This window comes from Lepisosteus oculatus, chromosome 24 (assembly GCF_040954835.1).
Source record: "Lepisosteus oculatus isolate fLepOcu1 chromosome 24, fLepOcu1.hap2, whole genome shotgun sequence".
NCBI lineage: Eukaryota > Metazoa > Chordata > Actinopteri > Semionotiformes > Lepisosteidae > Lepisosteus > Lepisosteus oculatus.
In genome coordinates this window covers 6,693,657-7,799,057 of record NC_090719.1, presented here as the reverse complement: position 1 = coordinate 7,799,057, position 1,105,401 = coordinate 6,693,657, and the positions used below count along the sequence as shown (strand labels likewise).

General features: G+C 37.5%; 19 protein-coding genes, 2 long non-coding RNA genes and 1 other non-coding gene across 68 annotated transcripts; 12 read left to right on the top strand and 10 right to left on the bottom strand.

Moving 5' to 3' along the window:
- The first annotated feature begins 2,341 nt into the window (after positions 1-2,341).
- setx (senataxin) lies at positions 2,342-30,165 on the top strand. Its single transcript, XM_015366958.2, has 25 exons — positions 2,342-2,534; positions 4,194-4,373; positions 5,200-5,407; positions 8,140-8,246; positions 8,632-8,851; positions 9,126-9,245; positions 9,895-10,066; positions 10,545-10,620; positions 10,913-14,905; positions 15,405-15,504; positions 15,886-16,053; positions 16,356-16,573; positions 18,801-18,953; positions 19,132-19,288; positions 19,404-19,505; positions 20,130-20,242; positions 20,332-20,403; positions 20,550-20,699; positions 21,143-21,250; positions 22,026-22,213; positions 23,565-23,657; positions 24,574-24,741; positions 24,959-25,057; positions 25,363-25,450; positions 25,601-30,165. Exons 2-25 carry the CDS (start codon positions 4,194-4,196, stop codon positions 26,300-26,302), a joined length of 7,755 nt encoding a protein of 2,584 aa, XP_015222444.2. The 5' UTR covers positions 2,342-2,534; the 3' UTR covers positions 26,303-30,165.
- A 1,851-nt stretch (positions 30,166-32,016) lies between these two features.
- On the bottom strand, positions 32,017-101,878 carry LOC102697389 (netrin-G2). 6 transcript variants are annotated; one of them, XM_069183182.1, is made up of 13 exons: positions 101,188-101,872; positions 98,398-99,256; positions 85,712-86,355; positions 66,506-66,681; positions 65,174-65,200; positions 64,419-64,484; positions 56,158-56,241; positions 54,546-54,662; positions 45,086-45,139; positions 43,073-43,147; positions 39,280-39,447; positions 34,951-35,085; positions 32,017-32,904 (listed from the first exon to the last, which is right to left on the bottom strand). In XM_069183182.1, the coding sequence occupies exons 2-13, from the start codon at positions 98,626-98,628 to the stop codon at positions 32,681-32,683; spliced, it is 2,001 nt and encodes a 666-aa protein (XP_069039283.1). In that variant the 5' UTR covers positions 98,629-99,256; positions 101,188-101,872; the 3' UTR covers positions 32,017-32,680. The 6 variants fall into 6 exon arrangements, with proteins under 6 accessions (XP_069039283.1, XP_015222426.1, XP_015222428.1 ...); XM_015366940.2 differs by lacking the exon at positions 45,086-45,139; XM_015366941.2 differs by lacking the exons at positions 32,017-32,904; positions 34,951-35,085 and having other exon boundaries at positions 39,355-41,340; positions 101,188-101,878.
- A 5,640-nt stretch (positions 101,879-107,518) lies between these two features.
- med27 (mediator complex subunit 27) lies at positions 107,519-201,994 on the top strand. The gene is made up of 8 exons (XM_006640655.3): positions 107,519-107,741; positions 108,984-109,128; positions 154,048-154,178; positions 170,736-170,829; positions 189,461-189,568; positions 193,473-193,514; positions 195,594-195,671; positions 199,892-201,994. Exons 1-8 carry the CDS (start codon positions 107,539-107,541, stop codon positions 200,024-200,026), a joined length of 936 nt encoding a protein of 311 aa, XP_006640718.1. The 5' UTR covers positions 107,519-107,538; the 3' UTR covers positions 200,027-201,994.
- Positions 201,995-257,375: 55,381 nt separating this feature from the next.
- rapgef1b (Rap guanine nucleotide exchange factor (GEF) 1b) lies at positions 257,376-347,788 on the top strand. Of its 13 annotated transcripts, XM_069183565.1 has the most exons (28): positions 257,376-257,655; positions 286,769-286,875; positions 303,357-303,502; positions 304,344-304,522; positions 305,723-305,879; positions 306,509-306,597; positions 308,780-308,932; positions 312,246-312,366; positions 313,188-313,368; positions 316,718-317,233; positions 318,879-319,081; positions 322,798-322,962; positions 324,904-325,257; positions 331,101-331,361; positions 332,154-332,246; positions 334,195-334,283; positions 334,721-334,838; positions 336,392-336,467; positions 336,832-336,920; positions 338,277-338,365; positions 338,863-339,048; positions 339,562-339,646; positions 340,428-340,522; positions 341,103-341,181; positions 341,355-341,456; positions 342,356-342,453; positions 343,125-343,253; positions 343,875-347,788. In XM_069183565.1, exons 3-28 carry the CDS (start codon positions 303,389-303,391, stop codon positions 344,023-344,025), a joined length of 3,972 nt encoding a protein of 1,323 aa, XP_069039666.1. In that variant the 5' UTR covers positions 257,376-257,655; positions 286,769-286,875; positions 303,357-303,388; the 3' UTR covers positions 344,026-347,788. The 13 variants fall into 13 exon arrangements, with proteins under 13 accessions (XP_069039666.1, XP_069039667.1, XP_069039665.1 ...); XM_069183566.1 differs by lacking the exon at positions 286,769-286,875 and having other exon boundaries at positions 331,215-331,361; XM_069183564.1 differs by lacking the exon at positions 286,769-286,875 and having other exon boundaries at positions 334,721-334,823.
- Positions 304,694-311,798, bottom strand: LOC107079861 (uncharacterized). Its single transcript, XR_011183554.1, has 3 exons — positions 311,293-311,798; positions 306,499-309,015; positions 304,694-305,925 (listed from the first exon to the last, which is right to left on the bottom strand). It is a non-coding gene; the product is annotated as an uncharacterized lncRNA (long non-coding RNA).
- A 1,910-nt stretch (positions 347,789-349,698) lies between the features above and the next one.
- Positions 349,699-373,066, bottom strand: nup188 (nucleoporin 188). Its single transcript, XM_006640657.3, has 44 exons — positions 373,006-373,066; positions 372,071-372,125; positions 371,510-371,583; positions 371,237-371,321; positions 370,657-370,737; positions 370,487-370,531; positions 369,870-369,962; positions 369,374-369,493; positions 368,797-369,008; positions 368,519-368,633; positions 368,179-368,379; positions 367,367-367,456; positions 367,205-367,270; positions 366,923-367,042; positions 366,061-366,187; positions 365,748-365,903; positions 365,227-365,353; positions 365,057-365,144; positions 364,776-364,852; positions 364,113-364,227; positions 363,731-363,851; positions 363,433-363,499; positions 363,191-363,316; positions 362,629-362,762; positions 361,958-362,064; positions 361,646-361,852; positions 361,005-361,174; positions 360,773-360,842; positions 360,349-360,416; positions 359,516-359,711; positions 359,074-359,151; positions 358,525-358,610; positions 358,072-358,217; positions 357,731-357,915; positions 357,064-357,264; positions 356,202-356,291; positions 355,923-356,081; positions 355,555-355,692; positions 355,147-355,221; positions 354,587-354,796; positions 353,605-353,736; positions 353,335-353,408; positions 353,111-353,240; positions 349,699-352,258 (listed from the first exon to the last, which is right to left on the bottom strand). The coding sequence occupies exons 1-44, from the start codon at positions 373,029-373,031 to the stop codon at positions 352,079-352,081; spliced, it is 5,223 nt and encodes a 1,740-aa protein (XP_006640720.2). The 5' UTR covers positions 373,032-373,066; the 3' UTR covers positions 349,699-352,078.
- A 122-nt stretch (positions 373,067-373,188) lies between these two features.
- dolk (dolichol kinase) lies at positions 373,189-380,589 on the top strand. 2 transcript variants are annotated; one of them, XM_015366996.2, is made up of 2 exons: positions 373,189-373,296; positions 374,190-380,589. In XM_015366996.2, exon 2 carries the CDS (start codon positions 374,318-374,320, stop codon positions 375,887-375,889), a length of 1,572 nt encoding a protein of 523 aa, XP_015222482.1. In that variant the 5' UTR covers positions 373,189-373,296; positions 374,190-374,317; the 3' UTR covers positions 375,890-380,589. The 2 variants fall into 2 exon arrangements, with proteins under 2 accessions (XP_015222482.1, XP_015222483.1); XM_015366997.2 differs by lacking the exon at positions 373,189-373,296 and adding an exon at positions 373,331-373,690.
- Positions 380,590-381,582: 993 nt separating this feature from the next.
- On the bottom strand, positions 381,583-393,828 carry phyhd1 (phytanoyl-CoA dioxygenase domain containing 1). The gene is made up of 11 exons (XM_006640686.3): positions 393,535-393,828; positions 388,784-388,942; positions 387,890-387,965; positions 387,228-387,275; positions 386,102-386,157; positions 385,789-385,851; positions 385,126-385,147; positions 383,954-384,082; positions 382,988-383,104; positions 382,443-382,569; positions 381,583-382,081 (listed from the first exon to the last, which is right to left on the bottom strand). The coding sequence occupies exons 1-11, from the start codon at positions 393,565-393,567 to the stop codon at positions 382,021-382,023; spliced, it is 891 nt and encodes a 296-aa protein (XP_006640749.2). The 5' UTR covers positions 393,568-393,828; the 3' UTR covers positions 381,583-382,020.
- Positions 393,829-394,177: 349 nt separating this feature from the next.
- Positions 394,178-423,743, bottom strand: lrrc8aa (leucine rich repeat containing 8 VRAC subunit Aa). Of its 5 annotated transcripts, none has more exons than XM_015366937.2 (4): positions 423,674-423,743; positions 420,419-420,550; positions 406,338-408,480; positions 394,178-402,198 (listed from the first exon to the last, which is right to left on the bottom strand). In XM_015366937.2, the coding sequence occupies exons 3-4, from the start codon at positions 408,471-408,473 to the stop codon at positions 401,923-401,925; spliced, it is 2,412 nt and encodes an 803-aa protein (XP_015222423.1). In that variant the 5' UTR covers positions 408,474-408,480; positions 420,419-420,550; positions 423,674-423,743; the 3' UTR covers positions 394,178-401,922. The 5 variants fall into 5 exon arrangements, with proteins under 5 accessions (XP_015222423.1, XP_015222419.1, XP_015222420.1 ...); XM_015366933.2 differs by lacking the exon at positions 423,674-423,743 and adding an exon at positions 422,617-423,035; XM_015366934.2 differs by lacking the exon at positions 423,674-423,743 and adding an exon at positions 422,714-423,035.
- A 47-nt stretch (positions 423,744-423,790) lies between these two features.
- Positions 423,791-431,009, top strand: entr1 (endosome associated trafficking regulator 1). The gene is made up of 8 exons (XM_015366938.2): positions 423,791-424,176; positions 425,822-425,949; positions 426,442-426,873; positions 427,098-427,171; positions 427,651-427,762; positions 428,606-428,668; positions 429,663-429,802; positions 430,769-431,009. Exons 1-8 carry the CDS (start codon positions 424,131-424,133, stop codon positions 430,860-430,862), a joined length of 1,089 nt encoding a protein of 362 aa, XP_015222424.1. The 5' UTR covers positions 423,791-424,130; the 3' UTR covers positions 430,863-431,009.
- Positions 431,010-432,337: 1,328 nt separating this feature from the next.
- On the top strand, positions 432,338-453,546 carry snapc4 (small nuclear RNA activating complex, polypeptide 4). The gene is made up of 25 exons (XM_015366865.2): positions 432,338-432,849; positions 433,425-433,581; positions 433,946-433,986; positions 434,079-434,178; positions 434,766-434,803; positions 435,370-435,510; positions 436,431-436,556; positions 436,841-436,919; positions 437,573-437,654; positions 439,084-439,185; positions 440,060-440,132; positions 440,824-440,988; positions 441,785-441,935; positions 442,375-442,481; positions 442,737-442,831; positions 443,695-443,789; positions 444,247-444,332; positions 444,977-445,423; positions 445,770-445,859; positions 446,092-446,296; positions 447,685-447,755; positions 448,330-448,386; positions 448,680-448,710; positions 449,229-450,922; positions 452,214-453,546. The coding sequence occupies exons 2-25, from the start codon at positions 433,434-433,436 to the stop codon at positions 452,319-452,321; spliced, it is 4,332 nt and encodes a 1,443-aa protein (XP_015222351.2). The 5' UTR covers positions 432,338-432,849; positions 433,425-433,433; the 3' UTR covers positions 452,322-453,546.
- Positions 453,547-454,041: 495 nt separating this feature from the next.
- Positions 454,042-464,717, top strand: card9 (caspase recruitment domain family, member 9). Of its 3 annotated transcripts, XM_015367005.2 has the most exons (13): positions 454,042-454,093; positions 454,984-455,208; positions 455,704-455,841; positions 456,361-456,686; positions 457,472-457,651; positions 458,053-458,205; positions 458,537-458,662; positions 459,442-459,633; positions 460,117-460,152; positions 460,495-460,567; positions 461,290-461,396; positions 463,309-463,385; positions 464,235-464,432. In XM_015367005.2, the coding sequence occupies exons 2-13, from the start codon at positions 455,013-455,015 to the stop codon at positions 464,329-464,331; spliced, it is 1,701 nt and encodes a 566-aa protein (XP_015222491.2). In that variant the 5' UTR covers positions 454,042-454,093; positions 454,984-455,012; the 3' UTR covers positions 464,332-464,432. The 3 variants fall into 3 exon arrangements, with proteins under 3 accessions (XP_015222491.2, XP_069039417.1, XP_015222490.2); XM_069183316.1 differs by lacking the exon at positions 463,309-463,385 and having other exon boundaries at positions 460,495-460,543; positions 464,235-464,717; XM_015367004.2 differs by lacking the exon at positions 463,309-463,385 and having other exon boundaries at positions 464,235-464,717.
- On the bottom strand, positions 460,860-465,032 carry LOC138224967 (uncharacterized). The gene is made up of 3 exons (XR_011183482.1): positions 464,976-465,032; positions 464,044-464,192; positions 460,860-461,124 (listed from the first exon to the last, which is right to left on the bottom strand). It is a non-coding gene; the product is annotated as an uncharacterized lncRNA (long non-coding RNA).
- Positions 464,815-466,719, top strand: dnlz (DNL-type zinc finger). The gene is made up of 3 exons (XM_015367008.2): positions 464,815-465,203; positions 465,649-465,788; positions 466,190-466,719. Exons 1-3 carry the CDS (start codon positions 465,114-465,116, stop codon positions 466,341-466,343), a joined length of 384 nt encoding a protein of 127 aa, XP_015222494.2. The 5' UTR covers positions 464,815-465,113; the 3' UTR covers positions 466,344-466,719.
- An 83-nt stretch (positions 466,720-466,802) lies between these two features.
- LOC107079864 (uncharacterized) lies at positions 466,803-477,366 on the top strand. 3 transcript variants are annotated; one of them, XM_015367000.2, is made up of 15 exons: positions 466,803-467,146; positions 467,403-467,506; positions 467,798-467,945; positions 468,590-468,739; positions 468,877-469,041; positions 469,180-469,306; positions 469,693-469,864; positions 470,200-470,304; positions 470,531-470,633; positions 471,685-471,827; positions 472,086-472,214; positions 474,760-474,960; positions 475,409-475,579; positions 475,984-476,242; positions 476,530-477,366. In XM_015367000.2, the coding sequence occupies exons 1-15, from the start codon at positions 467,128-467,130 to the stop codon at positions 476,553-476,555; spliced, it is 2,022 nt and encodes a 673-aa protein (XP_015222486.2). In that variant the 5' UTR covers positions 466,803-467,127; the 3' UTR covers positions 476,556-477,366. The 3 variants fall into 3 exon arrangements, with proteins under 3 accessions (XP_015222486.2, XP_015222485.2, XP_015222484.2); XM_015366999.2 differs by having other exon boundaries at positions 468,838-469,041; positions 474,793-474,960; XM_015366998.2 differs by having other exon boundaries at positions 468,838-469,041.
- Positions 477,367-477,489: 123 nt separating this feature from the next.
- ccdc180 (coiled-coil domain containing 180) lies at positions 477,490-499,624 on the top strand. 2 transcript variants are annotated; one of them, XM_015366979.2, is made up of 38 exons: positions 477,490-477,555; positions 478,008-478,118; positions 478,784-478,962; positions 479,230-479,318; positions 479,556-479,665; positions 479,775-479,903; positions 479,977-480,087; positions 480,322-480,417; positions 480,615-480,778; positions 481,242-481,361; positions 482,529-482,608; positions 483,703-483,791; positions 484,258-484,377; positions 484,460-484,633; positions 485,195-485,310; positions 485,492-485,618; positions 485,734-485,779; positions 486,502-486,662; positions 486,786-486,979; positions 487,196-487,371; positions 487,811-487,991; positions 488,524-488,670; positions 488,762-488,906; positions 489,241-489,357; positions 491,005-491,103; positions 491,428-491,514; positions 491,606-491,793; positions 492,343-492,413; positions 492,782-492,908; positions 493,465-493,542; positions 494,251-494,317; positions 494,536-494,680; positions 495,322-495,482; positions 496,112-496,249; positions 496,455-496,566; positions 496,798-496,903; positions 497,402-497,543; positions 497,881-499,624. In XM_015366979.2, the coding sequence occupies exons 2-38, from the start codon at positions 478,059-478,061 to the stop codon at positions 498,010-498,012; spliced, it is 4,584 nt and encodes a 1,527-aa protein (XP_015222465.2). In that variant the 5' UTR covers positions 477,490-477,555; positions 478,008-478,058; the 3' UTR covers positions 498,013-499,624. The 2 variants fall into 2 exon arrangements, with proteins under 2 accessions (XP_015222465.2, XP_015222467.2); XM_015366981.2 differs by having other exon boundaries at positions 477,497-477,555; positions 478,066-478,118.
- Positions 498,278-695,748, bottom strand: vav2 (vav 2 guanine nucleotide exchange factor). 7 transcript variants are annotated; one of them, XM_015366982.2, is made up of 30 exons: positions 694,318-695,747; positions 642,828-642,944; positions 557,005-557,063; positions 548,365-548,433; positions 538,120-538,225; positions 537,584-537,598; positions 535,762-535,860; positions 533,840-533,908; positions 533,516-533,616; positions 523,749-523,848; positions 520,262-520,357; positions 519,353-519,421; positions 517,103-517,189; positions 516,031-516,116; positions 513,300-513,432; positions 512,979-512,993; positions 512,746-512,855; positions 511,876-511,977; positions 511,496-511,584; positions 511,166-511,179; positions 510,978-510,999; positions 510,217-510,344; positions 509,451-509,522; positions 508,858-508,919; positions 508,462-508,578; positions 508,140-508,227; positions 507,922-508,045; positions 502,290-502,373; positions 501,524-501,678; positions 498,278-500,878 (listed from the first exon to the last, which is right to left on the bottom strand). In XM_015366982.2, the coding sequence occupies exons 1-30, from the start codon at positions 694,519-694,521 to the stop codon at positions 500,831-500,833; spliced, it is 2,640 nt and encodes an 879-aa protein (XP_015222468.1). In that variant the 5' UTR covers positions 694,522-695,747; the 3' UTR covers positions 498,278-500,830. The 7 variants fall into 7 exon arrangements, with proteins under 7 accessions (XP_015222468.1, XP_015222472.1, XP_015222474.1 ...); XM_015366986.2 differs by lacking the exon at positions 509,451-509,522 and having other exon boundaries at positions 694,318-695,748; XM_015366988.2 differs by lacking the exon at positions 502,290-502,373.
- A 14,679-nt stretch (positions 695,749-710,427) lies between these two features.
- LOC102692850 (bromodomain-containing protein 3) lies at positions 710,428-740,126 on the bottom strand. 8 transcript variants are annotated; one of them, XM_015366927.2, is made up of 13 exons: positions 740,018-740,126; positions 730,485-730,815; positions 727,370-727,507; positions 726,808-726,952; positions 726,278-726,474; positions 724,297-724,668; positions 722,583-722,711; positions 721,649-721,858; positions 721,173-721,241; positions 719,979-720,223; positions 717,407-717,699; positions 716,840-716,965; positions 710,428-714,195 (listed from the first exon to the last, which is right to left on the bottom strand). In XM_015366927.2, the coding sequence occupies exons 2-13, from the start codon at positions 730,683-730,685 to the stop codon at positions 714,074-714,076; spliced, it is 2,247 nt and encodes a 748-aa protein (XP_015222413.1). In that variant the 5' UTR covers positions 730,686-730,815; positions 740,018-740,126; the 3' UTR covers positions 710,428-714,073. The 8 variants fall into 8 exon arrangements, with proteins under 8 accessions (XP_015222413.1, XP_015222414.1, XP_015222415.1 ...); XM_015366928.2 differs by having other exon boundaries at positions 710,428-714,192; XM_015366929.2 differs by having other exon boundaries at positions 721,664-721,858.
- Positions 740,127-744,970: 4,844 nt separating this feature from the next.
- On the top strand, positions 744,971-760,049 carry wdr5 (WD repeat domain 5). Of its 3 annotated transcripts, none has more exons than XM_015366960.2 (14): positions 744,971-745,161; positions 746,569-746,710; positions 748,342-748,450; positions 748,745-748,818; positions 749,160-749,249; positions 750,687-750,776; positions 751,029-751,112; positions 751,208-751,263; positions 751,853-751,899; positions 752,250-752,325; positions 752,710-752,743; positions 752,977-753,051; positions 754,217-754,304; positions 754,466-760,049. In XM_015366960.2, the coding sequence occupies exons 2-14, from the start codon at positions 746,630-746,632 to the stop codon at positions 754,564-754,566; spliced, it is 1,005 nt and encodes a 334-aa protein (XP_015222446.1). In that variant the 5' UTR covers positions 744,971-745,161; positions 746,569-746,629; the 3' UTR covers positions 754,567-760,049. The 3 variants fall into 3 exon arrangements, with proteins under 3 accessions (XP_015222446.1, XP_015222448.1, XP_006640726.1); XM_015366962.2 differs by having other exon boundaries at positions 744,971-745,165; XM_006640663.3 differs by having other exon boundaries at positions 744,971-745,169.
- Positions 760,050-761,508: 1,459 nt separating this feature from the next.
- Positions 761,509-902,999, bottom strand: rxraa (retinoid X receptor, alpha a). 2 transcript variants are annotated; one of them, XM_015366946.2, is made up of 11 exons: positions 902,737-902,999; positions 863,073-863,201; positions 814,950-815,224; positions 792,068-792,218; positions 791,488-791,667; positions 788,474-788,658; positions 775,654-775,783; positions 772,201-772,333; positions 770,158-770,249; positions 767,363-767,468; positions 761,509-766,848 (listed from the first exon to the last, which is right to left on the bottom strand). In XM_015366946.2, the coding sequence occupies exons 1-11, from the start codon at positions 902,762-902,764 to the stop codon at positions 766,701-766,703; spliced, it is 1,557 nt and encodes a 518-aa protein (XP_015222432.1). In that variant the 5' UTR covers positions 902,765-902,999; the 3' UTR covers positions 761,509-766,700. The 2 variants fall into 2 exon arrangements, with proteins under 2 accessions (XP_015222432.1, XP_006640727.2); XM_006640664.3 differs by having other exon boundaries at positions 788,474-788,643.
- A 115,551-nt stretch (positions 903,000-1,018,550) lies between these two features.
- On the bottom strand, positions 1,018,551-1,044,550 carry LOC102698783 (D-galactonate transporter-like). 4 transcript variants are annotated; one of them, XM_015367011.2, is made up of 15 exons: positions 1,044,445-1,044,528; positions 1,043,373-1,043,615; positions 1,043,147-1,043,265; positions 1,041,869-1,042,016; positions 1,040,976-1,041,138; positions 1,039,534-1,039,741; positions 1,038,873-1,039,066; positions 1,035,193-1,035,277; positions 1,034,487-1,034,684; positions 1,034,166-1,034,345; positions 1,029,290-1,029,345; positions 1,028,965-1,029,166; positions 1,026,822-1,026,893; positions 1,025,563-1,025,703; positions 1,018,551-1,022,389 (listed from the first exon to the last, which is right to left on the bottom strand). In XM_015367011.2, exons 1-10 carry the CDS (start codon positions 1,044,477-1,044,479, stop codon positions 1,034,215-1,034,217), a joined length of 1,524 nt encoding a protein of 507 aa, XP_015222497.2. In that variant the 5' UTR covers positions 1,044,480-1,044,528; the 3' UTR covers positions 1,018,551-1,022,389; positions 1,025,563-1,025,703; positions 1,026,822-1,026,893; positions 1,028,965-1,029,166; positions 1,029,290-1,029,345; positions 1,034,166-1,034,214. The 4 variants fall into 4 exon arrangements, with proteins under 4 accessions (XP_015222497.2, XP_015222498.2, XP_015222496.2 ...); XM_015367012.2 differs by lacking the exon at positions 1,026,822-1,026,893 and having other exon boundaries at positions 1,044,472-1,044,550; XM_015367010.2 differs by lacking the exon at positions 1,026,822-1,026,893.
- Positions 1,044,551-1,044,846: 296 nt separating this feature from the next.
- On the top strand, positions 1,044,847-1,044,974 carry LOC138225028 (U6atac minor spliceosomal RNA). The gene has a single exon (XR_011183572.1). It is a non-coding gene; the product is annotated as a U6atac minor spliceosomal RNA (small nuclear RNA).
- Positions 1,044,975-1,105,401: the final 60,427 nt, after the last annotated feature.

The following is a 1,105,401-nucleotide window of genomic DNA, read 5'->3' as shown; positions in this document are numbered from 1 at the left end:
ATTCTCTCTCTACTGTCTAAGGTAACTCTCTGGTCTATGAGTCTCGGATGCATTGGTGATTCTGGGCGATGAACAGAACCTGTGGCAGGATAGTAAGAGACCTAGCACCCTATATAATTACTAGGTGGTGCAGTCATACATGAGGCAGTAATAATTATTGTCTGTGGGGTCACCTTACCATGGCAATCGCCATGGGGGGGTGAAATCATGAGTTAACATATTTTAGATGTATAAAAAACGCATGTGGGTGTCCTTAAGCATTATTAAACCTTGGCTCGGTGGTATAATTATTCATATTTCTTTCCAACAGGCCTGCATGTAAGAAATAAAAGATGCTTTTGTCATTTAGTTGTCAGGACATAATTGTTAATATTGTTAAGACTTAAGATGTCATAAAATATATAAAAAAAAACAATAGGTGCAACCTGAACTGTTAAGATAGCCGTGAGTGGGCAGTGAGAGACAGGATCTGAAGATCTTCTATGGTGGTTAATCAAAATTGAAGAATAAACATATGACACACAGAAAGACATCATACAAGGACATGGGAGAGAGAACATTCAGAGAACAGAGATGAAGAGAGAGAAAAAAGGAATTAATAAAAGGAAGCAGAAGCACCAGGTGAGTGGACTTTGTTCAGGTCTTGAATTTGGTGACGCACGTTTAGAATAGATAGAGTCCCTGTCATTTCTGCATATCTGGAATTATAGGAAGGGAATTTTAGTTTTGGGTGGAATTCTGTTAATTTAGGACGCCTGTGTTTCTTTAGTTGGTCTGTCAAGGCATTATATAGGATTTTAGGTGACAGGGTTAGCATTCTGGGTTTCTGGGTCTCTAGAACTTGACCCCCTGAGACGTCTTATGTTCTAATCTAGTGTAACGCGACGGGTTCTGCGAGGATAGAAAGAGGAACTCGGGCTCTTGTTAAATGAGAACACGGCGCTTTATTAATCGGACGTCCGTCCGGCACAGCAACCACAACAGAGAGAGAAGGTGATAGAAACGCAGCCTACAACTGGGGTCCATTCGGGTACAGTTACACAGGGATGGGGTGGTTATTGGGTACACGTATAAAAGGGGTGCGAAACCAGGGAAACTATTTACATGAGTCCGGACGATCTCGCCAGGCGAGGGCGCTACAATAGTTCTGATTATGTAAACGTTTATGTTGTATGGTGTGTTGTTTAGTTATTGTTATTGTAAATAATTATTCATATGAAGCCTCTGCTCCATGAATTAGGATGCCCTAAGTGAAATTTGTGATGAAACTCCAGTACTTTCTGCTTTTTCTAAACCATGCTGCCAAACGGCAACTTCACGTGTTAAAGCTCGTGACTTTTTTAAAATAAGTTTTTATTTAAACACCAAAATTACAAAAAATGAGACAATATTGAGATAGATACAGAAATAAACACTTCACAGCCAGAGGAATTCGCAATTGTAAAAACTAAAAGTTATATTTTAAAATATTTCCGTTGTATGTCTTGCCTTTTGATTAAAGCTCGTGCACTCGGCCTTTCCGTGTTTACATTTGTGACTTCTCTCATTTTGTGGTACAATATCCTTGATTGAAATTAATTTTCGTAGCTTTGCACATTCTTTTTAACTTTTTTTCCGTAGCTAGGGAGGAGCGAAACCTCTCAAAGTTAAAATTAATAAAAAACGTATCCGTGTTCAACAATGGTGCAAGAGAGCTTCTTGGACTTGCCACAATGTCAACAGAACATTAAATAGTTGGAAAACTGGATATAAAACATAAGACAAGAAAAACATTTTGTATTTTGTAAATACACGTTAAATTTAATTGAATAACTTTTTTTTCTGCAATTCTGTCGTTATAACAGCAGTTATAGCATGCTAATTTGTGGTGATTTTGGATTTCTCATAAAATATAACTTTCTTCATGTTTTTATTTGAAACTGGACTAAAATATTCTCTAGTTGCTGTATACAAATCTGTTCTGAAATGTCTATTATAATTGCCCTCAGAAACATTGGTTCGACAGACGGGCGGACAAATTGAATTATTTAACTCCGGTTTTTAGAATTGTTTTTTTTTAAATGTTAAAAGAAAAATGTTTTACCAAGCAGTTTAAAGGGGAGGGGAGGAGGGAACCAGCTGCTGGCAGCTATTCCCCTGGAAATAATGAATTCCAGGGGAATGCATTCATAGAGAACCCTGCTTACAACCTAAACAGCCGCTCTTATAACTAAAAAAAGTGCTTTCGTACAGATAGGAGTAGCTGCACGAATACCTGGAATTATTAAAACCCAAATTCTCATCTAAGTTGAACATTTTAACTCGACATTGAAGTAAAACGCTCACACTACTGCTTCCTTCGGAAGAGAGTATTTGGGTTACGTCACTTCCTCTTACCGCAGCAGGCGTTTTTAGAGTTTCGGTCTGACCTGAAAATACTGAAAAAATAATAAAATTGCGATTATTTCTGGGATACCGCAGCGTTGTGTTTTGGTTGGATTATGCATTCAACGTTGTCAGGAGTCCTTTGGAAAATATATGTGACGTGAAAGAAGGTGGGTTTCATTGAGTTTCTAATTCAAAACAGACCGTGTATAAATATTTGTAGCCATGCAGTGCACCGGAAATTCGCAAAAAGCAATATCCTGAAAACTATCGAATTGTTTTGGGAAAATGAATACAACTTTGGCGAAGTTGAGGTATTTGACAGTGGCCGAGTTTGATGTAGGATAACATATTTGTAAGGAAAAATACTTAATATCAACAGATAATAAGGTACATACATCTTAACACCGGTTTACGGGGCCATTGTGATATATGATGTGTGAAATTTATAGTCATTTTGTGTGTTGACCTGGTTTTCCTTTACAGTTTGCATGAATTTACCGTGCTTAAAATAACCAGGGATGTAATATTGCTCAGCTTTTATGTATCGTTAATCATGGTAGAAGGTCGTATTACAGGCTACGGTTGTAAACATGTTGAATGTATATGCAAATATTCATCACAAAACATTCGTAAGGTAGAGTTCCGGACTGTTGAGCTTTATCGCTGGTCTAGACTCAAAACAATAAGAACTGTCTTAGCACAGTAACCTTACTAAAATAATAGAACTATCGATACAAACTTAAAATACCAGCTAAAACGATTAAATCCTAAAGAACACGGACGAATTGTACTTCGTCATCTAACATAAAAGTAATGCTGAATGTGATAGATTTTACTATTACTATTCTGCAATTTCCCTCACGGGATCAATAAAGTATCTATCTATCTATTATAGAAACTTGCGAATATTTAAATATGGAGATACCTTTTAACCCAGTTGTCCAAGCAGCATCTGTGACTTTTTCTAAACGTGCTGTACATGAACGCCGGTCGCACCGGTTCATTTAATTGAGTGATTGCTTTTTCAGTCTTTGGTAGGTTGCTAGGTCTTTGAGTCGATCAATTTCAAAATTTGCAAAAAAGTAAAGGTATCGTGCAGATGATGGTGTTGCGAGTTCCTGTGCAGTCAGAGACCTCCAAGTTTAATATACTTGTGTACTGTACAAGTAAAGCACATTGCAAAAACATAGATTAACACTGTATTGCCACCTCCCTGAAAATAGATGGTTCCTTGATTTATCTGGCTGAAGTGGAAGTAGGCGTCTTGATCAATCAAGTGATTAGTTCTAGTGAGAGCACTTTGGAAAATGAAGAGCTACATTAACATCGTATCGTTTTGCTATAGGTCTAGCTTCATTGCTGCTCTCTTTTAGTTTTGCACATTTATTCAACTACCAAAGTCTTCTTTTTTTGAGAAACAAAAGGCTTCCATCTGTTGAAACTGAGTTACTGCTCCACACATTTCTTTTTATTCTAAAAAATAATCTTCAGACACCAGAGCTTGTGAGTTCAATTCTATATGTTTAACAATTCTATATGTTACTTTTCATGTTTCATAATATGTGCGTCAAAAATCACCCATAGCAGCTAAATGACTACGGAAAACAGATTATGTTGTGTTTTATCAGACACCAAGTGCATGCTACTAGTTCTTATCCTCTCCTTGTGTGAACTTGAACCTATTGTGCATTTAGAAGACCTTCTCTCTTCTTAATGTCTTTTTTCCTCTTATGATAATATCTGTCAAATATTCTGGTACAACAATAGACTGGAGTTTATCTACAATGCTTCATGAGTTTGATTTCATTGCCTTCTATGTCTTTTAGATGAGCACCTGTCGCTGGTGTACCCCAGGTGGCTCTGAGGCCACTGAGCTGCTAAAGAAATACTCTTCCAGGTCACTTTCTCCTGAGGAAGAGAATGCTCTCAACGAGGACCTGTGCTACTGCTTGGAATGTGTGGTGGAGTATCACAGAGCCAGGGATGAACTGCCATCCTTTCACAAGGTAACCTAGAAAAAGAAATATTGACGGCTGCAATGAAAATATCATACAATTTTTTAACCTAACATTAAAATATAGTTAAAAAAAACAACAGTGATGGGTGTACCCCAAATGGCAGCATGTAATTGTCAGAGCGCCTTTGACAGTGGAGTTGAGGTCAATTGACCAGACCTTGCTTGGTAAATCAGACATTCAACACATCACCCAGTCACAAATTACAAACTCAGTAGTCCAAATCCAGAGTATCGCCAAAACTAAACTGGTGAGAGCCAGAAGAGCACCTTCATAGAAAAGGTTGGGAATGTGCATTCAGTATGAGGAAATGTTATTGATTGGTCACTTGAACAGTTCAATTAATCTCATCCCAAGTCACATCTAAATAATTATTTTTTTAATTTTATTTTGTAGAGTTGCTCACAAAAACATTAATCAATTGCATTAAGAGGCAATACAGGTAAAAAATAACCTTTCACAGACTTGAAAGTGAAAATATAGGTTAATGTACATCAGGGTATTACGCTAGTGGACATTGTGCTAACATTATATTTCCAGAAGTAAAATACATAACAATGATACTTTACTAAATGCTTTATATATCGGTAGCTATAAAAGTCTTGAGTTTTAATCTTCGATAAGTCTTTCATTAGTTTTTTAATCTTTCGGTACAAAGTTTCAGTTTATCTTATGTGGTATGAGCCAAGAGGATATTTGAATTCACTAAGCTACTTTTCTCTTTTAATTTGAAGGACAGTGACTGAAGATAATGTAGCACATTGAGTAAGCATAATACAAGATACTAAAAGCAGTTTTCTTCTCCTTGATGTTCTAGCTGTTGTGGAATTTGGAGACTTCACGTCTCCTTGATCGTTTTACCCAGTCATGTGATGCAGAGCTGGAGGAAGATGATCTGTTCATAGTAGAGGATGACCAAGAGATCTATGTGCCAAAATTCACGGGACCTGAATATGAGAATTTTCTCCGAGTCCCACTGCTTGAGATACTTAAGTATCCTTACCTGCTGGAACACCGTGAAATCAGTGAGTCATTGTTTACTCCTGTCATTTCCTGTCTTTTGTACGGGTTACTACGTATGCCCTTAACCAAAAGCTCACTTCTGACGTAGTGGGTTTACAAAGAACTTTGTATATCTCCTGGATTAATTAGCAGTTTTTATTTGCTTATATTTGCATGTGTTTCTGAATCAAAACCTAATTTCCTGAAGGGCTGCTGAAAGAGAAATGAAAGGGAAAGTATGAGCTTCATCACCCAGTTAGCTGGTATTTCCTGCGAATGTGACAGTCAGATCCTAATATTTGAGGATGAGAAAAACGCAAAGAAACATTAGTCCTCAGATGAGGCAAATGACTCAGGTTTTGAAAATGGTCTTTTTTTGATAAATGCAATTACTATAAGGATACAGATTGCTATTTTGAATTTGAATTACTAAGCCACATACCAGGTGCTTCTTACTAAGGTTGGATGTTCTTTGGAATGGGGGTACTTCTTGAGCTTTCTGAATGGGGGGGTAGTGGTCGCATGTTTTTTATGGTTTCTTTCTTCCTTTCTGCTGTTTGTGATTGGTGGGGGCAAGGCAGGGCACACGCATGGATTCACATGCATCTGGAGCGACAATTTAGAGACATTAAGTAACCTAGACAGCAGGTTTTGGACTGTGGGAGGGAACCAGAGGATGCAGGGAGAAGCCACTTGGGCATGATGAGAACAGGCAAACTCCACACAGTAGGTGCTCCAGGCCAGAATTGAACTGGGGACCCATGAGCTGTATAGCACTCTGCCAACCACCATGGGACTTTGCCAGGCAGGAAAAGTATTTATTTCACACGGTTTTAATTGCTAATGTGTAAATTAAAATCCCCAAAAAACTTTATAAAGCCCCTGAATTAATAAGCAGTTTTTCAATTAGCAGTGGTTGAATAAGTAATCAAAAGTTACACGATCAGGTATATTGCCATTTCTTTAAAAAAACTCAGTACTTATATGGTGAAAACATAATGGTAAATAATAAATTATTTCTCCCCATCAAAAATCATTTCCAAAATTAAATTGAAAAATTATTGTTTTGGGAATGTATAAGCTGTACTTGACTGTACAAATATGCTGCACGTTATGACATCTTAAATAACAGGTAGTGTAATATATTTAGGTACAAGAGTCAAATTGCTGAAAGAAGTATTGTTTTCACAGTCATTATCAGCAAAAAGTGGAAAAGATATAATGAGATGCATTACAAATGCAATATTTCATTGGAGTATTGGAGCCAATAACATTTGAGTTTAAATGCTTCTTGACATAATAATGCTTGAAATCTGATTATTTCAGACACAGTCCAGCATAGGAACTACTATGTATGGTTTATCGCCGCTATCTCTTCTTCCTGCAGATGAAATGGATTCTACATTCTAAGACTGAGGTTGACTAGCTATAGTGCAATATGCCACTTGTTTGCTTTTAGATATACTGACAATAAGCTAACTTTAAATGTTGAGTGATTTCATTGTGGTGTTCTCTGCACATCAAGGAAACACTGGATTTAATGTACAGCTCATTGTGATGGATGCTTTTTTTTGCAAGGGAATGTGTTAATAATGGTTTGCTTACAAAAAACTTTAAGATTGCTTAAATAATACCTCACTGTTGATGCACATTTACTTATGTATTTAGTGCTGTTTAAACAATTGTATTCCTTTGGTTGTGTTTGTAGAACAACACTGAAGACCAAAAATGTCACCTGTAGCAGTTATTTCTGATGGTATTAAAGAACATTTCTTGGTCTAATTGAACCAATCTATCAGACCAAAAGAGGTGATACTAGCCAATGCTTTCAGCCAATTCACTCCTGAAATTAAAAATATATTAAATGATTTAAAAGGAAATTAAATCTGAATACAGGAAATGAACTTAGTTGTCATAAAATGTTAAAAGACTGTCATGGTCTGATTTTACTGTATTGCAAAATGTGTTTGCAACCAAGTAAAATATTTTGTTTGTATTCATTTGTAGATTAGCACTTATGTCTCAGATTAACTTGTAAGGCTTTTACAATAGATTTGATTTTGCTGTTTTTGCCGGCATAGATGCTGTTACTTATATCACAGAATTTAGACACCGATTTGTCAATGGTAACTCCTAAAAGAGGATAAGAAGGGTCTGTCTGCCAGGTCTCTGTGGGTTATTGAGATTACAAAAGTTCTGTCATGATTGGTCAGTTTTAGTTCTCATTTGGTCAGTAGGGTGTTATGTGTTCCTGTCGCTAGCAATTGCATGTGTTTTTGTCCCCTGAGAAGAAGACATCAGTCTCCCAAAATAGTACAGAAATACTTTGACGGCAATAGAAACTTTTAGGCAGAAGAGCCTTCTTGGGTCTTAAGTGGCATAGGCATAACCTTTGTAGAACATGTTTAATCCTTTGGTGGAAAACCTTTACTCCAATCCAAGGTCTTTGAAAGGTATATCAGTATTGGGTAATGCTGCAGACTAGTGCTAGGAGCCTCCACACCTCTGTGCTGCCATGGATAGATCATAATTACAAAAAAAACTGAAGTTCATTTCATTTCTGAATCATATTCCTCACTATTTAAATTTAGTTTTAGATAAATAAAACATCAGAATATATTCAAGTAAGCAGCTGCATCAGCATGCGTAGGCTGCAAAGCAACAAGTGTGAAGGTTTATTCGGGTGGAAGCAGAAGGCTTCACAGCTGAAACGTTGTTTCTTGTTCATATTGTTCAGCATGATTTGTGTTCACAGGTGAAATGTGTGTGGAGACACTCTGCAAAATGGAAAAAGTGAACAGCTTTCAGGTCTTTGATAAATACCCTGGGATATACCTTCTCCTGGTTCATCCTAATGAAACCGTAAGTTGTTCTTTTAATTTTGCAAGTAAAGGGGTTTGAATGCAATATTGCAGTTAAACTTTAAGTATAGCATATTTTTCTTCATTGCAAAGTAATGTAAGCAGTATTACCATTGAAATTGGATTGACCCCCCTCATGTGTATTTGTTGATAATGTGCATTTCAGATAACCTGGTAAGAATCTGTTAGATATTGCAATTTAAAGAATGGTTTATACTAAGTTGACTATTAGAGTTAAGTATCTTCATTGTAAGCAAGTATTGCTTTGTATTTTAACATCACACAGGTTTTGTCGTTTTAATTGCTCAATGTTTAAAAAACTTTGAACAAAGCAAATAAAACAATTTAATTACTCTGTGGCCCTTTTCTGTCTTCTAATGTTTCAGGTGCGCAAATGGGCAATCTGCACTGCGAGGTCTCTGGGGAAGGTGGATCGCGATGACTTCTATGATCTCCAGGAGGTTTTCAGCTGCATGTGTCGTGCTATTGAACTTGACCTCATCTTGAACTCGGACTTATTCAGCTCTTACGTCCGAAAAGAAGGGAAAATGGTTCTGCTTCCACCTCACCTTTATGACTGTTCTAACTACAAAAATTACTGGCTGGGTAAAGCTCTTTTCTCCCATCCCCATTTTTCAGTTATTTTAAACAGATTTGAACACAAAAAAATCAATATTTTTATGCCAGTTTCATTCACTACCATATGTCTGTTCATTTGTGGATTGTCTTCATTTTCACATGTAAACTGGCATAACTGCTGTTACAGTTTATCAGGGCGTGTAAATGACTTAATTCAGAAAATCAAAATAGTTATTTTCCTATAAGACATTAGATGTATGTTCTTTGTTTTTGTTTAAGTGTGAACTAATTTTATCTTCAGGGATCTGCATGCTTTTAACCGTTCTGGATGCACAGGCTATGGACTCCTTGCTTCTGGGCCCTGACAAACAGAATGACCTCATGCAGTCAATTCTTAATGCCATGGAGAAAGAAGAGGAAGGTATAACTCATATAAGACAATGCAGTTTTTTGCACCAAAGGGTGCTGGGGAATTTGAAACAAGCTACCTAGCCATCTAGAAAACACTAGATTAGATCCTTGGATCAGTTACCTGCTAACAACCAAATAGAGAAGGCCAAATAGCCTTTTCCAGTTTTCAAACTTTGTGCTTCTGTTAAAAAATGTATTAAAGAATTTGATAGCAGTTGTGTGTGCAGTGGATGTTTTCTTCATGATCAATGTTATGTTTTAGGTTATATGCACTTAAGGAGCTTTTTGTTTTGGTGTGGTAAAAGAAAATGTTAAGGTTCCGTAAGTCTCAAAGTCTGTCTCCTTTAAGCCCAATAGAAAAGCGCCAAAATATCATGCAGGGTTCCATAAAAGGATAGAACAAGTTATGCACTATCCTATCTGTGTTTTATCTATCTATATATATATATCCATTTTAGATTTGGACTGCATGATTTATTTTTTGGAGTTGAGGTAGGTGATTTATAATATGGAAATCCACAAATTATAATTAACCTTGAACCAGACTCTCCAAAAATGTCTTGATTTAATGGACAGTGTGCTTTTACTTTCAATTCTTTGAATCGGGTCTTGGATCATGAAGCTTAAATAGTATCCTTTTGTAATTTCTTCATTTTTAGATGAAAAATTAGATCCATTTTGGCCAGCGCTGCAGTGTTTTATGGTGATCTTGGATCGTCTGGGGTCCAAGGTTTGGGGGAAGCTGATTGATCCAGCTCGGGCCTTCCAGAGAATTACTCGGAGCCGCAGTTACCAGAAAGAGTTAGAAAACCTACGGCAAACCACAAACGGGTATGTTTTATTCTACTTTATTCCTTTTTAAAGCTCACAGTATGCAGTTAGGTACATGTGGAGGAGTGTACGGCACAATGTCTGCCCATCACACAGATTAAAGTTAGTTTATAGGATTTGTGACCTCCAGTATACTGAAAGGGAGGGAGTTGGAATATTCAAATAAAATAGTTATTTACTCCTCATTTTGTTTATTTTGTATCCCACCCTTTAAAAATTGGATCTAATCTCCAGAAGCAGCTTTGAATTAAATAAAAATATTATAAAGTGTTCTCTGGTCTACCATAGTAATATAGTATTTCTTTTGTCTTGGAAGTTTAATAATTTTATGTGATAAAATAAGGAATATATGGTATGGATATGTAAAGTACAATTTGATTGTTCAGTATTGACTGATTGTTTTTGTATACTTTTTCAATTAAGAACAAAAAATCACTTTTCATTGCACTTTAATCTTTTTTTCTCTTTAAATACCCAGAACCAAAGTTGAATTAGAAGATGCAATGACGACATGTAGTCAGATCATCTATGACTGTAACAAGGAAAAAAGCAAGGTATATTGACTATAGTTATGGTATTATTAATAGTAATAACACTAAGGCTAACTAATCTTTCCAAGATCAAGAAAAAGTTTAATATCCTTAGAAAATTGATTTATTTTTTAAATTTGGCAGCAGGTGTAGTCATCAGGGTATTGACATAGTAGAAAAAAACATAAAATAATTTCCTAAGAGATAACGTTTCATTCCAATTGTAAAGTGGATACCATAATTTAAAAATTGTAAAAGCATGTCTTTTTGTTACTGTTTTTAGTAAGGAATAATCATGTGCCTTATTGTGTTGCAGGATTCTGGTACTAAGACAGCTGTTAATGCTGAAAATTGTGCACACTTGTACGAAGAAATGCATTCTTTGATGAATGTGCTTCAGTCTGATATGGGAAAGGAGATGCGTGTCCACAACAGCACTTTCTTGTGGCTAATTTCTTTTGTCCAGTCTGTGGTGGATCTCAAAGAACTCAGTATCGTCTGTATTGGAGAGATAGTTCATTTTCTGTGTGGAGAAATTAACAATTTCATCAATGGACAGATACAGAAGTGCGATAAAGTAACAGAATTTTTCATCCTTGTTCTCGTTTTCGTCATTGAGCTGCATCTCAACAAAAGCAGCATGAATATTTTGAATTACAGCAGCTCGATCTGGGTAGACGTGATTGCGAACTGTGCGGTGCTGTCCGTTTCAGCTTTTAGTGCCAGTTCAGATAGCTGTACTGCCAGAAAATCTTCCACTTCATCTTTGAGGACATTGTCCTGGCACCCCCAAGTGAGCAATGTGGTTCCTCAAGCATGTGTTCAAATAATACGTTCCCTCCTGAAAGAGGGGTGCAAACTGTCTGTAGAAAGACCAAGCAAATATTTTCTTGACTTGCTAAACAAACATTTGCGTGAGACTGCTTACAGAGAATGGAGACTCAGCAGCTCACAGTTAAAGAACCTACAGTTGTGTTTAAGGCAGCTTGTTGCAAACCTTAATGGAAAGGAAGAATCACCTGGCTCAGGCACAAACAGCGGAGATGATATGAAATATCCCATTGCTTCCATCAAGCAGGAGAGAGTGGAAGAATGGGATGGCTGTGAAAACCAAGATAATGGGATGACATCTACGTCCAATACATGTAAGCGAAACACAGGGCTTGGGGTCTTACATCAAAACTATCCCTTGAAACAGGAAGTCCCATGGGATGGTGAGGACTGTGGTCAGCTTGCCTCAGGTATACACCCCAATGTTGGCGATAGAAGCTTTAAAACTGACCTGCAAGACCAATACCAGCTACCCTTGAAAAAGGAAAGAACCTCTCCTGTACACACGTGTTCAGATTCAAATAAGTCAAAGATTTCATACTCATTTAAGAGTGAGATGCCTGATTCGGATGACCTGAAATCTGAGCAAACTAATGGCCCTTTATGTAAAATTTCTGAAGTTATCTCCTGTCCTTCATCCGCAAATGATCAGAAAGATGATGTATCTTTTGTTAGCAAAAAGAACGAGGGGGGACAAAAATTGTCCACTGAAGAATGTGCTTCTGGATCCAAAAGGCCTTCAGAACGTATTTCAAAATATGAGGCAAGTTCAGGTGGTCCACATATTTCTAACGTTAAATACGGTGAATCGGAGAGCAGCGATGATGATGATGATGATGATGTTCCTCTTACAGTCATAATGTCTAATTTGCACAAAACAACAAGTTTGTATAAGACATTAAAAAACAGCATGCAATTAACCGATCCCCAAACTGACAGAGATGTTAATTTGCAGTCTTCAACTGCGAGTTCAGAGAGTACTTCCTTCCCTTCTAATTCAAACAAGGAGTATTCAGTGTCACGTGACAGGATAGAAAGGAGAGTGAAGTGTAATGCCAGAAGTGGGCAGGCATTAGAGAATCAGGATGTAGTGATTTTGGAACCTGATACAGACAGTGGTGCAGTGATTGTAATTTCTGATTCAGAGTCTGCCAAAGATGATAATGAGACACCGCATGCCAACAGTAAAGAAACGTGTAGCAACTTCAAGGCTCAAGAAATGACCATAAAGTGTGAACATTCAAAATCTATAGATTTGATGAATGATGTTTCTAAAAGTGCAAACAATGGAGGTACCGACTGTGGTTTCAACGAATATGATTCTCAGCTGTTTGAATTTGAAACTGAAGAGAAGGTGTTTTCTGCCTGGGAGGACCCAGAAATCAGTACTGTTGTGGGAGATACAGAAAATAAAGATGCCTCAAATGAACTACCGTTTCTTCATAGCAGTGAAGACTTAAATGACCTGTGTAATGACTGGGGTTATGAAACAGATTTTATTCCAGATGATTACATTCATAAAGCATCGGAATACGCAGAGGAATTGATAAAAAAACAGCAGATATCCGAGGACTGCATTGAAAAAGATCCTGAAAAAGAGCCGACAACTTCATCATTTAATAATGACACGAAAGAACCTCCTTGTCGAATTGCTGGTGAAAATGACGACCAGTCCCCGATATCCTTGTTAAAGAAAACTCTCAGCAAAAAGCTTGCCGAAAAACGGGCTTCTTCAGGAGCTAGCATCTCTAATGTGACAAAGGATTTAGGTACATATTCTAAGAAAGGCACAAATGGCAGGTCCTTAAAGAAGCCCAAAGAAACATCTTCCTCAAGCAAAAATAACTTCAAAAAAGCAACAACCACGCTGCCTTTGAAGGTAACAGGTCTGCCCAAGGTTCATTCACCTTCTTCTTTAAAGCCAGCTATAATAACCCCCAAAAAAGTGCGACAGCAGCCAGAGCCCAATTCCACTGCAGAAAAACTGGGCTTGAAGAAGAGAGAGCGTAAAGCTTTTGATCTTTCACAGAGATCTTTAGACTGTGTAGCTCAGCTAAGAAACTATGGACAGCGTTTCCGTATTGAGAATGAAACGCGTAAGTATAGGACCACAAAATCTTCACTACCTAGCCGACAGAAACAGATTCCCAAAAACAAAAGAAAGATGCTTGCTTCTCAGGATCTTCAATATTTCCGTCTAAGTAGGGGTAAAGCAACAAACATTAACAGGGATGGTACATCTGACCTGATTTTGGGCAAGAGAGCTAAGATATGCTCTTCATCCATCACACAGAAAAAAAGTAGTGGGCTGATAGACAGCCTGAAGGCGAAAGAAAATAAGCAGTTGGCTAAGGAAGAAAAAGATGTAATCTCTCCAAAAGCTTCAGCTGCAAAGACTGGTTGTAGTGATGGTGATGCTGGTGGCAATAAGTTATTTTTTCTGTCATCACTGCCCATTCCTCAAGTAGCTGAAAGCGATCAACTAGAAAGAAACTGTGATTTAACATCCAAAGAAATCCCAGAAGTTTCAAGCACAACTTGCAGTGCAAATGAACTGGGTGTTTTTGCCCAATTAAATACTGACTTGCCACAGGAGGTAGCTGGTCAACCACGAAAGCATGAATTCAAGTGTGACAGGGTGGTTGATGATGATGATGATGATGACGACGACAACATGTACCTCACACAGATGGATCCTGTGGATATGGAATTGTGTCCAGAATTGGACAATGCGGATAATTTTGCTCTAACACAGAGGGACCCTGTGGACATGGAAATTGATGAAAGTGAAAGCCAGGTTTGTAAAGATGATTCAGGAAAGGTGGATAGCATTAGGGAAGGGCAAGTAGCTCATTCTTCTTGGGCCGACACATATGCTTCGGGGAGTGTTGAGAAATCAGTAACATCGGAACAGAAAGACGATCACGTCTTCTTGAAGCCAGGTATTCCATCCCCGTACCTGAAACAGGCAAAGCCTTCCACGACTAAAATATATGCACAGAGCTCCAGGAATGCTAACTTGGCTCAGGAGATGGAGAAAACCTCCAAGCCATTGCCAGCTGCTTTAAAGATCAGGGCTGTCCGCCCGCCAGCGCCTCTCAGGAGGTCTAGCATGCCGCCACCTGAAAGCAGATCACCTCTGCAGCCCAAGACCCCTGTTACCCCCAGTTCTAATCCACCGGAGAGCCGCATTGTCGCTTACAAACCACGAGTTCCTGTGTGTACACCACATGAAAGGACAGATTCTTCAACAACCAAGAAGCCTCCTCACTCTGCCTCCAGCTTCAGATTTAATCAGAATGATATGATTCAGCAGATGCTGAAATGGAACTATGAGATGTTTTGTAATTATGCCCAGTTTGGAACACCAGATGACCTCTGCTCTTTTCCATTAAGAGAAGTCCCCACCAACTTTACATCTTTTGAGGACTATTTTACTACCTTCTATCCTTTGCTGATGGTCAATGCCTTTGAAGAGGTATGTCTTTGGCCTTAAGGTTTGTTATTTAGCACTTAAGGAGCGATTGACTAATTAGTGAATAGTTGAATATTTTGTACTATAGCAGGAATAAGAAAACAAGTGGAAATTCAAAATATTTCCTTCGAAATGTTTCAAGGCCAGAGACTCCTGTTTAACATAATGTGTGTTTAATATGATAATATATAATATAGTTGTTGCAGGAAAAATATTAAAAGGCTTTTAAACGGCAAAGACTAAGATTGGGATTTGTTAGTAGTATCTGTAGTAGTGTCTTACTGCAATGTTCCAACATACAGTACCAACAATCATACTGCAGTGTGAACTTCACAGGAATTAAAAATGAGCGGTTTTGAAAAAATCTAAAATGAAGGTGAAAAGGTTCTGAAAACATTGAAATGTATTTAATTTTTAAATTTATCAGCCTTCTTTAATGAGGAAAATGCTTCAATAATACATTGCTTTTGTTTCCTCATTGTCTGTGTTGCATTTTTTACAGCTTGTAAACAATTGGAGACAATCGAAAAGCACAATTAGAAATTCATTGAGACCGGTTGCTGTTGAATATCCCAATGGAGTTTCCAATGCTACCTTCACAGGTAAAGTAATAAAAAAAACTGTGGAACAGGTACATGTGGTGCAGAACTGTGAAATATTTGTATTGTGTATTACCTTGTAGCCTGCTTTAAACACACTGGGATATTGTGTATTGTAGGATTTGGGAAGGTTAGGGATTGTGTATAATTTCTAAGATTATATTACAGCATGAAAATCAGTGGTTTATTCTTTTTAACCACAGCCAGAGTGAACAGTTTGAATTCAGTGAGGGATTTGTATTGATCTCCAGGGTGCTTTGGTGCCTTGGTGACGCAAAAATCGTGCTGTTGAAAAAACAGTTTAATCGTTAGGTGTTGCTGTAGTCCTGGGTAGTTTTCTTCATTTATGAATCTTAATATTAGCAATTTTTGTTTTTAATTTAGCCTCACTTACTAGGTCTGAGGTGGACCGACAGCTATATCCTAAAGAGGAACACTTGGTTTGTCTGTGGCTGCACCAGCATACTAACACGTATGCAAATGAGGATAGTGAAATGTTGGAACCCATCCCAAGCATTGGCTATGTCTTACGAGCAAACATTTCTCATGGAGGTAAGCAATGAACACTTCTTTATATACAAGCAAGATTCTTTTTTTAAATTCAGTACATTTTTCAATAGTTTATCCTAATCTGTTAACTTAAACATATAATGATTACATGCTACTCATTAATTTTAATAAAAGCTTCAACTTTGTTATTATTACTATTACAGATCGCAACAGTGATCATTAATTCCAGAGTCTGGTTTGGACTTTGTTTTGTGTAATTTGATGCAGTGTATTCAAGTGTTATATTTTCTGTACTAAGTGCTATTCAGTTCAGTTATCAGTTTTCTTTTTCCCTTAATTTTTAGGGGACACTCCAACCCTTACACTCACTATACAGACTCAAGTGAGTTTTTCACTTCAGAAGCTGCCTGTGATGTGTGAGGTGATAGGATCACTCATCAGCACTATTCGGGGGTTTAAAGGTTTGAGCATGCTGAGAAACAGCTTGATGGCCAGACCTCTACTCTCACCCAATGCTGCTTACTTTAGTTTTGGAGAACAGAAGAATGTCTGTCACATGCCTGTGAGTATTAATTAATTTCTATTAGCCTTTGTCTGTTAGCTTTTATATTCAGTTTTTCTGTTTTTTGGTAGTGAAATGTCGAAAGTTAAATATCAGACTTAACCTTAATGTGGAGACTGGTAATTTAACATACAGTGCCCTCCAAAAGTATTGGGACAAAAACCTAAAACTGACATTTCCCTATTGTATTCACAAGAAATTGAAATTCACGTAAGTCCAGAGTTCAGAGGGTCACCTTTTATTTTTAGGATACATTTTGCAAACAGAAAAATATACTACCCAAGCATACTAGATGACCATAAGTATTGGGACAGTTAATTTAAAGCAAATTAAAGAAGTGAAAAAGTCAGTATTTTGTTGCAAATCCCTTGCTTGCAATAACTGCGTCACGTTGTCATCGCCAAACGTTTTGGTTCTCCACTTGAGATGCTTTGCCAGGCTTTAACTGCAGCCTCTTTAACTTGTTGCTTGTTGGTCAGGCTTTCTGCCTTCAATCTCCTTTTGAACAAATGAAATGCATGCTCAGTTGGTTTCAGATCTAGTGATTGACTTGGCCAGTTTAAAGTGTTCCACTTTTTCTGTGCGATGAACTCCTGTGTTTCGGGTCATTGTCCTGCATAATGAACTGCAGCCCAATAAATCTGGTGCCATGTTGTCTTACATTTTCAGACAAGATCTATTTGTACATCTCTAAATTAATCCTACTGCCGCCATCTTCAGTTAAGTCATCAATAAAGATCATTGAGCCTGTTCTGGAGACAGCCATACATACCCAAGCCATGAGACTCCCTCCACTGTGCTTTACTGAAGAGGGGGTATGCTTATGGTCATTGGCTGTTCCTGTTTTTCTCCACACTTTAGGCTTTCCATCACTTTGTTGACCGATGTTTATTGTGGTCTCATCTATCCATAAAACCTTGTTCCACTATGTATTGTGGAACAATTAGGTATTTTTTTGCACATTCCAATCACACTCTTCTGTTCTTGCTTTTGAATTTTTCTTGGTGAAGTCTTCTGTGGATTGTGGTACTTGAGATTTGCACCCCTGCACTCTGGAGATTATTTTTGATATCACTAACAGTAATTGTTTGTTTTTTTTCTTTTCACTTAGAAATATTTTTCTGTCACTGCGTGTGTCTTTTTGGACACCCTGTTCTCTGCCTGTTCTTGACTCCTCTAGTTGTTCCCTTTTTCTTAAGAACATTCCAGATTGTTGATTTTGCAATGCCAAGAGTCTTAATATCTCTGATGGTCATTATCTTTCCTCTCATTTTCAAAATGGTCTCCTTTTCCGTCATAGTGACTTCTCTGGTTTGCATGTTGGTTTTTGCTGATTAATTCCATGCGAAAGACTTGAAAAGCAGTTTCAAAAGACCTCAACCATGCCTAGACCTTCACAGCTCTTTTATGTGTGCGAAATGTATGTGAAACACTTGTAAACCTGTTGGTCCCAATAATTCTGCTCATCTAAAATGTTGGGGTAAATGGAAGACATTTATGCATAAGAAAAATTACCCATAGATAAAGAGGATATTCTCTGCATTTGTTTCCAATTCATCTTGTGATTCGAAATCCAAATGCCCCGAGCATACGGCTATAATGGGGTAATTTAAGCTCTTGTCCCAGAATGTTTGGAGGGCACTGTAGAAATGTTTTTTTTTCTTTGTGTGGAATATAAAAACATGCATACAGGCTTTCTAAGCAGCAAGTCGCTGGTTTTTGGCTGACTAATCTACTGTAAGCATATTTCTGTGAGTAGTATTACTGTAATATTTTTGTTTTTGTAGTTAAGTGCTGTTCAGAGAGTTAGTTGATAATATGTCGAAGTAAATGTTTTATTATGATGTTTTCTTAATACTCATAGGCAGCTGTAACATATAGTTGTAAGCCTGTGCTTATCAGATGTTCAGCACCAATTGGACAAGAAGCATATCCCTCGATGGGAGCACCGCAAACCTGCACCCGCCCAGCTGCATGCAGGTTTGCGGTGTGCAGTGTGTTTGACAAGAGCCTAGCTGATATTCCCATCCTGCCCTAGGCGGCAGTCACCAACTGTGTGCCACCACTTGGGGAATCCTGGGCACCGTCGCCTGGGCCATTTGGCTGGCCTTCTGTCCTTTACTTCTGCGATTGTGATTTGAAGGTTTCTGTTTTTTTGAGAACTTGGAAACAAGATTGCCTTTCTGTAAAGGTTTTTTACTCTGACTTGTTTTTTTTCTGTTAAAAGGAATTCAATACCGATCAAGTAAAGGCCATTAACTGTGCACTTACCATGATAAAAGAGCAGCGAAGGACACCTAAAATCTGTCTTATACAAGGGCCACCTGGAACCGGGAAAACCAGAACCATTGTGGGACTTCTTCAGCGCATTTTTACTGAGGTACAAAAAATGATATAGAAGCTCAAAAACAAATTTCACTGACTCCTGTTTGCCCCACCTATTTCATTTCCAAATAAGTTAGTCTTGTGCTTTTTGATCATACAAGGAACAGCAACTGAGTATTGTATCTGTATGTGTTGCATTGAGTCAAAGAAATAGCATTTGTTTTTGTTTACAGGATCGGGAGAACCTGATGCCACAGGGGAACAGGATCTTTAAGGGCAGAAAGCCCAGGGTTCTCGTTTGTGCCCCATCAAATGCTGCTGTTGACCATCTTATGAGGAACATCATTGTGGATTTTAAGGGAAAGTGCAGAAATCGTCAAACCCCATTAGGTACAGTGTCATGTTTCTGTGACCGGATATTTGCAGTTTGTTTAGGTTGTGACTTATTAGACAAGAGTGACCACAAAACTGTATGTTCTTGTTTGTTTTTTGTTGTACAACTCAGGTAACTGCGGGGATATTAATTTAGTACGCCTTGGGATGGAGAAAGCCATTTCAGATAAACTGTTGGGATTTAGCCTTGATCATCAGATAAAGGTTAAAACAAGTAAGTCCACAAGAATACATTTTCAAACAGTGGAGAAGACATTATAAAGTAGCAAACAAACAAGACAACTCATCAAGGTTTTTATAATTGTATTAATGGGTGGATTTATTCCAGACCTCATGCTTTACATTCTGTCTTCAATAGCATGGTAAATAAGGCTGTTTTCAGGATTAATAAAATAATACAGTCCTTCACTTATAAGTCTAGCCTAATTTTGAGTTCTAGGTGTATAATTTATTCATTCAGTGTTCATGTGTGTTCTTGTCACTGGACTGCTGAGGAAAATACTATTGTTTTAGAATTGACATTTTAAATTATACATGTTATTATTGTGATAGCATAATATAAAAATATATAATATATTTATAATATATTATATAAAATTTATATATTATATAAAAATAATAATTCTGATCAGGGTAGTAGCAGTTTTTTGATGCAGAAAACTTGTTTATATTCATTTTATATTTGGTGCTGGAGGCCCTTCGGTTCTGTTAATCGAAAATTTGAGACTTGAGATTAGTCTTTTAATATACTCTTTTTGAATTCTATGAGTGTGTGTAGGTTGTTTGGCTAATCCTGAATGAATGAGACTGAAGCATGTTTCTTCATCTGATTGTACAGAAAAGGGCCAAGAACATGACACTGGAATCCATAGGCGTAAAGAACAGCTTGATCAGGAGCTGGAAAGGGTCTCGAACTTGTTGAGTTCTGTGAATAAGAAAGACATTTTGAAGGTAATGCTCATTTTGTTTGCACAACCATTAAGCATTCCTCTCTGATAAAAATGGTTTGTGAACTACATTTTCTATATCATTTTGTGCAGCTTCAGCGGCTGACAGATGAAAAATTCAAGCTGCTTGAGGAGAGAAAACAGCTAGGACGTATGCTGAGGGAGGTAACCAACCTTTAAAATACTTGTTGACAAGTGTTGTGCTAGCAGAAGCCCTAGCAGGGTGTTCTGATATAGGTTGTATTGGCAATCAGCAATACGTGAATAAGATCAGTTGACAGATGAGTGTTTTTTTCTTTTTGTTTTTACAGACCAAAGTCAAAAAACAAGAAATCCAAACTAAAATTGTGCTGGATGCGCACGTGATCTGTTGCACTCTGAATACCTCTGGGAGCATACTGTTAGAATCTGCCTTCCGGAGGCTAGGGCACGACCCCTTTTGCTGCGTCATAGTGGATGAAGTAAGTATGTAGTCAAGGTGACAACATGAGATTTTTGTGAGAAGCATAACTTTTTTCTCTTTGTGTCCTCATCAAGATGACATAGCTTCCTTAACCTCCTTATGATCAGGAATTAAAACCTCAATAACTTGATAATAAACTGAAACTTTTACTGTAGCAAAGTAGTTCATAAGAAGTATCAAATGTTTTCTCTGTTTTTATTATTTACTAAAAGTGAAGCTACAGGAATTGTTTGGACTTCTCTTTTTTAAGTAGAGTTTTAGTCTCATTAGGGAAAATAGATAAAATCACCAGTAGTTCACACTTCTTTTAACCTTTCATGGAAAAAAATCCATTTAATCTATAACATGGTTGTCCCACCATAGTCTTTCAGTGTTTTTGATCTCATTTTTGAATGAATTTGACTTTGAAATATTCCTTTTGTTGTTGCTGTGTGCCTGAAGGCAGGACAAGCCACAGAGACTGAGACTCTGATTCCTCTCATGCATCGCTGTCCTTGTTTGGTCCTGGTTGGAGATCCAGAACAACTGCCACCCACTGTGGTCTCCCAGGTAATAACTGGTCTTTAAAACAGTACATCAGCCAATCCATTTTAAACTGTCTCATAGAATGCATGCAACACCTTTCTTTCATCTTTAGGGCTTGTTAATTGGCTGCCTTAACCTGCTCTGTCTTTTTCATGTTAATTTCCATTTTTTGTGTAGTGTTGATTATTTTCTGAAAAATCCATAAATTGATGGAAAAACAGAATTTCTGTAAGAGATATATTTAGTATTAAGTAAAGTATTCCAAGCCATGTTTTCATGCATAGATAATAGGTCATACAGTACAGTACCTCATGATGCTCCTAATTTTATCTCTGAGGCCGAATTTAATGGGACCTCTTCTGCTACTTGGCAGGTCACCAGATTGTAACCCCTTGGCAGCCTCAGAATTATAAAGCACATTATAGAATTGAATTAAGAGCAATTGCTAGCTAGTAATCAGAATGAAATTTTGGGTAGCAGTCTTACACTAAGGTGAATAGAATCAAAGCAGTTACAGAAAGTTAATTCCCTATTTGTATCTTTTGAACCTTTTAGAAAATAAACAGTTAACAATAAATCAAAGGAAATATAAACAATAATAATGTTAATGGAGGACAAGAATAAACCACACATATAAGAAAACCTCACCTTGGAGTAGGTGATTATCTAAATCACCACTACTCTATGATCATGTTTGTTATTGACTTGGGTAAATATGAAAGCAGTTAATTGTGGCCTTAATAATCTGATAGTCCTTGAACAGCTGGGAAAACTCTCATCGTCACTTATTTTTATTTAGAAAGCAAAGGAGAAAGGGTATGACCAGTCACTGATGGCACGTTTATGGAAGTCTCTCCATCGGGAATTGAGGGCGAAACCGCACGTTCCCAATCCAATCATATTTTTGGCCACGCAGTACCGAATGCATCCCGATATCTGTGAGTTTCCCTCCAGATACATCTACGACAGGGCACTGAAAACCGATGGGTAAGAGGATGCTCTCATCCACAGAAATTCTAAATGTTTCATTTGGTAGAGTGCTGCCAGGGTATGGTGGCCATTAGTCTGTAATAATGTTAAGTAGTTACTAACTCTTGGAAATGCTGCATTTTTTGCTGTCAGCCCAGTAACACATCTACTGCTAACTGACAGATTGGCCTTTTCTACACTGACAACCACAGCACAATGTTTTAAAGGGGAACTGCAATGTTGTTATTTTTATATTTCAGGTTTAGAAAGAATCTGCATTGATTAGTGCATTTCAAACCACAAGTGAAAGTAAAATATACACAGTAACGTTTAAGACCTCCAATTGACATCACAAAATAGACAGATTTTTCAGGTATGGGCAGCGTAATGGTGCCGTCATAATGTGTAATTCAGAACAAGGTAACACAACTATCGGTGGCTTGAAGTGGCCCTATTATATTGTATTCAAAAGCCTGCTTGTTTACATCTCTTAATCCAATAGGAGTATTGCTCTTGAGCTCAAGACAGTTTTGTTAACAAATGCTACATGTTAAGTTTACATGCAGATAACATTGGAACATTTCTGAAGTGAAATCTGCTGCACAACTTATCCATACTTATTCACTTGTACGTCTCATTACAGTGACTAGTGAGTAGGAAGGGCCTCCTCACATCACAATTCTTGAGAACTCTTGCTCTCGACCCTCGTTAGACAAGTAGTTTGAGACATCATGGCTGCCTTTCAGTACTTTCACAAACTTTGCGATTTTGTTCTTAATTAGTAAAATTTGTAAAATTTTGCAGTACCATCAATTAATTTTGTTACTGAAATTTAATAACCGGTCTGAGAAACTAGGACTGCAGTTCTCCTTTAATACAGTTGCTAACTTCAATCCAGATTTCTGTAAAAGGAGATAACACCAAACCATGTCATATACTCAGTTATCAGTAAATCAATAATTCCTACTATTCAGTCACAAAAATGGTATGCGCAGTACTAACACCACGATACCAGCGGAATAGTGTCAGATTTGATTTAAATGCTACATTTTAATCCTCATATGTACTCTAGATATATTGGGACACTCCATCTCCAATTTAGTCTAGAAGTAAAATTAGATGGATTCAAAGAAAAATGGGCTGCCAGTTCAGTGCTCTATGAAATGCTGGACAATACTGTACCTTCTATAATGGCCAATTTTCTGTTGCAGTATGATCTTTAAATTGCAGTCTGCCAGTTTGTTTGCTAGTAACATTTGCAATTTCTTACTAAGATAAAATCATCAGGGAAAAAAAATAATCCTTCTGTTTGAGAATCATTCTCACTTAAGAGTTAGAAGAAATAACTTTGATTTACACTTCATTGCAGCGAAACTGCAGAAAAGAGGTGTGGAATAAGTTGGCCTTTCCAGCCATACATTCTCTTTGACGTGACGGATGGCTTCGAGACAAGAAACGAGGAGTACGTGAGATTTTGGGAGGGCATGAAGTAATTTGCTTGTTTACTTTGACTTGGATTAAATCAAAGTGTTGATTTATCTCCCAGCTTCAGATTACAAACCCGGTTATTTGTAATGGCTCTATGTTTGCCAGATGTGACTTTCTACTCAAGGAAAATCCTCTATTTAGTCGAAAGTTTGTAATTTGTGATTGACAGCTTCAGTTTGTTTTCAAACTGTTGCTTTCATTTTTTTCTGATAGTGCCTGAAAAATATTTGAATTACTTTTCATGATGTTTAAAAACCCACCAAAGGAGTTTCTGTGTGGCTTAAACAGTAAAGGTGCCAGCTACAGGCATAAATTGTGTCCTTAACATTACTAGTTCTCTCCTGGGCCATGTTACTGGTGAACTGGGACCAAGATTCACCAACTGCCAGTGCACTATAGACTGAACACTGGCTAGGATGGTTTGTGATTAATCAGGCAGAAAGTCTTGGCTTTGTGGCAACCAGCAGTTCCTGTGGTCTGCTGTAATGGGAGATACCCTGCTTCTCCAACAGAGGCTGACATTCCCATTGTATATTTAAAGCAGTTCAGGAAGAGAAAGTGCTATAGAAATGCAAGCAATTATTGTGTAAGAAAAATGTGTGTCTCATTCTTTTCTAAGTGGTACAGAACTTGCAGTTTCAAAATTAAATGTTCTGTGGTCTGAGTGCAACATACATGTCAGCATGTGCTCCAGAGTGTGATAAAAACAAGGTTTTGACCATCTATTTCACCTGTGTAAATGACGGCCGTGTTTGCTTTAATTGCAGGGTCTTGTATCTGAAATGTTTGAATATTATTTTATTTTTGCTGTTCCAGATACTTACAAAGGTCTGTTTTGCCTAATCATTAAAAGACAATTAATTGCAATTGTTTTTGTTTTGTAATTTCAGCTCTTTCAGTAACCTTCAAGAGGTGAAGCTTGTAATTCGTCTGATCAAGCTGATCTTTGAGAAGCAGGTCACCCGGGTAGGGGTTATCACTCCCTACAGTGCACAAAAGCAAAAAATCAAGGAGTACATCAACAAAGAGCAAAAACTGGACACAAACAAACATTTCCAGTAAGAATAAATAACTAATAATCTGAATAGCTGACAGGTTCATTATTTATAGATTTCTGGGACTTTAATCATCAGAATGGTATTACATTCTGAAGCAAAAGCAAATGTTATTAGTGGTCGTTGTAAAGTTATTAATGTTTTTTTACATTTTTATCAATCGGGTACAGAATAATTATATGTGGTCTGATGTTGTAAAATGTTTACCTATGTTTTCCAGGTCTGTAGAAGTGGACACTATAGATGGCTTTCAGGGTTGTGAAAAGGACTGTATTATAGTGTCTTGTGTCAGAGCCTGTAGCACACAGGGCTCTATTGGGTGAGTGACATCATACAGATGTTTCTTAAGAACTAAACCTGCTGTTTTTGCTGCTGAGGTCTGGAGGATGATTCAAATAGGAATCAGGTCAGTGAGACGAGCCATGACATATAGTTTCCCTCCTTAAGAATATTCCCCTGTCGTTTTCAATCATGAAGGAGCATTTCAGCATTTCTAGAACATCTAACTGTACATGGCTGTTCTTACAGATTATTATCTTATCTGATTATTATCTTACAGAATGCGTTTACTTATATCAGTGTGAATTAGCATATATTTTTTAACCATATTACTTTTCTTTGCAGATTTATGGGAAATCGTCAGCGGTTAAATGTAACAATTACACGAGCAAAATTCAGCCTCTTCATTTTGGGCCATCTAAGGACTCTCACGGTAGGTCTGAATGCTTCCTTCCAGTGGTGAATATTAAATTACTTTAAAACAAGTTGGTGAAGTTCCTCAACAATATCTAACAGCTGGGGTGTTCTTTGGAATTCGGGTATACTTGGAAATTCTTAAATGTCATTTGATCTCTGCTTGTAGGAACATAAAGACTGGGAAGCGCTTATACAGGATGCTGGTAAAAGAGGCACCATAATAAAGACGAGGGAGAAGGACTATAATGCGGATGCCAGGAAGATCTTTAAGCCTGAACCAGGGTTTTTAAGAAGTTTCTCCTTTCCACCAAAAGATTCTTCCTTGCTACCTAAGACAAGTACACCAACTGACAATCGCAGGATGAGCGCTGACAAATCATCAATGGTTAAGAACTCCGCCTTGCCAGCTGCACGGACGACAGCAACAGTAAGCAGATCTCAAACCTCAGATTCTTCAACAGCTGGGTTTCATGCTCCGGAAAAACCTGCAGCTCCTGCCCAACTTCCAGGAAAGCCTTCAACGTCAGGAAGACCGAGAGACCCTCGTCTGGCCAGTCGGAGTGCTCATATCCAGCAACCTCGGTCTACATTGGCTAAGAGCTCAGTCCCATCTCATCCACAAAGCAGAGTATACGGGACCTATGGGCAAAGTTCAGCTCCTTCTGACTGCAGAACGAGTGCTGCTGGCAGAAGCTCAACAAGCTGCTCGGCACAGAACTCTTCAGCGTCACGTCCCTCCTGGTGCAAGGACAGGGACGAGGACAAGGACTACAGAACGCCCTGCCCAAGTCGATATGACAGACCACCTCCGAAAAGATCGTCAGATCCAAGATGGTCCTCTTCACTGGAAAAGCACAGAAAGTCCTGACTCTTAATATTGTTCTAATTGTAATTAGGTCTGGACTACATGAGGGACAAAATGGCCCTGACTGCTGCAGTCATTCTTTCCAGCTGTGGACTGGAAGTGGGATGGAACTGCTCCATTTATTTTTTTTTTCATTAAAGGGTACATAGTACTGACATGTAAATGATGACTTTTTGAGATGTCCTTTAACAAGATCTTGAAGCATCCGTTTCGTTTTAAAATGGTCTTCCTCATCCCTTGTAGTTAATGGCTAGAACAAGTGTCTTGTTAAAAAAAATCAAGCCACTTCAACAGTTCAAAACTCAGTTTGTTTTCACTCTCCTCTGTCCTTTAAAACCTTTATAAATAAGCCAGTCTAATTTGGCTGCTATTGAATGTTTTTTGTTTTGTTTATTTTTTTTTTGGTGTACAGAATTTTATTTTAATGCTGGTAGATGTTGAATAGTCCTGCTGCTACTAATTTGAAATTTAAAACTGAAAAGTGCTCAAGTTCTCTCCAGTTTCAATGCCAACCGTTTTGTTTCTATCCATTTAGAACCTATCCACGTTTAATTCAAGCATTCAACCTAAAGGATTTAATGTTTATGATCTTCAATTAATAAATACACAATAAATAATAAATCATATAATAGCTTAGTCAAGGAACACACCTAATTGTAGCTGTCAGCACTATGAATTTAGTAACCACAATATTCCAATATCCAACTGAAGCACGAGGTAGTTAACTCTGGTTATGAAGGACCTCTTTTCATCATGGTTTGTGAGTCACTCCTAAATGATCAATTTGTAAAAAAGTAGACCACAATTACATTTTCACCACTGAAGAAGGTACGGTAAAGTAGTTTGGACACCAAGGGAAGTGACAACACTAACAATCTTTATTTTTTAATGACTGCCTTTGGGTATCCCTCTCTTAATTGAACCACATAGGATAAACTGACCAATACTCTGTTTGAAGTCTCACAGATTGATGATTTAAGGGAATAAGACTGATTATGCTGTCTGGACTGTAGCTCTTCGGGACCAGAGTTAGCTTCCTTGATCTAAAGCATTCAGTATGAATCCTATCATTTATTTCATATTCCAAGAGCAGTAAACTATCCTGCTCACCACAGGAGACCTCCCTATCAGTTGTCAGAATGTAAATCTTGGATTTCTTTTTATTTTCCACTACAGTGCATTGCCTCTTACCTTCGTGTACCCCAAAGTAATGCAGCAACTTTCATTTTTTTGCTGTCATATGCCTGTTTTCTATGTGTAGTCCTATCAGCCATTTTATCTGTGGCTTTCTACTACTCATAAAAAGTGACATAAGAGAACATATTTCATTTCAATACAGAAGAATTGCATTAGCGATACCATGGCATGTGGGTGCTTAAAATCTTACAGACTTACACTTAAAAAGTGTTGAATTTCTCACCATCTATTAATATTTAATACTTTATGGCTATGTAATCTGAAGTCAAATTGAGTATTTTTTCGGATGCTGCAGCTTTTTACTTGGAAGAAGGGAGAAAATTTCGGCAGTCACTGGTGAGCTTTAAACTTATTCTTGATAGGTGGATATATGTTTGACAAGTACGTGGACAATGAAAGCCCTGATTTCAGTAAGAGCTTTGGTTCCTAATGTAAATGTCTGGTTTGTACAGATAACACCAGACCCTGCAGGAGCTTAAGTGTTTATATTGATATGCGTTTGATTTAAAAAGCTTTAAGTAAGTCTTTTACAGTTTTAAAAATGCTAAAAATATAATTTTTCCACCTACAAAAACATATTCATTGTTTATCAGTTGTTAAAGAATGGGGTCTAATGATGCCCAACTACATTTGCAGAGCTGTCAAGAGATCTGTGATTTCAGTATCTTTGGGTTGTGCTTTTTTTGGTAGCTATGCTCCATTTAGCTAGTTATGTTTAATTCACTTTCAGCCACATGCATTTTTCAAACCACTTGAGCATCGTCACAACCCATCTGACCTGCTGCCATGACTGACAAGCCTGGTTCTAACATAATTGTTAATCCTCTGGCACAAAACCTGGCAGCTCCCGATTGTCCTTTCTGAGTCTGAACTTCAGATTCTCTTTTCTTTATATTATCATCACCCCACTGTTATCAAAGCCTTTATGTATCATGTCGTACTTGTCTCTATAAGATATAGAGGATGTGTTAGGGTTACATCCTGAAAATGGGAAGAATGTAATTCAGGACATAAATGTGGTTGCATTTGTTTTTAGATGCCTGAAGTCTCTGAATTGCGCTAAGACCTTTTATTATTTTATCTCATAAATGGAGACTATGCAAACTGGGTAGAAGCAATTGATGTCAGAGATTAAAATGTCTTTTGTTGGCTTTTGTGTTTTTTTTTTCTGAAAGGAAGAGCTCTTCTGGCTATTTTTTGTCACAAAAAATGTTTTCAAAAACAATTATCCGTTGATAACTGATTACCATCATACCCGTCGCCATTGATATGCTTTACTTCGGTTTATCCATTTTAAGTCTGCAGTAAAAATCCTAGCTGTTGCTTGATTTAGGTTAGCCATAAAAGGCAATTTTTACTTTTGTCTTAAATATATTTCCTACCTGACAAAGGCTATGAGAAAATCAGAAATAGTTGCTTATTTTTTAAACAGTAAATATTACTGATTTGAAAGTATGATCGATAGAGAACAACTTCTATATACAGCCAGAGCAGAAAGCGTGGGCTTTTTCGTTTTTGCTACCATAAAAGGCACTGGGTAGTAAAATACATGATCAAGGTGTGGTGACCTGAGCAATGAGTGTAATTGTGAACTTCCATTTATTAATACTGCTTTTGTGTTCTGGTGGAAAAAAAAAATCCCCTGCTTGATCTCGGTTTCCATACACCTTTCTTATGCAGTTGACATTCCTCACCAGGAGCTAACTGTTTGAAAAAAGGTGACGTATGAAGTATGATTAGGTGTAAGGTTTAATTCAGAAATTAGTAAATCAAGCAAGTGTCTTGAGAGTTATTTAATTGGTATCATATCAGGATTTTTGTACCACAAAAAATAGTTTAATCAAAGCTATGGAAGGAGTCAGTGAATGAAGCATTGTCTGTTTTATGGCTAATACTGATTTTAATGCCCCAGTTATGTGCTTTTGGCTTGCTTTCCTCTTGGCCTGTCCAGTGTAGATCTCACCCAAACAAGTCAAGTTTGATCATGTCAAAAAACAGCCCCAATTCCACATCTTTGTTTAACAGAATCTGTACATATCCATGATGCTTCCATGTAATCTTCAGTAATTCTAATATATTTCATTAAATGTCATGTGTATTTTCAACAACTGTTAAAATATATTTTTAGTTTTTATATTTTTCTACTAAGAAAGCAATTTAATACTGGATGCGTGGTGTCAAATACTTACCTCTGCTTGTCTCAATTACAATAAGGCTCTCAGTCAATAAAGTACTTAATTTGATTTACCTTACTGTAGTATACGGTATGTCTGCAATGCAAATGGAACTTATCTTTGTTATTTTTCTTAATGCAGAGCATCAAGACCTGTAGAACACTGGTGTCTGGCTTTTATTCCAGTTAAATACAGATTTCCTCATTTTAGTACCAATTAAATTAAAACATGTTTAATTGCTCCTAAAGTTTGTTCTGTCACAGATATTAAATTAACAACTAAAGCTTTGTTAACTTCATATACTGTTTATATTGTATATGTATATAGAGTATGTACATCAATGCAAGTTTAATTTAAAGGTTAATTAAAATCCAGCAAATTCTTGCTCTAATGAAGGTGTAGATTTGTTCTGTAAGCTCATTTGGAAGAAACAGCAGAAACAAGATACAACTGGGAGGCAGATGTTGCCACAAAGTAAAATGTTGTTTGTACTTACGGTGGGTGGGTCTGAGTTTTGACTTTATTCAGGCCTGGTTGCTGGAGCAGTTGGCCTGAACAAGATGAATATATAATGTTTACTGGTTATCTTTTGTCATGTGGCGATGCTTTAACTGTGCCTTTGACCAATCTGATTTCCTAGTTAAAAGCATTAAAACAGTTTGGCTTTATCAGTTCCTCCAGCAACGTTTACAGCCAGGTGATGCAGATCATTTATCCCAGCTCCTGTGGAACTCATTTTTCAGTCCTGCAATTTACTGATATGTGTGCATACAGTACAGTTGCATATTTACTTTCATCATTTCTTGAACGAGATTTCCAGCAGTATTCTTTTCAAGAGAAATGAGATGTATATAGTGTTCAGTCCTATGAGAAGTTCACTCATTTTGGATGATAGTGATAGAGGTGTACGGCACTGTTGTGCAGTCGTTAGTGTTGGTGCCTTGCAGCGCTAGGGACCTGTGTGCTACAGTTGTATGCAAAGGTTTGGGCACTCCTGGTCAAATTGCATGTTTCACAGAATCTTTAAGTGAAAAGGATTAACACTACCTCTGCAGGGTACAAACTTAAACATATTTCTGCACATTTTAATGCACAGTTACTATTTATTTTCTGAATTAATGAATTAAGTCAGACAGTACTTTGTAACATCTCCTTTTGCAGAAATCAGCTTCCAGACATTTCTTGTAGCCAGCTGAGAGTTCTCTCCCCTTGCTCTAGGATGTTTTCCCCACTTTTCCTTGCTGAACTCTTCTAGCTCATGAATATTCTTAGGCCACCTTGCATAGCATGTCTGAGATCTCCCCACAGATTTTCAATAATATTTTAGTCTGGGGACTGAGTGGCCATTCTAAAACCTTCATCTTTCAAATCCCGTAAGTACCTCATGGTTGAATTTGAGGTAAATACTGGGGTTTTGAAATGTCATGGTGTCCAAACGTTTGCATACAACTTGTATCTGCGTGGAGTTTTTAATATGTTCTTGTGTTGACATGGATTTCCTCTTGGTGCTTCACTTTCCTCTCACAGTCCAAAGACATACTGGTAGGTTAATTGGCTCCTGGGAAAATTGGCCCTGGCGTGAGTGTGTGTGCCCTGCAGTGGACTGGCATCCTGTCCAGGGTGTATCCTGCCTTGTCCCCATTGCTTGCTGGGATAGACTCCAGCTCCACCACCATCTTGTGTTGGATAAAGAGGTTAGAAGAAGGATGGATGAGAAAAGTACTATATTCATATGCTCTGTTCTCCTATATTATAGGGCAAGGGATATATTTGGCTACATTGTAGTCAAGTAGCTGATTTTTTCAAATGAACTATCTTGTAACAGACACCAAAAATGGAGAACACTACAATACTGAGGGTAGACCTTTAGTTTGTTTTAGACCACTGGGTGGTACTTTTCTTTGATAGGTTATCCCAAACCAGTTCATCAATTTGATAACGTGGTTCTTTGAGCTGTATTGTAACGCATACGGCCACCATTGCAGGTTGTTCGAGCCATGAGGCTGATGGGAGATTTCCCTTTGGCTCAAGTGGCTGGGTCCCTGTTGAATTATGCTGGAGGCCCGGGTTCGAGTCCCCGACGGTAGGGGGCCGACCTGAGGCGGCAGAGGCGAGGGCGCATACCCACGTGAACCCCGAAGCATTACAGTACGAAGTGTGGAAAGTGGAAAGGATAGATATGTTTTTAAAATATTTTAGTTACTGATGCAATATGTTTCTTATTAATATTTTTATCTGGGTTTTACAGTCAAGCTAGTAAAATAATTGACACTACAAGCATGAAAAGAATAAGCAAATAACAGTCACATTTACTGTTGAGATTTACAGTGTAATAAAATGCCCATCTTGGATTTTTATTTTTTTAATGATAACGTTTACTTGGAACAAAAATAACAATTTCTACAAAAAATATTCAAACAATGTATATATTCAAACAGTATATAATAGTAATATATTATATTTCTTTATTTGGATAAGTAATATTCTGTGTTTGCGTCCTGAATGCCGTGAAAAACACTGTTCACAATCGGGAAGGATACAAACACAGAGTTGGATTTTTCTTTTTTCTTCCCAACTTCAGACAACATGACCCCTTTAGACCACGGATGAAATGAACCAATATTGCGGAAAATAAAATGTGGAAACGATTTTTGTTTCGAAAAACCTGGCTATTTTTTTAATAGGCTGCAGCAGCGTTTACAATCCATCTCGGTCCGAAAACTATATGGATAAGTGCAGTATTTAGTGGGGTAGGGAGGGGAAACTTGCAACTACAAGAAGAAAAACACCTCTTTTTTCCCCCGTCTTTCTCTTTTCGTACGTTCTAAGTATTTATTTGGTATGAAAGTCAGTTCAGCACTGACGCTGGCGAGAAAAGTCTCAGATCAGACGTGGGTCTGCGAACCGGTCCTTGCGAGTGGCCCTCTCTTCTGCAGTGTGTTGGTGGACGCAGAGCACCGAGAGGGAGGCGAAGTCCAGTACCGGGAAAGCTCCCCACCCCGTGTTGCGCTCAGTAAGCAGTTAATATGGCCAGCTGGCTTAGCGTGGCGCAGAGCAGGAGGGTGGCGAGGCTGAGGTACGAGGCTGAGGCGGCGTCGCACTCCCCGTTTTCTTTGGCGCACTTGGGCTGCTCGCAGAGGACTCCTGTGAAGCCGGGAAAGCACAGGCACCGCTGGTTCTGGTGGCAGGTCCCCCCGTTCTGACACAGCAAGAACTCCTCGTCGCAGACGTTGGCTGCCGGAGAAGAAGCAAAAGCAGGAGGGAGGCGTCAGCTTCGTGAGAGGAAATGGTGGTGTTCACCTGCTCGTTTCTAGTTCTCCACAAATCAGCATTATTCCGGTTATTCCTCAACGTCAGGATGTTCAGGTCTCTGGGGGTTTATTCAGACGCCTGCTGGCTAGAGACATTTGGACACGGATATATCTGTACATCCTCTACAACCCCAATGTATGAACGGAAGATTGAGGTACTCTATCCCCACAGGATGGAAAATATCCAACATCCTTGTGGCTTGAAAATTAATCTGAGTACACGGACAGTTAATTTTACTTCAGCCAAATCCAGACCAGTTTACTATCCCTAAAGCCCCAGTGAGCTGAGTTGAGGAACACATAGTAACCTCACACTATTAAACAGAAGTGTCTAGTTTTGTTGTAAACCATATTCACTTCATGGTGCTGAAAATCTGCTTACACAGCAAAATCCATTTCTACCAGTTTAATATATTATACCTTAAAGAATTTTTAATGTTAATTGTATATTCAAAATGCACCTATGGGTTATTGTGGAGGGCTATCAGAGCATAGATTCATTCACCATAGTATAGCAATTTCATGTACACTAAACATGTCAACCCAGCATAGTCTTCATTTGAATTTGTGTGCTGTCCTACTGTTTTCCTTTCTAATTCAATAAAACAGTCTAAATACAATCAAGTTAAACATTTGCTGGCACATTCTCCCTTTGGTAAATAGTTTCAGACCCAAAGATACACGTTTACAAACATCATTGAAATGTGGTACTTCGATTTGAAGGAAGAAAAAACACAGTCCACAGTCACTGTTATGGTAGTGACCTCTAATTTAATGGAATTTGCAAAGGCTGTGGGGAAACAGGGTACTCCCATCATTCTTTAATAATTGGTCTCAGGTGGTTTTCATGAGCCATGTGACTGTACAACCAAAATCTCAAAAGGTAAGACAGTGGTCTGAATGTATTTTATTTTTAATCAATTTCAGTCTATTAACAAAATCATCTTTGCTCTGTTATTTTATTCTCCACTTGTTCAGTGTATTGTTAAGATAAATTAGGTTTGATGATAACAGTGCTTACCTTTAAAATGTCATTTCTAAGTTAGTCAAATTTTAACAGCAACGTTCTAACACCAAACTCTTATAACATGTGCACAAATTTCAGATCCCTTTCATTTTATTTAGGTGAATATTATGTTTTTTACTTTCATGTGCTTAGCTTATAACTAAAACTAATCAAACTCTCATTCAATGTGAATGAATCTTAAAGGGTACCACCTAAACCCAATTGTTTCCTAATTACTTTAGAAACTTCTGTTAACACTATTTTGACAAGCCTCTAACACACTCCTAATGAATGCAATGATAAGGGAACATTCTAAAGAAATGTCAAAGGAAGACCCCTTAATGGATTAAGACACTTCTCAGTTAACTCATAGTCTCTACGGTGTTACTGTTTCTAAAAGCACTGCTTTACATCAGAATGTTAAAGCAGATTTGAACAGTAAGAGAAAATTGAAAAGGCAATTGCAGACTCAAGTAATTACACAAGGAACCAACTGGTGACCAATGATGAGGGAGTTTGTGTAAATTGGAAACATGCATCTTGCAGATTACAGGTAAAGTGCTATACAACAGTCCAGTCACATTTATCTGTCACGACAACACAGCGTTTTTAACAACCTGATTGCATTGTCAGTGCAGACAGTACTTTTGGATTTTGCGCAAAACGTCTTTCCTATCTGATTCACCGGAGAAAACACGAGACTGAAAACCAAGAACAGACACTCTGCTGCTTTAGCTTCAAAGCTCGCTTCTGCCACACATTGATTCCTTTGAGTGAGGCTTTTAGACTCCCGCCCATTCTCAAGCAATATTACCATCAGCCAGTCAGTTCCACTGCCCAGAGAGAAAGTTTTACTCCATGTAGCTCCCAATGTGGGTACCGGCACCTGCAACGCCTTCAGCTCTCTGAAGCCCCATCGAGTGTTTCCCTACCCTGCTGCGACTTCTTCCTTGCTGTACTTACGGAAACAGCCCTGCTTCCAGTAGTATCCGGGCTGACAGTCTTCGCATTTCGGCCCAGTTGCACCATCTTTGCACATGCAGTAACCCGTCTCATTGCAGCGGTCGTGTTTGGAGCCCATCAGGTTACAGTTACATTCTACAGAGAGATTAACAGGGCACTGCTTTGGTGCAGAGCAGGGGCAGAAGGATGCCTGGCTAAGAAGCATGCAGTTCCTATTCCAAGGCTCCCCCTCAGCCCTCCACACCCTCCCTCTCTCCCTCTTGGGTGTTGTATCACAGGCCGAGCAGGGCTCATTTCTGCATGTTAGTCAATGAAGAGTAATGATCCTCATTCTTCTCTGTGACCAAACTGCCCACTCCATGGCAAGAAGTTTGCTTAGAGGCGAAAGTTTAATCTATTGGATACAGGGCTTGACATTTACTCTTATAAACATCGTCATGTTTTCTGACAGGAAAAGTCTAGAATTCAAGCCCGGTTTATTCTGTAACAGAAATGGAAAATGTACAAAGACAGCAGCAACATGGCACATCAACACCACAGGGCATGATCTCTTCTGTTCATTTCAGATGCATTTCCTTGAAAACTTAATCTAAAAAGTAACCTTGACAGACTTGTAATCAATCGGAAGTCTTTGAAAAATCCAAATTCATTTTTGACATGAAGATGAAGATAGGCCTATGAAATATGTGATGAGCTATTGCTATTGGGATGTGTTCCACAACAGGTGCATTCAAACATTTAGATCTGACTACCAAAAGCCATTTTTGTGCCAATTGGAATAGAACAAGGCACAAAAATAGATTTAATAATACTACAAATTTAATTTAATTAAATCAAAATCATAGGCAACTGAAATGACCAAACACAATTTTTAGTTTTAATTAGAATTTTGATTAAAAAAACTGAATTTATCTAAATTGTTCTTTAGGGGCTCATGATACTGGGATGAGTAAAACTGCAAATATTTTGATTTAAATGACTACAATTCTCTTTTCTTATAACTTTATGTGCTTCTTCAGGGGGAACAGAGAAGCTACGATTTAAAAGCTGTAGAGGGTCTTTATTCAAACTGCCATCTTAAAGCCTGTTAGTCTCATCTTGCACAGATCTACCTGGGGATAATATCAAAGGTAAGCTTTTTTTCTTTTCAGCCGCCTTGTTATAATTTCATTGTTAGACTTGCCTACTTGGTAGGCCAGACTATAAGGGTCCTCTGAGTGATTAAGGTTAAAACAGCTACATTATCCCACAGTTTTTCATTTCTACTCCCTTAGTGAAAAGTGGTGCTCAATTCTAAAGCACAGCTATGGTAATTTTAATATGTGTGGGCCAGTGGAAGGCCATTTCTGTTTGGGAACCTAAATGTAATGCCTGTTATGTATTGATATTTTCCCTTATCAGTTAGGGTTTCCTAATTTTGCTCTTGCTACATCTCCATTGAAGTGGTCTCATTGAAAAGGATAAATGTTTATTTATTTGAATTGAGGGCATCTAATTTAAAGATGAATGTTCTCTAGGCCTCTGCTTGTATTTACTTTACTGTTGACAACAACAGCTGTGGTGAATTTCAGATGGCTTTTTTAAAAATCTCCAATTAGATTTTATCCTACGGAATTTGGTGTTGCTTTTTTATGTCAACTAACCCAGTCTCAAATTTGGTATACTTATACCGTAGAGCCCAACTTGTGCTTGACAAGATAAAGTTTTTTTGTTTTTTATACTTTATACCCCTAATGAAAATTGAACTTTTTTTTCCCTCTTATTGGATATGACTTGTTTGAGAAATGAATTAGAAATTAAAGATTAATTTACTGCTGATGACCTTTGTGACTCTTGGAGAGGGCAATCATATTTTTTATATATTGCAGAAAATAGGATAAACACACTGAACCATTCCTTATCTAACAGGAAACTGTTAGGGGACTCATCTAGGTTTTTTGTTTCTCTACCAGTAGAGGTCAGCATAAGGCAACACACTCCTAGTGCTGTTAAATAGGCACAGTTTCATAGTTTTAACTATTACACAGTATCTATGAATTACATATTCTTCCTCTGCTGGGATTTAATTAAATGTTAAATGAAATTTTATTTCAATTAAACATTTTAATTAAATGGTCTAAGCAAGCTTTAGTAAGGTAGTCACTATATCTATTTTTAAACTGGAAATATTAGTTGTAAATAATAAAACAGTAAATAATAGTCTCTAACAATAAATCTTATTTCAATTAAACACCATATGTTTTTGGTTTAAACAATGCCATTTTTATTTAAGTTATTTTATCATGTAATTGTGTTGTTGATTTCATGCTCAGTTTGTGCTCTGCTATGTAAACTCTTGAAAAGCAGTCTTTGCTATATAAAGCCAAATGGAAATATGCAGTTTATTCTATGTTATTGATTAAATTATAAGAATTTTAGAATACAATTAGACTAAAGTTTTATGTTCTTTTTACATGCTGTATTTCTAATTAAGTGTTTGCAGACACTGAGCTTTATTCAACGAACTCGTTGAGTATTTTAGGCTGTTTCATTATCTGTGGGTTATTTTTGCATTTTCTTTCAATAATCAGTAATCATCAGTTTAAAAACACTTATACGGGGGATGATTTTCACATACAGTACACCAGCAGTTTCACTTTGAAAATAAAGGCATTTTAATAAATCAGCATTATAGATCGAAAGTACATGACTTTCTGAAAACGATAGCATTATACATCACCCTGAACTGCCACAACCCACCAGTTAATCTTCAATTAACTTAAGTTCCAAACCACTGCGCACTCACTTTTCAAAGTGTTTGCTTCTATTCAGCAATGGAGTATCCTGAAGGCTGCATTTTGTCTGACATCACTAAAGTGATGCTGGGAAAATGCTTTCTCCTGCAGATGTGATTGATGTCACACAAACAGCTGCCTTGAGGTGGAGAACACACTCCTGGACTGAATGGATGCTCACATGTTAAAACTAAGCTCTCAGGGAGATATGGGTCTCATCAGTATGAATTGCCTGCTGCTGATAGGATTATAACATAGAAGCCCTGTTTGGCGAGCAAATCGTAAAGGAAATACAAAGAAGGGGTTTCCCAAGAAGATTGCACAACCTTCCAAAGTTGTTTTATTAATGATATGGAATTTAGCCAACCTTCAAATTCAGAGGATATCTGGACTCACATATTTAAAAATGTGTGCAGAGGGTAGGAAACCATACGAACACTGGGCCGAATATCATACAAGGACAGAGCATTTTGCTTAAAGATGCAGGATGAAATGTGTGAAACTAATCTACGTTAGTCCAAATATATTGGGGCCTTATTTCCAGGATAGGCTCATGATTAAAGGAGTCAATCTGACTACAGAGAAGACACTAACCCATAGCACCATGGCCTCTAAAGACACTGGATCTTCACTGTTCACACACTTCTTCACTTCTTGGTTAATTGCAGTGATCACATACAGGGTAATAATACAAGACATAATTATTGTCTGTAGGTTAGTACAAGTCAATACAATAAATGGGACCCTGGTTTGCCTACAACTTTGTCAAGAATTCCCCCTGACCCATCTGGAGGATGGTGTTAATGCTATTTCTGTGTCAGTGTGGTGACAGTCCAGTCAGCACTAGTTCTTTAAAAGGCATTGCCTGTGTATTGTTGCCAAGTAATTTTGTTATTGTAACCTAGACATGTGTGACTTAAAGCTTATGCTGATGTTTAACTGTATGAAATTGTAATAAAAAACATCCTTTTTGTTGCATATTGAAAAAATTGAAACTGAAATGCGAATACTTAAATTACCTGGAATTACAAACCACAAAACATTTAGACTGGTCATTCATTTTTCACTGCCCTGTGATTAGTTGCAAGGGAATTAGACTTCTGTAAATGATTTTGTGCAGTGCACCCTAGAATAAAAAGGCTTCATCTAGCAATTTCCTCTACATTTAATTTGTTCAAAAGTTCTCGCTTGTCATCATATCATTATAACACTTTTTAATTCAGCATAAAATTATTGTAGTTGCAAAGCAAAGACAGAATTTTCTCTTTAAAACTGCCATGAAATTTAAAGTTGTTGTATTGCTCATTGTCATGTTGGCAGTATACAGCACATTTAGACAGTAGACTTGACAGGTCTGCTATAGGTTAGTACAAGAAAAAAGAAACTAACAGTACTGAGTTTGTCTGGTTAACGTTTCTTACTACAAATTCAGTGCTTTCAGGTACATTGTTGTATCAATAAATACCTTACAAACCCAAAGAGTTTCTGCTATCGGAGGTGAAGTAAAAGCAATGCACAGATACCTATGTTGTCGAGTGTGGAATTCCTGACTGACCTATACAAACGTTCTCATCGTCCAGCTCCGCAGAAGCATTCCGGAAGTATCCATGGCGGCAGGCTTGACAGTTCTGCCCCCTAGTGTTGTGTTTGCAGCTGACGCAAGTCAAGATGTTGAGAAAATCAATATAACTGCAGCGATTTGAGTGGCCATAGCACTCACAGTCTGACAGAGGAGAGAGCAAAGCAGTGTTAATGTCATATCCAGGGTTGTAAAAAGGGTGAGGGGTGGGGAGAGGGGAGCTGTGAGGATCAACCTGTGTCTCATTCGAATGATTTGGGCTGGAAGTCTGTCATGGAAGTGTGTGCTTCAAAACAAAAAACACATCTTGTTTACTCCACCACTGAGCGCATCAAGTCAAATTCGTGTAACTAATTATTAATGAAGTGTTTTTCCAAATGCTTCTTTCCTCCTTGTTGACAGTATTCAAAAATTCTCTGTGATGTTTTGTATGAGCAGCAGATTTGTCCACAACAGCTCCTGTACTAGTTATGTGAAGTTAGAATGTATATAACTTTATAAAAAATCATCAGCTCTCTTCTAAAACTTCGCCTGCAGAGAATTATACTCTACAGTGAATGCGTGATTTGTATAGGTGATTCTCTGTTTTGTCTCGTTCCGTTCTTTGTCTCTGATGTGTGTGAGATGATCTGAAGAAACATGTTTTTACAGAAGAGTCTTTTAAACTCTTCCATAAAAACATGCTTATCAAGTAAAAACAATAGCTATGACTTTGAGCAGCTAATTTGCGAAGCCAGCCAAATTTGCTGCATGCACAATGCATTAATGTACAGACTTGAGGTATATTACGGACCTCCAATGTGCAGTGCAAAGAATTATTGAAAAAAGGCTTTCTTCTGTGCATTGTGGAACATGAGTGTCTAAATGTGGAGTAAAGTTAAATACTCTTAATTATGATGCATTTTTAAACCTTTATTTGAACAGACTAGACCTTGGAATACATGTTTAAACACTATTATGGCTAAAGTGAATGATTATGGTTGCAGTTGTACTTGAATAGTGCAATTTCAAGGTGTGATCAGTAATGTTTGTTTGGAGCTTGTTAATTCTGATTTGGTTGCACAGGAAACAATGACTTCAATAACTACAGTATACTGAAAGGATCTTAAAATGTAGATCTTGGATTCAGCACAGCCCTTGATCTTCAATTATACCCACGTCATTCTCTAAAAGAAATAATAAGCACAATGAAGAATAACCAGCCTCAACAAAGTGAACCAAACATTATATTACCGGACAATAGTGGTGGAGTAACTCTCTAGGAATTGATAATTCTTTTAAAATACCTGTGACCATAGTTAATACGACCACATTATCTAAAGAGAAGGCCAATTAATACAAAACCAAAATTACTGTGTTGCTTATCACACAAAGCATAACTCACCTTTATTGTTAAGATTTATAAGACCTAATTAAGGTTTTATAAAGCTTTAGAAGAATTCTTCTTCATTGATACTGAAAGCCACTGAACATTCTTTTATAAATTCATTTATGAAACATGTTTATGCATAGTATCTGTTTAAGGATATATTTAGACCTGTTTAGTACAGGATTGCTATGTTTAAGCAGGAGTTACATAATCCTTTACCCTTTTTTTCCTTATGTTTAAACATTTATGGGATGTTTTAAAGACAACTGTATAAAAACTTCTTTAGAGAAATTTGCCCATCATATCTGTGGGAAATGAGGGCAAGGACTACTAATTAAATATAAATGTCCAATTACACTCCAGATTGTTGTGGGAACAGGGAGTTGTTTCACAAATTATTGCAGGGCCTAGAAAGGCTTTCAAACAGATTCTATAATCAAACAGCACATGGTACAAAGTTGCTTGTTTTATGGAGGATGAGGGATATTTTTATTTGGCAAAAAATATCTTCGAGCTCAAATCATTCTTAATATTTGAGATAATTTTGGTTAGGCTTTTAAAAGAAGCAATAACTTTAACAACGCACTGGAACAGGGGCAAAATCACAGGAGAAAATATCAAAAGAATTTTCACAGCAGCCGATTGGGTAGAGACAACAACAGGCTTACCTTAACGAGTCATATTTAAACCAAAACATGCAAACAAAGATGAGAGATGATAAAGAGAGGGACATCAAACAGCGATGAAAAATTTGGAAGAAAAAAAAAGTCAACAAGAACAACAACAAAAAATTAGAAGGTTAATTTTTCCACAGTTACAGTTTTAAAAGTAGTTTTTAGTACGTTATTCAAAATCTTATTAGTTTGCTATTTAAATTAAATAAAAAATCAAAGCTTGTTATGGAAATATTGTTTAAATTGACAAAATGCTCTCTTCTGTTTTAGTCTTCATCTATTTCAATATTTAGAGCTATTTAGTTTTACCTTTACAGGCTAATGGGGCAGTATTCTAATCATCTGGTTGTATTTAATAATGTTCAGTAGTGATTATAGTTTGTGACTGAAAGAGTTCTTTATTTTAAAGCTTAATAACATCATACTAGGTAGTTGAGGAAGAGGGGCAGTATTCTAATGTATGCACTTTATGTAACACTCATTCAGACAAAGTATTTCACAACAGCCAGTGATGTTTTTTTATCTTTCTCTGAATGTCAGAACCTCTATTTCTTACAGTGTGCCATTCTTTTAGATATTACAGACGTCTTTGATGTTTTGACTGGATTTTGTCTGAATAAAAAGGCAACTGGAACATAAACATTCATAGTAATGTGTACACAACTAATAGTTTTTCTGGACTTGCATGAGTTAAAAGAGTTGTAACAATTTGTTGTTTATTTATGAGGAAACATTGAAGTTTGGTTTAGCCTTGTTTGCTTTAACTAGATGTTTAGAATGCTACCTTCTATTAGGGCTTGAATGTCACCATAACATGGACAATGCATATGTCTCCAACCAGGAAAAATCATTTCAGAAGTAGCTTAAACACAGCTCCTAAAACATAAAGACATCAGAAACAAGGAGCTCCAAAATGCTTTACAGAAAATGGATGCACCCATTAGGCCATGAGCATTCAATGTATCAGCCTAGACAAAGTATGCATTAATTTTTTTAAAAGTACATAAAACCCTACATGCACATGCTATATACAGCATATGGAACAATCTGTTGATGGTAGACACATAAATAAAAAAATACCTTTGTTCATCTTCAGCACACCAAATATATTTTTACTAGAACGCTTTCAGTATATTCACTAAGAATGTATTCAATTAATAAATTTTTTTATATGAATTTGGAAATTTTGTGGTGCATTACAAATATACATACCCACAATCAAAAATAAAGTGGGTGTACAATTGGCTACAAAATGAATAGAAAATGTACCGAGAGGAAGGTTTCACGTGCATTGTGAGCAATGATGAGAGAAGCCCTTACAGAATACAATATTTATGATGAATTTGCAATACTGTCACTACTCAGTTCAAGACAAATCCTCTCAAAGCTAAAACAATTTCTCCATTCCCCCCTAAAATCAGTATAGGGTAGTTTATAAAGGGCGACAAATAGTGTGGCCCTCTAGAACTGTATATTGGGCTGCTGAATCTGTTTCTGGATTTGCTGCAGGAACTTGTCTTGGGAGAGCAGAGTTCCATTTTCCTTCCATTTTGTAGATGAATTTAACGAGGAACTCCTTTTGCCATAAAAAATAATCAGTTGAAAAATGATGCTTTCAAAACACTGTTGTAGCCTATGTTTTTTAAACAGGTGCATGGTGCCCAAATAGTTTCATTCAAGCCCTATCTATCACGTTCACAGCACATACCTCAGCATTTTCTCTTACCTTTAAAATTTCCATATGCTATGCCTGACAACTGGCTGGACTGAGGTCGTCCAGATTTTAAGAGCTTTGAGGTCCCTTAGAAAATAAAATGTGCATGTTTTTCCCATTCTCTGTAGCTTTAAAGGGGAATTTCTCCCTGTGTTTAAACCATTTGTAATAACGATGTCCCCTTAAAAACCTAGATTTAAAAAAATATATATTCTATGCAAAAATCCTCAAGCAGTCTTTTTGAGATTTATTAGAGCATCATTGTAAGGAAAGGCGACAGTACTGTAAAAACAGTGTCCAAAGCTCCATTTCAAAGGACATCTGAAGTTTTAACCTTCAAAATATCAGTCATTTCTCTAATGGTACTGATCGATAAGGATGCAGTTAATACAAAACAGAGTACAATGGGGTTCTTTTACAAATGTTCTGTTTCTGTTTGACAAAAACTGAGAGTAGTGTTAGTCAGAGTCTGCAAAGATACTCTTGTAAGTTTTATCTCACAAACAGAATGGTGAAGACTTCAAGATCTAGTTGTCCATTCACCTATCCTTTTTCAGAAAGTACTATTAAGGGTCATGACATACTATAGCTTATCTCAAAAGCACAGGGTGCAATAGTGGGACAACAGTCTGGACGGGACACTAGTCCACCGCAGGGCACAAACACAAGGGCAAAATTAGAGATGAGAGTCAGGTGGCAGCCACACTAACTGCTACACAACTAAGTCACCCTGAAAATGTCATTACAGTCCCTCTCCATTCCATTAGAGGTCTCAGCATGGAAAATGGCCCAGGTCACAAAGGTTAAATCTTTTAATATCTAATAGCACTAAAGCCTGCTGACACTTTAAACCTCATCGAATGTCATATTGCAATTTCCTTAGCTTAATAAACGAATGTAAACTCATACCAAGCTTTTGAAAAATGTGTTTATCCATGTGCTCAAAAATTGTAACAGTTTAGTACAACTTTGCTCTTCTATGATCAGCACAAGGGCAGGGTAGGCGTTCCACCTTCCAAGCAAATATACTGTAAGGCTGAATCCATGCTTGAGATTCTGGTAAAGCATTAGACTTGCTAAGCAACACTTACAAATGCCAGCCTTTAATTATTTTATGTTGGTGTTACCTAGATTTTGCATCTTGATGTGCCCTTTACTTGCAGGTTCAGTGGAAGGTCTAACAGAGGCTGGTGGTGGTATTTTTTCCACGTCAAAGCTGTTTTTTAAGAAAGATAATAGCCCAATGGTTTGAGAGAATGTCAAAGGGGAACCAGATACAGGCCTGACAGGGAAGCTGAAAGAGATATTATCAGGCCTCAAGAAACAAAACAGCATATCAGATTTTTGCTTTTGAACGTACAGCTTTTCACTTGATTGTCAAGAAACTTAAGTGTGCTTTTCTTTTCCCATATTATCCTGTTTTTAAGACAGTCGGGCTATTAACAGCACAGTTTTAGGACAGCTCCTTACCCCTGTACAGGGCTCATATGTGTATATTCTGAGCTGTTTTCACAGGTTCTAGTGCTACTGCACTGAAAATTTAATCAAGTGGACTAGGGTGCTTGACATAGGCATTCGCAGAGGATGCCAGACGTTAATTTCAGTCTCGTGCATAGACTATTATATACAAACATTTTTGCTTTTACTATGGGCTGTTCAGTCCATTCAGAATCTCTGGTGTAGTGGCACAGTCAATAAACAAACTGGAACCTTAAGAGCAATCCTAAGCTACCTCTAGACACACGCAAGTAAATGCAAACTACAAGAGCCTTCTTTAAGATTAAAGTTTTCAGATCATTGTGAAAGAGTCTCATATCATGCATATACTGTATATGAAGAACTGATAACTTGGTTGTATTTTTAACTCGTTAATCAATTGGAAAAAATAATAACTGTGTGGGGTTTTATTTGTATTCAGCTGTGAGGGCTGTTTATTGATTTCTGTTTTCCATTGATTAACTAGTCGTGTAATTCACAGTGACTAAGACACACACACATATCAGTATACTGCGGCTGTATAGATACCTGTCTTCTTGCTCTTTCCATGCTCTTTCTGCCCATACTTTGCTTTTGAGATGACTGTGTATTGCAGAGAGACAATGACAGTTTAGAAATAGAAAACCTTTTGTCATTTCTAAATTGCCAAAGGAATCACAGCTAAACCTATTCAGTGAAGGAAGTGGGGAAGAACTTACACAGCTTCAAGACTGTTCTATGGCTTTTAAAATGTCTTCTGTTAAAGCACAGCAAGGGATGCTTTTAAAAGCATTTTACAACCTTTTTTTTGACTTGCTTGTAGGTGTGTTCTGGTATAACAAGACACTATAACTGGACACCTTTAGTTGTTTGTTTTTCAAGTACTGCAGTAGGACTTTAGGTGGGACATTTGTTTGTTTAAAAAACAAGAAGAAAATTAGATGGTGAGAGAGAAAAATACAGACTTCCACAACATAGCAATTGAGGTAAATACCCTCATGCTCACAATTTGCATCTTTGTGTTCTGAATACATTGAAGATGGTATTTCTCAGAATATGAGGTTTATTCAGGGGTGTAATTTTATGAGATTGTGAGGGGGCCCGCAGGTGATGCTTGGGTCCTTTCTGTGACTCTATATGTTGCGCTTCAGTAGTTTTCTGGGGTTGAGTGTAAACAGTATTTTGAGGTGCCCCTCCCATAAAATCAATGTTTTAATATGCTATTTGGGGGCTCCTTATTGGACATCCCTCCATGCACACCCCCAGTTATATGACTCCCTTTTTTATGACATTTAAACATGCAGAACTGTGAAAAGCAGACTCTTTGTGTTCGATGAAAGTGACCACATTGACATTGTCCAGTCCAGGATGGGGGAGAAAGGCTATTTCTGAGCCCATGACAAAGCACACCATCAACCTCCCCTGAAGGGCAGTGTTTATTCCTGCTATCTTTGAAGGCTTCATGTATCTCAGAACAAAAAAAAAAGTTCAATAGATTCCTCTGTTTTACTGGCAAACTAACACCATGGTTCCTTCCGCCCATGAAATATTAATCAGTTGATCATTCAATAGCCATTTAAAAATAGATCAAAAGGTTTGAGCTCCAACTATATATAGTTTTACCTGTTACAGCTGTTAACATATTAAAACAGCTATGTCAATGAGAGAGAAAGACTGAGAGGGAGAGAGACAGGGAAAATACTTTTTTTTGTGTACTTTAAAAAAGCTTTCAGACATACTGTAGTTGACTGACACCAGTGATTTATTGTGTACTGTTAATCAAAGGATGAATTGCAAGACCTTATTCTTTCTCAGAATAAAATAAGAAGATATATGCATATGAAAGCATTTGTTTACTCAGACTCCCAGATACAGGCTACATGTTCATACAACGGTTCTAACAAAGAACACTTATTGTTACAAAGCAATAGTCACCCCTTTAGGACAAAAAAGAAGTGTAAATTATGTAAATGTAAATGTATTGATGTGTGCTATCCTTTTTCATATGTTTACAATTCCAAGGGTTTTTTGACAAAGGGCAACTTTGTAGCTGATGAGTGGCAAGTGGTAACAGAAGAGTCCTATGAGCCAGGCCACTTCCCCATGATTTGCCATTAGCATCTGTTATCATCCCCCAAACGCAGCAACCACCAAACTACATTATGATCAGGAATTATGATAGCTCAACACATCAGTTAAAGATATCACTTATATATACAATTTCTTGCATTAGGAATTTGTCTTTTCACCTACCCCAGCTTGCTCTCCATGAGACATACAGAAAGAGAGAGATAAGCTTGGGGTCAGAGTGCAGGGTCAGCCATTTATATGGCACACTTTGAGCAGCTGGGGTTAAGGGCCTTGCTCAGGGGCTCAATAGAGTAGGATTCCCCTGCCAGCCATGGGATTTGAACCAGCAACCTTTCAGCCACAGGCACAGATCCTTAGCCACAGAGCCACCACTCCGCCCTAATGTATGACATTGTCATATTGGACAAAGTCAAGTAACTTTGTTAAAAGCAGCAGTGCAATAGGAATAATTCTCCCATTACACAGCTGTTTGATTGAAAGCTGGAGACTATTATAAAGCCCAACTCCACATGCTGGACGATTAAGGTTATTGACCTTATTCTTAATCAGTGGATTTGTATACAGATTGTATAGCTATAGCATAAAAGCAATGTATGCAGTACACAGCAGTTAAATTCCATACAATCTGTAAAACAACACACAATATAGAAGACCCAAAATGGACAAAAACTGCTATGCAGTAGGAGAGCCCAGAAGGCTCTGGGCTCCAGTCCTTGCAGAGGCATTACTTTAGTACCCTTGAAAAGTCACTGTACTCTGATTGCTTCAGTGAAATGCTCAGCTGTATTAACTGTAATACAGTTTATGGATAAATGTGGGAGGCAAATAAACCAGTGAAAATAATACATTAATAATACAAAGAGAGGAATGCAGCCTTTCTGTTACTTACAGTACATGCACGCTGTAGCAGACAGACAACAGCAGCCCAATACTGGACACATCGGTCTGAACAAATTGCTGGTTATCTGGAATCTGTTCTTCACTAACTGTCCTAATCAAGGATTTACCTAATTGTACTCATCTCTCCGTTGGGAGTCTCACAGTTTAATTTGCACTCTTTGCCAGCAGAAAGCCCTGTGGTGACACAGCATTCTCTCAGAATAAATCACAGGCAGCACACCATTATCACAGCCTGAGCCCCACTGGGATTTCCAGTGGTGGATGGAGGGGGAGGGGTCCAATTCCCTTCTCCGCCTCACTCATATGTAAAACTGGATACTTTTCTACTCTAAATGCCATCTGGAGGATGATTCAGGACAGCCAAACTTCTGCCACAGTTCACACATTTTGCCTTTCATATCGTTCCATGATGCTCTAATCATGAACAGAGGTGCCTTTTCTTATTCAGGGTTAAGAGAAACAATCTGGCATGAGCTTTCAAAGGCTTTTATGGGCTTCTTTGAATGTGCATGAATATTACCGCTTTGAGTCTGGATGAGCTCATTCTTCGTGCACAATCATTCCAGTGAACAAATAAACATTGCAGAGAAAATGTCATAGCTGTAGTGATATCGGCAATCTTCCCTTTACCTCTTTCATGTTGTAACACCATTGTGTATGTGATGTTAGGAATCTGATATTGGCTCTTTAAAATTTTAAATACACACATTTTCTTTCTGTACCCCAGTGATTGTTTTATCTTGCTGTTAACCTCATATTAATGCAAAATCATAACAAACTGAGTGAATAATGGAGGGAATTTTGTTACCTGTTGTTAAGAAAGGCATGTTAATGTTACTGTACTGTATATGTGCTAAATGGTCAATCAAGATTTAATATGGAAAAGAAGTTCCGGTGTACAAATCTCATTCCAGCCTGAGAGGGAGGCAGACCATGCATGTTGTCCTTCAAAACATATCTGCCTTTTTTCACACTGCAGGATCCCACAGTGCCTTCAGTGCAAGTTTTTATCAATTGGAGGAATGACGTCGTTCAACTGAAAAAAGCTGTAAGCTCACAGTCGCACACCTAGGGCCCAGCCAGTGAACCATTAAAACTCACCAATATGAGGTACTTCCCAGCCAAAAGTGGGCAATCCAGGTCAAAAGTCACCTACTGTAATTCCACAGGCCAGACTTAAAATTTAATAATTACAGCAATTGTTTATTCCTAGCACTTGTTTATTGATCTTAGTGCCAAAGAATCTCAACATAATATATTAATATACTTCTGAAATGCAGCATCTACCTGGTTGACATAGCAGATAAGGTGCCAAAATAAAAAATTCCTTCACCAATTAATTTAAGGAGGAAATTTTAGGAGGCCAGAGTTTTTAGACCCAAAGAGGAATTTAGACAGTATGTCAAGGTTAACACTCCTCTTGTAATTAGCACCAAAGGAACTTTAATTACTAAGAAGTGTGGACTTCGGTTTCACATATCATCTAATGAATATTGTCTATCATATTAAGGTTTTCATATTCTGGTCCAGTGGGAAGAGTGACACCTATAGGTCCACTGACACCCCTTGCAGTCGCAGTCTTTTTTTCCTTTGAGGTCTCCATTCTTAGATGTAACACGAGGGAGTCTTGAATGTGCTTCAAGAGTCAACTTCATCAGTTACAGGATATAAAGCTGTTAGGTCTCAGCCTGTGTGCTGAAAGAGCACTTTCACTGGGTGAGCCACATGGGAGACAAAAATTAGAAATCAATCAATATTGACATTAATCATAGCCCATTCCTTCTTAGAGTACAAGAATGGACAAGTACATCAGTGAGCTTTGTATCTTGCCTTTAAAGAGCTGCAGTACTTTGCTACTATTGCCTCTGAGTACAGCTGTATAACTGGTGTTATGTTACCCTGTGATTTAACAATTAAAAGCTTGAAAATTTGATGTGGAGTATGATATAATATTAACAACATTAGAAAGGGAAGACAAGCTGAAAAGTATGTTGGGAGAGAGGATTGTTCACTCTCAATCATTCTTAAAATGTAAAAAAAGTCAAAAGTGTATTGATTTACTCATTAGTACATTCTTGAAATTTTGAAAGTGTGATAAGTACACAAGTACATAAAAAACATACAATATAAAATAGCAGATCAATTAGCTAATTACATGATTATTAATTAACACCCTATCCTTTTTACTGTGCTTTTACTTTCCTCCACACTGCAAGCAGCTCTGTATTCCCTTCAGTTGGCATGATTATTAATATTGTGATTCATTCTTTTATTCACAAATGCACTGTCATTAATGAATCACTTGTATTTTGTATAATGAATCACTTGGCTTGTATTTTGGGGCAAATATGTAAAGTGCATTCTTCAGGGGCTTGGAGTTACAGTATCTTCTTATTTTGTTGGTGTTAGATCTACAGAGCACCTGAACTACAAATTTCTAACTAGGTAACGGAGTGATTAATTGCTTGTAAGCTGTACCTCAAAAACAAAGTTATCCACTCTAAATACAGTATATGGAAACACTTGAAAAGTTCAGTCAATAGTCTTTTCCTGTATATTGTTACATCATGAGAGATTGAAATATGCCTGTGGAAAGTGATGATACTTGTGCCTGCTTTGTGCACTCTTCAAAACCTCATGACGAGACACACAGTAAGGAATGAGTGCTTGTGAGTTTGCATGTACACAGGTGCAAACTCTTAGAATTCTTAGAAGGCACACAAGGTCTCTGGTTTAAATCAGAAGGTGGCAATGCCATGGCCAAGTGACTGAGAGAAGAACTGCACTCTGGGAATGTTGCTGGCAGGAAGGGTGCCACATGAAGTCAATAAGAGATTCTGGATCCAATCACTCAGCAACGCTAGACTCCAGCAGCACTACTAATGGGCAAAACATACCCATAAGAGACCAAGACCAGAGACACAGCAGTTATAGTGGCCAGCACAGCCTGGAGCGTGAACGACCCCCAAACGTGATTACAGAATATTAGATAAATTCCCGTGACATCAAGAGACTAGTGCAGTTTACGCCTCATCCTCAACATGAACAGGGGTCCTTATATTGGTCGGAGGTGGTGTTTTCCAAGGAAGCAGAGTCCTTTGTCCCTTTTGGCAGTTGCATGACATATTTATACAAGAGAATGAAATATTAATGCATTAGGGAGCAACACTGCTTTGCTAGCAATAATGGTAAAAAGGAACATTCATGCCAATTCTAGAAGTGGGTTTGGATGCTAATCTTACTACACAGCTGTCACTTGACCCACTATTACAACAACACCAATATCAGAGTAATCCTTTCATCTTTCAATATTGTAATGAGGGTCTGTCTCTGTCTGGAATCCCCATCATACAATGTGGCCTGTTGGTCTATTATATCTAACTAAGTAAGGGAAAGGCTGGATGGACATTTACACCATCAGTTAGCTTTGCTATTCGGACAGATACAGTACATTACTACATGACGGTTGGACGTGTGTTAATTGTGGACACATTAGATGATGATCACTTACACAGGGGTACCTGATGTAAATATACCATGTGGTTCCTATCACACATGACTTCTTGTCTATCTTCATCTTGTGTACAAATGCACAAATGGTGTCCCATCCACAACTGACAGAATCCATTTATCTTATGCAGATTAAATTATATCTTGAATCTCATTTTACATTTCTAAACAGGTACAGTGTATTTAAAAATAAGAAAAAAGGACTGTAGCTTCATTGTAAATGCTTAAACCCCAATATTTAGTATTGTCCTACATCTTTAGTTTTACTATGTATAATGACAATGAAGAGCTCATTAGATACAATTAAGTCTAATTACTGTATCTCTACAAGGCATTTTCATTGCCTAAATCATATGTTTCAAATTTGTAAAGCTTCATTTCCAGTAATTGTGCCAGAATTGCTATTGTCACACTCTATTCTAAATGTGTTTTTTTTTCAATCCAGTGATTTAGTTATTTCTTCTTTGCTGATAATCCTTGAAACAAACTCTACAAATCTCCCCCACTGCCATATTTAGTCATTAATAATCCTGCAACTACAATAACATCAGTCGTCCTTCAAGGCAGTGGCTTTGTAGTATGCCATTAATCATTGTTTCCTTTTTTTTTTTTGCTTTAAGCATTGTGCAATCAAGTAGGCTTTGTTTCCCTATATGTTTTTGTGTTGACAGAGAACGCAATCAAGCTTATATAGAAGTCCAGGAAGCACATGGCCTAGGATATATATTCTGTGGAATAAAACAAAGGCTTCTAGAATGCGCTGCGAGTCTTGTACATTTGCAATAAAATATTTACACTCTCCTGGTCCCTGTAACACATTTCCCTTCAACTCTGAATCATGAGTAAAAGGAAGCTTAATAGGAGAAACTAATGTAATAGGATGAAGTGACTGATTAGAACAACTAGTGGGGCACACTTTTGTCTGGAACAAAAAGAAAAAGCACAGAGACATTGTCCGAGAAGAAACAATATAAACTGCACTCCCTTCTTCCAAGTCATATCAGGTCATTGGATTTAGAGAGGTGAGGAATTTACTTAGACTGTAATGCTGTGTATCATCCTGCAGAAACACAAGCTAAGCGCTCTGAAGGGCTGCTTTCATAAAAGGTGCACCACTCTCCAGTATGTTAAGAACTTTCTCTTTGTGGCAGTTTAATATTGTCGGACAAAAATGAGCCATGAAAGGTGGTGAGTTTGTATTCACCCCTATTGCAAGTCTCTCACTGATGTTAAATAGGGATTAGTAACACATTTCAAAAACCTTTAATCCTTGCATTAATTACTTTGTGCGGTTTATAACCACTCTGCATCTGGTGTCGTGTCATTTCCAAGCTGTCAGAAGAAACATGGAAAGGTGGATAAAATACTGGATTTCCCAAATCAGGCTTGTATAAACTACCATGGGGACAGAGGCAAAGAAAGGTACACAATTTCTCTGACAGCGACACAGCAGACATGTGCTGACTTGACAGTTTCTGAATTGGGAGAAACATTAACAAGCAAAAAAAAAAAAGAAAGCATTCTTTTTTGTTAGGCTGCTGGGTCATGTTTATTTGACTTTGGGACTGTTTTCCTTATGGACCTGGGGCTGCAACCTGGCATCAGTTCAGCACTAAGCCCACCCCACCTCCCCCCCCTCCTTCTCCCCTCTGGGATTTAAGCTGTATGCCTGTCCCAAATCTTTCCCATCTCATCGCTCACAGCCCTGTCCCTGACCTTCTCAGATCACACATCAGCCCACATCAGCTCGCAGATCCAACATCGCACCCGTCCCAGTGGGACCGGTGCTGAAGAGTGGTGATGACAGAGAGTGGGAGGACCAGAATGCTGAGAGACCCATTTACTGCCTCTCTCGATCTTTTCCCATCTCCCCTCTCCCCTCTCTCTCTCTCTGTTTCTCTCTCTCTCGCCTTTTCCCTCTTTTACTTTTAAAAAGGTTTCAGTAAAGATTAACAGTCTTGAGGGACTTTTTATTTGCTCTTTATAGTTTAGTTCACTCTGGCAATTACATCCGGTGTATTGAAGGGAGGCATTTGTTTTTGTAATGTTTCGTTTTGATTCATTGGCCACAAGGAGCTCTCTCACATACCAGGGAAGGGAATAGTATGAATTTTGTGAAAGCTGAGACTAGAAACATTTCCAAAAAGGAAAAGAATCCAAGTATCTAGCTTTTCCAGGCTGTCATATTTTGTGCCCTCCTGGTTTCTGAACAGAAGCTTCAGTAGTGTAGACACTGAACGGTAACGTAAGGAAAGCTCAGTGTATGGCACTGTTAAGTTGGCACGATGGCCTATATACCTTAATGACTGATTTAGCACAGCAGTAAATGTTTTTAATCTCCTTTACTGGTTCTGGCTTAGGAGAGAATGTGGCACACTATTACACCTATAAATCACTGTAAGTACCAAGGATCCCAGCTGCTGAAGATCTGCTGGGTCTAGATAAAATATGATTTCAGGTTGAGTTTTCTTGCCAACCTGGAACAGTGTTTGGAGAGGTGATGGTGTGCTTAGATCATAAGGGATCCCAGGTCAAAAACTGCCTGAAGACCAAATGCTGATCCTGTCCTTTAAGCCCTATTGCAGATTGTCAGAGAGAATGATGCAGCTTGTTCATAAGCCACAAGATAAATGAAAGCACTATATATTGATGAGAACAGTAGTTTAATTTCTTTTGTTTTTCTGCCACGTGCACTGAATTGTTAGACCTACAACTGCATTTTTGTGGAGTGCTAACAGGCCAAGCTCTGTTAGCCAAGCCTTGGTTATGTGCCAGCACACCTCACACACCCACATTCAGGATGTACGTTGGTGAGAAATCTGCCAAAAATGTTTGTGTGAACTGATGATGTTTGTTCTTGCGCACAGATGTTCCTGGGAACCAGTGTGCTAGTAAATGCTTCACTGGCATTTTGATCAGTCCCATCCACTAATACAGGCATTTAATCATCACTAATTAAAATGTAATCAACTATTCTGCATCTCTTAATGGAGGAGAGAGACGCACCATTATTCGCACTTACAAAGCAATAAAACTGAAAGAGACAATTATGAAAACTAAAACTCCTACTGGAATATCACTTTATTTTTTGTCCCATAGGGTCCAATAAAATATAAAGCAACTTGAATGTTTCAATATGTATATACATAAAATATTACACATCTCAGAGTAACTCACAGTCAGCAGTATAACTTTTCCTGTTTCCCATAAGTTCTTAAATTGCATCTCAGAGTCTGCTCTGAAATGCATTTGTTAGGACTGCTATGCTTAATTTCTAGGCAGCGAATGAATGCTTCAGATTCTAGAAAGATATAAAGGACAAAATTCACTTTCTTTTTTATTCTGTAAGTTATATTGTGGTACAAGGTGATATGGTACAAGTGAGCCTCCATTAATTAATTAAAGAAGTAATCTTTATGATAATAAAGTATTGTCAAAAAAGAAATAATAATTACTATATCTTTCTTACAACTATTACACTTGGATGCTGTCTATTGGAACACCTTACCTTGCTCTTCTTTTAACATTTGTACTGTTTCCTCTCGGAGGGAAGGGGGTGGTGGTAGTGGGCTCTCTGTCTGAACAGTGGAGGCTTGAGGGGCTTGGTCTGAAGCCGTTACAAGCTCTTGAAGGAATAATTTGAGAAAGTATTGACTTGATGACATTAAGAGCCACAACAGGAAAGGAGTGCATTTGCATACGAGCTGCTGTCTCAGTTTGTTTTCTAAAAACGGCAGCGCTGTCACGTGACGCGCAAACAATGCTGAGCTCGACAAAACCGCTCGCCGTTAACCGCTGCAGTGCCAAGGCCGGTCCACAGCTGAGCCTGCTAGCCAGCTGTGCATCCTCTCATAGGTGGGTTTTTTTTTTTTTCGGAAACCCTGTAATGGGTCTGCAGCATTGCAAAGATCAGAAAAGAAGAGCAGGCTTAGGATTTTAAACTAGTCAAGAGATGAAATATAGATGGTCACAGCCCAGATAATCTAATCATAGGAGTAGAAACATAAAACTAAATTCTGTGGCTTTAAAGGAAACACGATGTGAAATATTGATTACTGGAAGTTTAATGCCTCTTTTGAACTGGAAACCGGTTATACGAAAGGCACATAAAGCGCGGGTGTCTTTGTTAATTCATGAAATGTTTATTACATTCATCGTGCCCAAAGGAAGACAAAAAGCATGTCTCCCTGCCTCCCAAGCTTCCTGAGCTTTGGCACTGTAGGTGTTAAGTAATGGGGATTGCTGCAAATCACGGTGTGTACTCTAATGTTTCTGCCACGCGTTCTCTCCCACTCTCACGTGGGTTAAATTTTCTCACGCAGGACATCCTTACTCCACCAATGTTAATTTCATATTTATGCCAGCATCATGTTCTATAACACAAAAAATGTAAAGCACTAATATAATACATTACAGGGATTCTACTGTATAACCATGCAGTATAAAGGAAATGCTTTATTAAGTCTAACATCTACAGATAATTCTAACAGTTTATGAAGCAATCATCTTGAGCTTTCTGCAAAAGTGGAATTAAAATTATGTTCCTGGGATCCCTTTTCCAATAAGGTATCATAAATCCCGATTCAAAAAGTGAAGTTGTTTATTTCGCAAACTGAATTCCCTGCCAATTAGCATTTAGACAATCCATTTTTAATTTCATGGGGTGCTTTTTCACAATAAAAACTGAGTTCAGACATCAGCAGCAATACATTTTCTTTTTTTCCACCCAACCTCACCTTTTGTTATTACTAATGTTCTTATTAGCTTTGCAAATGGGCAGAGCTGTTCAGAGCCACGTACACTTCAAATAAGTCATATTCACTGCTACGCGGAATTGAAATCTGGGAGCAGATCTCGCTACATGAACCTTTCCATATTTGTGCAGCCATGGTTGTTTCAATAGTGATAGGCATTCTTGCTGTAAGAATATTTTTTCGTTTTACTGTGTGATGCACAATCCGTTTGAGAATTAATGTACATTTTCATAGAACTCCTTTTAAAGCATAAATATTTTGTAAATCCTGAATTAACAGGGAAAACAGTACTCATAAACTGTTAGAAACAATTCTACTCTACTAGCTCTAAACGGGAAGTGAGAAATGATACATTTAGATTCCCACCTGGTTCCTTAGTGGCAGATTCACTTAACAGGGAGCTGAGTTTGGGCTCAGAGGCCTCAGTCATTCTGATGGTGGTTGTGGTGTCTATTTAGCAAAGAAGGGTCTTTAGTTCCAAGGACATTTTCTGGGGTGACACCAACTGACTGATCATTGTAAGAGTCCCTAACCTTGCCTGTTGGAAAGTTCAGATGAATGGATTGAAGAATAACTTCAAAATATCAACTAGAGACAATATAGAAACATTAACCTGATCTGTCACTTCTTTCAACTGTTGCCTCAACATTTCCTGCTTATGGCTTCTATAAGAAAATTCTGAGTTTTAACTCATCCTATAATAATGAGAAATGCTCTCAGGAAGCTGGTCTGTGCAAAGGTAATGGTTTAATGACTGGGAACTCTGATTGTGACCTTACACCCAAATGTATGTGTGACACATGTCCGAGAAGCACAGTTGGCACAAAGGCTTCAGCCATGTTGCTGATAGAGTGGAAATTGTTGAGGTAGAATCAGAATATCTCATGGCTTCAAGCAGTCTGGCACGTTGATATTTTATTTAGATTCTTCTCTCAAGCAGAGCCTTATACTGCCTGTGGCAGTCCTCTGACAACAGTAAAATATGTTTCGCTCTTGGAAAACAAAGCACAGCCCCCTAGACTCATTACAATCTGCATTCTGTTGTTCTTTATCAATTGACACAGTAAAACCTCTCCATTTTTACTGTCATCTGTCCTTATTGTTTATCCTTGCAGAAGAAATACTATCAACTGTGTCAATAAAGAAGTCTTCCATTCTTGTAAATGCAGGCCTATACATTTTACATTTACAGTGCAATAAAGGTACTGTATAAACACACTGCTTAGTCGATCACAACAATCCTACAATCCTTTTTACAGATGACCCCCCTCCATTGAAAGAAGCCAGTTAACCCCTTACAGATGCCAAGTTCAAACCAAAAGGTCTTTTATGAATTAACTGCACTTGTTTTAGAAAACTTGTTAATATGCTGTAGACCTACATGAAAACTCCTGTTTATCAGGGAAAACAGTCATTTCACTCCACGAAATTCAGTCTGCAGGGAAGGGATCTATGTTTCATACAGCGAGAAGGTCCCACACAAGCCTGTTTGTTTTGTGATCAAATGTGGACATTCAAAATGACGATTTTGAATTGATCCCATCACGAAACCTTGAAGTTATTTGCCAACCTCTGCTGGGCGCTTTAGATTTTAAACTGCTTTCTGTCCTCAGGAGGAGAAAACAGTTCTTGCCGCTGTGCCTCGTAGTTTCATGACGCTTCCTAACAGGCAGAGCTGCTCCCAGCACTTTGGCGGGTAGGGAGTGGGATTCGCTGATGACAGACTGCGGGCTGCCGGTTGGAAGCGCGTGGATTTTTTTGGTGCATATTTCCAAAACCTCCCCCCTCAGCCATCTGCCACAGTGATCGCCAAGCTCAGAGCAGATCAGCTCTACAAATGCCAGCTCCGATAATCTGGATCAGATCAGGCTTTGAGCTATTCTTGTAGAACAGCGCTCGTAGGAAGAAATATATAGAAGGGGTCAGGGGATGAGGGGACTCTTTCCAAAGCTCTTCAGCGCTATGTTTTTTTTACCCAGGCGTTCCTGAAACACATAAAACTAAAATTGATGACAAACGTCTCGTGACGCCTGAATTAGAATTACAAGGGTTTGGACAAAATCGGTATTTTATTTCCCGTTTAGTGTGAAGAGCACAGAATTTGGTGATATCTGCACTTCCACTGAGCTGACTTCCATCAACAAGCGAAGCAGGTGTGAATTACAGAAACCACCCCTGCGCTCATCTAAAAAGATGACGCGGTGAATCAGAGAGGAGGAATTTATTTAATCGAAGTAGCAAAGTAGAACAAAATCCCTCATTAACATTTCCTAGTCACGCTGTTACATGAACAGGTGTGTAGTTAGTAAAAGAATCATAAGGTAAAATCATTTGGGAAATGCAGGATTGAGAAAAAATATATAACTAATTGGAAGTGTGTTGAAAAAGGATTCTTCGGAGTAACAGCAGGGAAAGTTGGTGGATCCTTGGGGAACGGCTGAGTTCAGCCTGGATGTGGCCTGAGCACAGATTGGCTTGACCTTAGAGAGCTGGTGAGTGGGAAGTGAGTGGAGCTGAAGTGTGGAGTGAGGCAGTGACAGCGGACAGCCTGTGACAGTTTGCTCTCCCGCCTCAGGGACAAGCCGCTTGCCTGGAGCTACAGTTTGCTCAGGGCAGAGGAGCATTCTGAGACCCTTCTGACAGAAACAGAGGGGACACGTGGGACTTCCTCAGGAGGAAGGAGCCTCAAGAGCAATTCCCAGAATGCTTTGGTGATTGTTTTTCAGTCTAACACTCATTCAAGCCCTTCCTGAAGGACTTTTTGTGCTTGTTTGATTTTTGTTTTCCCTGTATCTCACAGGCGACAGGGAAGATTTCATTTTTCCAGAACCAGGAAAAAATGTAGTTTACAATTTTGCATTACTGCGGTTGAATTTGCCATGAAAAGGGCATAGAAAAACCTGTTCATTTTTCATGTTCATGATTTTATTGCTTTACATTATTGATTGCGTTGCGACACAAATGGCTTATGAGGTTTCAAGTGCTGCACTGGAAAGTCTTAAGGAAAGCCTTGACTTTGTGGAGGACAGTGTTTTTTTATGCCGTTTGTTTTGCTTTTTCAGAATCCTGAGTGCAAGGCATCCCTGCAGATAAGAAATATAAAGAAACATATTATAAAACTATGTTATATATGGCAGAATCAATAAAGGAACTGAAAAATTCGAATGAACTATATGTGAACAGGCTGACACAGTGCCGTAGTGGTTAGCGTTGCTGCCTCACAGCTCTGGGCCACTGGGTTCAATTCCTGTGGTGCTGTCTGTGGCGAGTTTGCATGTTTTCCCCATGTTTGTGTTTCGTCCCACAGTCCAAAGACATACTGGGAAAACTGGCCTTGATGTGGGTGTGTGTGTCTGTCTGCACTGAAAAGGACTGGAGTGTTTGATGTATAAATACAAAATATTATTTTTTTTTCATTATAACACTTTTTAGAGTTCATCTCCATATATGTTTATGAGTATTTTTTTAGGATTAAAATCTATATAATATAGGTGGCATGGTGATGTAATGGTTAGATTTTAGTACCTCGCATCCCTTTGTCCTGGGATCAGTTCCAACCTTCAGTGTAGAGTTTGTGTGATTGTGTGGATCTTTCCTCTGGGTAACTGGTCTCCTCCCACCTACCAGAAACGTGCTAGGTGAATTAAACAGTGTCTCTATACATAGTCCCTGTGCTTGTGTGCATGCCCTGTGATGAACTACCATCCTGGCCAGTATGTACTCCTGCTTTGAGCCTTGTGTTTCCAGGATAGACTCTGTGTTCTCACAACGCCTAGTTAAAATAAGCCATGGATACTGGTTAGAAAATACTGTCACAATATGTTTCTTCATATTTCTTTTTCACAGGGGCAGGGAAGCTAGGCCTACCTTATTCATTGCACTTTGCTGTGATTACAAATAAGAGCATTTGATGATTTAACTTTATTTAATAGAAAATGAATAAAAGAGGATTAACTAATGAAGCAACCAAATACTATGAATGTGATGTTATGAACCAAGGTCATGCAGCTCATCAGAATTAAGCTGTCCTGCTTCTACTAACCCTCTACTGGTATTGACAAATAACAGTGAACAGGAGAATCACTGAGAATCAAGTGGATGATGTCACGGAGATACGGGGTGTTCGGCAGGGCTCTCAATACAGAGCGACGTGTTGCCGCGGTAACCACAGCTGAGCCCAGTTTAAGAGCTAATGAGTCTCAGCTGGAGGAACGCTCGGAGTACAAGCCGAACAGTTCCCAGGGAGGGCGATTAAGCCAAGACCTTTAGGCGAGAGAGGAAGTGATAGATCAGCTCTTCGGTATGCGGAGGTTCGGCTATGAGAGAGCTGGGCCGAAGCAGGATAGTGGTGGGTGTGAGGCGCCGAGTTACGTGCGGGCGCTGTAAGGAGAGAGTGTCTGCCATTTGAGTGCAAAAGAGAAGAGACTAGTGGCTACAGTAACTCCCCACAAGGGGAAGAATATGACCGACAGTCTCGGAGGAGACTGTAACCCCGATAAGGGGCATAGAGAGTGAGTGACACTTCTAGAGAACTGGGTATAACTGTGAAGCTTTAATCCCGGAAGGGACAGTGAGGAACGACAATATGTGGCGCCACCTGTCCTTGCTGCCCTGTTGAGGGTGGCTGAGAACATCACCACTCTCGGAGGAGACCAAGTGCAAAAGTGTGCCAATGGTGGCTGCCACAAAGCCCCGTGGTGTCACAGTGTATAATTACAAAAACCTAGTCACTTTGGCATTAGTAATGGAAAAAAGAAAAAACAGCACCAAAGCATAAAATAAATAAGCCGTATTTGCAGTACAAACATCGTTTGTTTTCATATTACCATTATAACACGGGATGATTCAACACTGTCTCAGTTCTAATTTAATTACAGTGTTAAGTTTAAATGAGAAGTTTGTGTCATTCTGTTTCAGTGCAGTTGTAAAATCCTGTCCTCCCTCAGAGTGTTACTGTGAACCCGGCGCCATACAGTCACCCAAACAGAGGAGCAATGTAAAGCTATTCTCGTTTCTTCTGTCCAAGGTTTAGCTCTCAGCTCCACAATGGCAGCTGCTGCAATGCCGATAGAAAATTCCATCTACAAACCAGACTCACTAATTATAAACACTGGCCAAATGGTTGCTCGTGGACTGAGGTACTGCCTGTCATTTTGGATTGGAGACAATCAGATCAACAGCAGTGTTATTTGGCTAAAAAAAAAAGAGATTAGCAATTGACCACTCTCTTCCTCTGACACTCCTACCCAGATTTTTCAATGCTTTCGCAAATGAGGGAATGAATTTAAACGCCTGTTCCCAGAGTCTAGGAGACCCACAATGTGTTCTTTAGCCAAGAACAGATCATCCAAAGAAACAGCTGCTCATGATGATGCCATCTGCAACACACTTAGTTAACACAGAGGTGACTGAGTAATAGCAGGAAAATATTCCCTTTGTCATTCTCAGGAACTAAGAAGCATTAAGAAGGATGAGGGAACCTTATTACCTGCTCTAAACTCTTCTCATTCACACTAAAAGGGTTCTGTGTTAACAGACTGCACACAGAGTCAGTATGTGACCATATATGTGACTATACATGTGACCATACGTGGGACCTTGTCTGTGTAAATGTGAAAAGATGGCATTTGGAATCAAAATATGGATTGCAAGATATCTGCCTCTGTTATTGAAGTTCTGTCCTGTAGCTCTGAGATTGATATTAATCGTGTATGTCATAAGAACAAAAAAGGAGCTTCTGACTGTCGCGAAATATTTCAAAGTTGATTAATAATCTGTTCTTTGAATACTACTACTACTGCTTTTAGTACGCCTAGTATTCTATGATTAAGTGTTTCGAAGTGCATGGGTGTATAAGATATTGATGTGATTTTTAGGTATTGCAAAATATTGATGTGGGTCTCACTCTCAAAGAAATTTGTAAAGCTTTTAGCAGATGTCTGTTGCATTGAAGGGCAGTATCTAGAATACCAAGCTAAGAAATTTGTAAAGCTTTAGCTTGGTATTCTAGGTACTGCCCTTCAATGCAACAAACATCTGCTAAAAGCTAATAAATGTATTGCATGGTTTTCATAGACTAGTTGTTAATACGTTATAAATAAGTAGTTATTTTTTGTAGGAGACTACACACTGGATTAAGTGTCAGCGCAGAGCTATTGTCTCTGCAAACAGCTTGATCCTCTTATTTCTGACAATACCGGTATATTAATCTGAACATACCAGCACGGGTGTTCACATTTTGCCTTCGTTCAAACAACATATATTGTCTTCATAAATGCACTATAGGTTGGTAATGGGACTACGAAGATTAAAAGATTAAATCCCAAAAAGTGGGGATAGAAAAAAGGCAGGCATGCTCCTTGTCATGGGTTTAAAAAGAAACTTCAGAAAGAAAAGAATAGGAGCACTTTAAGTGCCTTCTTGTCATCATGAAGTTTTAAACAGCAGGCAGTCCATCAAAGTGTGAATGGATTTCTGGAGCCTAGTTTCGCAGGGCAGCATGACTTCATTTGTAGTGACTCTCTTGATAAACTGGGGCTCTGTTGGCTAAGAATGAAAACTCCTAGCAAACACATGGCTTGCTAATACTTTGCTGTCACTCAGCTCCCTGCCGTTGTCCTGTACATACATTCTGAAAGCATTCTGAGGGTTCTGGACCAGTACTGTGGAAATAAAGTAAGAACTAACAGAGTCAACAAAACATAGGTGTGCATTTTTTTATTATTTCACCGCAAGTGTGGCTACACAATTAAAGGGTGATAATAAGGAATTGTTTAGCTTTTTCTTTTTTTCTGAAGTGCTTATTTCACTTGAATAATGTACCATAAATTGGTTTAATCTCAAGTGATAATAGCAATGAATGTCAATTTAATGAAAGAATTGATCAGACACAAACAGAGGCTAGATTATTTACCACATCCAGTAGCAGAAGCCATGAAATATTCTGTTTCTATTAACTGATTTAATTTAATTTCATTTATACTTGTTTCCTATCCTATAATGTCTGCATTGTTTTACCTTAGATTGCTATTAGCAATCAGATTAGTTTTTAGATTATGACAATTTAATTGCCCAAGCACAAACTGTTTCTACCTGAGTTTTTAAATTGAATTAAAGCAACTCAAATGGGGAAGCGTTTTACTGTTGCACCATATGCTTCAATAAGAAAGTGTCACACTACATTCCTTCCCTTGTATCTTTATGTGGAAGCAATCTTTAAATAGAAAATGTAGCTTCAAAATTTAATTAACATGAGTTACCTAACCAGGTAGAATGACATAAGAAGTAAACAAAGTACATATGTGTAAATAATTTAAAATTAAAAGACAAAACATAGGTTATTGAAGCCTCTCCCTAACTGTGTTTCATATAGGCCTTTGTTGCTGAGCATTTAATCTTTTCTTGTTAGTGTCTGTCCTGTCTTTTTCACCAGTTAATAAAGAAATGCTAATGTATTTAAAAAATGGTCTAGAGTTTTACTGTGCCTATCACAGCAATAAATACAAGAACTAATACTGTTAACTACAAAAACAAGTGTTCCCAAGGTGCTCAATTACTATACTGCTTACACAGAAGCACATTAATACACCCAAATCAGAAGGACACCCCCAGATACAGTAAGAACAGATATGCAGACATACAGTAAGCTTGTGTCATCCTGCTCATGTTTATGGTTTTTGATGGAAAAACCTTGCAATGGTACAACACAAGTAGCAAAACACGAAGGTAAGCAAACTAATTGCTGCTTACAGATTAATATTCTGTTTGGCATACTTATTCAGTCGGCTATTACGTCTGCTAGGACTAGTGGAAATACATTTTTTAGAGAAATATACTTTTATTTTGAGTGTGCAATTCAAAGCATGACCTTTGAAGAGTTAAAAAAACCTTTGAGTAGACTAATAAGCGAGACAGATGCACAGCAGATAAAGCTCTCTTTCTTTGTTGCTATTGTCAATTGTAGCAATTTTTGTTTCTAGCGAGTAATAATGTTGTTTAAGATTTATAGCTTATAGGAAGCCACCAAGCATGAACAGTTTATGAAAAACAAATGACTAAATAGCAGTAATCCTTTAATAACTTAACTTGACTTCATAATACAATTTTATTTATGAGCTCCTTCTGACAGAGTCTTCACACTGAATTTACTGTATATCCAACAGAGTTTCTAACCCGTTTGGGATAGTCCATTAGTAAACCATTTTACTCAAGAAAGTGCATTAAAAAGACGGTCTTTTAAACTACAGAAAATCAACATCTTCTACTAGAGACTGAAACCAAATACAGTACGTTTACTAGTAAAATAAATGACTGTAAAACGTCATGGGATTGTAGTGGTTATAAACTTCTTTTATCTTTAGTACCCCTGCTGTTCATGTTTTTATGGATAATTATTCTCTCCAGTTAATAATTTTTCCCCAGCTTACATGTAGTGTACAAATGCCCCAAAGTGCACTCTTAGTTTGCTTAAAAGTTTGTTATAAAGATGGCATTTCCTCTCTAGAACGATCAAATAGCTTGGGGACAGCAGAAGACGGAAGCTGATAACCATAAACCTCTAACTCTCCGGTCACGCAAACTACAGCACTAGATCTGCCTGACAGCTGACATGTTGGTTGGAGTCCCACCTGGCTGAATGGTTATAATTGGAGTTGTGGTGGCTGTCACCGTGGTAACCTGCACCGGCTCATCAACTACCAGTTCAAAGAGAAGACAAATATTGGAATGTGAGACAAGAAAATGGGAAAAAATATCAGTAAATCAAATATCAAGAAGAAGCTGAATCAGAGGGAATGTGAATCTAGCTATTTGTGATTTCATTACTGTTTTCAAATCCCCACAATCCTACTACTATGGTACCCCACAAGGCCTGTAACTATTAACCACAGGGAGTTTGCCACATAAATATATAGTCATACATCAGAAGACCATGAAAACCTGTTACCTACGCAATAAAAATAACATTTCAATGACTAGATTCATTTTAATGGCTCCAAAAGTGACAGAATTGATCCCAACAGAAAACCTATCAAACTCAGGTACTCGTTTAGATCTGTCGTCAGGCCTGTGTGACAGTCCTGTCGACGGCAACAACTCGCCACAAATCTATATTACAACACACTTCGTCTTCGAAAAAAATATTCAAGTCCCCTCCCCTTCTCTCTACGACATCATGACAACTTAAGAAAAAACTGTGGAAAAATTTTCACATGAGAGTTTAATGTTCAGAAATGTCACAGCAACAGAAAGACTTGCCATTAGTAAAAATAAGCAACAAAAACGGCAACAAAACGAAAACATGTGTGACACACAATCATGCATGATGGATTTCACGATAGATCTTCTTATGTTCTGTTCGACAGAGTTTTAGTGTATTACTTACTGCCCATGGCAGACCCAGAAGCTGCACCTGGAAGAACAAAAAAGTATAATTAAAAATAAATATTTAAATATACCTGTCTTTATTTATATCACTAAAATATATTAACACATTATTATTGGTGAGTGCAGGTTCAGTTGTACCAATTGAGCCTCCTTCTACTTTTTAATGTTCTGAAAATATTTATGTCCCCCGATATTGAAAAGACAGAGCAAACAGCTTGTTTTTATATATGAAGCTGACAGCTCTGTCAGAGACTGAAAAAGCTTTCTCTTCCCTGTACGCAGGTACCTGTCCCAGATTTTTTTATTTTATCACCATGGTATCCTTTTAAGGGACTTTCCCTTCTAACTTGTAGAAGAAGAAAAATCTTTTCAAGTTGCCGTCCTCTGTGTTCCTTTGGTGCTTTAAGCAAGAGAGTGAGTGCAAGCTGTTTCACTGGGATTCAGTTTCAGACCTTTGCTGAGACTTCAAGAAGTATTAACAGGAGACAATGTGTTGGAGTCTAATTTAACACTAACATTATGTGAATACAAACTCATTTTTTCTTAATTCAATTTTTATTGCACTATTATTATGATACTTTATTCTGTAACTTTTAATTTTGTGATTTTTATTTTTATTTTCACCCGGTGAGCTCTCAGAAAAGACATTTCATTGCCAGCAATTACTGCTGCATGCTGTATTATAGTGCATTTGATAAATAAACTTTGATTGATTGATTGATTGAGTTATCTGTGGTATTTAATTATAACATGGATAAGCAAAATGAACATATCTGCAGCTTTCTTGCCTGCTGTGCTATTTCTGACATTATACAATTAACAACAGTATGATGATGATCTATCATCATTATAATTCCATCCCATATGTCACAATCATTGTACAAAAAATATTTTCTGGATTGTGTTAGTGAGACAAAATCATTTATTACAATTATAGATCAGCTGAGCCATACAAATCATTACAAGCATGGAAGAATAAATGAAGTTGTAAACTGACGGAAGAAAATCATTTTGATGTGCCTAAGTGGGTCACAGAGGAGTCTGAAGCCAAAACTAATCTTAACCGGTAGCTTGGGTTATAATAGGAAAAAGCAGAGATCCAGGTATGCAGCAGTTCCATTAATTCCTCTTTTGGAGGGAAACTTTGCATGCACAAATAAGCTCAAAGCTTAGACATATCTATTAACGCCACATTTCAGTTAATTGCAAACCGTTCGAGCTCACCACAGGACAGTATGCTTCACTATGGCCGCGGACATGCTACTAATATTTTTCACCCAAGACTTGTGTGCCATGGCCCTGTAGGAACAAAAAGCACGGACATGCTTACAGGTGTTGGGCGATCCATGGGGTGTGGGCAGATAGGAGCCCGGCCTCCATGACTTGGCGCGGAAGTTCTTCTTGCATCGTCCGCAGTCCTGGCCAGTGGTGTTGTGCTCACACTCGCACTGCAGGGTGCCGTCCTCGGACGGCCCACACTGGCTGGCGTGGAGGTTGCACTTACACCTGCAGGGCGGGTAAAGGCAGAGGACCTGGTCAACAAAACGCTGCTGAAATGTCTGAACGCCCTGTGCTATGATAATCATCATCCTCATCATCATCATCGCTGGAAATGAAAACAATGCACAGAGAATTAGTGTCAAAATGGGAACATTAAATACAGGGTGTATCAGTCAATTATCACCCATTCAAATTTCTTCGTTTTCCAGTTTACAGAAGGTACCATATTTTAATTTTTTTTATCGTTTCCTAAGAAAGGATCAGGTCAAGGCAAGCCCAGTGTGACCAGTGGAGAGCTTATGTCGGCAAAGGCAGACATGTACTGTACTTTGCTCTTAATGAGAAACAACAGAAGTCCCTCAGTTTTGACATCGGTCACCTGCTCTTCAGTGTGTTGCATTATGTGATGTGCTAAACAAGTGTCTCAGCCAATTCTGCCTTGACAGCACTCAGCTTTGGACTGAATCAGAGAAATTCCGCTAAGTGCATGGGAGAATCTTAGGGTTTTCTCTAACTCCACCATGCAGCGATGTGAGCTTTTTTGTTGTTTTTGGGATGATATTGTGCTCTGATTATCAAACGGTAAAAGCATTTCCAAAATGTACTCTATTTAAAGACATTTAAAGTGTTGTCATGGCAACACTTTCACTTAGATGGAAAAAAAAAGCTGTAGTGATAGAATGATTGAATTTTAATAGTTTGGAGAGTAAAATAACCAATATACATAACAAACCCTTGGCAAGCCGAAAAACACCATTAATTAGAAACTAAACCCCACTAGAAACAAATCTGTTGACAGGAAGGAACACTTCCAGCTCATGTATTCAATTTGGCAAGACTGCAGCATTCTTCCAACTTGATTTTGGAGCTTCGATACCAAAATGAAAATACATATTGCAAAGTTGTCTGAGAAGGTGCTGTACTGTGGTTTATATCTTATGTCATGGAACGTCAGTTACAGTTACCTACATTTTTTGAATTCTGAAAGTGCAGTATCCATATATGCACACATGCACAGACCTATGGAGCTGGTTAATCCTTTGTCAGCAGAGACATCTGGAATTATCTAGGGATGTAAAGAGAGCACTTTGACTGCTCAGTTAAGTGTACCAGGAAGGAAATGGAACGAGACTCCATAACACAAAAGACCTGGAGCATGCTACCTGTATGTCCTTCATAGGAAAAACTAAAGAGCACCTACAGTAGGTTTTGCTTCATGCCGTTTGCCCTTGATGGTATACTTCGCCATTCACTGACAGTCCAACACTTGCTGTATCATCTTTAATTGTGACTGAGAAAATTCTGTAAGTTTGGAGACTAGGTATCTCTTTATTTTATAGTGCCATAGCACCACTGTAATTACTATGTAATAATATTCTACTGTAGCTGTAGTTTCTTAAACGATAATGTGGTTAGAAAATGGGTGGATAGCTACTGGACTTTGAAAGCCTTGTTTCATTTGAACTGGGTAAGAATTTACAAGCATACCTCACATTGCTTGAAAACGGTGTACCACAGTAAAAATACTCCTTTCGTTGAATTAATTGACTTTCAAGAAACAATGATATGCAAATGACAAAGCTATGCCTTCAAAGCGAAAGTGATATTGTTGTAAGCACAAAGTAACAAAAAAAAACATCCTCAGAATTATTTACCTAAATGGTTAGAAACAAATTAACAGGAGGATATGGCTGAAAGCGTCCATATGAAAATGATGATATCTCTAATGCATGGTTCCCATGACTTTTAAATCATAACCTTTACAGATGAGTGAATGAATTCCAATGCATTTTGTTCCGCTGGAGTGAACAGCTATCCATTTGCATTAAATATTCAAAGGGAGAACCTATGCTACTTCAGAAAAGCCGGCCTGTCTACATAGGGATTTAGTGCAGTTACTATAGTTTTTCATCTTAATATCTGTATTTGTACCATTAAAAGGCCTTGAAAAGACCTGAAAAAAAGTTCAGTTGATTGTTTCTTATAAATCCTGGAAATCAAAACGTACGTTTTCTTATTGTCTTTGCAGGATCCCACATAAGAACATTTCTAGAACATTGTTAGATTTTTAAAAACCTTTGTACATGTTTTGGATGCATGTAGTATAGTTCTTCCACCCAAAACACATCAAATAGCTTTTTAAAACACAGATTTTATATGTAAGTTACTGAAATAATATCTGATATGTCCAAGACACAGACATTATATAATTGGATATGAAATATATATGGGAATACAAATAGGCTGAGGATTGTGAAAACAATAAATCATTACATCATTTTTTAAAGTTAAAATTGTATGTTCATTGCACAGGAAGTTTTAATTGCACCTCTCCCCTGATGCTGAGCAAGCAAGTCAACACACCAAGTTGCGTGTTTTAATTTAATTAACTTGAGTTTCAGAAGCTTATATATATAGCTAAATATAGAGTATACAGCTAGATTTGTTCTGCTTTTGGAAAATCCTCAATTCTGGAGGCTCTTTGAAGCTCTCTCAACAGTGAAACACAGATATCCAGAAAAAATATAGCATGGCACAGTGCCACCTACACCACAGTTCTGTTTGCTGCATGAAAGAGCTCTCATTCCTCAGTGTCTATAAGCATTCGAGTTCCGCCAAATACCATGACTCTGTCTACAAGCAGAAATTTATCACACCTCACCACGTAAATCGGACACCTTTTATGCAGCATGTACTGTAAGGTTTGGTGGCTTTTATCAAGCAACAGAAGAGCAAAACCAAATGCATCTTACATAAAGTGCCTTACTTTGATGTAATACTGGATTAACCCCCAAATTCTCATCTTGTCCTGCTCGTATATGTTACATGCTTAGCCATCAAAAAACCCAGGGCACTTTGTCCATCTGTTTCAAACTCGTGAGCCTTTTAAAAGCTGTTTACGTCTGTATGCTGCTGGGGACAGTCTGCTTAGGAATGTTTGCTTCCTGCTACTATCCCCTGGCACAAATAATGTATGAATGCAATCCACATTAATGTTTAAGAAGTCTGCAAGTATTAGCAAGTCATCAATTGAAAAAAATGCTACATGTGTTAATGCAGCGCTTAATGCAGCCAGAATTCTGTGGGTCTTGATTTAATGAGGATCTTGAAATACAAAGAGAAAGCATTGCATTGATTCAAGCACCTTCAATATCTACCAATACAACATGTAGAGGTTTGTAAATTCCTATGTATTGTTATTGCCATGAACATTTCCAGTTATGAATGGATGAAATTTAAAGATGCACGCTTATAAACCAAGAAAAAAACTAAGGGAATAATCATTTAGTTTAAAGGGAAATTTAAACTCAGCTCTACCACACCTGGTGCCCTCCCATGGGGATGAATAAGGCTTGTCTAAGGATAGTCATTATATATTGCAAACCACTCACCACTACAGAAACAAATGTTGTGCAACATGTATTAATAGTCTAAGGTAAGGTAATGATTGTATGATGGAAAAACCTTTCTTTTCTGCTGTGGATTAAAGTTGAATGGCACACCTTTGGCAGTGTAGGTTAATTTCTAAAAGTAACTTTTCTCACTGTGGTAGTCTGTAAACGCATAGTAGATGTCATGAAATCTCAGGAACCACGGGAATGGGAATTTGCGATCACACATTTAAATGCTATTTTCAGCCTTGTCCCTGAAGCTCAAGGGCTCATGCAAAAAAAAAAACGACTATTGAGCCAAATGACAGTCCAGCCCTGTGTCTGTGGAGGGCACTGTCCTGCAGTTTCAGTAAAACAAAAAAAAGAGAGCTGTTTCTTGCTTTGAAGCCAAAACCATGCTGCTATGCTGGGAGCAGACCCTGACCAACATTGTGTGCAATCTGGAATGGAAGAGCAAAGCCCATAAGGTCTGCTTTTGGCCCACAGTTGGTGTGAAAACGGAGGGCAGGGGAACGCTCCTAATGTGTAATCCACTATTTAGACCGATAAAGGCCTTCGTGGAAGTAAAAGGAACATATTGCTATTCTGGAAGCAGTCCAATGACAGGCTGAAAAAACTGAATGTTTTAGTCTTGAAAAAAGAAGGCTATGTTGAGATCTGATTCAACTATCCAAAATCTCTCAAAGGCATCCCAATGGACATCTTCACAATCAACAGGCATGACAATACAGGCATGGCATAGTTCAGATCCGAGATCAGGACGCAGTTTGCTACACAAATGGTTGTGGGAGGCTGGATCATGCTACCCGACCATGTTGTTCAAGTTAACCTGGCTTCTTTCAAGACGTGGATGAATGAGATCCTCTGATTTCACTTTATCTGCTGAGCATCATGCCATAGAGTACAAGACCGCTTCTCTTTCTTCTGAACAGGACACCAGCCCAAAGCCACAAAGTGAAGAACGATTAAGTATAGTCAATTAAACATAGCCAAGAACTTAAGCTTTTCATTCATAACAGGATAAAATGGAAGCAGAGTACAAAGTATTAGCAAAGAAACCAGACTTACATTTCATTACAATCAGTTTATGGCTACTTTATGTTAACATATACTGCAGTGCATATTTACCTTTCAGATCCAGATCTTTTTAACAGGGAAATGGGACATAACTTGGAAAATAACAAAATGCAACTATTTCAACAAGGAAACAAAATTTTATTCCTCCTAGTTTTCCCATGCCCAGAGGAGTTGGGCAGCCAGTTGACCTTGGACCCCTAGAGGCTTTTTTCAACTTACAGAGGAGTTTTAACTCCAACACTAATCACCTTACTGCTCAGTTGAACTACAGCTTTACCATGATCTGATCAAGCCATTTTTGTTTGATAAAAATAAAGTTTTTACAAAAAATGGTAATCATGAAAATGAGGTAGTCAAATTGAATATAACTGCAGCCAAGCTAAATCTTCATAAACTGGCAGCACCAAAGTATAAATCTGAGTTATTTTTAATAAGTGTAATGTGTTTCAAAGTGACCACTCGTGCATACCGTAGCTATTGCTCTGTGGGATAAAGTTTTTTTAAAAGTATACTGTAACAGTGTAAAAAATGTTTGGTCTTCTCATCTTCTTTAAACGGTAATCAAAGAAACTAGTGCAAAAATGTGCTGATGTATCTGATGTATGAGGGTGGCTTTAATCGGCGCAAGTAAAGGCATTATTCTTACTTTTTTAAATTCAAATTTAATTTGCCTTTGGTCTGTACTTTGGTTGGCCTTTTAACAAACTTATATATCACAGTCGACACCAAATTGTAGTCTAAGAAATGCTTTTGTCTTTTTTTGCCCTCTTTTAGCTGTGGGTCCTAATGAGCTCATGTGGGTCCAACCACAACTGTTATCTAGCTGGTGACAGTATGTGGGGGATTACAAACAACCTTGAGACACATGGTGGAGGTTTACTTCTGTGAATAATTTACAGGGTATAGAAAAAAGCATCTTCATTACTTGGTACAAGAGAATTAGAGTTTTCTTTTTTACATGGGAGTTTCAAATGCAAGCAGCAGAACATGACAAGGACAGATTTCTTGTAGGAGCTGTTTTGTCACATTCAAACCCAAGCAGCAAATTCTGTCTCTACCCTTACAGCAAATATCAGTGACAAAAAAAAGAAGGTGCTTTTGACTTTTTGTAGAAATTTCAATAAACCCTTTCAGGATCTTAATGGCCACAATGAAGTGCATATTCATCATGTTCTTATCCTTATACTTCCAGGTCTTCCAAACACAATGAGCCAGAAGGGCTCAGGGCAAAGGCAGTTAGAATGTTAGACGTTCCTACCATCAATCTGTATAATGGAAGCTTAAATAATGAGAGTTGCATTTAAGAAACGTTTTTGAACACCCAAATCAGAGTGTAAGACCATCCTGTTAGAAAAGTAATTAGAATAACTGGAGTAAACTCCTAAAAAGGTACTAATGATTATTTTGCTCACACTTTTTATACTTGGGTATGATTCAGGTTGCCCATCTCTAGTGACTGATATACACATTAAATATCTTCTGTCTCTTTTTACATCATTTCAATATTGCTATAGAGAAATCAGACATTGATCAGAAGGTTTATATATGGCAATGCGTTATAGATAACTCTTGTTCACTGTCACATCTAGCTACCTGTTTGCCTTCCACTGTCAGTTTTATCCCTGTTTAAATAGAAAGTTCATGCTGTTGCAGCAGAAATTGGCAATTCTATTCATTTTTTATCAAGTGGGGCTCTCAAGACAACATTTTATACACTCCACACTCCAACAGTCATGGGAGACCAAGATGATAATTTAAGAAGCATGTTTTCAGCATGGTGCCACATTTTAGAAGAAAGGAATCCTTCCACAACACTGGAATGAGTAGCACCTTTGGAAAAGTGAACAGAACTTTCACACCCTCTGTTGCAACAACTACTGAAGTGCTAATACTGCAAATTCAGCTCACACCCCCTCCATATGCTACGTTTAGGAAGTGACAATATTTACACACAGCAGGATTCTTTGTTTTAGTGTACATGCTGACTAAGGTGAGCTTTCTCTGATGTTGCAGAGATGGAAATGAATTTTCCTAATTAGGTGCTTCCTAGCCTTTTCTGTTGGAGACCTTCTCTGGCCCTCTGTGACAGCTAGTATTCCCACAGTGCGCAGCAGAGAAATTAACTTTGCATCATTCTGCATTACTGTTTCACAGCATTTGCATACTATAGATAAAAACCTCTGTTATTTTCTAGTCCACGTTTAGTACTTTCAGATCACTGTAGAACCCCACCATTGGCGATCTAGCAATTCATTGTTTTTTCTGCTCTCTTTACTAGATCACTATACATAAAGATGATTATATAAAATGCTGTGTAGGAATGCTAGAAATTCATCATGCTCTGTAAAAAAGTTACTTTTTAAAATCTACATTAAAATGTTTGAATAGAGGCAGGCGATAACCTATTTCTTCTGATTACTGAGCTGTGGAATAGGTATACATTCACGTATTGAATCAGAGGCTGTCCAAAAACATGCACTGTTGAGAACAGGAAGATGAAAAATTGATGAGGAGACTGCTTGTTGATGAAAAATTCTGTTTTGCTCTTTGGGATGGTTGCTTTTGTTCTCTGCCCTGGGGTGCAGACTGAGGCTAAAAAGCTATTTGTGCCTGGGGTGTCTAGCATCTCAAGGGGCTGCCTTTCTTTTAAAGATTTCAAAGTTGCCTAAGTGCTGGGAACATGTGGAATAAATTGTGGAAACGTGGTATTACCTCTGAGGCGATGCATGTGTCCAGTCATTTTTGAAGATGACAGCATAATTACCGACAAATTAACAATATAGCCCTCAAATTGAAGATTTATGTGGCACAATACTTTAGCCATACTGCTATAGTTTGTTGAAAGATCTGGAGAAGACACTATGTTGTACAGATTGTTGCATGTCCTTGAAACAGCACAGCCCATAAGAAGATGCATTTCCTGTGGTAATCCTGCTTCAGTAACTCTTCTTAGGTTTCATGTTCTGTCCTTTCTTTCGGCAGCATATCCTTTACACATTAGGGTCAAATTATGAAGCTACTCAACACTTACAAATCATCCTTTCAATGTAAAAATAGACTTTTAAAACCAATACAGGAATGGCTGAATGGTCACTGTTTGATCATATCCTTCTTGTGTTTTTAGATTCCTTAATTATAACAAAATGCAACAGTTTAACAAACTTTGGAGAGAGGCCATGATCCTTCATAGTTTGTTGAGACCTCATTTTCTCTGATTTAACTTGTGTTGGTGTCTTATTGTTAATCTAATTCAATGCATCCATCTAAGGTGGTCTGATGAACCATACAGGAGAGAAATCTCATATTTATTCATAGTTGTTTGATAGAAAGCAGCTTACAGTAGACTTCGAAGAGTTATGGGTTAATGTCTTTATTTCCTCAAAACCATCAAGTGTACCATCAGTCAGACTATCTTGCCCTCCAGCTTCTTAGCAAACTGCATACTAATAAAAAGCCACCAGTGCATACTCAAATCGATCACTGAAAATGAACAGAAATGTTGTAGAAGAACAAATCCTGCCCAAAACATAATTAATAAGAAAAATCTATTTGGAAAACAAACAAAAAACACTCCACGTTAGCAGACCAGTTACTAATTGTTAATGTGTTTTTGTACTAATGTTAAACACATCTCAAATAAACAGTGCCTGTGAATGGGCTCACTTGACCTCTTGACTTTCTTTGACTTTAGGTCTGCATTAAGCATTTAAAATGAAACCTCCACAGTGACCTTAGCATGGTATGAGCTTGGTGATTTGAAGAGCGCTCAATGTTTGAGCTACTCATCAATACAAATTCACCAAAAGGTTTTGTATAATTCTTCCACCTCAAGAGATTGAGGCATTTTTACAGAGTTTCTCGATTTATTCTTCTTCAGAGGCCAAAGGTCAAATGCTTGCCTGGAGACATGACAAAAGCAATGTGAAAAGTAAAGACTTTACAGCTGCAAGCAGCTCTAAGTACCAATACCACAATAAAACAACAGCACTCTCTTTATTATGCATGATGAATACTGCCAGTTTAAAGATCCTGTAAGCATTTGTCATGAATGTTTATTCTATGCTTGTAGAATAATCATTCTTTCTAACAAGCGCTTGTAAAGGTGTATAAATAATTAAAGTAAGAACCGTGGTTGTCAATTCTAGTATTTTGAAATGGCAGACAAATATTGCATACTAAAAAATTCAATTAAAATATAGGAGTTATCGGCACTATTACATATCTATGTCTGTTTCTAATATGCATTATAATATGCATGGGTGTGTTTCAACAGTGACCAAGACAGAAGTGTAGTTTTGCTGGTTTCTGCATGTAAGCTTAGGGGTGCCATCAGACTGCTGACTTCCTCCTTCTCTTGAAATAATAGTGACTGGATGTTAGGGGATTCTCCAGTCTACTCCTGCGGTGATCCGGATACAAATCGGAGTTTTTGCTGCCACAGCACAAATTCCTGAGCACTATATGATCAGGACGAGCTGCTGAGGCAGACTCTTGTCTGGATGTTGTCTACTTATTATTTCACATGACCCACTATGGTTTCCATTCTCGAGTGTGTTTTTACCCAGTTCAAGTGCTACACTGCCCCACTACACAACCCCACTACACAACAACACAGAGGGTGTGTGATTGCTGAGTATGCCCTGGGCTTTTATGGCAAAATATTTATTACAAATGTAACCTGATTTTTCAAAACTAAGCTTTATTTGTAAGCTTACGTTCAATTTTCTTTCTTACTAATGCCCTGCCCTTAAAGCTTTACAAATTAATTAACATTAATAAAGAAGAAAGATTTGGATTTGGACACTCTCATCATTTGACTTTGACTTTAATTCATATGAGCTTCTGTTCGCAGTCCTTACATGTGTCTGTTTGTCTCTCTCGGCCACACTTTGTTGAACCTTACTGCAAATTTGTTAATGAAACGCTGTTGTCATTCACAAACATTATGTCCTGCCTAACAGACTCTATACAGGTGCCCCTGTTCATTGGTTTGACAAAGCAAACAGAACATTTTCATTTAAGAAAAGTAAAAAAAAATATTATTAACTATGAACACAGCTGTATATTGATGCTCTGCTCTCAAGGACGAACAGCAGTTCTGAACCTGAGATGTAGTTCCCATCATGCTAGAGATGCTTGTCTCGGCTTTATTATCTTTGCATCCTAGCAGAATATACTGTACATTAGGAAGCAAGAATCAATAGAATAGTTGTGGTAAGCATACTGCACTGGGTATCCAGATTCAGAGAACATCCTTATGAGGGACATTTAGAAAGGCCATGCAAAACAGAGGTGAGTAACTTATCATTAATGATCATTTATCTAACAGCAAGTAACAAAATGATTATAGATTCAGGGTAATTACATAATGCAATACAGTCTCTCTATACAAAAACACAAATTAAGATATATCTTTATCAATCTTTTTTGAATCCCTTAGCTCCACAGTCCATTTCAGTTCTTTAAATTGCAACATAGCATTAGTAAACACTGAGAAATTATGCTATTGCCACAATTCGTCTCATTAACATGGTGGATCTGTAGTTAGTATAGCATTTCCTATAGCAAGGCAATAGCTTTCTCTCGAAAAGTGCCTCTCCTACAGTGTGATGCTTTTAGAGGCAAACATAGCATGATCTCCTGAGAGCAAAACCGAATGCTTCATGTTCCGGATTTCAACAGAACAGGGACTGTTCGTTATGGTTTCCTCATTACGTACACCCTGCTGCCTGTACAGCAACAAAGGCAGGGCCTATAAAGGAACTAGGGCACGTTATTTGCTTCTGCAGAATTAATTGAAGACTCTGACTTGCTTCACAACATGGCAGAGCAAAAGCAACTTTAGTTAAAGCTGTCTGTAAAACGGCTTCTGAGTTACTGAATCCTACATGATGGCTTATCGCTGATTCTGTGACTTGAGCTTCCATTAAATACATCGGGAGACCATATTTTATCAGTCATGAGGGTAAAAAAAAAGCACTTCCGAGGCAGGATATCACTATTCCACAGGAGTCGGCATTTTAGCTTCCTTATTGTCCTTGACAAAGTAGGGGACACGTCTGTTATCAATTTAAAATATGTTGTCAGGGGCTAAACTGAGACAACAACAAAAGAATGAGACTAACACCTCTGTAGTCCTTCAAATAATACTGCCAGAAGGATTGACAGAACCTTGAATTTGAAAGGATAATATAGGGGAGATCCTCAACAACTAACAGTCACTGCGAGAGTCAAGAAAAAGATCCTTGCACACAGTCTATGAAAGACAATTCAACTATAATGTGTCACAGGCATATATATATCACAGGGCTTTTACATTATAATGAGGTTGTTAAAATAACATTAGTCCACTAGGCTCTTAATTTTAATCTCCACCATTAATGGACTGATATTTTAGGTTTGAAAGCTAAGTGGTCAGGGGCTCACAGTAAGTCTGAATCAGCAAATCAAATCTAGGGATCTCAGTGCTGAAACTTGGGTCAAATAGATCTATGCCCATCCATTAATCTACTGAGCTTGAAACAGGGGAATTGCAAAAGGACTCAGGATGTTATTATGAGCCTGTTACAGAGGCGTCACTCTCCAGGGCTCCAAAGAGCACTCAGATCTCTCGAATCGCTGTACAGATTCTGTGGCATTTCTCTGCAGTGGGATCTTAAAAATGGCAATTTAAATCTGCCAGTACCAGTCAACAATCTATGCATGAGGTGCTCTCTTGACTGAATGCAAAAAATGAAGCTGTATATCAATACACCATTTCTATGCAAAAGGACAAAATACAAGAATAACAAATTAAAGCATTGTTAAATGCAAATATTCCTATATCATGGCCCTGAGTTATGATGTACTCCCTTGATCACAGAAACAGTAGCTTGACAGTGTTTTAATGTTTGGGGGGGAGAGATTGGAGGGTGCCAGAGAATGCTCTGAAATTGAGTCATGAGAGTGATATCATATCTACTGCTTGGGATAGAAAAAGCTCAATGTGTTTCCTCTGGGCGTCTGTCATTTCTATTTTTATGTCACTCATACTTGTGCTCAATGAGGTAAATAAAAGCACAGCACATTATTTTAATGAGTAATTGGAGTGATTATTGTTAATATTGAATTTATTATATATATATATTATAATGCCCAATAGCCATTCCTTTATAAACTGTGGTGAAAATACATTGTTACCTACCAGTGGGGAGTACTACAAACAATCTTGTTACAGTGAAATAATAATATCTGAAATAAAAGGTCAGTTTTTCAGAAGTATGGTTTTTGTTTTCATTATTTATTTTTCCATTATGTATAATTTAAATTCGTTACTGTCAGTCTTTTAACGGAGGTATAAAAGATAATTTACAGGTATTCATACAGTACAGTTCTGATTCACTGTGTGAGTCCTGAAAAATGGCTTTGTCAGTCTATTTAACTCTGTCTGAAATAAGTGATTTTATTCCCTCAAAGCCAGTTTAAAAACAGTTTCAAAGCATTCCAGATTTATAGGCCCAGTAGGCAGTTCTAATCATATTATATTGTAAATTCTGCCTAGCAGGAGTAAATTCAAATTTAGCAAAAGTGAAGTTTGCCAGTTCACTTAAACGTGGAGTTAATTTAATAAACCTGTCCTGTCTGATATTATGTGCAATACAGGGATTGCCATTTTTTTTGGCTCATCTTTTTCTCCTTTAAAATGCTCATGACTCAAAGTAAGGATTCTTCCAAGCAGTTAAAATAAGCTACAGACAGCTTTTACTCTACATTAAACTGCTTAATTGCTTTGCCAAAGATCATATAGTCTGGTCTACAGGATTCAGGTTAGGTTATGAATGAATACTGTAGAGTTAGATCTATGTGTTTCTGTGGAGTCAGTTTCCTAAACTTTCTTCAAGTTAAAGAGGACAGATCACCTCTCCAGGGTTCTGGGGAATCCTTATTTAACTGCCAAGAACAGTGTGCGACATATTCAAACCGTTATCAGAATTTACATTTTGTGTTGGTGTAAAATACTCTTATACAATGCATGCATTCTCTGTTTAAAATATATGTTATGTCTTTGTCTTAAACACAACCTTTATGGTAAGGCAAGATGTTGATCAGGGCTGTGCTCTGGGAACTGCTTGTGTTTTAGCGCTGACAAATGAGAAACTGGATATTAGCAACAACAGCTCTGTATTGTGTGCGTCATCAGTACTATAAGATGTCTATATATGTATGACTTCTTATTCAAAGGCATTACCAATTGCTTTGTGAACTAAACGAGCATTTGCAGTACAATATGGTTGGGGCAGTGTAGCATAACATTGCTGACCATTGCCTTTGGGCTACAGTATTCAGTAAGTGTAAAAATAACCAGGTGAGGGCTTGGTTTTTATCCAAAAAACTGACCAGTTCCAATTGCCTGGAGCCTAGATTCAGGATTTCACCAAGATTTAACCAAAGATTTGATTTCACTTGGGTGCTCCGGAATTTTTTTCAACTACTTCTTCATAGCTTAGAGTGGCTAAAAAATAAATTTGTGCTGTGGGAATGCTCCACAAGCGACAACATTAAGAACCGTTCACTCTGAGACAGGGATGCTTTGTACATAACAATACAAAAGTGTGGCAGGCAAAGGAGAGAAATGTATGTTGCCCCAAGAGGGATATAAGGAACGTCCTGAGGCTTGCAAGCAATTGACATTTTCTCTGCATTGTTCAACCTGTGTGTTCTGTTTTTTTTCCTCGTTGTTTAAAAGCAAAAAAAAAACATTACTAGGTCATGGATGTGCTTGAAAAGTAAAGAACTTTGAGTAAAGCTTTAAGTAAAGAACTTGTGCTATAGATGTAAAATACTTTTTTTGCTTTGGATTTCTTTAAAATGTAGCAATGGCAACATTCACATAGATAATAATTAATAATTACTTACATTTATATAGCACTTTTCTGGACACTCCACCCAAAGCACTTTATAGGTAATGGGGACTCCCCTCCACCACCACCAGTGTGCAGCCCCACCTGGATGATGCGACGGCAGCCATAGTGCGCCAGAACGCTCACCACACATCAGCTATCAGTGGGGAGGAGAGCAGAGTAATGAAGCCAGTTCATAGATGGGGATTATTAGGAGGCCATGATTGGTAAGGGCCAATGGGGAATTACACCCCTACTCTTTTCAAGAAACGCCCTGTGATTTTTAATAACCACAGAGAGTCAGGACCTTGGTTTTACGTCTCATCCGAAGGACGGCGCCTGTTTACAATATAGTGTCCCTGTCACTATACTTGGGCATTAGGACCCACGTAGACTGCAGGGTGAGTGCCCCCTGCTGGCCCCACTAACACCTCTTTTTATGTGTTTAGTTGACCCCTCGTTCTGTGGAAAAAACTTCATTCTGATGGCTTAAACAAGACCTTTAAAACAGATTCAGCCTTGGAAAATTACAAACCCAAGGAATGGTGCTTCCAGACATTCTGTACCAATGTGCACCTCAGTCTCTGAGGTCTATGACAAGAACAGTCTTATCTCATGTGGACAACCCAAAAGGGTAGAGCTCATGTTTCCATAGAAAAACTGACCCCATACCACCAGGTTTATCCTATGCATTTGAAATTGCACATTTACAGGCAAGGGCATAACATTAATTTTGTGTTGTAAGAGCCCCGTACAGAAAAAGATCCTGAAAAAACAAATAATTCCAAATAGGGCAGTATGGTGGCACAGTAGCCAGCATTGTTACCTTGCAGCACTGGGGCCCTGAGTTTAATTCCTGACCTGGAGTGCTACTGTATCTGTGTGAAGTTTGTATGTTCTGCGTGCTCCAGTGTCCTCCCACAGTGCAATGACATACTGGTAAGTTATTTCGGCTTCTGGGGAAACTGGATGTGGTGTGAGAGTGTGTGTGTCTGTATTGGTGTCTGTGTGCACCCTGTGATAGCCCTGTGCCCATCGCTTCCTGGCTCTCCTGTGACTCAGAATAGCATAAAACAGTTAGAAAATGGATGAATGAATATTCCAAATAATAATTCCAAATATTCCAGAAATTTTAAATTTAACTAATAACTAACATATTTGACTGTTTTGAAAAGTATTTTTTTTCCTCTCTTGTACCAAAGTAACAGAAGAATGAAACTCTTAAGGTGATGCAAACCCTTAGGACACCCAGTGGCCTTGAACTCTCCCATGGTGGCAGGCATTGTGTGGCTCCTGGTGCTGGAAATCTACCTAAGAGACCATGTCCTGGCCTGGGATTTCTGCTCGTCACACTGATTCAGACAATAACAAATGTACTGTTACAATATTCAATATTTGTTATTGTCTAAAATCTATGTGATGGTGGTCTAATTTGAAATGACAGCTGGCTTCTCCAATGTTCTGAAGGCACTGTAATTATGGCTTACGGGTTATGATTTGAGTCTTTAGCAATACTTTTTGCAATTCATTTAATAACATTTTTAAGGGGAATTATGCTACTTCATTATTCCTAACTAATTTTAATGAAATTGTTGCACTATTTTTCCATTCTCAGTGCTCTGTGCCATCTGACTTCTGTCTTATTTTCTCCCCATAAATCTAACCAAGGTTACAACTTATTGACAGAGCTATATTTACCTGAAGATTTCCTCTTTTGCTGTCTTGTGAATGTGCTTAAAGGGCTATCAGGTTCTCTGCTTATTGATAAACAATGTTATCTGTGAGCAACCTGGGCCTACGGTTTCATGTACAGGAGCAGTTTAGATATAATTGTCATCAATTTCATAGACATTACAGGTTTTTACAAGGCTATAAATTGCTTTGCAGATTTTTCAAACTGACCATTAGACTTGTAAAATAATATTGAAGCGATAAGAATGGTTGAAATAAGTGCATAATAATAATTAAAAAAAGAAATTTACCAAGTCTCTTGATAATTTTGGCAATAATCCTGAAATGTCCAAATCTGCAACCAGTATAAAATAAACATTAATAAAATAACCCCTAAAATAGGTTTTATAGATAAGTAAATAACTGTTAGAGATTTCAATCAATGAGATATTATTGCATTTTACTCAACAAGAAACAGGTGCCCTTTGTTTTTATACTTGATTAACTTCAATTACAGCTGATTACCGTTGTTAACCACGGAGGAAATGAACTGTGGAGGAAGTATCGGCTACACTTGACAGTACAGAGATCTTATTAACACATCTACCTTCCCCATTTATTTCTTTAGACTCCAGAGCTCATTTGCTAAGTGCTTTTGGAAAAGATGGTTAAGAGACTGCTAGAAACCCTTTTTATGATTTAATCCTCTCTGGTGTAGTTTAGAAACATGGAATTTATAAACTTCTATCCTGACTTTAATGTAAGCCAAGTCTTTACCATTCTTCTACAGACCACTGTTGTAATAATAAGAATCCATACACAGGATATACAATATGCATTTAACTCGGTATTTGCGGATACTTTAAATTTGATAACTCAGTATGCTCATTTATCCTATCATAGAGGTTTCCTAGAGAGTGTTTTTCATGCTTTCTGCCACTCCAAAAACAATTGCTCTTGCTTTCATTTTGCTGGTAGTTCTGGAATTAAAGTGTAGCCTTGTTAAATAGAAATCTAAAAACATATGAGTGAAAAAGACCATGTGAGAGAGATCAACTGTTGTAAGGTCAGCAATTTGTCTGTCTTATGTTGAAGAATTCAGAAATATCCATTTGAACTTTTTGCTAAAATGTTTAAATGATCTGTTTTTGATGCACTTCAGAAACAGTGCTACAGTGTTTTTCCTGCCTTATAATTTAACTTTAATTTAACCCATAAACCATGCTTCTGCTATATAAACGTAGTTCAAACTTTAACTATATAAACAGCTTTTTCCAGAGGCGAGAAAGTGATAACAGTATCAGTGCTTGTTTTGTTACATTATGGATTTAAATGTGCACTACATTAAAAGAAATTAGAACACAAACTAATGATTACAACTCTATGCTCTCCTCAACACTTACTGATTTTACAAGAGCCTTTTAACTGAACTAGAAGTCCTTTTTTACAGTCATCTTAATGTTATGTTGTAAAGCAAAACATAATGAAAAACTTCAACGTCTTTTATTTTGATTTAAATCTCCATTTAGGAAACATCATCATCATCATTTATGTTCCTTTGGCTCACTTATGGTGAAATTGTAAGTTAATGCATTACATTTCAAGTAATAGACAACTAAACACATCATGCCACCTCACGCAGACCCTGGTTTGCAATATGGTTCATTTTGCCAATTTGAACTTGAATAAACGGATAACACTGTGCCCTCAATCCAGTGTAGTCAGTCAGCCTCCCTCTCTTCTCCTTTTTTCCAATATCCTGAAATAACTATTGATTGGGGGATTATATTACTGGTAGGAGAAGAACTAACCTCATTCATTTTATCACAGAGTTTATATTTGCCTCAGTGTTACTAAATTCAGAGGCAAAAAAAGCTCTGGATTTAGATGTCAGCAAAAAAAGGCTTGCTCTTTCATCTCTGTTCATCTTAGGCTCCACAGCTGAGATGGGATTTTTTTTTCCTGATATGTTTCATCTGTCTCCAGTTACATTTTTGATCAATACTTACAGGACAGTTATTGAAAACCGAAAGACGGGATCTGACTTCACGAAACGAGCCAGCTCAGCATCACCTTAAGACCTTACTGGAGCTCTGTCCCTCACAAGCAATTGCCCACACACGCTTTGTTCCATATAATCTTGCTTAGTGTATTGTTTTCAGTCCTCAGTTGACATTAAATACCATTCAGAGACCAATGTGTTTAATCAATTGGAATAATAATAATAAACATCCTTTCTGAAGCAAATATCATACAGTGTAGTTTCATTCGGTACCATTCTTCACTGTCAGCCAGCAGCCACCTTGGAGTTGAAGTCTTAGAATTTCTGGTTCAATTAAGTAATTATGGGGAATTGCTATACTTCATTTATCATACCTGCAGCTTTCTGGCAATCTGAAATGTATTAGAAATATTGAATAAATGCATGGTGAAATCTGATTGCTTTATGTAAGAACCCTACCTGCTCAACAGCATGTGTTTGTGGAATTAACGTAAACTGTAAACAATAGAATTAAAGGCCCTGGTGCAGAGTCTCTTTGCAATGTCTAGCACTTTGTTTGCAGAATATTTTTCTGTTCCATGGAGAGCCTGTGGCAGCTGAGGTGATACTGCAGAACTGGGAGGTACTGTCTTTTTACAGTAGTTGTGTAAAGCCTTACTTGAGTGAAGAAGCTTAAAGTCGTTAGTTATATTATAGATTTCTATCCTATCTTCAATACGCGTGAGAATTGGGTAGACAAAAATTACAAGAGACGGAAAAATCTGAGTACACCAAAATTGAAGATGATCATAATTTAGAGGCAGGTTAGCCAAAGTGTACTGGGTAGCATTTTCATATGCATGCAACAATTTCCTGTTTTCATTCGATTGTTTAAAAAAGAACATCATTTTCAGCATTGTCACTCACAGTAGTGGAATGTGGAATGGAGAATGGTGGCTAATATCTATGACAACGTTATGTACCAATATTTGATAGCTAACACGGCCTTCCAACCCATCCTACTATTTTCAGTCACCACTTTATCCTTACAGGGCCGTGGTGAGCCCAGGGCTACACTGGCAGATACAGGGCACAATGCAGGACTACACCCTGCACAGGATGCCAGTTCATTAAAGGGCCCAGATGCAGGGGGCAATTTATAGACACCAACTGATCTAGACTTCTAGTGTTATGCCATGCCCCTGGAGGAATCGGCATTCCACCTCACATTCCAGCACAGTTCCCAATTAGCCCTTTTCCCCAGCCTATTTAATGCTGCTTCACACTCTCCCCTGTGCTCAGTATTAGGGTCTTACTGTCTAGAGCTACTCCCAGTCTTACTGTTATTCACTACTTGGTTTTTGGCTTCCTGACCCTGGTTTGTTCTCCGTCTACGTCTCCTGGTTTCGGTTTCGGTCTTTTGCTCTCGTTCTGGTTTTGACTCTCGGCTCCCTTACGGATTACGGCTCCGCCTCTGGTTATTTGTACTTTTGCACCGGCTAGTTTACCTACGGCTTTCTGACCTCGCATTGTTCTTTCGACTACGTCTTTTGGAGTTTGCCCTAGTTTTCTGCATAGGGTCCTCACTGCTAGTTCCTAACATCTAGAAAATCCATGCAAACAGAGAAAATGTGTAATGCAGGTATACTAGCTCCGTTCTGCCAGGATTCAATCTTGGTCATTCATGGGCTTGGAGTGTTACTCCCTAGAGAGCGCCAAACTCCACTGCAGTAAGAGACTGGGTCCTTTGCCACAGCAGAACTCTACACTATCTAGGTTTGAAGTGGGTGATGTCACTTCTGTAACATGCACAGTGTATTGAGCCCTTTTTGACATACCAACTTCATGCAGACAGATCTAGACTTGAACCCAGGATCCTGAAGCTCTGAATTGACTGCACTACCCTAAGGTCCACCATGTCACTCCTTTCTAATCCAATCCATTGAGCCACTCATTGTAAATCGATCAAAATGCACTTTGTATAAAACCATTACAGCCATCCCGGGTAATAAGTTACTAGATTCAAAGCTTCTCACCTCGCCATGACTTCGACGTTGGAGATGGCGTAGAAGTACTTGTAGAGGTTCTCTCGCTGGACATAGGTGCCACCCAGGGCTGGGCGCAGGAGCCTGAGCCGAAGGTTGGTGATGGTGAAGAAGTCCCTCAGGCCCTTCATGCTCTCCAGACGGGTGTAGAGGTTGTTCATGTTCTGCAGTTTGTGCCCGGCGAAGATGGCAAACCGCGCTCGCACCTCGAAGCGCACGTTCTTATCATTCTTGGAGCCCACCCAGCGGGAGTACTCCTCCGTGCAAATGACTCGGGTCACATTGGTGGCCGACAAGTCGTGCACTTTCTTGGGGGGCATGCCGAAGGCCTCCATGCAGTCGTCGGCGTAGAACTGGTAGGGATGCCACGTCCGCCCATTGTCCATGGACTTGTCCATCACCATCATGGTGGGGCGGCCATACTCGAAGGTGATCAAGATATCGTCCGTCAGCTCCAAGCTCTTGCCCCAGGACAAGGTGATGTTGGCCAGTAAGGGGTCTGGAAAGCGTCTCCACGTGACAGTCTGCCAGTACGTGATCAAGCCATCTTGCTCGGTGTCGTTCATGAACGAGGGAGGGTGGGCCAGGTCAGGGTTGGAGGCATCACATTCGTCGCTGCACAGGTAAGGATTCTCCTGAACACACAAATCAAGGACTGGAGGTCAGCCACAGAAGGGAATGGGGAAGGTAATAAGTAAAAAGAAAGACAGTTAACTTTTTCTTCCCTGATGCAGTCTGAAACGTCTATTTTTCCTCTTTACTGGAAATTATGTGCTGCTATCAATAATCACAGTTATGGAAATGTAAGGTAGTTACAGTCTTTGCATATTAAATCAAACTGAGTCTATATACAGTATGCAGCCTTATATTTTTATCTGTTTCATTTGATCTTTGCACTTTCTTTAATCAATACATGAAAATAGTATTACTAATTGCTTAATCAGGTTCCTGGAAGGAACCACATTTTCTCAGGAAAAGAAAAGCTGCTCTAATTCTGCTTTAGACAGTGCAGCGTTTATGCAGAAGTCACAAAGCATGCTGTATCTCAAACAAAGTAGCAGCAAGGAAATCCTAGCATGTGAACTTTGTAAGTGTCCCTTGATTAACCTCTTCAGAACTGGAGGGCGCTGCTCTGCCTACAACCTCCAGTGGGTGTAGAGTGTGAACTGGCTTGCAGACAAACCAATTAGCAATTATGCAATACCACAATGCAAACTATAGAAAAAATATTGATCACATTTTGAAACTTGTTTTCAAAGTTGGATCTTGTAATTATTTATATTACACTGCTTACAGAACCTACAGAGCATAAGATATGTTATCTTTGTTTGAATAGATTAGAAAGGACTGAATACAATTACTTTATGAAGAACCAGAGTAATATCTTTGTACTTGAAACCAAGCAGTTAGCTTGTTCTTTGTCTTGTACAGTGCTATTCCCCTTCTGTTGACACAAATTTGTAATTGGATTAATGGTAACATCGTTAGCCGGTCAATGCATGACTACAATATCCTGGAGGAAATCGTCTTTACTGTTTTAATGGGAAATCCAAATATACAATTAATGCTATAATTAGATACAATGGTTAGCTTCACATTAAATGCAGTCACATTTATGCAAATTTAAGACTTCATTTCTATGACTTAGAGAAACATAAAGACCAGTGGTTTTGGTCACTTGTTCTTGGACTTGAATTTGTAACCCCCCAAAGAAGTATTACTGAGCAAAAAAATGACTATTAATCTGAACCTGGTTTTGTACAATTTTTACTGGTATTTGCATTCTTTTCATATTGAGTGGATGTCTTTTGGCAGTTCCTTGGCAGCTGCAAAATCCATTTAAATGCAGTAAACTGGATGAGCTAGCAGGTCTTGGTCCTGTGAATTAATGCACCAGAAATGTGATCATTCATTCATTCATTCAGCAGCATTTGAGCCTTGGTAAAAAGAAAATCAGACATGCACTGATACAGAACCTATTGGGCCTGATTTCCTCTCAGGGTAAATGGACTAATTCTTTTACTGTGGAGCAGGCAGGCTGCCAACAGCCTGCTCAGTGGGAAAATAACGGCCTGCCTTTTATTTCTAGCACCTTCCAGCAACCTTCAGGCGTCGGCCTTACAAAATAAAGCTAAAAAACACAGAGGAAATCATTAATTACTCTAAAACTGCAGGAGACATCCCCAGAATTCACATATCATATATTTGCTCATAATAATCAATCCTAACAACTTACCTCCTATATGTCTCTAGCCAGAATGTACAGTACAATGGTGTGTCCCATTCTAATCTGAATTTTTTTGATCCAGAACTGAACGCTGTCTATACAGGTGTGCTTCTTTGTTGGAGCATTAGCCTTAGATTTGTGATGGGACAGCAATGTGCATATGTGGGGGAGTACAGCACAGAGGCTGTTAGAAGGCAGTAAAAGTGCTTCATCAGCCTTGGTGTGCTGCCTACCTCTAGGGAATAACAGTAAGGCTGCATCTGGTAAATATGAAGAATGAGTTGAAGTAAGGGACAAACAGCAGGGGTCTATACTGCTGCCAGAGCCTAATTTTAACACTCTGAAGGCTGTGCTGAAATCCTTTTCTTTTATCTAATTAGTTAGCAGACAAAAACATTGGCATCGTGCAGCTGTTACAAATAATAATAATAATATCAATGACAATAGCTTCCTGCATAAATTAAAGAAGCATTGTCTCCTTCACTATTGGATCAGTAGCTAGATCTGGAGTCCGCTGGGATACACAGCTCAATTCATTAACTAATAGTCTTATAAGGAGTCTTAGCTGAATGGAAAGAGGGCCTTGCTCCAAATTTGCCATGTGTAATTTTATCTTGTGGGGCCTTTTGGGTATAGACATTTATATTCATGACATAAATCACTTACCACCAAATCCCATGCCCTGCCAAATCCCTTCTGAAAATGTGGAATTACAATGTATTAACGCACTGGACTAAATTGTATGGATATAGATGAAGAAACGTAATTTGAACTGAGTTCTACAATCTATCCATATACATAATGAATTTTAATTTGCAAATGGTAATGTTATTAATACCAATAATTAATACCAATAATTGTTCTCTGTCATAAATGGATTACCACTACTAAATATACATTTAGTAGTCTTAATTAATCAGATTTTTGTGAACACAACTGAGCATACATGTGGAACTGCAAAAGAGTTTGCATTTGGCTTCTAATTTTAATTACAATAGACCTTTGTGTTTCCCACAAGTACTTTATTAGCTGACAAATTCAGAGTTTCCACTCCTCTGAGAACAAAGATTTGGTTCTGGAGGAGAATCTCTGCCTTCTGATGAAAGCCGGGCTGTCTCACATTTTCAAATCGTCAAGTCTGAGGACATTCAGGAAAACTGGAAAAGACCAGGTAAGAAGATGCTGTGAAGCATCTTGTGCTAGCTATTTCACAAAATAAAAATGGTAATTAACTGTAGAAAAAACAAAAATTGGCCGTAGTTTGTACAAGAATCTCTTTTATACTGCTTGCTTATCTGCCAAACACTTCCCGCCTTTTCCATTTCTCTGTAGCGCTTACACGCAGAAAGCTGACACTACATCCATGGCTCTGACTCTCCTGCACTCTTGGCAGTTTCTGCCCCTGATAAGCAGCTACAATAATTTCAAAATGTCGCCAGCTGTCTCAGATCATTGAACAGGGCAACTCAGAAGTGCAATTAGGTGTGGAAAGGAGGTTGTGGCAGAAAAATGAAACAGGGAGTAAATAGAAGGTGCTGAAATTTGCTTCTTATCCAATGAGCGCTCTTCATAACCTTCTCTTTCAAGATAATTACGCAGAAGCAGGCTCTCTGGGGGCGCCCAGTGACAGTGCCCAGCGCTAACAAGTCCACTTTTAAACAGCCCCCTCATGCCACAAGGAGAGCAACTCCACAGCAGGAAAAATAAAAAAGCCTTCCTGTCCATTACTGGGCTCTTACATTTAAATGAAAGTTTATAAAACTCTGTAGGTGGAGAAATTTATTAGGGCTATTTCCCTGAGGCATTTTAATTACTTTTTTCCAGATCATTCTTGAACACTTAAAAGCTTTAAGCTATAAAACTGTTAGTTTCAACTTCCTTGTTACTCTGACTGTGTACTTTAACAGGTTCTCATTCTATTACCAAAGTCATTTAGACTTCATTTGAAAATCAGTAACCTTTTGTACTCACATGTCTCAGTGCTCTGATCAATGTCCAAGGTATTTTATTTACAAATGGTCATGACAATCAGCACAAAACCTTTTTTATTAATATAAGGAACAATTTAAACCAGTAGTTCCATCTTTCTCCTGAACAACCGCAATCCAACAGGATTTATAGCTAACAATTAAATCGTTAATCTCAAAAGACAGGGTACAAATTGATTGTGAGTAATTAAGTAGGTGATTGGCTATAATAAGTAATTCAGAGGCCATCTAAAGCAAAAATCTTAATTTAATTCCTCAAGGACAAGAGTCCCCTTAATTGAACAAATTACTTGCTTAATGATCATTAACTTAAAAAGTGTTTCCAATTTTCAGGAATGGGTGATTTATGGTGACCCCATAGATTTTCTGGATCAGTCTACATACCACTGATTAAAATGAAAACTACCATCTGTATATAATTCTGTATGTATTTAAATAAACACACATTCATCTCTGAATTCCTCAAGGTTGCACATGCTAACCAAAAGATTTATCATGAGGCAGTAACACCACAGGAATATGACACAGAAGAACAACTTCGGTTTTCAGAACCCCCAAAGAGCTTCTCATGCATAAACACAGGCAGATGGCAACAATTTCATGTAGGCAATGCCTGTTGAGGCCAAAATAGATTCATTCTCATGCACTGATGGACACACTTGCTCAGATGCTGTGTAGGCTCATACAACGTTCATGGCAAGAACCTGGGGAAAGATAACAAGGAGACCAAGCAGCAACTTCACGAACCACGTGAAGCAACCAGACCCTGTCACATACTTAAATGCCTAGTTAATAACACAGGAATATTAAATTCCCAGAACCAGTGACATATGTTTTCTTCCTGCGGCACTTTGGATTTGCTCTTATCGAGTTTTTTGGCCGGGTTCTCTATGACAGACTTCAAGTTTATGCAAAAGCATGCAGTATCTAAAATGTTGGTATAATCACCTGTCTCCTTTCTTCCCTGTATCACACTGCCTATTACCTTTAGAACCGATTTTCAAATTTGTGGTATTGTTCTTTCATACAAAAACAGCCTACTCTCAACATAATCTCTTATTTTGTGCTCTTTAGTTAACTGTTTGTCATTCAGTCCAAACTGAGCATCATGGAAAAGAAAACCTGCTCTCCTGATATACTATGATTGTGGAATGCTTTGCCTTTATGGACTTTAAACCCCTGAGCCACTGAATGTTTTAAAACTTACCTCAAAACTTGATTTTGTTACTTTTGCTTTAGATCATTTGGGATTCCTATTTTTTCCACCTTCTTGTTTTTCTCTCGCTTTTTTGCCAGTCAAGAGAGCTGCTCCATCAAATGATGGTGCAGCTAGTGTCCCTATGTACCTATGTTAACAAGCCCCATAATAATGTCTGCCTCAAGAAGAGTCCTTGAGAATTCCTCTGATTACAATGATGTCAGCTTTTATTTTAAAAAAAGGTATGATATTTCAAGTTTTGTACGTACAAAGGATGTCCAGGTTAAGAAAATTCTTCCAACCCATTGGCTCATCAAATGAAATATGTGCTTTGTATGTATTCCAAAGGCTATTTTTAGCACGTGCTGTTTTGCTTTCTAAAATGAGTAACATTACTGTGGAGCACAGCCTGCAAAATTGAGGCTGATTTCCCCTTTTCACACTGTGTTTGTGATCAGATCTTTTGGAGTTGGTCTGGTCACACCAGAAACCACGTAACAGAAAACCGTTTCTTGCCCCTAGATGATATCAGAGTGTGTTGGAGGATAAGTAGTGACACAGGGTGTTCTAGTTTCATCTTTCTGCTGAGCTAAGCTGAGATGCACCCCCTACCTCCTTCACACTCCCTCCTCTCCATCATTACCCGTCTTTCTGTACAAACTGAACAGCAGCCAAAACCATCAACGAGAAGAAAACCTCTGCACAAAAGATGCCATATCCTGTCGTCTGGGAAGGAGTCAAAATTCCTCTAAATCATTAATGAGCTAGAAAGAGCTCCTTGGGAAAATGGAGTTACTAAATTGGGAGCAAACAAAAAGCTGGTCCTCTCCTTATCTGCTCATTGGCTGAGCTAATTGCTGTTTTTTTTTTGGAGAATCCTCCACAAGGTCATCATGACAATGAAATGTGCCATACCCTGACTGCTACATAGCCATTTCCCTTTTATATAGAGCTTGTTCATGTAAGCGTCACAATGTGCTTTAGACAAGAGGTAATTTGAAGATAAGAAAGGCGGGGGCAAAAAGTCAAATAAAAATGAAAAATTAGAAAAATGAGCTCGCCCGTTATAAGTCAAAAACCTCTGATTATTATTTCTTTGTATGTAAAATCTTCATTGCAGTGCAGAAAGTGAACAAAATAATCTCTCTGATGTGGTTAGCAGAATCAATCACATGCACTAACAAATCAGTGACTATACAGAACTACAGGCTTTCAGAGTGTTTCTTCCATGAAATCATTACCAATTGTTGGACTTGAGTAAAATAATATATCCTGTATTAATGTAAGTGTGTTTTATTACTCAGCCATTGAGTCATTCTTCTGTTATTTCTCCTAAATTAAATAACAGTCATTTCCAGCAGGCCACAGGTTTCTCGGGATAACAAAATACAGTAATTGGCAATGTTGTCCAGTAGGAAGTGGTTCAGAACATTTTGTACCTCCACAGATCAGGAGATTCATTCTTTAATTCATTCTCAAAAAGGTTACAAACTGTAACTGTGACTGTATAAAAGAAAACATGCTTTTAATAATTTATAATCTAACAGGCATTCTTTATTTTAAATTGCTATAGGCATTTCAGCTCCCAAATGAAATTCTGTTCTGAAGCATGCCCTAGCACTGATCATAACACCTGGCATGATTTTGACCTAAATGAAATCAACATGGTGAGAGTGAACCAGTGATCATCTAATTGTTGCAGTCCTTTTAGCAAGACGGTTTTCATGACTTGGCTGAGTCTGACTTACTTTTCTCACTAAACTGCTCAAAAACATATTGCATAACATTGCAGACCCAATGGAACTGCAACTGAAATGATAAAGGTCTGAATCATATGATGAAAGCATAAACGCTGCCTGTATATGTAATGTCTGCTGACAGATCTAAAGAAAAGCTATGAGCTGTTAAATATTGCTTAGGGGTTGGGCAATTCATTTGTATTTTGGCATGCCCTGCCCAGCCTAGGCCTTTTCACTCTCCAGCAGCCCATTATCTCATGTATATGTTCAACATTTTTAAATGTCTGTTCACCTCCTCTTCTCTTTTTTAGAAGAAAGCTGTGTGCAGCACTGCAACCTATTGACATTATATCGATCAAGACAAACACACCAGTTTTGCCAAGAGAACAAGACACTCCTTCGTAAACATGATAACTGCACCACCTCTGACAGATCTCCAGCTCCCCCTTCAAAGCTCACCTACTCACCTACTACGAGTAGATCCAGTGACCTGTTGCTTTGCCTCACTGCCTTTAACTTATCTCCAGCAATCTGTTACACACTAACCATGTAGACACACTGTGGCAAAAAGATAATATTGCCTCTTTTTTTCATTGCACTAGTAACCTTTAGTCATCTGTTTCTTGAGAGGTTTCAGAAACACGCTCAGCTGCACATTTGACAGCTCCTTTATTAATTTATGTTGAGTTGTGACAATCTGTAAAAATGGACAGAACTTTCTTAATGCATTTCAGAAAAAGGAAATCAGAGCGGGAATACTGTGTTAAACAATCTGAATTCACAGTAAACTCCCAAGTCTTTGCAGTCTTTTGATCAGACCGCCCAGAAATTAAAATAATTGAAAGAGCCATAAACTTTGAAACTTTGAAAGGTTGCATTGTAGTTTTGTCTTGTCTGAAAAGGACAGTATCTAGGACCACTGGACAATTTTGATGGTTGTTTGAGTAGCACCTTATTGCTGGTTTAACTAAGGCAAAATGATAATTAAAGGGGTCAGAAAGTGTAACGATGAAAAAGTTTAAGATCTCCTGCTGAAACTATGTAGACCAGACAACAAGTGTCAAGCTAAACACTATCCTGTTAGTCTGTCTTTCTCTGTTGTTTTTAATTTGGTTGAAGCTATATTCTGTAATGATTGTGAGGGTGTTAATTCTCTCCTGGTTAAATTCAGATCTGGTCTTGTACAATACAATACTTACCTTCCTCAAGTTAGTGAGGCTATTTTTCATGTTTCTCCATCATGTGTTGTGTAGTGAGGCTGCTGGACTTATTATTTTTAGAATATTATCATTAAAAATTAGAATTATTATCCAAGGGTTGAGCCTAAATATACTGTACTATATCAACGCAAATTTACCAGCACCTAGAGTATTTTACTTTGTGGAAACATTGAGGTGGAATATAATCCTAAATTACCATCTAATTTTCATTTCTGCTTAATTGACGTAATGACTAAAATCCAATAATTTAAAAAAATGTTCCCAGGAGGTCTTCTAATACCCTGGGTTTCAGATCAAAGAACCACCTGATCATACATTTTACAACATACATTGTTTAAGTCACATATAAAACATGCACTAATCTTACAGTTCAGTACATACTGGGGCATTGCAGTCTATTAAATGAAGGGCAATTCAGGACAGGTTTACAAAACACTATTACAGCCAAACAACTATGACAAAATAACAAAAGTGCCCCCTATGAAAATCATGGTATGTGAACGTTTGTAAGAACCTGTGGGATATTTTTGTAAAATGCCTTAGAAAATCTTGTGCCACTTGTTTTCCTGGAGCTGACACAGAATCAGAAGAATCTGAGTAGCAGGACAAGGCTGTCCAAACACTTGCTCGATGTTTCCCAAAACTGTTTCCAAATTAACTATGTAGCCCCCATTTCCACTATTCTTATACAAAATTACTTGCTCTCAGTGCAGTGGGCTGTATCGATTCCAATCAAAAAGTGCTTACACAGAAGGACACACTACTACCCCCCTCCTCCATAGCCGAGCTGATGTCTTCAGTGCACTACATCTAAACTTTGTTAGGAAAACCAATATTGGCCCCATTAATATTTCATCAGCTAGAAAGACTTGTATAACTTAAGAAGCTGGGCTTATAAAAGCCAAGAGTCAATGTAAGATCACTATGTTTCTTTTAATGGGCTGTCAAAGAGCTTTTACAACTTTGCAATGACAAATCAGCATTTTTAGAACAAAGATTTAAATATTCTTAGTTTTTTTTCTCTGCATTGCCATGATCTCATTGTATCATTTCATTGCATATCCTTTTCAAGTTAAATTTAAGGACTGGAGAAAACAGAATTCATCAAGAGCTTTTGCAATGAAAATGTTTTTTTGTAGCATTTGTAGTGCTTTCCCTAAGTGCTGTATTTTGTTTTAATAACTATGAGCAGACTCATCTAAAAATACACATTAAACTCACTTTGCTCCCTCTTTGCTCATCAATAAGGTCTTAACTCAGATTTGAAAGAGATGGTTCCTCTCAGTTTCAGACTTCCCAAAGTAAAGGAAAAATCAGAAACATAGGTGAGAGGGAAATAAAAATTGAAAGTTAAAAAAGTTAATCAGCTACAATCACTTTGACAGTAAAATGCCTGAGGATATTTTTTGAACCTTATGATAAATAACGCTGCAGATTTTCTGAACTGGTATGAGGACATGCGTCCTGACAAGCACTTCTGAGCTTTTCTTATTTTGCAGCAATTTGGTTAGACAAGAAGGAGTAGATAAGATCTACTGGTTTAACATTACAAAAACTGACTTTTGGCTTTATTCTCTCACACAGAAGAACTTCTGCATCACTAGAGACTAGAATAAAAGAAACTCTCCGGCTTGAGGGGGAATTCCTAGCTCACAGTTACACCTTCATATGTGTAGCAAATTAAGAGTTAAGGTTCACCCAAGCAATGTTATTTTTTTTAGTTGCAACATGATTCAATGTGCACAGATCTCTTTGCAGATGGTTTGACACTTTGTTGCACATGCAATGCTGAACTCCCAGACATGTTTCATTTTTTTCTTTTCATTTTAATCTCTTTAATCAAGTCTAACAATTTGACCTGAAAGAATGAAAAGGCAACCTGGCGATCAGTGTACTCTTGCTCCGTTTTTACATCCTGCTGGAGAAATCCTTCATTGGATTATTTTACAATCAACCCTCTGGCTGATGTCCCAAAACAGGGTCTCCCATCCCTCTAATGCAGATTAACTACTGTACTGCCAACAAGCAGAGATTTTTTGGTTCATACTATCAAAGATGAAACTTTCCATATTTTAGAAGTACCACAAAGATGTTTTAGCATCATGCTGCAGTTAACTTCATTACAAAATGTCTTCAAGCTATGCCTATATGGCAGTGTGTGTGTAATGAATGAAAATCATTCGATTATTTTCAGTATTCAGGCATCCATACTGTAAGTTTGGGTTCTGTCTTTCATACTATGGCCCGATGAAATGCACAGATAATTGACTTATCCAACACTTCAGACTCTTTTAAAAGGAATTGTGGAACTGTGTCACTCAGTAATTCGTGTGAGATAGTAATTGGTTGTAATTGTAAGAATATACTCTGAATCTTCATTCAAATAATCTTAAATAGGGCTGTCCATACTTTGTCCTGGAGATCTGCGATGTTTTAAGTTCAGTTCAGGTCTTCAGATACCCATTTCTACAGCTCACTGGCTTAAATGGGCCATTTAACAACTTGTCTCAGTTATGAAGCTGTTTGCGTTTTAAAGAGATACATCACATCTGCAGGACTACAACCCTCCAGAATCAAGACTGGACAGTAATGACCTAAAACATCATGGAAATTAAAATCTTCTCATTTCTCCCTATGCTGTGTGCAAGTGGGAAAAAATAAGGGTACAAGTCTACTTTTACCTTATGATATCAAAACCCTAGTAAAACCTGAAGACCAAACATATTTCCTGCCAGTATCTACTGAACTTCTCAGGTTACTGATACACAATAATGCCTTAATGCAGCTTTTTTTTTTCAGAATCCTCGGTAAGCTTTTTAAAGTGAAATTGCTGTCTCTTGTGAGAATGTTCCTGATGGTCCTGTTTTCTTTTAAATAAATGAACTCAAGACTCAGTCATAGGTCTTGTTTTCCTAGCCCTTGTTTTCTTTAAGTTGTTTTTGGTCTCCTAAATTGTATTGTTTGATGTTCATGGAAAGTTTAATATAATACCCCCTTGGGCTGTAGGAAAGGCTTATTTAACCAGGTGCTGTATAGCAAAGAACTAGTTTACAGCACTTTTTAGTGCCACAACAGCATTTTTTTGTCTTGTATTCTCTGATGACATGTTTTTCACATTAAAAGCCCCTTCATGGGAAATTGAAAAGCTTTCAGTGCTGTTTAATTGAAATAATTTGAAATCAAGCTGAATTTCCCAGTCTCTGTTAAAGCAATGCCAACACAATCCTTATGTGAACAACAGCTGCAGTTTAGTCCCAAAAGACTCCTACTATACCCAGATCCTACTGTCTATGTGATGCATTTGTTTTGCTGAATTATCTTCACCTCAGGGTGAGCAGAAACTACCCAAGCTTTTTAGCAAAATCTGAATTATTGTAGGCTTCGTGTTAGAGCCCTGACTATGTACCAACTTTGATCCTATGTCTTGCATAAGGAAGGTTACTAATGAGAGGAGATTGTGAATGTCCTTCAAGCTCATTTGGCTGTCAATAGCTAATTGATATTTTAATACAATCACATATTTTCTTGAATGATCCAAGAAAGCCATTTTCTGCATCATAGCTGTGTACTTTGGTTCAGAATCCAGCAGCTTGTCATGAGAAGAATTATCCTGTGTTTTCACTCTTAACTGTTCATTTCTGTTTGGGATATCAAGTTCTCAGTTCATTGTTGAGTTTGTAGTCCTTCAGGCTGTTTTTGTCAATGTCCTTGACCATTCTGAATCCCTAATTGAGATGCCTTTAACATCTCCTGAATCTCATGAAACTTTCCTTACAGGAGACCTGTCTTTTTGTGTGTTTCATCTTGTTTAGTATTATGTCACAATAATGATGTACTGTAGGTGTTGCCTCTTCATCAGAAAGACCACACCAAAGGACCAAAGCACTAATATGAAGCCAACTGGAGACAGCAGAAGTGGTTCCGATGTTTTTTATCTAAGACATCTTGTTTTCTGAAGTACGTTGCTACAACATTTGCTTATGAAAGAGGGTAAGGAAAGTTCTTTTATTGTCTTTAGAAACATAATAATTACATTTCCGACTATATAAACATGGTATTTGCCGTGAAACATGGTTTCTTTTCCTTAACCTGAATATGCGCAGCTTCAATGGACTTTAAAGCATTGGCAAACGGGGTTGAAAACAGACTAAACGGCAGCATACCTGTCGAGAACAGCAGTACACGCAATGAAAAAAGTTGTTTCAAAAGCGTCACAACACTGTACAAAATCTTGAATTAAAGAATCGAATGAAGATATTGAGCCCTACAAATTGAGACAGTAGTTGGCCTTAGAGTGCAACTTACCAACGTGCAGAACCTCTCCGGCGGGTTTCCACAGGTTATGCCTTCCGGTTCCACCTTGATTTTCATGTGCTGCTTCATGGATGCTGGTTTGGGTTGGCAAGCGTAGAATTCCCATATCGGGCCGTCATCCGTGCTCACCAGGGACTTGCATATGTCGTACTGGCTCAGAGTCAAAGCAACGCACTGCAGCAGCAACACGAGCTGTCGGAGCATGGCCGTCACCGGGGCCATGTGAACGGTCCGTGGCCGAGAGTCCGGAGAAGGGCAGAGAGTGCCACCGTCGGCTTAACGAGCGCTGGCAAGATCGGCATGGAACCCGATGGCCATTCAGGTGGAAATATCAAAGGATCTCATAGCAAGTAGCGTCCTGAGTGGCTCCGTACAAACTCCACTAACGACGGCGGTTAGTTCTTGAAGGAAAGATGATGTGTCTGTGGTTCAAAACAATTACCAGATGGCTTTAGTGCAAACAGCAGATATGTACGATTTGAAGGTACTAGTTTCTTAGAATGAATAAATGAATATTTTACAATGTGTTTTGTATATTTGTGATTATCTGTGTTGCCTGAGAATCTATGGTGAGGGATGTTCCCTCATGTTATTTGTGCCTTGAGAAACCTAGTGTTGGACCGCAAGTTGTAGCGTGAAAAGATCGCAAGAAGTACCGTAAGGCGGAATTTCGCGAGATACTTGGCACACGAGCACTGAAATTCGACGGTGCCTTTATGAGACCTGGCAGAACTGCTGAAGTCTTCCTTGAGCGCTTCCTTGATCGAAGCTAGAGAATTGGCAGAAACGGATGACACTGATCCATGTGTTGAAACGCGTTTCTCTTGGTCGTTTTTCTGCTGCTTCCAGACTACAAAACAGAAAGCAAAAAGAAATCACCAAGAGCATCAGATACACTACACAGGGAACACTCCTTATCACCACAGCCCTTTTCATCCTAATTAGAGTTGTACTTTGCAGTTTTTTTTTATTTTCTAATGCTTTCCGTCGTGTCTGAACTTTACAAATGGTTTTCGATTAAACAACCTTATTTGCATATTTACACGCAAGTGTCAATCAAGAAATGCGATTACATTCATGCACTGCATCAGAGATTTAAAGTTCATTGCTTTACAAGAATTCGCAGTGTAAGGTGCATTCTCGTAGTGTTTGTAAGTAATAACCCACACTGGTTTAGAGCACATGTGTACAATACTATTGTATTTAGCGTTATGAGCGCTTGTGAAACAGTGGGCGCAAGTCACAGAGGCTTAAAACGGTTAACTTTTACAAGTCACTAGCAACGGAAAGAATGACGCTGCAATTGAGAAACTGAAATCAGACTAACAATCTAAGTATTTAATGCTTCAGATAAATCCAGGTTTTCTGTATTCTGTATTCTCTTTGTTGGCATCTCAATGACTCACGTTTTCACAGTTTGTACTTTGTAAAGCAAGAAATCTCACTAAAATTAGACATTACTGTGCAGAAATGAGTTGCGAGTGCTCATTTATATTAAATGAAATTTCGGCCAACATCCAAATCCGTTTATATGAACACTTGAATCTTCAAGTAAGCCAGCAGAACATACTGGCAAATAAAACTAACCAATACTATAAACATATTAAATATACAGTATATTAACATATTTGATGTTTAGTGATTTATACTGTGCCAGGCAAGTTATGATCAGTCGCTTGTTGAAATGTATTTAATGATCTGGATGTAAAGGAACTGTACTAATAAAAACCGAAGAGACAAATGCATACAGTAAATGCATTAATCATAGTCAAATTATGCACATTGATACAGTAAGGACTAGCGGTCACATAACATCTAAAGCGATGAATAATGAAAAAACGCAAAGATTCAGATCCACTAAATTAGGTTTCATTAAAAATGGTGATTGGAATTGTTCGGGAATGTGTTTGAGATTAAAGTTAACATTTAAAAGTGAAAGCTAAAATACTATAAAATAAAAATGTTTGACGACTTTCGGTAACATTTTCACATATATTATACTCAGTAATCAAATTACTGACATACAGCTATTTAGGAGTATGTATCTGTATTTTTTTTAAACTACTCTTCGGTTGCTTGCAGCACTGACAGAAGAACGCCTCGAGTAAATTATCAGAGGAAATTAAATTTTCTCCACACGTGGCCACTAAGTTGAACATTTCTTGCAAGACATCCTGAAGAATGAAACTCGAGCTTCCTGCACACGGAAAAGCTTTCCATCCTTCTTACTGCTCTGAAATCACCGCGTTAGCAGCATAAAAATAGAAACGGTAAATCTGATTTCATCGATTCTTGTGGGGATTCCGTAAAAAGAACCGAAGCACAAGGAAAGTAAAAACGCAGACGCCGGGCAAGCAAAGAGAGAGGGAACTGCAGGAGAAGCGGGGGTGATCAGCACAAGTACACGATTGATGCGACAGTCGATTGGACGGGTACTTTTCAAAAACCTCATTATACAGATCATACCGAGTCTAAAAGAAGTTTTAAATGACAGTGAGTATATTGAAACATGTTCATGTGTGGGACAAGAGCTTATCATCGGACGCCCACTGTTTATTTAGTATTTCATTTTTGAAAACTTAAAAGTATTTCAAAGAGTTGGGAAAGAGGGCTCCACTTGTTGGCCGTTTGATCGTGTCAAACCTGTAAGACGTGGGTCACCGCAGACAACACAGATCCCTAAAATGTATCTCAGCCTTTGGCATAGATTGCACATGGGATTACTCAACAGACACATTCAATCAGAGTGAATTTTTTTAGATAGTCGTTCTTAATGCTCACCTTCTGTGCGGCCAGTGACAGTAAGCGTTGTATTCCCTTGTTACGCGAACCCCCTTCAAAAAGTATTCTCAACTTGCTGCAGTCCTTTCAGCACAAAAGCACTGGGACGCGCCTCTGAATTCAGTCCTACTGTACTCCCTTCTGAAAGTCGCTTACACGGGATGCGCTTCCTGGCATTTGTTCGCTCTTCTGCTTGGTACTTTCTTTAATGACAGAGACGAAGGCACCACGGACCGCTGTGATGGTGCCCTAGATCCCGCAGTGATATCAGTAAGCAAGTTCCAAAGACGAAGAAATGTCATCAGTGAAAGTGATGACTTTTGAAGGGAGCTCTTGCCCAGCCCGACTCTCTTCTCCCTACTTTAGCAGGTCGGCTTTGCCCTGTGCGCTCAAGGGCAGATACAGGAGCAGGAGCTTCATGGAAAATGTCCCTCCCCGCTCTCGCGCGCTCTCTTCCTCTCTCCCTCCCTCTCGCACGAAGTTAATACTGATGCTAAATCCTTTTTGCCATCACTTTCAATCACTATCTGAGCTTTTATCTCAATGCCCGATAAGGGCTGCGCAACTTCCTCTCTCAGGCTTGAAACTGAACCATCCCACAAGCCGACCGGGCTCTGCTGCTTAAAGGAGCAGTTCCTATAGAGGAATATTTTAAAGACACAAGGAAGCAGTTCTCTCCCAGTGAGTGCAAACGAGCGACTAGACTGATGATGTAGTGGTTTAACACCATGGAGTTGCAGTTCTAATAAAGTCCCCACCTGCTGTGCGCGGTTTTTCCTGACAACCAATTATTTCATAGAGAAAATATGATACACATGCCGTCTGTCATGGTTACCTTTTATATTTCCATCTATTTCAATTTTCGTCTTTTGCGTACTTAAAAATAGCTCACGCCTAGTCAGTACAATTAATCGTTTACAAGAAAATGCGTTAGTAAAAGTGATGAATGTTTAATGTCTTTCATTTTTCATTTTTCATCAAAATATCATTTGGCGGTCGTACACTATGTTACGTACATCTCAATAAAAAATTATCATACAAATGACGTAAAAGACAGCCCGTGACTCTTTATGTAACCATGCCAGCTTCCAATGAATGACATCAAGACTTAAAAATTACTTTGCCAGTTGCCTGCCACAACATTATTGCAATCTCCTCCTCCTCTTTAAAATTAATTCACTTTAGTTGGTTTGTTTCCAGTCTGCAAAACTGGAGCAATTATTTGATAACTTACATCTGCATCTATGAGCCTTCCATTTTCACATATCTTATTCAGACTCCTTCCGAAAGGTCACTGAGGTACGTTAAAAGCCTCTCAGTCTTCGATCTTTCCCAGAGCGGTTCATTTTGACTATCATGGAGTAAAGCACCAAATAATTTTATTCCTTATATTGTGGTATGTTGCTCACTACCACAATATCTGTTCCCCCTGATTTAAATAACACTCATCGCAAGTTCTTAGTCACACAGTGCAATGGCCTTGTTTAAAAATCATCAATGAAGTTACAGAAAGATTAAAATGCCAACATTAACTTTGAGTTTGACTTTATATTTCCGTCTTTGCCTTCAATCATCCTGAAAGAAAGTGCGTATTTAAAAACGCTTGCTTGAGGTACTACACATCATTTGCAAAGAAAGATTAATGATGAAAACAGGGGCACGCCTCACAACCATGGGTACAAATGAGAAATATTGGATGCTGAAATATTATTCTCTCACCCTGAACTCACCACCACATTGTGTATTGTGCTTTGCCCAGTCAAATGCTTTCAGACAACACGGAAGGAAAAGAGAGGGTTTACTTTTGCAAAATTAACAAATGGTAGGACTGTCAAGCCCTACTGTACTTGTAACAGCTATTCTACAACATTGGAGCTGTCCGTGGAGCTGACCCACGTAACATATACTGTATATGATAAGCTTACCAATGGCGTTACGACTATCTCGGAGCCGTTATAAACCCAATCGCTTTTTTCTCTGTCATTTCATACGCGTTAAACTCTTCGTCCAATTTAGTGCCAATTACATTCGATCTCCAACTACACTTCGGCGTAGAGCAGGAGACAGTGTACGCAAAGCACTCTAACGTTTCAATATAGCTTTTATTGTAGCACTGCACAACCTGCCGTATTCAAAAGGGGAACAGTATATGAAGGCTAAATATTAACCTGAAATATTAAACATCTATGATTTAAGACAGAGAACACTGTCACCCCCACCCACTCCAAACACATGTGAATAAAATCTGAAGATGAATGTACAGTATTTGGCACAAACCAATTACTTGTGTCTCCAAATTACGTAATTCTACTTTTGTATGAAAGTGAATCTTATGAGGTTACTTAGATCTCTATACACACAAAGAAAACACAATTTAATTAATGACTTCTGCAATTAAGATAATCCTAAGGCTATTCGTATCATTATCGTGTTTGAGCGACCTACTGTATTGGTTAGAACGTTTCTCATGCACATAAAAGGTCAAGAGATACTGTGCATCTAATGCTCGCCTCCGTTCATCTCACGTTTTATGCTGCTTTGCAGTCACGTCGCCATTAACACAAATGTCGATGTGAATTATAAATCCCAGGTTTATAATTCAATGTATGATTAAAAAACAAGGCTATCAAATTGATGGACTTCATGTTCACTGTATGTTCTATACAGTAACGTACAAGGCACGAATCCGTTATTTATGAGGTATAAAGTATATATATATCTTAATGTAACACTATAACTTACACAATTATACAGTATTCTTAATATTTCTCAGCTGTGTTGAAATATGAAAATTGATGTTAAAATGATTAGCCTGAGAGGTTCGATTCGGATAACTATTATGCTATAATGAAATGTATCTTTGACGTCTCTTTGTTCAAACGACAAAAAAGATATTAATCCATTAACTACAGTTACCTCGCATAACCAGCTCTGTTTTCCTAGATTGTGGAATCCGACTCCGATGAAAGCCTATTTAACTGTTTCTGTTAATGTCAAGTTTGCTGGTTAAAACGATCTCAAACTAAGACTAGTGTACTCCAGCTCTGTGATTGTTAAACTGTTTCGGAGTTGTATGTTTTAAAAATAAGATCATAACAAGAAACAAGGTAAAGCAATACAGGGGATTTTTTTTTGCATTAACATTAACATCGACATAAGTTAAAATATTGTACACATTTAAAATTTTTCATTTGGTTAAAGCCCTTTACCAATTATAAAATACAGTATTTTTCTCTTTTTCAGTTATACTCTAATGGCTGTAGGTAAAAATAATGTGCTTAGTAAATAGAGACTGGTGTCAAGAATGATTATAGCGAGGCCTAAAAGCTAAAATAATTTAACTTGTGCTAAATCACAGCCAAAACAATTTCAAGTATCAGTGCTGAGATGTATACATTTACACGGTGACCTTTCAATATCAATTTAATAGAAGAGTTAGAAATCTTTTAATTTACTTCTGTTTCTATATAAATATATATTAAAAAGGAAAGCACACCAAAAACTGTACAGAATGCGCTTGTTAACACGTTCTGAATAAAATGCCCCCAGTAGCATGGAGTATAGCAGATGTAAAAAACAGGTGAAAGAAAGGATATCTTTAAAAATACAAAACAGTTGCAGAATTAAAATGGTTTATCTCTTGTAAGCTAAATTAAAGAATTGAAGCACGCATTTAGTGGATTAAAACGAGACGTTTTTGCATGACAAGGTATTTAATCGATTTTCTTAAGTCCGCCTATAGCCTGAGTGTAAGTGTAATAATCACCTAGAAAGAACAAAGAACTATTGTGTTCTATAATCAAAGAATTAAATGAAAAGGAAACATCTTATAGCTTAAATAAAACAAAAAGCTATCACATTCGTTGAAAACTAATGCCAGCAATATGGAATATAACTTACTGAAAGATTAGCAATAATTAGTGAAGACATAAGAAAATACAGAATTGTTCAATTTCAGACAATTGATGCCCACAAAAATGTACTTATAACAGAGCCAAGGATATGAGGATTTTGAACTTTGACTTTAAATCGGTTTATTTGAATTTCGTTATTAGAGAGGCATGAAGCCATTGTCAATACGTCAAAGTACAGCCAAGTAATTAAGTAAAATTAGTAATCAAGAATGTTAATTTCCAAATTGTAGCGATCATCTTTACTTGTTTTTCACTGTACGTAGGAAAAACGTAATTCAATATACATTCACAGTCATAACAGGATTATGCTGAACAGTTCGATTCAATTTGTTTTAATGATTTCTGTGTGCTAGAAGTTGCTAAACCTTTTTACTCTTAAGTTTATGAATCTGAAAAAGCCAATAAAACAACATAGCAAATTGTAAGCCTTTTATTTTTCAAGCAACCGTTTCTATTTAGATGCTTTTAATTTTTCAGTAAGTAGGACGTTAATTTTATGTGCTTTAATTTAATTTTCCCTGAATTATAACAGGTAGTATTTCTTAATATGCGCGCCTTATTACGAAGCAGCTGAATGTCAGATAATAATATTCCAATGAAAGGACAAAGCTGATCAATACGAAAAACGCTGAGTACGCTTTAAAAGGACCCTGAAGAACTCATGTAGAATAGCTGTCAACGGGCCAATCATAATGGAAGCCTGCTGCAGTTCTAAGGGTAGATGTTAACGAAAGGGGGCTGGTGAGAAGGTACTCCAGCACTTTTAAAGCTTGCCACGCACAACGACTTGGAAGAAACGCAGAACCTTACTGGGTCTGCTAGCATTGACAGTATCCTGGAAAGCGAATCGATAGGTTGTCCTTGCAAACTGTCTCCCCAGTCTATCCATCTCCGGGTTCTTCTTTTTAACCCTACTGTTTGTGATCAGCACTTGCGCTCTTGACCGGGCACAACAGTAGTTGAAATGCGGGATCATGGTTTAAATGGCATGACTAGCCCAGCTCTACCCCTCTTCACATATAACACGTTTAACATAAGAAACAAGGAAAAAAACGCACAGTTGCTAGTTGGAGGGGCTTTTATCTGTTCTGGAAAGAAACAATTTCTCACTTGCAAGCTGAAGTTGCGATAGCCTTGCTACATTACTTGGGTGAAAATATAAAAAACCGTTCCTGCATATTAGCAGACGCGGTAGGCCTATACTTTAGTGTCTGATCACTGCGGATAAATGCTTCGGTGTCAGTATCTTCTGACTTGGACTTGAAAGTCGAGACCCTATTCATTGCTGAGAAAACGGACAACTGAAACCACAATCCTTTTGATAAAGTAACAGTCTGTTACCTTACAACCCAATATTTAAAACATCTTTAGAGGTTCAGTCAAAGCATGCGCAGAAGCAAGTCCTTATTATTAATTAATCAAGGACATCTACAGAGAATTAAGACTTTAATTCAACATACTGCAAAAATCTATGTCTGGACTTCAAGTTTCTTTTGGCTACAGTTGCCTTGTCGTGAATGACTTCAATACGTCACTGCCTCAATGATATGGAATATTGAACAGGGAAATCGATAAAATTAAAGAGCAGCATCCTGATCATTGAAGCTTAAATGACTTAAATCCTCCTCCACTGCTTCTCATCCGGACACTGTATTTCATTTCGCTAGTAAAGACAGCGACCTTCACATTGAGGGAACAACGACTTTTTGTATAAAAATAGGAAACAGTGAAGTAATAGTCTCTGCTAAAAATTACCCGGACGTCATTATTGCTGGTTTCAGGGCAAGAAAAAATATATTTTACAGACACTACATCTTTCATTTTTCTCATACACGCAGCCAGGAAATGAGGTTAACAAATGTCTTAAACAACAGCCAACAAACAAGCTTTCCTTGAATGCTTACTCACATTTTTCAAATGTAACATAATAGTTTGCAGAACTGGCACAATATGATGTTTTTTTTAACGTTTGCAGTTGATTACACTCCACAGTTTCATAAAACTTCACGACCTATTATAATGTAGTATTTGTAACATTAAGTAAAAAGGGGACTTTTAAGGAACATCGAGGACACTATTCACCGTGCCTTTTAGAGCTAACAAAATTATGTGTGTTCTTTTTCAGACTTTAGAACTCTCCTTTCTTGAATTTTCTTTATTAGCAAAACCATTAAAACTGAATTTAGCTTGTTTGGATGGATTCAATTGTTGCTTGGATACGCGTTGTTATTATTAATAGTCTATTAATAAATTAATTTAGAACAATCAAGTTACTGTATATTGTGGCCGGCATCTCCCCAAAACAAGGCAGTCTATTGACGTGGAAAAGAGCAAAGGAAAAAAAAGTCTTGCTCACAAAACACTACAACTCCCATGAACACCAAGGAGTGACGCAAATTGTAAGCGTCTGTATGTAAACAGCACTCGCAAGTCGAAAATGGCGGATGTAATGAGTGTTGGAGTGAATTTGGAAGCTTTTTCTCAAGCAATAAGCGCAATTCAAGCTCTTCGGTCTAGTGTGACTCGTGTGTTTGATTCCCTGAAAGATGGCATGAAAAATAAAGAAACTCTGGAAGGCCGGGAAAAGGTTTTCATTACAGAATTCCAGGACAATTTGCAGTCGGTCAACCGTGATTTGAAGTGAGTAGTTCCTGTAGTGTGATGCTACTTTTCTAGGACTTGCACATTATTAGTTTGCTATTTCAGTAAATATGTCTGTTCATTACAGTATTTCCCCTCTACTTGGTAAAAAGTCCTAGGAATCGTGATTGAACTATATTTTCTTCCTCCCCTAAAGGAGATACATATTTTCTTCCACATTCTCTAATTGTTGCATTCAGCAAAATCCTTTCAATCAAGAATCAATAATCCTGCGGGGACCACATCTTAAACTCATTCCAACACCAATTATCGTCTCTGATTAATTATTAAATTATATGAATACTTTAAATCAGTTGTTTGTATTGGACTGCAATTAACAATGCTTGCAATTACCATATGTACATATTCAGTACAGCTTACGATATCACCGGCCACCTTATGTCATAAATGTATGACGTGACAACAGTTATGGTGGGTAAGAGGTTTTATTTTAAAAACTCCTCGTCTTTTATTTCAGGAAAGTATTATGTATCCTGTATATACTCAGTGCATCGCTATTTGAGGAAGACGAGACTTAGATTTTAGTTTTTAATGACCGTTGTTCGCTTTGCTTCCACTACTAGCAGAAAACGATAGTTTGGACCTTTTATTACCTTTTGTGCTTGTTCACAATGAAAAAGAGGAGATAAAACTGTCAACCCTTTATTTTAATTTTTGGAGGACAGTGAGGTTTTAAAACTTGAATCTATTAATGCTTTGTCTTTGAGAAAGGAAAAATACCCAGAATGAAAGAATTTCCTTTGTTTCCCTACAGTTATGTATCTGCAAATTTGAAACGATCAGTCACTAATACGATAGTACTGGATTGTCTTATTTCTCAGAAAGCTGTCTCACATCAGAGCTGTTATGCTTACACACACAGAAACTTCCAAAATCATACAAACAGTAAGAGTTACATTACATTACAAATAAACAGTACATTACATAACAGATATAATTTATCGCTCTTTTTATCACTGTCTTGTGCAATCCAGTGGGTAAATAAGCCAGAAAGGCAATAATATTTACTAAACTAAATGAAAATGGGACTAGCACTGTTAGAGCTTAAAGGTGAGATTTATTTTACTTGTGCCCATATACAGTTACATGTTAATATCAAGGCTAGATGTGACATAATACCCTGTAACTCATAATATTGGTGATATGGGTTAAGTGCCAGGCAGCTGATGACTTATCTACCCCATGTGATGAAAAAGGTGATCCATTCTTTTTGCTGTGCAGTGAGCTGGAACGCCTGAGTAACCTAGTTGGCAGACCTTCTGAAAGCCACCCCCTTCACAACAGTGGACTTCTAAGTCTTGATCCAGTGCAGGACAAAACCCCTCTCTACAGCCAGCTACTCCAGGCATATAAGTGGTCCAATAAGGTAAGAAATGATTATGAATGATTTGGTCCACATACACTTAATTTGGTTTCTTTTCTAAGTGCAATAAGTAACTTACAAGAAGAAGGCGTATTTCTGTTTCCTCTGAGTGGTGGTGTTTCGGTTGTTAAACATGGCTGTCTTACCTCTAGAGCTGGGGTTTGTTGTTGTCTGCACGCTGTTGTTCCCACTTACGATAACTTGCAATGAGTTGATGTTATGAGCCTTTTAATTTGCCTTTTTCTTACTGAAGTGTAGAAATCTGGCTTTGGACTGGGGTCATTGCTCCTGACTTGGCTGGAGGGAATTTTAAACAGACACCTGCTGTTGTATGTGACACCTCAGAAATAGCTGAAAGGTGGGATAAGAAGGAGTACACACTCATAAACCCCCATTCATGGTATTGTAACGCTTCAGGGTTAAGGTGGGCGCCCTCGACCGCTGCCATATCAGGTCGGCCCCCCACCGTCGGGGACTCGAACCCAGGCCTCCGGCGTCGCTCAACAGGGACCCAGCCTCTTGAGCCAAAGGGAAATCTCCCATCAGTGGCTGCGGTCCCTGCTATTCACAGGGAAGGGCGGTGACGTCACCGCGCTGGTAAGACAGTTCTCACAAGCAATGGAAGCCATATGCGTTACAGTATTAACATAGGAACATGTAGTTCAGGTGGGTAGCTGCGTCAGCATGCGTAGGCTGCATAGGAACAAGTAATTGGTTTATTCCATGCTGAAAAAAAAGAAGGAAGAGAATACAATGTTTCGGCCGTGGAGCCTTCTTCAGGTGTGGGAACATGGCTGGACTCGGACTATAAAAAACTCTGTAACACAGGGCACTGTGAAAAATACACCTATGTGCCTCCTTCAGTGTGCTCTGGAAGTGGCCATTTGCATTACAAATAATTTAATCTCTAACCTTCAATGGACTGTGCTGTGACTCCTTGCATCCCTACAGAAGTTAAATTTTAAGTTGATCTGCTGAAACTTGGAAATAATTTGTCAGCCAGGCTGCATGAGTGAGAAATTAGGATGACAGAACAACAGGATTATTTGTAGGTTTGGGGGTCTTTTTGTTTTTCTGTCTGATGGGAATGAACAAGACTAAACAGCAGAGTTGCCGTAGAAATGCCGTCACATTTATTTGAAAAGGAATGACTGAAAAGTGAAGAGAATATTGTAGAATACGGGTGCGACTGAATAATGTGTGGTAACAGTGGACTGGAAAGTAAAATATCTGATACACATCCAACATGCTTCAATATTCTTCTGATGTAGAGGCCAGCAAAACTCCTCAAGCACTCAGCTTTCCAAAGTACAAATATTGGCTGTGCCTATTGTGCTTTAAAATGTATTCCTGCTGGACTGAGCTGGTTCCAGGTGAAATGTTCACTGCTTCCTCTGTCCATTTTGATTAATGTTGATTCAAAGAGCTACTGAGGAGCCTTTCTTGGTTTTAATTTTTAATTATGGGACTTGTTTGCTCTCCCTCCTTGCTGTATTTTTGATGAGAGGAGACGTGGGCATTTCCTTGAGGACTCCCGTTAAAAACTCCCTGGCTGTCACTGTTTGTCTTGGTGACTGTTCCTACATTTACGAGCAACTTAGAAACCAAGGAAGGCCAGGAGTGGTGATGCAGCTATTGGAGGAGTGTGATCAGGGCCAGGTTTTTGGAGGACAGTCATGAAGGGCAAAGAATTGTCTTTCCCTGTGCATCCTGCTTGTTCTTTCCTTGTGCAACCGGTGAGCTTTGCCAGGGTCTTGCTGTGCAACGATACATCATCCTTCCACTAAATAGTGTGATGAAGACTAATGAGAAGAAGAAAATTGGCCGCCACACTTGCAAACCTTCCACTGTAATTTTTTTTTAATGATTCAGCGAAATGTGAAGTAGGAGTATCTTCCATTAGTCATTCTTTTCATTTTAATCAATTATTATCGTACATCAGTAATGATTAACGTGTAGTAAATCAGTGGGCAGACATTTTTGCCAAGTGCAACTTTTTGGACCTGTTAAGTTTTGTAAACATGTTCTGTTTTAGTTTTGAATAACACTTGCCAAACTAATTTATTTAAAATAGTTTCAATCCTTAAAACTATACAGTTTCTTTCTCCTCTTTTGCATCCTCCTAGAACAATATGGAAATGCACATGCTGATCATTTTGCTAATGTGACAATTGCCCAAACTGAAAGAAAAGCAAGTATTTTGTATTCAACCTCACACATCAGGGATAGAAGGCTAACTTGAAACATGGCAACACTTGTTCTTTAAATGAATTTTCCTTGGAATTTTACTTCAACAGTAAAATGAGAAAGGAATAATGAGAAAACATTTTTTTAATTGTTTAAAGTTGTCAAGACCATCACAGATACATTACTTTAAATCAATATCAGGAGGGTTAATAATTTTTAGAAAATCTGTGAACGGGATTGTGGCTGCTTCACGTATAACAGAAGGAAGCTATTGTAGAAATGTGTAAGCAATCACACCTTTGCTATTATAAAACTATGCAGTTCTCCTTGATAAAAGCATAAATTCACATCCTAGAATCTTATCGATTAGAAACTACTACACTACAAACTAGTGTGTAGATGACAACTACACACTACACACCAAAAGTACTGGAGGTAAAGTTAATGTTTGTGTTTCTTCAGTGTTTTAGACACATGGTTGAAACGTTGTTACGCTACTGTCTGAACTTACCCTTTGGATCAGAGCGCTGTCATTTCCTAGATACAGCCTTAACTGGGCTTCTAAATGTAGTAAACTAGAACATCAGCTTTGGTGAACAAATAAAAAGTTGAGATATGTTGTTTGTAAGAAATATGAATAACCCAGAACCGCCTGAAGGACATCACAATGTAGTGTGAACTTAAGGGACAGCACAAGTAGTATTTGCTGAAAGTATTTGACATTTTTTAAAGCATACCAAAGTGTCTCCCAGTGCTAAGCCCTTTTGGTGTGGGTACATTAGTGTGGGCAAATCCATTTGCCTGGGGCTTGTAAGGTAGCTGGTTTAATTCAGAGCACATAGTTTATATCTGAAGGCTTTGCTGTGCTGTGGTCCAATGGGCTTTCAGTTAACATGAAATCTTAATTCACAAGTCAACGGTGACCTATTTTTACTTGTGATGCTACTATATGCAAACAATGCAAACATCTTGGATGTGGTTAAAATGTGGATCTGATTTTTAAATTTCCCACAGTTGGTGTATTGAGAAAATAGTTTGAAATGCTGATGAGTAAAAAAAAAAATGCGTGATTTCAATTTAATGTAATCATGTCAATTTAAAATGTTTAGGGAATATTAAAAGTTAAGTTTCTAGTTCATTTCAGTACAAGCTCCTACCACTTAAGGTCTTTCCTGTCAATTTTTGTTAGTTATCTTTGATTTAAGTGCTAATTTATTTCAGTTAGATGCATGCGCTAGAGCTCATTATAAAATACTAGTATCCCATGTTACAGGAGTTTCAAGAAATGAGGAATCTTCTCCTCTGCTTTTAATGTCTCTACAACAAGATATAAAAACTGCAAAGCTGTTAAGATATTGAAGAAACAGTTCCCTTTAATTGATTTAAATAGAAATGTCTTTGAACAGTATTCTGCACAGACTGATATAGTTTTCTATGGGATTATTTGCAATTATTAGCATTTAGTGGCAGTTTAACAATGGAGCCATTGTGAACTTGCAAGTCATATTTCAAGGTAATTGATGTTGTCTAAGGTTATCTGTGAGATTTTGACAGCTGGTATAGAATTATTTTAAGGCCATTCATCTTTAAGAAATTATACACTGAATGAATGAAACATTCTGTTTTAATTTAATAAGGTACTGGGGATTGGCTCTGTTCAGCAGTTTACCAATTATTCCTTCTTGGTGTTTTTATACTAAAAAAGCACAGACTGTAGTCAATTGCTATAGTTGGTTCCAAGCATTTTAAAAAGAATTACTTCTGTGTTCTCTAATAATTTTTTCAGTGATTCTCAAGAGTCAGCTGCCATTGTTCAAGTGAACCAGACGCTAGTTTATTGACCAAATTCTCATTGAGAGCTTGGTGCTGTAACATTAGTGGAATTGAAAAATGCCTACTTCAGGGAAATTTCATCAGCTGAAACCTGTAGTTCACTTCACGTACTTTTTTCACACTGACATTTCAGCTTTATAACCCTCTTTACTGCAAGTAGGGAGGTTTGTTAATGTAGAAAGCCAGTCTTTGCCAAGTAGGTTTAGGTATGGGACGTGGAGTCAGGTTGGTAAAAAAGCCACTGCAGGGTTTCTTGTTTTGTACAAATGTTACTGTTACTGTTTTGATCCATCTGCTGCCAATCAATTATTTCTGTCTAGAACATTGAGCATAGTTCTGTACTGTACACCATGTTGAGACCATCAAATCTGAACTGTTTTCTCACAGCTGTTTTTAATATGAAAATTATTTTATGTTGATTTGCTATATTGGGCCATGTGAGCTATATACAAGACCAGTACTTTTCTTTATAATTCTTTATGCTGGGGGTGCTTTGTATCAGTAGCTGGTCAGAATGAACTGTAGATTAATTTGATTCAAGTTTTTAATCCCATTTGAAATTTTGCTGTGATTAATGTACTTCATTCGTCCATGTTTACCTTCTGTACACCCACATAGACAAACAAAATCCACTTAAACACCTCCTGTGTAAATCCTGTGGACTTCAACCCTGATGCGATATCATCACAGTAGTACCCAGGGATACCTGTCAAAAAGAATAGCAGACTCTTAATCTAATAGAAATAATTATAATATTTTTCTCTTACAGTCTAATGCATTTTGTTCCAGGCAGTATACCTGAGATCAGGTTACACTAATCAATGCTTTGGGAACTATTCGTCAGTGTAACATTAAAAATAAACATACACCAATAGCTACCATCCTGCTGAATCGGTGAATAAGTGAATGTCTGATAGCATTGACATTATGAGTTATATCAGCATTGACCAATTTCACATTACAATGATTTTTCTGTTTAATAGGCTTTTCTCCTATGTTGGTATTATTAGTCTTTTCCACTTACACCCCTGCAGGTGTGCTCAGATAACTCTGCATTGTGCATTACTTATGAACCATGATATCCTAGCAGGTCTCAAGATCTGTTGTATGACAGGCTTACATGAGAGATTGTTTGACCAAAAAATTAATTAACCTGTCAAGATTTAATTATTGCATCTGAAGGGGGAAATTATGCCTTTTCATGCTGATTCAGATTGCATTGCAGCACTTTGGGTAATGGATAGACACTAACTCACTATGGGCCAGGAGTGGATAAGTTCAAACCCTGCTTAAAGCGAACCACAATACAGTACATCATTCACAACTTGAATGTGAGGGTATTGTATCTTGCCTGCAGTGCAACAGATGACATTTGTCTTCCTTCTGCAGTTTGTCCCTCTTTCTTTGAGTTAATAGGAGCTGCCAACTTTCTTACACGCTATTTTTTCCTTATTCTCTAACTTTTGTATTTATGTGAGTATGAAAATTGCAGCAGCTGTGGGGATGTGATACAAATATCTGTAAATTTATTTTTTCTTTTAAAACCTTAATATTTGTGGAATGTTGAATTCTTGAACTGAACCTCCCAGTGCATCTAGGATTATTTCAAGTCGTGGAGAGTGATTTTTTAGTATTATAAGGTATTCATAAGTATTGTAATCTTATGTGTGTTTATTATATACTGCCAAACAGCTTTAAAATCTAAATTCACACTACAGCATTTATATGAACCTTTTCAGTTAATTAGTGCCTTTCATATCTGATTGTTATCACTGAAAAAAATGTGATGTGGTGTATGGAGAAAGAAAAAGTGTAATAAGTTTGATATTGGGGGGGAGATGTTGCGATTGCATCTAGAGGGACTGCAACATGATACTACATCAGATGACACTTATTAGGTAGTGATTAGGTGTTACTGGATCCATTCAGTAATTGTGGCTTTTAATAATGTTTAATGGTAGTAAAAACTTTATGTGGTATTCATATTCTCCCATAGTTTATCATAAAGGGCAGGGCATTGCTACACTTCTAGGATAAGTGGCTCTTCTTTTGCATTTGACATGATGTACCTGTAGGTGAGAACAGCTGAGACTGTACCTGGCTGCTGACTATTGCCTACAATATGTGTGTAAACATGACACAAATAAATTCTGTAGTGCACATTATCCTCAGCCCCAATTGGGGAAAAAAGTACAATCCTTTTTGCACTTTAAGTATTTACCCTCTTAATCCTAATATTCTACATCTAGGCAATACTTGAAGCTTTTCCATTGCATGGTGGATGCATGCACTGCTGTTCCAAATAGCAATTAATCAAGCAGAGAAACCAGCGAGAGAGTGCTCTGATTGTTTATAGTCTCTTCGAAATTAAACCTAGCAGACATCTTCAGCAGAGTTTGGGAAGATATGTTTACAGATTTGGCACAGGTTTAATTCTGTTGTTTGATTTAGCATTCTGCTTGAACACGGGTTTGTAATTGATTTTGCTGCCTGTTGTCTTTAGGTTTGTAGATTCTGTGTTAATGCGTTTAAATCGCTATTAGTTTAGATAAATAAGATCACTTTATTGGCCATATACAGTTTTGTTGTATTAGGAATTTGTCTTTTTTCACATACCCCAGCTTGCTCTCCATGAGAGACACAGACAGGGAGAGAAGCTTGTGGTCAGAGCACAGGGTCAGACATTTATACGGTGCCCCTGGAGCAGCTGGGGTTAAGGGCCTTGCTCAGGGCCCCAACGGAGTAGGATTCCCCTGCTGTCCGTGGGATACAAATCGGCAACCTTCCAGCCACAGGCACAGATTGTTAGCCACAGAGCTAGAGAGAGAAATCTCATCAATGGTTTTTCCTTGCAAGCTTCACATTAATATCACATAATACATTCTGTGATGCCATTGACAGAATCCTTCCTCCCTTCCACTGGGACATACTTACAGTATGAGTGATTACAGATTAAGAGTGCATTTCCTTGGTAAAAAAAAATATTGAAATTTCTCAGCATCTATACTGTTTTTGAAAATATCTCGTGAGTAAAAAATGTGCAGTTGAATTGATAAGGAAATATGCCATGTGTTTTCTTTTCAGGTTTTCATGTTTGATTAAGAGTTAGAACAGGTGCTTTTCAAGAAAACATTGAATACAACTGGTTATACTCATTTAGAAGAGTTTGTTATGATGGATGGTTATGGTGGTTGGGCAATTAATATACTTCCAAACACTTTTGAAGATATGTCATATGTCTTAGCAATGTTTATGAAGTACAGGCTTTAGAATTTGGATGGTTAGGTCTTTATCCTACAGTGTACAAAGACATCAAAATGTCAACTTGTCACATATTGAAGGCTCCTTTGTCTCATTCATGCTGGTACCTTTAAGCTAATTAGGAGTGATTTAGCAGGACTATGTTTGCTGCAGATACAGAAAAAAAGAAATCAATTCCTGTCAGAGCCTCCATAATAAACTACTGCATGGAAAAGAAAGAAAAACCTCTCAAGCTTGTTTAGGTGCTCAGTAACTTAGTATTGATTACGTATGAATATTAGGTTAAAGGCAATAAAATGCCATTAAATGTTAAACAGTCACTCTAAAAATGCTGTTAAAGTACTTTTTCCCCCTTTCCGGTCATCAGATCTGCCTGTCAGTAGTTTTTTTTCCTTGCTGTGTGAAAGAGGAGGCTTCTGTTTTTCAAAGTTGGTTGATTGAAAGCTATTTCTATATTTCAATTTAAGTTTATTTGGAATAGAGAAACTGTGGGGAAACTACTGCTGTTCTTTTTCTGTTCAAGAATATGCTACAGCGATTTCGAAAAAGGAACATGGTAACAAAGACCTTTTCTGCTTCATTTACAAACTTGGAAACTGAAAAGTGATCACTGTTCTTAATGTTCCTTGTTGCCATTACTAGTGCTTTCTGACACTTGAATAAGCAGTTCATATTAGGAGATCCAAGACTAACATTATTTATGACCCCCAAAATTCACCTTTAGGTTTATATACATTCACACACTGGAAAAGCACAAAAGTATTTTAATATAGCATGGGGTTGTGAAACCTAGCTTTTAAATTGTGTTTTTTTTACGTTATCAATTATAGTCAAGTGCTAAAAATAAGCTTCTGAGTGCTACATGGTAATTATGGAAGTTTCATTCACAACAAAATTTTAATTTAATTTAAAAAAAAGTCCCACTAGGCTTATGTTCGTTAGGTTTACATAAAACATAATATCTCTCCATACATCTCAAGAGTACAGCAGTGATGTCTTGTCGGATCCTCTGTAATAAAATAATTCATTTTAAATGTGTTAAATATGGCATTTTATATCATTTTAATATTGCTTCTAAACCCTCTATACTTCATATGTAAATTTATAGATCATGATTTCTATCCAAAAACTTTTGACATCTTATTAAGTACAGTAGCTGATGTGATATAATTTAGTGTTAGATTGTAGAAAATCACTTCACTGGGTCTCTGGAAGAAAAAAAAATCTTTAACTTCCAGATGGAGCACCATCTTGTTCTAAATTCCTGGGGAGAACCGTGAAAATAGTGTTTAGTATACTGCCTTGTTTTTTTTTAAATAATTATGCCTTGTGGCATATGGAAATATACTGTAAAGAATGGAAGAATGGCTAACTGCACCATCTGTTTTTGGTGTAACCGAGGTGAATGCAGGTGTAGTTTGAACAAAAGCTTGTCACGGTACTTTGAGAGTTGTCAGCATCATGTCCCTGGTGCTAAGAACTTGTGCAGTATCTCTAATGGTCAGGTATCTTTATATTTTAAAAAAGAATCAAGACATACACCGTGTCAGGGAAAAAAACAATCCCATTTTTTCCCCATGCTTCCCTCATCTGTCCCCAAGTGGCAACCCATCTCTTTTCCTGATCAGTGACAAGGACTCCAACAAGTCTCATGAGATTTATATGATTTATTATTATTATGTATCTGGCTGGTCTAGATGCATTGATGTCTGCTACCACTTCCTTTGGACAGTTATCTCCTCTGCCTCATGGATCTATGCAATGGAGAATTCAATATGTCTGAAGTCAAGGAAGAAAAAGCTCTTCAGCTGCCAGGGAAAGGAAGACAGAGTCTGCTGGCAATCAGCCATTATGCTCTAAGTGTTGTTAGCCAGCTAAATCTATCCCTGCTACAGAGGGAGAGTCATCATCCAATAAAAGAAACAACAGATCATAAGGAGTGTTTTCCCCATAATAGTTTGTAAATCTGAAGAGAGGTGCCTCAGAACATAGGTATATCTGAGCACTCCCACTTCATGAGAAATAGGTCACCTGTTCTCCGAAGAGACACAAAGTATACTTTGGGGCGTCAGCGATATCCAGTAGGAAGTGTCTCTATGTGTGCATGTATATGAGTAAAAATAATATTGGATCAACTGATGGTCAACGTTATTAGAGACCAGCTTCAAAACTGTATCCGAGTTTCAGCTAACACTGATTACCAAGGGTTTGTGTGAGGATTGTCTTTGTATTTAGCATTTTATGTAAGAGGTGAAAGCAAAGTCCTAAAAACAAAGACATAGGTAAACGAATGTAATCAATAAACTATGCATGATTGAATAGTGATTGCATGCATGATTGAAGTTCCTGGAGAGTACAACAATTTTGACATTTCTCCTGAAATTGTGAAAGCAAATACCGAGATTTCATTGTCTTCCATGAAATACAAAATAATATGACCAAACTTCAATCTGCATTAAGGGAACGTTCAGTTTAAAGTAGATCTTGTAATCTGTAATGAATCAGATTAGAAATGAAGTGCTGTCTCGTGTCTTTATGTAGAACATCTGAAATTATTCAATTAGTTAGTGTAAATTGTATTGTGACCAAAATCAACTATTGGTAGAATGTCACGATGGAATTGAGAAAAAAGGGATTTCAACATGAAATTGTAGCTCATTCTGGAGAATGATTTATGTCTCGGAGAAAAGAACATAAAATCTTTGGCAGATGGGTTAAACACTCGCCAAGCATCAACTAGCCCAAGGTCGGATGTAAATTTGCTCAGAGCAACATATGCTGTGCTCTGTGAGGTTCCTGTTGTGTACACGATCTATCAAGAGCTGAATTAAATACAGCAGTCATATCGGCACCAAGAATTAAACTATATTGAGAGAAATCTGTTAATGGTTTACTCAGTGGAGTAAAGAAATCTAGCTGTCAGAGCATGCATTGAACAAACCCATTCAATTCCTTGGTGTTTTTGAAAAATCCTGCTTTCTCCATCATTATACCAGGAACAGAAAACAGAAATTCATAATGAAATTAAATTAAATCCTCCTTTTTTTCTGAAGAAAAGGAAGCAGTAACAAAATGAAATGTTTGTCATTTTGCAAGCATCCTGTTGTTTAAGGCAAGACTCCTGCATTAATGTAATGTGTATTTTCTTTCTGTGCATAAAATGTGAACTACAGATGCGCTTATTGAGGAAATTAATCCAGGGAAATAAATTAAAATTACTTTTCAGTATCAAAATATAACTTCAAGGGTCAGCGAAAAATAAAATAAACCCAATCTAATCAACAATTGGATTGGTATATGAGTTAAGTCTGAAAAGAGACTGAATACATAAACAGTCATGTAATCTTAAAAATACTTCAAGACACTTGTGCAGTTAGACTACTCAAAGAATCCTTCTCATATTTTGCCATCCAACCTCAAAACACTGCCACTCATGCTGTGTTCTCTGATTTGTAATACAGTACAATTGTATGAGTACTCCTATAGTGAGTTCCCCTTCCTCCCCAATAAATAGTAAATAGTAAACAGTAATGTCAATACTCCCATAACAAAGAAAAAGAAGAGGAAGTTAGCACATCTCAACTGCAGAGAAATTTGAATTTATGAGAATCTTTTTGGAGTTGTCTTCTATGGCAGCCAAGACCACAACAATCATAACCACCACTACAGATCCAAGTTCAACTGCAATAGGATACAAAGAGAGAGGAAGCGTAAATTGGAATTTATCAAATGCCGCTCCTGTGAAACCAAACACCGTGGAACACCGTGGAACAGGAAGTCATCCATGCAAATTGTTTGGTATTAAAGGGTCCTCGTAGTCAATCTCCTAAACCCAGGTGAGAGTTTTTCACCCGAGTTTGAGACGCTGAGCACTGCAGGATAAATATGACATTTATGCAGTCCTTTTGATGGTGCTTGTGGAAATATTAACGACTTTTGAATTTGGCTGCCACTGGCTGAGAATAACCCATGAACAACCAGACAAATGACAACCAGCTCAGTGGGATTTCCAAGCTGCCTGTTAATTTTCCTGATGAAATATATAATGTAGATGCTTGATGATAATTGCTACTCCCCTTTATTAGATCCAGCTGGAGAACTACCCCAAATGAGCTGAGGTCTGTGAATTGTGCTCTGCAGGTAATGAGGAGCATCACCTTCCATTTCCTCGCACAGACCAACCAGTTGAAGCATACCAAGCCTATCTTGGGCATCTGGAAACAGAAGTCAGCATCTTTTTTTAGCCTGATGCAGTTTGGCTTTCAGCATGCCGACACAAGCTGTGCAGTGGCTATCAAAAGTATTCACCCCCCTTGGACCTTTTCACATTTTATTGTGTAACAGTATAGACTCATACTGTTACCACTCTATAATGTCAAACTGAAAACACAATTCTGCAGATTCTCCTAAATTAATTATTAAATATAAAACAGAAAATAAGTGGTTGCATATGTATTCACCCCCTTTTACTATGACCCACCTAAATAGGCTCTGGTGCAACCAAATGTCTTCAGAAGTCACATCATTTGTCCACCTGTGTGCAGTTAGGTTGTTTCACATAACTTTAGGATAAATACCTATCTCTTTGAGGTCTCACAGTTGATTAGTACAGCTCCATATCCCCCAAAGTCCATTATGAAGAAATGTAGACAGAAATGTAGAAACAGGATGTCTCTAAAAACTGAGTATCAAGGCAGGAAGTGCACTAGTAAGGAAGGCCACCCAGAGGCCTGTGACAGCCCTAAAGGAATTATTGTCTTCTGTGGTTGAGATGAGAGAAACTGGCATATGACAATTGCCCCAAATCTGGTGCTTCACAAATTTGGGCTTCATGAGAGAGTGATAAAAACTCACATTGAATTTCGACTATAATCCTGGGAACACCGTCCCTACAGTGAAGCGTGGTGGTGGCAGTATCATGCTATGGGAATATTTCGGTGCAACAGGGCCTGGAAGACTTGTGAAGATGGGAGGAAATTACAGAGAACTCCTGGAGGAAAACCTGCTGCAGTCTGCTGTCTGTAAGAGACATGGGACGTAGGAGAAGATTCATCTTCCAGTAAGACAGTGAAACAAACAAACATGTGGTTAAAAAAGAAAAAAGACAATGTAGTGGATTGGCCCAGTCAAAGCCCAGACTTCAATCCAATCAGGAATCGGTGGTAGGAGTTGAAAATTGCTGTTCACCAACTTTTCCTATCCATCCTGAGGGAGTTTGAGAATTGATACCAAGAAGAATGAGCAAAAGTTTCCAAATGTGCAAAGCTGGTAGAAACTTATCCAAAAAGACTCATGGCTTTAACTTCTACCCAACATGTATCTACCAAATATTGACTCAAAGGAATATACTTATACTTGAATACTTAGTTTTTTGCCATTTTATATTCATAATTAATTAAGGAGGATCTTTACAATTTTGTTTTCACTTTGACACGATATAGAGATTTCTTCCAATCAGTGGCAAGTTAAATTCCTTATGATTCCATGTTGAAACACAATAAAATGTAATACAAAGTCCAAGGTGTGTGAATACTTTTTATAGCCACTGTAAGCTTTTATAATAATTTTAAGTGTTGATGTGCCCTCTGTGGGAAGAGAGGACTGTCTTATAAGTAGCCCCACAGCCCTGTGCAGGAAGAGTATATGCTGTGTCTTCCAAGTTCTTTGTTGTACTGCTGAGAGCATATTGAAGTGCATAGCACAGACAGAACTTGTACCAAAGGGCAGGAGCAACATTGGCTGAAACTCTCAGGAGATATTACCAAGTGGGAATGGGGAAAATCCCTCAGTTGACTGCCTCACCCAATCCTAGCAACGGTATCGTGGCCAAACCTGCATGTCACTAGAGTATCCTAACAACAGTTGGCAAGTGGCACAACTTGGGGGATGTACTTTCTAACTTCAATGTGGTGTTAACTTTCCTTTCGCATTACACAAGTCCAACATTGGTTTTTAAATTTGAAAGTCTTTTTCAGGGCTTGTCTTTTAACATATTTCTCAGGCTAGTTTTTTTTCTTCTCATTTGACTCCAGTAGGAGATGTTAAAATCACAGTATGCCTGAAATTGATTTTTTTTAGCTTAATGGGTAGAGTAAAATCAGTATGTGTGGTCCTCTGGGGAAAAAAAATTATAACTGGCAGCTTAAGCAGCCTGAGGAAGTTGTTGTTAACTTCTGCTATAAAGCTGCTGCACCTGTATTGAGCACTGACTTTCAAAATCATTCTCCAGCTAGAGTGTTATAAAAAAATGAGATTGTACCCTGGCTATGCAGGTGCTCTGGTTACTCATTCTGGATGTCTAGACCCTTTCATGAGGACAAGAAAAGTTGCACGGGCAGTGAGAATGAGACAAGTAAAAACTTCAGAGTGGCTTATTATCCATCCAGCTTTTTTAACTGCTTCTTCCAATTCAGGGTCGCGGGGGGAGGTGGAGCCTTTCCAGGCAAGCCAAGGGGTACATACTGTCAGCAGGGTACACCCTGGATGGGACACCAGTCATTCACAGGGCAGACAGACACAAACACAGACATGTACAGTGCCTTGCGAAAGTATTCGGCCCCCTTGAACTTTTCAACCTTTTGCCACATTTCAGGCTTCAAACATAAAGATATAAATTTTTTATTTTATGTGAAGAATCACCAACAAGTGGGACACAATTGTGAAGTGGAACGAAATCTATTGGATTTTTGAAACTTTTTTAACTAATAAAAAAATGAAAAGTGGGGCGTGCAAAATTATTCGGCCCCTTTACTTTCAGTGCAGCAAACTCACTCCAGAAGTTCAGCGAGGATCTCTGAATGATCCAATGTTGTCCTAAATGACTGATGGTGATAAATAGAATCCACCTGTGTGTAATCAAGTCTCTGTATAAATGCACGTGCTCTGTGATAGTCTCAAGGTTCTGTTGAAAGCGCAGAGAGCATCATGAAGACCAAGGAACACACCAGGCAGGTCCGTAATACTGTTGTGGAGAAGTTTAAAGCCGGATTTGGATACAAAAAGATTTCCCAAGCTTCAAACATCCCAAGGAGCACTGTGCAAGCGATCATCTTGAAATGGAAGGAGTATCAGACCACTGCAAATCTACCAAGACCTGGCCGTCCCTCTAAACTTTCAGCTCAGACAAGGAGAAGACTGATCAGAGATGCAGCCAAGAGGCCCATGATCACTCTGGATGAACTGCAGAGAACTACAGCTGAGGTGGGAGAGTCTGTCCATAGGACAACAATCAGTCTTACACTGCACAAATCTGGCCTTAATGGAAGAGTGGCAAGAAGAAAGCCATTTCTCAAAGATATCCATAAAAAGTCTCGTCTAAAGTTTGCCACAAGCCACCTGGGAGACACCCCAAACATGTGGAAGAAGGTGCTCTGGTCAGATGAAACCAAAATCGAACTTTTTGCCCACAATGCAAAACGATATGTTTGGCGTAAAAGCAACACAGCTCATCACCCTCAACACACCATCCCCACTGTCAAACATGGTGGTGGCAGCATCATGGTTTGGGCCTGCTTTTCTTCAGCAGGGACAGGGAAGATGGTTAAAATTGAGGGGAAGATGGATGCAGCCAAATACAGGACCATTCTGGATGAAAACCTGTTGGAGTCTGCAAAAGACCTGAAACTGGGACGGAGATTTATCTTCCAACAAGACAATGATCCCAAACATACAGCAAAATCTACAAAGGAATGGTTCACAAATAAACGTATCCAGGTGTTTGAATGGCCAAGTCAAAGTCCAGACCTGAATCCAATCGAGAATCTGTGGAAAGAGCTGAAAACTGCTGTTCACAAACGCTCTCCATCCAACCTCACTGAGCTCGAGCTGTTTTGCAAGGAAGAATGGGCAAGAATTTCAGTCTCTCGATGTGCAAAACTGATAGAGACATACCCCAAGCAACTTGCAGCTGTAATCGCAGCAAAAGGTGGCTCTACAAAGTATTAACGCAAGGGGGCCGAATAATTTTGCATGCCCCACTTTTCATTTTTTTATTAGTTAAAAAAGTTTCAAAAATCCAATAGATTTCGTTCCACTTCACAATTGTGTCCCACTTGTTGGTGATTCTTCACATAAAATAAAAAATTTATATCTTTATGTTTGAAGCCTGAAATGTGGCAAAAGGTTGAAAAGTTCAAGGGGGCCGAATACTTTCGCAAGGCACTGTACATGTTCACACCAGGGTCAGGTTTCCCAAAAGCCAGTTAACCTACCAGTATGTTTCTGAACAATGGGAGGAGACTGGAGCACCCAAAGGAAACTCACAAGAACATGGTGAAAACCCCATGCAGAAGCGCTCCGCGTCTGAAAATTGAACCCAGGGCACCAGCGCACAGCAAAGCTAACCATTGCGCCATTGTACTGCCCAAGTGGCTTTTTTGAAAATGTCAGTTTGTTCAGAAAGTTTCTTCAGCTTTCTTCATTTGCACTTATAATGAGCTTTAATCTTACATAGAAAACAAACATTAATCATGCAAATAATAACATTAAGTCTATGAGATTAGGATAGCGTTGCACCCTTAGAACAATTCACAGCTGGATTCAGAATGAACAAATAACTCATCTTGTGCAAGATTGGACAAACCACAAAGCTTATTTCTACCAGGCTATAAAAAATGCAGATGTTCTCCCAGAAACAGGAGAACAGCGAACATGCACATTAAATATTAAGGAATGGAATCAGGTAGTGTTTTAACCTGCCTCTCAAGCACTGTACGAAACAGAAGTGATTTGCATGGAGGAAGTTAATAAAACATTTATAATCGGTGCCTTGATTGCAGCAGGAATTATTTCACTGCTGTACGAGACAATTTTCTTAAAGAATGGATGTCTTGGCTAAGAACAAATAAAAAAATCATTGTGGCATTTGCAAAATTCCTGCACAACTGCCTTGGATGACAAACAGGGTAATGATGTAGGCAGGCTTTTATTGATGTATTGTAAACATCCTAGCATTGCAAAATACTAGGAGGGTGCCAATGAAAGTATGTTTTTTTCTCAAATAAGTACTTTGCATTATTTGTGTGCATTGCAAAATTTTAACAGACTTAATAAGGGTTTATTTTAATTTTAAATCTATTGTGAAAAACTGCTTTTTTTATTCAGGTGAAACAGACTCAAGGCTGCATCAGGGCTTTAACACTATTTTTTTTTGTGTAGGAAGTAAATTTGGTGATTCACCATCGTCATAAAAATGTTTAAATGCATTTAAGTGTACAATTTTCTGATAGTGAAGTCTGATTTTTTTAGGTTTCATTATTTCATTTTAACAAATATATAGAGCAATTGGGTGATTCCAGATCATGTCTATCTGTGTGGGGGCATGTTCCTCCTACCTGCACTAGAGGTCTGAATTATCCCTTTCACTATAGGAGCTCTGATTAAGGGTAATTTCATACTTCTGTATGGGGGGAGGGGGGGTTGTTGTTATATTATTGGCTATGGGTTTGTAGAGAAACAGAATCAGATTAGCTCGATGGGCCTAATGGCCTCCTCTCATCGGGGCTTCCCTGATGTTCTGATTATCACCGTTTTATTTCTTGTTTTTGTTACCCAGATTTTTTTTAATATACAGAATTTCCAGTCCAAGAGCATAAGACAGGTTTGAAGTTGAGTACATTTTTTTGCTATAATGCTGGTTTGATTAATGTAGATAATCTACTGTGCAATTTCATCTAGCATAAGAAGATACAAGTTGCAAGTAAGAGAGCTGTTGGATCTAATATGGCCTTTCAAAAGGTTTAGGTGCCATTCTACAAATACAAAGAACAAGATTATCTTCAATAAAAGGCCACTGTCTTCATGCTTCTGGGTTTTCATCAAAGAGTTGAAGCATGAAAAACAGCTTTATCATTAGAAACAAATAAATTATATGTATTATAATTATATACAGTGCCTTGCGAAAGTATTCGGCCCCCTTGAACTTTTCAACCTTTTGCCACATTTCAGGCTTCAAACATAAAGATATAAATTTTTTATTTTATGTGAAGAATCACCAACAAGTGGGACACAATTGTGAAGTGGAACGAAATCTATTGGATTTTTGAAACTTTTTTAACTAATAAAAAAATGAAAAGTGGGGCGTGCAAAATTATTCGGCCCCCTTGCGTTAATACTTTGTAGAGCCACCTTTTGCTGCGATTACAGCTGCAAGTCGCTTGGGGTATGTCTCTATCAGTTTTGCACATCGAGAGACTGAAATTCTTGCCCATTCTTCCTTGCAAAACAGCTCAAGCTCAGTGAGGTTGGATGGAGAGCGTTTGTGAACAGCAGTTTTCAGCTCTTTCCACAGATTCTCGATTGGATTCAGGTCTGGACTTTGACTTGGCCATTCAAACACCTGGATACGTTTATTTGTGAACCATTCCTTTGTAGATTTTGCTGTATGTTTGGGATCATTGTCTTGTTGGAAGATAAATCTCCGTCCCAGTTTCAGGTCTTTTGCAGACTCCAACAGGTTTTCATCCAGAATGGTCCTGTATTTGGCTGCATCCATCTTCCCCTCAATTTTAACCATCTTCCCTGTCCCTGCTGAAGAAAAGCAGGCCCAAACCATGATGCTGCCACCACCATGTTTGACAGTGGGGATGGTGTGTTGAGGGTGATGAGCTGTGTTGCTTTTACGCCAAACATATCGTTTTGCATTGTGGCCAAAAAGTTCGATTTTGGTTTCATCTGACCAGAGCACCTTCTTCCAGATGTTTGGGGTGTCTCCCAGGTGGCTTGTGGCAAACTTTAGACGAGACTTTTTATGGATATCTTTGAGAAATGGATTTCTTCTTGCCACTCTTCCATAAAGGCCAGATTTGTGCAGTGTAAGACTGATTGTTGTCCTATGGACAGACTCTCCCAACTCAGCTGTAGTTCTCTGCAGTTCATCCAGAGTGATCATGGGCCTCTTGGCTGCATCTCTGATCAGTCTTCTCCTTGTCTGAGCTGAAAGTTTAGAGGGACGGCCAGGTCTTGGTAGATTTGCAGTGGTCTGATACTCCTTCCATTTCAAGATGATCGCTTGCACAGTGCTCCTTGGGATGTTTGAAGCTTGGGAAATCTTTTTGTATCCAAATCCGGCTTTAAACTTCTCCACAACAGTATTACGGACCTGCCTGGTGTGTTCCTTGGTCTTCATGATGCTCTCTGCGCTTTCAACAGAACCTTGAGACTATCACAGAGCACGTGCATTTATACAGAGACTTGATTACACACAGGTGGATTCTATTTATCACCATCAGTCATTAAGGACAACATTGGATCATTCAGAGATCCTCGCTGAACTTCTGGAGTGAGTTTGCTGCACTGAAAGTAAAGGGGCCGAATAATTTTGCACGCCCCACTTTTCATTTTTTTATTAGTTAAAAAAGTTTCAAAAATCCAATAGATTTCGTTCCACTTCACAATTGTGTCCCACTTGTTGGTGATTCTTCACATAAAATAAAAAATTTATATCTTTATATTTGAAGCCTGAAATGTGGCAAAAGGTTGAAAAGTTCAAGGGGGCCGAATACTTTCGCAAGGCACTGTAAAGCCTTCTAATTTCTTGCCATTTCAATTATTACCTTGCTGATGTAAATGTTGTTAGCTTTCCCCTCAGTGCTTTTCATTCTGGTTTGGAGAAACAGGCTGTGGGCTTAGCCTCAGTGGCCATCAATCCTAATTCCCTGATCTTTAGTCTTTACAAGGGTGTTTAAATAGACAATAAGTAGTCCAAGTTTTAGCCCAGCAGCTCATTGGGCACAGAGGCCTACAAAGTCATTTAATTTTTTAATTGTGAGCATATACAGTATGTTTGTTGATTATTTGAGCAGTGTGCTCAAGTCATCTGATTTTCATAAAAAAACATAATTGGCAAGATGCATTGATTTAAACATCAGTATAATAGCCATTTAAAAATATATCATTTTCATTATTGCAAGGACAGCAAAGGATCCAGCCATGGTTGCTATCTGTCTGGTACACGGTGGCCTGTCAGAGAGATGTTGCCCATCAAATGAGATCATTATGCATCAGCAATCAGTGTACTACTCCAGAAAAATGAGAAAACTAGTTCTATAAGGGACAACCATGACCTGGAAGGCAAGGGTTCACTCCACCATTACTTCTATCTAATCCTTCTGCATTTATTTTCAAACTGCAGTGGCTACACTACAAGATATTCCAGAAAGAAATAACCTTTGCTATTGTCCATGTTTTTTTGTTTATTTTGTTTAATGTTAATGTTTATGATGTTCCATTACATCCTTTATACCCATGTTGTGCATAACGTTTGGGTATCAGAATAATTGAAGATTGTTTCTTCATGTGGACTAAGGTCCAGTGTGAAATGAATAAGGGAGGAGGATCTAGTCAGAATAAAGTTGCTTTTGTACTGCTAATGAGGGTGAACTCTCTGGGTATCTTCTTAAAGGCATGCCGTGGTTATGTCACTCTCCATTTGGTTTGTGAAATAGACGTATATTAATAAGCAAAGCTCTTGGGGTTTTCCTCTCATGTTTGGTGATTATCTCATGCATTTTATAACAAACCTGGTCTTTAAAGGTACTTACATCAGTGAACCACTGATGTGGCAAAAGATATAACAGAGATCTGATCAAGAAAACTATAGCTAATATTCTTGATTGGCCATATTTGCTTTTGAAATATAAAAAGAGGGCTTTCCACCAGTCAGCTCCAAATTTGCTCCAGTACGGTGTGCTTTGATAATCAAAGGTTACAGAGACATTTTCAATAATTGTTTTCTAAGTTGTAAATGTAAAACAATGGTTGTGTAGTTTTGCGAGGCTCAGTCAATTAATAACTACTGCACATGGACCAAATCAAACACCACTGCCAGTTTCCCAGCAGTGTTCCTAATGCTCCCTTGATAGGCAGTGTTTAAACAAGCAATTTGGAATCATTAGCTTTATAGATACTTCACATCCACTGTCTCTCTTCCAGGCAGTCTGTAGTCCTTGTTGACAGTGGTAGAATAAAAGCAAAGGATCAATAGCAGTCTTCCTCTCATTGAGCGGTCCACAAGGCTACAGCCCAGCCACATTGCCAAATTCCTGTTCTCTAGCAGTCAGAGGTTTGTTTCGCTTGTTTCTCTTCACTTGTTTATTAACTTGTTTGTCTGCTAACTGGAGGATTGAAAGCTAAATATAACTCCACTAATGTCCTAGGATACTGAAATTTTGATGTTCTGCTTTAGTAAGCAGAAAAGCAAGGACTCTAATTACTGTATGTGGTATCTTTAACCATTCATTGTTATTTTCTCAGAAAACAAAATCTACCTATTTGTATTTTCAGTTTTGGTTACATGTGAAGAACTGTCTCCTAAAGAAAATCTACAACTTAAGGTTATTTCCATTTCCATTATGTCAAATGTCACTGTTAAAACATTACAGTGTTTTTGGATTGTTATTAATTTATTAGTGCATGTATCTTTTAAGCATCTGTTTGATGATGGTAGGAAACTTACTATTTACAGGATTATGAAGATCACAGCACAATGTAGTAGTCAAAAGTGGAACATTTGAGACATCAGGTCCATCTTTAATTCAGTCTGAGCTGTTCTTGTTTTTCAATGAGCATGTCCTTGAACACCCTTGTTTCACACTCTGCTAATTCTGCTGTTCATTTCCTTTTGTTTGCAAAACCATTTTTGGGAGAGGTGTAGCATCTTCTTGAACAAAATGTTTACTTGCAGAGCACCGTGCATCACTTTTTTACGTTTAAAGTGATGTTGGTTATCTAGGGTCCTCATAAGTATGATAATAATTCCATACACTTTTTTCTGGACACTCAATTCCAAGCACTTTACAGGTAATGGGAACTCTTCTCCACCACCACCAGTGTGCATGGAGTAGGGGTAACACCTTTACTCTTTTTGAGAAATGCCCTTGGATTTTTAATGACCACAGAGAGGACCGTGGTTTTATAGTGTCCCTGTCCCCACACAAACCAAAGGGTGAGCACCCCCTACTGGCCCTACTAACACGTCTTACGGCATTGACCTTATCCAGGTACTGTCCAGGCTCACACCTGCTGAGCTTCAGTGGGTAACCAGCTGTGTTGCAGGGCGATATAGCCGCTGGATAAATAGAACTGTAGAACTCACGATGGGAGAGCACATCGGTACTATTTTCATTGAGTGTTTCTTAGCACATCCCCGGGAGACTGGGAGAATTTAAGAAGAAACTCTTTTCCCGTTTGTTGTTTTAGCAGGCTGAGAGTGGCACAACATTGTTCTCGCATTAATTCTTTGTCTGATACAAACACGTGCACAGGTGCCGATATAGTGAACATACACACATACAGTTGCCAGACAAATGTAGAAACACTAGGGCAGTGTCTAAAATTTGTTGAATCGTTGTATTGTTGCAACAGTACATAGAATCGCATACAGTATGAGTTCTGTTTTGGGTTATACAGAAATGCTCTGTTAGTATATGCTAACTATGTAACAAGCAACAAATACGACATTTTGTGTTCCCATTTTTTTCTTTTTTTCCTCTCAGTTTTCCCACACTCTAAAGGGCGTAGCCCTTGGGTGTTGGAGAATTAGGGCAGGATTAGTAGCATCTTTTCTTTAGCCTCTGAACGAGCAGGACTGGAGTCATCCTATAAGATTATTGATACAGTCTGTGGAATTTCCAGCAATGCAGTGCAGGCACTTTTGCTGCACCTCAATGTTAATGTAAATACAATCAATGTGTGTATGTTGAATGCAGCAGACATTTAGAAGGTGAAGTCTGGGTACATGGGGCTATTGCTCTAAGAGAGTGCTGTGTATTCAATTCTGACTACTTACCACACACACTCAAGATCCTCCAGACCAGCCTCAGTTTTCAAACTATCGATGCAGCTCCTTTTGAAAACACCTCCTCCTGAAAACAAAGAGGTTTTGAAGTGATACTTTATCAATATCTTTGAAATGGAAACTGGGTACTTACCAGCAGGCATTTCCAAATTTCTCTCTTTGCCCGTGCTCTATTGGTGCTCTTTGCTGTTTGGTCGAGCAGTAATATTGTCAAAACTGTAGTGTTACACCAAGCTGTAATAAGTTATTATTGTTGTTGTTGATAAACATACTATGCATTTCTGGTAATAAAATGTTTACATTGTCCCTAGAACAAACCCAGAGCCATTATTATCTTTTAGTACAGTAAAAATGATTTGTATAATCCTCTGGTTATCCTGAACGCTTTAATCTAGTTTAATGCTGCCCTTTCTAATCCGTGACTCATTTTGGAAGGGTTGCCAGGATAGGTGCAAAGTGAATTGCAGCTACAGCACTGCCATGTTGCAGATAAAATGCTCAGAAGATAGTAAAAATTGAGATATTAGCATCTACAGAAAAAGCAACATGCATTGGGATGAGTGTTAACCCGGCTTTCTTTGCCTGGTATCAGATTAGCACTCTCCATCCTAAAACTATATAAATTAACTCTGAATTGTATTTCAATAAAGGTGGTAAGATTGTAGAAAAGTAAGACATACTCATAATTATGTATTAGGATGTTTGCCTTGCTCTTTGGCACTTGTACAGATTTACACCTACTCTTCCAGGTTGTAGCCTTTTGTGGTGACCAACTAATCAAGAGCTCTCGAAAAGAACAGGCCTTAAGAAAATGGTAATTTATCTGAGAACAGGCAGCTGTTCTCCATTACATATTATTTTTGCAATTTTACAATTGGTGGAGCGGTGGCACTATGGCTAAGGATCTGCGCCTGTGGCTGGAAGGTTGCAGGTTCATATCCTGCGGCCGGCAGAGGGATCCTACTCCGTTGGGCCCCTGAGCAAGGCCCTTAACCCCAGCTGCTCCAGGGGCACATTACAATGGCTGACCCTGCGCTCTGACCCCAAGCTTCTCTCTCCCCATCTGTGTGCCTGTGTGTCTCTTGGAGAGCAAGCTGGGGTTTGCGAAAAGACAAATTCCTAATGCAAGGTGGACTGCTGTCCTGTCCTCAACATTTCCTCCTTGATTCTAAGGTCCTGCCACCTTATTACCTGTGTTGTGTTCCTCCTGGTAATGCCAATGCTGGTGACTTTCTCAACTGAAGGAGACCATGTGGCTTCTTTGGTACCTAAGTGTATGCTGACAGAGACATCTCCAGAGCGCCCTCTTCCATGTTGTTAAGACTCTCAGCAAATACACTTTGGTGCCCTTCCTCTGTCTTTTTATGTTAACATTAATTTTAGTTTCTGCCAATTCCTGCTGGTACGCTCTCCTGTGTCACCTCATTGCTGGTTTTGTGGCCAAGTGAAATAATTTGGTGCTATATGAGATCCTTGTTTATAATATTTCCTTCACCCAAACTGTGTGCATTGAATAATTTACATAACTGTTGAGGTGGCAGAGGGTGCTTGTGCACATACTTTCCATTTTTTACCTTCTGACTTTGTTTAGCGTGAAGTGACTCATAGATGTTCTGTGTTGTAGATATACGTTTCTTTCATTTGGACTGAGATTGAGTAGTACAGTTGTGTGTTTACTGTTAGCCGAAGCCTGCTTCTATCATTTGTTTAGTGTATTATCTCCTTCGCAGTCCTTGTTTTTTTCCCTTGTTCAGAAAAGAAATCAAGGTAATAATAACTTTGTTTTATTTTATTTTATGCCTTAACAAGTGGCTTCTCAAAGTGCTAAGAAAAGTACACAATGAGAGGAGACGGCAGGATTACGCCACTACAGCAATGGTTTGAAATACAGTTGGAAAGCAGTGAGGCAGACGCAGAACCACTTGAAGATAAACACGGGCATTTTCACATGAACACAACTAGCTTAGTAGAGATGTATCCATTTTAAACAGAGTTGTGAGTTTTTTTGGCAACTTTAAAATGGGTGTCTCGAAATAAAAAGGATTGAAGTCTTTCTCCTCTAAAAAGCAGAAGCCTGTACATTGTGCCCTGTGTGGCTTTTCTGCTGATAGGGCCCTGCTTACCTTTGGGAGCTCTCAAACTGAATGAGGTGCAGGTGCAATGATGGGCTCTGGTTTGTGGGTCCTCTCCTGTTTTGCTGTGTCAGCTTCAGAGAGAGAATTAAAAGGGGAGAATTCTCTTGTCACTCTCTACAGGAAATGCAGAGCATTTCCCATTAATAATAGATCAGCCAGGGACTCTTGCAGAAGCTTGCATGATCCAATCTGAGAGGCAGGGGCTCCTGTGTGAGTTCGGCAGGCACTGTGGTGTACTCAAGCGTCGCCTCACATGGGGTTCTTGCATAATGCAGGCAGGTATCTGACAGCAAGTTTTTAAAAGCCCATCACTTCTTTCTCTAAATTGAAGTATATAGTTAAGATGCATGCTGATCTGATGGTGGTTCTTTGTAACCATTTACAAATTAGTGGAGGCTTTGAAAATTATTTTCTTGCATTACATTTTAATACTTGTGGACATATGCTAAAAAGCTGTCTAAATTTCTATTGTTGATCACTTATATTTTGAATTGTTTTATTGTTTTCCTTTAGCTCTGATCATTGGAATAGCATGTATAAAGATAAAAGAATATTTTGTAAGAAATGTTCCCATTATTCTGTTCTGTGCTATAGTATGACACATATGGTGAGTGAATGAAGTTAACTGTTGTACTTTACTATATTACATTGTTTGAAGTGACAGGTGTGATGCGAATGATCTTTTTTGCATAAATTGTTTGCGATTCAGTGGAGCAGTTGGCAGCTTTGCCTATTACTTTTTTCTCCTAACCAGTGCATGTCTTCTTTATCTTCTGGGTTTTGTTTAAAATACAGCTCTTGTACAGACTTTAGTGCTGTTGTAAGCACAGGGGTAAAAAGTGAATGGGATATGTTGATAAAGAGGGAGGTATGCTGATTGGATATGAGATTGCATGACCTGGAGGTGTAACAGCCCAGAGGCATGAAAAGCATGGCAAGACAGTAAAGATGGTGTCCATCTAATCACCATTTAAATGTTACTTAATGTATTGCTTATGGGGGAAAAACATACTGTGATGCATATAGTAACACATTCAGCCTATACTAAAAATTATCCTTCTGAGCAGCATTGGTGGTCTTATGAGGCAAGTTTGTGTGTGATGTAGCGGAGAATCAGTGATCTGGAAAGAAAGGCTACTAAAAAGCTTTTTAAGTGTCAAGACATCTAGAAGATGTTCAGAGTTTGGGTCAAGGACAGAACCACATAAGTCCAGTGAGAATCTGATTTCAAAACCGGTTCTAGGTGGATAAAGTAAAGTGCACTGGGTGTATTGTGATAATGTCAAATTCAGCAGTTTACATACGCTGTAACTTCACAATAAGAGACCGCATTTTAATAACAGGGACTCCAATAAACAAAAATAAAAAAAGAACCTGAAATTTGATCCGATTTGTCTGAATACCTGGGTAAACATTTTAATTAAAAGAAAGCACAACTGCCTGTAGCTACTGCCTGTCAGTCACCAGTGTTAAAAGCTCTGATGTGTTTGGTTTGAGAAATCTCAAGGTCCATTTCTTCCTGGGGCTCACTTTTGCAAAAAAAACAACAGATCACAAGCTGACTTGATCTGAGGAATGTGAGAACTTCACAAGCCTCTTTCAGACATTCTGTGTCGTGTTCGGGTTTTTCCGTTGTGAGTTAAGTAAACTTTGGGTTTCTCTATGTCTTTCAAGGTGACAGTATGGGGTTTTTATTAAGAAATAACCTGTGCCCACCATTGAGTGAGGACATTCATTGTGTTGCTTTTCAGCATCCTTGAGATATATTTCCAGCAGCAGGATACTGGGTGGAGCTGACTAACTGTTCAGAGACTAATGCAATGCAGTGCATCTGTTTTCCAGGATTTTGAGTGCTTGGAATCTTGAATAATTCTTAATTTACATTAATTTTGCGTGTCTCTGTGGCCAGGACAGAGGGGTTTCAGCCAGAGACTTTGCAGGATTTCTTTATAATTGAAACGACAGCTTTGCCCTGAAATGGTTGTGTTATGTTTATATACACACATACTCTTTAGATGTGCTCTGATAGTAGTTACAGTGGACCTGTTGAACTGCAGCTGTGCTCTGTAAATTTCATAATTAATACATATAGACTCTAATTTAGGGTGTCCTTATTGAGAGCCGTTATCTTTAATGGGCATTTCTTGTTAGAAAGAGTTGACCTCTTTAAGCATTCCGCTTAAAAAAAATTCTGGTTCAGGTCTTGATGTTGACAGACCTGCTGGATTGTCTGGGAAGGATTTTTTCCATATAGACATCTATGGATTTAGCAGACAGGCTTAAATATTGGAGCCATGCCTCATTAACTTAAATCAGTTAATTCACTTAAACATCCTAACTACATTTTGCAAAGATAAAATGGAAAAACTGAGAACAAGTATTGGTGACTATTATGCCTAGTTTATCAGTATTACATTTAATACTTTGAGTTTCCCATCCAGGACAAGGCTGGCCCTAGCTTCTTGGGGGACGTAGACAAGATCTTGGAAAGGGGCCCCTCCAGGGCAGTTGCGTGTATGTTGAGATAAGATAAGATCACTTTATTAGCCCTAAACAAATTCTTGTATTAGGAATTTATCTTTTCGCATACTCCGGCTTGCTTGACACACAGGCACACAGATGGGGAGAGAGAAGCTTAGGGTCAGCCATTTATACAGCGCCCCTGGAGCAGTTGGGGTTAAGGGCCTTGCTCAGGGGCCCAATGGAGTAGGATTCCTCTGCCGGCCACAGGATTTGAACCAGCAACTTTCCAGCCACAGGCGCAGATCCTTAGCCACAGTGCCAATGCTCCGCCCCTTCTTACTACTAAGAACAGTTAAATAAAAGAAAACCTATTAACCAACTTTGAAGAACCCGTAATAAGTAACAAACAAGAATAAGAAGCACAAATAGTAGCTGACCCACTGCATGACTGATGCTCATGATGGCCACTGAGATGGTTTTGTTCCATGGCTGACCTCAGGTATGTTTTAATGAACTTGAGTTTTGAAAAGCTCCTCTCTGCTCCTGCCGCTGTCGATGGGAATGTGACTGTAACCTGAAGGGCTACAGGTTGGGTTTACAAATCCCCCAATTAATGAAATACTAGAGAAACTGCAAGGCAAGCAGTGTGTCATAATGTTGATTACGTATAATCGCTGAACAGTCTTTTGTACTGCACATTTGCTTTCATGCTTTCGTTTGGCTGGGCAATGCTGATTTATTGCCAGGCGACCCACTCAGCATGTGTATAGTTGCGGGAAACGGTTAACTTCTAGTAAAACACCTACAGTAGTCCATCTCTAGCTTGAAAATGTGGCTTATCAACTGTTCGCTAGTTATGTGGATCTGACAGGCTCACAACCCAAGTAAATACAAATGAATAAATACAGTAACTGGATTTGACTCCGTTTTGAGAGTGCTTATCCTGCTCTTATTTTCTACACTTCAGAAACATTACATACTCAATTATGATCAGGCTATCGTTAGGATAATCCACAACACCAACAGAAAGAGACGCTATAGTGAATGTTTTGCTCACGTTTGGATGTGGCAATTAAAAAAAAAGGTTGTACATCGAGGGGCCCAATGGTGGCCCCAGGACCTCGGGGCCCTAGGCAGTGGCCTATGCCTTTCCCAGGAGTTAGCACTGAGGGAATTTCACTCCTTTCTTGTACTTTGTGCTTCCAGGAGAGATAGTTGCTGTCTGTGGCTCTTGTCAGGATAAACAGGTTTCTGATAATGGGAGAAATGAAATTGATGAATGACCTTGTTTCATGTCCAGGGAGACAATGGTATGTTTGTACAGACAGCATCAAGAGAAACCTTTCACTTACAACCCTCACAAATGTATGAACAATTACCAAGTTTTTTTCGTAACAGTTGCACTGATATTTTATTGTACAGACATGAGACCGTTAAATTCACGATGCGAGTTAAAATTTGTCATCAACAAATGAAAGTCACAGGCTAGTAGCATGTATGGCTAGAAGCAGTCTAAGCTGTAAAACTGTTAAACATGCTTTGCACAGGTTTGCTCATGCTGTCTTATGGGATTCTGTCCCATTTGTTTGAAGAGCCTGGACAATCCCGTGCCTGTTCAGTGGTCTCTGAACCCTAGATGACACATGTTGTCTTTGCTTATTCAATAAATGGAGCTACATCCATGCCATAATTTTCATATTCGCAAATGAGATCCCTGGAATTGATCAACATAGTGCCTTGTGTTTCATGTTTTCATCAATGATTACAATGATTACAGGTCGAGTTCTGCTGGAGCTAGATACTCCTGCTTAGACTATCGCACTTGGACCTTTTCTTCAGTTGGCCAGTTTTACACACAGTTGGTAACTTGTATCTCAGTACTCAAGACTCAATTATTTTGACTTGAGGTTTTACTTGGATCTTGGTTGTTGAGACTTGATAAAAATGGCTTGACGAAATTGACTGCAACACAACTCTGATGTGTTACAAAATGGATTCTGATACCCAAATTCCTCCAAACAGTATTTTGCAGCAGCTTTAACATTAAGTTAACAGAATTAGGATTGAATCTGATGTGTTGTAAAGGAGTATTTTTTATGCTGAAATTAAATAGTGTTCAGATAAAATAAACTAAGAGTAGGGTTCTGGGATGACCTAGGGTTAGGCAAACCATAAGGCTGTGAGTAAAACTAGCTCTACATTTGTATTTTACATGCCTAAATTAAGAGAGTTTGAGGTATGGAATGATATTTTCTTGAAAGTTTATAATGCCCATTTTAGGGTTCTGATTCTTGTTGGGTATAATGCTAAAACTGTCCCAACTTAAAAAATGAAAGGTAGGATCAAAATACTACTCTATGTAATGTGTGTAAGTAATCCTAGTTAAAATATTAACATTAATAAATATTTTTGTTGCCTCAATATTTGTGTGTGAGATTTCTGCTGGAGTAACTTCTTAATATTCAATAACATTCTGTTCCTTTGTTCCTCTGTTTGTGAGTGGAGTGTTGTCTTATACAGTCAACTAGGAGAGGGTATTGCCAGGGGCTGTGAATAAATTATTTCTTCCAAGGTCAAATAGTGTGCAAGCCTTTACAATTCCACCATCACCATTCTTGTGTTTTATTTTAAATTCCATGGGAATTAAATAGGGAAACACTCCTTGTTTGTTGCATACACATGTAAGAATTTGGAATGTAAAACTGAGGCTTAAGTTGAATTAAAATTTATTTGAAATAAAAGTTTAAAAAGTGTAATTGTTATGGTTTTGCTTACTGTAGGTGTCTTTTAGAAATGCAGTACACTTAACATTTCTGTGTTGGCATTTTCAGTTTTATTATTCCCCTTCTCCTATAAGATCAAACCTTATGTACCATCACAGTTATTTATATAATTAAATAGGTTATGAGGAGACCTCTAGTATCATTGATTAGAGCTAGATATATTACAGTGTTTAGATAAAATGGTTAATGTGGTACAATACCTCACACAATTAGTGTCTGATTGTTTCACATGGGTTTTGTCATTACTAAGGTCAAAGCTCCCCTTTACCAACCATTCTTTGTCTGCTGTTTTAACAGGTATACAGTACATATTGTTACAAATGGAGGGTTATGATTGTGAAGTAATAATAAGAAAATTGGGAACTGACTAAGTGGTTTAGTAGAATGTTCATAATCCCCAACTTGTAAGTGATTTCTCCAGAGTATGTCGAGTGGTTGGTATAGTTAGAGGCACATGAATTATTTTTTCTCTGGCACAGCTTTGGTGGAAAGAACAAAAATCCAGGCACACTTGGTTAAATAAATATTAATTAATGACAAGACACAAACTACACTACACACAATAAAACATACAGTACAACACACAAGTTACTCTATGTACAGTATTTACAGACAAGGTGTTTCAGATGCCTAACATCCTAATCACCCAGAAACCCCCCCAGATTTCTACTAAGTATGAAACTCTTAAATAATTCCTCTCTCTGACAAAGTTCAAACACTTAGCTCCGGTCAGGTTTTTATGGATGATCATGAGGTGATCATGGCACGAGCTTCAAGCTCCAACTCCTCCGGACTCATGTCACTCCTATCTCCTATACGCCTGTACGCCTATACTCCTATACACCAGGAGCCATATCACCCTGCAACTCACAACTGGCAACCCACCGAAGGTCAGCAGGTGTGAGCCTGGTCAGTACCTGGATGGGAGACCTCCTGGGAAAAACTAAGGTGTGAGTGGGGCCAGCAGGGGGCGCTCACCCTGCGACTCATGTGGGTCCTAATGCCCCAGTGTAGTGACGGGGACGCTATACTGTAAACAGGCGCCGTCCTTCGGATGAGACGTATAACCGAGGTCCTGACTCTCTGTGGTCATTAAAAATCCCAGGGTGTTTCTCGAAAAGAGTAGGGGTGTACCCCGGCATCCTGGACAAATTTCCCCATCGGCCTTTATCAATCATGGCCTCCTAACAATCCCCCTCTATAAATTGGTTTCATTCCTCTGCTCTCCTCCCCACTGATCGCTAATGTGTGATGAGCGTTCTGGCGCACTATGGCTGCTGTCGCATCATCCAGGTGGGGCTGCACATTGGTGGTGGTGGAGGGGATCCCCATTACCTGTAAAGCGCTTTGAGTGGAGTGTCCAGAAAAAGCGCTATATAAGTGTAAGCAATTATTATTATTATTATTATTATTATTATTATTATTATTATTATTATTATCTCTTCTCCTTCTTTCTTATTCTTGTTGTCTCTCTCTGCTCTAAATGTGATCTTATATTGTGTGTTTCTGTACTCCTCATTGACAATCATTAACCCACAACTTACCTAGGTACAAGTTAAGTATAAGTGGTTGCTGATCAAGGAACCACCACATCTCAACAAACAACCTCTCTACTTTGAAGTTAAAAGTGTTTACTCTGCCAAGTGTCATGAACTGTATCTAAAATCTAAGAGACACTTTTCAGTCACCTAAAGCTGTATGTACAATATGTTAATATTTCTCATGTTGAAAGGTGTTTTCAGCTCCTGCCCAGTTTCATAAGCGGTATGTAATCAGAGACATAGAAAATTAAACTAATTTACCAAGAGATCCCTTAAGCACTGTTTGTTTGGAGCTAGAGGCTATGCTACATTTTTTTCCTTTTTAGAAAAAATGATAGAAGTCATTGTTACTGAGATGCATAATACATCTGCTTGTCATTCGTAACATGAAATGTTAATTTTTCATTTGGTCTTTAGAAGAATGAAATTTTGACTTCCAGCTGTCATTGATGATCTGTCAGGTCTCATGAAAGTGCAGTGGAATGCTCTCCGTGCTGAGAGTTGGAAAATGGACTTTATTTTTGGTGCATCTGTGCAGAAGATTGTTTAGCCCCAGCTGCTATATAGATTAATACATCATCAGCAATCAGGCCTTAGATTGATTTGAATTTGAAGTATTTGTTGGATAATTTTGTGTTTTGTGTCATATTCTTAAAAATGGCTCTGAAAATATTTGACACTGTCCCCACACTGCTCATTTGTCTTTATCTACCGGTAAATGTGCACAGATGTTCAGTCAAGACCTGCAACACGTTTGACCTGTTGATATGTTGCAGTTGTGTTCAGCAACTAATGACTGTCAACTAATCAGCATCAAATAACCTGCGTTTTATATTTTGGCACTTCACTTCAACTTTTATATTACTCTTGAAATCGAAATATTTCAAGCTATTAAGTGGAGGGGAGTCCCCATTACCTGTAAAGCGCTTTGAGTGGAGTGTCCAGAAAAGCGCTATATAAGTGTAAGCAATTATTATTATTATTATTATTATTATTATTATTATTATTATTATTATTATTATTATTATTAAGACCCTGAACAAGATGAGGTGGTAGCTGTTTCTGTCAATGAGTGTTGGTTCAAACAATGGCCAATGATTGGGATCATTTGTTCCTCCCTCCATCAGCTTCTTGACAGAAACATCCACGTTTCCACAATCCTCCTTGTTTTAAAAACCCATAGTTTATTTTGTTCAGAAAGCTTCACATAACAGTGATTTTGTTAACAAATAGGAGAGAACAGTCTGTCTGGGTACTTTACACATGAAATACCTTTTTTTCCATTTACTGTCGATCACTCCCTCTCAAATTTCCGTCTCCTTCCCTCCCTCAAGCACTTTATCAATGGTGTTCCTTATCTAGACAGCATGACACCCTAACCATTTGATCATTGTCAATTATCCCCATGGCCTGGGCCAGCACTGCGCATTCATTTAACACCAGATAACAGTTTGATTAACGGTTGCCTCTTTGTGCCCTGAGAGCTAACAAAGACCTCCAGCTCAGTGAGCCATTTAAATACCTGCTTATCTCTACAAGCCGACAGTGAAGACATCAGCCAGCCCTCTCGACAGCTATTACCGGTAGCACTCCCAGCTTTCCTTAAGCACCAGCCTCTTGGGACTTTGCCAGATTAATATAGTGGACCCTCACTTAGCTTTTTCAGTGCACATTTCTTCTGCTTAGAAACGTGAGTCTTGACTTATTGTATTGCTCTCTCCTTCAATGTTAGACAAACAGCAGCAGGGAATAGCAGTGCCTAGAGATCTGGACTCTGGACTAGAGGGTCATGGATGCTAATCTCTGGTGGGATGATGCTGTGGTACTCTTGAACAAGGCACTTTGCTCAGATTGCTGCAATGTCTTGTATGAATGCATACATTTCTAGGTTATCACTATAAATTGGAGTTTGTCCTCTTGATTTATCTGGTTAAATAAAAGATTTAGAAAAATACATAATAACACATAATCTAAGCTTTTGCACCTATAGTATCTTAGGATAACTTTAACCCTATTGTTTGACTCCTAATATACAAACAGTAAAATCTGTATAATATACAATTTAGTCTTAAAACATCTGTCTTCCAGGTTCATACATATTCATAACATTGACAAAGACAGATGGTAAAACATTTGTTACAAGTCTAATATCTTTATTTGTTTAAGGTGGATGTTCCTAAGCAGAAACCTTTTTTGATTCACCAGTTTTGTTTTAATTATGGCAACAACAAATTTTCAAGCGATACCTTTGGCAGAATTATTTTATACTTCAAATGGTGAAGGCAGTCTTTTAAAGTGATTTGTCGTTGAGACCTTGTATTATGATTGATACATAGTTAAACATTATTTAGGAACAAGTAAATGTTTATTCCATGCTGAAAAGTGAAGAAAAGAAAAACAATGTTTTGGCTGTGGAATCTTCTTCAGTTGTGTCCAGAAGGCTCCACAGCTGAAACGTTGTTTCTTTTATTCTTTTTTTCAGCATGGAGTAAACCTTTACTTGTTCCTTTGCAGCCTACGCATGCTGACACAGCTACCTACTAAAAACATTTAAAAATTTAGATTTTATTTTAGTATTCATAAAGAAGCAGTTCATTAAGCAATTTTCTTGGAGTTTTTGTGTAGTTTCCTTCTCTTTGCTAAATGGTATTGCAAAAAACTCAGAAATCAGATTTACAACATAGTATGAGGAATGAGCTCTGATTTTGATCAACATCCATAATATGATTAGTGGGATGTTGTGTGCAATCTTGTATTTTGTTCCCACTGTAAAGGCGTTATAATGCCTTCAGATAGACACCCACTGCCTTTCAGACTGTTCTTGGAGACAGATTTGAGCAGGCAGTGAGACTGAGCTGCAACTATTTGATTCATCTATTGAGGCACAAGGACAGTGAGTGGCTTGGCTGAGTAGGTGCTAAAAGTGTATCACTGAGTTACTCAACCTGCTTGCTTATGCAAGGTCACATTGCCTTCAGCTCTCTTTTTGGAAGACGGCAGGTTATTGCCCATGCATTGCAAATGCCTAATGCATTTTTAGATTGATGGATTGTAATTAGCTGGACTCATTTACAATTTGTAGAATTGCAGTTTATTTGCCCATTTCCTTTTTAGATGAGTGACAAGATAACTTATTCTTGCTGTAGAGATTTGTGAACAAAATAGAAATGTACTGCACAACAACTCAAATCTAACACTGTTTGAAATGGCTTTAATTCCTTGACAAGGGCATACTAAACGTGGAAGCCACTAAAATTAAATAATACAGCTTTGAATAATCTGACTGCATAAGACAGTGGATAGTTAGTGGCCATGTACTCAGATTTTACAGTGCTCTCTTGTACTGTAATATAGACTTTAAAAATCATGGTTCTATTGGCTCATCATGTGTGATTTTGCTCTGAATTTCCTGAGCTATGTGCTTAATAGGTTAAACCTGCGTGTTCTCTGTGGTTTGCATTACTTCATTAAGTCATGGAGCTTAACTTTATAGTTTTTTTTTATCAGTAACATGATCAAAAGCTGTTGATGTATGAGGAAGAGTTAAAGGTTTTTGTTCTTTCCCCAGTGATGAAATTATACCAGCTGGTCACGGGCTTTAATCATCTGTTAAATGAAGCCGTCAGAATAGACAAATAGTTGGCTTCAGCAGCTCGCCCACATAAGATCTGTGAGCAGAGCTTTTGCAGCATGATCCCATCTCTTTGTTAATGATGGACTACGAGCTGGCAGATTGCTTTGCAAGGGGGGGGTTAATAGGTTGGTCAGTCTAAATGGGGGGGGGGGGGTATTTTGAAACGACAAAATCAAACCAAAACCTGCTACCTTTTTCTGCTGTCTGAAAAGACAAGCTATTTGATGTCAGAGCATCATAGGTTGGTATCCCTTCGTAGTTCTTAGGCAAAGCACTGTGATGTTAAAACATCATGTACCATGTTTGTTTTCCGTAGTAGACTAATTCCTCATTAAAAAAGGTTTTGACAGCAGGATGCTTTTGATAAGTTTTTGCATATTTAATGTCTTAGTGCCAAACACACAAGGGGGGGTAGTTGTTGTTTATTTTAGATGTGGTAATAAAGACTTTTTTTTTGTCGTATCTGCATTTGTCTTCCTCTCCATGTACCATAACAATAAAAGTTATCATTCCTTTGTCTAGAGGTTCTTTACCCACCTTATCAAACCATAATTACATATTTATGAAACATAGCCAAGCAGAATGAAAATGAGCTCTGTGATGGCTTGTTTATTGAATGTAATTAAAAAATATTTTTTTCTGCCACTGTTCCCACTATGGAAGCCAGGTGCTTTTAGTCCCTGTCATCTTTCTGCATTTTTCCCATTCCATTTAATGGGCCTTATTCCAGTGAAGAGTTAACACCGTTTCTTGAGACTGCTTCGTGCCCATTTTTTAATAAACAAAGGTGGAAAAAAATGAAAAAAACCCCACCTTCAACACTAATTTCAGCTGCGGTCAGAGCTAGTTTTGGATCTTATTAAAACACTGCCGCACTGTCACATTTTCACGCCCTCTTGTTCAATCACAACATGTAGAAACTTGTTTAAACCCAAATTAGTTTCCACTGTGGAGCAAGTCCGATCTCATTCGCTTTCTCATAACCCTGATTTATGAGAATCGGGCCCAGAAAATACCACGGAGCCTGAGCTCCTCGGCTGGTATTTAAAAATTAATTAACCCCCTGACTACACAGCCACATACAGTACATTCCTTATTGCCTTCCCTGCTCCCACCTTCATGTGTTGTCTTCTCAGCTTCCAGAAAGTCTTTGGCAGAGTGCTTTGAAATGTCAGTTACATGATAGACATGCTGTATTCTCTTAGTTTTGCTCCTCCTTTTTCCCTCCCGTGATGGATGTTCCTGGCTCTGACAAAAAAGGCGTAGTAAGTAAATTATGGAATAAACGCAGTTCCTGGTTAAATTGTACCTACGTATCAATCAATGCCACGGTTTTCTATTCCTGTTCAGGCGGGGTGGAGGTTAAGGACTGAGAGGAAGGAGGGTTAGTGTTATTGGGGATTGACCCAGTTGTTATACATTGCATTTAATATATTTGCTCATTTTTCTCTGTGATTAAAAAATATGTACCTGAAAAAGAGTAAAGATTGACAGCATGTTTATGCCACATATGCAAGTTCAGAGGGTTCTCCTAATGCAGGGTTCCTTGAGGGATTTGTTTAAAATGCTGCACTAAGTTTGAATTAGATCAAAACTGTGCCCCACCAACTAATAGCACAATCCAAACCCATTACTTGGTGGCAGGATTCCACTGGATAGATATAAGAAGCATCTGGTGTTCAAAGATTGGGCATGACTGAATTTGTTTGGATTTCAGTGTTGGCAGGTGGGTAAAGGTTTTGATTTAATCTGGACCTTAGTTACTGCTGATACCACATGCCCCCCACAGTTTGTCCAAATTGCCAGCAGAACTGTTTTACAGCCTGTCTGGAGATGAGACTGTGAACTATCCAAAGTATTTAAAATTATATATATATATTTTTTACTTCTATCAGTTGGATGAAATCAAAGAAAATGTGAAGGTCATTGTGAGAAAAATGTTCATTGAGCACAGTTTTTCTTCAAGCAAGTGGGTTCTGGAAATTGTATGAATATATTCCACATCTGTATTGATGATTAAATTCAAAATGCTGTACCTGGCAGGCAGCCCTAGAGTTTTCTTTTCCAGACTGATACAACACTGATAAAATAATTCTATGGGACTGGAGTGATTTATTGTAGTCAACATGTATGAAAATATCAAATGGATGCATGACACAGTTAAAAGTAAAATATAATTTAGAAGCATTGTATTAATTCCTCTCATTCAGCCTACGTTGCTAAATGATGATTCAATTTTGCACTCTACCTCTCAATAGCTAGTTGAGTCAATGTCTGTTTTTGGAACAAGAATCAAAGTTTGAATCATTTTCTTTTGCCAAAATTTTCCACAACTGTTAATCTTAATTTTGACACTAGAAACTATTACTTGTCAGCACATTATTTGGAGTGACTTGTCATTTGCAGATTAGCACATAGGCTGGGAGTAAAAAAAAGAAAATAAGATGGTTGTTTCTTCACTGCAGCCATCTTTAAAGCCATTTCATTTGTCTGAGCACAAATGCTGAAGGGATACCTTCTTTGACCATGTACTGGTGTCCAGGTCCTGGAAGAGTCACTCATGGTGTTCAGTTTATGTCTCATCACAAAAGGCATTGAGCCAAAGCTCTTCTTTACTGAAGGAGTCCTGTTCACACACGTCTGTTGTTCTCATTCAATGAGTAATGAGATGGGTGCCTGGGAGGCATACAGCTTGCTAAAATGAAAGAGAAGAATTAATATCTGTTTTGTCCCTCAGACTTCATTCAGTGGACCAGAAGGTTAACTGCTATTTTAGGCTGGAAGTTCTGCAGTGAGTTTACTTCACTCATTGTGATATACTTGTGCTAGGCCATGCAAACAATATTTAGACGTCACTCATTACAGGGTCTTTTTTTCTTTTTCTTCTTTTACAGTATGTTTTTCCATTGTCATCCTTATCCTCCAAATCCTTTCCATTGCTCTTACAGACAAAAACGGATAAACGAATTTCACTTACTTGGTCAATGTGTATGTATCTCATTTTAATATATAGACACTGGGTCTTTTTTATTTTGTGGTAGAACACCAAGTTTGCGTTTTTTATTAGTTTACCAAATATCCATCGGAACCTCAAAAAACATTTTAAGAAACATTTTTACAAAAATAAAATACAGCGATTTTGGATATTGCTTTTGGTGTGAATTTCAGGTTCTCACTATGTAACATTGGAATGACTATGTTGCGTAAGCATTGAATTGCCTCATTAGTGAGAGTGTTATGGGGGACAGGTGATGAGTTTAACCTGTTAGATGCCAAGCTTGGTAAATATAAAGAACAACTCTGAAGGGAAATAATATGTCTCACTTATAACAAAAAGAATGCCTTCGTGCTACTGATATGTTAGAGCCTGACGAAGTCGGCTCACTGCTACTTACCATCTGGGGTGTTCACAGCCAGTAACTTCTAACTTGACAGGACATTACAGCCACAAACACAGTCTGTTGATATTAGACCCAGATCTGGGAGGCCATGAGTCATGGTGTCCAGAAGCAGTTAACCATCACACCTGATGCAGAATAAGTCTAGTTTGTACAGAACTCCACCTGTAGTGACTGGCAAGTGGCAGCCTGACTGTAATGTAATGAGCAAGCCCTGGAACCTCACTTGCTTTCTGTCCTTCCTGTGAGCTTCTGCTAATGTGACAGCATTCCAGCAGGGTGCACCTTCCTCAGGTTCTCACAAATTTACCAATAATGGCCTCTTAATAATCCCCATCTATGAATTGGTTTCATCATTCTGTTCTCCTCCCCACTGAGAGCTGATGTGTGGGGAGCGTACTGGTGCACTTTTGCTGCCGTCATATCATCCAGGTGGGTGCTGGTGGACCAGAATCCCCATTACCTAAAAAGCAATAGATGATTTGCAGTTGTCTGCATTTTGTTATTCTCCTATATTTGCTCTGTAATTCTGTATACAACTGTACTGTCTGATACTTATACTTCTAATGACTTTGTCACTGTTACATGGCAAGCAGAGAACCTTATAGTAGACTTTATCCAGTAAAGTCACTGCTCGTATTTTGGTGAGTAGTTGTAACAAGACATGGTATGAGATTACAAGCATTTTATATTTTTAGTGGTTTATTATAGTGCATTACAAAAACCCAATTAAGCGATGTTAAACTGCATTTAATTTCTTCATGTGACATTTGACAGACCTGTCTATATTTCTTTGCATATACGTAGTATGGGTAAGTTTACTCTCATCTGTACTGCTTTTCTGCCTTTCCCGACCATTCCGTCTTTGGCATGTAGAATACTTTCAAATGTTTTCTTGCAAAGAAAGTTTAAGAGACAAAAGTAAGTTAGACAATTTGTCTCTGTTACGATCTGCCTGATCAGAATGGCAATCAAACAACAGAGATCACCTCCCATCATCCCCTTATTGGTCTCCAATGGAGCTCCATGTCTTTTCCATTCTGTTTGATCTTGACAGTAATTATGCTACCAGTGTCCTTTGTCAGCGTTTAAGCACCCGCTGCTCGTATGTTGCCGGATGCCCTTCTTTTTAATTTAGAGCTCTGCTGCAGATAACACATTCAGCTGTCAGCCCTTGGATCTTTTCTCATTTTCTCATCTTTTTCCCCATTGAAAGATTCTACCTGCACATTGCTGTTTATTCCCAACCCCCCCCCCCCCAAAAAAAAAAAACTCTGCTGTTGTGCTGTTTGAATACATGTATACTTTAAGCCTTCCCAAGGACGTCAGCTAACATTTTACTGATCAGTCTAACACTTCCCAGAGCGAGAGAAACCCGCACAGGAGAATGAACGAGTAGTCAGGCCATCATCTGGCACTAATTGAATAGAATTGGTAGCAGGAGACCAGAGCATGTGCCAGGGATTATAAAGCTGAATGAAGATAATGACAGTCTTTCTGGCTCTGTGGCTCAACATACTAAGGGAACCCCCGATGTTTTGGCTTTCTCTGTAATGTGAGTTTTCCCCTTCTTTATCACACAATAAAAAAAACTAAACAAAATGTTGGCAGGAGTTCTTGCAACTTGGACTTCTGAGACATCTGTCACCTGTAATATCTTACCTGCACAGTGGTCAATTTTGGAATTGCACAATGCAAGAATGTTTTGAATGGGGATTTGGCATGTCCTGCAGATTCAGAGCCATGCCCCAGCCCTGCTGGAGAGTAAACACTGAAACCTCTGCTGTTTGTCTCTGTAATGCCTGTCCTGCACAAAATGCAGCTCGAACTTTTGTCGTCTTCCATGTCGCTGCTGGGCGTTTGGTGGAAGACCAATTGTGAAGTTGTTCCATGCAAAGTATTAATTTCAGAACTGCAGCTGGTGGTGTTTCATATCGGCTCTCAGCATCCCTGGGTGTAAACTCCTGGTTTGAGATTCAGACTTTGCAAACTAGCCTCATTAGCTGTGAAGGAGCTGCGATTAATTAAAATAATTTAATGTTATCGCACCCGCTTTGGTCAGCCAGATTTAAACCGGGGGAGTGCTCTACCGTCTGCTGCTCGTTCTGTTAAGCATTACCAGTACAGTGGATGTGGGCTAATTAGGAGAAGAGGTGGAATATTTTAATAGCAATTAACAGGCTACGGATTTATTTAAGCTCTAATTGAAGGGTTCTGTGTTGAAGCGAGGAAACCGATACAGAGCCTGAATAGTGAATCAGACTGTGGGGAAACGGGTGCAGCATACTGACGATTTAGTAATTAGCTGGAATCAAGCTGGCCACCTGTTTACTGACTGGTTAGCCCCAGGAATATTGACTCTATGAATGCTGTATAACTATTCAGTGATTATTTTGCATTCAGCATGCTAAAGGAAATGTTGTATTTACATTTGTTTTGGGGGTAAAAGGACAGACATGTGGGCAGGAATTATTCCTTGGAAGTATTGTCATGTCCTAGATTTGCAAGTCTCAAGTGAGCATAGATTCCTAAGATTTGTGTACGTGCAGCTGACTTTTTATTTAATGTTGTTATGCTTGTCATTGGTTCTGTTTCCATTAACTGGTAAATACTCATCAGAGTCCATTTTAAAAGCTTCCACGATATATGTATCCCATCCTACATATATGCTTGTGTTGTGTGTGTTAAGCTGCTGTTGCACTGCAATTTCCCTCACGGGATCAATAAAGTATCTATCTATCTATTTCTTTTTTTAAAATAGCATTAGAAATACTTTTTATTGACATTCTTCAGTTTATTAATCATCTCAGCCAACCAGTACGGCTCTTACTCCAGCACAGTGGAAACATAGACGTCATGGGTGAGTCTTGTGAATCAGGTGCTGTCATTCTCTACTTGTGTTCGTCAGTAGTGCAGACAGTCTTGAAGGGAGGACTGATGCAGAACACCACGGATTGAAGTGCAGGCCCAGCTCCAGCCAGCCCCGACAGCACTCAAACAGTGGTGCACTGCTGCTTGGGGAAATCCTGGTCACAGTTAGCTAATAGGCTAGCCCAGGTCTCGATTATATGGCTATATCTGTACTCCATTGGGAGCTTGGAGGAAACTGTCTACTCTGTCTAAAAGGTGCACATGGAAGCCAAGTTATTTGCCAAGCAGAATCCATTATCTAGAATTGTAAAAATATAGGAAATTTGATTAATAAAAAATAAAATAAAGCCATAACAGGAAGTGCAATGCAGAAACTGCACTGGGCTATTGAAATAGTAATATTTAATGCGGTGTAGAGAAAGACTACAATGAAGGCAGCCTAGTGTGTGCTCTATTTCTAGTGAACAGCAGCAGTAAAAAATTTAGTTTTTGTTTTTATTTGTCGTTATCTACTTTTCCAGTCACTGGTGGGCTTGCACCCATATTTTTGTGTAACTCTTTGCTTCAACAAACTGTCATCTTCTGCATATGTTAGTGGGGTCAGCAGGGGACGCTCACCCTTCGGTCCATGTGGGTCCTAATGCCCCATCACTATACTGCAAACAGGCACCGTCCTGACTCTCTGTGGTCATTAAAAATCCCAAGGCGTTTCTCTAAAAGAGTAGGGGTTTTACCCCGGCGTCCTGGGCAAATTTCCCATTGGCCCTCACCAATCATGGCCTCCTAATAATCCCCATCTATGAATTGGCTTCATTACTCTGCTCTCCTCCCCACTAATAGCTGATGTGTGGTGAGCGTTCTGGCGCACTATGGCTTCCGTCGCATCATCCAGGTGGATGCTGCACATTGGTGGTGGTGGAGGGGAGTCCCCATTACCTCTAAAGCGCTTTGAGTGGACTGTCCAGAAAAGCACTATATAAGTGTAAGCAATTATTATGAATTATTATATGTATATTCTGAGACAAAAACATCTTCCCATGAGAAAGCCCAGACAGTTTTGTAGCATTTCAGCCACTTTGCTTTAACTGCATAATATCAGCAACATCAAAAGCAAAAAAAACAATCCACAAAAATATGGAAATTGGAAGCCACTGATGATTTTAAAACACTTTTGGAGCCTCTAGGCAAGACTTCACTGCTTCAGGCCAGGAGTCAGAGAACCGTTTGATTTCGGATGGTGGCGATTGAAATTCCACTGGCCTGCGTGGCTCTGATTCTGTTAAGTATGTTATTTGTCTCTGTCAGAACCCTGTACTGCAGTATAGATCTATACCTGTTACAATGACATTGCTTTCCCGCCTCCACTAAATTACAAGTTGATTAAATGATGACACAGGCATGTTAAAAAAAAATCCTGACACTTCCTTTTTTTCTTAGCTTGTCTCCTCCGTGTTTTATTACTTAGATCATCTCGGTAAGTGGGGGTTTAGGGTTATTTGTGAAGCAAAATGGTGGCACACTATGTCCATACTGCAAAACAAATGGTTTGTACCATACTTAATGATTTGGTACTATGGGTAAATCCACTCAATACAATGCACTCTAGAGCTGGGGTGCCCAACCTTTTTTTAATGCAAGATCTACGTTTTCATTTGCCAGCCCTGCGCGATCTACCAGGATGAATTTGAAGCTCTGATATAGGAAAAACAGACTGTGATCAGTAAAATAATGATACCCATCACTAATATGACAGCATATCAAAGCAAGTGACTCATGCTACAGTGAACAAGTAATGTTCCCCATTTTAGAAAAACAGAATATCCTATCTAAATGTGAGCATTGGCACTGAGAAACTTGCTTGAGAACACTTGTAATTTTTTTTTGAACGTTTTGACATTGCCGATCATGTCGGTGACATTTTTATTTTGTCCCCGCAGCTCGACATTCAGCTAATTCAGCAGTTCAGTCGAGTCTGTGAGGAATGCTAAATCCAGAAGCCACTGGTCATCCTCTAATTGGGCATATTCACCGTGTTTAGACGACTTGAGATTTCAGGCAACAGCTGTCTGAACCTCGCCAAAAATGTCCGTTTTTGAAATCTCCAAACAGCAAGTCAGCAGCCTCATCACTTTCATTATTACTTCTCGATCCCTGAATTACTTTTTGTGTTTAGCCAAGACGTGGCTCACACAGAATGATGCGATGATTGCCGCTTTTCCTCTTGTAATAGGCCTCGTTAAAAAAAAAACGACTGCTGCTAATTGAGTTTTAAATTTTTCAACTTTTCTTTTACGTAACTCACTTTTAGGGGAAAAGTCCACATCATACGTTTTGTGTGCAGTTTTGAAATGTTCTATATTTCCCTTTTGCGTGTAGACGCTAGCATTGCAGGTTTGAATCCGAAAGTACAAAATAATATTCACGCTCCCATTCCTTGTGGTAATGGTAGGTTTTCGGTCCTTTGCTTTATCATTTTCGCTCAAACACTACAGCTATCAAATAGGCAATCAAACTTAACAAACTGTTGGCGAATTTGTCACAGCCACTCTGTTTCGCTCCACTATGCACTGTAGCAAATGTGGGGTTTGTGCGGCAATAACCAAGAGAACATTCTTGGGTAGCACACAACACTATTTACGGAGCTCCTGTAGCCTTTTTTCAGTGTCAGCCAGCACTCAGGGAAGAGACTTTTACAACCCGTTCGACAAGGGTTAAACACACACAAGGGCAGTAAAATGTATGACATTACATGCACAGATTTGAATGCATTTTTAGGCTATCGAAAAAAGTAAATAGTCAAGTAGCCCATTTATGGATCGATCGACTGGCAAGCACTCCTCGACTGGTTGGCTACCCTGCTCTAGAGTGTACTATTGATACAGGGATGCCAATGCATCTCCTTGTATATTTATATCAAGCACCACACATTGTGCACAGCACATTTTGGCCCTTTTTGTAATTATGAATAGATGATCTCCCTAAAATGTTTATTCATGATGATGGTAATATTAATGTCAGCATATTAATTTTTAATTACTATGGATTGAAATGTTTTCCACGTTTGGCCTCCATGCCAAAAATACTATTAATGCGTATTAAAGTGAGAGTCATCTACTTATTTTTTTATAAGGTAAGCTCCAGCTTATAAGAATCTATATCATGTTAATAAATATTGTAAACGTTATGAAAGTTAAGGACTGCAGCCTCTTTCTCTCTGAGGTGCTGCTGAGTTTGTATTAATGATATTGCTTCCAATAATTTTATTCAATAGAGGTTCTAAACTTTTTACATAACATGAAGAAGGGAATGCTTTCAAGAGAAGATTTTCAGCAAGTCATGTTTTAGAATGTGTTTATGAATAGTGATTATTATCGTATTGATTTTGTTATGTCTTATTAGTATAGTACTTCTAAATTAAGCTGGTTTTTCCAAACATGTTTTCATAAGTTAGCAGAAAAGACCAAGAAGTTGCAAAACCATGAACAGCCATAATTTAAGTGTAAGGAAAAAACAATCTGAAACCATCACTAGATTTAGTAAAGTGGGTAGTTTGTTTTATGTCTCCAAGGGCTGCATGTAGCTCTCAGGCCACAGGTTGTCCTCCATTACACTAGCTCAATCATACTCTACTAATCTATTATTAATGCTAACTGTTAGCTGATATCGTTATACTCCCTGTTGTTATAACTTTTCTCTTGTGTATTTAACTTAAAAAAGATTTAGTTTCATTTATATTGTTGCAGCAGTTCGTAAGCTTTTCAGCCCTTACATTGTGTTTTATATTTTTAAATTTAATTTAGTTAAAAGCAGTAACACCCTACTCTCTAGAGACTGCCTCTTTCACCAGTGTTGAATGAGCAGGTATTTCTCCAAAGTTGTTGTGTTTTGTTCATTGCAGTATCTTCTGCCTGACCTGACCGGTCAGCATTTAAGAGCTGTAAGAAGCAGATGTAAATGAACTGGCAGGCCAAGGGAGATTTGTCTAACATGTTCTATTCTGTTTTCTTTTCTTATCTTTCCAGTTGCAATACCATGCTGGTCTGGCATCTAGTCTTCTCAACCAGCAGTCCTTGAAGCGCTCTGCCAATCAGATGGGTGCCTCTGCCAAACGACGTCCGAAAGTTCAGCCTACCACCCTTGTCCTTCCTCCACAGTGAGTTTATACCAATCCATAACTCCAAACAGATCCGTACAGCGGGGTGTTCCAAAAGTTTGTAGAGGTGTGTTATCCATCCAGTTTCTAATTGCCTCATCTAATTCAGGGTCAGAGGCGGGAGTCAGCCTATTTCAGCAAGCAATGGACGCAAGCTGGGTTACACCTTGTATAGGATGCCTGTCCAGAGCAGAACATGCACAGACCAAAGCACGCACACACTCGCACCTAGGGCCAGTTTTCCCAGTAGCCAATTAAACTACCAACATGTCTTTGGACTGTGGGGAGAACCCCTACGCTAACACAAGGAGATCAAACAAACCACTGGGCCACCATGTGAAAATACATTTTTTTGATTGTTTCTGAACCTGATCTGGAAGAAATAAATAACAAATCCTACAGAAATTCAACATTGCAGTCTGCCATTTTTCAGGAAAAGTACAATTTGAATAGCATGCTAGTCTGTTTGTTAAATACATATGCTGAGGGGTCACAAAACAGAATCTTTGATCTTGGAAATAAAAACAAACCTCCTGTGCATTGCCTCAGCTAGCCAGGGAGCCACTTTGAAAATTGCCCTGCCAAGGGTAAAATGGGCTTTTAATGTAAGATGAAAGTCAGTCAGGCTTGGAGAAGGTCTTGAGAATGGTCCACAGCTGTCAGTGTAGTCGACTAACAGAGAAACGCTGTGTTCATGTAGCCACTGAATTTGTTTCCTTTCAGTCTGTGTTTTGTGGTTTATACAGGGTCTGAACCCTCTTCCATCAAGATATGAGATCCAACATAATGGAAGAATGTGCTTTGGTTGTCTCAAGCACAGTGTTAGACATCTGCGAGAAGCAATCCTCTTTAATTGGAATACATGTCAAGTGCCAAGTCTGTGTGCTGTTAATGTTCTGCTGCAGTGTATGAAAGGAAGTACTCTTTTATATTAAACTTTGATTTTTAAAAAGATTCGAGGTGCAGCCATCTCAGGAAGAAACCCATGTCTCTTTGGGGTTTCGAATGAAGAAAATTTAAATGAGCTGCCACATTAATGCAGCATCAAACCCGTTTGCCAAAATGATTGACGTGTGCATTCTGTGGCGAGAACCGGAAAAACTTCTTTTTCTTTTACCTGTCATGTTCATTGATCTTGCCTTTTGGGAGGTTTTTTTTTTTGTTCATTTTGTGTAACACGGAGATCATGCTGGTGAAGTACATTGCGATACCACCTTTCTACTTATTGACAGAAGCAGAAGTTGTCTCACTATGGCATTGGCAGCTGTTGCTTTTTTTTAAATACTTCCGCTGTAGCTCTGTTATTGAACCTCCGGACAGCCAGGCTGCTCAGTCACTGATGGATGGCTGGGCTAGTGTGTGTTTGAGGAAATGGAATAAATGATGGGCCAAATAACCGAGCACATTATGTTATGATTCCGTAGTTGTGTATTGCTCAGCACCTCTCTGTCTAGCATCCGCTCGGATCTGCGGTGCCTTGAGCTCTTTCTCCCCCCTGCTGTTTCTGTAACGAGAGGACAGTCCTTCTGTTCTATAAACCCGGCTTTTGCCAGAGTCTGAGTCCAAGCCATGCACAAGTGATTTTGTAGTTAATTAAAAGAATGGGAGGAAGAATTAGCAGTTAATGACTGCTAACACTTTGACATCAGTTTTTGAAAAGGAGCAAAAAAAACATTTAACCTAACGAATGAAAAAGGGATATTAATGTTATAAGTGAAGTAATTCTATTTGTTGAAAATCTGTAATGCAGACCAAGCTGTTTCATTTGAAAATAAAATAAGGATGCTGAGAAAGTAGCCTCATTGCCTTTTTGACATCTCTCTCACTATGTCTCATTAGCACTGGTATAATTTTGTTATTTCATTTTGAGTGGGATGCGACATGTGACTCACTTTTGGTCAAGTCCATTGTCTGAATGTGTCAGAGCAAGTATGATTTGTACGCATCTTGTTTTTTTAGATTACACAGGATGAATCCTGACCAGCTTCATTCACAACTTATAGCTCATTTTTTTATCACCTCCCATGATTTAACGTCACTATTAAATAATTATTGCTGACGTAAGAACTGCCCTTAAACAAGCAGTACATTAAAAGCAGGTGGATGAAAAAGGCCTCTAAACATTAACAGGTACGGGAATAGCTCCACAGCTGTATTGGATTGAGAAAAACATCATTGAATTGAAAAGAAAAGTAAGAAGCGGAAGATTGTATTGCGGAAATCATCATTGAATTAGAAAGAAAAGCAAGAAGACAAGTTTACATAACTTTAGAGTACATACCTCTGTCTTCAGTAAAAAATCTTTTTAACAAGAAATAAAGGATAGAAAATCTCAGTATGTTCAAAGTGCTTGACATCCGCATTTGTTTGCCAACATGACTCATGAAAAACCTCAAATATAAGAAAATGCACCCTTGGGTAAGCTCTGCCCTTGTTTAAACACCTCAGCTGGTTAATTTAAAATTAATGTCACATAGCTTTCATTCAAGGTAATATGGTGATGTATTTATCTGTGGGGGATTCCTTAATCCCTGGCACATCTTCCAAACGTGTATCTGTTATATCCATACGTCTGTTACATTTTCTAAACCACTTTATCCAGTACAGGGAATTGGGAGAAGCCGGAGCCTATCCCAGCAAGCAATGGGCTCAAGACAGGATATACCCTGGACAGGACACAGACCATCATGGGGCCACAAAGCAGGGGCAATTTTTTATAGAAGTCAATTATCTCAGCATGTCTGAAACCCATACAAACACGGGGAGAACATACACACTCCACACAGAAAGCACTCCACGTAGATTGCAGGAGTTGAACTCGGGGGCCCCTGCGCTATGAGGAAGCAATGCTGTTCCTCCATGCTGCCTATGTGTAATATCTCTGGTAACACTTTATTTGAATGTTGCCACATAAGGATTTCATAATCCCGTCGTAAATGCTTCTTGTTATAACACATGCATAATGTTTTATAATTTAAGCTATAGATAATATTCTTTCTGTTCGCAAACTGTAGGTTGTGGAGGCCAGCCTGGTGTGAACTTTGCTGCATTTAGCAGTTTTACTATACAGTTATGCAGATTTTTTTCTCTCTTCATACAGAACACATTCAAAATGCCTTAACCACTCACAGGTGAAAAACATTTGAATGTCTCTAGCATAATAGGCTCCTTCGTTCTTATGTAGTTATTGGCATATAAGGAGAAAAGTCTGCTCTGAAGCAAACACTTTTGGAATCCCTCCTGGAAATGTTTATTAACAGCTATTCTAGATAGCACAGCTTCCTTGTGCTGTGTTTAATGTTAGTCTTGCACTGCTGGGCGATTTCTGTGATTGCCTGGTCTTGCACTTCCTGGTGACCATTCCAAATGCAAAGACGAAGAAGAGCTTAATGTGTTTCTGAAATTGCTGAAGAGCACTACAAGGTGAAGGCTAGCTGTCTCTTTCTCTGTGAAACATTGTTCTCCTGAAATCACAGTGCTAAATGGAGTAGCCAATGAATTATGCAAAACCTTTATGTGAGGTGGCTTTCATATTTTCCGATTTTTCACTAACTTTGTTTAACATTGTATGTGTTGGACAACTGTACTCTTACTGATGGTCAAATATTTGTCACAAATACTGTAATTTGTTGTCATAATAAAAATAATAGTGGCATTAAACCATTTGTAACCCTCCCTAATAGACTCAAATCATAATATTACTTATTTTATACAAATCAAAGCATGAAAATATTATGCGAGAACTATATAGCCTGTACACTAATGGGGGTGGTGGTGGAGTGACTTGGAAAAGTGCACGTTTTGGTCATGAGAAGAAAAGGCAAATTGCATTGATAAATCAAATGAGAGTCTCAATGGAAGTAAAAAAAAAAGTAAGAGCTCTCAATGGTTTTATACAAGTGGTTCTTACAAAAAAAAATCCTCTTCAGAATGGAAAGAGCGTGTTACTTCAAAAGCTGTGTATAGAGGGACACAGTTATTTTACAAATTTCAATTCAGTTCAAACTGCCACTTGACTTTTTAAATCCAGCAAGAAAACTACCTCATGTTGGTTTAGAAGAGGCACTTGATGGGAAACCTCAGTTGTGCCAGCATGATTAGATTACTTTATATGTATAAATGGGTTATATATATATAAGGGTTTACAGGGATGGTAGAAGGATCAAAGATAAGAGTCAAAGAAATGTGACAAGTAGCAAAGAAGGGGATTTCAATGATTACTGTAAATAACAGTGGTATTATTAAGGGGTGCAAGGCAGTAGGTGAGGAATTTTAAAGGATGTGATTATGAAAGCTTCAGATGAAAGTGTACAAAATGTATAGGGAATGAGGAGCAGACAGAGCCCTATTTGACTAATCCTACACGTGGCAGTTCAGTGGTCCCTCACTACTTGGCAAATTCTAGCTCTTAAAATGACCTATTCTCGCTCTCATAACATCTGGATCACAGCAGACAACCATTTACCAGCTGTGCTGCTTGCAAGCACCCTTGATGTGGATTTTACCTTCTTATTAGACCTTAAGTTTCTTTGTATATGCAGCTTTGTATCTGCTTTGAAGACTAACGTTTAAAGCCGTTTCAGTGCTAAAGGCTTTGCATATTTGTGTATTTGTTCCTGGCAGTTGAATAGAACACTTATTTTAATGAGGAGAGGAATATTCATGGTCCTGTGACCTTAGCTGCAGGTTTGTCAGGTATTCCTCTCAGAGCTGCGATGTCGTATCAGTAGGGACCGTCATTGCTGTGTATCCTACTACATCCCAGGCACCACAAAGGAAGTGCATGAACTTTGCACCATCTCTGCACTAAAACCATATTTTTAGACTCTTGCAGTATGATCTGCCCTGGTCAGCTCTTTGTGATTAATGTGTGTAGAAACATTATTGTGTTCCCATATTTTATTTGAGTCTGCATCTGCACCACTGTAGCACATTATCAACTGAATCTGTAAGTGTAAGTGTTCTATTATTCATAGTATTAATAATATTAATTGTATTAATTGAGGCTAGATATCGCTCTTCTTGGAAATGTAGGCTGCTCATTTCTTTGATAAATGAATGCATGGATAGGTGAATGATGCTTCAGAAGGTTGCTGTTTGCAATTTTATGCATGAGATTAGTCGATGATTGTGGTCTTCAGTTTATAGATCTCTTTGAAGGTAAATACTGTGAGTGAAGAGTGCTTAGCCTATGAAAACAAAAGGGCAAAAAAAAACTTTGCTTCTAACTTGACACTTAAAGAAGTCATTGAGGTAAACTTTTCAAATTTATCTCATTTAGGGGAAGGAGGTACATCGATTTAATCCATACCTTTCTGTGAAAGGGTTTCCTTACAGCTTGTCTTGTGCCTGGGTGGACAGCAAGGGAAGAGAAAGATTTGCAATCTGTTGTGATTGTTTAATCAGTTTATTGATTCCTTGTTTATCAGAAGAGGATGTCAATGATAGCCAGTGACTAGGACAACACAGACATTAATCTTTTGAATGGAAACATGTTGAATTTAACTGACTAAATAGCCATTTGACATGTTTCACCTAGGCCCAGACAACTGTCAGCAATCAAATGTTGGGACCTCTTCAACTGTATGAACACATAGTAAATGCTTCCACCTTGTTACCACTGATGTGTCTTGTCGCCAGGTTGAACATTTGCTCCCATTAACTTACTGGAAGCTGAGGCTTAAAGCAAAAAGTGAAAATCAATAGGTTCTCTCTCTCTCTGCCCTTTTAATCCCTGTTATCGGCCGGTGTGACGCTGACATGCGCCTAGTACGGAGCTCAGCAATGGCGCATTATACAAGTCATTAGCTGGGGTAGTTCCTGCTCAAATAGGAAGCAAATCAGATTAAGGTAGCATCTGATGGTTGAACACGCTTTCTAGAACCGGGATAATCAGGAGCAGAGACTATATTGATTTTTGCTTTCCTTGACAGCATGCCTTGGTTGGAGCTGGGATTGGAAAGCAGTTAGTGACTATGGCCTTGGATTAAGACTTCCCAAGGATTGCATGAAAATGGCGCCAAGTGGAGCTGTGTAAAATGTACACATAAGCCATGTCTTGCTTAACTATGCTTCTAAACTTTCCCTTTCCAACCACTTGCCTTGTCTATTTTTTACAGTTCTATGTAGCTCATTCTGTGATACAAAATTCAGGTGCAAATGGCCAAACAGGGAATACAGTGCAGTGTAGGTAGGCTGGAATGTGATTGAGATATTAATATCTTTGATCATAAAAGTGTTCAGGCAAACATCTACCATGTTAAAATAAAGTCTGAATCTCAAAAAAAAAAATATTGTTAGCTTAACCTAGATTTTCCTTGTCTTCATCTTGTTCTTGCTCAGTCCAAAGAAAAAACACATTTGTCATCTTATGCTTAACAGTTTAATGTTCATTTAATCATATCTAAAAAGTACGTTTACACAATAAGAAGAGCTGAATGTATAACAGACCCTCGAAAGCCATCTATAATGTGTTTTTACGTCAGGCACAAATGGGTGGAGATAACTTGAAGCAACTGTAGTTCAGGCACCTTAGAAAAGGATCTGTGATGTTCTATTTGGCAGTTTTGCTCTCTAGCCTGCAGTGATACTTCATGCTGTAGCCCCTATTGTTTAGACTTGTGACCCATCCCTTTTCGTCTCCGCACATCACATGCCAATTATTTTCTGCACACATAGCTGCTAATTACTTTTCCTCTGCTTGTGCTTGTGATCCCAGCACTTGGGACTTCTCTTCATTTCTAAATTGACCAATTTAAATATTTTGCCAGATCATTTCAAACACGTACAGCAGTTTTTCTTTCAATTAATAACCATTTAATAACTGCTGGGTATTCTGGACCTTATTATTTTTTATCCATTTCCCTAATACAGTTCAAAAGCCTGCTGCAAAGCGAAACACATCTGAAGCTTACCATGGGGAAGCGTTGGACATAAATAGACACAACAGCTTTTAATGGTGAATTATTGAATACATATCCACTGTAAGCTCTATAAGCAAAATACAGTAAAAGCAACAACGCAGTAAGCAGGAAAAAAATCTAAACCACCCCTTGGAACAGCTTTGTGTTTTTTAGGCTCAAGGATCAGAAAAGATGGAGAAACTTTTGCTTGTCTTTTGGGTTTTGTTATAGCACTCCATCACAGACAGGTTGTATCCGATTTTTAGTTTTTTGTTTCAGACATTTGGATTTCCGGCTGTTTATGAATAAGTTGTATCGCAAAATTCCATTTCTAGTTGTAAGAGCTAAGGCTGTGTCTTTCAGCATAAAGCGACTGTATGTCGTGGTTATGACCAGCAAACAGAAATAACCCAAAGAATTGTTCTTTAATTAGATTTAAATATTCAGGCGCTTCCCTGTTACTGATTTTCATTCCTCTTTATCATGCCTTAAATCAGAAAAACTGGTATACTGTACAGATTTGAAGAGTCCCATGTGAATTCAGAATAGATCATCCCCTTCCCTCAACCGTTAGTTTTACAGATAGTTCAGTGTTTTCTGGGTTTCTAGGGAATCCTCCATTTGGGGTTTGAGTTAAAAATATAGAATAAGTTGAAGTTTTCAGTGCAGAAACTCTTCACTCCCTAGACAGATGTGACTTGAAAACAGGGGTCCAAGCAAGATCTGTTTTGTTTTGTAACATCAAGGGATTCAGATTGGTAAGGATGTACAGGAAATAGACATACTTAAAACAGCAAACTCTCCTAACTGGATTGATCCATAGAGGCATTGTTATCTTTACATCTGAGGTAAAGCTAAAGTGCATGTGCCTGACTATTTTACCCATAGAGGTGACTCCAGCCTGCTGCAGTGCTCAAACAACGTGAGTTATGTTTTTTTAAACATTGCTTGGATTTCAAAATATTTCTGTAATTAGATCTGCAGTGCTGTTATTTTCCTGTTGCCAGCTATCCCATTAGAGAGGGCAAGTTGGCGTTTATGAGGCTTGGATAAATCTGATGATTTCACTTTAATTGTAGAACTGCACATGCATTATTTTCAAGGGCAGCTGTCATTTGTAATGATAGGATTTAAAGAAAAAATCATAGCAGCAAGACAAATTAATTTTCAAACCTTGTTGACTGTAACACCTTGGAATGAAGCACTAATGCAGGGGCATGCTGAGGAAGTATTCTGTCATTTCCAGATGTAATTCCTTATTCTAGAGACTTCATTAATCCTCAGCTCACCTGTTAGCAACATTTCTGAAATAATAAATGCACACTAGCTGTGGCTGCAGGCTCAGGCTGATAGTGATTTATATAATGAATATGAAAATACATTTTTATCTGTTTAGTACTTTAGCAGTGAAGGGATTTATTGAAATGCTGTGTTCTGAAGTGCAAGGAGTAGGTAGTAATTATCTGAAAACGAGCAAGAACAGGGTATGAACTTTTCAGGGAGTCCTGAACTATACAGAGCTGGTTTTGGCTTTATTTGCTTGTTGTGTTTGCTGGGGGCGTGTTTTTCATTAGCGCGAGACATTTAATAGGCAATATCTTGTTAATTGTGTCTTTGCTTTTACCATACGCGAAACTGTGAATGGCATAGGAATAAAAACATGAATGTTTTTATCAAGAAATGTCAGAATTAGTCTGTTGACCAATAGATCGTGTTGTCTGAGCTGTAATTAAAATTGTTTTGTTTGATTGGGTGACTGGCATGGTGAAGAGACGTTAAGCAATTGATTTTGTGATGACCGCCTACACCTGTTTCCTGTGTTCACCTGTTTCTTTTTGCTTTCCGAATTGTGTGGAGATAGCTGTCGACTCTTTGATTTAACACCCCGCCACGATGCCTGGAAAGAAAGGGTCAGCTTCCAGCCTAAGGTCACGTCCGGCAATTGCATAACCATACTTTAATTTTTCAGGATGTTTTTAAAACATCTTTTCCCTTCTAATCAGTGAGAGATTGGGGGATTATTTCTCTCATTTTACAGGCCAGATTACACCGACCTGGATAAATCTGTGGGCCCATTTCACCATCTGGCCCCTCGTGTCCTGCGTAATCAGCACACTTGATATGTGCTCACTGCCATTCCAGTGCCTGGGTTATTAATTTTATTTATTCAAGCACACCTTCTCAGGAAGGAGAACATAAGAAGCATCACAAAGTAGGGGTTAGAGCTCAGGATTCACTTACTGGATGGTTGCAGTGCCACGTCCTGTCACAGACATGACATGTGGTACCCTTGAGCATGGTACTTCACCCCAGTTGCTCCTGTCCACCCAGTTACACTAAGGGTTCCAGCACTGATAGAGCGTAATCCTGTGATGGTATTCCATCCAAGGAAAAGCTACATCCTCTCAGCATGCTTAATGATACAGAAACTGGAATAAGATCTGGCCTGATAGGTCTGTAGGCCACATACTGTATGTGAAAGTGTAGCTAAGAAAGCCCACTTGAGAACTTTGCCCTTGAGCAGTGCTTCTGCTTATTGTTTATAGGGATAAAATATATACATTTTATATCTATCGTGCCTTTCACACCTTTTCCTTCCCCCAAAGCACTTAACAAAGCTGTGTGACAGTACATGATGTTACAATACAGAAGGAGAAGAACCAGAAACTCCTGCTAACATTATACAATTCAGAAAAAAGTACTAAGTGTGGAGTATTAAGCCTTCCATTTTGTCTTTCCGTGTGTCAGTATTCCATGTAGACTAGCAAATCCTCCTAAACGATAGCTGTATTCACAATGTCCCTCTTGGGTCCATGATAGTGATGCAGAATCCAACTCAGATGGTGCCCAGCCCAGGCACCATCCTGACATGTGGGGAGAAGAATAGGATAGGCTTTAGGCTGAAGAGGTTAATTTAAGCTCAGGTGTGGTTGTTAAAAATAACTTACTATAGTAGGTAGCAAACTAAATAATCTTCCAAGATTATTTAGTTTGAAGTGATTGAACAGTAAATCTTTTGGTTGCCCATCAGGCAATCAATATACATTTTAAAGAGATACCATTCCAAAACAATCTCAGAAATCACACCATAGTGATTGTCTTCATGATCAAACATTTATTGACCTGGACTATTTTCACTGATCGGTTATTATCTTATTTAGGGAATTCAATTTGTGCACTAAAATAACTTAGGTATCACAGTGTTGAAAAGTTACAGTGCTAGATCAGATGTTTTAACTGTAACTACTCCTAGGTATAATTGTTGTACTACCGAAATTCTGTGTACACTCAGAATGAAAGTACACATGTATAGATCAGCATTGATTTCTCTCTTCTCTACATTAAGGAATGTGTGATCATTCTGTGGCATTTAGTTAAACAATACAGCAGAAATTTCTTTGACTTGGAGACAATATTAAACAAATGTCACATTCTGAATTTATTGCCACGGATTTCCATATTAAAAAGGACAGTATCTCATTTTCCTACTTATTTGCTTGCCCTCATGAAAATGATTTTTCTTTTTTACACGGCAAATGTATAATGGTGTTTTTAATATGTTGCTTTCATTCCATTCCATCGTGTTCTCCCTGGCTGATTGCAGGGGACACCTGTTTTCAGGGAATAAGACTTTCATTCTTTTCACCTAAATAATGTTTGCTTACATAATTAAAACAGCCCTGCAGTAAAACAGTGCATTTGATTTTTTTTTTAATTTTTGTCTCAAGACTTGACTGTAGACTTGAACAAACTGACTTGAAACTTGACTTCAGTCTGCGAGTTCCCTCTTGCTCACACTGCTACACTTTTTACACCTACTAGGAAACGCATGGTCAAACCAATAGCTGATAATCAAAGTTTTTGGAAAAAGTGAAAATTGTGATGTCACTATAGAATTTTAATCAAAGAACACCTTTCATAAAATGTAGCTTTTTCTGGATGCTCGATTGTTTTGTGCTCTAATATTATCCATTTGGATCCTTTGGACTGTAGAATGGTGTTGAGTGGTTATTTTTGGGCTATTTCAAAAGTCATATGGGACCCAGATTCACATTTCCCCATTGTGATGATAAAATTCAGCCACTAAAGTGAAGGAAATTGGCAGGCCTTCATATTGATTATGCTTAAAACAAACAAAATAAACAGCTGGAAGGCCCTTTGGCCCTTTAATACATTTCACTGGTCTTAGGTAGAATCAAATCATGTATCGAAATTGCTGCAGTAGGAAAAGCACAGGTACTGTGTTTTATGTGCTCAAACGCAAGCCCCCCGTCACTAGTGGTTTATTTTCAATGCTGACATTTAATTATTGTTAAATTCGAGATATTTGTTATACATAATACATAAATTTAGATTCCTGTAATTAAATCTGAGCAGGGAGGTATTTTCTAATTTAACTACTTTGAATAATGCATTAATTCATGATTGCGTAATGCATTGATTCTCTATAACTGGATAATTCAATCAGCCACTACACCATATTCTGCTGAGATAAAATATTTTGGATTGGAAGCAGGATATCAAAGGGCACTTAAGCTGTATTCTGTTTTTTTTTTTAATTCTATTTCTCACCGTCTCATCAACTAGGCTTGACAAGACAACACAAAGAACGGGATTTGATGAATTTGCATTCTTAATAAAATTGCTTGGTGCGGGAGTGTGTAATACATCTGTTGATGTTATTTTATTAGCAAGCTTCAGTATATAGGGTAACATATTATATACAAGCTTTACATTAAGTTTAGGTAGGAAGGAAATGATAGGTGTCATTGCATACAAGTATTAATAAAATTAAGCAAATAAAATTATGATAAGGCTTGCACTATAAAGTGTGAAGCACAATGCATACACTGTTCAAGAAGAAAAATAGAAACAAATGAATTTCAAATCCACGTGGATACAGAGCAGCACTTTTGAGTGTAAACACTTTTCGTGTTGTATATTTACAGTAAACAAAGTGCAAATAACAAACAATGGCACAGTACATTAGAGGAGAATGTCTGAAGAAAGCAGTCTCTGAACTGATACTGTATATTGATAAAGCTATGTGTTTTTATGTAACAATAACAAGAAAAACAAAATAAAATTGATCCCTCCACACAGGTACTTTTGAACTGTGAAATCCATATGCGAGTAGACAATATGTAATTGGTAGTGTAAACGTACCTAAAATCCCTTTTTTCTGGCATGTTCTGACACGTATCCAACTTCAGACATTTATCTGTGCCATTAGTGAAAACAGTAGGGAAGATGGGCAATTCACAAAGCCTTTAAGTCTAGCCCGTCAATCACTCCATTTCTTTTATAACTACAGTAACATCTGAGGACAATCATGTAGAACCTTAGACTTAAATTATTTATATTTGCAGAAGAAGCTTAGATTTATCTTTCTCCTTGAGCAGTATGCTCCCATTTTATATCCTGTGACATTTCTATTTTAAAGACCTTTTGTGTATCCCTCTATTATTTTTATAGCTTCAATTGTAAGACTCTACGAACACAGGTCAAAAGGCCAATACGTTTATAAGTAATATGCTTACCATACTGTAGAGTGAAGTAGTATATGTAAGAAATACCAGCCTTCAAATATTTGCTTCGGGAGATTGTTAGAGCACTACAGAAGTAAAACATGTTTTCAGCATCTCATGTTTTCTTGAAAATAACAGTGCTCTGTACAGACTTTGGCTTCTAATGGTTTAAGTGGTTTTGGGTATACAACAAGATAACTATTAATTTCTTGATTTAACTAATGATACCTGGGTACATCATTTTTTACATGAAAAATTATGAGTTTGGATGATTTTTCTTGAAAAGCCCGTGTTTAGCAGTGAAAAGTGCAGCTTTCTGCTCACCTAAGTAAAGCATGTGGTTTGTGAAATAGCAAAGGCTGGTAGATCACATGCATTCTTACTTCTGTGGACTTGAAAAGAGAGGTGAACTTTGAATTCGAAATGCCTTATAACAGTAACATTGGGATTGGATATTTTCCTGTTTTATAATCTACTGAAACCTTTTCAACTGATTACAGATCACCGTATATTTGTCTGCTTTTTGTACGCCTATGAAATAATTGAATTGTTAATTCTTCAGATGCAAAGAGAGATCCTAATTTTAAAAAGTGCATTAAAAGTGAGCTGATTTAAATTCATGGGCTGAAGGGATTTCAGTCCTCCTCGATAGTTCCTCCATCTAGCAGGAGCAATATTTTAGTTTTATTTTCTAGGCCCTGGTGAAAAGAGAAGAATTAGTTAGAAAGATTATATCGGGCTAATTATATGCAGTTCAGGGAAATCTGTGGGCTCTGTGGTGGTGCATTTTGTCTGCTTGTTTCCTAGATGAACCTTGTTCATTTCCAGTTCTAAGAAATAGCCCTGTAATAGGAGCAATTTAAATGATAAATTCTTTAGCTTGTGGCTAGATGGTGGAAAGAAGGATGTTTACCAATATAGGCATAAACCTAAATTGTCCTGCATAGACAATTGCATGTGTCAGGTGTAGTGTTGTTGATTATGATGATCTTGCTTTTCTTGCTAATCCTACCTACAGTACCTTGGTTGTAATTTCCTAAAATGTGGGAATTTAATTTGATCTGGGTTCTGCAAAAAGATTGACCCAGGATGATTAGGACAAGTGTTATGAAATAGAGAAAGTGAGTATCTGAAAAAACTGCAGGTAGAAATGCAGTGTTGTAGGTGGAGGTACAGGTAGCTTTCCCTGAAACAGGCCTTAACCCACTAAAGATTACCATATAAAATATATATTTCAGAATTTCTAGCTTCCTAAGTATTGTCTCTTCTGAAATAGTTTTCAGTGTCAAAATAGAACTGGCCTACAGCTTGAGCAGGAATCTTTTCTTCAGATTGATAAACCGTGACAAAATTTAAATATCAAGTGGGAAAGAGTCAATTATTATTCTGCACCCAAAAAGCCCACACTATGCGGTGAATTAATTGGCGCCAGAATTGCAAAGCAAGCCTCATCTTGAACCTTACTGACACCTTTATATGCCGCAAATACAATGTTATTGTTGTTCTTATTTCTTATTCTCATTTGGCCTTCCTGTAACAAATAAATTACCATGCTTGAGATAAATTGTGAGTAATTCCATGGTTTGGTTTGATGAAGGGCTATCCTGTAACAATGGAATACCTCCAAGCACCTTAGTTTTTTATTATATTTATGATTTGATGGAAAGGAAGGTTACAGAGATGAAGAGTCTTATTTTCTGGTTGTTCATTCATTCCAATCTAATTTTCACCTTTCTGTAGCAAATAATAAACAGATTGAATGCATTCATTTTCTTTGTATCTCCTGAAGACACATGTTTATAGTCAAGAATAGTTTCATGCTTTTAATCTAAAGTTAAGGCCCAAACTGAGATTATAACTTGTTATAAAATATCAAAGAATGTGCAATGTATACCTTTTCCACTTTTGAGACTATTTCATGTTTAGAGTAAAACATTAGGTTTGTTCATAGAGAACATACCTTGTATTAATAATAATTAAACCCCAATTTTAATGAAGATGAGGTGTGGTAGTATATTCTTTAGCCTTATGTAGGTGACAAGGAAGGACCAGCTTTTGAAACAAGCTAAGCTATGTAAAATGTGTAAGTGGCAGACTGAGTTAAAGAAGATATATTGTACTATAAATTTCCAAAGCTTTAGAAAAACCTTGAGGCCTAAAAAAATCTGAATGTTTAGACATGCACTCCGACTTGGTATAATTCAGCTTCAGTGAATCGTTTTTTTTTCCCGTTTTTGCTCTTTTGCATTATGCTCCACGCCCCTCACTGAAATGTATTGATTGCAGGCAATAAAGAGATATTCATTAAATCCTGATTAGCATATAGTTAACGGTGACCTCTGGCTGTAAGTAGTGGCAGCCTGACAGTTGCTTTCTGCTGACATGCACAAATATGAGGTCTGAGACTTGAGGACCTTGTGCCAGGAGTACTGATGAATGGCATTGAGGTCTTGAGACAGAGGGTCCTGTCAGGGTTTTGACGTGATGATGTTATGAATCAGTGGTGACTGAAGTACCTGAGTGGACCTTGTATTCTACGTCCCCTTGAATAAGATGTACAATACACCATTAGAAGAACCTCTTGCTGGCCTTGGCTTGACAATAAGGATATTTAGAATAATCTGCTGCTGGACTTTATTACATGATTTAAATATTAGAGAGAAATTAGTCACTGAAGTCCAAGGTTTTTACTTGCCAACCCTCTGACTTTTAGGGCATTTCTGGGGTACATACAGGGCTTCAGAGAAACAGGAACACATGCTGACACGTTTATTTTTAAATCCATACAAAAAGTGTATAGAAATCACTTATGCATTCCAATTTAATTTACGTATGTGGTCACATATAGTATGCCTTTATTTTAACACCAGTCAGTAAGTTATTGTGGAATAACATAGGTTAACTGTGCTGTAGCCTTGCCAACAGCAACACTCTTCCTACGCACAAACCTGCCAAGTTTCACTCAAGCTCCAGCAGAGGAGAAAAAAAACCCTAGTGTAGTAAGTTATTCATCAGGTCCTTGTCTGCATTGCTGGAAATTATTTAAAACTGTGGACATAGAGCGAGTTTGCAAAGTGCCAAAGTAGGTGCCACTTCCTTTTTTTTTTGTAGGAAAGATGGTTTCCTGTTCTCAGAAACAGGGTCTCTTCTTCGATGCACAAACTGGTTTATGGCAGACCTGATTTCCAGCCTGAGTGATGACGTGTTCTCGCTTCGTTGCAACACCACATAAAGATGATGGAAAAATAATTATGGCAGCCTGTGAATTACCACCGATACCCTATCAGTCATTCTAACCAGCTGGACACCATTCTGTTGCTGACAGGAAGTGTTATTTCAATATTTTTGCAACATGAAATGGACAAAATTGTTTCAGTTAAGTGGAGAAATATGAACAAAGGCAGTTTTTTTGTTTTATGAAAGCCAAAAGATTTACATTTTTTAGTTAATGTGGGCATGCATTTGACAAGAAATCATGATTCCGTTGAAGACATTAATGCTCAAGCTGAGTGATACAGTGAACACACTGATTTATGACTGGATAACACTCAACTGCAAAAATATTTTGTACTTTGCACTTCACCCAGCACTGAAATACAGCACCCACTGCAAGGGCAGCAGTGTGGAGTGCCACTTTAACTGGAAAATTGTGGGTTCATGTCTCAAGTGAGATACTGCTAGTCTACTCTTGAGCAAGGTACTTTATCGAAATTCCTCCAGTAAAAATACTGAGTGCAATGTAAGTTGCTTTGGTTAAAAGCATCATCCAAATAACTTTGTTTTGGTCATAATAGTGATGTATAGAATCACCCCTGCTGTTAAAAACAGCACCATGGAACCTTTAATGATCTGGCAGTGAGAACCTTGTTTGTTATCTGATGGTCATATTTCTAGGGTATTGGTTTGGCAATTCTGATCCAGAGGGAAGAGCACCACCTACTGGTTCACCAATGCCACTTAAAGAAGCAACCTGTTTTTTCTTAGAGGTTTCTCATACAGTACTGACCAGGCTGGGATCAGGTGGCATGGTGGTAACACTTTTCAGTACCACAGTGTGCTCTTTCAGGGAGGTAGGGGGTTACATAAGTAATAACTTGTAAAAATGATGTTCTCTTTCTTTCTTTTAGGTATGTTGACGATGTCATATCCCGGATTGGACGCATGTTTCCCGATATGACAATTGAGCTATCTAGACCCAATGGTACCTCAGCTGTACTTCTGGTAAGATGAATTCTCAAGCATTATGAGTTCATTTTCTAAGGTATTCAGTTCCAACCTCCTTATCGTTTTCAGTTCTAGGTTCCTCCTCGTTTTAAAACATATTTCTGTGGAGTGTTAATGTTGTATCATCTTCCTAATGACTCTGGGGCACCTTGGTTTTAAATGTGATAGGTGTGAATAAATGTATTTGCCTGGAGTTGAGTGGCTTTTTCTTGATGTCCCCAAAACCAATAACACCTATCTACAGTACTTTTATTCCTTTTGACCATTATTCTAATTTTTGGTTCATTAACACCAGCTCGTTTTAGTGATGTTAGTGGCGTAGAGCTGCTAGCGCTAAAAGCTTTGTAACTGTCCACAGAACACTTGATACACTCTCCTATAGGTGAGGATACCTGACCTTTCTCTTGCACTACTGGTAATTTTGTAAGATATATTTGTGAGACCTTTGGAAGCCCACGTTTTTTAAGATTGGAGTATAGAACAGACACTTTCTCAGCTATAAACCTATGCAAAGGATTATATGATAAGGTACAGTAAAAGATGTCATGTCCCACCTCAGAAACCAGTGAATTGAAATGGAAACAGCAGACATGCATTTTAGCTGCACCTATTAGCTTTATGAGCATGCTGCATGTCAACCCTGATAATCTGTAGCTGCTTAAGCGTAGCTGAAAATCTGTAGCCTTAGCTGTGATCACTAAGGAGGGTGTAGAGCTGACGGGGGTGTGTGGGCTCTGTCTTGTGAGTGGGAGTTTAAACTGGTGCTTTTGGCCAACTTAATGGATTTGTGGTCATTATCTCTGGGTTGCTAAGTTTTCTTTCTTTGATGAAGTCACAAGGTTAAAAGTGCAAGCAGCATCAAGGACATGGCACTATCAGTAAGCAGCAGTGCATTAGTGTTACCTCTGCATGACTAGACAACAGCATAAACTAACAGCCCCATTAAAGTAACACCCTTTGATGACAGTGGTTGCTTTTTGTAGAACCTGATGTTGGTATTATCAGGTATGTGAAATGAGCCAGCCTAAGAACGATAGGAACTGTTTACATTTATTTCAAAGATGTCGCTCTGCAGTGCTTATTAGCGTCTGACTACATAACCTGTTTTCTAGTTGGAGTAAACAGCCTTCCCTTTCAGCACATATAGGGTATAGCTCACATTCAATGATTGGATGCTCAACTTTTCATTTTTAAAAGCTAAATAATGTGTTCCCTGGTTCACTGAGTTCTGAAAATATTGAAAATCCCTGTTTCCAGTAATGTTATATATTCTTAAAATACCAGAAGCAAGGTAGTAGCGACAAACATTGCCTTTTGCCTGCACTTGTAGATGAAGGAAAATAAAATAGTGGACAGGTTATGTAGTTATCTATTTCATTTAGTAGCATTCACAGTAGGGTGTTGCAAGTTCCTTCCTTCATTCCTTGACTTTCTTGCGATGCTATCTGTGATTATTATAGTTCGAAAAGATGCCCATTTCATTCCCGGTGGCAGGATTCAATGTATCAGTGTATTATGACTTGAGAACTGGGCCACCTGTTCTTGCAGTTTTGACAGGAACTTTGACAGCACCTGCTTTTGAGACTTGAACAAGCGCTGATCCCACCATCTCCTGTGGCATTCTTAAATTAGTGAGCTGTTTGTTTTCGTTGTGAAACAGAAACGATTTGCGTGTGGATAGGGGGGTGCTCTAGTGCATGTTCTTCCTTCATCTTTTGAAAGCCATCTGTCATCTACAAGAGGGTTGTAATCAGAAACAAAAGGGTAAGGAACTGAGGAAGCATGTCTAAAAGGAAAATAAAGGTGCAATGTGTAGCTCTCATGAATGAGGAGTGCTGGTGCACTTTTAATTTCTCTGTGTCATTCCCTGGTGCTGCCAAGAGCAGAGGTTTGGTGAGTTTCATGCACTTCAGTGTTGTAGCCAATTAAAATACAGCATGAGAAATGTAAGCACCATACAGACTGTCACCCTTTTATTAATTTGAGGTTGAAGATGACAGAAACTTCTTCACAATCAAAATTCAAAATATAAAGAGTGAAGCTCAACCTTTTGGAAATACTAGATACAGTATGAGCTTTTTTGATCCTTTTACCGGTGCAATCCATATCTAATTTGATTCGAAGAGATCTTGTTTTACTGATGTTATGATGTTTATCATGAAAAACTTAAGAACTAAATAGAGGTTGCCACTTACAAAAATGAATCAACATGTAGTAATTATCTGTATACCACCAAATCTGCATTAAAAAGAAGACCATGTGCTTTCCTTACTGCCTCTGTAATCTGTCTCACAAAAGCAGCTGTAGCCTAGTCTGATCATTAATCGCTTTTTTCCTGAAAATGCCTTAGACATTTTGATTAAGCTTCTCATCATTTCTATACTTTGAAAAAGGGAGAAAAAATCGCAACTATAATCCCAAGCCTAGGATTAATCAAAAAAAAGAACAATAAATTCCTGAGAGGTGATCAAGTAGCGAGTGTAGGTTTGGAGCCATTTATTTATTTCTAACTTTGAGGTCTTATTCACTCGATGGGTAGGGAATTATTTTTGGCCATGAAGCCAGTGCATATAATTGTTTTTAATGTTTTTAGTTGGCAACAGTGAAATCAAGGAAATATAATGTAATATTTCCAAACAAAATGCAACTTTTACATTTTCGCTGGCCGGATTTAACCAATTCTATCCTTGAACTTGGCGGACTGATCCAACTCAGCATCTCACTGCCGCCTGAAGCTGCATTCCCTGGGATGTGCCCATACAATTCTCTCTCAGGTCTTCTGGCAATACTAAAATATTAAACCCCAAATGCAGTTCAGTTTTTATATAATGACTTTACAAATGTGGTTTGTATCATACGCACTTCTATAATGTTTTGCACGAGGCGATTTTACCATTTATTCCTTCCTTCCAAGTATTCATATAAAGTTTGCATCAAACATTTATTAAAAGCTACTAATGTGCTTATTTCAGTGCAGGTGCAGTAAAAAGTACAACCTTCAGATAATGCAACCGTACAAACAATTGTTGTTGTTTTTTTGGAATTTCTTTACATGCAGAAAATAGTTTGCTGCACACTTTGCGTGTCTTGGATTATTTTTCATTTCATTTCAACCACTCAGCTCTTTGAAATAAGCTTATGTGAAGGGAGTAAAAGCTTTGGAGTATTCCACTATAGCCCCAGCCTTTAGGTAATATTCTGCAAAATCCTGCATTGTTTTGTTATCACTTGTGTAATAACATGAAAACACAATTGTGCATTTTGGAAGGTATGTTTGAAATGGGCTTTACATGTTTACTTAATCATCATTACTAGGTATAAAATTAATTGTCTTGGTCTCTTTTCCGTCCTAAATGGCTGCTTGTAAACAGCAGCAGCAGCAGTTGTGGCAGGAATGATACAGCGTTAATTAGGGCATGAGATTGGGGTCAGGGGAAGAGACCAGCAAATTCCCTTCAGTGACAGACTGCAGTGAGGAGTGCATCTCTCTGATAATTAGCTACTGTTAATTAGCGCTCAGCCTGCTTGGCATGTTCCTGGGGCACCCCTGTATATCCCACACGCTGAATTTCATTGTGCATACAGTTAAACGGCAGGTTCAGGATAAATGAGAGGTTTTATTTAGCTATTTTGTGTGTGTATTTATAGACAGAGCAAAGCATTGCAAGACACGTGATGGCCGATTGCTTAGTAGAAACAAGCCTTTTCCTTCAGGGAAGCTTAAAAATGAAATGTGTGCAGTTGCTTAGCATGCATATTTTAGCAGAATCTGTCTTGCAGTTTTGCACAAGGATCCAAGTGAAACAAAAGATATGCATTTGTTTTTGAGCACCGTCTAAAATATTATTTTTAATATCTCAAACTTAAAGGGTTAAATTTGGATTTTTGTTTTCGCTCTACAAGGAATCTATTTTTTTTGCACCATGAAGAACCTATTTCTAGCACACCTTGGTCGTTAATAATACAAATCTTAATTTATTTTTTCTTTCTTTCAAATTTGAACAGCTGTTCACTGTTCTCATAATAGGTTCAAGGGAAGCAGTGCGAGGAGTATTTTACACTTTTTTTATTAATTGAATTTTAAAGTGACCTTGTGGTATTGATTTGAATTAAAAAATTCCACTTCAAGGTCGAAGCAGCAAATATCCTAAGGGCAGAGTATTTGACTGCGGTGTGCTATCTATGGAGTATTGACAGTGTTCTGTAATAACTTCAGAGGTTCTCCTGCCAAAGAACAGGGTGAAACTGACAGAGTTATCACAGGACTGAAATAGAAATTGTCTGCATTCATCGTATTTGGAGTAAATGTTATCCTACCACTGAGTCTAGCCTTTTAGAGAACAGAATGGGATCTGAATCTGGTGAACTGTGGTCAGGGAGCTACTTAGAATGGCACAAGGTTTTAGTGGCTGTATTTGGGATATAAGGTAGTCTGTCAATTCTAAATGCTTTAAAAGATATTTGAGGTGAAATGTGTGTTTTTTTTTTGCATTTATTGACAGGCTAATAAAATGATGGGTCGTTTAAAACTTTGTAATTAAAATATACAGTGTTTTCAGTTATTCGTTTCACTTCATAAAGGGAGCTTCAAAGCTAATGGCTAAAGGGTATGTGCTGCAATAGTTCAAAAATGAAAAAGATTTCATTTTTTGGCACCAACGGTTTCTCTCATTTTTTAACACCCTGTTACATTTTATAGCTGATATTTAAACATCTGTGAAGTCATCAGCCCTCACAATATTTTTGTGCTATGCACATAAAGCTTTAAATTCTCATGCCAAGTGCTGCCAATCATACTGAAGACTCTTCAGAAGACTCCCATCACTCCGGCGACTTTGTTTTAAAATTGACAGTAGTAGCACTTCCTGTTGTAGCATTTTCAAATTTGACGTTATCATTGAGGAGCGCTTTTCTCCAAGCAGACAGCTGAAAGAAAACTCCATCGAGCAGCTGTCTACACCTTTCTCACCTACTGTACCTGCCATCTCGTATGCTTCTGGGCAAATCGGCTCCTTTAATTGAAATGATGGGTAAGAAAGATTTAAGGTGCTGGTTGCTAAGAAACATTTCTGTTTCCTCAATGCAGATCCAAAGCGCCTACCTTCAGTTCTTTCAGTGCAGCCCACAGTTTCTGTAAAAAACATGCCATCTGTCTTGGAGCAATAGAGTCATCACATAAAGTATATTCAGTTTTTATTTTTTTTTTTTAATAATCCTATAAAAGTTTTCTTAGCTTCAAAACATTTCAGTTGTCAGGGGGTTGTGGATACATGATTACTTTTATGTTCTTGCTATTAATTGAATTTCCCATAACTGCTTGTTCGTTTATTTTGCCTATAGACAAGACTTCAGAAGAGCTGTTTTGGGGATTTTCTTGTGTCTTGTCCTACAATCTTACTGCCACGTGGCCATACTCACCCTTCTACATTGCTCATCTCGTACTGCTCAGTTTTGAAGTCAAAACAGTACAAGAAGAGATACAGATCTGTGACGTAAAAATGCTGATCTGTTGCCCTCGTGAAAGGGCTCCAATTGTATGAGCAGTGCTTATGATGGAAGTGAAGTCTTTGTTCAGGAATACACCTGACTTGTAAGGGATGCCCAGCTTGTTGTGACAATACCCATCAGGTAATGATGTTGATGTAATGAGGGGGACAGGCTGAGGCATGTGCACTATTACCACTTTTACAGCGTAGATGAAGATCAGCTTCCAGCAGGAGAAGCCAAAGTATTTGACTGGACCTCCAGAGAAAAAAGTGGAGCTCGCCCCACCATTTAGAAATACATTAGTCCACAGTGGGTGTTTGACTTCTGTAGAAGGTTTTGAGTAGTGTGAGGTAGTAAACTAGGCAACAAAGAAAGCAAGAAGGAAACCACTCTAGAGCAGACACAATATAACAGAAGAGGATTGGAACTCCTATATCCCATTCTAAAATACCCACCTTAAAAGAAGGCAATGCAATAAAAAAGGATGCCTTTGGACAAAACCACAAAATTACAAAACACAAAATCTTAAAATAATAAAGAAAGGCAAGACACATGGATTATGCAAAATATTGTAAATGAGTCAGAATTTTAAATACGTTGTTTTGGTGATCACTGTTTTACAGTGTTTCCAATGCTCGTTAGTTTGTTTTTCAACAATGACAGTGGCTCTTGTTTTTTTAAATCCATAATTAATTTTCGGTTCAGAACACATTTTCGTTTTCCATGAAAAAAACAGTGGAGCAGGTAATTTACAGAAATGTAGATGGTTGTTGCAGGGGTGATGGATATTTAAAAAAAAAACATTCTTTTGACTTGGTTTCAAGAACAGGTGATAATGTGAGCCACTGATTACAGCATCTCTTGTGATTCTGGCACTTAAGCAAGATTAGGCATCTTTACAAATTAAAATTCCTTATTACCTCAGCATAGCAAGTAAATCATTCTAGAATATCTGCTTTTCTCAACGGCTTCCTTATATATAGACATGAGTTTGGGTCAGTTTGTGTTTCCCCACATCATTGAGCCTATCTCTGGGTTACAATATGGTTTGTGTTTTTGTCATATATGATGTGTCTGTGAACGCTGGATTGAAATCTAACCTATGATATATAGAACATTGCTAAACCTACTAGAACCATAAATGTTTTGTTACAGTTGTCTGGAAGGAAATATCTTCTTTTAATTGCTCTGTGTTGAGCATTTTCTGTCACAAGGAATTTTATGACAGTTCTTTTTCTCTTTCGCTTGTTTTGAAGCTGTTGGAGGAGGAGAACAGCCAGATAAAGAAAATGGGATGTGATGTAGAAAGAGAAAAGCATGTGCATATGTTTGCTTCTTTGAAAACCTTGTAGATAGAGGACAGCTCTCAGAAGCCAAGCTAGGGGTCAGTTACCTGTCTTGATTTTTGGTATACCTCAGACTGTCTCAGTTTTAGGTGAGTTTTAGACTTTTGCCTTGATCTCGCAATGTTAGATTAAAGGCTTTGAAGTTCAAGTATGTTGTTCTTGATAAAACCCTTTCCTATACTCATTTTGATTAATTTCTGTATAAAAGTGGTCACTTCCATTTTCCTGAGAGTTAAATACTAACATTTCATCCTGCTGTCTTTGTCACATACAGTGGCTATCAAAAGTGTTCACCTCCCCTGGATGTTTTCCCATTTTACTGTGCTGCACTGTAGAATCACAATGTATTTATATGGGAATTTTGCCATTGATTGACACAAACACTCTACAGTGTCAAAGTAAAAGCAGGATTCTTCACATCCTCCTGAGTTATATTTTTATTAAATTAATTGATAAATATAAAACAGAAAATAAGTGATTGCATATTGATTGGTTCACCCCCTTTAGTATGCCACACCTTAATAGGCTCATGTGCAACCAAATGTCTTTACAAGTCACATAATGTGTTGAATGGAGTCCACCTGCATGCAATTAGAGAGTTTCACATGAGCTCAGGATAAATATACCTATCTCTGGGGGGCCCCACAGTTGATTCATATGGCTCCCAAAGAAAACTACATCATGAAGACAAAGGGACTTTTAAAGTAAATCTGGGATAGGGTTGTTGAAAAGCACCAGTCAGAGGAAGGAAACATTTACATATCCCCCAAAGCACAGTAAAGTCCATTATGCAGAAATGAAGAAACAGGGTGTCCTCAAAAACTGAGCATCCAAGCAAGAAGTGCACTAGTAACGAAGGCCACCAAGAGGCCTGTGACAGCCCTAAAGGAATTACAGTCAAATGTTTGAGATGGAAGAAGCTGGCACATGACATTTGCCCCAAATTGGGTGCTTCACAAATTTGTGCTTCATGGGAGAGTGACAAAAAACCTGCATCAATTCTTGACCACACTTTTCCTTAAGTAATGTGCAAGACTCTGAGACCGAGTGGAAGAAGGTTGGCCCCAAGAAGATTGGGGCGGAGCGGTGGCTCTGTAGCTAAGGATCTGCGCCTGTGACTGGAAAGTTGCTGGTTCAAATCCTGCGGCCGGCAGAGGAATCCTACTCTGTTGGGCCCCTGAGCAAGGCCCTTCACCCCAACTGCTCCAGGGGCGCCGTACAATGGCAGACCCTGCGCTCTGACCCCAAGCTTCTCTCCCTGTCTGTGTCTCCATGGAGAAAAAGCTGGGGTATGTGAAAAGACGAATTCCTAATGCAAGAAATTGTATAGGGCTAATAAAGAAACATTACATTACATTACATTAAGAAGATTCTATGGTCTGACGAGACCAAAATGAACCTTTTTGACCTCAACGGTAAGCATTATGTTTGTTGCAAGGGTAAGAGTGAACGTCACTGTGAGAACATCATGAGGATGCTTCGCTGCATCAGGACCTGGAAGACTTGTGAAGACAGAAGGAAACATGGACCTACGAAGTACATGGAAATCCTGGAGGAAAACTTGCTGCAGTCTGCAAGACACATGGGACTTAGGAGAAGCTTCATCTTTCATCAGTAGGACAATGACCCAAAACATACAACCAAAGCCATGCTGTAGTCATTTAAAAAGAAAAAAAGTCAATCCCAATCAAGAACCTGTGGCAGGAGTTGAAAATTGCTGTCCAACCTGAGAGAGTTTGAGCAATTTCGCAAACAAGAATGGGCAAACATTGCAGTGTTCAAATGTGCAAAGCTATTAGAAACTTATTCATGGGGACTTATGTCTGTTATTTCTAAATATTGTCTCCAAGGGGATGAATACTTGTATAATCATTTTCTATTGTATATTTCTAATTAATCTGTGTAATTTTGTTTTCACTTTGACATTATCTAGTGTTTTTTTGTCAGTAGAAAACATTTCCAATTACATACATTAATATTCCATATTGTAAAACAAGAAAGGAAAATTCCAAGATGGGTGAATACTATGAAGCCTAAATTTGTGATGCACCCAATTTTGATACCCACTGTAGGCCATATACCAACCTTTTCATATGTACTGGTAAATTTAACCATCTTGGATTAAGAATTAGATTTGGATTTACTTTGGCGCTACTATACCAGTATTAAATCTACTACTGATAGTGTTGTCCCACAAAAACACTATTCTAAAGAAAATCATCACACAAGGGAGGAGGACTTCACAAATCTGGACAAGGGATTAAGTGGCCAGTCAGTGCATTTGTCAGGAGATTCTAAGTAAGAGCAATTTGTTTTTAGGATGAATGCTTAGTTCAGGCAGTACAGCGTGTTGTGTGAGAGTTTGGTTTTTAACCACAGGGAGCGTAGGGGTCTGCTCACTGGCTTTCATCTGTCTCTTTTTGATTTCTGCAACAGGGAGTGATCCAGGTACAGATGGGTTGCATCTTATGTTAGTTTTTTGTTTATTTCTTTTGCACCCCCTGTTTTCACCTTCACAGAGCAGAAACATGTAGTCCCTCACGAAGAGAGAAGAAAAGAAGATGGTAATACAGTGCATACATCCGTCTGCACCAAAATGAAAAGGTTGAATTGTGAAAGGAACATGCTTTAGATCTGCACATGTCAGTGCCCTGCAGGAGAGATGCTGTCTTTCAGGAGGGCCTGTTCTGTAACTGGTGGGATCTCTCAGCTTTTGTCTGTAAAACCATATTTGAGTGTTATTTTCTCCAACACGGTAGTTGGTCCCAATACCGTGGGACCACTATGCAGGTGCTCATTTGTAGCGCAACTGGAATTGCTATTTACTGAGGTCGAAAATAGATTGCGTTTTAATAGCATGTGTTACGTGCTGTCGTAGTTACATCACAATTTTAAGTTTAATCTCAAGTTCAGTTCTGAGAAAGATTTCAAATATAATTTTGACTTTTCTACATAATAACTGCCTTAGGTAAAAAAGTAAAAGATGTACACTCCTGGGGTGGAAGTCATTTGCATGATTTTTTGTGGTGGTTTACATGCAACTTTTCCTTCTGAAGGAAACACCCCTTCCTCAAAGTAGTCATCTGTCAAATTGACCGGCCTGTACTTTGCCTAGTTCCATATACAATTTTCAAAACCCAATTCCTCTGTCTGTGTACGAGGACTGTCAAGTGTTAAGTGTTTTAGATGGTCATGCTAGGATTATCCTGTTAGAATTCACTTTCATTATGTTACATTTCAATACGTGTCAGTTAGATTTGCCCTACCAGAGGTTAATAGTGATTGATTTGTTGTTGTTAATCACAAACCCTTTTGATTGCCTTGCAAAAATATATTGATTTGAAATGGATCTGATTTTTTTTCTGCCCGCTATCATTGAGTGTTCTGCTGTTTTAGATCTCAAATGAAGTGTGTCAGCCTCTGTGTGCCGATGGCAAAGCTACCTTAAAAGTTTTGAGACTGTTCTGTCTCCTGTAGCTTTGTGTTCAGAAGAAGAGCTAAATATTTAAACCCCACCCTAACTTTAAAGGGTGTCCCTTCTAATTCTTCCTTATTTCCTTTCATTTCAATTAATTCAATTTTTGTGTTTGTTCTTAATAACTGAGGTTCAGTAGGTGTATGTGTGGGCTTCCTTGATAATGTGCCATGCTATTATCTCATAATGATAGTTTTCATAGGAGTTCATTACAATGTAATATTATCATGTTATTCATTTTCACTTATTTTCTTCAGTTAATTCCTTGATTTACAGGTAAATAGTACTAATTAATATTTTTTTTTTACCAGAACAGTTATTCACAATATATTTGAACTGCCCACGTCCTACACTATATACTGTATATTTGAACTCATTTGAACAGACTCATTATATAATGGGTATATTTTTAATTCTTTGATTAAGCTTTGGTTAAATAAAGTGAAACCAGTATTAGCACTATTACTAATACTAATAGAATGTACTGTATATGTAAATGTAGTTTCATTTCACAATCTCAGAAAATACCACACAAGTTTCTTTCTTAATTTTCAGGTACGGTGCATTGCTTTAAGATTTTAGAACAGGCCTCTGTCACAGACAGACCACTCCACGCCCCTTTAAACTTTTATTGATGTGTTGCCAAGCCTATAAACTATAGGATAGGTAACTTCCAGTACTCTGTGACTGACTGCCAAAGTTAAGCTCTTGCTCTATTAAAAAGCCTGTCTCCATTAATGGGTTTAAGCTTTGAGCACCTGTCTCAGTACAGAGTGGCACTCTGCTAGATGTACGTTATGCTTTGAGCCAGAATGACAGTTATGAATTTAATAAGCTAATGTTAAGGGGAGGTATGTAACTCATCAAATATAAATGGATGTTTCTGCATTTTCTTGACAATCTCAGATCTTTCTCTCCAGGTTCCTAACTCCTTTGATTTGTTGATGAGACATAAAATATTCTCCAGCCTCGTGTTTGGCCTTTTTTGTATTAGTTAAAAAAGGTATTTGTCTGTTTTGGTTGAAAAAAACTCCAGTTTAGAAATTTCTTTGATTTATGTTCTGAGTTTCTTCAAAATGGGGCTTTCAAAATACACATAGCCTATATATCCTTTTATTTTGTCAGTGCTGTGAATTCTCTGCTCTGCTTTTTACTCATTAAGTTTGCTTACTTTCACATCACGTTCAAACACAAAAGCGCTTATAAGTGTTTATTTTATTTAACCTAAATTGTTTTCTATTATTTTAAAGGAATCTGATTTTAGAGGCTTATGTCAGTGACAAAAGGAAAATTTTATTTGCAAATATATTCATAGAGATTAGTACATTCTATAAGTAAGCAGGTTAGATTTGATTGGTTTCTCTAAATTGTTCTTTTTGGAGGGGCGTTCCCAGTAAGACCAGTATGTAACAAAAGCAGAATCAAATGAGCATGATGGGCCAAAAGACCTCCTTTAACCTGTAGCTGTTGTGAATTTCTGATATTTTTAATTCTTCCTCAAGCAGTCGTGCATCATAAGGGGAAGCTGCCACATTGATTTTGCATGAAATGAAAGATGCACGCCCTTAGAAGACTTTGGTGCTGGCTGACAGAGTTCAACTTCAATCCAAAGAGAAGAGAGCAGATTCACACTGAAATATACTCCAAAACTATTGTGTGTTCTTTTACCTGACAAAAAACAACATTTAAGCAAAACAAATCTACTAAGATAAAAAAAACTACTAAGAATGTGTATATGCAGTACATATGGCTATCACTGTGTGATTACAATTAAAACACGTTTTACCAGAATAAGACCAGCATCACAATGCAAACTCAACATATCAATATATAAAGAAAAGGTTCTTTTTTTAAATTGGTGGTCATGTAAATATTTTTCTCCTGATATTTTTGGAATGCATTTGGATGTTTGACTGTTTTTTATTTTGTACTTCGAATTTACATTTCTTTTAGATACTGGACCATAAACCAAATGATATTTATGTATATAAATATATTTTATACAGTCAGCATAATTTTTCTATTGAGCATGGAAAACTGAGTCGTCTTCTCTGTCAATTTACTGTAAGAGATGTGCTCTGTAAGGAAGTTTTTTTTTAGTCTAGTTTTGGATATCAGGGCATACAAGGCTTTTTTATCTTATTTTTTTTTCTATCAAGGTCAATTACAGCATAAGTATTTTTACATATGCCTTTACTACATTCAGAATAGCTATATTTAAAGTAAAGAAAAGGGACATACAGCATGTGTGTTAGTAACCCATTTGATACCCAGGGTTGTTTTAGAGAAACCACATCCACCTAAAGTAGTTTGGCATATTATTTTCTGAAAAACAAGGCATTCTTTGTATTTGAAACTAAAAAGCGATGTTATTGTTTTCTGCTGGAACTTTGAAGTTCCCCTGACTGCATACATTTGGGTCATTCCTCGCCCAGCCAGAAGAGGGAGTTTTGATGTCAAATCTCAACTGTTGCCTCTTTGCCTAGAGGAAATCTTAATTACATTATAAAATGTCTAGCACTGAAGAATTCAGTCAGCCCAGGTGGATTATTTTAGCCCAATTTGAGTCTTTTGAGTACCACCTCCAGTTAAGCTTGTATGAAATGACCCATATGTAGAGTATGTGCATACTGTACGTGATGTCCATAGAAAAATCCCAAAGTAAAATTCCAAATCAGAAACGAATTGCTGTTTAGTAAATATGTGTTCTTTGAGTTTTTTAAAGCATAAACATAGTCGCAACATATTTGGATTAACGTTTTCAACATCCTTTTATATTAAGTGCTGGAATTTTCAGAGGTTAATGCAACAATTGGAATATCACCCCTTAACTGCTTATCAGAATTATTAATGCAACCATTAGGCAAAATTTTAAGAACCATTACTTTATTGAAACCGAGTGCAGGTCTACTTAAACACCATTGTTCACACTGCAATGTAAATTAAGGGAGATCATGCCAAAGGAGTTATGTCAGTTATGTATGTTTCACAGTCTTTTCAAATCCATGCTACAGTGGTGTCTTGATATATTCCAAACTTTTGATCTTTATTATTATAAGAATATTTTTGTCAAACAGTCGTGTTTGTCCACCAAATACTGAGAATTAGTATACTTACTGAGCTGCAGTACTCAGGCAATTGGATCTGCTGTTGTAACCTTGAGCAAGGTACTTCACTCAGCTTCAGTGAAATGCCCAGCTGTGTAAATGGGTACTAATGCAAAATGCTTTGCATAATAGTATCAGTGAACTACCTTAATAATAATAACTTCAGAGGTCTTTTATTTTTTCACTTGTCCTTTTTATACATCTTTCAATCTCAATGTTTGATATAATATGTGGTCACCTGAAATTGAAACAGATTGGTGATTATCATGAAGCTCACAGACCATCTTGTAAGACCTGAGAGGGTTTTTTTATTTCTGCACAATAATATTTTTTGGAAAATATTTGATTTGTCAAAGTTTATTTTAATGTAAAGTTTTTGAGAAATATATACTTTTACTTTGACACTAAAGGGTTTGTTTCAGCTTATGACTCATAAATTTCGAAGAATTATTCAGTAACCTGTGTCTCTGCCAACACTGATGTACCTGTTAGCCTTAAAACATACCACCTCTACTGTTTAGATGGAGTCTTCTTTTGAAATATTAGAATTTCCAGGGGCAGACAAGTTCTAGCAGTGAAGCAGTGATTTATCTCTTTATTTTAGTGTGTGTACTTTATGTATGCACATTGTGGGGAGGGGGGCTGTCTCATTAATTTAATCTTTTGCCTTGGATTTTCTGTCTTCATTTGTATGCAAATTGAGTTGTTAAGGATTATTTTCAAATACCCTGTAATGATATTATTTAACAACAATTTTCGCCAATCTTTTAGGCCCATATGGGAGAAAGTAACAGTATGTCTAAGATAGCTCCCCTTAAAAAAGATGTATCAGTATTGTACATATTTTGACTAAGACCAGTTTTCTTCTATATTTGCTAAGTTATTTGACAGACTCTTCTAAGCAACTAACATTTGCACCTTTTATATATAAATATAATTCAGGTAAAGTACCTAGCTTAAGGGTACAATTATATCATGTTTACTGTCCAATAATAATAATAATAATAATAATAATAATAATAATAATAATATGATTACCCTTAATTATATTTTTTGAAACAATTTGAGCCAATTATTTAGGCTCATATGGGAGGAAGTAACAGTATGTCTAAAATAACTCTCTTTGGAAGAACAGAACCATTATCTTAGCTGCATTTAATCCAGAACCCTAACCACTGCTCCACAATACTGAACATAACTTAACATCACATCACTTTGTTAGTCCTATACAATTTCTTGCATTAGGAATTCGTCTTTTTCGCATACCCCAGCTTTCTCTCCATGAGACACAGACACACAGACGGGGAGAGAGAAGCTTGGGGTCCGAGCGCAGGGTCAGCCATTGTACAGCACCCCTGGAGCAGTTGGGGTTAAGGGCCTTGCTCAGGGGCCCAACGGAGTAGGATTCCTCTGCCGGCTGCAGGATTTGAACCGGCAACCAGCCATAGGCGCAGATCCTTAGCCACAGAGCCACCACTCCGCCCTGAGTTATCTTAAAAATCTCAAAATACAGAAACCTGTGAGGAGAGCAAGCTCTGTCATTGGGTCTGACCTGGACCCCTTGGAGGTAGTGGCTGAGAGGAGAATGGTGTCCAACCTAGAGGCCATCATGGACAACGTCTCCCATCCCCTCTATGACATGCTTGTAGAAATGAAGAGCACGTTCAGCAATAGACTGATTCATCCACGGTGCGACAGGGAGCGCTACAGGAGGTCATTTTGCCTTCTGCCATAAGACTGTACAATAATAATAATAATTATTATTATTATTATAATCATTGCTTACGCTTATATAGCGCTTTTCTGGACACTCCACTCAAAACGCTTTACAGGTAATGGGGACTCCCCTCCACCACAATCCACCACCATGTGCAGCATCCACCTAGATGATGCGACGGCAGCCATAGTGCGCCAGAACGCTCACCACACATCAGCTATCAGTGGAGAGGAGAGCAGAGTAATGAAGCCAATTCATAGATGGGGATTATTAGGAGGCCATGATTGGTAAGGGCCAATGGGAAATTTGGCCAAGACGCCCGGGTTACACCCCTACTTTTTTCGAGAAACGCCCTGGAATTTTTAATGACCACAGAGAGTCAGGACCTCGGTTTTACGTCTCAATTTTTTACGTCTCAGTTTTACGACAATGCATCCACCTTGCATCTGGGCAGAGGCAACATTGACAGTGACCTGTTTCTGGACTGAACAGTAAACTGATACATCTGTTCTTTTTCTTTTCCCTTTTAAAACTGTTTTTGTGCAATATATGCCAGGGACCTGTGCAATACATTTATATTTATTTATAGTCATATTGTGCAATACGACTTTTTTGTGTACTTTTCTGTTCTGGTTTGTTCCTTGTGTGTTCTGGACTGTGAGTAACTCTTCTTAGTGCACTTCTCACTGTACTGATTGTATTGTATTATTATTATTGTATCATTCGTTACACTGTGTCTGTGTTGTCTGTGTAAAGCTGCTGTTGCACTGCAATTTCAATCACGGGATCAATAAAGTATCTGTTTGTTATGTATTGTAGTAACATAGATAACATTTAGACACAATTCTTTGGCTGAATTATAAGTTTCATTTTCATCTGTTATTATTTCAGTCTTTAATGCTTTTTTATTGTTGTCATTTTTGTTGTTCGTCTTTGTTTGTGTTGTCAGAAATTCAAATCAGGCTTCATATCTCAGGCTATGGATCCCACAGGTTTCACAGAAACATTGTTTGATCTTTGAAACAGAAGATTCTTACTAAAGTAGAGGGATGCCTGTTTTATTTCTTTTAGTCTGTTTGGATTTAACTCAGATTCACTTTGTAGCTTTCGTAGTCTCCCAAACAGCAAAACGGAACCTCAACAGAATACACTTATTTAATAAAAAAACTGAATTACATAAGCAGTGTCTCCAAAGCACTTCATGCATGAATAGATACAAGATGAAAAAGCTATCTTGCCCATCCTTGCCTTTTTAATGCACTTGCTCAAAAACACCTGAGACACCGAGAGCTACATCACACCAGTATTCCTGTATCTATAGTCCATCAGATCAGAACAAATTTTAAGATATTAAAATTGCCAAATTAGCAAGCATTACTTTTCAATATAAAAATAGCAACACTTCTAACAATAATAATTGATTGCATTTGTGTAACACTTTTCATCACCAAGAATCCTGAAGGGCTTCACATATGGGAGAGGACAAACTCCATCCTCCTCTGAAGTGCTGCACCCACCTGATGGCAGCCATTCTGAGCCTGCAGCCTCGTTGTGCTGAAAAACTAGTTCAACAGTTGAATTTAGGGGCATACAGTAAAGAAGCACAATGCTGAAAAAGGAGAAGCACTTAATAAAAGAAGATAAATTGTGGAACATGAGAAGTTTGAATGACGATAAAGACAGGGTTATGAAGCTCTTCTTAAAATGATAGGAGTCACACTTACATAAAAAACGTTTGATTTTTTTAAAGAATATAAAGCCCTAGTGTTTTCTGTGGATTATCACTCAAGCTTGATTGTTTTGATAAAGCAGCAAGCAATGTGCAATAATTCATATGCCTGTGATGCAACTGTTAAATATAATGATCAAAATGATGGTTGTAATATTAATATGTACGTGACTTCTGTTAGTTCATTTAGAAGCTGTTGCATCAGTTCTTTTGCTACACAAGTGAGACGGAGCTGCAGAATTGCTATTCAATCCTTGCAAATCCATCCCTGCAAATGGGGGATTTTGATGAAAACCTTTATCGTTTTTTATTGCTGATTGGGTTACATTGTATTATTTGTGTGTCCGTTTCATGTTCATTAATTGAAGATGTACGTTAAGTTTGCCATTTGTTTTTAATGCTGCCCCCATAGACCCTCACTCCCAGAGGAACATTTGTCTGGACAGGAATGATGTTTGCTCATTTTGATTCAAGACTCAGTGGGAAGCCTCTAAATTACGTTTTTCCCTGTGATTTTATTTCTGCCTCATACAGAGTTGGCCCCATTATACATGAATGGCAGCACGGCCTGCTTTAGAAAATACTTTGTGGTAGATGGAGTCCACGACACCTGTTAGTGTTAAATTGTTAAGAGAATTAAGTACAAAATAACATGAAGCTGTCAGCTTGCAGTTAACATTCCTTTATTGACAACACAGCTAATTCTGAGGAAGGTGCAAGAAGATAAATAGTTTTTTTGTCCCTAAAGAGCATTGATGTGGGGGAGTCATTTTTATTTTACGAATAAAGCAGGATCTTGATGTGATTTTGCTAATCTCATTCACATTACATCCTTGAAGACAGTTTCTGTGTATTGTACTCTTCCAGTACTGGTTTAGTCACTGGTGAAATTGCAATTGTTTGTTTTTTTTTCTTGTAATTTGAATTATTTTTTTATTCTAAATTTTATGATGTGAAGTCATCTAAAACTATAATTCAACTTTAATTGAGCAGTCTCTGAGTGAATGTCGTCCCTTTTTGTCCACATGCTATTAGGGGGTTAACATTTAGCTTCATGTTTGTGCGTCAAAAGTAGAACAGTAGCACAGTTTTCACTTTCCATCATTGCACTTGTTTTGTAAAATCTTGGTTTTGAAGCCTGTGTAAACATGTCAGTCTGTCATTGACTTTTTACTTGATGCATTTTCCTCAATTGGGGCTTCACACAATCATATTGAACTGATCCTAGGTGACTATAACTGAAAAATGAAAATGCAAAATAAATGGTAATGTATAGTAGCTAAATCATAACTGAATGTCTCTGAATTTCTTATCAAAAATAAGTGTTCATCCTAGGACGATAGATTATGTTTATATAGCCCCAAAAGGCACCAACTGTAAACTCTCACTCTCATCTTATTCTATGTAATCATCAGCTAAAGGAGATATTAAAAATTTAAACATCCACAAAATTTTTAAAGGAAACTGCTGGCATTGCTGAATCTCTTCTCCAGCGTTGCTAAGACCGGCTATTTGAGAAATAGTAAGAAGCATATATAAATATATACAACAGCAGTGCAGATTCCCAGCCAATCTGAGGGTTCAAGCTGCAAAATATCTATATATAGATGTTTACACAAAGGGATCCGTATAGCACTAGCACTGTTGAAATAACTGTTAGGCATCTGACATTTGTAACAGTGGCTTGTCACGTTTACACAGGTTAGTGTGGCATGAAAGGTGTCTGTGCCTAATTCTTTCTTTTTCCCTTGATTTGATGTCTCACAGGTGACTTTGGGGAAAGTGCTAAAAGCCATAGTCGTAATGCGGAGCCTGTTTATCGATCGGACGATTGTGAGGGCATTCAACGAGAATGTGTACTCTGAAGATGGCAAGGTAGAGTTTCACAGTGTGGGGACAGCACAGCAGTGCTGGAGAGGAAATATCTACTCAAAGCCAAATTTAGGGTATTTATAAAGTTACTTGGCCTTTTCAATCAGTCCCATCATGGTAACAGAAGAGCAATGAAATTAGGTATTTGTACAAGTTTAGCTATAACTTTGGCTCACAGGTACTTTAACTGTATATAGTGGACACTGGACAGCTTCCTGCTTCCTGCTGTATTGTGTTGTCTCTCAATCAAAACATTCAAGTATGTTTTCAAGGAACCTGAATCAATTGTCTGAATAGGCCATCTAACTTTATAAATGCTTTGTGTGCATGTATATACACATTTGCATCTTTGTGAAGATCAAAATAAGGGCAGGCATGTTTTTCATGACTTTTCTCATTCAATCAATTTCTTGTTAGAGTTATTTGAACAAAGATTAATGCATGGAAACACTAGAGAACCCTAATCACAATTAATTATATGTGGAATATCCAAACTTCCTACCTGTATAAGGTATCGGATGTCCAGTTTCAAAAGTGCTTTTTTTAATTGGGCTAATAGAACTACAACTACTGTATGCATGTTAGCGCTACAACTAAACATTTGCCATTAAAACTTAACTGAAGGTGTTAATTGATGATAATGTTGAATCTAGATTTCATGACCTTTTAATTTATTTTTGAAAAAAAAACAGAAATGTAGTAGAAAGCAGACTCCCTAAAGCAGGTGTTTATTTTTTACACAACTCTGTAGATTTCCATTTTTTCATTTACAGACATCTTGCTGTTCAGAAGAACTTCTGATTAAAATCAACAGAAACACAAAATACAAATAATATGTTTGAGCAGTGCAGAATTTTATGACAAATATATGAGCTTGTGCATGTGATTAGTGATGGTGGGAGAATTCAACTCACCACGCAAGACCTTGACAATATTCCTGTAATCTGGGCCACTCAGAAAACCAGTGGTTCTCTCTTGGCCCAAAACTGTTTTCACAATGCATACAGTAGGACAGAAAAAAACATAACAGTATTTTAATAAAAACAATATAGGTAGGTGCTAAAAGTAGGTAGGTGCTAAACATTTTGGGCAACTTAAATGTTTTATGTATTTTACAGAAACAGGGGGGTATTTAAATCAACCTTTCTTTCAGGCTGAGCTGGGCTGATTGCCTTGAATACACCAACAATTCAAAGGACCACTGTACATTAAGAATATCTTCCCCACACTATTTGTCAGCACTTTAAAAAAAATACTTTGTATTCTTGGAATCTCCCAAGATACTTAGTCAGAGGTCTGGGCGGGGAAAAAACAAATTGCCAGTCAGCCTCCACCAGGAGGCAGAGAGGCAGACAGAAAACAAAGAGGCGGCCGCAGAGAAAGACCGCTACAGAGTAGGTTCGAAAAATAGATACTGATAAAGAGAAGAGAGCCTGAGATAAATGGAGAGGTTAATATGTAGAGAGAGAAGGATTAAAAATGAAATTTGTGCCCCCTCACGTGATTATATCAGAGGAGGCAGATGACTACTGAGACTGAGAGGAGTCTTGTGCATGCAGCTGATTGCTGAATGGAGCGGTACCTCAGAGGTACTGAGCCCCCACATGGTAGTTTGGATTCCCCCCCACCCCACCCCCAATCCCCCCATATCTCATCTTCCATGAATTAACCACAACTACAGAGACAACTCAGGGGTCCAACTGCATTCTCCCTTGGCTGGGCTCTTGGGTCATGTTTATGCGATTTCTCCACTAATTACCATGTGCCAAGAGAGCAGACATGGCTTCTTTAGCCTGCTAGCGTAAGAGAGAGAGGGGAGAAAAAAAGCACTATCAAAGGAAGGCTTCAAAGACTATCAGAAGCGTCTCTTGGGTAATTTGCGAGCCCGCATTCTTCCAACTTCAAAGCCCGACTGCGTGTCGGAGAGGTGGGGGCAGCGGGGGATCGAATCTGATTTCTCTAATAAATGCTGACACCAGCCCTGTTTGATATTAGATTCAGGGAACATTTTGATTTGTTATCGCCTTTGAAATTGTTCGGACGACCTTCACAAAACTGCCTTATTACCACTCCCGTTATGCGAAAGCACTGAGGAGGAATGGGGAGAAAAGCTTCGACATTCTAAAATAAAAAAATGGCGGAAAAGGAAGAGAAGGACTCGCCAGTTTAATCTGAAGGAGAAGGACGTTCCCCGATACTGTGCTTTCAGCAGTTTTTTTTTTCTGTGGTGTTACAGATTTGTTACGTGATTGAAAGTGAAAAGTTAAAGAGCAATACAACAGAAGCAAGCAGGTGCATTATTTATTGTATAGGGACTTTGTTTTCTAGAAATATAAATTACCCCCCTCTCCCCTGTTCACTGTACTTCTGGTCTCCCCTAGATTGGATTGATTGATTAATTGACTGACATGATTATTAGTGCCAATTTGAGAGCTTTTTTCTTTACTTCAGCAGACCACCCTTACCTGGGACTACTTGAGTGCTGCTTTGTAAAATAATAAGCCTTAGTGTACTTTTTAATTTCCTAGTCCTGCTGCACAGACAACACCTGTTTTGTGCGTAGACATATCTTTGAACATATTTCTGTTACTTGACAGTAGCTTTTATTTGCAGGTTTTTAGATAATGGCTTTAAAGCATATTGATTGATCTTGTGACACCAAATCTGAGACGAGAAGAGTGTTGTAGATGTGAAAATCAACATGCACCAATACCTGTTTGAAACTATTACCCTGCGGCCCATGTGGGTCCTAATGCCCCAGTATAGTGAATTGGACATTATACTGTAAAAAGGCGCCGTCCTTCGGATGAGACGTAAAACCGAGGTCCCGACTCCCTGTGGTCATTAAAACACTAATAGCTGATGTGTGGTGAGGGTCCTGGCACACTATGGCTGCCATCGCATTATCCAGGTAGGGGCTACACATTGGTGGTGGGACAGGGGAGTCCCCATTACCTGTAAAGTGCTTTGAGTGGAGTGTCCAGAAAAGCATTATATAAGTGTAAGGAATTATTATTATTGTTATTATTATTATTACTCTCAGTTTAAAGTCAGAAGTCTACCCCCTTTTACATTTTAGGTCTTCAAACAGTGTCTTCACAGTCTAACTAAACCTTACACCATTTGTGCTTTATTAAACTGTACTTTATATGACTCTTAACAGTGGACCTATGTAGATATAAAATGGAGAAATCTGTTGGGATTTTAAAATGCTGGATATTTAAAAACTATTACAAAAAAACGTACTTAATAGAAAGTTGCTAAATGTTAAGTGATTTAAGTCACTTAAGTACTTGGTTTCATATGTGTTGGAACTTTAATCCCTTTCACGGCTTTTATATGAAATATTAATTGAAATAAACATGTTCTAGAAAGAGACAACTGTATAGTATGTCCTTGTACTGAAGACCTCCATTGCCTCAGGCTGCTTTCCCACACTCCTGCCAAATCCTCTCATAGTCCAGCTGTGCCTGGTTTCTCTCTGACAGGGGTCTTCTCTGGCAGTGATCCTCAGACTCCAGGGCAGAGTTTTTTTGTAACTTTACTGGCCGGCCACCCCCACATCTGGAAACCGGCCATCTTGCTACAGCAGAGTATTGAGGCTAGACTGGCTGCAGTGAACAACATGTTTAACAGACTGCACATGAAAGCAAACAAGCCATCAGATACATAGCAATTTAGTCCTGAATTAAAATGGAAGGTTAAAATGTCTTCATAATGTTAAGCACATTGATACAAGCACACCATTTTTCAATTGAGGGACAAAATGTAATTGTCTTTACTTTGTGTGGATCACACAAGTTAAATAGCCATCAATAATGACCATTTATTTGCCTTACTTGAACAGTGTATTTTGTGAAATGTGTAAGAATACTAAGTATTAACTACAGTATGCATTCTGTTTCAGCTGGACATTTGGTCAAAGTCCAATTACCAGGTATTTCAAAAGGTAAGAACTCCTATTTACATTATCAGCTCTTATATGCTGAAATCTAAACTACCTAAAGTTATTCTCAGGTAAATTCATCTTTAAGGTTTTCAGTTCAACCAGAGGAGGGCTTTACCCAGGAGGACAGGGAGTTATAAAGTCCAGATGTTCAAATGTGGGCATACTTTAGGAGAGGTGACCTAATTACTCAATGTGTGGCTCTTAAGAGGTTGTTTGAAGCCGGCTTTAATGTTCTGCTGTGTCATTCTTTGCACCTTACCAGGTACACATGAATATTATCAGCTGGAGCTTCATCGGTTCTCTATTTAATTCCTTTGCTTTTGCTGTTGGCACTGTGGACTTGCATCTAGAACAAGTCATTTGTCTGGCAAAATGTGCCTCCCCAGCAGACACATGGAAACATCTTATAACATACCATCATGCAGAGCCCTTTCTCATTTGAGACATTGCGAGCTCCACAGTGCCTGACAGGAAAGAAAATGCAGGCAGGGGAAGAGTCAGCAAGCCTGCAGCACCCAGTTCATTTCAAGAGTCACTGTTGGGTTCGAGAGCTAAGAATTGGAAAGTCCTACCCTACCAGTCAGGGTCTTCTACTTGGGGGATCTTGGTCCCACTAGTGATGGCTGGGCCATCATCTTTACTGGTGGAGTCACCTGGGAGTCCAGGATGTTTTGTTTGTGTTGTCTGTTCCCCTGTGGTTTTGGTGTGATCCCTGCAGTGGTCAGCTAAGATGTTAAATTGTTTTCAATTCCAAACTGAGAAAACGGAAACAAAAACTGCTTATTTTTATTACCATGTTACGCAAAGGAAGAATGTGAAATTACTTGATATTTTTGAATCGGCTGTTTGGCCTTCTGAAGACAGTTGCTCACATGAAAAGTGGTGTTGTCCTCCAACAGTCCTCCCCAAGCTGACAGAGATTTCCGAGACCCTTATCCTTTAGGAAATGTCTGTCCTTCTCTTTCCCCTCTGTATTGTCACATATGTAGCTCAGAGTTTGTCAGATCCCTTCCCATCTTTCTTCCCCTAGAAGTCGGCGGGGTTTTTCATTTGCTTCGTCTATTTTAAAGCATATCTCCTGCCTTTTGTTCCACAAACATTACGAGATTCCGACTGAGCTGTGCACCTTTTATCTTCTCCCCCGAATCTCATTAGAATGGAATTACTGCCGAAGTAGCATATGTGCCGCCAGAATTATATAGCAAGCCAGTTTGGGTTTGCCTTTAAAAGAAATTGCTTTTCAAGTGACTTTACACATCTGCGGCACTGGATCAAAGGATGTCTTATTTATTTATTTTACACACAAAAAAAAGATTTCCTGGTAAAAGGAGGTTGTGTGGAAGCCATTCTCCAGCAAAACACCAAAGTCAGCCACTCCAGTCTTCTGTATCACTCTGTTGCTCTGAACTGTCTCCCATCAGTTCAGCGCTCCGGTTCCACAGTTACTTTTGATGTATAAATTACTGATTTATATTCTGGGTATGTGACATGAATTCCTCATTGTAGCATTTTGTTCTTGCATTTTTTTAAGACTTGTCTTCTCCACTAATAATAATATTAAGAATAATTATTGCATGCATCCATGTAGTAGGTAGTCCTACTTGCATGATTACATTGCCTTATTTAACATGGATATGTTAATTCAAAGACAGAAATTAAGTATTTGAAAGTCTAGGTTGTTTAAGTTTGGAGATCCTAGTGCACTGCAAAATTAGAAATCAGTGTATGGCTTGTACAATAAATAGATCTAAAATCCAATAGACTTCAGAGCTGCCAGGCACTACCCAAGTGACTTCTGCACTTCAGTTGTGAATAAACTTCTATTTGTAAAGTAAATTGAGATGAAAAGCGCTATATAAAATGCAAGATATTATTATCATTAATTAAATGCTGTTTGTAAGTTGTGTGATATATATTTAGTCATTTCTTTATTACTTCATCACTTGTTGGAAAGGGAGTAGGGAAGTCTCATTTTAAAAAAGAATGGCAGAAATAAACTCGGAATAGTTTATCATTGTTTTAAAGATAGTGGGTGGTGACTCTGACGGGACGTGGGGTGTTTTCTGCGGTTTCTCAAAGGTGACGGATCACGCCACGACTGCCCTGCTGCACTACCAGCTCCCTCAGATGCCCGATGTGGTGGTGAGGTCCTTCATGGTGAGTCCACTGCAATACGCTCCAGCGTGCCTCAAGTGGGCACCGATATAGGCACGTTCATTTGAATTAGGTTTTTACGTCCAGAATTTTACGGGTCCTTTATGATCATTACCATTACCTGTTGTTCTTAAGTTTGGACCCTACTGTTGAACCACTCCTCCGGAGTGCAGTAAGTGAGAACACATAAGCTAAATAGGCATTTTGGAACAACAGTGGTCTCGCTTTAAGATGTGGAAATTAAAGAAAGATATTTGTCTTACTTGCTTATTAGTACCCCTCATTTTCTTATTAAATGTCTTATTGATTTAATTGCGGCTTCAAAACACCAGGTCTGCCTTTGTCTTGGGCTGGGGTGAAAAAAGTATACCACATTCTGGCAGGTGTAATACAGTACTCCACACCTTACGGTTTAAGTCCACACCTTAATCCGTAATGTAGAAGCAAGCATAATGTTTTTAGGATACTTCATTTCAATCCTTTGTCCAATCTTGTAGTCTTGTGCGTCTTCTTTTAATAAGTTGGAGTGATTCTGTGAAAAAACTAATATATTTAAACTATTTCCACAAAATATTACTGTTTTTATAACATCTTAAAGATCCCATGAAGTTTATGAGATTTAAAGCAGCATATAGATACATAAACCAAGACCTGATTCTAGCCCTAATTAGTCATGGGTAGACAATAAAAACACAACATGTCTAGATCTAGAAGACGAAACTGTTTGGTTCTATTTTAGTTTATTTAAAGTGTATTTCATAAGAAAGTCAACTGAAGCATTAAGAAATAACCCATGTCAATTTCACCCAAAGACCCACACAGCATGCCAAACCCATTAGAATAGTTTTATTTTAACTGTTAACCTTGCACCCAGTAAAAACGTTATGTGAACTAACAGTCTGTAAATTGATTTTAATATGGCATCTGCCACTAGCTTTCAAAAACAACTGGACAATGTTAGGCAACATAGCATGTAAAAGAAAATTTACTGTGAAAGAGACATTATGGCTTTAATATACACACTTTAATTGGTCTTTTTCTTTTGTTCACATTGTAACTATAGTGAAGTAAATAAGAGTACATTCATTAAATGTGCCTACCATAAGAACACACATTTTTTACATGCCTTCAGACAGAATCTGTCACGAGATGTTATCTTCTTAACTATAATCTTTGCATTAGAAACCAGCTGTTTAATCATTGCCCACATTGCCATAGTGTTCAGGTTCCAGATGTTTTTAGCAAATCATCTCGGCTTGCTAGTGCTCTGTGGTTTACTTTTGCTCATATCTCAGCGCATATTATTTCTGTGCAGGTTTATTTTTTTAGAACATCTATATTATGCTTTTAAGGCCCCAGTAGTGTTTTCTGTGAGTTCATCTTTTAATAGCCTCTTTTTTTCAGCACTGCTTTTGGTGCAGAAGGAATTGAGATTGATTAGTCTGTTTTTTTAAGATCAATGAAAAGCTGTTCTGATCATGCCCAAATGTGTAGGCGCAGTCTGGATTTGTAAAATAATGGATAAAAATGGTTTTGTTTCCAGATTTGATGCAAACTTCAATATGTTTTTCATAAATCCTATCTTTCTTGTGCACAAACAAAATAGTGTTTGCTCTTTAAATGCGTAATTAGCAAAGTTTACTTCTAGGCACAGAGCAGGATCACTCAGTATATTTAAAATATATTTTAATTTTCTCGGTAATGTTAGGGGTAGCAAATAGTACTACATGCAGTATAACCAAGCTACTGAAATATTACATTAGTACGTACTGGGGTCTAAAAAGCATAATATAGATGTTCTAAAAAAATAAACCTGCACAGAAATAATGTGCTCTGAGATATGAGCAAAAGTAAACCACAGAGCACTAGCAAGCCGAGATGATTTGCTAAAAACATCTGGAACCAACTGCTTTAAGATCACTTTATTGGCCATTAAATTGTCTCGTATTAGGAATTCGTCTTTTCGCATACCCCAACTTGCTCTCCATGAGACACACTGACGGGGAGAAGCTTGGGGTCAGAGCGCAGGGTCAGACATTTTATATGGCGCCCCTGGAACAGTTGGGGTTAAGGGCCTTGCTCAGGGGCCCGACGGAGTAGGATTCCTCTGCCGGCTGCGGGATACGAACCGGCAACCTTCCAGCCACAGGCACTGATCCTCACCCACAGAGCCACCGTACAGTAAATCTGTTGGCACTATTAATATTCTCTCAATGTATTACAGGGTTTAAATTATTTCTAAATGAAGTTTGCTCATTTTTGCATTTGTTTACCCGGGAAGACTGTACTATAAGTTGGTATAATGAAACAAAAGGTGAGTTTATCTACCAGCAGATTCAGTATTTGAATGCACAAGCCTTCATCTCAGATTGCATCTTTATGCTTAGGAGACCAATGAAATGTAAAATGAAATAAACTTGCATCCAAACGGATTGTAGGCTATTAAATCCATCCAGCAGAAAATGCATTTTGACAAGTGTGAGCAGTCCCAAGCTGTGTACTGCGGAAGCGTTAGATATCGTGTGAAGACACGAGGACAAGCAGCTTAAATATACAAGCCTACCCGATCGATTCCTCAAAGACCGCTGAGAACTTCTAACAGAGAGAAGCTGAGCTTTAACCAGAAGTGTCAATATAATAATCCCTCCATTGGTAAAATATATGCTTTCACTGACAGGCTGTTACCTGAGATGCAGTTTTTTCCTGCTGAAACCGGGAGATTTGTGGCCAGGGTTATATCGGCTCTTCTAGTTATGGGAAATGTACTACAGGGTGAGACCTCTCACAGATTGACTGCACAGGAAAAGAAAAACTGTTCATGTTCTGTTGCAAGCCAAGAAACCCTAACTTGCTTTGTCGTTTCTGCACACTACACATGACTCATATTTTAGAATGGTCTCTGGTTTCAGGCATTATCATAGTTTTCTGTTCTGAAAGCAACCTTTTAGGTAAGTCTCCGCAAACACACATGTTGTGTAAAAGGTGCAAGTAGTTAATTGAACCGATTCAATTTGATGGACTTCAGGGCATGTCAGAAAGTGCAGACTGCAGTAAGTCCGATACGGGTACTTATGAGGTACTGTATTTTCAGATTGGCTTGATATTTCTTTAGGTACAGTAGGTAAAAAAACGAACTTGTTAAAGCTTTTTTATGCCGTTTAGAGCTTAGAGGAAAATTTTAAAACAGTTGATGTCTTTCTCATTAACAATAGCCTCCATTCTTTTTGTATTCCACAAACCCTCAGGATACTTGTCCTTTTGCTACTATTGTCTCCGATTACTGCTGATTTTTGCTATTTTTGGCTTCTTAAAGATCCAGTTATTTTTGCAGGATGTAAAAGGAACCTGAGAAGTTCTGGATAATGGAATGCCTCAGGCTAGATTTGTCAGTGATTGTTCAATCCTGTTTATCTTTACGTTTTTGTTTTGTGATAATAACCTTGTGCTTTTCCTAAATTATAATGTCTCTGGGTCATACAATAGATCAGAGATTTAATTGCAGTCTTTCTGGTATTCAGGATTGGTTTTCATTTTGTTTTATTACTGAAAAGAAAAAAGAAAGGTTAGAGTGAAAGAAAAGGTGCACTCACTTCAAATCATAATGTCTTGAGCCAAAGTTGAAAACTTCAGCACCCACTATGGTTTCCATTATGTTACTGAAATGGCAGATGAAGGTTGTTTTTATTTGCACAGCTACTGCATAATAGAGGTCGCTCTCCCCAGCAGGTCGCTTCAGAGCAAACAGCAGAGTCTGGGATGTTGCCCTGCATAAAATTTTCCACACTGGCTTGGTCTTATGGCCCTGTACTTAGAAAATAGAAATGGTGATTGCATTACTAGTTTGGGAGTGTAGCTTGTAATAAAAGCTAATGTTCAAAGTGAATCTCCCAGAAAACAGGTTTGGAGTTTTGGTTTGCAGGGAGTTGAGATGGTAAATCATTTAAAATTTTATATTTCTTTAAAAGCAATATTGTATTGAGAGTCAGCTTTATTCATCAACTTAAAATGCAAATTCATTTTTTTTAGAATACAATTTTTGTTTTTTATTTTTATTTTGTTCTTTACACCTCAAGGGCTTTACGTCTAATCTAGTCAATGTTCAGTCTAGTCTAGCTAATGTTGTACTGTCATATATTATAATGCATTATAGTTTCTTATCTGTTAAGCCCTGCGTCTGTAAGTATTGGGTTTAATGGGTGATTTCTGCTTGCTCTTTTTCCCAGACCTGGTTGAGAAGTTACATCAAGTTGTTCCAGACTCCATGCCAGCGCTGTGGAAAGTTTCTTCAAGATGGGCTGCCACCAACCTGGAGGGATTTCCGCACACTGGAAGCCTTCCATGACACCTGCCGCCAGTGACAGAGGAATAGCAGAAAAGGGACTGGAGATCAATGGTGTTCTCCTAACTCCTCCTCCAGATTGGCTTGAAAGCGTCAGTAAACTTTAAGAGAGTTCTGAAGATCTAGATAAAATCTATATTAGGTTTTATAGACCAGCTGATTCCTACAGTATATGGGCATAATCCCATATCCTTTTGACAATTTTTATGTTTTTGCGAAATGCCCACATACCCAGAGTGGCCTCAGGAAGCACCACTTTTAACTCTGGATTGAGACTGGCAAGATGTACTGTAATCAGATCTTTTCTCTACCAACTGGTGACTTTGTTCTGTTTCTCATAACCTCCACATTTTCGGGAAACTGCTGAAAAAACGTGCAGTATTAACTCAAGGTTTCACAGACCATAAAAGAAGATGGGGCTACCTCAACGAAATACTTTTGGTCAAGCTCATAGAAACCAGCTGTGAACCTGTGTCTGAGGAGCAAGCATTGAAATACACACTATATTACAAGTGTGTGCTGCGCAGAAAATGAAAACATTATGCTCCGTGTCAAGTCATCACTTTATTCTTTTACACGCTTTCTAAGATTTGTGCCTGCATTCAGTATGTCACGTTTACCATTTCTGCAAATGCGGCTTTATAGTCACCTTTCACGGTGCAGTCAGTTCAATAATGGTTCAGGGGAGGGGAAGTGTGTTTAGTGTAGTTTGTTGTTCAGTTCCATTAGCATGGGAAAATGCTTTAATCTTTCATGATCAACCCAGAGAACCCATAAGAATGTAGTTTTTTTTGTAAAGTGAGTTAAAAGCATTGCCATAAATAAACCTGCTTAGAATTGGACTTCAGCTGCATGTGCGCTGAGGAGTATTTTTTTAAACTAGTCTGAGTTCTGAAATATGTCGAATTGTTAAAAAATATTGCCCAAATAAAAAAGTGATAAAAGGGCATCTGTACAGATAAAGATTATAGAATTCCCCATAATTGTGCCAACAGCAGCAGTTTCTGCAGATCATCTGTCACTGGACTCAGTTTAATTGATCTAAAAATGTTGCCAGTCTTAGAGAATGTTATATGTCTTGTTGATTGCTTCCATCTTTTTAGACGGTCAGTGGTTATTAAATTTCAACTGGACGTAAGTCATAATAGCAGTGATGTGCATGGCAGGACAAGGCAAGCTGAAGGGGGGTTTTCACTAAATATCTCATGAGATCTTTAAAAATGTTTTTCCATCTTTACATTAAAATGATCTCTCTCAGTACTTTTTTTTCCTCTTTGATCATTTCAGAAGTTAAAATAGAAGTGAAGCTCTGAGATCAGCCCACATTTGTTCAGTAAGAGTAGGTCTTCATGTTGTCTTTCTACAGTAGCCTGTTTTTTTCACAAAATAGACCAAATTTCCTTCAGTTGTCACAAAGAAAGGTTTGCCACTTGCAGAAAAGTATTTATGACCTGGCTTAAACGTATTGTAAACTAAAATATCATTGATTTGCCTTATTCCCAATCTCCTATATTTATCTTCTGTAATCATGTGCCACATACCCATGGCACCTGAAGAGCACGCTCTTATTTAGTATAGAGGTTTTGTCATTTGTTCTTCATCACAATCTGATACTTGTAGACTGAATTACAAAAGCTGCACCTAGTTATAAACTACTCCCAGTATTTTTATGAACGTAGCTTATTTCATGTCTGCATCGATTAAAGCTGTGAAAACACCAATTCTCTGCCTTTAACCGAAATAAAATGCAGTCAAGAAAAAAAATGCAGGGGTGACATCTTCAAGAATATAACAGTGCCCTAAATTGTGGGATATAAATTCTTATTCAATATGAGTACTAAATCTGGTGTAATTCTGTATTTTCATTTACAGTCTGCAGCGCTGCTGTTGCTTGAGACTACATGTTTGTACTTAAGGGCCTTTGTGTCGGAGATGCAGCTTTCATTTTGAAATGGCGTAATAAAAACAAGCAAGACACACTTTGCCATTTTGTTTATTTTGTTCACTTTCACTCACTGAAGGAAATTAGAAATGGGCACTTTGAGTTCTGTGGAAGGTCTGACTGAGATTCATTGTGTTGACAAAAACCTTAGGGAAGAGCTGTACAGCATATGAAGTCCATAAAACATGTCCACTGTTGTGTTGAAGCTGCAGGAATTCCTCCTACAAGTATCTCAAGAAGGCCCTTGTTTAACATATGGTGAATAGTTGAACATAGTGTTTCTGCACGTGGGTTGAATCAGGTTACTTTGTGAGTGTCACTTTGAAACGCATCCCACTTTCTTGAGTTTTAATTAAATGCAGATCACTGGCAAAATGTTTTAGATTCAACATGAAAGTCCGATTTCCCTGAGGATTGGAAGCATGAATACTGTTTACCGGGGTCAATAGAGAAAGACTGTGTCACACTGATGAGAAATCACTTCACCAGTTGCCTGGAAGCTATAAAGACAGGTTTGCAGGCAATATTGCATAGAAAGAAGATGGCTTAGTATGCCTGCTAATTGAAGTATGTCCTCAGATGCACTGTGTATATATATCCAGTGAACCCTATTTGTATTTCACACTCACCTCATGTTAAACTAAAGGTCACAGCTGGATAAGGGAACAAGGACAAACCTATTGCATGATTTGTATTAATACTTATACAGCCCTGCTCCTTTAACAGCACAGATAAGCATTAACAGCATTAACAATATTCTGTTGAGTGAATAGGATTCTCCTCCTTTTTGTTTCCTTGATTTTGGAGCAAAATCAAGGACCCCATTATGAACTTGAAACATCAAATGCCAGTGTATTTTGAATTAATCTTTTCTCGTGTCAGTCTAGACATTTCTTATATTACTGTAAATGAAGCATCTGTGTTAACAAAATTGTGTAAAGTGGTGTCAGTGTTACAGTACCTTTTATTTTCTTCTGAATTACTATTATAAAACATGGCATATTCTTTGTCTACAAGTACACTTCATCTTGAATGAGAAAGCATTTTTACAAATCTGATTACAGATTACAGCTTATTAGTGCTGAATATTAAGAGTAACATTTTGCTTGAAATTCACTTTTCAGGTGAAAAAAGGATTGAAGATCTATTAGTTTAAAAGGAACTTTTATTGCTGTTTTTAAATTTACTGTCAACAGCATATTTTATGAGGCTGACTTGATATTCCTTGCATGCTATTGCAAGTGTAAAAACTTGTGAATGGGTTGTTTCACATTAGCCTCAGGGGGCCTTTTGGTTATTTCACAGTGAGTTTTCTTTGCTCAGGATGACAAATTTGGATCCTTCAAAAGAACATGGATTTTGCCTGGAGACCTGCCCTGGTCAATGGAAAAAAAAACATTTCCTTTAATGTCTTTTTTAAATACCATTTATTTGCTGTTGCTGTTTAGGAACTGACAGTTTTTTTTTGGTATCCTCTTTGTTTCTCCTTTTCCGAAAGCTACAAACTTGTTTGCCAGAGCACTCTGGGCAAAAAAGAAAAACTTCATTCAGCTGGTGAATCTGTGTTATCTGAAATACAAAACCTGCTAGGCCAGCTTCTTTTTTCCCTCTCTTTCCCTTGTTCTGCACAGTTTCTATTACTCATTATGGCAAACAGATATCAAATCCCTCTTTCGTTAAAAAAATAAAAAGAACAAACCTTTTAATTAAAGTCTGGTATATATTTGACCATTCCCAGAACGCCATTTCTCCCTTTTTCCAAGCCCTGTGATCTTTTTATTATTTAATTTCTGGGGTGTCCAAAGGAAAATAAAAAAGGTTGCTTGCTTCTTCTGTCGATATTAGACAAATGTAACGGAGCAGGTTTTAATTTTCTAAACCCAGGCAAGCCTCTGACCTCATGTATTTTTCATCAGCTTGCTTGCCTCACTCTCCCTTGCCCTCAGAATACTATTGATTGCATGATTAAGCCATCAAACCGCAGTAAACAGACTTAAATTTTTTAAGCTAAAACTTTTTTTTTTCTGTACCATCATTTTCCCACTGCTTTTAACGTTTTTCTTTTCTTTTCTCTGTGTTGGTTAAGTGCGAGGGCCATTATGCTGAGAGGCTGCAATAAATATAATATTGCTTTATAATTTTTCCTAGAGTACATTGATGGGGGCTCAATAGCATTGTGCACAAGGAAAGCCAAGGAGTAAAACCTCTTGCCCTCTGAACTACACAAATAAGAGATCTTAAGGTGAGAAGGGCCTATATGTTAAGTGTAATAAATTACCTTCAAATAGGTCTAATTCCTGTACTGTAGATAATTTAAAAAGTCTTTTTTTATTTAAAATTTCCCATGCAACCATTCATTTTATGTCTGTGTAAAGGCATGTAGCACACCAAGGAGGTGCACTAAACATGTGCTAACAGTCTTGTGTGCCTTTGCAGCTAATGAGTACTGGGTTTTCATCTTGCTTTTATGCACATAAATACATTTTTTGTGAATTATCAAGCTCTGTCTTTTACAGGGCAGGCAACGAGAGAAATAAATTATTCACATTGTTTACTTTGCCCTTCTGTCTGTAAAGAAGTCCTTCCAAAGTGATTTTAAGACGGTCAAGCTATCAGCTTTGGCTCCATAGTACCCTGCACACAGGGACAGCTGCTTGATCTGCAGCTCAGGATTATGCCTATCTGTTTTTTGGAGATGTCTGTTTCTTCTGGACTTTTCACTACAGTCTCAGATCCACCTTTTAAAGTGAAACTAGATTTTCCTCAAGCGCTTGCACTGAATCCTGAAGCCAGCTAGCTCGCCTTTCATCTCAGTTTTGAAAACTGAGCGTTACAGTTTCCACCAGTGCGAATGATCTGCAATGCTCAGCTTGTTTTTGAAGTGAGTTTTGATCTTCATTGGAACTGAACTCTTTACTTAGATATCTGACTCAGTAGCTTCTGACTTTCCTCCTAAGTAAGCCATATTTGAATCTTACAGCGTTTTCCCTTAGATCACTTCCTAGAGTCATGTACGCCTTGTATTAAACCACGTATCTGTGCAGTAGATGGCATGCCCCACTATAAGGGGGAAGCCATTGGAAGACTCCCAGGGCCATTTTACTGCAAGCAAACAAAGCTCAGCCAATTGTGCTGTTGTGTTTATCTTTACTGTAGGAATTTTGATCAAGATATTCCATTTATATATCTTTTTTTTAATGTATTGAGAACAACACTGTCTGGAGCACATGGCAGACAAAACCACTTTAAAGATGGTGGGCAAGAGATGTTCTCTCGAATGGATGATAAACAAATGGAAAACTTGTTTCCCTCTTCAAAATAATGCATTATTAAACAATGAGATATATTCTTTACCCTGTGCTTTCCACTGTTTAGAAAATGAGTATTTTTAATAACATAAGATAGCAAGTCCCTTTACTTAAGGAGTACAGTACTCGTCCAGTGCCCCTAATATCTAGAAAGCTCGTGATTTTGTAGAAAGGCATCTCTCTACATTTTCTCTTCCTCTGTCTTCTGAGATGATGTATCTTTTCTGTTAATAAGGCTTCTTATTTATCCTATGTCCCATGAATACTGGTCTCATGACATCACTCCAGTTACTGTTAAATATTGATGTTCTAAGATGGCCATCTTAATTATGTAACACAGAACAAGTTTAGCCTGGGTTAACAATAAGCACCACAATTTGTTCTGCTAGCCCTTTGGCCACTTTGAATATTTTCAAGTGGGCCAATCGGATGCTCAGATATTTTTAGATACAGATAATGAAATGCTTAAACAATGCCTAATGTGTCATGCTTTTAGAATGGGGTATCATAGTTCTGATTATTGTACACTGTGTAAATCTCTGTTCTGTAGGTAATGTAGGTAATCATGTACGTGCCAAACCATACAAGTGCTCTTTTACAAATTTTCAATACAAAGAAATTTGTATTTTAATACCTGTTTTTGTTGTATAAAATCATTTTCACTATCAATACAATACAAGCCAATTTCACTACAAAGTCATTTTCTTGAGATCTCACTGGGTGATTTGTATCATCCTGGAAAAACATGTTCCAGGTTTTTCATTTGTTATAAAAATAGAAAAGTATTTTCTCTTGGCTGATGTTCAGCAGTTTATAATTTGTTTTCTGTATTTTGTAAACTATCTTCTTAACTACTTTCCTAACTTAAATGGCCTCACAATCATAAATATGCATTAGTGTTCATATTTTGGTGATTCATTAGTTCCAATTAGTAACACTGGGTGATTTTCTAAACCTCAAGAAAACAAGTGTGAAATATTATTAATTTAATTTCTATTGTATTAAATTTCACCTTAAAAATTTTGAGGAACATCCATCCCTTTGAAAATCAAGGGATGGATGTATATATATATAGATTGGTAACTCAGGGTCTTCTATTTGACACTCCTGCATTACATGATGGTAATTGCCCAGATAGAAATCAGCACTGAAATTTCAGGTGTATTTATAGTTCTACATTAATCTATATTTGGAAAACCCTTAAAATGTGTTGGTGCTTCCTTAATATGGCACTAACACTTTCATAGGGCGGTAAAGCTTGTCAATAGACTGCCTAAACTCATTTGTGAGTTCCAGTCCTGTCATTTAGTATTGATCATAGGTCTTTTTTACTGCAAATCCCTGCAAATACACAGTTTGAATGGAGTAAATGATTAGAAAATATAACTTAAAGTTAATTAGTGAAAATTAATTAATGGAAGATTCACTTGAAACTACTACTAATTATTATTCCTTACACTTATATAGCACTTTTCTGGACACTCCACTCACAGCGCTTTACAGGTAATGGGGTCTTCCCTCCACCACCACCAATGTGTAGTCCCCACCTGGATGATGCGACAGCAGCCATAGTGCACCAGTACTCTCAGCACCCATCAGCTATCAGTGGGGAGGAGAACAGGGTGATTCACAGATGGTAATTATTAGGAGGCCATGATTAGTAAAGGCCAATGGGAAATTTTGACCAGGACCAGGAGTTTCAACCCTGGTCTTTTTGAAAAACGCCCTAGAATTTTTAATAACCACAGAGAGTCAGGACCTCGGTTTTACATTTGTGTAAAAAGTCACTATACTGGGGCATTAGGACCCACATAGACCGCAGGGTGAACGCCCCCTACTGGCCCCACTAACACCTCTTCCAGCAGCAGCCTTTGCTTTCCCAGGAGGTCTCCCATCCAGGTACTGGCCAGGCTCACACCTGCTGAGCTTCAGTGGGCTACCAGCTGTTTGCAGTGTGATATGGCTGCTGGCAGACTTCATATCACATTTGTTTACTACAGTAAGTTGTAAGCTCTTGAATTACCTCTGATGTGAAACAGAATAATTGTCAGCGTTATGTGCATATATGATCAGATGTATAGCCTCAATAAAACAACAACCGTGCCCTTTCTAGTGAACTGATCGGTAGATTAGACACATTTGAAACACCTGACAGTTACTGTCATCCACAGCACTCGTGTAGTGAAAAAAGAGCCGTAATATTGATGTGGACAGGCTGACAGCATTTTCTTTCCCAGAAGAGCTTCCTCCAAGGAAATGTCTGGAGCGGGCAGGAATTGCCCCCTCTTAGAAATTGAATCGCAAAATGTGAGCTGGGCTAAGAAGGAACAAGAACGAGCTATCGTTGCAGAGTGTCGGAAAAGTGGCACTGCGTACTTTTTGCCCAGACGTTCTCTTATTTTTGGACTGGCCTCGGTTGTTTTAAGAGCATAAGCTGGGACGCAGTTTGGGTGCTTCATTTAATTCAGCGATTCAGTGTTTTGTCAATGAACTTATTTTGAGTTTTTTTTTTCCTATGAATCAGCTTGCGACCCACTGACAGGTCTCTTCTGTTTCAGCACTCTCACCAGCTGTTCCTCCTTTCTCTGTTCAGCAGGTTTGATCAAGTGTAAACAGCCAGTTCGGATGACAGCTTCTTCACCAGTCAGGTCTATGAGTGTTAAAGGCTCAACAGTGCGGCACATACAGTAGCAGCTGAGAGCAACATTTGCTTGTAACCTTGCTTTTTTTTTAAATAAAGCCTTCCCGGTTGTAGCTGCTGTATGATTATCTGATGAACTTAATCGAGACTAAACAGTAGTTTCCATAGCCTGCCCCAAGAAAAAAAGCTGTTTAAGTGCAAGGCTCTCTTGCACTCTGACTTTAAATGAATATTAATATTGAAAAAATATTAAAAAACAATATCGAAACATGGTATGTAAATTACCTTAAAGCCTTTTTCTAGTAGTGGTATCATTAAGAGTTGAAAAAATGTTTTTCCTTAAAAAACAGATCTTGGAGGTCCTGCTGGTCTCTCTCACATTGTTAAATGGTATGGTTACTTGTGAAGAATTCAAGGAAGGACCAGGACCAAACATTAGAAAAGCTTCAAAACAAAGGAGGCTGGTCAGCCCATCTTTCTTTAGTAGTTTAGAGTAAATTGATGTAAAATTGCATCCAGCCATTTCTTAAAACTATAAATTCTACAGTTTCCTATTTCCCAGCATGAATTAATCCCTTTCTAGTTCCCAACTGCGACCCCATGTCCTCGTATCAGTTCTGAGTGTGAAGTGGCCCTTTCAGTTGACCCTTGTTTTTAAATACTTGGATCAAATTCCTTCATGATCTCCTCTGTTCTAGACTCAGGAGAACCTGTCTGTATATGACAGTACACGAAGAACGGGAATCTGTTGTGTTGTGTTTTATCGCTTTCTGAGGCAGTAATATCCTTTTTAATGTGACCAAAACTCAACGCACTGTTTTACATGAGCTCCTACTAGCACTTTGCAAAGCTTGAATATAATTTAACACGAATTAAATTCCACAATCTCCGCTCGTGTTCTGCTTGCTTTTTATTGCCTTCACTGTGTTGTTGTGATGGGGACACAGACAAATCTGCATAAATACCTAGCACAGAACCTTTTGTTTATAAGTTCAAATTCGGGACTTTAGGAATTGAGTCCAGTGAGCCCATATAATTAAAGACCTGCATTACAAAATACGTAACATAAAATCAATAACGGAATGCGTCTACCCAACACGTTCAAAAACTAGTAACAAAATAAACACACATCAGTAACAAAATAAATAACAGTGAGATAACAGCGGGGCCTGATGGAGTTACAGTGTGCCACACAAAAACATCAAAGGTTAAAGTGCGGTGTTTATGTATCTCGGGGTATCCTCTAGGTAGGTGCTATTACAGAACCTGGTAGTCCTCATCTTGATTGACCTAAGCCATCTTCCAAAGGGGAGAGAAGGCAACACAAGTTGTGCAGTGCGGGAGGGGTCAGTGAGCCTCTTTAGAGCTCTGGGGTTCAATCCAGAGAGGTAGAGTGAGTTCGCATTGGGAAGACGGCATCCTACCTTTCTTGCCTGGACTGAAGTATTACCAAGCTACACAGTGATGGAGAGGGTCAAAACACTCTCAGTGGCAGAGCTGTAGAAAAGGGACAATGCGTCCTGTTAACCATCTCAGGAAGAACAGCCTCTGGTGAGCTTTTGTGACCATGATGGATATGTTGACGTCTGGTTTTAAAGGGAGGAACTCAAAATTCTCCACCAACTCTACAGCCAGACCATTGATGAAAAGTGGGGAGAGTGTTCCTTTGCCTCTCCTAAAGTCCTGCAGCTCCAAATTACCCATACCAGTATGTATGTTTACATTCCTACTAACTGTGTGGATCAGTTTGCACTCACCAATGCTAAAATTAATTTGCTAAGTGTCCTGTTTTGGCGCTGCTGTTCTGTTTTGCCATAACTAATAATTTAGAATCATTTTCAGATCGAAACGTGCAAGGGGCCTGAAACAGATATCTGTAGCACACCACTGTGTATATCCCAATTAGATATACCCTTTAAAATGACACACTGTTTCCTGTTTGTTAATCATTGTTAAATTTGATTAGATTGGAAACTAGGTGCCCCAACATCCTGTAAAACATCCATAAAGCTACTCAGGTTTAAATTTGCTTTTGACCTTCAGAAAGGCATTTGGCTTCTCCAAGTGTCTGAAACCTTTGTTTGTCCTAAAGAAGCACCCCAGCAGAAAATTTGGAATCTGGCTTTGGGGTCCTTTCCAGGTCAGTTGCTAATAAAGGAAAAATATTCTAAAACGAGTCTTCAGAAAGCAAAAAAAGAAGTGAGGCTGAACCATGTTCTGTGGTGGAGGCATTCCTGAATCTTGTAATACTGCTGCTATCTCACCCCTTGGCTCCCGATCAGAGAAACAAGGTGCTGGGAACAAGGAGAAAGCAGAGGACATGGGGACGTCAGTTCTGGCAGAGGTGTGGGGTTAGCTGTGTTGCTATGCCCATGCTAAAAAAGACAGTGCACTCAAAGTTACTCCTTACAGAACAGTTACAGAACTGTTCAAATGCTCCTCTCAGCTTTCCAAGTGCTCAGTGTTGTGTGAAGTCACTGATGATCGCTGAATGAGAAAGAAGTATTCTGATGCTGAAAAATCTGCCAGGTCTGTCCCTTCAAGACTTACTGTCTATCCCTTCAGATATCCCTTCTATCCCTTTAGAGTTTCATCTAAAGTTTTTCATCTCCTGTGCTTCCTAATCAGTTGTCATTGGGGTTTTTTTCCATGTGCCTGCCTTCTTCTTTATTGTGTCTTCACACGAACAAGTTCAAACTAACCTTGGACGAGTTCAAAAGTCACAAAAGGAAGCAAATTTAGATGCATTTCTTTCAGCTTAATAACCATCACATGAGCGGTGAAGGGCAAATTGCACAGACTGTAGGTTTAAAGATAATCAATAAAAAGGCATCCATCTAACAAGACAAAATAATGGTTTGATTTTTTCCAATGAACGACAACACATGGTCACAAACGCCATTCGGTATGGTCTCTAAATTTTTCATTTTAATGACGTAAAGATAGTAGCTTTCAAATGTACCTATGGTTGATTTTAAGTTAATTATATAAATGTGAATTAATTGCAATTATGACAGTTAAATGTCTTGACCTCTGGCAGCTGTGTACCCATGCCACACACATATATCTGTAATCTTTTATGTTTTATCATTATTTTAATTATCTACTGTGACAGTATAGGCCAACAACTTCATGGAACAAGTTATGTATTTTAAATTGCTCAAGCCATAATGTCTCTGTATCTGTTTTCCTGGAATATGTTATTATTCAATTGTGATCAAGATTTCCCCAGTGGCTATGCACATTGGGCAGAGTAATACTCAAGGTTTAGTGTAGGATAAGTTGGCCAGGGCTGTCTCTGGTCTCTGCAATAAAAACATTTTTTACATTATATACTGTTAGAAGAAAGTAGGCATGAATTAAATATATATGCTTTTAAATCACAAGATTATTTTAATCAGGTCTTAATATTGCCATTAAAGCAGTAACTTTAGTTCTTTTCCAAACCCCTATTTTGTTTTTGGCATGAACTGAAATGCTTGCTATGTTTCTATAGTGATTTGAAGTAAACATCTAGTTGTTAAATTGAAGTTGGAAGAGCCAGTTTCAAAAAGGCAGAACTATTACACGGTGCCGATAATACCTTTCCAAATAAAAAGCTGACCCTGCTATTAGTATTGGCTGGGTGATGGATAAAGAACTCCTACAGGACTGTGGTAATCATCTGTTAAAAATTAAATTGATTGCAGGTCAATAGGAAATGCTGCAGGTAGCTGGATTAGCACAGCTTACTGCTTCTCTACATGAGGAGAGTGTTACAGCTCTGACTTTAGAAATAACATCCAGATCTCCTGGGATTCAACAATCAAACCTTCAAATTAAGAAGACCTGAAGAGGGGTAAGACTTACCTTGGAAGATACACTTGCACAACAGAGAGTTTAAAGATGATAGTGTAGTGTACCCAAATGCAAGCACTGACCCATGTACAAAAGCTCCTCATTCAGATGAACAGGTGCTTTTCTATGGCACACAATGTATGGTTGGTTGAAGGAGCCTTTATCATTATCATTATCATTCTTCGTGAGATCCATCCTGAGGTTTCAATTCCACACATCACTACCTCAACTTAAGGCCTGCTAAAATAATAGGTTTGAATTGCAGCTGTAAATGTACCAAATCTTTGTGGGACACTTCCTTTTACAAACAGTCCGTGCTACTTGAGGAAGGTTAAAATGATATTCAGTGATGGTTAATAGTATGGTATTGACAGATGAGTGTACATTCTGAAGAAAGCTTTGGTACTGCATCATGGCAGCTAACAACAAACATATGCACACATAAGTGAGAGATATTCCTTTAATGAAACTCTAACTGTAACACTAGCAAACTCCAGAACTACCCCAGTTCTAAAGACTATCCAACTCCACTAGATTCCAATATTGACCCAAATTCCTCAAATGCTATTTATAATTCTCATCATAAGGCTATGAGTAAAACTAGTGTGAGTGTGTTAGTTTGAAAATTTGAAATGGCCCTGGTTTTGCTTTTGCCCACCAGTGCAAAATGTTTTGTATCCTTCCTTTGGTTTAAAAAAGCATGGCACAGACTGTTTGGAGAAGATTAAACATGAATTTGTTAAGATAAAAAAAGAGTCACTTTGCAGCAGGCGCAGAACCAGTTTTCAGCCCCTCCAAAAACATCTTTGGAGCCATAAAGCAGAGAACTTGAAAGCTGATGTTCTTGATTTAAGAGAGTGGTATGTAGAGAATTCACAGTGTAGGATCTGCTCCTGACAATGAACCTTGTGGGTGTACTCACGGTCCTAGTCTGTTTACTCCATCTGCTGCCCCGCCCCCAGATTCTCAACAAAAAAATACAAATACGTCTCCTGTTTTGGAAGATAGATTCCCCCCCCCCAAAAAAAATCTTTAGTCTCTGAGACAGCCATGCAACTTGAACCAGTTCAACACTTGACTAAGTAAGAGGAGTCAGGAGGGAGAGGGTTAAAGTGAAATGGAGCGGATGACCTTGCTCAAGTAAGTAATCTATAATTGACAGCGAACTGCCTTTCCACTTTCCTCAGCAGAGATCACTCCCAGTAGCAGCAGAAGCAGAGGTTGCCCATCTCCTCGGTGCTGGCATCAGCTCCGCCTGTCATGTCCCTTCCCTGCTGCTTTCATCACCACAGGCAGGCTCGATGTGCGCCTGACCCCACCGGCTCATTATCCATGTGCATCCTATTATAGCAGGAGGCACAGCTGCTTCGGCTGCACCAGGACACTCCCTTCCTCGGACAGCAGTGTGCCTCGCGCGTGTGTTTCCTTTCCTTTTCGAAACTGAGCCCTGCAGCTTCAATGGCCTGGCTGGGGGGGGGGAGGAGTGGGGTGAAAAATTAAAACTTTCTTTCTCTCTTTGGTTTTTTATTTTTCGTTCTGCCAGGAGGTGTTCAGAATGCCCTGGCACCGTCATCAAGCAATGCAGGAGCAAGCTCTCTTTGTTTCCTCTCGAAGCATTTTGTCTGGCACCCACACCCCAAAGCCTGTGGAACACTGTTTGTCTCTGACCCAGGTAATAGTTTGCGCTGAAAGGTTGATTTGAAGGAGTGTCTTCACCGCGAATCAGAGAATCTTCCCATGCTGTGCCAGAACTCCCTTTACTGAGACCTTGCCCACACCAGAATACTCTTTCTTGTTCTGTTGCAAGGGCTTGACTCTTCCTATGCTTTAACTACCTTGCTTTCGGAAACTGTCTTATATTAGACAAAAGCTTGTACTCCTTGACTATTTAGAAAGATGGAATTCAAAGGTTGTCTAGGTGATCTGTGAAGCGTTGACTCCCCACCAAAAAGAAATGTCAATAAAATTTCAGCTCCCCAGTGGATTCTATTCAGTGTTTGACAGTATAGTGTGTATGGCAACTTCATTTTAAAAGACTCCACTGTTAGGGACTGAGGATATTATAGCCTGGACAAATGTCCATGCTTTAGATCAGATAACACTAACGACGTCTATGTTTTTTCAAATTCTAGAACAATTTTACAGTTTTCCCCACAGTGCCTGTCTGATACACTGCATGTTCAGTCCCTTGCAAAAGTATCCATCCCCTTCCAATGTGTTCAATTTGTTGGATTTAAAAAAACATATTTTTAAGACTTAAATGCTCAATTTTTTGTTGTCATAGGAAAGGCAGTGAATAATTATGCCATCAGCAGACGTGGGTATTGTTTTTTTTTATTTGCAGTTTATTCTGACATTTAACGTCTTTCACTTGTAGAAATGAAAAAAAAAACATTGGAATGGGATGTCGTGTTTGCAAGGCAAGGGAAGTACAGTAGCCTACATTTCTGCAGGACTGTTTGCAAAAGTGGGGTGTAGTAAAGACACAGCAGGCAATTCTGAAACTGGCATAGAAAAAAATTGCCCATTCCATCTAAAAAAACAAAATACCATGGTTCCAATGGTTTTTCTGCTGTCCCAAGACTGTTCAAGAGATTTTATTTGTTCATGAAGGAAACACAGCATTTCAACAGGACATGTTCAGGTGGGGAGCTGGAATGTCTTTCTCCTTTCTATTTTTCAGCATGGAATGAATCTTTACTTGTTCCATGTCAATCGGGCAGGTCATTCTCATTTAGCAGCTAGTATTTGGGATACTACAGCAATCGCCTCAGTGACTTTACTAAAAAATCTCTTTTTTAATTGAGTACATTTGCCCTTTTTGGTGCTTGTTTTCTGTGTGGAATCCATTTGCGCAGTTCTGAAAGCTGCTAGAGGTAAAGTACACAAACTTTCCTTGACTTCAAGGGGGGTTATTTCCAGTCAGCTGGAATGCTGAGGCACTCTGGGATTTCACACGTACTGCTCTTGTGTTCACTCGGAGTACTTTGCACTGAATTATTCTTATTTACCCCAAGAGCAAAAGCAGGCTTTTTATTCCCTTTGCAATTCAGCATGAAAGTGATGAAATGAGCAGCGCTGTCAGCAGATGTGGATAGGTGTCTCTGAAGACTCATCAGAAAGTGCGGGGAGATGGAAAAACAGTAGTTAATTTTATCTTCACAGTATCTGTCAATGTTACCTTCACGGAGCGTCAAATATTAATTTTCACTCCTTGTTTTTTAAAATAAAGCTTGAATGGCCAGTTATTCATCAGATTGTCTTACATTACAAGAACCTTATGACTGCACTCTCCGACATGCTTGTCTGTCAGAACTGTCCATCAGTTAATTTTCTATATGCATCAGAGAGCCTGTTAGAATAGTTAGAGCCAGCTCAGGCAGCGACATGTCTCTCTCTGTAGTCACTGCAAATTCACAGGCATCCAGGAGGTCGCAGGAGTTGTTGTCGCACAGCAAGGCAGGGAACTCTGTGTTCAGTGTCACCTCGCCAGTTGTGCACTTGGAGACAGACCCACTGGCAGTCAGACAATGACATTGCTAAAGGCTCAACCCCGTGATGTCTGTGCTGTAAGACACTTTGTTCTTTGTCACAGAGCTTGTACATTTTTTCAATTAGGCATACCTGTTTGGTAAATGAATAGCAGAACAGTAAAAGGAAGTCGTTAATGTGTTCATCATGGAAAAAGTGCTGTAGATGTTTCTTTCTAGTGAAAAGATTATACACAGACAATGAGAGCAATGCAAATCAAAGATCTGAAAGGCATGTAGTCCAGTCATTTGGTTTAAAGGTTAAAAATTAAGTTTAACAGAATTTGTCTCAGCTCCATGAAACAGCTTGTTAACAGAGAATTGGCTGAAACTGCTAGAAACACTTGTTAAAGGCCTAGTGGGAGGTGCGTAAAAGATTGGTTACACAGCTAAAACATTGTGTGTGAGATAGCCAAAACCTATTCAGAGACCTGAGAGAGAGAGAAACATAAAGCTGTTGCAGCTGTTAAGGAAGACTATAATACAGATGTGTAAAAATCTTTTGATACTGTAATTCTGATATACTTAAGTCTAGTTTTTTTAGTACTGAATAGTATTTTGTGTTCTTCTTTAGCTGTGATTTTAAAGAACAATTAAGAATAAGCTGACAAACAGAACCAAGGATGAAATGAGATGAGTTTCTACATCAGGTGAGTACAGCATGAACGTTTCCAGATAAAAGTGACCCAAGGACCAATGAGACCATCAACTTTGACACATTATTCATAACATGTGTTGACTACAAACTTAAAACAGGTGAATCATCTGCAATGTTTTAAAAAAGTTAACTCCTAGAATAAAATCTGTAACTGAAGCTAGGTACAGCATGTCAAATCCATTTTTTTAAATAATTGCCTTGAGGCCTTAACAAGATTTTTAAAGTTTTTTTTTACTTGAAAAAAAAAATCAAATCAATTTCTCCCTTTTCTGACAAAGAAGTAACAACGAAGCTCCATTTCTTATACATTGTATACAGTGAAGGTTAATTTTATGTCTATGGATATGTAACGCAGATACCTTTACCTCCACAACAAGCAACGTTTATACCATTACTTTAGTTTAGCATCCTTTGCCATTACACCTGAAAGAGTTCTCACAACACAGGACATTTAATCTGTTCTGAGCATGTGAAGTTTTCTTGAAGATGTAAGAAAGAGCAGTTCTAGATTTCCAGAAATGTATAGAACCATGATTCATGTATTTTCAAATACCAATCAGTACATCTGTCAAGATGGTATTAGCATGTGCTGTAGCTAGGAAAGGGCTTTCTTATATACCAAATATGAATTCTTAAATAGAAGACTGAAGTAAAATATTTAAGCAATTAAATTAAAAAGTTCACTCAATCACAAAGCTGTTCGATTTCTTGACCCCTATATACATGTTGATTTTTAAAGATGTGACTAATAATATGGTTATCAAGGACTCTTGAGTAGCTCTACACCAAATGTAGCCCAGTCATTCCCAGTGTTCAAGTCTTGGAGGTTCTAGGTTTTATGAAAAACTTACGAGAAGAAGTTTCTACATTTCTGATCAAGCTTTACAACAGGTGTGTAACAGGAGAAAATGGCTTCTAAATGCTGAAAAGAAAAATGTTACCACACACTGGTAAGGGTTGTAATCAAGCCCATTAACAATTTTAAGAATCATGTGAAAGTCACTGTTAGCAGTGGGCAGAAATGTTCTTATTGTCTTATTGTAAAAGAAATAAGGTATCACATTCTACACCAGTACAATTTGAGAGATGTGTTTTTCCACTTTCCATTTTGGTTTACCTTTCTGATGGACTTTGCTCTCACCCACGGTTGTGCAGCAGTGTCCAATTGTCCAATCACTTCTCCGCCTAGAATTGCATCTCTCCGCATTACAATTAGGTTTAGAGTCAAGAAACAAGAGTTGGAAGTGAAAAGGGAATTGGGTGTTTAGCGTCTTAATTAAGCCCCTCATTATTTCCCTGTGCTGTGGCTTTTTTCTTCCTCCTTCTCTTTTGCTTTGAGTTTTCTGTTTTTTCGGTTTCTCTCTCTGTAAACCACCCTGCTGTGTCCTGCCAACCTCATCGTACTTCCCCCTGTCCCTCTGCGTGCTCATTATAACTGTTACTCTGCTGCCCAAGCTCAAAGCCTCTACCCATTTGAAAGTCTAATCATCACTCCTTGCTCCCACTAATGATAAATAATTGGGACCCGTGATGTTCCTTTCTGTTACAGAAGGCAGGCACGCTGTCAACGTAATGAAAACAACAGGTAATCAAAACACAACCACTGCCTGCCTCCTTGTCTAATTGGGAGGCACACAGGTGCAATAAAGGACTCTCACGTGTATGTACAGGAATGTTTGGTGCAGACGTTGGTGGACATTTGTGTCAGTGCAAATCAATGACTTAAGGCCTGAATGAAAGTCCTTTCTTAATTGTAAAAAATGTATAAAGCTGACCTGTTTTATTTTATGTGTTACATATCTCTCAGGCTTTTATGATGACATCATTCCATCTGGACTCAAAACACAGAAGGGTGCTATCCGTTGACATAGTGGGTTAATTTCCTGCCCAGGCAGTGTTGATTGAGTTCTTGGAGGAGTGCCTACAATATCTGACCTCACTCCACAGTTCTCTAGCGAAACACTTGGATCAGAATGATAGGCTTCCTTTAACCCTTAAATGGGTTAAAACTCTTTTTTCCACCATTTGAAGTAATGGCTTTGGTATCTATGGGATTAACACCTTCACCTGAAATATATGATTGAAGTTAAGCTAATGACTGTGCCATGCCAAGACAAACATGAAGGAAAGAGCAGTGTGATTAGATGGAATATATAAAAAATATATGTATTTTGTTTCAGAAAGTATAAGGTCTGACAGTAAAGGGCAAAGCTCATACTGTAGATGTACAACATTTCAAGACAAGGTAGTGAGCAGAAGACAGCGACAGATGGAATGAAAGGTCTGTTCACTGAGCCATGTTGCTGGAAGGTGGAATCTTCCACAGTATTTACATGCTCTTGGGCTCTTGGGTGTTCAAGCTGAAGTTCTCTGTATGACATGACATATTGATAAAAGTGGATGAACTGTATAATATTTTCAAAGGCCAGATAAAGGAGATACAAGAGGAAAATCAAGATTATTTAGATCAAATTTACAATTAAGATATAGATAAGAAAGAACTAAAGCAGAAGAAAGCAGTGGGGAATAAATAAAAAAATAGCTTTTTTTGAGAGAGGTGACCAACCAAAAGAATCCACAAAAACAGCTACTGTACATACACACCTGAAGAAGGCTCCATGGCCGAAACGTTGTGTTTTCTTTCTTCTTTTATTCAGCATGGAATAAACCTATTACTTGTTCCTTTGCAGCCTACGCATGCTGACAAAGCTACCCACCTGAACTATTGTACATACTGTACCTCTGTAGAAGAAACCATTCGCTCTCAATTGTAAAAACACAGAGCAATCTGCTTGATAACAGATGGCATCCAAAATTATCTTAAAAAACATTTTTACCAAAAAATGAAAACAAAATCAAATCCTTGCATTGGTAAAGGTTAGTTTGGGTTTAGGAAAGAATGTGGAACAAGAGAAGCCATTGCAAAACTGAGAATTGTGGTGGAGAGATGACCAAGATGTACATACTGTAGCTGGATTCGTTTCACCTTATCATTCAATGTATATTTATCTGCAATGTTACACATGGTATATGAACATCTGGATGAAGGAATTCCAGTGGGCAACCAGTTGGTCCTTTTTACTGATGCTTATGAGAGGGTGAAGTGAATCAAAACTTCTTTTGTAATAGCTTGTTAACTACGAGGAAGAAAAAAAAAGGCGTTGAATTTGGAATAACAAATATCTCACAAAAGATTGAATGACAATATCAAAAACGTGCTGCAGGCAATGAAATCCACAAAACAAAAAAGAGGAGAACTCAAGTTGAAAGTGGAGGGTCAACATCTTAACCAGGTGGAACATCCGAGGTACCTTGGATGTTTGAACTGTCTGTGATGAGTTTATCTCATCACAGACAAGGATGTATTTTCACATGGGCTTAATTTGGGAGAGTGCACGTTTCCACATACATTGCATTAGTGTCTTTTGTGTGAAATGGTGTGTCACTGAGTAGTTAGATGTTAGTGTAGTGTTTGATGTGCAGTAGATCTATAGGCAAGGACTCTTGAGTGTCTGAAATGTTGTGCTTGTTGTAGTAACTGAAGTATTTTGCAACAATAGTATTTGAGGGGTGTCTTGTGTTAAGAAGAGACGTTCCTATTTTTCAGGAAAGGCGAGGAAGCCTGTGTATTTTATATCTGAAGACTCACTGAGCCATACTGCTAGAAGACAGGATCTTCAACAGTATGTATATGTTCTTGGGCTCTTGGGTGTTCAAGCTGCAGTTCTGTGTTGAGATGACATAATAATAAAAGTGGATGAACTGTACAGTATTTTCAAAGGTAAGACAGATACTAGATTTTAGAGGCACAATATTTTCATCCATCCTAGATTTAGTTTTATTATCTGGGAAGCAAAATAGTCCAGGTTTCAGTCTCACCCATTCTCAATACTCTCAAATATACCCAGAGGGCCATTGTTGTTTTCAGAGTTGGAATACTGAATACTGTTTTACCTTTTTTTAAAGCAGATCCTTGAATCTAATATTCAAATCTCTTCAGCAGTTCTACCATGAAATGCCCAAGGATGCCTGTGTCCTGAATGCTGAAGAAGTTAACACTTGGAACAATCACACCCCTCATGCTCCTCATCATAAACAAGCAATTACTTTACTTTTACAGCTCATAAATTATTTAAATGCAGTGCAGAAAAGCAAAGCAGATATTTCAGATATACTGAAAAATATGTATGCACATCCCTCTATTGCAGCAAGCATTATGTTACTGAATTAGTGGTTGTTGCCACAGTTACTGTTTTTATTCCCTAATTCTAAAGCTTCATGGAGAATTCCTTTAATGGAAGGCTATTTTATGTGGTACCAGAGAGTTATTCTCAGTTTTAACAAAACTTTTTTTTACAGATTTTATCTGTTTTTATGCCTTTTACCTTTTTCCTTTTGTATTTTCTCTATTTTTTTTACTGCAGGATTGGTAGATTCACTTAACTTGCCTTAGACAGGCATTCCGACTAACCAATGTTAGTGCCTTCCTAGTTCAAACTGAAAAGTCACTCTTCTATTTCCTCTTTATATATAGCACATCCTTTTGTACGGTTTGGACTGGTTATATAATTCAAACTCTGAGAAATGTCATAGGTTCTTGAGGATCACTTTTGCAAGTCCCTTACATGCTTACTGTTAATTAAAAACAGATGTTTTTTAATCAGCAATCTATATTTTTATCTTCCTCTTACGGGCGTTCGATGACTGTGTTGATCAATCCTTGTCCTTTGAGACAGATGGTGACGAGCCCAGCTCCTGCCAGGAACAAACTGGATTGCTTCCATGAAATGGGGCTCGGAGATGTATGTAGGAGGTGCTTACATCAATGGCGTCTTCAGAATAAGAATCAAAATCCACAACCCATCTGTTTAGTGAGTGTCTCTTAAATCCCCAAGAAGTTCTTCTGTTTTGGAGTGGTGACTTTCAGTTTGAAACACCTGAACAGAATTGATGATTGATTATGTAATGATCTCTGTGGGTGTCGTGCTTCTGAATTTTCTTAATTCCAGCTGCATGCTTCTCATGCTGGTTACAGGCAAAATACTGTACTGCAGATTTCTTCGGAGTAGGATTGCTGAACCTTAGGAAGGAAGGGAGGTTTGTTAAAACATCGTCATCCAGGGGGTCATTAATGTGATCAACAAACCTGTTTCCTTTACTTTTCCTCTGCAAACCTGCTAAAAACGAAAAAGGAACTTATTTTGTTTTTCAAAGCAACAATATTTTTTTTTCGGTGCAGTTCTCCAAGACTCACAGCCTGTCCCTTTCTCATGTACCCTGAAAGGCTAAAAATATTGTTTCTCTCTTGCTGTCATGTTTATCTCAGCCCATGCTGCCTGATTTTGCTTTTGAATATGGAAAATATCTGTCGTTCAATTTAGATTGAATGAGTGGCGTGTGTTGCCTTGAATGCAGCAGATCAACTCACAGCTTTAAATGCAGGTGTTGGATTTTATCCTGAGGACTATGCAAAACTCGTCTCTCGGCTTATAATATTTGAGAAACGTTTATTACGATTTCACAAGGTTCTTTGCCTACCTCATCTACGCCCCCAAAAAGTCTGGATTAAAAGCAATGTTACCTGCCTTTTTGTGGGATCTGCATAATGTCTGAGCCCATGGAACCTACTGTATCTGAGGTCACAAATGAGATAAGGTCATAATAGGATATTGTTTTTCATTCAGTGCAGTTTGGATTGCTTCACAAGCACTGTGAACAATGATATTCATCTGGGAAAAAATGGGGTGGGGGGGTCTTAGTTTGTGGGGCAGGCGCACAGAGTTTAGTGCACCTTATCACCTTCGCCAAGAACACTAAAAAGAGACAGTACGAATGCAAACAGTACCTCTGAAACAGTGGAAAGTCAGTACCTCTGAAAACACATCTGGAATAACCCCAGCAAATTCCATTTTGCTGTAGTTCTACATTAGACCTGAGGGGTCCAGAGAAATTATATACAATATACAACAAAACAAATGAAGGCTGGAAGAATGCCCAGACACACCTAAATTTACACAGACCTTTGCAGAAGCATAAAAGCACCACATTTCTCTTCATTTTAGAATAATTATTTTTGTCCTACTCGCCCTGTGTGGTATAGCCATCCATCCTAACTGCTAATTTCCTAACTGCTTTTCCCAGTACAGGTTTCAGGGGAGCAGGAGCCTATCGCAGCAGGCAATGGGTGCAAGGCAGGATACTCCCTGGATGGGATGCCAGTTCATCACACACAGCTGCAGACATACACACACTCACACCAAGACCAATTTTGGCAGATAACTGTGTGTTTTTCATGTCTTGGCTGGTAGTTCCAATCCCACGACCACACACACAGGGGAGAAAGAGGAAGTGTAGACAGACTCCCACAGCCCACCCACCTTCCAGCACATCAGAAGCTCCACAGCCCAGTACTGGAGAACAGGAGGACTGGAGGACCAGCACCGAGTGGCGGAGAGGCACGTGCCTGCAAGCACCTGGGTTTCTACAGGGGTCACTGTGTCACTAGGCCTGACACAGCCCTGCATATTAGTCCCAAATTGCTGCATTATTTCAAAGCAAACAGATTGGAATAATAACAAGACCAGAAATGAGATTGGGATGTTTTGAGAATGAAGCCTATTTGATTGCATTTCTCTGTAAGACACTCTCTTGGTGATGCAGCCCACAATAATGAATCAACCCTGGAAATGGACAGTTTAGAGCAACCAATCAACTCTGAACTGGTTGGTTTTTGGGAGGTGGGTGGAAACCAGACCACCCAGTGAAAACTGATGTGAACAGTGCGAGAAGATGTAAACTCAAAGTAAATAGACTGTCCAACCCAAAATTGAACCTGGAGCTCTAGCCATGCCATGCCACCCCAAATCACGGTGAAGTAGATTGAAATATGTCTGAATGAAAACATTGCATTTTGAGATATTAAATTAACTACGACCAGTATTGCGAAGGTCTTGGAGCACTTCCCCATTAGGTCTTCCAACAGGCAAGGGACAGAAATAGGGTAGAGCTGCCATTTCTGCACAGATGGTATTTTCAGGAAACGGCAAAGCCAAAAAAGTATGAGTAACACAACATTTCAAAAGAATTGATCATCTGAGAATGAAAAAATAATTTTATTATGTAATATTTTATATAAAAAGCCATTACGATATGAAATGTCATGTCATCAAGAATACAGTTTCTTCTGCTTAATCAAATCCAAGCCTTGAGTGCGCCCATTTCCAGTGGCCCTCTGCGTTGACGTCTCTCATGCTAGGCTTTGACCTCTCGCATGTTTTTGTTAACCAGCTTTCGCCTGCTGTACAAATTCAAGTCAAAGAAACATTAAGTTTAAAATATTAATGTTTTAATATGGCATTGTTGGAGCGCTTCATGGCCTGTGTATTCCACTTCCTGCTGGTGATTTGTTACACTTCAGCTACTTGCAGGCCCTCTGTCAGATTAACACTTCAAGATCCAGCTTCAGAGGCAGATGGAAAAACAGCTGCAGGCTGGTGAGAGATTATGGTTGTTCACTTGGCCAGTATCGAAAAAATGAAGACAAATTAGCCCAAGTACAGCTAATTAAAAGTGTCTAGGTTCAAAAGGGCATTAGGTGATCTTTTGGGACATTCTTTCTCAAGTTAACTGATAGTGCTGTGAATCTTATTTCCCATAGGCGGGCCACTAGCAACGTTGTTTCTGAGGGCTTTTGCTTAGCTACAGTATAATAGCAAAAGCCTTGTTTCTAACCAGGGGCTGTACCTGTAGTCCTTGAACTGCATGTCTGAATCATATCCAGCAGTGACTGGGATTCCCCAGGTAACAGCACACAATTTGTCAGATTCCACTTTTTTAGACATAATAAATATTCATAATAAAGTACTCTTGGCACAGGTATAGGAAGTCTTTTTTCTTCTTCTAATAGGACATATGCTGTTAATTTTGACAACAAATTAATGTTATAACCATCTTCTTTAAAAATGCACTTTGAACCATATTAATCTTTTAAAGTATTGCTTTCCTTTCCATTACAGTTTGTGGAATTAGTATTCAGTCAACAATCATCATCACCTTTTCATATACGATGAACTTCAGCCATTCAACCTGTGTGTGTTGTGCCTCTGCCTGGTTTCATATTGTTGCTGTAGATTTTTTTCAGTTGTTTTTATTCTTGATGAATGTTTTACAGCACTGTAATGAAATAGGCAATGAGAGTGCATGGTTGATCTTATTAAAATCTAAATATTAAAATTTTTCCAATACAGAATAGTTGAACCTTTATGGGTAATATACTGAGCAATTCTGTTCATCTTTTATTAAATTTATGCAAATAATGTGAGATAAATTAACAATAAGATGGGCACTTATTTTTAATCAAAAATATGTATTTTCCCCATGCTGCTTCTGTTTAGTGAATTTATTTGCATTTGGTTATTATTTAGACTGATCAATCTATCTGCCTGACAGCTTTTCTTTCTGCCTTTGTCTTTCTGAAGTTTCTTCCGTCTTGTGACTATCTCCATGTCCAGATTTCCTAAAGTTGGGCTCGCATGTCTCATTCGGTGCAGATAGAGTCCTACAGCACAGAAAGCACTGCTTTATACTGTATGTGACCAGGCTTTTCCAGACAGTGTCCATAACCGAAAGGGGCTGAGAGGGATTAATATGGGTAGCTGCATGAGCCCCTGCTAGCTTGCAGTGTTATTAACGAAAGCTCATACCTTCTTAAAGCTCACACCATTTTCACTATGGGCATGCAATAATGCCAGTGAGGGTTTTCATACCTTCTTAGGTCTGTCTGTTGCTCTGTGAACTGACAGTGTGAAAAGGAACGACTTTGCTAGCATGACATGATACATTATCCAAGGTGATTGATAATTGGTAATTCCAAACCTGAATATAAAATGAAATATTTGCTGCTAAGTATTTCGTTTTATAGTCATAGTTTCAGAATAAATCTGCAAGTAAAAGAAAAGATAAAAGTGGGATATTTTGTATTATGTACCAATATTAACAGATTGCTGCTGCTATTAACACACTCACATCCCTGGTTCTTTTTCTTTTCTGATTGTGTGTATTGTAATGAAACAGAATGCCTAGAATGTTAATGTTGAATAGGAAATAATGCACTTTCCTTTGCTAGTGTTTGGGTCCTATACAGGGAAGTAGAAGCCTGTGGAAAAAAAAGAAAAATCCAAGAATGCTTTTGGCCTGGATGGCTAAACACGCAGTGCGGTCAGTCCTCAGAAGCTGTGCCTCCCTTTCCTACCACTAGAGGCCAATACTGCTTTAGGCAATTCTAACCTGTCCGGTGAGATGGACAGACAAGAGATCATCATTTAGGACTCCTCATACAGTGTATTTCATGATGCACGGGAGTCAAAAAGTTTATAGTATTTTTTTTTCCAAGCAATCAACCAAGTGTCTTGAGCAACATTTCCTTGTATTAATGGTTTAAAAATGTCTATATATACTGTAATACGTTTCTTAATACGAGTAGCATGTAATTAATTTATGCAGATTTGTTTAAATTTAGTTGATGACAAGATCTCATGATGAAGACAAATTTCTTCTGGCACAGTATTGTGCAGTTGGGTTCGGATTTTGCGAGCTGGTATACCCTGCAGAAGAGGAGCTGTGAGTGACAGCAGGAATGTTCGCTCTGTGACCTTTAAATGTTTCCAGAAAACCTCTAAATCATGTAAGCAGGTTGCAGTTTTAACGCATCCAAGTAAAGTGTGAAGTCAGCTAAAACAAAAATTGCTTTCCACTTCTTTGCAACAAATTCAAAATAATCTGTAAATAAATTTGACATTTGAACAATTCATTTGCGGTGTGGATTGTTCCTGTCTCATTTAAGTTTCTGATGTACAGCAGATGGGTGGTGAAACCTGACACAGGGGTTTATAGTATTTGCTAATATTTTGACTTTATAATGACCTCCAAAATCAAGCAGTTGCTATGTCATATTTAATTTCTGAAACTTGAGGCTGACATGACTTGTAGAGTACCCTCTAAGGATATTTTCCAAATTCATACTAAATAGGGAACAGGGAACCCAAACGTCTGCTGTAGGATTCATTATCTCAAGTGTGCATGCCGGATAAAACCAGATATGTAAATAAACAAGTCATATTTGTTACATCTTTTCATTACTTAGATGTTTGTAAAGGATTTTCATTTTTCTTGCCACCAGTTTATAGAATTACAATTTCCTATTAATAGTTCGTACACCCCTGACAGTTCATATTTTTGTTTTTTACTTAAAATGGTTAACATTGCTTTCAGGAAGCAAGAGCCTATCATGGGAGGCAATGGGTGAAAAGCAGGATACACCCTGAATGAGACACCAGTCCATCTCAAAGCACACACTCATATTAAAAATGTGTAGAATCAAAGGCTACAATGAACACCTCAAAGTGGCAGGGCATTTTGTGACTTGGGTGCCTGTATCACCTGCACCCTTGACTGCCTGAAAAACCTTCAGCATGATAACACAGGAGCCTCTTTCCTGCTCACACTTCATATCGCACCTTGAAAATGGAGGCACAAGAAAGGGCACCAGGGGCTGATAAATTAGGAGAGTGACTGATTGTAAATGTAAATAAAATGCAAACATGAAACCTGTGGTGTTTATTGATGTTCAGCAAGAAAGTGCTGCTGCAGGTCCTCTGGGGTTAATAATGTGAATTACATTGATTTTACGCTTTCTGACAAGTGTTCACTGATTTTCTGTCCCTGGCAGAAATATTGTGCTTGTTAATCCATTTGAGTCGCTGTGCACCCAGGCTTGGGGAGGTATAGGTCATCGCTAACAGGATGCTAATGAGCAGCTGCTAATCAATTTGTGCTTAATCAGCCAATCAATATAGAATGCAGCTGATACTGGGCAGAGGCTGGGGAAAGGTAACGGAGCCGTGAGAAAATTCAGATGCTTGGCCTTTGCTTTTAATTCGCTCTGTATGTTTCTCCTATTTATTCACTTTTTTTAGTATGAAAAAAGTACATTTTTATTCCTGTGCTTGTTGTCTGTCTACCTCTGTAACCTTCTTTCATTTGTTTCCTTTCATGCTCTCTTCTGTTTCCTCCTTTCTTTCTATTCTTTGTCAAGAGGCCCTGAGAGAGACTTGAAATGGCAGAGACACTTGTCACAGCCCATAACAAACTCTAGCAGGACATGAAAAAGGATCAGTGTAATATCAAAGAGTTATTGTCTGTTGTCTGCTTTTTTTTCAGGTTTCTTCCATGACCTGCCTGTGTTCTGTACAAATGCGTTACTGCTCCCTAGATTGTTGGCCCAACATTTCAGATTTTTTTTTTCCTGGAATGGTTTTATTGTAAATGTTACAAGAGAACGAAGAAAGGAAAGCAGGTACAGTATACCAAACAGGATTTGAAATGAGACAAAAAAATAAAGACAGCATGAATGCTGAAAAGAGAGTTTGCAGACTTATACCAATCAACCTTAGGGAAAAAAAAACCTGAGGTTTCTCATTTCCTAGGCCAGTTTTGAAAACTGACCTTCAGAGTTGACATACTTGTGAATTTTTGTAGGCTTCAGGCTAGTGATTTTTTTCTTTTTTTACAGTGTGTCGGCTGTGGATTTGAAGTTCTGAAGTTCAAGAGATTTGCTATGTTCTCCAAGAGCTGTTCCTTTCCTTTTTTCTCAGTTTTCATTACTTTCTTCTTTTCTCTTCTTCTCCCCTCCCTCTCTCCCTCTCGTGTGTTTCCATTAGATTTCAGCCCTGCAGTATTTATTCTCAGCTTGTGCTTTGTCCTCTGAGAGATCCGCGTACACTCCGTGACTAGACATTAGCATTCATTGCTGAGTGCAGGTCACCTGGCTGTTCTGTCCACCTGAGGCAGCTCTGGGCTCCACCACCATATTTGGGAAAATGTCATATTGAACAGAAACAATGACGGGCTCTTGGGGAGCAAGCAGGGAAAGAAGAAATCAATGGATGTTTGCTTGCTGGCATATCTACAGGAAGCCTAAGTAGTTGGGGGTCTCAGATCTTCCTGTGGATAATTTGCTGTTGAACACCCATCGACTTACATAAGCAGGCACACACAAAATTGTTTCGTTACAGTGTGCATGTACAGTAAATATGACCAATATTAAGAAAAGGTTCAGTTCTATTCTGCTCTCACTTGACCTTAATCTTAATAAAGCAAACTGACCTACTGTATATCAAAAACTTTCTACACAGAGCAACGGAGGATTGGTATATCTCTTTGTGTTTGTTCCCACTTTTTTGGTGTTTTTGTTTTTCAATGTGAAGATTAAAGATCTCTCCAAGCCCATTGTTTCTCATTTCACCTCTGACGGACACGACCACTCTAATCTAATCCGTCTGTGTTCTCAAAGATGTTTTTCTGAACTCATACATCAGAAAGACTACTGAAACCAAACTTATCCTGCAGCTAGGATCACACCTTCCCCCTTCTTTTAACGACAGCCTACTATTCTACTACATTTTCTCCATTCATTGGAAGTTTAATTTCACACCTTTCTACACCTATCCTGACTTCACACCTCTTGATTGGCCTCTCTTTCTGTCCCCTGCTCCTGCCTCTCACCCCTCCTCCCTCCCAGCCTTTGTTCTCCCGCTACTTTACCTTTGCCTACTGCCTTGTCTCTCTCACACCTGAAGAAGGCCCCAAGGCCGAAACGTTGTGTTTTTTCTCTCTTCTTTTTTTCAGCATGGAATAAACCTATTACTTGTTCCTTTGCAGCCTACGCATGCTGACGCAGCTACCCACCTGAACTACTTCTTATTCTGCCTTGTTGTACATGTAATTCAAAGTAAGCAGTAGTGTTGTGATTGGATGAACAGCTCATTAATATTCATACCCCTAATTCAATTTATATCAAGAGTATGTACCCTGCTACCTACTGCTTTTAAGGTTTTCTAAAGCTTGTCTACCTGTGAAAGTTGAAGCTCTTAAAAGCAAGGTTTTAATTTTGTTCTGTTCATTAGATTTTATTATTTTTAAAATTTCCCCTGGGGTTAAGAGCCAATTTTCTCAGTTCAATACTTACAGGCATGCACTGATAGTTTTAAGGCTATACATTAATCCTTTTCTTGAACCTCTCAGAAAAATGGCATTATTTAATCTGTTTTCCTTACAGCAACTGTTCCCTGAGAGCTGTATTTTTAAAAAAATGACTTAAATCCCTGAACTGACAGGCAAGCGAGTCAAAGCTGGGAATTAATCTTTGAGAAAGATCTCAAATAAAAACAGCCAAAGAATTACGAATTGCAGCTGGCCAACTGTATGGTGCTTTTCTTTTTTAAAAATGAAGTCGCATGGAGCTGCCGAGTTCAATCAGAGCCTTCCACTAGACAGGACAAAATGGCACTCGGGCTATATTACTAACTAATCCATATCACAATGACTAAAAAATCTATGACTGCGAAGATTTGAGCCAGCTGGTATTTATGAAGTACTATAAATATTTGCTGAATAGGATGCTTGTAAAATTTTTTTTGTTGAACATTCTAGTTTATTTAACAATATACACGTCATAGTTGTTACTTCTACTGCTTTTCCAATGGACTTTAATTAATCTGATTGCATTGTGAGTGAAGCCGAGTTCGTTGCTCTTTGCAATATTTTTAGAAAGTACTTTTTCTGTAGAGTTTTATAAAAAGCCTCAGATGTTTTCATAACTGTTCATTAAGAGAATTTGTTTCTCATAGTACTTTTATTTAACTAGGTTTTTTTACTATACTTTCTTAGTCAGAATTTATTGGAAATTGATTTTTATTTTGTGCTTTATGTTATTTGTGGTCATTTTGGACTTTTACTTTGAATGAAGATGTTCAGAAGAGAAAGTATTCATTTTGTTATGATCAGCATTATCTAAGCTATCTCTTTTAAGAGCAGGCCTCATTTCTAAAATGCTTGTCTATGGCTTGGCATCTGGCATTGCGAATAGATTCTAAAGGACAGTAATCCATCAAAACAATACTGAAAATGATTCGAAAGCAGACAGAATCCTATTTCAGCATTAAAATTTGAATGATTTTTAAACATTTGAATACAAAAAAGTGTCACACATTTCACAACTTTTTTTGGGAAATAAAACTTCTTAGCCTTTTCACGTTTAAAAATGAACAATGATATCTTGAAATATTACAATAAATATTTTATTATCAGATTACGCATAACACAAAAAAGCACTTCTTTCTGCTGTTGATGGTTTCAGAAGCATTTTAGTTTAAAGTAAGCAAATCATTCCTTATCAATGCATTATATATAGGATTATATAGTATCATTATATTATATATGAAGAAATCATTTAAATCTGAGAATCTTTTTGTTAACCAATAACTACTAATAATTAGTAATATTGTCAATAAACAACAGCTCCAACCAGGTTATCAATATTTTGTTTTCAATATTATGTTAATACACTGAGCATCAAAAATAACTATTTGTTGCTTATATCTGCAACAAATTCACAAGTCGTCAGGAAAATTACAATCTTTTTGTAGCGGGTGCACTCACATCTGTTTCAATTGACACCATAAATATAATTATACTTGTCATTACTCTGATTAATAAGTCACAGGCTAATCTCACGTGTGTTCACCACTGGAAAACTTACAAGCTTTACATCTGCAAAGCATGCTTTGCATGAGGTTGTAGTTGCGGTCTTGTGGAATTCTCTTCTTCTAGATCTTCTCTGGACATGTCTGTTCACTGGTCTAGGGCATCCTCACCAAAACTGTCACTTTCTCATCTAACAGGAAAGTCCCTGTGATACAAGCAACATGAGATTGTGTCGGGAAACCCATTTTCTAAGGGTGGACAAGCCAGGAAACACTGCAAGGACCAAGAAGGGCCTGAGGAAAGGTTGCGAAAATGAAATGTACACAAGTGAGCAAGAGGCATTATATTTATATGTAGGTAGGTGGAAGTGGGCAAGTTAGGTTTTGTCCCCATTCATGGCATTCTGTGGTGACTACACCATCACACAAGACCATCAATTGCTGGGTGATTGGTACTCAGCAATTAGCTTATCATTCCGCACTTGTATGAGAGCCAAGCCAACATCCATCTGGTGTAACGAACAGTTCTTTCCGGACCCTATGCGGACGACACAGTCCGACGGAGTGGGGGGAAACACTAGGGAAACGTCATGCAGGAAAACGGGGCTGAAGACAGGGGGGCGTGTCCAAGGTGCGCTGGTGCACGGGGAAGGTGTGGCCGAGGCGAACAATCCGAGAGTAGTCCTTAGAGAAAATCCAAAACGCATGGGTAAGTCCAAAACCAGGAGATCCATCAGAGCAAGAATTAAAAAACCACGAAGGCCGGGTCGGAACCTGCGGACGGGGAACAGGAACGGGAACCGAGATTAAAACCTTAACGGGACCAGGCGCTTCCAGGTCCCGGACTCGCACGATATGGAAATCAGATGCAGAGCCCGGATGAGTGTCAGCGCCTGGCTTTTAAGGTGGGCTGGGAATAGGGAACAGGTGCATAGAATAAAGTCTTTAGTGAAAGGGCTGGAGCACCCTTAAGGAGGGGGAACTAATATCGTGACATCTGGGAATTCTTCATAAAACTTTAATTCATCATTAAAGAGGACTTGGCTCTACTGACTGATTATATAGGTGTTATCTTATATTGGATCCTTTTCATGTTCTTCTTTATTTCCAGCGAGATTGACAATCAACAGGTCAAATCATTTCATCATCTGCATAAAGAGAGTGATAAGCATCTTTTAGTACTCAGTAAACACTACGGATCATCAAATACTTAGAAACAGAGTTTGCCAGCCCTATTCTGAAGTGTTAGCCTGCTTTTTGTGACTCTGCCTTCTGGCTGTGTACTGAATGACTAAATGCATAGTTAATGCATTTACTATTTTATGGTTTCTAAGCCTATTGTCATTGAGCATTTGCTAACTATAAAGCATGCAGGACTGTGTGTGTATGACTCAGAATTGTCCACCCCTGTCACTGATACTATACTGTACTGGAAGCAATAATCCTTGAACTCTGGGAGAAGTGTTTTTTTTGCATTGACAGTATGTAGGACAGTTGAAGTGTTTTTTTGTACTGCAAGAAGGCCCTTTAGTATTGTAGTTAAATTAGGAAGCTGCATCAGCTTGTGTACACTGCAAAGGAAAAGAAAAGTTTATTCCATGATTAAAAGAGAAGAAAAGAAACAACGTTTCAGCTGTGGAGCCTTCTGACACCCGAAGAATAGGTATAAACATGGAATTAACCTTCACTTGTTTCTTTAGCATTGTATCACAATGCCTTTGTTACCTGTGACCACTGATCAGTGATCACAGAGGCATTGCAGGTGTACCAACAGGGGGAAATACATGATAGGTTAAAGAGTTGGGGGTGAACAGGTGTGGGAAGTAGCAGGTAGAATAATCTTTGTAAAACCCTAATCTAGAACTGCCTGTCAGTGGTGCTGCATAGACCCATTGGAAAGTATTTGGCCAAACGTTAATCATGACTCCCTGAGACAAGCCTGCAATATACAGTAGCTAGAAGGGACGCACTACTGTATAGTCAGCAGAAGAGAGAAAGGCTCAAGAATACAAATTGCCTGCATCTGAAACAGGACTGTTCTGTCCTTAACCTTTTATATACATCCCAAGTCAGGAATTAAGGTACTGTCATTATCTTTTTGGAGACAGTGCGTTCCTAAATATAAGAGTATGGCTTTGTTTGTATATATTTTTTTAAATTTAATTTACATTTTTCAAAAACATAACAATAAAACATATTTTCCCCATTCTCCAAACTTATCCCCTGTAGGATATAACAGCAATATTAACAACCATCAGAAATGAACATTTCTCAATGGCATGATGTACCACTGCAAGGAGAACTAACTTGGGATGAATACCATCTATCCCAGGTGACTTTACTGATGGTGATGTCCTGTACCACCCTCTCTAACGCAGAGAGGGAGTATTGTTGCCTTAGCTGGAGAAAGAAGAGGTAAATGAAGAAAGTTGAGAAACTATACAATTCCTCATCCATACTGAACATGCAAATTATCTAATTTACAAGGCTAATGTATGAAGAGACAAATTAAAAGTGATAGAAAAATAGATAGAATATGTGGAAGTAAAATGTAAAAATGGTTGTAGTCTTATACAAGACTGGATTCCTCTTTTCAGTGCTTATGTTTCAGAATGAATGTAGCTTTTATCTACACATAAAGACTACAGTGAAAGTATAACCTTCATTAGCTGATAGTGTGTTATGGCCTGCTTAACTCCAGGGGCTGTATTTTAATGATCCTTAAATGTATTTGATTTGCCCAAGCTGCACTGTTTGAAGTCTTACTATATGGAGAAAAAATATATTTATGCCCTACAGTTGCACAGGTCATATAGACCTTGTGTGGTAATTTAATCATTTTCCGAAGAGGAGAGATACACAGAGATACACCACTAAATCTAATGGTTTGTGCTGCAGTAGTTTGTCCATAGCCCATAGCCCATCTGCAAGACAGGTTTTGCATGATTTGAAGATAATTAAGCATTTTTAGTGTCAACTCCCTGATTAAGACAGATTTTGAACTGTTTTTTTTTTCTGTAGTAAAAGTGTAGATTTTTTTTAACTTGCAGATGAAAACAGAATTTTACCATGTGTAATATGATAATGTTAATGCAATTAACTAACAGCTTCCAGTGCGCATATGAGCCCAGAACAAGAACAGAATCATTAAGCTAAAAAAGCTACATCATAGTTCTCTTTATGTGTGAATATTTATCCTTTTAGCCTCATTAGCCTTGTAATGTGGATCTAACTGTCAATTTTAAAATAAATATGTAAGCAGAAAGAAAACACAGAGAAGCTGTCCTGTGCATCTAAATAAAGTGGAGTTATTAAAAATTCTTTTTGATGGGAAATCCACTAGAATATCATATGTGGCACATTTTTCTGTAATGCTCCACATACTAATTTGATTGCTCAACACCAACTTAATGCTGGTTCTATGTGGAGCTAACACACCTGGCAGACATTGTAGCCCTAAACATTAAAAGGTTAAGAGCAGATTGGTTCAGAAGGAAAATATTTTCTGTATTTAAGTGGAATTGATGCAGATACAACCTTACTTCTGAAAGTTCATTAACAATAAGCGCATAAGAACAGTTACAAATGAAAGAAGAATATGTGTTCCGTTTAGCACATTTTGTAGATGGTAGCTAGTCCACGAATTTCATCCAGCCCTTTTACCCAGAAGCAAGGGTATAGGTTTAACAACATGGTTGGGATGCTTGTTCTACACCCCAGAGCCATTTGTGTAAAGTCCTAAATGCTCTTCTCCTCAGCTTCTGCCAGAATTGAAACACTGACACTCAATAGGTGTCTATGTGATAGCTTTTCTTTCAGTATTTGTACATTTGTAACTTATTTTTATTACTGATATATGTTTAAAAATAATTATACCTTATTTCTTTATTTTTGTTGTGTGTCTGCAAGGAGGAACTGGAGTAACTTCACCCATACCTGTAAAATTCCTTGTAATTAAAAACTTAATCCACAGTCGCAAAACACAGGTTTGGCTAATAGGCATCTAATAATGCAACACACTAATTTTTGTCTTGCTAAACTTGAATATTCCGAACTTCAAAGATGAAACTTCAAAGTCTACCAAAACGGTTTTCAGACAAAAAAAAATGATCAAATGTGTAAAAGAAAAATCTGTGTTTCCAAGTCTTGCATGCAATGCACCAAGACAGAGGAGTTTCTGAACTTCACAAATGTTGTTTTTGACACATTAGCTGCTGAAATATTTCCAAATGGATTCCATCAAATCAAGGAGGTGGTTAAAAATTCAGATCTTTTCATCTTCTGTGCTGCTTTAAATCTCATTAGGGTGAAACATAAAAGAGAGAGGCTGCAGGCCTGTGAACTCAGTACCACAGGGAATTCATTTACAGATCACACCAAATTCTGTCTTGTTCCGGTCAGCTACTCAGAAGAGCTTCCCATTAAATGCATTCAATTTTACACTGAGCTGTTGTTCATTTTTCGCATCGGAGAGCAGTTCCAAAGCAAACAGCTGTGTTAAGGATGGGCAACTGATAGCATTTCAGTGCAGCTTTACATGTTCTTTAAAGGCCACTACCATTTATTTAGAAATCTTACTTTCTCGTCTCGAGACTGTGTTTGGAGTCTCTGACACTGCCCTCAAATGGTTTAAGTCTTACCTCACTGATCGCTGTCACTTTGTCTCTCTCAATGGGTACCGGTCTGAAATTGGTCTTGTCAAGTCTGGTGTCCCCCAGGGCTCAATACTGGGCCCCTTGTTCTTCAGCATTTACATGTTCCCACTTGGTCGGCTTTTAAGATCACATGGCCTCAGCTTTCATTTTTACGCTGACGATACTCAAATATACATCCATACCAAACCCGATACTGATGTGGCTGTCTCAATTCTAATTGCATCTCTGACATAAAAATTTGGATGACTCAAAACTTCCTTCATCTTAACTGTGACAAGACTGAAGTCATGCTTATTGGTACCCCCCATCAACTTCATAAAGCCAGTCCTGTAACCCTGTCTGTAGATGGCTCTGTACTTGAGCTTCAATCAAAATTGAAAAACCTTGGGGTTATATTCAATTCTGGCTTAACATTCGACCCACATGTACAGCATACTGTCAAAACATCTTTTTTTCACCTTAGAAATATCGCAAGACTACGCCCTATGCTATCATTAACTGTGGCTAAAAAGCTGATCAACATATTTGTATTCTCTCGAATTGACTACTGCAATGCTCTACTCCCTGGGGTATCTAAATCTACTCTGAACAAGCTGCAGTATGTCCAAAATTCAGCAGCCAGAATCCTGACCAGGTCTAGTGCAAGTGTTCACATTACTCCTATTCTGGAGTCCTTGCACTGGCTTCCGGTCAAAATCCTCATGCTCACCTATAAGGCTTTACATGGCTTGGCACCTCAATACTACCTGTCTGAACTTTTATCGCCCTACTCCCCACTTCGCAACCTCCGCTCTTCAGATTCTGCCCTCCTTACTGTCCCCCAAGCCCGTCTACATTGTATGGCCGACAGGGCCTTCTCCTGCTATGCCCCCAAGCTCTGGAACTCTTGCCCAAGGATATTAGAGAGTCACCTTCTCTAAACTCCTTCAAATCCAGACTCAAAACCTTCTTCTTCAGAAAAGCCTTTACTTAACTGGTTCCATTCTTCAGCCCTCTGCTCTTCTTAATACCACCTTCCACGGTCTCCTCTATTGTTATTGTTGTATTGTTGTAATTATAAATATGTCCTATCTTGTGAAATCTTCTTAATTATTGTTGTAGACTTCTTATTTATTGTTATTGTCATCCTGTAAAGCGCTTTGAGAAGCCACCTTTAAAGGCACTATATAAAATAAAGTTTATTATTATTATATCTTAACCTAAAGAGCCAAGGATTGGTTACTGTTTCACATTGTTATTATTTATGAATGGAATTGACAATTATTTTCTATTGCATAGGCACATCATTTGGAATTGTCACCGTCGCGGTTCCGCACGGGCTCGTGCCCTTGGTGCTCCACCCCACCGGTTCTGTCCCGCAACACCTGGGGAGTGAACTCAGGTCTTTGGCGTAACACAACAGGGCACCAGCCACATGAGCTAAAGGAGACCTCCCTCAGCCTAGGCAGATGAGGTCCCTGCTACACGCAGGGAGGGTGATGACATTACTGTATCCAAACTAGCTACAGAATCACAGATTGTTTTAAGACTCTATCACTTTGCAAAAACTCCTGCAGAGATGCATATCTGATATATACACAGCAGAGCTGTTCATCATGCAACACACTGCAGGCTCCACAGCACTTGACAGGAGAGTCAAAGCCAATTGGAAGAAGAGGCACATCTGGCAATGACATCACTGCAAGTCTTCAGGCGCCCAGGAATTTGCATTGCAGTCACATGTGAGTTCAGATAACATTTTAATTTGTTTCACAAAAAGTAGGCCATTATTCCTAGTGACTTATATTCAGAATAAAATATTAATAATATCTGTTTTATTTTAACATGGGGATTTGGTATTACATTGCTAAACAAATATTTAAATTTGATGGACTAAAGATAAAGAGAATTTGTTTGGTTTCCTTGCAAAAGTGAAAAATTTCATTCTTCAGTGTCAGGTTCCTTTGAATTGTTGACACTTTACCAAGTGATTTTTTTTCAACATGTGATAATACTGGACATTAAAAGTAGCATGTCAGGTGTCAGTCTTCTACAATGTAGCTTTCCAAATTTCTCCGCGTCATAATTGTAGAAATTTCACCTTTGCTTAAACAGCCAATGATGTTATTGGATGTTACATGTTCCAACTTGGCCTGAGGCTGTGGCACAGGCCTGTCCTAACCCAGCTGTATTGCTAACTTTATTAAATGTGAAGAGCCTTCTGAGGGGGAGATCCAACCTCCTTTAATGTGGGAAATAAATTATGGATCACCGCATAGCCTTCTCAAAGGTCTTCATTATTATCAATTTATCAAGAGCAGAAAAGTTAAACAGCAGCCTTTGAACACCGTGCCTCTCTAGTTATTCAATATGCCTTTCTATAAATGAAGGCAAACAACAGCCTTGCTCTTTTGTTGCTACTTTTGGAATTCTTTTATTCTTCCTGAAAGTGACTTACACTACACAGACCATCAAAGACTCCTTATCTTACTCTCAGAGCAGTTGGGCTTTTATCTTTTCTTACAGCTGAAAAAAAGCCCACAAAAGGCAATGACTTCCACTGTGATGGTCCAAGGTTACAAGCACTAAACGGTGTGGCATCTGAATGAGACATCTTTGGTTAAATTTGAATATTTTTTCCAGTAATACAAGCCTATTCCAACCAGCAGCCATATCACCCTGTAGCTCTCAACTGGCTACCCACTGAAGCTTAGCAGGGTTGAGCCTGGTCAGTACCTGGATGGGAGACCTCCTGGGAAGCTATGGTTGCTGCTGGAAGTGGTGTTAGTGGGACCAGTGGGGGGAGCCCACCCTGTGGTCTGTGTGGGTCCTAATGCCCTGGTATAGTGGCGGGGACACTATACTGTAGTGGGTGCCGTCTTTTGGATGAGAGGTTAAACCGAGGTCCTGACTCTCAGTGGTCATTAAAAATCCCCAGGCATTTCTCAAGAAGAGTAGGGAATTATCCCAGTGTCTGGGTCATATTTCCCCTCTCTGCCTTAACCGTGGCCTCTAAATTGTCCCCATGTATGATTGGCTTGCCCTTGCCCTAAGATAGACACGCGCCCTGTCCAGGGTGTACCCTGCCTTGCGCTTGTTGCTTGCCAGGTAGGCTCCCGCGACACCATATTGTATAAAGCAGTTTGGCAAATTTTGACAAAGATATTCCAATAGCAACAAACACTTTCAATTATGTCTGCATGCAGACTCTGTTTATTTCACATCAGGGCCAATTTTCTCAAAAGCCAATTAACTAAACAGTATGTCTTTGGACTGTGGGAGGAAACATACAGTAAAGGGTGAGAACATACAGTAAAAACTCCATGCAAAGAGCACCCCCAGAAACTGAACCCAGGGCCTCAGCACTTAGGTATATAATATATTTAATACTGTATGTAATATAATGTTTTTTAAACTCACCTTAAGATCTTAACGAGAAATGATGTGTATTAATTATAAATATTATATTAAATATATTATATGCAGTACTTAAGTGCTAACCATTGCTCTTAACTTTCGTATTTAACTTATATGTGGCCACGATGAGGAAGTGCTTGCTTATGCCTTTCCACACAGATTTAGGAATGTGACACAAACTGCTGATTCACTTCACAGGTTGAACAGAAGATAAGTTAGATGAGGGATTGGAGGACTAGGTGCTGAGATCAAAAATGGAAATTAGAATTCCATCTGGGTGCCAAAAACAGAGAGAGAATATAAATTGCGTTGTCTTAGAAAAAAACAGTGAGAGAAAAATGACCAGGATCACAAACGGGGAAACTCTAGTGACTCAGATTCTTTTCGGTCTTTGCGGAAAGACTGTGTGAACAACAGTGAAGTACAGAAGAGCTACCTGTTTAGAATGCTTTATTGAATCACAGGGTCTGTCACTTGAAATGAAACAACTAGACTCAACAATGAAGTGCTAAAATGAGATGCTTTTTTTTATGGAACACTTGTCAAGGCCCCTATCAATAATAGATAGGAGAGCATCTTTCTGGCAGGTTTCTGCCTGGGGCTGTTTTTACATTTTTCCAGAGAATTTGTCAGCAATTGTGGAGCGCACAGAGAGAAAACAGGGCTCATTAATTTTCATCACCAATCTGCATTCTGCCTCTTAAATAATGTATTGATCTTTGGCCTTGTTCCTAATTCCCCTGTTATCAGTGTGTTTAAACTGGACCAGGCATATTTTGATGGATGAGACATTTGGGCTTCCTGTCTCCGATCTATGACTGAGAACACCCAAGCATGTTCTGAAAAGGTGACCTTTAGGCAGGATTGTGAGAGGTTTCAAGAGTTTTTTGGATGTTGTCTCACTGGATACATTTACCATTAAGAGGGGCCAAGGGCCTACTTTCACTGGTTGGTAAATGTTCTTAACCTTTATTCTCTCTAGGGTCAATAGAACCTGATTTGAATACAGGGGATTCTTTTTGAATTCCACCTACAGTATAAAACTATTTAAGTAATCTAGAAAGTACTGAAAGAAACAATTCATAGTTAAGATCTTAAGATGAGTCTAAGAAATATGTTCATAGGCATACATTCGATACATTAAATATATTATGTTTAATATGTTATATACTTAAGTTCATATCGTACATTTGCAACATAAAAAATAAAGAAAAAAATGCTACTGATTTTTAACAGAGCAGAGCAACATCTCTACTGGATCTATAATGGTTCATGAAGGTCTGAGCCTTCACACAAAGGCTACTACTCTATTATCTTACTGTAAAATAAACAAATTACTTCTTGTTGTTTTTCATCCAGTATGATACACTTATATAATCACTTGTTATGTAAAATTAACTGTCAAACAATTTGATCTGAATTAGTTTGCATCATTCTGCTCAGTTGGAGATAGGCCTATTCATCTCATGAGGATGAGGAAATCTCACACAACCATTTAATTCAGAAGAGATAACACAGCACTTTTAATAAAGTCCTCATCAATGAAAATACAGTGCATTTCATCACCTACTTTAGTACGTTAGAGTTAAAGAAGCTAAACAGCCCCTTGACTTAAGTAATTTACTTTACTGCTTAGTTTGTTATAAGAGTTCATTACTAAGTCCAAAACAATCTGTCACCTTTGTAGCAGGGGGCTGGGTTCTTTTAAGTACATCTGGGTTTTCTGTCTTGGGTCTGTTATGCTTCTTTGTTGTTACAGAATCTGAATCCATCTGAATAAAACACACAGCACATTAAAATCATGTACAGACCTGAAACGTAATCACATTACTCAACAAAGGCACTTCCACTTTTTCTGTTACAAACTCTGTAGAAGAACTGAAATATTCTTGTTCCGTAACTGGCAATCAGCTAATTAATCCTTTGATATGGTCTTACATATAGAAATTTGTGAACTCCTTTCCTCTCTGGCAGAGATTGCTGCGATGTTTGTCACTACGTTTGGTAAGTTATCTTTTTCAGGAAAGCTATAGAACTATTTTGGGAAATAACACAGAAATTCCTTGCAGGTATATTCATGTGTACATAAATAATGACCTGTCAGGCCAGATTGTTTTCAGAGCTGTCCGATTACCTCAGAGTGTTTCAAGAGGTGTGTGACTCCTTTTTTGATGTAATAGCCAATACCACACATGAAATGAACTAATGGAAAATCACTGCTCTCACTTTTTTTGAAATTCTTCAAGAATTCATAAAACCATCACCAGTGGTACATTGTAAATATTTCCTTTGATAATGAACAGACTGGGCTAGCGCTAGCATCCTCTTTCGGCTCACCAGATTGAGTACTGGTTTACTCTTTCAAGTTTATTGCACTTTTCACTGAAGCGCTTTGTAGGGATTTCAAATGCATCAGGTGTGCAGGGCTATCAAACCAGGCCAAGTTTCAGAAATCTTTGAGTAATGCGATAAAAGTTTAGAATTTGATGAACATTAGTGCTGAGGTGGAATTCATTGTAAAAATACAGTAATCACATGGGGACCTAGGACTAAAAGTACTGTACTCTATATAAAAATGATTATTTTTATGTCCACATATTAAATAAACCTGTCAATGTACACTAAATCTCCGTTTAGATATAATAATGTATTCATCTTCAAGAGAATCTCCCAAAGAATATTAGATTAACAATAACAATATTTTACTTTTTTTTGTCTACCTAGTTAAAGTAGTTTTTTTTACTGCAGTGCAAATAAAAATAATGAATTACATCACAAAGGTATATGATGCTTTTTCATTTGGATTAAGAAGTGCGAAATTGGTACAGTATTTTAATTTGAGTACTCATTTTCTCTGCTGTGATCTGTATTTGAAAACTCTTAGTTCTCTTCCATTATTTAAGGATAAGTTTGTGTAGTAATTGTGTAGTTTCTATTCCAGTGGGGAGTTACTTGTTAAAAAATACAGATATGAAAGAATCAGACATGATGCTGCACTGAATGGTTTCATAAAGAATGCACACAGACGGAAATAAAAGTGAAATATTGCACGATTCTGTATCAGGGTATATGAAGTCAAATGTGGATTCCCAGATGAGCAAGTGAATTTTTAATTACTGTGAAAATCATCAGTGGAAAACACTAGTGGGCTGGAATTGAATGTGCCAGGGGCAAACTCTTCAATTATTGATCAGCCACCTTCCGTCATAATGCTTTTCTGTAGTGAATGTACAGCAACGAGATGTATTATTGCAGAAATCTAGTACAAATGTACTTCCACATATCAAAAAGGGTATATAAATATTTTTCTGTTTTGTGAAGATACTGTATGACTTGAAACAGCACCAACAATAATAATTCACGTTGAAAAGTGGAAGATTTCAGAGAAAGCTGGGCTTTTCAAAATAAAGACTAAAGCCCAAATGTTTTGTTTGAGCTGGGTTTTCAGCAGACACCCTAATAAAGGAGAATGGCCTAAATGCACATCTTGAAAGAGTCAATCTCTCCACTCAGTAACAAAGCTCACCCATTGAGCCATTGACCTTATGGATGAACTTCAAAATCACACAGCAGAACTGGACAATTACGGAAAGGTAGTCTGTTTACTTTGGCTTGCCTGCAGAACTGCACAGAGGAATCTGTAGCACAGCAAATGTCAAAAGATTCTTTTTCAGGCAGTGTACACGCCAGGACAGAATTATATAGATGTGGCTTTTCACCCTTCACAGCTGGGAAAGAGCCCCACAGAAAGGACTCTGGAGCAGATTCCCTTACAGTTAGCCCTCGGAAAGCACAAGGAGATTTCCCCTTGAAGCTCCTAAACAACCACAACAATTTCTGTTTTTCCCCCGTGGACAAAATACATAATAAATAACTAATGCATGGTTTTTCAGTCTCCTTTTGACCTTGTGTCTAAGCAATAATAGGTGCCTCATGATTCTCCATAGCAGTTCATTGTCACATCATTGTGGCTGGAACACTGCCCTCTTGCTCCCTACCCCTCCTATTTTGGGCCTGCAAGTTGACCCCCCGAGATGACATTTGTGCCACCTGTCTTAATTCCATGATGAAAAATGGCTTAAGGGGCTGGCAGTCAATGCCTTGTCATTGTAAAGGCCATAAGCGAGAAAGCTCAGCTTCTGGAGTCTGCTTCTTTCTCATTTATTCAATCGTTCAAGTTTTATTAATCTTTTTCTTCTTCAGCCGGAAGATGGTAAAGGAGGCTGGAATTTCTTACAAAGGTCACTGGTGTCTCCTACAATAACAACATATTCTAGCTTCTGTAGCTACTGTAATCACGCCAATCAAATCCTACTCTTTTGCTCGGCAGATAGCTGTTCCTTCATTACCTCCTGTGGTTTGGGAGGATGTACAGTAGTTAAGAGAAATTCACTAGCTAGAAGGTATGCAAAAGGAAAGAAAAAAAGGACGTGACTTTGGACGCATTGGGGACTGAAGGAAATGTAGTGATGTGGTTTTGAATGTGAATTTCCTCAGTTCAGGGAATGTGGGGTGTAGCCTTTCAGCTAAGGATTCTATTTCTACCAGTGTCTTCTTACAGAACTGTACACACAGTTAGGAGTCATTCTTGTATAAATTAATCCAGAAGAGTGTGCAAGAAGAAGAATTATGGATAATATCTTCTCAAGGAGTAAATAATCATTTTTCTAATCCCCTTCACGTTCACAGATGTAGAAAAATCTTATTTTTGTTCACTAGTTTTTTGGGTATTAAATCTAAGATATAACTAAATATCTTTGGCCACAAAAATGCTATTTATTAAATTGATGTAATTTTTTTATAAGCAAATTCTACAGCTCCTTGAAAATTTCTTTGTCCCTGCACTGAGGTCCAATTTATTTATTGCAAAAGTCAAAAATAAATTATCTTTCAGATAAAAATACTATAGCTCAGCCCTTGAAAGAAACCTGGGAGCCTTGTTAGTTTCTTTGATTTCAGTAATCAAATGTATCATTTTTGAAAAACAATATTTGGAAATACTGATAATTTATTCAAATCACACCAGGAATATAGTCTGATAGGAACATAAGAAAGCAATGAGTAAATTTGAGGTCATTTGACCCATTGAGCCAGTCTGTCTCCTCATTGATGTGAAGATCTCATCCAGCTTTTCTTGATTCTTTCAGCTTCAAAAACATTGTTGGTCAGCTTGTTCCAGACACCCACCAGCCTTTGTGTAAAAATGCCTCCAGATTTTGTTCCTTAATGCACTCCCTTTCAACTCCCAGCTGAGCCTTTATATTCTTGTTTCATAAATTAATTTTAAATTATTTAAATACAAATTATATATTTTGTGGGCATTGTTGAAGAATCCATTTTGGTGTTTTGTACAGTACATTATTATGATTACTGTTGTGGGCAGTGGTGCTAATGTTGTGGTACTCATTGGTAAAACCAAAGTCACGTTTAAATACATTTTTAAAATATGTTTACGACATAGCTCTGTTGACAAGTACTTTAGACTGCTTGAAGCTAGTATTGATTTTGCTAACTCTGATAATTGACAACTGCCACAGCTCTTGCCAGGACAAGATGACTGAAAGTGGATGGATGGATCTGATAGCCTTGGAGCTCTCTCTAGTGGTCATACTTCTAAAGCACAGCAACCAGATGTGAGACGGCATTGGGTACTGAAGTATATAAACTATCTTTTAACGAAAGAGTTGCTTAAATAACGCTTGAAGGTGAAAAGTTGTAGTCATTTCACGATTGAAGACAGTAGTTTCCCTTCTCCTTTCTTGGAGCAGTAATACATATTGTAATAAAATTCATTCATCTATCACACAGTTATATTTTACCTTTTTAAATGACATGGATCATGAAAACACCTACTATATCTGTATTTTTTCCTTCACAGACCAATTTAGGGTTATGTTTAACTTCTAATGTCTCAAGAACCTAGGATCTAAACTGTAACTAAAGGGAACATACAGTAGATACATTTTGCCAATGTTGGTGATGTGCCAAGTTGAATTTTGGAGCCTAGTGTTTACCTGGGATATCAATGCCCAAGGTTTTTGTGTCCCTATGAAATAGGCTATTGAATGACACACTGTGCAATTAACTGAATCACATTTACTTTCTTTCTCTCCTTTTACTATTCACCACTTGATTTTGGCTCCAAATGAGCGTGCTGAGACATTGTCTCTTTGGGATCTTTGCAGCCAAAAGCTTATAGAAGTAAGAGCTTGTGAATAAGACCCCAGGAGATGGAAATGCACATTGATTCCTGTTTCATGCCAAGGACAAAGTCTTCTGCGCTCTCCTGGGGCAGTCAGTCATAAAGCAGGGTAAAGAGCTTTTGTTAATAATACCATCCTTCCAGTATAAAAAAAACTGCTCATTCCTGGTGAATTGCAGGTCGCAAAACTTAAGCATGTGCGTGCACACACACAGTGATGATTTGGAGATTTCAATTAATCTGGACAGCATATTTATTGAGGATAGGATAAAACCCACCTGAACATGTGAGAGAACATGCACACAATCATATCAAGGGCTGTGATGCAAGTACTAATGATCACACCATTGAATTGTTCATACCCTTTCTTTTATTTACGTTTGTAACAACCCTTCATTTTGTTAAAGCAAAAATGTATGATAGATTATTATTAAATGATGCCTATGTACTTCCAATTAAACTAACCATGACAAGATTCTTAGCAGGACAACTGACATAAAAGCAATAGCAAGAGACAAAAAAATATTTTAGTAAAATAATTCTTACACAGGACCATATAAAAATAACATTTCATGTCATAATTAAGTGGCAAATAATTGTGTTAAGAAGGACTAACAGCTGGTTCCTATTGAAAGCCACATTAATCCTAAATATTAACTGAAGTTAATACAAAATTTTAATTGATTACTCATCAATATTTGAGATATATAATAGCTCTCTTAAATAGTAGGATGAAAGATGCCGGCACTACAATGACTTTCACGTAACTTTGTTTTAAAAAAGGTTTGTTTGGTCAAGGTCTATATGCACTGTGTAAGCCCTTTTAAACTGCTTGGCATGCTGCTCTAAGTCACAATTTAACCAGAAAACACATAAGATTTCTAAGAGAGTAAATGTGAGATTAGACAATCTACTACTGAAGGAGAATCTAGAAAATATCATGAGACACTCTGCCTCATTTTCAGTATATTATCATTATCAATATTAGTAGAAGATGGGAGAAGAGGACAGGCTTGTTTTAGAGAGATGTGGTTTTGTTGGTTGAAAGCACTTGTTTTTGCTTATTACAATCATACAACTATAAAAGTTGCACAACCTATCCCTTTCCTAAGTTGAATTTTAAGTACATTTAAAAAATGATTTGCCCTTGTCTTTGCCTTCACTTGAAAGGGTAAAATTATCTAGAGGCATCTGAACTCTGCTTTTGTTTCAGCATTTTAGAATTTACAGCAGAGGAAACTGTTTCTGTTTTTTTTTTTTTTACTGCTTGTAACAAGCGCTCTTTAATTTCTGAATATGACTCGCAGGGTGAGGGTGAGTGAAATAAATGTGATCAGATCTAAGGCTGGTATCTCATTGCTTGTGCAAGACAGTGAGAACAACTGCTTTTCTCTGTCCTGGGAGGTACAATTATCCCACACTGCTACACTAGGACATGCCTTGTGGGATATCGTAGTGTGAAAGAAAGACACAGCATAAGCATTAATATCCTTATGCAGCACGGCACTAGAAAGGCCCGAGATTTCAAACAAAGAAAAAAAAGTGCAAAGCAGAGGCAGTATGCCAAAATGCTGATTATGTTGATGCTCAATAAAAAATAAAGGGACAGTATTTTTTGAAGAACTGAGATTTAAATGAAATATACATGGTCTACATCTTTTAATAATAAGTTTAATGCATTCATGCTTTTGTTTAAAAGCAATGGAGTGCTTCCCACTTGACAAATTATCAGTTTTCTTTTATTCTTTTTATAGCATTTGCAAGTATGGTCCTTAAGCTATTTCAGTGCCCTCAAAGAATTTACCACAATACTCAGGTTGTGATGTAATTTTCTAATAATAACAACATTAATAATGATCATATAGTCTGCAATTAATACGAGCCACTTCTTTAAAAATAATATGATTTCTTACTAATTAAGCGCGGTTTGGTATAAACCCATTTGGCTCATCCTGAAACCAAAGGTGTTTTCACACAGACAAAAATACAAATAAAAATGTTTTAGAGTATGTTTGATGAAAGGTTTTCCTAGCTTCCAACTTGTTTTAATTTCTCTAATATACTTCTTTAAACAAGTAGAGCTACTAATTCTCATGTAAAGTATATTTCTGATTGAGTATGATATACTGTACAGTATAGATACATCTGTCAATAAGTGCCTCTTCATAATTCTTCATAATTCTTCTACTGCAATGACTGGTTGTCAGTTTTGTTTCTTTAACCTATAACCTAAGCAATTCTTTTCATATTCAGGGCTGTGGGAGTAAAAAATGTTCTTTCACTATGCATATCAATTTGCGATGATTAATTCTACTGGATGAGATTAAAGTCACCTTGACAATATGGAATAAAGTCATAGTTCAGTCGTGCAAGACAAAACATTTGTTCTACAACCAAAACCAGCACATAATAACAAACCATTCACACAAAACAGAACTCAAAATCTCTTAGTCAGTGCAATAATGATTAATGTATGCACTGCCACTATGAAAAAATAACTTCAAAGCATCGTTTGTAGATGAGCAATCTCTGTAGCCACAATTTACAAAACTACATGGAGTCCCAAGAGTAACTAGGGAGGTAATATAATTCATAAAGGCCATGAAAGCTAAAAGCAACTTTTAGGAGCTCAACAGGAGTGATATAGCTTTTTGTAGAAATAGCAGCTGGAACAGCACCAACTCGAATTCAAAATCAGAGTCGGTAAGAAGCAGGGCAATTGATCTTGGCAATCACCATACTTGTCTCAAAGTCTGCTGCACAGGACACCAAAACCTGTTTGATGCCAGCTCTCCTTCAAACACTCAGGTAAAACATTCGCTTTGCTTATTACATTGAAGGTGGCAAATGAACAAATGAGAGAAAATACGACTGTGGTGACCGGATCGATTATCTCTGAATGTCGCTGTAGCAGGAACAGGGGGAAAAAACTTTCTTTTAACAAATCTGAAAAGCTCAGTGTTAAAAAAGCACTTGTTAAAATCCAATTTCTCATTCTGTGCTGCTTTTTTTCTGCCTGCCAGTTAAATTATGCCCTTTTGGGTTTTATATTCCCTTGTTTGCCAGTATGCGCCCCATGTAGCACCCCCTAGGAGGTCAGGGACACAAGGCTAACGACTCTGTCCTGTAAAAACCAAAAAATGTTACAGCAATAGGATGTTGTGTTACAGCATATGTGCTGAAAGGCATAATGGACAAACATCCATCCATCCATTTGCCAGTATGAAGATAAAAGGTTATTTTTGGGGATAAATATTGGGGGATGCTTAGTTTAGAGCAGCCTGCTGGTTTATAAACTCAGAATTCTGAAATAAAAATACCTGAAGGTCTCCAGACAACCATGGCTTTGTCTTGTAATTATCAAAAAAATGCAAGTCTACGAAATCTGAACACACTTGAGAGGACCAGGTAAGAATAAAAGGGTTAAGGAGAAACATGAAAGCTTAGAAGCAATAATGGCAAGGACATTTTTCTTTGTCTAACTTTATCCAAACCTTCTTTTGCATTGCTTGTAGCTCACGCCATTTATCATAGGATACTATTGTTTCTTTTGATGCAGCTTATTTGTTTTAATTATTTTCTTTCAATCTTCCTTTGCTAGGACCTCTAGATTTGGGTAAACATTGATCCATGAAGCAAAGGTAGGTTAACATGTTCTGTGGTTTGCCTTCATCCTGCTAAAAAGTAACCGTGGCATATAGATTGTGGTCACAAAAGTCAAGGCAAAATTGTGGATTGCAGTGTCACAATATTCTATATTTTGGCTGCAAAACACAGCATAAGTGCACACATAACATAATTTTTAAAAATGTTTTAGCAAACAAACTCTAACATGAAGACAAATAGTGCAATGATCATCCAACTCACTTGTCTAATGTGATATGTGATACAGCAACAAATATTTTTAATGCCATTTAAGGTGGATTACATCTTCCTAGTCTGTTGCAGAAAGTGCATTTAAAGTATTCATCTTGTGTTCAATTATGCATGATGGAGCAGTACATTAAGACCTATGGGTTGTGATGGGCTGTAGCTATCAATATAGCCATTCCAAGTCCAGGTCGCATTTCAGATCTGGCAGTGAGCCCGCTTAGCAGATTACCGTCATAAAGATATCTACGTCCCCTTGGACACAAGGTTTTGTGAGGAAGCACTTGAGAAGGGATTAAGATATAACACATTGACTTGTGGTTCACAAGGTCACTGTTGAGATATTGTTCAGGGATATCCTGGCTTTCAGCTGAATGTGCCCGAGCTCTTTATGGATCAGAAAGGAGGCAGGAGAAATACAAACCACCTTTCTGACTCTCTTCAACAATCTTCACTGTTTCCTGGCTCCAGTCTGTTTTTCAGAGGATGCCTCCAAAAAGTAAAATAATTAATGACTGTTGAAGACATTGCATTTGCAATTATGTCACTGGAGGGACAACAAAAAAGAGTAGTAGAGGATTAAATGGAAAGGGATGAGCTATCTCCACAGTCCTTTCTTTTCAGTGTTTACTGTGTTTTCCAACTGCAAACCTCCATTTCAATAGGAATGAGCAGTCACTGAGGCTTTACTACAGTAAATCCCAATTTAAAGACAATTATTTATTGCCCTCTTGATTTTGGTTATATTATAATCAATAGTAGTATCCGTGGCAATTTCAAAATCACCCAGAGAACATTTTGTAATCTCATTTACCGTGTCTCTTGCAGAAAATGCCTTGCGTTTTACATTGGCAAGAAGGAAGAAGACTGGCCAGCTGTTTCAGGAATGTCAGAGCAGGAGGATCAAAGATCTCTCCAACCCAGTAGTTCCTCATTTCACCTCTCCTGGCAATGATTTCACTGACCGTTCTGGCTGCAGCCTTTTACAGGGATTTCAAGATTCCTATTCCAAAAAAACCCCATCAGAAAACACGCTTATCCTTGAAATTCAATCACATTTCCCCCCTTCTATCAAGTCTTTTTTAGATTCGTTTAGAACTTCATACATTTAGATTTCCCCTTTATTTGGACACTTTCTCACCTACTCTGTGCTGTGATGTATATCGTCACTCCCTTCCTCTTACTTCCTCACACCTGAGGAAGACTCAGCAACTGAAAACTTTCTTCTTCATTTTCAGCATGGAATTAACCTTTACTTGTTCTTATAAATTTAAAATCCAATGATCCCATGAAATCCCATGAAAGGGAATGACCCATGGAAGTCTGAATGAAAAACAGATGGTTCGAAATGCACAAAATATCAGCCTTTTAAGGTGTGCTTCTGCTCTAGAGCTCAGGAACCTAAGAGTTCTACAATCCCCCTGGATGGGAAGCTTGCCCAGATGATTAAACCCCCTTTCAATTCTGGGTATCTACTTAAACAGTTGGTGTGACTGGAGCAATAAGTCTCCTGTCCCTATCTCAGGGGTACAACTGCAGGATCAGCAATGAGGACTTAAACCCCAGTGCCCATAGCCAAACTCTCTTGATTGCACTGTTCAAAAACACGTAATAACTGACTATGACGGCTTGTTCCTAAAGAATGTGTCAGACTTGACAGTTTTTGTATGGTAGATTTTACACTCCAGATAGCTTCCATTGGTCTTGCCATTAGATGTTTTTTACATGATGCTGTTTCTCACCACTGCATTCGCTCATTAGAGCCGTTGACTACAGTGTGTCCCCCAAGGCTATAATCCTGTATAAACTGTAGTTCTTTGAGGTCTACTGAAATGCTTGTGTTCTTGGTGGCATTTTTGAGCAAATCACTGCCCAACAGCTAATCCTCTGTTAAAGTCCTTTTGTCTTTGACCTCAAAGTGGAAGATTATAATTGGCTTCTAAATTAGCTTGTCTCAGATCTACTCTTTCCTGGTAAAAGGTAAATCCAAGAACTTCAGAGTGTTCTGTGTGGGACTGGAACTAATTCAAAACTCTGGTATTGTATTATAGAGGAAATAATTTCGCTATAGTAAGTAAATTGTGAGTCTATTGTGAAAGTGGTTAAAGTACCATTTTATACATTTTTTTATTTAAAAATGGCCTCAGTTTCACAGAATGTCTATTTACTGGTTTAAACCCACTGAATCTTCAATTCAAACCCTCTGGATAATAAAGAAGTGTTGAGTTAATTAGATTGGGGTGATTGAACTTCAGTCCTGGAGGGTAATTGTGTCTGCAGGTTTTCTGTGCCTCTGAAAGCAGCAGCATCCAAAGGAATGGGAAAAGTTGGAAGATAGGTCCAATTAAGACAAAAATTAACTGACAGGTCATTAATAGCTGAGTTAGAAGGAACTATCCTGAATTTGATTAAACGGCAGAATGAATCTTGAAAGACAGTTTTTTTACATGGTACACCAATCACTAAATATAATTCATTATACTGACTATATTAATATGAAATACTAATAGTTAATAATATTAATATTTCTTAGTAATAACATTAGTATTAAAATGGTACCATTGTTGAAGTATTCTTCACAATTTATTGAATCCTTTTATTAACCACTTTTTATTTGTGCCAAGCACAAGAGGAAGACAACAAGAAGTTTTTTCTAAACGGGTTCAAGTGGGGAGCAGGTATGCCTGCAAAGCAACAAGTAAAGGTTAATTCCTATGTCGAAAAAAGTAGAAAAAAATATTTTTTGTACTTTTTAGCATCAACTGTTTATTTCTGTGTTTTTTTTAATTCATAACATTATTTTAAAAACATTTCATTTTTGCTGGAGCCTAAGAAAACACTGGCAATTTGTAGGACTAATGCTATATAATTCAGTCCAGCGCTTTGTGGCTACCTGTTAGAAAGGCCCCTGAAACAAACTGATTGTTTGATTTTGTGGTGTAGAGTTGTAGTCTTGGGTGGCACAGTGGCGCAGTGGTTAGCACTACTGCCTTGTAGCACTGCAGTGATGCTGAACCTGTGGTGCTTTGAGTGGAGTTTGTATGTTCTCCCTGTTTTCGCTTGGTAGATCACTTTTTTAAAAAACATTTCAGTTTATATAACATCACTTTATTAGCCCTGTACAATTTCTTGCATTAGGAATTCGTCTTTTTGCATACCCCCGCTTACTCTGAGACACAGACACACAGACAGGGAGAGAAGCTTGGGGTCAGAGCACAGGGTCAGCCATTGTACAGTGCCCCTGGAGCAGTTGGGGTTAAGGGCCTTGCTCAGGGGCCCAACAGAGTAGGATTCCTCTGCCAGCTGATTTGAACCGGCAACCTTCCAGCCACAGGCGCGTGTGTGTTTGCGTATCTGTCTATGTGTGCCTTGTGATGGACTGGCATCCCATCCAGGGTGTACCTGCCTTGCTCCCATTACTTGCCAGGATAGGCTCCAACTCCCTTGCGTACCTGTATTAGTTGGGTTTTAAACAGGGTAATTGTCACCACATGTGAAATTCCCTGAATTAAATTAATCTTGAATCACATGACGACCACTACATCCATCTGTTATCAGAAAGCCAATTATTCCTGGTAACAGTCACAACAGCCCAGCTACAGCTGTCAGACATCTAAGTCAAACAAATAGTGGGACGGACAGTTTAATCATTGACTGTCATGACCACCCCTTGCACAGTGAATTTGAGCTCCTTCTACCTGGGCATCGATTTAGACCTTTAGTATTTAATTGGTCATTGCTGTATTTGATGTATCATTAATTGTATTATGTCTTTTACCTGCTTGCAAAGCAAATATCCCATCTGGGACAATAAAAGTAAGTAAGATCCTATAGTGGAATCCTATAGTGGGATCAATGGGAGCAAGCCATTGCCACACAAACACAAGCAAGCACAATTAAGCACACCAGTTAACCAGCCAGCGTGTCTCTGGGAGGTGGGCTGTTCGAGAAATATCCACACCAAACATGGGAAGACACAAGAACTTGGAGGCAGCTGCTGTAAACTGCCAGGCTCTGTGTCTTGCACAACAAACAACATGTAATAGTGAACTTACTATAATTTTGCAGTTTCACAGTTGTCAGATGCATGCTAGAAGATTTTGATCATGAGTTATGTGTTTAGTTTAGTTATATGTTATGAACTTGTACACTAAAGTATAGCATCTTGATGAACAAGCAGACTGTCTCCTCTATATTAGATTTAAAGAATGTCACAGCTGCTGCTTGTGACCACCAGAGCTGACCTCAATGCAGGAAGCTCATTATCGCTGAGGAAACACATAGTGTAGTGGTTTAACATCTGAAAGTTGCACTGTTCTTTTTATATATGACTTCAGATCAGGCACTGAAATAACAGTAACTAAAACATTCTGTGTAACCCATGATGCCACATAATCACATGAAATTTAATTTTAGTCTGCATTTTAGACAGTCACTTCATTTTAGCCTGAAATTTTATACATTTTGTTTAATTATTTAATTATCATTTAAAATTACAATATTTTAAGTCCTTAAGAAGTGTTAATAACATTCTTCAGTATAAACTGATTACAACTAAAGATTAATTGAATGGTTATTCAATTATGCTTATGCCTTTTTTATTTTACTGTTATATTTTATACTGTTTTTTGTATCTCGAAAAGCGTAGGGGTGTAATCCCGGCATCCTGGCCAAATTTCCCATTGGCCCTTACCAATTATGGCCTCCTAATAATCCCCCCCTATGAATTGGCTTCATTACTCTGCTCTCCTCCCCACTGATAGCTGATGTGTGGTGAGCGTTCTGGAGCACTATGGCTGCCGTCACATCATCCAGGTGGATGCTGCACATTGGTGGTGGTGGAGGGGAGTCCCTATTACCTGTAAAGTGCTTTGAGTGGAGTGTTCAGAAAAGCGCTATATAAGTGTAAGCAATTATTATCATTATCCCCTCCACTCAAGGTGTACCCTAATTCCATGAAGGAGAATCATCTGGTTTCAGTTCTACCACTAGATGTCAGTGCATCATAGTATAATGGCTTGTAGTCTTGCACTTTTTGTGTTGTGGTTGCTATTATTATTATTCCGTGTTAAAAATGCCCATGACATAGCCCTACATGTTACAACTGCCTTTTATGGATGTGTCACATATACATGACTAATATTATTATTATTATTATTATTATTATTATTATTATTATTATTATTATTATTACAACAACCAGAATCCATGCCAGTAAAATATCAAACATCTTTTGTTTAATTTAATTGATATTCGTAAAATGGACGTTTTTGGTAGCCATAATAAATGTAGCAAGTTTAATACCGGGGAAAAATTAAATGAAGTCTTATATGTTTGAAAAAGTTCCTTTGGTGTACCTTGTGGGCCCTTGCAGATTCCTTTGTCTGCATTTGTGACCCGACAGGTTAACACACATGTCAAATTTTATCGGAGGAGTTTCTCTCTTGTTCCCTCTCTGTGTACTTTTAAAGATGGCCTTAGGCCACACATTCTGTAAGGCTAAAAAACCTGTTCGGTTGTGAACAGTGCTTCCTCTTTTGTTCAGATAGAGCAAAGCGTGTGTCGGCGTGGGTGGGGCTCTGCCTTGAAGGAACTGAAGTGTGTATTTACCTTTGATTGTATTTATTCAAAAACACAGCTGACAATGAGGAAAGCGGGACTGGAATTTTATGTTAAACAGTGCCGTATAGAAGACGAACAGCAACCGTCAAAAAGAAGCCCAAACTTACATCATGGACTCCACATGCGTCCTTCATGACGCTGTTTTGAAATAGACTGTTCATGTAAAAAACATCACGCACAGTACTGCTTTTCCCTCAGGTACAGTACTGCATTGCCTCTAAACAAGGGGCGGTTCAGAGCTTGTGTGCATCAAAACAGACACTGCTGAGTACTCACAGTAAATGTTAAGTTAAATATGAGGCCCTTACCTACTTGTTTCCATGTTCCAATTACAATACTATTACCTTTATTTCAGTTTTAGCACTGTTACACCTCCAACTGTATTTATCCACCTCATAGATAAAGCATGTAAAGAATTGTGCGGGTGTCATGTCATATATAATGTCTTGTCATGGATACTGCTAATGGGAAGTTTGTCATTTCAAGGAAGTTTCTGAATTTTTAAGTCATTTCATTTATCAGGAAATTAAATTGTTTTTCTTTTTTCTGATAAAAACAATGAAATCCAACTATCTATGCAGTTACCAGGCTGATTTGTGAAGAAGCAGTGTATGACTTACGGGTAAAGATACAAATTCAAGAGGCAGCAAAGCGAAAATCAATAAAATGTCTGAAGTGGGATTATGACAGTGTATTGTTTTTAGAGGACAGTGTTATATGTATTACATCAACTTGGCAGAACAGAACCTTTAGAAAACACATTAAAAAACATTCTTGTAGAATTATTAAATGGAAATGTACTGGGTCAAACAACTTATTGTAAAGCATGTGAGAGACTAAAATGAAGAGAATAAATCATGTTGCATTATGAGTTACTCAGAATTTTTTTATTACCGTTACTTCAATGCCAGATTTAAAATAATGCAGCTGGTTGATAGGTACCGCTACACTTTGTAGATTCTTATTGAATTGTGCAACTGAGCCACTGAACAACACCCATATTCTGTGGAAGTTCTTACATAATTGTATATAACCACAGGCATCATTTTAGATAAGGAGTACAATAAGGAGTACAATACCAGTGTCAATAAAGTTGGCTATGGTTAATCTAAATACAGGAAAGGGTGCATTTAACTTTTAATTTCTGTGCTTTCCACTGCTGTCTGCTTATGTACCAATCATAAATAGAATTGCAGATATACATGTACAAAAACCGCTTTAAAATACGTTTCTACAACAGCGGAGCTATCACTCGCTGGGCTGAATGAGTTTTAATTTAAATCAGAGAGTGTTGTTGACATATGGTTGAACGAGAGATTTCTAGTTTAGTTGGTAGCTGTTCCATTAAAAAGGCCTTCCTATGATCCCATGACTTAATATTGTTCATTCAGGGGGCAGTAGGCTCTAAGCCAGTGTGTGCTATATTGTTCTAACTATCCAGATTCGGTTGTCACTATGTATTAGTTTCTCTCTGTCTCAGGTCACACAATTGGCTCACTCATTCCTACTCTAGTCTGTGCAATGTGATCATCTCATAAGGTCAGTTTTATGATGCATTCAGGCAGCCTTCTTTATCTAGCTGTAACTAATGTCTGAAAAAGAGGTTCACGCCCAATAATTTAAATAGGAAACAAGCTATTCACAAAGCTAGCCTGATTAATTTTATTTTTTAATTGAAGTGCTCACTGTGTCAATTTAACTGAAAATTCTGTCTTAATTGAAAAATGTTATCTAATGCAGGAGGTTGTTTGAAAGCTGTCACTGCAGTTGACCCTCACCAAGGTAAGCAAAATGAAAATGGATGGATGTGAGGCGCTTATTGTATTTTCACATTGCAGAAGACACAATCACATTGTCTATGTCTAGAGGTCAAATTCAATATTGTGCCTGCTGTTTTAACTTGCATTTTCACAGCACTATGCCACGTGTAGTTCTGTGTGGTGGAATATAAATTAGTGCTCATGTGCTCATGTCCTGGGATCAGTTGTGGACTGGGGCACCTTCTGTGTGACATTTGCACATTTTTCTTGTGTTCACATGGGTTGACATGGTTTTCTCTGGGTGGGCTGGTTTCTTCTAAAAAAAACAAGGGTTTCCTAGCTAGATTAATAGGTTTCTGTGCATCCTTTGCTGGACAGGCATCCTGTCCAACATGTAGCCTCGCCTTTAACCCTGTGCTTTCGAAATAGGTGCTGGATTGCTGTGCCCAGCTTTCTGATAGTGGATGGGGTGAAAGGAGTGTAAACTGATACTGCAGGAATGTGACAGTACTCTCAAACCATAATAAACTATTTCTAAAGCTGTTTTTTAAATGGATATTTCTATAAATGGAGCATTCCAGAAGGATTCATTCATTTATAGACCTACATCTATCCAGTTGCTATCGCTTTCATCCAATTCAGGGTCACGGGAAATTGGAGCCTGTTCTGGCAAGCTGTAGGCACAAGGCAGGATACATCCTGGATGGGACACCAGTCCATTGTAAGGCACACACAGACACCCGGGGCCAATTTTCCCAGAAGCCAATTAATCTACAAGTATGTCTTTGGGCAGGGGGATGAAACTGGAGCATGAGGAGGAAACCCAGACGGACACAAAGAAAAACATACACACTCCACTAATGTAACATCCCTGGCAAGACTACCCACTGCACAACTGTGTCACCCTGTGGGCCAACATAGAAAAACATAATGTTATTTGAATACAACAACAAAAAAGTGGTAGGCTTTGGAGTTGTTGGTCCAAGCTGGTTGAACTCTTTGATACAGGGACCATGGGTTTGAGCTCAGGTTACTGAGTTTGTGGAGCCAAAATATGAAAAGAAGCAGCTGGCTATTCAAATTTTAATTCACTATTCAAATAAAAAGGCATTGAGACAGCTTTTGTTTATGGACATTTTCATATTTTGCATTTTCCCCTAAATGATTCCTATCTTATGGGATGAGTGGAAAAACCAAGTTTGTCTCTACTGACAGAGCTGTAAGAAACACAAACTTATACGTAATTTAAAATTAAGGCGATCCATTCATTTATTCTCTTATTTAAAACCTGTGAATACACAGGAAAAATATGGCCCCAGGGTACCAAAAACTTGATTTGAGCAGCCCAACTAAAATGTGAAGGAGCTTAATGCACGTTTCATTCCAACCTTGAGAGGGCAGAAGAGCTTCTATCCTCCACACAACGGAGTACTACTACTGCTAGGCAGGACTGTGCTGGCCTCATTGAGCACTGGAGGCTTGTGAGAGATTAAGGATTTTGAATAACTGATCTGTGTGTGGAGAAAGCTGTCCTGAATATACCAAAACCGCCACATCCACTTGATTTATCTAAGGATGCGGGAGTAAGGAGAACCGAAAAAGGGGGAAGCAGCCGATCGTGGGATTTTCTTCTCCGCCGAGTCTGACACTATCTTTGAAATGTCGGGGAAAATAGAAAGCAAGCAAGGTAAGGGAAAGCACGCTTTCGCGGATATGTGGCTGTGATAGTCGGTAAGGGGGTGATAGGACAGTCCGAGGAGTTGTCCTGGGAGCGTAGGCCCCAAGTGTATAAGACTTTTTATTTAACATTCCCGCTAATGATCGGAATGTAGATTGCTGGGGTGGTGTTGCATTCTTCTCAGGATAGCCGCTGCTCTGAATGAAATATTCAGATATAGCGATTATTTCGTTTTGCTGCCGTTTTATACTTTCATTCCCCATTCTGCGAAGGGACTTAGCATATCTGGATAGAACTGTTGCTCTAGCTGTCTGGCATATACTGTAGGTATAGCCGATAGATTACTTCCTAAATGCGATTTTTGTAATATTTTGCTTTGCTGTAATAAAAAAATCTGCAGAAGATCTGCTGCTTTCGCTAGAGGTTGCCAAAACTAACGTTCATCTTTAATCAATGCAAACAATATATGGATTATTATTTGGTACTGCAGTGTGTGCAGCGTCTGTATTCATTTTTACACAGACGGGTGAGCGTGCAACTGAACTAATTAACCGCTCTTAAGATCTGGTATCTTGCTAAGGGATGTGCCATGGTTGTATATATACTGCCAAGGTGATCTGCGCCTGGTGCATACATGTTAACTTGGCGAGCAATGAAAACAACTTTTTTAATTACAAATGTTAGATATACTTAGATTTATTTTTTACGCAACGAAATATACTATTTTATTGGCTGTGTAGCACAACAGGACTGATGCAGTTTTGGGGGTCTCCAATATACTTTTAACGATGCCATAAACCCCATAACCAGTTGTTTTAAACGAGTGAGACTTGTATTTTACCACACACGTTAAGCATATGCTTAAGTACAGGACTCTGTTACGGTAGCTTCTGTTACGGTTCACCGTGGCATTTCTTTTAAATAAAGACCCCGGTCTCTGATGCAGAAGCTCTCATTTAAGATAATTTAAGATGGCTTTTGTGTTTTATTTCCCAGGTATTTATTTCCCATGTAATACAATAACTTGTGTCTGCCTAAATTTGACTGAAAATTGAAAGAAAACCTTCGACTACGATTATTTTTCCTTTGCTGAGCAAGCAAGCATCAGTGTGATTTATGAATGAACATGCATACCAAAAACAATTCCTCCGTTTTCTGATGAAGAAAGTGCTGTTCTGTTAGTTTACTTGATGTGACGCCTGGGATATTTCATTGTCAGTTCATTTCATTATATATTAGTATAGGCTACCTGATTATTGTGGTTAGGATGACAGCACACTTGGAGAAGTAAACATTGCTGGTATATAGTTCTGCTGTCGCTTTCGACACTCAGCAATAACAAGTCAAAGCAAGTTGATTATTTTCTAGGCCCTTTTGTTATTGATATTGAAACTGAAATCTTTATACAGGAATTAGTATGAGTCAAAATGTGATGCTGCCTCTTGCTCAGTGAGTTAGCCAGGTGTCAACCTTGCCTGCAGCAAATTTATTGTTTCTTTGTATCAAAATAAATCTGTATGAAAACCAGGACGCCGTTAAATTGCACATTAAAATTGCCTGCCACTTGTCTCACTTGACAAAAGGTGTAGAATGGTGGTGTTCTGGAGTTATAGTCAATATATTCTAGCTTGCAGCGAGAGAGGCTGTAGTCGGTGAGTCAATATATCAGGCCTTGAAAGAGGAAGGCCTGAGACACAGCACAGCAAGCAGAAGGTATTGCTGCTGTTGAATAGGAAATCCGAACCCCTCAGACTTGCTCGGGATGGTCTTAAGTATCTGCCAGCCACAGGCACACAGTGGTTTCTCAGCTGTTTCTGCTGTCCTCTGCCCCTGGAGCCTCTGGGTGTGGTGTGTTGCTTGCCCTTGAATTAACTCACCCAGTTGGACTGATTTCTGGCTGTTGAACAGCGCCGGCTAGGCAGAGGTGAGATTAGTCTTTGCTGATGGTTGAAAGGAGCTGCCTCAGGCTCCTGCTGCATACAGATGAGTGCCCTGCTGTGCTGCATGTGCTGCAGGTTAAAGTTTGGGTGGCAGGGTAGCTGGAGCAATCAACAGGCCTTGACAGGCTGCCAGTGCATTGCAGGGCACACACAGACACAGACGTGCTTACTCTCACACCAGGGCCATTTTTTTCCCACAGGGCAATTGACCTAACCAGTATGCCTTTGGCCTCTGGGAGGAAGCCCATGTGATCATGGGGAGGACATACAGACTCCATGCAGATAACACCCCAGGTCTAGAATTGACCTCACGGCCCCAGTGCTGCAAGGCAGCAATGCCAGCACTGTGCTATCGTGTGGCCGCTCGTTTCGGTTCTGTTTCCCTAATGAAAAATGCATTAAACCAATTTTGCTGTGAAGCATAATTCAAGTAAAGAGATATTTAACCTGTCCCTGGCTTCTTTTATTTCAGTTGATGTCTCAGTTCTTCCAGTAAGTCAGAACTTGAAATTCAGAATTGAGAAAACTTTTCTTCTTTCAGTTTTTTTTTTCTCTCCAGCTGGTAGTGTAACTGTATGACATGTTGGTGACACTTGATGTTTCTGTTCTGTGAATTGCACAGTATTTTCGCCTCAATGCTAGCTAATGTCAGAAAACGCTTGGTCTGATATACCTGCACAGTTATGTCTGTTTTTAATATGTGAAGAGGGTAATTTTTAAGAAGCCCCCTAGCATGTAGCCCTAGGTTATTCCCTTCAGTCAGTTTAAACAGATTTTTATCATGCACCTAATAGTGAAGAGGTTTGAGAAGTTTATTTGAGCTTTTCCAGGTTAAGAGACCAGAAACAGTCAAGAGAGGTAGATGTCTTAGCCTCCTTTCAATGACCAAATGAACAAGATGAATTTTAACTTACACAACAATAGAGTGTAGCTGCAGTGGGCAGTGCTCAGTTCTTCAAAGAATATATAAAAAGTAGCATCTTCCCAGCAAACATGTCAAAGTGAAGCTTTGAGCCAAAAAGCTCCTGGCTTGTCCACACAAGGCAAGGGTTCTCACAAGCACAAATATAGCTGATTTCTCCTCAAAAGGGTCTCGGGTCCTTTCTCTTCATTTGTTGTGTTCTGGATAACACACTCTCACAGGAAGCTTGAAAATTGCAGAAAAGTGCAGTTTGCGACTCGTAGTTTTGTCTGTTCTTCCCAAGATCAGCTCTAGCTTTTATCAGCAGAGTGTATGTCTTCCACTTCACTGTGTAATCAGTGCCATCTTAGGACAAAGTAATTCCATGCAGCAACTCATACAGCTTCAGCACTCTTTGTGTGTTCTCAGCTGGACGTGATGTAACAAATAGAAACAAAAGTTATTTCTTTGAAGAAGATGTGGTCTTATTCTTTTCCGCTTGGTTATGTGGAGAAACCAATGTCCACACTTGTTAAAATGTGCCCTTGTAGTCTAGATGCTTTGAGTTAGTGTTACTTGCTGGAGGAATATCCTGTACTGTTCTTATGTTGTTTCCAATAACAGCAGGATTTAGAAGTCATTGATTGTCAGTCATGGTGTGAGTCATAGCTCACACCTGAAGAAGGCTTCACAGCCACGTGTTTTCTCTCTTCTCTTTTCAGCATAGAATAAACCTATTACTTGTTCCTTTGCAGACTACGCATGCTGACGCAGCTACCCGCCTGAAATATATTGATAGTGTTGTAGAAACCTCTCTTACTCTTCCTGAAAATTATATTTCTAACTAACTAGTGATGTCCTGTATACTGGACAAAACTATAAGAAGGCTCATAGTTCCATGCTTCTTTATCAATTGAAATCTTTATGTCATCAGTCTCAATGCTTTCTATGTAGTGTGTACAAGAGCAGTGCGCTGTCTTGTGCTATCGATCTAAAAATTGTCCGAATACCTCCTCCCAGGCATAGGGTTGAATATGAAGCTAGGATGAGGTAAAGATGGAAGAGGCCTTTTGTGATTTTATGATTTGGCTCTAGCATTAGTCAAAGTGAAAGTAAAATGGATTATTAGGAAAAAACATGACTTTATATCACATTGTATAATCATGACAGTGAGTGTAAGGGAAGATTTGAGTTGATGTTGAAGCCATCGGCTAAACGTCTTCGCATGAAGCATAAAGGCTATCTGGCAAATGTCACGCTTAATGAATAGCAGAATTTTAAAGATACTGTATTCTAAATCAAGCATAGGATTCATACCCAGAGGACACTTATCATGAACCAAAAAGCAGACGCCCCAATGTTTTAATAAGTCAGTTAGGAAAAAAGTATGGTAGGCGGAAGAAAGAAATGATCATTAGAAAATGATTTGAAAGACAATTGTAATGGTAACTAAAATAAGTATTGACAGATGTCCTTCAAGAAACAGCTGGGTGAAATCCCTGGATCACTTAGCTACTGGCAATCAAACAAGGTAGATGGGTCAAATGTTCTCCTCTCGTTTGTAGCCTTTCTTTTGTTTGTATGTTCTACAAATGTTGGCAGTTACACTGCTTTCCAGGAACGATCAAAGCTGTATGTACGTTAAAAAATATCTCGTTAGGAAAATGCAGATTTAATCTTTCCCCAGTGAAAAAGTCCAAACCAGGTTACTTGTGATACTGAAGTTTCTGAAAAATGCATTATTGTTTATTTTATCTTTGAAGATGAAAGGCACAAATATTTTGCCAGAAAGCAGCAAACTGTATAACAATGTACCTGGAAACAGACATGCTTGAAATGTGAGTCCTGTATTCCACTGAGTAATTGTGGACCACTGTTTGCAGCTCTCGTTTCATGGAATGCAAAGAACTGCATGTCATGAAAAAGAGCAAATAGGAAATTCAACCCATCTTAAGCCTTCCAAGTCTTCTCCAAACTCATGGTAAAAGAGTTGATGTTGGGATTCCATAGAATCGGCAGAAGTTGCTGCACTTCAGCAGTACAAACTTTGCAATGACTGTGCTTTATACTGCCTTTATAGTACTGTAATTCTTTCAGAGCAGCCCCTGGGCCCTCTACTACTCAGCGCAGTGACAATGAAGAGCTTGATGAAGCTGCATGTCCTGACTCGAAGCAGTGACATTAGCTGTTTCCTTTGTATTGGTAGCCCCAGGGGCAGGCAGGATCACAAGACCCATTTGCTGTCTGTGAGGCTGGATGTGTTGGCAGGTCTTTTAGAAGCGAAGGCATTGTTCTCAGATGCAGATCATTACACACCTACCTAGGCAGTGTGACCTTCCTCATTAGCAGAGCTCTCCCACCGGGCAGGAGAAGTGCGTGGTGCTAATGTGTGATCCTTTCACCTCCCCTCAGATGGCCCTGTGCCGTCTGGATTATTCTGACACACAAGGCCGGTGATCAGCAGAGTCAATTAGGTGATTGCTTATAGTAGGGAGTGGGGGCCAGGAGAGTCTTCAAAGTGGAACGACGTGCCAGTCATAGTCTGTTGACAATTATATTCCATTCTTTATGTTTTTGAGTGCAATACAAGTTTAATATTACTGGAAAACAATCTCAGAATTAATATATAATATAGACGTTCATGGCCGTTGTCAGTAGGACATTGTGTTATTAAGGATAGTGTGGTAATGTAATATTTTCTATTATGTTTACAATATTTAAGGATAAAAACACAATAAGAAAAAATGCAGTGCATCTAGGAGTTGTAGTTTATTCCCAAAAAATAGCACTCAGAGGATTAACATGCTCGATGTTCCTCCAGTTCAAAATATATTTGTTTTTTTTAATGTACTAGTGATCGGATGCCAGAATACATTTATAGATACAGTACCTCAGCTTTTATACAATTAAGGGCCGTTGTGAGACATTTACTGGGAAGTAGGCCATCAGGTGATCATCACCCCAGTTTGGCTTTTTGGGGTTATTGTTTTCTTAAAGTATTGCAATGCAGTGCACTGTGTCACCTTGTCATGCTGTCCTTCAGGCATTACTGACTGGATTCAGTGAAATGCTAGCGGTTTGTGCTGGAGGAGTGACTACAGCACATTTCACACTTACACATCCAGCGTTTTGTTACGTTCCTCTACTGCACTTGTGAAAAGCCATTTGGCAAGTACGATACAGTACGGATGCCGCCCTGACGCTGGTTCTCTGCGAGACAGGTATACCTTACCCGTGTGATCTTACTGCAGGTCTTATCCATTTCTAGTGCACCAGAAATAATCTGTTGTGCCAGAAGATAAGCAAAGAATATATGCATGTGCTCTCAATACGATATGGATGTGGTGGGTGGTGTCTGCAGGTTTTCTAGGTCTTTTGAAAACAGCCGCAGGTGTTAAATTGGCACAGAGAAGCCAGTTACTAGTTGATCAGTTAAATTCCAAAGAAATCCTGCTCATGCCAGCCATCAAGGACCAGGACTGCATATCCTTGCTATAGTGCTACTCATCTTTGGCCATATCTATAAGCTCCCTGTCTTCATGAGCAGGTTATCATGCTGCACACATAATGCTCTGGGGACATTTTCTTGAGCTTTAAATTTTTGATCATGTGACATTTGTGCAAGAAAGCACTCTTAGATATTTAATCTTCAAGTCTTCTTTTTTTCTTGGTGGCTAAACAGTTTCAGCATGCGTGCAGTCGATTTCACTTTTTGGAAGCCCTGTGTTTGACCTGCCCTTACGGAATTGTGAAAGACAACCGGACAAAGGCAGCTTGTAACCGAGCCCCCCACCCCAGGAGTAATAGACCTTGGGAGGGGTCCTGCCCAAATATGTGTAGCACTTCTGGGGTTTCCCACAACATAACAAAACCAGGAAATGAATTCCAGCTTCCGTAGGTTTTCCCTGCACAATGAAAGTTACAACTGAGGCGTTGGGGAGGAGGGGGAGGTCCAGTCCCACCCAGTGCCTGAAGAGACAGAGAGTGACCTGAACTGCAACAATGCCTCCCACCTGGAGCTGGCTGGAGCTCAAGTGACTGTTACATCGAGAGAAATAAACATGTGTGGCTCGGAGGCTTCTTGAGACTGACGGCCCTGAAGGTGTAATTAAAGGGAGAGCTGACTGCAAGAGGACAGAAGGGCACAGAGAGCGATGAGGAGATGCCAGAATTTGCTCTCCTTTCTCCTTCATGGTTCACCGATTCTCACAGCTTTCATTTCAAGACACTTATTAGTATATAAACGACTCTCCCAACGTGGTGCTTAGATTCTTCTTATTAGCCAGCAGCCAGATCACTCTGCAACTCACAGCTGGCAGCCCACTGAAGCTAAGCAGGTCTGAGCCTGGTCAGTACTTGGATGAGGTGTTAGTGAGGCCAGCAGGGGGCGCTCACCCTTCGGTCCATGTGGGTCCTAATGCCCCACTATAGTGACGGGGACACTATACTGTAAACAGGAGCCGTCCTTCGGATGAGACGTAAAACTGAGGTCCTGACTCTCTGTGGTAATTAAAAATCCCAGGGTGTTTCTCGAAAAAAGAGTAGGGGTATAACCTATGGCGTCCTGGCCAAATTTCCCATTGGCCTTTACCAATCATAGTCTCCAAATAATCCCCATCTATGAACTGACTTCATCACTCTGCTCTCCTCCCCACTGATAGCTGATGTGTGGTGAGCATTCTGGCGCACTATGGCTGCTGTCGCATCATCCAGGTGGATGCTGCACATTGGTGGTGGTGGAGGGGAGTCCCAATTACCGGTAAAGCGCTTTGAGTGGAGTGTCCAGAAAAGCGCTATAGAAGTGTAAGCAATTATTATTATTATTATTATTATTATTATTATTATTATTATTATTATTATTATAATAAGCAGTGGTGCCATATAGCCTAAAACTAAAAAAATCATTTGTAGGCTTTGATCTTGTACAGAAAAAAGTGGAACTTAGTTGTGATTTCAGAAGCATGATTTTCTTAGCATCAGAGAGATTGCATCATATTTATGTCAATTGAAGGTGCTAATAATTGTAAAAGGTTCAGAGAATGTAATCAGTTACTAGCAGCCCTTTTTGGTCCAGTTCAAATTCCCACATATCTAAGCCATGCACATTGACTGAAGCCATTTGTTGCAGTGAAAAGTAGCAGATCTTGGGAAGGCCCTGTTCTTATAGTCAAGTTATTTTTTGTATGCTGCGGTTTAGCCAAAAAAGTTGCTTTTTGGCAATACAAGGGCTGTCTTGGCAGTCCTGTTAGAGCAATTGCTTGCATGGGGTGAAGCAGAAAACCATAAAGTTTGTGCTTTTATAGTGTCACGTTACTTAGAAAGCTATTTTGGCCCACCTTTAAAATTTGGGAGATTTAGTGTTGTAGTCATTCCTTTTTTTAAAAGGAACCCACTATATTTAGAACTCCGTTTTTCAGCTCCCGCCAAAGTGACTCATTGTAGAGGTTCAATTACATTTACTTCATCTTCGGCTTATTGTACATGAATCCTGAACTGAGCCCAGCACACTTTCCCTCTTGAGAATTCTGATTCAGGTATAGAGCAGCGGGCGTCTAGTGTCCTTCCGAGCAATCAGACCACGTAACTGGGAATGAAATGTAAAATCTGGTTACCTCTATTAGAAGATGACGTATTTTCTATAAATCTATCATTTAAAAACTATTCTCCTTAAGAAGCAGGGTCAGATCCTTCAGATGCTCTCAGGCTGCTTTCCCCTGTAAATGTGGAAAAATAATATATATATTTTAAAGGTCTCTCAGTGCTGCGTTCAGCTCATCTACAAAGAAAAAGAGAAGCTTTATGTGTTGCAGTCCCTGCTGTTTTGTATTTTATACAGAACATTAGCTCGTGGCTCAAGTATTGTATTTTATTTTGTATAGGCACTGCATGCAAAGTCTACTTCAGCTCTCTGTGTTTTTTATTTTAACTGTACAAGTTATGATACATAGAAAAGGTCAAAAAGGTTCTTGTCAAGAGACTTGTCTGGAAAGGGAGCATAAGGCACTGCTGCAGTATGTTAAAGGCAGGACTGAAGTCATAGAATTTGCATTGTGTTCTATAATGACCTGCTTCTGTGCTTGAAGAAGGGCCTTTTGCATTACCTAACAAATAAAGCATTCAGAACAACACTCTTGACTTTTTTTCCTTTTTCCTTTTAAACCTTTAGTACTGGCAGGGCTTATTTTGGAAATAAAATGCAATAGGCAGATACTGTGCTGGCTGCAAGCCATCGCCAGAGCATAATGCCAGCAGTCAAAGATACTGCAACAAGTAATAAAACATCGCACAATGAATCTGCTGCTTGTTTCTAATCCAATATCGAGCCAGACCAGACAGTACTGCTGTAGCTGGAATATTTTATTTCTTGTCTGGAGCAGGGATTTCATATTCTGCGTACGTCCACAAATAAGCCTGCAGAAACCTGAAAATCAGACTCTAACAATATGCCAGGTCAGGATTCTTATTAATTTATGCCTTGTGCTCGTCAACAATATGTGAATTTAGCTTGGCACCTGCTGAGTTTCTAGCTTTCTGCAACCAACAAGGGCATAAATTTCCCAAATACCTTATGTAAGGAGCATCCTGTTCTTTTTCTCCTTTCCTAAGCATAGTCTCACTGAGTGAACTATTACTGGACTTATCTGAGTGAACTTAAAAACCTCATTAAAAGACTGATGTACCTTTTGGTCGTCTCTCTTATGTACATTATAAAATACAAGAAACTGAGGTGGCTGACCTGTGGCTGATAGTGTAATTGCTTTTTCTTTGGTCTGTATCCTTGAAAAATGGAATTGCTTCTGATTATCTCTAGTGCTCTCCAACTTTTTGTTCCCATTGATAAAACCATAACTTTTGATATGCCACAAGAAGCATATGCCCAGACAGAGAAACCAATACTATTAAACTTCCACAGTAAAAACATTTATACAAAATTATGAATTTTGTATCGACAGGCCTCTGGTATTGGCTTGTATGATTTTAAGTAAACATCCATAAATGGGCACATGATGTTAGAAAACGTGATGTGTGTTGCTTCTGCTTCATCAGTTTGATAGAACACACCCTTGCAGGTTTAAAACCTTGGTTGTCTCAAACTGTTTTTTAGTGGGAGTCTTCTCTGTTTCCCAGTCTTACCATCCAAAATACCTGCAGGTGTTTTCTACACAAACAACTTATAGAGATAATTGATTTAATAACTACTTTCAGTCTAATGTCTGTCTGTATCCACGAAGTGTGAAAAAATAATCTGAAAACTTAATACATATCTTCTGAACTATGAGGTAGAATAACACCCAACTGTCCTCTTTATTAAGCATATAATACAGATTTAGAAGTTAATAATCCTTTGGTTATGTGTTTTAGTAATATGTTGGCTAAATAACTGGAAGGATATGATGGAAAACTTATGTCCATGTGCTTTAAAAAATCACGTCAACCTCTATCTGTGGTTCGTATTTCTGTCAGAATTACAGTGGTCCAATTTTGAAAGCTCTGTGCGGTCAGTGACAGATGGAATTTTTGGAGATGTCCAGTGCCTGCTGCTTCTTGCAGGTTTTCGGTTTGCAAGCGCAGCCACTGCAGCGAAGCTGATTTTTCTGAACGGGAGCCATGCGCCTTGAAAATGAGGGCCTGAGCCCTGAGCTGAACTGCGCTATAATTTGAGGTTTAGTCGAAATGAGCAAGTAGCTTCCTCAGGAATGCAAAACATGTTTTTCCCGTAAAGAAATTTGAAAGGTGCTGTAATTAAATAAAAGTCTCAAAAAGCTTGGATGTAGGCGGGGAAGCTGAAGGACTTGGGAGCTGCTGGGAGTGAAACCAGCCAGCTTGGGAAGAGAGGTTCTGAGTGGCGGAGTGGTGTTTAATGTTGAAGAAGCAGGGAGAAACTAAGCTTAGCAAAGCTTGTTCTACCCGAACAGCCCCATTTCTGGTTCACTGCCTCTATGGGAAGTGTCTTCGAACATTTTGGGATCGTCGAAGGGTTTCTCTTTTTCAACTCCCTTTGTGATTGGTTCTTCTCCAGCCCTCCATTTTTTATTCTGGATCCATTCACACAAGTGGGAATGGCAGTGCTGGATCTCAGGTTTGGATGATGTTTCAGATGAAGAGGCACACCCTCCATGCGCGCAGCTATTCCTGGGTGTGCACAGGGCACTAAATCGCTTTGGTGATCATTTTGGTGGCAGGGGAGCATCACGAGCTTTGAAGTGATCAGATAAACTGATTGAAAAGGGGATCTGCCTGAAAATTCTCAGTCGTCTCCTGCAAAGTGAAAAATAAAAATAGGCACACAAAAACTCTTTTCCAGAAAATTGATTCAGTTTTAAAACCTTCCGGTTCCTAGAATTTGGGTGAGTCCCTTTCTTCTTGCTAAGGAATTGTGAGTTGAACAGTATGACTGTGCATCATGGGTTGTGCCGTGAGTAACCAAACCCGTGTTAACCAGTGACCCTGTGTCAGTGTGGCCATTTGAGAGCAATCATTCTTCCATCAATATGAAGATGAAAAAGCGGTTGGAAGACTAACTGGGATTTTGCTTTGACTTGTCTGACTGGCATCTGAATGGGGAATGTTACTTGGAGGAGCCAACCTGCTCCTGAGGAGAAGCTGAAAAATGAGATATTGCTGCCCACTAAACCAGTGGATGAGTTGGGTAAGTCATGGCTTGATTCACACCAAGCTAATCCATAGCTTCCTTTCTGCCTCATGAGAGATACTATATTCTGCAGTCATGCTGTGTGCTCAAGGGCTTGTTTTTGTGTGATAGCTGCATTGTAGTATGCCTTTTTTTAATTCACTGGATAGAATTTTCTCTGTTAATGGGTTACAGGGCATAAAAGTTTATATGCTTTAAAAAACAACACAAAAACTGCTTCCTTATACTAAAACAAGTCTGATGGTTATGGTATAGAACAAATGCTGTGATTTGATGGTGACATAAACAACAGAAAATTAAAACATTTGTCTGGAGGAGAAGGGGGGGTCTTTTTTATCCATTTAGAGTAAGTTTTGTGTTTTACCAGTAAAAATAAACTAACACCCTATAGTTCCTTTGTTTTAGGCCACATATATATTTTTTGAGAAGATTGTTTTTACGAAAACAAAATGACAAATGAAGGTTTTGGAAACAATCTTTTTTTTTATGTGGTTTTTACAGAAGTGGTCATTTTTTTCAAATCTAGTTAGGGTGGACCCAGAGGCTTAGAGGAAGTACAGTGAAGTAGGCCAGGCTATTCTCAGAATATATACGTTTATATTACAGTTTGAGGTCTCTGTTTTTTTAGGGATTGCTCTTTATTTTTAGATATGCAATGTGTAGATTGTTAAATTGCTAATAGGCTTGTGACTTTTGCTATAGATTTGTTTATTGTACAATATATTGTAGCAGGGATTTTGGTTTTTCTGCCCTTGTAATTTTCCCCCTCCCAATCCCTAGTTACAGTCATGTTTTTGGTTGATGTGCAATGCATCTGTCAGCAGCAAAAGCCATCGATTCCACCCTGATTCTAATCCTCTAAAGGTAATTAGGATACAGAGCCTTTGGATATTATTCACAATACTAGTGTATTGAAAATCATAGTGATCCAGCAGCTAGTCCCCGAAAATGAAGGCCAGCTTCCATAACCAGATTCCTTTTAGATCTGAAAATCGTTCACTTACTTTACCGAGTTTTTATGTGCGAAGCCATTCTCCTTTATTGTGTTTAACAATCATGTGTACAAAGAAACTATCTTCCACACTCTCAAGACTCATCAAGACACGCATCATTTTAAAGGCGTCTAACACCCATAGATTGCATTGAGGCCTGCTTTCCAGGGATTTCGTTTTTGGGTTCCTGTGGCTTCACTTAAAGGTAGCTTTCCTTGTACATGAAGCACAGTTCAGCGCCATATGGATCCCACCATATAAACACTGACTTTCATATCCTACATTCTGCACTTTACTTAGCTTAATAAGGTATTGGCAGCTTTGACATATAAAAAGATACCATGGGGCAATTATACAAGGCCTTTGTGTTTAAATCAGTAGTAATATAGATCACAAGTCATTTGATTTGTATATCATCACACCTTCAATCTAGTCTTTCTGAACTTTGACCTCACAAGAATGTCAGCTGAAACATGTAATGGACATTTCACTACGATTGAGAGTTTATTCCTGTTAAAAACCTGATCCACTGCTACCTTCTGCAAGAGCAAGGTAAAAATGAGGCAATTTTGTTTTTGCCAGATCTGCAAGTTTGATTTAATCTGCAGTTTTTCTAATTTTTTTTTCTGTTGGAAAGACCAGCCTGCTACCAAGGAAAGATTTCCCAAGTTCCACCTTCAGCTATGTTCTGTCGTGTTTAGAACATTGCTATGGAGTAACTCTGTAATTGAGGCCTGACTGTTTCATAATTAATAATTATAGTGTGGTTATCTGTTTTGCAAAACAAGAAACAATACCAACTAATGAACTGTAGAATTTAACCCTAGGTAACCCTAGGTAGTTAACAGGCTTTTTAGAAATAAAAGCTTTATTCAGGACAGCAGTGATTGTGAATCTGTGCTGTGTGATTGATACTGTAGTAGCACACCTATGATTGTATTTAACAGCACTTCAGCATAGTATGGCATAGTAGGGCATTGTGGAAATTGTGACACAGTTTAGCTATTAAATGCAGTAGAAATCGGTATGTGAGCATTTGGAACACTAGCTGGCAAAAGCTCTTCTAGAAGTTGAGTTTGGATGCTCAGCTAGGAGGTCTCAAAGCAGTTCTGTTTCTGAATGCATGGGCTCATTTTTCAGTGTGCAGTTATGTAAGCCTTTAGACCTGCAATTGTATCTCAAGAGATAGGACTACATCCTCCTTTGGAAATTCATTTGTTCTAGCTGACGGTGGAGAGCTAAGAGACTGTTTTATTTGTTTTTTTTATCTTTTCAGCACTGCTTTTTTATTATCTTTGGCAAGCCTTGCAGACACCTTGCTGCATTCCGTGGTTGCAGCTGATATCCCTCGTGTGTGCCCTTCTGTCCCATTAGTTTTAAATGGTCGAAGGCTTCCTCACAGGAAAAAAGGATATTTCTTGATGCATCATTTCGACTGACCTAGTTCTAAAGCTGTGCTTGTTACTGGACAATCCTGTATGGCTAAATCCTCAGTCAGAAATCTGGCGATTGCAGCAAAATCTCTGGAGAATCTGCAGGCTCTTTTCCATGATTTATGCAGACTAATCCCACTGACACATCATTGTTACTGTACTTTGTTTCTGTACTTGGATATAACTGTGCATTGAAACCTTAATGGCGGGGCTGTTTTACGCAGATGACGACAGGCTGAGGTAATTCAAGAAGATTTCTTCTTGGGAGAGGCTGCTTTTGTTGTGGATGACATTCCACAGCACATTCCCTTGCCTCTGGTCTTTGAAAAAGGCCGCTCATAGAATGTGTTCCCTGCAGCAAGTGAAGGAGTGATTGAACAGACCCCTCTTACCTTTACAACGCTGATCCCTCTGTTTGTGTTTCTGTTGGGTGATCAAAGCAGAGGGGTGGGCCAATTTTAAAGCTTGGAGAGCATAAAAATTAGATACTGTATATTGGAACTGAAAATTCTGTTAATTAGACCACTGCTGTGAATTGGTTCTTAAGTCAACTCCACTGAATACAGTTCTTAGAATTGTGTGTCACCCAGGATGTTAGCATTTCACAGGGTTAGTGTTCTCTAAGGGGCTCTCTCATTTTGGAAGCAGATTTACATCATTGTAGATTTACAACAGAGTAGTCCAGGAGACAACCATGAATGTACAACAACAGTATGACAGCATCTGAGTACTACTGAGAAGCTAATGAGTTTTTTTTTCCCTGGGCCTATTTGAGTTTAATTAATTGAGGGCTGAGGACTGGGAGATCCTGTGTTTGATGAGTTCGGTGCTGTGCCTCTCTGAGTCAGACAGTATTTTCTGCCTGGCAGCAGTCGTCAGCACAGTGGGCACAGATGAAGCAGGAGGCCCTTGGAACGTCATTCCCCATCTCGGGATCAGTGGGAGAGGATGGGAGGACTGCTGAGTGAACAGGAAGGAGTGGCATTGACCCTGATGTGAGAGGGGAAGGAACAGGAGGGACCGACGGAGGCAGTGCAGGGCCCACCGAGGGGAGGATAGGGAGGTAACTGCATTCCTGCTGGCTGGGCGTCCGAGAGGGACCGACTGCAGCCATGGCGCCATCTGGAGATGTTGCCACCAAGCGGTCAAATGATGGGAACGAGGAGAGGAGAAGCCCACGGCGAGGGGAAATGTGACATCCGTGCTCCCAGGGAGTCATGGGGGGAGGGGAGTCGACAGACTCAGATCAGAATGCTCACAGCATGACAAGAAGAAACCTTTCCAAGAAACATGAGGCCCAGTGGTTATCTCTGAGGATAGTCCTGCTCTTCTAGGGTTTATAAATGCAGTGCCTTGGACAATGCCTCCTACTTGGGGACGTTGTGCCGCAGGGGGGTGTAGATTAGATTTGGTTAAACTGAAGAGCCTTCTTCTGCCTTTCTCTTCAGTCCATCCAATTTCAAAAGGGAGGCAATGCTTGAGATTAATAAGAATCAAAAAGGTGTGTAAATTTAAACTAATAAATGGCCAACAGTGAAATGAAGATTGTACTAAGGAAGTCACTTAATTGAACCAATAAGTAATGTATTTGCCTTTTATATCTAATATATACGTGAATCTGTAGAAATGGTATGGTTCTAAAAACAGCACCCCCCTGCGGCACTTTATGCTATTTTGTCATATTACACTATATCAATAAGCAATGCATCTCTGGAAAAGGTTAGATGCATTGTCACATTTTGTAAAGGAAGCTTATAAAGAAGAGGCCATTTCACCCATCAGGTACAGCTAATTGATCCCAGGATTTTGTGTTTCTTGAAATCGGGATATCAGCTTAGACAGCACGAGGCTGTATTGCTTGACTCTCACAACTCTTCATATAAATAAGTGCTTCCTGTTCTCAGTTTTAAGATCACTTCCCTGTGGTTTGCATTTGTGTCCTTAGGTTTCCGTTTTACTCTTGATTTGATTCTGAAGAAATCCACTGAGTCGATTTTGTGGATTGTGAATATTGGCGTCAGGTGCCCTATTTTACAGTCTTTTAAACCAGGTCATAAAATCTGTACAATTTTAATATGCCTTGGTTTAAATTATACACTCTTAACTCTATATCCCAATATTACCTTTTTTGCTTCTCCATATCGTCTAGAAGCTGTAAATGATAACACTGTAAGCACCTACTGTAAGTCTTTCAAATGGTAATTTCTTCATGCTAAGTACCTCCCATCTGACTTTTGTAGCTTTTGTTTTTGCAGTAATACTCAGTCTTACATTAAATACCGTCTGCCATGAGTTTACCGAATTTTGAATTTTGTCTGATTCTTTACCTTCCTTGCCGAATGTTGAATTCTTCTGTCATGACTGTCATGTCGCAGCAGGTATGACTAATTTGTCAGCTATACCAGAATCACAAATTGTACAAGTTAGGTACAGCAGTGATTCCAACACAAAACCTTGTTTTATTTCAGTAATTGTCGCTCCAGATTTAGGATTCACATCCATGTGTGAATCTTATTTCTCTCCGTTAACCAGTTCTCAGTACAAATTCCTGTGTTACCTCGAATCCCTTCTGCCTTATTTTTTTATGTGGAAAGTGATCAAAAGCTTTATGAAATGAGTATTTTTAATGGTTAATCAAGACGCAAATCCCTCTAAAACCATATTTACTCATCCTTGAATTAATATTATTTTAAGTTTTAGGAAAGCTCAGTTTTAACCTCTTTGTAGAAAAGTACTGAAGTCTGAAAGCAAATCTTATCACATCTTAGACTGCCTAACATCTCAGACTGACCTTTTAAAGTCTAAGAATTAATCCTTAAACTGGGATTATGCTGCCTGTAGTCTTTTTACCCTTTGGGATTTACATCGGTCCTGATATGGGAGTAATTAATCGTTAGGCCTTTCAATTTAAAATACCATTTTTCAAAGAATTTTCGAAAACATCACAGTAGGATAACTAATATAGCCAGTCACCTTGTATTGAGAGACAGTGTTGTTTTAACAGAAAGCGAGCATTCTGAGGGCAGATTCAGTAGGTGTGGTTTGGGGGGATCTCTTGCTTTCAGGGCAGTACTGTGTCTGTGTTCTCCAAGGCAAAGGGACCATTACACTCTCCCTGTAATTACCACTTGCCCGTGACTCATTGCAGTGCCTCCCAGCATCAAGATCTCACACTAATTGGCCTCCTACTGAGAACAATTTTGATTTCACTTTATTATAAATACAAGTTCTCCTTTTCCATCTCAGTGAATGTGGTTGCAGGCAAGTGTTTGCGTGACACTTTTGGAAGATCAGCGCCATTTTTTGGTAATGTTTTCTCTTTTGAAGTCCATAATTGATCTACATCTTCCCAACAATTGCCAAGATTTTGAGTTTTTTTTTTAAGCTTTTTTTCTTAAACAGCTGAAATGGGGGAAAAAAATAATCAGAGGTTATCCAGTAATTCGTTGTTGTATTCATAAGGTTTGGTAGAATTTTAGTAATAGAGCTGTGTGAATTGTTTGGATTATGTTTCCTGGGAGGGTTTTAGAATGACACACTGATGGAGGTAATTGACAAACATAAATGAGGAACAGCTGCAACAGTCCTTACTGAGTGATCACTTTGTAGGACGAAATGAAAGAAAGTGTTTTGCTTAACAATGAAATTCTCCATGTGTGCAGTTTCAAGGGTCCTAATCAATGCAAGATTGCTTTAGCTTCAAATATTAATTGACTTTTTAGCCTGGAAACACCGACCTGATACACAGAGATATCAGTCCTTGAAATATGTTTTTCTGCTTTTTAACAAACCAGACCTGAGCAGCTGTTTCAGGCAGCTCAGAATAATAGCTTCTCTTCTGTGCGGTCTCAGAAAAGTCTGTTCTGAAAGTAAAACAGTTCATCCTTTCAGTTTCCAGCCTTGATTTGATCTGTGTACTCTCCATATCTATGACAGTACTGCCATTACCAATGCCAATGCCTATGATAGTACTGTTACGTGATCACTGGAAGAGAGAGGGGTGAAGGATTCCACCTATGGTTAGGCTTTTAAAACTCTATGTATTTTCATGACTGCTTGTGAATTTCTCTCCATTATGTTCACATCTGGGCCTCAGAGTAGGGTTTACAGTGCCTCGTGTAGCTCTCAGAACTGCAATGAATGGCTCAGCATGCTGTATTCCCAAGGAAGTCAGTCTCCTGTCTTGCGCCTTTTCTGGAGGAATTTCACTCAACTTGAACATTCTGAATTGGCTCCTTGCCCCCAGAGAGTAAATAATTTAGTTTGCGGCTTCCAGTAATTCTTATTTTTATTAATCTCTTACAGCGTGCACCAGAGTGTTGGTAACAGTTTATAACTATACTCTGTACTCTAGAGGTTAATTATCGCGTTATATTTTCACGTTCCAGTGGGTTGATGAGTTATTTTTTTGGGGAAAGACGGTAATTCTTTATCAGTTTTGAACCTATGTTTAAAAATAACTCTTGGCTTACATTTTAGTCATAGGATTCTAAAATTTGCACAGATAGTTTTGACTCTGATAATGCATTTTCCTTGTTTTTTTTTATCTACTGCCATTCACTCTTTTATCCCTGGGCTCTTAAAATGTAAATAGCCTGATCCCTATAGTCCATGTCCTTTTGTGAGCTTAATTAGATTGTCATAAGAGGAGAAGGAACATTTTAAATCCAGTGAGCAACAAACCTTATGTTTTGATTGTGTATGGTTTAATGCATTTTATTTAGACCTACAAGTGTGTGTCAGTGTGCGTTGGCAACAAAGGAACAGGTAGAGCCTAATTCCAGACTGAAAAGTAGAAGGAAGAAACAGAATGTTTCTCCTGTTGAGTCTTTTTTAAGAATTTAGTGCAAAGCTTCATAAACCAGAGGCTCAATGCCACTGCATCAGCTAAGTGGATTTAATGTACAGAATATTTGACTGGACCACACTTGTACAGATTTACTGGATATGGTAATAGAATAAGTAGATTTTAAATATCAGCTTTAACCATACCTACACAAATATACAGAGCTGGTTTGCCGAATGTTCTTCTCTACCCACAAAGATTCAAAGAATTTGATTATGGGAATCATGGGTTACAACAGAAGGATGGCATGAAACTAATCCAAAAAGAAGTAAATGTCTTTCCATTTTTGTGAATATAACTAGGTTGCAGAAGGTTTTTTGAAAGGTTCAGAGCCCACCCAATTACGGTACTTAGAACCTGTATGGAACTATTGTCTTCACTTTGTTGTCATAACTTACTGTAAAGTTGAAGAGCGCATTAGCAGTAGGGCGTCCAGATATGTTCGATTTAGGGACCTTTTTTTTAAGTTCGAGAGGATGTGGTTCCTGTTTGATCAGTTTATAGATGTTGTGGTTTTGTAATAACATCTTTTCCCCTCAGTGATACGAGCCTGACTAGAAAGTGGCGTGCCTGTGACTCTCGAGCTTGTGACAGTCATGCTGTGAAATGGAGTTATGTGAAAGATCGCCTGGGTTTCTGTGGCTGTTTGGTTCCAATAATCAAAGAGGAGATGGGCAGCTTCCAGAAGAATGAATGTCACATGACCAAGCACTGCATGCTGGGATGAGCACTACAGTGGGTAGGGGATCTTGGGACTTTCTGTGACATTTGTCCACATCTCTCTGCAGGGATCTTTGGTTTGTATTTGGAGGGAACACTAGGAACTCTTGATATGACTATCAATTGATAGTCATGCTTTGATACGAGTATATTTATGCTACTTAAGGAGACGCCTGAACAGTTGAGGCATGAGAGTTGAGCTGGCCTCTCACCTCTTGAATGAACAGTCTTCAGGGTCAGTAAGAGGCAGGGGAGTGGAGAAAAAAAAATCAGGACCTCTGCATATTCCATCCTGTCATTTATTTTCATGTAGTTCTTAAAGTGACTCTGGGTATTGAGGGTAGTATGATAAAAAAATGAATGTTAAATTGGAGTTTTAAGTTTCTTTCTTTTGCCTTAGCTCTTAAAGGATTTAAGAGCACTCACAGAGTTTCAGTCAAAATGTTCCCTGTTCTGGTGTGGTTTAATGTTCTTTCCTCTTTCCATTAAAGCAGTAATGCCTCATCCTCTATAAATGGAAACACCTCCAGTGGAACTGAGATTTCCTCACAAGTGTTGTCATATGGATCACTGAGCTCAGATCTCTAATTGAGCAAGCAGATATGAACGGGCGGTATTCATTGTTAGCTAGCACTGACATACCGTATAAGGCATGTTTTTTAATCTCTTAGCAAATGTCAAGATCACACAGTTTCAGCTCCTTAACATTGATGCCCTGTGTGCTGAATGTAGCCAATCTTGGTATGGGGAACACTTGTGTATTATGGAAATAGCCACAGTAACATGAGAAGCGAACTGCTGATGTAAACCTCCCTAATAATAAACACTGTTTGCCTGACGTGAGCGATTAGTAGAGGTGTGAATACACTGAGTCATCTTTCTGTGCTGGCTCCTAGCAACTGCTTTAAGACATGAGTGAGGGAGGTTTTTCTTTTCTGGGGTTTGTGATTCTCTTTCTTCATGAATTCTAGAACTTGGTCTCTTAAGCAGTTTGGAAGTCCTGTTGCAAATCATAACATACGAATTGCAATAAAGCAGAGAGTGTGAGTGCGTTTCTTTGAACCCCTACAAATGTATGTAGTCCATTTAAGTTACTTTATGCACATTTATGTTTTCTAAGTGTTAATAAGTGTGGTGAAACTCGGTTTTCGATAATGTAAGAATTGAAAGAATTCTGCTCTGCAGACCGTTGCAGAATGGCTTATGGTTTGATCTGATACACCCTTCCCCAGCTGATATGGCAAATCTGGCATGTAGTCAGATCTTTTCTGAAGCACAATGTGCTGTAGTCAGAGATTTGTGTGTTTGTGAGGTGTCCAGGGTATCTTTGCTCCCTCCATGAGTGAAAAGGTGTGAAGGCTACAAAACTGTAATATTATTTCACAAGATGCTGGTGTAATAAATAAAGAGACTTGGATAAATCAATGGATGACTGTTTGCGTATCTTACTTCCTGTGGCTTTCCACAGTCTGGCAAGAATTTGTGCAATATCAATTGTGTCAAGCAGTTTTATTCTACCCGCCTCTGTCATATCAATAGATTCCTGCATATTACTCTTTCCAAATGTCCCCGACATGGATCTTAGGACCCTTCTGACACTTATCTAGTGGAGTTTACAAGAGAGTAACAACCAAGAGACCTGAGAAAGAAAATCATTACCACATGTGGAGAGGTGAAGGGCTGAGATAACAGGTCATTCTTTTGGAAACAGCAGTCCATAGAGACAAGTATAAGAATTAAATAAGTCAACAGCACTACACCATAAACAGCTAGATAGATAGATAGAAATTTGAATGCGCATACAAGTGATACTTTTTACCTGAAGATTTTGTGTTCTATGCTCCGAAGTTTCAGAAATAAATACAATATTATTTTTTTCCTACATTTCATTTCTGAGTTCTAGGGTATTTTTGCAAAGTGCTTTCCAAAAGATGGACCCAGCTTAGTTCCTTTTTCAAGACATGTAAGAAATGTGCCATTTGAACCCACAATTTTATTTCAAGTGCCACATGTGTACAGTTCATTGAATAGGGTCTCACACTGCAAGCTTTGTTTTAATATCCTCAGAAATACATGTTTGATTCCATAAGATCCATGGTTAGTTCTGGCTTCATTTTGATGTGTATAAAAATTGGCATGCCAAAATAGATGTATTGCTGAAGGAAAAGAGGACATTTGTACAGAGGTGATGTATGATTTTATCCTCTTCAGTAACATCAGACAGCAATGTAGTGTAGTGGTTAAGTCTCCAGACTTGTAACTGGAAGGTAGGGGTTCAGATCCTAAGTAGGGCACTTCTGTTGTACCCTTGTGCAAAAGGATTTCATTCAGACTGCTTCAATAAATTGCCCTGTTGTGTGAATGAGTACAGATGTAAGTCAGTTTGGAAAAGAATATCAGACAGTTCAATTTCTATTAACTAGGGTATTACTCTGCACATACAATTGTGTGACATTTCTTAGAGCAGAAGAGCTCTTCAGGCTGGGTTTTATAGGTCACTACTAAATCACCTATTTCTGAAGACCTAGAACAATTTCACTGTGACCAATTAAGCAGGTGATTTGTTTAAGTAATTTAGAGATCACATGGGACCAAAACCCTTCAGTCTCTAAGGATTGGAGTTCTGTTAATTGAACAGACCCCTGGCTTAATTAATCAATATCACACAAGTGTTTGCAATGTTTAGAAATAGGTGACTAACTGGACTGATCTCCAGGATCAGGGTTGGAGCCCCCTGCTTTAGAAAGAACACGGTATACAAAGGAAGCATGGAAAAAGACCAGTACATCCTGCAGGTATGTCTGGCACTGCAAAGAGCTGTCAAAGTGCTGTTCTTTTCCTAGCTGACACAAGAGAAAGCATCCCTGATTTTTTACCACCATCCAGAAAAGAAAGGAACATTTCTTCGCCTTTTGGCAGTCAGCCCCTGTGTTGAGTTATCCTTATCTCTCGGCATTTCAGAAACAGCAAGCCATCCTCGGGGATAGAAGCCGACGGAAATGGGCTTTCATGGAAAATTGAACTTGAGTGCATGGGAGCCTTATCAGTAAAACAAGAACAGGGATCTCAGCTGTTGAGCACACGTGATCTAGGAAAAGACTGGCGCATGACAAATTTAGAAAACTGAGTGTGCTCTTTCCTTTGTCCTTCCATTATAGTAGCTCTCCCAATGAAGCAAAAGGCACTACGGTTGATAACTTAATGTGCTAAATTCACAACAGGTTACAAAACTGACCCTTGACTCTCTATATTTGGTGGATGAAGTGTTACGTGTGTGGAAAAATAGGATCAAAACTGCAGCAAGAGGCAAATTGCATTCCTTCACCTGAACATTTTTTGATTTTAACAGGGTTTGTGTTCTTTTTGATCAGGAAGAGGGGCTGGGGAGTTTGAAAAATTGTAACAGAGTAACATCTAGGATGGGAAAAAGCTAATTACATTTAGACTTAACACGATCACTTTGAGACTTTTTTAGAACTGTATGTTCCCTTTTCTAGCCTTGCCCGCGGTATGGTATAACATAGCTCTTTAGTATAGTTTTTTTTTTACTAGTGAATACCTGTAGGAACTTGAAAACTAAGCTTTATTTCAAATACAATACATAATTAACACCCCATCAGAGGAAAAAGCAGTGCTGCATACTACCCCCTACACAAGACTGAGAAACATTTTCCTCCCTGAGGCGGTTTTAAGAATCCACTGACACATTTGTTGCACTTTACAGAACAGAATGGTGCTATTGATTCCAAATTCCATAAATGTTTTTGCAGAGGCAAACAAATAGCTTTTGTACAAAACCTTAGGTCTCTCCCAGGTGTTTTTCGTGCTGGGGTTTGTGGCCTTCTTTTTCTTTTTATATTATTTCTTCCCTGTTGCGAGTGCAGAGATTGAAGCAGGACTCCCATTGGATTGCAGCTTGCCTTTTTATGATTTGCAGGTCTTCATATGCTGATACACAAAAGAATCCATCAGGTCTATGGATTTAACTACGTTTTTCCAAATGGGCACAAAACACAACCACGCAGTGGGTAAATAAAAATGCAGATGAAAGAATCATTATAAGCTTTTAGTTTAAAACACGAAGCTTTTAGTATGAGTGTAGTACGGGCATTGTTGATGCATAGACCTGGCTAGCCTCAGGATAGACTGCAGTGGGATGTTCATAGAGGATGGAATTGTCTCCTCCTCTCATTTGCAAATGTCATGCTCCTGTGTTCCTCCACTCCCAGGAGTAGGCACAGTGGACTCCAGTCCTGCCCCCTTCTAAAACCGGACTTTCTCAGGTGTCGGAAGCTATGAAGGCTGGTCTGGGTCAGTACTGGGGTGGGAGCACTCCAGGGAAAATCACCTTATGTAAGAGATGCTGGTGGACTTTGTAGGTGGCGTTCTCTGAACCAGTGTTTCTCAGTCAATCACTGTGTTGCAGTGGGCACAAGGCAGGGTATGCCCTGGACAGGACACCAGTCCATTGCAGGACAGACACCTAGGCCAATTTTCTAAGAAGACAATTAACCCACCAACATGTCTTTGGACTGTTGGAGGAAACCGTAGCACCCAGAAACTCACGCGAGCACTTTGCTGCCCAGACCTATATAAATACAATTAATTATTATTAAGAACTAGTTTACTTAGTTTTAATGCTATAGGCAACTTCTCTCTCTGACACGCCGACTTTGATCATACTAATAGGAGTCGGGTGACCTTCAATATGCAAGTGGGGAATTGTCATATCTTTCTTTGTTCCTGTGTTAATTTAAATCATGTTGTTTTTAATGTACTGTTCATGCATCTTCTTACTCATCTAATTGTGGCAAATTTAACTCAACTCAAATTTCAAACGCTGAGAAACTCAACTTTTAATGAAATCACAACTTAAGTTGGTTATCTTAAAGGAACACTAGTCAAAATGAAAATAACAGTATGTGTGTGCACAAAGAGATGTAAATGATAGGAGCAGAAATTTGTGTTCTTATTGTGCATCACTATACGTATTGCTGTGTACCAGGTGCCTCATATTTATCTTGCTTGTGCTTTCAAATTGATCTGAATAGACAGAGGTTGAGTAGGACTCTGTATACTGTAACTTTCACACAAACCTTTCTGTTCATCTTCGGGTGGTGTAAGACAGTCCTGCAGCAAATCAAAGTGCTGTGCAACGGGAGAGATTTTTCCATGCTTGGCTACTTTTGAAGAGTCAATGCCTTTTATAGATGAAGTGTTGAGAGGTGGGAATATGCTGTTGCCTGTCTGCACTAAATTGTGTCCTGGGAATGGAGAGCACAGCCTTGATTGTTTTGGGATGAGACATGCAAGTATGCGTGTCGGTTTTATTTTATTCTTTATGTGTGATTTTAGCATGGGGCCTTCTAACACAGAGGTGTGTCATGCTTTGGCAGTTCTTATGTGGCGTCTTTTTTTCTTGCTCAGTTTCCTGGGCCCTACTATGAGCTGCCAAGCAAGCAGCTGGATTTAAGTGTGCAGTTGAAAGGTTTGGGGATAGTCTTTTTGGAACTGCGTTTGAAGCACAAACTTCCTCGAAGGCCATTCTAGTTGAAATGCAGACTTGATATCTCTGCAGCCATAATGAGACTGCTGAACTCCATGCACTCTTATTTGAACCCATTTCTAAAACAATAGCTGATGAGGGTTAAAGTAAGGATATCATCATTTTTTAGTCAGTGGGATGACTGATGCCTTTCAAAAATAACTTATGAGGTGAACTAAGTACATCATGCATGTGCAGACAAACTTCTTCTGCCAAGAATGGGAAAGATACTTTAAATATATTTTCTATCCTTACATCAGTGAACAACTAGTGTCTTTTGTTATTTTGTGACTTCATCTGGCACTCTTATTCCTTTGAACACACAAGAATTGTTTCCTCATTTTTATTTCACGTCTTATGCTTGTCTGAGCAGTTTCTATTCATTTCTTAGGCTATTCTTTGCTACTCAAGATGCTGGTTTAAATACTTGCTTCCTTTTTTCTCCTCCAGTATCAGAATGTTTCGGGTTCTGCTAACGTGTTCCGCATCAGGACAGGGGGGTTGTGTTCTTTGGGCACTTTGAAGAAGTGATAGGATTGTAAGGGTAAAAGGTTTTGACAGTGCACAGTTCAGGGGATGTCATCCATTATGTGTGTCTGTGCAATACAAAACGCAAAGTGACATTCATTTCATTTTGCTCGTATTTTGGCATTTGTTTGCTTTGATCTATATTACAAACAATCCCATGTATATGTTGCCGTGCATCTCTACTTACCTACCTGAATTTTTGGCAGGCTATCACTCTTCTGATCTTGTGCTGGAATTTCCCACCCCTGCAAGCTCTTGGTTTCAGAAGAAATGTGTGCCCCGCTTGCTGAGCTGTTTTAAGAAAGAAACTCCAACAGGGACTTTCATTAGGGATTGACTGCTTGGAAACATGTCTGTCTTCTTCAGAAACTGTTCAGAAACCTTTCTTTTTTCTTCTCTGAAACACCAATGAAATTCAGAGCTGTTCCATTCCAGTGATCTGGTGACGCATGGTGCATTTAGCCCAGAGAAGGGATTCTGGTACTGTTAATGTCCTATACAATAACCACTTTGTGCCTGGTGTGATTGTAAATCTATCAAAAGCTTCCATCAATTGGGAATTAATTTACATTTTCCCCCCTTGGGGAGTGTCATCTGATTTTTTTTAAATACTGTGTATACCAGCACAGTTCCATCAAAGTACATACAATCTGGATTTGAAAATATCACTCTTGTATATTTAGCCTGAAAGGCTGATGAGCATTTTTTTATGTTAGTTTACAAGAATCTTATGTTACAAGACCTGGTGAAGATTTCCATTGTAGAACCCATTACAGGAAACAGGTGTCACTAAAGTCCTTGAGATTTCCACACAAAAATATCAGATTCCATCATCTGTTGAGTGACCTGAAGTCAAATTCTTCATTTATTATGTGCAAAGCACACCTGTTCTGTTGTCAGAAGTTGTTTCAAATGCAGATTGCTTTTCATGTTCTTAATAGGCCTTGTTCAGGCAAAAGTTTTTCACAAAATAGACTTGACTGAAAAGTGATTTCAAGGGCCCTTGTTAACATAGTGACAGAATAATAGATTCAGGAGTTACGTGCGATTGCTGTTTCTGAGAGAAATGAGTCCTGGAAATTCCCGGTTTAAAACGTTGAAAAGTAGGGGACTCTAACCCTGGTTTTGGAGATCCCCAATTTTGTCTTTTAGGGCACATGTTGTTAAAGATTGATGAAGTTGAAGCAAACAAGTCATTTGTTCAATTAAAAAAGCTCTGGTCCCCGTGGGCTTCGATTCCAATACTAAATGAGCTACAAATGACTTAATCTAAAAAATCACCGCTGATATTTTCCGCATATGTTCAATTCTACAGTTTTTAGAAGCTGGTGATATAATGGTGACCAACAAAACCTGCTGAAATGGGGCTGTTCAGCACAAGGGTTGGAGATCCCTGTTGAAAAGTAGTAGGTAGCAGTTGACAAGGTCATTTGGCTGAAAAGCAAGTATAAAGCTCCTTTTTGTAGCTGATCAAAGGCCGATATAGAATCTTACCATCACCAGCCCGCTCCCTGTGAAGTGCTGAGTGCACAATAAATTATTGTAAAGGATCTATCCCCCCCCCTCCTCCCTTGGCCAAGTTAAAATAAAATGAAAGGAAAGTGTTTGGTCCGTAGCTCAGAGTTTCCCGTGGGACTGAGCAGGCCTCGCCTAGGGCAGGGCCGGTTTCCTGAGAGGCAGCGGCACAGGACCAGCCCCGAGCCCTGGACGGCACGAAGGGGCCGGTGCCTGGCACTCGGGACTCCAGGACCCCCGAGGAGGGCGCGGCTCCCTTGGCGACCATTTCCTCCGCACCTCTCCTGCTCAACGGCGCTCATTGTTTTATCGCCCTTCAGAGCTGAAAGGAAGGCAAGAGGTTCTCACATTTTTGTTTTCAACGTCTTCCCCACCCATGCGGCAGAGAAGGAAATATCCCAAATTCTTCCCCCTGTCCCCACCCCTGTCCGCCGGCACGTTTTCTTTTCTGGCCGGGCTGGGAAAGCATGGCCGGATGCAGCGCTGTCATACAGGCCGAGCAGTGTGTCGTAACAGGCCTGAGAGCACAGAGCCAGCACACGGGGGAATGTCACAATCTTCTACTTCTGCAAAATACCCACAGTTTCAACCCGTTTCTTCTTTTACCTCAAGACAGCTCGACTTAGCATCTTTAACTTCTTCCTTTCTAAAAAAACACGTTCAAGTTTTCAAAAACTATTCTCAGACCTCAAATGCAGAGTATTCATCTAGCGATTTAGTGCAGGCCTTCAGTAAAAGAGAGCCAGCTGTTTGTGATGAGGCTTTCTTAAAAGTAAATCTAGGTAAATTTGAGTGTGCCATCAAGTTTCTTCTTGTCAAATGAATCTCTTGAGCTCTTACCTCTTCATTATAAAACCAGACAAGTACAGTACAATGTGTCAAGATGTTTCGATATCATTTGTGGCTGTGTGGCAACTAAGAGATATCCACAATGTTTTTAAATGGTGTTCTGTTGTGTTTTTTTGTTATTTGTTGTTATTTGAAAGCTAGCATCCTCTCCCCGATTGAATGCTGAATACACAGCATGTTTTTGGATATGGTAACATGTTACGCAATGCAGTCTGCCCCATTTATCACCACAGTGTGTTGCAGTGCTATTTTTAAGAATGCTGTGTATCGCTGGTTTTAAGGTGTGAAGACTATACATTTTAAGTCTGTGGCCCATGAGCTGTTTAGTTTAAAATCATTTCAGCTGAGTATCTGCCTGTGCTTTTCCTATGTGCACATGAGGGCTGTGTCTGTGGGGAACACACTTTATATCATGGATTATTGTGAAGAGGGGAAAAAAAAGATGCCCAGAGTCATTTATTTGTTTTGACTTTCTGTTTTCTGTCTGTTTTCCCACACAGCTTGGCTAGCTTGGCAACTAGGAGAAAGTTTCATTTGCGATTTTAATTAGCTCTTCACACATTCAGCTATAGTCTGTCGAAATAATGACACTACAGCTGCAATCTCCTACATCTTGGCCTATTTCTTAAAATTATCTTGCCAGCTCTTTTTTCAACCGGAATACATCTCGTGTAGTTCGCCAAGTTTTTTTTACAATGGTACAGTCTTTGGCTACACTATAATAATAGGCTGTATAAAGTCATCCCTGTAAACTTTGCAACTGGCTTTTTTCTAGGGTGTGTAACACCAGTGGGAGTTGGTTGATTCCCACTAGCAGATTCTGTGGGGTCATCTTGACATTTGTCTACAGAAGGGGAATTTCTGTAGGTAAATCAAAAAGGTTTTGAAATATATAAAGCCCCCTGGTATCTCAAGTTCCTTGATACAAGTTATTGGAGAAGGATCTTCTTTTAGAATCAACATATTTTTAAATAGTTCAGCTCCCATGCTTTTTTGGGGAGAGAAGCAGGAACGTGACTCACCCACCTCACTGACAGCTCTGCTCTTAGGTCTTAGAACGCATTTCTCTTTGAGTCAGAAACAGAAGACGTCTTTTGGTTTTCATTTCATGTAGTTGGCAGGAAATTTAATAGCTTTCTGAAGCATCAACTTCACTTTGTTCTCTCTGCTGTCTCCTGTTTTTTTTTCTTTTTCAATCAGAAGTTCACATTCTCTTCTTTGATGTACTCTGACACCTCAGAGGGCTGCAGGAGGTGAGGTGCTGAGAACGCTCTCTCCTGACAGAAACTTGGGAACAGAACAGAAAGGTTAGAAATGAGAGCTGTCCAATCTGAGCGCCTTGTTTGTTTGTTTATTGATCCCAGAATCTTACTCTTCCTTCTTTTGACAGATCCTGTTGAATGTGCTTCAACATTAGGGCTGGGTAGCTCCTGACATACCCCTCTTGACTCTTTGAGTAAAGTAGTGTCTCCTGTTTTTAATCCCTAAGTGAACATCCTCTTTGTTTCAACTTGTCCCAGTTTCACCGTAAATCCCAAGTTAACTGTACTGTAAATACTGTACTGCCTTATTGGTCTTTATCCCCACATTATTACAATGAGGACATTGATAAGATCATCTTGTTGATTCTTCAAAATCTATTCCTCATCTTGTGTTTAAAATGCTCATTGTACCTGTATGTGATGCTTTGCCTTTAGTTTAATTTGGTAAGTGCCTTTCCACTCTGGTATCTGTCTTTTGTTGCTGTTTCTACAAATGTGTTTGTTGCTCCCTCTGTTTTTCTGTCACTGGCAGACTTGACATGTTTTCTAACAGTACCATAGTTTAGATCATTAGTAAGAATCAGAGCAGTGGCCCCTAGTCAGATATGCAGCATGTTGTACTCCAGCAATAATCACACTCTGGTTTCTACATGTGCATTTTTTGTACATTAAGTTGTTAGTGGGTATGATCTTGGATTCTCACATATTAAGTTTTAAGAATCCGGTGTGGGCTCGAGTGGGGCTCAGCATAGGATGAGCTCTGTGATGAGGTGTTACGGGTTCGAGCCTGGGTAATTGTATAAGGTTAATAAAGAGATGTTATTATTATTAATGTTACTAGCTGACTGTGATAGTAATTCCTATCATTAATCAGTTAGGGCTCTCTCAGTAATGTTGGTGAGGAAATGCCTCTCACGCGTTTCATCCTGAACCTCGGGGATGAGGCTATTGCTAAAAGACAGGTAGCTCAAACATGGGCAGGTTGGAGGAATCTGCAGTTTCAGGTTTACATAAAAACAACCTTTTGTATTCAGAGTGGTATGAAAGGCTTTCTGGAAGTTCAAATATGCTGTATTGTAGGCACAAACTAACCTGCGTTTTATTCTCATTGGTATGGTTGAAAAATTTAAGAGAAGCTGTTTTCTGCATATACTCAGCATATAGCTGAATAAGATCAGAGATGATGTCTTGTCTTTTTTTTCCAGTGAAATGACTTGTGTGGGAGGGGAAGAGCAATGAGTTACTAATCAGATCAGTATCTTCATAGGGGAACTTTTGCGTATATAGGCATTTGAGAACTGTGTAGAAAAAACGTATATGTGACGTTAGACATGAAGGATGAATCAAATGAATGTTAGTGATACCTTGTGTAATTGATTTTTTGACAGATAAGGTTGAATCAGTATTTACAGTAAACAATATCCACTCCTTCAGATTTTTTTTTGCCTTGCAGTATGCAATCTAGTAATTGAAAATTTGTAACATCACTTGTAATCCAGTCAGTTTTTTTTCTTACAAAGTAAGCTACATGTTATTTAATGAACTTTCTTAAAGATTTCCTCTGGAAAAATGTTTTGCAAGTGTGGTAAGAAAAAGGCATGGTTTTAACAAGTGTAATCAGATAATACTGGAATTTTTTGTGTAAAAAAACGATGTATTCTCACATGGAAAGACAATAGATACAATAAAGGGAAGATTGGGATTTGGATGTAGTCTTATCTTTATTTATAATATAAATGTAATATAATAGCAATATATTAAAATGAATCTATTCATTCCCAGAAAACACATTTTCATCACTATTTTCTGATTTCTTTGTTGTCTGTTTCCCAACAAAATGTACAACATATGAGAAGCTGAATTTTGCAGCACTATCCTCCCCCATTCTCTGGTTAATTTGCTCAGAGCTGAAACAACAATTACCTATGCAACATCTATAATTCCATGCTGCACCCGGGCACTTGTCTATATTCTGCTCAGAACAAAGCCTGAAACTCAGGAAGAGAATCATTAAAATGCTTTGGGCTCTCTCAGACCTAGTAATGAGTTTGCAGTCCTAGTACAGCATGTCCTATTGATGTGTGGAAGGTGTAACTAAAATTAAACTGCCTATTATGTCCGTAGCACATTAGTAGTATTAGTCTTTTATAATTAATTACTTTTCAACCACTTACATCATGGTGTGCATAAGATAAAGGGATACACTGTTCATTACATGTCTGTGATGCATCAGTCCAGGTACTCTGCAAGAAATATTGTATCTTTAAGGCACAAAGACGTATGTTTAAGGCACAAAGAAGAGTCTCCTTGCAAATAAAAAATAACAAGTGTAACCAAATTTTAAGGTCTCGTGATAAGCTGTGGGTCTGATTGTTCTGTTGTTTTCTTACCTCTATGCCTATTATGGTGTTTTGACTTTCGATTCATACTTCCTATTCTCAGACAGAAAAAAGACTGGCTTTTCTAGAGCACCCGCGCCAAGAATTGAAGTGAAGATATGCTGAACTGTTTTGAAACTTAAAAAACACATCTTCAGTCGTGATAATGCACCAGGGAAATCTGCAGCACTAAAACATCAAATTCAAAAACTGTCTACAGGGTACAAGAGCCATACTCTGCTCCATCCAGCTTGAAACATCCATCTTGTCAAGAAACTGTATACATTTTTTTTTGCTGTTTCTAACTAGTTTTGCAGGCTGAAGCACCACCCTGTACTCACCACCAGCTGCAGAGATTTCAAGCTGCAAAGGTGACATCATTTTGTATCCATGGCAGCAGGCAACAACAGCCTCCCCAGCTGTGAGCTTGCAAACATCAGGATACAATTGAGAAGGAAGTGTGGCTTTGATTCAATGAAAAGAAGTAATTGTAGGATGGGAACTGAGGAATTAAAAAATGGATGCAGGTTACTAAATATCCACTGACATGTCCTATTCTAAGCCCTTCAAAATATGTTCGCAAAAGAGATTTTGTTTGATTTCCATTTAACCCGTGATTTCAGTGTTTTGAGTCCCTAACTGTGTTTTCTTTTTTTCTGTGTTCTGCATTTGAGGTTTCTTTTGCTATTTGGTCTAGTTCTCTGTTGCTTTTGCTGACGTTTTCTTGCCTGCAGTCTGAGATAAATGTAAAGACGTGTCAAAATGTTTTTCTAGACTGCTCTACCATTTTAATCTTGCCTTAAATAACTGATTCCGAAACATTTATTGCCAGAAGCAGTTGACGGAAAAGAAGTTTGAATCCTTACGATCCTTTGAGCGGCTGAATCGGGTTAGGTTAGATTGGCGGTTTTGATAGAGGGGCTAGCTGATAAGTAGAAAACAAATATCTCTGTGCTGTTAAAAATTCCCAGTAAGCATCTAGATAAGATCTGGTGTCTATTTCAAATTTTCAGAAAATCAGTCATAAAAATTCAGAAATGTTGAAGCAAAAGTCATTGTAATTGTAGATATTTAATCTAAATAGTGTTATTCTCCAGAGTTGCTTCTTTAGGTTTGAAATCTTTTTTTTTGTTTGTTTTTTTTATTCCAAACTCTGTTTGGAATTGCCAGCAGATGCGAATAATCTTTATTTTTTGTAGCACCTTTTGAAAAGCGTTCGTTTCATGGTGGTCTGAAAACTACTTGAAAAACTGTTTTCTGAGGACCTAAAGAACATTTCAAAGACAAGAAAACAAAGCAGCAATGGTAGTTATATTTCTGAAAGGTTTTTTTGTAATTAAGTGTATAGGGTCAATTTTAAAGCACCCAATGTGGCTGAGTGTAGTTGTAATGTGTGGCATCACTATAACAGTCACCCAAAGAGTGTAGATGAACAGTGGGAACACTTACAGTAGTTAACCAGAATCAGCTGAGCAAAGGTCATGTGAAGAGTTGCCCTAAGATTCTGGCTAGACACTGAGGAGCCATATCATGCAGAGCATTAAACTTAAGGAGAAGGATTTCAAAATCCATTTGAAACTTGACAGCACACCAGTGCAATGACTTTAAGACAGATGTGAGGGGATCACATCTGTGTGATCTAGTCAGAATGTTAGTTGCTGAATTCTGGCATCATAACTTGAGTGTAGTTGTAGAGACGTCTGCAAGTAGGGCATTTAAATAATGGAGAAACATTGTTTTTACGCTGTAATGTATTTTGAAGCAGAAAACATATTTTAAGGTTTAATATTTTGCCAGGACGAAAATTTTCTAACAAGTAGAAAAGCTTTACGTTATAATTATGAAGTTCAAAAGTCAATCCGGGATTGAAGATCGACCCCAAATTCTTCATTTTGGGATGAAACGCAAGGATAGTGCTGGCAACTGACAAGGTAATAGCAGTAACACAATTAAAATTATCACCCAGTCTTTTGTATAAAAAATCACTACCTTGGCTTCAGGTGTTGACATAGGGTTATCATCAGTATAGAAATTATAATTATAGTTTTAGCATTTGACCTTGAGGAAATATTAATAAAAAGATCACAGGGTCCAGTTTGAGTCATGTAGAATATCAGAGGGAGCCAAATGAACCTTGGACCTAAGAAAACTAAGAGAAGGTTAAAGAAGTTAAGAAACTTTTTTAAGGGAAGTACCAAACAAACTCTCAAACGGAGTATTGAATTGCAGCGCTAAGATCTGAGAGAATTAAGTGCAACTGAATCAGCTGCACAGTACAGTATCAGTCAACCATCCTGGGCCCCTGCTACCATTTCTGAGCGGAAACAGGAGAGATGCGCGCTGCATACTGAAACATGCATTAGTTGCCTTTGTGATTTAGTCCCTGCTACCCCGCAGTGGAAACAGCAGAGCAAAGCATCAGATGTAGAACTCCTGTGGTTCTGACTAAAGCTGGAGAAAAAATACCTGACTTCCAACCTGCCCGAAAGATGAGGTGCAAAATTATTGTCTACAGCTCCCTGTTGGAATCACTCTAGTAGAGCTCTTGAGCTGCGTCCTGAGTAAGATTCTGTTGGAGGCCTATAAGCTCATACACAGGATCTTCTTCCAGATTTCATTTTCACAAAGGTCTTGAGAGCTTTTAGTGGTCAAGCGAGTAGTTCTCTTTTTTTGTACATGGGATCAGTTCTCTAAAGTCTTCATCGTTTGAGGATCTTGTAAGCTAAAAAACTGCAAGAATACAATTGATTTGGGAATGCTACTTAAGGTTACAGCAGGGAGTGGTCAGCATTACTGCAGGAATCTATGCTGGTCCGTAGAGGGGGTTGAGAAACGTGCCTCTAAATAACTGAGGCCTTTTGCCTCTCTGTTCACAAATTCGTAGTTTTGCTTCAGAAGGCCAGAGCCATGTATTCAAAGGCTCCGAAGGAATTTATCTTCCAGGACCAGCTCCGGGTTTTCTGTACTTAGTTTGTCTTGGGAGAGCCCAGACCCCTTTTTTCTGGAGCACAACAAAATAGCTCATTAGCACCTTGCTGTCTTTAGTTTTATTTTTGGGGAATTTCATGAAGTGCTTGCTGCAAACAGAGGTAAACCCCATGCCCAGCAGGAGAAAGGGCAGCCAGTTTATCTGCAAATGCTGCATAATACTAGAAAGTTTCTAATGGTTTTGGCAGTCCTTGGCTTCTGGTAGTTGGTAATTACAAGGTAAGCTTTTATTCTGAGAGCAGCAGACCAAATGGGCAGTTCATTTTGCTTCAAAATGCAGGCTGCTTTCCATGAGGACCTTTGCGCATTTAACTTGTTATACGGCACAATAAATAGCTTCCAAAGTTATAACTTCATCTGTCAGTCTATAGGATTTTTTTTTCTACATGTAATTGTTGTTACAATTACAATAACGTTATCTTTCTTCTCTTATAGACCCACCCAATGTGGAATCTCTGTGTCTTTGTATCCATACAATTTTTCCAATTTTGTTTACATATATACTCACACTCGTGTGGTGTATATATAAAGTCTTAAAGTGAGGTACTGTATAGTTGACACCTGTAAGGAAATAACAACAGTGCTTTGGGGAGTAACTTAAATCCATTTCCTCTTCAGTCTCAATAGAGGCCCAGTGTAAATAATCATTATGATAACACCTGTCTTCCACAAGCAGACAGTGAATGGGAAGAGTGTTTGTGCTGCTGCTCCTTTGAGACCAGTGTCTGAGTCAGGAGTCCAATATACAACACCTCATATCACATATGAAGTAGTCAGTGGTGATGTGTGTGGATGCGAGGTTCATTGGTTATCGCCATCTCTTTAAAGAACCATACCGTTTTGAAGCTGATTGCAGTGGTGTTAAGTATGTTGCCATCGGTAAATCAATTTTATTAAAATACTTACAAATCTGGCAGCTTTATCTTTGATACCACAAGGCTGAATATTCACTGGCCTGGGAATAACCTGTGGTTCTTAGTACTATGGTCCTTTGTGCTAGAGAATCACAATTTATGGACATGTATAAAAGAGAGAAATTTCATTTGTATGTATACATATAAGTGGAATAAAACACACTAGCCTAACAGCACTGATATTTGTTTCTGACTTGATTTAATACCTAATACCTTAAAGTCTAAGAGTTCAAATAAGAAGTGGGTAGCTATTTAAAGCTTTATTCTTCATAGCAGACTAACAGTAAATGTCGTTGGAATTGCAATTCTGGCAATGGGCAGCATTAGCAAGGGAAAAGAGAAATGAAATGCCATCATTTTGTTTTTCCATTGAACATTAGGATTTTCAGAATTACCGAAACGGAGGCACATTTTGTAGTTCAGAAGAAACCTTAAATGAACCTGTGATACTTAAGGAGAATGAACTATGTAAAATGTAATTTCTTTGATTCGATGATGTGTGTTTCAGATTCCTTTTCCCTCTGCTACTGGAAGAAACCCAGCAGCCCAGTCTGATTGCCCTAGCAGGCAGTTTCCATAGCGCTGGGCAGAGCTGATTGTAGCCAACTCTTGCACTGCCTCCAGGCTCCCGTGTGGCTAGGTCTGTCGGTAGCTCTGGGATGAGCTGCCTTTGTCTTTCAGTGGAGTGGAATTAACATTCCCACTGTAGGGAAACTGGGTTTATTTGTTCTTAAAGGGGAGGGGCGGGGGGGACAAGAGGAATATTGTCTTGACAGAATGACCTGTGAAAATAACATGGAATCAGCAGAGGAAAAACAAAAATGTCCTAGGTATTGTAAAAGGAGATTGCATCAGATGTTGTACATGATGGTGGATGCGTAATGCATTATTTAGCTGCTGTTGTTTCTGTAAAGAACTTTGTGTTTTTGCAGCAACATTACAGTGCCGCCACAGTGGTTTGTAGTTTCGGGTTTTCAGATGTTTCTGCCTTTAACAGCTGACTGAAACTTTGATTTCAGAAAGGTATAGTCACAGGTTGGGCTTGGGATGTATATGTACATTAAGAACCACAGGCCTTTGTCAGAAAACCATTATTGAGCTTGACTCTACTTCTCAAAAAAGCGTGACAAAGCACACACTCTGAGAAAACCCTTAACAGCTCCCACATCATCTGAATTTCTTTAGGATTTGCAGCACCTGTAGAACCAAAATGTTTTAAACATGACTGTTTTTTCTGCTGGTTTTCAGATTTTTTAGAATAAATTAAGTAATCAATAATTAGGTGATTTTCTTTTAATTGATTTCATTCAAGTAAAGGTGATGGGTTATTTGACTTATGATGCATCTGTGCTTTAGTTAATACCTTCTTCAGCTCTTATGGTGCTTAGTGTGTTGGCATAGATTTGCAAACAGTCCATTAGCATCTTCTTTAAAATTGGAGGAAAAGGTGCCTGTGATTCTATTGGGATGAGCATTTGTAGACAGTTTTCAGACGTGGAAGTGCACAGCTCATTAAATGTCCCTCTGTGAAGCTACAGTGCTGAGCAGGGACTTTTCACAACAAACTGCACATTCTATCATGCTTGTACCAATTTCCATGGCATCCGCAGTGCAAATTAATAGGAGCTTGAAGAAACTTGCCCTCTGATTTGAGGACCGAAACTGTGATCACATTCGACCTTCAGCTCTTTGCCCTTAACATTTAACTATTAGATGTTAAGTCTGGCAAACCATCACTAAAATCATTGACAGCACTCCACAGCTTTACACAGACAGTAGGGTCATAGACAGGGTCACAGCCGATGTAACCACTGTGTCTCAGGATTAGGCTCGAGCAGTGACATCTAAGATATGAGGGTACTGAATAGATAGATATTGAATTATCTAGTATACCATAGATAATTCAGATTGGCAGGCTAAGTAATCCTACCTGTGCCAAGCCTATGAGATCTACATTATAGACTCATTTGAAACATGTCTGCACCACCCATCTTGAGTTATTTTTAAATGTCAGTGCACTGTAGATGCGGTTTCTGGAGTGAATTTATTGCAAGTTAAGTTCTCAAGTTGCCACTGTGAATTTATCTTAAATGCTGTCCCTGCCTAAGCCAGTGTTAGGCCTCAGCAAGGTGATGGCCTTTTTGTTTTTGTCATGTGATATGCCACAAATACAGAAAACGTCGGAATTTCCGATTTACATCTGAATATATGATATGAGATAGATACTGGTAGATGCAACACACGAACAAGCAGTTTCCCCTCGCCAATTCTTAGTTCTCAATATTTTGTTTATGAAACTGTAAATTTTTTTATGTAGCACATATGTGTTTCTGGGATTTTCCTATTATGCAAAACAGGGAGCCCATTCTTCTTACTCTACATGCATTTCATTTTTCTCCATAGCTCTGGAAGTAGCCAGTCTTATTCTTGCATTGAAATGATCATCAAGCTTTCGGTAGTTATCTGAACCTTTCTTGTGATTTATACAATGATTCCTAAATTCTCTGGCATCTCATTGAAAGTGAATGTTGGTTTTGCGCTTAAAATATGCTTTATTTTTCATGCAAAGCCTCAGTTGAATTGGTCTGATCCTTAAGTAATGAGTGCAGATAGTGGCGTGGTCACTCAGGGACATAAATGGGGGATCCTTCATGTTCTCTAGCAGAAAGTTACCCTTTTACTCATAATCTCTTTTCATGATGAACATAGACCACATTTCCTAAAGGCAATACAAAATCTTATCTCCTTACAGAGTTCAGAAGAAGCAGTGCTTATAATGGAATATAGAGAGAGCTGTATGTATTGGATAAAGCCGTCAAAAAATGGATGGGTGTTCATAAATGTTAAAAAATGTCCTTTGACCTCTCTTAAAGGTCAATTAAAAAACAAAAACAAATCATGTCAGATTGCAAGATTTCTGCTTGCACATATATTAATTTCCCGGTTGTTGCATTTTCTATTAAAAAGGTTCTTTGTGTTTCTGCTTTACATTACTGTATTATTTTCAGCACAGTGTGGGTAAATAGCTCTGGATCATTTTCCCAAAGCTAAGCAGGAGGAAGTATCAGGAGGATGTATGCTCATGTCGCAGAGGCCTGACTGCAGAATGCTTCCCCTTCAACAAATAAATATAGAATATGCAAATGCAGGAGAAATAATTCAATTTAAAAGAAGCTAGCCAACAAAATGTGGACAGTTCATTTTGAAATCCTTAATTTTGTTGTCAGCACTGAAATTTGTTTTCATGTGAACATTGAAAGCCAAAGGTGTTTAGCTACTGGGATTAATTCAAGTATAAAAACATTTTTGTGCTCAACTTATGCTGTTTGTAATTTAATAGGACCGCCTCAGATTACTGTCAGGATCATTGTAGTTAAATAAATGTGCTATTATACTTCGACAGGAGTAATGGACAGCTTCTCCATGAGAGGTTTCAGTCACTTAAAGAATGACATATAGTCCCTTCTGCACAGCAGTTTTGCATACTGTAGCATTTTCACCCTGTAGCAGGAACTTAATTAGTTATAGTTAAATTTGTACCCTTTAGGATGTGTGTTAAGCCCTACTGTGACTAATTAAGCTTATAGCCTGAAATTACTTCAGTTGTTACACAATGAGTACATTTTCTTTTTTTTCCCCCAATTTTGCCAAAAGCTGGTCTTTCTGATTCCATCGGGCTGTAAGACTTTTTAGTTTATATAGGGTTTGGAGTTAAAAACAAATGAACTTATTTTACAAATATAAGAGGAATATTGTATATTGCAGTGTTACTGTGGTGATAAAGTATTCTTACTCCTAAAAATAATGCCAGCTTTGATGTATCAGTTTTGAGTGGAAAGGTAGAGAAGATTGTTCCTTTTTTTCTTGCTGCTAGAACATCTGGAAACATCTGTTGAGCAGGAGGGTAAACTCATCCTTCCTTTAGTTGTTTCCAAGGTGAAAGGAGCTGCACTCAAGGTTTAATAATAAACTAGCCCTATTGCTGTGGGAATGGAGCAGTAGAGGTGTTGGCAGCTTGGTTATGAGTGCAGCTGTCACAAAGATCCTGTGGGCTTAGTGAATAGAGCCTGTGTTTTGGCTTCAAATAAGATTGCATCAGGAGTTTGCACGCCCACTCTTCATAAACGAATGTCTAGATTCCAGCCTGCTGGAAATATTCCACTTCTACAACTTGTGCAAGAGAACACATGATTGGTGGGGAGCATTATTGGTGATGACAGTCTCCTGTTCCAGACGCCATTTAAAAATAGAATCACATCGGTTTTAATTATTTTTTTTTATGGAGTGCAACAACAAATGTGAACTGAGAGTCAACAGGCCTTCTTCTTAGCTATACCCAGGAGATAAATACTTGTTTTAATCAGGCAGTGAAAAGGTGATCATTGACATCACAGGGTGTAAATTCCCAGCATAATACTGATAACTCCAGTGACATTTGGCCATATTGGATGTTTTTCCTAGTCTTCATGCTAATGGTAGGACATTCAGTCAGTTGTGGAGTACAATTCACGTTTAACTCCACAGATATATACCTGGAAAATGTAAATCAAAAACATAGAAATTAGAAATTCCCCATAACAATGCAAATGTTCCAGCTGCCACTCCCAATTAAAAAGTCACATATATTTTATCATGTGTGTTTAAGTAGTTGTACTAAAAGTCATTTTAATCTAAATGTTTGTTAATGTTTATCGGTTGTGCCACTAGTCTACACAACTTTTCTTTTTTCTTGATTCAAGTGATTTTAAGTGATTCTTTGCTTTGAATTTCATTTTTAACTTTTGTTTTCTTACTAATTCATTATTCATACCAGTGAAGCATATGGTGTGTTGTTGTGAACACGTGTAATTGCTTGTTGCTGGCTGTGCCCAGGTCTGTTAAAGTGAATCACCAAGGTGTCCTAACTTAAGAAGTGGTGCATATTCTTCAGACACATTCAACTTAAGTATGAGCTGCAAGTATTTTGGATTACTGAAAAGGGTGACATTTTGTTCTTGGTGTATCTTTGCCATCAACCTGGCATGACCTGGCTTGTAAATGCAACAGATTTGACAAAAAGTAGATGAAGTTGTCATGCTTTACGTCATGAGCCAATGTTCATAATATCAGAGTCATTTGTAGTGATATACTGCTGTTCATTTTTACTCTATTGTTCTTTGCATTTAAAGGAAACATCAGCAAGTGACTTTATCAACCATTGTGGTTTCTTGAGGGGCTTTTTGTGCCTCAGTGACAATACCTATCCAGTCAGGGGGCTGGTGCCCTTTAGTAAGTACTGTGCTGCCTGAAATGGCAGTCAGCCTAATCATTTCACACCTCTCATTAGAGAAATTCGGCTGCAGGCTTTGGTCATATCTGACATATCGATGGTGAACGGGGTTCCCCAAACAGTGTAGTGCTGTTGACTCACTGCCTCAAGTTGTAGGATTGGGATTGGTCAGCCAGGGCTCTCCCAGTTCTGAGTGACCTGGCCAGCCTTTGGTTTCAGGGGTTCTCCCAGCTTGCCATGTTGTCACTGAGGACCGCACCCCTCCTCTGTCAGTATTGAACCTCCTGTGTGTTGCTGCAGATCTTGTCAATTGATTGATGAGTGAGAGGGTAGGATTAGCCTGTCAGTATGTCCTCGTTCTTCCCTTGCGGGTACCGCTGTCATCACTGGGAGATGAGTGTAAAATGACCATTAGCAATTGAATGGGTACAGTATATATATGTTGTATAAAAAAATGGCCTTTTTTAACTTTAAAAAGGAGTGTCATAGAAGACCCCTCTGTAACTGGTAATATTATTTTAATATATCTTAAATTTACCGAGTCGGAGGTGAACAGTTGAAAACATGTTGTAGCATCTGTATCACAAAATCTGATTAAAAAAAAAATTATAGAGGTAATTACAAATGTATATGTATATACAATAAAGATACATCAAATCATAACATCTCAAAACATACATACAAAAAGGGGAGAAAAGATAAAATTGGATCAGTTATTTCCCAGCTAGTTTATATAATTTGTAGATTCCTATAATTTATAATGATATACAGAAAGAAAAGCTTTTATAGCATTACAATGTAGACTTTGTTTGGACTTGCCCCATTCGCTGTAACATTTTCAGCATTAGTCACAAGTTTTTGAAAACCTGGTTTACCTTCCAATTTAATCCAAAGGGTAAGCAGGATTTATATCTTTCCAATTCACCAATTTATGGCTACAACTGAAATGGATAGAATTAGTTTTATTTTAATAGATGTCAATTTGCAGTCAGAAAAGTGTTTGTGTGTGTGTTGAGCTGGACACAGAGAAACTCTTCCAAGCATGTGATCACATCAAATGTGCTGAACACTAGATAAACCAACTGTTTGGCTTATTCACAACTCCTGCTCTGTGAACTTGCACATTAGAAAGGCCATGTTCTTCTATAAATTGTAATTTTTACTTTTTTTGTTTTTTTCTCAAGATCCTCTTTTCCATACAAATCTCAGATTCTAATGCATTTTAACCACTAGAGCAGATTTCATTTTGCTTATTGTACTTATGACTTATTCTGTTGTTATTCTATTACACACTGTTCTTTGTCATTTTCTAGTGTTGCATCTTCCAAAACATCCTGTAAAGGGTTTTGGGAGGACATTAGAATGAAGCTAGGTGGTGATTTGTTTTTCAGTGCCACCAGACTGTTTTTAGGATGTGAATATAGCCCTCTGTAGTACAGTGAAGTATCAGCCCCCCTGTCTGGAACAGGATACTTTCTGGAGTGGTAAACATCTCAATATTGATGCAGCCCCATGCTTGTGAATGACTCAGATCTGTTCCAGCTTGAGTTAGAAGTGGGACTATGGAAAAACTGAAGGAAGAAATTAGATTTGTCACTTCGGAGCAGTTATTGTAGTTATTGTCTCTAAACTGTCCTTCCTGACACTGCCTGCTTTTCATTTTGGACATTTGTTTTACCTGCTGTCATCTTATAAATACAACTCCTGTAAAGCACGAGTCGTTACATTACTTCTAGCTGCGACACCCCTGTGTTTTGAAATATAGACCTATGCAGGTACAGGCCAAACATTTTGTCTCCCTTTTTAAGTTAGGGAATTCACTTAACTAATGTGTACTATGTTGAATGAACTTAACCTAGAGACCTGATTTCTGTGTAAATTCCTTTTAAAATGTTATGGAGCAAGCTTGTTGTGTCGTCAGTGTTTCACGTCTGTAACAACTGACATGATCATGACATGAGATGTGTGTAATTTTACAGCAATAGTATACTAGTTCTTTGTTCAGTTAAGAATATTAGAAGCCATTCAGTCCATAGTTAAGTGTTCTTATCCAGCCTTTTGAAAAAGTGAATTCTAACGGTTCCTTTGAATTGGTGGAATAGTCAATGTTTTTGTATAATTTTATGACGTGAGCTTATTTTCAAATATTGTACACCCGAGTAAGTACAAATGTCATGAGTCTTGGAATAAGTCAGATGATGGCTGTTTGGCAGTACTGACTGATTGAGCTAGACTCAGCAAGTCTGAGAAAAAACTGCACATTTTTGCTGTGAATCAGCAATTTGAAAAACTGTGACAGCTGAGCACTGGAAATAAAGCAGACAGAAAAAACTTAAAGATTTGAAAAATACAGACAAATGTTACCATTACTTTGTCTGGTGGTTTAATTTATAGCATAAACCGGTTCCAGACTGCCACTTTAGAATGTAATGCATTACTAAAGCATAATTACATAGAAGAGGTGTTCCTGAGCCTGTTCTTGATTTTGTTGCTTTTTTGAAAATTCAATTTCATTGAATTATGTCAAGCACATTTCTTTAGTAATGCCAATTAAAGATAATCTTGCTTCTTTGAATTTATTTAGCTGTTTTTATTGTATGAACCACAAAATTAAGCAATAGGACAACTTTGTATAAGAAAATAAAAACAGTAAAATCCTAATGAAAACACATTTTCAGGGTTTTGCAACCTGGCGGACAGTAAGTCAAAAAGTCAAATGTTTGTGCTTGTGGGGAAAAAAAGAAAAAACACTTTAGTAACGGGGGGGTCTGGAGCCATGTTTCTCTCTCTTCAGACATCTTCTGGTTTTATGGCCCTGTGAGGTGCTGAGAAGGGATTGTGTGCTGTGTGGTCTCTGAGTTGTGTTTGAGCCCACATCTGAAGTGGCAAGGCATGTCGCCAATAGCTGTGAAGAAATGAGTCAGCCATGCAGGGTAATGGCTGTAACCAGGATGCTAATGAGATAAGTGTCAAGCGTATATAGGAGTGACATGTCATTGGCACACCATCGCCCACACACATACAAGCTGGCCACTGTGAAAAATCCACATTTGATGTGGAAGGTTAGAGAGCTCTTTCTGTAAATGCTGTGGACCCTCACAAGAGTGGTCATCCATTGACAGCACGATAAATGTCAAATCATTATTTCTTTCCAGTTTAAAGGCAGATTTTTTCTCCTGAGTGAAAGTTGAAGAAACCAGACAGTTAATTGGTAAATTAAACAACTCTTTATTTTAAGAACATAACAAACACTTGCCAACCAGCAGAAACATTAAACAAATCTGAGGTAGAGAGTATTCAAGTCTTTTTTATGTCAAAATATGCATGAGTAAAATTTACAAAATACATATCTTTATTTTTAAAAATTAATTTACTGCAGTGTGATAAAGCACACATAGAAGATGGCTCAGACAGACTGCAAAGTTTAAAGTGCTTTGTTTTATGTCTGATCGTAAAAAGCCAAAATATCTCCAAATTTCCGAAGTTGAATGACCTTTTCTGTCGAAGAAGTCATCGCCCTTTGAGCTGGTCGTTGGCAGCACTACATTTGCTTGAGTGTCGCTCATTTCTCCACTCTAACTACAATCCTGTCAGCCACCACTGTGTGGGTAAACGACACCACGTTAGCTGTCCGGTCTGCAACACGCACACACACTCGGGCATTATTTTGTGCGCATGCGCAAAGCATAAACATATATATCGAACGTTTGTTAAAATTATATCGAGGAAAATTATATCGCGATAATTATCGTTATCAAATTATCGCCCAGCACTAGGTGGAAGAACTGCAAGGAAGTCCAAGTTGCTGTGGCAAGTGGTGTCAGTAGACCAGTAGGTGTCACTCTTCCAATTCTGGCCCTAGATAGCGACAGCGGACTTTGTGCTGAAGGAGGTGTCATCTATTGGATAAGAACCTTGTTAAATCGAGATTCTAGCTACTTGGTCAAGGGTCTATGGCATCTCATGGCACTTTTACAAAAAAGTATGGGTGTTAAACCTGGTGTTGTGCCTAATTCCACTCTGGGCTAAGCCTGATCTGTTGTGTAGTGGGGCTGAGACATGTCACCCAGGGCACCAAAGAGAGCAAAACTTCAGTGATGGGTGACATAGGCCCCCTTCTATGTGTACAACTTTTTGAGATTCTTCAAGAGGAAGAGTGATTTATAAATGTAAGAAATTATCCTCTTCCTCCAGCCTGCTGGTACAGGAAGCAGAATGTTTTTTCTCCTCTGTAGTAGAGTTCTCTCACTTTGAAAACAATTGAGTTGCTTGATGGAGATCAATGCGTCACCTGGTTAAAAATTAAGATTACCTTAGAGATGGATAAAATTCCAATTACTTTGTAATAAAAGGCTTGTCCCTGGAGTGTTGTTGTCTGTTGTCTTCCTGCTGCTCAGTCCTGTTATCATAATCTGTGGCACAGTTGCAATATTCTTTTATATACATGTGGGCAAGCTTGTGCGCGCACACAGTATTCCCCAAACATAGGATTCTGCCTGCCTTGTCAGTGCTTTTTATGCAACTACCTGGACAGCAAACGGAATTTATTTTCAATTTGTCATATGTCAGAAATGTGTGCACGTTTTCTGCTTTGAAGTTGTTATAAGTGTATGTATTAAAACATACATAATGGAATCGAATTTTCTTTTTTTTAATCTTCAGATGTTCCTAGGATCCGACATCATAACTTGATACTGTTTAAAATTAAAAAAATCAGGGTCCTCTTAAGTGTGGCATAGGTAGGATGTAAACAGTGATCAGATCATGCAGTTTTACATTTTAATACACTTGGGGTGGACGTTTTCCAGCAGAAAACGGGGATCAGGCCACCTGTTTGAAATAGTTCAGGACAGTGGTGGCGGGGGAAGTGAAGTCGTGAATTCCTGGTGGAAAAAGCTTGATCTCTCTCCAGTATCTCTGCAGCACCCAGCTTCTTTTCCTTGCCTCACTTTTTTCCCTGCCATTTTTTTAAATCAGATTCCCAGCGATCCCACCTCTCCTCCTTCACCATGAAGCTGAAGGACAAGTTTCACTCGCCCAAAATAAAGAGGACACCGTCGAAAAAAGGGAAGCAGGTGCAGCCCGAGCCTCCTGTCAAAGTGGCAGAGAAGCCTGTGAACAAGGTCAGTCGATCGTGGGAATTCGGACCACTGGGACAGGTTTCCTGCATCTCTGGGAATTCTGTGATGTTGTTTGCTTGCTTCTTTGTTGTATTTTTTCCCTCTTCCCTTTATTTTCCTCCTTACTGTTGTCATCTCTGGGGAATTGCAGTCCCTTCAGTCCAGAGGTACAGCCCACATTGGCTGCAATCATGCCTAACTCCAGAAAGAGCAAGGAGACAGTTCCTCTGTCATAACTCTGCACTCTGCAGTGTGGCTTCACTTCAGTCCTGAGCATTCCTTTCAGTTCAGTTATTGTGTCCTATTACCCTGAATTCCACCATGTTCATTTTTTTATAAAGTTTGTGAGACTGTTAATTAAAGACTAGTGTGGGGTCTTTATAGGTACACATCAACACAGCTGAAAGTAAATCTTGTATTATCATCTTCAGCATTCTTTTTAATGTTTTTGCAATTGTATAGCTAGTTTTCTTAACCCCTTGTGATGAAGAGTGTTCAGGTTAATGGACCAGAATAGTGATGTAACTTAACAGGGATATTAATTCTTGGAGAAATGTTTATCAAGCAGAGCAAAATTGTGCACAAGCTCCTGCCTCTGAGAGTTATATGCTGTTTCTTTAAAACTTGAGTTCTTTGAAAGACATGGCATATAAGACGCTTTCTTTCTGCTGTTTCATTTCTTCTGCTGTAAAAGACCAAACAGAAACTCCCAAAAGTCCAGGTCTGGAGATATCAAGAGAAGACAGAGTAATGCTGATGTTTTGGAGTCTCTGGAACAGGTTTGACAGCTTGACAATCCAACTAGACTGTCTCACCCAGATTCTTCGTGATCTGCCCCCCCTAGAATCTGAGTCGATTAGAGGAGTACGAGAAAGATGTGGTGAGCGCCCTGCGTTACTTCAAGACCATCGTGGACAAAATGGTGGTGGACAAGAAAGTGCTGGAGATGCTGCCTGGCTCGGCAAGCAAAGTTCTGGAAGCCATCCTCCCACTGGTTCAGGTGGATTCTCGTGTACAGCAGAGGTGAGCGGGGCAGAGTACACAGTGCCGAGCACTGTCTGGGGAAACATGGGCCACCGCTAGCTATCAGAAGGAAGTTTCTTACTGCAGTTATTTCCACTGATACCAAGAAGTTATGTTTTAGAGACATACATTACATTAGAAACAAATGAATTTGCGTCTGTGACAATTGGATTGTAAGAGCAGATTTATTGGGATAGAAAAGCAGGTTTCAGAAAATGTATGAAGGAAAGAACAAAGGTCTCTCGGTAGGAACTCTTATTACAGTCAGTTTTAATGACAGCCCATCTAGAAAGTTCACTAAAGCAAACGTGTCAGAGAGAGAATACTTTGTGGACTCCAGACTAAATTTCAGGAGACATATAAGGGAATGCTGCGCTAACATCTGTATATTCAAACGTTTCAATAGTTTTTTTTTTAATAATTTCTCCTCCTGGTGAATTCTGGTGATAAGCAGTCAGGTAATAAGGCGGCACAGGTTCCATTACAGTTTGGGCTAAATCTCATTGTCTTTGAGTCATTTTAGTACTAAGAAGCCAATGACTCAAGCCACAATAAAACCATCGGATGTGGTGGGCAGAGAGTCGATCACTGCTTGTCTGAATTATTTTGGCGAACATGCCTCCAAGTGTCATCTAATAAAATGACACTTAAATTTTGAGCAAGGTTGTGGGTTGGATCTTTTTGCTTTTTAAGAGAGAACAAAGATATGGCCTGGATAAAAATAACTGGGGAATTAAGTGGACAAACAGATACACCAGTTATTTTTTTTTCCATTGTTACCTTTATTAGTGATTTTTATCAGAATTTATTGTTTATGGATTGTTGCATAGATAATATTGGTGACAGTCATAAGAAATTAATGGGTAGCGTTGGCTACAGCTAAACATTACTTTGAAGGCTATATGTGAATGTAGTAAAATGAACTATTTTTCATTAGACAGTATGGTTCTTTGAATACATTAATATAATTTATGAAAGAGGCTCATTTTACTAGCATGCTTTCAAAGTATTTGATTTTTTAACTGGCTCAAAAGAGGCTCAAAAGATCTCTTTTGGCTTTGCCGGTTGTTCTGTAGTTTGTAGTTGTGAGATCTCCGAGGGTATGATGTGACAAATATCATGTGCCTTCGCAGTCACTCCAGGCCTGGTTACATCAGGCTGAAGTCTTCGTGCTTAAATGCGTCTCCCATATCCTTACAGCTCTGCGGTGTCCTCGTGTCTCAATCGGGTTTACCAGAGCTTGGCCAACCTCATTAGCTGGTCCGATCAGGTGATGCTGGAAGGGGTGAATCTTGAAGACAAAGAAGCCATTGTCACGGTAACCGGGGTTATAAAGGCAGTGCTGGACGGAGTGAAGGTGGGTTTAGCCTCTTTCTGACACGATGTCTCAAATGCTGACATACCTAAGTGAGACCAATAATTTAGGTTACTGCCAAGTACAGTGCTGCCTAAAGTTACTTTGAATTTCTTGAAGTTTACTTCATATATAACCTCAGGATGGCATTCTCAGGTTTGGCAAAATGGTATTTACAAATCAAAGGATTCACCACAAATTCCTGATATGGATCCAATTAGGCCTACCTGCAGTAGGGTCCAAAAATAATAGTGGTCTAACAAACCTAACAGCTTATAGCAATGTTTTGCAGTATGTTGCTTTATGTTACTTTTCCTAGGAGTGCATAATACAGTTTTTTGGAAGGAAAGCCACAATCCATATTTGATTTCCTGAAAATAGTTATTTCTATAAAGTTTATCACCTGTACTTATGCAGATGGGTCTCAAACTGTCACTATCTGACCTCACTGCTGGAAGGATTTGGAGAGCTTTTACTTTTTTGGTCTTATTTTGTTCATTATTAACACATTTGTTGCCACCTAGGTTTCATGAACCTGCTGCAGGGATGAAACACCCACAGACATTGATCCATAACCAAGCCCCTGTTTTTGTGCTCTTAAATAGTGTCTTATGGTATTTACATTTCTGCAGGAGCTTGTGAAGCTCACAATTGAGAAACAGGAGCATCCTTCTCCCACATCCCCAGTCAAGCCAGCACTGTCTGCCTGCAAATCAGAAAGGTGAGGATGTTCCTTATACTCTTAACTTGCATTAACTGAAAGTAATTTAAGCAATATTTCACAGTCACTTGTCCTACTTTGCTTAAGTGCAAGGATGGTTTACACTTTAAACACTGTCGCAGGGCTGACAATTTTCCAAGTATGACCTTTAAAAAATTCTCTCAGTGTTTCTCATTTAAAACGCTTGGCGCTGACAGGTTTCCCTTAAAATTGAAAAACAGTCTTATTACTGCATGTCTATTGGCAATGTAAAATCTGTTGCTGTTCTCTTTCCTTTGCAGTCATTTGTCAATGATGATGACAAGTTTCAGAGATAATCTGATTGTAGTTGGTGTTAGTTCTGAATCTCCAGCTGAAAAAACCGTATTGAAAAAAACATTAGGTCTCATCTAGTAATTAATTTAAAGGGGAACTGCAATGGCTTTTTTGTATTTCAGGGTTAGAAGGAATCACCATTGATGAGTGCATTGTAGTGAATGTAAAATATACATCACAAAATAGGCGAAAATTTCCAGGTTTGCGCAGCGCCATATTGCGCGATTCAGAACGAGGCAACCAAGCTTCTGGTGAGGCAAAATGTCCCTATTTCATTGGCTCTTTTAATCCAGTAGAAATATTGCCCTCGACTCATGACTCTCGATTTTGAGATGGTGTTGCCGAGAAATACTATTCGCTTGTTTACTCTGCATGCAGATCATCTTGGAACATTGTCTGCGGCAAAGCCCTGTACTTATTCCCTCGTGCATTGCATTACATTAATCATTGCAGCGACTAGTGAGCAGGAATGGCCGCTTCATGTCACAATTCTCGCAAACCCGTGGCGAGACCAGGGGTTCGTGGCAACATGGTGATTTTGTATTTTCACAAAGATCACGATTTTGGGCCTAATTTGGAATTTGTAAAACTTTTTGACACTGTCAATTAATTTATTTCATTACCGACATTTGATAACCGGTCTGGGAAATTGGGTCTGCAGTTCCCCCTTTAATAGGTTTGTGTCCATTTTAGGTGAGGCTGTCGATATGTAAATAGTTATTTCGGGAAAATGGTAAATAAGGCATTTTTAACTCTGAAACCTGTGCTAGCTAGTATCAACAGCTAGTAGCTGTGTCATAGAGTACCAGACATGGTTATAATATTGTAGTATGAATTAATGGATATTTAAAGGTCTCTATTATCAGCTGAATCAGTGATTCTTCCAAGTGTAAGAATGCTGCAAACTTACTCATTTTCCGCTGTGAAAGTACTACCAATATTTGCAACAATAAACCAATAATTGTAGGCTACAAAATTTATGATAAGCAACTGCTGCATTATTGATCTTCAGTATTGTCAATGTTAATTTCCATCACTAGTTTCACCCAATTCTCAGCAACTAACCTCCAACCAACATAACATCTAATGTTTAAAAACAAAACTTTATTGATAACATCAAGTGTCAAAATATTACATTATTTTTAGTGTCCCTCAGATATTGAAAGGTAGGAAGTGCATGTGCAAAACTGTTTAATTCCTTTGTGTCTGATGTTTCCAGTTGACAGGTGTTAAAACAGATGTTATCTTGCTGAGGATAGAAGACCTTAGACTTTTTTGGTCTGCTATCACTCAACATTAGTAGCTGCTTTTGGCATTAGTTAGAATTAGCTGGAGAGTTTTTGATAGTTCAGTTGTGGGTCTTTTTTATTTTGAGCAAAGTAGAGTGAAGGCAGGGTTATTAATATGCTACATTATGTAAATATATCAAGCACAGAGTCTGAATTCACACTAATGATATGAAAAGAAAGTACTGTGGGTTTATGTGACAGTCTTTCAAAATAGTAGAGCACAAAGCAGAAGAACGCTAAAATACTAAAGATAATGTAGACGTGCCAAAAATCATTTTGAGCTTAACTGCAAAACATTCAAGTCATAACATGAGTGCAGTATTGAATGACTTGTGCTGTCGGATGATTAAAAACCTTTGGCCACTCTTTGGTGGTGTTGAATTAAAAAAAACAGTTATAGATGAACTGTTTTGCTCTGGTGGTAGTTTTGGTTTTACCGGAATCTTTTCGCCTGAAAGTCTGCTAATCACTCTCCCTCTTGTTGTCTTCTTTCTTGTGTTTTCTTCTACCATTTTGTATTCTTTACCTTATCATTTTATGTCGTTATTGACTAAACTGTGCCCTTTTGAATTCTGCAGCACTGCAGAACTTCCTCTGAGTGAGCGGGAGAAAGAAATCTTGTCCAAAACCACACCCATAACGCAGTCCACAGAGATCCTAACAGACGTCACAGATGAAGACGTGGCCCCACCCAAACCACCTCTTCCTGGGCTTAAGGTCCCTGAGCACAGGTGAGGCTGCGTATCCAAAGCTGGTGAATTCTAAATCTATGTAGTCTCTTCTTGAAGGTACCACTCAAAAAAGTAGGAATTTCCTGAAACAAGGAAACAGTGGTTAGCATTGCTGCCTCACAGCTCTGGGGCACTGGGTTGAATTCCAGATGAGGGGTGCTATCTGTGTGGACTTTATATGTTCTCCCTGTGTTCGTATGCTCTTTCTCTGGGTTCTCTGAGTTTTTTTTTCCCTACAGTCCAAAGATACACTGGTAGGTTAATTCTGGGAAAACTGGCCCTGATGTGGGTGTGCTTGCCCTGCAATGGACTGGCATCCTGTCCAGGGTCTTTCCCACCTTGTGCCCATTGCTTGTCAGGTTAGGTTCCGGCTCCCCTCTGGCCCTGACTTGGATTAAGCGATTAGAAAGTGAATGGATGGATGCTGATACTTTTGCAGCTTCACAGATCACTATACTTATGTGAGTCTTTTGCTGTAAAGTCACCAGGATCTGCAGCTGTCTTCAACAGTCTGATTGACAGGCGATGGATGTCCCTGTGCTCCACCAATTGCGGGGGGGCTCCGGGATACCAAATATCGAGAGGCCCTCTGTTGGAAGTATTTGTCTGTTTGGCATTCTCTGTGAGCCAGAACAGTAGTGTGAGAATTTACATGGGCATTCTGGGGCTGTTTCAAAATAAAGAAATGTGTTTAAGGCTGACTGCCATCATTTATTTTCTCAGTGTTTTTTTCACTTGATCAGCTGTTTAGGTAATTTCTTAAGTACAAGAGAGTTTTTATTTCTAAATCATTGGTTTTATTTAGTATCTGTGTCTTCTAGTCATTGGGGAGAAAAAAAAACACATTTAAACCAGCTGGCTGTTTTCATTTGTATTTTTGGTGGAAAATTACGTTTGTCTCCTTTGTACAATATGGAAGTAGATTCCTGGTTTGACTTAGCCTTCAGATCTCGTTGCTTTGCGGAACCTTTTTTAAATGTGGTAGCATGTAACTCTTTTTTGCTTACACCTTATATTTTTTTCTTTGCTGGTGCACAAAAATTGAATAAAAAAAGCAAAACAGTGGCTTAAACATATTTAACAATATTGCTGTATGGATGGGGAGTTTTTGAGTGGTGAAAACTGATGAAGTAGAACCCACTAGGCCAGTGAGGTTCTTACCGTAACATTAACTCATAACAGCTGTTGTGTTTCACAAACACACACCTCTCATCTTACACGACAAACCTGTGTCTGTGTGGTTAATTCTCAAGTGGCTTAGGAGGGACATTTTGTGTACTTGTCAAGGCTGGGTGTATTAGAACTGTATGTTCACACCAGGCAGAAAATGTAGAGGATGTGTTTTTGAATAGCATATGCATTTCCTGTCTTTAAAATACTAAATGAACGCAACTTACCATGTTGTAGAGTATATGCACTGTACTATAAATACATTTCTTATGAAGAAAGTGTTTTTTTCAGGTTAAGTCACTGACTACACACACACACAGCTTCCTCTTGCTTTGCACTTGTGACCTGCCACTGGATCAACTCTTAGAAGTGTGCATCACAGCAAGCCTGCCTTTGACACAGAGCCCGAGATGACAGACAAGATAGCTAGGTGAAAGCTAGCCCTTTCACTTCCACTGTTGTTAGATATAAAGCGAATACGTTCTCAGGATTTTGTGTTGCTAAAAAAAAGGCTTGAGCCCTGTAATTTAATGTTCCAGTGACTTTCGTCTTTGCATTTTCCACGATTCTCAGCTCTGTGTTCTGTTTGTTGTGTAGAAATGTGCAGCGCAAGAGACAATGTATGTACTCTTTTTCTTCAGACTGCAGGTGTATAAATTGGTGAATTTTATATGAATGAAAACCTTGTTTCTAATAAAAATTAATTAAGTACATACTTCCTTCCTGCTTCTTATCCTGAGCAATACTGAACTTTAGGTGCTGCTTTAACTTGATGCGCATGTTAATTTCATGTTAATATTAATGTGTCATTGGTCATCTTTATATCTTGTTCACATGTAAAGAGCACTTTGCTTTTCCTACCAGTTGCTTCTTGGTTGTCTAGAATAGTTTCCTTAATTTCATTGCACTGTGACCTCCTCCTAACGACAAATATTGCCAAGTCCCCTGCTTTTCTGCATAAATGGTTAATACATTACTTATAATTGCATTACAAGACTGTATTGACAAGCACTAGTCAGTAGTTGAATTTACAATCCAATTTATAATTATTTTATTTGATTAATTTAATTTGATGATCAAGCACGCTTGAAGCAAGGCTCTGTGATCTGAGGTAAAGACAGATGGCATCTTCAGCTTCAAGAAGGGTTTTATATTATTTATACATTATATATTATATATGTATTACTTACTCAGTAAAACCTTCTGTCTTTCCTTTGTCAGACCCCACATCACACACTGCAGCTGTAGATCCTCCTCATAACTATATAAATCCATATTTCACATACAGTATTTGCACTTGAGATTGATTGTCTCTTATTGTGTTACTGCTATTTGGTTCATTGCTGTTAGAATTTGCTCGGATGTAAGTGACTTTTTTTCATAATCCCCCTTTACTTCAGAAAATCTTCCAGTGCTAAAACTGCTGCAACTTTTCAAACTGTTTTGAACGAGTTGGTTGCTAAGTAACCGTTCCAGACAGTTCAGACAAGGGCATGCCTGAGTAGGGCAAGTGACGCATTGTCAAAATAAAATAGCTGTAATTATTGATTATTATTGGTATTATTATGACTACTATTTGAAGCGTTTGTCCTTTTTTAAATTATATAGAACATGCATTTCAGAATTGCCCATTTTAATCAACTCCATTGAAAGGAGCTGAAGAGTCATGACCCACCATTTAAAAACTTGTTTTATAAGTCATGGGCAAGGTCAGCTCTTACCATACTTGTATTCTTCTAAAAACACACTTCAGACTCGGTGAATGCAGGAGTTTTCTTCAAGTCCAGTAAGAAACTGTGTTCAGTACTCCAGCCCCACTCCCCCTCCTGTCTCCTTCCTTCTGGGTGGATAATTTGCTTCTTCCTTGTATTCACGGTAGCTCACTGGATTCAAGAATGTGTGGCTGCAAAAGCCCATTGCCAGAAGTGAAGGAATGTAGCTAACCACAGTGCATTCCTGGTCCGCCGCCAGAACTATAGCAGGCACCCTGTGCATCTGAGCGCTCTTATTCATAGACCTTGTTTTCAGTTCCTGTCCCGACGACAGAACTGTTTATGGAAGGATGATTGACTGGGTCACACTTAAGATATGAAGTAGGGATGTTTTCACTTAGCTTTAAAGCCCAACTTTCCTTTTCTTCCAGTCCCCCAGCTCTGCCCCCGAAAAAGAGGCAGTCGGCCCCCTCTCCCACCAGGGTAGCAGTGGTAGCTCCAATGAGCAGGACGACCAGTGGTTCCAGTCTCCCTGTTGGAATTGGCAAAGGGGTAAGGAGACACTGGGATACTGGGCCAAGTACAATGTTGCTGTCTATCAAAGAGTCAATGTCTCTTCGTGCTCTTATATACAAGATCGATCAGGGCTGGAAAATGAATGGCACCATGTATCTTACGGTGTCCTGGGTATCCTGGGCACCGAGAAATTAATTATTTTGTTTGAGGCAACCTAACAGCCTGACCCTGTGGACAAACTCTGTACTTTGCCCTGAAGCGCATTTAAAGCAATTTTCTTTTTTCTTTATCATGGCCGTAATTGATAGTAAACATCATATAAATATCATGTTAAACAAAGGTCTATTTCTCTGGATGGAGTGAGTCACGTGATTTGTATCACAGGCAATAAAATCTGATATATGTGTCAATTCATGATGATAAAATAACATTAGTAAGTGCTTTGTACGCAGTGATTTCAACAATTGTAATTCCTTTCACCAGGATTTGAGAATAAAATTCTGTGTATTTGTCTTTGACATACATTTGGGCATCTTATAAAAACGCTTTCTCTCTTGTATAAGATTTTATTAGCGATGCACTTCATCAGCTGTTGTAGACCTGTAGACTGTTCTACACTGGCTTTAGGGAGCTCCAGTGTCTTCAGATTAGCTCCCAATAACTAATTATCTAATATCTGTTTGATTGAAACAAGCAAACATATCTGGCTGTTAGCAGAATATTTAATTCTCCCTATGAAACCCAAAGAACTGTGACTTTCCAGGAGCAGGTAGCAGAGCCCTTGTGCAGACGTTGTGTTTGAAGTGTGTTGGAGTGCCGCAGTGTCTGAGTTTTGGCGGATTGTGATCTCGTCTCAGGACTACGATCTGGACTATCTTCAGCGGCGCCTCTCTGGGGGCAGTCAGTCCTACGGGGGAGAGTCCCCACGGCTCTCCCCCTGCAACAGCATCGGCAAGCTGAGCAAGTCGGACGAGCAGCTCTCCTCGCTGGAGCAGGACAGCGGGCAGTGCTCCCGCAACACCAGCTGCGAGACTCTGGGTAAGGGCAACCTTCCTGGGCGCGTCGTGGAATCATTTGGAAGTGTGACGTGTTAAAGTCCCCACAGGGGGACGCAGAGGAAGAGTGTCCCTGCAACGGGCACGGACACAAACGGCAAACATCTGGTGTAATCTTTCTAAGTACACACTTTCACACATTTCCAATTTTTATTTGACATATTTTGAGCCAAAACCAGCGTTTATTAGAACTCAAACAGCTGTTTGGATTTGCTTGGGGTTTTGGAAAGTCCAAATCAAAAACGTAAAATCAAATGTGTGTAAAAGAGTCTGAAATATTTGGACGACTTTCAGACATTAAATTGAAATATTTGGAAAGGTAAATGAAGCATACCGGAAACATGCGGCACACATCCCTTGATTTTAAATGACAAGTTTAATGAAAACTGTAAAGGTCTTGTATAATGATGTTTGTGGTGACTGTTGGGGCTCTGTTAGCTTTATCAGGCACTCAGCCTCTTCCATTGCATCTAGGCTGTATGTTCCCACTAGACATCAGACGCATGTGTTGGCATTAGGTTTTTTTTCTGCATTTGCTGGATTTTTTGCCTCATGCGAGAGGAAGCCTAATCAGCCTGCAGGGGCTGAGCAACCTAATGCAGAGCAGAGGAGATGCAGCAGGGCGCTCAGTGCTAAGAAGGCTTTTCCAGCGCTTTTCAGCTTTACAGAAGCCCCAGATGGCCTCTAGGAAATCTGAAAGTCTAATTCCTTTACATACCACTTAAAAATAATAGCATAATGTGCACAGTTAATACCAAGAAGCTGGAATGGAAATCTATACTTCTCCAATATATAAAAAGGCTTAAAACCATAACCTATCATTTTCATCTTATTTCCTGTCACATTCTTCAGACTGGAATATTTTAAAGCTACAGTATAAAGTTACAAGGAGAAACTCATCGAGGGGAGGAATCTGTGCTCTGACCAGTTCACTTGAAGGCATTAGATTTTGTGGCTATTTTTTTCCCGTAAATTTAGCAATTAAAGTCTCATTAGAAAGTTAAAATATCAGTACAAAGTTCCGTTTTGTTCAGTTGTATGCCCTTAGTTCTATAATTTAAGCCTATTCTTACCAAACTCTGGCCTTGTAATTGTTTTTTAGGCATGGACCAAATGGACAGTGTCTGCATTTTATTTGTAAAATATACCAGATGTTTTAAGGTGTACTCTGAAGTGCTTTTAGCAAATGATCCTTCCTGAACGTGGATCCAATCATTTCAAATGCAGGGCATAAACAACATAAAATCTGTAACTAAAGCACCTTCAATCCCCTGATGACAGCCCTAGAAAGACACTGTGTGTGGGCAGAGATCCTACAGCTATTCATTTAGGTTCATATATTTTCTGAAAGTTTGAATTCCCTTTTACAGGAATGGGATCTGTGGAAGCACACATTACAAAAATGCTAATTTGAGGTCTGTTAAGAACATTAGAACATTTGCAAAAGAGGCCACACAGCTCCTGTTGCCCCTCTGTCAGTAGCATGATACAGTACATACATGAAACAATAAGGAACTAGAAGATATAAGGGGATTTGTATTGTTACACTTTCATTTTCAGCCAAATTAGAATTGTGCCAAACAAAAATGAGGATGTGTGTTAATTATAGTCTTTGAAATACATTTCCTAGTTTTGATAATTGCTGCAGAAAACCTGCTTCTTGCTCATTTCTCTTTGGTTAATGAACAAATGAAGTAAAAACACAAACCTCACACAGAAATTCCAGAAGTTGTGCCATAAAGAAGCTCAGCAAGCTGACATTTTGCCCTTGATAATCAATTCACCTGAATTTCCACTTATTCATGGTAATGCATTTTGACTAAAGGTCCCTCAGCTGTGTCAAGATGTCACCTCTATAAGAGCTGCAAAGATTCAAGCAGTAGTCTAGCACAGATTGGCTCGGAGTGTAGCAAATTAAATATTGCGATATTGCGTTCTGAGATCAAGCAATCACAGTGCAGCATTTGCAAAATTTCCTTTTTATCTTGTATTGTGTGTGTATGTTGATTCAGCTTCCTGGTCTTCATGGAACTGTGCGAGATGATATCTCCTATAGAGTGAGGCATGTTAACTTGGAAAAAATGGAATCAGTGACTGCTGCTCACGTTCCTCTGTTATTGTTACATTGCTGCCTGCCTTCTTGCTTTAGTTCCGGACTGGAAAAAGTATCATCTGGCAGGGTACGTTGAAGGATACGTATGTGGTCATAAAAACCTTGTCTTTGTTGAAATCGTTCAGTGATTTAAAATGGATTACACAAAGCTAAACACTCCTTTTGGCAATGGAATTTGCCCATGGAATTGGCTTTTTTGGGGGGTAAATAAAAAGAATTGTTGCCAATAGACAGGGAATCAACCTCCCCCCCCTACAGAGACACCAAGTTAATGCACAAAATGTTTTTTCCTTTCCAGTAGTTCTGGTAAAGTCCTGATTTATGATTTTCGTAGATCATGGAATAGCTTCACAAAACATATTTTGGTCAGTCTTCCTGTATACAGCAAAAAAAAGGCTCAGGGGGCATTCTTAAGCTATTACCCTCTTGGTTAATGACCTTCTCGTCTTATTTTCTCTCTTTCTTTGTCCAGTGACAGTTTCTTTTCTTGAGAAGTTACAGGAGGAATGTGGAGGACTAGCTTCAGGGGTGGATAGTGTCACCTCTTTCCTTCAAATCATGTCTCCTTGCCTTTTACTTCAAAAGAAAAGTGCTCACTTCAGAAATATGCTCTGGGTTTAGATTACGAACAGTGTGCTTGAAAGTTCTGTGTAACATTCATTTTTTAAAAAACATGACAATACTGACTTTAATTATTTAATCACTTTGCTCAACTTGTTTGAGTGGGTTCAAAATTGATACTATTGGAATTATTTGAACTAATCCTAATCACAACCCTAGACATTGGTGGTACCAATTTGAGAAGTAGAAAAAACAACATTAATTTCCCAGCAGTCTGAAACATTTGCCTCATTATCGTTTTACAAAACCAAAATAAGAAATACCTTTAGATTGAGAACATCATGAGGAGACGAATACATGAGCTGAGGTTTACGGCTGGGTAAATTTAATCTCGAGAGCAGATTGCTATCTTTCATGAAAAAGGGGAAGTAGGAAAAAAATAATTAAGATTAAATTGATAAAGGGAGCTGCAGAGGAGGTAAAGCAGGTTTTTGGATAGGTGTTTTATTTTTGTGAGGGAGTGTGTATCAGATAAGAACGGACTGAAAAGCCCAAACAAAATATTTTGACCTGTGTAGGAGAAGGGTACTTCTGCATTTCTGCTGATGTAGGATCACTGGGTAGGCTGTACCTTTCACTGTTCTTTTTTGTCCCTCAGATAACACAGAAAGCTATGACCCGGACTATGACTTCTTACACCAGGACCTGTCCAACGCTGACCAGATTCCTCAGGCGCTGGTGGGGGGTATTTTGAGCCCTCTGCCGGAGTGTCACAACGAGTCATCCTCCCCCTGCCCTATAATGCACTTCACCTCCCCCTTCAACACGCAGCCCCCCGAATACTGGGGCTCCGCGGGGCCGCAGGCTTCGCCCCAGCCTGCCTCTGCCGGCGGTCCCCCCGCCCTGCCAGAAAAGAAGCGGCGCAGCGCCGCCTCGCAGGCCTCCCCGCACTCCGACAGCTCGGGCTCTCGAGTCTCCTACGAGCGCCACCCCTCGCAGTACGACAACATCTCGGAGGAGGACCTCCAGCCCGTGCCCCCCTTCCCGGTCTTCACGGCTGTCTCCCCGCATCCCCAGGGCAACAGCGGCGCTTTCCCAGCCGAATTCGGCGCCTCGGAGATGTCGGATATCCCGGAGAGCCCACCTCCTCTGCCGGAGAAGAAGAGCAGGCACAGTAAGTGTGTGTTTGTTTCTGATTTTTTCACAGAATCCCTGGAGTATGCTGGTATCCGATTCATATGCGCTTCTTTTCTTAAAGGTCATTATTTACGCACGCACTGCTCAGACATTAGCACAGAGCCAAAGGAAAAATTGTTAGTAATGTGATATTGGGTTAAAGTTCTTAAATTCCTGTACTGAGATTCAATTACACTGTCAACTACTGTGGCTCCTAGGTTTTAATGACATGTTTATTTCCTTACAACCAGTTGAAATGTGCTGTTGGAGGTAATATCTGATAGGAAAGCACCACATAAGGGATTTCTGTCATGAGTTTGCACTGAGCTATATAAGCTCGCTGACCTCGGAGTCCCATTGAGAGGGATATTTCTTTTCTGCTGCTTTATAGTGGGGTGTTAAAAGTCTGAGAATTTCCTACATGTGGCTGTGGTATTATGGTTGATATCTCCGCAGGGCATATTTAATGCCAAAGCCTGCAGATCTAATTCATTAATAGGAAGTTCAACTATGTATGAGAGCAAGGAGACTCAACAAGCTACAACACGTTTACAGTCGGCTCTTCCAGATTCTGCTTCGTTTTTGTTTTGCCTACCTAAGAGTGAAACAGGTCCTGTTGTGGACGATACAGTAATGCTCTATTAGGTAATTAGATAAAAGCGCATTTTCTATTAACTAATATAAAAAGGGCTAAAATGCCTAGCTAAAGTAGTCCTTTATACAGAGAGTAGTGTGGTTTGTCATTCTTAATCTTCCTATTTATATAGAGTATATTGTTACAACCCCATATGCCTTCTGAGACTCTACAACCCTTCTTTGTGACCGTTTTCTCTTATCCTATTTGTGCCCAGTGTGTGGTATTTCTGATCCTAAGCGGGGTCTCTGTATCCCTGCTCAGTCGCAACCGATAAACAGTTGGCTGGGTTTAATCCAGATACACAGCTGGGTTTCCAGCTATAACTTTGGGGGCGGAGGCTGATCGGGGAAATGGTAATATCAGCGGAGTGAGGTCATGCAGAATAATGCCTTTGTTGGTGAAATATGGGAAATCTCTCGGTGAATAGAGCAGGAGTCTCCCTCAGCTATGCAGGAAATGAACTCCAGAGCATGTCGAAAAGCTCTGGGGGATGATGTAATTTCCTGTTGGCTTATTGACTTTCTCTGGTATAAGAAAACCAGAAGAGGTAGAGTAGCCCAGGCAATGGGGCTGTTGGGTTTGCCCTGGCGAGGAACTTGAATAACCCCATTTAAAGTTCTTTTTTTTTGTTCCTAGAAGGTCAGTTCATAATCAAATAAGCCCTGATTAATTTAAGTATTTTAATTAATTTTATGGTTGTATTGTGTCAGTGTTATTGAACAACTTCCTTTTCATTTTGTACTGGGTGTCCTGCGATTAGACTTCCTGTCCCTGGAAAAGATGAACAGATCTGAGATTGAATGAGCACGTAGAAAAAGGCTCTTTTTTTCAGGCAGTGTCATCAGAGCTTTCCCTTCTCATGTTCCTCTTTATGTTTTCCCGGTACCTACACGCATACCAACTATAGCTTCTGTTCCTGCTATAGCTGAATCCTTCTGGAAATCCCTGATGCTCAGACGCTCGGTAACTGCTCACGGCATTGTTTCTCCCATCGTGCTTTCCTCAGTCTTGAAGTACATGCAGTTTGTGGAGGACTATTCCGAGCCCCAGCCGTCAGTGTTTTACCAAACACCTCAGAGCGAGAGCATCTACGAGCAGAGGAACAAGCGCTTCCAGGAGGTGTACGGTTTCAACGACTCCTTCAGCAGCACCGACTCCGTGCACGAGCCCCAGCCACCCCCGGCACTGCCACCCAAGCAGAGACAGCTGGTGAGTGTCGCGCCCGCACGCAGACACAGCAGGCCACGGGCAGGTTGGCGTCTCGGGGAGCGCCAAGCTGCTTTCGGGGTGTTGCACAAGAATCCCACCCTTTCTGTGTACGGGTGAGTATCAGTGAGTATATCGGTGAATATCAGTCCAGCAGATCGTCTGGACTGCTAGACATGAGTCATCTGGGCGTTTCAATAGCACCATCACAAAGCCAAAGGGAACTGCATACAACTGAAAACACTGCTGGGGGGTCACAGTGACACCAGCTTGGATGATTAACACTTCCAATTGAAACAACAGCTGCAAGGTTTTTGCACTGATTAGTCAGTACTTGGTCAGAAAAGAAGAACTAAACTGTTTCAGGCTGGCAGAAAAGGGAAGAAACTCTTCTGGCCCTCATCAAACGTCAAATTTAATTCAAACAGTCATTTTCTCTTGATTAAATATTTGGGATAGTTTGACAACGAGTATCCAGTTGTTTTCCTTTAGGAACCAGGTCTGAGTTTGTGAACAGTTGTTTGAAGCAGATCCACTGAAGACGGCAGCAGGGTTATTTTTAGAGTGGTGTTGGAAAAAGTTACAAAATTACAACTGTAGTCACTCTCCGCTGTGAGATGTGCACATGACTGAATAAATTCTTTAGGCATACCAAAGGTTATGTAATCTTAAACAAGTCACTCCGCAGAGGAAAGTGAGATATTATTGTTTGCCAGCTTTCAAAATGAGCAGTGACTTTAACCCTTAGAGCAAGGTTTGTTATGTAATGTAAGAATGATTTGAAGTGAAGAACATCCCTTGTACACACTGAAGTGGGACCAGCTCATGACCTAAATATCGTCTTAAAATTCTGTGCACCTGCTGTCTGTTGTAAGCAGTTCTTCAACATCATGAGATGTTTTCAGTTTCTGTTGGCTCCTTTCTGGGTCTTAGATTACACTTGAAGTAGATTTCTGATCTAGTTCATCCTGTATCAAAGAACGTCCAACGGGTTTTGTCACACACTTTTTCCCCTACAAATTAATACTTTTTTTCTGCTGGTCAGATTTACACTACTTGTGAAGTGGATTATGATTTGTCTTCAACAAAACACAGTGTGCACTGTGAATGAGGGCCATAGGCTTGACCTTTGTTTTATTATTTTGTCACCAAAATAACAGACATCAGTGATCGGAAAAGAAGCAAAATATTACATGCGTTGTCTATAGACTCAGTTTCTCTTTCTGCTCAATAATTTTTCACATCTCTCCCTCCCCCTTTTCATTCAGTGTTTTTTTTACCAGTTTTTTGCCTGTGTGGTTGATGTGCGTTTAGTGTATCTTAAAGCTTTAAGGCACACCCTTGTGAAAGCGCTTTATCTTAATTCTTTAAACATTTCCGACCATTTAAAGATTATTGTGGCCCTTATCCCAATTAAATCAGTGGAGAGTAATGACACTCTTTGCTAATGAGCTTATACATTGCTGTGATTAAAAAGAAGTTCCCTTTCCTGGGTTTAAGTTGTCTGTCCATTATTATTACATTTTCTATTCCTGTTATTGCAGAAGGCTTAGCTTACAGGGCCATGTTATTTTGTTGTAAACCATTTATTTAAAATACACATCCTGTATTCCTTATATCTTAATTTTGCTGAATTCTTTTTCAAAAAATAGTTTTTCTTATTTTGTATTGAAGAGTGCTTAAAATCTCTTCTGAGATGGGTACACTTTGATTATTGTCTAATGTTTATACAAGAGCTTCTATGTCTTCTTACTCCTTCAGAAATGGAAGCTGTAATCCTAAAATCTGCAGTGGGTTTAAAGATTTTAGAAAGGTGTTTACACTTTCTAAAGGGCAAAGGTATTGGCTTTTTTGAGGTTTTAAATATCCCAATTAGGAAATTCTCTAAACAAAATTTCCAGTGAGAGCACTCTAAGATGCAGTATTTCTGTGTGTCTCCAGTTCAAACTGGACCAAAGGTTTTTCTAAACATAACTGGTATTACCATGCAAATTCAAATGCAAATGGCAGCATGATATTTAGTCAGATATTGCTCCCCAAGTTTGTTGACCAAATTGTTTTGCAACAGATAAAGATACACACAGGTTTGATCTTCATTTGGAAAAAGCAAAGGGAAAAATAACACAACCCAAAGTTGTAATTCAGCAACACCTGACTACATCTATTTCTACGATTGTCCATCTTGATGAGTGAAGTCTTGTTAGAAAAGCCGCCCAGCCCTGTCTCCTAAACACACTGTGCTCTTTTTTTGTTTCATGTAGGCTTGAACTGTAATGCAGTGCTCCATACAGAGCTCTTCTAGCTTGTTTTTGAGGGGGGGTGAACACAAACACAATGCTAAGAAAAATGACATGGCCTTATCTCAGTGATTTCAGTTCAACTTAGCTGGCGATCCTTCTTTCTCGGAAGGTGATTTATACAGGGTTTTGTTTCTTTTCAGTCAGGATGACGTCCTGCGTGAAGAGTGGCTCATGTGCTGTAGTATGGTTTGACACCCTTTTGTGACATGAGCTTTCACGACCATATCTGGCAAATCTTGAGCCGTCGACTAAAATGGACTGCCTGTTCTCAGCCTTTTCTGTTTCTTTTCTAGCCTTCCCTCTATCCTCAGCAGATGCATATGCATCTCCGTTTGGATCCTGTAGACAGATTTCCACCAAGTAATTTCTTCCATTAAATTCCGTTTTTTTGTCTACTTAAAAAAAATGTGCATAATCAGTAGATGCATAGACAAGCATTATACCAATGTAAATAATCACTGTGGCATCTCAGCACGTGCTTGTTACTCTACCTGCTGAGTAACTCAGATCCTCTCTCTGGAACGTGAGCTGTGGGTTTTTTGTTTGTGCCGATTATTCTTCAGGAAGCTAGAAATAAATATTCTGTTTTTAGTGTGACAAGCTGGGGAGAACTTGTCACCTTTTCAAATAAATTGTCACTTTCCAGTTGGCTTTCTCTTCAGAACAATTAAAGGGCTCAGATCCTTTTCTTTCCCTTAACACAGTAGGACGTCTCTCTTTGGCAGGCTATTCTGTCTACGTTTCATTGTCAGCTTGTCCAGAATGAGGCCTGCCGTTGTCACAGCGCCACATAGTGAACCGGCTAAACACAGTTGTGTACTCAGGTTACAGTGGTGCAGAGATTATCAACTTTGTTTCTCTTTTATAATAAAGTACAAACTGAGACTGACTAAGCAAATAAAATGCCATTCTTCATTGTAAAGCTAGAAAGACTTGGGTGTGAGTGTGATATCCACAACATTACCCCTTTAAAAAATGTAAAAGATGTTAAAATTCATTTTCACATTTCGCACTTGGTATCCAAAGATGTCTTAAGTGATTGCCTTTTCCATTCTGAAGGCTGCTATTGGATGTTTTCTTACTCTTCAATAGCAGATCTAGATTTTTACCTTTATTATTGGGCAGGGTGCAGAAAATATTCCGCTTCTGTTATGAAATTAGGTTCAAATGGTTTGATTTTCCTTCCAGTTAGTGGCTTCTGTCTCCAGAAAAAAATGTATTTTCTTTCTGGAATTGTTAATTTGTTCGTCAAGAAAGCCTAGAAATGAACAAAACACTGTTGGGGTTTTTTTTGTGCCTGCTGCTGCTCAGAAATCCCGGCCCTTGGCTTTGGCGTACCGCTAGGTGAATAAACTGTGCCTTGCTCTCCTCCCTCTCCACCCCTCCTCTGTCTCTGCACTCTCTGCTTCTGTCCTGCAGGCCTCCTACACTGCCTCCTCCTCTTCCTCCTCTTCTCTCTCCTGTCACGTTCAGCACTCTAATCCCACTACTGTCGCGGTGGAGGATGCCAGCTCCGCTCTCAGCCTCAGCATGTCCGTCTCTAACTCCTTCCTGAGCCGGCACTCTTCCCTCACTGCGCCTCCGGTGAGTCTCGGCCTGTCTGTCTGCCCTGAGGGCCGTGGCCTGTGCTGTTGTGCTTGTGTCTGCTGGCTCGTGGTGTCATCTTGTCCTCCATATTGCAATGGGAATGCTAGCCCTGGTGCAGGTAGTTACCAGTGCCCTGGGTCACATCCCAAGCCAAGTTCTCAACGAGTGGGGAAAAACATCATTTCTCTTTAAGGCGCCCATTACCCTGAGTGCAAACACTGCACATTGAGAGAGAAATAAGTCAAGATTAATGGAACGTAAATATCTCAGCCTTTTTAAAGTTGTTCCTATTGTTTTAAGCCACATTGATTTTTTTTTCTCCTGTGAATTTGGAGAAAAGAAGACTGAGTTCCCCAAAGATTAAATTAACGTTTGGATGCAACTGAGGAGAGGCTGTGGCCGTGCAGTCTGCCAAAATAATAATCTCCATCAACTCCTTGTTTACCAGAATTTCCCCACTTGCTCTCAGCACAAGACGAGGCTTTTGTACTGACAAGTCTCCAAAAAAAAGATAATTATTGATCATGGTTTAACAGCTAATCCTTTTTTAATCCAGCTACGCAGATGCTGTTGAACAGGGTTGGTCCTTGTCCTTTGTTTTACTGTACTGTCATTTGTACCTCTAGAGGTAAATATACAGATACAGGTGCAGTTTAAGAATCTTATTTCCAGATTTGCTTATGAAGATTTTAGGGAAATGACCCCTTCAGTGTTTAGGCGACAAGAGGATGACCTTGAAATTTTATTTTTTTAAATAAATGCTGTTTTTTTTAAACAGCCATCCATTAGATTTACTACTTTAATTCGAGTACATTTGAAAAATAAACAGTTCACCTGCTTGCAGCATTAAACCAGGACCATTGAGGTTTAGTTTTTGTTTCTTGCATTATCTGGTCTTTTGGTAACACCTGGAAAGAGGGACCACTCTGAAATTTGAAATGTGGGACTGGAATCTGTTCCAGTAAAACTTTCAGCCTATTTGGGGTTTGGACTGGAATGGGAAATTTGAGATACATTTGCAAGGAAATATAGGTATCTGCTTTTTTATGTGGTGAGTCAAAGATGAGATGGTGGTTCAGTGCTTTGTGTCCTAAGTTGTTGTTAGTTTTCTTTCTGGCTTTTCATTATTGACATGTGCTTTGCAACCTGTTTTCTGTCTAGCTGTCATCTTGTCTTACTCTGTGTTTTAAATTTTCTTTTATTACCAATCCACAGTGATGCACAGTGTTTTGCCATTTTTAATCCCCTTGTCGCCCTTGTTCAAGGTGTCATGGAAACTGTGCTGTATTACTGCTTGTGTAGCTGGCCTTCAGAAAACAAAGCAAAACCTAGTATAATTTAGATTTTTCATATGTGCAGTTATTTTACTATATCTGTTTCTGGTACCTACATTTGCAAATGTGCAGTGTAAGGAGAGCAGGACTTTTTGAACCAGAAACTCCTTTCGCAAAGATTCCACTCCAGTGTTGCAAAATTATGTAAGAGAGAAGTGTCCTTACGCTTTCCTACTGTCAGTAATAGCTGTGAGAAGAAACTAGGGGCTGAAGGTAGGTACTAATTAGAAATCTATGTCAGGTTTTAGAAACTGCCATTAAATACGTTTTTTTTTCAATTTTAAGTAAAGTATGTTGAGCAAAACATGTATTTTTTCTTTTACTTGTATGGATTTGAAGGGTCTAATCCTTTCTGTAATCAAGTTTCAAATATTGTCTAACAGTTGAAAAGACTTTGGGTAATTACTTGTTGAACAGCGAGATTAATGCCATTTTTTAGATGGCAGAACTGAGAGGGCAGAGTTTTAATCTGTGTTTGACTCGGGTCCAGGAAATGGTTGACAACGCTCATGTCTCATCGTTTCTTTTTTTGTTGCATTGTCTGTCCCCCCCTCCCCCATGTTGTGTCTTTAATTTTCTGTTTTCTTTTTTTTCGCCCCCAAAGTTGGCGCCTACACTTCTCCCTCCCTCCATCTCTGAAGAGTTGCCCTTCCCTCTCCTCCTGCCTTCCTTTTACCCCTCCTTCACCCTGGCAGCCCCTCCCTGTGTTCCCTGTCCTCTACCCGTTGCGATGGCCTGGCCCCACGCCCCTCACGCCACACACTCATTCCTCCACCAATCAGTGTTCGCCCAGCCTTTCTTCGACCCCACCCTCCTGAGCCAGTGGTGGCTCCACCACCCTCTCTCCAACCAATCGCTTTTGCCCCAGCCCCCTCCCAGCCAGTCAGGCCCTAATGTTTCGGACAGTCCCATCTGGATGCCTGAGCCTTCTTCCCTTTCTGCCCATCTTGAATCACCGGTGAGCGATTCCCAGGGCATGATGTGCCCTCGAATAGTTGTAGACACTAAGGGCTGTTTTTCCAGCTCGTCTGATTACAGTGGATCTGGCTTGTCCAAGTGAGAAGATCTATATGGTCTGTATTACCTCTCCTGCCTGTTTAGTTCATGCTGAAAAAAAAATGAATGTTCTCAACTGTTAAATAAAATTAGTTTTTTTGTTTCTAACACCACAATTGCCATTTACAGTTTGCTCCTTCAGTCTTCAAATTTAAGTATATGTAAAGATACACAGTATGCTCCTTCATCTGGGTAAACAGATCATATAAAATTTGTCTTCAAGGACAGCAGCGATTGCTTTAATCAGACATCAAGAAAAACACAACCACCTAACCTAAAAGCTTATACCTTTCCATATTTATAAAAACATGTCTATCTTTGTCCAGCACAACTTTCCCATTTTGCTCTCCTTTTGGGGTAGTCTTTATTTTAAATATTGATCCAGCAATGAGAATGACGTGTTTTCCCTATAAACAATTGAAATAACATTATAAGAGCTATGACAGAAAAAAACACTTTAAAATGGAAGGGAAATGGGATAAGGTAGCCAAGGTTTTGCCAAATATGGAATATCTTATTCAGTAGACCTTTTCTGCGGACCGAGTAGAGAACTTGAAGCCTTTGCCGTTTCCTGCGATCATTTCATTTTAACAGTGACAGTATGTGTTCTCATATCCTTGGGGTTTCAGTCACACAGGGTGGGAATCTGAATTCCTGACTACTAGGGGTGTCAGTGAGGAGTGCATGCTTGATGCTGCACACGTGAAAGCTCTTCTGGTTCTTCACTTTGGGTTGGGTCACCATTTTTGCTTCTTACGCTTGAGGTGACTTAAAACCCCACTAGATATGAAAACAGTTGTGATTGTTTTGGTAGAACAAGTCACTTTAGAGCAGCTGTGACAGTATTATAGATGTATGAATAATCACTTTAAGTTTTCACTGCTGCTCTGGAGACTCCATACTGTCAGATTGCATGTAAACTGTAGGACTAATTGCATGCATTGCTGCTGCTTGTTCATAGAACGCAGTGGTTAAGACTGAATACTATACAGTAACGTAGAAAAGAGGTCAAACATAACATTTACTTATGGCCTTAGGATAACTGTTAGATCTGTTGTTTTTCAGTAGTCAGCAATATAAAAAAAAATGTATTTTTTAAACTAATTCACATTACTTTTGGGAGCCTTTAACTTGTACTGTATGTTCAACTTGATCTGAACACGCGTGTGCTTATAGGCAAATGAACTTTCAGTTCTTTTCTGAATAATGCAGGGCATTTTATATTGAAGATGATAGGCTTGTTTTTCTGAGTTATGATTTTATTGTGGAAGCATTTAAACAGCTCTCTGTGGGATAAGGCAGCTCTGTTGTTTTGATAGGATGAACACCTGCAAAGTCTTGACTTATGATCTCTGGAGTTCAAAACAGATTCATTTTAATATTCTTGTCAGATAACCAGCATTTTTATTGTGTTAGAAACGGCTGAACCCATTACATTTCTTTCATGGAATGTGCTTTTTTAAAGGACGTCAGACGGCAGTGTTTGTTAACCGACGTATATGCACTGTAACTGAATATAACCCCGCTATTTCCTGCTCAGTCCTATTTTAAGGACTTCAAAGCTACCCATTCATGAATCTGACCACAGTCCCAGCTGTCTTCTCAAATGTCTGCAAAGAGCATCAGCTTGAGATGCAGCCATTGAACTGCTGGGTTCTTGACCTGGAAGCATTCCTGAAATAACTTTCATGTCAAAGAAGTACTTTGTGATGAGCTTCCCTATTAAAGCTCTGTACTTTGCAAATTCAGACTGTAGCTAACACACAGGTCCCAGTGTGTTTATGCAATTACTTTCTATGACCACAGACTTACCTGTAAAAAAGATTTGCTCATAGTAGGACTATCCTCTAATGGTGTCTGTAAAGAGTAATTTGCAGGTTAACAAAAGTCTAGAATCTGATGCCACTCCAAGCTTATGAGAAATGTCAACTTCAGGCACTTTCAGGGCTTGGAAGGATGTTTCTCTGGGTCAGATCCAGAGACTGACAGCAGCATTAAGGACACAACGCTCGTGCAATCAAAGGGAGTTTCTGTCTTGAAAGTGACTGCCCTGGACTTCAGAAAACATGTTACATGATTCATAGTGCTATATAATGCTCTACTTTCTTGAACCTTACAATACCAGTGGGCAGACACAGCACATTTCCACAGCATTACAGAACAGAAGCCAACCAGACAGGCCAGAAATCAGATCCATCCTCTCTTGTTTCATGTGCTCGCACCTAAACGCACAGCCCTGCTAACAATCTGTTTGAATTGCACAGGCCCTGGACAGTGAGCCCAGTTCTCTCTCTTCAATGCAGAATCTCGGTGTGCCTAATCCAGTGAAGGGATGTTCATTCAGTGCCTGGGTGCCCCATTGTTTTTTGAGCTTTGCACAGCTTTCCACTGGGTGATTCAGAGTGTCAGCTGTATTAAAAATCCTGATAACCCCTGGCACAGAAGCCGGGGTGAAGAGGTTATTTGATTGTTTGCCTGGCCTAAAAAGGATATCTTTTGTTTTGTAACCCAGACATAAAATAACTAAAAGCACTGAAGCCTTAACTAACACCTAAGCAATTGCCCTGCAAACACCAGATAAGTTAGCTCCGTTCCCCTCAGTAGTTTAATTGAGTTCATACTCTCAAATGTTATTATGCTACAGAAATTGAGAAACCTACAGCTTTTTCTGAGGTCTTCTTGAACTCAAAATATGCACAAATCCCTTTGTTTATTTCATATGTCCAAAGGGGAATTTCCAAATTCTTTCCTAAGTGTATGCCCAGGTTGTTTGATCAGAATGCAAAGCAGGGGTAAGATGTTGTGAATGTGGGATTTTGGAGAAGTTTATTTGAAAAGTTGCTGGCGTAATGGGCTTGTTGTGAAACCTCTTCTTTTCATCTGTGTTTATTGTTCCTCGGAATGTCTGTGGCTTAGGGAAGTGAGAAAAAGATGGGATGCCTGGAATTTCTCGGTGCCAAGAATTCCGAGACTGAGGGACCCCAACTCCAGCAATTACTTAAAATCTGCGGTGTGTCATGTAGGGGCCAGGAAAGTTCTCCCAAGATACGGAGCACCCCCTGATTGACACAGATCTCCCACAGCCTTGTGGTGGTGCGGGACTGGAAAGGAAAGTGTAGAAGTAGTTGACCCAATGTCCCCGATGAAGAGACTGTGATACCTGCTCTTTCCTGAGCATGTGTCCTTGGATTGTGTGGAATGCAGGCCACATGTTTGTAATTTGAAACAGATTTTTTTTTTCCTTTGGTGCATTTCAGGCTTGACCTTTGCCCCCGTATGCAAGAGAATTTTTTACATTCTTGTTTTTCTCGGGGCATGATGTTTGAGGGAAGCAGTGGGCTGGGGTTTGTAAGGGGGGCTACCTAGGCCTGGCTGTTAGGAAAGCTGTTTCGCATTTAAACCAAAAATATTTATTTCCACTTTCCTATACCCCCCTCTGCCCTGGATAAAGGTGTATATTGCCCAACCTACTCTCAAAACAAATTGAACAATTGCCTAATGTTAGCTAAGTTCCTGGACCCAAAGGTTTGAGGAGGAATTTGAGGGCAAGTGGAGGCAGATCACTTACTCTCTCAAATTCCATTTAGAACACGCAGTGCTGTGAACAGCAAGGATGACCTAATGTGAACATATTCTTTCTGCATTTCCGATTCGTCATCCCGTTAAGCCTCACACCTAGGGCCACACTGAATCCCAGCTGGATTGGTCATATTCCACGTTAAGAAGCAAACCAACATTTTTTACATGTAGTTAATAAAAAAATGAGCATTCAGGAATTTGGGTTTTATGCACTGTTTTGTTGGTTGAGTATAAATATTTGATCAATCAGTATGCAGTACGAGTTTCACATATTGAGATATTTTATTGAAAAAAAAAGGCTCAGAAAGCCCGTTCTTTCACTTTCTATTTTTAATTTCCTGTTTTCTATGCTTATACTGTAAGTCTTTGTGATTAAAGACACAAACCTGTTTACCTCATACATCTGTGTGAAGTTTAAGATGGTGTGAGCCAAAGTCCTTCTTGTTAAATAATGGTGAATTTAAAAAGTATAGGTTTTTTCGATGGAAGGCTTAACAGAGGTGTTAAGTCTCTTTCAGTTTAGTGTCTGTGGGAGGGAGTGGTATTTTGGTTTGGGATGAGGGTTTTTATGAGGTCTTCTGAGACAGATCCTTTCCCCTTCTCAAGAGCTATTTAGCACAAAGGATTGGCAGTAATCTCTGAGGTGTGATGCTGTTGAGAATGGAGCTGGAATGGAGCTGGGCATGAACTCAAAGTGCGATTGGCTACTGTCACCACATGCTTTGACACTGAAAGCTGAATAAGGGGCATTTTATTCTTTTGGGTGTGTTTAGTCAGGCCAGTCTGAGTGCCGTCTGCGGTTGTGTGACCTGAAGGTGGAGGAAAATTAAAGACCGGGTCAGTCTGGTTTGGCTGCAGGAGAGCTCTCTGTGGCACAGTCTGTTAGCTGGAGTGGCAGAGGTGATGAAGCTGTGCAATATACAGTGCCTTTCAGGCTTCTGAGAGGGGCTCTTTGTTTTGCTTGGCTGTGTAAACTTCATGCTGTTCATGCTGGCAGACCTCAGTGGTACATTTTATTATCCTCTCACTGTCTGTTCTTCCTAGAAGGAATTGTGATAGGAAGCAGAAAGAGGCTGGTTCTCTTCCTTCCTTTGCCAGCAAGGGTGTTTTTTTAGATTTGAATTTTTTTGTCTCTTGTTTATATGTGCATATCTGTTAAAATACATGTCAGAGAGATCCTGAATATGGGTTCTAGACATTGATCCTGCCTAAGTAATTGTTTATAGAAAGATTGTAAGGTATTATGAATCTTTCCTATAAAAGAAGCCATTTTTGTCTTAGTTTTTCCAGATGCATTACTCTAGTAGATGATCCTAAAGCATGAAAAGTCAATTAAGAGATGATGAAACATCTTTCTTCACCCAGACATCTTTTTTGGCAAAACATGTTTCCAGGCATTTCAATCTTTTTACGAAAAACAGTCTGAAATGAACAGGAAATTTCAAAGTCATCCTGTATTTTACTTCAGGTACAATTTCATCTCAGTTTAAAGAGAAAATGATAAGCATATCCTTATCATGATAGCAAATTTTGATTTTTGTTCTCCTCTTACTGCCCATGTGTATAAAAACAGCAGTTGTAGTCTATACTGTTGGTTCTTCATTCGCCTTTGCTGTTTTCCAGTTGCCTCAGTAATAGTACAGTTCTGTTAAAAGGGTGAAAATAGAAGCAATAAAACTTACTTTCGTCTGGTTAGCCTAGTGCATTTTTGCCATTGTAGCTGTCTCGTATATTTCCTTTTAGCAGTTTGTATGAATTTTGTGAGAGTAAACCTTTGACTGGAATAAATGAAAAATAATTTGCTTGTGACCAGGGAGTCTATTAAGCTGTTGTGGTTTTAGTCCAAATGTTTGGAATGGACACTCAACCTTGCAGCTGTATCTTTTTTTTTCCCTCCAGAATGTGTTGAAAGCTTTTGCTTGTAAATGGGAGAATGCTCTTCTGGATTTGCTTTAAAATGTTCCATTTTCTCTGTCGGCTACCTTCAAGGGTACCAACTATAAAAAAAAGATCAACAAAAAGTAACTTTACAGAGAGAACTGGACCTCATCCCAATGAAACATGTAAGATTTAATTCAGGGGCTTGCCTTTCGTCTAGACCAGCGCTTCTCTCATCTCCTCTTTCTTTTTTCCTCTCTTTCTCTCTCTGTCCCCTCTGTCTTCCAGTACAAGACTGTTTTTAGGTCCTACTCGCAGGACTTTGCACCTCACAATCAAGCCTCCATTCCTCCTTTCCTCTCATCTGTCTCTTCCCACTTTCCCACTGTCCACCAATCGCAGAGCTCGGACCTTGAGGCCCCAGCCACCGCCGGCCAATCAACAGATCCCGGGGGTATGGCACATGATTCCCTGGAAAGCTCTGGTGGCTCTCTCGCTGTCTGCCTTCCTTCTGAATCTTCTCTCACTGACTCTCTGCAGCCCTCTGTGGTGAGCTTCTACTGGGGGTCTAGACAGGACAGGGCATCTACATTCGCAAGGGACTGGGAGGGTACCGGGCAAGAGGTTCAATAAACCCGGGGTTGTGCGCTGATGGTATGAAATCAGATTTGATGCCAGCTGGTCCACTTTTATCGACGTGCATGTTGGATGGTATATATGATCCAAGAACGGTGCCCAAAGTGTCGAAGTTGCCTCTTCCATCTATTTGCCCATGGGAGCATGGCCATGGTTTTGACTGATAAGGTGTCATCAACCGTTTATTAAAGCTATGGCTTTTTAAATACAGTGAAACATACTACATATGGAGGCGCCACCTTCTGGACACTGCATGGTCCTGCACTGCACTGCATAAAGTACTTTTTAGGAGGGAGGGAGATTTCTTTTGAGTAGTAGGCTATGATTAGAGGGTTATTTTTTTCCAGCATCAGCAAAGAATTGATAAAACTGAAACCACAGTCAGTTTAGATCTGATCTTTAGTGATTGCCACGGACCAATTAATGGAACGTCAATATTTGCTGTTCTGCAGAGATTTGTGCTTTCTTGGTTCTGGAATAGAAGTAGTATCTGCCAGCACACGCTTTGGCAGCTAAAACTCACTGCCCTCTGGATTAGTCCTGCGATCGCGCTGCTGGCTCACTGGATTTCTTTGGGCGCTCCACCCAACAGCTTCGGCGGCCAACACCCCACACGGGCTCTTTGTTGGAGTTGAGCTCCTGCGTCGCTGCGAACCGCCCTGCCACGGGCTCTTGTCAATCTTGCTGTCGTCCTTTCTTCTGTAGAGCGAGAGCGCTAACGAGGAAGGCGGGGAGGGTGAATATGTCAATCTGTATTCGTCCAGCCAAGCCAATGGAGAACTCCCTCATTCCAAAGGTGTAAGTAGCTGGTATGCCATGTTACCCTTGGGGGGCTGCAGAAACAGCAGTCTGGAGCATGTGAGGCTGTGGATAAGAGCTTGGGTTGCTTCTGAGGGCTACCCTGTGCTTCTGAGCTGCTTGGCATGCTGCCTTGTACTCATGCTTTGACGTCTTCTTTTATGTCTGGGCTTCCTGTCAGTCTAAACCACTGTACACTAATTATATCCTAAAACTGGGTGATTGAGAACTTTGTCTCACTTATAGGAAATACCCCAAAAAAGAGATCCCAATATGCTGAGCTTTCAAACTGAAAATATATGAGTAATATGTTATGACGCACATCTTTTATGTTCTGGAGAACTAATATAATTATTTTCTAGTTCAATTAACTGGCATTGGGATCTTGTTTATATATTTTGAAATACCAGAAGAGATGAAAAACACTGCTGTCAGGATGTCTGTGTGTGAGAGACAGGATGGCATAATTGATTCAGTGTTTTAAATCTATACATCTCAATTGCATGTGCAGTTCAGTGTGTTCATTCATCAGTTATTGCCAAATCTGTATCATGAGTCAAACCTAATTTTAACTAGTCAAAGTCTAGTCGAAACACCACTCCACTCAGTCTCAATGGGTGTTTTTTGGCTATAAGTGAAATACAAGCCTATGAAAATAACGTTTGATTTATCCAGTGCTTTTTTTTGCCTGCACATTGGCCTGGATCTGCAGTGGTGTTGCTTTTGTAATGCAGAAGGCGTGATACTCTGAGGAACCGCAGCATGAAAATATACAATAATCGCACGGTACATGCAGTGTGAGAATTCAAAGAGAACCTGTCTCCAGTTTCACACTGGCAAGTTGCATTAAAAATTGCATAAAATGTGGTTTCATTCAAGCTGAATACTGCAGTGCATCTAGTCCAGCTACTGAACAGTATGGCAAATGATTTTAATCCTCATCCTTCTTGGAACTCCTCATTTCAAGCTGTTTAACAATCCTGTGTTTTAATGCATTAAAGCCTTTAATAACTGTGTAAGGTTTTTGAAGGTCAACTTTTGTTGCATACATTCAAAAATGATATTGCTTTGCCTCTGGGTGTAACCCTGCATGGATGATGAACCTGCATAGCTTTATGTGTACCTTACAAGATTGTGGAGTGCATCCTTTATTTTTTCTATTGTTTTGTATCTATATATGCACAGTGTGAGTTCATACGTGTCTGTAGTTGTTTCTCTGTGTCCAGTTTCCTGTTGTCACACTTGTATAACAGCTGTTCTTCTTGAATGCTTTTGATCCAGAGTATAGTTTACTCTGAATTTATAACAAAATTTTCCTTTGTCAGCATTGTCAGTGCCTCCCATAGATGTCATGTATGTGGAAGAATTACTATCTATATATACAGTACATGTAAGGGCTCAGTGTGAAGTGTTGTTCTTGAAATAACAGCCATCTGTTTTTCCTATGTGTGGTGCATGTGTGTTGTTTTTTATTGTCTCTGCTGCTTGTGAACTTGGGTGACCTCCATGAAAAACCAGGTTGCTGCTGTAGATTGTTTGTAGGAGAGACTGTCTGCTGGATGAGACATTAAACTGTCTACCTGGTTGTTAAAGATCAATGGGACTGTTCGTGACAGCAAGGGTATTGATAAGTAGGGACACCCAGTGTCCTAGTTAAATTTCATTCTGGGCTTGCAAGCCTCCTCCATAGATAATTTGGTGAAGTAGTTTTCATCTTCTCCTCGTAATGTGCTGTACAGGCTGAATGGGCTGTATTGGCATTAAATGACTGTTGTGCATTACCTAGGTGACTTCTCTCCTGTATATACATTTATCTGGGGCTTCATTGTGATGAAAGCAGAAATTGTTAACTTCTAAACCGCGTTTCCAGGTTGGAGCCAGCACAATGTTTCCCTCAGCCCTTGAAATCCTGAAGGCCCCTCTTTACAATAGTGTTGTTCATTATCAGGAGCCAACAGCTGTGACAGACGAGGTCCTTCAAGACCCCGGGCCACAGAAGTCCTCCGCCAACAGTAAAGAGATCGCAGACGTGGAAAGGTAGGCCCCTTTCACATTGTACTGTGTGGACCTACCACTCTTCACTCGGTGCTTACTGAACAGCTGCTTTCTGTATTTTCTTCACAGAACAGGAGCAAAAAGTGGGAAAGCAAATGATGAGGGTCCAAAAAAAACATAATAGTTGAAAGAAGATTATGTATAAGCCCCATATAATGTTAAGTGCAGGGTATTTGGAATTGCAAAATGAATTTATCTATTTTAGATCATTCCTTCACATTCAAAATGTGTAATAGTCGTTTTGGGGAGAAGAAGAGGAGAAAAATTGGGGAAAAAAATGTCTTGAGGTTTGATATTAATGAACTAATGTGCAGTTTGATAGCCTCAATTCATCTAAGATGTACTCTAGACTTGGAATAATATCTGAGCATGGTGTCAGTGATGTGGGCGAGTGACCCTTGTAATTGTATTCTCAACAGGAGGCAGAAATCCACAGACTCGGGTCAGAGCGATGAGGAGGTGGACGAACTCTCTCTTATAGACCACAAGGAGATCATGGCACGAATAACACTAAAGCAAGAGGTGAGCAGCTATTCTGTAAGTGGCTCACACATCTCTAGAACTTAGGAGAAGTGGATATGTGCATTCTATATATGCAAAATCTCAGCACTTGTGATTTTCAGTTACACTAAGAGCTGTTGACTTGAGTTATTTGAATTTGATCAAGATCAAATTTAATTTTTTATAATAATAATAATAATTCCTTATACTTATGTAGCGCTTTTCTGGAAAATCCACTCAAAGCACTTTACAGGTAATGGAGATTCCCCTCCACCACCACCAATGTGCAGCATCCACCTGGATGATGCGACGACAGCCATAGTGTGCCAGAATGCTCACCACACATCAGCTATCAGTGGGGAGGAGAACAGAGGGATGAAGCCAGTTCATAGATGGGGAGTATTAGGAGGCCATGATTGGTAAAGGCCAATGGGAAATTTGGCCAGGATGCCACTGTACAAGACCTTACTCTTTTAAAGAAGCGCCCTGGGATTTTTAATGAACACAGAGAGTCAGGACCTAGGATTTACTTCTTATCCAAAGGATGGCACCTTTGTTTTTTACAGTATAGTGTCCCCGTCACTATACTGGGGCATTAGAACACACACAGACTGCAGGGTGACACCTCATATTGGCCCCAACAACACCTCTTCCAGCAGCAACTTTAGTTTTTCCCAGGAGGTCTCCCATCCAGGTACTGGCCAGGCTCACAATTGCTGAGCTTCAGTGGGTTGCCACTTGTGAGTTGCAGGATGATATGGCTGCTGACAATAAGGTTGTCCCAAAAATGTTTGGGCAAATGTATTCTATTATCTTCTTTCTTATATGTATCCAAAGACCATAATCCTGTGTTTGGGATATAGTAATTGTATACATTTTTCAAATTCACAATTAAATGTAAATCTTTTAGCTACAACTAAATTTTGTGGAGTCTATTCTGAACTGATTATCATGGGTAAAAGTTCTGACCCAACATCAAATGTATCAGGTTTGATACATCAAACCTTCAGTAGTAACCGTTCAGAATACCCAGATCTGGGTATTGCTGTTAAATAAACATTGCTCAGTAGCATGTCAGGAGGACATCTGAATGACTTATACTGGAGCCTGTCTGGGGCTTTTTAAGATATTCTGTTTTATTAAAGGATCCTTGCTTGCTCTCTCGCTTCCCTCAATTTTGTTGTATCCTGCACACTGCTGCCCACTGCCTGCTTTGCTGAGTAACTACGTGGTCTGGTCTTTCCTCTGTTCCGCAGCCTGACAGAGGGCAGTACGTTTGTGTGTGCGAGACACCAGTCTGGGCTCCTCCCAAGCTCCGAGCCAGCTATTTTAAAGGGTCTGCATGAATGCACAAATTATCCATTGAGAAAAGACAATAAAAACAAAATAGACAATATTAGGGGACCCAAGGGAACTGCATTGAAGAGGAATATTCATTGCTTAGCCTTTGGAGAGTGTGGTTCAGCTAGCTCTGTGCTGAGCTTGGCTTGATTAGCCAAAGGCAGAGAGAGGATCTCGATCGTTAGTGTTTTGGACTGCGTGCTTGTTCTGTCTGTTCCTGTCTAATCCTCTCGGCCTTGTGCTTTCAGAATGATGACGGACCAGATGTGCGGGCTGGATCAGGAGATATTTTATTAGTCCACGCCACTGAAACAGACCGCAAAGGTATTTATGACTTCCTTGTGACATCTCCTGATTAAAAGCTCATTCTGTGTCTTGGTTTAGCATGTTCTTGTCATGAGTCAAGTTGGATTTAATTTGTTTTTTAATTACGTATTGGTAATTGCAGGTGTTCTCTTCACCCTTTGTATCTCAAATATGAAACTGTGTGATTGTTCAGTGCACAGCTGGAGATGTTACTGTTGTTTTTTCTTGAGTGATTTGTATTTAAAATACACAAGTGGATTCTGGTTGATTTAGGTCTCATTCACATAAAGCTTTGTAGAAAATAAGATCACATTGGTTTATCAGATTTCTGTAAATTCACCACTAAATGCTAAGGTGCTAATCTGTGTTCCTTCTGTTTCAGACCTAGTTTTGTACTGCGAAGCGTTCCTTACAACATATAGGACGTTCATCACACCCGAAGACCTAATAAAGAAGCTCCATTACAGATATCCTTTTGATACAGAAAGCAGTTCTCCTGCTTTCTGTTATCTATGAAATCTTTTTCAAAGGCTGACTGTGGCAGGTCCAGTTCCATAACTTTCTTACTACATCATTTTACACTGGGTGGTGTATAAAACAAAGACTATTCAAGTCAGAGATGTCATTTGCTTGCTGAGCACATGCAAACCTGCTGTCAAGTCAGTAGGTGTCCTTCAGTGCTCCAGTCAGCACTAACTCTCCTGTCAGGCACCATGGAGCTCACTGAGCATCAAAGAGATCAATTACTCAGAAAGCAGGGAGAGTCATAGTGCGATGTCTGCTGATATTCGTTCTCCCCAAGCAGTCAGGAGTTGTTGCTGGAAAATGGAGTCTTTATCAATTGGCAATGCTGAATTTCCTTGGCATTATGTAATGGCAATTCCAAAGTGTTGTATGTGTGTATATATGTTTTACAACTTAACTGCCATATCCATTATGTCTTGTCTTAATTTTAAAAGGAAAAGAGTAGAGAATGCACAAGCAACTTATATCAGTGTTATATCATGCAAAATATTTTTTATACAAACTTAACGTGGGACACAATCAGTGTTTAAAATGTTTTTAACAATACGTTGCTTTGGCTGATGTGCAATCAGTGTACCTTTTGATAGTCTTCTCTTAAAGAAGAAAGCTTGTGAATAGGATTTCTGTTTGATTTAACTAGTCTAAATATATTATTGTCAGACAGCTTGTGTAACATCATTGAATTGAGCTATTTTTGTTTGCTCAGCTTTACAGAAGGAAATAAAAGCGTTTTCTCTCTCCTTTTTGTACAAGTCTGTTGGAACAAGTCCATAGGAACAAGCATGTACCGATCAAATGGAGGTTAAGTAAGAGCAAGCTAACGCATGTTGACATTTAAAAAACCTTCCCTTTGGCTCAGTCAAGAGCATTGATTTGACCTTGAGGAGAAACCTAATGTGACAGTATTACTGGCTTTAAAAAAATGACTTGAAACATACAGTAGACATTGTTTTATAAGGATGTTGCGTTTTTCTTACTTACCCTCGTGTAATACGTAATAGAACCTTTACACCATTAATCCTCGTATTATAAATGTGTTATAAGTCCACAGTTGAGTCTCTCCAATTCAAACCCAGTCTGTGAGTTGTGCTTGAAAAAGGAAAAGAAAATACAGTAGCTAACATTGATTTTACTTGAGAGATGCTTCAGTGGAAACTGCAACATGTCACGATCAGCTTACTTTAAAATCCTCTGATACTGCAGCTGGTTTAATTTGGACTGTATGTTTTCAAGGATTTGATGACGTCAACTTTGGGCCATTTTAATCTGTGGATTTCATTTTCTTAACTCCGTTGTACATATACAAGATTCTGTCATAGCCCAGACACCTTTAAGAAGCGTGTGAGCAAAAACACGTTTTTTGTGCTTGTACGGGTTGTGGATGAACTCTGGTGAGTTTTTTTGTTTCCTGAAGTTTGTTTGTGTACTAGGTGAAAATGTTTATGTGACTGTGCACTAACATTTGTTCACTTCATGTTAACACTTCGACTGGAATCACAGGGTCTTACTAGCTTCTAAAAATGATTTGAAACTTCATTTAACATGGAAAACAGAAGTCTTTTTTTATGAGGATCTCTTTTTTTGCTTATTACACCCACTTGTTATATGTAATAGAAACTGTACAGTAATAATTCTTTGTTATAAATGTGTAATAAATCTACAATTGAATCTCTCCCGCTCAAACCGAAGCTCTAAGTTGTTAGAATAACATCTTTACACAAATAATTAATTTAAGCTGCAAGGTCAGACTTAAAATGCTGACCAGACTAAAAATGCATTACTCACAAACTCAACCCTAACCATACGACATGCGCTCTGGTACAAAACTGTGAGTGGCGCCGGCGCCACCAGGGGAGGCTGCTAATCTGTCCTCCTACCTCCTCCTCAGCCTGGTGGAGCTCACAGACGACATCCTGAAGCAGCTGATGGAGCTTGTGTTCAGGCTGGTGTGTAATGGAGAGCTGAGTCTGGCCAGGGTACTGCGCAAGAATATCCTGGACAAGGTGGAGCAGAAGAAGCTGCTGCGCTACACCAACTCCCTGAAACCTCTGGCTGCTCGGGGGGTAGCCGCCAGGTGAGGGCTCCAGCCTGTTCAGACATCATTCACCCATCTCCCTTTTCATCAGCACGCCTGCTGGAAGCTTGTTTCCAATAGCCTAGTTTCCTGGCCTGTGCCTGGAGCTCTTGAGCCCCTCTCCCCACCTACAGCATCTTCTGCATGGATAGTGGAAGTGTGGGTAGCAGCAAAGTACAACAGATTGGTTTTAAAATAACCATTTCTAGGATTTTTCTTTTCAGAATTTTTCTAAATATACAGGACTTCTTCCAAACAGGTCATTTTGAGAGACGGAAGGGATTCTTTTATGATTTGGTAGGAATGTTTTAATCGCTCTTATTGTAAATTAGAGATTTAGTGGTAGTTTGTGTTTTTGGAGGTGCTACGTAGAATGGCTGTTAGGAAATGTTAGCGTTCTTCATCTTCTCTAAAGTGTCAGTTCATTCCATTCCCAATTTTCTGCCGCCCCTTTTTCCTTTGGTCTTCCTCATGTCGACATCTTCAATTCCTTTTTTGTATGCCTCTCTTCAGACCGGGCACTCTTCACGACTTCCGCAGCCATGAAATTGCTGACCAGCTCACACTGTTGGATGCAGAACTGTTCTACAAGATAGAGGTAATGGAGGTCTGATTGGTTTGGGATTTCTATCAAAGCTGTATGACTTTTATACAGCACGGGTGTGTGAAATCCTTCCCCTTATTCAGTTAATCTAATTAGCAGATGGGCTGTCTGTTCACCTTGCCTTTGACTTTCCCTGTACTCTTGGTCAGATGTTAGTTTTCGATGTACTGTTGTGACACACACAGACCTTGTTGGAAAGGCATCTGCATGATTGGATTTACAGAAGAATCTCAATGAGTGATGCACAGGAATACCCTTGAAGAGGCAGTTTGGCTTTCACTTTATTAGATGGCAGCGCTTAACTATTTAAAGGCAATAAAGTGATTTCTTCGCATGGACCCATCTTGTTAATACCACGAAAGAGATTAACTGATGACAGTTATCTGAAGATTACCCTTTCCTGCACTTTGCTCTGCAAATCCTGGATTTTCCCTGCATGCTAATCCAGGAGCTATCTAAACAGATGACCATTTTCCCTACAATATGTCATGAAGGAAGTCAGTGGAAAAGGTTGAATAGAGGAATTCATTAGATTGGCAAGAGTTGTTTGCAGTTTTTGCACCACTGTAGGGATTCCCATAAGGATGTGCTGTGGTGTGACTTATTCAAATGTAACCAACAGGAACATTTTGATTTGACCTTCACTTCATGGCCCGACTCCTAAAGCCACTTCTGTTGTTCATTCCACTGAGAAATCCATTGTTTTCACTTTCCTTTACTTCTAGCCTTCCGTATATTTAGTTGTTTGGGGTTCTGATTTCCTCTCTGTTCACAGATCCCTGAGGTTTTGCTGTGGGCTAAGGAACAGAATGAGGAGAAGAGTCCCAACCTGACCCAATTCACAGAGCACTTTAACAACATGTCCTACTGGTACGTCTTCAAACCGCACAGCTTTGTGTAACACTCTCACTGATATCTCTGCAGTGGCCAGGGAAATATTGTAGAAGGGTAAATGTACATCTTCAAGGCTCAAACTCCTTCACTAGTTCTACAGTAAAGGCTTTTTTTTCACTATTCTCATGCCTGCATTCGAAGTGAAGTCCAGTTTACGAGAACATATCTGAATTGATGCACTCGTACATTTTGAAACTTGAAACTCGTACTCAGATGTATACTCGGTACTTTTTTGCTGTGTAGATTTAGTGTTTGGAACCCAATACATGTTCCCTGCCTGTATGCCAAGTTTGCTATGAGGAGATTCGAAATAACTCCTGCACATTTTTCTTTATACACCATTTTCATTGCAGTGTACTATTAAAAAATTATGTTCATTTCAAATGAGCTGTCCTACCACCTCAGATTCTTATATCCTATGCTGTTTTCTTCAATAGCTGCTGGTCCAACAAATCTGGTTGTTAGCAATTTTTTGACAGTTTGGAAACAGGCATTCACACCATATAACAAGATGTGCTGGACCAGAGCATGTTAATGTTGGTCTCTTCTCTTTCAGGGTTCGATCCATAATAATTCAGCAGGAGAAAGCCCAGGATCGGGAGAAGCTACTTCTTAAATTTATTAAAATTATGAAGGTGATTGTTCTCCTTATGGATTGTTCTATTAAAGCTCTTTCATTCATCAAAAAAGTGGAGGAGTATTTCATCCATCTACTGAAACGTAAAAAACAAGAGCTAAGCCTTTATTTTTTCTCTGCATCAAGTGATCTGTTTTATTGTGCTCATTGTGTTTTCTATGTATTGTTTAGCACTTGAGGAAGCTGAATAATTTTAACTCGTATTTGGCAATACTGTCAGCACTGGACTCGGCGCCGATCCGAAGACTGGAGTGGCAGAAACAGACTTCAGAGGTTTGTAAAATCTTGTGAATCACTTCAAAGTGTAGGCACTGTTTTCACAGTTTCAACACAGTTACAGTCTGAGTTCTGTAGAGTTTAGTCAACTGCTACACAGCCTCTTTAGGTTTATGGTTTTAACCTGAGAAGATATCTCCAACACTACAACATTCTTAGAAGTTTCATACTTTTTAAGACGTGTAATTTTTTGGCAATTCTGTTTCTATGTAAGCAAATTTTTGTGCTTCGTAAATGAGATCTGCATCTGCATTTTTCTATTTTGGGGTTAAAAAAAATCAGCATTAATGAGTGCATTTCAAGCTGCAATAAAAGTAAAATGTACACAAAATTGTAAAACAGATGAAAAGCAACATGTGATTCAGAACGAGGCAACAAAAACCTCTGGTGATGTGTTGAAGTCCTATTACTTTGTAAAGAAGCAGGCTTGTGAATACATCTCTTTTCATCCAATAGAAATATTACTCTTGACTTCGAGACGGTTTTGCCGACAAATACTACTTGCTTGTTAACTCTGCATGGAGATCACATTGGAACATTTCTTCAATGAAATATCTTCTGCACAAGCTGTACTTATTCACTTGTACATCGAATTACATTAGCCATTACAGTGACTAGTGAGCGGAAAGGGCCACAATTCCTGCCAACTCTCGCTCCCTCCTGTGGCGAGACCACAGGGCTTTGTAACAATATGGCAATGTCCCGTACTTTCAAAAAGTTCACGATTTTGTGCTTAAATTTGTAAATATTTTCTGTACCCTCAATGAATTTATTTTGTAACCGAGACTTAAACCGGTCTGAGAGATTGGGACTGCAGTTCCGGTTTAAATGGAGGCGTGACTTGCGATCTGTAGGCTCGCTAAATCTTACTGTTCTGTTGGTTCTGCTCTCTGCAGGGGCTGGAGGAATACTGCACCTTGATTGACAGCTCCTCGTCTTTCCGAGCGTATCGAGCGGCGCTGGCGGAAGTGGAGCCCCCCTGTATACCCTACTTGTGAGCAGGCCCCTTTTCACCCTAAACTTGATACGCACATACTTCTCACAACTAACTCCATATCTGTGTCCACTAGGACAGCTCAATAGGCAATACCAGATACTCTCTCACCATGGTGCATTCTTATATGTACTTGTATCTGACTAATTCCTGCCTCTCCTGACAAAACTCTGAATTTCTACATAACTTATGAGAGTTTATAATGTCCGGGCTAATTAAGTGGTTCTTTTCATGGCAGGAATAGTTTTCAGGATTTGCTCTGACTTTAAATCCGAACTTCAGATCACTTACACACGTATTGCAAATTCCAAAGCTGGTATGTGCTTCTGGAGGCGTTTTGCTCCTAGCACCATTAAGTACCAGATGTATAAAATGTTAATGGCTGGCTAGTCCTTAGTCCAGATCCCTGCACAAGTTCTGTAGATAATAGTGTTCAAATACATCTCAGAATCTTCTCACATATAGATATCCTGATGGGTAACTTTGTAGAGAGATGGAAGAGATCAGAACTGCTGGATCCCCAGCTGTATGATTTGCCCCTTATTTTTCACAGTGTTTTAAGACCTTGTTAGTCATGTCAATGGTGCAGAGCACATCATGAGATAAAAACAGGAGCACGGGCCTGTTGAAGGATGCCATATTGTTTATTAGGTGTGTCCATTCTCCCTTAGGGGTCTCATCCTGCAGGACTTGACATTTGTTCACCTGGGGAATCCGGACTTCATCGATGGCAAGGTCAACTTCTCCAAACGGTGGCAGCAGTTCAACATCTTGGACAGCATGAGGCGCTTCCAGCAAGTGTGAGTGTAGGGCGGGTGTGGTGAAATGGTAAAACTGCATTGCAGTTGCAGCTGAATCAGGCCAAAGCACTTCACTGATCATGTTATCAGTAGTAAATTAATTCAGAAACCAAGCTACGTGGTATCAGGACATTGTAGGCTGTGTGAACTTCAGATGGTGGGAAGTTGTCCGAATTCTCTGTCTCAGTCAGCTGTCAGTAAAATTCTTTGATTTGTCCAACAAATGATGCCATAAGAATGCTTGATCAAATGCCCCACTTCTACAAAACTTTTTCAGTGGGAATTTTTCCAATCACATTATCAGACTTAATAAGTATGTGATAGTTTTGCTTGAAACAAAAGCAAAAAAAAAACCTCTTTATTCCCTTAGTCCCCCCAAGAACCTTAGTCGTAAGATTAATGGATCTTTTGTATCTGGACATACTGTTTATTTTAAATATTCAGACTGCTTGCCTTATGAAAATCAGACCTAGCTTTGAATTCATAATACCTTCAAATTCATATTGGCTTTAAACTGTTCCTTTTATCTATTCTTGACTATAGCGCAAGGATTATTTTGGCGTGTGTGTATTGCTACATGTGTCAAGACTCATTTCTGCTCCGATATTTTCCTGCTCCCAGGCATTACGATCTCAAGCGCAACGATGACATCGTTTCCTTTTTCAACGACTTCAGCGATCACCTGGCAGAGGAAGCGCTGTGGGAGCTGTCTTTGAAAATCAAGCCGCGCAACATCACCCGGCGCAAAACGGAGCGAGAGGAGAAAACTTAGGGGCTGGAGGCGGCTCGGACGCGTCTGTCAAACCGAAGCAGCTTGAAACTGAAACTGTGACGGCAGCTAAAAGACTGGAGAGAACCCCTTTTCTGTTACAGTTTACTCGGAAACGTTTTTCTTTCGGAAAATGGCCCGGCTCGTAGCCTGTGGCCCAGACAGCAGAAGGAAGAGGGAGCCCTAGTGCAGAGCTGAAGCTGGAGGCTTTTGAGTGACTGCCAGATTCCTCCCCGTCTGTGTCAAGCCCCGTCGTGTCCCGTTTCATTGTGTGTTTCAAGACGAGCCTGTGGTCGTCCTCCACCAGGTCTCTAGAATCATTAATGCCCATCACCAAACCTGCTTCTTTTGCAATACTTTCCTTGGTGTCCAAGTGAACTGTTTGCTGTTGAAGGACAGATGCTTGGCTTGGCAGGGGAATCTCCTGCCACTCCTGCTATAGCACCTGACAATCTGTAGACTGAAGGGGTTTGTCAAGGGGCTGAAGACTTCTATAAACCTAGAAAATTGAAGCAGGGGTACAAAGGAGGGCAGTCGTGGTGCTTGTGGCAGAGGTGTTGTCTAAATCCAAGAATAAACTGTCAGAATACCAACTATGGTTCCGCATCCAAACATAAATTTTACATGCATTCTTCTTTAAGCAATTGATGTATACTGCTTTTGTTCTTTAAAAGTTCAGTGCGGGAAGGATCTTGCCTCCTGGCAAGCTGAGTTCAAACGTGCACTAATAACACCATGACCTGTGGCAGACATGTGAGGTGTTATTAAATAATGGGAGAGTTGGGGAATGCAGTCAGCACCTTTGTTCTTGCCCAGTATGTACCTGGGTGCATTGTCTTCTGTCTCTCTGCTCTGCTACAGGGAGGACAGAAGAATGTTACTATTATCTTCTCTTGTCTACAGAGTTACCCTAAAATGGGGCAAGGCTCAGTGCACAGCTAGGAAGAGCTTGGGGGAAATGGCTCAATGAACACGATCCTAACGGAATCTGGTGCTGTATTTCATTACACATGCCATCATTTTCTTCAGAGTTATTATATCGAAATTTTGCCTCTTCCAGCATACTTAATCACTATAGTTAGTACATAATCGGTATAATACAAAGAAATATGTTCTGGAGCATTTTTTTTATGAGTGCTTAAATGAGTCATACTTAGGTTCACTCCCCAACACACCCAAACAAACACGCTTAAACCAACACACCCTATGTCGGAGTAGTATTAATAATTGCAGTGCATCACAAAAGTCTGAAACCTTATAGTGTGGAAATATTGTAGCTCAAACTTGTTTCGTCAAGACCTTTGCACAATGGGTAAATTTAGAAGGAGAACACATCCATCCCTGACACCTTAAACATTGAAATACAAAAAGGTTTTAATACATTCTCCAGCTGATCCCTTTCTCAGTATGTAGCCAGTAGTTGTAAGGACAGTTTGGTTAGTCTTTGAAAGACATCGGTCAAAACATTGATTTTAGTACATATATCAACAGTTTGCTTACTGGAGAATAATCGTTGGTGATTGCTATCCCATAGTTTGTCATAACCCACAACTATGGAGTTGCTGTCATCAATGGAAAAGGAATACAGGCCAATACGCATTTTATAGCTCTGGTTACCTCCCACAGTCAAAGGCCATACCTGCACGTTAATTGGCTTCTGGGAAAACTGTGTGAGTGCGTGTGTGTCTGTGTGTTTGTGTCTGTTTGCCTTGTGATGGACTCGCGTCCCATCCAGGGTGTATCCTGCCTTGTGCCCATTGCTTGCTGGGATAGGCTCTGGCTCCCCCCCCCCCCCCTTGTGATCCTGAATTGGATAAAGTTAGAAAATGACTGGATGGATGAGTGTTAAACTGAATTACTCTAAATAAAAACAGCATTTGCTGATTTCCCTCAGCTCTGTGCGGTTTTTGTAAAACAGCAAAGGCATATCATCAGTCCCATGACATAAATGTATGGCATTTGTATTACCTCTCCGCGCCTAGCAAGCATTTAATGAAACCTTTCAATTGTAAATGTTGTGCATTTCTCGTCTGTAACTTCCCCCACTCCAGCTGGGCACTGGGTTTTGCTAAAGATGGGTAGCTTTGGACAACCGCATGTAAGCGGTACAAAAAGTTCAAATTTTCTGTGGGCTTTATGTAGTCGCATCGACAGAGAGGTACGAGTGGTTGCACACTTGAGTATTGTAGTACCCTGTATTGTATAAGCAAGTGGCAGGTTGTAAATAATAGTGTTTTAGATCATTCTGAGATTTTTTTTTTAATTTTATTACCATGTGCATGAATTTTGAATTTAGAAAAATTGTATATACTCTGGTGTGAAAAGAGTATATTTCATAGGGAGGGGGATTGGAGGGAGAGGCCTTCTGATATACAGTTTGGTGTGGATAGTATATGGTAATGCACTTTTCGTTGTTTTAAAGCTGGTAGAAGCTTTTTTTTAATTGCAAAAAGGTTCAACATTTATGACTGTAAATCAAGCCATACTTGATTAACTGGAATAGAGTGGGAGATGAAAACACTGCTTCTTAAGTTGACAAAAGTGACAAATTATTGAATTATATAAAGGGGATGTAAAACATTTCACTCAGACCAGAAAAATCTCTGTCCCTTAAACATTGTCATTTCATTTTTTATTTCTATATTGTCTTCATTTGTAACTCACTATTCTGAAAAGATTATTTATTCCATTTTGTCCCACTAGGAACTGCCTGGAATGTTGTGGTTTGTTATTTGCTTTCTTGTTAGTGTGCTGGAGCTGAAACCGGACAGCACAGACACAGTGATGAGGTTCTCCATTTCTAACTTAAATCCTCCTTGATAGCAGATGTTTTGAGACCTCTGTGAAAACAAGGAAGAGTTGATTTTTAGGAGCACATTTCACAGATTATAACTTTTAATGTATGTGCGGTGTCTTCGCAGTCCGGCTGATGAAAGTAAATGGTGCCAAAGAGGAAAGCAACCACTTAACACTAACATTCCTCATTGGGGGAAAATGAAAATGAATACAAGTCTGCACTCAATGAATTATTCTTGACATTCCTGGCTTGTTAAATAGCAAAATCATTACACCCTGAATGACAAGTACCCCTTTATCAACACTGACACACTGACAAGAGGTTGTGCTAATTTATCATCAAGTATGTTACCTGAATGTGCCAAATGTAAAACTAGTTAAATTCTTGTTCTTGTTTAAAATGTTTTACAAGGTGTTTAACCCTCCTGCTAGTTTTGCTTCAGCTTCCCTTTAAAATGCAGATAGGAGTTGTATAACTGAACCTTTATTTATGCAGTCTTTTTCAGTTATAGTATCGGCATGCCTTTTCATTTGTTTTTCTGTGCAAGTCTTTTTTTCCCCCACATCTACAAGAATCTTTTTTTTTTTCAAAAAAGCCTTTTTTTTATACAGATGTATTTTTGTGCATTGGTAGTATCCAGTTTTTATCACTGTGAACAACTTGCCTTTCCTTTATGATCTGAGCTGTAATGAAACAAGAAGGGAGAGCCTGTGGACTTTCATTCCAGGTTCAAAATTGCACATCAGTTGTATCTGAGGGCAATTGAGGTCATCTGCCAACACTCCCTCCTCCCTCCTTCCCACTGCCCAACACTGTTACTTTGTATGATAGATCTGCAGATACATTATAAGTCACCTCCTTGGAACCATGTAAAATGTAACTTTTGTATTTAAATAAAATTTAACTACAGTATCTTGTTTACAGTGCATGCAGCTGACTGCAAATTAAAAATGACAATCGAAACCGAGATTAGGACTCCTGCCGTTTTCATTCCTCGCAGTTTCAAAGTCTGTTTAAAAAATGTAGCGTAACTTAATACATTTCAACGACTTGCAAATGCATTTTTAGAATGACCCTTTTTGGATTATAGAAGTACTAAAAATCTGTATTGAAAAGCTGCATATTACATTTGGTATATATATATAGTAGATACATGAATATACCATAGTAAATTGTAAGGTATACATCATTGTGATATAGGAAATGTATGTATAAATGTGTAAAATAGAAATCTATGGCAAAAGTAAAAATGTACATTTTATAATTAAAAAATTAAAACAGATTGAGTTTATTACATCACCACTGCAACAATTTCATGAACGTTATTGTGCAATCTTGTTTACAATCTTTTTGTAGCAGAGGTAATGATACTTTCTTAGATGTAAATTATTTGTGCTGCTCTACATTTCACATCAATAGGGGGTCTAATGTGAAGGTCATAGTCCAGCAATAGTGTGGCCATTGAATAATAATACAAACTGTGCAGTTGTAATGCATGGTTTTGCACCAGGTGTTGATGCTGTCTTGTGAGATTTCTCTCTGTACAGACTGGATAAGCATGTATCTTCAATGATCCATACATCGTCCCAACTGCATGAGCGTGACATTGTCGCAACAGGACGAGCTCAGAGGAAAGATGTCCCAGAACTTGATGGATATGAGGCTGCCAGTAATGGTAGTACCACACTGCCATCAGTTATTACAAGTGGAATGCTGCAGCACACTTGGAACATCTAGGCAGTGGGTCTATCCAGTCAATGTACTGTAGAAATTACAGTGCTGCACTCTTAATAAATATGGAAAACGCCTACCAGAACCCATTTAACAAGTACAGTACTTCTGAGCCATCAGCATGTTGGTTCAACACCTAAGATGGACTTGCCAGCTGCAGAGTTAAATCGTCATCAGTGATTAGTTGAGGTTTTGTGTAGACGTCCATGAGTTTGAATGGCATGATACACTAATTGTTGCTTACAGAGTTTGCAACCCATTGATGGGACAAGTGTGCTACAGCATGCTACTTGTAATAACTGATGGCAGTGTTGCCATTACCACACATGCGTATGCAAATCCAGCTGAAGAGAAAGTGTTGTATAATTTTGTAAGGAACCAAAGGTACTGTATTCCCTTGACATTCTCACCTAAATCATATGTAGTATAACACTGAAGTCAGTTAAAGCCTAATTGACCTGAAACTGGGTTTTCTTCAATGTCTTCATTAAGGTTGTGGGCTGATCAGCGTAGTTAAGAAGTCAGCAACCCTACCCGTGTGTCAGGAGACCTGTAACCAAGTGCAATAAAATGAGACTATGTAGATCAAGCTGGACAGGATACCAGAGGGTGCTTCGGCAGCTCAGTGTGACCACTATTTCTGTCCAAGACACAAGAGCAGGTTTTTTGTATGGACAGTTCTGTGCTTAAAAGGTCAATATGAAAGTGTTCCTTGTAGTGACTAATAATCGATTTTAAAAATCTAAACCCTAGCTCAGATGCCACTTTAAAATAATTAATCCTTATAAAGATTTTTTGTTACAAAAGTCAAGCTACAGCTGCGAGGGTGTGGAATACAGTAATGAGAAAATGCCAGGCCATTTGCATTCTGCTGCAATCTAGGTTATTGAAAGAAACTAGCAATGGTTCAGATGGGTAGCTGCGTCAGCATGCGTAGGCTGCAAAGGAACAAGTAATAGGTTTATTCCATGCTGGAAAAAAGAAAAAAAACAATGTTTCGGCCGTGGAGCCTTCTTCAGGTGTGAGCTATTTCAGGTGTGAAACTATTAATGTGGTAGAACCAAAGACACTGTTTTAGTCAAACCAGCAATATCACAACCAAATCTACATTCAGGAGTTCCCCAGTAAATCCAAACGTACAACCAGAACATAGTCAAAGAAAGTTTTTTTTTTTAATAGCAGTATAAATAGGAACTATAATAAGAAAAAAACTTTCAGGTACAAATCTTTGTATTTTTGTTCCAAACAAGTCCCCTGCGTACAGTACTTTTTTTTTAATTGCATACTTGCAGTGATTAACACCCACACGGCAACATATATCATACACTGAACTCAACTGTCAGTCAGGAGCAGATGCAACATCACCACATTCTGAACAATACAAAAACAAACTCAAAACATTGTTAAAACATACATACAACAAGGTTGACAACCCTTTACTTGCAATGTGCAGAAGTCAAGTGGTAGGAAATAATTTCTAAAACAAAACTTCAATTAAAGGGTTTCCTAGCTGCAATTAATAATCGCCATGCTTATGTTACTTGGTTACATTTAACAACACATACGTGACCAACTTACACATGGTTAATAACTTGCATTTAAGCTTAACTGTAATCCAGTTTCTGTTATTTAAGAACATAGTGATAAAATGTATGTTATTAACCATTTTAATATATACATTGATAGCCCCTAAACAAAACCATACCTATAAAACTAGGTGGATGTAATGAATTGAAACCTGGTTTTGAGAAGGCAGTATACCACAGGCATGCAGGTGGTGTCAACAATGCCCTCATGTTAGGCCCTCTGTGGAGTTTTGAATCTGCAGGTGTGCAGATTCATTCAAAGTTAAGAAATAAAATAAATGAAGCACAACAGTAATTTCTGACATGGTACTCTCATTGCATTCCCATAAAAAAACTGGCTCAACTTACCACTCTGAAAACATCTGATGACTGGACAATCATAATTATGTTAGTAAATATTTTAATAAAATTTAGTAACTTCACAAAATATTTCTGTGATCCAGAGAGGGAAACAGCAAAGTCTTATTTTTGAGGACACAATCATCCAAAAACTTTTGCATTTTTTTTTAAAAAACAATATATGCCCTACAATAAATCTTGCCACTTCAATATTTTTTTCATACGATGTGATAAAATCGTGTGATAAAAGTCAGGCCAAGGTATACTGTCAAATGACACACAATTTTTCCTTCACATGAGCCACATCCATATTCCTTAATGCGTTCCACGGTGCTAAATAAAATTAAGCACCTGAATGGTAATGATTAGAATGTCAAGGTTAACTGATTTTTCTTGATTTGAATAAAGAATAAACCAGAAATAGCACCCTATTTGTGGTGATAAACTCAAGGAACCACCTGACATGCCCATAGAACCAAACTAAATCACTGCAAATCAAGAGCTGACAAAACTAACCGAACCTGTGAAAACACAAACCTAGCTCACCAGCTATGATGAACTTACTGAAGGCAACCGATTAAACTGATCTCTTCTCTTTAGACAACAGGTGGCATGTTTCTTTGCTTTTTGGTATACACCATTCCAGGTTTAAATGACATTTTGGATAATATTAAATGGTAATGCAGCAGTGTTAAAACAACCATACCCAAAGGAATGAATTACATGTAACACCAGTGTGCAGCACTACTGACAGATTTTAAACAGAATACTTTGCTTACTTAACAGCAGATCTAAAGCTTTTGTACATTAATTATAGTTTTTATAGGTTTTCGTCGCAAATACCAAATACGACATACTACAGTTTTACAAGCCCTGAGTATGTGACAGATTGCAGTGGATCGTACAAGAATAAACCCAACCATTCTCTCCACACATCCTACAGCGTTTACCAGAGTACAAATACATTTTTATAAAAATAATCTTGCCATGACAGCACAGCTGCATATGATCACAAAGAAGTTTGTTTTAATTTTTGTTTGTCCTCATCTTAGTCTAGAAAATGTCCGGATACATAAATCCTAAAAATGAAAAGTGTTGATGATTTTGCTTTAAAGAAACAAAACATTACTCTCCTGGATGAGAAGAAATAACAGGGACCAAATTTACGTTTTTTTTTGTATCTGTCATATAACGTATATTTTGCCAAGAAAAACATGTACCTCTGATAGGTTTTTAGAAGAAGAAACATCTAATATAAAAGAAAAATATGTTCTTACCAATATTTTAATGTTGTCCTTTAGGAAGGGAAAAGTAACCCAACCCAATAGCTGGACAGTAAGTCATTTAGTACTTGATTACACTACGACAATAAAGAATTAGAAAAAAAGAGCAAAGGGTTTTCACTTTTCACTTGTTTCTGATGAAAAATTGATTCCTGTTATTTCTCTACAAAAATACTGTTACATCCGAAGAGCCATGTGTCAGAATGTCGGATTCAAATCCTGCAGTCCTCTGCTGATGCTGGGAGTTAGTACTTCCTGAGCACTGGGGCGAAATAATTACACATCGAAGAGAAAGGCTGCCTGTGGCGAGGGGGTGCGGCCTATCTCTGGACGTGCCTGACGAAGGCCTGTACGAGCTGGATGAGGGGCTCCTGGACTTCCAGGCCGGGTTTGGCCCCTGGAGTGGTAGGCTTGCTCTGAGGGGAAGGGAGTAGCCCCCCCGCTGGCGAAGAGGGAGACCCTCGTCGAAAGTAACGGGAGAGACTGGAAAGCAAGGTGCTCTGTGAAGGGTGACAGAACAAAATTTGCTGAGTCTCGACAGATACGAGCCACAAATTAGCAACCCACCTCTAATCGAAAACCAGCCATGTATTTCCCAACAAGTAAAAGCACTGGGTAAGAAGTAAAGTAATAAAACTATAATTATCCTGCGATTACCTGATGTTGCTGCTGTTACTGCTCAGGCTTTTAACAATTTCTTGTGGGACTCACACTCTAATTGAAAACTCCAAGTGCTTTAAGTAATTTAACAATCTGCAGCTTGACACTGTAAACGTTCTGACTGGATTTCTAAATAAATGAGCCATCTGGTGGCTGAACATTCCAAAATGATGAAGGAAAATTAGCTAATCTAATGGCAATTTATCAATATACATCCTAAATAATTTAGGAATGATTTCTTTAAGCTCAAATTCAGTTAACCCTCTGTTTAACAGACTTCACTTTAAGCACTTAACAGATTTAACGGACAAAATCTGCTAAATTGGGTCTGTAAATAATACAGTAACAGGAAATGGCATAAATAATAAAACAAGGTCAAATATATTCCATAGGTTTAACATTCCGTGCTGATTGAAATCAATTAAAAAATAAATCATCATATCTAGAGAGCATATATATTGTATATTATATATATATATTTCTCATATAACTGTTTTCGGGCTTAAAAATGTCAATCGTGGTTTAAGAGACATTTGGCAATAACAAACACCCCTTCTCCCCTATTAGTTTGTTAAGCTAAAGGTTTACTGTAGGTGTTTCTCTGTTGTTATCTGAATAACAAGTCACTGTGCTATACCCCGTCTATGTTAATGTTTGGCAATTTCATGCCAAAAATAGAAAAGACTACATACCAGCTCTGAGCTCAGTTCCTGTTTCATTCTCTGTTTGTCTCGAAGGTGGACCGCAGGATCTTTAAGGTAGCGCACAGCTTGCGAGATTAACACATAAAAACAATTCTCCATAGTGAATATCAGCAGGGATCTGGGGAAGCAAAAAAGCAGAAATATGATTCTTAATGTGAATAACTGCTGGAGTTACCAGTTTATGAATCCAACATATTGTTCTCTGAATTTACCTGAGAGCTTGTGTTTCCTCAGAAGATGCTAATGATCCAACGCTCAAGGATGCTGGCTCTTTCCTCTTCTCTACCTATGAGAAAGCACAGAAAAATAAAAGAAATATATTATGTCAGTGTTTCTAAACTGTTAGACTACAAAGCCTTTTACTAATCATATTAGTTACGACCTTCAAAATAATTTATTTTCCATAGACACTTATTTAAAAAGCAGCAAGCTTTAAACTGATAACTCAATGGCAAATAGCTAATTCAGGGAACTACACTTACCTCTCCCAGCATGCTCAAAGCCACATTAATGGTGGCCAGCAGAGTTCCAAAAGAGGGCGCTACATCTGAGTCAAATGCAGGTGTGGTGAAGCTCAGGACAAACAGAATATTATATTCAGCCAGGTCCAAAGACTGCATAAAAAAAGATTATATCCATAAATTTTATGTTATCTTTAAATCAGTATCAGTGCTGCATCCATGTTGATTGACAACTTAGCTGCATAACGTTTTGCATTAGTTCAAGTATGCAGAAACTAGTCACTGTTATAAAGTAACAAGTAATAGGTTTATTCCATGCTTAAAAAAACGTTTTGGCCATGGAGCCTTCTTTAGGTGTGAGAAAGATAAGGGAGTAAGCAAAGGTAATGTAGCAGGAGAACAGATGGCTCCACGTCCGAAATGTTGTGTTTACTTTCTTCTTTTTTTCAGCATGGAATAAACCTATTACTTGTTCCTTTGCAGCCTACGCATGCTGACGCAGCTACCCACCTGAACTGTTATAACGTTCTGTATAATACTAGTCTTAATTGTTATTTTAATTAAAAAAGAGCAGCAGAGTATAAAGTCTGCAATTTGAAATAAAAAAGGAAAAATATAATGGGATATAAAATAAATACATACCAAAACAAACAAATATCACATTCTAGACAAGCCTGGGCATTTACACATAAAATTCTACACAGTAATTTATGTTTATTTTACACACTGAGCTCAAAGAAACTTAATCCCAGACTTTCTAAAACTGAGAAAACCATGTGTATCATCGTTTTTTAATTTAGCGCAGGGAAAGCAATTTCCAATAGTCACACCTTCCAAGCATAAATGTGTAGCCGATAGTACAAACAGCTGCAAAAAAGACAATGACGTTTGCAGAACAGCAGTGCAATCCTTCCAATACAGCCACAATTTAATTATCTGTAATTCATGTTGTGCACCGATGTGCCAATGGCTCAGCACACAGAGCCTGCAGCAGCAGGGTTACCTGATCCAGCAGTATCTGGCAGAAGTCTGGAGTGAAGTAGCGCAGAGCAGCCAGGGTCTTGCTGAGGATCCTAAGGAGGGTGTACTGCACCGCCAGCAGCGCTTTCTGCTCGGCCTCCTCCCTCTCGGAGCTCAGCTGCTTTGAGGGGGTCTGGGGGGCGCGCTGGGGCCTGGGGAGATGGCCGGGTGGCATTGCGTCCCCATTTTTCGCCTTGTATAGAAAACACAAAAGAAACGAAGAAAAGAGGTCTATTTCCTCTGACCAAAAACAGAGCAGGCACTAAAAGCACATTAAGATGACTTGATCTGAGAGCAACGTGCATGGCAATGTGAAGAGCAAGTATCTAATTTCAGAAAATATTTCTAGATCAGTGTCGACAACCATACTGTATAATAAACATAGCTACATGTGTTATCGGGCTATACAATGAATTATGTATTTTCCAATGCTCTTCACTAATGCTTTCAAAACAACCAGTGTACTTATGTCCACTTTCAGAAGTGCAATGACAGGTGACTTAGAGAATAAAATAGGGAAGAAAACAGACTTTTCAATGTTACCTGGAGGTAGTGATGGAGCATCTTCTTGCTGTGAAGAAGGTAAGTACATGTCTGGCACAAATAACAGAGATTCACCTATGAAACAAGATGTAAAGGGCACACTTAAACACACATATTATTAACATCAGGGAATATTTAGGAATATTACTTTAATAACAGATATCTCTCCACAGATCAACTGAAAATCAAATAAATCAAATGCCCACGGAAGGTACTGTTACAGATCTTCAAAGGACAATTTTAGCTTAAAAGCATGAATTTACCTCTTTTATTTTTATTTGACAAGTTGGCAACCTACTAAATACTAAAACAATTTCCTGAAAAGAGGGGGTCCCTCCCGTTTTTATGCTGCACAAATTGCCTGTACAGTGATGGTTAAGCGGGTGAGCTCTAGAGAGGCCAGGTTACCTGGACGTCCCGCAGCAGCTGGGGGAGGTGGAACTGCCATTCCTTGCAGAAGTTGGAGAGCTGCAGCAGGAATCCCACTGTATGGTCCGCTTCATCAAGGCATGCTAAACTCTGCACTGTCCGCACAGCATTCAGGCACTGCGCAAAGTAGCACAGTCACAGAAACAACAGTAAATTCACAGGAGTACACTCAAGAGTATTCACTCAGCAATTCTCATTCGTTCTTAAATAAGAACTATATTGGAACACTGTTACAACTTTTAGTACTGTTGGAATTCTTTGTCCTGCTTTTCTTCTGTGTTGATGCACCCATTTGACTTCCTTTTATGTTTTTAACCACAACAGGCCCAGCAGTGCTGTGAGTTTACCTGCAGGATTCGCTCCTGATGGACGCCAACAAAATCCAGGGCCTCGTTAAGGAAGTTATAGCGCAGCGTCTTCAGCAGGCTCTCCATCAGAGACATGGAGAGCCGGTACACCCCTGGCCAGGAGGGGACATCCTGAGACTTCCGGGAGAAACCAGAGCCCTGGAGTGTCAGGAAGTATGGATTCAGTAAAGAGACAAAGCTTAAAACATCGAAACAGGATTGCAAAATAAAAGACTTCAGCATGTGAAGAATTCCGAAACTGAAGTCACCCACACCTACCTGTGAGCCGCCGTTGGTGATTTCATAGACACTGAGTAGAGGTAAGCAAATACTCTGGATGACTCCAGCCCCTGCCACTGCTGAAGCACCCTGCAGGTCAAGAAATAATTGAAAATCGACTGTTAAGAATGGTCCTCCTTTCGTTAGTCTCCCCAAAACAGAAAACGTTTCTTTATCCTGTTGGTTTTACAGTATGGTTTGGCAGCAGCTCGTTGTCTGACTGGAAGGCGTTACAGGGGGTGATCAGGTCAGCCCTGTCCATTTGGAGTACAGCTCCCCTCTACTGTGGACATTTTTACAACTCGCACCCGAAGAAGGCTTCACAGCCAAAACGTTGGGCTTCTTTTCTGCTCTTTTCAGCATGGAATAAACCTTTACTTATTCTCGCTGTCTCAGAAAGGCTGGAAGTATTGCTAAGGATACCAGGCGTCCTGGTTTCTCACGTTTCTCTCCCCTTCCCTCTGGTAAGTATTATAGGAGCATAAAGGCACAAACTTCCAGATTCAGAGACAGTTTCTTCCCACAAGCTGTCAGATTACCGAACTCTACCCCTACCTCTGGCTCACACTGAAGTTTTTTTTTAAATTGTATGTTATTTAACTTGTTGTTGTTGCTGCTGCTGTTCTGTGTTTATGTTTTTGGTGATTCCTTTAAAGTCTTTCGGAGCTGATACATGCAAATAAGCACTTCATTGCACTTGTGCATATGAGAATAAACTGAACTTGTGCGTGTTGAAAGATTTAAAACCTCATTCCAAAAACTCAAACGTAAAAGTAAAAAAGCACTTAGCACTTCAAATCCCCCCATTGATAAGGCTGAAAGAAGTCTCTCCAGAGTACCATGACTACATCGGCGCTGTTACCTGCTGGGTTCGGGCCAGTATGAGCAGCAGGTGGAGGGCAGCTTCAGTGAAGTACAGGTTCTGTTTCACTCGCAGGCTCAGCTCCAGCGCACTGAGGATGGAGGGCAGCACAGGGATTTTGCGCATCACCTCCAGCCAGTGATCTCCACCCTCATCTACTTTACAGAGCTCCTTGGCTAGATGTAAAGCCAGCACACACACCTGAGAAAAAAAAATACCCAGCCAGTCTAAATACAGTCAAGGCATGAATATGAAATGCAGTGCCAGGAGAGGTACAAAAAAGCACTGAATGTATAACTGTTTATAAGAATGATTATTTGACCACAAAAAATAAAATTATACAAATGAAATAGTTTTTTTCCCCTCTATTAACCAATGTTTAATATATATTGCATATGATATAGCTGTGAGACCAAAGAGAATAATTTAAATTATGTGGGATGCAGTGGCTTTTCTTGTAACAATAAATGAATAAGCTCTTTTAAAGCATGCAAGATCCAACGCAACAATCAACACATCTGAGCTAAAAATACCTGGGTAATACAGAGCATGTCACGCATTACAGAAATAAATAGAACAATTTTAACATAACTTATTTCCTTTTAAAACCTATAAAAATACCAAGATCTTAAACTTTGGAGGTATTTGAATGAAAAACAGTGCTCACCCCATCCTTCTGGTCTTTGTGCAGAGCCCTGGGCACGGCATCCGTCTCCATGCTGTCCTTGTCGTCAGCGGTGCTGTCCCCGGTCAGGGCCATGTGCCTTGTGCTGTCCATCAGGGCCAGGGCCTCCTCCTGCATCGTCTCGCACACACACTGCAGGAGCTGGGGCAGCTGGGGCACCTGACTGCCTGCAATGCATGCGCACACAGCACCTTCAGAAAAGGACGGCTTTTCTTCACAAACCAGACAGGGAGCTCATTAGTTTAAGCAAGAGAGGAAGAACAAAGGCGGAAAACTAGAGCACTGACAGAAATCAGCCTGTCACAGCAAAAAACGATGCTTACCGTTGAGCTCCTGGATCTGCAGCACAGAAATGAGCGCAGAAAACACTTTTGCCTTGGTCCTCTCCATCAGCTGCCGGTCTGCCTGTAAGATGCTCTCTAATATCAACGCCAGTGGCGGAAGGATTGGAGGAGCCGATTCTATCACACTGAGAAGAGAATTACACACGTGTTAAACTCTTCCAATACATGGAATATTAACATTACAATCACACACACATTCTCTATATGCAATTATATCCTGTTTATGAGGTGTCACCATATCAATAGAACATCTTCAATTTCATTCACATGTATTTAGTATTGGAAAAAAAAACCTTGATTTCTCAAATTGTATTTCCCAACAATAATGTTATAATAAAAGTATATTTGGCCATGTTTATTCAGAAATGCTACTGGGTTCAATGCTGATATAATAGTTGAACTTCAGTCCAGAAGGTAAGAGACTCCACATACCTCTTCCACTGTTTGAGCAGAATCAGTAGCAGTGTGGCGAGCATTGACCCCAAACGCAAGCAGGGAACAGATGTAGGAACTAACAACTGTAGAAACACCAGAAAATGCACACCACAGAAGTTTCACTCTAGTGTTTTAATGACAAAAATGACTTGATGTACAGTGCACTCAGAACAGTGTAGCTGATTCATGCACAGATATAGTTATAATTATAGCCTATAAAAAAGTAAATTAAGTCAAAAACCACAAAGAAAGAGCTTAACACTATTAGCAGACTTAATTGCATGACAGCTTTCCACTTTCTTTTACAAAAGACTATCTATGGTGAATGTTGAGTTTTGGTGCTACAAATATTCAGAGGTTTTTTTTTGCAAGATAACTTAATTATTTGCTTTAAACTAATTTTATACTTTTTCATTTTGTCTTATCACCTTATTCCCCATTACAAAATCGAAGGACTCTAGTTATAATTAATTCTGAGCCACTCTTGAATTCAGAATTAGGCAGCTGCTAATTTACAAAACACCAAGTATATGTGGGTAAACTTACAACGGCTTTGGTTCCATCCAAGACATCCATGAACAACTTCAGCCGAGTACTGTCCTCTTTTAACTGCATTACATCAGACTGCAGAAACAAAGCAAAACACATTTATTATTTATAATGATATTATTTTCATTTCTATTAATGAAACTGAGTAGTATCCAAACCAAGCAAAGGTCAGTTCACAGGACCATTTTGCATCGAAGATCACATTCGAAATTCAGGTTCTGATCTCACAAGCTAAATCTATTGCTTATATTTTTCAATTAATATTTTAATTCAAAAGCTCTGAAACTGACCACACTAATATGAAGTGTGTTTTGGGACCATTAGAAAGGTTCCAGATGATGTCAGGTGTTTCAGTCCATGTAACTCATTTGGTAGTGGTTGAGCGCTGCATAGTATGGCATAACTTCCTTGAAGGTGTAAGGAAATGAAAGGCTCTTACATGGCTGGTGGAAAGGATGAGCACCATCCTCCAGGCAGAAACTAACATTTGGCACTCAGTGAAAGATCGGATCCCATCCTCCTCCATTTCAGCCATGTGACACACCAGTGATTTCACATAGTTAGACCAATACTCATATCGTTTATTACTGGACAGCTTCTTCAGCATATCTTTCAATGGCTGCTCCAGGGAGCCTCTGGGGAAAAAAATGCAACAAAATGGAACAGAAAGCAAAATTCCTGACAGGATTCTATACTGAGAATCAAAGAAACCTATCACCAATAACCTCATAACTGCAACAGATCACAAAGATATTATTAGTATTTTGCTTTCCTTTTTAATGCAGGTGCACTAACATCTTATTGAGCAGAGAGGACTTAGGTATATTCACGAATCTGATTAACATTTGTCATCAGACCATGATGACTTCCCTGTGTATCCAAACTCCAGAGAGTGCACCTGGTGTACAGGTAAGGACAATATGTAATCTACAGTTCTGTGACAGAATGAAAATATGTGCACACTCTTTTTAGACCGATATCCCACAATATCTCAGGATATGACTGTTTTTTATTTTTTAACAATATTTTTTCCAGAATACTGATTAAGTAGCAAAATAAGGACATGTAGCATTAAAGACACAGTGTTACTGCAGAAAAAGTCTTACTAAATACTAACATCAAAACCTTTTCATATAAAACTTAAAGTGTAGAACATTGTTCATTCACTCGTTAATAATTCTTCAAAAACACTAGATAAAATTAAATGTGCTGAGGACGAATTCACAGAAAAGCAGACTGAGAACAAGCCCTTTTTTAAATCGTAAACGTTACCTGACGACATAGTAGATTTCCAGACAAATAATTTTCATAACCAAGGCACATGTTTCAAGGATACAAGGCTGGAAAAAAATGACAGAATATGAACTATATGTAAGAGCTGTCAACTGTTCTCTTTTCTGCAATAATTAAATCAAGTTTAATTAAATTTAATGTATATTAGAATTACAAGGATGACCAATTTTTATTGAAGGTAAAACAAAAAAATGAAACAGGTCAGGTTATCCGGATACGTTATATTCAATTTTCTGTTGAAATGTATAATTCCTAATGAGTCATATCAGTCATGTCAAGGGCTAAAACACATACAAAGAATATTTTATGCCAAAACATCACAGCAGGCTATTGATTTTAACTACACTGTTGAAAAGTCAAGCACAATGAATACAGCTTTTCTCATCTTTGGGAAGTTTGTTACCTCAGTCGTATCAGAGGGATTAGGTAGGGTTCCAAACAGAGGTGTTGTCAAATTCTCCCAAAACTTTTCCCTGAGGAAAAAAAAAAACAGCTTAGAAACACATAAAGGAGACTCCAATATTTGCTTTTAAAACACAGTGAGGGAAAACAAATTCTGATTTAGCATAAAAGAGTTTCATGCCCTAAAGCGTAATTGGCAGGGACTGCAGCAGGCAGGTGGGGGCGTTACTCACTTGGCCCTCAGCACAGACATGGCACTGTCTCTGCGGTCCTGCCACAGCGCATGGAGGAAGGCCAGGGCGGCGCGGTGCAGCAGGGGGGGGCACCAGTACTTGCCCTGCTGCTCCGAGTCGATCAGATCCAGCACCACCTGCAAGCAGCTCCACTCCCCCAGCAGAAACTCCTGCTCGGCGAAAGGAACCTTTCAGTGTGTGAAGAGAACTATAACCACATGCTGAAAATAAGCATCAGCCACAGTATCGCTATTACAAACTGCAGCTAAAATATCACTTAACTTTTCCTTTAAGTGGAATTTGGCAAAAACCACTAAAAGGTGTTTCTGACAAATCACTATAATTCAAGAAACATTATGATCAATACATTACACTAATACACACATTAAGTTTTCAAAGGCTCAGATTTAAGGTGCTAGCGCTCTTGACTGTATCTGTACTTAAATATGAGCTTTCAGTAAAAGAATCTACACTGATCATTTGGAAGACAGCTAAGCTACACAGGCTGAGGTCATTCCTGCTTTGTTTTATGATTGAAGCATAATTTATAAGGAACTGAAAGGGCCAGCTGAAAGCAGGAAAATGAGAGATTCTATGTTTCCAGGACACTGACCCATTGCATGACAGGATACTGGCATTACCTTTGATCCTTCTGCTCCATTCTTCACTTCCAGGTTGAGGAAGAGCTCTATCAGACCTGGCTGTGTTTCCACGGCTACTGTCAGGAACTCAAGGATCATGACTTTGATCCTCATGTCCTCTGTCTTGCTCTGCAGGCGAGTCAAGAAGGTGTCCCGTATGGCGGCTGCATCACTGCCCAGACAGGCATACACGGACATGGGAGCCACCTGTGATAAGGGTACAGTTATTAACCACTCCATTAAATGCTTCCACGCTCCATTAAACCACTTCAAATGCTTAACCAAATGCCCAACATAGGCAAGGTTCTTTACCGTAGCCAATCTTTTCAGAAGCTGGATAGACAAACGAGGCAGTGCAGGATCATGTTTATGGTAGATATATTTAGCCAAAATCGCAATCAGATTATTCCCATGGCCACCTGCATCGGAAAATAAGATACATATTCAAGCTTTTTGCAGAAACAAATACATATTGTCATTCATTTAAAACCAAAACCTCACAAGAAAAATACCTTAACCACCTTGTGTCGTGCATAAGTAGAATTTTTGTACTCTGAAGAACTACTGTACCCACTGATTTACACAGCAGAAAGGATCAAATTCAACATTCCTGTATACCTAATTTGTATGTTCAACACTGACATCAAATTTAGCACAAGTCGTGAAAGTTGCACAAAAGTGTATTTTAAAATGAAATCCGATTCAAAGTTAAAGAAGAGTAAATCACAGCAACCCAAATTATTTTATAGGAAACTGGAAAATTGTACTCACAGAATCTGTTAAAGCACTATATGAAACTACAAAAATTAAATGGATTTTAAGCATTTCAGGTATATACTGATAGTTTTATCAAGTCCCTTTTTGACAAAAATAAAGAGGAAAAAACATTTCTTGACAAGGGTTTGCTTTGTATTCATCTTTCTCCATCCAAATAGCTGGGTGTCAATGCCTCTGTACTGTCTAAAAGAAATGTTGCATATTACCATGCTGGGTTAGAGCCTGCTCCAAGGGGGAAACAACATCAGAGGGAGGTTTCAGGCGAATTACATTGTTGGTGACAGAAAAGGCCAGCTTCACAGTCTGAATCAGCATCTGGCCAGGGCCTTCTGAACTGCCACTGAAATGGAAACAAGCCTGACGTACTCATGGTGTCAACTTCTTATTCCTATTTTGTCAGTCAAAAAATAATGATTCGACTGGAGATTCCACCTCCGTACCTGAATTGCGACTAAAAAACATCTCACACGTGTTCTGTAGTTTCACAGCAATGCTTAATGGGCTATTGCAATCATTTCAGCACAGAAACAAACTAATCTATATCAAAGAGCATGACTAGACAAAAGCATATTTCACAAGAGTGTCACAGAAGGATTCCCCATAATGGAACTTCAAAAATCTCAGCTAGGGGTGTATATTTATGATTCAATCTTAGCAAACCAGTTCAATGAAATTAAAATATCAGAAACTGTCAATTTAGTGAACCTAAAACCTAAGATTTCTCTATAAAAAAAAGACATATTTTGGTTAGAAGAAAGTAGAACAAACCTGCTAGGTTGAGCTGCCATGACCACATCAATGGTATCTACACCGATCCCCATGATACTGACAACAGCCTGACCTGCTTCCGTATTAGCAAGGCTATATATGCACAGGGACTGCAGATTTGGGACACTTCCAAGAGAAAAAAAAAACAAAAATTAAAGAAAACGAAGAGTTCTAGCATATTTACCTGTAAAACACAGTGATTATAAACACCTACAATTTACACTGTAAAAAAAAAGAGTTACCTTCCTTGGGATTCTCCTTCTGGGCTGAGATTTAGGATGGCATGAATCAGCTCTAGAATCAGGCAGCCTGCAAGAAGGATTCCGATGTTAGTCACGCAATGATTTCAACACTACTAAACACTAAACTTCCTATCGTTAGTACTCTATTCCCCTCTTGATTACTGAATTAAATGAATTAATGCATGCAAATACAATTTAGGCTATAGCTGCATGTCAAGCAACAAAACAAACCCCTAACTGCTGCTTAATCAATAATCAGAAAATGTAAATACGGACTTCTTCATAAGCTCATACATACCGATTCTCTCTCTCACACCATACGTGTTGTAACGCCACTTGTGGTAAGTAGGCAACATCTCCTTCAGAACTAGCAGCACGCAGGGAATAAGGCCTTTGTTTTGAGTACTGCCTAACTGCCCCTGAAGAACAAATAAAGTGGCTTCATTTTGATACAATCCTTGGTCAAAGTCACGAGTGTTCACAGTCATTTACTAGTTAAAAACTAATTAAAATGAGTTATTTTTTTACAAATGCATGGAGTATATTAAGTGTGAGGGAACAACAGGAATACTTGCAATGGTAGTATACAACATGAAACACAAATTCATTGTCCAAATTTCCCATTATATTCTTCTCACTGAAGGTTTCTTTTTATCCACCGGGCCAGCTAGTCTTCTTACCTTGACTAGTGTGGTCACCAAGCGAAGAAAGGCGATGGTCACTGCATACTCCCCGTGGGGCTGCTCTATCAGAATGAGAAGGTTACCGTAGTTCCCAGCCTTCATGCCTTCCGCACTGGTGGGAGAAATGTATAGCTCACATGGTGGGAAAATCTTCAGTATTGAAATAATTGTGCCCTACTGTGATCGCTACTTTTTTTGTATGATTTAGTAACACTTACAATTTGGGTAAGAGTAAGATGAATCAAAAAGGATATTCCGGGATGTGTTCTTATAAGTACTACTGGTAGCACTTTCAAATACGGTTCAAAATGCAATTTAAAAATACTTCTCACAGTATATGTATTACCAGGGTGACATAAATGGGATATATTATTCCTAAAGTAGATTTACTGTATGTTTGTAACAAAATCCTGGCAATAGACTGTTCAATACCCTTAACACTAATCCTAGGACTGGGGGTATCTAACAAAGTTATGATAAAATATCATTATCAACATGTTAACAGACTGTTCATGAGATGCTAAAATGGATACCTATAGTTATCACAATAAGATTCTCAGTATTTGATAAAAGCATATTGAGTTGTTCTCTTCTTCAAGTTTAAGACTTGGCTTTCCCTTAGCGGATTGAGCAGAAGCAGATTTGCTTCCTATGCATTACCTGATGGACTGTGCCATTGTGCTCAAGGGGGTTGAGGCAAAAGGCAGAAAGCCCGTGTGATGCAAGGCAGACCAAACCTAAGTGATAAACAATAACACATACTTTCACACATTTCTGAAAAACAAAAAAGCACATAATATGCAAACTGTAAAAAGGTGTAGCAGGATGACATTCTCAGTACTGCTGAAAAGAACGATTTGAACACAGTTTGCTGTCATTTCACTTTTGCCAGTTCAGCAGTAGGCCAAAACCATAATAAACAATGGAGAACATTAATTTACCTTAGAAGGCATTCTTGTAGCAAGCACTGTCAAGCAATTCACACAGGAAGCAATTACATCTATAGGAGGGTTTATAACGGACGTCAGTCTGAAAAACAATAGAAATTGTTTTGAAATAATCAGAAGCGACCTGGCTTTAAGATCCCAGTTATCAAAGATATCATACTTACCTCTGAAGTAACATGTAAATACGGGATGTGATTGGAAGCAGGCAATCAGAAATTGACCAGTCTGTGCTGATAACTTTATGGACCAGGTCAAGGATTGGTTTGACCCTCTTACAGTGCTGGATGACATCTAAAGTCAAGAAAAATGTATTTGGAATTTCTGAGATCTAAGATCAACATTCTAAATCAAGTAATATCTGCTGAACAGTGACCCAGAAAAACAAATGGAAACCTGCTTGCATGTGTTCCCTTTGTTTAAGTAACACTGCCGACATGTTTTTTCATAGCAATTTGTTTACATCTTTCTCTGCCTACACCCGCTTACTGAATACAAGGACAGCTTTAATGGAGTTGATGTAAAATTAAGACTCATTACCACATTAGTTCTAAATACAGAAACATTAAATAGCATAATCAAAATACAGAAAATGCTAAACAAATTGATAAGGGAAGTGTCTAATATCCCCCCTTTTAACATCCTATTGAACCAATACTTTATAGAGGACCAAAAAAGCCTGTTTTACCTGCAGTGGAGACAACATGTAGCAGCATCTCGATCTCGCAGGTAAAGAGGGTCCACGAGCTGTAGGAATAGTCCCAACGCACCATGTAGCCCTCCTCCCCTGGTATCACCTGGCCCAGAGTGCCCTGAGGCATGCGCAGATTAGTCTGACCCAAGCCTGGTGATACAAATCATCATCACACTGAGTGAACAAAAGCTCTGTAATTCAATGGTTACATTAGGTACACATTATCGCTACTCCATATTTCAAGTCTAGTGCAAAAACACATCTTCCTTTAAACCCTAAAGCATCCAGCCTATCCCCAAAAGCTTACCTAGAGGATAGAGGAGTTTTGGAGTCTGTCTTCTCCACAGGGTCTCATCTTCCCGTGACAGAATATCATTTGGCTTGTGTTTATACACCTCTGTGTAAAAGGACATCTTGTCCAGAAAACTGTAAACCTAGTACAAAAAAAGAGGAAGCACTATATTATTTGATTTGCATTTGACAGGCATGGGATGGTGTTTAGAATCCCGCTATTCTAAAGTTTTAGACTGGCTTAAGAAGTAAAGATGCTCACTCAAAGCGTGAGCTCAATTTTATTGCCCACATCTCTGGGTCAAGCCCAGGAGATGCCACCAGGTAACTGTGATCAGATTTTAGATGGAAAAAAAGTCTGCTTTGAATGTAATAGAGATTCCTGGGACCTGCTGGGTGCTTGCAGTAATGCCAGAAAGAGATAATAAATACAGGATGTGATTGAATAAGAGTTAACTCTGCAGCAAGATATTGATCTTACAGCATATCAGAAAGGTGACTGGATCAGATAAGTGAGTATATCGGAGAAGCCTGTGCATCGGTCATTATTCCCATGTGGTACCAAGTAATTTCAAACTGATGAATGACTGTGAATTCTACAATTGGGAAAGTACAAAATAAAAAGAAAGATTTAAAAGAAAAGAACTCAAAAATATAAACCAATACAGCAAAGGAAAACAATGGAGTACAGCTTCTTCTTTAGATGCAAATAAAATACTTCCATTCTTTGTGAATACCAAAATATGAAGGCTGAGCCTGAAGACACAAATTGCCATGACAAATGATGTTAACCATTTCTAAAACTCTAAATGACTTCAACAGCTAAAGATACAGCTGCTCAGATTTTTAAAGCATATCCTGGACTGATGGCTCCTCACCTTCTTTGCAGTGGATTTGTCTGACAGCAAGGCAGTAAGAATTTGAAGAAGAGGGCTAATTTTCTGGGGGAACATCCCTACGGCACTGTCCAAGATCATTCCAAGACCCATGTTTGGCTTCTGTAAAAAAAAAGAACAAATTTATTCTCCTCTATAACAGAACATAAATACTATTTTTTTAAATATCTTTTCTACAATTAAACTAAATTAATTTCACTCTGCATCTTCCAACAGATGCCAAATTTTCAAATGAGCATTTTTTCAGTTATTCATTCAACTTACCGTTTCCCAGAAAAGTTCAGCGAGGCTTGGAGCAGCAAGGACTTCACAGGCAGCATCAATCAAATGCTGAAAGTAAATGACAGAAGGAAAAGCACTGGTCTTAAAAATCCACACACATAGAAATGTATAAAGTTATTATTGTTTGGGGTTTATTATCCCTACCTGCTGACTTCCAAGCGTTTCTTCCTCAAAAGATGTAATCACAAAGGAAATAAGCCCATAGATACACATCCGTGCTGTACTGGCAGTGCACTGCGGCAACGTGAAAGAGGAGGTACAGGGCAAAAAAACTGTCAATCACCATATTTCAGCTCAAAGTCTAAATCTCATAATAAGTCAGAACAAAAAACAAATTACCTAAGAGTCTGTATTCATCTCAAAACACACAAGTTAAAAAATAATACTCAAAGGTGATCCAACACTATTAACAATGAACTATAAATTATTAAGCGTATTAAGTGTACAGCGACAAAAATAAATTAAATCAGTAAATTTAGCATTTTTAGGAGCAAAGCAAAACATGGTATGCAATATTACATGTGGATAACATAAGACATCTGTAGTATTGACTAAGAAACAGTAGTTCAGGTGGGTAGCTGCGTCAGCATGCGTAGGCTGCAAAGGAACAAGTAATAGGTTTATTCCATGCTGAAAAAAAGAAGAAAGAAAACAACGTTTTGGCCGTGGGGCCTTCTTACACCTCACGCTTCTTAAGCTCACACCTGAAGAAGGCCCCACGGCCGAAACGTTGCGTTTTCTTTTTTTCCACATGGAATAAACCTAAGATATGCTGTATATTTTGATTTTGTTTTTTGAGATTTAGATTGTAAATAAAAATGGCCACAGAAAATCATACCAATGCCCAAGTTCTAAATTACAAATTGACAATAATTTGAAAATGGACAAGTGCATTCTACATATTAGTGACGAAATCTGGAAGCTCAAGCCCAAGCGATTTTGCAGTCCAGGCTTACATTATTACCACTGCTGCCCAGGGCTCGGAGCATGTGGGTGAGGTACTGGAAGACGCCCAGCTGCAGGGAAGTGTTGCCTATCCTCCTGATCACAGGACTGGAGTCTTCAGGGCTGAGCGTGTGGCGGAGCAGCACCCACGCCAACAGCACTGGGGCATGATGGGAAATATCACCAAAGGTCAGGAAAATCTGGTCCATTTCCTAGGTCAGAAAACAACAGATTAATCAGGAAATCCTAAACTTCTGTGTAATACTATAAAGAACTGTAGTACGTTGCTGTAAATGTTTCAGAGCAAAAATGTGTTGGTGAATCCAAACTTCAAGAAAAGCCTAGCTTTACCTTGTTAAGTTCAGGAGTGTTTGAAAACTGGTGTTGTTCTGTCCTGTCCTCAATGGCACACTTGTGTAGAAAATCAATGTCCATTCCTTCCACCAGGATAAGAGAACTGAAGTACCTGCACAGGAAAACAGCTCGGTATTAAAATACCCAGTTATATGCGGAAAAACAGCTAAACAATTTTCAGCAGAGAAATCTGTATCACACAAATCATTACGATCATATGCAATTCAATAAAAACATGCTGAATTACTGCAAACCAAATAGTATAGTAAGCTTACCCAATACGATCCACCAGAGCATCCATATTCTTGTCCACTAGATGTCTGTTGGTCTGTCTGCGTCCAAATCCTTGCTCTTTGAATATCTTGGTGAATGCAAGAAGGTCATTGGGTGCCATTTCAAAGTAGGCATAGTACAGGAAAATAATCTCCAACAACAGAACCTGTTCCCTCAGACACTGCAGAAACCAACGGGAAACCTGCCTCTCTGTCTGCAAAATAACAACACAATTAATTAATTCATCAACATGGTGAGTGAAAGCAGGCTGACTGTATAAGAAAAGATTTGAGTGGGGAGCTTGTGTCAGTGTGTACAGGCTGCAAAGGAACAAGTAGAAGTTTTATTACATGCTGAAAAGTAGAAAGAAGAAACATGTATTGTCTGCTGAGTGTTCTTCTCTTGAAACTTTGTTTGTTCTTTCTACTTTCCAGCGTAGGAGTAAGCTCTACTTGTTCCTTTAGGAAAAGAAGATCTATAATGCATGTCACTGAACTAACAAAGGGTTGTAGCATGGGATTTTGGAACTGTGACATGGTGAGTTTGTATACAGCACAAGTATTAATGCACCAAACCTACCATGAGATTGCCATGCGTTTCCCATGTCGGAGCCTCAGCTTTAAACAGGTCTTCAAACTGTTGTCTGTAGTTTGATACCAGGTCTTTCTCCAGCTTGTTCACACAGTTTGCATACTCACTCTACAACAAGTCCCAGAAAAACAAATCAAGAGATTTGTAGAGAGTAACTCAAAGGTACATCCAGGTGTCTTACAGAAAACGTGGCTGAGAGATAGAAATGCAATAACATTTAATGAAAACCTATACTTATTTCAAAATAGTCTTTTTTACCTTTTTATCAAAATGTACAAACATTATAAAATACTTCTTAGGAGCAATATATTTCCACATTCTATGAATTTCAAAGGTTTTTTCATCTCAACCAGTAAAATACATTCAGCTTTTGGCATTCAGGATTATCTTCACTGCTTCATTTCTGCTAAGAAACTAAGTCAATAACAGCTCTGCAAATGAGAGCATGGTGTGACATTATCCCTGATAGTCTTGATCTGCATACCCTGTATGGATGTCTCTCATCTTGAAAGTATGTCAGGAGCAGCAGGACACAGCGCAAAAGGCAGATCCTCTCCTCATAATAATAGTCAGCGATCTAAATAAATAGAAAAAGAAAAAGAAGCTGCAGTGGATACAATGAAATGTGCAAACATAAAAGGAGTAAACACCGGGACTTAAAAGGTTCAGAGAAAATAACTTGTATGATTACTGGATTAATTACACGATCATAGTCATGTTTTCGATTTTAAGTTTGATTGTAATTTTAACAAAGGCCTGTTCTTTTTTTCTATCTTAGAAGTTGTAATATATGCATGAATGAATTGTCCAAATACCCAATATACAACAAAATATGTACAGACTGTTACATTAGCTACCATCTCTGCTGCCAGAGACTCACAGACTCGGCAATTTTAAAACCTGCTCTTGCATCGGGACTCCTCTGTCTGGCCACGCTTGCCTTTGTCTTCAAATGGCCTGGTTTGCACTGTGCATTGGGCATCTTCTGATTAACTTCGAGAAACTCATGTCCCGTGCAGATCTGGTCAAGCATTTGCACCCCTGTTACATCATCAGGGTCTGATCATCTGATCTGCAGTTTCACACTGGATTCCAGCTTACCTTTAACAGCAGTGCTTGGCTCTGCCGCTCATCTTGCAGGACAGACTAATGTAAGAAAGAGAAACAAACAGATCATGTGAAAAGGGAAAAGTACTTTCCAAAAACTATTCCGTTTCCAGGTTGGTGAATTTTTCTATTTCATTATTAAGGCACTGGAAATCCTTCTCTACCTTTAAGGCATCCCTGGTGCCTCTGTAGTCTTCCTGCAAGTAACACTGCAACACCTGGACACTCTGCTGTTCATCAAGGCCCTGGAATACAGTAAATATACCATGTTGACATGACAAATCTGTGGCAATTTATTATCTCAATGGCAAAACAAAATCTGATGTTGCACATTCTCCATATCACAGGCTGCAATAGTACAATTTCTAATTACTTTATTAATACAAGTAGTTAATTTAATCAATTGCAAGAACTTGAATATGCTTCAGCACCTCTTAAAGAATAACAGAGCATTTTAAAGCACACAATCTCATTTAAAAAAAACTCACAAAGGTTAAAGATTATTTTTCACAAAAATAAACGTAAAGAACGCATAGCCAATGTAGGCATGTGTAGGTCAGGCACTATAACATTCCAATTACATACCGTATTGTACTAATTGGATTAAAGAATATGTTTGACATAAAATTCTGCATAATAATATAAAATTCCATCCAAAGGTAATTTATATTTTACACTTACCTAAACAGGAGATGTAATCCATTCTCAAAGATTACATTTACAAATAAATCTCATAACACTCACCAATAATTTACTGATTCTGAGACCAAAGTCTTTCAGTGGCTGGGCAACTTCTTTATCTGACTTCAGTTTTTCTGCAGCCGATGAACTAGAAAAAGAGAGATGCAAATATCAGATTACTGAATTAACTGATTTTAGATGTTTTGATTCTACGCTCTGTTGTCTGAATAATAGCAAACATATCTGCTTTGATCTTAATCATATATTGTACATTTGAACTATGATGCTATATAAAAAGGTTTACCTTTACAAAATAAGTGTTTATCAACAGCATACCTAGGTGGTTTGTAGTAACATAATCCTGATAGCAACCGCTCCCAGTTTCTGTCAAGCTCTGCTTCAATCTGGGCCTATTATTGAAAGATAAAACACGAATGCAGATAATAATGACAAACACATACAGCTACGCCTGTGATTCCAACAACAGTTACAGTTAAGAAAATCTAAAATACTCTAGATTTAGCTTTAATGAAAACCAAAGAAGAATATTCAGGTATCTATGACTGACTTCTTTATACATTCTCCTTATCCTAATAATTACATTTTATTTAAAAAATCACCAGTCACAGACTGCTCCCTTTGTGTGGATAAGAATGTTGCAACATTTTTCTCAATGTTTATTCACAGCATTAACAGGTTTTCAAGAAAATTGCTAGGCGGCATAGCAAGTTTCCCTGATCTTCATACATGTTTTCGGAGATGTAAATGGGAGTCATATGAACAAATTATGTAACAATACCAAAACCAAGAAAAAAAAACAAAATTGCACTGCTGATAATCATTTTTTAATTAAAGGGTTGCATATTCATGCAAACAGAATACGGAAAAAAACGTTACCGGTTCCCTCAAAGCCGATCTTCCCAACAAGATCGTCCAAAGTTCTCTGCTGGTCCTACAAAAATAAACGCATTCATCCCTATAAAAGTGACGAAAATAATCATAAATGACATTCCACGCACTTATACTTAGAGATAAACGTGAACATTTAAAAGCTTACACATCTGCGGCATATTAACACTGTTACGTACATTTCACATCTCACTGGTACGTCTGGACGCTACACACGATTTTTAGGGTCAGAAATAAGGAAAAAAAATACTTTACTCCAAAGTTGAAAGTGTCAAAATCAGATTCAAGTTACTGTATGTTCAAACCTCCGCGTTCAACTGTTTTGACATTTCTCGGCAGTTCTGTGTTAATGGAAGTTACAACATTTTGACAGTATACGTTTGTTTTCTTTTAAATTGTCTTTATTAAAGGGATGCAGCGTAACGGATCGTCCTTCGCATGAATTTTAGGAACCAATAGCCTACATTCATTCAAAGAACTAGGCACGTTTTCAATCTAGTTTTTAAGCAATTACTTCTGTTATAACATTGGCAATAAACCTAGATAATAGGACCACCGTACTATATAGTCTCAACAAGTTTTTTCTATACTGTTAATTGTTCTTGATCCGAACATTATTGGAGTATCTCGGAACATGGTACTTGTTATATACATATTTCCTGCCAATGAGAATAAGAAGCAATGTTAACTGCCTTCTAAAAAATTTCACTAACATGCGGCAGAAAACAGCACACATTTTTCCCTCCACATTGTAATAGCCATCCCATTTATAAAAGTAAGAACTAAAAGGAAAACGTCCAAACGTCTAAATAACTATTCATTCATTTCATTTTATCCTTCCTCATTACATTTCCCATTCAGACATGATCAGTTTTGTACAATGCCATACATTAAAAGAACACTTTTGCTTTTCTTTCAAGTACCTGACACACATCTCCGAGTCCGCCATATTCCCCCCTACACGTGACACCTCCTCCGGTCGAACACCCTGGTCATGTGACGGGTGCCCCGGGTTGGAAAGAATAAAAAAAACACTTCCGAAGCCGGCAACTGAGATGCGATCACTGTGTAGGAAGCAGAAAATAAAATCCGCCCTATTCATGTGATCAAGCTGTCAACATGGCCGCCTCCTAGATGTTAAAGACTAAAAAAAAAATTATACGATCGAATGAAAGTACGCACAAAACGTGTTATGATCGCGGTGGACATGTGAAGTAAGTTAATTAACACATTTTATGATATCTGGGTAGTGTTATCAGTTGGCTTTTGCAAATTCATGGGGATGTTGCTTGCATGTCAGATATCTTGTACCTTGCACCCAGTTCCGTTATGTTGTAATTTCATACAATCGATTGGCTACCAACCAGTCTTGTTAAACCACAAAAGGCCTCAGTTAAAGCGGACTCGAATGCATTTACCGTGGAGCTCTTAAATATCCATGCGTTTCTCGTGTTTTCAATTTTGAAGCTTTTAACTATGGATAGGAAATTACGCACCTGCAGCCAAAAAACGCTGTCTGAAATACATTGTTTTATACAATAGCCGTTTAACAATGTCAGTACTAGTCTACTTCAGTGGAGTGGTTTTATGAAAAAGCACAGCGTTAAGGTAAGCTGACTGTCAAATTGTTACATGTTTCACAAGCTTTGTTAGGAACAGAGTGGTGTTTGAAACAAAGAGCATTAATGTTTTAAAGAGAGGAGGCCATCCTGCTGATCTAAGTCGCTTGGGTGATACCGATACAGTACTAAGCTAAGTGATCCGAGGATTTCGTCGGGCTGCGTCTTGAAAGACGACATTACACGACCATAAAAGAACGTTTTTATTCTCTTCTAACCGGATACTCCGCGGATGTGTGATGACGAAGAGTTTTATTAAATGTTTTATTACGTGGGGAGTAAAAGCACGTTTCCATGATTTGCTTACTTTTATTACGACAGAATTGTAGTATTTTGCCCTGGCCGTTGGCATTTCTAATTGGTGACGTCTCTCGTGTCCGTGAGGGTACATCGGCTTGCAAATACGCTATAGAAAAAGTGACAGAATTATAGAGTTAAATCATTCCACCGACCGAGACTAACACTGTAATATATATATATATCGATAGGTGGCGTAAGAATGAAGAATGGAAAAATGTGAAGCATTACATCAAGGAAGTGGCCTGCCCTGGATGCAAGAAAATACCGATAAATAGCAGTTTTGAGAAGCACCCCTGAAGCTGCAGGATCTGCAACCATGCTGACGAATCCTGTGTTCGTGGAGTCAGTTATTGTTTTCACTATTGTTTTGTGTGTCCATTTTGTGGTTTGGAATCAGCTGTCATGGTGTTCCATTGCCTTGGCCATTCAAGCCTTCTATGTCCAGTACAAATGGGACCGCCTCCTGAAATCTGGCGGGGCTGTGTTTCAGTTCAGACCCTCTGCGAACAGTGGCATCCTGCCCGCTTGCATGATCATGCCTCTACTTGGCCTGGCCCTGAAAGAGCGCTGCCAAGCCTCCGGAAATGTGTACTTCGAGCGCTTTTCAATGGTGGTCACCGCGACAGGGATGATGCTGGCTCTGTTTCTCTCCCTGATTGCCCTCGGCATCACCAGGCCTGTGCCGACCAACACCTGTGTCATTTCTGGCATTGCTGGTAGCGCCGTGATCTACACGATCAAGCAAACCCTAACGGTCTCTGAAGTCATTGAAGTGCTGGAGGTGCTTCTGATCTTCGTCTACCTCAGCCTGATCATTCTGTACCTCCTGCCTCGCTGCTTCACTCCTGGTGAGGGCCTCATCATCATCGGTGGTATTAGCTTCATCATCAACCAGCTCATTAAGCGCTCCCTGAATGCCCCTGAATCCAAAGGAGATCCCATCAACTACTTCCTGCTAGTGATCGTGGTTGGATGTCTCTTGCTGGGGATCTTCTTCACCCTGCTCTTCTGCTTCATGGAGTCGGAGACCTGGGTGTCCTCCCTGTTTTTCCACATGATGACGGCAGTTCTTGGCTTGGGGATTATCATGCCATGGCTTGCCCTCCTGATCCGAAGGCACCCCTTAATGTGGCTGATCGACTTCCTCCTCCTGAGTCAGAACAGACTCTGCCTGCTGGCCTACTGGGTCCTGCTGGCAGTGCTGGCGTCTCTGGTGGTGTTCCACCAGAACTACAAGAGGTCTTTGGGGTCCAAGAAGCACCAGGCCTCTACAGTCGTGAGGAAGTACTTCCATTTCATTGTGGTGGCCACGTACGTGCCCGGGCTGATTTACGACCGTCAGCTTCTGCACGTCGCCTCCGTCACCTGCTTGGCCGCCTTCCTCCTCCTGGAGTACGTCCGCTACTTTCGGATCAGACCCGTCGGGCACCTCCTCCGGCAGCTGCTGTCTCTGTTCCTGGATGAGCGAGACTCCGGGCCCCTCATCCTCACCCACATCTACCTTCTCCTCGGGATGTCCCTTCCCATATGGCTGTACCCTGGACCCTGCATGCCTAAAGGAAGCCTCCCAGGAGTGGGGGGACTGGTGCCCTATGCTGGTGTGCTGGCCGTCGGTGTTGGGGACACTATGGCATCTGTGTTCGGCAGCACCATGGGAGAGGTCCGGTGGCCCGGGACCAAGAAGACCATGGAAGGGACAGCCACTTCGATCTTCGCCCAGATTATTGCTATTGCTCTTTTCCTCATTTTTGATGAGGCCATTAACTTGAACACCAGCTATGCTTGGATAGTAGGATCAGTCACACTGGTTTCTTTACTAGAGGCCTACACAGCCCAGATAGACAACCTCCTACTACCCCTTTACCTTTTTATACTGCTCATGCTATGAAGGTAAAAGAACATTAAAAGCCCTTTCATTTTTTTAATGCTTGTACTGTATCTCCTTACAGTACTGAACAGAAAGTCATATTGAAAATATTCCAACAGTTCAGGGGTTTGAGGAGTTTGAATCAAATTGCATTTCTACATTTACTGCTATTTTTTTGAAGGCAAAGCAGCTTTAGCTTTGGAATGAGAAGAATACTGCACTCTAAGGCTAGCTGTACTTGAAAGCACTTTGGTTAATCAACACTGGCCACTTCAACACTACAGCAAGAGTAAGATATTTAAGGCAGATTAATCACAATTCAGTATAGTTATGGGTGGTCATAGCAACATAAGAAGTAAAAAAAATGCTATTTAGTGTCTCTGTGGCAGTGTTAGTTTTTCTATTGTTTGGGTAGAATTTAGGAATTGTATTTTGTCAAAATAGCGCTGATAGTACTTTAGCAGTTTTGTTCCTGAGTGAGTATTAAAAGGGGAGGCTCAATATACTTACTGTAATATATCCCTTTGCAGTTCCAGCTAGCGCACGAGTCCCAAAAGTATTTCATAATATTTTTTTCAGATGGTGCACAGCAAAGAGAAGTCAAAATACTGTTTTTCATTTTGTAATATGTAGTTTAGAATCAGTTTACATCTGACAACAATTACACCACCTAGTGATTATGGAAGTAAATTGTGAATGGTGATGATGCCTTTTCCTTAATCAAATGTACATTTTTCTCACCCTAAAGCTTAAGCTTTATTGAGGAATTTTTTACTTGAATTTCTCCGTTCCATGTTTCCTCAGCTTTTAACATGATTGCAGCAGATATTTGTCAAACCACTATTTTTTTTTCAGAATGTAAATTTGTCTTTCTCATTTCTGTGGAAGTACTAGAAATATTAAGACTTGGATGTGAAAAAGCATTGTGAATACTATATCATTACGGGCACCGAATTTAGCTAGAGAAAAATGTAATAATTGAAAGTATAGATATGTGATCTATTTAGTTTTTATTAGACATTTTATATGACTGAACAAGTACTAAAAATAACAATTTCAGTGGTGGAACCTTCTTCAGGTTTTTATATAAAGGTTTTTAGGTTCTTCTGCATAACCTAATATAAGCTACAGATTTAAAACCTTGAAAATAGACCTCAGTTCTGTATTTGTATTTCCTCTTATAGCTGTCAAGGAATTCCCTTGACTACAGTTAAGTTTGGCCACCAATCATACGAGTAAACACGACTGCCTTAAATATGTCTTCTCTAAGACCAGCATGTAGTAAACTATCTTTTGCCTCTACTTTGGCTTGTAAGTGAGTTGCCATGCTCTGCATACTCACTAGATGGCAATATGCTACATCACTAAGCCAGTCTTCTCAAAGTACTGTAAAATATATCTATTATTTAAACAACATTTAAAAAGTCACTTGTGCATTATGTAACACTGTCATACAGAGGGAGGACACATAGTTTAGTTTCTAATTAGGAAAATTCTAGCTAGCTAAGATTCTACAACCTTCTTTCTGTTATATTCACTGAAGATTGATCTACATATCCTTAATGTTAATTGCTGTTGCAACACACTAGTAATGTCTACAAAAATAAATAGTATCCCAGGTTGCCCTTATTTTACTTTTCAATTGTCCATTTTTTATTTAAAAAAACACCAGATTTGAAACTGCGCTTAGAGTCCTGGTCCTTTCTTCAACACAATAGACTGAATTGTATTCAGATGCTGCATTTCTTGTACTGTATGTCAGAAGAAGCAGAGTTAAAAACTCTCAGTTTCAGGGACAAAAAAAAAAACTATCCTGTAGGTATTTAATTATTTCGCAGCAAGGTATTGAAAATGGCAGATCATCCTGCAAGACTTTAAAACCCAGCTACTGAAAGGGTTGTGACCGTCGAGGACAAACACAACTCCTGTAGTCAGTTGTAAGTTTCAATCATTAGAGCAGCTCACAGCTGTTGCCCTAAATGTAACAGATTGTGTGTTATGCAACAGCAGGAGAGGAGAGGTATTACCGAAACACACATGCTTCATAAAAGGGGCTATAAAAATAGTTTTGGCTGGACTCCCTGTTAAATCGCAGTGTGGTGCAGCAATTTATCAGAACACTCCAGCAGCTAAGTAAGCTCTTTGTTTCATTTTGTGTTTTCATTCGTCTGGGGAAACCTTGTTCATTTTCTAATTAAGATGATTGTGATGCCACACAGGTGCATGTCATAGCCTGGTGGTACTGTGAGGCTACATTGTTTTTGGAGAGGCCTACACATTTCTGCCAGTGGCTTTCTATATTGTTTTAATTTGGGCCAACTTTTTATTTGGGCCAACTTCTGATGTGGTACGCATTTCATAAAGGCAACCAAGAAAAGTGTTTTAGATATGTTTATAGTTTTTATGAGCAAGGCTTGTAAAATTACATGTTGCTGTTAGTAGTCAATGTAAGTATGCAATGACTGGTGTTGAAAATGTGCCCTGGTATGGCCATGGGCTGTGGCCCAGAGAAAGAGGTGTTTCAGTGAAGATGGTGTAATATAAGTACAGTAACAGTACAATGGGAGACAGCCGGACAATGGTTCAGAACTATTTAAGAGGAGAAACTGGACATCTGTGAGGATGGGCAATATATTTCTAATGGCCTTATATTCTATAATCTCTAGGTATGACCTGGAATGCATGCAGAAGATATAGCTTAGACAGAAGCTTGCAATTTTCTAACCCCATGTGGAAAAGGAGTCTTTAGAGAGCCATGTAGTATTACGTTAAACCTATGGCATGGCACAACTGTGAAACATTTAATTTTATAGTGTCATAGAATAGTGAAAACCACACCCTTCTTGACATGTAAAATTATTTCAAATGCAGCTGCCTTAATATATATGCTAATCAGCTACTTGTTCCATCATGTCATTAGCTACTCCAAATGCAGCATGCAGATTGTATGGTATATACTGAGCAAGCTTTGCAATTTTTAACTGCCTGGAATGCTTAACAGGGAGAGTTTCTGTAGAAGACATGTTGTTCAGACATGGGATCAAGCAGTAATTTTTAGATTCTTTAAAACGCATGAGTAATAGTGCTCCACATACACAACATACAGAGTTACCATAGGAAGAACATCCTATCTGAGGCAAGTGTGTGCTTCTCTCCTTCTTCTGTCCTGTATTCAGTTCTCTCTTCTTTTCATACTGAACAGGGCTACAGTCATAAGATGGTCACTGATTTCATTATTCTCTCCCATATTCGTATTATATTTCTTGAGGTTATTTGAAATGGAATCAAGATGTATTATCTAGATATGCTTTCAAAAGTTAGAATAGTTTACTCCATAGAAAATGCATTTTTCTGCCGATTAAAGTTCCCTACCAGATAAACCCAAACTTTCTTGTCAAGAGCGACATGAAATCACAGTCTCTGAAGTGTGTTTAAATGTGCATGAAAGATGTGCAGTGCAAATGTGATTAATTTGGTGTTCTTGTTTTTTTGTGTGTGGTTTTTTTTTTTCCTGGCTTGCTTTTTTAATATATGAAGAAATGTTCAGCAACAGCTTTGAAATCGTCTCTGTTTTGCTTTGAAAGACCAGTGCTGAGAATTGTATGGCTGTTTGGCTCTCATGTTGAAATGTCAGTCTGGATTTAGTGGCGGAAATCAAGTTGCATATTTTGGTGACCATGAGATCAGCAACAAAATAGACAGTGCTGACTTGTCTTTGGTAGCATGGCAATGAGTTTGGGAGAGCAGGATTAAGCTAATGTTCATATGCCTACCTAAATAATTTGCAGAAAAAGCAATTGGCAGCCCCATAATCAGGCTGCATGTTCATTTCTAATTTAGTGAAGGTAGAAATAAGGCTTCATTAACTTAACAAAGAAGCTGTTAAGGGTTGCAAATCACACTTTGGAAATAACATTTCTTTACTGGTAGATATTTCTGCATTGTGAAGCTTTACCACTCTATTCATGAGCACCAATTCCACAAGATTAGAATGTTTGGTGCTAATCTTTCTTTCCTGGTTTGGATCTTCTCCTGTTTGTTCGATGCACTAAGTGTGGCATAGACCTACATACGTACATGACTTTCGAAGAGAGTCACTGAATTAAAAATGCACACTCTTGTGAAGGTCCTTTGTTTCCTCCTCCTTCTTGATATGGACCGGCTTTGAACTTGCGTTACAGGCCCTAGGAAGAGTAGTCAGGGGGGAACGAAGATCAGCTGAATTTCACACAAAAAAGGGAACTCGTTCGACCTGAAAACAAAACGTCCCCAAGATGTTGCAACCTTGACAAGTAATTGCACTATGACATTTAAAGCCATATCTATCCACTAATAGGTTGCTGCACTATTATTCAGGGTTGCTTATAATGTTGACTTACTGTATACTGTACATACACTTCTCATATCTCCCCTTAACCTACAACCTGGTTTCTAACATGAAATCCAACCTGCCATACCAAGAATAAGGAGGCTAAACAGACACTAAATTTAACCTGTAGCCTCCTAGTTGACCTGTATCATGCTTGCCTACCTTTGCACATGAAGGACCAGAACAATGTTATGACTATGTTTTAATCATGTATATAAAAGATGTTAACATCTCTTCTGAATGGAATAATGTGCATTTATATCATGTATGTTTTCTTCTTTCTCACAAGAAAGTGTACAGTTTACAGGGATCTGTGATAAATAAACCACAGGATTTGTACAATCAAAACAAATGTGTGTATTATTTGTTCCTTCTTTAGCCTATAGAAATGTAAAAAAAACTATCAGGTTTTTCGTAGAATGAAATCTGAGAGAGAATAACTCTTCGAGAAACTTCAGACAAAAAGTTTAAACCTTGTAATTTGCTTTTCGTAAATTAATCTGCCAAACTGAGCTTTTGTTTTAATTTTTTTTGTAAAGCGTGAAAAGGAAAGTTCAAGCCTAAAAAAGTAGTAGTCCAAGAACACACGGTCAGATGAAAAGAGAGACTACAGTGGCACAAGCGACATGAGACAGACTTCCACCACGTTTAGAAATATCGCCATCCCCTGGAGAGCTGATGGAATCGGTGGACATCGTGGATTAATCCCACATGCACTGCTCTCGTCACCATCTCAGGTCAGATAGAATCTGTGCCTCGTCCCACTCAGGGTGTTCTTACAGCTAACAGAGGCCCAGTACAGTGGGTGACCGGTGAGTGTGAGAACATATGCTGTACCACAGGAAAAACTTTGATTTAGTGTGGAAAGTGTATTCCTGCGACTGTACAAATAATAATAATAATAATAATTGCTTACACTTATATAGCGCTTTTCTGGACACTCCACTCAAAGTGCTTTACAGGTAATGGGGACTCCCCTCCACCACCACTAATGTGCAGCATCAACCTGGATGATGCGACGGCAGCCATAGTGTGCCAAAACGCTCACCACACATCAGCTATCAGTGGGGAGGAGAGCAGAGTAATGTAGCCAATTCATAGACTGCCTGCCTGAAATAAAACGAAATGGTGACGAACCACGCCTACTGGGTAAAGAAGGGAGAGCTTTCCAGTTGTGATGTAATAAATAAGCACAGTTTTTTTTCCCCCCTGATGCTTCCTCTGGTAATGGGAATGACCAAAAAGTATTTCGTTCTTCTGGTGGATGAGAAAAGGCGATGAACTCGGGGTTGACTATAATCTCATAGCCAGCTGTTCAAACAATTTCAGGCCACTGGCCAAAATCTGAAATTCACCAATATTTGTTTTTTTATTAACACTTTGATGACTACTCAGTAAATGGTATTGCACATTTCACGGTTACAGCCATAGGGAAACACTTGTTGGCAGGAATTACTAGAATTACAAAAAAACAGATTGTCAAGAAAGAAAGAAACTTTGATTTCATTGCTGGCTCTTGTATTATATCTGTGAAGACATAACTGTTTGGTCTTTACTTCAATCCAACAGCCTGTTGATGTTACATAAACATCTTAATTTTAATCTTACTACCACTGAGTTTACTTGGAAAGCAAAGTCACGTTGAGGCACAGATCCACATACTATGTTTCTGAATTATGGTACTGTAGGTGCAGCTGAAATTGCTTACAGTATAAACTTCACTGAAAGACCGGGGTCATCAAGGGTCTCAAAACTTTCCAAGTTAGGATGAGCATGTCAGTCTTCAGGGAACACAGCTCTGTGTATACAGTGATGGGAAGGGTAGCTCTGGTGTAGGCTGTAACCTGGAAAAACAGCATGGAAAATGGTCTTTTTTCCATTTCAGACAGTGTACTTTCCTGCCTGCCTGCTACCAGGATTGCCTTATAGTTTTCATGAATAAAACTTATTAATATGGTAAAATAATATAATATTTATAGCTAAAAAGCAGTGTAGTCCTCAGATACATAGCACATTGTAGCAAAGCTTTCACTTAGCCATGATCTCAAATTTACAGCTGACATTTGTCTTGTTTGAGCAACACAGTCTACTAGTCCACTTGAGTTAGCAAATACTGATAAGGAAAACGAGACTGAAATGGAAACATTCTGCATTTTAACCCTGCGCTGCAAATCTCCAGCATTTATAGAACCCTCCTGTCCTCACCAGTTCTCGGGATTCCAGCTCGTGCCCTCGGACTCCATGATGTGAAAGGCGTAGACGTGGCGAGATCGGTCCGACGTGTTCTGTGCGCTGCGGTGCACCACCTCCCCATGGATAAGGACCAGCCCACCTTTACAAACACACCCCCGCCGAAGCTCAGTCCACCACTAGGCCACTTCCAAACCCTAGACAGCCTTCGAACACTTCTTCGAAAATCAAGTCCATCAATCTTCCTTTTCTGAGTTTCTTTCCTTAATGATTATTAACATGACTGTACACACTACTGATTTTTCTTCAATGTGAAATTATCACCTCTCTATTGACATGTACATGCAAGCTTCACTATCGATGAGCCACTAAAAATTAAAAACCTGCACAAACTCTTCAGTCTGAAAAACCTCCTATCCTTTTTAACATACTGATGACATATTTTGAAATATCAAGGAAGCCTAACTGTTGACTGCACAAAGCATAACTAGTATGTTTGGAAGAGGAAGTTCCACAGAGGTGTCTTGCAGTCTAGTACCTGAACCACAGTCTGTGTTTACCTTTCTTCACTGGAGCGGGGACAAACTGGTCCTCGTCGTAGGTTCTCTCTCTGCCAATGAAATCTGTTAAAGGGAAGGTGCCCTTCGGAGTGCGGACCATTCGTCTTGTGATCCCGTCTGGGGGTGCAAAGTTTAAAGCTATATAAACTAAAACAATAGCACCGCCATTGCTTCCTACTGTCAATATACAAACGAGCATTCCAATGCTACTGGCAATCTGTGGGAAAATGGCAAATGAGGCACTGAAAATGCAAATAAAGCAACAAAAATAAAGGTACAGCAAACTTAAATAAAGCCCACACAGACTACAGACATCTAATTTGGCCATGGGTATGAACTGCAAAGTAGCTGTTCTCTCTAAAAGCTCCATAGATTCCTACTATAGCTTGCCTTCTTACTCAAGCAGCACTGAAGCAATTTATTTTTCAAGCACATGTTTTCAAACAGAATGGTAAGTATTCAGACAAAACACAAGGGCCTAGAAGACATGGACAAGAAACAACAGCATGTGGAGGTCACTAAGGAGGTCACATGTTGAAATCTGGGGTTTTAACCAGAAATGGAATGATAAAAACACAGAACTGAAACAATTATTCAAGGAACAAATGCAAATAAAATTAACTCATTTACATTTTGGAACTGGATATTCAATATTTCATTAATCTGTAAATATAGTTATTTTCTTCTTCATTTTCATTAACAATACAGCAGAGGTGAGGGAAAGCAGAGGGGAAATTCTGGTATTAATCCATATTTTCATTAGTTTGACCCACAATAGTAGGAGACAAGACGTTAGGAAGTTTTGGAACCGAATTTGAAAAATGCTGTCATTTGAAACCAAACTAAATTGAAAACAAAATCTGGTTTACATCTTTGGCTTGAATACCCATTTCCAGTGTCTTTTAATGCACGCCTGGGCTTAACATGGGACAGTATAAGGTTGTGGAGGGTGTCCGTGTGCCTTACTTCTGTGAGAACCAGGAATGAACCACAGACAGCCATTCTCCGGCGTAGCGTCTTCAAGAGGGATCCAGAGGCCTATCACTCTGCCTAGGGGCTCTGTGTGCAGGAAGGTGGCATCCTGGTGTGGCATCACTGTGGGCACCCACATGGAAAACACCAACAGTGGGCTTGGTGCTCTTGTTTAATCCTCCCCATTAAATCATAGCAGACCAAAGTACTTTTTCAAAGTCCTGCACTACTCCAGTGCTTTCCTGTTTGGTGAACGAGCTGTATAATTCAAGACCTCTGGAGCACTGTATTATAAAATAATCACATACAGTACCATTCCATTTCCTCATTAGTACGGAAGTCCTGTTTGCTTTGCCACTTTCTGGAAATCCTAGTATGCAGGTTCTTGCCTCTGACAAGGTTGGGTACTGGCTGGATACTCTGACAACTTTATAATGTTTATAGAGCAGGCGCAAGCATCCCGAGTTTCTCAGAAACACAGCACTCCTTCATGTAGGCAATATCAATGCACCTTCTCTCCTGCCTTGCCACTTCTGCATTTCAAACCTCTATGCTAGAGAATGTGGAGAAGCAAACCAGCTGAACAAAATATCAGTACTAATAAGCAAATCAAATGATTAGTGTTACTACTGAAAGATTTATGTAAAGAAGCCCAGTAACCCTTCAAAACAAACTCAGATTATCAAGCTATCTTTTGACATGTTGTTGAAACTCCTCTTAGACATTTTATCGGGATTCTGAATTTTAAAGACTTAAAAGGTAAAAAGTTGTATTTACAAATGTACTTGAATCCGTTCAGCAAAGTATTTCCAGCTCCCCACCGATAAACTACCCTACTTCACCTCTGTCAATTACCACATAGGAGCAAGGCAGTAGTTGAAGGATCAATCCTGTTTGCTTAATATGATAATCTCATTAAAACCCACAACTACAAACCAGTCTTCCACCTCAGCTCTAATAATAAGTACCTAATTAAACTAATATTTTGCTTAATTAGGCATTACATCCGTTCCCCCAGGTCTTAATAACGTCTGAAAAACAGACTTCAAGGAGGTTTATACCTCCTACAATATTTCTGTAACCTGTAACTCTTACACCTACCAGAAGCTGCATCCTAAACAATTCAGTACTGCATTTCAGGGTATCTACACAGAATCACTTCTTACCTTCGCCACCAATCCCAGGTTGCTGAAAAGCAAAAGCAAAATGTATGTGAAAAAAGAATAAGGAGTTAGTTTTCTCTGTTAATGTTGACTTACCTACAGTATTAAACCTATAAATGGTGCAGAATAATTGTAAGTTTCATTTTTATTGTTTCTAGTACCCAAGGGATACAGCAGAAATAATCTTGAAGACTGTGGTTTCAGATTTTTTTTCATGGTATTTCATGGCAAAGACAACTGGATACTCTATAAGTGACTCGTTTTAATTTTAATTATGATTCCTACGGTCTTGAAAGAAGACTGAATGGTCATGGTGCTTGCTGAAGGTAGCTGGCAGACTTGAGCAATGATTTCCAGAGTGCACCATGACCATAGCATGTTTTCTTTCTCTAAAGGGGCATTTTTCTGCCTTGGAACTATAGGTTTATTCTATGCTGAAAAAAAGAAGAAAGAAAACAAAATGTTTCGGCCAGAAACCAGAACCAGGCATTTATCTGCCTTGGTGTTTTGAATTTTCTTGTCTCTGCTAGATACCAAGTTGTGTAAGGGCATTAATTCCATCCTTTGTCAAAACAGATGATAGCACCTGTCAGGAAAATCATTAAAACACATATATTTAATGACTATATTATATTAAATATATACATGAATACCTGTGTACTGTACCTTAAAAATATACATGCTTTGCAGGACTACTGGACATTTCAAGTCAAGCTTCTTGGCCAAATTCTGGAAACAACAGAGAAATGAGACTGATTAGCCTCACCATTAAAGAGTCTGCTGTAGTTAACATGTTGTGGGGACTAACACTCAAGAGAGCTAAAGTAATGTTTCATACAGTAGCTGCAAACTACAGTATATACATTATACAAACCTAGAGTTTCTTAAAACTAAAACTCATTCTTGACCATTGTTGTACATGCATAAAAGGAGTAAACAATCTGAAATATAATTTGTTGCTCTCTTTTCTCTATCTTACCTGAACCATTGGAGAATATGTGACATTTTTATAAAGTGGCTCATAAGCATGTAGTGCTGTAAAAATAAAAAAGAAGAAATTTAGACTGAGACAGTTTGAAAGGTTGTATGGAGTTCATTATCACCAGCTCATCACACAAAAAGTATACAAACAAACATTCAAACCTGATTAAATTATGCACAAGCCAAACATTTCTTAAATCAAGACTTTCAAATTCCAGTCTTAATATGTTTAATCACTAGAATAGAGTGGTATAGAGACTAATAAACAAACATCAGGAAAGAATACACAAATGAATTTAAAAGTATGTGTATCAAAAGAAATGTGTTTTAAGTACAAAATTGTATTCTAATAAGAATTCATACATCTTCCCATTTTCACGATGCTGCTAATCGTTGCAGTAACCCATAGTCTGTACCAAAAGCCTTGGGAATAAGGCAGGACTACAGCTCATTACAGCAGACAAACACAATTTAGAGACACCATTGAACCTAGTCAGCATGTCTTTAAAAGATGGGAGGAAAGCACCTAGAAAAAATCCACACAACCAGAGAGAACATGCAAACCCGAATAGAGAACTCTATTGTTCGGAATCGAATCCAGAACTATGAGGAAGCAGAGTGAATTGTCACGCCACCATGCTAACCAATAATTAAGAAATTTAATTTTAAAATCACAAGGGCTTTCTACAAATTCGAAGTTTGCTATATCTGCTCTGTCACATGAAAAGCCATGTTCAGGCTTTTTCAGTGAAAGAAAGATTCAGAGCACACAATTCACAGGTCTGCAGTCTTTGTTTTTTTTAACCTAAACGCCAGATTGTCTTTCAATATTTCAGATGTAAGACATTAAGAAAACAAATAAGAGAATTGCTGACCACATTTACTAGAACAAGAGTTTCTGGTAACAAATCAGTCATTTCAAACTCCCTGTAATGGTGAGTCCTGAGCAATTCTATCTTTTGCAAGAGCTCGGTTAGCAGTCCCAATGCCCCAGAAAGGCAAAGAACTCCCAATTGATCCACTGTACAAAAGTCACACACTTCCAATAGAGTAAGTTAAAGAATAACAGCAGAGAGAGACAATTTCTTCTGCGTGTCCCACTGATTCGCACATTAAAATCTTACCATGTCCAATTTTATTCAGAGAATGCTGCTTTGGCACAATGAAGTCTCCTAGATAGGAAAAATATACAGAACGTTAAAAAACTGCTTTTAATCTAATACAAAACATATAGGCATTCGTTTCACCCCGTGTAAATTAAATGGCAGAAAATGTTTTTTTTCTCCTTTTATAAAACCTTAAAATAAATGCACTAATCACCACATTTTCCAAATAGTTAAGATGTAATTTAACAAACACTTTTTTAACAAATACTATACTTTATGAGGGGTATGATAGCATAGTGGGTAAGACTCTGGATTCAGAACTGCTGTGGGGGTTCGGGTTCAGGGTTCAGGTCTCCCATCTAGAGGGGGAGTCCTGTGCTCTCCATTCATTTAATATTGGTTCCAATAATGTAAACTACAGCCTGGTCAGTTGCTGTGGTATACCTTTTTTCTTTTTAACTGTATCTTAGCAACACTTTAATACCCAGCAATTCCATTGTTTTTTTCAATTTTGGTTATAAAGGCATACAAACCTTAAAAAAGCATTAAAAAAGCTAATTCCAAAGCTGGAAATCTACATTATGAGTATTTGGTCACTTTACATACATTTCTTATTTCATTATAAAGGGGGTGTGGCTCAAGTGGTAAACTATATGGTATTAAACATCTTTAAAATGTACCTTTTGAGTCAAAAACCCCTGTCTCAAAGAAGAAACGGATCTTGTCTCCACTTGTCAAGAAATACTCAGCATTCCCCTTAGGAAAAAGAAATCAAGTGGAACCAATTCTCAGGAAATGTTTCAAGTCATAGGTCTTTTGCCACAATGAAGAACATTTAAAACTGAATACAAAACAGTTAATGCCTTGAATAATATTAATCAAGAGAGAAAAGGAGTTCAGAGCAGGAATCTTACCTGCATCTTTAAAACAGAAAGAAGGAAGCATGCAAAGTGAAACATATTGTATATTTATATAAGGTTCCACCTGGCAAAAACAGAATTCAGGAAATATTCATCAGTTCACCCACAACAGAGGCTTGGAATGCAGCAGCACGTTTAACAGCAGTGAAGTAAGAGAAGCTGTAGTCCTTTCATTTTAGGATTGAAGTATATACACGCTGTATGATGCCTTGCCCCTAGAATGCACACTGTGGGTTAAGTGTTTAAATGAAATATATACAGAATTCGGAATTTATATATAGCTATTTTGCATTCAGAATTTGCCAATAACCTTATTTAAAAAAAAAAACAACATAAAAACACAGTCAAAAGTAAGACTGCAAATCCCTGGGTTGTGCTGTGAGCCTCAAACCATTTTTTTGTACATTACGACAGACTTCACAGCTGCACAGGATCTTGATCCATCTCTGGATGTTCATAGTACACTATCAGATGGGCAGAATGTTCTGAGGAGGTTACTTGAAAAAAGGTCAATCTATTGAATCTTCTCTAATGTTTAGAGTACTCAGCAACTATCCTATCCCATTTTATCCTATATATGGCGCCGACGATATCTACTCCTATAGATAAAGAAGCAGTAAATGACAAACCTGACAGGTGGTCGTCATATCATACCTGCGATTTCAACTGCTCGTCGTGGTCAGTGGAGAACTGGACTCTGCAGTGCGGGGGCACATCCATGCTGTCCACAATCTCCGCCATCCTCTTTCGCAGCGCATCGCACTCCTCTGGGCTGAGAAACCCCTCTAAAACCAGGTAGCCATCCTCTCGAAACTGTCACAAACCGGGGTAAAGTTAGCTTGAAGTTCGAAAACGATTTTGGCACGCCTGTAGCGCTTTCACGAAACCCTTTTAGAGTTGCGAGAATACTTCCTTTGTGTATAAAATACATTGTGAATGCTTTCTCAGCCTTTACTTTGCCGTTTTTATGACATTTTGTTTGACCAAGCACGAATATTCTTTTGTCCATATCTCCGCAATGGAAGCACAGAACGCCTTCAAACCAAATGCATTTTAAAGACCACGACTTGTGGATATTTCCACAGCCTTTACATCAAACTATCAGTGAGCTAATTATCTTTTTTTAAACCTCCAGTTTTTCATCGATGCGTAATTACGCACGAACTGGAACCCAGGGACCGCTGTGTGCACACGTTCACAACGCGAGAAATACTGTTCAATACAGCTTCATGCGAAAAACCCGTATATGACCATAGGAAGCAGAACAGCGCAGTCTCCAATTACCCAGACTGTAAGCACGGGAATAAAGCTTTGTTTGATTTCTGAAACCCTTCCTTTACATCCTGTTCTCATTCAGGTAAGGGTCAACTATATTCACAATACTACTGACAGCAGGAAGATTAAAATATTCTTTTCTCAGCGGCTTATTAAAAACAGCTCCCATGATGTTCAAACCGACTTTTTACACAGAACACTGACACAGCTTTGTGTTCTGAATCTCTTTTTCTCATTCTTTTATTTAATGCGGCACAATGCACTGGGATGGGGGTATTCTGTTCACAGACCAATAGCATTTAAACCACAGCACCCACAATGCTGCAAGTGTTTTGCACACTAAGCAGGTCCTCTGACTTTTCCCAGCTTTGTTTTGGGTTGTGGAACTCTTCTTTATATTTTTTAGGATTTTCTGAAGATAACACCACAGGTAATACACTGGGATAGGTGGGTCTTCTTCATGGCTCAATAGCAATTCAAATACAACAGCCACACTGCTGAAACCAAGTGTTTTACACACCAGACAGGCCCCCTGACCTCATACAACCTTGCTGTGGCTGTGGCCCCTTTCTTTATTTTTTATGATTTTTTCAATGTGGCACCATTAGACAGGCGGTACATGGGGATAGGGGGGTGCTATTTATGAGTCAATAGCTCTTCAAGCACAACAGCCACAGCACTGCAACCAGGTGTTTTACACACCAGACAGCTCCCCTAACCTTATACAACCTTGCTGTGGCTGTGGCCCCTTTCTTTATTTTTTTATGATTTTCTGAAGATTACACTACAGGTAATACACTGGGACAGGTGAGTCGTCTTCATGGCTCAATAGCATTTCAAATACAACAGCCACAGCACTGCAACCAAGTGTTTTACACACCACACAGGTCCCCTAACCTTATACAACCTTTCTGTGGTTGTGGCCCCTTTCTTTATTTTTTTAATAAAAATTTTAGTTTTTCAATATGGCACCATTAGACAGGCAGTACATGGGGATTGGGGGTGCTATTCATAGCTCTTCAAGCACAACAGCCACAGTGCTGCAACCAGGTGTTTTACACCAGACATTTCCCATAACCTTATACAACCTCGCTTTGAGTTGTGGAACATTTCTTTAATTTTTAATGATTTTTTTACTGTAATCAAGTGTTGTGCTCACTAGGCAGGCCTCTTGACCTTTCACAGTCATGCTTTGTTGTGTGTAACTTTAATTATCTTTTTAGGATTTTTTGAACATGGCAACTTCCACCGAGATGGGTGGGGGGTGTGGGGGTGCTCTTCAATAGCTTTTTCATCTATACACACAAACGGATGTAACCAAGACACTCAGAACCTGTCACGCAGGGGCTGACTGCTGAGGATAGGGATCCAATGCAGTGCCCTTGGTAGGGTTGGAGCGAGATGCAGGCATAGTCGGAGTAAACAGGCAGGGGTCCGAGTCCGGGAAGGCGTAGTACAGGCGTAGGCACAGAATCGACAGGCAAAGGCGTAGTCGAGGGACTGGCAGGGGTCGGAGTCCGGGAAGGCGTAGAAGTTGCGTCGGTAGGCAGAGGCGTCGGTAGGCAGAGGTAAACGAAGAGACAGGCTGGGGTGAGGATCTGGGAAAGCGTAAAACAGGCGAAGGTACAAAATCGAGTGGCTAAAGCGGTTGTCGGAAAAGCGGGGTCGAGGTCCAGGGGAGAAGTCATAGTAAGGCAAAGGCGTAGTTAGTAGGTAAGCTCCGGGAGAGAATCTCAATCGTGAGCAATGACCGGGGGACAGATGAGGGTTTAGGTAGAGGACTGATTGACGTGTGCACGTTTGGTACGGGGAGAGCTCGAGGGAATGCGGGAGCGCTTGCCTGCGTGAGGGAGATTCGTGACAGAACCAACAGAATCAACCTGAACTCATAGAAAAACAAGAATGCCCCCGAGACACCTGCACCCCCCTCCTGGACCACTCTGGTATCAACACCCCCAAACCCATCCATACCAGCTAACAAGACTCAGAATCGGTGCAGCCCTCCAACCTGGACCAGGAGCAGGATGGGACAAGAACCTGCACCACACTACGTACACAGGTTTGTATTTTTGGCTGAAGATGAAAATGTCTAACATAGATTGTTTTGGTTCTAGCAAACAATAATAATAGTTGTTAAAATCCAAACACACATAATGAGATCACTCTCTGTCAGTATGTGTAACATTCTGGGTCTGGGCTCCTCTGTAATTGGGCTAGAGAGGGTTCAACAACATTTTTAAATGCACTGACATCATAATCTGACAAGAGACATTGTTTAGGGGAGACTTGACCACCCACTGTCCCCCTGGTATCGTGAAGCTCATTGTCCTTTAGCTTTCCAAAACCAGAATCACTTGGGACTCCGTGGGGATCGGTGTATGCAAAATATGAATTCCTTATGCAAGAAATTGTATATGGTCAATATAGCGATCATATCTTATCAGCAGATGGTAATCTCCAAGGAACAAGTAATAGGTTTATTCCACGCTGAAAAATGATCAACTGATTGATGAACCCAAGTGATTTGAAAGAAATGTTAAACAACTCAAAGCGAGGTTGTATAAGGTTCGGGGGGCTGTCTGGTGTGTAAAACACTTGGTTTCAGCAGTGTGGCTGTTGTATTTGAAATGCTATTGAGCTATGAAGAAGACCCACCTATCCCAGTGTATTACTTGTAGTGTTACCTTCAGAAAATCATAAAAAAATAAAGAAAGGGCCCACAGCCACAGCAAGGTTGTATGAGGTCAGGGGGCCTGTCTGGTGTGTAAAACACTTGGTTTCAGCAGTGTGGCTGTTGTATTTGAATTGCTATTGAGCCATGAAGAAGACCCACCTATCCCAGTGTATTACCTGTAGTGTTATCTTCAGAAAATCCTAAAAAATATAAAGAAGAGTTCCACAACCCAAAACAAAGCTGGGAAAAGTCAGAGGACCTGTTTAGTGTGCAAAACACTTGCAGAATTGTGGGTGCTGTGGTTTAAATGCTATTGGTTTGTGAACAGAATACCCCCATCCCAGTGCATTGTGCCACATTAAATAAAAGCACGAGAAAAAGAGATTCAGAACACAAAGCTGTGTCAGTGTTCTGTGTAAAAAGTCGGTTTGAACATCATGGGTGCTGTTTTTAATAAGCCGCTGAGAAAAGAATATTTTAATCTTCCTGCTGTCAGTAGTATTATGAATATAGTTGACCCTTACCTGAATGAAAACAGGATGTAAAGGAAGGGTTTCAGAAATCAAACAAAGCTTTATTCCCGTGCTTACAGTCTGGGTAATGGGAGACTGCGCTGTTCTGCTTCCTATGGTCATATACGGGTTTTTCGCACGAAGCCGTATTGAACAGTATTTCTCGCGTTGTGAACGTGTGCACACAGCGGTCCCCCGGGTTCCAGTTCGTGCGTAATTACGCATCGATGAAAAACCGGAGGTTTAAAAAAAGATAATTAGCTCACTGATAGTTTGATGTAAAGGCTGTGGAAATATCCACAAGTCGTGGTCTTTAAAATGCATTTGGTTTGAAGGCGTTCTGTGCTTCCATTGCGGAGATATGGACAAAAGAATATTCGTGCTTGGTCAAAAAAATGTCATAAAAACGACAAAGTAAAGGCTGAGAAAGCATTCACAATGTATCTTATACACAAAGGAAGTATTCTCGCAACTCTAAGAGGTTTCGTGAAAGCGCTACAGGCGTGCCAAAATCGTTTTCGAACTTCAAGCTAACTTTACCCCGGTCTGTCACAAAACACATGACACTCCTGTAGGCGTTGTGTGCGCTTTAGGGAAGCTCTGTTCTATCACACCGTACAAGAAAGCGAAGTACAATTAATATCGTATGTTCAATAGCTAACAATTTAATTGAATTGCATGTATAAAACAACTGTCATGGTTATTTTAACTCGAGTGGTAACTCAGACGTAATCAACACTCGCGTAATCTATAAAATGCGTAATTCCGCGAAAGTGGTTTCATTTTAAAGAACATTGTGGAGTTCAAAAAGGAAAACTTAAAACATAAAAATTACAATGTGTATTTATATTTCAGTTCAGATACAGGAGAAAAATAATAATTCAAAAGCAGAAATCAGACGTTGCCGAAGAAAACCCCAATTTTAAAATGTTTCATTTGCTTACCTTCTGAACCTGCTCGTCTGTAATAAAATTCATGTTTTTACCAGTTACCCTTAGAAGGTCAAATCCTATCCAGTTTTCGCCTCCACACAAGACTGCCTTTCCAACATGTGATTTTAAAGCCAGTTACACTGGATTGATAAATGGCTTGAAGGGATAATAGGATTACTGTTTAACTAATTCATGATGACTGACCCGACTACAACAGTTTGGGAAGATTGCAATGCGCCCCCTGGCGCCTGAGAATAATACAGCAAACGTTGATCACCCAGAACTCTCAACTCAACTCTCAAAAAAAAAGAGACCAAACCAAGTGATCAACTCACTTTTAAAACAAGTAACCCTTAATGATTGACAAGTATAACCATAGTAACATGGCCTCATTTTTCCTGTTGCAGTTTTCATTGATCTCAGTCCTTTTACCAACAAGAAGGTACAAAGTCTTGGTTAACTTATCTACTGAATAAAAAAATATACTGCTCTGCATTATGTTTCCAACCATGAACTTTGATATGAACAGAGCCTTACAGTGAGGGCTTATACTACAATTCAAAAGAAATTTGATTACTGGGCAGCTAGTGCAAGGATGTGAAACCTATGCAACCTACCTGGCCTTTCACTGAAGGAGGAAAGCAGCAGGCAGACCAGTGTTTGCATGGTTTACTTTATTATCATTTTATATCAGAAACGTAAAAAAAAGGAGAAAACATTTATAAAATACTCAGAGCACTCGCTCACACTTATCGACAACAGTGAAAATTGGGTTACAATGTTTGTTTCAGGCTCTGACCCCAAACTGCAGAACAGGAGACTGAAATAGACACAACGATTACAGCAGATTGATACACAATGGTACTCCTGATTCATATACAAAAAAAATGCATTTGTTCATTTTGACATCTGATGTCCTCACTGCACAGCTTTTGCCAAAAAAGAAAATCTACATTGCCTAAAAAAACCAAATAACTGGGACCAATTATGTAAGAATAAGTGGCCTTGCTAGTTTGGTTTATCTGATTTAGGGTTTAATATCGGTCAATAAGTCCGGGACATATTGGTTAACTTGAATGCCTCACCCTGAACACAGTTCTGTGGAGATGAAAATGAAATACTGATAAAACTGGCAGAAAATCAAAATGGGCTCAAAGCCCATAGAACAATGACAGGAGACTGATGACCACGAATTCAACAAAATATGAAAATCTGCCCAGTTAAGAGGACCTGCCTTTATATAATTAAAACGCAACGGCAAACATTAAACACAAAGTCTCACAGGTCATACAGAATTAAACATATGGTTTCAAATAAAAACATTGTAAATGAGGCAAGGAAAACTGAGTATGTCAGCAATTGTGCACTTCTATAATAAGGCTGATTGGATACAGCAGTGATTCCCATTCCTGGACCTGTGACCCACACTCCTACTGGTTTTCCATCTCACCTTGATTAGAGAATCGAAGCCTTACTTGATCTAAGACCTTGCTTTGGTTGAATATGTGCATTTTTTGGTTTCTAGTCACAAGTTTGGGATTATATTCCACTTACAAAATACAACAGTTAAAGCTCCAACATGTTTAAGAACTGGGAACGAACAGAAATCAATCTTATCATTAAGTCAATGAAGGGTTAAATTGTGTCACCGAGGCTCAGCTGGAACAAAAACTAGCAGCTGTGTGGGTCAACAGGACCAGGACCACTGGCCTATGGCATAAAGCAAGGACAGCCAACAGTGCTCCTGGAGAGATTCAGTCCAGTAAGTTTTATGGGTCACCTTTAAATCACCTATCTATAATGGCATGGATAAACATAGTTTATTTGGACCAGAACTGTTGTCCACTGCCAGCTACATTTCTTCTTAAACCGATCAGTAATTTATATTTAATCCAGGGCTTAATACATAATTATGGGTGATGTGTGAACTGTGCTGGGCTAGGATTGGGCACTCTGGTATATAACACACACAGATCATTTAAAGAAATATATTATGTTCAAATGGAAATAAATGTGTTTTCGTTAACAGGTTTGATGGGCTGTTTACACAAATTCTACGAATCAGCTTGTACACACAGACATTTATACATTTTACAGGAAATAGAAGTGTCACAGAGGCAAGTTCATTTTTTTAAAAGAGATGATGCTGCATGATGGGTTAACTGGAACATATATAACACAGATGCCAAATGAGAACTGAAAAGCTTGTGGAGCTGCTGTAACAAATTCTATATGCAAGAATATTATGCCTATGCTTAGCAATACCACTCCATGTTTTTTTAATAAACGTACATACTTCAGTATATACTTTTTCAACTAAACGGCAATTACCAGACAGCTCTGTCCTCTGCCTTTCCATACTTAGGCAAAAGCCCTGTCATGTATTCTCCGTGTCATATAAGCACTGTAGCTCTGGCCTGGAAAACGTAGGATGTTAGTTATGTTATGAAGTACTCATGCAACAAGCTCATTTCTTGTGAAAGCCAAATCAACCATTAACCAGACATCAGAAGCTTTATTCTTTGAAATTCGTATATCATAATTGCCGTTCTTTCTCCCTTGCATGATTTGTGCTGCAGTAACACAGCATCCAGTGTGCTACACAACTGTACACACACACCACTGAAGTCATAAAATGCTGTGCGAAAACACTGTCCTCTTTCAAATGTGTTAAAACTACGTGTTTACATTTTTAGGTCACATTTCAGTAGTTTGCATAATTTTAGCCTCTTCAAACCATTAGTATATCACTATCTTTTTGTTTTGCTCTATATGAAAAAAAGAATTGCTTGATAGAAAACATCAAACCACCATACAGTCATCTGTTTTGGTACAAATGTTTGAAAATGAGTTTAGAAAAGAGATTCTGCACATTTCCTAATAATCACTGTGTTAGCCCAGGAGGTCCTAAAAGTGTAGTAGAACACTACACCTGGTATAAGGAGTGCAGTTGAAACTTTTATATTTCAAAGAAATAATAAAACAGGTGATACACAGCTACAGTAAATTAAAAATTTGCAAAAGTATTCAACTAAAATATCCTAATGAGGCAAACCCTTTAAGTGCATTCTTATGTAATTTCTGAATAGCTACAAGTCAGTGTTCTATCTCAAACATTGGTTTGTTGTGGAAAACTCCACAAACACAGACCACTCTGTCAGAATCTCCTTTAAAGAATGAACCTCATTCTCATTACAATACATTTTTTAACATGTTCCTTTTTTCAAAATTTACTATGAATTAAAATCTCCTGGTTGTATTTATTAGCACATTTTAGAACTTGAACAAGGTTGCAAACAAGAGGAGGCCATTCGGTCCATTTTGCTTCATTTACCAGTTTGGTGAATAAAAATAAGTGAATATAAAATATTTTCCAGCCTTTTCCTACACAAGCCTAGAATTTGGGCGTTAAATGCCTGGCTCTGAAGCCTGTTCCAGGTACCTACAAGTCATTGCATAAAGAAGCATTTCCTATTATCTGTCCTTGTCTCACTATGAAGCATGAGATAGCCAGAGTAGACTGCCTTGCACTCAGCAGTAAAGAATGCAAAGTCACCCAAAAATCGCACCTATTGTAGTAAAAAACAATGAAACCTTGTTTTAAAAGACAAGTCCCACCAGAAAATTATTAATCGCTTGTAGATGTTCTATAGCCAGTTACTTGGAGTTATAATCATTTTGAAAGAGTTTATCTTCAATGTTTGGAATTAACTCTAATTAAAGGTTCAGCATAAGCACACAATTCTATGAAGTTTCACAAATGCTGCATCTAAAACATGGAGTGGGAGTATGTTCCTGATCCACTGCAATTCATTAGAAAGAGGTTCACCTTACATAGGTTCTTACCTAAAGCTGATGTCAGCTTATAAACACCACTTTGCAATTAGTTCTATTACATAACTTCCTTTCAAATTTATTTTTTTGAGTATCAGCAAGCCAGTATAACATAAGTCTAAGCCTGCAATACACTGCAATGGCAAAGAAAGTAGTGATAATTCAGAAGTGACTGAATGTAGGATTACAGAAAGTCCTTTCTCATGCTTTTTTATGTTGGCATGGAGGTTTACGACAAAACCCAGATTCATGTGGTTAACCTCAAATGACAGTCTTGGAGACACTGTGACCAGATGATATCAGATTTCTGGATTCCTAATGTTTGCCCTTAGGCCTGAGTTGATCCTCCCAAGCTTTGTCTGGCTGCACATTTGGGTAAAATGTTCTTAGGTCCTAGTGTTTCTGATAGGACAACCATTGTCCTTAAACATTTAGGTGATGAACACCAGATGTCGTGTTTACATTTCTACTACTTGATGATTTAAGAGGTTTAATATATTTTATACTAGATTTTCTGACCTTCCATGTGAGAATGTGGTACTAAATGTTTAATTTTTGTTTCCAGCCACCTTTCATACCAGGTGGATTTCAGAAGTTTCTATAAATCTTCTATAAAATAAAAAAAAAACAGTTGAAGCTTGTGCATTAAGAAATCTTTGTAATTCATTTTTATAGTTATGCTATATATCTAGTATGCTTTTATTCATTTCACTAATTTTGAAATAAAAAAACTGATGTATACCTGCTTTCTATTATATCTATCATTAAGGGTATGAATCAAGGGTATGAATGTTCTAAGAGCCTGAAATGACCTGATTAGCATGACATTACACAATGTATGATTCCTGACTGGGTGATCCAAAAATCCCAGAGGGGATACATTTAATCTCATCTGTGCTCACAATGTCTAAAATTACCAGCATTATTTGACTGATGTCTTTATCCAAAGCATCCAAAAGCTTACTGGAGCAATATGGGAACCTTTGCTTGGGTCCAGAAGGAGTGTCCACCCCAACTAACATTTTAACCAACACTTCAGTCAGGTCTCCAGAGCAGAATCTTGTCCTCCACACTGCTGCCATGCATGAGCATGGAGTTTGCCAATTTATTAAAATTGAGCTTTTAAACAGGACTACAAAGGCTGTAGGATTCTGGATCTCTAAACGTAGACCATGCTACCATACACCAGAAAACGTTTCTGATAGATGTAACTAACTTTTTCACACGGTTTTTATTATTTATTACAAATATATAGCCCCGAAACCTGAAGAAGGCTCCACGGCCAAAACGTTGTGTTCTCTTTCTTCTTTTTTTCAGCATGGAATAAACCTATTACTTGTTCCTTTGCAGCCTACGCATGCTGATACAGCTACCCACCTGAAATATATAGTCATACATGTTATGACTAATGTCTTTGTATAAGGAATGTATAACAGTAAAAATGCCTTTTAATGTTTGGGGAAAATGGTATTTTGAAAATCTGAAACATTTTGTGTTTAGGACTGTATACTACCGCAAATATGTCTTTTAGCGCATCAGTGCTAAATATTATTTCTGTTTATGAGTGCAACTAGATTTCCATAACAGTTTTTTATTAATAAAAACAGCATGTATAGTTGTATTCCATGGAGTACATTAGACATGTATTTTATAATACAGTACAGGCATATTAGGAAACGTCAGTGATTCGGCCCCATTTTCCTCATTTCAATTGCTTTTTATTCCGAGACATACTTGACTCTCTCGTTACATTACCAATGAACTGCAACAGACAGTAATTTCAGTTAAACATGGTCTTTTAATCCTTTCTGTTCAAGTGTGCTCACATCCTAAAATGATAAAAAAATTAAAAGATGCAACTTAAAAATAAATAACTTTTTAGTTCTTATGAGAAAGAAGTTGGATTATTTGCTCAAGGAAAAAAATGCTAGGAAGAACTGTCAAAAATTAAGAAGGGTTCTGTGTTATGGTACAAAACAAATTATAATGTGTGAGAGAATTTCAACAAACAGAATTGCTCACTAAATGTAAGTTGCATCTACCAATCGATACAGAATCATTGATTTTGCAAACATATGTATAATAGTTGTACTTAGTGATACTTTTTCAAACCAAAGTGTAAAGTTTACACATTTGGACTTCACAAACTGTGTCTGAATCAACACAATGATATACTGTACAAGGTTACGAACTTCATTAAAAAGCCGCACTTGATATGAAGTCAGCGAGTCTTGTATGAAAAAAACATTGTGAGAGTCCTGCATTTCTAAGAAAGGCCTCAACTGGAATTATGAATGACTGCAGTGCTCCAAGCACAGCCTATGACATGAGATGGATCAAAGGGTATTTTCCCTCAGGCCCCAAGGTCATTTATTAAAAAGAGAGCTCATTTAAATGTCCATCTCTCAGCCTCCACAGTGAGAGTGGAACATTTTGTAGTTTTGTTCTTTTGCTCTACAAACGCCTTCTGCTGCTTGCCCACATAGGACAGATTTTTTGTTCATTCTTTGGGCATTTAAACATGTTCCCAATGAAGACTTTTGCAAGTACTCAAAATCTTAACCTCACAAACATGCCCTTATGACTGTTTGGAATAAAACATTTAAAAATGGTGTCTGCCGCCTACAGCTTTAAACACCCAAGTTGCTCACCACAGAATTGTTTTTGATTTTCAGAGGCTCACCAATTTTCACTGCTTTTTGTGTCTTTTTAACACTGACCTCTACCCTCCCTTAGAACACAAAAGAAACATTGTTGAAGTCTTCATAATCCCAGGAGCGTCCAGTGCTGGTACGACAGGGTATTGTTAAAAACATTCATCTTTAAAAAATAGTTGTATTTAAACAAAAAAACATTAAAATTCTGGTCTTTTCCATACATTTCAGACAAACAGCACGCAGTACTTAAATTAAGGCAAATCTTAGTTACATGAGATATCAGCTGGTCTTCAAAGTCCTCTGCAGCACAGTGCGTTTTGAGGACTCTGATCCGTGAAAGCAAACAAGCAAGGTAAAACACTGTGTGAACTGAACGAATCTATTCATATCCTTTAGATGCTTATATATGTATAAACGCTGTATTGTTCAGAGGTGTGTGTATCCAGATACTGGATATTGTGTATCCAGTTTCTTTAAGGATGTTTGTTAAAGAATTAAAAACAAAATACTACAACTGGAGGCCAAGAAACAGGATAAGGCCTGTAAATAGTGTTAAACTTTACAGTCTGTAAACTAATTTTGCACTAATGATAGCATCTCTACACTCCCACCTTTTGGCCTAAATGGCACATAATGTATTATCCCTCAGAAGCAACAATTACATCATCTTTCTTATGATCAGAAAATCATATATGCCGTGCTTTTAAATACTGGTCATGAAAGACATCTGAATACAACCGGTATGTACCTGTATTGCTTCTTATAGTATAGCTCCCACAACTGCAGAATTCTCTAGCTTTTAATACAGAAATTCAATTAGAAGCAGCATGACTCAAGCATCTGGGAATAAGGAACATACTAAAATTATCATCAAGCGGGGATATCCGTTATTACACGTAGTTGTATATAGGTCATACTGTATATGACAATCTTGCTACCCTGGTACATAATTCCCTACCAAAAGAAGGCAGGTAGGGGAAAGATTAAATCAACACAATTAAATCCAACATCCATGGGGAAAAGAATTCTGCTGCTATCTGCATACATGCACTGCAGTCAGGCTTTACTGTGTTCACCTGTCATACATACATACACACGGGCCTACTTTTCACGTTCTACAGCTGTGGTATTTCTCGTCTCTTCTTGGTTGCCATGGAGATGGTAGAAAATTAGTGTTCTTTAGATCACAATGCCCGTTTGTTGCCACTGTGCGTCTGGTTTGCTTCCCCTCTCCAAGACAGTGTAATGTGATTATTATATACAGGATTGTCCTGCCGCTGCTCATTTCATAGAAGTCCCTGGGACAATATCTGGGAGCCAATGTTTCTATATTCCTACGCTCCCCTGCTCTCAGACCCCGAAAAAGCCTCTCAAACACTCCATTCTCCTTAAAATGAACGCCCACGAACAGAGAATGAAGTCTCCTGAAGCCCTCTTGTGTCTGCATCCAGGCGCTCAGTTTGAACATCTGAATTGCAGATGAATATTCACAAAGGAAGGCCGTGTGCACAGCCTTAAAAGCAGTCAGCGAGGAGCTGTGCCCTCTGCACTGTGGCCAAAATTAGCACTCGCACTTCTGCCCTTCTAACTGATTACATGACAGAAGCACCTCTTTTTTTGCCTTAAGCAATATGGCTTCCCAGTCATGTCTCCTAGTTAGTGTGCTTAAAAGTATTCCTCCAGGATCAATGTTCCCTCTTGTTTGAAAGTAAACAAGCAATGTAATACAACTGCAGGGCCCGGATCTGTGTAGTTTTGATGCCTTTTGCTCCAGCGTAGCTTGCTCGTCGAAAAGCTGCCCTTCCTGTCCATGCCTGTCCCTCTGCTCTTTGCCTGGGGCTGACCCTGGTTAGACTGGCCGTTGCGTCCTTTTCGTGTACCCAGCCGTGCTATGCCTGGACCTTCATGCTCAGGCCTGCTCCTTGTCGGCCCTCCAAAGCTGCTCCTTGACCTCGGAGGGCAGGGTGTTGAAGAGGTCCTCCTCCACGATGACCCCACTGCGCTTGAGCAGCCGGCACTCCCCGAGCTCCACCGGCAGACACTCCAGCCTGTTCCCGCGTAACTCCAGCTGGGTCAGGCTGGTCAGCTCCCCGAAACGCGAGGGAAGAGACTGCAGGCAGTTGTTCCCCAAGTTGAGGGTTCGCAGCTTCTTGCACTGGAACAGTTCGGGAGGGAGATTCTCAATCTGCAAGAAAGAAAGGCCATCTGCATTAAAGCCCAGCTCATGACACAAACACTGGAACGGAAGGAGGCCCTCGGCCTTTCCAAAGACATTTTCTACTCCTTATTTTCTTAAAATTCAAGCACCACCCAACTAAACAAATGACGAAATCCAGGGAAGAAATCACCAATGATTCATGTGGTAAATAATGAGAATAAAAACCTCACCGGTGATGTGAATTTTGTTTTTATCCCAAAAAAGACAATGGTTAAAATTGAGAAATGTTGATGAGTTTGATGGGAAATTTGTTTCAGCTAGCAGGAATACATGTAGAAACTTGACCAAGTGCAGAAATCTAGGTTAGAGCTCCAAGGTATTTCTAATCAAACCACAGAGGCATGAAGATGCCTTCGTATCAGAGTACAGAGAATTTAAACCACTTGTAAATGTCTGCCATAGTGAAATAATTGCGCAATTCACATTTTCTAGTCACTAACACGCCCCAGGATATCAGCTTCTCTATTCCTGCTTCAGCTGTATAATTCGTACTAGAGCTTGTAAGGTCTCTTAACCTGAAGCAGATCTGCTGCTGTGGAATAACTACTACATTTTCACAGCCCTGTGTACCCTCAGGGTCACGCTTTGTATGAATATAAAAGCAGGTCAACAGGTGAAAAACTGTTCCATTAAATAGAAAAAAGCCCCTCTACCCACTAAATGATGTTTTGCCCTGGAATTGAAAATCCTGATGTTGCAATGTGCTAATCACACACAGATATACACTCATTTAACAATTCAGTGATTAAAGTTTATAAACAGTAAAACAATTTTAATTAATGCAGTAACAGCCTGTTGAGCCTGATGAAATGAAAATGTCCCAGTGGATAGCCTATATCAGTATCTCTTCCTCTGTCACAGCAAGACCTGATCATCCACAGCAGCTGGATAAAGCTGCTAATAACTCAGACTACTAGATTAGCAAGCAACATTACATTCGAGAATAGTTTTAGTTTAGTTTTTTAGCCCAAGCACAGTCTGATCATTTTTTCGTTTTTTTAGTCCAAGAAAACACTATTGTGTTTTATTTTTATTATTGCCGGAGCAACATATATAGGTATAAAGCAAAAATTAAATTTGTAAATGCTAATATGAACATAAAATGTAAAATTTCTAACTAAATTTTGCATTATCACAATATAATCAGTACAATAAGAACACCCAACTTAGAACGTAGTGGGCAAGATCCTTAAGTGAAAACCTTCAGACTAGGAGGTTGTTACTCTGGATGTCAAGAAACATCTCTCAACAGATCAGATCACAGTTCTGTGAAATCAATGGAAAATGAGTAAGCCATCTCTTTTTCATGCTTTTAGATAAGAGTGTGTATAACAGAGTTACCATGTCCTGCAGACAGTGTTACACTCTGGTAAGTAGCTGAAGACATGATAGCTTGATCAAGACAAATTGCTCAAGGCCTCAGGAATCTTAAGTGTTTTAACATTCAGCCACAAAAATAATTACAACTACGTCACAAGGATTGGGAATTTTCCATGATTGTTGATGCACTTTCAACACAAAAGATGCTGGCTAGGATAAACTGTCCACCCAACCCACATCCACCACTTCCTGATGAAAAACAAAACGAAACTCTTGGCTCGGGAAATCAGGTTCAGTGACTTCATTAAATCTATCAAAAGCATTTAAAATGTCACATTTTAAAGGACACAGCCTTAAGATGATTTTGTCTTCAGATAAGTCATTACTTCCAGTGAAGTTTACAAACACACTATGTATGGGAACTAGTCTGTGCAATGCTGCAAACATTATAAACATTGCATCAAACTAGGAAATGAGCACAGCTTTTTTGTTTATGCAAGAAATTAACCCGAATTTACTTCTGAGTCCTTATTTACAAGAGAAATTATTTAGGTAAATCAAGTGAATTTGAATATCCAATTTAGGTGGAAGCATTTATTATTTCAAACACTCAATTTTCAATGCTTTTTCTAAAACAATCTATAGACTTGACCCCTCAAGTATCTTAGAAGAAACAGGACATTCTCCTAACTTGTAGGATGTACTGTAAAGTTCCAAGATGTACAAGCTTGTTGTTGAAAGTCTCCACTGCCTACATAGAAAGTAACACAAAGAGGTCAAAAGGCAGTCTGAGTAGTCCTTCCCATAGGACTGACTTTGTTGAACTTCCATCTGTGCTACTGGTGATGGTGGACTGATGTACATCACACTAAGAGGCGAAACCCAGGAGGAGATGAGAGCAGACTCAGAAAGGGAAGTGCTGAAACAGAATTACCATGCTAGCTTTTCGCATTGTACGTCTGAACACACAATCTCTTGCCGATAGAACAGTAACCTCAGTGAGCACAAACAGGCTTGGAAGGCCATCAGGCTTGAGAAAGGCAAGGTTCTCACGAAATCTGATTTGTGTTTCACATTGTGACTTTGTAACTGAACCTTTAATCTTGGAATACAGATAAAGATTAAACTGTTTCGCTAAACATAATGCCAGGTTATGATTTCACTGACGGTAACGGTCAGCCTTTCTAGTGTAAAAACGTACCCATTAGCGGCATTATTACACAAGTCTCTGACATTTCATCTAGCCCCTCAAAATTCCTTTTCCAGGAAAAAGCCTGATGTCATGGAAAGGGATTTGCTTTTTGCTAAGACTTACTTAAGAAAGAAGTTGAAAGAGTTTTACTGGTACAGAAAAACGTCTACACCACCTTTTACAAAGGACATAAAATAAAACCCATTTAAACAAAAAAATGAAGACATCTCTGTTTGTTGCCTTGATTGCAATGAGAAAAGTTTCTGGATAGGTTCAGATGACTTTTTGGTTCTTTTTTTTCCCCCAACATATGACCAATTTACATTATTTTAGGTGGGGTATTGTAAATATCTGGGAAATTAACCATCTGTTCCCATTTTGTGGATTCTCCAAGGACAATCAGAGTGAGCCATCTTTTTGCAAAGACACAAAACTGAGGACATCATTGTAACATCCCTCATCAGTACAGAACTCTTCAACTGCTAAAGTATGTTACAATATGTTATTAAAAATGACCGTAACATTTTCCCAGTATTCCAGAAGTACTGAAATATTGCATTCTATGAATCTCTAGAACTATAGTCATATTTGGTGAGCGAACTATCCAAGTGGGCTGCATAACAAGTCTAGGGGCAGATGCCGACTTTATAGAGACAGCTGTAGATGCATAAGTCATGTTTATATATAGTATTCTAGAAATGGTTTCTATAATGGGTCATTGCTCAACACAGAGTCCAGTTAAAAGCATGTATATTTAGCTTGAAGTGGATTTAAACTAATTTCTAGGAAATCATTGCTCTTTTCATTCACTATTCCACCACGTCAGACTGATGTAATGGAAATAAACACACTGAGCAGAAAATTATGTTAAAGCTGTTATTCACAATGCTCATACTGGTGCTAAAGGGTTAACATTTAATTTTAATAAAACGTAATTAAAAAAAAAACAGAGAAAGGGAAGGCCTAAACCTTATAGATTCCTTAAACAAACATTGCTGACCATCTCAGCAAAAAGTGAACTTTATATTTAGGGTATTATGCCTATCTAAAGGCATGTGTTTTAAAAACAAAAGTCCACCACAAAATGTCTCAAAAACATTCCTCTTTACTTTGTAAATAATTCAGATACAGTTTTAGTTGTTTTTTAGAACTTAAATGTTTTGTTCATTTTTTGGGTATTTGGAAACAGTCCAGTTATTTTTGGTAGCTTACATAAATGTTATAAAGCAGACATTTTTTTCAAGTCAACATGCGTAGACTTTGTATACTTGCAAAGGAACAAGTAAAGGTTTATTCAATGCTGAAAAGAGAAGAAAAGAAACAACATGGGGAACACCCGAAGAAGGCTCCACAGCTGAAAGGGTTTATTTTCTTCTCTTTTCAGCATGGAATAAATCTTTGTTTGTTAGAAATACTTGTTACAAATTAGTTCTTGTAAGAACAGCAATTTAAAAGAATGGAACACTATGCCTGGATCAATGGTGCTTTTTTATAGTTCTTCTAGTTCATAAGGAATTTAGTTTTCAATTAAAAACAAAAAAAAATCACGAGCAAAAACAAAAGTAACCAATGAAATACATAGATTAGTTCTTACCCTATTTGCAGTCACAGCAAAGTACTGGAGGTTCTGTAAGAAGCCGATGTCTGCTGGAATGTATGTCAGGTTGTTGTGACTCAGGTCCAGGAACCTCAGCTTCCGACAGAAGAAGAGCTGGCTAGGGATCTTCTCGATCTTGTTGCGGTTCAGGTAGAGCCGCTCCAAGTTGGTGAGTGTGCCAATCTGGATGGGGATGTAGGCAATTTGGTTGTACCAGAGTTTAAGGCAAACAAGACGGTGAAGGTGCTGGAAGCTAATGATTTCCTCGATGGTCTTCAGATTGTTGTCCTTCAGGTCGATCTCCTGGAGGTTGTGAAGGCTGAAGATGGAGTGAGGGATACGCTCCAGGTCACAGCGGATCAGCTCAAGTTCCGTCAGGTTGACCATTTTCTTGAGGCTGTTGAGCACCATCAGCTTGGTGCCCTCGTTGTTGACGGACAGCTTTTGGAGATGGACTCCCACATCCGTCACCACCTGGGGGAGCTTCGTCAGGTTGCTCTTCAGCCTCAGCACTTTGAGTCTCTTGAGTTCCCGCAGGCCATCGATGACGATGTAACGGTTGTTCTCGGCACTCAGGTTACCAGTCAGGTGCAGCTCACTCAAGTTTTTTAGGCTGTAGATCCAGAGTGGGATCTCCTTAATGTCTGTGAACTTGATATGCAAGGATTTCAGGTTTTCCCTCAGGAAGGCCAAAGCAGGAGCTTCAATTTTAGCAGGAGTGTGATACAGCCACATTTCCTTCAAATTAGTGAGCTGGGCAATGATCGGCGGAATTGTAACATCCGGGATTAGCTCCAGCTTGAGGACTTCCAATTCCAGGAGATCAAATACCGTGTCGGGTATTCCACTGAGCATGAAGAGATGTAGCTCCAGCTTATCATGGGAGTTCTTGGTGATCCTCTGACGCAGCTTGTCCAAGGTCCATTCGTTATTGAGATTGAGCTGGCGCAGCTTGTTCTCGCTCACCTCGGAAAGGAAGACTGCAAAACGTTTCGAGTACAGGGGGTCATACTGGTCAATCATGTGTAGCATAAAAGCAAAGTCATTCTTTACATCGGGAATGTCACTGTAGCTGCTCTCCTCCCTGATTGATTCAAAGGAGTACTTCTTTAAAGAACGCCGCAGCATCCAGCAGAGGGTATACATACAGATTAAGCCATAGACCACCACCAGACTGATGTAGAAGGATGCCAGGATTTTAAAGAGGGTGGCCAAGGGATGAGCACAGCGGTACATCTGATATCCTGTGAGGTTCTCGATATCAACACTGCAGTCCACATCAAATTTAATATTGTTCACATAGTAACCAGTGTAGCAAATTATGAGAATAAACTTGATTACTTTGATAATAGTTTGCCTGATGTAGAGCCTATAGACAATGTCACCCTCCTCAACATGCGTGCGGAATTTCTTTACCTTCTCAAACAGGGCTTTCGCTTGCTCTCCCTCTTTTTTGTCCAAGACTCCCGTCTCTGAGCGATCTACAATCCCTTGCTCAATGCGAGACTTAGTCCTCTGCAGCATGGGCACACTGGCTTCCACGTCCTCACTGACAGAGGAAGCCTTCTTATCCATGGATCCATTCATTTTCCCCAAGGCCGGTTTTGGATCACTCTCCTCCACCACGGTCTCGGACAGAGCACGTGTTGTCCAAGGGGAGTCAAAGCACTTGAGTAAGATGGATACAAAATGCTCTAGTTTGGAGCTAGTCCTGGGGAACTTGAACCAGAAGTTACTGCAAGCCAGGAAGATTAGAGTGTGGAGTAAAACCAAATAAGGGAAATACTTTGCAAACCAGTGCAGTTTGTTCTCGTAACAAACAGCATCCACATAGTTGTACTGGTGTCGATCCAGGTCATACTGGATCCCTTTGGGCTCGTAGACCAGGGGGGAAGGACGAACACTACTGTTTATGTACTTTTTGGGTGAGAAGGGGTCGCAGGTTTTGTTGACCACCCATTTACAAGGGAGGCAGATCATTTTGTCCTGAGTCACCTGCAGCGTTCCCCCAAAGACAGCGATCATCAGCATGACGATGGAGATGTAGTCGGTGAAGACATCCCACCATGGCTTCAGGATCCGGTAAGCAGGCTGGGTGTCAGCAAAGTAACGGAGCTCAGTGATGGGAATCATGTCTTATCTGTAAAATATAAATTGCTGCATCATTTCCTTGAAGTAAACTGTACCCTAATGCTTCACACTCTTTTCATGCCAATATTTAGTTTGAATTCACAGAAAGACTATGCTGATCAATCAACTAGATACAGTGGATATAAAAAGTCTACACACCCTTATTGAAATTGCAGGGTTTTGTCATGTAAATACCAGTGATTGGTTAACTCTGATCATAACTACAGCCCCCATTATAAAAGGGTGTGCACACTTATGCAACCAGGGTGTAATAGGATTTTTAATTTAGATCATTTTTCCTAATAACTATCCATTTGTTTTTCTCTTGGCTTTTGTTGGTTGCAAGGTCACATTAAAGATGGAAAAATGTCTGACATGATCTTGATTTATGGCTTTACATCACAAAAACCTGCAATTTCAATAAGGGTGTGTAGACTTTTTATATCCACTATACAAGGTCCTTTCACAATTGCAGATCTTGTTTACTAATCATTAGTTCTTGTATGATTAGAAACCTCAGAGTAAACATAATAGTACAAAAGTAAACAAGTAATTAATGACAACAGAAGAGAAAACAGTGCACTCCTTAGGAGTATATAATCAAATTGGCATTATCATGTCTCTCTTCAACTTAATTTGTGCCATTTTCCCTCTTCAAAGTTGTTTTTTATTCTGCTAAGGAACAGAAACTGCTGAGACCAAATCTCAGCAATATCTTTTGGAGCCATTACTTTAATTGTGGTATACAGATCTGCATAGCATCTGTATTTTGCATATATTTCAAAAGTCTGTTTAGATTTTGTCAAGATCATTCACAGAACTACATAGTTTATCGCCATAATTCACGAGCTCCAATTACTTTATCCAGTGTCATTGACTATTATGCCATCAATACAAAAAAATATTTAAAACTGCTTCCGACATACTAGAAGGGTAATATGAAAGACAGGAAATGACTACAGAAAGCCAAAGAGGCCCAAATAGTATTCTTGCCTGTTAAGAATATAGATTGCATCTGCATTGTTGTTTTCAAAGAGCGCCTTTCCATTCATGTTTAAAGGCTTTCATCTTTACTTCATTTCAAAGACTTCAATTATTTCAGAATGTTCCAGACACACTGCTTATAAATCAGAAACAATAATGAAAAAAGTACATATCACCAACAATCCAAATCAATTAACTGCACCATACCCAGTAACTACACTACCTAATAAACAGGAACATCTGTTTAACAGATGTGTCAAAGTCCAAGCATGTTTGTTATGATGGTTTAAGACAAAACAACTTCCTTTTGCTACAGTTCATTTTTTAAGATGCAAGACATACAGTAAATAAAGTTGCCGGAGGTACAAGATGCCATCTGGATGGTGATATATATCAGGGCTGTGAAGATTAAAGATCTCTCCAAGCCCATTGTTTCTTATTTCACCTCTGACGGCCACGACCACTCTAATCTCTCCGTCTGTGTTCTCAAAGATGGTTTTCCGAACTCATACATCAGAAAGACTACAGAAACCTTATCCTGCAGCTAGGATCACACTTTCCCCCTTCTCTTAACGACAGACTACTATTCTACTACTTTTTCTCCATTCATTGGAAGTTTAATTTCACACCTTTCTACACCTATCCTGACTTCACACCTCTTGATTGGCCTCTCTTTCTGTCCCCTGCTCCCACCTCTAACCCCTCCTCCCTCCCAGCCTTTGTTCTCCCACTAAATTACCTCTGCCTACTGCCTTGTCTCTCTCACACCCGAAGAAGGCTCTAAGGCTGAAACGTTTTTTTAAAATGTGTTCCAATTTTTTAGGAATTTCAGGAACTTGTGCAGATATCACTTGGTGAATAGAACAGCAAGAACACAACTGGTGCCAAGCCCTTGCCATCATTGCGCTGCATAATATGATTTACATTAAAAAGAAAATGTAAAACTGAGCTGCAACAGGTAATCACTGCCAAACTGTGTGAAATTAGTTACCAATGCAAACGTGGTGAGAATTTCAAAAGAAGCTGGTTTAGAAACATGCAAAGCCACAGCAGATATTGGCTTTGTCAATCATTTGCTGGAGGCACTGGGGGGAAAGATGGGTAACAAGTTTGATTGTTTTAGACTCTGCTCCAAGTTGGGTTTTTAAAGTCCAAGAAAATTAAACAATTTGGAGCAGTTCTACATAAGAACACCCAATATCATTCAGTAATAGCCTGAATCGAGAAAAGCTGAAATCCCATATCTTCATTAAATTGTAACATCTGCAAACTAAAAACCATCACTTCAAATGAGCTTATTAGAGATTCTCCAATATATGGTAAGCAAAAAATGTTTTAATCACGTCTGAAAATAAGGAATCTGTTGAGACCGTAGATGGACCCACTTCCTTGTTCCCTGCGGTGATATTGTGTTAATGACCTCATCTGAGATCATCCTCTGGGATAAAATTTCTTTTGATGGGAAATGTGAGATGTATGACCGCACAAATGAATGAGATGCACTGACTAACCCTGTATGTAATACGTTTCACTTGTTTTTGTTCAATGCAGCATGACTAAGGATTTTTTGGGAGTTCAAATAAGACTAAAGTTCTAATAAGTCAAATGTGATTTAAAAAAAACACATCACAAGTAAAATATAAATAATACGATTATTAATACATCTCATTACAAATCAATGCCCCGAATGAATGAATAATTTAGAAGAGCTAATGGAATTAATACAGATTAACAACCATAATTATCCAAGTCAGCCTCTTCACTGCAACCAAAACATGCAACACGTAAAAGCATCCAAGATAGCACATACTATATATAACCAAAGTGCTTTGTACGTGTACTTCGTTTCAATATTTTGATAATGTAGATAAAAATTTATTTCACAACAACTGGCTGTTCACATTATAAGTGCTTTTCTTCAAAGTTTACACCATAAAACATTTTAAATTTTATTTCACATGGCACAAGGTGAATTGGTCCAATACCATCAGAGCACAGCTTACATTACATTTTTGCCTTTTACAATTTGTACGCCAATAAAAAAGGACAAAGGTCTGCATGTCTATGTATGCTGCCCAAAAACCAAATGTTTAAAAACATCAAGGTTTAACAAAGTGGCTTCACCCACAAAAAATACATTTAAATTAAATTTAAAGCTTACCCAAAGACATCCAATGAAATGGATTTCATGACTTTTTAATTACCTAACTGCACAACCGAATTTGGTTGAAAACGTCAAAGCTAAGCTTTGTCTTGAGTAAGAAATTTTTAATTTAGAAGTAACTAGTAAGTTATCAATAATTAATTTAAATTAGATACATTTTCTGACAGGACTTTACAGGGGTTGAGGTTTTACAACAAAATCCTACAGAAAGATTCGAAGATTTTTCACAGCTTTATTTTAAATGGGGTGTTTAAAGACCTTCAGGAGCTGAAATCTTTAGAGAAAACAAAGACTCACCCCAGAGGCTGACATCTTAGTTTTAAATTCCCTTTGCTTCTCATTATTTTCAGGGTGGGTTATGCAACAGTTCCCCTTGATGTTAAATGTCTGCTCTGTGTGGCTCTGCTAACATGGAAGTGGTAAAGACAGCTCAAAAGCTTTTCTTCGACATGCCCCACCTCCACAAAGTTGGTGTGGCTACCATACAGTTTCCAGCTGGGGCAATCTGATTATAAAAACCCCTCCTCTTCCCCACTCCCACATATCCTGCATTGCCTTGGGCACAATTTCAATTCCTTTCCTCCAAGGATTTCTCTCCCTCATTTGAATTATTGGAGATCTGCCTTTTCAGGTGATCACAGAGTCCAAAACAAATCTCAGAGGTAAATGTTATCATCGTGAGAAGACAAACATTCATGTGATATCGAAAGAAATCTGAAAGAGATTTATCCAACTGAAACCTAAAAGCATACAGTCCCTTACAGTGTGGTTTCTCACTAAGAGTTACATTTGAAGTGTCAACGGCCTGAAACCTGACAGCAACATTTTTTAAGACCAGACAAAAGTTCTTTCACAGATGTTAGTTTTTTAGAATGACACCTGTGGTGCAATGTCTGCAACAAGACAAGACTCGTCCCTCATCTCCACATAATCATCCCCTGAGAGTTATCCTTTGCCTGCTAATAATATTGAAAGCAGGGGATTAGCCAGCAGAGCTCCATCTCAGCCACAATGCTTTTGTTGAGGACGATAAAACATTTCACACCATGGCTGACCTGTGCCTCAAGTCATTCTTTTTACTTGAACCAGCTAACTTGAGGCTTGACTTGGGTCTTGGCTGTTGAAACTTGAGACTTGATACTGTTCATGTTGAATTATTATTCTCCCTCACTCTGCATAATTGTCACCTGACAATGGTCTGCTGCTGCTCTGGCTAATTCTCTATTGTTTTTTTCTGGTCTTAAAGTACTGACATTTGTTTTCAGGATGGAAAGCTTTAAATAGCACTGGATTTCACGGTTATTATTGAGAAGTCTATGAACAGTGGACATAAAACATATGCCTGCTTTTCTGCCTTTACCGACTTTCATTCTTATGATTCTTTGGCAGTTTTAACCTTGAAAGATGTTAAACACTTCTGTCAATGGAACCTTTGCACAGATGTCTTAAATGACACGGAGTATAAACGCTACACTGGATGGAGAAAAACAAAGCAAATGTATATTTTAACAATGAATTCACTCATCACTAGGAGGCAAGTACTGTACATATACTGTTATTTCCCTCTATTATCTGACTCACATTCCTATCGTGACACACATTCCAATTTTATTGGAATAACATAATAGTTAAAAAGGAAACAGTAGCTCTATATATTTGATAGCCAGTCATAAAGGTGCAGGTGCTTAAAAATATTGAAAAGGTTGTCTCGCACTGAAAATGCAGTTCTGTCAATGTTTGTCACGTAGTTCTGTGTACGTTGGTGAGGTTTAGGTCAGCTAATGCAAGTTAACAAGATTATGAGATCCCCTAAAATTGGGAGATCACAGTCACAGTTATGCCAAATATTGATTGAAATTCATTCAAATTACTGAAAGTAATCATTTTAAAATACTTTTGTTACTTTTGTTCCATACCTGGTCTTTGTTAATTGCACAATTGTTCTGAAATTATATGTTGATAATGATTTTCAATTTCTGATTCATGTACATGTACAATACAGGCCTAAATGTAACATCACTTCAGTGATGCGATTACATCTCTGATTCAGAGTTTTCAGAATATCAAATAGACAAAAACTTGTAAGTTCTTATTCTTTATGCTGCTCAAAACAAGACAATGCTACAAAATCTCTGTAAATTACTGTTAAACAAATGTCACTTTAATAAAAATATAGACAGCTGTGCCTCACCTCACTTTTTTTTAAAATGAAGCCACTGGCTTATCATTGCTGTTTCAGTTTTACACACTGCAGAAGAGATGAATCCTTCAGCCTTTCCAGAAATTCAAATAATTCTCTAAAGAATTGTCTTTTAAATAATCATATGGGAATATTGTTTTAATACTCATGTTATATGTTATACTCAGATTTAGTAGGTATTAATTTATATCCACAAAACAAATGCGCTATTGTACTAATGTACATAAAAATAAAGGTATTTTCCATTGCCCAGTACAAATATAAAAAATGGTGCCCTGAGACTAGCACAAAGTGCTATATAAAAATGCTCTGGTGCTGTAATAGGCTTTATTTGAGAATTTTTACTTTTATCCTAGCAGAACTATTATAAATAAGAAATTTTTAAGGTCAGATGGCTTATCCGTGGAAAATGTTTACATTTCCTTTAAAACAGAGGATAAACTGAAGACTAGATCTCTTAGCTAAGCCAAATTACCACGGAAATCTGTGTGGAAAATCTCATTCTTCAGACTATAATTAAGTACAATAAGTATACGTTTTTGTATCACTTACAAGACAGGCTTGCCACAGGGAGGCTAACAGTCAACTAGCAGTCATTATATTTTTTCATTGTATGAAACCAATTAGAAAAAATATGAAACAGTATCATTTTACCTGAAATGAATAGTGAATCGTAAAACTACAATATATTATTGCACTCTTTCAACTTGTATGAACTATTCAAATTTCAATTTATTTTCATGCGGTCCAGTGTCTTTGGTCATTTTAAGCAGTTTATGATGAAAGATTCAGCTTCTATGTAAAGCACAATCCAATACATGACACTTTCATATTTAAAACTAAACATTGTGAAGAACACAACCATTTGGAATACAGGACAAGAATTAAATAAAAAAATCTTTTACACTGCAAGGGATTTTCATTTGTAGAGAGATGCGTTTTTACATATATTTTACATCAAGTTTGTGAGTTGGAGGAAAACAGAGGAAAAGATGCCTAGATAGTGATTTGAATCAGAGCCAAAAGGCATAGCAAAAGAAAAACCCACAAACTGCTAAAAACAACAAGCTTGTCATAAAATTCACAAGACTCTGTGGAGACATGCAAGAGATTTCAAAACTAAGGGGTAAAGAAAGTGACCAAAGGCACAAACCCCACAGATGCTAACATTACATATATGGTCAACATGGTGTCCAAGGAATTTGTTTCCTATTTTTATCTGTAATGCTTCTGCTCTCAATGAAAGCAAAACGTGGCTCAAGTAGTCACCCTGGTTTCCTCTGTTCTGTTCTTTGCCTTTCCCAAAGAAATAAACCACATTATTGTCTCTCTTACACTCATAAATAGACTTCTGACCCTGAACACAATATCCTGTTTGTCTCCTCAAGAAAAGACAAAACATGGTGCAGACACTAACACACAAGCTGCAGCTCTCCTGAAAATAACTGCCTACCGTACTCTAACCCAAGTTAAAAACCAGAAACAACAACTTTTTAAAAAGAGGTGGACTCTCATTTTAAATAAGCTGGATCCTATTTCCTGTTATCAACAGCCCTTTTGCAGAACTATAAGTATCAGATAGAAATGTAAACACTTATAAATTTAGCAAGGCAAAGTAATTGTCAGAACCACCAAAGCAATGAAAGCAAATGACAACTTTCTTGAGGAAGCGGACTGAACATGTGGTTAAACAAGTGTCTTGTGAAAAACCACAACCGATTCTGCAACATTCTTAAAAGGACAGGACAGTTATTCCATCTCATTCCTGAACTTGCTGAGAAGCCAAAAACTCCATTCAAAAAAGCTTCTCTAGATACTACAAGAAGATACTGTAGATTGAAAATTTAACATAAAAATAAGGAAACATTTACAAGTAGTGCATGTTAAAATGTGATGTTGAAAATGACCAATGACTTGCAGAACACTTCTTCTTTTAATTGCTTGGCCTTTGTATTAAAAAGTTTGCATTTTAATTGAGCTGAGCTGGCACATTTATATATTAAGGGTCATTATGATGGACAAACAGGCCAACTGGGAACTTCTGAAGTATCTTTTGGTGTGTACACTTAGAAATTGTTCTTCTATGACACAAAATGAACTAATTTTTGGTTAGCTGAGGAGGCCAAAGAAATACTGTTATCTGGCTGCACTCCTTGCTTCTCTGTTCCTGCATTGTATTGTATTTGTGTTTGCATCAATTACTTTCAAAAGGGAAGCTCGTGTTAAATTTCTTTGGGGCTGAAATTGTAAACAGAATCTAACATGAATATTTTAAATAGAACTTTAAAGAATGGACTTGTGCCACATTCACTGGGCTCCCATTTAAGGAAATTAACTGAAAGTTGCCAGTTCTCCACATTTTCAAGATTTTTTGGAAGAGAGCTTTTGCAGATATTTAATTACAGAAGCACACACATTGAGAAAACAGCTTCATTTTCCTGCATCTATCTTTGACACGAGGTAACTAAAAGATCCATTCACAAATTCAGACGTTTTCAAAATAGAACATTAAATATTTAAAGATTTGTTTCATAAACTGTCAACAGGCGACTCTTCCACCCTTTGGCAACTTCAATGGCAGGGCTGATTAACTATGGCCTAGAACTTCTGCGAGGTCTCCTGTCCTCCCCTATGCATCCAATAGTTTTTCCACAAGCATTTTAAAACGGGAAACAGCAGAAGTGCAATTCCTTTTTAAAGAAATGTGTTTTTTTTTCCTGTGCTAGGTAAAATATTAAATGTGCAAACTCAGCAGACACAGCATGCCTTTCTACCTCAAATAAAATGGTTTCTTTGTGCTGCAAAAACTTTCCAAGGAGCCTCGAGACCTTGTAAAAAGTGTTTTTTTTTTTTTCACTTCCTCGCTCGATCCCAGGCACAGCCCCCCAACTCCCCCGGCCCCCCCCCACCATGGTCCTCTCAGTCAACTCGAACATTAAACAGCCAGGGCAGGAAAAAATGACTCCAGCCATTTACAGAAAAAAACCCTGTCTGGTCCAAACCGGAACGTCAGTCTCATTGTCTGGCCGTCTCGGTTACTCCCCACTCTGTTACAGGATCATCTATCTTCACACGAACACTCCTGGTTCAAAAACAAGTCCTGCTGTTGACCTAGTGTGTATAACTCACAAAAGCCATGCAAACCATTAGCTTCCACCACCACAAAACATCACAGAAACCCATCTGGACATCTATCTCAGTCCCTTCTACAGAGGGTTAATATGGAGCTGAAATATTTACGGTTCCACTTTTTCTGCTGTTTTTTAAAACTCTACATTACAAAACAGCAGAGTTACTAGCTATCTTATCTACTGCAAATCTGCACACATCCCTGACAACTTCTATACCTCTAGTTCACAGAATTTTTCTGCACTTTCTCTCCTATACTATGGGGACCTTTTTAGGAAAGTAAGAAATACATTAATAAAGCTGCTATAGTGTTATGTGTTACATAGCAAACAGTGCAATTGCTGAGCAAGACACACAAGAAAGGAAAATTAATGTTACAAAAGAAGACAAAGTTTGTCGATAATATTCATATGGAGCTTTGCTGTTGTAGCTAAGAAATCCCTCCTCAACTACTAATCCAGTCATTGTCTAGTTCAGAATGTTTAATCAATGTATTACATTATAGAGCAAAATCATTATACAACTTTCAGATACTGTATGATAGTCCAATCACATTTTTCCTGTTTCCAGATTATGCAGTATTAATAAAATATGTGCCAAATTGCAAATATCACCTGGAAGTCTACCAATAATGCTTTTATTTTAAAAGCTACGGACTTCTGAATTATTTTTTTAACTTTCTTACACAAGGCTTAGTGTGATCTAATAGCCTTGCACACAGATAATCCAGACAATAATTAGCCAAATAAATCTCACCAATGCAGTCATTGATTTAGATGCCGACAATGAAAACTATGTGCTAGTTTAAAAGATACCTGTTGCGGTATTAATTTCCAGGTATTCGACTTCCATCATTTCCTCTCCTCTGAAACCTTTTCAGCAAAAACAACTATGGACAAATTCAGCTTGTGTTACTGTTAATTAACCCTGCTCGCCTCTGAATCAGAAACCTGATCAGATGGGCACCTTTGCAATGCAAACTCACCAACACATCCCAGGAGAATTTCATTTAAGTTAACAGTAGCCCTTTTTTGTGGAAATAATGAACAATGATAGGAAGAATGCCCTGGCTGCCTGGCCGTCCCAGGTGAATTTACATGTTCTCAAAATTTGCAACAAAGCTCCTGATTGTACCAGGAACCCTTTGTCAGCAGTCAAGAGCTACATTTGCAGCTTTTGTTAAGCACAACCCTTCTGAAACCCCTTATTAAACATCAGTGTCAAGGATACGAAAGCCTGTTCCAAGGACATTCTTATTTTTACCTAAACCCTAGTCTTATTTTCCCTCAAAGACTTTCATTGTTCCAGCCAAGATCCTTACATCCCGCCTCACCACAATGTCCACAATGCTCGAGCCCGTTTCTTCTGGCAGAGCCATGCCTATGACTAAAAAGCCATTTAGAAAGTGTAAAAACAAATACACGACGAATGCCAATAGCGTATAACTCCGTAAAATGCTTTTTAATGACTCCATTTAGAAAAACCATCATAGCAACCCTCGACTAAAGTACTGATAAATCAAAGGAAAAAAAACTGAGACTTCAGTCTCAGTTGTGTAGTGATGAGAAACTATTTAATGGAATTTGACATTTATGCTTTCTTAAAAGGCTGCCTAACTGATCACAAGAATGGAAAATAAAGGCTTTCTTTGGAGTTGGCCTTTCTCTCCATAAAGAGTATTCTACACAGACTTATCTATATTTGAGTGAGCCCGAGATTACCCCATGAGGAAATATCTGAACCCCATTAGATAGTCTAGTTTGCATCGCTCTGTTTTCTCATGATTGCATTTTACATACTTTTTATGTTAATCCAATTAAAAAATGTATCTAGTAACTTGAGATGTCATGTGACATTCCAAGCTGAATAAAAGACAGTTGTTACACCTAAAGCCTCGAGACAGTACAAAATCTATAAGCTTTCTGTACAAATTGAGTGGGGTCAAATCTAAGGTTTAATGCTCAACAGTAACATCCCACCGTTTGAATGACACATGAAAACCAAAGACAACTTTCTGTGATTAATAATGTATAAGATACAGAGATGTAAGCAGTACTTAAAGATTTACATAAAAAATAAAGGAACCTCAGATTGGAACAGTGTTACCCAGACAGGTGCACATATATAAGGCAAAGTTATTATTCTTTTACAGCTTTTCTGGAAAATAAAATACTTTTATCTTATAATAAAAAATCCAATTGTATACAAATATGTAAAAAGAACTTCAGGGAATGCAGCAGTACAAGTTTGTGCAGCACAAAGTCACATTTACAAATCATAATGTCACAGACATACGATACTTTTACAAAGTCATCTGGATGGCCAGAGATTTGTCTGAGCACTGATTAATAGCCAGCTAGTGTTTCGCAAATAGTTTCTTTCAAAGGACGGTTAATGGTCAACAACGCAACATGGATTCAACTGGTCTGACAATGTTACATTCATTCAAACAAAAATGGAATGGCACTGTAAATTTTAATACTGTAAAATACATAGGGCAAGAACATATCAGAGATAAAAACCTTTATTTTTTTTACTTTACATCTACTCTGAGATGTCCAGCCACATTAAATAGTTTATTTTACTAATCAGAGCTGTCAAAGAGAATAAAAATATATTCAGAGGGAAGACACCACTCTGGAACTTTGCGTTTCACTTTCATGGTGATTTCATGGAAATCTTCAATTCTTGACAATATTTTGGATGCTCCACAGCAAAAACAAGGATTAGTTATCTTTCCAATTTGCCGACTGTCCAAGACAATTCCTACTAGCTAGTGCCTGTGAAAAAGACTAGGCTATAAAACTCCACATGGCTGAGCACTGAGAAAGGGTTGCTAAGAAGCCATTCTGTTAATAGTTTATTTAGCGTCCCACTTCTGTGACCTCGAAGAGAACACAGCACCATACCAGAACAGCCAGTCAAGATCAAACTTATTTTTTTGCAAAAGAAGCCATTTCCCACAAACTTGCACGTTAATCACATTTTTCCCCAGAGTGCCTAATTGCAGAATCATCATTTTTCCTTTAATAACATTTCTTTATAGAAATATCAGCTCCATAAAATGTGTCCCCTTCTGTACTATCTTCTGCTGATGATCACTTAAAAAAAAAACTGTGAATTAGCTTTGGACCTTCAAAGGCTGATTAGAGATGGAAAGGAAAATAAGCACAAATACAGTGTTTCCACTGTGTCTTCCTTATTAAATGATCTGTGCGAAACTGAAAAACAGCTGACAGGTTCAGATGAACTCTTACCACAGGGGTAAGGTTCAGAAAGGGGTGTCTCCAGGCCCCATGGCTTATGCATAGATTTGAGGGGAAAAGACCATGCACGAAAAGGAGAACTACATGAAAAAAAGGAATACCTTGACCTGACTTCAAATCAAAATACCAGCCCATTGACAGACAGATTCTACTGCAACGAATCTTCTCAAAACCCCAGAAATCCGATTAACACGAACACACTCACCCCAATGCTGTTGGCAGCGTTATCTGAACTCCAGCGCTTGGTGGTGCACGAGGGAGACACGCCTGTGTGTGTGAATCCGACAATCACCAGTAACCCAGCTCTCCCTCTGCGCCATGTGGGCCAACCTCCGCTCTAAACCAAAAGAGAAGAGTTAACGATCGGCTCCAGCTGCCCCTTGGCTTCATTCCCTAAATGAAAGTCAAGAGATGCCATGTCTTCTGAAATGAAAGAGCTGCTTTTTTATCATTTTGCAAAGGAGTGGACTTTGACCACCTTGCATATTCATGAACGGTGACCCTGGAAGTGGAATTTCAGTTTCTGAGACCGTCGTCATTCAAATTAAAGCACGAGTGGTGTGCAATTAAAGCCGTGGGAGATTTCTGTGGTGAATAAAATTGAGAGGTAGTGCAGAGGTGCAACCACAGCTAGATTGCACTTGAGCTCTCCGCCTATAACTAACCCCTGAAGTGGGCTGGATTCACACGCTTCATTGGCTATGTTAGTTCTTGGACAGGACTCAGAAAAGGCAAGGAGACACTCCTACAGAAAGATTTCCATTGAAGTTCTACAAAGATTTAGGAATTTAATGAAAGAGATCCTGTGTAGTCCTGACAATTCTACCAAGTCCAAGCACTAACCCTGTTTCTAAGGAACATGAGTTTTATAAGGGCCACCAAAATATTTATCTCTGTAGACAAAGGGATTTAAACAGTTGAGTGAAACAAGTTTGGTTTCAAACTAGCTCCCTGAGGTTATAAATTTAAATAGCAAAAGGACCACACAGACTCTTTTCACTGTAGGTTATCTTTCTGAAAGACCACAGAAATGGTGGGTTATTCACACTGAATGACTCCCACACCCCCAACTGTGAAGTCAGAGATTCCTCTGAGGCAGTGTGGGGGAAAGCAGATATTGACTCCTTGTGTACTTGATCCATAAAAGTTTACATTTCACAAATTATCCGAGCAGACCTTATGTCCCAGAGGTCATCAGCTTTTGTTCTCAAAGGCCATATGCAATGCCTGGTTTAACTCCCACTGAACTGGATCTCTGACTATTTTCTATGTATCGTACTGATTTTAAAAGATTCCTGTTGAACACTGGATTTCAGGGGGTAGCCGAGAAATTTCATTTTAACAAAAACACGACGAAAGCAAAATGTGGATAGTTAAATTAAAGACACACTGAGGGATCAGATTCAGTAGCTGCAGGAAACCAATCAATAAAAAAATTGCTTGGTACACAGTGGGTGGATGTTTGATTTGCGCAGCAAATGGTTTCAAGAGATTTTCGGGGTTCTTTTTTTATAAAAAATAAACTTTCACTGCCGTACCCTAACGTATGACAATGAAAGGAAAAACAGCCCCACTGAGAAGTTGTACTTCATGAATGCATTCAGCACCTCAAGAGAAATTACAACGCCTTTCATTTCGGTTCTGCGGCTTCGAGTACTATATCTCTGTCGCGCAGATTGCATCATATCATACTTGATAAGGGCTAAGGCACCGAATTCACACTCAATTAACTAAATCTGTAATGCAGTATGGTGACAAAGTAGTATCATAGTATGGCAACATGTACAGAACAGCTACATTTAACAACCAACCCAAAGGCAACAATGTATGTTCTAAATTCCACAAACAACGACAACCTCCATTTAATAATTTAATTATATATCTATATATTTTGTAGCATGCCCATGTTACGTGGTAAGGAGGCATTTCTGAGTGAATCGAGTAACTGTACGTTTCATTTAAAACTGGTTATGTTAATACATCTACTTAAAACTGTATCTTAACACGAACGAAGATCTCTTGAATTTAAGAAGTCAGTAATTAATTCGTGTCAATGAACATGAGCAGTCTGATTAAAACTCTTCTATTGTTTAGTGTGATTAGACAAAAACGGATTAAAAGAAACCAAAAGAATAAATGCATCGAAACAGCACTCGAACGGCTTACCGGCTAAATTACTACTATATATCCTTTCGGGCGTTCACCTCGACTCAGAAATAAATTCTCTTGGTAGTTCCAAACACATACCCTTTCTGTTAATTGCTGTCCCAAAATTCAGCACCACCAAATTCATACTTGCAACCCGACCGAAAATGTTCATCCCAATGCGATACTAGAAACCTGTTCTCCTTGTGCAGCACACTAGTCAAGCTAAAAAGGAATAAATTTAAAGGCGTAACTCACCCGGCTGTCACAGTAATTTTGCCTTATATTCTGAAACACACATTTCTTTTGTTTCCCCGGTGGTGCAGCGTTTTATCCGTCCACTATCCTCACTCACCACAGCACCTCCACCCAGGAAGTTGAGTCACAAAAACACAGAACAACACCAGCCCATCGCCTCCCGTCTCTTGACTGTAGTCAGCATTAATCCTTGTGTCGCTTATTAGCGGAAAAACGTGAAACAAGCGTACCGTAATATGCTTAAAAATGAGCAGCTAAAACGTTACTAATTTATGCTCGTGAAGTCTTATATAACTGCAAGACACAACATGTTCATGGGTGCAGACATATTTCTTAGGGGCAGAGCCACTGCCGTAGACACAGGAAAGAAATGTGTAATATTGGTTACCATCTTTGTTTCTGGCATGCTATAACAAATGCCTCAATTATTATTCCAAAGCAACCTCCTAGCAAAGCGTTTTCTAAATTCGCTTTTCTAAAATTGAAACATTCATCTTAATGGTAGTGTTAGGCCTATAAAAACAATTCCTCGTATGTTACAAATGCAATAATAGTGCAAACTGTGTTAAATTTAGTATTCTCCCCCTTTAAAATAGAACTAGGGTATTTTAAAGTGCTAGGAATACGTAAATGTTTTCGTCAAAGTAAAAAAACTGTAGTCTTTAAAGAATTCATACATCCAGTTTTGTTCTAATATAGCGCATAAAAGAACTCTGATGTTGTATTTGTTTGGGAATATGAATTTATTACATCTCATAAAATTCTCTTAAATGTTACAGTCAGTGGAAGCTGTAACAAAATACATACAGGTAGCCTCATTTTTTACAAAAAAAAAACATTATATGGTCAGGTCCGTCATATTTGTTCTGTTTATTTTTTAAATCAATGAAAATGTTAATACACAAACAAAACTGGAATCAAAGTGTAGAATTAAAATAAAGCGTAACGACTAACGTTTCCGTTACAACTGTTTCAAGAAATTTAAAAAATAAAAATTAACGGACTTTACTCGTTATTTCGCTCGTTGTTTAGTCGTACCGCCTGTCCTAAAACTCACTGAAATTCTGAACCCAATGTCGCTATTCATAGCTGCGATCAGTCCATGAGACACGGACTGTACCCTCCAGGAAGTTACTGTACAGGTCATGTGATACGGGTACTGTCACGTGATTGAAAGTGCACTCGAGATTATTGACGTTTCCGTTTGACACGAGAAAGTGTTTTTAAAGTTTTTGTCATGTGAAAAAAAATATTTAAAAGCAGTTTATGAGTTTCTATCTAAAATTCGTCTACTTGCATTTACTTGTGCTTCCTGTAGGGTATCAAGTATGATGATGGGAACTGCTCTGGTACATCTAGCAATATGTTTTAGATCCTTCAATTATAATTAAGCTGTATGATTATTTTTAAAGATAGCTGAAACAAAAATGGCATGTCCTGCGATCTTGGACAGGCATTGATGATTTGATTATATTGCTGATACTTAGTTTTAAGTCGATATTAAGCAAAACATCATGTCAAAGCACACAGCTGCCGCCAAAACTCTAATAATTGAGGATGGTAAGTTCTCTTCTCTTTAACGCGACTTATTATGGATACAGCATTTATTTTCGTCGGTGCTTCGTCGGTGGGGATGATTGCGGGTCTTGTAGGCTTTTTCAATGTTTTCGTTCCAGTGCTGAGTCAGGACTGATGTACGTACCCTGCAGTGGACGAGCAGCACTTCAGCAATTGTCTGTTTTTCGTTCTCTGGTGTCACACAGAATCCGCTCCCTTATTAATTTTGAAAATAATGTAGTTACCTATGATAGTTTTGCGTTTACGCACAAGTGAGGAGTACTTACTACTCTGTTGTAAATAGGTATTCTGAGCCAATACTTGTGCACTTGTATTTAAGTGTGCAGTTCACTCTACAGCACAATATGTAGTGTATCAGTTTTGTAATTATTACTTGTCATTAAGGGCTGTTCCTTGATCAATGTATTATCTGTTTTACAAGCGATGCAGATCACCTTACAGTATGGTCTTTGGAAATTTCTGGGTTTCATGATCAGTCATAAATGTTAAAGATGTGCATTATAAGATCACTTTATTAGCCACATACAATGTCTTGCATTAGGAATTAGTATTTTCGCATACCCCAGCTTGCTCTCCATGAGACACAGAGGCACATCGTAGTTAGGACAGAAAGACGTCATTATTAAATTACAGTTTTTTAATTTTTAGAAAAGTAAGAGGGTGCAACAGACAGTAGTTTTAGTATTTTCAGTCAGAGTCAGTGTTGAGATTTACAGTTTAATCTGATGGATACATACAACAGATGAGGGTGTTTCACACTTAATATTTGAAATACCTGAATAGCTACAGTAAATAGATTGTTTTTTAAATTCCTATTTCCTATTATCCAAGAAGGGGTGCAAAAATTGCAGACTGCTGCCAGGGATTGAGTCAGAGTTAGTGTTCCAGTTTTCTCTTGGCTTTCCGGGAAACAGATCCTGCATCCTCTTAGGCACCTGCATGAGTGGGTTTGTTGAGGGAAATCCTTCCTCAGAAAAGCAGGACACAGTCTTCTGCAGATTCAGTTTTTATTGAGCTCAGTAAGTACAGCAAAATGGCACTGGGCCTGTGACACAAAACATCTCTTATATGCAGAACCAGCTCAGGAAAGAGTTGGTGTTTCATACTTTGAGTGCTTGTCCTGTTCTTTGATATGCAATTACTTCTTGACATGTTCTGTGTGGTTTTGTCCTGTTTTTCGATGTTTCTGAGTGTGTCTTTTTCTTTCTTAGGTAACAGAAGTTGGCTTTAGATTCATTGATATGTAACTACCTCTGCTCTAAATCCCTTGCAGAGGGAGATTAAAAGTTGCAACAGTTAAAGAAAGACTAATTTATTCTGTTTTAACATAACTTTTGGTAAAAAACTAAATTAACAACCCTAATGCAACAACTCTAATATCTTGAATGGGAACGTTGTAGTTCTAGAAATGTGCCATATGTACAGTATATGTCTCATTGCAGGGTGGGTCATACAAGCAAATCTGTTCTTGCTTTGAGCCAAGAACTAAAATCATGACGGGCAGTTCCAAATCAGGTGGCCGTCATATGGAAGATAAAATGTTTTGGTCTTCAACATTGTGCATGTGTGTATGAGATAATACCCAGGCTCTAGAATTTAACATGTTAATTTAACATGTTTGATCTAGATGAAGCTCATGGGGATGCAGATGAGCTGAATCCATTCTCTTTCAAAGAGTTCATACGAAGCAAGAGCCAGTCATCCGACTCTACACAAGACACAGCTGGGAAGAGAAGCTACAACCCATCACGAAAGGTATAATATCAAAACATCAACAGGCCAGAAAAGGAGAAAAAGTGACTGCAGTTGCAATATTTCCCATGATTTGCACTCAAGCAATAATTACTTTCAAATTCACAAAATGTGTTTGCTTACATTTATAAGATAAGAGATAAGATAAGATCACTTTATTAGCCATATACAATTTCTTGCATTAGGGATTTGTCTTTTCATGTACCCCAGCTTGCTCTCCATGATTTAACATACCAATTTAATGTACTAGTGCTTCAATAGGCATTTACATTAAAAACCTTATAATTTATAATGCATTTGCACCAATTTACAGAAGAAGAGTGAGGTAATACAACATATTCCCCTATCGATTAATGTAATATATTGATCCATTTATATGTATTATGTGAAGAATAATTCAGCACAATGTAGCATTTGTATGGATGCCTGATGCACTTTCTTGTTGCTGAAATATGTTTACAAATCACATAAAATAATGTTCATCTATTCTTGCAGAAAAACATTGGCAATAGTGTTTTAGTGGAAGAGGGCTGTACTTCTCCCAAGAGCTACAACTTCAGCCTGGACTTCCAAGAACCGTTTTTTCCAGACCCCAGCTTGATCTCCCAGTCTCTGGAGGATGACCAGGATGATGATGAAGACTGGAGCGGTAGTTACCAGCCCTCCATCATTGAAGAGGCTCATGAATTTGGGCTGTGCAGCACTGCAGATAGCACACCCTATGCACCCTACACTTCAGTGTCGTCTGAGCTTTCCATGGGTGGCGGCACAGTTACTTCGTGGCGACTGGACAACACTTATCAGGAGGAGATCAAACAGATTAGAAAAGGCACAGGCAGTCATCACAAGGACCAGGACATTCCGACTGGAGATAATTCTTACCAATCGCCACAGAGGAGCAATGAGAAGGCAGTTTCTCATCAGAAGGTGGTATTTTGGTCATACTGTAAGGTGGAAATAGGATAAAGGAGAATGTGACCAAATTATTAGTAATTAAGGCTTTCATTTCTGTGCTCTAATGCAATGTACATTTACTGGAAATCAAAAGCTTTCTGTTCTTTATCCTGGTTAGGATTGTTCTTATGCAATGTGATGCATACAACCATTGCATCAATAGATAGCTATAATACATTTTATTGTTTTTTTTTAAGCTTAAAGAAGAGAATGTACAGCTGTGGAAGCAGGTTAAAGAACTGCAAAAAAAGTCAAAAGCTGAAAATGAAAGGTAAGTAAGAGAAGGACATCATCAACATCTATAATGCATGCTGAACATATTTCATAAACAAAACTAAGGGTAATTCTATATTCCCTGTCATGTCTTTTTTTAGCAGCTTTTAAAAGCTGTGGTATTATAACATAGGTTTTGTTGAACAATGTTATTTCTAGTTCTGAATATTACTTTTGCAGCATAATAAGAAGAAAAGTTTTTTAGAGGAATACTTTAACAAAAATTATAAACAGTGTTTTTTTGTAGTGGGAGCTGCATAAAAAAAATAACAATTTTTCTCAGTAAAATGTCCATTTTCCGTAACTTTGATCTTGCCAGACACAAACTCAGAATACAGAACAACGAAACAGATATCGTCACATTTTCAGCCTCAGACTTTCCTGTTTTGAAGATGTTCATTCAAACTCTTGCTGGATCTCATCTGTGCTGAGTGATCATGCAGCACCCTGGCTTGAATCTTTCTCCTCTTCGCTCAGAGCTAAACAGCTGATGGATGAGCTGCACAAAAGAACAGTTAAAGAAGAAAAGGAAACTCAAGCTTTGGAATCAATGGTCCAGTCTGTGGAACAGAATCTCCAGCTAATGACGGTATGCAACTGTGATTCAGTTCTTGTCTTTGTAGGTGACAGTTGTGACTGTCCATTAAATGCATTTTAAACAAAAACTCCTACAGTATATACAATAATGCACCCAGATCACTAATTTATAGATGCTTTAGAATGTCTTTCACTCATTCATAGTCCACTGTTCCCTTGTTTGCAACTGCAGAAATGTAGTCTCTCTCATCCTAGCGTTAATCCTGCATCAGCAGGGTCCGCTTGTCGGCACGCCCGTCTCCATTTGGTGGTTTGAACCAAATCTTTGAGCTGACGTTCCCATTAAATGCGACCGAGAATACTCCAACTGGCGCGTCACTCCGCCTGCCGTCGGGGGGGGGAGAACAAAGTAATGTAGCCAATTCATAGAGGGGGATTATTAGGAGGCATGGGAAATTTGGCCAGGATGCCAGGGTTACACCCCTACTCTTTTCGAGAAACACCCTGGGATTTTTAATGACCACTGAGAGTCAGGACCTCGGTTTTACGTCTCATCCGAAAGACGGCGGCTGCTTACAGTATAGTGTCACCGTCACTATACTGGGGCATTAGGACTCACATGGACCGCAGGGTGAGCGCCCCCTGCTGGCCTCACTAACACTTCTTCCAGCAGCAACCTTAGTTTTTCTCAGGAGGTTTCCCATCCAGGTGCTGACCAGGCTCACACCTGCTGAGCTTCAGTGGGTTGCCAATTGTAAGTTGCAGGGTGATACTGCCCCTGCTACTGGCAACTGCAGAAATGTAGTATATTGGCCCAAATAATTTTCCAAGTAATTACTAAGCTTTTACTGAATATTTAAACATTTGTTTAATTATTCACTTTTTGTCTTGCCAGAAACGGGCTGTTAAAGCCGAAAATAGTGTTGCAAAATTAAAACAGGAAATCATTCAGCTACAGGTATGAAAGAGAATTATGTTATATCTTGTTAAATTCCATTCCAGTGTACAACTGTCCTTAAAGTGATTTTATTCTATGGGTATTTAATATGTGAGAATGGTTCAACTTAAGTTTTTTTGTGTGATATAGAAATGAAATTATTGATCTAATTGTAACTGCAATACAAAGACTATAACTTTTACCTTAAAGGATAATGGCATTCTAGAGTTTATTCATTTTATTTTATGTTATGTTTTCTCTGAGATTTTTACATTTACATCCTCTAATAAAGGATTCTTCTTCATCAAAGCTTTAAAGGAGAAACTTTGCCAATAATCTATCATTGCAGTTTTTCAAAATTTGTAAAACGTGTTTTAGGTAAAAATGGTGTTTGCTCTTTCCCTTCACATTCTTCTTCAGGACAAAGAGTACAATGACTTACACCATGTCCACTGCCTGTTATCTGTCAAGCATGATCTAGTGACATCTGGTGATTGTAGTGTTTCTCAAAAGAAACACAAGCACAACATATGTGAATGTTGGTTTGAAGCAGGATTGTCGTTTATGTAAAAGGTTATATTCCATCCCATAAAAAATAATTTTGCATCTTAAGAAACAGTGAAGACGCACTATGATGTGATTAGCCCTAACACTCTTGATTACTTTTAACCACACAGTTTGTTGTAAATCAAGAGGTCCCAGGTGAAAGGTACCAATGTTTCTAAAACATGAAAGTGTAAGATTTTTCCCCAAAAGTTTTTTATGTTACTGTTTTTCTGGGGAATTGTATCACATAATTAAAGGCTTTTTGTAATGAAGAACCAGATGGAAATGGACTGGAAGCCAAAGTCTGTGATTAATTGATTTAAATTTTACAGAATGAGGGTAGGGTTATGATGAATGAATGAATGACTGTGCAATTGTCCCTAAACAGCTTCCAGTGCAGGTTATGACCACTCCGTATATTGTGATGCTGATAAAGCTGAAGTGATATCTGTCTCATCAATTTCCCCAGAGCCAGTTAGAAGTGTACAGGTTGGAAAATGAAAGGCTTCGAGCTGGAGAATCAGCTGCATTGGCGACAATGAAACAGAATGCAAGGGTGGCTTCAGAATATCTCAACAAGGCCGTGAACAATGCAGAGACATCTATAAAGTAAGGCTTTAGCAGAAGCCCCATGTCTATATAAATTGTATGTATATATACATATACTGTAGAAGCACAGTATAGTGTTTAAAATTAGGCTTGCAATATTTGTGGTAAAACCAATGGGATTTGAAAATGAATTATTTCTTACTTTGCATCGTTGTGTAGCCAGATTTAATCAAGGCCAGCAAATGTAACTAAGCAATATGATTTATACTGTATAGCAATAAACAATATATCTATGACCTTACAGATCGATTTAGGCATGCAACAAAGGTATTAACAAAGTCTGTGCAAAGGGCACTTCTAAATCAACAACAGAAGGACCCAAGGGTAAAAAATTCACAAGAGTAGTAATACTGAGGAATACCGACAATATGGATCATTACTTGTGATTAAGTGTTTTTGAGGTCTGGATCAAACATCCAAGCCACATTATTGAAGCACACCCTGTGTGAGTCTCTATGACATGGCTTTTGGTCAGCAGTGCATAGTGGTGTTCAGGGCTCTGAATTTATAGCCAGAAGGTATGTGGGTTTGAACCACAGGCGGGGTGTTGTTGTACTCACATTGCTCCACTGAAATGAACTGTATGAATGTGGACGCTCTAGGTCACCATAAATGATTGTAAATAAGTTTTTGTTCCCTATTGACTAGTCTTAATCAATAAAGGTTTGTTATTAAAGGGATACTAGAATTGAAATAGAAAGTCTTAAATCATGAAGTACCAAATTATTAAAACGAATCAAGATTTAGTGTCTTAAACTTTATTATGTTCCTATATATATTGGTTAAACCCTTATTGACAAACTATTTCCCGAAAGGTAGTACTGTATTAGATCATGTAAATATGGGTAGTATTTGTTCTTTTTATACTTTATTACTTTATATCCATGTTTAAAATGGGTAACAAGATTTAAATTCTTACATGATACATTCTATTATCAATTATTTTCTTCTTCTTTTTTCTCCTAGGCAGTTATTGTCTGGAGCAGAAACACTGTCCCTGGTTTCACAATTACTGCAGTCCATTGACAAAATGTCAGAAATGCAAAGTGAAGACTGGTAAACTCCACTGGACATGCAGAAAATCAGAATACTTCAAGGAGAAATCCATGCTGAATTAATAAAAGCACTCTTACACTATTTTGTAATGGAAGGATGTCTATTTGCTAATATTAATGGATAAAGAGCAATTAAAATCTTTTAAAAAATGCTTATACAGGTGATGCAATTTTATTAAATATCAGTACTTTTGTTGTTCATATTTAACTTTGAGTTAGAAAATATGACTAAACTTTTAAATTTGATTTTTGGTATTTTTTAATGGAAAACTACATATTAAGGTAAATTAACAATGATTGATACCTCGGGTACTCATAACTGCAAAGTAAATTAGAAAATATCACAGTTCTAAAATGCTTAATGTAATACAAATGCCTTTAAAGCTAAAAAATCCAAAAAGAAAAAGGCAGCATGAACAGCATGTGTTACATGTCCTGAGACTGGATGGTTACCAACATAAATCAGTTCAGTATAAACAAAAAGGGTTTGTTAAATGTCAGGGTCCATTTCTGGTTGTCCTCCAAACAAGTAGTTTCTCCAATGTGTTTCTTTTGCTTTTCAGCATTCCCAAGCACTTCACCTACTGTAAAAATATCATTGTTCATTAGTTGCTCTTTTATACCTCTCCTGATAGCCTCTCCACAGGTCTGTAAGCATGCTTGCTCAGCTGAAACTCATTTCCTTTTTGAACTATAAGAATTCTGGAACTTGCAGTTTCCAAGATACTCTCAGCTCTATCTCAAACTGTAGCTCCTGATTCGAATTGTATCTGGCCTTTACGTCTCTTCCTCTGTGTGCCATGGTGTATTGCAGTTTTTGTTTATGATGGTTGTCATAAAGGAATGTTTGAAGATTATTCTGTACTTAGTTTTATTCAAATGGGAGCATTTTCATTCAGTTAGGTTAATATAAATAACTGGAGTGTCTAGTACTGTCTATACCTAAACTACAAGGCACAGCATGTATGAAGACAGTTCCTATTGGCACAGTTCAATACCTTCAGCTGGTAAGCAGGGCTGTGGAAAAAGTCACAAAACCTACAGCTGGAGTGCATAAAATTAAAAAATTACCTTTTTGTAAAAAATAGAAAGGTGACAAAAGACTGAGCACAGTTATTAAATGTAGGTCTGATTTCTTTCAGAAGGTTTAGGTCTGGACTGGACCGTGCACTTTACAAAATCTGTATATCTCGGGCCCTGCTTGGTCTAAAAAAAGAGAGAATTGCCTGTATTTGGTGGTAAAATAGAACGTTATGTTAGACAACTCTAAACAGCCCATTTTGTTTAAATATCTTCAGAGAAAATTATTTTTTTATTTATGTCAATAAGAAGTGATCATGTAATTTAAAGATGCTAAACTAATAATAAAAAAGTAAATAGAATCGTATGGAGTGATGATTGTGTAGCTCTGTGCAGTCTAACAAAAATAGTAACGAATTTAAATGAATAAATTTATTAAATCAAATTCTATATAACCAATATCTGGGAAATACATTTGCATCACCATATATTCCAACACCATTTGTAACCAGATTTTGAGAAACCTTGTTCTTTCTACGAAAAGAACATGCAGCGAGTTGAAAACAGTACCGCCTAAGAAGGTCAAACGCTCTGAACCAATCACAGACGGGGAAAATTTGTTTACCCGTTGCATCATGGGTATACAGTTTCACCTTTTTCTTTAAAGCATATTGTTAACTATTTATCTAACAAGGAATGAATTAAATCATGTATGTATTAACATCTGTAAATAAAAGTATTATATCATATTGCAATGCAGTCTAACAGCAGTGATTCGAAAATGTGTGTTTTTGGTTGGCGGTGGAATTGTGGGTAATATGCAAATGAGTGGGCTGTAAGGCTGCAAAACGTAAGTTCTTCGAAAATACCAAATGGGATGTAAGGTGCTTATATTCAGTTTTGTTATTTTTGCTTAGCCGGAGGGATTTACTCAGTTTTTCATCTGTTTCACGTTTCTGGATAAAAGTATATGTGAGTATCCGATACTAACCCAACTTGTGGAGATGCACTGCATGGTTACTTGCAAAGGGATGAAAATAAAATAGCCTGGAAAATAATAGACAATATTTTTTTATGTTGATGATTTATTATATAATTACTTTTAGACCTTGTCAACATTCATATCTCAGTTTAGTCATGTTTTAGTAGCAGGTTTAAGTTGTAAGCGGAGGGTTAACCTACAAATTTACAGCAATTTAGAAGGTGTTCATAGAAATTCATAGCTGGGAGGGAACAGATATGAAATAAGTATATTTCAATATTACCTAAGTTACTGGGTCATACAGCAATTTAAGAGTAATGAATATTCCTACTAATAGTCATAGCCAACTAGTAAATACCTACCTATATACATTATGCAACAAGCAATGTAGTTGATTTATGTATCTACGTACGAATAAAATTAAAGATAATATAACTATGTGATACTCATGTTCTATAGCACGTTGTAAGATGAGATAGATACCCAGGATGTAATTGTGTTTGTTTGTTAATTTTTCGGCTGAATTTTCTATCAGTTTTGCAAGACAACTATTCTGACTTTCCAGGTGGGCGGTATGGATTACGGAGTTTTACATGCAGAGAGAGAGAAGATACAGCGGGAAATCGCTGCGCTCGAACAGAGTCTGGATGCGAGATCTGACGACGTCGACCTGCTTTCGTCGGATTTGGAAGAAACCGAGGATGAGTCCGACTTCGAGAAAGGCACGGCATCCTAAATACAATCTATATGTGTTGTATTTCCAACAAGAAACTAAAAATAAAACTGTTTTCCAAGGTTATGATCTAGTAAGGTGAAACTGTTTGGATTTCATAGAGCAAGTAACCCAATTGGTATCAAGACAGAACCTTAAATAAAGAATTTATAACCTTTGTGCCCTGCTAAGACCGTTGAATATAGTGAGGATAACACAAGAATTTTGAAGAGAAAAGTACTGGTGCATTTATTATGTTTTGCAAAGTTATAAAACGACTTTTTAAGGTAACAGATTATCCAGCACTTTTCATGATAATTAACCATTTGACATAGAATAGTGTTAATTGTGCTATTGTAATATTCTCTTTTCAGATGAAGATTCAGAAAGCAGTGGGCATCAGTGGACAGACCTGGTCAGATTCAGAAAATTGCCGCATAATAATATATTTTATACATTTCTTTTGAGTTGACAACAGGAATACTTACAACCCCCTTTTCCCTGCAGTCCAACAAAGAGTCTTCCACCAAGATGCCAAAGACTCAGAGAGCAAGAGAGAGAATCAGTCTTGGCTCAGGAGATGCTCCTATAGACTCCAGGTTTCAAGGCACTGTGAATTTTTATTTTTCGATTGCTGTGACTTTTAATGTACTCTACAGTACACTGTTGCATTTCCATCAAGAGAGCATCTTTATGTTTGGGTAGGAATTAGTATAGTTTCCTAAACATAAAGAGCGCATTTGAAAAAAACCACACACACTTCACAGACAGCAGGTCCTAAACAGATCGAGCAAATTTAAAAAGCAACCAGTTATAAAAAAGAGAAGAAAAACTGTGCTAAATTAAAAATAGTTATTAATTCATGAATGCTTTTTTGTCTGACTCATGTTTGGCACTGGCTATATTTGTTTAAGTAGAGAGTTTCTATAAATGAAAACATAAAGGTTTGCCAGATAGGTTTCTTGGAGCAGAAGGTTTTTATGTTTTACTGACCCTTTTCCATCCTACCCGCAAGCTAAAGCAGGACATTTACAGTGTTGTTTCCTTTAAAAAAAAAGTCTAAAATCAAGTTATTGCAAAATTGTTCTATGTCCGTAACTTAAACAGATGTAGACGTTTAAGGAAACGCTTGGAGAATGTGATTGTGCGATAGTAATATTGTAATTGACAGTGATGTCTGTGTTTCTGAAACAGATGGAGCCAGTGCTGACATAGGGGTGTCTCAGGGGACAGTAAGTAATCACTATGTATGAACTTTCTGCTTGGCTTCAAAGGATCAAGATGTTTTTGTGAACTGAAAACAGTTTTTAGTTCACCAGTTGAACCAGACTGGGACAGCACTGGAGAACAGTGGTTCGAGTTCTGAACTTGCAACTGGAAACTTCTGGGTTGTAATTTAAGTGATGCACTTCTGTTGTTTACCTTTGAGACAAGGTAAAGTACCAAGTATTTCACCAATTGGAACTTGGTATTTTAAACAGGTGCAAATGTAAGTCTTTTTATATAAAAGTAATAAAGATAAACAATTTCACTATGAAACCCTCTTCTGTTTTGCTATTGAATTTCAAACCTGGCTGTATGCTGTCTGAATAGATTGTCATTCATCTTTTGCGTGAGCAGGATTAGCTGGATACGAATAAAGCTTTCCTAAAAGTCTTTTGGAAGGCTGACTATAAATGGTACCACATTGGATTTATTAAGCAGCGCATGAATTTAAGATGGACTAAAATGCGTAATTTAAGTATTTTTTAAAATTCGTTTTCTGAAAGTCAGTTTATCAGTGTGTCTCTATTGCCAGAGTGGAGATGAGAGTGATGAAGACCTCGGTCTGCCCGAAGACGCAGAGACCTGCTTGCAGATGAACTTGGTCTACCAGGAGGTGATTGAGGAGAAGCTTGTGGAGCTGGAGAGGATGCTGAGCGAGAACAGAGAGCAGCAGGTCAGAGGGCAGGAGACACGAGCAGGGTTCAGACAGCACTTGCGGGAGAGAATCTGTCACCTCCCTAGAGATGGGACATGCTGAAAGTTTCAGTTATCTGTCATCATTTCTGCATTATCACAATTGTCAGATGAGTAACTAAGACTTGTAATTACTTGGCATATATGAAAATAAAAAAATATTTTTTTAACTCAGTGGATAGCATGATAATTGCCTCAACAAATCATTATAGAAGAAAAGTGTATGGGGATTTTTTTTTGTCTAGGCTTTCAGGCAAAGGCCATATTGATTTTACTTATTGCCATAACTTGTCCTCTCTAGTTACTCTGTATTTCACCACACAATGTATGAATGGCTGTTTAGATCACAAAAATATTTTGAAGACTTTTTTCTAAACTGAACTTCTCACACAATGGTAATTTTGCTTTCCAGCTTCTGAATGATAGCAATACTCAGTATTGAGGATTTAAAAAAATGCGTGCTAAATGTTATTGATCACAAAAATCCCAAACTGGAAAGTAATTGAGTAAGGATGAAGTAGGAGGACAAACAAATGAGATGAACAATGTTGGAGCCCAGGAATTGATGTCTTGTTTATTATAGATTTTGAGCCGTTCGGTTCTCTTTGTTTCCAGAACTTATGCCAGGAGGCTTTGCTGATGCTTGCATAGTAACTAATTAATTAATGAACATATGCTGGGAAAAAAAAGGATTTAAAGTTTCAAATCAATAGAACCCTAAAGTAAAAAGCAACTGCCTGTTGAAGGTTTACATTGCTTTTAGAAATGTGAGCTACTGTACAAGCTCAAGTGCAAAACATTGTGTGCAATAAGAACAAATTCTGCACTAAAGCTTTTAAATTTTCCCTGCAACAGATAAAGCACATAATTCTCATTACACTTGTATTTATCCCCAAACAGAATGAAATCCTCATTGAAGTGTCTGGAGCATCAGTACCAAAGCCCACTTCTAATGATTTACCTCCAATGAAACTGCACCTGGGCAGCTTCCTAAAGCCTTACTTCAGGGATAAGTCTACTGGTCTTGTAAGTAGTGTGCACATGCTGACCAGAAAGTTCCCTCACTTCTCCCTGTTATCTTTGTGATCTCTGACACTTCCTTTTTTCCTTTTTTGTAATCTGTCACATTTGTTAAATTCTATTTTATATTCAGTTGAGGTAATGAGTAAATTCCTGTAACTGTCCTGTATTAAGTCTGTATGTGAAAATTTAACAGATTTCCATTATATGACCTTAGTCTGGCTAGTATGAACTAGATGCAGATTTTGTTAAAACCGAGTTTGTCCTTCCTTGTTTTGTTCTAATCTAAGGGGCCACCAGCTAATCCAGAAATGAGAGAAAAAATGTCACAAGGGATGAAGACCTTTGAAGATTTGACAGCTAAAAGATGTAGGTTTGCATAGGAAGAATTTAATTCTGCTAGTGTGATGATGGAGTTATTGAAAATAATGTAGATGTAGGCATTATACTACTTATAGTAAATAACTAGTTCTACTTTTTACCAAAAGGATCTTAATCTGTATTTGTAAATCTGTATCTACAGATCAGTTTCCTAAGTCTTTGCTTAATATTACAAGAAGGTTATAACACAAAGTCTAAGTTTAATAGCAAATTAGTTCAAAAAGAAAAAACTTTTTTTATTTCCTTAAAAAATACTTAGTAAGTTAAGCATTGTTTGGTGAGGGTTGCTCCACTTTTTAACAACAAGCAGTACACAGGTTTCCCACAAATCCCATAGAACATGGAGAACTAACAACATAATGTCAGGCCTGGAAAAAGTCAGAGAAAATTTAAAATATCTTATATTAACAGAACATTTGTGAAATACATTGGGTTATCTTGTACTTGGAATGCCTAGTGAAATACTCAAAGCAACTACCAACATTAAATTGAGTTAGAAACTAAATCAAACAAGTGAGGAGGAGATATTGATTACAGAACTTCGGTGTCGTCCAGCAGTTAAAATCATGTAAGAGTACTGAAAGGTAATCCTGGATGTACTGTGGAGTACTCCTTTGAAATGTGAGTTCTGTGTGTCTCAGGGCTGCCCTGGCACAAGGCCCTTCTGCATTCGGCTGTGGTGAATGACAGCAGGAAGCGGCTCCAGCAGCCCAAACTGTTCAAGTAAGTGTAACAACATCACTTTATAACATCACTTTATTAGCCCTATACAATTTCGTGCATTAGGAATTTGTCTTTTTGCATACCCCAGCTTGCTCTCCATGAGACACACAGACAGGGAGAGAAGCCTGGGGTCAGAGCGCAGGGTCAGACATTGTACAGCGCCCCTAGAGCAGCTGGGGTTAAGGGCCTTGCTCAGGGGCCCAACGGAGTAGGATTCCTCTGCCGGTTGCGGGATTTGAACTGACAACCTTCCAACCTGGCTTTCTAACCAGCAAGTAGTGTAATGTGTTCATAACACAGATTGTATTTTAAATGATTGTTTGAACCTTAGCCATGTCCTCAGGTGATGGTGACCAGGATTTTCAATGGCCTGTTGCAAAATTTGCAAAGCACTGCCGAGGGAGGATTGGGAGTGTTTGGCCAGGGATCTCTCTGGCAGCCCCTGCTACTTGCTGAGCCCATGCCGTCACATCAGTGAGAATCATGCTGCTCCTCCTTTCAGCAGCAACTTTTTTTTTCCAATTCGGAATCGCCTATTATTTTTTGTGAACCCACTTGCTTTGAAACCGCTAAGGGTGTATGCATCGCATCTTGGCGCATGGCTATGGACCCTGCAAGGCTCACAATGAGGGAGATGTAGAGTGTAGACATACAGTTCCCCACCTGCCCAACTTCGACCCGCTTGTCTTTTTACACATTATGGACTACAGAGCTCCGTTCTCAAAATGTAGCTGCAGGTGCAAGAGAGACATGTCCTTCAGTGACAGTGGTACCCCTTGCCTGCAAGAGCCTGGGAGGCCAGAGGGGTTGCCATGTCACCAAGATCTGAGAAAGCCCCTGAGAATGATCCTACTGCACCATTCAGTTCACTCAACCAATGGTGCACTGCGTCACCAAGAACCCAAATCAATTCAAATCAGTAACCGTGGTTGTCAAGCTGGGTTCAGGTGAGCGCTGTCTTAACCACTCAGGAGTCCCAGTCAGCACTTAGAGTTTGCAAAGTGTCTGATAAATGGTTGCTGGTGTGACAGGTTAGAATTGTCTGTATTTTCTTGTTCTTCAAGTGAGGTGCAGGATTTGTTGCTTTGAGTTGAAACACAAAGAAGCAATGAAGAATTTCACATTGATTCAGAATGAAATGAAAAATACAAAACACTTTGATAAAAATATCAAAATCTTTTTATGTTGATGTAAATATTTCCTTTAAAATAAAGAATTGTCAAAGTGGTTTAAAATATCTGAATATATTGATTGCTTTCCAGCATATAGCATCTGTAATTAGGACACTAGTACAAAGCTCAATGTGTAATCTGTGTAAAACAGAATAAGGTAGCATTACAGATTCTTTTCACCTTCTATGAAATAAGAGGCAGCCAAGACTAGGTATTTTGAATGTTTGAGACACAACGTAGCTTTGTCTGTCTTGAAGGATTGAGTACATGACCCAGAAGTTACAAAAGGCCGAGAACATGGAGAAGCAAATTCTGGAAAAGCAAATCGAACAGACAGAGCGGGAAATTGATGCGATCAAGTAAGTGGCTTCTTTCTATATCAAGAACATCTGCAGTAAATAAATGAGTATAATGAGTATAAATGAGTTTGTTGTAATTATATGAAAGAAAATTGTTCGGTGTGTTCTGGCCAGAAGAACATTCTGGTTATCAATCATGATAAGGACATGAGTGAAAGTTAAACTCTGAAATTCATAATTATTATAAATAACATGCTCCCAATTATAAAATATTAAAACATACTGCAAGGTTAACAAATCCTCTGTATCCTCCGAGCAGAAGTCGTGAGTGTTACTTTTGGGACAAACTGGACAGTATCTAAGACATGCTCGGGTCTGCTTAATATCCTCTTTTTTAGCTTGTTAAGGGGTGCTTGTATTAAATGTTTATTATAGATATCATTGATATTCAGCCTACTTAACATTGTTACATTACAAACCAAATTTGTTTTATTGTTGGTTTTCGGTCTGAGTCTTTTCTGTCTCTATTATAGGTAAATGGGTAGGATTGTTTGGATGCAGAATGTACAAATGAAAAGTGTATCCAGCCTTTAAATTTCATTCAGTAGCGCAGCACTTTAATTAAATGGTCATAGCCAACAGAGATATAATGGAAAGAACCTATAGTGCTTTGTGTGGTTCTGATTGTATTTTGCTAGAGAGTAGTCTGCTGTCTCTGTGAGCCTGAGATGTGAAAGTGCTTTTTCTATAATTACATTCCAGCTGAGTAAGTGTATTGGCATTCTTGTTGTGCTTCATGCCATGTGAGAGTTTGTATTCCTCTGTTAAAGATATTTGTTCCTTCAAAATTAGAGCTCTTTCTCCTTTTTCCCCTAATTGTCACTAAACATGTTACTGTATCTCTACTGATTTTATTTCCTTTTTTTTTCCCAAGTGAGATGTCAGATGAACAGCTGGTAGGCAGTCGCTTAGGTGAGCACGACTGGGAAAAGATTTCAAATATTGATGTGAGTATTTTTTGTGAATGTGTTAGATTGTTGTTAATACAATGAGATTCTTTAGAATGATAATAAACCATCAGTTGATACACATTAGTGTTTATTTTATCCTTAACCTAATCTTATCCCTATTTATTATCTGTGGATGCCCTGTCATCATTGTGTAGAACCTTGATTTATACGAAATTGATGATTAATCTGATATCTAGTAAGGTTTCATTTATACAACATAATCTAAAGTGTGAGTCATAAGCCTAGAGCACTCAATTTAAAAGACACCATTTTACATTTATGCCACAGGGGCTTGTCCACAGGGCTTCTGTCTGCTGTGTGACATGACTGAAACATAGAATAAGTCTTTGTCCATACCTCCAGGAGATGCAATGTAGTGGATATTTCTCCAGAATGGGAGTCGGCCCAAAGCATTCATCATACATCCTACATCCTGGTGCCACATGTAAACTGCTGTTCAAATAACTGAAACAAATAAACTTCAGAATTAAGAAATTTACAAAATTGCCACAATATGAACAATTACAAAAACAAAAAAAATAGAAGCACGTTACTTAGTTTAAGTGACACCGGGTAATGAGTAATGTAGTGTTTATTGGAAATCTATAAGCATCTTTTTTAAATCACGTATAAAAAATTAAATGCCAGTACACTATCCCTTAGTTCTCTTCTCTTTGGATTTCTGCAGTTCGAAGGGATGCATAAGGCAGACGATATAAAGAGGTACTGGCAAAACTACGGGCATCCATCTATCAACAAGTCAAGCTGGAAAGAAGATGAAATTGAGAGCCTGAAGGAGATAGCGGCGAAGTACGACTGCTGTGATTGGGAGAAGATTGCTGAGGAGCTGAAGGTAATGGGTTGGGGCTTTCACTCCATGCTTGAGAGATGAACTGCAGCCGTGCCATGGGCATCCAATCACACCTCTCTGTTGATGCCAGCACAACGTCTCTTCCCAAACACTTAAGGTCTCTGCATTTCGTTGGTCATGTCGGTGTTTGACATCTTTTTAAAAAATTGGAGTTCTGTTATTTTTCTTTTTATATTTTCCCCCAATTTGGGATTGCAAATTACTGATCAGGGACAGTAGTAAGAATTATTGGTTGGGAGTCTAGACTCACAGCCGGAGCGGACAGTATTATTGCACCTTGAGTCAGGTACTTCACTGTGTCCTGCTTGCACTTGGGTCTCATCAATGTAAATGAGATTTCATCTAAAGTAAAAAAATCAACTGTGCTCCATCGTTTTGACTGCTGTAGGAGATTGAGGAGCATTCTGATCTAACTACTGTTTCATGACAGAAGGCTTTAGCACCAAGTGAAATGAACAATGCAGGGTGCCAGGGTGCTGCTGTTTGATCCATTCCAGCTAATTCAAGCCCAGGCTCAGATATACATCAAGATTATAAGGTCCAATTAGAAGACGTAGTAAGCACCTTTCCTAGTCGAGCCATTAGGAGCCTGTAGTCACGTCAGTCAGGATCTGATTTATGATGTAATTAAATTCAGGTCAAGGTGCTTGAGATTTGAGAGGAGAAGACAGCTCAAAGTTATGAAGTCCTCTCGTGCCATAATCTTAAAACTCATTTACCTCTTGTGCAGTGGTACGGGTGTAACTGTATAACTCTAATTGTTCAATTGATGTTGCAGACGGACAGAACTGCCTACATGTGTCTGCAAGCATACCAGCTTTACATTAACAAAGGTCTCAGGAAGAAGTTCTGGACAAAGGAGGAGGATCAGATGCTGAAAGATCTGGTGGAAAAAATGAGGATTGGGAGCTACATCCCCTATACTCAGAGTAAGGTTTCTTGAGACACAGGGGTGACAGAATGGATTGATACATGCTGCTCTTGCTGCACTTGTTTGTTGTTTTTTCTTTTATTACTTCATTTATTTGTTTTTCTTTACCACATTTTCTTGAAAAGTGCTCATAAAATGATGTGCCTACTTTTTTTAGCTTGGATGCAGCCAGCATTTTTATTGATCTGATAAATCATTGCCTTTTATAAATTAGTCTGAGGCTTTCAGAGTTCAGGTTTATGAAACGATAAGCCACAGAACCCTGGGCCATAGCGAACTCAGTGTGGGTCTGTGCAGAAATCCATATGCAGTAGTAGATGTTGTCTAAGTTTTGTGCAGGTCTTTGTTCTAGACAGGACCATAGTTATTTAATTGGTCCACACTTGCTTAAATGATTCCGCTGCTGAGGATTATTTTACTTTGTCTTTGCCGTTTAGTTTCGTATTTCATGGAAGGGAGGGAGGCGTCTCAGCTGGTGTACCGCTGGACACAGTCTCTGGATCCTTCCTTGAGAAAAGGACCTTGGACAAAGGCTGAAGACGAGGTCAGCTGTTCAACTCTGTCAAGTGTGGGAGTTGTATTTAGGGATGTGAACCTGTACATTGGACATCGTTACAGTGGGAAACAAGCAGTGTGTCAAAGTGAAGGCATTGACTGGCTAGAGAGTGTAGCTGAAAGCGCTCTTTTTCTTGTAATGTTTTACACCGCCTCTAACTCACAAGGGGCTACCGCAGTGGAGGACTGAGTTACCAAAAGGTGCGGTCAGATATAAATTGGTGGCAATGTTTTTTTTTTACAGATGTTACTGCGGGCTGTGGCGAAATACGGCCATCGAGACTGGTGGAAAATTCGGGATGAAGTCCCGGGCAGAAGTGATACCCAGTGCAGGGACAGGTTAGAATGGCATTTCGTTTAAGCCGAAGAGCATATACAAATTAATTAAAGTAAAGTCTTCTCTCCTGAACACGCAACGGTAGACAATAATTATATGCACTGCTCATTAATCATTCTAATGCTTGTAACATATCCTACCAAGCCATCCATCAGGTGATTGTTGTTCATGATTCTCAATAATTAGTATCCATTAGGTCACTATTTGGACCACGACCTTACAACAGTGTTCATCAACAGTAACAGTAACTGTCATTGTTGCAAGAGACTCATAGTGTTTGACTCTTAGTAATCTGAGGCCACAAAAGAGATTCTCAAAGCAAAATAAACTGTATCATGAAAAACATAGATCGGTGAAGCTTGGTATACACTATACTGTATAGTGGGACCAAAGGGAACTTGTGATGCTGGACAATAACATTACATACTGGGGAGCACTAATATCACTGCAGTCTACCAGAGGAGAGGTGGAAATCCTCAAGGTCACAAATGGTGGTTATGCCATGCGGGCATAGTTCAGCTCAGTATGAGCCTGTAAGCATAAAGTAATTACTGACAACGGATGGATTGAGTCTCTTCCTCTTTCTGACCCCTGTGAGCAGAGATACATACATGTGATGCTGTATCGCATATGATGCAACAGCCCAGATGATTGTCCTGTATTGTAACGTGTGTATATAAACGTATGTTTTGTGCTTCTGTCGTACTGCTAGAACACTAGTTATTTGAATAGGGAATGCTCAACTAAAACAATTACACTTACTCAGTATGTGTATTTTTTTAAATGAGTTAAGCCATGATCATAGTAGATTCTTCAGAATGCTTTCCTGTGCATCAAAGGACACGCTGTGCTGTGTGCCTTACAGATACTTAGACAGTCTGAGTGAAGATGTGAAGAAAGGCAAGTGGAGCCCAGACGAAGAACAGAAACTCATAATGCTGGTGGAGAAGTATGGAGTCGGTAGGCATTGCCTGTTGAGTACTGAACATGTTCAAGTAGCTGTAGGTCAATATGCAAAGTCCTCTTTTTTACAATTCCAAGTTACTATTGTTATTTGCTGATGGACACTCTTATCTAGGGTGATTTACATCAGCAGAGAACTGTTACTTTCAAATACACATCACTCTCATTTGTATAAATTCACAATTTTGAATACTTTTTATTCATATGTTTGCATTGCATAATAGCTTGTAAATTGTGCAATTAGTAAATGGTTATAAATTTGACACATGTATTTGCTTTAGTGGTTTTAAGGTCATTTATTTTTATGATTTCATCTGGTTGCATGAGCCTTTGATTTGCAATTCAGCACTTTATGGGAGCTACTGAGGTAGAAAATGTTAATGTCTTGGTGGGGTCTGTGCATTTTTTGTGCTTTTGTTTTCTAAATGTGTTGTTCTGTACTGATTTTTGTCAGGGCGCTGGGCTAAAATTGCATCCGAGATTGAAAACAGAGTAGATTGCCAGTGTTTACAAAAATGGAAACTCTTAACAAGACCTAAGGTAAGTCTTTTCTCAGTATCTTCATGTTTAAAGGAAATGCAAAATAATACCTAAGAAATGTGCAGTTATCCTCGGCCTATGTGGACTACAGTGTGTTTTCCAGACAGATGATTGATGTTGTCCATCTTAAGATGCAGCTAGTCATCACTAATATAATGTCTTTGCACGTTGATGTGTTTAAGTTAGTGACTCTTCAGTGCCTATGGAGGTAGAGAACAGTGGACTGTGTTATAGTTATTTCAGCAGATGCTGAAAAACGGTTTGACTGTGTAGAATACAAAGGTTTTACTTGAACTTTGGTTGCTCTTTTATGCAGTTTATTTACCTGCCTCTACAAATCACACAAGACTTAAATACTAATGGAATACAATTATTTCCACTTTTATCTGTGGCACTAGACAAGTGATTGTGTGGGACTTTTATGATTTCTAAACAGTAATATGTCAATTTTGTATGTATAACATTAAAGAAAAGCATATTGTGTATCAGAGGCTGGTGTTCTATCTATTCAGAAATTCAAAAATGTATAATAAGTAAGAGAATATGAGGGAATGGTATGTTTCTGGCAAATTGAACTGCATCCTTTCTAAATTTCTTTCTCTGTTGTGGGTCCTGACTTTGGTCACTGCCGGAAACCTCTAAAGAGAAGACAGGCCAAAAAGATGGAGCCCACCCAGAGGAAGAGGAAGAGAAGAAGGCATTCGTCTATGAAGTGGAAACCGCCGAGCTCCGAGTTCGAGGACTCGGACGAATGGGGGGCTGCGAGCTCTGACCCGGAGAAGTCAGACAGTCAGGAGGACAGAGAGAGCGAAGTCAGTGAGGAGAAGGATGAGTACCACATGCCGAGTATCGATCTCTGGATCCCCACGGAGCCAAAAAGGGCAGATGACACCCAGCTTTTGTGGAAGCCAACAGTGATGTCCAAATCAGAGAAAAAAAACCATCCCCCCCCACATTCCACTCCTGCGCATTCTTCAGACCCACAGCACGTTGCCGGTCCTACCACTACTGCCAAGAATTGCACCGTCATCGGGGATGTGCAGCAGGTGTCGAGTAGCAAGACAAACACCAGCTCCACGCTGCTGGAAGAGGTAACACTGCTGCTTGTGTGAGGCTCAATACACTAAAACCTTTCCCTTGAAACGGATTTTGGCCAGGAAAATTATTGCAATTTTTTAAACCTAGTAAATCGCATGAATTACATTTAGTTTAAAATGTAGATGATGTTTCCAGCATATTTACAGATCCGTCACAGTAAAGGATACATGTTAAATAACTTTGGTGAGTCACCAAAAGGCCTCCCTCAGTGTTTGTGCTAGAAAAATAAGACTTTGTCATTCAAAAAGAGTTGATTGTCCACAGATAAATTATGATTTTGCCAAAAAAAAAAGATGTTTAAAGCCTAAACCGTACTCTTTGTTTTTCTATTAATCAAAGACTTCTCAGAGTGGAAACAAAATGCTTAAGGTCACTTACAATCAAGTGAGGAATCTCCTGAGAAGCAAAACCAAGTTTCAGCACACAGTGGTAAGTATTTTAGTAAGTATATCTGGTAAGTATTTCTAGTTAGTTCTGCATTTAACTGTGTGCCAAGAGGTGAATAAAACATAGGAAATGTTATTAGCAGATGAAGGAGAGGAGACTCTCGTAAGATGCACAGGAAGTCCAATTATTTCCCAGATATACGGCAGGCTCAGGTCTGAAGAAATGGTTCTTGCTCTTAACATCATTACAATTTGGAATTGTGTCTCTCCTGCAGACTAGAACAAAAAAACCGCTGCAGAAAAAGAAGGCAGAAGCTGAAGAGGCCCTTCAGAAGAGCCAGGGCACAAAGAGTTTAGCCAAAATGGGGAAACAGGTGCAAAACTCTGCGCTCAATGAAAAGCTGCTGATAGCTGTAACCCCCTGGGTGGGCAACGTCCTAATGCCAGCAGATCTAGACCGGCAACACAAGCGCAGAGAAGGTGCTGACTTTCACAGTGAGATGTCACTGTGGTTAAATGTAAATCTTGTAACACAACCCTCAAGTGGCGGCAGATGGCTTTTAGTCTTAATGCTGCTGTTTGTTTAGTTATTTTAATTTTCAGTTCCGAGTAGCTAATGAAAAGCTTTCATTTTTACGCTGACGATACTCAAATATACATCCATACCAAACCTGACACTGATGTGGCTGTCTCTATTCTATCTAATTGCATCTCTAACATAAAAATTTGGATGACTCAAAACTTCCTTCATCTTAACTGTGACAAGACTGAAGTCTTGCTTAATCCCCCATCAACTTCGTAAAGCCAGTCATGTAACCCTGTCTGTAGATGGCTCTGTACTTGAGCTTCAATCAAAATTGAAAAACCTTGGGGTTATATTCGATTCTGGGTTAACATTCGACCCACATGTACAGCATACTGTCAAAACATCTTTTTTTCACCTTAGAAATATCGCAAGACTACGCCCTGTGCTATCATTAACTGTGGCTGAAAAGCTGATCAACATATTTGTATTCTCTCGAATTGACTACTGCAATGCTCTGCTTGCTGGGGTATCTAAATCTACTCTGAACAAACTGCATTATGTCCAAAATTGAGCAGCCAGAATCCTGAGCAGGTCTAGTGCAAGTGTTCACATTACTCCTATCCTGGAGTCCTTGCACTGGCTTCCTGTCAAATTCCGCGCAGACTTAAAAATCCTCATGCTCACCTATAAGGCTTACTCCCCACCTCGCAACCTCTGCTCTTTAAATTCTGCCCTCCTTACTGTCCCCCAAGCCCATCTACATTGTATGGGCGACAGGGCCTTCTCCTGCTATGCCCCCAAGCTCTGGAACTCTTTGCCCAAGGATATCAGAGAGTCACCTTCTCTAAACTCCTTCAAATCCAGACTCAAAACCTTCTTCTTCAGGAAAGCCTTTACTTAACTGGTTCCATTCTTTACCCCTCTGCTCTTCTTAGTACCACCTTCCACGGTCTCCTCTATTGTTATTGTTGTAATTGTGTCTTATCTTGTGAAATCTTCTTATTTATTGTTGTAGTCTTCTTATTTATCGTTATTGTCATCCTGTAAAGCGCTTTGAGAAGCCACCTTTAAAGGCGCTATATAAAATAAAGTTTATTATTATAATGACTTGATCTTGGACTGCTGCTATTCATTACCAAAAAGCGCTGGCATTCTGTGTTTGGTGTAGGTTGAAGTTTCAAGTTTTGGATAGGTGCTACAGTTGTGTAAAGTAATGTTTAACATTCAGCAGCAAAACATGTTAATCTGCTGCTTCAGGTCTTGGGGCTGAAATAAAGTGTCAAGACTGCTGATAAAACAAAAGGTACTCAAAAACTCAAGAAGATACTGTTTTTCATTATAGCTGATGTCATCAGAGAGAAAGCGGAGGACATTGGCCTCACCAGCACTCCAGTCTTTACTCTGCTTATTAAAGTGAGTAGCCCTACGTTTTATGTTGATTCCATTTATTGAATATTTGTGCGCATGTCTTCTAGGCCAAATGTGCTTTCTGCTTTAAAACGTATAAATAAATGTAGGCTTTTCTTTATGCGACTTTCTACTGTTGTCTTAAATGGGTTTCTTTCTAGTTAACTTATTTTGGACAGTGGTCTACATAAGGTAGACCCGATTAGAACAAAAGAGGTTTTTTAATAAAAACTTAGCACACCAGATAATTATTTTTGTAGTTGATTTTCACATATATTTATTTGCAAAAGCATGCCAGCAGTTCAATATGAAGCCTGCACTGTCACTCTGTCTGTGCTGTCACTCTGTCACAAATGCAGGGTATACTTGCTTCCTACTTACAGGTGTTGTGGTAGCATCCTGTGCTAGAGAACTTTGGTATATGTGAGTGAGGTATGTACAGTTAATGCTGGTACAGTAAAGCTTACGGAGTGCTTCAGGGGGGTCTAATGCCAGCAGATCTAGACCGGCAACACAAGTGCAGAGGATGTATGTGATGTCACTGTGGTAACTATACCTCTCTTCCCCCTTTCTATACCAGGTTCTTCACATCGATGCAGAAGGTTGCAAGAAAGTCATAGAGGAGCGAAACAAAATGGTAAGGTGTGCTGAAATCATTATTGACACCGCAAAAAGTAAAACATTCCACATTCCAACATTCCTCCATTCAGAGATATTTGCCAGAAGTTAAATTAAGTCTTATTTGCTGATGTGTACTAGGATGCATTCTAGTGTTAATGCAGTTTTGTCTGAGTGGTAACTATGTGTTCAATGATGAGATTGTAATATGTTTGTAGTACCAACTGGTTCAAAATATCAAAAGATGTTTAAGTCTGTTTTTTATACTGTATTATATGATCCACTTTGTCAAAGTGCTTTTCTCTTTTTCAGGAGCCCTCAAATAATAAGAGCGCAAGTAAAGGTGCGTCATGAATTTATCTACTTTTAATAATTCGCATATTTTGTATAAAGGTGATGCCCAGAGTGCTGAGCCATCAAAGGTGCTCACCTGAGCACAGGTTGAGCTCTGTGATCATGGATTTGAGTCTGGGTCATGTCAATAACTGATGATGATGAGGATTCCACTGCCAGAGTTGACTGTGATGCCAGCAGTAGGATGGGACTGGGACTTTCGGCTCTGAGCAGCACTTGTAGCTTCTCGCGCACTTGCAGGAATGCAGTACTGGTGGTGAAGGACACGCCTCTCCTCCAGTCAGTGCTGAACTACAAGGAACCTGGTGTTGCTAATTTCACATCAGCTGAGTGAAATTAGCAACATCGGGTTGGTAATTCTTACTGGAGTATTTCCTGCAGATATATAACTTTAATATAGAAATATATTAGTATTTTTGCACTTTAAGTTTGTTTATTTGTGTTTTTTGTAATTTGTTTGTAACTTTAATTTGTGTTTCCTATTGTATTTTCTTATTTGGACTCCAGCCATGCAAACGGTACCCCCTACCCAGATGATATGCAAAAATTCTTCACTTTTAAATAGCACAAAAACTGTGGCCCAAATCTTGTACGAAAAGCGATTGAAAGAGGCCAGGAAGAAGAAGGAAGCTCGGAAAAAACAGACCATGTTCCTTCCTGTCCTGATGATTCCCCAGACCTTTGTGATACAACAGCCCTGGCAGCAGGCGGCGCAACCTGTCATGCCCTCTACAGCAGTGGCCTCCACGTCATCTGCTTCAAAGCCCACTGCTGTCCCGAGTGAGAAAATGGGATGCGCTGTAGAGACCAAGAAATCATCAGAAAGATCACTGGCATTGAAGGAAGATGCGCAAGCTCCTAAAGGGAAACCATCTACCAACCCATCAGTACAGGCGATGCCACAGAAGAATGAGTCTTGCTTACCTCAAGCTCCTGTCTTGCCAAATTCTGTACCTGGAAACAGCCTGAACGCAAATCAGGTGGCTCTGTCCCCAGCTGCAGGTAGCCCTGTTCTACCTGTGCCCATTACTTGGATAATGACTCCTCAAGGCCTGCTACCAGTTTGCTCACAGCCTGTGTTAGGTGTAGCTAATTCTCTTCAAACACCCATCGTTGTGAGCCAGCTAGGACAGCAGACATCCACTTCCCCTAATAGTGTTTTGCCTGCAACAGGACTAAATGCCACTGGCGGCACTGCAAGCCTTGCTGTGGCAACTACTAACACTTCACCAGCTCCTGCGATTTTACAGACAGCGACCGTCAAATCAGCTGATACAGTTTGCACAAGCCAGCCATTGAGCAAACCATCCAGTTCTGCCTCAGCTGCAAGCTGCATTCCGTCTATCACAGCCACTTGTACAACAACCACTGTTTCTGTCCCAGCTGGCAGCAGTGTTTCACCCACTGTCATTCCCTTGGCAACCACTACACAAACTGCAAGTCGAGTATTTAGACCTATTTTGGCTGTCCAACAGGGCGTAAGTGTGATAAATGGTGTCCAGCCCAGCTTACAGAAAGGCACTGGCAACCTTCCTACTGACAGTGTACCCTCCGTTCCCAAGTTGTTACCTGCAGCTCAACCTCAGGTCAATACGCAGCAACAAAGTGTCCCCCATTCTCAGCCCTCCCAGACACCTGTGACCTCAGACTCGTCTCCAAAGCACACAGCCTCCTCTCAAAATTCAGCCTCCAAGGTGGAGAGAGCAGTTCTGGACCTCAACCTCATGTTTCTGGAGGAAGACAGCCAAGTGAACGAGTGGCTGACTGGAAAAGGGGGAGTGCAGCTCCCCAACTTGAACGTCTCTCTGCCCTACTTGCCTCCTTTCGTGTGTACCTTGAAAAACCTCTCCTGCCTCCTCTCCCACAAGAAGTCCTTGGAGAAGAACGCCTCGGCCTTGTTGGCCAAGGACCGCAGGGAAGAGCCAAGCCCGAGTGGAGAAGTGGACATGGAAGCACTCCGGAGGGTGGTTGCAGAGAAACTCGGGAACAATCCAGCCTACCTCCTCCTGAAAGCTCGTTTCCTGGCATGCTTCACTCTGCCAGCTTTCTTGGCCACCATCCCCTTTCTCAGCCAGTCTGAGTGCCCTGCTATGTTGTCCTCCTCGGACAGCGACTTCGAGGAGGACGTGGAGCGCAGAAACGACGCACAGCCTCCCACTTCAGAAGAGCCCAAGGAAGCAGATCTGCAGTGTGTGAATGAGGTAAGGATGTCTGCTGGTGACCTGAGTCCAGACAGTCAAAAACAATGGAAAACATGTTTAATTAATAAGGAGTATAAGATAATTCAGTTTCTGGTTTGGTTCTCAGTAAGGTATAAGTGCTAAGGCCAGTTGTACTCTATAAGCCTTTAACAATTTAGTCTTGGTATGTGTACCTCCAGCACTAACGATAGTTCTGATTCACAAAGCTTGGGCCATAAGTCAACTCGGCAGGGGTGGAGAAGTTGAAGCTGGGTTATATGCCACTGAGATATTTATTATCTACTACTATATCCACCACTGTATCTAATATCTACAACTGCTCCTGCCAGGATGAAATCATTGATATTCACAGGTTCAGAACATACACAGTACCATTCCCTAGACAGCGGGGAACTCCCTTGTGCCAATAAGAATTCTCCATTACCTAGGTATCAAGGAAGTGACATCATTTTCCCTAAAACAGGCTCTTGCACTTCAGGAAAATGAATAAATTAAAACCTCCTCTTACAACAGCATGTTAAAAAGTAATCAATCTTAGATTTACAGCAGTTCAGAGTGAACCAAAGAAGGGAATGAAAGTAAGGGGATCTTAGACTGGAGAGACTGAAAGAATTAGGTTTTTGATGGACATTTTATTTAATAATAATAACAACAATAATAATAAAAAAAATAAGAATAAGGAGAATAGTAATAATAATTGCTTACACTTATATCACACTTTTCTGGCACTCCACTGAAAGCACTTTACAGGTAATGGGGACTCCCCTCTACCACCAATGTGTAGCCCCCACCTGGATGAAGCTCACCACACAACAGCTATCATTGGGGAGGAGAACAGATTGAAGAAGCCAGTTCATAGATGGGGATTATTAGGAGGCCATGTCTGGTAAAGGCTAATGGCAAATTTGGCCAGGATGCCAGGGTAACTACCCTACACTTTTCGAGAAACACTCTGGAATTTTTAATGACCATAAATAGTCAGGACCTCTGTTTTACGTCTCATCCGAAGGATGGCAACTTTTTACAGTAGAGTGTCTCCGTTGCTATACTGGGGCATTAGGACTAACACAGACCGGAGGGTGAGGGCCCCCTGCTGGCCCCACTAAGATCTTTTCCAGCAGCAACCTTAGTTTTTCCCAGGAGCTCTCCCATCCAGGTACTGACCAGGGTCACACCTGCTGAGCTTCAGTGGGTTGCCAGTTGTGAGTTGCAGAGTGATAATAGTATATAGTAATCTGCCCTTGCGACTGTGTGAAACCTGGTTCACCTGTCCATATGTTTTTGATTTTAGGCCAGGCCTGAAGTGAACCCATCCCTCCTTTCCACTGATGGTGCTGTTGCCAACGAATTCAAGGGAATGACAACAAGAAGAAGGAGCCGCTTCCTGAAAAGAGTGTGAAAGCAGCGCTGATTCCTAACTTGGTTCACTCTGGTGATTTCAGACTTCTGCTTTGGACGCACATAACTGATACACCTTCAAAGAAACAGGGAATTAACAAGACAGAGGCACAGAGTTCACCATGGTGCTGGATTAGTTGAGGTAGAATAATTTTAAAATGGGTCACAGAGGTAGGGTCTGAGGTAGGGGCCTTCATACAAGAGATTACACCACTTAACCTTCTATTACTGAATTTAAAAAATATAAATTATAAATCATCATAAAATTATATACATAAAGCAGCCTCGTAAAACAATCTGTAGGGGAAATCATTTTGTTTTTCTTATTAGTGAAATATTAGACTTCAAAAGATAAGGGACAACAAACGGATGGTCTACAAAGTTTTGATCTAATTTCCTGGCTACCTATACATCAGGAAAACGAAAATAATTGCAATATTGTTCAGAACCTCTTTGCATCTCTGTGTTTGAGAAAGCATCCATTAAGTAAAATACTTTGAAAATATCCTAGACTTTGTTTTTTGTAATGTTTTGCTTTGTTCTGATGTTGAAGGCAGAAAAGCCTGGTGGTGTTCTGTACACTGAATTTTGTCTAGCTTTTTTTGAAGAATGTAGTGTTATGCTGTCACTGAATATATGGAGTATGTTGTATAATTCTATATATATTGTAATAAATGTTAAAGTATTTTGGAATAAACATTTTTATCACTTAATAGTCCTGACACTTTAATGCATCGTAGCCTTTAAAAAAGGTTTCAGGAATGTAATTTTGTAATATAATGTCATGTGTAGTTTCTTTCCAATAACTACTATCCCTTATGTATTTATATATATATATTTATGAGAAATAAGTAAAACATAAACATTATATTAAAGATAATTTTGATAGACAATGGTAATTTTCAAGTGCAACTTTTTTTTCAGTGATGATTTTGAAAATTCTTTTGATTTCCTTTTCCAGAAGTATAAAAAAGCATATATATTTGGGGCTTTCCCTCATATGTCAAAGGAGGATATCTACATATAAAGTGATAATTATACCCTGTTGATGTTAAGCTAACACTATCTTGTAAGATAATGCATTGTAACCAGCTCATATTTGTGATTGCCATACTTTTTCATTTATAAAGTGCCATAAATCTTTAAAGAGCAGTGCTAGAAAAAAACCTTATCACAAAATTCCCACAGGCCTGTAAATATTAAATGAATAAACACTTGTTAGAGTACGGATTTGTTTCCCTCGTGAAATCAAACAATTCTTATAAATAAATCCGGATTATTAATAAATACATGTAGCACATACTAAGCATTAAAACTTTCGTGCCAGGCATGTGTATTGTCTTTGTTAGTATGTACCCGTATAAGAAACATCAAAGAGGTTTGTGGACCATAAAAAAAAAAGCAGCTCCAAAAGAAAATGACTTTGGTTCATTTTTAAAATGTAATATATCATACACTATATTATGTATTGGAAAATATGTTTATATCTAAAGCATATTTTGCTGTTATTGATTATTGTACTTTAAAAGAGTCATCAGGAGCAATATTCTTTAAAATTTGCGCAAACCTAATTTTTAATTTGTGTGCATTTCTGCATTGTTAGCCTTAAAACTGTGTGAAAGGGTGATCACAGTCAGAAAAGGCATAGAGCTGTGGCAGATCCCTCCTATTCAGGCTTTTTAAACTGTTGGCTTCCTCTTTTTATACCTCAGCAGCTCAGTCATGCTTTCACTGCACTGACAGCTGGCTGGGCTGGGGCACTCTCCCTTCAAGGTAACAGATGTATTTTTTTTCTCTTAGTGGCTCACTTCACTACCTTCACTATTTTGCTCTTCCAGTACCTCTGGTAAATGAACAGGAGATGGAGTGAAGCAGTTTTCAGCCCTGGATTTTGTAGGCAAGAAAGGTGTTTTAAGTGTGCCTCTATCCATTTTGTCAGCAACATAGTACAAGTAGTCGCGGGGGCACTCCTATTTACACTGCATGGTTTAAAGTTCCTGTGTTGATACTTTATACCCCTTGTGTTCTAGAAGCTGATTGATATGCTTGCTATGAGTCAGTCAAGATCTGAAGCTTTTTGAAGTGTCAGAACCACTTAAAATGCCTTCATAAATCAAGGGTTAAAAACTTATCTAAGTACTGAACAATATAACTAATGGATTCTAACCAAATCAGTAGGGGATCTTCATTTGAACTTTCTCTTATTTCATCTTATACTGAAGAGGGACGATGCATCTGCCAGAAACATATGTTGTGTAATTCAGGGAAAAGGCCATATTAAAATATATACTAAAAAAGGGAACTTGCAGATTTTATTGCTTAATAAAACTGGTTTTGAAATTTGAACACTTCTTTTCCAGACAGAGGAGGGACTAAAATGTGAAATTATTTATAATGTAAAACAATTTGAATTCAGAAACCTTATAAAGATATTATGCTTTTGGTTGGCTATGCTATGTGAATCACCAGTGTTACCCAGTTTTTAAGAAAGCGTTGGCTGTGTACCAGCTCAAATGGGCAGAGCAGACTGTATACTACTGTAGACTGAGACCAAGCTCTGATACTTCCTATACAGAAAAGGAAAAAGTGATATATCCAGAAATCATATATCACTCCTTAATAAGATCACGCCTTTCCAGAATTGTTGGTTTGAAAATTTGCAGGATCGCTGACATTTGACAGCAGCACAACGATGGATACTTTCAGCATCTCTGATAACGAGAACGAGGAGTGCTGGAACTCTCTGGAGAACTACAGGCTGCTGCTCATCAAGACCATTGAACCGTCCCGCATCACTCCCTACTTGCGCCAGTGCAAGGTCCTCAGCACAGAGGACGAGGAGCAGATCTTTAATGACCCCAGCCTCGTCATCCGCCGCCGGAAAGTAGGTGAGCTGACGAACAGGAAAGGAAAGAGGCGTTTCTGGAAGAGGCTGGAGTGCAGGAACAGATGATTCCCTGTAGATTGACATTTTCTTTAAGCCAGGGAGGCACAGTTAATCTGTGCAGTAAAAATACAGTAGTTTAATAACGCCAATAAAGATATGAAGCAGAATAATAATGAGATCTTAAGTCTGTTAGGAATGGGGTTCCTCACCTGTGCTGCAAAATAAGTCTGCTAAGGGCTTTTATTCACATCCTCAGTCAGGAAATAACCAAAGAAATATATAATTTAACTTGCCATAGTTAAATCTTTTTTATTTAGCTTCCTTTTATGTGCATTTCATTGATGCAATACTTTGTAACTTGAATCTTTAAATCATTTTCACATACACTTGTGCCTTATATACAACGTTTCAATATGTTTCTTTGATTGCAGTAATAAAGTTTGTTTTGTTAAGTGGTTTCATGTTCCAAGTTAATGTCTGGTGTTATATCTGTTAGGTGTGTTGCTAGACATCCTGCAGAGGACTGGACATAAGGGTTATGTGGCCTTCCTGGAGAGTCTGGAGCTTGATTACCCAGAGCTGTACCGCAGGATCACAGGGAAAGAGCCTGCTAGGGCCTTCTCCATCCTAATAGGTGGGCATTTCATTAAAAGAGCCACAAAGTTGTGGAGTGTTAATGTCTAAATGTGTGCTGCCCAGCTGTTTTGTGGAGGTTCTACTCTTTATGATTTGGCATTCGTAATGAGATTGGTGAGCACATTAACCTGTCTGTAGACCCCTATAAAACTCCAGGGGCAAAGGGGCAGCCAAGTTTTGAAAAAATCAGTTTGAATCACATTCAAAGATAAATTATGGCATTCAAACAACAAAAGGTATTAAAGCTTTAATATGGTCTAAGTATGTTAGACAGCTTTGTCATTTATATATAGGATCCATTTTTCTGGCAGTCCTCTATCTTCTACCAGTTCTTCATGACTGAAGTCTTGTAAATGACTTTACCTTGTAGAGTCTGTACCAGGCTGTGATTCAAGGTCTTTTGTTGACATGGTCAGTCTCTTTACCAAGATTCCTTTGGCTTAAAAAAGGCACAACAATCGTCTCAACATTCGGTATAATCCCGGAGCTGTTTTAACCTTGCTGTCCCCTCTCCCAGACACCGCGGGCGAATCAGGCTTGACGCAGTTTCTGATGAGCGAGGTGACCCTGCTGCAGAAGGCTATCCAGGACGAGAAGAGGCGCAGTCAGGAGCTGGCGGCCCAACTGGCGGCCCGGGAGGACACCATCAAGCAGCTGCAGGTGAAGGACAGCGAGCTGCGCAAACAGCAGGAGAGGGTGAGGCGGATGAAGGAGGAGCGTGACGGCTTCAGCGACGAGGCCCGGAAGCTGAAGGACGAGAACTACAGCCTGCTGCACGACTTCACCAAGCTGAGCGAGGACAAGAACAACGCACTCATGAGGAACAGAGACCTTCAGTTGGAGGTGAGAGAAGCCAGCCTTATCAATGAGGGCTTTCAGAACAGTAATGCTACCAACTGAGTACAAGTAATGAGATCAGGAGCCCACAGTCTTTCTTGTATATGTATTTTTTTTCTTGGCCAACTAAGTTTATATTCCTGTTAGTTTTATGATCACGTGGTGCTTCTTTGCTATATCATCCTCTGGAGTTCTTTTAATAATATTTATAAATTAATGTAGGCAGTATGGTGGAGCAGTGGCTAGCATTGCACTGGATTCAATTCCTGAGGTGCTAACTGCGTGGACGTTGTATGTTCTCCCCATGTTTGTGTGGGCTCTGCTTTCCTCCCATATTACAACGACATACTGGTGGGTTAATTGGCTCCTGGGAAAAGTGACTCTGGTGTTCGTGTGCTTGTGTTTGTGTCTGTGTGCCCTGCAATGGACTGGTGTCCCATAAAGAGTGTATCCTGCCTTGTTGCTTGCTGATATAGGCTCAGGCTCTCCTGTTAACCTGTTATTGGATAAAGTGGTTAGAAAATGGTTGGATGGATATTATAATGTAGCATTTTTTTTTGGTATAATGTAACTCTTGTATAATGTAACTCTTATGATGGTTATTGATTCTGTAGGATGGGATCAATGAGCTAGACACAGATTAGAATACTGTACTGATTAAATAATCCCCTGCTTGTTAGTTTGTCTGTTCTGAACACCATCTTTTAATAACATACAGCTATGCTTTTGTGCCTTTTGTAAGTCCTTTTCAAATACAATAACGAATCATTCTACATTGCTCTTGGTTCTAGATTGAGAAGCTAAAGCATAGCCTAATGAATGCAGAAAATGATTTCAAAATCCAGAGGAAGCGGACCATGACACTGAAAAATGCCATGGAGCAGCGGCCCAGTCAGGATATGATCTGGCAGATCCAGAGGCAAAATGATCTCCTCAAGGCCCGAATCCAGGAACTGGAAAATTCTGTCCAGGTAGCCAATAAGCATTGTGATAACCAATTATTTTGCCTCCTACACAGTAGTTACATCTGCTGGATAATGGTGTTAGAAGTGATAGAGGGGGAAATGGAGGTAAAATATGTTGCGTATTTGTTGCAATTTTTAAGATATGGCCATGCATTATCTACAAAAATATACACATTTTAACAATCACAATATGTGACTTCCAAATGCTTTACAGCTATGTCATTAATGCTGTAATATGTAATAGATTCTTAGGGAAAGGATGCATAAATCTAGAAATAAATTTGACCTGAATTTTACCACAGTGCTGCTAGAAGCTCTGAGTAATCTCAACAAATCATCTTACATTTTCTGATATGTACAAGCAGTGGTAGAAAGGTAACTGATTTGATCTTCTGTGCGGAACAAAGGCGGGGAATCCTGGGGAGGCAGAGAAGGACAAGCAGTATATTCAGACTCTGGAAGACTACAGGGAGCAGTCCCTGGCCAAATACCAGGAGCTGGTCAACAACATCTACAACCTGCGCAAGGAGCTACGCAACGCTGAGGAGCTCCAAGACAAGGTACCACCTAGATTGCAAATGATCACACAATCACTGAATCACACAAGGGATGAGTTAATGACAGGTGATGCAAACAAACACAGGAAGTACTTTTGTCATCCTAACTTCCTTTTACTCTGGTTTCCTTCCTGTAATGGTGGTCATATCAATTAAGCCATAGGGCATTTATTTCTGCCCATATGTCACTCGCTGGCTGACACAAACCATTGTGTTTGATTTAGGATAAATTCAATTTTGAAAGATTGGAAATAATTGTGGTTGCAGTTATTTTTAAAATATATTTGTTTTGGAAACATGTGAGACCCAAGAGTTTTTGTTGTTCTTATTCAAGTACATGGAAGAGAAGGAGGAGCTTGAGCTGCAGTGCACCTCTCTCAGGAAGGACTCCACAATGTACAAAGACCGAATTGAAGCTATTCTGAAGCAAATGGATGAAGTGATGGCTGAGAGAGACCAGGTGAGACTGTCTCTTAATTGCTGTAGTAATCACAAAGATCAGCAATTCAGAACTTCCAGACCAGCAATTATACTTATAGCTTATAGCTTAGCAATGTCCAGTGACACCTTCAGCCTTCAGTGCTCCTGAAAAAATTTAGTTTTGTCACAGAATTGTCTGCTTTGATACACTGGGGCTCTCTCTTCTCAACTTGAATTGAGTAGCCATTTTTAATGTGACAGGGCTTTATACATAGAGCAAAAGTCAACAGTGGTTGTACTGAAACACTCCAGTAATAGCACATTAGAAATGCAATGAACAGTTTGTATCTGCACATTTCAAAAAGATGTTTAGAGTAACTGCACAGGAGGGCAACAAAACTAATTCCAGCACCAAAGGTGACCTATGAAAACAGGATAAAGTAACTTAGTCTTTTGGTCTTTGCAAAAGATAGCCAAGGGATATGTTAATTGAATTTTGGGAGATTTCAAAATGTAAAATAGGGACAATTAAGGTTGACCTCTAGTAGTTTGTTCCAATACCGTTCAGTGAACAGAACAGGGGGAACTGGAAGCCTGTTTTGTCCCAAAACTAGGGCAGAGAATTATCAATGCGTGGAAAGATAAAAACCAACTGTAGGGGAAGATACACTAAGATCTTCCTGTCTAAATCTGACACTATTTAAAATCAAGAAAATCAAACATGAAGTGACATCCTCTGAAAGGTATAGTGTTTCAATCATTGAGTTGTGTTATGGTCATTTGTAATGCTGACCTTTAACGGCCTGGCTATTTCGTCAGGCTATCCACACCAGAGAGGAGTATCACCGGGAGTACTCCAAGAGCCTTGTCGACAAGGACCTGTACAGGAAGCAGATCCGAGAACTGGGCGAACGCAGCGATGAGCTGCAGATCCAGCTCTTCAGGAGCCAGGGGGAGGTGCTGGCCATGGAGACCAAAATGCGACGTATCAGCCGAAAGCCCACTACGCCAGTAAGGGCTTTTGCTGTTCGGCTGACACAACTTGTCTCAAGCAAGTGTAGGCTTAGAAACCACTGAAAAAGGACTTAGCTGAAATAGCAAAGGAGACAAAGAGCTCAAGTTTTCACTATCATTGCAGTCTTTAAAATATAACCAAAAATAAACTAGTAAACTAAATAATGAAATATCAAAAATAATAAGCTTTATTGTTCTGAGCTCAGAATGTGCAGAATTAAATTAGGGTATTATTTTTCCAGTCTTTTGTTTATCATGATTTTTTTAGAAAGAAGTTATGGATGTTAGAGCATGTAGTTTTTCATCATAAAGGAGCAATTCTTTAGAAAATGTGGTTTAGAGCTTTTGCTGGGTAAAGTATTTTAATTCATTGAATTAAAAGCTCTTGACTAAAAATCTCTTTGACATTTGAGGTGCATGCTGATTATTTTTGTCTTGTTTTGTAAAAAAATCAACATTTACTTTTTTTTCCCCCAACAGACTTCAGATTATGAAGATAATTCCCTAAGGAGTAATGTAAGTTGAATGGCATTATTTAGATCTGACATATTCATAAATCTCAGTTAAAAAGTGATTTTGTTCTTCAGAATTTGGTAATTTCCCAGCAGAAAAACAGAACCTGCTAAAAACTTATTTAAACATTTAGATGTTCCTCCTTTCATGGGATCATTCACTTCCCATTTAATTATTTCCAACTTCCTTTTGGACCACTAATCTAAAACATCATCTTTCCTCTTTCATAAATACAGTAGATCACTGAAAGAAGTAGTACAGGTTTTCAGATTTTCACACCATCTCCAGTCTCAGCTTGCCTTGTGTATATTCCTGAATAATAACTTTGTACCTTTTTCCAAAAAGCTGCTGAACCCTGCAAGTCAAGATGAAGATAAGGAAGAGTTAAATAAATGTGAGCAATGTTTAATAACATTCTGTATCCTTTTTGAAATTCTGGAAAAGAATCATTGTTCCATCATCCATTTTGAGTGGGAAGATGAGCTTTTGTCTAGTTCAGTAATGAGAGCAGTCATATATCCTTTTAAAATATATATGTTAACATTGGAGATTAAAGATATCAAGAACTATTAGGTATTAAATATGGCTTTGTGTATGTGTGTGAGAGAGAAAGATATAGCTAAACTATTATTATAACTACTGTAAATATCAATGCTTGATATCCTTTTATGTTGAAATCAAAGCACAAAGAACTTATATAAGATGAGACCACTTTATTAGCCATTTACAATTTCTTGCATTAGGAATTTGTCTTTTCACATACCCCAGCTTGCTCTCTATGAAACACAGACACGGAGAGAAGCTTGGGGTCAGAGCACAGGGTCAGCCCTTGTATAGCGCCCCTGGAGCAGTTGGGGTTAAGAGCCTTGCTCAGGGGCTCAATGGAGTAGGATTCCTCTGCCGGCTGTGGGATTTGAACCGGCAACCTTCCAGCCACAGGCGCAGATACTTAGCCACAGTGCCATCGCTCTGCCCCTATAATACAATATAGCACTTGATGCATTTACCAAATACTTAAAATTATTATTACTACTACCATAATACATATTTTGTCATCTTAGTCTATCTGTAACCTTTTCCTTCACAATTGCTCTCCTTGATCACTGTTGTGTTTCATTTTTCACTCTTCCCGCATCCCAGTGAGTGACGACCCTCAGGCACTTCTGTTTGAAAAGTGTAACGTTTGTGTCACTATCGAGGATCCCCCTCACCAGTCCCGAAAGTCCAGTGGCAACAGTATTTCAGCTGTAAGCACTTTCTTAATTTTCTCATGCTTGGAATTGCTCCCTCTAGTGTGGCCGACTGAAGCCGCTCAAAGCAGAAGGATCTGTTTAGTTTTTAATAATAATAATAATTAATAATTGCTTGCACTTATATAGCGCTTTACTGGACACTCCACTCAATGCACTTCACAGGTCATAGGGACTCCCCTCCACCACCAATGTGCAGCATCCACCTGTGCATCCAATGTGCAGCCATAGTGCGCCAGAACGCTCACCACACATCAGCTATCAGTGGCGAGGAGAACAGAGTAATGAAGCCAATTCATAGATGGGGATTATTAGGAGGCCATGATTGGTAAGGGCCAATGGGAAATTTGGCCAGGATGCCAGGGTTACACCCCTACTCTTTTTGGAAAACACCCTGGGATTTTTAAAGACCACGGAGAGTAAGGACCTCGGTTTTACGTTTCATCCGAAGGACAGCGCCTGTTTACAGTATAGGGTCCCCATCTCTAAACTGGGGCATTAGGACCCAAATGGACTGATAGGGTGAGCGCCCCCTGCTGGCCCCACTAACACCGCTTCCAGCAGCAATCTTAGTTTTTCCCAGGAGGTCTCCCCTCCAGGTACTCACACCTGCTTAGCTTCAGTGGGCTACCAGTGGTGAGGTGCAGGGTGATATAGCTGCTGGTTTTTGGCTTTCCCAAGTCTTTAACTTTGGTCTATTTCCACTCCATCTCACTTAAGTGTGTATTTATACTCTGATGTTTGAGTATAAATTGTCATGTAATGATACAACAGTAGTACTGTGTGTGTTGTGGGTACACCACTGTTTGCAACCAATGGTAGCTGATAGTAACTAACTGTTACTATTATAACGGACACTTTCTGCCAGTGGTGTATTCTTTTCATATGGTTCAATCAAACTAACTTTGTTTACTTTCCCCAACTGGAAATTTAGTCTTTTAACAAGACATAAATATGGTACTTAAATATATTAAATTCCCATATCCTGAACCACATCCACTTATGACTAGATTCATAAATTAGAATCCCACTCAAGTGAATTCTCCATTTAAGCATAGAAATATTCCTGAAACCAGTTTATATGCCTGGTGGATTATGCTTTACAGTATTTGATTAACTATAAAAAAATAACTGTAACTGTTACAAAATAACTGTACAGCTACTATATCTTGAATTAAGCACGTCCTTTAAAACAAGTCAGGAATGATGAAAAATTAAACATTTTAGTCTTTAATAGTGCTAACTGAGACACTAACAGGAACTGAGTGTGAAAATAACTTTTTATCTGATGTGTCTTACAATTGTTTACTTTGTGCGTAACACTAATCACCATTTACTAGCGTCTGTTTGCAACTCTCCTTGCTTTTCTTCCTCCAATGACAAGTGATACTGTATGTGCTAAGCTTCAGGGTGATCTAGCTAATGAATGAGTGGAACTGCCCTATATGCTCTGTTTTTGAAGAGGTCAGAATATGAAAGACTACAAGTATTTTACAACAGTAAGACAGTGGTTCCCAAGTCTGTTCCTGAGGATCCATGCACCTGCTAGTTTTCACTTCAGCTGAGATCTTTACTAAATCAGATCCCTTACTGAATTAACACTTGCTTCATTGAAATGTTTTTTTTTTATCCACTCAGAAGCTGGAAAGTAACTTGTGAAAAAAGCAAAGCTCAGCACATTTGTCAGCAGAACACAATTAGAAAACTCAAATCAGTCTCATGATCAGGTCAGTTAAGGGTTCAGTTGTGTTTCTGACCTCTGGTCATAAGAGATACATTTCTTGCTGACAAATGATCAGGAAAGCTGCTTTAAGAAATATTGAAAAGAAAAGGTTAAAAATATCATTCATTGCCACCCCTGAGTGATACTTACTAACTGTTGCATTGACTTTTGTGGTTTTATTTCCAGGAGAAAGGTTCTGCAAAAGGAGAGCTGGCTGACAAGGAAAGGAGGCGAATGAGACATTGTTTTGAGGCTTATAGAAGGTCTGTCATTAACCCTTTGAGGACTACTGTTCCCAACACAACCAATTTAGCATCTAAATTCAAATGTTCAAATATTATGAAAAAAAAATATTCTATCTTCATGTTATTTTTTATCGAATGGTCTAGTATCTTCATCCTCAAAGGGTTAAATTGTCAGCAATGTGTTGACTCTAATATTAACTAATTAAAGCAATCAGCCACATTTAATTATTTTGGTTTAAACTATTAATGAAAAATCTAATTTGTAATCATGTAAATATCCTGCTCACAGCTGAAGCTGCAGTTGTAATTATTCACTGTGATTCCTCAATGCTCTCAATTCCTGTTAATTATAAACAAATGAATAGATATATTTATAAGACAAAATCTATTAGTGAAAAGTATCTGCAGTGGAGGACACACATGGAAACTAAGGGGAAGTGGCTTTAAAGTCAAAATCATGAGGCACTTCCTTCCACAAAGGGATGTGTAAATCTGGAACAAACGTTTCAAGCATGCTGTCAAAACTGTTACCCTTGCATTTATTTTAGTTCCCCAGATTAATTAAAACTGCAGATTGTAAAAGTAGCCAGATATTTAAACTTTAATGTTTAAATGTTAGACCTTTAATGTTGTTCAGCAACATAAAGTAAAGACACACTTCGTTGTTGCTAGTTACCTGCAATACTGAGTTCGTGGGTTCCTGTCTTGGAATGTTTTATATGGGACATGCGTGATCCCGAGAGAACAACAGATCCTGCTTTCAGTGGTGAGGAGGTACGCGGGTTGCAACAGCGAGAGTTGTAATTGATAATCAGCATTTTTGTCCTGAGAAAAGAAACGTGACTCTGTGTTATATTTCCACAACAGAAAGCGGGCGCTAAGAACACACCAGGACACAGAACACCAAGGCGGCGAGGTGGAAAACACCACAGGGAGCGACAATACAGACACAGACGGCACATGACGGCCAGGAAAACTGCAGTCCAGGATGCCTTTACCGTGACAGATCTTCTGCCGGATCGTACGATCTGTTCAACCTCAAAACTATTCACCTGACTTACAATGACTAGATGAAGGGTTAGTCTGTCATGGAAAAGCACGCTAACCTAAAACTAACAACAACGAATGCGTCAAAGAATATGCAGAGGTTTGGTATAGTGCTGTTATTTTTTAGTTACCCCCTCTGTTTTTACAATGTTTTAATTCTGATGTTCCCCTCAGAAGTGCAATCTCGTGTTGCACAGTTCATAGAGCTATAACTACGTAAAAACATAAAGGTGCTGGGCAAAAACCTATTTGTGTTTTTCTTAATTAATCATGCAATATTAAAATGCATGATGTTGACCTCCATATGAATGTGGTTCCATTTTTTTTTCATCTACTAAGAAATCTCGACCTCCGCTGTATTATAAAACCCGCACTGCATGACACCTAAATAAGACGTATTGCGCTGTAGTTTACATCTTATTTTACAAGTAGTGTTGTTTAAAAATGAAAACAATTTCATGTAGAAAATTAGGACATTATTTCAGAATCTCATTTCTTTAAGCCAGGAGCGCAATTAACTTATCCCACTTTCGCAAGAAACTGTAACAAGGACATACGCACATATTGCTTTTAGCTGTGATGTAACTGTAGTAGCATCTCCGAGACAGCAGATGGTACACAACTCACTTCGCGTGAGAGTTTATTTTACACGGGTCTTGCGAACTGAGGAAGTGATGACACACTAGTAGCAGCAATGCAATGGTTTTTAAGTATGAGGAGTATAGCAACATTAAGCGAATTGACAGGCAGCTGAAACACTTGCTGTGTTATTTTGGCATCTGTATTATGGTATGATGAATTCGGCTCTTCGCTCTTTTAAATTCTGGTCGGGCAAAGTACCGCTGTTAAAAACAACTGCCAGAGATCTGCAGTTACGTCAGTTTTCTCATAATACCAACTTCGGAAAACCACGTTGGAACGTAGAACAGAGAAATCGGACGTTTGCGAGACATTTTCCTAAAGAGCATGGGAAATTCAGTAGATGTAGCAGGAAAGAAACGTCTTTGTCTGTTGCGAGGGCAACTTGCGTATCTTTTTTTAAGCTGTTCTCAACATCTGTCCCTGTGAGAAGCGAACCTATTGGAAAGATAAATTCGAGTCACTACCACTTGGTATACACTTGCAAGGTAAATAAAAGAGAAATAGCATTTTTCATGCTGTTGGTGACGAATTTAGTAATTATTACTGGTAATTTCTGTGTAGATCCATTAATTGAAAAAAAAATTACTTTTAGGTTTGCTGGACGCGATCAATGAAGAGGATTTCCAAAGTTGCTTATCACAATGGAGTTGTTATAGTGACCTGTCCAAACTGCAAAAACCACCACATCATCGCAGATAACCTTGGGTGGTTCTCAGATCTCGAAGGGAAAAAGTGAGTCTCTTCGGAATACAAATCTAATTATAACAGTACTCCATTGCTATTGAATGCACAAACATTGAATGGACAGAAACGTGTTCGCTCATCTGCTGCTGTAGGGTCTTTACCGTTGAAACACATCCACACCGAAAGGTCTTGTAACAGTTGCTCGGGAATGTTGGAAAGCAAATGGTTTTTCCCTGGAAAAGCCAGTTGTATGGTTATTTAAATAATGCGCATCGAACCTGTACAACCAGTTGTAAAAGTCTAAACGTTTCACTCGACTTTGTTTTAAGATGGTGTCTGAACCTGTCACCGTTAGATGTAATGTAGGTAAGAGTGTAGCTATTTATGAAAATATTTCAATTAGAAAGTAGTATATTTTCATCAGAATATATTGTTTTGTCCCTTACAAGGAATATCGAGGAGATTTTGGCTTCCAAGGGGGAAATGGTGAGAAGGCTACAGGGAGACGAGGCTCTGGAGCTCGTGCTGGAAAGCGCTGCCGACCTGGCCACGCGCAGCCACTCTGGAGAGAAGACAGACGCCTCGTCGGAGGAAGAGAAATGATTCTGCTTTTGCACTCGAAACATTATGTACCAGAACCGTGACCAAACACAAATCATTTGACCATCAAGTGTATTCGTTTCTGCTATTTTCAGGGAAGACCATGAAAACTGTAAATTGTTTTGTAATAAACACTGTAATGTTTGTGGGATCCTTGTATGGAGTGCGGTCTGTGGGGTACATTTCTCGTAGTAAATTGTATTTAATATTCGTGGTTTTAACTTGGCAGATCCATATTAATTTGGTGTACTAAAGTTAACTAAGATTTTTTTTTAAATGGCACACCTCATGGCAAATGTAACTCGTGAAGCATAATGTAAAATTTAAATACATGTCCATAATGTTGATACATACAGCAGATTAAACTGCAAATGGAAAATACGGGTCTCGGTCCAATCCTTTCAGATGTGTGTTATGATTTTTGTGGGTGAGCTTCGAGATGGGAGTTGGATCCTATGTGAATGACAAACTGATCCTAATGCTATGTAGTGGGAGAGGGAACGTTTGGGTTATATAAGCTAAAACATATTTTGACCAGTCTGTGAATGAACACACACATCTTAAAAAAAAATAAAACATTAAAATCGCAAAAAGACTTGTTAAAAAGTATCTGCCACCCCTCGCAAAATGAACTCGGTGGTTAATTCCTCATTAAGGAGGTGTAGCTACGGCTGAAAGCTGGTGGGGTTGCCAATAGGGAGAAGATCAGACGCTGCGTAGTTTACTCTTCGCAAACAAAAAAGACAACGTTATGAAAATAGAATATCTACATATGTTCTTATTATAAATGGATGCTAACAAAAAAGGTATGTTCTAAAGTACAGACCGAGGTATCTCGCTTGTTTTTCGTACACTTTTACTGGAAATTGACTCCATTTTCTCCTTACGCATTACGCGTCGTTGCGGAATCAGATTACTGCCTTGGTAGAATGGCCCCCTCTTGCTTTAAAGCGAATTATTGCATTTTGTAAAATTCACTTGTACTGTGAGTTTGACTTCAAGGCATTTAAAGTTGTACATGTAACATTGGTGATGGAACAAGTTTGTTTTTTACATGCTTAGCTGATGGCAGACGTGGAAATGAATTAGAAGAATGCGTTTCCAAGAAACGGCCAACTTTTTTCGGTCCTAACCAGTCAACACTTGGTTCTTCAGCTGATTCTAAGGTAATGCTGTACTGGAAGTGTTTGTACTAGTTGTCTGAGAAAGAGTAATAAGCTGTAAGTCTGACAACAAAAGCACTTTATACAGAAGATTCCTCCACAACCAAGGACACCAAAACACTCCTTATTAATACTTGAATCACCCATTACTACATTTGTACACATAATGTACATCCAGAACACATTCATTTCATATCCCATTCTAAGCAGTGCATTTTGGAATAAAGGTAATTTAGCACTTGAAAAGATTGATTACAGACATTGCACATTTTGCACATTTTACTGGCTCTTCAGCAAGATCAGCCCCATGGATCCGGCTCCCCTGATATGAGCAGAAGTCGCAGACCTCGAAAGAAGAGAGAGACCTTTCTTGGTGAGGAAATATCTCCTAAGAGAGGGAAGAAATCGGGATGGGCAGGACGAGCCACCGGAGACAGTAAAGGTACAGTGTTCTATGTGTGCAGCTGTCAGATTGAGATCAGGATAAAGATCAAGTGTGTGACCTTTACTGATGTTTTGTTATTGGTGTGAGGAGTGAGGACAGCATTTGAGAAAATGGTTTTGAAAAGATGACACACAGACAATGTGAGGTTATCACTTGTTTGTAAGCCAAATAGCACCTTTTTATAATCTACAATTGTCAGCATTTAGGGGGTCTGCTTTCACTCCATGTGGAGTTTCACTTGAGCAAAGTTTGGAATTATTAATCAAAAGAAAACATCAGTATGAAAGGTACTTTACAGATGGGTGACTCTATGCACGTCTGAAGACCAATACATTCTAGGTGCTTTGCCCAATCGGATCAGGTAAAGAAGTGAAAAATTACCTACCAGAAGAATTACATAAACAGAGGGTTTAGGCTAGCTGGACTGAAAAAGCTTAAAGAGGAATTGAGCCGTAGTGCCCAACCTTGGTCTCTCAAACAGTGGCAGTGAAATCTCTACTGACCACACATCACGTAAGTGTACTGTGTGTGCTTGGAAGGGTGGCAGTACCATTTGGAACCAGTGATGCCTGTGTGTGTAACTGGCTTTTTCGAATTGATTTTTAATAAATCCTTGATTCTTTATCCTCTCGAAAGTACAGATTTCTGCTGCGACTTGTGCCGCTCCCCTTTTATCACCAACCCCACCCGTCGTGGGAATAAGTCAAAAGCCCCCCGTTCAGGCCCAGCACGCCCGCGCCGCAGAGCAGACCCCAGGACGGGAGAGACCCTTGTACTCTGCAACGCCTGTGGTGCGTATCTCCTTGCTTCCAAACTTCACACCGCCACTGCAAAGTATCCTAAAATGATCAAACAAAAATTCCAGCACATTTTCTCAAATTGTATTTAGGTCTTTCTTATGGAAAGCCAAAGTGTTCCAAACCTGCAGATCCCATTGTGGAGCCCAGTGATCGTGCCAGACATGAACAAGAGCTGGAGGCCTTTGCTCAGTCCATGGTGGAGTTGCTAGGAGACCAAGATGCTAAGAGGCTTGCTTGTCCAGTGTATTGGAAGAAGCCATGTTTGTGTATACAGAGCCATATTAAAGGCACAGGTATGTTAAAGGTTAAAATGCAAAAAAACAAAAAAAAGTGAAACTGCATTCTCATCTTGCTTTGGGACATTTGAGCAATGAAAGTACTGGAAGGCAGTTAACAGGCCTGCACTCTGAGATGACAACTATCTTCAACAGGAGACGCAGAAGATGGCTGCCACAGTCGTGCCCTGCAAATCCTGGCTTTACTGAAGGAAGCTAAGGTTCTGAGCACCCAGAAGTGTTATGACCTCAGCACTGTGCAGCTGCAAGGCAAAATGAAAAAGCAAGTATAGATCATTTTGGATAGTCTAAGAAGAAAGTATATCACATGGTGATAATGTACAAGACATGAAATCTAGTTAAAAAGGTGCCGTAATTACTTTGTTTCAGTCAATCTCTCAGTAGTTGCATTAATAACAGGATTACTCTGAACTGTATTCAGCTCTTAATCATGTTGGAGGTTGCATTTTTTAATGTAAAATAAAACCCCAAATTTCTTGGGTAGTAAAGAAAGCATACACATATTCCTATCAAGCAGCTTGCTAGGTCAATGAAGGCTTCTTGTAATTAAAAAAAAAAATCTGCATGAGTGTGGTTTATCAGGACCAAGCCTGGGAACCCCTTTTGTAAGGTACTTATCCCTGTCTTGTTGTGGATTTGGAACTCCAGGCCAGTGGTAGGATTGGGCAATGGCCAAAGGAAATCCAGGGAGTTTGAGGAGTTTGTGCTGACCAACCGGAAGGTGCTGAGGGAGGAGCTTAAACTCTGTGAGAGAGCCTGCCAGAGGATTCTGGGATATTCTAATAACTTTCTCCATAAAAGGCTCATAACAGATCCTCAGGTAAGTAAACCCTAAATCATCCTTTCAGCCTTTAGGAATCTTCCTTCATTTGTACTACAATGAATTATGTCAATTTAATGTAAAAAATAAATACTTGAGTATCAAACTGAAGCTTGTACACCATGCGATTTATTCAAAAAGAAGTAAACACAAGTATATAACCTTAAGTTTTAACTTGTACTGTGTCTTTAGTCTATTATTTCTTTGTAGTTCCTTCAATAAGGATAAGAACATATTGTGCTTTGCCGGGCCTTATTACATTTTAGTTAAGGAAACCACGTGTATTTTAAATGCCACTCTGAGGCCAGTAAGCTCAAGATGATATCTCACTCTAGAAGAAAGAGAGGATTGAGAGGACTAAAGGGAAGAGAACACTTGGTCTACTCAAACCGATTACAGATCTCTGGAAGAATCGCTGTTGCCTTGACAACTGTGTTGTGGTAAGTACATTAACAGGTCAGTTTTAATTTATGTGTTTTGTTAGGTTTTTCCTCCCTTCGTTTGACTGTGCTCTCGTCAATCAAGACCACTTTTTCATGACACAGCTTCTAGTCTCCAATCCTATTTTGAAGCAAATAGGGTTGAACCCATCACAGTGCAACATGGATTTTTGTGTAAAAGATGTAGTTACAGCGTAACTCCCCTGTCCACCCCTGTTCTCTCCAGATGGCGCACACCCACTGGCAACTGCTTCAGGATTGGAGGGAGAGGGCACGGTCGGGGCAGGCAGAGGCCCGGAGAGTCCTGGCAGAAATGCTGACACCATCAGGTCAGCCTTTTCATGACAAGTTACTACAATGTCCACATGTTGGCGGGTGCGATAAGGTGACCTGGTGCTCATCCGCTCTATCTCTTAGAAAGTCTGCACAGTTGGCATGCATCTCACTGTCCTGTAATTGGAACCTATTGAATTCTTTGGGTTCTTCATTCATTGCTTCCGGAGGGAGCGCAAACCACCTCCTAAAAAGGCTGACTAACCAATTCCTCCACATTCTAAAACCAATGGAGGTCAGCAGGTTGTGCCTCAAGATCTCGGAGTCTAACCTCCAGGTAATCAATGAGCCTGCACGGTTTAACAGCCAAATCCTGCCCAGACGATTTCATCAATGAAGGCAATCATTCTGCAAACAAAATTATGCAGTTGTCTCCCACATTTAGACATTTCTGAATGCAGTGCACTTCATGTAAAGAAATAAAAAACACTAGTTATATCAAGCTGTTCTGATAAGATGTTTCTTCAGACTACAGCATTGCACATGGTTTGCATATTTATATAATAATCATTTCAATATTAATTAAGTGGCATAGTGGAAACAATTTCATGTCATATTCAGTGTTTGGGTAATTTAGAGAATGTGTCTTCAAATTTAAAGATGCACAAGCACATAGTTGTGCACTTTGACACTTTCTCTTCACTTTTAAATTAGATGTTTAAAAAAAACAGCTACAAGGAAAATTTGTCCCTCAGTGGTTAACATTGCTGCCTTGCAGCTCTGGGTTCAATTCCGGATCTGGGGTGCTGTCTGCATGGAGTTTATATATTTTTCTTGTGTTCCTGTGGGATTCCTCCAGGTGGTCTGATTTCCTCCCACAGTCCTCAGACATACCTGTAGGTTAACTGGCTTCTGGGAAAATTGGCCTAGCTGTGCGTGCGTGTGCATGTCCTGTAAAAGACCAGCATCCCGTCCAGGGTGTACCCTGCCTTGCACCTGTTGCCCTCTTGGAAAGCATCAAAGGAGAGCCAAAGCCTAAATTGGATTAAGCTCTTAGAAGATGAATGTATTTGTTACAGCCCTTATATTGATGTCTCTTTTTTTTAGGTGGTGGAAGATGCAATTGTTATAAATTTATCATGTGGGTAACAGGCTGCAGTCAAAGCACCATCAGCAAGGTCAGTGACCAGATGAAGAAGACAGGGGGCAAAAGAGAGCCTCCACCTCATGGTCTGAAGAAGTGGATCAAGGTTTGTAGGCAGCTTCCCTAGACACTTGAGCCTTCGCTAAATATATAAGGAACTTTTAAAATATAGACTGAAAAGACAATTTCATAAAGAAATCACTTCTTTTTAATAAATAAATTGGAAAACTTTTGGTTGAAAATATAAGTATAAAAGCCTATATCTTTGGGTATGTGGTACATCTAATGCATGTTTCAGAGTAAATTCCCCATTAACTACTTCTAGAGTAATTGCTTACGCAAATGACTTATTTCTTCTTTGCAGGATAACCCAAGGCCTAAGAAGAAGGTAGCTAAGGCCGGTCCCCCTTTTCTGCTTACCAGTCTTCCACAACCCAGTGCAGGACTGCCAATGACTGGTCCAGAACAGGGACTGATCTCGGCTGCAGTCACCGTAAGTCAAACTGAAAGAGTCTACATGATCTTCTAAATCTACTTAGTACAGTTTTCGTCTGCTACTTCACATTGTTAGCACTTTATAGCTTTGAATCTCAATTGCACATCCTTTGTAAGAGTTATGAAAGTGAGGTCTTTATTATTTTGTTAGATCTGCCTGGCTTATAAGGGTGAGGTGCTAACCTTTATGTCTTGGCTAAGTTGTAATTATGACTTGTTCAGTCTGGCCTGTCTGCACGTCCCCATTAATTCAGTTGTTGAAGTAATTTCTCGCTTTTTCATTTCATCTGATGTGTCGTGGGGCTGTTGGAATGTAATGGCTGCTTTGGGATGGAAATTATATCTAAAAATTATTATTGGAATACACAGAATTAGATACTGATGCTCCTAAATGAGTGATTCGTATATTGTTTTCTGTTGTGGAGGTGCCTGTGTCATTAGAATGTTCTTTATTTTTTCTGTCATAGTATGTTCCTGCTTGTATCTGCAAAAATATAAATGACGAACGCAAGAAATGTTACAAACAAGGAGAGTCCATTTGACCTATCTAGATCCTTTGGTTGCTAAGGGCCAATTCATCTAAGGATCCCATTAATGCATGTCTTGAAAGAAACCAGTTTAAAAATGTCTGAGTACCTTGTTCCAGAATGCCTTCCATATGTAAGGTGTAATTTTCACGTGAAGAAGTGCTTTCTGTTCACAGTCTTAAATACTGTACATGTCCCCTAGCTTCGAGTTGAATCCTCAGAGTCATTACACAGTGAAGACAGTTAGTAGTTTTGAGCATTTTAAGTATTTGAATTGAATCCTCTCATAGTGTTCTAAGCTCAAGACTAAAAAGACTTTGTAATTTTATCGCAAGATATTACCTAGGAATGTACAGTGCAGTCCATAAGTATTTGGACAGTTACACAATTTTTTGCTGTTTTGGCTCTGTACTCCAGCACATTGGATTTGAAATGAAACAATGACACAATGCTTAAAGTGCAGAATGTCGGCTTTAATTTGAGGGTATTTACTTCTATATCGGGTGAACCTTTTAGGAATCACAGCCATTTTTATACATAATTCCCCCATTTCATGGGACCAAAAGTAATTGGATACATTAACATAATCTTAAATAAAATAAAATGTTTGCAAATCCTTTGCAATTGATGACTGCCTGAATTCTGTGACCCATAGACATCACCAGATGTTGGGTATCTTTCCTGGTGATGCTCTGACAGGCCTGTAATTCAGCCATTTTCAGTTCCTGCTTGTTTTGGGGGCTTTTTGCTTTCAGTCTTGTCTTCAGTAAGTGAAATGCATGCTCAATGGGATTCTGGTCGGGTGATTGATTTGGCCAGTCAAAAACATTCCGCTTTTTGTCCCTGAAAAACTCCATAGTTGCTTTAGCAGTATGTTTGGAGTCATTGTCCTGCTCCAAGGTGAAGCGCCGTCCAATGAGTTTGAAGCATTTGGTTGGATCTGAGCAGATAAGATGCTTCTGTACACTTCAGAATTCATCCTGCTGCTGCCGTCTGCAGTCAATAAAGACATCAATAAAGACAAGTGAGCCAGCATGTTTTACATGAGATGAGGTGGTGTGTTTTGGATCATGAGCAGTGTGATTTTTTTCTCCATACTTTTCTTTCACTTACTCTGGTACGGGTTAATCTTCAACTCATCTGTCCATAAGGCTTTGTCCCAGAGCCTTTCTGCGGCCTTTCTTACCAGTGGTTTGCATCTTGTGGTGTACCCTCTTGATATTATGCTGGTGTATTCTTCTCTTTATGGTAGCCTTTGACACACCTGTGCTTACATCCTGGAGAGTGTTCCTGATCTGTTCAAAAGTCGAAAGGGTTTTTTCTTCACGATTGAAAGTATTGTTCGGTCATCCACTACTGTGGTCTTCCGTGGTCTACCAGGTCCTTTGCTATTGCTAAGCTCACCGGTGGAGTCTTGCTTCTTAACAATGTACCAAACAGTTGATTTTGACACACCTAATGTTTTGCCATGTCTCAGATTGATTTATTCTGATTTTTCAGCCTCATGATGGCCTGCTTTAATGGTATTAACACTTCTGTGGTCTTCATGTTGAGAGACAACAGCAACAGACTCCAGATGCAAATGCCTAATCTAGAATCAACTCTAGATCTTAGCTCTATTGTGCATAAACTAATGATGCAACAATACACACCTGGCCAAGAAACAACTGAGCAGCCAATTGTCCAATTACTTTTGGTCCCCTAAAATGGAAGGACTATGTATAAAAAGGGCTATAATTCCTATATGGTTTTCCCAATATAGACGTAAATACCCTTGAATTAAAGCCGATGTTCTGCACTTTAACCTCATAGTCATTGTTTCATTTCAAATCCAATGTGCTGGAGTACAGAGCCAAAGCAACAAACATTGTGTCACTGTCCAAATACTTACGGACTACACTGCAAGTACCAATTCACTTGAGCAATTGCATGCAGTAGGTGGTCTTCTAAGCATTTACTTTCAAAATCTCTTCCTAGTTTTACAATATCTGTTGTAATTTCTTTCTGTCTGTTCAGACAGAGGAAAGCCCAAACACTTTGTGTTCACAGGCAGGAATGACGTCTGAGTCTGCAGTCTACAACATCCCCTTGTGCAGCCCAGGACACACCAGGCCTGAGGAAGGGATGCAGAATATACTGCTGACTGCTGTAACAGGCGACGGACAGGCCTCTTTTCACAAATCTTGTCCTCAGTCACCCATGCTAGAGTTTCACCAGGTAATAAACAACTATACCAGCGTAGCTATGATTGTGTTACAGCACTAGTGATAGGAAATTTGTGCGTTATCTTCATTTGGGAACATGTAATACCTACAGTATATTTAGATTTGAAACACAATTTCTCCTACGTATTTTTTGTGAACCATTTTTTTCACATCATCTGATGTGTAATACCCAGTTGCTGCATGTGACTATGGTTTCCATGAAAGAGACAAGAGCTTAATGGGAAATACTTCTGTTACTTCATTTCTTCTACACACATTTCATACAGAAACAAACAATATCTGTGTTTTTGCTATCAATATCAGATTTGGTGTTTAAACAAGTTGATCAATTTAATCGAACTTATTATTTTGTTCTGTCAGTTCTGCTTATTTCACTGAACTGAAATTGAGTTCCAATAAATAAAAGCTTTGGAAATGTTGTCTTTTTTTTTTCTTTTAAGTGTCCTGGCCAGCCCTTGTCGGTCCCCTCCCAGCGCCCTACACTGCTGGTGCAGAAAGGACCCTCGGCGTGTGTCCCTCATGATACACCTGTTGCCACCCCCACTCCTCACACTCTCGCTACCATGGCAACCTGCAGTTTGATGAGTGGAGCCACTCAGCTGATATTGCAGGTGTGGGCACTGGCTGTCAGCCTTATCCTTACAAGAACCAGAGAGGGCCACACTGCTTCTGTTTGTCTCTCCATGGATAGTGACACTGTTAGCAAAACACAGCCGTTTCTGGAGATGGTTAAAACCATTCTTTTAATTAAAAATTAACTCTGGATTCAAAGTGTCTTGCTTTGCTTTTCTTTTTTATTAACATGTACTATTTATTTTCTGCACTTGTTATTTGCTGACTGTAGGGCAATAAAAATACATAAACATAAATCACTTTAGTTAATTAGGAAAGAAATAAGTTTAGATTCACCAGGAGAACATACAATTCCTATGAAAATATTTGCATAATTAACCTGAAAAGGTCATGTTTTTTAAATGTATGTCTAACACAATGATGGAAACGTTACCTTGAGCAGGGGATTGAGCATGGTGGCACTGAAGGGACAGACAAGCTAGCTCCTGGGAGCCTGGAGTCTGTTGCTGCACTTCAAAGCCAGCCTCATGTCCTGAATGCAGAGAACAACTTGAGCCCCCTGGCTCAGGCCTCAGGAATGGGGATGGCTCAGCTACCCACTGGCACCCTACCACTGACCAGTCACAGTGCAGGTTTAAAGGGAACGCTGAAACCACCAATGGCACCAATGGAGAATCAGTACCTCCTGTCTAGTGAAGAAGGTAAGTTTATCTGTCTCAAAGGTCAAAATGTTATTGTTCCTGAACACTGGCTTAACTTCACAGCATGGATACAAAAAGGTTAATATAGATGCCATTTGGAGGCATAAGTTAAAAAAAACATACTACACTTCAAATGAAATATTATTTTCATAGAAATTGCTTTGTACAGGTTCCTATAATAAATTTATTAATTGCTTTTTTATTTTCTCCTTCTGTTTTAACAAAATGGACTAGATGTGCTGAATGGCCACCTCTCTTTGTAACCTCTCTTATGGTTTTCTCTTCAGATCATTCAGTACTGTGGGCTCCTTGATGTACCCTGAGATGTTATTAACCAGAAGAATTCTGGGTAGTGCATGAAGACGATCTGCTCGGCAGCATCTCGGGAATGAAGCCAATCTTTCTGCCCAGAGGCACCTTGCACAGAAGCAAATGTCACGAATTTTGTCATTTATACTTCTATCATGGGCCTTAATGTGCTGAGTGAGTTACAGAAGTGATGTCATCTCCTTCTAACATCTAGGTCAGAGGAGACCCCTAAAAACTGGGATTGAATCCAGAGCTGCCCTCGTCAGATTTACAGAAGTCATCCTCTTAAAAGTCTTAAAGAGATGTGGGCTTTATCACCACCAAGAAGTCTGTAATAGTTTTTTTTCAGAGTTCAGAACCACCCCTGGTAAAATGACCACCGGTGCCCCTAATCTAGAGAAACCAAAAGGGGTGAAAGCATGGCAGAAGACTTTTCTTGATATATAGTTTGAGTGTATACAATCTGATTTTTTCTGTAAAAAATCTTTAAAGCAATTACCACAAAAATGTGTTGTATTGGTTTCATTGATGTACGGACAATACAGCCAAAGTATTAGCTTTTCAATCTTTTGCCAATGTGAAAAGACACTTTTTAGGTGTTATGTGTGGAGAATGTGCTTGAATTTATACATTGTTTTTTTTCATCTATGGACAATGTAGTTTTGTTTAGTGAATTCAGTGAAGAATCATCCTGGACTGTTAGGTATAGCCAATGACTTGTATCGAGAACCCAAAGACACCGTTTTACAAAAAAGTAATTTAATATACTGTATGCAACATATTTTTAATCATTAAAGACGTATTTTTGAATCAAATTGTTTTCACAGGCGTTCATTTACATTTTCCATCGTGCAAAAACTACGTTACCCATAAGGCAACTGCATTCCTCGAGGTTTAACGTGAGAATTGCAGTTGGTTGCTATAGTAATATCGGGACGCTGTGATGTGCGACTAGAGACTAAAAATGCAGCAATAGACAAAGCAGAACTAAAAGTAACTTCCAGGTAATAAAAATAATATAAATCGTTATTAAGACTTAACGTTTGTTAAACAGGAAAAATATGAAAGTACGGTACGTTAACTTGGACCTCTGTGGTGTGGACTTCGAATCTACATGAAATTAGTTTCATTTGAGTTATTGAATCCAGACATACACTTATCTTATGTAATGATCTTATTGCTTGCTATTAGTTCATTTTAGCGCTTTTCTTAATATCAAAATAAATTAAGTATATAGCTCACATGATATTTTTACTGTTTATTCTCAATAATAATATTGTAAATAAAACTATACGTACAGTACGAAGTGCATTCCCACTCATTGCGCAAAACGTAATATATATACAGTGGGATATTATGAATACACTAATGGCTTCTTACAATATTAAAAAATATTATTTATTGCATTATTGTACTGCACTAGACTCGTGGATGTGCTTTATATCTGATTCTGTAGCTAATGATAATTGTGGCTCCGAAGCTCTCTCTTTTCCGGTGTTTTTGAAAAATGGCAGACGTTCACGTGGTTCCCAGTGGAAAAGTCTACAGACAAATCTTTGATGCTGAGGTAACTAATAAAAAAATATATATATAATACACTATTAACAGGTTTACTCAAGGCATTCTGATGCTGTTTTGGGAGGTGAACTGCATTTACAGAAATGTATCAATGCAACATTCAATTTTGAGTTTGAAGTGCTGTAATATAATTTGTATATTCAGATTGAGGTTGAGTGAACCAGACTTTTATTCTGTTTTCTTTCAAAATTTACAAAGTTTTACAAAACATTCAGGTAACCTAAATACATTGCATACTTGTTTTCTTGCTTTACCATGAATAGAGATTGCTCTCCCTTTCAACATCCGGTCTGAAGAGTAAGGAGCTAGTGCAAAGACTGAATCTGATTAGAAACTTTCAACAAAAACAGCAGTATCCGAAAAGTAGGTCTGATAATCAAGGCTGTGATTTTAGAATGAAAACATTCAAATTCATATACAAATTAATGCAAGTTGGATAGTTCCTCCTTTCATTCATAGCTCAGCAGCTCAGAGTTTTTTTTTTCTTTGGATGTCATGTGGAAATACCCTTGTCTATTCAAAAGAAACCTAATAGAGATGCTTCAACGCTGTGGCAGTACCTGGGCTTAAGTATATGTGGTTTAAATAATTATTTCAAAGCAGTGTTGCTACAGCCTATTTTCTAAGTTGGGATGTCCCATTTTTTACTTTCAGGTTCAGCTTGTGAGGAGTCTGGATGAAGTGAGAAAGAAGCACATTCCCTGTCAAGTGCCTCTGGACAGTGGAAAAATTGCCATGGCGAGGGCCCCAGACACTGCTGGGGAAGCAGTTCAACGGCAGGGTGTGTGGACACAGGGAATGACAAACTCCTCTTCAGGGAAGAGGGTTTGCAGGTCAGGGAATCACCCCAACTGGAATTTCTCTGCTTTCATGTAGGAATATCTGTTTACCTTTTGCAAAGTAGAAATGCATCGTTTGTAACATTAATAATGATGATATACCATGATGCTTTTTATTGTACAAGAATCCACTGCCTTCAAGAACAGTTCTTCATTCAAACACAGTTACCACTTTATTGTTATTTGAAACTTGGTTAATAATGTTGTCTTACTTTTATTATGGGTATACTGTAGATTTATTATCTGTGCTTTTCACTACAGGGGAGAATTCTCATCCAGCAATAGGCACTATGAAGAAAGTGAGGACCAGATTGCAGCAGAGGAAGTTAGGGGTCTCTCTGATGTTATAGGTAAAATGTTGTTTTTTATGTGCTCATTTGTATTAGACAAAAACAGCATGAATAATCCTGACAACTTTGTGAAATCATATTATTCATTTGTGAATACTTTAGAATAATGTATAGAAACAAATTAATTTTGTTTCTTTAGCTACATTTTGTAAATTGTAAAAACACTTTAGAATAACATACTTCAGACTTGCAATTATGTTTTAATGGTTTGCTTAATCTTTATATCTATAAATTCAGTTGCAGAAAAAACAGGCTCAGATATTATTGAGAGACTCACAGAGAACAAGCAACAGAGACACGCAGAAGCAGTGAGTCAGTTACACCAGGAGCTTGTTGTTGTGAGTGCGGTAAGTACACATGCAAGCAGCTGTCAGTAAATTCAGAGTATTGCTCAGTAAAGCTATTGGGTTTGGTTTTTCTGCTTATGTAAGAAATAAATTACTTTGTTTGTTATAGGATTTTGAGCCTCTGTTTAGAGAAGCTGGAGAAGACCTTCTTCATAGACTATCAGAGTCAGATAAGGAAATGGAGGAACTTTTGCAAAGGATTGACAGTGATAACGATCTGGAAAAGTTCACATTTCAGGTCAGGAAAGATCTGTTTGAGTGCTGTATACAGTGATAAATAAGGTTTGTTCTCAGCCTTGTTGTTCTTTTAGGGTCTACATGAGTACTGGGGCTCTGTGAGTCAGGAATCGCTGCAAAGACGAAAATGGATAGAAGATCTTGATGAAACGCTCAATAAATATGAGTCTGAGAGAGCTGTAATGGTAAGATTAATGGTCTAGACTAAATTCAGCAAAACATCTGCTATTTAACACAAGAGAATAGTAGGAATAATTTATGCCTTTTTAAGACACTTTATTAATGATTTTTATGTTATATATTGTATGACCTTGGAAAAATGTCTACATTTAGAGAGAATTGTAATTGAAAATGGACAAATCTTGTTCTATAGACTTATATTGACTTGGTCTCTCTATTAATTTTTTCTTTGTGCATAGATTGAAGAAATTTTGAAAAAATACACTCAGATGCTTGAGAAAATTAGCTACTTGATGCCTCCTGATATCCACAGGTTTATGGATAAGGAATCCATGGTAAGGTTTAATGAAATTATGCAATTATTGTTTTGAAAATGAATGTAAATTAGTTTGTGAAATTAGCCGTGCAGATTTAATTGTCAATATTCAGTGACTTCAAGGCTCTGGTAAGCCTTGATAGGGAGGAGTACTTATAATGTTTACCTTTTAATATTGTTAAGAACTTTCACCCTTATTAAATTTACTTTACTTAGATGATAAACCAGGCTTTGCTGGCAAACAGACGAGCAACGGGTAGGCTTTTTGTCAATCTAATGGAGCATGATTTACAAAGGGAGCTGTCTCACAGATTGAGATGGGAAGACAAACTGCAGGACTGGAAAAAAATTAAGATGCAAGATGCAATTGATCGGTTCAAGTAAGTTGGCTCAAGTAAACGTAAAAAGTATAGTCAGTAGTGATCCAATATATCAGACAGTCCATCACATCTACTCTGCACATCTTATATACCTGCTAAACTAGTCATTCATTTCTGTATGCTGATATTTTAGTGTTGGACAACTAGAGTAAGTTTTATATAAACTAAACTGCCTTTTCTGAATCATTCATCACAGCAAGAAGAAAACAGTGAATTAACTAATGAAAAATATATGGTGTATGTACTGTATGTGTTCATGGTGTTTGCTTCACATGTGTTAAATAAAAAGCATTAGTGTTTTCAGTGCAGCAATGTTTTACATTAGTTAAAGCATGCACTTCAAACACCGGCTGCCTTAAGTAACTCCATGCTAATCCTGGTCATGTACTGTTTTTAGTAACAACACAATGGCATGTGTTTTTGTTTGCTTCTTTCCCTGTTTTCTCTCTATCCATTTTTCCAGGGAGTTCATGAGCAGCCCACACATCCAGAGCCCTGAGGCTGTGCAAAGGACCCTGGACACAATGCGGAAAGCCCAGGAATCTCTGTGTGGGAGAAGATTGAACGTCCTGCAGTCTCTCAGGTTAGACCACAGCAGCAGTTTAAAGTAGAATGGTTGATTTGGACTCGGGTCAAACTCAAGTCTGTATTTTTCTTACACAAAATTTCAGAAATCCAGAATGACTTCAGAGATTTGATAAAAATAACTTGAAAATCTGAAAAAATCCATGGCCGTTAGTTTTATTGGTCGTATCGCATTGTGGTTCTCTGTTGCACTTACTCTATAACCCCTGCTCCTGCTACACTCTATAAAACCCCCAGCTCTCAGTTTTTTATTGGCATTGTAAAGTAGTAATTTGCTTAATTTGCAAATATTTATTTTGGTTCCACGTCTGGATTTCAGTCCCTGGGTGTTCTAAAAGTAAAATGTACTTTTAAGTGTAAGATGATAGGATTCAGGGTGGACGTGTCACCAAAGTGAATTTCTGCTAGAAACTTGTTGAGACTTATACCTCTCTGAAAAAAACACAAATATTGCTTTGATAGGACTCTTAACAGTACCCCAAGCAAAACACTAGAATTCCCACAATTATATATATATAAATCTTTGACACAATTGATAGCACTGCATTATAATATTGAATGAATTCCTCTGCAGTTATTCTCTTGGAGTTCAGAAGTCAATTTAACACCATTTTGACTAAATGGGTTGTTGTAAAGCAATATATTCTGTCTTAGAAATGAATTGTGCAATTAACAATAATGTTAATGTGTTAAGAGCAGGGCTTTTCAATGAGTTAGGGATCATTTTAAAAATGGTGATGGCTGTAAGTAAAACTAGTATTATTGTTGTGTTTTACTGTACATGTTTAAATTAAAAGACCGAGGTCTGGGTTGATATTTATTTAAAACTTTGGTATGGGTCCATCTTTGGGTTCTGAGTTTATACTCTATACTAATACAGTATATCAAATATAAGCTGCACATAAATATTCAAGAAAAGACCAAAATATCACTGAAGTTGTATAAGTAACCCTAGTTAACACAAGAAGCTCTTGACTTGTGATTCAAAACTTTGCTTGGACTTGACACGAGTGATTAGAATGCTCCTCTGGTTTAAAGCACTTCATTATTTAAGGAGTTATAATGAGCTGAAATAAGGGAGGACTACTGTGTTTTAAGTGCAGATAATTTAACTCATGCACTAATGCTAGTCAAAAGTAATCCTTTGTTTTCTCCTTGTATGCAGTTCAATCACACCTCCTAGGTGCACTAAATCAGTGGTTTCTGAATGGTACTCATCTTTGTCAACTATTAATGAGCAAATAGGTAAGCATATCCAGCACTTGACTTACTTAGACTATATATACTGATGGAAAAAAGAAATGCAACACTTCCTCCTCCACACTCTGGCCCACCTATCTGTGTGGAAGAGGATGAAGAGTGACTCATCCACGAAGAGGGCCTGATGCCAATGCTGACAAGTCCATCACAGCCTTTGTCTGGCCCAAGCCAGTCGAGTGTGACGTCCAGGAGCTGTGAGCAGAGGGCCTCTGACAAGTCACCCTGCTCTAAGGCCAACAGCATGGAGCCTCACTGTCCTGTCATGATGTGGGCATTGTGTCAGCTGGCAGTTTCAGCACCAGTACAGGTGGCAGGTCTGAAATGATCTCTCAGATGGACCAGTCTGATGTGTTGGTCCTGTTCTGGTGTGGTCACTCGAGGGGGACCAGATCTTGGACAGCCATCTGTCCTGCCGAACTGCTGAAACCTTCTCTGCAGTCGGGACACAGTAGAGCGTCTTACTCCATAGTCTGGCAATGCTGGTACATGATATGCCTACCTGCAGCATCTCAATGGCTCTCCCCCTTGCTTCTGGTGATGTTCGAGGCATCATGGAATGCCCAGAAAACTGACTAAGTGTGGCCTTTTTATTGCAGTGATGTTAAGTTTGAATTAAGGCCTTTTTAAAGGAGACCTGATCAGGTATTGTTCCACCTGGACCTCATTGGGTAAAAGTGCACCTAACGAGCTTTTGTGTGATTGGCAAGTTGCAATGTCTCACTGCACGAGGTGTATTTCTGGTCAGAGGGCTTAAAAGAAATTGACAACGTTTTGTGAAAGTACATAAGCTATAACTATAGTATTCTCATTCCAGAAAATGTTGCATTTTTTTTTCCATCAGTATACAGTAATATATATTAATTTAAAATGTAACTGAAATGTACATCTAATTTAAAAATGTCTAAAACATTATTATATTAGACTTTTTAAGGGAATGACTGAAAACATTTATTTAAATGTGGCTGCATCATTGCTCATACACTAGTTTTTATCTAATCACGTGAACAGTATTCAAAAGACACTGAAAAATGCAAGATGTTAGGTTTGTGATTAACTTTTTGTGTTTAAACTGTTTTCAGATACCCTGCATATTGATACTATGACCAAACTCCGCTCCTATTATGAACAAATTTGGCAAGACTGTTTGGCTGAGATTGAGAGATTCAAGGTATATAAATTAAACTGCATTTTGTTACTGTCTCCTATGCTAATGCATTATGTACAAAATGTAATTTTAACTGTGCAGTATATGCATATTTTAAATTTCAAACAGGACAAGCATGTGATATGTTTTACTTTGGGATAATGTTAATTTTTTACAAAATTCTTTAACAGCTGTAAATAAAGCCTTTTTCAGATGTTTTTTTTTTTGTCTGGATGAGATGTTGGGGTAACCCCTACATTGCTGTTTCATCTGTCCATCAAACAGCAATGCTGCAACTTCCCAAGTCAAACAGTCAGACTTGAAATGTGTCTGTACATCAGTGCCTGGGCCATTCAGTTGTGAATGAAGCAGAAGGGCAACATATCTTGTTTTTGTCAAAGAAAAATCGGACTAAAATGTTGTTCTTAGGAGCTTACTCCATGGTAAAAACATATTTCTTCATGATCATGTTCCATTTTCTTCTCTCCAGAAAGAAGTGAGTTCTTATGCACTTTCTGATCATGAGGTTCACTGTATTTGCAACAACAAACTGCTACCGCTTGTTGGACAGAGTCAGCGAAATCAAGAAGCATACCTGGAAGCAATGGATGTAAGATTACTAGAAAAAAACAACAATGTTTTCTTTGGAGATCTGTGAACATTATAATGAACCCTTCCTACTTTCCATGCAGAAATCATTTGAAGAGCTGGCAAAGAGGGTCAGTGCTCAAAGTAAAGTTCTTTTTAAATTTGCCCGAGGGGCTGCCCACCTCTGGGAGCTGCATAGCACAGGCCTGCAGAGAAAGGAGCAGCTGCTGCAGGACCAACTGGATGAGATCCGCCATGCACATGACCAGGACAATCAGGTGCGGTCACACCTGTAAGAGTGTCCATGATTTCCATTTTACATGTGACTTTGGCATTCCTAACAAAAATACAACAGATGCACAAAATTGATTATTTTATTTCGAAGCCTACTTTTTAAACTTTTTTAGGAATCATATCATCCTGAATTCATTGTTGATACAGTATATTCTAAAAAGTGCCTTGATTCTGACACTGTAAGAACTTTAATTTTCTAAATGCCTACATTTAAATAAATTATATTATTAGCTCAAAGATTCTATAAGTAATTTTAAATTTTGTAACCTGAAAATCAGGCACTTCATGATTCTGTGCTGATTTTAACACTCTGTTTCTGACAAATGTTTCTTGAAACTATTTTGATGTTAAATGATCATGTGTGTAAAAGTAAGAAGATTAAAGTGTCGTTTCTGGCTTTTTTTAAGGTCTCTAATGACAGTAAAATTAAAACGTATCATGTAGCATTCAATGTTGAAGATTCTGAGTTGGTCAAATAAAAAAGAAATAGCCATTTGTTTATTTTGAAAGCCTCAGTTGAAGTTGATCTGTGTCTCTCTCTCTAGGGCAAAGAAGCAAGTCTGGATATTATGATGGATAAACTCAGGCAGGAGAGCACAGAGGAGGCCCTGAAGAACAGTTTGGATAAGGCACTTAGCTTTCTGGAGGAAATTAAAAATGGGTAATTCTTTTTAATAAAACTCATATGGAGTTTGTGTATGCACCAGCATGAACTGCAGTGAATATTTCCTGTGTAGAGTACAACAAATTAAAATAACATGTAAAACAAACTTAATGTCTCACTAAAAATATATATTAGGTGTAGTCTATTGTTCACAAAATCTGATAATTTCTTTCTCTAGGTATTTCACTTTTTATAAAGAACAAGTTGATGTGGTTGAATCATACCCTGCCATGGTCCTGGAAGAACTGCAGTTATACAGCACAGCTGTTAGTAAATTCTTCCATGTGAAAGAGATTTTCAAACAGGTAGAGTGTTTTTTTCTTCTGCAAATAGATTAGTTGAAGGGACCTTTTAAAAACATTATATATGATTTCCAAGCATGAAAAAATGATTGCATTTGTCTTTGATTTTTCTCTTTAGGAAACTGAAGAGCAATATTCTGTGTGTTCTACATCATTAAGCCTAGGTAAGAGATTTGTAAAGATGTAAAATAACTTGAACATATCTACTGTTACGTTCCGACGAGCTCCAGCACCACCGCATTAGCTCCACCAATTACCAATGCGCATTCCACACATGCTGGAGACTCATTGGGGCCATCCTCTATGAGATCAGGCCAGGCCTATCAGGCAAATTAGATAGATAGATAATACTTTAATAATCCCGTAGGGAAATTGAAATTAGGGAACCTTGCACAGTATTTAAGACATTGAGTCACTAACCCTGCTTTGAGTGTCTCAGTTTCAGGTTCTCAGAAGTATTTCTCAGTGTTTCTTAATCCTCAGTTTCCAGTGCCTCAGCCATCATTGCCACTAATTATCTCTTAATTACCTCAGAACTCAGCCTCTGCTCTGCCTGCTTCAGCTGCGCAGCTACTGCCTCAGCTGTTTCCTCAGTCGCAGCTCTGTTTGGCCTCTTTAGCACTGTCATCGAATAAATTATCTCGATTGCCGCATATCTTGGCTCATGATTCTAATTTTCACCGAGCCCATTTCAACACCTTGTCGGGCCAGGCGTAACATCTATTGCATGTACACAGCATACAGTATATGTGACCCTTTCAGTACTTTTTAAAATTAAATGTAGGACCAGATCAGCATCCTTCATGTGATTTATTTATGCATTAAACGTAAAGAGAAGAAGATTTTGGATTTGTAGCAGCTAATAGATATTTGTATCTTGCTTAAGATGCAGGTGGTAAAGGTTTTGTAAGGAAGAAACGCCATCCCACAACTGGTCAGGGAAGAAAGCGACTTATCACTAGTACACCAAAGGGAGCCTCCAATCCTCAATCTGATCACATGGATCTTCTTCTTACCTGCTCCTCTGTAGAGCTCCAATCTACTGAGGTAGGGAAAAAGTGGTGACGGATGTCAGAAAATAACACAATAATTAGATCATATTATTTAAAATAGTACAATTGATTGTAGATCATTTTGTCTCAACTTAGTTTTATTATTTCCTCCTTTTAGGACGAATTAGAATCGCAGATTGATTCCCATGATCCTTCTCAAATCTGTGAGACATTCACGACATCCAGAGGCAATGTGTACAATGCCTGGAAGTCAATCTTGAAAGTGTCAGAAGATGGAGAACAGAGCAAGCCCCCTTCTTATGTGGAAGTGGTGCTATTATCAGACAGCATGCTTACAGATCTATTGAAAAGGTGGGTAATACTTCTTCTACTAGTACTGATAGTATGTATGCTACGACTAGTAATATAAATACAAAAGCATTGTACATTGATGTGTATTTAACTGATTGACATGCTGCAATGTTTGATTGCATGTTAGTGTGTGGTTACATATATTTGTAATAAATTCTAAGTTTGTCCTCAGTAATCAGTCCTGTAAAGTTTACTTTTTGTGTCCCCTACCTCTAGTGTGAGGCTGGCATTCTTTGAGCACTTGGAGGATAGGTATCAAATAACCCTTACTAATGCAACTAGCATTGTGGCAGCTAAGAAAGACGAACTTAAATCCGAACTGGAACTGCGGTTACATCTTCATCAACCAAGAGCAAAGAGGATTGAGATGGATATTCACAATGTTCGAGCTGGTAAGATCAATAGAATGATGAAGCACTTTCAGTGTTTTATTTGATTGACTTAAAGAATCTATAAATGTTATATTGGATGCTATTGACACTTCTGTTGTTCTGTATTATAAATAGAAGGTCATACCTTTAAATTTGTGTGACAAGGATGTCAAATTTAGCAATACATTTTTATATGTTCTTAAAATCCAGGGACTATGATTGATTGTAAAGACAAATAAGATAAGATAAGATATCTTTATTGGCCATGTGCAATTTCTTGTATTAGGAATTTGTCTTTTCGCATACCCCAACTTGTTCTCTATGAGACACACAGACAGGTAGAGAAGCTTGGGGTCAGAGCGCAGGGTCAGCCATTTATACAGTGCCCCTGTAAATAATAAGGTGTTTGTCAATAGACCACCATTTCAACCTTCCTTTTTAATTTCTTTGTTTCTCACAGCTGAGTTAGTGCTTCACAGAGACCGAGTTGAGCGACATTGCAAAGGAATTACAGAGGCCTTGAACACTTTAAAGGCAGAGTTTGTTACTCTTCGTCAAGAGCAGAAGACACTAACTGAAGATTTCCGAAGACAGATCTATGGCATGGAGAGCATCTTTATAAACGCATCCAAATCAGACATGTGAGTCCATTGCTGATTGCAACAAATCTTCACCAGGAAATTTAGATTATCTTAAATTTAAAATATATCATTATGCAAAAAAGGTTTATACATTTATAAAATTGTGGATTAGTGAGAAGCAGGTTATCTTCCATCTTCATTAAACTTAATTTGTTATTCCAGGATATCTGTAACCTGCTTTCCAAAAAAACAGGCTTCTTAAAGATAAGCAATCATTGTTAAGGTTTTTTTTTGTGATTGTGCCAGTAAAATTTCATTTTTTGAAATAGCCTGGAAGTATCTGGTTTTGAGAGAAGGGGCCAGAGTCAGTATCTTTTTTATGCCCTCCCATAATGCACAACAATGTGTCAGTACCATCTGATTTGCTCCTCAGGATGTGATTACCTTATTTTCAGATAATTTAATTGGTTTGGCGGACTTATTCATGCTGTTTACATTAGTGTGGTGTTACATATAACAGGGCACTATACAAAAGTGAATGATTGTTTTGGTTTGATTCTTTTTCGTTCTAATAATTTTTCTCACTCTCTAGCTTAGTTGGTCTTTGTGGCTCGCTGCAGTCCAACCTTGATAAGCATATGGGTTTGATCCAGACATCCTTACGGCAGTACAGGCAGAAACTGGAATCTACGCTTGGACGTCTAAGGGAATCCAATGCAGAGTTTATAAAATCCTTTAGGTACAATAGTGACTACTTGATTTCTTTTAATCCATAACACAGTGGTGTGGTAGGTGAGAGCACATGACAGAGCTGTCTTCTTTATTTTTAGATTATTTTCTGAAGGCGGGAATTTTACTCCTGAAGAGATTGATTTGTTCCAGAGGCGACTTGAGAAGACTTCTGGTCGTATTGACTCCACTGATGAGCTGTTGTTGTTGGATATGGAAGGAATGGAGTCAAAGTGTCTTGAACAGGTAGAGAAACGTATCTGAAAATTTTGGAATCTTTTTTTGTATCTCATTTGCTCATTGTTCCTCTTTAACTTCTTGTCATTTCCCCTCTGTTGAATATGGTAAATTGTAGTTTAAACTGAAGTTTACACTTAATATAGACTTAAACTCTTCTGTTTACGTTTTGTATTTTAAAGCAAAGCATGATAATAAAATATGTTCGCAGGAAAAGATAAACTTCCAAGCAAAGTGCGTTGGAAATGGATAGATATTAACTTAGTAAATTAACCATATTGAAGTTTTCTAAAATAAGAAATTGTGCGATATTAAGACTATGGTTTTGTTTTTCTTATTGTAGGCAACAGAGGTGGTTAATAAGTTTGAAGACAAATTCCATTATCTTACAGTAGATCTGACCTTCATGGAAAAAATTCAGCGATTGCTGACTAACACACAAGTTCTAATAAAAACAGAGGTAAGCCATGACTGTAGCTTTCACAATTAGTATTTCCACAGCTGTATACTGTACAGTTTCGGTCAAATATTATTCTTGAACATGTAGTCTATATATTTTTAATGGTTTTAGTAGTCTTTTCTAAAATACTGTAATAACCTGTATATTTTAAAATAACATTTATTTAATATGTATTGTAAACACTTCAGCAACTTTCATAGTTGCATTAGCAGCCCTAGATTTGTCATAGAATAGACACTAAATGGTTTGGAATGTTACACTGGAAGACAGGAATGAGATGTTATAGCATCCTGAAATGCTTCACTTTTAAATATTTACTTTAAAAGTTCTAACTTTAGAACTATTGCTTAATTGTTCTACAGAGAACATTAAAATGCTGAAAGGGTATATTTTATGGTAAATATTCATGTTTATTTTTATTGTACTGTTGCTGCTCTATTTTGCACTAATATGATAGTGACAGGGTGGTGAGCATTGCTGCCTTGTAGTACTGGTGCCCTGGGTTCAGTAACTGGGGTTCTGTCTACATGGAGTTTGTATGTTTTTCCCATGTTTACATGGGTTTCCTTTGGTTGGTCTAGTTTCCTCCTACAGTCCAAAAAGATGCAGGGTAATTGACTTATGAAAAATTGGTCCTGGTGTGTGTTTGTGCGTGTTTTTGAATGTGTGTGCCCTGCGATGGACTGGCATCCTATACAGGGTGTACCCTGCCTTGTGCCTGTTTGTTGTGCCAGGAAAGGCTCCAGCTCCCCTCTGACCCTGTACTGAATAAACAGATTAGAAAATGGATGAATGGATAATAGGGACTTTAGCTTTCATTCATCATATATAAAACTAGTTTACAAGAAATCTCCCAGACCAATCAATGATACTCATATACTGTGTCTAATTGTTGGCAGAAATAATAAAAAACCTAATCAGTCTTATGGTTCAGTAATATTATACTATATTATTCTGTAGTTAAGGTGGGTAGCTGCGTCAACATGTGTAGGCTGCAAAGGAGCTTCGGGTGTGAGAATGCTCCACAGCGGAAACGTTGTGTTTTCTTTCTTCTCTTTTCAGCATGGAATAAACCTATTACTTGTTCCTTTGCAGCCTATGCATGCTGACACAGCTACCCACCTGAACTACTTCAACCTACTTCTGCTGCGGCCCACTATGCCTTCCTCTAAATCTTTTTCTTATTTCTTCGTTGTTCCTTCTCTTCCTCCCTGGGCTACATGCCCCCCTCTCTTACTAAACCAGCATTCTGTCTCTTCACAGCGATCTGTTCCAAGACCAGGCTTTCTAACCACCTCCTATCCCTTTACAGATGTCCTCGTTATAATATAATTCTTAGGAGCGCACCCTTACACCTGAAGAAGGCTCCACAGCTGGAACTTTGTGTTTTCTTTCTTCTCTTTTCAGCATGGAATAAACATATTACTTGTTCATATATTATGCTATATAATAATATATAATATTAATATTTTTGGTTGTAATTGGGGTTTTCTATTTTACATTCCTAAAATATACCTGTGTTTTTTATTTGTACTGATTTGACCTGTTACTCTTTATTCTCTAGGATACGTTCTGCTTTATGTTTTACAATGCACATCAGTCCACTGGTCATCTTTTAAGCACTAAAAGTTTTATATTTTTCCGCAGGTAACTAAGAGCAATAGGCAGACGGAAAACTTAAGTACCTATCTGGCCCAGTTTGAGAGCAAGATAGATGCGTGTGCCAGACCCAATATAGATAAAGAGGTAATAGGAATTTCTCTGAACTCTCATTGTCAATGTTCCGTTCCTGTTTTTATATATTGTGTTGTATTGATTATCATAGTGTCTAAGTGTCTTTCAAGAAACAGCTAAATGAGGTCCTCAGATCAGTTGGCTACAAACTGCCAGAACAGCAAGATGGCCTCCTCTCCTTTTGTAATTCTTCTTGTGTTCTTAAATTGCAAATGTTAAAAGATGACTCATACTCAATATTATTTAATATGAGTAGAACTGATTCTGGAAAACGCAGTTTAGACAATTCCATTCCATGTTTTTGTTACAGTACGTGTTTTCTGTCCTCTGTTTCAGACTGTAACTCCTGATGATCTTTACTCTTTTACTCGGTTCATAATGGAAGAGCTCAAGAAAAGATGTCTGTACCTGGACTGCTTGATTGTAAGTATATATAATTTATTTGCTCATCAGTTTACTTTTTCCATATGGACTATTTGTGCTAAATGCTGTATGATGGCTTCCTGGTGTGCAGGACATCACCTCCACAGATATAGGTCCTGAGGCTCCCTTGCAAGGTTCCTTTGCCACAGCTGCCCGTACAGAGACCCTGAAACAGGAGAAGCTGGGGAGCCAGACTACAGACAGCCTCCTGCAGCCAAGCAGGATGGGCAGACCTGCCATTGAGGATGTGGCTGTTGGTGTTATTCAGCACATATTACAGTAAGCTGTCAAAGTCAAATTCTGAAATGCAGTTTTTTTAGGTAAATGTCAAAACATATTATGCAGGCTTAATGAGTTATTCACATACCCCATTGAAATCGCTGATATTTTCTTAAAAATGATTCTGTTTTCAGTCAATGGATACAAAATGCTGCTTTTCGCAGATTCACAGTAAATAGGCTTATGAATTTTCTTAAGAAAAGAATCTGTTCTCTTAAGTTTTTAAAATTCTAATTTACTATATGCTTTCTTTTCTGTTCCTCTTCAGATTTGCCTTTAACCTTTTTTTAAAGAAATTACAAGTTGTTGAAGGTTCATTGGTTTCAATTAAATGTAAATATTAAGAACAGTAAGCAATTCAGAAAATGTGGCAGACCTTGGGATGAATCTGAAATTAGATGCATTTAGCATCTATGAGCTTTTGTGTTCGAATAAGTTGTATTACAGCATCCGTTTTGTTGTCAGTTAAGTTACTGTATAAGATCTAGAAAATGTGTATTAAGTACATTATCCTTTACCTGTTCTGAGATTTTTTTTTTCTTTCTCAAGAACACAGAAATCCAAAGTCATGCCAGATCTTCAAGGAGAGCAAGTGGAGAGAAGTCAGCCATTAACAGCTGGTACTGTTTGTAAAGTTCTTTTGCAATCAGTCTACAGTTTTATCCTTATTTAAAATAAAATATTGGAACTGATACAATTGGGATAGGTTCTCTGGAATACAAAATAGCCTAACTGAACAATTGATCTTAAATCCTTACCCTTTTTCTATGCCAATAATTGCAGTATACTGTATAGTGACTGATCCCTCAACTGCTTCTTCTATTCTATTTTTTCTGTCTAATGAGTTCTCATGTTTGTATTTGTTCTAATTTGTTGCGTTCTAATTTCAAAATGCAATTCAACAGTGTGCTAATATAATAATTACAGTTTAGTGAAAGGCAACTTAAAATGTATTTTTAAGCAACTTGGCAGGGCTCTCCTTTTACAGGGACCTACTGTGCTGGCCAGACCCAAAGTCGGCCAACCAGTGAGGTGGCTGTAGCCCTTCGAAGATCAGTGGGGTCTGCCACTGGCCTGAGAACAGAGGCCCCACTCAGGAGAGTCTCGTCCACATGGTGCGTAATGAAAGCTCTCTTCCCAGGTTAACTACGAATAACACTAGCAAGATCACGAAGCATTTTTTATTAAAAACAGTTTTCATCATTTATAATGAAAGGAAGACTTTTTAAAAGTGAAACGAGTTACCATTTGCATTAAATGAAAGATTCAGGTTTATTGCTAGATTTGATTTTTCTTCACTCTTCACTGGTTGTAGCATTCAGGTAATTTTTTTCAGCAATTTGTGTTGGGATCTAAACAATCCTTCTGCTTACATTTACATATAAATCTGTTGTTTGGATTCCGTTTAGGTTTGTGTATCCATATACATTGAGCAAAAAGGTAAAAAATTGTGAAAAATGCTTAAAGATAGTTTTCTTAATGCTTAATATAAAATAAATTAACTAATACACTAATATTCCAATACATTGTGGAAATGTTAGAAGATATTATAGCATTAGTAAGCCTTTTATATACTGTATATTTAAATATCTAATATATCATATTATGTACTGTATATATATATACTTCACACTCTTTGTACATTTTTAAAATATTATATTTTTGTCTTAGTGTCAAAAGGTTTTCCAAGCCTACTCGGTTTGATAAGAGATTCCAGGTTTTTGGACCCAAGCCTGAACAGGAGCCTGTGTAAGAAAACGTAAAGTCTTTGTCTTCCATCGTGTTTATAGGGCTGTGCATTTCTCACACCTTGACTTTTCATTGCACTTCACTCCTTATCCTGCAGAGGTCTGTATTTCATTCATGTTCTAGAAATAAAAAAAAAATCTAATAAATGTGTCTCATTTAGAAAATACCCCAATTACAAGGAACCATTATGGCCACGAACACAGAAATTGTATATATTCCATAGGTAACATGTCAAAATATACCCATATACCCATATTTTGACAGGGTAACATCAGTCCAAAGACTGGATGGACTAAGGGCATATGATCTTTATTCATACAAAAGTAACATGGGTAGCTTGTGAAACTTTATTTTTACATAAACTTCATAAAATCCTAAATAAAAAAAAATGTCTTATTTAATTTGCTGACTTTTCTTGGGCAATTTTTCAGGGTTTGGCACTTAAAACGGGCAGAGTTTTGTAAAAAATACATTTTTTGGCAACAATGTATTACTAAACTAAGACATTGAAATATATCAGATCAAATATTTGAAAAACTAAAATATAGGTAGAAGTATGCACTCTTAATTTGCACATTTGTGGTTTAATGCGCCTCATGAATGTATACAACTACTTAATTTAGGACCCATTAGTTACTAATACTAATTCTCTACCTACATTCAGTCATGAAAAGAATAGATATGCCTATCTCTGCTTTCTTTTGGCAGTTCCTTCAAAGAGGTTATCAACAGTATCCTATGGAAAGCTAATGATGTTTTACTAGCTGTGGCTGAGGTATGAAATCATTTACAGCTGTGTCTTTCAATGTTTAATTCTTTATTCTTTCCAATGTTTATACTTACAGTATAGGTAATGGACTTAGTTAAAATATTTTCTTCAAATTGTATTGTGTACCATTGAGACTTCATTGATACATTATCAGCTGATGATCAGCCAGATCAGTGGTGGCAGGTTCATTTAATTTATTTTGGCTTTTGGTTGATCTTGACCAGGAGTTCTACAAAAAGAAAGAGAGACGGGCCATCACCCGGCCCCAGTATCTGCAAGAGACCTTTGAGCACTGTGCAGAGGTGTTGAACAGCAAGCTGCTGTCTTACCAAAACCAAGCCCATGATTACCACAATGCATGCCTGCAAGGTAAGTATCTTCTCCCATTGAGCTAATATAGGACTTAGTAGAACTGATTTTGCAATGTTTCTGCTTTCACACATCTACTATGACTAAATCAATCACAGTTTTACATATTAATTTAACAAAGGATTTTTGTAACCTGGAACATTTTTGTATTGGTTTTGATCATAAATATCCCAAAAGCTAAATATTATTACATTTTTGCAATGAGTGGGTATTTGATTTTTATATAAGTATGTTCAAGTAATATCTTTTACATTTAGCAAAAGCTGAGCCAGTTAGTTGTTTATTGCATTTCTAAAATTGTGGCAACTCCACATTACAGCCTTGCAATTATGAAAATTATTGAAAATGTATGATTTAAGTTTAATTAAGCATGTTTAGTACTTGGATTAACGAAACCTCAGGAATATGAGTATGATGGAATATGTATATGCTATGAATGCTGCTTGTATGGGGTTACTTTTTTATTTTTGTGGAACATAAGATGTCTTCCAACCCTTTGTTTCATTTCATTTAATTTAGAGAAGCAGTTTCTGCAAGAGCAGCACATATTTCCTTTAGGACAGGTGTCAACAGTGATGACAGGATAGTTAAGGCATACAAAAAGGTAATGATGTATGTATTGTCTTTAATCCTTCTGGCAGAGTTCAGAGAGCAGCTGATGCGGTTTGAGCAGTGTCTGTCGCATGTGCCTAGGCAACTCATTGGCCACCTGTCAGAACAGCACTTGCAGAAACTCAGCCAAGCTACATCCCAGATATACCACCATTTCGCACTAAAACAGCAGGAGAGTGAACATCAACAGGTACAACACTTCACCAATTGTTCTGTATGATAGTTTTATGATACTATTATTTGTCAAAAGACAGACCAGGTAGACCCATCATTAACATACTGTGTTTATGGGGGAGGTCATGGGAAAAGGGATATCTGAATAGATTTTTAAGTCATCTGTTTCCATCAGAGATCACTTAAATTAAGGTTACTCTCGGTAAAACATTGCCCTTATCTCATATTTAAAACACTAGAAACTGATCACTTGCCTCTCCTAATTATTTTGCCAAATGCTTTTCTCTGCATTCATGATTAATGTTTTCAACATTAATCCCATAAGTCTGTAACAACACTTTGTAAGACTTTTATTATTTAGGACCATCATTATTTGCTTTCTAACAGTGTAACCGTTTATACATGTCGCAATTTATACATGTCGCAGTGGCATCATAATTTTGTTCTTTCATATTTTAGTGTGTTGACTTCTGTTCTTAAGGTTTAGTGCTTAATTTAGTCATGAAATAGTGGACATACAATATTAAGATGCTTTCACTAATTGCAATATATTCTTAGTCATGTTTGTAATTGTTTTTCTTTAGCGTTTCTGTTTTAATTTTTCTGATCATCCTGTATTATTATATATTTTTAATATGTCTATAGAATGACCATTGGAATAAACTGCGACCCACTCTAGGCCATCCAAACAGTGTGAATGAGCTTGAGAGCTTGTGTAACCTGGAGGAAGTGAGACTTAAAGAACTGATAAATACAATTGATACCACCAAATTACAACTGCAGGTCAGGATGTGCAAACACAAATTTATTTTATTACTAGTAAAGATTTTTTGTCAATACTGTAATTGGTAGTGAGTGTACTTACTCTAATCTGCTTTTGTATTTTTTAATAATAATATCTAATAAGAGAAACCTGTAATCTGGAGCATGTTTTCATATACCAACATGATTGTACTGATTTTAAAGAATGATTGTTTTCACATTGCAGGAGTGTTTGAAAAAACACGCTGAAGACTTTGTTACAGCACTTGCTTCGCTAACAGAAAACCTTCTTCTCCTGCTGGATGACTTTGTGACTATAGATGATATTCAGATTGGACGTAAGTCTCTGTCCTAAACTTCATTGCATCTGTAACACGGATAAATAGCTTTGGTTTATTAAAACCAGAGAAAATGTACTCTTCGTTATGCGCATTTGTTGCGTTCTAAGTTTGATATGATATATTAAAAGTTGTTCGAGACAAAGGTAGTCAGTCTCTTCATTGATATTTGTGTTGTTTTTCAAGATCAATGCAATTGAAAGTTTAATTACCTTGATTTCTTTCATTTAGAGATTGCAGTTGTGAAGGAAAAGACTTGTACTCTTATACGGCGAAAACAAGCAGGTCTCCCTCTGGAGGACAAACAATATAAACCTTTAATACAGCGCGGCAGCAGGTAAACAGAATTGCAGATTAGGATATGCTAATATGCTAAGGACAATATTTTGATGAGAAATGTTTTTGATTAAATGCTAGCAATCAAAACTAAACTTGCGTTATTCTGTAACTTATGCTGTGAAAAATGTATTCTAGAATACTGCAGGTCTTCCATAAGGTTTCACATCAAAAGTTAAAATCATAAAGTTACAGAATAGTTTTTAGAGAAGGCGGAGTGAATACAATGCTTAGCATGTTATTCTGTATTTACCCAGGCGGTAAAGAGCAATTGTACAGTTTACCTAGAAAAATGAAAACCTTTCAAGATACCCTTGCTGTTTTTGAAATTACCTTCTTATTTAATGTTTTGGGATTTTTAAAAAGAGATATCTTTTTCCAGGTGGGGAAAAGGCATTAAAGAAAAATATGATTTCTAAGCCTTCCTTTACATTAGTGTTTCTCTTGCTGTTCACTGTGTTTTCTATGCATTTTCACATTGTTTAATTTATTTTAACAGAACTTGGCCAGGAATTCCTTACTTTGAACCCAAAGCCAAAATAAATGCTGAAAAATCCTGCAGAGAAACAGCCTCAGTTAAAACTGGAAAAACAACTCTGGGCCACTTGTCAGCAGTAGAAGCAAGAGATTCAGTCTATCAGGTATGTTAAAATGTGATATTTTGAGTCATAGTATTGCAGAATTTTAAGTGCTTAGCATACAATCTACAAATCACTTTTCATATTCATCTCAAATAAAAATGCAAGTACAGTACTTCAACTGAAGATTGTATCTCAGGAGTGTGCTTTCATTTAAATAATGCTTATTGGCTATACTCTGGCAGTTTTCTTGTGATAAAATCTGTATTTTGAAAATATTTTGTGGCAGTCTTTAATTTGTATTTTGATAATAATAATATACTGAGATTATAATGCCTGGTGAATAGCTGCAAGCCCTGAAGGCCATGCTGACTTTACCTTTTCATTATTTTCAATGAAGAAGCATCAAACGGAGTATGATAAGGAGATAACGAGAACTGAAGAAGAGTGGGAAGCCCAGAGGAAAAGTGCCAGACAATGGGAGGAAAGCTGGAAAGAATCAGTGTTGAAAATCAAACAGCTATATGTGTGATGGCACAATAAATTAGAAAATGAACAATATTTTCTTCTGCACCTTTAAAGACCATAAAATATTTGTATGAGTTATTTTCACCAACCTTGTCATTTACTGACTTGATTTACTGTATAATCTTAACAGCTATGATGGTAATTAGTAATTTATGAATATATAAATGATCATGGCTTAAAAATGTAGTTCCATTTAGTTCGATCTTGTGTAAAATGCAAGTTAGTATTTTGACAAACTGGATTTAAGGACTGAAACCACCAAACTCTCATGTAAGCAAAAAAGAATGTTTATTTGCTGTAAAAACCTCAATTGAAAACTGATCATTCAATATAGTACACATAATAAAGAATTTGTTTGAAGATTTTAATGACAGGACTTAAAATATCTATAACCACATGCAATGGGTTACCAATATGCAACCAGCAACTAATCCCTTTTTTCCAGCATCTAACTACCGCTGTGTGATCTCATTCCCAGTACACCTGGTAGGGAACCATTTTAGGACTCGTCCACTCCGATACCCTATTTACATGGCCCATATAACACCTTGAAACCACGCAATAGCCATAGTTTTCTTTGAGAATCCTTTTCATAAAGTTATGATTGGTCTTTTCTAGGTATTGTGAACAGGGTAATAACAGCCCTCCACTCTACTGTGGTCAAGACCCAGATAAAAGGTGCAGTGTGCATCTGGAGTCACATTCCAAAACAGGAATAAACTGCTGTTGGGAAGTTTCTATTAAATATAAAAAAATAAAATTAAATAATTTGGTGTCCACAACCAGTGATCTTTGCTTAGCTTAAGTCATTAATGATTAATAATGTAAACAATTACAAAAATCAGAGCACCAGGCATTGGAGATAAGGCAAAATCACAAAAGGAAATTTGCACTTTAAAAAGAAAATTCAGATACTGTATCTGTAAGTCAGGGTGACATTGCAATCCACATTTTGTGACAAAGCTTGAAAAATGATTAAAGCAGTTTACTTTTTCACACACTGAATTAGAATTCCAACCCAGTACAATCAGGATTTAATTCTTATTTCTGTGCAAAAAAATGGATTTACATATTTCTGCAGTTTCAGTCATATGCTACATATCTCACAGGGGTAAATGTTACATTTTATTTATAAGGATACATAGAAATGACACAGCAAATAATCAAAGGGTCAGCTGATTCTAAGAAAATAGTTTTTTTTTAACAATCTTTCATCTCATTGCAGAAATGACGGATAAGCCGTATTCCCAAGAACATCAAACATGCCCCTACTATAGACAAAGGGGAACCATTAATTTCAAGCAATATGCCCCCCCCCCCAGCAAATAACAGATTCTTTCAGTAATGAAGCTGATACAGTATGTGCTCCTAGGGCACTATTTTCTTTAAATTCCAACCATTTGGAACTCCTATGTCCAGCATGTTCATGTATCAGCCACAGATGAAGGCCTAGAATTTTGCCATGACATGTCTATCCAGCTGTTCCTTTGTAGAATAGTTCATCACAGAATTTGTGATGTATCTGTCCTTCTGACCCTTCGGTTATTTGTGTGTATATGCTCATTTTTCTGTCTTCGTACTCTTTGCCCACTAAATAAATGTACATTAAAATGGTAGCACTGTGTTGGAGTACTTTATTTTCTTTAGAATAAAAACAAACACTCATAGCCTCATTAAGAGGAAGGTTTATGTGTATGCATGCAGTAATTGCTGCAAATCAAAACTGCAAAAACATAATTATTCATTGCCTGATTCTATGGAAAAATAATTTGAAAATATACCATCTAGTTCATAATAGTACAGTATATTACTATTTTCTCTAGTTTTCATTGCTGCAATTACTACAAACTATTACTCATTCAAAGGCATGTAAATGGATGTTTTTTTTCTTTGTGTGCATATAGCATGAGTTAGGGCCTTCCGTTTTTTTCCTTCTCTGCATGCATACAGTATCTAGACTTCCTCCTCGCTTAGAATGAGGATAACTGATGCAGTACCCCTTGGCTATTTCTTGATGAATTTCTGGTAGATTTGGGTCTCATGGTGTCAAAGGACTGGTCTCAAAAGGTAATTTACACAAATGCTCTTTAAATACTGCAAAAGACCACCGATATCTCTGTCCCAAGACAGTTGTGCAAATTCAGAGACCGAGGGCAGCTGATTTTGAAAGATTTCTGTCCACTTTCAAGGCACCAATTTGTTTTAAACAGCATTCCACAGCAAGTTGAAAATACCCTCACAGAACTGTCCCCTCTATTTCACCAGCCCACAAGGCAATACCATGACTACTAAGGCATATTCTCTCAGCAAAGAAAGTAATTTTTGTTCTACAACTGTTTTGTTTAATTGGTAGAATTATTTTCAGTATAAGTTTCTAGTATGTCAATTTTTAAATAAATTATTTATACATTATAATACCCTTCCTGCAGAAATCCTGCAAATACCCCCAAACACTGTAACTGTACAACAAAGTGAAGTTTTCTGTTTTCATGCTGGGATTTTCGGACTAAAGCATGATTCTGCTCTCTCTTAAGAGATTAAGACCCCTTAAAACACCCCTTTCCCTCTGCAAAGGGGTAGTGCATCTTCTAATCCAGTTTCCTTAATGGAACTCTTTTGTAACAATAAAGCAGATTCATATGTAACCAAAATCATAAGTACAAATGTTCACTGTAAAACACGTAGCTGATGCAATGTTCCAGCAATTATTCCACACAAGGTTTCAGAAGATTTCCCTTGATACTCAAGAGTCCTCTCAGAGAGCAGTAAAAGGAATGGCTTTTGTTGGAAATGAAAGGATGACATCTGAACCACCTGTCCAATCATTGTACCCCTTCTTCATCTACATATGTTGAGGGAAACCAGCCAATCTACAAAAGAAGAAGGCAAAATATCAATATAAAGCAAGAGTGGAAATTACATTTGAAGGTTAGTGATGCCTAATTTTCTATGATTAAGAAACCTTGACCAGTTTTAATTAAGACTTTATTTTAACATTATTCTTGTCCATCATTATGCTCACAAACCGAATGACATGATAAGGACGATAGACCTTCAGGACTAATTTGACTGGTGCCTACAAATAAACTGTAAATTGTAAAGAGAGATCATGCTGCATGATCTGTATCACAGCAATCACATACCTTGTCACTAAGCATTATTGTTGATCACAATTTTGTTGGTCACTCGTTTTCCAATTTCATTTTAAATGAATTACAGCCAATAACTTCCCTTTGTGACATATCAGTACAGTGTGAACACCGCTATATGCAGCACAATATGTAGCACATTATTAAAGGAGGTTATTATTTAATTTAAGAAATTGCACTGTGTGTCAGTCTCCAATGGTATTCCCACGAATGTTTGTTTTCATCTCAGTTGGAAAGCAAATGCAACCAAGATTGATTTTTAATTATTCATGATCTCTAAGATGTAAAGGTAATTATTCTTTGTAGGAATTATGATCATAAAAGTAAACATAACACTTGACAGAACTGCACAGGAAAGTGACTTACCCTTCCATTGGCTTCCCCTTTCCACCAGCCCTGGTCTCCACCAATCTTACTGTAGATTTTCACAACGTCTCCTTCCCTCAGAGACAGTTCCCTCATGTCACGGGCTGCAAAATTGTACCTGGCTACAGCTGTTCCAATGGCTCTTGGTGTAAACACTGCAGAGTAGAGTTCAGAAATGAAGAGACTGCCTTTAGGATGTTATACAGTGCTTTTGTGACTTGTGTGTTCAGTATTTAGTTTCTGAATCCTGGCTAGAGCCCTTTCATAAAATAAAACTTTTAAAATAAGAAATGAATTCCAGTTTAAATTCCACAATGTTAACTGTCTTATAAATGGCCAATTCTCTCTTTCCCCTACCATTTTTGTCAATAAAGTAAAAAGGCTGTTATGACCTCAAGAATACATTCAGCTAACAGTTTACATCTGTTTTAATTGGACGTGGAAGGATACCCGATTCAAAAGAGGACTCAGTTCTGTCTGTATTAATTAATGAAATACACATCATTTAGAAACCTTCCAGCCTATTCCTCCATAAGCCACAATCCCTCAAACCCTCATCTGTATTAAAATGAAAATACAGAAAATGGACCAAAAGACATTAAAGTAAAAGATGTGAATTAAGTGCTAACCACACATTATCTCCTCCCACCAAAAAGACTGGAGAAAATAGTGGACTTGTCATGGGTTTAACCCTGTTTAAACCAAGAAGCCTATCATTAGCAGAAGAAGCAACAGAGAGACATTTCAGAGCAGAGAAGACAGGTACCTGACCAGAAGGGAGCAGAGGTCTGAGAGGAGAAGTTTAGACCCTGAGGACTGAGAAAAGAAAAGTTGTAGGAAGCACAGGAAGCTGTCATGACAGAGGCGAGAGAGGAAGAAAGGGAAAATTAGCATTCGGTGCTTTTACCTGAACACAGAACTCTTATAATATGTTCAGAATAACTTCAACTTTGTTTTATGAGGCCAAGTAGGGAGCACAACAAAATGAAACAACAAACTACTGGAAACTGATGTTTTTCAATAATATACAAGAGCTAATTGCTCTTAACAAAGATTATTTTATTTTCCTCTCATTGCAATCACACACACTATTGACTTGTAGATTGATACGACTTTATTTCTTAAAAAGCAAGCACCAGTAAATTAGTTTAATTAAGGACACATATGATGCAATTAGTTCTAGGTCATGAAAGTTATAGCCTGGCTCCAAATCTCAGTGGGTTTGATTAGTGAATTCTGAGTTCACATCCCTTCCCTTCTCAGGAGATGAGAACATGCTTGGAATGCATGACATGTTGATCTGTCTTCTGTAAATACATTCTGATAAGTAAATGAATAATTCAATACAACAGAATGTTTTGGATCCTGCTAGAAACTGAACAAAGGCAGCCATGGTTCACAGGTCAGTCAAGGAAAAATAATTTATTAAACATTTAATGGTGCATGCTATGAATGGGACCAATGAGCTGGACTCAGATCCAGGCTTGCCAAGAAATACAATGCTCCTGGTGTTCAAGGCAGATAATGTATGGAAGCCAATTAACGCTATGGAAAAAATATATGATCCTGTTATTATGATATAACATTGTGTATAACATAAGGAAAAACACATTTTCAAACACACCATAAAAAAATATGTATTTAAACACCAACATTTTCACAATTAATAAAAAGGCCACTTTCATTTAGTCTAAAAATAAGGTTAGATTTGACCTGGGATTTTGTGAAATGGTACAGTACAGTTTCTTTACATTTTGTTTGTGTAAACAACACATTTCTCCTGTCTTTAGATCACACCCTTCAAGGGATGTTTTACTATTACACTCCTCATTAATGTATTCTCTTGACTGCTTATGCAACAGTGCATCTAAGTGTACCCGTAGTTTCACATTAAGAATTAAATATAATAGTTTTGCTGTGTATTTTGTGCTTTTCATGAAAGTACTGGCAATGGGTCAGAGACAAAATTTGTCACCTGACCCATTTACCTACAATGGTGAGAGACAAGGATATCACGCTATTCACCAGGACTGCCAGTCAGTTAATAGCGTTTAACCCAGAAATTAACTTTATAACTGGGAGTTGTACCTGATGTCTAAAAATAGATACATTACAGGTATTCCATTATTCAAATTACTTTCCACAAAAGGGTGTGTGGCATTCTTTTATTGTTCTTAATGTAGATGATAATTCCTTGAAGATAGTATTCTGGGTTCTAAACAATTAATTTGTCCACAACGTTGAAAAATGTTTTTTTTTGTCAATGTTTTCAGGTTTATCATCCAAAAACTGATTGACAGTACCTGATGGCATTCAATTTGGTTAAGGATATAAGAAATTTTGTAGTTTAGTGCCCTGCAGTTTAGGACCAGCTGCCATAGCCAACAGAGCGATGCAAAAATGAAAGAAGAGTCCTGTTAATGTTTTTTCTGTGGCACTAAATGATAATTATATCATTATTAATTTCTTTAGATATGCGATTCCATATTATATTCCCTATTTATTAAATTCTAAAAGTATGCTTTTGTTTACTCGGATAACGAGTATATTTGCAGAAAAGCTTAAAAATATCACTTTTCTCACAAAGTATATAAACGTACAATAACATGGTCAGACGGAGCATGTAAAAATGTTTCAGTAATAACCACATGTAAAATGTTTAGGGAGAAATGGAATACTGGTGTGTATTTTTTCTTTAAACTACCAATACCAGCCATATACAGTACAGTTTACATACAGTAATATGTTTATGTTCCTAAATTAAAATCTTTTATGAGCATGTGAAAGGCATGGGGAATCAGAGATTCTCAAGACTTACTTTGTATGATTGGAAATGAATGTGTGATCGGATCAACGAAATGCTGTGGTGTTACTTTTTGTCAATAAGTAAAAAATAAAGTCTTTTCGTTTACAAAGATGGTTACAAAGAATGTGGACCAGGGCAATACTTTGAGTTTACAGCTTATCCAAGGTCATTCATTATTAATACTATTAGTAATATCTTTGGTAAAGACTTTGATGCATAAAATATTTCTGCATAATTAAAATATTTATGATAAAGGTGGTAGGTTGTGTACTTTTGTCCAACTGAGCAATCTTGCTTTCATAAAATATACCAACTTTTTAATGTATAATGATTAATATGCTGTAACATACAGTTTAAATTTAAAAGTCTCAAGAGTATACAACTTAAATTCTTAATTGAATAAAGATTGTCCCTCAGCAGTGATTGGGATTCGAAACCGGGTGTTTTCTGGTGACAGCTCAAATGCTGTACATGAGAGGTTAAGCTTTATTAGCTCCACCTGGCGGTTTTACAAGGTGATTCCCGATACTATAAACATAATCTAATATGCATACGGTAAATTGCGGTATGACTTGGTATGACGTGTTATGCCGTGCATAGATGCGACATGCCCACCACGTTGTACAGCAGCGTACCCCGCTTAATTTGAATGGCTGCATCTGTAATGAGCAAATAAGTACAGGTTTTGCAGCAGCTATTTCACAGCAGAAATGTTCCAATGTGATCTGCATCCAGAGTTAAAAAGTAAGTTGTACTGTATCTGTCAGCAAAACCATCGCAATGACAAGAGCAAAATTTCTATTGGATTAAAAGAGATGTTTTCACAAGTCTGCTTCTTTACAATGTAACAGAGCTACTTCATCTCACCAGATGTTTGGTTGCCTCATTTTGAATCACAGAACATGGCTCTGCACGTACCTGGAAATATGATCAATTTTGTGGTGTAAATCTGAGGTTTTACATGTAACAGTATGCATTTTACTTTTACTGTGGTTTAAAATGCACAAATAAATGTCAATTCTTTCTAACCCCCAAAATATAAAAATAGCTCTGCTGTTCCCCTTTAAATAGGTAAGAAAACATGCTTTGATGTAGCGAAAAAATCATAAAGGTAGTGTTTGGATAAATCACTTGATGACTGTAGATTGATATTTACTGTTTTTGTGAATGCTGTCTGGGACCGTTATCCTCTGTCCAAACACAGAATGGTATAATGCTCAGAAACCTGTTATTAATTTATCTTGTTCTAACATTTGTGAAACAAAAGTTTTGGTTCACTCATTAACCACAAAACTTTCCAATGAATTGTAAGTAAAGATTTTTTTTGGCTGAGGGTATTTCATCCAGACTTCATGAAGCGTCTGCGATAGAACTGGAGTTTTTTGTTCATGTGAAGAAGCTACATTTTCAAAGCTACATTTTCTTTCAAGATAATTCTTTGGTATAAAATAGAAAGTTATTTAATTTCTTTTTTAAATTCATTTTGTTTTTCAATTTCTTTGCCCTGTCATTATTTATCCTTAAAAAAATAAATTATTTAAATCTGTGACATCACTATTCTGTGCATACTGTAGTTTATTTAAATGATTGAAAGATGCGCTGTCCGTTAACCTTGAGTGACTGTGTTTCTGCATGAGTTGATGCATTAATAATGTGATTATTCAGAGGGTGTGACCAGTGTAACAATACTGTCAAAACTGCTTTTCATCACTCTTATTCTTTTAGGAGACTTTGTTCATTGGATTTCTACTCATACTGTTTAATCATGAGTGTCTGCATGAGTCTGTAAACCAATCAGAAGTGTCCGTGTTTTCTTTCTGTGGAATGTTACTTTGTTTCAATAATAATTGTATAATTATTCACACGGATTTAAGATGAATAAAGTTCCAATAGAAGGCAAAATACCACCTGTCTTTGTACTTCCACTGAGCTTGTCTTGGAATTTATTGCAGAATTCACTAAGTATATTCACTACTTGGATGTTTCAATCATTTAAGTGAAGTACAGCAGGCAGAAGATTTAAGGAAATTTGAAGAAAAAAACTAAAGAAACTAAAACAAATTAGAAAATGAAACAAACAACTATTTTTGTCCCAAACGATTACCTTGAAACAGAATTTAGCTCTCACACTAAACCCCGTAACAGAAACTCATAACAGTTTAACAAGAAACTCATATTGAGGTGTTGCATGAAATACCAGAAATACCTGATGAAATACCCTTGGATGAAAAAAAAAAATCAGTACTTACAAATTATAGGATTTTTTTGTGGTAAAAAACAATAACATAACATTTTTCCAAGTTTTAGCACAAGATGGATTAATAACAAGGTGTTTGATGAAACTAACTTTCTGTCTTTCAGTGTTTGGAAATAGGTTAACAGTCCCAAACAACACACGCACAAAAGACTAAATCTCAAACTACAGTCACAGTGACATATGGGATTACTGGGTTCACTAATTTTCACTACATAGTAGTGTGTATTTTTCTTACCTAAAATTCTGACATTGTACAAGTATCCTTTTTAATGCATTACTTCCAACTTCATGAAAGTACCATTTTTATTAAAGACAATGAAAGTATAATGTTATGCTCCCTTTTGTCAAATGATTAGAATTAAGAAAAGCCTGTAATGCATCTATTTGTAGACATTAAGCATAACTCCTGGTTGCATGGTTAGTTCCGTGGTTAAATGCATATCACTGACCAGTACATAGGAATGTTGCTAGCCTGGTGAATACTGTGATATCCTTCTCTCTCACCATTGTAGCCAGTAGGGTCATGTGACAAATTTCGCCTTGGACCCTTCGCCAATACTTTCATGAAAAGCAGAACATACTGTACATGGCAAAAATATCACAAGTACGTAGCTGCATCAGCATACATAGGCTGCAAAGGAACAAGTGAAGGTTTATTCCATGCTGAAAAGAGAAGTAAAGAAACACAAGGTTTTGGTTGTGGAGCCTTCTTTGGGTGTGTAATATTACATTTTACATTACAAATATTTACCTTTACTTTTAAGCCTGAATGAAAGCCGCCTGTTTATTAATTGCAAAAAGGTTATATTTTTCATTATGAAACAAGCATTATGTCAAGTAAAGACAGGTATGTACTATTTTTATGGTACATTTGAGAAAGGCATTCAACCTTAGATTATACAGTATGTATAATGATGTCTTGCTGAAACTCAATAATTTTGAAATTATGCAACGTTATCTTGTTAAAAGAGTACACTTATTGTGCAATGTTATCTCATAATAACACAATAAGTTTTTGGCCCTAACTGGCTTCAATGGTAATTCAATGGTAATTTCAGGCTTCAATGTACATGATAATCAGACTTTTTCCTGACCCCAGTAAAGAGGGTCAGGAGCAGAGATTGAGTGGGAGCATGTGTTTGCATGCTTGTATTCTTAATGATTGACCTATCAGTTAACCTGCATTTACATCTTGTCATTCCTCTTACAAGCTGTCTACAATAGATTAAAGTCTTTACCTAGAAGTGAAATCATCTTCACTATTTGACAGAGTCCATTTAACAGTTAGAAGCTTGAATAAATAGAAAAAGAACAGATTATAACTGCATGCTTTACCTGGGGAGCGAGTATTTGCACGGGAGGTAGACCGTTCTCGAGATTTGTAGGGGTACCGTAATGTTGTATCTAACAGCTTGAAGCTCTCCTTCAGAGAATGCATTTGATAATACTCAACCAGCTCCTAATGCAGATAAACAAATCAGTATTAAATTAGAAATCAACACCTCTGGAAAGTGTATTGTATTGCAAAAGATGGAAAAAAATGAAATAATTACCAAGAGGCTTTCAAACTTTTTTGCTTCTGTAATGTGGATCCAGCTGTCTTTTTCTACAACTTTAATATGTTTCACTTCATCATTAAACCTTGGAAAAAAAAGACATTTTCAGAACAGGAGCATAAATTAAAAATATGTTGTAATTTATAGTACATGAGAACAGTTTTAATTTAACATAACATGATAGATTTAGGCAGGTAACCGTCATTAATAAGAATCATACTGCTCAAATTAAACATTCAGCATTTGGTGGTTTTTACAACACAAACTCTGAAAGAGATGTTTTGTTCCATGAAAGGAAAATTCACCAGCGCAATCTTACTTGATGCTGATGGCGAAGCGCTCTGCCTCTGCCGTTCTCTCTCTGATTAAGTACGTTCCGCTGGTGTGGGACTTAAGGAGATTGTCTGCTTGTTGTCTCTCCATGTTACCAGCAAACCTGCCAGAGTGAAGAGAGAAGGTAGGTAGTGTCTACTCAGCATGTTTCAAAGCTGTTTTTATTATTCTCTTCAAATGCCCAAATCATATTTCTAACCGATCCATACCAAACTATTTAAATACTTCTGATACTTGAAAGAACATAAACTCAACAGTGTGAGACGATTCACAACATATTTAACATGCATGGAGGAAGTGAATATCGAAATCACAACATATTTTTATGCTATTTAAGAAAGAAACATACTTTTCTTCTTTCAGATATTAAGGAGGCACCTACCATGGATAAGCATTGTAATCGTGATCTCTGGATGACTGCCGATTAGGAAGAGACTGAAAGGGCTGGAAGAAAAGGCAGAACAAAATTAATTGCAATATTAGAACTGAACACATAGATAGAGGATGTGAAGGTTTGTTGATTTTTTTCTGTTAGCAGGGACAAGTATGAGCTAGATTATATTCTACAGACTACTGCAGTGTCCTTACCAACAGGATTGCCCTGGGGAATGTATTTATACCTCATATCTCATATCTACAAATCCAGACTGATCTACCCTGGAGATTTTTGCTTTTTTGAGCCTGCACTGAATTTAGACTTTGGCAAGCAGTCTGATTTAGCTAAGGAAAAAAGAGTAAAAGACCAGATGGTAACCTAATTTACAAAAACATCAGTGCAGGCTAGCAAGAATACAGGAGTTCAACTTGTTATTCACCATCTACTTTCCAATTCGTAACTCTTAGTTTCGTAATGCATATTTCCCATTCAGAAGCTCTCAAAGAGTATAAATGGGATGTGCATTATGAAATGTTTTGTGCATGTTCAATAGTGGAGCAATCCTTAATGAAGTTTCTTAAAAGAATTAGATGTATTACCTTAGGATCTAAACAGGGTTTCACACTATTACTGGGGAAAAAGCCACTCTTCTGTGTCTGCACCAGTTTTCCCTGCAACATACATGTTTAAAACTTTATTTATTTTTTATGTGCTTTATTCACATTGCACTAAAACAGTAGTATTTTTAAGAACTACATTCTTTACAATATTAATGGCTTTGTTCTCACTTCGCAGTTCAAGTTCACTAAACATTAGTGCTGTGCACTAACTGGACATTTGCACAATGTGTGATAAATGTCTGCAATGTAACATTTTAATGAAAGTTTTCAATTCACATTTTTGCTGGCAGTAAGATTCTTTATTCCCTATTAAGCACTTGGATGGAAAACACATAATACCTCTGGTTATATATTAAGATATCTTCACCCCTCTCCACTTTGCACTTCTCTGCCCCTCCTGCATCCTCCCCTCTCCCAGCTTTTGTTCTCCTTTGCTGTTTAATCTTTGCTGTCTGCCCTGTCTTTCTCACAGCCGAAGAAGGCTTCACAGCCAAAACTTTGGGTTTTCTCTCTTTTCTTTTCAGCATGGAAAAAAACTATTACTTGTTCAATTGTAGACTACGCATGCTGACGCAGCTACCCACCTGAACTATATTAAGATATGTGTTGAAATATTATTTATGAGCTGGTATGATTATAAGATATAAAGAACTCATGTTTTCATGGAGTGTGGGCTGTTCTGTTGAAATTAAATGCACTATTAAAAGACTGGTACCATTAATTAAGGTCAGTCAACTAAACTCACCTCCCACCATGAGGAGTCAGGGTCACCTTTCAGCAGCTCAATGACATCCCCTGTCTGGAATGAGAGGACTGGCTTTCCCGGAAGTGTGGGGGTCCCATGGTAATTCCGAACAGCCACCATCTTAGGGCCTTAACAGTCACAGAACAACCCATTAATAAACAAGAACAAACCCCACCCTTTTTATCCCTAATTCTGGACAACAATTAGTGGGTTTCCAAGTGTTAAACTAAAAATGTCAACAGAAGCATTACTACCTCTTTAAAATTATCATCAATCAGAGATGATTTGTCTTTTGAAAATTCATTCAGTGCTGAAACTGAGTTATTTCCATAAAAATCTTTAAATACTTCTAAATAACACAATACTTGAATTAAAAATTAAAAAACTGAAATTAAATTAAACCTATTAGATTATGTGGCACTTCAGGGGCTTTAGTAAAGGTCAAAGCTTTACATGTATTTTAAGATGCTGCATACAGTATGTACTGGAAAAACTGATGACTTAATTGTATTTACGATCAGATGTGCACTAGGTGGCAGCAGAAATCTGCTCCAGATACAGTACATGCTTCATTGTATCAGAAGATGAGCAGCAGTTTTGACAATGATGAAAGGCAAAATAAATCAAACCACTGCTTTCCACTTCTTTACAAATGTAGTTTTCAAATATAGAAATTGTCATTAATGTGATCAAAGCCACTTATAATACATAGACCTGTTAATGCTAGCAATGCTAAAGCTGTTACCAAAAAAGAATCTTACCTGAAGCATGAGGTCCAGGCTCCTGTTACAAAGACATGGATAAAGAAAGCAGGCTTTACATTTGATTATGTCAAATAATATTACAGCAGCTTAGAGCAGGATTTTTAATACACCAAATCTATAACTAGGAAAGCGGAATATGAATATCTTGCAAAGGTAAAGGTTCAAAAAGGTGTGGAAAAACTTACCGAGTCTTGGGGATCTGAAAATTGAAACATGCAGACAATGAGAATTTTTGGTCATGATACAATGCTTTGAATTATTTTTATGACTGTAAGTATGACATTTTTTAAACCAAAGAATATTTACAAACAAATCTGCAATGCACACTCTGCAATACATTTTCTTTCTGGAAAACAGCAAAATGAAGGCTTTTGCACAAAAATAAAAGTTAAAGTTCTTGTAAAGCTAATAGTATGTGAGAGAAATTGTACTAAATGTACTGAATAAATTAGAAGGGAGCCTCACTGTTTATGTAGTTGCGGCCACTGAAGAATGTAGTTTAATATTGCACTTACTTATTTTGCATATTGTAATGACCTCCAGGCATTCCTTATGTGCTCCAGTGCCACATTTGGAACAGTAGTAACCTTGATAAAAAATTCCTCTGGTGAAGATAAATAAGAAGGATAGATGTTGTAATTGCATGCCAGTACTTTTGTACAGTATTTGCAAAATAAATTAAAAGCACGACTGATGAGGCAAAGTGCAAAAAAAAAATCAGGGCAATGAAAACACTTCTGGTGTGGGAGCAAACAAAATTCTACAAGTGTTTAAGACCTTGGAAAAATACTGAATCACTCCTGTCAGTTAAATAATTAATTCTAATGGGTAATTAAGTAAGCACCCATTAGGACCATTATAAATAACGATCCCAGATTTCCCTTTCAAAGCTCACCTGAGCAGCATCTTGCAGGCCCTGCAGTTGGTGTTCTTTTCGAACGTGTGCATCTGGAAATTGTGATGGTTTGCTGTGGCCCTCTCTGGCTTTATGTTTGACCTGGAGATGAGCAGAGTATCACAAATATTTCTGTTATTACCCCGTTTTCTCTTTCTGGTGTGTATTCAGTCCTAATATTAAAATTGTTGAGATGCAAAGTAAATGGTTTGCATATGACCACAAAAGAACAAATCCCACTCCACATATTTCACCATTGTCTTGATGCCCTTACTGGAAAATGGTGTAAAACGCAGTACATCAGGGACCTAATTTACTATAGAAAGCTCAGTACCCTGAACATCCACAGCTGTGAGCACTGCAGCTCACAGGAGCAAAAGCAGTGCTAAATGAAAAGAATTTGGTATACGGGGAAATGAGCTGAAGAGGACAGAATAGACTCAGCACTGCATTATGATTTGATGTAAAGATGACATGTCTGACAGCATTCTAGAGTTTCAAATCTTTCATACGGTGTATTGCTTCTACTGTATATGCAGTACAAAGAGCTGGTTGTAAAAGAAAAATGTGTGAAGTAACATTGCAAAGCTTTCTGATTCCAGTGATTCCACAATTGTGCCATATCTCTATACTGTAGGAACAGGAACATCACAGGATATTTTGCAAGCAAAGCTGAATAAAAGCAACAATGAAAAAGACAAACAGTATCTCAGTTTTTCCTGGTAGAACAAAAATACAGCTCTGAAAAGGATTCTTGTGACATACAGTTCACTGGTAGCATTTTCCCAATTCTTTAATTTACCTGATCCTAATTTTTTGCCCTTAAAGCCAGGTAAACGTATCTAATTTGCCTGGGTTCTCTAGACTTACATTGCCATTTCAAATTGCTCCATCCACTTCCTCTTCATGTCCTCAGTCTTGCAGAAGAACTGGAACCCATGTTTTCCCTGAAGGTGAATCAGGTAGAACCCATAGGACCACTGGCAAAATGACAAGGAGAGAGACTCAGCATTGGGTATCACACTCTACCAATTATGTTACAGCTGAATATGCACCTTGTATATGCCAATCTAGATATTGTGAAACATTTTATAGCAGCTTACCATCTTTCCACTTGACTAGTGAGCATGAAGAAAAAACAAGAGAAACAAACTTAATTGTACCAGAATACACAGAAAAACTAATTTGCACAGGAAGTAAAATTAAAGTTCTGAAATTTCTGTACTGGCTTATCTTCCTTTTGAATATTCTGTATAGGTTTTGAGAATGTGCCAAAAAAGTTTAGAATATGAAGACACCAGCACTACCGCTTCTTTTTAGTAGGCACAGTTAAAGTGGTGCTTTTTTGTGATGATAATTCTTATTTCATAATAGTTTAGAAGGATTTGACAGCACATCAAATTTCAAATTTCACGTCACCTTACCTTTTTAATGTCTCTGTTGTTCATGGGATCATCTGTCATTTTGTAAGACATTAGCTCAATGATCTCTTTCAGTTCGTAGCTGTATCCTCTCCGTTTACAGACTATTACCACTTTGTCAAAGAGGAATATATACCTAAAGGTGAAACAGGAACAGGTTAAACGTCATAGACTCAGATTTTTACAGGGGGTGGATCTTCTTACACACTTCGTACAAGACATTAACTTCCCCCAGAGGAAAACTAGGGCAACTACTATGACTCACATCTAATAATTTGTTGAACCCACTGGATTGCAATATCTCAAAGCCGAACAAGATGATTTCTGTTTATCATGTTTAAGAATCGTTCTAAACTGGATGAATTAAAATGATGAATTATTAAAAAAAATGTGTAGTGTTTTACTTTTTGACAGTGAAAGAGTGAAATGGTTACAAACCCCTATGATTCCTACTGTAGGTCTGTCTGAATCCATTATTTAAAAAATAAGCTTTATTTCTCAACTGAGTTGCAGAACCGCAGGGGCAGCACTTCAGGATACTACGATCAGAGTCACACAGGTAGGGTACTGAATGAACTAATCTGCAACATCTCCATGATATACTTTAACATCTGTCCATCCTTCCATCCATTTTCTAACTGCTTTATCCTACACAGGGAACACAAAGGCACAGAAAGGCACATACTCACACCAGTGCTAATTTTCCCAGAAGCCAATTAACCGTTATGTCTTTGGACTGTGGGAAGAAACTATAGTACCCCAAGGAAATCCATATGAATACAGGGACACCATACAAACCCCACCCTAGAACCCAGGGCCCCAGCACTGCAAGGCAGCAATGCTAACCACTCTGCTGCCTGCACTTGAACATGATAATGTTAATAATGCGGCTGCCTTGCTGATCTAGTGGTAGGATGTGAATGGTCTCTTTGATGTTTCTTCCCAAATGGGCTAAATTTACCACAGGACCATCTCCGATTGCGGCCTTATGTTCTTGTGTTCTTCTGATGCAAAATACTAACTGCACTGAAATTGCAGCTTGCTACCAAGTAAACTAACTTTCTCTCAAAAATCAACAATGAAGCATTTAATACACTTTCTGAGACTGAACTAGCCAGCAGAATATATATGTGCTGTTGTTTATGTATCAGGATAGACTCACACTTTTTTACACATTTTAAAATAAGATCTTGTTTTAAAAAACGATGGTGAAGTCAGCTCTATGTTATTAAGACTTGCAAGCAACTGATCTGTTGTCTGTAAAAATATAAACAGTAAACCAAATTATTTAAAACTTCAATATAGACATTATTCAGAGGTCATGTATATGACCAGTGCCTGAGGTTTCTGATGAAGCTGAAGGTCAGAGAGTTCTGAATGTGATTACATTGGAATTACTGTCACTTCTCACAAAGCCTCACCAGCATTATCTTACCCTGCTTAAATACAGCTCTCTGATGGACATCTAGCACAGTCCAGTGTGACTGTGTGTACCATCTAAATGATAGCTTTTTATATAATGTCATCAATTTTATTGTTAAGTGCAGATGGGAGCATTTGTCAAAGTCCTCCAATTGATTGAATGGTTTTCCAGGAACCATCGAGGTTCACTACACTTTGATGGGATCGCAACTTGACAGATCAAGAGCAATACAAAAATGTATAAACCACATAAGAGTTCCCTGTGCAAATGAAGAACATCAACCACAATGAGTAAAGTGTTTCAATTAGATCTGAAACATTCCCTGTGGATACTCAAAAGCATTTTCAAACTAAAATGAACATGAAACTGTGTGTATAGTATAGTTATGCCAAGTAATGATATTTCTGAGCTGGGATTTCCTTTTGTTCCACATATGAGCACTGGTTTGACCACATTATTATGTATAAGGTAACACTCACCAGTTTAGTTTTATTCTCTGAACATATTATGATATGGAACAAGTAATAAGCTTATTCCATGCTGAAACAATGTTTTCTTTCTTCTCTTTTCAGCATAGAATAAACCTATTACTTGTTCCTTTGCAGCCTACGCATGCTGACGCAGCTACCCACCTGAACTACTTCATATTATGATATGGATAACCTTGAAAGTTGCTACAGTACATAAGGTGTTGGGTGGCTATAGACTATTTTCCTCTTTCTAAAGGTCATTACTGACAGTTCAGAGAGGACATGCTGCCTCCTTTGTCTTGACAGGTGTGAGCAGGTATAGCAGCCCACATGAATCACAGTGGCAGAACCAGCGACTCATTTCACGGCTGACTGCTGATCTGGAGCAACACTGGCCTGCAGAACCTTCTCTCTCTGGTCAGAATTCATAGGCTGGACATCCCAGACATACCATCAGCAGGGTTATTAAACCCTGTTTCTGAAAATCCAGATAATAGGGATAGAAGGGGTGTCTTAACACCTATTTTGGCTAAAATCCAAACATTTTCACTCCCTCATGGGAATTACGAACAAAGGCCAACTTGCCTCAAATATATTACAAGTTGTAGCACCTTTATATAACACCTCAAAAATACCAGGAGCGCCAAATTTAGGATAGGACTAGAAGAGATGTCATTTGCTTTCTGTTTTTCAGCTTTCTTTTGTTTATTTCATTTTGAAGAAGTCAAGTGGAGGTAACTGATGACTGCATGCAAGTACAAAACCGACAAATATACTGCACCACAAATTTTGGAAATAAGAGCCCCCACATACAAATGACCAGGTGAATTATTTCGGTTACCTGTCCTGTTTAGTACGGTTGACTATAGAGGACACCTTCAGCTCTCCGTCTATCTTTGGCCGCCCATATTCTTCCAGTTTCACATGCTATTTGAACAAAAAAGACATTTTGCTCCACTGTTGTGTACAATTCATAGCAGTGCTGAGTTTAAGTGTGAGATGAACTCTGACTCAGGAGCCAGGACAAATTCCAGGAGCATACGGCCTGAATTTTAAACTCTAGCTCTAAATTCTAAGCCAAAACCTATTGGCAGTCTTGAGATGTAAGACAAACATTCTAGATTTTTTGAAACTATGACAAAAAGAAGAAATTAGCAATAAACAAGTGATTACATGTGTCTGAATGTAGAAAATGAGCATAACTGCGATACAAAGAAAAACATCTGAAGTTAAAATCCTTACATGATAATTCATATGCATAACAATCAGGCAGAAGTATTCGCAACAGGAATCTCATTTTCAATTCAATGCAATTTAAAGAATGTTCTTCTGTGGTGTTATTTATTACGCTGAGATGGTAAATTATTCATTGCAATTTGGAATATTGCAGACAAGTGAGGCTAAAAAGGACCAACAAGGCTTGTGTGAGGTAAGTGAACATAAACACATTCTTGTAGTATCAGAATAAATAGCATAGATATAGACCAACTACACTGTTGTGTATATTGTACAGCAGATCCTAAACAAAAATAACTGTATTTCCAGACATAGCCAGTAATTCGGTTACAATGAGAGTACACTGCGGTGCCTCCGTTTGGAGAAGACTTGAGACTGTTTGTAACCATGAAGTGTAGGAAACAATAGGAATAGAGAGGTAGACAAAGACACAAAATTTGAAAAAGGCATGACAATTTTAAAACTGAAGGCAGCCAGTCAGAGACCCGGACAACTTTTTCAAGCCTGGTTTTTCAAAATCATCTCAACGCTTGAAGTTATTTTGACGTAAACTGCTAATTAAACCAGCAACCATCTATTCATGTGTACACTTGGACAGCAAGAAACTACTGTAATTCTCATTCGATTAGCTATTGATGACTATGCCTGTTGTTGTATGACAACCAAATGACACTTACCAAGTTTTCAATAGAACTCTGAAATTCACTGATTTTCTTTAATGTTTCATTGTCCCTTTTTACTTCATTGATATACATTGCCAAGTCCTGAAGGAAGTAAAACAGAAATAGATTAAGTAATAATTCATGCAGCAGTATAATAAAGTCCCTGTTAATAATTCTCTTCCACGGCCTCTCTAATGTTGCCACTTTAAATGAGCATTTTTGATGGAGAGACACTTTCTTTAACTCAAGGTGGCAATTCTATCTAACAGGTAAGTCTCTATTTGTAATAGACATTTATAACAGTATTCACACCTTTCCATTATTGTAACGCTGGAATGATCTGAGAACCACACATATGGAGCAGTATACACATTACTGCCTGTAATGTGACTGACAACAGAACACCCGGGCTGTACCCGTAATAATAGTTATAGTGTACTATTTTTCAAATCCCAGTTTAACCTGAAATACAGTCATTTTTCTATGTCTCCTTAAGTTATAACATCTCAGACATATATCCTTATGTACAGTATATGTATGTATCTTTAAAGCAGCTCCCACTCTGCGGATTGGCATGAGAAGGTTCAGAAAGTCCTAGAGCTGGAGCTCCCTAAAGTCCACTGCTGATTTTAGACCCTGGGCATGAGTGCCCACCTTTGATCCAGAAAGGATGCAGGGTTATTTGTCTTGCACTCCAGCTGCACACTTAATTACCCATTAGGATTAATTATTTAACTGGCAAGACTAAATACCAAAAAAAATCTTAGGTCTTAAACAGACCTATAAAGGTGTGCTGGGCTGTGGGCCTTGAGCATCTGTGGGAGCAAGCTTGAGACAGACGGCCAAGGCCTGTGCTATGATTAAAGTGGAGAACACCACCCTGCAATGTATGCTGATGCTTTCCTAAACCCGGACAGTAGAGTTTAAACAGTGCATCGTCTGCAAGTCACAAACTCAATGTGAATGGGAGGAGTGGATGTATGAGGGGCAACAGAGGTACTGGACTGTTTACCCATGACAAGAGCATATTGCTTAACCTTAATGTAAGGCCCTTGTGTTTTCAAGCCACCACTGATGATAAGATGCTAACAAAATAACTTATAAAACATGTTTTCATTGCTAATTTCTACTACCATATGCTATTAAGCTTAGTGAATTCTTGAAACATTTCCACTCTGATGGACCTGTCATCGGACCCATGGGTTTTCTACTCTGACTGTGTAATCACCCCTAGCTTGTACTGTGTATAGCTCATGAGTAACCAATGCGACAAAATCCATTATTTTATTTCAAGGATACCATTCTCATCTTTTTATTATTTCCATTAAAAATATGTTTGGTTTAAATGAAAGGTACAAGCAGGTGTGAGACACAATCAAGGCTCTATTTTTGTTCAAACTAGTAGCCTCATTTAACATCAGCCAGATTTTAGGAGCTCACTATAATCTATCCCCTCGAACAATCTCCTGCTATACTCTGAACTGTGCTGTGGAATGTTTGGGCATGCAACACTGGAATGCAAAATCCATCCTATATCAATCCCCTTCAATTCCTGACAATTTCATTTTGTGCCTGAAACCATAAGAAGCTTTATCACGTTTAGAGTCTTTGTAAGCTGTGTGGAAAACTGGATATTTGTTCAGACTGAGCATTGACAATGGTCAGCACTAAAGTGCATATTCAATTTTCTCCACAATACTAGATGCAGTCAAAACAGTCTTGGTTTGAACATGTTCCATGACCTTTTTCCTGAGCGCCCTTTCTGTTCTTTTTTACATCTGGAGCAGAAGAGTTCACAGTGCGTGTTATAAACTCTTTAGCCAGTTTCATGCTCAATGTTTTCTATGGATCCAGGAGAAATTTTGACATGTGGTCCAAATGGTCAGACGCACCTAGGTTTCAGTATATTTAACTACTCTCTGGTCGTTTTTTTACAAACCCGGTTGCACATTCACTATTACAATTGGCTAATCTACACCAGAAGCATTTGTAAAAATGTTTTAAAGCTTAAACCTTTAAAGAAGTTAGTGTTTTACATGCATCTAATGTCCCCTTTGTCTTCCGCCCTCATTCAGAACTAATTCAGAAGACCTTTTCAGTAGTGGCTACAGCTATTTACATTCTACAGGCTTAGAATTAGTGCTTGTCTGATAATTACCAGGTACTTACCTGTACACCTACTTTCCCTGTTTTCATACCTCCTAGTGCTTTCGAAAAGGAGAGGCTGTAATGCCTCTGTAGTGGGATTTTTTCCCACAGGCTCACCTGCATTGCCTCCAAAGCCTCTTTCAGCTGCTGCCTCTCAGGCCTGTCTGCAGAATGGCCCACCAGCTCCTGAAATGGGAAGAAAACAGGACTCTTTCAGCCAGCACCCCTGAAAGCACAGCTGATTGAACTAAAGGCAAAGTGTGCAGTTTTTCAGAGACGCTTAGAAGCGAACAATACATATTTTAGATTGTGAAAGTAGTTAATTTTAAAATTTTTAACACAAGAGCTTGTTCAAGTGGGCTGACTGCATTTACCTCTGTAATTCTTCTGACAGTGTCATCATTTTAAAGCTGTCTTAAAACTACACCTGGGTTTTTTATGTTAAATGTTATGGTAAAAAGCTAAGATTTAAAAAAAATCAATCAACACTGGACAAACAGGAAACCTCAATATTAATACAGAAATCCTTACAGGAAGAACCCAAGACTAGACTATTTCTACTACAACAAACACTACAGATTTAAAAGAAAACAACTAAGTATTCCAAACAATGCATAGTTTATTGCACTTTGAGAAACATAACAAAGGATATTCCCGGGCTCCCAGTACTCATGATATGAAGTCTGGAGTGTCAGTGGATTCCTGTCCTGATTCAGGGAATTCCATTGGAATCCCCCTCTTTCACTTTCTTTTAATTACTCGAGCCTTCGCAAATAATCCTCTGTCATACGGGTTAGGTGTTTTATATATGAGAAATATTTAAAGTCACTCAAACAAACAAATCTCAGATGACCATATTTTGTTAATGTGTAAAACCATCTGAAGTTGTAATCTAGTTTCTTTTCCTGCAGACTGAAGGAATTGTGGATGATTGTTACACCAAGCTAAAAACAGTTGTATAGAAGACCTAACCTAACCTATTAAACAGGGCTATTCTCACAAGATTTATAAAGTTAATGAACTTACTTTCAGCAGGAGATGATATTTTAATACCCTTTGCATTGGAACTACTAGCAGATCCTGGAGCTTAAACTTTCCTTCCTGGACCTTCATTGTGCATTCCTGTATACAAGACAAATGTCATGTGAACCTTTAAAGCTTTAAATCATTATAATAATAATTAATACAACTGCTGATACTACAAATGTAGCCATAGTTGTACTGTACTGAACTATATTAATTTCTGGTTTATTTACCTAGCGATCTGCATTGGACCTAGATGCAATATCGTTCTCTACAGGAGATTATCTCAATTTAAAAGTGTTGTACACAGCTATAGCTGGAATTCTCAGTTAAAACGGCACGGTTATGAGAGTATTCACTAATCAAATCTGCTCAAACCTGCTCAAAGGCCCTACCCATCCCACCTTACATATTTTCTTTATAAGTTTCTCTGAAACACAACTGTCTCATAAAGTATAACTTGAAAACATACGTAAAAGCAATTGTAAAAGGCACTTTGGAAGAATATTTCATTTCAAATACGAATTGATAAAACATGTTAATTTAGGTGTTCATCACCCAAACTGGTAGAAACATGCTGTTGGTGTTAAAAAAGTGTCCAAACCATCATTTTACTAGCAATTTCATATAAAACAGTGTTGAAACATTGCGAAATAACTGACATTCTCTGCAAGGGAACAAAGGCCAACGATGATACATCAAATACAAAGCTATTGTCATCAGCCTGAAATAAAAACAAAGCAATAAATGAAATACAAGAAGTGTCAATGAAGGCTAAATTATAATTATCGTCTTGTCAGATTTTATGAGTGACAGAAAGATATTGCACTTTGTAATAAAAGCTCTCAGGGATGTTTAGCATGCTGTTCCCTTCTCTCCAGTCCTTTAAAGACATTTCCTGATGTTTTATTATCACTCCACTCAATGATTTCCCTACACCAGGGGTGTGCAACTCTTAACTGATCTTAAGTGATCAGGTTTTGGTCTAAGCCAGACCAATTTATCACCTTTGTCCAGTTTTCTAGTTTTCCCAATAGTCCTTCAGAACAGGCACTCCTATACTCTGTTCCTGATTTTCTGGAAAAAGTTTAGAAACATTTAATAACAAAAGAAAAATCTGGTTCTTGTGTCTCAAGATTATCGTTTTCACACTGATCCATGAGCATCCACTCACACACAAGAGAGGGGGCCCACAGTAAAAGCAAATTTCCTTTTCTATGAATTTAATATCTTTTCAGAATGTTGTTTGCATTCGTCTGAGGCTTGCAGGCTGAACTCTCCTCTGCTCTCCTTCTCATTTCTCTTCTTTCCTCTGTACTGTTCTGCCTGTTCAGTCTGTTTTGGTACAGTCCACAACCCCCTGCAATGGCCCTGGTGCTGCATTGTCCATTTTGTTTTGTGCCAATCACAATTATCCATTAGGATTGATTATTTGTCTGTCAATCTGAGTCTACTGAGTGAAAATCACTAAAATACTTTGTCACAGTTACAAAACCCAGTGTTCATTTAGACCAATTCTTAATTAACATACTTCCCAGCAATTATCAAGTGGATTTTGCAACATTTTAAACCCTATGTAATAATTATAATCTTCCACAATCCACAAAAGAACAGAGAGTCCTTATCTGCACAATGGAGAAGAAATAAGTCCTCAAGTGAATATGTTGTAATTGCTGATTACCCTTAGATGAAAAAATATTCAAATAAACATGGTTTAATCTGTGGATGTGAACAAAGAAAAGGAAATCCTTATTATCTTAAAAAAGAAGTGTCTAGGCATATTATCCTTTGTAATCTCAATAAGAATTTACCACAGTGCTATGACTTTTCTGAAGTGTGATACTGGATGGAGAGATTCTGTTCCTGAAATACTGGTAAGCTAATGGTCCCTGTGGACTAAAATCTTGTCGTCCCAGAAATGTCACTCATAGTTTGTACCTAAACCTTAATTCCCACATTTTCCCTTGATCAAAGCTTTAAATTGGTAGTCTGTTATAAAAAAACACAATGTAAGACACCGCACATGTCTCTAAATAATTTTAGAAAGGTAGTGACTGTGTAATGATACATTTACTAAAATTACACCATAGTCATCTTATGCTGATACTCAGAGAGCCGAACAAATTAAATGGCCAGTGTAAACTTTAAGCTGTAGTTTTTTTCACACAAGACATGTTAATGCAAAAAAATGAAATGTGAAAAAAATGTTAATGTAAAAGTTAGCATACAGCAATTCTCCCCAACTCTGGATGGAGTTATAGGAGTACAGGACAAACTTTGAAATACATACTGTACTACATGTACAGTATACAGTAACTAGATTTGACAGGACTGAAAAGAGCTGAAAGTTAATAATTTGGCATAATTACTAGAGATTTTACTTTTATATATGTGTATGAGTGTCAAGTTGAGCTCTGGGCTCTGAGATGTCATTTCAAGTCTTATTTATGTTCATGCCTATCACACTTACAGCATCAGAGTGGAAATCTATTGGTACCAGACAGATCGTAACTATCCAATAATGACTTTATTACACAGAAGCTAGTGTTATTGACCCAGTCTTCAGACTTTACATAATATTATTCTAATAGGATTTTTATTACATAAAGGGAAATATCCAGCCAGTGTAGGTCAGAGAGTTAAACAAATTATTCATGCAGACTGTTTTAGAACTTTTAGAAGTGACATTGATAAAGACATACTGTATATTCTGATTAGATCATCATCCTTTAACACCTACAAAACCAAGAGTTTGCAGTTGGGTAACTTGCAATGTCCCTAATACAAACTCGTTTTCCTGCATGAATGATCCAATCTCCTGTCTGAAAGGTCACACCACTCATAGCTGTATTTAGCCTCCCATGCCTAGGAACATCATTAAAACCATTTCTTAAGGGCTCTGTAAAGGTCAGCTCCTATTCAAACACACTGCGACAGACCACACATTCATTTCAGGAACACTTTTCACCCTTGCATGCCTACTGATGTGGCTATGTGAGGAATTGAATCACAGCACTCTGTTGCCCACTTACTATGCTTTAATGAGAGGTCTCATGGTCAGAGCTACATTGATTATCTGGTGATGATACCAGACGATCCCTGTAGTATTTCAAATGCATTGACTGGATATGTACATTGCAAAATATATGTACTTTCCAAATGCTCTTTACATAGTCAATCAATAACTTTGACTTCCTAAAAACACATAAAAGCTTTCAAGATGAGAGCTGGTGAACATGACGACAGCACACCTTTGATCTAATGTCATTTGGCAAAAGCTGCAATAAGTTCCGAACTTTTCAGACTCTAGAAAATGCATCCTGTCATAAAACAGTGACAGGTAACCATACACTTCTGAGGTGTGTTGGAAAATGACATTATCCTTTTTGAAAACACAGTTTAATTTTAGGTTGGTTTCCAAATGAAGTGCCTTTGCTGCAGTGTAACCTTAAGATGTATTTCTCTTGTAACTATAAAAAAGTTACGTTACCTCCACTTTCATCTTGACATCTTCACGTGTCACGATAAGGCTGTCCAGAGTCTTCTGAGCATTTTCCATGTGGCTGCAGTATTGCCCATAAATTAGCAGCCTGTATAACAAAAACAGTAATGTGAAACACTTGTCTGGAAACCTTCCCTCTCATTTAGAAAATGGGGACAAGATCAGAAAAAGGGCAGAGTAACCATACTGAAAGCCATCATCCATTTCCAAATTAAACCATTAGTTTTAAATTACTTCCAAAGTTATTCTTTTCTTCTTCAGAGTGTCTTGATTTTATGCAAAGTTTCAAGGACATCAGAAGCTGGAGTATATCCACTGACAAGATTTTAATCTGGAAAGTAGTTCAAAAGCCTGCACCAGTACTTTTGATTGCTGCACTGACTGGCATCTACTTCTGACTAATCTAGTTGATCAGACATAGGAGAAAGCTTCTATACCACTCAGTGGACTGGCATTGTGTAGCATTTTTCTTTGAAATAGAAAGGACCAGAATTACTTGGCTACAAGTGATGCATGATACAGCTGAAAGTTAAGGTTAAAAGTTATGTTTTTAAACAGAAAATGAAATGTTGCTAGATGTACGTAAAAATAATAAAACAGGAACTGAAAATTATTTGGAAATTTGCATAATGCTAAAGTACGAATGAGTCAAGAAAATGATGGTGCAGTAGAGAAATAACATTTCCATATCTTTTTAACAACTCTAGGCCTTAATGGACAAGCAGAAGATATTGTAGCTCTGAAGCACAAAAGTTCTCTCACACTAAATACATATTATATAATTCATGAGATGTCCGTAGCCTGTAAAATGATGACCATAGGAGTAAGTAAACTTCCAGACCAATAGAACAAGGTCATTTAGAAAAGGTAAAGGTGAAATGAAACCATGTCACTGACCATGTAGAGTAGCATACTGGGAGAGAACTATAGGAATGCAGAAGTGGAGGTTTCAAATCTGCATGTTTTGAGTTTTTAGGTAGTCTAATTACTTTCTCTTGATTACCCACTGGGTGGATAACAGGCCTAAAATTGACAGGTTGTGCTATCTCTCCTGCAGAACCATGCACCCAGCTGAGCACAGTCTGTTTCAGACAGGCTCATAAGGGCCTAATTAAGGGTTGATGATTTTTAGATATTATCTTTCTCTTTCATGCAGAATTAGCTGAACATTAATGGAATAATGTAAAAATATATAATAATTGAACAAAAAGCTTTTTATTTTGAGGAAATTTCAATTCTTATTTTTATCTTGCTGAATACAAAATGTGAACATAGATGCTGTGTTCCACAACTTAGAAGCACTCAGTTCAATGATGCAATGAAAGAAAGAACCAGATCTTTTAAGATGGAATCACACAGAGAAATAATATGTAAAACTGTTACTTAATAAAAGTATTTTCATTATTATTACTGTATTGACGGTACTGATGATTTCAATTTTAGACAATAAAAGGTATGCTGAATGAATTAAATTGTACAAACATTTTAACATGGAATACCATAAAAACCTTGGATAAAAAGTACATATGATTTACACATAAAATATACTACACATTTTAAATTTTTGATGTGAATTCATAAGAATCTGAATGCCATCTAAGCATTTGTTTACAATGTTAATCTTTTGCTACTTCCAGGCCAATGAGTAGACCATTACTGTGTTTACCACAGTTCTTTAGAATTGTAATTGTATTCTAATAACTAAGCAGGTAGCTACATTATTAAACTGTAGCCTGTGGAAATATACCAGCACAATTGACAGATCAAAATTACAGCTAATTTAAACCAAGAGAAATCCTGATAAAGTTGTCTACATTTGAGTGAAATAATATAAACAAGTAAAAACATGTGAACAAGAGGAAGTATTACCCACAAACTGAAAAAGTACTCTTTATTAAAGATGACCTACAAAATCCCCTCAGATAAAGCTAAGAGGGACCCACTCTGAATGTTACGTGTTGTGCCTGCAAACATGGTGCCGATTGTGGTGTGTTGAGGGATGTATCAGATCTCTTGAAAGGGACAGGGTTTAACATCACAAAGTGTCATCAGAATTGTTTTATCTGGTTTTCAATATGGAGTTCAATATTATTTATAACTAGAAAATAACTTACAATTCAGCTTGTAGCCATTTGATATATTACGTGAATGAGCTACAGCACTCAATCAACCTAGACTCTGAATACAACCACATCTTCTCCATTTCACTTGTAATGACAGATTGAGAGAAGTGTTTTCAAAACCTGCCGATAAGTAAATGCTGTCCAAAATGTTAACACTATATCCCTGATTAGATTTCATGTTTCACAAGCATAGGTGTCATTGAGCATGAGGAATTATTAAAAGCTCTCTCCATTCTGAGGGTGAAGGCCACTATGAATTACTCTGCTGTCTCCTAGCTCATATCGCATGTATTAAACTTTTCACACGCTAGCACCTGACCCTGCTATTCAAAAACAGCCCTGGATAGGAATAAACTCAAGTCTCTTGAAAACTATCAGCACATGTAAATGATAACTAGTGCTTACAATGGGAGTGTGGAAGAAACTGAGTGGTTTAACATTAGCTTGTGTTTTTTTCCGATCACATATAACAGTAAGCTGCTCATGAGAAAAAACTCCTCATAATAAGAACACAAAGAAAAAAGATACGGCAGTTAATTTAACATTGCCACATCTATCTTCACACATTGTGAATAACAAAAATATACTGTAGACTCAAGATTTTCCTGTTGAAAAGTTCCATTTTCTTTTCCTATTCTGCAATGGAGAAGATTGAAAACTATCCTTTGTTGTTGTTTTTAATTAGAAAGGAGCTGTGATTTATTTCAAGCACACTCAGTCTCAAAGGAATATATATGCCTTTGTGCTCCTACAGCAACAGGCCAAGAACAAAAGAGATAATTATACACGTGCCATGGAAAGTCACAAATAATTACAGATCAAGCAGTGAATGTCAGCCCCCTCTAAAGTTTGGTGCGTCCTTGTTGGAGAAGTAGAACAAATCTGACTTGAAAGGTGATTATAATTTTTAGCTCACAATAGAGATTATGCAAAGAAGCAAATGAGATGCCAGTTTAAAAGGCTTTTAGTCATTTTGTTTCAAGTGAATCAGTACTAAAGAAAACTGACAGTGTGCGCAATCTCATCAGAGGATGAACTCATCTACATATCCGCTATTTAAAATGTATATAATCATTATATTTTCTATATAATATTTCTATAATAATATCTATATAACAAGAGCAATCTATTCATATGTTATTAACATTTCTAAAAATAATTACACCTAATGCTATCCTATGGTCAGGATTAGGGTTTGTTACAGTTGTTCAGTTCATCTTTTGCCAGGGCTGGCTATTATAACATTTATATCACTCTACTAATACCTTGTTAATTTACAAAGCCATTTAACCCCTAAACCCTAATCCAAAATGATAAAATGATTTGCAGTTCAATAATTCTGATTAAAAAACAGAAATGACAAATTCCTTCTTCCTTAGCTTCTTAGGACAAGAAATCCCAGGTGTCCCTGCCAATAATCTTTTAAATTCTGAAGGCAGATCTTTATTGTTTTACAGAACATTTAGAAAATATTTGAGATCATCCCACTAAATATGAAATCTTAAACAGTTAACGGCATGAGTGATATATTTGTATTCTGCAGGCAAACGATGTTACCATTCAAAATGTTGTTTTATTACCAAATAATTGAAACTGAAATCCTCAATAAAAGTTAATCCAGAATACACAATCTTCTCTGGTTTGAAGGCTGTTTCCAAAACAATGGCTTAATATTCTTCAATAATATCTTACTGCTTACTTTAGAGGCTAACCAAGCTTTGAGACCTCAAATAGCTCTCTTCAATATTCCTTGATGAAGACTTGTTGAAGAAGTAGAATACTGTATGTCTGATTACTGCACTGGAACTCTGCCAAGACACCTAAAATAGTCCAGAGACTTAAGAAGATTTAAGCAGCTTTTATTTAAATTCCTTAACAAGCGCTGCAACTTGTAAATAACTTTATAAATGATGTGGAACTGTGACTCTCTAATAGAGGAACACAAAGGCTTGGTTCCTCTGGGAAAACTGTGATAATGATGTGGCACTACTCTGACGGCTGCTCCAATGTGAGAAATAATAACCAAATATTTATAAAATCTGAAAACAACAGTCATGCACCTGTGGTTCATGATAAACCATTCAAACAAGCCGCAAACGGGTGGCTGCATTCCCTGAAGCTCTTCCACGGGCATGAATGCAAAGGTATTAATATAGCTGTGAGCCAGTCCTAAATCAGACGTGAGGATGTGTGGAGCACTCTCACTCTCAGGGCCCACAGGAGAAGTGGGAGAGATGGTCAGCATCTGTCAGTGTCAGTGTCACACTGATGGCATATGGAGCAGAGGTTTACATATTCACACTCTGGGGAAAAGAAGAGCTGCTTATTAAATTATAATTCAACTAAAACATTCATAATCACACCACTAGGGCCATCAGAAGAACTCTACTGCTGAGTCAATACATACAGTATACATTGCAGGGTGTTTTGCATGATGTTGTGATGGACTGCAGTGCTCTTACAGGCATTATGAATGCTGCTGACACCCATTTGGAGCTCCATGATTACAAACAATTTGCATTTTCCTCTTACATTGACTTTTAAATAACTAATGCCACTTTTATTAAATTATATATTCATTCTATAATACAACTATAATTATGAAATACAAATCAAAAACTGTAGAAAATGTTTCTTTCACAAGACAACATATGATCTTCAGTTATTTTGAAGACTGACCCAGCTCTTAAGTACCGTTCTCCTACTGCACTTGATCCCTTGTATTATTCATTTTTGGTTTTATTCGTTATGAAGTTTCTAATTGGCTCTCTTGACAAATGTATGGCTTTTATTTCCATAATTTCAGCACCGTTTAGGCTGGGATAACCAGCAACCCTGTGCACTGTAGATTTTCATATGTAAAAGTTGGCATTATATTTGAAGAAGCATAGACTTTCAACTAGAACTACATTAAGACATCCTTCCTATTACCTTAGTTAAGAAATACTATAATATAGTAAGAAGTTGCAAATAAATAAGCATGTCTGCTGGTCTTTAGGAAGTGTTATGTTATTCACGTATCTTACACGAGACCTGCTGCTAGCATATTCGACAGAACGGAAAGCACGAAGGCTGGAACTGCTCAGTCAGAATTATCCCTCAGGTCCAGCCCCAGTGCCCTTGCAATGGAAAAACTTCATTTAAATTCTTTCTCTTCTCAAGCAACTTCAAATGCTTCACATTTCTCATTATGAGAACCCCATCGTGCATATTATTTTTACATTTCAAATGCCCTTTTCTGACCTCAAAAAGAGCACAACATTCACCAATCTCCTGGCAAAACAGAAGTGATGGCATGCAAAGATTTGTAAACTGACTGTTATGCATACTGTATCATATTCCATTACAGTTAGATTTCACATGTATTTGGAGGTAACAATGTACTTATTTTTAATAATTCAAATTAATTATTTTTCTATATGAATTTTTTTACAACCTTGAAATGAAATGTAGTCATTTTTTATCAGCGGGTTTCTAAACCAAGCAACATAACAATATTTGGTTCAATATTTAGCACACTTTGCAAAATCAGAGCATGCCACCTGAAGCTGGGTTTAAAATTAAATGGTTATTCAGGAGAAGACATTATCAGACAAATTAAAGTGTGGTGATGATCAATCCACGATCCATCCACAGTCATTGAGAACAAACGTGCTCAAACATGCTCCGTGCCAAGCAGACATCCACAAGGGAAAACAATAGTTTTGGAAATGGCCCATTTTATGGTGTGTTACAGCCTATTGTAAGATATATTAAAATAAAGACTAAAATAAATTCACTATACAGTAATAAACAACAGAAAGACAAACACCTGGAAATAAATGACATAAGTGGTGAACCACTATCATTTACCAACATATGGCACTTGGTACTTTTGAGACTTGAAGGACTACAGGGGATTTCCTTTATTCATTGCTCAAGAACTTAACTGACAGAAAAGGTCAGCAGAATTAATGTTTCAAGGTGATGGCCTATATGAACAGGGAGTAAGTGGTTTTCAGACCCTGACAATGCAGCTTCTGTGCAGTGAATAGCATGATCAAGAAGCCCATCAACAAGAGAAAAAGATCATGTAAATCATGCATAAAAATGATGCAACCCCTGACCTACAGGCATATAAAACATATATAACTTTGTTATCTTTCTCACCTTTTTTTCCAGATCCCATTTTGTACTGGTTTTACAATCAACACAAATTACAACCTCCATTATATTTTTTGAAAAACTAAATAAAAGGTTTGACATCCTTAATTTTGCGTACAAAAATGTCAAGGTGGCAATTAATATAACTCTTTATTTCTAGCTGTTAAGACTGCTAGCAATATGGCACTCACAGTTAAAAATATACTAATGACCCAGAATCATGACAGAGATTTTAGGCTTATATAAGGACTAACCAGCCTGACTTTGGAGCTAATGAGATCTGTCATTCCAGCTTGGCAGTCAAAAATGACAGAATTAAAAGATAACTCAAGCAGATCACGACTTCTTTTTTTTCCCAAAGCAGACAGGACAGATCTGTCTTGCCAGGGCCCATTTGTTCAGACCTTCTGTCCCAAAAAGATTTTTAATGAGTCAATTGCAAATGCAAAACAAACAAGCAGGAGTTTTAATTATGCACCCGGAAACACACGGAGCTGCTTATCTTTCGGGAACACAGCCAGAGCTTCTGGCTTTTGTGTGAGTGATCCCCACAGGGGTAGTAGCGATAATCAGAGCCCCCCTGCAACGAGGCAGATACAGACAGGACTGCCTACACCTACAGTGCTGATACCGAGCAGGGAATTAAACCTCTTCAGCCCAGGTTTGGCTCAACATGTAGTCCTCAGTGGTCAGACGTGCTGGATCAGATTTTACATTCCAGGCAGAAAACATTAATATATATATAACTAGTAAGGAAGCAAACCCTATTATCATCATTACTTGTGCTAAGACAAGCATGAACCCACTATTTTAAACCATAAGTATTTAAAAACTGCAATGCATTGTATGTGGCATTAACTAGCAAAGCCAGACATTTACAGCATTTTATTCTCTTTTATCTGAAACAAACATATGGAAATCTTTCATAAAATGTCTCAATTGTTTATTTTTAGCTTTTTCAGTTAGAAGTTTACATTGAACTGAAGACTGTTTCTAACTCCTAGAATTATCACACGAAACCCAAATATTACAGAACATCACGCAATTCTAGCTGGTAAAGTGCACTGTGAATAATACCAGACCAGCATAAGAATCTGCAATCTTGTTCTAACTAAATATATAATCACAGAAAACAGACATTTTTCAAATTTTCTCTATTCTATTCTTCATTCCAATACATTCCATTCCATTATTATTCTTTTATGAGCTTGAAGAGTTTGAATATAGGGCTGGATTGGACATTGCATGAAGTTTCTCTTTGATTTCCAGCCATGCTACAGGTTGGAGCTGGGATGTGAGACTGTGAGATCTGACAGCAGCACACTCAGCACTGTGGTATAGTGGTAGATAATGTGCTCAGTGAAAAGAAGGCCATGTGTCCCCTGGAGGACTGGAGCCAGAAAGTGAGATAGCAGCAGTGTTTTAAGTGAGCTCATGGTGTCGATCCACAGAAGCAGACTTACATGTAGGCAAGTAAAGGCTTTTTTATATCTGCTCCAAGCTCGTCACCCTGTGCTTATGTTAGTATTTTTTAACTTAATCCTGCCTATTTTCACATATATTCTGTCTGTCCTGGGATTCCCAATGGGATTGAGTATAACCCAGTAGGAACAGAAACCTCCACACACTTGGTGAATTCAATCAGTGCTGCAGAACTACTAAAATATGCCTATAAAAGACTCCATTCCTGTAGTTACAGTTCAATTTATTCTGTAGAATCCCTAAACCAGTATTGTAGGAAGCTTCACAAAAACAAAACAGTTAATTTTGAAAGCTAAAAATAATATGCTTTAGCACTGCCTTCAGTGATTGTTTTAGAAATCCTACAGTAATTGAAATCACTTACAAAGCTGAAGGTCTTATTTTATAAGAGACATTGTGCTCTGATTTTTATGAGAGTCCACTTTAATGCCAACTCAGTGTTTGTCAAACAGGGAAGCAGCAGGTGGTGTAGGAAAACAGGCCTAAGATAAGCATTAAATGAAAAAGCTTTCTAAATTGGTGTCATTGTGGTGCTGTAAAGTGAACTTGTGAGAGATGATATACCTCCCCTAAACAATGAGAAACAGATTTAATTCAGATTTAACCTTCACTGCTTTTTTGAAAAGAGCACTAATTTATCTTTTTCTCTCTTTTTGGATCATGGAGTATAACTTATTTTTCTACTGATCTCTCCTCCAAATTCACTGGCAGTACACTGTATACAGTAGACAGGGATATTACCTGTCTAAGAGGTGCAACTTTCTTCAGTGAGATGTTTTTCTACATTATTGATTTAGTGAAAGGAGTTCTAAAAGGTCACAGTTTCCCTTTATATCCTACAATGCAGAGATCTAACACAGAGGGCTTGCACTGCTGTAGGGCAAATAGACTCTATATGGACAAGGGAGGTCAAAACCAGACTGCTTAATGGTGTATTCACATTGGCTGCGCAGAAGGACTGCTTCTCTTTACATTTTCTAGTATCAGATAGGGAACTCTTATATTGTAAGACTATAGGAAGAGTTTCTTTTTTTGCGTTTCTTGCAAATGTTCCTAATACAATGGAATGAGCTATTTAAAATGAATGGCTCTTTTTAAATGCAGGAGATAGTGTAGCAGAACGGAGTACCTTTGAGGAATCTCCCTGCTTTGAAAAAGGACAACAATAAAGGTTCCCAACGGCTTTTATTAAGATTCCTGTTGATACGGGGGCAGACTGTTGCTTTCCTTCCTCTACTGAGATGATCTGCTTTACCACTCAGTTTTGGAAATATCTTAACTTGCTAGAGATACAGCTAATACCTTTGATGTTACATGATGTATTTGGACACTGTTGAACAGAGCTCTTAATTTTACTCCTTGGTCTTTCAAATCTGTCATCTGCTATGAGTTTAAAACACATTCATCTAGAAGTTAGCTCACCTTTTGGTTTTTATAGGCGCCTCATACATTTGTGTTTATTTTAACTTAATGGTAGCTTTTACTGAGCCTTTTTATTTATTTCCTGATGTTTAAACAAATTTTGCTGCTTGGACACAGGTGTACTCCTATTAAATTAAAACATGATGGTAATTAAGGAAACAGCATTACTGTGAGCTCCTTTCACATGGTTAATGAATCACGTTCGATCATTGGCTGGGAAGATTTTTCTCTGTCATTCTGAAAGCAGTATAGCAGGTCATGGTTGTCAGCACTTATTGTACGCAATGGCAAATTCTGTTGACAGGCTGGTTTTGAAGATAAATGGCTCAAATATACCATATTGCATCTGCTATACTGAAGATGACATTATATACTGTGCATTGGTACTAAGTCATAGCATTTACTGTATATTACATTGCACTCCTGTATTGGAAAATGATTCATAGGCTAGTGCGGATTAAACTCCACTTAGGTATAGTATAAGGGGGCACATGACTGTCAATTTGCTTTTCTCAACAATCATTTTTGTTTATTACAGTAAATAAAAGAGAAATTGCTTTTCAAAGAATATTATAGACTCTTTACCTTTCCTTGAAGTCCAGAAAAACTTTTCCCAGCCCATTTCCCCCAGCTGCCACTGTCATGTCAATAGCCCTCAACAGTGCGAAGTGGACCTTGATCAAATCCTGGGTTTCCAAAGAAAAACACAGTTGATAGTGTGTTACATGGAAGGAGGTGACAACACAAAATCAAACACAACTCCTTGAGCAGATGTGGAAAAATTCAGCAAAACACACACAGTGTTTGCAATGGTAATAGCAGGAAGGATGTATAGTGTCACAGAAATGAAAGTGAAAAAACACAGAGCATTCATTTAAAAAAAAAGTCCTTCAAGTTGTATTTACTTGCCTCTAGATTAACGAAAATTGCATCCATTTCTTGAGGGCTTAAAACTTGCTTCAATGGAATCATGTAATTCTGAAAAAAAGGAGTTTAAAAAAGGTTAATGAGAATGCCAATGAATCCAACTTTATTTAAGTAAAGAAATTACTGTTCCTAAACTGTTTCTTAAACTTTGATCCAGAGCAGCAGTAATAAAACATTGATGGTGACAACTCATGAATGTTGCTATGGGTCTTAGCAGCTATTCACACTGAGGATAGCTTGCTCCTTGTCAGGCTCTTGTAATATAACTAGGCATGTTAAAAACGGTAAGAAAGAGACTTGTTTCCCGTGGTGGAGCCTTAGACATAAGCTGATCTGTTTTATTTAATTCAGTGAGGTGTGAAAAATTACATTCTAACATCTGATCTCAATATTATGACCCTAACTTTATGGAGCAACTCAGTTTCATCCTTAATAAATAAATGAATATTTATTGCCATTAACACTCTCAAACATTTAAAATCATTTAAAAAGTAACAATATTAAAAACACATTTTTACACAAATGGAAGTAGCAATAGGTAAAGAGAATCCTTTAGAAAATCACTCTAGTTCTAAATCTTTCATCTACAAGTAACCTATAAGCAAGTTACCATTATCATATACTGTTCAGTTTACTTTAGGTGTTCACACGTGTTCGTTTATAGCAGGGTTTTCATCATTATTCATCATTATAAGGGTTTCATTATTAGATGCAATTCATATCTTTAACATTGTCATTAATCAAACTAATGTCCAGTAATGTCGATTAATATAGTATTCGATTTTTTTCCATAACCATTCATATATTTGCATGTGCAACCATCCACTAATCTAAAGTGTGACATCTTACTTTATTATAATTGTTACCAATTGTGCCACTTTTATTATCGAGACACACACAAGAAAACAATGCTGAGCCACAAGAGGTTACAAATTCCTTTGTAAGTGGATCCTTTTGTTGCTGTATAGTCTATCTACCTTTGAAAGGGAATCGAGATTATCTGCAGTAAAATTATCCAAGTCCATATTTAGTGCTCAGGAAAAAGATTGTTCTGTTCAAGCTTGCTCATCTCAAAACAAATCATGAAACAACTGACACAAACCGACAGGATATTTGTACCACAGAGTGAGGCATGCAATTAATCTTCCCAAAGAGTATGCTTTCTCAATTCCAGGGATGATTCTGTGTTTCAGAGATAACTTAGAAGAATATAATTTATCTTAGACTTCTCTGAAATGCACACTTTCATTTCATGCAACAGAGAAGTTTTCAATGGACAATTTCTTAACACATTCTATGGACAAAAACTGCAGAATTCTAAGATTTGTTATACAGTATATATATACTACTTAATAGTTTTCACGTTTAAATGAAAATAGTTACATTTATTAGCTGACATGTGAACTGCTTTTTTACAGATTCAGAGAATCATTCTGTTACTATTGTAAGACCAATAGAACTCAATGCTCATAAAATAACTGGCACATTTGCATGGTAAACCAGATAAAATAATTAAAAACCTCTCATTATCATATTAAAATGTGAATAATACTGTATTTCACAACAGTACTGAAGGTGGCTGTCAGTATTAAATGAGATTTTAAACCTAAGCAGCTAAATTCCTTTTAAAAGTGAGTAGTCCAATAGGTTTTACACCATTATTTTAATGTTTGTTTGGCAGAGGTTACAGTATGTGCATGTCACACGTAGCCCCAGGGATTCAAGCTATTTAACAGAATCATACGAGTAACATTACTATTGATCTTGCTGCTCTTTCTTTTTTTTCAGTCAACCTGCCAATATCTAAAACTGCAGCCTAATGACAAACCAGCAGCAGGAAAACTGAGTTTATCTCTCTTTAACAACAGTGACTGCATGTGTCTACTGTAGGAACCCAAACCCACCTTTTCAATGTCTTCTAGAGTTCTGTAATATTTTGTCTCCGTTTCTTGAATCTCCAACAAGCAGCAGTTTCTTTTGTCATCTTCTGTCATCCCCATTTTCTGCCCAAAAGATAAAAAAACATATAAGTTATGCAAACAGCCATCTGATCTATTTTACATGACTAAGTAAACGCAATAATTAAGGAAATTTCATTCATAATTTTAAATGTTGTTTTGTAATCTTGACTATATGAAGGTGGTTTTCATAACAGTTTGCTGCATTATTAATCAATAGTTCTTTTAAGTCTCCACACACACAGCATGCTAATCGACTATTTTATCAGCACACACTCAAAACATTCCCCACAGAAATTGAGCATGAAATCAGCCCAGGCAAAATATGACTTGAGATAAACCTGTAGTGTTTGGGTATTAAAACTCTGTCGTTCCTTAGTCAATTAATGGAAATTAACCTTACTAAGCAGGTGTAGATTGTCCTTGTCCATTGTTACTTACAGAACCACCCATTACTCTTTAGAACACACTGAAACACTGCTTTAAAATTTAAAGTCGATATATTTGTTAAGAGAATATCAAAATATTTGAATTGTTGCAGATGAAGGAATGCACACAATATTTTGCTTTCTTGTATACAAAAGCTTTTAATCTAAACCAATTCAATCTAAAATCATAAACTCCAGGATTCCAGGTTGAACTTATTTTTAGTGTTCTTTTTGGTGTTAATTGCACTAAATCTGATGAGAAAATGTTGAAAATGAAAATTCTCATTTTTGAGATAAAAAACTCCAGAATAGATGACATAAATAAATCCAATTTCCTTAATCTAATTTTTAAATTAGAGACCTAATGCAGCAAGGGAGGAAAAACAGGGCAAAAACACTGAAATCCAAATTCTAGAACAATGTAGTGGCGTCCTCTTAACCTGACACTATCTTGATATACACAACAGCAGTAAATGAGTGATGTGACCACAAGCATTCGTTAAATTTTAAATGCCTATGCAATGTCTAGCAATGCCTAAGGAGAAAGTACATACTCATGCTAACAAGTGAATGAGATGTAATTATCCATTGCAGCAAATTCAGGTGGAGAAATCAGAAGTAGACTTAGATGTGTTGTGACATTTACAGTGTTTTGCAGGAAAAAAGCCTTAGTCTATATGCCTATCTCCAAACAAATCACACCTCAGATGCAATGACCAGCACATTCAGCTGTATTTATAGGATTTATTCTGATACCAAGGAGATGAAAGTGAGTTCATTGCGTGATTTTGTTTTTGTTAATATAAACCATTTTTCAAATGGATAAATATACTGAATGGAGCATATGCATCAGCTGGATCATCTTCTCGTCACACAGAGGGCTTATAAAAAGGATTTGCCTTATGAATTAATCTGACCTGTTTGGAAAGATTTGGAAGAAAAATAAATATAAAATTGGTAGAAATTCCTTTCTGTGTGAATAAAGTTAGGTCTGTTAGTGATGAAATGTAAAACTGAAGCCTTACATGATCTGTCTTTTGTTTTTTGTAAAGAACCATTTAAAATATTTTGCCTTTCAGGGTCATCTGTATCCATCAAAAATCCAACAATACCATTCATAATAACACTAGTGCTAGCAAACTGTCATGCTCGTGTCCATTCCAGCAAAATTAACCTTCAACAATATGGCACAATAATTTTTTGATCTAGCATAAGCCATTTTTATGAACAACTTTCCAGGTCCTGCCAAACAAGTCTGTTGTTGGGTATCTTGAGTCAAATCCTGCATCCACTCCTTTTATAATTATACTGACAAAGCCTGAACATTCAGCTTTACTCACCTGCATATATCTGATCTGCAGCATAAAGAAACCAAAGTAACAGGTGAATAAAGACACTCCAACAGGCATTATACACTATAAATTATTTCACATATTTCTATTCAGGAAATTTTAAGGCAAATAATTATCATGGGTTCCAACATTATATTAGTATTCAGCCTGTAAATTATATATATTAAGTAATTTAAAAAGAAACATGTTAAGTAGCTACCTTGAGATTAATCTTTTCACAGAGGTATTACAGGATAAATGATGACAAACTTGTGATTGCAAGAATAAGGGTGAGGTGGAATAAGGGCAAATCATATTTATAGGTCTCATACACAAAGAATCCCAGCACTTTCATAGCTAAATCTACAAATGTAACTAAACTCCCTTGTTAATAAAAACAAATCTTTATCTAATTCACATGGATTTATTTGCTTTTTTGTTAAGGCAACCATGTAGTACAAAGAACAGAAAAAAGTACAAAATATCCATATGTAATATAAAATGCACGTTATCTAGAATGTGTTCATGTTAACGGTTATTCTCACCATGGGCTGCCGAACTTCCACTTTAATAATATCCTCATAGATATCGTCCCCATCATCATCACATGGGACACAGTCATAGATGTCATCTTCCCCAACATCGTGCTCACTGTAAAAGAAATCATGTTAGGAATGGTTGTAGACATGGCCACTGAAAAACAACAGCATTGCAGCTCCTCCAGAGAGACAAAAAGTCCCTGGGCGATGAGGAAGGAGCACTTCCTGGGTTTGGAGGTTGAGGGGGAATGGGAATTTTCACAATACTGGTTTGTCTTGAGGGTCAGCCATCTGTGAGGACAAAGACTATAATTTTAAGAGATGAGCTCCCTAAAAGCCAATATACAGAACCTTAATTATTATACTGTACCTCTATCCATGGCTACACTTCTAAATTTCCTTTACAATCTAGCCTTAAAATGTGAAAATCTAATTCTCTACTGTTTCCATGGATACCTTATGGATTAAAGAAAGGGGTCCCGACTGAAGGAGTCAGAGAAGAGATAAATTTAATGATTTGGTTTTCATAAGCACTTAAAATAAAAAGTCCAACTGAAAGGCGTTTAATAACTCTGGGAATTTTGTATGCCCAGCTAATTATGTGTTTCCCATTTAAGGTCACAGTGATACTAACAGCCGCTGGTTCTCTTCAGTACTTTCCTTTTTGATGAGTTCAATAGATTTCTAATTTGACATTTTTAGTTCTTTTAACACGGGTATGTCTTTTGCAGAGGTTTTTAATATCAAAATGTGCAGTTGTGATGTTTTACAAAGTCTTAATTTGTTATAGTGGGGCGTCTGCCACAATATGAAAGAAAAATATTCATTGCTTCTCACTTCTGCAGAAAGAGGCAACATGCCCTAAATCCAGGTCTGCTCTGTTCCTATAAGGATGCCAGTTTTAAACTACTGAAAGTGTTTCAAGGCTGCTTGGATATCTGAAAGTTGTCCTGTCATGAAAAATGTTCTTTCTACTGTATCATATTCTTAAATACATACAACAATGATGTTGGTTTGGTCACAGAGAAAGAGAGTCTTTCAAATTCCTTGCATGAAAAAAAACTGCCAAGTTCCTTGTTACCAGGATACCAAAGCTGACATTGCGCCCAAGGCCTCAACATCTACAACAGAGCTTTGAAAACAGGAAGACTGGATGAGATCATGCAAAACTGTGATCAACAAAGACTTTCAACAATTTTGACAGGCTAGTATGACGTTCTCCTGCCTTTCTCTCAAGGCTCACAGATTTAAGAATTCTTTGCCATTTTTAAATGAGCATGACAATCACAGTGCTGCTCTCCAATGGTTTTAATGCTCAATCAATAGCCTTGAGCAACTTCAGATTCCTTTACCAGTTATATGGTATTGATGGAAAGAGACAACTTGACACTTTCTTTCCATCGATTTCATCCAAAGTTGACGAGTGACATGAGTTACCTTTTTTTCTCCAGGATTAAACAGATTGTCACCCCCAGCTACAATAGGCCTCTCAAATACCTCATGTAGAACCTTTGGCACCAACCACTAAAGAAACAGCTTGCTCTTTAATCAACCGAAAAATAGTGTTAATTCAGCAACCATTAGCAGAAGAAACTAGGTTTTAATGGACATCCTCCAGTTAAAATGGTACATGATAATTCATTACCTAATGTAAAGTGCTCATATTTGTCCTTCAAGAACAGCTTATTCTCTGTACCTTTTATATTAACAACAAACTAAAAGGATTCTTTGGCAATAACAATAAAACATTACTTTTTTCATCTGAGATCACTTGTTTGCAATTGGGGCAACTGAGTCAGAGTCTGTGATGATATCCAAGGTTTTTGTTTACAAAATATTTGTTTAATCACCTCTAATGTAAGTACTAATTAGGTTTCTCCTTATAGACAATCTATACTTTTTCCTATTTTGTTTTCCCACAGTTATACTTGATGCCTGTACTTTGACTCTTATGATTCATAGGAGCCTTATGTAAACAACCTGTGATTTGGTCAAAAAGTTACAAGCAAACAGCTGACCACATAAAGGCTGTCTAGCATTTACAAATGTTTTTAAGCTTTGTAAAATTTAATTTTAAAGGCATTTGTGGTGATGAAAAAATGTGTTTCAGCATTTCTCAGACCTGTCAGAGTGTAACAGGGTAAAGGATACTAAAATTTAAGACTAGCATTTTCAAACTGTTTCTCTGGGGAAGCCAGAAATAAAGTTAACCATGGACCAACTGGCTACTGTGGTAATTCAATTAAATATACCAATGAAATTTCCTCTGCATTGCTCCCTTTGACCTGCAACAGTATCAATGGAATTTTTCTTACTTCAAAGCCATCACTTGAGTAAGAAAGAAACAAAAAATGTTTTTTCTTTGCCTTCAGACCAAACTGAAATAATTATTGCTGTTGTTTCTTCCTTATGAGGCATGCTGGAGTATTTTAGGGAATATGAATTGAATTTATGAATGTAGTCCAAAATTGTCACAGTGATGGGATGGGTTGTTTTCAAGCTGGTTAAGCACCATTGAATAAACATCACTTGCGCAGTGATCCAAGCTGACCAGAAACATTTTTTGTCTTTTTTGACAATTTTTGGTTAAATAGTTATGAAGTATACATTTTTTATTCTAATCATGGGTGAAGTCCCATTCAACAAGAGCAAGTCAAAGTTTTTTAAGGCTGTCAGCTGCAACAGAAATGTAAACATGGACAGAAACTGGCAACCCAAGTCATGAGCAGAGGGTGTGAAAGAAACTTTAGGGTCTCCTTCTGGCCATATAATTGTAAATTAAAAAAGTAAGACATCTCTCTGCTCTGTGTCCAATTCTGTCAGCTTTCCCATTTTCCGTAGACGTTAATTAAGCCTGGGATCTAAGTAAACACTAAGCACCAAAACAATTTCATTGAGGTATGTGACAATGGAGCACACCTTCCACAGCAGTCCCTACTCTGCAGCACATGGGAATGCGCAGCTACAGCACCTGAGACTCATCAGGTCTGCTATTTAAGATCCCCATAAGATAGTGGACGGTGTTCAAGCTCTGAGCCAGCGTTCTAGCGAAACGGCTACTGAACAATTATTTTTCCCATTAGTGGAGAGTTTCTTCCTTGTATATAGTGGAGAAGACTTGCCTTAAGAGACGACTACACACCGGCACCCAGCTCACTCCCTGGCTAAGGAAAAGAATTGCTCTGCCGGTGCTCAGGCAGTCCACGCAAACCCCTCACTATTACAGGTACTATAAGGAAAATCTTTTAGTAGGAGGTGTGTTGAGATTTTATTAAGAAGAAATGACTTACATTGATTATACCAATTAGCATTTGTCATCATCGGGGTTGAGTGACAGGAAGTCTGCTGTGAAAGTCACTGGCCCTATAGTGTATGATCACTATTGGAAACAATACATGCTGTACACCTGTAAAGAAACTTTAGTGACAGTTCTCTCCATTGTACCCAGACCTTCAAATCATTGACTGGCAAGCTGAACACAACAATTAGCTAAATGTTCTGTGCCACACCTGTGCCCCACTCAGGGATGTGCTTCATAGAGGTTCGATTAGAGGCACGATACATCACAATAGTGGACATCCCTCCACTGCTAGTGAGTCCACACGAGCTGACTTTCGAGTATCCCAGTTAGTCATGAATGAGAAATGTTGCCAAAACCATTGATTCAATATCCAAAATCTGAACACTTCATGTTTCTAAAAACACACATGCATTTCATTTTCATGTTTGCTCAAAGTCCTTAAGTAAACCTCGTCCTTTTAAAGTTACAGAGGGAGACAATGCAAAAGTTCTGTATGTGTAATGGCTTAAAAGGCTTATTTCTTCACAGTAAAAGGAAATTAGCATGATTTCTTGTCATGTAGCAATGCCATGTACAGTAACTGTAAATTAATATGTACATTGTTTTATATCATAAAGAATTCCCTGTCAATACTTACAATAATCTTTGTTTTATTACATTAAAAATCTTTGCAGTTTAATCAAAATTTTGTGATTACCCCTGCAAGGTACCTTGCAAGTGTTCCATTAATAGTTTTTTAAAAAGAAAAGCAGGTTTCTGTATAAGAAATTCTGCACTAACTGCAGGACACCTCCCTGAGGGGACAAAAGCTTCTTTCATGAAAGCAAAGATGGTTTTCAAATAAATGTTTTGGTTAAGGAAATTTATCCAACTGTGGTAAAGGGCCTTTCCAGAATGAATGAAATATACTCACAGGGATGTGCATCTACTTTTAAGAGACTCCTCATTATTTTTCTTCACTTGGAAACCGGTAAGAAATTAAGGTTTAAATGGCACACTTAAATTTCGTTGTTAACACAAAATATTTTGCATAATATGCAAAATAAACAGATTAAGAACCTGGCACTGTTTTACTTATTTTACACAAGCATCCATGCCATTACTGAGGATCTCTCAGAGGAATACTCCTCTAAAAGTTTCTTTGTTTATTTCACAGGTGGAGAAATAGCTGTGTTTTCCCCAAAAGTACCTCTTATTCCCCAAGGTCTGTGAGAAACTGAGGAAGACTGCATGGAAGTGCTGCCTACTTGTCATACTAAGGGCACCTACTGTATGCTGGATGGAGCTGAGACAATTGTATGCTTATGTTATCTAATTTAAAACTTTGTAGTCAAGAGACGTTCGTTCATATGACAGAAAGGCACAACTGAGGACTTCCTGCTAAGGTTACCTCTCCTCCTCACAGCTGTAGTTTGTTTTGTTTTTGTGGAGAATTATCCAATTGTATACACAAAACTCATCTGAAACAGAGAGACCCAGACAGAGGCACCGGCTTGCGAATGTGTGCTTGATTGTTTAACAAATTCTACATTCCTGATCCATGATTGTATCCATTCTAAAGTCAATATGACAAATTGACCTTGTCGCACCAGATCAGACTATGTGCTTGTGAGTGCTCTAGATTGTGGAAGGGGACAACAAAACACCAGCCCTGTAAACCTCTCTGTCAATTAAAGTGCAAGCCATGGTAAGACCTACTGTCACACAAGAAATAGGATTGTATAAGTGGGACAATCATACATTGACAGACAGAAATATTGTCTTAAAGATGCACCTCCCCTTTGAAAGTGGAATGTTGCCTTAAGTACATGCTGCAGAAAAAAAAATCAAAGAAAAGCTAGTGAATGCAGATTTGTTCCCACTGGGATTTGATCACGCCCACTCATGGGTGCCTCTGACTTCTGAGCCATGTAGCACCAATCCCCATACAGCTGTGTTGGAAGGCCAAAGCAAAAAAAAAAATCAGCACTATCCAGGTTTTCAGATATTCATTTCTTACAGAAAAGCACTACTGTTGCATGTACAGTACTGGAGAGAAGACCTGATAGCAGAATAAGGTTGTAAAATCAATGTTTCCACTAATCTCTATACTTTCAACCAGACCAAAGGAGAGAAAATGCTGAGTGGTCAAGCCCTTGCAGAGAAGTCCTGAGGGATAACCATGTGCAAGAAGGCACAGTGGAATTCATTTCTAATACAGGGCTCAGCTTTTTGTAGTCTCAGGATCTTCAACTGAGCTCTTGAGTACTTTACACCTATCAGTAAGCTCATTTTTAAAAAGGCTTGTCTCTTTTAAATAGTCCAGCTACTATTGATTTTGAGGCTGTGCCATAACAAAGACTCCTTTTGGAGTTACGGAAAGCTTTAACTTCCTGCTCTTCTGTGCAGAATTACTGATTTCCCCCAAAAAACTTCAGGCAACTGCGTATATCAAAATAAGGCATTTAACCTTTCTCTCCCTGACACCTACGATCAAAGGGCCTTGTGAAAAACAATAGCAATAACTTGTACATTTAAACAATTTTTTAAAGTCTTTATTCCCTTTTTTAAGACCTAACTGAAAATCACATGAGACAAAGGCATCCTTCAATAAACCTCACAAACCAAAAAGTTCACATAATATTCAAAACCTAAGAGAGCTGAGACATGCAGAATTTTTTCAGGAAAACATCAATTCAATATTTTTAATTTTACAGGTCAGAAGTTAAATTACCCAGAGAAATTCAATGCGTACCAATTTCATGGCTGAAAGACATTTTAGGTAGGAGACACACAAGCAATTTTTAAGCTTTTTTTTCATACCAACCCAGGCTGACATTAAAAATTGACCATGTGTCACTAACTGACAACTCAAGTTCCCAACACCTTTTTGATTGGCAACAGAGTTCTTCAAGCACAATAATAACTCAACTCCAAGCACTTCAGCAGACAGTACTATACTTCCATCAATGTGTGTGGATGGTGAAATTGGATTTTTTAAGCTTTAATTTTTCTTTTAGCTCAATGAGGAACAGAGTACAATACAGTATAACAACAAATAACAGACTGCCTGAGGAAACTTTACAATTAATAATTTTGTTCCAGGAAAAAATTGGATATTAATGGGATAGTTTTAGAACATGAAGATTACAGAGAAAGAGAGAACATTATAAGCTACTGGAAAATAATAAATGTCTGTCTGTGTGTGTGGGGGGGGGTTTAAAGATGAGTAAAAAAAAGATAACATCCCCAAGCTTATACCTTTCCAGTTTACTGAAGCAGTTCCTCAAATATATGAGCTGCAAACAGGCTCCATCTTCAAATGTTTTAGCAGAATTGCCAGTTTTCCATAGTGTAAGTGGTACATTTAGTAACAGCAATTTAGCTGTCAATTTGTGTTGTTTTTGAGGAGCAAAAATTAAATGGAAATTGCTTGTTATCTCAGATCTTAAAAAACAATAAACAAAGCCAGAAAAGGGCTATGCTGAATTTTCTTTACTTGATACTGTTCTGAGGTAAAACTAAGGAAAACCCATTAATTCTACATGAGAAAAGCAGGTTTTAGTCTGTAAGGATGAACTCATTAATTACCTGCTGTGTGTCAAGTCCTGCCTATAACGTCCACACGTGTCTAGTACAAAAGATGTATGCACCTCATTAAATGTATAATCTTTTCAGTACAACACAAAAGTATTCCATCTACAAATGAATTTTTGCCTGATAGTTTGCATAAGGTAACAAGACACAAAAAAGCACAAGAGAAGTTAGAATGGAATTGTTTGGCTTTTGTGTGTGTATCTGTAAATCCTCGATTATTGCTTCGCAGAAATGCTTGCTTCTGATGGGTTTTGGAAAAAACAAATGCGTTCCCACAAGGAACAATCACCCTGGGCTGCGTAATACTGCTTTTATATTTTCATGTTGGCCTAATATTTAATGCATAACAGTAACACGCTTGACTTCACCAACACTTTCCAGCACCTGGCTGAAAAATAATAAGTTAAAAAGACAGTAAAACAATCTAACGACTATAGAGGTTATATAAGTACACAAGGCATAATCTCTTTTAAGTTCCAGTTCTATGTATTGCGCTCTCCATAATTATCATTTTTTTTATTTTTCTTCCCTTTATATTTTAATAGGTTTTTAATGTGAGTGTCAGCAAGGATTCACTATTCAGTGTGTCTCTCTTGGGAATGCACCAAGAGAAAAATATCCAATAGGCTTCTACTTTCATTCAGTTCCTGGTATTCCAGGAATGATGTAAAAAAACAATGATGAGTGCTTTCACATATTACATTCTTATGAATTATAAATCAAACATATATAAATAAAACATATAAATACATTAAAGAGGGCAAGCAGAGGCTTTTTGTCTTTATCTAGATACAAGAGGACTAATGTGCATTCTCCTTATTTCACCTGAAGTAAAAAAAAAAAGATTTTATAGTTGCCAGCAGATTTGATCATTTATCTCAAAGAAACAGCGCTTCAAAATGCATTCAAATGAAATCATGCTTTCCAACTCCGATTGCTTTAACGAGGGCAATAAAAATGATGGGATGAGGCCAATTTCAAATTATTTCTGATTGAAAGAGTTACAGCAGAAAGAATAAATTACCCAAAGATGTGAACTATTTCCTGACTCATGTCTGCTGAATTCAATCAACACAACTTTTTCTAGGTGTTGTGAGAAGACTACAAATAAAGTTGCCTTCAATAACACAAACTGCTTTCCAGCCTTTTCAGCTGTTTGCTTGAATCCTGCTGAGCAAAATGTTGCTGCATAACCTAAGACACTGTCAAATCATTGGTAATCATACACTAAGTCAAGCATAAAACAAAACACTTGATGTAAGCTAAACTGCAGGACACTACTGATTATACGCTAAGGTCGTTACTGCAGATGCTGGTCTTTGCAGTTTTGAAAAATATCCCAATGCTTTTCCACTGGATTCACCCTAAAACTCAGATTGATTTAAAATATTAACTCCTGGCAAGGGTAAAGACACTCTTGATTACAGCATTTCATGTTTTGCCACTTGACGTAGAGACATTTTCAGACTGAGGCTGTAAATATTCTAAACTATATATAGTTACATCAACTAAAAAATAATTTTCCAAGCACATACTGGATACATTACATGGTAAACAACACAAAGCAGTGACAGTGTCTTAGGGGATTTGCCACTCCAAAGAAACCACAGCAACTGAAAACACATTTTGACAGCCACAGAATCAACCTTAAGTCATGTTTATTAGAGTCCACTTGCGTATTCAGTAAGCACTAATAAACTCTGGAATGAGAATGATTTTTATAACAATTTTGGTAATATTTAACTGGTATTAAATAGGAACTAAGTGCAGAGGCGATTCTTTTGATGATCAGAAGGCTCTTTTAAAATTGAGTCCCCACCAAAGGTGGAATTGCTGATGTTTCCTTTAAGACTTGGTTCGACTAAGATTATGGCTCTTGTACGACATGAGAACAGCAAGGACCTGCAGTTAAGAAATATTGACATGCCCTCCTGTCAGAGCCTTTCATGTTTTGACACTGCAAGTTCCACAGTGCCTTACAGGAGAGTTAATGCCAACTGGAGAGCAGCATGTCTGTCATTCACTTCCCTGCAAGCCTGCAAGTGCCCGAGTTCCAGTCTTGCGAAGTTGATCCTGGTCAGCCGATGGCCACCCTAACCTAGAGGGACTCAGCTAACTTGGGCTGCTGTCTAGGGAATCCCCATCTGTTAGTTAGCGACATGGCACTTCTCTGCCTGTGCTCTGGCCCTGTGCTATAGGCAAGTGCTTTTACCGATTAAGCCACTTGGGATCATGATTTCCGATCTTCAAATTGTGAAAACACATATGCATTAAACCCGTTTCTTGCTAGATTACATGCAGCAGAACTCTAAAATTCAGGTCACAGCTATGTTGAATTGTGGCACAAACAGTGGAATCTTTACTTCAATACTTCTCTTGCTCATAAACTTCTATCATATGTATATACTAGAGTTCTCAGGGTCTATTTCCTGCTTGGTAGTGAAACAAGGACACTAGGTCTGTATTGGAAACGAAAGGGAAATTAAATTAGGAGGAAGAGTTGTAGATGTCTGGAACATTTTTCCCAGCAAATTCAGAGGCCAGAACACTGGGATCCTCCGAGAAATGTCTTGTGAAATTTTAGATTCACTCACCTCCTAAACTATAAGTAAACAAGCATCATAGGTTGAATTGTTTTCAGAATATGAATAAAAATCGGTCAGCCAGTCTAATGACTTGAACATTGTTAAGATAAATGACAATGCTTACAATTGTTAGTTTCAGGGACTATACCTGAGTACTATACCTGATTACCTGTTGAGTCAGCCTTCCTTCATGGGTAACTTTTCTTTTGCTCTTATAGCAGCATAATAATGATTACTTCAGCCTTACTTCCCTACAAAAATTACTATGCCTCCATATTTCTCTGCAAGAAATACAGAGGTGTCATGCAATCTTTAAAGCCTTTGAAATATCTTTAATCACGTCTTCCAAAATAATGTATTCACAAAACAGCCCTGGAACGGAGCATCTCATCCTGTCCGACTACTTCCTCTAAAGGTGATAAATGACACCTTTCTCCATACGCTCTATAATTATTTTACATTAATCAACAGACGAGTACCAGCTGTCACATCTTTCCCCTCTGTCTTTCACTTGATATCTCTTTTATCATTAGCTAGACTGCCACTGATCTAATGCTGTACGACAATGATCTAAAGATGTGTAGCCATGGAAACCATAAAATTGATTAAACCTCCATGGGAGGAAAAAAAAACGAACCCAGAATTACAGCGAATAATCAGAACATGCATCTTCTTGGTTTATTTATATCTTGTTCAACCACTGATCTGTAATGTAAGATCTAGCAGAATACCAAATGACACAAAATCATTAGTTTCAGCTTGCACTGAAGAACAGTAACTGACACTCACTCTGCCAGCTCCTCCAAGCTCCTGTAGACATCATCTTCATTAAGCGCAGTGTCTTCTGAAGGAAAAGGCCTGGAACAAGTATCAAGACCAAAACAGTTAGAAATCGTAGAACTTAACTGTACCATTACAATGGATCATTTAAAAAACACTTTTCAATCTCAAATTGGCAAAATTAGATGTTTTGGAAACTAGAACAAAAGCACCATTGATAAATAGTACAAATTAAAGATCACAATCAATGTTAAAATAAGGAATCAACAATCACATAAACTTATAAATGTTGTCATTAAGAATATTTCAACAAAATGTTATTTTTAAATGGGACTCTTTGTTGTATTTCTGTGTTTTCATTGAAACATCTGCATTTTTCCCTGTCCTGCTAATTGAGTGGTATGAGTAGTGGGGCTGAAAAGCTGATAACTTTGAGAGATTTGGTTTGGAGTTTTAGTTGAGGGTGACATGGTCCTAAATTGTTGCATTAATGTAGATTCTGTAAAGAGAAAAAAAATCTATAAACTCTGCAAAGAGACAGCACTGTGAATTTAATGGCAACCATCTTTTGCCTCTCTAAAAGTAGCAGTTCACTTGTTAATCATCTGGAATACAATTTTCAAGAAAAAAAAAAACAAAAAAGCTGTTACCAAAAGTGTAAACTGTATTGATTTGTAAAGGGAAGCTGAAAGCTACAAAGAAGTGAAAGCTTTTCAGTAATTTCTTTAAAACCAATGAACAACAGACAAATTAAATAATCCTGATTACTTCTTAGCAGAAACCACATATCATTTTGAAATGCATATATGGAAAGAAACTTGATTATACAGTAATAATCAAGTTTCTTTCCATATAAAATGTTCACTGAAGAATGAAAAATAAGTAACAAATGTCAAAAAGGAAGTTGAGTTTGAACGGCACTGTACATGTAAATGAAGATATGATGGCAATTCATAAATTGTGGGGAATGACCTGTCATCCTCAGTCACATGGCCAGTTGAAGGGAAACAACTGGTTGGGTGACTTTTAAAAGCAGGAAGAGGAGGTTGAAAGATTGGTTATCGATCTCTGCTAGCTGGGGGACGAGCAGAATGTCTGTTATTATAGGCTTCACCAAGGGGAGAAGTGAGCACAGAAGTGACTGAGTGACAAGCCTATGGACATACGATATGTGGCTTTATTGAAGTGTCTCAGAGTGAGGAGTTTTTGAGGAGTGTTTTTGTGGGAAGTGTCACAGAGACACACAGCTGGTAAGCAGCTTAGCTGCCCTTGTTGTACAGAGAGGGACACTTCAAGAAGAAGGGTAGATAGCAGCTCAAAGAGGAGCTTAGGTTTTGATTACTTTCTAGTTTGCTTCTCCCTGCACTGTAAATGAAGAATTCTTATTTTTTCGTCTTATGGTAGCCCTGTTTTCCCTTAGAGACCCCACTCATGAGTAGGCTACAGCACCTACACTTACATATCCTTTGCTCTATAAACCAAAGTCAACTTCTCATTCTGCTCAGTCAGTGGCTCTGCTTAAATCCACTTTGTCAGCCGTGACCCTAACTGTCCTGCAAACCAGCACAGTAATAGAGTCACAACAAAGACATGAGCGTCAGCTGCTTTTGTTTTTGCTTTTGGGCCAAAATGAGTAACAAATATCCAAGACATCTAGAGAAACAAGCTGAAAATCAATTTCATACATACTGCAGTTCTCATTTCTGTCTTTTAAGCCCCATAAAATGAAAAACAAATTTGGCTTCACAATTGTGAGGATAGGATAAGTAAATTTCACCCTAATAAATTTGTGATATTCTTCTTAAATAATCCCCCTTCCCAATTCCAGAATTTAATAGGTGTGTCTGCTACACATAATAAACAGATATGGATGTACAGTAGCTTTTCAAGGATGTTTCAATTTGTTTTGAAAGGCCCTCAGTGGCTAACACTCTTGAAATCTGCAAAGGAAACTGAGAGGTTTTTCTTTTTTTCTTACATAATTGTTAATTAGTTAATATAAGACAATAACATTAATACTTTTACATGCCTATGGCTGTTATTGTTAGTTTAATGTTAGCATTAAAAGTATATCATGTACGTTCATCTTAGAAATTTAATATCAAACTGCACCATATGAAAAAACGTTGGTTTTTTTAATAGTAATTGGATGTTAGACAAATAAAGCTCTCTTTTGTTGATAAATTAATGTCATACTATATTATTGACTTCATTGGATGACTATGAAATAAATACAAATTGTTCTTTGTGGATGGAGAAATGCTCCCTGATACTGATGTCAGATGACAGACAGATTTTGGAAACCTTAAAGGCACAGGCTAAGCAAATTATCTTAAACTGATGTCAAATCATATCAAGACTTCCACACAGTGTTTCTGGCATTGTTCAAAGTAACCGGGGCTTGTCAAAATTTCTGGGAATTACAAAAAAGCAGACAAAATTTGAACAAAAGTTTGTGATATGCACAGGCTTGCAATTTAACGTACAATATAGTAGTGTATGTTATCATTTCAGCCTTTTTAAATGGTCTTTTCCAGATGACTACCCAGTGCAACCCTAGGCATAGTGCCTACCGAATAAGACATTAAATCGGCCTTGGTCTTCTCTTAACAGTATTGCAAACTATAAAATAACGTCTAGCATATTTGACATTATAAATATAAAATCTTATAAGACCATAATATTGCAGGTCAGGCCCACCTTAACAGCAAGAAAGACGATGCAGACAGATGAAAGTTTATTTTCATTTTGCTTCATGAAGCTATTATAAGCAGATGTTAATGGACATTTCTGAAGATAAGACAAATCTGAAATGAAATCAAATAAAAAGCGCAGCCTTCATTTTGAAAACCTGACTTGCTCCACTAGTCTGCTAAATTTGGTTTACTGGCAAAGAAAAATGAATAGAGGAAAGTAGTTCTTTATCTCTGCATTAGCTTCTGGGAAAAAAAACCTATTCAAAAGCACTATCTTTTTTTATACCATGCTCCTGGTATGCAGTACCACAAACAGTAGCTACTGAGAAAAACGTACCAAGAGCTTGTGTGGTGTTCCACTGTAGCTAACAGTGTATCAACAGGTAGTAGCCTCTGTAGGAGAATTCTGTTCCACGGTCAAATGAAGAAAGTGTAAATTCTTTATTTCAATACTAACAATCCTTTGACTTACATGCTCTGGTTGGTTTGAATTGAGAATACATATTTTTCTGAACAGCTCCTTAATTATATAAGTTGTTTTAGAACCCATGAAGAAATCATTTAAAATTGCTCTCAAGGACACAACTATTTCAAAAACAACTGAATCATATAAAATAATGTGGGGATCTGAACAAGCACGCCTGTCCATCCATTTTTTGACTGCTGTATTTAACACAGGGTCATGGTAATTTATTAAAGGTATTTAATTTTATGCTGTTAGGTGTGTATGCACACTTTACTTTGTTTTGCAGATGTTTCCTCAAAGACCATTTAAGGCTAAATATAAAATATGCAGGACTGCCCTATATCATGAGAGGATTATACTTCAGTTGCATTTCAGTCTAGCTCTGTTTAGTTTAGATTCAGACAAAGATGCAAGCATCTCTGCTACAGCAATACTAATTTGATTAGGCCTCGAGCTCATAACAGTGGTAGTAAAACATGCTACCCCATCAATGTAAGAGGTAAGTCAGATACCCTGAAGGACAATCACACTGAAGGCAAGAACAGTCTGTGCCAGGTGTCCCTTTCTTTAGGGAATGCAAAGCTAATGAAAATGGTATTTTCTGAAGAGCCGTCACAGGCAGAGTGTGAGCAGATCTGACAGAGAATCGTGTGCTCCTGGTGTTGTTTTGTGATAAGACATTAGGGTCATATTTGTCAAAGAGATTCTTCAGGATTTTTGTGAGACCCTTATGCTCATCTTTTCATTCTGCAAACCAGTCAATCAAAGTTTAGATTATCAGAGCAATAGTGGAGAAGTGGCCAACTCTGGTCTTTTATACAACATACAGATCAACTGTGAAACACTAATATATGCACAAATGTCCCATATTTATACTTTCAAAGAATTTAACACTTTCACCAGACCTTACTGTATAATCAACTTCTGAAAACAGAACAAGAGCGCAAAGTGAAAACATTAGGAATTCACCAATTCAAACCTATCAGCAGAAAGCAATGCACAGCCAAGGAGCATCCCATAACTTTTCTTTAACAGAGGAATCCAAAACTCAATCCTGCTGAACACTGGTAGAAATGATGACTCATGGTTTCAATCCAACATGCCATTTACCTTGTTAACACCTTAACTTAGAAATGGTGGTCTTGCTAGTTGAATGGTAGAGGTACTGTATGAGCTGCATATTTCAGAACATTGTAAAATACACACACCCTTGTTGCACAAAGACGGCCAATACTCGGTGGGGAATCCTAATGCTCTATTCACTGAATTTAAGGCACAATAATAACCTTGGAAATGAATCAGGTTTCATTTCTGCATTTTCTGCAATGATGATTAGATATATTTCATTATGTTTCCTTATTTCAGGCAGTTTCAGTAGTTTGTGCCTTCGAGCAATTGAACATGAATGTAGAGGTATGAAGACATATTGCTTCATTTTTGTTTCCTGCCGTTAGTAGAATTACTGAAGTATAACGCTAACCAGCATGTGTCTTGCTTTCCCTGTAATGCCTTGAAGCCAGTAAGGATAAACACAGACATTAATATGAAGCAAAAGAATGGCAGTGTTTTTTTTAGTTAATTAGTTTTATCACGATTGTTGCCAACAACTTAATAAAGGCGCACTCGTACAGGTATAACAGATAAGGAGGTGTAGATAAAAAACAGTTCTTTTGAAATGGAATTTCCTCCTGTAATGAGCAATACAATGTGATGAATGAAGGGAAAAAAACTACTAGCACAATACATGGAATGCATGTCACCCATTATGCACTAATTAATTGCTAAAGAGGACTTGGCCTACTGCTGGTGAGTCCACCTGATGTTTTGCTTCAATATAAGTGCTGCTCTCCTGTTAATGGGACATACTGGTTCTTTTATATGCATCTCTTTCCTAATATTCACCAAGCCTGATATTCAACAGGTTAAATCCTGCCATTACTGACATGTACAAAAATGTGTGGTTGTGCTTGTGCAACAGTGGCATTCCATTCCAACTACAGAAAAAAAGCATTTTGCTACCTAGCCCTCTTATACTGTACTTTTCTAGAAAAATAACCAATTATTTTGAGCTACACTGAATGACCTGACAATGGGAACAAAGTGAAAATGTGACCTTGATTTAGACATAACCTCACTCTGGTTGAGCTTGCATGGAATCAAGCTTATCACGAATGTTCACTAAATAAAAAACAAAACCTAGAACATTTAATACTTCATTAAAAGCATGAAAATTAGAGGGTATGTTTCTCTAGATGTTCAGTACTTATACCTCACTATTGCAGTGCTGCACTTGCTACATTCACTGACAAAGGGGCAAAAAAATAGGCAATAAATTATTAGATTTAAACTCAATTTATTCCAGGAAAGCAGACAGAGAGGAAAGATTATAAAGGTGGGCAAGACAAGTCCTTCTTTTCTTGTTCTTCAGTTTGTCTACCTAGAACAAGTCTCTGAAGCCCACCCTACCCCCACTGCCAATCACATCTCCTCCCCCTGCTAATTAAGTTAAAGTGCTTTTCAATTCCAAAAGATGCCTGCACACCACAACGATAATCAATACCGCAGAAGCGCAGACTGAAACGTCTATCGAACCATGGTCCATTTCAATCCATAAAGGGAGTGTCTGCATACAGCAGTAAATAATGTACTCGTTAGAGGTGCTGTACTGTTCATGCCTACAGGCACTTGGTATCCCAAAGCATAAAACAACCTCCTATTGAAATCAATACCTCCTGTCAAAGTCATATTTCCCTCTGCTCCCTTTTCTACACCTCGGAACATTTTTGTTACTGCAGGAAATCCTCATTATCTGGTCTTGGGATTGCTCTGGCAGTTGTATGCTAAAGTATTATCATCAGGCTAAAGTAATGGCTTTGATGTTTAATGAAATTATTAATATTACCTTGCCATGTTAAGCTCCATCCAAGAATTATGGTAAATTCATTCTTTCTATGTAGCACATCTATTCAGATCCCTTAAGTATTTACTATATAAACTCTCTCGAGTCTATAGTAATAGGTTATATTCTTGTAATTGTTATGAGAACACTGAGTTTTCCTACCATGTCTGCATTCTGCCCAGACACCCCTATACTCTTATTGCTTTTCCTCATGTATTTGTTTAACCCTAAATAGAGGACCCTGTTAATTCCCTGGTGTATCATGTTTTAAACACTGATCTGCTGGTGATGTGGCAATCAAATTAACAATTCCTAGAAGAGCACAATACCACTAACAATGAATCGGACTCACTTTTCAAAGTGGCTCATTGATGGAATGGAAAGAAACGTATCTGTTTTTATCCTAAATCAATTTCAAATGTCTTTGACCTCTAAAACCATCATGGGGCTTTGCAGAAGTCAGAACTCCAAAGCTTTAAGATTAGTGTGTGATTTTTTTGGGGGGGTCACCATATTTTTGTGTGTGTTTTAAAAATAAGTAGATCCAAGTAGGGTAGACTCCAATGATCTAGGGTGCACTAGGAATGAATAGCTGAAACACAAATACAAATATTATCCTGCATTATCATGAAGGCTTTTCTGTATTTCCTTTTCACCCGAGAACTCCTACTGCAAAAAAGGAAAGCCTAAAGGAATTTCTACACTTTGATCTATGCTCATATACATGCCACTTACAAGGGCAAACTTGCACAGCACTGCTATATTTAATCTCTGCAGGGCATAGCCACACCCCACAGGGCTCAGCATGGCATTCCAAAGGGGGAGTTATTTCGCTCTTGTCATCTACACAAAACTCAGCAGAGCCCATGGTTCAGGCTGTAAGATTGGGAAGAGACTTGAAAAAAGACTGTGAAGCCTGTTAGCCTCAGCAACTGACACTGTGAGGAAGGAGCCTTTGGGTTCAGCATATGTTAAAGGTAGACGGTAAATGACAAGTGGCTCAAGTTACTCATTAAATACAGCCACTAAGTACAAGGCTGGTCACCAATGAAGAAAACGCAATGTTTTAGGGGCGTTCATGACAAGAATAATGAATAGTGTTATTAGCCACATACAATTCTGAATGATCGTGTAAGGATTTCATTGCATATAATCAGTAACTCACAGGAGCAATTTTATAGCATATATATGAACCAAAATTAAAGAATCTGCAATGTGACCACCTTCCAGTATGATCTCATTCTGTCCATGGCCGAGCCTGGTCAGCTCTCTGTTGCTAAATTGTGGCTAAATTCCTCTCTCTTTATACAATCTGTGCTCTGTGCATTCCCTCCTTGTTTCCTTAATTCAAGTAGGAAAGCAACTTCTCCACATGATCTCTTGAGATATTAGTGGACCTACTGATGCATAATGGCTGCCACACATCATGAAGGTAGGTTGTAAAGTTCAGTGGTGAATGTAATAGGTCCTCTCCTATACTGTATGTGAAGTGCTTGGGAATACTTTGGGATGAAAAATACTATATTAATGTAGCTGTTAGATAGTGCTATTATTAACAAGAATTATTATTACTTTCAGATTGACATGGTGGCACAGAGTTGATGCCTTGCAGCACTAGGGCCCTTGGTTCAAATCCAGACCAGAGATGCTATTTGTCTGGAGTTTGTATGTTTTCTCTGTGTTTGAGTGGGTTCCCTATGGGTGCTATGCTTTTCTCCCACAGTCCCAAGGCATACTGGTAGGTTGATTGACTTCTGGGAAAATAGGCCCTGGTATGTTTGTACTCTGTGATGGACTGGTGTCCTGTACAGGGTGTATCCTGCCTCATATCTATTGCTTGCCTGGCTCTGACTATCATGTACCCTGTATTGGATAAAGAGGTAAGAAAATGGATGGATTATTAATATTATTAATGGTGATAATGACAAACTGCACTGAAAGACTGTGAGCAGCAACGAATAGACTTTTACCCACAAAAATACCGCACATAGCCTACATGAACAGCACAATGTTTATAATCTGACGGAGATCTGTTGAGGCTGCAATAAATTGTGCACAAATACTCAAGACCATGTGCTTTTGATCAATAAGCATGGCAGAGATGTCAAAATAATATTCAGGATGCACTGTGCACTTTTCAGATTTCAAAGGAAAAGCACTCATTCCAAGCTTGTAAATCTAAATGGAACAGCTTAAAAGCCAGCCTCATGTCATTGCGCACCTATTAGTGAAGTTTATGAGAGGCAAAGCTCAATACTGCAAGCCACAATGCAAGATTTGTTGAAGTTTTACTCTTGTAAGTGAATAATTCCTGAAGTTAAGTAAATGACTATCTTAGAAAAGGAACAGAACACTCAGTGAAATAGACTTAAAAAAAGAAACAGAAGCCTTTGCAACCAAAGAGCGTGAACATACATATGTATTTGTTACATCTTTGAATGTCTGGACATGTTCTGAGGCTTAGTTTATTTTGTTATGGGTTTGATATAAATTGCTGTTCCTGAAGCATAAGCTCCTTATTTTAAAACATTACAATGGGGCAATTCAGTAAGGCCACTGTTAACGTGAGGCTTAAATCTGACTCTTACCTGATCCCTTTAATCTGTGCAATACTGTGATGGGAGATTCTGGAAAGGGCAGAGATAACCTGGAAGAGAATAGAAATACTTCATCACTCAGTGTTTATTTTAAGATACTGTAGTGTGTATGTCTCCTGATATTAAAGCAGTAGTGCCAGGTAACACCAACACATACATTCCTTTTGCAAGAAAGCAACATTCATTTTTTAAAAGCAACATTTACTCAAAAAATGTGCATATCTTAACTAATGTCAGTATACTCATAAAATTAACGGCAATAGTCTGAGAAAACCTTACAAGATGCCAATTTCAAAATATTCCTTTTCAGTTTATTGTTCACTGATTTCAAAAACATATTTCCCATTTGCATTACAGCATCATTACAAGGCTAAGATTATGGGGTATTTTAAATGACTTAATATAGCTATAAGTCACACACGAGTAAGCTCCTGCCATACTTAGACAAGATCCAGATGGCATTATGTTCATGTGGAACGATTAATGTTTGGTGTATAATGAAACTTTGATATCATGCTGGTCTGAATCATCATACCTTAGCTAGTTTCATCATTAATTGCTTTTGTGATCAGACTCACTGAATCTGCTCAATACCTGTGGTAAACACTGATGTCTCCTATACGCTGAATTTACAGTTCAACATATTATATATTGTAAGCATGAGAATGACCTGATCTGCGATCATACAAACTGAAAGGCAGTTTGCCCAGTGACGAAGGTTCTGAAATGTGCCCATTTATTCTAAAAGTATGTGGTGCTGTTTAGGCCATTACTCAAACTTTACCTCTCATGCACACAAATCGCTCTCACAGTCTGCATTTTACCTCTCACATACTGTACACACAAAATGCTCTCACATGCACTAGTTTTACCTCACTAATAAACATAAAACACTACTTCACAATGCGAACACGAGAAACAAAACTATTGAAGGTGAGTACATTTTATGTGTACCGTATGTGAGATGTAAAACTAAGGAATGTGAGAGCGTTTTGTGTGTGTATGTGAGAGGTAAAATGCAGACTGTGAGAGCATTTTGTGTGTATGTTAGAGGTGAATTATGGCCCAATGTAGGCGGTCCATCTAAATGGCACAATGTGATTGGCTGAGAAAATTTATCAACAAGCTTTCTCATTTTCTGCTGCCCTCCAAGATGGGGGAAAGAAATTAACCTCAACTGCAACAAGTACTAAGCCAAGCTGTAGCTTTAATTAATAACATCTTAGCCACACCAGAAGCAATAGCTTAATTGTCATCGGCTATGACGCCTGCCATGAGTGTTCTTCCGTCAACGCAGCATGCAACTCCCGAAGCCGAAGTAATTACTTTATTTCGACATAATTTCTTTGGGTTTCATATTGTACAAACTGTCTCCGAGCTGATACTGGTACTAACATTCCCATCCCAGCTTCAGCACCACCACCATTACGTCGAAATCAAGTACTTAGTTTGGCTTCAGTGCCACGGGGTGCAAAACTGAACTCTCCCGCCCCCTCAGTTTGGAAACAAAAGGATTTTTGAACACTTTCACTTACTTAACTTGCGCCCTAAAAAATAGTTGTACTTTGTCAATGGTCAGATAACGACACTAATCCTGAATTCACAGTTACTAAATCGGACTATTTGATGTGCAGGAGGGCTATCCATCCAGGAATGGCACATATTACATAGTATCTACCTTATTGGGTTTCAACATTATTTCGGTCTTGTTTGCTCAGGTGGACCGATTCCTTGCAGTAGTTTATCCTTATACTTACAATCCTTATATAATAAGGACTGTAGTTATAGAAGTTTGTGCTTTCTGTTGGTTTTACAAATATTTTTTCTTAACGATTCAGAACCTCGTTACCGTCGATGTAGCTGCATAAATGAACGCATATGGTTTTTTGTCGCTCCAGGCAATAATAATCGTGAGAGAGCTGATGAACGCGAAACTGTATTTCATCGCTAAATACCAGATTGCTCGCCGTTATCTTCTATCATGAAGCACTAATCAGTGGCTCCGTTTCAACCAAAATATCGCTGCCCCCCGCAGAATTTCAGGCGCCCCCCTACAGATTTTTCCCATGGCACCGGCACTGCACATGCTGCGTTGATGGAAGAACACTCATCGCAGGCGTCGTAGCCGATGACAATGAAGCTATTGCTTCTGGTGTGGCTAAGATGTTATTAATTAAAGCTACAGCTTGGCTTAGCGCTTGTTGCAGTTGAGGTTAATTTCTTTACCTCATCTTGGAGCACAGTAGAAAATGAGAAAGCTTGTTGATACATTTTCTCAGCCAATCACATTGTGCCATTTAGATGGACCGTCTACAATGGGCCATAATTCACCTCTCACATATAAAATGCTCTCATACTCTTCATTTTACCTCTCACATACACACACAAAACACTCTCACATTCATTAGTTTTATCTCTCACAAGTACAGTAAAATGCACTCACATTCACTAGTTTTGTCTCTCACGTTCACATTGTGAAGAAGTGTTTTATGTATATGTGCAAGGTACAACTAGTGCATGCGAGAGCGTTTTGTGTGAATGTGAGAGGTAAAACTAGTGAATGTGAGAGCTTTTTGTGTATATGTGAGAGCAATTTGTGTGTGTATGAGAGAAGTTTGAATAATGGCCTAAACAGCACCTCATATTAAAGCATGTATTATCACACATATCATTTGTAGTTGCATATAATGATTATGAAATAAGGTGGTGGATAAGATAAGGCACTTCTTAGATAAAGGATAGTGGGTGTCCCGAAGAATCTGTCAAGTCATTTTGTTGAGGCAAATCCTTGGCTTCTTTCAAGGACTGTCTGAAAGTGATCCTTAGATCAATAAGTTACTATCAACCAGAAGAATGCAATGAGTTGAATGGTCTTCTCTCATTTGTAACCTTATGCCCTTCGACAGTGAAGTCAGTGTAAACACCTAAGTGGTCAGGGCTTGTAATACGTATTGTTATTAAAACCCAATCTTTGTTTTACCTCTATCTTCAACTGGGGTAAAGATCATGATCATCTCATCCAGTCGACCCATTAGATAATACTGTACAAACAGTATTATCTATGAGATAATACTGTATGAGAGCATGAGATAATACTGTAAAAACTCAGTAAATCAGGCCAAAACATGGTCTGTGCCAGAAAATTCTGATAATGTAAAATGAGTTCAGTACTGAGCGGCAGCTGTACTGTAAATTGGAGCTAACACTAACACAAGATGTCCAATGGAAACAGAGCTGAAAATATGAGCAAGGCAAAAGAAACCTTCCACAGAGGGTGCTCTAGTGCCACCATCTGAAGCACCAAGTCTAAAACTGTATTTTTCAGTGACCTCAATGACATTGAAGATGGTGCAAACTCTAATAGCACAAATCAGTTCATGAACTGAATGATATGGAACATCTCCAATAAGGACACCAGCCTACTAAGTTAATGCAAACAGGAGATCAGAAGACTTGCATCACTGATTTGATTATCGTTTAACTGCTGTGCAGATGTGCAGGCCCTGACCTTATTTGCTGAATATTTGCAACATTAGGACTCTGCCATCCATTTCAGTATGCAATAAATAATTTAAAGATTTAAAGTGATGAACAGCTGAATATCAAACAGTCATTACCTGACAGCAGTGAACTACTCTATGCTAAGAATAAAGAATATTTGAACAGTTAAAAAAAATAAGCTTATGAACTTTAATACACATCGTACTGAGGCTTGGAAGTATGCCAAGCAATTCCTTTTCTACTCAAGCTAGTCATACAATTTTCTAAGTCATTGTAAAAGTTAGTATTGCTGATGTTTGTTTCCTGGCTGTAGCTGTAGTTTTCATATGCCACAGAATTATGTTCATTAATATTAATGTTGTATAAATATAGACAATCCAGTGTCGTCATATCAGAGAAAGCCAGAATAATAGGCACGTCTAGTCTTCTGTGCCTCCCAACACAATCCATTATGTTCTCTTTAGTCAGACATTAAACCTATTCCATCTGCTTCTAAAGCATATTGATTTTTGTCCCTCTTGACCCATTAGATACTTGAGTTATCACATCCTTTGGTAAGACAGAACTATTGGGTGATGAACAGCATTTTTTATAGACACTTAAATATAAGTAGAAAGCTTAAAACTAATTACCAACAAACATAGTATACGTATTTCAATGAAAAAGTGGGGAATTCATTTTATGATCCATCTTCAATTAAATGAAAAAAACAACAATAAAAACTTAATGGGGGAAGGACCCATCAAAAATAAAACTTGAAATTAGGTCGGACTGCCTTCTATTATGTCAGTGTGAGATTACTTGTCCAAAGTGCAAGATGAGAAACACCTAGTAAAAGTTAAAAAAATCAGTTTTTATTCTATTCCTGTTTCTGATTTAATGCCTCAAAATTAGCCCTCTCTCAAATTCCATTGTTCCCTCCTCCTAGACAACCCCCAGGCAGATGTACTTCCATTATTGAAATGAAAAGCACTTCTTAATGCACCCCCATCCGAAATTACAGGAATAGATACATCTTAATCGTTCTCAATACAGGATTGGTTTTAGTTTAATGCACATTATGGAAGGACATGAAACATCCATACATTATTAATAGGCCATTTGATGGAAGAGTAGGAAAAAAAATTTTTGTTTAGACATTTTTAACGTAAGGTGTGGGATCAGTTTGCACACATGTCAAAGTGAATGTGGTGTGAAGAGTTACATTTTGCAGCTGGGAATTCTAGAACTAAGATCTACTGGATTTCAGTGAAACAGGGCAAAGGATTCACTGTGAACAGTGCCAGAAACAATACATTCTTTATTTTTCTGCTGCATTGTTTTGTATCATGGATAAAAAAGAGGGCTGCAGGCAACCATCACAGCTAAACTGGAGAAAAGGTTTGAGGCACACAGCAATGAAACGGGGCATGTAGCAACCTAAAACCATAGGGAAAGTGTATATTACCTTTTGTGGTTGGGGACACAGTTAAAAGGTGGTAGCTGTCATGCTGATCACCAAAAACCACTTTAAATAATGCAGCGCCACCTCTGACATATGGATTGAGATTTGTTCCACTCGTCTCAACTAAGATCAATTCACACCATTCTTTGAGAACTGACAGTTGGCAGTGGAGTTACCTTAACAGATCTGATTTTTCTTTCCCAATATGAGTATTCACCAGATATTTCTTGCTCTCTACATCTTCAATCTCCTTGTCCAACGTATGTGTGATTTCTCACTGTTAGTAAATTGCAACAAATTAAGTCGGAGTTTGGAAACCCTTTACTGTACATACAGTACTAGCAGACACCTTACATTTTTTGCAGGCAGTTCACCGGTACAAGATCAGTGTGAATTATGTCCCTGAAGATATTTAGGAATCAGATTTTTGTGTAGTTCTAGAAGATAAAAATAAATGTTTTTTTTCTTTAAAATGTCTCCAAATGGACTAGGGGGGGATGAGACTTGAAACAACAGGGAGCATGAAATCTGCAATAGGGTGGAGTTCCCAGTTTAAACATCAGATGGTGAATGCCAGAACCGGAGTTCTGTAATTTACCACATTTACATAGATTGGAAGGGGCTTTTCTGGGATTTGTAACCCAATACTAGTGTCTTGCTGGGATACAGTTACCAAACTGCTGCTGTCTTTCCCTCACTGGTGACACTATGGTAGGAAGGCAGCAGATGGCTGCTTGGAGCCAAATTCCCTGTCCTCATGAATTATTGACTATGCACAATCAAGTCAGTACACCTCAGCACAGCACAGTCCCACCTCAAATGGTACGGAACCATCCTAGGGAAAAAAAGCACACAGGGCCACATGAAGTAGCTGAAATTGTCCATAAATCAAGTGAATAAGGCCGAACAGATACCCAATAGACAACACATACTGTAATTCTACTACAGCTAATCAACTGCCATACTGCTATGTTCGGACAGCTCATGAATTGAATGTTTCATAGTGAATGACAAACCTTTCAGAGCACTGCCAGGTTGAAGCAGCTAGTACTTTGAAATCTTTTTATTTGACTGGCTATTGCTAAGAGTGAGAAAGATGCCCACCTTAGTTTCTATAGACTGAAAATTTCAAAGCAAACATCTCCTGGCAGAATGCAAATTCCAAGGCAGGTCATTTTTTAGACTACCATATGCATGTGGTCATCCTGAAATTCAAGAGATACACAAACTGAAATGAAAACTGAAAGGATTCAGAATACATGGATTACTACAGTTCATATTAAGTTTACTGATATACAAATTATACAACTGCTAACATATTTACAATTTATTTCAGACCTGTTCCACTTACTTTATTGATTTTTTTGCATATACCTGATGCATAAAGATCACTATTTCCTATTAATCCTTTCCAGGGCCCCTTTGAAATCATTATTATGCGGATATGAATATTTCCTGGCATGCAAAAATGTAAAATTCAAGTAATGTCAAATTAAAAATGTAAGATCCAAGATCTATTTATTATCTGAGTTCTCTTCATGCTTGTAAGAAGTACCTTACAGGAAAACCAAGTCCCACAAGATCACCTGCTACTGGTCTGCTTTACCAAATACTTAATGTCAATATAATCCTGCATGCAAAACAATCATATTAAAAATCTATAGAAGATCCATTTCTCACTTTACGTTGAAAGGATCTGACTTGATCTTTTTAATTTTAGTTAGATGATCTGTGGATTAGCTCATTGACTTGTACTGCAATATAACCTATAGGAAGAGGAGTAAGGACTTTGAACTGGAAGGCTGTGGTCTCGGATCCCAGGTGGGGCACTACTGTCATACCCTTGAACATGTACTTCACTCAGATTGCCCCAATAAAATGTTCAGTGGAATAAACAGATACAAATCTAAGTCACTATGCATAACAGTGTTAGCTAAATTAATAATAACTACAAATTGATGACTGTTAAAAGAATTAACTCCACTCACTAAAAACAACAAATAGCATACAATAAACATAATCCCTTTAAAGTATAAAGCACTGTTTCCCAGTAACAGAACTGAATAGAAATTATAGCAAAGCACCATAAATTGTGCACACTTCTTACAGTAACATTATGCATATTACGTTTATTTATTTCCATTGTGTTGCCCACAATATTTTAACTCTCTTTCCTTTGCCAAAAATAATTTAATATATAAAGGAATTAAGCCTTTTCTTCCAGGATAATTGTCCAAACACAAAAAGTCACTGGCAGCTTTTCACAAATCATGTATTAGACATTGGACACACTGTAGTTTTTTATTTATTTGTGTAAGAGGTGCTGGTTTTCCCTTTTCAGGATAAGAGAGCTGGACACTGATGAAAAATCATGTATTTCAGATGTGACAATATGTTCCAGCTAGTCCAGAACAATTTTAGGAAAATACCCACCTTCAGAAAAGACAACAAAATGCTTTATCGCACATCCGAATGCAGAATGGTTTCTTTTTCCCTACATTTCCCTACATCTGGGTTTCTGTAACATTCTGTCACACAAGAATGGATTATTCACCAGGATGCTCAGGAAAGAAACTAGCAGAGGTCTTCTTATTAGACTTATTAGTAACATTTTAACTTTATAAACCTAAATGCTTAAAGTATATCAAAGAAATGTTTAGGTGGGTAGCTGCGTCAGCTTGTGTAGGCTGCAAAGGAACAAGTAATAGGTTTATTCCATGTTGAAAAGAGAAAAAAGAAAACACAACATTTTGGCTGTGGAGCCTGAAAGAAGGCTGAAGAAGACCTGAAGAAGGCTCCATGGCCGAAACATTGTGTTTTCTTTCTTCTTTTTTTCAGCGTGGAATAAACCTATTACTTGTTCCTTAACAATGTGTGCGACTTATTCTATGAATTATTCTGAATAATCAATAGTATGGATGTCAGCAGGCTCATCATATAGTGTTAAAAAATGTAAATGTGAAAAATGTTGGCTTCCCAGAGGCTTTGAGGGTTACCAAAATTAAATATTTAACAACAGTTATCTTTCTTCCTTCAGAATTTTACAGACTGATTTTTACTTTTTTATCTTCTTGATATCATGCAGCAACCAGAATACATATTTCTTATTATACAAAGGAGTTATTCAAATCCTGCACTCAGAAGGAGATACATTTAACAAGCTACAGACAAACATACTGGCATTAGGAGATTACCTTGATAATAGTGCCTCTTAACAACAAATACACTTCTGTCTATACTGACCTGAAACATCCTACATCTGAACTGACCAAAGTGCCAAAGCATGCCAGATTCCAACTTACACTAGAATCTTCCAAAAATAAAGTGTTAAAGAGCACCACATTGCTCCATATTGTACAGCATTTTTAATTACATCATCTAACTTCCACTGGGAATTGACCTGAGACTGATGACCTAGGTTAACAATTGACTTGAGGTGGGTCTCAGCCAAGGTTAATGCCAAGCAAACCAATCAGTAAAGTAGGCTACTAGATTACAATGGATATTGCACAGATTAAATTAAGCAAACCAACACATACCAAAGACATTTATGTCCATTCTTACTGTATATAGTACCTGCAATAGTGGTCTCCATTTGATAGAAGGAGTAGTGAGGGAGTCTTGCCTCTGTCAAGGTAACAGGGAACATTTAGTCAAATGATCTGAGCTCCTGAAGTGGAAATTGTCATACTGTAGAGGGGATCCTCAAGGATACCTCACAAGAATCCTAATCTTACCACCAGTCAGGCAGAAAACACCCAAGTACTTCAAGAAAAAGCAGTCTTTTCCCCCAGTGACTTCTGTGAAATGTCACTCATATCAGAGGGGAAAACATTTTATAAAAATGTTTGACATCTGTTGATGAAAAAGTTTTCATTGTTGTGAGACAGGACTTACAGTAGTTAAGAACCATATCTTCAGAGAATCACATATTGTATGCACTATCTATAGATGCTTATCCTTTCCACAAACCTCCAGGGGAACTGAAGGCTCACAGAAACTGACACCTTTGATTGTTCACTTAAAATAAACTCACAGAGAACTTTGTCCAGATTTGACAAATCTGTTACTGCTGAAGGCAAGGTATCATCACTGAGATAGCACAACCAAAGCATGAGAAGTCTGAGGAAAGGCTTTACAGTGATAACATTGAGTTCAGTTAATGATTAAACATTGCCAAAGAGGAGCACATGAAGTTTCTCTATCTTAGAAGTTGTGGAAGCTTTTAATTTAATGAGTTTTTCCTAAATTAAATGACTCTAAGTAGATCCATTCAGTATGAAAAATCACAATAAACTTTATCTTTCCTGCTGAATAGCCCCAGTGCTTGAAACCAGTGAGGACAGCACTAGAGGGCAGTATTTATTGAAGCCATTATGTTCACAAATAACTGTGTTTGCTTTCGGCAGATCTGAGCTGCAGATGTTTTTTCTTTGAATGTAACTTTGGATGCTACCAGTGATGGAAGCTGATACTGGAAAGCTGATACAAACGGCACAACCATGTGCTTGGGTTGTGTCACTGCGAGATTACATAATGAGCAAACATACTAGAATAATGTAAAAATGGCATGATGCAGTGTTTGTAAATCTGTCCCACTCAAGTCTTTCTGTTCCATGAAATAGTTGTGACTATAGAACAGAATAGTCTTTTACAATATTAAAAGGGCAAGTAAACATTATCTGAAGAAAATAAAGTTTAAGGTGAAATGAATCAATGAGGAATGTTGGATATAGTCTAATTATGTATAAATGTGGGTCTTTCATTTCTGTATAGACAAGTTATTCTTACATACTTTCTGAAATGAAGGATATAACAACTTTCCTGATTAGGCTGACATCACATTAGTTTTGTTACTAATAAGTCATTTAAGATACCTGCAATTCAAATACAGACTATTAATAACAAATATTTAGGAATAATAATTTTGATATTTTTTTTTGAAAAAACTTAAAGGTGTGGTCAATTATAACAATACTTAAGTTTAATGTGAATGTATTGAAATCCATGTCAGGTGGGTATTGAGTGATACCACTACTTGCTTCATAAAAGTATTCAAAAGTCATACAGACCACCTGAGCCAGTGAAAAAAATACAATATGCAAATGAAAAATACAGTCCATTGAGCTTCAAAACGTAATAGAGAGTTGGCACATGATTCTGGCACACAATGACACTATTTCCCTCAAAAGAATTCACTCATGTTTCTCTTTGAAATCCCAGAACAAACACAGAAGTACAATAGCTAAGAGTTAGGGCCACATCAGTTATACAAATAAAACAAGAATAGCAAATTCCCTGAAATTTCAGCATTTGCTCAAAGGCAGGTTTACATAATTGCAATAGCCTGTTTGCATTATATACTGTATCCATTCATGATTAATCTTTCAGGCTATTTTTATAACTTCTGTAAGCCAAGCACCTTCATGTGTCTCAGAAAATAAGGAACTAAAAATGTACCAAGGTTTAATGGCAAGTCATCAAGGTAGATTAGATTTGATAGGAAAACCTGCCCTGCAGAACAAGTAGTTTATCTGACCATGGTGGCTCTCTGCACATTAGGAACATTGGCTGTTATCAACCATGAGGAGAGCAAAGGAAATATCAAGAGCCCAAAACACAGGGATACCCAGAATATAATTTTAGATACATATGTAATGATATTTTCAACAGACATTTTACAATGCCTATTTTTTTCCAAAAAATAATCACTTCCAATTGCTATTTTTCCTTTATTCCTTGCATTTCCTCAATATCTACACCATCCTTTGCTGATAGTGGTCCATCTTCTGATAATGAACATCTCACATGACTTGTGCTGAAGTTACTGTACACAAGCATTACTTAATGATTTCCATCGCAAGCATCTACTGTACATAATAGCTAATCACCTTGGTGAGTACAGCCATACTGTATTTAAAGATTTTGCAGGTATTTAATGGAATACCAGTTGCACATGCTTTTTGCAGACTTTTAATTGTGAATGATGACCCACAATCAGATTAAATCTGTATCAGATTAAATTTTTTGGCATGCATAGTAATTGCATTAAGAATGACCCGTAGGCCTTGCTAAGATATTAACTGCTGAAGACAAATCATTATCTGTGACCTTTTTTTCACCAAAATAAACTCTAGTGGTGGCATATGATGCCATAAACAATTTGCAATGCATGCTTTGTTGTGCTAAACCATGAAATACATCTTGTCAAGGCACACAAAGAAACTGTGTCTCATTTGGGAAACATTCACTCACCCTTATAATGAGAAAACGTCAGCTCGGCTCTGCTTACAAGAATGAAGACTAATGGAAGATTTTTGGGTGGAAATGCAATAAAAACAGAATTACTCTATTGAGCCAACAGTAAAGAGATTTAGCATTTTTGCTGACACGACCCAGACTGATTCCTGCTAGATACTGTACATCATTTCACAGAACTTCCATTATCACTGTAAAAAATGTAATAAAACAGCCACACTGAACCACTTTTTTAGTCAAGAATATACATACTGTAGTAGTACAGTCCCCTTCTGTGCCAGCAGATTAGGAACTCCGTGTGAGCCTTTAATCCTGACACAGCAGATTTACTGAGAAGAAGCAGAGAAAATATACGTCTACTATTGAATCTGCCTGTTTCAATTCCATAGGGACTACCTGTTAAGAAATGATTTTCTTCCAATGAAGACCCTACTGTCTCTTATATTATCTCTGAAGGTGGTTGTTTTTTTCTGCTCTCTAATTAGTTAAAACTCAAATTTAGTCATTCAGTGACTGTTTTATATTTCTACACATTATCATAAAAAGACTCAAAAAGAGTCTCAAAAAGAACAGATTCAAAATATTTATAAATAAACTATAGGGAATTCAATTCAAAAGCAAGAAGTAGTATCTAAAAGCTGCAAACGTTATACAATATTGTATATAGAGTGCCAAGATATAGAGAGATCTTTGAGTCCATTTTCTATAAAGCCATAGGGGTTAATCAGTTTTGTTTTGGGCACCACTGAAAACATATTTTCCTATAGCACACAGAACTGGCTTCTTAATTGTAAGTGCTCCCATTATCAAAACGAAATGAAAACCTAAACTTAATCTTAAAAAAGAAACTGACATTATTGATGTAGCAAAAGAGAAAAATAAATATAATAAATTGTTGCAGTGTTTTTATAAGGAACTTGTTTAAAAAATCTGTGACTTTGCCAAAAATTCAGAATTGACATTACCTTCGAAGGAGGGATATTTATACAGTCGTCTGAAATCCTTTTATATTTTTTAATTATAATACATTTATACTAATTTCTTGCAATACACATAGGAGGGGTCACATTCAGCAACCATTAAGAACCAGCAATCCCATTAAACTACAAATTGCATGGAGGAGATAAAAATGAGTTTACCAAATGAATTAACGGGAAGACACGTGTAGGCAGGATTGTACAAGGCTAATGCAGAATTTAGCCAGGGATCTGGCGTAACATCCCTACTCTTATCAACAGTGTCATTTCATAAGAATGTACCCTTGTGCCTGCTGTGCAGGTGGGTTTACAGCAAACATGGATATGGGGTATGTCAGTTTTAAGAACAGTATTCTCCAGAAGCTGTGGAAACTGGTAAAAGAAACAGACATTTATTAAAATTAACCAAGGAGCCTGAACACCATATAAGAATCAATTAGAAATACTCCACAATATAACCCCTCACACTCAAAAAAAATAATTGGTCCATTAACAGGTTAGAAAGAGCAGATGCCTTCCACTTTACTTCTGCTTTCCACAAAGAAAATGGAACTCCAAAAAAGTTATACAAAAAGAACCTGGTATTACCTGATATTAATTGCAGATCCTCCATAACTAGTTTTCCAAGAAGATAATACAAGCACCGTCACCTTTGTGACTAGTGTTACAATGCAACTACATAGTGAAGGCCTCTGTTTAATGTCTCTTCCAAACAAAGCCTCATACAGAACTGTGCAGGGGCAGAGGACTTAAAATTCTGCTGTAGAAAGAACCAGCACTGGTCAACCAGCACCCCTAAGATTTTCCCTATACCAATACCTAATAGACCCAACCTTGCTTAGCTTTATTCTTCAAAATTAGCAAGCTAAAAACTGCTCTAAAACATTTCTAAAACCCATCTTCAGTCTTTTATCCTTGTGGTACAGCACAACAAATGAAATAAACCTATCTACCTGACACACCATAGTCAGTTACACTATATCTTGACTCAGGAGAGGTGAGGTCATACATGGGGCTTAGGAATATTAACCAAACACTACTAAGAGACGGATGTTACTCACACATCAACAGACAATTTCTATGTAGTACTTTTCATGTATTGAGAGAGATCACCAATAGTTCAGCAGGCTTAGAGTCAATGGTCATTAATGGAAAAACACCTGAAGAGTAAGCCTGCTGGTAGACCGTCAAAGAGAACAGATACAGGCTTTCCAAGCAAAGTCGAGAAAATGAGCTCTCCTAAATACCAGGTAAAAGGGCTCTAAACTGGCGCAACCAGCAAAGGTGCTTCTTTGGAGTGCAGGTTGAGTCCTGGTCCAGGTCTGGGCTATGTCATTAGCTAACTGTGAACTGGATTCCAAATCTGCAACATGCCCTGTGATGCTAGTATTGGCTGGGCATGAGTCCACCAGGTTATCCTTATCTGTGAATTGCCAGTCACTTGTACCATTCAGTGTTTTCAGCAAGCGCTGCATCACTTCTCCAGTTGGAGCTAATCACACTGTGGGACTTGTGCTGTGAAAGAACAGAAGATAGCTGTGAACATTCTGAGGGGAAGGCCTAACCAGTCCTCTCCAATTACTGGTATGAGGTATGTAGTGGTGAAACCGAGTTGGTAAACAACTGAGAATTCCAAATTACGGACATTTCATTTTCTAACAAGGTCAGATAACCCTGAGCTCCTCATTCACAAGAACAATTCAAAACATATGACAAAACGTATAGACAGAAAAGTTGTTCATACAGTATACCTCCCACAAATGGATGAGAATTCACTTGTAATTGTTGAAATTATGTATCAAATACAAAGTATTTGCTTTAGTCCAATAAAAGACGTTTACAATAAACTAAATGAAAATATCTCCCCATTAAAAAAAATGCAATATGGTAGAAGACCAGTAGCTTACTCATCATCTCCAGGCCTCAGGTGTCATGCTGGCAGCCCTTGACAATGTTCATCTAACAAAAGCTTTGCACCTCTCAATAGTCACTAGTGTTGCTGAGCACGTTATAAAAGAGAGGTGGGTATCCTTATCCACGCCTATGGAGAGCTCAGTAAAAGTCCAGACAGGCCATGAGTAGGTGATTAGGCTCAGTATCCTAAATGAAGTACAGCCAAATGACTGTGTGCAGCCAAATGACTCTTTAAAGTGACATAGGAAGACACTGATACATTTAATATCCATTTCTTAAATTGGACAACCACGATAATATACGCAATAAATTATAATTCTTTAGCAATTTCAATTTTGTTACTTTCTGCGGGAATGCTTTTTGAGGCAGGTCACCAATGTTTCTGTGGAACAGAAGTTTGAAGATCATGAACAATGAATTCTCACATGTATCTGAAGACTGTTCAATGATGGACATTTGCACTTTAATGTAAAGAGCTGTATATATAATTAAAGCACCAGAAATCCAAAATTCCAGTTACCCAAAGGGTTAGAAATGTACATGCTTTTGGTAACATACATAAATAAATTAAAAATAAATAAATACTTAAATCATGTGAGGACTGGGAAAGCAATAACTAGAGTCCTTCTACATTACAATCTGTAGCATCTACTGTTCATCATAAGGAAATTCTAAAAGCTTTATTCTTATCTTTTTAAGAGATTAATTCAGTAAATGATCAAAGAATTCTATGAAAGCTAATAGCCTTTGCAGCTTGTCAGGACACGCATCTAAACATTGTGGGACGGAGGCACTGCTCAAGCAGTTTCTTGGAAAGGCTCATCTGATGGAATGAGAAATTTAACGTTTGAGGTGTAAAATACATATAAATATGACTAGTAAGACATGATTAAAGCATTCTAATGAGAGAGACAAACTTACAACAAACTGACACCATGTCAAAAGCATTAAATACGCACACAAGATTGTTTAGCTGTGCCATCAAGTAGAGGCTACCTCAAGATTAGTACTGTGCAAGATCAACAACAGCAAGATGCTGGTACTATTTTAAAGGGCAATACGTCAGTAGAATTATGTGCATGGAATTTCCTGTTACCCCTAGGCACAGCCTCTTCTTACTTTGAGCTATCACTTGTATTAGTGACACAAATAAAAACTAATTAGTTGAGTAAGCTTCCTTTCTAGGTTTTCACAAAACTGACCCGGAGTACCGCATAATTAAAACTCAGGTGACTTAACTCTTTTTTTGAGACACTGCACATTTCTTTTCAGTGTTCACAGAAGTCAGTGGCCATTAGAACAAATTAATTAACCATTTAACACATTCCACAATTACAGTTTTTATTAAACTTATTATATTGAAATGCACAATATGTGCTTTCTAGATTTATAGATATATGCTAATAATGGGTTTATTCTGGGGAGAATAAAAATAAATTTATTAATACAATTTTAAACAGTTTTCTTTTTTTAAACTAAAAAACCATCAACAAATAACGGATAAAATACAATACATCTTTACCGAAGATGGTTATAAAGCACAGCTATCACAGAAGCTCTCTGGAAATCGCATGAAAAATTCATGACAATTCAGTGAACCTTTGTGAATGGGATTAGTTTAGTGTAAATTCACGCTGTATTCCTCTCTCATGTGAGGATTTATGATCGTATATGTGGTACAGATTTACAGTGACAGGTGTTGTATTCTGTAGAGAGAGATAAAGAGGTGAGTTTGTAAATCCTCTTAAAGGCTCCGTTGTCCAGGGATGTGTTGCTCCTCACAGAGAAGAGTGTCAAGAGCCATGGGGTCTTCTCTGCAGCGACATTTACTTCCTGGCTTAATGACAAGTGCTTGCAAGCAGAACAAAGGAAAATCTGGTTTTTATTGTTTCCTCAGGAATTGATCACTGCAATGTCCTACTCGCTGGGGTATCTAAATCCACATTGAACAAACAACAGTATGTCCAGAATTTGGCAGCCAGAATCATGACCAGGTCTTGTCCAAGTGATCACATCACTCCTACAGTATCTTGGAATCCTTGCACTGGCTTCCTATCAGGTTTTGTGTTCACTTCAAAATCTGCATGCTCATCTATGAGGCTCTACAGTACATGGCTTGGTCCCACAGTACCTGTATGAATTACTATTATCCTACTCCCCACCTTGCAACCTTTGTTTGTCTAATTCTGGCTTTTCTTTCTGTAATCCAAACCCCTTATTGTAACTGTTTAATTCCAATATTTCCCTTATTTATTTTTCTCTCTGTAAAGCTCTTTAAAAGAAGACACTTTTAAAGGTGCTACATGTATATAAAATATTTTTTAGATTATAAAGATCATGCTGCAGCCCAAGTGCCCTAAATTCAGCTCAAACTGCAAACAACTTGAAAAGAAAGCATCTGGGAAGACTGCTCCTTTTGGAAGTTCTAAGACCTAACCCACAGTGCTACAAATCCAAACCAAGAAAATAGACAGATTTCACTTTTTTTGTTAATTGTACAAATCTAAAAATTTTAAACAGGCAATCCTTTGTGAAATATCTTCAATTATTGACAATCAGAACCTTGCTGAGTGAGCAGTACTTTATATTAAAGTACTGCTCAACCTCAATGACAGTATTTGTAATATGTGAACAAGTTCACAATATATACTGTAACAAGTGAACCATTCTAAATTCACCACTTTTTTATATCTCTGACTGTGTGTGTCTCCACCAGTGTTTTAACACAATATGATTTTGAATGGACAAGTTGAAAAATTAAACTCTTGATGAATTAAAATGAGCCATTTTTTGAGGCTCTGATACATTGCGAGATACAGTACAAGAGAAGACTAAAATATTATGATTATGAAACTGTTGTGCTATTTAGCTTTACATTCTGCACATACTGTATAATCACCTGGAGGTGATAGCAATGTAGCAATGCCTATAACTCAATGCCTCAAAACAAATGATTGTGCAAGAAGAAACCAGAGTGGGTGGAAATAGATGTTTCAGAATTGCTTCTGATCTGTGGAAGTTTGTGGCCTAATCATTTGCTTTAGGAGGGTTGCTGGGGCCTAATTAAAGCCAAACACTGGCAGCTCATTCTGTGGACAAGCACTCCCACACAACATCTATTTAATGAAAGCTCTTTGGGCTGCTCTGTGGGGAACGTGAGCTGGAGAAAGAAAGGAAAATTCAGATAAAAGCATAGCTTTCTCAGGAATCAAGGTTTTAAATGCTTGTGTTTTTCTTTATTAGTTTTAAACACTCCATCTGTTGCAACACTACCAAGCACACACATACACCAAGGTACCAATAAACCAAAATATACTGTGCCAATCTCTGGCAAAATACCAAGCACAGATAAAATAAGCATTCTGCTCTCATTAATAAAATCTGTGCATCAATGAGGCCATATCTATTAAATAGATATGGCAGATTAAGTTCTTCATATCTAAATCTTATTCTTGTCATAATAGAATGTGTATATTAAAAATAATGGTGTTTTCATAAGTTGTCAAGTCAGTTAAGACATTTTAAGACTTTTTTATAATTAATCGTTAATGGCTCAGTGAATGAAACCTCAGCTAGTCCTGTAGTTTATAATTTTTCTAAACAACCCTTACACAGGGGTTACACCCTAGCCTGTTAACTCTTTTTTTTCTTGCTTAACTGCAAGAAAGATAAGAGACGTGCCAATTCTGGAATAAAAAAAACAATAAGGTACAGAAATAGGTGTGTTTCGCCAGATTTAGAAACTACAGTGATTTATGTTTTCATAAAAGACAAGGCTACACATATTCTATTTAAAATACATGTTTTGCCACAATAATGGACATTATGGCTGTATGGTCTTCTCATATCTCTGGAAAATATTAAAAGATATAAATTAAGAAGAAAAAAATCTGACAAGCCATTGTTCATTAAAAAAAACACATTTACACCTATCTTTTATGAAATTTGAAATGAGATTTTCTGCTTAGGACTAATACATCTAATGCCGGCTTAAAAAGTGTAATGTAAAATATGTTCTGATTATATTTGTGCAAACAAAAGCTTATAAAACATATGATATGTTTTTGAAGTTAATGATTTCAATTAAAAATTATAGAATGCTACACATTACAGAATATTATTAGAAGGATATTCCAAAATCTTCACTTGCTCCAGGCCTTTTAAAGCAAGTGTCTGCCAATGACATTAAATAAGAGAGAAAATATTTCATGGATGATCCTGCTGTGTTCATAATGGAACTAATGTATCCCTGAAGAGCTCTCCTTCTGACTGATTTCAAATCGAGACCCTGACATGAATTCACAAGTAGAAATACCAGCAAAAAATCAGAACAGTGCTCTGCACTCTATAATGTCAAAATATGTTGTTAAACATATGCTGTTCTGGCTATTTTGTTATTGTGGTTGAAAGTATAGACCAAGTGCATATTTTTGTCCATGATGTTTGCATCTTCTATAACGATATACTGCTCCATAGTTATAAATGCTACACCATGTATTTTTGTATTTGATAATTATATCTTCATAACTATGTAAATGATGGGAAAAATATCGCAGTAAAACAAATGTTAGACCCAAGGCTCTACAAGTCAATATCAGTAACACATTTAGGGAACATTTAGGAGGCTACAATAAACATAAAAACAACCATGTTCATTACTATGCAACAATGACAGAAGTATAGAAAATGTTCTATACTAAAATGTTACATATAATTTTTTATATTTGCTTAGATTTTACTGGATTTGTATGACATCAAAACAAAACAGTGATTTTCCCTCAGAATAAAAATAGAAAGAAACCATTGCAGGACAGTAATGGACAGTCTTAGGAACTGGTCATCATTACAACATACAGTGACAAGTGAATAAAGAAACTTCATTTTGAAATGTCTTACCCCCATCACAAAATCTTTTTAACTGCACAGACGAGGGGCTTGTGTCTGCATTATTCAGTAAATAGACACCATGGGGGCCAAACAATGGTGGTCTTGCTCACCATGTAACCGTGTGACAAGTTTACAGTATTGACTGGCTTTTTCCATCTTCAGCATCTGCAGGTAATGGGTTTTTACTTCCTCTGCCTGCCTGTGAAACACTAGATGCAACATTACACTTAAAAGGATTGATATTGTGAAGTGCCACAACACACCAGGGTTTTATTGTTTTGCTATTCTTCAATGCTCATTATTGATTATCTAGATTTTCTAAACACTAAGCCACCTTCTGAACAATAAAGCTGGAATTTAACAAAAGCTTGTTGTAGCTTTGTTCTAATTTCACACGTATGGACTCAAGATATAGGATTTTTAATGCGTGCAGTTCGTCACATTTCTACCAACTAATCTGCCAAGCACTAGAAACAATCCCACACAACTGATAATTCATGCCAGCTTTGCTCTAATTGTTAGAGAAAATAATTAGCCTTTTCTCACGCATTTCAAGAGCTTCAAGGATATGATTATTTTTTTGCATGCCAAGAATTTTTAAATTTGCCGGCGATCCCAAAGGTTGCACAGTACTGTCAGTAATAGCAGCTAATTGCACCATAGTGATGAAATATAATGCCTGTAATTTTCTCTCAATGCTACAAAACAAGGGCATAGACAAATTAAAAAAGTAAAGTAGTCAAGTTAAAATCATTAACAATGAAGTGCATTTTAATTTGGAACTCTGATATGTGTGACTGCTATATCTTTGAGAATGACTTCTCCCACCTCAAGGGTGTTCCACTTTACTTTCACTTTACAAGATGCAAATTTGATGTAAATGTAAAAAAAAAACATCTGAGACATTATCTGCAGATTTCAGAACTCTGAAAGGCATTAAATAATGTGCTTAATCAACCCAAAAACACATTTGACTACCAATCTAAAGTTTATCTGATTGGATTGATTAGACGAGAAAGCTCCCTACTGAACACGAGAATATATGAAAGGACTATTATGGGGATAATTGAATGTTGAATGAGCATAGTAAAGTAATCTAGGGGTTCTCTCCTCTCTGATAACATTATTTCCCTCTGTCGTCTCAAAGGACACCTCTCTGGGAAAGCTCCAGAAGGCTTTCATTGAATTAAACTCCAAGTTTCAGATTTCATTACCATTGATTTCTCAAAGAGGGAAACGATCTTAAAGCTCCATTTGTTCAGGGCTCATTCCATTAAGATACAGAAAAGTCTTAGGGGCAAAATGACAGGCACAGAGTTTTCAAAGAAAGAAAGGGAAAAGTTTTCCCACTTTCCTGAGGGTAGAAACTGTACAGGAGTAAACAGAATCCAGATAAGACTGAAAGGTTGACACATTTAAGATGTCCAATACCCTGACCGACAAATGATATTTTGAACAGCGCTGTAATTCATAGCTGAAGGATTAATTGAATCCTGAAGCTTCCTATTTGTCCATAAGACATCCGCTGGCATTGGCAGAGCTAAATTAGTTTGTTGGAAAAGGTGCCAGCTGGATAGAATTGGTGCCCCAGGTAAAACAGGTGAGACTTAATAAATCCGATTTTCAGGAAAGTAACAGGCAGACAGAAAAAGAATATAGAAGCAAGCAAAATAAATTAAGTGCAGCTGACAGGTGTAGAGCAGCACATGGTAGAACTGAGGAAGACAGTGAGCTAGTACCTAAAGTGGAACATGCTCTCAGGAGGGAGAGGAATCTGGTGAGATGCAAGTTTACAGGAAGAAAACTTCAAAAAGAAGCTTGCACAGCTGGAAGGCAAAGAGCTCAGCATATACAGGATAAAAGGTTAGTCTCTGCATCAGAAGTTGGGCGATATGAGCTCCCTTGTTTTTTAGCAGGAGACAAACAGAGTCAGATGCCAAGCGATACAGTCAGCATACTTTTAGCGGAAGAGCTAAACTGCTGTCTGAAATGTTTCAACAAAGCAGCGAATCCTCTGAGGACAGGATGTCAGTTAACAAAAGGACCTCTGCCTCTTCCTTGGAGTTGGGACACTCAGTGGAGGGAAGGCATTTGTCGAGACACATTAACGGCAAGCTGTTCGGAACGCTGTCTCAACACAGCATGAAAACCAGAAATGGCCATCACCCTGGAACCAAGATTGCGATCGAATTTTTGCTATTCATTCCCTAAATCCTATCTTAGAATGACAGCAGTCAAGAGGAAGTTTAATATAAAGGAAATCAAAAATCACAGAGATCACAACTGGTACTACAAAAATGCTATAGGCAACTTGCTTTTAGATAACACTGCTCAATTAAGCTTCACAAAATCTGATTTCCGTCATGTATATGTTAACTACCCACACAGCATTAGGAAAGGAGAAAACAATTGTATCTTTGCTATGCATAAGAACAAGTCGAATGCTGCAAATTCATGCAGACAAGCAGTTTCTGCATCTTTATCTGTTAGAGGGCTTCTTTAGCACCTTTAGTTGCCTACAGATCCCTCAAGTCATTAATTGCCATTTCAGGCGTCTCCCTACAATTTCTATAACTGCTACATTATTACAGCAGACGTAAAACACAATGTGTGCTCTGGGGGCTGTAGCCTGTAACTCGTATGGAACAATTTGTTGTGATTTGCTAATCTATCGGGTGTGGAATGCCAGAGGCTATGTCAATATTACATTGTAACTGACAGTAATTGACAGAATGTGTAATTCAGTTTTCTTGCTTTGTACATAACGTGTTAAGCACTTTTTAAAAACAATGTTCAAAACTGAAGAAGAAAAAGTTCCAGCACAAGTGATAGTATTCTTTAAAAAACTGATTAATTTAATGTATTATGAACAACATATGTTAAAGAAAGTACCTTAAGATGCTAGAGTATCTTAATATATCCAAACTAGCATAGCAAAACTCTGTCCTTAAGTCTGATGTAATGGTTCTTATGTAAACCCTTCACTAAACGATACTGCTTCAAGGGTTTATAAAGGGAAGATCTCAAAGAAGAGGCAATGCAAACATGTTTGGCAACAGTTTGACTGACTTTTCTTGTGAATTGTGATTAAGATTGATAATTGCAATGAGTCTGATTTTTAAATTGTTCTTATGAATTCCAAAGACTCACATTTCAGTGTCAAGTTTAAAATTCAATACTCTTTGCAAGACACCTGGTTAATATTAAAAAAAAATACAATGGTGCTGTATTTTAACTAAAAGTAAACAACAATTACTGCGCTGTGTAGTTGTTTTGTGTAACTGCTGATTTGCACATTAAAAATGTTAAAGCTTAATATTAGAATTGGAGGGTATACTGTATATTAGCATTTATATTCCTAATAAGCATTGCTAATAATTAAGCTTTATATATGCTTATAGTATTTAAACATCAGTCAGAAATGGAATACCTCAACTTGTACTTTAATATGGCTCTTCAGCTTTGTGATGACATTAATATCTTAAGAATAACTTGCAAAGTCTTCTGTTCAGGAGTATAACAATGACAGATTTCAAAATATTCCTTTCAATTACTTTAGCATATACTGTAGGAACTGAAGAATAATATGGTGGTACGGTACAATAAAATAAGCACACAGCAAAAACAAACATGTTTTGTGATCTCTGTAGGATAACATACTGTATTAAAACTGCTGAAATTCTAAATTGAGGATATTAAGCTCAAATTTGAGCAATAAAGAGGAATGCAGAATTCAAAATGGCATTGTGTTCAAGCCCCTGTTTCTGAAACAGACATACGTTTTCTAATTATGTCAGCTTAGATTTTACTTAACAGACCCTTGCCTCACAGGACTCATCCCTTAGCAACGAACCACAGGTTTGCCCTGGGGAAAGACAAGGAAAAGGGGGACATTGGCATTTTGCGATTTACAGTACTGCTTTTGTCAGCGCAGTTGTCCAAACACGAAAAGAAAACAAAGCAATGCTAATTTTAAAACTGTAAATAAGTCATGTCAGTATGAAGATCATGGTATTGTACACCATCTGAAGGGAGGTAAAGCGTTGTTTAACCTTTCAGATGGGGGAAAAGGGGAAAGTAGCTGTACTACAATTAACGGATAAGGAGTACAATTAAAGCTTTTAGAATTGCCTGCGCACAAAGAACCATTGAAATATTTGAATGTATTTCATCCTTTATGTAATGTATGAAACAGGCAAACAACACAGAGAGGAATTAGAAACAAGTCTAAATACATATTTATAAGTACATACCCTACAAGACATAGGGAGTGCATCAAAGTTTAACACCTATTGTTTAATGGCCTCTAATGAAGATTTCCTTTCAGCTCAGTAGATACGGCTGGCTCTGTTCTTGAAACAAACAACCACCACTAAAAAAAGGCAGACTGTTGCAGCACATCAGAAAACCAGGAGTCATTAATGAAAACCCAACTGGAGAACAAATGTAATTCTGAAAATGTGGTCAAGGTCAATCCATTGGCTGTCTTACGTTTAACTCACAACAAAAAGATTAATCATTAAAAAATTAAATCAAACACTTGACAAAATCTTGCAGAACCAGGTGTGCACAGTATTTTTCTCAGTTGTTTATAAATAAGTGACAGAACTGGGATGTGCTTCATAGTGGTGCATGCTACAGTATATATACAGTATGATATGGATGGCTTACAAAACAATCAGCATTCACTGTATATCCTGAAATCAGCTTAACAAAAATAGTTTAACATCTTTCCCACTTATTGTGTAGCCTGTGCAGCCTTCAAAAGGAAAAGGCATTTTGCTTCACCTCCACAGCATTTTGCATCACTGCACTGGGTTCTGCAATAAATCTGAATCCAGTCTGATGGCTTCAGTCCTGAGCAGCTGCCAAATCAAAGTGTTTAAATCTTCCTTACTAAATCTAGAGACACTACCGCACATAACAAGACACTTCTGAACAAAACACAATGTGATAAGGAAAGAAACACACCAGTAGGTGTGACAGCAAACACAAATTTTAAGCTCAGGTCCTGCCTAAAAACTGTGTGTTTTCAGCGCAGTTCAGCTTCTGGCTGACATAATGCAAGGGGACAGCTTTCAATCTCATACTTTCCGCATCAGTTAGATTCTGCTAGAGTAGTGGCCTTAAATAAATTCCAATTAATCCAAACATCTATTCAGTGTCTTTTGTTAAATTATTTAGAATACTGATATTGGTATCAATAGATTTAATTTTTTATGTATTTTAACTCTGGAGGATGGTTTGTTGGTAGAACAGCCTACCAAAAAGTAATGATGTAGCTAAAACACAACCCTCAGTATCATCCTCAGAATACTGGTCCAGAGTCAGAGATCATACTGCATATAACAGCACCAGCAACATTTGCCCAGGTGTCAAATAAAAAAATAATTGTCAATCAGATCAATTCAGGACTCTGGCATGCTATTCTGCATGTATTTCTGAAACTGTCCTGAAATTACTGCTAAAAAAGATATTTTCTTTTTGGATTATAATCAACATTCAGAAATTCATTAAGAGTTAAGGTTAATATCAGTAACAATTGCCAGTTACAAAATTAGCAACTGAATGTGAAAATAACTTACAAAATGGCTGCTTTGGTTTCTTAATTACTACACATCATGAATAGGTTTTTTGCAGGTTCATTTAACTAAGGAAAGGGATGTGGTTCGATAATTGGTTCGGGAGTGAGAATTTGTGGAATCTAGTGCATGTGGGAATGTGATGGGTTCAATTAGGAATGAGGCTGTGAAACAGTGGTTTTGGGAATGTAACGCCGTTTGCGAGGGAGAGTGTGGGGCGTGACAACCTTCATACAACACATTCTTTATTGCTAAATGGATTCTGATGATTGTGCAGTTCTATGTTTGGTACTGGCGATCCCCTTTGAGAAGCCTTGAACTGTTCCTGTAAACACTGAAAACCAATTTGCATTTTCACAATCTTGAATCTACCTGCTCCTTGTGAGCTAAAGCTCAGACAGTCCTAAACCCTCAGATGTGCTGACAAGTCAAACATACCGTAGAATCTAGACATATATTCATCCTGATATGCCATACACTTCAGCCATTTTTTAAAGTGTCTGACATATTCTTTTAGTACCACCAGAAGAAACTACATTCCTAAAAATAAAATCTCTTTGTAACACACCGAACAACTTCAACCCTATGAGGACTAGCTGGGACAGGGTTGTTGAAGTAATCCAAAAAAAGGTCTTTGCATCCATTGGTTTATGTTCACATAGGGCCATTCAGTCATCTGTGCCAGGTATAAATTATTAATTAATGCACTTCTGTGTTTGGAGGTGAAAGTGTCGCCTTTTTAGTCTCTCTGTGCACTGCATTACAACAATTTTCTATCCCCACACTAATGAGCACTGTATAACACCAGGGTGATTAAAATGTTTCCAGCTTCTTGTTCATTGGAAGGTACTCCCCTCATCAAGGAGCAAACAGAGACAATCTGAGGAGTCAGAGCCAGGACTTACTGCTGGATACTTACTTTCTATTAAAAGGAAAGTTGGTGTGTAGCCAATGTTCTGTAAATGAGATCAGTGCTTGACTGAACAGCAGGTAGGTTCTGTTTTCAAAAGGTCCCACTATGACCTTCATGTATCCACTGCATCCATCAGCATTGCACCAGGTGATGAGATTACTTCTGTCATCTCATCTCAGTAAACCGAGATCCCAATGCTCAATTCATTTTTCACATTAGGACAGACCAAATGGACATTTCCATGACAGAATTAACACTCTTGTTAAGTGAAATACAGTGCCATTCCTCAGGAGTCTCTGAACAAGATGTGTTGTTGCACAATTTATATAACAAGAAGCAATTGCTCTTGGGGTCAGATAACCTCGATTAGCAAGCTTTCAGTGCAGAGCTTTAAATTTTGTGAGATGTCCATATGACAAACCTTAAGGTGATATAATTCCTTGCAAATAATTCCCTGAATGACTGTGTCAACAATACAGACAAACTTACTGTATGTATCAGCAAATCACATATGGCCAAGTTGTGTATAAAAAACAATACTATTTCACAGATGGCAAATCAGAAATAGGTTCTCATTTTGAGTAGGTGTTTTCGTGCATGGTTGAAATTTGAATTTGAAATTGAAGGTTACTTTCTCCTAAGTTCACTTTATCTTCACTATGGCCAAAGTGTTGCTAAATAGACTGGAGCACAACTGAAATGCTTAACCACATTTAAGTGCACCACAATGGTGTGATGGTTACCACTAACGCCTGATGGATCAAGCATCCTCGGTTTGATTCCAGTTTGTAGCAGTCATCTGTGTGCAATTTTCAGGTCTTCCCAATGCTGCTGTATGGTGTCCCAGTCAGTCTTTGTCCTCCCAACTTCAGAAAACATGGAGATAAGGATTGCTTGTCTAATCTCCAACTGCCCCGTTCAAGAGGAGAGTTTGAAGGTGATGTCATATTTGGAAGCGCTTGTTCCCCTGTACTTTCTCTGCTGGCTAAGGTCTGCAGAGCATTCTGTATATAGAACTATAGAAAGGCCTGTAGGACTACAAAAAATAGATGTATTGTATTTTACAGAAGTGACTGATAAAGAAATAAAACTGATCCTAATGAAATAATGCAAATATACTAGCAGTTTCAGTCCAAAGTCCTAATTCAAAATTTGAATCTCACACATGAAAAGGGACGAACTTCATCTTATGCATACAATAGTGACGGAACATCTTGTGGGATTTAAACATCAGCATCAGGAAATGTTATGGTTAGAACGGGACCACAGAACTCACTTCTGTGGTAAAGAGGCCTACTGTATGTGCACTTAATTAAGGATAAAAAATGCAAGCTAAATATTTGAAAGATTCTAGCCAGTGTTTATTTAGGTACGTGCAAAGTCTCCATTTCAGTATTCAAAGTTACTGATATTAGTAGTCTGAATAAAAACAATCTAAATGTGTAGTGTTTTTACCCTTTTACTGTCACGGCTCTGGGCTCCTGTGTAAATGAACATCTGTAGTTCAGTCACTGCATCTATGCTTCTGTTCACACTAGCACTGTTTGATGGTTTAACATAATCAGTTACTTTTGTTTTAAAATGTTTTAAAAGTGTGGTATTTGCTTACCATGTTGAATACCACAGCCACAATATTTGTGATTAGCCTCATTCCTAATTCAGCCAAATACCCCCTCTCTCCCAATCCCATAAGCCTCTTTCTGGCACACTAACATCTTAAAAGGCAATGCCATGTGTCCATAACTGATGCTATCTCCTGCAATGGAGAAAGAATCAAACTAGCATGAGTATGCATTTAAAGATAAACGATTGTTTAAATAATACAAATGCACTGCCACCTTTCTTTCAGGAAATCATGTTGCTAACAGGGCATACCCTTACTTTGCATCTCAGCTGTGTGCTGACTCAAGTATTTTTTAAGGGATTCCACTCACTGTCAAGAATGTCACATATATAATATATTTTCTGTGTATAATGAATTCTGACATAAAAGGGTGGTATGCAGACAAAAAAAAGGATTGTTGAGAATGTACTCTATATGTTTTATTTACATATACATTATATTTAGAAAAAAGCAACATCTTAACAGCATGAATGCTGCAAGGTATTTTACAGCATGTCCACTTTAATCTCCGTTATCTCTTACGAGACCTGAAGGCTGACAGTGGCTGCTGTTAGTGTCGCCCAAAACAGTGCCGGGAACGTTTCCTAGACAGCGTCATTGGAAGGTCTGCATAAAGCTCTTAACTGTAAGTAAGAACTATACCCCAGTTATTCTTTTACAGTTCTGATTTATGTCCCTAAAAGAGAACTGTCCTTCTCCATTTGTGGGGATAAAATGTAGACACATATTGTATAACTTTGAACTTATGCAGAAGAGATTTGGAGTTTCCATGAAATCTATCTTTCATTTTTACAATGAGGTCATTTCCAATCAGGATTCACAAAAAAGAATCAATTGTCTTGTCAAGGTGAAGTACTAAGCTTTTGCAAAATATTAAAACAGACCTCTTCAATGCCAGTGTCGTCATTAAACATTACAAACCAGTTCTGTCATTTCAGTCAGCGTTCCTTAAAAATACAAATACTTTTAGTAGTACAATTTGTCGCAAAAATATTGAGCAAGTAATCTGTTGTTGTATCAATCATTTCCAGTTCTGTAAATCATGTGGATTTGTAGTAATGTTGTAGAACTGGATCTTGAAATATTCTGAAAATGAAGAATTTCTGGAGACATTTCAGAAGATCACATACAGTAAGTAATTAAATACTGCTGCTTTTACCCATTCTTTGATTCTATTTGAATAAAATAGCTACTTCAAAACAGCTAACACCCCCAAGCTTCTCCAAAGGTTTAGGTTTAGAAAGAACAATGTTGTTTTAAATAATTTTATTAATCAACAATTCAATAAGTTTAGCTAGGTATTTCATTTTGTTCTACAGTATATGATCTGTTATCCATAACCTGAAAAGCTTCTGTCTAATGCCCGATCTTTCTAGTGCCAAATACGCATGTCTGAGGTTCCAGCAATCAACTTTTGTTCTGACGAGGTCTTCAGGCTTAACAGGAATGCTGGCAACATCACCTCCAGCAAATCTGCCATCACAGTACAGATCAGGACTCACACTGTAGCCATGACGGAAATGCCTTTAAGAAGGTTGCGATCAGTTGACTTGTACTAAAGAGGTGCCAATCACAACTTCCAAATGCTTCAACTGCTGCCAAAGAAGATCCTTTCAGCAAAACAGAGGACATTAAACTATTCATCCTCCCCAAAAATAAATTGAATTTCAAAGCCTTCCAAAGTTCAAACAAACGAACCAAAAAAGAACATTATCTTATTGAGGATCATCTCATTAGAATTTAAGCCATTTGTGTGACCTTAAATCTCCCAGCTTAAATAACCATACCAGGCAAGTGCTTTTTCTCTCAAATATTAATTACAGACAGATAGGTTCAGTTCAAGAGTCCATTAACAACTTTGTATTGTAATTACAGAGGTCCTTGCTTTCTCAGCCCTACTTCACTCCATGTTATGAATGGTATAACACTTTCAGATATAATACACTATTAACTTTGCACTTATTTCCTCTCACTTATTCTGGACTTGGCAGGGTTGTTCAACTTGTTAACATGACTTCTTTTTTCCACTATGTACTGTAGGTCTCTCAATATGTCAGCAGGGGCTCCAATATTCTGTATGAAGTCAATTAAATAATTGATATGTCTCAAAATGTACTGTGGCAAATCTGTTCATGGAGAAACTGCCATTTCGCAGTCAAGATGCATGAGCCCACGATCATTATTAGTTTGACGCAAATGAGGCTGGGCAGACGTGTATATAAAACCACTACTCTAAAAAAGGAAAGAAATAGAACCAATTACAATTTTATATTGCTTTTCCGTATCTTTTCTACCGTGGATATTTTAGTTTACTCCTGTTTGCCAATAACCATTTCATAAGAATAGCATTTATTTCTGATAAAGTCTTAAAATAGGCTGATGTTGGAAACAGAGCTTAACTATACTGTTGCTAAGTACTGTAACATTTTAAGTTCAATTGACTCTGTTCTTTGTACTTCCCTAGTTAGACTTTTCATGTGAAATCATCAGACTTTGCTGATTTGTCTTTCAAATACCAAGGTGAGACTGTCTGCATTACAGTACATTGCATGGATCAGGCATTTGCCTGTGGTCAAGATGAATCACTGCTAGACCAACATCTTCATCAAGACTACAACAGAACCTCTTGTTCAAATGTCTCTGGATTGATTCTACACAGACCGACTCATCACAGTACATCGCCAAAGTACATCTCATTGTAAAATACCCTTTCTATGTCTTTTCTTTCAAAATAATGTATTTATTTCGTTATTTGGCTGTTTCAGTGTTCACAGAGCCTTCGTTCATATTGATTCGGCTTTGAAGGGCTTTCAGATTTCAATATCTGAGTTTTTACATTAAGGCACAGGAATTTGCTTAGTAGACACACTGATCTGTATTCTTTCCCTTTTACCTAAAAGGAAAATCAGTGCTTCTGAACTTCATTTCAGTCTAATCCATTTTTCATCAGTATGGTCAAGGAAGGCTTTGGCAGATCTGCTGCTGACTCCAGCACAGTGGCAGGAGCAACACCAGTTGTTCTTTCAAAGTAGGCCAGCTCACTCAGGCTTGGCTGTAGATCAAGCCAACCAACAAGCCTACTGATAGGAAGGCACCTTTGCAGAGCACTCCCTTTCACACATGACTAGAATAATGATGCTTTCTCACAGATGGGTGCATCCTCCAATACATTCAGCTGCTAACATAAACTCACCTTGTCGCTCAACTGCCTGACCTCTGACTTTTTTTCTGTGAATGACAGGATCACCAGACACTACAACATCCTATCACATCCTATCATAAACCAAAGATCAGTGGTCTGGAAGGCAATGAGAGCACAGATGCATATATTATGAGTCTCTTTTACTTAGGAAATTCAGATTTCCTTTATATCTGATGTCATTTCAATGCACTTAGTCTTAGTGTACCTGGAGTGCAATAATGTAACTATGTGGCATGAGCAGAACAAATGCTTTTGATACAAAAAATGCAGTTTTCTAGGATGCTAGTCTTCACATTGGCTGAATCACATTTTGCAGGGGAAAAAAGTCAGAAAACGAATGCTTGGATTTAGAAACAACTGACCCAGAACTCTTTCTACATATTTAGCAATATCCACACATCCAAAATCTCAATTCATTGAATACAGCATTAGATGTAATGTTATGGATACAGGCAGTTTTCAGAGCCTTTATTTCAATACTGTGTATAGTATACTCATCTTTTTAATATTAAACTTGTCGGGTATTTTGCTCATTTTAGAGCTTGTAATGTTTTTAAACAAATAACACAAGCACTACTCAGTTACAGAAAGATGCAATGAGTTATATTCAGTGCTAGAACTGTAACAGGAAGTGTACCATTACACTTAAAATAAAAACCTTTCCAAGAAGGACTCTATCCCCCTCCTCCTGCAACACAAATGCACTGAGCGCCAATATGAACAATACTTGAAGGGGCAGGCCAATAGTTCACTTTCACGAGCACTGATGTTGTTCCTTTTATTATTATTTTACAATGTCAAATACACAATAGGTGAATATAAAATATACTACACATTTTATACTGTTGAATTATTATCTCTTTCTTGCGCAATAACCGCATTTCTTCATCAGACTTCTTCATTAACTATTCATATTAACAAAAAAAAAACTTTGAGTCATTTCAAAGCCCACTGTAAATAGGGAGATTTTTTTCTGACTGCTCTGTGTCTTTGATTAAATAAAGGTTTCTCCTCTCGGGAAGGCTTTTGAAGCATACAGTACTTTTTGGATCCTGGCCTAACCAAGTCCTCGTAAAAGAAAGGATGTTTCTTTTAATACAGGCCTCATTTTCCTGGTGATTAGTCCACTGGCAACTCTGGTACAGAATTTCTTGACTCGTTTTTTTCAATTAGTAGGAAAGAGCCTGTGGGTGTCGGCACACACAGACAGTAGCAGACAGGCTATGGTAAAAGGGCTTCAGACTACTGGAGGAGAGGGAGCTGGGGGATGCTGAGCCAGCTTCTCTTTATAGGCTGGAGCATTACATTAGCAGAGCAGTTGTTTCAAATTTAAGCAGTAGACTTAACTGCCAGGATCCCCACTGTTGTGTCACCATAGCAACAGATAGACAAGCCCTACCTCCTCTTAAGTTCATAAAAAATAATGGCCCTGAATTTGTGACAGCAACACGTGATAAATTCAATTAACTGTTGTTGAGTCTTGTCTCCTTTCAACGCTTTGCTCTTCTGGTATTAATTTATTTAATTGGTTTAAACATTCAGGGCACATCAGCTGTTTTGGCTTTGTTTTCTCAAAAACAATTTGGGACAAAATTATCTTAAAAACGATAAAAATTATGTTTAAATTATAGAAAAAAATTATATACGGTACACTCTATGCAAGCAGGTTTAAGTAAAATATTTTAACAGATTTCCATAGGTAACAAAACTGCTTCCACAGTTACAGATAATAATAGAGAACTATTATTACAGTTACTTTTATCTACAAAGGTGACTTAAGGTACTTCAATGAGTTACTTAATTATACTTATAGTGTCCCAGTCATTATACTGGGGCTTTAGGACACACACAGACCGCAGGGTAAGCACCCCCTACTGTCCCCATTAAAACCTCTTCCGGCTGTAACCTTAGTTTTTCCCAGGAAGTCTTGGGAACAGGTACTGACTAGGCGCACACCTACAGAGCTCCAGTGGGTTGCCAATTGTGAGTTTCAGGGTGATATGGCTGCTAGCATACCTAAGAACATAGAACTTAAAAACTTGCAATATCCTATCATAAACTAATGCAATAAGCAATAGATTAATACCTTAATTGTTTAATTAGGTTTAAAATTTGAATTTAAGCAGAACAATTTTCATTTGTTAGTTACCGGACACCGGGAGTTTCTTCCCAGGACTATAAACATCTTTCTATTATAAAGCCGTGTGCATTCAATTGCTAAGAAGAGTATTTTGGAATAACAGACTATCTCTTAACAAGCTTTCTGAGCCAGAAACATACATCGGGGACCTGACATTTGGTAATTGTACAGACATAGAAAGTTCCCCTTCATTAAAAAACTTCAGTTTGGAACACCAAAACAAAGAAAAAACAACTCAGACATATTGCCAATCCAAAAAACAAAAAAATATTAACCATTTTTTGTTACACAGGAAATGGTCAAGGCACAGTTTATGATTCAATCGCGTTGCAAATGAGGTGAACAACTGCAGATGTTTTCAGTTTTAATATTACATTAACCTTTTTTAGAAGGGTTATTCAGAAGTCATTCTTAAAATAGTTACTTAAACATTTTGATTTTTTTCTGAAGACTACCAAGAAACTGCCACTTTGTAAAGATACTGAACCTTAACGTTTTGTTAAAACTTACAAAGAATTTGTTTCATAACACATAATTGCTACACTTGGCACTGCACATGATTAGATCTCATCTGCTAAATACTCATACGTGGATCCAGGAGCTGGGGCTCGGATGTGAACCAGAATCTTTCTCCTAAATCAACAAATAACAGAAGCTGTTGCTTTTCTGGTGGATTTTGGAGGATGGGGTTGTGAACACTGTGAAAAGCCTAGAAATGTCTGTTCCCAAGCACAGCAGAGTCTGGATCGTCTGGATTTCACTTCCTCAGTGGAAGATTCAGTGGGGGGGATGTTTGGGGGCTGGGGGGAGGGAGAGAAGGAAATCACAACCACTGTGGGAGCTCGGTGGGTTTCACAGCTGTTCAACATACAGTAAACACAGCACTGAGAGAAAATCAACTTCCAAACATCTGTTCTCCGTAATGACATCACTCCCAATCACTTCTCCCTTTCCTCCTGACAAGCATCCAACAATCTGAGGGTGAGGAGGGAGAAAGGCTATGTGAAAGTATGTGTGTTTTGTGGGTACAATGAGGGGAAGGGGGGCAGTCACCTTTATCTAATGCTCAATTGGCTCAGATTAACAATAGACTAACCTTCACACTTCCTGATTAGGTTACACTCTATAACTAATGGCAGGGTTTCCCTGTGAAATTGACACGCTCTCCCCCATCTCTCACTAGTTAAGGGGAACCACATTTCCAGCGTAGCAGGGCACTTGGTCTCTGAGAACGTGATTATTACTGCAGTTAATCAGAGCAGCACTGTTCACTATTTTGGAGTAGCCCAATACTGTGCGGACATCTTTATTTTTATAGAGGAGACAAAGTTTGTAATCTGGTCAGGAACAGAAGGAATATTCACACAGCCTGACAACACCGATCTATTGTCCAAAATTAATTTTCTGCTTCAGATGATGGCCTTCTGTTTTTTACTGAAGATCCCTATTATTGGGGTGTAGCATGGTAAAGGGAGACAATTATGATTTTTTCTGGGATGTTAGATTAGATTTGGCTCCCCTACAAGTTACTGCGCCTTTCGGGTGCTGCATTGTGATTTAGCCCACAATAGAATCAACCATCACTCTTGAAACTGCAGAATATGAAAACTCTTCAGTGAAAACATAGGCTTAACTACTCCTCTGATTTTTTTTTGCTCCATCGTAAGACCCAACTAATACAAGCAAATACATCACCTCTAATGTCTTACATGTATTGCATATATTTATTCAATATAAAAACTCACACAGCAGTCTCTTTTCTTTTCACATGCTATTAAAACAGTTTGTAAGAAAAAAAATCTTCTGAGGCTCCTATGTATGTTTGCTTTTCTTAATAGTGTGCGGAGTGTCTGTGTTCATGAAAAAACTGGCATGCTTCTGAGATGACTAGTACAGACATCTAGTCTAGAAAAACTTAGGCCCTTCTGTTCTCCCCAGATATACACAGCAAGGCGGGGCAGTGGGCATCCTGACTTCAGAGTAGCACTGGTGCCTGTGGATTAACTGTATACTCTGGAACATTGCTGCTGCCTGACAGGATGCCAAACCTAATTAAGAAATTGACATTAGTCTGCTATTATGCTGGCTTCTCTTAGACACTAGTCTCTTTGCTTATAAAACAATTAATCATCACAGCCAGCCAATTTAAAGAATCTAAATATTTCCTTTACTGCATTAATTGTACAACAAAACCCTACTATGCTTCACTCCAGCACAAATGGTTTAGTTTGAAAAGGGGTCTGGGTGGTTAAGTGGATTAGCATTCAGGGATGTAACACTGACACTGCTGGATGCCAGCATTCTAAGCAACATTAACCAAATGCAACTGATGGCTACACTTCTGTTCCAAGTTTGTGCCTGGATCTAAGAGCTATCATTACAACTGAAAGGGGAAAACCATTCAAGTCAGGCACAGATAGTATCCAAAGTGCAGAGGACAATATATAATGAATTAAATTTTGATCCTCTGTCCTGCATGTTTCTGCAGGAGAAAACATACCGAGAGACATTGAAGAAAAAAGGTATACTGTACACAAAATCTGTAATGTTTTAATTGAACTACTCTTTATATATTGGAGAACATGCATTGGGGAATTACAAATATAACAGGATTCTCAAGGGAAAGGCTTTAGCATTGTCATTATTTCCTGTTCTGGGGAACTCACACAACACAAAATTATTGTAAAACAGAATTCATCCAGGGTAAAAACAGCAGTGTTATGCATGAACAAATGGTGGTTTTCTAAATATTCACTGAGAGACTTTTGTCTTCACTTGTTACACAAAGAATCCATTAATTTAAGGGACCAGTTTAAAAAAATATATTATCTCAAGGGAAACAAACCCACGTTGTTAGTATTACTTTGCTTGACTATCGAAATTCAAGCACTTCATACAAAGATGTAAATTTTCTTCCATGATTAAAAAAATGTTGGCACCCTCTGACAAAGGATAAATGTCAATTATATGTTTGTAATCAGAAAACACCCTTTAGCTATAGGCAAGTTATCCAGTATCCTCTTTTGACAGATATCCAGCAAGCAAACAAAACTGGAGATTTAATACAACAGCAGTCTAGTGTGTTTGCTTTGTGGTGTTAGAAGGGTTGCTTACAACACTCTGAAAGGGGCTCAGAGGATTAGCAGCTAGTGCACATAATTGGAGAGTAATGGAAAAGCATGCTATTTGCTCTCTGAGACCCTCTCCTCAGTCTATTAAGGTATTAAGGTTTTGTTTGATTTATCTAAGTAGCTAATCTGCAGAGAGACAAGTGTTTGAATGGCACTGAGAATTAGAAGCACCATCCAAGTTGGTCATATGGACAGGGTGCTGAAAGGAGTGGAACAGATGGAGCAACCTGACTTTTTTTTGTTACCGTCAAACAAAATTAAGTTTCAGGCTCTCCACACAATCATCCAAGCCATTTGATGGCTTTTTTTGAAAAGCCATCAAAAAAGCCAAATATAACTACAGGGCAAAACTGGAATCACACTATCATGACGACTGGGACACTTGGAATATGTGGAACGGAATCCGCACCATCACAGATTACAAAGTGAAACACAGAAACACTATACACATTGCTTCCCCCCATGAACTTAATTTATTTTACATAATACGGAACAAGCTGAGGAAATCCCAGTAAACCAGGGGGAACACCCACTGCGTGTCTCCAGATCTGACATGTACAAAGTCTTTAAAAAGACTAATCCACGCAAGGCTCCTGGCCCCTGACACTATCCCTTGTCATGTCCTGAAGGCCTGTGCAAACATCTTCATGGAAATATTTAATCTCTCCCTCACTCAATACACAGTCCCCTCTTGCTTCAAGAAAACCACCATCGTCCTGATCCCCAAGAAAAATGGAGTCAACTGCCTAAATTACTAACGCCCTTTTGCACTCACATCCATCATCAAGAAATGCTTCGAGCGGCTGATCAAAGCACACATCACCTCCTTACTGCCTAACACATTGTACCCACTGCAATTTGCATACCGACAAAACAGATCAACTGAGGACGCCACTGCCCACTGCAATTTGCATACCGACATAACAGATCAACTGAGGACGCCATCGCCACTGCTCTACACACTACCCTCTCACACCTAGACAAGAAAGAAATGGATGTGAGAATGATGTTAGTTGATCACACTTCGGCATTCAACACCATCGTACCCTGAAGGCTTATCACCAAACACCGGGACCTAAGATTAGGGCGAGGATCCCCTCTCTGCAATTGTATCCTGGACTTTCTGACAGGCCGACTGCAGATAGTGAGAGTAGGCACAAATACATCCATCACCCTGACTCTGGACATTGGTGCCCCCCAGGGCTGCAAACTCAGCCCTCTCCTCTAATCCCTATTCACCCAAGACTGCGCATCCAGGAACAAAACAAACTCGATCATCAAGTTTGCAGACGATACAACAATCATAGGCTTGATAACGAACTCTGATGAGTCCGCGTACAGGGAAGAGGTAGAAACGCTGACAGCATGGTGTCAGGACAACAACCTCTCTCTTAACACCAGCAAAACTAAGGAGTTAATTGTGGACTGCAGGAAGCATCGAGGAACAGACCATGCACCCATTGACATCAGCTGGTACGCAGTGGAGAGAGTGAACGGTTTCAAATTCCTAGGTGTCAACATCACAGACGATCTAACCTGGACCCACCACACCAACCTCTTAGCCAAGACAGCACGGCAGCACCTATTCTTTCTCTGCAGACTAAAGAAGTTCAGCATGCTGTCAAGCATCCTAAACATTTTTACAGGTGCACCACTGAAAGCATCCTAACCAGCTGCATTACTGCCTTGTATGGTAACTGCTCCGCCTGAGAACGCAAGGTACTGTACTATAGAGGGTGGTGAAACTAGCACAAAACATTACCGGCTGCGCTCTACCAAACATTAAGGATATCTACTCTGTTAGATGCCTCTAGAAGGCTAGGTCTATCCTCAGGACCCCAGTCACACAAACCACAACTGTTCTCTCTACTACCATCCGGAAAACGATACCGAAGTATACAGAGCAAGACCACCAGGTTTTGTAACAGCTTCTTCTCCCGGGCTGTAAGACTGCTAAACAACCAACCACAGCAGATGCCTGCAATTACCTCCTTGAACTGACAGGTGCACCAGTTCCCTTCTGTCACTTGCACTCTCAGGACACATACAAAGAGCGCTAAATACCTCCTACCCTTGTGTTACATTCGCACAATCTGTTAATTGTATTGGAAATTGCAATTGTGTAATTTATCTTATCCATATGTTATTCTAACCCTATAAATTCCTGTCCTTCTACTCTTCTATCCTTCTTAACGACAACACCGCTGTATCCTGTACAGTTCGTGCATTGATAAATAAACCTTGATTGATTGATTGAATCAAGATTCCCCCGTAAAGCCCCAGACACCAGCACTGATGGTTCACTGTCAGCACCTGGGATCTCGCTAAACATTTTTCCAAAGCCCTGATAGGAGCTTTCTCTGCTGAAATCCAACTGTCAGGATGCACAGTGCTACACTACTCAGAAACACAAAAGCATTTGAATTTCAAAACCATGTTGAAAGTTATGTCACAAAATTGACACGGAAAAAGCAATAAAAGTAACAAACATAACACCAAATATTAAATCACTGACTTCCTTTACATTTGTAAGTTACCTAGTTTAGATAATAGCAAGACCCTTGTAAGATCCAGCAATCACATCACATGTATTGTGAGATACTTTATATGTTCTCTTCTACATCAAATAAATTACAGAGGTGTTTTTTAATTACTAATTTAATAATAGTTATTAATTAAGAAGACAGTTACTAAAGAATTTATCATGTACAATGGTATTAATTAGTGCTACATTACTGTATGCTGTAAGTAACACCTTCAGCAAATGTGGTATATTCTGGTAGTATAAGCAAATCATTTTTATACAGTACTAATGAGCTCCACTGTAGTGTTGGTCTTTTACATAAAAGTTACAATTACAATGATATTGGAGCTTAGCATGCCTGATAATTGGACAAATACAAGGCTGGAATGGCAAGAAGGCGTTGAGAAGGTGGAATAATTACATGACAGCTGGTAAGACACCCACACATTAACAAGTAAAATAAAAAAGGTCAGGAAAAGAACCGCTAATATACTGCACCTCAAGTTAATGCAAAACATCACTTATTTGAAAGAAGGGAGAAACTGACAGAACAAAACCACCATTCAATGTTTTTAAAACGTCTAGTACACAGCTGCATGTTTAAGATGTCAAATTCTATCATTAAATCACTGCTGGCTCCTTGCAGCTACACTACAGGAATGAAGGATTCACAATCAGTACGAAGCAGGATATGAGATGTTTGAGTCATTGTCAGCAATCAGAAGGATTTCAGCATGATAGTAATCCTGGTGATAGACATGTGTTCAAAGATGGATTCAGATGACTGAAAATGCCAATCTGTGATCCACAGATCCTGCTTCAAGGAGCGTAGGACAGTGAAGTGATACTATATAATGGTTGGACTTTCATTATTTAATCTCTTCTTTTGCCCCTGCTGTTTGTCCTCTGCAACACAGCAGACATGTCTTTTTCAAGCTACGTAGCCCCTTCACGGATGGTCTTCCTCCATCTGATTCTCCCAGTTGGTGGCATTAATGTAGGTTGACTCTGATTAAGCACTGTTTTTGCCCTCCAGGGATCTGCTACCCTTTATTTATATTGGGTATATAGGACCTGCTTTAGTAGCTGAAAGTCTGGTAGCTGGATGACATGACTAATCCATCTGAATTGGTGCTGGATGATGGTAGTGGTGATGCTGCTAATGCTGGTCTCCTCCCTGACACTGAAGGAGAGTGTGCTCCTGCCTGCCCAACTGATCCTCAAGAATCTACCAAGCCATCTTTAGTGGGCTAGTTCTAATCCTTTAACGTACCTACTATGTGTATGCCACATTTCACAGATTGAAAAGAACTACTGCTTTGTAGACTTGCTTTATAGTGATCTGGATGCTGCAATCCTAAAAATATCTTATCCTCAGCACAGCAAAGACCCTATTGGCATGACTTTGGTAGTGGTTCATGTCTGTATCAATATCAACTCTGCAGAAAAGAAGGATACCAAGGCAAGGAAAATGGTCCATGTTTTCAAGGGTATTACTGTAAACATGCACTGTATGGATCTGTAATGTCTTGTAGGGTGGAGGATGTGAGTGACTGTTATGAATAAGTTGAGTTCCAGAGGCTTGTATGCCTTAACAAACATATCCAGGATGTACTGCATGTTTGCTTCACAGTGGGCAATGAAGGCATTGTCATCGGCAGGCTGAAGCTCCATGATGGAAGTGGCGAAGACGTTACTCTTTGCCTTAAACGTATTAAGGTTGAAAATTATATCATCCATCCTGTACAGAATTCAGACTCTCTGTGTGATGTGGAGGGTGGCCAAAATAAAACTGCAAACAGGTTTGGTGCAATAGTGCAACCCTGTTTAACCCGTGTTTAGACCTTGACATGCCAGCTCTCATGTCCACTGTTTCTGAGAACAGGTGCCAACATGTTGTCAGGGAACATTCACAGCTCCGTGGGAAATTTGTCTGGGCAGAAGAATTAGCCTGAGGGCATGGTAGTGTACAGACTGAAAAGCTTTTGATAGGTTTATGAAAGCCATGTACAGTGGTTGCTCTAGCATAAAGATCATGTCTATTGTACCTCTGGATGGGAAAATGTCACAGAAATATTTTTTTCCAATAAAATGTAAAAGTTGCCTGGTCAGTATACAACTGAAAATTGTACACGTATTGTGCCCTCAGTGTGAGAGGCACTGTGGAGGAGTGGGAAGGACTCTGGGTTCAGACGTGGAAGACTGTAGGTTCACATCTGGTTGAGGAACCCTTGAGAAAGCTTTTTCACTCAGGTTATACCAGTGAAATATGCAGTTGTGTAAATGAGCTTTCAATAAAACCATTTGTCAAATAAAATAATAACAATAATAATAAATGGAGCTAGTGCCCCTTTTGGAAGACGTGTTTGTATATGAGGGGCTTTAATCTTGCTAATAGTAACCAATTAGAAACATATCAGCATTTTTTCAGGAGCCCCAATACTTCAGATTTGATTTATGACTCAGTTTGCAGACTAATAGCTGGGCTTTCCTTTCCATCACAGCATTTCTATTACTGAGAATGGGAGATTGGGTTCTGGAAGAACCTGCAAAGTCCACTTTCAGACCAATCAATCAACTGCAAGGACGGTTTTAATATTCTGACTTAAGCATCTGCAACCATAGCTTGTGGTCAGGTTTTAAGTGTTAAGCACGCTGCACCTGAAACCCAAGGGACAAAAATCAATTTTTCTGACATTGAATTATGAAATAATTCCCTATTTTTTAAAAAAGGATTTGAACATGAATCATGAGAACTTTCAGTGGTTACTTAGATTTAATATTTAAAAAGACATCAATAGTAGAGGATAAAACATTCAGCCCTGAGTTAGTTCTAAATTGCTATCCATATGGCCATCTGTTAAACTTATGCAACTGCTGTAGTAATAGGATCAATCTGCTGTTTTGAACTACTAAGCCTCAGCACCATTCAACAGAACCACACAGACATAAAAACATATACACTTTATAAGGATGAACTCCATTTTATCCATGCCATATATCCCAGCCATATATATATATATTAATGATTGGTTAATAAATTTGGTTAATATATTCAACAAATAGCATGGCTCCAGCCTGTAGCATAATTGAGTTAAGTGGGCCCTTAACAACATGGTGATTTTCTGTAAATCACTCAATTATTCAGATAAAGAAAGTTTCTTTCATGTCCGAGATTCTGCAGGGTATTTTAAAAGTTGTCTGTTCAATGGCTGTGAGCAAATAAACTAAAGGTCCATTATCAGAAAAGTTCTTCTTACGTTCAGCCTATTAAAACTGATGTGTTCAGGGTACCATGAACACTGCCTCTGATAAAACAAAGGATCAATATGTTTTTGATGTAATACTGGAGCTTAGTCAATGTTTGAAGCTATTAGGAAAAATGCAATACAATATTAGATTACTCCTGTACTCCTGGATCCCTGAAAGGAAAGAGTAGCTGTCAACCAATGTAAGAGCCGAACCATGAATCAAAATGAAAACAAAATGAAGAGACCATGGGTTGCCCTGGTGAATTCTGGTCACACCTCTACCATCGTACACAGAGCTCATATTTAAAGTTAACACAGAGAACATAAAAAGTGTTATCCATACAATGTATGGTACATTGGGTCCCAAATTATCTCTAAAATTGCTTAGTTTAATGAACCACCTGCTTGTTTGCTCATAATTGCTGGATTGGGTAGCTCCAGGACCAGGGTTGGAGACCCCTGCTTTAGTTCACTAGTGGTATAGTCCAGGCATTCCACATAGTAAAAAAAGAAACCTGGAATATGCAAATTATAATCTTTCATTTTCCTTGGCCGTTCACCAGGTACTAAGGCATCCTGGAGTATGTCAGATATCTGACCACCAATAGGTGGTCAGTACAAAATGCAGCCATGTGTATGGAGAGCACCAAGGTGCACACAGGCATCTGATTTTGATGAAATGGTAAAGTAGTAAGCACCATTAAGACAACATTTCCCTGTTCTTATTAGACGGAATCCTAGCTTCCTACTTCATTTCTAATGGCTTTTGTATATGTTCTTTAAGTCAGATGGTCGAAGAACTATTAAATGAACCAAATACAAGATAACTCTTAGATCAGGTTCACCAAAATCCTCCTGAGATGCACTTCATTTCTCCTCATCACAAAAGATACGTACTTGCTTTATTACAAGCTTCCTGCATAGAGCAGCAGAGGAAGTTAATCTGTCAGTACAAATCTACAGGCATTTTCCTGAAGCAGCCACAATCTGCCTTTGCTCCCCCAAAACCAGGACAAACGATAATAACCTCAGACAACACTAGCTTTAAAGGACTTCCGAAGTGACAGCTGTTCTGTATCACAGTTGCCCGAGGTTGACTGCTCTTACACTTTCATTTGGAGTTCATAATTAGGAGAAGACAAAAAATAGGTTGTTAGCATTCAGGTTTTTTTCCCTATAAAAAAAGTCTCCAATTTAAAACATCCAGAAGGTCATTGATCTTTTGCGTTTATGACTGCTTTCTCCAGGGCTCTAAGGCAGCAAACTTAAAAAGAGAGGTCTCTCCACTCTTTAGGAAACTGAAATTGAAGAAAAACAGCAGTCAAAAGGAGCAGTTACAGAGAAAATGGGAAGACGTGTAGACAATTCCCTTAAACCCAGTTTTCTAGTTTACGAGACATTTTAAGATTGAAAGATTTTACTGCAAAAATAGTATAATGAAATGTGTACAACCCACAAAAAATCATTGTGTTCTTCTTTTAGATTTAATATTTTCTTCTCATTCTTTTCAGATCAGAATATCAACCTGCTGCCAAACATTTGCTTATTTAGAGATAAGATCATTATTTTTCTTCTAGAGAAAATATAAAAGGTTGAAAAGTAAATCTAGGTCGCAAAGTTGAAAAGCTTTTAAGTGCTGTAAACCCAAAGATAAGACAAAGCTTTTTTTTCCTTATGCTCAAAGAGGATTTGCTTAGTTTTCCCACCAGACAGCCAGATTGTCCCTCTTTGACACTGACACAGGACCATCAGGGGGATTGGACACATGACCTCCTGACCTGAAGGAATATATTCCCCCATCTTCACCGAACCCACATTTGTATTTAATCTATTAACAGCTATTAGAACACAATGATGGTGATCACATAAGTCAGGAGCACAGAGGAGATTTCTCCAAAGGCAGCTAATTATTAGTCTTAGCCTTATGGTTCAGAAGCTGTTTCACGACAATACTATTAGTCTTTTTCAAATAAAATGTAAAGAGAGCCAAATCTTTCACAAAACATGTTTATACCATGTGACATGGAAAGATAAAAATCAGCCATTTATTTGCCAAATTTAAAATTTTAATGTCTATGTTTTAGTGCAGATAACCAAATTAAGAAAACACATGTCCATCACAGCAGGGTTATAAATGGGAGAAAGATGAGCATCTCTTGAGAACTGTAGATGTTCATTTGGCCTGTCCTGTCAGCTAATTCTGAACCATAACTGAATTTCCAATTGCTATGTTAGTGTGATATTTTGCAGCTGGGAGTGGAGAAGGACGAGGCAACAGTGATTCAGTTATACAGGACTGTAATCAAGTTCATAAAAATATGAGTGGTAAAACAGCTACAATACTATAGGTAGGCTGTCATGATTTTTAACTCTCGTAGAGAGTGGACAGTAAAGGTATTAAGGAGGGTTGACAACCTTATCTCCTCAGATTTGATTCAAACATACTTCAGACCCACCATATTCACCATTACATACATTACATTACACTTGTACCGTTTTGCATTTTTGTTTTTTATTTTGCAACACAATTCTAACTGTTAAAATGCAATTAACGGTCATCATGTCTTAACTAGATGCCCCTTAGCTAGAGCTTTAGGTGTTGCATCGATTGCTGGATTAAGCACAGGGAGTACTGTGTGTGTGAGACTGATACAGTGTCATCACAAAGGATGTCTGTTTGTGTGTGGGCTATCTGTCACGTCCTCATCCAACCAGTTTCCCACACAGAAACGCAATCTCACTTATTACACTCCAGCGCTTCTTATAAAGGACACTGTTCCTGTCAATCAGCCAACCACAACACTCCATCAATCAGCGCACCTTCCTCCTCTCACAATATTTAAACCCTCCAAAACCCTCTGCTCTTTGCCTGGTATTGGTCGCCCTCCAGAGCTCCTATCTCACCTGTCTAGCCTTCTCTGCGCTCTTCAGAAACGAACCACGGAACTTACCCTTGACCACGTCTCTCGCCTAGCCCTCTCCTGGATCAAAAGCCTTCTCTACTCTCTTCAGAAACGTACCTCAAAACTTGCCCTTGACCATGCCACTCTTCTAGTCCTCTCTTGCTTTGGAAGCTACCTGCTCGTACCCTTCCATATTCCTGGCTGCTCCGCGGGTCAATCGTGACACTGTCAAGGCTCAGATAAGGTGCAAACTGAACTAGTGGCTAAACTAATACTAACTAGTGGCTCTGAGTACAACTGTTGCACGGGACAAACAAGTGGGCTTGGTGGTTGAATCCGGCCCACGGGCCATATGCTTGACTTCTCTGCTGTAAGCTATCTTATGTGGGATTTCTGGGATATGCTATTTGTTAAGCGGTTGTGCCACTGCAGTGGTTCTGTATTTGCTTTGTAACAGTGTTACAAAGAAAATTAGTTAAATTAAAACCGTTCCTGGGACATTAAGAGGAAACCAACTTTTGCTTTTGAAAAAATAATGAGAAAGTATCAGGAGCCATACGCTTGACTATTTTCATTGAAGCAGAGATGACAATCAAGTGTATCACATGAGATCACATCAGGCTGCGTGATGGTGAAGCGATAAAGCCGGTTTCACACAGCATGTTAAAATGTTGTACAGGAAATAAATCTATCTGTCTTATACAAGACCATGAGGCATTCTAGTAGATACATAATGAAAATGGCATTTACATGGCATTTCAAGCGCAATGCTTACTTGGTTGTCTAATGATTTAATTACAACAGGCACTGATAAAGTATAGGAGAACCAGCTCATAAAATATTGTTCACTTAGCTCCCACACCTCAGTTCCTAACTAGTGGGTGAAAAAACTCCCACAACATGGTCAAATATCATGGAAGTAATGCTTTTTCCAGCACTGACTGACAGCCGATGGGGTTTAGATGTGAGAAGCTCTACAATTACTGGGACAAATGTCACACAAAAGGGTATTTGTAGTTTTGTTTTTAATTCCTTTTTTATTAGCAGAAAAAATATTGCATCCCACCTTCCTGTCAATTCTCTAAATTCAGTGGCTCATTTTAAATTTAATAATATGCTTCTACACTACAGTGTATATATTTTCAAAAGGTAATTAAAACTCAAATTATACAAGAAAGAGAATACAGCACAATAATTATTTCTAATTAAAACTGGATTACTAAATCCTCAAAGGCTAAGATTGTCTTAATTCAGAACAGTTCTTCCTCGGTGCAGGGCCCTTATTATCTTCTCCATTCAAAAAATCAAAAGGGCAAGTGAAAGAATAACCTCTGTAGCCAGATATTAATGGCTCAGGTCTCTAACATGAACACAGAAAAAGTCTTCTCTGATCAATACAGACATTGTTATACCTCATTTTAATCTGCACTGGGCTTTAAGAACTGCCAGGTAATTAGGAATGGCTGAAACTCACGCCATTGATTAGTTAGCCTCTGTTTCAAATGATAAAACATTCCCTGATTTCTGTCGCCTGGTGCAAAAGGGAACTGGAGAGAGAACTCGCTCAGCACAGATCAATACACCCACGAAACAGGAGATGATTATGTGCTGTAATTACTCAGCAGGGAAGTGCTGACATTACCCAGGCTTTGTTCTGTCCAATCAGAATGGTAGCCTATTGATCATCCGAGCAGCTCTATGAACAATCATAAGAAAAGTGAAATAAAAAAGCCGAAAAAACAGATTGGAAAGGAGCAGAAAAATGCTAATTTGAAAAGTCAAATTTTTAATCACATAGATTCAGTTTAGGACATAAGAAATGCAGCCTTTATTTTAGAGTACTTTTTTGAAAAATTGAATACTATGTTATTGAATTAAGGTTTAGGACCCATAGTACACTGCCTAATGTTACAGTATATTTGAATTTTCATCACCATAGTGAGGTAAGAATCCTGAACCGATCACAAAGGAGGTTAGTAGCTGAGCAACTTGAAACAGAGCTCAATGGTATGCCCCATCATCACGCCACCCGCCCCATCATGCTATTTATTTTGTTGTCTGAGGTTTGACTCAGTTTATTTGTGAAAAGACACTATTAATCTTCCAAACCACAGCTGTTAACACCAAAGCACTGAATTGGTTCAGATAAGTGAGCTCAATGGAGGAAAGTAGCATGACCTCTGGAATGCCTGGCCTGTTCATTGATTCTGCCAGCTGAGGTTTGATACTCTCCAATAAATACACAGGAAGAGCTGAGCAATACCTGACATAAATGAAGAAGAGTTCTACTTAACCGGGTCATGTGTAAGTTACTCATTTGAACTCCTATTAAAAAGCAAATGAATAACTGCAAAGAAAACAATTGAGACTTTTGCTTGCTAGGGGGGAGTTTATTTGAGACTAAATGTCTCTGAATGACCGGTGTTATCCTCAGTGTAGCTGTCTCTTTCAGAGTCACAGCAAGCACTTTAAGGTACTTTATCACTGTCACTTTGCATCCATGCTGTTTCATGATATGACAGGTGATCTTCGTTTAGATATTAACCTGATGAAAATAGCTACTAACGAACTATCATATCAGAGTTGTGGAAGAGCTAAAAGAGCTAAAAAGAGGTAAAAGAGCTTCACAATATTGTTCCTGCAGTATATTGTAAGGTATCCTGTTCCTGCATTTCTGTTTTTTTGTCATTTCTGTACTATACTTTACTATGTACTATATTTTAAAAAGGAATTTTGAGAAAAACTACTTTCATTCTACATAGGAAAAAAAGGATTTGGGATGCTAAAGTTAAGTTCTATAGGTTATTGTTATTAGGCTCTAAAGTAGCATGTGTTAAAGTACATATGAAAAGCTTAAAAGCAAGAATAGGCTGTTCAGCTCATCTAGCTTGTTTGGTTACTAGCAGTACTTGGTACTACGATCCCATCTGCTTGTTTTTTTTAATGAAGCCGGGTACCAGCTTTCACAACACAGCGGAATAGCTTGTTCTAGTCTTACATTACTCTGTGTCACCTGATCCTTTCCTCCTGGTTTGTGTTTACTGTTGATTCCCACTGGGTTGAATTTGAGAATTTTAAATACTTGAGTCAGATCCCTTCTAGTCTCTGTAAGAGCTGTGTTATCATTTTAACATAGTAACCAAAATTATACAAAACATTCTAAATGAGGCCTTATTAAAGCATTGAACATTTTTAAGAAATACCCAATGATTTGTTTTTTCATACTTCACCCACTGTCACCGCGTTATGACACATGAGCAATTTTGAAGTCAACAGGTTTCACCCCAGTTTTGAGTGACATCTAAAACAAATGCTTGCAGTATGAATAATATCTTATTTCCATAAAACTAATCTCAAGAATATCTTTAAACTCCAGAGATGTTTCTAGAACCTGTAACATTTCCTCTTCTACTTTGCTAAACTACTATTTTTCAATATTATTTAATAAAGGATTTTGTCCTTCTTCAGCTTCAGACACACTGTTGATTGTTTTGATGGTATAAGAAGGCATAAACCAGCAAAATATTAATTTAATACATAAGCCATTTCCCTTTTATGGTAAAACTATCTCATTATTATCTCAGAGAGATCATTTCACTTAATAAATTACTACAGGTGGATTATTTGCTGTTGAACTATAAAAAAATTAATAATGTTAGCCAGGCAAAATAGCTACCTTTGTCAACTAAACAAAACAACACATAAAGGGTGTGAAATTCCTTTTACTGTAAGTATAACCTTACTTAAGTCAGACCTCTGGCAAAGCTTTTCCATGAATGTAGTCTCTGGTAGAGGTGCATAGAAGGAGGATTTGTCTGACTTCATTTAAAATGTCGTAAATAAGAAAAAAGCTGTTATAGATTGTTTTTCAGAGTGCCCAGATCACTATTAAAATGGGGATCAAATGAATGTAATCGTGGTAGTATGTGTGTAACTGCTCGTTTCAATCTTAGATTTATATTTGATATTAAGTAGTAATAAACCCAATAACCCATCTTCCAAGACAGGACAATGTCCTGGATTCCAAAAATAAAATGGCAAAACTGGTCATATTTTTTTTGTTTTCAAATCACCAGTTATTTTCTTTCTAAAAACTTTGCTTTTAGTTTCAGTTGTAAAAAAACTGTACTAGTACAGAAACAATGAGGATTTGCACCCTTAAACATGTGAGCCACATGTCACTTTCTACACTGCAAGTCCCATCGAGCATACAGCAAACAAATGGAAGTTATATGCAGCTCTCATTGATACACTACCAGTGCCTGGTGAATCACTCTGGCACAATAAGCTGAGGACACCAAGCCCAACATGAGATGATCCAGCTCCTAAATGGCTCAACAATTTGTACAACTTACTGTACCTCAACTTGAACTAGAAGTGTCTGGACTGTAGTTTCCAATATCATGTAACTTCCACAATCCGTCATATCTTGAATTTGAGGAGTTCTACTACCTCATCTCCAAAGACAAAATTTCTGTAGTTATTTTTATATAAAACTGAAGGTTTGAGAATAATAAAATGTAATTTCCACTGGAATTAAAATTATTTTCGTATGTTCTGAACTCTTTCTGAAAGTGGAAACTTAACTTAATAGTTAATATAAGTTAATAGTTAATACACTTTTTCTAAGTTAATAATGGTATGATAAAACATAGCATTACACAACATAGCAGAACACGGAATTGATATCAGTGCTCCATCCATATACTGTAGATGGAATTATTTTCAATATATCTGAAAATGTTTCAGAGAAAGAAGTTAATACTATTTTTTATAGGTAATATAAAAACATAGGGAGGAAAGGAAAATTACAGGCCACATTTAAGCTTAATGTGGCTGTGAATCAGAAAATTGTTAGAAGAGAAAAGTACTGACGACCATGTGATTTTCCAGAGTGCTTCTCCTTTATAATGACAATATGGTAAGAGACAGGTTTCTGTAAATAACAATTCTGAAACAGGAGGTTCCTGTCATACCTTATCAAGACTTAAATATTCCAAAGCAAACAATTCTTTCACAGACATAAAATATCTTGATGGAAAGCAATGCAGACAATTTTTGCACTGCATGTATAGTCTCTGCATCGGATGTCACTTACTTGTTTTCATGTCAAAGAATGCCCATGAACACCAAGAACACAAAACTGAAGTCTTTAAAGAGTTTAGGGATACCCCTGACAGATGTTTGTCTTTATTGCAATCTAGCCCACACAGCTGTGGACATGGGATCACTTAAGTCACAAGCACTCAAAAGAGGATTCTGGGTTTAAATATCACAGCCACAAATCATGGCCTGGTATAAGGATGGCAAAATTGTTTTGTCAGGACAAACAAGTCTCTCTATACATACTGTAATGCAAATTGGAGTGATGTTCTGCATACCTTCCTATCTTGTAAATGGAAAGTAAGTTAAACAGGGTCAAAGGAAGGTATCATTTCTCTGCTAAAATGGCTAGTCCTCATTACTATCCAAACTACCACAGCCTCAAGTGGCCTAGCCTTGCCACAGTGGAGAAAGACTGCAAGGTAAAATCAGAAAAGGAGCCAAAATGGGTGTGTTTCATATGGACATTTTTAAGGCTGATACACAGTGTGCAGTACAAGGGCCAACAGAGTATGATGGAAGTCCTGTAAGTCTATTAAAGCACTAAACTCCTTCAGAGCACTTTACAGGACAGACATACAGTAGAAGAATGCTATGAATGTGCTGTCTAAACTCGGGCATTAATCTGAGCTATCTACAACCCAGCCCAGCCCCATGATCACTGAGCTCCAGCAGGCTCAGTGCATCAGTTACTTTGACCAACAGATTAGATTTGTGTTTCCTGATGTTCCCTCCTTAGAGGTCAGTATCCCAGCAGAAGCATGCTCTCCTACCAAGGCACAGGAAATGAAAAGGGTTTTCAGATGCTGCCAGATGACTGTGCTGAGTAACACAATTGCTGGTAAATGATCAGCAAATCCTCCCAAGCGCTTAACATGTGCTATCAACACAAACATCTCCATCAAAGCCAGGCTGAGATTATCACAATATTCAAACAGCCTTGGTAATTTTGAAGGCCTCTGGGGTACAAGATATGTGTCCGTGGAATGTTATAATTTGATACTTGGAATTGCTTTTCAAAGGGTTGCCACCATGCATTGTTTTACAAGAAGTGTTTTTCTAACAGTGTATCTGGTGCACAGTGGGAACTGAGGTGTCCAATTCTAAACTGTAAAGTTGCTGGTTTATGAATGGAATTGGCAGAAGCAATTTCAGAACTACACTAATAGCAAAATACAGACTGATAAAATAATCCTAGCCAAGCAGCTCATGTCAATTGCTCCCCAATCCCTGTTAACAGAATGAGGCTGATAAATCCATAGCTATCAGGCTTGGCTCAATCCCCTGTTTCTCACACAGCCCAATAATAATTTGAAAGAGATTACCCTCCTAAAGAAGCAGCCTACCCCTGCGTGACTTGTATTCTTACTTTCTCCCTTACCTTCCTCACTACAAGTGGGAGAAAAGCTGTTCTATTCTCACGAGATTAATCTTTTCTAAACCTTTTGCACCATTAACAAAATCTTTTAATGCCACTGTATCTCAAGCTCCAGAGGATATTAATGAAATAGACTGGGACAGCTATGTCGAAATACCCCACTAGGAAGGTTTAGAGAATTCATTAGTTAGAACCCTGCTGCTAAGAAGTTATTAATTATACAGACTGAAGATTCAGACTTCTAATTTAGTTACTTTTTTCCCATTCCAACTTCGTGAAATTAATTAACAAAATAATTTTCTAGGGAGAAAATATTAATTATTAGAGTGTCAGTTTGAAATTGTTTACTTCATTAAAAGTAAGCACCTTCTGTGCTAGAACATGCAGAGCATCTCATATAAATTATAAAAGGCAATCAGTGGGAATTAAAATGGACAACCACTTTGTTTAATCCCAATTGCTACTGCAAGAAAAATAACACCTACAGTGCCTTGCGAAAGTATTCGGCCCCCTTGAACTTTTCAACCTTTTGCCACATTTCAGGCTTCAAACATAAAGATATAAATTTTTTTATTTTATGTGAAGAATCACCAACAAGTGGGACACAATTGTGAAGTGGAATGAAATCTATTGGATTTTTGAAACTTTTTTAACTAATAAAAAAATGAAAAGTGGGGCGTGCAAAATTATTCGGCCCCCTTGCGTTAATACTTTGTAGAGCCACCTTTTGCTGCGATTACAGCTGCAAGTCGCTTGGGGTATGTCTCTATCAGTTCTGCACATCGAGAGACTGAAATTCTTGCCCATTCTTCCTTGCAAAACAGCTCAAGCTCAGTGAGGTTGGATGGAGAGCGTTTGTGAACAGCAGTTTTCAGCTCTTTCCACAGATTCTCGATTGGATTCAGGTCTGGACTTTGACTTGGCCATTCAAACACCTGGATACGTTTATTTGTGAACCATTCCTTTGTAGATTTTGCTGTATGTTTGGGATCATTGTCTTGTTGGAAGATAAATCTCCGTCCCAGTTTCAGGTCTTTTGCAGACTCCAACAGGTTTTCATCCAGAATGGTCCTGTATTTGGCTGCATCCATCTTCCCCTCAATTTTAACCATCTTCCCTGTCCCTGCTGAAGAAAAGCAGGCCCAAACCATGATGCTGCCACCACCATGTTTGACAGTGGGGATGGTGTGTTGAGGGTGATGAGCTGTGTTGCTTTTACGCCAAACATATCGTTTTGCATTGTGGCCAAAAAGTTCGATTTTGGTTTCATCTGACCAGAGCACCTTCTTCCACATGTTTGGGGTGTCTCCCAGGTGGCTTGTGGCAAACTTTAGACGAGACTTTTTATGGATATCTTTGAGAAATGGCTTTCTTCTTGCCACTCTTCCATAAAGGCCAGATTTGTGCAGTGTAAGACTGATTGTTGTCCTATGGACAGACTCTCCCACCTCAGCTGTAGTTCTCTGCAGTTCATCCAGAGTGATCATGGGCCTCTTGGCTGCATCTCTGATCAGTCTTCTCCTTGTCTGAGCTGAAAGTTTAGAGGGACGGCCAGGTCTTGGTAGATTTGCAGTGGTCTGATACTCCTTCCATTTCAAGATGATCGCTTGCACAGTGCTCCTTGGGATGTTTGAAGCTTGGGAAATCTTTTTGTATCCAAATCCGGCTTTAAACTTCTCCACAACAGTATTACGGACCTGCCTGGTGTGTTCCTTGGTCTTCATGATGCTCTCTGCGCTTTCAACAGAACCTTGAGACTATCACAGAGCAGGTGCATTTATACAGAGACTTGATTACACACAGGTGGATTCTATTTATCACCATCAGTCATTTAGGACAACATTGGATCATTCAGAGATCCTCGCTGAACTTCTGGAGTGAGTTTGCTGCACTGAAAGTAAAGGGGCCGAATAATTTTGCACGCCCCACTTTTCATTTTTTTATTAGTTAAAAAAGTTTCAAAAATCCAATAGATTTCGTTCCACTTCACAATTGTGTCCCACTTGTTGGTGATTCTTCACATAAAATAAAAAATTTATATCTTTATGTTTGAAGCCTGAAATGTGGCAAAAGGTTGAAAAGTTCAAGGGGGCCGAATACTTTCGCAAGGCACTGTATGCCAACCTTTCGAGAAACATGATAAACTGTTTCTAAATTTCTACCTGTAATGTCCTAGGCGTTGCTTCACTGAAAAAAAAAACAATCAAGAATTTGGTGGAAACTCTTTTAATAAACTAAAGTCTGTTGGTTTGCCCTGGTATTCATCTCAAATTCACAACTAAGTGTTTGAGGTTTGAGTTATTAATAAGCCATACATTAAAAACATTTTTATGGTACACTTTCTTTTGGGGGTCACTGTTTAGAGGATAAATTCATACTTGTGTAATCATCCCCTCAAATTAATAATTTACAAAGTATGCAAAATTAGAAATTCAAAACCCACATGCCCCCAAATGCAAAATATGTTCCAAATTATCTTAAATTATCTTAAAATATATTCTGACTTCCAGTCCATATATGTGTCACATAGAAAGCTGACTCTTGTTTTAGTCAAACACATAATAAAATATAATTAAAATAAATGCTTTTTAATACTATGAAATTCTCACTTAAAAACAGAAATCACAAGTCCTGACTGTATCTGAGATAACTGAACAAAATATAACAGAACCAAATAAAACTAAATAAACCACAATAAAAACTAACAAATCTAAAAAGGGAAAAAGGCTTTGCATTAAACTGAAAAAAGATATACAGTAGCATTCTGGAATGCAACGGAAAGAACTGTACCAAGGGAGGCTTGATGCAGTTTAAGAAGGGTACTGGGTTAATATTCACTCATAACCCCAGTGGAGCTCATTAAATTATATTCCTTAGGTAACAAATCCTAGCTTCCAGATTAAAAATACACTATAAATGAACTGTGTCAGTTATAATCAGTTTGGCTTGGTTATTGGGTTGGCTGGGGGGGAGACAAGGTTTCCCTTTTAAAAATCTGGTTTTAAGGTTCACAGGCATTATGTTAATCATAAACCTTCAGTGAACTTCACTAGACCATGAGAGCCATATCTTTTTAAACCATGCTTTTATAATACCAGGATTCCATTAACCTTAATATGTATGTTTTCTTTCTACAACTAAAATTAAGATCTGTTCTCCATCTAGATCTAGTTCACCATGTCACACAAGGAGTAAAGTGTCTGTGCCATATTTATGGAAGCTGTTAGTCATCCACATTCTGATTCAATGGAAGCAAATGCTAGAAACAAATATCATTTTTCACTTGTCTTATTAACTACTGAATTGATCAGAATGAATTGATCAAACTGAAATAATATGTTCCCAGGGTTTAAAGAGATAGTGATTTACAGGTTCCAATAAAACATGCTGGATCACAACCTGGAGTGACCAGAGACCAACACTGGTGAATCTTCAGCAGGATTGAAAAATCAGTAATGAACCTTTCAACATACTGCCAGAGAGAGGAAAAACTGTTACAACAAACACCAGCCTGGAAAGGCAGGAGGTGGTGACAAAACAGAGAAGAACCAAGTAACTAAGCAAAAAGATTGCAGAAGTGTGACTGTTGCTGTTCTTTGAATTTATTTTCTGACACTGTACAATTTAGTTCTCATTTAGTTCTGACTTCAAATATTCCAAATAATTTAAGGTACATTCTGATCAGAAAAAACAGGTCTGACTGGTTTTCGATAGGCCAACACAGATTAATACAATAAAATCAAAAGGAAAAAAATCAACTAGCTTGAAGTACGTACTGTAGAATGGAAAAAATGGAAATTAAAGGATTGTTGAGATCAAAAGAAAGGTTACAAATGAGAAGACCCATCTATCGAGCTCGTTTGTTGCTGGTAGCTAATTGATTCAAGGATCTCATTTGGACATTTCTTGAAAGAAGCCACTTTTACAACACTTTGTGTAAAAGTGAGCCTCCTGGTCTCAGTTCTAAATGCAATTCTCCATAAAGTGTTTTGTGGTTCATGTTTCACTGCTGTCTCGATATAATTGGCTCTGCTGGCGATACTGCTAGCTCTGAAGAAGTCCATTTGATTATCTTTGTCAATGTCCTTCAGAATTCTGAATATCATAATCAGGTTCCCTCACAGTCTTTTTTGCTCAAGATTAAAAAGTTATTTTAGCCTGTCAGTGTGGTATCTGGTTTCTCAGTGAATCTTTCTGTTCCTCAGTCACCAAAATTGTCTTATCAGTGCATTGTACAATTTGAAAGTAATACCTTCTGATTTAAATTCTACGCTTTAAGTTACATATTCCAACAGGCTGTGTGCCTTTCTAATTGCTTTCTCACATTGGCTAGTGCTGGTAAATTATGTGTCAATATAAACACTTACTGTACTTCCCAGTGTCTCCCATTTGTTATCTAGTTTATAATTTTTCTACCAACATATAACTCTATAATATTAACTGATAATTATCTGACAAAATCTGAATTTAGAAATTAGAAGTAGCATTTTTTAAAATTTCTTTTATAGTTTCCATAGTGTCTATCCTCCCTTTTAGGGTCTCTGAACTTGGCCAATTTAATTAAAAATACCAAAATCTGGATATTTAATTATATAAGTCAGACAGAGCACTGGTCCTAATATATATCCCTGTGGTACACCTCTAATCACATTCTAAATTGGTAACTTACCTCTTATCTGTACTCTATTCATTAACCAGTTCTCAGTCCATACACATGCATTACTGTAAGTTGAATGCCTCCTGGCAGCAATCCCAGCATTAAAGTTTTACCAGGAACATTCATGAGGAAATCTTGATTTGAGAAAGCTTTTAAGAAAAGCACAGGATTACCTCAACTATGGACATTCAGGAAAATTATTAATTTAAGCAAACCAAAGTCTGCTTTTTCAGTGAGGTAAGAGATGTTAAAATACATCTCCATTAGTTACTGAGAATGTTCTTTTTAAAAAAGCAAGCTGTCCCACAAACAGCCCTATCTATTTATTTGGTTTTAAAGGAAGAAGACAAGGGATACTGCAGTGAGTGATAATATACTGTCTTGCACTTCTCCTGCCATTTAACCCCAGACCAAGTTCTCTTTGAATGCCTGACTTCTATACCATCAACAAGGCTCATTCAGCAAAACCAGCCTGCAGAGCCAGCAACATCATATAATTGAGAGCAAAGGACAATAAAAACACAAATTACAATAACAGAATGGTACTCTGGGCTGACTGAGCATAGTCACAAGCCTGAGAAAAGAGATCACTGATACTTTTCTACAACATGTGTGCAAGATGTTTTAAGAAGTGAATTTTGTAACAAAATTTACAAATTAAAATAAACAAAGGGTCACATTATAAAGTCCAAAACTGCCTTAACATCCAGAAATGTAGCCAGGATTGTGAAGTCAATTTAACAGTGGCCAAGAAGATTTGAGGACCAGCTTCTTAGGTTACAGGGGGTCAGTGTAGCAAGTGTTTGTAAGTTTAATTGCGTTAGCTGCTTACAGAATTAATAACTGGAGCAGCATGATTTCTTTTGCTGTGCATCTGTTCTTTTTCCATGTTATACACTTTCTTCTCATTTTCAGTCTGTCTCTATCTGTGCTACCCCTGTGCCGAGGTCAGATCAATGAGAGACAGCTCCGGGAGCTCTGTCTCAGTCTAAGATAGTATTTTTCTATATTTTTGTTATTTAAGGGCTGCATGGCCTCATTTACTGTTTATCTCTGTCTCTTGCTAAATAGGACACAGTCAAGAATTACATCAATGCTGTCAATGTTTTTATTACACAAACTCCTGTGCAATCTCAAATGTGGCAAAACACTTGGTAAAAACTATGAACAATTTATTCAGTTAAACCTAAAGACAAATTATAAAAGAGCAATTTGTTTCAACAAAATACTATTTGAAGGTGCTTCTTAGTGTTAAACTGAAAGATTTCAAAATCTTTCCAAAAAAAAAGGAACAAGTCTATTTTTTGGGGAAACAACTGAATTTTAATTTTGACAATGTTGAACTGTCCCTGGGCTCATCTTCCCTGACAGGGAGGCCATCACAGTATCTCTCAGAGCAGCACTCTCTCGAGTTGAATGTGAAATCACTCTAAACTACCAGCCATTCTCTGTGTATTCAGACAAGTAAATAACATAATAATGAGCAAAAGGTCCGAGGTGAAAAAAGGAATTTAGGTTTACATCCAGCTGCTCCAGACGAACAGCTCCCTGAATTGTGCTGTTTGCAGGAACAACAAGGTGACAACAATGTCCATTCTGATCATGGACTGCCAGCCGGCATGACTTATTCACCAGGTGAGTGCCGATACTGGGAATAAACCTACAATGTTTGTCCTTCTATCATGCAGCTGGCGGCCTTTTGAGTTAATCAATAGAACATCCCCACATTCGCTGAAAGGATGCTGTAGTGTTGGAGAATTGTATTGATTTTCTTTGTTGACTTTCCCCTTCAATCAGTTATCATTTAGCTCCATCCCCACTGGAACCGATAAGGCACTCTTTCACCTCCAAACCACCTGCTTCATAAAGCATTTAGCAGCAATCTGCATGGCACAAATCATATGCTCTCTCATGGCCTTTAGAACAAAATACCGTGTATGCATAAGCTCAAATATGACGCTGGGAGAGGAGGAGATCAAGATGGATTACAAGCTTGGTATGCTCCAATCACTTGTATGCTTTCTAGGGCACACACATTTAGGGCACATTTTTGTGCAGGACGGGTACAAATCACAACCATAAGACTTATAAAACAAAAACCCAGTTTGAAAGAGAGGCAGGACTGTTTTACATATCAATTAAAAGTTACAATTCCAGTAGTCTACAAAGAACTGACTACGAAGGACTATAAAGAAACAGAACTAAATGAACATGACTGATAAAACAGGCTCCTCCATTTCTGTCTGCTTATTGTAACAAGGAATATAACTTTTTTTCCCATCCGTACGCATTTATATATTTTTAAGCAATTGGTTGAGAAATAAATCTTTATTGCTGCATATAGGGTACCTGTGCAAAGCCTCCTGAGATGTTATGAAAATTAGAAGTGTTACTAGAATGAAAATACATCTTGCAAACCACACAGACTTTTTCATATACTGTATGTAGCTTCTCCATCCCCAGTTAAGCAGTTGCCTCTTTCCTCTGAAAAGTTCAAGTCACAACGTAGCAGGTTGCATAGGGAATTGAACTTCCTTTGCAGTGACACAGAGGAACTGCACACAGCAGCAGATCCGCGCACTGTATCATGTTGTTTTGGGACATGCAGCTGAGAGTGCTGTGATGTCATCATGCACCAGCCCTGATTTACCTCTGATCTTGAGTTCAACCCATCACTGTGGAATTCTACTTACATTGCAATGTTCTCAGGGTCTGAAGGATACAGGATAATAATTAAAAGGCTTGACTCAAACTTTACAGAGAGAGTGGTTTTCGTACGAAATGTTGTGATTTGCCAGAAGAAAACAAATGCATAGGGGTATAAAAAGTATTTTCATTTTTGTAAATGCAGATTATTAAAAATGACAATGAATTTCTGAATTCTTTTAATGTTTAGCCATAGGTCATGTAAATGGAAGCACTGTCAATATTTTCTGTGAGAAGCACAAGATCACAGACTGTATCCTTCCTACAGGATGATGGCTTGAAAAGCATTTGTTGAAGAACATATTCTCACTGTAATGTACTTTAAACGTAAATCACTACAATCATGAGTATAATAATAATAAAGGCTGGGTTAATAATCAGATGGATATATTGCTTCTGCAATGAAAGACTATTTCAGTTCATGTTATGCCTGTTCAATGTGCCTCTACTAAAAGCCACATGAAATCCAATCATGTATCTCAGTAAGTAATGCCAGTCTGGTAAAGCCTGTGTAAAGAAGCTAAATGATGCATTCACAGAAAAGGTTGCGTTTTCAATACACAGGAAAAGAAATAACTTCAGCCAAAAGCTCACAGGCAATAAAATATGCAACACTTGATAAAAATCAAATACTATACAGTACACAAAGAAATGTCAGTTTCTGAAGAGCCAATAAAAAACATAAAAATCAATGAACTATCCATGATGCAAACTTTAAGGACAAGCATTATAGTTCAGATGAATTTCAAGAGATTCTTGTCTTGAGCATTTTGTAGCAGGCAGCATTTTTTAAAAACAAAATAGGCAAAAAACGCAAGAGGAGTAAATATATTCCTATTGACAACACTTTCGCTTTGCCAGCCCAATAAGTTTCTCATTCCTTTCATCACACAGACTTGGTGACTTTTACAAGATTTAACATTTTTGCATTGCTTCAGATTATGATTGACACAACCAGAAAATTAAAACCAGAAAATTAAAATACTACCTTAAATTTTCAATTTGTCACAATTTTTTACAACATAGTTACCACTCCACATAGAACTCTGTGTGCAAAGCATTAAACATACTCTTGCCATTTGTTAAAATTTTATACAATTGAGCTGATAGGCAAAGGGACTAATGGAAAGAAAAAAATACATGATTACTGGGCTGATCACGCTTTGCAATCTGAAGTGCGACTGAATTCCCTCATTAAAATCAAATGTATGGCAGAGAAGAGATGATTATATTACACCTGTAATGTGCTCAGTGCACCTGTTTCATACAGCTGCACCTGTTAAAAATAAAAAATCTCCTCATCTCCAGCATGCACACCTAGAAAATGTTTTTCAGTTTGGAGGGTGACAGAAGCTGCTGTTTGACCCATCAAATCCAAAATTCACCTGTTGAAACCAGGTAGAAAGTAGAACCAAGCATCAGTATAATTTATCCATAAATCTTTCTTTTTGATTGCTGCCAAATCTTCATAATAACATACAGTGATTCCTTAATATAATCACACAACCTCTGTAATTTCACAGCATTCAGCCAATCAGTCTCCAGGCCGTTTTTGCACTTGGTTCACATTAGACATGTCATTGATCCCCACTAGTTCATGCAGATTGAAACTGGCTTTCTTCCCAAAAAAAGGAAATAATTAGAGAATAATTTCTGTTGCTGATATAAATACCAATATTTGTATTTATCTTGCATTTTTAATCCTACCTATTTAAAAACATATTAAATGACAAATTCTGCTAATGCATTGTCAAGTTATTTTTAATAAGGTAAAAATCAACTAAGACAATGAAAATACCTACATTCCTAGTGAGAATGCAACATGGGCTGTGGACACTACTGGATTTACAACATAGACAGGATAAAAATAAATGCACGTAGTTTTAATAATAGTAGAACTAAAGTGAAACACAAGAAATTCATATAAAAAGTATCCTGACTGACAATACCAAGCCACCATGCAGGTAGGTATGACGTTTACAAGAAAATACACTTTACAGTGCATTGATCCGGATTAGGATTTACTCTTTGACAAAAGACAACCAAGGATTAGCACAAAAATATAACATTGAACTAGCATCACAACTTATTTAACATCATTTGCAATGACACTGTTTTAACATGTGAGCATCACCGCTTTTACATTCTGATGTCCCCAAAGTCAACAGATGAGACACTTCTGATATTTGTCACACATGCGGCCTTGGGGGCTTGCAGAATCCTGTTACCCCAATTTTCAGAGTAGTGAACTCCGAGTGACCTCAGACAAAGGGAAGATATAAAAGGTATAAACACTTAGTCATTCTGAGATGAGGGTTACTTATGCAAAGTGACAAAAGCAGAAGAGAGGCCAAAACGATTGAGAAGACAATGTGTAAGAACCCTAGTGTGAACATGCCTCTATCACCACACACTCCCAGGAACACTGAATGCTTAAATTCAAGTGAAAGCCCCTCTCTTTACCCAAAGGCAGGCAACCTAGATAAACAATTATATATAATAAAATAGGATGGGAGGAAGGCTAAGGCAGGTTTGCCACTTCAAAGTCTGATTTTGTCAGATATCAAAAGCTCAGCAAGGTGCTAAAGGAAATAAAGTGTAGTTGACTCTTATTATGAGGATTGTTATAGTGGTAATTGTAATAAACCAGGCTGGGCCCAGTCAGTAAGAGGCTGAGAAACCTCTAAGGAAAACCAGCTTGCTGATTTAAGAGGTGCTGGTGGCAATCAACATTTCCAATCCAATACTCCTGTACTGTGAAGGTGCCATCTGTTAAGCCAAGGTCCTGACGAATTTATTTATTAAAGATTCAATGGGACTGTTCTTAAGAGCAGAAGTGTTAACCCCACTGTCCTGGCTAAAGTACACTCAGGTATTCTTACATTTACCTCTGAACTCAGCAGGTGACCCAGTTCCTCACTTCTCTACCTGCACTGCTGTGTAATGGGGCTGGTGGCTTAGAAAGGCAACCATGCATAACCTGGACAGGGCCCCCTCCCATATTTAAAGAGCTGTGAGATGCTCTGGGGTGGAAATGTAAAGGGTTATTATTTAACACGTAGTTATGCACATTATACCTATCACATCCTTAAGATCAATAAAAAAGAAAAACACCATTTTGAGCAATGAATACAGTGTTATGTGACTAAGCCTGCTGAATCTATCTGCAAAGCTGTCTCCAGTTACTTAGGAAAATGAAAGATTTGCTACCAATATAGCAATATCATTCCAGACATCAAGCTACATTATGCCAGCTGAGATTCTATAAAAAAGGTCAATTACTCACAGGCCATGTGGCAATAATACTGGCTCATCAAACTAGTGCTTATGTAAATCCATCTGTTCTGCAGCACTGGCTTTAAGAAATTCTAATTACGTCTGAGAATCCAGAGGAGAAATGATAACTATATTTGAAAGACAGAAGGATTTCTACACAACAAATAGTAATAAGGGGACACTCAAAACACTAAAAATTTAAAATGCTCAGTTTAATCATTTTCAATAATTTTCAATAAGGGAACAGGTGAAGTCATCACAAAAATATTATTAATGAAATAAAGTGTCAGAAAATATTACTGCACCATAAATATTATTTCACTTCTTGTGTGTTTTGCATAAAAAATAAACTGGTTCAGATCAGTATTATGTTAGCATTATGTTATTTTTGTATTATGTTAGGTGCGCTTAAATAGAACAATTTGAGCTGTTAACTACTTTTGTTTGCTTCATTCAGTCAATGAGAAACAGGACAAAATCCCACAAGGACAGAAATTATTATTCTGCTGCTCCAGCAGTCGTCTCAACATGCTGTTCTGACAACCTTTCTAAGCACCTGCAGGCTTCCTAATAAGACGGGACAGTTCCAATTTTGCATTGTGTGTACGCTAGTCAAAAATGGGTTTTAAAGGACATATAAAATTTAAATATCAACTAAAAGCAGAGAACAAAAAAACAGGATCCTGTGAAAAATAATTTGAAAAAATGGTTTTATAAAATTGTTTTATAAAAAACGTTATCAAATACATGCTAATACTAAGGGAAAAAGATCGATCTGGCTTCATTATAATGGCTTTTAATCCTAAACATTTCCTTGAAGAGTATCCTCAGGAGCCCTGGGGTCAAAGGGGTTGACTAACCTGTTAAGGGTTATCCATTAATCTTGAGATTTAGACTGCAGTGAAGGAGGTACAGCATTAACCTAACCACTTGGGCAAAGAACTAAACAAAGACTGAACTGGAGCTACGATTTTACACAAAGAAAGTACCTAAACTTGGGAGCAGAGCAATATATTGTACAAGCACCACAAGTCAGAAGAAAACAAGAATGTTTCATGTGCAGTGTGAACTAAGTTTGTCAGATATCAGAGGATTTTATCATAATTGTGATGTGCAATAAGTTGATGGCAAATATCAACTCACTTGTAGTTGAAGTCTGCTCGAGAACATAGATCCTTAATTTATTAAAAGTATGACAGAAATTAAACTTTGATTTAGAAGATTCTTCAATTCTGCAGTTCCAAGTTATAAAAATCAGACTTTGGAGGGAAATGCCTGCAATTCATGCAAAGTCAGAAAAGGCCAGCACACAGAGCCAGTATTATAATGGTCATTATGTTATAAATTGTATGAAACTGGACCGGATGGTACCCCAGCATTAGACATAATTATCAGCAGGCAGTGTTAACAACTGCAGCTCACTGGTGAGTACTGGTAATACTTTAGGCACTTAGTAGTCTATGTATACTGGCTACATTGACAAGTGATGAATATTTGGGACAGCTACAAGCGGATGAGAACCTCTGCCATGGGGATTTTAAACTGGGATGTTGTGAGGATTATACAGTAATAAAAAATGCACGTGTGAAGAAGGCTTAGAATCATCTATGGAGGATTGCACTGAGGGAATCACTGTACAGTCTGGTGATCAACAAGAAGCTTTTTGTTCACAACCTCTGGGTTCTAGTTCTAAAAGAGCAGTCTGTGTGACCACTACCACATAATGAAAGGGCTTTCTTTCCAGAGCATGCTGCACCGCACCCCCTGCTGACCAGAGTGACAGTATGTCTCATAGGTCACATATTGATCATCCTTCATCCATCACACATGGTGTCTACCTTCTGAGCAACAGTGGTCATGTGGCAAAATCACAGTGTGGGAATTATTACAATCTTCAAAAGTGAAGTGCTCAAAGGGATGGAGAAATACAGCTAACATGCTTAGGTTGACCCAAAAGAGACCTCAGCTACAGAAAAATCTAGGCCAAGTTGTATTCCACAACCTAGTCTTAGACTATGCAAACTCCTGACTGAACCAGCACTGAGTCAGATTGGACATATTTGATATTTAATGTGTAGATTAATATATAATTTCTTATTTATGGGTTGTGACCTTTTAACTGACGAGAGCTAGTGTAGAACAAGAAACAGCACTGAATTTAAAGTTATACATCCATATGGTAGCAAGCGGCTCTTTCTCTTTTATGTAATTTGTCGCACAGGAAACAGAATTCTTCAGGGAGATGCAGAAGTTGACCTGTTGTTGAAAATGATATACTGTAGTCAATGAACCAAAGCCTGTATTTAAATGTAGTATACAGTATAGAATATTGAGTTCCTGCTTGAATTCTAGAATCTTACAGCCTCTTACATTCAATAGGGCTTTTTTTAGAAGCAAACTGCTGCACCCTGAAGAAGTGCACTGAACCATTTAGCTCTGACTCATGAGTTAAAACTATCCAAAGTACTCTGAAAGAAGACATATTTAACAAAAAAAACTGATGCAAGATGGCCTCTGGTCTAATTTTACAAGAAAACAAATTGTCAAATTTTCTGCATTTCACTTTGGAAATGAGTGCAAAATGTGGACTAATTTCCCTCAAATCAATCAATGCCACTGAGCAGTACTGGCAACGTCTGGCATTCATAACTTTATCTAAGAGAACTCAGAATCTCAAAAGGGCAAGAGAAATCATGGCCACTGTCCACTTCTCTGACCCAAGAGGAGGTAACTAATGCAGAGCACTATATAGAGCTGGAACGCACTGGCTTTGAGACAAGTTTGTTTGTCACATTAAGGTCTAATACTTTCTGACATCAGGCCTAGGCATCTTCAAAGGGGATGAAATCTCATAAATGAAATATGAATGAAATGTCCTCCAAGCCATTATGCTAGTTAATCTTAACACAACCCAATATTGCATCAGAAAGATTTAACAGAACAAAAACGTAGCATTTGGATTTTTCGAGTAAATGCATTAATCAAATTCTTATTAGTTCCTTAGAAAAAGCCCATGTGGACTGTTAGCTGTACTGCATGTTAAGGCTTTTTAGCAAGCCTGAAATTAAAAATTGATTGTTCTTAATGTCTTATACTTTATTTTAATATATAGCAAGCATATTAATGTAATCACATTCAATGACGCTTAAGATCAACTCTGAACCATGTCTCATCTGTTTAGGCAAGATACATACTGTAAGTCATAGACTGATTCTTCTAAATAATGGCAGATTAGAAAGCCCAAATAGCAAATACTCAAGACCTGTCACAGTCTGATAAATTATTAGCTGTTAAATATCTCTATTAAATCTCTCTTATCTGAAAGAGGAGGAGTACACTGCCTTGATTAGCATTGAAATGTGCAAGTCAGCCTGGGGGCACTACTAATCAGATTTGAGGAGATCAGCCTACTGCCATGAATGAGTTTCTAATGTGCAAATATGTGTAATTATTGAACATGATAATCAGCCACTATAAGGATGTGATTTGCACATTTTCACCAATACAATTCTCCTATATTAAATCACTGTGTACAAAGCATATTTCAACGTTAGCATGTGAAGCAACATGTGGAATTGACCCAATTTTTACATACAATGAAAATTTCACATTTCACATTCAATTAGAAATAATGCATCCAGAAGCAAATGATTTGAAAATCTTTAAATGCATATGGGACACCAGGCTTAAAATGCTACAATACAATTAAGGTGTATTCAACATAACTCATGTTATCATGAATCTGAATCTTTAATTGCCTTTGTAGAGACACTCCATAGTCTTTGTTTATTACAACACAACTCTGTATTTCCAGATGAAATGTATGCACTGGGAACAAATACTGGTCTGTACGATATAAATACAGAGTCTGTATGATAGAGTGTAGCTATGAAGCAAAACTTTAAGAAGGCTTATACAAGATCATTCAGGGCTTGGATAACACAACAATCAATCAACTCTACAATATAAAGACAAGAAAAGATGCCAGTAATAAGAATCATTTAGTCACATGATATAAAGTATAACAAGCTGTGTTATTACCCTATTTCTAATACTTATTATCTGGGTAGTACTGAATTGTAAGGTTCTTTGCTTTGTAAGTGCAGGTGTGTAAAGTACTAAAATAACAACTGTCACAAATTTGCTCAGCTTTGACCATGTGTGCATGTATTTAATCAAATTCACTTCTTCTGTCAGTTGCACCTGGCAAACCTAACACACGAAGACAGGCACCTAAAATGAACTGTACTTTACCCTGAACACCCAGCTGAACAAATCAGAGGAAGCAGATTGAATGGGACCAACTTCATCACAATCACTGCAGCCCAGCAGGAACTTCTGTAATGATGCTACCACCATGTGATTTCTGGAAACCTTCTCAAAGGGCAATAGATAGCAAAAAACTGTTTGATAACTTTGTGAATGCATTTTATAATGCAAGCACTTTTCATTTGGTGCATAAACTTTCTGTTCTGCCATACGTTGAAAGAAGAATAGCAGTGAAGACAAATTTGTGTCTGATCCCTTGAAAGAAGCTTTTCCCCCATGCATTATCTTCACGCCCACGGCTCCAAAAACCATTGGACAGTCTTGCTTATTTTTTATTCATTTATGTCACACAGAGAGACATTCACAAGGTTTGTAATTACTCAGTTTGCAAACCGGGAGCAAGGAGGGAGTGTGATAAGACCGAATAATTTCACAAAAGCCAGCGATCACTGCAGGACTGCATTTCCATTCAAATCTCATTATGCCTGCAGTGAGTGACATTTGGGAAGATTACACATTAATTCACATCCAGCAGCAGAAAGGCAGAGATAACTTGAAAAACATGGGTTAGTACTATGTTGCACCAATGAGGCAGATAGAATAGCAAAAAAAGACACCCTAGGCCTTAAAGAGACATTGCCTAAGTTTAGTGAGATGAATCAAAGGGGTTTTCAATGAAAGCTTTTCTGGAACAAGGATTTCTTTTAATTTAGCCACCTTGCATGACTCAATTGAGCTAAATAGGCCTTCCTCACCAAGGTAATAGGAGCTATGTAAACTAAACCTGTTTAGTGCAATAAAAAATGTTTTATTGCTGTAGTAGGCATTTATTTAATAATGGGACCTTGTTATGTACAACTTGTTTCATTACTAATCTGTTTTTTACTCAAGACTGAGAGGTGAATCTTTTTAGCAGAAGGATGTCCCTTTGACATGAAGGATTACGTACACAAAGATCAGTTAGCTGTGCAATGGTTGAAGATACCAGAGCCTCCATGGCTGCATATGAATTCACACGAAGGGCAGTATTTTCTTTGAGAAACATTGGCTACATGTATAAATCTGAAGAAGCTCTGAATAACAGTACTGCGAGGAACAGTGTCTAAAAACACTGTTAATTAGGACCTAAGAAAAAGCAAAGAAGACCTAGCCATGGCATTTGTAGCTTGAGTACAGAATATCTTATTAGAAATGCAATGTTCATGTTGCACTCGGGATTTTCCACAGAGGTACACTTACAGCTACACTTCAAATACAACTTCTATTAACCCAGCAGTCTCAAGAAGGGAGCTATCTGGACTTTTATAGAAATGGGTTGTCTCAGATACCGTAACTGAGCTAATTTAGCCTCCTTTACCTAAATACTACAAGGCAGAGCATACTCCTTCTGGCCACCTACGTTTACAACACAGTACTATAAATTCTACAATGTCTTTTTTTGTCCCTAGAAATGCGAACATTAGGGATTTTTTAAAAGTGAGAATTTCTAAATAACTTGCTGGAAATACTTTTGCTGATGCTACCTATAAACACGAAACATTCTTTTCCCTACCTGTTAGTTACTGCTATAATTCAGTGATAATTATATGCCATTGAATTAACAGAGAGTTGCCAGGCAATCTCAGATACCTTTGACCTCACTGAATCCCATCCTCTGACATTTCTCGGACTATAGCAGTTTTTGATTTAAGTCCTTAAATGATCTTCTGCCAATCATTGTGGTTAAACCATATCTATTTTAATTACGTGAAGCTCAATAACACCAGTACTAAAAAAAAATAATTTACTGCTAAACTTGTGTAGTTTCAAGGTTTTTGCATGAACCCAGGTACTTATCAGAGAATCATCCTAGAAGACCAGCATTTCAAGCACTGATGAATAGCATAAAAGGAGGAGCAACACAAAACATTTAACACGATCATGCTTAATTTAATATTGTACTGCTGTCACTGAAACACAGGAACATTTATGAATAATATGCTAATTGTATCACTTTTCACAATGAAAACACTATGAAAGTGAACACCATTGAGGAAGAGAAAGAAAAACCCATACAACAAGCCCAGAATATACAAAAGTATCACTATGATGAGAACAGGTTGTTAGAAACTTTTATATCACAGAAAACAAAACTTTATAGTCACTTGGTATTAAGTGCAGAATAAAACAAAGTTCCTCAGGAGCACTGTTGTTGTTCACTAAACTAAACACTGCCAAAACTGTAAGATGTAGCTAGTAACCATTTATAAGCACTGTGCATTATGTGATGCTTTGGACCCACATTTGTGAATTAAAGATACTTATAACAGGTTTCATTATTTATTTTATGGAATTATGCATCTAAATTACAGATGAGATGTACTGGTAATTTGGCATTATAAAAGTTCAATTTATTCTGTGCAACATAAAAAAATCCTATGTTCCATGTCTATAAAAAATAGACTTTTCAGAAGTCAAAATAAGTGCCTCATTTTGTCCAAACAGTTGCCTACAGCAAAATTTACAACATAGGTTGCTTCTCTCACTCTCTGTTGGAAGATTTTATGCTGTAAAATAATGAGGGGATCTCAGAGTGTAATGAGGAAAGCAGCCTGGAAACTCAAACCTTTCTAAATTAATATCCCCCACACCCTCTGTGAAATAACACACGACTTCCTGTTTTCTAACCTGCTTTATCCCCAAAATATCTGGATCCATTTAACAGGGCTGAGTGATGTTATCTTTAAAATCGTGCTAAAAATTCTTAACAGAAATTAACCCCTGCTGAGGTGAAAACAATATAGAGCAAAGCCTTGCTTACAAACCTCAATCTTCTGCACAGAATGGTCTATTAAGATCCAGTGTGATAGATCAGCTTTTTATGGAGAATTTAATGGTTGCAACAATATTACTTAAGTGCAACAATACTAAATAATGTGCTGACAGTTAATAGTAACTGTCAGTAGACCAATCTAAAAGATATATAAGGAATGAGTAATGCCCAGCAGCTTAAAGAGATGAGCTTATTTTATTTTTTATATCACATCTTGAAATACAGCAGGAAACTATATATTTCACAAGCCACCACAGGCTCTAGATGAACAGGGCAGATGTTAGGATACCGTAAAGCCTTAACATCATTATCATGAGACATCCAACTTATTCCCATTACTATTAAACCCTTGTCCACATATTAGAATCATGGAATTTTTAGGTGTCAGAAGGGTCAAGTTAGCGAGTCCTTTACTGCTATAGGCTTCACAAGGTTGAAATGCAATGCATTAAGTGAATATAACCTTAAATACCAATGATAATTTGAAAACACCCCCTAGTAATATTCATGCGAGCTCCGAAGTGCATAGATATCATTACATAACCCTCGGGTTATCTTGGCAAGTCTGTTTTCTTCCAATGGTTTACAGGTGATTTTAATCGTGCCTTAACACTGTACCTGCTCTTTTCTCCTGCAGTGGGTAGAGCCAAGTTTGTTTAAAGGCAGGTGCTTTACACATTTCCAGACCTACCCAGTAATGACCCGAAGGCCCAAAAAATACTTTTCAGCTCTGGCACTCTACCAAGCCGAAAAATCAGCTGAATGAAGCATTCCATTGGTATGACTGGCAAACATAGCTGAACAATGAAATTAATTATTTTGAATTACAGCCAAGCTGAATTATGTCAAGCTTACTTATTGTTTGTTCCTGTGGTACACGAGATATTTATAGACGTGCAACCAAATTACATTTCCAATAATAAAAACTGTTACACTGCGTCCACCATTGAATAATTAAAACACTTTAAATTAAGTAACCAGTTTAGCAGAGAAGACTAATATTTAGTGTATAAAACCTTAAATATCATTCTTCTGCATGAACAGAAAACTCAACGTGATTACTAAATATAGGAAATTCTGAAAATATCTCATGTCTTTAAATCACACATCAGGCTCAAATTCTGTATCATAAAGGGATCTTGATAAATATCTAAAATTTCATTACCATTTTTAATTTGTGTATAACATTTTCACTTGACCACCAGCAGGGCTTTCAAACCTATTTAAAGCAAACAATTCTATCATATTTCCTTTTGCTTAATACAAAATTCAATAGTGAAGTTGAGTGCAATACACTGCACAGCAGGATGCCATGTTGGTATTTGAGTGTTAGGCACTATTCTAACGGTGGTGAAAAAGTCACAACTTCAGTTTCATTTGCTTCATTCAGAGGCTCAGTCATCCAAACATCCAGTTATCTTGGAGATGTTATCTTGGCTTAAGATCAAATAGACCAGCTGGGATTGTCTGAAAACCTCTAGCTAACCCACACCAAACTCTTAGGTCTCAAAATGTTAGTGACATGCATTTGCACACAAGGCAACTACTACAGTGTTTATTTGTTACCAACACACTACATTGAAATCAATATTCAAATTTCGAGCAATCTAATTTAAAGTAGGTCAATGTTTTGCAACTTAATGGTTAGGAATGAAGAATGCTGGAATGCATTGTCATTTTGTGTTTATCATATAGTATCATGTGTGCACCGTGGCAATTAAAAACAAGGACAATGGCATTGTTGACAGGAATATGTAATTACTACCATGACCTAATGGAAGTGAGACTGAAGACAATAGCAATGGCATCTGCTTTTACAAATTGTTTCCTTTGCTATAAAAAGGAATGAAGCATTTTATGTAATGATCTAAAATAAGGAGAAAGCAAACCCAATATCTTAAAGCAGTGGTCCAAATGCTACGGAAAGCCATGAACAAAACGTAATGAAGAAACACATTATAAAATTATTGAAACCAATTACCAATTGAACCAATTAAAGAAAGTGTATTGAAGCATAACAAAGCACAGGTAAAAAAGGATAACAGGATAAAAACGTTAAAAGGAATTTTTTTAATCTAGTGCCTACCAACAAAAGTTACTAACCAGTAACTGGCCTTACATCTAGTATTATACAGTACATAAAGTTATAAAAATCACAGTGAGATCTAGAAGATCAGAAAGCATATTAAAAACTTTTAAATAAAAAATATTTCTCTAATCGCAGACAGTAATTATTAAAGGAAATGTGTAATGCATCAAAAAGTGCTCAGGTAAGGGGTAAATGCTTAAAGTAAGGTGACAATTAGTGGAGTACCATAGGCAATCATACACTTACAAGATGAATACAAAAGCACAACTGTCCAGAACAAATCACCCAGCCAAATCGCTGAATCTGATACTATCATTTCTTTCAAGAAACAACTGGATTAGATGCTCGGATTAACACCTAAAAACCAAATAAGCAAGATGAGTTGAAAGGCCTCTTCTGTTTGCAAATTTCTTCCGTTTTCATAAAATAATCTTCTAACCAACAAAAAATAAAAGGATATTTTTCAGCAGTATTTTTAAATAAATATAAACAATATAGATGGAAGAGATTAATAGAGGATCAAATACCCATGTCAATCCAGTATTATGTTATTATTTTCAGTCAGATGTGATCATTTAGATTTGGTGTTCATTAAAATTGCATCTGTTGCTGCTGTAAAATTCCATCATTCAAAAGAATTATATAACTGCCATGGCAAGAGTAAGCATGGATAAAATAATAAAAGAGAGCAAATTCAAGGCATACTAATAAGAATAATCCTAATCAAAAGGGCTATGATGCATTCAATATAATCACAGTGTGAACCTGTAGCTCATGGAAATAATAATTTAAAATGCTTTTAAAAAAGTTTATTAGCAGCAGTTGCTCCTTAAATAGGGTGGCAGAGTGGTTTAATGATTAGAATTGCTGCTTTACAGCTCTGGGGCCCTGGGTTAAAACTTTATCTGTGTGGAGTTTGTATTTTCTCCCCATATTTATGTGGGTTTTTTCTGGATGATCTCGTTAATTGGCTTCTGGGAATATTGGCCCTGGTGTGAGTGTTTGTATCTGTCTGCCCTGAGATGGACTGGCATCATATCTGAGGGTGTACCTTGGCTTGCCCCAGCTGCTTGCTGGGATGGGCTCTGGCTCCAAAACCATCCATTTCCCTGCCTAGACTAGAATTGTAGTCCTCTCTCATGAGAATCTGGCAGAAACTGCAATTCCTATTCAGCAGTGCTCTATGAGAAATAGGCATCTGTTCAGAATTCAGTGTAACAAAGAAGGAGTAAAAACAATGATATATGTTTATTATTTTTATATGTGCATAAACTGTACATTGTTTACTGGGGAAAAGTGGGATATGAGTTATAAACAACATTGCAGAATGTTTAAACCAGACCCAAAGTATTTCTTATAAACATTTAGAATGAAGGTGATTCAACACAACTGATCCAATTAGAGGTCCCATTTCTGAAACTCTCACCTTCATATTCTGAACCCACTTCTATTCTCCCACTTTCAGAGTCCACTCTTTCTGCCCCATGATCTCTCAGTGGTGGAACACATTACCCACAGAAATCAGAAATGCTGAAATGCTTCTGGAGCCCAGTCACGATGTATCTGTTTAGGCAGTATCTCTGAACGCTCACGTCTGTAACTTTCTTCAGTATGGTTACTGCTCCTATTCACTGTGGCAACAGAGTACTTACCACTACCTTACTTTCAGTGCTGCTTGGTATCCACACTGTAACCTGTTTTAATCTTGTTTCTTTTGGCCCAGTGCTACGTTTGCATTGCACTGCCAGTTTGTGTGAGGTAATGACATTTTATTAACTTGGTGAATTGACATGATTATTATCTAATACATGTACATTTGGACCTCTGCAAAGAAAATATTGAAGTTTATTTTTATTCTTTCAACATATAGCACTGTATATCAAAATAACAAGTTAAAGGTTTATTCCATGCTGAAAAGAGAAGAAAGGAAACAACGTTTCTGCTGTCCGAAGAAGGCTCCACAGCCTTTCTTCTCTTTTCAACATCGAATAAACCTTTAACTTGTTCCTTTGCAGCCTATGCAAGCTGATGCAGTTACCTACTTGAACTACTTCTGTATATCAAAATATACATTCTAACAATCATTAAACAAATCCCAACAGGCACAAACCCAAACCACTGGGGAGAATATGACTGCTGTTTTTATGTCTCTCACATATTTCCTAGTGATCAGTAGAGTGACTCAGCCTAAAGCTGTAGCTAAAAAAAATCACAGTACAACAAAGACACAGCAGAATTTTATAAGATTTGGCAATCTTTAGAAACATTGAAGTGAGGGTATTTTGATATTAAATCTATAAAGGACGCTTATTTTGTTTTGATTTACATATAACCACTTTTTGTCTCTGCAATAATTAGTGCAAAATACTTACAAACAACAAAGAGGGTGAACAAAGTGATTAAAATTACAAAAGGACAATGGGAGTTGTTTGGTGTTGTCTGTTGAATATCATTTGTTATGCTTCAATCATCTTGTTAGGTCTGAATTTTTAAAAGTGAGCACAAAAGAAACAAGACAATAGGAATGTGAGGAAATATTGTACTTTGTGGTTTTATACATTATAAAATATTTACATTCTGGGAATAATGCACATTACTGTATAGAGGTGCTAGCTGCTGATGCATATTTCAAAGAGGCTTTGTGCTGTAGCATAACTTAATATTTATCCCATTATAAAAGCATACAATAGAAAACACTTCTGGGCAAAAAGGGATTGTCCATTTTCTTTTACCCCCCCAAATAAACAGACTAGATAGTCTTTTTTAACTCCGAATCACCAATTTCAAGTTTTATACAGTTACCAGCATCACTGTGCCATGACAGTCCTCCACACCCTTGCTAAAATCTCTGATGAAATATCACCCTTTTTATATTGTCCCCACAACCACAGGAAAGAGAAGGAATAGTGTATCATAAGATCAGAGTGTTTTATTTGATGTACCCACTTAACTACATCAAATAACATTTTGCCCACTGCACCGCTATTTCTCAACATCCTTACTGAGCTCGAGCTGTTTTGCAAGGAAGAATGGGCAAGAATTTCAGTCTCTCGATGTGCAAAACTGATAGAGACATACCCCAAGCGACTTGCAAGCTGTAATCGCAGCAAAAGGTGGCTCTACAAAGTATTAACGCAAGGGGGCCGAATAATTTTGCACGCCCCACTTTTCATTTTTTTATTAGTTAAAAAAGTTTCAAAAATCCAATAGATTTCGTTCCACTTCACAATTGTGTCCCACTTGTTGGTGATTCTTCACATAAAATAAAAAAATTATATCTTTATGTTTGAAGCCTGAAATGTGGCAAAAGGTTGAAAAGTTCAAGGGGGCCGAATACTTTCGCAAGGCACTGTATATACTGTTGCACGTTGAATGCTGCAAAGGCCATTGACTTGACATCTGGATTACCAATCTCAACCCGTATGGCCAAAAATAAAAGATTTGACATTCTAAGATGCACAGATATTCAAGTCTTAACCTCAGAAACCTAGGTATAGACAGATACCTATGTTTTCAGTCATTCAAATGTCATGAGTCATCCCAGTGGGCCCAGATATAAAGTCACAGTGGTCTTACATTTATTTTACTCTTTACAGAGGTTAAAAGGTAAGCAATTATTCTAACAATAATGGTAACAGTCAGCTGATTGCCAATTCCTTCATGATGTAATTTTGTTGCTTGTAGAAAATAATTACCATGATTATTATTAGTTCATGTTAATATATCCCCCGTAAAAGTATTTTGCACCATATCATGTATGTTTATTTCACATTTCTTGCACTTTTCAGAAATTAGTGTTATGCACTAGCATGTGCATAAGAATTAACCATTTAAACTCTTGCAATTAAAAAAAAAAACTTTTATAAAATATAGTGGGAATATTCCTCTAAAAAGGTGACATCAGCGCACACAGTGATGCAGGGACTTTGAAATCAGTGGACTCACTGAATATTGCCAATTAAGCCATAAAAACAGCTTTAAAAACAGATATGATTCACAGTTAGACAGGCATATATCAACCAAGGTAATGCTGTCAAGGTGCAATAACACTGTGAATACAGACTAAAAATACCAGGATTGTGGCAGTGTTTCTAAAGTATATGGGTTTCTTCCTTTAAAGTTCTCGGAGCTCACAATTTAATCCCAGCATATCCTGCACCCTGCTGAAATCCAAGGCTGTGTTTTTGTTTCAGCAATTTATCCTGCAGTGGCTTTCAGGCCAGGGTGACAGCCCACATTGTCATGCCCTCCTTCCGCTGTGTGGAGTCTGGGCAATACAACACTTCAATATCAAGCCTGCAAGTGGTTAGAAACAACTTATAGATTGACAAGGTCAGAGTGGGATACCCCATGGGCTGCTGTCAAGAGCCGAGCAGGTCAGTGTCACTCTTTCTGCCTCTCAGCTCAGGAAGCACAGGGCTCTGTGGGATACTCTCCCTACAGCCTTTGAGAGGTGGGGTGATAGATTTCCCCTCCTAGGTTGCATTGCTCTTAGCAGGTAAACACACCAAAGAGGCAATCCAGGTAGCCTTTTTTGCAATAAATATCAAATGAGAAGGTTGCAGGGTCTCATCAATGGTCAGTAAGCACTGAACTGTCCAGAAGTCAATGTAAAACGCTAACAAAATGTCACGTGTCAGATTTCGTTGAGTTTGATCATAATGTGGTTGGATTGTAATTACAGGAGTTGGGGACACAAGTGGCAATTTCAAATTGGCTGGGGAGTTCATAAAAACAAGTGGCAGCTTTACATTTAGAAAACAGATGCAGTGGATGAGGAGAGTCTCTCCAATCCATGTACTGTATATAGGCTTTCTATTAGCTTCATGACAGGGACCATTGTTTGTATTGGCTGTATCCTTCCATTCATTAAATGCATTTCTTATAGCAGGGCAGGGGGCTTTTAGTGACAAGTGGAAATTAAGAGTAATTTCAATTGTCCTAACAAAGGGGGTGTTTTACAAACCAAAAAAAGTCTTCAGTGCCCACATCCACATGAGAATGAAGTAAAAACAAGAGAAGGTACTGTACTGTATCCCATCCAGAGGATTATTGCACATGAAGATTAAGAGGCGTTTCCTACAGTGTAAAAAGGCAAGCAGCACTGGAGGTGTTTGGAATTTGGAGACCGTGGGGTACAGAACACTTTGGAGAATTGCTGCATGTAGGTGACTTTCACTTGGTTTCTTTTCTTTCTTTGACCTTTGTGAAACTCATTTACAGAGGCAGTGTTCAACAAACAGCCCTTCCAGAAATAAGCTTCTTTTAAAATCCTATACTAGTGCTTTGCGACCCAATCAAAAGATTGTACTGATACAGCAGCCTTTATTTCACCCTTGGGCCCTCAAGGCAGTTGGTTGTGTTGCAGCAGGGATCCTACACAGAATAACAAGAACACCTCACAAGAGGGCCCAAGACAGAACATGTCATTCTAACGTGACATGTGGCAGGCAATATCAGTGAGCAGGCTGTGCAAGAAAACACACTTGAGCTTTTAATAAAAGGTAATGGCTTTCTGACACAATAGGTAGCAGTATGTTTTTCTTCAAATTTTATTAGAAGGACTAATAAGTAACTATGCCTCTTGCTTGTCAGTAGAGGTTCCAGCTCCCTATGTCCCTGAATTGGATGAAACAACTAGAAAATGGACAAATGGATGATAATGAAGCTGATCACTAAAAACTGCTGCAGGAAAGCCAGTACACATGGCTTATAAGGGTGGAAAGAGATCCTAAAAAGATCAAAGGAATTGGAGTGTACATGAATGTGGGACCGATAAAATAGAACAGAAATTGTGTATTTTAAATAACATACTGTATGTATACACAACACTACTTCTTTTGTGACTATATTATCCCCATATACGAGGAATGCCTACAAGTCTTACAAGTCTTAAATGCACAGCTGTGAAGATTCAGGTTTGATGTAACATACTGGTAGAGATATTGTAATGTGAACTAACTTGCATGCATGAAATCAATGGAGGGACTTGTGCCAAAAGGATATGAGCCTTTAGGTTATATCTTTTTCTGCCTGGCATCTCAACAGTAAAGAATATAATGGAAGTGAGCAGACCAAATATTTCCATTAATTCTTCTTCTTGATAAAAGAAACACATTTTGTAGAAGAGGAAAGCATTGCGATCAAACACCAAGCAATTTCCACAAAAAAGTGAAAACCAAAGTCCATAGTCTACACACCATCTTTAACAAAGCAATGATCAAAGTAGCTAATGTGTTACCAGTTATGTGTCTCCAAAGTAATCAGATCTAAAACAACTTTCTATCAACAAGCACGTAGACTTGACAAAGAGAAAGTAGCATGTTGAACAGCGCACAAAGGTTTTCAAACACAGATGATGAATTCCATTAACCTCTCAAATGATCCATATCCGATTTTTCCAGTGTGTTTTTCACAATGTCAGTAACAAACTATCTAACAATTTTGCACTTAAAGATGAACGAATGCCAGCAGTTATTTGCTGAGCCCATGTGTGCTGGGGTCTAGGGCAGAACACGGATGGCTGGTTGGCTCTCGGACTGCTGTTATTGTTAGTGCTGGGCGAGATTTAAAGATTAGAAACTGTACAGGAGCTACTGCTGCATTAGAAAGGAGAAGAACCAGCTTAGCTCTCTCAGTGGAGGTTATATGAGTCCTTGGAGAAAAAATAGTTCAGGACAATGAGCTGGGCTGATGCAGATAATCCATTACAAAATCAAAAGTTGCAAATGATGCATGCACAGCTGCAAGAACACCTGTGGCTGGTTGGAGTTTCTATTATTAATATGATCTATAATATATAATAATATATAATTTACATGATTATAATATTAATTATATTATAATTACTAATTTATTTGGCTGATGCTTTTATCCAAAGCAACTAACATTTGGACCAAAGGAACAAGTAATAGGTTTATTCCATGCTGAAAAAAAGAAGAAGAAAGAGAACACAACGTTTCGGCCGTGGAGCCTTCTTCAGGTGTGAGAGAGACAGGGCAGTAGGCAAAGGTAAAGTAGCGGGAGAACAAAGGTTGGGAGGGAGGAGGAGTGAGAGGCGGGAGCAGGGGACAGAAAGAGAGGCCAATCAAGAGGTGTGAAGTCAGAATGGGTGCAGAGAGGTGTGAAATGAAACTTCCAATGAATGGAGAAAATTTAAAAGAACAGTAATCTGTCGTTAAGGGAAGGGAGAATGTGTGATCCTAACTGCAGAATAATTTTAGTTTCGGTGGTCTTTCTGATGTATGAGTTCGGAAAACCGTCTTTGAGAAACATTTGGACCAGTTTGGTATTTTAAAGCATGCAATTTAGGTGAAGCATCTCACTCAAGGGTATAGATGCAGTGCCCCACTCCAGATTTGAGTGCACAACCTTGCAGTACCGAACTTCAGTCGAGAGCCCTTAACACTTCTCCACTCTATTTGACGTATGCTCTTGGCAAAAAAAATAAATAAAGAAGACTGTTCATTTTCTCTGTAGAAAAAAATACTGAACTGTGATCATTCATTTTTGGTGTAACCCACACCTAAAGGAAACAAACTGAAAAATTACACACTGGGTGCCATTACTCTTGCACGTTTCTAGTGGATTCATGAGATCAATAATGATGAAATGCATATGTCCAGAGAGTTGCACATACTGAGCACAGCCTTCAAGAGATAGATATTTTTCTACAGTGACAGTGGCCTTCATGGTTCAAAATAAAATAACACCTCACCTGGCACAGGGATACCAGGACTTGCTCCTGGAGTCAGGCCGGGTGTGGTGTTTGCTGGCGGGTGCTTGGTGGCTATACCACCAATGCGATTTTCTGGCTCACAACCTCCAAGGCAAAAGGGTGAGGATGGGGTATAATATTAGTCCGACAGCAGGTGTTACGCTGGATTAAGAAGAATTGGACCCTGTCACTACACTTGCAAAAAAGAAACTGAAGCTAGTGTAGGAGCTAGAAAGCTACCAAGCAGGTTTAATTTGTCTATCCCATAGATCTGGGGGATCTGGGATGTGTTGCTGGGGAAAGGGATGCCTGGTCCAACATACTCAGCAATAATCACTAAGTGAAGCAGCTTGACTATAAACTAAAGGGAAGTTAAACCATACTGTATAATACAGAGCAGAACACCTATAGATTTAAATATTTAATGCCAATTTACATTTTGCATTAATTTGAGAATATCATGAAGCATGTGAATCTTGCACTGGCATGCATATACAGTACAGTATGCAAGGTGCCTGCTTGCTTCTCCCAGGTGGCGGATCTCTCAAAAGGCTAAAAGCTCTACTAAGCCACTTCTTGACCTACAGCAGAAAAAATGCGTTACAGAGGAAAACTGCATCTTACAGCTTACTGTCTTTTGAAAACATGATGGTTTGCATGTTAAACCACCATATACAGAAAGCATTTTAACAGATGTGTTTGATGAAGCCCTTTTAGCCCTGTGTTTGATGTGTTTGATGAAGCCCTTTTGAATCACCTAATTTGTTAATGGTTGATCCAGACTGCCCTCCAAAAATGGAGCCAGAAGCAAAAAACATTAATCAGGACAAAGCGTCTTCCTCATGATCTGAACGCTATTTTGACAACTTTGTGATTAAATATGTCTGCTTGATGGCTGCCTTTGAGCTGTACATTTATTACATAAAACTTTCTCTGGTGCTTTTCACACAATGTGGCCCATAAATAACACAAGATGGGAGCTGTTACTTATCCATACAGTTTTGCTGAAAGTCTTGCAAAAGATTACACTGAAAGAAACAAAAGAAAATAATGAAATTGTAAATTTACACAGACACTACAGCAGGAACAGCTCTGCAGAATGACCCCCTCTTCTTTGTTCTCACGATATTATTTTGGCATTATACTTCAAATTCCAAAAGGAACAGAGATTATTGATTTGCTGCAGGGGGACCCTTACAAAACGAAGAAAAGCAATCTTAAGTGATGCAACTACAGGCAATATGACTAAGGTGGCTGCTATTCAAATATTGTCTTAAAACACCTTAAAAAAGGAGTTGGAAAAACTGCTGCCGTTTCTGCTAAAGAATGTTCTTAAACACTGGCTCTACCTGTCGCAGCAAGCAAGGCTATATATAAGCAATGTTTAATTAATGCTATGCAGGAAAAAGGGACAAAATGGACAGAAACCAACAGTTAACAGTTAACAAAGTAATTACTATTGGAGTGAACTGAATTGAATCAATAATTAATTTTCTAGGGGGGGAGGGGCAGGTATAAAAATCAAGAGATTACAGAATTTCCAATGTGTTCAAGGAGAAAACAATCTAATCCATTCCCTGAGGTGATGGCAATTGTTGAAAAGGGAGTTAGCCATGTTAAAAGATGGAACACAACTCAAAAGTGTAAATAAGAGAACAGCAAAGAAAAAGGGGATGTACATGATAAATTCTGCAAAACAACACCTCCCAGTGGACAGTGCTTTTTCATCATTGCAAATGTAAAAGGCCAAATATTCATTAGCATTTTGCAATGGATGAGTGAACGTAATACACATTATGCCACAGTATAAATGAGCAACAATGCCAATGATTAGTGCATGTTTTGAATACTGAAGGCATTACTTTAGTTTGTTTCACTAAGGCCTAAGACCTAACAAATGCCCTGAAGTTGCTTGGCCCAGTGAATAATGGTGATAATTTCTTAACTTGTCCAGAGTGACTTAGATCGTAAAGGAACTTATCATGCTGCCCTTTCCCAAGGAAAAGCAAAATCCTTAATTTTGATGGAATCACCTTATTGTTAAAATACAGAGGGCCTTTTGATGAAGTGGGTCAACATAACAGTAGAAATAATTCATTAACTGCAGTACAGACTCACCATGGAATTGTAAACTAATTTTAACTATTTTTCTATCACAACTTATGTTATACAGTTTGTGGTCTTCATGAGTTTCAATGCAGGATTAACAAATAGGATTATAGATACTCAATATGGTTAGAGACTAGTGGTGTGCACAGGCCTGTTCTGCTAGCTCCATACAGTATGTGATGTTTAACATTAATCAGTAGTTCATGTCTTCTTCCCTCTAATTGTGAATAGGTATTTAAACAAATCTTTCTTTCTTTTCTGTAATAACACTACACCATCAGTTGATCATTATAGTAAGAGTGAAATTAATTAACCTCACCAGTCTGCACGTAGCTATTACGTGTGTTTCAGAGCAGCCTACCTATTTTCGGCTAATATAATTAAGGAAACGCGTTTAACGGTGTTTCCTGTGACTAAGCGTAATACAGAGGGAAAAAAAAAATAGCCAAAGCATCTGCTTTAATAACACCACACCTGCTCTGAACCACTCCTACAGCACAAACCCTATAATTAACCACAACAAGGTTTCGTCTATAAAAAAGAATGAGACTTGACAGATAGCTTATTCTATTTATTTCAGTTATGCTCAGGCCTGTTGGTTACAATATTTCAAGTCCACTGAAGCACGTTCCTCTCGGGCCTAAGGAGCGATCTGCACAGAGCACAGCTGCAGCTGCAGCACCACGTTGATTAACACAATTGAGCTTCTCCGACTGATGCTTCAGCAGCTGCCCGTGTCAGTCCAGGCCTCATCAAAAACACTTTGCAACAAATCAGCAGCAGACTCTGTCAGACAGCTCTACTGCTATTTCTGCTGGTGCTCAGGACACATTGCACATGCTTATTGTATTTGCCTTGAAGAAATCCACTTCATGTTATCAGCACTCTGCACCTCACTACCTTTAGCAGGGAACATGCAACAATCTCACACAGAGTAAAGAGACCACTTATTAATGCTGTAGAACTGCTTACTGCTTCTGAATGTAGTAGTATTTTAGCCAGTTTGAATGGGTATAAGGACTGCATGGTGGTTAATGCTGTTACTGCACAGGCCCCAAGATCCTGGGCTAGATTGTGGCTTTAAAAGCCTGCTTGTGTGGAGTTTGCAAGTTTTCTAATATTTACATGACTTTACAATTTAGTACAGTAATGAAAAGGAGATGACTGTGAAGTAGCACTTCTAGGTAAGCACCATGTTCTGTACATGGACATAAATGCACACCTAGGTTAGAATCCAGCAGGTTTTTGTAGGCCTTTTTAAATCATTGAGATGATGTTAAAATGATCCTTATAAGTTCAATCAGGTCAGTACGACCAGAGGTGGAATGAAAAACCCCAGACACCGTGCCACTCCAAGACTGCAAATGTTTTCCAGCACCTTGGTTTACAGTAGACATTGGGCACTTTACTTTGACCCTTTCCATAAATGCAGTATACTGTTTGTAAAGAACAATCTGGGGAAACAAAATTGGAAGTTTGAAATAAATTCTATGGCTTTTGAAAAATACCTTTTTAAAACTGATTAAATTCCATAATAAGCTCTGTAAAATACTTTGCTGTATGCGGAAGACACAATCATCTGAACATATTGCTTTTAATGGAGCACTGTAGAAGCAATACGATTCCACATGGTTTATTTCAGATTCTGTGCATTGTGCACTTCAGCATTAGTCACCTAAACTAAAACTGTATCTGTAGTTCTTGAAGGATTTAATCTGTTGATGCAAATCAAGAAGAGTGCCAACATTAAGGAGCTTCAAAACAATTTTCACCAGATCCATCCAGATATCTAGTTATTGTCCATGTCTATATTAACCTGAAAAACGTGTTCATGTACAAATATGTAAAAGGAAGCGGGATGTTATACTTTTAATAGAAAATAAGACCTGGCTAGTGGGAAAGGTACCCTGGCACAGATATGATGAAAAAGAAAATATTTATTATGTTGATATACAGAAAAAATGCAAAGACACGTACATCCAATTTTTAGAGATTCATTTGCAGTTTGCTTGATAATGAGGAGGCCTTGAGCCATCAGTATTCAAAGAATCACTAGTCTCTGAAGAGCAAGGTGCATGCATTCACAATGAACCAAGGAAAGAAGGTTGTGGCCAGTTTGTGGTGGGGAGTACCTGATCTGCTGCCTGCTCTTCTTGGCCCAGAGCCAGGGCACAGGAGTGTTTAGCAGTGCTAATTACTGGCTGCAGAACCTGGGATGGCAGGTGCCTCTTTTTGTGCTGCACAAGAGCCGAAAGCGAATAATTATAGGGGACGCGACACCGTATTATGAAAATTTTATCCCAGCTTCACAGATTGCTGACAGCTTGGGGTGAGGAGCAAGGCCCAGCTGATTAATGTTAATGCCAACATCTGCTATTTTTCAAGAACTCTCCTTTTGAGAGTTGCAATAATTCATGCTCTGGGATAGCGCCCTGTCGACTTTCTAAGGAAAGCACAAGATGATCAGCATCAATTATGTGTCTTTTGGAAAAGGGCGGTTATCAAACACACCCGTGCAAGCATTCACACTGAGTGCTCTAGAGGTTAACTGGTGTGAAAAAGCACATTTGAATCCCTCTGCTCTCTCCCCCTTTCCTATCAGTTTGTGCTCTTACCTCCCTTGGCTCAAGAGCATGGTTTGACACTCAGAATTATCACCATAACCAGAGTGGAAAGTGGAAAGTGTCAGTTTAAAAGGTTTAGGTATAAACTGCTCATTGTCAAAAACCATCACACAATCTTTTTTTTCCTTCCAGTTCTCAAGAACTACCATCTAGAAGGCATTACAAACAACATTACCCACTTTAGGTACCTAGGAAAATGATACAATTTCTGGATTTCAAAAGAATTTAATTTGATTAACTAATCACAAAAGGTAGATTGAATACAAGATGACTCTTTGGCTCTCCAGAATCGTATTGAATATATTGACATGTATGTATTGTTGCTCCCAATATATTAACTTTAGCAAATTATTCTTGTACGTAATATGGAAAGCCATCACACACTTTAATCTGACACAAGACAATCTGTTGTACCAAAATATTTTAATGGTGTCTTAGATATGAACATAAAGACTACTATGATTTGTGCAGCATAAGTAGTGCATTATAAACACTATCAATTAATTAAAGTATAAGGTCATGTTTATTCTTAGATGGAAAACTCATATCATCATGGAAAACCAGTGATGGCATAAATCTCTTACTTTAAAACAAATCTTTTTGATACTTAAATTTAGACAGCAGTGAATTTTAAATGCCATTCACATCAAGTTTACAGAACCAGTTTATGGACTGCTCCACAATTCATCTTTAAAATATACAGTGTCTTGCTAAAGTATTCAGATCCTTGACCAATTCTCTCATTTTACTGAATTACAAATTCTACATTGAAATTTTGTTCTCTGTGATACTTTTATTTCTGATCATTATTCAGGTTGTGAATCTGAAGGGCACTGTTGGTTAAATTATCAGGAAGTGGAAGCTACATCAAACCACCCAGACACTGCCTAGAAAAGGTCATCCCTCAAAACTCTCTGTACGAACAAGAAGGAACCCTGTGAGAGAAGCCACAGGGAGGCCACTGATCACTTTGAAGGAGCTACAGAATTCAGTGGCTGAGAGCGGAGTGAAGGTGCACCAGTCAACCATATCAAAAGCTTTGCATAACACTGGCCTGTATGGGAGGGTGGCACAAAAGAAGCCATTACTCAAAAAGAACCATGTGAAAGCACATCTGGGATTTGCCAAAAAGCTTGATAGTGACCCAGTTGCGATGTGGGAAATGATTTTGTGGTGCAAATCTATCACTGCCCACACCTCAAAAAACAACATACCTACAGTGAAGTATGGTGGTAGCAGCATCATGCTGTGGGGCTGCTCTTCATCAGCAGGGACTGGGCATCACAGAAGGAAGAATGGATGGTGCAAAATACAGGGAAATACTGCAAAAGAATCTGTTTTCGGTCTGCTAGAAAACTTTTTGGGAAAAAGTTCGGGAGGCAGTTCATCTTTCAGCAGGACAATTATTTCTAAACACAAGGCCAAAGTAACATTGGAGTGGCTCAAGAACAAAAAGGTGAATGTCCTACAATGGCCCAGTCGTGGCCCTGATCTCAATCCAATTGAGAATCCGTAACACTATTTGAAAATCACGGTGCACAGGCATCATCCGACTAACCTGAACAACCTGGATCAAATCTGTCTGGAAGAATGGGCCAAAATCATTTCTGAATAGTGTACAAAGCTGGTACATACTCACCCCAAAAGACTGTTATTGCTGCAAAAGGTGGCTCTTCAAATTTTGAACATGTGGGAATTGAATACTTATGCAAACAGCATACTGTATTTCAGTTTTTTTTTCTTAAGAATACTTTTTAACATAAAACAATGGCACACTAAATAATTAATTTTGAGGTTCAGTGCTTTGAAATATAAATATTATATAGAACTAAATAGGATTTTTGTAATTCAGTAAAATGAGAGAATTGATCAAGGGTCTGAGTACTTTTGCAAGGTACTGTATATTATTTTGGAATGGACTGCAGGAACTGATCTACAATCAGAAAACTTTAAAATCATCCATGTAAAAAAAATCCTGTATTTGTGGCCTCAATGCAGGGAAGTCAACTACACCATTTATGAAGGTAATTCTATGTTAAAAAGGATTTACCTAATCAATTGAGAAAAAAATAATGTACATTAATAGTACACATTTACACATCAGGACATTTACTGCAGCAATCTGAAAGAAATATCTTAGTCAAGGGGTCAAAAGCAAGGATTTGAAACCACAACCTTCTAGACTGTATTTTATAGTCCTTGCACTGAGATACTACATTTTTCTTCAACAATGAAACTGAGAAACGCAATAACCCCAGGTAGTTTACAGAAAAAGAACAGAAAGGTTTTTTTTAAAAGCTGCATATAGGCTGGTTTCTATTTTTTTCTGGTAAGACAGCTGCTGAAGAACTTAATAGAGTTTTCATGTGATGTAAAAAGCAGGGAAGTTTAAATTTCTGGTCATTATATTGGTTAATTCAGGCTTGAAGGCAAACTTTACAAAGTTGTTATTTCTTGGTGTGAGACCAGTGCCAATTAACTCTGCTGCAAGAGTGCACTGAACCATTCATTACTTATTTAAATATGCATTGGAATTAAATGTCAATTAAAATGATACAAGCACTTTATGCACTCCAAGGCTTTTTGGAGATTAACATTGCAGCTGAACTTTGCAGAGAGATTGTTTTTACCACTGTCAATGGAAATACAAAGCAAGCAATTAAAAATAAACAGGTGCAAGTCCCAGGTCATCATCTTTAAAGAAGCCATGGCTCTAGTTAATTATCTTTATATACCTGTGACTTGCTGTTACCTGAAACCTGAGACCCCTGGCACTTCCCCTGATGACAACATGTGTAACACACTTTGGCCATAAGGTCCTACCTTCCCAAAATCCCGGACATCAAAGAGATCAAAGGGGTCAAACAGATCGCTGTTGCGTAGTCCAAACTTGTCGTGGCAAACCTTGAGAAACGTCCGGATATTCTTCAGGCACAGAAACTGAGGGAGAAAGTAAAAAAAAGGAAAAGATACTATAGTGCAAACCATACAGATCAATTCTGAAGAACACAGATAAAACAAAAGGTAATTTAAAAGTCCATTTACAAAGAAACATATTTTCCCACGGTAAGGAGATGAAGAGTGTTATGGTAATAGGTCTTATTACCAGGAAGTATATCTGCTATTGAACCAATGTGTGTTATCTTGAGCAGGTTACTTTATGTTCTGCTGCTTATTTCTGATGAGAATTAAGACTAGATTTCTGTTGTAAGTGACATTGCATCACAAGTACCAGATGCCAGTTCACCCTTCAGGTCACTGTAAACTACTATGGATATCTGCTAAGTAAATAACTGTCATATCATCGTTACCAAGTCTTCACTTCAAAAAGCAATACAGAAGACAAAAGTGTACAAAGCTTCTTTTGTTAGCACTGTGAATCATCATCTCATTCACTCTATTCTTGTTCTGTTTCAATGCGACAATAGTTTGGTTATATTCATTTAAATGTAGGAATAAGTGATGAATTCTGGCATTCCTGACAAAATGCAACTAATAACACAAAGCAAAAAATGAATCCTTTATGGTGTAGGCACAGCAATGACAGGTGTCAGCTGTGAAGACAGTGCAGATAATCCACAGTGCTAGATAATTGAGGCCATTGTTATGCTGTCAGGTTTTTTTTAATTGAAACACATGCAAAAGTCCCATGAGAGATCAACAGCATATTTTTTTATTATGAGCTCAATTAACTGTAACGGCTCCTATAGCATTAGGCAAAATATACTGTAGACCCAGGGTTAACATATTGTCAACTCATTAGGGTAATGATGTTTTGTGATCAAGTATTACAAAGTTCTATTTATAAATCCAGAACCCCATAAAATTAGAAAAAAAAACTCATCTAATACTGTAGACCTGAATTTCTAAAGTGAAAGTATTTTTTGCTGTTGTGGCACAAATAAAAATTAGATGTAGCTGGCACTGTATTTTTTATTTTCTGCACTCAGGAGTAGGTTCAGAATCTTGATCATAAAATAAAAACAAATCTGGCTAAAATGCCATTAACTCCTATGTTAGAATGCAGTGCATCACACAGTGATTTATGGACTCCAAAAATCCTTTATATGAGCACAGCTTTTCCAGTGTAGCTGTAGGAAATATTTATAGCTAAGCCACTATAAATGTAAGAAAAAAAAATCACACAACTTGTACCTGAGAATGATTATTGAATACTAAATATTTTTTTTATTATTTGCAATATGAAATTCCAAGAAGGCTGATGCACGGAAGAATTCATTTTTCTTTGTCTTTGTCTAACACATGCATCTCACAAAAGCATTACATTTTCTGCACCTACTCCATCTCTGAGTCACAGCACACGTAAGATTTAAAGCTTCACACACAGGCACAGCATAAAGTCACCTGCCCCATCCTGTCTGAAATTTATGTTAATGAGTGGATATCTGCTGTCTCTCTTTCTGCCAGACAACAGTCAAAACATGTGCTTAAAGATCTTATATGAAACTACTAAGACTTGTCCAAAAACATAGAATTTGATGACCTACTGTATGATCAAGCAGTGCTCACATTTTGGACATGTCGAGAAGTAATTTTGTTGCTGTAAAAAATATTTGCCATCATCCACATTCAATTGTGAGCCATAAATGGTTTTAAAACTCAGTGATAAACTAACTTCTATGTTGTAGGTTTAACTGTCATCTTGAAAAATATTCCTGCCTTTTTATATTCCTTTGTTATTTTTCTTGTTTTTTTATTTGTTTCTTATTCTTAATTTGGGTTTCAAGGCAGACTTTGTATAGCCCTGCGATGCAAGTCATGAATTGGCACTTGATACATAAAATTGAGTTGATTTAATCTAATTACAATGTAGGCCTCTCTCATGTGCTACAATTGTAGTTCATGATAGAGGCCAATTGTCTTGACAAATTCTGAACTGAACAGACAAATCTAACCTCCTCCTGTCAGGTTTTTTTTTTAAAGCAAAGATCCTTCAGGTTCCGCAATATCTCAAAACAGGTTTAAATGAAACCCTGGGCACCAAGACAGCGTTTGGAAAGTAACTCCGTGTAAATGCTTGAGGAACTGTTGAAGAACTGAGAAACTGAGCCCTAAGGTGATATGTTTTCAAGAAGTAAGACAAAAGCAAAAAAAACAGAATATCATGAATAAACACTGAGATGATTGAAAAGTAACTACTTCATGTAACAAAGAGCATAAAGAGAAGGATTCTTGAAATGACTTCCCTGGTCTCAGAGAGAATAATACATCACCTAATCCACATGAGGCAGCCTAATTGATTAGCCCAGCTTCCATTCTGTTTTTAATAGAAGGGGAAAATTAAAACAATATGAAAGTTTAATAATAAACCTTGCTTTCAGTAATAAAAGAGGTAATATTGGGTTGGAGGCATACTGACAGAACAATGAACCGTAAGAAGTGTGGGAGACACTCCACAGGAAATAAGTTCTCTCTTCCCCTTTGGTGTCAATCTTACTGCATGCACTCCCCACAAATTACAGGGAATAAAAAGGAAAAACCCTTAGAGGGTGCTACGCTTGTAGATTATGAAAAGCCCAGTGATGAGCCAAAGACTACTGCCCCCCCACCTCCCAAGAGCAGTGAAATCATCTCGCAGTCCGTCACCAGCATGAATTGATCTAGGATATTCTGCCGTGATTCACTTCATACCTTTTTAAACCAGCATGCAAAAGCAGTGCAGGTGGCATGGCACAGTCATGCTTTCACTGGATGAGATAAAGGATGTTTTTCTTCTGACAAATGAGTGAATACTGGGGGAAAGCGTCTGGAGAAAACAGGGCTTTAGAAGTAAGCCATATATGAATGCCAAACCTTTCCAGACTCAGTGCTGTGTGACTCACCCATTTACAACTCTGTACTAAACAAAAGACAATCGTCTTCCCCCGATGTCTGTAAAATCCAGTCCTCAAAACCAGAGTTTCAGTGTTGTATTGTGGTCATTCCTTAATCTTTCCATTCGTCATTGGTTCTTTGTCATGGCTCACATTACCTGGAATCCCAATTAAGAGTTTGTTCAACCTGGGTTTTACTCCACTTCTTATAAATTAAAGCAGCCCATGAAAGACAGACTGACAAACTCAATCTTGTAATCAATGGCTCAACATGCATTTAGGTTGATCCTTCCAGGTCTCAAAGGTACAGGGATCTTTTACCTCCTCTACAAAAAGAGAGTGCTAAGAGCAATTAGAGGGAAAGCATTAAATGAATAATTTATGACAGAAGAAAGAATGTCATGGTCTGGAAATATTCTCCAGAACATACAGTAAATCAGTACTAAGACTCCTCAGACATGAAATGAAATAAGCATTGTGGTTTTCATTCATTAAAGTTCATCTCACTGCCTGGTAATAACCAAGCTCTCATAACTGGTTCTCTTTCTACAAAGGCTGAAGGGATAACATGACAAAATATCTGCACTTCTCATCTGTGATTCATAAGATTTACTTGGTCCTTTTTTTTGTCCCTTTAATGCCTGTTGGGAATTGAATCTGGCAGCTGTACCAGGGGAATGCTTTACTGGTTGAAAATTATTTGCTTTGAAGGATGCGTGAAAAAAACATCTCCATATATACAGTATAATTTCTGGAAATAATTTTATCTGATTTTTTTATTTTCTAAGTCTTGCTGTCTTAATAGGTATTTTGGAAGTGCCTCTACCAGCAAAGGTTATGCTGCTTTTATTCCATGTCAGGCACAGGACAAAATTAACCTCACCTCGAAAAGTTTTCTGCAGACCTCTATAGGTACCCTGAGTCAACTCTGTAAAATAGACAGAGGTACTCTAATGTTCCAGATATTCTCACTACTAGAACAATGTCATCATTATGTAATCATTATGACAGACAATAGTGGACCTCCTACATTAAACCTTTGTGTGCAGTCTTCCTCGTTTCAATTGCAAGCAACTAATGCTTTGGGCAAACTTTTCACTATTGAAACATGTCATGCAGAAATCCCAGTGAAGACATCACTGAATGAATAATCACTTGAGAAGGCTTGAATCACCAATTTAAGCTAATAGGTCAAAACAAAAGAAAAAATGATAACAGATGGTATTTGAAAGCATAATACTGGAAATATTATGTTAATCAATAAACATGAATTTAAGCATTTCTAGCAAAGAACTTCCTGTCCTTCACATGTAAGGAAGATACACAGCAATATCTGATTCTGAACCAATTCAGCACCTTTAACTTGAAATATTTTTTGTTTAAAACCAATGCTAAATATGACTGGCTGCTTGAAACACAGACCTTCAACTAATAATCCTCTCTGTATTAACTCGATGTAAAGACCTGGCAGACTTTTTCAATTGGATAATACATATTTGAAATTGTTCATACTGTATTTACACATAATAAGGAAAAAATTGAGTGACAGGTTGAGAGACATTGAGTGACAGACTATATACTATACATCAAGCAAAGTTTAAGGAGTTTAACAAAAATGTGCAAAGTTCCAGGAACATAATATATTTTGCAGAAAATACACTGACATTTTATTGAACAGACATGACGTAGGTAAATATATTATGCTGAATTTATTAACAATTCTTTGATATCAAACAACCTTTGGTATCAAAAGGGTGCATGGTTGCAAGCTGCAGGTTTGTAGTGTGCTGTATGTAGTTAGGGTTGGAAGCGACATTAGCTGAACTTCTGCGATATACACTTTGGGCCCTTTTATCCTCCTGGAGAAGCATGTGCCTGCTCACTGCCATGGCATGTAGGCATTGGTCTTAACAGGTGGAGCAAATTGGTTTTGGAGCCTTAGGTGCCTCATATTGCCAGCTATATCACATTGCAACTTGCAACTGGCAACCACTGAAGCTAAGCAGGTATGAGCCTGGTCCGTACCTGGATGTGAGACCTCCTGGGAAAGCTAAGGTGGCTGTTGAAAGAGGTTTTAGAGGACCAGTAGGGGGAGCTCACCCTGCGGTCTGTGTGGGTCCTAATGCCCCAGTATAGTAATGGTGACACTATACTGTAAAAAAGGCACCATCCTTTGGAAAAGACATAAAACCAAGTTCCTAACTCTCTTTGGTCATTTTTTTCTCAACAAAAGTAGAGGTGTTAACCATGGTGTCCTGTCCAATTTTCCCCCTGGCCTTTACCAATCATGGCCTTCTAATTATCCCTATCTATGAATTGGCTTCACTACTCTATTCCTTCTGCCAGCTGATAGCTGGTGTGTGATGAGTATGCTGGCACACTTTTGGCTGCTGTTGCACCATCCATGTGGGTGCCACACATTGTTGATGGTTAAGGGGAGTCCCCATTGCCTGTAAAGCTCTTTGATGCCAGAAGAACTGGCAGACTCTCATCTCTTGGAAGCGATTGTTCCATGAGCACCAAAGGATGTGCCATCTCCTGCTGGAGTGTTGTGCATTACAATGAGTCAGTGGGAAGGGCAAAAATCCCAGAACCTGATCAATGATTTAATGTCATGCAGGCAGGCTACCATCAATCACTACTAGTGGAATTCCATAGTGACTATACATTCTGCTCAGACTACAGCTAGACCTCGCCATCGATCTTGGTGAGGAGCCATGATTCCTGGTCTCATAGATCATATCCTTCAACTGACAAACTATTTGTAACATCTTGCAAGGTTCAATGTTTCTAACTGTGAACAATGCACATGGTGAGCAACATTGCACTTAGCCTACACTTAGACAAACTGACAGCACAAAGGCAATGTTCTCTTGATAAGTGGAGCAAATTGGTTCTTTTCTGTTTCTTGATTTTTACAACACCTGGCATTCAACAGGTTGAATCACATCATCATGTGTGTCCAACCACCTCTCTCACTAATGAGGCGACTTAATGCTTAAGCAACTATGAAATCTATTCAAGTGTGTCACAGACACAAATGATCCAAGGAATCAAAATGATGAGAAAAACAATTAATCATTATCCAAAATTCTCATTATTCTTTTAAAAACAAACATGCATAACGAAAAGTTATTTTAATGCTCAGTTTACTTGCATCTGACATATTGACTATACCCTAAGCAACACATACAGCCAAAGTAATATCATTTCTACCCATGAAAGACTCATCTCTCCAACTGAGCTCAATAACATTAATCCTTATTAACATGGCTGTCATTTTTTATGTAATGAGATCTGATAGATTAATATACATAGTAAAATGAAAAACATAATGTTTCATAGATTTACATAAATTGGGTTACAACATCTGAATTACTAAAAAGCTTCATCAGCATATGCCAATTAGAGGAGTGAATTATGACTTTCAGACAAAACAGGATTGTCAATTTCACTCTTGAAAAAATAAATCAAGGGTCAAAGATGAATATTATTAATCAATTAAACTCAGAGAGGCTGAAGAAGGAAATTAACATTTTCCACTATTTAAGGCAAAATCTCCATTTACACTTTAGTTTGCATTTGGAGAAATTAAAAACTATGATACTGTTAGTGTGAACTGAGGGATGGAAAAGAAGCAACATACAGTATGCACGAGGGAATCAACGTAACACAGGAGGAGTGACTGACATACTGTGAGAATGACACTGCTGCACTAGTAACATCAGTTCTGGACATGATTATACTTGGCCTCATCTTAGAACAAGACTGGACAAAATTCCAAAATATAAAGATTCCGTTCAGGAAAGGGGTACAGAAAAAACAAATGCGAGGAATTGAACAAACTCTCAGAAAGAATGAACACAATGGGGGAGTAACTTCAGCCATGAGATAAAGGATTGGAGAAACACATCTCTTTTCCTGCCTTCTGTCAAACAGCATGTCCTGACATCACTAGCTTTCATCATCCCAAACACATTGGATCCTACAAAAGAAGGCTCTTCTATGCAGTGGCAGTGGTATTGAGAGATTAAGAGTTATACCAAACAGAGGTTCATTTAATCCTGCAGCACCACACACAGTGAAGCCCTGATTGAATTAAACTTTCAGTCCACCTGCCAGTCACAAATGAAAAGCCTAGGACATAGCGTGACAGCAGCTCTTTGTTTACATGTTGCTCTTTGCATCTGTTCTATGCAAACCTGCCATGAAGTACTGTGTTACAACTGGCACGTGGGTCATGGTTTTGACTTAATTCAGACCCAAGAAAGGCTGGCTTTGCCCTTTTGGAAATGGGGTCAAAGGCAATTGAAAAAAAATCACAGGACAAAACATTATGCATGCTGAGTATGAGAAATCAATGGAGATGCTGTCTTTGGAAGTCGTGTTCATATCCGGATCTCTCTGTGGGCAGTGAAAAGTGAAAAGCAGAGACATTCTCAAGGGCCTCCTATTCAATACAGCACAACACTGCTCCCGTTGCAGTTTGGAGCCTGTAGATTGATCATTTCTGAAGTGGCTGATACACTCAATTAAAGTGGAAAATGTATTTAATTGCACAATATGATTCATTCACTGCATATTAATTTATAATTATATCCAAACGCTAAAAATAATTAATGATTTAATCATATAATATAATAATACAAGAGCAGGTTCACTGCACTAATAAAAAAGATCTTTTAATTTTAGGATGTTCATAGAATTTTAAAATAATATTCTGAAAGATAGTTTAATTAATACATTGCTAAACGTTTAGGGAGGAGGTGACGTGATATTTTTTTCAGGAAGCTTTCATCCATGAAAGACACTTAAAGTAAGTTTTATAGTGTAATTAGCAAGGTCCTTGCACTTATCATTTATCCTCATCATTCAGCAGTGGAATTGTAATTTGCCTGCTAAAAGTCAAAGTATCGTCATTAAAGTGTCTCTGAGCCTTGGAATATTTTATTTAATTAACAATTATACATTTTAATTTTAAATAATGGTAGCCTTGATCTTACAAATGTTAGAATAAATAGAAATACATAAATATAGAAATAGAAATATAGAAAATGATGTTGATTCAAATCGCAGATACATGGGGAAATTGTTTGTGGTCCTAAATTAATTGAAATGAACATAGAACAAACCAGGCCTTATCCTCCGTTCACATTTAATTGTAAAAGTGATGTTAATTTAAAAGAAAGAATGAAAAGATTGAGATAAAATAAGCCACTGAACTGCAATACATATACACAGAGCAGGGACAAAATGCAAATCACATTCTACTCAGCTATTCTGAACCAGCGCTTGCCTCCCATTATTACATTTTCTTTAGTCTTTTTTCTTCCAAAAGAAGGAGATCCAGAAGGCAAGTAGAATTATACTTCTATAACTCATGGCATCACAATATATCAAAGGAGGCAGTGACTCAGTACAGAACTTTATAAGAAGGATGTGATAGCAGACTAATCCCTGTGTCAGGGAGCTTTAGGAAAAAGATAAAACACACAGGACCCTATGATCAAAATTAACACTTCATATGAGCTCCGTCTCCAGCAGAATGCTTTTATTAGTAAAGGAAGTGCACATACTAGCACTCCTAGGAAGCAGAAACTAGCAAGCAACAAAATTAGAACAATGACAATGCTTTATGCTTCTTTTAAAGTACTGATTAAGAATCATACTTTTATTGAAACAGCTATTTTAATCCATTTTGGACAAAAAAAAGTTTTCACTAGTTTGACAGTTTGCATTTCTGTTATGTGCAGAGAGCCACCAATATCATGATGCTTCTTTTTCTTTTACTAAAGATTCCCCAATAGCTATAGTGGTCTACTGGCAAAAAAAAAGTACAGCAAGTTAATAACCATATAGTTCATAAACCTGATAGGAATGATTTTTTTTATTTCATAGAAAAATAAATCCTAATGTTTCTTGTTAGGTTTTGTCTCTCAACAAAAAGGTTAAAGCAGCTCATCTTTTCTTATAAACCATAAGCACACAGATCAGTGCGAGCAAGGGGGTCAACAAAATCTAATACATGGATGGAATCCCACATCAAAGATAAGACATTTCCAAGCTTCCTTTAAATCTAAATGCAGAAGGCAAGTGTTATCAAATTCTGGGTTTACTGAAGCAGAAAGGGCTTCACCTCCACAAGTCTAAAAACACACGCCTTCACTCTGGATTTAGCCTGGTTTCCAACATGGCCATTAATTTTAAAACAGATGGCAAGAGATCACTTAGCTTAAGCTACTCAAATAAGCCCCTCAAGCCTCAAGTCTGCAACTGGCAGGAAGAGCTTGAATGAAGAACACAACCAGCAACCAAATAAATAGCATTTATACTGGCACAGCAAATCCTAATACTATCTCTGTGTGATTAATGATTCCAAGAAAAAGGTTTTAGGATTCACTGACAGACAACCAGTAAAAATAATTCCTATTCACTTCACTCATAGATGTGTGAACAAAACCAAATATAATCTATTTCAAATTAAACCACTAAAAGGTGCATGGTTTTAAACGTCTAGTCTACCTTCTGGAGGCACCAATATTTTGCTAAGCAGGTAAGCATTTTCATGATTGATTTCACTCCATCTTTCCACGAGTATAATGACTTCTTATAATACATCCACATACATTAACAATAAATTGAAAATTTCTTTATAATATACATCCCTGTTGAAATGTCCCTGAAAACACCAAATAATGAAAAATAAACAAATGGGACAATTATGAAAAACAATGCTCAGAGCCAATAAAAAAATGAGTTTTTAAATTATATTTTAAAAGTCCAACAATTCAAAACAAGGCAAGCAAATGCATTATTTCAGGTAGTGGATTTTATTTTTCACAGCTTAATAATATTCTTGCAAGATTTGGGAATTGATGGCATAAAAAAGAGAATGAAATATGAACATAGAAAAACAACATTTCATCTAAGCACCATGTCTTTGCCATTTCCTTCATTGCTGTGAAAATTGCAGCATTGTTTTCATCCAACGATCCCATCCAGCCTCCAAGGACAATGTGATGAAGAATTTCTGAAGTGAGACAGCTTCACCTGCATGTCCTGGACAACACTGTCATCAAGCTCAGGAGAGCAGCTTAAAGTGTTCAATTCCACTTTACTGAGCTATATTCTGAGCAATATGGTTCAGTAATGTTCTCACAATCTGCTCACCCAAAGCTCACTGGAGTGCTGCTCAGGCTGCTAAAATGTTTTCCCACTCACGTATTTCATTATTAAACGAATCTGTGATTATAGCAAATCTTTTTTGTGAGATTCAATTAAGGATATTATTATTCCCTTAAGCACACACTGTAGCAGTTTACTTTAAAGACATCTCTCTTTGACAAGGGATTTTTCTTATTTGCCCACTTGAAGAAATTTACTGATGTCACTAAACTCCCAGGGAACTCATGGAAAGTGGCTGGTTAATAGCAGGAAGGCTTTCCGACTTCATATGTCAAATTGATTAAATTTTATTCAAAAAATATTTTGCATATATATCATCCACCCTTTTACAGGAATACATTAATACAAAATGCAACAAAAAATTGATACTGTTTCTAATCTTCCTTAGAAATATCCTAAGGATATGCACATGAAAATACTGAGGAACAGAACAGCAGTACTGGAAAGAAGAGGCTGTTTCAGGAAAGGAATGGACAGACAGAAGGCAGTGACATTCCACATGCGAGCCTCGGGCTGAACTTTGAAAGCTTCTTGCTAAGATGGCTCTACAATATGGCAGTGCTCCTAATGGGCTGTCCCAAAGGCCCAGGGAGAGAGGGAGAGGTTACAACGCAGGACTCTCGAGTTGCACTTGTCTCCGAGGCCTTCCCAACAACAGAGGAGAAATAAAGAAGCCCCATTGCCATTCATATTGTTTCTAGCCGCAAGGAAACTCAATCTGCAAAAAGCATATGACAATTGCGAAGGCTTTAATTCTGATCTTTTAGTGTGATTGCTGAATCATGATCAGTACCTGCGCTCTGTCTGCTGAGTGTGACATGCCTGAGTTCCAGTCTAATCCTTTGTAGACTGCAATTCAGGACAAGAATAGAATAGAATTAAGGAAAAGGTCATTACCACTTGTTTGCTTTAATGTGCTTTCCTAATGACTGCAATATACCTAATAATCTTTATCTCCCTCCTGCAGCAAATTACTGTCAGATCTGCTAAATTAAATGCTAACAAATTCAGACAAAAGAGACTGCAGACTTGGAAATTGGAAAAAGCTCTTCATTTGACCTGCACATTTCAATTGCTGCGTAGATGAAGTAGCTTTTTTATAGCACCAAAACATGACATACAGTACACTGTCTAGAAAATCACTTTCAACTTCATTTCCAGTCAATGTCAGAATGTTGCCGATACTCGGTGTCTCATTCAACAAAAGCCTTTAGTAGAATTGCATTAAAAATCACAGAGAATAGAACTTTCTGGTTCTGTCTGCCCCAGCATTCAAATCTACGAGTTCCTGGCGGTAGTTTGGAATGGATAGAGGGCACGCTGGCTGAGAAATCCTTGTTTTTTTGTGCAATAGTGACCCTAGTAGCTGAGCAGGTTTCAACAGGACTGAATGTTATCCGTGAGAAAATAGATAACTTTGATAAATGGCTCGACCGATAAATGCCTTAACAGGTTGAGCCCACAAGTCCAGGTGTGGGCGGTACAATACCTGGGCTGTGTCACTAGCAAACTGTGACCGAGGGTCCCTAGGTGGAAATGAAGTGTTGCTGAAGTGCAGCTGGGACTGGGTGGAACTCAGGCAGCCAGGGGATGTTCGGCTTGCTGCACAACAGCATAGTCAGGGACCTGCTGGACACCTGTGGGCTTGCTCTCATGTCAGTAAGACATGCAGAACGTCTAGAACTGTTGCTGGAGAGTTTCTAGCATGTCAGGCAGTAAGTAAATGATTTTGATAGGTAGCCATGTGAGAGGAGTGAGTGTACAGGCTGTCATTCTGCTCAGGTTCTAAGGTTCAGTAAGAAGGAAGAAGGCGACATGTCAGCTCTGCTCGAAAATAGCTCTAGACTCCAGAGATTGATTCTAGTGTGGGGCTCCTGTCTGTGTGGAGTTTTCATGTTCTCTCTGTTGACGTGGGTTTTTGCCAGGTGCTCTAGTTTCTCCCTACCTGAAAAGGAGGTTTGATAGCTGATCTAAATTTCTGCTTTCCAATGGGAGGTTTCAAGGGAAAACATAATTTATTCCAAGTACAGTCAGTACTGACTAAGGAACTATGAAGATACAGAAATCTCTTTTGTAGCCACATTCTTCGTCTGCAATCTTCCAGGATACTGTTTCATCATAGATACAGTATACAAATAGCAAGTGCAAAAGCCTGTAAAACCGCAGAGGATGCCATATCCCATACTGTTGTGTGTTCATGATAGAAAATGTGTATAAAATTAATGCTTATATATTTTTATTCTCACAGTATAATTGAAAAAGAAGGAAATTTAAAGAAAATATGCAACAAAACTGTATGGTACAAAGCGGTTTGGCAAATGACATGACATAGGCAACAAAACTCTAGTCTTCCACAATAAAACATGGACTTCCAGGGATTTTTCTAAAACATCAGAATAAGATTCTTAGATCAATAAGTTACTAGCAATCAAGGACCGACATAGTGGCCTCCCCTTGGTTTGGAAGGACACAAGTTTTCATTTACTCTAAAATTCTAAAGATGCATAGAAAGCAAAAAGTTTAAGAAACAATATGGAATGCCCTAAGAATCACAGCAATAATAAAAAATATGGTAATAGAAGCATGGGAGAAAACAATCTAGTTAGCACATCTCAAGAGGAACTCCCTAATTAGCAATATTTAAATCAGGAGACAATGATAAGCAAGCCATTTTCAGAAACACTGTTTTAAATCAACAAGATTGTTTTTTTTTTCTTTTTACAGTAAGTCCCCAAGGTCTGACGTGTGAGAGGCAATTTGATGAGACACAGCAAACACAAGCTGGAAATTATTGCTATGGGTGATGTGCTGTATAATTATTACAAATGACTTTGCCCTGTGCATTTATATGCAAGGCTATGAATATGGAGATGAGCACTGAAGCGTCAGGGGGCTGGCACTCTTGTGGAATGAATGCAAGAACTATCCAAAGCAATCATGCTGAAAAACACAAGAATAATAGATCAACCAAAATCTATAAAGAGACTCTTTCCCAAACCTGTTTTTAAAAAATTAAAACAAATATTTTAAAGGCGTTTTCAAATCTCAATGAGATAATTTGACAGAAGAATACTACTATTACCAATTAGTCCCATAAGACAGCTGTGTGTTTTCCCCACGTGGCAATTTCTAAACAGAAGCACAGCTTGCTTTTGCTGATTTGGCTGTTTCAGTGTCACATGTAGAAGGTGTCTGATTTTATGTGTTCTAAAATCCTGTAAGATTAGTGATCCCTTTGAAATTCTAAATATACTATACAGCAGTACAGCTGTTTACAAAAATCTTGGAAGTCACAAGATTAAATGTGTTTTGTTTTTGTGCTCATTTAATCCACGCCCTCTGTCTCTGTATTTGCTGATGGACATTTCCTTCAGAATACACATCTGATCCCATCTTGAACAAGGTATTTTCCCTCAGAAATGCTGACATGCTAAACTGAAAGGTACTGTACTAATGTATACATGATGAAGCAGACATTACAGGGGTAATTTCAGCGATGGGAGTTCACACATTTTAGGATGGGTATACATTCATTTTAAGGAGTTTTTTCATGAAAAGTACTCAGAATTCAGGGTGTTGGAAAATTAGAAAAGAACACCTGGCTAATACTTGATTTATCACTGAGCTACTGCAGAAGGAATTTTTATTATCCAGAACATGAAAGCATAATAAACTCACAATTCTCATAAAAGGGAAGATAATGGATCTTTGGGCATGAGCTTTCTTGCTAAGCACATGAAAGGCATCTTCTCTGGTAGTAGCATAGCACTAGCTTATGGATTGAGGAAGTGTCCCATTATATAAATAAACTAAAACCAAAATTTCCAAATTCTTTAAGTGTGGTACTACACTGCTGCAAATAGTTCCTTTTCTTCCTTATGTACTTCACTTATTTTCTATATACATTTATTTTGCTTGGGTGGAAGACATGTAGTGTTGTCAAAGTGCACACAATTTCTTTGAAAAATCATTTTTATGCCATTAATGTAATTCCCTGTTCACAGTGCCGTCTTGAACTTGCTATACAGTATTTCATTTTGCTTTAGGCTTCACATGAGATGATCACACAAGAAGCAAACGGCCCATTTGCTAGTATAATAAGCACTTTTTGCTGACTCAGGCATACTGTAACTACAGCCCCCTTTAAAAGATGGATACAAAATATATTAAAAAAGCTGTGTCTGTGCTGTTCTTTGCAAAGGTATGGAGGCAAATGCTTCACTGTAAACTAACTCAATTTGAGGTGAGTATGTATGCTGTATTGACTTGGCTGCAGTTCAGCAAATCACGACAAGAACCGCGATTGGGGAAAGCAGGCTGTGCGTGTGGCTGAACCCAAATGAAAAGTAATAAAATGGTGCTGTATTTGGATTCACTGCATACAATTTCTTTGCAAAATTTCATTTACTATAGCTTTCTAATTACTAGTGGCAAAATGAGGAAGGTGGACCAAGTTTTAGAGCAGTGCACAGATCTAGCCTCTAAAAAGACAACTTCATCAATCTCACCTGGTACACACTTTGGGGAAGCTATTGGAAGCTCTCAGCTCTTTGCTCTGTTCCATGAGCAGCTCAAGAAGAGCAGAAGTGGCTGCATTCAAATACTGAAAGCCTTCATGATACCTGTGGGACTCATCTGCTACTCAATAAAGTAAATTCCATTTAACAGAGAAGGTTGTAAAACCAATTATAGAAGACAATAATGCAATCACCAACAGATAAAGGATTTATTCCAGGATATAGGTTTCATAAAAAGCATTAGAATTGTCCGACATGTGTAAAAGATCTTATTTACAAACTTCTGTTTGCCAAGTATTGGAGATAATTCTGTGGATGGCTGTCTAAGGCCTACTGGGACAAAAGATACAAAGGCATGAAAAGAAGTTGAATTGGACACAGAAATTATTTCAAATGTTTTATCCTTTTAGAAATGAACCATCCTAATGCTAAATAGCCTGAGGACAGTCAGTGGCAGAGTAGATTGTTTCATTCATTTTTTGTAAAATAGAAGCTGACTGCAATTCTCAAATTCTGGGGAAGTCATTCAGCTAAGGAAAAATATATAACCTCAAAAGATAATTCATATTCAATCTGGAATACCTCTTTCTACACAATTAAAATATCTTTCATTTACAAATATTGCGGTAACTAGGAAATACATCATATTTTACTTCCTCTTGGCCTTGATCTCTTGGATAGTATGTTTTTAACTAAGACTGCAGCTAAGCCTAAGCACATTATTTTCTTCTGAAGCTCCTAAGGTGACAGTGGCTTTGTGCCAACAGGAACTCGAGAGGAAGAGCTCCTTACAAAGGGCCCTGGGTCACTCAAAGTTAATGCGGTTAAATATTCAGTCCCATCACCACCATCTCGCCACTAGGCTCATGCCTCTATTACAACTAGGTCTATAGCACCTACCACCACTTTGTTAAGAACTTCTTTTAAATTAAAAATGTGAACGTTACTGAGCTCCTCAGAATAAAAGGATGTCATTTTAACAGGTTTTGCAAAAAGGGGGGTGTAGTGCAGTTTAGAATAAAGTGGTGAATCAAAGAGTTCAGTTGTTTGTTTTCCCCCATCCCGCTTTAGGTTCTGAGGTATTCTTTCATTGTTTCAAAGAAAATGTTAGATGTCGATTCAAACTTGCACAACCATGAGAGCCAAAGAAATCAAAACAAAAGCCACTTCCCTTGCTTTATTTGAAAACCTTATTGATAACATATTAACATCTCTTATCACTGACATGGCATTAGCTAATGAAAAAAATTAAATGGCCCATCAAGCTAAAGAATTACCAACATTGTGGACTAATTAAGCCCTAACCACTAAAATCAGTGTCAGTCAAAACCCACTTGGTCAAAGTGTAGCACATTTGCAGAGATGGATCTTTAACAGTTGGTCATTTCCACAGTTCATATATTCTTATCCTGCCAGGCTTGGATTTTACTTAGGAAGGAACGGCTGATGTTCAAATGTCACATGCCAATAAGAGTCAGTTGCAGAATGGTGTCAGGCAGACAGCACTAGCAGTTTTTAATGAGTTCCATGTTGCTGAAGGGCAGGATGCTGTCAGCCAGCGAGATTGAAAGTGTCTGTACACATCAAAACAGGCAAGTGCAACTACTATACAGGGCCTTAATTCTGACCTTGACAATGTCACTGTTAGTTGGCTGTGCAGAAAACACAGACTTTGCCAGCCACTTGTTTCAGTGATGACCTGACATTACCCATCTCTTAAACAAAGAAACTATTTAAAACTATGCTTTGGAGCAGTAACACTGTGGCAGCCTTGGTTTAGTAATTAGCCACAAGGGAGTGACTAAGCCTACCAATTCCTGCCCAATTTGTGACAGGCAGCACTCAAATTTTTTCCTTTCATTTGCTAATCAAAGCTGAGGCTTCATCTGTGTCAATTGATCTGATTGATCATGACCTGAACTATGCAATGGTGTGCCGTTGGCATGTGGTGTCAGGGATTGTGAGCCAGGCAGCACTGAAAACACCCCTTTTGTGACAATGTGCTCTATAATGAGTTCAAATGAATAAGTAATAGGAAGTAAATTTACTGGAAAAAGCCGACAGTCATTAACGTCAGATCTTTGAAGTAACTTTTGTAGAAAAATGATGGGTAGAAAATGCAAAAAAATGCATAAAGAAAACGCTTAAAATTTGTACTTTTCTCTCGGGCATTATCAGCATTTTTCAACAATCTACAGAAAGAGCTGAGGCATGGTCTCCTTACCTCATGCCAGATCGCATGTTCATGGCTTTGTAATTGGAGTGCTGTGTGCCATTAAATGATGTAATAAAATTTAAAACATTTTATCAAAAATTGAAAAGATACATTTTGCAAACATTTTGTAGTACTCAACTCAAAAAACATCTTAAATCCTTTTGGTTTAATTATCATATTTGTGGCTACATGTGCATCCTTAGATTAAACTATGAAAAAAGAATAAAAATATCTCTTGACAGAAAGTTTGTGTGTGATTATTCATAGTGCTCTATTAAATGCTTCCCCATTGATCCTACACTAATTAAACTCTAATGAGGACTGAAACAGGTGTTTTCCTAGGGAGCCTACTTTTCTATTGAAAATTATAACCAGATGTCAAGCATAACTTATCCATCAGTGTTTGTGATTTAAATATGCTATTAGGTTTTAACTGGAACACAATAATGGATATTTAATTATTACAACTTAGTTGCAAAACACATGGTGATGAGAATATTTGTAATAGGACTGTTACTTTCCTAAAAAACTAGGGCATTGTTCATGAATCTGAGTAATCACTCACAATTCACTATAAAGCTGGCACAATTTGAACAAATTTGAAGAAGGCATGTTACACTGCTGTTGGAAATTTCACTGCTGGTGTAGTGGACATGTCAGTGTAGGAAGAAACTGCAACTTGAATAATGAACTACGCAATAGTCATGCATTATTATAGTCTTCTATAACAATATTATGCACTACAAAATCCCAAGTAAGACAATACCATGGTGAACTGCATTTTGGTATAAATGGCTACTAGAGTCTCACAACTGCAATGTCAATAGTCTCATTACTGCACAGGTGGCACTTTGCTCAGAGAGAGACCCAAACTGCTGCCAGGAGAACAAGTAGCAAATTCAATTAACCTGGTGTCCTCATAAGTAAAAAGGAATTTTAAGAAAGGACATTTACCAAACTTCAGATCCCAAAGATTTTTACATTTAATTATTGCAAGTCTGCAATGGGTGCAGCATGGTGATGCATCAGCCAAAAGACGTGTATTACTCGACTTCTGGGAAAACTGGCCTGGACTGGCAGCCCGTCCAGGGTGTAACCTGCCTTGCGCCTATTCCTTGCTGGAACAGGCTCTGGCTCTCCCATGACCCAAAATAGCATGAATTGGTTAGAAAATGCATGGATGAAAGTTTGCAATAAGAGAGATGTAACATTAGCGCAAAGCACCTGCAACTTTATATGGAAGTGTCTGTCCTGTCACAGAAATAGTCATTTACTGTTATGTTTTCTTAAACAAGCCCATATTTTGTTTACTATCACTGGAGTGTTTATCTGCTCACCCACTTTCATAAAAGAGAGAAATCAGAATTTGCAGAGCTTGTTTTTAAACTCTACTGACTTTTCCCTATGCCTTACCGTTTCTTAGCATCTTCCCTAACTCATCTGTACAGACATCACAATATAAGGTTTGTTTTCACAACACAACTATGTTCAGCTCCTGATTACAATGAAAGATAATGGAATGCAGAACATAGGTAGAACTAGTCAGGTTACAAAATCTATACCTATTCCCTCATTCATCCAAAAAGGCAGATTTGCATCTCACAATTCCTGTCATGCATGCAGGTCTGCCATATTCAGCTTTAAAGTTCTCCAGCTTAATCTGCTGGAGCTCCACAGCATGCATTTTACATCCTTAAATTAGTACAGAGAAAAAGTCTAAGAGTTTCTCATTTGAGGTCAAGGGATGCAGGAATAGAATCACACAACCAATTTCAAAGCTGGATCTGCATGGAAGGTGACTTTAGCTGCCAGTTTCTTCCTCTTTCCTGCAGTGTCAAAGGCTCCCCACTGTAAAGGGAAATGTCTTGAGGAATTCCAAATAAAACTTATCAACCCGTTACACTACGCAGAGCAGATATATCAGAAGAATTAGAGCTGAAATTTCTTCTGCAGCTGGCATGTTTTGAATGTCTGTTGTTTTATCCAATCTCCAATTGTAATAATAATAATAAGACAAGTAGGCAGAAGCAGAGGCGAGAGAGTTCTTTGAATTAAACTTTTAGATTTGGGATAAGTATCTAAAACTTATGCTCAGATACTTGTCTGACACTTATTTATTCTTACTTACAACAGATACTTAAGTATCTTAAGTTTTAGATACTTACCCCAAATCTAAAAGTTTAATTCAAATAACTCTTTTGCCTCTGCTTCTGCCTACTTGTCTTTTAATCCTTTGTTTCTGGACGCTGGTGACTTATAATGTTTTAGCAAGAAGTAAATAAACTAAGGCAAACCCAAAGATTTCCTTGATTAATGTCTCTCAGACCACTTATAGCTCTGCAAATGCCTCAGTTCCTACTCCTTGGTTTGAAGCTGAGAATTGTAAAGGTTAGTTTTTATGACAATTGTAAAAATATAACAGCATGAATTGTTAAAACTAGAATGCACTTAAAATTCACAGCAGTATGAAAAAGTTATATTTTTTACTGAAACAACTGAAGGCCGTAAATACAGCATCCATCAAATTCTTCCAATGAATAAATCAAGGGCTCCTAAGAAGCAAAGTGTTGGGCAGGCTGGTAAGGCATCTATGCAGACTTTTTCAGAATGTAATTCAATGGCTATGAGTGCTCAGTCTAAGAAGTATATTAAAATAGTTCTAAAACATTTATTGAAATTTGAAGTTCTAATGATATATATAGTGACCTCATAAAGAAATTCTCAAATGCAGCCCATTTCCACTTCCTACCAGTCCCTGAGGTAATAAACTCCTCATATATGCACTGAGATAAGGGAAGACAGCCAAACATCACATTAACATAAGTACAGGTTAATATTTCAAAGAGTGAGGTAGGAAACTCCACTCTGGAATTTTTTAAAGCACTTGTAAGAAATCTAATTTTCATGCAGGTTTTTTTTTTCTGATAAGATAAGGCACTGTACAGACTAAATGATCATTAAGATTTCTAATCTGCTTGCTGGAAGGTTGGTTCCAAGTAAACATTTCTGTAGTTAAGCCTAAGGTAGAGCACACAGGAAATACCGAATAAGGTAAATTGGGGTTTCTCTGATAGACAGGCTGCCAAGGGACACTATAATTGCTTCTTGCTGCTTGGCCTTAAAGGTGTATTGTTTTTAAGAGAAACAGAAAACTAGCCTGCCACATTCTTTTGAGATGTTCTAAGAACAGGAATTAACCAGTTTTTCTCTTCAGCCACAGCTTTTAGGTTTTGCAACAACTCTTTAACCATCTTTTAATCTGCTTATCCACTATGGAATAACGGAGAGAGCTGAAGCCTATCCCGGAAAGCAATGGGAGTAAGGCAGGATACACCCTGGACAAGATCCAGTCTATTGCAGGGCAGACACAGACACAAACACGCACACACTCACACCAGGGCCAATTTCCAAGAAGCCAATTACTTACCGATATGTCTTTGGACTGTGAAAGGGAAATGGATCACCCAGAGGAAATGCACACAAACACAGACCCCAAGGAGATAGCACTCAAGGAATTGAATCCAGGGCCCCGACGCTACAAGCCAACAATGTTACCCAGCTCTTTAACATTAATTGAAAAATCCCTGAAAATAACATGCTTTTCAAATAATTGCAACTGTCTTATTACATGAATATGAAATAATGAAGGCCAATATGATAAATGGCCACCCCTTGCACAGTGAATCTGATCTCCTTTTATCTAGGCATTGATTGAGACTAACTAGATTCAAATGCAGTAGAACTAAGTTATCCCACAGGTATTAGCCAGCCTAATGTGGACAACTGGCTGTAAATTTGACTTTATATATTTCTTTTTTCTTTCTCATTATACATGTATGTCTCTTTTTGTTAATGGGTTCATGTTATGTTAAATGTACTGTGCATTGTGCCTGTAGGATAACCCACCTGGGACAATAAAGTAAGAAGTGGCAAGCAAATGATGTACAAGAAGCTATTGGAAGTGTGAAGCACAGCAGCATTTTCTTCTTATTTGCCTAGAGCCTATCCCGTACAATGAAATCATTATTATTTCACACTATTTGCTTTAAATGTAAGCAAATTAACAGATTTATGGGTGTCATTGTTAACCACGGTAGAAATAATTAAGCTCCAGGCAGAATGGACATTGACTTGTGCCAACATGTATAAGTGGCATAAAACCAAAGCAATTCATTCTACCTAACACAACAGTGCATTTGCGTTGTTTTATCTGTTCTGTGGCTAATAAAAACACATTTTATTATACACATTTATCACCCTGTTGCCCCATATCCAGTTGTGTGGGAACACCCAGTCAACCTTTAAAGCTCTTTCCCTTCATAAAACTGTTTTGTATACAACACATTTGAAAATATATAATGGCATACCTAGGACATAAAACATTTTAAAACTTTTTAAACTCAATACACGCACTACACATTTATGTACATACTTACACATGCATTTTTAAAAGTAGCAAAAAAAGAATGCACTTAGCTGTTTACAAAAACTGTCTACTAAGCTATTCTTTCTTTTTTTACACTCAAGTACTGTTATGCAATTGAATTTCACTTTGAAACTGCATTGTTTTGCATTTCTATAAGCCACCATGCAGTAGGCATGTTTACACTATTGCAATGCTACTGTTTCACTCTACTGCAGTGGTTCTCAAACTGTGGTACGCAGGTGGTACGCCATATGACCCTGGAACTTTGTTGTGTGCGCTGAAAAATCAGGACGGGTTTTCATATTTTCTATTTTAAGATGTGTCGAATACGCAGCCTATGTACTATGATACAGCGTGCTCTAATACTTGAGTGGACACAAGAGCTACAATGTAATTCTATAGCACTCTATAGGAATGCATGCTATGAACGTAAGTGACCAATTGTATTTAAAAAAACGTATCTCCAGCAAATAGGGAGGTAGGAGAATGTGCGTGATTTTAGAACAATGTCAATGTTGTAAACACAGGAATGCATAGAAATGCGTGATACGAACACTGGTAATCTTGTGAGCACAGGAAACTGTGACAGATAAAAGAAAAATATTTACAAACTGTTCTAGGTTAATTTGAGAAAAATACACCGAGCGTTTCTGTGTTTCACTCCCATGCGGATGAAATAAAAACTTCTTTTAACTTCTGAGGCACATATTAATGGACGCATTGCAACATCCACCGCGAGACCTTTGCCGTCAAGGAAATGCCTGACGATTTAAAATCTGTTAGACTCTGCTGTGAATTGTATCAGGGCTCAAAAAATAAATTCACATCTGCTTTGCTAGACTAAACAGGCTCACCCCTCTCATTGAAATGGTGCTTTTTAATTGTTTATTTTTAATTGTTGTTGTTCCTGTTTTTTCTGTAAAGGGCTTTGAGAAGCCACCTTTAAAGGCGCTATATAAAATAAAGTTTATTATTATAATATGTATTATATGTGTGTGTGTGTTCGCACAAGCACGCTCATGTTGGTCATTGAAAATTTCTGGGGTTCCTATGAGAAGATGACTTGTAGGTGGTACTTGGATGCTTTGGTTTGATCAAGGGTGGTACTTGGTCCAAAAAGTTTGAGAACCACTACACTACTGGATTTCACATTGACAGTGTCAGCAAAACACAGAGTATTGGCCCTGCCAATATCACCTTATTAGGAAAACTAGAGTAAATTTGCAACCTTAAAGTGTAAAGTAAAGAGCCATCAGAGTAATTGCCCTTTTTTTATAAGAGTTTTTTGAGACAATGGTTAAAAAAGGAATAACATTTTACATAAGTTGGTCTTTGAAAGGACATGTTTGAAATCTTTCACATGGGACACAAACGAAAAAGCAATGTTTGTGGACAAGTACTGACATGGATGACTAATTACTGGATCGTCCTTACCAGGAAACTGGCAACCACAGCTAAAAAGCTAGAGTAAAAAAAAAAAAGGAACAGAGTTCTAAGGAAACTCCAGTAAATGAAAGGTAAATGTATCCCTGCTCAAACAAGTCTCCCAAATAGGAAACAATACAAATAGAGAAAGAAATTAGGGAAAATACTTCTTCCAAAACACAATCAAGCTCTTGATCAATGCAGAATTCCTCTGAGCAAATGGAGCATCAAGAATTAACAGCTCCTTATCTACCACAATCTACACAGGTCTAAGAGCAAACCAGGAAATATCAGACAAAATATAAAATACAAAACAGCAAGACAGTGCTGCTTTCTACAAGAGGATAAAGTTCAGTGTTTTACTACTCCCCACAGTATTCTTTTGCTTACCAAACAATTTATCTCTCTACAGTGCCAACAACTCCCCATTCTCAACAACATTCGCTTAAGGGAGAACATAGCCACGTAATGAAATCCAAACCCCTGCCCCTCAAAAGACTCCCATGCTAACCATTTAACTTTCTGGTTTAGACTCATAACTTATTTACAGGGTTTAAAATTAGCACTCCTCTGCTCCCAAACATCATGACATGCACTGCATGAGAAATCTGCCTCTCTTGAGAATGTTCCTTGATCTCAGCTCAGGGCTGGGTAAATACAAAAAACTTAAACAAGACGGGAAACCACAAATACATTTACAAGAAGGTCAATGGACCACACTCCAATAGCTTTTAACCCAAAACTACCATTTGCAGAGAAACTAAACAAATCAGAATTCAGATTGATGCTTAAAAATAGATTACTACATTGCCACGTAATGAAATCCAAACCCCTGTTCTTATCACAGAGTTAAATGTTTCTCTGACATTGTTTACTTGCAGTTTCTACTTTTCATGCTCCCTTACCAGTTGTACCCCTCTACACATGATTCAACACAGTCATTATGCTGAGTTTACAATGACATCAATTTAAATAACAATATTAACATGCTGGTTGCCACAGATGTGCATTCAGATAAGAAGCCTGATTCACCTGTGTGCTATTACTATCTCATCCATCTCAGGTGAATCAGGCTATTTAAAGGCTGACAATACTCTGGAGTCAGAGCCTCTCTAGTCTCTAGTTCTCGTACTTGTCTCTACATTGTTCTCAATCACCCTTAAGCTTGTTATGCTCCTCTGTCTACTTGGCTCGGACCCTGCTTTTTTGCTTTTGAATTCTCACTGTGCTTCTCTGCAGAGTCTTTCTGGATTTGATCCTTGCTTTGCTGCACCATGACTCTGGACGGTGTTCCGTCGGTTACCACTTTTGCCTGTGCTGGCTTGTGTTCACCATGCTGATGGTTTCTTTAGCCAACCACCTTATGACCCAAGGACCACTACCTTAGTTCCATCTTAAGCAGTAGTTATTAGTTTCACTTTTTACTGTATACTACAGGCTTTCTCATGTTATCCCATTTTAACAACTGTGACGAAGTGTTAACAAAGAGTAAACATAAATCTAATCTTCACTAAAGTAAAAACCAAAAGGATCTAAAAAATACAAAAACATTTTGTGAAACATAACACCTTTTATGTAAATACAAACTATAAATATCCATGTTGTTGCACCTTTTACAGAAATTCAAACTGTAAATATCCATGTTGTTAAGTAGACTGAACTTGATTTTTATGGCTATGCAATGAAGCTAAAACCTATCAGAGCAACACACAAAGAGGAAACACAAAGAGGAAAAGCAAACAACCCTTGTTACATATTTCACGCTCTGATCGAATACATTGCAGATTGAGTGCAGAGCAAAAACATGTATTTTAAAAAGCTTTTCACACACACTGCTGGTTATGTCATTAAAAATTCTGTTAAGTGTAAAAATTGGGCTTTATAAATGGGATTTGCATAATTTATAAATCATTCATAAGTCTTTCAGTATCGGTCTCTGACCAAGGACGGTCTTTCAACCATCAAATAGCTAGTGTCTTTTTCAGGTTTTCTTTCTAGAAATTGCAACGTGTCCAATCCGGGCAAAGGTAAAATTATATTCCTATGACTATTCACTTCTTTCTCTATTAAGACAGTTTTCAAAGTAGAGCTAAAGTACAATGTTTGCTATATTCAAATCAATCCATAAAGCAGATCACAGACACTTATTAGATGAGTCAGTAACATCCAACTTTTAGATGAATCAGCAGAGTACATAAAAGAATGTCAACGAATGCAGAGAATTTAATGCACATCTGATGTTCTAATCAGGAATTAGAATACCCAGATCAGAATCAATTTTCAAATTTTGGTTGAATAACAATTATCAATGGTTCACTTCAATGAAGTGCTCGATTCTTACATATTCGTACATATTCAACAGCAACTTATACAGTGAGAAAGACATTTGGATAACAGTTTTGCCAAGGTTTGCACCTTAAACAGGAGACAACTTCTTCTGAATAGTTATTTTCATAATATACATTAATAATACTTTTATCAGCATATCTACACTTTGAATAAACCTTAAGCAGTACTTATGGATGTATTTTATTTTTTAGATTTATATGTTTGTATAATACTAAACAGTGTGTTACAAGATGTTTGTAATTTATAATTACATGCTGCTGTCCCCAAGGACAATCATGAAAATAAGATATTGCATCTCATGAGAATTCCCTGCTAACCAGATTTTAAAATAAATCACTAAATGGAGAAGGAGGTGGTATTAACATGTCTCAGATATAGTAAAAAAACAGCATGGGAATTTTCAAATTTATACTCATAATTCAAATAGAGATGTTTAATCTCTTGCTCCACCCACTTAAAAATAAATCTTAGATCAAAGTGTCAAAAAATCAGCTTGTCTACAATGAGCATTTATTTTAGAAGTTCAGGAGGGTAGCTGCAAAGGAACAATAGGTTTATTCCATGCAAGAGAAGAAAAAGACCCGAAGAAGGCTCCACAGCCTAAACGTTGTGTTTTCTGGCAACCGAAGAAGGCTCCACAGCCGAAACTTTTGTTTTCTTTTTTCTCTTTTCAGCATGGAATAAACCTATTACTTGTTCCATTTATTTTAGAGAGTGGTCTGCAGGTTACTAGGGTTACGAAAACAGTTCCAAAATATTACTAATAATAAATTTTATAATTATAAATAATATGGATAAATATGATTAAGTGTTTTGGCAGTGCGCTGGGGCGTGTTCAGTGTGGAGGCGGAGCCCTGGATTAAGAGTGACACGTTGCCTTTGCAACCCTAGCTGTTCTAGCTGTGGCAGAGTTTTTTTCTTTTTTTTCCTTTATCCGAAAGGGGTATTTTTTTTCCTCCATCATCCCAACCACCTACTCCTGGCTGGCTTTTGCTTTTCTGAGGAGGGCAGTGGCCTTTGGAATTGGCCAATCTTCGGTCAGCCAATGGCCTCCCTTATGATGGGGCATCCGCTTTATACCGGTACTCACCACGGTTCCACCCACTCCCACATTGCTACACGTGGAATCAAACAGAATTTCTCAACTGAGGCATGAGATACACCCATGACTCTGAACCACCTTTTGGTTTGTTATTTTCTTCTAACCAGTATTAATCAGTGCACCTATGCGGCTTTGGTTTAGTGTAGAACATCACCTTCCCATCCACACTTTCCTATTCTCAAACAGCTTACCTTGGCGTGAGGTGTTTCTACATCTCTCCACAGTTTCATTAAGCTCCAGCTCAATCAGCACCCAGTTCAGATTTCAGGCCATGCACATCTCTTAAACCCACATTCTTTTTTCTAGAAACAGTATTCTAAATGTGGAGATCAAAATGTGGAGTTTAGTTATGAGCAAACACTGTTGGCTGCATTCTCTATTTGTTAGAAATTAAAAGTGTTGTTGAGAAAAAACACAAACCTCTCAGAAACCCATTAAATGACATTATAATATCAGAAGTAGTAATCAGTAAGTTAAATTCATAATGGTATTCATCATGCATAGAATAAGAACAAAAAGTCTAATAATGGATTTATTGGCCTTACAGGAGGTATATGTAGTCTTACACTGTTTATTGTAATTAAACATACACATATTCTTCTATAACTGTACATGGAAACCAAACTAATGGTGCTCTTAGTTTCAGATGCATCTCAGCTCTTCCTTCATAAGTCAAATTATTCCTGTAATTCAGAAGGAGGTTAAATTCTATTACATGATTATAAAAAAAATAATTTTCTCCAGATTGAACACACTAATTAACCACATTTACTAACCAAGCAGAGAAAATGTATCTTATTACACTTGCGAGTGGCATTTTTCAAATCTTGATTTCCATGTGTCACTTCTCTCTCTTTTAAATATGAATAAACAAGGCAGAACGAATCACCTGTCATTAAGGATGACAAGAAACATTCTCTGGAGTTTAATAAAATACACAATGCATCCCAGTAAGAATGAGATTAATATAACGAGTTGTATTGAAATAGGATTATCCCAAAACCAATAAATCATTCATTACACTAAAATGTTTTACAGAGAAATTCTCAGGGTACAGCACCTTCTCTGGTTTCCTGGTCGATTTCATACTATAATGGTAGTTTAATAGGGCCATTTAGTCCCTCATGTGCTGTAGCAAACCAGCCATTTTACTGTCTAATCTGGCAGTTGTCCATCAAACAATGACTTCTTGCACCGAGGAGTAGAAAGCCAAGAGATTAATGTCTAATGGAAATGAGAGGTACAAAAAGGAGAGATGCAACCCCCTTTCTTATTAGGAGAATAAAATCATTTCAGAGACTCTACAAGCTCCTAGCTTTGATTTAATAGTTTCCCCTGTGCATTACATATTTTTAATGAGGGAAAATACGTACAATAACAAGATTTAAAAAATGACAACCTGAGGGAGGTTCTACACTGTATATAAACCAGGGGACCTGAAGAATTTGTATCCTAAAATATGAACAAATTTTATTACTTTCAAGTTAAACTGCATCATAGTAAAAGGCGATCAGGGATAATGTTAGAATATAAGGCTCTGACTGGAGCTACAAGTAACAGATCAACACAAAAAAAGGTTTGGAGGAAGTCCTTATTTCTTGTTGGAAATATATAAAAAATGTACATATCCCCAATCATAATTTCAAGGGCCATTTTACACCACAAATGTCAATTTTCTCTGTCAAGTGTTGTTTAAAAATTAGTTACTTTTAAGCTTCTTATAAAAAACAGCTTTCCATTTCAAACAAATACTTTCTGCAAAACCCCAAGGGGACAGTCATTCAAAAATGAAACGCCAGCATACATTCCTCCACATATCTCATTGAAATAAATGATGACATTACAGTTCACTAGAGTGCTAGAACCTCAGGCTTGGAGGTTCTGCAGATTCAGTCCTCTCTGTTGAGTTCTTCACATATTTGACTACTGACACCTGCTTCCTCCCAGCCTTTCAGCACTGTCCATACAGAAAAACTGCTATGGGGAGAGGTACAGGAAACTTATCAGGAGCATGGTAGTTCCACAGGCTTTATTTTTCCATGTTCTGCTCTAAATTAAGACACTGCACACCCTGCTTTTGAGTTATTTTCCAATGGATTCCAGTAGAGCAGCCAAACAATAACTGGCAGTGTTCAAAGGCCTACTGTGTCCCGGCTGCACCCCTCCTCCCCCTGCTCTGAGGACAACATCACAGTGTTTGTATAGCAAGAGGATCTGGGGTAGCTTCAGCTAAATACCAGCATTTGCGCTGTTTCAGAAACTGATCTGTTGCCTGCAGCAGGCTGAACAGGTCGGTATGAAGCTAAACAACTTTATCTCCATTAAACAACTATACAGAACATATCAGCATGTTCTTATTTGTACAAACTATAGACCTATATTAGTATATTCAAATGACTATTTTCACATTTCTTACTCAAGAGAGGAATACTGTAGGTTCCATGCAATGAAAGTATAACATTTTATTTTCACCTTGCAATAATATCAGGAACAGAGATGATGTTTATTTGGAGGCAGAAAAATACAAAACACTTTTTTCTCTTCTTAAAGTAGTTTTACTTATTATAGCAGTTTTAAGGCATCCTGCAAGTCAGGATGACGAAAAAAAAAAGTATTCTAAAAGACAATACAGCTTCATTAAAAAGTAAAGTCCAAAAGACTCTGTTGTTTTGGATAATAATGATTTTCAGTGACTGCAATGAGGTAATAAATTAGTAAATCCATTAAGGTAATCCATTATTATACATTTAAGGTAAAGGTAATCCATTATTAAAGTCATATTTGGCACAACAGTGCTGTGTAACCACAACATATTTTTAGATGATCTTTTACAAATAAGGCCTTCTTCGTGTAGAGTGCAAAGGATTGTATTAAACATGTTTTTTTCTTACATACAGTATATTTAATAGTTCAAGTAGCTTCTACACCAGAAGAAGCTCCACAGCTGAAAAGTTGTGTTTGTTTTCTTCTCTTTTCAGCATGGAATAAACCTTTACTTGTCCCAGGATACTTAATTGCAGTATAAAATTATGTACATCATTTTACCAGATAAAATACAGCATTGCAAAATACTTCAAATTGCCACTATCACAAGCTTCAGATAATTCTGTTGAGTCACTAGACTTTTTAAAGCTACAGCACTACAAGTGTAAGCAGTATTTGCAGTCATTTAGCATAAATAACTCAGCATAAAACATCACATCCAATAAAATGATCAACCTCTTGAAAAAGCTATACAATGTATTAAGATACAGTTTCACAGGTGCTTCAGAAATGCGTATGAATCTTCTTCTTGACGAATTACTAATATTTTAGTAGTTTTAGTAGCAAGGTTTACGAATGCTAGTGTGCATTGTTTAACTATGGCTTCCTTTCGGGTCCACATTAACAGCTTTACATCATATCAGAAAGCTACTTATCCCTTGTATGGTACATGACATGCCAGAGCCCTTTCTATGTAGGAAAGGGCACTAGGCAGGACTATAATCTGGACAGGACATCCTATCCACCACTGGACACGCTTACAAACACTCTGGGATCATCAGGGGCACCACCTAATTAAGTCAGCCAGCATGTTGTTGGGTGATGGGAACATCTGGCAAAAAAACCTTGTGGAAACTGAAAGAAAATGCAAATGCTGTAACGCAAATATGCAAATCTTAACCGTTGCACCACTGTGCTGCCCTTTCCCTTGCTATTCTAATTATTTTCTTTTACCAATTTGCAGCTTCAAGGCAAAGTAAAGCTGCCTTTAAAATGCAAAAAGTAATACAAAAGAGCATCTTTCAGCTGGTAGAATGAATTTGATTTTGTTTGCTTTGCTTCTTACAGGCTCACTGATCGTTAAGTAGGTGATGCATTTCAAGGTCAAAAACCAGCACAAAACACCTGAGTTCCCAAAGCTTTTCTACCTGCTTTGAAATCTGACCAATAATGAAGCCTTTTTGGTTGATGGTATATCAGGGACTTAGCAGCCTGTAACCTTCTATCTGTTCAACCTTGACAGCAGAATGAATAACTTTAGATAAGGAAGGAGCTGATAAAGATATGCAAACACATTTCACACACCACATGCTGTGAACAGGTCTGTATCCCCTGCTTTGGCACCCTCTTCCAGTCACAACACAAATAAACAAAAAGGAGCAAAACATTTGACAGAATCAAGTACTGCAAAAAAATCCATCCAGGAAGGGAAGGAATCAGTATTGGGCAAAATCAGTTACAGAATGTAGCATTTCAAACCATAATTATTTAAAACCTGTTAATTACAAGTGTTTGTCTTCAGCCCAAACACTCATTTTAGTTTTGCAAAAACTGACTAAAGTCCTATGATTTGATTTATGCTCTCTCAGGGTGTTTATGTGTATATTGAAAACACAGATTCAATTTAAAACAGCATATTAAAACAATTAAAAGCCATCAAAATATTTCTCCAGTTCTCTAAAAGCCATTTTTCTCCACTTCATTCATTTTTCTGCTTATCTAAACATTTTAACTGACACCATGTAAGCATTGAGTCTAAAGTAAACAACCAGGAAAAACAGTGAGAACGGAAAGGAAAATTATTAGTGGTCTGGAAACATAACAATTCCACCAATAGGAGGAAGACTTAGAATGCAAGTTTGTAAGTAGACACACTGAAGTATGTCTCCTCAATACAACTGCATCCATGCATGACGTTACTGATTATCATTGTGTGTGTATATAACAAGGGCACCTTTCTGTTCATTCAGACAGCAATGCTCTTCCTGTAATGAGATTAACACATGCTCACAGCACAAAATGAATAATGCCAAACACTTTCCAAGGAAACACACAAAGCATGTTGTTTTTTACTACATTGATTTTACACCACAGTGTGTATGTTCAATTAATCACTTTAGTGATTGTTCAGTAATGATTAATCTTACTAAAGTCTAGATATTGATATTACTAACCAAACCATGTCCTCCTACCAAAATCATTCTAATCTAGTTTTGCTCAGTGTTACTGTTAATGTGCAGCTGGGGGTTCTCACAGGTTTGATCTGCATGAACTGTAACTTAAGTGAATGGTTCTAGTACATTACTGTGTGTACATATAATTTCATGGTAAAAGCAGTTACGAACATAAGAAATGTTACAAACAAGAAGAGCTTGTTATACACCATTTGCTTGATAGTAAGTAATTTATCTGAAGATCTTAACCTTCTAATTTATCTGATGTTTCAGAAACATGATTGGATGGCTTGTGGCTCCAAGCCACCAGCCTTCAGCTACTTAAAAATGATTCATTTAATTGTAAAGCACATAAATGAACTCCTTTAATTACATTTTTATGAGTCAGTTTATAAAATGTTTTAGTTTATGAACTGCTAAGGAATATTTTACAGCTTTTCTAAGATATGTATTTCTATTTTGTGTTAAAACACAAATAATGTTACAATTCTTTTGGGGCATAGAAATGTCCCCTAGAGATATCCAATAAAAACAGAAGTTAAAACAAGTCCTTCAACAAAAGTGTGAACTGGTGGCATTTAAATTGACCTAAACAAGTTGTTTTAGGGACTGTCCAAATTGCATATTCAAATTTCTGAGATAAAAAAATCACCCTTAATAAAACATTTTCTAAACTTAAGACAGAGCAAATATCATTGATCTGATGAGGAAAAAATACAGGCTTCTTAATTAAGAGCCAAAGAAATGCAGAAGATTGGAGAAAAAGGGCAGACATTAGCGCATGAAGCCTTTCACATCTGGTTGTCAGGTTTGCCAGGCACTGTGCCTGTGAGTCAACGTATCTTCCCATGATTAGATACCTGATGGCCATAGCAAAGATGAAAACTGACAAGTGAGCAAACCAAGTCTAAGACTCCACTATCAGAATCTTCCCCACTTTATAGAGCGTGAAGTGGGGAGCAGTGATTGGTTATATGCAGTGACTGAACTGGTTTCTGCCCTAGGCAGACATAACGGAGAAGTTCTGAAGGCAACTTGCAATGGCAGAAACTGTACGAAAGGGAAAATAGCCATACTTATTACCACATTGTAGAAGATCATTTATTCTTGCATTTTTTCAGGATCACCAAAATTTGCATCAAGCCTTCTATTAAACACAACAGATTGGGACAAAATGTCGAGAATGACAGGATTACTGCCCATTTTAATTGCAGCTTCTTTAACCTTACAACTCTTTCTTAAGGATGTCAGCTTTGGATTTTGTGCATAATCTGTGTCTTTTTTTTCTCTTTTTCAATGACATTCCTGTTGCTTTTACTCCATTAATTGTAATAGTTTAAATAAAGGCACGTAAAGGTAGTTTATACTATACATGTAGTAAAAAGAAAACCCGAAAGTTGAAACTGAAACTCATTTCTATTTTTACAAATAATGAAACCTACCAGCATCATCTCAACACACATTGGAATGTCTGATAATCTTACAGTTATGAGGAATAGTATTTTCTTCATGACATGCTGTTACAGCTGAACAGAACAATACAACAACTCTCCTGAGTATCCATTAACATCTTGCTTTGATGGCATCTCCTTATTCACTTTAAGAAACTCATTTTTGCTCAAGGAGGAATACAGTATCTAATGGTAACATCAGATGATGGATTTTCTTCATTTTGCATGCAATGACTTCAGTGATTCTTATCACTAATTTATTACAACCCCATACATCAACTGAGCCGTGCTTCCAAGCAAACATGTAACATTTCAATTCTCTTCTATTACATGACAATGACTTAGGCAGGAGGAAAAATGTTAAAAATATTAAAAAGTGTGAGAGCACTTGCACTGCTTTAACACATGCAGTGGGTGCCCTGTGTAAGTAGTTATTTTTACTTTGACAAAGTCAAATTATTTTAATTCCACAGATGTCTTGAATCAATCACAGTAAAAATCCTTCTGCCCAAAATGCCAAACATGAAAACTTCACCTCAAGAATAAACATACAAAATTTAGCACAAAACCTAAAATTAAATGCTAAGTGCCATGTCGAGTTCATACTAGGAAGCTATAGAGAAGGACATTAAAATTTATGGGTATACAACAGCAATGCCTGAGCTCCTTTCCCTTACAGAGTTAATTGGTTCACTGGCTCACTGTTGAGCAACATAAATATATAAACACAACTTGGAACTTCCAGTAAGAAGGTTTTAATTTTGCTCTGGGAACAAAAGTAGTATGCGAGTGAGAGGTTGGCTGAAGGGGTAAGGAGGTAAGTGCTAAGAGAACCAAAACATGAAATAAAAAGGCAAAGAAATGTGGATTCTGGTACAAGAAAATGTTCTGGTGGCAAACTACTGTATACTGTCTGCAACAAATCAGGTAAACGTTTTTGTGAACTCAGTGAACTGGACAAGACCCACACAAATTAAGATGTTGGCACTGATAAAGGTAGTTCTGATAGTTCTGAGATCAGTACCTCTTGGACAAAGGTGCAATCACTTACAATTTCATCTTAGTGGATGCCTTTTTAAGGAATATAACACCAATTCCCTTATAATATTGGAGTCTTTACTTGGGCCTTTTTGCGCAGTCTTTGTTTAATTTAGTTTGAAAAGTCCTACTGCACTCATTCAGGTTTGGAAATTAAAAATCACGGCACTGCTTTAGCAATCAGTACTAATTGTTGAGGCTGTGCCAATACTTTGATGCAGTCCAGGTAAAAGAAAACAAATGTACCAAGACTAGAGATAGTGAGGAGATGAGATCAGAGATCATGAAATTCTGAAACTCTCCCTTTATTATTTGCTCTTGAGCACTGATAACCAAGAATAATCAGTAAATGTTCTGATAGTGTGTCTAGGTACAAAGAACAGAGTGGGAAATAATGGGACAATTTCCTTTTGATTTGGAAAACACACTTGTTATACAAAAAAATAAAAGTATAAATTAAGTTGTAGTTAGACATATAAAATAAAAAAATAACAACTCTAGTCCAGGAGTGACACAGTCTTATCATGCAGGTGCATTTAATTTGCCTCCCATTTATAACTCAGGAAATTGACAATTGCAAATTGATAAAATGAAAAACTATTAAGTTGTTTAATTAAAAATTGTATGGACAGTATAGAAGAAAAGTAAACCTTCTAGATCTGTCAAATGGCCTTCTGTAATTTGTAGCCTTACTTATATTAAGTATAAGTATGTATACTTAATCCATATTTTAAAATAACCTAAAAAATGAGTTTGAAAACTGTAATTTTCATGACTTAATTTTCAGAAATATGTGTTAGTACCTTTAATTATGAAGCCCTGCAAATATATAAGAGACCTAGTCTAGGCTTTTGAGATGATTCTTGTGGGTATAATCCCATATCAAGACTGTCAAATCTATCAACAACATAATGAATAGCAACTCTCTGTGTTCCCAATTAAACAGTCCCCTGCAGCCAATGAATATGTAACAAGCAGGGAGATCAATAAATGGCATTATCCAGGCTTAGATTATACAAGAAACTTGTTTTGACAGAACCTTCCCTACCTTAAATTAGGCTTTAATTAAAATTTTACTCTTTGAATCGAGCATAATTCTTTGAACAAAGCTATCAGAATGGGAAAGTAATAAAAAAAAACAATGAACAGCTTTGGCATTTTATGTACCATTGTGAATACATGATCCGCAAAACGTTTTGAGTGAGTTGAATGAGGCCAAAAAACATGGAGAGGGCAGATATACAATCTGGAGATGTATCAGGATATAGCATATGCCACATCATCCAGGTGGGTCTACACACTTGTGGTTGTGGAGGGGAGTCCCCCTTACCTGTAAAGAGCTTTGACTGGAGTGTCCAGAAAAACTCTTCGGAAATGTAAGTGTTATTATTATGAAAGTGTAATGCATATATCTGAAACTATATAGCCAAACATGTTGAATTCAATTCAAGTGATGTTGTTAGAATTGTGTTATACACTAGACAAAGCTGCAAAAAAGTCCTGCTGCTCTGTAATCAGTCCATAAAGAAGAACCAGACACATTCCTGGATTAAGGAAAAATCATGCACTGACGGGCTGAGAAAACTGAACCCTGTTAGTCTTGAGCAGAAGAAATGGAGACTTGATAAGGGCGTTCAAAAGCCTCAAAGCGAACTTTGTCAGAATGAACAGTGACACACAAACCTGAGGACACAAATTAATACTACATGCATTTAAGACCAGGAACAGGAAGATTTTCATTACCCGAAGGGTTATGGAATTATGGAACAAGGTATGCAGCCACATTGTTGAAGCCGATACTCTGGCTTCCTTCAGGAAACAGCTGGATGAAAGTCTTGGATCAATAAACTGCTAAACGGGCCAGATGGGCCAAATGGACTCCTCTCATTTATAACCTCTATGCTCTTACGTTAAACATAAGGAATGTTTCTTTATTATTGGATAGATGTAGAACACAGTGCATGGTGAGCAGGAATGTGCCTAGGTAAGCCAATGGACAGAAAACAAAATAGAAACAATTTGCTGTGCTGTAGGACAAATTACCTTGCACTAACTATGTCTGTCGCAATTCTGTAATACCCTGGCATTTTGCTGCAGATTTAAGATATGCTTAATTCCCAGATTTTGTCATCGAATATTTCTACATCAAGGACATTTATAGCAATACTTTTAGCTGCTCTACATTATTACAAATACAATAAACTGACAAGTAAAACTAGAAGTTTTAAAGCATGTTCCTGCAACAATTAAAGTATTACTGTGAAGAAATACATGTTACAACCAAATCAAAATGGTATGTGAGCCAGCAGTGTCAAAATAATAATGCATCATCAGGGCAGTGTGTGCTTCTAAGAATAAAGAAAAGGATTTTACTATATGTATAGTGAAACATGCAGTTGTATGTTTGTGTACTATGGGTCATATAAAGAGAACACTGTTCGGGAAACCCAAAGACATTCCAATGCATACTAAATCTTATACCACTCTCTGCTTAGACCACTCACAATGGGTTGCCAGTATCTTTATTCCTCTGCATGGCTCCCCCCTCTGCTGGTTGTGACCTTGGGACTTCTGAAGCCATGATGAAAAAAGAGACAAACCTGAGAGCTTTCTTGGGGAGAACAGTCTCTTGACATATTCCAAAGATGATGAACAGCTTCGGTCTGAAAACATAAATCTTGGGAATCCAGCACTACATCATCTAGTTAGACTGCACTAAGGCTATGCAAGGCCCATGTGTTCTGCTGTAAAACATGGATTATACACTAAATCCACTAAAACTTTGTGAAAGATGTCCTGTGGTGTACAGTGGGAAATGGAATATAACAAAATAATGCAGATGAAAACAACAATCCATGATCATGTTTGTGTGGGTTGTTATGCTTGTCTGCAGTGTTACAAATTCAGGAAACCAAAAAGACTGCTAGATTAAGATTTAGAGGTTAGGAGGTCTAGAAAAAGCCAGAACTGGATGGATAAATGTGATATACATCAGGGATTTTTTTTCTTTTCTTGGAGCTGACCCAATATATCATGAAAAAGTAGGCTAAAATGAGAATATATATGACACAGAGACTTAACTTTTCTCAACCTTGGAATTTGACCAAAATAGCAGTCTTCTAAATAAATGCAAAACCCTTAAAATGTTCCAACATTAGTGGTGGGGTAGTGCATTACAATATCATTTCAAAATATCTCAGTGCTACATAAGGGACTGATAGTCAAAACAAAACTCAACTAACTTCAAACTTTCTATACCGATTCTGGGCTTACACAATTAACTATTCACTCTCAAATCGTGCACTAAACCAACTAAAATTCTTCATTGAGAGGCCGTATTATTTAAAGTCACAACAACTTTTAACATATTGTATTTTCAGAATATTCTTTTTCTCATAATATCAGAAAGCATCAATTAAACACCTTCAAAAAGAAAGTCTATTTAATTTGGAACTGCACCTGCTTATGAACACGTATAAGAACTCGTAAAAGACCATTTCAAAACTGTCATGTAGTAGATGTGAAATTCACATCTTTTGTTGAAAATGGACATGAAAACATTAAGAAGTAAATGCAGAAATTTGAATTTTATTTCTTCTACCAGTAGGCAGATTAGCAAAGTTTAACAGAAATTTAATTGCATATGATTTCATATACTCCACATATTTCTTGTTTAATTATCTACAATACAAAGACATCTACTGTATTCTCATATACGGACTCAACACTTATATGCTGATCACCTTTTGGTGCTCCTTAAGACCTGTTTAGACAACACCATTGATCTGTCTTACACCTTTATGAACATTTACCACGTATCGATACTGCAATCTTCTTAATTGTACCTGCTTTACTGTAAGACTGATTTTCTTATGTCCTTCCTTGTCAGTTGTCTTCTTGACTGTCTTCTGTATTGCACTAGCATTGCACTTCTAACATGTGCCTCTCACACATTTTTATCATTTTGTATTTTTTACTTATTGTTCTACTTGATTGTTAACGTAAAGATTTATTTTTGTAGTAACTTTCTGTATTATTTTATACAGTTTAAGGTGCCCAGGAAAAGGGCCCCTGCTAAGCAAATTAATAATAATTTGCATATATACATTTATTCTTTTACCTTTGCTTAAAATGTGTTTCTTGAGCTTCCTTTTGATTTGTAGTTCTAAAGTCAGAATTAAAGAATCCATTGCATTAAGTGGAAAAAAAAAGAAATTCACAAATAATTGGAAAAATTTGGTAGCTGAATTATATAACAAATAATCTTAAACTTACATTAGCAGAACACCACCATGATAAAGTCTGAAAGTCTTTGAAATTCATGGGTTTGCAAACCAAAGCCAGAAGGTAAGAATGGACCTCACAGTAGCCTTGTTACAGTGCTACACATTTTTAACTTGTAACAGCTGATGTCCTAAGGCAACAGAAATCCATCTGATTTTGCCAAAAGTGGCCTTGTATTTACAGAAAATACACAAGCACATTTTCTTCATGCCATTGTTTAGCTCTTTCGGCTGCCCTCTGAACTTTTCCTTCATATTCCAGATGTTTAACTGTGTCTGGCGGACAGAGGGATTATGCAACTTTGCTTTGTCTCTGCTGAGCAGGAAGGAGGCATTGTATCTTGAGCTGAGCTGAAGAACTTACCAGTGGAGGAAGGAGGAGGGTCAGATTCTCATAAAAGCTTCTACATGCAGAAAAACTGAATTCACAAGCAACATTGCAAATAGGCAGCCATGGAAAGGTTAAAGACACATCGGCGCGAAGCTGCGTCACACAACATTCTGTAGAACTCTCCCAGTAGGCCAGCAAACTACATAATTCACATGGAATTTTAAATAAGCAGCTACGTAAATGTTTTTATATCTTGGCAGGTAATATCTGCCAGGCTAGGCTTAAATAGGCTAGGCTACAGACTATATGATCCGCTACCATGTGGAAAACGGTACCGGAGCATTCGGGCCCGGACTACCAGACTCAGAGCCAGTTTTTACCCCCACACTATCAAACTATTAAACTCCCAGCCTCTCTCACTCTCACCTCACCTCTCACCTATGATCTGAACCTCGCAGTGCCTTCTTTCTTCCAAAAACTCAAAAACACATTGAAAATCTACCTCAACCATACATGTCAAAAGCTCCCTCCCCATAATTCCTTTCCCTTTATTTCATTATGTTAAAGCATGTTTTGCACATAACCTGTTACCTTTTTGTTGTTCTGCACATTGCCTGTTGTTGTTTTTGCACATTGGCTGTTGTTTTTTTGCACACTGGCTGTTGTCCCTGTCTTTCTTTTGTTATACAATTGTATTGTTGTTTTTTTCTTTTTACTACTTATTGTCCAAGAGCTAGCTAAATAGCATTTCGTTATACCATATACCTGTATATGAGTATAATGACAATAAACTTGAACTTGAACTTGAAATGCTGCATCAATTGAACACGAAGAAAATGTGCTAAAGGAATATTCTAAAAAAAGCTGCCAGTCTCCAATATTTGGGAGACCCATTTCACATTTGTACCTTATCAGTAATGGTTTTGACCTTTATTTCAAGAACAATCTGTCATTAAACAAGAATAATTCTACCAATTATTTTATTGATTCAAGTTATCAAGATCCACAAATCCCTTGGCTCTAACTGTTCATAATTAAATTGAATTCAAGCTTTATTGTCCCCTAAGGGAAATTTATTTTAATTTAATTTAATTCTTAATTATACTAATGAACTAAGCTTGGATAACTTGAGTGAAACTATTTTGCTATTTTGCTCAAATCTCAATCAGCAGTTAATAGAAAAGTACCTACCAGTGTCTCAGACACCGAACTCTGGTGAACTGGAGGTACATTTAAAAATGAACATTTCCATGATAATCTTCTACAATAAAACATTTGCTCAGAATAGGCTTATCTGAAATGGCAGACTACAACAAGAATGTATTAGAATGTAATAGTAGATATAATTACCATATTAATTAATGAAGAAATCCATAACACCTGCATGCATTAATCTGGAGCAGGGATCTCCCTATCTCAGAGCCTCAGCCCATTAGGTTGCACAGGTAACCATTAAATCATTAATTTTGAAAGCCATGGACAAATTAAACTTATCAATTAAACCAGTGGTATGTTCAATTAAGCAATTTAGAGATCATTTGTAAGAAATATTACATCACTATTCATGGCTTGGGGACTAGGGTTTCCTTAATTCAACACATTACTTGCTTAATTGATCAGTAACTTGCAAGGGTTCCTAATCTTTAAATAACAGGCAATTTAGAATAACCTATACAAACTAACTTGACTAACTTGGATCTTGAGCCTTCTAGGACCAGGGTTCAAAACCATTGATTTAGAATAAAATTAATTATTAATACCAGTGTCTGACTGAAGAACTTAGCTGTTTCACCTGTTAGAGAATATGGAAGATTCTAAAGCACTACATTATTCTTATAATGACTGTAAGCCTCAGAATCCATTTGAAAATGAGCACAAAATGTTTTTTTTAAAACTGATCTGCTAAATAAGACCAAAAATAACCTTCCCCCAGCAACTCCAGCAATGCTTATATGCATTTACATACCTAGCTGGACTGGTGAAATCAACCTTAAATGAAGGGCTTGAACTCATAACCATGAGACTAGTAGCCTAGTCTCAATTCCATGCTGCCCTCACAAGATCAAAGCATTACTATAACTATTTAAAGACATAAATGGGCTTATAGGAAAGACAAAGAAACACAATGCCCTAAATCTTAAATTTGCATTATCTTAGAATTTTCAAATTTTGACACTACACACTGAAATTCCTATTGGCCCTTCACTGTAATGTTACAGCCGCAGGGTACAATACTCCAACTACATAGTCTTAATCTATAAAGATATAAACATTTTATCCTTATAATATTAAACTCAATTGGGTTAGGGAAATTTATTTAGCAATAAAACTGTTCTCATTCTAAAACAGCAGTTGTGCCACTGTATATTGACAGTGATTCTACATATACAGTAAATAAAACTATTTTCAGGACCTTAACAAAGGGCCTAAGTTATTGAACTGCATGAGAAGCACTTTTATGCAATGAGTCACAGGAGGCTAAATAAATCATCTTCATGATATAAATACTATAAATCTTACAGACTACAAATCTTCCCCTCTCTTGCAGATTTCCCTTGACCTGCATAATATGCTCAGCTCCAGACTAATTGCTTGACAAGATAGACTTGGTGCTGTTGTACTGTCCACATTAAAATAAAGCCATGTAAAAGGAGGAGGAATATGAAGGCAGTGTAGCATTGTCTTGATCTGATTAGTTTAATAGGTTCCCTATTCCTGGTTGACAAGAGCTTTGGCCAATATTCCTATTATTTGATTCACAAAACAAAAAAAAGGAAAAGGCTCTGGATAGTTTCTAATGGCCCTATGACTAAGCCTTCATTGCATGCTATATATTCACTAGAGCACAGGGTTTAGAAGTAAGCTGTGAACTATACAGCCAGTTTCTCATCAATATCACACCTCAGTGGTATTGAGACGAGTCATCAGACTGTGCACTTCCATAATCTAAATCAGAGGTGCTCCTGAATTCTTTCATGTCAGGAGGCTACATGTTCCTTCACAATGGATCTTTTCCACGCTTATGCCCAGTTTTCCATTGAAGTAGCATGTCTTCTTGGGAAGAAATGCTTGTGTGGTCATAAAAGTGATTAAGATTTGGTCTGGTCCATGATATCCAAGACAGAATGAGGCAGCATGTCTAAAAGAAAGATCTCTACTTTATTACTCAAGTTATCTGCTATTAGAAAATACCTAATATACATCAGAAGTACTTTCCTATTAAACCAACATTGAAAGTTAAATCATAACATGAAAAAGATGTTATCAGGCACATTGCTCAATCTGCACATGTTAAGTTGCCAGTTACTGTAAAACAATATGATATACTTGACAGTATTTTCAACTTCCTCTTAGAGGACACATGTAACAGTAGGAAAGTCCCTACTGAAATAGTTTATTGCATTGAAAGGAAAACAGATTAAAATCAAACTGATAAGAATGATAAGTTCCAAAGATAAAATACTAGTTTTGAATTACAGTAAAATGTGAATTAAAAAAGGAAGGACACAGTTTCCCAAAAGTTATAGGTGTAATCACACTTTTTAAAAAATGATATGAAGATTATGATCTGTAACAATTATAAAAAATAAAGTTACAAAATTTAAGATTGTCTTAAAAAAAACAACCAGCTCAATCCAACAACAATCCAACCTAAGACATTGATTCAATACTGTTTAATTAATATTAATAGTGTGGACTGTTCCACAATTTTTAATCAAGAATAATTTTGTCAGCAGAGAAACTGCATGGTATTTTCTTACTTGACTATGATTCTATCCATGACAGAAATGACTAGTATAATTGTCATTTAATTGTTTTTGTCATTTCATAGCAAAACTGCACAGCCTCACTGTTTAATAATTTTAAACACATTGTTAACATTAGCAAATCAATTTCCACAGAAAATGTAAATCAACCCATCAGCCATCAGCCCACCCTTACTAATGAAAGAAAAACACACCAGTAATATAACTCCAATCCATTTATTTGAATAAAGCACTGGGATTTGACATCCTATTTTAAAACCATAGAGATCATTTAGCATTTTCTTTGCTGTTTATTCCAGCACTACCAAAACTCCTTTTCTTAGAGTTAACCATGTGATTCTGTTTGATCAATATTATAGTCAATAGATCCCTAAATGTACAGTCTGTTGTAGCACATCACATAAAACCAAGTCAAATCATAAAACTAAAAATCTAAATCAAGACATGCATAAGTTAACATAAAAAATGCTCAACTACTCAAACAAGTACAATTCTTCAACACTAAGATCTAGGCCTGTGGGGAAGGGTTTGAGGTTCTCTCTAGCAGTACTTAGTTTCCACAGGTGGCTCTGCTGCCTCAGGCCCTATGAAATAAACCTTAAGAAGAACCAGTCTTTTCAAGACAACACTGCACTACCATTGGGTCCACTGACACTCTCTATGACCACTGAATTTCTCTTGGTTATACTCCACAAAACAGAAGATAATAATAATAATTAATAATTGCTTACACTTATATAGCGCTTTTCTGGACAGTCCACTCAAAGCGCTTTACAGGTAATAGGGACTCCCCTCCACCACCACCAATGTATAACCCCCACCTGGATGATGCGACGGCAGCCATAGTGTACCAGAACGCTCACCACACATCAGCTGTCAGTAGGGAGGAGAGCAAAGTAATGAAGCCAATTCATAGATGGGGATTATCAGAAGGCCATGATTGGTAAGGGCCAATGGGAAATTTGGTCAGGATGCCGGGGTTACACCCCTACTTTTTTCGAGAAACGCCATGGGATTTTTAATGACCACAGAGAGTCAGGACCTCGGATTTACGTCTCATCCGAAGGACGGCACCTGTTTACAGTACAGTGTCCCTGTCACTATTCTGGGGCATTAAGACCCACATGGACCGCAGGGTGAACGCACCCTGCTGGCCCCACTAACACCTCTTCCAGCAGCAACCTTAGTTTTTCCCCAGGAGGTCTCCCATCCAGGTACTGACCAGGCTCACACCTGCTGAGCTTCAGTGGGTTGCCAGGTGTGAGTTGCAGTTTGATATCACTTCTGGCCAAGATAATTTACTAACAAAGTTCTTCATTAACATACATAGCTATCTTTTTAAGCTTCAAGTGAGATTGCAACTTCTCTTGAAACAAGGCTGTGCCAAAATAGTGAGCTGAAGTCAACACTCCCTTTGAGCAGAAATAAAATGTCCCAGTCTCCACTAGCATTTTGTCTGGGTATTGAGTGAGAGCTGTGTATCATGCTCTGAAAAAGTAATCCCTCATATCTAGACTTGTCCCTGTTAATATCACATAACATATAGTCCAGATGAAAACTCCTGTTCATTTTTTAAAGACCATATAACCCTCTTTTTTCATAATGTCTGATACAGTCACTCTTCAGCATCTCCTAGCCCATCACTCACCCCTCCTGGCAAGAATTACTCACGTCATTGCCATAATTTCCACTGGCATTGTTTTAGAATGGCTATTTTGGGGTTAACATACAAGGAAATTCTGAACCAAGATTACCTCTAGCAGGGTCTGCTAAAACAAATCACTACAGGGAAAGGAAGGAGGGGGCAGGAGTGCTGGATTAAACAACACAGTGAACAACCAGAAAGACTAGATGAGACAGAAGTGGCACGTTACAGGCCATAAGGGACTTAAGAGCAAATCAGAACTGAAAAAGAGAAAGACACCGCAGTTTCTGAGTTTTAGATTTTAAAAGAGAACAATCTGTAAGAGTGTTTTCAGGGGAAATAATCCAACAAACAAATACACAAGACCTGTGCATTTGAGAAGCTGTGGTAATATTTTTACAGGAATCAAGAAAAAACAGCAAACCTGGAGCCAAGTACAAGAATAAAGAATCTCTGCAACACTACACTCCACACACACAGGAAGTCCAGTTCTATAGCAGACCTATACAAGTTATCGACAGAGTTCCCAGATTTGCAGTGCTTACTAAAAGAAAGAATCACTAAGGAAAAGCATGAATTTCAGGACAGGAAACAAGAATATCCATGTTTACGTTACGTTAATATTTTAAGATCGATAATCTTGTATTATGTATAAGAAGGCAACTACTTTAAAAAGAACCACTTTTAAAATATATATATATATAAATTCCCTGGACACACTGCAGTCCAGCTAAGTTCTAATTAAGCATTCTATATAACAGCTGGACACAGTAACTTCAGCTATATGACCATTAAAATAGGTCACTTGATCCAAATATAGGAATAATACTCTGTATATATATATACCACTTTCAAAATTTTTGTTTAAGGAAGCTGTAGTACGTAGATACAGAACTATACATCTCTGGCCTCCAAGATAAGGAGTTTAAAACTCTTGGATTGTACAAAACAATTTATAAACCCTTTAATAAGACAATTCCAGAAGTCCCTCTAAGCTGCTAAAATATTCCTAAACCCTGGAGAGGATTACAGCCCATTCCACCTGGTCCTGCTGTAACAGGATACAGAGACAGAAATATACTTACATCCTAACAGCTGAAAATAAGGGCTTTAGATTAACTTTTAATTTTTTATCTGTAATGCAGTTATTTGGCACCTGTGACTTTATGCAGCAAGACCCTGATACATCAGTTCTAGATGAATTACAACCATCAGGCTTTCAAGGTGAAAAGGTTGCATATTGACAGCTGTATTGAAAAACAACATTACACAGTTATAGTTCATATCCCTCTTTATAAAGCATCATGAAAGAATCATTCTGGATTCACCCCTTGCTTCCTTTTATGGTGACCAGCCAGCTATCTCAAATCCATTGTCTGATCATAAAGAGAATGTGAAGTCATGCTAACATATTGAAGATTAACAGATAGCAGGAGTTGCGATTAATGCCATATTTACAGTATATGAATAGGGAGTTATTCTTCTTCCCATGTTTACATATAGGGATTGATTTAATTAAAAAAATAACCATCCCTATATATCCTACTTCCCATGTTTACATATAGAGATTGATTTAATTAAAAACTAACCATCCCTGGCTTTTTTCAGCCAAGATAATACTGAATCTCTTCATGCTCTTGTTCAGGGATTTTCCGTGTTGCTGGATAACCTGCCTAGATCACATTTACCCAAATCATCAACTGGGCTGATGTGTCCCCACTAGAATAATTCTTCTTTCCAACCACCTCAGCATCTGAGAAAGATATAGAGGGTTTTCCATTGAAAGACCACATGGACATTATCAAACAAAGTACAATCCCAGATTGCTTTGAAATAAAAACGTATTTAAAGTTCATCTATCACAGCTTTCAAAGCATACAGGACTATACAATTCAGAAACAAATATTTGCACGATTTCTTTATTCCTTGTGTTTTTCACCCCCTTAATCTGGTAGCCTGGCATGGAGGACCTACTGATATGAATCCCCAATTACAGGGTACCAGCATTCTATTTGCCATAATCTGAACAAAGCCATCATGACAAACAGTGGGAGAATTGTAAACAGAGGCTGAGCCCAGACAAACCCTGATGTAACCCTGTCTTCCCACACAGTCTTGTAACCCATTTTGTCTCACTAGATTTCCCTGTAAACTTAATTTCAAATGACAGCAGAGCTTTGCTGCACTTCTTCCTAAAAATCTTAAGGGATAGCTATCCCAATTTTCCCTTTTAACTTATGGGACAGCCAACCCACTTCATCCTGCAGCCCTGTGAGGAATTCTAAACTTTTCCTTGGTCTGACTGAATCCCCAAAACCAGTCTAATTTCACGACTAGCCGATTAGACTCGCGGACCTGTTTTCTGAACCTTTTTATGGCCTGAATGATAGAACACAGCTGCAGCAGATTTTACTCTCTCTGCCTCATGGGAATGCCTCTACTTTTTCTCTTTCTAACTGGTTTCTAAGCCACACACCCACAGCACAAACCAACAGACAGCTTGGAGAAACAGTTGCTCCATTACACGCCTGTATTAACAGGAACAGAAGTTAAGTCTAACAAAGTATTTAATAGGCAAGTAATCAAAAATGTAAAGATTAGGAGTAAATTTGTGTATAAAAGAGAGAACATGACCCATTCAACCTATTTTAATGTTTATAAATTCAGGATTACAGTCCGTTCAGCCAAAATTGAGCAGCTCTGATATTACACAAAATAATTATTTAGTTGACTGAGAAAAAGAACATTAAATACTTTTCTTCAGTTCAGGTAATAAGACACAAAGACATTATCACATGGATGGAGCTGAGGAATAATTTCACTTTAAATAATCTAAACTTTTTTATTTTAGTTCTTTAAGGACAGAAAAAACTCTAGATCAAAATGAAACAACAGATCCAGTGTCAAACTTTGTCAGTTGTCAGCATAAACCCTCTATTATGAAAGACAAAAAAAGCTATTCTGGAGAGCCAGCCAGAGGTTAGTGCTCTTTAAGTACAGGTATAGAGATACAGCTGTAACTGTCATCAAAAAGGAATCCAGTCATAACAGACTATAGAAGTTAAACTCCATCAGTAGGCTACATTACAAGGTTTGGGGCTTCAACTTAATCCAGATAGTTTCCCCAGCAAATTTAATTTTTGTTCATCCAGCATAAATCAATAAACACAATATGACAGTGGACATGAGCATTTTTGAAAAGCGTAATGTTACGTTTACCTTACCAAACACTGTTAGGCTTCTAAGTAAAAGCAGATCCAGGCTGACACTCAGTAACTTAAACAGGTGTGCCAAGAAGCAAAACATTCAATGAAAGTTGCTCTTTTGACCAACATATAAGACATTGTCTACAAATGAATATACTAGAATAAACATGATCGATTTAAGAATACTGGCATAGTGAGCCTGATTGTTCATAGGAAGCAGCAAGTGGAAATACATTTCTTATACTGGTACACAACAGTTAAGCTAGTGTTATTTTGTGCTCTGTTAGTTAGTCTCAGTAACAAAGCTGACAAAACTGTTTATTATTGGTAATGTCAGAAAAAAGAGTTTACTGAGAGTGAGAGAAAGCGGTAAGATCCACCATGCTCATTTGGTTGCTAGTAGTTCATGGGCACAAGGATCTCATTCAGCTACTTCTTAAAAGCTTCCCCAGGAAATCGGCTTTAACAACACGGCTTGGCAGCTTGTTCACAACACTCTCCACTCCCTGTATAAAAAGGTTCCTCCTGTTCTCAGGGCTAAACACAATTTCTTTTAATGTCCAGTTGTGCTTGTGTGCTCCCATGTCACTGATGACTACAAAATAATCCTTTAGGATAGTTTTGTCAATAGCTTTCAGGACTAATACATTTATCAAGTTAAGGACTGAAGAAATTATTTTTTTACCCTGTACATGGCATTCCCTTTAGACCAGGAATTATGCTGATTATTCGTCTTGTTCTAGGGTAACAGGTATTTTTGTAGAGCAGCATCTTGAATTGCACACAGTATCCGCGTGAGCTCCGACTGGTGTGTTGTATAACCTTAACATTACTTCCTTGGATTCAAATTCAGAATTTTTCACAATATAAAAACATCTAGCCCATTTGGTAGCTAGTAGTCTAAGCATCTAATCCAGCCTTTTTTTTTTAAATAAAATGACTTTGCTAACATCACTGCATGATTTCTTCCACAATCTCACAACCCTTTGTGTAAAGCAGTGCCTTTTGTTCTCAGTTTCACATGCATTTCCCTGTAATTTCCATTGGTGTCTTCTGGTTTGTATTTCACTGCTGATTTTGAAAACGTCCACTGGATTGATGCACTTGTCTTCTCCACTCAAGACTAAAACAGGTCAGTAATTTCAGCCTGTCAGTGTAGGACAATAGTATAAACATGCCAATGTATCTACAGCAGTTGCTTTTCTCTTAATTGATTCCAAGGGACCAACATATTTTTTGTAACATAATGACCACAATTGTACACAATATCGTATTTTGAATATTATTATTGGTTTGTACAATTTTAACATGACATCTCTTGAATTTAAATTTTATGCTTTAAACTTCATTTCCTTACACTATATTGTCTTTTTTGTTTTTTCCATACTGTGTAGGCACTGTCTTGTATGTATAACTGTTGATGCAACCTGGCCAACCTAAATTTCCCTCTTAATTCAATTAGCACATTGCCACCTGATCTGCAATGCAGTAGGGCTGATGCTCCTGCTGCTATTCCCCAGTAAAATAAAAATAGGATTGTCCAAACCAGCACAGTGGTACAGTGGCTAGCATTGCTGCCCCGCAGTGCTGAGGCCCGGGGTTGAATTCCTGGGGTGCCATCTATGTGGAGTTTGTATGTTCATCCTGTGTTCACATGTGCTTCCTCCATGTGCTCTGGTTTCCCCTAACACTCCAAATACATACTGATAGGCTAATTAATGTCTGCAAAAACTAGCCCTGGTGTGAATGTGTGCATATATGTGTCTGTGTGTGCCCTGTGATGGACTGGTGTCCCAACCAGGGTGCATCCTGCCTTGTGCCTGTTGTTTGTATTGGATGAAGCAGTTAGAAAATGGATGGGTGGGTTGCCCAAACTGGTTCTCACTGTTGTAACGAACCTGAAAAGAGCCTATCTCACCTGACCTGACTTTCTTTTCACCCCAAATGGTTCATCAGTGTATGATGCTATTAAAACCTTTAGTCAGTCCTTGTATTCAATCAAGTACCATCTCAAAAGAAAATGTGTTGATTCAATGAGGCAAAACTCAACAGCATTATATTGAAAATGTTTCTGCCACAGGACAATGACACTGTAATACTGTGAAGCCCAAGTTGACAAAAACCTTGCAGCAACAGGTGTACTCCATACCTTTGAATAATACTGATTAAATAATTACAGATAAAGTAACAGATGTGGAGAATAATGTTGATATATGGAAATTCTGATTTTGTACCCAGCTCTGATGCATTCAAACCTCTGGTATATGTTGCTCGAAGGCTGAACATTTCACAATAAAAGCAATCAATAAACCAAATCCGATCCTAAAATCAGATGGCTTGTCAATGCATCTACAGAACAGGTGCTTCAATTTGCATTGATTGCCCTGTGCATTAGGTGCCAGGATATTTTAATTATGCAATACAGTGAAAATTACAATTTAATTTAGAAACCATTTTGCATTTGATTAGGACCATCAGCGAAAAGCCGCGTCAATTCATAAATAATTGCCCACCTCTGTTGTCAGGTCAATTGTTTTTAATGTCTTTCCCCAAGGCGTTTATTGATACAAACACAATTAGAATCATCAAATAATCCCATCATGCATCCCTGCTATGTATCTTCAGAGATGTCCTTTGTAAAGCTAGTGAATGCTGGTTAAAAGTTCTCATCCAGAAACGGCAAAAACACTTCAGAGTCAAAATCCATTGAAAACAGTCAGAATCTGCCTTATTTCCTGAGCAACAGAAATGCCAATCAATGACTTATCATGCCAAAGAGTAGAGACTGAATAGGGATCATTAGAGCCTCCCATTCATTTATTGTTATCTTCAGTATGGATCAGTTAATTTTTTTGCTTTTTTTCTAGTGATCTAAATGTCCAATTTACCATACACATTCAATCCTGTAAAAAGTGTAAAAAATCCTGTAACTGAGAAAATGTATACAACACAACATAATATTGTGATTAACACATTCTCAATCTTTAATAACATAAGTTCACCAAAGTAGCAAAGGTTTTTACAGTAAGATCCTCTTAGAATGTTCAACAATGCTGATGCAATCTCTGATTAAGCCTACCACTCCTCAAGGTTACAGCTGGCAACATTTGGCAGGACGCTACATGACCAGGTTCTCTCTTGAAATGTAAAGTTTCGGTTTCTCTCTGCTCACACGATGCAGTAGAAATGTCCTTACATTGGCATTGTCAAACCCGACAGGATTATTTGGTTTTTCTGACTCAAGATTGAGCCATCTTCCTCCAATTATATTGTAACTGACACGTGTAGCACATGAAACATGCATTCCTCCCAATCTCAGCCTCCAAAGACAAGCCTGCATACTCTAAAAATGATTCACTTTTGGCTAAGGGCAATGTATTCAGAGTAATTCCAATGATTCTTCAAGTAACTGTTTATCCATAGATTTCACTATGTGATTGATCAAATCAAAGCATTTTTGTCCCTGTGTTTGTCCAAAACCTAATTTTCCAAATGATTATTAATGCCACACTATATTCAACCTTTTACATATGCCCTTGCCCTTAAATATCTCAAGAAGCATGAACATTAGGACAGCACTGTCCCTTTCTGTACTTTTTCAAATCTTAAAGTGCATCACATTAGAGTCTCCTTGAATTCCAAGAAGCAGCAGTCTTGAACAATGTGAACACAGTACATTGTCTAATGCTCAAGAAGGATGATTGTTCTTTTATCTTTTTAGACTGTTTTCACAGCTGGTAAGGTAACATCATCACTTTTAGTACCAAAAGCATATGAGACAGTAGGCCTAAATGTTGGCAGTCTCTAAATCTGGCACACGCACAAACATATATACATTTACTGTTTGGATTCAAGATCTTGCTCCCTTGAGGTTATTCAAAGGTGATCAAAATCTACAGAAACTGATTTCTCAAAGCAAATATGTTCATATGTCTACATTTAAACGGTCCTCTGTGCTGTACGGAGATGTACTCATTCCTATTATGAAAAAGACACCTTTCAGCGCCTCTGAATGACAAACAGCTGTACTCAAAGTGAAAGCCAAAAGGAGAATGCATGCAGAAAACATTTTACACAAGGGAAAAACCTGTATCCTGTAACTGACAAGGAACTGAAAGCCCCTGTTGTGTTAATTAAATGGGTATAATACGGTATATATAGTAATGTGTACTTTGATGTCTACTTCCTATTAATCTCATGTCACTACAAACTAGGAAAATAATTTGCTCACCAGTGCCCCATACTGGATGCGAGAAATTTAAGTGTGCAAACCGGTTGCACATTAAATCATTAAGTTCTAAAATAATCGCCTGCTTCATCACCATCTGAAATGAAATGCGTGGAAACTTTCTTTTTTAAATTAACTTTTCAATTTCGTTTCAAACTTTTTTCAAGGTATCTACTACAAAGCTAACACGGATATTCCTGGACGGTTCTTTCTCACATGTATCACATTAAATCCGAGATCCCCTCATACCCAAATACGTATTTTAGAAGTGAATGGAATTTTAAAACGTATTTTAGGTTATTACTCTGGATTGTCTTCCCAATGAAAGAGAGAAAGACGTCTTTCGCGTTGCTTTGCTGTGGAATCCTGCTTACCTGTGACATCTGTGGCCTGAAATTGATTTCCTTCAAGTCAACAGATCCAGGGGAGAGATTGTGGAGCATCTGACACAACAGCACCCCATCTCTTAGAGTCTGTGCCAGGTCGAAAACCGCAGAAGTGGGCCATACGACTCTGTGGTTAGGAGGCAAGACTTTGCAATCTATAAGCCAGCGTCCACACTGTCTCCATTCCTCCATGCTGCCAGAACACAACACTTCCACCAAAATAAGGTACGACGAGCAGACCGGTGTGACCACTATAGGTTTTTCTATGAATATTCCTATCAGCAGAACAAACAAGAAATAAATCCTTTGAGCTCAACAGAAGGGAGATTCTTTCTTCTTTATAAAATCAGACATTGAAAAGTTGGTTTCCTCATACCAATTTCCCGTAAAGGGTTCTAGCTAAAGTTACCCTCGGTATTATCTTCTGGTCCAGTAGCGAAAGCCTGTTACTACCCTTTGTAATGTCTCTACGTGCAAACACGAGGATATTTAAAACAGATCCCTGAAGTGTCCCCGCTTTTAAAAACTCGAATACCCCATGCCCTTGTGTCTCATGTGATGTGGACCTCAATGGAGCAAGTTTGTTTCAGCATGTCCTTGAAGGCAACCTTTCAATATACAAACGCGGCTTCCTTCGTTTTTAAACACCACACACAACATACGTCCACGTGTTCTATTGTATTATAATAAATCTGTTGTAAGTCTTCTTTAAAAACAATAGTCTTCAATAGCTCCACAGTACATCATAATAACGAGGCATGCATTTTGCTTTTAAGTGGAAAAAAAATCTTCAAATTCACGTTTAAAAGAGCGTCCCAACAGGGAATGGAAAAATAAAATTTGCTTTTTAAAAGTTTAATTTAAAAATGGAATGCGAGCCTCCATTCATAAACGCCCAAATCCCAAATACTGTTCTGAACAAATTTAATGTAGTGCGACGAAGACTCCAGTGTCAGTTTCTGCCTTTCACTCCAGTTTGCACTCCAGCGGAATACGGGTTCTTGTGTAGTTTCAACCTGAAGTCCAGAATTGATATATTAATTCAGGGTTGGGAATTTCAAACGCCGGGGAAAGACTGGATTATGTATTTCTTCGTTTTACAGGAACCCAGACAAATGTTCTTGCATCGCCCCGTTCAACCTCTTCAGACTGCTCCTCACTGCACTCCAAAACGCACTACAGAAAAGCACCGGGAGAAAACAGATACTCCCCAACAGTGTAATCCTCTTGTCCCTTCTCTACCGACACAGGGAAACACAGTTGCAAAAATGCTCAGCCCGACATGTGTCCACTTCAGTGCAGTTACTTTTCTTGGGAACTATTTGTTTTCTTTCTTTCTCTGCCTTTTACAGTTCCCTGGGTTGGAGCGGCCAGTCGCTCAACTCCTCTCTGCTCAATCTCAGCCTTTGCAGGAATGCGTGAGCGCGCCTGATAGGAGGAGGGAGGGGGCGAATGTACAACGGGGTTCCGGTCGAGCACGCTAGTGTGTGTAGCGTTTAAGAAGTTGAGTAGTGAAGTAGAAGAAAGTTGGCAGGTTTATGGGGCTTGTGTTCGCTAAAGAATGCCCTCTGTGTGGTCTAGTTCAACGTCTGCAGGTAGCGTCAGCAGAACAGATTTCAAAGGCATGTAATGTGCAGGTTAACAGTCTGTACGATACATCTGAGCTAGGGAGCAGTGCGGACGTGCTGCTCTTCCTTTTATCTTAAGGACACAAGCCGAATACAGTATATGATATATAACTAAGTCCACCGAACATCACGGTTTTTTCTACTTATTTATTTTTTTCGTTATAGCTAAATCTCGATTTATAATAGAACGTAAAATAACTGTAGTTAAATTGGATATTTTAAATGTTAATTTGGAATTCCTTTCCACACTGTATCTAACATTTATTCAAGTCCAGGAAAAAGGAGACGGTGGTTTTAATAAAACCCACCGTCTTTCACGAGTCTTTGTTAGACTTGTGAAAGCCCAGCGTTAACAAGAAAATAATAATACCATTTCCTCTCACCCATGTTAATTAAAATAATGTTTTCTAGTTATTCTTGATGAAGCTGTAAGTTATTGTCTTTATCGTGCTTATGGTTACATTTGTGTGCAGATCAAGGTCATCCATGTAAAAAAAATATTTTAAAGAGTTGTGATTCAATAAAATTGGATGCCTTTTCTTAAATAATCCTGCGTTAAAATGTGCTTAAAAATATTGATATACAAAGCTTTATTTTGATGTTTAGATCAATGACATCCTTTGGCACATACCTGTAGTCTATTTCCCACTTTCTTAGGCAGGTGTTAATTATATTTAACAACAGTGTGGTTTAATCTTGCCAAAAACTAAATAATATTTATCTTCCCAATTCAAAGTTGTAAAGTTAAAGAAATAACTGTCAAAATTGAAAGCAAGTTTGGAGTATTTTAGCCTTCATCTGCAATACCAGTGAATTTGATAAGTAGCAGCACCTAAACTCTCAGAATTCTTTGGCATTTACTCTGGCATTTATGAGTTTCTAAGAAATTTAGTCAACAGGTTCTGTAGTAAGATAAAGGTAAAAAATGCATAAAAATGTTATGAAGTATCTTTCACAAAAAGGGTCCTTTATTACCTATTTTTGAAGGAAGATTATTCTCCTGTCCACCAATGAGAAAATGCTCTGCTTTTAGCAGAGAGGATAGTTCTTTGTCTCTGAAATGATTACTTGTCATTACATTTTTGAGCAGCGATCCATCATGAGTGGAGACTGGTCATGAGTACTGTGAGGAAGTCCATACTCCTCCATATGTCGCAATCTGATTGGCACTACAGAAAAGAAAGGCCCCTGATGTGGCCTTGTGTGCCAGAATGAACTGTGGCGCTTGTAGTTCTGACTCTGAATACAAAACACTGGGAACTAGTTTAACTATCCTCTCTTATGCTCTTGTGAAATACTAAACGATTGCTTCTGAAAGTATTACAGAAAGGATTGTTTTTAATTAAAGCTTAATGTAGCCTCATTAATTAATGAATCTCTACAAAATTGCTGTTGTAGTTGTTCAACATTTCAAGTTATCAAGCTACAATGGTACTTCTGGTAATGGGTACAGTTGGAATGTGAATAAATATTCTTATCAGTTAAGTGACAGAATTTACTTGACACTTCCTCTTATTTTTCAATGCTATGTACAAAACAGTGACTCCTATCTTTGTTTGGCCAAATTGGATTGCTACTTTTACAAAAAGGGAATGTGCCTGAATTTGATTTCACAGTGTGAAAATGTGGAATTAAATAAATAACCCTGTAAAAAGACTCTGGTGTAAAATAAGGACATTTCTTAAATTATTAGTCCTTGTGCACACACATATAAAGTAGATACCTGGAATGCATTCTACCATTTCATACCACCATGAATAAAAATGTAGATTTGTTGAAAACTCTATATAATAAAAGGCTCTTTCCATTAACATATTGCTCCTAGTTAGTACAGGCAAAGTTAACAGAATAGGATGCCAGCAAAAATCAACATTGTAATGATAGGAATCTAATTTTTCAGGGTTTGACAGTGCAGACACCATTAGGACTGTCTACCTAGGCAGGCAAAGAGGAAGAAATAACAAAGTCAATACTCTCCAGTGAAAGACAGGAGACGGATCTTAAGAGGTCTGTTTTGGGAGCAACAGCAAGTGGGAAAAACAAACATTCCATGGCCACAATTGTTTACACAAATTAGTCAAAAAAACTTGCATTGTTTTCTGTTTTTGTTCTATGTTTAAAGATACACTATATATGATTTATTTATGTATGTATATGACCATGACTATGACTATGTGTATATATGTATACCTGTATATTACTTTTTACTGAACACATGATGGTTACTCAATTTCCCTTCGGTATCAATAAAGTATCTATAAATGGTATCTTAATGCAAGTATGATGCTTATCCTATCAAAACCAATGTTAAAGGGATGCAGCCTAGTTCACTTTAAAGCACAGTCCTACAAAAATAGTTGTGTTTGCTATGTTGAACCGCTAAACCATCTGACTTAGAAAGCTGAACAGCACAGTACATGGAACCAGTCCTAGTCACTTTTTAAAGTCTCATTTCTGAAGACCCCTCAGTATTTCCAAATTATACAACTTCTGTCTTCTTTGTCATCTGTGAACAGTTTCTAGTTGATGAGCAGCACAAGGTCATTCTATTTCAAAATCTCTGAATGCATTTTTCCTAACACTGGCGTCACCTCTCTCGAGAAGTAAATATCCAGTTTGACAGGCTGATACAAGCCTAATATTAATGGCCACTAAGCACAGGCAGCACCTGATATGTACTAATATAGGATTAGGTGTTACAGCTATGTAAACATCAGAGGTTTCCACAAAGCACATATCATCTAATAACTGCCAAGGCTGGCTACCATGGAGACTGTGTCTCCTGACACCTCTAGTTCTAAACCTGTCAACCTTTGGCTTTTGAAAGGCAGTAAAATGTAAAGAGGAGAAAAAAACAATTGTGGTGAACTCTGAAGCAGTTTTTACTCTTCTCTCTTTGAAAGACAACTGCACAAAACCTTCAATGTCCTAGAATGTCTTTCTCTAAACATGTTTATGCACTCATAGGTACGTATAAACATCAGTAAAAGTATCATTTTTTGTTTAACAAAGCAAAGCTCTTCCAGCCATGTGTATAATACATTTATTTAAAAAACATATATACAATGAATAATGCTCCTTTTAAGAAAATGATTCATATTTTAACATCTGTGCTATTTGCTTAAAGCACTGGTTTACACTATTCAACCCTTCATTAAACTCAGTTTGGTTTAGCCTGGTATTTGACTTAAAAAACGTGTAAAAGTGTAGTAGGAGCATATAAAGCATACAAAGTCTAAAGATGGTAAACATTAGTATACCTGCAATTTAATTATAATCATACCTGTTTTGTTATGGAAAATAACAATGAATGTTTGTAATATTTCGTTTAAATATGTATATTTAAATTATAACATTATTTATTTACAGAAATACACATGATACACAGAAATAATGGGATTCATGTACAGGTGCTACAAAAGGGGGTTCAGGGTTAACTAATGCACTTGTCAATAATTATAAATAGAGTAGAACTTGATTTCTTACATTTTGGAACTACATACACTGCACGCTATCTGGAGTGTAGATTCCTGTCATACTGTACTGTATTAAATGGCAATACATTAATAAAATACACAAATTAAGCTGTTTAACATCCCAGCCCAGGCCTCATTCCAGTAGAAAGTGTAGTCAATATTACTAAACCATGTAAATATCTGCCTATATTCATTTTTTACCATTGAAATTTTGAAGTATACTCAACACTAATGTGAAAAAATTCAATAATTACATATAATAATACATTTTCTGGTATATGTCTTTAATAATAGGCAGTAATAGAAGAAGTACTGTATAGAAAGTATTACTGTGAGCAGTATATGAATGTAATACGGGATATAATTGAACTACACATAAATGATTACAGGAGTTATTAAGTAATGCATCACTTCTAATTGGAGACAGATTTTGAGAAAATGATCCCACAAAGAGTTTATTTGAGTGTTGTAGATAAAGATATATCCAATGGAGATTCACCCCAGAGTTAGAAATACAAAGGTATGTGCTTAGTAGGAAATACCTCTAGAACAAAAATAGCATTCTTAAACTAAAGGACATCTAAAAATAATAAAAATGCGTTTATTTGACCTCATGAGGAGTTTCATGTTGATGAAGTTCAGAATAGTGAACAAAACCAGACAAACTATCTATAGTAAGTCATTTAAAAAAAGGGATACAAACGTACAGTATATGGTGAACTGTGGCTCAGTGCACTTACTGTATACTGTTACGGTATTATCGCGATTTAGATAATGTATAAGGTGTACACGTGCTCCATCTAGTGATACTAAAACAAATTGCAAGAATGTGTATTAACTAATCAAAATTTAAGAAAAACACAACAGTTTGACTTTGTAATCCACATTTATTTGCAAGTCATGTATTTAGATGTATTTAGAGTAGATAACCAAAAGTATTCTACATCATATTTTCAAAGATATTTGAAACTGACTACGACATTATGGAAAAGCTGGAACTCCAGAATATTTGTATTAAAGCACTGTGCAAACAAAAACATAATATTTTATTAAACATGTTTAGATCATAGTAGCCTCTAATTTATTCATTTCTTTAATGAAATGCAACTAAAAGTTAAACTAAAAGGTATAGAAAAGAAAGTACTTGTATATTTAAATTTTGCAATCACTTATAAATTTAAATGTGACATGTGTTTGAAAGAGTGCTGAATATACCTTTAGGGAAACTATAAAAATTAATTACATGTTAAGAAATACATATTGAGTAAATGTATTAATTGCTTGTAAACACATTATAAATCAATGCCCTAAATTTTATCCTTAAAAGGGATTTAATAATTTTTACTTCACAAAGCCTCGCACAGAGACTGGTCATCACCTTGAATGCCACTATGTGTTAATGAAGGTTGAATACAGAAGTTAGTATCATCTGCAAAAATTTGACCAGTTTACTAATTATACGAGAATCTAAATCATTGGTATGAATAAAGAAGAATTAAATTCAATTTATTTTTATCTAATGCCTTTAACAACAAGTTCAAGGCACTTAACAATGCAAGTGACCATATAGGTTATGAATACAGAACAGAAAAAAACAGAAGACAACGGAAGAGAGGACCCAAAAACTCCTTAGTAAGGAGAAATCCTCTTTGGGCATGCTAACATTATATAATTAAAAAAAGGAATAAATGAATAAGGGTATTAATCCATCCAGCATGTCTTCTGTATGTCAGTACTCCATGCAGATCTCTGTAGACCAGCAAAATCCTCCTAAACGATAGCTATGTCCACGATGTCCCTCTTGGATCCATGGCAGTGATGTAGCATCAGTTTGGTCAGAACAGATGTATCTACCTGGTGAGCCAACACAGTGACACACAATGGCATGTACTGTACAGCAGCAGCAGCAGCCATGGTTGCAGCAGGCTATGATGTAAGGTGTGAGTAGGCTAGGCTGAAGTAATAGGTCTTCAGTCTGGATTTGAATACTGAGATTAACTCGGCATCCCGAACATGGGGTGGTAGACTGTTCCATAAGTTAAAGGTCCTGTAACTAAAGGCTTTACTGCCAACTGCTTTTTTATTAATACGTGGAATATGAAGAAGGCCTGCATTCTGTGATCTAAGCGAGCGACTTGGATTATATACATTAATAAATTCCATTAGATATGGTCGTACTTTCTGCTCCTAATAACAGTTCTAGCTGCTGCATTCTGAATTCGCTGTAAGGTGTTGAAAGAGTGATGGGTGCTCCCTGATAGTATGGCATTGCAGTAGTCTAACCTGCTGTATACAAGAGCATGAATTAATTTCTCTGTGTCTTGAGTAGAGAAAAACTGACTACATTTTGCAATATTTCTTAACTGTAGGAAGCATGTTTTCAATACTGTTTTAACATGAGAGTTAAATGAGAGCCTTGTGTCTAATAAGGTTACATGCTGAGTCTTTGATGGAAAACGTTAATTCCTCTGAGTTAAGTGCTGAAGTTATAGTATTCCTATCAGTATTGTGCAAAGGAACAAGTAATAGGTTTATTCCATGCTGAAAAAAAGAAGAAAGAAAACACAACGTTTTGGCCATGGTGCCTTCTTCAGGTGTCCTGAAGAAGGCTCCACAGCTGAATCCTTGTTGAGTGAATAAACCTATTACTTGATCCTTTGCAGTCTACACATGCTGATGCAACTACCCACCTGAACTACTATCAGTATTGTTGCCTCCAAACAACAGAACCTCAGCTGAGTAACAAATTGTTTTACCACATCCAAGTCTTTACTGCATTAATGCAATTAACTGAAGTAATAATAGACGAGTTGTCATTAGGTGTAAACAAAATGTACTGCCCTGTACCACCCTACTGCCCTGTCTCTCTCACACCTGAAGAAGGCTCCACGGCCGAAACGTTGTGTTCTCTTTCTTCTTTTTTTCAGCATGGAATAAACCTATTACTTGTTCCTTTGCAACAAAATGTACAGTGCCTTGCGAAAGTATTCGGCCCCCTTGAACTTTTCAACCTTTTGCCACATTTCAGGCTTCAAACATAAAGATATAAATTTTTTATTTTATGTGAAGAATCACCAACAAGTGGGACACAATTGTGAAGTGGAACGAAATCTATTGGATTTTTGAAACTTTTTTAACTAATAAAAAAATGAAAAGTGGGGCGTGCAAAATTAACAATATTGGTCCCAGTATTGATACCTGTGGTACCCCAAAATTAACTGGTGACATTTACTACTTTTGTTAATGCAGTTTCAGTGCTGTGGCCTGGGCTGAAACAAGACTGGAATTTCCCAAATATATTATTTGAGTCCAGATATGACTGAAGTTGGGCCACAACTATTCTTTCAAGAATTTTAGATAGAAATGGGATGTCTGAGACAGGCCTGTAGTTGTAAAGAACTTGTGGATCCAAATTTGGCTTCTTAAGGAGCGGTCTAACAACTGCTACCTTAAATTGATCAGGTACAACGCCTGATGCAAGGGCTGTGTTCATCATACTAATTATAGGTCCTAATAGTACTTCGAGATAATCTTGGACAAGCTGAGTGGGAATGGGATCTAGTGGACAGGTGGTTGACTTTGTCTTAATAATTAATTTCTTCAGTTATTCTTCATTAACTAATTGAAAAACACTAGAGGTGCTATAGAATCGGACTTATTTGTAAGATTAGCTATTGTCTTAAATAGGTAGCGAGAGTTATTTTTATTGGTTTCAATACTTTCAGAGTAGTAGACTTAACGAGCTCTGTATAGAGCTTATTTTATTGCTGTAGGCTATCAGTCCAAGCTGACTTGAATACTTGTCCTCCATTTGTGCACTAGTTTGCGGCACTCCTGTTTCTGCATATAAGTATGTTTTTTAATAATGTGATATTCTTTCTTTTTTTTGTTTGCAATGTTCCTTTTAGAATGTTTCTTTAGGAATCCAGAATACTTCACTTTTGTATTTCTGTTTATGGTTTCATAAGTGGTGTTCTGCAATCAATAAATGGCCCACAAAGCTAAATTCTCTGCCATTTATTCAAACTTGCAAAACAGCAGGCTTATGAGCTGCATCTGATGTTATAAAGACTGTGAAAGGGAACAAAGTACCATAAAAAATATTTGAACCTTTATGTACAGTACAGTATCTGTTTCTCATGGTTAGTACCCCACATGTAACTTTTCAGCTGGGTGTATGACTGGATCTGATGGCTTAAGGCTATTTGAATTTTAAAAATAGCTCTGGTTAAATTTCAAAGGAAAGGCTGCACATTAATATTGTGAAATCTTTTTTGATTATTCAATTTATTTTTATATAGTACCTTTCAGAACAAGGTTGGAACAAGGCACTTAACAAAGCAAGTGACTATACATGTTGTGAATACAGAACAGAAAAGACCAGACAATGGAGTAGAGGAACTAAAAACTATAGAATTGGTCTTAATTGTAAGATTAGCTATTGTCTTAAATAGATAGCGGGGGTTAATTTTATTGGTTTCAATAAGTTCAGAGTAGTAGACCAAACAAGCTCTATATAGGTCTTTCTTATATTGTTATCCATTCTGACTTGAATACTTGTAGACCAGTAGACCTCCATTTGTGCTCTAGTTTGCGGCACTCCTGTTTAAGGGATTGTGTATGATCATTATACCATGGAGAGTGACTAGTGGCTTTGACTACCTTAGTCTTTAACGGGGCAATTTCATCAAGGGCCTGTCTGACCACTGTATTATAGTTATGTGTGATTTCATCAACATTATTACTGGAGATGAAGTTAGCATTGTTCATTGTGTTAATAAAATTTAATGAAGTACCCCCATTGTGTCGTGTTGTAATAGTCTTCTCCTTGGCAGCTGTCAAGGGCAGTTGAATCTTAAAAGAAATTAAAAATGTGCTCAGAAAAATAGTTTTTGATGGGATGGACTAGTACATGATGAATATCAGCTCTATAAGTGATAATTAAGTCTAGTGTATGATTGTATATGTGTGTTGGTCCTGTTATATGCTGACTACAACCTACAGAGTCAAGAAGAGGCAATACTATTTTACTGAAGGTGTCTGTTTGTATGTCTATATGTATGTTTAAGTCACCTAATATTACAACTTTGTCTAAATTAATAACTAAATCAGAGAGCAGTTCACCAAATCCGGCAAGAAAAAATACATATGGTCCTTGGGGTCTGTACACTTAAAGAATGTATTTAGATGGTTCAGGTGCTATTTTAAGAAGCATTGCCTCAAATGTGTGAAAGTTATTAATAGTTTTCAATTCAATTCTCAGAGATTCACTGAAGATGGCTACTAGACCACCTCCACGCCCTGAGCAAAGAGCTTTCTGTAAAAAAGTTTAGCCATTAGGTAAGACTTCAACTAAAGGAATAGTGTCAGTGGGTCTAAGCCAGGTTTCTGTTAGTAGGCACAGGTCAGAGTTGATGTCAAGCACCATATCATACACCAGAACTGATTTGTTGCCTAGTGAGCGAACATATAGCAGTGAGCATTTTATGATAGTTTAATCTTTTAACTGATTTAGGTTTACCAGTGGAATGGAGAAATTGTCAACACAAGAGCTCCTAAAGGAACGTCTGAATTCAAATCCAGGTCTAGTGATCGTTGCAATACTCTGTCTATTCATACTCATATCTGGTTCTGAATAGTAATGTGATAAATGGGATGCTGTGTGGTAGAGAACATGGGTCGGTACAGGAGGTGAACTAGAGGTGGGAGTACAGACAGCACGCAATTTAAGATCACATGGCTGAGGCCTAGGTGGTGCTCTTAGTAGTCAAGCAAGCAAGCAAGAAGAACAGTAGTGCTAGTATACTACTGTATACTAGCGGATACAATTCTCAAAGATGGTTTTCCAAACTCATACATCAGAAAGACCACCGAAACTAAAATTATTCTGCAGCTAGGATCACACATTCTCCCTTCCCTTAACAACAGACTACTGTTCTTTTGCATTTTCTCTATTCATTGAAAGTTTCATTTCACACCTCTCTGCACCCATTCGGACTTCACACCTCTTGATTGGCCTCTCTTTTCTGTCCCCTGCTCCCGCCTCTCACTCCTCCTCCCTCCCAACTTTTGTTCTCCCACTACTTTACCTTTGCCTACTGCCCTGTCTCTCTCACACCTGAAGAAAGCTCCATGGCCGAAATGTTGTGTTCTCTTTCTTCTTTTTTTTCGGCATGGAATAAACCTATTACTTGTTCCTAGTATACTAGTATGCTAGTGCAGTAGTGCAGTATGCTAGTATACTAGCTCAGGTGGGTAGCTGCGTCAGCATGAGTAGGCTACAAAGGAACAAGTAATAAGTTTAAAAACTGTCTTTGCATTAGGCTGAACAAGCTCATCAGGAGAGCAAGCTCTGTCATTGGGTCTGACCTGGACCCCTTGGAGGTAGTGGCTGAGAGGAGAATGATATCCAAACTAGAGGCCATCATGGACAACTTCTCCCATCCCCTCTATGACAGGCTTGCAGGAATGAAGAGCACGTTCAGCAATAGACTGATTCATCCACGGTGCGACAGGGAGCGCTACAGGAGGTCATTCTTGCCTTCTGCCATAAGACTGTACAATGCATCCACCTTGCGTCTGGGCAGAGGCAACATCAACAGTGACCTGTTTCTGGACTAAACGCATCTACACATCTACTGTTACATCTGTTCTCTTTCTTTTTCTTTTTCCCGTTTACAACCATTTTTTGTGCAATATATACCAGGGACAATACATTTATATTTATATCTATAGTTACATCTATATTTATATTCATATGTGTGATACGATTTTTCTGTGTACTGTTCTGTTCTAGTTTGTTCTTGTGTGTCCGGACTGTGAGTAACTCTTGTATTGTATGTATTGTAATATTATTATATAATTTGTTACACTGTGGCTGTGTTGTGTGTGTTAAGCTGCTGTTGCACTGCAATTTTCCTCACGGGATCAATAAAGTATCTATCTATCTAGGTTAACAATACACACCATACATTAAACTCGATGACCAAATCAAGATTCTTGATCAGTCATCACATAGTGAACATGCATCCCATAGCCATCGTATATCCCAGTATAACATGTATGGTATTAATTGAAGACAACAGAATGCTACAGGCCACACACCTTGGAGGGACTGGAGTGATTCTGTTTGGAAAAGTGGTCAAATATTCTTCACTGAAGTCTGAGAATCTATTAAAAAGCTACAGGAAGCACCCCTTAAAGTTATCAAAACAAAAGGAGTCTTCACAATAGTGTTTGTGGGGGGTATGAAGAAATCTGAACATTATAAACCTGAAAATATTTTACTGTTTTTTTTTAAACAAAAACTCATATTTTATTATTAATTTGTATTGAAAATAATTTAGTTGCAGGTCATGAGTAATTTTGGAGATGCAGTTTCCAGCATCACATAATTTATTTTTACATCCCAAATGACCTTAAGTTAAATTTGCTAATACTTTGTATGTATGGTGCAGTAGTTTTACTAGGCTAGATGGAGAGCTTGTTTGCTGGTTAACACATTGTGTGGCCTGCATTATAACAGTTGTTCTGAAAAGTGACTACTTAAAAAAATATTTCTAATTTCCTTTGCAATACAGATACATGTTGTATATGTCAAAATTCAAATTAACCTTTTAGCCTTAATTATTTATCCTTTATACAGCATATAATATTGATTCCCTCTGAATACAGTACTCGAGCTCTTAGCTTTTACGATTTGAATTTTAAAAATGTGTATACAAACAACGGAGGATCCACAGGCACAAAACTGTGAAGGTTTCTTTGCTAATGGCAAAACTGACAGTATTAGCGTTACTTATTTCGGTGTAAAGTAATTCTAAGAATTGCAGTATTTTCTTGATTACATTTAGCTTAAAGTCTAGCTAAGCAAATTCAATCAAAATGTATTACAATAAATAAAAAAAATATATAGTACAAAATTAGCTAATTAGCGTGCCAAATGCTATCAGGAAGAACTCCTCTGGTATCAGTAACATGAAATCTCCCTTTGATAGGAACTAAATAAGCATAGTTATGTTTCAACGGGGACTGATGACCGTGGAAGGACTCGTTGCTAGAGGCAGCCAGCGTTACTACTTTATATAAACCAAGTAGGAAGCTATGAAGCTCGACGAAGAAACAACGGTGCGTACAAAAAAGCGTAAATTGGAAGTTTAGAAAAACTCTAATCTCAGATTAAAAACGTCTGTTTTATTAACGTTTCACAGTGGTATTTAAATGCTATACTTCGTGAACCGCAATATACAACAATTTTATGGGATTAAAATAAATCGGATTAAAATCAGTGCCATATCTGTAATATCACAACCTTAATCCCTGTTGCAACGAAGGAAGAAGTTGTCGGTCGTCTACATTTTATTCAGTTTTTGTTCGCCAGAATTTTTTAACGCTGGCAGCCTTCTCCGGCAAGAACTGAGCATTACCGTCGTTGATAAGAGAAACATGGAAGAAACGCTTTGTACATGTATGTATTAAATATATGTTTCCAGAGCAGATAAAAAAGGGAAAATCAATGTAACTTTATTTATGCTACATTCGTGCTTTTGTAATTAATCTAAAAACGACTTTATACCACAAAATACTAATAATATCGGAAGACAGTTGGAACAGTATGGAACGAAGAATTGTTTAAAACATTCTTAGAAAGTGTGTCTAATGTGATGAAACAGTTATTAATATGTCATTTAAACAGACAACCTTCTGTGGAGCAAGAGATAGGGTTGGGCTGTTTGAAGAGAAGTTCGATAAAGACGATTGACACACTGGGCAGTTTTTTTCCTTTTAATTAAAGGATTCTTTAAGCAAGCAGTACCCCCACCAAAAAAACCCACCAACAACACCACCACCACCACCATCACAACGAGCATTAATGTTTGTTATTTGGGAGATTATCAGTACCTCCTCACTGAATATCGCCTGTGCTCGATGATTGGAAAAAAACTGAAAAAAACGTTTAGCCCTACGATTTACAGCCATCGCAGAAACCAGACTGCTTCCGTGGATCATGAGTGGAAGGGTACCTTTAGCAGAGAAAGCCCTTTCGGAAGCATATGCGAACCTTAGATACAAAGATACATCGTTGCTCATATGGCAGCAGCAGCAACAAGAATTGGAGCAGGCACCCCCTACAACCTATCTTAACCGCAGCCAGAGCATGTGGTACTCTCAGAATGGGAATCAGGCCATTTTGGTGAAGGACAGAACCAAGCTGGGTACACGAAGAGACATGGAGCAGTCTAGAATTTGCTTAATAATGTAATGAACATGGGTGGTTTTTAAAAACACTTTATTGTTGTTGAACAGTATTTTTGTAATCTACACTACAAAGAAATGTCAGTGTCTTTGTTTACTTGAAGACCTGTGCGTTGAAGGAAAGTTGTAAGAACTGAAATCTATATTAAGTACAATTTAATTCAGTGTGGATAAATGAATGCTGACACTGTGCATGTTAGGGAGCTGTGAAATGATCCTTTCCTTTACAGGTATACTTCACAAAAACACTTTTTTATACATGCCAATACAGAATGTCATAGCACTTCACTCTACCAGTTTTATTTTACAATCCTGTAACTTTTTAGTGATGTATTTCCCAATTATACAAATAATAATACAAATGTGGTAGCATGATTATTTTGTTCTATAACTTTAAGCTGTGATGCCATTTCACCTTGAAATGCTACCCACCCATTTTTTTTAAATTATTTATTATATAGTACAGAACACTAATATAGTCCTACAGAATTTTAAACTTTTTTTTACAGGATCAAATATTTTGTGTGCTGTTGTAATTATTATTAAATGCAGATATTGTATTTTTTATCTGAATTATGTTTCATATTTATTACAAAATTGCAAATGCAAAAGTAGATGTTAAACTTTGTTGTGAGAAAATAATTTCACTTCACTTCAGAACTCACTTTCTAATCTAAACTTCATAATATTTTGAAGGCATCTGCAAGTTTGGTTATCAGTATTAATGTAATATTTAGCAATAAATCTTTATTATTTTTAACCTAAAATGTTACCTTTTTAATAAGGTTAATTAGTTGCTCTTATATTTGAAATCTGTACTTAAAGGTTTTAACATCTGTGTGCTGATGCCACTTCATGGCACAATTAGACACTTTAATCAAAATATTGGTTGTCTCAATGCTGCAAAGTTCCTTTAATACAAGATGCAGATGCACTTCATATTTCATATTGTAATATTTAGATTAGTTCATATGTAAATATTACAAATTTGTAACCAAGACTTGTATAATAAAGCAGTCTTTTATTTGGGGAGTTAGGAAAATCACATTTCCTCAGTATTCTTTAAGTGCACAAAAGACCACTGACAAGGTTAGTAGAAAAAGTGTTGCCCTCAACTTTTGGTAACACTTTAGATTAGCAGCTACTGATTACATGTATTAATTTAGGTAAATTTAGTAACCAGCGATTTGCTCTACAAATCACAATACAAACTATGTTATGAGTACATTAAAAGTTGTAGTAACCTATCTGTTAATATATTGTTTTTAACTGTTTTTAACACAATGGTTGATTATTGTGTGCTTTGTTTGTAGGCCTATTACAAACATCTCATGTGAAAACTGCAGTATGGAGCAATGAAATGTGCTCTATGTACAAACAGGGACAAGCGGCATAAAGAATACAAAACATTCCAGTTATTGTGCATAGTACAGTATTGCCAGCACACCTGCTTAGGTAGCAATGTATGGTGTGAAACAGTCCATTGGGTTGTGTTCATAAGTCTTCCATGATCACATGCACTTTTTGTTCCAGAGTGCAGTTTTTGTGACAGTTGTTTGAATTGGGCAATCTGGCAATCTATATGTGCAAGATCATAATTATAATTGTATTTATGATTATAATGATCTGTATAATTTACTATTAACATGCTTATTGTGCCTTTCTGAGGTATTGCAACAGTGTTTTAACATCACTCTGTGACAACAATATGTTAAGATATACATTATACATACACAGGGTTTCACGTTTTTTGTTGTTTATTTACGAAAAACAAAACAAGCCCCATGTGAGTTACAGGGACCCTGGTTAGCAGTTACATCAAATATTAGCTTCTAATTCTCCCTTCCCCCCCCCTCCCGCAACCCTCCCTACATTTGGCTCACAGGCCAGTGTTGCAATAAACAAGCCTAAAACTACTTACACTGAATCCTTGTTTTCTTTTCCAATGACTGACATTTACAGGAAGATACTATAAACAGCTCAAAAAAAGGTATAAGAAAGTTACAATAAACCTGCATGCACATCATACATAAAAAGTAAACTTTTGTCTTTTTTTAAAATATAAAAAGAACTATTATATCTGGATCAGGGCCTAAAAATCAACTAAAAAGTGGTGAATATATATATTTATATATTTTTTTCAGTCTTTCAGCTCTAGTTATATCACTCACTACAGAAACCTAGACGGATCTGTATAAGTGAACATTGCTTTAAGTATAAAAAATGTATACGAAGTTTTGGGGACTTTTACAGGTCAGTGATGCCAAATAAAATCCAAAACCACCACATAAATCAACTGTTATTTCATCATGGTTTGCATTTTGGAGGAACTTTAGAATGCAATTCAAACATTAATGCTACAAAAATTAACTTAAACTATTCACCCAATGAAACAATTTAACAAATCATAAAGATACCATAATGGGATTTCAGTTGAGGATTATTCGACAAATTCACGAGGCAAAAGACAAATACATTCTGAAACCAGTGTTTTACACCACATAATTATAATGCGCACATTAAGAATGTAGGTCACATGCTTTATGATCTAGACAGCTGTTTCAGTGAAGGAACCAATTCATATAGTGCAGATTAACATGTTACGCTTAAACTGACCAATCAAGAATCTCATTTTAACAAAACCCAAGAAGGTACTAGTGTTGAACATCTCAATGTACCACTCAGATGATAACATACTAAGAGAAATGTTAACCCACAGCTTTACATTTAATAGCACCAACAGCTTACCAAATTTTCAAATTGTTTTATATTAAACCAACCCTGGTTTCAATTTACCAATATATCTGTCTTTTCCTGCTGTATAAAGTAAATCGTTGGGCACAATTCCACAATTATAAATAATAACAGCATAATCATTCGGGATGTCTTACATTCAATGTTCCCTAGCGCGGCAGCCATGATTTCTCAGCCATAAAGAAACACAAGGCCTAATGGGCACACACTTCCTATGACCATTCTGCTGTGCTATAGCTGCTATTTCTTCCACTGTGTACTGTGTAGCACTGGATGAGAACACAGTTTATGAACAGGTACTACTTAAAACACGAAATGAAGACATGGAAGAAAAAGACAGGAAATGGGTATAGAACACAGTAAATAGTGGTGAGTTTAAAATGTAACATTACAGAACAGGGACCCTTAGAGCTTTGTAGTTTTTTTTTCTATTTAAAACATAATGAAATAAAAAAATGCAAGCAAAAAAATTAATAATAATAGTCCAAAACCGCACATCAAGGCAGTTCTAAGTCAGTCATACTTCACAGTGGCCTTATCAAATGATTTGGCAGTTTAGCTTCTGAATATAAATTCAGTCCGGAAAAGTCAATTTATCATTGTGTTCAGGGGATAAAATATATAAACACTATTTTCTAAACAGAAAATTACATTTCCATACAAAACACTTTGTCACAAACAAATTGGAAACAGGTCTTTAAAATCAGGAAGGCCCTAATTATACACATTAAATTCCCAATACAAAGAGTCTTTTTTTATCAGCTGGGAAGCTCTGGCCTGATTCAGATAATGTCTGTGACTACAACTTTACAGAACACATAGATGTATATTAGCCAAAGGGATCTGGTTATTAGTCACTCAATCGTAGATTGAATAGTCAAAGCCCAATATATGACTGTAAAAGAAAACACCTTTTATATTACAAACTGCAATATTCTCATTTATTTTTATACAGCTGAAGGGTTTTTGTGTGAAATATCCCAAAACAGAGTTTTAAAATCATTTACACCATATTGTTAATCAGACAGGAGTTCAGCCTCCTCTCATAGAGTCTAATAAATGACACCATGGCAGACTACCTTCAAAAGTTTTCCCCAACATGAAAATAGTTTACAAATGGGTAATGACTTTCTATTTCCCTATTTTAATATTGCTGAAAGAAGTGGAAGTAGAAAATTGGATAACAAAAGGTATACATTTAATAGTTCTGCCCTCATGTCACACAGAAAGTTATCAACCACTCAAAATTTACATTTTAAAATGCCTTCAGTGTACTTTAATTTTAATTAGGAACACTTTACTATATGTATTATTCAATGTTAGAGATTTTGCTCAAATGTCTGCTTTCCTATAGAGTCAGTTGAAAGCCAACTGAAGTATATAAGTCTACTGTACTATTTTAAGGACAGTTTGCACAAGCATTTCTCTTGATTGTCATACAGAATGGACCTTAACAGGCTACTGGAGTTCCAGACATTGAAAAAAGGGGAAACAATTTCTATATGCAGCACAAGTTTAGTATACAGTATATGCAAGTTCAACATTTGTCCTACAAAATCTGTACAGGATAATATAACAAAGTTAAAGAAAACACCAGCAAAACAGACATACAAATTAAAATGCGAAAACAAAACTGGCATATTTACTTTAAAAAATGATGAAAGTACCAAGGGGAACTAAATTAATCTTTAAGAGAAATAAAACAGGAAATCATTATTTTATTGCAAGTGTCTTAGTTTTTATCTTTTATTCATGGTGATCAACTTCAGACTGCAATAGTTCCTCTTTTTTCTGATTCACTTTACAGTGTATAAATAGTTGACATGTTTGGCAGTCATCGACGTATTTATACCAATAACTTTCCTGAACCCTAAAAAAGCACCAAAACAAGAAGAACAGATTACCATATAGTACCACCTTTAAGATTAAAAAAAGGCTTTCAATTTTAAGTTGGTATTGTTTTGTATTTGCTTTTAAAAAGTGTTTAAAAACTAAAAAATACTATTTGTTGTTTGTGTACATAATAAATTGGAGGTCAAATAAATAAAAAGGTATCGAGATATATACACACACGGGCAGATGTTCATGATTATGGAATGTGACAAGGTTTCAGTTACCCCCTTCCCTACCTCCCCAACAAGGCTGCACAACATCCCAGTTTCAAAACTGAGCCAGAGACTCCTCCAAGTTCAGCTGTAGCTTGACAAAAAACGTTTGTTGGATCTTTTGACAAACACGTAACTATAATATACATTTTCCAAACAGACGTAACTTACTGGCAGGGCCCCCCAAAATAAGACCTATACTCCTTTTCATTTGTCCAATTCATTAAGTAATAAAAACTGCTAACTGTAAGAATTTTGTTCTGGTAATGTTAGGCATTTCCCTTTAAAGGCCAGTGACACAATAACACCACACTTTCATTCAGCTAGGTTTCCTCAAGATGTTTTTTTTTTCTTTTTTCATATTTATAAAAATTTTAAATGTTCTCTGACATTGTTTTACTTCTTTGTGACTTATAAAACATAAGTCCTAGAGGGAAATAACCATGACTGCATACAATGTTTTTTTTTTTAAAAAAAAAGTAAAAATGAACTAAAACAAGAAAAAAAGACATGCGGCGCGTGTGTTTTAATCAGAGTCGCTGCTGTCTGAGCTGGAACCACTCGAACTGCTGCTCCCAGAGTCAGAAGAACTGCTGCTCCCACTCAGCCTAGAGGGGCCTCCAGCAGGAGTGGAGCCGGCCTTCTCTGCTGGGAAACACACAAGACACAGCATTACCAACACCATGCCAGCAAGAGGGCAAACTGAACTTGCACTACGTTAGAGGAGCTGGCTACTCTTAACTGAGGTGAACGTCCATCTGCCAAGTACGGGAAGCAACCAATTTTGTATCTTCCCAAACTGTGGAAGACACATTCCCTCAGAACAATCCCTGCTTACCCTGGTGATAAAATACAGGGCCTGCGGCTTCCAAATTTGATGTCTCAGTCGAATGATTTTGACAAATTCATTGCATTAGCAAGGTTCACACTGGAGAAATATTAAAATTTTACAGGGTTACAGAGATTGTGTTGACCTAATCCAAATATAAAAATATGCAATAGGAGAAGCAGGAAAATAGCCAGTGTCTTAAATGTAAAAAAATAAAATGATATAGACCAGTTTACTTCAATGCTTTTAATATCCATTAAATCCCTGAACTCTGGTATTTTAAAGCAGATTATGTGAACTTTTCTGACTTGTGCTTTCTGCTTAGTTCTGTTTCTGCTTGGACTACAATTTATTATTGCATCAACCAGTTAATTTTCCAAAACTCAAGGGGACTGATGTCAGGAAATATTGTAGTGCAGCAAAACACAGCTTTCCTATAGGATATGGAAGCATGTTCTAAGGATAATTTACTTTATTTACTCACTGGTAAATAAAAAAACTATGGCTGCAAAAAAGCTTATTCATAACTTGCTACCATTGCAAATCAAAGCAGAAACAACTGAAAATCATGGAATACGTACAAGAAGAGACCTGTTTAAACCAGAAAACGCAAAGAATTGGTTTCTGGTTAAAGCTTTGTAAATTAAAGATGGTGGAAGTAGAAGACACTGGCAAAATCAGTCCTCCAACTTCCATGTTGAATGTGCATATGAAACTCTAAACAGATGTCTTATAATACAATCTTCCATTTTAATTAAAACTTTAAAAACCCTTTCCACTTACCATGTTCTTAGGAGTTTGAGAGGTTCTATAAGTAAACATAAAAAAATACCTGGAGGGCAATGGGTGACGATGTGGACTATAGGATGCATTAAGCAGAGGAACAACTTGACAAAATTAAGGATTTCATCACCCACATCTTGTCTTTGAGAACAGACAAGCATCACTGTCACTAGCAGTGAAGAATAAACTATTAAAAATATGGGCTTCTAGACAAATGACAGGTTGTTTATGAGCTGTGAAGCCCGAGCAGGTGTCAAGAGTAAGGGGCAATGGCACAGAAACATATCCACTTTCACAACACTTATTGCTCTTAAGAAAATAATGTTAAATTATTTTTTTAACACTCCTATGGCAGTGTAACTGAAGGAAGAGATCCCCAAGGACCGTCACAGTAAATGTCCTCATTAGCAGAAAGTGGAAGAAATTACATTCAGTGCATCAAGTGAAACAGCACCGGCCCACATTATATTTTAAAGGATAGTATTATACTCCTACATTTGTCATGGGCAATAATTCCTTTTTTCTGGAAGGGTAGGCATACTTCATATTGTTATCTTTACATGCTTGCTGGTAATCATTCCCAGTAGTATTATGAATTATTAGATCAGTTCAGAAGTCTCTTTAGCGTTTCTTATGCGTGAATAATAGCTCAATGTGAGCACACACTTCTAAAATCCAATTCAGTATTTCAGGGAACAGCTCTTCAGTTACATAGTATTCTCTAATGATTTGAGATGTCCAAAGCACTAGTGCTCTCTTTAACTTGTCAAACTGAGTTGCTAAGACTAAAAAATGGAAATCCAGGTTGATTCTGAATAAAAATGCCCAGTTTCCAAAACATTTATCCTGCCAAGGTCCATGATTACTTTCTAATGATGAAAAAAAAATAAAACAGAAACATGCAAACATACAAGACGCGAACATTGGGAGGAAAAAAGCATGCAGTGAAATAACAGAAGATTGAAACAGAAAGGTCCCCTTTCTAGAAGTAATAAAGTTAGACCTTCCCTCAGGCACGTCTGCGAATTCTGTTATTCAACCAAGAATAAATAAATACAAATCAAATGCTGATAAAGGTCAGTATTCAGCATCCTCCTATAAGTTTCCGAGGTCAGGCAAGTGTTTGTGCTCTTTCCTTGTGGTGAGCACCACCACCACTCTGGAATGCAATCCTGACACAATCGACTATGAACCACTACACTCACAGTTGTTTGCAGTGGCATGGCAGCAGTGAATCTGTCCCTGTCTTTAACTGCTACACCCAGGGGTAGAAGACAGTTACTACATGATGATGTTCAACAAAGTAAATGAGCAAAAGGAATGAACAAAAAATAATCGCTATTTTAAGCACCAATTACACAAGAGGCCACAGGTGAAATATACCCGAGGTGAGTCGAGCACAATTCACTCCGATTAAACTGGATCACCCACTTTTAAAAGAACTGCAGAGCCACTCCAAGGGAACAAGTAAAGTCAAATGAAACGGGAAGACTGAGGGCAATTTCCAAAGCAAGCCAAAACAAGCCCGTTAAAATAAAGAAAATGAAATGGCCTCCTTCAGCAGTGGACATTTCTTTGAACCGCGCTCTAGCTAACCTGCCTACTCTATCTTTCTCTAAAGACAATAGCCCATTCGGCAGCCTGTAAGTCAAGCCGTGTTCAACCCTGAAACACAGGTACCTTTTTTGGGCGGTTTCTTGTTGTTGTTCAGCTGTCCGCTCACGTCCTGCAGCCTCTTTTCTAACTCTTTCTTCTTTTCCTGAGCGAGTTCCTCCTTAGACTTCGCACTTTTTTTCCCTGTGCCAGCTGTGGATGAAACACACAGCCGTGTACAGTAAGTACAGGGATCGATCTAGGACCGCACAGCTGTGTTAACAATGAGCACAGGGAACTTTTCTAGTTTTAAAAAAATAAAATCAACTCAAAGCATCGCCAGGCAATGCACGGCTTATACCAAAAAGTCACTGCCTTGGACTACTGGGTGCCAAGCTCTTTTCTAGCTCAATCACAAACCAAAAAAGGAAGCACACTAAAGATAAACCAACAGACGTGCACAGGGGGTAGGGGAGTGGAGAGAATCTTAGCGCTAGTCAAACGCCTATGGAGCTTGTTTTCCTCTACAGCCAGAGAAAGGTTCTTTTCCTGAAGCAGACCGGTTCTTGAGTCTTTAAAGGAGAGAGAATTCTGTCCCCTCAGAAGAAAGGCAAGCGATTTGCGAGGGGTCGGAGGGAGAGCCACCCTACTTACGTAAAGGTTTCCTCTGCTTTTTCTGTAAACAAGACTTGACGTATCGCTCAAGCTCGCGGAGGGTGGAGGGTTTGAGCGTCTCGAAGTCGATTTCGATCTCGTCGGGGTTGGAGTCCCTGAGCGAGGGCTCTCGGGACTGAATGATGTGAACTACCCGGCCCAGCTTCTCTCCGGGCAGCCGGTTGATGTCCAGGCTGAGTTGCCTCTTCTCGTCGTATGTCATGGGCAATGAATCTTCTTCTTCGTCTGACTCGTAGGTGGCAGCGGGTGGCTTGGCCCCCTTCTTCGGTTGCCTGAAAGTTTTAGTCAGATCTGTGTTATATGACGACTTTCATCTTAAACTGAATTTTAATTTTTACATGAAAGAGAAGAGTGATGTTAGCGTCAAACAGTTATAAACAATATATTCTGGCTTCTGGGTTTGGACTATTTAGAGTATCTAGCTATGATTCCCTGTATTCACAAGTTAACATCCCTATGACATCTGTATTTTGTGTTTCCATGCATCTGTTATATTACATTATTATTTTCACTTCCCTTTTTTTAGACATTAACATATTACTGTTTAAGACTCACAATGAAAACTGCAGTAGCCTCCAAATCTTATTAAATGTAACTGCAAGTTGATTTAGAGAAGAAAATCCAGGTGATATACTTCCAAGATTTTAACCGTTTATAAATCAAAATGTGACAGTAATGTTACACCCAGAAAATGAATACTGAATATTAGAGCAGCTTTACTATGAAAGTAAAAACATTTCTTCATTACATAACTTTCAAATTTACTCTTACCATGTAAATGAAACTTCATCAACTCTAATGATGCTGATAAAAATATCCTTAAGATATTCAACTTCAACTATGGTGTCGCTCATCAAAAAATCAAAGGCTACCAAAAGGGATGGTTGCTACCCTAACTAGGAAAAGGATCTAAATTTGCCAAAATGTGCAATCAGAAAAGCACTTTTTGGAAGCTCACATCCAAGGGTAATTAAGAATCTTCAAAAAAAACTTTGGCACTGTCAGGAAGCACTGTCTCCAACACCACTAGTTGAAGTTAACCTCATTAATTTAGTGTCTGTGGTAGACATGGCCAACATAAAAAACAAGATTGTGCCAAATAGCAAGTAACTGACTGCCAAGTCAATAGGACCACATGATGTCGTTGGATGAAACAAACCACGCTTCTGGACAATCTTATTATCAGCATTACCAGAAAGCAGAAGCTCATAATGAAAATAGATAACATAGATGTCATCCCTTCTGTGAACAAAAGAAATTGATCTGTCCTTGCTTTAGAGGTGTTTTGCATCCTCTGGTCTTGGTGTTCTCAACAAAACCGAGGTGTAGTTTCTCAAGTACTCGAGATTTACATCAAGTGAAGTTGCAAAAGTACTTTACAATAGGACAACACGACAAAGCTTCCATCAATCTCAATAACTAAATGGTAAAGAAAGCATGAAAATCAATGTTCTTGGTCAAGACTGTAGAACAATGATGGTATGGACTGAACAAGGAAGATCACAGGTTTTGTGGCACACAGCCTAATGGAGACGGAAAGGTCCTATAATGAGAAGTGGTCAAACATCCCTTAAGAAAACAATAAAAGGCAAAAGAACGCACATGTTCGAAGGTTGGAAAAGGTTAAAGAACTTGCAATGTATTGATTTCTTGGGTGAATGTATTTGGACAATATTTAGAATACTGTTCTAGTTTAGAATAGAATATGATTCTAGTTTTGACAAATCTCTTTATGCAATCAATATTAAAAGGTATTGAAGTCTTAAGTTTTCATCTATTCAAAAATACTTGAATATACCAATGGATTTTCATACTAAGTCCATTTTTTCCACTTTTTTAATGACATCTAAACAAAGGGCTGTGGGAGTTTGTAAGAAACTGCCCAGCCAAAGTTTTGAAGTTAATGAAACATATTGAAAGATAATGACCAGTAGTTAACACTGTATTAATATTGTCTGACGCAATACTAATACCTCACTGCAAATATCACCTCAGATGGCAGATTTACAGTGCATAGAGGTACAGATTCTGTGAGACAGAAAAGCTGCTCTTTAGTATTGTAACTGTATTCGCAGTGAGCATATTAATCAAAACTATTATTATTATTGGAATCCAAATAAAGTCAGATGAAGATATAAATGTTCTCTAATATTGAACAACACTTGGGAGAATCAGTATTGTTTTCAAAGAAGGGATATTTATGAGTAATTATGAAGTTTATTCTGGACAATTTGAATCGTGTACATCAGTACATTCAGTCAGCTCTCAAGTAAGAATGTTATTCCCTTGTATCATGTATAAAATGACCAGTTTTCAACATTTCTGGCTTCTCCTTGCAATTCAGCCATGAAACTCATTTGTCAACTTTGTCAGACATGAGAAACATGGTGATTGATAAAACCAACACAAATACTGGGGAGCTTCAGTGCAGCTGGTTTTTATATTACAGTTTGAAGAAAAGGCTTCTGTTTGAAGGAACACATCCATGAATTATCTGCTAGCCATTCTTTTGACACACAGGGTGTCAAGCCAGCACAGGAAGATGAAATACCTGGTTGCGGTAGTTGTGCTGTTGGCTTTCTTCGTAGGTGCTTTCTTCTGCTGTGTTTGTTTAGCCGGCTGTGATGACTTGGCCCTCTTCTCTTCCTCAACTTTCCCCTTGTTGTGTTTGTCCTTGTCCTTCTCCTTGTCTTTTTTCTTCTTCTCTTTCTCCTTCTCCTTCTTCTCCTTCTTCTTCTTTGGCTTACTTACCGGGGCCTGAGAGAGAGCAGCTAACTGCTCGTGGACCGCCTTAAGCTGGGGAGAGATGCAAACAGAGTTGTCTATCAGCTAGAGGGCCCCAGAGAAGCTCAGTTCCAGAATAGGAAAGCAGGGACTGTGGGGATGTAGAACAAGTCTTGTCAAATGATCATGTCTCTTTGTTGTTTCACAAAATGGGAATTTTCTATAAACTGCTGGTGATTAAAAATGTTAAAAATCAAATGACTTTTTATCTGGCATTATGCTTAGCTTAAAAGATTTCTTAAGACTTCTACAGCTGCTAAGGCATAAACTCTTGAGTAACAGTAGTTTTGCTAAAGTGAACTTATTTTTTCTTTTGCAAATTGCTTTTGTATTTATAATCGTATAAAATACATTTAGTTCTACTCGCTCATTTAGGTTGCGTAAAAGAGCATCTATAAGAACCTTCCCCCAGGTAGGTTTGCAAACCTGTTGTTTTACAGGGCAATGTTTTAAATGGTTTTACCGCATATACTAATAAATCATGTAGCAGCGAGTAAGCATGTTGAAACATTATACCATTGCAAGGCAGATAATGAGAAATTAGCAAAGTGAAAGAAAATGAATAAAGATCACAAAAGAGTGAACTTTGTAGGGGAGAATCATTAAGCGCAGCTTAGGTTAGAACACACAAGTGGTGACAGAATACGTCTTTAAAAAAGAATATCGGAAAGTCTTGTCCCATTACAAACCATTTTGCACCATTACAAATTTTGCCATAGCTTTAACAGTCTCTAAACATAAAGAAAAGGGCAAATCTCTGAGCGCAGCACAGCAAGCTTTCGCAAGGAACAGCTGAAAGTGCTTAAACCAAAGCAACCCTGCCATTTTGACTCCTCTGACTTTTGGTGGACATTTAATCAGTTGCCTCCATTTTTTAACCCTCTACCGCTTAGATCAAGGTGCAACACAATGGCCGTTAAATAAGGAGTTAGTGGGGACCTGTAAATAAAAAGTGAATCACCTGAAAATGTTTGGCACACCCGTTTTTTTTTCCTGCCCCGTTACCATTGGGGCGCTCCAGAGTGATTTGCTGGCAAAAAAGTTAAAGTGAAATCAGGGGACAAGATATAATATGCCAAAGATCATGTTAAAATGAGTTAGACAACATTTACTTTTTTTAAAGTAAAACAATAACCTTTAGCTGCTACTATGAACCAATATCATTTCTAAGAAAGCTATGAAAATTCAAAGCCTAACTAATAGGTACAGCATGCACGACAAACTATAAATCAGGCTGATGAACTGCCTAAAAAGTTGAGGCGGTAGAGGGTTAGATCTCAGGTCATCTCAGGGTGCAGGTGAGAGGGTGAAAATCAGCTGTATTCCAGCACTCTGCACTGGCTGCGGGGGGGGGAGGGGGGATTCCTGGGGAGCCGACAGAAGAGGGGTCTGCCAGTGGACAGAGCCCTGTCCGGTCCTCCGGTGCTGAAAACCCACCTGTTCCGAACCCACCTGTTCCTGCAGCTCGGCGAGCCGGGTGGCCCGTTCCTCCTCGGAGTCGGAGCTGTCGGAGTCGGAGGAGGTGTCTCCACTGCTCTCGCTGCTCTCCGTGCTCTTGCTGACCACTGGGGCCGCGGGCGGCGCAGGGGGAGGGGCTGGCTCAGCGGGCTCATCGGGCATCTTGGCAAACCGCATCTCGAAAACGTCCTGCCGGGTACAGAGGGGGCACTTGTGAGGCTCAGGTGTTGAGCGTCACATTGGCATTTTACAGCCTCTATGTTATACCTATGTAGAAATCCTGTTATTGCAACATTTCGTCCTTTTGCTTTGTATAGATGTCCCACCTCAAACTATTTCACACCGATATCCAATAAGGTGACTTTTTTAACCTTCAAGAAACCACAGATTCTTAAAGGTTACCACAGCATTTGCCTGCAGCTAAAACGCAACTTCTAAAGCAGCGACTTCAAAAGCCTTCAGGATCTTGAGAGGCATTTCTGGACTGATCCAATATTGTACTATAGGGAGCAATAAGAAGCCATTGATTCACAAACCATGTTACAAATTAAGCAACAGAAAAGGTTTTGGACAAAACTAAAATTATCTTGAGAAGTGTGAAAACTGAAGAAAGTAAGAATACCTAAATGTATCTATTTAATCTTGTTTGGGCTTCACATTCAGATTTTATTGCGTTATTTTATTTTTTAATTTCTTCCATGATCCAATTTGGATCTAAGAAAATGCAAAATCTACAAAAAATAGATTTACTGCTTCTGACCAACCAAGCTTTTCCCACAACTAAATATCCAGAAAATATGAAATATGGAAGTGCAGGCTGCACTACTGAATTTAAAACACCGACTAACCTGGGATTAAGTCAGATAACACTTCCAGTAGACATCCTCAAAAAAAGACGACGCTGCAGACATACCTGCAGTTTCCGGGCCATGGCCACCACCTCGTGATCAGGAGGATTGTACTTGTAACAATTCGAGAACATTAATCGGATATCAGCTGCAAAGCCTTGAGCATCCTGGTATTCCCGGCTGTCCATCTTTTTCTGCGGACAACAAAATATTTTCATTTTTAACCCAACCGTATCAGAGCAGCCAACAGTAGCCTTATTATTCCACACTTCACAGTTCATTTTCACAGGAATCAAAAATGTGGTTTGAAAAAGAAAATGGTTTGTGTATTTGTTATGAACTCTTTACCTGGCACACTTTCTGCAGAGAGGGAGGCTTTGAATTGAATGTCTTGAAAAAGTATGAGGACAATTTTCTTAACACGGACCGAGGTGAAGATACTCGCCTTTTTGAAAGGTAGACAGCACATGGCTTCTCATTGGAGATTTTAAGTGATCTGCCTTTTTCCTTAACTGGTTCAAATTAAAATGAACGAGGTACTCACAGGTGTCTCTACAGATCACACTACTGCAGGAAATGAGAAAAAGTATGATAATCCTTACACATATAACGCACCTTTCTTAAATTGTTTCTTAAGTTGCCCCACTGGGGATGAATAAAGTATTTTGAAATAAATCTTTACACTCCACTCAAAGCACTTCACATGTAATGGGGACTCCTCTCCACCACCAATGTGTAGCACCCACCTGGATGATGCGACGGCAGCCAAGGTGCGCCAGTACGCTCACCACACATCAGCTATCAGTGGGGAGGAGAACAGAGTAAGGAGTCCAGTTCACAGATGCGCATTATTAGGAGGCCATGACTGATAAGGGCCAGGGGGAAATTTGGCCAAACACTCCAAAACGTTTTGAAAAATGCCCTAGATTTTTACATTTCATGGAGAGACAGGACCTCAGTTTTAAATCGCATCCAAAGGACAGTGCCTTTTTTCAGCATAGTGTTCCCATCACTATACTGGGGCATTAGGACCCACACAGACCACAGGGTGAGCGCTCCCTACTGGTCCTCTAACACCTCTTCCAGCAGCAACCTTGGCTGGGTCTCCCATCCAGGTACTGGCCAGGCTCCCACTTGCTTAGCTTCAGTGGGTTGCCAGTTGCAAGTTGCAGGGTGTTAAAGTAGCTGGCAAAATAGAGCACTTGGGGACATTAAAGACATTTTTAACTCAGTGTTGAAATAGAGGCAGCTGTTGTCCTGACACTTGTTAATAACCGGAAATTCATGCCATCAAGGGTTAACTAGCAGAACCCCTAGTATACTCAAATCTGGTAAGACCAGGTTCAAGATCCCAGTTTGACCTCGTCCTGTTATAGCTCAAAGGTTGGCAGAATGAAAAGATTAAGTTCTCACACTACAATATAAAGCATAAAGGGAATAAGCCAAAATAAAACAATAGAAAACTGTAGAATTCTTTAGAAAACAGAAACTTCACTGTGAAGTTTGTACAATCAAAAGCCAAAGCTATCATCAGCACTCACGAGAGAACTACCAATATTGTTTTCGAGAAAACGACCAAGCTGGCTTCCAAAAAAAAACGTTTGACGTTTCCGGACGTTTCCGGACTCGGAAAGTACACACAGAGCTACATATAAAAATTCCAGGCATTGTAGCTGTGAGGCATAAATGTATTCCAAAGGCATTCGGTCACAGCACATGCTGCACAACCTTGCCATCTATAAAGGGAAGGAGGAAGCTGATTCAGGATTGGGGACGTACTTTGACAGTACTGAGGTCCATGGGGTGCTTGATGATTTCGTGGTAGTCGTGCAGTTCCAAAGCTTCAGCGTCAACTGGCTTGTAGAAAGGCCATGCATAGGCAGCGTGTTTTTTGGAGAGCATCTCCTTCAGGATGCTATCGCAGTACTTTAGGTGCTCATTCAGTTTGCCCTTCTTCCCTGCGTGCTGTGGTACCTCCCCGTCCTCCAGGTCCTTTTTGGGGGGCTTGATGGGGCGGCCTGTACTCTCCCTCCTCGAAACCACTTTGGCCTGCTTGGGTTCCAACAGCGGGGTGGGGGACTCGCTACGGCTCGCGGTGATGGCTGAAGTGGTGGGCGTCGTTGTGTCTGCTTTCCGCTTCACGCCCTTCTTCTGTTAAGGGAAGAAAAACAACCCCACACACAGATTACTGGGGAGGCATCTGCTCCAAATATCACATTCCTCATTCATGTGCTGGCCAAAGCTTACCCAAATGACCAAAAATTAGGAAGCCCCAAATAATGTGATTAAGAAGAAGAGACTAAACAGGGTATATTCCACTCGCATCTTCTTCTAGCAGGAAGATTGCTGAAAGATGTAGTCAGGATAATGTGTGCCACTTAACTTCAAGTTCCACTGGTTCCACCAGCCTTCAGTTAAGGTTGAGGTCTGTTTTTGGCTAAGGAAAATTTATTACATTTATATAGTGCATGAAAACTTTATCCACCCTTGACCCACCTGCTTGACATTTTGCATCAGCAGCCTCAACCACACAGCAAATCAAGTATAGAACTGAGACATTACTTCACTAGTTGAATTAAGGGAGATCTTTGGAGGGTCATAGGAGGGATTGGATGGCAGAGTAATTGTACAAAATCTTCTACAATAGTCATTTCTGGTCTAATTTACCTATTGCTTTTCTTAATTTTTTAATTAATTTTCATCTAGGTTTTTTGTGTTTTCTTCCTGAATGTACCATGCCAAGATCCATGAATAAGAAAACAGATCTTTGGAGCGTACAGCATTAGTTCCATATTTTATATCAGTAATTCGGATAAACTGTTGCTCAGAGTAACGGAAATATATTAGTATTCTTTACTGGTAGGATTACATGTGTCTATAGTTCAACTAAGAGTCTTGTAGGAAAGTTGAGTGTAGTCTGAGTGTATGGTCTTTTAGGTTAATCTGGCATGCTTGGATTGTGGATAAGACACCACCCTGCGTGAGATGTTCTGGAGGATGAGGATTTTGTTTCTGCTTTTTTGCCTATGTCAGTTGTGTTTTTCCTCCTTTCTGCTTCGGTCTTCAGTGTCCTTGTCATCTACTGTAGCTCAGGCATTAATTAAAATCCTATTTCTGATAATTATGCTGTCAATAGCTTTTTATTTATATTCTTTTTTATTGCATCTACTATGACTTTTAGAATGAATGAATCCCCTCTACCTTTACTTTTCCCTGTTTTATGTACTTGTAATGTATTTGCTTCCTTTACGTAACTACAGGAACAAACTTAATTATTTACTCACACTTCTGCATGTATTTGTATTAAACAAATAAAGGGAAAAAGGAAGGTAGGCCAGATTGTCAGCACAAAGTAACACCTCTACTCTTACGAACAGTGCCATGGGATTTTTACATCTCATCCACAGGACAGCACCTCACTCACACACTCTGGAGTGGGTGAGGACCTAAGTCATTGCTCATTTGGCAGCACAGGTTTTTCAAAAACACCATCAACATTTGTTTTCAGAGGGGAGGAATATTTTCGTTCACATTTTAAAAAGGGGAACATTTTCCAATAACTGAGGCCACTTTTAAATAGTGTGCTTTCTCTCAGACTTGAGTCCTGGGTGTTCCTGTTGAAGCACAACTGAATAAAAACTAAAATCCAATTCAAAAGACTTCACTGTGTGGTACAATTACAGTACCATTCTGTTGAATTTGGTATGTGACTTGTTGGGAAGCTGTTTTTTTTTGGTTGAGCTCCTACTACAGGACCTACTTTGACAACTGGCTGTGCTGGAGGACCGACAGGCATCATGGGAGCTGCAGGGGGAGCGGCCTGAACAGGCGTGACATTGGGGGTGATCGTTGGCACTGGAGTTGCTGCGATAACTGGTGTCTGAGAGACTGCAGGAGGGGTACTGGGAAAAGATGGAGGTGGAGAGACTGAAGACACTGCCGCCACCTGCTGGCTTCCTAGAAAACAACCGCAAAAGAGAAATTCAATGAGGGACGAGCAAGCAAAAGCTTGAACAAACCGATGTCCAAACTCTAAATGCATCACTGTAGGCTGGTAAACATAAAAAAACTTGTATGTTACATGTCAATTGAAAAGGAAGAGTTACACAAAGTATGCAAAGTACAACCTGACAATTTGAAAAAAGTCCTTAAATAACATGCCGTCACCTATGGAATTCTGGATAACATTTTGCCAAGATAACCCTGGAAACAGAAGCTGTACCATGTCGTGTTTCTCAGATGTGCCCCAGTCTGGGCGAGTGGTGTCTTCAGGACATCTGCTGCTCTTACCAGTGCTAGGTGCTCCTGCTGGCTTCCGGCCTTTTCCCTTGGGCGCAGGTGGGAGCAGCTCCACCTCCTCCTGCGGCATCTGTGCCACTTTCTGGAGAAAGATTTTCTCCAACGCCTGAGCCATCAGGACAATATCATCGGTAGGCTAGAGGAGACAGCAGGTGATAAAGGAGGGTGGGGGTTAATACCTTTTTCCAAAAACCTAAAGATAACACTCCGCCTTTACTCAAAACAAAAGCAACACTTAGGAAAAAAAATGACAAATGACTGTAAAGAGAAATACTAAAGGCACCATTGTAAACTGAAAATTCCCTCCCCACATCAAATGAAAGGGGTTATAACTATAGTAGCCAGCAGAAAATCCTACCATGAAATTAAGGAACAAAAGCAAAAAAAAATGAAAGCAAAATAAGTCTGAGGAACAGAAATAAAAGTGAGTCAACAATACAAAATGGTGCATTGGTATGGTTCATTTTAAATTTTCAGTCACAAAGCCATAGCATTTAGAATTTCAATTAAGGCAAAATACTGCAAGCTATTACAAAATGCATGCCATACCTACCTTATTATAAATGTAACAGTTAGTAAACATGGTATTGAAGTCTTGCATACATTCACTAGCACTCCAGTAGTAGTTATTCTCCAGTCTCTTTTTAATAGTTCCCATGTCCATAGGGTTCTTGATGATTTTATGATAATCCTGTTTGACAAAAATTAAGATATAAATTTACTTTAAAATGCATGGAACAGATGTGTAACCATATTTTTACACCTCGAACACTACGAGCACATTACCAACTAATGTGTCACCATGGTTGCAAAAGTACGCAGCAAAATTTCAAGAGGTAGGTGACAGAAGATCAAGTCACACACATTCCGTTTATATTAAAGAGCATTTATGTTCGTTCTCCACTGTGAACTGAGCAAGAAGATGATCTCTTCCCTTTGTGGTAATATACTGGAAACAGTGCAATGGGAAAACAAGCCCAGCTCTTTATCCATGCTGATTTTACAAGCATCTGACAAGCAGCAGTATCAGTTAGTCAAACAAGTGCTCCTCAGCCATCTATAGCCACCTGGTAGCACTAATATTACCATGCCAGTAGGAAGTTCCTCTGAAAGAACCAGAACCTCTTATTTTCTGCCAGTTTGGCTTAACTTCATATGAAACAGTATTCTGTGCTTTTCCCTATGCCTGTCTACAGAATCGTATATATACTGATGGAAAAAAGAAACAACATTTTCTGGAATGCGAATACTACAGTTATAGCTTATGTACTTTCACAAAAAGTTGTTAATTTGTTTAAAGCCCTCTGACCAGCAATACAGCTTGTGCAGTGAAGCATTGCAACTTGCCAATCACACGAAAGCTCGTTAGGTGCACTTTTACCCAATGAGGTCCAGGTGGAACAATGAACGATCAGGTCACCTTTAAAAAGGCCTTAATTCAAAGCTTAGGTCACTGCAAGTAAAAGGCCCCACTTAGTCAGTTTTCTGGGCATTCCATAGTGCCTCAGATGTCACCAGAAGCAAGGGAGAGGGCCATTGGCATGCTGCAGGCAGGTATGGCATGTGCCAGCATTGCCAGATACTATGGAGTAAGCCGCTCCACTGTGTCCCAACTGCACAGAAGGTTTCAGCAGACCGGCAGGACAGATGACTGTCCCAAGATCCAGTTGCTCTTGGGTGACCACACCAGAGCAGGACCGGCACATCAGACTGGTCCATCTGAGAGATAGTTTCAGATCTGCCACCTGTACTGCTGCTGAAACTGCCAGCAGACACAATGCCCACATCAGTGACAGGACAGTGAGGCTCCATGCTGCTGGCCTTAGAACAAGACGACCTGTCAGATGCCCTCTGCTCACAGCTCCTACATGTCACACCTGACTGGCTTGGGCCAGACAGAGGCTGTGATGGACTCGTCGGCAGTGGCATCAGGTCCTCTTCACGGATGAGTCACTCTTCAGCCTGTTCCACGCAGACAGGTGGGCCATAGTGTGGAGGAGGAGGTGTTGCGTTTCTTTTTTCCATCAGTATAAATTTGCTTGTACATGTTTTCATTTCTGTATGTACAGCAGCTGAGACAGTGACAGATAATACAGAAGACTGAACAAGTGGTACTTTTAATCTCTACAGGCTAATATGCTAATGATAATATGTACATCTAAAATAAAGGGAGGATTAGCATTCACATTGACTAGCAAATCTCATCATAAACTTGGAAATCGTGAGTAACGAAAAAAACTGGACCAAAAAAACACTTTTTAAAAATTGTGAGAATCTGTGAACTTTGTGGACTTCAAACCATGCTGAAATGTTATGAAATTTAAAGATTTTGAAGGTTGTGGTTCACCAAATGGATAGTACAGTTCACCTAAAGAGACGTTATATTCTTAATTCGGAAGTTCAGTTCCTGCTAAAATAAAAGCCAGTAATTATTGTTGATGGTAAAGAATGTGTTTGAGATAGTTCTTTTAGCAGCGCCTAAGTAGCAATGCAAATGGCAATAGAACAAAACAAAAATTAAATGATAAAAAGCCAAAAATGCAGAAGTAGTATGCTTCTTTAGGTGATTTGAACTCTAACGGATTACTACGTACAGACCGAGACCGATTAAAAAGCGATAAAAAGGCAATGCATTATGTTGCTTTGCCTGCGGTCATTGGGGTGGAGTCAATACAGATGCAACAGTGATGGTCAGTGAGATCCAAAGTCCATCTGATTTTCCCCAATGTCTTTAATTAAAACTTTGGTTTTTAAAGTGCTTGGAAAGAAAGCAGCTAACTGATTAAGTAAATGGTGAGGTGTGAAGTTGGCCCTCGCTGGCTTGTTTGATGAGCATGATCTGTTCGGTAAGATGTGAATGATTCCTGTTTGTCTGGTCCTCACGTGTCACAGGGGATTCTGGATTACAGCTCTGCATTCTTGGTTTCTTAAATGGACCAATAACATGATCGGCTGGCTTGCTTTCAGATCCTAGATAGTTAAAATAACAGGAATACCCTGCAGCACTGTAGATCTACAGCACTAGAGGTGGACACTATAGATGATAGTGGAGATAATTATAATTCAATAATGACAGATCAATTCTTCTGAGAGTAAGAACACTGGTTCATTAGCGAGTTTTGATATATGCTGTCTGTGACGATTTAGAATGCTATTAGTGTGTCGGACCAAATTATATAGGTAATAACAGTCATGATGCAGAGGTTATTAGCATTCAAGTTCAAATCTCAGAATAGCAACAAAACTGCTATGAAGTTGAAAACATTTGAGACAACAGTCATTAAGAAAATCACATGCCAGACTTCTAATTTATCTGTTTAATTAATTCTGATTTTTCATTTGGATTCAAATCAGCTTTACTATCAATCTGCAAAATGTTACTGGTTTGTCCTGGATAACAACAGAGAACTATTCTTGCTTAAGAAATATAATATAAAATTAAAAAAAGATCTCTTAATTAAAAATCCTGAGTGGCAATTTACAGTATTATCAGACAATTACTAAACATTAGATTTCCTAGCATTTTAATTATTAAACTACTATGGCAAAATATGTCAGACTTATGATTACAATAATTTTAGGCTTAAAAACACCAAAGAGTTCCAATTTTTCCATGTCAAACCAATCTGACTTGCAAAAGGCAGAATTATCACACAGACATTACTTACCGGGAGGCTTAGTTTGATGGCATCCACTGGCTGATAAAAAGGCCAGGCGAACTGATGCTTCCAAAGGGTCTTCACCACCACGTTCTGCATGTACTGCAGCTGATTGGTCTTTCTGCCTGGCTTGTTGGGGTTGGTGACCTCGGGCGGTGGGGGGTTGACACCAGGCTGCGGAGCCTGTATGGCCGAGGTGACTGCTGACATCCTTTCGGGATTGCTGTCACTCTCTTTGTCTGTGACTTCCCCTGTCTTCAATGGGTTCTGTATTCCTCTTTGTGCTCTTTACTCCCCAAAGGGGACCCGCATCCCATCTCAGAGCCAGACCTTGTGACCTCTGCAAGAGAAACAGTTGGTAGGACACCTTAATCAATCAAAAGAATACAAGAGCGGGCACGAGTGAAGTTCAGCCGCGACCATGGAAAACTGAAATCTGTCTCTTCCCATGATGACCTGCCAATGTTCACTAATCACAAGAAAACTGACCACACAGAAAATTTCAAAAAATATGTACTTCATGTAATTTTTACAATTGTGTTAAACGCCTCAGAGCAACAAATATTTTTCCTAAGGCTCGTAATATTTTTTCTAAATGTTCTTTTGAAACTCCATACTCAATCAGTGGTCAAATTTTTAAATTCATAAATGTATGCATTATTGCACATTTGCCAGTTATCTCATTTTCAGCAATTATGTTTGAGAATTGTTAGCTAACAAACTCAAGCCAAGCATGGCAACTGACAAGTGTGTTAAATATGGCCAAATATTTACAGGAGAATAATGAATACAAACAAGGGTAGCCTTTATATAAATAACAAGAAATCAGACATTCCAAGCTTTTCCTAAACTTTTTAAGAGATAAAAATGCAAGTTAGAGGATGAAATCAGCTGTTTCCCTTTTCAAGATCTTCCCAGTCATAAACGCATAAAAGAAGATAAAAAATGCCCATTGGAGAAAGTAGCTGCACCTCAGAAGGGGGTGAAGGGGGTCTCTTTAATCGATAGTTTCCAATTTTTAGAATGAGCTCCTCATAAAGCGAAGAAAATTGACAAACTACCATCTTACACCTAGGCCAGAGAAAATACCTTTCATACAATTCTGTAGGTGATGCTGCCAGCACAAGAGAAAGTGTGTTTTATATTTGTTTTCCCTTGGGTAAGAGGAGCTCTAGAATGTTCTCATAGAAACAGCCTCTCAGTCAGGGAGGCCCTTTTCCAAATGGCAGAGAGGAGGAAACCAGACCCCCCTGAATAAAACATCCACAGTAATGCTACTATATATTGGAAAAAAAACTTGAGAGGCCCAAGAAAAACCTATTCCGTGGATTCATTGAGAACTCTTAAGTTATGCTTCCCAAAACTTGGCTTCTTAAAATACCAAAACCAATTTAAAAGAAGCCCATCATAGTCTGAGAACGGATGCTAGGTTCACATCAAAGACACCTTTAGCATGGCAGGCATATTAACTTATTTGGTGACTTTTTTTCTTTAAAAATGATCCAACAGAATAAGTGAATCAGGAGTTATTTCCTGAAAATATATCCACTTCAATAACAGAAAACTTTGGAGTGTTTTCATGCTCAAAAACTGTTTTAATTGTGTCTTATTGACAGAGATTTACAATTTCACTTGTAACATCTACCCAGCTGCCAATCCAGCCATTAAAAACTCACAAGCTTTAATAAAATCCACCATACTGCACACTCTGCAGTACTATCTGGAGCAATAGTTGCAAACCTTTCAGTACAGCAATACAATCTCCACCGGAACAAATATTTAAGTTTTTTTTTTAATTGGCACAGCTGAATTGGGAAGATGTTAAAACCTCTGAAATCTTAGTTTTCATTTTTTTACAAGTTGTGATAATGTGCATGTAGTCCGCTTTCACCAAACTTTCACACTTCCACTTACATCTTATATTATTTTTCATATACAACTACTCAGGAATCTGCTTTTTCCAAAGCTATGCTCATAAATTGTAAGCAGCATTGCTGTCAGTAATGATGAGCTACTGAATTTACTGTCAGCAGTACAAACAAGCCAAAATTAAATTTTGAAAAAGTGATTCATTTTGAAACCCAAAGTTTTATTTTTTAAAAGAAACAAACACTGAAAATAACCCATCTTACAAGTTGGCCTACTTATTAAGCTGTATGTATTTAGTGTTTATACATAGCTAAGACTATCATAGCTATGATGACACCTGAAGAAGGCTCCATGGCTGAAACGTTGTGTTTTTTCTCTCTTCTTTTTTTCAGCATGGAATAAACCTATTACTTTTTCCTTTATAGTCTAGCTAAGACTATAAAAGCCCAAAATAAAATAAAAACCTAGGAGTACATTAAGACTGACTATAAAATATCACATCGATTACATCTGGCTACTACTAAACTGTATTCTGCATGTCCCCAAAACCAAAGCCTTAATGTAACTTTGGCTATTAACCCTCTGCCACCAGTCTACAGGCACTGTGCAGCTCAAGTTCCAATTTTCCTTTGCACTCTTAGAGCTACCATTTGTTATTGACATAGATAACATTCAGTCTTTTCTATTATCTTGGCAAGCTTGGTTGTACATAAAGGCTGACCCCTTCGCTTAAGAGAATGCATTTAGAATAGAAAATACCTTCTGTGATGAAAATAACTTCTTTCCTTTCTGTTGTAGCTTTGTATCACTGTTCTATTCTAATTTTTTTTGCAAAAAAGTAGGATTTCTACAGAAATTTCTAAATATAATTAAAACTATGTACATTAAAAATCACAAGCATTATTTTCAACACTGAGTTATTTCACTGTATTGACACTTCAATTTGAATTTTTACTTAATTTCCTATTTTAATGAATTTTATTGATTTCAAATATCCATATAAAACACTACACAGTTACTGCAATTAAAAATAACTAACAAAATTAGTAGCTTTATTCTTAAAGTCAACTGTTTACGAAATGACAAATTTCTAACACTACATTTGCCATCTACGTCCAAACCCTTTTTAAGTGAATATTTCTTTTTGTTTCAAAATAATTTGAGATTGAGAATGCTTCAAAAGTACCATCTTTAAGGAAGATGGTTTCTATTCTTCTAATTAATGGATCTTTCAAATCTATCATGCTATTTATTTTCATATTTCCAGCAAAGCACATGATCAACAGAGTTGCTGTCCTTCTATTAGCTACACTCCAGCCATTACTTGCTCATCATCCAGTTTTTACAGCTGAAGTCTGACAGTAACTATTCAACATATTTCTCTATGAACACAGAATTATCTGCAGTGGCTAGTTTAATCGTGTCTTGGAACACTATTCCGAAACTTGCTTTCTGACAAGGGACAGTAGATCAGAAGTGCCTGCAAGAATTCATACTCATTATTTCCTCTGGCGTATAACGAAATCAAAACTACAAATACCTGCAGCTCATATCAGTAGAAGTTGTTAACTCCAATCACAAAGCCGTATCAGCGGCAGAAAAGGGTAAGTGGCACCTTCAGACGCCAGTTATGGATTGTCAACACAGTGCAATACTTCAATTTACCGGTGCTACATAACAGACAAAAACTACAAAAACCCACAGAAATGTGCATTTGCAGTTACATGCTGTTGTCTTGCCCAGCGATACATTGCTATTAATTCTATAAATTCTATTTCTATTCCAGATCTCTATCCCTGACTACTTTCAAAGGATAAAGTATTTTAATACTGAAAAATGCACCATACCCCTGTCAATAGGCCTAGTGTGGACATTCTGGGATTCACAATCTGCCACTCAGTGAATGAAAAATTCCTATTAGTCCAATTGTGCTGAAGAAACTTTATGACCTCAAAACTGTTCTAGCCATAACACTTCTTATTTTTACTTTGTTTTTAAATAAATCTAAAACCTGGAGCCTTAGTACTGACTACAGGGAAAACATAACATTACACGATAGAAAAGAAAAGGTAGAGGACAAAGAAAGTATAAAGTAGCACAAACTACTTGCTACAAACTACTTGTATACATCATGATTTTCAAATCTCTTGACATCTCTTGACAGGAAAACCCAAATGTTCTGAATGTCTAATGTTTTATGTTTAAGATTCAGTGGACTTGATGCTTATTTCTACCACTTTTCAATTTGAGCCAGATGTTGACCTAGGCCCTACATCACAACTTTTAAGCTAACACTTCCAATCCTTTTTTTATAGGGAGCCTATACCTAAATAGCAACACAAATACATAAAAAAACACACTTTCATTTTACACATTAGCGATATAAGCTTCTCATTACCAAGTAACGGATTCAGAAAGAAAAAGCAACAACTGACACCCAGCTACACCTTCACATGAAAGGGCAGCTATTTAACTAAAAAGATGGAAAAAAACCTTGTTAGAAAAGATAAATGGTCACAATTACTAAATGAATGAGAACCATATATTAAGTGACTTTGGAACAGCAGGGCTTATGCTCATAGCTGTGGCAGTTAAAGAAAAACACTGGTTTCATTTGCTTATTAATGTACTACTCAGTTCTTATTGATTCATCAGTAACTTCAAACTCCAGGTCTCTCTTTGTCTGGTACTGGGTTGAAAAAAAGCATTCAGTTCTGACCTGGAGGGGCAGTGATACACTTTAGGGCCTATGGTGAAGGCTTCAGTTGTTCGGTTGTTGACAAATTGAAAATGAAAAACAACAATACATCTGAAACATAGAAACCACAAAAACCAGTGCTAGTCTTTCAGGAACCCTGGGAAGCTAGTTTTGACAGCAGCTTTTATGAGGTGTAGATTTTGTTGAACAAAAAGACAGTGGAAGCTGGTGTGAGATCTCAATATATCAAGAGCAATTCAACACCTCCCACACAGAATCTACAATATGTCCACTCCTGGATCAAGTCTGCTACAACTAGACCATAGTCAGATTTAAAACACACCTGTATAAAAAATGCACTGCATAATGTATAGATAATATATTGTATTTCAAGATCTTATGCTGTGTAGTTTAAGTTATAAAGGAACATTTAAAGGCAAAACATACATTTTTAAATAAATTATGATACAGTATAACATTTTATAGACCACAGACAGGAGTTCCTAAAACCTAACACCTTAAAATACATAAAATTAAAAATATTGATGATCAAAATAAATCTTGCCCAAAAGCATAAACATGTTCCTTGTTTCAACTGCATTAAACCTTTGAAAAAGGGGTACAGTATACCGCCTAAAGTTATAAATTTTGCCAAGCTAACGTATCTCAAGACAGGATTTGGAAATATACATATTCAAATACATTTTGAATTTGGATTCCAACACCGAAGAGACTTTGCAAAAAAAAGTGCAAATTTCATAAGTCTAAAACATATTTGGTATTTACTGAAGCTTGAGCATCAGTACGTTCCAGACAGGAATGATGTGTTATATCCGTAAAATAGTCAACTTCTGAAACACCAAACACCAAAAAAGAACCCACTTTCTCTCATGGTAAACCAAAAAGCACGCAGTTGTGGACCACAGGCTCACAGGAAACTGTTGAGATAGGGAGGTTGTCTGATCTGCTTCAAGAGTGAATGCTCAAAGCCACAGGCCACAAGAGTCGAGTGTCCCACAGCAGGGTGAGGGGAACTCTGGCTCTGAAGATCCAAACGTCATGGGGAAAATCTGTACTGGGGAAAAATCTGTGCTTAAACCAAATGTTTTAATATCGTATACTGCATCTTGTGCTGCTGCTACTGAGATATGTTACCAATACAAAATGGGATATATTAACAGAAGTTGTAAACAACTATGAAAAAATGTCAAGAAATGGTCCAACAGTATTTGCTGAAAAGAGTGGAATGACTGAGGTGTATATACTGCTAATACAGACTATTCAAATCACAGCTGGAACCAAAGATTGTTATGGTCAACTTGGAGGACATCTTAATATTTTCTCCTCACCATTCTACACAGCCCAATCACAAAACCTCATTTTCGCTTACAAAAAAAACTGAATGTAGGTTTCATCTCTCAAGAATGATTACAGTCATGTAATGTAAAGTCCAAAGATGCCTTCTAAGAAAGAACAGAATGTATAACCAAGTTATCGGAAGGAGCTGAGACGCACAAGAGATCACAATAAACACACAAAAAAAAGATCAATGATAAAACACTGGAAAACTTAGTCAGAGACTCAGCTAAGTAACTTCCATACAGTTAGTTGCTAAGGCAAGATAGCTTTTAAATCACTGATAAGATTAATCTCCTGCTGTTGAAAATACTGTATGATCTGGGACTAAACAGAAAAATATAAATTGGATTGATTAGCCTAGTTGATAGATAGACAGGGAAATCCCAAGCAATTTAATTTGCTTTTCAAAGAGGAGAAAGGATTACCGGAAGGATCAATCGCTCAACTTCTAATGACAGCTGTTTAATCACTGCATGATGTCGCCTTTATTATGAACTCGGATTTTGCATAAACAGACGGAAATATTGATGGAGTACAAAGGGTCAATGGGTACTTGTGCGTTTTTCCTCCTCAACAGTACCTTGAGTATGATCAAAGATGAACCAGGGACTGCTCTACATGAAACAAAACTATTTGAAACAGCAGACAACGTACCATTTTGTTACTATGCAGTATATTATTTTTTTGCAGTAGGGTATTGTTCAATATTCCTATTAGTTACATAATTTGTTAGTACTCAGGACTATTTGACAATACAAAATACTTATACGCACAGAGCATTCAGTTAATTTGTCAGGTTAAGTCCGCTTTCATTTGAACTAAAGACTCTTTCATACAGCAGGGTGTTTACTGGGGCAATCGAGTGATATACCTTGCTCACAGACACAAAAGCAAGTTGCACTTGGTATTTGAACCCATGACCCTCCAGTCCTGAGTCCAGAACCTGAACCAATACTCTGCAATGCTGCCTTAAAATAATAGAGTAAATTAAGGAAGACTTCAATCAGCAAACATTTCTTTGAATAGTTGTCAGCACACTATATACTATATGCATCTTTCCATGAACCTCTCATATATGTGCTACAAAAGGAGATGATAAAATGAAGGAAGATTTAACTTTTACCATGACTCTACAAAACTTTTAATGGCTAAAGAGGCACCATACCTCACACCATACCATGCACAAACTATCTTAAGCAGCTGAAAAATAAGATTTCTGCACAGAATGTAAGGTACCAAAAATGAACAACTTAACTAATACATGAAAAACATTATGAGGCTTGCTTTCAGAGCCAGTGAAAGTTGTGTTGGGGGGGGGGGGGGGGGGTTCAACTTTTAATAAAGTGTTTAAAATGATAATACTCTGATAAATCTGCATAATTATAGCATAACTTGATCCAAAACACAGCTTCAGTATTCTTTAACACACCAGCTGTTCCTCAGACAGACTCCTCGCCACTTACACATAAGTACTCTGGAATACTGAACTTCACCTAGTTTGAATTTGTGAAGGATGTGCATTTAAACCCTGTGAGGGACTGGTGTCCCTTCCAGGGTATATCCTGTCTTGTGCCCTTTGCTTGCCGAGATAGGATCTGGCACCCCACAACCCTGAATTGGGAGAAGCGGTTAGAAAATGGGTAGATTTGTATCATGCAATTTAATGCTACTATTGTTTACTAAACATAATGAATCAATATTCATGTTACCTAAAGAAAATAAATCAATTACTACATTACACAACGTGGTGTTTTCACAAATTACAGGAAATTAATAAGATAACACGATGACAAGCGCTTCACTTTCCAGTTACTAAAGGTAACAAATCACTATTTAATACACGCCTTAAAATCACCTGCTTTGAGGAAGTGACTGAAAATAACTTTTTTACCTAGTGCCATGTTAAAGATGTTCTGTAACAAATGTATTCAAGCACCTTCACGAATCTATGCAACCTTATATCTTCCTAAATGCAGTAATGAATTTAAAAAAATGATGACTTCTTTCACAGGTTAAGTCAAAACACTGCTTTTGAACCTAATACCCGAAGTAAATAGGCATCACCTAAGATATACATTAAACATACAAGCAAGAAATATACCCATTATGACCAAAAACTCAAAGAGGTAATACTACATCCTTAGATAACTTTAAACGGACAGCGTCTGGCACAACCCATCAGTCAATGCTTGGCAGAGAACCACAAAACAGCAGTTTTGACACACAACTACTGCTGTGTTTACTAGTGTTTAAAAGGAAATGGCTGTAAAGTGTAAACTGACGTGACAATGTAACCATCTGTGGCGAAATGAAAATACATATTTCAATGCAATTTTTACATTCATACTGGGAGAGAGAAAAAAAAACATAAGCTCTTCCCCGCCCCCTACATTCCTGTTTGTCAAAAATGAAACAAATATTGAATTTACAGTATGCAGTCAATAACTTAAGGTGCTGTCCTAGTCATTTCCTGCGTTTTTCGATACTGTCAGTGACTGTTAAATGGCATATGACAAGAACTAACCCTAGGGTGCAACTTCAGGCTTCTCGAGAACCTAAAAACAGGGGACATGAAAATGGTGTACTGTGCATACCGTGTGGGACAATTTCTGGCAAAAAATGGGCGTATCGGTTGTGGTAACTGTGAGATTTATTGTACCATTTTCTTCTAAATGCCACATTAACAGTAAACGTAATCGCGTCACTGTAATCATAAATGGCAACAGTGATTGAAAAGATGCAGCAAAAATGCTCACGGAACTGGAGACGCTTTTAATATTTGGCTGGACTGACATAATTCGCGGGTAATGTTACAGAGCTGCACGAATTGTCTAATCATCCCACAGTCCGTGGCGACGTGCGGAACGGTACTTCAATGTTTGGGAATGCTAGATGTGGTGTGCTTAAAAAAACAAGCACGGTCAAACTGTAAAAAAAAAACAATTGAAAATATAGCAGAGACAGCTACCTACTGCTACAATTCGATAAACCACAAGAGAGGGAAAACACAGTAAAGCGGTTAAAAATGACTTCGGTTGGATGTTTAAATGAAAACAGCCGGAAATATAAAATTGCATAAAGTCAAGCAAGATAACAAATACGCTTCCGACTGCATTTGTTTTTGTCTTCGTGCGTGTGCGAAAAAGAATACATAAAGGTCCTGCACAACACACACGGAACAAGCTCGGTCCTATCCTCGCCGAAATAGGTCCTCCACACATTCTCCTTTAAAAGATGGCGGGCAGGGGAAAGATTCTGTGTGAAATGCAGTCGATCCGTCCCTCTCCCCGTACCCTGCACCGCTCTGCTGCATTCACTAAACCCCGGACGGTGTGCAAGTAATCACACTGCACAAAGATCTCATTTGCTTACAAACAGTTCCAATTTTCACGACCAGAAGTTCACACAAAATCTATTAACCCCCTACGCGAAACCAGGCTTTGTTACATTGTTGTAATGCTGCTAATGTACAGAGACAGCTTTGTTGGAAAAAAGGTAGCAGTTTATAGGTTCAATGCATTTTTCTCGATCGGTTATTCCGCTCAAAGAGTGCCGCAAGCCCTCAATCTTACAATAAGCAATAACGCTAAAAAAGACGAATATTTTAATTTATTACTTTTCCCCTCAGCAGCTCCAACAGCGTTTTGCTTGCAGTCGTCCTACCAGGTCTTCTTTTATTTCAGCAAAGCAGCATAATAGATGAGGTCCTACGAGTCTCCTGCTCATGCGCCGCAAAACAAAGGCATCACGGGAGTCGTCGTTCACCGCTCCAGCTTTCACTCTGAAATCGGGATGTTTTGAAAATCAAGGACTACAGCTTCCAACATGCAGTTGGCTGGTTAGCGGTGGTGTTTCTTGGCCCACTCAACAAAGCTTAGCGTCGTACTCTAGTTTGAGAAGAAGGAAAGATAGATTTTTTATTCTGCTTGAATAGTTTTTTTACGCAGATTACGCTGTATTGTAATCGGATGGTGTTATTGATTTTCGAGTCAAACGATCTGGTTGCTTCCTTCAAAGACATCGAGTTTATTTTGAAACTCGTGCTGAGCACCCTTACTCTCCTTCAGTCATTACCAAAACTAGTTTTGTGTAATTGCGAAGTTCGTATTCTCTGAGCTGTCAGTACTACAGGAAAGATCACTTCTGGACTCTAACAGTGGAATCGATAAAGTATTTAATATTGCAGTCATGGGATGCTGGATGTATATTTTTAATCGTGGAAAATGTTGTAATTGTTATGTTAATTTACCTTTTAACGTTAATCTTTTCAGGTATAAAACGATTTTTAAAGCATGGAGGAGAACGAGAAAAACGTGTTTGTGTGAGAACATAGTTTTCAGTTTATCAAAGTATTGACAGAATCTGTAGGATTTTTAAATGAACAATGAGTTTTCACCTCCTATACAAAAACATTGATGCAGAATGGCTTGTTAAGTGTTACAGTAATATGTTAACATTTTTGATATACCATGTGTTCAGCAAACAAAAAATATATATTACTCTAAGTGAAACTGTTGGTTAACAGCTTTAGTCCAAATGGGAAGCCTGACAGAAAAACTGGCTTAATAGACATTGGCTTCCAAATAGCAGATGGTAGACTGCTTGCAGTGTGACCACCTGTTCTTCATCTTGCTTGATGTGATTCTCGGTTCTTCATTTCTCCTTTTAAGTGGGTAATTTAAAAATAATTACCAATTGGCTTCTTGGACCAGTTGGGCTTGAAGAGGCATGAGACATCTTTTTACAGCCAATAAATCTACATGGTACCATACTTAGAATGCTCACAAAATTGGAGTCTGGTGTTCATATTTGCATTCCATGATGCATTAAACTTATTAACTCCAGTACTTTTGTACCCGTATAAGTAGTTTGTGTATTGAAAAAAAACGATATTCCAATGTTCCAATATTCCCTTGTTTAATTTTGCAATGCCTCTCAGTATATAGTGGTTCTATGTGCAGTGTTTACTGTCAGGGGACAAAATTAAAATATTTTTCTGTGTTCTTGCTCGTATTACTGAAAATTCACAGTTAAAATTATTTTTTATCATAAGAATATAAGAAAGGTTACAAACATGAAGGGTGGCTTGGTGGTGCCGTGTCTAGCATTGCTGCTTTGCAGTGCTTCATTCAGTGTTGCTCCAGATCGACAGAGCACCAATGTATGTTTTCCGCATGTTTACTCTGGGTAGGTTCCCACTGGGTGCTCTGGTTTTTTCCCACTATTCCAAAACATGCTAGGTTAACTGGCTTCTGATAAAGTTGGCCCTGCTGTCTGGACTGGCAACCAGTCTATGGTGTACTTTGCCTTGCACGTTGGTTGTTTGAGATCGGCTTTCCCCGACCCTGAATTGGATGAAGGGGTTAGAAAATGGATGGGTGGCTACAAACAAGAGGTCTGTCTAGCCCATTTGGTAAAGAGTAAATAATTGAACAAGAGACCTTATTCAGATTTTGCTTGAGAAAGAGCAAAGGTTCTGGCTTCAAAAACCTTTTGTTTTGGACACTCTGCAATATGGGCCTGTCCCATCGGCCAATCTGCATGTATTCAGCAATACTTCATACTTCATCTTCTATAATAATATTTGATTCCCTTCTTGGTTTTTGCATTGCCTTGAAGATAATGAACAGATTCGATTGAAGTATTCAGAATGGTCCAAGTTACTGACTTCCTCAGGGAAACATAAATAGGAGGAGGAGACAGGATGGTATACATAGAACTGAGAACTATGTATATCAAACAAAACAGGACTGATTGTGCCTTTCTTCAAAAATCTGCAGGACAAGGTCCTCATATCAATCACCAACCAACAAACAAACATTCAAGATGACTTTGTCTCCATTCAAATATTTCTTGTGTTCTGTGTTTTTTCCAATGTAGTCTGTTCTCAAACAGTGGCGGTTTATGATTTCAGCACTTTCCAGCTCATAAAGTTTCAATTGGTCATCAGCAGTCTACCACAAAATATAGTGGTCTGTACAGGTACTGTCAATAATGAGTCATGCAGGGTCCTTCAATGTATATAAAGGGAGAGGAGGTAAGATAATAGCAAAGCTATTGGATTTTTTTTTACGAGAGGAAAAGAGGCACAAGCAAGAAACATTGTTTCTTATAGCTGTTCTTTATGGTGTAATCTAATCTTGCTAAATAATATTTAGTTTGTCTTGGTCAATGGTTTTGGGTTAAGAAATTTAGATTTAAAATGTGTGCTGCTTTAGGTATTCAGATGACAAAGCGAACGGTCATAACATTGGCCAGTGATGTATACCTAATTTGACAAAGATTTAATACTGTGTCAAGATTATCATAGAGCCAATACTCGAAGAACCACACACCCAAAGGACAAGGATTCCTTCAAAAGGAGTCCAGATTAAGTCATTAATAACTGTATATGGTACATATATTTCAGAACATTTAAACAGTCAACATAAAACTAGTCTAAGTCTTATTTGAAATGTGTAAAACAAATAGAACATCTCTAATAGGTCCTTATAGCTAAACTATATCTGATAAAACTGCCAGAATTTGTTGCATGTAGTGCACTCAGAGGAGCTGTAGGAACTAAGAGCAACATGAGATGGAGAAACTGGTAAGGCCTTCATTCAGAGTCGCTCCAGATCAACAGAGCACCAATGTAGAGAAGTTGTCAGAGAGCAGGTGGTCCCAGACTGTGAAAGATTAAAGAATACTACATTCCTACCCAATACTCCTACCTAACATGACGTTGCCAAATAAAATGATTCCACTTGAGGATCTGGAAACAGGCAGGGAAGTTGAGTCTTTGAAACTCAAGGCTGTAGTTCCTAGAGTTCTGTCATCACAGACATATCAGCCATGACAATTCCAGTCAGCGTCAGGAAAAATACAAGAAAAAGAGAAGGGTTGATTGTTGGAGACTGTGTTCTCATGAACACTGCAAATGAAACCTCACATAAACAGCAGTGTGCTATAACACTAATTTCAAGGCTACCAGATGGGCATCTAGCAAGGACAGGTGAGCACCCAGTGGCTATTACTCATATTGAGACAGATGACATTAGCATAAGTAGCACAATTCTTCTATGGATCAAATTGAAATAGAATTTCTTAACTAGTCATGTCCAATACCATAATCATGTTATGTTTTTGAAACATTTACTCTTTGATGGGCTTTTTGGCAGATCTGTAGGTTTCCTGAATCTCACTGTATAATCTCCCAATAGACAATACTGTATATAGCCCATAGGTAATCACTTTGACAAATATCAATAAAGTTAAGGACAAAACTGTGGGCAGCACAATGGCACAATAGCTAGTTTTGCTGCCTTGTAGCACTGGGGCCTGGGTTAAAATCCTGGGGTGCTAACTATGTGGAGTTTGTATGTTCTCGCTGTGTTTGTGTGGGTTTCCTCTGGGTGTTCTGGTTTGTGTGTGTCTGGCCTGCAAATGGTCTCCTGCAACCCCGTGAAGAAAATAGATGTGTGAAATTCTCATCTTTTTTTCCCATAAACCATGATTTAAATAGATAGAAGAGCAGGTGAGTAACAGGATCAACACACTTTATTTCTTCAAACTAGTAGCCTCATCTAATACATCACGTTAGATTTTAGGAAAGTATCGTTGCAGGTTTGAGCACACAATATTAGAATACACAAAACGTGCCATATCATTCCCCTGACAAACTATACTGGAGTGTGCAGTTTACACTTTTTTGAGCTTCAAATCTATTTTTAATGCATGTTTCTCATGTATAATGTATGTATTCATACAGAAACAGCAGATATAGATTTGGCACAAAAATGTACTCAAGGAGTCACCAAGATGAAATCGTTGACCATTTGTAAAATGTGTTTTAAGATATGAATTGGCAAGTTCACTTTTTCGCATGATAAGGATATATATAAGTAAAGTGCAAACTGTCTCAAATTAAATGGTACTGGAGCTCAGCTCCAGTTCAAATTAAGCGTAGAGGATTATATCTGAATGAAAAGGGTACAGATTGTTTTGATTCATAGTAATTTACATTACAATTGCAAGGGGGAGAATTTAAAGAAGAAAAAAAGATACATGGAAAGTAAAGATAAACAACTTGAGTGTTTGTACCTAAATGCAAGGAGTGTTAGGAGAAAAATAAAGAAAACAGAAGCTAAAACATTAGCAGGTGACAACAATGTTACAGGTACCAGAAAGAAGAATTCTGGTGAAGAATTAAAACACAAGAAGATACAGGATAAATGAAAGAGTTGGGGAGGTAATATTATGGTAATAATATACATCATGAATGTTCAGGCACAGGAATTAATCAAAAGTCTCAAAACAAATGTGGGTCAGACATAATGTTATTCAGAGGGAACAGTGCTAAGAGTTTGTCACATACAACCAAAATAAGCTTTCAATTAATAATATAGTCTTATGTAATGAAATCAGGAATGTGTATAAAAAGAAAGAAGTGCAAGATCCTACAACTTCACACATGGGTTATTTTCCCAGCTTTCTCGTCCTTCACTAAATTTACCTCGGCAAAGTTACTCGCCACTTTTGTCCCTTCCTGTTTGCCGTAAATATAGTACATGTTCATGCGTGCGGACATGCGCACTGTGCGTCTGTCGCCACATTCCCCGCCTGAGCTCTGAAGCCAACAAGCTGCAGCTTCTTCATTGCAACAGAAAGAGAAGAAGGACAATATTCCAGTTATTGTTCAAAAGGGAGGGTTCGCAAGGCGAACCAAGACGTCGATTTGGTGACAAAACGAACGGTGACCGTAAAGACGACCTTTGAGAGGCGAGTAGGTGCGCATTTTTTATTGTTTGAATGGAAGGAGTAGAATATGCATGTGCAAAGAAAGGAAAAAAAATCCTGAATGATTTGGTTTTAACGCAGACTGGGGGGATGGGTTGCAGACGTGGAAATGCAGTGGTCTGAGATTTTTAGACGCGAAGCTAAAATCGCAGTGTAAAAATGTGCTCGAACGGTGTGATCAAGGAAGCATGTCTGGTTTTGAGTGATGCTTTGGCGTTTTCTGTGCCAGGCCGCAGTAACTGATTAAGTAGTTTAACCTATAATCTTAGTTTTTTTAAGACTTCAGTAGTTGCTTGTGAGTAAGAGAAGCCTTATGTGTTTTTGATTAGTGGACTTTTTTATATTAAAAAAAAACAGAACGGAGTACCCGGTTTATAGCCTACGGTAGTCCTGTTGTTGTAGATGGGCAGGTAAATTATGAATTACGACGACTCTTACTGTCGTACTCCAGTACTGCAGCCTGTCGCCTGAATGCCAATTTGAAGTGAACAGATTTAAGGTTAGTTGCTACATTAGGTAACAATTCTGTTCTGAAGGTTCCAATTCGTGCCATTTAAGGTGTTGTTTTAAAGGATTTCACCTACCTTTCTGCTGAAGTCCCTCCTAAGGTAAACTTTAACCGTATATAGATTCCGGTTTGGTGAAATCTTCACCCGTAACGTTTTGATTTGATCACGCTTCATACAGGTGGCATTCACAAAAAAGATGAATGTCAAATAATGTAGTTTAGGTACGTAGATTTATATACTGTATTATTTATGTGAAGACATGTCATTCATGCTCATTTTTATCTCTTCCGCATAACAGCGAAGCTGAAACGTTCCTTAGTGTATTAGCTTCTTATTTATGTTGTGAAATACAACAAGCAGGATCAGTAACCTTAAATTGACCTGCTAGCCTTATTTAGGTCTCAGTACCATAAGCATTACAACCTTGGTTCAGTTTGTTTTTAAACCAACCAGCTTAATGACTGATGGCCATTGATTTCTGTGACTTACAGAAAATAATTAACCATATTTATCATCATCAGTTATCATGTCCAGTTGAAAGGCCTGGCCCCACAAAAGATTTTAAATCTATTTCATAGCATCTTTCTGTATTAGAACTTTGCAGTGTACAAAATGTACAAATGTTACAACAGACCTTTAAAATGGAATACAATTTTATAAAGAACATTCAATGCTTGAATTAAAAATATCTGTATAAGACATATTAATTTTGAAGATTCATGTTTTGGAAACAAAAATGTTTTGAAAATGAAGCTGTTTCAATTACAAGTAATGGGCAAATGAAATAAGAATTATGTGTCTTTTGGTGTGTGTTGTTGGTTTTGGTGTATGTTTTTTTTTTACTAAATGGGCGCAAACAACAAGCTTCTATTATTTTTAGTTGTGATCGTCTGGCTGCTCTGGCACCTATTCCGAAGATCTGATTCACTTGCTCAGTAACCATGGCAACAGAGGAGAAGAAACCAGAAACTGAAGCCACTAAAACACAGTCTGCTTCATCAGCATCTGCTAGTCAGAGCAAGGTAGGAGGGGCCAGAATGCATACTCTTTTTTGGCGGGTGGGAGTTGTCAGTTTCATTTGAATTGATGAGTCTGTTTTGACTGTAAATATGTATTTAACTCTACTTATTTTCCCCTCCATTTTAGATAAGTATAGATTTGTTGTACAGAGGTTAAATGATTCCTTAAAATGACCCCCTTTGTAAGCATTCTAAATGTATTGAGTTGATTTTTTAATTTCCTCAGTGTTGGATCTTGTAGATTAACTGCAATTTGAATTTCAGGTCAGCAGCATGTCCAAATATTGCATTAACTCATTTGAAATATTGTAAACTTATTTTACACAGCAAATGTAAGATTTGATCCTATATATTATTCACACCCTTTGGATTTCAAGTAAATTAGTATCTTTGCTATTAATATACTAAAGTGTAAATGATTTAGGAATGTAGTTAGCTGTTTACATAGCTTGCTGGTGAATAGTCTCTTTGCCATAGACATTTTAATGAGCTAAAGAGTATAAATGTTAATTTTTACTTGCTTACAGGAAAATGTCTATTGTTGTGACACAGTTGTGGTCAGAAATTCCACAAATTATTATTGTATGCTCAATTTCTGTAGAAAGTTTGTTTCAGAGAAGCATATTTTTCATATGATCTAAAATCTATAAGAAATTCTGCAAAAACAGTAACGTTACAAGTTATAATTATTATTTTAGCCTTTTTATTACAGATTAAAATCATATTCTGTATCGTGACAGCAGTAGTCCTTTGATTTGATCCATGTATGTTTAAATTCATTTATATACTGATGTCAGCTGTTGTTCAAGGAAGAAGCTTATTGCCTTGTGTGCAGTTTGATCAGTGTGGCAAAAGTATTTGTTTGGATGCAGTGTTTTATAGCGATTTTTTTAGAAATTTAGAATTGCCAGTTTTGCTATACTTGCAGTTTTGGTTATTCCAAATTGTGTGTTGTTTTACATCTGGGCTCACCCCTACTTACCTTGCCACTGCACAAGGGAGAATGATGAAGTATAAGCTGAGTCCTCTGACCTGTCTGAGTAAAAAAAAAACATTAAAAACGTTTTTTTTGAATATGTCACAGGCACACCGCCCTCTACTCTTTAGGCTCAGTGCCGATTGGAAGAGAGGCACCTTGACCAAAGCTTGACAGCAAGCACCCGAGTGCCTGCAGGGGTCACGGAGAACTGAGAGCCCTGACCGATTTACTCTCTGCTTACACTTAGCAATGCTTAGCCCCTGTTCACAGCCAGCCTATGACGAGACTCAGGCTTAAACCTGTGACCACAGCTCAACTTGTTCTTGGGCCGTGTCTTTACCAGTGGAGCCACTTGGGAGGCCTCATGTTATAATTTTCTTACTTCTTGGATCAGCATTATTTTTAAGTGATAATTTCTTAAGATGCCCTTTTAATGGCCAGTCTTTTCTGATGAGATGTGAAGAACACACAACTTTGGTAAAAAGTTGGACTGATTTAATGGTAGTGTTCGCTTTCATTATTGTGCATTGCAATTAAAAATATATATATATACCCGTTGCTAGGATGTGTATAATGTACAGTTTTAAGTTTGAAGCATTTTCTTGAGGGTATTGTTGGTAACTTGTTTACCTTCTTTTGTTATCTCACTTTGCAGTCGGCACCAGTGAAGCCCAATTACACCTTGAAGTTTACATTGGCTGGCCACACAAAAGCTGTCTCATCTGTGAAATTCAGCCCTAGCGGGGAGTGGCTGGCCAGCTCCTGTAAGAATTCTAATTTACAAGTTCCTTTTCCCGTCTATGAGCAAGGCCTTGTGAAAGATATTGCCGTGACTCTTTAGATGTGCACAGCATTTACTGAAAGTCTTTATGTATTTACATAGTTTGCTCGCAGGTGTAAATGATTTCTTTTTTTTATTCATGAGTGACTTATTTTGGTGATTTTTGCAATCCGATATCATCATAGAAGCATTGCTTTATGATGTCTCTACACAATGGTATTGTTAATTGCATTCATAAAAGTAAATAAAATTTGTAAAAATATTCTTAATCTCACAGCTGCTGATAAACTGATCAAAATATGGGGAGCGTATGATGGAAAATTTGAGAAAACAATATCAGGTCACAAACTTGTAAGTTAATATTTTCTTTGGCTTTAACAGTTTTGTTTTACATCTGTTTATTGTTAACCAGCTATCTGTTGTGTAAATGTTATTGTAGTTTTTGTTCTTACAAGTACATGGTTTCTGAAATTGAATCATTGAAATTGTTCTTTATATTTACACTTTTTGTGCATTTTATATATTCTAAAATCTTTGATTAAGCAAATAAAAATCCTTATTGCTCAGTAATATTCTGTAAATACAAGTTATGGCTTGTATAGATTTTCTAAGTTAATTAATTTCTAAAAATGTGGTCTGAGCTTGCATCAGGTAATTGACTTTCCTTAACTCATTTCCTTTTTTCCATCCAGGGGATCTCAGACGTGGCCTGGTCCTCTGACTCCAATCTCCTTGTGTCTGCCTCCGATGACAAGACTCTTAAAATCTGGGATGTCAGCTCGGTTAGATCACTACTGCTGTTTTTTCTTTTTTAGCCTAAACTTTGTACTGAATTAGAACTCGACAACACGCGTTAGAATTCCTGCCTCTTTTAAAAAAAAAAAAAATCTATACAAGATTGTGACATGATTCATGCTTCATATGTTAAATAGAATGTAAGTTTTACTATTAATAGCCATGTGTTGAGTAAGTGCACCTCTTTACGTTAAGATCAAAAGCTGCTCGGATCCTTGGAACCTAAAGTAACTCTTAGCGGAAATGTGTTTAGAAAGTAACAGCCTTTGCTGTCTGCATCAGCACCATCACCATAGTAACTACTTGGTAAAAAAACATACATCTGGAATTACTATGGTAACCACAGTGCTGCTTTTGTGCTATTGCGTCAACGTTTTTCTTTAACAGCTCTCCAAATTTAGGTGGCAATTCAGTAATAAGGAGCTCACAAGTGACTCGGCAAGTCTAGGCCCATAGAGTTCCACCTGAGTTCTGATATTTTTGGATCTGGGCTGTGTCCTTGGCTGACCGAAACTAGGATACTTTAACTGGCAGTGCACAACTGCCTGGGCTGTGCTGGCGTTTGGTTGTATTTCATCAGCCAGGCTATCATAGCCTTGTCATGCAGCTTTATTGCTTTTCCAGTGGATGCTAATTGTGCTAGGGACCATGGGACTGTGTGAAAAATGGCAGATGCCTCTTAGGAGAGCATCTTCAGCACGTGCTTTTGTCCAGTATGCATCCTTTTTGTGCTGGAAGGAGGTTTGGTAGCCATAAAACAGAGCTGATGAAAATTCAGTCCTGCTGAACTGTCTGCAGTTGAGCTCCCGTCTACTTCTTCTTTGTGATTACTATCTTTAAGACACTCATCTTTTTGCCAGTGGGTTAGATGCAATTTCATGAGGTTGAGCAGAGGCCACGACACACTTTTAAATTTCATTAAAGAAATTGTTCTTATGGAGAAATATTGGCTAGGTTAAATTTTCGTCAAAAACTCACAATGTCAGATGCTCTCTCTCATCTACTGAACTTTAATTTACTGCCTTTCCCCATTTTTGTATTTTGGAAAATATTTTGTATCCTTCACATTTGCAGTTTTTGGTTCTTTCTTGAGAAAATGTTCAAAATAATTAGCACTTCGCAAATTTGATGTATGAAGGAAAGGGCAATTCCAAGGTTATGGAAGATAAATGAAGACGTGATATCTGTGAGAAATCCCTGTACAGAATCAGGAATAGCAATTGCATTTTTATTTAAATTCTTAAAAATGAATAATGGAGTAGACTTTTTGGCCTTTTGAATCTAGAGAATAAAAACATTTGTTTCCTGTTCTTTTGATCTCACGGACTGCAATTTAGTATTTTTGTTTAGTTGTGGCAAAACTGTATACTAACAGCATCCTACTCCTACTGCTATGTGTGTTAATGGATTTAAATGTTTTTCAGGGCAAATGCTTGAAAACATTGAAGGGGCACAGTAACTATGTTTTCTGCTGTAACTTCAATCCCCAGTCCAATCTGATTGTTTCAGGATCGGTGAGTTCACTCTCAAATCTTTTGCTTGCATCAGTTTGAAAAAATAGCAAGCTAATATCGTGGCCAATTTCATATAGCTATTTTTCAGCTAAGACGAAATAATTTGCTTTTTCATTAGATTTTTCTAGTGCTGTTACTTGAAATGCTACGGCATGTTAATGTCACTGTTTCCTAAAGAAATACATATTACTTTGTGCGTTCCCCATGGTTTTGTAATCTGTAGATTCATACAAAGATTTATTGTCTCTGCAGTTTGACGAAAGTGTTAGGATATGGGATGTTAAAACAGGGAAGTGTTTGAAGACGTTGCCAGCTCACTCTGATCCTGTATCTGCTGTAAGTGCATTTTGTGTTTTTTCAGTATAAATGGAAGATTTTAACATTCATCCAGTGTCCTCTGGCAATATATTTTCTTCCTCCTCTAATTACAGGTACATTTCAATAGAGATGGATCTCTCATTGTCTCCAGCAGTTATGACGGTCTCTGGTATGTGCATTATAACAAGAAGTGTTACTTTATGTACTTTGTCCTTATTAAAAAGAGAGGTGTCATTTTACTGTCAAAGAATGATGGTGTCCAATATGTGTTTAAGTGTAGTAAATCAAAACAAAAATTGATTAAGGTTTACCACCAGTTGACTACAGGCCTACAGGGAGCCAACAAGTCACGGTAAAGCTAAGAGAACCCTGGCCGATTATTGTCCACCTTACCCTGGAGAGACAACAGGCAGCTTGTGCATTCTAGTAATAGTAGACTAGTGATTTCACAACTATTGGCATTATATTTTAATGAAGTGCAGGTTCATGGGACCAAAACCAGAATGAAAGAAAATGGCACACATTCCAAAGTAAATTTTGTTCTATCATTTTTCATTAATATGAAAGGTCTCAGATGGAATTGTGAGCGATTGTTCTTTGTCCTAGTGATGCTTGTTGTTTTCTTTCTGAAAAGATTGATAAGGAAGAGTATTTGAAATCTGAGTGCATTTTCAGTCCCCAGTGTTAGCTTTGTTCAACATTGTACCTTTTATAGCAGTGAAAGGTTTTACTTAAGATGTTTCTGTTTGTATTTGCAGTCGAATCTGGGACACAGCATCAGGACAGTGTCTGAAAACGCTAATTGGTGAGAGGTTACTAGTGGGCACTTGTGTGCACAGCTTTTAGCAACACATTTGTTTTACGGTTTTGGGATGCCGTTATTCCCAGAACCTAAACAAATGTTCTGTTTAATATATTCAATCAACTTTAAAGTTCTGGTCACTTTGTCTTATATTCTGTTTCAAAAGACAGCCTTAATTAATTATATATATTCGTTTAAGTTATTGGTGTTCATCTATGATATTGTAAATGATAATCACTGTGACAGTTATTTGTAATTATGTAACAGTATTTACATTTTACAAAGTTCCCATTTCATACATGAACTTACATGCTGTGTCATAGGCTGATCTGTATTTTGTGTTTCTGTAACAGATGATGACAACCCCCCTGTGTCATTTGTGAAGTTTTCTCCCAATGGCAAATACATATTGGCAGCAACCCTGGATAAGTGAGTTGAAATCTTTTCAGCCATTGCAGTGGGAGGAGGAAAAATCATGAAAAGAGAGCTAGGTTTCTACAGTGTTTTATATATATATTTAAAATAAAAGTTTTGTTCACCATAGCTTGATGTTATTTGACAACTGAAGCTTTCTGCTAGATGTGTAGTAACATAAGTTATCCCTGCTCTTTTGTTCATGAATATGGATATTACAAGTCTTGGTAAAAATATAAAATTACACATTGTTTATATCAGGTTTAGGCTAAAGAAATGTAGCTTCTTGAATGGTCTCTACACAGAAACCTTGTCTCAGTGATATTCAGAATCCATTGATATATTTATTGCCAGCATTTTCTTACTTGACTAAACCTCTGTCCTGTGGTTTGATTGCAGCACTCTGAAGCTTTGGGACTACAGCAAAGGAAAGGTTAGTTCTCCATTCTGATCACTGATATATATTGGGAAGAATGGTGGTCCTAGTACAGATTCACTAATTCCCGTTCCCGTTCTTAAAAAAAACTTAAATTGTTTACATTATATGCTGTACTCTTGTTGTCACTTGGCTAATATTTTATTTTTATAAATTTTATTTTGTGCAGTTCATGCAGCACAGGATGTTTTTACTTCACTTTCAATAAATACTTGTCTTTTTTTTTCCAGTGCTTGAAAACATATACTGGCCATAAAAATGAGAAGTACTGTATATTTGCAAACTTCTCTGTCACTGGTGGAAAGGTGAGTTAATTACAGTGTGCTGTGCAGTATGTTGAATGATGCAGTAATCTAAAAAGGTAAGGTGAAAATGTACAATGTTTATGGTGTAAGATCCTAATTAAGGTTTTAAGCACATAAGGGAGAGGTTGCAAATGGAAGGCCTTTCTTCAAACTCTAAATAAAGTTTATTGTAAGTAGACCCCTTTCACAATAATGTTTAATCATGGATGGAATGTTTTGAAAATTTTAAGAGGCTTTCTTTGTGAATAATGATGTAAAGTATTTTATAAAACTTAAATTTTTAAAATAGTGTGCAGTGGTGGGCATTTTAAACAACTCATTAATGATCTGCAGAGTTGGGCCAAGGACAGTGCCTCACCATCTGTGTCAAATGCACAAAGGCCTGAATTATGATAACATATAACATAGATGACACTGCCAAATTGCTGCCATTGTGTTGTCATTGTTGGGGAAAGCATGCTATGTTTTTTATATGTGTAAGAAGTACTGTCACACAAGCATACCTGATACTAGTACGGGGTGGTGTTGCCTCAAATTTCATCATGTAAGAAAACCAAAGCTGCTACACAAGTTGTTCTACAGGATGATTATGAAATTAAAGCCCTAATAAAAACATGACCGAATACTACATTCAGAAGCAGTTGATCACTTTTAGAAACAGTAGCTGATCAATAAATATGTATGTTGAAAATGGCAGAATTCAGACTAATACCAGTGCCATGAAGACAAAAAGTACGAGGGGATGCACATTTTGGTTAGTTTATTATTCTATATTTATAAATATAGTTTATCTTATGTAGATGAAATTGAAAAACATCAGTTTGATCCTGTTGAGATTATGATTCTTACGATTGTTATTAGTATGTGTGTTACATCATTCATTTAACATTGGCAATGTTAGGCAGATTTTGTGGGAATGTCCTAACACACTTTTAGCGCTACAGAATATACATTTGTGGAATTAAAATAATGGACACTTGATTCTGGCAGCAGTCTCTAACTGTACCATGGAGTGTGTAACCTAGAACTTCATAGCTCCCTGTGATGTTTAATACTTCGAAAATCTCATCTTTATGTTCCTTTGCTTTTTCACAACATCTTTGTTTCACTCAAGGTTGGATTATTAGTTCTTATCATGGTATTCTGTCCATTTCTTCCTTTACAGTGGATTGTCTCGGGCTCAGAGGATAACATGGTATATATTTGGAATTTACAGACCAAGGAAATTGTACAGAAGTTACAGGGCCACACGGGTAAGTGCTTTAGTGAGTCTGTGTGCCTTGATAAGCTAAGGCACTTTTGGTGTTACTTCTATCTGTATTGTACGTCAGTCAACTTTAGTTACTACTGTACTATACAGGGACAACTTTACTAAATGTGGCTAAATTGCACTTTTCTGTTTTTTTTTATGAAGACGTTGTGATCTCTACAGCCTGTCACCCAACAGAAAACATCATTGCCTCTGCAGCGCTAGAAAACGACAAAACCATCAAACTCTGGAAGAGTGACTGCTAAGTGGAGGAAAAGCTTTCAAAAGAGGACTTTTTGCAGGCTTGCCCCGGGACCCAGCAGGGGCTGGCAGATGTGTGAGGGAAAGCTGAAAATACAGATTGGAGGCAGTTGCTTGAGCTGTTAAGAACATGGTCAAATCCACTTTTTTCTAATGAGCAAATCCTCCCCCTCCTAAAACCACAACTTCTAAGCTCTCTCGCTTTCTCTTTTTAAGGCCTTATTTTAAAGTGTGAAATGTATCTTTGTGTTTACTTATTAAATTTTAGTCGTTAAATCAACTGCTTGCTGAAAAAAGGGGTTAGCTTTGTTCAACATTGTATTAATAGTGGCAGCTTGGTCAGACATAGCTTTACCAGTGCTAAATAATATTAGAAGTGTACTGTTTTTTCCTTTCCTGAGGAAGGCAGGATGATTTCAATGCGACACTAATACTCATCCACAAAAAGATTGCAGTTTAGTATTCCAGGCTTAAATGATGGTCACAGGGGCTTTAAGTTTCCAGAAACCGGACCTGATAGAAATATGGCATTAAGTAAAAACAAACGAAGACAAAAATGCAACTTGCAATTGAATTACCTGATCTAAAACACAAATTGTTTAATGTTTAGATGTTAACTAGAATTATGGTCAAACAGCAGCTTAGACATTCTGCGCAATGGAAGAAACAGTGTAGCAGTAGGTTTAAATGAGACTCGCATGTGTCTTTTACCTTCTCGAAAACTGCCAAAGCTGGAAATAATTATTTTTGATGTTATACTTCATAGTAATCGGTCTCCCTCCCACCTACATTGTACCAAACATTACAATCTAACCTTAGGTCTCAAAGCGAATATTACTATGTAAATCAGTTTGCAGCAGTATAATGTCGACTAAACTCAATGAAGTCACTCTGTGTTGATGAAGAATGATTAGTCTTTGCTGTGCTTGGCATTTAAGTTGTCACATAAGTGGAATATACAACCTATTCACCTGCCAGAATTCTGACACTTTTTTTCAACCCAGTTTCAGAGACAGATGGACTCTGTCTTTAATTGCTTTGATAACAAGTACTGGTGTTCCAACATATGTGTATATATTTCTGCTTATTGAATATCTGTAAGCCATTAATTTTTCTATTATATTTTGCTGCCCCTTTTAATTAAAACAGTTCCCCTTTCCAAACAAAGAAGTAGTTAAATGTGTTAAACAATACATCACTTGTTCAGCAAGTGGTCGTATTTGTTTGTCATTGCTTAGTTATGAGCTGTCAGTTGAGAAATGAAAATGTTTGCAATCATCAGTAATCATTTATAGTCCTGATGTGGGGTTGATGTCATACAGCACATCTGCTCCAGGTTGAAGGTTGAAGCTGGATTGATAACTGCACCCAGAATTCTAAGTAAAAACCTGTTATAAATGGGCAAAGATCCCAGTAATTGCAGCACATTGTTCAGACGTCAGCTCTTTGATCATGATCTTGCCATTAGACAACCAGGATTGGTTGACCAGGATTCTGCCAGTAACAGCCCACACTTGAGTTAAGAGAATTTAAGCTGGCCGAAGTTCTGGCTCTTACTGTGACTGACTCCTGGGACCTTGCAGGCACACAGAAGCTTATAGTTGCATCACTGGGAGATGTGCCACTCCTTTCAGCACAAACTCTCCTTGAAGGAGCTCCGGAGCATGCGGTGTGTCAAATAACAAAAGGCTGTGACAATTGGGGGTATTGGAGAACATTTGCAGTACAGAAGTCCTGGCTTAAAACCGGTTTGTGTTTGTAGTCAGCAGTTTCAAATTGGCAGAGTAAAAATATAAATTGGAGACAAAAATAGATTTGGTAGAGGTCTTAGGACCATATTTATTGAACATTTCCTGCCTTGCTGGGTTTCTATTTATTTTGGTTAGAAAATTCAAAAGTCTTTAGCGAGTCTTTGAAATAGTTTTAATTTGAGTGTAATATTACACAAAAATACTAAACCACTGAAATTTAAAAATGAAAGGATCTCTTTGCAGGTAAATAGAACTAAGAACTGTGCACTGAAACCCCAAAAGTGACAAAACATTCAAGTTTTTCTTTAGACCCACTTGTCAAAGCTTTCTCCATTAAAACCTTTACTAGCAGTATGCATCCCCTTGATGCAACACTATATCCCTACTGTGTGAAAATGGAATGACTTACAGTTGTGTGCAATGATGCCATCTTGTAAAACAAACTCAATGTTTAACAAAGCAGTAGCATAGAATTCTTAACTAAGCATTTAGAATGTAAGGAATTGTTTTGCATTCACATAAAAATAATAGACAGACATTTTGCATTTAAGTTTATAAATGAAGCGAAGTGGCCCCGTATTAACTTGAGACAATTATACAGTATCTTTTGGAGGGGCTCTGGCAGGCAACCAGACTTTTGTAATTCATCTTTGGTTCAGCTGGTTTTGGGCAGCTTCTGTGTAGTTAAACTGCAGTTACAAAAATGTTTTGCACCCTGGTTTTTATTAAATACAGAGTATTACAGACCGATCCTTTTTTGTTCAGCAAGCAGTATATCAAAATAAACTAATAGTAGCTTATTCACATTGGGAAAACATTGTTGTAAGCTTGCTGGCATTAAAAAACTGTGTAGCCAGTAATACATGTTGTCTGAAAATGTTTTAAGCACATGATCTTGTGCTCTCAGTCAGTGTCACAGAATAGACGTGGATGGCATTGACAATATGTTGCAGTTCTGAAAGTTTTTCAGGCTAATTCGTGTCTGTACTTTGTTTCTGGTGTAAACCTTTGTTTTAACTGTGCCCTCCCTTGTTTGGTTGAAGCCTGTGGTTATAAGGTGGAGATTATGGTTGCCATTCAATATAAAGTAATAAAAGGTACTACTTTTTATGACAAGGTGGAATGACTGCTTGTTGAGAATAGCTTGTAGGGAATGTTTAGCCTCTGTAGTCTGTGCCAACTGTACATTTGCAGCGCCTTTGTAGTTTTCTAAGCGAGATAACAAATATACCCAGTACAGTAGCTGGTTTCAAAGCTTCATTTGAAATCTGCTATGGTTACTGATAAGAACTCGGAGACGTAATATTGCACCATATGATTTGTGAATGAGAAACGAGGGAGGAAAAATATTTGGTAAGATCTATTTACAACAGTGAAAACCACAAAAGGAAATACTTTGTTCCGTACAGATGAAATAGAACATTTTTAGAAGAAAGAGGGAATGGTGCTTTGGTATTGTAGGCTATTGTATACATGGGATTCTGATTTCATTGGATTTTTATCAATGGAATATGGTGCTAATGATGGAGGTGAAATAGGATTTATTGTTTTTTAGCCATGCAAGTGTACAGATTTAAATGGTTTGTATTTCCTACCTAAGACATTCAAGATTTTGGTTAACTAGAGGTGACTAGAGCCAAAGGTAGATGGAAACAGAGATTAAACCAAAGGTAGGCATTGTTGTGAACTGAAATGGCAGAATGGTTTCAAGGATGTAGAGTACTCACTTCACCTGGAAATGACTTTCATACCTGTGTAAATTGAAGAAAAGGAATTTTCTTTAATTTACTGCTGTTTTTCTCTGGCCGTTTGGTTTGAAATGCCATTTTTAAACCTGCATGAAACAGCTGTGCGTTATCTTAGATGTAGGACATACAGCCAGTTACAATAGATTAAATGACTACATAATTTACCTTATTTCTGTTTTGATAACTAACTGAAAAATACCTACACCTGGGATTGTGATATATGAAAGGGTTAGTGAATTTTCATAATTAGAATATTACAGCGACACAAGAGACTCTGCAGTAAACCTTACAATGTAAGTGTAACAATACTCGGCAGTATTGCCCCGGAACGTATGACACTGCAATTACACTGCTGTACTCTTCTTAGTAAACTATCATTTTAACGGCCTGTATAACGTTTAACACCATTGTTCAATTTAAAATCTTTATATTTTGAATGTGAAGAATTTGCTACCATTTTTCAGAAACATTTTAAAATCAGAAGCATTATTGTGCGAAAGAAAAACAAAAGAAAAACACTTTTTGTATTTATCCAGTTAAATTTGTTTGAGCTTTGGTTATCTCAGTCATTATTTTAAGCTACAGTATGTTGCAACATGTTTGTGACATTCTTTGATTTCCTCACTTCTGGTATTATGTCAGACTGATTCTTTAATTGCTACATAGGAGTTGTCTGGTATCATCAGAAAAACAAATTTGTTTTTCAATACTTCTGTTTATTTTGCTTGAAGGTTTGCCAGCAGCACTTTCAATATCCAGAAGAGAATATTATTTATGTACAGTAGCCTGGTATTTGTTAATGTTTTGTCAAACATTTCTAATATTGACAATTGGTTTAGTAGAACCTATTAAGAAAGTTGTTGGGCAGAAGAAAGTGTTATTTCCTGAACACCTGCCTTTAGAGGACACCAGCATAAAGCCTTAGAACTAGCTACAGAGTAATTTTAGTGAACCACTGCAAAATAATTTCATGGTATTGGGTTTCTGATGCAGCTTCCCTGTGAGGGAATTGTTTCAGGGCTGCGTCCAGAGTGGTTATCTTACAGATCCTAACAGAACAGGACTTCAACTTCATACCTAAAAAAAGTTAGGAAAGAAACTCAATAACATGACAAACAATTTCAAAAATTTAACGACAAAGAGTTCAGTCAACAATGAGGGAGCACAACTTGTTTTCATGTAATACCTCTTCAATTAATGTGTATGTCATCTGCCCTGCCACTTCTAACTCTTTAAACACATCCCTGTAAACCTTGTTAACCATCATTACTGGTAATCTGAAGTTCTGTAATTGTATCATGGAATCATCTCTACACTATGCAGCATGGTTTCTTTGGTCCAGGTTAGGTACCCACCTTACCTACTTTAAGATGGAAAACATTTTCTAGTTGTTCAGTAGAAAGCATCAGACTTGACCAGAGGAAGTGTGAAAATTTCTGCACTTTGTAAAAATCAGCATGCCTTGCTGTAAAAAAGCAAGAGAATCTTTTTAGTGCAAGATCTCTGATCATTCATTACTTTTCCATTAGCCATTTCTTCTTTCTGCCCTTTGCTCTTGATCCTGCAGTGCAGAGCCTCAAGTGTTTCATTTCAAATTGATACAAGGGCAGTATGATGGTTGTTCTGAGGTGTCCAGTGACCAAATACATTTTAAGGCCTTCTTGTGAAATAAGTTTAAAAGTAGTTCTGTATATACTTTATGCTTCTAATTCTAGCTCATGTGTTGCTTTACAAGCAATATAGAAAATGATGACTTTGTTTTTGCTGATTTGCTTGTAGTACACCATTTAGAAACTTTTGTTCAAAAGGTGAGGGGAGGCTGGGTGAGGGAACTTGTAAAATAACTTTTACATTTTTGAAGGATTTATAATATTCTGCAGTGTAATAGAGAACAGCATGAAAACCATATCTGTATCGCCATAAAGCAATCCAGATTTTGTGAATACTCATTTTGACAGTTATGACCTACAATTAAATTTTTTTTACATGTGTTGTTGTATTTCTCTAAAGTAGAATGTTTGGGGGGCTTCCACGAATCATGAAATGTGAAATATAATTTCTTATATTTTTAAACTGGGTTTATAATACAATTTTAAGATGTCTTGCTATTATGGACAAAAGTAATGATGGAGCTCACAAGTAGAAACATTACAAAATCAAACATGGTTCAGTGCATGTTAAGTTAATCCATAATTATAAATGGGCATAGCTGCAGATAGGTGGAATACAGTTTTTATATTTTGATATCAAGCTGTTCACTTCAGGTTTTTGTCATAAGCAATTTTAGTACTGATATAGTATAGCAACTTTCTGAAGTTTGGTTTGGTTTATGATTTTCATCCAACTTTCCTCTCTTGGCTCAGTTGTATAGTGTTGCCAAGGCTAGTGTTCAACCCTTGAACTCTCCTTCCAAATTGAACTAGCTGCTTCTCTTATGGTAAGTTTGCCAGGACTTGAATTGTTGAGTTAAGAATGATGCAGCAGTTCTGCTACATCAGGAAAAAAAAATCGTTTGTATCCCCTTTAATCAGTCTATCTTTGTAAATGCATGTTTCTTAAAAAAATGTATTTTTGGTTTGGAAATTGGTTTGAGGACCTTTAAATAGCTGAGCTGCCCAAAGTACTTGCTTAAGCGCAGGGATGCGGGTGGTGTGGGCCCCAGCGGAGTGATGGCATTAGCTGAGCGTGACTCCAGCAGCAGCATAAATAGCAGGGGAGTGCTGCCTAGGGTAGAACTGGGCTGTATATTATTCCTATGGTAGTTGGACAGGCCTCTCTCGGCTCCAGGTCACATAATGTCCATTCCAGCCTGCCAGGTGGCTGTGTAAAAATGGCCCAAGCTGGACTATTTACACTTACCTTGTATGGCCTGTGGTTTTGGAGGATTTGTAGCTGTGAACCATGATGAAAAATACAGCTGGCATTTGTACATTGAGTGGGTATATGTATATATGACAAAAAAAATGGGAATTAAAAAAATTCCAAATTAGAATTTCATTTCTACAGTATTCGTTTTTGGGGGCTTTCCCTGAGGTTGAATATGTTTGACAGCCAATTCAGAAAAATATTATTTCCTTCACATAAACAAATGCAGTGGTTTGGCATTTAAGGTGTGCAAAAATATACATTTAACTCTAAGGCCTGGTTTATACTTTAGGCTCCCAACTACGTTTTGAATTTCAGGCAGAAGTCTATTTCCCATCTATCATTTATAAATCCTCATCAGCTTTCCAACACAAGTGTGACCATTTCTCAAAAGTATTTTTTCAACTGCATTTCTAAATTCATTTTATAAGGTGTGTTGATGCAACATTTAGATTAGACCCCAAATGTATGTTTAAATTATGTAGCTTCTTTATGCAACCCGCTCTTATGTATGTACAAGGTATCATATAGGCATACAGGGTATGGGATATATATATATAGGTGAAGAATCACAGCAAAATAGTTTGTTTTCTGATTTTTTTAATAAGCTTTTCATGAAAGATAAACTGAACGTCAGAGAACACCCACAAAAAACAGAAAACACATCTTTTGTTTTTTTTAAAAAAAGAACAAACAGTTCCAAAACAGCTGGGGTGCCGATTTGTTTGCTGGGGTGTCATAAAGGATGAACACTTCATCTCAAACACTAACTGTTAAAGGCAAGGGCGAAGGGACTGGACGTCTCACCTCCTCCGATCACCCTGGTTTTCCATTTGAAATCAACATTTACACATAATGCATACAACAGTCCAAACAAGGAAAGAAAGAAACATTAGGAATATATAGGTAAGGGATAAAATTACATTTGTACAAAAATAGATTTTTTTAGATGTCTCCTTTCTTGATGTTTTTGTCAAAACTGCTGCGGCAAAGGCAATAATAATTACACACTGGGTTAGACTACATTTATTGCAAAACAACCCAAAAGCAAACGAAAAAAAACCCTTTCTTTCAGATGTCAAGCACCTGAAAATAGATGCACAGGCTCAAAGCACAAGGTATTTAATACCTAGCTCTCTTCTGCTCCTCCGTGCTGCATGTTTGATGTAGAAGTCAGGATGATGCTTGTTAGGAAAGCCCCCTTTACAGTAAAGAACACAATCAACAAGATAAATTGCTTAAAGCAAACCAGACCAGACAGCATAGATCTGAACAATCAAAGGTATGTGTTGGTCATTACCATGAAATATACCACTACTAAGTGTACGGTTTTCTGAAACTTAAATGGAAATTACTCTTAAAGGTCATATAGCCATCCCACATTTTGAAACCTCATAACATCGGCTGGCATTTTATTAAACTGGAAACTGGTCAGGCAACATATTCTTCTGTTTTGACAAAGCAGGTATCACAGCTCCCCTTTCAATTGCTTATCTGATAAATCCCACTTCTTGGGTAATTTATTAATTAGCCCAGCTATATTTTTTTTTTGTTTACAATTTTGTAAATTGTGGTAAAAAAAAACTCTTCTACAGTTCCCCCCCTCCCCCTTAACATCTTCTAAACTTGTTTTTCCCTCAGTTTAGAGGGAAATGTCAGCTTTTTCCCCATTGTTTTTCAATTCAGCTATTAAACCATCACTTTATACTGCTACAGCTGCTGAGCCACAATCCAGCCAAAAGAGTTTTCTCTACATGCAGCAAAAAACAAATTGTAACAGCTGAGAATTCTAACATACCGATATTTTGGCTTCTTTCTAGAAATGGTAGGATGAAATCTCCAGATTAGTTACTTGCAACCAAACAGGCAAGATGGACCGAAAGACCTCCTCTCATTTGTAACTATTCTAATGTAATTCAGGAATCATATTCTAAAGATGAGGCTACATCTTGTCATCAAGAGTTAACAACACGCTTTGATTTTTTTCTTTCAGTGCATGAGAACAACCTTCTCTCCTAAATCTCTACCTTGTCTTTAACTGTACTAACCAGCATAACGGGCACAATACTTCAGATTTTTTTTCACTTGCTTTATCTACTACATTTTTCTTCACTCCCCCTTCTCGCCCACCCCCAAAAAGCAACCACTAGAAAGGTTTTCAGTAAAATTAAAATCTAAAGAAATTATGCATAATAATTTACTGGGATTCAAAGGCTGGTACAATATTTGCTGGATACTTTTTAGTGCAGATTGGAAAATGCACAACCCAATCTGTAGTGCCTTAAAGCCCTAAATTATTAATGGCTCCAATTTCTAAAGTTAGTGGGGTTCATCTGACCAGGGCGCATTTCCAGATACTTATTTCCCTCCCACTTTGCTAGATAAAACCAATAACAATTAACAAACGATTATATTTATATAAATATACACACATATACATATAGACAAAATATAGCTTTATGGTATATATAAAGCATTTTTTTCAATTATTTGAATGACACTTCTCTGACCTCTGAGCTAGTCTGATTCTCCAGTCAAATCAGATTTTCAAGTCTGTTTCTTACAGGAATTATTCCTTTCATTACAAGTCACAGAGAATTATCAGCATATGGCTTCTTACCTTAGGGGATTTAGTAAAAATCTGTGCTAAAAACATTTTTTCAGTTCCGATATTAATATACTGTATGCAGTTGAAATGATCAATATAGATAATGTGTCTATTAAATATATCAAGGAAGTTAAAAATAAGTCATCCCTAACTACTACTTTGCTGAGAGCAGTAAGTTAATTGTAGGTTCTACTATCGAGAAAAGCCCAGAGAAATATATATTTTTTTAAAAACACCTTCATCAGAAATTCACAAAGGTCTAATCAAATTAATCTAAAAAGACAGGGACTGAAAATATACTGGCATTTGGTTCACTGAAACAGGACCTTGGTTTTGTAAAATGAGGAAAACCTTATTCTTGAACAGTATGTGCATGTGTTTAATGTCATTCTGCCTTTTGAAATGAAAGAAAAAGAAAAATCTCCTAGTCTTAATGCAATAGCCTCACCTGACTTTCAGTTGTGCTTAGTTCTACAGCAAAAGAATAACCAGCCTTTTTACTTATGGGAAAGATAAAAGACGTTTTGTACGTTTTGGGGCCTGTAGGTTTAAAGAATGCCTACTGCTGATTACAGCTTATTGCATAGAAACTGGGCAGAAAAAGCTGTCTTTGCATAGCATGCCCTGGATTGATCAGATCTGAAAAACTGGACAGTCTTTTTCACAGGTAAAACAACAGCACTGTTTCATAGTAACCATGAAATTACCATAAACATGCATTCATTTTTTATTCTTATGGAGGAAATCTGGATCTATATATATTTTTAAAACCTTTTGAAATGTTATTTACTAGCAGATAACAAGAGTTATACCCGTATGAAAATAGTTATACAGTAGTAAATGTCTATGTAATTACTACTATATAATCTTTGTACATTGCAAAATGTGGTGGGATTTATTTGCAGTAGGTGTAAGTGTTGTATATGTAAAAGACATTTGACTACACCTAAGAGAAACCAGTTTCACTCAAATCTGTAGCTCATGATTGTAACATCTCTAACCTCACAATTTAGATGATCTACTGTATCTCCCATTAGCTGGTGAATAATATTTGTTTTGTTTTTAAAAGTACTGCAGATTCGAATGGCTCAAAGTCAGCAGTTTCTGAACACAGCCTAGTCAGGTCAGCATAAGCCAAAGACTAATACCTGAATGCTAACTATGGTCCATTTTTTTAAATTAGTCTGTTCAATCAAATTACAAATGTTTACAATCATTAGAAAACACACACAACTAAGTCTTCCAAGGACTAGTTAGGCAAATTTAGGCTTACAACATCCAAAATCTTTCAAATGTGGTAACTACTGTATATTGTGTTCTTTTCTTAACTGGAGATATATATCCAAAATTTTGGTGCATATCCTAAATAACTCCAGATATTACTTCGATTTTATATCTTGTAATCTGATCTTTTTTGTCTTTTGAATTCATTCAAGTCTTGAGGAAAGTGCTGTTTCACAGCAAAATTGTTAAATTAACTTGCAGTTCTCCTTCTCTGCCATAAGAGGGCAGGTGCCTAACACACACGTGCCTAACAGGGTGTTCCTCAGAAGTTTGCTGCATTGTAATTTACTTTGGGACTTAATCTTTTAGACATGTAAAGAGTTTCTCTACCTGAATTAGCTGAATGACAATCATGCATTGGCCAATCTTTGGAAACACTAAAATGCATAGTTTTGCAGCAGCAAAAATATATGCCATCAATGAACTGTCCATGGACAGTTATTGAAAAAAAAAACGATGAAAGCAGGCTTGTGCAAAATGCTATTTAACCTGCACTTTGCTGTGACCTATAATTGTTAACATAATGTGCAATGACCTGTAATGTACTAACCTGTGATTTCTAGCTGGAAATCTGATGGTAGTCCTAGCTCTTATATATTTATTAATATGGTTTTATCTTTCAGGAAAGGAGCTCCTGTTGACCATGATGTCAACAAGATTAAATCTGGGCATAGCTCTGCCTCCTATTTAAAGAACGCTATGAATCCTTGTCTGTGCACGGCCAATAAGTTGTTAGTCTAACCCATTAACAAAACCAAGTGCTCCCATTCCAAGCCAGGCAATCTCCATGCCCTGAACATCTGACCACTACGCCAAGTACACTGTCAGATGTAATAAGCTTGAGGACTTAATGTTAAGTGCCACGAGTAAGAACATTTTCTTCTTAAAAGAAGAGGATCTACTGCTTATCTGTTTATCCAGGGGATATAAAAAACTGCATATCTGTAGGTACCCATCTGTAGGCAACTACAAGTAACTGTAGATAACTATCTATAGGTAAGACCTCTGTACACCTTCAATACTGTATATGGCTGCATTTTAATATTAGACAACCCTTTTGACTGATACCACATTGCTGTTTTAGGGATTTGGAAAAAACTGAAGCATCCCAGGGTGATTCAGAATGAAAATCATCATAGGAAATTAACATTCAGAATCTGTAACACATTGACCTTACCACATTGGATGCATAAAACTGCAATTTTAAGAACATTATACTGTAAAACGTAAATGTTCATGTAGAATTCTTAGCAACAAGCAACTTGAATAGCCCACACTAAAAGTGAACAGAACATTTAAGGGAAAAGGCTTCAGTCTATACCTTAAGACATTTGCCTTTTCATTTCACAAAAAAGGACTGTGCTTACATGTCTCCCTTATGAAACAGATTGCCAATTAATGGAAATCAGAATCGACAGGTAACATGACCTGCAGGTCTTTTTTGGTTCCCGGAGATGTGATGACAAAGAGGACAACCGGCTTCCACATTACTTCCAGTAAAAACACAGGATGTCAGCCCCCACCTTGAAAAATGTTTAAAATCCTATGACAAATTCAGAACCACAGCATGTATGTCAATACACGTATGTTTTTTGTATTCTTTTTTATAATCCTTTTTCACCTTAAAAACAGCCTAAAATAGTTCTACATACATCTTCTTTTCCCTCCATTCCTGTCCATCACTTTTTCTCTCTCTTATATAAGATATATATTTGTACAATATATAAAACAGACCCACACGCTTTATGAAACTGACTCCTTTTACACACATAAAGAAATGACCAGGGGGTCCAACTCTTTGTGTTGCAGTCATCAAATAGTCCACATGATTGCGAGATAAAGGCTCCTTCTGCGAGCTTGGGCAAGGTAAGCCAGCCTCTTTGTTAGGTCATTTGGTGTGGTGCTTCCAGCATTTCCATAAGGAAGGTGTCAATGGGCGTGTCTCCTATTAGCTTGAAAAAGAAGAGGTGCTCCAGACATTTTAGGCCGATGGAACGCAGGGCAGGTAATCGCAGTAAAAGCTTGGCAAACCTTGCAAAAATTAAACAAAGGAATAGTTTAACATTATATGTTCACATTCCAGAGTAACATCTCTATGTATGTTAGACTATGACTGTATTTCTTAGTCAAGACTTAAAGGTTACTTGTCCTATGAAGTATAAGACCTAACATTTTAGCCAGTATCTTTACACCTGTAATACTATCCACTTATCTGGTATTAAATAATACTGTAGTGCTATAGGACAATATTATCATATTTTGCAATCTTTTAAGGGTCTTATTTTGATGTAACCCAATAGCATGTTTTAAAAAATTGATCAGAACTGATTAGGAATCACTTTAGGAAGCCAGTTACACAGATAAAGTCCTGTCTGCATTGACACAATGTTGCTGTGTTTCCATCCACAACAAGAATGGTTCTAAGACAACATTGGCAATTGCTTTAGTTGTTCACATATATTATTAATTGCTTGGATTTGAAGAAGCAGATACAATTATACAATTTTTACAGACAGTTACACATTGAAATTCGGTATATACTGACCTTCCAGGCTGTTCTGGGTACTTCTGTTTACAGTAGGCTTCCAGTGAGGCATAAACTTTCTCACGCAAAGCCTCTACTTCACTGGGGTTTGAAAGGCCTTTGGAATCTGTGCAGACAGATGAAATAGCATTCAACATGTTCAATTAAACAGCACTTCAAATAGGCAACATGATATATGCTACTTATTTTAACTGCCTATCTACTGCTTACTAATATTACAATGCAGGTTTTTATCAACATTGTAAAACAAATTTTATTTTGAACAGTATTGTATATACCATATACAAGAGGCGTGATCGATTATACTGTAAAGAATTATTCAATGATAATCAGTTAAAGAATCATTAACCACCTGAGTTTCTGGTTGGATAGACCTGGGACAGACATACAAAAATCATCATCAAAGAAAGCTAATCACTTTCAGTAAACGCAGGATCCCTGTCAGAAGTGCGCCCATTGTGGATTACAAAAGTCAATTATTTCTCGAAAAGGCTCAAACTATTCCATTCTAGGCACTAAAGTACTGCTGACACTGCTAGTATTCATTTCAATTGTAGATGTTCACTGTCAGGCTTGAGGTGGACAAAATATCCAGTAAGGTGCTCATGTGATTTTGCTGTGACACAAGTGGTGTCCAACTGCATACCTCTCAGGCAGCTATCTACACAGTACCTTCATGGTTTTACACGAAAAGGTAGAATAATACTATGGAAATAATGTAATGTTAGTCATGTGTATTTTTCACAGGAAGAAACTGATTATTTTCCCAACACAAGGACTAACAGCTTTCAGAGCAAGATATTTGTTGAAAGAAAGAGAAGTGAGGAATAAACAGATGCAGACTTGTGAAGAACACATTTTCTGAAGTAAATGAGTGATACTAGAGACAAAGTTAAAAATCATATGAAGGTAATTCTCTAGTAAAAATAAATCTCAGAGCATTAGTAATTGTTACACTAAACAGAAAGTTTAGTTTTGCTGGCAGCTTACGTTAGTCATCTCTTTTATGATATCATATTATATAGTCTTTTGCAGATACTTTTCTGACAGGCAGCTTTTCATGTTGTGTTGTCTGAATGTGCTGCTTTTCCAGTGAAATGCTGTAAACAAAAATGCATTGGTCCAGCTACTGTACATAATTATCATGTACCTTAAGCTCAAATGACATTCCTATAGTCAGGACCATTCATTTTCCTGCATGGCATTTCTAATAAAGACAGGGTTAAAACATTTCTTGTTGGATATGCAACAAAAGCCTACAGACTAAGCTACATGAATTAGTATAGGAGTTCTTTAGCAACTAATCATTCTGAAAATTAACTCTGAGTTTGCAAAATCTATTGATATCCAACAAATGTTTACATAGTGAAATCTGTTTATTAGTTATATAAACTACTACTACTACTACTACTACTACTACTACTACTACTACTACTAAACAATTGATAGAGCACCTTTCATACAAATAGTATCTTAACATGCTTTACAAACCAAGTGTAAAAATAAAATCTTAAAATTAAGAGATATACTTTCAGTTGTAAAGAAAAACACAGTGATACAGAAAATAAATAAATAAAAATTAGGAAACTTCACAGTATGAATAGAATTTTTGCTATCTATTTGTAATTTGCATTCAGTTTTATGTCTTTGCTTTGCCAGCTTTTCTATGGGGAAGTGTGTGTTAGCCAGACACACACACATATTTAAGAAAATTTAGTTACTGTGGATTTTTTAAATGCTTTTACCTTTAAAATTATTTCAGGTTTTGATTTAATTGCATAGAGCACATTTCAAGTTGGAGCACTATGACCAAGTTGCACAGCCATTTTAACATGGTGAGAGGTGATGCAGTATTAAAAAGGGCTTTGAAAAAGCTCTACATTTTGAAACTAGGCCAGGAAAATCAATTTTTCACAAAGGCAGATTGAAAACTCCAGTACAGAAAATCCTGTCTTCCAAGGATGTATCTTGCATAATGATGAATTTACCACCTGCAACTTCTTAGCATGACTGTTTTTAAAGAGGGTTTTATATCCATGGAAAAAATACTTTTAGCCCAGCTACCAACATTTGCCAAAAATGGTTACTTATTGCTCTGTGATGCCAAAAGCATTTTGTTTTGTGACACAATGAAATATTGACATTTAAATGTATACAACAGCAAGAATATTAAATCATTATTCATGGGGAACACATGTTCTCACTTTCAGATTTTCATGCTCATTATTTTTTCAACTCTTGGTTTTAGATCATAGCACTGACTTGCATGGCTCTCTGACAACAAAACCAGACATGGGAATCCCGAGTGGCTCCACCAGTCAAGGTGATCAAAGTGCAGGTTGCACCCTTTGACCTGGAAGTAGATGGTGCAAACCTACAGGATTCCCCATGTACCAATGCAGGCAAGACACCACTGGGATAGGAGCAAGCATTATTTAGCTATAATCTCAGTGAGGCTGTGACACCTGTGTCCGGCACCTACTGTATAAATTTGAAGTGACATCAGTGAAAGATATGCCTCTCTTCTAACTGATTTTAACTCTCCCACAAGGCACTGCTCTACTCCCATAAGGCAGCCCCTACCTTGTTGGCTCTAACAACTCGGTGTGTCAGAGCAGCAGGTCTCCAGGTACTCTGCTTCCCCACATAACATAGGAGTCAAAAGCTAAGTCTTAATATAACTGTAAAATAATCATTGGATATAAACAAACAAAACTAGCAAATTAAAACAGCAGGCACAGCTTAGCTGCACTGCCTTTTGTAGTAAAATATCCAGACATTAGGTGAATATATACCTGGGTTGAACAAGACAATGGCTCTCAGGCATCCCAGTTCTGTCTTGTCCATCTGCATGTCTCGCATCTTGGATACTAGTTCTGTCAGCACCCTGCACAGGCAGGGAGAGGAGAAAAAACAACAGCAGGAACAGCTAATGAGACTGGGCAATGATGAAAGCACATGTCTCTGGTTTACATAATTAAAAACAAGCATATAAATATTTACTGACCCTCCACCTCCCTCAAACACACAGAAAATAAAACACAAGTTAACAAATACATTCAAACCCCATGCAGTGGATTCTGTTGCTCTTATTATAGTTATTGCTCAGTATTATAATTACACAGCTTTTTTCCTGAACAAAACAAATATAGTTGAGACATCTAAAGGCTCCAATAACAGGGGCCCAATTTTCCACTGAGGGTAAATAGCCAATCTAATTACCTCAGGAGGGCAGTGTGTCCTTTTTGCTCTCAAGTTTAAAATAAAGACACAGACACTTTAGATAAAACATCTGAACACACAAACAGTATAATAAAACTGGAGAACATACATAAAATCCATTTTAATAATTTATCTTTTGTATGTTATTACTTTACAATTCTGCTGTTTTATAAAATATTTGCTTCTGTTACATCACAAATACTACACATGTTGGAACCTTTATGCCTACAGCCTTGGATTGTATTTACAGCATATTAAACTATAAATAAATAAAAAGTATCTCATTCAACACCATAGTGTTCCACTTTATGAGGTAGTATTTGACACCACAGACTTCTTTAGAATACACACATAAACTATACATTTGCCATGTGGAAGGACATGACTAAGAAGGTCTTGAAATTAAATTAAATGGAAAGTGCTGTATAAACTCTATGAACCTACCTTGCTCCACACTTGTCTGATTCCTTTGTTTAAGCAACGCATTGTGTGCTATAAATGATCCCCAGTTCTCATCCTTCTAATTTTGATCCATTTAATGCTCTTTATAAGTGAGGCTCATTTTCAAGAGTTATGGCACTTTGATTAATTTAATTTGCCCCAGGGACCACTGTAAATGGAATGATTAAACTCTTTAAGTTATCCTATCTATTTCATTGGCCATATGCTGTCTAACAGTTGCTCTCTAGAGAGCTGGGTAATATGCTGCGATCACTGCTCTACATCTAAAGGGTCCTCATTTTAATAGTTCAAGGTCCTTTCAGTGATTTGTAAGAGACTGAAATGGTATCCTTAGAAATGCTGGATTGCAAATTAAAAAGTAATATTTTTATATACTTCACTATCTTGTGTTAGAATACATTAAGTGGGCTCTAGTACGCTTTGACTTATTTCAATTTTTTCAGGAACTAACTTAAAGTCCTGTTCTCCAGTGCAGTGCGAAGATTTCAATTTAAACCGTGCTAATCTGTGACCTTATCTTTCTGCTTCATTGAAATATTCAAAAGATTATATCCAACTGAGTCTGACTATTTGGAAACTGGAAAAAAAACACTAATAATTTCTAAAGCCTTGTGTTTTTATTTCTCAAGAGGCAATGTCTTGCCCTAGGGAACACCCTGCTGAATGATTCAATGACCTTGGCTATAATGGAACTATAAAAGGTTTAGAAATGTGATGGGCTTCTCCTGAGAAAGTTAAATTTCACTTTCAGGCAGAAAATGTTTTATAAATCCATAGCTCGGAGCATTAACTGTGCCTCTTGAATATAGAACTCCAAACCATGGCGCAAAGCATTATTTCAGTAGTTCAGTTAGATCCTAATGAATGCAATAGAGGGATTAAATGTATTAGAGGTTATTTGGTGTAACTTGCCTATCTGAGGAAAGGGCAGCCTAGCTGCAATGATAAAGCTGATTGAATCCTCCCTCACTATTGTGAGGAATGAGCTAGGGAGCTGTTGCAAGGATGTAGATGGGTTGGTGGTAGGGCTGCAAGAGGAACCGTGCAAGGTCTTGAAGTTGAGTATATGTAAAGGAGAGAGGGAGTGGGGTAAGATTAGGATCTGACCTTCCAACTGAACTTCTGTTATAAACTCCATAAGATGGGAAACACACCTGTCAAAGATGGCTCCCACCCCTGCACTGTGTGCGCTGTTGCGATGGACATGGAGGCCAGTTGCTAGAAGGATTCCATCTTTAACTGCTATGGAACGGTGTGAGAATGAAGCAATTAAGAGTTCGTTCCACCCTGAAACAAAGGTTAAAAACAAGAATGAATGTTTTTAGATCTATATCTTTCACTTAAAGGGAGACAGCATGCACTTACTCATATATATCACTGTACATTTAATTTAACTTAATTAATTTTCAGCAAGTGGGCCTGATCTCAGCAAGAGCTATGGATTAATTTATTAGTTTAATTTTTAAGTGTACATAATATGAACATGTACAACAAAAATTCAGTTTTGCAGTGCGTAATGAGAAACAATGACTTCAGATGTTGCTAAATTAAATTTGTATCAATAAATCAACATTTAAACTCTAAATTGTAAAATTTCTTTATTGTAAAAATTAGAAAAACAAATCTGTTGTTATAGCCCAAAACAGAAGAAACCTCACACATAAAATTATTTTCAGCTTCGATCATTTGTATTTGTGCAAAGATGTCCTGAGTGGACAAGTGTGTTAAAAAGTTTTTTTTATTTTCCTTTTAATTTAGAAGGTATTATGTTTCTATCATAATCCGCATAAGGTAATAAAATCTCATTTTAAAAAAAAGAAACAAAACGAATGGTGTTTTTCAGTAAATAGGACATTTTGCTTTAATGATTGTTGTAACACTGATGCTTTTTATTTAGATCTGCAACGTTTTACTTAAAAATGTGCAAAATAAAAACACAAGACAATCTTTGTGCTGTGTGCCAGGAATGATGTAGTCTTTGCTGTAGTTTTAATGACTGGGCTCCTTTAAATGTTCTGCCTAGCAACATATTCTATTTTCCCCCGTGTTCTAAGAAGATGCTTTTATCCTGTGAGACTGCAGAACTAAACAATTTATTAAAAGACAGCTTGAGATCTTCTGAAAAGGCAGATTCATGTGCAAGTGCTCATTAACATCATATAATTCTTACTTTTCTTTTAATAACTTATAAAAGCAGAAATGGACAAAGTATTGGTACATTAGCAGAAATGGACAAAATACAGACATTAAAAACATGGCTCTATCAACTTGAACTTGAAGTCTGACATGGGAAGAAAAACAAAAACTGAACAATAAAAAAACAAAAAAAAACTTTTAACTGTTCCACCACTCAAAAAAAAAGATAAATCAAATTTAACCAAATTGATAAACACACTCCCCTTCCCCTTCATTACATTTCCCTCTCTGTTGACTCTCATGCCAGCACTTCTGTCTTGTCTCGCTATTAGCTAAGTTTTATAATGTAAATTTTTCATTTTCAAATCTTAGTAAAAAGGCTGCAGGGGTGGCTTTCAATAATGTATCAAGCAAGAAGTTAAAACGCTAGAGGGAAGCTGAATCACAGTCCACCACTCATCAAATCAGAACTCAAACAGGCACTCAGTCACACTTGCTCTCCTGATGACAGGACAGGCCCCTGCAGGAATACAACTCCCCTGACGAACCTTCTGAAACACCTAGAAAATCACAACTCCCCCTCCCCCAAATCCTACCACATCAAATGTCCTACAGGAGGCCAGGGACAAAAAAATACAGCAGTCTCAAAAATATAACTTCTTCTCCAATTCATTACACACAGAACATCAGCACTTCAATCACACAAACCTCACAATCATGCTAATTGTGAAGCAAGGTGAAAGGCAAAAGGAGGAAATTCCATCATTTTTCATGCAGACCACACCTGAAAAAAGACTGGTGCTACAGGGGATTACCAACCCGTTAAGTTTTCTACTGATGTTATTTGAAATTAGTATTGAAAACTGCAGGGGAGCTTTACATTTGAATCAAGTCTGATTCTGGGTGATGTTGTAAATCATTGTTCATATCAGCATTGCCTAAGCTCTTTAGTGAATCCAGCCCTTTCAACAGAACACGCCTTTGTCTTCACTGTCATTCTGACACCAAAAACGGAGAAGTCACAGGTAGGGCTGTGACATATGGTACATACACATGGGAGAAGGAAATGGAGCTCTCCTCAATGACAGAGCTCTTCCACAAAGCGATCCTTCTGTTTTCTGTTTGTGTGAATGAGATATAGAGGAAGTGCAGAGAGACAATGAATTAAAAAAAAACAACAACCAATCTGTAAATCTAAAGTGGATGTCAAATATGAAGCAAAACACTCAGGACTCCTGATCCAAGGGTTGCAGGTTAAAATCCCATCTGAAGTGCTGCAGCTGTACTCTTGAGAAAGACCCTACCAGGATTGCTTTTTAAATGGATACCAAAAAGTAAATATAAAGAGAAAAATAGGCACTTGTAATAAACTTAATAAATGAATCATTTTAATTAATTGTAAAAATTCTAATGTTTTTGTTTGCATTCCTAAATTTATCTAATCCTTTGAAATGTTGTCAAATCACATGACATTTTGGTCCGATATTCTCTTTCACTAGCACTACAACTTAAAACACCCATTAACTGATGAATGCTCATGTTGTTCTGTTTTATCAGGTTGAAAAACATTAAAAGCCCTGAATCTTGCTTAGAAAAAAAGAGAGGCACAGAATCCAGAAACATCTCTTATATGCAGACATTCAAATTAATTAACCAGATACACTAAACTAATTGATACTGGATAGATGAACAATTGAGATTTTCTGTCTTCGATGTCAACTTTCCTCAGAACAATAGACCAATTGCTGTATCACAACATCTCTTATTTATTTAACATAACAATAAAATGATTGTCTGCAAGTCATGTTAACTGCTGCTGTTGTGTGAAGCTCCTGCATGCCTAATACCAAATAAAATAATCAAATTGCAATGGCAGACGATATTCTTAGGCACAAGGCAAGAATTTGTCCTTGAAGATCTCATTTTAACATTTCCTTCTCTTTTGATTTTGTGTGCGTTTCCAAGGGAACTAGATTTCGCATTATGGCTAGGGAAAATCTAAACTAAGATAATACGTAACACAAGGATAAATATGTACGTATGTATAAGTACAAAAAAATACCTTTATGGTTTTCTGTGAAAAGAATGGCTTTGGATAAAATAATCTTTATTGGAAAAGTAAAAAAGTATTTCTTTATTTTATTGGAAATGCAGCTAAAAAAAACCTCCAGTTGATGGCGAGCACAAAACAGCAGGAGCACTTGTGTTTCCATAGCGATGTCGGTTCAGGGTAAGGGGTCACTCAACAGGTTCAGGTAGCTATGGAAGCAGGTATGGCTGGCATTTAGATTCTGAAGTACTAAGCTCTGAAGACATATTAAGTAAAAATTAAAAATCTGTGCTACCATGAAGAGGTCTTTCCAAAAAACTATTTTAATGTGAAAACAGATGTACAGAAGCTCTTATTTGAATAAAAGGTAAAAATATTTCCTTTAGACATAAAATAAAGGAGAAATCTGCTTTGGACCCACCTGCTCGTAGGAGAATGACTTGGTCGTCAAGTGGCAGTTCCGAGAAGTGTGGGATTCTCTTTGCCCACTCTACAAGTGTGAACAGTTGCTTATCTGCTGCTTGGCAAATGTTGGTGACAGGGTCATTAGGCTGCAAGAGAGAGGAAAAAACAAGGCATTAATGGTGTATCTTAATGGACAACTATACAAAAAGGAACAGGTAAAGGTTTATTCCATGCTGAAAGGAAAAGAGACTGTGAAGGACATCAGTCGAAAAGTTGTGTCTCTTTTCTTTTCTGTGTGGAATAAACCTTTGCCTGCTCCTTTTCAGCCTACACACACTGATACAGCTATCTGCTCGAACTGTAACATAAGCTGGAATGAAATGCTCTGTTTTTTAAAATGTTCTTATAATGCTGAAAAAAAAAAGAAAATTTAGTACTTATGCGTCCTTGGACCAGATCCATTCATTGTAAGAAAACACACCCTTTGTAAAAATTCATTTGCTAACACTAAATCTCACTATCACAATGGAAAAGTAATGCCACTGCATTACTACCACTGTGATGAGTACTGACCTTAATCTGTGGTATATGACAAAGTATTACAGAATTTGTTTCGGCATTCAGCTTTTAATAATAAAAAACATACTTTTTAAGGAGTCTTTTCACAGTTTTTATGTAAAAAGATCCAGAATGATCTCACCCCTGCATTGTAGAAAGTACATTTGAGACACTGGAGGACTTCACACCCCTTACCAATGTAGAAAATGTGTATGTTTCCATGGCAACAGTATTACAAGCAAGGTGACCTCAGAGAATTGAAGGCACGCTATATATTTTAGCACAAAATAACACTTTAAATAGACTATAAGATGTGAAGTAGGTGAGAAGCAAAATGTTTCTTGATTCTCACAGGCATGAAAGGGGCTATTGTTCAAAAATGCATCGACCAAACTACCCTTCTCAGGTTTTAAGTCAAGACTGTTTGGCTCGGCCCACAATAAAACCACCTCTCTTCAACACTGAGGCCTCAAATCTACTCAAGTCATTAAACTTATACACAGAGGAGGAAGAGATGTAAAACAAATACACATTTTGTCTTGGCATTTGCAGAAAATACCTAAAAATGAGCATAAAAAATTAGCAAGCATTTTTTCTGTCCTCTGTGGTGTTTCCTGAAGAAGACACAGTAAATTATGTATTTTATTTTACCTACCCTGGGACTAGACTAGCCCATCAAGAAGTATTACTTTTAAACAAGTATACGAGGGTTGAGTTGGAAATGCATGTTTCTGAAAGCTGACACCTTTAATAATCAAAAAGTTTCATAATGAACAATGACATCCGAGAATCACATGCTTTGCATTTTTTTATGATTATTTAAGAATAATAAGTTTAAAAATGTTAGCTTAGCCCACATGATTAAGAGTTAGCACCCTGGTCATAGGACAAAGAGGCTCTACCCCAAAAAAGAAACAAGTAAACACCAAAAACATTGTGAACATTACGATAGTAAATCATGGATGGAAACATGGCCAATTAGAAAGCATCAAGAGGCCAAGAGGAAGGAACCTGAATTTGAGCTGGAGGTAGGACGCCAGACAAGACTATGGCCCAAGAAGATGACATTAGGAACAGCAGGGGACAAGAGAGGGAAGCCTGGGGTCACGTTGGACATCGGTGAACAGAAGCAGAATAGACCACAGAAGAACATGCAGTCCACATAATGAGTGTGAAAAAGTGAGGGGATCATGAAACAAGATGCATATTTTGTTTTGTTCCGTCTTATTTTTCTCTTTACTGTCTGTTGTTTGAAGCACGTATAGAAAAATGTGTCAAAAATGCAAGGCGAACACAAAATGAGAAGTGTACTTTTCCTACTTTCCATCTTGTTTTCTCTTTCCTGCCTGTTATTTGAAGCACAATCTATGTAATGATTTTAGTGGAAAAATGTGTGAAGAGGTGTGTGCATTAGTTATACATGGCAAAAGTTGGTAATGATTCCAATATACAACTGGATGAGACTGGTTTAACTGACATTATAATAATAATAAACTTTATTTTATATAGCGCCTTTAAAGGTGGCTTCTCAAAGCGCTTTACAGGATGACAATAACAATAAATAAGAAGACTACAACAATAAATAAGAAAATTTCACAAGACAGGACATAATTATAATTACAACAATACAACAATAACAATAGAGGAGACCGTGGAAGATGGTATTAAGAAGAGCAGAGGGGTGAAGAATGGAACCAGTTAAGTAAAGGCTTCACTGAAGAAGAAAGTTTTGAGTCTGGATTTGAAGGAGTTTAGAGAAGGTGACTCTCTAATATCCTTGGGTAAAGAGTTCCAGAGCTTGGGGGCATAGCAGGAGAAGGCCCTGTCGCCCATACAATGTAGACGGGCTTGGGGGACAGTAAGGAGGGCAGAATTTGAAGAGCGGAGGTTGCGAGGTGGGGAGTAGGGCGATAAAAGTTCAGACAGGTATTGAGGTGCCAAGCCATGTAAAGCCTTGTAGGTGAGCATGAGGATTTTAAAGTCTACGCGGAATTTGACCGGAAGCCAGTGCAAGGACTCCAGGATAGGAGTAATGTGAACACTTGTACTAGACCTGGTCAGAATTCTGGCTGCTGAATTTTGGACATACTGCAGCTTGTTCAGAGTAGATTTAGATACACCAGGGAGCAGAGCATTGCAGTAGTCAATTCGAGAGAATACAAATATGTTGATCAGCTTTTCAGCCACAGTTAATGATAGCATAGGGCGTAGTCTTGCGATATTTCTAAGGTGAAAAAAAGATGTTTTGACAGTATGCTGTACATGTGGGTCGAATGTTAAGCCAGAATCGAATATAACCCCAAGGTTTTTCAATTTTGATTGAAGCTCAAGTACAGAGCCATCTACAGACAGGGTTACAGGACTGGCTTTACGAAGTTGATGGGGGGTACCAATAAGCATGACTTCAGTCTTGTCACAGTTAAGATGAAGGAAGTTTTGAGTCATCCAAATTTTTATGTCAGAGATGCAATTAGATAGGATAGAGACAGCCACGTCAGTGTCGGGTTTGGTATGGATGTATATTTGAGTATCGTCAGCGTAAAAATGAAAGCTGAGGCCATGTGATCTTAAAAGCTGACCAAGTGGGAACATGTAAATGCTGAAGAGCAAGGGGCCCAGTATTGAGCCCTGGGGGACACCAGACTTGACAAGACCGATTTCAGACCTGTACCCATTATCTGTGGGTACAGGTTTCAGACCTGTACCCATTATCTTTCCCAAACTTCAGTTAATATCTTCCATATCATAAACAAGTGATTTAACATTGAATTATACATTTCAAGGTATACATCGACACATGGCAATACAGTAATCTTGTCAGAAATAATTGTACATAATTAATATGATCTTTTAATTAGGTATTAATATGACTACAAAGAATTTTCAAAAGTAATCATTTATCCTTAATGTATAGTTTCTAGAGAAGTACTTTAAGTACTGTTGAAGAAAAATAAAACTTTTGCAGACTTATCTATCATAAGTGAACTGAATGCCCAACCAAACATATATTATTTCCAGGTGACAATCAGACACCAAATAGTAAGCTTTGCTTAAAACCCTCATTGAAGAAGATAACCATGGAATAGCTAATTGTTGACAGTCTGACATTTTTTTCAGCTTATTATAATAAAAAAAACATACTTTGATTCTTGAAAATGAAATGTCAGCAAAAAGCTATAGTTAAATGCAACTACTCTTAAAAGATGTTTCATGTTTTTAAAGTATTTAAAACAACTTACTTGAGAGCTGAAGTACGAATATAATACAGTTTGTTAAACAACAGGAAGGCTTGTAAACATTTCAGGAGCTCTAAGTAATGGATCTCAAGTGCCAAACTTCAATCAGCATGTAGAAAACATGGACAAAATCCCTATGTCTCAGTAAATATTTAATTGGTAATAACAGTAATATTTGTTGGTTCACCAAAAAAAAAAAAAAAACTGTGTTTTTGAGAACAGAACATGATGTTCTGCTTTATTATGGTGTGACATCCACCAGTATTTGAATTAGTTTAATTTGTTTAGTTTGCAATTGAAATACAAAAATGTTGAGAATTGGACCCTACACAAAAGTGCATTTTAAACCAAGAACAGGAGGTTCTTCTTTACTTAACCAGAGGATGTTATATATATGGAAATAGGATCTGAGATGGACGTCAACAAGGGTTTAGAAAAGGTAGGTGGTCTAGCTATAATTCTTTGAACAGTGAAACATGAGCCAGAGGACACTAGCTAAGTTATGGCAAAGTGCCTTTGAAACTGAGAACAGGTGACACTTCTTTACTCAAAGGGGTGTGGGAGTATGAAATAAGCTACCTAGTCATGATGGGAAACCTAGCTTTTTTCATGAAACAGCTGGATGACATCCTCAGATCAATTAGCTACCAATTACCGAACCGGCAAGAGAAGCTGAATGGCCTCCTCTCATTTGTAACTGTTCTTGTGTTCTTACATATTTCAGATAAAATTTACCATTATACTGTATATATTATCAAACAAAACTCCTTCATATCAGAGTTCCAAAGTTATATAGCAATAGGCAATGGTATATATTGTGCATGTTGTTATGTACTTTTAATAACTAGAAAAAATGTAAGATTGATAAGATAAAATCGTCTTATCAACTACACACCCCAGTCCTGTACTACTTTTTGTTATGACAGAATGAAACATTCAGCATTTATTTTTGCTTGTCCACCTCTATTTAGCACAAAGAAAGAAAAAGCAAGCTAGAAATTGGAGCAAAATAGCTGTAGATTGCAGGTTTAACTGGACATGTCTGCACTTGTTTTACAACCTCATTTAAAATGTCAAACAAGTGACCCCTCTCCCCACCAAAAAGGAGCAATATATTTTTTGATAAGAGTTCCTTTTACCGGTAAGTTGGCACATACTGTAACACATCAGTTTGTACAACTGAAAAAACCCAGCTTGCACAATAACAATCCACCATTCTATTTTACAAAATAAAATCAGAATGCAGGAAAGGAAAATCTTAAATGAAAGGAGGCCTGATTATTATTATGCAGTATCTGTGGAAGTTAGACAGTAAAAGCCTTTTTCACAACTTTCTTTCCCAATGCACTCTACACCAGCAAAATCTTCAAGGATCAGAACTTCAAATGAGGTTCCCCAGAGAAGATTAGGTTAAGACAAGGGGAGTTTATCTAGTGCATACACTTTCTTTTTCTTCTTCTATTCCCATATAGATACGCATCTGCTGTCAATACTGTTCTGTTTGAATCACACACTGACATCTGCAAAGGAAGAAAGCAAGACACTTGAATACTAAGTTGATTTGTCAGGTATTTCTACAGTGGAAGGAAATTTCCATAGCTTTCTGCAGGAAAAACATGACCCTCTAAGTCCATGATAAAAACTTAAGATGTATTGAAATATAGAGGTGGAAATGCAATGTTTCAGTACTGAAGACCTCACTATGTATGACATAACAATTATCATTGCAGAGCATTTCTAGAATTTAATTCATATTCATTTTTCTTTCTTTCACTTTTAGTAGTACTCAAACATTCTCCTTTGAGTTTTTATTTGCAGTTAAAAAAGTGATAAAGCAACAAGATAAAAACATAAACCAAAACATATGTTTATTTAATTGTTTTGCACCTTCTATTCTTCTGTTCAGGGTCATTCCAGAGCATAAGTATACATTACACTTCATATATGGTCTTGTGTACAGAACTGAATCACAAAATGAAGCAATATACTTTAGAATTCAAAGTTTATTTGTAAGGAACACACTGCAGTCTTTGCATATAATATATGACAGATTTTTCTACTTTGTGTTTCACTGACTTGCTTTATATGAGATTCAAAAGGACTGCAAAGGGAATTTCAGTCAGTCTTGTCCACAAAACAGCTTTTTAATGAATTATGAATCTTGAATCAATCCCTGTGTCCACCTTCAACCATCTGACATTAGCACATTAGAGCATCCAAACTTATCACATTCAAAATTACGTGAACATATTCTGTCAATGGATGCTGCTTTCTGTTTAGTGCATCTAATTATTACTAGATCAATCTACTGAACTTCAGACTTATTTAGTATATAAATAATGCATCAAACACAAAAGCGGTCCTTCTGCTCTCCAAGCAATGCCTGGGAAAGCATAGAAATTAATTAACTGAGAGAGCAAGACTACACGTTCTTATCTTTGTTATTTTCATTAAAAGGCTACAAGGCCATTCATTATTTTTTGGGACTTTATGCTGACATAAAAAAAATACAGTATACCATTAAGTACCAATAACGTATAATGGCATGTCCTTTAGTTTTGTTCATAAACAAGTCCTTCTTATCAGTACTTACAGTTTATACTAAAAAAACTTCCTGAAAAATAAGAAAAAGCAGCTCTTGAAATACTAATATAATAAAACCACAGACAACAGCATCATTTTCTTCCCCAAATTTAAAGGATTTGTCTGCATTATTTAAAACAGATACCGATTCAAATTTCATCTATGAAAGTCCTACTTGAATATTGTTCTATGAAATTTTTATCACTTGCAGCACAGGAATAAAAGACCAGACTGCTTAATTTTTTATATTGTACTTAAACAGCATGATGGAAGGTTGGAGAAAGATTGGTGGATACTATGGAGATTTTACAGGCCTTTCATAGTCAAAGTACTATTAAAATTATGTGATGCCAAAGCCCTTCATGTGAAAAAAACATAACCCTTAGAACTACAACCCATGCATGGTATAAAACTGCACTTTAAATTTCTATACAGGAAGTAGCAGGACTGAATGAGGATGTCTGTTTTTGGAAAAGTGATAAATCTATGACAAACACAACTGGTTCAATGAACTTTATTTCATTCCTTCACTTTGACTGACATTTTCCCACTTGCTTTTCTGTCACAAATGTGTAGTCCTGCTAAATTTCTAGACCACTGAAACACCTGACATTTTTATAAAAAATGCTGCAATGATATTAAACATTGTAAAACAAATATATCCTTCAACCTTCTGCACCAAAACCACATTTTAAAGACAGCCTGATAGATACAAAATCGACATAGTAAATTTTAGAAAAATTAAAAAAGAGAAAAAGCACATCTACTGTATATAACAGTGAAGAAGGTGGTCTTTTAATAACCATGACTGCTTCATCTAGAACTAGATCATCATCTCCCTGTTCAGTTTGCCTAACCTTTAAACTTACACTTGTTCCATTAACAGATCATGCTCCTTTGAAAGATGACCAAAATTTCCTTTGATGTCCTTGCATTAACACAACCAGTGTTGGTGGCTTAATCTAGATTTGCTCCAGAAAGCAAAGCTAAAATCCCACTCTAAGACAGTCTACTCTATAGACCAGTAAAAGAAAAAAAAGCTTTAAAATGAAGGCATTACCTTGTCTGACTTGAAGCTGATTACTAATGCCTGCTTAACTCCTGTTCTAGGTCAACATGAGATAAATACACTTTATTCAGCTTGACCAACCTCCAGCTATTAAACAACACTGCTGTATTATTCATGAGTGCTGCTCATGGGCCAAACAATTGCCATTAATTAACACATGGAGCGCTGAGTTTTAATAGACTGGGAAAGAAGAGAGTGACAGAGCAAAGGGACATGTGTTTAATCGCTTTTTGCTCAGCCATGTCTCCATTAAGAAACATGTCTTAATAGCACTATTGTACATCGCTTTCGATCACTGTGTACTTAAACACAAAGTGAAGAAAGGAAACTATTTTTGAACAGATGGAATTTATGTGACATGGGCATTTCTTTTTTCTGGTTTTTGCTTTTAAAAAAACAGTCTAAGATATAATTTTAAAACCATGAGAGTAAAAAAGCATGTTAAAATAAAATAAAATCTTATTATTCATCTAAGTCTCTTTAAAAGGTACATTTGTAAGGCAGTTTTCATGAAGACCTTAAGAAGGAACTCTGAAAATATGTTTTTTCAAAGATGCAATTAGTCTATACCAGTCTAGAATCTTGTATATTTTCAAGCCTGCCCTAGTGTGATAAAAAGAGACATGTTCTTGAATGTTTCTGCATAACAGAAAGACATGTAAGATTAAATAGAGGATAAAACACAACTCCTGTCTCTTCTTAAGCCATAACTACATTGAGAAAATTCTTCTTGTTCTGTTTCCATCATATAAAAGAATAGTTTGTTTTGACTTAATAGAAGCACTGGAAACACTCTAAGCTCTCTTCTGGCTGGACATTTTAGTGTGTTTGGATTTCTCCTTTCTACCGCTTAGTGGCTCATGATGTAGCGCAATGCTGCTTCTCCAGCCCTCTAAGCGAGTCTGAAATGCACTTTGGTCTCATCAACAGCTCCTTCGCCTCCTGCTGAGGCTGAATTTCCCAGTGCAGGAAGAAGGCAGAGCTGACAAAAGCATAGTGCTTTAGTGTGTAGAGCCACTGGGATAGCCCAGTGGGAGCCTGTTAGCGTCAGTGCCTGCAATGTACATTTCCATCACCTTAAAAATAGTACCCATTTACTCAGATATCAGCCATCAGATTTTTAACTTCACATCCAAGGCATTTAGCTTCTCTACATACATGTCCCTGGAGTCTTCCCGGTCTCCAATTGCACAGAGTGTTCTTTCCCAGAATGTTTTTACACTGGACTGGACCAAAAAATCTTGTTTTACAGTTTAGCCAGCTTTGAAAAACTAAAGGTTTTTAGCAAATTTAGCTAATTTTAGGAATGAGAAAGAAGAAATGAAATATCCACATTGCACAGTGCTTTGTATTAAAGAAAACAAAAAAGGTCAATTGTGATGTCAGAACTGGATCTAGTTATTGAAATAAACTGTGGGACAATGTATAAAGAATAATAATTGTTGAATATATGTCATGAATTTGGGATCAAATACTCCATGCTTATGACATGCACAAGACAGAAAGTCTACTAACAGAAACAGAACTGTAGAAAATATTAATATGTGACATAAAAACAACATACTAAAGCATTCTTAAAAGCTTTTATGACAGTTTAGTAATGAATACCACTTCACTTTCTACTGCTGAAAATCCTGTTGGTTTTTCACTTTCTATGTTTGGGAATTTGAAGTCTCCCATAAAATCTATTTCTTTCTACACATACATCTCTTATCCCTATAACTGTATGATTAATATCTAAATTTGGATATGTGCAGCTTACTCCTAACACAATACCTTTTGAATGTTTTAAAGCAATTGTATCTTTCAAGAGCATATTGATTTAACATCTATTTCAACAATGGAAACAAATTACTCTATTCAGGTACAGCTAATGACTTGTGGAATTCACAGCTGACAACAGTGGGTATGCCCACAAATGTATAAAAACATGGGAAAGTCTGATTCACTTTTAACCTACTTTTATTTCATTTACAATTGTATAACAACACTTATTTTTCCACATCACCCACTATTGCTAATTTAAATTCAATTCATGCAGCATTACTTGCTATAGCCCTACATTTTCCTTGTAGAAAAACATATTACTTTAGATATTTTTATTTTTATATTTCTCGTGTAACAGATTTACACCAAATGGCACAATGACACTGAAACATAGATAGTTACTAAAACAAGGCTTAAACATTCATGAAGCTAAATGGAAAATAATATATAATGTAAAATTAACAGGTAGTTTTCTTTCTTCCACAATGAAAGATATGTAGTTGTTGAACCACATATGAAAGTTTAGTTGATGAGAGTTTAGCCTGTTAGTTGCAAAAAGTTTTCATATTTTTTGTTTAGAATAATATATTTCACTCATGGAACTCACGGAAAAGAATAAAACAGTAACATGAAACATTTTAAATTCTTATTTCAGAAAACACCAAATCAGAGTCATCAGCTACATCTTTAACACTGGCATAGTGATGGGAAACTAAACAATAACATAACATCAGATGTTGTTTACCTACTCTTTGACATATTTCCATTCACAAGTGACTGGAAGACATAATTATGCAAGCATTATTAAATTTTTTAAACAGATAAAATTTGTATTCTATTCTTTTATTATAGTCTGATTTAAGTTGGGAACTTTTGGAAATACGACTGATCGAAATAAATGAGGGCTATGTGTGTTTCGATTGAGTTTAGCAATTTTTGATAGCTTAATATCTACTGTACTGCATTAGACTTGAGTTTCCATGCTCCTCCCTTCGATCTCTGAGCTGTGGGCTTGGAGTTTTAGTTTTGAATCATTTCCTAAATCACAAATTATTTGTTCAAAATTAATAAATTGTCAACTGCATAGCACCATTTGCTAGAATGATCTATGGTTTAATAAAGTTGTTACTTCCAAAATTGTTATGCAGCCTAGAATATTTGGTCCTGTGGAATATTCAATGTTACTGTACAGCTGTGTATGCTTGGAGCTCAGAGAGAACACAGGCTGTTACCACCTTTTAAAAGTAAATGTGTATCTGCATATACTAGTAAAAGAAATTCCACAATAATTAAATGTAAAACTATCTTAAAATATAATATATAACATGATAACTATGTATAGCACATGATGATATTATAATTAAGTGCTCATATAATTAGTAAGCAATTTCCAGATATTCTGTAATTAGAGACACAATGTAGAGTCTTAGTGCATTTTTTTCATCATATTTAAATAGTAATTTCTGAATATAAACACTGCATTCGATATTTGTTTCTCAGTTGTTCAGAGTAATGAAGAGGGTGGTAGTTTATCTAGTCAATAAGGAAGATGTAAGCAAATACATGTGTAATAAAATCTATGTTCCAGCCACTTGTACTGGATCACTAAGAGGATCCTGTCCTACAGTATATTCGAAGACGTTGCATTGTGACCTGTTGTGTCCTTAAAAAAATGTTTCAATTAATTGATATCTATCAAATCTAATTTTAAAGTAAAACTTTAACTGACTTCACTTTAATGGACTTTGGATATAATGCACAAAACCAGGTAAAGGGTATTTTATCTGCAAAAGGAAGTACCCGACAGACCCCTTTAACTGTACATGAACTGTAATACACAACAATATACTGTAGTATTTTTATATACAGCTCAGTAATGGATATACATATTTAGTAAGCATATAAACAGTATACATATTCGTTCTCATATAAGGCTGTGTTTATGGGGCTTGGCATGTCTCATTTGTAATTTAATGGACAGCCAGCAAATACTGGACACCACTTTCCCCCTATTAGCACTGTATACTGTATTAGTGAGGGTATACTGTATTTTACATATTTCATGGCTCCTAAGAGATTTTACTGATTGTTCAGTCAATACTGGCAAAACCAGCACTGCTTTTATTCACTTTTTTTGGCTCCAATTAAAAAGTGATTTTTAAAAAATAAAATTATTTAAGTATCATCAAAAATGTTTCCTTCTGCAACTAATCAAATGATACACATTTGTATACAAAGGCTAACTAGTATTTTTTACTAAAATATATGGTAACAGCCAGAATAGCCAGAGAAAATACAGACGGTCAAAAACAAAACTAACACATTAATTGTCAATATCAATCTGATTTGCTTTTCCTTCTGCGACGAGTGTCAAGTTATGAGTTTTCTATAATTCTACACCACTCTTAAGACACTGGATTGTTCAACTTCTAAATGCCATGAGAGACTTTCACTCCAACGGCTTTTCAGAAAAATAAAGCTAAAGAATATTATAAAGAACAGCTAAAGTGCATATATAATATTCATCAATATTATATATGCAGTGGACAATTACTGAAATGTAGATGTCAAACAAAACAGTTTCAAGCACTCTAATATAAAACACAAACTTAAAGAGATTTGAAACTCAAAAGAGATGTCCTATCCCCCACTTACAAATTACATAATGTGTCAGTTTAATGAAAAAATAATGAGTATTTATGATGGTTCTGATCAAACTTTTTTTTTGTCCCATTTGGAAAAACTTTACTTATATTTTTTAATGACTAACAGGCCTAGGAGTGCTACTGAGCCTCAGCTTCTCACCTACTCCAGCAGGTGTCGCTGTCACACAACACCGATGACAAGGATAGAGTGAATGATTCACAGTGAGAAAACTATTAAGAAACACCTCCCAGACTGTAGAAGGACCCATGAAGATTTGTGAGGGAATCTGACAAGCTCATGCCTCATTAACTGCTATGACACTTTTTTCTAGTGTGATTTGATCAAGGGAAGGTGATCCATGGGTTCTGCCTATAAGTTAACTCTGAAAGGGCCTCATGCAGGATGTCAATGAGGAAAATGATTTCTTTCACAATTACCCCAGCTTCCAGAAAATTCTTTTTTGCATGATAAATTAAACAGGTTGCAGATTCACCCTGGCAGCAGGTCTCTGGCCAGTCCAACTTTTGAAAAGGTTACACCTTATGAAACACACATTTGACTGTTATGCTGTTCCTTTTACAAAAGTGGGCATTGGAGAGAAAATGACCATTTCTGGGTGAGGTTTAGGACAGCGGCTATGCCTTCCACAGCCAAAACTGAATTTGCTCATTACAATTTTACTCTTCCATTTCCTTCTAACAAAGCAAAGAAAGACAAAATGGTAAAACACTGGAACAGTTTGGGTTTGCAGTGTTTCAGAGGGAATTACCCTCTTGGAATGGTGGGACAACGCCTGGGGACACTTTTCTCCATTTCAGCTTGGGAAGAGGCATTTCCAATTATGCCTGATGAACAAATAGAACAGGAGAAGAAACTAAAATATAATTTCTGACAAAGCATGATAAATCCCTCAACCTTCAGCTTTATATTGTTTTCAGGAGCGAGTGTCAGAGGTTCTGAGTGAGAGAAATCCATACCGAGTTGGAGGGCATCCCCAGGTTCGTCTCGATGTAGGTGTCTGTCTTAGGCTCCACCGCGAGCTCAGCGTCCAGGATCTTCTCCACAGGCATGTCCTCATTGGCACTGCTCGTCGACTCCACTTCGTTCTCATTGCGATCTTTGCTCCTCTGCCTCTCCTCCTGGACGGCTGCATTTAACAACACTGGTTCCGGTCACTACTGCTGCTTTCAGGCAGGTTTCAGCTGAAGCCCTCTGAGACACTGCATGTCTTGCACACTACCTGCTCTCTTAATCAACACATTTATAGTGACGGCAAAACTGTTGACTGCACACATAACTACTTAACTGATAACTTCCATATTCCACATTTTTAACTGCTTATTATGCATTTTGTAGCTTTTACTGTTGTTCAACCTCTGATCAGTGCATACCATATGTATCAACTTTGTTTTTTTTTAATTTACACACACCAAAAAGGTTATTCAGACAATTCATAAATACTGTATATATGCATCTTATGATAAAATGAGCCAAACTAACAGCAGTTTGAGTATATACTATACAGCATTTTCACTACAGCACAATGTTTTTAAACTTTAGTAGAACTATTGAAGAATCTTAAGCAAACACATTACTGCAACCTCACTGAAATTTGCAGAAAATAAGTGAAAAAACAAATAATCTATAAACAAAATGGCATAAAACCTTACCAATTTAAATTTATTCTATGAAAGTCATCTTTTCTTTTTTTGAACAAATCCCCACAAAGTCTTTAAATGATTTGCTTTACCATACAATTTCCATAACCTAAATCTGAAAGCCACAAATGATATATATATATGTTATATTCATTGTTATATTACAGATGCAGGGCACTTCATATAGTGGCTCTTATGAACTAAACATGCAGATCACTGGACTGCAACAATGTTTCAGCCTAAAACTAAATATGTCATCAGGTAGAACATGCTGTGTCTAGGGAGCAAAGTTGCCCCCCTCTGCAAAGCAAACCTTCACAGGATGCAATCTGGTGCAAAAATCACCCCGTCTTCTAACACTTCAGTAAGCTGTTTTTTGCGTCCTTGCAAACTATTTTGTAAAATTAATTTTGAAACTATGATTCATTAATATCTCTATTTTCCACGATGTGTAAATTGTATGTTTTTTTAAAGGGGGCAACTATTGCAAAACAGTCATTTCATTAATTTTGCTGTCCGAGCTATAAATTCATAACACAGGAAGCGGTTTTTGAATTGTACAGAGACTATCTGTCGGGCGCCTGGCTCAATGTGGTAAAGTCTGTAGTAACCACACTTCCTTCAGTGGCGGTTTGCAGAGAGGCAGCAAGCCTCTGATTCAGAGACCCTTCCCCTCTCAATTTCGACACATACATGCTGTGAATTTCAGACTCTCTTGCTTTTTTGAAAAAATATTTCTAAAACCCTAGTGTGGGTGTGCTGAATCACGGAGCTCGAGAAAAATATTACCAAGCCCATAGAAGGGCCCCTGTTTAACATCAAAAATAATTCAATAGAATGGAGGGGGGGGCTTTCTTGCAAGTTACAGAGGCGAAGAACAAATTTAACAAAGCTCAAAGAATTAAAATAAACATCTACAGTTAGGACAGAATACGTTAACTTAGTTCTTTTTCTCTTGATTTTGCTGCTTTGTTTTTTTAAAAATCTACTTTAGAAACACAGAACAGGTGTCTGGAAATAAAGCTTTAAATTCACTACATGCTCAAGTTGGGAAAAAAACCCTCGGAAACAGCTGGTCTTGTTTGCTATCTAATGGAAGTGAGACCACTCAAGTTTGCCTTCTTTATATAGAAACAGCTCCCTGAATGAACGTAAAGGGTAGGAGAATATACATTTTAAAATTGCTTCCAGCTCAGAATAAACGGTTCTAAATAGAAACCACTCATAAGAAAGGGATCGAATGTTCTTTTCGTGTTTTTGTTTTGATTTATTTTCTACCTGCTGTGAAAAGCAAGCACCTAGGGAGGTGGTCGGTCCTTTCTTGTTGTGAAACCCAAAGGGAAACAAGCCTAATGGATGTCATGGGCCATTAGAAATATTAACTGTATTTATCTCTGCCTGCTTCCTTTTTTGGGAAGGCACTTGCTGGTCAGCTGCTTGATGGGGTCCTGTGAGAGTACTGTGAGAGACTCACAGGACACTTGCACCTCTGTCAAATGAATACATGGCAGAAGGTGGCTCTCTTTGCCAAATCCAGGGATGTGAGATGTAAATTGGAACCAGCTCAGGGGACAGGAAGAGGAAACTGGCCTTTCTTTTCACCACAGCTGGTGGACAGCAAAGGAAGGTGTTTATTTTTAAAAAAGGGTGAAGTGGTTTTCAATAAGACAAGTATATCTTATCAGACCTGATATAAAAGCTTACTTTAAAAAAAGTAAATGGATTTACATTTTAGGACTTACTGGATTATAGTAATGTATATGTAATAGTTTTTTATATTGGTTTCTGGTCTATACAGTCATAAATAAGCTCTCAAATGACCATAACTGGCCTTCCCTACTTTTTAAAAACTTTTTTTAAGAGTTGAGATCTGAGGTCTGCAGCGTAATCATTTCCAGCTACATTTGTTATACAGTACTTCAACCAACTTTCTGGGTATAAGCATTCTAAAAGGAAATCAACTTGTTTTTCTTGCTTTAGCTCAGCACAAAACTGTGTTTATTGGAAACGGAGCATAAACAATTCAGCCCACTTGAGGTGGTTCTCTGCACCAAAGCTCTCACTTAAAACAAGGCAAAACTAATGTGGAGAACACGACTTAATTTATGTTTTTGGTTTAGCATATCTAACCCATATGCTTCCACATACTGCTGGTTCTCTTAAAATCTTTTTCTTCGCCCAGCTATATGACTTAGCAGTAGTGAAACTCCTCTGGTGATGAGGTTTATCAGTGGCAGGCACCTCTGGGTGTCAACCACATCTTCAGCACCTAGATCTCTCAGAGGAAAGTGAGGAGGGGTGCGTGTTGCCATCCTATAAGGCATGTGCTATACCTTCTCTCTTCATGCCCATGGCCAAACACTTCTGGTAGCGGCAGTACTGGCAGCGATTGCGCTGGCGCTTGTCAATTATACAGTCCTTGTTGTCGCGGCAAGTGTAGGTGAGGTCCTTTCTCACTGTCCGCTTGAAGAAGCCTTTGCAGCCTTCACAGCTGTATACGCCATAATGTTTACCTGAGGGAAGACAAACATGGTCACAGTGCTGGAGGCCTTGCTTCAGGCACTCCTAACAATAAAAGGAGAACTGACATGGTCAGTTTTGGCTCTTGGGCAAGCCTAGGGCCAATACATCACTTACCCACTTGCATGCAGCCTGTGGCGATGCATCTGGGCACCTTTTACTGAATACATTCGGATTCTTGCGACTCAAGATTCACATACAGAATGAATGGAGTACAACCTATCACGTAATATAGTCAACTGAAAGCAAGCATGTACAGCAATTTCAGCTTGTCTTCTGCCCATATTTGCCACTGTTCCTCAGCCATTGTCAAAGTGGCTCAGAGGAAACACGCTTAGCTTTAGTTTTCAGTCCACTGGTTGAAAAGAACAAGTCCAAGGACAGAGAACTTACCAGATGACCTGTCCCCACAAATGGCACAGATGTGTTTGGTAAGAGAGAGTGGGGTGCCTGAGGGCTGAGCTGGTACCTTCATCACACCGTTTAATCCCAGTGGAGGCTTTATATCTTCTGAGCTGCTGACAGGGTTCATGGGGGAATTGAGCTGAAATGCAAAAGAGGGTAAAGACAGATAGTCAGACATGGTAAATTATGAGCAAGAATTCTAGTAACATTCACAAATCTCTTGAAACATTCCAACGAAAATACATACATATAAAAAGGATAATGAAGGTGACAAACACTGTTTAATTTTGAATACAGCTTTGAACCAAGACACAGAAGGATGCACATAAACACCTAAAGAAACTAAAGAGGATGATACATCCAACATATTCAAATTTAAGAATCAAACCAGGAACAGCATCACAATATAAACACAATCCTTGACATTCTTTTAGCTTCATACAAAAGACTTTTGTTTCCATGTATCAGTGCACTATATTTTAGCATTTCTAGTGTTGCCTACAGTTTTACTCCTTCCAGTAATGTCAAAAGTCAGCCAGGTTCCCAACTTGTTCTTGTTAAACTGGATATTTTAGTGTATTAAAAATAAAAGGCAAAAACACTTCAAATTATCAGTAGTAGCAGTAAAAAACTTAAAATGTTTGCTATAGGCTACAACTCATAACCAATGTAAATGCTCAATTTTGATGCATAATAGGCATAGCTGCCAAATACATAAAATACTGTAATCTTTTGTCCACAATTTATTCTAATAATGCCCTTAATTCACCCTTTGCCTTACAAATTTGTGTATTATGTTTTTCAAACTTCAATTGAAACTTTCAAGAGCTGCTAGTTTTCTTTTTATCCTCAGTCTCTTCAGCACTGAGGTGTTGATCCATTCAGTGCTATGCAGTATGGCATTTTTCTAATCACATATTGCTTTGTTCCATGTTTCTTTTGAAAATGTTTACATTATATTACTTTGGCCTTACTCCAGTGAAAATCTAGCAGTCATTTACTTATTGGTCAAAATATTAAGATCTCCCACCGAATAACATGTTGTGCCTCAGGCAGGAAAAAGAACAGCATGTTTTTCAAAAGGTTTTGCAATATCTGCATCCCAGTCATATTCCATTCTTCCAGAAGGGCTGCCTACAGTTAAGGCTGCATTGAAGTTAATGGTATGAGTGACAGAACTGCATAGTTGCCAGGCTTCTCAGCTGCCTCTACCATTATAATATTACTTGCCAATATAATAATATCATATGAGGATATCCCTGTAGCATGGCAAATCTCCAGTGTTAACACAGTTGCAACAGTTTATTACTGTTCCTTATATCTATACAAGCTAACCTTTTATAAAAATAAATACTGCTTGAGGTGCATGCCAAGACACAAGAGCTCTGGAGGATGAATCTATATATACAGATGTATGATACTGAAACCTGCTTAAAGTGAGTAACACCTTCAAAGTGGCAGAGCTGAGATCATCCATAATTTCAATAACTTGCTGTTACTTATACTGAGTTGTGTATATATAAACATTTATTTAACACTTTGAGTTGTATGGAGCTGTTTTGTCAAACAAAAGCCAAGTAAGCCATCTCAGTGAAATCCAGCTTCTTTACTGTTCTATTTTTAAGCATTAATTTAAAGCTATTCTTGAAAACTGCAAATGACCATATTCTGTTAAAGGAAATGGTCACAGAAAACAACATGAATCAAAGCTGTTTTCTCTTGTTGCTGAGAGTAAGGCAGACCACTTACTACATTGCATGGTAAAAAATATATTTATTTTTTCTTCCAAAAATAATACTACAAGACTATGAGAAAACCAAAACAGATTTAAAGGCTTCTAAGCAAGTTTGCTTCTAACTTACCTGAACAGAATGACTAAATATCAAGTTAACTAGGGGAAGCTATAATTATTCCTTCCATTTAAAACTTAAACGGTTTTTAAACAACAGGAGTTAGTGTTATTGGTGGTGTTATCAACATCGAAGAAAAAGACATAAAGGTCAGGGGGCCTGTTTATACAGGTATCACATTTTCACATACTTTTTATAGTTCCTTTTGGTATTAGCATTACAAAGTTTGGTGTTAATGTGCTGAACACCTTTTGTATAAGATAAGCAAGCTCTATAGGGTGATTTCTTCACACACATGATCACCTGGTGTGGGCTTACTAAGTGTAAGTGCAGGTGTGTGTTGTGCTTGACAGATCAGTCACTAGACCTACCAGATCTGGAGCTAATTAGCCATATAGTCCTTGATTAGGACATGTTTTTGAGTAAAAGGAGCTGATGACCTGATGTGGGTCAGAATACTGTATTATCACATCAACTTGTGAAATACAAGTCAGAAGCAGGTCTGGTTGTTCATGAAATGAAACATGCCAAGACAGAGGCAGCCAGGGCTTTCCATCAAAAGCCTCCAAAAAATGTCTCAGTGACATTCTGAGACACATTTTATGATGTACTAACCTAAGTGTTCTAAGCTGCAGATTTTATAAAGCTGAAATTTTGTTGAACACAATTAGTGCGATTTTGACTGGGTTTTTGAAAATGAGCATCAGGCTGCCAAGTTGTTTGACCTGAATTTTGTCACAAATTTATTGACTTGCCTGTTCCAGTATGTACCTGTCCAGTATGAAGCAGATATCCTGTCTAACACTGCTTCAGTGTCACCTGTCACTCTTATTTCTTTATGTTTGTGGGATTTTGTCTAACATGTTGTAACTATACCATTTCCTGTGCAAAATCCCAGCCCTGGGATGGGAGAGTTCTACGGAAAACCAGGTTACTGCTGTAAGTTGTGTTGAGGTTCTGTAGGCTGCACTCTTTTTTAACCACTATTTTCAAAACCAGTACCCTGCAATTGGTCTCAGAATGGAGACAGATGTCACTGTGCACTATGAGGTGCTGTCCTTCAAGTGACATGCTAAACCAAGGTCCTGAATTCTTGGTTATTAAAGATCCCAGCACACTGTTCATGAAATTATTAGTATTAACTTGGTGTCCTTGACAAAATCCAATCAAGGCCTTCACAACTGAGTAAACCTAAACTTCTCCCTTAATTCACATGATGACACAATTTCTCACTTCTACACCTGATCTGATAAGCATTGGGGCTGTTGGCTCATGATGTCACTCAGGTGGGTGGTGCATGTAAACTACAATTATCACAGCCGTAATATCAGAATCAACAGGCTAGCAATCTTAACTTTAGTGACAAGGGTGGCAAAATTAGGTCATTAAAATGAAAGGAAATGAGAATGGTTTATGTATGTTCAATTTTATTAAGTTAAAAGAAAGGCCGCAATTGGTGTTGTATTAAAATACCCTACCAGAAACAGTGCTTTTTTGTATTGCAAAGTGCACGCAACATTTGAATTTGCTGCCAACTATAGCCCTCTGATCTGTAAAATATATCTGCATACTTCCTGCAAAGTTGCGTACTGTTTAGTGACCTTTTCATTTTTTCTATGTATGTTTAGTACATTTTCCATTTGAAACGTCAGATTAAATCTGGCTTTAATACTCCATCTAGAGATGCTTGATTTCATATCAGATTCAGTCTTTCTAGTGCTGCTCGGAATCCCATCAGAAACCACTTTCATCTTTCATCCTTTTCAGCCTTTTTTTCTTACCATATTACATACAATAAATGTCCAAAGCTGTCAATTTACCTATCAATCAAAATGACCTTTTGCACTCCAAAAACTACTTCTTGAATGCAGGGAACCACTGTCTTTTTTATATATTATTATATTAAGCATATTTTTAATGTAAAATTTATTTAATTTAAATCTTAGCATATCTCCTGGGCAAAACTATATACTGGCTGTGCCTGTTAAATTCTCCTTACTTCATAAAGGCACTAATTTTAGCATGGCTATTTCTGTGTATTTGGTGTGAAACCAGGAGATTGGGTTGATAATCATTGTTGCTGAACAGACACCCCTGGCAGGTAGCAAAGCATAAGATCCTATTCTGGACAGAAGGGTACTTCTACTGATCTGACCTAAATTGCTTTAATGAGACAATAAAATTAATTCTACCTTATGTAAACTTCAGGTTTCTAAAAAAAGATCAGTGCAACATGCCAAGGTTCAGAAAAGTGTTTCTAAATGCTGGGATGGAGTGCACACACTGTTGTGAAAATAATGTGCACAGAGGAGGACAAAAAAGCCTTTTTTGTAAAAGCAACTAAAATAATCTCTACATCTCAACAACACAAAACTCTAATAGGAAAACATGCATCTATGAGTATTCTGTCTTTATGTTTTAATTTATTGCAAAACTAAATTTGAGGGCTTTCCTTTTTTTGGAATGACCCCTTTTTAAATTCAGATAAACTAAATTACATAGCTAATAGTGATGCACGGGTTGACTCACATCCGGGGGTCAGGGGGCTCGGGTTAAAAAATAGATTTTGAATCGGGTCAGGTGGGTGCGGGTTCGTTTCTCACAACCGCGGGCGGGTGCGGATAAAAAAAAAGTCTTCAGAAGGTGGAAGGACACTGAAGCACCCAGAGAAATCTAAATGAACATCGGGAGAACACGCAAGACAATGCACTAGGAATTTTCAAATTAAAAAGTAGATTTAATATGTCAGTTTTAATATCTCGAGCTGTTTAACATGTTAAGGTGTTAAAAAACGTTTTTTTTTTTTAGATTTGGGAAAATGAGTTATATAAAGAATAAAAGATGCAAAGCTAATTGAGCACTAGATGTGATAAGACTGGCTCTTTAGTTTGCAACATACAGTAACAGGTAGCTCCCATAGAAATCACAACTAATAAGGTTATTTTCTACTACATAACAGTAGAGGGAGGTTAAAGATCAATTTGCAAAAACCAATTAGACTGCAGTGATCAGGTGAAATTACTTAACCTGGCAAATTATTTTCTACAGGTTCTGGAGTGATATTTTTTAATGTCTGCTCATTTCCTTTGTACATTGAGAAGGGTTTTTTTTTTTCATCTGGCTCCACATGTGCATAATCTCTCTTTTTTGTTGTTACTAGTGATCAGGACCAGGAAGTGACAGATTTTAATGCTGTATGACCAAAGCTGACAATATCTGTACCAGAAATACATGCTGTTGGCTTTGAAAATATCTACATAGTTGTGACTAAACCCTTGCCAAGATTCACAGAAATACTCTTCATATGCAACTCAAAAGCGCAAATGGAAATAACAAATGCCAAACTTTAATTTTCTGCCTTGAAAGCTGGAAAACCTGCAAGTGATGGCAAATTCTTTAATACCATCTGTAATTTATTGTGGAAAATGTGAAGGAATAAACAGGGATTTCCAAACAATGGGGCAGGCACCACTCTAGCAATTAGAAGTCAAAGCTTTTTAATGTAACTAGCGGTGGCTGGGAAAGAATGAGAGATTCAGAGAAAAGAAAGATCTGTTGGGGCATCAGGGTCAAAGAAATCAGGCTAATGGGCCAAGAGGTCAAAGTGATGGTAAGACCTGCTTGTTCACTGGCATTCAGAGCTACATCTTCCAAGAAACTAACCTTAAGTATCACACTCTAAAAAATACATCAAGAGGAAGTAATTTGGCTTTCTGCTCTTGATTTGCATTTCCAGTCGTCACCAGATCAACCCCAAATCTAAAGTACAAGACAACTTGACCTTTTTCAGGGAAACACCTCAGTCCAGACACAACAGCATTGAGCTGTAATCTCAATCAGGTTCAATAACACCTCTGCAGCAGAGACAAACGGTGCTTTTTAATAACAGCAAAGGACAATCTGACCCAGATTCTGCACGAGGGCTGACAATCCATTAAGCAAGCACTCCCACAACACACAAAAATCACAAGACTAAACCAAAGTGCTTTCTGGGATAATGTATCTGCTATAGAAAAAAAACAGCATTCAGTGTCTTCATTTTATTTCAAGTTAAAAATTTAATTTTTTTAGCTGTTATTGGCATATACTTCCTTTCTGCTTAGCTCATCTCAAATACATTTAAAAAATACCAGATTCTACCAAGTCAATGCACAAGGGCCAAAGTGCTGGTATGAAGCCAACACTGGGGATATGCTTTAACTATTTGTTAATGAATTTAACAGTTTCTTAGATTCAAAGTACCATTACTGTAGTATTTTTATAAGATAAATTAGATATCAGGTTTTACAGATGACATAAAGAAAAAGAACAAAGGCTATCATACAGATCTCATTATTGTTGCTGAATGAGTTACCTCGGATTCTCAGTACCCACAGTCTCAGATTTTCATTTCCTAAATGTATTCACATAGTGAAATTAAAGAAGGAAAAACATCCACATCATAAACTGTGTTCCAGCAAAAGCACCTTAAAAGGCCACTAAAACTATAGTTTAATAAGTGGCTACAATTCAAAAGAAACAGGGGAAGTCATGATCCATGAATACATTGTGACTGCATTTTGTATCATCTCTACTGGAAATTATTTATAATATGGAATTGCACTGAAAATACAGATACATATAGTGAAGTATTTCTGTAAAATGAGTTTTTAAAATGTAACACAGCTATGTATTTAACAATATACAACAGTAAAAATGGTTCTACAAGCAATAGACAACTAGCAGTAAACTATATACATCGTAAAAATTTATACATATATATATATTTTTTTTGCCGAAACACACCAAGGTAGACAGTACAGATATTATGTTTTGTCAGAAAAATGTACAGTATATTTGACAGGGTTTCACATTTGTGCATCAGAGGATAAACATGCTCCCACTTCAAAGCTTGTTTATCCTTATGAATGCTGGAGAAAAGACTGGTTCAGCTCTATTTTAAATTATTTGTACTGAGAACACTTTGGTCAAATTAACTAAGGTACTGTATATATCATATATCATAGTACTGTAAACATTTTCAGAAACGCCTTTGATGTAGGCTGACCCTTTCTCTCATTTTTCACATTACATTTGCCATTGTGATCCTCATTCTGGATGTACATGGATTTTTTTATGGAAGTAGTCTGAAAATGCGCCTGTGTTTTAACTGCACAATATACGCACATAATAAGGTGACTTATATGTTTAACGAACATAGAAGATTTAGATAGAACCTTGTTTACTACTGTAACAGCTGTGACTTTTATTAATTCTGCTTAGTTTAGGAGAGAAGAAGCCAAGCTTACATTTTAGAGATATTTAATTCATATTGATCAAAAGCTTCAAATGACTGACTGCTATAACGCAGGGTAAACTACACATAAGCAGCCGATTTCAAGAACTGAAGCACCAATCAAATCCAATTGACTCATTGTCACGTTCTCCTTATCATGAACATAATTTGTTTCTCTTTACAGATATATAAACCTAAAGGGTTACTTTTTGCACTACAGAATACACATTTATCTAGATAAACCATTAGATTGTGACATGATGAATAGCATTTCAGTAGCAGTTAGGCACAGAAGTGTTTTTCTGCGTTAAGAATGAAAAGTACTGCATGAAAAGTGCAGAAAATGTCAAAGGCTTTAGATATTATAGTACAATACAGAGCCTGCTCAAGGCCACAAAGCATTGTAAAAAACAGCAACAGGACAATACAATTTACTGTACTGTAGTGTAAGGTAACATAATACCAGATAACATAAAGTGATGGATTTTGGTATCACACTTTTTTCCTGGAAAATTTTAGTTAGAGTTTATAAGGAACATCACTTTCACTTTTGAAAAGCAAGTCTTCCTATACCCCCCCCTTTTATTATGTAATTAGGATTACCTACTGAAGCATGAACACAGTCTTACCTTTTCTTTTGAAGTAAGGATCTGCCTTCAAAAAGCTTATAGTGGTTTTCTTGCAAGCAAGTCTGAAACACCCTTATTTTTCCATTTTAAAATTGCTTCTACCAAATCGGATTGCCCCCAACTGAAAGTGCCTTCCTTCTGCAAATCTATTTTCAGTAAATTTGCAACTCAATATGCCCCTGTGGCACCATCCTCTCTAGTAAGATGGGCATTCATTCTTGATTTTGTCTGCCAGTATGTGGAAGATTAAGGGAGCTCAACTCCATGGCTCTAAATAGAATTGCTCTTCCTATAATGTGCCTGTCCCTCCAAGCCACAAACTGAATGCTAGTAGAATCCACTTTGAAAATGACACTATGAGTTTTAAATGGTTATCTTGGTAAAACAATTACTTTTTCTTCAACCCACATAACTAAGAAGGGCTGCTTTCAAGCCAGGTTCTCACCTGTTGTGTGAAATTGTGGGCCTCCTGACTATGTGCTTTTGGAGTCTTGAACTCAGAAAGCAAAGAAACTTTTGAAACAATCCTTTTCAACAACATCATCAGCTCACATACAGTACATACCAGACATACAGTAATGTAGCTAATATATGAGATATTTATGAGCGCATTGTCACTGTCTTTTTTACTAAATTGTCAGATCCTCATAACACTGAAGATGCACGTTTTTTACTACAGAATAGACATCTGTCTTATTTTATTTTGAGTGTTACAAATCATTAAAAAAAACATTTTAAATAAAATAGCAGATTATCCTAGTACAGCCGCCACTCAGCAACCCCATTTAATGACAGAATAGACATAAGCACAGGAAAACAGAGAGCTGTTTGCATAGGAAAGAAATATAGTCGCATAAAGCTTATGCTTGGTCATAAGGCTTGTATAAGCACTTTTAAGATTGCACAATTATTCCAACATTGTAATGTTTTCTTTTGTGCACATTCCAGTAATAGCAGTCCCTAGTTAACATCACATCTGGAATCTGGCAACTCTTCATATACATCTTTTTTTCCTGAGGATGTTGTTTGAACCAGCTGTAGATTTTGAAGAGCCCTGTTTACAAGCTTCCAGTTGGAGTTCCCTGGATAAGCCTAGCTAGTTCTTCTGATCCAATTACAGCAAGATAACAGCACTACATAGTAAAGATGGAAGGGCTAAGGATGATAAAATAGACACAGGTAATATTTTTTTTTCCCGAACAACAGCGAATGCAATGCTGAATTTAAAAAAATCTATTCTCAGAACCCTTCCTCTACAAGACAAAATGTGTTTTTCTGCAGTTATAACTTCAGAGTCGTGGCAGTATCATGGAAAACGTAAGCAAACTCTGATCCAATTTGTGAAGTCACAGCAACCAAAATGGAAAAAAACAGCAATAGCAACTCAATATTTCAGAAAGACTATCTTTGGATGGATTTTTAAAACTCTGTTTTCGGAACAAAATATCTGCATTCATTGCCAACATCCTTTTTGTTTCAGAGAGTGGAATTTTAACATAGGATGAACTTTTGCCTTTGTCTTTTTAACATAACATTTTTAAAAATTACAAGGGATTTGCATTGTCTGTAAGCTTTGATTTATTAGACACAATATTTGTGCCTAACAAAGTAAAATGTCAAAAATGACTTAAAATGACTTCAATAAAATAATTTAAAAACCAGACTGGTGGACCTGACTGGAGTATAATGATATCATTTTACAGACTGATGGATCCAGCTGGACTACTCTGATGCCATTTTAACTGTTTTCCAGAGGAAAGCAGAAAAAGACAAAGAGGGAAGAAAAGTGATAAAGAGAAAGGAAGGAAAATCTCATGGTCTTCCTTCAATTTGCACAGTGGAATCTGCTGATAGCATTCCAGTAACCAGGCAAGAAAACAAGATGCTGCCATTTCCAGTCCTAAGCATGCTGCCAGAAACCTCTCATCTTATTCTTATCACAGCCTCCCACTCAACAGTGTCATCACTACCATCAGAGCTGAGAAGTCACAAGTAATATGATCTGATTGAGAGTGAGCAACACAGAGCTAAGCAGTCAAGAGTATAGGTTGAGAATGGGGAGGAGAGGAGGGCCCTCTTTTTTAACACAAAATGTTTATAATGGGAAGGCTAAAGTACAAAAGCTTCAGCTATATTCACCATTATGTCTTTCTAGTTCATAAAATAAATACTCAGTGTAAGCTCTCCTATTTCTGGTCATTTGTAACGGAACATATGTCATAGTTTTGCATCTGGCCTGGAAAGCTGATGTTTCCTATCACTTAAAGAACCCTGCCTCTGGGACACGGTATAACTGAAATTTCCAAATAGCCCATTGTTCACTGCTTTCACTTAGGACATATGAATACAATTGCAAAAGCAAACATATCTGATGTACAGGAAAATTCAACTACAAAGCATTAACACAATAAATAGTACTGTTTATCATGTTAGTGGATGCTGTCCTTTTAAAGCATGACTCCTTCACAAGTTAGAAATCAAATTAGAAACCAGGCTATCTCTTTGAAAATGACAAAAGTTTTGTTTCTGCATTGTAATGTGGAATTAAGTAATGCTTAAAGAAGTGTTGTATTGCAGAACTTCTATTGCAAACAGTGTGTGCAATTGCTTTTACATAAGCTTGATGGTGTTTCAAAGACATGACTTTGCCTATATCAAGCTTCTATAAAGCTTGTCTGTTGGGACCAACTTACTCTCTGACAACTTGAGCAAATGTGACATTATAATGCTCTATACCAGTTTCACATTATTTTTAGTGTTTGTAAAACAGCTTTCCATGAATTTAAAAGGGAAGCCACAAAATGGTTTTATAATTTATTTTAAAAAATTGAAGCAAAAAACTTTAGAATTATATTATTTTAGAAATTACACTATTATTTCATTTTTATTCTCTGTAGTTTTAAAGTATTATTCATTTTGTTAGTGACATCTGTTTTTAATGTTATGCATGAAGGAAAACAGTGGGCAACAATTCTGAATTTGGTATCAACTATCAACCCCACCAGGAAATGTTCTACTCTTCAATGTATGCCATGCTGTGGTTCTGTGTAATTCATGTGAACTATGGTTTCCATAGTTCCATAGCTTAGATGGGCTCTAAAGCCATGAAAACCATAAGGATAACACGGTTGATTTGAAATTACTAATCAGAGTCGACCTAAAACACTTTCCCTCAAGAAGTCAAGGAGGAAACAGCACTGACCTGAGTTCCTACACTGAAGAAGATCCCTCAAGACCAGCTTGGAAGACCTTGCAAAAACATGATGACTCACAATAAAGGTCCAGAACTGTGCCTGTCCTCCAGAATCACAGATTCTATGGACTTCTCTCTTGTGTGTCTAATAGTTCTGGTGTAACAGGAAAGTGGAACAATGTGCAGAGTAGACTGTCCACACCCCCTTCTGATACCTGCTCAGGAAGTTCAGAGCAATGCAACAGATGGCGGTCCATCTCCTCTCCCCCACACAGAGTGGTTTGGATCATTATTAACTCTAAGCCTTGACATATGTGTGGCTAGACACCAGCTCTCCCCTTTAAGTGGAAAAAAAAATAACAAGCGCCTGGTCTCTTCCAGGCAGCTGGTGTAAGTCAGTCCCCTTGCCTCTTATTCCATTGTTCTAGGGCTTTCCCTCGTTCTTGCTTCAAATGGTGGTGATGCAATTGAGCAGCGTGTGATAAAGTAGTACAAGCTGAAGGCAAACTTTACATAAGCGTGCACTGAAATTACAAGCCAGGGGACAGGCCACTTCAAGTACACTGTTTGTGCCATTCCTTTTGCTAATTTTTGGAGCTCATGCTTCATGAACTTCATGATGCACTGTTTTAGCCAACAACATTTCCAGTATGTGCTGTGTCTCACCTTTGACAAGCTACGGCATTGCTGCTGCAAGAATTAAACCAGAGACCTTCCCATGTACAAAATCACAAGCACATGCTGCCACACTTGGTGATTTTACAGTTAAGAAATGACAAAAGAACAACTGACAAAGTGAAAGTAACATTTTCTGCAAGTATATTACAACTTTTGATACTATCATACTCAGTGAAGTTATTTGGTAATAGGGATATACACAGTGTAATAATAGGATAACTGAAAATAGAAGCTTGTGGAAGACTCTCGCTTGCTTGATTATGATATATGCATGTACTTAACAGTGACACACAATGGATGAAATGCCAGAACAGACATTTCTAATAAAAATAATTAAAACATACAAAGGTTTGGCTAAGTTAAATTTCAGTTAAAAGACAATAGAGAAGAGCAAAGACTGCTCCTAGTGTAAATTTCAGTTCCTTCAATGGATTTGGGTAGCAAAAAACTGACCTTGGGATTACAGCAATGTTTTTGTAAATTAATAATGGATAATCAATGTATGGTAGGATATTACTGTATATTAAAATTGTTTATTTATGCAGGGCAAGTAATGCCTACTTAACCTAGTCTGTGTATGTGCTAAGTGTATAGATAAATATAACTGATATCCGACATTTAAAAAAAATGTCCACACGACTAGCTGGTGGTGGAATCAAACTTTTCATGATCCAAATATACTTAATCGAAAAAAAAAATTAAAAGCTAGCTAATTACCTAGACTCAGACACTTCTCAAGTAAAAGATGGGTAGATTAAAGCAATATGAGGCCTAGGATTAACTGCCTTTGAATCTTTTATGGAATGTATACATAATTTCCATATCTTACATATTGAATATAAAAATTATATGAGTAACCTAGTTACTGCAAGTAATAAACTAGTGCTTCTTTAACTTCCTTCTTCAATGCAATAAAACATAAAAATTTTACTAACCACTATCCGTGGCATCTTAAAGGCTGCTTAAGTGGTTTGAAGTAAATTATTACAATTGTATATAGAAATGGAAATGAAAAAAAGCTTTTGCATTGAAGGATACAGGTCCCAAAATAACTTAAACAAGAAAATCAGTGTATTAAATATAGATGCAACTGTAAAAGGCATATCTCTTGCTGATTTGAGAAAGCTCAAATTCTCAAACGATGCATTCTTTCCCTTTTTTGTGTGAACATAATGAGAAGAGCATGCTGTTTTGTTCCTTGACCATGCAGTTGATACAGCATTTGTAGGACTGCAGCTCCTCTGTTCAGACTGATTGATGCTACAAATTAAACGTCTCATTTAAAACCTGTGCAGTTAATACAAAAGATATTAGCTCTGGCAGAAAGCAGACTTTCTGATCTAAAAAGTCTATTAGTCTGTTATTTTATTGTAATCTACATATTGGATATCAGCATACGGCTCAAGGCAGTTACAGTAAGAATATGCTGTGGGTCTGCCAGAACCTGCCAGTAGGTGCTTCTAAGCATTGGTATCTCTGTGTTTCTCAAACAAACACAAAGTCATAAATGCAATCACTTATTGCATTAGGCAAACAGAATCTAGAATTATCCCAGACATGAAGATGAAACCATTTGCTCTAATTAGTCAGGGCATACAGTGCCTTGCGAAAGTATTCGGCCCCCTTGAACTTTTCAACCTTTTGCCACATTTCAGGCTTCAAACATAAAGATATAAATTTTTTATTTTATGTGAAGAATCACCAACAAGTGGGACACAATTGTGAAGTGGAACGAAATCTATTGGATTTTTGAAACTTTTTTAACTAATAAAAAAATGAAAAGTGGGGCGTGCACAATTATTCGGCCCCCTTGCGTTAATACTTTGTAGAGCCACCTTTTGCTGCGATTACAGCTGCAAGTCGCTTGGGGTATGTCTCTATCAGTTTTGCACATCGAGAGACTGAAATTCTTGCCCATTCTTCCTTGCAAAACAGCTCGAGCTCAGTGAGGTTGGATGGAGAGCGTTTGTGAACAGCAGTTTTCAGCTCTTTCCACAGATTCTCGATTGGATTCAGGTCTGGACTTTGACTTGGCCATTCAAACACCTGGATACGTTTATTTGTGAACCATTCCTTTGTAGATTTTGCTGTATGTTTGGGATCATTGTCTTGTTGGAAGATAAATCTCCGTCCCAGTTTCAGGTCTTTTGCAGACTCCAACAGGTTTTCATCCAGAATGGTCCTGTATTTGGCTGCATCCATCTTCCCCTCAATTTTAACCATCTTCCCTGTCCCTGCTGAAGAAAAGCAGGCCCAAACCATGATGCTGCCACCACCATGTTTGACAGTGGGGATGGTGTGTTGAGGGTGATGAGCTGTGTTGCTTTTACGCCAAACATATCGTTTTGCATTGTGGCCAAAAAGTTTGATTTTGGTTTCATCTGACCAGAGCACCTTCTTCCACATGTTTGGGGTGTCTCCCAGGTGGCTTGTGGCAAACTTTAGATGAGACTTTTTATGGATATCTTTGAGAAATGGCTTTCTTCTTGCCACTCTTCCATAAAGGCCAGATTTGTGCAGTGTAAGACTGATTGTTGTCCTATGGACAGACTCTCCCACCTCAGCTGTAGTTCTCTGCAGTTCATCCAGAGTGATCATGGGCCTCTTGGCTGCATCTCTGATCAGTCTTCTCCTTGTCTGAGCTGAAAGTTTAGAGGGACGGCCAGGTCTTGGTAGATTTGCAGTGGTCTGATACTCCTTCCATTTCAAGATGATCGCTTGCACAGTGCTCCTTGGGATGTTTGAAGCTTGGGAAATCTTTTTGTATCCAAATCCGGCTTTAAACTTCTCCACAACAGTATTACGGACCTGCCTGGTGTGTTCCTTGGTCTTCATGATGCTCTCTGCGCTTTCAACAGAACCTTGAGACTATCACAGAGCAGGTGCATTTATACAGAGACTTGATTACACACAGGTGGATTCTATTTATCACCATCAGTCATTTAGGACAACATTGGATCATTCAGAGATCCTCGCTGAACTTCTGGAGTGAGTTTGCTGCACTGAAAGTAAAGGGGCCGAATAATTTTGCACGCCCCACTTTTCATTTTTTTATTAGTTAAAAAAGTTTCAAAAATCCAATAGATTTCGTTCCACTTCACAATTGTGTCCCACTTGTTGGTGATTCTTCACATAAAATAAAAAATTTATATCTTTATGTTTGAAGCCTGAAATGTGGCAAAAGGTTGAAAAGTTCAAAGGGGGCCGAATACTTTCGCAAGGCACTGTATATAGTACCTCTTTGCCACCTGCTTGCTCCTTAGCCACCTCATGCACCATCTCAGCTCTCCTCACATCTTCTAATATCTAGCAGGCTATATTCCAGCATCATTCAAAATTCTTTTCTATTCTCCCTTCACCAGACTCCCTTCCTGAGCTCACCGGTTATCACTTGGTATTCTTTGCATAATCTGTTACCCACAGCATAAAGAGAAGCATACTAAAGGTCTACATGTATTCTTCTAAGGCTTCCAAATAATGTCATTAAAGCTGACAATGGGCTTGTATCCATAGGTATGCTTGATTGACTTCTACTGAAGTAGAAAAATGATGAACACATATTTCTGTTTTTTGTCTTCTGAATCTTGTCTTCTGAATTTAAGTACTATTTAAGTACTATTATTTATTTGGAAATATAGATGTACTGTACATTAACTGATGTCAAGTTTAATTTAAATGGACCGACATGAAATTCCGTTTGTAAAGAACTGCTAATAACGTCCAGGCAACAAGTGGTGGAAATGAGCAAATGGGAGAAGAGCACTGAGGGGCTCTGAATATACATCATGTGCAAAGTTATTTGAGGTTTGAGGGTTAACAACCACAGCTGAAAGTGAAAAAGTGCAAATACATCTTTGAAATACGATCAGTCTGTCTTTTCTGTTCCTTTTACCCTGCACATCATAGATCACATCAGAACATGAATAAACAAAACCACCAGGCTTTCTTAATTAAGCTTGTTTCAAACTGCTAGAGTTCCCTACCTCTCTTCTTTCCTCCTCGGCCCAGAGAGCTGGAAAATGATCAGTAAGGCATTGAAACACCATTTCTGTCTTTTTACAACCTAAACAGGAAGAATTATCATTTCACTTGGTCCCTTTCCCCATTGCAATTAAATGAAAAAGAAAACAGATTTCACCAATGAAATGTGTCTGTGATGTTTTTCGAAAGGTTCTTTTAAAGACAAAATACATTTAAGTTCTGGATTGAGAGCTTTATTAATTTAACAGTTTTGAGTAAAAAGTGCAGTAATTATTTTCCTTGACAATTCAAGTACATACTGGAGAGTCTTCTGGCAGTTTATGATTTGCTCTTGACATAGAACACATTTCAACAATGGCAGTGCAGATTTTCCTCAAAGCAACCTGCTAAGCTCATTTGAGTCTCATAATAAATGGAGGCAGAACCATGTGGCATAATGAGTTCACAGGTAACCCCATGAAGGGTCAGTAGTTCAAGTTGCCTGCAGAGGATAATGAGTCAAATGGGAGCACTAACTGCTGTTAAGTACAAATTTTGCAGAATGACAATTAAAACCCAAAAGGCATACTCTTCTGTTTAAAAGCCATAGTTGCCCGGTTTAGTCAAAAACAACACTGATGAAAAGAGAAGGAGCACACTGAAAAAACAAGAGCCTTATTTCCTCACCAACTTAAACTGTATTTTATTGCCACTTATTTCCTTTTGTAGCTGCAATGTTTTACCTATACCCTAGTACTTTGATGAAGTTTTTGATAGTTATTAAAAACAGATCCACAGGTTGGGAAAGCAGAATTCTTTGTAGTAAAATAATAATGCTCTACAGGACACTAAAGCATTTAAAAAGCACATTGGGAAATATATAATCATACTCAGTGTTAAAAAACTCATGAACTTCAAAGAAACACACCTGCTCAAGCAAGTGAAACACAACTGCCCAAACAAGGCTGCCTAATAAGAAACAGAACAGTTTTGAGGCTTATTGTGTATTGTGAGCTTATTGTTCACATTTTATTGTGTATTGTGGCTAAATAGCTAGATTGAATTCCGCATGTTATTTCCACCCTGATTTAATTCCACAAGTTTATCAGAATAAAATAATATAATGAAATAACAAAGTAATAAAAAGGGGCAGATGAAAGGAATCTATGAGATTCTCCTATGAAGATCCTACATTTATGATGACTTCATTGCTTAATCTTTAACAAATTCAACAAATATAATTTGTAAATCATTTTTAAACAATAATTAAGTGTATAAAGAGCCTGGACTCTTCCAGTTCTGCACAAAATAAGAACAAACTACATACTATTTTACATTACACATACTAAAACGTGTTACGATTTAGATTTCTGCTGCAAGTACTGAACCGTTTGCCTCTCATGGGCTCTCACAATGCATTCTTCAATAAGATTACAGATGTTATATTAAAAGGAAATGTTAAAGTAAACAGTATATAGTGGTGTTTATCAGTCACTGTTTTACCAAAATGTACAATCAAGCACATTAAATCTCATTTTGTACAACTGCACCCAACCAATCAAATGACTTTAAAAATATAATACTTTCATTATTTACCAGTCATTTATAATAATTTATAACTGGCATAGCCACATCTTAGATTTATAAATTAATTACATCAAAAGGAACCCAGACAGCCCTAGAAAAAAAATCTATAGTACTTAAATTATATTTTATTCTTGTACGGTATTAAGAATAATAATTGCTTTTATATAGTGCTCTTCATCTCAAAGAGTTCCTAAAGCACACATTACATATATATAGGAGGAGACCTTCACATACCTTTGGAGCATCAGCACAACAGCCATTACATGCCAGCAGCCCTACTACACAGCAGATCAGGTAAAACTGAGAAATGGCTTCACCAATGAATGAAGGGGAACCCTCGGGCAAGCAGGTTCTATTCAAAGTCAGACTGCGAAATATCAAGGATACCAGCCTAAATACCCTTTTTATGGAACAATGCCATAGGATCAAACAGTGAACCTGGTTATCATACTGTGAACATTTTGGAAATTAAAATATTAAGGGAAAACTGCAATCTGCTTGTCTAACAACACCACTTTCAGCTGCCACCTCCATCCTAGTACTAACCAGGCCCAACCTTCACAAGCTTAAATGACAAGGTTTAAATCCTTTAGCACCTAAAATATTTTGCAAACAAAACAGTTCTGTATTTGGCCCACATCTGTTTCTTAAGAAGTTCTGCTCACCTAAACCAAACCAGACAGTGTCTTTAACTATCATATGAAGTTTAAAATTAGTTTCATCCTTCAATAATCTTTTACAGCTGTCATTACAATTTCAGACAGGATGACAGTACGATTTAAGGGGCTTACGATTAGCCATCAGGGAGTGCAAATATATGAAATGACCAGACAAATTTGTGAGTAAATCAATGCTATCCTGGCAGTGGGTTGCACTGAATATCAGTATGTGATTTTAGGGTGTATTCCAGAAAAAGAGATGAATAATCAAGGAAATGACATGCCTAAGAAAAAACAAACCATGCTGGTAGAAAATGAAATAGCTAGGAAAGGTTCTTCATGTGTGGTTCTTCAAGACAAAGGCATTATTTTCACCTGAAACCAGGTTAAAATGTTAAAAAAACATTATAACACAAATCCTTAAATACATTCATTATATAAAATATGCTTATAATGTATATTCTCCAGGACAGGCTATGAAAAAAGAGTAACACACCAGACTTCAGACCAAGTAAGAATAGTCCTGTTAGACAGAGGTCTGGTCATCTTTATTGTATGTGTAATTTGAGATGATCTATTAGATGCAGAGTTACTGTATTCAAGTGAAGTTGTGTTTTTGCTGTATCAATTAATATATGCTACAGCACATTAGTATTTTGGTTTGAAATTTTGCATTACACACAGTGCCTCCTGTGATTCCAGTGCTACAGTATGACTGTACAAGTGCAGGAATATCAGAAATCCGAAGCACTACTCGAGAAAGCAGCAAACATTATCACAGAATTCTGCCTGAATCCACAAGTATAAGGCAGTTCTATTTCTGAACACCAGGTGTGGATAAGATGTCTTTAACCACTGATGTTAGAAAATAAATTTATTATATACTTTCTAAGACGCGTTTTTTAATTTATTCTTAAAACTAATGCCATCCTACTCCGCAGCACTGCACTTAGCTTCATATGTATTATACTGAAAATTAAAGAGCACTAAGCATAAGTGCTCAGTGCTCAGTGCTCAGCCCAGTATTGGTGTGGAGGATGCGATCATCTACATGCTGCAAAGGGCCTACTCACACCTGGACAGGGCTGGCAACACTGTAAGGATAATGTTTTTCGACCTCTCCAGTGCCTTCAATACCATACAGCCCTTACTTCTAAGGAGGAAGCTGGAGGAGATGCAAGTCGATGCCTCCATGACCTCGTGGATCACTGACTACCTGACAGGCAGACCACAGTCTGTGAGACTTCAGAACTGTGTGTCTGAACAGGTAGTAAGTAACACAGGGGCTCCTCAGGGGACAGTTCTTTCTTCATTCCTCTTCACCCTCTATACTTCGGACTTTAAATACCACTCAAAGTCATGCCACCTGCAGAAGTTCTCAGATGACTCTGCAATTGTGGGATGTATCAAGGGTGGACAGGAGGAGGAGTACAGAGGACTGGTCAGCAGCTTTGTGGAGTGGTGTGGGGAGAACCACTTGGAACTGGATGTAACAAAGACAAACGAACTGGTGGTATATTTCAGGAGGAAAAAGGTCAAACCTACTCCTGTCTACATCCATGGGAGTGGCGTGGAGATGGTGGACTCGTACAAGTACCTGGGAGTGCACATCGACGATAGACTGGAATGGTCTAAGAACATCGAGGCCATCTATAAGAAGGGACAGAGCCGAGTTTACTTCTTGAGGAGGCTCAGGTCCTTCAATGTATGTAGTAAGATGCTACATATGTTCTATCAGTTGGTGGTAGCGAGCACCATTTTCTACGCAGTGGTATGCTGGGGCCCTGGGATTAGAGCAGTGGATTCTAAAAGGCTGAACAAGCTCATCAGGAGAGCCATTTCTGTCATTGGGTCTGACCTGGACCCCTTGGAGGTAGTGGCTGAGAGGAGAATGGTGTCCAAACTAGAGGCCATCATGGACAACATCTCCCATCCCCTCTATGACAGGCTTGTAGAAATGAAGAGCACGTTCAGCAATAGACTGATTCATCCACGGTGCGACAGGGAGCGCTACAGGAGGTCATTCTTGCCTTCTGCCTTAAGACTGTACAACGCATCCACCTTGCGTCTAGGCAGAGGCAACATTGACAGTGATCTGTTTCTGGACTGAACGCATCTACACATCTACTGCTACATCTGTTCTCTTTCTTTTCCCGTTTACAACCGTTTTTTGTGCAATATATGCCAGGGATCCGTGCAATACATTTATATTTATATCTATATCTATATTTACATCTAGATTTATATTCATATGTGTGATACGATTTTTCTGTGTACTGTTCTGTTCTAGTTTGTTCTTTGTGTGTCCGGACTGTGAGTAACTCTTTGAGTGCACCCCTCACTGTACTGATTGTATTGTATGTATTGTACTATTATTATTATTGTATCATTCGTTACACTGTGGCTGTGTTGTCTGTGTAAAGCTGCTGTTGCACTGCAATTTCCCTCACGGGATCAATAAAGTATCTATCTATAACTGGTGCTCTGCAATATCAAAAGCTTTTACCCTACAATATAAAAATATGAAAAATAAGTAGTGTGTTTGTTTTCATTTAAAATTTTGCTAGTAAAAAATACAGGAAAATCTCTCTGTAAAAAGACAGGGACTTGGGTACCAAGTGAGCACAGCATGGACTGGGCCCTGTGCAGCAGCAGGATGTTGGTCCGGATCCCCTGGCTTAAAGACGCAGGGTATAAGCCACAGCCTCCTTCCGCCCAGCTGGGTTTGAAAAAAACCAGTGAGCCGAGCATTAACTGCAAGTGGCATCTGCCGTCTGACTCAAATCACCTTCCATCAGAAGCACTTCACCTCGTGACTGGGGGCTAAGAGCTTCATTAACCCACGCTGTCCCAGGACCCTGAGTGTCGTGGAGAAGGCCACAGCATTCCTCCACTCTTCCTGTGTTGCAGTGCCTGTGTAGTTTCAGGAGACTAGCAACCTTTTCTCTGTTGCTCTGAATTTGCTTTGGAGTATTTTTTGTGAGCTTGGCTCTATTTTATTGGAAGGTGGTACATGTGCTTATTAAAAAAGTATGAATGTATATGTTGCAATCATGCTGCCTTAGTAGTACAATAGAGTACTGTATATCAGCATTGATAGGCATAGGAACAAGTAATAGGTTTATTCCATGCTGAAAAAAAGAAGAAAGAGAACACAACGTTTCGGCCGTGGAGCCTTCTTCAGGTGTGTCACACCTGAAGAAGGCTCCACGGCCGAAACGTTGTGTTCTCTTTCTTCTTTTTTTCAGCATGGAATAAACCTATTACTTGTTCCTTTGCAGCCTACGCATGCTGATGCAGCTACCCACCTGAATTGATAGGCATATATGCAAAGCAGTGTGTGGAAACAAGAGAATTAAAAGAAATGAAGCAATACTGTAAGCTTTCTCATATTTTTGTTTTTGGTTTGTTTCCCGCTGCAGCATAAAGGGAATGATGATGTTCTATATAACAACTCACCTGCGATTACACAGGCTGGGTTTTTATTTCAGATTGAATCCCTGCAAGAGACTAAACACACAAGCTCTGATGTGCCTTTCTAGAACAAGGCTGTGGTGAAGCCAAGTACTTAAATACTACATTGTTTCTGGTGTCCCACTAGAAACATGTTACAAGATGGCAGCAAGTTTGTTTGGAGACAACAAATTAAGTAGGAACAGCAGCAGCAACTGTTAACGGGCTATGAAATTGTTAGAATTCACATATCTTCTGTGTTTTAGTTCATAGTACTCTTTGGCTGGGCTGTGTTCCCTGCTAGACCGAGGACAGATGGTAAAAACTATCAGACAGGGACTGTTGCTTCAATGTCTCTCTCTCTGGATAATCAGCAAAGACAGACTATGAGCAAATAGCAAAAGCACTTTATTACTCACAAAGGAACAAGAAGCAGTTGGTCTTTATAAAGCAACAGTAGTTAATGCTCAACATTGCTAAGCTCCATTCCAGACAGACTCAAAGAAGCCTCACAATGTTTTCACAAGAGATAAATGTTTAGAACCTAGTGATTGAAATCAATAAATCAGGATAATATAGAGAAAGATTTATTGTAACTGAATTAACAAACCATTAAATTATGCCTATAAAATGGGCTCTTGGATCATATGCTCCCTGTAAAATTAAATTAAAATACAACTGTTATAACAGATCCCACTTTTCAACTTAATACTGTTTCCTACAGTAGCTGTATGGGAAATAAGTAAAAGATGCACAATGCCCTTAGATCCAGTGCAGGCCTTCAAAATTTTAAACTTTAAAATGTATTAAGCCTGGAAATGTTATGAAGATATCATCAATGTTTCCTTTAATATTATAAGGTTACAAAGATAGAAAGATATCAGTGGGGAACTTTAAGAATCAAACTGCTAACAAGCATTTCACCTTCTGCTGAAGTTCCTTTCACCAAATAAAGAGAGATCAAATTGAAGTATTGGGAATTAATCCACTAGCCAGCAGATCATCTGTGATGAAACAGGTATTTTCTTCTTTTATATACATACTTAAATACATATTTATAAACATATTCAGTGCAGATTTGGTTGTTTCTTTGTAACGCTGCAAGCCAAGGTAACGCTCATTAGAAAGCGACAATTCTGAAGTTAATTTGTTTAAGTGTTAGTACTGATGTATTCTTTGCAAGCTATGTTTTTATAATGCAAAGGAACAGATAAAGGTTTATTCCATTCTGAAAGCAAACAAAAAAGAGACACAGAAGTGTCTCTTTGTTCCGGCTGTGGAGACACAGAAGGCTCCACAGCTGAAATGCAGTGTCTCTTTCCTATTCTCTTCCGCATGGAATAAACCTTTACTTGTTCTTTCGCAGCCTGGACATGCTGAAGCAGCTACCTACTTGATGGTTTTATGACGACTGTTATGAAGAAGAAATGAAAAAGTAAGAGACAAAATTTAAACAAAATACGAAAATAATGTTTTTGTTTTGTCCTGGGGAGCCCAGTTGTCCTTTCCCTTATGTACAGAACCATGACTTTGTTAAAGATTAGACTGAAAAGGTATTTTGTGATTTTCAAGATGGCAGGACTGACCTGGGGGCTGACGCTGGGGCCGAAGCCCATGCCGGGGGTGGAAGGGACGGACATGGAGTGGGGGCCCATGGGGGAGCTGATGACGGAAAAGGGGGAGCCCAGGCCATTCATAGGCGAGCTCAAAGTGCTGATGGGAGAGTGCAGCTGACCTGACGAACCCAACGATGATGGGCTGATCCCCGAGCCCATCAGGGACGGATGGAGGGTGGGCGTGTTCATTGCCCGGTGAGAGTTCGGAGAGCTCAGAGAGGTGGAGTTCACTTGAGCAGGAGACTCTGCAAAGAAAAGGACACTTTAATCACTCACTCTAGCTTGAAGAAAGAATAATCTGTTACATCAGTATTTAGAGGGCAGAATCAAATCATTTGTAGCCACAGGCCTTTTCATCATAACCTGAAGCACAGATGTTCATGAAATTCTTGGTGCTGCAGCAGAACATGGCAAATTAACCACTTCACCCTTATAGTTTCAGTTGCTATATAATTGAACCCTGCCAGTTTTTCATACATGGTATGTGGTTCTTGCAAATGCCATTAATAATCCTGTTAAAAAATACTCAGAGCATTAAAAAAACACTAAAATTGGTAAAACGGGTCCTGGGCTGTATAGTGGCACAGTGGTTAGCATTGCTGCAATGCAGCGTTGGGGCCCTAAGGTTCAAATCATGTGGTGCTATCTGCACAGTGTTTGTATGTTCTCCCTGTGTTTGAGTGGATGTCCTATGAGTGGTCTGTTTTTCTCCCACAATCGTAAAGCACACGGGTAGGTTAATGGCTTCTGGGATATTTGACCCTGGTGTCAGTGTGTGTTTTTGTGTCTGTGTATGCCCTATGATGGACTGGTGTCCCATCTAGGATGTATCCTGCCTTATGCCCAAGGTTTGCCAGGAAACGCTCTGACTCCCCTGTGACCCTGTATTGTATAAAGTGCTTAGATGGATGGATTTGGTCCCATCGTGGGTAATGATATGAGCTTGACAGTATGATCTACTTCAAGGTCATCAGAAAGAGGCTGATTCAGTACAACCAAGTCAGCTACCTTTCTCTTTCCCTTGAACTTGATTCCAGTTATCAGGCCCAGCTGTCATAATCATTCTCTACAAGGCAGTAGAAGATTGAGTTAATCTGCCTGTCTCAGCTTGCTGACAGAGCCATATATTCACTAATGATGCAACCTAGCTAGATTTAAAGAAAAACTTCATGCTGCATGAAGCAGTACTATTCCCCTTCATGGTCTTTTATTTTGTTCTATGGGTTAACTCATTATGACCCTGTTTCAGACAGATTTAGAAGATGTATCATCACCCAAACAACACTCATATATTCATTTTCTGTGGCTCAAAAGTGCAATATTACATTAAAGAGAAACTAATCTATAGATAAACAGAGGCAGACAAATGTAAAATATTTGCATCAAGGCCCTGTAATTACCACAAATAGTCACTCTTTCTCTGAACATCTTTTTTTAATCTTATTTTTTAATTTTGAAGCTGTACAATCCACCAAATATGGTTTTACAGTCATGTTTTGTTTTATATCCCAGTTGTTTATTGACTTCACTTTCCATGTGCATTGAGACTATCCATATACTTTTTGTGGTCAGATACCAACATCAAAACTACTATCACTGCCACATGCCTCCAAGTGCCTGAGTCACACAGCAAAAACAAATGTCAACTCCACTGCACCAAAAAAACAACATCCACAGGCTTGGAGAGTGATAACACTGTACCTCTATATGCCCTGTTATACTTCCCCCTTCTGCCTAAGAGGTTTGGCATGGCATTTTCTCTTACACTGTCTATGACGTGCCATGGCTGCTTTACATATATGCTTTTTATATATCAAACACCAGACAGAGAGTCACAATACAATTGTTCTAAAGGTACCAGCCTGTGAGCATGTCCAATAGTACCAAACTGAGGTTGGAGAAAACTTTGCAGATGAAATTAGATATAGGGACCATCAATAAATGTAACATTAAATCTAACAGGAGTCCAAATCTAGAGGCACCAAAAAAATGAGCTAACCCATATAACATCGTTCTGTGCACAACTTAAGCTGTATAGCTGTGCTGCTATACTTCAAACAGTTAACTGTTTATTCTGTATTTACAATTAAGAAATTCAACATGAATCCTCAGAAATCCAGCTCTTGAGAGACACAATACAAATTGGATTGGCCAAGCTCTTCTTTGTTTCACAGCATGTATAGGCTATTTTGTTTCTTTTGACAACAAAATAAAAATGATTTATTCATCTATTAGCTGACAGCTTGCAATAACAATATGTCCTGTTTCCAGAAGTACTTGGTTCCTATTCTATTAACGTCACTGTCAGGATCCACAGCATGCTCCAGACCCAGAGCAAGACAGTTGCCAAAAACACAGGCCTGACAAAGGACGGCCATTGCAAATCTACACCCCCCACACACCCCTCCTCCAAAGCAAATGGTTGCATGGCTCTTGCCCAACCCAAGTTAAACACTTACACTGCATCCTGATCTCCTCAGGAACATTTCCTGAAAACACAGCACAGGGACATCTGACAAAAGCCAGCCATTGAGAATCCAAAGGACTGGAGTGCTTTCAGCTGGAAGAACCAGAGCACTTTTCATATACCAATGTCTTTCAGAATAAGTGTTCAGACAAGGGCTGACATGCTTCGAAGGTGGTTCCTTAATAACATTTTAAAAATATTTAAAAACTATTTAAACACAGCTTCCACTACGGAAGGATTTCTTCCGATCAAATATCACAGGTCTTACCCTCTTACCTCACTACCACAAAGAAAACAGTTTTCAGTAGCCAAACAGCCTTCAGCATCCAGGGCTGTCCATCTATGGGTTGAGGTGAAAACCCTTCAGATCTTTGGTGTTAAAGATCGCAAACCAATTTCAACAAAAGACAGGAAAATAATTTAATACAATAAAGAAGCAATGCTCAGAAAAGCAGAACTACACATACAAAGATGTGTTTTAACCTTTTATACTTCTTATATTTTTTACACACACTGCAGAAGACCCAGAAGAGCCTGTGTAGTTCACAGAATTCACCACCTGGAAAATGGTCACACATCACACCTGAAGAAGGCTCCACGGCCGAAACATTGTGTTCTCTTTCTTCTTTTTTTCAGCATGGAATAAACCTATTACTTGTTCCTCTACACATACAAAGCCAACTTGGCTTTGTGCTATGGATCTAATGGTTTGGAAAGCAGCCTGTCTTTACCATGATGCAAGCTGAGGCAAGTAGATGTGGTACAATACTTTGAAAAATACATTGGAACAAGTCCACTTGAATCAAACCTAAATTACTGAACCTGCAAATCAATTTATTAACTGAAAATGTGTAAATTCTGTCTTGGACACATAGGAGTTGAAAAGACTTGAGCCCTGCGATGTACTAGATGAATAAAAGAGCAACAGTGGGTACTAACTTCCTTAGCCTGAGGAAATGCCTTGTTACCTAAAGACCAGTTTTGATCCCTCATTACTGATAAACAGTGGCCAATCCCCTTTCCACAGAGCTATTTGTGTGAGCTTTTTCTCTGCTGGCCCCAGTTAGAATAAGATTACAGGAAAATGAATGGGGCTCTTTTCTAAACCTCTTGATAATCCCCCTTGAGAGAGAACCAGCTGGTTATGCGGCACCATTGTGAGGGACTGCTGAACAAGCTTGAGACACATGAGAGAATGGAGAACAGCTTTAAAGGCACACTTTATTAAGATTATGTGCTGCCAGTGTTGGAGCAGCCAAAAGAGCAGTACATTATTTTATTTACAACAAAGGTTAGGAACATGGCCACTGAGATCTCAGGCCTGAGATAAGGCAATACTTCCAGGCCCTCTCTTCTGTTTTGTCCTGACCTAGTAGGCTCCAAAGTTACACACATTTTCCAGGTGGTGAATTCTGTGAACTACACAGGCTCTTCTGGGTCTTCTGCAGTGTGTGTAAAAAAATATAAGAAGTATAAAAGGTTAAAACATGATGAAAATAAGGCCTCTCCTGTAGTTCTTATTTAGAATGGTATCCTAGAATGATTAATAGGTTTATTCCATGCTGAAAAAAAGAAGAAAGAGAACACAACGTTTCGGCCGTGGAGCCTTCTTCATCCTAGAATGATGACAACTTAATAAAGCAAATTCCATTCTAAATAGTTCCTTATGTTCTCTGTTTTCTTGGAGGTTCATTTTGTACCCTTACATTGGTTTCCTCTTGGTTTCAATATGTGTTTAGTCTTTGTCACTGCAGTTTAAAAAATGATAAACATCTAAATAAATCTCTCATACTCCAACAAAGGAAAGTGATGCTGTATTTCATGTTTGGAATATGATACACAATTTATTTTTCAAAACTGTATATATTTCTGCATGCAGGAACAGAGGTTTGAAATACATAATGTAATTTTCTTAACTAAAATGGGTATGTATTGTTGTACTACATTTTCAAGTACTGGTTACACAACAAAGTTTGCAATGAGACACACAATGACATATACTCAGGAAAAAAACACTGTCAAGATTATAATATTTAAGAGCAGAACATAATCTACTTCACTTCTAGCTGGGAAGGGTTTCAAAATGGATATGATTTGGTTGCAAACAGATTTTCGTTCCAAGATATACAAAAAAAGATAAATGTATCTTTGTGGCCAGCTTAATTGATATTTTCTCTAAACAAAAAACAAACAACTGCTGAAGAAAGATGTGTTGAGAGCTTAAGTATTCACATTACATTATTTGAAAAAAAGCTAATTGGTTTGTGAAGACTGTAAATCCTCAAGCATCCCTGCTGAAGTCGATGTCAGTTAAACTGTACAAAATACAAGACTGCCAGCAAGGATGACTGAGACTTTGTATTAAACCACACAGTGGGGCATGGGGATTGGCCACAAATATGAGTTTCCCCAAGAGCTGCCAGTAGCCCCCAGCCCTACCTGTGAGGACCACCCACAGAGTTCCACTGGCTTGCCAGAGGAGTGAGTAAGACATGTGTTGTTGAAGAACTTATTTCAATCTACAAAGACACCCCTCCCTGAGCCTCTTCAGTCTCAAAGCGTTTGTTCTTGTATAGTGCCGAAAACCATAAATGAGCATATAAATAAACTATTCCAGGTTCATCTGGGGTTTTGTTTACAGTTTCTATCAAGAATTTCTAAAACCCTTTGAAATCTCATTGACGACATTCTAATAAAGGAGAAGAGAAATCCAATAACTGTTGTAAGTTATTTTCCTTGGCTGCCATTTTATGAACTGGTTCATGAAGTCAGTGTCCAAAGCTGGGGAGTGAAACAAGTAGGCTTTATTTTATCTTTCCTTGCCAAACTTTCTGAGCCTGCAAGAGCAAACTGGGTGGCATTGCAATGGTTGGGACTTTTTTAAATCCTGAAAAAACACCTGTCTTTGGAAGCTTAAAATTCCAAATTGATAAGAGTTTAAAGGGTACTGCGACCCCAAAGGGAAATCAGGGGAAACTGCACAGTGGACAACAACTAATTAGTATAAATGATTACATAACCACCATCTGGCAAAAGCATTTTTTCCATTTAAAGAAAATGGCAGGCATTATCCACAGACACAACAATCTGTTAAACCAAGGAAAGCTATTAAGAACTCCTACTGTAATTAGTGTAATGTGCTATTTTTTCTAATTTTGTTTTTGGATGTTTTGCCTGAAACATCTGTCTCATTACCCTCTAATGTGCTCACTGCATTACCGATGAAAGGAAATGTCAACAGTTTTTACAGCCTGATCTGCTCATGCAGTTTTCCTAAAACCTGCTTAGTAAATTGTGAAAATAATTTGGATCATAATCTCTTATCACCACTACGGGTTGTTTTTCACTGAATACAATAGCATTTCAGTTGAGGACGGTAAAAAAAACAGCTGCACAAGTAAAGTCTGGTAAAGTGATTTTACAAATGATGCCTTACTAAAAACTGTATGTTCCTTATGGCCGAATAACACCTCAATGGCTTTTTTAAAAGAAACTGGCCAAAATGAACATCTCTGTTTTGCAAAACAACATTGACAAAGTGTTTCCAAGTGTGTTAGAGGTAAGTGTGTGAAACTGTGTGCTCAGTACTTGCATGAAAAATCTATAATTTTCAGTGACGATGTGGCAAAAGCATTGTCACAGACAATTAAAACAAGGCTACTTCTGGAACACCCAGTTACATATGGACACAGGTTAAATGACACCATATTCTATGGAAGAACATTACCAGAGAAAAATAAAAATAGCAGATCCTGCAATTTTTCTGTGTCCTCTGCAATGAACAAATAATGTTCTTTCAAATAATTCCAGTGAAGGGAAAACAATTAAATGAGCTAACAAGAGACAAATGGATCTTATTAATATTTTGCACATTTTGCAAAAATAAGTGGAGGAAAAACACAAAAGGCATGGAAAATGACACATTCTGTATGATGGCAGTTGTTTGATTTTAATGTGTATGTTAAAATGTCTTGCAGAATGCTGTTTTAAAAAGATTTTCCTTTACTGTGTAAAAACCATATGCTCTTACAGTTACAGATACACAGTGATCTTTATGTAATTATACAGCTAGAATATGAAACAGATGACAATGGAATATCAGAAAGGGTGTTGTCCATGACACATTTCCACTAGGTACAATTAGTCTTCCTGTATGTGTACAGACAATGCAACAGGTTGTTCATTAATATGGGCACTTGGGAAAGGGACTTTTGTCTGTGTATCAGACCATGGCCTGAAATAAGCACTGAATTCAACACTGTGGAATAATCCAAAAGGGCAACTCACTCAAGTTAAAGGGATCAGGAAGTTTCCTTACTACCGTAGATAGGGGGAAATAGACCTGTGAAGTGCTGTGACAGACTGAAGGCCTGAATTGAAGTACCTGCCATACTGTGGCAAAGCTAGAATTACCTGCCCTATAGAATCGTAGTGTTTTTCTATATACATGAAGTCTGCTCACTTTTTTTAAAACAATGTGTAGATCATCAATGCAATTCTTTCAATACCGACACCAGGTTTGAAGGTCACTAACAGGCCACACACAGTGTGACTGCCCCACCCTCAGCACACTTTAGTTAATCAACAATAACAAAACAACAATACTGCTAAACATTCAAACAGGTTTCATGCAGTCTTTTTCACTTCTTTTGGAGCCATGGTACAAACCCTACTAAAACTGCTTACCACTACAAAGCAATTGCCTTGCCCCTCATCAGAACTTGGCTTAGTATTGCTATCACTTTCAAGATTGCCAGTGAATTAAAGAAAACTTTCTGAAAATCTGGTCTCTGCATGGTCAAAGGCTCAAATTGCCTGCAGTACTCAAGTAACATCAGTATAAAAAATAAAATACAAAAACATGTACTGCAAACTTTAAACAAAGCTATGCTTTATTAGTCTCTTTGTAGTGCACTGCTGCAGCAGGAGTAAGTTACCAGACCAAGACAGCATTTAGTTACAAGGAGAGCAGAGTGTATTTCAGTCTTCACAGGTCACCATGGAAAAGCCCTTTCATCTAAATATCACAGCACTGGTACTTGATCATGAGACACAGACTAGTTTCCATTGTGCTGTGTTTCAAGTCGGTCTGATCAAGCTGTATCTTTTGATCTATGTGTTACTTGCTTGACAGAGCAAAGGCCTAAGTTAAGAAATACAGGTATGGACACACACTTGAGTTTAATCTGAGAACTTGTAATAAGATGTGATGTGTTGTTTTTTTAGCAGTATGGTTTTGCTCAAAAGTTACTATGGACAGTTAAAATTCCTTGTGTAGTAATGCTTTTTTGTTATCGCTTATTAAAAAGACTTTGACTTAAAGGTTTTATAAAAAAGATAAGTACCTGCCACAAATGTGTAAAAATAAACATCAATTTAATGTGATACCTTTGAATCTATTGCTTTAATCAAATTATTTTTGCAATTTTGAATCAACGAATTAGATGAATGTGTAATCCTATTTCTCAGTGTGAGCCATGAAAAAAAGTTGTGAAGAGAGTATCAACAGTCAAACAGAAAAGATGTTTTAAAATGTTGTGTTTTCTTCAGGCTAGGTTCTATATTCCAAAAATCACTGATCTGAGCCTTGACTTGTCCACTCATTAACTAAGGCTGCATTACCCTAATGATTCCTGAAGTGATGACATCACCCAAAAGGACATCAGAGGTCCTTGCTTCCCTGTGGTACAGAATTGTAGTCATTCTGAATTTGGATGGGTACACAGCAGAAAGTAGTTGGCAACTACAAATGTAAAAATATTCACAAATGAACAAAGAAAACAAATGAGCAAATACTGATATAGTCATGTGTATTTGGGTTTTGCAACAAACAATATTCCGATTAAATGTCAAGGTATTTTATTTTTAACTCTAATGAATACCAGTGTATTTCTCAGATAAAAGGGCATTTCTTTGAAAAGGTGTTAGGGACATCCTCTTCCTTTATACACAAAAGAGAAGCTACCAAACAGTTTCATACCCACTGTTGAAGTTTGTTATTCAGGTAATTTAATAATAAACTTTCACACTTGTTGAGAAGAATAGCACAATGAGAAGGTGAAAGACCTGCTAGCTGAGGCTGTGGAAAAATGGTGAAAAAGTTACACAGCATTTGCACTTACAGGCTTTCCCTAGGAAGAAACACAGGACACAAACTGAAGTGTGTGACTGCTTGTTTATCTGCAGGGCACAAGAATTTAAAAACAAAAAACAAATGAAAAGCCATGTGTGTCTGATTTTCTAAACTACGTTAGAAATGCTGTAAACGGTTTAATACATGACAGTTTCTGTTCTTGGTTGTGGCAGTACAATAGGTGAGTCCTGTGTGCAATCTGCATTAGTTTGCCAGATGTATGCTGGGCAACAAATGCTTTTCCCACCTTCTCTACATTCCTAAACGATTCAGTGCCGTAAGAAATTAAGTTTTAGTCATACCCTGGCTGCATAACATTTCTGCCCTATTTTTCTCTCTTAATCCCTGTTGGCATAGACTGTGCCCTGGCACATTACCATAGCCTATAGCACACTGAATTGCCTTCTCTGTGGACTCAGGTACTAAACATCCCTTAAATTTTAAATGCTCAGGGGTTATACGCATGGTATTCTGTGTGCAGGCAGAATCTGAACAAACATCCTGATTTAGCAGTGTTGAACATGTGTAAAGCTGAGGATTTTGTTGTAAGATTCACTTAATCAGAGATAATGATGTCAGTACTGTTTCATGTGTACAGCTATTCGCTGTTGAATCCTGAAATGTTTTACACTAAACACTAAAGGTTCTCCTTCTAAACTAAATTTAAGTAGCTTTTTTTCTTTTCATTAAAAAAAATAATTTATTTTAAAAAATCATCTTGTGTTATCAAAGAAATAAAATTTGAAATTAATATCATATGAAGTGAACCTTCAAATATATAATATAGCATTTGTCATTTTGCTCTTGATTGAAATTGTTAAGTAGATATTAGCCTTTCTTTACAGTAAAAAATAATCTGATTATAAAGCCCATATATCTTTACATCAAAAGTGTAGGAAAACCCCTCCAGTCAAAACAGTCTTAAGCCATACAATAATAGTATGAATGCTGAGGACAGAGATATATTACAAAAGTAGACAGCCATAGTTATGCAGTGCACTGTTCATCAACATCTCATTTAACAGAAGTGCTATTACTATCGAGCTAGATATATGCATTTTTTGCTCTTTAAGCTTTTAATTTTAACCAGACTTTCTCATAAACCAATCTGGGAAACAAAAGAATGCTGTTTCCTCTTGGACACACTGCTAAATGCAGTTAGAAAACCTATAAATTTCAAAACTCTTATTATTCAGAGCCTCAGGGGATTTTTTTTACTAATAAAGTAGACATAGCTTTTAAACAGGACAGGAGCTGGAAGCACATCCAGTACATACAGGCATTCACTGAGAACTGCAACAGAATCCTTGGGCTCCTCATTACAACATTACAGATGATCAATCACTTTTAATTATTGCTGCTCTGTATTACTGTTTTAAATACTGCAAGAATGCATTTGGAACATTTATTATAAATAAATAATATATACATATGTTAGCCATTTGTCTGCAAAGTTAAGTAATGAAATGGTTAAATCCCCGCTTCCCAGAAATTTAGCTTTTCTAAAGACAACCATTAAGTCCACTCTTACTCAAATACAGTAATAACCCTTTCCAAATAGTGTCTAGCCTCAATTCTTTCAGATAATTAAGTTACGCTGTAATCATCCTGCTGGTTGAAAAAAATCCAGGGATACATCAGTCAAACAGCAGCTGCAAATTCTTCTGGCACTAACCAGCCATCAGCTCTGTTTCTCTGGCCAAAGACACACTTCCTGTTACTTTCAGGAGAAGGTACAAAATTCTGAAGCATTCCATTATTAAAGCCACTATCCAGAAGAACAGATAACTAAATCCCAAAAGATGTCCAATACTGAGGCTCATTTCTCCTTTTATTAATGAAGTCTTTCAAGTATTCATCATTTCACTCTTTGTGTGTGTAACAGTTATGAAAGCTTTAACTGGTATTAGTTTAATTTGCATATTGGGAATGTGGTAGCAAGAGCCACAACAGATTCTTCTCATAGCCTTTAAAGCGCATGCCAGTCTTAAATCTTAATCCCATATACTGTACTGCACTTCTACAAAAATGTGGCAGAACTGAGTTATTTGTATTGTGCTCTTATAATATTGTGAAATACTGGCTCAGCTCTTGGTGGTTTTATAATATCAGATATTGATATTACATATCTAAAAGAATTAAGTTTATCCTCCAATCTTCAAATGTTGGCACATCTTCTCAGATTTTGTTAAGCGCACATTTCCATTTGAACACTTAAACCACAAATGAAGGCACTATCCACCAAGCTAATGGTTGGCACGTCTCTACAATCACACATCTAGAATTACGACATCTATAGAATAATTTTTCAAAAGGTTAAGTCTCACTTCCTGCTTTTATTAAATCATGTGCTTCAGCACCAATAACTAAATGACTAGTATCCCTAAATGGTGTTCTATTGCCAGTCTCAGCTCAGCATCACGGCACCTTTGCCTTCGTTTTATTTTTCCTCTATTTCTTGGCAAAAGAATGTTCCAAAGGTGATGCCATCGCTAAAGCTGGTCCAGGAAAAATAAAATAACTGCTTAACTTAATGAAGCTGTTAAAATATTATGTCATCAGATGTCCACACTGCATCATGCAAGACATTTCACAATGTACCAGTAACTAATCTTTCCAATCAGTGAATAATTTTGATGAGAGCTTCCAGAAGAACATTCTTGTTCTCTTACATTTTGCTTACTACCATACCTACTGAACTGAACTAGATACATTCTGAAAATTGTTTGCAGATACTCAGAAGCCTTATTTTAGAGCCCATGTGTCTAAGCCAAAAGGTAGTCATGTTTAATTAAAAAATGAACAGATCTGATACAATGAATAATATTTAAACCTCAAAATTATTTTTTATGATTAAAATTACAATTAATGACATTTCAAAAATATTTTTGTACTCGGAATGATTTTACTACCGTCACCATCCAATATAGTAGCGAATACTGACCAGATGCTGTGTCCAAATAAATTCTTCTGGAAATGTTTCGTTTGAGCACAAATGAATGGGTATTCTTTAAATATTTTCATTCATGTTATATTTTTTAAATTATTACAACTAATTTATAGCACAATCTTTCATCTAGAACACTTGCTATTTTTGTACACACATGCCAAGGACATCTGCATAATTATTCTTTTCCGTGTAAAATACTATAACTGGAGATATTCTCTTTAAAGATATACTGAAATAATTTTTTAATGGAAATGCAGAAATGAAAGAAAACATCTTCACAATGCTCCAATTTGGACCATGTCATGCTTACAATTTGTTATTAAACTGCCCAGTGTTACAGCAAAATAATAATGACACCGAGGCTAAAACTAGTATTCTGGCATTTGTTTCACTGGGATTTCAGGCTAACAACTAACAAATGTTTTATGAAAAATCTCAAAGTGTAGTGAAGGGCATGGATGACTTTGACTGTTCTTCAAAAAAGGCCAGGGTCACGTTGTATGTCATCCATTAACAAATAGAGTCAAGAGTTTTATCATTATGCAGACAATGGTAGCATGGGCAATGGTGAGAGGACTACACAGGGCAATCTGTCCTCTGTTTCAAGCAGTTAAGGAGATAAACCCAGGAGTGGTGAGAAGCTTTTCAACAGGTCTTGTGAAGCCTTTGCTGCCACACTCTGCCTTATCTGCCCAACAGCTGGGAGCTGGCTCAATACTCTCACACATTTCGACAGTCAGGAGAAAACAAGACTGGCACCTAATTGTTTTCAATTTGCAGTCATGACTAGACAAGATCTGAGCTGACAGTGGAACTGTGAGCACAATTGCAACTGTAACTGAATACACTGACAGCTTAAATAAAGGGATTCTTTCTACACATTCTGCTTTGGGCATTTGGGGGCCCCATATTAGTAGGACTTTGAATCAGCTTGCCCTGTTATAATGATCTATAAATAGGGGGAAAATCTATGCCACCCATAATATCAAAGTAGGTGGCCATTTGTTGTTTTGTGCAGGGTTATTACAGAGTGGTAATTGCACCTCTTTTGTTTTATTATGAATTTAGAACGCAGTATACATATCCTTATTATAGATTTAACCCTTTTTGTATACGAGCAGCTCAATAAAGATATACAGTACTTAAACACTGTTAACCTACTTGTTCACCTTGGAATTAAACTAATGACCATGTAATTATTTTATTTTCTTAATGAATGTGGACAGAATTCCAGCTTGACTATAAGACAAATAAGAAAAAGGAAAAACACATTATTTTCTTAATGCTGGATTTTTACACTTACAGAACAAACTGATTCTGCTAAAACTGACATCTTCATTCTGAAGCTTTTACAACACAGCAGTGACTAGAAATTTTCATTGTTAAAGGGTAAATCTCGAGTGAAACAAAAATCAAACAAGAATAGCCCAGTTTAGAATGCATTAGGTCATTGTATAACAAGTTTCAGAAGTACCAAAGTAGTTTATCAATGCCTCAGTGGGTAAAAGCAGAAGAGACAAGAGCTGGTGGAATCTCAGGTCCTCTGTTTAAGATTTGTATGTATAAACTCTTCAAAAAAGCTGATGATGTAATTTAGTTATAATGCAATTAGCACATCTATTATGTTGACTGTATTTGCAGTAAAATAACACACGTGGTTGTATCTGCTTTCCAAAAGAAAAATACTCATTTGGAAATTACTTGAATAAATCCTAGTGATAATACAGGGTTGGAAACTTCATTTTGGTGGATAAAAATGGTTTGGTGGAACGGTTTTAAGACATTTGTGTGTGAAGACATGGGGATGGAGGCAGGCAGGGGGACGTGGAGCATTACTAACAAAGTTTGAGGTTTATTTTAATTATTTTTAGAACAGCACAGTCTGTTGGCACCTTTTTTAGTGGCTAACTGAGCACTATATTCGCATCACATACAAAATACTGTATGGCAAGTAAGCAATTTACTTAAAATTTCACATCTAACTATCAAAACTAGGCCACATAATTCTCTTTATGTTGGTTAAAATCTTTCAATATTTTAAGCTTTTTCCAGAATATAGTAATCATGGGTAGTAATGACCTTTCAAAAACTCAAGCGATTGTTCAGTAACCAAAAGATGATTTACTGCAGTTTGTTTCCCTTCCTGTGATGGGTCGTTTCAATTAGGGATTTGGAGGTTTCAGCCTGACAACTGACATTTTTGTGTCGTGAAACATTTTGAACAGAGAGACCATGCACTAAAGATCACTCTTAAAAGGGCTCAGTGTGTATAGTAGGTGCTTTCTGGTTCAGTATCTTCTGAAATTGACTTGAGAAAATGTTCATCTTGTGGCTTAGGAGGCTTCCCTGAAATGACTGATGTTTGACATTGGCAGTCTTGCATTAAAGAGATGTTTTGGAGCTGATCATTTTACAAGGAGTCAGTACATTCCATCGTGCAGTTTGGGATAGTGTGTGCTCTGGTGTTTATTCATTTTTTTGGATGTAAAATGCAAAGATTATGGTTCAAAGCAGTAGCCAATGAACTGGAGACAAAACTCTAGAAAACATGGTAGAGGCAAACAGCAACATAAATTATCAAAGTACTTTAGACACGTTTAATCAAATTATTCGTTATACTTAATCTTTTTAGAAAGATTCATATATATACACTGATTTTGGACCTTATGCCAAAGTGAACTGCATTTTCCTCAGGGCGGTAATATGGGAGCTTTAGTATAAATTCTGAATTAGAAACAACACACAACAAAAAGACCCTGTTAATGTGATTTCTTTCTACAGTTTACTGCCAAAGCTTTGCCTTCAGTGTTCTGATTTATTCATTATGCATTATACATGTTGTACACAGAAACAATAGTTAATAACCTTAATTGCATGGTTAGAATTTTAGATTATAAATGGGTATAACGTAAACCTTTGTCTCCGGTTTCTGAAATTCTTTGTAAATACTGAGAGTAATATATTGTACATATAATTTGAGATACTCCCATTCTTGCAAAAAAAAAAGGATTTCCAAAATACACAATGTACTTTATTATACTGATGACACTGAAAGGCCAAATTAGACACTTTGATACTTTGCTGCCACATTACTAGATGCACAAGGTTTAAAACTGTGGTTTCTCAGACCCTAATTATCTAATTTAGGTAAGCAAGTCCAGGTCTATATCTAATCATGATCTACAAAAGTACCCCACATTGTTTAATTAGCCATAAAGATGTAACCTATACTGCTTAATTACCCATGCAGCATACATTAATATATCTCATTATTACAGCTGCTTAATGCAGAATTCATGCATACCTGGAAACAAAAATCAGGAGATCGACCTATTATTTTTCTAATTATATAATGGGTCTAATATTAAGCTCTTGCACATCCTGGACAGCATATATACATGCAGCATGAAGTCAAACCCAATCAAAAATGAATGTCCCATAGATTAAAAGGAAAACAACAGAAATCCAAGATGAGCAATATAAGAAGCTGAACTGGACTGTGTTATCTACTTACAGAAAAACATTGTAATTCTTAAATGATCTTTGTTTCACGTGTCCTTCCTGTAATGCTTTTAAATGTCTCACCTAATCAAATTTAAATTAGTTAAATTACACTTTGTTATTAAACTACCCAGTACATGGGCAAAATAATTGTGACTAGCTAAAACGAGCATTCTAGTATTTGTTTCACTGGTATTCAAGCTAACAATACACAAACATTCTATGAAAAACCTTGAAGTGTAGGGAAGCTCTAACTTTCAGAGATAGACGAATGACTGACACCAAAATATCTATATGCTACGTGTTACAGGTCTCAATCTGTAAACTAAAGATTTGACTTGCTTTTTGGCAGTTTAGATAGAAGATAGTTTTTCTCTAAGAAAAGAGAATAATTTAAATGTTAATGTGAAAAATTCAACCAAAGATTTTTCTTGGAGAAATATCCAGGCTGAACAATGCAAATGCCAACTGCCCACACTGTGGAGTGACTGAAGCACAAGATGAGTCAAGCTGACTTCCAGTTGCAAATCACAACAGGCTGCCTTTCTACTTCTGTTACTGAGTTAAGAAGACAATTGCTCCTTATCTGGTCACAGTGAAGTTACACTGCCAATAATGTTGATAAGCAAAGATGCCAAAAAGCAACTTCATCTGGTGAGCCTCTTGATAAGAAACTATTTTGGTATCCCTTTTATTTCAACCCCCAGGTGCCTGGCTATTTTCTATGCTGACACATTACTATACATATCTGTGAACGGTGCACATCCATTATCTAATAATTATTGCACATAAAAGTAACTGGAATCAATTTGTTAAAAAAGGAGTACACTACATTCAGTTTTGGAAACTCAAAGACATTGTACTCAGCTTTCCTCTTTTATCAGAAGCAGATTACTCTCTTTTTCTTTAGGAAGAATTCTGATAAACAATCATGTGTTTACATCTTTGGTAAAGGATAAAATCTAGAGAAGACGGTCAATTTCATTCCTGCATCAGAAAATAACTAGGGGTTAGCTCAGCTCAGACCACTCGCTATGTGGTGTGCAATATAAGGCACTTCTTTTTCAAGGTACATCTCACAATTAACAAGGTCATTAGAGCAGAGGTTCTTAATCTGGATAAAAAATAATGGTGCTAACATATCACTAAACATTTTCCACTAGAACTTTAAGTGCATGTACTGTCTTAATGGTGAAAACTTGCCATTCTAATTACAGGCAAACTAAATGCCGACAGAGAACCTGTTTTTTTCACCCTGCCATGATGATGGAAGCAAAAGTCACATCGACATCAGCGCAATGGTTTACAACTGACGCCTGTGTTTTATCTGGCGAGACCATGGCCACACATAAAACCTACATGAGAATGCAGCCATTGTACTCCTGTACGACCTGCAGAAGCTGCGACTCGCGAGCTCACTCCTGCATAAGCAACAGGCCTGTCTCAGACAGTCATTTTTCAATTAGAGACAGCAATCAAATGTGCCAGTTAGAATAATCCAAAGCAGGATTTTCCATTAATCCTGCTTTGAAACAATTACAGTCATTCATATCCTACTTTGGGGAAACGTAATTTATACAGCAGGCTTGTGACCCAGTCTCTCTTCCCTGAACAGAGTTTCCTGAAGTCACAGCTGTAATATATCAAAAAAGTTTAATAACGATAGCTAGCAGACTTTTTCTACTTCTTCTGGCCCTAGCTCTCACACTGTCTAGTTAGGTACAGGCAATCACTGTTATATTCAAATATGTATTTGTACCTTGTTCCATTACCTATCAGCATAAATTTCAGTTTTAAATTCCTTCTCTAGACCATCTTTGCTTGAAGACAGATGCGCCTGCTCTGGGTTGCTGTCTGAACTACTACTGTGACAACACTTGGCTGAAAAATACAGCTGAAAAGATTTGCGACTTATTTAACATACTCCCAGTTTGCAGTAGGGGGGCCTAAAAATCTCTCGATATACTGTCAAACCCTCCCAGCCCCCAGCTTCCTGCTTCCACTTCTCTGTCTTGCCCACAAGCAAGCCAATGTCTTTGCAGTTCTGTCATATTAATATTTATTTCCTTCCCAATTAATGGAGGATTCCCAAGAGCATACTTCATGATACTTTTGTGGAGTTTTCTCTGGATGCTTGAGTTCCTTCCCACCTTCCAAAGGGCACACTGATTAGGTTTATCACTCTATCCCTGATAAGCGGTGTATACAAGCTTCTCTTAAAACATTTAATTTAAAACTTTTTAACTATCTGACACAACTGAGTGACTCACTGTTTCCAATTGTTTTTCACCTGCAGATATCTAATAGAGCTCTTTTGATAGATTAAGTTCCCAGCCAAATTAATACAAGCAGAAAATGAAAGTGTTAGAGTTAATTATCATCTCCCATTTAAACTAATGAAACTCCTAATATCAGAAATGCTAAAAGGATGTGCCTCTTTCCTGATTTGATTAAATAAAGAAATGTGAGGAGGGTAGTTTTAGGATTAACATCATTTAAAAAGGAAAAAAATATACAATTAAGTGAAAGTTAAGTTAATTAAGTTATCGTACTAAATATATAAGCTGTCTCCTTCCAGATAACATATTTAGCATGTTGACTGGCATAAACAAAACTTCTGCTTCTTAAAACTAAATACAATCATGAGATAAACATTAAAAAGATTTGTGTGTTCTGTTTATTTTCTGACTGAAATCATCACATAATCTTGTGACTTTCTTACTTCCCTAACCTGAGTGCAAACTCAGGCTAAATTGCTATACCTTCTCATTCTTTGCCACAGAGCAGATGTCTCTCTTAGACCAAATATGGGCTAGAGGAAGAAATGGCAATAAAATGGGCTATAAATGAATAATATGAATATGTTAACGTGTGAGTCTGGATGATAAAGATTTTCAAATTCCTGTCAAGGGGAAAATGAAAGGCTGGTTTCCATAACAATCCCCCAAAATTTATTGACCATATAACGGGCCTTTGAAATATTCTCTTGTTTTCTTAATGTTATTTTTTGTTCACTGTACTACATGCTCAGAATCATTCTAATGAAACACAAATGTTGGATGATCTGAGCCTTGGCCCACTGCAAAAGAAAAGAATGGCCCTGGGGTAGGTTCTGCTCCTGCGCCCCTTGGCTCCCAAAACCCCTCACAACAGAGACTACAATCCTCCAGACTCTGGGATCAGAGAAGAGAGGGATAGGGAGGGGGGCAACTCTGGGAAACTATGTGACTACGTGCAACAGGAAGAGGCCTAACAGGCTAGGGGAACACACGCACTACAGTGAGAAGAAAGCTGTGCCAGAGAGCTTAGTCTGCTGTTTTCAGCTCACAGCAAATAAACAACAACAAAAAAGTCAAAACATTCTCAAAAGATTCCACATTAAGGGTGCAGTGGTGTGATTTCAAAATGCGCCAAAGAAAAACAGACTTGCGCAGTCTGGAACTGAAACCGCATCATAGCTCTACTGCTGTGTCCACCCCAGGGTGTTGCTTCTTTGCTCTCTAAACGTACATACTGTATACAAAGGTGTCTGGATTCGACGTTCTAGCATCCTGGCAGGGTGTGGGCTATCTTCTGTCACAGGATGCCACTTCCGCTGCATGTGGTAAATCCGAGGAGGGCAGACAAATAACTGTTTCTTTTTCTCAATTTGCAGAAAAAAGCACGATCGCACACTGACTGTGCTTTGTAAGGGGTGGCTGTTATTGAAAAACAGGAATAGTTCTTAAGGGGTACAACTTCTCTATTGATGCAACATGGTCTCTGAAGTGGGTTGCAAATTTGTGTCTTGCAGCACAAATCAAAATGAATAAAGGGGGGATGCTCCATATACTTGCAAGAGGAATAAAGGTGTGCAGTTTCTGTTGCCGTACCATTTATCTGCTACTGTGTCTATGATGGATTTAGACTGTTTTTAGCTTAAGACAAACCAACTAAAACATTAAATTCTACAAACTTTAAAAAGTAACATACGACCTGACACACACATTTCAACTTTATACCTTAATATATCTCCACTGCTGCCATGGATTAAGTTTTCTGTTCATTATTTGCGCTGCTGGTACCGCAGTCATGAGCTGTATCACTTTTAGCCATCAGCTACAGAGAAAAGTCATAGGCAAATAAAGAAAATAAACCTTGCATGCAGTTTTGGAAAGTGCTACAGACCACTTGGACCTACTCTGGCTCCGCCTCATATCACAGAATACTGTATGGCTTTTGTGTACAACTTCCCCTTTATTGCCCCTTACAGCTTTCCAGCTCAGGACAGGGAAGCCTGATGTGGCAGATATATAATAATCTCCAATTACGCAGGCTACACCTTCCAGATTTTTTATTCTGAACCCAATTTTTGGGAATGACACCTGTTGGACACCATGGGCAGCTGAGATCTGAAACAGGAAGCATGATGCTAACCTGCTGTCTCATTGAGAAATGCCCAGACTCACATTAGAGCCAGAAATGATTGGGTTTGGACCAGTACCTTATCCATCTGTCTTTCAAAGATGAACTAACACTGCAACCATGTGGTTTCAGACTTTGCTGTTGGTTGCAGCTCTGCAAACCTTTAAAGCAATCATGATCAGTTGGAAGGTGGTATTTAAGTGAAAATGCCCTAATAAGAAAAGCAAGGACATTATGAGACAGTAGCAACACTGTATACACAGATTTTCTTGTTGCAATGCTCATTACATTCTGATATTTATTTGTATGTCTTGTAGTAAAAATAAATATTTGTCATTTCTAATGTACCTATGCACTAAATGTAGATACTGAAGGCAAGGACTAAATATAGGTCTGACAGAGTAACAAATACTAAACACCATTATTACAAATGCCATTTTGTCAAATGATCTTAGTTTCTGAAGGATGTTAAGCTTTTAGAAAAAATGAACTACTCATTCCCCGTTTAAAAGCAGATCCTGGATTGTTTCCAAGGATCAAAGAAGACCAAGAAACAAGAATCACTGCTATAATTAATACTTTTAAATTCTATTGACCAGCTATTTAAGAAGTTTTTGTTGTTAAAATAAAAAAAACTAACCACAGTTTTGCTTTCTTTTGAAGTTCCTAAAAAGACAAGGATTGATGGTATGAAAACCATAAATCTAAAGCAGACCCCTAACAAATGACCAAATGTGCAACTGTGCCTATTTATAAGCTATCCTTAAGAAAGTGCTTTTTTCTAGACAACCGTTTGTAAAGAAACTAGGTATGCAGCATAACATATATAACCATCTAAACCAAGCCAGCTGATTAAAAGTTAAATCAACAAGCAAATAAGGCTTAAGAAGAACGGAAAAAGAAAGCAATAAGAACATAGAAAATTAAGAGAGGTTACAAATGAAAGGAGGCTGTTAGGCCATAAACAGGTGAGTGAATCTCATCAAGTTGTTTCTTACAGAATCCCACAATGTCAGCTTCAACAACATAGTTAGGCAAGTTGGGTACAAATGCGTATTCCAACGAAAAACACAACAGCTTCCATTTAAAACAACACTCCAACGAAACTCCCTGTGGAGCACAACAACAGCATCTAGCTTCTTTTTCAAGACAGAAATCCAAACCTACTAACCTACAATCTGTTATAATATGAAGATCACACAAGCCATGTCTTTTCTACAGCAACGAATTACACTGTTTAAATTTGCAGTACATTAAAATTTCTTCAAACTTACTTTACAAACAGGACATTTTTGACCTGGCCTCCATTATGTCACAAAATTGCCCCCTCTCCTTAATTAAAAGCAAGTCTATATATTTAGTTTTATAGTTTTAACTGAGTAAAAAATAAGCTTGCTGAGGAAACACACTTTTATGGAGCAATTTGAAGGGCTGAAATACTGTAGGTCTAGAGAAAATAGAAAGTATACTCACTCTTGTCTGTGTGTTTTACTGTTGAATTAATTTCTAATTGTCATAAAGCAATACCTTCACTCCAAAAGCTGTTACCAAAGCAATACAAACCTGGTATTTCTTGATCATGGTCTAACTGAGTCTCCTGTATAATGGTTCAACCATTAAATTCAATTACATTTATTTTTATATAGCGCCTTTCGTAACAAGGTTGACCCAAGGCACTTAACAAAGCTGTAAATTTTAACTTGAACCATTGTTTGGCACTGTCACCTCAGATTTCCTCTGTGTCAGTTTGTGACACTGGCATCTAAATATAGTTTTAGGCTGGTGGCCGTAAGAATGATGTGCTTTCTTTCAAACCTGATACCTGGATTTATAATCTCCTATAAACTGAAAAGAATAGGACAAACAACAAGAAAAATGCATTGCATGTTAATCTTCAGTAGTACTATTATTTTGAATGCCAGACTAAAGGAAACATTTATCAAGGCATACACATGTACAAGCTCTATTTTAAAAGTAATAACACAACTTCTAAAGGTTTAACACTTTCATCCCTTGTTGATTGCAATTCACCATATTCATACTGCATTTATTTTATAAAAAACATTTTGATCTTTTAAACAGTAAACTACAGTTTTGCTGGCTGCTTGGTAAGGTTTTAGTTTTAAACTGTGAAAGGAAACAGAGTTTTTTATGGATTAACAGAAGTTACTTGAGGTTTTACAAGTGTTTCTCACTGAAACTGTTGAAATAACAGTTGAATTCAGAGTGTAATTTTGATAAATAAAAAATAATCTTAGATAAGAATTTTTTTATCTCTAAACATTGTGGCTCTGACAATTATTTTTGTAAATATACATGTTTTGTTTTTCATTTCACAATATTCATCCCTACAGCAAATTGGAATTGCAGCTCTCCGCTTACAGCAAAACTGGAATGCCAAGAAATCAGGTGTTTTGGTTGGCTCAGAAAGGCCCTGGGGTTTACACTAGGTTTATCATTTTAAAACTAGGATATGCTGAAAATTAACATTCCTGTGGGTGACTTAGTGGCTCAACACATGTTTACCTCTGCATATGTACCTCAATCCTAAGGCAAAGGACCACCATTGCTTCAGACCTGAGTGCATGCCAGACAATTTAAGCCAAAACAATGATGAATAGTACAGTAGTACCTCAATTTGCTGCTCAGTTACGTTAAACTGGAACTTCCCAAACAGAAGGCTTGTGTAGAGCTGTCCAAAATTTCTGATGGTGATTAGCTACATAGTAGGGGATTTTACCATTATACAGGCAGAAAGCCAGTAAACACATACAGTATACACACATTAAAATTAAAAAAAGAACTAGTCTTTTGCTTTTTTAAATTTACTTCCAATGTGGAATTAATAAAAACTACTCTTTTACATTTAAATCAAGCAATAGAAAAATAAATTTCAGGCAGGTATTTTTTTATTAAATGAAAACAGACACAAACAATTGTCAATAAATCATTAAAAAATAACTGAATGCATCATTAACATGCACATATTTAATAAGAACAGTTATTTCGCAGTGAAATAAAAATGTCCCTTTGAGTTCAACACTATTTCAAAGAAGTACTTTAGTGGAGACCTCTGAGCTTCTGAATTCAACTACAGTTGTAGGCCACATAATTCAAAATAGTTAAAAATACTTAAGTTAAGTGAACTGAAATGACTCTGTAGGCCCCCTGTCTTGCATCAGCTAATCAGCTGAGATAACAGAAGATTTCAGAAGCAAAAAGGACAGAACAGAGATGTACTGTAGCTGAGCTGAGACTGGAGAACTGACCTTGCCTCAAGCCTTTCAACTCCAAACGCTGGGCTTTGCCATTACAAACAAAGACCCCCAAATAAGGGTCTACTTTATCATCCTAATGAGCCTTCCTCCCACAAGGCCAGGGTGGCAAGACTAGTGAAAACATCCTCTCACTTAACAGAGCTATTGACCTGCTGACAACAAACCATATATCACCAAGTACCACTGGCAACAGCAGACCATTGACCTCTGAGAAAGACAGACACACCCAGCCCCTGACCCCTTCACGCACCCCTAAAGGGATCAACCCGTTTACTCAGTCCTGTGGGGAGATAAAAACGTTCAGCAGTCTCCAGTTACATCAGTAGTTGGGGAAAAGACAGGGAAGACTTGATCGGAGAATCCCCTCTCTGGTTAGCCAGCTTACGGAATCCTCTACAGATAAAGGAGAGAGAATGCCAAACTCCCACCCATTTGGATGCAATAACAAATCCAATTAAAAGCAGCTATATTCTCACTGCCATAAACACCAACTCCCCTTACCCTCATCTACATCAATCCCCCTCTTCCTTGGGAGTTTGTCTTGATTCTGGCGTATGCAGATCCCTAGCCAAACAAGCAGCAATGTACCGTAAATCAGCTTTAGTTCAAGGAAGCACTTAAAAGAATCAATTACAGTAAAAATGATACAACTCTTTGTGATGTTAAGTAATCACTGTTATGGAACTGTTTAGGGCATTTAGAGTTTAATCACCCATAACAGTAATTAAGATAGGAAAGTCGAAGCCATAAAGACAAAAGTAGATGTAGTTCTTTATGTTAACGTAAACCAGTTAAACTACTGTACATGACATGAATAAATTAAATCTATTTTAAACTAAATCTAAAACAAAATAAATGGTTTGAGGCACTGAATAATACGAACACTAATATTCTCCTCACATAGAGCTTTAGGACTCACTAAATACATAAAATGATACTGATTTGATAAAAATAATGGTATTGGTCACTTTTCTTCAATACAGTATAAGGTCATAAGATCTGTGAGGCAAAACAGAGCAATATTTCCAAACAGATCTTTGTTTCCTTTACCACTGAAATTAAAAGCCTAAATACACTATTTTCCCATCTATGCTAATTGAGCTGCTGTGTGAGAAAGATAAAATACAAGCATAAAAACACATGACTAATAATTTCAGCAATGCCTGGGCATGTTGTGGACATAATGGTTTTGTCTTACAAGAGCTTTAAAGGGATTAAACAGGGCCTTCATGGGAGAATTTCCACAGGCCTACAGCATATCATCACTTAGCCATTGTGTCCTCTTCCTACAGGTAACTGCCGAGGCAGCATTCTTACTCCTTTACAAAAATCACCCATGTTACACAAGGATTAAAAGCCCTATCAATAGGCTTGGGTGGAAGCATAAAGCAATGAGCCACGGATTATGAGTTCATGGGGTTCAATCCCTGCCTTGGCCCAAGTTAGACACTCCTGCATTAAATACGCTGACAGGAGATGCCTAAAAGGAGAACAAACCATGCATGCTTTGGAGGAAAAAAAAACATTAGTATATGATCTTCACAGCAGATGAGATGATGCACTTCGAGGCAAGCCAGAAATGGAGGAAAAATTAACCTTGGTTAAATGTGACTACAAAAATGAACACAGATGCTTCAACAATCAAAACAAAAATAACACATAGCCAAGTTGGCCAACCTTCACAAAAGCTGGCCTGCAATAAAAGCGTTGTTAATTGAAGTTGCCTTTCAAGCAGAAACAGCGTCTTTAGAGATGCTAAAAGGAGCCATTTGTGGTTAATCAGCTTTGACTTCCTCAACAATGCAGCCATGCACTCGCTGCAAGCTCTTTCAAGTCCTTCTTATGGAATGAAGCAAATCCTGCTTTGTGCTGTAGCTTTACCACTGGCATGCTGTTATGTAAACTGGCTTCAGCTGCCATAGAACTGTAGTGCACCAATTGTGTTTCCATGTCTTGTCACAGATGATCACTGCTTGCATTGCCTTCACACAAATGTATAAAAGAGCCATAGAGTGAAGTGTAATCAATGATTAATTGCAATACGACTTTGACTTTTATGCTGTTTTGGAAAAAGTCACATTGTGACACATGACCACAGACAGTGAGCAGTGACAGGACATCCACTAAATACCTCCTACAGGATTATTGGTATGAATGCAAGGTCTTCTCATTTTAATTTCTTTTTACAAATAATCTGTCTACAGAAATTTAATTATGCTCAGTTTAACAATTTAAGTGTATCCATCAGGACTACTAGCTTGTGTAATAATACAAAGGCTAATACATTGTGTCCTTACTTTCAAAATATCAACTACATATTAAATATACTATCTCCTTCATTGTATTAGGGACACTTGAACATGAAAGTACATTATGCTACAGACAGGGAAAATGTATTGTTTTATATTATTGTTGTCTGTTAATGGCTAGGACACAAATCTCCCCATCTTTTAGAAATGTGGACTTATTATCCTATCTAAATCTGAACCTACAGCAGAGTGACGCATATGCTTGATATTTACAGTGCACTTTGATTGAAAGTTGGGCTGAGATCTGGTCACTATGATCCACTTACATGGAATCCATTGATGGATGGGTTTAGACATTTCCAAAACACACACAGGCTTGTCTTTATCTTCAACCATGAACAGTGGGCTCTACAAAATTGCCACAAAAAATACTTGTTAACGATAAATAAACTCCTTACTTGTGACATCTACTTTACAGAAAGGACCTGCCAGTGAAAATACCAATTACCACAAATTCAGACTAATGGAGACAGATTCCTTTTGTGAACCACCGGGCAACAAAATAAAAGAAACCGACACATATTCAAGCTTCTAGCATTTGGCTTACAACTCTGACTTTCCATGTAGATGGGCATGCATAAGTGACGTTTTGGTGAACAAAGGGAATTTTGTTTTGTTTAGAAATTTAAAAAAATAAGTTTGAAAAAGAATGTGAATTATGAATAAGAAGCAACTGTGATGTTCAGATTTAAAAAGGGGTGGGTGCTGGATTTCCCTTGTTTTTTTAAAAAAAACCTTTCCTTCATTTCAGAGCACAAACAGGAAGGCCACAGTATCACACATCCTCAAAAAGGCCACTTTGTATGTGTGCTACAAGCGTGATTGGTAAATACTGTAGGTTTAAAAATATTGCACACATAAATACATAAAGTGAGATGAAATTAATACATTTAACTCCTAAAGGTGCCGGAGACACTCAGCTGATGTGGAGAAGCACTGTATAAATACTGTATAAATCTGTATATGGGGCAGAGCAGACCCTTGTTAAAAAGGAGATTCCAAGCCAAACAATTTGTTTGATTATTGTAAACACCCCCGACATTATTAACTTTACAGGTACAGCCTTAATATGCCTCTCATTAAATGTTTTTTTTTTTACAAATAAGGACAGACATGACTTGTAAGAATATTGCCTTTTATTTCATCCTTTAAAAAGCTGATTCAAACCTTGTCTTCCACTTTATTTTACAGATGAATACTCACTAACACACTTTTACTGAATGTTTCTGAAACGTCATATGTCTACTTGTTTGAAAGTTTACTAAGTGCAGGTTAGATACAGTATGCACATGCCTACTATATATCTTTACAGGGCCAAATAAATTTGTTGAACACCAGACAACACAGGAACCTCAAGGTTTAAGCCTACACACTTCTCAGATCTCTGAAAAGAAATCTGGATCTCATTTTGAAAGTAACCCCAAGGCCTCCAGACACTGTCAATTGTGTCTAGGATTTATTATAATTTACAGCATTTACACACTCACAAAAACATATTTGAAGACATTGCCAGTGAACTGTAACTTCTTTAATCTAGGCTTACAACGTTTCTAGAGCTGCTTTTTGGTATTAGGTCTTTCAGCTTACAGATCATTCACTTTACACACTCAAGAAACTCAATTAGTATTAACAATTTGAAAAGGGTCGGAAAGGAAAAACTAACATTACCCTCAAGTTCAAACAGTTAATGATATTTTCTCAAAATATTTTTTGTCTTCCCGTTACCTTGCAGCTAAATACAAAATCTTTGTTTTGCATACTGATATATTTGTTCATAAGACTACACATGGAAATATTATAAGTGTCTGTTTCATTTAGCAACATCTGTGCTTTACTAGTGACAAGCCGAAAAAACTAATAAAATGCACTGTTATGTACAGACACAGCACAGTTGAGAAATAGTACTTTTACAAATTGTTTTGTTTCCATCAGTCATGAAATCTTTGTATGGTGTTGTATGGTGTTCTTTGTTGTTTCTTGCAGTAAATATAAATCAGAAGTCAGGCGAATGATTCTCTGGTATGTTTTTAAATTGTTGTGAAAACAATTAGAAGGCAAACAACCACATACAGTGTTTTGTGATTTTCTTAATTCTCACTTTACAATGAGACTGTCATTTAACTTAAAATCATTCATAGTTACTAAGCTGCTGGATACTGAAATAACTTAGAAACTGAATGTGATAAAAAGATGCCTAAATGAAACATTACACAGAAGGCTAACAAGACTCCTCCTGTGTATTATCTGGTCTTGTAAGGATTATAAACTCTAACAGAGTCAGCATTAACACAAGTCACCTTTAAAATCTACTACCAGGTGAACTGTAATTCATAAAACCCTTTTACAATTTTATTTTTTCTCCTCCCAAGTGTGTACAGTACTATAATAATACGTATAATAAGTAGTATTATTTAAAGAGAAAGAAATTATAGGATTTACAAAGAGGAAAAGTGACAGAATTGATCTGTTATAATATAAAACTGTTCAATTAGAACTATTAAGTAAAATTACTTTTAAAGACAATAATTACTCAATACAAGGGATGATAATAATACAGTACTTATAGATAGAAGTCTGCCTTATGTCTATGTTAATGGAATATCTACATTATATAAGAACAGCCTTAAACTGCAGCTGATATCAGGTGTTTTCCCAATGTAAAAAGTACCTTTTCATTTGATATTCTAATGAAATTATAGTGGTGAGAATGTTATGCAATAGCTGGATTACATTTTGCTTTATTGTTCCACTAGTAAATACACATCTTCCTGGATCCTTTTTAAAATAAATCTGCTTATTAAAATCTAAGCTCTAAATTTTTATTCCACAACTTAACAGTTCCTCTTTTCATCACTAATTTTTACATACTGTTTGTCGAGCTCCAGAACAACTATCTTCTATCTCCTAAAACTCATCTACTTTAACTTTAGCACATTTAGCATTACCCTCCCAATATTTAAGCAAACCAGAGTATTTAAATTCCTTGTTCTGCAGTATATTTACCCAAAGTAATGTGCTTTGACACACTATAGCTACAAATACACCTGATTTATGGAAGTAAAGAATATACTCTAATAAAACAAATGTTCAGTAATACATTTTAAGAGGCTAACCTATAAATCTCTTTTCTCAAGAGGTTGGGCATGAATTACCATCGATACTGAACATTTAAAAAATATATTTAAACTGACACTCAGAGATCACACATAGTCGAGAAGCACAGACAACGTCTCAAAAATAACACAAAAACATATACTGGCTTGAAATCTTTTACAGATGTTTAACAGAATTAACGAAAAAATAGGAGACTCCTACAGCACTGGAATCTGCAGCTCTCTCATTTTATCGTGAAGGAAACAGAAAACTGACGTTTCTGTCAGCAAAGTTCATCAGAGCACTGAGAACACAATCCAATCATTTCCTTTCATATGCCAATGTCACTAATTCGCTGTTAATACTTATTTTTCAAAAGCTGGTTTGAATTGCCAACTATGTCTTGTAATTTAATCAATATTACAATTAACTTAAACACTGATTAGAATAGAACACTCAGATGTATAATACAGTATGCAACAATTATAGAGTAGTATAAGTTTCCTCAACATAACTCAACATAATACATAAAAAGAAACTTTAGATTTTCTGGAAACCACCAGTTTATTTTAAATAAATATCGTCTATAGAAAAGAATTATGCAATCAATATAAATGACAGAATGTTAGCATTAAACAACACTGATAACTTTTCAAAGATATATACTGTATATTAGCCAACAAAGATAGTGATGGTTACCTAATGTAAAAACCCAAGGGGAGATTTGATTTAACTTTCTCAATTCTGTAGAATCACAGTGTAGAATTTTGATCAGTAAAATGTTCAGCCATCCATCATTCCAACAAACTACAACTTTCTTTCAGGTAGTTTTGCCTATGTATGACATATGACATTTCACATGGAGAACATATCAAGCAAATAGCTTTTTTAGCACAAATAATGATTTCTCTAACATAACCATGTCTTATTTGTTCATGACAGATATTGGTGGGTCTTACTATGCAGTTGACACAGTTACCACTTTGAGAGTTCCTGAAAAATGCAGGATTTAATGTGGTTTGGATAAAATGTTTCTTTTTAAATATGCATATACAAATTTGTCACCAGAATGCCAGTCTCCTTCATGACAAAACATGAAGCATGCCTTGGTCCTTTCTGCAAAGTGAGAATATTCAGTTGTGAATTTACAAATTCCACCTCTCTACTGAATGGCTAGCGCTTGACTCAAAATTAAACTGAACAGCCTGTGTTTCAAGTTGCAGTGTTCTGTATTTATACTGGGACATATTAATTTACTATGTGTTTTCCTTACTTTTAGATGTCCTACACTAACAATGCAAAGGTCTCAGTATAATAAAAGCAGAGATGGATCACACTAATCTGGTAATGATACCAAGAAAAATAAAGATGGTAATTTGTCTGTTTAGATATTGCCCACTGTGGTACAAACAAACAACATTTTGGTTTCAGATTTCCTCAGTGAATAGGCAAAAGATTACAGGATTGCATTTGAATGTCATTATGGTAAAAGAGTAATACAACCTCTGTGTTTCATAGAAAAAAATAATTACTTAAACAGAATTTTCCATGTGGTATAAATAACTAATGAAACATTCATTTATATACTGTATCCTTTATATTTTGAAAAGATAAAGTTGACTGCAAATACCATATTCTGAAATGAAGCTATAGGAAGGTCAGTTTTAAGACAAGTCTGCAACATAATTATTAAAATAATGTGACTTTATTAATTTTAGACAACCAAAACGTGGGCTGCTTATATGAAGCTGTGTATCTGTATACTGAAAAACCTAAGCCAAATCAAATAACAGTGACTGTAATATAAAGCACCACTTTAAAGAGATTAAGGAGTGTGTGTATCTAATAGAAAATAAACACATATCCCGTAACCTTCATTCAGATATGCACATTAAGTATAAAAATACAAATTGACAGGTGGCACAGGGTGTTAAATACAAACACATTCTGATTAAAGCATTGGGTTACACAGTACACTATATGTAACCCATGTCAGCTGTGTTTTAAAACACAGGTGAAAAGTAGGAGTCTGTTTACTTGGGCAAACAACAAAGCAATAACAAAATAAAAAGGACTAAAGACACCGTTTACCAAACCCAACATAAAACACATTTCAATAACAAAATTAAATATGATAGCATATTTAAATTATAGTAATTTATTGTAGGCTGAATACTGATTTTCCAAATGACAAGTTTATTGCAATCCACATTATGAAATTGTAGTTACAACCAAAAAGCATTAAGCATTAAAAACAATTCGAAAATAAAACTGAAGTGACCAATTTCTCATCTCTGAAAAGATATTCTCAAACAACACTAAAAGTTCTGTACATTTTTTGCATCATAGCCTTATAAGGCAGAACAACAGCACTATTATGTTAACGGGTGTGTGGAATTTCCAGAATGCCTGACTGAAGATAGCACTATAGCACATATTTACAAAGATCAGTGTTCTAAAAATCACTTGATTATAAATGTTTAATGAAAAAAATACACATACAAAAAGGACAAATGGTTGGATGGAGCCACTGATAAAAAGAGATAGTATATATTGCTTCTTTATACTGATAAGCTCCTCTTCGAAATCCTCTTGTTTACCCTAGCATGCATCCATCTCCAATAGACACATGCTAGTAGATAGAGACAAACTGTTCGAAACAGACAGTTTCATAATCCTACACTCAGGCACAGTCACGTAGACACACTTAACTCTTTCCTGGGCTTGACAACTCTCCCACTTCGCTAGCATAAAGGAGCAGAGGCAGTAACAACGCATCATTAATAAAGCATTAATCAAATTGTCATCACTCAACCTTGAACGTCTACACATCCCAAAAGACAAGTCTTGTGTCTCTGCTGTGAAGCCACTGTATTTTAAGACTGCGTGTTCTTTTAGAAGTCTCAGTTCATTCATCTGTAACAGCAGGCAACCAATGAGACTGCAGCTATTATGGCTGTGCAAATAGCTCATTAGAATTTCATAACTACGTTGGTTTTCTCAAACTACAACTTAATGAAATTAATCTATATTTCTTAACTAAGAAACAGCAAAAAAAAAACATCAAGTCTGAAAATGCTTTTTATTATGAGGAAAAATATTCTCATCTATATTTAAAAGGATATGATAATAAAGTCTAAATAGTAGCACATTGTTGATTATAAATACATTTTTAAGGCAATTTTGAAGAAATTATGATGGTCGCATGGCTAAATAAAGGCTTAATATCTTAAGCTTTGTTATTACCCACAATTGAAACAGAAGTTCAATTGAGTGTATGTATGTAGAAAACAAAATAATTCCTTGCACAAAAAGCATTTGTTAGTATCAGTAAGACAAGTTAACATACTGTCACATATATGTGTTTCCATGCTGTTTCTACATTTTCACTGACCATAATTACCAGCAATTTTTCTTAATATGAGACAGTAGATTACTTTATCTGGCACCTAACTTCCTATTCTTGTTGTATCCTGTGTGACAATCTTGCTAATGCAGTACTGTTATTAACCATCTAATACTTCTTTTTAAAATCCCCATTCCACAACTGACTCTTCTTAAGACAGGATATACATCAGCTGCATTTCATAATCGCTACCCTATCCTTGCCTTAACCTTGGATGGACAAAGTGGAGAGCAGCACAAACTGAACATTTAAACACCAAAAGCTGAAGTCGCAGGATATTACTTGACTTACGATGAGTGAAATACATGCAACACTTGAGAAGTGTTCAGGGCAAAATTTTACTGTAGCTTTTAAAACTATTTCAATTGAAAAATGAACATGTGTACATGGAAAAAAGACATGTAGCTAATATCATATGTATAATATCTTATCCTTACTTTTAAATCCTGTTATTTTTACTTAGACTACACAGGCCTGTAACACACTGTACCAACTTCATCTGAGTACCAGCTACAGTCCTGCTTGCTGTCGCTGCTAAAATGGGAAAGCTCTCCAATTTCAACTCTTCCCGACTCATGGCAGTTCTTTCCAAGGTCTTACTGGCCACCAGGGGCATGGAAACTTTGTAAGCTTTTTTTATGTTGTTTCAACTCAGAAGCACAGCCAAAACAAATAGCAAAAAAAGTCAGGCTCCCTTTTTTACTTTCTTCATTCTTCCCCCCTGCGTTTCATACACAGTTAGATACACCACGTCAGTCAATTAGATCATGTCTGTAACCATAATCAAATTTTAGACAATATCCTCCGGTGGTTGTCTTCCTGTCACACAGGCCTGTCTGTACTGTGACAAAAATGATATTGACTGAAAGCACATGTATTAAAGGTCAGGTTTTCCTCCAAGTTGCTATGTGAGGGGCCACTGACTCTGCCTCCTTAGGGAATGAAGAGGTTTGGTTTTGGCTGCTGGTGTCTGACAGCAACTTGGAACACCTGTGAGGATTCTCTATACCAGTGGTTCTCAAACTATGTTACGCGTACCACTCGTGGCACGTGGAGCACCGCCAGGTGGTATGCCATATGACCCTGGAACTTTGTTGTGTGCGCTGAAAAATCGGGACGGGTTTTCATATTTTCTATTTTAATACGTGTTGAATACGTAGCCTACGTACTACGATACAGCACACGCTAATACTTGAGAGGACACAAGAGCTACTATGTAATTCTATACCTTTCTATAGGAATGCATGCTACGAACTTAAGTGACCAATTGTATTTAAAAAAAGTTATCTCCAGCAAATAGGGAGGTAGGAGAATGTGTGTGATTTTGGAACAATGCCAATGTTGTAAAACAGGAATGCATAGAAATGCGCGATACGAACGCTGGCAAACTTGTGAGCACAGGAAAGCGTGATAAATATTTAAGATATATTTAAGAATTGTTCTAGGTTAATTTGAGAAAATACACTGAGCATCTCTGTGTTTCGCTCCCATGTGCAAGAAATAAAAACTTCTTTTAACTTCTGAGATGGACTCCTGAAACGGAAACTGTTCCTGTGTTTTTTTCTGTAAAGCACTTTGAGAAGCCACCTTTAAAGGCGCTATATCAAATAAAGTTTATTATTATAATATTTATTATATGTGTATGTGAGTGTGTGTGCGCACGTGCGCTCATGTTGGTCATTGAGAATTTCTGGGGTTCCTATGAGAAGATGACTTGTAGGTGGTACTTGGATGCTTTGGTTTGATCAAGGGTGGTACTTGGTCCAAAAAGTTTGAGAACCACTGCTCTATACCTATGACTATAAATTGAACCCAAGGTCCATTGAGAAAAAACACTGTGTGTCTCCTTGCCTTTCCTTTCAGTCTTTAGGACCAGATTTATTTTTCTTCCATTTAAAATCAATTTCGTTGCTCAAGGGTGTTTGTCTAGCAATAGCACACTTCCATTAAACTCAATCTTGCTTTGTTATTTCCAGCAGATAAAAGGACACAGTGAAAAATCACATTTAAATAGTCAATAATTTTTCACATTAAAACTTCATACAGCCCTAACAATTTCCTAACATGACCCAAGCCATAAAGTAGTGCTGGAAAGTTTGTGAACCCTTCAGAATTTTCTGGATTTCTGCATAAAATTGACCTAAACTGTGATCAGATCTTCATCTAAGTCATAAAAATAGATAAAGAGAACCCAATAAAACAAATAACAAACAAAAGGATATACTTTTACATTCATTTATTGATCAAAATGATCCAACATTAAATGTTATTGTCAGAAAAAAAATGTGAATCTCTAGGATTATCAGTTCAGTTAAGGGGATAATTAGAGTCAGGAGTGTAAATCAATGGGATGACAATCAGGTGTGAGTTTGGGTGGGCTTGCACTATTTAAAAACATAAACCTAAAAACATAAACATAAAGACTACCAAGGTCTTGTCTTCACCACACAGGTTTGTAATGCCATGCCTTGATCAAAGGAGATTGACAAGAGTTGGCGACATTCATCAGGCTGGAAAAGGTTACAAAACGACTTCTAAAGACTTTGGGCTTCACCAATCCACTGTCAGGCAGATAGTGTAAAAATGGAGAAAATTCAGCACCACTGTTACTCTCCCCATGAGTGGTCATCCAACAAAGTTTACTCCAAGAGCAAGGCATATAATATTCCCGGAGATCATGAAGAACCCCAGGTTAACGTGTAAGGATCTGCAGGCCTCTCTTGCACTAGCTAATGTCAGTGTTCATGAGTCCACCATCAGGCAAACACTGAAAAAGAATATTGTGCATGGGAGGATAGCAAGGAGGAACCCACTACTCTCCAAGAATAACATTACTGCCAATTTAAAGTTTGCTAAAGACCACCTGGATAAGCCAGAAGACTACTGGAAGAATGTTCTGTGAATGGATGAGACGAAAATAGAATTTTATGGCTTAAATGAGAAATGTTATGTTTGGCAAAAAACAAAACAGCATTCCAACATATGAACCTCATCCCAACCGTGAAACACGGTGGTGGCAGTATAATGGTTTGGGGCTGATTTGCAGCCATGGTACAAGGACAGCTTGCCATCATTGACGGAAATTTGAATTCTTGATTATATCAGCCAATTCTACAGGAGAATATCAGGGTATCTGTCCGTGAACTGAAGCTCAACAGAAGGTGGGTCTTGCAGCAAGACAATGACCCTAAACACACAAGTCAGTCTACCAAAGAAAGTTGAAGCAGAAGAAATTTTGCATTTTGGAATGGCTGAGTCAAAGTCCAGACCTTAATACAATAGAAATGCTGTGACAGGACCTGAAGCAAGGATGTCATGCAAGAAACCCCACCAACATTACTGAGTTAAAGCAGTTCTGTAAGGATGAATGGGCCTCCAAGCCGATGTGCGGGACTGATCAACAGTTACCGTAAACGTTTGGTTGAAGTCATTGCTGATCAAGGGGGTCACTCCAGTCACTGAAAGCATAGGTTCACATACTTTTTCCAACAAAGACATTTAATGTTGGATCGTTTTTGATCAATAAATGAATTAAAATGTAATTATTTTTATGACTTAGATGAAGATCTAATCACATTTCAGGTCAAATTTATGCAGACATTCAGAAAATTCTAAAGGGTTCACAAACATTCCAGCATCACTGTATTTCTAAGGTGGTATGTTTTATGAAGCACATTTCTACCATCCCAAAACAACTCCAGTCTGGAACCAACTGCTCCAAAAGGTAGTGGTGGGGGTTAAACCTTAAAAGGTTGTGTTCCTCAGGAAGCAGACCCTGTTCAGATAGCAGATGCTCTAATCCTAACCTTTCACTTCATCAGATCAGCTTTAGCGGCATTCGGATCAAAAGCACAGCATGGAAAGCATCCAGCTGCCCCACCCCCACCTTCCCTGGGTATAATGCCAAGCATGTCTGATCACTTCACCATCAAAATAACAACACACCCCACCCCCACCACACACACAGTGCTTCCTTCCCACCGTGCCACCAACATGCCCCTTAGGGGTCTGAAGTGAAGCAGGCTGATCACTTCAGGTAGTGCCCCCTCCTCATGCGAGGGCAAAGGGCACAGCTGTGGCACAGAAGTCCATGCCAGCTTTGGTTTTCCAAGGCTTTCTTAAAGAACACCTGATCTCGTCGTGTCTTGCCCATATCTCCCAGACCAATGGAGGAAGAAAAGTATGAAGCTCAATATTCAGGTTTGTAACTTCCTAACAACAGATTGACATTCCTGCATTTGTCTTGCTCATTGATCACCTATTCAGTCACAGGCTGACACCTTGCAAAGTAGCTGAAGAAATCCTTTACTCAACTCAGCTCCACTGCTATTCAGCCTGCAGGAGCAGTGGGGCAGGTGTTCTGATTTTTTTTCACTGTCACTTGTTGCAAAAAAATCAACAAAATTAAAAACATTGTTAGCTTTGAGGACTGGAACTGTTTCAGACAGTCTTTTACATAAATTACTATTTAGATGCAACAGATAAAGGAGGCACATGCTTTGTTCCTGCTCACTCTTGTCCTTCATCCATATGTAGTTTATTTGTTTTTGATATTAATGGTTTAACAATGGTATCACGCACATGACACTCTGTATTTGTTTTTGGTAAAGCCCAAAAATTGTATTGCTGAAAGCCAAAAAAATAACTTATATTAACAAAATGTGGGTCAAAAGATGATCAATAAAAAACTCTTATGAATAAAAAGCTTCACAGCTTCCTCCTTAATCAGATTCAAGCAGCTAATGCTTCTGCCTTTTCACCCCAGAGAATCTCTCATAATTGTATTGATGTTCTAGGAAGCTTTTCAGCAGTATTGCTTAATGTCTTCAGGCATTTTTTGTGAATACCTCTCATCAAAAACAACCAAGGGGCTAGGGAGTAGCAAATAGAGAAACAATATTACATGTTTGGACATAAATTAATGGCTTACAGAAAACTGAAAGACTTGAAAATCACCCAGGGAATAGAGAGCCTGGCATTAAAAGAAAAAGAGAAGCATTCTAACCCAGAACATTCCATTGTCCCAGTGTAATTCCTAGCCAATGACTGGCTCTATAGCTTCTGCATTACTGGCCTGTCCAAATCACAAAGTAAGTGGGCACCCACATTACAAAAAACAGGAGCAAAAGTAATGCGGTCAGAGATTGGTTAAATAGCTCATTGCTTCATTTCTCAAGCACTATAATCTAGGCTTGCAAAAAAAGCTTGCATTCAGATGGAAAAATAAATCAATAAATTAAACAAAACTGGCCTCATCCTTCAAAGTAGTGGAAGATTTAATCTTTTCCTTTGCTGAATGAATTACTTGTGTATTGGTGGCCATTTTGTTTTATCTGTTAAAGCAATTCATATTTGTCTGAGTGAAACAGACAAAAAGCACCTTCTTCCAGTTTATTCTAAGCACCAGCATTTTTTTCATTTAATTTAATTGAGTAGCTTCTAATGGAATTCTGAAATAATACTTAACAGAGTGCTGATTACAAACAGATGAAGTGATACCTATGGTGTTTTTCACATTTAAGATTTAAATTCCCCCTTTTTCATCCTTAACGACACTTCTTAATCAGGTAATTCTATCTTTCCATTACCAAATGAATAATGACAAAGCAGCAAAAAAGAGTGATCAGCAGGAAAAATAAAGGATTCTAAATAATGCTTAATTATATTATTCCAATATCTTATTCAAGATCTTGAAGATGAATTCAGTCAATGTGCAACAGAAAAATAAAAAATATATACAGTAGTTACATTTTGTAATTTATATCCACAAATATTTCAAATATTCTGTCCATTAAAAGTACAAATGTGTAAATACATTTAATCAAAGAACTGTTGCTTTTCTGCACTGAAGCTAATTTAATGCCTTTTAATTATTAAATGCCCTTTACTTATAACTTAATCCCTCTGAATTGAATAGGAGTAATCAGTTTTCCTAAAATGACAAATTATCAGGGAGGTGGTATTAGAAATCAATTATGCGCTTGTTACTACCTTGTACACAGCTAACTGCCCCATGGTCCTTACAATCTAAGTCCCAAATTATTTCTCTAGTGTATTAAGCTAGTGCACCATGTTCATTGTCTTGTAGTTTCTTTGTAATCTGAGGTCTTCTGAATTAAGAGAGACTTGGAATTCTCTACCATGATCATTTCACTGTGTTATAAGTGCACATAGACAGAAAATAAACAGATAATACAGCTTCATTATAGAAAAGTGTGAAAAAAATGGGTTCACGGGCTTCTGATACCATACTTGAAGTAAACCCAGAAGATGACAGCATTACATTATTTGGTACTGGTTCAGTGTATGAGATACTATCTTAGGTTATTGGCTAGAAAGCAAGTTAGTACTCCATTACAATTAAAATGTGACCACATTAATGAAGTATTTAAATTACAGATTACAGAACTTCAGAGTGAACAACATAAATTATGCACCCTGTCAGTGAGTGCAGTTATGTAATTTAGTTTTCATAAGAGTAGACAGGGATTCTCTGCGCCTTTTTTTCTAGATCTCCTGAAAAAGAACAGTGGACCTTGAAGTGCGGTGCCCCAGTTTAGATTGTGCGCAGACGTTGCACAGTCAGTAGCATGGACTGGCAGAGTGCCAAGTAAAAGCAACCTCATATAGTTGCATTGCAAGTCTTGCATGCTTATAGTGCAGCTAGGGATGAAGAGGTGTGCCAGGGCAGACAGAAAAGTTATATTGAATGATTCAGTGAATTCCTAACAAACAAAAAGGACATACTGTATAATTTGATCTTTCTTCTTCTTTAACCCCAATAATACCAACCTAAAGCATGAATTTATTTTACGATCAAAAGCAGCCTGGGCTGTTTGCTTCATCCACTGTAGTCCTGTCAGCTTGTGACTCTCTGCAACTTTATTTAAGGGCACTGGTTCATCACAGCTCATCAGCCCATTCCTTCTTCCTTAATAGCCTAGCTTGATTAATTACATCCTGGAACTCAGCTGTAAACAAGTTCTACCGCAGCTACTGTGTGTTGTACACAAAGACATCTTGCAGTTTATTTGTGTTTCTGAACCTTGAGCCAAAACACAACTGCAAAACAGGGACAACAGAAAAATCCAATAAAAACAACAACAACAACCACCACAATAATAATAATTATATAAAGACTCCTTTGATACCCTTTCAAGCTACAGAATTACTTAACCCTTTATTCCAAGAAATAATTTATATAATGAATAAACCAAATTTGTTTTCAATAGAAAAACTACTACTTACACTATATTACATTACTAAATACACTCAATACCTACTATTTACACACTGAGTACTGCTGCTGCAATGCTCTGCATTATTCAAGTGTGTGCAGGCCAAAACAGGAAGTGGCTTACACTGGGATATGAATGTGTTCAAAAATCATTTAAACAGCACTGCATTTTGATATGAAATAGGTTAGTGGTATTGTCAACTTGCAATGTCTGAGCCTTAGCAATGAGATAACATTTCATTATGATTGTGCTGTTTGAAGGATTATCAGCTCAGGGAGCTATCAAAGGCTTAGTCACCCTGATTTCTCCCTGATAAAGACTAGAGATTGATGGGCGCATTAGAGCTGTGCCAACAAATCTTTAGACACTCCGTCCTCAACTGCACTTGCAGGCTGCTGTCAGACATCCCCCTGGCAGTATGCAATCCCTGAAGACAGAAATGCCATGTAGCTCCTTACTGCTTCACTTGGAGTCTTGAAAGCCCAGGTTCTGTTTTGGGTCCTTAACATCTACAAAATCTCCTGCTAATTTATCCTTTTCTAAGCACCTGCTCCTTCATAAGATTCTTCAGGGTGGAAAAGTACTAATAGAAAAGGAAAATGATTACATTTTCAAATGTAATTGCCATGTAATTCAATATTTTGCTTAAAAAATCTGATAATATCGCACAATTCTCCTCACGGTAAAAATGTAAAATGCTAATATAAATATTGCACCCTTACAAGATTTTTCATTAAGTGCAAAATACACTGAAATCCAAACGTTACAAGTATAAAATATATAATTTTAAAACACAAAAACTAGTGCTGAAGGAAAACCTTAAGAGATGCTTGCAAAAGAATAAGAATATAAAATAGAAGGGTCATGTTTATTTACCCAGAATGTATAACAGCTGCCAGTAGTGCTGTAAAGATTATTCATCTCCACCTGGCACTGTAGAAAGCTTCTGGTTCCTAATTAAACTTCATGAACATAAATTGTTGTGCTCTGCTTTCTTTCTCTTTCCTGTCAGTGGTGTCCACATCGATCTCAGGGTGAACTACAGCCAGTGCTATTTAGCAATTTAGATATCTGAGACAGCGGACATGGTAAATTTGTTATACTGTATAGAACAGATGAGTTTTTTTCTGACTGACACTTTAGACAGATTGGGGACTGAAAACTAGGTTACAGGTACAACTGTCTTTGTTGACAAAATGTTATCCTTTCTATATCTATAAGTATGTTTTATTTCAGTATCATTTTGTGATTAGCTAATGTAATGACCTAGAGAATGCATTTTAGGATTAATCTATCATTAAAACTACACAAACAAGATTACAGTGTATATCGGACCTAGAAATAAACAAGGTAGATATATTCCCTTTATGGATTAGGAGACGTATATCTCATAAATTATTAATAACTAATAAAATATATATCATTTCAGAACCATTTTATTCAAAAATGCCCTTTTCACATTTGACAAATGCCCTGACAAACATTTTGCATTAGACATATTTCGTTTTGTCAAATCTGTTCTTTCCTCTGCAGACAATGCACAGAGACTTGAGCCATAGCTCATATATCCAAAACAAGCAGGGAAGAGATCTTCCGTAAGGTTTTCAGAGCAGCCATTGCCTGAATCCCGGCTCATTAGACAGGAGAGTGTTGATTATTGTACAGAAAGCTTGCCAGCCAGGAAATAAGATCCATATAAGATCCCGGAAGCGATATTTTCACTGCTACAAGAAACGCAATTAATTAAGTTGCATTAACATGACATTGCTGTGGTTGGCACGTAAATTATGTACTTAAGTTTTTTCTCCATTCCTTCACTAGGGTAGCTGTATGGGCTATGTATCAGGGTTTAACTTTGTGAAGAAGACTTCCAAAGGCAAAGCTGTAAACCAAAAACTGGAGCTGCTCTGTGTCCCATTCACATTATCATCCATGCATTTATACATACATGCACACAAAGAAATACAAAACACACACACATACAACATATCTTCAAAGAAAAGGCAGATTGATTAAGTCAGCAAGGTTCTGTTATCTTTAAAACAGTAGGATTGCCATCCAAGAAGGGATTAAAGTAAGATCTGCAGACAGAGGAATATTAAAATCCAACTTGAGTAAAAAGTACAACAATGTTTCATGCCTTTAACTTAGAAATATGAGTTTATTATGAATGAACACTGGCATTTTAACACAGCCAGCATATATTTAAACATTCTGCTTCTTACCTTATTACCTTATAACAACATCTACAGTAAGATCTACAATAAAAAAACACCACAAAAAGTGGTATATCTAAAAAAGAGAATAGCATCAATTCTACAAAACATTTATCTATTGTCTTATGATTCAAAGGAATCAAAGGCATATAATACTTTTATCCTGCAGAGATCTCATGAGGTTAATTTAGAGGCTCACATGCATGCTAATGTTTAGTTGTATAACATGAACAGCTGCTTTCACAAAAAAAGTATGCAAACTGCACATTGTGGCAATGATGTTTATGCATTTATCCCATAGAGTATCCCAAATCTATAAATTATGGATAATGAAGTACTGTCATAATGGTTTTGATTTACATTTTTTTTTCAGCAACAAAAATAAAAACAAAATGGTTACATCTATCACCATGGAGTCTGAGATACACAAGAGCTTAGAAGTGTTTTTGATGCAGTTGAGAAAGAACTAAAATCTGTTTCTTTGTTCTAAAAAATCCCTCTGTGAGATCATCACATTTCTGGATCAATTCAACAGCTCTTGCAACCCCTTCCCCCTACATTAATAATACTTCAGAAGTATGGAATTTGTTAATCATTGCTGAAAATGGTTGCTTTTTTCAACGATAACTTTTTATAAGGCGCAGTGCCAATATATTACTGAACAGTAAGAAAAACAAGATCTGTATGTATACCCCTGTTTTACTCTTGAGAACTATAGTGCCAGGGTTTGGAGAGGGGTTTCGTGGGGAATTGGTGAGTAAATCCCAATTAACCTGGCAATGAAAGTAAATAAAATCCAGACTTATTTCAAGTAGTAATATAATAATATATGCAACATCATGTAATTTATGAATTGCACAGGTATTGTCACTACTTCCCATCATGTTATTACAATTGAATATTTTCATTTTTTCATTTATATTCCCAAAACAACAAATATGTTGAAATTTAGGGCAGTTTTTTAGTCACAGTAATGAATGCACCTCAAGTGTGAAATGCAAGGAGTTCAAAATAATAATAATTGCGCTTTACAGGTAATGGGGACTCCCCTCCACCACCACAAATGTGCAGCCCCACCTGGATGATGCAACGACAGGCATAGTGCGCAAGAATGCTCACCACACATCAGCTATCAGTGGGGAGGAAAACTGAGTAATGAAGCCAATTCATAGATGGGCATTATTAGGAGGCCATGATTGGTAAGGACCAATGGGAAATTTGGCTAGGATGCCGGGGTAAGACTCCTGCTCTTTTCAAGAAATGCCCTGGTATTTTTAAAGACCACAGAGAGTCAGGACCTCGGATTTACGTCTCATCTGAAGGACGGCGCCTTTTTACAGTATAGTGTCCCCGTCACTGGGACAGTGCCCCTGCTGGCCCCACTATCACATCTTTCAACGGCAACCTTAGTTTTTTCCCAGAAGATCTCCCATTTCTCCCAGAAAGTACAATCTAAATTTGACACTGCTGAAGACTGGATTGTAAAAAATGAATATGTGTTCCCGCTTAAAAGCATACTGGGAGGTTGTATTTATACTTAATAAGATGGCTATCAAGGACAGAAAGCTTCATTAACAAGCTTTTTATTTGACTATGTTCACACCTTCTTTGTTATTTTAAAGGAGAGTAAAAGAACCACACTGCATGATTTGTTACTAAACAGCTTACAAAACAAACAGATGGCCAGCTTTCACTGTATTTCCCTAAATGTCCACTATTCCAAATCAAAGTAAATGTTGGATTTTTTTATTGAAGCTTATTCAAATTTTTATAGATTGGTCCTCTGTGATTCATTAAGATAGTTTCGCTAGCTGTTCTCTTACTCTACCCCAATTTCTATCAAGGACAGAATAATAGTGCCAATTCTAGACTAGTCATCTGTTTGCTGGGTGGAAGTGGTAAGTAGCAAGGCAATTAAACCTGTTAGAGACTGTGAATAATGGATATAGTTTTTGGCATGATCTGTAATCTCTAATAAGTAATAACTAAATGAAAACCATGAAAATAATGCAAAAAAAAAAAGCTTGCACCTGGAAAGAATCTTGAATGTCTTTGATTAAAAGCAGATGCAATATCCCCAAATACTACTGGTGCAGCACCCTGTCCAAGACCAGACATGACATGTAAAATTACACCAATGCCTGAATACACCAACTCCTCCCCCCGACACCCATCACCACCCCAGCCTCCACTCACACATGACCCTGCTTAAAAAAATAAAAAAAACAATTATTTTTTCATTCTATACAGAAACATTTCTTTAAAGGAGCATCTGTCACTTTAATTTTAAAAATACAGACCATATGTGAATTCTGTGCTTTAAAATCAGACTCAATTATGGAGAAGGCGGCTGTAATCATCAGGAAAAAATTAGCCAGCCGTTCTCTCAGCCTCTGTTATTGGCTGACTCGCTAAGACTGCTCTGTTTGAGGGCACCCCAGACATTCCATCTCATAATCTTTTCCATTCCTCCACTTGAAGAAATGAAATCATAGTACAAGGCTTGTATTGTACATGTATTAGAGACCTTACTTCATTCCCTCTTACTGTATCATTGTATAAGTTTGTTATTTTTATATTAAAGAAAATTATTATTGAACATATATGTTCCTCAGTATGTACTTTTTTTATCCAAGGGTATGATCTGTGTTTCCTACAGCAGTGAAATCCCCAGTTTCTGTTTTTTAAAAAGCAAATAATTTAAAACCACAAAACCATTCTTTTACCAGATCTGTGTGGTAGCCACAAACGATCAAAGGAGCTGGACCAAAGGTGTGTTTGAACGAAACATATTTTTTCCTTGAATCCCACCTCTGGATTTGTGTTCCTAAATTGCTTTGTCACACTATTTTAAATTTTACATAAAGCATCCAGTCAGATATTATGGTCAAGTTGTTTATTTTTGGGACAAAAATCTGTATTCCGATATTCAATAAAATGGATTCAAGTGTGCTAAACAACTGATTACAAAGTGATTTACTGTGGTGGACCAGTCTTAATTTAAAAGTACACCAAGCAGACCATAGATACTGTACCATAAAGTATCGTAATAATAGGCACAGCCATTATGTCGTATTGTTTGTTTTGGTCTGTGGTTTTGGTGTTTATTTTACAACTAAATTCCTTCTATTAAAATGCAATTAGCAGTCATTGCATCTTAATTAAATGCCAATTCAGTCAAACTTATTTTTATTGATTACCCTCTCAGTATTGAACTTTTGTTTAACATTATCAACCATAATTATTTAAAATAGTAATTATTGTACACTATGTAAATGTCTGTTCTGTTAAAAAAATATGGTCAGGACATCTTGTCCCAAACGTGGCAAAGGAAATACAAAACCATACATACCCCTAGCTATAGAAACACTAAATTTTACACTTTTGCTGTGATACAATTTTTTTGCTATACAAAGTCATTTTTACTGCAATGAAGGCAGCCCCTTGTGATCTTGCTAAGCTAAACGTGCTAATTAACTATGCAACAGTGTTCTTATTTTGCCAATTCAGTACTTCTAATTTAACAATGAGTAGTTCTGGGCTATTTTCTAGTTTTCAGTAATTATTTGTAGGTTTTTACATGCTTAATAATGGGAAGTTAATTTTCCTTATGAGAATTTTCACAGTATAAACAGTTGTTGAAGAATGAATTACCTTTGTATACTAAGAGAGAGGTATAAATGTGTATCAATTGATAAAATGCAAGAGTGAAATGGCAGGTACACAGGTTTCTATATTAGTGATCAGCATCACTTGTAAATACTGCTTGAGGGACAGATAACACTAACACAGTAAGCAAGAATAAGTAAGCCTTGCTTTATATTTAGTTTGGAGGAGTGTGTGCAGGTGTACATTCTTAATACATTGAACATGTGATTAATGATTAAAGTACAATGCACTTGCTGTTTTAATAATATTGTTGTAATGTTAAAAAATGTGATATTTATCTGCTTGCTAATAAGCAAATCAGTTCTTTATTAACCTTTAATGACAAAACAAATTGTTCTACTTAATTTAGCTTTATAAATTATGGAGAACAATTCATTTTAACATTGTAAGTGAAAGCTAGGAAGCACAGTCACCTCCTGCCTGAACTATGACAGCTTATTGTCTATATGTGAGTATCTGATAAGACATTAAAATTAAAATATTCAGCTGCGTAGGTGTTCAAACTGTAGTGCAGCTTGGCAATTGAACTGCACTGAAAGTGTTTCTGATCATTTTAAATGTAGTACACAATGATTCCATCTGACAAACAGTTTCAATACTTTCCAAATTCTTTCACAAAATTAAAATAGTAAAATGTACTATTATAATATTACAATTATAGGCTACTCATATAACCTATTTTCACAAAGTCTGAAAAACACACTAAGCCTCAACTGAAAGTAACCAAATCAATACTATTTCTAGACTTTTATTTTATTAGCTTAATATCTTTCGTCCTTAATTCCTTAAGTCCCGTGCTAACTGTACATTCTAAAATAAAAGATGTGAAAGTATTGATAGACAAACAGAAAACTCAGTATGTGAGAACAGCTTAATTTAAACTTCTTTGAAGTTTGTTTTGACTTCTTTCTTTTCCCTCATATTACTTTCTATTGCACCTGTCTACTGAAGATGCTGTTGGAGAACAACTGAATCATGTTCCTTTTCATTGACTTATCAAGTTCAGAAGCAGGCCTCTATACCATTCTGCCTCTATGTCACACTGTAAATCAGAAATATTGTATTGTAAGCATAGCCTTATGCATTTATTTGAACAGAAGCTGAATCTGATAGGCAGCCTAAGTATGGGGTTGATATATCAATGCCAGGTCCTCAAGGCAAATCTGTAAACCTCACTGCATTTGCTTATTCTCCAGACAGATGGCCAGTCTGTCTCGGGACTCACATTTCAGACTGGAGATCATAGCTGACTCAGTGAATATCGTATGCCTAAGTGACTTGACAACATCAACAGACTCGCATCCCACCTGGGACACATAAAGTTCCGCATATCAGCAATAATAATTTAAAACAATACCTGTTAGTAAAAATAATGCATAGGATAAAAAAAAAAGTTCAACTGGCTTCTCCACAATTCCAGTATTTGAAGTATCCATTGCTTAAAAAAGAGAGTCAAGCGCAATAGGTAAAAATCTTCACTGAACCGAGACTGAAATAAGTCTTGTTTATTTCACGAGCTTTTTCTGGATGTTTTCCCTGTTTATTATGCAAGATAAAATTGATAATAGAAAAAATAAAAGAATGTAATTTAATTATTTTTCTTTACATAATATTTCAAATATCAGTTAAGTAACTTAAATTACAATACTAATCGAACGATTCTAAACTAAGTTAAATTGCCCAATTGTTTGGTGAATCATTTAATTTGTATTCTTGATACTAAGATACTAGAAATTTCACTTTAAGCTATCAGAAGAGTGGGTTTCTCTTTTATGTAGGGTTGTATTTTTATCTCTTTTTCTCTTTTGTTTAGGGCTGTATTTATTTTATATACTTATTCATTTTTTCTAATCTACTGATAAATAATGAAAATATCTTTGCAAACCAGCTAATTTCAGGGTGTACAATTTTTAAGATCTGTTCCTCTCTAAATTTCAATCTTGAAAAATAAAACCTTTTAATTAAAACATTATCACAGCTATTTTGATTCACACTCTTCTTGAATGACCATAAATATGCATGTTTATTAGGGAGAAGGTTTTTTGTCATGGTACACTTGAATAAGGTATTTTTAATAAATTTAACAACCAACCAACACATCCACATCAATAAGCAGAATTGTATCAAAATAAATTTCCATTGAGATATATTAAAAACCTTTGTTGCCTAATAAAAATATTTTTTATTAGCTGCTTAAATATATAAAATAAGTAATGAGACACAAATCTTCGTCTAGCTTTTAGATTTTACAAGGAAGACATTTAGGTGATTGTATGGTGTTTGCATTTCTGTGTTGCAACATGTAGGCAAATGGAAAATATTCTTTGTGGTTGGAACGGGTTATTGTTATACCTGCACAAAGGTTGTACCATCTATTATAAAAGGCTGATTTTTTGTGATTCTATTTAAAGATATACACCAGATGGCATGTTAAAAAAAAAGATGGTGACACACATTTGATTGAGTATCAAATTTAAGAGCCAATCCCAATTTCGTATTTAAACGTTCCAGGAAAAATTAGAAGCAAAAAATCTATAATTAGGCTATGAGAATACAGATTGTGAACTATGCTATTTATCTATTTGTTTTGTTATTTTTAATCCTTTTAAATTTTGTTGATTCTTTTTCTTTTTTTACAGTATAACCCTTTCTACCTCCCAATTGGTAATCTATTCTGCCACAAGAGAGATAAAGATTGTGCATAAAAAACACTTCTGCAACCAACTTCTACTAGTCCCATGTAAATCACAGCACTGTTAGGAATTGATAACACTGCAGACTGATGGGTACCTAGAAAGTCAAGGTGTGGAGAATAACCCAGTCTTCATAAGCCCAACTTGAACTAGAGGCACTCGGCAACTGGGGAAATCCCAGTCACAGCTGGCTAGCTGCTAAGACCAGACTCAAACTGGTTATGTTTGATCTCAGTTTGTACTCTATAAATAGGCACGTCTGCTTGTATTGCTTTTTCTCTGTTTTTTTATACAAAAACAAGCTCACCTGCCTGTGTATAATAATGCAAAACAACTGGTTTTGAACTATCTCCCCCAGCTAGTGTAATTCATAGTCAGTTTCTAGGGCCTAAATCACAAGTATCTGTGAGTTTTTGGCACAGTACAAACAGCCACTTATCAAGCACAAAAATGCTGTTTAGAAAAGACATTTAAAACAAGTAAGTGCTGGAAATACTGAGGATAAAACTGTTTTTCCATCTTCCTATAATAATTAATACTTAAGTAAAAGATAAGATCTTACAACAAAAAAAACAAAAAAAAGGCCTTTACCCAGTAAGAATTGCTGTGTTTAAAATAAACAGTCCCAGGCACTTATGTGTTATCGGGCTGTTGACATGATTGTTTTACGATCACGCTGTGTTAGGGGTTAGGGCAAGAGTGAATGGCTCATTTGCAGGAGGGCTTGCAATAGTACCTGTAGATATCCTGCGCTGGTGGAGAGGGCACATGCCACTGAAACAGGAGCAAACTGTTGGGGAACTGATTGCATCTCCTTGTCTGCCCCTCTCAACGGGTGCTAGTGAGCACGGGGGTTTGAGGAATCCTACAAAAGGAAATGGGAGCAAAAGAGGGAAAATTAGTTGCAATCATTGGAGTCGGGACACAATTAAAACTGAAAAATGGTACTATCAAATATCATAAGCAAAAAAGGGTTAAGTAAAATTGAATAGAATTAGCCTTAGAGCTTCTAGGGATCATAAAGGTACAGTAAATTATAAAGTAGTAGTACTGCAAACATGATAATAGAGCTTTGTCAGATGTACAGTACATCTTGATAAATCTGCCATTAAAAATGAAACCCAGCCTGGAAACTGCCACTTATCTTCAGTACTCAAGATCTGTTTAAACACCTCCTTCTGTCTTCCCTGCCATTTTTTTTTTATTTACTCTCTTTTGAACTCCTGTCCAGGCAGCATGAGCACAGCTACATGGTTCAATCACCTACCCCTCTGCAGAGACTCCCAGCTAACCTTTCAGATTTACTAAACCATCTCACAGAAAGCATCCGACCTCCCCTTTCAGACAAATTAGCTCAATGCACCACATCAGATCTGCTACACTACCCAACACAGGCAAACAAAGGCATCTTCCTGGGGCAGGGGGTGGAGGTTGAGAAGAGAAGGGGACTCTACTCTGAACAGGCTAAATGCCAAATTAAGCCTGCGGACCTGGAGGGCAGCTAAGCCCGTCCTGATGTCTATTCAGAGGGGAAGAGAGGTCAAAGACAACAGGGTGGCTGTAATCGGACATAAAGGGTCAACTGACTGTTGCATGTGTGTGCCACTCTGCCTCACCAAGCCACACACCCTCTACATCTTGAAGATGGTGTTTATTCTATATCAGCACAACATATTAATTGAAAATGTGCAAAACCAGAGGATAAAATAAATTGCGTTAAACAATGACATTATTATGTATTATAATTACTTACTGTACCTTATCCCTTTTAACTACAGGCTAGTGTAAACTAGTCATCATATGCACTTACTTTAACTTAAAAAACTGTTCCGGTAAAAATAATTTCAGATTCTATTAATGGTTCTAAAATAGCTATTCAAAAGTTCATGTACTGTATGCTGTATTTAGGTCTATACAAACCAGTATCACAACAGGAATGTAACACCATCACAACATTTTCATTTACAAAGGCCTTGTGGCGTGGTGTTTAGCACCACTGCCTCACAGCTCATGGGTCCTAGGTTTGTTTCTGCTCTGGTTGCTTGTTTGTGTAGAGTTTGCATGTTGTTTATATATCTGCATGGGTTCACAATTAACTGGGGGGATGCTTTCAATGGAACCAGTACTGGCCAGGGAACTATACAGAAATTGAACATGAAGAAAATTATAGGTCAGAAGGATTCTTCTCATTTGTGGCCTTTTCAAAGAAACAACAGTTTGGCTTTTCTTGATTTTTCAGAACTTAATAAGTTGTCATTAAATGCAAAGGAAAACCACAGCACTTCTCCTTGAGAACATATTCATGAACAACTGAAGCTGCACTCTAAAGACATTCCCTCAGCATGGAATAAACCTATTACTTGTTCCCAAACAATCTTGTAGTCACTTTCCATCGTCAACTTTTCCTTTCCCAATTACTTGACGTGTACATGACTGTTTAAATTGCTTTTAAAGACTTTTAATTCTGGAGGATAAAGATACATTAACAAAGGAAAATCAACTGATGGTTTAAAATGTTTATCAAATTTAAAGGTACAACTAACCCTGGTAAAAAAAACTTTCATTAGACAGTTGTGTTTTATAGGAGAAACACAAGTGTACATTATTGAGAAAATCAAATTGTGTGTTTTATAAAAAATACCTGGCTTCACACACACACTAATAAAAATTGAACTTGCAGCATTTTCCCAAAGAGAATAAACTCTACTTAACTCCCAGGGATACAGTATGAATTATCACAAGCCTAGTTGACGAATACAAAATAAAGACAGAAATACCACTCGAGTCTCGGGAGGAAGAACCGTACAAAACACAGACCTGAAAACTCTCTCTCTATATATTCTTTTTGGCAGAAAATCACCGTTCCCAACAACTGGCATAGCAGCTTTGAGATGACTTCATTTTCAGCCAAGAAATCCAACTGCTCATAAAATAATCAATTCAATAATAAACAACTGAAAATGTATTATATCAAATCTTAATGCAGAGCAGATGCATCGTTATGGAGCTGATGCTGTTTGTTCTGTATTTAAGAAAACACTGAAATATTTTACATTTTCATGAAGTGCAACTCTTTGGCCAGATAAGGCTAACTCAGGATCGTGTATTTAAACTCATCCATTTGTGTGCTAGACATTGAGAGCATCCACATATTGACTGCATGCAAAGGGTTTACTAGATTTTTTCTTCTTCATGAAGACCTTTAGTTTTCAAGCCAATATCAAACATAAGGGCACTGACATACCCTGTTCAATAAAGCACCATTATTTCCACTGTCGAAAGCATGTCACTCCATATGAGTTCAGGAAATGACATTTAAAAATGTCCCAGCTATATTGAATTATTTCCCCATGATAAGCCAACTGAGATGCTAGATATACAGTCCGGTGAGGGCTGGCTATCAGGGAAAATTAGTCAATCTTTTTGATTAAAATAAAAAAATCAAATACCATGATCTTTAAAGACTCTTCACTTGAGATAAAAGGATTAAGAGCATCAGCACGTAGAAATTGGGACCTTTCCAAAGTGTCATATAAAAAGGATGAAATGGTGAACACGAACTGTTTTCAGGGTGCTAAGAAAATCTTGCAATCAATTTACAAGATAGGGTAAAAATGTTATCAAGGCTGTGTCAATGCCAATGGGGGAAAAACTTCACTTGAAGTGAGCATATTTTTAAAGTACATATTTGCAATGTGTGTAACAAAATGAATTATACTGTTAAGATGTTAAGAGATCTTATTGAAAATCATAAATGTCTTGTTTTATTTTTACAAAGGCAAAGAACATGCAGACTGCTCACAGAAGGAGCCCATCAGGAATTCAAACCAGAATCAAAGAACCAAGACAGCAGTCCTAACCATCTCATCACCATGTAGCCCTTTTAATATTAATGTAAAAAATACTTTTCAATAATGCTAATCTATGCAAGTCCCTATCCCCAATTAAAACAACTTAATGCGTTCATTACAGTTCTGCTACAACCTAAAAAGTTTTCTTAATCCTTTCTACTCCAATTTACTGTAAATTACTGAAAAAAATAAAAATATGTATGTTTACAAATTAAAGCTCAAATTGAATGTGGCTCAAATGGCTCTGAAACTGACATTTTAAATTATATCTCTTCTTTGCCACAGTGTATAAAACCAGTAAGTTTCAAACTGGAGATTTACAAATTTGAGGACAGGAGTAAAGGGTGAGGGGGTGGGTTTGCCGGTAATGGAATTTGATATTCTAATTATGCCAATTAGACCTCAATGGAACATATACAAAATGCTAATTAAAGTGAAAAAACTCTTCATTAGAGACAAATTAAGTGAGACAGCCATTTGTGGGGAACTAATGCTTCTGATAAATGAGAGCATATTAGATCCACTTAGTTTAAAAGCCTCACTACCTCTGCTTTCACAGAGCTAATTTCTTGAGACTTCATTTCTCGGGGGTATGTTTGCTTGTACAGTATGTAATTGAATGCTACTCTGTTAGTTGTGGTGAAAGCAATATTAAGACCCATACCAATAGATGCTACTAAGGCCACTGTAGGAGATACAATATTAATATTATTTTACTTGCAGTGGGTGAACAGAAAACTGCAGAAGTAGATAGCTCTAAATGCTGGAAACAATTAGGTTAGAAGGTTTATATCCAATGATGTTTGTTGGCAATGAAAGCCAAAACATTCTTAGCAGGAATAGGAGCAGGTCTATTTCTTAAAACATCTTAGCGTTGTTACCTTTTTAACAGATACAAAATGCATGCCACTTATATACACATACAAATTACATTATGCAAGATAGAGAACATCATAGAAGCATAATGTGAAAACTAAATTCCTCAATACATCCGAAATAATAGAATTCACTGTACAGTACAAAGTGAATGCAGGTCTTTACACACACTCTTACTTCTTAAGCCTGTGATTTATTTCAATTGTGCAGGAACTTCATACTTTTTGAAGGATGGCAACAATTACAGGTCCAGCAATTCAGAAACTGGAAATGGGCGAACAATGATTGAAAGGTAGTCCTTTCATACAATCTGACTACAATAGCACAACCAGAGAACAAGGAATGAGCCCCATATTTGCACAACAAGGCCTGGATCTTTGCCACTTACTCAATGAAGCATTTTTTCTCCACTGTCCAGATCCTGGAGGAACTGGTACCCCTATCTGGAAGCAAACTGAAGATTCTTTAAAATGTCTGAAGGACGCACAATGACACTACCGAGAATGCTCAGAACAATGTCACTAAAAATCATAATGTGAAAGAGTTGAATCACAGAGTACCACTCAGCTTTTTCAAAATCAAAATTAAAACAACTAGGCAGCACAGGATGTCATCATTCTTTCATAGAAGTTACATTTTACATAACAATACAGGAGGATAATTTCTAAAATTTACATTGCAAGCACAGTTCAGACAACAAAAAACAACATTATTTCACATATATTTGAATAGTTTTTACTCGGAAATAGTAAAGGATTCATTTACATTTAGGTAACATATATTAAGACATTCTCTCTTTATAGTATTTCAGAGTGTACGGAAATCTTAGAATGGGTATAAAGTATTTGAGTGTTTTATTTTATTGTTAGGGTTATTATGTTAAATGTTTTATTTGCAAATAACTATCAAATATAACTGCAATAGTAGATATCTGCAACTATATAAAACTATATAAAAGAACTGTAAATATTTTTTATTTTTAAAACTCTAAATAGAATAATGTGACTTGGATAAAGTATGCTTACATTAACTTAAATTCTGTTAGACTCCTGACTTTCTTTAAAGAGCATTATTCAACATAAACATTAAGTTCTTTCCTTTCAATGATAGCTGAACTAAATTTAATTCACCTTCTTCCACAGAAATCTAATAATACAGTATAGGCACATAACTTTTATCAGTTCCCTTATTAATCAAGTAATAAAATACTCTGCTTTTGGCAGAGAGGAAGATTGATAATGAAAGACGTGGAAAGTGTGGCATTAAGGCAGAGAGCAGTTTTGCTGCCAATACTTTCCTGGGTAGAGTGTCTGCAGAATGGTCTGTTTTACAACAGGCTCTTGGCTCGGGCACTGAGGTGTCTTGGCACAGAGTAACTACACTGCGCTTTGCTTTCTTGTGTTTGTCATCAAATAAAAGCAATGGGCCAACTGTGCCAAAACTATATCACTGGTAAATCACTGTAAAACTAAGAACTTATAAAACTGACTTATAAAATGAAGAAAAAGACATCATATATGGGCCAGACTGCTTTATTTGATTAAATACTGCACATTTTTCTTCTCATGTTATCAGTAGAATGAAGAAACTCCAACACATCAAACAGCCATGCACTGAGGTCTTAATCTCATCTGTTATGTTGAATGATTGCAAAGTTAAACAATAGTGAAGGAACTGGATACGCTAGGCTTAAAAAAAGCAATTTGACCATCTACAAACACTGAGAATTTAAAACTTAATTTTAAGTGGCTAACGGAGATCAATGTCAATTCCAGCATCACCATGTAACCAACAGCAGATTACATCATAACCTAAGGAGCAGCTCATTGATGTGATTATCGCAATATTAAAATTATTCTAATGTTTGCTCTTTCTAGATTATATTAATGATCTAGATTCTGGTATAGTTAGCATATTTGTCAAGTTCCCAGAAGACACCAAAGTAGGAACATTAAACGTCACAAAATAAACACAGAAGCACATTTAAATTCAAATTCCTTTTCTTTTCGTGTACGCATTTAAAATCTGAAAAATGCACACATTATATATAGGATAGTAGAGAATACAAGATTTAATGCCAGAATAAAATATGCATTTTTTCTGCTCGTCTCAACCAGGCGTATAGACCTCTTTTGATGGAAGTAAATATTTTGTGGCTCAATAAATGCTCAATGCTATTAATAATCAATTAACAAAGTTTACCAAAGTAAATATCTAAACACACAGTAAATACTCAACTTACTAATACATAAGAAGCAAGCTCTATAATATCTGACCATGTTTTGCAATGTAAATTATATAGATTTCATATTCAGGCTCCAGGCAACAAAAAAGTTTAACTGTAGATTAATTGAACCATAAATCTCAAAATAGTTGCATTTTATGCTTTTAAGAAACTGATCAACAAAAACAATTATTTCCTTACAATTAGGAAATGCCCTCTAAAGGTAAGTTCAAAGTCTCTCCACTATGCTGATCTCATTTTACTGGCTCTTTTAATACCCACTTATTTGAAATCCTGACTCGATGAGATCGATAACTTACTAGTTGAATCTTTCTTGCTTCTACTGTGTCCTACTTTCGACCTTGTAGCTTGTTTCCTTGTTGATGAGATCAAAGATCAAAAGTTGTGTTCCATACATCACTTCAATAATAAAAGTCTTAGTCTTAATTTAAGCTGGGATCTTCCTCACAAACAAATAATAATGGAAGGAAATAAAACATTATTATTACCTGCAATAATGGGCTATAGTACTGACACTTGACATTTTCCAGTTAGAGAATAAAATGTAAGTTATGAAGAGAATAGTAAAGAATAAGCATGAGCATGCTAAGTAGGTTTTTTTCCCCAAAATAAATTATTGCTTTGCCTTAGCTTAGATTTAGATTTGGTTTCTATAGGAATTGTACCTTGACAAGTTGTTCATTCAAAGGACTTCAGAAATCTATGTTGCACTGTAGATTTTCAAGGCTTTACCAGGTACCAGAATGTCACTGTCTGTCAGCCTTTCACTATAAGTAAGACCCCCAAAGAAAAAAAAGAAAAAAACATGGTACACTCATGTTGCTTATACTAACAGGAACTGAGCCATTAAAACATGCCAGAGGCACAGCACAGAACTAAGATTTTTAATAATTCTATTAGACATGGCAGATAAACAAATCCATTGCAATCTGTGCTTAATGCTACTGTTTTTTGTATGTGAAATATTTTTTTTTATATAACAGACCTTTTTTGTATTATATCTGCCAGCATTCAAAGGGTATTACATAAGAACATACAACATGGTTACAAATGAAAAAAGGCCATTCCCACTATCTACTCCATTTTTACTCCAGTATTAATCCCACTATCAACTCAACTCCAGTTTATTGAGTTCATCAAGTTCATCCTGAAGAAGCCGACTTCAACAGCTTGTTTAAGAACCCCACAACTCTTTGTGTAAAACATTCCTCCTACTCTCAGTCTTAAATACCATTTCTGTACTTTCCACTTATGCACTTATGTCTTCTGGTTCATATTTCACTGTTTATGTCTATAGTGTTGAAAATGTTGAATACTCGAGTCATGTCTCCACATATTCTGTTCAGGTCTAAAAAGGTTCAGTTCTTTTATCCTGTAGGTGTAAAACATTGCTTTACGCCCAGGAATGTATCTCATTGTTCTTTTCTGGACTGTTTCCAGAGCAGCAATATCTTTTGGTAAAGTGGTAACCACAATCGTACATAACATTCAAACTGTGGTCTTACTAGTACATTGCACAATTTTAACATTACATTAAATTCTGTACTTTAACCTGAATATCAGAATCCTCAACTACAGAAAAACACTGGGTAAAAATATTCAACAAAATTAAGAGTGGTGAGCCCTGCAAAGAAAAGCGTTGCATTGATACCAGCTATATCAGCAAATAAGCTAATTTGTTTTCATAGTAATTGCAACTACTTTCATTCTGAATGTTCACACATATACTTGGAAACTCACAAGATTCCTTTTTAGAATCTGTTAGTGCAGTGAAAATGTCAAGACAAATTTGGAAACACTACATAGACAAAGGGCTTGCACATTTGAATTTTATATAGTGGTATGTAACAAAGATTCCATGTTCTTAGAATCCTTTTAACAGCCCCATTAATCAGATAATGTCTGCCTTGGAGGATATAAGAAACAACTGAACAAGTGGCATATTTAGAATAGACACAGGACAAAAAACAGATTTCCTTCTCTGACTTCTCTTTACGCATTTCTACAGGATCAAGAAGCCTAATGAACTGAGATAATATACAGTAGCTCTAGATACTGTTCATTCCACCCTCCCTTTGGAATTAAGCACTTTGCAAGTTTTAACAAGGAATCCATTATGATGAAGAATATTTTCACAGTAACTGTTATGGCTGAGAGCCAAGCAAGAAGTAGCCATTTAGATAGAATCAGCCATGCAATCATGCAGTCTTATCACTTCACTTGTCTTTTGAAGGCAATATACAGTAGCCCTATAACAGAGATAAACTCTACCCTCATCTATGAGATAAACTAGTGATGTGTGGGAGTGATATGTAGGAGCCTCAGTCCATCACTATGATAGCCATGTTCTTTGGAGTCAAGGTCTGCCAAGCTCTGTTTCAAAAAGCCAGCCCTTGACAGTGACTGTGACAAAGTGCTCAAGTCACCTTCAGCTGTAATCTGTCCTCTACTGGTCAAAAGGATCCACAGCCTCATTCTTAAAGATCTCCACATCCTTTCCTGTCCCCAAAATATTATTTACCTCCTACTAACCTCATTCCAATGCACTGATCAGGGCAAAACTGTGCAAGATTACATTTATTTATTACAAGATTTTAAACATAATAAAATAATTACTGTTTATAACCTGATGTATAGTAAAAAGCCTCTATGTACTTGTATATTATGATATATTTAATATAATATAATAAGTTCTGGCAATGCTTAATGGGCTGTTTTCAAGGCTGACCAGTCTTTCTGGTACACACAAGACCTCTGTATTGCAAAAATATTCAATTTATAAAAAAATGATAAATATGTTACTGTTTCATAGTCTGTATATTATCACAATGGTAAGACAAAGAACACTGGATCTTCACATATAACCTCAACGCTTTGTCTTTATATACTGTATATGTATTTGCCCAGTATAATAAATTGCTAATAACTGCAAATTTCATTGGATAGTCCACTTCCTTTCATTTCAAAGGAACAATATTTTTTTAAATTATTTTACACACATATAATTATTTATACCTATACAGATAGGAGGTGGCATAGAATAGTTGACAAACCTCTGAAGTCATCACTGGTTGTGAGTTTGAGTCCCTGCTGCTGACACAGCTGTTGTACCTTGAGAGAGGTATTCAGTTGCTCTAGTCCACCCAGCTTTAGAAGTGGGAACAAGCAGTGATAACGGGACAGGTAATCCCTGCAATAGTTTGGCATATCAACTCATCTCTATTCTGCTTAATGACACAGAAAACTTGAACTCCTGCTTGTTCAGCCACTTTAGCTCTCAAATGGACTTTACGTTTTACTTGGACAGACAGCATCATCAGCAGTAACAGGAGATAGAAAGTAATATACAAGGAATTACAGAGCAAAAGCAAACGGAATGATGGAAAAACACCATCATTTTCCTATTTCTTCTTATAGAATAATTTTCCAAGACCAGAGCTATCACATTTAGCCTGTCTTGAAACTTAAGTCTGCTTGGACACAGTTTACTGAGGTTGTCTGTGGCAGACTTGTCTCACAAATCATTGAGAAAGAGTCACTAAAGTTCTAGCAGATGGAGTCAGTCCCACACCCATTCAGACTGCTCACAGAGCAGAGGGAGCTATCAGTTTAAAGTCACAGCCATTTATAAACACAGCTGGAGCCTTTTCATCAGATGTTACGGATCACATGAAATACCACATACTAGAGAAACCAGCTACCATAAAGTAAAAGAGAGGCTATTAAGCTATCTGGAGAGGTTCCTCTCCTGGATTTTGATTAATTGGGATTAATAGAAGCCAAGTGCTGAGAAACAGGTGCCTGGCTTTTCAAAGTCCTTTGGAACATCAAGTGCTGTTACCTGAACAGTATCTGTACTATAGTTTAAAGCACACTGAGGTCACACAAGGACAGACATAAAAATCACTGTTTCTGCACCAAATTCAAGTTTTATTGTCCAGCCACCTGCATCCTATGGCAATATTTTCCCACTTAATTTTCCAACACAAAAATTTAAACTTTACATTGATGGAAGGTTAACCATGAAAAGAGATCCCTTTTTCAAAGACTATCTTTCAATCATGAAAAAAGACAGTTTATTCTAAACCCATGAATGTAGAGGACTATAAACACCACATAAATATGCATTGGTTTTTATAAGATTCAAAGTAATGGTATTTTTAAGCGATGAAGATACACTGGTTTTTTTTTCTTCAATCTCACACAACTTGGAATCATTATGTAATCTACCTAGCACAATTCAGTTACCATCTCAGTTGTTCAAGACAGATAAAGTCTTTACCATACAACTAATAGTTTTGTACCTACAGGAAAACTATAGAGTGCAGATGGATGTACAGATTTTGTTGTTGTGCATAACACTTCAAATTTACCCAGTAAGCTAATGAGATAACTGCTGTAATGTGAATGGGGGATACCCTAGCCAAGTCTACTAAAGCCAAGAGATACTCAACACATTGTGAGCTGCCAATTGTTGGTCTTGTCATAGTCAGCTCACAGCATTGTCTACATTCAAACCTGAACTCTCATTGGGTACTTTTCTGGCTAAGCCACTTTGATATCTTCAAAATAAAGTCCTTTTGCTCATGTACAAGGATTCCAAGTTGCACATTACACTAGTATGACTAGTAATGTATGATTAATACGTGATATAGTAATATTTCCTAAGGCAATTTTCATAAAACTAAAGTAAGGACCATTGAAAAGAAGTTGTGATAACAAACATGTGATAAGTTTTACATTCTAGTGATGTGAACTCTAAATTATTGATTGATTTCTTTGTTCCTGCATAGACAGAAAGCATATTAAGTAGTCAATGGAAAAAAAAATGCCTAAAATGTATGATATGCATTACAGTCCATCAAAATTATCACAGTGAGGCAAAAAACATGAGAAAATAGTAATAAATTGGAGGGTTTGCTGTTAAAGATAATTTCTGGCACCACATAAAAATGTACTTTAAATAAAATCAGATTTTAATGATGTATTCAGACAAAAATGAGAAAGATTTTTAAATATATTTAAAAGGCTTCTTGGCAGATAAAAGTATGCATTTTTAAAATAAAAAACATGATTTCTAACCCAGCATGTCATATAGGGAATTAAAAAAAGCCAGGAATACCAACAAAAACCTATATAAAGAATCTGGTTTATGTTGGTAAGAAACAGGAAATTAAAACAGAGAGTGCTTTCAGGTGAAACCAGTGAAGATTAATATGGTAAATAAATGAATCAATAGTTCTTTCTGCATTTAATTCTGGGATAAATCTTATTTGGGCTTAGAAACATTTTTGACAAATAAATGGATCCATGCCTAGTAAATTACTCAGTTAGCCACACACTCTTCAGACAACAGGATAATTTCACCAAGTGAAATATGACCTATTGCAGCTGATGAGCACATCACAGACTGTTGAAGCAGAGCAAAACAGTGTTAGAGAGAAAGAGAAGGAGAGGGAGGGAGAGCTCTAAACTTAGGCCTCACTGTTATATGGCTTCTTAAAATAGTTGTGAAATTCCAGCCCGTCCTCCTCCCAGCCCTTGCCTGCATAGGTTATGCAAGCCAAGCGGACCAATGTTTTTACAGAGCGGAGCGCCGAGGAAACAAGTTACTCAGCAAGGAAACTCCGCAGCACGTGACACCTGGGAACTTTTGACCCCAAGTTCAGCAGAATGGTCAGAGTTCATTTTTCAAACTCTTTTAGAAAGTAAATGACACTCCACCCTCTTCTGAAGGCAAGCTATTCGAAGGCTCAGTTATACTCCTCCCTCTTCCCAGCTTCCTGTCTGTTTCAAGAGGAGCCCAAGGCTGAGCTTGCACTCCACATAAGCAGATGGATCAGAAAGAACTCACCCTTACTTGCCAAGCTCACTGTTCAATACTACCTCTTGCCAAAAAGAGGAACCTGGTCCCACCCTTATGCTTGGTGACTTAGATTTTAACTCCTTGATTTCCAGAAACAACACATTTTACGTACACATTTTGTGACTTACTATCACTAAAAGGCTAAGCCTTAAAAATCAAAATCGAAGTGGACTTCTAGTTATTTTTCCATTTATTATTATTATTTAGAGTGCTGCTGCAGTTCATCAGATTCAAACAAAGACTAATCTTGAAATGACCTGCAACAGCAATTTCAATAGTTTTTCCTTCAGAGTGACACTGAGACACTTCCTCATACTAAAAGACAGAATGCCAGAAGGACAAATCACTCTGGCAACACTCATTTCAAGACTTGGTAATCAAGGGGGTGAACAAAATGCAACAACAAAGGTTTTGTTTTAAGGTCTCAAGCAAGCATTGAATATCCTGTGTCTAAAAATGCTCACAGTCAGAACATACAGTAAGTAAACCTATTTAAAAATAACCTATTGAGAAAAAGAAACCTTTTACAGACTATCTCAGGCTGATACTACTGACAAACACTTGAGAAAGACAGCTCTGCCAGTAAAGCTTGGATTAACTGCCAGGAAGGACATGAAGAGCTAATTCAGACACTTTATTAAAATGATAAATACTGAAAGCATGCCTCTTTCTGTAACAGTTATCAAAGTGGGTCAAATTACCAAACAGGGTAATTTAGCCATTCTATTTTTTAACGTTTTTATTGTGCAAACAATGGACTGTTATATGTACTCCCATGCACTCTCAAACACACAGAAATGCAAAACCTAACTGTGTCACAATTTATAGAAAAACTGCTGAGGAGGCTCTGAGGTTTTTCTTGTGGCTCCTGTGTGTCTGTTAGGGCAACAGAAAACATTTCATCTCTGTCTACCACTCGGAAAATGCAATAAAGAACACCAGTCACCAGCAGTTCACAACTAGCATAGAGAATAACTTGTTTTATGTGTTTAGAACAAACTGTCTTTCTGAACATATATTTATAATATAGTCAGTTTGAACATTTTTTGTTATTTTCTAGGTTCAAACAGTTCTACTCACCTCAGCTTGTTGATCTATTTTCACTGAGTTTATTTTATAAAAAAACATCTGCACTAACTGGAAGAAAGTTGCAAGAATACATTTTTTAAGGAATGTTTTTGAACATTGTGGAAAATTAGTGCATATTAATTAAGAATTACTAAGACAGCTAAACTGTGCCATTTGATGGCAATGAAGGTTTTTTGTTTTTTCAGCTTACGGTATGTGACTCAGAAACATCAAACACTTATTAATAAATTATGCAATAAAAAACCTACCACCCACACACATTTTTCTTCAGTTTTTATTAAGAACACTATAGCCTCAGTGAATGTGTCTGCTGTTGTCCGGACGCTTTGTGGATGAAATATTACAAGACAAAAATAAATCCAGACAAAATTGATTTAATTTGTTATTTATTTTACTTTCCTTTCCTCAACACAGTAAACAACTATATCCTTAAATTCAATTAAATAACACTTGTAGATTTTAGTTACTATTGCCTTATGATGAAAACCAAGATAACCACGCTCATTTCAGAATATGTAGATTGCAAGTCTAAATAAGGGCTTCATTAGAAAAAGTAACACACTACAAAAAAACACATAAGATGTTTGTTTTAGAGCCCCTCCGATGAGGACCTGACACATAATATGAGTTAATATATAGGCAGGGGCTTTAAACTTCTGTTTACTAAAGTGGTTAAATTTATTTCTAGATTTTAGTGTTTATTTTTTCTGTTCTATAATTCTGAAACCAACAGTTACTCCTCTAATGAATCAATATAATGATTAAATATGCATTCTCAGTATTTCATACCAATCACTACCAATCCATTCACAGGATGCATGCAGCCTACATTTATTCTAAATATACCCCCACGTAATGGATCTTTAGAAGGGTATTTTTAAATCTATCTTTCATATGTTTATCACTACAGAAAGGTTTTTTTATTTGTGAAGAGTGACCATGGAACACAGAAACAGTATCACGCTGCAATTCAAGTATAAAAATGATATTGCATCAATGTCTGAGGATAAAAAGTCTAAATCATAATGCTTACTATTTTTATTTGTTGTTAAGAAAAAAACAATAACTAGATGGGAATATAAATAAAACAAAAGAATATGAAGAGATGATGATGACAAAAACCATTATAAAGAAAGTTTGAAGGAGAGTTTGTGTGTGGCTATGTGTGACAGAACTTCCCTTAGGCTCCATAAACAATAGTTCTTCTACTGCAATGCATTTAGAAGTTTCCTCAGCAAACAGGATAATTAAATTTGTGTGATTAAGCTTAGGAAAGCCATGAAAAAGAATCCATTTGACAGGAATGTAGACAAGGAAGTGTTTAAGAGCCAACATCCATACCAAATGTCTCTTCAATCCCTAATCAGTTACACATTCATACCTTCCAAAACGATACAGTACCCAATACTGTTGATGCTAATTTTCTGCAGAAGGTCCATTACAGGATGCAGCAAATGAAAATTACAAAATTTGAGGTTTTAAAGCAAGTTGAAGATACCTAAGAAGGCCAATAAAATGTATTTTACTCATCCATGATCCCTTAAATATAATGAGTAATCATTTGAACCTCCATTTAAAACAAATGCCGAACTTCTGGTATCTTGATCATCTGATTCTACTTTTGTGTCATTATGGTGTTTATTCTCAAAGATGGGGAAAGATCGCTCTGGCATCTGTTTTAGTTTAAGATCTATTGTTTTATTATTGGCACTGATTATTTTTAATAAAACCATAAGTTGCATTGGTGACAAATATGGCTAAAGATGGATTGAGCACCAACTGAAATAAATCAAAAGCAATAATGCTGTAGAATTAGTGGCATATGAAAAATGCATTTTACTTGTTGGTTAAAGTTGTTTACCATGATGTTGCTTAAAAGGAACATCTTCTTTGAAAAGGAAAATCTTTTTAAAAATGATGTACAGTAATTAAGTACAAAGAAAAAATTATAAAACTTCTGCAGCATAAAATCAGACAGTAAAAATGACAAACTGGCAGTTACATTAAAAAGGGAATACAACATAGATAGGACTGACCAAATCCATATATTCTAATAATGTATGCTGATAGAATGGATTGAACACGAACTTGCTTTTCCCTGCTCAGTTCCTTCTCCCCCTTGCTTGCTGGTTGCCATTGAGCTTATCCCTGAGTGACATAATCCCAGCACCGTGGGCTCTGCTCTAGAGAAGGTGACTCTGAACCTGTCTCTGTTTGTTCCCAATGCTATGCCCTCGCCTTTCCCTCTTGTCAGGTAGCACTAGCGTCACCTACTTCCTTAATCACAACCAATCAGCATTTCCGCAAACCACAAATGTCACCTGCCTGGAAGAGCAAAACAATTAAATTAAACGAAGTCCCTTCCTGCTTAGTGCCACAAAACTCTTCCCAAAATGAAAAAATAACCCAGCAGCAGTAGAGAGACATAATGCAGTTTTTTAACAGACTAGCTACCAAAAATATACAACCACTGGACACAAATAATTACTTTAAACTTTGTGTTAATACTGGATTTAATTATAAGACACCATTGTGGATGTCTAAGGCCACTTGTTCAGAAATCCCCCGTTGTTATTAGAAGCAACTTCAGCTACACTGATATTTCACTGCAATAAAACTTAAAGTGTTATTATATCAATTGGCAAAATCACAGCTTAATTTCAGGCCTAAAATAGGTGAATGTCTCATGATATGACAATGGTATTATTGTTTTTGTAAAAACAAAATCTCTCCCTTCTTGCTTGGTATAAGAATAGGTAAAAGGTTGCAGTGTAGACAGTGGAAATTAAAATAAAGATCTGTGTTAAAATGAAGGTCAAGAATTCCCCTCCCCACACACCCTTATGTATTCTGCAGCGGCGTAAGCCATAACCTGGTGAACTTACCTAGAAAATGTATGGATTTCCTATAAGAAGTTGCTGTGAGCAATTCCACAATAGTTATATCTGCCTGAGGCTCCTGAATGTACATCTACTCTGTTGAAATCCCTCAGAAAGAAATAGGATGATTTCAAAGTTCTCAGTTTCCAAAACAAGGGCCATAAGTGTAATGATGTACAAGCAAAGTGACAGAATCTTTCTTTCCCAATGATAGAAACCAAAGCAAACTAGTCCCAGAAGAGTACAGCTGATACCATCTGGCAATATCACTGCATGCTACACCTCTTGTTTATTGATACTTGTTGTCCAGCCATTAAAGTATTAACATGCAGGAAAGCTCTTCAAAGTAAAAAAAAAGGTCATTCAGAAAAAGGAGCTGATTATGTGTAATTTGAGAAAACATTAAATGTGCATACAAAATTCTTATCTGATCATTAAGTGTCTTTTAACTTAAAGTGAAATATATCAGTTCACCAGTTTACCAGTTTGTATGCTTAACTTCACAGTGCTTTGGTATACATACAGACACTCCTCTCATTTCAAATAATCAAACTCAGTTAAAATGCTGACTGCAACCTTCCATCTTTATTAGTATATAATATTCCATACAGTCTTGTCTGTTACATCCAAACCCCATTTCCTCTAATAGCTAAACAATGTTTGTTTTAGTGACTGACCCACAGAAACTGGAACTACACCTAAGAAATTAGTATTTTGATTTTTTTTATTCCAGTTTTCCTTGCTTAACACGTTTCATGCTGAGAAATTTGCACGGCTCATTTAAACAGCATTGCGTAACCTAAGCTCTGAAGCAATTCATGTGATCTAGTCGTTTCTCCAACTTTTTTTAAGAACAGAGTGATCTGTGAGATAAACAGAGAAAGATGCTCTGTTTTATCTTCCATGTGAAATGAATGACAAATTATTTGGTGCCGACATCATGAGAACATAAACTAAATTGTGTTTCCAAAGGAAAAAGATGTCTGGTGAGAAGGTACAATACTAACATAGAATAGCTAGGAGAAAAGTGTGCATTCTGTTAAACAGCACCAATAGTGAGCATGCACATAATACTGTACATTCATTCATTGCTTAGAATTATGCCTGAATGCCACCCGAAGTGGCAGTGAAAGCCCTGTGTAAAAATAACCATTTGAGCTATCCAGTGCTGTTTTGAACATAAAAGGCAAACATTCCCACTATTTATTATTTTGATTGATCATAAAATAAGGGCATTCTAGGTTCAAAGTTTTAGTAAGGTATGACACCTGAAGAAGGCTTCACAGCTGATAGGTTGTGTTTTCGCTCTTCTCTTTCCAGCATGGAATAAACCTATTACTTGTTCCTTTATAAACGTATTGTTGTCTATGTGTTACATTTCTTGCAAATCAAATATTCAAATATGGAAGTTCCTTCAATAAAATACTTTGTAGAGAGCTGCGATGAAAAAACTAGCTGAAAGCCAAACACAAACAGTATCTCCACAGCCATCAATGCAAGGACTTATAGTACAATTGGTTTATTTTAAGAAAAGCATCATAACGAAAGCTGAGTATGTCCAAACTCTATTTCAATTCAGTCAGACCTTAAAAAGTATTTTTAAAACACTAGAAATGAAACAGAACTATAACGTTCACCATTTAGAAGATGGTTCTGATTTTGATTTGAACAGGATAAATCCATACCTGGAATCTAATCTTTATGAATAGGGAAAATGTATCAGCTTTCTTAATCTTCCAGGTAATCTGTTTATTTCCCCAACTATTTAATGTACTTTCAGATTTATTTTCTTCTTTCCAATTCCATTTGGCAGGATTTACACCTCAGTGTCAGGACTGACAATAGAAATATAGAATAAAAACAACAAGTGAGCAGGCTGGAGAGGAAATGTGGTAAAGCGCTAAATTAGATCATAGAAATATTCCCTTTAATCCCTTTAATTTATCCTCCAGCCATTAAAGGCTCTATCTGCATGAATTACGAGGCTAATCAAAGGATGAAGTAAGGATTACAGTGTCCTAGTGCCTCGCCCTTGGAAAAGTACATCTAAAATAGTCTCCCTGTTAGATCCGTCATTCATTCACATAAAGCACTTACAGGAACTAAGAGTCTATAGCCCTTTTTTGCTAGTATAAAACAAACAGCTTCCAAGATGGTATTTTACCGCTCTTCTTTATAAGCAAAACTACCAGCTGGCAAATTACTCTTCATCCTGCTGCAGCTCTATCTTTCTAACTTCTGCTTCATTTATGTCCATTATCATTTTTAGATATAAAATGTAGCATCCCATAATACTCATGCTTTTGTGCTCTTCATGAACATTTTTTAGAAATAGTGAACTAGAAAAAAATGTTAAACATGCATGTTAAAATATTACATGCAATATATGTAAAGGCATTACAGATATTTATTAAGGATGCTTTTCGGTTTTTAATGTCTATCCAAAAAGTCAAGAGCTATACTCACATTTTTACTTCTTTGAAGATGCAATTTTACAAAAATACTTCATAAGGTTAAGATTCATATTCACTAACTAAAACCTGGACAGATATTTAATGTGTTAATTTATGATTTTATACGTACAATGTTATTTACAGTACATTGCTTACAGATATACACAATATAATAGTGAAGAACTACTTAGCGCCAAACTAATAAAGTACCTACCCTACCCTAATATAAAAACAATTTAAAACAATGTTTTACATTACAGAAAACAAAGAACTTTCAACTGTTCAACGATATCCGTTTCAGTTGCAGCGAAAGGGCTGTGCCTTTGGTGTTTTTTCCCAATACTACTTTAATGACAGGGGAGCGCAGTAAAGAGTAAGTCTGCAAAAAATCACCTGGGTGAAAGCGCTAAATCCTTTTACAAAGCCTTTGGCTTCCTCGGACAGCTTGAGCGTGAGCTACTGTTAAGTGCCTAAGAAGTGATCACCTGCTTCACATCCTGATTACACACTTCAGGAATGGCTGTGTGCCACACATTCCAGCGGGCACCCCCTGTACCATGCAAAATCAAGAGCTTTCCCTCACCGTCTGTGCCAGCACAGACAGGCCTTGTTGCCAAACCTAATCTCTGATCAGTTCATGGGAAAGCCTTTGGGAGCTATGCACTTTCCCCAGCTGCTAAGATTCAGAAGGATGGAGAACATTCTCTCCTAAATGCAGTCAATCTAAAACTCACTACCCCTGTTCAAATGAGCAGCTGTTACATTTCTGCAGGAGAAAGACATAGGCAAACATACAGTATATAGAACCATACAGGAAGTCCTGCTTATAAACATTATATGTATTTAAACGGTATTCACATTAATGATGGCTAATGTAGCAATGATGTCATTTTCTATAAAGAATACTGTACCATTTGGTTGTGAAAAGTGCAAAACAGTAAAATTGTGTTTTAATTAAGAGATTTTATTCTTTACATTTCAGAATTTATAGAAATGTATAGAAAAATGAAAGAATTTAAATGGTCATATAAAAGCTAATTGACTCATAACCTGGCCTGAAACTAAAGCAGTACAGCCCAGTACAAAAAACATTTTATCTGATCAGACATGGCTTCTGTCGCAAATTTTACTTAGAAGTCTAGAGCAAACAATAACGACATTGCTGACGTTGTCCAATAACACATGCAGTACATAACCTTTAAGTTTCAAGCTCCAGTCTTTGGAGTAACACAAAAAAACATTCTAAAGAGTATTCTGCTTATACCACGTGTTTATAGCAGGTAATTCATTATTTTCATGCCACAGATATTAGAGGAAAATGCTAACAACCACAGACGACATTGCATCCTGTTCTTCAGCTTCTCATTGTTCTCTAATTGTTTCCAGCTTCAGAAGATCATGTGAAAGGCCCACATTCCTGGGTGTAAACACAATCTCAGGGACTTGGTATGACAGTGCCAAAAAAAAAAAACAACATTGCAGAAAGAAAAAAGGTGGTATGCTAAGGGGAATCATTTTTAGTGTTTGTTCAATATTTAAACTGTCCCTTTTAAACAAACATTCAAGTACACAGAAAAGGAAGGGATTGTATCTTTTCAAAATGCTACTGTAAATGCAGGTTATTACTTTGACAGAAAACAATGTGATAGTGCAAAATTACTATAAGTGTAACCTAAGCAAGGGCTCCTTGTTTCTGTAACAGCACCATGTAAATAAAGGCTAGACTTAAAACAAGTAGACTACTTTTATACACGAAACTGGACTGTGAATTAAATTTCAGAGAAAAAAAATGAAACTGAAGATGTTATCTGTATTAGGAATTAAACTTTTCATTTTGGTAGCCAGAGAAAAGGAAAACTGCAGCAGAACATGGTTGCTGGCATCAAGACTGAACAGTAATGGGAGTGAATTTATTTTTGTGTGGGATGGTGGGAATCAGCAAACAGACATCTGTCTTTTAATAAGTTAAAAGGCCACTAATGGACTGCAAAACATCACAATTCAGATAAAAACAGTAAATCAACAAACTGATAAATCATATAGCATCCCATCAAACCTAATACTCATAAGGGAGTTAACAAAAAACAAATTAAATATTAATCTTTATATAGAAATTAAAGCCAGTGAAAGCAAACGTTTTATATTTTTATGCTAACACACAAAATCAAAGCACTCAGTCAACACAACACACAACAATCTACAACTACTGACTGTTCACAAAGGAAAAAAAAGGGAAAACTAGGTCAAGTCACGTGATCCAGCAAGACTGCAGGCTGGATTAATTTTTTACAGCTTGCTGTCACTTACAAAACAAATATTGTGTTTTTCCAGGGACAGGGTCCAATGAAAGTTTTCATGGGGTGTTGCAGGTAAAATCATTTTAATGGGCTGTAAGGATGAACCGAAAAGACTTGTTGGCTATTAGGAAAAAAATCTTTCCATGTATATTTGCAATAACAATTAAATAACTGGGGTTGTAAGTATACCTAACCCAGTAAGTGTAAGAATGAAGAAAAAAGACAAAATCACAAAATATCCTAGAGGGGAAAAACTGTCTTTGGGTTGAATGAGCAGCTTATTCTTCAGAGAAATCTGATATTCGGCTTATCTTTTTGAAAGCCTGAATTGCTAGAGATTATGCTGTAATATCATAATACCCTTGTTATGTACAGAAAAGACATGATGCATATCTACATAACAGCCTTGTCCGAAGAAATATCTAAATTGTATTACATAATGAAGTATCACCTGAATATTTAAACTTTCAAGAACACATATAAACATAGCAAAAATCTGAAATCAATCCATTGAAACAAAATGTATTTAAATGTATGAATCCAACAATTTTACCCAGAGCATAAAAGAGTGAATAATAGATTATTTTATCAATACCACCAAAGTCACAAATATGTATCTATTTAAATTATCCTTATCCTTTATTTATTATATCCTTTATTTAAAATAAAAAACACCTGACAATTTTCAAAAATCTGCATGACAACAGTAAACACTTAGCTCTGTCATTTAGACACTGAGCCATTGAACAGCAAAGGGGAGTTCTCTGAAATCCCACAAAATGGGCAGGAAAAAGATTAATCTAAAGGTCAAGTTATATTACACAAAGTTGAGTAAAAGTCTGAGGAAAAAAGGGAATGAAGGAATCAGTCTGTCAGGTGTGGGAAGGCAATCCTCTGCTGCGCAAAACCACCTCCTCCCTACTGTCCACCTGCACATCTCTTGTGTCTGTGTCCTGAAAAAGGAGAGCAGCTGCTCAGGTGGGCCCAGGACGAAGGCCCAGGCCCAGGAGAGCCTTGGGGTGAAGGGGGGAATCAGTGAACTGGAGTTTGAGACCAAAGCACAGCCCAGTTCTACAGGCAGGTTGTGAGAAGCGCAGAATGGCAGCAACCACAACGCATGCCAGGTTTTCATCGCTTCCAGAGCGTTTCGCAAAACAAAACATTTCTTCAGCAACCAGAAAAACCTAAATTAACAAAACACATTAAATGAATCTGTATTTGTTGACATACACTAATCAGCCATTTGCATAAACTGAGAACTATATATATTTTACATATATATATATACATATGAATACATATAGGACAACATACAGTATATATCCTTTATAAAATATATACTTATATAGGTTTTTGAGAATTGTATATAGTGTACATTCAAACACTAAGCACTCAATATACCATATATGCTATTTATTCTTTAAAGTATTTGAGGATGGTATGTAGAGTGCATACGAATGTTACATAGGATTTGTATTTTTAAAGTTTTTGCACTCTGTCAATCAGTGATGTAGTGATGAACGTGGTTTTATCCAATGTTTTCGATTTTCATCTGGAGAAGGGGGATTTGTATGTCCATATACAATTATACTAATACTTCACACCTGAAGAAGGCTCCACTGCTGAAACATTGTGTTTTCTTTCTTTTTTTTTCAGCCTGGAATAAACCTATTACTTGTTCCTTTGTAGACTACGCATACTACGCAGCTACCCACCTGAACTACAATTATACTACAGTATATAGGTATACTGTATACAGTAGGTAGTAGGTATATTGTATATTGCAATTCTCACTGTACTGTACCTAGTATTTTCCATGTTTGTTACAAAAAGTTTACAAACATATTAGTTTAGTTATCAACATATACTACCACTGATTAACATGGAAAAAATGAGTCGAACATGTGTGATTACAGTAGTTTTAACTCACAAAGAGGTCTGGGTTACAGCAACCAATAATAATGAACAATATTATGTACACTCAAGTTCTATATATTTGTATACCTTAATGTGTAAAGTTAATTTACAGAACCCCAAATTATTTTATCTAAAACTGATAAGTGTTCAATATGGACAAACTACATGGCTCATGGCAGATCTCTGAAATGAATGAGAATTTCCCCCACAGAATGTTAATGAAAAGACTTTCAAAAAGCAGTAATGTATATTTTCACTGTGCTTGCATGAAGTACTGTTAGCTCATTTGGTTTCAATGGGATTAGTAAACACAGTCCAGCTCTGTTTTGTCCATGATGACAATTTTTTGATTGCTCTTCACATCAAGGTAAAACAAATGTCTTCTTCTCTACCACTTCAAATAAATATTCTATTGTGTGGGCTTTGTGCTTCATGAAAAAATAAACTGTGTGCATACTGTATAGTAGAGCTAAAAACAGGAAAATCTAGTCATGCCTTCTTTACAGTCATAAAATCAACAGTTGAGTCACAGGATTTCTGGAAGGCACTGACAAGCATGCATATCAGAATCAAAGTTCTTCGAAGATGCAATCTTATTGTATAGCATTGCAGTAAAATACAATTTCTGATATTGTGTTGGTTTTGCGGGTGTACTAAATAATGAGCATCAAGCAGTTATAGGACTACAAGCAGTGTATTTATTGTATTCCTGGAACTGTACTGCACTTTTTAAAATAATCTCCAAAAAGTGTTGAGGATGAGATATGTGTTTTATTTGGGAATCAAAAATGTAATGTAGACTGACCATTCACTGTCAAATAACCTAGGCACATGCTCCTTAGTATATTGTTTTCTTAAAAAAATATTATTCTAAAATTAAAGAAAGACTTTTATGTACTTTCTTGTGAAGATGTGCTTAAAGTCTTAAAAGTCTAAAATTAAATGCTCTGAGTTTTGACTATGACATGTAAATGTGTCATCTTGTGAATTATGTGAACATTAGAGGGAATAATCAAAAGGTAATTTCTTTCAGTTGCCCAACCAGCCAGAAGCCAGTCCTGTGATAATTTAGTCATCAGTGTTCTAAAAACCACAAAAACTCATTCCGCAGAATGCACACATTAAAGTTTTTTATCTAGATAGTGCTAAAAATGTTAGCACAGCAATAGTGTAAACAGCAAAGCACAGACACTTTTTAGACACCATTCAATACAAGTTTTCTTTCCTGACTATGACTTCCTGCACGAAAATATAGCTTTGGAAAAATTTAAATACCAAAAAAGCAGATTTTGACTGAACATCAGTCACACAGTAGCTAACTGTATTAGTAATTAATTGCCTTCTAGATAAACATACAGATCAGATGAAAAAACCCTTCTCCTTCAGGGAGAAAAGATAAAATGTCATTGTCTAAATGTGCACAATCCATGATTCACTCAAATTCAGAGAAGTAGTCAACTGCTGGAATTTCAAAATTTAACCAATAAAACAAAACTGTTCTTATTTTTCTAATTCTGTACAAATGAGAACACTGCTCAAAAGTTTGAAGGTTCCTAAGCCTGGTAGTTCAATGTTTTTTTTTTATGTTTTTGTTGTACACACTGGGATTTGTCTAGATAGATTTTTATTGCAACATATTGTAATACTTGCACATAAATTATGCAAATAATCTTTGTAAAATATAAAAATAGGAGGTAACTTTCCTCAATTATCTGGGAACAAAAAATGAGTGACAAAAGTCAGAGGGGTCTAACTGTGCTATGACCATCAATTTACTCACCTTACTTCTTAACTACTGTATCTACTGTTTATGATATCTAAATGCACATTTTAACATGGTTAGGAAAGAAATGCTGTAGGGAAAGCTCCTATTCTAGACAGGGTTTTTTTTCTATTGCTTTCCAGAGATTTTCCAGTAAAGCTAGTTAAGGTAATTAAGTAATTCCTTTGTAACATGTTTTATAATACAAGCAGATGGAGGTACTAAAGCTGATATATAATGTAGGAACTGAAAATGAGTATGTACTTATGGCTCACTACTGCTGCACTGATGTACATAGACACTGGGCAATGAAGTAGAAATATGTAGGACATATGCAGAGAAAAAAGATAATATAACATCCCAATTAAGATTCAAACATCATTGTCTGGTTTCAAGGGAGACTTTGTCAGAACTACAGTACATAAGAAATGGTACTGTAGGTTGTGTGGGGCCAAATGCCACTTTAAAAGGAAGATGTGTTAAGTTTAAGTATTTGGTAAACACATTTTCATGTAAAGGTTCATGTAAAGATGACGTACATGGTGCTCATTTTAGGGTGATTTGCTGCTTTAAGGTGGATGATACTGTACTAACATCTAATGTGTTTTACCTATCCACAAAGTGCATGGATCCAGCTGTAGTGTGACTATTAATGAAGACATCATGATAGTCTTCATTAATAGTCACAATTAATGACAATTTCATGAGCATTATTGGATAAATAATTTCTCAGCAGGGGACCAATGAGTGACCCAACAGAACTAAATAGCCACAGCTATATTAAAGAAAAATGTGTCCAGAGAGGGGCGGTACAGTGGCGCAGAGGTTAACATTGCTGCTTCACAGCACTGGGGCCTTGGGGTCAATTCCCAACCTGGAGTGCTATCTATGTGGAGTTTGTTATCCCCATGTTTGTGTTTCTGTGCTCTGGTTTTCTCCCAAAGTCCAAAGAAAAACAATTAGGTTAATTGGCTTCAGAGTAATTGTAAATGTGTATCTGTCTGCCCTGTGATGGACTGGTGTCCTGTCCAGGGTGTATTTTGCCTTGTGCTGTTGCTTGACGGCATAGACTCTGGCTCCCCATGACCTTGAATTGCAAGTACCAGTTAGGAAATGGATGGATATCCAGAGCAGAATTGAAATTATAACTCTTTGGACATGATTACCTAAAACTAAAATAATTACAAATCACACAAAAAATATATTTTCACCTGATATCATCAATGTGACTGGAAAGGCACTATGATGCATGCATTTTTTCATTTTACATACAAAATGTCAGATTTTGGTACTATCCATATAATTCAAAATATGCCCTTATTATTTCAACACTGACAAATACTCCACATAAAACACATATTTATTTTTGGGAAAAAGACTCTTTTAAAATTAAAGTATTATAGTATTAAACATTAGAAAAGACTGCAAAATGTTTAAAACAGAAATCAGTTTAAAATTTCATCTTCTACTATTATAGAGGACTGTAGTTCAAATTCCAAATGGGTACTGCTGTAACAATATTGAGCAAGATATTGCATTCACATTGTTCAAGTAAAAGCCCTGATGTAGAAATTGATACTGTACAGGTCCTCACTGTAAATGAGACGTTGTTCTCAATTGAAATGTCTTTCTAAATAAATATATATTCTCAATTAAAATGTATTTCTAAATAAATAATTATGTTATATTATTTCCAATTGATTCACCACTCTGCCATACACATTTCTGACATTCTGGAAAAAACGGAAAAAAAAATCCTGATTTTTTTCTGGAACTCTTACTGCAAAGAGGTTTGCATAACTTATTAAAGAGTGTAGGCTACATTTTTAACTAAGTGCAGAGAAGTATTAGAAATTTGCCTTAAATAAAATATTACATCAAATTGTAAGATGAAAAAGGAGCACTGCTTCAAACTGTTCTCATTCCACTATAAAAAAGCACTTCAGCACTTCAAATCCTAGATTTTAAATATTCTTTAACTATTTCCTTTGCTTAGTAATTGCAAACTTCATAGCACAACATACAAAAAAGCACATTTTGGCACCATGACTGACTGATACAAAGTTAAACTGATTTGGACTGTAATTACAACCATTATTAACAAATGAACAAACCATCTAGATCAATAATCTTTCAAATACCTGATTTGTATTTAAAGCATCAAGATCAATTACTGAAGAGTGTACAGTGATACAGTGTCATACAAGCACATAAAGGCTCTATTTCAGATCTCATCTTTAAGTTGAAAACTCCTAATGTTTTTATCAAAGGATTACATTAAAAAATACACAGATTAAGTTCTTCATTATTGTGTTTTATACTTTTATAATGTTTCAAATTATGGATAAAATATAAATTACTAAGAACAGATTTAGTTCTCCTGTCCACAGGTCTTATTAAACTTGAACTTAATTAGCCAAACTCAACTTTTAAGCAGCTCATGTGGCTCTGTTTAACCGCTATTAAAGCTTGGATTGACTCACACCTGTAATGCAGCAGGAGTCCCTAATGTTTATATACCACAATTGGGAGCTTTGAAGATGCTGGAGCCCGACATGAGGGGAAAGAAGAGAAATCAAAGGGAGACCCTTAAATTCCAGTACATTTGTCCAGACGGTTACAAAGTCTGAATTCCTCCAGATGTGTGATCTGTCTCCCTCCCCCCTTCGCTTCCCACACCCCCATTTCAGAAGGCAGCCAATTAAGCACATGTTTGCTCTTTGATGGTCTCTGGGCTTCACAGTATCTTTCAGGATCCTGCCATCAACTTTAACAAAACACTTCAGCGTTTTGTTAAAGAAAGGGCCTGGAGATGGGAAGAGAAAGAACAGAAAGGGGAACAAAAAAGTGGTTGCTAAAATGAAAGAAAACTTTGGTTCTGATTGCCTCCACCTGATCGCTATCCACTCAACCCTTCCCAGGTGAATAACACAAACTTGGATGCACTGAACTCTTGGTTAGAATCACATGCAGCCGTCATGACTTTCTCTAAGTTCAAGTCCAAGAAACAACAGCAGACAAGAATGACTCCAACAGTTCTCTGGCACCTGTTCAGTCAGAACTCACTTCAATTAATTTGATTGCAGGTCAATTTAGTTGTCTTTTCCTTTTTTCTATTAACTACACAAAAAAAGATTCTCATGTTGCTGTGATTAACATGATCAGCTTCTGAACTATACAACGCCAGTCTTTTCAATGAGCTGCCATCTGCTTGCCTGACTAAAAAACAAATCCACACCATGTTATCTTTTGAAACAGTCATTTACACTTCTGTAAGTATAGCAAGAGTTACAATTGTAATTTAACAGAGATTACAGAATTCAGCCTTCAGAAAATGTAATTTTACAATTTCCAACCTATAGCCTATACCAGCTTATTATCTTATTCTCCAATCTAAAATGTAACATCCCCAAAATACTGCAAAGTATTCAAATGTCTCTTCCTAAAAGTAGAAATCTATTATCTCAAAGTACACAGGACCTAAAAGCACAAGGCAATACTCCCCTTTAAATAAAAATGTTGCAGAAAAAATATCAAACTGCCTTCAAATCTCCATTTTTGTATGTATTGTGAATAAAGAAAACAACAGATACAGTGTATAGAGAGAACTGTTGTGCAAAGAAGTAGATAAGAAAATGTTCCCACTGTCTTTCTAATGTTTACATAACTGCTGAAATGTATGGTCATGACATTGTGATGTAGTCCAGTGCTTTCAGGAAGACTGTGTGTGCATAGCCTTTAAAATAAAAGGCAAATGTTTATATTTATATATCATTTCCAATTTTACTTTTGACAGAGATGATGTTCCAATTCAAGTGTGATCAAATTTAGATTAAGTAATTAACTGGAATTAAAAGGAATATCTAAAATTAACAACTGTATTTTAATTCGATTTGGCATTTTTTGTGAATGGAATTGTCAGTTACATTTTCAATGCCTCTGATCAACACCCATTTGTGTGCAAACATCTGAAAGTGATGAGTTTCTTTCATTTAAAAAAATCCTGAGGAATACTACTCCCCAATGTAGCCTGGCTGAATAGTCAACACACCTGTATGTAAATCACAACAACAGTGTCATGATTGATGAGCTGATTACAGTATTAGTTTCCATAAGGGAAAATTGTATTAGACAATTAAATCCCTAGCAGCTGTGCCCGTTGATAAATTGCTTGTTGTCATCTTTACAAGTTAGTCTGTTATTTTGACAATTGTGATGTGAATGTTAACACTTGCCTTCAGTTAATTGGAATGAGTTAACCTGCCCTACAGCTCTGTTCAAGGCCCAGCCTTAATCCTTCTTAAGATTAAGAGAGCTGACTGTGCTGGACAGTTTGCAAAGGATTGCTTAGACTGCAATGGAGAACCCTGCTCATGTGACTGACCCCTGACTGGATGAGGAACTGAGAAATGGAATAATGAACTTAATTTGCTCTACAGACTTGCTTTATTCTGATCATTTTATTCTGATAACAAACTGGGCATCCACTGTCCTATATGTAAACATCTAATATAAGTACCTTCACTCCTAAAGGGAAAGCTCTATTTTAATGTATAGCTCTTACCTGATGACAATTTTACAATGGTTGCAAGCATACCCTACTATGCCTGTGCACTCACCAGGTCTTGAATAATTTTAGTATTATGATTTGTATCCTCGTGGATTAAATACAGACAATCAGCTATTCCATATTGAATTTAGCATTAATTATGGCAAGTTAAGATCACAGTATTTCCCTTGTAAACTAAAAGTGGTTATCATTATATGATTCTCCACATAAAACATGTATTTTTTCTTAGTTTAGAGAGATGTCCCAACATCTTTGGGAAGTTAGTTGATCAACCCGACCAGGCTTCAGACCAACAGGAGTGGGGGCCACAGGTCCTCACCTAATGATTTACCAGCAACTTAATCAGATTGACTGTTAATGATCTCATGCACCTCTGTGCAATAGGTAGGATACCCTTTTACTGCTGAACCATGTTTGACTATGCCCATCTGAATACACATCAGCCAGAAGCAACTTCAACACACCACTGCCCTCGATCAACAGAGTCAATTGCTGGAAGCCCAGGGGCATCTACCTCACCATGGATCAGTTGCAAGAGATATGAGGTCCCTCACTGGCATCTCAGGCTACATTATAGACTACACTAAAAAATGTCTTTTTAGCTTGTCAACATTTTAAGTACATAAATACCGTATGGTACCATTAATTACATACCATTTGGTGTTCTGAGACTTCATAAGTCTACAACATCCTTGACAACATCTCAGGCACAGCAACTGAGATTGTTGCCAGCATGGCGACAGTATTGACAAAATTCTCACAAAATAGTGGCAAAGTTTTTCTTTAGTATTTCTTGGATTTGAAAATGCATGTTGCACTATGATAAATGTACAATATTACTTTTGCTGTTACAAATGGCAATAAAAATGAAAACTGTATGTTGGGTGCATGTCTTACCTTTTCACTCAAAACTATCCAATGGATGATATGAATAGATTGGATTTCACTGCTAATTTTGGAATGTCAAAAATGGCAGGGAATTGAATATATACAATGGTGGAATTAACTAGATTGTTCTAAAAGAACTGGGACTACAACTAAGGTAACTGGACAAAACGTAATCTACAAGGAAGTGATCATTCTGAAGAGGGAATAGCATTGCAGCTGTCTTAGTGGAAATTACCTTAACTTTGTCATCCAGAAAGTAATTTTTCGAAAAATGATCAAATCGTATTAAATTACTTGGAGATCCTGACAAGTCAGCAATGGTATTTAATATTGTGCTGACAGGTGTATATGAGCTCTTTAAGGAAATCTTAATGATTGACTGTGTTACTCCTAAAGAAACAATGTTCCTGCTTTTCTCACAAGCTGGCAGGCTACTTGTTCGAAGAGCATGGATAATTATAAGCAGGATTGACTCTTTCTTTGTACTACACAGGCTTCAGTGAGCGGAAGCCAATAGATCAGAAATAGGCTCAAGAGAGTCTTGGGGCTGACAGTCAATAGCACTTAGGTTTCAAAATGATCAAAACAGCTTCAATCAAAGCTCTGATCTCAACAGCCATTTAATGATTTGTTTTCTTTGCTGGTTATTTATAAGCAACATAGTGACAGGAAAGAGTAGACTCTTCCCCTCTCTTCCTCTGTTGTATCAGTATTGGTCTTCAGACTGAAGGCACAGTCAAGATTTACAAGTATTCACAATTTTCACTGCCGGGAATGCACAGCATTCTCTGCAATTCTCAAAAAACACAAAACTGCTCATCTTGAGTTTATTTTTGGTGTACTGCTGTCACTTCCCATTCATGACCCCCTCAATTAATCTAAGTCAGATTCAGCTTTATTTATATTCACAATTACAAAAAGACAAACTTATACTTTTCCCTTTAGACAGTGAATCTAAAGGTTTTACTTTCCTTGCCACTTTAAAAACTTGTTCATATCCAAAGACCAAAAAGAAAGATAAGCATCTTTATACTACACAAAGTACTGTATACTAGGAAAACAAACCATTAAATTTATGCCAAAAATTGAGATTTGGCAACAATTAAGACAAATGACCTTTGTACTTAGGAACCTTTACAAAATCTTCTTACAAACCTCTGTACCGATTTACTTGGCAGATTTAATCAAAAAATGGTGTTGTTTAACCCTGCACGCATCTTTTCCAGCAAGCTTCTGCATCTTTGTTGCAGTGTCTCTAGTTCATTCCTTTGTACATTTTGTGATGTCTGTAAGTGTTGTGTTGTTGTAAGGGTTGTTGCAGCTCTGATCTTCAACCTGTGCTGTCATTTCCTCAGTCAGATGAGGCAACTATCAGTATACTAGTATTAAGTGTACTATCAGTTTATATTAGACATTATTAGAATTATAATTTGACCGTACTACTGAATCAAAGCTTTTTCAAATTTGCACCTGAAAATGCTTACTATGAGAATTTTTCTCACAATGAGAAAACCTTGTAATTGTGGACGTATCTGGCAAAAATGCACTGGGAAGTGAAAGAACATAAAAGTAAGAACGGAATAAAAAACACTTGGAAAGGAAATATACATCATGTTCTCTTCAACTAAACATGCACTGGAAAAAAAGGTTTACCTTATATTTAGGTTTTATTTTACTTTTGAGCCTTAAAAACGGAGAAGGATCACCTATTTCCTGCAGAGACAGTACCTGGTTTCAAAGTACACTCAAAAATCGACATTTTACAATCTTACGATTCATTACTTATAAGTTCTGTTCTGCCCGTTCCTTTTTTTCTATGCTCTGCCTTAATGTAAAAGATGCTTCGTTTTTATTTTTTACTTTTGACACTACACCGATGTGTAATATTGTAATGTTTTAGAATTATATAAATTTACATTTTTAAAAAATAATAGAAATTACACAGTCAATATCTGTTTGTTAACCCTGTTAACAGCTATTTTTCTCCCTCTCATAACATGAGAACACCTGTACACATCCCTGCAACTGAAGCCTACAAAGAGTAATTCAGACACTCCAACAGATGGCTATTGTTTGCTTCACTGGGAGAATTAAGCATCAATATTAATATCAGATGGATTCTGTGAACTACACAGGAGTGAACAGATCAATGACAGCATAATTAGCAAAGATGCATTTGGAAGCTATACTTACAAACACACATACTGAAAAACTTCACCCCTACAGGGAATGCTACACTGAGATAAACTTGAACCTACCACCAAAATAAAATATAAGTTTTTTTCTCTGGGAAGGACGTTCATCCATTTCATCTATGTCTTCCTGAAATGACTAGAAACCTATTGGTTATACCATTTATTTATACTAAAATAAAAAAAAATACTTTAGAAAATTAAAACTATAGTTTTAACTAAAGTGTGATTATCATATATCAAAGGCCAGAACATCTACAGAATGGCAAGATGTAGCCTTGTTCTAGCCTAATAAGCAATAAAATTATAGATCTGTTTTCAAAGATATTGGACCTTCAGAACCATGCAGTCTTACAATTTAGTCTCTGAAAAACTGCCTCGACTTCATTAAACAAAGTTAAAATTTAAGATTTGCATCATTAGTTTTACCTTTTGTTCAGACTCCATTTTTCTTCAATTTCTAAACTTGTCTTAAAGAAAAAGTGTTCTTAAAAAGAAAATCTATGTGGGACAATACTGATATAATTGGAAAGTTTGACATACGTGGTTTCCCATAATGTGTTAATGGCTTGTTGGTGGCTGTCAAAGGTCCTTCCTGTGCCATTTGTTGCTTTGACAAGCAGTAGTATGTTATAATGATGCATCAAATGAACTGGAACAGGAACAATACTGAGCAGTGATTACACTCTGTTCTTAATACAAAATGATGCAGTCATTGTAAAGTGGGCATTACAGTTTAAAATTAAGTTTTTAAATTAAGAGCATGCATTTAAGACTCAACATACAGTACAGTAAAACACAATGCAGTATTAACTCCCTGAGGCATGCACTGCACAGTGACAGTGAGGCAACTGTGCCACAGCCAGGATAAACTGTACTTGTGTTAACTTCTTTCAAAAACAGTGCTGATTTGGAGCCTGAGCTGTGTGTGTGGCGCATCAGTCCTCTTCATCTTCAGAGAACAGTGGGGCCATTTCTGGGAAACACTGACAGATGAGCCGTTTTAGTGCCGAACACTGTGGCACTCTGACTCACAGCCTTACACCTCTTGAGGTGACAGACATAGTAACACCAGCAAGTCACACCTACAGTTATCTCCTCTGAATTTCCCCACATCTTCTTTCAATGGTATTGGAAAACCACCGTAAAGAACAAAATAAAGCAAAAAGGGGGTCAGTGTTTCATGTCTAAACCTGGCACAGAAGTGCCCTGTCAATCTGCCACTTAAGTGAATGCCTAACAGTAACAAAACAAACTGCCATAGCACACCCTGAATTATTAGGAATTCCTAATGGTTGGAAATTTTGAACCTTGAATAAGATGAGTACATACAGTAAATGCGTATGCCCTCTCAGTCAACCCACTGTTAGTAACTGAAGTCTACAATGCATTCTGGTCTTATAAGAAAAATCAAACAGAAGTAAGATAAGGTAGAAAATCCTAAGATCCCTGTTTGAAACAAATAACTATTTCTTAAAAAAAGGGCGCTTCTCGAAAAGAGTAGGGGTGTAACCCCGGTGTCCTGGCCAAATTTCCAATTGGCCCTTACCAATCATGGCCTCCTAATAATTCCCCTCTTTGAATTGGCTACATTACTCTGCTCTCCTCCCCACTGATAGCTGGTGTGTGGTGAGCGTTCTGGCGCACTATGGCTGCCGTCGCATCATCCAGGTGGATGCTACACGTTGGTGGTGGTGGAGGGGAGTCCCCATTACCTGTAAAGCGCTTTGAGTGGAATGTCCAGAAAAAGCGCTATATAAGTGTAAGCAATTATTATTATTATTATTATTATTAATTAAAAAGTAACCATTTATAAAATATATATATACTGTACATTAAGATGTATAGCCATAAGAACTGCTAGACAGATGAACAAAGAATGACATATAGACAGGAAATATAGATCTCTAGTAGCACACTTTATACATGTCTAACAATACTAGGTTGTACTTATAATCCCTGGCACAACCAGTGTCCCTGTAAACAGATGTCCACAAGTAATTATCCTTTAGAAAACAAGTTATATCAAGAGGAAGGCTTTTCAGTATTTTAGGATGAAGCTACAGTGGGGAATAGCAAATCAATACATTATACTGAAATTAAAAATATATATGTGGAATTATTTCAATTTAAACATTTAGTGAGCACAGTTTAAAGCAAACCTATTGGAGAGTATTCAGTGGGCAAAGGTTAAGGTGTATGGCATCATGTGCAAGCAGTATTCTATCTCTGTACTGTGGGCAGAATATTCACCTGCAAATCATTAACACCTGAGCTTCAATACATGCTTAAAATATAAAAATAAAACATCACCAAAATTCCAATTTTAAAAGCAGATGTGTCTCATTGAAAATGGTCTGCCTCCATTCTTACCCACACAGAATAAGTTTAATTTTATTCAATCTTGAAAAATGAGGCCCTTGATGAGTCTGACATTTTCAGAAACAAAAACTCCTTTGGACTAAGTTTCAAACATGTGCAGAAAGATTTAAAAAACAAGTCAAGCAAAAGTCTAAATTCAAACAGAGTTTTAAAAGGTGGTATAGTATGTGGACTTTGTACTGCATAGTTACTGTATCATAAAAATAAAAAACAGACATCCAGGGGAAGAAAAGTCACAATGTTACTTTAAGCTGTTAACTATCTCAGTAAACCCCAATAAAAACAACATCTGTGGTCTTTCACAGAGGAGGTAAAAATCACTTCAGAAACACAAAATAACAGTGCAGTAAACCAGACTTACTCACTTTTAACAACACTGCACCCCAAAGAAAAAAGAAAGTCTCACCTCCTGTAAGCACCCATGTTTTGCACTAAGCACATTCAACAGTAAAAGAAACCTGGGAAACCAGGGTGTCCACACCCACTTTTCTCAATTTCTTTGTAAGTCTGTTTATGTAACAAAAGTACAAAGATAAGAAATTATTTGTAAGAAAAATAACAGTAACAGTAATAATTACACATATGGCCATTCTAATATCTTCCACAGGGCCTGTATGAATGCAGCTACTGTATCTCACTCATTGTTGTTTAGAAATTCAAGCAATGCAAACAACTTACCAGGAATCATTTAAACCAAGCTTACCATAGGACACAGGCTTGAGCAGCATTTTACTCTAGAGGGCACTCAGTTTTGCTACACCAGATGAATCGTTATCACTGAGAAAGAATAACTGATATATAAATCTCCATTATGAAAAGCTTTTCCAGACAGTTAAGTGTTCAACAAACAAGTATATAGAACAGGTATAAACCAACTGCCTGTTTTTGTGATGTTTTGTATCACCACAGAAACAGGCAGTTGGTTTAGTTTTAAGTCAAATTTCTGCAAGTATCAAATCAGTTTTACCAGACTAAAATAGAAATCTAAGTGGCTGCATCTTCTGAAATACTTTAACATTTTTTCATTCATTTCCATTACAGCCTGGCATGAATGACCTTGTAAAATAAATCAAATGGTTTTCATCGTATATTTTGGACATTGCGCTGGATTCCAGGTGCCATATACACTTTTAGGCACCTCACACCTCCTGCCTAACAGTGCTACCACTATTCAGACTTGGCCCCATGGCCTGTTTCATTCAGCAAAATAGTTTTCATAAGGGAAAATTGATTTCTAGCAAACATAATTGCCTTAAGAACCCCCCACCTCCTCCTTCATAAATTCACTTACCTAAAGCCTAGAATCTAAGACTATTTATAAAGTTAAATAGGAAAAAATACTTAAGATAAACTACACTTCTTGTTTGCAAAAATAAATCTTGAGGAACAGTTTTATTTGCTTAGTCATGGGGCTATGAATTGCTTAATGGTGATGACATACAGATACGTCTGTGCTGATGATAAAATAAAAATAAAATGTAAGCTTCCGCACCCACATAACACTACTGTGTGCACTACAGTAATGTAAAAAATAAGCCACTACCACTTTAAATGAATCTTTAGGAGCTGACAGTGTCAAGCATTTTCCCCATTTTTCCATTTAACAAACATCTGCTTGTTAAAAGTACTGTAAGATACACAATAGTTAGTTTTAATATTTACTGTTTGATCTGTCATTCTGCCCTCCAGGTTATATTGCAGCCTCAACAGGCTCTTTAAATTGAAGAGAAAGAAGTCTGGTCTGTTGAATCACATTTCAAAAACTGGTGCATGTGCTTCAATTCTGCTTTTGGTTTCAAGTGTTACCATAATTTCCCTAATTGTTAAAATGTTAATTTCTCTATTCACATGAACTGACAAATGTTTTTATATCTCCTCTATTTCGACATATTAAAATTAAGACACTTATCAAGTGCTGAATTAAAAGTATTGCATGCTATAACGTAGATTCAGTTCATAGTTTAGTTTTTGTTATAAAATTAACTGATCGTAACTTACAAGAAACATCAAGATCTGAGCCAAAGGTACCAAATCCTTACCAATAAAATGAGTACTTGTATTACTTGTAGTACTTGAGTATTTGATTACTTAGATAAAGAGAAAGAATTATACAAGTAGAAAAAAATCAATAAGGTAAAAAATGCATAATACATGAAGTTGGGCAGTGCATTTCTGTGTTTGTGAAATAGTTTTCCTTGCAATGTAAGAAAGTGAAAACATGACTGGACGCACAAAAGGCCATGTGGCTCTGTGTCAACAGGTTGCATACCACATCATTAGCTGAAGAAACAGCAAAGATCCAGACATTCCATCTGTCTGACACCTTTAAATGTTTCTGTATCGATATCTGACAAGATGTAATTTGACTCCTGATCGAAAATACCCCAGTCACCCGAACGAACCTGCCTGCAGCTGTAACCGATTGCTTTCTTTGGCTTTTCTGGAGAATTGATTGTTTAGTTTCTGTTCAGAAATCACACTGGGCATTGGAGTGAATCAACTGCTCAACATGCCGGCTTGCCTCAGCCTGGGCTTGGATAGTCTAGGGCGCATGGCCTGAACTTTGACAAAGCTTGTCAGTTTGGAATCCCTGAAGGTTTCTCTGTTCAAGATATTTTTATATAAAGAAGTAGCTTGTGAAAGTTGTACAGAAGCAAGCAGGCCTTAATAATTACAGCAAATATGGCAGGCATTGAGACTGCGGAAAAACATACAGATATATATGATATGCATATACATGTACTATACACACTGAATAAGAAAACTGTACAGGTCACAGAACATACAGTATAAAGACTACTGGTTACCATTATGTTTTTTTAAAAAAAAAACTCATAGCTGTAGAACAAAACACCACAGAAATATTCACATATTACATAAATATTCACATCCTGTATCTTAAATGAATTCATATGTGAAATTAAAATCGCAAGAATGACAGTCCAATAAGCTTAGAAGACATGAAAATGTGATGTAAGCGTAGCTTAACAACCATAGGTATTGCATGTAATAAGATAGTGAATTACATTGCTGCAAATGGATAGTTCAAAGATCTCTGTAGCTGAAACATGGGGCTCTTACACCAGCTGCTGCTCCTCACCACAGTTTGCAGAGATTTTTTAACAGAGTTATTTTACTAACAATATTTTGTAAACGCAAATACTTATTTAGTTTAGTCAAAATTAAAACAAAACCCCCAGGCTATATATTTCGTGATAATTATTTAACTTAACATATTACTATGTTATATTAAGAACAACACCATGATTAGGATGAGCGTTATTTTAACGAAGTAGTGCACTGTTGACAGCACTATTTCTAAAACACAGGCATATAAAAATTTCATCTGTGTCCTATCCAGGGGTTGGTAATGTGCAGCAATACAGTTTCTGACAAGTATTTTAACTTCCTAATGAATTCTAGCGTTTCTGTTGTTATAAACAATGCAAGTGTCGTGTGTGTTGCGGTAAAGGCGTCTCAAGGCTTACATAAATCACGATTGAAGTCACTGGGACTTAAACAGAACAGAAGAAATGTTAAATAAGGGAAAGGATAACCTGTACTGGAGTTACAATTTTAAACACTTTCAAGTTTGTAAAATTACAATGTAAACGGCGAAAACATTTCTACTGGATAATATTATTAGATGAAGATAGATGTTACAACACTCGTCTTTTCGGCAAAAGGAATGTGAAATTATAACTTTCACATTTTCTGACATCACAATTATCAAATCATCACCCTCCCCCACAACTAGAGACATTCTCGTTTTCTAATAACGTGGAGCCAAAAAGCAGAAATACGACTCAATAAAACTGAAAAAAATATTAACTGCGGATTCCAATCACAGCTTTCCCCCGTTCTTTCTGTGGTTCAACACTTTATGCATATTCCGCAATGCAAACTGCATGCAAAATCCCGGACTGTGCAGCAGAAAACGCAGCAACATTGTAACCATCAAAACCTAGAAAGCCACAAAGAATTCACAACACCTTCCTGGAGCGCGTTTCCACTTCTCTGTCGCCTCTTCCTCCCGTCATCTGACTTTTTTTCTCAGACTTTTTACAAACATTTAATAGCGGAATTACGATCAAACTCCGATATAGAGATCAACTTTATAACTTGTCATTAACATTAACAGCAGAGGACCCCCTCGATGATCGGACAGCCTGCCTACTTTCCTACACGAATTATTTACCGTGCGCCTCTCAACAATATTCTCCATACCGTGCGCGCATGTTAAACAATGTATGCTCCGTTTTCAGGCCTATAGTACATTTTGGAATCATATGTTTTTTTTTTATTTCCTAAAGACAATGTCAAGAAATCTAATCCTAAAATCTAGGTAGAATCCTAAAGGCCATTTTAGATATAGGTTCGTTTTACTTTGTAAGAAGCTGTTAGCGGCATGTTTTGAAAAAAAAAAAAGATACCCCTACAAAGAAACAGCCACAGACCTGACGTTTAGTAGGCTGCTTTACAGATTTTAGGTATTCGAACACTTCGAACCAAGTCCACAAATCAGGCAAAACGAACAAAAGGACTGCAAAACATTTCTGAGGATTGTAGTAGTAAAGATTCGTAACTCGTATGTTTAATTACTACAACTCACTTAATGTCTTTAACGTACTGACAGAAACGGCTCGACAGTATCACATACTGACTGCAAGGCTAGTTCACATGCGCCCAACTTTTGCCTGGTTTCTGTGCAAATTATAGAGGAAAGAATATCAGAAAAGGAAACAGATGGGTTGCATTTGATATTAACATCAACATGTTACTTTTTATCAGACGGTACCCTGTCATCCACGAAGTTGGACAAACTCGTATAAAAAGGAATGCACACCGAGACGTGTCATCAAACACCGTCGACACTGCTGTTTTGTTTCAACTTAATTTGATTCCAATATACCTCTAAAACAGAGTCTCAAAACAAAGCAGATTCAAATAACATAAAAATCATGTCCCGGAGTTTATATCTGTCGATTAACGATGTTTGCAAATACGCGGCAAAACGCCACTAAATCAATTTCGCAGATCTAAGAGACCTGCCTCTACTGTCGAAAATACCCTGCAATCATAACTCCGAATATTTCTGAAAAAATACTTATTTACAGACACGAAGAAACTTACCCAGTGACAAGAAAGGTTTGGTCTCCATATCTGGTGGGTTAGCTCATGCCAGCTGATACGGACGTGTTTTGATGTTTAAAGCACAAAATCAGGTGATGTTCTCGGAGATGAATTAGGGAGATCCAGAGGATAAAACTGATTGTCTAAAAAGCCGAGTTATATTGCATTAAAATGCACTTAATGTAACTAAACTACTTCGGTTTCAGCCTCTCTCTCTCGCTGTCTACTACTCCAACTACAGGAGCTGCATTGCAAAGGGGACCCTCCCAGGGGGGACTCCCACTGCCACCAGCATCCCCGCAGCGACACGGGGTGGGGGGTGTTCGTTATTAACCACTCAAAGCATCGAACTTCGCTGAAGTGCTATTAATGCATACATTTATATATATATATCGACTGTTTTCTCAGTTTTGAAGATTGTCAACAAATAATTACCCATTTCCCATTTGAATGTCAACAGTGATAACCAGAAATGTTATTAGTGCATCGAATCATGCTTCATTTTGTTTAAGGTGGTACAGTATGCAGGTATGGCATTCCGTTTTTTTCTGTACAGCGCTGTGTGCGATGAATGACATGCAAATAACATTTTCACCATTACTATTTAATTAAGACATTTTAAAACTTAAAAATTACACCTACAGAAATTGAATAGGCTAAAAATAAACAAATGCTGTATAATGACCATTAGACGTTTTATTTTTTAACGTTTTGATTTACTAGATTCAGTTCTTAAAAGTAGGTTTACCAGTTCGTTTTTTAAAATAAAAAAAACATTTGTAGAAGAGTTACTGCAGAATCGGTTTGAAACACTAAACTAACTATGCACTACTGTGCTTGTAGTGAGCTCTTAAGTATATTTACTGACGCAGTAAAACAAAATACAAAAAACAATACAAATTCAATGCAACTGCAAAATTAACTGTTCCAAACTTTATTATACTCTTATTGTATTCTTAAGTTGTTCTCACCCTTAAAATAAATGTCCTGACTGGGGTGCTTCAATGCTGCTTCACATAGGCAGTATATTTTTTTGCTTTTTGTTGGATGAGTTATGTACATGGATGGTGTGTGTGTGTGGTGGGGGGAGGGGGGTTATAAGATACATATTCATTCCAATAATCTAAAAGTAGAAATAAACGAATATGAACAAAAACCACAATTAACAAACATTAAACATAAAAAATGCATAGGCAGTGTAGCCTAGTGGTGGGAACGGAAGTAAGAGAAGGAATCAAAGTGGGCACACTATAACAAGAAGCAGGTAGCTAAATGGACTACACTTGTGAATTCTTGAAAATTGAACCATGAAAAAAATCTGAATTTATCACTTTATCAAGAAGAGGTAAATCACAATTTTGATGACGGACCCGTGAAAGTTTTTTAGGAATTTTTCATTTTCTGTCTTCATTGCTAGGGATGTTGTTGAATGAGAACTGCAGCAGTACAAGGAATACTAGGAGTTTCAAAACAAAGTATCTTTACACTTGAAAAACCTGAAATGATCAATATAAGGATTACTCAGTTTTGTATCATAAGGGCAAAAACATGTTCAAGCCTCTGAATTGTTGTCATATTGCAGTTAACAGAATATTAAGCAAAAACAAACACAAAGTTCAAAGTTAATTTAATCAGCATTGTGCAGTAAAGTGTTACAATCAGCATAACTGAATCTGACCTTCTATATACATAAGGCAGGGAAAAGCCCAAGTGATGAAGGATTCTGCCACATGTGGCATCACAAGTCAGCCTTAAGTGCAGTGGCTGATCTCAGTAGAATCTAATGATGCTTAGCCACACAGCTCTGGAAAGTAAGGCCTGTCTGGATGTCTCTGCTCTAATGTAAAATGTACAGTACATCTCCCCACTGGGAACAGAGTAGACTAAAACAAATACTCAAGATACAAATAAAGTCAATTGGAGCAGCATTTAACCTATACTGTATAACACTTGATGTTGTCTGTTTATAAAACTGGTGTCATGAACATTCAAGTAATTTGTAAAATAATATCCTCACAGGTCCTTTCCTCATTTAGGTATTATCTAATAATTGTTTAAAAAACAAAGAAAAAAAGACGTTGAGATGGACTGAAAAATTACGTGAAGTTACTTACTCAGAGAGGCCAGCAATCAAAGAGGAATTATATTATGCATAAATGTGTTTGGGGTGGCATGGTGGCACATTGTTGCCTGGCAGTGCTGCGGCCCTGGGTTCAGTTACTGATCTCCATCTGTGTGGACTTTGCATATTCTGCCCATGTTCGCGTGGGTTTCCTCCCACATTCCAAAGACATGCTGGTAGGTTAATTGGCTTCTGGGAAAACTGGCCCTAGTGTGAGTGTGTGCATGTCTGTGCAATGGACTTGTGTCCTGTCCAGGGTACCCTGTCTTCACCCGTTGCTCCCCTGCAACCTTGAACTAAAAGACGCAGTTAGAAAATGGACGTATAAAGTGAGTTAGGTATTTAACATAAAACTTAAGTAAAAAGAGTGAAAAATATGGAGTGAAAATAATTTGTTCCAAAAAAGACAATTTCTCTAAAATCCAAATGTCTTTAAATCTTTGCCCTCTTTATAAAAGTGTTTAAATATATTTTATGTCTGTTTATTTCTATTGTATCTAATCTCTTTTAATATCTATAATTGAAAAAAATTAACGGGGCCAAAAAACACCTCTTTTAAATCTTGGCCAAATCTTGCTTCTCTTGGCTCAATAAAAACCCTTGGATTTCACTGCATTTTCAAAATCATATTCAGCATACCACATATCCTGGATAACTACTGTACAAAACGAAGTGCTGGCAGTCAAAATAAATGTGTGAAAGTCACAGGTTAAAACAACAGAAAGCTGAAATCTGAGTTCTACTATTCACACTAAATCCAGCTAAGAAACATGTTCTTCTTATTCTTACTATTGCAAATCAGTTTTGCAGCAATAATCCTGAGTTCTTTTTACTTCAACAGCAGGTAGTAATTCTGGACATTTTTAGCAAGTGGGACATTAGATAACAAAATGAAGTAACTGGTCTGCCACCATTAAGATTATTCATAATACCCAGACCCTGCTCAGATATTTTACATTTTCTTGGGCTGCTTTCCTGTAATATAAGACAGACACAGCATCTTTGCCAAAAATGTCTCAATTGTCAGCCCCCCCCCCCCTTCCATGCCCCTTCACTAGACCAAGCAATTTAATCCTGTGCTTTAGTTGTGATTAATGGCTCTCTGACCTCTGACCTTTGTTGATATAAATCTGAGGGACATTTTGGGTACAACTTGCCACAGACTCAAGACCCCTGTCCTCACTTCATCTCGCCTCTGAACTATTTATAGTAATGCATTTTTATCAGCTCATCAAAACCCTCCTGTTTAAAAAAAATAAAGAAAAAGAGGCCATATTTATTTTTAAATATTATAACTTTCTAGCAGTAAAAGCACAGTTGTTTTTCTGAGATTTTTTGCTTTGAGACCACTCACAGCAAAACGCATTAATAACAGCAACCATTACACTGATAACTTACATGTTTTAAAAACAAATTTATTACTTAGCATCTTTAAATCTGAACAGCATGCTCCTCTTTATTCTCATGAGAGGATCCGTTCATTCATATTAGTTTTAATGCACTACCAATAAAAAGAAATACCTAAAATGAAACCTATCTTTGAGGAAAATAAATTGTACTGTATATAGTATTTTGTTATAGTTTCTCTGTGCTAAAATACAAGACAAATACGAAATTGTAATCTTGAGAGATCCTATGTGAACAGAAAATAGTTTTTTTTCTAGGATGTGTGATATAAACAAAATGCTACATTTTTATTTTATAATTTCTTCGTTTATACATTGTGTTGGTGAACCTGCATTTTATTTGTTGAAATCATTCATTTGTTTAGCAGTTACTGTAGATTCAGTTGTCCATTTCACTTGTTACAATTTGAAGAACAATTTCACAATATCTGTATAAACAAGAGCACTATCCTCAGCTTATGTCCATAAATTACAACAAAAAGACTCTTAAATTGAGTGAGCCTTGTAAATTCTCACATATATTTTGTTTTGTTAGTAGGTTTTTAGTTTTCACCGCACAACCCATAGAGATATTAGGGCTGTTCTATCTTTGAAGAAGCACAACTGGAGACAACCTGGAAATGGATTTTTCTCAAAGTTGGAGTGGAGGCTTTGCTCATTAGAGGGTCTTGAGTTCAAATTCCAGGCTCTAGGGTCAGTACCCTGTCTGTAGATACTGCTGAGCAAAAGGTCAGCTTTCCTTGTGATGGGGTTAGCAGTTGCCCATGGGGACGTATTTCTAAAATGGTCCACTGATCAGGAACAGACTTTTGTATTGCACAGGTTGTATTGGTTCTGAGGAGCAATTCTCTATGCTCTGGCCCCTTTGTACTGCTCAGCAAGGTCCTTCAGAAGAGCATCAACAGACAATGTTCTGTGCAAATTGCCAAGGGAAAAGGTGTTGGTTGTTTTTAAAGCTGAATTAAAAAGGAAGGCATTTAACCGAAAAACCTACAGTATTTGGCTAATACTTTGCTGAGTGAGTAGACTATCCATTCATTCATTTTTGTCTTTCATTCACTGTACGAAGGTATCTCACATGACTGCAACAAGTTAGTTTAATAAGGATCTTATGATTCAAAGAATAAAGCATTTAACAGAAATAATAATTATGAAGACTATGATGTACATATAAAACAGAGAAATATAGCAGTTTGCACAGTGATGACTTTATAGTGACTCCATTGTGTCTATCTGTAAGATTGTACATTATAAGATTGTAGATTTTATAATACAGCAATAATTAGGTATTAAATGTTTAACATATCATTCTTCCAAGTGATTGAGCAATGATTATTGAAGGGGTACTGTAATTTGAGGATACTGCTCTGGACAAACTTCCACACAGGTATTTGCAATGATCCCCACCCCTGCCAAATGTGTGGACCCCCATTCAACTGGCCTGGGGAAGCCAACACTAGCTATAAGCATCCTACATGCTGCTTCATTCTGTTCTGGACGATTACTGAAGCATCATCTCAAAATACTGGCGAATGTCTGCCAGACTTTATCGTGAATGTCTTAAGATTCCAAAACCTGTAGATAGGATGTTTTTACTCCGTGAGTTCAAATTAAACTACATACTGCAAAAGTGTGGTGGGAAGCATTTTCTAATCTGCAGTGCAAAATATTCTTACTCTTCTACTGTATAAGATCAGACCTGCTAACATTCATGGCTGCTATTAATATTAAATATTACATTACTAACACTTTTACAGAAACATATATACCATTTAAATTACACTGCAGGCAGCAGTCGAGTCTAAATCTAGTGGCTAGAAAATCCAGACATTTTGTATACAACAGAGTATAAATCATTCTTTAATACTGTATTAGACTGAAATTGGCTGCACAGTGGCAGAACTATAAATCTCCTCTGTTTTGGACATATAATATTTTTGTACTTGGTTAAAAGCAACTGAATCTTCCTTTGTGGCAGGTGTAATATAGTTGCCTGCAGCTAGCTAAATGTTAGTGAAGTTTGATAAATATTCAGTGTGGTTAAAGGAACACAGATTTTGGCCAGCCAAGAAAATAAAAAAAGAGTCTACTTTACACTGTTGTTGGACACAAGACTTACAATATTAATATAGAGTTAACTGGGAGATAAACATTATGGAGTAAATCATTACTATAACCCCATATGAGATAAGAGATGCACACCAATTTTGAATAAACGTGTTTTAAACCTTTCCACAAGTCTTGTGTCCACACTTGCTACAATGTCTTCCATAATTATCCATGGCACTTAGGAAAATACGTAAAGAAGCCTGAAAGAGCTGGTCAAACATTCAAACATGCAATGCAATGAAAAGTGTTGACTACATTTGGTTTCTTCTTGGGAAAAAAATCATTGTAATTTCCAAATGAGCTGGGATCTGAAAACATGTACATCAGAGGACATTTTTTAGTACTGGATTTTGTAAGTACTGTACAAACTTGTTTCTGTCAAAAGCCAGACTAACAAGAACTGATCTGTTTGAGGACCTGTTCTGTCATGCTGCCCATTAAGAAAGAAAGAGAATGGGTAAAAAACTGTTCTGTAAAGGAAGCAGGTACTCCATCTTAAAATGCAGTTGTACAGTGCCTAACGTATTTGTATGCTAGCTGATTGTGTTTTAATAGGTGGAGTATTCCTACAGAGCTGCTGCTGATTCAAGATTTCCTTTTAAGGAGCTAATTTAAATCCATGATGTGCATTCTTTCATTTCATGATTCATACACAACTAAATCTTCACATACAATTTCAATCTAATGAATCTTAAAAAATATTGTTAATTTAAAGAGATTATGTATTTTACCGTATTTTTGAATAATCATTTGACACTCTAGCTTCAGTTTGTTCAGTTACTTCAGAAGAAATATATATACTGTATTATTCTATATTATAACACACACATTAAAGCACTTAAAGTTATATATCCCAGCTGGTATCGTAAGAGTACCCAAATCACATTCATTATCATATCATCATTCATATTATCACACCTTAGACAATGAAGTACAGCCTCATTCTAAATTGATATGGGGCACCCATTCTTTGCCTGCTCTTTGCACAACAGCTAAGCCATGGGAACTCCATAAAACTACAAAGCACAGAACTCCAAACTGCCACTGGGAGATCAGAGCTCAGAAGAAAAGGCTATTGAACTAACCGAATGTGATGCCTGAGAAGGCAATTTTAACACACACCATTGTCAATTCTTTTTTAGTATTTATTTAGTAAAGATAAAATTGTTTTCTTTTACACAGCAAAAAGAAATAACATTTATTTGAAAACACTACATTAAACACAGGAAAGCAATAAAAACAGGATGATCCTGTCTAAAAGATTCAAGAAACAAATTGGATGGCAATGATTTTCATTTGTGAACATTGTAACATAATGACCTGTTTAGAGTCACTTTTAAGTTCCTACAGATCTGGTTCCATTTGATTTAGTCTTGTTATTCTGTTTGATTTGAAATACATACAGCTGTTTTTTTTAAGATGTTGCTTTGCTAAAACCCATAACCCCATTTTAAAAGAGAAGTTATATAATCTCAATAACGAGAAAATGCTCAGCCATTTTATGAGTAAGTGGGATCTCTGACTGAAAAATGAATAACATTCTGTAGGCATGCCAGTCCATCAAAACTCCATACAGACACAAAAAATCTTTTAAGTTAGAAAGGAAGCCTTCTTTCTTTAGGACAATGAAAGAGTACAACATTGGTGCTACAGGTATTCCATAAATTATGCACTTTGCTGTCACATAAAAATGTTACTTTGTTACATCGTCACTTACAAAAACAATAATCAGGATTCCACAAAAGGCTTATGCTTATTCTTTTACACTTTTGAAGATAATTTCCCGATTAATAATTCCTTCACAGCCATGACAGAAAGCACAGTTCTAACATTTGTTTTCCAAGGCACTCAAAAGACAGCTCACTGACGACAGACTAAATGGTCATGTAAATTGCTGAATTTATCAATCTCACTTTTGCCAAGCAGCAGGCTATCCCCTTCCAAATTGATTAGCCACATTTCAAATTCAAGTATGGGGTTTCTATCCATGTACACTTCCCTTGATTTATGGTATACACTCTGGTGGTCAACCACCATGGTTAAGGCAACTGCCATGGACAGTTATAAGTTAAGGCAATCTTCTTGGTCATAAATCTAGCCACTTCCTTCCACTGTCTCTCACTTCAAGGGATCATTCTTCTGTTCCAAACATTATTGCCCCTCCCCGCCCCTCCTCCAAACCTACAGAAAAACAAAGTACCATCCCCCGACAAGTATCCATTTCATTGAGCTGTGTAACAGCTGAGAGCTACCAGTACGATTCTTTAGCAGCTGATTTGTAGGACCAGCTGCTATTGGGCTAATCTATTGGTTGGCACAAGACCTGTGGTTTAAAACCTCATATTTGAAAACAATTGAAGAGATGAATTTAATGTATCTTCAAGGAAGAAAACTCAAAGTGCCTTTTTTTCGAGTCAAGATGACATATTCTGCTTAAATGATTCTTCATCACATCTTTCTCTTCTCTGTCTTAAATTAATAAAAAATTAAATAAAATTTTAATGTTGCCCTTTATGGTTAATTTAAAATCTTAATATGCATATATGTAGTCATTCATGCACAGTCTTTTTGACAAAGGTTTGCTCTAGTTTTGAGACAAACCTTATGAATAGTTATTATGAATTTATAATTTAGTGCTTTTCATTCCAAAGGATGAAAGGATGCATATACACTAGGAGAGGGCCAATGTACCAGGTGCAACTTCTGCCTGGGTGATGCATTACAGCTTTTATTTTAAATACACTGCAGATTAGATGGAGAAGTAAGAAACTGCTTCATCAAATCAATTAATATGGAGATTTATGGAGGCCAGACTGTGCAAGATGAAAGTGGAATTTTCACTAGAATACCAAGGTATACCTCTGTTCTTTCAACCAGTGCCAAAGGATCTATATTAAGGACTCAACAGTCAGGACCTGGGTTTAATATGTCACCTGAAGGACAGAAACTGCTACAGCACAACGTCCCCTGCTACCACTCTGGTGTATTAGTTTGGAAATACTTATCCAGAGGGAAGAGCACAACTTGCTGGTCTACAAACGTAGTGTTAGGAATAAGTAAAATAACTAACATATGCAGTATATGAAGGCCTTTTACAAAAATAAAATACCTGTAAATAAAATAAAAGTTTTTCGAGAAGATTGCAATTCACATGATACCTGTTACTCTTCGTGTGATATTTTTACTTCTACAGCTGGGAAACAGTGACTGACATGGATTAAACTACAGTTTAATAAAGGTGCATCATTTGAAATCATTGGTTAATGGTCCTGGATGAAAACAAAACTACAGTTCATTGATAACAGACCTTTCACAAAATTCTTTTCAATGTCAGATCAGATAGTCTTTTACAATAATTGCCAACAACTAGACTGTCTAATAAAAAGATTCATTTCACAAAGCAAAATCCAAGAGAATAAAATTTGCAAAGTTTAAATTAAGGTGACACATTGCCTTCAAAGTATTTTTAAATATTTAAAGCAAGTTTATAAAAGACTTTCAAATCTTATAAACCCACAAGTAAAACTCACTTGGAAAGCTAGATGACAAAACCCCCCAAAGATGTACATTTTCTTGAGTTGTGAAATGCTCAAAAACACAGAAAATGTTTCAGATCAAAGGAATTTGCACTTTTTTCAAAGTCATTTGAGACTGGTTTGTCTCTTGGGAATGGCAGCCAATTCCTTCATTGGCACATTTACACTCAGCTGCTTCAACAGGGAATCTGTTTTAGTACTTCACTTTAACAAGTGGAAGACTCAGAACAAGGTGAAGAAATTCAAAGTGGCTTCTCTCGCCTTTTAGCTGAAAGTCAGTGTTGGGTAGAAAAAATAATAGCTGCAAGAGGATTAGTGAACTCTTTCTAAAAGCCTCAGTACCTACTTGTTGAAGCATGCTCTCAAAACTGTATTTTGTTATATGGTACAGTACATCTGGATATTTTTTTAAGAATAAAAGGAAAGAAAGGCATACTGTGAGATCAGGCACATGAGTGCAAGGGTGAGAAAAAACACTGAAATGTGATATTTGAGTGCGAGCAATCAGAATCATTTAATGTGGTTACAGAAACCAAGATACACCAATTGTTAAAACCTGTTGTTTTCATTGAAAACATATTGCTAAATCACAGCTTGCTATCTACTTTTTTTTTAAATGTGGACAGGGTATTTAATTACACAATATTCTGAAGGGTTAATAGTTACTTTTCGCAGCCTTTAGACTGCTCAAAGAATAAATGTGATGTCATAGTGTAATGGTTATATAAAAACATTCCTTAAAGGGATGCTTTTTTCCAGATAATGCACCTGCACCACATAATATACACTCTTAAACATATCATTAAAGCCATTATGTAATTGCATTAATCATTCAATAAATTGGGAAGGAGCAGACCAGCAACACATTACAAATATTTAAACAAAGTGAGAAACAGAAGATTTTGCATGCAATTGAATGCAAAGTATGACAGCACAGAGTATGTGTTTTTAATGAAAGAATACTAAAAATGAAAAATGAAATGAGTTTTTGCATCTGGAAATATATACTGTAGCGATTCCCATTGTACTGTATGCTTAAGAAACTCTAAAGAATTAACATTTGGGAAAAGAGCTTGTTTCTGCATTTATGAGACAGATTTTAATAGGGTAATTGCAAATCAGATATTATATGTGAGTAAAAAGAAGTGAAACAAATGCACTGAAATGAAAGTAAAAATGAGGATCATGAAGAAACACCATAACAGCTGTAGGCATATTGCAGTTTAATTTTCTTTTTCTCAATCAAACAAGCTGTTTAAAGGAGTTAAACCAATTTTGTTTTCATGTTCACATCCTATCAATGAATAAAGCCAGGTGCTCACATTTTCTCAGCATTGTTTTGCAATCAGTCCATTAATTGTTCAGTGGTAGGGAGAAATGCTTGGAAACCTTAGGAATAGATGTTAAACTGTACTTCAGGATAAAATCTGCACATTGGGCTGCTGTGAATTTGTAAGTTTCTTTCAACCTCTGTGTTATTTAAGAATTAACCCCCATTTCAAAGACGCCCCTGAGAAACTTCACTGTGGTCCTTCATGAGCTGATGTCAAGCAGAACTCACACCTGATGACTTTCAGTTATTGAGCTGCCTCCTGACTTTCAGCTCCTGATGTCACATCTGCCTTTTATTATAATCATTAACTTTTCACAGCTATGGAAATTGCTGGTCCGAAAGGGGTCTTGACAAGCAAGAAATTAACTTGAAAACAAGAAGAAAGACTCTGTAAGGTTCAGTATTTGTACAACACCACGTGGCTTTAACTTTTCAAAAGTTGCAGTTGATATTAACAGTTTTCTAGATCTCTATTGTTTTTCTTAAATTATATTGTATTATCTGCAGCCCTAAATTTGAACATAACTGAAACTAATTTTATTTTAAATGCTTTAATCTACCAGTCCACACCAAAGTATCAACGTATTTTTTTTTATTAAGCAAAGCATCCTTTTTAATTAAAAGACCAGTTCGTCCTTTGAATTTTAAAAACTTTTCAAATTATCACTGAAAGAAAACTGAAATGTGCTAGAAAATTCCATCCCCATATGTAGTTCATTATTATCATTAATAAAAGTACATTAAAGAGAAGTGTTCTCAACACTAATTTTATGTAATTTTAAATGGGAATTACGGCAATTACATGAATGCTAACAAAATAATAATTATCATCAACTGCATTAACCTTAAGCTCAGTGTCAGTGTTTGTTTTAAGTATCTAGGTTGACTTATTTTTTGTTGCATTCATAGTATAATTCAGTTTAATTTATGTCCAGTGAAAATCAAATAATTTAATTTTATCTTTGAAGGTTAATTTAAACCATATACTCTGTTGCACAAGTGTTCCAAAATGTATAAATTAAATAGCTTAAAATGAGGCTTCATAGGCTTATAGAATAAACTGTTTCTAAAAATAATTTAGATGTAAAATACACAAATTATCTTTTATGCTGCATTTAATTATTTTCCATAGTTTTTAAAGAAAAAGGTAAAAGAGTGTTTGTATAACCTGAATAGTAGTAGAAATTATTTTAAATAGGTCTAACATCTTATATAGGTGGATAGTGTTTTATTAAAGGACAAATAAAAAAAAACTTACATGTATATATTTATTTCTAAACCTTAAGTTGAATTTTTAAACTTGCTTTACTTCAAGTATCTTACATATCTGAGTTCAACAGGTTTAATAACAATTGGCAAGAGATGTTGTTGTCTGTATGATCTCCTATGCATTATACAGTACTGTGCTTGTTTTCAGTTTAAAAACATGTCTGTATATGCAATTCATAATGTTCTAGTTTTCTGTGTTATAGTTTCCTGAGAGGGATCTACATCCTGAACAGCTGATGCAGAGATCAGTGTAGTGTCGCTGTCGACTGTCTGAGGTTCCTTCAGTGGGGCCCTCATCCAGGGATCTGCCATTTTGTCAGATTGTAGAAAAGTCACAGGCAGGCAAACTCTAGAGCTCAGTGGGTCAGTGGCAGGTCACCTCTCAGGAACTCCAAAGCCGTCAGGGCTGTGGCCCCCCTCCCATGCTCCCCTCTGTTCTGGAGGCAATGATGGCTGTAGGTGGGTCATATGTGTTGGGGGAGACACTTGGCTTTCCACAGGGGGTCTGCCATCCTTTACAACAAGCCCTGTCAACTGTCTAGTGACTAATAGGCCAACCTCATTGACAAGTACTGATGAGTTGCTTTGAGGCAGGGCCTTCAAAAACAGGCTACCAAATTTAATAATGTCCCAGGCTCCCTTGGTTCAGTAATGCGATTTTCGGAGCTGGGGCTAGTGTCAGGACTGGAGGGGGAACAATCTGTCTTCCTCTCACTATTAAAATGAAGCAAACACAAACGATAGAGTATGTTGCTGCCTCATATTGTGTTCTCTTGCCTTTCTCCCAAGAAGAATGGTACAGCCTAAAGTTTACTTGTCATAAAAAAAAGCTACTGTTGAATAGACAAAATTCTTCTAATAAAACATTAACAAGGCAGTGTCTATTCTGACAGAGGCAAAGCAGGTGCAATCCTAAATTTCCTTCAGAGAAAAATATTTGCGCTCATTCTCCCCCAAGCATTTCTGATTCCAAGCCAATGACGAGTGAGAAAACTAAGTTCCAGCAGACAGCACAAAATGCGGTGGCACTTAAGCTCATAGCACTGTATGTAAACTGCAAAACACAGATTTAGCATTTTAATTTTAACATATGTGTTGGGGGAGACACTTGGCTTTTCACAGCGGGTCTTAACAATGCTTAACAAGGCAGTGTCTATTCTGGCAGAGCCAAAGCAGGTGTAAGATGTTTTGCTCTGTTGAAGCCAGAAGAATGTAGTTGATCTATTTCCATGTAAACCTATGGCTTATACAGAGGCTACTTGCAATACTTTTTTTCTTCCATGTTGGCACATGCATATTGGCACAATGCATAGCACGTTTACATCTACAATGTTCCTATCAGAAACATAAAAGAATGGACTGTGCCTGACTGATGTCTTGGACAATGGCTGAAACTAGCCTATCAGAAGAAAGAAATGTTTAATTATTTCATTACCACTCTTAGACTTTAACATTTTGATCCTACTTTTCAAAACAATATTTTTAATATTTAATTAGCAAACCTTCAAAGTTTTTAAAAACAATATTAGACTGAAATAAATTCTGGTGAAGTTCTTATGGAGAAAGAGAAGGAAAAAAGTGCTAGGCTGAGACATCATCTTAAACTAAGCCAGGCTGCTGCATACAAAATAGCAAGTTCATTGGCAGGACAAATTGGGAGTGGAACTGCCTAGTTCCAGCTCACTGTGGCTGAATGTGGTTGGATTTGGGACACATCCAGAATTATACTCTTCCATACAAAAGTACTTGGAACCTTTCTACAGTGTCCCATTTTGTGAAATTACAAAATGATGGACACAGGTTGTTTTAAATGTGATATTTTATTCATAACGTGCATGGCCAAACTGAAAGAGTTTTAAGGATAGGATAAGCTACAGTGAATATCAGTAAAAGCTAAACAGAAAAATCCTAAATATATTGATTGCAAAAATATTCAGACTTGTGAATCCAATATTTGGTGAAGCCACTTTGACAGCAATTACAGCTACAAGTTGGGTAAGTACTGAATTAGTACTTAAGCTACTTTTGCCCATTCTTTTTGGCTGATTTGTTAAAGTTGCTTGGAAATCACTTGAAAATCACATACCATAATGCTGCAGCCACTGCACTTGACAGCAGGAATGGTGTTGACTGAGTGATGTATGATGATGGGTTTGCATCCGATGTACGACTTTGCACTTAGGCCAAAATGTTCCAATTTTGTCTTGTCTGGCCACAAAACCTTTTGCCATATATCTGCAATGTTACTTAAATGCTTTGTTGCAAACCCCGTGTGGGATTTGAGATGGGGTTCTTTTCAGCTGTATTTAAGCCTTCTTTGTGTAGTGACTGGGATATTGATGACCCATGGACATTTTTTGCATCTAAGCCACTGAATTCTACAACTCATTCAAAGTTGCTGTTGACCCCACAGTGTCACAATTTTCCACCTTACTCAACTGCTCAGTTTGGAGGGAGAGCCTTCACCATGCTCAAAGACATATTCTGGTTCTTTGAAATGTTTTTATAACCCTCTTCTGATCTTCACCTTTATAAAAGTTTATCTCTGAGTTGTTTTGAAAGCTCCTTTGTCTTCATGGTAGAATCTTTGCTTGAAATTCACCATGTGGCTGGGGTCCTTGCAGAGATGTACAGTAAGTACTTTCAAAACTAATACTTTCAAGTTAATTATCCAAAATTAATTATTTTTAATGTACTTCTTTTTTTTCCCTTTAAATGTGTGGAGTAGGTTGTGCATAAGTCACATATTTATTTACTTCGAAGTGTCATGACTTTAACCTTTAAAGCAACTAATTGTGAAAACTGTGCAAGGTTCTGTTTTGCTTTTTCAAGGTACTGTATGTTGAATCTTATCTTGTGTTGATACTTTTCTTTTGTGCCATAAACATTACCAAATACTCTTATATTACTGTCACTTTTCAAAGACGATTAAAGACATTAAATTGTGACAAAGGGGTATTACTGTACTCTGGCCATAATTTTAGAGAAATTGTCATTTTCCCATGTTCGCTGGTTTGACAATCATTTCACTAAATAAACTATAAATATATATGTATATAAGTTAGCTAAGTATAAGTTGGCCAGTAATGACCAATGAAACTTTGACATTTCACTCTTTTTTCATATACTTCTGGTAGCAGTGCTTATAAATCAGTGTATTGATCTCATGGCATATGCCACAAATGAAAAACGAACTTCTTTTTAGAGGTATTATTGCAAAGGACACAATAAATCTTACAGCCACAAATGGCACTAAGTTAGCAAAGACAGGCCTACAGCTGTATATATGAATGTACTGTTTGCGTTTTTTAACTGAATGAAATGTTTTATGAAACTCCAACTCTTGTCCAGTAACGCTAACACTATTTTTCTGAAATATTTTGTTTACAACAATAAAGGAAAACATCCTCAAAAACCTTACTTATGTACTTAGTGTTCCTTTCTGCACTTGTAAAGGGCTGTAATACTATTCAATAGCAATTATTTCAGTACGTCATTCTGTTGTGTACTTATTGGTTTTTGTGTCAATGTTAAATGAAGAATAATATTTCATGATTCCATTCAAACTCAGAAAGATATATATGCTACTATTACAGTATATAACATGGCAAATAATTATGCCTGATGAAGAATTTTACTGATATTATTTGATATTGTTTTACATGATGAAGACACCTGCTTCTGCTATTGGATACTTGTGAACAGAAGTGTTAATCGGATAATAATAGAAAATAACTAAATGATAAATGCTAAATATTAATGTTCAAATATAAATATTGATGAATATAACATTGAAAGCAGTCAAGTCTACTTCCACGCCTATACTTTTTTTCTACTGTATATCTACTGTCTACTGTACTGTATATCACTGGACAAATACCTCTATGTGAAAGAAGAAAAACAATGTACTAAATAAAAGAAAACATTGCACAATAAATCACATCTATTAATTTTAAAATAATATCTATATTACAAGCACTCAGTTTATTTCTAATTAATTGTTCATTAAGAATAAGAAATGCTATCAAGTTTCCAAATTCTAAACATCATAGTAAGAATGCATTCTTTACAGCAGCTACATTAATCCTCAATCGTAAAACTACCTCAAAAACAAACTAGTAATAACTTAATAGTAAGTTCTCTTCATTGTTTACATGCATCATTTTCCTTCTAAATTAGTTGTATTACTGACACGTTGTTTGGTTTTCAGAATTTAGTGTTGCAATCTGAAATGGACTTTAAGGCTAGATTAGGTTTGAATTTCTAAATCACTACCATTTTAAATACGGTATACTTTTAAGGCTTGGAGCCGGCTATGTAAAGACACAAGTCAATGCAGTTATCAGTACAGTAAAATGGTTAAAGAGATACTCGATTTTGGAAACAAATTCATCAATAAATTATATGAAAGAAGAAAGTTACAGGACCATCGTAGCTAAAGTGGTTGCCACAGGGGGCAACCTGTTGAGGCGAGCCTCTCGACAACTGATCCCAATACCGAGCGAGAAGGATAGGGAGGCTCGGAAATATAAAGCCCCCAGACAACAAGACACATTGGAAGAACAAATAAAGCACAGAGAAACTAGGAACAGGACAGAGCAGGAGAGCCCTCTAGATGTCTCTCTAGGGCGTGACAGTACTCCCCCCCTTCAAGGGGCGGCTCCTGATGCCCAAAAAATAAATGAGCTGCACAGCACTGGGAGGATGAAAAACCTAATTTAACTGAAAGGAAACCTCCAGGAGTCCACGGCTGAGAGCTACACCCTCCTCCAGGTTAAAAACCTTTATTGAGTAGATGAAGGGGGGGGCTGGGTGGGCTCCGGGGGAGCGAGACAAAAAACAAACAAAAACAAACCAGACAAAACATGTAACAAAGGACGCACAACAAAAAATAAGCCCTGACGAAACGGGGGAACAAACACAACACATAAAAATGACTCACACAAAAAATAGGGAGACCAGGGGGCATGGAAGACCAGACCAGGAAGACAGTGGGTGTGGGAGCCTGGGACGGGGAGACAGCAGGCATGGGAGACTGGGAGGACGAAACACGTAAAATAAAACAAAACACACACAAATATAAACCCTGACGGAACAGGGGGACGGGCAACAAGAACAAAACCAGGGAGACAAGGAACCAGAAGCCAGAGAGGCTGGGAAACCAGAAGCCAGGGTGGCCAGGAAAACAGAAGCCAGGAAAAAGGACAAGAGAGACTAGGACCAGAAGCCAGGGTGGCCAGAAAAACAAAAGCCAGGAAAGAAGAAAAGGAAGAAAAGGGAGACAAGGAACAGAAGCCAGGGTGGCCAGGAGACCGCTTGCAGGGTCCAGTGCAGGCCCGGCATTCTGTCACGGGAGCTGGGGGCAAGCTGTGGAGAGAGACCGGCGAGACAGGAGGACCCCATGCGTAGCGGTGGGGACGGAGCAAACAATAGGGTTCAGTCTAGGCTCAAGGTATAGGGTGGAGTCGGAACGAGACATAAGCCCTCAGGTAGCAGATGTGGGGTGATGTGGTGAGGCAAGCCTCTCGACAACTGATACCAATGCTGAACCAAGAGGAGAGGGAGGTCCGGAAATATAAGCCCCCAGACAACAAGACACACCGGAAGAACAAGTTAAGCACAGGGAAACAGGAGTCCTTTAGATGTGGAGGGCATGACAGTGGTTGGTATCTGAAGTTGCACTTTAAAGAAGGCTTAAAGGCCCTTATTCCAACATTTTGTTTCCCTGCCGTTTTAAAACTCTTTATATGTGAAAAATGTAAACAACTGGGGAGATGTTTTAAATTGCTATTCTAAGGCAGTCTTTAACAAGATTACAGGCATTTGACAATAATGTAGACAACAAGTTCTCATCCATAAACTTCAAGTTCACAAAGAATCAAATATATTTTAACCATCTGGAACAGGCTCCACTGTAAATTCTTCAGCATGTTTGGACCGTCCATTGTCTTAATAGTTTGCCAGTTTTTAATTTTTTATGTTTTTTCTCAATGTGTTTTATGGCAGAGATGAATCAGAAGTCAAGCTAGTTGCTATTCTTTTTTTTTTTACTGTTAAAGACTTTGCGCCAGTATTTACTTTAATGTTCCTGGCATATTTTCTAAATATATCCTAAAATTCCTTCAGAGAAAAATATTCGGGCTCGTTCTCCCCCAAGCATTTCTGATTCCATGCCAATGACAAGTGAGAAAACTGAGTTCCAGCAGACAGTACAAAATGCAGTGGCACTTAAGAATGTATGCGCACTGTGTTTTGTATGTAAACTGCAAAACACAGTTTTAGCATTTTAATTTATCGTGTGACTCTTCCTACGCAGACCTGGACTTCAAGCAATTCATGATGCTTTTAAAGTCAATATAACCAGATGGTAACAAAATAATTTTACAATATCCAGCTTAACCAGTAGCCAGCAGCCAGCAGCCATATCACCCTGCAACTCACAACTGGTAACCCACTGAAGCTCAGCAGGTGTGAGCCTGGTCAGTACCTGGATCGGAGACCTCCTAGGAAAAACTAAGGTTGCTGCTGGAAGAGATGTTAGTGGGGCCAGCAGGGGGTGCTCACCCTGTGATCCATCATCCAGGTGGATAATAATAATAATAATTGCTTACACTTATATAGCGCTTTTTCTGGACATTCCACTCAAAGCGCTTTACAGGTAATGGGGACTCCCCTCCACCACCACCAACGTGTAGCATCCACCTGGATGATGCGACGGCAGCCATAGTGCGCCAGAACGCTCACCACACATCAGCTATCAGTGGGGAGGAGAGCAGAGTAATGTAGCCAATTCATAGAGGGGAATTATTAGGAGGCCATGATTGGTAAGGGCCAATGGAAAATCTGGCCAGGACACCGGGGTTACACCCCTACTCTTTTCGAGAAACGCCCTGGGATTTTTAATGACCACAGAGAGTCAGTACCTTGGTTTTACATCTCATCCGAAGGACGGCGCCTGTTTAAAGTATAGAGTCCCCATCACTATACTGGGGCATTAGGGCCCACGTGGACTGCAGGGTGACCACCCCCTGCTGGCCCCACTAACACCTCTTCCAGCAGCAACCTTAGTTTTTCCCAGGAGGTCTCCCATCCAGGTACTGACCAGGCTCACACCCGCTTAGCTTCAGTGGGTTGCCAGTTGTGAGTTGCAGGGTGATATGGCTGCAATGGATGCTGCACATTGGTGGAGGTGGAGGGGAGTCCCCAGTACCTGTAAAGCGCTTTGAGTGGAGTGTCCAGAAAAGCGCTATATAAGTGTAAGCAATTATTATTATTAACCCTTTGATGGTTATACAATAGGAAAAGTAGTTCAGGTAGGTTAGCTGCATTACCATGCATAGGCTGCAAAGGAACAAGTATTTCTTAAACTATTTTAGTGCAGTTTTTAAATATATAAATCAGCTCTTCTTATCAAGAAATTAGACAAGGCAAGTAATGCATACTAACAATATCACATTGATAGACCTACTATATAATAGATCCTTTAATCTGTTCCTGTATCGAAGTTACTGCTACTGCCAATTTCCTCTTTCAGAAAATACAGCGTATATTTTGATATTATCCACTTCATTAATTGTAGGTTACTGTTTCTACATTTTGCCTTGCTATGTAAAATTTGTAACTTTTAATATACAAATATATATATAGGGGTGGAGCTGTGGCACTGTGAATAAGGATTTGCACCTGTGGCTGGAAGGTTGCTGGTTCAAATCTCGTGGCTGGCAGAGGAATCCTACCCTGTTGGGCCCCTGAGCAAGGCCCTCTACCTGAACTACTCCATGGGTGCTGTACAATGGCTGACCCTGGACTCTGACCCCAAGCTTCTCTCCCTGTCTGTCTCATGGAGAGCAAGCTGTGGTATGTGAAAAGACAAATTCCTAATGCAAGAAATTGTATATGAACAAGTAATTGGTTTATTCCATGCTGAAAAAAAGAAGAAAGAAAACATAACATTTCAGCCATAGAGCCTTCTTCTAAACCTATTACTTGTTCCTTTGCAGCCTAGGCATGCTGACACAACTACCCTCCTGAACTAGAAATTGTATATGGCTAATAAAGTGATCTTATATACTTGCATATCTTCATTTGTCTTGCATAATATTTTTACTGTAACCTTTTAAGTTGTCAAGTAAGCAAGCTAAATATCAAATGTTTTAAAACCCATTAAATTAATGTTTCCTATAACATAAAAAACAGCAGAAGCAATTATAAAAATGTCTGGTATTGAGAATGGGTTTGATTTTCAGATTCAGAGGTTATTTTAGTTATACAGTGAATGGAGCACACTAGGCACAAAACAAATCAAAAGGAATACTTGTTGTGAGTACAACACTACCTGGAGTTATAACGACATTATGCAAATCACTGAACTTGTTGCAGTTTTTACAGGCATATGAAGGACATTACCTATGATCTTTGTTGCATCTATCCAGTAACAGACCTCAGTGTTCCTATGCAAATCAGATAGGTTAAAATTCTTGGTACATTCCAACCAGTCCCACTACACAGCAGATCAGGTGGAGAAATGAGTAATTGCTTAATCAACAATTTAAGATTTATGGAGGCCAGATTCTGCAAGCCCAACACCAGGACACCAGATATAACACCCCGATTCACTCCAGTAACACCATTTAGAGGAGCATCCTGGCTCCCATCCAAGTTATGAGCAGACTCAGATTGCTGAGCTTCCAAGATCTGGCAAAAGATCTGGCAAAATTGGAATACAAGTTAGTAAAACAACAGTCAGACACTTTCTTAATAAATAATAATAATATAAACTTTATTTTCTATAGTGACTTTAAAGGTAGCTTCTCAAAGCACGAATGAAAAGTCAAATGGAACATCTTTGAATTAAAAACTTTCCATGTCCCATTTTCCCTTAAAGATTTTGAGATTTTTACTACAAATGCAGATTCTTCAACTAAGTGTTTTTTCTTAATTGTTTTCAAATCATAGTGCAAATTAAAAATGTTAAATGATTCCCAGTCTTTATTCCTTAAATTTACCCTATAGAATAACATTTGATATTACGCATGGGTTGATAATGTGGCTAGAAAAGTATTTGATGGGAACACTTGGTAATAGGAGATCTCTGTAGGATTTGCCAAAACTTGACATGCCTTGGTTACTTCATGTTCATTTCCAGAGTCTGAGTCTGTGTGTCTCACGCTCAAAGCTTCTCTAATTACCTTCATGTGTAAAACATTAAGAAGACTCATGTTAACATATTTGTAGTGCATATTTTAAGTATTTGCAAAACAATTGTATCAGCAAAGCAGCCATTCTGTTTGCTATTACAGTTTTGGTTGTTGGTTTTCACAGAACCATTTAAGCCCTTAAGACTTGCAGGCTGTAACTTTTTTTGACATGAGAAAATCCAGAATGATTTTGTATTAATGGTTGGGTTATGTTCAAAGATATACAGTAGTCTGTCACTTGCTGTAAATAAGTATGTATACCTATATACTGTATACGTTTATACACTTATACATATTTTGCATAATTGTGTTTGGAGCTTCTAATTCAGGTCCACACTCAGGAGTTTTCTGTGTGTAAATGAAAGTGACAGAATGAAGATTTGGTATCTTCCTCTGTTTTGACTTGCAGCCAGTGGATTTTGGCCACTTGCGCTGCTAATGGTGCTTTGGCTCAGAACAGCTGTTCTCATTTGTTATCCCCACACGAAGGAGATTCTTTAAGGAAATCCTGAGGTGCTGTAATTGCCACTTCACACAGCTTTTGATGATTTTTAACAGATTTTATCAAGGAAATAAGATTGAATGGCTGCCTTTTTTAAATAAACCATACACAGGCATAGGCTTGGCTGTGGATATGCCATCTACTGTATCTTCAGGAAAGTAAAAAATGTTAAAAATGTCTTATTTCTTCTTTTTTTTTTCAGAGATGAGATGGTCTATTTTTCAAAGCCAGTGGAGTTTATAATTAACCCCTTTTTAAGCGTCACAACTAATGCCATACTGATGCTTTGTAAATAAAAACTAATCATGACATTTTGAGAGATTAAACATGACAATAACAAATGCATATTGTTAGTCCTTCACATATAATTTACTAGAGACAGTGGGAACAGAGAGTAAAATAAGGACTTTTACAATGAGAAAGAAGTGAAGGTGATTCATTAGTATGTAGGCACAGATAATAATATCAAACTGAACACCATATTTTTCCTAAGTTCTAAATTTTCTTATTTATTATTCATGTCTGGAGCAACCTGCAGAAGTACCTGAACTAAAATGATGCCACATCAGGATGTAAATGAATTTATTTCTTATCCAACCAATCATTTTCAACCTTTCCTTCTTGGGTAGGGTTGTGACTTAATTTCTTATGTTATACAACATTTCCCTGGCTACTTACTGTAATTTCCTTATTATGTAAATGTGCCTGAAAAAGTGAGCATGAAGCAGCCATGATGAAATGATGAAAACAGTTATGAACCTTTGGGTTGAAATGCATGTTTTCTCTATGTACTGAGATAAGGACAAAACAGCAAAGTTACTGGAAGAGTAAAGGCAATTAGAAAGCACAAATAAAACAATGGATTAGTAACCAGTTACCACAGTGTAAAGTCCGATTGCCTCCATTAGATTTCTGCTTATCTAATTTCTTGTGTGATGTTTCTGATTGTAGATTAATTTTTCATAAACAAGTAATTTTCATCACAAGAATTAATCGCAATTAATCCTCAATTTAGTTAATTGGTAAGTAGCCCCCCCCCCTTGTCACCACTACAATTAATTGCCGTAGATGAAGAGCCTGACACCTACAAAGCCTATCAAGAAGAGCATACATAATTACTTGAAGATAGAAGACTGGGCTCTATTCCATATCTCATGTCTGTACTAATATTAATTTTTCCCTGTGTTGAATGATCCGATGGAAGAAAACTTCTGATTGAGAAAAACAATTGGAACCCTGTTAAGATTCTCTTTAAAGCAGACCCTCGGAGTCACCCAAAATTTGAATAATACAGCACAGCATGTTTTAAAGTATGATGGGCCACAGCTATGATGCTACTTTGCACATGAAGAGAACTGTAGTTCAGTTGTTTTTTAAAGAAGACTGAACACCGTGGATGTCTTTGTGACTATCTAAAATTCTTCACGTTTTTTTTGTTGTTGTGAAAGGCAATATGAATTTACTTTTAAATAGTACATCGTTGTGGAAAACCCATAATAAAGTGATTCTGAAGAGGGCTTTATTCCTTATTGTTCTAAAATGGCTATCAGGAATCAACAAAGTGAAACATGCACTTTTAACCTACTTAGCATACAGTTCAAACAATAGTCTGGCATCCTACATCCTTTGTGATTTTGGTCCTATATCACTCCACTCCCACCCTTTGCTTTCACCTTTCTTTTGATAATAGGTGCTCTCTTTACAAATTCAGAAATAATTTGGCCATAAAGTGAAGCGAGTGTTACAATAGCACAGCCACTGCTCTTCTTTCAAGAGCCCCATTTAATCATCATAAAATGGAAACCAGAAACCAGAAAGTCCTCTAATATTAGGGTAGTTGGATCTGTAGCTTGTTGATAAACAGAGATTGACTAACCTTATGGAACACACATGTCCAGCTTTTTGATCAATGGGGCATATATTGAGTAACTTGAAACTGCAGGGATCAGTAGCTGAATGCTGTGGGTTTGTTTAATTATGCATATGTTATTTGTAAGGCATCCTGGGATATTAATTGAAAGCTGCTGTAGAAATTATTATTATCATCATTCTATTGATTTATTCAACTTAGAGTATGTGAATTACATGAAGCTAGCTCTTAAGCGGACTTAACCATCTCATTGCTGAATTGGATGTTTCAAATTTATTTTACTTAAAAAAAACTACAGTTGTACTTTCTCTCAGCTTTTAGAAACTAAACGCCTTCTGTCATTAAATTAAATGTAAATTAATAAGCTACTGGGAAAAAACTGTCTTCACTTCAAGAAAAACAGCTATTTAACTATTACTGTTGACAATATAATAATAATAGATATTTCAAACTCTTATTGTCATGTCACTTTACAAGTACAAGAAGATAAACTGCTATTACAGCAACTCACAGAGGAGCACTCAAAAATAATGAACTTCTCGCTAAAATAAAACACTTCAATGTATGATGAATTATTTAATTGCACTGCAGTATAAAGTCTCAAAACATCAGCTAATTTATGAAGGTTATACAATCTCTGGTTAAGGGAGTGGAAGCAGTGTGTTAGGTGAAAACACTTTGGGTATCTCTTTTTCCATTTTGTCTAATTTTAATAGGCAAGGAAGAGGGGACTTATTTTGAGTTTCAGTTTTAAAACCTGGAGTTCCTTTTCTGTATATAATTCTGTACTGTGCCTCCTGTTCTATAACTGAATTAGACTCTTTGCAGATTTATGCCTCAAAAATCTGTATCTAAGCACAGAAAAGAGAAAATGTTAAAGTTCTATAGCTGGAGGTGTCCAGGACAGGCTGAAATTGAGAACACAGACAAATGACAGCATTCTCACGTCTGTTAATCAGGTGGTCAACATCAACGTGAGCCTCATGCAGTAGCCTAGTTGTATCTAATTAGGGCATCTACCTGCCACTCCCATTTTTATAGAGCTTTTTAAATAAACTTTTTTATTTAATGCCTTTTTTAATATACCAGTGTACAGTATTAAAGTACATACTACAGTTATATTGCTGTAAACCAAAGAAAGTCCTTTTGACATCTGAAAAATATACTACAGACATTGTCATATTAGCGTTTATGTAATTTGCTTAAAACAAATTTGTTTGTGTGCAATTACCTGTCTGTATGCGTAGTGTGATGTAATGTTTGTGTACACATGTAATACTGAACAGAATGTTGTCAACAACTTTACTGAGGATGAATGTGCATTAAGGAAACTAAGGTGATGTGGCATCTTTTCTTCACATTGCTGTGAACAAAGGAAAAGCAACAATAACTTCTGATATGGAGTCATGCCAAGGAAAGTCCCTGTGGTGCTCTGCTCTTACTCTTGCTTTCTTTGTTTTAACACATAAATCCTCTTGACAGTTGCAAGCAATTGTTTTCCTCCTAGACACAAATTGTAAGTAATACCAGTTACAAAGCCTCTTTTCCTGTCACAGTCCATGCTTTTCATACACACTTTTCAGCTCTGGCTGGTTCAAAATTTTTTATTACCACACTGAGAGGCTAACAGTAACATACGTTTTACACCTAATGTAAAAAAAAAAACTATTTTCCCCACTTCCATAAATTATTGTTAACAACTATGTTATCTGAAAAGATTCCTATGACAGAACTGCGTTATGAATCTTTTTTAACCCTAAAGCAGATCCACTAAATTAAGTTAGACTATAGACTTTTTCTAATCCACTCTCCGTTAAGACGTTCAGATAAGGCTTCAAAACAAATGCACATAGGTTTTTCTGTACAGATTTGGTGACTGCTGTAGAGTACATTCTGGACTCAAGGTGTCATGGTAGAAAACTGGGCAAGGTTAGCCAAGGGTCTAACCTATATTAGATAAAATACAGAAGGAAAGTAACAAACACTAGTGAGGAAATGACTCTCATTCTGAACTTTTGTTTCTTTGAGACCTATAGAATTCTAAACTAAACAAACCAACTTTACTGTAGAGCTTCTAAATGAAACCTCTCAGTGCCACATTCCAAGGCTTATACATGATTTAATCCTTTTTAAAAACATGGTAATGATAAGACAAACATGGCCATTTGAGTCTTTTTTTATTTTTATAACCAAACCAAAAACACATATCTCATTGTGGATAGGCATTCAAAAACACAACAAAAATAGCAGTTAAGCAACCAGTGGTAATCATGAAAGCAGATGAAATAAATGCATAATAAGCAAACCGAAAAAATAAACATGAATAAGAGGACTCTGCTACACAATGTTAAGCAGGAAGCTGTGAATAAAAACATATATCTTAATGAATATTAAAGGATGGTAACTCAAAAGCAGGTGAAGTGGGAGAAAAGTTCATTGAAAACTAGTGTTCAAACAGCAAAACCTTTTGACTGAGTGTGTGTGTTGGGATGACCATGCATTAGCAGGCACAAAAAAAATAAGAAGCTGTATGGATTTCCCTACATGGAACTAAATCTCTTAGAACCTAATCCATAAAATAGCACTTTGGTAATATACAGTACTGTATTTCAAAGGCTTTGTTTCACACTAGCTAGTACAAGTACAATAGCCAATCATTTCCTGATTAGTGGGACTAGTCTTGTGAAAGAAAAGTTAGGCAGTAACTCTTTTAGGATGACTTCTGCTTGACCTCTGTAGCCCTCAGGGGTCATTGCTTATCCACTAAATGAACCAGAAAAAATAAACACAAACATTCAGCTTCACTAATGCATGAAGAAGTGGCCTTTCACTAACTCATTCACAAAAAGAAAAGAACCCTGCCTTTTCCTACAGAAAACTACAACACTAAACCATACATAGCAAACTGATACCCCCCTCCCCAAATTAGATCACTGAAAGACATTACAAGTTTTAAAGTATGATCCTGCAAGGATGAAGCATCTCAAGGTTTGCTTTATCAAAGAAATAGGAATTACTCAACACTACTAATGAGAAAAGGTTTCTTCCTGAAATTGAACGAAACCCACATATTGTATGTACTGTAATACGGAAACAGTTTTATGAGATTGTCTGTTTTTTCAGTTTCAAAATAGGAAAGAGAGAAACAAACTCCATTGTGAAAATAATCTCTGCCATGAATTTGAATACTTTACATTTACCTTAAATTTTGGTTGTGTCACACAAAAAAATTTAATAGCTGGGTTAAACTAAATGTGTCCCTTAAAATGTAATGCCAATATTTAAAAGGCAGTTTGTGAGCTAGGCAATGTACTGTACTTGTCAAAAGAGATATATTTGAATTTAAGACCATTTCTGAACAGACAAAAACAGACATGCAAAAATAACTGAGGTACAATCTGCCACATAAAACTGATTTAATATTTAACATTGGATAAAGCTTGAAAAAAACAGTAAATTAAGTTTTCTGAGATCTGGATGTAAGGAAAATCTGGCAATAGAGAAACCATAAAATCATTTTCTTTTCAAATAAAATTTCTCAAATGTCCATAGTAAATTTTATTTTTCATGGTGACATTGGTAGGATAATGTGAAATATTCCCATCCATGCTAAAATATTTACAGTATTTTACATTCTATTGATTTTGTTATATGACACCTTAGAATTCTTTCTCTTGTGAAGCACAGATAAGGACATTTTTCAAGTCTACCAGCAAGAAAATACAATATAAACTGGGTCTGACCCATGGCACCATAACTGTTATTGTAGTGTATATGTAATAAAAATATGTTTATACAAGAACACAAATGTGTATGCAATATAAGCAATATTTCCTTTAACATTTAAGGCTTGGTGTATTTTACTTTATATTTCCTGTTGAATAGTGTTAAATTTTAGCTTCCTCCTCTTATTTTGTGTGTAGGCCTTCCAAAAATAAATGACCTTATTTAATAATACTGTCAGGTGCCTGCTTGGGAGGGGGGGGGTTAAAATGTTGTAACTCTTACAACATTTTATTAAAAGACATCATCTGTCACCCTGAAAATAATGTCATGTATTGCCTAACACTGCCTGCTGAAAAAAGCAGTTTCAGTTCAACAGACACTGCGCAGACACTGATACAGCTGGCTGATTCAGCTACCATGTGTGCCAGTAAGTTTCACAAAAATCATGGGATTACTTTATTAGTGTTACACATACATGGTTTCATCTTGTTTCTCTCTCATTTGTACTCTGCAAATATACAGGGTGATGGTGATGTACAGAAGTAAGAGTGCATATTTTTTCATGAAGCTTAAAAGAGGATTGGAAATTACTAGATTTGACAGGTGAAGCACAAGATTCCAATACAACTCATGGTAGTGTCAGAACTATGGATTATAAAAACTGTTTTTTTGGCAAAATGCTCAGTAAGAATTCTGATTTATACAAAATATAATACAAATTTTACATCATGATGTACCGACAAATTTCTAACAGAACTTTTGATGCTAGATTCCTTTCAGATAGGTTCCCTGATATCTGAGGACTAGCTGGCTCAAACAATATCTTTTAAAAGTCAGCAATTTCACAAGCAGTTTATTCAATTTTGCCTGACATGCTTCAGAGTTTATTGGGGAATTTTTTAGGACACTTGTCGAATGTGTATGAATGTGGAGGATGTTTAGAACTATAGTGTGAATTTCCAGTGATTAATTTCTGTACTAATTGTATGCATTGGATTAAGCTGTTAATTAAGTATGAGACTCAGTTAAATAAAAAAACACCCTTTGTTTTGCCTAACTGGTACATAAATGTGAATTAATAAAGAATGGAGTTGCAAATATTTCAAAATATTCATTCTCCACATCTGCTTGCTGATATTGTGTTGGTTGCAGGCCATCTCCTGTGCTCTATATTTTATTTGCAATCACATAATCTATATATTCTACAAACCATTTTTTAATATCCTACAGCAGTCTTCCTGACAGCATGACAATTTATACATTCTTTATATACAGCTGTATAACTGAAAAATGTAAAGTAGAATTCATTGTATGCCCATATTAGAAAAATAATATATAATGTAATGACATAACTTTGTCCATCTAATTTATTTACAGGCAATATATTGGCTAAATCTATCAATCTTTTTATCTGTCTCCCAGTATGCTTGTCCTAAAACCTTATCAAGTGAACTGCAAATAGATAACAGATTTATCCTTTTCATCAGGAAGTTCCTAATGACCCTGTAGCTCTGGGCGGTTGTGAGTAATGATGTTCTTCTGGCTCCTAGTATAAATCTGGTGCCCTTGCCCAGAGCGCTATGACATGGACGCACAAAAAGGTGGAAAGAGAAGACGTAGGGCAATTTTTCTGCACACGCAGGCACATAAATCACGTCTGTCACACAGACCATAACAGAAGAACTTGCAGCACCCGTACTATCAGTGTTTCAGGAAAATACAAGAAAGCGGTTTCTCTCTGCTAGAACAATAAATAAATACATGAGGAAATTACAGTATTTCAAACAGCAATTAAGTGGCATAAGGCCTAAATTCAACTTGGCAGTAGAAGCGCTCAGAACAAAGCTCGGAAATGTTTTGCTAAATATAGAGAGTTGTGAACCTTCACCTTATAATGGGAAGAAGGCAGTGCTCATTGATGTGCCTTTTTTACACAAGATGTTTATAATACAAGGCATTCCTACATTTTTCTCAACTTTTAGAGATGGTTCAACCAAATCCTTACTCTTTTTAGTTGGTAACTGACACAGCTTGTGGTCTGTTTAAACTTTTCCACAAGGATATTATATTATTTTTAACTACAGTAACAATATACTGTATCATACATAACAGATTAAAACAATTCAGGTGGGTAGCTGCGTCAGCATGCGTAGGCTGCAAAGGAACAAGTGATAGGTTTATTCTATGCTGAAAAGAGAAGAAAGAAAACACAACAATTTGGCCACAGAGTCTTTTTCAGGTGTGAGAAAGACAGGGCAGTAAGCAAAGGTAATGTAGCATAGGAGAACAAAAACTGGGAGAGAGGAAGAGCGGGAGGCGGAAGCAGGGGACAGACAAAAGGCATACCAGGGTGTGGGTAGGTGGATCAAGCACTGTTCGTTTGTCCAGCTTGTGCTTGAGGGTTGTAAGACCTTCGTTATGGGGAATATTTTTAACGCTTGCAAAACTGGTTCTCACACTTAATACATTCTCATTCAATAGCCTTTTTTTACCAACAGGTTAGGGGAGTCGCCATGGGCACCAGAATGGGACCCAGCTATTTTTGTTGGCTGGGTAGAAGAACACTTCTTCGCTTCCTACACTGGCTTTGTCCCTGACCTCTACAAGTGATACGACCAGCTTGAGCACTTTCTGCATCACTTCACCAACTTCCACCCATCCCTCAGATGTATGGTTAATATATCTTCCACTACTCTTCTGTTTCTAGACATCAATTTCTCCATTAACTACCCCCGACTCTCTACTTCGGACTATTACAAACCCACTGATTCACACAACTATCTCCTATATACAGTAGCTCATTTCACCTCAAACACACTAAAAACTCTCTCCCTTTTTCACAGTTCCTTCAGCTACGACGACTCTGCAGCAACGACATGTTCATCAACAGAGGATATCCTAGCAGTGTTAGATAGGGCTCTTGCTCTAGCCAAAAATACCCCCTTGGACCATTAACTCGATCAGGAACTCCCACCGTAATAATTATATTCCTTTGGTGCTTCCCTACCACCCCAACACACTTTCTATCCACAGGACTATTAATGACAACTTTTCCATCCTACAGGATGATCCCTCAGTTGGGGCCCTCTTTTTTGACCACCCCATCATCTCATGTTGCCGACCACCTAATCCACCTAACCTTCTTGTTCACAGCTTCCTTGACCGCCCTCAGCAGCCATCCACACCAGGCACTTTCCCTTGCAACAGAGCTCGCTGTATCACCTGCAAGTACACAGCCACCACCACACTCATTCAAGGCCCCTCAGGACAATTCCGGATCACCCAGACAGCATCTTGTACCTCCAGCAACCTTATTTACTGTATCTCTTGCAGTAAATGCCCAGCCATCTACATTAGGAAAACAGGAAGGAGACTCAGAGACCTCTTCAGAGAACATGTTAGGGTTGTGAAGATTAAAGATTTCTCCAAGCCTGTTGTTTCTCATTTCACCTGTGATGGCCATGATCACAATAATCTCTCCGTCTGTGTTCTCAAAGATGGTTTTCCTAACTCTTACATCAGAAAGACTACAGAAACTAAAATTATCCTGCAGCTAGGATCATACCTTCCCTCTTCTCTCAATGACAGACTAATTTTCTTCTAAATTCTCTCTATTCATTGTAGATTTCATTACACACCTCTCTTCACCTATCCTGACTTCACACTACCTGATTGGATACCCTGTCTGTCCCCTGGTCCCGCCTCCCCCCCCTCCTCTCTCCCAGCTTTTCTTCTCCTATGCTACATTACCTTTGCTTACTACCCTGTCTTTCTCACACCTGAAGAAGGCTCAAAATGTTGTGTTTTCTTTCTTCTCTTTCCAGCATGGAATAAACCTATTATTTGTTCCTTTGCAGCCTACGCATGCTGATGCAGCTACCCACCTAACCTATGTAATAAGGTAGTTTCTCATCAGAGAATAGTAAGCAGAAGGTAAATGAATAAGGGATCAGATACTGAGATTAATAAAAAAATCAGAAATTGACCTTAAATATTATGCTTAGAGACATTAATTCAAAACGTATTACAGTTAAATGCCATTTGGTCAGAAGTGTCACCATGAGAACTTGAGTCTAGTAAATAAGTATTCTAATGGGCTGTGATCTTGATGTAATATCCCAATCCACAGCTATTATCCTTGTGACTTGGCATGGTATTCTTGGATAAAAAATGTTGCTCTTCCAAAGCAATAATAAAACGTTGACTTTTTATTAGCTACAACGAATGCCATTCTGAAAAAGGTGCCACTTGCTTGTAAATTCCCTATTTACAGGTTTCTCTATTAAATCAATATTTTAATAGTGATACAGTGAGGCAGCAGTGATGAACTCACTTACCATCCAGCTTTCCATTCACAGAATCGTGACCTCCAGTGAAAATATGCACCATCTGTTGACTGAAGCAATTGAATTATTGATATAATCTCCCCCACCCTGCTGCACTCCTAAACACACAAACACAGACATATACTTGTTTGGAAAACATAAACACTTGCAAAACCCATTAAAACAGGGATTATATAAAATATACTTTGAAGATTGCTCAACCCCGACCTTAAATTTTAATTGTACTTTCTATAGGAGGTAGTAAAGTATATATCCTCAAAGCTAAGCAAATCATAATGACAAAAAATTGTCTGCCTTTGATCTCTCAGGAAATGTTCCATCCGAGAGGATACCACAGCCTGGCTTTGAAAAATCAGAATGCCTTTCCTGTTGATGACACCTCCTATTTTTTAATATCTACCCCTTATTATTTGTGTCTGAGTCCACTTTCAGAATAGTGCACATTGTAACTAATTATGCACCTACAATATATAGAGAGTATAGCAGTATAGACTATTTTGACACATAAACCCTCCAGAAGATACTTTTAAGACAAGTAGAATTTAGTAGGCAGAGCTGTGAAGCATAAGTGAAAGAACAGAAGTAGTAGTTGCACTATAATTACTACAGCATTATACTAGCAACAGCTGCCTTTACTTAGTACATACTAGCTATAAATCAGTCATGTCAGTGATATATTTGAAAGATATTTAGTACCTAAAGCCTGTGTTCATTTGAAAAATATTTTACCTACTGTGATAACCCATTGCATGAGAGATTCATTACAAACCTATTTATAGTAAACCCAATGTATCAGTATACAATAAAAACTGAATTACCTCTCCTTCAACAGTTAGATGTCTAAATCTCCACTTTAGCTATATTGCAAAACATAGTTTTAATGTTTCAGTATTTCCAGCATCTTGTTAGACTTTTTTCTATAATCAGTCTCTAATAGTTTCTAAGTGAAGCAAACACAAATCTTTCCGCATTGAGATTTGACTGATTGAAAAATATTGTCTAATCTCTTTTAGTAAGTGGCAGAAATTGTAATAAAACACTCTAACAACAATCCTGGAATATGTCCCAGGTGATATCTGTAAAATATAGCCAGTAGGTGGAACTCCTTTAAACTATCACCATCAGCAAAAGACTCAGCACTACACATCTCAGTCACAGCTCCTAAGGAAATCTAGCTTTATAGACCTTAAAATCTAGGTTGGCAAAGCAGACCAAAGAAACATTTGTTTACTTAAAAAACATAATTCTAATCTGCACTATTAGTTTGACAGAGTAGAACAATAATCCTTTGATTTTGCAAACAGTAATTCATTTAAAAATAACATTCTAGGATATATATTCAGAAAATGCTACACTATTTTTAAACAGTAATAGCTCTGCTACACTAAACTCAGTGGTTATTCTATTCAACATCTCATGCTCATCTCAAAACGCTGTGCCTGTGCCTTTTAATGTTTTATTTATATGGTGTGAAATTATATCACTATATATATATTTTAACATGCTGTCTGGGACTAAACTGTGCTATTAAAAATAATACATTATGTACAGATTAAACATATTTTGGTAGATCTAAAAAATCACAACTTTATGTACAGTACTTATACCAATAAGCCATTACACTTAACTAACCCCTACTGTATATGAATTAAACAAAAATATTTGTTTAAAGAAATACAAATGTAATGGAACCACTTTATATATATGTAGATAATCTTATTTCTTATATTTGCACAGTCACATTACAGATTAGATATACATTTAAATGCAATAAAATACTTTCACTTTCATTTACAAAAATAATAAATAATGGATTATTTATTTTGTCACTTTATTGTTCTTCTTACTTCCAAATGTTAGAATTCATAAGTGATTTTCCAACTAAAATATATAGCCACTGCTGATAAAGTAAGATAGTCATAAAATAATATGGTAAATGATTTTTTTCTATTTTGTACAGAACCATAAACAGCCTTTCATTTTAATAAAAGTGTTGGAAATTAACAGAATACAAATTTTCTTGCAAATGCAAGAAAGAGGAGATATCACTTCTTTAGTCATTAGTCAAATTCTTTAGAATGGAATTACCAATGACATCAATCTAGAAAACTGAATCTCAAAGCTGATGGTGAGATAAGGTAGCTTCTTAAAATGCTCTGATTGATTAGGCAAAATTAAGCCCTGCTGTGAGGCAGAATATCTCCTTTCCTAGTATGAGCAACATTACCTCTCTTCCCACTTTTAAGTCTTATAGAGCGCATCCGTAGATTGGATGTCTTACTTAGGAACATACAGTACAGTTACTTATTATCAAGTACATTTCAAACTTCAGTAAGTATTCTAAAGAGTAAAATACAGGAAACTGAAGTGTGATGACTGGGTTTTATTTTCTTTATCAACAAGAAAATTGTCTTCACTTATTTTTTTCTTTTTTGGTAAAATATTCTGTATGCCATTCAACCAATGCAATCTTGGCATGATCAAGTACTTTTTCAAGGTACAAGCCTTCTATTTTGTATCTTACAATAAAACAGTTTATTTAATATATTCTATAATTAATATTTGACATTGTTTACTGCTAATTCAAGTAAAGAGTAAAGAACTACATAAACTCTTAGCTGTTCCTTCTCTTTTTGATATAAAACTTGAGTGCTCACAATCATAAATTGTCACTTTGTCACTGGTTAAACCAAACAGACATATCAAAGACGAAGCAAATATTTACATCCAGAGTTTTCACTAGTCCCCTACACTTGAGATTAAAATGATAAATTCATACTATCCAACAACTCTCAGCCCACAACCGATTAGTTTTTTTTTTGGTTTCTGTTTTTTCAGTTCGATGGAAGAGGAATAGGTTGTCAGTACATATTTGAAGCACTTCTGCATCAGTGAGAATGGGGAGGAGATGGAATCAATAGTTTATTGGATGCTTCCTAAATCCAGCTTGCTGACCTAATCATTGCTCTCTGTGTTTCTTAATCTTTCTAATAAGACAAAGACTACAAGATAGCTAGAATTGCTCTAGTGGCATGTATCAGCAGTGTACAGTCTGTCCCAAAAAGCTGTTTCGTTCTTACACAACCTTCTGTGTTTTTTCACTGCCAGGGCTATCTCAGGTCAAGGACTGTCTGTCCTAGTTAGTGAATCTGGTTAAAGAAAAAATATTTATGCATAAAATGGATACACTGTTTCCTGTCATTAGGGCTCCTACTGTGATCTTCACAGTTTCTATTCAGTTCTGTCAGAAATTCCAAGTAAGAAAGACATGTGAAGACATCACAAAAAAACATGAACCTTGTTTGCTTTTTTTAGATTTTGATTCTGTTAACTTGGTAAATTAATGAAACGTATTTATAATTATGTATAAAATGTATAAATGTATAATGTGTTATGTATGAATTATATAATTATGTACAGTATAAACATGTTGTTTCTTCTTTTACAATTTCACTAGAGATGTCTTTCGGTCTGTACCATTTCTCTCCTGTAATTAATAATTTGCTTATACAGTATATACCTCATAAACAAAGATATACAGTGCCTTAAAAATATATTCAGACCCTTGCACAGTTTTCACTTTTGCTGATTTAAAGCTTGAATTCAAGACACTCAGAAGTTTTTATATATGTCATATACCTTCTTCACACATTCAAATTAAAAACAAAAACAAGAAGTAAATAAAAAATAAGAAAGAAAAATGTCTTGTTTCCATATGTATTGAAACCCTTTGCTGTGGCAAGCCTAAATTAATTTAGTTCAAGTAGGTACTGCAGCTGAGTCAGCATACATAGGCTGCAAAGGAACAAGTAAAGGTTTATTCCATACTGAAAAAAGAAGAAAAGAAACAACATTTCAGCTGTGGAGCCTTCTTCACACACCCAAATAAACCTTTTGTTTGCAAAAAGTAGTGAGGACCCTATGCAGAAATCCAGGGCAATCTCCAAAGGTGTTGTCGAAAGAACAATCCGAGGTCCAAAGCTGAAGGTAAACAAGCTGTTGCAAAAGTACAAATAACCAGAAGCGGAGCCATAAGCTGTGAGGAAGCTGAGAGTCAAAACCAGAACGAGAGCTGAAGTACCACAACCAAAAACCAGGAGACTTAGACGGAGGACAAACCAGGGTCAGGAAGCCAAAAACCAAGTAGCAAGTATCAATGAGAATGGGAGTAGCTCTAGCCAGGAAAACCCTAATACTGAGCACAGGGGAGAGTGTGAAGCAACATTAAATAGGCTGGAGAAAAGGGCTAATTGGGAACTGTGCTGGAATGCAAGGTGAAATGACGAGTCCTCCGGTCGCGTGGCATAAAATTACCCCCCTCCCCAGGGGTGGTTCCCGACGCCCCAGAGGATCAATTGGAAAGACGCCGGTGGAAATCAGCAATCAGTTGTGGGTCCAAAATGTCCTTTTCAGGAACCCAGGAGTGCTCCTCGGGTCCATAGCCCTCCCAATCAATGAGATGTTATAACTTGCCATGGAACCTGCGAGAATCCAGGATCATATTCACAGTGAATGCTGGGAGTCCATCAATGGTCTGGGGGGGGTGGGGGCCGGGTCTGGGGTCTAGATATGGGAGATCTGCGGTAAGGTTTGAGAAGGGAAACATGAAAAGTGGGGTGAATCTTCAACGAGCAAGGGAGGACTAAGGGATATGTTACCGGGGTGATTTGTGCCAGAATACGAAAGGGACCTATAAAGTGGGGAGCAAGTTTGTGGGATGAATGACGAAGGGGAAGGTTGCGGGTAGCCAAACCAGTTGTCCACGCCTGAGCCGGGGTGCAAAAATGCAGATCTTATTTGCAAATGTCCTTTGGTGGATATTGGTGCGAAGGTTAGCCGATTTTGCCGTTTTCCAAATTTTCTCAAGGATGCAGATAATGGCCCTGACCCCGTGGCCCGAGGCGTCAACTTCAACAGCAAAAGGAAGGGTGGGATCTGGATATTTCAAAAGAGGAGCGGAGGTAAAAAGGTCCTTTAAGCATCTGAAGGCAACATCGGCTTGGGAGGTCCATTTACCCTGTTGTGGGCCCTTCCAAATGAGGGCCATAATAGGAGCTACAATGGAACTAAAATTACGAATAAATCTCCTACTGTATAAAAGTTAGCAAAACCCAGGAAAGGTTGTACCTGTCTTAGGGTTTTCGGATTTGGCCAATCCGTAATTGCAGAGATCTTGCTTTGGTCCGTCGTGACCCCTTGTGGTGACAAGATATAGCCCAGGAATTGGATCTTGGACCCATGAAAAATGCATTTTTCCTTCTTAACATAGAGCTTGTGATGAATCAGACGAGAAAGGACCTCTTTTACGTGAGAGATATGTTCCTGCATGTTAGTGGAAAAAATCAAGATATCATCAAGATATACAAGGAGGCATTTCTGAATGAGATCTCAAAAAACATTGTTCATAAAAGACTGAAAGATGGCAGGTGCATTCACAAGACCGAAAGGCATGATGAGATACTCATAATGACCATGAGTGGTTAGAAAAGCAGTCTTCCACTCATCCCCCTCCCATATTCTAATTATATCCAGTTTGGTAAAAAATGTAGCACCCCTAACAGATTCTAAGGCTGAAGGAATGAGTGGAAGTGGATAACGGTTTTTGATAGTGATGCCATTGAGGCCTCGATAATCAATGCAGGGATGGAGGCCACTGTCCTTCTTCCCTACGAAAAAAAAATCCTGCACAAGCCGGAGAGGAAGAGGTGTGTATGAAGCCTCCCTTAAGTGCCTCCTGGATATATTCTTTCATGGCATCTGATTCCCCATGTCAAAGGGGGTAAATTCTACCCTTTGGGGGCAAAACACCCGGTAGGAGATCGATGGCACAATCGCAAGCCCTCTGGGGGGGCAGGGATAGTGCCCTTTGTTTGCTGAAGGCCTCAGATAGATCAGTGTAACATGCAGGAATGTCAGGAGAGCTACCTGGAGAGAGTTTAACGAGACGGCAACAACATGAAGTTACACTGAGAACTCCAAGTTAGCAACTCACACCTATTCCAGAAAATCTGAGGATCATGTTTTTACAACCATGGGAACCCAAGAGCAAAGGGTGGTGTGGTGTCTCCAGGAGGTAAAATTGTATGAGTTCCTGATGAAGGGCTACGACCTTAACAGATAATGGTGAGGTCTGCCAGCTAATAACACTTGGGGAAACAGGGGATCCATCAAGGGTCTGCACACGAAGAGGGGGTCGAACGGGGATTAGGGGAATATTCCAGGAATGAGCCAAGGAGAGGTCTAGGAAATTTCGGGCGGCCCCTGAATCAATAAAGGTGAGAAGGTCAAGTTTAGACGAGCCCCAGGAGAGTGAAGCGGGAACAGACAACGCATTAGAAGAGGTAGGGAAATGTTTACTGTGTCTCACCTGTGGACTGGGTTTAGACATGGGATGGCTTGGAGGGCGGGAGGGACAGTCCTAACAGTAATGTCCTAGATGACCACAGTAAAAACAGTAATTCTCCTGTATGTGCTTCTGCCTCTCCTGCGGAGTGAGGCGAGAGTGAGCAACCTCCATAGGTTCTAGGTGGGGGGGGGGGGGGAGCAAGGGTTAAACCAAGGGGAGCAAAGGTGGGAAGTTGTGTAGGTGCAGAAAGGTCCCGTTGGTCTCCCCTTCACCGTTAGTCTCCCCCTTTGGCGAAGGCTGTCATCCAATTCGATCACTAAGGAAATTACTTCCTTGAAGGACAATCCTCTTAGAGGCAATAGAAAACAGAATGTCTTTAACTTCTTCCGAGAGCCCTTGCTTGAAAAGGGGGATCAAGACCTCATCATCCCAGGACAGCTCTGCCGAAATGACCCAGAATTCCAGCACGTAGTCCCCCATCGACCTCTTGCCCTGCCTCAAAGCCGTCAGTCTGGATGGTGCATCCTGAGATGGGGAGGGGTGGTGAAATACTGTTCGCAAGGTCTCTTGAAAAAAATTAAAATCTGAAATTTCAGGAGCTTGACACTCTAAGAGTTCAGTCGCCAATTCAAGAGCTCTTCCAGAACAAAGGGAGACAATAAAGGCTACCTAGCCAAGGAGGAAAAGAAAAACTTCTGGATGTAGGTGAAAAACCATTGAACACTGAGCTAAAAAAGCCCCTACACATGTTAGGATTTCCGTCAAACTTTTCCGGGGTGATTAACGGTGCTACTCTGAAAGAACGGGAAGCAGGGGGGTGGGGTGGGAGCTTCCTCCAGAAGCGCTAGTGGGACTGCCGCTGCTACTGTCTCTGCAGGGGCTGGTGCCGCCCTCTGCTGCTGACATGTTAGCCAGGTGAGCAGTAATCTGCTGGATTGAAGCCTGCAGCTGAGTCAACCCATGGGAATGTTGTGAGAGAATGTTGCAAATCTCACCACCTTCTGCGGTGGTCCATGTTTCCGACTTAGTATTCTGTTAGCAAAAAGTAGTGAGGACCCTATGCAGAAAACCAGGGTAATCTCTAAAGGAGTAGTTGAAAGAACAATCCGAGGTTCAAAGCCGAAGGTAAACAAGCCGGTGCAAAAGTACAAATAACCAGAAGCAGAGCCATAAGCCATGAGGAAGCCGAGAGTCAAAACCAGAACGAGAGCTGAAGTACCAAAACCAAAAACCAAGCAGTAAGCATCAATTAGAATGGGAGTAGCTCTAGCCAGGAAAACCCTAGTACTGAGCACAGGTGTGAGTGTGAAGCAGCATTAAATAAGCAGGGGAAAAGGGCTATTTGGGAACTATGCTGGAATGCGAGGTGGAATGACGAGTCCTCCGGAGGCGTGGTGTAATAATAATAATAATAATAATAATAATAATAATAATAATAATAATAATAATAATAATAATAATAATAATAATAATAATTGCTTACGCATATATAGCGCTTTTTTGGACACTCCACTCAAAGAGCTTTACAGGTAATGGGGACTCCCCTCCACCACCACCAATGTGCAGCATCCACCTGGATAAGACCTTTATTTGTTTTAATAAATTAATCTAAATTAATTAAGATGCACAACATTTAGTGAACGAGCCAAACAAGTATATGAGTGGCTTCTGTTTGAGAGCAATAATAGTGGATCACCTGATTTCATAATGGTTCATAGTGTTTCACCTGTCTCTATAAATTCCCTGAGTCAGGCAGTGAATTTCATGCAAAGATTCAACTATGAAGACCAAGGAGCTTTAAATCAACTCGGGGACACTTTAAATCAACAAGGTGTATAAAGGCACGGAACAGGAGCATGTGAAGTCGATTGTTAAAAAAGGGACAAGGAGGAAACTGGTTAGTAATGCCACCGTGAAGTCAAAAGTAATTTTGAAAAACTAACAGAGTTCACTGGCTGAGATGGGAGAAAATGCCCATGGTTCAACAATATCCTAGTCATTGTATAAAAGGGGGTTGCTGGAACAAGAAAATAAATGTTCTTGAGTATCCCAGTCAATGTCCTATTGAGAATCAGTGGAAAGATAGAAAATCCCCTAGGAACATGGAAGAACTGAGCAAATCTACCAAGACAAAGGAGCAAAAATTGCACCAAGCCAGTGTGCAAAAGAAAAGTTGGCAGAGACTTAAAGAAATAATAGTGTCTGTAGCTGCTATCAAAGCTGCTTCACTAAATAGTGAATTCACCTGTCTAAATACTAAACAATATTAAGTGTTACAAATGTGTATGATTTTGTAATTTTATGAAATGGGACACCATACTTTTGAATACTTTTGCAAGGCACTGATATACAGTATATGTAGAAATATATAAAATGCCACCAAAGAGAGACACAGAATTTTAATTTTATTCTTTACAACTTTCCAAAATGACCATTGATTAACACGATAATCAATAAAATAACAAGCTTCGAAGACATTTGCGACAGTCAATGAAAAAAAAAGAATTGAAAAGCCATGAAGAATAAAACACTAGCTGAAACAAGCAGTATGCAGGAAAGCAGTGAGATTAATAACCATAATGATTTGAAAATTCAAGACAATACTCAGACAACACAAATGTGAACCCATCCCAGTCCTCTGTAAAATTAATCATGTTAGTCATATTTCAGTAATCCCAGAATAACATGCCAGATCAAGTTGGAAGTGTAAAGATGCTCTTCTTCCACTCAATGAAACAAACAAAAAAAAAACGGGCACAATGTAAATCTTTCAAAGATTCCCGCCAGCTTCCTAAATGATTTATGCATGCTGGGGAGTAGTCTCGTAACAGGTAATGCAAGCTTTGGACTTTACTGAATCCTTGCATGTAATTTATCATAGATGCTCTAAACCTGTTGGTGCTGCTGTCTGAGTCTCAGCCCTAAGTGGATTTCGCCATCTTTCAGACTTTCCCTGCCTGGGGCTCCTGCTAGATGACTCACCTGTCTACATTCCTCCCTCACTGTCCTACTCACAGGCACAAGAGATGAAAACATCTCATTTTCCCATCACTCAATCATTGAATTATGAGACTATTATTATACTCCAGGAAACAAATGCAGGTTCCCAAAAAGGTAAGGTTTGTGTGTGGGGGCTTAATACATTTTTCCTCAGGGCATATTTGTGATTTCACTCTCCACTCCTTGTCTGAACCAAATTAAAATTTCTCTTTCTTGACATCTACAGGACATAATCAATTACTTTTTTGATTTCATACATACAAAGCTAGTATATAAAGTATATTGTTTTGTTTTAGCAGTTTGCTTATTTAGCTTGTTTTAATGTCATACACTCTATAATGTCTGGTACGTTTAGACAGGCACTTCTTTTGAACAGTGATCCAATTGGTCTTACTCAAAACTCTCATCTTATTGCACTCTGAAGCATTGCTCTTTGTAGAATTGTACAAACAGACTGGACTGGTAGTACTGCTGTAGGGGAGACCCAATGTACTGTACAGTGTGTATACTGTATAACCCAGTCCTGCAGCATAATCATCATATCTTTTCTAGCTTTCACAGTATTTTTTTAAGTTACTTGTTATAATTTATAAAAACACGGAATTCATACAATGACTTACTTGTTGATTTTCTAGTGTCTGTTTTTGTAGGCTACTCAAAAAACTGATGTATCAAACTATTGAGTGTAAAAACAGGAAGGAACTCTTCACTGCAACTTGTATTGGCCTTTTAACCTAGGACTACAGCATGGTGATACCATTTGTCTTAATAAAGTAGAGGGAGGCACAATAAGCAAGACACCTGCTTAAGCTATTATCACCCTTTTCCAAGGCACTGCTACTGTTTAGCTGCTCTGGGATATGAGCAAGAAGAGGCAATTAGAGGCAGAGGAGACCAATAAATCTCCATAAACTTCACGCTAAGTCTCCTTCACCACTAAAACAACAAATTTAATTTTTGTTTCTAGTTTAGATCATTTGGAGCCCAAGGGGATTGCTGATTACTAGGCTCTTCGTTCGTCCACAAGCTGTCTGCAGAAAGAGGCAGTGAGGAAAAGGCCAACCAATAATGGCTCTTGAATGAGGACCATGTTAGTCTTTCATGTTCACAGTTCTCTGTTAGTTTTGGTAAAAAATGACAACATGCAAAGGAAAAACATATAGGGTTCAAGTAAAACTGATGAATCCAGACATTGAGGATATCAAAACATATTACCACATCTCTTAAAAACACAGGGCAAAAAATAAAATTCTTTAAACATTTTTGAGAATTTTAATGTTTTCTTAGGATTTTGAAGACACCTAATTTCCAAATAAACATTTTAAACTGTGGCATGCAAATGACTGAAGAAAAAATGTCAATAAATTGCCAGTAAATAAACACCACCAAACCCCATAACTTTAAAAAATCACTGTGGAGGCATGCATATGTTTAAAAAACTGATATTACTGTACATTGAAATAAACATAAGTATAAAGTTGTTGAGGATAAATATTTTGGATACATTCATATGTACAGTATCTTTTCACCAACAAGTGTGTCTGCACTCTGCATTTGAAGTAGAATTACAGTATCGGATTCTGCTTTTTTTTTTACTTCACTTCTGATTTAACAATTTAGTGTCAGGAAAATGACACAGGAGTGAGACTGTCTATGTCTCTGTTGCTAATGTACTGCAGTCCTTTCTGAAACTCTAGTTTATTCACAGGAGACAGCGTGCTAGAAGCACATTGTCTCTAAGATTTTTTCATATTTTCTTACTCATCTGTAAAGGACAGTGTCAGGCAGTTTGTTACTATTTAGGAAGTGCCTGCTTCCTTTTTATCCCTGATTGTTTTTCAATAGAATACCTTTCCACCCTTTCTAAACAATGCGCTGCAAAGAAGTGTATTATCAATTCCTGTGGCAGCTGCGCTCTTTTAACAATCTAAACAATGTTCCAAACAATGTTTTTGGTTTTACCACTCACTGAAACCTTATGCTTTATTTATATTTGTCTGCTACTGCTCTGCTTTTTCGAATCATATTGAATTTCCTATAATTCACTAGAGAGTTTGGCAGTGAGCAATTACTGGAATTTTGTGGGGATGTCTGAAGAAATGAATGCACTGTAGCTTACATTTTATTGTTTTTTAATGTTTGTGAATAAATGTAAAAACTAAGCCTAAGTTTTTTTTTTCAAAGAAACAAAACTAACACTCACATCACAAATCACTTGATAAATCACAACTACTTCACTGCAATGATTTATGGGAAACCACAGAGGAACAGATGAGGTGTTTGCTGTTAGCGTCACTACAGGCCCCATCACTAAAACTCACTTAGCAATCTTCACAGAAGCTTATTTGTGGTGGGTGTTCTACTATCATCAGGTGACGTGTTTCTTTCCTGGTTGTTAAACCACATGCAGAGGTGACAAGTTTTTCTCAGCAGTGAGATCTCACTTTACTGGGTCACCAGATTTCTCCAAGTCACCAAAGGGCCACCAGCTTACCTTTTGACTCTTTTACCTCTTGAACCATCAGAATTTTTCCCCTGCCACAGCAAGAGAGTGTCAGCTGTCATGTATTTTCCCCTTAGTGAAAAAAGAAACGGAGGCTGAAAGTGAATGAACTGCTGGAGAGCTGTTAAGCAGCTTTGTATATCTGTAGTACACTTCATAAAAAATGAATAGCAGAGTAATTGGTTTGTAACAGTAACACTTACCAAGACATTAATAATGTCCACTAGTGCTCGTACAGAATTACCTCTTGAGGAGACTTGTATTGTAATAGTGTTACAGTGATGGTATCAGTTGAACACTGTACTACTTATATTTAACAAATATTTATACAGTTTTAGTTTACTGAGACATCCTATCCAGGCACATGTGAATACAGAAGCTGATTAAAACCCAATATGTTTAAACTAGATTTTTATTAAGCATTTAAGAAAACATTAACAGAAATAGATATTTTGTACTGTAACACACTCCAGTGCTTTATTAGTCAGACAGAACAAGTGAATTTACATTTTCAACATTGATTGTTCATTGTACATAACGTATTGTTGCATTATAATGAATACAATCTGGAAGAGGGCTGTGTAACCTGTATGTGATACAGACAGTATCTGCTTTGGCCAATACACTTAAACTAGGATATATAGCCAAACAACAGAATTACAAAGAAAAGAAACAGGGTTTTGGGGCCAGAAATATTTCACTACCATTTCATGATGATTATCATAATTTACCTAATCTTACTTAAGAAACAAGTCTCCCAGCTATTTACACTGAATGCAGTAGAAAACATAGTTTGAAAATGTCATACATTTTCATGAAGTTAAACACACAATACCCCTGGACTTTGAAGCACTTGTAATTCCATTACTCTTTGAATGCATTTAATAAGAAAGCTTTTTCACAGTCTTTAGTTTTAACATGAGAGTTCCTGAATGTAAGAGAATACAATGACCTTAAGGAAAAAGTAAAACCATTTACTATTTAGAATTTGATGCCTCACATTTTCCAAACTTCACACTAGACTAAATTTTCAATTTGTTTTTGGTTTAATGGTATTTTAAGTACAAAAACCAGCTTCAATCTTTTATTTATTTTGTACATTGGTGACACAGACACATACTGTGTTACCACAAAGTACTATTCCTCTGTTTTTTTAATTTGTATAAGGAGGGACCACAAATCATCTCTCAAAGCAAAGCTGGTAATCATTGTATGGAACATAAGGTTAAAAATGAAGGAATGCTATGAATTAAACACAGGAATACAGATTTGAAGAAATAAAGACTGGACTTGTAATTAAATTAAACTGATGAAAATGTGTAGCAGAATAAGTATGGAGTTCCTTTGGCACAAACAGCTGGGGGCCTCTCTTTGAACCTATGTGGGTTGAGTTCCCCTAACCAGGCTCTGTTGGTAACTGTAGCCTAATTCAGACCTGAACTTTAAAGATGTGGATCATTTCACCCAGCTGCTTTAGTAAGCAGATCCAAAGAGGCAATCCAGGGCTGATTATTTGAGACTGTTTGAACAAAACTCAATAGGTGTTCTCAAATATCTTGCATCTTCCACCATCACAGGGGGCTGCAATATAATTCCAGGGACTTGGGAAACTAGGATATATGTAGCTTTGGATTAATGCAGAACAGTGCAGGGAAGCAGGCTTTACTACACCAGACTTTGATAAGAACCACTGAACAGAAAGAACAAAAAAAGTGCACCACCTGATATATGAGCACAAAATTCAAACCTTAAGGTGACAGAATTTAAAACTTGAAATTGAATCTAGGTATAAAAATTGCAATCTTTGGTTTCTTTGGCATTGTTTTCAGAAATGGCAGACTTTTTAAAAGGCATTTATTTGTGTAAAGTCAGACAATAGTGCCAGATAAGTAATAAAATTACAATCTTTCATGCTTCCTTTGAAGATATCACAAAATTCAGCAACGTTTTGTTTTGAAATTTTCTTGGGTCATCTTCCAGGCATATTCAACTTATTGTTGCACAGAATCTTTGCTTTTTCAATGCTTTATAATGCTTTTGTAGTTTTCGTTGTTTCAGATTGTTTTTCTGTAGTTTCTTATCTCCAAAGATGAAAATATTTCAAATCATGAAAAGGTCATTCAGAAAACAGAAAATGACATTACAGAACAATTTAGAACAAGAGTATTTGATTGGAGAAGTAATGTGTTCCGACACAGAATATTGCCATTCCGATGAATTGTGGCAAAGAATGCACAATAATAAATGAAGCCTCAGAGAAGAGGCTTTTTCTATGCTGAGATCCATAGAGTAAATGGGTGGAGTTTTAGGATAAATGACATTATACTGAATCAAATGTACTTCCTCGGCTAATTGCTTCCTATATAAATAGCCATGGGCTGCAATCATGCTAATATAGAACAGAAGCAGTTTTTGCTTTAGTTGCAGAGAATCTTGGTCTCTTGGATTTAAATCCTGCACTAACTACATTGCCTGGCTAAAATGCACTCTTTGGTTGGGGAAGATTAATTGTATATATATTCCATTCCAGGAAAAAGAAAGAAAAAAATCTGTGGATATCAAATGAAAAGGTTGAACTTTATGCTTATATTAACATTTTGGAGCATAACATGATTCTTTGGGAAAAATAAAGTACAGAAGAACTAAATCAGAACACCTGCCCTTTAACTCATATTAGCTACTACTGCACTGAAACAATTATTTACCACAGGCAATGGTCATAAAACAAAATCAACACAAAACTGACAAAAAAGATCTGAACAATTTTCATGAGAATTACAAAACATTTAATGTTTTCTCTCTTATCATCCTTTCTTCTTTTCAAATTATTTGGGTTGCTAATTAAATGTATAAGTTTGGATATATATCTTAAAGCACTGAAAGCTGTGTGCAGTCCTGATAGTTAGAACCTTAAATGAATTTCTAGCACAGATAGACTGGCTAGATTATTTTGATCTCTTAAACAATTCTCTGTACAGCTGACTACCATAGGTCGTCCTACTGTTAAACAAAGCAGATGTCTTTCACCCCTTTGAGAGTAGGTTTTTAGAGTAAAGAAACAGGACTCCAGAATCTTGCAGTTTATGTTTCCATTTTTCACAATTAGTTCAATTTAGCCACGTGCCCTTTACGTGCTTTCAATCTAACTGGAGGACTAAATTTTAAATCCCTTCCTACAAGACGTACTGCAGCCCATTTATGGTATACCTAGTCAAACCTAGTCAGTCACTGTGCCCTGTCAAAAAACTGGTGTGCTGGTTTTGAAAGTGTGGTCCAAAGGTTGCAGTGCCATATACTGTCTGCCAACACCACTTAAGGCTGGTCAATTCCTTAGAGATCTCCCACCCCAGTACTGAGCAGCCTTAGACTGACTTACTGTAAATTCTAAGATCTGCTGAGAGCAGGCTACAAGGTAGTGATGTCCACACTGTAATTCACTGTAATTTGTACCTGTTCAGTATTTCTTACAATATTAAGCCTATGTCATAATTCAAGGTAGGTCTATGCTACACTGATGACTACACAACTTTTGATGTTTACCTACTTTGAGTTTGAATTAATGTAAAGCAGAATTAGTCAACACTTCTGATGAATGTCTAAAGTATTGAAATCCTCACTAATCAGGTGGTACACTTTATTTTTAGTCTGTCCATCCATCCAAGGTTGCTCTCTTACTTGTGATCTTTGAAACATTAAAGGTAGTAGCTAAGGTACAGTATAAAGCCTTAATGTGCATCTACTTGTAATGTATTGTAGTCAACCTCATTTTAAATGTCAGATCTGAGGCCAGATTCTTTGCTTTGGGTTGTTTTGTTTTCCACAGATATAACAATGAATAAACAGCTACAAACACCCCAAATGGAAGAAAAACATCTGATACAAATATGAAAGATTTAATGATCTATTCTTTTTTCCTGAATAAAAACTGGAAAGTCAGCAAGAATTACTGATTTCTTTATTAAACGTTCCTAAAAACAGCAGTTGACTCTGATGCTAGCATCACCTTGTGAAACCCTGTCTCAGCTAAAACACATTACAGAAAGATTTAAAAAATGTGATTAACTACACAAAACAAAGCCCCTCCTTAAAAAGTACATAAAATTCTCAGTAATTCAAAGGTCAGACGAAAACTTATTCAGTGCACAATAAGCTACATAGGCACGTTTTTTTTCCAAAGTTTGTTTTGATCTTAGAGAGAGTCAAAGAATGATGTCTAACATCCCCAAGGATATAATATGACTTGTGTTAACAAAAACAAAGAGATTAGTCAGGTAAGGAGCCGTCAGTGATTTAAGACTTTAAGCACAATCTTTAATGCATTTACATGCCACTTCTTGTTTGATGTAGACCATTTTAAGAGTTGCAGCATAGCACAGTAATGAGTATCCAAAGGGCAGTTTATAATAAAGTAAAAAAAACAACTAATATAACATTTATGCAGCTAAATAGTGGTTTAACACCAATACAAACAGTATCACTGTAGTCCAGTATATACAGTAATAACAGTGTGTTTAACAGTGCATGCTCTCCTGGAAATTAAAAAAAAAGTTTTACAAAAAGAAATACACCATGTTTCGATTTTTGGAAAACCTCTCAAGTTACATACATGAATTCAAAACCCAGGAGCTTTAATTTTTTTTATAAGTGTTCCATCTAAAATACAGAAGAGAAAAATATAAGAAAGCATTTGCATAGAATATTAAAAAAATACTTCACGCTTTGCTTGGATTTGATCTATAGGTTCCAACTATTTAGTGTGGATTCAGGTGACATTAGGTGAAATTGATTATTATAATATATGTTATATTACTTTAAAAGTTTGCTTTATATTAATGGCTTTGGTGTAATGATACATACAGTATATTATACTTTTGCTTGACAAAATACCTCAGTCAATGCTGACCATATATACTGTACCAAGATTCTTCCAGAATTGAATGAAAGGGAATTTATGGTTCCTATGTAGCTCTGTGCTATATGCTGGAATTGCAGCTGAGCTATGGTTCTAAAGCATTACAATCTATTAATTTGTGTAAGGTCAAGGCTAAACAGAGGGATCACTATTAATGCTAGGTACTGCTATTGATCTCAGCTATTAACATTGATTTTCTCTTTCCTGCCTCTCCCATTGTCTTCTGTCAACACAGATCTGTGCTTTCGCTCGTTGGACTTGAACATGGCCATTCTCTCAGCTAGGGGCTGTCACCTCTGGAAAATCTAAGTGCTCCCTGGATGTTTTTAGGGAGGAATTTATTGGAAGTGTCTCCAGCTAGGCTCACAGGACTCTTTAAGGTTTATTTTTTTTTATATTCACTTCAGATCCACTTTGTATCCTAACTCTTTGACAAAGAATTGCATGATATTAACTTCAGCATTCTGATGAGAACTTTTGAATAAAGGACAACTGTATAAAAACTGTTCCTATGTCTGTGGACACGAGAATGAAAATAATTAATAAACATACTATCTCTTTAGAATCACAAAGCGAAATAGCTCGCTTATATGTGAAGTATACAAGTAAAATATTTTGTTTTCAAATGCAAAACTTTCCATGCAAATAAGTTAGAAATAAAGTCTTACAGCATTTCTGAGTATAATATAACAATTTTAAGATCCCATCTACTGTATAAGACAACATTTGAAATCTGTGAAACCTAACAAAAGACAAATATAAAACACTGCATAATGTGCATATTTTAAAGTTATTGCTTTTGTTATTCTTTAAAAGTTTATTCTTAGGCTTCCCCTTTCATTAATCTTCACTTCCAAATTTCTCCTTAATTCAGTTTTCAGTAATTCAGCAAACTCAATGATAACTCTTTAAATATTCAACATATTTACTACTTAAAAGAGAATAGAACACCCTAAAGAAAAACTGGAAAATATCATGCAAAAAAGTTACTACACCATAAATGTTTTGGAGTTATTTCTGTGTGTAAGCAACTGACTTAGATTCTAATAACATTGTTACAGTTTGTTCAAGCTAATAACACAGTAAAAAAGTATAGCACAAAATTAAATGTTAAGCTTTTGTGATTATGTAATAACCATGAATTAATTCAGGCATAGGCCAGGTACAGTGAACTGCGTTAACATTGTATAGAATATTCAGGAAGAGCAAATTGCTCTATTATTGCGCATTGAAAAAAGAAAAATAAAGAGAAAAGAGAGCACCATCCTTACTGAAGCGGCGTCTTCATTTGCTAACCTCCCTGTTTGGAACCTGTCATTCCCTACAGTGCTGATGTGCTAGAGATACAGCCTTGTGTGAATTCGAAGTGACAAGGCGATACACCCCGGATACTGAGTGTCAATGCCACTAGACACCACATGACTTGAAGGGTCTGGGAAGCAACCCATTGATAATTGAAGGGGTATAAAATACAGTCATAGTATGATGTACTAAAGCCCTTTGCTTTCTGTTTTGTTTGTGCTGATCCTTCACCAGATCCAGGTTTTTAGTCAAGGAATTTGAATGGAAGCCTCTTTCTTCTCCATGTTTTTGTGAAGGTGTCCTCTCTCAGCATACACTAAAAGGTGGCTGTAAAGAATAAACACGACTGGCTGCTTTGCTGCATGTTAGTGACAGAGTGGCTCTCCTGGGTAAAGTCCAGCTGCTTGTATGTTATCAAAAAGGATAAAGGGCACAGTTAACATGGAGTGTGGGCAGCTAAGCAGAAAAGTGATATCAAGCAGTAACGTGTGGATTTGTGTGGAGGTGGGGAACTGTTCAACGCACTGTTCTTGTTCCCCTACTACTTGATGAACTAACCAATATGACCATGACCAAAACATCTTTTAGGGAACATATTCTTTATGAAATCTTCACATATGTTTTCTTAAACAAATTTTGATATTGCACAAGAAATTTTGATATATCATTTTGGAAGAAAAATCTGGTTTAAACGACAATTTGTTGCAAAAGAATAAAAAAAACAGTCAGAAAGGAAAAAATTGTATGTAAGTCTGAGAGAAAAATTGGACTTGCACCACCATTACTTCTTAATGTCATGATGACGAAATTTCATTGGAAACAGTTCTGCAATACTAAACAAAGCATTTACAGTATAATTTATTATCTTAAGTAATGTGTATTTTACCCATTGGGATTCCAAAAAATTGCAATCTTAAAAGATACAGCAATCTGAATTAAAAAAAAACTTATATGAATTGTAATGTTCAGTTGAACAATCCTCAACAGTACATCTAAAATGATGGCTCCAACAAATCCATATCATTAGTGACATACATTCAGTACCATCAAATACTTCTGTCCAAAAAGAAACACACCAAGAACTGCACTTTAAGCAGCTTCTTTCTTCCTTTTATCCAAGAGTTAATATTAATATAATATATTAATATATTAAAATACTGTTGAATAACAATATTTTTATTTTAAATCTTGAGAAAACTGAGAAAGCATTATATGGAAATCAATTTTAAATTAGAAATGTGAATTATGTTTGTTCTTTCATCTTTATGGTGTTGTCAGCAACATTTTGTCTGTCTTATAGTGTACTGGTTAACTTGCTTTACATGCAGATAGTCCTGGCTCTGAAACACTGTGACCATGTGGTTTGAAACCTGGGATCTAAAGCAATGTGTATGGATTCTAGTGTGAAGCACAAACACTTCAATAGTAAGATGGAGAGGTGTTCCTTTTTTGTAAACAAAAAATAATTAAATTAATAGTTACAATGGTGAAAAAGGCTATTAATATTTTTAATATACTAGTCATAATAAAATGATAATGTTCATCCAAAGAAAGAAAAACAAAACTGAGTGTTAACATATTCTAAAAGATTACATTAAAGGTAATTTTCAAGGATTACATTTGTAAAATAATGTGCCTGTCTATTAGATTAAATTTGATTTTGTAACATCAAGGCTTTGCTACTATGGTGTGAAAAAACATGGAATAATTTGGGGTAAAAACAACAATTAATAAAGAAAACATATTTGGGAACTGGTAAACCCAGGAATGATGTATGAGTTTCCTGATTATCCTTACACTTTAAGGAATCCTTTGAAATAACAGAAGAAAGAACAAAAGAAAGGTCACAAAAAAGAGGAAACCATTTGCCCCGTAACCTTTTGAATACAAAAAGTGCCTCCTGTTCTTAGATTAAAATGCACATTCCACTTGTGTCCTCTAGTTCATTTTTTCTGTTAAAGTGGAATGAGATGGTATAAATCCAGCAGCTTAGTAAACTAACATACTATGGTGCTGGCAAACTGTTTATCAGCGGAGCATCCCAACCCCCCTACTCACCACCACCACCAATCTTTGTCACTGGCCAGAGTCAAATGGCCAGAGTCAAGCTTCATAGCTTAGCAGAGCATCAACTCCTTTAGGTGGGAACAACTAAATCATCCAGGGTGATATGATTCAAGAGCAACAGTTATTTTCATAAGGAATTTCAGAATTGTTACGAAAACTTCTCCTAACTTAATACTTAATGATTCCTAGCTTGATATGCCGTATCCTCATTTCAATAAAAATTGAATGGTGACCAGATATTTTTCAGAGCTAAGAGTTTACACAGGAAAATGCAAAGTCACAGAGTGTTTTAGACACATTTAACCTAAACAATAATGATAAAACATCATCTGCAACCAACTTTCTACATATCGTATTACAGTGTTTCCTAGAAACATAGACAAAGAATCGGTAAAAGCAGAGTTTATCTAAAAAACACACAATCAAATTAACATCACACGTAAATTTAAATAGGCTATTCTAGGAATGTCAATATGCAATTTTGTTATCATTTATCATTTGGTCTAGTGCAAACAACATGGAAAAGAACAGAATAGTGAGCACAATATTCTTTCAATACATCATTAAAAAATGTCTATTGCACTACCTCGTATACAGTATGATCTGTTCTTTCCTGTTTTTTGGTGGAGGGAAGTAGAATCTGTCTGTGGCCTTGGGTAAGATACCTCAAAGGTCTTGTCTGTCTCAGGATGAGAGATTTTATATTGTTTCTGAAACATCAACAGCAAAGCCTAAATGTATAATGACAATGTCTATTTGTCTATGTTAGTAATTATATTACTAATAAAATGGGTGTTGATTGCACTAGTTTCTTCACAATTTAAATCTTTAAGATTTAAATCTTAACTAGAAGCAACCAGTAACAAATAAAAACATTGCTACAGTCATTCAAGGAACATTTGAAATGTGTGTTTGTGCTTTTGTGCTTTCTTGATATTCTGGTTCCAAAAAGAGCCTCAAACTGCAGTGAGTTCTTTAAAAATACTTGGAAATGTTAAGCAAGAATGCAAAGTACATTCAGCCATTAAAAGTTCTAGTATTTTTCGGGGAGGTTCTGTAGCAACAAGTACAGAAGTACAGAAAAAGGTTTGGATTATAACTATTTGTTCTTTAATCCATATTTTGTTCGTATTTTGAAATTCCTAAAATATTTAAATTCCTTAGAGAACACCTGGCTTTATACTTGTGTTTATTGCTAAAAACACTTTTTATTTCATTTAAGTTAATGAACTCAACTGTGAAATAACAATTAAGAGTTGAGACAAGAGTGAAACAATGCAGCAAGTTGCCACTGAATGGCTCAAAATCTTCATGTGGGCAATGACAGGCTTCTAAGCAAGCTCTCAAATGCTGTCCAGACACAAATCCTTTCTCCAAAAGAACTGTCAGTAAATCCAGAACTAACAAAAAGGGCCCAAGCTGTGGTTTCAATTGATAAATCCTTATAATCTTCCTTCGCAGTTATGGACAAACTGTCTGGGAAAGAAGCCGCATTAACTCTCCTCTAATTAATTCACTTCCTGCTTCCATGGTGGTCGTTTTGTAACTTTCCTTACTTTCATTTGGGTATATTGACTCTTTTTTGAGAATTTAAAATGAAGCTATGGATAACACGTAGACATTTGGCAGTGTACTGTATCTTGTTTTGTAAACGAAGGCATGGTGGTATCACATTACTGTTGTCACATAGTTCTTGGATGCTGAGAGTGATTCTGGACTATTCTTGCATAGAGTTTGCAGGTTCTCCCTGTGTTTCTATGGTTTTTGTAAGATGCTTTAGATTCTTCTCGGATTTGGTTAATTGGTACGTCTAAAGTGTTTCCTGTGTGTGAGCACGTTTGTGTGCCCTGTGATAGACCAGTGACCCATCTCTGGTATCCATCCATGGTTAGCTTCTGAGATTGGCTCTGAGTTCTTAGCCCTTATCATAAGCATCTTTCTGATAGTGAATAGATGGAATTTATGACACTGGAGAATTATATGGTTTGTGTTATAGCAGAACAGCCTAGAGAGGTAGCAAATGTGCAACAGAATATTCAGTTGAAGGGCAGGATACAACAAGGCATGCACTACAACTAACGACAGCAGGCAGAAAATATGGTAACAGGGTTTCAAAATGATGGGTAACACTCCCCTGAACTTTAAATCAATAACTAAAGTAAAATAGCAGAAAGGAAAACGGATTACTTAAACCCATATATTCTACATTTAGTGGAACTGGAAGGAAACAGAATGCAGTAAATCAGAGGGATTTCCTTTGTAGTGATGATGATATAAATGAGTGGTAATTAAGGGATACACCCACAGCAAGATACAGTATCTGTAATGAGATTTCTGAAATGCCAGGCATTATGCCCACACACGCTATTTTTTTAAAGGTGACATTATGTTAAACATAAAAAGCAATTAAGTCCCCTTTTCATTACATTAGCCTCAAGTACACTGCCCTATTTTTCCTACATGAAAATGTAAATGTACAATCTACAACGTTACTGTATGGGAAAAAGAAAGAATTCTTATGTTTTAGCACAAGAATTTACTTACAGTATGTTGTAAAAGAATCATTGAAGTGCAACACCTTTTCACTTCTGTGTTTATAACATCATGGCCTGTTTTCTGTTTTGCGCATTGATTTTAAATATTATATATGTTTTTTTGCAAAATTTGGATTCAATCCAAAAATGCTTTGAAGCTCAAACTGGGATTTTGACGGATATACTGTACACTTATTTGGATTTGATTAGCCCCTAATTTTTAAGAAATTTAATTAATCCAGAAAAATATTGCTTTACATTCATTCTGTACATTGACCAGCATTCAATTACCTGATCTGAAACATACATTAATTACAAGCAACACAGGCAGTAGGTTATTATAAATTACTGTGTCTCTGAAAAAGGTCTTCCAAGGATTTATTCTGTGACAAAACACAATAGTCTGAACAGTTTTGACACAAATTAAAACAAAATGGCTCTGTTCTACCACAGGTCTAATTAAAAAATCATGTACTGAGTGAGAGGGTTTCATAGAAGGGAAATGGAAACCATGTTACGGTTAAACTTCCTTCCTTTTCATGTATATTCTGTTTTTATTAATATTGTGCTCTGAGCCTGTGCTTCAAGCAAGGTTATTTAAGCAAACCTGTTACATGTGGGTGAATGTACTGTAGATTAAATAGAGGCCTTGATATTTTCCATTTATTGCAACATTACACATGTGCCTTCCTTTCCTACAAATTTGAAGTTATAGCAAACTGAATAAAATAAAAACATTTGGAAATTGTTAAGGTTCTTTAACTGCTTAAAGTGCACATTTCTCAGATTTAAACCAATGTTTAAATCTAAAATTTGTACTGAAGTAAGTTCATTAAACTTAGGCCTTGAACAATAAACATACAGAAATGACTTCCCACTACCCTTAATTGAGACAGGATTCAAACTTAATCCAAAGTAAAGCATCTTCCTCAAAAAGGTTTTGACAGAAAAAAGTTTATCTTGAAAGTTGAACTTGTTTAGGTTACAATATATTAAAGAAGTCTCTTAAAAAAGGGCAAAAATGGTGAATCCCATTGAATGCATATGATTCAAATGAATTCTATAGAGATGTTTTTTATTCAGAAGATTTGCATAAATGTCATCTCTAATCAAAGTCAAGCTTTTAGTCGATACCACTTTTATTTGCTGTCAGTCTTTGGAGAAGTATCTCTCAGCAATTCAAAAGCGTTTCAGTTCATGTTTCATGCATGAAACTGTCAATCATGGCATTTAAGACGATCATATTGAAAATTGTTCAGGAATTACTGGGACTGCCCTCCATTGATCTGGCTTTTATGTGACTTATGGTACCCAATTCATAAATCTTTTTGTAAATTGGATTTTCCAGTTACTCAGTATGTTCCACAGGGTTCTGTATTTGGTCCTTTACATTTAGAATATACATGTACTGTAAACTGTCACGTGTCATTTGGTCAAATTATTTGCCAACATGAAGGCAGATTTTAGTGTTATGCTGATGACACAGAGATTTATTTGCAAACTTATTCATGCTACTTCTGTAGTTTCTGCATCCTACACTGACTGCCAGGTAATAAGATACTGTATATACTGTACTGTATGCAACAGACTTTTCCTAAGCTAGACTGTGATAAGGTTATGCTTACTGGCCCCAAGCTAAAAAAACATATGGAATTGTTATGGAATCTATTAGAAGCTTCAAAACTGGGGACATTTGTAAACCTTGCTTAAGGATGTAAAGATCTTTTACTTATGGCTTTTAATGTATAATTTTATTTTAATTGTAGTGTTATCTGGTCACTTTGTATGATAATAGTTTTTTACTTTTGTTATGTGTTTGATTTATTGCAAAATACATTTGTTTTGGATAGCGCTTAGAAATATTAAGGTTTGTTTGTACATATTTTTACAGATACCTCCAAAGCTAATATATATTACATAAAGTAAAAATCTGATTTTGTATTTATATGACATATGAAGAAGGTTAATTATTTTATTTCTTCTAATTCACAATTTGACTATCCTGCTGCCCACCTTACACAACTAATGCTGTGTAATGTCCAATATAAATATCTCTTTAGGGCAAAATGCTTTTATTAATTCAGCATTGTCTGGATGTTCTCAAAATATAAAAGCCATTTGGATGGGGTTTGTTGTAGGCATCTTACAAGGTGCTTTCTCAGTGTGAATTACTGTGGAGAACCAACCTCAGACAATTCAGCAAAGATCAGTCCATTCCTAAATGCATGACTTTCCTTTTATAACCATGTAATGTTCCATTACCTCAAAAATTAAATACTTCATTAAACAAGCTATATTCTTGTCCTTGGTCTTTGAGAGAGGTCCTTGCTTTGACTGCACAATGGAATGAATTTTTAGGTTATGATAAAAATTTAGTTAATTTTTAACCAATTTTTGTCATTTTCAAGATGTTCCTTATTTGCCCTTACTTCTACTGTATATCCCTAAGCTTTCCAAATGGTGGAGTCAATTTTTTAAAGTTAAATAAAAAACTAATGAAAACTGAACCCATCTCCATAGTATTCCAAAGGTCACTTTCGTGTTAAAAGCTCCTTGACCGCCCTCAACAATCATCCACACCAGGTACTTTCCCCTGCAACAGAGCTCGCTGCATCACCTGCAAGTACATATCTAACACACTCATTCAAAGCCCCTCAGGATAATTCCGGATCACCCCGGCGACCTCTTGTACCTCCAGCTACCGCATTTACTGTATCTCTTGTAGGAAATGCCCAGCTATCTACGTTGGGGAAACCAGAAGGAGACTAGGAGATGTTTCAGAGAAAATGTTACATGAAACATAGTTTCTCATTTCACCTCAGATGGCCATTATCACACTGATCTTTCCATCTGCATTCTCAAAGAAGGGTTTCTTAATTCCCATAGCAGAAAGACATCAGAAACAAAAATTATCCTGAAACTTGGTTCACACCTTCTCCCTTCTCTCAATGACAGACTTGTTTTCATGTAATCTTCACATGCAGGTTTCAACTTCACACCTTTCTTCACCTCTCTCCACTTGCACAAGCTGAGTGGCCACTCTGCCTCTCCACTGCTCCTGCTTTCCTCCACTCTCCCAGCTTTTGTTCTCCTATGCTATTTAATCTTTGCTGTCTGCCCTGTCTTTCTCACACCTGAAGAAGTCTCCACAGCTGAAACGTTGCGTTTTCTTTCTTCTCTTTTCAGTATGGAATAAACCTATTACTAAGCAATTAAAGCTATAAATCCCACAACCATACCTACTCTTAACCCCCACCTCCCTTTTGCTTCAATTTTACCAAGTGCACTGACACAAGGAGAAGGAGATGTGAATTTGTCTCATGTCTTTAAAAATTTACTCCAGCTGGCTTTGAAGGCCAGTCATGCATGTGGGATAATGCATGCTTTGGAAGCATGATGCTCGGTCCACATATTGAATGTGAGTCCTTCATATCCCTGGTGGAAGGAGCTGTGGACAGCAGGCTGTCAAATCTCATTACTGTTACTCACTTAGCAGATCAATAATGGTGGGCCTTGTCACAATCTGGCATCTTCTGAAAAGATGTTTGTAGCTCAGAATAGAGTGAGCTGCTTCAATGCGTCTATTTTATATATAACATATATGGCAGGATATTCTTTACAGAATGGAATATCTTATTATAGTTAGACGTCAACTACATCAGATTCCTGGAATTTCCCAATTGTTAAAACATTGCAGTAGAGTTTTGTTTTTTTTCAAAGCACTGAACTATTATCATCATTGAATAACAGGGCTCAAACACTGAATTTCCCTTGTATTATTATTTGTGGTATACTGGTATTTTAAGGTGAGAAAAACATACAGTAGCTCAGTCATACTACCCCTACTGAATAGTAGAATAAGAACCAAAAAAGCATCAGTAAGAGAAACCCCAATTAGAACATTAAAACATGTTTAATCTTTTAATTAAGATTAAAACTAAATTACATCAAAACCACAAAATAATGTCTTCTTACATCATTTTAAAACTATATAAGAGTACTCTGTTATTATTATAACTGCCAAAACACTGTGTTGTATTCAATAGAAAACATACTAGAAGTTGAAATAAGATTAGTTGTGTAAAATCAGTGTTAATTCAGCATTGTGTCTTTTCCACCAATAAGAATTTGCCATTCTCTCTCACTAAACATCCCCTTCGACAATAAAAACCAGTGTTGGTAATACTTACGATCATAGATAGTACAGTAGGTTCCATTTTTATATTCTTTATAACCTGTAACATATAGTGTAAACAATGCATTATTTATAGACTAATTTATATTATTGAACGGGTAAAAGTTTATTCTATGCTGAAGGGAAAAGAAAAGAGACAGTGTTGCAGAGCCTTCTCCAGGTGGGTTCCACAACTGTGTCTCTTTTTTACCTGTTCCTTTGCAGCCTACACATGCAGATGCAGCTACTTACTTGAGAATTTATAGTATTATTTAAATGCATATTTATTTACAATATTCAAATAGTTCTGATTCATAAATGCTTTATTAAGGCTACGCTAAATATTAATATCATGTTAAGCATTTATGAACTGTCCTTTGTAATTCCCAATCTAAAGTGTACTTACAGTAGTATTCTGACTCGAGGTTTTATGAACATACTTATAAGCCACAATAGTACTCTTCTTAAACAAGATTTGCAAAATATTTTGTCATGGATTTGTTATCAGTAGTACATTCTTTTCTGGTATTCTCCTGGTATTGTATAGGCTTTCACTTATGTTAAGTTAAGGTAAGTTAAGTACTGTGCATGCTAAAGTTAGAATGTAAAACCAAAGATTTCATGAAATACCTACACATTTAACAGAAGATTTGACTAAATCCCTAATTATTTCAGTACACATGTGAAATCTTGATTAAATATTTATGGACTTTCAGGAACTGCCCAAAGTTTCTAACTACATGTTCTTACTGTAAAATAGATTCTTATCCCAAGGAAAACCTTGCAAAACATTTCAGAAATATTAGTCTAGTTTAATACCCCATATACACCTGGTGTAATGTCTTTTTCTATTATAAAGATGATGAAATACAATTATACAAATTAATGTTTATTGACCTTGATATACACTTTCTGAAAAGACATTCTTTCCAATTAATGCGCACAATGAAATAAATAATTTCTTGGTGTGAATTAAGACTGAACACTATGGTTTTAGAAATTATATCACCAGAGAAGCATAAAAGTAGAAAACAAGTGTTGTACATGAAATGCAAAAAAATAGTATTTTATAGTTTTTCATTTCACTTCAGTGAATATTACATCTAAAACAAATACAGTCTTCTGTGAACTATTTACTTTAATTTCAGATGTTTCTACTGTATAAATATTAGATACATATTGAGTGCCAGTGTTTGGTTTGTAATTTGGTCCAGAATTCTAATCTGTACCAAGTTGCTTGAATTTACATGCATTCTCCTTTTTACTTTTTACACTTTTTCTTCTCAATTGCTCATTCTTGTAAAACTGGAAGGAAATAGTGCAGGTCTTAATTTGGAAAAATCAGCAAATAAAAAGGTAATTCAAAGGTGTACCACCTCCTCTCAAACATATACGTATTATATACAGTATACTGTACTGTATACAGCACATATCTTTTCTGAAATTCATAGAACCTTTTTTGCTTTCATGAATGCCCAAACTCCAAAACATGCCAAAAATGCCCAAAAAGTGTTTCTCATAATGACCTTGTGTCTGTTTCACCAAAGTGAAGCTACTATAACTCACAGGTGATTCTTAAAAAGGGTAAAACAGTTGTCTGTGGTTCCTTGTATTGTTTTGTTTCTGTATTTGTGTAACAGTCACAACAGTTCATTTTGCATAATTCAATTTATGTATTATGTATTCTAGTACATACATACAAGTAAATAATTTCAGTATAAATGATATCTCACTGTGAATTAAAAACAGTCATTCCTTCTACTTTCTAGACCAAAACAAGGACATCTGTTTCAGTTGTGACAAAAGCTAAACTTGAACTCAGTTCACCAGAAATTAAAGGTTTCTTACAATTGTGCTTCCTGCATGTTTCTGCAGGTTTTCATATTCCATACCAGGTATTTTGGTCTGTCCGTACTACATGTCTAAGTATGCTGACTCAACTTGAAACATGCCCACACACATAAACTTAGTGTTGTTGGCTCCGTCTGCTCACTGTCAGAAGTTTATTCTGTCCTTTCAAAAGACTTAAGTTGTTGCAACACCAGTGGATCGCATTCCAGGCCCCTGTGCCAGTACCATTGCAAAATCAATACTGAAACCCCCTGCTTAACAAACATGGAATGTAGTCCCTGTGGATTGAAGCCTCTTTCCTTTGCCAAATGACTGTCAGTACTTTACTTATGTGCTAGCTTGAACTCTGTTTTTTCACTGTTTGAAAGCCCCAGTCTTAGGCCTGCATTTGGCCCCTTAGGCTTAGCCAACATAAGTAAAACCGTGGACCTCTGTCCTTTCTTGAAAAAAACATCAACTGCTTCAATTCTTTATACAATGTATTACACAATTACATAATAAGCAAAGATAAAGAAAATGACAACAGGAGTTCTGCTACTCTCCTGTTACTTTCTTTTGAAATTTCGCTCTTTAAATGAGATTTCTTTATTGGGTTGTCAGAATTTGGGTTAAAATTAAACCATGTTTTTTGGTGAGTAATTCTCAAACTGGTACAGTATATACACAAATGATAATGGTATTGTTCGGTGAGTAATTCTCAAAGTGATACAGTACATGCACAAAAGATAATGGGGTACCAAAACCATACCTAAAAACTAAAAACTGAAAAAACTTTAAAAGCTGTTAATTCTTCGTTCACCCACATGGCAGAAGTCAAAGTCATTTCGGCACTGAAATCATTACATCTAAATTTGCAATGTTTCAAAAACAATAACTGTCATTTATTTTTACTTAAATTGTTCCCAAAAGAAACATGCATGAAAATGATAAAACACAAACTCTTTCTAGTTTTTAGAATTATGAAATTGCATCCTCATAGCTCAGGTCCATAAATTCAGTTTTACTGCTTAAAACAGAATAATCTAAATCTAGGAATAATCTAGTGACTTTATTGATAAATGTAGAAATACTTTTTATCTGCAATGTATTGAATAAAGTCCTGTTGAAGGATGTATTCAGTAAAAGAGGAAGATATTCTAATGTCTTGCACCATAACATCAAAACGATGTTACACCTGCTGCTATTCAGAACCCTCCACACAAACGGTCTCGCCCCAATCAAGCACCAGCTGGAGGCAATCCCCCCAAATGCCACAGATCAGATCTATTTAGCAATCAGGACAGCTCAATTGTTACCGCACCCTCCACATCCCAAAATATTTAAACTCTCTCCCACACTCATGTCATTGCTCGGTATTGGTAGCTCCTCAGGAATGCCTTGCCTCACCTCGCTTTCCTCTCTCACTCTTGCTAATCTCACTAGTGGCCTTGAATCTGGTACTCATCCTCGACTTCATTTATCGTCTAGCAATTTGGCTTTGGTAGTACCAACTACTTTCGTTAACATCTTTTCTGACCTGCTTCCAGAATTCTGAATAGGGTCCATTAACTACATCAGTACCGCGCATTGGTATCCATTATGTTCATTTGGTTCTTTTTCTCTTTACTTGCATAACCAACACAGGCTGTATTATGAACCAATCCCACAAGTATGAAATACTCTTAAAATCCCCGAATGGAATGGGATAGAGTAGCCAGTTTAACCTGACCTGCACCTTTTAGGGAGGTGTGAGTAAACCCTACTCCCCAATATGGAATCCATTGGAGCCTGTCTTGCAGTAGCGTGAGCAACCACGGCATTACTACACTTTAGCATTTTGACATCTACCACTGTCTAACACTAAACACAATTGTAAAGGTTGGGGGGAAACCTAATGATAACTTTCATGTGCTAAATTTGCAACTGGGTCACAAGTCTAAAGCTTAATGTCAAGAAATGTAGAGACTTTATTCATGAGATTAATATATATGAGTACGTCAAGCATTTCCAAACTTTGTATGAGTTCAAGACAATGTCTATTTAAATAGGTATCTGTGAGTTTCTAAATAACGTTTAATGTGTAATTTTAAAATCTGAATATAGATATTTACATAATTGCATCATTAAATAATGGCAGATTTTAACACAATCTTTCATTTTCCGTCTTTAGAACCCTGCATTGTGACCACGTGTCAAAAAGACTGAAATGGCTGGCATTTCATCTCTTTGATTCATATTTTTGTTCATTTGAAAACAATTCTGAAAAAAATACTTTGAGGGTAATCTACATAATCTGCGTAACAGCTGTGCTCAATTGCATGAAAAGTAACTGATATATTCTAATGAAATCAGTACAGCTACAGTATAAAGTACTGTAGAATTATAGAGTTTGAAATAAAGAAGGGAGAGCAGTACTAGTGGATTGCTTTTGTGATAGTAATGGTGTGGTTTTTTTTCTTCTTTTCAAGAGAAGGGTTTATGTTCCACCAAAGTGGCAGTGCTTTTCGTGCTGTAACTGACCTTTGGTGTGCTGTTCTGTCTGCTGCAGCCTCATGCTTATCATTATGCACACTTCTTTTGCAAGTCGATACATAGAGTATACAGCCTTTATTTGCCATTTGCAAGCTGCATCCAGTTACACTACATGAACATTGTTTTCACTATTAGACAGGCCAAGTGGATACAATACTATAGAGGTACAGAGTCAGATGTGTGCTAGGCTCCTAAAAAATCACAGTTCAGTTTTGTGAATTTCAACGCTTCACTCAAGTGGAATACAACTATATTTGTCATATAGCCATTAAAATTGTACTTTTGAAGTTATGTTTAAAAACCATGTTGTGGAATCTCTGTGTTGTACTGAACATCACAAACAGTAAATATGAATCTCTTAACATATAAACAGACATTTTTATGATTGTGAAGATTAATACTGTATTCTTATTACTACAGTAAACCAAAAAAATCAAAATCAAAATCTCCATCAGCTGTATATTCTTAGATATTGACATTGCAATACTGCTGAGTTGATAACCTAGAAACCGCTTCACAAGAAGGCCACATCCAATCTGCGTATTTCTCATAAAAGTATACTTTAGGTTTGATTTTGAACACAAACCAATGAACATTATTACATCTTAAATAGACTATAAGATCAAAACAGTGAACTGTGAGTCCCACAGCTTCAATTCACTCACAGAGATGTTATAACAGACAGATATTCAAAGCTTTTTGCATATGGGCATAATTATTTCAGCTTTCTGCAGAGATTTCCTCCCAATTTTTTTTAAACTAAAACAATATGGTGTCTTTTCCACATCTATATACCCTTTACAGTTTAGTTTGGTATGTTGTATTTTTGCAGATATTTTTTTGCTTAATTTGGAATATCTATTTTCTCATTGAAAAAAAAATGATTTTAGACATTTAAGAACTTACTTGCTTAAAATAAAATAATTCAAAGTATTAATTCAACCTAATATACATACAGTATATTATATTATCAATCATGTGCAGTGCTGGTCAGTGCTTATTTCACTAATGTTTCCTTACACTGAGCCAAAGTAATGGTAAAAAGATGCCATTGGATTATAAAAACAAGTTTAGACTTTGAATTTGAGATATTTCTTTCCAGTGGGTTTAACTTTGTTGTCTTTGGGCTACGGTACTATGATCTACTGTATTTCAAAGACTTTCTTTAAATTAGGCAATGAATTGAATAAAAATGTGAAAGCCGAAAAGTCTGAAGATATTTATATTCATGAATGTTCTTATGACTACAAATTCCCTAACCAGTACATTTTCATAAGTCACTACCATGTCATTAGATGGTAGATGCTATGAAAAGGTATAGAGTGTATGACATTTAAAACATTTACAATTAACAGTCTTAATTAAAGTACACACCAACTTATTATTAACTCACCCATGTGTATGTCCAGATAAAAAGGATCCATGTTTTCATACAGATGTTCAAGGCCAGATGAGGATAGGACCAATAGCATTAGACTTAATGAGGGAGAATCCAATGCAAAACAAGATGGAAAAGCTGCCTTGTCCTTTAACACCCACTGGTAAATATGGCTTTAGCACAGTCAGTGCTTGTGAAATTAATATTATTTAGGATTTCCTCAGCATTACAGGGCAAATTTCTTTACTTCACTAAAGACAGTCCCAAGCTACAGATCAATTTATTGCTCTCTATTCTCGACATTAGGAAATTCCGGCTTGCATCTATTAAAAAAAACACTCTGCACGATTTTCAGGTTTAAATTATGAAGAGTGGAAAGACTATTTCTTAACATTATGGCACATTTCTAGACGGACAGTGAAATATATATTTTTTGTTTTGTAAGCTTCATTATTGCATCATTTTGACTTTTATAACAGTGTCCAGGGCTCTGGACAAAGTACATTATGTGTAATATCAAACCAATTGGTTTCAATTAGAGATATATATATGTATGTTATACAGTATGTAAAGTTTATGCAGGCTGTCTTTAATATAAAATACTAAAAAAAACATAAAATGTCTTTCTCTATATGTAATGTGCTAGATATGATCTTGAAAAATAGCCTGTGTTTCCTTTTGAAGTCCATTATCAGTTAATGTGAAACTAAAACATATGTTAAGATCACTCATCGATGTCACAGAGATGCTATCATTTTAATACAGGTATGTAATCTCTATGTATACTGTATGTATAACATAATCAACTATGCTTTATAATTATTCACAAATTGACATTTATGGTATCAAAAATGATTTACAATTATTATATGTGATTCATATAGAAAAGAAAATTATACACAATAAAAAAAACAATTATTTGCTTAGAGGGAACAACTCTCAACATTTCAAGAAACCATATGTTCTTCTTTTGAATTTGATCAGTCATTCAGCTTATTAACTTACAATTCTAGTACTACAGACACTGTTAAGTATTATTAATTTTCTATAGAACACATGGATATCTGACTGGAGTGTGGAGAACCCTATTGATTATGCTTATATTAGCATGGCTATGAGACAGCACTCTCTTTCTCTGCATGCTCCTTTCTTTTGGATTGATTAACCAGTTCAATTAGACAGGAGTAAGAGCATGATTGTGGAGAGTATAACAGACCTGAAAACTTTGCAGGCTTTCAATATTTTATGTTCCTAACAGTGTTACAGTCTGCACGGACATGTTAATGTCTTCTACAATTATGTTGAGGCATGTGGACTTGCTGTACTTATAAGATTTAAAGTTATGAAGAACGATGTGTAACCTTGGTTTCCTGCTGATAAATAAACCCAGTGTCATTAGATATACATTAGGCTTTTTCTCCTTACACAAGCACAAAATTATTCTAGTGCTTCTCTAGAGTGAGGTCTGAATTCCTCCAGTTGTGGAATCTGAATTCCATAGCAAAATCATGATTTAAACAAGAAAAACCTTACCAACAATGAAATACGACATAAAATATTTTTTGTAACTTATTGGCTTTAAGAAGAACAGTTAAAAAAATGAACATTTATCTGCTGAAATGAAGCTTGATGTGATGACTTTTCCATCCATGGATGTTGTTCCCTTCAGATTAGTTCATGATTTACAGTATGCTTTTCTTTGCTATCTCCTCTCAAGAGGACAATCATGGATAATTTAGCTTAATAAATGGCTTTGTCAACAATAAATACTTAGACCTATTTCATCATGTAAAGAATGCATAAACAAAACAAGATCACTATTATTCAGATGTTCTATACCTTTTCTGAACAGTTGAACATAGACTGTTAAATACACTGTAGTTTTGGGTTAACATACTGGCTGGGTATAGAGTGTGACCAGATATCAGAGAGCTAAGCCTAACAACAGTAGGTTTTTGTTCACTGTAAAAGATGTATAATAAGAAGTATTATACAGTATTAGTGATAGAGCACAGTGCTTTACGGAGAGAGGAGGAAACATAGTAGCATAGTGGTTATATTCACAAAGACCAAACAATCATTTTTCATTTGTGTGTTTTCTAACAAAGCAACCATATACACTGGTATATTCACTGGTTAGCTATTTATATCCAATTGCGTATTATTCAATTATTCTTTTACTGTAAGAATAGGGTAAATCATAGTAACAAGAGCTTCCCAGATTTAATCTACATTGCCTTGCAATGGACAAAAATCAATTCAGTATATTGTCATTAATCAGGCAAAGCACTCAAAAGGCTCATAATGCAGTATATACTGTATAATGAACCAATTTATAAATGAAGCAATTAACTAAATAACCTTGTCCTGGATCTAACAAGATGAACTGAAGCTATGACCTCGCTTTATCCAATTGTGCATTCCTAACTCTGTAAGAGACCATTAATTTAAAAATACAGAACTTGGGTTCTTATCATAAATGTCTACTATTGTGTATACATTGGGAATAACAGATGACAGAACATAATTCTAACATAAAAAGTCATATTTTATACAGTATCATACAATAGAAACTAAGAAACAAAAACTGTTGTCCACTTGAAGTAACAAGACGAAAAATACATCACAAGGTACAGTATTTTCTCCACTTTTCAAATTTTAACCAAGGTTGCCAAATCTGTTTCACTCAGACAATAAAAAAACATACTTATTTGAAGATCTCTATTTTTCAAGTAAACTTTGAGTCTAACAGCAGGTCATCCACATAGAAATCAATTGGCATACCACGTTTATTTATTTCTCTGCTCTACTGGGTCATAATCAAAGGCTTCTGCCTAGTGTTTCAATTAAGACCCTTAAGGTTCTGACTTGCTACTTGCTACTAGCTACTTGCATTACATCAGGAACAAACACTTAAAATTGTCCCTTACATAACAGGTCTTATACAAAATGGAATTTTCCATTCATTTGAATGCTTTTGACGTACAGTGGAGAGTAGTAGAGTAGTTTATTGCCATATGTACATGTACATTGGAATTCTTATTCACACTGATCTCTCGGGACATACACAGTACAAGAGACAACACCACACAATGTAGACAGTACTTTACAAACATAATAAATAATAACATCATAGCAATACATCAAGGTGTGCACAAGACAAGATTCAGTTGTGTAATTAATAATATAAATAACAGTTATATCTTCTACAGTAAATTAATTTTGTAAACATGATTGTAGTCTGGGGTGTTTAGAACAGCAGAAAATAAAGGAATTTCATCTGATGTTGCAAAACCAAGAAAACTTGAATTTTACGTACTATTTTCTAATATTAACAAACACTCACGTTTTGAAGGGTCTGTCTGTAAACATATTAGTTAGTTCTATCAGTGAGGACTGAATACATCTACTTGATTATTAAAGTAATCATACTGATAAGATTTCAACTGAACTGATATAAATGCAAAAATGAAGCCAAAGTTAACAAGTAATCACACACATGCAAATACAAAGAGAGTGATCAATTTATTTTGGTGACTATCATGCTCCTTCAAGTCTTTTGAAGCAGGGATTCAAACCAATATTAAGAGTAATGCAATACATAAACTGACACATACATTAATAAACTGGGTAAGCTGCATTATGATATCAAAAGTAACAAAGCAATTGTTAACTTAAAGTAGAAGTATAACATAGCTAAAATAATTGTAATTCCCCTGTGAATGTTCAAAAATGTACATGGCTTTGATTTTTGAATAGCCAGTGGATATATTCAGTAGTGACTGCCTAGTCAAAATGAGAGGCTTAGAAGTGAGTTGCTTAATTAAAATCTGTCATACACTGAATACGAAAGCTTTTGCTGTGCTTTTGTAGGAAAGTGAATTGTCTCTGGATGATTTCTCCTGGAGCACAGCTGCTTATTTTAAGAAAGAGATCAGCAAGATGCAAAACTTGCTTCACTTGAACTATACAGAGCATCACCATCTGCTAATGACAAGAATGTCAATGTAAACAAAAGCTCATCTTTTGTTTTTCTGGGCATTGCAGTGCAGTTGAAAAGAGAAGTGGGGGATAATTAGTAAAAAATCATGTCTTGAATCCTGCTTTGGCTGCTGAGCTATTTATACTGTATGTTTTTAAGCAGACTAAAGTCTCAGAAAAAGGACACTCTTCCAGAGTAAGTTATTTCTTAGAAATGACAAGCATATGGGCACAAAAACATTGTTACATTTTCCTCTTAATGACATTAGTGCTGCTTATATAAGAAATAGAAATGGCAGAGGCAGGATTTGTCTGCCAGACTCCTGAGAGTGAGGCACTTGAAGCAGGAACAAAAATCTCTGCTGCAGAAAAGAAACAGCAGTGCATTAAGAGAGCACAAGAAGAAGAGGATTGAAGATCTTAGAAGTTTAAATATAAGCAGGAATTGAGCAGACCAGAAAGTGCATTCTAATGCTGAGCATTTTAAGTATGGCATTTAATATTTTTCATTAACTGAAGAGCTTTGTTGGTTTTAATTAAGTTATAAAATCTCTCATTGTTGTATGAACTGACAGTGGACTCCAGAATTATTGGCATGCCTTGATAAATATGAAGAAAAAAGTAATAATAAAATAAACCACGTAGATAATGACAGATATTTAATACTCATACAGTATGTTAGGGGAATACTTGTCCTTTTAATCTAAAACATCTAAAACATTTTTTCATTTCAAGGTTCAATTGTAAACAAGTAGCTGTTTTACCTGAAAAACTTAAGTGTCAAAATGAATGGCACCCTTCAAGATCCCTTCAAATACAGTCAAACACATCTGAAAAAATAATATATTTATAATAATTTGAGTTCAATTTTGTCTTAAGGAACTTTAGTGATTTCCTGTTTCCATAGCATATCAAAATGACAAATCACACACAGAAAAACCTTTTGTCATCTATCAGCATAGGGAAGGTCAAAGAACTAACAACAGAAATGAGGTAAACCATTGTTGATATTCAAAAAGCAAATAATGGGTACAAAAAATTAAATCCTTAAAAATACCAATAGCAATAATTAAAAAATTAAACACCACTGAAACAGTGGTTAATTTCCCAGGAAGAGGACGCAAGCCCATTTTGTCCCCACACACAGAGAGAAGGATGGTGTGGGTGGAAAAGAAAAATCCAAATGTTTCAGTGAAAGAAGTACAATACAAGGAAGATGGCTCCTACTACTGTGGAGGAACAAACTGAAGTGCCTGGAGTTTGCCAAATGTTATTGGCACTTTGACTGAGAGCAGATGAGACCAAATGTGAACTTTTTGCCACGATTGTAGTCCCTCCCCCTTAAGGGCTCTCCGGCTCATTCACTTTTTAGTTGATTTTGTGCACCTGCTCCCTGTTCCTGCCTCCCTACAAAAGCCAGACACTCACTCTGTTCCGGGCTCTGCATTGGAACACGGATTCCCGGAGGCACGCCTATCACTGAGTCGCCCTATGTCCGCGGCTCGGGTGGTATTCGCCTCCTAGGTGTCCTGAACCAGCCGAGCCTGGGACCGTTCCCCCCTTTTCCCCCTCGACCCTTCGCTGGATCCCACTCCAGTTTTTAACTTTGTCTCGTCTGTCTATGACCCCTTGTCGGATCCCGATCCGGCTTTTAACTTTGTCTACTTCGTCTTGGATTGATCACCTGGCTCTGGACATTTGCCTCACCACAGATTTCCCTTTGGACTCCCTTTTGGACTGTTCGCCCTGGACAACCCCCCCCCCCCCCCCCCGACCCGTCTACCTGTTCCTGTTCCTCGTCTCTTCCCTGTGTGTGTTCACTCCCGTCCAGATTGTGTCATCTGCATAGGGTCCTGAAAGACGCTTCGTAACATTTTTGGCCACAGTCAGAAGAGGGATGCCTATACCAAAAAGAACATCATACCTACTGTAAACTATGGTAGTAGATCTCTTGATTCTCTGGAGCTGCTTTGCTGCCAGTGGCTGCCTGGGGCCCTTGTTAAGATCGATAGCATCATGAATTATCAGAAGTACCAGGATATTTTTGCCAAAAACTTGGTTGTCTCTGCCAGGAGGATGCGTCTTGCCCGAAGATGTATCTTTCAACATGGCAATGATCCTAAACACACTTCAAAATCAACAAAAAAAATGGTTGAAAGAAAAGAAAATCAGCATTTTGCCATGGCCCTCTCAGTTCTCTGACTTGAACCCTATTGAAACCTGTGGTCTGAGCTGAAGAGGGCTGTCCATAAGCGCCCACCTACAATCCTGATGGATCTGGAAAGGGTCTGCATGGAGAAATGGTCTAGGATCCCTCCCAATGTGTTCAACAACCTGATAAAGCATTACAGGAAAAGACTTACTGCCATTATCCTTGCCAAGGGAGGCTCCACCAAGTACTTAAAACAGGGGTGCAAATAATTGTGTTTCTTTTATTTTGGGGAAAATAATTTACAATGTAATTTTTTTTTGTCTTAGTTGATTCCATTAAATCATTATTCAGGATAATTTATTCTTTATGTTGGAAATATATTTCAGTGCTCAATACCTTATTTGTTTTATACTTCTTTTTTTCACTTTTATCAAAGGGTGCCAATAATTTCGGTGTCCACTGTATATAGTTATTTTTACTGGTAATTTCTATTTTTGGCGATTAAATTAAGTGATAATTTGTTAATAAATATAATTAAACTCAGTTGTTCCAAAATAGTGCAATACAAATATAATACTAGAAACATAAAATGGGATACAGTATGTTGAGTTAAAAGACTATGGTGTTTATGTTGAGACATTCTAAACAATGTCGTTAAAGTAATAAAAGAGCAAAAAAATAATCTATATAACTTTAAAATTTAAAATTTAAACCAATGGATATTATGTTGAAATTGTCTAACACACTGGTAAGACTACATTTATAATGTTGTGTACAATATTGTCACCGTTACAATCATTACAATATTGATGCTCTAGAATCAGTCCACAAAAGTGCATCCAAATACATTCTCGGGCTTAAAGGAATACCTAACAGTGAAAAAGTAAAAGACCAAAATTCTTTAGACTTGAAAAAAGATGAGGGGACCTAATCAAAGCATCCAAATCCTCAAATACAGTATACTGAATTGACAATGCAGAATGAACAGTGAAACACGAACCAGAGAGCTACAATTGGTGTCCATTTTGCTAGTTCATTCCTTGATTCAGCTTCTCTATGGACCAATCAGTCAATTAAAACAGTCTGAATTAAAATGTGTGATTCCTCGGGACTATATTGATAAAAAAGCTTCTACAGGACAGCCCAAGCTGGCAAGAGACATCTGGTTTATACAGTGCTTTGCTACAATACTTCACTTTACAACAACGACACATGCAGCAACTGTGGAAACTTTGTACTCTAAACAAACCACATCTGTTTTTATTCCAAGGAATCAAGTTACATATTACAGGCATTTTTAAGCTATTATTGAAATTCTGGCTAGTCAAAGGTTGTCTGAAATCAGTTAGTTTATACATACAGTATTGTGCTGTGTGTATAAATATTAAGTACAGTGTAGATATATTCCATTTCTCTATCAGTTAAGTTTCCCACTTGGTTAAAGAGAATACATGTGACTGAAACAATCTTTTCTTCTGGATCTGGTATTATAAGATTTGATTTTAAAAACCTTCTGTGCAACACCGTATACTATATAGTCTACTATAGAGAAACTGAGACAATGCATTACTGTATCTTTATTCTGTGTTTTTAGGTGTTTTGAACAGAATGCCACAGGCTCTCATGTCCATAATTTTTCAGCACAATGAACAAACTAGAAAAGAGCTGAAATAACTCAACTAATTATGGTTGCCACACGCACTGGAGAACATTACAATGAGGATTTGTGTTTTTATGCAAATCTGTCCTAGTGTCTCAGCATGGAGGCTGTTCATAAGCTAGAAAACATATTGGGATGTTCATTTTTGTTGAAAATATGGAATTTGAAATTCATCAGAGTGTGAGCCAGACAAAGCCAATCAGAAAACATGAATTTTTCATGCTGTGTTTTTAGTTTTCCAAGCTAAAAAATTCATATCTTGAATATTTCACCATCAGACATACCATTATTAGTTTGCTTAAGTCTTTTAAGTAATTTGAAGTAGTCTTTCTCAGAAATTTCACAAGCTGAATAATTTACTCTTAGGCTCATACAGATTTGAGCTATATGGTTTTGTACTATTTGAATATACTTCAAATACTTGCATATAAATACATACAATTTCCCTGCTTTCCAATGTCTGCCAGCTAGAAGTCAGTTATAACCTATTAAATAACGTATAATACATTGAATATATTAACCTATACATCTTACCTATTTATACATTTCTCAAAGAAGGACTTTTGTTTTTTGGAGTAAAAACAACTGGTATTAGAATAATTTATATACAGATGCAGCCATTCAAAATGAGTGGGGTACGCTGCGATACAACGTGTTGGGAGTGTCGCATCAAAATGCATAATTTCAATTCATACGTCATTATACCGCATGCAAATTAGATTATGTTAATAGTATCCGGGATCACCTCGTAAAACCACCAGGTGGAGCTAATAAAGTTTAACCTCTCATGTACAGCATTTGAGCTGTACACCCGGTTTCGAATCCCGAGCACAGCTGAGGGACAATCTTTATTCAATTAAGAATATAAGTTGTATACTCTTTAGACTTTTAAATCTAAACTGTACATTACATCAAGATTGCTGTTGGACAAAAGTACTCAACCTACCACCTTTATCATAAATATTTTAATTATACAGAAATATTTTATTTATTTGCTAAAGTAAGTTTTGAGAATCTCCGATTCACCATGCCTTTCACATGCTCATAAACTATATTAATTTAGGAACATAAAAATATTGTGTATATTATATATACTTTGTGAGAAAAGTGAAAGTTTTAACCTTTCCTGCAAATATACTCGTTATCGGAGTAAACAAAAGCATACTTTTAGAATTTGATTAATAGGGAATATAATATGGAATCACGTATCTAAAGAAATAACGGTATAATTATATTCATATACTGTAGCTGAAATCCTGCTAAACTAAAAATTAGACACAAGAAGAGTATTAGTGGACAATGTTGTGAGGCTCTGGTGAAATTTCTCTGTAAACTAAAGAGTTAAAGAGGAGACACTTGTGTATCCCCTCCTTTTAAACTTGTAAAAAAGGAACATTCCAATGTTAATGCGACACGGAACATATTATTAATAATATAGCGAATTCGTGTTCGGCGAGGACGGACACAGAGACTAATTTCACACCTCTCTGCTCCCATTCTGATTTCACACCTCTTGATTGGCCGCTCTTTTCTGTCCCCTGCTCCCGCCTCTCACTCCTCCTCCCTCCCGACCTTTGTTCTCCCGCTACTTTACCTTTGCCTACTGCCCTGTCTCTCTCACACCTGAAGAAGGCTCCACGGCCGAAACGTTGTGTTCTCTTTCTTCTTTTTTTCAGCATGGAATAAACCTATTACTTGTTCCTTTGCAGCCTACGCATGCTGACGCAGCTACCCACCTGAACATAATATGTTTATGTTCCTAAATTAATATAGTTTATGACCTTTAGTTGTAAAATTCCATACAAATATTCAATACTAAGCGGATTAAAATGTGCACAGTAAAGAGATTAAATGATTCAATCTTTTCACTACCGACCAATGCACCAAGAGTGCCCCGTCGGTCACTTCGGCCAGCCAATCACGTACCGCGGTACACTGCGGTGGTTTGTGGGTAGTTGCGTGCTGTACGGGTTTGTACTGTGCATTTTGAATGGCTGCATCTGTACAAGCTGAGTTCCTCAGCAGTCCATAAAGTTTCAAAGTCTTTACAAAGTGTTTTGTAACATTAATAGCAACCCCCTAAAGTTTTCAATTTTAACAATTATTTTTTACTGTTTTTTTTCTGGTTTTCCATGAACTTCGTAGTACAAATTTTGTGAACAAAAATGTTTGCATAAATTTTGAACAGAATCCTTTTTTCTTAACAAGTGATAACCAAAGGTTTTGAAAGGAGATGCAGCGGAAAGAAGAGATACCATTAAGCACTTGAAAGTAAGAAGAAGAAGTGCATGGAATTTTGTGTCAGCAGCTGCTGGAAGCCAATATCGAGGCACAGAAAAAAACAGTCTACTCATCAGACAATTTTCCTCAAGCCATTTTAGCGAATCCTGCTCAGACAGCTCTATTATATCCTTGGATATAATTTGTGTTTATGCTGTTGGATTAATCAAATACAGACTTTGCCATTTTATTCATTTTTCTGGGTGGGTAAGAAATGGCATCATTTCCTCCAGATGGCTCTTATGTCAGCTTTGGTTTGTAGCAAGAAATCTGCTAAAGCAGGCAGAGAACGAAAGTCCTATTGTCTAATACAGTATTTATTTTTCTCCCAAGACTTTATAAAACAGTATAAATGTCCCCCTCAAACAAGCTGATATAAATTATCAGCTGATGTTAAAATAAGGCAGGTAATGCTAGTTCCTTGATAAAATTGTATTTACTAGAAACACACAAACAATTAAACAATGACATAAAAATGTCTGATTTGTAAACATTTTTTTAAATTTAAACGGATATTATATCAAATTGTTTTACTGTACTTTCATAATGTTAAATGTGATTTCAAAAGCTTTTTTTGGTTTACAGATAGTCTATACACAGTACATACTGTATAACCACTTAGTTTAGTTCAGCACATCTAGAGCACAAACGTCTTTTAAAGCTCTGTTTCCAAATATTGATTGATAAGAAAATAGTTTTAGACAATCCATGATTTTCTAAAAAGATTAAATAACACCTGAAAACCATCAGTCTTACTATTAGAATTTTATCAGATGAGACCCACTTAGAATTCCATTACAGTATTTCAGTGTGTTTTTTAAAGTCTCATTTATGTCTGAGAAGACTGCTGTACCACTAGTTCAAGCTATGTGACATTATAATAAATTCAAATTGACACACTCTTCATGTTGAGATCTCTGACTACTTGCTGACCCACTTACGGAAAAGGTTGAACTGTTGGTGTCCTATTCTCTCCTTCAAGTCTGCTTTACCTTGGCTCTGAACCACATTCATTCATATTATCATCACCTTTCCGTGACCATGCAGAAGATAGATGCCTGGCTCCCAAGGACAGTGCTGTAATAAGGCTGAATTGTTCCAACAGAACAATGGGACACTTTTCACTCTCCTGACTTATTATAGTCACTGTCTAGGCAGCAAGTCCATTATACCACATTCACTCTGAAGGTGGCAGGGGTTTATTTTGCATCCAATATTTTGAAGCCTCGGATATTTAATCCATCAGAGGTTAAAACTCATGAAGTATTTCTTGATTATGTTACAATCATTTTTTCCTCTGAATTTTGTGATTTTACTATCCACAAACAACACAGGGAATGCTCCCCTGAGAGTGTAAAAACATAAAGCCATGTGGACTGTTACAAAGATTGATGACCTGTATTTTACAGTAACTTCAGATTGTAGCCCTTTTTTCATAAATTGCTCCAATGTTAGCCAAATGTGTGACTGCAGCAGTATCTTAAAATAAGCTTTATACTAAACAGAAAAAAATGTCTTATTAATTTAGAATTATGTGTATTTAATAGGCAATGTCTGTGTCTAAGGTTGGTTTGTTGTTTGATTCATCAGTCATTATACTAACCTTTTATTTAAAAACATAAAGTCCATCATAGTAATGATTCTAATATGTCTTGGGGCATTTCTACTTTAAAGGATTACCACTAAAATATTTTAATCCCCTAGCAGTTAAACTGTTTTTCAAAGTACCTTTGAACTATCATTTGAATGATTCAAATGTTTCTGTGTAATTATAAAGACCTCCCAAAAGCATTTAAAACCAATGAGGCTGTAATCAGGGAAAAAGGAGAGTAACCAGGCAGAACGCTACAAAAACACAGACAATAATTTATGAGCACTGCATTACTTATCAATTGCTTCTCTTTCTCTTGTGACTGTGTCAGTGTGTGATAATGCTGACATCTTGAACTTTTCTGTAACACTAATAGACGCAGAATGAGAAGTAGCTCTGTAAAAATACAACCCTAGACAGGCCAGCACAGGCTTATCCAGAAAAGAGTAGCTGTTTTGCTGAAAGGGAACGGAGACTGTCTGCCAAGAAAAACCTCCTTCCTGTCACGCCACAACTGTGACTCTCTGGCTACTTCAGAATAAAAAACACAAATACATAAAAGAGCCAACAAATCATATTTTTGCCAGCTCCCCCACCTCTTAACGTAATTTGAAATGAAAACAGACAAAAATCAATCGATAGAATGTGTTGATGAATTAAATAATCTACTGTATATACTGTATCTAGCATATATAACACAAAGAGATAACCAGCTGTACACAGAGTACAAGTATAGTTCTAAAAAGTCCAGCCAAGAAAAGGTAAAGCTCATGTGTTGTGCTAAATCTTGTGCTATTTTCACAGCACCCGATGTTCAAACATGCCGGAACTCAATTTGATAATCATTTCTCAATTCTGAGATTCCTTCAGAACTCAGATATTGAAGTGATTGTCTGAATGATCACCTAAGAATGAATGATCACATCTTGTTAATCAGTAACTTCAGGGATATTTACTTTTGTGTGCCATATCTTTAAAACAAATATGAATGGATTTGCTATTTTTAGGACAGACATAAACCTTAATATTATAATTATCTGCTAAAATATAATAGTTTTGTTAAATTCTGTAAAGTGTACTATATATGTCAGCAGCCATATCACCCTGCAACTCACAACAGGCAGCCCACTGAAGCACTAAGCAGGTGTGAGCCTGGTCAGTACCTGGATGGGAGACCTCCTGGGAAAAACTAAGGTTGCTGCTGGAAGAGGTGTTAGTGGGGCCAGTAGGGGACGTTCACCCTGCGGTCCATGTGGGTCCTAATGCCCCAGTATAGTGACGGGGACACTATACTGTAAACAGGCGCCGTCCTTTGGATGAGATGTAAAACCGAGGTCCTGACTCTCTGTGGTCATTAAAAATCCCAGGGCGTTTCTCGAAAAGAGTAGGGGTGTAACCCCGGCGTCCTGGCCAAATTTCCCATTGGCCCTTACCAATCATGGCCGCCTAATGATCCCCATCTGTGAATTAGCTTCATTACTCTGCTCTCCTCCCCACTGATAGCTGATGTATGGTGAGCGTTCTGGCGCACTATGGCTGCCGTCGCATCATTCAGGTGGATGCTGCACATTGGTGGTGGTGGAAGGGAGTCCCCATTACCTGTAAAGTGCTTTGAGTGGAGTGTCCAGAAGAGCTCTATATAAGTGTAAGCAATTATTATTATTATTATTATTATTATTATTATTATTATTATTATTATTATTATTATTATTATATACTGATAGGCATTAAAAACACAACAATATTGAATATTGTAATAAATAACAATTCCTGTCTTGTGTGTCACAATATACTGTACATATATATGATAAATAATTATTGTAAAATTACAGAGCACAGAGCACTAGCTGGTGTGAAACTGCAGCATACAAATCAAATTAAAGAGGCCAGAAGTGTATCTTGAGTCAATATAGATAGATAATACTTTATTAATCCCGACGGGAAATTGATACATCAGTCCAGCCCAAGACAAGCAAAAACAGACATCAAAATAATTATAAAACAAAAGACAACAAAAAAATAAAAATAAATAAATAAAAAATAAATACATAGGTGTGTGCAAAATGTGATGATGATAATCACTGTAAAAACAATAAAATATGTGCAAAATGTGCATAGGTTTATACAGACTGATTGTCACTGGAGCAAATATGAAGGGCTAACAGTCCTAGCCTAGGGCAGCGTTATACACCCTGACAGCCGCCGGGAGGAAAGACCTGCGGAAACGTTCCCTTGAACACTGTAGCTGGAGCAGGAGCAATATACTATACTCATTATACATCCTTCAATAATTCTATAAACAGTCTCGTTGAGATTGGACTGGTATCAGACTCAGATTGGGGGGACACCGTTGTTTATCAGAGTATGGAACTAGCACATTCAGTATATCATATAATTGTTTGCTATTGTAATATTATATTGAATTATTGTCAATGAACCATTTGGCCTTTGGCCTAATCCAAGCATTGAGTGTTATACCTTGCTCTGTAAGACAAATAAAAAATAAAGGAGGAGGTTAGAGGAGGGGATGGAGACAAAGTTCAAATACATAATAGGATTGACTGGAATGAGTTTAAGTAACCTTTCCTTTCCATCCATTGCAGGCTGTTTTACATAATGGGTCACATAACATTGATACAATGACATGAGTAGTAAACAGAGATCAAATGTGTCATAAATACGCTATGAGTATTCTTGTGCTGTATTTAGTACAATGAGTAAAATTAGCTTCGTGGTTGAACCTTGGTTTTGCATGATTTTATGAGCTCTTAAAGTTACACAGTGCATAGATTATTTCCAATCTTTTACTAATGTGATATGCAATTTTTATTTGATGTGCAGAAGTTTTTTTTCATGGCTTTTGTCTAGTGATAGATTAGAAATGAATTTTCGTACATTGCTCTCCAGCATCATCAAAAAACCATCGTATTTTAAGGAAACATATACTTTTTTTAAAGCCATTCCTTGGAGAGGAGACTATACTAGTTTCAAGTATATGTTTTTCAAGCATTTCTGGCACAAATGTTCCTCATTTCTGCCATAATAAATAGCTAGACTAATGCCGTCCATAATTATACCACAATATAATTTGAAGGTATACTTTCTTGGAAACTTCTGTTTATGTTCTACATGGATATTTTAGAAACAAAAACTTCTTAAGTGTGGAAGGTTTTAAATCTCCCCTGTGGTTTTTATTATGATGCTGTTCAATAGTGTATTATTTTTACAAAAAGTGAGTGAATCTGTGGCCCTACTCAGTCAAACAACTGAGAAAAGAACAGATGTACATTCCTCAATTTGTTTAAAGACTGCCTTAGCATTATTAAACACAGTATATTACAGCAGAAACCACTAGGCACTGTACTGCATTACTCTGGGAATAGATAAGAAACTTGAGAACAAAACTTGCAGATTTAAGGCTGATTTACAGGGCACGTACTGTAAATTGTTGTTTTCAGAAAAGTTGGAGGGCTATCTGAAAAAGGGAGTAGTTACCTTGTAAGTGTCCAGGTAAATGTGCATGAACAGCCTCCTGTGCTGATCAGTTTATAGTTTTGTAAACATTTCTCAAAGATAATTAGTCAGAAATCAATTTGGCTTTTTTTTCTGTAGGGGGATTTTTCAAAACAAACTAAGGGTAACTTGGAGCCCATGAAATGTGAATATATTCATACTATAGAATGTTCTACATTGTAAATTTCAGTTAAAAACTTACTTTAACAAGACTTTAAGAAACTATAACAAAATTGTTAGAATCTACTTTGATGTCAAACAATTAATTTGTACAGTATATTCTGCATCTTTTAGAACTCCATTCGATTTCATTTAAAATTAAATGTGAATTTCTTGCAAAGGATGTAAATCTACGTGAACACAAAAGTTTTCTTATGTCTTTCTGAATGCTTGGAATGCTGTGATTTGTCTTCCTCTACTTATTAAATCATAATGAATTGAAAAATAGAAATAGAGAATGAAATAGTATCTTAATGCAAGATGGTACTTTTGAGAATAATAGGAACTCATTTATCTGACAAAGTTTTCTGGAGAATACACTTCCTCTAGCAAAGGATACAGTGATCTGCAGCTTTTAAATATTACTTTGATAGCCTTTAATACCACCTTAGCTTTTTGCAGAAAAAAACTAATTCTAAGAATAAGTGAACAAACATTGACATCTTTATCATTCTGAGTCTGACACACACAAACCTAAAAAAGCATAAATCAAATATAATGTTTGATAGACATAGCTCTGACCAGTTTCCAAGCTTTACTGTAAATTTACTGAAATGGAAAAAACAACTCCCCTTTCTTTTGCAGCCTTTTCTTCAACAAATGGGGCTAGTTAATAGAAACTTTCATATACATGCAGCATGATTATTTAAGTTTATTCTATATGGACTGGGTGATTTACAACTCTTCTGACCACTACATATGATAATCATAATACCCAATAATATTAATAAATGTAATATTGCTAATAATGTTGTTAATTTATGATTCACCATGTTGTTTTTTAATTATTCAGAACCCATTTATATAAATATAATCATTATATCTTTACAAAGGTGTAGTCTCTTTGACAAGTAACACTCAAATTCAGTAACACACTTTGAAGCATAATAGTATTAAATAATACCAAATACACTTTTTGTTCAATTCCTGCCTATATGTTTTCCAAGGTTTATGGCCTAACCTGGAACACCCACTCTTGCAGATGTTCTCAGAGGTGAAATACTGTACACATGGATTCCGCTCAAGAGACATTAGCAAGTCAAGTTAGTTCTCCCTCTGGGTATCAGAGATTGTCTAAAAGAGATCTAGAGTCAAATCATTGGTATATCATTAACTTCAAGCTTGCCACTTATCTACCATTGTGCAATCGCAGTGAAATTCCTGCTATAGCAATATTTATTTTCACAATGAACACTTTAATTTACTCACAATGTATAAAGCTATCATTATTAACAGCAATCCAAATGTGTGATGACAGCTTCTGAAAATCTAGTTTCCCAACCATCTTTTCACAGCACAAAAAAACATGTGCTATCAATATCACACTGCACATACAATATAAAATTGAATGTGTACAACTGATCTGATGACCCATAACATAGGCATAACACAAAACTAGACCTCATTCATAACAACAAGGAGTCTCTGACACTGCCCTCAAATGGTTTAAGTCTTACCTCACTGATAGCTGTCACTTTGTCTCTCTCAATGGGTACAGGTCTGAAATTGGTCTTGTCAAGTTTGGTGTCCCCCAGGGCTCAATACTGGGCCCCTTGCTCTTCAGCATTTACATGTTCCCACTTGGTCAGCTTTTAAGATCACATGGCCTCAGCTTTCATTTTTACGCTGACGATACTCAAATATACATCCATACCGAACCCGACACTGATGTGGCTGTCTCTATTGTATCTAATTGCATCTCTGACATAAAAATTTGGATGACTCAAAACTTCCTTCATCTTAACTGTGACAAGACTGAAGTCATGCTTATTGGTACCCCCCATCAACTTCGTAAAGCCAGTCCTGTAACCCTGTCTGTAGATGGCTCTGTACTTGAGCTTCAATCAAAATTGAAAAACCTTGGAGTTATATTCGATTCTGGCTTAACATTCGACCCACATGTACAGCATACTGTCAAAACATCTTTTTTTCACCTTAGAAATATCGCAAGACTACGCCCTATGCTATCATTAACTGTGGCTGAAAAGCTGATCAACATATTTGTATTCTCTCGAATTGACTACTGCAATGCTCTACTCCCTGGGGTATCTAAATCTACTCTGAACAAGCTGCAGTATGTCCAAAATTCAGCAGCTAGAATCCTGAGCAGGTCTAGTGCAAGTGTTCACATTACTCCTATCCTGGAGTCCTTGCACTGGCTTCCGGTCAAATTCCGCGTAGACGTTAAAATCCTCATGCTCACCTTTAAGGCTTTACATGGCTTGGCACCTCAATACCTGTCTGAACTTTTATAGCCCTACTCCCCACCTCGCAACCTCCGCTCTTCAAATTCTGCCCTCCTGTCCCCCAAGCCCGTCTACATTGTATGGGCGACAGGGCCTTCTCCTGCTATGCCCCCAAGCTCTGGAACTCTTTGCCCAAAGATATTAGAGAGTCACCTTCTCTAAACTCCTTCAAATCCAGACTCAAAACCTTCTTCTTCAGAAAAGCCTTTACTTAACTGGTTCCATTCTTCAGCCCTCTGCTCTTCTTAATACCACCTTCCACGGTCTCCTCTATTGTTATTGTTGTATTGTTGTAATTATAATTGTGTCCTATCTTGTGAAATCTTCTTATTTATTGTTGTAGTCTTCTTATTTATTGTTATTGTCATCCTGTAAAGCACTTTGAGAAGCCAGCTTTATTATTATTATTATTATTATTATTATTATTATAATAACAAAAAATAGACTTTTTAAGTCATAACTTGGCACTACAGCTCTGTGAAGGGAAACAGTATCATAGAGATGATTTCCTCACCATTCATGGGAACAACCTACCAGGGTCTCTTTGCAGTGACGCGCAAATACTGGATTGCCATTATAGCAAAGTCAAACCTGGATCTTAGGAGAAAGGAAACACATGGGGTGGGTAGTCAATTCTCTAAAGGAAGTAAAGAACTGAGCAAGGACTCCAAACAGGATGACCTTGCAGCCATCCCAGCTATTGCAGTCTCTCTGCCTTTGTTCATACAGGGGAACAGCAAGCAGTGTAGATAACTCTACTTATGTAAGGAACAGTGCTTAAAACTTCACACACTGTTCACTGTCCTGCTGTGCCATAGTTGGCAGCTACCTTCACATGACTGATTGGAGTTGTGTGCTAATGTGTGCAGTGTGTGCAGTATGAAGACATTGGCTAATTAATCAGTGATGGCTATGAAATGTTGGACCCCTGCACCGGTCTGTCTCTCTGCTGCTTTTAAGAATGATAAACATCCTCACACCATACCAAAACCCCCTATTAATTACAGCATACAAAAACAGGAAGTCCCCTCTGAATCTTAACCTAAAAGTGAGACAGAGACAAAGCCACTGGAATTTGCACTGGGCTTCTGCAGTAAGAAGCTAATAAAAACAAAATACAGGTTTTAAACAAAAACAAAAAATGTAGATTTTCAAGTTCTTCCACACACTAAAAAAGAACTTATTGGTCTCTGAACACTACATATACTAGAATACAGCTCTTGACTGAACTCTTAACTCCAAATAAGTCACACTAAAATACCACCCACCGTTAAACATGTTTTCTTATAAACAACTTTCAAAAAAAGTTATTCTATTTTACAGAAACTCACAAATAAGGTGTCAACACTGGTCTTGAGCACCCACAAGAGGATTGTAGAAAGAGATATGTAAAAGCTCATATAGCCAGAAACTGATAGTTTAGTTTTTATTACTGATCTATTACAACAAATAGAGACAAAGAATAGTATGGTAAACTCACTATGAATTATAGAAATTATCAAATGCAAGTAAGCCAGTCTAGTAATAAACTGGAATTACTGAATTCATAAAACATGTTTTCTTAAGTTATACTAAAACTAACATAGTCAGTATTAATTGCACAACTCTGTTCCACAGATTGGAAATATGAAAGTGACAGAAGTTGCATGAGGTAAATGGGCTTTCCTTATCCAAAATCCAGGCTAATTTGAAATGATGGAATCCTGGTGTTGACCATTTGACCATATAATCCCCAGCACAGGTGCATGTCCCAGTAAAGCCCTTCAAAGAAGTCCAATGCTCTGTCTCACCTCTGACAAGCTGCAGGAGCTTTGCCTGCTGTTAACCACACAGAGTTTCAGCTACAGTAATTTTAAGGCTCCACTGTTTGATAATACCAGAAGCAGAATCGGTTTCCTTCCCTGCAATAATAGCTTTCATACTGCAGGATACGAGGAAGAAAATTATACAGTATCTAGAAAACTGTCTTTGGGGAGTAGAGCTATTTACTGTTCTGTGCTTATGTGTCACAAGTTAGATGTTCTTTGTGAGCACAGATAGTGGGACATATTGTTTTATAAATAGTTTACACTGATAAAGTTCCTCTATATCAGACCTCTATATCAAAATTTCATATTTTCTACATTTTTATCTTTAAAATGTTTTTGGGAGCACTATAGTCTGTATTTTATTATTGTGCAACTACGCTGAGACAGTTAAATTGTAAGGCAGCAAAATATACTGTATGCATATATGTTGTAATACAGAAACTTGACAAGTCTGTTCTTTTTTTGGACTTCCATTTTTGAGTGTTCCTGAAAAAATGTACCTCCTGTTAAGCTCTGAGGTTATATGTGATAGTCATTCATCTTTGCTTCTTGTGTATATAATACAATGTTTCTGGAGGTTAGATGAATTCATTCTAGTTCCTTGCATGAAACATGCTGCTTATTACAGATATCAAATATTCATGCATCCAATGTGTACAAACACATAACAAATTAATGTTCACATCTTTGATATTTTAATCCCCTGGAACAAAAAAGAAAAAAAATACACCACCACATTTGGTTCTTATTAGTCAGGGGTTCTGCAGTTGTGTAGGAGTTGTTAAAAGCCGAGTGCTATTAAGAAGTAAACAGGAGAAAAAACTGGTAACTGTCCAATAGGAAAGAATTAAAGAAGAAAATCAAAGCAGTGGGATGTCAAAGAGAACACAATGAATGAGGCAGACAAACTCTGGAGACAAATGTAAATTGAGGACTATCTCAAAAGAGAAATCTGCAAGACAAACCATTAAAAAGCAGGTGATGATCTCTTACAAAGCTGTCAGAAGCACTGCTGTAGTAACAGGAAACAGGAAAGTAAGCAGAAAATGAAAAGACTTGGAACAGAATTCTTTCATTTTATCACAATACAAGATTCCATCAAAATGGTTCTTAAAAATACATGTGTCTGTCATGGAATATGATAGAATTTTCCAAGCAAAATACACTCTGAATAGTTTAACATTTTTAGACCAAAATAAAAATGTTACATACTGTACTTTTTGAGTCCATATTAAGAAAAGGCATGAAGGTGAGACCAAAAATGTCTTTCACTTTAGGGTTAATAAAAGATTCAGTGGTAATGCATCTCATAATAAACAATTTTTTTCAGGCAGAATGATAAGATCAAAGCACATTTAAACCCTGACATCATTACCAGTGCCATAAATGGTGTCTCAAGCACTAAAATTATTTATACTGCTCCTTGTAATTGATGTGTACAGTTTCTGAACAGAACTTAAGTTGTACTTCAAGTGCTGACACAAGACAAATCCATGCTCCCTCCCTCCCCTCCCAAGTTCTCTCAGCAGCTCTGGAACCTATACTGTTGCCAGTGCAGATGCGGTTAATAAGATGATGGTGTGCAGTCCTCTTGGCCAAGCAAAGAGGCCCTGTGGAACCTGGGTCAGCTTAAGTAACCAAATAATCAGAATTTCTGAAAACAATGGCTTCCTGACTTCTCTCTGACCCCTCACCTTATCATTTCAGGGTCATGGAGCCTAAACTTGAACCCATGAATTCTTCTAGGGCTGCCACCTCTGTTTAACCCTGTTTCCCTACGAGAAACTGCAGCAGCTAAAACAGACACAGCTGCTTGCAGATTCAAAACAGCTGGGCCACGTCAAAAGAGGTCTCTGATGACTGCCTGTATGAAAATTTATTGTTGAAATTAAGTTCCACTCATTAACCAATGTGTTGTACTTTTTTTCTGATGGCAGAACTTTATGCCCACACCCTGGAGCAAACATTAAACTTTCTCCCCTTGATGCATTTATCACTCAAAACAGTCACCTCTGCCTGCTGGATTTTTTTTTAGTCAAACCAAGTCCAAAAATGGTGGGGCTGCTGCTACATGCTGAATGAACAACCACTGCCACAACCTTCTCAATTTCTTTCAAAATGTTTTGAGTATGAAACCCTCTATTTTAATGACTGTTGCTAAGGCAACTCTTCACTGTGCTTCTACAGATGTCATATTTAACTTAGAATGTCATATTAGCCAGTTGCAAAACCAAGCCTTTAATACCATTCCTCATCTATTCTGATATATAAATCAATGATAACAACGAGTTTATGTCTATACTTTAAAAGCTCTAGGATATTAAATGCCACTAAATTTGTTCATCTAAAAAGGTCTGTTTTTGTTGCATGTGGCAGTCGCAAAGTTTCATTTACACTTAACAGAGGATGTTCCCCTAGGCTTTTAAGTTATGAAATAGGAAGTCTTTAAGTTATATAAACCTCTTTAAATGTTATCTAACTAAATTGGTGACTCACTAACATACAATGGTCTCAGCTGTTCTATACATTTTCTAAAATTAAACTATTCCAGTGAGTCCTGATTATAAAATGGATTGAATGTCATTTTTTAAAAATTCAATTGAAATAGTACTGGAGTGGGTTAGGTTTAGGGTGTCTTAGCAACTGAGGGGATGTTGCATTTACTGCTTCAGCATTCTGATTTACTCCTCTTTTTCTGCCCCCACCAGGCACTGAAAAATGTTCAGGAAATAAATATTTTAATGATGCCCCTGTGTAATAGATTTTTTCCTGAAGAACAAAGAGTACAAGGTTTTTTTTAAACAGCTACAGTGTATTTAACAAACATGTTATCAATCTATATAACAAACAGGTCAAAAAACTTTACATTTAAGAAAATTAGATGCTCCTGAAAAGCAGATGAAGTTAAATGGGTCAAGTAAAAATACATTTCAGAATTTCTTCCATCCCCAAAATATAATTAGCCAATAACTGATACAGTTTTCCATGTTTTCAGCAAATAATCGTTATTTGGAACTAATTGAAAAGTTTTATCTCATCAGTAAATGGGAACACTAATGAATGGGGCACAATTCTCTCTGACACTCATATACTGTATGTATACTGTATGTTTTTAAGAGGTTAATGCTTGTTCACCAGGAACCTCTTGGGGAAAAGAAAGGAGTAAGATTACAGATGGTAGTGCTTAAGAGAAAAGTCTCTTAAGTCTCTACTAGACAGCCAGGAGTGTGCAAAACACACACATCCATCTTTGACTGGTGTCTGATAAATACACTGGATGCTTGCTGCCACTATCTCAAATCATACTGTATTTACAGTTTTAATAGCTTCTCAGGATTCTTCTTAAGGCCTCTCAGGGTCAAACTGAGAAGAGATAGTCGGTGTTTCTTCGTGTGAGTAAAGGAGCCATTACAACTTCATCTGCCAAAGGCTTGTTAGGCAGATTTTATTAGATTTGTTACACGTGTCTCTTGAGTGATTAGACAAAACAAATATTGAATACTCTCTTAAAAAAGAGGGCATGTGGCCATTCCAAGCAGGGTGTAATATCATAATGAAATGAGAATGTTGCACCACCATGTCCTTTATGTACAAATATATTCTAAATATCTTATAGAACAAGCATTCAAAAATGTTTAGTCACTGCTGATTCAACACATAGTATTTATTTTCTTTACGTAATGGCAACTGAAAAAAGGACTGAAAGGTTTAGTTATTAATTAATTTTTCCTTTTAATTAAAAACAAAGATGTTGGCTGAAAAACAACATTGTAATGGGTCATAAACATCAGTACTGTTGCGGAAAGTGCTCTAGCAGACATATCAAAAACAAAATAATGCGTTAGGGAGTTTTTATACACTACCTAACTGTGGTAAGTAAACAGATGTAATGCAAATGGATTGCAAATCGAATGCTTTGACTCAACATACATTCTGTCAGAGTGAAGATAACCTAATCAAATAATCTGATTAGCTGGAGGTACTTTGAGGCTTTTGTGATTTTGTCATTCATCTTTCTCAACCATACAATGTGTATAGATCAATTCTTACTGGACATAAAATATATAAAAGGCATCCTTTTTTCCAGGTTGGATACTGTACATGTTTTTAAGGAACCTCTTATGTGATAAAATATTATTTTGTGAGGCACTAAAATGCACCTAATGATATTCTAATACTCATTTGTTGCATTTTATAGATCCACTCAGCTTTATCCAAATGCCAAGGAGTTTCATGGAATTGGTGAAAAAAAGATATGAATTGACCACATGCTAGTTTTATCATTCCATATTAAACAAAGAAAAGGCAGAGGCAGTCTTCAGCAGCCACTAGATACCTGTTTAACGAGGTTATTTACAGAACTTTTATATAGTCTTTTTAGATAAATCAATTTTTGCTTCGCTTATTTAATTGTGTCATGGTGTCTACGCTTTACTGTTTTTTTTGTGTTACATACTTACGTCCTTTACTGTGGAGTTTGAAGCCCACAGGTTATTAAACTATGACTAAAGGAAATGATCTGAACATATCTGCTGTTTGAGTTATGGTGTTATTTAAGCCATAGTTTTTATGTTTTCTGCTGTTTTTTAATATTGCATTTGAAAATTATATGAAGCGGCATGCTCCCATGTTGATTGTAGAACAACCATACAGTACATCTGGGGTTCCTGTAATAGCTAATCGAGAAGAATTTCATGCTAAAAGTATTAAACTAATAAATAAAGATGTTTTTTTTAATACAATCCATTTTAAATTTAATTCTTAACACCACATCTATAACAAAGACCCTTGATTCTGTTCCATACTGTATAATTCACTGAAGCTCTATGAATGAAACTTTTTTAGTTTTACTGATGAATCTTCATATTACCTGAGTGTTTCTTTTCTTGCTTTACTTTTATTTAGTTGTGTTGTTGGTGCCCATAATACTGCCAGTTGTTTCCACCACCCACTGGGCCAAGACTCAATTAATCGATGAAGTAATTCACTAAAACCTCACTCTTGCTTTCCCAGCAGGATTAGAAAAGATTGATTAATATGCTTATTGATTTTCAATGGCACTCCGATCCTGAAAAACACTTCACATCTCTGCTATTTGCCTCTACTTGGCTATTTTTCTGTCCACTGAATTACAGATCATTGAAGTATTCTGTATAAAAACTAGAAAAAAACCTGCCTTAGATACATCTTGTTTATCACATTCATCTGTTTTCATTATTTTGCCATTAACTTGTGTAGGAAAACCATTGATCAGTGGGGATCCAATTTTACCACAGTAGAACCAGTGTTTTTATATGCTCAGGGTATAGATTGTGACATAATAGAAATGGCAACCACAGCTACATAAAGTACAACAATTAACATGACTAATACAAACATATAGTTGGAAAGAACACTATTTTAATGGGAATAACCTAATAACCAATTTACAAAAGGCTTGTAGATACCTATTCTATTTATTTGAGGTTTACTTCTTTTCCAAGGTTTTCAAAGTGGTTATGATATGGGTTCTGATGTACTTGAGGATAGTAAAGAACATGACTTGGACTGATTGCAAAGTAAGATTTTGCTATGTTGTAAACAATTCAGTTTAATTGTTTTTATCTTCCAGTCTTGTGTTGCACAAAGTTTATTTTTTCTAAATATTCACCTTTAAACATCTCTCTTATTCTGGTCATTTAACTCAAAAATTAATTTTAAAAGAAAAAATCCATATAGTCACAACAATTACAATTTTACTTATCTCAAAGAGAAAGCTGGAACTGTGTCAGAAGACCGTTTACTTGATTTATAAAGTGAAAATGAGTTGTGAAAAAGGTGTTGTGGAAAGTTCTGAATCATAACCTCTATCTGTTTTTTAAAAAATGTGTGTTTGGATCAAGTAGGCACTAGGAAGTCTTAACCTTCACTTGACTCCTGAAAGAAAAGCTAGTTTTTAGCCCAAGAGAATTTTCCTTCTTGCATTCACAGTCCAGTGACAAGGGCTCAGTCATGTTCCTATACTATATTCCAAATGATAAGCACAATATAATTCATGCATTCAGCAAGGGGTTCAAGGCAATGGAATGAAGAACTGGTCTTCGGGTGTAGTGTACTGCCCCATTGAATGGTCTCTTGTTCCTAAAATCTTTTATGACTGACCAAACCAATTAGTCCTGTTAGGGAAATCAAAAGGTCTGTCAGATCTAACTAAATGGAAGACAAAAAAAAAAAGTAGCTGCCATTACGTAAATGTGCAGTATGAAAATAGCTTGACAGTGCCAAATTAAAATGCCAGAATACATTGGCGTCCTTGTTGTGTAAACTAAAGGTTCAAAAGAGAAGGCATGCACACAATTATGCCCCAAGGGATTGGAATACAGGAACTATGTTCTCACTGTTTTTTTATTAATGTGTGTCTTCAGTACATCTTGTTGCTCTTATTGAAGTTTATGTGAAAGGTATTAGCATTTTGAGACTAAGGTTCATTCATAAGGGAGTCATGCTTTGCTGTGACAGAAATATTTATTTAAAACAATTCAATGTTATCCCAAAATGTAATACAAAATGAAAAATGGCAACACAATGCATTTGTTTCTGATAACTTTGACAGAGAGAAATTGATCATAAACAAACTATAACTCTTTATCAGATTTTGGTATCCTGTACAACATATTATTTTATAGCTACTGTATGATATAATTACTGATGCTTTGATCTTTTCAACACTACAGGAGTAGATTAACAATTGAGTGAGGATTTGAAACCTTTGATCCTATTTTCTTGTGTTGTGGTGGAAAATATATATTTTTATGGACTAACGACACCCCATGTTCTTGCTATTGTAGACTTTTGAGATATTATATTATATTTTGGTTCCACTAAGGACAGTCAAAATGAAAACACTTAAACAGAATATGAACATTCTACAAAACCTTGTGGAAGCTGTGAATGTTTCAGTGAAAAATGGAAACAGTAAGAAATTGCTGTTTTTTAGCATGAAAACAGGATAATGTGCACTATTACATTTCTGAGTAAGTTTTTAATATGACAGGATGCAAAAAATTGAGTGAATGAGACAACTGCTGGATTTAAGTTCATTTGAGTTTATTTAAGTGAATCTAGTACCTACAGTAGGAAATAAAATATGGGTTCTCTAAAAAATGTAGAAGTTTTGGTGTTTATATTACCTGATTATCTGCCATGGGTAACAGTAATAATTTTACAAGGAATAAACAATAAAACATATACAGTACGTGATCTTCCTGAATTGTGAATGATAAGAATATTGCTTGTGCATTATAAAAGCACTTCAACAAGAAGGAAAAGGAGACATCTTTGTGGGCTTCAAGGTTGACTAAGTGTGACAGCACATATCATTTCTTTGCTGGCTGACATCTTTGCCTGTGAGCCATAGGGATATGATTAAAAGAGCCCCAGTGAAACAGGATTAAAGGACTTTCCAAGAGGTGTCAACCAGCTGTTTTTTGAATATAGATAAAAGATAGCTCCTTTCATTTTCACATCCTGATTTGCAATTTTATCCTACCCCCAACACAGCTCCTCACACTTCAGAGGCAGATGTTACCACATGGTGACTCTAGTAATATCCATGGGACATTGGATGCTTGTTTATGTTGTACAAATAAGCTGACCTGAAATGTACAAAAAACAAGTCTCTGAAATCACATCAATTCAGGTAGCTGGCTTTCAAAATTAAGCTTAATGTTTTCCTCAGCTCACCAACAGAACATTTTGACCTACATGCACAAAGACCCATAGTGTGATAAAAAAACTAGAATATTTTTAAGTGAACCAAACTCTGCAACGAATATACTCAATAATGTTAATTTTTCTAAAAGGATAGCAGGATGGCATAAGATCATTTGGTAGTGCATGAATCATATTTATATTGTCACAATGCTAATCTCTTTTAACTTTTCTGAAATCAAATGACCAATGATTAGTGTTTTATAAATCATTTAACAAGTAAGGAACTCATTGTGAAGCTTTGGGTTTCATTTTAAATCTATTACATTGTCCTTTATTGCATCAGAAGGAGGTTGTGAATCTAAATCAGAAGGTACATGCTTGTTTAATGTATGTCAAAATAATATAAATGAAAAACAATATCAACAGTTGTCTAAATATAATGAATTTAACCATTAATTAAAACTCAAGTGATGAAAAATAAATGGAGAAAACACAAAAACACTGAACTGGTTCCCCATGTGTTCCATAAATAGCAGGAAATACATTTTGAATTCAGAAATACAAAAGACTCAGAAAAATGAGGACATTAAGAATAGCAGAAAAATATTGCAGAATGAAGTGCTCACTTTATTCCTATATTTCTTGGATGCTGTTGCTGCCCGAGGATTGAAAGAAATATTGATGGAGCGAGGTTAAGAAACACAAAGAATGGGTTGACAAAGGATTCCATTGTTTCCACATACGCACACAGAAAATCATGGGTTTTGGAAAATCAGCAATAAGAAAAAAAGGTGCTTCTCTATTACAGTCTGTGTAATATCATTTTCAGAAAACTTAAATTTGTCTGCTTTCTATTGCCAGTAAGACTGAATTTATACTATCCTGCCCAAAACAGAATATGGGATATATGCACCATTTGAGTGAATCAGGGCTTAAGAACTTTGCAGAACAACACATTTGTAATGCACGAATATTGTATATAAACCCCACAAACTGCAAATCTTGCACATTCATAAAACTACTTATTTTCTTAATCCATTTTAGGAACCATTTTTTTAGTTCCTAAACAAATGGTGCCTGTTTTAAAAGGAAAGAATGTGATCACCAGTTACCCCCTTAAACTGTTATCTACAGTACATCTGGAGAATGCTCAGCTGTGTCCTGACCACAACTCTAGCCTGTTTTATAGTGTCTGAAGGATGATTTTGGCAAAGCCATTCTTTCACCTACTATAAAACAGCTATCAGCAAATGCCTTTATTAGCTCATTTTTGTAAATTTAACAATACCATAAAAGCAAAAAGAATCAAAGCAAATGAATTCAGGTATGTAAGTACAGTATAACTAATTGTAAGAACAGAGGCACACTAGTTCTAGTTCTACATTTAGCGTTTTCACTTTAAAATAAATTGTACATGACAAACATTTAACAGATCCACACACACACTCACACAATGCACAATGAATCACACATGCAACCAGCTTTAATCAATGCACTTTGCTGAAGGATAGGGCTTGAAGTTTGGAATGTTATAAAGCTATAAACCTCATTTTCAGGCCTAAAAGCATTACATAAACATTATTCAGACCAAGGAACATTAGCAAGTTTTTTATATTTACACATAGAATAAATGACATTCTTATTTTCTGGATTTATTGGTGGAGTAACCGTGTTGAAAATGATGATTGACAGCTGGAAGTTTTTATTTCTGAATAACTTCTGATTTAGTATTGGCTATATGAATAAAATATTTATAACAGAATAATGATTAGACTAATTAACAGTGTTCTCACAGTACAAGACATTCTACTTCATGTAGTACCCATTTTTCCTTAGAGACAGACAATATATATATAATCAAATAATTATTTTGAAATTATGAGTATCATGATTACCAGATCAGGGAACAGAAACAAAAAAATAGCATTTTTTATATATTGAACCTATTTTGAGAAAATGAATCATACAATAAGTCTAAATTTCTCCTCTTTGTTGGTAGTAGGTTGGTAAGAGTGTGCATGTGCCAAAGGTGCAGTAGTCCTGCTAAACTTTTCAGTTTAAGGAGGAACGTACTGCAGGTTAAAGTAATACTCCATTTTTTGCTTTTTTTACAATTTCAGATATTCAGATTTTATGGGAAAAAAGCAGTATTTCCAAGTCATAATTACAGTTATTACTAAATGTACTAATATACTGTAGAAACTGGGCAAATAGCCAAATCAATTATAGATGGATAGACTGCAGTAGAAAATGCTATCACTGAAAACAGTGGAAACATTGTAATGCAGTTGCTGTACCAGCAAACCATATTATGATTCTGAAATAGAAGACAATGAGATGGTAACATATTTTAACACCCTGGTAAATAAATGTCAAGTTTTATGAATAACTTTCCTAGAAACACAGACAGATGCACCTTTATTTTATAAAATCGTCTTCTGCAACAGTTCATTTTCAAAACTTCAACAGTAACTGTCAATGATAATTGCCTTCTGTTATTACTTACAACAATCATACAGTAGGTGTATCAGACGTTTTCTTATCTACATTGTGCATGAGCTTGTGCTAGAGGTTTTTTTGTTTCCATGGTCTCTGTAATCATACAGATTGCCTGTGATGTAGCATAAGGTTCAGGAAGACGTCTTGAGATGTGATCCAGTGTGTTTTACCTCTGCCGTTTTTGAAGATTTTTTGTTCGTTATCCAGATGGATATCAGGATGGAAAGGTGGATTGAAAACAAATAAACCTGATTCTAACAGTTGATCCTGTTGACCTTTTCCCATGCTCACTGATATACACAGTACAAAGAAAAATCATAGGACACTAAGTGATGTAAGACTTGAATTAGTGTTGCTCCTTTAGTGTCAATTGCAATTTGGACACATACCTAATTGAGTCCATGCACAAGTAAAATATAGATGACACTTTGTAGTGGACATTGGTATTTTAAAGGTTATTAAGGATGCAGTAACATGTGATCTTGTATTCTTATAAACAATTTTATATGTTTGGCATTACTATTAATTCCTCATACAATACCCAATGAAAGAAAAGAGAATTTTGCATTCCATAAAAGACTGAATGTGCTAATGTGCTGTATTTAAATTGCTAAAATAGAAAAGGCAACTGGAAGTTGTTATAAATCTAGCCACAAGTAATTTATATGACTTTTTGTTTACAGTGCAAATTGTTTTGCATTTCATACACATGCATTAAGAAGTTGTAGATCTAGATCTCACTTCCCTTAATCAACTCCTTCTTGCACCTGCCTACTTAAACCAACATGACACACCAATCCTTGCTCAGTATTAGGTTTTTATCTAGCTAGAGCTGCATTGCCCTCCCTCCCAAGGTTTCTAGGTTTTTGGCTCTCACCCCTGGTTTGTCTTCTGAATCTTGACTTGGTTATTGTGGATTCACTAGCTTTTGACCCTTGCCTGACCTCCTGACTCATGTTTTTGGATAAACTCCTACTGGTACTTTTGAGTTCTAAAGATTCTGCTTAGGGTCCTTCTTATGGATCATAACAGAATACTGAACTTTAACATGGACACCACAGAAGGTGTGGAAATTTGAGTGGTGCTCTCTAAACATTCTCATGTGCTTAATCAGCTGCAAGTTTCTATCCAGCAGATAACCGCACATGTAACTAAGTTGCCAGCACAGCCGGTGCCTTCAGCAGCACCAGCAGAGGAAGGTGCAGCAGCTTCACCTGAGATTCCTACTGTCTGGCTCTCCCCCCATGCTACCTCTCCTGCTCTTTGTGCCTTCCCTCTTATTTCTCCAGAGAAGTTTGCCAGGCAGCCTGACACATGTGTTTTTGGCTCAGTGCTCAAAGATTTTTCAACTGCATTCAGAAAATGGCATTTATACTTTCTCTTTTAACTGGGAAAGCTCTTGAATGACAAGCACCTGAAATCAGATATTGATCATTTTCAGGAGAACCTATGAATGGTTTTTCCATCACCCTTCTATGGAGTTGGATGCCTCTTCCAGATTACCTCACTAAAGCAAGATCTGTTGCAGATTATGCAGTGTAATTCTGTGTTATTGCTGCAGAATTATCCTGGAATGATGAGGCATTGGTCTCTGTTTTTTAAACAAGGTCTCTCAGAGGAAATCGAAGAATCTGTTTTTATTACCACTGAAGGGGAAAACGTTTGCAGAAGTGACCTCTTTAGTCATCAAGCTGGATGGCCGGTTACGTGAAAGAAGATTGGAGTGTTCCAGAACCTGCTCGCCTTTTTCCTCTCAATCCCAGTTTTCCAGGACAGTTTTCCATAGCCCCTACTAATAATTGCTTATACTTATAGTGTTTTTCTAGAGCCTCCACTCAAAGCGCTTTAGAGGTAATGGGGGACTCCCCTCCACCACCACCACCAATGTGCAGCATCCACCTGGATGATGTGACGGCAGCCATAGTACACCAGAACACTCACCACACATTAGCTATTAGTGGGGAGGAGAACAGAGTAATGAAGCCAATTCATAGATGGGGATTATTAGGAGGCCATGACGTAAGGGCCAATGGGAAATTTGGCCAGGACGCCGGGGTTATACCCCTCCTTTATTCAAGAAACACCCTGGGATTTTTAATGACCACAGAGAGTCAGGACCTCGGTTTTACATCTCATGAAAGGATGTTGCCTTTTTACAGTATAGTGTTCCCGTCACTATACTGGGACATTAAGACCCACATAAACCACAGGGCGAGTGCCCCATGCTGGCCCCACTAACACCTCTTCCAGCAGCAACCTTAGTTTTTCCCAGGAGGTCTCCCATCCAGGTACTGACTAGGCTCACACCTACAGTACTTAGCTTCAGTGGGTTGTGAGTTGAAGGGTGATATGGCCGCTGGCTAATGCCTTGTCTGTCCCAGCTTTCCTCTCCTGGAGCAACAATAAGCTAATTCTTCTCACTTTTATTGAATCAGGGGCTGCTGGGAACTTTTTGGACTTCTCCGTAGCACGTTCTTGGAACATCCCCTTGCATCCCCCCATAAATTGGCAGACCTCACCCCTGAGCTTACAAATCGGTGCTTTACATTCTGAACGTATATAATCCTACCTTCTTAAATCTTCCACCCACCCACCCTCACATTGTGCACCACCCTATGATTGTGCAATTTATCTGCGACCGGGTACTATGCCCCCTAAGGGTAAAGTCTACTCATTCTCATAAAGAGTCTGAAGCACTGAATGAGTACATCCAGGAAGCATTGAAAGCTGGTTTTATACAACCATCTTCATCCTCAGCTTGTGCTGGTTTCTTTTTTGTAGAGAAAAAAGATGGAAGCCTTCGCCCTTGTATCGATTACTGTGGCCTCAATGCCATCACTATCAAGAACCGTTATCCCCTTCCTCTTATCCCTGCAGCCTTGGAATCTGTTTGTGTAGATACAATCTTCACTAAACTAGATCCCAGGGTAGCCTATAACCTGCTTAGAATACGGAAGGGGGGTGAATGGAAGATTGCCTTTTTGACTACCCATGGCTATTATGAATACCTTGTCATGCTGTTTGGTCCCCAATGCACCAGCTGTCTTTCAATCCTGAATGACCTCTTCAGGGATCTTATTCAGAAGTGCCTTCTCGTTTATCTAGATGATATTCTAATCTATTTTAACACCCTACAGCAACATATCTCCCATGTCAGGGAGGTTCTGCCACGTCTTGTCAATAACAAACTCTATGCCAAGAATTCCAGCATTCCAGCATTTGAAACACCTGTTTACCTCAGCCCTCTTTTGAAATATCTGGATCCCTCCCTTCCTATTTTTGTGGAAGTTGATGCTTCAGGACAAGGGGTCAGGGTGGTCCTCTCTCAATGTCATGGAGATAAGGGCATATTACTTCCCTGTGCCTTCTTTTCGATTAAACTAACCCCTGCCGAAATGAGCTATGATGTTGGAGATTATGAGCTGTTAGCCATAAAACTGGCTCTTGAGGAATGGAGGCATTGGTTAGAGGGGTCTCATCCATTTTTTATTTTTACAGATCATAAGAACTTATCTTATCTGCAGTCAGCTAAGCATCTATGTCCTAGGCAAACTAGATGGGCTTTATTTTTCTCCTGGTTCAACTTCACCATTACTTACACACCAGGTACCAAGAATATCAAAGCGAATGCCCATTCATGCCTCCATGAACCCCCTTATGTCGATCACCCACCAGAACACATCATTCCACCCAACAAGATCCTTGCTGCTGTAAGATGGGATATCAAGGAGAAGGTAAGACTCACTCAGCTTGGTCATCTGGTTCCCTTGCAGTGCCCTCTGGATAAACTTTTTGTAACCAACCCTGTAAGATCCTCAGTCCTACAGTAGGAACATGACTCCTGTTTTTTGGGTCATCCAGGAAATAAAACATACAGTACACATGATAGATTTCAAGAGATTTTTGGTGGCCTACCATAAAAGAGGATGGCAGGAATTATTTCTGGGCATGCACTGTTTGCGCCTGAATCAAGACTCCTTGTTCCAAGACCCCCGGTGATCTGTAACCTTTAGCCACTCCGACTTGTCCCTGGTCTCACCTCTCTGTTGATTTTTATTATGGACCTTCCTGATAGCCAAGGATGCAATACTACCTTGGTTATCCTTGACAGGTTTTCCAAGTCTGCACATTTTATTCTTCTCCCTTCCCTTCCCTCCGCTCAGGAACTCGCGGACCTATTCATTCAACATGTTTTCTGACTACATGGAATCCAAAAAGATATAGTTTAGGATCGAGGTCCACAATTTATATCAAGGTTTTGGAAAGCCTTCTGCAAATCACTCTGGGCCCCTGTCTCCTTGACATCTGCCTGTCACCCCCAAGTAAATGGGCGGACCAAATGGATGAATCAGGAACTTTTGACTTTAAGGGCCATATATCTCTACCACCTCACAGAAAAACTGGGTTTCCCTCCTACCCTGGGCAGAATATGCACATAATTCCCTTTCCACCTCTGCTACTGGCTTGTCTCCATTCCAGTGTTCTCTGGGCCACCAGCCATCTCTATTCCTTGATTCCCTCCCAGATATTCAGGTAACGTCGGTTCGGAAATAATTAATCAAAATATAAAAAGATGGGGAAACCAGCATTCCAGTATATCAAGAGTTGCCAGAAGCGGACGGCAAATAAAAACATCGGCAAGTGGTTCCCCGGCTCAGACTAGGACACTCCGCACGAGTGACAACACAGGCAGGGAATGTCGTGGGAAAGCTTTTTGCTAGTTTATCCTTAACGAAAGCTTCTGGCTGATTCAACACTTCTAATGGAGACTTTACTTTGCAACCTGCTAGGTCATTTCCTAGGATAAAACCTATGCCATTAACAGGTAACAAAGGGCGTACCCCAACTTAAACAAACCCCGTAACTAGGGCACAATCCAGATGTAACTTGTGTAGAGGCACTTTCACGTATCCCATTTCAATTCCTTGAACTAATATATGAGAGTCACATGAGGTTTTCTCAGAAAAAGGCAGGGTGTCTGCAAAAATAAATGACTGGGCTGCACCTGTTTCTCTTAGTATTTGAATTATTTTCTGGTCTTCTGGTTTACCTGTTAGTGAAACTAATCCTTGCATAATAAAATGGTTCATAACTAGGGTCAGGGAGATTGTTTTAGCTAGACAAAGGAATAGCAGAACAGGAAACAGTCTTAACAAACCCAGCACTCTTAGATTGTTGCTGCTATTTACCTTTGAAAGACATGCAATCAGCAATAATATGAACTTGTTAAATAAGGTCGAGGTTAAATAAACAACCTCGCATTCAGTTCAGTTCAGCAAACAGTTCTTAAATTCTTCTAACAGAATTAACTCGCACAATGAGTTAAAGTCGCTCACTTTACTTGCTACACACCACTTGTCAAAGAGAATGCCCTTCTCTCTAGGAAATTCAACAAAAGTTTGGCCTGACACTTTCTTATGATTTTGGAATTGTTGTCTATAAACTTCAGGGACTAATTCATATGCACGTAGGATTGTAACCTTCACAGTATTGTAATGCAACTTTCTTCTAGGGAGAGCGTAGAGCAAATTTCCTGAGCTTTGCCAACTAGTCTACACTGCAATAGCAGTGACCAGACCTCCTTAGGCCAGCGAAGCAATGTGGCAATTCGCTCGAATGCACCAAAATATGAATCAACTTCCGACTCCCTGAATAGAGGAACTAAAGCAATATGGTAACTTAAGCTGAAGGTGGTCGAGAGTGGATCTTGCACAGGAACCATGCTAGAGGCCTCGGAGTGGGTCGGCTGTGCAGCAGGAGCGTTCCGTTTTGCTTCAAGTTCAAGCTGTCACAACTTAACTTCTTTCTCCACTTCAATCTCCATTTTACGAATCACAAGGCACAACTCAAATTCTGCCTGTCGTGCCTGGGCTTTTTCCTGCACCTCCGTTTGCAAGTGGGACAGATGAACTTTCAGGCAAGTCTCGTCTTTTGACCCAGTGGAGATAGGAGAGAAAGGTACAAAGGGAGGTAATGTGACCTTGACCTCAACCTCCGCTACATCTTTGGCCATCACCTGCACCTCTTTCTGTTCTTCCATTGCTGTGGCAGGTTTAATGCCAGCCCCAGGAGATCTGACTTCCTTGCTCACTAGTGCAAAGACCTCTAATTCAACCAACCTATCAATCACGGCTCTCTTGATGTCCCTTTTAAGAGCTTGCTCTGATACCCTAACGTGGAAGTGATCTGCAATTTGGAGCAATTCATCCTTCCTACACCTGTCCAGCTGCTCAAGGGAAGGTTCCTCCACAAACTTTCACAAATCAAAAGTAGCCATATCTACCTTGCCAAAAAAACACAATCCACAAATCAAAATCCTATACCGGTCCTTATTCAACATACCAAGTAACGCTAACCAGTCCCAATATGCACAAAAGTACAAATGCCAAAAATTCTGCAGCCAAAAAATCCTTAATACGGGAATTTAATATCCCCGACGAACCCCCAAAAATGTTATGACCCCAGGTTTCTAGGGGTAAAGGGGTGTAACATTTACGATGGATTTGGATGCAAGTGGGTTGCTGATGAGGGAATTATGAAGTGAGACAAGTTCAGTGCAAAAGTGATTTATTTTAAAAAAGTGAATAAGTGCCTGATACGTAAACAGGACACAATAACAAAATAAATAAAATGGAGCTGGCTAATAAACTGAGGGGAAGATAACCCAACTACAAAACAAAACCCAAAACCCTATGTCTTTGGTGTCTTCCAACGCAATAGCTCACCTTCACTAGCTACCAAAAACCATACAAGACAAAAGGCAGTCGCCCATCCTAAACTAGTGTTTCTAATACAAAGACCAACTACGTGTGCAGAATGTACCCGACCACCTTAACTAACCCTTTACACAAAGGTTCACACAAATACACAAGTAAACTACAAATACAAATTAGGGAAAACAAGTGTAGACACAAGGAATAGGGTACAAAATAGGAAAGAGGTCGATCTAACAAGTTTGGGCAAGGTAATGGTGAAATAATGATTATACAAAAAACAAAAGTACAGGGAGATGAATACAAACCAACATAGCCGAAGCTATACGGAAACACACACGAAGTGAAATGAACTAAAACGAAGAGCAGCGAAGCCGAAGCAAAATGAAAGTGAAAACAAAAGGGAAACGAACCTGAAGCTGAGCCGAGTAGAACCAAAGACAAGTGAAAAGGCCCCTTCATTCTGAAAACCTCCATGTTAAATACTGGAGAAGTTGAGTTTTGATTGGTCGAGAAGCTGATTACAAATGACGTATACGGCAAAGTGGATGAATTAATGAACCAAGCACACATGAACCACACTGGGACATTACAGTTGTCTACCCACAACCTCCCTCTGCGGTACTCTTCCCATAAACTGGCTCCTTGCTTTATCAGTCCATTTCATGTACTAGCCCAGATCACCCCAGTAACGTATCGTTTATCTCTCCCTCCTTCTTTTAAGATCCACCCCACTTTCCTTAAAAGTTGGCACAGATACCCCCCTTTCCATACCACACCCTAGACCCCATACTCCCCCACATTATTGATGGTCTCCCAGCATTTACTGTGAATAAGATTCTGGATTCTCGTTGGTCTCATTAAACTTTACAAAATCTTGTTGATTGGTGATTGTAAATCAATTCAGATACCAAAAACTGAGTACCCGGCATTTTCAAGAAATCACCTCAGTATTTTGTAATCTCAAGGAACAAAAGAAAGCATTCAAACAACTGCCAAACCTGTACTCATTATTTAAAATTCAAGTAACATTACGTATGTGCCCAGAAAGCTCTGGAAAATGTAATACTGAGTTTTCATGGAGGTTCATTATATTATGTTTGCAGCCCAGGCTAACTGTGTTTTCCAAGACATTTATTCATACAACGTTTAGGATAGATGACATTTTAAAAACTTGGTTTCAGACTATTGGGATAAAGAAAGTGTTTTCCTCTTCAAAAATGAACAATTAAACCTGTGTACGAGTATAGCCAATCTTTTTTCATATGTAAAGGTTCTAGAACTTTTCAGCTTTAAAAACTGTTTGGAAAAGCTCTGCATTCCTTTGGTCAGTTGTTTTTTATAGGAAGCAAAAAAAGTTTCCCCTTCAGTTCACTTTTTGCTTTCAAATTCCAAAAGTCTGCCACAAAATGAGAGAGAGACTTGACTCATTCTGCTTAACACTGCCAACAACCAAGGCTGGATTAAAGCACAAGCCTTTTCAGCTCTGGGGTCCCCATATAAAAATGTGGCTCTAGCCCAAGGAAAAAAAATGATTACTTATATTTTACTGTATGTTTCACTTCCTAGAGGAATGAAAGAGCTCAAAAGGATTATTTATTTGTTGTGCAAAAGGAAACAGAAAAGATGTAACTTTATATAACTTTATTGTTCATCCAAATGGGTGGAAATAATAAAAAACGATAAACACCAAATAAGATTCAACATAAAATAAATACACATTAAAAACAAAAAATATCCTAGCCATTCAACAATGCCTACAAACATATATGTTATTAAAATTGTTATGAGCACAATAAGCAGTATTAATTTAATTTAGTTTCAGAAACTATAGTATCACATTTACAACACAGCACCACATCCTTTGTTTTTTTACCTGTTACTGAGTTCCTCCTATTTATGCATTTCCTCAGAATTCCCAGCCCATAGCTGGCCTGTGCCCTTTTCAGAAACCTAAAAAGGCTCCCAGTACTATTTCTAACAAATTATCAGCCAACAGCCTTTTCACAGTGTGTATCTATAATTCTCACGCCCTAATAAAACATGCAACCAAGACAGGATATTAAAAACAAGATTATGAAGATTAATAGTATTCTGTTGTTGTACAAAGCTCAGTGCAACAGGTTGAAATTTTAAAGTAATTTAGTGTATATAATAAACATTAAGAAGAGGAGAGAATGATGAGTCTCTGGATAGCTAGAATTGATTTTTCGAAGAGAGAAACAGCATTCAATAGATGCTGTAATCTCTTAATAAGAATGAGGAGCTGCACATATCAAAATCAGAAAGGAGTAGGGTGTCAAACAGCTTTTGTGGTTGCATTTTAAAAATATTTTTTTTCTCAGGCTTTACATCTCCAGCAAATTACTTTTTAAAGAAGGAAGAGAGTATTTTTTAGAGCATCACAGCCCTTCTTAAATGTTATGATTGCACAGTAGGAATCTAAAATTGACTGGAAATCTTCTGTAAGCTTCTGACAAGTCTCTCTGTTAGTATTTCACATCACTTGCACATTCTGCATCATTAACTCCTTACACTTTGCATTTATTATTTTAAAAAACCGACTGACTAACTGTACTATGTGAACGTGGATCCAAATGTTCAATTTTTGCTGTGCTGTTAAGCTCTTTTTTCGTTCTGTGCAAAGTTTTGCATTCTAAAATATTCCCATTTCTATTTTACTTTTCCAACATTCCACATACAGCGCTGTGAAAACATATTTGCCCTGATTTCTTCTATTATTGCATATTTGTCAAACTGTATGTTTCCAGATCTTAAGGCGAAATCTAATATTACTGTAGATAAAGGGAACCTGAGTGAACAAATAACACTTTTTTATTATTATCTAATTTATTTAATAAACAAAGTTATCCAACACCCATATCCCCTGTGTGAAAAAGTAATTGCCCCCTTACACTTAAGAACTGGTTGCTCTACCTTTAGCTGCAATGACTGCAACCAAACACTTCCATAATTCAAAATCAGTCTTTAACATCACTGTGCAGGAATTATAGCCTACTCTTCTTTGCAGAACTGCTTTAAATCAGAAGCATGAACTACTCATTTCAGGTCCTGCCACAGCATCTCTGTTGGGTTTACATCTGGACTTGGACTAGGCCACTCCATAACTTTAATATTGTTTCTTTTCAGCCATTCTGATGTGGACTTGGTTTTGTGTTTTGGATTGCCTTGCTATATGACCAAACTACAATTCAGCTTCAGCTTTTGAACGGGTGACCGAACATTCTCCTTAAGAATTTTCTGATACAGAACAGAATTCATGGTTCCTTCAATTATGGCAAGTCGTCTAGGTCCTGAGGCAGCAAAGCATCCCCACACCATCACATTACCTTGTTTAACTGTTGGTATGATGTTCTTACTGTGGAATGCTGTGTTTGCTTTATGCCAGACATAATGGGACCAACGTTGTCCAAAAAGTTCCTCTTTTGACTCATCTGTCCATAGAACATTCTCGCAAAAGGCTTGGGGATCTTTCAGGTGATTCTTGGCAAATTAGAGATGAACATTTATGTTCTTCTTGGTTAGCAGTGGTTTCCACCTTGCTACTCTCCCATGAAGCCTATTTTTGCCAGTCTCTTTCTGATTGTGAAGTCACGAACACTGACCTTAGCTAAGGCAAGAGAAGCCTGCAGTTCTTTGGATGTTTTTTAGGATCCTTTGTGACTTCCTGGATGATTTAATGCTGCACCCTTGGAGAAATTTTGGCATGACGGCCACTCCTGGGAAGATTCACTACTGTTCCAGGTGTTCTCCATTTGGAGATTATGGATCTCACTGTGGTTCGGTGGAGACCCAGAGCCCTAGAAATGGCTTTATAACCCTTTCCAGACTGATAAATATCAACAACTTTTTTTCTGATCTCATCAGGAATTTCCTTTGATTGTGGCATAATATGCTTGTTGCATCTTTGTGCTCGCAACTTGACTCTGATGGTAAGTGTCAAAATACAGTAAGTGAGGTTTATATTGAGCAGGGCTGGCTGTAATCAAGCCTGGCTGTGATCAATCTGCTGACTCTAATTATCTCTTTAATTGAGTTGATTTAACTACAGTATATAACACACGTTATTAAAATTCTTATGAGCAGAATAAGCAGTATTAATTTTATTTAGTTTCAGAAACTATCATATCAAATTTACAACACAGCACCACATCCTTTGTTTTTTTACATGTTACTGAGTTCCTCCTATTTATGCTGGTTCCTCCTACATATTATCTTATTATATTGAGCAGGACTGGCTGTAATCAAGCCTGGCTGTGATCAATCAGCTGAAATAAGTTTAAAAAGTGTTATTTGTTCACTCAGGTTTCCTTTATTTAATATTAGATTTTGGTTGAAGACCTGAAAACATTCAGTTTAAAAAATTTGCAATAATAGAGGAGATCAGGAAGGCGGCAAATACGTTTTCACAGCATTGTATATCAATCTTAGAATAATGACATTTGTGGTTACGTGAGATATGACCTACTGTATGCAGCCAGACAGATTTGATCATCTTTGTCATGGTTTCATTGGCTCATAATGGATAATTGGCTAATTGTCTCTTTGCTGAAAGTCTCCTGCTGTATACTTCGGAACAACTAGCACTTCTTTGTGTTTTTACATAAAACATGAGTCCCTTGTTTGTAATTTCAGTGAATACTGCAATTTTAAAACTAGAAAATGAATTTGGAGATCGTCAAATATTTTAGCCAGTCTGTTTGGTTGAAGTTACATCCAGGACAGGATACTAGTCCATCACAGGGGAAGGTAGTATTAAAAAAACATTTTTCTAAACAAATTGAATAAGTTGTTTCTGTAACCACCAAACACTCAACTTAATTATAACCATCTCAGTGTTCTGTTCTTTCGTTAACACAACACAAAATTTGTTGTGTCCAGCACAACAAATTTCAAGTATAATGTAGTTCCCAACTTGTTATATTTGTTTCATCCTGTGAAATTTCCATCATTCTCATCATCCACCAAGCACATTTAAGAGGGAAATGTATTTTGTTCTTTAAGTATGCTATTAATTGGGAACTTGTAAGGTATAAATAATCAATATTTTCTGCTTTACTTCATTATAGGACACTGTGCCAAAAAATACTCCAATTGCTTGTGCGCTGACACTAGGCCCAGTTATTTTTAACCAATCACAAATCATGTCTAAAGGTAAGTAGCATACACCTGCCATCAATGAAAGTGATTCTGATTAACCCCAAATAAAAATCAGCTTTCCTGTAGGATTTCCTTGAAACTTTCGTGGTTGCATCCTACTAGGATAGCCATGGTCCACAAGGAGCTGACAAAACATCTATGGGATCTTATTGTTGAAAGGTACTGATCAGGAGATGGATATAAAAGAATATCAAAGGCATTGAATGTACTATAGAGCACTGTGAAGACTATCATCAATAATTGGAGAAAATGTGGCACCACAGGGACATTGACATGATCAGGACAACCCTCCAAAGTTTATGACGGACAAGGAGAACATTCATCAGGGAGGCTACCATGTCAGAAAGCTGAAGATGAAGAGGAATTTCACCTTCCAACATGATAATGACCCAAAGCACACATCAAAATCATCCAAGGAATGGCTCCAGAAAAGGAAGATCAAAGTCTTGGTATGGCCCAGTCAAAGCCCAGACCTCAATCCCATAGAAAACCTGTGGAATGACCTAATGAGGGCTGTGCGCAGAAGATCCCCTGGCAATATGAAGGAGCTTGAACTTTTTTGCAAGGAAGAGTGGGATAAAATTGCAAAGTCCAGGTGTGCAAAGTTGATAGAGACTGATTCACAAAGACTTACTGCTGTATAAAAATGCAAAATGTGCTTCCACAAAGTATTAGTTGGGGGGGTGCACACTTGTGCAACCAGGTTGTTGTAGGTTTTTTAATTAAAATTATTTTTCAATTTTCTATTTTCTCTTGAATTTTGTTGATTGCAAGGTCACATTAAAGATGGAAAAATGTCTTACATGATTTATCTTGATTTCTGGGTTTACATCACAAAAACCTGCAATTTCAATAAGGGTGTGTAGACTTTTTATATCCACTGTATATTGTGGTAAGTAGTTGTCCCAGTTACATAAGTAAGATGTAGAAATGTGTCTCTATATTATGCTCTGTTTAAAGAGTTACCCAAAAATAAACTCACCGAGTTTACACATTAATCTTTGAAATGGCTCAGAAATGAAATATGCCATTGTCTTATGTTCACACTGTTTACAGGGCTTCTGACTATAAGCTGCACCTGGGTGAGGGATAGCTGGTGCTAAAAGTAAAATTAGATCAAACTGGGCTCTCTTTCCTTGGGGATGATGCAACCACTTATGTTTGCATCGCCTGTGAGGCTTTACCCATCATAATACAAGCTTCAGAGGAGCGAGACAAGCTGCCTGTCCTCTTGTATTTCAATAACAAACAATTCACCGGAAAGAAATAATATATAAAATAACTTTCTGTTTTCATGTATGCAAACTGCCAATATTCATGTCTGCAACAAAATTATGCTACTAAAAGAAGCTTGCAGCAAAGTTTATACCACCATTCTGGCTTTATTCCCAGTTGTAGATTAAACCATGGTTTGAATGTAGAGTTCACTGAGTTTAAAAAAGGTCTAATATGTAACTTTCATGTGTAGTGCAATGCTACAATCTCCTGGATAATGATGCAGTTACAGTGGAAATGGTTATTTATATGGCTAATGTGGGAGAGGCAGACAGTAGCTTCTTGAATTTACAGCACACTTTACTGAGTGTTCTGTAGAAGTTGTGGGATATCTGTACAGTACAGTATGTTACCAAAGTAAAGCAATAGCTCGGACATACAAACTTTTTGACATTAAGGATGCATGTACAGTACATGTTTTTTGTGAACACCTCTTTATTACTCACGCATCATTACTTATCAATACTGTTTTACATCTGATTTATCACTGTAAAATTATTGTACTCTTCATAATCCACTGAAGCAATTTACTGAAATAATATAAGAAAATTACATTTTTAGCTAAGAACAATATCATGGTATCACAGATGTTTCTTATTTGAGTTTTCCAGTTCTATGCAAGGTTTAAGACAATGCAAGCTACATTTGCGATGAGGTAATCTGTTTTAACAATTGGTTTTGGTAATTACAGAGAAGACAAGGTTATTGTATGATAATTGTATTATTTTATCTACATACAGCATATAAAACTGCTCCTTTGGGATAATAACAGTCCACCAGATCACACAGTATCAATACCATGAATCAAATGTTCTGATTTGTTTCATCATTGATTTCACTGCTGTTTGCTGGGCATTCTCCCATGTGAAAGGTAATATTCAGCTTTAATTTCTGAGGCTATAAAATAAAAAAATATACTATGTTGTAAATAGCCTATAAGATTAAAGATCATTCCTTGTGGAGATCAAAGCTTTCAGTTCTTTATGTCCATTAACGTAGATGCATTTGTACCCTTACAAATAACTGTACACTCAAAATGCAGAAGTTCCAGACTGACGGTTCCACTGTCACCAGTAATCAGCCAAACTTTTCTCTTTTCTTTTCAAAGCAATTACTGTAACCTGGCTGTCTGCTATCAATGTGTGAGCATCTTAATTAAAAGATTTTAACTTCCAGTCCTTAATTAGCCTTTACCCTCGTGAGAAGGAAATGGAAGTTCACATTAAAAAGCAATGCACAATGGGAGCTGCAGAGTTTCTGTTACTTGCTTAATGGGCAAGCTACATTTAAGAGTTTCTAAAATAAGTACTGTAGGTCTCCTGCACCCAACAGAGCAATTATAAAATGTTGACTTTTGCTTTGCCATAGTATACCTTCAGAAAATTCACATTGGACCTTCTCTTACAGTTACAGCTATAGGATGGAGTTGAGCAAAAGGCAAGATACAGCCGAACACTAATTTGTAATCTATCTTTTTTATTTTTACTTATCAATACATGGAAAGCCCTTAATGTGAGTGGATATCATAGCAAATTTACATACTAATTTTCTTCTAAATTCTCTCTGTTCATTGTAGGTTTCATTTCAAACTCTTCTGACTTCACACTACCTGATTGGTCACTCTGTCTATCCCCTGCTCCCGCCTCCCGCTCCTCCTCTCTCCCAGTTTTTGTTTTCCTATGCTACATTACCTTTGCTTACTGCCCTGTCTTTCTCACACCTGAAGAAAGCTCCACAGTCAAAACTTTGTGTTTTATTTCTTCTCTTTTCCTCATGGAATAAACCTATTACTTGTTCCTTTCCAGCCTACACATGCTGACGCAGCTGAAGAAGGCTCCATGGCCAAAATGTTGTGTTTTTTTTCTTCTCTTTTCAGCATGTAATAAACCTATTACTTGTTCCTTTGCAGCCTACGCATGCTGATGCAGCTATCCACCTGAACTACATACTGTATACGTGCATTAACACTTGCTGAATGTCCTTTTCTAGAAAATACAAATGGGAAACAATTTGAAGTAGGATGACATTTCATGCATGTTTTGAACTGGATACTGTATGATGAAAACAGCTGGCCTACTGTATAACTGAGTTCTTATAAATCAGTCACCAAGATATTTTACCACAATGAATGTGTGACAGTATTAACAGCCATCAGACAGACACATCCACCGGACCTCTGGAAAAGGGTGGCAATAGATTGGAAAAGAGGCCCCAAACACAAAAGCATTTTAAGATTCCTTTTATTTTTCATTCCCACAAAACCAAACTTGACACAGTATTAAGCTGTCAGTTATGTAAGTGGCGCCACAGACCGGGAGCATGGTTCCAATAAAATAAAAAAAGAAAAACAATTATGGTTTGCACGTTTAAGAAATTACATAGTGCAAAGCTGAAAAGCTGCTTTTACATTTAAAGCATGTTATATATCCTATTTTCACCGCCTTCTCTATTGATACTTTTAGCACATGTTCCAGTCATTTCAATTTTTACTGAAGTCCCTCAGAATTTTGCTGCTGCATTCCCAAATGCACATGTTGTTGCTTCTCAACTATTGGCTGCATGCATGTTATATAGCGTAGACAAATAAAACATTAATGAGCGATCTCTTTACATTGCACTAAAGTGACTTTCATACTTCTCACAACAATGAAAATGAGCTGCAGAGCCTCTTTTGCCAAACACTGCAGGCAGGGTTTTTGTGGTGTGAAGATCCATAATGTCTTCTTCTGGAACGTGAACAAATAACCATGTTGAGACAGGAGAGTGACTAATGCTGAAATGAAAAACCCAATAAGTCAGATAAGGTTCCACTAAAATATTAATTTAAGCTCAGTAATGTACCTCTGATTAAGTTAACTGGAATCTGGATTAACACAGTAGAATTTTAAAAATGCCATTTAAGTTGTTTTCTTTTTAAGGGGAAAAACAGAAGTAAGTGTACTGAACTCCTTCCGATAGCTCATCTCAGTTTTTCCACTCTGCAAATTAGCATGCTGGCTCAAGGGGGATTCACACAATAAAACAGAAAAACATCTCAAAAGAAAGTTGACAAATGTGACATCGAACTGCTGCCTGGTAACTTGTGTGGGTGTGAAAGACATTATTCTTACTGAACTCTTGCTGGGTCAACTGACTGATATGCAGAGGCACAGCTGATTTTCCACAAATAGTACATGTATTTCCAAGCACATTTTTCTTGTTGCTTTCAGATGAATGCAGCTGATAAATTTCTGTCCTTTCAAAATGGTCTCTGTGTTGATGGAGAAATACCTGGGTTTAGGGTATTAGGTTTTTATATTTTAAAACCGTCTGGCATTACCACAGGCTGAGAAATGTTTTTAACAAATACATCTGATGGATAATGATGGTATGCTGCTTTTGTGCACACTGAGATTCAAGCTCTCAAGGTACAGTATAAAGAAGTATACTACTTCCTATTTACAACAAGGGTATTAGGGCCCATAAGGGAGACAATGAGACACCATGTTATTTATGTTTCAAGTTCTGAATAATGTAGCACTTCTGTCCCTGAAATTATTGATAATGTCCACAAGCCAAATTATTTATGCAATAAAAACTACTACTTGCACCAATTTAAAGTTTAGCCTTCACTCTTCCATTTAAACTGCATTTTTTTAAGAAACACAGTTGTTCTACTATTGTTGTTAACAACGAGTAGCACCAAAATCCAAGAATGATTATCACAATTTTTACATTTGTTTTGTAACATCAACAAGTTGGTTTGAGATTAGTGTAAAAATGTTTCATCAATGTTAAAGCAGAAAATGAAACCTAGGTTTTATATATATATAAAAAAAGGGGCAGAGGTTCAAATCCTGTGGCCGGCAGAGGAATCCTTCTCCTTTGGGCCCCTGAGCAAGGCCTTTAACCCCAACTGATCCAGGGGCGCCGATTAAATGGCTGGCCCTGGACTCTAAACCCAAGTTTCTCTCTCCCCGTCTGTGTGCCTGTGACTCATGGAGAGCAAGTTGGGTATGTGAAAAAGACAAATTCCTAATGCAAGAAATTGTATATGGCTAATAAAGTGATCTTATAGTTGCCGGTTACTTTATTGGTCTAATTTAAGGTTGGGAAGACTATTCTTTTAAAATGATCACCAATGATACATTAAATATTTTAATGCATTAATGCATCCACTTATAATTATGAACGTTTTTCCATTTGCAAAGTACTACTAAATTTTGTACAAAAGATTCTGAAGGTTCTTGCTCTGCGGCTTGTATTTTCCAACAGAGAGAAAAGCTCCTAATGCTTCTTCTTAAGGAGCCCCTGCCACAATACGCACCTAGCTTATTTCTTAAGTGTTTTTTACTAACACAGTACACTTGCCTGTGTTGGTGATATTGTAACAGACTGGGGTTCCCCATTGGCAGTCCTACAGAGATCACGCTATTGAAAATGTCTAATTCATTGCCTTTAGCTCAGTGTGCTTTTCTCCCCAGCCTACAGCTAGCCTACTTTAGTCAGGGTAAAGTTTTTTTATTTCTGCTGTCTGCCCTCCTTTGTACTGAGCCTTCAAGTCAAATGGCACTTTGTGACACAGTAGAGCTATGATTTCAGCATGTTAAACACATTATGCACTTTAATGGTTCACATTACAATAGGTGCAGAATTGTGGCCTACAATTCTGTACTACTACCCAGCTTTGTCTTGGATGAAGTTTTGATGTATCAGATCCACTGTACCGAATTTCATAAGATTACACACAGTCTGCTGTTTTGTAAACAAATGCTTTCTGTGACTGAAGATAATTTGAAAACATTCCTGCTATATAGCTATCCAAAAGAAAGGAATTAGGCCGCATAAAATATTTTGTTGCAAAAACATTCTATAGCCTTGTATCTTTAAGATATCTCAAATAAAACAGATTCATCGTTGGATGAGATGAAGAGAAATCTAACATTAATTAACAAGATGTACAAACAAATTTTAAACAAATTCCAGATATCTGATATGATAACATTACAAGAGATGGAAATAGTATTTTAAATAAAAGTTGTTGGGTGTTCCATACAGTATTTGGTGATGTTCAAGTCTCTTACTATGTGGTGAGAATCTGGGGCAGTCCCTTGGTTGAAAGACACTCCCACGCATACTTTTTCAGAGGCTGTGGCATGTCTGTCACTTTGTCTGTAAGTAGGAGTTGGCATGAATGTCTACCCTTATTGTCTACTACCTTTTCCTGCCTAATTGAAGCCAGAGGCTTGCAGCTAAATGTCACTCAGCCATGCGGCCTCTGTTTTCAATGGGTAATGAGCCTCACTAACCACCCACAAGGAACGGGAGCAATCCCGGGGCAAAAGGTCACACAGTTCAGCCACCCATCAGCAAATTACTTCTTCATTACATTCACTCCTCAAAACTGATACATAGCCAGCTTGGACTGGGAGAAAACCTGATGGTGAAGGGCTCCATCTGTTGGATGACACAAGTAACAGCAAGGTAATTAAACACTACCTTTACTTTTATGACATTGATATCAATGGAACCCAAGGGGAAAATACGCCTAATAATACTAAGAGTCTTCATCTCCAAGCTGCAAGTGAACTTAATCAGTAGATGTTTCTACTGGGAATATTAGAGTCACTGAAGCTACTAAAGAAAGCCAGATCCCAGTGAAAGAGTTTGCTGCTAATTACTGATCTGAAGCAATTTTCTTACTCCAAGCTATTCATGAAGACTACATAACTGCAGTAATTATTTTCTACTAAGGAAGCCTTGAAATTATATCTTACAAGCCTGCTCAGCCACATGAGCTTTTTACTGTGGATTATTAATGATCACATTGTGTTTAAGAGACTTTTTTAAAATGTGGACTCAAGCGCAAACATTGTGGAAATAATTAGGCTAACACTACTTATGGAAGTTGTTTGCATTTCTGTTTATGCAAGTCAATATTTTTGTAAATTGAATGCATGTTGTTACATCTAAGCACATAAGAATAGCAAAATGGTTACAAATGAGGCAAGGGCATTCTGCTTAACTGGCTCACTTTGTTGTTAGCAGCTAATTGGTCTGGGGATCTTATCCAGCACATTCATGAAAGAAGACAAGGTATTATCTTAAATAACAACATTTCTGGGTGGCTTGCTGAATTTTAAAGTCCCACGAAGATCAGTTCCTAGAAACTCTAACACATGAACTGCATTTAAGTAGTATTGAGTACTGAGCAACCATATCAACAAATTACAAACTTAAAATACTCTGGAAAAATACACTGGCTTCCATTAATTCTTTCCTGCAAATGGGCACAAGGAGTCTGTATTTGAGCTTCATGCTAAAAGCTAGATGGCCTCTAACACACTGCATTTGATTTAAAAAACAGATATACGAAAGAATATTTTAGCAGCATAATCACTGAAAGAACCACATTATTTAATTATTATTAGGTCATTGAGGTTATTTTCAAAGTCCAAAAAGTAACAGGTTCTTGGCAATCACAGCACTCAAGCTTTGCTTTGTTGGCAAATCCTCCTTGCAATTAAACAAAGTAGAAAGGTTAATAAAAGAACTGCTAGAAGAAACATGCCACATTCTGACCACCCCTTTCCCAAGCAATGTGCTAATCTGGAGGGAATTGTGTTCTTTATGTCAGAGTGTGAAGCCGGTTTGTCTAGACCCATCCAAAAGGGGCACTGGAAGTACAGCACAGTGACTCACTCACACTGGGAAGAACTTTCAATGGAGCTGTTGAAAGAAGATCTCAGTCCACAAGCGGGACTGAAATGGGGCTCTGTTTGTTGTTAAAGTGTAAAATAACACAATAGTTCTGTGGCTGATAAGGAACAGGACTCTCCTGGATTCATACAGAGGGGGTGGCTGGGGAGCAGTAATGCAGGCTAGAAAAGCTTCAAAAACTTATGAGAACTTCCCAAGCATATACAGTATTTATGATGAAGGATTACATTATTCCAATCGTTGCATGACCTGTGTTGCCTACCATTGTGCATTTTGATTGCTCATTTGTTGTAAATGGATGGAAGTGTTTTCTATTTAATTGTACATGTACAGTACCTAGTATGAATATACTTGCATAGAGTGTTTAGTCTGGCCAAGGAGGGGGGCAGGGACAAATTACAGGAATCTGATGATGTGTCATTCAAGTTGTCCTGCTGCACTATATTATTTTGTTAACCAGTTTTACTAGTTTAACATTATCTTCTTTTGTGGGGACAGTAACTTTGTCAAGAGCATTCACACTGTTATTTGCAGAGGTGATAGTGCTCTCAGACATAACTGTCTTTACTAAGACCAAATTCTGATGTTTATTTTTGTTTTGTTTTTCCTCTGTATGCTTCAAAACTGAAATTCAAGTTTAGGTCCTAGATCATGTTATGGGGTTTTCCTACTGTATATAACCAACTCATTTTTCTTGAGATATTTTTTGTGTGTTTTTTTTAGGGATAAATGATCAAGATAAATGACAGGAGCAGAAAACCATACTGTATGTCTTAACTGTAACAAAATTTTTGAGAATTTATGGTGGTCGAAGACTCAGAAAATACCAAATTATGATAAGAAAAAAGTCCTATTCTGTATTGTGGAAGACTTGAAGCTTTTTGATTTGTGCCAAAAAATTGTATTACACAACACCAGAAATATTAAACCAATATTAAATATTCTTGCATATTTAATTTGTGAATTGTGTGTCAAAATTAATTGTAAATAATGTGATTTTACACAAGTCTGAACAGAACACTAAATTTCACTCTGGGCTTGTCATTAATTTCCTAGGTGTGTGCTGCACTTTAGAAGAGGGTGAAATTGGGTCCTCTTTTATGTTTTGAGATGAAAAACTCAATTTAACATAGGGAATGGTTCTTAAGATTTTGTAAAATTTTAATTACCACTTTTTATATCACAGTTACTTAATAAGAAACACGTGACAACTGCACAAAGAGTAAGGATACCCATAAATTTGTTTTTTATGTGTCCTAAAAGAAAATGCCGCCATCTGGCGGGCACTTATATAAAAGCATGTCAATAACGTCAAATTTCAAAACAACAGCCGGGCACCAATGAAAGACAAAGCCGTTTAACCACTTGTAATTCAAATTCACCAATATCCAGCATTATCCCGAAACAATCGATTTTTTGTTCACATAAATTAAAATATTTAAATAAAGAATTTAATGCGTTACCTTCGACGTCTCGTCAAAAACATCTGTTCCTGTAGTTCTTCAGTCTTTTCCAATTATACTATCGTGAACTAAATATGCAAAGTTTATCCCACTTTCTGTCTTGTTAACCAAACTGAAAGCACAGGACTTCTCTTGGCTTGTCTGCTAGTCCATCGCAGGTTAATCCTCTAGCCATGATGGTGCTCATTTACGCAGCTGGTTGGACAGGAGCAATCAGGATAATGCAGCTTTTCCAAGGATACATAAGCAATACTTATAACCCCATCTAATGGGTCCAGAGTCATAATTGCTTTCCCTTGCAGTGTTCAGTGATGGAAAGTTAGTTTCCATAAATTAATATATTGATTTTTGAATGGTGAATTTTATGTTATACAGTAGCACTCAAAATGTATTATTTTATGTAATTGTTCATTCACAGTGGCCAGTTCTGTCACAGATTTCACAACAGAAAAAAATAAACACTGTCAACTTTATACAAAAAGTTTAATTTAATCAATGCATATCAAGTTCCCTGTTCCTCAAGTGTTGCATGACTTTGTAATTTAGGCTTAAATTTTTGTGACAAACTCTCAGCCTTGCTCATAATTACTCCTCCATCTCCTGTGTAACTAAGTTTCCAGGATCAACCATTTCTTTCCACTTACGGATTCTCTTTTACTGATTGAATAGACTGATCAAACAATTACATTATCAAGGAACAGTCTGTAACAAAGGTAAAGTATGAGTGGAAGACTGAATAGTCCTGTATTTGAAAACCTCTGCCTTTTGAGATGTGTAACAAAAGCAGAGAGAAGGGGACAGAAAATCTTAGATCCTTAAAGATAATAATAAACATACAAATTTGCCGCTTCTTTAAAAATAGTTTAATGAAAATTCTCTCTTAATCAGTAAATTCTATCTCCTAGAGAGAAAGCACTTTCATATGACATTACATAATCAATATACTTACTGTATGTGAAACCAAATGATAGCTGACTGCATAAAATAATGATATATTTCTAAGCTGAGTTACTATATAATATAGGTCAATCCCACATAAGACTGAAATTACTGGAACATTGTAAATAATACATTACTTATTTGACCACTTTACATCTTTTCTAAAGAAGCATACTACTGTATATGGAGATTAGGTTGAGTTTGTTCACAATCCAACACAACCAAAATAAAATACCACATTATTTCTACGTGTCATTAGTACTACATCTATGTTTTCATATACAAATACTCGGTGAAAATACAACCGTTTAATTTTTACATCAATAGCTCATTGAGCACAGCATACACAATGTTATTTACATGAACTGTAGGTTTGTTGATTGCTAGAGTAGTGCAGTTCCTAGGAATAACAAAACACTGTGGCCACGTCATGTGATTTCACAAAACACCAGGTTCCCAGTATATGGTATCTGACATGAAATTGCCAAATTGAGTAATAAAGAATCTGTTTAAATAACCATTCCTTAGTATCTGGATGCAATTAATATAAGAACAGGGAAATTACTATACCCTTCTGGTTTAATGAAAATTGCTTGGTTGCTTTGGATATGTTAGAAGAAAGTCTATGACAGAATAAATGCTGCCTGGAAAATGAAATGTTTTATTTCAAGAATCAATATCTCAAGAAAGAAGAAAACCAGTTATGTGCTTCATCTTAGAAGACAGAAGGTCACCAACCATCACGTCTGTCTGATCCATTTGTGGAATTATTTTCACATTTTACATTTGGCTACAAAAAAAGAAATTCCAGGAAGGAATAAACTGCACATCTACTGTATACAATGACTGCAGCTCATTGTCTTCTGTAGAGAAGACAACATTGGAGGTGATGACAGAGAGAGTGGTGAAGCATTTTATTCACTGTGGAATATTGCTTCGCCCTTAACTGCACTGATGGATGACATTGCATATGGAGCTGCTGTATTTTCCTTTGCCAGCACGTCTGCAGCTGCACAAGAACAGTGGCAAAACATCCCACAGCACATGTATCTTGAGGCTGATCAGGTCTATGCATCAGCTCTGCCAGGGTTGTGTTAATGCTGCAGGAGATTAAACTCATATTCATTTTTATCTTTTTTTTTAATTTTAACTGTCACATTAAATACCAAAAACATGATTTGTTCACAATTGTGTCATTGTGTTCAATATCTATGTTTAAACTATTGCCTGAATATAACAGAATATTGTTTCTTTGGACCAAATGTTATCATAATTTGTTTGGTTGTACTGTAGGCCACTGCTTTCAATAATTTTACAGTGAAGGGTGCACTGTAATTAGTGTTGAAGGTGAGACAAGCTTTAGGCTTAGAAACAAAGCTTTTCTAGACAGTTTTAAATAACTAAACATTGAAGGGGATTGATAAGCTTAACAATATGATTATTTTCTTTTTCACAGAAATAGTAGCACCAGGAATTGTGTATATCAATCCAATTTAATTAATTGCTCCACCTGTAACACATACAGTGTATAGTGTACTACAGAGAATGAGGATGGGCAGACAGGCTCTTAAGACCCACCCATCAATTGAACCATTCTTCATATCACATTCCCCAAGCTTCACAGCTTCCGACAGGAGGTTTAGTGCAGACTAGATGAATGGTATGCTCCTCATTGTCATCACTGCAGGCCTGCAGGTGCCCGGCAAATCGCAGGACTCACTTTTGTGCAGAGAGAACCTTAGCCAACTATACAACCCTACCCCTTGAAGCACTTTAGCTGCTCCTTGGACAATCAGCCTGTGCTCTCAATGCACACTTTTATTGAGCTATACAAGAAACCATTATTGTGCTTTGTCATATTTTTCATTTTATTTATACAAGTTAATTAAAATTACCCTGATATTGTAAGTACAGATAATAAAAAAATTGTTTTGTGTCTAGCATTAAATGGGCATAAAAAATACAACTGAATCATAGAAAACATGCTATCATTCATCTGAAGTCATTTGATGAACCCCTGCAAGAAATGCAGTGGAGTGCATCTGGAAATCCCAAAGAATTATTGCGCGGTGACGACATTCCATGTTGTTCGAGCCGGCTTACCAGCACGGTGACGTCACTGCCCTTCCCTGTGAATAGCCTTTCCCTTTAGCTCAGCTGGCTGGGTCCCTGTTGAGTGACGCCGGAGGCCCGGGTTCCAGTCCCCAGCGGCAGCGGCGAGTGCGCATACCCACATGAACCTGAGAGCGCTACAATAGCCTGCCCAACCACTGGGTTATAATTTAATACCTTATATTCCATTTTATTTGCCTTACACTTCTTCAAGTGTATTTACAAAAATTATTATGAGCTACTTAACAAGTGTGATGTTTTTGTTTCATTAATAAAATACAGTACCCAATTAACACATTTTACAAATAAACAGCAGGAACATCTGTGTACTGTTGGCACCTGTCAAATTTAAAAACACACTCCTTTTAGAGAGATGCAATTTTGTTTCACCTTTCTAATTGATTCAGTGAGCAAGAAACATATTACTTAAGTAATTTGTACCTATATGATAAATGTAAATAATTAAAATTTTTAGAACACATATGTGTGAAACAATTTGATATACAGTATCTACAGTAATATTTACTAGTGAAAATTAGAATTCAGTTACTATTTAAAAAATAGCAAGGAAGGGTGTTCCATTAGATCATTAATCAACACTGAATCTACAATTTGTTTCAACAAGAAATAGTGATTAAAGAACTACTCACACCTACTTATAGACTTAAAATTGTTCAGCAGTATATTTTCTAGTATAAATTACAGTTATTAACTTTGTAATGAACAAGGATCAAGACATGAACCTCTCAGTAATGCAGCTAAAACATTTGGCAACCATCAACAATGGTAAAATACTGGTTTGGTGTGAATTATCATGATTACTAACACTTCTTATACACTAGAAAGGGGTTTCTCTGTGTATTTGATATTGGCTTATGTGGTAGGATTGTGGGTAAAAAGACATTTTTTCCATCTGTTTCAGTAAATAAATTAGGTTGATTAGGTACCATGCACTACAGTGAAATCTGTACATCAGTTTTCCAAGACTATTCTTCACAGAAATGTTACAAGGTCTTGTGGCTCTACTTTAAAAAAAATCTTGTAGATTTTATCACAGCTCTCCAATTTTTAGATTGGATTATTTTATGTTTTTAAGATTGACTAGACTTCTTGATAGTAAGGGAAGGAGTGTAATCACAAAATCCATGAGTTACTGTAGTTGCAAGGAAGCCTGGTGAGTCAGGGCATCCACTCATTGGCTGCCACAGGACTCTACTGGGCTTTTCTAAACAGTGTGCCTTCATCTCCTTGATATTATAATTAAGATATTCACTACAAAGAATAAAGGAGGGTAATTTGGCAATTCCTAGTAATGAAACTTTATCATCTGCATTATTTTGAAAAGGATGCTGACACACAATGCAGTGGTGATTCCCTCTATCAGTCAGGCGTCAAAACCTGTTGGTTTGGGTATTTCATTACGCTGGCATCCAGAATTTGCTTTTGTTTCATAATTGAAACCAAACTATCAGGAGGCTCATTATCACACAGGGATATGGGAGCAAAGCTGCTTTGGACCACAGGGCGCTGTTGCAGAGGTCAGATTCACAGCAGTGGATCCTCACCCCCGGGAGCTCCTGCTGGTGACAGTGCCGAGAGGTGGCACAGCCGCTGGTCAGGACGATTCCTAGGGCTGCTGCAGCAAGAGAAAAATAACACTGTATTAGACCACAAAACACTGATGTCAAGAGGAACAGGTTGGTCACAAAACGTCCCCACTTTTACTGTTCAGAGTGGGGCACTCCTCCTATTGCTGGCCTCAGAAAAGGACAGGAAGACTGAAAGGAAAAGCGAAGACAGCTGGCAGGCACAACACCTGTTCTGCTTTCTCCTTTTTCTGTTTAATTGCTTGAAAAAAATTAAAGCATAGAAGGAAATTTAAATCAGATTTACAAAAGAAATGTTGATTTCAAAGGTATTAAAGCAGATTTCAATGGATCTTTCAGGAAATTGGTACAGGAGTTCCTCCGATGAATATATTGCTTAGCAACAAGATGAACAAAATAGGCTTAATAACCTAGTCTCAAATAACCTTGTTTTATAGGTTTTCAAGTTCTGGATGGCCTCCCACTTACACAGTCAAAGCAAAATGAAACAATTAACATTGAATTATAACTGCGAGATTGCTTTCAGCTGTTAAAAAAATGTATGATTAAGAAGTATGAAGTCTCTAACTGGCAAAGAGCTTAGAGCAATTAAAAGAACCTACAGTAATTATGCAAAGTGTCGATTCTTTAATAAAAATCACAGAAGATCCTGGCCCCTCAGACACAGCCCTGATTTGGCAAACGAAAACATTAGGAAAAACAAAAGCAGAAACATGATCTGAATCCGTACAGACAAGATCGTACAGCAGGAATCATACAGGATTTTGATCTAAATATCTTTCTCTAAAATTGTTTGTATAACAATTGTCCACAGTTATTTGGCTTTTTGTATTTGACATCCGTGTTCTTTAGTGCATAACGTTAGGAGAAGGCATCCAAACTGTTACTAAACAATTATATTATTGAATATGTTTGCAAAAAGAAAAATTGTTTGTCCGGATTGTATGCAATTGACTTTTTTGTTTTTACGCTTTAGATTTATTATAAATTCTTGAATTTTACCAGCTGCAGTGATGAGGCATGGCAGGCAGTTTCAATGTTGTATGAAAATCAATACCAATGCATAAGTACAAACCATAAAATAAAGAACAAAATCTTTTATCTTTAAAACATCCATTTTATAATTGCTCCATCTGATTCAGGGTCACAAGGGAGCTGGAGCCTATCTTTGCAAGCAATGTGCACAAGGTAAGGCTCACACGCACTCCAATCTCACTCCAGGGCCAGTTTTCTCAGAAAATAATTAACCGGTATGTCTTTGGACTGTGGGAGGAAACTGGAGTACCCAGAGGAAACCCACATGAGCAGAGGAAACCCACATGGATTGAACCTGTGGTCCTAGTACAGTGAGGCAGCAATGTTTACCACCTTGCCACTCACTTTTCAAAATAAAGAATATAATGTAACGGAAAGTAAATTTAAAAAGAAGATTTATGCATATGGCAGTGATGAAGTCAAATTGCAGAGTTTTATTTATTTTCAAAGGGTAGTCGCAAACCCTTTTCAGGGAATCAGGGCTGCAGCATTATTGTAAAATTCTGTATCTTTGAAAAGGAGGACAACACCTGTGCCAGTGCTTGGTAAGGTACAGGCAAGTTCCTGTGATGAAAGCAAGTCACAAAACAACAGCAGCTTTTCTGGACTGGCAAGGCTTCCAGACTTCAGGAACTTCAGGATAAAAAATTAAGTTTTGCAGTCAAGATGTGTAATAAATTGATCTCAGATTCTGACACATTATTATACTGTTGTCATCAACATTATTTGATACAGAATAGACTAGAGTCTCGCTCTCTTGTTCAGATGTATTTACTCATCTTTTTTAAAAGCTTCAGTTTATACAAAGTTATACAGTACTTCTGGGAAGAATATTATTCTTCCTTCCAACTATCAGGATGGTTGCATAGAATATAAAGTTAAAAAATGAATGACAGTTTGTAGTTTTTTTTGTCATTTACTTTTCTTGCAGTTAAATGCTAATTTGACATTCCTATCCATTTCCCTTGTCTCTTCTCTTTTACCCAGTTTTATTTAACTTTGAAATTTGAAATTACAGAAAATGTTATTTAAGGGAGCCTGACAATGTTTGCCAGAAACATTGGCAAAAACATTACTACTGAGATATAATAAATGTTACAAACAAGGGGAGACATAAAACCATAAAGCCCATAAATCCTTGGATTGTTTGTAAAGTAAAACAATACCATCAGGTGTCCTCTGAATTTGTCAGAGAAAAATTTCAAGGAACAAGTAAAGGAAAAGAGAAGAAAAGAAACACAATGTTTCAGCTGTGGAGCCTTTTTTGTCACGGATGTCGGAAGGGATGAACCGTGGGATGGAAGGAGAGTGGAAAAAGACCCTATGCGTAGCGGCAGGATGGGGGTTAGCCCAGGCTCAGCAGTTCAGGAAATGCCGTATAGAAACCAATGCCCTCAGGCAGCGGACGTGGGGCAACATGGTGCTAGGCGGGTTTCAGGACATCCGAACGTCAATGCTGAGCGAAGAGTAATGAGTGACATGGAAAAATATAGAGCTCCAGACAGAGAGACACTGGAAGGACAGAAAACCACAGGAAACTAGGGACAGGACAGAGTAGGAGCGCCCTCTGGCTGCAGAGAGTGTGACATTTTTCAGGTGTTCGCAGCCTATGCATGCTGATACAGCTACCTACTTGAACTTCAGAGAAGAATTTAGCTCCCTTTCCTTTTTTACTTCCTCGTTTGAAAAATGCCACTCTTTCTGTTAGTTTCAGCTATTTTAATCATTTCTATGGAGGAAAGACATACACGTGTGTACTCATCATTTTTTGCTAAATGTGCCAATATGAAATTTTGACATGGTAGACATTTAGTCCAGCTTGTTTTTTATGTTGCCAACCAAATTTCTTAAGGAAAGGAAAATGTACATTATAAGGATCCCTTTGAATCATTTATAATTGTCTGAATACTGTACATAGAGAAAACTTGTGATAAGTGTGATCCCAGATATAGACCCTTCTATCTCTGGGGTTATACAACAAAAGCATAACAGATATAACATAACATAACTGATGCTACTTTGAAACATAAAAACTTATGCTTAATAGCAAGGCCTGTGTCACTTCACCTATCTGACCACAATGTCAGGGTGCACACAAGTGTGAGAATTAAACTGAAGGCCCACAGTGAGAAAGTCTATTTTTTATTGTACAAAAAAACAGACTTACTGCTCTCTGTTTTAATGCAGAAGCGATGCTTGAATCCTTTATGTGAATGAGAACATGTGATGACCTCAGGATTGGAGCAGCCAACATCCACATACTTCCTCCCCATGATAATGTTGCAGCCATAGCACTGGAGTCCATTTGCTTGAGATGATATAAGAAAGAAACTGTTAATTGATTTATTTGCTCCTTCCAATCTCATCAGCTAATCAGGTAGACAGTAGAAAGAGGGTTAAAAATGGCTACTTCAAAAATTAATTAAAATATTTAAAAAATCAAAATGAGGAATTCTGCAATATACCAAAGTTTGCCAAGTTACGTAAGGTCATGCTGGTCTAAAATCATCAGCAATAGGGTTGTAAATGTGAATCAGCACTGTGCTGCTTATTGTGACCAAGTTGAAGCAACACCCTTGATTTAATGCTGTCAATCACTTCTTATTGCTGTCAGAAGGACAAGCTGATCAGCTTTCATATGGATCCAAAACTTTCAACTATATAAACAAATACTGTCCACACATTTAGAGTTTATACTCAAATAATCAGACCAAACATGGCTGTTTATACGGAATATACTATATATACTGATGGAATAAAGATCACTCATCACTCATCGGTCCTGCTCTGGTGTGGTCACTCAAGATGATCTTGGACGACCTTCTCTGCAGTCAGGACACAGTGGGGCGGCTTACTCCATAGTGTCTGGCAATGCTGGCACATGACATACCTGCCTGCAGCATGCCAATGGCCCTCTCCCTTGCTTCTGGTGACATTTGAGGCATTATGGAATGCACAGAAAACTGACTAAGTGGGGCCTTTCCTGCAGTGACCTAAGCTTTGAATTGAATTGAGGGCTTTTTAAAAGTGACCTGATCAGGCATTGTTCCACCTGGACCTCATTGAGTAAAAGTGCACCTAACAAGCTTTCGTGTGATTGGCAAGTTGCAATGCCTCACTGTACAAACTGTATTTCTGGTCAGAGGGCTTAAAACAAACAGTACATAAGATATAACTATAGTATTCTCATTCCAGAAAATGTTGTGTTTTTTTTTCCATCAGTATATACAGTATGATATAATTTGTGAGCTCTCAAAACAGTCCATAGTGATTAAAAATGGGTAACCAACTCTGAGTCAATTTCAATTAGACTCTCTGGGTTTCACCTTAAGTTAATTAATTAGTGCAAACAGTGTATCATGTACACACATCCTAAATGCATAGGCTTGTGTTTTCTGTTTGTATTTTTCTTGTTTTTCCTCTCACCTTCTTTTGACCTTGTCTTCCAGACTTTAAGACTTGGATGTCCATCAGGTTAGCATCTTAATTCAATTAAGGCTAAAGGGATAGCACACAAATATCCATCTTTATCCACCCACTATTTAAATATTTTATCCTCTGCTTATAAATGAAACACTCCAAATATTAATATGTGATGCTGGCTCCTTGTTCTTTGCTATTCTTTGCTTTTTTAAAGGTAATAGGGATGATGCTGAGCTAAAAGGACTCCAAATCTCCACTTGTGATTTCATTGGCAAATTAATCCCAAAAGCCATTCTGATAAATACTGCAAATCCTTTGAAATCAATTAAAAGTATCTGACATCTGAACAAATCTACATCTATGCATAGCAAAATAGACAAACTGTGTAGAAAACTATAGTGAAATCTACAGAAAATTGAGAAGAAACGTAAAATAACCAAGCACCTACTGTAACAATTTACATATTTTTACAATGCACCAAAATAAATATTTTGAATGTTGCCTTTTTAAACATTGCTAATTCAATATATTTTATTTCTTATAGTTCATTGTTCATTTTTGTATTTTGTAATTTATTGTAAATTTTCTAATTAAAATAGTTTCCAAATTTTATATATATCATTATCATCATCATCACAATAATGGTAGTTTATTTTTCTGTGAATTCCACAGAACAGTGAGATAAGAGACCAAATTTGCCAAGATAATTTTGTAGAGACCCACTGAATGTGAATAATATGATGTCTTCAGTCATATGTGACATTGATCTAAAAATAATAAAGATAATAATTTAAAACAAATCAGGGAAGAGACAAATGCAAATGGGAAAATAGGTTCCAAAGACCCAGCTTTTCAAACTAATGGGCGATGATTCTGCATTGGAACTCCAAAGCTGACAAAGCTGATTAAATATTGCCTTTGTTAATAATATTGAAAAATCCATATATTACTGTTTTTTTTAAACTGTTTTACTACAAAAAAGGCTGAAAGCATCACATTTTAAGAAATGTCACATATCGTTTCTTGTGAGACCAAACATTCAACAGAATGTGAGCAATGTGTCTAGAAACTTAGTGATGTCAATACTGAGACATTCTTTTCTGGACACTGTTCTGTGAGATGAACCTCATTAAACAAACAAGCTAAATCAATTTTATTGAATAACTAAATCATTTTGAATCTCAGACCAGCTTTCAGTAAATATAAAGCCATAACACAGCGTTTCCACAGGCCCAGAATCTTGTAGTACAGTAAGTGAAACACTGTACATATTGTACAAGAAGGAGAACATACAGTACACACACAAAAAGTATGTATATGCTCACAGTTCACATTTATGATTTGAAATGCCCCAATACAGTCTACTGATATAATAATAAGGAACAAAAGAATTTTACCTCTTAAATAATTATAATTTCCATTCAAATGACAAACTATTATGAAGTGAACAATTCTGCATTACTCAGATGGAAGATATTAAACATACTACAGTACTAAGAAAAAATACTATTCAGTCCAACATTCTGGTAGAGGTGCACTGAGATGTACTATTAAAAGGGTGTTGGAGACCCTGATGTGGACTTTTCATTTACATTTCAAGAATGTTCACTAGAATAGTTCTTATGTTGGGATAGCTCCCTGTATAGAATAACATTTCATAAAAAATGTTACAAATTGTGTTAAAGTTTAGAGCCCACTAATTCTCAACATTATGTTAGCTTCCTGAGTGTAGTAATTAAAAACAAAAGGACTACTGAAAATCTGAGATAAGTTATGTTTGGCAATATTATTCTAAGAAAACTAATTCAGCTTCTGATGTTAAAATCCAGATGTGTGAATATACTGTAAGTATCATCTTGCAAGTCAACATTATAGTCAGCTATGCTGTTCCAACTGGTTGTTTTCTAGAATAATAATAATCAAGGTGACAGAAATAGTCATAATAATACTTATTATTAAATGTACTCAGTTACAGACTTAGATATATCTTCACTTTTCAACAATTTACTCTTTCCCTCCGAACGTTCTGTAACCCACTAGGAATACATTTTCAGTATTCCTCATCACAGTGGTGAACTTAGGATACCATCCGATCATTCTACAATACTTTGCAAACACTCGTTGTGTTCTGAAAAAGTGTACTTACCCTGCATGGAGAAAAATGATGACATGAATATTAATCCTAACCCATATATAAGACAAGTTTTCAAAATCATTGATGCAACACTTCAGACTGGTAGGCTGTTTTTTTATCCTCTAGCGACTGCGTTGTGAGGGTAGATTGACATCCACATTAAATCCCTGTGAGGCAGTGATTTCCTCCAGAGCCCTCAAAACACCAACCACTTCTGTAGACAAAAATATATAACAGTCTTGAGCAGAAGCAGTTATATATATATTTTTAAATCATCTTAAGCAGTCGTAATGGAAAGAAACAATTGTAGACAGGTTCCCTGCTTAAGAGGACTGACCTTAAGTGTTCTTCAGTTTCTCTTCCCTTCTCTGCAACGAAAACTGGGACCCTCAGCTGAAACATAACTAAGAAACAGGATTATATTCTGATTTATAATCCATTGCTTCTAATAATAGAGCTATCTTATCGTATCATTGCCCTGCAATAATTTTTGCATTAATAAATTCAGAGGCTGGCCCTGTATGCTTATTTATTCCAACCCTCTCCTCTTGCTGGGTTATCTCTGCTTAGTAATAGTATTCTGCTTTAGTCCTAGAGGGAAATTCTATCTAATCAAGATTTAAAGACTAAATCCTTTCTTAGAGCCTGTAATGCTATGGATAAAGCAGGATTTGCCTTAAGCTGCGTTTTCCCCCCACAGCATGTAACATATGGTCCTGCTTGATAGGTCACTGAAAGCGACTTAGTCACTCATATCTAGATATATTTACAGACCAAGTGACAGATTTCCCACATTGAAAAGCTTAATTTCTTTTAAAGAAGCCTTTCATTATATAATACATGCTTAATCCCTTTCCTCCACTTTGAACTTTCTCTGGAGTGTTGCAAGCTCTGCTCTGATCTGTGTTTGAATACAGTTTTAATTGAAAGTGAATCTGCAGGGCAACCCCGGACTCGTTGATTTGAACTTTTCACATGAACACTCCCATTGCGTCCCTGAATGTAAAAAACAGGAACTACAACTTGTCCAATCAAAGAATCAGCACTTCAGGCAGAGACATGTGATGTTCTTTTTGTGGTTTTTCTCAGGCTGTGTGTATTTCTAGCTTTTCAACACTCACATGTTTTTGTCTTTTGAGAAAATAAAATAATTAAAATAACAATAAAATAACATTGTGTACTTCAATAAACTGGTCATTCTTTGTATACAGCAAATTATACTAGTATCAATTTCAATAGAATATTAGCTAACTGAAAATAAATGTTACTTAAGAAAAGAATATGGATCACATGTAGTAATGAAATGCTCAAGATTTCATTCATTCATGGTCTATGCAAGTTTAATTGCTGCCACCTGCTCAATTGGTTAATTACCAAAAGTCATAAACTCTACAGCTTTAACTCAACAAACACAGTACATTCTGTGTAAAGTAGTTTCTTTTCTTTTCCTGGTTCCATTATCAACACATAAATTACCAGTGAAGGCAAGATTTATTCCAGTGTGTAACCTTTAAGTTAAAAGCTTCTTAAAAGTTAAAGTTAAAAGTTACTGTAAGTTAAAACACTGGCTTTTCTAAGGAAATGTTAGTCCAGGAAAATTTAGATACTTTGTCATCATTTGAATATACTCTCAAAACAGTTATCATGACAATCATCTGCTGAACATGCTTCAATTTCTGTTTTCCATCTGCAGTTTGTAGTGTTAGCACAAGTTGTTCTTATGACACCAGTGGAATCTCCATCTACAGTCCCTGTGCAAGGATTTGATGTGAATTGAAGAGTTCTCATGCAAAAAGGAGAATGTCAATTAGTTATCATGTCATAAAATTCAGTGGGGGGGTGGGGGGGGGGGGCAGCAGGAACTGTTGATATGAACACTGACTGTCAAACAGTGGAGCACTTGAGTAAATGGTGTGCACAACTGACATGCTATAATGTATGTCAACAGAGTGTGGTTACATTGGGCACAACCTGATCTGCATCCTGGTAGAACTTGGAAGCGTGGTCTGTTCAATGGTATCTGAACAGTTGTAGTCATGTTTGTTCTTAACAAGCTATAAAACTGAAACTGACAAATTGTTGAAAAGCCCTCCACAGCTGTGTTTGAACATCTTTATGTGGAGAATGAGTTAACTGGAACATTATAGTTGGAAGGGGTTAACCATATTTTTCAGTGATGGGTCAGCACATGCCCTCTAGAGAGGAGACAGAAGAAATGTGCTGATCGGGTGCCATCTTCCCATGGATGGCTGAGCATTGTGGATAAAACTGCCACAAGGAAAGCCAGCAGTCCTTCAGCCATATGTCTGAACAGCAGATGCTGAGCACAGTAATATTCCATATGACATGCCAGAGACCATTGCCGAGAGACAAAAAAAAAACATTTTGCCGCCAAGATGAATGAATAAAAGATCACGTGACACGTCACCATAAGTGCTATTTCTGCAGTTCATGCATACACAAACTCAATGTTTGATACAGGCTGTCTTGAATTAATGACCTTTTAGTTTTTCCCCATGTACTGAGAAGCAGTTAAGTTTTAAATTAAAACGTGATCTTGTCCTACTTAAAAATCATATGCATATCCTTTTAATTCTCATAAAACACAGAGGGCAAACCATAGAACTTGGAACAAAAAAAATGTTTTTGCTTTCTTAATTTCAGAAAAAAACACTTCTGAACATAGTATGTTTTTTTTAATATAAATGTTCAGTCTTACAGGTACTGTATGTCTTGTTTCACTGTCCAGAAAGAGGATAAATTCAGTCCATAAATTCATAAGTCCCATGAGCATCATTTACTTCACCCTGTACTGAATATTTCAGTGAATAAGAGGAGTGTTTCAAATCTTATATATGTAGAATCTGTACATTCTGTATATATTTTTCTTAAAGCAATATACATGAATTAAGCAGAAAGCATTTCTTGTATCAGCTTCACCATGACTGATATTTTATTGCTTTGCATGCACTGTGATAGGTTTCTTTACCAACACTAATACACAGTACAAGGTAAAGCATAGCACATGTTCTCAGTGTATTACTGGGAATGACATTTATATAAGACAGAAAAAAAAAATCAGAAAAAAACAGTCGTAAAAAAGTGAAAAGAAAGCAGACTTCATGTCATGAACGCAGTCAAAATAAGATTTAAAAACACATCTTAAAGAATTTAAAATATACAAATTGGCTGTAGAATAGTTGAAGAATGCTGGTCATTTTCTTAATTAAAAATAAAGCATTTTTTCTGAAACCGGTTGAGACACACATGGATTAGCCAATCATAATCTTAGCAGCTCATGGTAGCATGCTGAAAAGATAAGAAAAGAAAGGCAACGTTTCACCCGAAGAAGGCTCCACGGCAGAAACGTTGCATTTCTTCTCTTCTCAGCATGGGATAAACCTTTACTTGTTGCTTTGCAGTCCACGCACGCTGACACAGCTACCTTCTCGAACTACCTACACTTCACTAAGTTTAGAAATGAAACTAACCAGTGTGTTCAGGTTTTAATTTAATTTGGTCCACTGCCAACTAGGACACATTTTCAGATTTGTTTAAAAACATGTTTATTATACTGGTAGCTGAAAAAAATAATGTTTTTAATAATGTTTTAAATAATAAAAACAAAACAAATCTGGAGCAAGGTTGTTTAACAGGAATTCCATATCTACTGCATTCACATCAGTAAAATAATCTTCCAATACATTTTCTCCACCGACAGGTGTTAAAAAACATCTGCCTCAAAGTGCATAAGGCATACAAAAAACCCAAGTAAACCCAAACTAAAAATGCTCACAAAACATATGACACACTCTTTTTACAATCCCACTTCAATGACAAATTCTGCCATGTAAAAGACACACAGGAAAACATGAGGATTTGTAAGTATAAAAATATATAGTACTTTGAAGATAGCCAGCATACAGATATTATAAGTTTATTGGTTAACCTGATTTAATAAAACAATCTATGTATATCGGCAAGACATAGGCTTTTCAGAAAAAAAGTATCCATCTTAAAGATGAAAGAAGTGTTACACTCGTCCTGCTTACTCCACTGGGTACAGGGGTATGCTCTGCCTTGATTGCAGTGGAGACAGTGATGCAGAGTACTTTGCTTTTTTATTGATAACTACAGTACATCTCAGTTCTGTGTCACCGTTCCAGCTTCACAGCAGAGCCCTTCCTGCTCCTGGTTTCCAGTTTCCTCGGGCTATATCTGGGAGCTTTTGCCCACAGCTGTTTATGACAAGAAGTGTATTTTTCTTTCTTGTGAAAATTGTTTAACTTTGACAATGATGACTTTAGCAGGAAGAGAGGTACTGCGGTGCAGTGGTTTGCATTGCTGCCTTGCAACTCTAGGGTCCTGGGTTCAATTCCTGGGGTGTTATCTGCATAGTGTTTATATGTTTTCTCTGCGTTTGTGTGGGTTTCCCCCAGGTGCTCCAGTTTCTTCCTATAGTCTAAAGACATACTGTTAAATTAACTGGCTTTTGAGAAAACTGGTCCCGGTGTAAGTGAGTGTATGTTTGTGTTTGTGTCTGCTCTGCAATGGATCTGAGTCCTGTCCAGGCAAACAGTGCTCTCCGCCACCCTATAAAGCAGTTAAAAAATGGATGGATAGATTTGAGTGTATTACTATAAAAACAGACTAATGTTAAAAGGTTAAAGAGGGTTAAAATCCCAAGAGATACAATGTGTTTTGCCAAACAAAATGTGATTATAAATCAGACTAGCTTGCTTGAGTTTGGGGTAAAGAAAATATTGTTTGAATTTCTGTTTGAATAAACTATCAGAGAATATACAAAGAAATCATATATCTCTAGAATATTAACATAGACAGAGAATAGAAATTTGAGAAGCAGTACTGATGCACTGTGAAATTACTGCATGTATGTAATTACTGTTGCACTGGCACACCTGTAATGGCAGAATTGCACTTTCTTTGTCACTATTGCTTTAATGTATTTAAACCACTAAGTGATCCAGGAAAGCAAAGCCTGTGAATATACATTTTTCTTTCATAAATATTTCACTATACAGGTCTCAGTAGTATATAATTTAAATCAGGATAGAACACTAAGCACTTGCACAGTAAGAATGTACCAGGAAGCCCCTGTCCTTATTTAGTGGTTAAAGAAAGTGTTACAAAGATGCTACACAGTCTTAGAAAAACCAAGCATTCTAACCCATATATCAATCATACCCACCTACCCATAAAGTGTGGATATTATGATTTCTCCTAAAAGAAACCCTCTCAGCCTCATGTACTCTTCTTGTGTTTTTCCTGTGAGTCCTGACTGCTTTCCTGGAGCAGAGGTGTCGATTCCTCACTGGACATCTTCCAGTAGCCTGTCTGTGTCACGCAAAAGGTTAACAGGAACAGGAGCGATGCTTTAAAACAGAAAAGTAGATTATAGTACTGAGATATTTCTGAATTTAATCAGAATGGTCAGCATTTTTCCTATAGGCTTACTAGGTGGGGATACAGCTATATCACAATTTACAAAACAGTTTGTAGGATGTAATTTGTACCTGCCACATAAGTTCCAGGGTAAAGGAGAAGCAGAGCAATACGCAAATTGTAAAGTTTTGCCAGTAAGGGCACCAGCAGCGGGGCATTTCCTCCAATGTTGGTGATAATGAAAAGGTAGAAAGCCACAGAAGAAGTGCGAACTGCAGAAGGAACTAGCTCCACCAATATGGCTAAAGCAACACCAACCCACATCTCACCTGCAAACAAAATAGGAGAATTATTTATTTCCTTCACCAACACCTTCATCCGAGTAAACTTCAGCATTCCACACAATGAAAGGACTTTAAAGAAGGAACAAAATGTAAATACTCTAAGTAAAACATCCTGTACATCATTTGAGGATCAATGGAACCTACTAACCCAGAGGTATCTCACAAATATCTAAAAACAATTGTTGAGTTGTGTGCACTGTTTTTAATCATACAACTATGAACAGAACTCTTTTTTGAAGTCTAAATCAAGATTAATTAAAAATGAATTACCCAAAGGTGGAAACATATACACTACCACTTTTTTTTGCTGTATAGACTCAGACAATGAAACATTTTCTTAGTCTCACTACCCTGTTACTCAGCATCTGGTTGTTACTAATTAAACAGTTTAAACATCAGGGTCCATCAGACCTGAGTTGAATGAGCAAGCAGGGTTCCTGCAATTGGATTTTTTAAATATTTTTTTTCATGTGGAAAACATTGAGTAGTTTACCTATGATGTTAGCTGGAATGAGCAAGAGGAAGCAATATGGAGGGGGGAGAATTAGAACCCCAATCAAGAAAGGAGCTGCCAAAATCTGGAAATATATTAACACAACACATTTACTTGGATAAATTCACTAATGAACAACTCACTTCAAATACCCCTCTATACTATACTGCTTAAAACATTATACAAAACCTAAAACCTTCATCTACTTGGACTTAATACTCCAAATGTATTTGCATTTATCAATAGTTTTTTTAGAAAACATGTTAAAATAATAAGCAAATAGTAACTTTTTTATTTAATAAGAAGTATAAGCTGTGAATTTTTTTAGCAAGTGGGCTATTATGCTAACATAGTTCAGGTGTGTAGCTGCGTCAGCATGTGTAGGCTGGAAAAGAACAAGTAATAGGTTTATTCCATGAGGAAAAGAGAAGAAAAAAAACACAAAGTTTTGACTGTGGAGCTTTCTTCAGGTGTGAGAAAGACAGGGTAGTAAGCAAAGGTAACGTAGCATATGAAAACAAAAGCTGGGAGAGAGGAGGGGCAGGAGGCAAGAGCAGGGGACAGACAGAGTTGCCAATCAGGTAGTGTGAAGTCAGAAGAGGTGTGAAATGAAACCAACAATGAATAGAGAGAATTTAGAAGAACATTTGTCTGTCATTGAGAGAGAGGGAAAGGTGTGATCCTAGCTGCAGGATAATTTTAGTTTCTGTAGTCTTTCTGATGTGGGAGTTAGGAAAACCATCTTTGAGAACACAGACGGAGAAATTAGTGTGATCATGGCCGACAGGGGTGAAATTAGAAACAACAGGCTTGGAGAAATCTTTAATCTTCACAGCCTTAACATGTTCTCTGAAACGGTCTCTTTCCTGTTTCCCCAATGTAGATGGCTGGGCATTTACTGCAAGAGATACAGTAAATAAGGTTGCTGGAGGTACAGAATGTCATCTGAGTGATCCGGAATTGTCCTGAGGGGCTTTGAATGAGTGTGATGTTAGATACGTACTTGCAGGTGATACAGCGAGCTCTGTTGCAAGGGAAAGTGCCTGGTGTGGATGGTTGCTGAGGGCAGTCAAGGAAGCTGTGAACAAGAAGGTTACGCACATTAGGTGGTTGACGATATGAGATGATGGGGTGGTGAGAAAAGAGGGCCCCAATGGAGGGATCATCCTGTAGGATGGAAAAGCTGTCGTTGATAATCCTGGGGATAGAAAGTGTGTTGGGGTGGTAGGGAAGCACCAAAGGAATACGGTTGTTATGGAGGGAGTTCCTGCTCGAGTTGATGGTCTGAGGGGTATTTTTGGCTCAGGCAAGGGCCCTGTCAATAACACTGTTAGGGTATCCTATGTTGATGGGGAAAAAACGTACATTTTGAGGGCTTGGTTCTGGAAATCGTTGTTGTCGCTGCAGAGTTGTCGTAGCCAAAGGAACTGTGAAAAAGGGAGAGAGTTTTTAGTGTGTTTGGGGTGAAATGAGCTATACAGGAGACAGCTGTGTGAAACAGTGGGTTTGTAATAGACAGAAGTAGAGAGTCGGGGGTAGTTAATGGAGAAGTTGATGTCTAGAAACGGAAGACTAGTGGAAAATATGTTAACTGTATGTTTGAGGGACTGGTGGAAGTTGGTGAAATGATGCAGAAAGTGGTCAAGCTGGTTGTTAGAAGTTGTTGATAAAAACCTTTTTTATCAACAGATTAGTGGAGTCGCCATGGGCACCAGAATGGGACCCTGCTATGCCAATATTTTTGTTGGCTGGGTAGAAGAATGCTTTTTCGCTTCCTACACTGGCTTTGTCTCTGACTTCTACAAGCAATACATTGATGACTGTGTCGGTGCTACCACATGCTCTAATGCTTTTGTATCTCTTGCCTGAGGGCAGTGGGGTGAAGACCTCAATTACCCTCATGGGTAATTGTCCTCAGTGATGGCAAGAATTCTACCACGGCAGCAGTCCTACTAGAGCTGTTTAATCTCAGTGAGACCACAGCCGATGATCTTCTGGGCCACATTCACCATAATGCCTTTCTTTCTCGAGAAGAGGTGATCCCCTTGGTGAGGATGCTCTCAATGGTGCAGCGGTAGAAGTTCACCAACACAGGTACTGGCATCCCCCCATTGTTTGAGGCACCTCAAGAAATAAAGGCGTTGCTGAGCCTTCTTCAAGATAGAGTCCATGTGCCAGTCCAAGTTAGATCATTAGAATTGTGAATTCCCAAAAACCTAAAGCTGGTAACTGTTTACACTTCTGTTCCATCAATACTGAGTGGGCTGTGAGTGTGTGGCCTGTGTCTCTGAAAGTCCACTATTAGCTCTTTTGTTTTATTTACATTCAAGTCCAGGTTATTGCTATGACACCACCTAAGCAGCTGTACGACTTCATCCCTGTAAGTGGACTCATCATCATCGCTGATCAGGCCTATTATAGTGGTGTCACCTGTAAACTTAATGATACGGTTGTTGCTGTGTCTTGCTGTGCAGTCGTGAGTGAACAAGGAGTACAACCTTGGACACAAACAGCAGCCTTGTGGGGTTCCAGTTCTCAGGGTGAAGGATGTTGATGTTTTATTACCTTTCCGCACCACCTGTGGTATCTCGATTAGGAAGTCCAGCACCCAGTTGCAGACAGACTTGCACAGACCTAATCCCCTGAGCTTTGTTGACTGGGTATAATGGAATTGAATGCTGAACTGTAGTCCACAAACAGCATTCTAGGTGTTGCAAGGCTGTATGTAGAGCCAGGGAGACCGCATCATCAACTGATATGTTGTTCTGGTAGGCGAACTGCAAGGGGTCCAGGGACTCTGTGATGTAGGAGTTGATGTGTGACAACACAAGCTTCTCCAGGCATTTCATCACCACAGATGTTAATTCTACTGGGTGGTAATCGTTCAGGCACGTCACTTTTGCCTTTTTCGGGAGTGGAACAATAGTGGTTTTTTTTAAGCAGGTGGGGACAATGGACTGTGACAGGGAGGAGTTAAAGATGTTCGAGAAACATCAAGAGCGCTGTATCACCTGCAAGTACATATCTAACACCACACTCATTCAAGGCCCCTCGGGACAATTCCGGATCACTCACATGACATTCTGTACCTCCAGCAACCTTATTTACTGTATCTCTTGCAGTAAATGCCCAGCCATCTACATTGGGAAACAGGAAGGAGACTCAGAGACTGTTTCAGAGAACATGTTAGGGCTATGAAGATTAAAGATCTTCCACATCAGAAAGACTACAGAAACTAAAATTATCCTGCAGCTAGGATCACACCTTTCCCCCTCTCTCAATGACAAATTTTCTTCTAAATTCTCTCTATTCATTGTTGGTTTCATTTCACACCTCTCTTCACCTATCCTGACTTCACAATACCTGATTGGCCACTCTGTCTGTCCCCTGCTCCCGCCTCCCACCCCTCCTCTCTCCCAGCTTTTGTTCTCCTATGCTACATTACCTTTGCTTACTGCCCTGTCTTTCTCACACCTGAAGACGACTCCACGGCAAAAATGTTGTTTTTTTCTTCTGTTTTCAGCATGGAATAAACTTACTATGTTAACATTACTGTAATTCGGTGGGATGTTAACTTGAGTTCTGATATTTGTAAATCAACTCAAATGTGTGACAAGAAAAAATCTCTGAGTTTCAGAAAACGTTTTTCTTTAAGGCAATACCTTACAAAAAAGATTTACCTGACTGACAACCAAAACCCATATTCTGGCAGTAAGTCCTCTCTTCCTTACAACTCGGTCAGAAATGAATCCACCAAACACAACACCGAAACTCCCTCCAACCAATGGTATCCATGACAACCAACGCCCAATATCCTCATTAGGAAAATAGAGGTTAAAGTAGTTTTGGGCATTGTAGGCCCACACATAGCCACCTGGGGAAGAATAAAAAAGTCTGTTGTTTCCTTAAAATACAGCCACAAGCAATCTGTGAAACAATCTTTTTTCAAACCCCACACTCCTCTACGATGAGGTACACAACTCCAGTCAAGAAACACTGCAATGCAGCAGGTCTGACATGTGTGAAGGCCTCCAAAAATATAATCAAATATATCAATTAAGTGGTTTGTGTACAATTCCAGGATAGGAATTGTGCACCCCTGCTCTAATAACTCTCTCTACCATGCCCAGCCACCTCTTACCTCATTGTTATTTTCATTCTTTCTGTGTGTTTTCTCCCACCAGTATTCATTCACTTCTTCCAATCCAATCTCTCCTCTTGCAACCAATGCAATCTCTCCACTGGCAACCTCTGTCTCAGCTTATCTTGAGTTTAAAGGTTTAGCAAAATGGTGACATTTGTTGTAATAAAGATAAAATAAAATCAGAAACTGCAATATACCCGCATTCCTGACAGAGCCGGCCAGGCAGAGGAGCAGCAGAGAAAGGCTGCAGAATGGCTGCAGTATAGGGGTCAGTTGCTGATACAAGGATAAACTGCTTCCATCTCGTACTCCCTGCTTATGCGGAGGCTCTTTCACTGATATGAACACCAGCAGGCTCAGTACAAACCCTGGGAACCCACAAACCAAGAAGGCAAAGCGCCAGCCCTAGAACAGAAGAAGTGCAATGTCAGTATATCTTGGAAAATGGTAAATCTAATCAGGAACACCACAGGCAAGAAAATCTGCAGAAGCTTTTCTTTTAATATTTTCCACTCTCAAGCATCATGGCAACACCTATATCACCAGCAGCTACAACGCCCTGCAACTCACAACTGGCAACTCACTGAAGCTAAGGTCAGTGCTTAGATGGGAGACCTCCTGGAAAAACTAAGATTGCTGCTGGGAGAGGTGTCAGCAGGACCAGTAGGGGGCTCTCACCCTGCGGTCTGTGTGGGTCCTAATGTCCCTGTCACTATAATGGGGCACTATACTGTACAAAGGTGCCATCGTTTGGCTGAGATGTAAAACCAAGGTCCTGACTCTCTGTGGTAATTAAAAAGTGTAGGGGTGTCACCGTGGTGTCCTGGCCAAATTTCCCATTGGCCTTTACCAGTCATGGCCTCTAATGATCCCTATCTACAGTATGAAATGGCTTCATACCTTTGTTCTCCTCCCCACTGATAGCCGACGTGTGGCAAGTGGACTAGCGCACTATGGCTGCCGTCGCATCATTAAGGTGGGGCTGCACATTGGTGGTGGAGAGGAGTCCCCATTACCTGTAAAGCGCTTTGAGTGGAGTGTGGAGTAATAATTGGAGTGGAGTAATAATTCCGGACACCAGAAAAGGGTATCAGGAATTATTACTTATCCCTGTCACAAAAAGATTCAAAATGAAAACCCCTTTAAAGATAGAAACCATTAAATGATTTTCTTAGTTTTTGACAGAATACTCAAAAGATTCAAAAGATGAGCTTTTCAATTTTTTTAGATACAGTATGTATGTGTAGTGCATGCAATGGGTCTCTGGTCAGACAGAATTTAGTTGATTGAACAGACATACAGTACAGCACATACAATATTAAAGAAGAGAAACATACAAATTTAAATGAGAAGACAAGAAAAACACAATCACATGCAAATGTAAACATTAACCTTACATTTGGCAAACAGAATTGTAAAATAGATGCTCACAGGAGGATAAAGTCTGAAGGGGAAGAGCTCAGTTTGTATAACAGAGAGAAAGAAACGAAGGATAAAGCAGATGGTTATTGAAAGGGGTGATTTAAAGACATTGACAAGTTACTGATAAATGAAGAACATTAGTAACAGAACAGGAGAGAATCTACATCAGAATGACAATCATATCCCATAACATTATTTGGGAAGATCAGAATCTTACCAGTCCCAGAATGTCGGCTCTAGTGATGTAGTTTCCAACTGCGAATGCAAGGCTGTATCCAATGTAGATCCCCCAGTTATAAAAACCCATTGCTGAACCCCTTGCAGACTCAGGGAAATAATCTGTGATCAAGCTGGTAGCAAAAGGGGTGCAGCCAGCTTCCCTAAACACAGAGCATCCCAAAAGGCAAATATACCATGTAAACAACTTCATGAAAAACATAAATGATTAAAATGAAGCCTAAAGCCTGATATTAATTTTTAAGATGTGCACTCTTAAACCACATGGGAATAAAACACCAAAAACCTGAGCAAACCAATAATTTGAGTTAATTCCTATTTCCTAATAGTGGCGTTTTAGTGTTTCTATATTTTTAAAACATTTTTCAATGTCTTTTATCATAATGTAATATTTCACACCTTGTATCTTTAAAAATAAGGGCAATTTCTTTTTACTACTATTAATTTCTAACATTGTAGCATTTGTTTTTGAGTTGCAGCTGGCAGGCTTTATAGTGCTTGAAGCAACAGCAACTGCATCTCATTGACAAAATATTTTTCTGTCTTTTCAAATGGGTATAAACAAATGATCTGACTTAACACCTGATTTGTAAGTGAGAAGTGAGGGCTAATGTAGGAATAAAATAAAGCTGTTTTGGGAAGCTGTTTACCATGAAATCTGTACTAGTAAGAGTGATGGTGAGAGTTTTTTTATGTTTTATGTCTGCATAAACAACTGACATTACCCCCAAGGACAAGATGAACAGAGGGTTTTCATTATGCAAGGGGTAGGTTAGCAGATTCCTACAGGCATTGAAATGTCAGTGTGTTATTTTACCCTGCATTTCCATCAGACTAACCTTAACTATATGAATGTTGACAAAACATAATTACCCAATTCCCTGTCCAAATCGTAAAACCAAGAGATGCCAATATTCTGTGACAAACCCCATCAGGAAAGTCATGAGACTCCAGAACAGCAGACTTAAAGCCAAGAGATTCTTTCGATTGGCAGAATCAGCTAAGAATCCAATAAAAAACCCTGTGTGAATGAGAAACATAATGTCATTTGAATGGTGCCTGCAATACATATTCTGTTCATTAGGAAGCAAAGTTTACCAAATACTTCAAACTGAATGTTATACAAAAACTAACATTGCTACACTATCCTACTTTCCATCCTGCTACAGTATGTGCTTAATGGACCCTGTATAACTATTACAAATCCTTCCTAAATTGTAACTTACATTTTCTGTCTTAGAGCATTATTTGAAAACAAATAACCCCTTACCGAAATAAGGAGCATAAGTATTTTGAATAAAATTGTGCGCACTTTATGTAAAATCAAGTCAATCAACAAATTAAACCAAACAAACAATATAATTACAATGCATGTCTTTCAAATACCAAGAGATGGTATCTAAAACAATAGTGGCTCCATGTAAAATACATGGGTTAATGTCCCTTTAACTTCAAAAGGATTACTTACAAACCCCCTCTAAGCCTTTTCCCAAAAGAAAAATAAAGAATTGGTTGAAGCTCTGTCATGAAGACACTGCTAATCTAGTTCAGTGCTCTTAATCTGCTTTGAAAATGTGTACATTCATATTTGGTGCAATTCATTTCAAACATAATGAGCATCAACTATCTTATAAATCTATTTTTACATTAGTAAATACATTTACATTTGTACTTGGGATAACACCATGAAAAAAGAAATACAAAACTATCAAATTATAAAAAGTTTCTTTCTGCCAAAAGTGAAATTTTGTTTAAGTAAAGTGAAGATAATTTTTTCACAGTTAGAAAGCTTGGCTTCAGTCTTGCACAGATAAGAAGTGAACTAGATTAGTGCTCAATTCAGCATTCAGTGAAAACTGGCAATGCTGAAATGATAGGCAAATGTGAATGTTTGATTAAACCTATTAATATGAGACCACAGAAAAACGAACTTTAAGATCAAAGCAGGTAGTGAGAGAGATACTCAAGGTCTGTGTTCTTTGCTCAAAAAGCTTTTGAGACAGCTTCTTCTGCAAAACTATCACGTTTTACCACCTACTGATTTGGCTATTTATAAACTAAAAAAAACAACATTAAATTTCCTATGTGCTTTGTGGCATACACACACTGAAAAGTTGGTAAAGGGTGTTCAACCCAGAGGCTTATACTAACCCATAAATGTATAGATGAGGATAAAAATAGGCCCAGCCATAATCTGGTATTCCCATCCATTGCCATTGTAGTCCCACTTACAATATGGAGTCCTATTTGAGTTCAACAAGGAGCCACATCTGAGAAAATGGAGAAAAACAGGAAATCAAGAAATAGGACAACAAGCGTCTTGCATCTGGTAAATAGTATGTCCTTTCGACATGCAGATGTAAGTGAGAAATCTTACTTCTTCTCAGTGCTGGCATTGTTGCATGACTCCGGTCCAGGCAGCACAGTTTGGTTGGGCAAACAGCTCTTGTCCCCAAAACGAATCTCCTGTGTCAAAGGTAGGATGACTACGGCCAGAATGTAGCGATCTAGCTGATTCAGCAAATATGTAGCCAACAACAAACATAACACATAGACAGGATATCCTCCGATTTTGCAGAAATCCAGCATGGCCAAAGCATGAGATACACTGAGGCAATCCCTTTAATAACAAACATACATTAAAGATGTGGCATTAAAAGAACTGATTCAGTTCTAGCATGTCGAACAAAGTTCATGATACGATTGTTTTAAAAAAAAGTTTTACATTTTTACATCATCACGTGGTAGAAAATAATTCTAATTTTAAATCAAAATGCATCATTAACGTCACTGGAATCATTGAATAAAATATATAAGGTCCACACATGAAAAATAACCGGTTACTTTAGCAATATATAAATTAATAGTTTTTGTTTAAATTGAGTACATAACAATATTTTATGATATTTAGATTATTTTACACACACCCAATACGGTGTGCATCCGATTTCTGTAAAGTAATACATTCTACACTCTGTATAACTGCGCAAATTCATTTTAAAACTAAAATTATGTAATCCCTTAACCGACGTCAAAACAACAATCTCAAAAGTAATCAGGTATGACTATCTTATTTTCTAATTTGATTTAACTAAAAAAACTAAGCAATACCTATAACACAGCCCATCTTATAGGAACACAAGTGAAAGTAAAACTAATCCAAATTACAATCGTAGTTTTTCGTCCCATTGTCAAAGTACTATATTTAGCAAAATAAGGCCATACTTGACTTGACTGCGGTACGAATAAACATGTTAACTGAAACGTTTAGATAAAATATTCTAATCGTTCTACCACCTACTGATTTGGCTATTTACAAACACCTATATACCAAAACGTACGATGCCGCAGTCATCCCCTTAAACATCAGTACTTATATACCTTTTACCTTTAAATTATAGACATGCATAAAAGCTAGAACATTCAAGTGTTTCATGGACATTACTTACAAAGACAAATAAAATAACTTTATGTACCTAAACATATATACACCATCACCTAAACACGTTTGCTTTCTTTCCAGCCTTTTACAAAGTCGCAGTACTTCCTGGAAGATGTGCGCAAAATCCACAACACAATCTGTACGATGATTGGTCGATAGGCGTGTAATATGCAAATGCAAAGTAACTCAGTGTTACGAAAGAAGTAATATAAAATGCTGTTTTATTTAATAAGAAATAAATGATAAATTCACATTTATAAGAGTAAAGTGAGAAATCTATTTTCAAACAACTGTGGATAGTATATATGAAAACATAAAATTATCAAGACAGTGAGAAACCACTCTCCCTAGACGGGAAGAATACATCATTTCTAACCTATATATAGAAGCTTGTGAAAGTAGAATTACCGTGTTGTATGAAAGGAGAGAAGGTTAGCACTCCCCTTGACAAGGATGGAAGAGGTCCTAGTGGCCTACAACACACATACGGTTAAGGCACTGCCACCTACTTCGTGGCATCTCTAACCAAGTTTTTGTTTATCATAAACAGTATTAGTCATTTTGACATAAAAAATAACGCATGGATTATATTTTCACTAGACATTTTTTTAGATTTAACCACCAAAAGAAAGAGATTTCTACTGTATATGTAAGACATTTTTACTGTGCACTGTACATAAAAAGATGGACATTGGGGTTGAACGTACTATAAAACACCATGCCACTTTTGCTCTGGAAAATAAACTGCATTTAAAAAATGTGAATACAAACTCCAATCATTTGCAATATACGTTCTATACTTCTTCATCCCACAATGTGAAAGTAGGACAATGAATTTATACAGTTACAGATTCGATACAAACATACATTTTTTAAAATTTCACATTCACAACCAAATTATTTAAAGACATAATTTTTCCTTGTCAAATTAGACAAACCCTCACTATCTGTTCAGGGACATGGAAACAGAAAGCTAATTAATATTTTTACACTGGGCTACCAAATCAGAATAGTAGCCCATTCCTGTAATTTTAGAATGAATTATGTCCTTGTTTAGTTACAGTATGTGATTATTATGTAAATATACAGTATGCAGTTTTCATTCTCATGTATGGATTATACTTGGCCATTTCAATTTTTTACTTTTTTTATTGTGATCCAAAAATATTAACTTCTTTTGTTTCTCATTATAATTAGCATAATTATGCTAATTATAATTCGCATCAGCTGTTGCACAAATAGTTACTTCTAAAAAAAGCATTTGAGCGGCATACCAACTATTGGTGAATTTTTCTGGTGTCTTTTGCATCTCAATAAAATATGGCATTTTGAATCTTCGTTGAATGTTTGTTCTTTTAAAGTAATCTGTCCATGTCATATGGAAGGAATTAATTTATTAAAGTTCTTTTCAAAGGTTTTTAAGATAATTTAAAATGTAGTATAATTATTGTCTGGCGTATTTGTATATTACTGTTGCTTTTTACAGATTCAATAACTTTGCAGCAAATCTAAGCAATTTGACTTGCTTACTGAGAATGACGTGTAAGTCACAATACAACCACCAGAGAGCAGTCATGCTCCATTGAACCTACACACCATCTGCTCTATATAAATGAGGCAGATTTCTACTCTGGTCTTTTTCCTATCCTAACAATTCCTTGGCAAAGGGCACAGTGTGAAAGCTTTAAAAGCAGTGCTGTATGCAAAGAAGAAAAGAGGGTTCATTAAAAGTATTTTCTGGGCAACTGGTATGCTATAAAAGTACTTTGTTTTCTTTGTTAATTCAACCATTTCTTCACAACACCTGTCTATCTCTGCATTTAGAGGTTACAATATATTTTGAAAACATTTGAACAAATAATAATACATTTCCTTCACTGTCCTCCTTTTAAATATGCACTAGTGTAAGAATTTAGCTCTAAAATTACAGGAAGAACCAAAAGAAAAAAAGAAAAACAATTCAACACCCTCTGTTCTTTGGTGTATAAACTTGCTACAGTTACAGTGTTTCTGAGAAATAACACTGGAGCCATTATTTGTCTTCATATCCTCTAACTACTGTACATTTCATCTTTCTGGCACAGACATCCAAATCACCAGCTGATTGCAAAAGCAGATAGAGGGAATTCTCATGGAAAAATACACCGGATCCCATCACTGCCATAAAGCCAGGGACATGTCAAAATATCAAAGCTTTTGTATAGTATGTGCCTGCTTCCAAAATAACCCATCAGTGCCTATTGAATATCAGATGGACCTTATACAACACTACAGCTCTGATTTAAACAAAGTCGCATGTTTAAGACCATTTCAAACATTCATTACAGTACACAAACGTTCTGTTTTACCCCCCAACACCACAGAGATACATACTGTACCTTCTTTAAGTACTGAGCATTGTGAAGAACCATATAGATACAAATATGAAGGTCATATATATATATATTTATGCCTTAATATGCAAACAATAAAACATTAAAGTCTGTAATTGTATAAACTTGTATTGACACTGCATAAATGAGATTACCCCCACATACTTCAATAAGAACAATTGGATTGCATTGTATCTATAACTGGTTTGCTACAAAATGTAGCTATGGTCTGTTTACTGAAGCTGGTGAATATAAGATATGAACATGAATATTAAAATGGAGAACATTGTTAAAATTATATGGTTTTATTGTGAGATGAACAGATCACACATCTGCAGACATGATCTTTGTGATGAAAGGATGCCACTGCTGTGTGACACTCTTACCTCATTACTAAACACCAGTAATAAGGTTTGAATATATGCTACAATAAATCTACAGAATGGCATCTTTCTGAGTACTGTTTCAGAATTTAATTGATACAGCAAGGAAACAGAGTTTTTTTAAAGAGATTTTTAGTAATGTTTAATTTGCCATTATGTGCAGTATTATATATAGTAATTTGTAATTGATTGTTCATTTACAGAAATGTATACCAGTTTACTACTACGCACTTGGTACTACATAGACTGGGCTGCCCAGTGGTGAAGGGCAACTCAAAGGTTCCCAACTCAAGTACCAGCTGCATCACTGACTAAATGTGGGCTATCCTGCTCAAGCTCAAACTTCATGATGAGATCCTTTTGTAAATGATTCTGTAATAACATGTGTTGTACTGTTTAAAATGAGTCAACTGCGAATGAGATAATGGAGCTAATGGTGCACGATGAGGTGAGTGCAACACTGCTACAATTGGAGAAGGCCCATCTCATTGAGGCCTGTCAGTATTTAAAAGGCTCAGAACAAGGTGATGGGGACTTTGCCTAAAAATAAAAACGTACTCTAGTTAGGATGGCTAAGGAAATCCATTGGAAGAGATGAAGGGTAGTCAGGAGGATTGTGATATCTGTGACTGTATTAAAGACATCCTGTCCTTCATTGGAGAAATAAGGCAAAGTGCCTCAAATTTAAAATAATCTCAGGATGAACTACCATTATGGATAATCTGAAAGAGAAATAGCTCCAACTCCAGCAGTCACAAGAAGAAGCCTGTAAGGATTTAGAAGATAACATCAAGGTCCTAAGTGAAAAGAGATCAAACCCCAATAGTGAGAGAAAGGGAGAGGAAATACAGTAAATCTTCCAACTGTAGTGCCTGAAGCAACCCTCTTAAGAGAATTCGGAATCTGTGGACAGATTGGGGAAGGAGCACAAAAGAAAAAACTGTCTATACAAGTCTGGGTCACCAGATTGATGCAGGACTTTGGTAGGGACATTCAGAACCTGAAATTATTGAGGGAGTAATTTAAGCAGTCAGTCCTGGACTTCATCTAAGAGATATGTTAAGAACCATTCTCAAGGCATGCTACTGGGAAGACAGTTCATCAGATTTATACTACAAGCTGATGAATATCTCTCAAGATTCTAAAGAGTCAGCACAGAGCTTTATAACCAGAGTGATTGAGCTAAAATAAAAACTGTTATGGAAGTTAACTGACAAAGATGTGGCTGAACATTAAAGAAAAGATTTTATTCAGTGAAAATTTCTCCATTCAATTGAAACTGATTTTTTAATGAAGCTATAAAGTTTCAGATGAAGACTTACTTGAATAACATTGCACTCACAGACAAAGTGCTGATTGAAAAAGTGAATGAGGCCGCAAATCCCAAAGGAGAGAGACAACAAAAATGTAAGAAAGTGATTTCTGGGAGCTCCTCCAACCATAGTAGGCCTCCCCTGTAAATTCAGAGAGAATCAAAGTGCATTGCTATGAGCTTACCCAAGTCACCTATAAGCTGATTGAGGATCTCAGACCAGGAGTTGAAGAAATCCAAAAAGTATTCCTTGAATCCAACAATCAACCTTGAAAGAGGGAACTGGAAATCCAGGCATACTTGGGTTTGAAGAGTTGTAAACGTTGCCAGGAGACGAAAGCAGGAGAGACATATAACCATTGTTATTGTTGTGAACAGTTTGGACACCTTTCTCAGGAATGCTGGATGAGAAGGCAAACAGTGGTGAACAGGGGATGGATTTCTGTCAAGATGGAACCCCAAGTAGCCCCAAACGATAACCCTAACATAGCTACACCAAAGCCTTTCAGAGAGGAGCAATAAATGGCAACTCAGTCCCCTTTGTCATCTGAACCAAAATATTGTCTTCTTACCTAATTGCAAGAACTGTGTTCTCCAACACTACCTCTGTGAATTACTTACCACAATGGTGTCAAGCTAAATTATTAAATCTAATTGGAAGGCGGTGCCTTATTTGTTGCCAACTTGACCATGCAAGTCCTGTAGGATACTGGGACCCAGGCCAGCATAGTAAATGAGACTAGAAATTCCCTTCCTTGGCTGGATTGAAGTAAAGTTTCAATTTGGCAGTGATTCATCTCTGGGAAGAGACATTGATAGCTCCAATTTTACTATAATTGGCCAAAATGTTGCTGAGGATCCAGTTATGGGCTTTAATGTAATAGAGGAAATAGTGAATGCAGGGAATGTGACAACAGGCACAAAGTCAGATGTTCAGATGGTAAGCTCTGCCTTCTTAGTAACAGCAAAGACAACAGAATCTCTGTTAAAGCTCTAACAGCCCTCTGACACAAACCACAATATAGGGATTGTAAGAATGGGGCAGAAATGGAAAGTCACAATGGACCAGATAACCACTGTCTGTGGTTGTGTACATATGGGAGATATATTTACAGGCCAAGAAATTCATTTTGTCCCTAGTGAACTGCTTTCATTGTCAGAAGGCATTGGTAACTCTGCAGAAGGGGAATTTGTATGTGCCCATCCCCCTAGCAAACACCACCAATAATGGCATCACTCATGATCAGCACATAATTAGGCCATCTCCAAACAACAGAAGCAGTATATCCAGCCACAGTGCAACCTTTAGACAGTCAGGAGCAAAAGGAGGAGCATAAATACAATCATTCTTGTTGGATATCTGCACCCCAGAAAAAAAACTGAAAGGAAAAGATGCCTCGTCATGCTGTGAAGACAAATGTCAACAGAAATGGGACCCTCTCTTTAGTGCATTTGGATCACTTAAGCCATACTCAAGAACATGTGGTAAGGCAGTTATTGAGGAATGAGTGTCATGCTTTCGCCTTTGATGACAACAATGTTGGTTGTTTTCCATCCTTTAACATGCATATCAAACTTAAAGATATCACATCTGCTCAAAAGAATTATTTGTCAATTCCAAAAACATTTCACCAAGAAGTGAAGGAGTACCTGGAAGATTTACTAAATAGAGGATGGATAACACAGTCCAAGTCACTGTATTTGTCTCCAATGGTTTGTGTAAGGAAGAAAGATGGAAGCTTGAGACTCTGTTGTGATTACAGAGAGTTAAATAAGAGGTCAGTGCCTGACCAACATCCTTCCGAATGATTCAGGATATGTTGGATTTCTTAAGAGGCAGCTTGTGGTTTTCAGTCCTTGACCAAGGTAAGGCATATCATCAGGGGTTAATGGACAAGAGAGTCTCCCTTTGACAGCTTTTGTTGAATATACAGACAACAATCCGCTCACCTACAGTATGTCCTCAACATCAAAATTAAATCCAACAGGCCACAGATTGGTAGCACAGCTCACAGTAAATCACCAAGCAGGTTGGCACAAGCACAGGTCACCAAAAATGTCACGATATTAGTTCCCCCTCCTTAAGGGTGCTCCAGCCCTTTCACTCAAGACTATTCTGTGCAGCTGTTTCCCATTCCCAGCCCACCTTAAAAGCCAGGCGCTGACGCTCATCCGGGCTCTGCATCTGATTTCCATATCATGCGAGTCCAGGACCTGGAAGTGCCTGGTCCCGTTAAGGTTTTAATCTCTGTTCCCGTTCCTGTTCCCTCTCCGCCGGTTCCGACCCGGTCTTCGTGGTTTTTAATTCCTTCCTCTGATGGATCTCCTGGTTTTGGACTTACCCTTGTGCTTTGGATATTCCCTAAGGATTACTCTCGGATCGTTCGCCTCGGCCACACCTCCCCCGTGCACCGTTTTCCTGCATGACGTTTCCCTAGTGTTTCCCCACTCCGTCGGACTGTGTCGTCCGCATAGGGTCCGGAAATAACTGTTCGTTACAAAAAACAAAGCTGCCAAGATTGTAGCAGAAATGATTTTCAATGACTTTACTCTCAAATTCCAGTTTCTAAGCAAGATTCACCATGACAAGGAGAAGGAGTTTGAGTATCAGATGATCTCAAGATTGTAAGAACTCTGTGACATCTATGGTTTCCACAAAACTCCATATCATCCCCAAGGAAATGGTCAAGTCGGAAGGTTTAATTGAACACTGTTATCCATGCTGAAGACTCTAACTGAAAAGGAGAAAGTAAACTGGAAAAGTTTCCTGGCAAACCTTGTACATGCTTATAAATGTACTCGTTCTGAAGCCAATGGCTTCTTACTGTATTACCTACTCTTTGGGAGAACTCCAACACTCCCCATTGACCTTCTGTTTAACCTAAAAGTTGATGGGACAGGTGAAACTTACAATGATTATGTCACAAACTGGCAAAAGAGAATGAGGGAAGCATACCAAATTGCATCGAAAACAGAAATAAAGAGGCTGCTTGGAGGAAAGTCTGCAACAACAGGAGAGTTCGTGGAAATGACTTGCAGCCTGGTGGCCGAGTCCCTTAAATGGAATATGAAAAAGAGAGGAGGTCTGGGCAAGATTTGGTCTTACTGGGATGATAGGATTCACATAGTTGTGGGAAGGAAAAGCAAAGAGAGTCCCATCTATGAATTGAAACCAGAGAGTGGCAGAGGTAAAAGCTGAGTGATCCACAGGAATCTCTTGTTACCATGTGATCAAGTACCAGTGGGAGTGGGAAAAGGAATACCACCTTATTAGTCTTTTAGAATGGTAAATGCTGGTGACATTTAATATTGAGAGGGAGAGTAATGCACAATGCTAAAAAAACACGTTTTAGTTTAATTGACATTTTATGTTTCTATTAACAATATTTTTGTGTTTGAGAATTGACTACAGTTTTACTGAATGAAAAGCAGGCAGGAAAAGTGAGGCTGCTTTTCACCCAAGTGCATGAGCCTCGTTTAAACGTATAATCTGATGATAATAATTCCACTTATATAGTGCTTTTCTGGACACTTCACTAAAAGCATTTTACAGGTAGTGGGGACTTCCCTCCACCACCACCAATGTGCAGCCCCAACTGGATGATGCGACGGCAGCTATAGTGTGCCAGTATGCTCACCACACACCAGCTATCAGTGGGGCGGAAAACAGTAATGAAGACAGTTAATAGATTAGGATTATAAGGAGGCTATGATTGGTAAAGGAAACACCGGGATGGTAAATGACTCCAGGAAAAAACGCCCTGGGATTTTTAATGACCAAAGAGTCAGGACCTTTTTTTATGTCTCATCCCAAGGACAGGGCCTTTATACTATCCTTTTTACAGTATAGTGTCCCTATCACTATACTGGGGCATTAGGACCCACACAGACCCGAAGGTGAGTGCCCCCTACTGACCACGCTAACATCAAACAGCAAATGTCACACTGGTGAAACACAGTGTCCTTATTATAATTATAAAACACCCGAATTATCAATCTCTGTAAATTTACAGAAACCTAAAAAAATGTGTTGTGCCTAAATGAACATGACACTTCATTCCTGAAGTGCAACATACAGTAATTCAGACTCTACATTAGGTGTCTATTAATTTTTACAAGTTGGAGCCTTCTTCAGGTGTGAGGGGTGAGAAGGCTCCACGGCTGAAATAAAATAAATCCTGCATTTTATTGCCACATAGTGTACTTACTCATAAGTAACTGGATGTCTGGAACATGCTGCTCAGCTTCATTGTTAAAACTGATTATCAAGTTATTAACAATGGTTAAGAAATAGTGATAAGTAGTGGTGATATGACTTTAACATCTCCCAGACACAACACAATTGCTTTCACTTTCAGACCCATGTGAAAAATGTAGTGAGCAAGCCATATTACATATGTAACACAGGTGATCTGTGTTATATACTGCACAGTATGTTCATTTTATTTATGGCCCTGTATACGGTATATTGCATTTGTAAGGTGATACTGAAAGCACTAAGTAACTCAATGAAACACCAGAGAGAAAACAAAATGAAAATGTTACAAACAGTAGCACCTGAGTGATTCTGAAACATACTAAAAGTGACTCATTAAAGCATTGAAATATTCTGTAAGTTACAAGATTGTTTTCTTTTTGTATAAAAAGAAATAATATCATGAATCATTGCTCCTGTTCACATTTTGCAATATTCAAATGACCAACAGGAGTTTTTTTTTTCTTTTTTGGAATGAAAATTAGATTCTCCCTTGGTTTTGTGCCAAACAAATGGTACAGGACAGATACTCTCAGGAGTGGTTTCGATTCTTTCTACAGTTTTAATCAAATATTAATAAAATGAGCACAATAAGAGAAGCAGGAAAAAACTGCCACGCTGTGCTAGTGAGATATTCATCCTGCCAAACCTTTTTCCCTGCTGAGTTAAAAAAACAACTGGAAGGCAAACAGAATGTAAGCTTAAAAAAAGAAAAGACTAGAATCAGCCCATCTGATTTCACTTTGCAAACACAACTGCAATTTAATGCCTTAGAGGGTTAACCGGTCACTGCAGATTCAAACCAGCTTCTATGATGTCAGTGGGAAAATATGAAGAACCGCGAGACGCTGGAGCTAGCAGCGATTAAACAGAAGGAACCAATGAGACCCTGACAGCAGCTTTAGCCACCTTTTCCACCCCTAACCAAGTGCCACGGGCCTCCAGTACAGCAACTACAGCAGCCTAAAATTTAGGCCTCAGGCCAAAGTAGCAAGTTTTAAACCAGGTATTTTTTCCACAGGTCTAGCCATTCCCATCAGAATAAAGGGAAAGAAATTTCTAGATGTTTTAAACACCTAAAATGAAGAAACTAACAAAAAATGTTAACGGGGGGAGAAATACTTTTTATTACTTTTTATTTATTCATAGAGTTTCAAAGCTTTTGCAGATATTCCAGGTTGCAGTGCTCTCTATTCTCATTGAAGACACCCATCTTCTCATACAGAAACCCAGGATGTGCTTTAATTGTGAGCTGTTGTTTTTTTGTTGAGTGTTTGTACGGTACAATATGCTTAAATATTTTCTCCTCAAACATTCACATCTATATCTGTGTTGTGCATACAAAAAAGTAGCCAAACAAAAGAAAGGTACATTTTTCCCTTTACTCATAAAAAACCGATGCACAGCAATCATACAGTAGGAGTAAGTACTGTAAACATAAAGCTTCCAGCAGAGAAATGCTAAATAAACTGAGAATAATTGGTTTCTCTATCTTCTTTACTTTGAAACAGTACAAATTTAAAGGTTCTCTCAGTGTAAAAGTTCCTAAATTGAGATTATATTTCCGGAAAATCTCCTGTCTGACCCATTCTTTAAAAAAGCCACTTTACAGTAAACCAGTGGCCCCATTTCCTGGTAATCAAGTGCTGAGGAAAGCCAGAAGCTGCTTCATCTGAATGTTCTTGAATCATTTCCTTTATGAGACCTCCTAGAGTAATTGTAGAGCATCCACATCTTTCACAGAAAACCTGCTATATTTGAGCCCTGCAACCCTTCCTCTATCTATAACATTACCTCTAGCCATAGAGCCCATTTTCAACTCTTTCAAATGACATGTAAAACTGAGGTCCTGAACCCAGGGTGTTTTTCGAAAAGAGCAGGGTTGTAACTCTAGTGTCCTGGCCAAATTATCCCCTGGCCTTTACTAATCATGATCTCCTAATAATCCCCATCTATGAAATGGTTTCATCACTCTGTTCTCCTCCCCAGTGATAGTTGATGTGTGGTGAGCGTACTGGGGCACTTTGCCTACCATTGCGTCATTCATGTGGTGCACATTGGTGGTATTTGAGGAGAGTCTCCATTGCCTAAAAAATGCTTTTATTGGAGTGTCCAGAAAAGCACTATATAAGTGTAAGAAATGTATTTATTTTTATGTAATTAAAATGCAATCAATGGGCTCTGACTGTAAGTTAACAGATATCTGACAAGCTCTTAAGGATACAGTATGCATAGGCAACCTGTGTTATATATTTTGCACCCATCCAATCAGGATTTTTTTCTTTACATCTCAGCTTACAATAGTGTTTCCTGCACTGCATGCATGGAAAGAATGAAAATGGTCTCCAACCTGCTCCCATCAGGATTCTTATCTTTAAAATTTTGTAAGTGCCAAGCACAGATATTAGCAGAGGACGATTCCTCACTCATTTCACTGCACACTTGCAGTCACCTGATCAGTCACCTGATCAGTCACAGGAGTTGCTGTTTTGGCAAGAGCTCCACATGTTCTTCTAATGGATCAGAAATGTCTTGAATAAAACTTACTTTCTGAGAACAGATTCATAAACATTTCTCTTAATTTTACAATTTTCTGTTGTAATGCAAAGACACTGCAATGAATCTTGATTTTTTTTTCTTTATTTTTCCAAGAGATGAATAGAAAATCAATTCATATTCTAGATAGGAAATATTTCTCTCCTTCTCTTTACTGCTTTGTGCAACTCAGTGCATTTTAGAGTATGAAACAAACTAATAAAAACTTTAATACAGGTTTAAGTAAGCTACTTATTTAAATTTAGAGAAATGACATTAAAGGAAAAGTATAAGTGCACAAAATCAAACCAAAATGAACATAAAATAGAATATAAACACTCTCGCTTTTAGATTAATTTGTCTGCAATTTGTGTTTTAAAATAAAGGTAGAACTCAGTAAGAATATGTAGGAATAAAAAAAATCACACAAGAAATAGAAAAATGTCATACGGTTTCTCTTAACTGGAATAATTCTATGTAAAATATGCAGCACCTCATTTGGAATGCTATGCTTTGCATTGTAATATTTTCGTTTCAGTTGCAGTAGACTGTAGTTTCAGAGTTTACAATTAATGTCTGTACAGTACAGTATATTAATAATTTATTGGCTTTGTTTTGTCACTAACCAAGTTTTAATATGTGTATGACTCTACATTCAGTAGAGCCAATGAGCTGTTAATACTCAAATATGATCTAACTTACAGTACCACCGTAGATTATGTATTTTTGTGCAATTATATTTATTTTTCATATATTATAAATATGAAATTACAACAACTAATTGTAAACTAAGTTGTATTTTCTTAGCTTGTGTGTTATGAATTGCAATCGTTGTACTGTGCAGCATACACTTGTGTAGGATTCTTTATAGCCAGTTATGAGTTGGCATAGTGTAGTGAGTAAGCCTTTGGACTAAGAACAGATAGGCTGTGGCTTCAAGTTCCTGCTACATATGCTGTTGCATCCTTGAAGTACTTCACCCAAGTTGTTCCAGTTCACCCAGACACAGTATACACAGTAAGTGAGGTTCATCATTGCTGGAGGGAAATCCCTATGGTGGATTAGCATCCCATGTGCACATCCACATCCATTTAAAGCTACAGAAATCATGATGAGCTCTGAACTACTCTGGTGTAGATCTTTTTTTATATCTGTAAACAATTAGACAACATTTGACTGATGTGATGTTTGAGAGTGTTTAACATCATGATTACAGAACTGTTTTGAGCAATGTAATTTATGATGGAATTACTTTTTCCTTTTCAAGGGTTTTTAAAACTATTTTCAGCACCCAGACAACAAATCCACACATCCAAATGTCAATGGACATCCATCAGGGTACAACAGCGTTCTTTTCTTTCCAAATAAAGTTAAATGAATCACACAATTCCATCATTTGCATTTGAAGTCTTGATCACAAATAAAGAGGTTGTTTGTACTTGTGATAGGCTGAAGAAAGAAAGAGAGTGAAAAGCCACCAAGTTAACAATGAGACCCGGAAGCACCACCACATTCCATTGCTGACCCTTGACCCTGAAAAAGTCCTTTTTCTCTCTTCATCGTTTGGAAGTCACAACCTCTAACAGCAGTGAGCACTGTTCTTCTGTATGTGATAAAGAATGCATACTGGATATGGGTACACTTCTGGTTGGAGAAACAGCATGTTGGTAAGGAAATTAAAGCCCTTCCTGCTACGTAGGTCTCTCAACCCCAAAACAAGCCCAATGCACAATATTTGTTGTACATTTCATACATATTTTACCATGTATCCATTAAACAACATGCATCTAGGTTTCACATAATAAGATAGGAATTTAGTTTTGCAAAGGCAAAATATTTTCAAAAAGGTCCACTGCAAAAATGTAAACATCATACTGAAAATGAATTCAGTTAATTTAACTATCTGTTTATTACAGATGGAATTATCAGGGGATTATTAGGTCAAGACTTATAAAAATCCTGGCAGTGGTACAGTGCAATAAACCTCAATATTTCAGCACATTTTGAGTAATATTGTAAGATGTGCGTAATATTCCTAGATTTTAGCATCAGCTGCTACAATTTAATCATATTCTACTAAGTGTAAAAGTGCATACTGTGCAGTACTCCAGTCCAACAGGTTATAAAAAAATATACAGTGTTTAAAACGAGAAGCATGGAAACTGGGAGACTTTGGCCACTGGCTTATCTTACCATCTATGTTCTCCTGGGTTCAGCATAATTTTGTGAAACTGAAGCCCCCAAAGAAACAGCTCGTGAAAATATATGGTTTCCTGTCACCCTAATCATCCCCAGCTTTTCAGCAAGGTATTTCAGACTATAAACACCCTTCCCCCAACATCTTTCCCTGAACCCCACCTCCACCTCCACAGCTAGTTTGAAACTATTTTCTTCTAGGCTCCTCTGTCTACCTCGTGAGTGCTGTGTTCTCCATGACTAGCCTTCTAATTTATTTATGCATGTGACTCCTGCTTGAACTCTGAACGGAAGGCCTTACTGGGCAATAAAGAGCTTTTGGTGGACAAGGCCCCTCTTCTCTTCCTATCTGGTGTACTTTTTCCCAGTGAAGTTTCTGTACTGCGCAAGCAACACATAAAGCTATATACTATAGCCAGTACTTGGAAGTAAACATGGAAGAATGCAATGGGGATTACACACAGTACCTGTTATTTTTAAATCTGGTAAGGTCTAGCCACACAGAAGACTCATTCAGTTTTGCCAAACTCTATTATCAAACAGTGTCTTCAGGGTTTATAAGTGCATCTTTTTTTAAATTCAAGCTGCCGCTATGTGTATAAATTTTGTCACAAGTATGACAGAAAATACTGACAAGATTGGCCTTGCACTGAATATAAAATTATGTCTTGAGCATGTGAGTTCTGCAAAGGGTAAACAATTAATATTTTTTGTGCTTTTTACTGTAGTATTGTATATGTATCCAAGCTAGCAGTATGGCTGCAATTACATACTTTACGCTTGTTCCCAGAATGTCTTTTAAAAAAAGTGATCTTCTGGGAACTGAATGAAAGCAGATTGCATTGATATGAATACTCCCTTAATAGACTAGCACTGGACAGAGCAAAGAGTAGGACAGAGAACATCGCCTACGTGAGCAGCTGACCACATTTAGACAGATCTGAGCAAAGCTGCTGTTACTCATGTACTCGTAAAGCAGAATTACAACCACAGCTATTCTCTCCCTCACAATAGCACCTCAAGCCTATTCAGAATGAACAGTCTGATGCAAAACAGATGTCTATTTGACAAACTAGAAACCCCTGGGCTTGAATTAAGAGACAGAAAGATGGAAGTCCAGATGGTCAAATCTTACTACACAAAACAAATTGCACAAGCATTCCTTTTAGGGAAGATAGATATTAATCAGACCATCACTTCTTAATCATTGATCATCTGCAGTGATTAAAATAATAGCTTAGCCTATTATGGTTTCTAATTAAGTCTGGAGCTTTCAATGTACTGTAAATCATTGGATACTGGTGGAAAACATAAAATACAGAACAAACAAATATTTTGTTCTCTCATAAAAATATTTTGTGGAGTAGATTAATTCTCACAAGAGGTGCAGATGTGCACTAGTAGGAAACAGGAAAATAATACTTGTCATGTTTTGTTCTCTTTGGTCTTAGTTATATTTCTGAGGACTTATTTTGTGGTACTCTGTTGCATCACACACAAAGATTGCAATGTCAGACCAAGGGATGATAAAATGATGGCTTCAATGGTTGGAAATACTGACACAACATACAGTGGTCATTAAAAGGAAAACTTTGTTCAAGCCAAAACTGGATTCCTTTCAGCCCAAAAGTAAAACTGTTGATAGGCATGTTTAAATAAAAAGAGGAACCATCTAAAATAAATTTGTTAGAGAAACATTTTTAAGGGAAACACATACACACAGATACACAGATAATGCCAACTCTCTTATGAAAGGTCTTCATTGTTCTTTTGCCACATTTTAATGTTGTCTTTTTTGTTTGTGGTTTCTTGTGGTTTTAACATGCTTTTACAGTGCTGGTATTTCATGACACATCATATCAAATGTTTCCAATAATTTTTACTGCAGTACACTGGGACAGTCATTGTCCTGTGGAGCAGAACGTAGTGAAAGTATGTTAAAACATTAGAAAAAAACACAAGAAATATCCACATTCTGTACACTGTAATGAATTCACTTCTTATTCATTTTTTATGTATTAAAAAAATATCAAGAGAACATTTTCTTGGACTAGAATAATAAAAAATTGTTAGCAGAATATTCACCTCTTGGTGATGCACTCTGTAGAAAGTCAAAGTGTCTGAGCCTCACCCATTCTTAAAGTAAGAAGAAATCACTGGGCAAAATATTTGTTCAAGTACAAATTCATGCTGTAAATGTGATTCTTGTCTCTTCAAGCTTTTTTACACTCAGCTAATGATCACCTCTGTGAGACACCATTTTTTTCTGCTGCACATTTAGAATCATCCATCCATTTTCTGAATTCTTCATTCATTTCAGGGTGGTGGGGGAACTGGAGCCTATCCTGGCAAGCAACTGACACAAGGCAGGGTACACCCTTGAAGGATGCTCCATCGCAGGGCACATACACATACATAGACACACACACTCACAACTAGGGAGAGTTTTCCCTGAAGCCAATTAACTTACCAGTGTGATTTTAGACTGTGGGAGGAAACCAGAGCACCTACCATCCCAGGTTGGGAATTGAACCCAATTCGAGGCAGCAATGTGAGGCAGCAATGCTAACTATTGTGTGCTGCCATTTTAGAATAATTCTTTAATTATTTCACAGAGAAAGACAGAAACCTGTTGGCAGACATGAAGGAATGGCTGAAATGTTAGGTATTTGAAATAGCAAAATATAACAAAATCATAAAAGCAAAAAAAAGATAAAAATTACAAATATATTTTTTTTCTACTGAAGCACCATGTTTGGCTGAAACTATTACACTGAACTGTAGAGCAAATGAAGATTTCAGTATCACTATGATGAAGAAAATAGAGGTACACTGACTGCATGCTTAACAAGAAAGGTTTTCTATATATTTTCCCAATATTGTTATTGCCAATTCACTCCAGGTAGATTCTTATGTATAAGAAAATAAGACAGCATTGTGAACAATGTGCGGACAAATTCTGTTACATCATTCTCAGGCTTTATCTTCCCCCTCTATTCTGCAGACTGGAGCTTCACATTTTTTAGGCTTCTTCCTAGCACATGGTATTCTGGTAACATGAGAGGAAACAGTGACAAGATCTCAACATCTGCTTTCAGCACTGTTTATGTTAGACATACCAGTAAATATTTAGATATGGCCAAAGGCTGAGTCAAAATGCCTGAGAAAGATACACTTGACTGTATCATTGCCAGAGTTTTCCTGTCGAAATGCACATAGGGAGTGCTGCGAATTCAAACCATACACACGTTTAGTTTCCTTCAAAAAGCTGCCATTACTGTCCCAAAAAGCAACTTTGAATGATATTTTTATTTCTTATGAGCAGATACGGATCATGCACGCACTACTGTATATTGTAGCACTTTATGTTTTTGGAAAGCATTTAGAAGAAAATAAATTCTTCTTCCTCTTCTTCTTCTATTTGCAGAAATGGATGATGAAGTAATGCCACTTTTTTAGGAATGCATTTAAGACATATTAGTTATTTGTACAACTTAAATAATAATAATAAGTTCCACAAATAACTAATATGATGATATGTTGGAAAATGCATACCTAAAATAGTGGCATTACTTCTTCATCCATGCCTTCAAATTGTATGTCTGGGTCCCCATGTAAATTCAAGATAAAAGACTACATGCAAATGTATTTAGCCAATTTCAGACAGTGCCGTAGATGTTGCAGGCATCACCTTATGATACATCTGTGTGATCTGGCACATCTGCCTTGGTGGCATTGCAGATTCAGTAGATGTTCAGAATGTGCCCTGGCACATTCCTCAGTATCTTGGGGTATTCCAGTTTGAAGCATATCCATTTACTGATTAAGATCATCACTGGATATGTGTAGCAATACTCTGGATGAGAAAGACTTGCACATGATCATTTCTAATTTTAAATTATGAATTTAAGGTTGTTGGGATACCAGGGCTTTTTTAAATATTGTTTGGTTTTCATATGTGTTTGCTTTCCATCTGTGACTTCAAGACATTTCTGATGTATGTAGTTCAGGTGGGTAGCTGCGTCAGCATGCGTAGGCTGCAAAGGAACAAGTAATAGGTTTATTCCATGCTGAAAAAAAGAAGAAAGAGAACACAACGTTGCGGCCGTGGAGCCTTCTTCAGGTGTCAATACATTTCTGATGTATTCTTAATAAATCTTTTCATTTGTCACCAGTTTTCACATAAAAATGTGCTTGGTTGCAATACAGTTCATACAGTAACACAAAAATGTACTGGGTGATATGTTCATAAATGCATGGCATAGTGATGCAGTGATTTGCAATGACACCCCTGAATTACTTGTAAGTGTAAGTTGGAGAAGGAGAACCAGTTGTAGGTAGTTTCCATTAAGTATCATTGAAGTACAGTACAGGACCTTTGTATTTAAAGAGCTGCAGTATGCAAAAAACCCTTTGTCAAAATAACTTTTAACTGCTACAGTAGATGCACCCTCTAACATAGTAAAAACAATTAGTTAATTCTACAGCACAAGAAAGAAGCACTTTGAGAGGGAGTTACAGCACTTTACTACCAATCTGTGTTGTTAACCACTCACTGATTTATAATCCAGCACATTTTACTTTTCTTATATATTCAATAAAGCCAGAAGGCAGTAGGTCTCCTGCATGTTGTAAACCTAAAAAGAAGCCAATTTATCTTTTCAAAATTCATGATGTCCTGAAGCAAAAACAGATTTTATTATTGGTTTTATATTATATCCGTAAGGCATAACTAAACAGATTTATTATTTACAATGTATTTCCATCTGCTTGTATGTTATGTGGCTTATTCACACTTCACAAAGTCCCCACACAAAATGCACCCACGATCATGGATTGCCTTCTATACTCAGTTCCTAAGTGACGGAAGCTCATCTGATTTTCTTCAGCACTATCACTTGTAATGGGATCTGTTCTAAGGTAGGGCTGAACAATGAGCTGTTTTCATGCAGCAGCACATTTCCCCATCTACATCAATATTTAGATATTCCTCATCCAAGAGACCTCTTACAAATATTCACAGGGCTATATAACCCTGTGTTAGATACTTGTGGTGGCTCAAATCTTTTCTTAAATACCACATTCGTAGGCTATTAGCAGAGAAAAGTTTTTATGAAGGGAGAAAAACACATTAGCATTAAATAAAGCTTTGGAATTTCAGTAAATGAACCTTCTGCTAAATTTATTAATTTCTTACAAGTTTTAAAAATTGGAAAGTGTTGGTTCTCTAATTTGAGTCAGATTTTTGACTGTCAGATTCTCAAATCTGATTAAAATCGGCTTGTCAGATTTTTTCATACCATGAATCCAACTGAAAAAGGAAAAATGTTCTACTTGGTAATCTTGCTACCGAGTCCTGTTTGTTATGTTTGTTATGTCCAGTATGTCATGTCAAGTATGCCTGCTAACATAGTACAAACTTGCAAGCCAATTTTGGCCTCCCTGTGGGTCTCAAGCCAGACTTAACAATGAAGCCAGGATATGAGTCATTAACTGACTGACTGGGCTGGGCAACATGCTGATGTGGCACATCTTGTGAAGTGTTTAGTTAATACTGAAACACCACCAGAGTTGAAATTAGCTGTCTAATTCTGAGCTGCAGGATCCTTGTTTTAAATGTTTAGTTGACATTGATTTATTTCTCTAACATTATAAGACTCTTTTTAATTAGTCCTTTCTCTCCCATTATTGATTCAGACATATCCCCCTTCAAAATCATTGGATAGTGGTCTCTGGAGAAACTCATGGTTGAAAAGAAATCAGGGCACTTCAGTGTGATCAAAATGAATTGTCATTTGTCTAAAAGAATTTCTGCAAAAGATTCAAATGATTTTAATGAGCTTTAGTTCTCCCTTCTGAATACAGCCCAGCACAACAGGAATTTCCCCAACTGCTTTGTAGTGTCCTTCTAATACCATTAGAATGAGCTCTGACACCATATTCGGAGAGTAAGATATAAGTGAGAAAGTGCAGAGCTACACTGCTCCCCAAACACAATAATATGTCTGCATTCACACTCCTACCCCCTGAACAAGGTTCAGTGCAAATAACTAAACATGAGCATCTAGTCAGGTTTTTATCTAGTCTGATTATCTAAACCTGATTATATAATTAGGTTTTTGAACAGGACTTTGAAACATTTTTATCTTTAGCCAATTTCCCTGGCCCTTGACAGGTATTGCAATATAGTTAAGTGCCCCTAAACCATGTATTAGTTAGGGAAAGCACTAAAAAGTAATTGAATTATTAGCAAATAACTGTCTTTCTATTAATGCACTAAATAATTTTTACCAGAACTAGGATTTGGGAATCTTTGAGGATTGTATTTATGAATCTGGGAGTTCTAAGAAGAAGCCTCTTTTAGCTGATTATGGAACGTCCAGAAAGAAACATAATGACATATTATTGTTTCAGATTTGCTCCAATGCTTATTTTACTTTGTATTGTATTTTAATATACTTCATGTTGTTTTCAGGTTTTTAATTAGAATCCATACATATCTGTATTTTTACAATACAGAACAAACTTGCAATGGAAATGTAATCAGGCCTTTTCCTGATGTCTCTTTAGACTAGGGATATACAGTACCTGGAGTTCTCATGGTCCATTGGAAGCAACATAAATGATGAACATCACTCTTGATTCACTTTGTAGCTTGAGAGATTCCATATTAGACAATGGAAAAAGTGGAAACTGCCTGAGCTTAGGATGGGTAGATTTCTAAGGTCTTTGGGAGGAAACTCTTTCTTTAAATGGGAAAATGTTGTGATGAGACATTTCATCCCAATAACCCAAACATGATGTATATATTTGTGGGGATCCACGCCATCCACCACTAAAGTGCAGCAACCAGGGGAATTAAAACAAAAATAATTTAATAAACGTTCAAACATAGTTGAATCTACTTTTGAATATGCTATGGATAATTAAGCAATTCCTTAGCCAACTTCTTCCCTTCCTTGCTTGTATGTGCTTGGATAGAACTACTTTGTAGTTAATTCTCATCTCCTTAAATTGTATGATAGTTACTTGGGATCTTGGTGAACCAGTAAGGATATATTTCTTATTGGTGATAAAGAGGTGCAGCTGATTTTAGGGGATAAATATACAAAATGTTATTTTACAATTTCAAGTCGAATATTTCTACCCTTTATGGGTTGGTGAATTTATAGTATTTATTTGACCAAAGTAACAAGCATAATATATTGAAATTTCCTCAGCCTGAGGATTTTCATTACTTGTAATTTTAAGAATGTAGAGATCAAAGAATTAAATTTAACAACTAAAGTCATGTACTACTTTTGCCAAAAATGTTACATGAAGTACCATCTTTAGAACCTAACAGGCCGCAGTCAGGTCAAGGTGTGACAACAGCAAAGCCCCCATCAGACTGCACTCAAAAAATATATATAGTAGAGGTTAATTCCAAGTAGAGGTTAATTCCAAGCTGAAAAATAAAAATAATAAAGACAAAACACAAAGGTGGGGCGTCGAGCCTTCTTAAAAATGTAAACACAATACAGCCTAAAGAAGGTCCTACAACTGGAACATTGTACATTATCTTTTTTGCTTTTAAATTTCAGTGTGGACTTAATGTCTGCTTGTTCCTTGGCAGCCTGTATAGCTCCCTGCTATTTTACACATTGCTCCAGTTTCACTGCACTTTAACTGGTCTCAGACACCCAGATGGTAAATTCACTTTAGCCACAGTAAATAATGTGACAGCATGTTATACCAGTTACAATTCATTGTACTCTTGCGCTTTCGCTTTACAGTGAAATGGTGAAACACATTTCTATAGATGATACCTGCGACATATTTACTGACATCTGTAATGTCTGGAGTCAGTTTCCAAGGAGAAGACTCCCAGTTAAACCTTGCACTCCCCTGCTCAACTTTTTATATGATTTTATAGCAAACGTCACCAGACATGCTCCATAAAGTATACATTATATAAATATATGTATATAATGCTTTGTTGTTGTTTTTGCCAAGGTTTCCTAGCAACTACCAAAACACCGACCCCCACCCATAACTCCCACACCCCTTATTTATAACAACTGTGGAATTTACACAGCTGACTTATTTAAAATTTTCACATATGGTGAGGGCTAATTACAAGCTGTGCTGTCAAGGGGAGATGTCACCTTGTGCCAAAAGCTTTGTTAAAAAAAGAGGCTCTCCTAGGTCTAAAAAATTACACAGTTTGGGGTTGAACTGTTACATCTGCTGCTGTTAAAAAAAGGGCCTTTGAAAGCCTGGAAACCCCTGAGGTGAGCACATCAGGCAGACTCTAGATGCTTGAACTGCATAAGTCTTTCATATTTAGTCTACTTTAAAGACTGAGATCACACAACTTAAGACAGTTGGACAGTTTTAGAGGCAAAACTGGCCTTGAAGACATAAATGAGCCAAGAATGCTTGCCGAATCTTACCCAAAATAACTTAAATGGGAGACTTACTTCTTCTGCCAGTGCTGTTTCAGCATTACACTAACTTAGCTTTGAAGACTATGTATGTTTAATACTGAGTTAGAACATGCTTTCCTTCATGGGTGAATAAAAAACAGATGTTTTTACGCATCAAACTACATTTTACATTTTTTGGAGTGACATTAACAGCTGAACTTACTGTTAATCGTAAAACAGTTGTCTTCAATGCAATGAGAAAAATTATTTCAGAAAGCTTCATATTCTTGGCAAGGATTATGGCAATCCAGAATCTTTCTTGAATACGGTGTATAGGATGTAAGGTGGGACTACATTAGTAGTCCATTGCAGGGTAAAAAGACACACAATCATTTAACTTGGGAACAAATGTTGACTTAGCCAGCATGTCTTTGGAGGGTAGGAAGAAATTGGCGCTCCTGGTAAAAATAGGGAGAACATGAAAACTCTGTACAAAAGGCAGCCCAATCTATAATGAAACCTAGGACCCTATAGTTGGGAAGCAGCAGCATTAATCACTATGCTATAGTGTTTGCTATGATAAAAATAGTTCTAGTCAATTAATTTAAAAAACAGTTATTTTATTAGTCTCTAAAGACGCTTTCTTAATGCACAATAAATCTTTTTCATGAATACAGCTTTGTCTTTTTGTGCATTTATGAACATGAAAATAAGAAACTGCACATATTTTAAGGAAATAGGCATTTCAATAAATGATTAGTGCACTTCTTGTATGATATTATTTGTATAATAGTATTCGTATTAGTAGTATTATTTGTATAATGCTATTGTATTCATTTATTTTTAAATATTATGCATTACATATTTATTTTGTGTTTTTGACTCAAAGCTCATGTGTTGCAGAATGTATGTATTTTAAAAAAATATTATGATGTTGATTCTTTGTATACATTACTGTCTCACTAGCAAGAGTTAAGTATAAAGCTTGAGAAATAATCAATGTTAGCTCTTCCTACGCCATCTGATTCATACGTTTTGGGAGAAAATGAGCAGAGTCTTCATCCATCCAGTTCAGCTTCCAATGACATCATTCATCACACATCTGGATGCACTTAAAGTAAGATGGTTCAATGAAAGAAGAGCATGAAACATATGAAAACCAGCTTAGAAGACAGCCCTAAAACGGCCCATGTTAAAGAAAATATACTTGGAATTAATCAGTCTAAAAACCTAAAAAGCAGCCTCAACTGTTTAAATAAATGTTTTTTTTTCATTGTTTAAATCTATTTAACACAAAATGGCTCACTAAAAAATACCTTACGTCATATTTATATTATTTGAACTTTGGAACATTTTCATAAGGCAGCAGTATGTGGTTTCAGACTTTTATCAAACATTAAAATCTTTAAGCCTCTTTTATTCCATAACTGTGTATTTTTAGAATGCACTGTGAAGACTCCAATGTCCTTTTTAAGCATGACGTGAAGGATTCTCTACAGCTGACAAAAATGTGATTAAATAAAAATGTTTTTACTAAAATTATATTAAAGCTGCAAAAAATGTTATCTTCCTGTCACATAAAATCATTGCCTTGATTTGGCACTGGATGGTTGGTACTGCCTGTGCAAGACAGTACAGTTAATCTCTGCTCCTACCGACACCTGGATCACAGCAGTACAACACACAGAAAGTGGTGGCCAGTTACATTACATCTGTGAATATTTTAAAGATTAAGCTCTAGAAAATTGTATTAAAAAATGAAGTGGTGTATTTTATTACAGAAATCACCATAAGAACAGTGTTGTCCTTTATACTGGCAGCAGTATAAGCTACATTTGGAACATATTAAAAGTTTGTATTATTCCCACATGTAAAGGGAATTTCACAACTTACATTCCTATATGGGGAAAATGAATGGAATCAGTGTGAATCACACAACTGAAGCAAGTTTAAGTGGTATAAGAGTAAAACGTCACTATGCATTTCAGATCTAAACTAATGATGATCTCAACAATATGTGTAACATGCAATGCACTTGCAATATTCTTTGAAAATGTTCTCAAAGTATACTAACATAACGGAAAGTGCAGTCTAATTATTTTTTTCTCCTACTGTCTGTATCGATACTTACTGAACATTATAGATAAAAAGTCCTTGACAGTACAGAAATGCCAACCGACGTTGATGTGTAATTGAAGACAGGATATATGTTAAAGAGATTCCAGTGTTAGAAAATTGAAGAAGTAAATGATAGTCTCAGTATATCTCCAAGAGGAAGGAGAAAGGGGAATGGATTACATTCCCAGAAGTTTTGCAAATAGAATTTCACAGTTTGGTTTAAAAATAAGTTTTGGGTTTAAAATGTTCTCAATACATCATAAGAACTAACAAGGAAGAGAAACCGTTACATACAATTCATGACCCCATTTCATGTTTCACTTTAATCTGTAGTTGTTAAGCCAGGGGGAAAAACATTGAAACGTACCTCACCTATGTAGTATGATCCTGATAGGAAAGGGTAGAGGGTGATAAACATTGTAAAACCAATTTATAAACTGATTCAAAATTTAAGAAGTAATCCGGGTGAAAAAGCAAGTTATCAGAAGTTATGTTGGGAGTGCTCTGGTCAAAAATATTGTTCACATTGTATACCTGATAAGATTTAAGACAATTTCCTAAAATCTGAAGACAGTGAGTTTAAAAAATGATGATTTGTTTAGTCATTCTTTTCTTCTTATTTCCCTCCCCTTCTTTAATTTTAAAGTTTATTAAAGTGAATGGTACCAGGAATAAAGAATTAATATTATGTTAATTCATAACTTTTTGTATTTACTTTTACTCTAGAAACTATGTGCAACTGGTCTAAGAAAAACAAAACTTGTTAATACCTTAATATGTACTGTAACGAGCAAATATTATTCTTATATTTAACTCCATATCCTTCCACAATGCATTCCGCCATATTACCAAACTAACATTGGATGGTTGTATTCATGTTAGCAAGAATGTTCTAATTTCAGTGGCTAGGGAATACAGTGTGACACAGTGACCACACATTGCCAATTGACTAGATATAGAATTCTTGGTCTTGGAGTTATTATTACAATCCCCCAAGAACATCCCAATCCCCACAACCATACCCCAACATCATAGTTCTACATCATAGTCACTTGATCTGTATTGAATATAATTCAGTGGAATTCAATATAATTTATTATTTTTAATTATGTGTAGCCCCATCAGTCTGTGTTTTTATGGTCTTCAGATTTAGACTGTTTGCTCTTTCATTGATGATGAAAGTAAAGGATTTTCAAAATGTCAAGCATTTACTTTACTTTTCCTCTTTCAGTGTTCAAAGTCACCACCAGGGAGCAGGCTTCACCATCTCTTCTAAAGGAAAGCCAAGATGTAAAAAGTGAGCACTCGGCCCATTAAACACAAATTAAGAGAGCATTGCAAAAAAATATATCACTGGCATGGTCACTTTAAAAGGAAGTACTTTGGACAGCTGTTTTTATTCAGAAACACAGGGCCTGTCTGGGGAAATTGCTTTGTTTTTTTTTGTAATGCTTGGCACTGTGGATTGTGCCGTGAAAGATTAAGTGTAACTCCAGGGCCTAGCTCACCATTGGTTTCTTCAGACCCTGACCACCAATGTGATGTTATGTACCACTGAAATACATACACCCACAGCTTTCCAAAAAATGTACCATACAGGGAGAGAAGAATTGTTACATTTATTTTCTCTCTCTGACACATTCCTTCCTCTCCCAGGATCTCCCCAGCCTTAACCTTTTTCCTTTATCCAAACAACAGGGACATCTCACTCCAAACCAGCAGTTTTGTTTAAAGCATTAATTGCTGCAGTTCCTACGTAACAAAATGATCATATTACAATGGCATGTCAGTGTGCTGCACACATTTCTTCTTGATTTGATTTATTCATCCCCGCCTCCCTGTGTGTTCAGATCATGAAGTTTTCTGGCTGTACGGTGTTTATCATCTACTGTACATGGAATGAGCAGACTCATCCCCACAAAAACATCTTCATTTACCAGGAGTACACAAATTGGATGTGAGATCAGCAGAATTTATGACTGTCTTTGTTGTATTTCCTACAGTCAGTTGCTGTAATGTTTTTCTACTTAAGACTAAATAAAAAAACAGAAAAGGATCAGGCAAGCCCTATTTCTGGAATGCACCATCATTGCTGAAGCAGTGAAACACATGTATGATTTGTTAAATTGGTGCCAGTGCTCCATCACCACACTGACATATATTGAAACTTGTACCACTTCAGCCACCTTTGCATAACTACAACCCTCAGGATATATCGTGATCCAAGTCTCATAGTGGAATCTCCTTTTGTAAACAGCAGAAATGTGAATATTGCCATAAACATTAAAACATGTTCTGTAGACTAACAACATCCTGGTTTGATGAGTCTTTTGCATTTTTAGTCTTTATTACTTTGCAATCCATTTCAGGTTTGCCAAGACACAAGAGCAAAGGCTGATTGAAAACTTAATCACGATGAGTAAGACCTCCACTACTGGAATCTCCCAAAGTACCTAAAGGTCATATTAGCTCCACAGACAAGAAAACTAAAATAAGTGGAGAACAAACCTGCAGATTAGCAGAAACTTGCACACAATGCATGTCCATATCATCATCATCTCAATGTAGAAAACAATTAATTAATCTTAAAATAAGATTACTTTATTGGCCATATACAATTTCTTGTATTAGGAATTTGTCTTTTCGCATGCCCCAACTTGCTCTCGATGAGACACACACAGGGAGTGAAGCTTGGGGTCAGAGCGCAAGGTCAACCATTTATACGGTGCCCCTGGAGCACTTGGGGTTAAGGGCCTTGCTCAGGCTAGGATTCCTCTGCCAGCCGCGGAATATGTACCAGCAACCTTCCAGCCACAGGCACAGATCCTAGACTTACATTTTTAAAATTATAATAGTAACAAACTTTTTAAAGGTGCTTTACAGAGCGACAACAACAAAAAAACACAATATATGTACAATGTAAAATCACAAAGTAAGGAGATAGTAGATCAGAGCACGAAATACGGTAGGAACAAAGGGGTATATAACAGAACCAGTTAAGTAAAGGACCTAGATTTGAAAGAGCTTAGGGAAGGTGTCCAGAGCCCTGGGACATAACAGGAGAAGGCCCAGTCCCCCACAGAGTGTGTGTAGGGGCACAGATAGGATACCAGAATTAGAAGAGTGAAGGTTGCGAGACGGGGAGTAAGGAGATAATAGTTCAGACAGGTACTGAGGTGTCAAGCCATGCAGAGCCTTATAGGTGAGCAGGAGGATTTTGAAGTGGACACAAAATCTGACAAGACGCCAGTGCAAGGACTGAAGTAATGTAATCATTTGCACTAGACTTTGTCAGGATTCTGGATGCCGAGTTTTGGACATGCTGGTGTTTGTTCAATGTGGATTTAGAAACACCAGCGAATAAAGCATTACAGTAGTCAATTTGGGAGTACACAAATTTGTTGACCAGCTTTATAGGAACAGTTGGTTGATAACACAAGACATAATCTGGCAATATTTCCAAGGTGAAAGAATAATGTTTTGACAATATATTGCACATGTGGGTCGAATGTTAAACCTGAATTAAATATCACCCCAAGGTTTTCATTATCATCCACAGATATGGTTACAGTATTGGCTTTACAAAGTTGATGGGACTTCAATCTTGTCACAGTTTAGATGAAGCAAAGTTTGAGTCATCCATGTTTATATGTTAGAGATGTAATTAGAGAGGACAGAGACATCAGTGTCAGGTTTGGTATGGATGTAGATTTGACTATCATTAGCATAGAAATGCAATCTTAAAACCTGACCAAGTGGAAACGTGTAAATGCTGAAAAGTAGGGGGTCCAGTATCGAGCCCTGAGGAACACAAGACTTAATGAGACCAATTTTAGAGCTAAATCCGTCAAGAGAGACTAAGTGAAGGGATCAGGGAGGTAAGACTTAAACCATTTAAAAGCAGTGTAAGAAACTCCAAACACAATCTTAAGACAAAAAAGTAAGATATCATGATTAACAGTGTAGCATTGGGATGAAGAAGAATAAGGATAGAAAGGAAAGCAGAAGCAATGGCTAGTGACTTTGACCAGGGCTGTTTCTGAAACCAATTGGAGACAATTGGAATGTCTTGAAAAACATTCTAAAGTTTTTGCAAGAAAAGGTAAGCTGGAAACGGGGTGAAAATTGTTTAGATTGTCCAGAGCCACATATGTTTTTTTTGGCACAGGTAATAGCTAATAGCAGTTATGAAGGCCATTGGTACAACATCAGTGCTCAAGGATTCATTTATTATTTTGAGGACTATGGGGCAGAGAGTAGTGAAACAAGACTGAAATAAAGTGGTGGAATTGGGATTTAAAAAGCAGGTGCTGGATTTCATATGCAAAAGCAGTTTACTGAGGGATGCAAAGTCAAGAGGGAAGTTAGAGAGAGGGGAACCAATAAAACTAGGAAAGTGAGGAGGAGATGTGGAGGCAAAATGCATTGTGGAGAGAATGTGTCACTGGATGTTGTTAATTTTAGAGCTAAAGAAATCTAAGAATGTATTGCAAAGTTTACCAGATGAGTCAGGTAATTGTGTTGGTTTTGCTTTAGCTGTCTGTTGATGTGAAGAAAAGGTGTATTGGGTTGTTATGGTTATTTTCCAGTTTACCAGATGAGTCAGGCAATTGTGTTGGTTTTGCTTTAGCTGTCTGTTGATGGTGAAGAAAAGGTGTATTGGGTTGTTATGGTTATTTTCAATGATGTAAGAGAAGTAGTTGGATCTAGAAGACTCTATTGTATCCTTGTATTCAGACAAGTAACGTTTCCAAGCCCAATAATGTACATTTAGACCAGAAAGATACCACCTACGTTCAAGTTTCTGGAAGACTGCCTTCACTGAATGCACTAGGGGACAGAATGATAATAAGAAGTTAATAATAATGATTAGAGTTTTTATGGAGGTAAGGTGTCAAGGATAAATAAGAGAGAGCTATTGTAAAACATATCTATTTTGTCCTCTAGAGGATCAGAGGTAGAGAAACAAGAGAGTGAGGATAGAACAGAATTAATTAATCTAGGCTAACCAACTGATCACCAGTTGTGAAAACGTACAGAGCATAAAGGAAAAGCAAGTTGTCAAAGAGGCCTAGTTCGAGGTAAGAGAGGTGGGAAACAAAAGAGTCATTTGCAATGATTGAGTATTCATCTTAATCTATTAATTTGTACAACAAAAAGTATGTACCAGTTTCACACACAACTGTAAACATGTTATGTAGTGCTAGAAGCTGCTTGACATAATAAAGCTACTACTCAATGTTGCAACAACACTCAATGAAATAGGACATATAGAACAATGCAAGGTACAGAGTAAGTATCACTACAGCATGATAATCTGATCAAGCAAGATTATCATAATTGTAAGAGCATGTAAACAGTAAAGTAGCAAAGGTAAAAACTTGAAAACAGAATGGTAGATATCCAGCAGCACAATGACAGCAACAAATTGAAGGTATCCTGAAACAGAAGGTATAGAAATTACAGGTGCAGCCTGAAAAGATCAGTGTGGAGAAGTTACCTTTACCCTGTTAGACATCATGCACTCATGTTTCAAATCTAATAAAAGCAAGAAAGATAGAATTAAGCTGAAAGATTTTAACAAAGTCTCACAAAGGGATCTTCTCAGTGGGTTCACCACTGTACCTAAGGGTGTTTTTAGGTATTTCTGAGAACTGAGTTACTCAGAAATTCCAATTACTCAAAACTAAATTTGTTTGAAAATACTAAAAGGAAATCTGGCCAAGCGACTAGCTAGGAAACCTACACAAAATATTTTTCTGATTTCTTCATAATTAAGATGGATGCACCCACCACATACTGTACTGTGGGAATGCCAGATCCACCGTGGAAAAAATATACAGTATTAATGGAGGCATCACTTATTAATTTCTTTTGTATAAATGGGTTGTCTCATTTTTTATTGAAGACAAACTTTTTCTGTTGTAAATGAAAGTATCTTTTCCCACATGTCATAGTGCACAGATCAGTTCAGTGGTACGTTTCAGGAACTCTTTTAAAAACCTGCATGGCATTTTTCTATGTTTCAATCACTGTTTTCATGCATACTTCCAGCCTTGAGTTACAGTACCTTCCCACAGTAGTGCTTTGGCCTGACACTGACAGATACATTAATACACTTGGTGTCCTAGATGGTTATAATACTGATCAGGCTCAATGTACTATATGAGCCTTGTTAAGCAAACCTGATGTGCAGTAAATTGTGATTCTGCCTATTTTACAGATTTGTTTAGAATTGTATATAGAAAGCATATATTCCCAATATGATCGTAATAAGTCAAAGAATGTATTTGCCTTTTATTTCCTAGTGTGCACTATTCAGACTATTGTAAATGTACATTCTTAAAATAGTTATGTTACTGTTAGCCAAACACTTTAATTTGTTAACGTGCATGATCATTTATTACTGTAGAAAAAAGTGGCAAAGATAAATAAATTCCTGGAGAGAAAAAAAAAAGAAAAATAATTAAAAATAAAGTTTTGTATTTGCTTTAGACATAAAGTTAGTTCCCAGTGAACCAAAAGGTGGGTGGTGTCTATTTTCACATCTAACTTAAACTTTCCTATTGCTTGTTTAAATTTACTCCAGTTCACAGTGTGAAACCCCAAATCCCTAAAGCTTTGATGGACAGATTTGGTGACACATGTAAGGTTGCCATAGCCAAAATGTAATGTAGTGGCTCTCTGAAGGCACCAGTTCTGTAGGGTTTGGGCATTTACTGGAACAATTATTAATTGTAGCAGTAAATCACAAAGTTGATTCTTTTGATGGCTTTAGAATCCAACCATGCGACATAACTCAAACAACGCACACACACAGGTACTAATACACGAGGATACATTTATTAATACATAAAATATGCATATAAACCTAACAGATCTTATCGAGAGGGTTATCAGAATACAAAAGATATATATTCAATCAGTTACAAAGTGTTACACATATCAAGAGGAGATACGTTCAGTATATCATTGATTTAGACCGTTTCGTAAATGAACTTGGTTATAACTTCTACATTAGATACTCAAAACAAGTACATAACTCAATAGGAATTCAATTGATATCAACTGGTTTGGATAACAATTGAATTCTCGAGCTGTAATGCATTGAAGTTGAATACTCATCCAATCTCTGGGGATTCAGATCTCCTGCGGACTCAAAGAAACAGTTGCAGGCTGTTGCTGTCCAATCCGCGCTCTCTGGCTGCGTGCCAGACTGTGCTGTGCGGCTTGCGACGGTGCGCTGCTGATGCTCACTGACCGGCTAGTTAGTGTTGGCTTTAACTAGCAAAGTTTGCGCACAGGAGAAAAGATGACTGTGGGTCCCAGCAAGTCAGGAAGAAGACCGGTTCGTTCCTGATGAAGCGCTAGTTCTGATTAGTGATTCAGCTGTCCACAGTTCCGACCTGTTCATGAGGCCTGCTGCTGGTGCTAACCTTGGGTGGATCCTCTGGTTACTCTCTGGCAACCTCTGCTCTAGACTCTAAGAACAAAGGAAAGTTCTGGCACTCGGACACACTGGCCGTTACGTGGTTGTCCGGGCTGAGTCTCAGGATGGTCAGGAGGCGCGCTGCGAGAATGTCCTGCCCTTGGGAGCCTTCTGCTCCTGGGCCGTCCTGCCCTGGAATTCTCCTTTGAATTCCCTTTAGAAAAGTCCACAGAATTCTCCTGAATCCTCCTGAATCTTACTGAATCTCCCAGGCTCTCTGTGTTGCCTGTTTTTACCTGGAGGAACTTCAGCTCGTTGATTGGCTGAAAGTTCCATGGGCATCAGAGTCCCACGTGGGTTACTCGGCCCTACCAGTCCCTGATTGGTTGATCAAGGTGAGATATGAGTCACTTACTCCTGATACTTAGTAATGCAGTCCAGATGTCCATCTGGCACTCCCTAGACAGATAGGCACCAATGGATGACCATTGATCATGATAGTCAGGCTTAGCTAAGTGCATCCCCCTTTGGGAGCTGTCCTAGGAAACCTTATCAAAGGAACCTTAAATCAGCCTGCATGAATAGTTTCTCTGTGGCTGCACCACATAGATGAACAGAGAGATGGGGCCTAATTTGGGAAAGCTCAGAAACACTTAATTCTGCCTTATTAATAAGCCTTGCCGCTACACACATGTTCCCATGGCTCAAATTCAAATACACGTATGTTGGACAATTAGGACACATACCTGGGTCCTGAAGACTGTGAACATACTGTATAACAATATTTGCCTTAGTGCTGGGCTTGTGTGTTTAAAGTGTTTCTGCATAACAGACTAGAATACCATCTGAATTTGATCTATATTTACTTTTTTATTTGAAATACATTTGAATGTTTTTTCATATTTTGATTACTTGATTCATGGTTGTCTTTTCGTCCCAGACTATCGAATGTCTCTTTAATCAAGATATTCTATAAAAATAGTATTTCAGATGCCTTCCCAAGGCTGATGAGCAGGAAAAGTATGATGGTATTAAGTCATGGAAGTCGCTTGGTGAAGGATTCTGTGGTGATCTTGACACTTTCACTCAATTTGATTTCACTGCAAGCAAAGACCTTAGTCTTCACTGATGGCCTTCACCCAGATTTTTCAGAAATGCCCTACTGTATATATGGAACATCTTCTCTCGATCATTGCAAATGAGAACATGCTCTCTATTAATACACATGGGTGAAAAAAATGATTAAACCAAAGGGTAACCAAAATGTTTGATAACTTTAAATGGTGGACTGTTGGCTTGGAGAGGTCTGCGGTTGTCACTGCTCTGAAATGTTCCCTGCAATGATCAACCAATCTTATTCCTGTTTCCTCTATGTAAATTGTGGGACATTTTTCTACAAGAAATGCAATAAATGAGATTACTGGACAAGCATGATGCCCTCATTAACTAATGCAATAACCAAGTGTTAATCACTTCCAACCAAAAAACACTATAATCAAAACAGCAGACTATCAATGTATAGCATAAGGAACCGTTTAATTCTAAAGCCTGTAATGGTAGAGTATTTGCTTGGAAAAGTTCACACTGACTTCTCTGTCAAATGTATTTCAATTCAATTCAATGTATTTTTATTTAGTGCCTTTCACAACAAGGTTGCCCCAAGGCGCTTAACAATACAATCGACGATACATTTTGTCAATATAGATCAAAAGACCTGAAGACAACGGAGGAGAGGAACCCAAAACTCCTTAGTAAGGTGAGCAAAAACCTCCAGGGGTCCAAGGTCAACTGGTTGCCAAACCCCTCTAGGCATGCTAACATTATATAATTTAAAAAAGGAAACAATGAGGGTATTAATCCATCCATCATGTCTTCTGTGTGTTAGTACTCCATGCAGATCTCTGTAGACCAGTAAATTCCTCCTAAATGATAGCTATATCCACGATGTTCCTCTTGGATCCATGGCAGTGATGCAGCATCCAACTCAGATGTTACCCAGCCCAGGCACCATCCAGACATGTGGGGAGGAGAATAGGATAGTTTGGTCAGAACAGATGTACCTACTTGGTGGGCCAACATAGAGATACACAATGGCATGTGCAGCAGCACCAGCAGCCATGGTTGCAGCAGGCTATAATGTAAGATGTGAGTAGGCTAGGCTGGAGTAATAGGTCTTCAGTCTGGATTTGAATACTGAGATTGACTTGGCATCCCGCATATGGGGTGGGGAACTGTTCCATAAGCTAGGGGCCCTGTGGCTAAAGGCTTTACCTCCAACTGTTATTTTATTAATTAGTGGAATATGAAGTTACGACCCCAAGTGTCTAGGGGTAAAGGGGTGTAACATTTAGGATAATTCTTTTGGAAGCAGGTGGGTTTTGATGAGGGACTTGGAAGCGTGATAACAAGGGTAAGGAACTAGAGTGGTGCCAAAGGAAAGAAAATAAACAAAATGGAGCTGGCTAGGAAAGTGAGGGAAAGCACCCTAACTAACCTCCATTGACTACCCAAAACCATACAAGACAAATGGCACTCACTCATACTAAAATACTGTAGTGTTACTAATACAAAGTCAACTAAGTGTGTAAAGTGTACCCAACAACCTAAACTAACCTTATATACAAAAGTTCACATAAAAACACAAGTGAACCAGGAATACAAATAAGGGAAAACGAGAGTAATCAGCAGGAGCAGGGTACAAAAGAACACAAAGGCTGAACATGTAACACGTTAGGGCAAGGTAATGGCAAAACAAGGATAAACACACAAACAAACGAAAGTACAAAGAAACTAACAGAAAACCAACAAAACAACAAAGCCGAAGCTATACGAAAATACACACACACACAAAGCAAACCAAACCAATGAAGCCGAAGCGATAACCAAAAGCGAAGCGATAACCAAAACCAGACAGGACCGAAGTCAAACGAAAGGCCTCTCCTTGCTGAAAACCTCCATGTTATATGCTGAATAAGATGTGTTCTGATTGGCTGAGAGCTAATTGATAATGACGTCATACTGAAAATGTGGTGTAGTGTTGGGCAAATGGGGAAGGGAGAACAATTAAGGGTCAGCATTGTGGACATAACAGAAAAAAGCACACACAGAACACACACTGGGACGTAACAGAAGGAGACCTGCATTCTATGATCTAAGCAGGCAACGTGGATGATAAACATTAATAAGTTCCATTAGAGAGACAGGTGCCTGACCACTGAGAGCCTTGTAAGTAAGTAGAAGGATTTTGAAGTCCACCCTGTACCAGGCAGGAAGCCAATGAAGAGAGCTAAGTATGGGGGTTATACGGTCGTACTTTCTGCTCCTAGTAACAATTCTAGCTGCTGCATTCTGAATTCGCTGTAAGGTGTTAAAAGAGTGGTGGGTGCTCCCTGATAATAGGGCATTGCAGTAGTCTAACCTGTTGTATACAAGAGCATGTATCAATTTATCTGTGTCTTGAGTGGAGAGAACCTGCCATAGTTTTGCAATATTTCTTAACTGTAGGAAGCATGTTTTAGATACTGTTTTAGATACTGTTTTAACATGAGAGTTAAATGAGAGCCTTATGCCTAATATGATGCTGAGCTGAACGAGGTTACGAGCTGAGTCTCTGAGGCAAATTTTTAAATCCTCTGAGTTAAGTGCTGAAATTATATTAGTCCTATCAGTATTGTTTCCTCAAACAACAGAACCTCAGTTTTATCAGAGTTTTCACACATCTAAGTCTTTACTTCATTAATGCAATTAACTAAAGTGATAATAGAAGAGTTGTTTGGTGTTTAAAAACACCTGTTCTAGAATTTTGTTTTAGGATACAACCAACAATTAATTCTATTGGAATTCAATTTATAGCTTAATATGTAATTATAAAAATTGATGTTGATGTACAGTATAAAATAATGTTTAAACTTTTAGTAGTGTATATTGAGCAATTTCAAGAGATATCCAGTACATAATAACAATACTAATAATAATCATCATCATCATCATCATCATCATCATCGAGATATAATGCTTTATAAGACAAGTAAATAATCAGTATATTTTTATTTAAGTTGGCATACGATAATTTCTAACATCTTCCTGAATATGTGTCCCACAATAGACACTTTTTGATGAAAAAAAATATTTGATTTGATGTGGTATCATGTGAACTCTTGCTCTTAAGATGGAAAGAGATTGCATTTGGTATTGCATTTAATTAGATGGTAATTATTTTATTCACTCTGTCCTCTTGTTAAGATGTTATGTCAGGAAAATAAATGTGCTCAGTAGAGGTGGTGTTATATCTTGTCTGTTAAACATAATCAGCAATTATGGACAACCATTTTTTTGCCAAGGTTGTGAATATAATCATGTCTCTGAAGTCACATCCAAACTTCCTGTAAAATTAAAAAACACAGAAATACAAGCAGTATGATTTGTGTCCATAATGTAACAAATCCTGCCCCAGAAAATGCCCCTTCTCCTCTTTTTAGCCACTGTCCACAAAAGGTCTCTGCACATCTCTGTTACCATTCAATGTATTCTGGTGTTAACATCTTGCATTGACACCAGGGTGGGAAAGATGAAGGCAGGATTCATCACTTTAACCTTTCTGACGCCATTCTGACTCAGCAAATCAACTTGTGGACTACATCTCACAACTCCAGTGGGGCTTGGACCAATATAAGCCACTTTCAAGAGCTCCTGACAATTGCCAGCTAATGGATTACAGAACATAAGCAGGGTTACAAACCCTTAGTTAGTTTATTTGGCCCATCTAGAACGTTGATAGTTATAGTCATGTTTTTCATAGTTTTAACTAATTGATCCAAGAATTTCATTCAGGCTTTTTGTGAAAGTTGCCTGGATATACTGTAGTTAACAACAACATGAAACAGTAGATGGTTCCAAACTCTCACAAACCTTTACATAAAGAATTGCCTCTTGTCCTTGATTTGAATTGCACTTTCACATAGTTCCTGATTGTAAATGTATCTATTTTTTGGACTGATTCCAGAGCAGCAATATATTTTTATCATGCTGTAACAAAATGGTAAACATTATTCTACATATGGTTTTACTAGTGCACTATAGAATTTAAATGTTAAATGTTATCCTTTTAACTATATATCCTAACATTTTGTCTTTTTATTACTCCCCCCACATTTGTCTAGAAATGTAAATGATGTGTCCACCTAAATATATATGTACATATACATATACAGTATACAGTATAAAAACCTGTTTTTACTAAATGAGCATTTGTTCATCAAAAGGCAAACAAAGACACTTATTTTAAGTTTTACAGTGCTTATTAAAATATGCAAAGTGCACTCAATTTAATGTGTCTCATGGGGCAATTCATCAACATTTTTCAGTATCTTATAATGTAATAATAATTATAATCATTTAATTTATTGTCAGATTGTATTTATTTTGAACACAATAACAGTTCACAAATCATGAATATTGTCTTCAGTAAATTAATAAAACCACTGAAAAGACAAAACTGAACATTTCTGTGACTGGATTTAAAATGAAAAAAATCCTCTGCTCTGCACAGGAGGATAATCATCATAGTATATAACAATGAATGATGATAAACCCTGACAATCTATTGTAGTCCATGGGTTACATTGAAAAACTCCTGTATTTATTATAATGGTATATTATAGCAGTTGCCGTAGCCCTTTATTATGCTAAATGACAATCAAAATTATCATGGTAAAACATAGTTGTGGTTTATCAAAGTTCATTCTTGTTAATTACTTAGCTAACAAACCAATGTTTTGAAGGTAAATTGCCTTTATATTTTTTCACCTGAACTACTGTAACTCATAAGGCAACAGCCACATCTACTCAACTTTATGACGGGAATATCCTACAAGACCTAAGATTCTGAACACAACTATAGACCCTTAGTGAAGATAGCATGAAAAACAATTTAAATTAAAAACCTAAAGTATTGCCTTTAAAGCATAAAAAATAAATGTCATACCGAAATGTATCATTACCCATCAAGCCAGATATAGCCACAAACCACCAACAAAATAGAATCCAACACTTCTTAAGAAAGATTCCAAAACCAATGATATCTGGATCCCGAGATATGAATGAAAACAACTGAAACAGAATTAAAGTGCAACAGTATCTACTTTGTTCTCACCTATGACATAGGTTAGAAAGTTACTCAAGGGACAGCAAGTAATCTAGTACAATGCTTTTTCTGTACAATTTTTTGTACATTTGTTTCTCTGCACAGGCAACTGTGAGGATTAAAGCAATCCAAAAAGATAATAGCATGATCCAAACCAAAAGACATCATCTCCCAAAGAAAAAAGCCAAAGAATTTCAAAACAATTTGCAATGAGAGAGTTAGGCTGAATGTGACTTTCTTGTATGGGCTATGTTTTATTTTGCATCGTACTTTAATTTTCCAAACTACACTTTGTCATTATTACTCTGCTGCTTGGTGCAGCAAACTTCAAAACCTTATTTCTGCTTGCTGTTTTTCTATCAATTATTGCAGGTTATCATGCAATCCATTCTTCTGTCCCATAAAAACAGTTTTAATGAAAAATGCTCAAACCACAGAACAAAAATTCACACCAGAAATAATATTAATAAAACATTATTTTTATGGTTTCGTACATCATGGAAAAAAAAGCAAATTTAGACTAAGGCTGTATGGATTGGAAATTATTGTTGTTCTTCTCTTTTCTCTTGCACAGGCAATATGATATTTTAAGAAAGTGGGTGGATAACTCTGACAACTACAATCTTCCCTACTGTCTTCTCAGGTGTGATAGTTGAGGTGGTTTCAGTTGGTAAACAACTGAAGATTTCATGATGGAAAATATATAATTATCTATTGCAAATTTGAAAACAAAAATGTAAATGAATCTTTGTTGTGAGTCTTTATTCAAATATAGAAAAATAACACTTTATCATGACATTTTCTGTCCACTATTCAAAGATGTCATTAGGCCGTTTGTAAGAAAACATTACCTTAGCTAGAAATTTAATAGACCCAAAGTCTAACACATACATGAAACAATTAAAATACTGTAAATGTCAAGTTCCTCAGTGTATATTTTCTACCTGAAAGGTAACAATAATGAGAATTCAGATTTCTTCAAGCAGTAAAATATACATTGACACAAAATGGTCTCAAAGTGAGCTGGACTGCTTTAATCCATTTTGTTTCCTCAATTGCTTCCAATGTCAAAAGTTTTAGTGAGATGTTAAGTTGGCTTGCACCCTTATAATAAGATCATTCCTTATTAGTAAAAACTGATTTCTATGCTTCTGTCATGGCAATTGTACCTGGAGTACAAGTATATATACTGATGGAAAAAAGAATCACAACACCACCTCCTCCACACTCTGGCCCTCCCATCTGCGTGGAACACGCTAAAGAGTGACTCATCTGTAAATTGGACCTGATGCCACTGCTGATGAGTCCATCGCAGCCTCTTTTTGGCCCAAGCCAGTCAGGTGTGACGTCTAGGAGGTGTAAGCAGAGGGCTTCTGACAGGTCGTCTTGCTCTAAGGCCAGCAGCATGGAGCCTCACTGTCCTGTCAGTGATTCGGTTATTGTGTCTGCCTGAAGTTTCAGCAGCAGTATGGGTGGCAGATCTGAAACGATCTCTCAGATGGACCAGTCTGATGTGTCGGTCCTGCTCTGGTGTGGTCACTCAAGGGGGATCGGATCTTGGACAGTCATCTGTCCTGCTGGTCTGCTGAAACCTTCTCTTCAGTCAGGACACAGTGGGGCGGCTTACTCCATAGTGTCTGGCAATGCTGGCACATGACATGTCTACCTGCAGCATGCCAATAGCCCTCTCCTTTGCTTATGGTGACATTCAAGGCATTATGGAATGCACAGAAAACTGACTAAGTGGGGCCTTTCTTGCAGTGACCTAAGCTTTGAATTGGAATGAGGCCTTTTTAAAGATGACCTGATCAGGCATTGTTCCACCTGGACCTTGTTGGGTAAAAGTGCACCTATCGAGCTTTTGTGTGATTGGCAAGTTGCAATGCTTCACTGCAAAAGCTGTATTGCTGGTCAGAGGGCTTAAAACAAAAACACAACTTTTTGTGAAAGTACATAAGCTATAACTATTGTATTCTCATTCCAGAAAATTTTGCGTTTCTTTTTTCCATCAGTATATAAAACTCTATAATGGTCCTTTTACCACACTGTTAATAGGCCTTGAGGTAAAGAGGCAGTTTCTGTTGGGTTGCATGACAGAGGTTAATGCAGAATTTCTGGTCTATACCTATGTTTATTCTTTTTACTGCATAATTACTTCTAATAATTCATTTGTGTGTGTAATTTCATACAGCATACAGTATATTTTTTTTCTGTTGACTTAAGTTTATATTGTTTGTTTATATTTGTTTCTCTTCTGTCCAATTGCTTTCCCTATAAGTCTATCTGCATTTTATTAGCATTTTCTACAGATCCTCAGCTACAGTATGTGCTTGTTGTCGGCCAAGTGACAAGGTTCGGCTTAAACGAAAAAAAAACTCCTAAAACAGAAATCTTCAAATGCAAACAAAACTGGATTTATTGCCTTGAAACAGTGATATAAAAAACTCACAGGAGCACCTCTCAGCCCACCTTCCCTCCAAGACAACTTCCCTCGACTGAGCTTTCCCAGTCCCTTTTATAGCTCCTTCTTTCCAAGGGCCACCCTCTCTTAAAGGGACTTGCTCATATCTTTTAAAAGAGGTGGACAATTTTTAAACAAATAAAATTCTTAATACAACTCCAGAATAACTTATAAACTTTTACAAAGTAATGTGATGGTTTTTATACATTTAAACAAAAAAAAACAAATTATTTATAGATGGCCTACCAATAACCATTCCCTTTAAGATCAACAGTTTTTTTAGTATTGCTGATGTGGCAGTGTGGGAAACTACAAACAGAAAGGTAACTGGTGGCCATTTTGCCCATCACAACACTGGGGAACAATGGGGAACACTGCAGTGATTTAAGGGAAAAAAAGGGTAGGTATTATTCACACTTCATACAGATGCAGCTATTCAAAAGGCATGGTACAACCCCTTACCTCACACAATTACCCGCAGTGCACTGCGGTGTACTGCGGTACGTGATTTGGCTGGCCAAAATGACTGACAGGGGCACTCGTGGTGCATTGGTTGTTAGTGAAATTATTTAATCATTTAATTAATCACTGTGCATGTTTTAATCTGCTTAGTATTGAATATTTGTATGGAATTTTACAACTAAAGGGAAATTTTAGTAGCTGAGCATAAAAAGAAGAGGAGCATAATGCATCTGAAGGCCATAAATGATATTAATTTAGGAACATAAACATATTATGTAAACTGTATATGGCTGGTATTGGTAGTTTAAATAAAAAATACACACCAGTATTCCACTTTCTTCCTAAACATTTTAACTACAAGTTACATGTGGTTATTTTGGAAACGTTTTTACGTGCTCCTTCTGACTATATTTAGTTTATATACTTTGTAAAAAGTTATAATGTTTTAACCTTTTCTGCAAATACGCTCATTATCACAGTTAACAAAAGCATACTTTTGAGAATTTTGATTAATATAGTATGGTATTGCATATCTAAAAAAATTAATGTGAAAGGCATGGTGAATTGGAGCTTCTCAAAACTTACTTTGTGTGATTAGAAACAAATACGTGATTACTTGTTACTATTACTATTACTTGTAGTGCTCTGCATACCATCATACAGTCATGTAAAATCCATCATGTATCCCTTGGATATTCTTCCTTGGCTCCTTCTTCTTTTAGCAGAAGGTAAAATCTGGTTTAGAGTCCTGTTCTCTGCTGTTTGAAGCTAAATTCCTTAAAGTGAGATTACAACTCAATGTCAAAGAGAATCCAGAGATTGTCAGACAGAGAATCTTGGGTAAGTCATACAATACTCTAGACTTTGTGTAAGCTACTTCCCTATGGTATATAAAGAAATACTAACAGAACTGACAGCTGTAACTTATATGGGACCATGAGACCTCTTACAGCACAGGAAATGGGCAGCATTGTTGCAAAATCTGTAACATGTTCCTCATGTTCTGTTCTTATAGATCATACTTTGAGAACTTCTGCATAAGCAGATGGTAATAATTAACAATCAGCAAAGGGGAAAAAGCTCATTTGGTGTGCCAAATATTCTAAAACTATGCTCAGCAGTACTTTTTGTGCTGGCTGCCCAGGAGCTGAAGTTAAAGACATCTGAACCAATACTTTGGACTATGTAGGCATTTTATATCTTCTTTTTAACACATTCGATTCTTCTATGTAATAATTATTGAAAATAAACAAAACACAAAGTCACTGTTCCCACTATTCCTAAAGATAAATAGAAAAAAAGTTTGAACATTTTCAGTACCCTTTTTAATCAATTTAGGGAATTATTGCTTTCAGTAGAATCCTCAGTACATTAAAATAAATATTTGTAATACATCACAATTGTTTATTGGTCTTAAAAGTAAAAACATTTCTTACTTTCTCAAATAAACTTCTACCTACCAGCCCACAAAATTAAGCATTCAGTTATTTGAAAGCCTAATTATGTTTTTAATCATCTACCATACCTGAAGAAGGGTCCACAGCCGAAACATTGGGTTTCCTTTCTTTTCTTTTCAGCATGGAATAAACCCATTACCTGTACCAATATACTATACTTTCCAGAACAAAATCTATTCAACAACATTACCCTACTCAGAGCCATACTAGGGATAGGAATGCTGTGTAAACATTGAATTCAGACATTAGAGAGGAGTTCCTGATTTCACACCAAGCAATTTCATGAAAAAACATTAAACAATATCCATCCAAAGTTCACTAACAAATTCAAAAGTACTGTCCATTAAAAGAGACAAAGTCAATAAATTTATCAAAGTACAGTATAGTATACTTGTGTATAGTATTGTACAGTATAGTTGTACAGTATCATTAATTTAAGTGCATTTCCAACTAAAACATTTAAATTTATCTGAAATAATGTTCTAAAGTAACACATTTTAGATTTAACCCATAACAAGTTCTATTTTCAATTTTATGATCCATAAATATGGGAAATGATTCTGTTGTTAAGAAATATTAGTCAATATATCAATATTACTAGAAAATGGTAGCCAAATACATGCTACAGTATTTTGGGTAATATTTTTCATTATTCAGAAATGTTAAAATACTTAAAAACAAAACAAATACTGGTTAATTGGCATTGGTACTGTACAGTATTTCACCTCCCACATGCTTACTGTATGTGCCCAGTGATGTGTTATCCAGGCTTGCGCAACCAGCAGAAATTCAAGAACAAATATTTTATTTACCAAATTATCATGCTGTACTTCTTTTCACAAAGGGTTATAGGAGTCATGTTACTGAACTGATACTTTGACTTCCTTTTAGAAATGGCTGGATGTAATCTTTGGGTCAAGAAGGAACTACAAAATGAGCTAGATGGGTTGAATGACCTCCTCTTCTTTGTAACTATTCTTATGTTCTTATGATTAACTGATGGAACGTTTCTAGACAATATGTTTCAAATCCACAAACATAACTGTCTCATATAAAATAGTTCTATGTTATGATAAGTATGAGCAAGTGATGCAGGAACAGACAGAATTGCAAGCCTGCATACCTAAAAAAATTAAAATGTGGCTTTCTGAAACTGTTTCCTTTCAGTTAGCCAGACATTCCATACTGTGGAATTTATTAATTCCAAACTCAAACCCAGGAATCAGAGGGGTTTACTTAAACTCCATATGGAGACCACATGTGCGTTACCTGCACTGTTGAATAAACATCTGTCAACTACCCTTTTAGGATCCTGAACTCAGTACTACTGCCCCCCAAAAGAAAATAAATGACTTCAGCTTTCTGTGTCTCCTAGTAAGAACTATGAGAGGGTTAAAATGTTATAGTCTTCTGCAATGGATTTACACCCTAATATCGCTCCATAAACCACTGGTGATCGAGGATCCCCAGGGACATTAAACATATTCCAGGGCTAATGCATCAAATCCTGTTCCTTCATGAGTCAAGTAACTTTCTTTACTCCACAGCCCCTTTTGAGCATCTGCAGGTCTATTTATTTTTTACATTTAATCTGACAGGAGTTCTTTGCTGTATCTGAAACATCGATCAAGAACTATGTTTCACATCAAGCTACTGCTTTTTTATTCACAAGACCAAGTGAGGTCAAGGGAGATAATTCTCATAATGAAATGGTTTTACTTTCAGAGAGGACCAGTTTAAACATATTATACCACATTGGGTTTCCATGATAATCTTGATATACTGTATGTCAGATGACTACAGTATGTCCGGTGTAGTTCATCTGCATAGTGACTCTGGTACCTCTAAATGAAACTGCTAGATCTTTTTTATTGTTATCTTTGCCTGAATGAAAATTCACTCCTAACCACCTTTTTATATTATATTAAACCTATATTATATTATTTCTCACAGAAGATGGCCATTTAAATAGTATATAGTACATAGTATAAAATAAATAGAAATGGGACATGTTATATTGCACATTTTAAGGTATTCTGTCTTTTAAAAGAAATATAAAAATATCAAGAGAATTTAAAAAAAACATTGCACATGTACCATAAGAATAATTCTAAATGCAAACCTTTGGCTTGTGGTCCTGAATAAATCAAGTCTGCACTTTTGTGAAGAAAGGATACAACTGAATGAAAGTAATTTATGACACCCAAAATTTCAATTGAGAAGCTATGGGGAGAAATCTACAGAATAGGAAAGAGGTAGGAGGTAGGGGGCAAGCAATAATGAAAGGAGTCATAATTTTCACTACTATTTCTTTCACCTAATGCAGCAGAACAGCTTGTCAAACTGCCTTGAATAGCATAACCTGACATACTGCCTTGTCATTCACAGGATAAAAATGGGACTACAGACAAGGAGAGTAGAAAGATACATTCTCAGGATGAAGGTGACAAAGCAAAATCTGGACAAAATTTTGGTTTCTTTTTCCAGTGGTTGTTGAGGAAATTACAGACCATCATATGAAAAGAACAACAGATGCCAACAAAGTGAAGAATATTTTATTTATTTTGTAAGGACTACAGTGTATTCTCAAATGTTCTTCTATGAACATGAAAAAAGGCTTGAAAACAGTGACAATAAGTCAGGAAAGTGGAAGTCAAAACTAAACAATAAAGGTACACTCCTTACATAAACCAGTGCTGAAAATTCTATATGATATACACATGCTTATCAAGTGAAAACAGGTGGATTTGGTGCTACCTAAAATGTTCTTTTGATGTTTAGATCTCTAGCTCACTGGTTTCTGTCACAGACGTCCAAAGGGACTAACCATGGGGAGCAGGAGAGCGGAAAAAGACCCATATGCGTTGCGGCAAGACGGGAAAAAGGCCCGGGCTTGAGTGCAAAGAGTTCAGGAATGCCGTATAGAAACCTATGCCCTCAGGGAGCGGACCTCGGGCGCCCTGGTGCTAGGCGGGTCTCAGGACATCCGAACGTCAATGCTGAGCGAGGACAGAGTGCAAGACCCGGAAATATATTGCCCAAGCGAAAGAGAAGGACCGGAAGGACAGCAGACCGGAAACTAGGGACAGGACAGAGAAGGAGCGCCCTCCGGCTGCAGAGGGCGTGACAGTTTCATAAAACGTCCAATGTACAATGCCCTTATCAAATATGCCTTTTAAGATTAAAAGTAACAAAAAGGAATATTTTGTCATTTATCTAATCTACAAAAATTGCATGCTACTTTTGAGAGCAGAGACTATGTTTTCAATTTGCCAGCAACTTGTTAAGAAAAAATGAGATTCAATTGGAAGGAATAGTCATTTCCAACATGTTAGTTCAGAGATAAAAAAAATAAACTTTTATCTCCGCAAAGTTAAGATTTAATAAATTACAGGCCAAACCAAACATTATTACACCTAAGATTAAACAGAAAAATACATAGATGCTATTGTGTTTTGCATACCAGAGCTGATTCCATGCTTGGATCTCAATCTTGAGATACTCAGATGTTCAAAACATTCATTTATAAAGGAGACAGTATGTAAATATAAATTTAATGAGAGATGAATACCCTTATTTCTAAATCACAGAGGCACACCTATTAGGTATCACCTATTTAGTTTGAAATATTTCACTGTATTATAAATAGAAACATATAGACATAATGTCCTTCTTTCTTTCTCTTTCTTAGTGTGCTAAAAAAAGCAACAAGGGCCTAATAATGTAATAATCTGTGCAGAAAAAGCTTAGAATTGTTATGATGTCTAAATTGAGAAATTGAATTGAAACTTGAAAGACATTAGATTCCCAATGTGAAAGATCTTAAATATTTTTAAACAACAATTGACAAATTTATACAGTTTCACTTTTTCACAAGATAGACCTACATTGTCATCTCTATTTTAGACTCTGGGTGCCAGTGGGGTAATTTTTAACTGAATAAAAAGGACTAAGGATAAAAGAGTGGAATGTCAGGTTGTTTGTTGATCCACAATTTATCATGTTTATCCAAAATTCAAAGTGTAAATGTTGCAAAAGACAAACTTAAATATTGTTTGGTAACATTTAAACACTTTCTAGAAACATTAGCAATTGTCTTACTTGATGTTCTTTCAGAGTGTTTTCTGCTATCCAGTAAAAAAAAAGGAAAACAAACATTTTACTCTTCTAACAAATACACTGTACAGATCTGTATAAACAAAGTGTACAGTGTTTTTTTTCCCTATAATAGTACAGTACTTGCCATTATGATACTTGGGTAGGCAGTGTCAACTTGTTCAAGTAGGTAGCTGTGTCAGCAAGCTCAGGATGCAAAGGAACAAGTAAAGGTTTATTCCATGCTGAAAAGGGAAGAATATTATATTTTACCATAGAACGGTTACTGTATGTAACGTAGCTGATAACACAAAAATATTATTTTATGGCTTTTAAAAGTCTTTTAATCCTATTGGGCAAGTCTTTTGGCATAAAGGGTGGGGTTGATGCTTGTTTGGGTTTGTGGATTGGGTGTTTGGAGGTATACCTGTGACATATTTTGAGTCTAATGATAATGCTACTGTATATTAGTGCTATGGTTCATACCTATTAATGGCTGAGGGTACATTTAGAGGGGAAGAGTATAAAGGACTCATGGTATAAACAATGCCAGGAAACTGCATTTTTTAAGAAGATAATCCACCCTTGAAGTTGCTCAGTACTCTCTGAATGAGAATGCTGAATAAGTCTCAGTATTGTAACCATTTCTCTTCTTTATCTGTGTTCACAGAAGTTGGAATGTGCTTTGAAAATTACAACCAGTTTAGTATTTCAAAACATTTCTGTAAAAAATACTGAATACTGTTTTAATTTAAGAAGAATAAAGGCGGACAAATCCCATAGCTTTAGGGACTTCAAGGGCATAAATAATTAAGACAGCACATATGGAAAATATTTTTTAAAAGCTATAAATGTTAACCATGTAAGATGTGTTGAAATGCCACAATGTTTTTCAGCACTCACTGAAAAAAAATCATATTTACCCTTTTTTCAAGTTTTGTTTTAAACCCCAATTCCTCTTTTGAATTCATTGAAGTAAAACTATATACAGTAGTTTCTGAAAGAAACATGTATTGAGTGAAGTTTTCTGCTTCTCATTGAACTTCAATTAGCAGTCAATCAAATAATACCGACTTAAAGCAGAGCATAGAAGAAAATGTTGTCTGAAAATTCATTCTTGCACAAACTTCCTACTAGAACTACTAGAAAAATAGGGAAGTTATTGGTAAATCAAGGATTCAGAAGATAGACTTGTGAATGGTACAAATAGTACATACTGAGCACATTGCCTGCACAGCATATAATACTCTGCTATTCAGACAACATTCAATTCAACAGCAACCTAAAACATATGCATGAGACCACAAATGTTTAATGACACTTATTGACTTCAAAGTCATCATAATTGTCAGCATCACGTAAAAGATAAATTAAGGTTACAGCTTGTAAAACTTATATTGCTTGATCTTTTCTAAGTCATTGAAATGTTTCGGAGATGACTTAAAGAGGAGTAAGCTTGTTTGTAATAAAATCTAACACATATTTTCCATTATTCAATACCCAATCCAATCTTCAGATCTGCATTTACCTAATCCTTCTTATGTGTTCTCTGGAGACTGCCAAGTTTATCTGATTATGACTTATTTGGCTGGGCCACTCTTGGAGGATCCCTCTCTCCCCCTTAAGCACTAAGTTTTGTTTAGAAAGACATACCACTGCTCTTAGCTCATCTTGCTTGCAGCCGTGTTTAATTTACAAGCACTCGGGACTCCCACCTGCGTTTTGGTACTGGGTCAGACTACAGATTTTGGCTACTGATTTGTACATCAATTTAAATATTCCAATTGTGAAGAAACAAACTTTTGGCTTTCTTGATGAGTAAAATGAATTTTCTGTCTGAAAAAAATGTGAACTAAAAATACACGTATCCCATTTCTTCTACTGTAGGTCAAAACATAACATATGATATTTTTTTCATGTTATGTTTTGATTACTTTTCTAGCTTAAGTCCCCCCTTTCAGCTTGCACAAGAAAATGTCAATACGTAAAAAAAATGTTGATTGTTTTGTAGGCAAGGCAAATAATGCAAGATTTTAGAAAATGCGCCTCTTGGATTACTGACAATTTAAACCAATTAAAACTCTGGAGATTCTGATCACACTAAATGATTGAGAGTGTATTATTTTGTGCATAATTCTTATTTAAAAATGAAATGTTACCTCTAAGTAAAATCCAAAATGTCCAAAGTGGAAAGAATTTTATTCTGGATGTGGTATAAATAGAAGAAATTAAGCAGCAGTCATTCCCTCATTTCCCTGTCTGGTATCCTACCTTCTGTTTTTCTCATCTCGTCTGCATAGTATTACAAAGAAAGACATGACTGTAAAGATGACTGCTGGGAGCAGGCAGTAGTGTATAGTCTGTGAGAGAGAATTGGTTTGCGTCAACTTTTCTACATTCCTGGCATGTGACCAAACTCTCAGACAAAGGGGTGTTATCTGTGCCCACTACAATGAAACCACACATGGTGAGTATTTCACTGCAGCAACAACTTCAGCGTGCTATCACTTTTCTCTGGGTGTGTTTTTTTAAGACCCAGTAAAAGCTAATTGCAGTAACTCAGCTTGCTGTTAATCTTTGTTTTACCAAAGTGACCAAAATCTTTTCTCTCTGAATAAAATACATCCAGCAGTCATTTTTCTAATAGCCTGTCATCTCTTTTTTTGGTTCCCTCAAATTGAATCAGACTGCTGAAATGTGCCCAATCCTTTATACTGTAGGTGTACCCTTAAGTGTCAATACATTTTTGGCAAGTTTTCAAATTAGTTTTTCCTTGGAAATATGGTCAGACTTTCTACAGCTATTTTTTGTTCTTTGAGGTTTCTTACCTTATACTGTATCTAGATTTTAGTATTAGTTAGGATAATCTAAATTGCTTAAATGTTAGAAACCTGCCCTGAAAAATGAAGGAAATTAAATTAAAATATGATGCAATGCGGATTTGGCTACTACAACATCCTGCTTGCACCAGTAATTTCAAATATGAAATGCACACAAACCATGGATTCATTTAATAACCCTTGGTTTTCTTAACTGTGTTTCAGTTTTCTTTGGAATGGTTTCTCCACGCTGTAATATGCTTACCTGAGACTAAGCACAAACATTTACAAAACAAAATAATTGAAAACTGATTGACCATTTTAAGCCACAAAGAAAGTTAAATTACTTTTCTCAGAAGATGTAGAACAAATTGATTTTCTTTTTTTGATTAAGATAAAAAAAAACATAACTTTGCCAAATGCTTGAAAAAAGCTCTTGTGTTGAAAAAGTGTTTAAATTTGGAAAGGTTTTAACCTGTTTCTGGAAGGGGTGCTTGAAATAAGTGACCTTCAAAAATTAGTGCATGACACTGACTTGCATCTAATAATCTAAAAGGTTCAGGCAAGGAATGATAAAGTTGCATAAAGATTTCTCAAGGTTCTGCAGGTCAATAAGAGTATTTTAACCTTGGCTTGAAAGTTATGTAAATTAGAAATCAAACAAATGACAATGATCCTATTTAAAAAAACCAAACAGACAAATTCCTGAAGTTCCTAATGATGTTTCCTGTTGTTACTATGTACCGTCTTATCCTCGCTAAGAAAATAAGGTCACTGGCCCACCCAGAAAGAAGTATTTCAGGGATCTCTCCTTGATGGTGTTTTTGTCCTGCAATCTCACACAAGTCTTTCTCTTGCATGATGACGGATGTCCCAGGTTCCTGTGCCGAATGCCAGTATCCTGTAGGAATGCCCCCTTAGAAACAGGAATACTTTGCACTTCTCCAACTTTTACTCTGCTGAGTAAATGTTCAGAGTCAGCAGTGTCAACAGGATGCAGCTGATAAACATGTAGTGCAGTCAGGAAGGTATAATGCAATACTGCCTGTCCAATTAAACAAAGATGTATTGTTTTAATAGACTACATATGTTGATCAGGGTGGATGATTATAATCATGATAGAATTGCTTGCATTCAGCATAGCAGTCTTCTCTACTGTAAGGCAGTATTTTTAAATAGGTTGCTTGGTATATTCTAGTACTTTGGAAGGCAGGAGGAAGACGGTTTCATCACCATTTTTCTAGGAACTGGCTTTTTTGCCTTTTTTGTATATTGCTGTAAGTTTCAAGAAAAAAAAATTGAGTCTTTTTACTTTTAACCCTCATCTTCACATACTGTAGGGATGTATTTTTAGACACAACAACTATACTAATATACAGTAAATGAATGATTAATTTAGTTTGTGTTTCCTTGGTTTTGGAGTCATTTTGAAAAGTAATTCTGAGCAAATTGGTTGAATCGTGATTTTCTCTGAGTTTAAAGCAAGATCAATCAAAATAATTAGTATCACAAATCATAAGGTCGGTGGATAATACTGGAAGGATTAGCTGAGTATATAATTTTATACCAAGACAAGGAGTACAAGTAATCTGAATGTCAATATTCATTAAAAAATAACTTCATGAACTATTGTACCTGAACCATTACACATTAACATTTTAGATAGAGATTTTGGGTCACACTGGAAAATGTCTGTAGCATTTTTATTTTACCTTCTGCTGCCATTTCATTGTGGTAAGAAAAGGATTATTAGATTCATCTAAAGATCCAAACAGCAACAACAAAAAAATTACAGATGAGAATGTATTTTAATGTATTAGCTTTTAGTTGGGGAGGGGAGAACTTTTTCAAATATTTCTTAAAACCTTTTAAACATTGATCTGATAAATTCCAAATTGCACTGGATGTTTACTTGAGAGGTTTAATCTTAACTGAAAATCCCTTTTATAGTTACTTTTTCCAAAGGTTTTTAATCAACGGTTTTGAATAAACGCTGTACAATCTGCATAACAGCTATTTGCTTAGATCATTTGTTTAGCTTAATAAGCAGTATGAAATAGCAAGAAATAAAAAAGAGACTTAATTTATTTACCATGTTTTTGTTCTTGTAAACAAACACACTGATGGCTTGACCTCAGCCAACAGATTGACTTGACAAGTTTGCATCCTGAAACCAAAAGCACAAGTTCCTCTCAATCACCATTTCTGGAAACCATCAGCATTAAGTTTCAGATTGGCCCTTCAATTTTCATCACCACCAGTTTAAAATGGCTCTGAACATTGCCAGAAATGCCTCAGTAACTGCAGGTTATCGCTTACTATAACTGTTTAGTTTTATTAAATCAATTTTGTGCTTCAAAGACATATATTTCTTCACTGCTGCACTGTACCTTTGAGTGAAAGTTACTCACACACTTGTATATTGTATACCTTTATTCAGGGGGGCTGTAATTCATCTTAATGCACAAACTGTAAGTGTGTCAGTCAGAGATGCTGAATCATGTTAGGGATACGCCGGGCGTCTGTATTTGGGTTTATGAATTTTACTTGATGCCCGGTTGTTGTAGTTGTTGCTGTGGGAAAGCAATCTCTGATGGTTCCATTTCACTGGACAATCCTGCTCATTGAAAAAAATGACCACATATGGGTCTATCGTCAGCACTTCCTGTCAGCTACGAGCAATGCTAGAGTACAATAATATGGGATCGATACTACCTGAATGCACTTTGTACTTGTGAAAATCTGTGCCAGTGAACAACATTCCTAAAGCAGCTCATTGACTCTGTTATGGACAACTTGCATCTTGGCTGTGTGTTTAAAACCAGTGAACCTATGTGTTTTTTATGGATGCACACATCATGTTAGCATATGTAAACTCACGTGTGCATATTTCTTACCATATGTTGTGTAAATGCTTTTGAATGTTCTTTTCTTACGAGATAAAGATGAATACTAAATAGATATTTGAGCTCTCAAATAGGTAGATATAGATACAGACATCTGCTCTTCAAACTATGTGTGCTATTTTGATTTTAGTCTTTTCACTATTTCAATGGTGTTAATAATTTGAAGTCATCTGCATAATCAGCTTTGCCTTCAGTGTTCAGGTTTTAATTAAAGCATAACACAATGGCTTTTCTTCATATCACTTCTTCCTAGCACCATTTGTTATTTATTTTCCACATTTTGTATTGTCCTGTGAAGTGTTGAATTAAATAATCAAAAGTGTAAATAATGTATAATGCTCAATTTGTAACACACATTTAACATGAAAAAGAGAACTAATTCTGATACAATCAAATGTAAAATGCCATCCTCTTGACATAACATGGCACAACATTTTAAAAATAACAAATTACATCTGAATTGTATTTTACTGAAAATGCTTACAACTATTTACAATTCCCTTTGTGAATGCATGGTTTCAATTAGAGGAAGGTAAATTGAATAGATTAAAAACTCTTAAAACCTAAAAGAAAGAAAGATGACCTTAAAAACTTTAAAAGAACAATAAACCACAATTGTACTGAATCAATTTCATAGTAAAGTAGAAACTTCCTTTTAACAAATACCCTCACAACAAGAATGAATGTTACAAATTAAAAAACTGTTCTCCTCCCACAGAACTTTAGCTTCATTAAATATTTTTTTCCACCTTTTAAACTGAGTCAATGACTTCCATTGGACTTATCATCTCACATTTCTTTTGGAATAAACATTTTATGTCATTGCTTTCATTGGGTATTTTACTGGGGAGTCAAGATAAAAAAGTAAGTTTGAATCTTATTTGTTTGAATTGTGCAATTCTTGAGCTTATTTTCCAAGTAGCTTAATGTTTTGGTAATGTAAGTGTGGCCCTGGGCAATAGTATTTAATTTACCTTATAGACCTACACAGCTGGGGCTTTATTTTATTGCTGTAGTCAAGACACATTCCTCTGGATCAATGTTTTGTGTAGATATCAGAAAAAACATACTACATTATTATGTGCAAGATAAGCTATCTTGCACATAATAATGTAATATGTTTTTTTCTGATATCTACACAAAACATTGATCCAGAGGAATGTGTCTTGACTACAGCAATAGGAAAATGGTTAAAGAAGAACTCTAAATAATGAAGGACCGAAGCCCTTGCAGATGTGTTGAGGTTGGTAAACCAGCAGTTTCTTCTCAGTCAGCTAATAATGTCTGACAACCGTTGTGATGCCAGCTGGCTCCTGATATCCATGTTCACAACAGCAGATCTCCCAGTGTTTCTACTGTACATCTTGGGCAATGTGATGCAAATGTTACTGCTCTGTACCTCAGCAGTTTTAGTCCAAGCATCAACAAATGTGGTCTCCATGGTTTTCATTCCACAACAAGTATGGCAGTGATTAAAAAGCCCCTCATAATTTTTGTTCAACAACTTTAAACCTGTTTGGTTTCAGCTGGAGGGAGTGGAGATGTACAATGCATACACCTTATTTCAAAGGGATTAGCTCACATCATCCAGGTAGGGATCCACATTGGTGGTGGTGGAGGGGAGTCCCCATTACCTGCAAAGCGTTTAGAGGGGAGAGTCCAGAAAAGCACTATATAAGTGCAAGCAATTATTATTATTGTTAAGACAACCAAATCAATTATTTGTAACAGAATCTGTTTCAAAATAACCTATTACATTTATTTTTCTCAGGTTCCAAAAAGAAACTATAGCCCTTTTTTTCAAACAATATCTGTTTCCAAGGCAACATGCCTATAAAAGCTTCATATTAATCATTATTCTTTGGTTCTACAGTAATTGGAATCCATCTTTTCTGGATTTTGGGGAAATTCATTTGCAATAGGATTTTTTTTATCTTTTGATCAGAAACTACACATTTTTATCTAAACAAATGTAGCTAAGCAAATGCAAATGTGAGAAGAAAAATAATTAGCTGCATTAATTATGGAAATCTAAAAGCTAAATCTATGGTGCACACCCATGTTTCTGAGTTAGTTTTGCTTTTTGTACAGTACTTTAATTTGGAAAATAATATGAGTTTGTAATTTGGACATTGTCAGAAATCATATATATTTGCATTATGTTACTGTAATCAAGATACTAAACAGAACCAGTGTTGCCATTGAAATGTAACTTGATACCGATATAGCTAAGCAGACTGGCCTGTAGTTCTAGACTGAGCTTTGGCACAAATGTCAGCTTACTGTCTTTCACCAATTCGCTGGGGATTACATAAAATAGGGAAAAAAAGAGTCCAGTTCTATGAATAATGGAAACATTTCTCCAAGTAATTTAATTTATTCCACACAAAAAGCACAAAGCAGAAACCAGTTTTATTGAAATGCTCTGTTTTAAAAGCCCAGGGGGACATTTGTTTTTGACTTTCTGTACTCAACATTATGTCTTTCCAAAAAGGCAGGGAACTGGAGTAAAATTGAAAACTGAAAATTTGCCATGGGTTACTACAGTATCAGCCCCCAAAACATACGAACTAAATGACATAAATTCACTAAAACACAGCTAAAATATATGTAAATGAGAAAAAAGGCCATCAGTTTTGACTAAGTCTGTCCTCAGCCCCTGACAATCATTTATTTCCTTTAATCTTAAAACCTCTGGCTGAGGGATGAATGTTTTACAATACAATAAGAGATTTTCATTTGGACAAACAATAAGATTAAGAAAGGTAGGGAAACAAACTGTAACATGAGCCAAACCACTGAAAGACCGTATACTGTATTACAATAAAAGATAAAATTATTTTTGAACTGTTAAATAGATATTACTTTAAATCTTTGATAATTAACTGTTTGAGAGTTATAACAAAGATGCATTTTAAATACGTTTTAACATTTTTAACATTGTACAGATTCCAAGCTATTCTTTTCACAAGATTGGTTGTGGAGCATTTAACAGGTTTCTGAGAGGATTTCCAGGCTTCCAACATACTTTATCAACATTGTCACAAGCTACAGATCCAGCACATGATGGCAAGTTTCCATTGTGGAGAAGTAAAAAAGCTTCTGGTGAGCAAAAAGTCTCCATTAGCTACTGGGTTAGAAATGTTTTACATTACCTAGGACTTCAAAACATACACATTGATTTTTGAGTTCACATAATGCAAATGTACCTGCAAGACCATTTCAAACTGTGCTGTCTGACAGAATCCCAACAATGAACATGGGTGACATACAATAGATAATTTAAGACAAACGTTTAATGCAGCCCAAAGAGGAATTATGGCGCCTCCATTTTTTTAACTTGTGTTACTATATACAGAGACAGCTTCTCCCAGGTCTTTGGGTAGATACTAAATCACATTGAGTCAGACACAAAAAACATTGATGGAGAAGTTATGGCATTTTTTAATCAAACAAACAATGTTATTTAGAAAGCAGATTCCCAAACAAAGACAAAACAATGTTTTCATAAATTTGCATTGATCTTACATTTTTTCCATCCTAATGGCTATTGTATAACACAGCAAGCAGATTCATTGTTGTACTGGATAATAGGCACGTACAGTACACAAGATTCCCAGTGGTGAAAATGTAAAGTATTTAACAAGTTTAAATTGATACCACACTATCAACAGATACAAGAATTTAGAAAGACAGTTTGAAGTCTGAGTACAGTGATCAATTTAAGTACTAATTAATTAATTAGTACAATTAATCATGAGAGTCAATTGATTGAGATTACTTGTCACAAATCATGTTCAAATAATAATATAATAAATAAAAATCATTCTTACACTTATTATTAATAATTTATTATTATTATTATTATTATTATTATTATTATTATTATTATTATTATTATTATTATTACACTTATACAGTATAGCACTTTTCTAGACACTTCACTCTGGACTCCCCTCCACAGTATACTGATTAGGATTATTAGGAGGCCATGATTGGTAAAGGCAAATGGGAAATTTGGCCAGGGCACTGGGGTAACACCCCTATTGTTTTCAAGAAACACCTTGGGATTTTTAATGATTACAGAGAGTCAGAACCTCGGTTTTTAGTCTTATCCAAAGGGTGGCACCTTTTTACACTATAGTGTCCCTGTCACTATACTAGGGCATTAGGATCCCCAGTGAGCACCCCCTACTTGCCCCAGTAACAGCACTTCCAACAGCAGTCTTGGTTTTTCTAAAGAGGTCTGCCATCCAGGTGCTGACCAGGCTCACACCTTCTGGGTTTCAGTGGGTTGTCAGTTGTGAGTTGCAGGTTGATATGGCTTCAGGCTTTTGTAACTTATACAGTTAGATTTTTGAGACATAAAACATTTTTTAGGTTTCTATGTCTTGTTGAGTCAAAGTGGAAGGAGTTTGTATCCACTTCATATTATTTTCTCTCACCAATAAAATGGAGGTGATGAGGTCATAAACACACACTAAAACCCTTTCCTATAAATAAAGAATTATTTCCTATAAATAATTCTAATTGTTACATATAAGGTTCCAAAGTTTACATCAACCTAGTTCTTTTTTCTTTACTTTCCTCCTCCCCTACAGTATGCTTCTTTTCTAAAGAAGAATTCTAAATAATTGAATACAGCACAAGCAGAAGAAGGCTCAACAAAGAAAATGTTGTGTTTTGTCTTTTTGTTTTTCAGCATGGAATTAACCTTAAGCTTCAGACCTGTCTAGTTCAGGTCCTTGAAGTCCAGTACATGTGGGATTTGATTCTTTAAATGAACTAAATTAGCTAGTCATGGCTTACCTGGACCAATTAAACAGCTTCTCCCAGGTCCTCAGGTGTTGTTGTCTTAAAGAGACCTAAAATCACTGCTGACACATTAGCCCTCCTGGACCAACATTGAGCATCTCTACACTACTTATTACTTCCATACATACACATTGTAATGCTCTTCTGGGAATCCACACTGTGGACAGCATTACAATATAATGTATATAAAAACAATAATCGAGAGACAAACATACTGTATATCTCCAGCTGATTTGTGCACGTCATACGCATAGACATACAGTACATACAGAACACATACCAAAAAACATATACATACACATACGTACAGGAAACAGAAGATGTCATGGACTTCAGAATTTGGCTTTTATTGAAATATACGGAAGAATTAAATCAAATGAGCCTCCATAGCCAAAAATACCAAAAAGAAAACATCAAACATACTGTATGTATTTTATGTTTGTACCAAGACCCTAAACTCTTTATCATCTATTTAAAAACTATAATGATGATGATAATTACTATTAGTATTATTTTACTCGTCATGGCTCTTCCTGGTTGCAAATGGAAAAAAAGCTTGCCCCATATTCCTTCTGCTGCTCAGTCAATCATTCTTATTCAAACCACTAACGCAACAACCTACAGTACACCTATACAGATAGCAAATCTGCATAAATCACGATTTTTATGTAGTATTTAGGAGTGATTCTGTGAAGTTAGAAATTATCACAGTTACTAAAAACACAGAGAAGGCTGTTCATTTTGTTTCATATTTTGTCTCAAATGCCTGCTACGGAGAGGAAAATTATGTGATAGCTGTGAGGCTTCCATGGAAGCAAACCTACAATCTAATTTCACTTGTGACTAAAAAGATGTAACCCTAGTTTCCAAGACTATTAAGGCTAGTGCCAAACAAATTTGCCTGCTCAGGACTCACTCCAAACCCAAAGCACACCTCATGCCTGGAAATAAGCTGAAGCAAAGTAAATATAAGTAAAAGTTAAAGCCTAAAAAAACCAGTGGTGTGATGGAATCCCTGAAGGACTGGAAACAGAGAGCAATGTGCAGCTGCATTTTACTTTTGTTTTCCTAAAATTACTCTCAGCCAATAAAAAAGGCAGTCAGACTGTGCTGTTTTTGAAAAAAACTAAGTAGAAAATCTGGAAGCAGTTTTCTTGCAAGCCAATGGAAAAAAAGAAAAAGAAAAGAAATGCTGGAGCTGATAGAGTAACAAAGAATTAATAGCATTTTTCAGTGCACCATGAATCCACTATCCTCCCACTGGACCCTTTGCGTCTACATATTATGTCAGCAAGCATATGTTTCTTGTAATACATGATAGGTTCTCAAGACTGTATAGGAAACTGTTTATCTTAATCCAGCAGGGAAGAAAAAGGAATCTAGCTGCTGGTAAGAATGACTGTTTCAGCCATTTTGAAACTTTTTCAACAGTTTAAAAAAATACTCTCTTTTTAACTGTTCTGTTCACATGAAATGCAAGATTAAAACAGATTGAAAATGAATGTAGAATGTCCCAAGTAATGCACTGTTATGAACTGTTATATATGAATAGAATCTAACTGCAGAATTTACCACTCTACCATTTTTTCAGCTAGCTGCTTTGTAAATGGAAAAGGAGGACATTTTATCAAACAACTTGTAGCAGGGTTAAAGCAATGCCGTCAGCATAAACTTTAACAGACATTCTTTCCTGTTCTTGTCCTCAGAATTTTCTCAAAACAGCATAGAAGTTTGTTAAAAAAGTATATAAATCTGCAGTTACATTATTTCATGAGCTTTTAATGTAAAGAGATGTACTGTATGTTGTCCTGTTTAACTGCCGGACTAGACTATAACAAAAATGAAAAGGTACCTACTTTCTCATCAACGCAAGCTTAAATGTAAATTAATTGCTACAATTTTGTCTTGTACTGACTGATTGCAACCATAAAAGTAATAGCATGAGTGTGGTGAGATTGGTAGAAAAACATTGCAAAATAAGAGCAATTAAAAGTCCCTTGTACTGTAGGATACCCACTGAAGTGCAGCACCCACCTGGTTGAATCACAGCAGCCATTATGTACCAATAGTTCCACTGCACAGCAGATATGTCAGGTAGTTACAGTACAACATTATTAACTTGTTTCAAAGATAACTTTAGACAATGTGTAAATCTACATGGGACAAAAACAGTCCTCAAAGCTGATTGAGAGGCATGACAAAAGAGATATATATAACCCTTGCTGAATGGCTCAAAAAACGGTGAAGGTTTCACACGGTCTGGGCAATGAATCAGATAGGGCTTTCCACCAGGATGAGTGGGCCAATCAGGCGACCTCCGCAGCAGGCGTGTATGAAGTCCTGCCAAACCCTGACCCCATCCCACTCTGTCTCTGTTCAGCAGCAGGCAGAAAAGGAAAAAAGAAATCATAGCTGTATGTTGTGAGGAAATTGGAAACATCAAAATCAAAAGAACAGAGAAGACATCTGGAGGAATCTTGGAGAATCTTGGTTTCCTGTGCCATTTTGCTATTGATTAGAATTGTAGTTTTCAAAATGCTGACAACATTAATTAGCTGCACATTTGTTAAACTCCTAATACCTACAGTATGTAATACAGTACTTATGTAGACAGGTTGGGACAGGTAAAATTGGTTAGGTTGGAGATTACATGCAGTTAGTTTTTTTCTCCTGTGACATGAAAATGCCTTTTAAAACTCATTTGAGTCTAACCTTTATGTTCTTAAGCACATGTTGTGGCAAAGTTATGAGTCATTCAGCAGCCTTGCAGTGCAGTTTGCAGTTACAATGCATTTCTTTGAAAATAACTAACATGTAACCCATGCATGTTGCCCCTGTAATTAAACTGAAACACCACATCTTAAATTATATTTTTTCAAAATGTTGCAAAAGATTAACTTTGCTATTGTTTAATTTAACACAACATCTGCACCTGGTGAAATTGTAACATGAATACAAGGCCTTTTTGATATAAATGAGTTAAAACCTGGGCTGAACATGCTGTTTGGATTTGAAAAGCATTGTTTTAATTGTTTACAGCAAGATAATTGAATTTTTTTCTCATCATACTGAAGTATTTTGAATGGCAAATTGATTCTCACAACATGCATTCAATCAAGAAACTTCAGCTGCTGATGATGTCACTGTCATACAATTTGAAACTGTTCTGCTCCAGATGTCTGGATATGATTGTTCCTGGCCTTCAGAAATCTTTTTCAGAAAAAGAATAATTGTAGCTTGCCATCAGGCAATTTCTTGTAAATTTGGAAATGTAGGCAAATACTCTTGAGAATGACATTATAGTATAGAGTGAATGCAAAACCAGCCGTTAATTTCCAGGTGTAAAAACACAACACATAAATATTATAGTGTGATTCACCCTTGAAATTTATTAAGTTTGATTTGTAAGATTTGCTCTTAAAACGTGATCCAATCCTTTGCTTTTGATGTGAGTAAGCTGCAAAGGTAAGATTAAGGAAAAGAGAAAATAAAGTTTGTGTTTGCTACTGTACTTATAGCAACAGAAGTCCCTATCACTCTATGAGCTGTACTCTATTTAAATCATAATACTTTTCTGGATCTGCCCTTGGGAGTTTCAGATGATCGAAAACCTTTTTTCACACACAACCTAAGTTATTCCTTTATAAAGTTTATTATAAACAACATAAAAATGAATGAGATAAGGAAGACATTTAGACTTTGCCTATTATTACCTATTACACAGACCTTAAACATTTCTACATTGTATTTGGATGGGGATTGGGGTATTGACTATTTTGCTTGGGTGAACTTCTCAGTAAATACATAAAACTCCTTCCTATTCTTTGGAATACAATCCAGTATTAAATATATTTGTTCATCCCAATAGAGAGGATAGCACAGTCTACGTTAGCACAGTAACCTCTACGATAGATATAATTAGCTGCAGCTAGAGTTTCAAACATATTTATTATGTCGTGGAAGGCATTGCCAAATTCCTGCACCATTGTTTCCTGCACCATCTCTGATAATAATATAGTTACATTCACTTCATTGTGAGCAAATTTTTATTATTTTTATTTGAACATAAACATAGAACAAAACAAAACAATACTTCCCCCACACTGCAAACTCTCCTTCTCCCTCCCAGTGGTACTTTCCACTAAATTTCCTGCCAAAACACACCAGAAATGAAATCACACTGAATTGGCAGAAGTACAATGTAATAAATATCTGACCACATCAGCAGCAGAGCTCCATGCCCCTACATCCTTGCTCCCCCCCACCCTCCACCCCCATGAAGACCATCATCATCTACGCCAATTTTAATATTTTGGTTTTTCCAATGTGTACAAGAAAGGATAATTTCCTACGATGCGTTTTTTGTTCGATTACCAGAAAGAAACTTATTCCTGGTAGTGAGTCACTATAACGTAGAAGTATAATGCGGGACACTGGTCAATCACAAGGCAAACACATACTGTATGAACAGAAACAATGATTGACTTTGCCAGCATGTCTTTGGAAGGTTAAAGGAAACAAACGCAACTGGATAAACTCCCACAAAACAGGAGAACATACACATGTTTACACAGTAAACACTCAAGTCCAGAACAGACCCAGGATCCAAGAGCTGTGAGACAGCAACACTAACCACCACGCCACCGTGCCGCCGTTATGGAGTTTAGGATTATGGAAAATAGCAGAGTGGGGATGCCATGTCTTCTGGGATTTCATGAATCTTTCCACTAATCCCAAGCACATAATTACAGGGTTAAAAAACAATCCACAATGTCTAAGGGGAACATTAGAATAAATTA

Excerpts from the sequence above, each read along its gene's own strand:
- setx (XM_015366958.2), top strand. The coding sequence starts at position 4,194 with ATGAGCACCTGTCGCTGGTGTACCCCAGGTGGCTCTGAGGCCACTGAG. Across the intron at positions 20,404-20,549 it reads TAGGACGTATGCTGAGGGAG|ACCAAAGTCAAAAAACAAGA; the intron begins GTAACCAACCTT and ends TTGTTTTTACAG. Across the intron at positions 25,058-25,362 it reads AGCACACAGGGCTCTATTGG|ATTTATGGGAAATCGTCAGC; the intron begins GTGAGTGACATC and ends TTTTCTTTGCAG.
- LOC102697389 (XM_069183182.1), bottom strand. The coding sequence starts at position 98,628 with ATGGCCCCGGTGACGGCCATGCTCCGACAGCTCGTGTTGCTGCTGCAG. Across the intron at positions 43,148-45,085 it reads TGGAAAGAGCAAGAAGACAG|GGACCTCAAAGCTCTTAAAA; the intron begins GTATCTATACAG and ends TTATTTTCTAAG. Across the intron at positions 32,905-34,950 it reads CTGGAAGCAGGGCTGTTTCC|CCAACGTCTGCGACGAGGAG; the intron begins GTAAGTACAGCA and ends CTTCTCCGGCAG.
- med27 (XM_006640655.3), top strand. The coding sequence starts at position 107,539 with ATGGCGGATGTAATGAGTGTTGGAGTGAATTTGGAAGCTTTTTCTCAA. Across the intron at positions 170,830-189,460 it reads GTACCTCAGCTGTACTTCTG|GTGACTTTGGGGAAAGTGCT; the intron begins GTAAGATGAATT and ends GATGTCTCACAG. Across the intron at positions 195,672-199,891 it reads TGGTGGTGAGGTCCTTCATG|ACCTGGTTGAGAAGTTACAT; the intron begins GTGAGTCCACTG and ends TCTTTTTCCCAG.
- rapgef1b (XM_069183563.1), top strand. The coding sequence starts at position 257,628 with ATGTCGGGGAAAATAGAAAGCAAGCAAG. Across the intron at positions 303,503-304,343 it reads CAGAGAAGCCTGTGAACAAG|AATCTGAGTCGATTAGAGGA; the intron begins GTCAGTCGATCG and ends TGCCCCCCCTAG. Across the intron at positions 338,366-338,862 it reads CGGGTTGTGGATGAACTCTG|CCTGGTGGAGCTCACAGACG; the intron begins GTGAGTTTTTTT and ends CCTCCTCCTCAG.
- nup188 (XM_006640657.3), bottom strand. The coding sequence starts at position 373,031 with ATGGCGGACTCGGAGATGTGTGTCAG. Across the intron at positions 369,009-369,373 it reads AAACGCATGGCAATCTCATG|ACAGAGAGGCAGGTTTCCCG; the intron begins GTAGGTTTGGTG and ends GTTATTTTGCAG. Across the intron at positions 357,265-357,730 it reads ACAAAGACCAGAAGGATGGG|GTGTGTGTGCTGGCTTTACA; the intron begins GTGAGCACTGTT and ends TTTTTTTCTCAG.
- dolk (XM_015366996.2), top strand. The coding sequence starts at position 374,318 with ATGCTGACGAATCCTGTGTTCGTGGAGTCAGTTATTGTTTTCACTATT.
- phyhd1 (XM_006640686.3), bottom strand. The coding sequence starts at position 393,567 with ATGAATTTTATTACAGACGAGCAGGTTCAGAAG. Across the intron at positions 385,148-385,788 it reads AAAGCATGTATATTTTTAAG|CAACCTGGGATTGGTGGCGA; the intron begins GTACAGTACACA and ends TTTGCTTTTCAG. Across the intron at positions 382,570-382,987 it reads CCCCGCTCCAGTGAAGAAAG|GTGGGCTGGTCCTTATCCAT; the intron begins GTAAACACAGAC and ends GTGTTTGTAAAG.
- lrrc8aa (XM_015366937.2), bottom strand. The coding sequence starts at position 408,473 with ATGATTCCCATCACTGAGCTCCGTTACTTTGCTGACACCCAGCCTGCT. Across the intron at positions 402,199-406,337 it reads TTGCTGTGACTGCAAATAGG|ATTGAGAATCTCCCTCCCGA; the intron begins GTAAGAACTAAT and ends TCTTTCTTGCAG.
- entr1 (XM_015366938.2), top strand. The coding sequence starts at position 424,131 with ATGTCAAAGCACACAGCTGCCGCCAAAACTCTAATAATTGAGGATG. Across the intron at positions 424,177-425,821 it reads AACTCTAATAATTGAGGATG|ATGAAGCTCATGGGGATGCA; the intron begins GTAAGTTCTCTT and ends TGTTTGATCTAG. Across the intron at positions 427,172-427,650 it reads TCAAAAGCTGAAAATGAAAG|AGCTAAACAGCTGATGGATG; the intron begins GTAAGTAAGAGA and ends CTCTTCGCTCAG.
- snapc4 (XM_015366865.2), top strand. The coding sequence starts at position 433,434 with ATGGATTACGGAGTTTTACATGCAGAGAGAGAGAAGATACAGCGGGAA. Across the intron at positions 435,511-436,430 it reads GCGAGAACAGAGAGCAGCAG|AATGAAATCCTCATTGAAGT; the intron begins GTCAGAGGGCAG and ends ATCCCCAAACAG. Across the intron at positions 445,424-445,769 it reads GCTCCACGCTGCTGGAAGAG|ACTTCTCAGAGTGGAAACAA; the intron begins GTAACACTGCTG and ends TATTAATCAAAG.
- card9 (XM_015367004.2), top strand. The coding sequence starts at position 455,013 with ATGGATACTTTCAGCATCTCTGATAACGAGAACGAGGAGTGCTGGAAC. Across the intron at positions 458,663-459,441 it reads TGATGGCTGAGAGAGACCAG|GCTATCCACACCAGAGAGGA; the intron begins GTGAGACTGTCT and ends CTATTTCGTCAG. Across the intron at positions 459,634-460,116 it reads GCCGAAAGCCCACTACGCCA|ACTTCAGATTATGAAGATAA; the intron begins GTAAGGGCTTTT and ends TTCCCCCAACAG.
- dnlz (XM_015367008.2), top strand. The coding sequence starts at position 465,114 with ATGGTTTTTAAGTATGAGGAGTATAGCAACATTAAGCGAATTGACAGG. Across the intron at positions 465,204-465,648 it reads ATTTTGGCATCTGTATTATG|GTTTGCTGGACGCGATCAAT; the intron begins GTATGATGAATT and ends AATTACTTTTAG. Across the intron at positions 465,789-466,189 it reads TCAGATCTCGAAGGGAAAAA|GAATATCGAGGAGATTTTGG; the intron begins GTGAGTCTCTTC and ends GTCCCTTACAAG.
- LOC107079864 (XM_015366998.2), top strand. Across the intron at positions 467,507-467,797 it reads GTTCTTCAGCTGATTCTAAG|CAAGATCAGCCCCATGGATC; the intron begins GTAATGCTGTAC and ends CTGGCTCTTCAG. Across the intron at positions 469,307-469,692 it reads CTGCAAGGCAAAATGAAAAA|GCCAGTGGTAGGATTGGGCA; the intron begins GCAAGTATAGAT and ends TTGGAACTCCAG.
- ccdc180 (XM_015366979.2), top strand. The coding sequence starts at position 478,059 with ATGGCAGACGTTCACGTGGTTCCCAGTGGAAAAGTCTACAGACAAATC. Across the intron at positions 491,104-491,427 it reads GACCCAATATAGATAAAGAG|ACTGTAACTCCTGATGATCT; the intron begins GTAATAGGAATT and ends CCTCTGTTTCAG. Across the intron at positions 497,544-497,880 it reads CAAGAGATTCAGTCTATCAG|AAGCATCAAACGGAGTATGA; the intron begins GTATGTTAAAAT and ends TTTTCAATGAAG.
- vav2 (XM_015366982.2), bottom strand. The coding sequence starts at position 694,521 with ATGGAGGAATGGAGACAGTGTGGACGCTGGCTTATAGATTGCAAAGTC. Across the intron at positions 548,434-557,004 it reads GCACAGATTAAAGGGATCAG|GCCTTTTCCTTCAGAAGACA; the intron begins GTAAGAGTCAGA and ends TACTTGTTCCAG. Across the intron at positions 508,579-508,857 it reads GATTACAATGCTTATCCATG|GTTTGCTGGTAACATGGAGA; the intron begins GTAGGTGCCTCC and ends TCACTCTGGCAG.
- LOC102692850 (XM_015366927.2), bottom strand. The coding sequence starts at position 730,685 with ATGTCAGCAGTCACCTCGGCCATACAGGCTCCGCAGCCTGGTGTCAAC. Across the intron at positions 727,508-730,484 it reads CCATCAAACTAAGCCTCCCG|GATTATCATAAAATCATCAA; the intron begins GTAAGTAATGTC and ends TTTGTCAAACAG. Across the intron at positions 722,712-724,296 it reads TGGACCTCAGTACTGTCAAA|AAAAAGATGGACAGCCGGGA; the intron begins GTACGTCCCCAA and ends TGTTGTCCGCAG.
- wdr5 (XM_015366960.2), top strand. The coding sequence starts at position 746,630 with ATGGCAACAGAGGAGAAGAAACCAGAAACTGAAGCCACTAAAACACAG. Across the intron at positions 748,451-748,744 it reads GGAGTGGCTGGCCAGCTCCT|CTGCTGATAAACTGATCAAA; the intron begins GTAAGAATTCTA and ends TTAATCTCACAG. Across the intron at positions 751,900-752,249 it reads GTGTCTGAAAACGCTAATTG|ATGATGACAACCCCCCTGTG; the intron begins GTGAGAGGTTAC and ends TTTCTGTAACAG.
- rxraa (XM_015366946.2), bottom strand. The coding sequence starts at position 902,764 with ATGGAGACCAAACCTTTCTTGTCACTGG. Across the intron at positions 815,225-863,072 it reads CCAGCGCAGGATATCTACAG|AGTCTCCTGCTCAAGTGAAC; the intron begins GTACTATTGCAA and ends TTTTCTTTGCAG. Across the intron at positions 770,250-772,200 it reads GTGGGAGCCATCTTTGACAG|GGTGCTGACAGAACTAGTAT; the intron begins GTGTGTTTCCCA and ends CTGCCTGTGCAG.
- LOC102698783 (XM_015367011.2), bottom strand. The coding sequence starts at position 1,044,479 with ATGTTTAGGTACATAAAGTTATTTTATTTGTCTTT. Across the intron at positions 1,042,017-1,043,146 it reads CCTCATCTATACATTTATGG|GGTTTTTTATTGGATTCTTA; the intron begins GTTAGTATAAGC and ends TCATTCACACAG. Across the intron at positions 1,039,067-1,039,533 it reads CGGCTCTGTCAGGAATGCGG|GTGGCTATGTGTGGGCCTAC; the intron begins GTATATTGCAGT and ends ATTCTTCCCCAG.